The sequence below is a fragment of the Armigeres subalbatus genome, chromosome 2, assembly GCF_024139115.2.
Source record: "Armigeres subalbatus isolate Guangzhou_Male chromosome 2, GZ_Asu_2, whole genome shotgun sequence".
Classification (NCBI taxonomy): Eukaryota; Metazoa; Arthropoda; class Insecta; order Diptera; family Culicidae; genus Armigeres; species Armigeres subalbatus.
In genome coordinates this window covers 413,656,211-414,616,877 of record NC_085140.1, presented here as the reverse complement: position 1 = coordinate 414,616,877, position 960,667 = coordinate 413,656,211, and the positions used below count along the sequence as shown (strand labels likewise).

The window sequence follows — 960,667 nt, the reverse complement described above, 5'->3', positions numbered from 1 at the left end:
ACGCCTGCTCTGCCGACGACCGTCATTGCTGGGAAAACTGTTGATTCTCGTCTGTTTATATTTCGCCGACAGTTTTTCCTTTGTTCTGCGCGCTGGTGGCGCTTGTTGCTGTTAAGGTTCCCCCAAACCCACGCGATGCGATAATATCGACGCGATTCTATCGCTTGGCGACTGTGATTCTGTCGTCGTTGGTATGGAAGCGTAAATGGAACATTGTCGGCAGCGACCCAACGATAGAAATCGCCCATGTGTGGGTGAGCCTTTATTGTTGGTTTTGTTGGTGCTGTTGTTGCTGCTGCATCGGAAAAGCTTTGCTAGAAATTATCTGGATGCGAGATGCTGCGAGGGAAAGCGTTACTCAAACAAAAAGTAGCAAGTCAGTGAGTGCAGCAAACGCGGTCGTCTAGGCTAGGCGAGCAGTGTGCGCGCGACAAACATCTCGAAACGGGTACCCAGCGGAACGTTCGCAGTCGAGATCAAACGGGCCTTGACTTCCGGAGGGGTATTAACTGAGTGGGAGTAATCCACCTTTGAAAGAACGGCGTGAAATTAATGTTCTGCGATTCAACGCCATAATGTGAGGTTTTGATGATGGATGTTTGAATTGCTAGCGGTAATGGTTCGGCTCGGTTTCTATACGACTGAGACGGCGTTGTGCGTTACTGGTTAAGCGTTTTGTAGATTTTATAGCGCCAACAAATAATACCTTCAGATGTTGTATGTTTTACACAGTAATTGGGCTATTACTTATTCTGGTTAGTTCGGCATCCATCAGCAGCGCTACTCTTTTACAATGTTTTTCTCTGCCAAGTTAGTTCCATGAGTGTTTCCAGTTTCAAAATTAACATTATTTTGCGAGGATGTGGCCTGGCATTCCTACAACAAAAAAAATCTAATAGAGTGGGTATACCAATCGTCGCCATACATAAGAACAACTTTTTTTTTGATAAGTACAAGGCATGTGGGTGGACTTCATATATCGAGCGTAGGGAAATGCACCACTCATCGACTGAAAATCTCAATAAAAAAGATAAAAAAATAAAACCATAATAAAACTTGTTTTAATCCTCAAAATTGATTAATCCATAATAGGAACGCATGCACCAGTTGTAGCACTATTATTTTTTGGTTCCTTATTTGGCAAATACCATTGTTTTCTTATGGAATTTCTAATAATTCTAATAAATTTCATTTAAAATGATCAAGAAAACATTGCTTTTTCATAGTTTATCAAAAATGTCACTACAAGACGAAAATGATAGGCGAAAAAGCAGTCCGAGTGGCTACGAATGCATGAGCTGTGTGCTATTAGTCTGTGATCACGAAGAACATGATATAGCCATTGTAGACGATACCGATTCACAGCTGCGGCTGAGTGCTCTTGTAAAAAGAAATTGTATCATGGAACAAAATTACAACTCTCATGATCATTTTCTAAGGGTCTCATGGATGTGTAAAATTTATCCGCAGTACAAAACGCACGTGCTATCAAAGCATTCACCGTCAGAATCCACCACGTGACGGCCAAATTTTCTAAAATATCAAAGTAGCTTTTTTCTGGAGGAAGGTTTTTATTAGGCGACTATGTGGCGCTTATTTTTCGTTGCGACTAAAAATGAGCGGAGGAATAGATTTAATTATAAGCGGTACAATACGTTAACCAGTGAGTTATCTAAAAGCTATTACATTGCCACAATGTGCGAACATTGGGCTCCGGCTCTATATAGGAGAAATGTTCCGATCTCAATATCACTGTACATATATCCATCTCATCGTTAAACAAAGAAATACGACACCAAATTCGTTGCTTCTTTTTGTCAACATGCGTGCTCACTGCTGAAAAAAATCACAAAAACAATAATCAAAACAAATTCCTTTCCATTGCTTTGTTTTTGATGGGATGGAAATAGGAGCTATGAGATGAAGTGGCGAACCGTTCCCCTACCATCGCAGGGAACGCTTGCCGGCCTACTTGACCATGCGATATTTGACAGCAACAGCCGAGCTCCATTCGCCACTCAAGTCGATGGACGGCTGAAAAGACGTTTCCGGTGCTCACCTTCACTGATACGTATAGATCGGCGGATATAATCCTTAGGGTTATGTTGACTATCAAGCATTCATTGTTAAGAAAAATTATTTTGATCTTTTTAGTGGAATGTCTTCACTTCATCAAGCATTTATTATTTGTTGGTGGATTCTGATGGAACGGCGGACAACATCCAAACATCTACGCGCGTCGACACTTTTCCTGCGACGATTATGCTAAACTAGTTGAACCTCCGTCCGTTGAAGGACTTCAATCACGTGCTATCAGAAAGGTCTATATTGTTTTACCTAATATATAATATTTGGCTCAACGTAATTATCATGCCTAATGAACTTATGTAGAACGTAGTGGTAACAATCAAATGTAAAAAATTGCATGGGTATTTTTACCTCATACCTACGGGATTTAGAAACATAAAAGAATATCCAAATGAAAGCTGATGATATTATGTTATCGGAAAACTCCTTGGGGCAAAACGCCCAACTGTTGGCATAAGTGAACGACAAACCAGGCGTTCTTGTCTCTTGCCACAGACTGGATGCGCTAGACCGACCCCCCGTGAAATCGATGGATGTTTCATCCAAATATGGAAGATTCAAGTTTTTTTTACACTTTCCTGTTGCATATCGCCAACCAACTTGCTCGCTGCGCACCTAGCCTTGTTGTACCCATCGGATCGTTTTCGAAAATAATTTTCACCGGGTTGACATCCGACATTATGGCTATGTGCTAAGTCCACAACCGCAGTCGCCTCCTCCACGTACCGTCTGCACCCTACAATAAATGGCACGCAACACTTAAGTGTGGAATTTTTCGTTCGAAAACTTCAAATATCGTTTAAGTCTCCCAGGTTTAAGTCTCGTGAACGTAGGGGAAGGGGGGGGGGGCAAAATGCCCTAGCTAAGCAAACACTGATTTATTGTCTTATTTGTAACGCTATTCATGGGTATTTTTACATTATGCAACAGTTAAACAAGATAGCTAGTTGATACCATTCAAAAATTGAGCTTGAGCTTGAGCTTGATTGACTGCTCGTAGTTGCTACTCCATTATGACCAGATCAGCTGTTCTTGCACAGGGAACAAACAGATGTTTGCTTGGGACTAGCACACATCTTCAATGTACAAGTACTAGTGATCTCATTTGTTAGGTCACACTGGCGTCTGCCACGTCAGAATGCAAGTCAATATAGGAAAGGGGAGGAAATGATGATGCAATCACTCGCCCACTGCAAGCCGAATATACCTCTGCACTTGCCACGAGTTCATGCGGAATTTGTTGGAATTTCTGGGTTAGGTTGGAGAGGCAGAGGTCCGTCTTGGTTAACGAGCTGCCAATGTGATAGATAGGAGAAGGTAACTGATGGAATTTCTAATTGGATGTAGGAAACGAGCTCTATAGTTCATTTCCAATTCTATCAGATTACTGATAGAATACTCAAGTTGAAGGTATAGGAATAATAATGGAAATGGTATGGAAGTCCATTTCCAGTTCTAGCGATTGCTAGAACATGAGAAATAAAGAGAAAGATACAAAGTAGAAGAATGGAACGGACCTGGGATTGAACCCACGACCTCCTGCGTATGAGGCAGAAGCAGTAGCCATATGACTACCAAGCCCGCTATCTAGTTGATACCATTCAAAAATTGTCAAAAATCTCAATCATATTGATAATATTCACATTTCAAAAAAGTGGTGATATTCTGTTGCCGGAAAACTCATGAGGCAAAACGCCTTTTAGCTGGCAACTACTAGGGAACAAAGTACCATGCGTCGGCGAATCAGCATTCTGGTATGGATGGTGCGTGGAGACGCAAGTACATTGTAGGTTAGCGCCACTAGGGCGTTTTGCCTCGCCAAAATGTTAGATGTTTCTTCAAAATGTGGAAATTTTCGGTTTTTCCGACCTTTCCATACACTATTTTGAAACTTTTTTCGCCTAACCTACATAATTTTAGATATACTTTTGTTACGGCCATCTTAATGACGGCAAATATGATGGAAACCACAAAAGGCGTTTTGCATCGGGGGGGCGTTTTGGGGCCTCTTCCCCTATAGCACTACCGGGTTAATGAACGTGCTGTTCCGTAGACTAAGTAGCGTCAAAATTGGCATCGCTTGCTTAGAAATATCGAAATATCGAACATCTGCAGCAATCCAATTTTTCGGTACGCGCTGTCACCAATGAAATTCTGAAATGCTTTCAGTTTGTTCCATACTCCGTTACTGTCGAAACATCCATGACCAGGCTGTAAATTTTCTTCTCCAAGCTCAAAATACTCATGGGATTCCAATAAGGCTTTTCTTTCCGGAATACCATTAAGTTTTTTGACGTAGGACTACGTCTGTGCTTTCTATATTGGGGTACATTTTACGATTGCGAAAATCGGGGACCGTCACGAAAATATGATAGACTTTAAAGTTTAATATCTAAGCCGTTTTTGGACCATTCGATCAAGGATGAGTCAACGCTTCTTTGTATTAATTTGAAAATACTGATTTTTAACTACTTATTATCGATAATTGATAAAAAGTTTAGAAATAGGTAAACTAACCAATCACGTACAAGCATCACTAGCACAGACATCAAAAATCAATCACTTGCGGGTTTGGATCTAATCCTCAGTTTGAACAAGATTTTACGCATATCAGACGCATCAAAGCGATCGTAGCGGAGCGGACACAGCATCACGGAGGCGCTAATAACATTTTCAAAGAAAATCCATCGCATTGGTGGTGGTGCTCGATGTGTTGCTGCAGATCATTCAACCTCAACGAACCAGAATTTCATATGAAGAAAAGGTTGGCCATAAAAATAGCACTATGGCGATCCCACACCGCCAGTGCCGATGCTGAAAATTTATTACAAATTGTGGTGTCAGTTAGTTGGAAAGGAACATTGGGAAAAGAAAATTGGTTCTTCTCAGGACCAACATTTTATAAAAAGAAAGAGTCAATTGCGAAAATGGACTGTTTCGGTGGCATCGGGTTTGGCGTGATAGCTTGGTTGCTGTTAGTGATTCCATCCATTAAAGTTTTCTACATCATCTCCCTCCGACGCGCCATCAAATTCGCTATTTACGAACTTTGAAGAAAGTTTATTTCGGATCAACTTTCTTTTGTATAAAATCCATGAAGACGCCACCTTTGTGAAAACTATCTACCTACAGCAACTACCCATTAGTGAACGTCGCTTGGACAGACAGATACCAAGAGATTCTTCTTCTTCTTATTTGGCATTACATCCCCACACTGGGACAGAGCCGCCTCACAGCTTAGTGTTCATTAAGCACTTCCACAGTTATTAACTGCAAGGTTTCTAAGCCAAGTTACCATTTTGCATTCGTATATCATGAGGCTAGCACGATGATACTTTTATGCCCAGGGAAGTCGAGACAATTTCCAATCCGAAAATTGTCTAGACCGGCACCGGGAATCGAACCCAGCCACCCTCAGCATGGTCTTGCTTTGTAGCCGCGCGTCTTACCGCACGGCTAAGGAGGGCCCCTCTACCAAGAGATAATGTTTGGTAATATGAAGAAACTTCGTCTTGAGTCAAATTTCTGTTGTCATTCCTCGCAACAATACGCATATTAGATAAACAACATCTCATAACCAAATTCAGAATCTTTCGAGAAAGTTTCATAGAATTCTTAGAATTCATAATTCTCCGAACGGTCCGTTGTCTGTGGAAACCCGATCGAAATGGCTCGCGCGCGCCGAAAAGCAGCTTTCTTATATATAATGAAGTAATTCAATTAGCCCCGCCCCTTCATTAATCGTTATGAGTGCACATTATATTTACACCATATCAGCTCACAAAGGGGCGGGGCTTACGGGTTTAATTTATTAAATACAAAAAAGCTGTTGTTCAGCGCGCGCGAGCCATTTTGATCGGGATTCCACAGAGAGCGGTTAGACATTCAATGCAGCGGAGCGGACAGAGAGCGGTTAGACATTCAATGCAGCGGAGCGGACACAGCAGCACGGAGTGGGTGGCAATGCTGAAAATTTATTTTAACTTTTGGAGGCTTAGCGAAAAATCATCAAGTGGCGGTCGGACAGTTGCAATGTAAGGTGTCGGCAAGTGATTGGATTCAGTTAGTTATTGGACAGAAGGCGCATTGGGAAAAGAAAATTGGTTCTGCTCAGGACCAACATTTTATGAAAAGAAAGAGTTAATTACGGAAATGGACTGTTTCGGTGGCATCGGGTTTGGCGTGGTAGATTGGTTGCTGTTAGTGATCCCATCTATTCAAATTTATTGCATCATCTCCCTCCGACGCGCTATCAAATTCGCTATTTACGATTGAGTTTTGCACTTTGAAGAAAGTTTATTTCGGATAGTCGGATCAGCCTTCTTTTGTATAAAATGGTGGCTTTTGTATAAAATCAATGAAGACGCCACCTCAGTGGAAACTTTACACAGCAACCATCCATCGGTGAACGTCGCTCGGACAGCCAGATGCCGAAAGCTAATGTTTTGCAATATGAAGAAACTCTGAAGAAACTGTTGTCGTTCCTCGCAACAATACGCATCTAAGATAAACTACATCTCATAACCAAATTCAGAATCGAGAAAATTTCATAGGATTCTTAGAATTTGTCATTCTTCGAACGGTCCGTTGTCTGCGGAATCTCGATCGAAATGGCTCGCGCGCGCCGAAAAGCAGCTTTCTTATATCTAATGAAGTAATTCCATTAGCCCCGCCCCTTCATTAATCGTTGAGTGCACATTATATTTACACCCATATCAGATCACAAAGGGGCGGGGCTAACGATAACGATTAAATACAAAAAAGCTGCTTTCCGGCGCGCGCGAGCCATTTTGATCGGGATTCCACAGAGAGCGGTTAGACATTCAATGCAGCGGAGCGGACACAGCAGCACTGAGTGGAAGGCAATGCTGAAAAAATATTTCGACTTTTGGAGGCTTAGCGAAAAATCATCGAGTGGCGGTCGGACAGTTGCAACGCAAGGTGTCGACAAGCGATTGGATGCAGTTAGTAATTGGAATGGGAATTGGGAAAAGAAAATTGGTTCTTCTCTGGACCAACATTTTACGAAAAGAAAGAGTTAATTGCGAAAATGGACTGTTTCGGTGGCATCGGGTTTTGCGTGGTACCTTGGTGGCTGTTAGTGATTCCATCCATTCAAATTTACTGCATCATCTCCCTCCGACGCACTATCAAATTCGCTATTTACGATTGAGTTTTGTACTTAAAAGAAAGTTTATTTTGGATAGTCAGATCAACCTTCTTTAGTATAAAATCAATGAAGACGCCACCTCTGTGGAAACTATCTACAGCAACCACCCATCGGTGAACGTCGCTCGGACAGACAGATGCCAAGAGATAATGTTTGGTAATATGAAGAAACTTCGTCTTGCGTCAAATTTATGTTGTTACTCTTCACAACAATACGCATCTTAGATAACCAACATCTCATAACCAAATTCAGAATCTTGCGAGAAAATTTCATAAGATTCTTGGAATTTGTCATTCTCCGAAAGGTCCGTTGGCTGCTGCGGAATCCCGATCAAAATGGCTCGCGCGCGTCAAAAAGCCGCTTTCTTATATCTAATGAAGTAATTCCATTACCCCCGCCCCTTCACTTTATTTACACCCTTATTCGATCACAAAGGGGCGGGGCTAATGGGCTTAATTTATTAAATACAAGAAAGCTGCTATTCGGCGCGCGCGAGCCGTTTTGATCGGGATTCGGTTCGACATTCGATGCAGCGGAGCGGACACAGCAGCACGAAGGCGGTCGGACAAATTCAACGCAAGGTACTGTCAAGCGTTTGGATGCAGTTAGTTATTGGAAAGACGCATTGGGAAGAAAATAGGTTCTTCTCAGGACCAGTATTTTATGGAAAGAAAGAGTTAATTGCAAAAATGGATTGTTTCGGCGGCATCGGGTTTTGCGTGGTAGCTTGGTTGCTGTTAGTGATTCCACCCGTTCAAATTAATTGCATCATCTCCCTCCGCCGCGCTATCATATTTGCTAGTTACGATTGAGTTTTGCACTTTAAAGTAAGTTCATATCGGATTGTCGGATCAACCTTATTTTGTATGCATAAAGACCTTTTTGGAGGACACCATCCTCAAAAATGGCCGAAATAAAGGAGAAATAAGCAGAGTCAGAAGTGGCGTGAAACCAAACACAAATATATTTATATGCAACGTTTGGTCTTCGCCCGCGATGTAAGCGTTCGTGGCAAAGTAAGGATTGTGATGTCAAAGTCCATCCAACTGGGAACAACTATTCGACTTCTTGATTCAGTTGGCCTCCGAGCAGTTTGCTCAATGTTAATAAAACGACACAAATTATTATGGCAAATACTATCAATTTCGAATAGCTACGTAGTCCTACGTCACCTTTGCGTAAAACCCGATTGGGCTGCACCTTTGAGTTTTTCTGGTACTCCTCCATCAAATTTCTTCAGGAGTAAGTTTCTTCAGAAGCTTCTCCATTTCCTCTTTTTCAAAATTTACTTCAGCAAACCCATACCCAAGTCCTCAAGGAAATCTCTTAAAAATTGCTGCATCAGTTCTGTTTTAAATTTTATCAAAGAATGAATTAATTTCCGATGTAATTCTAAAAGACTTCCCCAAGTAAGGAATTTAAAAAAAATCTCATGAATGAATTTTCGAAGTTTCGAAATGGTTTACATAGATATTCTTACATAAACTCCAAAGGAATTTCTAGAACTTCCGAAGAGAACTTTCAAAGAGCTTCTTAAGAAATTCCAAAATATTCCAACAAAACCTAGAGGAAATTGTTTGAGAATTTTCAAAGCAATTCCAAGAATTATTTTCTAGTATTTTCGATGGGATGGCTAGATAAGTTTCCTTCAGGAATATTAAAATAACTTCCGAAAGAATTCCTTATGAAATTTTCTGAATGAATTGCTAAAGGAATTTTCGAATAAATGGTTGAAGAAACGTCCGAAGAAATTCCTAAATGAATGTCAAAGGGATTTATGAAGGAATTCCTGAAGGAGTTTTCGAAAGATTCCCTAACACAATTTCGAAATAAATTTCCAAAAGGTTATTTGAAGACATTTCCGAGCATTTCCTCAAGGAATTTCCAAAAAAAACTCGTAGAGGAATTTTCAAAGCAATCTCTAACGCAATTTTGTGAAGATTTTCACAGAAAATTCCCAAAGAAATATCCAGATGAGTCCATTAGAATTTTTTTAAGGACCCGCAAAAGAAATCCGAAGGAATTTCTGAAGGAAAACTTGGCAGATTATCCAAAAGAGCTTCTTTGCAAATTGGTTCAGAATTTTCTCCTGATTTATTTAAAAACTTCTTTCAGAAATTTATAAGAAGATTCTGACAAAAGCCGGTTGAGTTCTTGAAATAATTTCTGAAAGAATTAGCGAAGGAGCTTTGTTAGGGTTTTCTAAAGATTTTCTTTAATTCCTTATTAAACAGAGTATCAGCCCAAGGCGTGTTCGTTTTTAAGTGAAGAATTTCCGAAAGAGTTCGTGTAGGAAGTTCTGAAAGAATTCGTGAAGGAAGTTCCGAAGGAGTCGCTTAGGAAAGTGTGAAAAATTTCCTAGAATTTTTTTATGAATTTTTTATGAATTTTTTTTTCCTAAGCCACTCTGCATACTTAGTTTTTCAAAAATTGTCAAGAGTAACATTTGACGAGGACCTATTTTTTTCATAGATTTTTTAAAATCGATGTAACTTTAAAAATAAAAGACATACAAAAAAGTGTTGTATGGCGGACTGTCGTGAAATTCCGTGAAGTTTTTTGGAAAAATATCCAAATATAAAAAACCGATTTCTACACTGAAAAAAAAAAGTTTTTAAAATTAAAATAGATATTACAAAAAAACCTCATCTCGGAAATCGATGATTTTTTTTCCTGCAGACTGGTATTTCAATTATCTAACTTTTCTGGAAATAATGTTCCTGTGAATTTTTAAATTACCGGAACTAGTCTCTAACGGCAATCGTCGGGATTTTTGTCTAGAATTTATAATAAGAATTTTAAAACGATCTTCCTTTGCTGTGCCGTGGGACCTGACAAAGTTTAACACCGTCGGTTGTCTTCTTCTTATTTTTACTTGGATCCGTTTATTCCTGCTGTGGAAGGTGCGGTTGTAATTCTACAGATTATTAACAAGGTAAGTTTTTTAATTTAACTAACCATAGAAAATCATATTTCAAAACCCAAAAAAATATTGCATGACAAATCAAGATGTGCCGACCAAGCATCCAAGTCTTGTCGTTAGACAACTTAAGCTGCAATGTGCCATTTCGGCAAAGCTACAATGTGCCATTTTCCAAAATGAAGAAATTGCTAGAAAGCCAACAGCAAGATATCCGATTGAATAGCAAATATCTGAAAGAACGTTACGGTCCCACGAAGCGGAACTTAACGGATACCGTCAACTGGGGGGAAGATGATCATTGAGGTGAAGATGATCATTTGATGTGTCAGTCAAAAGTGCCAAATTTTTTTATGAAACGGTAGTCAACAATATTCTCCGTTCAAGTAATGTTACCGCTAGGTAGAAATCCGAGTTTTTCGATTATAATCATGAAAATGTATTTTGTGGAAGAAAGAGAGAAATAGTCATAAATGACGCTATTTTCGTTTCAAATATCGACTTTGTAGACTTCTTTACGTAGTAAATTCAACATTCATACAAATAACCTAGTGTATTTTGACTACTAGGTCATAATGACTTTAGTGGAGCTGTCTTGATCAACTTCACCCCAAACCAGATTACTCAAAAAAAAGTGTGATAATTTAATTTATTTTAATAAATGCGAATGCATTTCAGAAAACTAAAGTTGTTGATTATTGCAACGTATAGCGTCTCTTTTATTGGTTTTCGAGACTATGACGAACAGACGAAAATACCTGCCGTGTCCCTATATATCAATCGACTCCGACACTCTTCAGCAATTTGCCTATTTCACTGAAACTTAAGATTATTAACGATAAGCGATTGAAAATTTCAATTCTTGTCAAAGCCAGCAAAAATTTCATATGCAACTAATCCCGTACATTCCTAACACGGACATCAGAATGCGGTATATCACGGGCCTTCGGGTCTGCCGCAAGATTTACTTTGTGTATAAAAGAAGCAGTGCCTGCCGAGTGCGAGTCGTGACGCGCACTGACGTGCTTTATGCTCGCGCATTTTTCGATTCGTTTATTCGTTCGCTGTGTTTACCTACACAGCACGCAGTCGCCAACGGGAGTGGTCTGCGAATATGCGCATGAAAGAAGATGGCGCATTTTTTCTGTCATTCTGTGTTTGATGATGGTCGGATGCAGTGGTATCGGTTGCGATGGATGCGATCGCTCATCGCATCGCTTGGAGTTCACGGCTAGAGGCCGATGATGGCTGATGCAGCGAGGGCAGCGGTGGTGGATGAAGAAGAATAAAATTAGAGAGATTTGGTCGGGATGAGTACGAGTCATGTTATATGACTGAAAAAATAATTTGTATTATTAAACTTGACGTAGACTCGGAGTTTGGAATCAAAACATTAAATAATTTTTCGTTGACGTATTAGCAGTACCTCCTCTATTTTAGTAGGGTTACTGCTCCTTGACTTGTTTCTTATTGTTGTGATTTTTTCAGCAGAAAGCACGCAAAAAGAAGCAACGGAGTTGGTGCTGTCAGGGAATCAATATTCGAGCAACGCCTAACAATATACTCTTTGTCATCAACAGAGTTTGTTACTGACAAACGCACCTAGCGACAAACCTTTATCAGAACCCGAACACAATATGACAAGAATCATTTGCGTTGCGTGCTCTGATATCTCCGAAAATACGCTGCTAATTTTGTAATCATTGTTCGATTCTCGAATATTTCCATAAAAGCAGAAATTATGAAAACATTAAACCGAAATTTTCACTAGAAATAATGCAAAATAAGGGGATGAAAAGTTAGCAACAAGATTGTCTTCTTTTTTGTTGCTGACAAAAATTTTCGGATCTTTGTCATTATTATCTCCGACAAAAACAAAGCTTTGTCGTTCGTTCTCTTTTGTCGCTTGTTTCGCAGGCGCATTCGAAAAAAATTGATTCCCTGGGTGCTGTATTTCTTTGTTTGGAAAACGGAACAGTTGCCCTGAAATAGCACATTTTGTCCAAGTCTGAAAATTTTATAAAAAAAATTTTTGAACTGCAAATACTATCATCAATAAGAAATCTATAAAAGCCCTAAATTTGCTTGAGTAAATAAGGGCTTAATAGTTAGAAACAAGCAATGCTAATTATGTATTTAATTATTAGTTTTATTTCCAGATGTTTGGAATAAACAAATTGCTAATAATTCATTTACACAGCATGGAAGTCGTCGTTTCCAATATCAATACCTATAATAAAACTTCATAGATCCAAAAGTTAGAAGTTAAATGTAAATACGTTACGTTTATACAAGTCCTACGTCTACTCGCGGTTATGGTAAAAACATTACCCATTGCTCGTTTTTGATATCACTGGTCGCCTCATGTCGATTGTAGTGCATCAAAAAATAAACCTGAAAAAAATATTATTTTGTTGTCATCCTCAACAGAATTTTCATTACAAATCCGTTTTGATATTACATATTTGTTTGCAAAGCTATTTCTCTTTTTGCCTTTCTCGTACTCTAAGTACGAGTAAAGGCTATATACCTTGACCTAGGCCCGGAGACCCATAGTGTAACATATCAATCGATTCAGCTCGACGAATTGGAGTGATGTCTGTGTGTGTATGTGAGTGTGTGCGCAAAAAGTTTAGCTCATTTTTTAGGCACTTGTTCTCAACCGCAACAAATTTAATTCTACGCAGAATCCTGTCCCATTGTTTCCTATAGAAAATTGGCCAGATCGGACTATGGGATCGAAAGTTATGGCCAAAATACTGTTTTTACAGAACAATCACGAAAAAAAGTGTCACTCATTTTTCGGGCACTTATCCTCAACCGAATTGCTTGCAACAAGTTGAATTCAGCAGACTTCTATCACATTGTTTCCTATTGAAAATCGGCCAGATTCCCTAGCAGCACACATGTTCCATATAAGTTACTACAACTCATATGTGACCAGATTTAGTCACATTGAAGTTGCTCAACAATTTTTGTCCGACCCGACCCGAGTAGGGTTATGGGATCGATGTGGCCAAAAATACTTTTTTTACGGAATACTCACGAAAAAAAGTGTCACTTATTTTTCGGGTACTTATTCTTAACCGATAGCAACAAATCGCATTCGACGCAGACTTCTATCCCATTGTTTCCTATTGAAAATTGGGCAGATCGGACTATGGGATCGGAATTTATGGCCAAAATACTTTTTTTACAGAATAATCGCGTAAAAAAGTGTCACTCATTTTTCGGGCACTTATCGTCAACCGATCTACTCGCAATAAGTTGCATTCGTTGCAGAATTCTGTCCCATTGTTTACTATTGAAAATTGGCTACATTGGACCATGGGCACGGAAGTAATGAACAGAATACATTTTTTTTTATTTGCACGAGAAAGGCACCATCACCGCTAGGTGGATTAATCAGGGTTTTTGTCAAAGCAGCAGCTGTCAATGCCGTATTCAAATTCCCTTTTAGCGCATAGTTCATAAAGGGTTTCTAAATGCTCTTATAATAGCTTTATTTATAGTCTTAGTTATCGAGTATGGGCCATTTGTTCATATTTTACTCTTACAGTAGACAGCAGGAAGTTGTCATGTAGTAGTGGGTTTTATTATCTATTCTTATAACGTGATCTTGAAAACCGTTTCTAGAGAGGAATAAAACTTAAAATGTTACTTGGGTAACGTGCTCGTGTTAATATGACCCAAAACGCATTTCAAACTGTTATAACTTTTTAATGCAACAATGTGAAGGTCTGAAACTTCATAACTTCTCCTGTTTCGTGGAAAACTATGTTCCGGAAGGTTGACCTACTTTGTACGACGTTCCTGAAGAGCTCCAAAAAAAAACTCTCACCTACGGTGTTCGGGTCATATTGACCAGGAATTGGCTTAGCAATATCTCAGGCGTTTCTCAGCCAAATTCACATGTTTTTATACCCAAAATAATCGTCAGCTAGTAAACTTTTCAAACTGACCTCAGATTGTTAATCGACCACACCTACATCCTGTAGTCATCGGAGGAAGGAACGTCAACGCAATACTGTTTCCGTGATGACCAATTCATAATGGCAGACAATATTTGTGCAGATGTTCTAAGTTCTTCAAACCATTCTCGATTTCAGAGCATTGGTCTTCCAGGTCAACTACACTTGGAACAAAATCAATAGCAACCCAGGGTGCCCATACAGGCCCTTAGAGGCCATGCGCATGATTTTCGATTTTGATTTGGACAGACATAAATCGTGAACCATGCACATTCTCTCTGAGCGCCAGTAGCCAGACAAAATGGGTTGCTACAGGCTTTGTACCAAGCACAGTGGACTTGAAAAAGGAATTGGATTGAACTCCAGAATTATTTGCAGAACTTAAGTTTAAGCACATCTAAACGTAATCATGCGCATGGCATCTAAGGGAATGTATGGAAACCTTCTTCTTCTCCTTCACATCTCCTGGACATATCTAGATCGTAAAGTATGCACATAGCCTCTAAGGTCTTGTATCAGTTCCTATTGGCTTTGTATTGAGTCCAGTTGACGTGGTAAATCTGAACTCCAGAATGGGTTGCTACACACTTAAATCATTTCACAGATTTCGGTGAATTTTGCTTCAATTCACCGAAATCTCAACAGCAGATTTGTTCGGTAATTATTTCACCGATTTTCTGCGGTATTTCCCTTTGACCAACTGTCAAAATCACCAAAAAATTTGTAAATTTTTTACCGAACAGTTCTGCTGTTGAGATTTCGGTGAAATTTCACAGAAATCTGCTATTTATTTTAAGTGTGTATTGTCTTTATATTCAACCCAGTAAACTTGGTAGACCAGCTGGTTTGAAATCCAGATTGATTTGGAGAACTTAGAAAATCTGTTTTGGACATATCTAGATTAATAATCATGCGCAGAGTCTCTAAGGGTCTGTGTGGACACCGTGGGTTGCCATTGGCTTTGTATTGAGCCCAGTTGACTTGGTAGTAAGTGCGAATTTTTTAAGCACTGTAGCTGTAGGAAGGTTAGGCACTTCCCCACGTCGCGTCGTACGTAACTGGTAGGTACCTATCACGGTGATACTCTTTATAGCTTATAGGAATATAGGAATAGCTTTTCATCGAAAATCAATGCTTATATGTTTCAGTAACTTAACTAATCAATGATTTTGTGTGTGTTACTTCTACGTGAAGTTAAACAATTTACAATGATATGGAAATGCTACTATCATCTTACAAACTTAGACGTACATGTTCATGATAGAATTAGAGGCGAAAGTATAGAATTGATAGTTCCGTTAGGATACGGCAGGCATGAAGAATGTTTTTATAGAAGTCGATTTGAAAGCGAGCGGAGGGCAATATTTGTGATGGCACATATCGCACAACCTTCCTTCTGCCAAACTCCCGTATGAAGGGGGAGGGAAGAATATCAGTGTGGAAGCTGATATATCTCCACTGGAAAATACTGCCCTCCGCTCGCTTTCAAATCGACTTCTATAAAAACATTCTTCATGCCTGCCGTATCCTAACGGAACTATCAATTCTATACTTTCGCCTCTAATTCTATCATGAACATGTACGTCTAAGTTTGGAAGGATTAGCATTTCCATATCATTCCAGTAATTTGTTTAAAGAAATTTCGCTTAACTTTTCAAAAGGACCTAAGTAACATTTTTTAGAATAGCGCAATTCACAGAAAAACATGAAAGCTATTGATTGCTGTATTCAAATTAATTCATAAAAAAATTACTTTGGTCCTTTTGAAAAGTTAAACGAGAAATCCTAGCGTGTAAGTTTATGACAAATGTTCAGCTTTGATTTTTAAAAATTCAAAGGTAAATCGCACATTGGCAATTATATTACTCAAATATCCAGGGGGAAAAGGGAAATAATAATATAATAAATTAGCAATATATTGTAATAAATTCAAGAATTTTGTAGAACAAAGACTTTTAGGGGAAACAGTATTTTTATGCACCTAAAAGCTTGAAAATCACTTTAACATGGTCAAAACGTTAACGAAACGAATCGCGATGTTCACAAGACTTGTAGAGCACACCAAGAGCTTCCGTTAAGAGGTTGTTGCGATGATTTTTGGCGTTTATATCTCTTGTTAGATTTTTTGACGTAGAACTACGTCTGTCTTTTCAATATTGGGGTACACTTTACGATTGCACAAAATCGAAAAACGTCACGAAAATATGATAGACTTTGATCGTTAATATCTCAGCCGTTTCTCGATGGATTTTTAATTTTTTGGACCATTCAATAGAGGAAGAGTCAACGCTTTATACTCGATGTACACTGATGTCGTTTTTTACGCGGATATTTTTAACCAAATCGCTTTTTATGCGATTTTTTTCACACGAATTTTGGGAGTTCCGCGGTTTATTAAGATTTATTATGCGATTTAACCATTTTTTTTTATGTTTTTTAATTCACGCGGCCCATATCCTCCGCGTAAGAACCGACTCCAGTGTGTTACAATATTTATTTAAGATAATATTTACTATTTTACTGTTTAGCAATCGGTTTCGGTGAATTAGTTAATCTTGTAAGTGCAGCGCAAGCTTCTTTTTCCATAGCACTACATTCCAACTGGAACTTGGCCTGCTTTTCAACTTAGTAATCTATTAGAATTTTTTTTAGTTATTAATTGAAAGCTTTCTATGTCCACCATTGCAATATAGTATGCATCTTGTGTGGCAAATACAATGGATACACTATGCCAAGAATCTTCCTCACCCGAAAACATCCTAGATCGGATCGAGAATCGATATCGCCATCTCCAGATTTTACGTCTTTGTTCGCAAGGCTAACTGGAGACCTCAAGCCGGCATAGATGTCAAATAATGCAACTTACAGGGTTTTTAGCTGGTGCAGTTCGTTTCTACTAACTTACACGCGCATTTTCTCTCGAAAGCTTGGGCGTTTGACGGCAGCTTCCGGCTTACGTCTATTGATGCCATTAGAGGGGCTCGTAATCTTCTTCACTGATGCAGTGGATGCATTCTGGGAAACATTCTTCAGCTCGTTTATGCTAATTCCTAGGTGTCTGCCGGAGTAAACGCAAAACCCGACGCAACTCACGTGAAGGAATAATAATTCTTATGAATAATCTGTCAAATTTCTTTGACACGTCTACTCTGTCTTCTTCCAAAGGGTGACCATCAAACGCCGTTGGCAGTTCAGCTTTCACGATGAGCTTTTCTGTAATGAGCCACGGGGTGTTTTGACAGACTTAGTGGCGGGTGCTTAGTCTATAGACTTATAAGTATCTGCTCCAGTTTACGTCGGTTGCGATTGCAACGGTATACTAAAAGCCAGGGTTGTGCAGAATCATACTCATACGAGAATTATTGGAATTATCATTTGATAACTTCTCAGGTGTGAAACGTAGGCGAGTTGTTATCGGCGATAACTTTCCATATTTTGGAATCGATTCATTTTAATGTAAACTTAACTAACAACAATTTGTGTTTTTGTGTTATGTAGGCAAATAAGTTCAAAAGTAGCATATACCAATGTTTCGAATCGAAGTTTTTATCAATCGATAATTTGGATATGTAATACGCTTGAGAGTGTTTCTCATCCTCGATTATTTGAAAATTTTATTTTTATCATCCTTTTCAAATGTGGTTTTAAAAATTATATACAAAATCAAGGTTCGTAATTCTCACTCAATCTCAGGAGCACAGGATAAACAACGAAAACAGATTCACCCTGGGCTTGAAAAATGCTTGCTTTGGTCTTATCGAACGGAAGAGTCGAAAACCTGTACATTACACATAGCTAAGTAGTTCAACGTCACCTTTGCGTATAACCCGATTGGGCTGGACCTTGGAGTTTTTTTCAAGATTGAAAGTAGCCCAAAAACACTAAATCGACTTGAGCCACCTCGAAATGTTATCGGAATTAGTTGAAAATTTGTCAGGAAGCTTATTTTAGCATAAGAATTGGACTGATCGGTTGAATTTTTGATACTTTTTGAATACATGAAGAGGTCTAATATATATATATAGATTTACAAAGACATGTCAATGATTAATCTTCAGTGTTGTAATCATATGGTTTTAATTTTATTCTACATCGCCATTTTCACAAATCGTGTAGTTTAAGATTATAGAAACATCATTAGCGTCATTTATTAGAACAAACCTTGATTTTGTAATGGTTTGTACTGCAAAACTTTTCCAGGTACATAGGAATCAGTTACCGTGGTACAAATATTTGTGCTCCCCTTTAAATTCTAAAAACAGTAGTTCCCATAATCATTCGGCAAATAGTAATCATCACTGATTCATCAGTAACTATTCCTGACATGCCAATAGAATCACTTGCAGCTTCTAGTTGCTTGATGCCTTCAACTCATGTAAACCATCGCATCACCTGCATGGCAATGCCCATGGAAACCAGTTGCCATGTCATTTTATTTTTATTTTCCTCCCGTCGTAAGGTTAAAACGGTCTCGCCTCCGTGGAATCTGGCAGTCGGTAGCGATGCTAGGAAACACAGGAAGCCATATCACGCCCCAATTTACTGTCCTTGGGGTTGAAGGATGATGACTCTGTTGTTGTTGTTTACTTCTTCTGGAGTTTATTTTTGCAAGCTACCGTTCACGCTCGATTCCATTCCGCGATTAGATAGGTGTCGGAAGCATACAGTTAATTTGCTTTAGTAATATGTTGGGCGTAGTGGGTTAACGCAAATGATCGATAAATTAACGGGGTGGTGATAAGCCCGATTTCTCTTTTATCAATGGTATGGTTGCAAACTAAAATTTACTTCGTCTGCGACCAAATTGGTAGCTGTTAAAATTGATATCCTAATTGGTTGGATTTCCTCTCATGTACAGAAAATTGAACCATTGGCAAAACAGAAAAACGAAGATGTTAAGGCTATGCAACGAATAATTATTTATCAGTTTACTAATTTTGCCGTAGGAGTGAACGACTTTCAGAGGTGTTGTTAATATCAACTGTTGTGATGGCAGTCGAAAACCTTACGATGGAAAATTTTATTCACATAGGGGAACAGACGGCTTTGGCAGGTTTTGTTCTATTAATGTCAGGGGGGTTTTTGTCGACCAAATTTTATGAAATTTGGCCACAATATTCTTTGGTATGCAAAGAATGTTTAGGCCAAATTTCAGCACAATCAGTCATAAAAAAACCCTTGACAATAATAGAACAAAACCTGACAAAGCCGTCATTATATATATTTTCACATCACTACCAATACATAGAACGTTTCTGGTACGGAGGAAAAGATTGCCACATAGTCAGATTGCTCAATTTAAAATAAGCAGATCAACTAGTCATTTACAGACGCTGCTTGAACTATCTTATCCAAAATTTCTACTTCTTTCTTGGCCTAGGATGAATCATTGCTATTACTGCTTGTTAAATGCTTAACTGTTCACTTTGATTGTATTATTGGGTGACGCATCATCCATTTAGCCTACCATTGATTTTGATTTTCATTCTTAAAAAAATATTTCTTAGCGTCGAAAAATTCACTTTTCAACTGATGTTCTATGTGTAAAATGAGTACAATTGCATTCGCTCGTTAAAAATTGAATTTTAAATTGAGAGTCTTTAATATCTTTTGATAAAAAAATAAAATTTTGAAAATTTGCTTTGATCCCCATATAAACTAAGCTGAGCTTTTATCTACTTAACTAAGCGAACTTCCAGCTTCGATTTCATGTCAATCCCTCAGGAAGGATTTCATCCGTTGGTGGCCAACAGGATTAGGGTGAGGGTGACGATGGAAAAGTTGTTTCCACGGAACGCCTCATCCACACTACCCTCATTAAGCTGGTAGCAATTTACACGCCTCCCCGCATTCCCTTTTTTGGGGCCTCACCTAGGACATGGGAGCTTAGGAGAAACAGTGGATCCCGTTGTCGTATTCATTTGAAATGGCTGCTGGCCACCCCGCTCTAAGCTCCGAAAGGATTTTCCGACAGTTGAAGCCCGCTTGGGCGAGTCAAACGACTCTTTGTCTTTCCAGGCCAGAAAACCACATGCACACATTTGAGCCATTCATGCCCGTCCGCCCCATTGCCTCGGATGAGAGTGCGGTGGTACCGATGGAAATATTATGCCAAATGAATCAAATTGCTGAGGGTCAGCAATTCGAAGGCGGCGAGGATTTTCTGGTTCTTGTTTTTGGGACAGACCTTCGGTCTTTATAAAGATATCGCTCCAGTGAACGTTAACCAGCATAGTAAAGAGCGAGTGGTAATAAAAGTTTCCAGTCGAATAATTTTCTGAATGGCAATTATGATTGTGGTTGATGTTTTCCTTTAAGAGCTAGAGAGTGAAAGCTTTGAATCAGATAAAACCTCAGTTACTCAAACATTGAAGAGTTTGTATAAACACGAGGATGCCACCATTTTCTATGGCACGTGCCACAAATATCCAGAACATAACATCCTTTCATTTCAGCTGCGTTAGTCTTGTTTTGGTTGTAGCTTTCTGCACCGCACAAGATAAATGGAAAAACACGAAAGGTACGTGTCACGATGTCAAAGGAAAAATGTTGTTTCTGTCTGCTCTAAGTCTTGGCAAAGCAGCTCAACCAAAAGCAAGAGCAATAAATTTTCCACATAGCTTGGGATTCTTTAACAAACGAAATTTCTTCGGAACGGACTACGATTGTAGCACGTCACAGTGCTAAGGATTGTTCTAGTTTTCACAAATCTGATAGCATCACTTGGCCAATATGGTAGAGAAAACCTTTTAAAGTAGAATAAAGCGCACAACACAATAATGTAACACATTAAACTGAGCTGCTAACATTTTTTTTGTCTTTATTAGCAAGACTTTCAGCCCAAGGCTGGCTCGTCTCGTATGCCAACATAATTATGTTTGCAGTTCAGTAAAATGATTGAATGGGACTGTGTAAAAGATTATATAAGAAAATATATTTAAGCGTCTGCATGGAAAATAACATCATGGAACGATACGAAACTATGGAAATCAATTCATGAAAATAGATACTACAAGAATAAAATGAAATGTAGAAAGGAGGTAAATGCAATTGAAAAAAAATTCAAACCCCAATTCGGTTTCAAATCAGCAATTAGCAAATGGCCAACAATATCGTTTGACCGAACCATAATAAATGTGAAAAGTGTGAAGTGCTCAATGATAATTGAGAAGTGAACTATCAAAAATGAGAAGTCTGCAATGAGAATTGAAAAATAAGAAGTCTCACCTCTCACTTCGCACTTCTCACTGTGAACAGCTGGTAGAAGTGGGGAATGAAGAGTGTGGTGTGAAAAGGTAGATGTATAGCTTTTCACAGTGAGTATTGAGAAGTGAGAAGAGAAACGTCACATTTTCACTCCTTATTTCTAACTCCTCACTGTGAAAAATGAAAAGTACGAAGTGAGAAGTGATGCGTCTCACATATCTCATTTCTCACTCTTCGTTTGTCACTTTTCATCTCAAATTTTCAACAATAAAAAATGTGAAGTACGAAGTGAGAAATCAAAAGAGAGAATTAAGAAGTGAGAACTAAGACGTCTCACTTCTCACTTTTTGCTCCTTATTTCGCACTATGAAAAGTGAGAAATTAGGAAAGAAAAGTGAGAAATGAGGAATGAGAAGTGCAAGCAAGAAGTGAAAAATGAGTGAAAATTTCTCACGCCTCATTCCTCACTTTTCTATTTCCTTTTCTCTCTTCGTACTTCTCACTTTTCATGGTGAGAATGGAGAAGCTTCTTATTTCTCGTTTATCACTTCACATTTATTTTTCTCACCTTTTATTTTTCACTTTTGACTTCTTATTTGGCCATATGACCTTTTCAGCAAACAACATTTACAGTCAGATGATGGGCTTGCAAAATGGTGGATTGACATCAAGGAATGAGCGCCCAACAGAGCTCTGCTCCCCACAAGTTCCTATCTCACGCTTTCACGGGTCGTGCGATGACAAAAGACCGCCAGCTAAGGGTTGTGACATCAGCTAGAGTGAGAAGGTACGCCTCGAGCGTCTGTTTACCAGGAGGTGCGGCTCAAACAGCGTCTGCCTGGTACCCAGCGGCTGATTAACGAAATGCTGTATCGCGTGAGCTATACCTAAGGTGGCAGCCCCATCGATGTAGGTAACGCGACCCCTGTAAGGTAGCTTACTTAAGCCTTTCAAATACCACGGAAATTGGAGATAGAAGAAAAAGAGAACGTTATTTTTGGCAACCGACACGGCAACGAAATAAGGACTATGATTGGAAACTCGGTACCTGGAATGTCGGGACCCTAAATGAACCTGGACGAGTGAGCCTTCTGGCTCGCGAACTGCAGAAGGTTGGAGTGAACGTGGCCGCTATTCAAGAAGTCCGATGGCCCAGATCCGGAGAACGCGAATTCCGAGCCGTGGACCCCACGATCAATACTGCATTCAAGTATAACATCTATCACAGCGGCGGCGAAAAAGCAGAGCATGGAGTTAGTTACCTAATGATGGGCAAGCAGATGAAGCGAGTGATGCGGTGGAAACCCATTAGCGAACGAATCTGTGTGTTGAGAATGCGGGGCAAATTCTTCAATTACAGCCTAATCAACGTTTACGCACTGACAAACGATAAATCTAACGACGTGAAGGACACTTTTAATGAATGTCTTGATAAAGCCTATGGAGAGTGCCCAAAGCATGACGTGAAAATTCTTATCGGAGAAGCTAACGCTCAGGTCGGTAGAGAGGCCTTTTTCATTCCATAATCGGTAGGGAGAGCCTTTACTCCGCTACCAATTACAACGGCCTACGGCTAGTAAATTTCGCTGCTGCCAGAGGGGTGGCCATCAGTAGCACCTACTTTGCACGAAAGAACATCCGAAAGCACACCTGGAGATACCAAAACGGTGAAACTTGCAATCAGATAGACCATGTTCTGGTGGATGGGCGCTTTTTCTTGGATGTTATCGATGTGCGGACATTCAGAGGTCCGAACATTGACTCTGATCACTAACTCGTCATCAGTAAAATTTGATCACGGTTGTCAACTGTATCGAACGAAAGATCACAGCGAACGATGCGTTACAATATCCAGCGATTGTCGGCGGAAGGAGTACCGGCTAAGTACCTCCAGAAGCTCGACGAACGGATAAGTGCAATCAACGTTAGCGACAACATCAACGATCTATGGGAGTCGATCCATGGAGCGGTGAGCGCAACAGCACGAGAAGTGGTAGGCGCTGCACAGAGGCGAGCAGAACGATATGCGGAGGCTTTATGAGTATCTCAATGGCGTGCGAAAAAAGACAGCGCCATCTCCCTTCATGTGCAACGACCAGGAAGGGAATTTGCTGACAGATAAAACCGAAATGGCTGCCAGGTGGAAGCAACACTTCGAGACTTTGTTGAATAGTGAAAGTGACGGTGCATCGGTGAGCAGAATAAATATTAGCGACGATGGACAAGCTGTGGAGTCACCTACACTAGATGAGGTTGAAAAAGCTGTTAAAGAGCTGAAAAACAAAAAGGCTGCGGGGAAGGACCAGCTCCCGGCGGAACGTCTCAAACACGGCAGTGAGCAAATTTATTAAGCTCTGCACGATATTATGTCGAAAATATGGGAAGACGAGGAAATGCTCGGACGGCCTCATTTGCCTTCTCTTTAAGAAAGGGCACAGACTGGAGTGCGCCAATTACCGAGGAATAACCCTCCTTAACTCGGCGTACAAAATTATGTCCCGTATTCTGTTCAACAGATTAAGACCGCTTGAAGAGTCCTTCGTCGGCGAATACCAAGCAGGTTTTCGTGAGGGCCGATCAACGACGGATCAAATGTTTACCCTGAGACAAATCCTTGATAAATTCCGGTAGTACAACTTGCAGACACATCATCTGTTTATTGATTTCAAGGCGGCGTACGATTCAGTGAAACGGAATGAATTATGGGAAATTATGCTTGAACATAGTTTTCCGGCGAAACTGATACGGCTGATTCGTATAACGTTGGACGGATCGAAATCAAGTGTAAGGGTTGCGGATGAAATATCGAAATAATTTGTTACCTTAGATGGATTAAAGCAGGGTGATGCACTCTCGAATCTATTGTTCAATATAGCGCTCGAGGGAGCGATTAAGAGAGCTGACGACGATATCGATATTATCGGGATTGATCGCCGTGCCATGTACGAGGTTTTATGCCTTTTAAGAGGGTGATAGCGAGAATTGGACTCACGATCAATACCAGCAAAACGAAGTACATGGTCGCTGGCAATCAACGTGGGTTCATTAGTGGTGGTGGTGGTAGCGAAATGTGCTGGATGGTGAAAAATTTGAAGTGATAGAAGAATTTGTGTATCTTGGAACAATAGTGACGTGCGATAATGATATTACCCGCGAAGTGAAAAGGCGTATTGCAGCTGCAAATAGGGCTTATTACGGACTTCGTAACCAGCTTAAGTCCTGTAGTCTGCAAACGAAAACAAAACTCGCGCTGTATACTACTCTGATTCTTCCGGTGGCTTAATACGGCGTTATAAGGACGTTAAAGGAGGCTGATCGGAGAGCTTTCGGAGTGTTCGAACGTAAGATGCTGCGGACAATACTCGGCGGTAAACAGGCGAACGGTATCTGGCGGCGTCGCATGAACCCCGAATTTTACCAGGTGTATAAAGGGCTGGATATTATTAAGCTTATACAACACGGCAGACTGCGGTGGGCTGGTCACGTTGTTCGTATGCCGGAAGAACGTCGAGCGAAGATAATATTTAGTAGAGATCCCGGAAGAGACCGCAGGCTTCGTGGAAGGCCACGTACACGATGGCTTTTTGCAGTTGAAGAGGACCTGAGGGCCCTCAATGTTCAGGGCGACTGGAAGCGATTGGCCCAGGATCGAGTCCAGTGGAGAAGGATACTCCATTCGGCGTAGGTTCATCGAAGAGCTGCAGCTTATCAAGTATCAAGTAAGATGGGCTTTACTTTTCAACCATTCAGGACAAATCAATTTTTCGGCCAAATGAGATTTTCGGTCATGATACGTTCGGCTAAATGACCATTACAACCAAATATCCATATCAATTAAACGACCATTGCGGTCAAACGGCATTGTCGGCCAAATTACCTTTTCGGTCAAACGATTTTATCGACTAACAGACTTTCCTTCTAAGCCGATACCTAAATCCATGTCCAAATCCATATCCAAATCGATATCCAAATACAAATCAGGTAAGGTAAAATCAGGTAAAAACCATTTTCCCGAAGAATACGTTAGGAGAAAATCATCTAGTCTAATTTCACTTAGCCAACATGGACGTTTGGCCGAAACAATTATTAGGCCCAAATCGCTGTGGCAGAGAATGTCATTTGACCATAGCGACATACGACCAAAAATGTCGTTTGGCTGACAATGTGGTTAGCTCAGCTGGTCCTAATGAGAAATAAGAAGTTAGAAGAGACACATTTCTTCTTACTTCCAATTCCTCACTTCTCATTTGTCATTTCTTTCGTCTCACTTCGCACTTCTTACGTTTCATAGCAAGAAGAACGAAATCTATCTATCTATCTATCTATCTATCTTCTTCTATCTATATCTATCTATATCTATATCTATTATTATTATATTTATTATTATATATTATATATTATATATATATATATATATATATATATATATATATATATATATATATATATATATATATATATTATATATTATATATATATATATATAAAACTCAATGTTTGTATGTTTGTATGTATGTTTGTATGTATGTTCCAGCATAACTTCTGAACCCATTTACCGATTTCAACCAAATTTGGAACACACATTCTTTATCTTAAGGAGACGACGATGGGGGGGTTAGGTATGCCCTTGGGAAAAGGGGGAGGGAGTGGGGGGAGGGGTATTGCTTAGTTATCGATCAACTCAGTGTAAATTCTGAACCCCTTGGCCGATTTCAACCAAATTTAATACACAAATTCTTTATCTTAAGGAGGGGATGATAGGGGGTTGAGCATGCTCTTTGGAAACGAGGAGGGTATGGGGGAGAGGTATTGTTTAGCTATCGATAAACTCAGTGTTAATTTGAACCTCTTGGACGATTTCAACTAAATTTGGAACACACATTCTTCATGTTAAGGAGACGACGATAGTGTGGTTGGGATGCTCTTTGGAAAAGGGGGAGGGTGTGGGGGGAGGGGAATTGCTAAGTTAACGATCAACTCAGTGTATCCTCTGAACCCATTGGACGATTTAAAACCAACTTAGAAAACACATTAATAATATTTAGGAGACGACGATGGCCTGCTCTTCGGAAAAAGGGGGAGGGTGTGCGGGGAGGGGTATTGCTTAGTTATCGATCAACTCAGTGTTAATTCTGAACCTCTTGGACGATTTCAACCAAATTTGGAACACACATTCTTCATGTTAAGGAGACGACGATAGTGTGGTTGGGGATGCTCTTTGGAAAAGGGGGAGGGTGTGGGGGGAGGGGTATTGCTAAGTTATCGATCAACTCAGTGTATCTTCTGAACCCCTTGGCCGATTTCAACCAAATTAGAACACACATTCTTTATCTTAAGGAGACGACGATTGCATGCTCTTCGGAAAAAGGGGGATGGTGTGCGTATCTATCAACTCAGTATAACTTCTGAACCTCTTGGCCGATTTCAACCAAATTTGGTACACACATTCTTTATCTCAAGGAGACGACAATGCGGGGTTAAGCATGCTCTTTGTAAAAGAGGGAGGGTGTGCAGGGAGGGTATTGTTTAGTTATCGATCAACTCAGTTTAACTTCTAAACCCCTTGGCCGATTTCAACCAAATTTGGAACACATATTCTTCATGTTAAGGAGGCGACGATAGTGTGGTTTGGCAATGCTTTTTGAAAAAGAAGGAGGATATGGGAGGAGGGGTATTGCTTAGCAATCGATCAACTCAATGTAGGTCTTGAACCCCATGACCGATTTGAACCAAATTTGTTTCAAATATTGTCTGTCCTAAGGAAACGATTTGAGTGGATAAGGGTAGGTCATTTTATTTTCATTTTGTAAACACGTATTCTCTACCCAAAGGAAACTATTATAGACAGGTTCTAATGTTCCGAAAACAAATTGCCCGAATTCCTCAAAAATACCAAGACCTCGACAATAACATTTTCCCGATAATAACATTCTCCGAAAAATGACTTTAATGAAAATGATATTTCCCGAAAACGATACTTCCCGATATACATATCCAAGAATATGACATTTCCCTGAATGAAGCAGGCCATTAACATAACACAATTTGGCCTAAGGTCATTCGACATGAAGGCATTTGGGATAATTATGAACAGCACCAGTAAAATCTTTCATAGAAATCATGCATTTGGGTATAAAGCAATGGTAATTGTTACCCTTCATCGGAATCATGGTTTGCCCAGTGAAAAGCAATGAATAATGTGTTTCCTTCTGAATGGTGGATGTGACTGCTTCTTTAAGTGTAGGCATTTGCCCGGAATAAGGCAATGGTGGGTGTGATCCCTTCTTCAAAAATATGCATTTGCCCGGAATAATGCATCGGTAGAGGTTTTTCCTTCTTTAGAAATAGACGTTTGCTCGGAATATGGCTATTCAAACCCACGGTCCCTTTTTTCAGTCAGTGTTTCTAAAAGCCTTCTTTTAATCAAATGATGAAGTATCAATAAGTAAACACAATTACCCTGTTGAACAATTGGTTTTATCATTTTCCGATTGTGAAAAAAAAACTGCGAACCAAACTGGCAATTCCGAGCAAAGCCGGGTACATAAAGCTAGTAAACATTTAAAAAGGAGGAGTGAAAAGTGAAAAGTGATACGCATTTCTTACATTTTACAGTAAGAAATGAGAAGATTGAAATGAGAAACGAGAAATAAGAAGTGAGAAATAAGACATCTAATTTTCCTCTTCTCACTCGTCAGCTCCACTTCTCATTTCCTTCTTCTCACTGTACAGATTAAGAAGTACGAAATAAGAAGTAGAGAGGAAGACATCTTATTTTCCATTTCTTTTTTTTTATTTCTCTTAGTGAGAAGTGTGAATTGAAAATTGAGAAATGAAGTGTGAAAGGTTAGAAATGATACTAAAAAATAAAAAATGGGTAGCACAATATAGGGGAACTGTTCCGTTTTCCATCTCACTGAACATATATTCATCTCATTGCAAACTAAAGAACTACAGCACCAATCTCGTCGCTTCTTTTTGCTAACACGTGTGCTCACTGGTGAAAAAAATTACAAAAATAAGAAAGAAACCAAATTCCTTTTCATTGCTTTGTTTTTGATGGGATGGAAATAGGAGCTATGAGCCAACATTTTTGACCATAGCTTGATCAGTTGATCAGTTCAGCCAAATGACATTTTTGGGCCGTATGTCCATTTCGGCCAAATGACTATCAGCCAGATGGGTTTCAGCCTAATGGTTTGTCGGCTATCGGCTGGATTTTCAAATCCTTAGCTAAATCCGAATCCAAATCCAAATCATTATCCAAATGTATATCCAAACACGTATCCAAATTCATATGTTTACCGACTTGGCAGTTCTAAATTACGAAACCATTTATCAAAACAAATCTCAAGCGAAATCTAATCAAAGCTCTATTTGAGTCTTTAATTCTAATCAATTCTCATTAGCTTATTGCTTTCAACTTCCGGATGTGTTCATTGCATTGGTTAGAGCAAAGCACACATGCAAGTGCATAAATTCTCGTCTTCTTTTATGTGCCACAGAACCGGTTGAGTTCTTTGGCAAATTGCAAGGAAAGCTTTTCAACAGAATTTCATCTTTTTTAGTGATTTCTTTTATAGAAACGTTGTCAATGCATCTATTGTCGTTTTCCCGGAAGTTCGATTGCTCAAAACGAGCAGCTTTGGGAACTACCCGACCTTAAGTACACATATGAATGCATATGCTCTGTGTCGTCTCTTTCATTCAACTACTCCCAAAGAAGTAATCCTCGAGGGATTTCTTTCCACGTAGATCCTCTTGCCAGGGCATCATTTGGTAGTTATCGACTCCCGCACGGAAGCGTCATATCCCCTCTCATTCAGTATTCTGTTTTCATTCGCCCCTGTTCCGAGAATGATTCCAGTCGATGACGGTGGTGTTGCTATTCTATGCCGTAAGCTTCCGAATATATCTACGGAAATATGTCAAGCTCGTTGTGGCGTTTGCCACCGACACGTCACGTCTGGCTTCCACACATCTTCGCTTCCGCTTCCCATTTTTGCCACCAGCAGAGAACGAAAGAAAGAAAGCTGGGAAGCACTGGGTACTATTCATCCAGGATTACAGCAATTGAACCACGTTTGCAAACAACGGCCACACTGCGTCGGCATGCAGCCCCTCAGTTTGTAGTAAAGTTTGTGGAGCAAAATTGAATGAACTTCTCTTTAGAGTCAGGTTGCGTGGGTTCGTGTTCTCGTACAGTCTTATATTTTAGACCGGTTCATATTGAAGAGCGTGATACTGTTTAATTTTCGAATCGTAGTTGTGTGCAATGTGTATGAAAAGCATCTGTTGAAGTGCTCTGTCTCTTAAAATTAGAAGAGACATTCGCGTACAGGTCTATCCCACATCATAGAAGTCGCCGATAACGACCAACGCAACCAACGATGATGGCAGCAGGGGCGATTCTATATTGCCTGGAGGAGGACCGAGGGAATGTTCTATTTTCACCTCATCGTTAAGGGTCTTTACCTACTCGGGTATTTTCATTTATGGTATATTTCTAAATTTATGTCTCTGATGCTGTTGCAATTACTGCGTTGCTTGACCGGTACGATATTTTTAGAAGCAAGAATTTCGCATTGTTGGATGGGTATCAAAGAGAAAACCTTATTGAATTTCTTGTACAATGGTGATTTATGTAGCTGGTAATAACTTTTGCTACGCTAAGACTTGCTGCATAGTCAGTAGATTGCTTTTGTGCTTTTCACTGGTCAAGCTTTATCAGTTTGAGGGGTGGCTTATGTGATTCTCTGGTAATTCCGTTGCTTGCTTTCTATATCAACCATCTTACATGAGTGGGTTCTTATGTTTGAATAAATTATAAAGGCTGGTAGGTAAGGGTTCTTACTTGAAACATGGTCTCATAGAACAAAGTAAGCTAAATAAATTCCATTGATTGAAGCACCGTTTCAGTTTCTGGTTGTTTTTAAAGAATGTGAACTTTCCGTGAATTATGAGTTGATGGGCACTCTTACGCATTAAAAACTTCTAAAAAACTTGATAAAGTAATGAACAAAGCCAACACCTCCTGAATCAAAATTCGTACAGCTATTTTCTGACTAAATATTCAAACTAAAGGAAATCGATTAACTAAACTACCACTGTAAATCGTACAAGACGCAATTTGTTTTTGATTTGCATTATTTTAATTTCAAAGCTTACTTTCCTTTTCAACGATTGAAAAGTTTACTGTCAAATATGAGGACAGAATGAGATGAAGGGTAAAATGCCTAATAGTGGACCCCCTAGTAGCGTAGTAGATGAAGGGTAAAAAGCCCAATAGTTGACCCCCTAGTTGCTATTCCTGTCATAAAGAGTAGAAATTTTTAACATATCAATTCTGCATGATATCTAATAACAAGTTCTGCATCTCCTCTTCACGATACATACATAAAACACTAAAATACACGACTGGGGATCCTTAATAGGAAATTGCTTCCCTATAGTCGACACTTTATTTGATTTTCATGTTCCGTTTCGGGATGTTCTTCTTCCCTATTATGGACCCCCCAAAATATTCCCACAGTGGACACTCTCGTGTTTATTTTTATAGAATTGTAAAAAATCTTCCAATTTTACTTTCCATAGCATTTCCAATGCTATGGAAATCATAGGACTGTGAGGTAGGTTCTCCCGATGGAATTTCATAGCAAAATGTCTACATTGTGCTGTAATAATGCAACAATCGCTGGAGGGTTCACTATTGGTTGGGGGTCCACTATTGGGCACTTTACCCTATTTATAAATTAATTATGGTAAGACAGTATAACGTGCCCTTTTGACCAATATGCCCCCTTTGATTTCTAGAAAACTACAACCAAAGTTAAAATCAGTTGATAGCTTTAAATATTTGTATGATCATCATCCTGTGCGAATGCGGAACTATTCCTATACTCCTCAGTATGATTAATCTTCTTTCCATATAGAAAGAGAATGATTGTAAACATAAGCGGCTCTAACCGATCAACGAGTTGGAGTATATAAAATCACCATAGATAAAGTGTGGTAGAATTGATGACTTAAATAATCGCAGTTTTGTTCTGGAGTCGTATTGTTTAATTGTTAAGCTAAGGTTTACATTTTTGAGCCATACATTTTTGAGCATTGCATATCAATATGGGAGTCGCATAGGATATTTGGCCAAATAGGATATTTGGAAAGTGAGAAATAAGGTGTGAAAAATGAGACGTCTCACTTCTCACTACTTATTCCTCGGTTTTCTCTGTAAAAAAGTGAGTAGTAAGAAATTATAAATGAGACGTCTCACTACACTCAAAAAACAAATCTGACAATTATTGTATAAAATCTGGGCATATACAATTCTGTAAGCTTTTTATACAAATATTGTATTAAAATAATATAAATCTGTATTATTTCAATACAACAATTGTATCAAAATCTTCCGAAATTGTATATGCCCAATTATTATACAGTTTCTGTAAGGTTCTTAAACAGAACTGTTTAAAAATCTGCTATTCGCTGGTTGGGTGTACTAACTTTTCACTTCTCATCTCTCATAGTGAGAAGTTAGATGTGAGATGTCTCAATTCTCACTCCTCATTTCTTAATTCTCACTATAAAAAGTGAGAAGTGAGTGGTGAGACGTCTCACTCCTCATTTCGTACTACTCACTTTTCACAGTGAGAAGTGAGAAATAAGGAGTGAGAAAAATGACGTCTCACTACTCACTTCTCATTTCTCACTTCCCACTTTTTACAGTGAGCAGTGAGAAACGAGAAGTAGTGAAACGTCTCACTTCTCACTCTTCATTTCTCACTTCGCACTGTCAAAAGTGAGTAGTGGAAGGTCTCACTATTCACTTCGTACTTTTCACTTTTTACAGTTAGCAGTGAGAAATGAGAAGTGAGTAGTAGGACGTCTCACTTCTCACTCCTCATTTCTCACTTCTGACTGTAATAAATGAAAAGCGCGAAGTGAGTAGAGAGACATCTCACTACAAAGTGATATATCATCATCAGATTTAAAATAAACGCGATACCAGTAAACAGATTTACCCGAGCAGGAGCGACGACCTCGATAAAAAAAATGGAATGAACTAGCCTTGCATAAGAGGTTAAATACCAAAAAAATAATACCAAAAACTTATATGCAGAATACTTGAGGCATAACATACTTAGGTATTTCAAAACCAAACGAATAATAATTGGTTATTTATTTCGTATTGAAATTCAATTTAATAACTGAGTAATGAGTATGTTATGGCTCAAGGCGTCCTTATATGTAGTTTAGTATTATTCACTTTATTATGTTACCTCTTATGCTGAAAACTAGTTACAACAGAAATATGGTATCAATAACAGAATTAGGTATTATTGAGCAAATTTCTCCTGGTCAGGTACCTTTAATATGAGAAAAAATCAAAGAGGAAAACATTAGATCATGCTTCGACATACCAGGTATTTATATTTGACAAAACATTAGTACTGTCTCTGGAGTGTCCGCCAAAAATAGGTCCAATTGAGAACTACCAGATTGATAGAAAAAAGGAGGTTCAGAACAATCTCATATGCCATACCTTCAAAAACATATCCTTCAATTTTCCACTCAAGGAATGAAATTTAATAATATAATATTTTGAGTTTCCTCCAGGGACTACTTCGTAAGATCCTCTGGAAAGGTCTTCGTTAATTCATCCAGAAATCTAATTCAGAACTTACTTTTTTTTAGTAGAACCATACTCAATTCATGTAGGAACTATTCCGGGAATTTTGTTGGTGGATTTTTTCCTGAAATTTAATAAAGAATGAAATAGGTAATCCTAAACGATTTTTTGGATTTCTAACGGAAATATTAAAGCATTGATCATAAATTAACAGCTACGCCGTCTCATATGATTAAAACGAGTTTTTATTCGTCCGACGTTTCGACACGGGATTGGTGTCTTTTTCATGTTCCAACACCGTATAAACCAGACAGTTAAAGTTAGACAAAACATAAGAAAAAAAAACAAAAAAATAATTCTTCCCCTGAAGAAGACACTAATCCCGTGTCGAAACGTCGGACGAATAAAAACTCGTTTTAATAATATGATACTGCGTAACCGTTAATTAATGATCTATGATTAACCACCACAGTCGTTTCTCAAAAAATTGGAAATATTAAAGTTATACCCAGATAAATTTTTCGAGGAATTCTTGAAGTACTTCCTGAATGGTTTGTAATAGTTATTAAAGAATTTCTGGGGAGATTTTTCGAGAAAATTCCTAAATAAACATCCGGAGGTATTAAGGAGTTCTAATTAAATTTTCGGATGAATGTCTGAAAATATTCCTAAATGAAATTTTGAAAAAAAATTCCTGGATGATGTTCTGAATAAATTTCTTAGTGAAATTTCAAGGAAATTGCAAGAATGTCTCCCTAGATTTTTTGAGGATTTACTGGAAGAACTTGTTTGACAAAAACCTGGAATAATTTTTGATGCAACTCCTTGAAAAAAAATGAAAGAAATTCTAATTCAATTTCCGCAGGAATTCCTAAAGAAATTTCCAAAGGAATTCTCCTGAAAGCTTATCCGTTGGAATTCCAAATAAATTTGTAATAAATAAATTGTAGATGAATTTGAATTGTAGATGAATCTCTACAAGAATTTCCGAATAAATTTCTGAAGGAATTCCCGAGGATATTTAGAAAGGTATTTTCGAAGGCAAATTGAAAAAAAAAGGAATTACGAAAGTGAATTGGAGGATTCCATTGGAAATTCCTCATAACATTCTTTCAAAAATTCAAGGATTGGAGAGTTATTCCGATTTTTTTTCTTTTCGAATTATTTTAGGAATTTCTTCGGATTACGATTTAAGAATTCTGCCAGTACTTTCTCAAGAAATCCTTTCGAAAACTCTAATAAGAATTACTTGAAGTTCTGGGAATTTCTTCAGATCTCCTGGAATTCTTTCAAAAATTCTTATAGGAATTCCTTCCCTCATTCATCCGAATTTTTAAGCTACTCGTCCAGTAATACCTTCAGACCTTTGGAGAATCCTTATGAAATTCCGGAATTCCTTTTGAGCATTCTATCGGGAATCTCTTCACAAAACCCTTCAGAAATACTTCAGAATTTTTTTTTAAGCCCGATGCTGACTGGTTTCTTAATTTACTTACTTACTTATGGATCCTGTACACCTCCGGTGGTGCAAAGGGCCGACTTGAAAGATCTCCATCCTGAGCGATGCCCGGCTATCGCTTTAACCTGTTGCCAGGTTAGATTTCGGTCGACTTCTTTTATTTCTTTATTGAGGCTTGGCCGCCATGAGCCTCTGGGTCTGCCTCTGCTGCGATGTCCCGCTGGGTTCCAGTCTAATGCTTGCTTACAGATTTCGTTTCCGCCCCTACGTGAAGTGTGGCCGACCCAGCCCCACTTCCGATCCCGAATTTCTGTTGCTATCGGCCTCTGGTGATGACAACGGCGATGGAGCTCGTTGTTTGAGATCCAGTTGTGAGGCCACCAGGCCCCGAATTATATACCGCAGGCATCTGTTAATGAACACCTGCAGCCGTTGGGTGGTTCTCCACTGATACACCACCATGTTTCGCTAGCGTATAACAGCACAGATTTCACGTTAGAGAGTTGAAAATTCGTATTTTGGTGCGTTCACTTATCTGCCTGTTTTTCCAGATATGTTTTAAACTCGCAAAAGGCAGCCCTTGCTTTCTTGATCCGTGCGCCTATGTCGATCTTGGTACCGCCGTCTGACGCCATTTGGCTACCAAGATATTGGAAGCTTTCAACATTCTCCACTGGTTGCCCGGCTACTGTGAAACTGGAAGGAGTCACCGTGTTTACATCCAACGATTTGGTTTTGTTGACGTTGATGGCTAAACCTGCCGAGGAGGAGCGATCGGCAAGGTCGTTGAGCTTACTCTGCATATCAGAGCGCCGTTGCGCGAGTAGTGCAACGTTCATCCGCCAATTCGAAGTCGTTTAGGTGCTCCATGGTTATAGGCTGCCATAACAGCCCGCGGTTTTCAGTTCACGGTCAATCGCATCTACAGAATCTCATCGATTACGATGAGGAACAGTAACAGTGATAGAATACATCCTTGCCTCACACCAGCTACGACCCGGATAGGGTCGGACAGAACCCCATTGTGCAGCACTCTACACGAAAAGGCCTCGTTTCTTAATGAAAGCGGAAATAGATTCTTACGAAATTCCTCCATTAAATCAATTTAAATTTCCGTTGGAATTTCCTCCGAAAATTCCTTTAGGATTTCGGATGAGTTCTTTTAACAATATTTCCGGAAAAATTCCTGCAGGATTTTTCAAACGAATAAAACATTGTTTTACTAAAAAAAGTTGTTTCTGAAGAGATTTACAAAAACTTTTTGGGAGGTTTTACGAAAAAATCCAAGGAGATATATTCAAATGAAAGAAAAGAAAATTTCTTTAAAAAGTTGGCTAAAAATTCTTTTAGAAACTCCTCCCAAATTTCAGGAATGTACAAAGAAATTCTTGAAGAAATTGCATTATTATCGGAAATGCCTTACGGTTCGTTGAAAATTGCATTAGGAATTCTTGCTGGAAATTCCGGAGGAATTATTGGAAAAATTTCCGCGGGAATGGAATTTCCGATGGTATCTGAAAGAATTCGTGAAATAATTAATTTCCGAAAGAGAAGTAGGCAGTATTCTTGGATTCTTCTTGGAAAAAACCTCCGGGATTCCAAAGAATTATTTAAGATATTAACGAAAAATATGTCAGAAGATAAATCCTAAGGAATTCTTGAGAACATCAAAAGAATTCTGGTCAGTAGTAAAACCAGGTTTTGACTCTGGAATTGCTTGCTAGAAATCCCCTTATTCCCTTCTCCTCCTTCTCTGGTTTAGATGAAATATAAAATAATGAGTATAAAACGTCTTTGGTGGAGCGTTTCCATTCATTTTCGCATGAATTTACAAAAAAGTTTTATTGCGAGGTCTTCGTAATATTTTCATATGGGCACTGCATTTGCGACTTTTTGGACTACCAAGTAACACAAAATCTGCCTAAATTGCGTTGAAAAGTATAATGTATAAATATATAGTATAACGTTGTATAAAAGTATAAGTATTGCCTGGGGAGGGGGGAGGTGTGTATTATAACGTCCTTTAAATTATTGATTTCTCATGAGGTGGCGAATTTCTGTGTTCTACGAATTTCAGTCATCCCCGAATTTCAAAGCGTTCTTTGGCTGTGACACGATGCTGAGTCGTTACTACTGACTCTTAAAAATCGACATGATCAATAAAGGAAATGTTTTGGCAATGTTTATATATTCATGTTGTTGTATCAATGTCACCATAATCTTATTCAACACGATTTATTTTTGGATGTTTGGATGTTCTAATCCTATTAAAATGATGTCTCTAAATTGCTCCATTTATTCTATTTGTTTCTATAATCACGTAACTGTTGTCTTTGATACGGTAACAGAAAAACCGAATGGAAAATTTTCCTCATTCCCAGAATAGCCTTCCGTGGACAACGCCAGAAACAAGAGAAATACGAGGAAAAACCAGCTAACGACAATCCAACTGAACCGGAAAGGTGGCGTCCTTCTTAGGATGGAATTAGGATGGATCAGAGATGGGTTGATGCCATTTTTATATATTTTTTCGTGTTAGCTTCCAAATTGCTCGGAAAACGATGACGAAGGGCAACGCACCTTCTAGAGTAATCGCCATGGGAAAGCCTCACTGATGCGTGCTGGCAATCAGCTGTGTTCATCAGTCCAGCTAAGTAATGCTCCCCCCTTTAACATCCTGAGCTACAATATGGTTTGTACTCCGGAAAAAAACTAAGATTAAATTCGGTGCACATAAGGATAAACATAAATCTTTCTTGTTAACTCCTCAAAAGCAAATGAATTATACATTGCTGATACAAATATAGGAACGGCAGGTATACACGCTAAAAGGCTAGATAATTAAGGAAAGCAACATTAAATCTAGTGAAGGAGCTGGCTATTACAAGTTTAATACACAAAATTAGATAAAAAGGTATAGGTATGTTATGAAATGCTGTTGACAAATGCCGAACAATTTATTCCATACCAACAAAAATGGTTTCTCCTTAGGAACCACATCCAACAAACTATAGCTGAAACAATGATATGGAAATGCTAATATCATCTTCCAAACTTGGACGTACATGTTCATGATAGCATTAGAGGCGAAAGTATAGAATTGATAGTTCCGTTAGGATACGGCAGGCATGAAGAATGTTTTTATAGAAGTCGATTTTGAAAGCGAGCGGAGGGCAATATTTGTGATGGCATATATCGCACGACCTTCCTTCTGCCAAGCTCCCGTATGAAGGGGGAGGGAAGAATATCAGTGGAAGATGAAGAAGATGATATTAGCATTTCCATATCATTGTAAATCGTTTAACTTCACGTAGAAGTAACACACACGAAATCATTAATTTAGTATAGCTGAAAGTTAAACAATGAATAGAAGCCAAAATCCATTAACTTGACTAAAACACCCACAGCATCTCCAGGAATAAACCCAAAATTTTCCAGAAATTTTACCGTACCTGCCTTTCCTGTACTACAGCTCGTCGTTAAGTGATGAAATCAATATCATAAAACCAGACGACTGGCATTAAATTGATTCCCGGCGATAAAAGCTTCCACCTGTTGCCGATAATTCAATCGACTTTTACTCCCAGGTGGAGGTGACGCTGTTTCTGTTTTAAATTGATCAAATATTTATCGCTTTAATCTGTTCCATTTGAGTGTAGATTACTGAATTATTTTTCCGGAGAGGAAATTCGATGTTGCCTTATAAACGGGAAATCTAATTTGTAACCAATTATTCCTTAAACCAGACCCCCTTCCCCTCCTTCTTCGCAAAACATCTGACAATGAAATCATGCTGTCGGGGGGAGCAATCTGGATCGCTGAAGCGTGACGCACGGCCGGCTTGTGCGGCTCACCGAGATTGTGATTCCACGATAAACTGCTGCGTGGTGGTGCCATCCGTTCATTAGTATTCAACAAGTGTCCGGCTCATTGAAGCCACCCCAGCGGGCCTCGTCTGCCCGTCGATGCCGCCCGGAAGATCCCAAACTTGCGACCAATTATAAGGGGGAGAATGTTTTCTTTCGGTTCCCAATTTTTTGTAACCAGTTCGCGGTTGCTTGTGGCGTCATTAAGGTTCCCCCAAACACACGCGACGCGACAGCCGCGACGCGATTCTATCGCTTGGCGACAGCGATTCTGTCGCCGTTGGTATGGAAGCGTAAATAGAACATTGCCTGCAGCGACCCAACGATAGAATCGCGGCGACTAGTTGTCGCGGTCGCGGCAATGAAATCGCTTAGGTCTGGGGGAGCCTTTACAGGGGTCACGTCACAAGAATGGCAAACGACAACGATATTACAATGAGTACGCGGAAACGATAGAAGCGGCGGTCAACGGTTACAAATCAAAATAAATGTGTTCTGCAAAGATGTAAAGGATTAGTTATTGCCTTTAGGGCATTTGCTTCTCTATCAATAACGTGTATCGTAAATCAAACAGTGTCGTCAATTCAAATAAATTTTCTTAGAAAAGTCCGTAAAAATAAATTTTTAATTCTTTTTTTTTTATTCTGAGGGAATTGGTGTAAAGATTTTTCTTAATTAATTAATAACTGTATTAAAATTGTCCATACGTTTGTACACCAGAATTTTATACAGATTCTGTAAGGATTGCATACAGAACTGTATTGAATTCTGCCATCCGCTGGTTGGTTGATGCTCATTTCTTTTGATTTATGTGAAGTTTCACTACATTGTACTCATATAGTTACACTTAGTAACCCATTCCAACAAACTCCCCCATTATTTTTAATTGTGACATTCGTTGGAAATTGGATTATTTTTTCGTGCTCCCTCTTTTTTCGATTGGTACAAGTTCATCCAATTCAATTACGTGTCATGATCCAATTAGTTGCGCACGATTGCATTTACCATTTTACGATGCTTATATTTGTAATCTGTGCCTTTTGCGTGTTGGCTATCATCACGTGGTTCCAGCCACACATTGTCACACCAATCACGGATTGACAATTCGTTTTTTTGCATAAAACCACACACTTTGAATGTAAATAAAATGAAATGCTCGGTCATGGTCAAGTGTTGCATATCTATGCTGGCCACAAACAGATGAAGCACACATCCCCATTGTATATTGCCATTTCCAAGGCTTGACCACGAACACAATTTTCTCCAGTGACACTTGATGTGAATAATAACAAAACAATTTATCGTCCTGCCAATTGATGCTGGTGGTTTTGTAATTCATGCTGTTTAGCTAAAAATAAATATATTTTACTCAAATTTTCATGTGATAGTTCCAATTGCTCTAAATAATTTTCTTATATGGATAAATTAATGGAAATAGTTCCCGTTTCCCTTTTCAACAAAAGTATCATAAATCAGTCAAAAAGGCGTTAGATATACTTTCGCCAAGCACCGAACAAGTGGTCTATGTATATCGGTATCATGAAGCTCTTCCTTCCATGCGTGATTGATGTGTTTACTTATATTAGATGTCAAATATAATTCAGATCGCTTTTAAGCTTCCTTAAAAGTAAGATTATGATCAAATTAAAATTTCATTGATTTTTTGTATTGCTTTCATTGTTTTTTTATTCTTATAGTTAAATTTGAGGTTTTTTGATTTATTTGCAGCTTTTTTTCTTTTCAATTTTCAAGAATAACCTTGTTGAAACTATTTCCCATATTTTTTTAGATGTTCTTTAATAACTGTGACTATTTTAGATAATTTCAATCACGGCTCAAAAGACCCATTGTAGTGCTCCGAAAATTGTTTCTAATGGTGGACAATTTTTTCAAATCACATCTTTCCATGCCAAATATCACTTTTGCTTCGGTTCAGAAAGTTATCTTCTGCACAACATCAGCATAAATATTATGCACAGTGTAGTTGTTATGCCAAGATAAACTCATTTAAGCCGCATTATAAACTGCCGTCAGTCGTAGCACCGAAAATAAAACTTTTTTTTTGTTTATCGCACTGTCAACAATATTCTTTTTCCGAAGAAATGCTCTTTACAATCCACTAATATAACGCAAACTAACAAAAATAATGGGGAACTTAAATGACTAGGAACTCAATGTTCCAAAATGAGAAAGTTGTATCACGATCTGAAAAGCAAGGAAGCACATTACAAAATATAACATATTCCATAGGAGTGCATTCATATTATCAAAATTTTGATAAGAATGAACAAACCACACATTCCAAAAAACGGCTTCTGTATCAACATGGAAGTAAGTCATAAATCTTGCCGCATAACGTTCATGGAATCAACACGTCACCGCTTTACAACTTTCGCCACATCAATATCCCAGTATGGTAGCATCCAGGATACTCCACAGGATAGCCGCTTCAATGTTCTCTCTCTGGTATTCACCTGCCCGCATACGTGCAGGCAGCGTTAGTGACACAAAAGGAATGCCGAAGGTGTTATCCTGGGGATTGGTTCATGACTTACGTTTCGTGATGAGCGTGTTGTACCAATAATGGCACCGGAGTTTCAGGAAATTGGCTCCCAGTCGTTTCCAAAATAATTGGAGCCTGACATGACGTAATGAATTAATTATTTTATACTGGTGGAGAATCGACAACGCATGTCATCGCCGATGGAACGATTTTAATTATGATTGTAGCCCGTTCTCGGTACAATCCGGATTCGATGACAATGTGTGAATGGTTTGACGTTATTACAAAATTTAACAAAAAGTGTAAGCTTGTAGTACCGCCAATTGAAATGAAGAGCTTCAGCGGTCGTTAAGGTGAATAAAAATGTCCGAAACCTAACGTGAGCAGACTTTATTAAATTTGATCAGTTCGATGAATCGAACCTGCTGACGGGGGCATTCGGTGTTGAAAATCGAACTGTGTGTTTATTTGGCGTATCAGTTTAGTGAGGGTTGCAATGTTTAATGAATAATTTAAAAAATAATTTAATTGCTTCATTTTACTCAAAACTAACAGATTTGAGATGTGTTACTCGCTGAGATATTAAATCGAAAGTAAGAAGTTATTTTTACGTCTACTTACACATGACATTATAACGGTGTCGCAAAATAGGTTCTATGTCACCTCTATTTTTCAAAACGTAATTTATTTTGAATAGATAAGAACATAATAAAGAGACAACATTGCCAACGCAACTGTTGTCTCTTTGAAATAACATAAGCTGTTAATGCTTACCCCATAAAGGATTATTACATGGTACTTTTACATAAAATAAATTAAATATTTTAGTTTATTTATTGAGTTATAATTTTCCGCCAAACTTCACTCGGTCTTGCGTTCATCTTGCGTAAACCACCAATCCAGCTACTTGACTCACCACAATCTAACATTTGCGATTGAACCGAATTTGACTTTCATTATCCTGCTTGATATGGCTTCCATTCCGCGACCAAATCCGAGTGGTATTCTTCCTTCCGGGCGTTCATCCGGCTAGGATAGCAAACGCTACATTGCATTGCATTGTTCAATGTTCATGCACACAATCTAATGGACATCCACATAACATGGCGACGCGATGGAGCCATTGTGACAGACAATAGCTGATGCTGGCACGACAATGAAACGGCACACGGCAAGTGAAATAATAATCATCTACCTGGGCGACAGGAAATGGATGCACGTACGTACACAGTGATCCTGAATAATGTTTGACGGGGGACATTTGTTCCCAATGGTTGATGGTGGTACACTGTGCCGATATCAAGTACGTCCCAGTCCCAGTCGGCGACGTGACGGGGATATTAGATTAGAAGTTTCGCCAGGAATGTATGCTGTGTGTGGCTATCCGACTCATCATGCATATCTCCCTTCTCCGCAGGTGCAATGTTTGCTGAACTTAATGAGCAGCCATGATAGCAAGGGACGATGGAGCATCACCGTCATAACCTGATTAGGGCAAAAGATGAAAGCAAGGATTTTGCCACTGTCGTGAGAATGCTGTTGATCTTAGATGGAATCGTTTAAATTGGATAAATTACATTACTTTGTTCTATAAGAAAAAGTAATTTTCCTTGGAATAAATTAACGCAGAAATGAATGTGAGAAGTATAGATTAGTGGATCCTTTTAAATAAAATGCAATTTTGAATATCATTGTTGGTAAACGAAAACTTTTACATATTTTCAATTATATCTTTCTAAAAAAAAACTTTCATGAACAAATCCGAAAGAGAATAAAAAAAAGATAATTTTTAAAAATAAGAACGTTACAAATTTAGAGAACTACGCTTTTAATTCCTGTTGACATTCTTCCTGGGATTTCTTCGGAATATGCTCTGGAATGGTTTTCGTAAATTTCTCTGGAACTGAAGTAATTTTCGAAACATTCCTAAAAGTTTTTCTGAATGAATTTTCAAATATATTTTTGAATAAATTTCCAAGAATTTCTTCCCAGAGTTTCGGAAGGGATTTCCTAAGGGATTACTGGAAGAATTTTTTTGGAGAAAATCCAGAAGGAATATTTGCGAGAATCGGGTATTTCCAAAAATAAAATGGAAAAATAAATTCGAATTAAAAAAAATAATGGCAGAATTCCTTGAAAATTCCTTTTAATATTCTTTTGAAAATTCAAAGAAGGAAATATAAATAAATCGAAAGCTCATTCGGAAATCCCTTTACGAATTCTTTATAAATTCTTTAGTTCTTTCAGAACACAAGAATTCTTTTTTATTTTTTGAGTTCCTTTATAAATTGATTAGTACCCTCAGAAATGATTACGGAAATTGTGTTAGGAATACCTTCAAAAATTCTTTTAGGAGAAATCCTTCCAAAATTTTTTTAGTAATACCTTTGGAAATTCCTGTAGGAATTTCTCTGGAAATTGGTTCAGGAATTTCTTAGGACTATATTTTAGGAATTCTTTTAGTACTTTCTCAAGAAATACCTTCAAAAACTCTATGAAGAAACTGTTTGAATTCCTTCGAAAATTATTATAGGAATTCCTTTGGTATTTCCTTCGATGATCGAAGTGTGCCGTGCTGGCGAAAAGGCATAACATTTTCTGCTCCTGTCATTTTTTCCCTGGGGCGCTATACAATCCAATCGAAGACCAAGAATATATTTCGAAAGAATCCATTGCGACACAAAAAGTGGAAGTGTTTCTCAAAATGTACCAAGAAAAATTCTGCATTGTTCGCTCTTCGCCGATAGGCAGCCATTGAGATAGTCTGAAAAATTTGACGAATTCCAAGAAAGTGCAGCCGAGTCAGCCGGCCGCTCGTGTTGTCAACCGCACGAGCACAAGATTCGAAACCGCAACAGTGTTCATAAAAGTACGGCTATATGAGTCGAAACGATGTGCTGTAGTCGCAGTCTTCATCGAGGGACAACTCTTCAATCAACTTTAGGACAACAGGTCCACGACGCCCAAGCTATTTAAGGGTTAAACGGCAATCGCGCGCCACGACTGAACCATAGGCCGAGTTCAGCGAGACTGCAGTGTCGGTGATTGGAACCGACGATGACTTAAACTCAAATGAGCTTAAACTTCAAAAAGCTTTTATGAAAGTTCAGTATGGTTGAAAAAGCATTGTTGCTTCAACAAGAGACCTTTGTTTCAAAACTCGTGATTTTTATTTTGATTGCCTTTTCTGTTTGAAATAAAAAAAAATGGTATTTTATTTTAAACATTATTTCCAATCATCTTTATTATCTCATAAACATTGCTTTCCAACAGTATAATTGTTAATAAGGATGATACGGGTAATTTTAGCTGAAAGTTGAACCTCCTGAAATCCATTAGCAGGGGAATCAGCTGCCGATCTGAAATGAAAATCTTATCTTTATTGTTATATCTCGTAAACTCGAAATCAGTACACGTTTTCCGAACTGTAAACCAGCCTTGAAAGCCGAAGTAAGGAGGATTCCGTGAGGAGTGTCCTTAAACTCGATTTTGTTCAGCTGATTTATAGATTTTTGTTTAATGTCGTCGTTTGTTTTACAGTGAATAAATAAAAGTATTAAGAATTATTCAGAAAGACTATGAATGATTCTGAATGTTTCGAAAAAAATAAACGATTGAAAAATATGTGGTGAAGCAGATCTGAAAAAAAATAGTATTACCTACTTCGCAAGATTTAAAAAAAAATCGAAATTAAATTTAATCTGAAAATTAGAATGCCGATTCCTGCGCTTTATTTTATTGATGTTGAAGCGTGACCTGATTTTCATGATATACTTGCCTACCAAATACACAGAAGAATTTGGCCAAATTTCAATGCCTACCGAATAAGAAGAATTCATTGAAATGAAACTGTATGAAAAAATCTCCATGAGAAACACCTGTTGTCACCAGCTGTTAAAAAACCTTAAGAAAAGTCGATCCATGAAAAGTACATAACGGCATTGAAAGCAACACTTATAACATAACATTTCACACTTGTTAGATGAGTTTCGGTCACTTTCTTTTTATTTGGTTTTTGGTACTGCCTACAATTTTTCATTTCATTTATTTAGTTAACATCTAAACAGATAACACTGAATCAACAATTTGACGCCACAATGCACGGTTCGAGGCCGCATCTCTCCATCCTCGGATACGCCCCACGCTCGCCAAGTCGTTTTGCACCTGGTCTGCCCATCTCGCTCGCTGCGCTCCACGCCGTCTCGTACCTGACGCATCGGAAGCGAACACCATCTTTGCAGGGTTGCTGTCCGGCATTCTTGCAACATGTCCTGCCCATCGTACCCTTCCGGCTTTAGCTACCTTCTGGATACTGGGTTCGCCGTAGAGTTGGGCGAGCTCATGGTTCATTCTTCGCCGCCACACACCGTCTTCATGCACACCGCCAAAGATAGTCCTAAGCACCCGTCTCTCGAATACTCCGAGTGCTTGCAGTCCTCCTCGAGCATTGTCCATGTTTCATGTCCATAGAGGACAACCGGTCTTATAAGCGTCTTGTACATGACACATTTGGTGCGGTGGCGAATCTTTTTCGACCGCAGTTTCTTCAGGAGCCCGTAGTAGGCCCGACTTCCACAGATGATGCGCCTTCGTATTTCACGACTAACGTTGTTGTCAGCCATTAGCAAGGATCCGAGGTAGACGAATTCCTCGACCACCTAGAAGTTATCCCCGTCTATCGTAACACTGCTTCCCAGGCGGGCCCTGTCGCGCTCGGTTCCGCCCACAAGCATGTACTTTGTCTTTGACGCATTCACCACCAGTCCAACTTTTGTTGCTTCACGTTTCAGGCGGGTGTACAATTCTGCCACTTTTGCAAATGTTCGGCCGACAATGTCCATGTCATCCGCGAAGCAAATAAATTGACTGGATCTGTTGAAAATCGTACCCCGGCTGTTACACCCGGCTCTCCGCATGACACCTTCTAGCGCAATGTTGAACAACAGGCACGAAAGTCCATCACCTTGTCTTAGTCCCCGGCGCGATTCGAACGAACTGGAGTGGTCGCCCGAAATCTTCACACAGTTTTGCACACCATCCACCGTTGCTTTGATCAGTCTGGTAAGCTTACTAGGGAAGCTGTTCTCGTCCATAATTTTCCATAGCTCTACGCGGTCTATAGTGTCGTATGCCGCCTTGAAATCAACGAACAGATGGTGCGTTGGGACCTGGTATTCACGGCATTTTTGAATGATTTGCCGTACAGTAAAGATCTGGTCCGTTGTCGAGCGGCCGTCAACGAAGCCGGCTTGATAACTTCCCACGAACTCGTTCACTAATGGTGACAGACGACGGAAGATGATCTGGGATATCACTTTGTAGGCGGCATTAAGGATGGTGATCGCTCGAAAGTTCTCACACTCCAGTTTGTCGCCTTTCTTGTAGATGGGGCATACAACCCCTTCCTTCCACTCCTCTGGTAGCTGTTCGGTTTCCCAGATTCTGACTATCAGTTTGTGCAGGCAAATGGCCAGCTTTTCCGGGCCCATCTTGATGAGCTCAGCTCCGATACCATCCTTACCAGCTGCTTTATTGGTATTTAGCTGTTGAATGGCATCCTTAACTTCCCTCAAGGTGGGGGCTGGTTGGCTTCCATCGTCCGCTGAACTGATGTAGTCATCTCCTCCGCTGCCTTGACTTTCACTGCCTGTACTCTCCGCGCCATGAAAATTCAGTATGGTTGAAAAAGTGTTGATGCTTGAACAAGAGACCTCTGTTTGTTTCAAATCTCGTGATTTTTATTTTTAATGCCTTTTCTGTTTGAAATTAAAAAAAATGGTATTTTATTTTAAACATTATTTCCAATCATCTTTATTATCTCATAAACATTGCTTTCCAACAGAATAATTGTTATCAAGGATGATACGGGAAATTTTTGCTGGAAGTTGAACTTCCTGAAATCCATTAGCAGGGGAATCAGCTGCCGATCTGAAATGAAAATCTTATCTTGTATTGTCATATCTCGTAAACTCGAAATCAGTATTTTGAATTATGTTAAAAATATTGCGATTTTTTTCACCATTTAGACTCTTATGATAAAAATTTCGTCTTACCCAGATTTCGCTTTCGATTTCGCTGCTGGCTACCGTGCGCATTTCACTTGAAGATCGTGACAGCTGCCGCAAGCCCCCTCATGTTTACATATTTTTTCATTGTTCTCAGCTCTCCAGCTGATCATGTTTACACAACAAAACCAGCTGGTGCTTCGATGTTTACATTCAGTCCCATTGTTTTCAACCGACCACGTGCTTGACGATCAAGGTAATCTATAAAAAGGATGTCGAAAATGCCTTGAAATACAAAATTGACAACTCTTGAATTTCGTCGAGCGAATCTAATCATTCGTGAAAAATGCAATATACAAATTATACCCTAATGAATGGCACAGCTCCATAGTATCACTGGGTATACTTTTTAAACTTTAAAAGATGAAATGGGCTGCCACAAAACGAGCCAATATCAAGCTAAATGGCTTAATTTCTCTTAATTTCCTGTATTTTCGTATTTTCAATGAAATATTGCGGATATTTTGGAATTTTTCCATTTTGCGGATTCCGTAAAGTTCTTCCGCAGCTGTCAAAGTTCTTTCGCAGGCTTGAAAATTTTTGAAACACTGAAACAAAAACTTAATATTTGGTGTTGTCATCGAAGTATGCCATGCGAAACAACAGAGAAAATGTATGAAGTGACAGCTGCGGTAGTTTATAAATTGAACCGGAAAAGGTAAAATTTTCTCTGGAACAGAAATATGACGTTTTGAAAACAACAGTTTATAAATGACCACATCTATATAAGTACACTATGATATTTTTTTTTCAATTCTGCAAATCGTGAATTGAATTGGCTGAATAGTTGCAGTAGCACCATGAAATAAGGTAGGGGGAACCTAAGTTTCCCATGCGGTTCAAAGAACCAGCAATCTGTTTAATTCTGTCACGCAGTTCTTCGCGGTGGTCGTTGTCATCGTCACCAATGACCATTACTTGTGACAAAACTCAAGGACTGCGAAAATTTCTAAATTTATGGGCTTAACTTTAATTTTTCGTGTAAAAAATTAGAGAAAAATTTTAGAGTGAATCACACACCACAATATCCTTCAATTCTGAACAATTAAAAATAACAAAATATAATCAAATTAAAGGCTGCTTTACAGTTCGGAAAACGTGTTGCGGTATTTGGTATGCATTTTTAAAGAGGTAGGATTTAAGGGATTTGTTCACGGAAAACGAATTTTCCGCTCTTTTGAAAATACATGGGAGACCAAATCCCGTGACACGTTTTCCGAACTGTAAACCAGCCTTGAAAGCCGAAGTAAGGAGGATTCCGTGAGGAGTGTCCTTAAACTCGATTTAGTTCAGCTGATTTATAGATTATTTTTTAATTCGTCGTTTGTTTTACAGTGAATAAATTCGAAATAGGTATTAAGAATTATTCAGAAAGACTATGAATGATTCTGAATGTTTCGAAAAAAAATCAAACGATTGAAAAATATATGGTAAAGCAGATCTGAAAAAAAAATAGTATTAGATTTAAAAAAAAATCGAAATTGAATTTAATCTGAAAATTAGAATGCCGATTCCTGCGCTTTATTTTATTGATGTTGAAGCTTGACCTGATTTTCATGATATACTTGCCTACCAAGTACACAGAAGAATTTGGCCAAATTTCAATGCCTAACGAATAAGAAGAATTCATTGAAATGAAACTGTATGAAAAAATCTCCATGAGAAACACATGTTGTCACCAGCTGTTAAAAAACCTTCAGAAAAGTCGATCCATGGAAAGTACATAACGGCATTGAAAGCAACACTTATAACATAACATTTCACACTTGTTAGATGAGTTTCGGTCACTTTCTTTTTATTTGGTTTTTGGTACTGCCTACAATACTGAATCTGTTTGAATAATATTTTGAAGCTCTTTGGAAGAATCAATGAAAATACGGGACAAACTGAGGATATTTTGTATTACGACGGGACAGCACAATAAGGTCTAAAAACCGGGACTGTCCCGTTAAGTACGGTTCGTATGGTCAGCCTATTCCTGGAGGTGGTCCCGGAAAATTTCTGGAGGATTTTCTGGAGAAATTTTGGAAGAAATTCCTGGAAGAATTTCAAAACGTAGATTTGGTGAACGAATTTCTTAAAGAATTATTAAAGGAATCCACAATAGAATTTCCTTCAAAATACCTATTGGAATATTTGTATCAAATTTTACATTTTTACAAGAATACATTCGGAGATTACTTCTGAAACTTCTGTAAGAACTCCTTCGTGAAATTCTTCCCGGATATTTTCCGGGAATTTCTTTGAAAATCCGAAAATTGATAAAGCAAACCCCTGTTTAGAATCTGGGATTAAGACTTCATGTCAAGTACAAAAACCTAAAAATATAGTAATGGCAGTCGATCCATTATCATATTTCTTCGGATGTTCTCAAGAATTCACTTCTTCGGAAATTTCTTCAGTATTTATTCAGGTGATATTTCATTAATTTATTCAAAAGTTTGTTCCAAACATATTCCAGACATTTCTTCGTAAAGAATACCCCTAGGAACTAATTTGAATAGCCATTCAGAAAAACAGAAAGGAGTTACGGTGCTAGTTGCCATACTTATACTAAATGATAACAAAATATGCAATCATTTAGTCTAAGTTACTGCTACTAGCGCTATAGTTTCGTTAACGAACTGTTAGGCAGAGTAGTAGATAAACCTTTGCACTAGAAGTCCACCATATACCACATTTTGAAACTTAGCCTCTGGAATGAGTTATTAAAAAACGACTAAATGATCGAATGCAGATTACTAAATGATCGATAACATCCTTGCCGACACTTTTGCATCAGCGGACTGCAGCTACAAATTTGAAAAATATTCATGTTTTAACAATAATCCAAGAAAAAACTTCAAAAGAATTTCTTGTGGATATTCAGGAAAAATCCAGTAGAGAAATTTCCTGTAAAAACTTTGAAATTACTTCATATGATCCTGATAAAGTGCTGGCATTCAGAATGATTTTTAAACAATTCTCTCTGAAAAGTTTTGCTTGGATTTGCTACAAATTATTAATGAAAAAAAAACAAAACATCTCCAGTGTAAATTGCGAAAAAATTTCATTAAAACTCCGAAAAAAAATTCCATGTGAATTCAGTCTGAAAATTCAAAACAGTCCCGTCGGAAATATATAATTTTCAGTGGAAAAAAAATGTTCAAATTTTCATATACTTTTTTTACATTCTAATGAAATTTTCTACGACAAGTTTTTTCGAATCTTCACCAGAAATTCTTCTTTATTTCCAAAAGAAGTTTTTCGAACATTTTAAGGAGTGCACTTAAAAATGTTCAGTTCAGTCTGCAATGGCTGGCATATAAAAGCTTTCAATTTATAACTAAGGAAATGCTAATAGAATATACTAAGTTGAAAAGCAGACCAACTTCCAGTTGGAATATGGAGCCATAGAAGAAGAAGAATACTTCTAAAGTTTTCAATAAAAAACTTTTCTGAATTTCCGAAAGATATTAAACAGCCAATGCCACATGAAACACTTTGATATTTCCGTTGATTTTTTGTTTTTGGATTTTTTTTCAAATTTGGAATTTTGAAATGAAAATTTTTCGGAATACTTTTTTACGCTCTTTGTGAATTCTATCACATTTTTTAAAATTTTCCAAGTATTTTTTTATTCAAGGCATTATTTAGAATTTCCACGGAAGAGTCTATGGATTATCTTCAAAAAATTCTTTGGATTTTCAAAAAATAAATCTTTAGAATTCTCGAGATTCTTGTTTTTTTTTAATTTGTACCATAAATTCTTCCAAAATTTCATAGGGAATTCATTCTTCTTCGGGAAGTCATTTTGATTTCTTTGTAGGTTCAGCTAAACATTGCTTTAAGTCTTTACCATGCAAAGATGCACAGGAAATGATTTAGAAATTTTAAGGAATTTACACATCAGAAAATCTTTAAAATTTTAATTTGATTTTTTAAGGAATTCCTACACAAGTACAATTTTTTCGTAATTTTCACTTGTAAAAACATCGGAATTTCCTCGGGAAATTCATTATTGGTGTTTCAGATGAACTTTTTTCGATCTTCTACTGGAAAATCTTAGGAATTTTCATCGGAAATATTTTGGCATATTCCGAATAATTTGTTTTGGAAATTAAAAAAAACTGCTGAAAGTGTTTAAGAATTTCTTTTAGAGGACGAAAAAAAATTCCGTTGGAAATTTAGAAGAATTTCCTTTGAAGATTCATTAAAGTTGCCCAGGATATTGAATAAAAATCTTAAGAGATTCTGTAAAAAAAAGTAAACTAGATTTTTTTTCTAATTCATACTGAAACCTGTTAATACCTGTTAATATTGGAATGTAAACTAATTTGATGATTCTGAAAGCAAAACTGGAATTTCTACAGGAATGCTACTCAAAAGAAACAACAGTAGGAGGTTTTATTTGCATCTCTAAGATTACATATAAACTTTGTGATTCTCTGATAAACTTTTTGTTGTAAGAGTTCAGTTCAGATGCTTCGCTGAGGTTGATATATCTTAAGAATTTCCAGTACCTCCAGAGCTACGGAAGGTCCCAAATACTCTTAGGAATCTATAGGGATATTCAGTGATGAACTTTATAATTATTAAAAAAAAATCACTGATAAAAAATTAAAAAAAAAAATAATATAGGGATATTTTGGAAAATTTCTAAACCATTACAATTTTTTCTTGAAATTTTTATAACATATTCGCGAGTCCACATTTTTTTATATCCTCCTGATGCATCGAAGGTGAACGAGTTCTAGATATCCTAATACCCGATACACATTACAACATGATGCCATCATCAAAATGTTCAAATTCATGAAAATTTATAATTTCCATGCTGGGTTTAGTTTGATTTTGAATCAGTTGAAATTGTCCATCTTCAAAATTGATCGGTTTTACCATATGTTTTAGTTACATAAAGTTTTTTTTTAAGTTTTTGTACTTTAGAAAAAACACGTGGTCATAGGGGGGGAGGGAGGGTCTGCCAAATGACCACGATAAGCCATCTGGGGGGAGGGGGGGTTGAAAATCTTCAAAAATATGACCACGTGGTTTCTGGATGGCCCCTTTATTATTTAATAAATTTTCAAAAAAATTCTTCCAAATAAAATTTCTACCATAACTCCTGCATGAATTTCGGAAGTAACTTTGTATGGTTTAACTATAAGCTATCCCGAAGGATGTCCAGGAGGAAGTTTCTAATGAATTTTCAGAGATTTTAATAAAAATCTGCACGAATGTAAAAAGAAATTACTGGTGTAATTTTCTAAATGATTTCTGCAGTGAATTCCTGGAAAAATTATAAAAAATATCTCGAGAAAATTCCTCGATCAATTTCCGCAAAAATTTCTAAAAAAAAATCCAAACACGTTCTTAAAGGAATTTCCTAAGGCTTTCTTCTAAAGGAATACTGATACCGAGGCATTCCTAAAACAATTTATCTGAATAGTCTTTTTTCCTTGTTGGGTATTTTGATCATCGCGACCATTTATTGGAGTAGTCTTGAAGAAATATCAGAAGAATTTTCCTTAGGTATTTCCGAAGAAATATTCATATAAATTTTAAAAAAATGCTTAAAGAATTTCCTAAGGAATTTAAAAAAAACTGGATGAATTTCTAAAAGAATTCATAAAGGAATTTTAGGAGAAATTTTGAATTTTGGAAGGATGAGATATGGATTTATCTCCGAAGTAATTTCCGGAGGATTCTCTAGAGAAATCCCTAGAAGAAATTCCGAAAGAATTCTTGTAGAAATGTGCATAGAAATTCTTGGAGAAATCTAAGAATGTCAGATTCGATTTCAAGAGTTCCTCTGGAAATTTCGTTATGAAATCGTTCGAAAACAGGAAATTCCTAAACTTTTGACCTACAACTCTGGAAAGAATTCTTGCTTTAAATTTCGGTGGAACTACTCGAGGAAATTCCGAAGGAATGGAATTTCCAAAGGTATCCAAAGGATATCTGAAATAATTTTTAAAGAAGGAATTTCTGGAAGTACTCTTGAAATTTCTTGGAAAAAAATCCTAGAGGTTTTATCTACGAAAAAAGGTCAGAGGTCAATTCCCAAGGAATTCTTGAGAACCTCCGATAAATTTTGCTTGCTTGCTAGAAAACCTCTTTAAAATGTCGCAAATTCCGTAATATTTAAAACTGCCTGAAATAGTTTTAAGTTTAATTTATCCCTTGACTGATTGACGCCTCCTATAATAGTTCTTATTACGAAAAAGGTGGTGCCCACCATTACTAGAATTCATCCGGAACTTCAAAAGAGTTTTTTTATAAAGTAACATTAGGAAATAATTCTAAAAAAAATCCCGTTGCTTTACGACGTAATTTGCGAATTGATCATTTTTACGAATGTTCCGTATCTTCTAGGGCAGCGGTTCTCAACCTGGGGTACATGTACCCCTGGGGGTACCATTGCCGGCCCTAGGGGGTACCTCGGACAAAAATGCGTAATGGCGGAACAATTCCAATCAAAACTCATTGATACAATTTTGATAAGTGTGTATTATGTACTTTTCAACTTTTCATATAGAAAAACTTTAACCGATTTTCTTGCAACAAGTTGCATTGGACAGAGGCCAAGTCCTAGTTGATCACTATTGAATTTGGTAACGATCGACCGTTGCGTTTAGAAGTTATTAAGAAAATGGTTCATCGAACTATATTAGCTCCATAAAAGGTTGATGTCTTGGCTAAATGCTAAAAAGGCAGTATCACTACTCGGTGAATTAAGTTGGGTTTTTTCACTAATGCTCGGTTGCTTCGTTGCAAGAGGATTAGAAGATTCCTTCTACGCATCTCGGAAGCCTTCTTCCAAGCTGCTCGGAGGCTTCCTTTCAAGAGGCTCGGAAGCCTCCTCTTTTGAAGTGGATAGGTTGCCTCATTTCGAGAGGCTCGTAAGCCTGCTTTTAAGAGGCTCGGGAGCCTCCTCTTAAGGCTCAAAAACATCCTTCCAGGCTCAGAAGCCTCCTTTCAAGAGGCTCAGAAACCTCCTTTCAAGAGGCTCAGAAGCCTCCTTTCAAAAGGTTCAGAAGCCTCCTTTCAAGAGTCTCAGAAGCCTCCTTTCAAGAGTCTCAGAAGCCTCCTTTCAAGAGTCTCAGAAGCCTCCTTTCAAGAGGCTCAGAAGCCTCCTTTCAAGAGGCTCAGAAGCCTCCTTTCAAGAGGCTCAGAAGCCTCCTTTCAAGAGGCTCAGAAGCCTCCTTTCAAGAGGCTCAGAAGCCTCCTTTCAAGAGGCTCAGAAGCCTCCTTTCAAGAGGCTCCAGCCTCCTTTCAAGAGGCTCAAGCCTACTTTCAAGAGGCTCAGAAGCCTCCTTTCAAGAGGCTCAAGCCTCCTTTCAAGAGGCTCAGAAGCCTCCCTTTCAAGAGGCTCCAGAAGCCTCCTTTCAAGAGGCTCAGAAGCCTCCTTTCAAGAGGCTCAGAAGCCTCCTTTCAAGAGGCTCAAGCCTCCTTTCAAGAGGCTCAGAAGCCTCCTTTCAAGAGGCTCAGAAGCCTCCTTTCAAGAGGCTCAGAAGCCTCCTTTCAAGAGGCTCAGAAGCCTCCTTTCAAGAGGCTCAGAAGCCTCCTTTCAAGAGGCTCAGAAGCCTCCTTCCAAGAGGCTCAGAAGCCTATTTTCAAGTGGCTCAGAAGCCTCCTTCCAAGAGGCTCAGAAGCCTCTTTTCAAGTGGCTCAGAAGCCTCCTTCCAAGAGGTTCGAAAGGCTCCTTTCAATAGGCTCGGAAGCCTCCTTTCAAGAGACTCAAAAGCATCCTTTCAAGTGGCTCAAAAGCTTCCTTCTAAAAGGCTCGGAAGCGTTCTTTCAAGAAGCTCGGAAACCTCCTTCCAAGAAGCTCAAAAGCCTTATTTTCCTCCTCCTCCTTTCAAGATCCTTTCATGAGGCTCGGAAGCCTTCTTTCAAGAGGCACAGAAGCCTCCTTTCAAGAGGCTCGAAAGGCTGCTTTCGTGGTGCTCGGAAGCCTCTTTTCAAGAGGCTCGGGAGTCTACTTTCAAGTGGTTCGGAAGCCTCATTTCAAGAGGCTCGGAATTCTTCTTTCAAGAGGCTTGGAAGCGTCCTTTCAAGATGCAAAGGAAGACTCCTTTTAAGTGGCTCGAAAACCGCCTTCAAGAGGCTCGGAAGCCTCTCTACAAGAGGCTTAAAAGTCTCTAAACAAGAGGCGCGAAAGCCTACTTTAAGGGATTCAAAAGCTGAAAGGAGCTTCCTTTCAAATGGCTCGGAATTATTCTTTCAAGAGGATTGGTAGCCTAATTTCGAGAGGGGGTACCTCAATTAATGCAAAAGTTCGAAGGGGTACCTCTCAAGAAAAAGGTTGAGAACCGCTGTTCTAGGGGACTACCCAGTGGACACAATGGTCCGTATGTGGGTCAAAACATCAATTTCATACTCAGGGTTCGGCAGAAAGTGATTCTAAAAAACTCCGTCACTTTACGATGTAACATGCGATTGACCATTTTTACGGGTGTTCCGGATCATCCAGGCGGGTACCCGGAGGCCTCTAAAACACACACACACACCTCCAGAAATACATACATGCACTTGAGTACCCTTTGTCCCAGTGACATACGCAAAGATTCATATAATCAAATACACATACGAATATACAGGCCCACTGTTATATGATTAGGTATCCGGGTACCCCGTCACCCGTTTAAGGGGTATAAATAGTTTTCGACCCTTAATAAGCGCTCTAATCGCAACTTAGACCTCAAACTTTACCCGCCGCTTCGTCTCAACATTCTACGTGATGTCAGAAAGTTTCATAGCATTTGCACTTACCTACAACAAGTTATTATATCATAATGGATACCCGGGTACCCCGTCACTCACATAAGGATTAATTTGCATTCGATCAACATTTCGGGCTGCTCAAGTGTGAAATCTTGATTTTTTCAAAGCACTTTGAGAAGAAGTGAAGTAGTTATGCTATAATTTGATCCGAAATACACACGACTCTTCGGAGAAACATGTTTATTATCACGGCAAGTAAATAAATATGATGTACACAGGTTGGTAATTTGAATATTAAACTTTTGTTCGATGCTATTCGATGCATTCGAATGTTGGTTGGAGAGGAGTGCGGGAGGTGTGGGGTTGACCTGTGGAAGGTCCGGTACCATATTGAATGCCACTTTTTTTAGAAGCCAAATTCAGTTCCGAATTTTTAATGTACTGATAACGCTTGAGTAGTTCTATATTTTTGTCCACAGGAACATTGCGCTAAATATAACACCTGAGGCTAGAGAATGAAATCTATACAATACGTCACGTGTCATTCGACATAATGTCATTTGAATTTGAAAGCAATATCTTGTTAGACACCGTTGTAGGCACATTTAGGCGGTATAAGTTCGTCATACTTCATGAATTGATGAATTGCTCCTTAAAAAAGTTCTGTGAATGATTTATTGTATGATACTTTCTGCAGTCGTTTTACAAATTTTCAAATTCAGTGAATGGTGCAGAAAGCTTCTTGTGTTCCATTTTTTCTTTGAAAAAAATACCATATATGGCATGCGCTGTTTCTTTCGCTGCCTTTTAAATGAGCCGTTAGAAGTTGTGGATACTTCTTCTTTGTTAAACAATTATACATATATATGCATTTTATTCCATTGAAGGTAATAATCAATGCGTTACCTTCGGAAATGTTGCTGTTGGTTCACGAAGTTAACGATAACGCTAATTCTCGGGTGGGACTGCATTCCCAAGAAGCACATTTCTTCCAAATCTGGTTACATCAACTTATTTGTGACCAAAATCGGCTACATAGAAGTTTCAGCAACTGATATGAAACATGTGTGCTACTCGGGTTATATGGTATTCTTGCTCATAAATCTCTACTTCTGGTTGTCACTTTGCATCTCAATAATAGAAGTACAATCATGCTAGAGTTTTTCAATCACTTTTTTTTCCTTACTAGTAAACACCATAATCGACGACAAAAACACTCGTCGGTATCGAAAGGAAGTACATCGGTAATAGTTTTTTATCGTTCTGCATGTTTCCTCGTTTTATTCCAATCCTTCAACTCCTCACAAATCGGAGCAAAATTGAAAAACTTTACCAATATTCTACTAGTCAGCAAACGAGAAGCAATCACGTAGTATCAGCATTACATTTTTCTATCCGATTCTTGTACATGAAAAGGTTTAACATCACCTTATGAAATGGAGTAAGTCATTAAGAAACTTGCAAAATATCAGTACTTTAAGAATACTAACAAAAACCTTAAAAAATAAATCGTTATAATTTGAAATGGTTTGTAAGACTCCGTAGGCTTTATTATACTCGCCATTTAAAAATAGATAATTCTTTTAATGTCTACATTCCGCAGAAAATTTCATAACAAGAAGATCTTGCTCAGACTTGTTTCCAAAAATGTTTCCCAACTTCTCTTCATTTTAAAACTATTCATCAATGACTTTAAATTCTAATTTTTGTTTGAACAAGCGCTTTAAAAGCTTCCAATGTTTGTTGGGTTTAATCGTAACTGCTTATCTCCAACAAATCGAACTGAATGTTTTATAAATTCAAAGCTACCTACGTTGAAACGAGATCAGTAAAACCTTTAAATCGGCAAACAATAAAACATTAGATGGCTTGATCTGGTGGTACTTTTTTTTGTGCTCATGCTTCTCTTCAGCATCGCCAGTAGTTCCTTCGTTCCCCAGTTTACTAACTGCAAACTAACCGCCCCCAGCGGCAACTCATAAAATGCAATTATTGTGCCACTTTTCAATGTCACGCGGATAAAATCAAGAAAATAAACCATTTGAAATGCTGAAAAAGTTGTTTCTACTTCATTTCTTCAATCTGGCACAAATCGTACAAAGGCGATAAATCAACTACACTGTGCTGATCCAAATTTGTCCAATGCAGGCCCGGAGGCAGTCAACTGTTGTCGGGGTAAAACAACCACGATAACAGTTGGAACGGACATTTCCTAGAAATGCTCGGGACTAACAATTTGTTTGCTTCTTTGATTGGGTGCTCCATGTTCAGCTAGCTCTATTCGACCATGCTCAGTCATTGACATTTTATTGGGGGAACAATGTTTTATACCCATAAATTTGCTTCGTCAATGCCTAATCACTGAATTCGAAAGAGAGAGGACCTCTTCTTCTTTCTACTGTAACTGTTACTCGATTACTATCATGAATATTCTTCTTAAAAGCACTTAACAGGACTTCTACACATATCAATTCCGAGTCCTTAAAGGCAACAAACAAGTAGCATTTATATTTAATATTCTTAGCACAATGATTCGACATGACAAGAGATTCATTCAGTAAATGAAAATGTAACTTCAACTTTGTGGCCGTTCATTTCCTAGCTGAGGCCCATTTGAGCCAACAAAAGTTCTTTGCTCTCTCTAAATTGCATTATTTGTTCATAGAACCGCACAGAAAGCTTTCTTAGGCTTTTCCAGCCCTTCAAGAATGAATTATAAAATCTATGCATTTATTTCCATCATAGTGAAGTTCAAGCAACGGTTCGTGCTTTCGATGGGTTCATCAAGTACTGTTTACCATTTCCTATAGATAAGTACTTTTATCACAGACATTCTGTCCTTCACTCGTAGCTGTTGGGGAAAAAGGTGGAAAAAACATTTCTCTCTAAGGATGGCATTTACTTAGATCAAATAAAGTTTGTCACTGTATGAAATGTACAATTTGCAAAACGCTGCCTATATTTTTCATTATCAATGGGCCATTGTTTAACTCATGAAAGATGTGTTTATTTTGCAACGACGATTTTCGAAGCAGACGAAACGCCACCCAAAACGATACAAAGAGTTGAGTAAAAATAGCATCCAGAGAAACTGTGGCCCATCGCTATGTACCACTAAGCCACGTCAACCAACAACGTGACGCCATCTCCACCGGATGGAACCTTAATTTCTTCTTAATTACATCCCAGCCGAGAGGAAGGAACCCATCCTATGGTGACGTAGAGGCCTTTTCGCTAGCTTGTCGTTGGAAACACAACTTTGTTGGTCTGTATATTGAACATTACATTCCGTTGTTCCGCGTTTGTTTATTCACGGTGTGTGGTAATGTGATCCGAGTGGCGACACATTTCCGTTTTTCATTTTCCTATGTTAGAAGATACTCGTGGTATTACGGTATACCGCAATAAGTAGCAGAATGCTTTTGATCTGACTAAAGTGAATCCATTAACTAAAAATACGGCTGGATTTCATCGATTTCTCGGCTCACCTCATTTTCCACAAGTTGTCCAATACCACCTAATTATTTATCGATTTTATATGAGTTTTCCAGTGAGGTCAACGCTATTTACATTAAATCCAAAAGATAGTATAGCCGTTCGTAGCTTCAGCTTGAGATTTATTTATTACTGGTGGCCGAAGGTAACTATTTGCTCTAAATACAATAAACTGAAATGGAACTATTCGATCTTCTTTCCTAACAATTCATTAAGTTTATCAACTTCGGGTTGAACACAGTTTTTGTTGGTACGGTAATGAAAATGTTTTTTAATCATTTTCATGTCTACACCGTGCGTAGGTTTTCTTTTACGTCGACTTGCTGGCATAAACGGTGCGATGGCAGCAAAGCTCACTGCTAACCGCCATCACCACAGCTGCAGGATGTCATGCAGCTGATAAGCCCTTGCAAATATGGCCGAAGGGGTCATCCAGAATCTACGAGGTATTTTTTTTTGCGGATTTTGACCCCTTGCCCCCAAGTGGTTTATTGTGATCTTTTGCAGGAACCGAGCCTTTTGAAAGAAGCTTACATGGCTTCCGAGCCTCTTGAGAGGAGGCTTCCGGGCCTCTTGAAAGGAGGCTTCCGGGCCTCTTGAAAGGAGGCTTCCGGGCCTCTTGAAAGGAGGCTTCCGGGCCTCTTGAAAGGAGGCTTCCGGGCCTCTTGAAAGGAGGCTTCCGGGCCTCTTGAAAGGAGGCTTCCGGGCCTCTTGAAAGGAGGCTTCCGGGCCTCTTGAAAGGAGGCTTCCGGGCCTCTTGAAAGGAGGCTTCCGGGCCTCTTGAAAGGAGGCTTCCGGGCCTCTTGAAAGGAGGCTTCCGGGCCTCTTGAAAGGAGGCTTCCGGGCCTCTTGAAAGGAGGCTTCCGGGCCTCTTGAAAGGAGGCTTCCGGGCCTCTTGAAAGGAGGCTTCCGGGCCTCTTGAAAGGAGGCTTCCGGGCCTCTTGAAAGGAGGCTTCCGGGCCTCTTGAAAGGAGGCTTCCTGGCCTCTTGAAAGGAGGCTTCCTGGCCTCTTGAAAGGAGGCTTCCGGGCCTCTTGAAAGGAGGCTTCTGGGCCTCTTGAAAGGAGGCTTCCGGGCCTCTTGAAAGGAGGCTTCCGGGCCTCTTGAAAGGAGGCTTCCGGGCCTCTTGAAAGGAGGCTTCCGGGCCTCTTGAAAGGAGGCTTCCGAGCCTCTTGAAAGGAGGCTTCCGAGCCTCTTGAAAGGAGGCTTCCGGGCCTCTTGAAAGGAGGCTTCCGGGCCTCTTGAAAGGAGGCTTCCGCTCCTCTTGAAAGGAGGCTTCCGGGCCTCTTGAAAGGAGGCTTCCGGGCCTATTGAAAGGAGGCTTCCGGGCCTCTTGAAAGGAGGCTTCCGGGCCTCTTGAAAGGAGGCTTCCGGGCCTCTTGAAAGGAGGCTTCCGGGCCTCTTGAAAGGAGGCTTCCGGGCCTCTTGAAAGGAGGCTTCCGGGCCTCTTGAAAGGAGGCTTCCGGGCCTCTTGAAAGGAGGCTTCCGGAAGAAACGTTTGTATATTAATACTTATTCTTTCGAATTGTGAAAGTTTTGCGCTACGGGTACTACTCGTCTGAGTAGGGCGTGGTACAATTTTCAGCCATAATTTTTATGCAAAAATTAACTAATAACTTTTTAAGTAAGTAGCTATCATATACTAAAGTTTGATAGCCTTTATGTCCAGATTTCAAAAAAAAAAGAGAAAACATTGGAAAATGCATCTGAATGGGATCAAGTCAAAGTGTTGCAAGTAACCCGGATTTTTTTTATCTTTGGACGTTTCTCAACTAATATTTTGGTCGTATCAAATGATGAAGTATGTATCTATAACAAAACATAAAGGCCCAAATGACCAACATGTGATTTACATAAGTGGAATGGATACGGAACATCACTATGGCGCCACTTATGTATAACAAACAAACGGAAAGGATGTGGCGGTTCAATTCGATTGCTTCTTAATTCGACACAGATGAAAGATTGGATAACATGTAGGAATAGGAAGAAAAGGAATAGCTTTTCGTTTCCTGTTTGTGGTTTCATCCACTAGAGCCACCATCTACGTAAGCATGCGATGTGACAGTGCAATATAGTGGGGCAACGGATGGTGCAATGACCACGAATTGATAGTTATGTTCGATAAATCGGGAAAAATCAATTCGACCATTGCTACACAATGCATAAAACTATCACTTTGTGAAGAATGGACGGATTTATTTTTATAACTTGAAATCTACACATTTATTTTTTTTTACCGGGATCTCAGCAAAATGTTGAACTTTTACCGAGATTCGCACAGCCGTCTTTTGCCGAGATTTCTGTCGAAGTTGCTGAAAACCGGCAACAAAATGCCGAAAATCAGCTAACAAAAGTAATTTTTGCCGGAATATCAGTTTTTTTTATTTTGCTGATGCACGGCTGTGAGGATTTTTGCCGAGCTGCAAAAATAAAAACTAAGTGTGTACTATGTGTGTGTAGAAATTTTGAAATGTGAGAAGAAGCCAAGACAATTTATGATAGATCGGAAATATTTAACTGAAAATTGTTTTCCGTGAAACTTTTCTGATAGCGGTTCAACTCATTCATGTCATAAATTCAAATTCGTAAAAAATAGTAAAGGTAGAAAATATTTATTTCCAGTTGTGATAATTTCATTCTCGAGTCATTATCATAGAGCATCATAATCATTTATTAACATTCAATCGATTACATTTCCACACTCATTGTAAACGGTTCCCTGCCACAACTACCTGCCAAACACATGTCTCGTCATGCTGGGATTGCGCGATAAAATTTCAATTTCCAAACCCGAGCCAAACCGCCCCGTTATGGTCTGAGCTTCTGTGTTTGTTTTCACTTCTTTTCCCCTTTTCCAGCACGTACGCGCATAATGCATGTGGGGACCGACGCGACCGCCTTTTCCGCGGACAGGTGCTGCGCTGGTGGCTAACCTTTTTCCGGTTAAACGAACCGCCCAACGACACCCTCAGTGGCGGCGGCGACATGAATAATAAATGAGACGATTATTATCGCATGTGAGACACCAATCAGCGACGGTACGACGACGCCTATCGGGCCAAATGGGGAAACTTGCTCAATTTCGTCGGATGTCAGTATCCGTCGAACATCAATTGAAAAATTTTCCCAATCCGTTGAATGCATCGGAAGCCCAATATTTTATTAGGATTTCTGGAAAATATCACAACAGCCGCCGCCGCCGCTACCGATCAAAACGACAAACGTTATGATGGCAAAATTGCAAAGTTGGCATCAGCCGGCTCATACATTATTCACTACCCCAAAAGTTCCTGAATTGGGGAGATGAGAAGGCAACGAATCAAAGCACTTTGTACGTGCAGCTTTTTGGCTCGGTGATTTGGAGTAAGCGAGTGATTTCGTCTGCTCTATTTTGTTTTTTTTTTGTTGTTGTCAAGTGGAAGGTATGCGAAATGTCCTATTCAACATTCGCTTGTTGTTATGTTCGACAGATATCGTTACTATTCAGCCAAACGATGTCTTCGGTCAAATCTTCAGCAATGGATTATTTACGATGGAGGATATGTTTACATAATTCAAACGAATTCTAAATTTATTCATTACAAAAGTAGTTAGCAACTATGTAATGTTAAATTTATCCATAATCGCTAATCTTCAAAAAGAATTATACACATTTAATAGAAAATTCAAAATTAAGGAAATACTTATTGCGTGTTTCACGGCGTCGTCCATTTACGCCCCCTAGTCGCTAGCCGTTCTGCTTCTTTCACTTATTAAAGTATTGCGTCCTGCATGCTGTTCCCTCGTGTAGTTAATAGGGGAAAGAGGTAAGCCACGCCAGATCCCAGCAGTTACGTGCCAAGGGACAAATACTGTGGGGTGCCCATGTACCTTACATGCTCCGTTAGCGACCTGCCATTTCTTTTACCCATCAGACCATGCATTCCCTTGTCAGGGGTCGGCACGGTTACACTTCTAATATTATACCTGGAATATGATAAACTTTACATCATTCCCCACTACTTTAAGGGTTATATGTTCGCTCCAAAAACAATGTTTTTATAATTAAATACCAATCGACTCAGGTCAACAAATTGAGGTGATGTCTCTATGTATGTGTGTGTATGTGTGGGTGCGTGTGTGTTTGCATAAAATCTCACCTTTTTTCAGGGACTTATCCTTAACCAGGTTTACTCACAAAGAGTTGCTTTCGACTGAGAATCCTATCCCATTGATTTATATTGATAATTGGCCAGATCGGACTTTGGGCTTCGAAGTTATGGCCAAAATATTTTTTTCAGCACGCAAAATTCGTTCAGAAAATTTACTCAATGTCGGACACTTAACCTCATCAATTTGCTCGCGACAAGTTGCATTCGTGGAGGAATTTTGTCCCATTGTTTCCTATTGAAAATTGCACTATGGACTCAAAAGTTATGGCCAAAATACAATTTTTATATGTAAAATTCGTGCAAAAACTCATCCATTTTTCGAAAGCTTTTATATTAAAAATTGGTCAAATCGAACTATATTTATTTATTTATTTCGTCAAACATAATGTAGACTACATTGAAAAACTTATAACTATGTACTATTGTAACTAATGTTCCTAAAAAATTTTCTTAGGCTCATACGAGGCATGGCTAAATCAATTGCTTCACAATACTGATTGTAAACAGACATCATTTGATTCATTGGACTAAATTTTGCATAATTTGTTCGATGATGACAGGTGGCAAACAAGTTTCGATTTCTCAATTGCCGAGTGGGAGTGTAAAAATTTAAACAAGACAATAGTTTGGTGGAATCAATGCGGTGCGAAACAATATCATTCACAAATGAGATCATGGCAAACTCACGACGCTTTTTCAATGATTGGATATCTATAGGCATACATCGCGCCTCGTACGACGGAAGTGGGAATGTTGTCCACCCTAATTTGCGTAAGGCATATAAAAGGAATTGCTTTTGAATTGATTCTATTCGATCATCATGTGATTTCATATACGGAGACCATACAGTACTACAATATTCTATAATTGATCTGACATACGCAACGTACAAAGTTTTAATTGTATAAGGATCTTGAAAGTTATAACTAAATCTTTTAATAAAACTGAGCATATTTATTGCTCTATGGATAATGGTGTTGTAGTGGTCAGTAAAGGTTAGCTTAGCATCTAAGATTACACCCAAATCTCTAACTCTTTCACATTTTTTTACTGGTTGATTTCCTAGAGTTACAGTTATCGATGGTGTGCTCCGTTTTCTACTGAAAGTGATCAAACTACATTTCTTGACATTAAGTTGTAGTAAGCTTTTGTTACACCAGAGACTAAGACAAAGTGATGAACTTTCATGCCTGTAGTTCAGCATCGCGCTAGTTTAGATGTAAGCTAAATAAATGAATAAACAAATGTGAGAAATAAACGCTATTCATCTATTAGTGTTCATATGTGTTTCTCAATCCTTTTATACGAACGAAGAAGGCATAGTCACCGTAATTAGGTTTTCTTTCCTTATTTCAATAAACATATAGAATTATTTTTTTAAGAAACTGCATTTGCTCATTTTTAAAATGTTTTACAAGATATCAGAGAAAACTGTTTTAAACTAAACGTTATCAATCTAACACAGTAAAAAATATTTGAAATATGAAAAATTAAGCGTACAATGATCTTTTAATTAAATTTAACTTAACTGTTGAAACAAGCACAACATAATCGGGAATAAATCACTTTTGTTGTACACAATATGCGCCAGCATACTTACTTGATACTTGATGGGCTACAGCTCTTCGATGAACCTACACCGAAAGGAGTATCCTTCTCCACTGGTCTCGATCCTAGGCCAATCGCTTCCAGTCGCCCTGAACTTTGAGCGCCCTCAGGTCCTCTTCAACTGCCAAAAGCCATCGTGTACGCGGCCTTCCACGAAGCCTGCGGCCTCTTCCGGGTTCTCTACTAAATATTATCTTCGCTTGACGTTCTTCCGGCATACGAACAACGTGACCAGCCCACCGTAGTCTGCCGTGTTGTATAAGCTTAATAATATCCAGCGCTTTATACACTTGATACAATTCGTGATTCATGCGACGCCGCCAGATACCGTTCTCCTGTTTACCGCCGAGTATTGTCCGCTCAAACAGTCCGAGAGCTCTCCGATCAGCCTCCTTTAACGTCCAGGTCTCATGGCCGTATAAAGCCACTGGAAGAATCAGAGTAGTGTACAGCGCGAGTTTTGTTTTCGTTTGCCGACTACGGGACTTAAGCTGGTAACGAAGTCCGTAATGAGCCCTACTTGCAGCTGCAATACGCCTTTTCACCTCGCGGGTAACATCATTATCGCACGTCACTAATGTTCCAAGATACACAAATTCTTCCACCACTTCAAATTTTTCACCATCCAGCACCATTTCGCTACCACCACCACTAATGAACCCACGTTGATTGCCAGCGACCATGTACTTCGTTTTGCTGGTATTGATCGTGAGTCCAATCCTCGCTGTCTCCCTCTTAAAAGGCACAAAAGCCTCTTCCACGGCACGGCGATCAATTCCGATAATATCGATATCGTCCGCAAATCCCAGGAGCATATGCGATTTTGTGATAATGGTACCGCTTCTTTGCACACCAGCTCTCCTAATCGCTCCCTCGAGCGCTATATTGAACAGTAGGTTCGAGAGTGCATCACCCTGCTTTAATCCATCTAAGGTAACAAATGACGTCGATATTTCATCCGCAACCCTTACACTTGATCCGTCCAACGTTATACGAATCAGCCGTATCAGTTTCGCCGGAAAACCATGTTCAAGCATAATTTGCCATAATTCATTCCGTTTCACTGAGTCGTACGCCGCCTTGAAAACAATAAACAGATGATGAGTCTGCAAGTTGTACTCCCGGAATTTATCAAGGATTTGTCTCAGGGTAAACATTTGATCCGTCGTTGATCGGCCCTCACGAAAACCTGCTTGGTATTCACCGACGAAGGACTCTTCAAGCGGTCTCAATCTGTTGAACAGAATACGGGACATAATTTTGTACGCCGAATTAAGGAGGGTTATTCCTCGATAATTGGCGCACTCCAGTCTGTGCCCTTTCTTAAATATAGGGCAAATGAGGCCGTCCAACCAGCTAGCAGGCATGTCCTCGTCTTCCCATATTTTCGACATAATATGGTGCAGAACTTCATAAAGCTGCTCACTGCCGTGTTTGAGAAGTTCAGCCGGGAGCTGGTCTTTCCCCACAGCCTTATTGTTTTTCAGCTTTCTAACAGCTTTTTGAACCTCATCTAGTGTAGATGACTCCACAGCTTGTCCATCGTCGCTAATATTTATTCTGTTCACCGATGCACCGTCACTTCCTCCATTCAACAAAGTCTCGAAGTGTTGCTTCCACCTGGCAGCCACTTCAGTTTTGGCTGTCAGCAAATTCCCTTGTTGGTCGTTGCCCATGACGGGAGATGGCGCTGTCTTTCTCCGCACGCCATTGACAGACTCATAAAACCTCCGCATATCGTTCTGCTCCATATTTTCCTGCGCCTCACTAATAACTTGTTCTTTGTACTCTTTTTTCTTCCTGCGGTGGGTTCGTTTTTCGGCTGCTCTTGCTTCCTTGTACCGATCTCTATTCGATCGGGTACCTGACACCAACATCCGGCTTCTGGCAACGTTCTTCTCGTCTGTCACTCTCTGACACTCCACATCGAACCAACCCGTCCTGGGTCGCCTCTGTGCAGTGCCTACCACTTCTCGTGCTGTTGTGCTCACCGCTCCATGGATCGACTCCCATAGATCGTAGATGTTGTCGCTAACGTTGTTTGCACTTATCCGTTCGTCGAGCTTCTGGCGGTACTCAGCCGATACTCCTTCCGCCGACAATCGCTGGATATTGTAACGCATTTTCTACATACTTATCAAAAAACTTCCTGAGGGTTCTTTATCCTTTTTGGTTAATATATTTAACAAATGTTTTCAATTGGCATACTTCCCAGATAAATGGAAAAACGCCAAAGTTGTTCCTATTTTGAAGCCGGACAAAAATCCAGCTGAGGCTTCTAGTTATCGCCCAATCAGCTTGCTTTCTTCAATAAGCAAATTGTTTGAAAAGATTATTTTAAATAGAATGATGGTTCATATTAATGACAATTCTATTTTTGCTGATGAGCAATTTGGTTTTCGCCATGGGCATTCAACCACCCATCAGTTATTAAGAGCAACGAATTTAATTCGGCTCAACAAATCTGAAGGATATTCGACTGGAGTTGCTCTTCTTGATATAGAGAAAGCATTTCACAGTGTTTGGCATGAAGGTTTGATTGTAAAATTGTTTGCAGATGACACAGGTCTCTCAGCCAAAGGGCGAAGCCTTCGTGTCATTTGTAGTAGATTGCAAAAATGTTTGGATATTTTCTCCAGTTACTTGCAAAAATGGAAAATTTCCCCGAATGCTTCCAAAACTCAGCTTATAATTTTCCCACATAAGCCGAGAGCTTCTTATTTGAAACCTTCTAACAGACATATTGTTACTATGAACGGGGTTCCTATTAATTGGTCTAGCGAAGCTAAATATTTAGGACTTCTGCTAGATCAAAAATTAACTTTTAAAAATCACATTGAAGGCCTTCAAGCCAAATGTAACAAATATATTAAGTGTCTATATCCACTTATAGACAGAAAATCAAAACTTTGTCTTAAGAACAAACTTTTGATTTACAAACAAATTTTTAGACCTGCCATGTTGTATGCTGTGCCAATATGGACTAGTTGCTGCAATACCAGAAAGAAGGCACTCCAGAGGATTCAAAATAAAATTTTGAAAATGATTCTGAAGTTTCCTCCGTGGTATAGTACCAATGAACTTCATAGAATTTCTAATACACAGGATTTTGTTTTTACACGATTTCGCTCGTGTTTTTGATCGTGTGACTTCAATTTACCACCAAACTCTTCGCAACATGTTTCAAAAAACCCAGGATACCTGTCATAAGACGAGTTTATACAATCCCATTGAATTCCACCACTTAATTGTATCTTGACAGATACGTATTTCGACCTCAAAAGTAAGGCCGTCTTCAGTGTCTCGTACTTGACTCGACTTGCGACTAAGTCGAGTCAGGTATCAGGTATCAGAACGTCGGCTCCAGGGGCACGTTCACCTCAATTTGGGAGATTTGTGCCATCGCCTTCACAGCCTTTTTCATCACACACCTGACGGAAAAGGAAGTGAACAAAAGGAAAGGAATGTGGATGTTTGGAAAAGGGCCCTTGAAGAGGGCATACAATGCATAAGCGTACAAGAGCTTATAGCTCCTTACCACAACGGGTTATGAACAACAAAATACTCTGAAGGTTCAGGTTTCTGAAGTCAATTTCACTAAGTAAGTGTTTACCAAATATTTGGAAGCGCAATTGTGCATAGACTGGGCAGTTACATATTAGATGATAAGAAGTTCCATAATCGGATTCACAACTATCACAAACAGATGATTCAACGCGTTGAATATTTGCCATGTGATAGTTCAGTCGGCAGTGACCTGTCAAAGCCTTGACTAAGACACTGCAATTCTGTTTAGACAGATTAGCTAAATAGCTTGCTACTACCGGAGATGGCTCCCGGATGTACAATTTTGTTTGATGACATGAATCCAGACTACTCCAATGCCATTTGTGCTGAGTGACAGCCCAAGAGTTGATCAAAAGCTTCACCCAACACTTGGATATTGGAATAGCTGGCTCAGGACCAATAAAGTCATGCGATGCTCCATTACGAGCTAACTCATCAGCCAATTCGTTTCCAGCTATGGAAGAATGGCCAGAGTACCCATATAAGGTGTAAAGTATTTACTGAATTCAGTTCCTCAATTTGAGTTCGACATGCGATTACTAACTTCGACCTTGAGTTGGCCGAGGCGAGAGCTTTAATAGCTGCTTGGCTATCTGAACAGAAGTATATTACTTTGCCCATAATGTGTTGCTGCAGTGCAGATTGCACTCCACACATGATGGCAAATATTTCCGCTTGAAAGACAGTGCAGTGTGTACCCAGTGAGTGTGACTGTTCCAATCTCAGCTCACGCGAATAGACGCCTGCACCTGCTCTACCTTCGAGGAGGGAGCCGTCAGTGTAACAAACAATGCTGTCCGACATACTTCTCTCCAAATAGCCAGATTTCCACTCATCCCGCTAGGAATTGTGTCGAAAATGTCCTATAAGGAAAACTACTAACTTGTGTGAGATCACTTGGAGCAAGGAAAATTTTGTCCCAATTAACCATAAGCGGTAACAACGAAGTGTGTGTAGAACTGCGGTTTACAGGATTCTCTTCCATAAAACCGAGAACCCATAGTCGGTAAGTACAAGAAAATGCTTCTTGTTTGAGATGTATGTGTAGTGGGGCCACGTCGAAGAGAACTTCGAGAGCAGCCGTGGGAGTTGAAGAGAACGCACCAGTCATTGCCATTAGGCACATCCTTTGAAGATGGCCTAATTTAGACTGAATTGTCCTCACTTCCCCTTTTGCCACCACACAAGACATCCATAAGCCAAAATTGGTCGTACAACTGTTGTGTAAATCCATTTGATATATTTGGGTTTAAGACCCCAAGTTTTACCAAAGGTTCGTCGGCATTGGCCGAAAGCCATACACGCCTTTTTGATTCTGAACTCAATGTTAGGAGTCCAGGAAAGCTTTGAATCCAAAATTAGACCCACATACTTTACTTGATCAGGTACATTAATTACAGAACCAAAAAGATGTAATGGACGAATACCACTACGGTTGCGTTTTTCCGTGAAAAGAACAATGGATGTTTTATTCGGATTGACCGAAAGGCCATATTGGCGACACCAATTTTCAACTACCTGAAGAGCATTTTGCATCAGGTCGAATAAGGTAATAATGCACAAACCCACTATCAATGTTAGATAGTCGTCGGCAAATCCATAGGTAGGAAAACCGCCATTATTGAGTAACCTCAATAGCGTATCTGCAACGAGATTCCACAAAAGTGGAGATAATACTCCCCCTTGAGGGCATCCGCAGACACTTAATTTCCTAATCGCTGCTTGACGTAATGTCGAGTAGAGATGTCGGTTTTAAGCATCTGGTGAATCCATTTGGTAATAATATTAGGTAGCCCATGACAACGTGCGGCTTCCAATATTGCATCGAAAGACACGTTGTCGAAAGCACCTTCAATATCTAAGAAAGCACCCAAGCACGATTGCTTTTGAGCGAATGCTTTCTCGATATCGTACACAACCTTGTGTAGAAGAGTCACGGTGGACTTTCCAGATTGGTAAGCATGTTGATTAACATGAAGAGGCATGTTTGCCAAACAGTCATCACGAATGTGATGATCGATAATGCGTTCTAAGCATTTCAAAAGAAATGAGGTCAGACTGATGGGTCTAAAACTCTTTGCTTCTTCATACGAAGCACGTCCACCTTTTGGGATAAACTTTACAGTGACATCCCGCCAGGATATGGGAATATACCCAGTAGCAAAACTGCATACTAAAAGTTTTTTCAAAACATGTTTGATATGCTCAAAACCCTTCTGAAGAAGAACGGGATAGATCCCATCTTCCCCAGGAGATTTGTAAGGAGCAAAACTATTAAGAGCCCATTGAATCGATTCAGTAGTTATGATTCTACGAGCCTGAGCCCAAGACCCATAACTACATGAAAAGACATCAGGAACATCCGAAGATGCAATATCTACACATCCAGGGAAGTGTGTATCAAATAAGTGCTCTAACGCTTTGCGAGCCAACTTGAAAGAATCCGTCCCTGCTGAATGGCGTCTGTTCCAACTCCTTCTACACTGCTTCCTGAGCTTAGCCAAATCGGAATTCCACCACGGGGTTCCTCTTGAGGTTTTCACAGAACGCAAGGGGCAAGCTTCTTCAAAAGCTTCCACGATATGCAACGTTGTAGTATCAACGGCATCATCCAAGTCGGTAGGAGTTTCAATGGATGGTAGATATCCATGAAATTTTGTCGAGAGCAACTCTGTATAGAGATCCCAGTTGGTTGAACGGGGATTTCTAAAACGCAAGGTCTGCGAAGAAACATTCAACTGATCAAAATAGATGTAGCGATGGTCAGATATGGATTCCTCATCTGACACATGCCAATTCGTCAACTCGTGACTGATTCTATTGGAGCAGAGAGTTATGTCTAATACTTCTGCTCTATTAGATACCATAAAGGTTGGGCGATTGCCTATGTTAAGTAAATCAAGTTCGGTACTACTGAAGTATTCCAGCAAGCTGGAGCCTCTCAGATTGATATCCGAGCTACCCCAGATGATGTGATGAGCATTAGCATCACTACCGACAATTAGCGGAAGGTCTTTTGACGTGCAATAACTGACCACTTGTTTGAAAGCATCCGTAGGGGATGGTTCATCATGTGGTAAATAAACCGAACAATAGACGTATTTCCTGACGGGGGATCCGCCAGTTGCATCAATTGTGGCAGTACATACATCTCTGGTTGTTAGTTCAGTGATAAGTGTAGCAACGATAACGTTGTTAACAAGTACACATGCACGCGAAATTGATCGAGAGTTTGCCATTTCATCACTGAAACCGGGTGCACTAGGTTACCTAGGTAGAAGCTACCCTTGCGAAAATAAGGTTTCTGCACCAAAGCCACTTGGGATTTGCCATTTTGCATAAGTCTACAAAGATTAATCGTTGCTGTTCTTTTGTGCTGAAGATTGATTTGAGCTATCCTAACTGTAGCCATTGCGAATTACGATAATACACTCCACAACTTCAACATTTATGTGACCAGCAACGATGAAACCAAGTCGGTATCGTATCAAGAACGTCAAAGACGAAACACAGAGTACACTGTGAAAAACGCATAAAGCGAATCCATATAGGTGACAATTAGATAAAAAACTAGATAAAAACATACTCATAATCCCACCCTTATTTAACCTCAAGTTGAGATTGAATAAGAGTAGCCGATTATCTCGGAAAAGCAAAAAGTCAACTACGCAATAACTTCGGTTAGCGCAGTAAGGGCTCAATACTGTGGAGGGTACCCTGGTGCTTCACAGGCTCCGTTAGCGGTTAGGTTCGTTTTAGACCCCCCTAACCATTCATTCATAGGCACGGTAAGCATAAAGCCGCATCACACCAAGAATTAGGGGTCACCTGTATGGTGGACTTTTACCACTGGAACAGGCAATCCGTAGCGTTATTCTTAGCCAGACAACCGGCTGCCGACACCACACGGCTATCTAGGCTGTTCGTGGAGAGAAGTTGACATTGACTTTACGTCAACTCTCAATGTGGCCGAACAGCCTGTGAAAAATGAAACATGTGAAGTCATATATGAATATGAATAAATTAAACATGAAATGGGACCTATATACCAAATTGGTTGATGCAACTCTTTTATAACTGGATCACATTTGTGAGTCACACATTAACGTTTGGGTAGTAACGAAAATTTGATTTTTCCTCAACTGATCCTTGATTTTTTTGTCTGTTTGCTTACCTGTACTGATTGGCGCATTTCAAATTCGAGGTAGCTCGTTTGGGGGAAGGGTCATTTGGTCGAAACCCATTCGGCCGAAAGCCATTTGGCCGAATGCCACTAGGCCGAACAGACCATTAGGCCGAAACCCATCTGGCCGAAAGTCATTTAGCCGGAAGGGTCGTTTGGCCGAATGTTTAGTTTGGCCGAAAGGGTCGTTTGGCCGAATGGGTCATTCGGCCGAATGTGTAATTTGGCCGAAAGGTTCATTTGGCCAAAAAGGTCGTTTGGCCGAAAGGGTCGTTTGGCCGAAAGGGTCGTTTGGCCGAAAGGGTCGTTTGGCTGAATGGGTCATTTGGACGAATGGGTTATTTGGTCGAAAGGATCATTCAGCCAAAAGGATCATTTGGCTGAAATAGGAATAGGACATTTAGCCGAATAGTTCATTTGGAAAGTGAGAAATTAGCAATGAGAAGAGAGACGTCTCACTTCTCACTCTTCATTTTTCTCTTCTCACTGTAAAAAGTGAAAAACGCGAAATGAGTAGTGAGATGTCTACTCCCTTCGTACTACTCACTTTTCACAGTGAGAAGTGAGAAATGAGGAGTGAGAAGTCTCACTACCCACTTCTCACTTTTTACATCTAGAAGTGATAAATAATGAGTCGGAAGTGAGACGTCTCACTTCTTACTCCTCATTTATCGCATTTCTCTGAAAAAAGTGAGAAGTGCGAAGTGAGTAGTGAGACGTCTAACTACTCACTATGCGTTTCTCACTTTTGACAGCGAGAAGTGATAAATGAGGAGTGAGAAGTGAGACGTCTCACTTCTCACTCCTCATTTATCACTTCTCGATGTAAAAAGTGAGAAGCACAAAGTGAGTAGTGAGACGTTTCACTACTCACTTCACGCACCTCTTTTTACAACGAGAAGTGAGAAATGAGGAGTGAGAAGTGAGACGTCTGCGAAGTGGGTAGTGAGACGTCTCACCACTCATTTCGCGCTTCTCACTTTTTGCAGATTGAAGAGAAAAATTCGGCGAATAGCCCCATTTGGCTAAATACCCCATTTGGCTAAATGACCCTTTCGGCCAAATGACCCATTCGGCCAAACGACCTTTTCGGCTAAATTACCCATTCGGCCAAACGACCCATTCGGTCAAATGATCCATTCGGCCAAATGACTAATTCGGCCAAACGACCCATTCGGCCAAATAACTCATTCGGCCAAATGACCCATTCGGTCAAACGACCCTTTCGGCCAAACGACTCTTTCGGCTAAATGACCCATTCGGCCAAATGACCCATTCGGCCAAACGACCCATTAGGCCAAACAACCCTTTCGGCTAAACGACCCATTCAGCCAAATGACTTTCGGCCTAATGGTCTGTTCGGTCAAATGGTATATTCGGCCAAACAACTTTCGGCCTAGTGGCATTCGGCGAAATGGCTTTCGGTCGAATGAGTTTCGGCCAAATGACCCTTCCCCGCTCGTTTGTACCCGCATCATATCAATGGCACAAAAAATGCTACACGTCAAAATGAAATCGTTTTCTTGGAATTAATTTGTTTTTATCACAATTTTCATTCCGTTTCACGTTTAACGTTAAGGTTTAACGATACAAATCAAACGTCAAAACGATTGCACCCAACCAAAAGATGAGTAAGGTGGGTGTACCGATTGTCGCCATACATAAGAACAACTATTTAAAAAAAAAATAAGTAAAAGACATGTGGGTGGACTTTATATATCAAGCGAAAGGTTTTACTTCCTGCTCCTTAGAACAGCTGTGAAAACCACAATAAAATTTGTTATTATCCTCGAAATTGATTAATCCATAATAGGAACGCATGCACCAGTTGTGGCACTATTTTTAATTTTGGTTCCTTATTTGGCAAATTCCACTGTTTTCTTATGGGATTGGCCAAATTGCGACAACTAGTGCAAAAGACGTCGAAAATTAAGCAAAATAAATTTTTACAATTATGTTTTGCTTGTTTTGGTGGAAATCAAAAGTGTTATCGTATAATATGAATATGCTTTATCGATATAAACTTGCCTTGCGGTGATTTGATTGACCATTTGGCATATAAAGCACTAGTGCGACAACTGGTGCTAAGCCACAACTGGTACATCTAGCCTAGCTGGTTTTAAAGTACACGCTTTTGATTGTTGTCATCGTTAAATTTGAAGGTTTTCTAGGGGAGAATTGTGGTTCTAATGAAAATAATGTGAGCAATTTCCCCGTCGAATACATGTTCAAAGCAAATATTTTCTCAGTATAGCTTGATACATGAATCTGTTCCTTCTTCGAAGTTTGAATTGTGGTATAATGACCCTGATGATAATCAGGGTTTATCCTAGTTTGGAGATACGCGTGGTTAGGTGGCTGCGAAGCACCCATATGAAATGGGCTAGTCTGAAAAGCTGGTCATGTTAACTGCGGAAAAGTTTAATGAATACTAGGCAACTAGGAATTGCACTCATTTTTGTTTTGTTTTCAGGAGCCATTGCTTTTTATTTTAGTGTTCTACTACCGTGATTATAGTTATTAATTGATAGCTTTTCTATGCCACCAATTGCATGAATATCCATCTTGTGAGGCAAGTACAATGGATACACTAGGCCCACTGGGCATTGCCCAGGGAGCCGATAATGTTTCTCTCCCGAAAACATTTTGAGCCGAACCGAGATCTGAACTCGATGAAAACCCGACACTTTCCTTATTACAAATTAGCGATTGCCTGCCAAGAGAACACCGCTCCCCGGCAAGCGATCTTACATACCCATTTGCATAGGATGTTGTTTGTGTCCTAAATCCTAAGTAAACATTACTGCTCATCTTACTTTCCATATCATTGAGGAGCAGCGACAGCAACATAAGTAGCAACATCCATGGATATTGGATAACATGAGTATCGACACACTACATGACGCAAGTGGGATGTTACTTCCCAGGACGACAATTGGTGCTTACACTTTCGTGAAACTACCACACTTGGGGAGGCATATTTTACATAATGTCGTGCATGGCTTGTAAGCTATCAAGCTAAATGTTCTGCTAGATTACTTTATTCGGTACACAAGTTGAACAACGCTTCATCGCTAAAGTAAATCAGGTCTTCTTCTTCAATGGCTCTACATTCCAATTGGAACTTGGCCAAGCTTTTCAACTTAGTATTCTATTAGCATTTCCTCAGTTATTAATTGAAAGCTTTTCTATGCCCGCCATTGCATGAGTATGTATCTTGTGTGGCAAGTACAATGGATACACTATGCCCAGGGTGTCGAGAATGTTTCCAACCCGAAAACATCCTAGACCGGACCGAGAATCGAACTCGCCATCTCCGGATTGGCAATCCTACGCCTTTGCTCGCAAGGCTACTGGAGACCCAAATCAGGTATTGAAGGGAATAATTTGAGTTCGTTTATTTGGGATAATTTGGTGATGTCGAAAATCTAAACACGTTAAATTCGCTCCTTATCGGGGCTTTCGAATATATTTTCAACTTGCCTTCAGTTAAGTGTTCTAGTTAAATTTCACAGTTGATTGTATTAACAATGTTTGAATTCAATTAATAATCTTGGCTCCAAAATCGTAGCAGATGAAACAAAAACCAAAACAGGAAAACTCCATCAACTAAGAATTGAATTCAACATCTCCGAGATTGTAATACCATGTCCTTATCATCACCTTAATATCTTTTTCACATGTTATTTCGTGTAGATGGATACTTTTCATGATGTTTAAAGGTACGTTACTTTTTAATTGCATTCCAGTGGTGTCAAAAAGATGATAATTGTTGATTGAACTTCGAAATACTTCATACCGAGTTGCGGTGAGGTTTACTCATAATTGATTTTATCACAATCTGTTCAAATGGATGGTTTCGGCAAGTAAATCCAACTGTTAAATTGTAAGTAGATACGTTATAAGATGAAATGTGACTTGAGTCAAAATAATGGTATTCCGAAAACCCTAAATAATTTACCCCATGAAGTTTATGGTTCACAAAATCATCTGTTTTTTTTTTATTCAATTTCAGTGTCAAATGAGTTGAAATGTAAACACTGTATGATAAGTGAAGACATTCCTAAATAATGCTCTATTGAAACAAATCTCACAAAAGCAAATGCGAAACGGATTAACTACCAGCTCAGGAATGCTATCTAAATCCGGATCATTTTCATAAATTGAAAGTCATTTAATAGTCCGTTGCAAACCACTGGTGTCTTGAGAACTCCCGTAGCCAAGCACCATTGCTCTGTAAGAGTCTTGTTTCAAGACAATGGTTGCCACACACTTTGGGTCGTTAATGCAACAGCGATCTCTAGGATAAATCTCAATTAACATTACCACACTTACCATTGATTTTTCATGAACAGGTACAATATCTACAGTTTCGATACAATTTATTTAAGAAAACTAGAAATTAAAGCTTGATTTTCGAGGACCATGCATATTTAAGTTTATTCATATTCTAAGGGGACAAATGGTTATGGAACACTCATTCATTGAATACTTGCTTATTTATTCTTCATACATTTATTCTACTCGTTGCGGCCGATATCGCTGTTCGTTGGTCGACATATGGTGAACTGGGGCGGGCTTCGTCGGAGGGGTGTCACAGGTACGGATTTCGCCGGCGAGGGTGTCGGCTTGGCTATCACTAGCTTCCAACAGGGTTTTTCACATTCTTCTGCGGCAACTCGGCCAATGCAACGGGTGGCCTTGCGTTTCACTATGGGCCCGGGAACGGTACCGTGTGCACTTTTTATTCGCGAATGGAGTCGGACAATCGAGTGGGATTCTATTAACGGGTAGGTCGAAATTATACTTGGTACACTTCTAGTGGCCCTATTGTTTGGTGGCTTTACAGTTTCACCACAGCTTTTCTTGTTCAGTACCGCTTCTAGTAAACTGTTCATCGACCAAGGTAGCACTCGCGACGTACTTTTTCAACAAACCGGGACCACTGAATTGACTTTTGTCCACACTTGTCCCACTCGATGGATCGATTAGGGGAATTTAACTGATAGTGGCTTCGCTAACCGATCTCACTTATATCTCTCAGAGATTTTAACTTGTCGAAACGCGTTGTCACTACAAGAAACACTTGTGACGTTCGCTGCCGCTGTCTTCGTTCCTCCGGGCCAGGTATCCAAATTACAAGAGAGCCCTCCAAGGGGCTTGTGTCCTTTTATATCCTTTTCCCAAGAACATCCCAAATTTTCCCGCGCATCATTTTGCCTATCGCCATCTTCTTTCCGCCCCAGTGTGATGATCACAGGTATTGTTGTTTTTTTTTGTTTTTGACAATGATTCAAGGGGTACATAATATTGTATTGATGCCAATTTAAATTTGAATTTTATTGCATGCAAGTTCTATTAAATTTATTATCAATTTGAAACTACCTAATTTTATTCTGATTCAATAAGTGGTAAATAGGGTATAAATAAATAAATAATGAACAAAAACTATAAATAACAAAAATATGAATAATTTGTGGCATCAACATGGCTAATAAATATATAATTGAGATTCCCTCAAACGTGTATTAACAACGGAGCACGAACCATAATTTTATATTTATACATTTACTAACATAATATTATTTATTTACAAAACATATTTACAATTTTTTTAAAACAAAATCAAGCTGTCGTTCACAAAAAAACATGGTAAATTGTAACCAGTAAACGGTTGGTTACAAAATACAATTCAATTTTCTTGAATTCGCCCCACTTAATATTTAATGTCGAAAGCAAGCTTCCAAGAATGCAGCATCCAAAGTTTTCTCGGAAGTCATGACGGGAATTGAAAACCGATGAGGTTCAGTGCCAACGACAAATCCTTCTAGTTTCATCGCCATCACGGTACTGGATCCTTCCCGTTCCTGGCTGTGATTGTACCCCATCAAAAGAAGTGAACATGTCTTCTCGGAGTGAACTTCGAAAATGTACGACTCATGCGCAATGCAAGAAAAAATAAGACATTCATGCGACTGACACGTGTTCGTATTATGCTTGTTTTTCCCGTTGTGCGAATCACCCGTCCTGGCTCTTGAACCGGAAAACTGTTGAATGTTTGTTTATGTTGGCGAATTGCTTTTGATGTTCCGACGAGTTGTTTTCGAATGTTTTAGTAAAACAAACGAGCGGCGACGACGACGACGACAACGATGACTGGAGTTGTTGCCACTGCGATTGCATTCATATAACGAGCCGAGAGGAAAAACAACCTCTGAACTGCGGAAAACTTCAAGTGTTGTGCATATTTGAATGGCAACTATTTGAACGGAATTTTTCTCTATCGTATGATTTCAGAGTGTCTCCCTTAGATTGTAAAGCACCAACTTTTATTCCTCTCAATAAAGCACAAATATATGATGCACATATGTATGTAAGGTCGTTTGGGTACTAGCATTATTGCTTTCTAGAAATGGAACGACTTTATAAGCGCAGGACCCATTGCAATCCATGCATCCTTTTATGGTTGAGCAAGATGGCCCGAATGCCACATAGCATATCGATTTCACGGACGAATAATACTTCCGTAAAGCTTGTATATCTACAATAATCATCTGAAGTTAGTCGAGTGAAAGCTAGATGAAGATCGTCCGTTTTTAAGGCTCTATAAACCGTAATCAATCCGATAATGACGATGATTTTATTCGAATCCGCACTAATACTAATAAAGTTTTGAACTAAATTCAATATTTTGGGGCTATTTGCCGACTTACCTCCATCATAATATATTCATGGCATTTCCATATTAATTTTTCACTTATCCAAATAAACAATTACTAAGGAATTGCTGGAAAAACGCTGAAAACTGCCTTTTTTCCTGGGCCGGCATTCGTATTTTTATCGAACGCATACTCACTCCGAACGTTCGGAGCAAACACATACACACGCACTTGATTTTTCACTTGATCTTTTCCATCTTTTTTTTTGATTTAATCACTCCTAAAACATATTCACTAACTGAGTTTCACATTTTTCTTCAATATTGACTACCAATTAATTCACTTCGCGTCCAAAAACTGTCGAAAACTGCTTTCCAGAAATCGAAGTGAGAGACAAATTTGACGACCGTATTGTGAACGCAATAAAATGCGGAAGACTCAAACTCACTAGCGCAATAGGTGAAATGGTGAGTACAAAATCTACGCGATGCAACTTCATTCAATCCGAACAATACAATGTATACGCCAGCCAACACGCAAACAAAGGTGTGCATACACGAGAAAATAATCATCTCTTCACCGTTGCCAGATTTGTTTATTTGAAAAAATCATTGCTGTTTGCCGGATTGAACAAATATACCAGAAATAAATATTTAAACATGTTATGTAAGCTTATGTTAAATTCCAAGTGGTGAATAACAAATTTTAAACCGATAAATACCCATAGATTTGACACACCGTGAACATGTGTTATGATATAGAATAAACATTTCGTCAAGTCTGGCAACATTATGCATCAGCTGGCATATTTTTAACACCCCATTTCCACCCACCCCAGTTGTAAACAAAATTTATCTATCGCTGCTGCACTTTTCCGTACCAATTGCCTCACTATAACAAACAAGCGATACAGTCATTAATTCTCAAAACATTGTGATGGAGTCTTGAGCCTTAATACATACTGCATTGTCGTCTACATCTTGGAATCGGTAAAATTTGAAATGGTTTGAAATTACGAGTAACTCACTTGTCATAAGACGAGTTTGTACAATCCCATTGATTTCCACCACTTAATTGTATTTTGACAGATACGTATTTTGACCTCAACAGTAAGGCCGTTTTCAGTGTCTAGTACTTGACTCGACTTCCATATATCGAAGTACTCGACTTCGATATATCGATCAGATATGTGATATCAATCTTGCTGCATTTGAATACACCGAAAGCCATCCAAACCATATGTCGGTTCAGGTCGTTAGATATAAAATCATGAAGAAGCTTAATGTGGATACACTCAACCCTCTTTTTACGGCCGTTTTTTATACGTCACTTCGTTTTACGGCCTCCTTTTTACGGCACGTGACGTAAAAATAATTTGAAACATTATTGACATCCAAAAGTAAGCCTTTAAGAAGGCACTCTTAGAAACCCAAAGAACCAAGTAGATGCTCTGTTTATTCATCATTTGCCTTCAACAATTGTTCCATTCCAGTTCATCCAAAAATTTCCTGGAGTCCACACGCGTAACCAAGGACCTAATGTCTACAAGCGTAACGAAAGAGCTGTTATCTCTCTTTTAAAATGGTTCATGCCCTATGTGATATATTAAACCAAATTTCGTTCCAGGTCATCCAAGAATTCCCTAGACTCCTCAGCCGCGGTTTCATCCCAAATATGTCCTCCAACTGTTTGTCTTTCACTAGCGTTTTAAATGTAGGCATATGAGCTATTCTAAGATCTTCAAATTGTCCTGGAGTTTGAATCAAATGGTCTACCGAATCAACTGAGGCTTGCGCAAGGGCTTGCGTGATGTCCCCAGCCGCGGTAACAACCCAATTATGTCCTACAAGTATTTGTCTTTCACTTGCTTCTCGAATCCAGGCATATGAGATGTTGTAAGGTCTCCAAATTGTTCTGGAGTTTGAATCAAATGTTTGTCATTTATGTCCTCTGAGTATTTTTTTTTTCACTTGCGTCTCAATTCCAGACATATGAGATGTTGTAAGATCTCCAAATTGTTCTGAAGTTTGAATCAAATGGTCAACCGAATTAACCAAGTTTTCATGATGTCCCCAATCGCGGTAACAACCCATTTATGTCCTCCGAGTATTTGTCTTTCGCTTGCGTCTCAAATATAGGCATATGAGATCTAGGATCTCCAAATTGTCCAAATTGAATCAAATGGTCTACTGAATCAACCATGATGTCCCATGCCGTGGTATCAGCTCAATTGTGCTTCGAGGACGCGATTGGATGCACACCTGTGCTGGAGACATAGGGAAGTTTGGAGAGCTTGGATCATGTCATCTTCATGAATAAAATAAGTGCATGTGCTCGGATGACATAATTGGGAACCAAGGAGAGTCAGCCTAGGGCCTCACTAATAAAGATAAAAAAAATAAAAATTAAGAACTCACCTTCATTGGGGACATAGTTTCAGGCGAGGTTGATTTGATAGACTATTTGGTTCCTACTCTAGGGCAATTTGGAGGATCGCAAGTAAACTATAAATACTAGGACAGCACAATTGGTGTAATACCGTTGCTAAAGACATCATGCAAGTCGTTGTTTATATGGTAAGAAATATAAACATAATGGCGTTCATATTGTGGCTGGTGACGTAATGCCCAGTCAACATTTTGATACATATTGCAAATGATATAAGTTCCCATACGCCTACGATGAATCTTGTATATAAAACACAAAACTGTCATTTACCAACTTAAGTGGAGACCATATACGTACTGAACAATGACTTGCTTGAATTTTCGTAAGCATTAATACTATCTAGAGAACAGTAAACATAAAAAATATAACAAGCCCTGTCTCTAACATTTTATTTATTTATCATCAGACTAAGGCCGGAGTGGCCTGTGCTGCACATAAAAGACTTCTCCATTCAGCTCGGTTCATGGCTGCACTTCGCCAACCACGCAGTCTGCGGAGGGTCCGCAAGTCGTCCTCCACCTGATCGATCCACCTTGCCCGCTGTGCACCTCGCCTTCTTGTTCCCGTCGGATCGTTGTCGAGAACCATTTTCACCGGATTACTGTCCGACATTCTGGCTACGTGCCCGGCCCACCGCAGTGTTCCGATTTTCGCGGTGTGAACGATGGATGGTTCTCCCAACAGCTGATGCAACTCGTGGTTCATTCGCCTCCTCCACGTACCGTCCGTCATCTGCAACCCACCATAGATGGTACGCAACACTTTCCTTTCGAAAACTCCCAGTGCGCGTTGGTCCTCCACGAGCATCGTCCAGGTCTCGTGTCCGTAGAGAACTACCGGTCTTATAAGCGTTTTGTAGATAGTCAGTTTGGTACGGCGGCGAACTCTATTCGATCGGAGCGTCTTGCGGAGTCCAAAGTACGTACGATTTCCAGCCACTATGCGTCTCCAAATTTCTCTGCTGGTATCGTTATCGGCGGTCACCAGTGAGCCCAAGTACACGAATTCTTCAACCACCTCGATTTCGTCACCACCGATAGAAACTCGTGGTGGGTGGCTCTCTTGACCTCTCTTGAGCTTCTTCCTATCCTGTACTTCGTCTTCGACATGTTGATGACTAGTCCAATCCGTTTAGCTTCGCTTTTCAGTCTGATGTAGGCTTCCTCCATCCTCTCAAAGTTACGTGCCATGATATCAATGTCGTCGGCGAAACCAAATAACTGGACGGACTTCGTGAAAATCGTACCACTCGTGTCAATCCCTGCCCTTTGTATTACTCCCTCCAAAGCGATGTTGAATAGCAGACACGAAAGACCATCATCTTGCCGTAACCCTCTACGGGTTTCGAAGGGACTCGAGAATGCCCCTGAAACTCGAACTACGCACATCACCCGATCCATCGTCGCTTTGATCAATCGTGTCAGTTTATCCGGAAAACCGTGTTCGTGCATTAGCTGCCATAGCTGGTCCCGATCGATTGTATCATATGCGGCTTTGAAGTCGATGCATAGATGATGTGTGGGCACGTTGTATTCGCGGCATTTCTGCAGTACTTGGCGAATGGCGAACACCTGGTCCGTGGTGGAGCGTTCGCCCATAAATCCCGCCTGGTACTGCCCCACGAACTCCCTTGCAGTTGGTGCTAGTCGACGGCATAAAATTTGGGAGAGTACCTTGTAGGCGGCGTTCAGCAATGTGATTGCGCGGTAGTTGCTACAATCCAGCTTATCGCCCTTTTTGTAGATGGGACACACGACACCTTCCATCCACACCTGCGGCAGAATCTCATCCTCCCAAACCTTGATAATCACCCAGTGCAGCGCTCTAGCCAGTGCTTCACCACCGTGTTTAAACAGCTCTCCTGGTAGTTGGTCAACTCCAGGGGCTTTGTTGTTTTTCAGCCGGCTGATCTCCTCCTGGATTTCTTGGAGATTCGGAGCCGGAAGTCGCATGTCCTGCGCGCGTGCTCCTAGGTTCATTACCATACCGCCTCCGTTGTCTGCCATATCGCCATTTAGGTGCTCTTCGTAGTGCTGCCGCCACCTTTGGATCACCTCACGCTCGTTCGTAAGGAGGTTCCCGTTTATGTCCTTACACATATCGGGCTGTGGCACGTGGCCCTTACGTGAACGGTTCAACTTCTCATAGAACTTTCGTGCGTTATTAGCGCGGTACAGTTCCTCCGTCTCTTCACGGTCTCGATCTTCCTGCTGCCGTTTTTTCTCCGGAAAATCGAGTTTTGTCTGTTCCGCGCCCGTTTGTATCGTGCCTCGTTCGCCCTCGTGCGGTGTTGCAGCAATCTCGCCCATGCTGCATTCTTCTCCTCAACTAACTGCTCACATTCGCCGTCATACCAGTCGTTCCTCTGATCCGGAGCCACCGTGCCTAGTGCAGCGGTTGCGGTGCTTCCAATGGCGGATCGAATATCTCTCCAGCCATCTTCAAGAGATGCTGCGCCTAGCTGCTCTTCCGTTGGGAGTGCCACTTCCAGCTGCTGCGCGTAGTCTTGGGCTAGTCTACCGTCTTGTAGCCGCCCAATGTTAAGCCGCGGCGGACGACTCCGACGCTTGTTGATCACCGTCGAGAGTTTTGAGCGCAGACATACTGCGACGAGGTAGTGGTCGGATTCAATATTCGCACTGCGGTAAGTGCGTACGTTCGTGATGTCGGAGAAGAATTTACCGTCGATTAGAACGTGGTCGATTTGGTTTTCCGTTACTTGATTAGGTGATTTCCATGTGGCCTTGTGGATATTCTTGCGGGGGAAGAAAGTGCTTCGGACTACCATTCCGCGGGAGGCTGCAAAGTTTATGCATCGTTGGCCGTTGTCGTTCGATACGGTATGCAGACTATCCGGGCCGATGACCGGTCTATACATTTCCTCCCTTCCTACCTGAGCGTTCATGTCACCGATGACGATTTTGACGTCCCGCAGTGGGCATCCATCGTATGTTTGCTCCAGCTGCGCATAGAACGCTTCTTTCTCGTCGTCGGATCTCCCTTCGTGTGGGCAGCAGAGATGCATCCTGAACAGAACATGAGCCAAGAGCGTGCCTTAGTGTTCTTAGTTTTGAACTCTGAACACAGTTCAGTGTGAACTGGGTCGGTACGCAAGCAAAAGGATCATGGTAACTAAGATTCCTTAGATTTGAAACTATGCAAACACATACGAACATGCTTGATTTCTTTCCGTTAGATGCCCACGTGTTCCATTACTAATCAAAAAATGTATAGCATGCCGTCGCTTGAATTTGTTTTCCTAGGATACAAGTTGCTAAGTTAGGTCAGTGCTCTTGAACAGTGTGCAGTGTTCAGAACGTTTTGAACACGAACACGCGTTCTCGTGTTCAGATGCATCTCTGGTGGGCAGTGCACGTTGATGATGCTATAGTTGAAGAAACGGCCTTTTATCCTCAGCTTGCACATCCTTGCGTTGATTGGCTGCCACCCAATCACGCGTTGGCGCATCTTTCCCAGCACTATGAAGCAGGTTCCCAGCTCGTTGGTGGTGCCACAGCTTTGGTAGAAGGTAGCCGCTCGATGCCCGCTTTTCCACACTTTCTGTCCTGTCCAGCAGATTTCCTGCAGCGCTACGACATCGAAGTTGCGGGGATGTAATTCATCGTAGATTATCCTGTCGCAACCTGCGAAGCCTAGCGACTTGCAGTTCCATGTTCCAAGCTTCCAATCGTGATCCTTTATTCGTCGCCTAGGTCGTTGCCGATTGTATCGAGTCGTATTATTTTCTATGTCGTTCGTAATAGTTGTTTTTAAAGGCGGCTTATTGGGCCTGCGCAAACCTCCTGTCTCGTCGGAGGGCCGTCGTGTCAGGGCTGTTTAGCGTCCCACCTAACACCAGGACTTGGGCTTGTGCGCTTTGAGCGGCACATGGTCGCTTTGGCGGAGCCTACTTGCGGATACATGCAGCTTTTTATAGAGGTTTAACAGGGCCCACTGTCAAACCCCACCACATCCTAGGCAGGCGCCACAACTCGCAGATGGCCTGGGGAGGGATCGTCAAGCCCTTGGACATAGTCCCTGCTGCCCACATTCAAACTCTCGAACATTCAAACTCTGGATCTAAAGGCCGATACCCTACCATCGATGCTACTAACCAGCTCTTGAAAAGCAGAAGTAGTTTGACAATCACAATGTAGATGAAAGTTTAGTACTGACAAGAGCTTCGATATTACGAATTACGATACATACTGCATTTATACGATTTAAGTACTTCGTTGTTACATGTATAAACGTGACTTGAATCGCATATGAAAACTGTATACGATTATTCCGATAATGTTCATGCATAACAACGATTACGCAGCATTTCAAATGATCCTGCACACATATTTACGATGTTGAAACGTCAAGAACAGCAAAGTTTAATTTCACCGTGTTTACCTCCGAAATAGTTTTATTTAGTTGTATTTCAAGTTCTTACACCCATTTTTGGCATTGACACGGAACGGTAATCAGCAGCGCAATAGTACATTATGGATAGATCAGCGTTTAAGCATATCGAAAGGAGTGAAGTAAGTAAAATTGAATTAATTTGTCGATAATATTCAGTGGGCTTCGGTTGGCGTACAAGAGTAAGTAAGTGTATACGTGAAACGCGCATCAATATACGATTTGTATAACAATGCGCGTCCGTATAAACGATATTTCCGATTCAATGCGATCAAACCGATATTGTTTATCTTGATTTATGACTTTCTCGAAAAGAATCGTAATATTCGAAATTCAGGTATTAGATACGATGGTTATAATATTTTGGCCACCTTTATTAGTTCTTATATACGATTTTGATACTAAATAGCATCATATGCGATGAAATTTGTCTTTTCATATACGATCTGTGGTTGACTGGGTGGAAGCCTTGCTTGATTTGGTAGACCATTTGATTCAATCTCTAGAACAACTGCGAGATCTTACAACATCTTACATGCCAGAATTTGAGGCGCAATTCGCAAGCTATCCAAACTCCAGGACAACTTTGACATTGTACAATGTACAACACCTCATATGCCTTGATTTGAGACGAGCGAAAGACAAGAACTCAGGGAATATAATTGAGTTGATACCGCGACTGAAGACATCATTGAAGATTTGGTTGATTTGGTAGACCATTTGATTCAAACTCCAGGACAATTTGGAGATCCTAAAACATCTCATATGCTTGGATTTGAGACGTAAAAGAAAAACAAATACTCGGAGGGCATGATTGGGATGATATCGCGGCTGAGGACATCATGAATGCTTTGGTTGATTCATTAGACCATTTGATTCAAACTCCAGGACAATTTGGAGATCTTGCAACACTGAGACGCAAATGAAAGACAAATACTCGGAGAACATCGGAGGACAGAATTGAGTTGATACCACGGCTTGGGACACCATGAAGGCTTTGGTTGATTCTTTAGATCATTTTATTCAAACTCTAGGACAATTTGAAGATCTTACAATATCTTATATGCCTGTATTTGAAACGCAAGTGAAAGACCATTACTCAGAAGACATAATTGGGTTGACACCGTGGCTGGGGACATCGTGGTAGCCTTGGTTGATTCGGTAGCCCATTGATTCAAAATCCAGGTTAATTTGGAGGTCTTAAAACATATCATATAGACGCAAGTGAAAAACAAAACAAGGCATGATTGGGATGATACCGCGGCTGAGGACATCACGCAAGCCTCAGTAGATTCGATAGACCATTTGATTCAAAGTCCAGGACAATTTGAAGATCTTGCAACATCTCATATGCCTGTATTTGATACGTTAGTGCAATACCAATACTCAGAAGACAAAATTATGATGACACCGCGGCTGGGGACACAGTGGAAGCCTTCGTTGATTCGGTAGACCATTTGATTCAAACTTCAGGATAGTTTGGAGATCTTAAATCATCTCATATACCTGGAAGATATGCAAGTGAAAAACAAATACACAAAGGGTATGATTGGGATGATACCGCGGCTGAGGACGTCATGCAATCCTCAGTAGATTCGGTAGACCATTTGATTACAACTCCAGGACAGATCTTACAACACCCCATATGTCTTGTTCTGAGACGTAACTGAAAGACAAATCCTCGGAGGACAGAATGGAGTTAATACCACGGCTTGGGACATCATGAAGGCTTTGGTTAATTCGATAGATCATTTGGTTCAAACTCCAGAAAAATTTGGAGATGTTACAACATCTCATATGTCTATATTTGAGACGTTAGTGAAAGACCAATACTCATAAGACAAAATTGGGTTGACACCGCAGCTGGGGACATCGTAGAAGCCTTGGTTGATTCGGTAGACCATTTGATTCCAGGACAACTTGGAGATCTTATAATATCTCATATGCCTAAATTTGGAGAGACCTTACAATACCTCTAAGACGCAAGTAAATGTATTTAAAGGTATCCAACGATCAATAAATTAAGTGAAATACTAGATACTTCAGCAAAAATTCTTTTTACGTCACATTCGGTTTACGTCCCCCAATAAGGGCCAATTTCTTCACCTTCGCTTAACTCTTAAGCGGAGCTTACCCATACGTGTAAACCTGGTTTAAGGCCTAAGCGGAGGTGAAGAAATCGGCCCTAAGTGACGTAAAAAAGGGTTGAGTGTATTAAACCACGCTTAGGTCATCGTGCTCAGCTCGCAGATATTGTGATTTTTGTGGGAATAGGGTAGAGATCCATTTGGGCAGTACCCCCTATTCCCGTCCACAACGTTCATTACTCGATCGCATATCAACCGAGTTACTTGTTTTTTAGTACATGGTTAGTTTCTGTCGACATCTGATGATGTATAAAAAATCAAGCCATTTGGTTGGAACGCGGTCGAGTTATTAACGTTGCGGACGGGAATAAGGGGTGCTGCCCAAATGGTCCCGCTCCCTATTCATAATACTTCATAGTGATATTACAGAATTCGCAAAAGTTAGGGTAACAAGATTTATGCAATAACGGCATCCTGAATGCTTTAAGGGCCCCATAGCCGTTCCGACATGTTGTACAACTTTGACTCCGCCTCCAGCAATTTTGGTTAGGTCGGAGTGAAGTCGGACCGTCTGTGGGCAAGTTGTACTGTCCAACAGCCGAACAACTTGCCCACAGACGATCCGACTTTATTCCGACCGAACCAAATTTCCTAGTGGCGGAGTCAAAGTTGTACAACATGTCGGTGCGTCTATGGGGCCCTTTAGGCATCTCCAGGTCTAAAGAAGGCGTACTAACCCCCCCATGAGTCCGAGGTCATGAAATTCGGTAGGTGCATCAATGAGAAACAGTATTTTGAATAAGGCGACTGACTTTCCTGCCTTTGAAGGGGCCCTGCAGTTACTTATTTCTTTATTTATTTATATCGTTTCAGATGAAAACTGTTATACAAATTTATTCAAATGCTCGCGCTCTGTAATTCATCGGTAGATTTTAAAGATCCCGGGTTTTTATCAAAGCTTAGTAGAATTTTCATTCGAACCGTCCCGTTTAAGTTCTCTCTCGTTTGTTAGATACAAAAATGGTAATTTTTTCAGAAGTTATATAGTCTATAGAAGTAAAGTGATAAAATGTGAACTTGGGTAGTTTCAAAATCTTTCTACGTAACGGAGGATGGGCAAATGTCACAAAAGACTGTACAAGTGTACACGTATGTGAATGTCAAACGAACCTGACGTTCTTATTGCGCACTCCCAATCATGACCCAGGTCATGGCCCATCGCACTATGGGGAAAAGGGCGGCCATTAATCGAAAAATTTACTATCTCCAATTTGTCTAATTTATATACCATATGAAAGTACATACCCTATATAAGAGAATCGGGAAATATTGAAGCGCTGTGTTTATTTAGTCAAAAGATATGGGCTGGCAAAGTGAAAAAAGCTGATGAAAATAAAAAATCATTCATTACTTTGATTTTCATGTTATGCAACATTATCACTAGAAATATAATTGTTTGCTATTTTATGCATGCTGTATTAAAAACAAAAAAAAAACGATAGCCCTTAAAGGGTTAAAAAAGGTTCTTAAATGTAGACCAACATTTGAAAAGGGCGTAACAGCCAAAAAATAATCCTTCTGATTCTTTGTCCACATATATAGCTATATATGTAGACGAAGAATAAGAAGGAATAAAATTTGGCTGTTACGCCCTTTTCAAATGTTGGTCTAGAAGTATTCCTTCAAATTATATATGTTGCATAGAAACAGTTTTCATTGAAAAAATATTTTTGGCCGCCCATTTGTATGAGAATTCCCCATAGTGCATCGCTAGAACGTTCTGTTATGAAGTTTTTAGAATCTAGAAATTCGCGGATTGTTTTTTCTCCAAGAATGTGTCTCGTCAAGCAAAGCAGTAAAGATGACCCTTTACCGAAGATGCGATCAAAATTAAATTGCTTCAAGAGTTCTAGGTTCCAATCTCTACTGATTTGGCGCTAGCAGCGAGTAAGGGAGCAAATCGCAATCGGGGTAAGCTTGTTAAGAAATCCGAGTCCCACAAAGGTCCAAAGTGTCGGAAATGTCACAAGTTTGGTCACATCGTAAAGAAATACACAACTGCACCAAAAACCAACGCATTTTGCACAGTTCTTTCGACGTTTGGTTCCAACAACGAGGACGAATGGTTTTTCGACTTTTGGGCAAGCGTGCATATTAGAGTGGGGCGCAGTTGTATGGAAAACGCAAACTTCATCTGATCAAGTGAGGTCAAGGTTTTTCTGAATAGTTTCGGGACCCCAATCAACTGTGCAAAATATGGACACGATTGGTTGCGACCTCGCTTGCCGCATCGCGTTTTAAATTTATATGGAGATTAGTATGTGAAAACAAATTTTTTTCACATTTTTGCTCTTAGCGGCTTCAATTTATCATAAATCATATGACTCAATATGTTAGCAAATAGTCTGAAAGATGCCGAAAGACTTTGCCGAAGAAGGAACGTAGCTGGAAGGTCTACAAAAAATGTTATTACGTTTCGAAAATTGATTGTTCAAACCATATGCAAGAAATCAATGTTTCTGCCAGCACTACCGGACAACCTATGATTGTCGGAGGGCAAAACCCATCTTCCTTCTTATCCGATTTTTTTCTTTGTGAAATGATTCTGGATAGCTCCCATTAGTTCCAAAGCCCTATAAGATCAATTATTTTGAAATAACACTCAGTTAAATTAATGGTCAATGTAGTTCGGCAGTGCTGGCAGAATAAACGATTTTTTGCATATGGTTTGAACACTCAATCTTCGAAGGGTTATAACTTTTTTCGTGGACGTTCCAGCAACGTGCCTTCTTCGGCAAAGTTTTTCGGCATCCTTTGGGTTATAGGGTAACTGTCCTATTTTGGACCCCTAGAGGAAGTGCATCCCAATATATGCTTATATCTATTGAAATACAGGTTCGATATGGGCGGAAATGACACCATTTCAAAGATGAAAGTCTTATTTATGAAATAGAAATTCGAAACGAGCTTCAGTTATTGATAAATCAGTGAAATTTGCCATTTTCTGAAATGAAAATATTCTTCGTTTTGGACAGTGCAACATATTTTGGACCCCCAAATGTACACATTTTGGACACCCCCAATTTAGTCTCTTCAATGTCAAATTTCTAATTTACTCTGGTAAATTGAGTCGAAGCCAAGTCTTATCTTTCGATTGGCATGCATCAATGAGAAGATTCCTGCGTTTTAAATTCACAATTTGGACAAAAACTTATTGTGTACGTTCTGAGATTTTCAGTGATGTATACTTTTAACGCATTGTAACGCTCGCCTTCTTGAACAAAGTAATTTCCTCGAAATTCCACCAAAATATCGCTTTTTCGCACGGGAAACCAGTGAAATAGATGCTGAACAATGTTAATTTCCGGAAGCCAATGGGGGAATTAGCAGCGGCATTGTTTTTAGTTCAGTAATCAGGAAAATGTCGCCAGGAGGGTCCAAAATGTGTAGGGGTCCAAATCAAGTTGATTACCCTAATTTAACGTAATGTGCCACTTGGTTTACGATGAACTGAAACCTCTAGAAGTAAAAATGTAAAAATATACGTTCTTCCATACTAATTTCCATACAAACTTCAAACGCGATGCGGAAGGCGAGGAAGCTACCAATCGGCCCCAAATTCTGCACAGTTGTTCAGGACCCAGCCAAGCTTCGAAAAACCATTGATTTGAAAAAATGACCATGATGTTCCACTCTAGTGCATATGACCATGACCCAGTGCTAGCATCAAACGGCGGCAGCATGAAGGTGGTTGCAACAGGCTCAACGGTTCTCAAGCCACAGTGTCAGCAAGAGTAAGAGACCATTCCGGTGATGGAAGTGCAGCTGTTACCGGAACTCAGTGCAAATCTGCTGTCAGTTAGCCAAATCGTGAAGAACGACGGGTGCAGAGTTGTCGATATGGATGGCGACGTGATTGCGACCGGTATCCACGAGAACAATCTAGGTATTCAAACTGAAAAAAAGCGGCGTAACAACACGAAATCCGTCCACCTCATGAGATATCAATAAATTAAAGGAGGTTAAAGGTACTTGACAGTAAGCATAGAAGTAAGGCATAGAATTGGAAAAAAGGCTTTGAAATTTAATCAACAAAAATCAAAAACAAATCTCCACCCACCAAACGCGGAATTTGTGCCGCCATTTTGTTTTCGGGTAGAGCATAATTGCACCAAAAGTAACTGTGTTTTAATTGCTAATTGCACATCATTTAACAAGATAAGCGGAACACAAATCGAAGGGATCGCTTCTCAAGGTTCGTATCGAACTATTTACAATGGTAGTTTAGTCGATCAGACTGTTTCAATTTAAATATTTAGTTAAGAAATAGCTGTACGGATTTTGATCCTTTGATTCGAAATCCGTCCACGGTGGACGGATTTCGAGTCAAGAGTAGTTGATTTAATTCATAATTTTATCATGTTTTTCGTAGTTTTTAATGAGTAAATATGAAACACTTCAAAAGTAGAAGCCTCCATGCGCCTGTGTCAATGACAAACGTTTTATTTAGATTCGATTCCTATTTTCTAATTACTTTTTCATATACTAAGGAGGCTTGGCATCGGATAATGGGGCACGGCATTAACATACGGCATTAACATACGAACGACCACACTCCAGAGCAGAACAGCAGCGAGCGGCTGAGCGAGCAAAACGGTCGTTTGTAGAGCGAGCTTGATGCATGCTGTTCGAAGCTGTACTGTCTAAAGCTACTTGGGTGGAAGCTATCTCTACGGCCGTATATTTGCTGAGTCGATCCCCAACGCATGGCCACGATGTCACACCCGGGAAGCCCAGAATGGGAAGAAACCAAATTTGACACACGTTAGAGTGTTCGAAACCAAAACGCAAGAAATGGGATCCGAAATTCCGCGAGTGTATCCTTACCGATTTCGATGAAGAAACAAAGGGGTACAGGCTGTACGATCCAAAAATCAAGACGGTCATCAAGAGTCGAGAAGTGACGTTCATCGACGAGATGAAGCTTGAATGTAGAGAAATTCCACGAAGCCGAACGCTGGTGCAGCTAGACATCGAAGAAGTCGTTTCGCTGACCCCCGAAGTAACTCCACAATCGCAGCCTGAAGTAAGCTGCGTGCCTATCATTAGATTATAATATAATATAAGCTCTATCTGGAATAAGGGCGAATGTCGCAAGAGAGGATTCTCTTCGTCGACTTCTCCTCTTTTTAATAAAAGTGACAAGCAGCGGATTTCTTTGTGGTTTAACACCTCAGCACGATAGAAAACAATGCGAACTTGCATTCTGATGTGATAAACTGCAAAGAAATCCTCTGCTTGTCACTTTTATTTAAAAGAGGGGAAGTCGACGAAGAGAATTCTCTCTTGCGACATTCGCCCTTTTACCAGATAGAGTTTGATATCAGGCTAAATTGAATTTGAAAAATCAAATCCTTCACTCTTATTCAAAATGTCAACCAAATCAGACGTTCTTATTACGCACTCCCGGTAATTAATGATTTTCCGCAGCGAGAAAAACGAGATAATTTCTTCAACCTGCGGAGAAACGCGCTTCTCATGACCGATGCAACGTGCAATATAAATGTACATCAAGCACTCATTATTTACTTCTATTGTCTGGTGAGCAAAGAGAAAGCAACCTCACACAATGCTTTTGAAAGGATGTGACAAACGATGTGTCCGTTTTCAAAATATTGTTTTCTATTCAAGAACCGGAGTTAGGTTTATCCAAGATTAAACTTTATTCAACATATTTCAAATTTTGCTACCCTTCAACCATAATCCACCTTTGATCATTAAAATCGCACTGGAAGGATCAAACTTTGGCGGATGTTCCAACTTAGTACCAACCGTGAACCGAAAGTTCTTCAGCAACGTGGCCAGTCCTACCCGGGCTTGCATCAGTCCAAAACGCATCCCGATGCAGATGCGAGGACCCTCACCGAAAGGAAGAAACGCAAACGGGTGCCGTTCCGCTACTTGGTCTGCGTTAAACCGATCCGGATCGAACCTTTGCGGATCCGGGTAATACTCCGGGTCCATGTGAATAGCCAACGTAGGAATCATGACCGATGTGCCCTTTTCGATGGTTACGGATGTCTCTGGTACGTTGTAGTCCTGGGTTGCAGTTCGGAATATATTTGACGCTGGCGGATACCGTCGGAGGGATTCTAAAATAGTGAATAATTTTCAATGTTTAACAATAGCTTAACAAAAGAACATTTTCAACATTACCGTAGATACAATTCTCCAAGTACTTCATATCGTGAAGTGCTTCATACGTCAACGATCCATGTTTTTTCAAGGTATCCAAAATATCCTTTCGAGCTTTATCCTGAATTTCTTGGTTCTGCGCCAGCTCGTATAAGCAAAATGACATCAACGTTGAAGAAGTTTCAAATCCAGCAAAAAAGAAAACGAACGATTGGGCAGCTACTTGTTTCATTGTGATCTTTTCCACATGTTGCTCACTATTCTCATGATCCAAAGTCTGTCCATTTTTCAACTTGATCATTAAATCTATGAAATCGTTTCGTTCGACTTTGTTCTTCTCTCTGTACTCCACGTTATCAGCAACTGTTTTCAAAAAGAACTTGGACACCTCTGGATGTAGGATGGTCGCCCCTAAGGCACGTGAAATTGTTCTGAATTGTTGCGTCAGAAGAAATTTCAGAAATCCAAGCCCTTGCTGTTGAAACACTTTCCGTCCCATCACACGAAACTCGGCATTCGGATCATGTAAACTGTTACACTCCAATCCGAAAGCGCAGTTTCCAATAACATCTGTCGTGAATCGAGCGAGAATATCTTTCATTTCGATCTCCCTGCCGTCCTCGATTTCCTTCGCCAGACACTTCTCCAGTTCATTCGCACAATCACGAACGATTGGCAACATCAGTTTCATTTTACCGGACGTGAAGGTGGGCGTTATCTTGACGCGCATATTCTTCCACTTGATGCCTTCCATGGTGAAAAGGTGCGCCGTTAACGGATCATCTTTTTCATTGTAGTAAATGGATCGATCGTGGAAGAAATTGAAATCTTTCACCAGAATGGTTTTGATCAGGTCCAGATCCGTGGCAAGAACCACCGGGTTGATGAAGAAATAAACTCCACCGAACTGTGCCTTGCCCTTCAATTTGCTGTACAGATCTTCCATTCCCTCGGACAAATGTTTTGTAGAGCCGATCCCCCCTAGGTTTCCCAACGGAAACGATGGATGCACATAAGGTACTCCTCGCACTTTCCAATAGTTAAAACGCTGTTTGATAAACAGGAAAACTAACGTCACTGCACTGATTAGAAGTAGTGTTATCATTTTGGAGCACAAATCGACCTCCAAGTGTCTATGATAATAAACCTCTCTTGTTCACTGTTCAAGACTGAATAAAGCGCTCCTCCAGCGCTGGAGAAAAAAGATTCTGTGTTCACGCGAACGTTTGATTGTATGAATTTGCATCTGAAACACCGCTCATGAGCCGACCACACGCGTACAATATTATTTGGTTAATTTGTTATCACCATGGTGAATTTGCAACAAAAATTATCAATTTCACAAAAAGGTTAAAGCAGGTCTTTAACTCGTTTTTTTATTTTTGTATTTTGCAAAGCCGTTTATGATTTTTTGAATTTTCATTACAAGACTGCAAATTAATTCACGCTAAGACTCTCGGGAATAATTGATTAAAAGTTCAATGGGTTTGTTTACAAAAATCATACTTAAAGGTCTTCTATTAGTTGCGATGCGTAGATACGACAAACTATAAATAGAATGACTATAAAGCTTCCGAAGATAAAACATATGTGGAACGTCTTTATGATTTCAATGGGAATACATACTTTCATGGGATAATGACAACCACGAGTATGATGATAATTCACAGGAACAGTTTTGGTCTCATTATAATTCGAAAAAAGTAAAGACTGAGAGCTATGATCTTCAACCCAGAATGATCGACAGTTGAGCCACGCAACAGTGAACCATAAGAATTAAGGTTCCCCCAAACACACGCGATGCGACAGTCGCGACGTGATTCTAGCGCTTGGCGACTGCGATTTTGTCGCCGTTGGTATGGAAGCGTAAATAGAACATTGTCTGCAGCGACCCAACGATAGAATCGCGGCGACTAGTTGTCGCCGTCGCGGCGATAAAATCACTTAGGTCTGGGGGAGCCTTTAAGTTCACAAAACACACAAAACAATTCACTCGAATGAACATTTTGAAATGCAATATAGCTTGTATATACAGAATCAACAGAGTGTTAGTGAGACTGAAGGTTTTCGGCTATTTGTTTGTAAACAGAAAGATGACATAATTCACCGGTTTATCATTTTCTTATTGGATTTTTTCTATTCCCAACCAAACGTCTCCAGCTGGCCCGTAGATCAAATTCACAGGATCTGTTTTCAAAGGAACTACCGATTGAGAACATATTCGGAAACGATAGTTTTTCAACAGCATTGCAAGCCCCATTCTAGTCTGTAGTAAGCCAAATCGCATCCCAATACAGATCCGAGGTCCTTCACCAAACGGAAGATGAGAAAAGTTGTGCCGTTTTTCTTTTTCATCTTCAAAAAATCGCTCCGGGCGAAATAGCATCGGTTCAGGGAAAAAATCTGGATCGTGTTGGAACGCTAGATTTGGGATCACAACGCCAATACCTTCCGGAAGCACTGATCCATTAGGAAGCTTGTAGGGCTTCGTAGTAACGCGATGAATCGTTGCCACCGGTGGATAAATCCTCAGAGTTTCTAGAATACAAATATCGAAATTAATCGAAATTAATTTATTGGCTTTTTTCGGTGATAATTATACTACTCAAAGCGAAAGGGAGTAGATGAAAGTAATGAAGATACAGATTCGATTGACACCGCAAGCGAGCGGCAAGTGTGAAATGAATAGAAACTGAAGATTAGCAGAGGGCCATATGAGAGAACAAGCATTGTTGAAATCGCTGTTATTCTGCCTAACGTCCACCCAGGAACGGCTTGGATAGTGACGTGGTGATCACTGTACCAAGACAGGCAAAATAACAGCGATTTCAACCTGCTAAAGTGCTGTTCGGCTAGCGTAAACAGTTCTATTGATTCGTGGCATATTTTCAGAGATTCATACAAGAGCGCGCTAAATCTCTTCACGCATAACTCTCGCAAGCTCATACTTCGCCCAAATTGAATCTTATTCGAACTGTATTTCATCAATTTTTTGCCAATTGGATTCTATAATTAGGAAAGCTTTGATCACCGCGTGACTTTATCGAAATTAATTTATTGGCTTTTTTCGGTGATAATTATACTACTCAAAGCGAAAGGGAGTAGATGAAAGTAATGAAGATACAGATTCGATTGACACCGCAAGCGAGCGGCAAGTGTGAAATGTTATATAGAATAACAGCGATTTCAACAATGCTTGTTCTCTCATATGGCCCTCTGCTAATCTTCAGTTTCTATTCATTTCACACTTGCCGCTCGCTTGCGGTGTCAATCGAATCTGTATCTTCATTACTTTCATCTACTCCCTTTCGCTTTGAGTAGTATAATTATCACCGAAAAAAGCCAATAAATTAATTTCGATAAAGTCACGCGGTGATCAAAGCTTTCCTAATTATAGAATACAAATAATACAAGTACGAAAATATTTACCGGAATGTTTTAGTCACTTACCTTGAATAATACAATCAATGTATGTCATTTCCATCAACGAATCGTAAGTTAGTTTTCCACCATGTTTGTCTAGTGCTTCATGAACGCACTTCCTACCTTTATCTTGTACTTCCTGATTCATGGCCAATAAATGAAGGGCGAATGTCATGGTGGTAGCTGACGTTTCAAATCCAGCAAAGAAGAAAACGAACGCTTGAGCAGCAATTTCTTCAAACGTGATTTTCTCCAGCCGGTTGTTCTGCAGCTCTTCAGCATCTTCGGTATCACCCTCCATATATCCTTTATTTTTCAACTCTATCAGCAGTTGCATGAAATCTTTTCTCTCGATGTTATTCTCTTCCCGATACCGAATCGTATCCCTCACAACTCCGAAGAAGAATTCCGAAATATCTTCGTCGTTGAATCGGATCCCCAACCATCTTGCCTGTTTCCGGAACATCATTGCAAAAAATATCTTCAGCGCTTTCCGCTTCGGAAAGTTGATCATCCTTTTGCCCATCTCGCGAAACTTCGACCTCGGATTCTCCAAACTATTGCAATCGATTCCAAACGCACACGACCCAATGATGTCCGTCGTAAATCTTCCCAACAAATCCTTCACCTCAACCACGTCTTTCTGTTTCGTATAATCGTCTAAGAACCGGTCAAACTGTTCCCCCACGGCCAAAATCGTATGGAACATTGCCTTCAGTTTGCCGGTCGTAAATGTTGGCGTCAACTTTGCTCGCAGTTTCCTCCACCTGTGGCCTTCCATGAAAAACAAATTCGCCGACAATGGGTCGTCTTTCTCATTGCTGTATACTCCTCGATCCAGAAAGTAGTTGAAATCCTTCACCAGCACCGTTTTTGCGAATTCCGGTGACAGCACCACCAGGACCGGATCCCTGAAAAAATAGATTCCACCATAGTCACCAAAGTGCTTCATCTCCCGGTACAAGTTTTCCATAATGTGCGAAAAGTGTATCGTCGATTTGAGGGTATCTCCAGCGTTGCCCACCGGAAAGCGAGGAGTCAGATGAGGAACGTTGTGTTGTCTCCAGAAGCGATATCTGGCCTCGAAGTGTCGGTAGATCCATTTGTAGGTAAATGCCGCCGCGGCTAGGAACAGGATGAGTAAATTCATTCCGGTGCGTTGCTCGGTTATTGTGCACTGACCATCTGCAGGTTTTGACTAGAAAATTTCCTTGAATCAAATTCTTATCACATTGACTGAGTTATCTGGCTGCAGAGCGATATAGTCTCATTGGATTTCGATTAGCTACTGAGCTTGTGGTGGAGTAAAGATCAATCAATCACGTATGTTTTGATTACGTCGCGTCAGCTTGTGGTGTGAAACTAAAGATGTAAATAATCCCTTCGAGATGGTGAAAATATCTGCTTTAGTGCTGCCATCTAGGAAGTGATGGCGGATCATGAAAGTGTTTCCAATAAGATAGTAGAAGTGGTGTAATGTAACAACTGACCCATTTTCCAACAAGACATCAAGTTTCCACGGCAAGTGGAGTAAAGTACAAAACAGTGGATACGGCTTTACAGTTGAGATCGAAATACGTATCTATTGCAATTAAACAGACAGATAACACTAAATCAACTATTTCTCGTCACAAAACATGGTTCGATGATACATCTCTCCATTCTCGGTTGCGCATCACGCTCGCCAAAACATTTTCAACCAAATCCACCACCCTTGCTCGCTGTGCTCCGCGCCACCATGTGCCTGCCGGATGGGAAGCGAACACCATCTTTACAAGGTTGCTGTCCGGCATTCTTGCAGCACACTCTGACCAGCGTATCTTCCCAGCTTTTGCCACCTTCTGGATACTGAGTAATCAAGTAGAACGCGAAAAATGAAGATTGGTCTCAAACCATTTTCGCAAAATAGAACTAGCATAAGCAAAAAAATACAAATTTGGCTCCCATATACCTTTACCGCATTATGAATAATTTTTTTTTTGATACATTGCATTGATACCTTCTCGAGGGATAATATGCGTTGAACAATATACTTTATGTATTCCTTTTTATAATTGAACCGTTTGTTCTGCATTTGTAACAAAATTGGCCATAATGAGATTTTTATGTATTCTGAATCCTCGACAAAAATAGGGGAGGAGGTTCGGTTGTGGGCACCATTCGGTTATGGGCACCCCTATGTATCTTTTGACAAATAAGAGATGCTGTCATTCTGACAACCGTCATTTGTTTGCTATAATAGCATGATGTTTTGTGCTCAATATCAAACCGTATGGGCATTTCTACTTTGAACTAGAAACAAATAAATTTTTGTACAAGAAAAACAACACGAAAGTTTTTTTTGGCCTTTTTCAAAGTGTCATAAATTAAAGGATTTAATTCAAAAAGTGAGTTCTAATGCGTATTTACACAGTAAATTTAATATATTTTGAGGCCCAATGTCGATTGCCATCAAAATTTAAGCGCGAATTTTTTTTTCTTCTCGTTTCAAAAAGGCTGCGAAATTCGATGGGCACCTTGTTTGGTTCGGTTATGGGCACCCTCATTTTATTGATAAATCATTCAATATCGTTTTACTTGTCCCTTAACTTATTTTTAATAACGTTTTAAGGCAGTTTTTATAATTAGTTTGACATAATTGTTCGAAATAATGAGTTTATTTAATATTTTTGTTCTTTGGGCATGTCTAGTCATTATACACACTTTTTGGAACAAAGCGTTGACCGATTTGCTTGCAACAAGTTGCATTCGGCGGGAAATGCTTTCCCATTGTTTCCTATTGAAAATTGGTCAGATCGGACTATGGGATCAAAATTTATGGCCAAAATATAATTTTTTGAAATGAACGAGAAAGGCACTATTGCCGCTAGGGTGATTAATCAGGATTTTTTTGACTGTGATGCATACCAATAAAACGTAAATCAATGAAAAATTAAAACCCATTTACCTAAAGTGCTATTTTAGACCTTTCTTATGTGATTTTTTTCAACATCCTCCTTAATGCACCGAGGGAGGCATCATCACTGCTAGGTGAATTGATTTAAGTTTTTTTAGCGTCTCCTGGCTTTTACAATGAATAAACTATCCCTTGTCTTTAAATCTGGGTGGTTTTTATTCATGCTTCTTTATTTTTAGCTAAGTTTTCAAGGGTGCCCACAACCGAACCACGAAATGAAAATGTCCAAAAATGTCAAATTTTCTAAATCGTCAATATTTTTTTTTCTAAATCGATGAAATCATATTAATTTCTTTGCTAGTAGTAAGGTTATAAGTTTAGCTTTCGATTGCTATGCAAATGTCGACATAAGATCAACCAGGGCCAAAGTTATGGACCAAACACAAAAGGGTGCCCTCAACCGAACCTCCTCCCCTACATATTCCGGCAAAAAATACGGAAAAAAAAACTTTTTGTTCAGGAATGTATAAAGAAATTTTCGTTTGTTTGAGAAACTACATATGTGCACGCACTTTGACGAGCAATTATGGAGTACTGCTTACAGTTTTCGCAAGTGCTTCAGGGTGTTGATTTTTGAAAAAAAAACTTTTGATCTGTATCGAGGAAATCAAAAGATTCGGTGCCCATTTGTTCAAAAACAATTTTTTGTTGTTTTCTTGAAATTTTGTAAAATGGATATATGCAGTTTCTCAAACAAATGATTCAATTGCATTAATTAGTTTCCGATGAAAGATGAAAAACCAAAACAATTATCTAATATCGGCATCAACATTTCAAAAGGGCGAAACTGCTTTGGTAAGCAAGAGCTTCTCACGTCGCTGGTGGGCTAATTTGAGCCCACTCACGCAATCCAACACCACTGATGGATGCAGCGAATCCTCTTCTTTCAATCAATGGTGCTGGATGTTGTGAGTGGGCTCAAATTAGTCTACCAGCGACGTGAGAAGCTCTTGTTTACAAAAGCAGTTTCGCCCTTTTGAAATGTTGGTGCCGATATGACGGTGATCCTGTCTTTTTATGACCATTTCTTTCCATAATTTATTCATCGACTTTCAAGCCGCAAATGATACAATAGATCGAGATCAGCTATTGCAACTAATACACGAACACGGATTTCCGGATAAACTGATATGGATGGTCAAGGCAACGATGGATCAAGTGATGCGCGTAGTTCGAGTTTCAAAACACGCAAAGGATTACGGCAAGGGAGTAATACGAAGGGCAGGGATCGATATGAGCGATACGATTTTCACGAAATCCGTTCAGTTATTTGGTTTCGCGACGACATCGATATTATGGCAAGTAACTTTGAGAGGATGGAGGAAGCCTACATCAAACTGAAAAGGGAAGCTAAACGGATAAAGCGGCATACTATCTTTGGTGGGGTGCAGATGGCGAACGGTAAAAAGTAAAAAAAAGTAAAAAAATTATGTATAGGTATTTATATGTACTAGTCTACGACGGTTGACGAAAATTAATAATTAAATAGGTACATTGAGGAGGCGAATGATCCACGAGTTGCATTGGCCTTTGGGAAATCATTCCATCGTTCACGTCATAAAAAACGGACTACTGCGGTTGGGGCGGGCACGTAACCAAAATGTCGGACAATGACTCGGTGAAAATGGTTCTTGACAACGATCCGACGGGCACAAGAAGGCGATGTACGAAACGAGCAAGGTGAATCGATCAGGTGAAAAATGATTTGGGGACCCTCCGCAGCCATGGACCGAGTTGAACTGAGAAGTCTTTCATTTAATGCATGGAAAGTCTTAATCTCATACTCTATAGAATTGTGGCCGTCAAATTCAATTCCTAATGCGTGATTCCATAGCCTTTTCAATGTGACAAATTGCACTTGCTACCCATCCTGCGGATCAATTCCGCTGTCGTATATACATAAATAATAATTAATTATTAACTACTGCAAATGTTGGTACACCTTTTTCTCCTTCTGTGATATTCTTGGTCGAATAAATTGAGTGTTCGTGTCGGGGGTGGGGTGGAGTCAATCTTTGTCAAACTACTTTACCGTGTGTACACTGCATTAGCAATGAATTATTGGCAGTGGCTGATTTGCTACTCGCCGCTTCCACTTCCAGGAGCTATCGTATATGCGAAAATAGCCAGCAAGAGTTAACCGCCAGAAATTTGTATGGCGAAAGACATCTAACGCTGGTTTTCTCAAAATTAGGAACTTTTCATGAAAAACTATTTGGTACCGGTTATGAGGGATGGTGTCCGCTACTACGCCTACCAAATATTTTTTCGATTAAAGTGCTTAATTTGGAGAAATCGAACCTTAGATGCCTTTCGCCATACTGATTTCAGAAAGTTAACTCCTAGTGTGCCGCTGTAAGCACGCTCAAAGCAGTCGATTCATTGCCTTTAATTCTGAGCCGTAATCATAATATTGATGATGGTAGGAAGATAAAACCGCCGCACTACTGCAATTTTTACTTCAATCTTCAACGACGCAGTTGGTTTTAAATTCGCCATTGGATCCATCGGTTGTATTGTTGAGCTTGAACGCAAGTCGTGAGTTGCTCAAAAACATGACTCTGCGAAATTGAATGATGAATTTGTCAATTTTTCAAATGAATTGCATAAAATCATTGTCTAGGAGGCTTACAAATTTTCATATCAGTGCATTTGGAATATCAATATATGAGATAAGAATTTCGTCCACTCGTAATTATTTGTTTTGAAGTCGCTAATATTATCGGCTTCTCGCGTTGGGAAAGATAGGAATCCATAGGTGTATCAACGTGGGTCTCCAGTAGCCTTGTTAGGATTGCCAATCTAGAGATGGCGAGTTCGATTCTCGGTCCGGTGTAGGATGTTTTCGGGTGCGAAACTTTCTCGACACTCTGAGCATAGTGTATCCATTGTACTTGCCATACAAGACACATACTCATGCAATGGCGGGCATAGAAAAGCTTTTAGTTTATAACTGAGGAAATGCAAATAGAATACGTTGAAAAGCAGGCCAAGTTCCAGTTGGAATGTAGAGTAGGGTGCCAATGAAAACGACATTTTCGAATATCAAAAAACGACATTGCTCACAAGTTCCATTACTCCCAAAATATGACTCCATGCCAAATTTGAGCTCAATCCTGCCTAAAATTCATCAAAGTTTTGAAATTTTGACCCATGAAAATTTTTCCAAGGGAGGACCAAAAGAAAAGTCGAATTTTTGTTTTTGATGCCAAATGACTTAAAAATGCATGAAACGTCGAGATCTGACGTTATTTAAAAAGATCGTTTTTTTATATATTAGTACATTTTTGGGACTTAATTTTTTTTTCATATGATGAAATTTTTTTTCATCGAATTTTAACACCGGACGACACGCAAATGTTTTCGTAGCCTAAAATATCCCCCTAAGCAAAATTTGAGCTAAATAGGACATGGTTTAGGGGTGCTCACAATTAATCAAAACTTTATTTTTTTTCTCACAAAGGGGAAATAATTCTTTAGTTTTTTGATGAAAAAGGACTCAAAATGCATGCAACTTTGAGAATTATTTTTTTGAAAAAAATCGACTGTTTTGGGACTTTAAAATTTTTATGGCGAAAATAATTTTTCATCGAATTTAAAAGCTGGACGTTACGCAAACATTTCCCATGCCCTAATTAATTTTGAGCATACCTAAATTAGGTCCGATTTTGCTCAAATTTTGCATAGGACTATAGAAGGATATTTTTGGCTATGAAAATGTTTGCGTCCCAAAAATGTTCTAAGAGAAAAAAACAATTTTTACCAAAAAATTTTTTTTGAACTTTTATTTGATCTCGACGTTTCATGCATTTTTAAGTAATTTGACATAAAAAAAAATTCGAATTTGGGAAAATTTTCATGGGTAAAAATTTAAAGAATTCATATCCGATTGAGCTCAAATTCTGCATGGGGTCATATTTTGGGGTAATGAAACTTCTGAGCAGTGTCGTTTTTTGAAATTCGATGACAATTGAACATTATTGAACACCAACCATCAAAACGTATATGGGGGTTTGTGCGACTACGAACTTTGACTCCGCCACCGACAGGTCAAACCAAACCCCGAAGCAGCACAAATCAGACAGAAATGGTTGCAACAACTTGATTGTGACTAAATCTGGTCACATAACAGTTGCAGTAACCTATGTGAAACATATGTGCTGCTAGGAAAATCAAACCGCTTGGATTTTTTCTAACCAAGCCACCAACTGTCCAATGGTTGCTCGAAAAACCACACACACGGTGAAACAAAGCAGTAACCGAAGCTTTTTGTTGGGGGCGGAGTCAATGTTGATTCGAGCGTATGTACGCTACATAATGGAACGTACACAGGGTCAAGCAGACTAGCCCAAGACTACGCGCAGCAGCTGGAAGTGGCACTCCCAACGGAAGAGCAGCTAGGCGCAGCATCTCTTGAAGATGGCTGAAGAGATATTCGATCCACCATTGGAAGCACCGCAACCGCTGCACTAGGCACGGTGGCTCCGGATCAGAGGAACGACTGGTATGACGGCGAATGTGAGCAGTTAGTTGAGGAGAAGAATGCAGCATAGGCGAGATTGCTGCAACACCGCACGAGGGCGAACGAGGCACGATACAAACGGGCGCGGAACAGACAAAACTCGATTTTCCGGAGGAAAAAGCGCCAGCAGGAAGATCGAGACCGTGAAGAGACGGAGGAACTGTACCGCACTAATAACGCACGAAAGTTCTATGAGAAGTTGAACCGTTCACGTAAGGGCCACGTGCCACAGCCCGATATGTGTAAGGACATAAACGGGAACCTTCTTACGAACGAGCGTGAGGTGATCCAAAGGTGGCGGCAGCACTACGAAGAGCACCTAAATGGCGATATGGCAGACAACGGTGGCGGTATGGTAATGAACCTAGGAGCACGCGCGCAGCACATGCGACTTCCGGCTCCGAATCTCCAAGAAATCCATGAGGAGATCGGTCGGCTGAAAAACAACAAAGCCCCTGGAGTTGACCAACTACCAGGAGTGCTGTTTAAACACGGTTTTGATGCACTGGCTGCTCTGCTGCACTGGGTGATTACCAAGGTTTGGGAGGATGAGGTTCTGCCGCAGGAGTGGATGGAAGGTGTCGTGTGTCCCATCTACAAAAAGGGCGATAAGCTGGATTGTAGCAAATACCGCGCAATCACATTGCTGAACGCCGCCTACAAGGTACTCTCCCAAATTTTATGCCGTCGACTAACACCAATTGCAAGAGAGTTCGTGGGGCAGTACCAGGCGGGATTTATGGGTGAACGCTCCACCACAGACCAGGTGTTCGCCATACGTCAGGTATTGCAGAAATGCCGCGAATACAACGTGCCCACACATCATCTATTTATCGACTTCAAAGCCGCATATGATACAATCGATCGGGACCAGCTATGGCAGCTTATGCACGGAAACGGATTTCCGGATAAACTGATACGGTTGATCAAGGCGACGATGGATCGGGTGATGTGCGTAGTTCGAGTTTCAGGGGCATTCTCGAGTCCCTTCGAAACCCGTAGAGGGTTACGGCAAGGTGATGGTCTTTCGTGTCTGCTATTCAACATCGCTTTGAAGGGAGTAATACGAAGGGCAGGGATTGACACGAGTGGTACGATTTTCACGAAGTCCGTCCAGTTATTTGGTTTCGCCGACGACATTGATATCATGGCACGTAACTTTGAGAGGATGGAGGAAGCCTACATCAGACTGAAAAGCGAAGCTAAACGGATTGGACTAGTCATCAACACGTCGAAGACGAAGTACATGATTGGAAGAGGCTCCAGAGAGGTCAATGTAAGCCACCCACCACGAGTTTCTATCGGTGGTGACGAAATCGAGGTGGTTGAAGAATTCGTGTACTTGGGCTCACTGGTGACCGCCGATAACGATACCAGCAGAGAAATTCGGAGACGCATAGTGGCTGGAAATCGTACGTACTTTGGACTCCGCAAGACGCTCCGATCGAATAGAGTTCGCCGCCGTACCAAACTGACTATCTACAAAACGCTTGTAAGACCGGTAGTTCTCTACGGAAACGAGACCTGGACGATGCTCGTGGAGGACCAACGCGCACTGGGAGTTTTCGAAAGGAAAGTGTTGCGTACCATCTATGGTGGGGTGCAGATGGCGGATGGTACGTGGAGGAGGCGAATGAACCACGAGTTGCATCAGCTGTTGGGAGAACCATCCATCGTTCACACCGCGAAAATCGGAAGACTGCGGTGGGCCGGGCACGTAGCCAGAATGTCGAACAGTAATCCGGTGAAAATGGTTCTCGACAACGATCCGACGGGAACAAGAAGGCGAGGTGCACAGCGGGCAAGGTGGATCGATCAGGTGGAGGACGACTTGCGGACCCTCCGCAGACTGCGTGGTTGGCGAAGTGCAGCCATGGACCGAGCTGAATGGAGAAGTCTTTTATGTGCAGCACAGGCCACTCCGGCTTTAGTCTGATGATAAATAAATACACGGTCAAGCAGTTTGACCAACATTGACTCCACCTCTCGTTTATTCAAACATCCATCAAGTTCTACCAACAGCGACACGAACAATCAATTTATTCGACCAACAATATCACACACGAACGACCGAAGCGCCAACTTGAGCACCAACCATCAAAAAATATATGGGGGTTTGTGCAACTTCACTACAAATGCTCAAACATGTTCGGAGAACCTTGACTCCGCCCCCGACAACTCAAACCAAAATCAAACCGTTTTAATTTTTTCCAACCGAGCCGCCAACTGTCAAATGGTTGTTCGAACAATTTCACACACGTTCAAACAAAGTAGCAACCAAAGCGTTTTCTTGGGGGCGGAGTCAATGTTCGTCATTTTATTTTCTTCCACAACAAAATCAAAGCATGTCGGAAAAACTAAAAATCCATGACAGAAGGGAAAAATAAAGCCAACAACACCGGTCGATTGCTGCGATCCGATCTTTTTTTTCATACTAGTTCTCGCATCGGGTTCAAATTCGTCGTTTATGCTCTGATAAAACCCCGCCATAGTGAATATTGTTCTGATGATGTCGATTGTTTTCGATGTACTTTTCGGTGATTTATTCCCAAGTAACATTTTTAGTTTTATGATTTACTACAAGAGTATTTTAATTCCATAAAAATAAAACTCTAGTCGAGGCATTTTCTTCTTCAGCGCTTACATCAAAACCTCTTGAAGAGTAAGATAAGACAAAGACGGACTTCAAGATCGAAATATCAATAAAACATGAACAGGAACTCGGCATTAAAAACCTTTCGAAATCCATTTTCAAACTATTATAAAATAAAATAAGCATAATTTAAAACCTTTTCTAAGCCACTTTATCTCGATGCCAGCGAAATTATCTTGAAAAGGCTTTATTGAAACAATCACATGGAGTAATAAAATACGTTCAGTCTCTAAAAAATAAATTAAAGATTGTATATGAAACCGTAAAATGCCATAATCAAATATTCTGATGACATATTCTTTTTAATCGATAAAAAATAATTAGATCAGAGTTGGTGTATGGTACATACATTTTTAGTGCCGAATAAGATTTATTGTGTAATATGGTGTGAAACCCTGATATAACTAATGCGCTCTCAGTAAACCCCGTTTTAACAATTATTTTTCGAAAAAAGAATATGTTTATTTTTCACTTTTTTGCTAAAAATGTATTATTTATTTATTTTATTGTTCGTTGCTGATTCGTCTATAACATATTGTATATAACTATGGCTGTAGTGTTGTGTAAGTACATATTTCGATTTAAAATCCCTACTGATGGTAGTGAAAAAAATATGGCGATGTAACCGGAGACGATTTTTCGAGATCCATTTGCTTAAATTATGTTGCTTCGATGAAATCAACTATAAAATCAAAATGTTCAGATGTTACATTTATGAAGCTGATTTACGTGCTGAATTGCTTATGTACTAGATCGACTGACTGTTATAAATGCTGGTTGGTCATTTTTCAACATATATGATGGCCATCATAAGACAAATTTTGACAGTTCAAACATTTAAAGAAAAAAGTCATAAACAAACGGCATGGATGCTAGTCACAAATCGGAATTGCGATTGATCATTTGAAATTGTAAGTAGAAAATAAATTACTCGTCTGGTTATCGCTTGTGACGGCATTTTATCGATCGGAGACAATAATGCACATTTCTGTGCCACCATTAATGAAAAGTGTACGGTTTCAAGTGACTGTCGGCGGGTCTATGCACCGTCTTATTTCATCCATAAGCCTCATTCCAATTTGTCAACTCGCGATTTCGGAAAAGCATATTTCGCTTTCCAGATGATTGATGCAGCTATAAATGTGTAAGAATGCATGTTGTTAGTAAGCAAGCAGTATGAGATGATGATAAGGCTATATCTTTGGTAAAAATGATGTTTTCAGCTCTTATTTACCACTTCACCTCCAACATTTTTTTTTCATTCAATCAGAAATGCTTTGCTTGTATTTTACCTGTTTTATAAGATTCTTTATGTAGCAATCACAAATGCCAATTGATCTCATGTGATACCATTTTTTGTTCGAAAGTAACATTCATAGTTACAAAATGATTTTAAGAAGTATTTCATCATGGCAAAAAATACAAACATCAAATAACTTTATTGTTATTACCCTGAATGGTTTAATCAAAGCATTGAGTGCCCTAATAAATTCATATTTAAAATAATGTAGTATTCGGATTTTATAAGCTGATTCAAAATGCTTTGAAAACTGCTAGAATCTGGATCATACTGCATGGGTGTTAAATGCTTTTCCTAAACTGAAGAGCATGACTGTTGCAGTAATAAAACCTCAATAAATAACATCGAATGCCAAAGAGCTGTGTGAATGTTACTTGGGTTTGGCGTTTTGGTCTGGTTTTTTGAATGAAAAACAACAATATGTTTTCTTCTTCCAAAGTTCCGATCCATATTGGATCTTTTTCAAGGATTCTGTAAGAGCAAGGCAAATTACGGGGAATGCGCATATAAGCTGTGCTATCCCTGATCATCTCCCATCGTTTGTCACCCTTAGCGAACGAGTTCGTGGAAAGCTATAAATCAGGCTTCGTTGACTGCGTCTTACCCAGATCTTTGCTGGACAGCAATTTCTTCAACAGTTTGTAGAAAAATAATAGAGCCCGAATCAAAAACTTCAACTTAAGCTGCTATTCTACCCGACAAGAAGTTTCTAACGGGCTTTATATTTCTTATCTTATCCGGCACAAATTGATTCTTTCACAGTTTAACTACATTTATATTACATGGTACTAACAAAATATTCACAATAGAGCATTTTATGAAAGCCACATCTCACCCTTTAGTAGCACTTTTGTTTAATAATATAATTTATTTGCATGAGCCGCAAAACTTAATCAAACCACCTTCCGTCGTTACGTTATTTTTATTTGTGAACAGACCCTCTCTTTGGACTCGTGGCCCAGATCCATTACCACGAAATACATAGCTCACCACTATGCTATACTCGTCCAAAGGTGATCGCGACGTATTTCAACGGGTCAGTCTCAGTACCATCACTGTCGTACCGGCGGCGAGCCGCTCATAAACGTACGTAGAAGCACCCCACTCCTCCTTGCAATCCCTTGTAATTATCACAAGATCTTACTGCTAAGCAAGCTACTCTGCCTAATATTACGCCATTGACTAACACCAATGAATTGAAGGCATTTGATGGTTCCCTACACACTAAGTTTGACATACATAAAATTAAGCCGAATGCGATTCTTTTCCGCCTAAACTGGAATGATAAAAAAATTAATTAAAAATACAGTTCAAACAATGATGATTTCATAAAAGTTAGAACCTATCTTCCATAAGTTTCTAATACGAGTGGAAATTAAATTTTTATATCTGAGTGCTACTCACCGCAGAAAGAGCTTTAATTCTCGTGTAATTAGTATTTTGATTGAGTAATACTTCTCGACTCAATTTTAGGATTGTTGCATTTTCAACGAAAACGAGCCAGATTAGACGCAGTTTGGGATTGGTCAGACTTGATGCACTAGTCATAAGATGATTAATAACTATCCAATTTAATTCCAGGCTGCCTTCAGTGTATCGCACTTGACACGACGTCGTAAGACTGAAGGTGGCCATGTGGAAATAACTCGACCATCTTTTATGAATCATATTTATCTTTTGCTTACTTATGATGCAATGATCACTGGTCGAACTATCAGAATAAGTTTATGGATCTTTTGGCGATGTTGCTGTTCTAAGTAAGGGATGTTTTATAAAAACTCGATGTGCATGTGTAGTGTGCACAGAATGCGAAACATCTCATTCACAAATGGTATTGAAGGTGACCACATTCTTTCATTGGAGTTACCTCCAATACATTTTTGAATAAAATCTATCGCATGCTGAGCAAAGCTAAGATGTTAGAAAGAACCGTGATAGTGATAAGAGAAAATGCTGTATCGGGCAATATTGGCAAAATTTAAAAAAAATATAGGTGACGAAATAATTCATCGAATTTTTTAATAAGACAAAATAATTTATTTAGCTTGTAGAAAATAAAAACAACGAATATATCATGGCGACAATCTACGAGATAAACATTGCGCTGTCCTAGTATATAAGCGTGAGTTTTATCTATGTGTATGTCCCGGTATATTAAAGCGTTTTGCGTGGCCAGTTCGCATAAGTGTTCTTTCCATTGAATCGAAACAACTCGGATTCATCAATCCATTTTCTTTTATTTCGGCAATGTGGATTTATTTATCAGTTTTAGCAGTGACCTTGGCCGTGCTATGGGTGCGCAAGCGTTACTCATACTGGAAGGAGCGTGGCATCCCGTATTCGGAACCAAGTTTCCCAGCCGGTAACATTCCTGGAATGGGGCGGACGAAGCATTTTTCGGCACTGATGCAGCACTGTTACAATGATCTGAAGGGAAAAGGACCTATCGGAGGAATGTTCTTCTTCATAAATCCCGTTGCGTTGGCAATGGACTTGGATATGATCAAAAATGTGTTAGTGAAAGATTTCCAGTACTTCCATGACCGATCAGTGTACTACAATGAAAAGGACGATCCTTTGTCGGCTCATTTGCTTGCTATAGAGGGTACAAAGTGGAAAAACTTGAGAGCCAAATTAACGCCAACGTTCAGTTCAGGAAAAATGAAAATGATGTTTCCAACCATCATTGGAGTTGCCGAAGAATTTCAGAAGCTAATGAAAACTGAAATGTCGAAGAATGATGAAATTGAGATGAAGGAGATTCTTGCACGATTTACAACTGATGTCATCGGAAATTGTGCTTTTGGATTGGAATGCAATAGCCTACATGATCCAGAAGCCGAATTCAGACGCATGGGAAGAAAAATATTTTCAGTTCCTGGTGGACTCCTTAGAGTTTTTATCGCTCAACAGTTCCGTTCGATTGCTCTATCACTTCGGATAGTTTTAACTGATAAAGAAGTGTCTAAATTTTTCATTGGTGCTGTTAAAGATACAGTCAAGTATCGAGAGGAGAACAAAATTGAAAGAAATGATTTTATGAGCCTGCTGATGAAACTCAAAAACGCAGAACCGTTGGAAGACGGTAATGTAAGCAAAATGGACCCACTGACTGTAGAGCAAATCGCTGCACAAGCTTTCGTGTTCTTCTTGGCTGGCTTTGAAACGTCATCGACCGCAATGTCCTATTGCTTGTACGAATTAGCGCATAACATCGACCTACAAAACAAGGCGCGGAAATGCGTTACAGATGCTATCAAAAAGCATGGTTCAATGACATACGAGGCAATTCAAGACATGCCGTATATCGATCAGTGTATCAACGGTAAGATCTATTAAAGCATAACACGCAATAGAGATGCGTCACCTTCTCAAAACATCAAATTTGTTGGCTTACACTTCTGTAGTTTCCGGTCCAATTTACGATCTTTACGACTGTCATGTCACTATTGGATTTAGAGATATTATACATCATTTTTACTTAAATCTGCGCTTTACCTCAAAACACTCCTAAAAAGTTCAACCTGACTTAATATCTAAAAAACTTAATCGACAAATCTGTTAAGCCAAAATGAGTATAGAGCCCAACACACATTTTCAATAGCATTCTTGATAAAATTATTAAAACTTGGATGACCTCAAACTCATTAAAGATAAATTTATTCTTCCACAGAATCCCTTCGTAAATATCCTCCTGTTTCCAATCTTGCAAGAAAAGTTACCAAGGACTACAAGCTCCCCAACAGCGATGTTGTACTCCAGAAAGGTTCCACACTTATCGTACCGGTATATGCCATACATCACGATCCCGAGTACTACCCCGATCCGGAACGGTTCGACCCGGATCGCTTTGCGCCGGATCAGGTGGCCAAACGACATCCGTACACTTTCCTGCCGTTCGGTGAGGGTCCTCGAATATGTATTGGCATGCGGTTCGGCGTGATGCAAGCTCGAGTCGGTTTGGCGTACTTGTTGAAGGATTTCAAGTTCACGTTGTCCAACAGAACACCGGTTCCGTTGAAAATCTCACCACGCACTCTAATTCTCACATCGGAAGGAGGACTGTGGTTGAAAGTGGAGCAGTTGTGAAGACGTTGGGAAGGTGTCGCGAGGATGAGTGTGAACATGAACAAAAAATATTATAAGCTAAATACTGATACGTAGATGTATAATAAATTCTGTAAATAAATTGTAATGACAAAATTAAATTTCACAAAATATTATTTTTTGGGGGTAAGATTTCTATTTAAAAAAGACTGTTTACATTATACTACATGGTGAAAAACTATATTGTTTTATGAGACTAACTAATTAGAAGGAGAAGAGAACTCCTTTTTTTCTTCTTCTTTTTCTTCATCGTCTACTTATATTTCTTTCTACTTCCTTCTACTTATGCTATGGTTATACATTCCAGCTTGAACTTGCCTGCTTTCAACATAGTATAAAAACTTCGTTTTCGGGAATATTTTATTCTCATGGGGAATCATTTGGCATAATGTCATTTGGCGTAACTTGGAATCGTTGAAGAGAAAGGTTTATTAGATGCATAATATAGATAAAGTAGATCGATAATATGTTCTTATAGGGTTGAGGCAGACATTTTCATTTATGTTTTTATTTTCGTCATATATAATAGTCTCTCAAACGACATGTTGATGACTAGTCCGATCCACTTTGCTTCCCTGTTCAGTCTAATGTAGGGTTCCTCCATCTTCTCAAAGTTACGTGTCAATACCTGCCTTACGGAATTTCGTATTGCTCCCTCCAAAGCGATGTTGATTAGCAGCCACGAAAGACCATCACCTTGCCGTAGCCCTCTACGTGTGTCAAAGGGACTTAAGCGGCTTTAACCCTTATGCGGCCAACAAAAAAAACACGTGGATGGCCGACAGGGTACCCGTGTTCCCATAAATTGATATTCTCATAACCTCAACAATTTTCAACCGATTTGGATAATTTTGACAGTTTTGGAAACAGAAACTCATATACTTTTTGCTCATTGTCAAGGTTTACAGCTTATGCCCATGGTTATACAAGAAATTTTTGAAGTAAGGCTTAAGAGTCTACACGCGTAACCAAAGGCCATTCAACCAGTTTCAAATATGCTACAAGCTCCTTGCGCTTCTTAGAATTGAAGGTGTTCACAGTATATGCTTCGGGTAATGCAAAAATCCCTGAAATGAGGTCTTAGTCATCCGAGAAATCCCTGGAGTAAAGCCTAAAAATCTACTCACGTAAACAAAGGCCTATTATGCAAATTCAAATACGGTACATGCTCTTTGTGGTACTTAGCATAGAATGCGTTCACAGTATATGTTACGAGTCATCCAAGAAATCTCTGGAGTAAGGCCTTAAGGTCTACACTCGTAACCATGGGTCTATGGACTTGTCTCAAAAGTGGTACATGCTCTTTGCGCATCTTGAAATCAAATGTGATCACTACATATGTTCTGCGCTATCGAAGAAATCTCTCGGATAAGTCCTCTGGCGCCTTCATTGCATATGAAGATGACCATGAACATCCAAGAAAACCCTGGAAAATGTCTTCAGGTCTACACGCGTAACCAGAGATATTTTTGATTGTTTCAAAAGTGGTGCATGCCCTTTGTGGTACATAGAAAAAAAAGCTTTCATTGCATATGTTGATGGTAATCCAAGAAAATCCTGTAAAAGGCCTTAAGATTTACACGCGTAACCAGAAATCTTCTAGATTGTTTCAAAACTGGTACATGCCCTTTGTGGTACATAGAATAGAACGCCTTTATTGCATATGTTCATGGTCATCCATGGTCATCACATACGTAACCAAAGATCCTTTAGATTTTTTCAAAAGTGTTACAAGCCCTTTGTGGTACATTGAATAGATTGCGTCCATTGCATAGGTTCATGGTCATCCAAGAAAACCCTGGAATAGGACTTTAAATCTGCATGGGTACCCAGAGATCTTTTGGCTTGTTTCAAAAGTGGTACATGCCCTTTGTGGTACATAGAATAGAATACGTCCATTGCATATGTTTATGGTCTTCCAAGAAAATGCTAAAATAGGCCTCAGGATCTTCACACGTAACCAGATACCTTTCGGATTGTTTCAAAAGTGACATGTACCCTTTGTGGTACATAGAATATACCACTTTCATTGCATATGTTCATGGGTATCCAAGAGAACACTTGAACAATCCGTAAGAGCTTCAAGCGTAACCAGAGTTCTTTCGGCCAAGTTGAATAGTTATACATGCCTTTTATTGTACGTAAAATAGAATGCACCAATTTTAAATGTTTATAGTCATCCAAAAAAACCCTGAAGTAAGGCATTAGGATCTACACCAGAGATATATCAGCCTGTTTTAAATTTGGTACATGCCTTTGGGGTCCATGGATAAAATGCGTTCATGGCATATGCTAATGGTCATAACGCACTAACACTAACGCACAACTGTCATTTTTATTATTTCACGCATGCTGCGACGCAGCAAAGCTAAATCAACAAAAATTACAGTTGTGCGCCGCCTCCGTATCGATTGGTGTGCCCCCGAAAACGCGAGCACTTTGAAACTTGGATTCCGTGAGGAGTGTCCTTAACCTAATTTTAATATGGTAAATGATCTTTGCGATATTAGCCCGTTTTCTCTCTCACGTTCTCGGCGTGAAGTTGTATCGTTCCCATTTATTTACATTTTGCACTTCCAAAGCATAGACAACTTCGGCAAAACATACTTTTGCATATAAACAATAAAGACGGATCCTTAAAAAAACGAAAATCGATCCATAAATAACTTCTGAATGTTCCTTAAAACGCTACCATAAATCCATAAAATAGTTCAGGAGATCTCATAAAGAATATTTTTTCGATCCATAACTAAACTAAAATTTAGCAATTAATGGGAAAATATGTTCCATTAACATAGTCAAGAAAAACAATCCAATTCCTGCTACTTTACCATGAACGTATGACAAATGATCCATAATTTTTTGGAAAATAATCAATAAAAAAACTATATTTTGATCCATAAAACTTCAAATTTGCGTATTTTTTTTATCGTAATGATGATCCATAATTTCAGTAATATGATCCATAATTTTAGTCATATGATCCATAACTCTGGCCATTTGATCCATAGCTTTGTTCAAATGATCCATAGTTTTGGTGATATGATCCATAAATTTTGGCAAATGATCCATAGATTTTATAAAATGTGTGGATCAATTAATATAGATTCATTGGCCTTCTTTCCAAGCATTATGGATCATATAAACAACATTATGGATCATATGACCAAAATTATGGATCATATTACTGAAATTATGGATCATCATCAGGTTAAAAATTGCGCAAATTTGAAATTTTATGGATCAAAATATAGTTTTTATGGATCATTTTTCAAATATTTATGGATCATAAAATTATTTTTTATGGAATCTCCCGAACTATTTTATGGATTTATGGTATCGTTTTATGGAACATTCAGATGTTAGTTACGGATCGTTTTTCATTCTTTTATGGATCGTTTTTGCACATTGGACGGTGCAAAGTAAGGGCTGCCGACAACTTCATATTAGTGATATGAGTGAAGTTTGTATACTACCTGGAACCAACAACAACAAGACAACAATAACTACTTGGAATGCTAATATATCAAGATGAGGTTTAACATCTTATTTATTCTTCAATAACTGCCCAGAGCTAATGACAACAATTTGAACTACTTGAAATGCAAACATATATCAATAACCTTCCGTTCGTGGGTTGATCTACAGATCATTCCTATATGGAGTTCATAGACTACCTAGTACCATGGCAAAAACAAAAACTACAGCAGACGTTCGATAACTGCAAATCATTTAACTGCAATTCGATAGTTGCAACATTTTTACAGTTATCGGACCGCTTAACTTCAAACCGATGTCAGACTCAATGACAGCTGCATTGCGCTGCACATTTAGATGCACTTTAATTGCATTTGACGTCGATTGACAACCGTTTGACGTCTAGAGTGCGTTGCAGTTATCAAACGGCGTTCGATAACTGAAAAGTAAACATTTTGCAGTTATCGAACGGCTACTGTACTAGGAATGCGTACATCACCCGATTTTATCACTCCCAGATTTTGTCTACCCCTGATTTTGTCTAACCCGATTTTATCACGTTTTCGACCCAATTTGCCGCAAATAATGGAGATTTTAATGAAATAACTTTCACTGCCTGTAGCTTATTATGAATCATTTATGAGTACCTGTTAATAAGTTTGTAAGTCTCTTTGACAAAAAATACGGATTCCATTCACGTTTTTTGCCTTGCCTTCATTACGGAGCCCACGACAATGAAAATAACTACTTAAAATACAAACATATACCAAGAAGGGGTCTCACAACTTGTTTATTTTCAAATAACTGCCTCCATTACGCAGGTTGATCCATCGACCTTGACTCTATTTCATAGACTACTTGGAGCTCAAGACAACAACAAGAACTACTTGGAATACAAACATATACCAAGATGGGGTCACAAAACTTGTTTATTCTTTGATAACTGCCTCCATTACGGAGATTGATCTACAGAACTTCGGTGGGGTTTGATCCCACGAAACCAGTACGCTAGACAGGTGTTTTCCCTACTAAGCTACGAAGGACCTCCGTCGTCCTCCGCAGCTTAGCGGGTATTGAAGAAACCAATAAGAAGCCATCCGGAGTGGAAATTAATTACTATGTCTGAAACTCGATTATGCATATGCACAACATGTGATAGATTAAGTTCGGAAAAGGTATTGGAGGAAAACCGCTACCTTCCGTCCCTCACAGTTGTTCATCAATAACTGCATCCGTTACGGAGGTTGATCCACCGACCTTGACTCTATGAAGTTCGTAGACTACCTGGAGCCCACGACAACAACAAGAACTACTCTGAATACAAACATATACCAAGAAAAGATCACGCTACTTGTTTATTCTTCAATAACTTCAATAACTCATTACGGAGATTGATCCGAAGATCTTGACTGTATGGAGTTCGTAGACTACCTGGAACTCACGACAACAACAAGAACTACATGGAATACAAACATATACCAAGAAGGGGTCACAAAACTTGTTTATTCTTCAATAACTGCCTCCATAACGAAGATTGATCCACAGACCTTGACTCTATGGAGTTCGTAGACTACCTGGAACCAATGACAACAAGAACTACTTAGAATACAAACGAATACCATGAAGGCGTCACACAACTTGTTTATTCTTCAATAACTGCCTCCGTTACCAAGGTCGAATTCCATACCTTGACTCTATGGAGTTCGTAGACTACCTGGAGTCCTCGACAACAACAAAAACTACTTGTTAATGCACACATATACCAAGAAGGGGTCACACAACTTGTTTATTCTTCAATAACTGCCTCCTTACGGAGGTTGATCCACCGACCTTGAATCTATGGAGTTCGTAGACTACCTGGAGCCAACGACAACAACAAGAACTATTTTCAGAAAAATATATTAAGCTCTTTTTTTAGTGGAATGTATTAAACCGTCTAAGACGAATTAAGTACTGTCCATTTAATTCCACCAGTTAATTTTCGTTATCTTTGCAGATACGTATTTCGACCACAACTGTGTGGTCGTCTTCAGTGTCTTGTACTTGTCGAGTCAAGTACAAGACACTGAAGACGACCACACAGTTGTGGTCGAAATACGTATCTGCAAAGATAACGAAAATTAACTGGTGGAATTAAATGGACAGTACTTAATTCGTCTTAGACGGTTTAACAAGAACTACTTGGAATACAAACATATATCAAGAAGGAGTCACACAACTTGTTTATTCTTCAAACGCTGCCTCCGTTACCGAGGTCGATCCCCAGACCTTGACTCTATGGAGATCGTAGACTACCTGGAGTCTTCGACAACAACAAGAACTACTTGGAATATACCACACATATACCAAGAAGGGGTCACGCTACTTGTTTATTCTTAGATAACTGCCTCCTTTACGGAGATTGATCCGAAGATTTTGACTGTATGGAGTTTGTAGACTACCTGCAAATATATTATATTAACAATATGGTTCACTTCGAGTTTTTCCATACAACGAAATGGCGAACCATTTGCCGGTGATAACAACATCATCTAGCGAGCAAAGAGGAATCTAAACGTGTTTTCTTCTTGTTTATTCTAGCTAATCTTCCTGCCAATTTACAGTGACAGTCATATTGTTGAAAAGTTTTCATACGACAGTGCAGGGATGTCCATACTTTTCTGAATAAATCGATCATCAACAGATCGATTTTTTTTTCTTTTACACTTTCGATAATACAGAAAAATAAATTGTGATCCAACTGATCCAATAGAAGCTGTTCCGCATACAAGAAAATGCTAGTGGCGCGTTAGAAAATATTGATTCAATTTCTTTTGGGTTGAAAATAATTGCAAGCATTAGCTACTTTTTTGCAAGATTTTTTATCCATAGTTGCCAGCATACAGGTGCTAACATATATGCGTGGAAAGCAATGTTTAGTTTTTAGTAAACCACCAGAAATTTGCATCACATGCGGGTGTTCTCAACAGTTCTTACTTTTCTCGAAAAATGTATTTGATGTTAGTTAAGCAGGAAAGTATTCGCAACTTCACCTGCCAAATATTTTTTGCCAAATTTGTTTCATTTTAATAATATAATCAATATATGTTATCGTAATATTGATTCCAGAACTAATATTTCTAGTGCCTTTCATTTAAATGCTTAAATTTCCTTTTGAGTTAGAATTTCAGTTTTATATCTATGGATGGGTTTGTATCCATGCTTTCACCGAAGGCAAAATTAATAAAAATTAGTCGAGCTTTTCTCGGCATCCTCTGCAATGATTTAACGGATTTGCAAGATTTTTCGCGATTAATTTGTCACAGACCTAGCGGCTTCCCAATCATCAATTAGCAGTAAATCCAACAAGAATGTGACTAAAAATCTTGATCTTCTCCGGTATCCAAGGATGTTATCGATCATTTAAATATATGCGTTTGATCATTTAGTAGTTTATCAATAACTCATTCCAGAGGCTAAATTTCAATATATGTTGTATGGTGGACTTCTAGAGCAAAGGTTTATCTACAACTCTGCCTAACAGTTCGTTCAATTAATTTCACTAATAAGGGAGCTATAGCTCTAGTAGCAGTAACTTATACTAAATGATTGAAATTTTGGATAATTTTTTTTTATCGTTTAGTATAAGTTACGCTATAGCTCCGTTATAAGTTAAATTCAAACATCGACTTGTTAGTTGTAGAAAAACCTTCACACTAGAAGTCCACCATACAACACATTTTGAAATTTAGCCTCTGGAGTAAGTTGAGCTTGAGCTTGAGCTTGATTGACTGTTCGTAGTTGCTACTCCATTATGACCTGATCAGCTGTTCTTGCACAGGGAACCAACAGATGTTTGCTTGGGACTAGCACACATCTTCAATGTACAAGTACTGGTGATCTCATTTGTTAGGTCATACTGGCACCTGCCACGTCAGAATGCAAGTCAATGTAGGGAAGGGGGAGGAAATGATTATGCAATCACTCGCCCACTGCAAGCCGAATATACCTCTGCACTTGCCACGAGTTCATGCGGAATTTGTTGGAATTTCTAGGTTAGGTTGGAGAGGCAGAGCTGCCAATGTGATATATAGGAGAAGGTAACTGATGGAATTTCTAATTGGATGTAGGAAACGAGCTCTATTAGTTCATTTCCAATTCTAGCAGATTACTGTTAGAATACTCAAGTTGAAGGTATAGGAATAGTAATGGAAACGGTATAGAAGTCCATTTCCAGTTCTAGCGATTGAAGAGAAAGATACAAAGTAGGAGAATGGAACGGACCTGGGATTGAACCCACGACCTCCTGCGTATGAGGCAGAAGCAGTAGCCATATGACTACCAAGCCCGCTTCACGAAATTTAGCCTCTGGAGTAAGTTATTGACAAACTAATAAGTGATCGAACGCAGATTACTAAATGATCGATAACATCCTTGCCGGTATTCAGTGCTTTGAACATAAATTTTCCAAAACAAGATAAGTTTTCTTTTCGAACCCTGGCAGAACCAAAGAAATCTATTGATATTTCACAGAGTTATGGTCATTTGAATTTTGATAAAGTGTTGCCTCCACCCCCCCCCCCCCCTTTTTGTTCAACTTTTGTATGGCATAATAAAGTGCAGATTTTTTTTGCAGATAAGATAGCCATATTGATAATGAGATCAGGTCCACAGAATGGCATACCACAACAAAAGGATGTTATAGCTTTATATTTTGACGTGGTGAACAAATTAGGCCGTTACAAATATTTAATTACAATTTTGTCCTACTGGTCTTCGAAAGGTCAAGGGGGGGGGGTGATAAAAAATAAATATTAAAACGAAAAAAATCGAAAAACTCCTCGGATTTGCTAAAGAATGTTTTAAAAACCTCAAAATTATCCGAATTTTATTTTGTTGCCCCCTGAAAATATTATTTTTTGGCAAAAAAAAAATCCGAGGGGGGGAGACAAAATAGTCCTTAAATATTTGTATCGGCCTTAAAAGAAATCATATGGACTCGGTGGCCAAACTTAGTTTCATTTACATATTACATTTTTTACTGCAATTAAAGCAATTTGGAGGGCTTCAATTTGCTTATTAACTGTTCAAACTGATCGATTTTTGCCTTTCTCGTACAACAAAGTTGTACCGAAAGGCTATCATTTCACTCCAAAATCGAACTTTTTATAGAAGTCTCGGAGACCCATGATGTTATATACCAATCGACTCAGCTCGTCGAACTGAACAAATGTCTGTCTGTCCGTGTGTATGTGTGTGTGTGTGCACACGAAAACAGAAAACTATTAGCCACTTTTTCATATAGTAATTCTTAACCGATTTTCTCGCAACAAGTTGCATTCGACAGGGGACAAAGCCTTGCTGATCACTATTGAATTTGATAACGATCGACCGTTGCGTTTAAAAGTTATTAAGAAAATGGAATCGAATTATATAAGCGCCATATAAGGTTGATGTCTTGGCTAAATGCGAGAAAGGCAGTATCACCACTCGGTGAATTAAGTTGAGTTTTTGTTTTTTTTTTAGAAAAAAAGCTTTTTCAGGATTGGTCATGTAAGGCACTAAGGTGGCCAAAACCGGCACTATTACCCTCTATCAAAATCAATTTGATCCATTAACGAATTCCCCCTAGAAGTACTTGAATTATTTTCTACGTTCGTATATGTTTAAACCGTGGGATCAATTTGGTTGACTGAAAACTGAATAGCTAGTTTGCCGTCAACCAAATTCCGAATTTTCATATTGCGTTTTAGATCTAACCTCGTTAGTTTCATGAACCCGTCTTTAAACAAAATTTTCTTTTGGGTTTTACTGTCCTACTGTCAGCTGGATTACTGCCACATTCTAAATAAATTTGAGTGCGATTGTGTTGGTTTTTCACGGCTGTTGTATTTTGTGTTCATATCCTACCATGATTCAATCAGAAAAACAATCTTTGAAATGTGAGTTAAAAAGTGACAAGGGATATTTAAAATAATTTTGTGAATAAACAGATGAATAAATAGATTCAAAATGTTTCATATTTGTAAATTTATTGAGTATTTTCAGAGCGTGATATGATTTTTTCTCAGTAAAAATTAATAATAAATCATTATTTTATTAGCTTGTCACTAAGTTAACCAAAATGTTCATCGGGAGTTGATAATCAACACTGCGAAACTATTGACACGGGATGATAAGCCGTGCAGACAAAATGTCATTCGACTATCATGATAACACTACCTTTGTCAGTAGTTAGAAAATTATGTTTTCGACACGTGAAATGTCAGCAAGAAAATACAAAGGCATGCCACAAGCTCGTAATCTGAACTAAATGCTCGCAAAATCCATATATGTAAATAGTAAAAATGCATGAGCTCCTGTACGATATAATATAAAAATGTCTTTCAAATTGATACTTCCCAAAAGTATAACCAGGGACAGAAAAAGTCATTTTAACTACACTCAAATAGTTGACATCCAACACACAATCTATAGTCGCCAGTATTTCACAAAATTTGAATGTGCGAATGAATAGGACGGTATGTACTCGAACAGCAGGAAGCGTCGAATCTCGGTATTAGCGTTGTTTTGTGCGGTGTCAAAATCAATCTTCAGTTTAGTACATTGATATTCAATTTGAAATCTCAAAATATGAATATCATTTCATACTGCAGTGCATGGATTCAACATTTTGTAGTCGGATTCTTAAAAGATATAAATCTGTTTAGTATATAAAGTAAAATAATAATCATTCATCGGTGCAAATCAACCGCAATTCCAAATATTCATTTCAATCCCGGTAGATATTCATTTTTTACGTTCGATTATCAATCGGCTGTTAAGGATCGGGTGGATAATTTGGTATGGAAGTTTGACAGCATGCTGCGAGATATTCGTGCCTGCATTCTCGAGCGTCTGATCAAAACGTCTATGCAACTGATAGTAAAACGAAGATTTTCGTCCTTGAGTATAACCTTGTTTTTTTCTCTCAGTCGATTCTTTGACTTTTTTATTGTCAAATTTCCCAAAGAACCGTATTATTTGATGCCTCTAAATATTTTTAAAATTAAAACAACAAAAAATTAAACATCAAACGAGCTGCAGAATTGGGCCAATGTAAGATGAAAACCGGCAAAAAAGTGTGAGAACAGAGAGCGAGTATGAAACGAGATGTGAATGCAGAATATTAAGTATTAACTTCAACAGCAACCTCCTAGCTTCCCAAATGTTTCACCGTGTATCGATATGGTGCACCGGCGGTTCAACGCGCAGCATCTAATTTGTTATACATATTAGTAAAAAAATGTCTACCAAATTTTGCTACAACATTTGATTTTCCGTTGGTATTCGATTAACTTTAATCGATTATGTGCACAAAAAACATAAGACATCCCTATTTTTTGTTGTGATGACATTTTGAAGTGTGTGTGTTTACCGATCCTCATATTTTGGGTAGTTTCGTTTCAGCGTGTATCGATCCTTTTGGGCACGGATGGCGCCACATGCGGTGTCGCCAAAATTTCGTGAGAGTGAATCATATTGTTAATATAGTATATTTGCTACCTGGAACTCACGACAACAACAAGAACTACATGAAATACAAACATATACCAAGAAGGGGTCACGCAACCTTCCACGGGGCCCTCCTTAGCCGTGCGGTAAGATGCGCGGCTACAAAGCAAGACCATGCTGAGGGTGGCTGGGTTCGATTCCCGGTGCCGGTCTAGACAATTTTCGGATTGGAAATTGTCTCGACTTCCCTGGGCATAAAAGTATCATCGTGTTAGCCTCATGATATACGAATGCAGAAATGGTAACTTGGCTTAGAAACCTCGCAGTTAATAACTGTGGAAGTGCTTAATGAACACTAAGCTGCGAGGCGGCAATGTCCCAGTGGGGGATGTAATGCCAACGAAGAAGAAGAAGAAGAAGGGTCACGCAACCTGTTTATTCTTCGATAAACGCCTCCATTACGGAGATTGTTCCGAAGACCTTGACTGTATGGAGTTCGTAGACTACCTGGAACTCACAACAACAACAAGAACTGCATGAAAAACAAACATGCCAAGAAGAGGAAACAAAACATGTTTATTCTTCAATAACTGCCTCCATTACGGAGGTTGATCCACCGACCTTGACTCTATGAAGTTCGTAGACTACCTAGAGCCCACGACAACAACCAGAACTACTTGGAATACAAACATATGCCAAGAAGGGGTCACGCAACTTGTTTATTCTTCGTTAACTGCCTCCATTACGGAGATTGATCCGAAGACCTTGACTGTATGGAGTTCGTAGACTACCTGGAATCAATGACGGAACATATACTGTGAAAGCATTATATGCTAAGCACCATAAAGAGCATGTACCGTTTTTGAATTTACACGATAGACCTTTGGTTACGTTAGCAGACCATAAGATCTTATTCCAGGGATTTTTTTGATGACTTAGGGCTTACTCCAGGGGTTTTTGGAGACCCAGTATATATACTGTGAACACCGACTATTCTAAGAAGCACAATGAGCATGTACAATATTTGAAACTGGTTGATAGTCCTTCGGTTACGTGTGTAGACTCTTAAGCCTTACTTCAATGATTTCTTGTATAACCATGGACAAAAGCTGTAAACCTTGACAATGGGCAAAAAGTATATGAGTTTTTGTTTCCAAAACTGTCAAAATTATCTAAATCGGTTAAAAATTGTTAAAAATATCAATTTAGTGGAACACGGGTACCCTGTCGGCCATCCACGTGGTAAAAAAATCAGATGCCCCTTCCGACGTCCCTCCTCACTGTATCAACGTGATTTTCTCACAGATGCTACATTTTATGGAGTTCTTAGATGTCACAGAGTTTCAGCTTTCAGCTATAAAAAATCATTGAAATATCACCACTTGAATTTGAAAAAGGAACACGGGTACCCCGTCGGCCGCATAAGGGTTAAAGTCGAGGAAAGTATTGTGTGAGGGTATGTTGTACCCGGCATATGACGAACACCTGATCCGAGGAAGAGCGCATTCGTCTATTAATCCTGCCTGATACTGCTCTGCACCCATACGAACCATTGGGATGTGTTTATTTTTGAGTTTCTATTCATTAGTGTTTGAAAAGAGATTCAAAACTTTCACCAATAGAAACATTTGCTTTGTATGAGCAAGGAGTGTGATTGTCGCTGAATTCAAGCAACACAAGAAAATAGCGAATATTTCTTTGTCCTAATCCGCAAAGGATAAGGACAATGTTGAATGCAATTTTATCTGTAACAAATCTTCTTTTTCTTCTTTAATGGCTCTACATTCCAACTGGAACTTGGCCTGCTTTTCAACTTAGTATTCTATTAGCATTTCCTCAGTTATTAATTGAAAGCTTTTCTATGCCCACCATTGCATGAGTATGTATCTTGTGTGGCAATATATAATACACTATGCCCAGGGTGTTGATAATGTTTCCAACCTGAAAACATCTTGGACCTGACCGAGAATCGAACTTGCCATCTCCGGATTGGCAATCATACGCCTTTGCTCGCATGGCTACTGGAGACACCAATCTGCAACAAATACGGTGAGATATTTATTGCGAACTTTTCGAACTACGATTTTTTTATAGCGAAAAAAAAATAGAAATCATGTCAACAGATGACTATTTTTATATCTAAATATTGACTACCAATATTTTTTTATCCAAAAGTATCGTCTAAAATCGACAATTTCTCTATATGCGCGGCAAACAATCATTGTCATATTTTTTTGCTTGTTGCGAGTTACAATAGAGGACAATGTTGTTGTCATTGGCTAAAAATGAGTAAGTGCTTTAAATTTGCGTTATGAAGAGATTCAGTCTTCGTTAGGTTTCTGGTCGAAATGTGATTACCTTACATGTGATACCATAACCTTTCCTATATGAAAAATCGCCAGTTCCACCCATATTACCTAACAATTGCGGTTTCGTACATGAATACAAGTAGATCATTTGCCACTGCGGAATAGCAAACTGTAGGGGTACACAAATAAATTTCTGTTTTCCTATATGCATGCAGCCGATGGTGTTGGTGACCTCATAACAAAAGATTACGGGTGAACGAAATTCTTATCTCATATCTGTTGCACTGATACGAAAATTTGTGAGTCCCCCAGACAATGTTTTTTAGCAACTCATTGAAAAAATTGGCAAATTCATCATTGAATTTCACAGAGTCATGTTACTGAGGAATTCATGACTTGCGTTCAAGCTCAAAGATACAACAGATGGTGACGAGTGTAAATTTACTACCGTCTACGACGTCGTAGAACATTGGGGTCGCTGTGTTTTGGTGAGGTATGAACTTTGGATTCAATGATTCATTGTGTTTACCTCATGAGATAATTCACACAAAAATCGAATAAAACCCAGATGGTAAAATACCATTACCAAAACGTTGTTGTAATTTATGTAACCAGAAGATTGATGGAATCTGTCCGAGTAAAAAGCGATCGCAGTGGAGTTCAACGGTTCTATCACCAGTCGTTAATGTCATCAATATTTCAATTAGGGCTTAGAGTTCGTGCTTGTAACTATGAGATGTCTCGATTAACCCAAAAAAAATAGAGCCTATGCCCCATTTTCCTCACTGTATTTTCCTTTGGCAGCTACAATCTAAAATCGACTTACCAGGCATATGTTTTTATTTAATGATAATTTATTCTATAGTACGAATGGTACATATTCACTATTCAATCTTGGATCGTGACTTACAGTGGCTGTTTTGCCCAATTTCCTTTTAAGCCAAAAATCTATTCTATATATCTAATTCCTGAATTTTCGATTATTATTTTTATTTCGAATATTCATTATGCGATGCCACTGTTGATACATTTAATTTTCTTCCTCACGAGCTTTATTGTTATCTGAACACAAAAAAAAACAAATCTAATAATTATTGTATAAAGTATTGGTATATACAATTCTGCAAGGTTTTAATACAATGAATGTATACTTTCTATACAAATACTGTATTAAAATCAGTGCTTCAACGAATAATGGTTCCAATAAATAATTAAATTCGTTATGATTAAATTATTTATCTCTACGATTAAAGAATACACCGTGTCCAATATATTCTCATACACTTATTTATCTCGTCGTAGTGATGAAGTTATTTGCCAGCGCATTATATTCCATACAATATTAACTTTTAATATAAACAATAACCAATAAAATCCGAAAGATAATCGAAGTTTGAGTTTGTATGTGATGATAATGATCAATTTATTTCTGACAATAATTAATGATTATGATTAAGGATTAAATAACTTTTTGACAATGATTAACGATCATGATGAATGAATAGAATGTTTCGAGTAAGATTAACGATTAACGATCATGATTGATCATGATGTTAATACAATATCTGATTAATGAGATCGATATGATTATGATCAGAGCCGCAGCGTGGATTCCCAGCGCTTTTGGCGAACTCTTGTTTAGGCGCCCCTTTCTTACTAAGGAAATCAAAATGTGCAATTGATTACATTTATAGAGTAAGTCAGATTTCAATAATGGAAGTAAGATAAAAATATTTAGTGGATTTATGATGCTTTAAATAACAGTCAATTTTCGGTGGTATGTAGAATACAGCCCCTAGAATTTTCGAGATTTAGACTATTTAAAAATATGTAAGGAACCTCACAGAGCCGTGGGCATTTCTAGATTTTTGTATGGAATCTGTAAAAAAAGATCTAGATAGATTGAATGGTCATTAAAATTACTGAATGTTCTTTATTCATGAATCCTATCCGTTCATACTCATTGAAGGAAGAAGGGCTTAAAATCTAATTAGTGATTGCATATTTTCTTTATGATTTCCGTAACCTATGATCGAATAATAAATAATAATAAACCAGGGCCCAAAACTATCCGTCATCAACAATGTTCGGTACCGACGACCACCGCGGTAAGACCTAGAGCGACTGAAGCAACCTGATGTTGCCACTGCATACGCGCAGCATCTCGAGGCAGCGTTGCCGGAAGAGGGTGAGCTCGATGGGGCCCCTCTTGAGGACTGCTGGAATACAGTTAAAGCAGCCATTAACGACGCAGCGGAGAACAACGTCGGGTATATGGGACGGAGTCGACGTAACGATTGGTTCGACGAAGAGTGCAGACAGATTCTGGAGGAGAAGGACGCAGTGCAGGTGGTCGCGCTGCAGCAAGGTACCAGGCAGAACGTGGAACGTTATAGACGGAAGCGGAGACAGCAGACCCGCCTTTTTCTGGAGATGAAATGCCGCCTGGAAGAAGCGGAGTGCGAGGAGATGGAACAGCTGTGCCGTTCTCAAGAAACACGCAAGTTCTACCAGAAGCTCAACGCTTTCCGCAAAGGCTTCGTGCCGCGAGCCGAAATGTGCCGGGAGCATCTTGACGGACGAACGTGTGGTGATCGAAAGGTGGAAGCAGCACTACGAGGAACATTTGAATGGCGCTGAGAGTACAGGCAGCGGAGGAGATGACTACGTCAGTTCAGCGGACGATAGAAGCCAACCAGCCCCCACCTTGAGGGAAGTTAAGAATGCCATCCAACAGCTAAATACCAATAAAGCAGCTGGTAAGGATGGTATCGGAGCTGAGTTCAACAAGATAGGTCCGGAAAAGTTGGCAACTTGCCTGCACAAACTGATGGTTCGAATCTGGGAAACTGAACAGCTACCGGAGGAGTGGAAAGAAGGGGTTATTTGCCCCATTTACAAGAATGGCGACAAGCTGGAGTGTGAGAACTTTCGAGCGATCACCATCCTTAATGCCGCCTACAAAGTGATTTCCCAGATCATCTTCCGTCGTCTGTCACCATTAGTGAATGAGTTCGTGGGAAGTTAACAAGCTGGCTTCGTTGACGGCCGCTCGACAACGGACCAGATCTTTACTGTTATCCTTCAAAAATGCCGTGAATACCTGGTCCCAACGCACTATCTGTTCGTTGATTTCAAGCCGGCATACGATAGTATAGACTGCGTAGAGCTATGGAAAATTATGGACGAGAACAGTTTCCCTGGGAAGACTGATCAAAGCAACGGTGAATGGTGTGTGAAGATTTCGGGCGAACACTCCAGTTCGTTCGAATTGCGCCGGGGACTAAGACAAGGTAATGGACTTTCGTGCCTGTTGTTCAACATTGCGCTAGAAGGTGTCATGGGGAGAGCCAGGTGTAACAGCCGGGGTACGATTTTCAACAGATCCAGTCAATTTATTTGTTTCGCGGATGACATGGACATTGTCGGCCGAACATTTGCAAAGGTGGCAGAACTGTACACCCGCCAGAAACGTGAAGCAACAAAAGTTGGACTAGTGGTTAATGCGTCATAGACAAAGTATATGCTTGTGGGCGGAACCGAGCGCGACTGGGCCCGCCTAGGAAGCAGTGTTACGATAGACGGGGATATCTTCGAGGTGGTCGAGGAATTCGTCTACCTCGGATCCTTGCTAACGGCTGATAACAATGTCAGTCGTGAAATATGAAGGCGCATCATCTGTGGAAGTCGGGCCTACTACGGGCTCCAGAAGAAACTACGGTCAAAAAAGATTCGCCACCGCACCAAATGTGTCATGTACAAGACGCTAAGGGGTCGTTCAAAAATGATGCCACAGGTTTTAGGTAGGAGGGGGTCTAAGATTTTGTGATAGTACATGTACTAGGTATACAAAAAAGCGTGACAGATGGGGGGAGGGGGTCTAGAAATCCCAAAAAATAGTGGACGTCATCTTTGAATCGCCCCTAATAAGACCGGTTCTCCTCTACGGACATGAAACATGGACAATGCTCGAGGAGGACTTGCAAGCACTCGAAGTATTCGAGAGACGGGTGCTTAGTACCATCTTTGGCGATGTGCAAGAAGAAGGTGTGTGGCAGCGAAGAATGAACCACCCAGCTCACCCAGCTCTACGGCGAACCCAGTATCCTGAAGGTAGCTAAAGCCGGAAGGGTAGGATGGGCAGGGCATGTTGTAAGAATGCCGGACAGCAACCCTGCAAAGATGGTGTTCGCTTCCGATCCGGCAGGGACGACACGACGTGGAGCGCAGCGAGCGAGATGGGCAGACCAGGTGCAAAACGGCTTGGCGAGCGTGGGGCGTATTCGAGGATGGAGAGATGCGGCCTCGAACCGTGTATTGTGGCGTCAAATTGTTGATTCAGTGTTATCTGTTTAGTTGTAGACTAAATAAATGAAATGAAACCAGGGAAAAGCATTAAAATTCAAGTAAAAAAACTGTTGATTCCGGCCGATGGTCGGAATAGCTATGTCGAACCTTTTTGAATAAAGAAAAATTCAATTCTGTAGTGACCCTGTCGGTAATTTGGACCTAGTTGGGTCAATAAAATTCAACTCTGGATCAAAAAAAAACTACTGGAGTGATTGATTGATGGTTGTAATCGCCATCGTACCTTCTCTGATCATTTTGTGAGTAGCTTGGAGGCACTGTTAGGAAAATAATCCAATTCTGGGTGGCCGAAATTGCCATCGAAAGCCAAAGGGTTAAAAATTAAAATATTTATCGGAATCCCTCGATGCAATGTTTCAGTTTAGCAAAGCTGTTAGATGGGTGTCATTATTTGAATAACGCACCCTCATTTAAAAGTCTTATACTGCCGTCATACGTATTTTTTTCCTATGTTTGCTGGGATTTCCTAAAGCCTGTCCACGTTAAATTTCGGACACCCATCATCCAATGCGATTTTTTAAAATTTTCACAAACTACTAAGGAGATCAATTTACACGACAGTTGAATCTCTCCGCTTTATGTTATTCTTTCAGCGGGGTTTCCTTCTTGTCAAAGAGATAAAATGGCTACAAATCAGTTGGACACTGTCTCAGTGTCCGAAATTTAACGTGGACAGGCTTTATGTACATGGGACAGTCATACGTATAAAAGCAGTATAGGCCCCAGCAAAAAATAAATAAATTCAAAATATGAACTCCCATCGAATATTCAACGGATTCGCCTGTCATCCCTAATTGTATAAGTTTCTGGTTTGCTGGAATCGGAAATGTTGCTGGATCCAATGCGGCCGGAATTTCATTAAATGAAATCAGCAAATTTATTTTCAATTTACGCCAGGTATGAAGAGCTGAGCAGAATAGATACGTTTGAGTACGCTTTGCCAGTTTTCACATGGAAAACCTGTCAAAACATACGCAAACGTATTTATTCTGCTCAGCCCTTAAGTCATTAGAGCAAATTGGTCTATAATCTCGGATGTAGGTGACCGTAATAGCGGCGAACATTGAAAATAACCAAATTTACTCAATTTGTGAATCAAACTTCACGCTTTTCAGATGTTCAAAAATGTGACTTTTAGATCCTAGTGAAACCGGAATAGGTGTCAAAAGTAAGACCAAATCCTTCAATATGTTGATGTGGGAATGAAATAATATTTTTTGTTTGCTCTAGTTATTGCAAACGGCTACTAATTTTTTCCCAAAATAATAAAATTGCTTTACTTCTCATGTCATGATTATGATTAATGATAGATGAATGAACATGCTGGAAATTGAGATTAAAATTGATGATTATTGATTAAATGCAAAACAGTTGTTACAGTCGACTCTCTACATCTCGATGTTCTATATCTCGATATCTCTCCCTATGTCGATGGTTTCCTCAGTCCCTTCAATCTACATACATTTGGGTTTTCTACATCTCGATAACCTCCCTATCTTGATTTCTCTCTATCTCGATGAGTTCTGATCATATTTTGTTTAGGATTCACTCTCCTCATGTCGATATGTTAAAATTTTTAGGCTACTAGACCATCTTTGAACAATGACAAACATATCAACAATTGGAAACGACATTTGTTTTGTTGACGTTTTCATAACAACGAGCTGTTATGGATCAAGTACCAATTTCAATTTTCCTTCCATTCCTCGATCTATCTCTATCTCGATGGTCCCTTCAATATCGAGATGTGGAGAGGCGACTGTAATATGGTTAATGAAAAAAAAATAAATGTAAAATTCTATGATTAACGATTAGTGATGAAAGATTAAATTAATGATTTTAGGTGATTATGATTATTGAATAATTATTAAATAACCCATTACTCATTTATCATGAATAAATCTATGATTAATCACCAATGCTCTGTTTAAAATAAAACAAAACTTATTTACATTTTGGCTTTCTCAGTCTGTTGAATTAGGAACGATTATTTATATACGTTTCCGAAGTTTCGGCCGATTGGTTTTGGCCTTTCTCAAGGGTCGTTGACGTTGTTGACGGTCGTTGACGATCAGTCGTATCAGTGAAACATTCTGGATTAAAACATAATTACTACGAAATTGCAGGCATGGCTGCAAAACTCTCCGAGAAACTGAAGTGGAGAATCGCATCTAACGATAGACGATAGACCTTACGACCCTCGAGAAAAGTCAAAACCAATCGGCCGAAACGTCGGGAACGTATATAAATAATCGTTCTTAATTCAACAGACTGAGAAAGCCAAAATTTAAATAAGTGAAGCAAATCCAGTTGGCAACGCCATTAAAAATAAAACAAAACTGTAAGATTTCAATTAAATACTACCGAAATTGTGTATGCCAAAATTCGGTACAGTTTATTATTAGGGGTAGTGGAAATTCGCGGTTTCGTGCAAGCCGCGAAAATCACTTAATTTTTCCTCACTACTACAAGCCAGGTGTAAAATAGAGTACCTTATAGTTCTTCACTTACTTCATTTTAATTCTACTTTGCACGTTAAAGGTGGTCAGATGTTTTGTTTATGATGCAACGTGGCCCTTTGCAATTCACGGAAAAATGCAATCGATAAGTATCTAATTTTTCAAAGTTATAATTACAACGTTAACAACTCGAAGATTAGGATCAAGCACAAAAGGCAAAAAATCATGGAATCATCGTTGGTGCTATTCAACGACAAACTGTGGTCCGTGATGAACGAAACGTGTTATATTTTGAGTTGATGGAAGCCTTTTGTTCTGCAAAAGATGGATAAGTTTGTTTCCAACAGACAAAGCACATCTATTCGCGTCGAATCGAGAAAAACATCCACCTTGCGATTAGACTGAGGTTCAAGCTAAAAAAGTTTTTGTCTGTTGATAGCTTTTTCAATGAGATTTCAGAATATCACCGATATGAGATTAACTACAAGTCTACAAACATGTCTTTACGGAAATACTAGAACATGTCCATCACTTTGTTGGCAATCTGGGACCGCTATCCTCAGCTCTTCAAAATAGCGCTGCAATATCTGTCTATTTCTGGAAACTAGATTGATGCTGAACGCAATATACAGAATTCAGAAATACTGTATTTGTTTTTATAAACTGATTAAAAACTAGAGTTTTGATTATTTTCTTTCGATTTTTAAATATTTTAGAAATAGAGGGGAAGGAGGGGCAATATGCCCTAGCTAAGCATAGACTGCTTTTATGCCTTAGCTATAACGATTTTCATGGGTATTTCTACCTCACGCAACAGTTAAACAATATAGTTGGCTGATGCCATATTAAAATTAGAAAAAATCTCAATCATATTGATAATATTCACATTTCAAAAAAGTTGTGATCTTTCGTTGCCGGAAAACTCATGAGGCAAAACGCCTATTAGCCGGCAGCTCTTAGGGAACAAAGTACCACGCGTCGGCACATCAGTATTCTGGTATGGACAATGCGTGGAGACGCGTACATTGTACGATAGTTTCACTAGGGCGTTTTGCCTCGCCGAAATGTTAGATGTTTCATCAAAATGTGGAAAATTCCAGTTTTTGCTACATTCCTACATTGCTACATACATATTATTTTGACACTTTTTTCGCATAACTTACATAATTTCACGTCTAGTTTCATTAAGGCTATCTCAAACATGGTAAATATAAGTGAATACCCGAAAGTTGTTTTGCCCCGGAGGGGCGTTTTGGGCCTCTTCCCCGACTAGAATCAGTGGACGATCACACCTCGATGTGAGTACACGCGTTTATTATAGATAGTAGAATCTATAGATGAGCGAAAGCATGGCTGAGTCGATTTTTTTGCCCGTGCACCCGGGCATATGACGTCAGAGCCCTTAAAGTTTTCATTGAAATCGTGACGTCATGCTCGTTTGGAGACACGTTTGACAGTTCGTTTGGAGACAGTGGATTTATCTTCGCTCATCTATATATTCCACTATCTATAGCGTTTGTTCACTCGCAGGTTTATTTTCGGTGTCGTTTTTTATCGAATTTGGCATTCGTATCTAACGGTCGCAATGTCTGGCGAAATTGCAGTGAAAAACACGCTGGCTTTTGTATTCCCCGAAAGTGCTGCTCAGCCAAATCTTGTTGACATGGCTGGTTTTATAAAATCGCTGAAAGGGGACCAGGCGATGATGGAAACCGCATACAAAATATCGGACGAAAATATTGGACAAAGTGTTTTTCCTGTAAGGCGGACACGCATAAAAAAAAGTCCTGTCCAAAGATGTTGGAACGACAGAGTGCACAACAGCAAGCTGCCGTGGTAGGTGAAGGTACAAAAGATGAAGCTGTAGAAAAAGAAGGAGGAATTAAAGCTGTCGGCGGGATACATCAAGCCGAGCCCGGCTGCAGCAAAAAAAAAGGTCAACAAATTGATGAAAGTTAAAACAAAGCGACAACGGTCATCCGATGCGGCTTCTGCAGATAAGCAAGCACACGGTATAAACAGGTTAACGGAAAAATATTCCAACGAGCATGCAGTCGTGCCATCGATCCGAGCGCGTCACCCGGAAAGGAGAGATGTCGATTAGCTTCGTATGAATGCGAGATGAGAACGAACGTCGTCTGCTGATCGCTATACAACTTCGAAATCCAATTAGACAAATTGTTCAGAGTATCTTGCAATGGTCCTTGCCTGTCCTTGCTAATCAACTGCGGTCTACTCTGAAACTGATAAACTGTAGTCATCCGCAAGCTATCCTAACGAGGAGTTTGCCATGAGACTGAGTCATTCGCCTATATCACTGACATTGAAATTGTATAGAAGGGGGCTCAAACATGAGCCGTGGGGAGGACCCATGTAGCTAATTCGATTGCCGATTCATCATGAGAAAAACTCATACGCATCTCTGAGAACAAATTGTACATATCGTTGTTCAAAATCAGTGAATCACTGGCAAATTTTGAAAATTGATTCTCGAGTTTCATCACATTCCATGGCAAAGATGTCTGTTTTGTGATAAAATCCATGCTTTACTCGACCGATAGTGATCGCGTAGTATCAACAGCACCATTATCGAGGTCGACGAGTCACCAACTAATGTAAAAAAAACATTGTGACCCATTGCTATTGTGTACTTACCACACGATCGTTTTCTCAGAAATTTTCAACTGTCTACCGTCAGTGGCTGGTTACTTACACGCAAAGCAGGACTTCCATAAACTTGCTTCGGGTCCGATTCATTTTCGTTAAAAACTAGTCGACCCGGCAGACGTTGTCCTGCGTAGTAGGCGAAAATGCCCATGTGAAATTTCCATACGAATCCTAATTTTAGTTTTTCACGATTTGCACAACCTTACGCGTAATTTTCGCATGAGGAAATATCATATAAACCCGTCGGAAACGGTAACGAACATATCTGCTGAAGAAATTAAGAAAATCCATTCAGCCGTTTTCGAGTTATGCGGATACGAACACAGACCATTTCATTTTTATATATATAGATGGGAAAAAGACAGTGCCGTTATATACATTTGGACCCAAATACAATCATTCGACTCAGTTCAGAAGCAAAATTCAAAATGTTATCAAAATTGGAAACAGGGCTTGTTGTTTAAACAATTTAGAATTTTGCTTGACAATACATTATTTCAATTTCAACTTCTAGGGCCTCAGGATAAAAAAAATCCCAGAAATGTCTATTGCTATTCATTTTTGAATATCAGCTGACAATTTTAGTGAAAACTTGATCTAATGCCAAAAATTCAGTATTGAGAACAGATTTATGTTAAAAAAGTTGTAGGATAAATAAGACACTATTATTCCATCATTCAATCTGTTCAAGATATTGTTTCGGAACCCATAAAAGAGAATATATTTCTGGTTTCCGACGAGTGGGAAACACGTCATCTGAGTGCTTTATAGGAAAAACAGATCTCTTTCTTGTGTAACCATTTTAACGAAGTCGTTTTATTTACTAAATGTACGGCTTGTCTAAACAAAAAAATAGAAGTACACACCACTTGCACCAGCATGGGGCTGACTTCTATTCGTGAAAGCAGCTGAATGTTTACCAGCAGTGCCCCAGAAGTACAAACTATTCCGGTAAAAGTTTTTATTATCGGTTATGTGAAAAGGTAATAATTTCGAGCAACTTCATTTTAGGTGACTTCTGCCATACTAATTCATTCAAGTCTTCTTCAGGTCTGCCGCTGTGAGCATGTTCAAAGTAGGAATTTATTGCATGGGTGCGCGTCAGATACTTTAGACATGTAGTGAATACAACGTGCTCACACATTTCGACTTCAACGACCGCACACGACACAATCCATCGAGACCAGCTATGGCAGTCAATGCAAGAATACGGTTTTTCGAACAAACTAACATCAGAATGTAGGAAAATAGTTTGATGACAATCTTTACTAAGATGTTGGAAAGAGATGATACTGAATTGCAATACTACAATGTGTTACTACAATGACGCGATAACTTTTTTTAGCCTTTAGGAGATGAAAACAGTGAATAGAGTAATTGTCCCATTTTTTTACACCTAGAGGAAGTGATTACTCATTTTTGCTTATACAGTCACTCTCAAAATTGAGCGTACAGTATGGATTAGTTGATTACATTCGAAAATTTCAAAGGAAATTAAATGGTTGGCTCGGTTATTTTTAATGCATTTCAATATTCATCCCTTCTTTCAATGTATGCGTACATAAAATTGTTGAATTTTTTTCTCTAAAGTCCATTTATTTGAAAATAATCTCAAAATACGCCTATTAGATGTTACAAAATTGAGCGTACAGCGAATTTTTTTCTATAAAATTTCTTATTATAAACACGATTAATGTATTTTAATATTGTTTTTTCAGGATTACACTTATAATAATAAACATCCGCTACTTGAACATTCAATGTTTTGAAATTAAACCATGTTTTAATCAAAATGGCGAACAAGTAAGATGCATAAACAATGCTATTTAACAATTCAATGCTGCTGGGCAAAATAGATGCTTTAAGATATGAATTTCACCGGAATCGTGTCTTATATGATAGATAATCGAAATCGAGCGAGACATACGATTAATTTGGGAAAATTCAGTCGGAAAATGATGAAAACAGATGTAAACATACAGAGAAAACGACAAATGTTGGGAATGGCATATTTCAAATTAAGTATAACTTTATTTAAAAGTCGATGTATGGGTAGCTTATAAGCTCAGGACACTCATTAATAATGATATTAATAAAAGAGCAGCACACGGATACATTATAAGATGTAATTTTAAATTTGAAGACTCAGTTACCGTAGGAACAAATTTGGTTGAATCATTTAAATTCACCAAGATATCATTAAATAAGCTGCCGAACTCTTAAAAAAGTTTATTTTTACTCGCCACATGGAAATCATCCAATTGTATCCCTTATGGCAACAGATCGTGGAGATTAATCCAAATTCAATTATGAAATTACGATTTTAAGCTATCTTTTCAATATTAAATCAAAAGTGCTCTACGGGGTTGAAAAGCTGTATTTATGTTCGGTACCTTAAGATACACCTTGTACTTTTATAATTTGACTTGGCAGCCCTTACTTTGCACCGTTCAATGTGGAAAAACGATCCATAAAAGAATGAAAAACGATCTATAAATAACATCTGAATGTTCCATAAAACGCTACCATAAATCCATAAAATATTTCGAGAGATTCCATAAAGAATATTTTTATGATCCATAAAACTTTGAAAAATGATCTATAAAAACTATAAATTGATCCATAAAATTTCAAATTTGCGCAATTTTTATCCTGATGATGATCCATAATTTCAGCCATATGATCCATAATTTTGGTCATATGATCCATAATTTTGATAATGTGATCCATAATTCTTGGAAAGAAGGCCAATGAAACTATATTAATTGATCCACACATTTTATAAAATCTATGGATCATTTATCAAAATTTATGGATCATATCACCAAAACTATGGATCATTTTAACAAAGTTATGGATCAAATGGCCAGAATTATGGATCATATGACTAAAATTATGGATCATATTACTGAAATTATGGATCATCATCACGATAAAAAAAATGCGCAAATTTGAAGTTTTATGGATCAAAATATAATTTTATGGATCATTTTTCATATTTTCATGGGAAAATAGCAAGAATTGTATTGTTTTTCTTGACCATGTTAATGGAACATATTTCCCAATTAATTGCTAAATTTTAGCTTAGTTATGGATCGAAAAATTATTCTTTATGGAATCTCATTAACTATTTTATGGATTTATGGTAGCATTTTAAGGAACATTCAGATGTTATTTATGGATCGTTTTCCAGTTTTTTATGGATCCGTCTTTATCCTTTATATGCAAAAGTATGTTTTGCCATTTGACTTTGAATGATTGGATTCAATAATATTACTCTTAATGATTGACCTGAGACAAAAATCGAGCTTTAAAACAAATTTAAGTAAAAGACATACTAAATTTGAAGTATGTCATTCCTAACATTTATCGTTTTCTCTGTATGTTTACATCTGTTTTCATCATTTTCCGACTGAATTTTCCCAAATTAATCGTATGTCTCGCTCGATTTCGATTATCTATCATATATAAGACACGATACCGGCGAAATTCATATCTTAAAGCATCTATTTTGCCCAGCAGCATTGAATTGTTAAATAGCATTGTTTATACATCTTACTTGTTCGCCATTTTGATTAAAACATGATTTAATTTCAAAACATTGAATGTTTTAGTAGCGGATGTTTATTACTATAAGTATAATCATGAAAAAACAATATTAAAATACATGAATCGTGTTTATAATAAGATTTTTTTTAGAAAAAAATTAGCTGTACGCTCAATTTTGTAACATCTAATAGGCGTATTTTGAGATTATTTTCAAATAAATGGACTTTAGAGAAAAAAAATCAACAATTGTATGTACGCATACATTGAAGGAAGGGATGAATATTGAAAAGCATTTAAAATAACCGAGCCAACCATTTAATTTCCTATGAAATTTTCGACTGTAATCAACTAATCCATACTGTACGCTCAATTTTGAGAGTGACTGTATCTATCAAATGACACGTTTGAAACAAGCGAAAATCACAAAATTTCCTAGATAGAAGTGGGGATTGTGAAATAGGAATTCGAAATGAGCCCTCCTTTTGTCAATAGAGTCAGTGCAAAATCTATTCTTCAAATCAGCATGCTTCAATTGGAAGACCCTTGTCTTTTAAATTCTCAATTTAAATACAAAGTTGTTGTATAAATTCTCAGATTTTCAGCGATGTATGCGTAACGCTCACGTTCTTAAACAAACTGATTTCATAAATAAATCGTCTAAATATCGATATTTCTGCACAGGAAACTATTCAAACTAATGCAGACAAATCTTGTTTACTTGAAGCCAGTGAGTGAATTAGCAGCGCTTTTTTTAAGTGCAGAAATCGAGAAAATGTCCCAAGCAGGATCCAAAATATGTTGGGGTTCAAATCAAGATTGTTACCCTACATACCTTTTTATTTTTCTTCAATGATTGTCTGCGAAGACTTATTACGACAACCAACAAGATAAACATTACGCTCTTTTGGTGGTAAAAAGCGCGCTAGCGAGATAGAGAGGTTTGTCGCTGTATATGTCCCGGTATAATAAAGCTTTTCGCATGATCGGCTTTCATTAGTGTACTTTCGATTGAAACGGAACGACTTGAATTCATTTTTTTTTCGGCGATGTGGATTTACCTAAGTGTTTTAGCAGTGACCTTGGCCGTGCTATGGGTACGCAAACGTTACTCGTATTGGAAGGAGCGTGGCATACCGTATTCGGAACCAAGTTTTCCAGCCGGCAATATTCGTGGGATGGGACGAACGGAGCATTTATCGACAATGATGCAGCGCTGTTACAAAGATCTGAAGGGAAAAGGACCTATCGGAGGAATTTTCTTCTTCATAAATCCCGTTGCGCTGGCCATGGACTTGGATTTGATTAAAAATGTGCTAGTGAAAGATTTTCAGTACTGCCATGATCGATCACTGTACTACAATGAGAAGGATGATCCTTTATCGGCTCATCTGCTTACTATGGAGGGCACTAAGTGGAAAAATTTGAGAGCCAAGTTGACGCCTACATTCACCTCAGGAAAAATGAAGATGATGTTCCCAACAATCATAACAGTGGCCGAAGATTTTTCGAAACTAATGAAAAGTGATGCGTCGAAAAATAGGGAAATCGAAATGAAGGAGATTCTTGCTCGGTTCACGACTGATGTGATCGGAAATTGCGCCTTTGGATTAGAATGCAACAGTCTCCATGACCCCGAAGCTGAGTTTAGACGCATGGGACGAAAAATATTTGCAGTTCCTAAAGGTCGACTCCTTAAATTTTTTATTGCCCAACAGTTCCGTTCAGTGGCTCGGTCACTTGGAATTAGGTTAACTGATAAAGATGTGTCTGACTTTTTCTTGGGTGCTGTTAAAGATACAGTCAAGTATCGAGAAGAGAACAAAATTGAAAGGAATGATTTTATGAGTCTACTGCTGAAACTGAAAAATGCAGAACCATTAGAAGATGGCAATGCGCACAACATCGACCCTATGTCTGTAGAGGAAATCGCTGCACAAGCTTTTGTATTCTTCGCGGCTGGCTTCGAAACATCATCGACAGCAATGTCCTACTGCTTGTTCGAATTGGCGCAAAACATCGACCTTCAAAACAAGGCGCGGAAATGCGTTACAGATGCTATCAAAAAGCATGGTTCAATGACATACGAGGCCACCCAGGACATGTCGTATATTGATCAGTGTATCAACGGTAGAATCAGTTAAAGATCATTGCATAGAATAGATATACGAATGGAATGTTTCCTTTTTTAAACGATGTGATTGAGGTCCCCTTTTCAAAACTGAACTGAACCGAATTCGCATTTTTTAAATTTAGCTGAATACTTCAATACTTCAATCAAACAGGGCACCTGACATTTTATGATTAGCATTTTTTGGAAAACGATACAAATCTGCATGACTTCAAACTTATCAAAGGCCTTTTTTTATTTTCTCTCTCCAATAGAATCCCTTCGCAAATACCCTCCTCTTTCCAACCTGATAAGAGCGGTTTCCATGGACTACAAACTGCCCAACAGCGACGTTGTGCTCCAACAAGGTTCCACGCTTATCGTACCGGTATATGCCATACATCACGATCCCGAGTACTACCCCGATCCAGAACGGTACGACCCGGAGCGCTTCGCACCGGACCAGGTGGCCAAACGAAATCCGTACACTTTCCTGCCGTTCGGTGAAGGTCCTCGAATATGCATTGGCATGCGGTTCGGGATGATGCAAGCTCGAGTCGGTTTGGCATATTTGTTGAAGGATTTCAAGTTTACGCTGTCCAACAAGACACCGGTTCCGTTGAAAATCTCTCCACGCACCCCAATTTACACATCGGAAGGTGGACTGTGGATGAAGGTGGAGCAGCTTTAAGGTCGTTGGCGAGGCGTCGCGAGAACGAGTGTTGGGTAAAATTGTTGTTCACAGTTCAACATGATTTGAAGATTCAAGTGTCAATCCGGATATAAAATGCTATTAGCTAACCAGAAATATAAAAAAAATCAATAAATTATATTGATGGACAAGAAACTTAATTTATGTGTATTATTCTAATAAAATTGGATTTTTTTCAGCTGAAATAAATGTACAACCATTTTATTCTTAGCAATACTTTTATCATGAAGCAAATCGGTTGAGAAAAAGTACATGAAAAATGAGTGACATTTTTTGTGCACAGACACACACACACACACATATACACACATACATACACAAAGACATTACCTCAATTCGTCGAACTGAGTCGATCAGTATATAACATTATGGGTCTCGAAGCCTTCTATAAAAAGTTTGTTTTTGGAGCGATCATATTGCCATTACGTATACTTAGTATACGAGAAAGGCACAAATTGTAAAATCTAAATTATGTCGACAGAATACATTTTTTTTTTTTTTTTTTTTTTTTTTTTTTTAACTAATTTTATTTGCTAATTATCTAATACATGCATTCATCTCTTAGACTAGGTGTTCCGTGTTTTCTTAACACTATCATCCTTATTTGCTATGTTACGCTTTTAGTTATTATTAATATATTTCAATTGCCTCTGGCAGTTAGAATTTTTTCCTCTGGTTGAATTGAGCCATGTAGGAATTACAATGTTTTCAACTTAAACTAAACTTAACCTATTTTATACTAAGGGTACAAGGAGTTAATCGTTGCAATAGAAGATTGCAACGATTTTTGTCTAAAATTGGAAATTATTTTGTTGGACATTTGTTGCAATGTCTCAATATTAGAAATTCTATGAAGTTCATTGGTACTATACCACGGAGGCAACTTCAGAATCATTTTCAAAATTTTATTTTGAATCCTCTGGAGTGCCTTCTTTCTGGTATTGCAGCAACTAGCCCATATTGGCACAGCATACAACATGGCAGGTCTAAAATTTGTTTGTAAATCAAAAGTTTGTTCTTAAGACAAAGTTTTGATTTTCTGTTTATAAGTGGATATAGGCACTTAATATATTTGTTACATTTGGCTTGAAGGCCTTCAATGTGATTTTAAAAGTTAATTTTGATCTAGCAGAAGTCCTAAATATTTAGCTTCGCTAGACCAATTAATTGGAACCCCATTCATAGTGACAATATGTCTGCTAGAAGGTTTCAAATAAGAAGCTCTCGGCTTATGTGGGAAAATTATAAGCTGAGTTTTGGAAGCATTCAGGGAAATTTTCCATTTTTGCAAGTAAGTGGAGAAAATATCCAAACTTTTTTGCAATCTACTACAAATGACACGAAGGCTACGCCCTTTGGCTGAGAGACCTGTGTCATCTGCAAACAAAGATCTTTGACACCCTGGTGGTAAATCAGGTAAGTCAGAAGTAAAATGTTATACAAAATGGGCCCCAGTATGCTGCCTTGGGGACACCAGCCCTTACAGGTAATCTATCAGATTTAGAATTCTGATAGTTTACCTGGAGTGAGCGATCTGATAAATAATTTTGGATCAGTTTAATAATGTACAGAGGAAAATTAAAATTCATCAATTTTACAATCAAACCTTCATGCCAAACACTGTCAAATGCTTTCTCTATATCAAGAAGAGCAACTCCAGTCGAATATCCTTCAGATTTGTTGAGCCGAATTAAGTTCGTAACTCTTAATAACTGATGAGTGGTTGAATGCCCATGGCGAAAACCAAATTGCTCATCAGCAAAAATAGAATTATCATTAATATGAACCATCATTCTATTCAAAATAATCTTTTCAAACAGTTTGCTTATTGAAGAAAGCAAACTGATTGGGCGATAACTAGAAGCCTCAGCTGGATTTTTGTCCGGCTTCAAAATTGGAACAACTTTGGCGTTTTTCCATTTATCTGGGAAGTATGCCAATTGAAAACATTTGTTAAATAAATTAACCAAAAAGGATAAAGAGCTCTCAGGATGTTTGTAGTTTGGAAGTATGTAGAAAATACCATCATCACCCAGGGCTTTCATATTTTTAAATTTTCTAGTAATAGATCTCACTTCATCCAAATTAGTTCCCAACGAAGGGTCAAAAACATTCTCTTGATTGAGAATGTCTTCGAAGCTTCGTGTAACCTGATCCTCAATTGGACTAGTGAGACCTAGACTAAAATTATGGGAACTCTCGAACTGCTGAGCAAGTTTTGAGCCTTTTCGCCATTTGTTAATAAAATTTTATTTCCCTCTTTAAGCGCTGGAATTGGCTTTTGAGGTTTTAAGAATTTTGTTAATTTCAAAAGGGTTTAGAACTGGGATCCAACTTTGAGACATTATTCTCAAAGTTGGTATTTCTCAGAATAGCGAAACGTTTTTTAATTTCATTTTGCAAATCTCGCCAAATAACTTTCAACGCGGGATCGCGAGTTCTTTGGTATTGCCTTCTTCTCACATTTTTAAGACGGATCAGTAGCTGAAGATCGTCGTCAATAATAATGGAGTTGAATTTAACTTCACATTTCGGAATTGCAATGCCTCTGGCTTCGACAATTAAATTTGTCAAAGATACGAGAGCATTATCAATATCACTTTTGGTATCCAAAGGAATATTAACATCAAAATTCCTATCGATATATGTTTTATATAAATCCCAATCAGCTCTATGATAATTAAAAGTAGAGCTGATTGGATTATAAATGGCTTCTTGTGAGATTTCAAATGTCACAGGAAGGTGATCAGAGTCAAAGTCAGCATGAGTTACCAATTGGCCACACAGCTGACTTGAATCCGTTAAAACTAAATCAATTGTAGAAGGATTTCGACTGGAAGAAAAACAAGTTGGTCCATTGGGATATTGAATAGTATAATATCCCGCAGAACAATCTTCAAATAAAATTTTACCATTGGAATTGCTTTGAGCATTATTCCATGAACGGTGTTTGGCATTGAAGTCACCAATTACGAAGAATTTTGATTTGTTGCGAGTCAGAATTTGAAGATCAGCTTTCAACAAATTCTTTTGCTGCCCATTGCATTGAAAAAGGCAAGTAGGCTGCAATGAAGGAAAATTGTCCAAAATTTGTTTCAACAGAAACTCCCAAGGTTTCAAAAACTTTGGTTTCAAACGAAGAAAATAATTTATGTTTGATACGTCTATTAATGACAATGGCGACCCCACCACAGGCGCTGTCAAGACGATCATTTCTGTAGATAAAATAGTTTGGATCTCTTTTAATGGAGAGTCCTGGTTTTAAATACGTTTCAGTTATAATGGCAATATGCACATTATGAACTGAAAGGAAGTTGAATAATTCATCTTCCTTACCCTTTAGAGAGCGGGCATTCCAATTTAGAACTTTCACACAATTATTTAGATCCATTGAAACGGAGTCCGATAACAATTTTTTGTGTGTACTTTATACCAACCTGAACTGCTACAGGAATGGTATTTGCTTTGAACATTGCATCAATCATGTGATGCAATTGTTCAGTTAAAAAATCAAAATCGGAAGCAGTCATGCTACCTGAATCGGCAACATGATCGTTATTTTCCGTTGGGACATGGGTATAAACCTCATTTTGAGAAGAGAAATTTTGTCTACCAGCAGCGATGTTTGCATACGTAGGTACATTCGAAAAATTGGAATTTACTGAAGTGCTTGCTACCCGTTGACGAGCGGCAAAATTTGTTTGTGAATTGTGGTGGGTATGAATTGCTCGACCGGTAACCGGTTTCGAAATTTGAGCGTTTGAAAAATTTCTACCCGTCGAATCTGGGATCTGATTGGAATTTCCCGTCATCAATTTTGCACGGGAATTCAAAACTTTTTTGCGTGAAGGGCATTCCCAGAAATTGGATTTATTATTGCCCCCACAGTTTGCGCACTTAAATTTATTGGAATCTTCTCTCACAGGACATGCGTCCTTGGCGTGAGAGGTTCCACCACAAATCATGCATTTAGCATCCATGTGACAATGTTTGGTTCCATGACCCCACTTTTGGCACTTACGGCACTGGGTAGGGTTTTGGAAATTACCCCCAGGCCTGCGGAAATGTTCCCATGTAACACGGACATGAGACATAATACAGGTCTTTTCCAAAATTTTCATATTATTTAGTTCACTTTTGTTAAAATGAACTAAATAAAATTCTTGAGAAATGCCCCTCTGGGAAGTACCAGAATGGGATTTCTTTTTCATCTTAATTACTTGGACTGGTGAAAATCCAAGTAATTGAGAAATTTCAATTCTAATCTCATCCAGTGATTTGTCATCACTGGGGAGACCTTTCAAGACGACTTTGAACAATCGCTCAGTTTTGTCGTCGTATGTGAAGAATTTATGGTGCTTCTCAGTTAAATAGTGAAGAAGACGTTTGCGATCGTCAAAGGATCCCGGCAAAACGCGGCAGTCACCCTTCCTAGCAATCTGAAATGAAACCTTGATCCCCTGAAGGTTACTCAAAATCTCATTCCGGAAGCCAGAAAACTCGGCAACAGATACCACAATTGGCGGAATCCTTTGCTTTTTCGCATGAATCGAATCACCTGGGCTAGAGGTAGATTCGATTTGCTCAATTTCATCATTAATCAAATCGAACTGATTGCTCAGTTCGATTGGAGAAGAATTATTTTCGATATTAGAGTTAGAAGGAATATCTGAATTCTCCAGCTTCCTTCTATTTTTTCCGCGCTTGGGCAGGACGGTCTTGAAACCTTGTTTCTTTGAAGGAAGTGGAGAATTCAGAGACTCCCCCTTCCTCTTGTTTTTGTTAATACTCATTGCTGAGCGTGGAGACGTGACCTTCTAAGAGGTTTTTTCCCAGAACGGTGTCCCTGCAGGATTACCACCGCTTGTCGGAATTTTACTTCCGCAAACGGGTCCAACGTAAAACGAAGGCACGGGTCCTTGCAAAGATCGTAACGGGATCAGTGTGTACAAATAGCGCTAAGAAGCACCGTTGAAATTAAAATAGCTTCGGGTAGTATTAAAAACTTCCTTCCGCAAAGAGAGAAAGAACCGCACAGCACGAAAGCACGATGCGGTCTCGATGTCGACAGAATACTTATTTTTTTATTTCAAAGTTATTTACCAACCCCTGATTTCTATTGCAAATTTGGGAAATTTGGCGTAGAGCCATTGAAGAAGAAAAAGATGTTCGGCATACAGTCTTTCGTTTAAGATTGTGAATTTTAATTGAAAACATAGGAAATTGTTTGAAAATCAGATTAATCGTAAGCATCAATCTTGCAGTTTGTTCTATTTTGCAGTTTTTTGTTAAGATGTAAAATACTCCATATTTGAAATATTTTCATCGTACTGGCAAACATGGTTTTATTTGTATGCATACCTTCTCGACAGATAGTGTGATCAGTGTTCTGGTTAATGTCTATTGGGCGATTTAGCGTTTCAGCTCTTCAACTGCCGAAACCTTTTCCGTAGCTTCTTGATACATCTGTACAGTTTTTACAATTTTCGTCATAACTTTGTGTCTAGTGTCTAGTGTCAACCATCGAAAATGTTCTAAAAAAAACTAAGAAATAAAAAAAAAAGTTCTGTTGTTATTTGTTTTCTCGAATTGTAAAAACAAATTAGATGAGAACCTGTGTAATTTTTATAATTTATATCATTAGTTTTCATTGAGGATTGGAAGAACGAAGCAAAGGAATTGAATTTCCCAATTAAACCATTTGCTATGATATGAATAAGAGCGTTCAATTTGCGTTATAAAGAAATTCAGTATCATACCCCATTGATGCCTATATAGCCTTTCCGATGTGGAAAATAGCCACCCATTTAACCTATCAAGTCCGAAATAGCATTTATAGCATAGCATAACATTTAGCAGTTCGCACAAATTCGTAGGTGGTACAAGCCAAGACTAAATAGTCTAATATTGTATGAGAGTAGCATCACTTTCATCCGTTACCACAGATATTGATTTGGGACTAATCGCTAACTCTTAGATGCAAGCAATGCACTCTCCAATAGTCGAGATCTGTCCTGGCCACGTCCTTGCGAATGCTGAGGAAGGGGAAGGATGGTTTGTTGGATACCTACTAAAGAAAGATGCAGAGAACTCTACGACCTCTCATAGATGCCACGGGAGGTTTTTGGGATTGCGTTTGGAAGGTTCTAATAGTAGGAATCGTTTTGGTATAACATGAAACACAGAAAGAACTAAGATAGAGTTACAAAGTAGGAAAGGTACGAGCCTGGAATTGTACCCACGACCTCCTGCTTATAAGGCAGAATCGGTAGCCACTAGACCACCGAGCTCGTCTAGACTTTAAGGTTCCCCCAAACACACGCGACGCGACAGTCGCGACGCGATTCTATCGCTTGGCGACAGCGATTCTGTCGCCGTTGGTATGGAAGCGTAAATAGAACATTGCCTGCAGCGACCCAACGATAGAATCGCGGCGACTAGTTGTCGCCGTCGCGGCGATGAAATCGCTTAAGTCTGGGTGAACCTTTAACCTATCAAGTCCGAAATGTACATAAACATCACATTTAAACTCATGGATCCCAATATTTTCTCCATGCGAGCAGCTGATAATTTTGGCGTTTTAACAACAAACCATTATGGGTGAGCAAAATTCTTATCTCCATATCACAAGTACTGATATGAAAGCTTGTGAGTCTCCTAGTCCTAGACAATGTTTTTTGGCAATTCATTCAAAAATTTAGCAAATTCATCATTTAATTTCACAGAGTCATGTTTTTGAGGAATAACGACTTGCATTCTAGCTCAGCAATACAACAGAAAGATACGAGTTACAAATTTTTAGTCAACTACGTCGAAGAAGACTGAAGCGATAATTGTAGTAGTCCAAATGGTTCTATCTTCTTCACCAGCCGGGCGGCCGGTAATGAAATCGATATTTTGATTGATTCTCTGATTTCAGCGCACTTGCTGGTAAGTATGAGACGTCTATTTTAAGGTTGGAGTCTATGTTTGAGTATGGAATATGCCGCTTTCCTATTTATTATTATTTCTCGCTTAACTTTTCATAAGGACCTAAGTAACATTTTTTTCATGAATTCATTTGAATAGCGCAATCGAAAGCTTTCATGTTGTTCTGTTGATTGCGCTATTCAAATTAATTCATGAGAAAAATGTTACTTAGGTCCTTTTGAAAAGTTAAGCGAGATTTATTTATTCAGACTAAGGTCGAAGTGGCCTGTGCGGTATATAAGAGTCTTCTCCACGAGATAGAAAAGCCCAAATGTCATCCATCGCTAAAAAATGTAAACGAAAACTTTTGGCAAGCATTTGTCATTTGGCCGAAGACCACTAGGCCGAATGTTGTTTGGCCGAATATATCATTTGGCCGAACAGACCATTACGCCGAAAACCAATTGGCCGGAAAGGTCATACAGCCGCATAGGTCATTCGGCCGAATGGTTATTTGGTCAAATAGGACATTTGATGTCTCACTTCTTCCAAATCATTTCTCACTTCTTACTTCTCTCTGCGAGAAATTAAAAATCTCGCGTAACTTTTCAATAGACCAGCGGTTCTCAACCTTTTTCTTGAGAGGTACCCCTTCGAACTTTTGCATGATTTGAGGTACCCCCTTTCGAAAGTAGGCTTCCAATCCTCTTGAAAACATAATTCCGATCCCTTTTGAAGCGAAGCTCCTTCAAGCTTTTGAGGCCCTTTAGAGTAGGCTTCCGCACCTCTTTATTAGAGGCTTCCGAGCCTCTTGAAGGCGGGTTTCGAGCCACTTAAAAGGAAGCTTCCGTTGCATCTTGAAAGAACGCTTCTGAGTCTCTTGATAGTATGCTTCCAAGCCTATTGAAAGAAGAATTCTGAGCTTCTTGAAGCGAGGCTTCTGAGTCTCTTGAAAGGAGGCTGCCGAGCCTCTTGAAAGAAGGTTTCCAAACCACTTGAAAGTAGACTTCCTAACCACTTGAAAGGAGGCTTCCGAACCTCTTGAAAAGAGGCTTCCGAGCCTCTCGAAAGGAGCCTTCCGATCCTCTTGGAAAAAGGCTTCAGAGCCTCTTAAAGGAGGCTTTTGAGCCTCTTGAAAGAAGGCTTCCGAGCATATTGAAAGGAGGTTTTTGAGTCTCTAGAAAAGGAGGCTTTTGAGCCTCTAGAAAAGAAGGCTTTTGAGCTTCTTGAAAGGAGGTTTCCGAGCCTCTTGAAAGGATCCGTCCAAGCCTCTTGGAAAGAGGCTTAGGGGTCTCTTGAAAGGAGGCTTTTGAGCCTCTTGAAAAGAAGCTTTCGAGCCTCTAGAAAGGCTCTTGAAAGGAAGCTTCCGAGCCTCTTGAGAGGAGGCTTCCGAGCCTCTTGAGAGGAGGCTTCCGAGCCTCTTGAAAGGAGGCTTCCAAACCTCTTGAAAGGAGGCTTCCGAACCTCTTGAAACGAGGCTTCCGAACCTCTTGAAAGGAGGCTTCCGAACCTCTTGCAACCGAGGTTTAGTAAAAAAAATCATTCTGTTCATTCGACGTTTTGTTCGTTTGATCTTTTGTTCCGCAACCCTTCATACCAAGATGAATACACCACTAGGTGTTCCAATCTGCCAAATTCAGGATTCAGCCATCTTGGATTTTAGTATGGGAGAGCCAGCCGGTTTGTTTTCGTTTTACACTGAAAATGAATTTTTCACCCCCGCCTTCTTCTCTTCCACAAACTTGGCCGATTGGAGCACCTAGTACTGTATTCATCTTGCTTCATACATTGTGCTGGTTGTGTTTTGTTGGGATTTATTGATCGCATTACATATTATGTACAATTTAAATTTTTGAAGTAGAAAAAACACAATTATCAAAACTTTATCAATGAATTTTGATTGAAATTGTAATATGTCCGCCATTACGCATTTTTGTACGAGGTACCCCCTAGGGCCAGCGAAGGTACCCCCAGGGGTACATGTACCCCAGGTTGAGAACCGCTGCAATAGACCAATATGTAAGCTTTTGATTGCAATACTCAAATAAATTCATGAGAAAAATGTCTCTTGGGTCCTTTTACTATTGCAAAAGGCGAGAAATAAAAAGTGAGAAATGATGGATTAGAAAAGAGACGTCTTCTTTCTCACTATTCACAGTGAAAAGTAAGAAAGAGATGTGAGCAGTGAAACGTCTCACTGCTAACTTCTCACGCATTATTTCTATCTTGTGGTGAGAAATGTAAAATGGGAAATGATGAGCGAGAAAGGAGTCGTGAGAATTTAGGATTGAAAAGTGAGAATTTCTCACTCCTCATCGCTTACTTCGCACTGCGAAAAGTGAGGAGCGCGAAGTGATAAGTGAGACGTCAGTTTTTACAGTGAGTAGTAAGAAATGAGAAGAGTGCGGCAACAAGTGACACGTCTAACTTCTCACTCACATTTCTCATTTCTTATTCCTCACTTCTCATTTCTCACTTCTCATTTCTCACTTCGCATTTCTCACTTCTCATTTCTCGCTTCTCAATTCTTATTTCTCACCTCTCATTTCTCACTCTTATTTCTTATTCCTTAGATCAAACTTCTTGTTTCGAACTTCTTTCTTTTCGTAGTGATAAGCGAGAAATAAGAAATAATGAGTGAAAAGTAAGGCGTCTCGCTTCTTACTTCGCTGGTCTCATTTCTCTCTTCTCATTTCTCACTTTCGTACTTCTCACTTTTCGCGAGAAGTGAGAAGTGGAAAAAGATGAGTGAGAAGTGAGACGTCTCACTTCTTGCTTCTTACGCCTCATTCTTCACTTCACAATGTGAAAATTGAGAAGTGCAAAGTGAGCAGTTAGAACAGAGATAGGTGGAGTGAGAAGTGATACCTCTCACTTTTTGCTTCGTATTCATAATTTCTCATTTCTCTTTTCCAACCTCTCATTTCTCCCGTTTCCTTAGTGATGAAAAAGAAGTGAGAAATGAGAAGTGATAAGGAAGAAGTGAGATGTCCTATTTGGCCAAATGTCCTATTCGGCCAAATTTCCTATTCGGCCAAATGACTTTGACGGGGGCCCTCCTTAGCCGTGCGGTAAAACGCGCGGCTACAAAGCAAGACCATGCTGAAGGTGGCTGGGTTCGATTCCCGGTGCCGGTCTAGGCAATTTTCGGATTGGAAATTGTCTCGACTTCCTTAGGCATAAAAGTATCATCGTGTTAGCCTCATGATATACGAATGTAAAAATGGTAACCTGGCTTAGAAACCTCGCAGTTAATAACTGTGGAAGTGCTTAATGAACACTAAGCTGCGAGGCGGCTCTGTCCCAGTGTGGGGATGTAATGCCAATAATAATAAGAAGAAATGACTTTCCGCCAGATGGGTTTCGGCCAAACGACCCTTCCTCCTCGCAATGTGTTTTGTTGAACCTATTCGTATGACTTCCTCTACCAAAAAATGTTTTTTTTTGTCTTGCTACATTATCGTAAATAATTAAGCACCCTTAATTCCCATTTTCCTTGACCCTTGAGGAGTTTACAACTTTATAGTAACATACGGCACAATCGATTGAGACCAGCTTTGGATGTTGATTGTTGATGCAAGCTGACTTTAGAATGTCGAACCATCATCTGGTGGATATCTCGCTTAACTTTTCAAAAGGACCTAAGTAACATTTTTTTCATGAATTAATTTGAGTACTACAATCAAAAGCTTTCATGTTGTTCTGTTGATTGCGCTATTCAAATTAATTCATGAAAAAATGTTACTTAGGCCCTTTTGAAAAATTAAGCGAGAAATCTTTACTAAGATGTTTGAAAAAATGCTGATACTGAATTGCTGTTTCGATTGGAAAAATGTCCAAAAACTCTGGTGATGCAATAATTCATCAAATTGTTACTACAAAGACGCGTTATTTTTGAAGCTTATAGGAGATGTAAAGAGCGAATATATTCCTTTATCTCCTCCTTCAATAATTGACTGCAAAGTCATATGAAGACAATCCACGATACAAACATTACGCTGTCCTGGTAAGTACTCGTCAGATAAAGGTTTGGCTCTGTATTCGTCTCGATATAATAAGCCCTCTCCCACGGTTGGACTGCATTAGTGTACTTTCGACTGAAACGGAACGACTCGGATTAAAAAACCTTTTGTTATGGCAATGTGGATTCACCTAACGCTTCTGGCAGTGACTTTGGCCGTGCTATGGGTGCGCAAACGTTACTCGTACTGGAAAGAGCGTGGCATCCCGTATTCCGAACCCAGTTTTCCAGTCGGCAACATTCCTGGAATGGGTCGGACGGAGCATTTTTCAACACTGATGCAGCGCTGTTACAAAGATCTGAAGAGAAAAGGACCTATCGGAGGAATTTTCTTCTTCATAAATCCCGTTGCGCTGGCAATGGACTTAGATTTGATTAAAACTGTGTTAGTGAAAGATTTCCAGTACTTCCATGACCGATCAGCGTACTACAATGAGAAAGACGATCCTTTGTCGGCTCATCTATTTGCTATAGAGGGCAATAAGTGGAGAAATTTAAGGAACAAGTTAACGCCTACGTTCTCGTCAGGAAAAATGAAAATGATGTTTCCAACTATCATTGGAGTGGCCGATGAATTTTTGAAGCTGATGAAAACTGAAGTGTCGAAAAACAATGAAATCGAAATGAAGGAGATTCTTGCCCGATTTACGACTGATGTGATCGGAAATTGCGCATTCGGATTGGAATGCAACAGCCTCCACAACCCGGAAGCTGAGTTTAGACGCATGGGACGAAAAATATTTGCAGTTCCTAAAGGTCGACTCCTTAAAGTTTTTATCGCTCAACAGTTCCGTTCAATGGCTCGATCACTTCGGATAGCTATAACTGATAAGGAAGTTTCTGACTTTTTCATGGCTGCTGTTAAAGACACAGTCAAGTATCGAGAAGAAAACAAAATTGAAAGGAATGATTTTATGAGCCTGCTGCTGAAACTTAAAAACGCAGAACCGTCGGACGATTGTACTGCCCACAACATTGACCCTATGACTGTAGAGGAAATCGCTGCACAAGCCTTTGTGTTCTTCTTGGCTGGCTTCGAAACGTCATCGACAGCATTGTCTTATTGCTTATATGAACTGGCGCAAAATACAGACCTTCAAAACAAGGCACGGAAATGTGTTGCAGACGCTATCAAAAAGCATAGTTCAATGACATACGAGGCGATGCAAGATATGCCATACATCGATCAGTGTATCAACGGTAAGATTATTTTAATAAGAGCCTAATGCTTAGAAAAGATGCACATCAGGTCACAGGGGTGACCTTTGCAAAATACGTGAAAATTATTGACTCAAACCTGGTAGTTCTATTTTGATAAACATATTTTATGGAAATTGGATACATCATTTTTAACTTTTAAATCAAAAATGGATTTTGTTTTTAAAACGCATTTACAAAAAAGGTAAAAATTTAAGTGACCTCAAACTTATCAACGACATTTTTCTCTCCCGCAGAATCCCTTCGTAAATACCCTCCTGTTCCCAACTTGACACGAACGGTTTCCAAGGACTACAAGCTCCCCATCAGCGACGTTGTCCTCCAACAAGGCTCCACGCTTATCGTACCGGTATACGCCATCCAGCACGATCCCGAATACTACCCCGATCCGGAACGGTACGACCCGGATCGCTTCGCGCCGGATCAAGTGGCCAAACGAAATCCGTACACTTTCCTGCCGTTCGGTGAAGGTCCACGAATATGCATCGGCATGCGATTTGGCATGATGCAAGCTCGAGTCGGTTTGGCGTATTTGATGAAGGATTTCAGGTTCACGCTGTCCACCAAGACTCCGGTTCCACTGAAAATCTCCCCACGCAGTCCAATTCTCGCATCGGAAGGAGGATTGTGGTTGAAAGTGGAGCAGCTGTAAAGTCGTTGGCGAGGTGTCGCGAAGATGAATGTTACCGAATTGGATGAAAATCATGATGACAAGATTTTAACAAGCACCCAAATATAAAATGCAATTAAAGCTTAACTGCTTAATTAAAAATTTAATTATTGAAAATTAAAAATTTATTAATTAGGTAAATAATGAATTAAAAAAACCGATAAATTTCATTGATGAGCAATAATTTTTATTTTTGTGTATCATTATAATACACTAGCAGACCCGACGAACTTCGTTTCGCCTAAAATTGATTTATTCTTTGATTAGATCTCGAGTTATGCAGAAATATCTGTTTCATTTGTATGGGATCCCCCTTTTCCAGAAGGGGAAGGGGTTTCAAACCACCACATAAACATATCTTCTCTTTCAAAACCTCCACATGTCAGATTTGGTTCCATTCGCTTGATTAGTTCTCGAGTTATGCAAAAATTTGTGTCTCATTTGTATGGTAGCCCCCATTTCTAGAGCGGGGAGGGGTCTGGAACCATCTTAAGAACCTTCCCCGGCTTAAAAAAAAACCCAGCATATAATTTTCACGCCAATCGGGTCAGTAGTTTCCGAGTCTATAAGGTTCAGACAGACAGAAATTCATTTTTATGTATTAGATTAAATTCTATTGTCAACAAAAGCTTAGTGTTATGACTAATAGTGGAAGAGTCAGAGTTTTACTGAGGGGAAAATATTAGCTCACTCATGATGAGCAGCATGAAACCCGAGATTGTACGTCGCAAAAGAAGAGCGAGTTTCACGTTCATCTTTTTCTTGTGGTGCGTCACTCACTCACACTAGCACTCAAAACAGCATCTACGATGTTCATCACATAAACAGCGTCGCTCCGGAGGCTTAATGAGTGCTCTTCCACCCGACGTCACAATCGCATGTGTTGTTGAATAGCTCTTCCTAACTCTGTTTGTTTGGGCCTCTGCTTTATTTACGCTTCCACTCATCCGTGATGATGCGAACGTAGCGTTTTGCTAATGGTGGTTTTATTTAACTCTAGCGAGCTTGAGGAGTTTTGTCAAACCTGCTTCTCAACTCTCACTCCTCACTGTTACTTCTGACTTTTTTTTTTATGTCTTTATTAAGGAGACTTTCAGCCCGAGGCCCGTCTCCGGCTTACTTCTGACTCTTTACTGCTCACTACTCACTTATCACTTAGCAGTTCTCACTTCTATTTTCTTAATTCTCACTTCTCACTTCTGACTTTTCACATCTAACTTCTCATATCTTACTTCTGAGTTCTCACTTTCTTATTTTTCTCACTTTTCACTTCTCACGTTCGCATTTCATTTCTCCCTTCTCGTTTCGAATTTCTTTTTTCTCATTTCTCGGTTTCATTTCTCACTTGTTACTTCTCTCTTATTACTGCTCACCACTCGCTTCTCACTTCTCAGTTTTCAAATCCCACTTCTCACTTCTTACTTTTCATTTGTCCCTTCTCTCTAAGAAAGAAAGAAAGAAGAAAGCGGAAGTAAGTAGATGAAAAAGGTGAGAATAAAGAAGAAATTAAGCAAAAAGAAAGAAAGTAGAAGAAAGAGGGAATAACGAGAAAGAAAGCTCACTTAGTACTTCTCACTTCCCACTTTTCTATTCTTACCTCTCTCTTCTTACTTTTCACTTTTTATTTTCCACTTTTTTTTCTCACACCTTACTACTTACTCCTAATTTCTTACTTTCTTCTTCTCATTTTTCACTTGTCGCTAAAAATTTCTCACTCTCTACTTTCCTTTTCCCCCATTTCACTTCACACTTTTCGCTTTTCATTTCGCACTTTTCACTTAGAATTTCGCACTGCAACTTCTCACATCTCATTACTTACTTATCACTACTTACAATCTAATTTTGTTTTTAACTATTCGAACTATTTCGAGTTAGCGAGTTGAAAATTCATTGGAAAATTACTTCGACCTAGAGAATATCGAGTATGGGAGGTATCGACTTACGGAGGGAACGCTGTATGCTAGATTCATCGAGTAAGTGTAAATATCGAGCTATAGAACATCTTGTTAGGGAGAGTTCAATGTGCATGAAACTCAAAATCATTTGATTACAATATTAATTACAATATTGATGAATTAGAACTGTAGAAAATCGTGAACAAGAACATCTTTCTAAGGGAAGCTTTTTACAGGACTGATCAAAGCAACGATGAATGGTGTGCAACATTAAGTGAAGATTTTAGACGAGCCTCCCACTTTCCAGGATTCTTTCACAAACTGGCTGTGCGTGTGTAGACTAGTAAAATTTTGCAAATTGGAAAGTAAACAAAGGAGTAATAATTCTCATAAATCAAGTGAAATTCTAACCGGTATTTTTCCGTCACGAACCAGTATACATATTCTTGCCTTATCTCGATACGAGAGACCAATAATACAAATGACTTTACAACAAATGATAACTATTTGGCGTAATTCTTACCGCATATCACTTGCCTCGGCAATCACCAAAACAATACTTTCCGAAATTCATCCTACAAATTGGGCAGAGTCATGTTCTTCAAGACATTTACGACTTGCATTCAAGATCTGTAATACAACATAAAAAATATACAGTCGTAAATGTCCACGGAGTGGGTGTGTCCTATGATAGCAGATTCTAACTTCCCAACAATCACACCACCTCGGCATTTTACTCCCAAAGCAATCGTTTTAAAGGTTGTTCGGAAACACATAATGGTTTACCAAAGTAGCAGACCAGCACGACAACTTGCAATAAACGATCGAAGACTTATGATGATTATATACAAGATAAGCACTGCGATTACCAAGGGTAAGTTAACCAGTGATAGAGTTGGGTCTCCATGTATGTCCCGGCATAATAATTCTATTCATCTGACTGGATTCCATAAGTGCACATTCATTCGCGGAAAACGAAAAATCAATTATTTCGACAATGTTGATTTACCTCACAGTTTTGGCATTGACTTTGGCAAGCGTTACCCATAATGGAAAGAGAGTTGCATACAGTATGCAGAATCTAAGTTTCCGACCGGCTATATTCGTGGATTAGAACGGATGAAGCATATATTTCGACCAAGAAAATGAACTGAATAAAAAATCACCGATGGCATTGCACTGGCAAAGGACTAGGAATCGATCAAAAGTGTGGTAGAGGATTTTCCAGTTTTACAAGACTGATAAATATATTATATTGAAAAGGACGATCCTTTGTCGGCTCGTCTGTTTGCAATGGAGGGAGGATCCAAATTGACACTAAAGTTCATTTTTTGAAAGAAAAAAATGATATACCTTACTATCGTTTGAGCTGCCGAAAGATTTAATGAAAACTGAAATTTGCGGATATAATAAAATCGAGATGAAGGAAATTCTTGCTCGATTTACAACTGACGTGTCGATAAGATTTTGGCTGGAAATTGGTCATACTTGGACTCCACAAGATGCTCCAAGCCTTCGCTGTCGTACCAATATGACTATTTACAATGCGTCTCGTTGCGATAAGCAATGCCCGCCGAGGAGCAACGCGTACTTGATGTTTCAGAAAGCAAAGTGCTGTGTTTCATCTATAGTGGGCTGCAGATGACGGACGGTACGTGGTGGAGACGAATGAACCACGAGCTATATTAGCTTTTGGGAGAACCAACCATTTGAGTTCCATAATGTTCATTAAAGCATCCTTTATATTGGTATGAAAAAGTAGGCTGTTTTATTACTCAAACACAGACTGTAAACAAGATATTATGATCAGAAATTGCAAAAATTAGTATTTCTTCATTATTCCCATAGTACTTGAAAAAATATTCGATTTTCTTTCAGGGAACGACGAAGCTAATCACCTTGGATGCGTTAGTTTTTCTTCCGACTCAAAAGTCGAGAAGAACATTTTTCAATTTGAATCTAAAAATAGATGGAAATTGCTTCCTCGGTATTTTCGGTCTTGTTTGACGTACGGAATGATATGGTTCAAACGCACTAGTAAAACACCGCAGGGCACTTGACTAAACCTGTAAAAGTTAATATATGGACCTGACGTTTTGGGTTGATCAGAGATGCCAGATTTGAAGACATGTCTTTAATTTGAAGACATGTCAATCTCTGTGAAGACATTTCTTTCGTGAAGACATTTTGAAGACTTTTCAAAATATGTGAAGACTTTTATACTTATTTGAAGATACTTGAAGACAATAAGCCAGAAATAGAAAATACAATTTTATTACTGCAATTTAAATTCTGCAACCTCTATATTAGGGTGGCTCAAAAAACACTTTTATGAATTTTTTGATGGGCCGTCGTCTTATTCGGTTCTATTTGATGCCCTGATGCTCTGGACAAAATTTCACCAAAATCGGTCAACGTTTGGGCGGTGCTAAACTCGTTAGAAGTTTATATGGAAAAATGTATGCAGAAACATCCAAAAACAGTGATTTGCAGTTGAACGGCACAATTTACGATCAAGAATCATGATACTCATTCCGTTTTTGTAGAATTAAATACAGAATGTTATGCTGAAAACCGCAAGAAGATTAGAGTTTATTAGACAAAGATATTAGCATTTTACTGGAGTGTTGTAGGGGTGAATTTATTTCTTTTCAAAGGTAAAAGAAACGAAATTTGCTCAAACCCCACATCAGAGAAATGCTAATAACTTAGCCGAGCAAAGTCTAAACTTCTCGCGGTTTTCTGCATAACATTCTGTATTAAATTCTTCAAGATCTGAATGAGTATCATAGTTCTACATCGTAAGTTATGCCGTCCAACTGCAATTCACTGTTTTTGGATGTTTCTGCATACATTTTTGCATATTAACTTCCAACGAGTTTAGCAACGCCCAAACGTTGACCGATTTGGCTGAAATTTTGTTCAGAGCATCAGGGCATCAAATAGAGCCGAATAAGACGGCGGCCCATAAAAAAAAATGAAAAAAGTTTTTCCCATACTAATTTGAGCCACCCTACTCTATATGTTAACTATATAAATATTACAAAAGTTATAATAGTCTTTGTCTCGGGCTCATTCACACTAGTCGGTTGATAACTGCAACGCATTTTAGACCTCATACGCACTTTGCTTTGAGCTGTGCGCTGGTTAAAAAAATATGCCATGTCAGCATTCGTTTGAATTTTCCTTGGCGGCGGCGTCATTTTTGACGTGTCTATGAAAAGGTATTTCGATCATTACATCGGAACGCAATGACCGATCTAATATGCGGCAAACATAGACAGAATGCTTTTATGACTAGATTTAATCTATATTCAACCATTGAGCTAGAACCAGATTTTTGCCTTTCTCGTACAACTAAGTTGTACCGAAAGGCTATCATTTCACTCCAAAACCGAACATTTTATAGAAGCCTCTGAGACCCATAGTATTACATACCAATCGACTCGGCTCGACGAGCTGAGCACATGTCTGTCTGTCCGTGTGTATGTATGTGTGTATGTGTGTGTGTGTATGTGTGTGCACAAAAGCTATAAAAAACATTAGACAACTTTTCGTATAGTAATCCTTAACCGATTTTCTCGCAACAAGTTTCATTCGACAGGGGACAAAGCCTTGTTGATCACTATTGAATTTTATAACGATCGGTCATTGCGTTTAAAAGTTATGAAGAAAATGGTACATCGGACCATATAAACCCCATATAAGGTTGGTGTCTTAACTAAATGCGATAAAGGCACCACCAACGCTAGGTGGATTAATCTGAGTTTTTTTTTAAATTCGTTCTAAATTCATCTGATCTTTTCGGCATTTCCATTCCATCATTTCACATTCCCCTAAATATCCATCGGGAGACTCTTTGAATTTCCCGTGGATTTTTGAAAGAATTTTCAGTGAAATTAATATAAGTAATAAGAAGCTCCTTCAAGGATTTATCCGGATGTTGCTCCAGAAATTTATTCGGAAGTTCCTCCAAAAAATCTCACGGTAAATTTTTAATCCCTACAAAGTATTCTTTAAAAATAAGTTTGGAAGAATTTCACGCGGAAATTCAGTTAAAAAATCTGGTGGAATTTTACCCAGACTCAAAAAAAAAAAATCCAGGGAAACCAGCTAAATATAAAGTAAATATAAATATTTGAAAAATATTTAAATTATATTTAAGAAATATTCTCTAAAATTCTAACAAAAAATTAACATTATTCCACATCAATAAAATAAGGACTTGATTGAATTTACAAACCTATTGGATTTTCGTAATCTTAATCGTAATTTAAATATTGAAGACATTTGAAGACATTTTTAAACGACTGTGAAGACATTTGAAAATTTCATCTGGCATTCCTGGGGTTGATGGTTCATTCGTTCTGGTATGTTGCCTTTTCAGCAAAAGACGTTGCTCAGCCCAAAACATGTCTTAAAAAGTCTAAAACACAAAATAGTAGTTTGTGCAACAAGTTGCAAAAAGATGATTTTTTTCAGCATGAGTTGTACGTTTATCCAACGAGGCTTGCCGAGTTGGATAACTACTACGTGTGCTGAAAAAATAGAGTTTTGCAACGAGTTGCACACGCTATTTTTTGCAATGACGAAAAATGGGCTTCAATATGGTAATTTTGGAGCGAAGCGATACAAACTGATTTACTACATATATCATTTTTACCAAATAAATCATGTTGCTGCAGAGAACAATCATATTCCATGTTATCGTGCCACATTGCATAGGTCGACAAGCATTGAAACGATAGATGAATGGCAAATTCATGGAATTTCTGATGTCATAGCCATCAAACTATTTCATTTATTACGCGACGCAGATAATCCACTATTTGATCACTTAACCAAGCTTGATCAGCAAAATGCAGTCATGTAACTACTGTTCTTATGTTGGTTTTTCATTATAGCACCCAAATGAGTGCTATAATGGATTTTATGCAACCCATTTGAGTTGCATAATGGTCATTAAAGCACCCATTTGGTTGGTATGGAAAAGTAGGCCGTTTTATCACTCAATGACGTACTGTAAACCAGGTATTATGATCAGGAATTGCAAAAATATATTTTTTACTGACTTAGACTATTTTCAGAACTCATATAACATCGGTCCGTGTATTCTTGACAGATGCACTATCGTTTGCAACCATAAACGATGTAGGGCTTTAGGACCCAATTTGCAAGATCCGACTGTCGTAGCCAACCAAATCCGTCTTCCGATTTTCCTTTTACCAACGAAAACAAGCGCGGAAAACCGAAGGATAATTCGCATGTTCACGCCTCAATAACATAACACTGAATGATCGTTTATTTTCACCGTTCGAATCATCTAGAATTCCTGTCAGTCTACTGAGATTGAATTTCAAATTTCTTCTCATTAGCTTCTTAGTATGCTGGCACTTCAAATGCCAACTACGATTGAATTTCAAATTCGTTATCATTTTTTCTATTAATGTCATTTTTAAATATTTCAGATTATTTCATTATTTTTATCATGAAATAAGAAATACGTTCCACTTTATCCATCAATGTAACCAACAAATGCAAATGCATTTTTCAGACTCACTTTATTCCCCACACCGACCACGCGTTTTCAGAATTCTGCGGGAGGAGATTCGATTCACCATAGACCGATTAGAAGATCTAGCTGTGAAGAGATTGTTCGTTGAAGAATATGGAACTCAGGTAGTGGATGTACTGAAAGGTGGTAGCGTAGAATAGAATGAAAGGCTGAGGAATGGGAAGAATCAGAGGAGTAAAGTACGAGTCCCGTCTTCAGAATGTATCTCTGTAAGTGGGAGTCGAGCGATGCTACATACAGGACAGGCTGGCGTGGGAGGACATCCTCTCCGACGAAGAAAAGATGGCTGAAACAAGCAAAGATTATCGCCTCAATAACTCACTGACTTGGAAAGCTGAAATGTTGGTTCGAACACTTCCAACAGCTTCTTCAAGTCTTAGCCAGCATTCTTCAAAAAGTAGCCATACGAAGCAGGAAATTTAAAGTCGCCAAGTTCGATCGGCAGTCGGCGGAGGTGACCCTATGCTGTCTGTTTTGTCTGTGAGGCAAGGATGCATTTCATCTTGGTGGGTGCGATTAATTGTGTACCATATCTTGAGCTGCTTTGGCAGTTTATTGTTGTGGACCATCTAGACGACTCTGATTTGACTAATGAACACGAAACGTTATATTAGTTCTGCGATGCTTTTTTGTGTGTGCTTAACGAGCTTGCTTCTTTGCGGTGGGTCCACCATCAACGCCCACATAACCAGGTGGGAACCAGTATCAGCGGGAAAAGCCCCTCAAACTTTGCAGTAGCCGGACGATTGGAGGACTTCAATATCTTGACAGTCTGGTATCATCAGATGACGAAATTGGGATTAACGTGGAACCATGAGTCAGAAAGGCTGGGACTACCTTCGCGAGTTTTTGAAATATTTGGAGACCCAACCGGATTGATCCACGCATCAAAACTCGAATGTACTACTCTATCGTGAAGCGTGTTGTGTTCAGACAAAGAAAACGCAGATGATTTCTAAAATTTATATTTACAGTGCCGAGAAACATTAAAAGCCATCAAATACCGATAACAATAGATGTTCGAAAACGTGGATGAAAATGGGTCCGCCATATATTGCAAGAAAGCTTAGACGGAATCTGTAAGAATAGGATATAGAATATTTATGCCAATAGCGATATATGCTCGTATTTTCATTTAAAATACTTTTGGGACACATTTATAGCCTATGAATGATATATTTCGTATCAAGATAGAAACAGTGATGCATAAAGTTCAAAATTTAAAAAAATAAATTTAATATTTGTATCGGCCTTATTGTCGTTCCATACTCTTCCGACCATCACTCATAAGTTTTGAACACGAGGACGCGTTCTCGTGTTTAGAACGAATTTCTGCCCTAAGGTTATAACCGACCTGTTATACAAATTTTAGAAAAACTTAACTTAACATTCATCGTTTAAATTCATCAAACTTAAAAACTTAACATTCATCGTTTTGTCAGAATATTTACAATAATCATCATTTTTTGGCGGGTTCTTCCAATATCATCGTATGTTTCCCTTGATTTATTTTATCTATCATATATCAGATCCGATATTGGTGAAAGCTGCAACTTGTAGCACCTATTTCACCCAACAACATTGAGTTGTTAAAAACCAATATTCTTATCTTACTGTAGTCTACCGTTTTGACCAAAACACAATCAGTACATAACTTATTTTAAAACCAATGTTTAAGTAGTGGATATTTATTAACATAAGCCTTCACGGTGTGCCTGTGACGGTTATTAACGAAAAAAAATGTCCATCCATTCTGAACTCGCCTTTCGAAAGATATAATATCCAGGCGTCTGCTATGAAAATTTCAAAATATTACATCTAAGGAATCGAAAGTTATAGCAGTTTCAAATTTAATGATTTTTGCGTTCGACATTTCACTAATATGCAACCATGTATACCGCGAATTCCCTCCTTATTACATCCAAATAAATAATCATCAAATATGCAATTTGCAACCTCAACCAACTTTAGCCTAAAACCTATTCTTTGAATAATAGAAAAAAAATAACAAAGGATGTTAGAGATAATATTGTTCTAATGTCAATGACAAAATAGACAATACAACCACAATACAGTATTCAAATTACAGAGTTATTGCACTTCAATCTCCTAATCATACCAAAGTGTGAATATTGTCTGATAGACAAGTAACTACACTCTGTATGATGATTTATTAAATATGATAATAGTTGGTAACATAGAATACCGCGCTGAAACAATTTTGTCTTTCATGGGTACTGGGTAGTTAGTAAGACTAGCAACCAACATTCAAACAACAATGTGCATCATTTGTTGTCAGTTATACAACCATCATCCAGTTCGATTCAAGCAGTGGTACAAAAACGAGTTCCATTTGGAAAAAATGGGAAAGGCTAGATCACACGAGGAAAACCGCCTTTTCCGAGAACGGTAGACGGAAAGAGCATATATGCCCCACTTCGGAACGTCTCAACAATTTAACTGACTTGTTGAGCTACGATGCATTTGCTTCATAAATTAATGGATTTACTACATAAATTAACTGACACAGGGAATACTAGTATTCGACTTAAAATTAGAAGAGGGAAACCATCGCATTTCCATAAAGCCAGGTAATAAAATGAGAGATTTTAAAAGACTGAAACTATTTAAGAATTATTTAACTGTCATGAGACGAGTTTAGTACAATTCCATTCAATTCCACCAAATCGTATTACTTTTACGTATACGTATTTCGACCTTAACTGTACACACTTAGTTTTTATTTCTGCAGCTCGGCAAAAATCCGCACAGCCGTACGCCAACAAAATAAAAAGCTGATATTTCGGCAGAAATGATGTTTGTTAGCTGATTTTTGGCAAATCATTTGCTGATTTTCAGCACTTTTGACAGAAATCTCGGCAAAAAAACATGTTCGCTGGGGCACAGCTGTGCGAATCTCGTTAAAAGTTGACCATTTTGCTGAGATCCCGGTTTAAAAAATTAGGTGTGTAAGATCGTCTCGTACTTGACTTGACTGAAGACGACCTTACAAGTCAACAGATTTGAGTCGAGTCAAGTACGAGACACTGAAGACGACCTTACAGTTGAGGTCGAAAAACGTATATGTAAAAGTAATACGATTTGGTAAAATTAAATGGAATTGTAGTAAACTCGTCTCACGACAGTGAAATATTTCTTAAATAGTTTCAGTCTTCATCATTCTTTCTATAACATGGTGGATGCAGTATGTGTCAAAAATTATAGTCAATATCATGCACATTAAAAATGTCAATGTCAGTTAAATAGTGTAGTTGCTTTTTTAATAAGAATCATCTTAAATACTTGTTTGTCATACATCACACATATTTGTTTTTTCTTGTCTAGATGTCATCGTTTATGATGATTTATGTTCAGATTTAGATGATATTTTAGTTATTTTTATGAATAAACTACATTCAATCATATTGAGCATTAATTAGAGAGAAATTTCATTGAAAACCATCGCCATAAGCTCAAGTTCCTGATATATCGCAAGCGACTGTAGAGATTATTTTCAAATAAATAAAATTAAGAAACAAATCTTCAGCCCTTCTATATATGCATAGATTTAAGGAAAAGCCGAAAATTAAAATGCAAAAAAGGTACGTGGATAACAATTTGTTTTCGTTTAAAATTTTCAAATAAATCCATTTGGATTGCCTTAAATTTGTGAGTAAGTGCAGGTTAAAATGAATATTACAGCACAGGCAGATGATACAGCTTCAATAAAATGATAGGCTATCATAAAGTTTATGAAAATTAGGACCAGGCGAGACTCATGAGTGAACGCGCCAGATACTGCAGAAATGTAACGAATACAATCTGACGAAAGATCGCGATCTTACAGCCGCAATTCATAGTCAAAAATAGCTGTGATGGCATTTGATGAAAGAATACGGATTTTCGAACAAATTGACATCAATTAATTGCATATTATTCGGCAACTCGGCCGTACGAAAACCATTTTTTTTGTTAAATATCTTGACTGTGCATAAGCACAGCATATGTTTCGAAATGGACAAATTGATATAAAATTTGCGAAAAAGAATCCACGTGTCTTGGAGGGACTCGAACCCTGAGCCTCCTGCTCTCTAGGTAGGCGTGATAACCCCTACACAACAAGACCACTTTTGTCCATTCCGAAACATATGCTGTGCATATGCACAGCCAAGATATTTAACAAAAACCAGATTAATCCACCTAGCGGTGATGGCGCCTTTCTCGCGCATAAAGGTAATAAATGTAGCTTTTACGCTTACACCTCGATTATGTACAAGAAAGGCAAAACAGTTAAACCGTCTAATGTTATGATAGAAAATTTACACTAGTAGACGACAGATGGCGCTGCCAAAAGTTTCTCGAATTTCCTATGTTCGAATTTTGACTTTCGGACAAATTCATAGTACTATGAAACTGAACGAAGAGCATACTTACGCCTAAATGCGTGCAACACGAGCATCTTTATAGTACGATGAAACTCTTAATGGGAGCAAGCCACGGATAAACTTTCAAAATATTCATATATGCAAGGCATTTTTCATAACACATTATGGTTCTATGTGACTATGTCTCATCACTATTTTAATATTTTCTATTTTTTGCAATTTGCAATTATTATGAAATTCAATAGTGATCAACAACGTTTTAGTCTCTGTCGGATGCAACTTGTTGCAAGAAAATCGGTTAAGAGTTTCTATGTGAAAATTTGGCTAATGTTTTTTATGGCATTTTGTGCACACACACACGCACACACATACACACACACACACGCACACACGGACAGACAGACATTTTTTCAGCTCATCGAGCTGAGTCGAATGGTATATAACACTATGGGTCTCCGGGACTTCTATCAAAAGTTCGAATTTGGAGTGAAATGATAGCCTTTCGGTACAACTTAGTTGTACGAGAAAGGCAAAAAATGGTTTTCGTACGGCCGAGTTGCCGAATAATATGCAATTCATTGTAATCAAGTGTCGGTCTTCCACCGTCATTAGTCGTGATAGTGGTAAAAGGTGATAAGGTGATAATTTCATCCTAAAAGTCAAATTTTTTGTATGATACTCAAAGACCAAACAAAGATGCTATAACCCAATCGATTCCGCTCGTCGGCCTTAGTAAATGTCCATTTATCGTTGATGATTTATGAATGTGTTCACTCACGAAACATAAATAATTAATAATACCAGGCACAAACAATGAGAGTTCAACGGTATACGTACAGCGCCAAGTGTCAAAACGCATATAGAAAAAAATGGTATCATGGTACAGGAATCAAATGTCTGTCCAAAGTATAAACTGGAAGAAAAACATTATCCATTTTTTCAACTAGCAACTGTCATCCGAAATGGTGAGTTGACATCCAGGAACTAGCGCCTAACATAGCTCTGGTCCTCACAAGTTCCAATACTCACGCTTCCATGGGTCTTCCGATGACAATTGACCGCCAGCTAAGGGTTGCGTAGTTAGCTGGTAGTGTAGCATGGGCACTGTTGTCCTTCTGACATCAGCTAGAATGAGAGGGTGCGTCCTGTGCGGTCTGCCATGGATGTGGTGGGGTTCGACAGTGGGCTCAGTTGAACTTCTATAAAAAGCTGCATGTGTCCGCAAGCAGACCCTATCAGAGCGACCGTGTGCCGCTCAAAGCGCACTAGCCCAGTCCTGATGTTAGGTGGGACTTTAAACAAATTTGACCGACTGATCGAGCGTGTGGCTCCAACAGCGTCTGTTCTGGCATCCAGCGGCTGAGTATGAAATTCTATTCCCCGGAAGCTATACCTAAGATGGCAGCCTTATCCCGGTGGGTAGGGAACCTTGGGCCAACAACCTACTGTTCCCGAAACATTAATTTGTTCAATAATGAAAGAATACGGACTGATTGTCCGGCAACTACCTTTAGCGCGAAACAACGGACGCGATTAAAAACATAGAACGTTTTAATCCTAGCCCAACAGGGTAAATTGGCACAACTTGTCAATGAGCCACGGCGCATGAAGCTTATGGTCCTGGGACTGAGTGAAGTCCGTTGGCCAAACTTTGGAGAACACAGAACGCCGTCGGAACAATTTCTGCTATACTCTAGTTTACGAAGTGAACACGCTCCCCGGCATCGCGGAGTTAGCTTCCTACTAAGCACACAGGCACAATCTGCGCTTATGAAGTGGGAATCTATAAGTGAAAGGATAATCGTTGCCAGATTCAGAACACGGGTCCGGAACCTTACCATAATCCAATGTTGTACGCCAACCGATGCTGCCAATCTGCAAGACAAAGAGAACTTCTACAGCCAACTCAATGCCGTCGTAGATAGAATTCCGAAAGGTGATATCAAGATCTGTATGGGCGACTTCAATGCGAATATCGGTTTCGACAACTCGAACAATGAGCGCATTATGGGACGCCATGGTATCGGAGAAATGAGCAAAAAACGGAGAGCTGTTCACAGAATTCTGTCTTAATAATGACATGGTGAGAAGGGGGGGAGGGTCGCTCCTGCCTCACGGCTTTACAGAAAATTAAATCGACCACATCTGCATCAGCGGAAAATGGAAACGGATCCTTCTTGAGGTCAAAGATATAATTATCCTTCTTTTTCTTCTTCTTTTCCTCCTATGGATCTACATTCCCACTGGAACTTGATTTAAACAACGTATTCTATTTGCATTTCCTCAGTTATTATTTTAAAGTTATTCTATGACCGCCATTGTATGAGTATGTATCTTGTGTGGCAAGTACAATGGATATCTTATGCCCAGGGAGTCGAGAATGTTTGATTGTTTCTCATCCGAAAACTTCCTAGGCCGGACCGAGAATCAGACACGCCATCTCAGGCTTGGAAATCGTACGCATTTGCTCGCATGGCTTACTGGAGACCCTATATTAATATCATCTTTTTTCAAAGACCACTAATTTTGAAAAATATTAAACAGACAGGGACTCTCTGCCATCAGCACTATGGAGCTCGCTAGAAGAATCGATTCAAACGCATTTTATAGTAGCTATATGAGATCTTTATTTGATCTACAACTGTTTTGTTATAAACTTTGCGCTTTCTCAATCTCCTCTCAAAACACTAAAAAGCGAAACCTACAAACCATTGTTTTGACTGCATACCAGTGTCGCGTTTTTTTAGTTAGACAACAATTTCTTATTCTTATTTAAAACGACGATCAAGCTTGTCATTTACAAAAGTTATATTACACAAGAATTTATATCATACGGCAACTCTTCTCTGGCGTATACTGTTCAATCGTCCCTTGTTCACATACTAATCTCTCAACGAGCATCCCGCATGATTGAAATCATCCTCACAGGAGTCTTAACCTGTGGCAAGGCAAGCGCCGACCAAATTTCCCCTTTTAGCCTCACTCACACTCGATTTGGCAAACGAGCGTCCCGTCTCGTTTCAAAACAAAAATCTCACATAAGTTCCAATCTCCGTCTATTAATATTCCACCAGGTGTCCCGTCTGGTACACAATCACATTGCGTACTGCCGACAGGAGTCCTAACCCGAGGCATGTTATTTCAACACCAATAGCATAAAATCTCCTCACTAAACGTCCCGTCTAGTGGCACTCAGTATCAAAAAATTTTCTCACTATACGTCCCGTCTAGTGGCATTTAGTGTCAAAAAACTTCTCACTAAACTAGTGGCATTCAGTATCAAAAATCTCTTCACTAAACGTCCCGTTTAGTGGCATTCATTATCAAAATATCTCCTCACTAAACATCCCGTCTAGTGGCATTCAGTGTCAAAAAAGCTCTTCACTAAACGTCCCGTCTAGTGGCATTCAGTATCAAGAATATCTTCACTAAACGTCCCGTCTAGTGGCATTCATTGTCAAAAAATCTCTTCACTAAACGTCCCGTCTAGTGGCATTTAGTATCAAGAATCTCCTCACTAAACGTCCCGTCTAGTGGCATTCAGTGTCCAAAATCTCCTCACTAAACGTCCCGTCTAGTGGCATTCAGGATCAAGCTCCTTAAATTTCACTTCAAAATATCATTTTTAACCGCGTGGTTTACCATTGCACTCACCACTCTTGAAAAATAACGCTTGAATCTTTTCGCGTTAACTTCTGCGACATCTAGTAAGCCGTTTTTCCAACCGCAGAAAAAAAATCGGATCTGTGTTCGAGCATTTTTTTTTCAATAGCTGATTTAATTTTTACTTACTTGCTTTATTGCCTAGGTGGCAATAAATCCTGGCACGGATCGCCAAATGTGGAGTCCGGAAATGGCCACCCGCCAATTCACTAGTTAGCTAGCGGAATGCTGTTCGATGCCCACGTCCTGCTCGTGTGGTGGTCTATCGCCGAAAGAGGCAGAGTCATGATGATGCATCGACAGATCAACGCGAAATGTCATTACACCTACACGGAATGAACGCGTGTTCATTATTCTGTCAAAGTATACAGTATTGTGATAAGACACTACCGGAGCATTACACGCTGAAGGAAACTTACCCTTATTCCACACCCACACAGCATTCTATACCAGCCCGCCCAGCCCGTTGCCGAGGGGCATGGAGTGCGATCCTTTCGTTTAATAAACAATGTGCACTCGCTTGACTCGCTTGAAAAATATTCAATTTGCAAAAAAGAGAGCTAACCGCGGTGGAAGTTTGTACTCGGATTCTGATGGCTTTTCAGCAAACGTGACCTTTAAGTGGTCTTGTTGTGTAGGGGTTATCACGCCAGGAGGTTGAGGGTTCGAGTCCCTCCAAGACACGTGGATTCTTTTTCGCAAATTTCATATCAATTTGTCCATTTCGAAACATATGCTGTGCATATGCACAGCCAAGACATTTAACAAAAAATTGACATCATCAAATGGAACAATCGCCTGGTGACAATCTTTACTAAGTCATTAAAAAGATGTTGATCCTTCTGCGATTGGGCAATTGCAAAATTTAGATGATGAAATATTGCATCGAATTCGTTACTACAAAGCATGATATTGTCTTTACAAACAACGAGTATATGCCTTTATCGGCGCTTTCAATGATTGATTGCGATGACTTATAGCTGCAATCTTCATGATAAATATTACGATCTTCTGGCAAGTAAGCATGAGATAAAGGTTTGTCCCGGTGTATTAAAGCTTTTCACATGTCGGGCTTCCGTTAGTTAACATTTGACTGGAACGAGACTACTTGAATTCAATAATTAATTGTTTCGACAATGTGGATTTACCTAACTGTGTTAGCAGTGACGTTGGCGGTGCTATGGGTGCGAAAACGTTACTCGTACTGGAAGGAACGTGGCATCCCGTATTTGGAACCCAGTTTCCCGGCCGGTAATTTCCGTGGAATGGGACGAACGGAGCATATTTCGGCACAGATGCAGCGCTGTTACAAGGAACTGAAGGGAAAAGGACCAATGGGAGGAATTTTCTTCTTCATAAGTCCCGTTGCGCTGGCAATTGACTTAGATTTGATCAAAAATGTACTAGTGAAAGATTTCCAGCATTTCCATGACCGATCAGTGTACTACAACGAGAAAGACGATCCTTTGTCAGCTCAATTGTTCACTATGGAAGGTACTAAATGGAGAAATTTGAGAGCCAAGCTGACGCCTACGTTCACTTCAGGAAAAATGAAGATGATGTACCCAACTATGATTGCAGTGGCTGAAGAATTTTTGATGTTGATGAAAACTGACGTTTCGAAAAACAATGAAATCGAAATGAAGGAGATTCTTGCTCGGTTTACAACAGATGTTATCGGGAGTTGTGCGTTTGGATTGGAGTGCAACAGTCTGCACGACCCGGAAGCAGAGTTCAGACGCATGGGACGAAAACTTTTTTCAGTTTCTGGTGGATCCCTTAAACTGTTTATCGCCCAACAGTTCAGTTCGGTAGCTCGATTCTTCCGGATAGTTTTAACCGATAAAGATGTATCTGACTTTTTCATTGGTGCTGTTAAAGATACAGTCAAGTATCGAGAAGAGAATAATATTGTAAGAAATGACTTCATGAGCTTATTGATGAAGCTAAAAAACGCAGAACCATTAGAAGATGGCAATACCCACACAATTGATCCCATGTCTTTAGAGGAAGTCGCTGCACAAGCTGTTGTATTCTTCTTTGCTGGTTTCGAAACGTCATCGACAGCAATGTCCTATTGCTTGTACGAATTAGCGCAAAACATCGATCTTCAAAACAAGGCGCGGAAATGCGTTGCGGATGCTATTGAAAAGCATGGTTCAATGACATACGAGGCGATACAAGACATGCCGTATATCGATCAGTGTATCAACGGTAAGAGCATTTGAAGTTTAACGCATAATAAAGGTACACCACACTATCCTTATATATGAACATACGTCACCCTTTCAAAACATTTTTTTGGTAACCTTTCTGTAGTTTAGTATAATTTACGACCTTTGATGTGTATCGATTTAATTATTTCAATCAGAATATACTACCAAAATGAATCAACAATCTTTCAAATTAAAAAAAAGGAACAGAGCATAAAGCACTTTTTCAATAGTATTCTCTAGAAAACGGTGAACACCTGAATGACCTCAAACTTACTTAAACGTTCTTTCTCTCCCTCAGAATCTCTTCGTAAATATCCTCCTGCATAGAACCTAACAAGAATGGTTTCCAAGGACTACAAACTTGCCGACAGCAATGTTGTGCTGCAGAAAGGTTCATCGCTTATCGTACCGGTATACGCCATCCATCACGATCCTGAGTATTACCCTGATCCGGAACGCTACGACCCGGATCGCTTCGCGCCAGATCAGGTCGGTAAACGAAATCCGTACACTTTCCTGCCGTTCGGCGAAGGTCCTCGAATATGCATTGGGTTGCGATTCGGCATGATGCAAGCTCGAGTCGGTTTGGCATACTTGTTGAAGGATTTCAGGTTCACGTTGTCCAACAGGACCTTGGTTCCGTTGAAAATCTCCCCAAGCAGTCAAATTCTCACATCGGAAGGCGGACTGTGGTTGAAAGTGGAGCAGCTGTAAGGTCATTCGTTGGCGATGTGTCGCGAGGATGAGTTTTGGTTCGGTAAATCTATTGTTTGCAGTTCAATATGAAGAAAACCATTATGTGTCAATCCAGAAATAAAATAGTATCAATAAACAATGAGAAAGGGACCCAAGCAGCACGCGCAACATCTTTCAAATAGGTGTTTGTTCCTAATAAATTGCATTGAAGACACTGGCAATACATCGAGTCACATTAAAGCCACTTCCCTGTTTCAGAAAATCACAATGTTTCATTTCCGTTTAAGTGGCGTTGCAATATTCTACCTATCTGACTTCTTGGGTGGTTTAAAATTCGATGTGTTTCATATCAGAAACAAAACAGATAAGTTGCAGAATCAATAACACTTCGGTTTATTGCTGTTACGACAATGTTTCCGATATGTTGCAAAACACTTTCAGTTCAGCTGAGCAGTATTTTATTTTTGAAAATCCCCTGCATGTTCCGCATAAGGTACATTAAAGTTACAAATGACTTTGTTGTTTATGTAGTGCACTTGTAGCAGAATCTCCAAATAGAATTGTTGGTGTGATGGATATAGTAGAAGGTTGCAAATCTCAAGGTCCATGGTTCGATTCCCGGTTGGTTTTTGTGTTTTTATTTTCATTGTAGCCGCAAGATGTTCCAAATAGGCTCCACCTCTTGCGCTTTTTGTGTCACAAAGGAGTTCCAAATACGACGCGTTGTGCATAAGTCAGACCTTTAGTAAGTCACACCGCAGTTGTTGTTACTTACTGAGAAACAAGAGGTGTTGCTTGGGGATTATTCTGTTTTTAAAGAGGACTCAATCACTTCTTATATCGAATTGCTCAATTTTTAAGGAGTTTCTTTATCGTGTATTGTAAACATTGCCGTTATTTTTTCTTCGCAATGAAAACTGTTCAAATTCAACAAAATGGCTTCCCGAATTAAAAAAAGTAGTCGATTGGTATATAACACTATGGGTCTCCAGGCCTCCTATAAAAAGTTCATTTTTGAAGCGAACATATATCCTTTACGTATACTTAGATTTTATACAATAATTGTCAGATTTGTTTTTTTGGGTGTAGTGAGAAATGAGATGTTCCAAATGAAGACAGTGTAGTGAGAAATGAGCATTTCGAAACGGAAGTGAGTATTGAGTAGTGAGATGCGGGCAGCAACATGTAATGGAAAGTTAGAAATAAGAAGTGATTGGTGAGAAATGAGTAATGAGAAATTCGATGTGATAGTTGCGAAGTGAGAAGTACGATAAAAATAGTGAGATAAACAGAAGCAAAGGGTGAGGAGTGAGACATAATAATTGGGAAGTGAGAAACGAACCCAAGCAGCACGCGCAACATCTTTCAAATAGGTGTTTGTTCTTAATAAATTGCATTGAAGACACTGGCAATACATCGAGTCACATTAACGCCACTTCCCAGTTTCAGAAAAACAGAATGTTTCATTTCCGTTTAAGTGGCGTCGCAATTTTCTACCCATCTGACCTCTTGAGTAGTTTAAAATTCGATGTGTTTCATATCAGAAACAAAACAGATAAGTTGCAGAATTAATAACACGGTTCATTGCTGTTACGACAATGTTTCTGATATGTTGCAAAACACTTTGAGCTCAGCTGAGCAGTATTTTATTTTTGACAGTCCCCTGCATGTTCCGTATAAGGTACAATGCAGTTACAAATGACTTTGTTGTTTATGTAGTGCACTTGTAGCAGAATCTCCAAATAGAATTGTTGGTGTGGTGACTATAGTAGAAGTTTGCAAATCTCAAGGTCCATGGTTCGATTCCCGGTTGATTTTTGTGTTTTTATTTTCATTGTAGCACCAACATGTTGCATATAGGCTCCACCTCTTGCGCTTTTTGTGTCACAAAGGAGTTCCAAATACGACGCGTTGTGCATAAGTTAGACATTTAGTAAGTCACACCACAGTTGTTGTTACTCACTGAGCAACAAGAGGTGTTGCTTGGGAGAGGTTGAGTAGTGAGAAGTGAGTGGAGAGCTGTGAAAAAAGAAGACAAGAGAAGAAAAGAAAAGAAAGATGCAAAGTGATAAAACCTCGTTCTCTACCTATTCTCGGTCCTCATTTCTCTTACTACTCCCTTCTACCCAAGCAGTACACATGTTGCAGAAAAGTCACAGTAACCTTTATGCAACCAAATTTGGTCACATTTGAGTTGCTGCTACCAAATCAGTGTGAGTTGTGCTACTCGGATAACAACTCACTTCTCACTTCTTACTTCTCTCTTCGCACATCTCGCTTCTTACCTCCATCATCTCACTTCACACGTCGCCCTTCTCACTTCTCATTTAACACTTTTTCACTTCTCACTCATAGCTTTTTATTTCTGAATTCTCATTTCGAACTTATCACTTCTCACTTTTCATTTCTCAATTAGAATTTCCCACTTCTTACCTTTAACTTTTCATTTCTCACTTCTCATTTTTTAATTTTCACTTCTCACTTATAACTTCTTATATAACACTGACTTCTCATTTCCTTCTTATCACTTTTGACTTCTACCTTTTCACTTCTCTTACTACTTACTTTTCACTCTGAATTTCTAACTTTTCACTCCTCATTTCTCACTTCTTACTTCGCACTCTCCACTTTTCAATCCTCACTCCTCATTTTTTACTTCTTCGAATTTTTCACCTATCACTTCTAACTTTTCACTTCTCACTTCTCATTTCTCACTTCCCCCACTCACTTGAAAAGTGACAAGCGACACTTTTCACTTCTAACGTCTAACTATATCGTGTATGTGAACCAATTCAACAACATCGAGTTAGCGAGGTGAAACTGCATTGAGAAATTAGTTCGACTCAAAAATTTCGAGTAAGGAAGTTATCAACTTACGGAGGGAACGCAGTATGCAAGGTTCAAGCGACTTTGAATTTCATCGAGTAAGGGGAAATATCGAGTTACAGAGCATCAAGCGTAGCTAAGATTTCGGGAAGGAATATTTTGCATCATACAATTATCATCACGGACCAGGTATTCGCCATACGTCAGGTATTGCAGAAATGCCGCGAATACAACGTGCCCACACATCATCTATTTATCGACTTCAAAGCAGCATATGATACAATCGATCGGGACCAGCTATGCCAGCTAATGCACGAAAACGGATTTCCGGATAAACTGATACGGTTGATTAAGGCGACGATGGATCGGGTGATGTGCGTAGTTCGAGTTTCAGGGGCATTCTCGAGTCCTTTCGAAACGCGTAGAGAGTTACGGCAAGATTATGGTCTTTCGTGTCTGCTATTCAACATCGCTTTGGAGGGAGTAATACGAAGAGCAGGGATTGACACGAGTGGTACGATTTTCACGAAGTCCGTCCAGTTATTTGGTTTCGCCGACGACATTGATATCATGGCACGTAACTTTGAGAGGATGGAGGAAGCCTACATCAGAATGAAAAGCGAAGCTAAACGGATTGGACTAGTCATAAATATGTCGAAGACGAAGTACATGATAGGAAGATGCTCAAGAGAGGTCAATGTAAGCCACCCATCACGAGTTTCTATCGGTGGTGACGTAATCGAGGTGGTTGAAAATTTCTGCTACTTGGGCTTACTGGTGACCGCCGATAACGATACCAGCAGAGAAATTCGGAGGCGCATAGTGGCTGGAAATCGTACGTAATTTGGACTCCGTAAGACGCTCCGATCGAATAGAGTTCGCCGCCGTACCAAACTGACTATCTACAAAACGCTTATAAGACCGGTAGTTCTCTACGGGCACGAGACCTGGACGATGCTCGTGGAGGACCAACGCGCACTGGGAGTTTTCGAAAGGAAAGTGTTGCGTACCATCTATGGTGGGGTGCAGATGACGGACGGTACGTGGAGGCGGCGAATGAACCACGAGTTGCATCAGCTGTTGGGAGAACCATCCATCGTTCACACCGCGAAAATCGGAAGACTGCGGTGGGCCGGGCACGTAGCCAGAATGTCGGACAGTAATCCGGTGGAAATGGTTCTCGACAACGATCCGACGGGAACAAGAAGGCGAGGTGCACAGCGGGCAAGGTGGATCGATCAGGTGGAGGACGATTTGCGGACCCTCCGCAGACTGCGTGGTTGGCGAAGTGCAGCCATCGATCGAGCTGAATGGAGAAGACTTTTATGTGCAGCACAGGCCACTCCGGCCTTAGTCTGATAATAAATAAAAAATTATCCTCAAAATGTTATGTACAAACAATGGAGCCAAAGCGCCCACAAACAGAACATCGAAAAGAGGCACTTTGAAACGTGTCGTTTTGGGAGCAGTACATTTAGTACTGCCAATTCTTCAGAAGTAGTACTGAAAAGTAGTTCCGGGAAATCAGGGTACTAGAAGATACGGCAACTCTAGTAACCTTAAGTAATTTTAGGTGTCTGTTTGCAGATATGCCTTCATTCTTCTATAAAAAAACTGAACTTGTATTTTGTAAAACTTGTATTTTTCCCGTGAAAATTTGGATCCATCCTATAGTAACATCTATCCATTAAACGTGAACGTGATGCATTTTTTTTTTAATATCTTGCGTCAATATTAGGAAATCTTTAGCTTCTGTTTCTTTGGATTGCTATTTCTGAAGACGGGCTTGGTAGTCATATGGCTACTGCTTCTGCCTCATATGCAGGAGGTCGTGGGTTCAATCCTAGGTCCGTTCCATTTTCCTACTTCGTATGTTTCTCATGTTCTAGCAATCGCTAGAACTGGAAATGGACTTCCATAGCGTTTCCATTTCTATCCTGTGGGGGAACGTTTCGGAACGCTTTTTCTTGAAAGTTCACCCAGCAAAGGACGCATGGCTATTGAATCAGTTGAATCTGCATTGCAGGTCCTCGAGAAGAGGAAATATGTTGCGATGGTTAGAAAACTCAGATAGTTTGCAAACATTATCAAGGTACTAGTAATTTTTATTAATACCAGCATGGCCAAACAATTAAAAAGATGTTGGCGTTTGGTATAGGCTTATGCAGGATCCCAATCATAAGAAAACATCGATTATAAAAACTAAAATTGATGTTTTTCGTAGCTTGTGCATTTCAAACGCTTCTAAATCGTTTCGCTTGCAATATTTTGAATTTTAACATCTTTAATGCTTGGTAAATAGTATAATGATAAATTAAGTTTTGATATTGATGACAAATTTGAAGACATTACATAATACCGTTTCTGGTACGGCCTTTTGCCCTGGAGGAACCGTCGACAGGTCTTAGAAGAAGAACCCTCCTAAGCCCCACAAAACTGGTCTATAGCCAATGGGGTGGCAAGGCCTCTTTTAATCCTCGAGTTCCAGGGTCGATAGAGGTAATAAGAAGGGTTTTCGGTCTAGTCAAAAATCGAATGGCTGATCGTTAGATAAAAAAAATTACTCACGGTAAGCATGGTGGTTGACAACGTGGTCGAATCGCCAATAGGAAAGGTGTCTCAACTTGCTGAATTGGCTAACGGGTGGCTTGGCTTGACGGTTCGGTCGACGGACTACAGAGCGGTCCGAGAAATTGCCAGACGAATGACGAAGCGGCGCTTGCTGGCCGATCAAAAAAAAGCGTTGGATTCTAGATCGTGGTCGTCGGGAGACCGACGGATGACGTGGCCGGTCAGAATGGATGACGGTTGGTGCGCCGGTAGACCGTTATTATAAAATAAAAATGTCCGTCAAAACCGAGTCCTGTAGTAATTCTGCTCCTCTGGACAAATAAAAAAAATCCCCAGGAGGTATCTCGAGGAATCTTGATTCAAAGTTTCTAGTTAAGAAATTATAAAAGAATATAAATTTTAATTCAGCAATATCCCCAAAATAACCACAAAGCCGACCAAAAAATTGTCCAAGTTGTTTTCAACCAGTTTGAATTTCGGTACATTCAAAGTTAATTGCCTATATGCCGGGTATTAAGCCACCCGGAGTGGAAATTAATTACTATGTCTGAAACTTGATTATGCATATGTACAACATGTGATAGATTTAGTTCGAAAAAGGTATTGGAGGGTAACCGCCCCTTCGGTGGGGTTTGATCCCACGACCCCAGTTCGCATGACAGGTGCTTTCCCTACTAAGCTACGAAGGACCTCCGTCGTCCACCGCAGCTTAGCGGGTACTGATGAAACCAAATTCCCAGCACCAGGTACCAGCCGATCTCTCGCAATACATTTTCAGAACTAACTCTCTCAAATGTATTTTTGTACACAATGTCAACCAAGTAGGATGAGTATTTAATATTGTTCGGCTCCTACACACTTGCTTCATCAGCAACGGCGCTCAATGAAGTAGGGTTGTGTGAGGTTGTGCCAGTTTGGTCGTCAGATCCCAACACGACCACACAAGCGAAGAGAGATCGCCACTCGAGATCAGTACATTCAAAGTTAATTGCCTATATGCCGGGTATTAAGCCACCCGGAGTGGAAATTAATTACTATGTCTGAAACTTGATTATGTATATGTACAACATGTGATAGATTTAGTTCGGAAAAGGTATTGGAGGGTAACCGCCCCTTCGGTGGGGTTTGAGCTTAGTAGGGAAAGCACCTGTCATGCGAACTGGGGTCGTGGGATCAAACCCCACCGAAGGGGCGGTTACCCTCCAATACCTTTTCCGAACTAAATCTATCACATGTTGTACATATGCATAATCAAGTTTCAGACATAGTAATCAGTTTGAATTTGTTTTCTTTAATCCTATTACATATAAATATTCATAACTGACTAAACTCACCAAACTGACCTTGATATGTTTTTTTTTGTATGGTTCTTTGTTGAATTCCAAAGGCGAGAACATTCTGAGCATGAACAAAACCTTGGGAAATTGATATTCTATTCAGATTAAAGTTTGTGACAATATATTGTGTAATATACTTTTTCATTATTGAGGTGTGAAAAAATGTATACAAGCATCAGAAGTAAAGATCAAACTTGAAGTACGGAAGAAATTGGTGAAAAGAACCCGACAGCCTTAAAAATTGTAGTCCAGTTGCTTAGCATTATATTAGGTTAGATCTTCGTAGAATGCCGTAGCAATTGGAATTGACGGAGCTTTTTCAAAATCACAATCTGAAATTTTCCCGCAAGCGGATCAAGTGGTAATGACTCCAAGGATGGCTCTTTATAATTGCCATTTCACAAAATATGCAGAATAGTACGACTTTCAAGACTGAGGTCAGCATGTCGAATGACATCTCGAGAACTAAATAATCATCAAGGAAAATTGCACAAGAGAAAGAATAAAATTTACAAGCTGTGTGCATATGCTTTTTGCTTCTAATAACGACGAAGATTAAATATTGAACTTTTGCTCATCTCGGCCACTAGACGTCAAGATTGGAGTTGTTAATACGATTTTCAAGTTGCACGATAAGCTCCAGCTTGAGTAGAATTGTGGTAGAACCAAGAACAGATCAGAGGCATCAACAAATTGCATATGGTTCACTGGAATCCAGATCTTTCGCATTACGTCACGGTAAGTTACTCTACTTAAACATTCATAAATTTCTAAATAATATTTCAATCATCAGGCTCCGAATGATTTCAAAAACTTGAACGCAGGAGCTTTTTGAAACTCGTTCATGGTTTTGAAGAAGCAATTGATGGCTAATGTAATAACGGCATCGCGTGCTCAGGACCATCTTTGGCGTTGTGCAAGAGAATGGTGTGTGGCGGCGAGCTCGCCTAGCTTTATGGCGAACCCAGTACCCAGAAGGTAGCTCAAGCTGGAAGGGCGAGCTAGGTGATTAAGTACAGAACAGGTGCAACCATGGAGAGATGTGAACTCGAACTGTGCATTCTGACGCCAAATGGTTGAATCAGTGTAATCTGTTTAGATGTTAACTAAATAAATGAATTATTACGAATGTCTTCCTCTTGCTGTCCATTTCAATGTCTGTCGTTAACCCCTTCCGTAAGTCTTCCTCTCGTTGTTGTCTCCCAAAAAAAGTTTTTTTATCCAGTTACAGATACGAAACATCGCGAAGAATGTCAACTTTGTGAGCATTAGCATCGTAGTTACTTAAGTACCCTAAAATCCTTTCCTTTCCTACTGTATTATTGTATACCCTAACCTCGACCAAACCGCGAGTCTTTCGGTTCCCCAAAACTAACACTATGTATAAGAATCAAGAAAAGTATTGTAAAACTTGATTTCGGCTCCGTAACGCTTCACGGCAAATGAGCCTTCCAAATAAACGAAAGATTAAAAAAAAAAAAATAAATGAATTGAAATGGCAACAAATACAAACTGATTGAAAACTACTTCGACATTTTTTGGAGGTTTTTGTGGTGATATTTTTGGATTCTTTTAATTCTTTTTTTAATTTCTTGCCTAAAAACTTTTTTTGAAAATTGGTCCAGAGGTGCAGAATTACCACAGAAATCGAGCCATGCACTTGGTTTTGATGGATATTTTTATTTTATAATAACGGTCTACCGGCGCATCGTGAGATGACGTTGTACTGCAGAAGGGCCGTTGTCCGAGTTGTCAATAAGAAACACAACTAACGGTCATATTTGACTCATTGAAGTCAGCATTGTAAAAACATATTTAATGCTAACAGCCCCGGTAGGCCGGTCAGAATGGCTGACGGATGCATTGTACTCGGTTGTTAGGGCCGACGACTAACATTCTCACGATTTGTCGACGTATGCCCAAAATGGGTCGACGGATAGCAGCACTCGCCGGATTGTCGATGGATCACGAAACGTATTTGCCAAGGACGAACGGTTTTGTAAAAAAAACAAGAACATGACTTATATTCCATAAAATCTGTAAACCTCAACTACTATGAGAAAGTAGACAAGATATATGTAACCAAAAAACTGTAAGAAAATTGATAAAAGCTCGAAATATTTCGAAAACTAAATGTATTTCCTTATAGGACCGTTTTCTGTGACACGGGTATGATCGTTGATTTTGCGTTGTACCCCATGAATTGTTGGCTAGCCAATTTGGTTCCGAATACGTGATTCCGTAACCTTTCTAGCATCACAATTCGCTACCCATACTATCGACAAAGTCCGCTATTGCACATAAATAGACAAGGATTAGCCACTGCGAAAGTGTGAAAGGTACATAGGTGCACCCATGGATCCCTATCTTTCCTCCATGCAAGCAGCTGTTAAAATTTGGCGATCTCATAACAAAAGATTACGGGTGACGGAAATTCTTATCTCATAATCACATGCACTGGTATGAAAATTTGTGAGTCCCCCAGACAGTGTTTTTTAGCAATTCATTCGAAATATTAGCAGATTCATCATTCCATTTTAAAGACACATATTTTTGAGGAATTCTCGACCTGCGTTCAAGCTTAGCATTTCCACAGATTTATTTATTTATTTATACTAATTATACTTCATCTGACCAAAGTCTAAATGAAGGAAGGGAGGAACGCCGCCTGGAAGAAGCGGAGTGCGAGGAGATGGAACAGCTGTGCCGTTCTCAAGAAACACGCAAGTTCTATCAGAAGCTCAACGCATCCCGCAAAGGCTTCGTGCCGCGAACCGAAATGTGCCGGGATAAGGATGGGAGCATGTTGACGGACGAATGTGTGGTGATCGAAAGGTGGAAGCAGCACTACGAGAAACATTTGAATGGCGCTGAGAGTACAGGCAGTGAAAGTCAAGGCAGCGGAGGAGATGATTTGATGTCAGTTCAGCGGACGATGGAAGCCAACCAGCCCTTACCTTGAGGAAAGTTAAGGATGCCATCCAACAGCTAAAGACCAATAAAGCAGCTGGTAAGTATGGTATCGAAGCTGAGCTCATCAAGATGGGTCCGGAAAAGTTAGCCATTTGCCTGCACAAATTGATAGTTAGAATCTGGGAAACTGAACAGCTACCGGAGGAGTGGGAGGAAGGAATTATTTGCCCCATTTACAAGAAAGGCGACAAGCTGGAGTGTGAGAACTTTCGAGCGATCACCATCCTTAACCCTTTATAAGGCAGACGAATCTAAACAATAAATTAACAAAAACAACAATAGGACACAATGTTGACATGGTATTAAACTCAAATGTATGTTTGATATACATTAAACAGTTCAGAAACATTGAAAAATTGGTGGCAATATAGTTGCCACTGCCCGCCAAGCGGTAAAACATTGGTGGCAATATAGTTGCCACTGCCCGCGAAGCGGGACAACATTGGTGGCAATATAGTTGCCACTGCCCGGCAAGCGGGAAAACAGGCAACAACAAAAATATAAAAAGATTTTTAAAAATTTGTTTTTACGTAGAACCAGTCAAATCAAGGTACGTTACATTTTTTGGTGAAGAGTCCTAGTCAGAAAACGCATTATAAGTGAAAAAAATTTTTTTCGCGTTTTTTCTCCCAAAAAAACACAATTTCGTCAAAAATCCAAAAAACAAATATACAGAAAGGTAAAGCTTTTTTCACGCTAATCACGTAGTAATCTAACACAGGAGATTCAAAATAATTGATACCAACGGGAAAAAATATATCTTTGTCGTTTTTTTTTAACAAATTATAACTGAAAATCCTTCTTCCAATCGAAACTTACTATCTGTTCGTAAAAAAACTGTTCTCAAATTGACATTTCAATTTTTTTATGGCTCAAATTCACCTGGGGTGTTACTAGGAAGCAAATAAAGTCACTACATGTGAAATAATAAGTAGAGCTCTTGTTAATAAATAGAAAAACATATTATTTGTTGGTGGCAATATAGTTGCCACTGCCTTATAAAGGGTTAATGCCGCCTACAAAGTGATTTCCCAGATCATCTTCCGTCGTCTGTCACCATTAGTGAATGAGTTCGTGGGAAGTTATCAAGCCGGCTTCGTTGACGGCCGCTCGACAACGGACCAGATCTTTACTGTACGGCAAATCCTCCAAAAATGCCGTGAATACCAGGTCCCAATGCAATATAGTGGTAATGGTTACTTTTATATTTTTTTGGGACAGTAAAAAAGGAATCCTCGAATAAACTGATATCAGCATATCGAACAACAATTGGTGACAATCTCTACTAAGATGATGAAAAAAAAATATGATTCTGACTAGCAAAAATAATACAAATTATAACGAATGGGTAAATTGATAAAAAATCATATGATGAAATAATTCATACAATTCATTACTACAAAAACGCGATAGACAGCAGATACATGCCTCTATCTCCTCCTTCAATGATTGGCTGTAATGAATTGTAGCGACAATCTACGAGATAAACATTACGCTCTCTTGGTAAGTAACCGTGAGTCAAAGTTTTGTCTCTGTATTTGTCCCGGTATATTAGAGCTATTCGCAAGATCGGCTTCCATTAGTGTACTTTCGACTGAAACGGAACGACTCAGATTCAACAATCAATTTTTTCGGCAATGTGGATTTACCTAGCAGTTGTAGCAGTGATTTTGGCAGCACTATGGGTGCGCAAACGTTACTCGTACTGGAAGGAGCGTGATATTCCGTATTCGGAACCCAGTTTCCCGGCCGGCAACATTCGTGGAATGGGCCGAACGGAGCATTTTTCGACACTGATGCAGCGCTGTTACAAGGATCTGAAGGGAAAAGGACCGATCGGAGGAATGTTCTTCTTCACAAATCCCGTTGCGCTGGCAATGGACTTAGATTTGATCAAAACTGTGTTAGTGAAAGATTTCCAGTACTTCCATGACCGATCAGTGTACTATAATGAGAAGGACGATCCTTTGTCGGCTCATCTGTTCACTATGGAGGGCACTAAGTGGAGAAATTTGAGAGCCAAGCTGACGCCTACGTTCACTTCAGGAAAAATGAAGATGATGTATCCAACTATAATTGCAGTGGCTGAAGAATTTTTGGAGCTAATGAAAACAGATGCGTTTAAAAATAATGAAATCGAGATGAAGGAGATTCTTGCACGGTTTACGACTGATGTTATCGGAAATTGCGCATTCGGATTGGAATGCAACAGCCTGCTTGACCCGGAAGCTGAGTTTAGACGCATGGGGCGAAAAATATTTTCAGTGCCTAACGGTCGACTTCTTAAAATTTTTATCGCCCAACAGTTCCGTTCCGTAGCTCGAACGCTTCGGATAACTTTAACTGATAAAGAAGTGTCCAAATTTTTCATAGGTGCTGTTAAAGATACAGTCAAGTATCGGGAGGAGAGCAAAATTGAAAGGAATGATTTCATGAGCCTGCTGATGAAGCTGAAAAATGCAGAACCTTTGGAAGACGGTAACCCCCACAATGTTGATCCTATGACTGTAGAGGAAATCGCTGCACAAGCTTTTGTGTTCTTTTTGGCTGGCTTCGAAACGTCATCGACAGCAATGTCCTATTGCTTGTACGAATTGGCGCAAAACATCGATCTTCAAAACAAGGCACGGAAATGCGTTGCAGACGCTATCAAAAAGCATGGTTCAATGACATACGAGGCAATGCAAGATATGCCGTACATCGATCAGTGTATCAACGGTAAGATCAATTCAATATGTGTTTAACATATTTCCTAGAGATTATTGTACTTATTTTTTTCTTAAATACAAACTGAACATCTAAAAAACACGTAAAAAAATAATCAACAAATTTTGATACAAAAAATGGGGACAGAATCTAAACACCTTTTCAATAGCATTCTTTATTAAACAAGTTTTTTTTTTTCAATCTCCCGCAGAATCTCTTCGTAAATACCCTCCTGTTTCCAATCTTACAAGAACGGTTTCCAAGGACTACAAGCTACCCAACAGCAAAGTTGTACTCCAACAAGGTTCCACTATTATCGTACCGGTATACGCCATCCAGCACGATCCCGAGTACTACCCCGATCCGGAACGGTACGACCCGGATCGCTTTGCACCGGACCAGGTCGGTAACCGTAACCCGTACACATTTCTGCCGTTCGGTGAAGGTCCTCGAATATGCATTGGGTTGCGATTCGGGATGATGCAAGCTCGAGTCGGTTTGGCGTACTTGTTGAAGGATTTCCGGTTCACGCTGTCCAACAGGACACCGGTTCCGTTGAAAATCTCCCCACGTTCTCCAATTTTCACATCGGAAGGGGGACTGTGGTTGAAAGTGGAGCCATTGTAAGAGCGTTGGTGATGTGTCACGAGGATGCGTGCTAACAGTTTAAATAACAATTTTGTTTGCTGTTTAATATGGCCAGAAGTTTTATGTGACAATCCTGATATAAATTACTGTAAGCTAACCATCAAATACCTATTAATAAACGATAAACGTTGTTGATGATTAATAAACTTTTAGTGAAATCTTGTTTATTGCCTTTCTCGTATACTAAGTAAACGGTAAAGGCTATATGATCGCTCCAAAAACAAACTTTTTATAGAAGGCCCGGAGACCCATAGTGTTATATACCAATCGACTCAGCTCGACGAATTGAGGTGATGTCTGTGTGTGTGTGTGTGTGTGTGTGTGTGTGTGTGTGTGTGTGTGTGTGTGTGTGTGTGTGTGTGTGTGTGTGTGTGTGTGTGTGTGTGTGTGTGTGTGTGTGTGTGTGTGTGTGTGTGTGTGTGTGTGTGTGTGTGTGTGTGTGTGTGTGTGTGTTTTTTTTATAGAGGGATGAAGGCAAATCTGCATACAGACACCTGAAATTATCACTCAGGGAGTGGGGTTGACGCGTTAGGCAGAAGGCCAAACCGCCGGACCCACTAAACCCACCCAAGTAACAGAAGGTTACTTGAGTTACCCTCTCCCCTAATACCCTGAACCCCCCGGGACTACCTTCCAGTATTACTTCTGGGGGATAGGCAGTACTAAATGTACTCCTCCCAAAATGGCACGTTTCACGGCGCCTCTCTTCGATTTTCTATTTACTTCTGGGCGATTTGGCTCTCTTGTTTGTACCAGTAAGTACACAAAATTCTTTATCTTTTCCTCGTGCCATTCAGCACCATCACCTTTTCGAGCCATTTAGCTCCCAACGTGGTCGCACTCTACTCAGATAATCCCCGGCGGCGGATCTATCCTACTCCGACGGGGAGTCCCCCGGCGGCGGAAGCTCCCCCGAAACCGACGACCCGCATCCGTGGAAGGCTGTTTCGTTTTCAACACCACTAATACACCTGGTCAGCAGGTCCTATGCACTTTCTCACGTCAACGGGTTACCGGACGAGTGCCGAAGTCGATCCAGAGATTCCGGGTGGAGCATAGCGTCCGGTTCAATGGTGCCTTGATGACCCGAAACCGGCCCTTCAACGCGTCGCGATCTACTCGACCTAGTCCCCGGCGATGGATCTGGCCTACACCGACGAAAAAATTCCCGGCGGCGGAATCTCCCCCGGATCTGTTCTCCCTTGTCTATGAGCCATTCAGCTCCTAGCCTGATATAGGTCTCATCATAGTCTTTTAACAACATTCTCGTGCCATTCATCATCATCTATCAACGTTGAGCCAATTAGCTCCCAGTTCCGTCGCAGACTACTCAGATGATCCCCGGCGGCGGATCTATCCTACTCCGTCAGGGAGTTCCCCGGCGAAGGATTTTCCCTCGAAACCGACGACCCGCTTTCGTGGAAGGCTGTTGCGTAGCCTGAACTACTCTTAACATCTAATTTGTCTTCTCCAATCTTCAGTCCTTTCTCACTTCAGCGAGTGACCGGTCGAGTGCCGAAGTCTATCCAGAGATTCCGGGTGGGGCATAACGTCCGGTTCAATGGCGCCTCGATGACCCGAACCCGGTACTCTTACGCGTCACGGTCTACTCGGCTTAGTCCCCGACGGTGGATCTAGCTTACACCGACGCACCCCGGCGACGAAAGTTATTACGAGATTGATAATCAATAACCTTGAGCCATTAAGCTCCCAGCTTAATCGCGGACTTCTCGAATAGTCCCCGGCGGCGGATCTATCCTTTTCCGACAAGAGGCTCCCCGACAGTGGAACCTCCCCAGTTACCGATTGTATCACTCTCTCCCTATCTTCGCGTGGTCGCTGTCGCTGTCAATTCATTCGCTGGTCCCGTCTCCAAGTTCTTTGCAACTCCGTAAGAATGTGCGATACTACATTTTTGACGACATCCCAAGTGGCTTCATCGCGACACATCTCACCGACTATGTTCTCCACGCTCAAAGCTGATATTTCTCTTCGTATGGTCTCGAACCTAGGGCATTCGAATAGAACGTGTTCAGGTGTTTCCTCCGCATCCTCGCACACCGGGCAGCATGGTGAACGTGCGTGACCAAAACGATGTAGATACTTCCTAAAACATCCGTGTCCCGACAGGAACTGCGTCAGATGAAAATCTATTTCGCCGTGCTTTCTGTTTACCCAACTCGTCAAGTTTGGAATGAGGCGGTGAGTCCACCTTCCTTTGTCCGAGTTATCCCACTCATGTTGCCACTTGGCCATTGATTCTATTCTCACTGTTTTCCTCACACCTCTAATGTCCCTTCTATGGTAGCACTCAATATCCTCAGCCAGCATTATGCCGACGGGAATCATCCCGGCGATCACACATACTGCCTCCGACGATATAGTCCTATAGGCGCTAGCGACTCTCATAGCCATGAGCCGATACACGCTTTTTAGCTTTGAGCGCATTACCCCACGCGGGGACGCCGTACCTTAGGATCGATGATGATACGCTCGCCAAAAGCCGCCTTTTACTACTCCTCGGACCCCTAACATTTGGCATGATTCGGGCTAACGCTGTGGTTGCCTTCGCAGCCTTCGCGCAGGCATAGTCAACGTGGCTATTAAAATTTAACCGATCGTCTATCATCACCCCCAGGTGTTTCAGTGAACGCTGAGACCGAATTACGTGCCCTCCGACAGAAATTTCCACACTCTGTGCGACTTTGCAGTTACTCACCAAAACAACTTCTGTTTTGTGGTGAGCCAATTGTAAACTGACACTAGCCATCCAGTTTTCGATTATATCGATCGTTTCAGCTGCCAGCATTTCCACCTCCTCTAGATTCTCACCCGTTATCGACAAGACAACGTCATCGGCAAATCCAACGATCACGACTCCTTTGGGCAGCTTAAGCGTTAGTATTCCATTGTACATCGCATTCCAAAGAATGGGTCCGAGTATAGAGCCTTGTGGCACTCCTTTTTTTTTTTTTTTTTTTAAGCTTTATTAAAGTGATTTTTCAAAATTAGAGTTCATCACTAACATTGTGGCACTCCTGCTGTGACCCTGATCGACCTTTGCCCGATGTTTGTTGCGTAAATCAGGACACGATTCTCGAAATAGCTCTTCAAAATCCTGCATAAGTACGCCGGGACACGCATACTATGCAGTGCTTCAGCGATAGCCTTCCAGCTAGCGCTGTTGAACGCGTTTTTAACATCGGATATTACGACAGCACAGTACCGATCACCTCTCCTTTTTTATTAGAGGCCATCTCTACCCTCTGAATGACGGCCCGGATTGCGTCCACCGTCGATGTACCCTTCCAGAATCCAAACTGCATATTCGACAGACCACGCTCGCCTTCTATGTACTTTGATAGCCTGTTGAGAATAAGCCGTTCCAAAAGTTTTCCGAGGGTGTCCAACAAGTAAATAGGTCTGTACGATGTTGGATCCCCGAGCAGTTTTCCTGGTTTTGGCAACAGCACCAGCTTCTATATCTTCCATCTATCTGGAAAATTGCCTTTTTACAGGCATTTTCGCATTACCGTCCTAAACATGTCCGGGAAGTAGTAGAGCAGTCCTCAATGCTACATTGGGAATTCTGTCCGGACCAGGGGCTTTTTTAACCTTCAGAGCTTTCGCGACAACTTCAAGCTCTTCGCTGGAGACCGTAGCATCAACAGTGTCGTCTTCATCATCGTACGGAGTTGATGGCCACAGCGTTGTGTGTGTGTGTGTGTGTGTGTGTGTGTGTGTGTGTGTGTGTGTGTGTGTGTGTGTGTGTGTGTGTGTGTGTGTGTGTGTGTGTGTGTCTGTGTGTGTGTGTCTGTGCGCACCCACCCAAAAAAAAAATTCACTCATTTTTCAGGTACTTATCCTTAACCGATTTACTCGCAACAAGTAAGCTATACTCTACCATTGTTTCCTATTGAAAATTGATCAGATCGGACTATGGGCTCGGAAGTTACACAGAACACTGTCCTTTTGTTTCCTATCGAAAATTGGCCAGATCGGCCTATGGGCTCAAGAGTAATGGCCAAAATACTATTTTTATAATGCACGAGAAAGGCACCATCACCGCTAGTAATCAGGGTTTTTTTACTGAATCTTCGTGAGTCTGTCACCAAAATTCCGTCGAAAAATGTATTTTTAATTTAATTATCATGCATTTGTCATAGCATGAAGTTTGTGTTTGTGTGAAAAGTCGTTTATAGATCCTAATGATATGCGAAGATCTTTACGTTTTTGTGATACTAACTTATTTGCAGATGATACCGTCTTATTCATTGCAGCTTTAGACTTAAAAATGTGTTTGAATGGAGATTTGCAGCCTTTAGATGATGGTCTTTCGTGCCTGTTTTCAAATTTTGTGCTAGAAGGTGTCATGCAGTGTGTCACGATTTTCAGCAGATCCAATCAATTTATTTGTTTCGCGAATGATATAGACACTGTCGGCCCAACATTTGAAAAGGTGGCACCCAAAACGTGAAACGTGAGACAACAATAGTAGACTTGTGGTAAATTAGTGGTTACGACAGGCGGGGAAACCCTCGAGGTGATGGAGGAATTTGTTGTTCACTGCTGATAATAAGGTTAGTCGTAAAATACGAAGCCTGTCTCCAGATGAAACTGGGATCAAAAAAGTTTCACACCCGCATCAAATGTATTCTGTACAGAACGCTTATAAGACTGGTGATCCTTCAAAAGACATCAGACTTGAACCATGCTCGAGAAAGACTTGCAATCACTAGGGTTATTAGATAGATACGTGCGGTGATCTTTTGCGGTGTTTAAGAGAATGGTGTGTGGTGGCGAAGGATACACTACAAGCTCACCCTTCTTCTTATTATTATTGGCATTACATCCCCACACTGGGACAGAGCCGCCTCGCAGCTTAGTGTTCATTAAGCATTTCCACAGTTATTAACTGCGAGGTTTCTAAGCCAAGTTACCATTTTTGCATTCGTATATCATGAGGCTAACACGATGATACTTTTATGCCCAGGGAAGTCGAGACAATTTCCAACCCGAAAATTGCCTAGACCGGCACCGGGAATCGAACCCAGCCACCCTCAGCATGGTCTTGCTTTGTAGCCGCGCGTCTTACCGCACGGCTAAGGAGACAAGCTCACCCAACTCTATGGCAAACCCAGCATCTAGAAGGTAGCTAAAGCTGGAAGGGAACGATGGGTAGGCCATGTTTTAAGAATGCCGGACAACATTTCTGCAAATATGATGTTCGACCCTGCAGGTACAAGAAGGCAAGGAGCGCAGCAAGCGTGCTGGGCTGACCAAATACAAATCGATGTGGTGAGCGTTAGCGTGGGGCGCAATCAAGGATGGAGAGCTGTGTGTTGTGACGTTAAATTGTTGATTTACTGTTATCTGATTAGATGTAAGCTAAATAAATGAAATGAATGGATGAGTACGTTGGGTTTGTGTTATAAAAAAACGAGCAATGGGTAATGTTTTCAACATAACCGCGAGTAGACGTAGGACTTGTATAAACGTAGCGTATTTACATTTACCTTCTAACTTTTGGATCTATGGAGTTTGATTATATGTAGTATTGATATTGGAAACGACAACTTCCATGCTGTGTAGAATTATTAGCAATTTGTTTATTCAAAACTTCTGGAAATAAAACTAATAATTAAATACATAATTAGAATTGCTTTGTTTCTAACTTTTAAGCCCTTATTTACTCAAGCAAATGTAGGGCATTTATAGATTTCTTATTGATGATAGTATTTGAAGTTTAAAAATTCTATTTATAAAATTTTCAAACTTGGGCAAAATGTGCTATTTTGGGGGAACTATCCCGTTTTCCAAACAAAGAAATACAGCACCAATTTCGTTGCTTCTTTTTGCTTACATGCGTGCTTACTGCTGGAAAAAATCACAACAATAAGAAACAAGTCAAGGAGCAGTAACCCTACTAAAATAGAGGAGGTACTGCTATTGCATCAACGAAAAATTATTTAATGTTTTGATTCCAAACTCCGAGTCTACGTCAAATTTAATAATACAATTTCTCAGAAAATGAAAAACAAAGAATAAGATAAAGTTTATTTAAATATTTTAATTATTTTAATGCAAATATATAAAAGATTTACTTTAATACAGCCAAATTTTCTAATCTAAAATGGATATTAACACTACTGCTGATTGTGCATCTTTAATTGCTAATGCCTTCTGCAAATAAATGAAAGTAATTATTTTAATCAAATTTTTATTTTCATCAGTGTAGTTGATTTTTTTTTTTGCTGGGGAATCAGAACTGTTATAGTATAACCATGTATTAATGTACGTGTCGCTTAATACCAAGCACAACTTAACATATGGTCAGTCATATGACATGACTCGTGCCCATCCCGGGATCATGTGAATTATGAAACCAACCACTTTTCGTGGATGAGCAGGCTTGGCATTTACTCGCACAATGAGCTCAATGAGCAAATAATAGTTCATCAAAAGTGAGCAACAAAACATCACGGATATGATCAAAACATACAAAAAAGATGCTCTTCGTTGTGGGAAAAATGAGGAGCGGCGCTCTTTGAGAGAAACCGTTTGTCTCAATGTGCCTCATTGAGGAGCATCATTTTTGTTGTTCTTTCCAACTGAACGTACAGATAAATGAAAGCACACTTCTGTCATACCATCGCTACCCGCACAACAGCCTCACACATAAGTACTTTTATGGGACCAGCATGAGAATAGGGACCGTGTATAGCATCCATGAACGGGTAGAAATGAACACCTTTACATTAATTATTTTACTGCTTCTAAGCAACAGGCAGCATGATGTAGGCAATTTTACATTTATCTGGTAAGCAATTACAATTTGATTATTGACGAAATTATCTTATACTAGTCGAACTGCCTGATCTCGCTCGGGTTTTATTTTTGATCTGTCAATCATTTAGTGTTGATTGAGGCGTCGCACTCTAGATCGATTTCAGTTCGAGCTTGATGGCTTTCTCCAGAACTCATAAATCCGTTGCATTTAGACATTCCCAACTTTCCCCAGCAAATCGATCAACTATTAGCATGTACAAATACAGTTGATCCCAAGACGAATCGATTACTGATCGAATCTTGTAAATTGGTCCACCTGTTTATGAGTTATATTGCCTCAAAGGAAATGCAAACTCATTTTTATATATAGAGACTTGTTGAACGTATACAACCTTGCTCGGGGTTGTATTATTTTGCATTTCTGTCAATTGTTGTGTTCATTGCAGCGCCGCACTCTAGATCATTTTATGTGCAATCGCAAAGACCTGTGCAGGAGTTCATCAAATTTACTCACCCGATGGATTTTGACATTTGAGCGGGTCGTCCATTCGAACAAAAGTTCATTTTACGTTCATTATGCGACCCGCTCAAACGTCATAATTTCTTGAGGGAGTTCATTTTGCGTTAGTCTATTGGGTTTTCTTCCAACTGGCCCTAATATTGTATTTAGACAGTTTTCCAGTTTCCCCCACCAGATTTGCCAACTTTTTGAATATATAAACACAGAGGAGCCCAAGCCGAATCGATTGGTGAGGAAATCTTGCAAATCGGTCATATTAAACCGCATGAAAAGCGACTGCAGTATATACGGTTTTAACCGATTAATACATGATTTGTTCGACTGCTTCAATTTTGATTAAAATATACTAAGCTCTTTTAAGGGAATGTCTTCAACGTGTAAAAATAAAATGGAACAATCCTAAACCCGCATTATAACAATGATTAAATTGTTTTCTAAACAAACACGATAAATACAATAACCTACTGGCTACCCTTTAGATTAGCCAACTAATTATCATAAATTTATTCGCCACCACCAATTCCGTCCTTCGAGAAAAGAGGCTCAAAGATACTCAATGAGCAACTTTTTCCTCACCTCATTGAGTCAAACCATTTAGTTATCATTGAGAAATGAATATATTTCGGAGCTACCCGAAAAAGAGAGAAACGCAAAACTACAAAAGAGAAGAGCAAAGATTCGTGTGTCGAGAGCAGTGAGCATTTTTTTTCTTCTCCTGATTCGCTCTGAGGAGCATTCCATCCCTGTGGATGAGCAGACCAAATCTCTCTAATTTTCTTCTTCTCTACCACCACCGCTGCCTCAGCCATCATCGGCCTCTAGCCGTGAACTCCGAGCGATGCAATGGGCGATTGCATCCATCGCAACCGACACCACTGCATCCGACCATCATCAAGCACAGAATGACAAAAAATGCGCCCACTTCTTTCATGCATATTCGCAGACCCACCGGCAGTTCTACCGCTAGTGACTGCCTGCTGTCGCTGTGTCTGTAAACAGCGAACGAACGAACGAAACGAAAAATGCGCGAGCAAAAAGCACGTCAGTACGCGCTGCTGTCACAAATTGTAATGACTGGCACACGACAGGCACTGCTTGTTTTATACACAAAGAAAATCTTCCGGTAGATCCGAAGACCCGTGACATACCGCATTCTGATGTCCGTGTTAGGAATGCACGGGATTGGTTACATATGAAATTTTTACTGGCTTTGACAAGAATTGAAATTTTCGATAGCTTATCGTTAATAATCTTAAGTTTCAATGAAATAGGCAAAATGGTGGAGAGTGCCCGAGTCGATTGATATATAAATCTTAAAAATCCATCGAAAGATAAAGGCGTTAGTAGCGTTCAAAATCTTCCCTTCCAGCGTAACGCTCTTGATTTCTAAAAATCTAAATGACACCCAGTATAGTAAAGAAAGACGTAAGTCCTACGTCAAAATCCAGTCGCATACCCCACAGATGTTCGACTAGTAAATCCGGTTCAGAAAACGTAATTCCTTAGTCTTCTCAATATGACAGGACGCCACACGCCCTAGTTCGCTATAGCACATACACAAAAAATGATTATTTGCCACTGCGAAATAGCGATTAGTACATAGGAGCACTCATGGATCCCTATCTTTACTCCATTTAACTGATTTGATAATTTTGGTGACCTCACAACAGAAGATTATGGGTGAGCAAAATTTTTATATCTTATCACATGCACTGATACAAAAATATGTGAGTCCCCCAGATAATGTTTTTTGGCAAATTCATTGGAAAAATTAGCAAATTCATCATTCAATTTCATAGAGGCATATTTTTGAAGAATTCGCGACTTGCGTTCGAGCCCAGTAATACAAAAGGTGGCTTAGCAGTTGATAACGGGTTAGGGACAAAAGTTCGGAAGACAAAACGTCGGTAGACGAAAGGTCGAAGGGACAAATGGTCGCACAGGCCAAATGGCCGAAACAGACAAAAGGTCGAAAGGGGCAAAAAGTCGAAATGACAAAACGTTGAACGGAACAAAAGGTCGAAAGTAACAAAGGATCAAAAAGAACAAAACGTCGAAATAGACAAAAAGCTGAAACGTAGAGAATCTATCTCATATCAGAGTTGTCCTACACAGTTGGCAAAAACTCTGCTCTTTTATTTTTACAATTAAGCATATGCGGTTTATCGAAAAATTTCGTTTCAGGGCATTCGAAACGAAATTCCGCGAAATTTGAGCATGGCGAAATCTGATTTTAAGATTTTGTTCCGTATCGTTAAATTTCAAAAAATTCGGCAGAAAAATCATACTTTTAACAAAATTAAACGGACTTTCGCGGAATTTCGAAATGTATTTTAAATAATTCCAATTTTCATATCATAAAACAATTCGGCTGCGCCTCTGAATAAAGCCAATTAAACTCTATTTAAAACCTAATACACATTAATTCTTTCACCTAATCCTACTTCGTGATGCAATCCTGTATTCTCAAAAGAAACGTCTTTAGCTTTCCACTTGAAAATTTCTTAAATGTTTTGTTAAAGGTGTTCAAGTATAAAACGTAATGCATAACAAATGTTTATATAAATACAGTAGACTCTTCACATCTCGATTTTCTATATTTCGATATCTTTCCCTATGTCGATGGTTTTCTCGGTCCCTTTAGTCCACACACATTTGGAGATTCTGCATCTCGATAAATTCCCTATCTCGATATCTTTCTATCTCGATGTGTTCTGATTATATTTTGTTTTATTCATATTTCATATTTCTAGGCTACTAGACCATTCTTGGACAATAACAAACACATGAACAACAAGAGATGACATTTGTTTTGTTGTCGTTTTCATAGCAACGAGACTTTTTCGATCTAGTAAATATTTCAATTTTCCTTCCATTTCTCGATCTCTTCTTATTTCCTTCCTTTCCTTTCCTTCCATTCCTCGATCTCTTCTCGATATTTCCAATATCGAGATGTGGAGAGGCGACTGTAATTAGTAATTAAGTAAAAACAATTTTTAGATCTCATTGTTTTGGTATGCTCTATTTTTATTCAAGTTGACTGATTTGCATTGGCGTAACTACAGGGGGCTAGGGGGGGCTATAGCCCCCCCCTAGGATCAAATTAGCCCCCCCTAGAATTATTGCGAATTTCTTCTACATAAATATTTTTAACCGCAGCTCTTCTTCCTTCATCCAACCTTTGCTCATCAAACCAACGGTTGCGAACATACCGCAGAAAATTAAAATGGTTTTGTCAGTCTGGACATGTCATAAATCCATTATTATCCCAACGTCCTATTCATTTTAATAGGACAGCCTTTGTTAACGTTTAGAGAGCTTTACCGCATGTTAAAATGTTAATCAATGAAAACCATATCATGAAACGTCATAATTTATTGGATACTCACACATACTAAGAGATTTTAATTCCCATTAACCTTTCTCTTTGTTTTTATTGATACAATTCAAGAAACTGTCAAAATCAAGTAGCGGGAGCGTTTTGTTATTTTTGTACGTTTTCGTTTTTAAACAATTGGTAAGTAAAACTATCCCATTATGTTTTATAAACATGTATATTCAGTAATTCCCCTAATTACCATAAAACATATGTCACAGAAATGAAAAAAAATGAGAAAAAAAGGACGGACATACGACAATTTTTTTGTCTTACGTCTCCAGCTGTCGTCGATGAATCAGATCCGCAACCGAGCACGAGCTCATCAAATGCTACAATTTCTAAGTTAAAGCAGCCTTGCGTCACTGCTACGGATGTTTTTGACTTGGGTACACTTGAATCAGGACCACATCAACCGAAGCTACAAAATTTTCCAAAAACCTTCGATGGCAAACAGCATCGTAGTTTCTCGGCACAACATTACGGATCATTTCCATGGATTGAGTATAGTGTAAGTACTGATAAAGTGTTCTGCTTTCCATGCCGACTGTTTTCAGTTGAAATCGAGCTCCGAGATCAACGCGAATGTTTTATTTCTACCGGTTATAACAAATGGATAAAACTACTGGATGCTTTGCGAACACACGAATCATCCTGCTTTCATAAGAAATGCAACGAAAGGTTTGTGAATCACAAACAGACAAACAAATCTGTTGCAGAGCTCGTATTTGAGCAAAAATATCAGCATAATACAGAGATTTTGAATTATGTGGAAAAGCTTTTTGACATAATTCTTTGTTTGGGGAGACAGGGTCTTCCTTTGAGAGGACATAAGGAAAATGAAGAATCTAGCAATAGAGGAAATTTTCTGGAATTCTGTCAACTGTTCGCTAAATATGATGAGCAATTTAGTAAGCACTTTGATCGAAAAACAAATTACACTATTTTGATAAGAAAATTATTTTGAGCTTTTTAGTGGAATGTCTTCACTTGTCATAAGACGAGTTTATACCATCCCATTGAATTCCACCACTTAATTGTATCTTGACAGATACGTATTTCGACCTCAACAGTAAGGCCGTCTTCAGTGTCTCGTACTTGACTCGACTTAGTCGACTAAGTCGAGTCAAGTCAAGACACTGAAGACGGCCTTACTGTTGAGGTCGAAATACGTATCTGTCAAGATACAATTAAGTGGTGGAATTCAATGGGATGGTATAAACTCGTCTTATGGCAAGGGAAATTACACTAGCCCTAAGATTCAAAATGAAGTGATGAACTTGGCGGCATCTGAAATCAAAAATAAAATACGTGACAAAATTCTAGCGGCGGGAGTATACAGCGTTATAGTTGACGAGGCAAGGTGTTTTAACTAAGGAAGAGCAAATGGCGGTGGTTCTACGATATCCTGACGGTCACTGCATTAGAGAGAGTTTCATTTGTTTCGTGGACTGCTTTACTTCGAGAAATGCTTCTAGCTTATCAGAGGCTATCCAGCGGGTGATCATTGAGCTGGGTATTGGTACGTCATGTATGGTAGAAAGGCGAGCACAACGGTGTGCAGAAATTGATTAGGGATTTACATCCTGAAGCCATTTATGTTCATTGCATGGCTCATAGGGTTAATTTGATCATCATGGATGCGTGTAAGCAAATAAAGAGAGCAGCTTCATTTTTCAACATAATTGAATCTCTCTACATACATTACAATAAACCAAGCACACATTCCGCTTTCGTGGAAACTCAAAAAGCTCTTGGTTTAACGGTTAAAGAAATTGGTAGCTTGAGCACAACAAGATGGAATTGCCGATACAAAAATTGTCGTTGCCTAATTGAGAATTTTGAGGCAATTTATAAATCACTGTCAAAGGAAGTTGAAGATAGTGCGGATAAGGATTCAATAACGGCAAACGGCATTCTTTCCGCAATTGTGAAGCCTGATTTTGTTGTTTGCCTTTTCATAATGGATTTCGTTCTTTCTATTATGAATGTTCTCTCAAATTACTTCCAAAAAACGGAGTCAACTCTCGGCGGATCAGCTAAATTGATACGTGGAACGCTGGATACATTGAAGCAGGGGACGAAAAATTTTGAGGACTTGTGGCAGAAAATTTTGACATTATCAAAGAGGTATGATATTGATTTGCAGTCGAATAGAATGAGTCGAAAAAGGCGGGTTGTAAAAAACCGATTATGTTATGGATATCAGCCAGGAAGAACCCTCAGATGAAACACTGAGTATTAAGGATTACTGGCACAGCATTGCGTATGAACCAATTCTCCTGTCAATAATTTCTGGTATTGAGAGTCGGTTTGCTAACTTGGATATTGCAGAAGCCATTGACTGTTTCCAGGGGCTGCAGGTTGAAGGAGGCAAAGCTTTTGTAGATATTTATGCTCCAAAACTTGACATTAACATAATTGACTTGGAGTCAGAGATGCGTGTTTACAAAAACTACCTCAGAGTACTGAAGAAGGAATCGGAGTGGGATTTGCAATTCGTAATAGAAAACATAGATACAGGTGCCATGGCGAATCTTCACAAGATGTTTCAAATCGCTTCCACTATTCCTGTAAGCTCGGCACCTGCTGAACGAAGTTTCTCAGCAATGCGACGCATCAAAACATGGCTTCGTAGTACGATGGGATAGGATCGATTCTCTTCCCTAGCTTTACTTCATATTGAATCATCGTTGCTCAAGGAAGTTGGCGTTCGAGTCAAGTCGAGTCAAGTACAAGACACTGAAGACGACCACACAGTTGTGGTCGAAATACGTATCTGCAAATATAACGAAAATTAACTGGTGAAATTAAATGGACAGTACTTAATTCGTCTTAGACGGCTGTTACTTATGTTCTTTTGTAAAATTTGGGTAACAGGCCGTTACAAACATTGAATGAAAATTATGTCCTATTAATCCAGGAATGGTAAAAAAAATTAATAAATAAAAACAATATCCTATAATGAATTATGCTCAAATCTGGCCTTCACATTCTTTGGATATCAAAGAATATTGTGGTCAAATTTTATACAATTTGGTCAACAAAAACCCCCTGACAACAATAAAACAAAACCTGCCAAAGCCGTATTTTCCCCTAAATAATGCAAAAAAAATTAAATTTCGTTTCGTTTCGTAAAATTTCGAATCGAACTACCCTCGATTTCGTTTCGTTTCGAACCAATAATGGCATTTCTAATTTCGTTTCGTCTGCCAAAACTGTGTTATCACATACCCTTATTCACAACTCTCAACAATTAAACAAATTCATTTAGTGAGTGTAACTAATAGGTGGATGTTTCAGTTTTCTAAATGTCTTATCAATCTGTCAAAAGGCACACGCCAGAGCCACGCGAGCGCGCGTACATCACATACACCGTCGTGTATTAAGGTCACTCATGACGGAATCCAAGTTTCAAAGTGCTAGCGTTTTCGGGGGCACACCACTCGATACGGAAGCAACGTACAACTGTCATTTTTACTTTTTCACGCAGCAAAGCTAAATCAACAAAAATGACAGTTGTGCACCGCCTCCGTATCGAGTGGTGTGCCCCCGAAAACGCGAGCACTTTGAAACTTGGATTCCGTCAGTAGTGACCTTAAACGCCGGTGTATTTTTAATGAGCGCGCCTGCCCAGCTGCGGCGTGCACTATTTTTTTACAGATCGAAGTGACATCAAGAAAACCTAGATATCCATCTATTATTTTCACTATTTGAATGAATTTTATTTAATTGTTAAAAAATGGTGAAAAAAGAGCAATTAATAGCCAACTGTGCGCAGTGCTGCTTTTTGCCAATTTCATGCGCTTTTTAAATAGCATCGTTTCTGTTGATTTTTTTGCTGTAGTTTGTTTAGAGAAGGGCCATTTTTTTAGAAAATCTGAAAAATGATGAGATTAAAATTTTGGTTTACCATCGAAACCAGATTTGGGCCTAGTGTCTTCAGGAAAGTTGTAACGGATGGTATTTCAAGCCACTTTACCAAAGACACCCCATACCTGAATCTATGACAAAAGGTCGAAAGACAAAAGGTCGAATGGACAAAAGGTCGAAGGGACAAAAGGTTGACGGGACAAAATGTCGAAAGGACAAAATGTCGAGAGGACAAAAGGTCGAAGGGACGAAAGGTCGAAATTACAAAATTGATTAAAATTGAAAAGCCATAGTATTGAATACAATACAAACAATACAAAGGAATACTGTGATGTAAGTACCGTCATCGGGGGTGACACTTGACCAAATAAGGGTCAGGTTGGCCCATGTTTTCAACAAATTCAGCACAAGGAAAATGTAATATAAGATACCTTTTTGAGCGATTCACATAGCCGACCTACAGACTGTTCGTGAGAACGTTGGCCCAATCTTGACTTGATCCCACAACCTCTAATGTCTACACAAAACTCTACCACCAATATGCAATATGCATAAGTACATTCATTCATTTATTTAGTTTACATCTAAACAGAAACCACTGAATTAACAATTTGACGCCACAATACACGAGTTAATAATTCGAGAACACGGAGTTCTTTAAAAAAAACTTAAACGTATAACTATCTTCACTGTTCACAACCAACTGATTTATAATCCTCAACTTACTTACTTACTTGTTTTACACTTGGTCTGTCCACCATTTACATAAACTTAATGTATAAGTAAGGCAAAAAGTGGGACATTTGAAATCTAAATAACTCACGTGTAAGCACAAGCTTCAACCGCAAGATAAGAGCAAACCTACAGCAGTTTCAATGTACTAAAAAGTTGAGTGCGATTCTAAAACACCCCTAGGAAAAACACATTTTCTCGAATAACTTTTTAATTTTAAAAGATAGAGCTTTGCAATGTTCTACAAAAACGTGTATTTTTGTTAGCCAAATAACTTTGTAGAAGGTGGTAAAAATGCCTGAAAGATAGAAAAACAGCAAATCTTGTATTATATAAGTCATAGATATGGGGAGTCTTTATCAAAGTGGCTTGAAATACCATCCGCTACAACATTCCTGAAGACATTTTCTCATATCTGAATTCGATGCTTAAGCAAAATTTTTATCTCACTTTTAGGTGGATTAATTATTTTACAGATTTTCTCAAAAAATTACCCTTTTCATATATATTGTCTTTTCCAAACAAACTACAGCGAAAAATCAACGATGCTATAAAAAAAAGTGCACGAAATCGGCAAAAAACAACACTGTGCAGTGTAGGAAAACCATGTCTCGCGCAATACAGGTTTTATTCCTTTCCTCAATCAACAATCTATTTAATCTCTAACAGAACTATCTAGATAGGGTAAATCACTACTTGGGCCTATGGACCCGGTTCCCGGCTCACTGCACAGAAAACTAATGATTTACACTGTTTGGAAGCCGTAGGCTTATGATTGATAATTTTTAAAAAGTCTCCCATTTATTTTTCACTATACTCAATATTTTCCAATCACTTATTTCACTCCTAATTGATCCAATTGTAGAAAATAAAAATGTAGGTTTCAAAATTTCGCTCTCCGATGCCACATCACTGAGCCGGAGTGATTCTTTCCACTTTTACAAAACGGTATCATCAAATAAACACCTACCTGAAAATCGTCACAGTGCTCGATACAATCATTGCTTCAAGCTTTTAATCACCACACCATAATGCTAAACACACGCACTTCAATCTTATCACTAGAACATATCACTAGAACTTATATAAACATACTAGAATACATTTGAAAATGTATTCTCAAACCGAACAAAAATTCACCTCGGCCCAAGAACTTCTAGCCGCACCGTGCTGCCAAGAAGCCAGGATTATGAAAATGATCCTTCATCGTTAATAGGAAAACTGTCTAATACGTTGACGCTATCATGTTATTTATAATTCTCTCGATTGCAAAAGGTGAAAAAAATATTGTTTTTAAGTATTTGGAAGAAATTTGGATGAGTAAATATATCTTTTCAACCAAATAAAAATGATTATGAATAATACCATCTGGCATCTTGTTGTCGTGGAACGTGCATATTTTTGTTTACGTCGCATTTTCTACCGTCCCGAGAGAGAATGAGAGTAAAATGTTGAGAGATTGAGTAAAATTTTGCTTAGGCCGGGAACTAGTTTTTATGTATGCCGGAATGGCAAATCACTATGCCTGAAATGAGTGCTGCACCTCGTTTATTTAAATAAAATAAAAGCTTTTTTGAACGATATTTAGCACGAATAGCTATTTTTTAAGCAGAAGTGAACCCCATTGCAGTATTATACAGCCCACAAAATTCAGGTCTGTTGCTTCCTGTCATAAATATCAATCAAATCAAGACAAAATTTTCAAAACGACTTATCTGCTTTTGTAAACAAAGATTCAAACGACGATTTGACGAATCTGATACCTCTCCCACGCAAACTAACGCCATCAGTAGGTAGGTGAAGGTTTCCGCTACATGTTGATGATGTTGGTTTGCGTGGGAGACCTATCAAATTCGTCAAATCGTCATTTGAATCTTTGTTTACAAAAGCAGATAAGTCGTTTTAAAAATTTTGTCTTGAAATAATGCAGTCGTACGCATGTTAGGCCGGGAATGGGGTAAGAAACCCTATTCATAATATTGTTTCGTAGTAATTACTCCTACTTTGAAAATTTCTCATTCTTCAGCTTTTATTGGTGAGATGCGTGTGATATTTTTGCTTGAAGTTAAATGCATTTCATAAATTCCTTTGGAACACAACCAACTTGTTATCAATTTGTACTTGATCCATCTTTTGTACCTTTCGACCTTTAGTCCTTTCGACCTTCTGTCCCTTTCAACGTTTTGTCTTCCGACTTCCGACCTTTTGTCCTTTTATGCTTTTCGACCTCCTGTCCTTGGACATTTTGTCTTTTGAGCTTTTGTCATATATTCGTTGAAGACCATACATTCTGCATATAGTTTGGGCTTCGACTATTGCGATTGAATATACTTCTAACTTGCATTTGCGCTTGGTATCAATTTTTCCAGAGCTCGGGATCCCGGTTCATCGTTAAAATGAAGCAACTCTTCAGGTACAAGCACCTTTTCGATGATACAACGAAAACTCGCAAAAAACATAATTACAAAACAATAAATTTTGGTGGCCGCTACGAATGCATGTACCCTGAACTGATAAATCTTTGCTTTACCTTGCTATATAGGGGAACGGCTCGGCACTTCATCTCATAGCTCCCATTTCCATACTATCAAAAACAAAGCAATGAAAAGGTATTTGATTTGTTATTTATTTTTGTGATTTTTTTCAGCAGGGGCCATCCACAAAGTACGTCACGCTCCTAGGGGGGAGGGGGGGTTCCAAGCAACGTGACGACTCATACAAAAAATTTAGAGGTTTAATACAAAAAGTGTGACAAAGGGGGGAGGGGGGGTCGAAAATCGCCAATTTTTGCGTGACGTACTTTATGGATCTTCCCGCAGTGAGCACGCATGTTAGCAAAAAGAAGTGACAAGATTGGTGCTGTATTTCTCTGTTATGCGATGAGATGAATATATGTTCAGTGAGATGGAAAACGGAACAGTTCCCCTAGGCGACATTACAATAAATAATTATAAAAATTCTTATCACATAGCACTTGCCGTCGCAATCATTCAGACAATCTATTTTTGCAATTCATTTAACAAACGGGCGAGTCATATTCTTCAAGGAATTTACGACTTGGATTAAAGCTCTTTTATGTAGCAGAAGAAAATACGTGTGAGAATACATAACAGACTAAGTTGTAAATGTTTACGGGGTGGGTGTGTTCTGCGATAGTAAATTTAAACTTCATTTCGTCGCTGCCACTTCGATATATAGTTTCTAAAAGCGATTTTTTTTAAGAATACTTGGAGACCCATATAGTGTTATACAAAAATCGTTTCAGCTCGACAGACTAGAACAATGTCAACTTTCCATATATGTAGTACAAGTTGCATTCGGCCGGAAACTAAGCTTATTTGATCACTTCTGAGTTCTTCACCTACCGCACATTAATCCTAAAATCATTGCGAAAATTGTGTATCGATGTAAAAACGGTTGGTGTATTGCCTAATAATGAAATAGGGAACATCACTGCAAGGTGAATTATTTTAATTTTTTTTTTTTCATTTAATGCGAAAATGATTATATTTGAATGGAATAAAAAATTTCGAGCTGTTTTGATAAAGAAGCGATACATATTTCCATCAATGAACGACCGTTGCCTTATGACGATTTGGATAATCAAGATAAGAACTGCAGCTACCCATATAAATTAGCTTTTGATAAAGTATCTCTATGTATATGTCGATATATTAACGGTCTCATTTAACCGGATTCCAACAGTGTACGTTTATTCGCGGCAAACGAAGCATCAACTATTTCAACAATGCTGATATACCTCACTGTTTTGGCATTTACTTTGGCCGTGCTATGGGTGCGCAAGCGTTACTCATACTGGAAGGAGCGTGGCATCCCGTATTTGGAACCAAGCTTCCCGGCCGGCAACATTCGTGAATTAGGACGGACGGAGCATATTTCGGCACTGATGCAGCGTTGGTACAAGGAACTGAAAGGGAAATCCCCGATCGGAGGTTTATTTTTCTTGTTAAATCCTGTTGCGCTGGTAATGGACTTGGATTTAATCAAAACTGTGTTAGTGAAAGATTTTCAATATTTCCATGATCGATCAGTGTACTATAATGAAAAGGACGACCCCTTGTCAGCTCATCTGTTCACTATGGAGGGTACTAAGTGGAAAAATTTGAGAGCCAAGCTGACACCAACGTTCACTTCAGGAAAGATGAAGATGATGTATCCAACCATCACAAGAGTGGCCGACGAATTTCAAAAGTTAATGACAGCTGTAGTTTCTGAGAATAATGAAATCGAGATGAAGGAGATTCTTGCACGATTTACGACCGACGTTATTGGAAATTGTGCATTCGGATTGGAATGTAACAGTCTGCACGACCCAGAGGCTGAGTTCAGGCGCATGGGAAGAAAAATATTTACGTTTGCGAATGGCCAATTCATTAAAGGTTTCATCGCACAACAGTTCCGTTCGTTGGCTCGATTACTTCACATAGCTGTAACTGATAAAGAAGTATCTGACTTTTTCATCGGTGCTGTTAAAGATACGGTCAAGTATCGGGAAGAGAACAAAATTGAAAGGAATGATTTTATGAGTCTGCTACTGAAACTCAAAAACGCAGAATCTTTGGAAGATGGTAATGATGCCCACAAAATTGATCCATTGACTGTCGAGGAAATTGCTGCACAGGCGTTTGTGTTCTTCTTGGCTGGCTTCGAAACGTCATCCACAGCAATGTCCTATTGCCTGTACGAGTTGGCTCAAAACATCGACCTTCAAAACAAGGCGCGGAAATGCGTTGAGGACGCTTTCAAAAAACATGGTTCAGTGTCATACGAGGCAATACAAGATATGCATTATATCGATCAGTGCATCAACGGTAAGGCCAATTAAAAAACATTTAGCGTCATTTTTTTCGTACCAAAAACGCATATTTTTCTCTCCCACAGAATCACTTCGTAAATACCCTCCCATTCCAACCGTAATAAGAACGGTATCCAAGGATTACAAGCTACCCAATAGTGACGTTGTACTGCAGCAAGGCTCCTCGATTGTTGTGCCGGTATACGCCATCCAGCACGATCCCGAGTACTACACCGATCCGGAACGATACGATCCGGATCGCTTCACGCCGGATCAGGTGGCCAAACGGAATCCGTACACATTCTTGCCGTTCGGTGAAGGTCCTCGAATATGCATCGGCATGCGATTCGGCATTATGCAAGCTCGCGTCGGTTTGGCGTATTTGTTAAAAGATTTCCGATTCACCTTGTCGAGCAAGACACTGGTCCCGGTGAAAATCACTCCAGGCAGCCCAATTCTCGCATCGGAAGGGGGACTGTGGTTACACGTGGAGAAGCTGTGAGGGCATTGACGAGGTGTCGATAGGTTGAATGCTACCGGGCTGAATATAATTATTGCTCACAGTTCAATATGAAGATAATACTAATATGTGAGGTTAAGATATTGCTGTTATTGAATATCACCAAGCATCTTTCCTTGAAATAGATTAAAACATACAATTTTGGAATAAAATCTTTTTTTTTGCGATATTGTTGATTTTTTCACGTAATTTTTTGGACCATTTAATAACTTATATGCTAGATTATCAATACACAGTTCTCAAATATGTTCAAGTTTTTAAAAGAAATTGCCAAATAACAAATCGCGAGCTCATATTGATCATAACTAATTTTTGAACATCGGTATCGAGAACTGGGCTGCGAAATGGTGAGTTGACATCCGGGAAGGGGCGCCTAACATAGCTCTGGTCCTCACAAGTTCCAATACTCACGCTTCCACGGGTCTTCCGATGACAATTGACCGCCAGCTAAGGGTTGCGTACTTAGCTGGTAGTGCAGTCTGGGCACTGTTGTCCTTCTGACATCAGCTAGAGTGAGAGGGTGCGTACTATGGGGTCTTCCTAGGATGTGGTGGGGTTCGACAGTGGGCTCTGTTGAACTTCTATAAAAAGCTGCATGTGTCCCCAAGCAGGCCCTATCAAGGCGACCGTGTGCCGCTCAAAGCGCACTAGCCTAGTCCTGGTGTTGGGTGGAACTTTAAACAAATTTGACCCGACTGATCGAGCGTCTGTCCACCAAGGAGGTGCGGCTCCAACAGCGTCTGTTCTGGCATCCAGCGGCTGAGTATGAAATGCTATTCCCCGGAAGCTATACCTAAGATGGCAGCCCCATCCCGGTGGATAGGGAACCTTGGGCCAACAACCTACTGTTCCCGAAACATCAATTTGTTCGAGAATCCGATAATGAAAGAATACGGACTGATTTTACGGCGACGACTCTTAGCGCGGAACAACGGACACGAATAGGAACATGGAACGTTTTAACCCTAGCCCAGCAGGGTAAATTGGCACAACTTGCCAATGAGGCACACCGCATGAAGCTTGAGATCCTGGGACTGAGTGAAGTCCGTTGGCCAAACTTTGGAGAACACAGAACGCCGTCGGGACAAGTTCTGCTATACTCTGGTTTACGAGGTGAACACGCTCCCCGGCATCGCGGAGTTGGCTTCCTACTTTCGGCCAGATGGGTTTCGGCCTAATGGTCTGTTCGGCCTAGTGGAATTCGGCCAAATGGCTTTCTGCCGAATGGGTTTCGGCAAAATGACCATTCCCTTTTGGCCGAAATGGACATGTGGTCGAATATGACATTTGACAGAATATGACATTTGGCCGAAAAGTACATTTGGCCCAATAAAACACAGTGAGAACTGAAAAATTAAGAGTGAGAAGTGAGACGTCTCAATTCTCACTCTACATAACTCACTTCTCACTGTGAAAAGTCAGAAGCGTGGAAAATTTTTTTTTCGGACGTAGTAAGTAGTAAGACGTCTCATTTCTCACTTCTCATTGTGAAAAGTGACTAGTGCGAAGTGGGAAGTAAGTAGTTAGACGTCTCACTGTTCACTCTTGAAAAGTTAGTCGTGACTCAATATGAAGATTTGATATCGAAAAATGACGATTTAGATGAAATTGAAAAACTGTGCAAAGTTTCAACTCAATAGAAAATCATGAATTAAAAATTTTCTTAAATTTTGATGCTGTTGCTTGGAATCGCTCTGCAGTAAATTCATTCGCATGGTGACTGAACAAAATTTGGATGTCGTCCGAAAAAAATTCTACAACAATCAGCTGCAGACGACCACCAGTACTGACGCCATCGAATTTTCTTCAGTCACCGTACGAATAAGTTCATTGAAGCGTCATTTATCCGGCACGTACTTGAGATTCTTCTATCGACGGCAACATTCTGCCGTCACCAAGCGATTAAATTTGTATTTTTAGGAAAATCAATCTCGGATTAACCTTCTCTTATGAATACATATTCGGAGGCATTCTTCACAGAGAATACGTTGTCACCGTCTCAATTCGACACGTGCTTGAGATTCTGCTACCGAAAGCAACGTTGTGCTGTCGTCAAGCGATTATGCTTTGCATTTGGAGAAAAATGTCAAATCACTTAACTTTACCTTCTTTCCAAATATAATGATGGTCCAGAAAAGAACCGATTTATTTTAAATTATGTGTCTCACTAACAGCAATAACTCGACCACGCAACCGCCATCCGATGTGATGGTTTCCCGCTACAGACGTCGTCGATCGCCTGATCCGCTGACGATCACTTCCGATGGTGAGTGGTACACGGACGTGAATGTCGCGCTGATGCTGCCGTGGCCGCCACCGTTACGAGAAATTTTACGTAAAAAGCAGGCCAAGTTTCAGTTGGAATGTAGAGCCATCAGAGGAGAAGAAGAAAAAGAAATTACGGTGTAAAATCTACCATGGTCGACAACAGCGAACCAACGACAAAGCTTTGTTTTTCAGCAACAAAAAGAAGACAATCTTGTTGCTAACTTTTCAACCCGGTATTTTGCATTATTTTTAGAGAAAATTTCGGTTTTATGCTATCATAGTTTCTGCTTTTATGGAAATATTCGAGAATCGAACAATGATTACAAAATTAGCATAGTATTTTCGGAAATATAAGAGCATGCAAGGCAAATGATTCTCGTCATATTGTGTTCAGGTTCGGATAAAGGTTTGTCGCTAGGTGCGTTTGTCAGTAATAAACTCTGTTGATGACAAAGAGTATATTAAGAAAATTATTTTGAGCTTTTTACTGGAACGTCTTCAATTGTCATAAGACGAGTTTGTACAATCCCATTTAATTCCACCACTTAATTGCACCTTGACAGATTCGTATTTCGACCTCAACAGTAAGGTCGTCTTCAGTGTCTCGTACTTGACTCGACTTTATACTCGACAAAGAGTATATTGTTGTGCATTGCCCCGTTGATTCCGTGCTAGTGTCCAATCTGTCAAGTATACCGTAACTAAGCTATGCTATGCTATGCTTATATGACCGTACAAATGGTACACGTACTTGAAGGAAGAAAAACTGCCTACCGGCTGGTTGGATGGCCTCATATGTCCAAACTATAAGAAAAGGGCACATACTAGAATGTGCCAATTACAGAGAGATCTCCCTCCTGAACTTGGCGTACAAAATTCTGTTGCGTATTCTGTTTAACAGACTGAAACCGCTTGAGGAGTCCTTCGCTGGTGAATACCAGTCAGGTTTTCGTGAGATCCGATCAACGACGAATCAGATGTTAGACTACGAACGATTTTTGATAAATTTCGGTAGTACTACTTGCCGACTTACCATCTGTTCAATGACTTCATGGCCGCGTTATATTCAGTGAGAGTTTTGCTACTGGATACATTCTTTTCATGGTTTTACACTAGTTCACATGGTTGGCTGGACTAGAGTTTCATAGTAGGCGTCGTTGAAAACGGAAGCAATTTTTCCTCGCGTGTGACAGTTTTACCTAGTTGAAAATTTGTAATTTTTTGTGTGAATCAAATTTGTAGTATCAACAGACGCCCCAGATTTGCATCTTTTTGGCGTACGAAATCCAGGAAATGTAGAAGAAAAGAAGATCCTGATGACATCCATTTCGAACACTGCAGTTGCCGATAGTTCTTTTCTTTTGGATTTATGACGTCCGCCGTAATCGCTGGTAATAATGCAGCAGCCATAGCTCACTAGTCGGTGGGAAATTGGTCACAGGAACCGATGGAGACCTGCTTGGGAACTATAATACTCTTATCAAAAACGATGGTGCTGCCAATTAATTCAGTAAGATGTTCTAGTCGTAAGCCGAGCAAAGGTAAGAGACATTCGATTTTTCGCTTTTGTCATTGCGTTCCTCAGGCAAAGGCAATGTCCACATCGAAAAAGGACGAAACTTAAGGATCACTTCCTTAGTTCATTGCAGTTGATAAATTAAATATGAAATTAAATATCAACATAATCCGTTAAATCTATCATACGAATTATCTTCATTACATGTATTTATGGTTATCATTATATATATTCTTCTATCCCTCTGTACATATTATTGTTTCCCGATGTATTCTTTATATCATTCTAGTATTCTCATAAACTAAATTCTATTGTTTAGCGGACAAAATGAAGCACTAAGACCAGGAAGCAAGGTTTAATGTATTAGTCCAACTTATTGTCTCCCGATCTACAATCCTGGGATTTACTCGTAAAGCTTATCGAGACGCCACATTTATTATATCAATTTATTATATTGAAAAGAAAACGTCATATTCCGTCTAATCATGTTAATGATAATGATTACGGGTCTCTCCATGATTCAATATTTTATTATAATATACTGATCAGCATTGAAAAAAAATTGAAAAAGCCATAAAAAACAGATTTACAAAACCAAAATCATTATCATATCAGGGGGGGCGGGAGGTGGGGAATTTAATTTCTTTTTGCTCTTTTTTCGTTTCAGAGAGCGAGCAAAGGCGCTTAAACCTAGGCTATTAGCCAGGGCAAGGCTAATACCTTCGCCCCATCCGAGGAAAATCATCGGCAAGGATAATGGAGTGACATAAATTTCTTAGCAAAGTCACTCCCAACGTATTTCCACAAATTTTCTATCATTTGCTTATAATGATACTCCTAAACCACATACCCTACCCACCATCCAATTCCTTGACATCTATGAGGGCGTCGGTGAGTCGCTGGCCTCTCGTTAAGTAGATGTCATATCATCATTTCCTTCCCTTTCCTAGTAACGGAGAAGATGGGCGTGGCCGGCAATGATAGCTTTCATGTTTTATCATTTTGGACCCCCAATTGGATTTCCATTGAATCCCAAATGGAAATCCATAAGCAATTGGGGTAAGAAAGGTAAAAAGAATATACATGACAACTATCAGTATGCAATCTACGAAATACTCCGTTACAACGCAACGCAACGCAACGCAACGCAAGTTCACATGGTTGGCTGGACTAAGCTAAAACGATGATTGAGTGCTTAGGAAGGTGTGATACTATGCATCACACCCTGCGATGTATTTGAATGGGAACCTGTGTAGATTAACTTTATTGCAGATTAAAGGTACGATACTGAACCCATCAATTTATGGTGAACGTATGTTTTGCTTACAAGTGTTCTAACGACTTATCAGTTTAATAATAGCTTGATCAATACCAGAACAGCTTCCGAAGGTGGTATTGAACGAGAGCGCAATTCAGGTATGGGAGTATTTTCTCAAAGAAGATAAAAGCAGACTTAGTCTGCGCTGAATCATAAATCAGAAACATCAAAAACCCATCAAGACCCTTTCAAATGAATTTAACAATAAGGCAATATTTACAATATCGAACAACAAATGCATTTCACTTATTGTGCTAAAAAAATTAAAAAAAAACCTCGCCTAGCGAATTGATTTGTTCAGAAGCACAAACAAACGTATTACTGAGGTAATAAGGTATTGTAATTATAATCTAGTCTCTCTAGTGCATCATGCGAAAATGGGGGTTTTGTTCATATTCCATTTCCTTAATCATCAACAGCGATGATTAAATTACAACACATGCCCATAAGCTACGATAGAAGTTATTTTATAACCTGTAATATTCGAACCACACACACTGATCTTTTTCTCACGTTGAGCTGTAAACAGTAATTATATTCACTCAGCACTCAGCCTTATGACACAACCTTATGTCATCGCCTTTACAGCTTCTCCACTTCCAACCACAGTCCACCTTCCGATGTCAGAACTGGATTGCGAGGGGAAATTTTCAACGGAACCGGCGTCTTGCTAGACAACGTGAACCTGAAATCCTTCATCAAATACGCCAAACCAACTCGAGCTTGCATCATCCCGAATCGCATGCCGATGCATATACGTGGACCTTCACCGAACGGCAAGAAAGTGAACGGATTTCGTTTGGCCACCTGGTCCGGCGTGAAGCGATCCGGATCATACCGTTCCGGATCAGGATAGTATTCGGGGTCGTGGTGAATGGCGTATACTGGAATAACAATCGTGGAGCCTTGCTGCAGAACAACGTCACTGTTAGGGAGTCTGTAATCCTTGGAAACGGTTCTTGTAAGGATGGAAGCAGGAGGGTATTTACGAAGAGACTCTGTGAGTAAGAGGAGAAACGTTTTCGTTACAAAATCTATATACGAATTAATGCTTGACGACTGTGGGTATGTAACGGAACGTGTAGTTTTCCGGCTGTAGCAGTCTTGTAACGCAGCAAAAACAAGTTTACTTCTGCATCCGACGGTTTCGATAATTTATTTTACCTTACCTTGAAAAAGGTAAAATAAATTACCGAAACTGTCGGATGCAGAAGTAAACTTGTTTTTGCTGCGTTACAAGACTGCTACAGCCGGAAACTACACGTTCCGAAAAATCTATATATTTATGAGTTATGTGTGAATTGATCTTACCGTTGATGCACTGATCGATATAATGCATATCCTGAATCGCCTCATATGTCATTGATCCGTGCTTTTTGATAGAATCCAAAACGCATTTGCGCGCCTTGTTTTGAAGGTCGGTGTTTTGAGCCAATTCGTACAAGCAGTACGACATTGCTGTCGATGACGTTTCGAAGCCAGCCAAGAAGAACACAAAGGCTTGTGCTGCGAGTTCTTCAACCGTTAAAGGGTCAATGTTGTGAGCATTGCCATCTTCCAAAGATTCAGCATTTTTGAGTTTTAGCAGTAGGCTCATAAAATCATTCCTTTCAATTTTGCTCTCTTCCCGATACTTGACCGTATCTTTAACAGCACCCATGAAAAAGTCAGATACTTCTTTATCAGTGACAGTTATTCGAAGAGACCGAGCTACCGAACGGAACTGTTGTGCGATTACAATTTTGAGCAACCGACCATTAGCGAATGAAAATATTTTCCGCCCCATACGTCTGAACTCAGCTTCCGGATCATGCAAACTGTTGCATTCCAATCCAAATGCGCAATTTCCGATTACATCAGTGGTAAACCGAGCAAGAATCTCCTTCATCTCGATTTCAGTATTTTTGGACGATTCAGTCCTAATCAATTTCAGAAATTCTTCGGCAACTCCAATAATAGTGGGGTACATCATCTTCATTTTTCCTGAAGTAAACGTTGGCGTCAGCTTGGCTCTTAAATTTTTCCACTTAGTGCCCTCCATAGCGAAGAGGTGAGCCGACAAAGGATCGTCCTTCTCATTTGAGTAAACCGATCGATCATGGAAATGTTGGAAATCTTTCACTAACACATTTTTTATCAAATCCAAGTCCATTATCAGCGCAACAGGATTTATGAAGAAGAAGATTCCCCCGATTGGTGATTTTCCCTTTAGTTCCTTGTAACAACGCTGCATCTGTGCCGAAATATGCTCCGTCCGTCCCATTCCACGAATGTTGCCGGCCGGGAAACTTGGTTTCGAATACGGAATGCCACGCTCCTTCCAGTATGAGTAACGCTTACGCACCCATAGCACTGCCAAAGTCAGGGCCAAAACAGTGAGATAAACCCACATGGTCGCAATTATTGCTTCAACGTTTGCCGCGAATGAATAAACACTGACGAGATCCAACCAAGCACACAGCATTATATCGATCCATACACAGATACACAACACTGCCTCACACTCATTTACCTGGATAGCGTCATGTTTATTTCGTAATTGATCGTCAGAAAAGTGAATCGCCAATGATCTTCATTCACGTGAAAATTGAACAAACCTGATGAAATTTTAATAATAAACTTGGCGAAGTTAAAAACGCTGCCTCTCATACCAACATACTTTTCAACATACTTATTAGTAACCTAGGTCAGTCTGGTAAAAGGCGATTAGTATTTTTGTTTTCAGAGTGTAGTGTGCCAACAAACGAAGGTGGTGAATAAAGCTGATAAAATGGTCCGAATAAGATCACGCCGTATTTGATCCTTAAATGTTGAAAATTTGATATCCATTATTGCAAGTTGCGCATCCCTAAAACTATCACTGATTGATTGAATTCGTTGCAAATCAATCATTTAGCTCAGCGGTTCTCAACCTTTTTCTTGAGAGGTACCCTTTTGCATTTTTTGCATTAATTGAGGATCGCCTGTTTTTTTTTGCTGTAAATGAAAATAAGTGTAACTCATAAGATATACGGAAAATGGAATTAAAAAAAAATAAAATTATTAACTCTCCATAAAGTTGGCTGAAATTATCATTATATCGAGCTCTTGGAGAAAAGCTACCTAAAAGGAGGCTTCTAAGCATCTTGAAAGCACGCCTCTGAGCCTCTTGAACGTTGGCTTCAAAGCCTCCAGAAAGATGAATTCCATGCCCCTTGAAAAGAGACATTCGAGCCTCTCGAAAGAAGGCTTTCGGGCCTCTTGAAAGGAATCTTCCTGGCCTCTTGAAGGAGGCTTCCGAACCACTTGAAAAAAGGCTTCCGAGTCTCTTGTAACCAGCCTCTAGAAAGAAGGTTTCCGAACCTTTTGAAATGAGGCTTCTGAACCACTTGAAAAGAGGATTCCGAGCTTATCCAGCTTTTTACGCTAACCATAAAAGGGGTGATTTAACTATGACAGATGATGAGTACATTTTTATAGATCAAATCTTAGTAGCCATGAATTTAATGTTTACTTTATACGATCTGTCTTTTTTCAATTCATGATTTTTTTCCTGTTCCTGCAGTTCACGATAAAATGGTTCAGATTATATTTATAATAATAAATCTGCATTTTAGATTGAAAATCTACAAATATCAAAGGGAACCAAGTAATGTTCATACAATTATTTTTTTTTAATCTTTCGTTTATTTGGTAGGCTCATTTGCAATGAAGCGTTACGGAGCCGAAATCATATTTTTCTATACATTATATACATATACTGTTGCGAACTGTTGAGCTTGACAATTCTTGCTCTAGCACACAAGCAGCCGCTCCTAAGTCCCAAGTTTCTAAACACCTCTGAAGATGATCCGAAGGAATTAGACTCCGGGAAACAAAAGCCCGCCTATAGTACTCTCCTGTAAGGACGATGGTCCCTTCAAATTTCATCTCTACCCTTATCTTAATACTTTGGTAGACGTTATCGTGATCAATGATAGTTGGACAGAAGTAAAACAATAGAAAAAAATCATTTTAGAATTATCGTTTAGTCTCGTTTATGCGCTGACGAATGAGGGCTTGGTGTTATTGGTTTCCGGGAGCCTAAATGCTTTTATGAGTGGTTTGCGCTCCCAGGTAGATTTCTGGGTTGTTCTGTCGCAATGCAGCCGCAGTGGTGTTTGTGATGTCTTGAAAATAACTGTATCGACGCACTGATTATTCGAATGCTTATCAGTGGTACAAATTCCATCTGGATACTGAAATAAGAAAACATCCCTTTCACTCGATGCAGAGACCTTCCAGTTACCCATTTCTAGCAAATATGCATTTTCATCAATGGTCAGCCTCATACAACAGCTCTTCAGTTAGCTAAGAAAGATAGGTAATATTTGAAAAGACAATTGAGAATCAAAAGCCTTCCGTGGAAAACATTCAATTATCTGACGTTTCCAGAACCTCTACATTTTTCCCACGTTACAGAGCATACTTTGATCGAATTTCGAAATTTATAGTGGACACACGAAATGTCAGATAGGGGTGATTCAAAGTTTATAGCGTGGCCAGCGTAAAATGCTGGATTGAAAGTAGGCTTACCAGTCTTTTGAGAGAAGGTTTCCGAACCTCTTTAAAGGGGGCTTCCGGGCCTTTTGAAAAGATAGCCTCTTAACCTCTTGAAACTTGGTTTCCGAACATTTTGAAAGAAGTCCACCGATCATCTTGAAAGGAGTCCTCCGAGCTCCCTAGTAGGAAGCTTTCGAGAAGCGTAGAAGGATGCTTTCAATCCTCTTGCAAAGAATCAACCGAGCTTTTCGGCAATAGGCATCCATTTGAGAAACATGAAGGCTTATTGGCGAAAAGCTCGGTTGCTTCGTTGCAAGAGGATTGGAAGCATCCTTCTACGCTTCTCGAAAGAGTCCTGTTCGTCGTTCTGATCCGACGTTTCGGTACATTTATTGGTCCTTTAAAGGAATTTTAGTGTTCTGAACATTAGCTAATCCGGTATCTTTCATAATATTTTAAATGTTAATTTAAACACAGGATTTTTATCACGTCAGAAAGATATCTATATCAGAATCTATTCCATTCTTCGTCGAGCTACCGTGCGAGACAGACATTCGTCTTGTACGTCTGGGTCCTGTGCCGGTTTTTTCCCTCGTGTCTTAGGTTTTTTTACCGTGAGAAAGTGTGAAGTGACCAAGATCTTTAGCTAGACTAAGAAGCGGGACTTTTTAGCGACGCTATTAAGTACCCGTGAGAAGTTTTTCGTGGTTTTCTTAAAAAAAAATCACGTGCGCAAAGTATATCAGCGTCATTACGCGCGTCAGTTCATCGAGCCAAGCTTCATCGCTCCCTGCTGTCCCTACCTATCGTGCGAGCAGCAGACACCGATCATAACCGCCATCGCAGCCCAGACGGAGCGTTCGCTGCAAGTGGTTGGTGCGAAGACCAATACATACGTTTCTTGTGGCTGGTCCCGTTCGTGCCACGTGCTTTCATCTGGTGGTGCTGTGCAGCTGTCGTCAATAGAAGTTGAGTATTATAATTTTTCCCTCGTTGTTTCCCCCTTTTCCAATCATAGGCGATAACTTTATGATAGTTTTATTTGAGTTAGTTAGTAGGTAGTAGTTAGTTTCTCTCATTTACCTTCCCTGTAGTGTTTTTCAGTATTATTAGTATTAGTTTTCTCTCTACTTGTGATAAGGTTCGTTAAAAATTTTGTGTGAGTGTGCCTCGCTGCAGCGGAATAGTTTCCGCAATGCACGAAGGCGAAGACGGCGGGGGTCGTATATCGTATACCCAGTCCGATGATAATTTATTGCGTTCTGGTGTTCCGAGCCAAACCAAAATGGATATCAGCAACACTGGTACGACCCCCCGCCAGAAGGCCTACCCTCCCGACTTTAATGGGCCATACGTTGTTTTCTTTCGACACAAAGGAAAACGATTGAATATTAATCAGATCAGTAAGGATCTGGAAAAGCGCTTCTCGTCGGTAACCACCATCGACATGGTCGGTTCCAACAAGTTGAGGGTCACTGTTGGTGATCGTAAGCAGGCTAACGAGATTGTTTCCTGTCAGCTGTTTACGCTTGAATATAAAGTGTATTTGCCGAGTCAGGCAATCGAGATCGCGGGCGTGGTCACCGAAGGAGTATGACCACCGAAGATATTCTTCATGGCATCGGCCAGTTCAAAACCGTTCGCTTCTTTCTGTCCCGATACTGGATTGCAGGCAAATGCATTCGGTGTCGCAGGAGGGAGAGAAAAAGGTCTACTTGGCTTCTGACTCCTTTTGCGTGACCTTTTCCGGGTCTGCGTTGCTGATTTTGTGGTGATTGGCAAACTTCGATTGCCTGTTCGGCTGTATGTGCCGAGGGTGATGAACTGCGTTAATTGCAAGCAGCTGGGCCATACCGCTCAGTACTGCTGCAATAAACCTCGCTGTGCATCGTGCGGGGAGAAACATGAGGACGGTGCATGCAAGACTGCGCCGAAATGCGTTTATTGCAACGAAGGCCCTCCGCATGCTCTCACCGTTTGCCCTACGTACATACAGCGACGAGAATACCAGAAGCGGTCTCTACAGCAGCGTTCTTGACGAAGCTAGGCCGAGATGCTGAAAAAGACCGCTTCTCCTGTTGAAGCAGATAACATTTACTCGTCTCTGTTAATTGATGATCAAGCTTCTGACTCTGAAGTTGGCGAAGGGGTGTCCTTTGTTTTCAAAGGGACATCGAGGAAACGAGGAAAACAGAGCCAGAGACCCACGAAAAAACCTCGAAAACTGCCACGCAGTGTTCCCCAAGCCAACATGGCAAAATCGAAGGTAAGTGGAATTATGCCCAGACGTTCAGCTCCTAGAGTCTTTCTCCAGGAAGAACAGGACTTTCCGCCCCTTCCGGGGACATCTAAAATCCCTGATGTTCCTACTTTTTCAATTTCTCCGTCAGCTGCTGGGCATCGAGTTCAATCCCAGGATGCTCCAATGTTCACGTTTGCTGGAATCGTGGATTTCATCCTTAACTTCTTCAACGCTTCTGACCATGTGACAAACATGGTTAAATCAGTTCTCCCTCTTTTGACCCCCCTTTTAAAGCAGCTGGCTTCCAAAATGCCCCTACTTGAAACATTCGTATCCTTCGATGGCTAACAAGGTCAACGAGGTTAATACGATTTCGGTTCTGCAGTGGAACTGTCGAAGCATCTTTCACAAATTAGATATTTTTAAATTTTTAGTTAACAAATTACAATGCGATATTTTTGCTTTGTGCGAAACATGGCTAACACCCGATGTGAACCTCCATTTTCCAGCATTTAACATCATTCGTCGAGATCGTGCAGATACACATGGAGGGGTACTGCTAGGGATCAGAAAACAGCACTCCTTCTATAGAGTCGATCTTGCACCGATGTCAGGCACCGAAGCCGTCGCTCACTATCCCTTGACTGCACGTGGAGGGTTGTCCAGGATCCCCATGGTAGTGATCATTTGCCAATCGAAATATCAATCTCCAATGGAACACATTAGCCTCCTCCGGTCGACATCGCGTATGACCTCACGAAGCACATTGACTGGGGCAAATATGCTAAGGCAATTTTCGTCGGTGAACAGTCGGTAGACGTACTTCCACCGCGGGAAGAGTACCAGTTTTTGTCCGAATTGATTCTTAACCGCGCTCTCCAGGCACAACGCCGGCCGGTGCCAGGAGTTTCGGTCCGTAGGAAGCCACCCAGTCCGTGGTGGGATGGCGAGTGTACACAGCTCTATCGCGAGAAATCCATAGCGTTTAAGGATTTTCGAAAACATGGTTCGGTCGTACTACATAAGCGTTATATAGCGCTTGAGGACCAGTTCAAGAAGCTGGCCAAGGCGAAGAAAAGCGGTTACTGGAGACTCTTCATCCAGGGTCTGTCGCGTGAGACCTCAATGAAGACACTTTGGTCCGTCGGTAGAAGAATGCGTAACGCGTCGTCGGTTAACGAGGATCGCTAAGAAAGTCTGCCCAGATTCCGTTCCTGTGAAGGGAATGCTTCGGGTCACTTCAGCTGACAGCAGTAGTGACATGGATCGTCCCTTTTCGATGGTTGAATTCTCACTCGCTCTTCTTTCATGTAACAATTCTGCTCCAGGGATGGATAGAATCAGGTTTAATTTGCTACAAAACCTCCCAGACGTCGCGAAGAGGCGTTTATTAAACCTATTCAATCAAATCTTGGAAATGAATATTGTTCCAGATGATTGGAGGGAGGTGCGAGTAATAGCCATTCAAAAGCCTGGCAAACCCGCGTCCGATTGTAATTCGTATCGTCCTATTGCGAGCTATCATGTCTTCGGAAGCTGTTGGAGAAGATTCTTCTTCATTCGACGGCTCGACGAATGGGTTGAGTCTAATGGTTTGTTGTCAGATACACAATTCGGTTTCCGGAGAGGCAAAGGAACGAACGACTGTCTTGCGTTGCTTACTTCAGAAATCCAACTCACCCTCTCTCATAAAGAACAAATGGGCTCAGTGTTTTTGGACATTAAGATGGCTATTGATTCAGTTTGCGTCGATGTCTTATCCGACAAACTCCACGAGTGTGGACTTTCACCAATTTTGAACAACTATTTGTACAATTTGTTGTCAGAGAAGCGTATGAGTTTTTCTCATGGTGACTCGGCAACTTCACGAATTAGCTACATGGGTCTCCCTCAGGGCTCATGTTTAAGCCCCCTTCTTTACAATTTTTACGTCAGAGACATTGATGAATGCCTCAAGCAAAATTGCTCGTTAAGACAGCTTGCAGATGATTGTGTTGTATCCGTTTCGGGGCCAACAGCGGTTGATCTGCAAGGACCATTACAAAATACTTTGGACAATTTGTCTACTTGGGCTTTAAAGCTGGGTATCGAATTCTCTCCGGAGAAAACTGAGATGGTTGTCTTTTCTAAAAAGCATAAGCCGGCAAAGTTCCCGCTTCAACTCATGGGTAAGACAATCACTCACAGTATGTCTTCTAAATACCTCGGGGTCTGGTTCGATTCCAAATGCACCTTCGGGAAGCACATTGTGTATCTGACACAAAAATGCCAAAAGAGAATTAACTTCATGCGTACAATAACCGGTACATGGTGGGGAGCCCACCCGGAAGATTTACTTAGGTTGTATCGAACAACCATACTTTCGGTCTTGGAGTATGGTAGTTTTAGTTTTCAGTCCGCGGCGAAGACGCACATACCGCTGTCTCCGCATCGCGTTAGGTTGTATGAACTCGACTCATGCGATGAGTCTAGAAGTACTTGCGGGAGTACTTCCTCTTACCGATCGTTTCGCAGAATTATCACTCCGCTTTCTCATTCGTTGTGAGGTACTAAACCCATTGGTCATTGAGAATTTCGAGAAGCTGCTTGAACGTAATCCTCAAACTCGTTTTATGAATGTGTACTACCGGTACATGACGTTGGAGGTAGCCCCCACTTCGGTTAACACCAATCGTGATAACTTCTCCTACTCCCACAGTTCCGCTGTAGTTTTTGATACAACCATGAAACAAGAGATTCATGAAATATCCGGTTCCCATCGTTCGATGGTGATACCTAGATTATTTGCAAACAAGTACGGGCATGTCAGCGCAAACAGAAGGTTTTTCACAGACGGATCAAAATTTGAAGATTCCGCTGGTTTCGGTGTGTACAACAATTTACATAGCGCCTCCTACAAATTGCAGAAGCCATGTTCAGTATACATCGCTGAACTAGCAGCTATATACTATGCACTGGAGTATATTGCAACACTTCCTGCTGAGCACTTCTTCATCTTCACTGACAGTCTAAGTTCTCTGGAGGCTGTTCGGTCGATGAAGCCGGTTAAGCACTCAGCGTATCTCTTAAGAGGGATACGAAAAGCATTGAGTGCTTTATCGAAACGCTCCTATACCATCACCATGGCATGGGTCCCTTCTCATTGCTCGATTCCGGGCAATGAGAAAGCGGACTCCCTGGCTAAGGTGGGCACTATGGAAGGCGATATTTACGAGCGGCAAATCGCCTTTGATGAATTTTTTGCAATAGCTCATCAGGAGACCTTGATCAGTTGGAAGCGGAAATGGAAAAGTGGAGACATGGGTAGATGACTGCATTCTATTCTCCCTCAGGTATCGAAGAGACCAAAGGGAGGGGTTGAATGTGGGACGTGATTTTATTCGAACCATGTGTAGACTAATGTCCAATCACTACTCGCTAAATCCACATACGTTTCGAATTGGGCTTTCTGGAAGCAATCTCTGTGTCTGTGGCAACTATCAGGATATCGAGCAAGTCGTGTGGGGGTGCGTCGAGCATCGTGAAACCAGGTCTGAGCTGACTGAAACTGTCCGGATCTGAGGAAAACAAATAAAACCCGTTAGGGAAGTGTTGGCGGGCCTTGATTTAGAGTATATGAACCTTATCTATCTGTTTTTGAAAAAGATTGATGTTAGAATTTGAATCTTTGTGAGTCCCCTGTATGTAGCATTTCCCCTTAAAAGTGTCCTCTTCTTTTCGTTGTCCCTTTTTTCTTTTTTTTGTTTCTCTTCCATTACAGATCAATGCAAAAACCACCATCAAACCAAGTCAACAACATCGCAATCAATAATTTTAAAACCCTAAGCCCCCTCCTATTCCTACTGTGTATTTGTGATCCCTAACCTCGAGTCAGTCGCGTGTACGTCAGCTACCCAAACTAACTCTAGTTGTAAGAATCACAAGAATTGTAAAATAAATTGTACAAAAAAACATATTTCCGGCTCCGTATCGCCAAATGGCAAATGAGCCTTCTAAATAAACGCAAGATTAAAAAAAATCAGAATCTATTTGATCTATTTTATCTATTTCACAGATAACTTTCTGACGTGATAAAAATCCGGTGTTTAAAAGAACAGGTAAAATATTACAAAAGACACCGTTTTGACTCAAATTCCGAACATGACTCATATTCCGTTGAACTGACTCACATTCTGTTGAATGGTCATTTTGGCTTTATTTGTGTAATTTTCTCCACATTAGTTTTAGGGTGCCAAAACGCAAGTGGAGTCAAAACGGTACTGGATTAATTAATGTTCGGAACACTAATTTTTATTTACTAAACACTTGTCAGATGTCACGCGATGTTTACATACGTGCCCCTTTCAATATCTTTAGAAACGCAAAGGATGAATGGCATGCTACAAAAATCCCAAAAAATATTTGTTCCAAGACACGGCATGAAAGTGTGTAACATCTTCTTTATTTTTGTGTTTATCACCACTTTCAACTCGGTGAATTAAAGGAATAAGATTGATTAATCAACTAGTTACTATTCGTTGTACATACACCCAAAAAACAAATCTGACAATTATTGTATAAAATCTGGGCATATACAATTCTGTGAGCTTTAATATTGAGCATGAGCATGAGCATGAGCATGATTGACCGCCCACGGTTGCTACTCCGTTATTGCCAGGTCAGCTGTAATTACACAAAGAACCAACAGATGATGTTTGGGACTAACAACATCTTCAATGTGTAAAAACTGGTGACCAAAAATTAAGCAATACCAGCGCCGGCCGTGTCCGAATGCAGATCAATTAAGGAATGGGTAGGAAAATGTTGACGTGATTACTCGCTTGAATGGAAGCCGACGAATCATCTGCACTTCCACGAATAACCACTGGGATTTTGGATGAATGGGAAAGGCAGTGTGGCGGGGTTCGTTTTGGTAAACGGAATGCCGGGTGTGACGTGTATTTTCATTGTAACAAAACAAAAACGCGATGTAAAGCGCAATCATTAATTTGCTTACAAACCTCATAAAACCGAACAAAATTTTCCGAATCTCGTGATCGATCTTTTAAGTTTGTACTAATCACAGTAGAAATTTATGTTTGACTTGACGTTCTACCGAATAGCATGCTAAGCGAAAACACATCGGCTGTCTAGGAAGTTTCTTAATTTTGGTGTCTTTTGAGTTGAATGGTTTACCAAACAATTTTTTTTGCGAAATTACACGTTACTAGTAAAATCATGTTTCTTGTGCTCGAATAATTTTGTATAAAATTCCTTCATTTTCCTTATTGTTCATCCTTCGCGAGAACAAACAATCAATTGCTCAAGGTGTGCAATTCTTCACTTTATTTCAGCTTAAAGTACCTACGATACATATTTGCATCGCGTTATTGTTTTTTCCACTTGGGTCAAAAGGTGAATTGGAATAGAAAGAAGAAAAAATAAAGTAAAAAATAGAATAGATTTGAAAAAGGAAATTTCATCCACAGAGTTGTATCGTGTTTTATTCTTCGAAAGAAGCTCGCATTGAAAAAAATGTGTGTATTGTATTATTTTTGTTTGCCTGATAACGGAGAATAATCAATTAGTTACTGCTGACATTTGATCATAGAACTGCTATTTTATTTACACAGGTGCATTTTCAATTTATATGAAAAGTAAGTGATCAACATCAGCTGTGTATTCAGATTGGAAATCAAATAAATTTCAGTTTTACTCGAGGCCGAACAACCTAGACGTAACTAGTTCAATTTTTTAACGTGACAATAAAGCTCAAGTGAATCTGTTCTACTGGTAACCGATTTTACAAAAAGAAAAATTACTATGTGCGACCTGATTTTTGGATGAGTAGGGTCCTTTAAGGCCACATCTTGCCACTCCCTAGTCATTGGTACAACAGGAAGGAATAAAATGGATAATAACATTTATTTACGATACAAAGTAGGAAAGAGGAGGAACAGATTCTATTAATCATAAAACACCACCAATCGCAATAAAAACTACGAATGAACTCAGAAAAATATATTAAGCTCTTTTAGTGGAATGTATTAAACCGTCTAAGACGAACTAAGCACCGTCCACCCAACTCCACCAGTCAACCCTCGTTATCCTTGCAGACACGTATCTCGACAACAACCGTGTGGTCGTCTTCAGTGTCTTGTACTTGTAAGTCGAGTCAAGTACAGGACACTGAAGACGACTCCACAGTTGTGGTCGAAACATGTATCTGCAAAGATAACGAAAATTAACTGGCGGAATCAAATGGACAGCACTCAACTCGTCTTAGACGGTTTACGAATGAACTCTTAAAGAATACAATCTAAACAATGTATATTAATATTATGTATCGCCTTACGTGCAAACGCCAAGGATTTCCAGAAAATGTGTTTGATTATATAAAAATATAGGGTACGTATACATTTTACAAATATAAATATCTCCTCAACTCCTTCAACCCGTAAATTGCAACGAAATACAGCATTTTTTAGATTTCGGTTACTATGAGAAGTGAAATTCCGGCTTCCCGCCGCTGTACCCTACGATATTATTTTTTGTCATATTACAACAAATATAATATATCAACAATATAGCTCACTTCATAAATCTCCATATATTAGGCAACGGACAGCATAATCACACCATCCTGCGTCACAAAGGGCAACCAACGCCTGAAAACGATAGCCAAGGGGTGCCATCATTGCAAAATTACACTTAATTTATAATGTTTAACTATTTGAATTAATTTTTTTATTTTTTTTCAAACTAAGGTATCAAAATGGGGTCAAAGGATAATTTCTAGCCTATTATTTCGACATGTTATACTGCATATTGCATTCTACTTTTAAGCACCCCTCGGAAGGTCTCTTTATTACATTGCTTGCCCTTTGTGACACCGCGTCGCTACTGTGTTGTCCGTTGGAATCAACCAGAGTGAACTATATTGTTAATATAGTATATTTGATTACAATGTTTCACTCACCTTTATTAATGAAGGTACTTACCACTCACTAACAACGACTTACAGTCCATGACCCCATGGAATCATAATTCGAAACTGGGCAAAATAAGGTCCCATAATACATCCGGACATCGGTTCGGTTCGGTTCGATGATAGCATTCTTTTGTCCGAAACCATCTTCCCCACCGCTCCCTGGATTCTAAATTCATCTTAGTTGTCCCCGCTGTAGTCTTCATACTGCCTCCGGAACTGATGCTGCCATCAATGCGCATCCTTCGAATTTCTATTTCGTCGTCGAACGGCGAATGGAATCCTTTAACACCGTAGTCTTCGAATGTCATTCAAACTCTAGGTTAATGGCAATAAGCTGAATTTAAAATTTTCTTCAAAACCCGAGATAATTGACGCGTTTAGACATTTTTGCGTCCGACTTCTTTCGCGACCTACTTCGATTCACAATTCTGTGAGCTTTAATATTGTATTAAAATAATACAAATCTGTATTATTTCAATACAATAATTGTATTGAAATAATAAAGATTTTGTATATGTCCAATTATTATACAGTTTCTGCAAGGTTCTTATGCAGAACTGTATTAAAATCTGCCATCCGCTGGTTGGGTAGATATATCTATTAAAATAATTTAGAAATTTTGAAACTAAACTAAACAATACTCTGAGTCAATTACAGTCGACAATCACCTCCACTATCAACATTTTAGTTCAAAAGCATATTCTTAACATTCCAAGTAACATTTTTAGTTTTATAACGGTCATGAAAACCATTATTTTCTCTTAATGATTTCTGTAAACGAAAATGTTACTGGGGATATCATTCAACATTTTGTCAGGTAGATTGCATACACGATTTTTAAAGTTTGTTCATTCTTCGTTCTGTCTTTTGATCTTTTATCCCACAGCCCTTCATCCACACCCTTCATCATACCCCCAGGGGTACATGTACCCCAGGTTGAGAACCACTTTATTTTAATCCATAATGTAAGATAACCAAATGTCTAAGTAAATACTGATTGAATCATTTCACGCACGAAGGAAAACCAAAATATTTACATTTTTTTTTCAACCGATGAAGTGAACGCATACGAAAAGCGACGCGTTCCCCCATTGAAACAATTACTCACACAGAAGTGGTCAAACTGTCTCCATAACTTGCAGTACCATCATTACTTGCAGAAAATAACAAACATCTCAGTCCTCACTAGTCACTTCATACGGATTGAATCACCGATGACGCGCCCATGTTTCCTATAGTTGTTTCGCAGACTCTTCGTTGACCGCACGGTGGTTCGTTTGAAGAATAATTCGTGGCCAACAGTTTAGCTTGGACTGTTTCGTATGATTCTTCTACGCATATCAAGTCTATCTATCAGATACGCGTATTTGTTGTTAAAAATGAAAAACTATCAAAAGCATAACCTAGCAATGCCGTGAAATATCTAATTACAGAAAGGAAACTATCTAATCGTTTCCGTCTCTCAGGGGAAACAATCTAAAATAATGTCTACGTACATATAATATCTAAACTTCAGCACCGTATTCATCACAATATGTTTATCAGCTACTACACCAGACGTGTAATTTATTATCAGTTATTATCATTATTATTTATTATCAGTTATATCTATCTTAACAACCTCCTAACTTCTCCACTTTCAACCACAGTCCCCCTTCCGATGTTAGAACTGGACTGCGTGGGGAGATTTTCAACGGGACCGGCGTCTTGCTAGACAACGTAAAACTGAAATCCTTCAACAAATACGCCAAACCGACTCGAGCTTGCATCATCCCGAACCGCATGCCGATGCATATTCGTGGACCTTCACCGAACGGTAGGAAAGTAAACGGATTACGTTTGGCCACCTGATCCGGCGAGAAACGATCCGGATCGTACCGTTCCGGATCGGGATAGTACTCGGGATCGTGCTGGATGCCGTATACCGGAACGATTAGGGTAGAGCCTTTTTGCAGTACAACGTTGCTGTTAGGGAGTTTATAATCCTTGGATACCGTTCGCGTGAGGTTGGAAGCAGGTGGGTATTTACGAAGCGATTCTGTGGGGAGGGGAAAATAGATTTTTAGATACACATTTTCGTTCTGTATTATGCTTTAGTTAATCTTACCATTAATACACTGATCGATATATTGCATGTCTTGCATCGCATCATATGTCATTGAACCATGCTTTTTGATAGTATCTGTAACGCATTTTCGCGCCTTGTTTTGAAGGTCGGTGTTTTGAGCCAATTCGTACAAGCAGTATGACATTGCTGTCGATGACGTTTCGAAGCCAGCCAAGAAGAACACAAAGGCTTGTGCGGCGATTTCCTCAACAGTCAGAGGGTCAATGTTGTGGGCACTGTCGTCCTCTAAAGAATCTGCGTTTTTGAGTTTCATTAATAGACTCATAAAATCATTCCTTTCAATTTTGTTCTCTTCTCGATACTTGACCGTATCTTTGACAGCACCAATGAAAAAGTCCAACACTTCTTTATCAGTTAAAGCTATGCGCAGCGATCGAGCTAGTGAACGGAACTGTTGTGCAACCATAGCTTTCAGCAACCGACCATTGGCAAATGAGAAAATTTTTCTTCCCATGCGCCTGAACTCAGCGTCCGGGTCATGCAGGCTGTTGCATTCCAATCCAAATGCACAAGTTCCGATCACATCAGTAGTAAATCGAGCAAGAATCTCCTTCATCTCAATTTCATTATTCGTGGACACTTCAGTTTTCATTAACTTCAGAAATTCGTCGGCCACCGCTATAATGGTGGGGTACATCATTTTCATTTTTCCTGACGTAAACGTAGGCGTCAGCTTGGCCCTCAGATTTCTCCACTTAGTACCCTCCATAGCAAATAGATGACCCGACAAAGGATCGTCCTTCTCATTATGGTATACCGATCGATCATGGAAATACTGGAAATCTTTCACTAACACATTTTTTATCAAATCCAAGTCCATTGCCAGCGCAACGGGGTTTATGAAGAAGAACATTCCTCCGATCGGTCCTTTTCCCTTCAGTTCATTGTAGCAGCGCTGCATCTGTGCCGAAAGATGTTGCGTCCGTCCCATGCCACGAATGTTGCCGGCTGGGAAACTTGGTTCCGAATACGGGATGCCACGCTCCTTCCAATACGAGTAACGCTTGCGCACCCATAGCACTGCCAAAGTCAAGGCCAAAACAGTGAGATAAATCAACATTGTTGAAATAATCGATTCTTCGTTTACTGCGAACGAATGTACACTGATGGGGTTCAACCGTGCGAACAGCTTTAATATACCGGGCTATACATAGCAGCACAACAAGCTCAGTTATCTTTGCAGGTCGTGTTTATCTCGTAAATAGTCGTTATAAAAATGACTCGTCAAAAGTCTCCGCGGGCAATCAACGATGGAAGAAGATAAATACAGAAGATCTGAAGCCACAGTTTGAACTAGTTTGATGCAATATTTCATCACTTGAGCATTGGAAATTTGTCTCATATTTTTGTCTTTCTCGTATATTGTGTATGCTTAATATAACAAAATGTAACATGTGACAAAATATATGTGACTAACAAGGCTAAAGGATCATTCTAAAACCGATCTTTTTTTGGAATTTGTACGACCGCGCGTCACTCTAGAATAGGCAGCTCAATTTTTACTTATTTTGATTCGTTTCCTTCTTTTATTCACAATGAATTAGGAATAAAATAAATCAAAATCCAATCTAGCTTCGTTTTTCTTACATAACAGAAAGTTATAATACAAACCAATTTGATGATGAAATGATCGATTTGTGCTTAATACTTAATTAAGGTGAAGGTGGGTTGAGTACCAAAACAAAGCTTTGAAAGTATTGGTACAATAAAAACTGTCATATACTGTAGTAGTAGTGGTGTCGTATTTATAAAAAAAACAAAGAATATTAGTAAGGTGGTTCAAAAAATGACCCAGCTCCACCACGCTCACTCGAATCCGTCCCAAGCTCCGAGTGTCCTTCAAAAACCAATGTGAACAAAAACTGGTTGAGCACAAGCCAGTTAAATTGTATGAAAACTAATATGGGAAACTAAACCTATCATTACACTGGCTACAGCGCCTTCCCTCCAGACGCTGGCGAAAAGAGAACCCACATAGCTGAAAGCAACATTCCAGAGACTTCACTGAACGAAAACCGCACCGCAGGAAAGATCCATTGATTACGTAACGCAAAAAATAGCATTTTATACCCCGCTCACCCCCATGTCACACTCTGGTGCGATAGTGTAGACTAGACTAGACTAGAAGTATCTGCCCCTGGTGCGATAGATATCACAGACAAATTCTGGATATTTTGTTGATTTTTACACGTTTACACTGATGCCTTCCGAGAAGCCTAATTATCATGCTAAAGATTCGTAACCTCGATCAAAATCGACTACCAACTATTGAAACGACCACTCAATATGCGTTGTCTATGGAGTTAAAGCTCTTGAATATTTCGCCCCCTCGCCAGCACCCAACGACGGAGTGCCACAATCAGAATAATGTAAAATTCAACCTCGCCATATCAACTGTCATACAAACCTGAAACGACCTGTGCACGGTAAGCCTCTATTCAAACCAACCCAAACCTTTGGATGATACCTAAATTATAAATCATAACTGAGCGTGGCGAACCACCCTAATTATTAGTTTGCTGCTGCTGCTGCTACCAGTGTTTACATTCGCTCCGCGATCAGTTTGTCATCGTTCTTTTTTTCGGGAAAAACTAGTAGTGGTTCAAACAAGTGATTGATTACAAAGAGTGATGCCTAATTTACATTCTATCAACATTTCGGCTGCTCATGGGCAGAAGTGAGTAAAAACATGATTTTTTCATGCCCTTTGAGAAGAAGTGAAGTGCAGTGATAAACCCACCAAATCGCAAAAGGCTATTAAATTGGCACGGAACTGCTGATTTATGATATAATTCGAGCCGAAATGCATAGGACTCTTCGAGGAAGATGTTATCAATCATTTAGTAATTTGCGTTCGATCATTTAGTAGTTTGTCAATTACTCATTCCAGAAGTTGAATTCCAAAATGTGTTGTATAGTGGACTTCTAGTGCGAAGGTTTTTCTACATTTCTGCCTAATGGTTCGTTGTTAGAATTTGACTAATAACGGAGTTATAGCGCTAGTTGCAGTAACCTCAATTAAATGATTGGGATTTAGATATCATTTAGTCTAAGATACTAAAAATACAGCTATAACTCCGTTACTAGTGAAATTCAAACAATAAACCATAAGGCAGAGTTGTAGAAAAACCTTCGCACTTAAAGTCCATCATACAACACATTTTGAAATTCAGCTTCTGGGATGAGTTATTGACAAACTACTAAATGATCAAATGCAACTTACTAAATGATCGATAACATCCTTTTGACACCAAAACGATTGGACAATCCGTTTTCGAGTTGATTTTTTTTGCAAGTGTTCAAGGTGTTTTTGCTAGGCCCTTGTCAAAAGTTAGGCCAATTTTTTAATAACTCTAGAATTAATCAAGCAAATGGAACCAAATCGTGCATGTGGAGGTTTTGGAAAGGAAGCTATGATTCTGTGGTGGTTTGAAACTTCTCCCCCTTCTGGAAAGGGGGCTCCCATACAAGCCAGAAATTTCTGAAAACTGGAGAACTAATCAGAGAGTCAATTAATTTAAAGTGAAACGAAGTTCGTCGGGTCTGCTGGTAGGAAATAATGAGACAAGAAACACCGCCGAATGCAACTTGTTGAGGGTAAGTGCTTGAAAAATGAGCTAGACTTTTCTTCAAATTCTAATGTATTTAAGCCTAACATCGCGGCCCGATTAATCAGGGTTTTTCATGTTGGAAATTGTGATCTTCGAAAAATAAAATGACAGAAGAAGCTATATTGATTTAAAATTGGAATGCAAGTTTGTTGTAGTCAAGGATGATCTAAATCATTGAAATGTTTTGGTTCGATCATTTAGTAGTTTGCCAATAGCTCATTTCATACTCTGCAGTTCAACACACATTGTATGGTAGTAGTAGTCTGTCCAACAGTCCACAATTCAACACATTTTGAACTTCAGTGAAAACATTCTTGGTTGTTCAATCATAGTAAAAAAAAAAGAAATATAAAACAGCAAGTAGTTTAAATAACACTGTTTATAAAAGGCGGAATTAAACTAGACGGGAGATTTTTCAATTTTGTTCAGCAAGTATCTATGGTGTGAAAGCAAATATTAAACAAACTGATATTTGCAAATGAACAATAATTGATGAATGATATGGAAATGCTAATATCGTCTTCCAAATTTAGACGTACATGTTCATGATAGAATTAGAGACGAAAGTATTGGCAGGCATCAAGAATGTTTTGTAGAAGTCGGTTTGAAAGCGAGCGGAGGGCAATATTTGTGATGGCACATATCACACGACCTTCCTTCTTCCAAACTCCCGTATGAAGGGGGAGGCAAGATTATCAGTGTGGATACTAATATATCTCCACTGGTATTGATTTTGTTTTCGATTTTTTGCTACTTCGCGTTATATATTAAAGCTTGATAATATCACGTGAAATTGAAAATAAAACCATTAATTACCAGGTCAGTATCCAAACTGTTTGACATCCTATTTCTTATATGAGTCATAGGTTAGGATGCGATGTTTGACATCCTATTTCTTATATGAGTCATAGGTTAGGATGCGATGCTAGTATTGGACAACCAAAATTCCCTTCCACCGTAACGCTAAAATACGTTTCATAACAAACTGTTGCTCTAAAACATTTTACCGGAAGTATCATCTGATGAAAATGTAAAATCCGTTTTTGAGCATGAGAAAACTGAAAGCCATAATTTCAATAAAAGTTAAGTACGAGACAAAGAAGACGGCCTTACTGTTGAGGTCAAAACTCATATGTGTAAAGATATAATTAAGTGGTAGAAATTAATGGAATTGTACAAACTCATCTTACTCAAATATATTTTGTAATTTAGGTACACTATGTTTCACATTTTTTGAACAGCTTGTAAAAAAATACACACTAGATTGATAGGCCTATGACAGCATTCTTTTTTAAGAAAATTTTTCCAAACTTTATTTAAATTTTTTATGAATTTCAGAACTCAAATTTATGGAGAACTTTAAAATGAATGGGGAAAGCAATTTTCGTTTGTCGTTTAATGAACACGAAAATTAAATACTTGCCATGAATACGAATAAATGAAATAAAATATTGTCAATTGAACGTTATTTCGAATCACCTTTGTGTAGTGGAAAGTACCAATTCTTGGAAACCTAAGCCGTTCGCCAAACTCAAAGAAAAAGTTATGAATGTTCACCCCATTAAACCGGTATTACTCACTGGTTAACATTTGTATGCTTTTCCTTGACGATTGGTCTTTACTAAATACAACAGCTATTATAACAACCTTAGTCATCTAAATAACAAAGTAACAGATCTACCTTTTTGTTATTAACAATGCAATTTCTGTTCTACTACAACTTAGATGTGAATATGTACATTATGTGGAAGATTGTGATTTGAAAAATGTATTCGAGGTAACTACTTTCCTTCGATGGGACTGCGACTGATAAGCTCAGCTCCAATACCATCCTAACCTGCTGATTTATTGGTATTTAGCTGTTGGATGGCATCCTTAACTTCCCTTAGGGGGGCAGGTTGGCTTCCAGCATCCGCTGAACTGACGTAGTCATCTCCTCCGCTGTCTTGACTTTCACTGCCTGTACTCCTCGTAGTGATGATTCCACCTTTCGATCACCACAAGTTCGTCCATCAAGATGCTCCCATCCTTATCCCTGCGCATTTCGCCACGATATGTACTGACGTCGATAATGTCAGAGAAGTGCCGTCCATCAATCAGAACGTAGTCGATTTGTGATTCTGTCTGCAGTGGTGATCTCCAGGTGTACCGATACGGAAGGCTGTGTTGGAAGTAGGTGCTGCGAATGGCCATATTCTTGGAGACGGCGAAATCACGTTAAACATAAGGACGTTAGGCATATGTACGATAGGCATAATGGACGTTAGACATAATGGACGTTTGGCATAATGGACGTTTGGCATAATTCTGCCTTCTTTATGTCATAGGCTGTTCTTTGGGTCATTTCATGTCTAACGTCCATTATGCCTAACGTCCATTATGCCTTACATACTTATACCTAACGGAGTATACCCGTCGTGGCTTGGCCAGCTGTCGTACTCACGTACCAACAGCGTAGAATGCGTCCTCATCATCATCAGTGCTTCCTGAGTGTGTTCCATGTACGTTGATAAGGCTGAAATTGCAGAACCGGCCTTTGATTCTCAACCTGCTCATTCTCTCATTGATCGGCCTCCATCGGATCACGCGTCTTTGCACATCGCTCATCACCATGAAAGCTGTTCCTTGCTCTTGTGTGTTGCCGAAGCTCTGGCAGATGGTATGATTACCTCTAAACGTTCGCACGAACCTCCTGCAGCGCTATGATGCCGAATCCACGGTCCATGAGTACAGTGGTCTTCGCCGATGGTCCCGGTCCGTACTCTCTTGTAGAGGGTCTTGTTCGGGAAATCCCGGGATATCCCGGGATGTAATGCATCCCGGATCCCGGGATTTTTCATGCAAATCCCGGGATTTCCCGAAAATAAAAAATACATGATAACAAAAATATTTAAGATAAATTAATGAATGTATGTTCTGCATAATTGCACCGATTCTAGTTTGTTAGCCCATCGGCTTTTATTTTCCCGCATGTCTTATGCACACCCATACATACAAACATACACAAACAAGCAATCACAGATATCTTCTCAATTGGTCGAGAGAGTGATGAGTAACAATATAGGTCTCCTAGCTTTCTGACTATTTTGTTTTTGGAGCGAACATACAGCTGATGAAAATAAGGAATCAGCTTTCCAGATTTCACAATAATCGAAGCGCCATCCGATGTGCGATCAACTGCGGCTACGAAATTGTGTTCAATGTCACAACTCGTTAACAGCTGTTCCACGGATTGCTTTATCTTCTCCGCCGGAAACGATCCGTAAAGCCGAAGTTGTCCCAAGTTGTCGCACCTCGCTATTAATGACGTTCTTCATCGAAGTCCCCCAAGTCCAAGACTATCAGATAATGATGACGACGATTGTTTCAACGACATCAATGGTAGTGAAAAATCAGATGACGAACTCAATTCGTTCTCATTTGGTAATATCTGAACTTATATTATATTGATTTTCTTAACCAATTGTTGAATTTAATTCAGATTATATAAAACCGATTTTGGAGAAACTTTCAAACGAATCCGAAACATTGTTCGAGTTCCAGAGGAAGGATGAAAACCGGTTTAGGGAACAACTTCAACTCGTTCAGGATGTTCTGAAAACTAGTGAACTGTGAAATCGCTCCATAAGAATAAAAGTACGTACATAATGAAAAATAATCTGGATCTGGTTCAATCGATATTCGACGCTACCCAGCCTGTTGGGGTGATATCGGAGGCGCTGAAGGGTCGTGACGTTATGTTGTTGACTAGACTTTTTGCTATCTGAACTGAATAGACAGCAAAACCCTTTCACTTCGAATTTGCACGATGCAATTCTGAAACGAGTAGATGAGCGTCGAGACATCAAGAGATGAGATGGCTTCAAAGTGAAGAAAGGTAATTTTCGAATTCTGCTGGGCTTTCGATCGCTTCCCGTCACTAGCTGATTAAGTTTGTTTAAGTTCCGATCCACACATCATTTTCTGAATCTGACGGGAACAAGGCTTCATCTCCATAGAAGAGTTGTAAGCTATGGACCAAAAACAGAGAAATGCGTCGTAGCTTGAATAATTTCATCAATAAGGAGCATGCTCTGTTTGAAGTAACTGATGAACTAGTATCGAGTCTGGAGAAGGTTTTCATGGCATTGAAGTCCATTAAAACCACTTCGATTGATATACCCAACCAGCGACTGTTAGATTTTCATACACTTCTGTATAGAACTTACCAAAACCTGTATAAGAACTGGGCATATGCAACATTGTTAGATTCTTATACAATATAAGATTACAAACAAAAATTGTAAGAAAAGCTTGCGAAATTGTAAGGTTCATATAATATTTATAAAAGAATCTAGCGTTTTCGCATATGCCCAGTTCTTATACAGGTTTTGGTATCTTATACATAATTGTTTGAAAATCTACCAATCACCGGTTGAGCGAGCGGATGTTCTCTGATTTTAATTCTGAAATAACTAATAAGAATTATTTATTGTCGGATTCAAGCATCAACGCCTTAACATTTATTAAACCGTATTACAAGCAGCCCGGTGGCATCCCGATCTCACACAGTAGGTTTGTTTTCCAGCCAACAATGCGCGACCGTATCCCACCGACAGTTTTGTATCCTAAAGAGAATCATATGTGATGTTAGTAAACAAAACACATACTATCATGAATTTTACACTGAGATGTTGCAAATATGCAAAAAAAAACATGGCCGCAAAACCATGGAGTCGTGCCACCCACCGGATTGCAAGCGAGTAGACAAGGGGCGAGTCGTTAGTAAAATGACCTGATACATATTTTACCATTCTTAAAAATGTAATAAATATATGAAATTGAAATTTGCAAGTATTTTTATTCCGGGATTACGAAAAATTTAATCCCGGATCCCGGGATTTTTTATAGTCCGGGAAACAAGACCCTCTACTCTCTTGTTCGTTGTTCGTTTCGTGAGTTTGGCTGAGGCTGGCTTGCAGGGCCTGACACCAAACCCCACGAATTTCCGGTGGACCATGGTGTACAATTTCACTTAGCGTCAGTCGCTGGCACTCGGACGATGATCAGCCGCCCCTAACATGGAGAACAGACGCTGTTGCGAGCCGGTCCTAGCGTTGAGAACAGACGCTCAGTAAGATTTGCACTTCCGCTCCGGAGAGGAACAAACCCCCCTTCCCTGCAAATGTTTTTTTATATCATACTTTTTATAGTTTTTTTCGCACAGCTGTGTAAAACAAGTTGAAATGCATCATCAGAACCGGTGCCCTCACAGTTGGGGCTTATTAAAAGAAATTTATTACGGGTTGTAGCCCCCCGAATTAGTTAATTATCGTAAGAGCTACCGAAAAATTTCTCTCACGGTATGCTACCTATCGATAGTGTAAAATACAGACATGATAAGTGAGAGATTTACTCATTCTCCTTTGGATTCTAACCCTGTTCAAGACTAATTCTTGCATCAAATAAGTTGATAGTTTAATTTAAAGTGACCAGACGTCCCGGATTGTGCGGGACAGCCCCGGATTCAACTTAGCTGTCCCGCATTGTCAGGTGTCCCGGAAAACGTCCCGCTTTCCATGTCACATCCGTAACGTTTTGGAAATCTATGGAATCATTAGGAAATGGGATGTTTAGAAAATCTGTAAGACGATCCCCACCAGTGCGTAAATAAAGCCAAAATAGCAACCTCTATCATGACGCGAACTCGCACCGGTCGTTGGTAAACGGGTTTGGGAAATGTAAACGCAACCTTCGGTGAATAGCGAGTTGGCAAATTTGGCGACCCGCTCCAACCGTTGCCAAACCATCACACGGAAATATAAAGTAACCCATAAATAAAAAATCTGCCGTCTGCTAAAAAATTGTTCGGGTAGGGGAAACTGGGGTAATATGCACCCCCGGGGCAAAACGACCCTTTGGAATTTTTGAGTACATTTTCGGCAGTTTTTTGAGAGTATTTACTACAGCGCATGTAGTTCGGATCTCGAACTACCAGTCTAGCAGTAAAGATTTTTGGAAATACCTCTGGAACACCGCTAAAAATACCAAAAGGTCGTTTTGCTCCGGGGGTGCATATTACCCCAGTTTACCCTACTCATCATCAAAACCATTGTGATGGAGGTCAGTTTAGTTTGGATTTCAACTGATTGGATTTCAACGGCGCTAGTGCATATGAAATAACCTGATAGGTTAGATATCTCTAAATCTGGATTTTTTAGAATTTTGGCGTCTTCTACAAAGTTGTTCGGGTGGTCAAAACAATCATGACGAAAACAAGTTTAATTTGAAATACAACCGCTTGGCGGTGCTAGTGAATTGGAAATAACCTAAAAGGTTAAATATTTCGATAGTTGAAATCTTAAGAATATTGCCGTCTTCTACAAAATTGTTCGGATGATTAAAACCATCATGACGAAAGCAAGTTTAGCTAATAATACAACCGCTTGGCGGCGCTAGTGTATTGGAAATAACCTGATAGGTCAGGTATTTCAAAATATGTAATTTTTAGAATATTGCCGCCTTCTACAAAGTTGTTCGGGTGGTCAAAACCATTATGACCAACGCAGGTTTAGATTAAGATATAACCGCTTGGTGGCGCTAGTGTATAAGAAATAACCTGCTAGGTTAGATATTTCGAAAACTGAAATTTTTAGAATATTGCCGTATTCCACAAAGTTGTTCGGGTGGTGAAAACCGTCATGATGCAAGCAAGTTTTAGTTTTAAACACAATCGCTTAGCGGCGCTAGTGTATAAGAAATAAACTGATAGGTTAAATACCTCAAAATCTGGAATTTTCAGAATATTGCCGTATTCTACAAAGTAACTTGCCATAAGACGAGTTCGTACAATTTACAATTCCACCACTTGGTTGTACAAAAGATATTTTAGTTACTAGATAAAGATTGTCGCTGTCCGGAACATCTTTTGCTGGCGAGGATAGGGGAGCTAAATGTCAAAGAAGGAAAATCCATACGATTTGACAGGTATGTACCACACATGTTCCGGACAGCAGAACAAAGGGAACCGAAGCGACAATCTTTATCTAGTAACTAAAATATCTTTTGGTTGTACCTTTGACAGATACTACAGTAAGACCATCTTGAGTGTCTCGTACTTGACTCGATTCGACTCAACTCGAGCGCCAACGAGTATTGCGGTTTCAAACTAAACTTCTGGTTTTGACTACCCTTTTAAATCTTACATAATAACCAACCTAACAGATAATTCGGATAACTTTGTAGAAGATGGACACTTTCTAACTCTAACGGATTTAGAAATATATATTTTTTTTTATTCGTGTATTTATTTGGTAGGCACTCTGTGTTCTTAACCGCTACTGTGCCGTGATCTACTGTGGTACTCTGCTGTACAGAGTCCACACAGAATCTATTTTTAGATGTCCATAATTCATTATTGTTTTCGTTGCCACTCCATATCATCGTGAGTCCATTGTGTTCATTAGTCCATGTGGTGAATCCAGTGATCATTGCTTTGTTCGGTTACCATTAATCGAAGATCGTTGGAGGAATGCCTCCAAGAAGAACAGTTTAGTCAGTCGTCATCAGGCAGCCGTGTCGACGAGGCGCGTTCCCCAAAACGCCACCGTACGGACTGTGCTTCTGGCGACTGACAAGGGTTTGGTGGAGGGGCTGGGAATCGAACCCATGACCATTCGCTTATGAGGCGAACGTGTAGCCAACTACGCTACGGGACCCCCCTATTTAGAAATATTTAACCTAACAGGTTATTTTTCATACACTAGCACCGCTATGCGTATGAATTCCAAACTATGTGTTGGCTAGCCGAACAACTTTGTAGAAGACAAAATCTTTCTAAGTCTTATAGATCTCGAGATATCCAGCTCACTAAATTATTGCATATAAGCTAGCCGCCACCTAGCAGATGTGTGTCTAGCTAATCTGATAATCACAAAATGCATTACGCACATATTTATATTACAAAAGTTGGAGCGCGTTCTGAAATACTTTAAAATAAATAATATTTTTTTCTGATTTAATTTATTTCCGTGTTTGCCTTAATAGCAACCGGATATTCACCATCGGTGCGAAGCATGATTGCACTTCAACAACCTTGATAGAAACAACCGGTGCGAGAACAAGTGCATAAATAAAATATGAACGCATTTCGTTCCTATACTAGACACTCATTTGGAAACACATCGGTGGGGATCGTCTAAAAGACCGAACTATTCAGAAGAAAAAGGAAGAAAAAAAAAATTTGTTTCTATGAAATCAAGCGATTAACATCATACTAGATGGTGTAGGTTGATAGGATAAAATCCCAATGAAGATTTGATACGCTATCAAAATATATAATTCATAAGGTGTAACGGATTGACCTAAGAAAAATCTGGTCACTTTAGTTTAATCACAACTTTTTGTGTTAAAAGAAGTCACGCTCAACGGTAAGTGAAATTACGGGGTTTGACACAATATTCTTTGGCATGCAAAAAGTTTTGACAAGAAATACAATGGGTATTGAAACATACCACTGACAATATAAAAGCAAATTCTGACTATGCCATAATTTTAGCAATGACAAGCTTTTATATATTTCGATCATTCACGTCTCTTAGGTGCAACAATCACAGATAAGGTCTATGCACGAACATATTAGATTAAACTAATCTTCACCATTCATACTCATTAGTTACAGTAGAACTCATTTATTACCAGTAATATCCGAATGAAACAATCTGCTCCTCACTGTATTGTAATCTATTATTTTATCGTACTGTGTAGCACTCCAATTTACCAAAGCCTTACAGTTTCTTCACTTTCAACCATAGTCCACCTTCCGATGTGAGAATATGACTGCGTGCGGAGATTTTCAACGGGACCGGCGTCTTGCTAGACAAGGTGAAACTAAAATCCTTCAACAAGTACGCCAAACCGACTCGAGCTTGCATCATCCCGAATCGCAAGCCGATGCATATACGTGGACCCTCACCGAACGGCAGGAAAGTGAATGGATTTCGTTTGGCCACCTGATCCGGCGTGAAACGATCCGGATCGTACCGTTCCGGATCGGGGTAGTACTCGGGATCGTGCTGGATGCCGTATACCGGAACGATTAATGTGGAACCTCGCTCAAGGACAACGTTGCTGTTAGGGAGTTTATAATCCTTGGTTACGGTTCGCGTGAGGTTGGAAGCAGGAGGATATTTACGAAGGGACTCTGTGGGGGAGAAGAAACAAGAGAGGTTTTGGAGATTTTAATTCTGCATTACACTTCAAATTATCTTACCATTAATACACTGATCGATATATTGCATATCTTGCATCGCCTCATATGTCATTGAACCGTGCTTTTTGATAGCATCCGAGACGCATTTTCGCGCCTTGTTTTGAAGGTCGGTGTTTTGAGCCAATTCGTACAAGCAGTACGACATTGCTGTCGATGAAGTTTCGAAGCCAGCCAAGAAGAACACAAAAGCTTGGGCGGCGACTTCCTCAAGAGTCAGAGGGTCCATGCTGTGGGTATTGGTATCTTCTAATGGTTCTGCATTTTTAAGTTTCATCAGTAGACTCATAAAATCACTTCTTTCAATTTTGTTCTCTTCTCGATACTTGACTGTATTTTTGACAGCACCAATGAAAAAGTCAGATACTTCTTTATCAGTTAAAGTTAGGTGAAGTGATCGAGCTAGTGAACGAAACTGTTGTGCGAAAACAATTTTAAGCATTCGGCCATTGGCAAACGAAAATATTTGTCTTCCCATGCGCCTGAACTCAGCTTCCGGATCATGCAGACTGTTGCATTCCAGTCCAAATGCACAAGTACCGATCACATCAGTCGTAAACCGTGCAAGAATCTCCTTCATCTCGATTTCGTTATTAGTGGACACTTCAGTTTTCATTAATTTCAAAAATGTATCGGCAACTTCAATGATAGTTGGGAACATCATCTTCATTTTTCCTGAGGTAAACGTAGGCGTCAGCTTGGCCCTCAGATTTCTCCACTTAGTACCCTCCATAGCGACTAGATGACCCGACAAAGGATCGTCTTTCTCATTATGATATATCGATCGATCATGGAAGTATTGGAAATCTTTCACTAACACATTTTTGATTAAATCCAGGTCAGTTGCCAATGCAACGGGGTTTATGAAGAAGAAAACTCCTCCGACCGGTCCTTTTCCTTTCAGTTCATTGTAGCAGCGCTGCATCTGTGTCGAAAGATGTTGCGTCCGTCCCACGCCGCGAATGTTGCCGGCTGGGAAACTTGGTTCCGAATACGGGATGCCACGCTCCTTCCAATACGAGTAACGCTTGCGCACCCATAGCACTGCCAAAGTCAAGGCCAAAACAGTGAGATAAATCCACATTGTTGAAATAATTGATTCTTCGTTTGCTGCGAATGAATGTACACTGATGGGGTTCAACCAAGCGAACAGCTTTAATATACCGGGCCATACGTACCCGAGCAAGAGAAATTACTCAGTAATATCTTATTCTGCAATTGATACCTTACTCTGTTATGATCTTGCTTTGCATAAGAGGTAAAATACCAAAGGAGTAATACCAAAAAATAATATGCAAAATACAGGCACAACTTTCTCTTTTACGACAATACTAAATGCATAACAAATTATTATTTGCTTTGTATTAAAATACCTTAGCATGTTTTGCCTGAAGTATTTTGCATTTGAATTCTTGGTATTTCACATCTTATGCAAGGCAAGTTCATACCAACTTTTGTTATCGAGGTCGTCACTCCTGCTCGGGTAGTGGCATAACACGCTCAGTTATCTTTACAGCCAATGTTTATCTCGTAAATTTTCGTTATAATAATGACTCGCCAAGTCTTCGCAGTCAATCAATGGTGGAATGATACAAATAAAGCTGCAACATTTTCAGTACAAGTTAAGTGAAATATTTAATTGTTTAAACATCTATTGAAAATGTACATAAATTAAATGATGAATATCTGTTTTGATGTTGGAAATGGTAATAACACGTAGGTCAATAATGACAGAGTCGGCTTTAATGACTATTTGAATGTCTAATTAAAGATTATTTAAGGGTTTATCAAATTAATATTTCAAATGATATTTCCATGATTATTTTTATTTAGCGACTTGTATATGGAATCTAGAGCATGGTAGTGTTGGGCAACTTTGTGAACTCCTGAACTACATCTTTCAATGTTTTTAAAATTCCGTACACTGTTCCTTCAGTGGCGTTAAAAATTAATTTTGGTTTCCATAATGGTGTTATCCATTGATTTCTTATGAGATTCGCCACTATTGGTACAGTTGCACCACTATAGGTGCAAGGGGGTCATTTTTTAAAGGAAAATCATTGTTTTCAATAGTTTTTCAAGCAAAATCTCAGGATAAGCTGCATTTAACAGGATGTTTAAAATATGACGCATCATTTGAAACCATCGTAAAGTGTATATAATTATGATGAATCTTGTTAAAACCCCACTACTTCCACTACTAGTGCTACCTCCACTAAGGATACGGTCACCCTAATGATTGCAAGTACTGTAAAAGGATTTATATTACTTTCTTGAAAGTTTGATTAATGTTTAGCACCAAAGTCAGGGCTGGTCCCGGGCCCCCACAAATCTTATGTATTGAAACCAACCTTCCGGCTAAATTCAGCATTAACCAAAGTGTTCGTTCTGTAGAAAAATGGCTGTTGCGCATAAAAAATCCCGATAGTAGCACGAAAATTGATCAAGAATGATGGCGAGAGCTTGTCCAAAATTGCCAGTATTGGTAATCGGTAGTAGTTGTCGGTAAAGTTTGTTATACAAAACTTTCAAAAAACAAAATTACTTGAAATTGCTCTCAAACTGGTCGTAACCCAAAGTTTACTGATCTCAAGCTCGAGAGTTTTTCCACACATCCAAGAACATTGCAAGCACACTAGCGCCGCCTAATTGTGAAATTGCCAATTATTTTTTCCTTCACAAGACAGTCAGATTCCCACATTTTACAAATTTTAAATTTGTGCTATAGGAATATGTGCAATGTAGGAAATTTCATATATCGGAATAACTTGAGTTAGTCTAAATTAATAATTTCATATATACCACCACCTAGCTGCCAAGTTCTAAACTAATCAATGCATGTCAAAGCACGCGCCTGTCTGCATAATCTTTTTGAAAAGCTGCAGCTCAAAATGGGTAGGATTTTCAGATGAAAGCAAAATAAGCATAAAAAATCACTGGTTGTGTACCCTTTTTCACTTTTTCAAAACCCCTCCCCGCGAGGCGAGTTACCCACCTATGATCAATCTCAAAAATTGGCAAAACAATCAAAAAGTTATATCAATTTCAATTTGGGGTCAATATGACCCCAGAGCACAGATAACGTAAGTTTTTTTGGAGCACAGACAGAAGGAACACTAATCTGCGCTGCGAGGCGGAAAAATCGAAATCCAGTTTGGATTTAAAGTAACAGCATATTCAACTGAATATTACGATTGTTGGCATGCTCCAAATTTATATATGTAATCATATTTTCATGTTTGTAAGCTGTATTTTGGTGCATTCTGTGCCTTATGAGATATAACATGTATATCGCTATAGTTGCAATAGAATCGGGCTTTGGTTACAGCAACTTCGATGGAACTCAATTTAGTCGCCCGCCAAAGTCATATTAACCCATCTATGCTAATGTCTCGGCTCGGGCACTGACCCTAAACAATATACCTACATCATCATTTGATATGCCCACATCTGAAATGGCGAGTTCACTATGATTCACCAACTGTTTACTATCTCACATAAACAAACAAACGCTAATTGGATTACTTCCATGCTCGTGAGAGAATAAAAATATTTACATTTTTCAACCGATGGACACACGAAAGGCGAGGTGTTCCCCCATGAAAGCATTCACTTGCAGGTGGCCAAACCGTCTCGAAACATGCAGTACCACCATTACTTGCAGAAAATTGCAATATCAGTTCCCGCTAAAGCACATGCGGCTTGAATCACCGAAGAGGCACGCCTCCCAGTTGTGTCACTGAATCATCGCATTCCGCATGGTGGTTCGTTTTTCATTATTTTTTAATTTCACGGCGCATGTCAACACTTCACAGGTACATACGCGTATTACGATTTCAACTGGAAGGTCGTCTTGGGGTCTCAGATTTGTCTTGCATTCGACATGAAATACATGCATCTTTAACGGGACGTACTTTGAACCTTTCACCAAATAACATTTTTATTTCACTTTTAGTACTGGGATACACTTTTAGAAATTCTTTGTCACAATCAAGTTTGTTTTGAAAACTTTTGTTCATTGAATATTGTTCAATTATTGTTATTTGGAATCACTGTTTTAAGCTTTTACGATCCTAAACCAGTTTTGCTCTACAATAGTTAAACCAAGTAGCTGATTGATAACACTCTGGGGTGGAGGGCTCAGAATGCACTCTTTAGCAATTATTAGCAATCCATTTCTTCAAGTAGATACAAAATCAACTAAACTTCCTGTCACACGATTCTTGTTACTTTCTAAGGTTCACAACAGCTCGAGGAATGGGACAGAATGATACTCTAGCGTAGGATGCAGTTTTAGAATTTTACACGTTTTTCATGTTTCTCACGCGGAATTTGGAGTTCACACGCTTTTACACAGCTCTTGAGAAAATGTATGGATACTATTTTTGGTTTTATACTTATTTTTGGATCTGACGAGTTTTTCCACGCGGATTTTGTGATTTGCGCGAATCGTATCTCCCGCGTAAAACCGGCTTCAGTGTAAACAGTGAGATTAGATGTTCAGCTTGGCAAATTGAAAATATGTAATTAAAATTTATGTGACAGCGATTAAATACTCATTCGAAAATTGGCTCAAAATGAATTTTAATCGTGTCTACGGGTAGATTTACAAGTTGTACCTATTTGCAATTTACCGCACATGTGCGGTTTAGACCATGCTCCATGAGCACAACGGGGATTAACTTGACGCCATCCACAAGCAATCAAAGCATTAACGGCTTCCTACAGTCAATGGTGTTATGCAGGGGAAGAAGGCGGAGCACTGAATCCCTACCCCAACATGTGCGACATCTGGATTTGGTTCTAAACTGTAAACAACAGTGTCAATTCTCTACCACCTTTTTGTTATGGCGAGGCAATTTTTATGCACACTTTTGTTGACGATATTTTATCAAAATTAGACACTCAATCATGCAGCAATATAACGATGTGGTTGATTAGAGGGACTCGAAAAACAATTTATTTGCAGTAACTAACCGAATATAAAAATGTTCGCATTAACGATTGCGCCCTAACACCGGTTCTAAGCTTCGATGCAGAGTACACGAGCTTTGTTCGCCAGTGACAGGCGTATGAGGCCCTTGGTGTTATGTTTTTAAGCTTACCTTTGACATGTGGCAGTGCAGTAGAACTCGTTAGTCAGTCCATACATTGTGTCCTATGAGACCGTTCGGTGAAGCGAATGGTTGATTTTCGACCTATCGCTGCCGGTAGCATGGCGTTGATTTCTAGCATTTGAAAGTGTATATGGCGGAAGGCATCTAAGGTACGTTTTGCTATGAAAATATGTGGTCATCGGTTTTGTAGAAATGTGTTCGGTTCTGCACTTATTATTTTTTTAAAGATTGAAGTGTTGATAACTGGTGTAGACCATGGTTGGTTCTTACAATAGACGTAAAATTACAGTGCCAGACAGTTGTGTTGTGAAAATTTGACTGATATCATATGTTGAATACTGATAAGTTTATACCCTTCTTCTTCTTTTTATTGGCATTACATCCCCACACTGGGATAGAGCCGCCTCGCAGCTTAGTGTTCATTAAGCACTTCCACAGTTATTAACTGGGAGGTTTCTTAGCCAAGTTACCATTTTTGCATTTGTTTATCATGAGGCTATCACGATGCTATTTTTATGCCTAGGAAGTCGAGACAATTTCCAAGCCGAAAATTGCCTAGATCGGCACCGGGAATCGAACCCAGCCACCCTCAGCATGGTCTTGCTTTGTAGCCGCGCGTCTTACCGCACGGCTAAGGAGGGTTTAGTTTATACCCTACAATTATATTTTTCACAGTTTTATGTCCAAACCACCCCCCCCCCCGGGTTACGCCACTGCCATGGGGCACTTCCAGTGCAAAAATTGCTCTTCAAAGTGCGTGGACATATTTTTAAAAAAAGGAAGAAATTCTAACATTCCTAAACAAAAATTTTTTTTCGTTTTTCTGTCAGAATACGTATTTTTGGACAAGGATCAGGGATTGAATCGTAAAGAGAAAGAACAAGTCTCTCACTTATCATCTCTGTATACATATACGATATGTAGCAAACCGCGAGAGACTTTTTTCGCAAGCTGTTATGATAGAGAACTGATTCGGGAGGCTATACCCCATGATAAATTTCTCCAGAAAAAGAAAGAAAGCTCCAAATGCGGAAAGGACTGGCTCTGATGATGCATTTCAACTTGTTTTACACAGCTCTGTGCAGTAACCAACACGAAAGTAGCGAAAACAAAGCGAGAATCGCCATTTTTCTGTGGGGACTGCCCATCCGATTCTGTTTTTTCGCACTCGTATACAAGTTTGATAAATTTGTTATCATGGCTTGTTATGATTCGGAACAGTTTGTGCCGCTCTTTTTTGTTCGTTATCTATTGAGAGCGATTTCTGCAAACCCTGATTTTGACCAAATATGTTACATAGGCAGTTTCTCAAACAAACGTTTCAAATATAAATTCGTAACTAGTAAAATCTAGATTCTACATAAATAGATTATCAATTGTGTTATCAATAAACACAGATTGAAGCTTGTCATAAGACAACTCTCGTCGAGTCAAGTACGAGACACTGAAGACGGCCTTACTGTTGAGGTCGAAATATGTATCTGTCAAGATACAATTAAGTGGTGGAATTTCAATGGGATTGTACAAACTCGTCTTATGACAAGTGAAGACACTCCACTAAAAAGCTCAAAATAATTTTCTTAACAGATTGAAGATTGAAGACACGCTCTTTTAGCATAGGAATGTTCCATAAAGGAGTTTTCCTCTTGCGTTTATTTATTTTATATTTTTCAGGTAATTTTATTCATAACTCTTGTTAAAATATAATTCTGTGGATATTGTTAAGTGTTGTTAAATTTGAAATATAATTCCCACAGTGACTTGATTGGATAGTGTAGGTCACTGTTTATTTATTCTATTAATTGTTCTCTTCAGTTATAATCAGCTACCGCAAAAAAATCAAGTGGCTTGGATGATAGAATTTTGAAATCGGTTGTAGGAAAATGGGACATAAAACATAAGCGATTATTTGTCAATTTTATAGAAACAAATTGGAGTGTGATTTGTACAGGATGACGATTTCTGCTTTATCCAGAGCAGTTCAAAATATCTCGTCACCCGGTTAGTTTCCGGCTTAACCCACTTTAATCTACTTGTAACTCTAATACTCTCCTCATATGCAACCGTCAATAGGCTTTTGAGCTTATTTGCCCGTAGTACGAATTATCGTTAAACGAATTCATCAATAATAACCATCAGGTAGTCTTAATAGGCTTTTAAAATGATGTTAAATGCATTCTCAATTGTATCTCTATTTTCAGCTTCTTTATGTATGAACGGATTCTGATCAGTTATTTTTCGACAATTTAACTTGAAATAATGTTATTTCAACATTTTTAAATGTAATTGTCATAGCATCAATTTAATAGATGAATGTCCAAATTTAGACTGCCCCTGGAATGGATTTTGAAAGTCTTTAGAGGAAGAAGAATTGTTCCAATTTGTGCTGTTTAGACCTCCCAAATGAACTTTTCTCGATATATAATGAACAAGAAAGGCATCATTACCCCCAGGTGGATTAATCGTTTTTTTTTTTTTGTTATTTTCTTTCCAAACTGGGAAGTGGATACTCCAAAATCGAAAGCAGCTTATTCTGATAAAAACAAACGAATAATGGTGCAAATGGGCTGGTTATAACCAGAGGCAACCAAATGCGATGAAATCCAGTATACAGCGAAGTCCGCTGTCCGCGAAAGAAGTTGGGAGCAATCGATTTCTCCGTTCAGCAATTTTGCAATAAACGCAGCCTGCTTCGACCTTTTGAATTTGTCCTTTCAACTTTTTGTCTTTCGACGTTTTGTTCCTAACCCGGATTTCCCATCGCCTATCCAAGGTATCAAGAACAAGCGGGGTCCGACCACGGAAGATGTTTCAATGCAAGCCTAATAAATCGTTTTGGACACACTTTCAGATTATCAGATTTCGAGTTACGTATTCATTTGACTCCATCCATACTGTTTCATGTGCTCGGATTTTGTCGGCTCATCAAAGGCGCAAACTCTGTCGACATTCTTCACTGTTTTGTGTGCAAAATTTTGTAGAATAGGTATCGGCTTACAAAAGGATTCTTCAAAGTTTCCATACTTAAGCTCGAGCGTTTCGCAAAATGAACAGCCAGTGTGTAGAAGTTTTCCGTGAGTAGAATACTGTTTTAAATTTAGTACATTTCATTTAGATTAACTACGTTTTGATTGCAAGGTTTTCGTTGTGGATTCGTACGCCAAACCAGGCCACAAAGTATCGGATGGTAGTCAGCCAAGCGTCGGCTAGATCCATACACGCCAAATTTCCTTGAGGAGCGATATTTTACCAGAGCGTGGTCTTCGCACTTCGTAAGCTATCGTGCGCAGTTCCGAACTGGAACCATTTGTTGGGAATACCATTTTTAATTCCCCTCGATCATAGCGGAAAGGTACGCGAAGCCGAACATCTCAACGATCTCGGTCCGAAATCAAAGGCCTTCCGTTCAGCCACCGCCCATTCTGCAGCTTTGGATACGGTCATTATTGCACGAGTTTCCTTCATCGCAGCCGCCTAACAGAAGCGCTATGCATATTACTACCATCGTGATTCAGATTGTGGAGCGCCACCATCTTTCCGGTGGAATTGAATGACCAGGTCATCTAGTCTTTGAGACGTCGCAGCAAACAAAACCTGCGCAGGTTTGTGAGATTGTCATTCCTAAATGGCCATGATACGTTAAATAATTGTCCATTCCTAATTACAGTCCAACCCAAATGAGCGAAATATCCTTAGACAATAACGAGTGAAAAAGTTTAGCTCATTTTTCAGACACTTATCCTTAACCGATTTGCTCGCAAGAAGTTGCATTCGGCGAGGAATCTTGTCCAATTGTTTCCTATTGAAAATCGGACTATGGCCTTAGACGTTATGACCAAAACAGACGATTGAAAAAAATTTGCTCACTTTTTGGCTTTTATCCTTAACCGATTGGCTCGCAAAAAGTAGCGGAGAATCCCGTCCCATGGCTTTATATTGAGAACTGGACTGACGGAATCAGAAGCTATGGAAAAAAATCATTTTTTACGCAAAAATGGCGTGGTCTTGCCAACTTTTCAATCAACCGATTTTCTTGCAACGACAAATTATGTTCGTCGGGGAACCCTGTTCCTTTTTTCCCATTGAAAATTGGGCTGATCGGACTTTTTATGACGAAACTTTTTATGAAACGCTCGGGGACCAATTTTTCTAAAAATTCACTTACTTTTGGGACACTTAGTCTTAACTTGTTTACTCATAACAAGTTGTATAGGACGGCGAATGCTGTTTCACTATTTCTTATTAGAAATCAGACTATGGGCTCAGCAGTTATGGCCAAAATACAATTTTTATATGCAAAATACGTTTCAAAAACTTATTCATTTTACGGGCATTGATGCTAAACCGATTTATTGAATAAAGTTCTGCTTTAATCAGAGCAATTCAAAGTATCAAGTCGCCTAGTTAGCTTCCGGCGTTACCCACTTCTATCTACCACAAGCTTTTCATACGCAACCGAAAATAGGATTTGAGGTAATTTTGTTTTTTGTTTGAATTATAGTTAAACAAATAAATTTCATCAATAATGAGCGTTTTAGGTTGTAAGGGAAAATTATCTGGTAATTCCATTTTCTACTCTTTTACTATTATCCAATGATGATAAAGAACGTCCAAATAATAAATTAAATAAGATGTAGTTTGTCAAAAATGCTTCATACATACGTTTGAACATTCTTGGTTTTCCAAAAGGTGACGCTTATAGTCTGTTTAGATTGCGAGATTTTACACGACAACTTTGACATCAAGAGCATCCTTATTATAGCTTTATCCTGATAAAGCTTGTAGCCGGAATAGGCTCTCAAAATAGTTTTAGTTTGATATGATATGATTTCTACAATATCCAATTTTGCCACATTTGTGGAAGTCTATATGCTAGTCAAAAACCATTAATTGCTTAATATTTGTTCTATTTGACCTCTTTAAAGATTTTTTCCCGACGCATTTTATAATGCGCGAGACAGGCATCATCACCGCTAGGTGGATTAATCTGGGTTTTAGTAAAGAATATTTCAATGAATTTTTCCGTAAATTTTTTGAGTTTTCAATTAAATTTTAAAAAATCCTCTGTGGGAACGAGTCGTAGTGTGCTACGCGCGACGGGCTGCCCGATTTTAACTGCCCGATTTTTTTCGTTTCGGCCGATGGCGGCTCCCAGAAGAAAAGTGTAGTAGAAAATTTTCAGTAATTTTATTTAAGATTGTGAAATATCTTTGAAGTGACTTGTGCGAATCAAGAAAGTTTTAGCTGCTTTGGTTCATTTTTGCGTTACACAAAAAAGATTAACTTGGGGAGATAGTTTCATTATATTTATACTATGATTTTATTTGAAAAAAAAAGAACTATATACGCGTAGATTTCAAATGGAAGTCTGTCTGGATCCATTATTCATTTGATAATGGTGAGCAAAAGCTTATTGTGAGCAAAAGTGACCTCGAACTGGTAATGAAATACCAGGCAGTCTGAAATCACTGGAGCTGCAGTAGAGCCAGCACCATCTTACTCCCGGACTAAATCTGACTGTAAATTTTGTAAAACAGACAGCTTCTTCCATAACATCACTGCCAGCCAGTGGGTGTTAGATTGGACAAACACAAAATAAAAAAAAATCTTCTGTGGACATTCTGACGAGAGATTTGATTTGTTTCTGAGAATCAGAATAACCTGATAAGAAATACAGAATAATTATCAGTGGAACTTTAGCAAATTTCTCGAAACTTAAGTTGATTTTTTCGAGCGAACGAAAATTAGTGAGGTCAGTATCATGCCAAATACGCCGCCACTACCGGTTAAAACTGCAATGAACGCCGTAACCGATGATTGTTGGACTGGCACACTCTAGAAGCAGATTGGATTGAGTATGTAATAAAAAAATAATAATTTCCTTTCATTTTTGTGAAGGGGTAATACGGTAATACGATATTAAGTAACAAAATATCATATGATTTTCCGATATATCAATATTTACATTCAAATATATTGGTGATATTGATACTTTGATTCGATTATCCTATCGAATCAAATATCGATATTTCTATGTATCCTTGACTGCCGTTTGCTGAATTAGCTTGGGTAAGTGTTCAAATAATGTATTCTATGCGTCGCGTAATAAATGAAACAGCTTGATGAACTAGACATCAAATTTTTTCCAAAAGTGAGTTCATCAATCGCATCAAGGCATGCCGAGGTATGTTCCGCAATGTGGCCCGATAACATGGAATATCGTTGTTCTCTGCAGCAACATAATTCATTGATAAGAATGATCAGGTTAGGGACGTTCCGATACTTCCGATATATCGGAATATCGATATTTTTGTTTCAATATCCGATATTTTTGTATCGATATTTTGCTTTCAATATATCGGTCGTATCGATATTTTTCCTTTCGATATCGATATATTGAATCAGAACAAAGTAAGATAGATCAAAAATAACAATTGCAATGTATTTTCTGAAAGAAAATACTTCAAAATGATGATGGCTATGACAATTTTTCTCGGTAGTGTGAGGTGTGCGCTGCCATCACAAATAGATTTGGCAACTTGACACTTTGCATGGACCGCCGTTGTGCAACATCTGATCCTTAATCCACAGACAAACAGACATAACACTCGACAAATTTCCATCGTTCACTGATTTACTGGTCAATTCAAATAACCATTAGTTGGCCAATTGATCACTCATGGCGCGCGCATCGGATTTCCTCAAGTTTGACGTTTGCACACTACCGACATCTGGTTCGTGGTTTGCCCAACTAACTAAAATCAACAGATGTCGTTAGTGTTTAAACGACGATGAAATTGATGGGTTAATGTTCAATGTGTTATGTCTGTTTGTCTGTGCTTAATCCTTACGTGAATTCAATTAAATTTTTGAGTTGTTCCTATGATAAATTAGATAAATTACCTTTAGAAATTAGAAACATATCTGTAAAAATGAGAATTTCAAAGAAAAGAAAACAGGAAAAAAAATTCCGTTATTCAAAAGAATGCCCCGTATGAATTAAAGAATTTCTACGGAATTTCTGATGAAATTTTTGTTTTTTTTTTCTGATTGAAATTTTTTGCCTAAATTTTGAAGAATTTTCATAAAAATCGTAGAGTATTTCCTGCCGAAATTCCGGGGAATTTCATGTGAAACAACGATAAAAGATTAAATGAATTTTTTTTTAGTTAAGAATATTCCAATGGATTTTTCCGTGAATATTCTGAATTTTCTTTGAAAATAAAAATAAAAAAAAACTTCCGTGGAAATTCTGAAGAAAGAATTTTTTGTTGTTAAGAATCAGAATAACCCGAGGAGAAATACAGAAAACTTGTCAGTGGAATTTCAGCAAATTTGTCAATACTTCAGTTGATTTTTCCGAGCGAACGGAAAATAGCGAGTATCATGCCGAAAATGCTGCCGCTACCGGTTAAAACTACGACGAACGCCATTGCCGATGATTGTTAGACTGGCACACTCTAGAAGCAGATTGGATTAAGCAATAGAAAAAAAGGTAATTTCCAATCATTATTGTAAAGTGGTAATACGGTAATACGATAGTAATTGAACAACTACAAAAAAAAATCCAAATATTCTCATTTCAGAAATATCATATGATTTTCCGATATATCGATATTTTCATTCCAATATATCGGTGATATCGATACTTTGATTCAATTATCGTATCGAATCAAATATCGATATTTTGAAGTATCGGAACGTCCCTAGATCAGGTAAAGTAAATTAGACTGTATTGTTTTGGTACAGATTTATCAGCTGTCATAAGACGAGTTTGTACCTTGTTATGACAAGTGAAGACACTAAAAAGCTCAACATAATTTTCGTTTATCATAGCCAAACAGATTTATCGTTTATCATAGCCAAATTTTTGTCATTGCAATGAAAAGAGTGTGCAGCTCTCGATGCAAAACTCGATTTCTTTGCAGCTAGTTGCTTAAAATACTATTATAGGAAAATGGTATTTCGTCGAATGAAGAGCATAAACAAAGCTTGCAATATTAAAGTAGACGAAACCTACACATTTGCCGTTTTTGCTATGAGTGTAGAATGACGATTAATATAACTAATAATCTCTATTGTTTGTGCTATTGTGCAAAGCTCATCAGTTTATTCTAGTACATAATTATATAATTTATTATTTGTTAGATAGAACTCTAAACAGTTCCTACGCCACTTTTCTGAACATACTCTGGCTTAACATAGTGTGTGCCGAATACGAATGGACAATATTTTGGACGCGCGGGTGGCTCATCCCGACATGCCTCGTTTGCGTTACTCAAAATAAACAAACACCACGAATCAGTCACACAGGAAGTCTGGACCGGTTGCGGTAGAGCTACAAGAGCGTATATATTAATCAACGTAAAAAGCACTGTCACGATGATAACACTCCAACATCGAGTTGAATCTTGCCTGCTCTCTACGCAATGCTTCCACTGTGTGTACTTTGATAACCTATAAAACATCAACGGTCCCCCAGCAAGTGAGTTAATTTCTCACTAGCTGTGCACTTGGTCGTGTGCGGTGAACGGTGACAGTGTTAACGGTTAGGGAAGCAACGGATTCTGTCAATTAAGTGCATTCGTCATAAACGCAAGCAGCGATGGAACCCTTGGATATAGCCATCACCGTGGTGATGGTCCTACTGGCGATCTACTTGTATCTGGACAAAAAACATTCATATTGGGCCGATCGTGGCATTCCGTTTGTCAAGCCGAAATTTTTCTACGGCAATGCTAAAGATTTCTCCCGCTCGGTGCAGGTTGGGCAAGCATTCCAAGAGTTCTACAATGAGCTCAAAACGCAATCGTCGTTCGGCGGGATTTATATGTTCACGAGACCGGTCGCCGTCGTGACGGATCTAGAGCTACTGAAGTGTATTTTCGCTAAGGATTTTCAATACTTTCACGACCGAGGTAATTTCTACAACGAGAAGGATGATCCTCTAGCGGCGCACATGTTCAATCTAGAGGGAAGCAAGTGGAAGATGCTGCGCCATAAATTGTCACCGACATTCACCTCCGGGAAGATGAAGATGATGTTTCCAACGATTGTGGCGGCGGGGAAACAGTTCCATGAATTTCTGTACGAGAAAGTTCATCACGAGAGCGAATTCGAGCTAAAAGACCTACTTGCACGATATACTACGGATGTGATAGGTATGTGTGCCTTTGGAATTGAATGCAACTCGATCAAAGATCCAGATGCGCAGTTTAGAGTTATGGGACGTAAACTGTTTACAAAGCCGTTGGGTAAGCCGAAATCATTTTTGACGAACACTATGCCCGCTGTCGCAAAAATGTTGGGAGTAAAGATTATCCCGACTGACGTCTCAGATTTCTTCATGAAAGCTGTCAGAGAAACAATTGATTATCGGCTTCAAAACAATGTTCGAAGAAATGATTTCATGGATTTGCTGATACAAATGAGAAATCCGGATGATACCAAGAGCGGTGAAGGGCTTTTGTCGTTCAACGAAATTGCCGCTCAGGCCTTTGTGTTTTATTTGGCTGGTTTCGAAACCAGTTCTACTTTACTCACTTGGACGCTGTATGAACTCGCTGTGAACCAGAATATTCAAGAAAAGGGAAGGCAACATATCAAAGACATTTTGGAAAAGCACAACGGGGAGATGACATACGAATCTATCACAAGTATGAAATATCTGGATCAAATATTGAACGGTAAGTTTGATAAAAAGGAAATATCTGATTGATTAGTGTTTCAAATTTGGGAATGATTTTTCAGAGGCTCTGCGTAAGTACCCGCCAGTTCCAGTACATTTTCGAGTGACTTCCAAGGATTATAATGTACCGGATTCAAAATATGTGATCGAGGCTGGCACCCGTCTGTTCATTCCCGTTTATGGTATCCATCATGACCCTCAGATTTTCCCCGATCCTGAGAAGTTCGACCCGGAGCGATTCAGTCCGGAAGAGGAGCAAAAACGGCACCCCTACGCGTGGACTCCATTCGGGGAAGGTCCGAGGATTTGTATCGGGTTGCGTTTCGGTATGATGCAAGCCAGGATTGGTTTGGCATATTTGCTGAACAGCTTCAAATTTTCCATCGGAGAAAAGTGCCAAGTACCGCTGGAGCTAGATATAAAAAGCTTTATTCTTGCTCCGAAGGGTGGATTGTGGTTGAAAGTTGAGAAGATATGAGATTTTGTTCATAGTTAAGTAGATGTGAAACAATTTCGAAATAAATAGTATTTATATTTAGCCAATTTCAGATTCAATTCTGTTATTGATTCTTATAATGTGAACATGCTGCTTTCCATAGTGGTTCCATATGACCAATAAGGAATCGACAAATAGAATAATAATTATCGTAGCTTCTTTTTGAATAATGTAAACGACTTCTTCTTCTTCTTCTTATTGGCATTACACCCTCACACTGGGACATAGCCGCCTCGCAGCTTAGTGTTCATTAAGCGCTTCCACAGTAATTAACTGCGAGGTTTCTAAGCCAGGTTACCATTTTTGCATTCGTATATCATGAGGCTAACACGATGATACTTTTATGCCCTGGGAAGTTGAGACAATTTCCAATCCGAAAATTGCCTAGACCGGCACCGGGAATCGAACCCAGCCACCCTCAGCATGGTCATGCTTTGTAGCCGCGCGTCTTACTGCACGGCTAAGGAGGGCCCCTTGTGAACGTAATGTAAACGACTAGCAGATAAATATTGGGCTCTCTAGCGGAATGTCTCAACCTCTACCTTCGCTTTTATCTTTAATCTTTATAGATATGTTTTTCGACCTCAACTGGTGGACTCACATCTTCAGTATCACGTACTTGACTCGACTTACGAGTTGAGGGCGAAGTACGTATTTGTAAAGATTACAACGTTGTGGATTCAAATGAAATAGTACCTAACTCGTCTCATGACAGGTAAACATTTGTTTTAGAGATTGATCCAGTCATAAATGTGAAGAAAGGGAAGAAAGTCGCAACAACTTGCGATACTAGTCTCCTCCACGATATCTCACCACCATCAGAATGGAGCAAGCATGCACTCGAGTGCCATTGCCAGTGAATAACGTACACAGCAAAAAAAATATTAAAAAGCCGTGACGCAAATTTCCAGAACGTACTCAAATAATCGATGTAAAACAAGATTTAATGTATTTTTACATCAGATCGATGTTTTATTACATCACTCACGGTAAAATACAACCGGCGAGACTTTATTTTGTTGCTTAAAATGAACGTAAAATTACCTGCATAAATACTATCATATCCCGCGCAAAATGATGCACATCATGCTGGTTGTAAATAAAACGTAATGTTACCTCTAGAACAACGCTCAAAACGCGAAAAGTAATGTAATTCTACCTATAAACATGGGTACAATCTGAATCCCCAACTGTCAGTTCGGTGAAAATTTTCATCAACCGCAGTTAGAAGTTTACCTGCAGCTGATACCGGCAGCTTTATGTGTTGTTGTTTACGAAAAGTTTAGCTTTAAAAGTTGTTTTCGATCTTCCCAAGTAAAGTGAAGTGATTTACTTCCAATTGGAGTTCGCGGCAAATGAGAATTTGGAATCATCCTGAAAGATTTTTTTAAAAAGTGAGTATTTGGCTGTCTTTTATTAAAGGAAACAGTTCCGCATAAAAAACCAGACTTCAATATAGTTTAATAGTTTTCTTGTCCTGAAATACAGCGCTGCCACTTCGGATCATCGATATTTATGCCAATTTCCTGATTTTATCCGCCTGTTGACGTTTCGGAATGTTCCAAAAGCGCTGCGCTGCTGCTGTCGTTTCAAGCCGTGCGTTGAACAAAGCGAGAGTGATCGCCGCGCCCGCAGTCGGAAATATATGTTTGAGTATTCAAACAAATTCGGAAACCAGAGCATGGTGCTGGGAAATAATGCAGGTAAGTTTCCGAACGGAGGTAGACACTTTCCATTTAATTGTCCATATCGCGTTTATACCCACAACATAATTTTTATTGCAGATGGCATGGAGAAAGCAGTTTGCATTTTGTTTAGCAGTAGCTAGGAAGTTATTTCAGGAAGTGGTTTTACACATCGAGATTACAACTACTATTTACGACTGGAAATAATCTATTCCTGAAGTACTACACCCGGAAGTGCACCCAAGAGCAGGGCTATTTAAACATTTTCCGTAACTAGAAGTACAAACAAAACATAATTTTGAGGAGACCACAAAGTGATGAAAGTGACAGAAAGGTAATTTTTCGCATTGGATGATTGGTATGTATTTATGAACAGACAATTCCACACAGGGCTGATTTACCATTGTGAATTGATGTATATATTGATTTTTTTATTGAAATTTTCCTATTAAATGAGAAATTGAAATTCTAACAAAGGAACTAGATATAAGAAATTGGAATAGAAAATTAAATAATTATTCAAAGCCTGAATTCCAAATTCAAAATTTAAAACTTTATTATTTAAATTTTATATTTTATATTTTAAAATTTAAAATTTTAAATTCAAAATTTTAAATTTTAAATTTTAATTTTTAAATTTTAAATTTTAAATTTTAAATTTTAAATTTTAAATTTTAAATTTTAAATTTTAAATTTTAAATTTTAAATTTTAAATTTTAAATTTTAAATTTTAAATTTTAAATTTTAAATTTTAAATTTTAAATTTTAATTTTAAATTTTAAATTAAAATTTTAAATTTTCAATTTTTAATATTGAAAATTTAAAATTTAAATTTAAAATTACACTTAAAAACTCACGGCAAAACTCCTTGAGAAACTCCCGGCGAAACTCCTCAAGAAGCTTCCGGCGATATTCCTGTAGGAACTTTCTGATAAATTTCTGAAGGAACTTCCGGAGATAGGCGAAACTCTTTAAGATGCTTCCGGTATTCCAAATTTAAAATTTAAAATTTAAAATTTAAAATTTAAAATTTAAAATTTAAAGTTTAAAATTTAAAATTTAAAATTTAAAATTTAAAATTTAAAATTTAAAATTTAAAATTTAAAATTTAAAATTTAAAATTTAAAATTTAAAATTTAAAATTTAAAATTTAAAATCTGAAATTTAAAATTTTAAATTTGAAATTAAATTTAAAATTTAAAATTTTAAATTTTAAATTTTAAATTTTAAATTTTAAATTTTAAATTTTAAATTTTAAATTTTAAATTTTAAATTTTAAATTTTAAATTTTAAATTTTAAATTTTAAATTTTAAATTTTAAATTTCAAATTTTAAATTTCAAATATAAAATTTCAAATTTTAAATTTTAAATTTTAAATTTCAAATTTTATTTTCAAATTTTAAATTTCAAATTTTAAATTTCAAATTTTAAATTTCAAATTTTAAATTTCAAATTTTAAATTTCAAATTTTAAATTTCAAATTTTAAATTTCAAATTTTAAATTTCAAATTTTAAATTTCAAATTTTAAATTTCAAATTTTAAATTTCAAATTTTAAATTTCAAATTTAAAAATTTCAAATTTTTAATTTCAAATTTTAAATTTCAAATTTATAAATTTCAAATTTTAAATTTTAAATTTTAAATTTCAAATTTAAAATCGAAAATTGAAATTTTCAAATTGTAAATAATAAATAATAAACTTCATATTTTAAATTTTAAGTTTAGAACAACTTTCCAGGAGTATCCGGGGATGTGCGTAAGATTTTTATGGTCTAGGTTTCACTATTTGTTTTCAATATTTTTTTTTTCAAGAATTCGTAGACAATTTACCTAAAGAATTCCCGGGAGGAATGATTTTGTTGAATTCTGAAGGAATTATAAATAAATATCAGAAGTGTCTTATTAGTAATTTCTGTAGAGTTTGCGATGTAATTTATAAGGCATTTTTGAAGGAACACATAAGAAAAAATCATGAGAAATTCTAAGGCTGATTATTTAAATATACAGGACTTTTCGGAGGTTTTCTGAGCAAACTTCTTGATAGAGGACCTATAGAGGAATTAATAAAGGAACTCTCAAAAAATTGCAGGAATTCCTTGAGGCACTTCCGAAGAATTTTATATTCCTGAAGGATCTTCCGTAGAAATTCCTGGAGAAACTTCCGGATGAATTCCTGGAAGAATTTTCGGGTGAATTCCTGGAAGAACTTCTGGAGGAATTCCTGGATGAACTCACCTAAAAACTCCTTGAGGAGCTTCCAGCGAAATTCCTGTAGGAGCTTCCGGTGATATTCCTGTAGGTGCTTCCGGGGATATTCCTGTAGGAACTTCCGAATGAAATCCTGGAAGAACTTCCGAGGGAATTCCTGGATAAACTTCCGGGGGACTTCCTGAAGGAACTTCCAAGGGAACTGCTGAAGGAATTCCTGGAGGAACTTGCCGAGGAATTCCGGGAGAAAGTTAAGGTGAATTCCTGGAGGAAATTCCGGAAGAATTCCTGGAGGAACTTCCGGAAGAATTGCTTGAAAAACTCCGGAGGAATTCCTGGAGAAACTTCCGAAGGAATTCCTGGAGGAACTTCCGAAAGAATTCTTGGAGGAACTTCCGGAGGAATTCCTGAAGAAACTTCCGGAAAAAATCCTGGAGAAACTTTCTGAGGAATTCTTGGTGAAACTTCCGAAAGAATTCCTGGAGAAACTTCCGGAGGATTTCTGGAGAAACTTCCGGAGGAATTCCTGGAGGACCTTCCAGAGGTATTCCTGGAGGAAATTCCGGAGGAATTCCTGGAGAAACTCCCGGCGAAACTCCTTAAGAAGCTTCCGGCGATATTCCTGTAGGAACTTTCTGATGATTTTCTGACGGAACTTCCGGAGGAAGGCGAAACTCTTTAAGATGCTTCCGGCGATATTCCAGCAGGAACGTTCGAATGAATTCCTGTAAGAACTTCTGGAGGAATTCCTGGATGAACTCAAGGAAAAACTCCTTGAGGAGCTTCCGGCAATATTCCTGTAGGAGCTTCCGGCGATATTCCTGTAGAAACTTCCGAATGAAATCCTGGAAGAACTTCCGAGGGAATTCCTGGGGAAACTTCCGGGGGAATTCCTGAGGGAACTTCCAAGAGCCCTCAGGCTGTAGTCTCGATAATAAATAAAACTTCCAAGGGAACTCCTGCAGGAACTTCCGAAGGAATTCCTTGAGGAACTTACGGAGCAACTCCTGGAAGAACTTCCGGTGGAATTCCTGGAGGAAATTCCGAAAGAATTCCTGGGGGAATTTCCAGAAGAATTGCTTGAGGAAGTTACGGAGGAACTCCTGGTGGAACTTACGGAGGAATTTCTGAAGAACTTCCGGAGGAATTTCTGGAGGATCTTCCGGAAAAAATCCTGGAGGGTCTTCCGGAGGAATTCCTAGCAAAACTTCCGGAGGAATTCCTGGAGAAACTTCCGGTTGAAGTCCTGGAAAAACTTTCGGATGAATTACTGGAGGAACTTTCGGAAGAATTCCTGGAGCAACTCCCATCGAAACCTTGGATTTCATGAGGGAACTTCCAGGAGAATTCCTGGAGGTACTTCCGAGGAAATTCCTGGATGAACTTTCCGGGAGAATTCCTGGAGGAACTTCTGGGGGAATTCTTGGAGGAACTTCCGGTGGAATTCCTGGAGGAACTTCCGGAGGAATACCTGGAGGAACTTCCGGAGGAATGCCTGGAGGAACTTTTGGAGGAATTTCTGGAGGAACTTCCGGAGGAATTCCTCCGTTAGTTCCTCCAGGAATTCCTTCTAAAATTCCTCGGAAAGTTCCTCCAGGAATTCCTCGGGAAGTTTCTCCAGCAATTCTTCCGGAAGTTCCTCCGGAAGTTCCTCCAGGAATTCTTCGGGAAGTTCCTCCAGGAATTCCTCCTGAAGTTCCTCCAGGAATTCCTCCAGGAGTTGCTCCGTGAGTTCCTCCAGGAATTTTTCCGGAAGTTTCTCCAGGAATGAAACTTTTTGAGGAGCTTCCGGTTATATTCGTGGAGAAACTGCCGGAGGAATTCCTAGAAGAGGTTGCAAAGCAATTCGTGAAGCAGTTTCCAGAGCACTTTCTGGAGGAATTTAAGGATCAATTTGTGGAAAATTTTTATAGAATTTCTAGTGCATGAAATTAGCTCACGCCGACCAAATAAATAAAAAATAGGGTCGTGAGTTTGAGTCCCATCAAAGGGAAAGTGGTTACCTCCAATACATTTTTCAAATCATATGAGTTTTCACAACATTGTAAATTATTGTCCAAGTCAGGTGGTTTAATCCCCGGAATACAGGCTATTAACTTTGATTGAAAAAAAAAAACAAAGAATAAAAATATAAAATTATAAATAACAAATAAAAAATAAAAAAATAAAAAATTCAAAATTCAAAAATCAAAAATTAAAAATTAAAAACAAAAAATTAAAAATTGAAAACAAAAAATTAAAAATTAGAAAATGAATTTTTTGACGAAAGCACAGAATTAAGACTTTAAAATCAAGGGTTATGTATTATTAGATTGTGGGAACAATAAAATGAGTTAAAACTAAATCAAATGTAAAATTATTTCCTCTGAAAATGAGTTTCAGAAAATGAAAGAAAAAATCCGAACACCCCTAACCATGCTGCCGAAAGCAGGATTCATCCTGACCGGTTTTTACGTCGATTTTTCATTTACATCGAAAATATTACGTCAAAAACCGATTACACCCCTTTATTTAGAAGACGAAATATCGAGTACGTCGACTTTTAGTTACCTCATTCAGATGTAATAAAACATTATATTTACGACGGCGATGATGTGCATCGAATTTGATGTGATATTACTTTTTATTTTTTACTGTGTAACAGGTCAGTTACTCACAGACCCAACTGATGCAAATGTTGCATCATATATTCGGGAACATCGCATATTTTCTGAGTGGTTTGGTGAAAGGCTTCCTAATGGATACCACGAAAAAAAAGATCAACAAATTCCAAGAATCCCTCTGTTTGGTGTTCACTGACTATGAAAAAGCTTTCGATCTCCAAACTACGAATATATGTGGGGCGTATTAGGACGCAAGGGGGCTTTTGACAAAATTGTAGGCCTCATTGTAGCGCACTACGAAATGTGCCGAGGTAGTTTTGTTATCTGACCCCACCCAGGTAGTCACTGGAGTGAGGAAAGGATGTATTCTATCTCCGCTACGCATAACCATCGTCTTGCCCAATGGCGTCAGAATTTCTGAGCTTCAGTGATCTACATTACTACATAACTTCGGTTGATGCAGTTAATACTGTAATGTTTGCTAATTCCATGCAGATTTCCCCAAAATTTAACAAAAATACTACAGAGAAAATTGCGTATGCCGTTAACCCCAATATCCATAGCTAACGATCAACGGGTAGAAAATTTAGTATATTTTCATTATTGGACTGTCTAGAAATGTATAATCAGTTCTAAAAAAAACAGTTTGGATCAGCTACTTCGGACTTTTTGTTTCAACCGGTAATGGATGAAAAAAGATACATTGTGCACATTTCTTATATAGTCTAAAGTATACAATGACAAAGTAAAATGTGTTCCTAGTTTATGGGGGCATGACTTCGGTGAAACGATTCTCGCTGTTGATATGGCGATGCTGTGATCATTGATGATGATGACGCTGACTGTACACGATGGATAAATCTTGCTTTGCGTCACTTTTGGCAGGAGCATGAAATGAAATTTTGTGGCATGGAACAGAACAACATCAAGTAAAATAACAAAGAAAAAATGGAGGGAATGTCTCATTTTCGTTCGCTTCATGCGCGATAGGGATGAAAAAGCTGTATGGTCGCAATGTCGTTTGGCGGAAAGGATAACGAGTCGGTAAAGGGCCAATTGGCCGACTTGATCAACAGTTAATTGATAAATCAGCTTTTTTTTACAAAACGTTCTGGATTTAATTCTTTTGATTAGCTCGGAGTCTGGCCAGTCTATTCAATACAGAACGGTTGGCTGGAAAAGCTTCCTGGTCAATTAACTGTTGGTCATATGACCCTAGTCGATTTTTTAAATTATTTTAAGACTTGCGCTCCCTTAACTATCCTCTTTTAAACTTTCAATAACGTTTGTTGATCACCAACCATGCCATAAGCAAATAAAATCATCATATGCAACGGTGACCGAAACTCATTTGTTTATTTAGTTTACATCTAAACAGATAACACTGAATCAACAATTTGACGCCACAATACACGGTTCGAGGACGCATCTCTCCAACCACGAATGCGCCCCACGCTCACCAAGCCGTTTTGCCCCTGGTCTGCCCACCTCGCTCGTTGTGCTCCACGTTGTCTCGTACTTGCCGGATCGTAAGTGAACACCATCTTTGCAGGGTTGCTGTCCGTCATTCTTGCAACATGCCCTGTCCATCGTACCCTTCCGGCTTTAGCTACCTTCTGGATACTAGGTTCGCCGTAGAGCTGGGCGAGCTCGTGAATCATTCTTCGCCGCACACCTTGCACACCGCCAAAGATGCTCCTAAGCACCCGTCTCTCGAATACTCCGAGTGCTTGCAAGTCCTCCTCGAGCATTGTCCATGTTTCATGTCCGTAGAGGACAATCGGTCTTATTAGCGTCTTGTACATGACACATTTGGTGCAGTGGCGAATTTTTTTTTGACCGCAGTTTCTTCTGGAGCCCTCAGTAGGCCCGACTTCCACAGATGATGCGCCTTCGTAGTTCACGACGAACATTGTTATCAGCAGTTAGCAAGGATCCAAGGTAGACGAATTCCTCGACCACCTGCTTCCCAGGCGGGCCCCTGCCGCTGTTCAGTCTAATGGCTCTCGGCTCCCAGTGCTCCCGGAAGCGACCCATCATCAGAGCTTAAAATATTCATCTTCATGAAGCAACTTCGGTTCGAATTTTGACAAACATCGCATGAATATTCAAAACATAGAATGACATAGTCAGACGACTACTCCACGAACTCATTCATTCGACTGTCACTGAGTGTGTTTACTATGTGCAGAAAAAAAAACATAATTAGGATTATGTTTACCGTTGAAAGTGCCTCGCGGATGAAAATAGGATTCAGTCCTGTGTGATAAATCACTTTACTCATTTGAAACGTGTTCAGATTCCAGATAATTTATCAATTTGTAAAATGTGCATAAATATTCAATGACTAATATTCAACTGAATATTGACTGTCCAGAGCCGACTATGAATGTGTCGGAAGTGAACTGACAAATGAAGAAAAATGGACTTCACCAACAATTTTCGATTATTTTACACTCTGCCATCATTCGCTCTTACAAACGTCGCAGCAAAAGTCAAGGAGCGGTAAATCAACAGGTGACTGACATGTGACTAAAAACACGCATTCCAATCCGGCCGCTGTGCCAGCCCATACTCAGCGTCGCCAGGCCCTTTTTCTTAACGAGAGGTACTGCCCAACCTTTTGGAGTTTCTGGGCATGGCAAGGGGGTAAAAGGTATCCTGAAAAAAACTTCATCAGAATTTTAATATTAGATTGTAAAGTTTGAGACCGGGGTCTCCCAAGGCTCGGTTATTGTAGTGACCTTTTTCTTGGTGGCGATGGAGGCGTGGTGGCGTCAATTTCGGCCGGTAGACAACTCAGGCTGCTTAGGTTCATACCGCCGTCAGTAAAGTGTAAAGTAACCTAATGAGCAAAGTCCGCTGAAAACGGAATACCATACCCATCAAAAAGAGCATCAAACTTCTGGGTGTGACAGTAGACAGACAACCAGGCGAAATCTGATTAAAAGTATCGCCGTACGCGTCTCCTTGTGGCAGACGCGGTCATTACTAGCCGATTCCTCTACGGTCTAGAACTAGTGCGCTGAAGCGCCGCACTGTATTACAAAACCTGTTGGCTACTTAAAAACGGAGGCCAGCCACTATACCTGTAGCCACTATACCTGTAGCCTCGTATATCAACGAGATACCTGTCATCACATCCCCCTTTCTATAAATAATATATTAACAAATAACACTCAAATATAATAAAGCATTCATAACACACTAAACGTTCAACAACTTGTACGTCATTCGTTTGAGTCACGTAAACAATCCATAATAAGGATAAATACTCGAGAGTATCTATATAGTGTTTCGCTAGAATCTTCAAACTTTACATTTCATGCGTAGCTCACTAATTGTTAAATTGCAATCAAGTCAAATTCAAATAGATGATAACACCTCTACCATTTCCAAACAGATTGATGTATCCAGAAATACGTGGTATATCGACTAAAAGAATTCGACGCAGGTGTTTCGATAATCAAACTGAAAATAATTGCAATTTTAGGCTCAGTTTCGTTTAATATTTGTATTGCAACTTAAATTGATTAATGAATTATTTTAACTATTCTACTCTGCTTTAATGTCAAATATCTCTTAAGATATGGTCAACATACCTTTCTTTGATGCTTATCTCCAATTGGGAGCTACATTTGTTTGATAATTATACCCAACGCATTACAATTATTTTATTGTATATACAAGCCTTTCCTCAACATGGATACATTCCATGGTGGCTTTAGTCGCCTCAATTCAGCATGGTCCGTGGCTGCATGTCGCCCGCCACGCAGTCTTACGAAGGACCGCAAACAACCTTTTTGTGCCCGTCAGATCGCTGTCGAGGACTATTTTCACCTGGTGGCAATCCGACATTCTGGCTACGGCTATCGCAGTCCTCCGACCATCGCGGTGTGAACGATGGCTGGTTCTCCCAACTTTGATGCAACTCGTATTTTTATATCTTTACTAAGAAGACTTTCAGCCCTAGGCTGGCTCGTCTCCGAACTCGTATTTTATATTTGCCCTTCTCAAACACTGTTCTTTAGAAAACTCCAAATTCTCATCGATCCTCTATGAGCATCGTCCAGGTTCCGTGTCCGTAGATGACCACCGGTCTAACCAGCGTTTTGGAACTAGTCATCTTAGTACGGCGGTGAACTCAATTCGATCGGAGCATTTTACGGATTCCAAAGTATGTACGACTTCCTGCCATAACGAACTTCTCCGCTGGCGCCACAATCGGAGTACACCAGTGAGTCCAAGTACACGAGCTCCTCAACCATCCCAACCAAAAAATCGTGGAGGATTGTTAACCTTGTCCTTCTCGTACGGTATTTATGTTTTTATGCTGTATTTGAATATATATACTTTTTTAATAGATACAATTCTGACCGCAGATAATATGTGTGAGCAAGTATTCTAGAATATTCATTGTCGAAAACACAGTAGCAAACTCAATTCATAAGTTTGTAAAAGCATATAGTGCCTAATACTCTATAACTGATTTATTTATTTATCATCAGACTAAGGCCGGAGTGGCCTGTGCTGCACATAAAAGACTTCTCCATTCAGCTCGGTCCATGGCTGCACTACGCCAACCACGCAGTCTGCGGAGGGTCCGCAAGTCGTCCTCCACCTGATCGATCCACCTTGCCCGCTGTGCACCTCGCCTTCTTGTTCCCGTCGGATCGTTGTCGAGAACCAATTTCGCCGGATTACTGTCCGACATTCTGGCTACGTGCCCGGCCCACCGCAGTCTTCCGATTTTCGCGATGTGAACGATGGATGGTTCCTCCAACAGCTGATGCAACTCGTGGTTCATTCGCCTCCTCCACGTACCGTCCGCCATCTGCACCCCACCATAGATAGTACGCAACACTTTCCTTTCGAAAACTCCCAGTGCGCGTTGGTCCTCCACGAGTATCGTCCAGGTCTCGTGTCCGTAGAGAACTACCGGTCTTATAAGCGTTTTGTAGATAGTCAGTTTGGTACCGCGGCGAACTCTATTCGATCGGAGCGTCTTGCGGAGTCCAAAGTACGTACGATTTCCAGCCACTATGCGTCTCCGAATTTCTCTGCTGGTATCGTTATCGGCGGTCACCAGTTGACCCAAGTACACGAATTCTTCAACCACCTCGAATTCGTCACCACCGATAGAAACTCGTGGTGGGTGGCTCACATTGATCTCTTTTGAGCCTCTTCCTATCATGTACTTCGTCTTCGACGTGTTGATGACTAATTCAATCCGTTTAGCCTCGCTTTTCAGTCTGATGTAGGCTTCCTCCATCCTCTCAAAGTTACGTGCCATGATATCAATGTCGTCGGCGAAACCAAATAACTGGACGGAGTTCGTGAAAATCGTACCACACGTGTTAATCCCTGCCCTTCGTATTACTCCTCTAAAGCGATGTTGTATAGCAGACACGAAAGACCATCACCTTGCCGTAACCCTCTACGGGTTTCGAAGGGACTCGAGAATGCCCCTGAAACTCGAACTACGCACATCACCCGATCCATCGTCGCCTTGATCAACCGTATCAGTTTATCCGGAAATCCGTTTTCGTGCATTAGCTGCCATAGCTGGTCCCGATCGATTCTATCATATGCGGCTTTGAAGTCGATAAATAGATGATGTGTGGGCACGTTGTATTCGCGGCATTTCTGCAATACCTGACGTATGGCGAACACCTGGTCTGTCCTGTCATAAGACGAGTTTAAACAATCCCATTAGATTCCACCACTTAATTGTATCCTGACAGATACGTATTTCGACCTCAACAGTGGGCCGTCTTCAGTGTCTTGTCGAGTCAAGTACAAGACACTGAAGACGGCCTTACTGTTGAGGTCGAAATACGTATCTGTCAGGATACAATTAAGTGGTGGAACTCCATGGGATTGTATGAGCTCGTCTTATGACAGGTGAAAACACTCCACTAAAAGCTCAAAATAATTTTCTTATCAACCTGGTCTGTGGTAGAGCGTTCACCCATAAATCCCGCCTGGTACTGCCCCACGAACTCTCTTGCAATTGGTGTTAGTCGGCGGCATAAAATTGGGGAGAGTACCTTGTAGGCGGCGTTCAGCAATGTGATTGCGCGGTAGTTGCTACAATCCAGCTTATCGCCCTTTTTGTAGATGGGACACACGACACCTTCCATCCACTCCTGCGGCAGAGTCCATCCTCCCAAACCTTGGTAATCACCCAGTGCAGCGCTCTAGCCAGTGCTCCACCACCGTGTTTAAACAGCTCTCCTGGTAGTTGGTCAACTCCAGGGGCTTTGTTGTTTTTCAGCCGGCCGATCTCCTCCTGGATTTCCTGGAGATTCGGAGCCGGAAGTCGCATGTCCTGCGCGCGTGCTCCTAGGTTCATTACCATACCGCCACCGTTGTCTGCCATATCGCCATTAAGGTGCTCTTCTACAAATATTTGCTATCTCGCTAATGTCGAACTTAAGTGCATGCATTTCTAACTTTCTTAATGAACGCATATTGCCTCCATTTTTTATTACAAAGCCTCTACTGCGCAGATTTTTACGATTTCATTTTGTACGTATACTTTTTTTTCATGGACTACAACTACATCATTCACATTTTATATACTGAATTTCAGCCCTCGGTTTAATGGCAATGACCTCTCAGTGAATTTATTCACAGCACCTTTGCGTTCTTAGTGAACTCAATCACAGTGCGTCTTGCATTTTTTTGGTGAATTTAATCACAGCGCTTTTTTGCTCTCAGTGAATTTAATCACAGCGCCTTTGCGCTCTCAGTGAATTTAATCACAGCGCTTTTGCGCTCTCAGTGAATTTAATCACAGCACTCTCAGCTTCTATCAGTAGATTTCACACAGTGAAATCAATTGTACCACAATTTTTTTTAAGTTCTTTCCTGAGTTATCTTTCACAGCAATCACAATCTAACAAACCAGTTTTGCATCTAACTTCACACTTATCATTGAATCAATTCACTTCACAATCTTATCACATTTATTAACTGATGAATAAATTAGCGTAACACCATCATTTTTTTCAAATTTTCAACGTTCCACATGTTGTAACAAAGCTACATACGATGAAGATTACCATTTACGACACAGTTATATTCATTAGATTATTGACCATTAGTTAAAACGTAAATTAATTTCACTATTATCATAACGACTGATTTCTGAGAAATGACGATGGCCATAACAATAATTATTCTCATCACAAAAAATATTTGTTTTATTTTAGTTTGCAATATTTTTATTGAGACGTAGAAATAAATCTCAACCGTGTATTTTAATCTCCTTGAATTCGAATGAATCATTCGAAATAAATGTTTAGAACCACCTTTATATGCTGAAGAATATGACAGGGTTTTCCGTGATTTCTACATAACGTTTAACTTTTTGAAACTTCAAATCGTTTAACCCAGAAGATATAATTATATATAATATAATTATTAGTGGCCTGTTTACAAAATACTTGATTTGTTTCTACAATGGAAGTATATACATGTCGTTCATATCTATGCAGAGTAGAAATAACATTACGTTTCATTTATCTTCAACAAAAATGATGAAACCTCAGATGTTGTATACACAAACAGCGAATATTCAATTGGAATAGAAATTATGCCAACACATATGTTTCTGTCGAAATATTTCATCCAATAATTATTGGAAGATGTTCTCACCCGTTAATGTCACACCATGCATGGCTACAACCATCATCTTTCATGCTTATATGATTACTTGTTATGGTTACAACCTGACCCAACAGGCGCAAATGAGAGCAATCATCTATCATTAGAAAAGTGTTTTTACATTCGCCGACTACTTATGACGCTTATGACGATAATGATGAACTCTAGAAAATTGTTAACCAAATTCTACATCTATAATCCGTGCATATTGCAGCGTGGAACTGCAAAATAAACACGTCAACTAAGCCACATCTAATCTACATGAAATAATTAATAATCATGAGCTCGACCTTTCTCGATATATATTAATGTGTTAACTGAGCTATAGTTTCGTCATGCTCTATTCGTGACTTACTTGATTCCAGAACGAATGATACAGCATTTACGGCAGCGGATGCTAAATACATCATCCTGTAAACACTGAACAAGAAAAGACAATACAATCACTTGTAATTGCGTTTTCAAGTATTTAAGCATCAGACACTAAAAACTTCATAACATCCCTATCCGTCTCAATATCACCATCAATCGATATAGGTAACACTAAACACAAATTAATGCACTCTTCCGCACTTCTCTTCCACCTGTTGCTGTCCATTAGCCACGAACCACGGCAAGCGAAGGCTTTCTTTTAAATTCTATTTTTTTCACTTTCTTTTGTGCGGACATGATCACCGCCATAGCGAGCACTGCACACGCGTTTTCCTGCATTATGAACCACCAAACTAAACAATAATTTAGGAAATTTCTTGAAATTGTTTAGGTATTGAACAATATTATAACAACGATGCTTCTATTCAGCAAAAAACGTGCGAACAGACGAAATGTTTGTGACTTGTTTTTTCTCCTCGTCGCCATTTATGGTATCCGCGTGTGTTAAGCACGAAGGTGTATACAAGACTAAGTTCTCTTCAAATGCACTGTTCAGCATGCAATTGCTGTTGCACTACTACTTAGATAGTGTGGCATACGCGGATGTACTCCATAGTTACTACCTAGAGCAGATCAACATGATAATATTGATATATGGTGTATATATCAACGAGATTCCTGTCACCACAATAACAAAACATGATATTAACTTGTTTGAAATAAGAATAAAAATAACTTGTGAAAATAACAAAAATTTGCCCCGAAATATCATAACAATATCAGGTTTTGCTATTAGCAAGAACAATCTAATAGCTCAAAATATTGATAAGTTCTTGTTAATGGCAAAACCTGATATTTTTATGACATTTTGGTGCAAATTTTTGTTATTTTCGCTTATTATTTTTACTCTCATTTCAAACAAATTCATATCATGTTTTATTATCAATAACACGTTTTACTGTTAATGAGCTATTCTCTTCTACCCGGGATAGGCATCGGACTTGGCGTCATGTACTTTGACGAAAGCCTTGGGAGAGGTTAAGTACGATTTCAATCCAGGTAGGTAAGCCCAGTCGGTCAAGTTTTTCAATCGCCACGTCAAATGCTTTTAAAAAGTCGAAATAAATAGCATCGCCCAGGCTACGGTTCTCCAATTCGCTTAGAACTGTGTGCGTAAACACCATTACTGCCCATGATTTCATAGTTGACGTAACAACCATTACACTTGCGCATGTATATCGAATAATTTATGGACAAACATCACAAATTTAAATCATTTCAACCCGTAAACACTTAAAAGAGAGTTGAAATAAGCAACGGATCGATATTGCAGCGCTTGAATATTCCTTAAAAACGCGTAATAAGTTAAATTCGCTGAAATTTCAAATGGTTGATACGTCAACTATGAAATCATGGGCAATCTGTTGGATGTCGCCGAGCGCTTTTAATGAACCCATGTAGATGTTCGGAAATGATGGACTATACTGTTGGGTAAAACACGCCATGCAAAAAACTTTCAAAAACTTTAGCAAAACAGTTCAAGATGGATATCGGCCGGTAGTTCTCTACACTATGTATGTTGCCGGAATTAGTCGGGAACGATTGAATTAAGCTTCCAAATATCTGGGAAAAACAGTCGCCTAGAGTTCGATACCAGTGCTGAAGCACATTGTTTGATGAAGGTGAGCGATCGGGTCCCGGTCCATCAAAAGCTTAAAAAATATTCGCAATGCTGAGAGCGACTTGAGGAAGCCAGACGGAAAACGACGGGATATTTCAATGTAGTTCTCATCCAATGGGGCAGGATTGTCGTCGTGTACTGAGCGGAAAAAGCTGGTAAACAAATTTGCTGTTGTAACAGGTATCAACGGGAGGAAAGCGTGAGATAAGCGACGTTAACAAGGATATGGTTCGATCGCTTTCGTTTTCTAATGTGGGCCAAGAACGATGAAGGATCATTTTTTAAATTTACTTGAAGATTTTCCAAATACTCATGGAATCGACAATGCTGCATTCGGGTGGTGTACTCAACTTCAGCAAACCGCAGATTAGTCGCAATCACCTGAGTCCTATTTCGGAAGATCTTCTTCCTGCATTTTCGTAAACGGTTGCAAAGTTTCCGGAGCTGTGGCATTCACCAGGGTTGATTGAGCTGTTTAGATAGTCGGCAGATTTTGACTGGCACGCATTGAATCGTAATCCATGCATTGAGTCGTAATCACATCTGTTGAAGTCGTAGTCGATGCTAAATGTAGGTGCAGATCATTCATTGCGAGAACGGACGTCGACGGTTAAAACGAATGGCTTGATGAGGGTCAATTTTTAGAACAGCAGATGGAGACTCGAAGAGGTCAATGATACATGGATCTCTTACGAACACCAAGTCAATACGTTTACCGTTCGCGTTCAGAAGATCATTGATCTGATGCAATCCAGAGGATAACGAGAGCAACTTCGAGATAGGGCAACTTCCTGTTCAGTTGACGCGTTGATAGGCAGGTATCCGTTAACTTCGTCATCAAAATGACAGACTAGATTTGGTAGATTATAATCTCCAAGACAAACGATATTGCCGTAATCTAAAAAAGTGACGTTTGCGCCATTTTTCAACATACATGTTTTCCATTTTTTTTGTTAAAAAGTACGTTGAATACTACTCGTTAACACCATTTTTGGGAAATGGCGTATACGTCACTTTGCCAGATAACGGCAGGATAATGCCACGATGATAGATGGATTGGTGCCACGAAAAACCTTCAAAGGACAATCAGAAAATGCCATAGAAACTTCGTCAAAGTCGCGAACCTCTTCGACTGTAAAGAAAGATCACTTTCCACTTTGATACACTTCTCTTTCTCTTCAAATAGAAGCTCAGTAGAAGAAAGGGCGTTACACGTTATAACGTCACCTAAGTTGCCCTCTGTTAGCTTACAAACAATCTTTCCTTTTCATAAATTATAATAAAAATATTCTTCAGTATAGACCTATCGTAAAAATGTTTCACCTGACTAAAGAAAGATTGATCATGGTCATCGACCATACTGGTGGATGGTATAGTCTCTTTAAGTTTTGACATCGATATTCGAATTTTAGAAACAACGATTTTGTAAAATCTGGATCACTTATGATGTAGCAACGGATAGATCCTGGTTAACGTATAAATTTATATATCGATCTTGATTGAAACCACATGTATTTACTCACAAATGATGATGATGTATACCAAATGGCGCAATATCAACATGTGCACGAACGAGAGTCTGAATCTTATCTATTTTCGATTCTAATTGAAGTACCTTCGTATCTCCAATTAATTGAACTGTATGAGCGACACACGTTGGGGTATTCAATCATTTTAGCAGAAAAAAAACAAAAACTCATCTTGTTAGTCAATAAACAATTATTTGTGTTACGTTCTTCATGTGAAGATTATTTCTATTAGATTATTGGTAAACCTGCCCGCTTGTGAATATTTATAATAAATATGTTTGATTTCAAACTGAACTACAGAAATATGATTCTGAATAGTGTTTAGTCGTATGGGACAACATATATCCTGCTTACTTACATTAATTACCTAAAACAAACATTTAATTTAATTTGTAGTTGATAATATGTATAGCAGTTTGAGTGAAAATATTTTTTACAACTAGGGTGCACAATTACCCCTAAGTGCGTCTTACACTTGGTTTTCGCCCATGTTCACACTTCTTTTTAGTCATAACATCAGACAATTGGGATTGCCTGCTCGCGGTGTAATGATCTTTAGGCAATCGTATGGAAAACTAACTGAGCATTTTCTTTTCGTTTGGATAACATAATGATATTACATTTCTGAGCCAACTTGAATTCGAACCCGCACTTTCTGGCATGGTTCTGTGATGTAAACAGCCACTGAGATGCGGGAGGGTCTTATCGCAATACAACGATAATGCTTTTTATCACCGAAACCGGTTCGGCGCTTCGTAAAGATACAACTGATAACCAACAATCACATCCATATGTAGTTCCATTTATAACCTACGCTATACGATAGCATAGGTCAGTACATAGCCATTCTATAGTGGGTGGAATACCCAAACTGCGTTCATTGACTATCAAAACACCACCGATGCTGCTGTACCTTCTGCTGTCGTTGGTTACGTTGGCCTACTTCTGGGTTAGCAGACGGTATTCCTACTGGAAGCAACGTTCGGTGCCATTTGTTCAGCCCAGCTTCCCGTTCGGAAATCTTCAAGGTTTGAACCGGAAGCATTTTGGATTTCTGACGCATGATGTCTACACGCAGCTGAAGACGACCGGAAGCAAATTCGGAGGAATGTTTTTCTTTGTGAACCCGGTGGCTCTGATTTTGGATCTGGACTTTGCTAAGGACGTGTTCGTGAAGGATTTCCAGTACTTCCATGACCGTGGAGTGTACAGCAACGAAAAGGCGGACCCCATCACAGCACATTTGGTCGCAATGGAGGGAACGAAATGGAAGAACTTGCGGGCAAAATTGACTCCGACTTTCACCTCGGGTAAGATGAAGATGATGTATCCCATTATTACAACAGTTGCTGAGGAATTTCACAAATGTATGGAGAACGAAGCAAATAACGGAAGAGAAGTTGAGATGAAAGAGTTTTTGGCGCGGTTTACGACTGATGTCATCGGGAATTGTGCTTTCGGTTTGGAGTGTAACAGTTTGACGGATCCAGAAGCGGAGTTTAGGAAAATGGGTAAAAAAGCTTTGACCTTATCGTCGATGGGCTTCTTACGCAGAGTACTTAGTGTCACGTTCAGAGATTTAGCCAAAGCGCTCGGTGTGCGACTTTCCGATCCAGTAGTTGCTAATTTTTTCATGAATGCTGTTAGAAGAACCATTGAGTATCGAGAGAAAAATAAAGTTCAACGAAACGATTTCATGGATTTGCTGATCAAACTGAAAAACGCGGAACCTATTGATGAAAAGTCTGATCAACTCGGACCGTTGACATTCAATGAGATTGCTGCGCAGGCATTCGTGTTTTTCTTGGCTGGATTCGAGACATCGTCCACTGCAATGTCCTTCTGTCTGTATGAACTAGCCAAAAATCCGGAATTGCAAGAAAAAGCAAGACGCAATATCAATGAAACATTAGCTAAGCATGGAGCAATGACTTATGAAGCAGTGCATGAGATGCGATACATTGAAAATTGCATCAACGGTAAGTATTTCTCTATTTGTCATGATTTTATATTTCTCATTCGATTTCCCCCAAACAGAATCCCTTCGGAAGTACCCACCTATTGCGAACATCTTGCGTAATGTGACTAAACCGTACCCGGTACCTGGCACGAACGTCACTTTGGAGAAAGACAGCCGAGTGCTACTGCCGGTGTATGCAATCCATCACGATCCACAGTACTACCCGAATCCGGAGCAGTACGATCCCGATCGGTTCAACCCGGATCAAGCTGCCAGTCGTCATCCAATGGCCTTTGTGCCGTTCGGGGAGGGTCCACGAATTTGCATTGGCCTTCGGTTCGGAATGATGCAAGCGCGGGTCGGGCTGGCGTATCTGCTGAAGAACTTCCGCTTCACACTGTCCGAGAAAACGGCCAGCCCGCTTAAAATTCTAGCAAACAGCACGGTGCTGGCGTCGGAAGGTGGATTATGGTTGAAGTTGGAGAAACTGTATTGAACGGTAACGATCGTTCCTTGTGGGGCTTATCTCAAATTCTGATAAATTTTTAAGTAATGTTTTAATTAAATTAAAGAAATAGGAATAGGTGTGCTTTTGTTTTGACTTTTAATGTATTTTCATGCCCATATTTGGAGCATGCGAATAAACGCATGCTGTTACATCGAAATGAAGTTAAACGGTGCTTGCTAGTCAAATTTAATTGAATATTGAATGTAAATTCGTTTGTTGAGATTTTCTGCAATATTACACGTCGTTGATTATTCAAAACTACTTGCTGTGCGTCTTCTTCATTAGAAATTATCATTGATATGGAAGGTAACATATGAATTCATAAATTGTTGAGTTCACTACGAAATTTACCACGTCATGCGCTAGTGCTTTGAAATGCATAAATTTTGCATAGAGAAGATCACGTATTTAGTGCGCTACGTCACACGAGTTAACATTTATCAAATATTACATCAGAATCGCGAAAGCTAAAAACATAGTTCGGATCAATACCATCAATGGAGCGAACTGTAAATGCAACCCGTGCATTGGTTAAGTTATTCAACATGCGTGTTGAATGTACACAAATGTTTGCCCATCTTCACTTTAGAGAAAACAGGGCTTTATAATTGACCTTCTTTTAGAACTCATTTACAAACAGGTTTTACAACAGTTCTGGTAGCCAGCTTCGTAATTGATTTATTTTGCAAGAGTATTTACTGGGTGTTGGCAAATTATCCGTACATATTTTGATAGTATGATTCTACAAATCAAAAACAGACAATAAAGGTTCCCCCAAACACACGCGACGCGACAGTCGCGACGCGATTCTATCGCTTGGCGACAGCGATTCTGTCGCCGTTGGTATGGAAGCGTAAATAGAACATTGCCTGCAGCGACCCAACGATAGAATCGCGGCGACTAGTTGTCGCCGTCGCGGCGATGAAATCGCTTAGGTCTGGGGGAGCTATATGGGCATATTCTGAGAACACTGAGCGTCATTTCATGTATAAAAAAAAATCTTTGTGAATGTTTTTTTTTCGGTTTTTCGAACAAAAAGGAATTGCCTTCCTACTCACCCGATTTGGATTGAATTTATCATTCGGTATGGTCTATCTTGAAATCAACAGCCATCAAAACACCGAACATATCATCGAGACATTTGAAATCATGTCACAATCGTAAAACAGGTGTGAAAAGTATCTGTATAGAAACGAGCGGCCATCGTGATTTTTTTCCAAAATAATCGAAGGCGTACAACTCAGGATACAGGGGTCATATTAATGTGAACAAATTCAGCTTGGTTTATGTAGTCCTATTATAATATCATGCAATTCATGCTGGTACTTTAATTTATTCTAAAAAATATTTAAAAAGCTTGTTGTACGGATAATTTGCAGACACCCTGTAGTGGTGTCGTCCATTGAGGTCCATAGTAATTATTGTATGAAGCTGTCATCAATCTTCAACTCGCTGATAACATGGCTGGTCACGTCGTTGAATCGCTGCAATTTGTCTGTCTATCTGGTGTTGACAATGATAGTGCAGAGCTGTTTCTGAATCATTTGAGATACTTCAACTGTAGGTGGGATGAGGTTACCTTGGAGAAGCAACCTACTTCAGCTTGTTCTTAAGCGAATTACGTCTGAATAAAATTTCTACGAGCAAATCGAAATCAACACTCAAACTACCAGAGAAAATAATGTTTTTCTTGACGGCTGGGTTTTGCATATTTAACCTTTCAGGACAAATATATTTTCGTTCTGACTTAGTTCCAGACCGGAAACTGTAGCAAAATAAAATTTCCATATTATCAAAAATATCCAAAAGGAAATCAAAATTGGACAACATGAAAGCCTAAATGAAAACAATTAGGTAGTTTCAAATAAAATTATGAAATTATGTTCGTTTCCATTTTGAGTAGTTAATATGGTGGACGATTGAAACTAAACATGAGAAAAATTAAATTCCTGAGTTCAAAAAGTTTCTCGTTGCTATGTAGCTTAGAAAAGAAACTATAACATATTATCACAGACAAAGATAAGTAAAACTGATTGAATTCCCATCGTCCATGCTCTAATTTATAATTTGGAACCGTGAAAGAGGAAGGGTTTCTTGATTTTTTTTCACATGGATAAAGTAGATCGTAGATATATTATGATAAATGTAGACTTATGGTTGGTATTTTTTGGAAATACGGACAAACTAAATAGCACTAATTTTTGAGAAAGGGTTCACATCCACCATTGTAGCACTTCAAGTTCAACCTCTCTAGCTTGGCATACTGCCCCCGCTTACGTAAAGGCAATCAAACTCATCAAATGCTTTAGCCAAGCAAGCCTTTGGTACAGCAGAGTGCGATTGAATTCGCATTCTATACCGTCCCGCCCAGCCCGTTACTGGGGGGCATGGAGTGCGATCCTCTCGTTTAATAAACAATGTGCACTCGCTTGACTGTGGATAGTAAATAGTACAATAGTAAAGCACATGTGGAGATTGGACAAATCAATCATCCGAAAGATATTCAATTTGCAAAAAAAGAGAGCCAACCGCGGTGGAGGTTGGTACTCGGATTCTGATGGCTTTTCCGCAAACGTGACCTTTAAGTGGTCTTGTTGTGTAGGGGTTATAACGCCTATCTGGAGAGTAGGAGGTTGAGGGTTCGAGTCCCTCCAAGACACGTGGATTCTTTTTCGCAAATTTCATATCAATTTGTCTATTTCGAAACATATGCTGTGCATATGCACAGCCAAGATATTTAACAAAAAAATGGTTTTCGTACGGCCGAGTTGCAATTAATTATAGTGCCCCCTGATTGACATCTTCAACAAATCCTATTCCGCTCTCTTACTGATAGATTTTGGTATGTGAGACCCCTTTTTTTCCTATGGCTAAAAGGAGTCAGCCTCTCCTTTTGGCACTTCTTGAGGAAGGCCACGTCCTTAAGAATAATTGCGATCCTTCTCTTCAAATCTATAAAAGTACTACGCTCGGATGCCATCTTGTTCATAAAATTATTTTGAGCTTTTCAGTGGAATGTCTTCACTTGTCATAAGACGAAATTGTACCATCCCATTTAATGACACCACCAAATTTTAATATTTGATGTTGTAATTGAATGATTTTCCAGATATACATGTTCGGCTACCTTAGACCTAAACTCATAATTTGATCCCATATCAGTTCTCCTCTTAACCCTACTTACTTCTGCAATATGTTCTTTGAACCTTTTTCATTTAATGATCTTTTTGTTTGACCTACATATACTTTATCACACTGTGAACAATTAATTTGATAAACCCCTGCCTTATTTAACATTTCTACTCTATCCTTTGTGGAGCCCAACAATGTATCCAGTTGATTGTTTCTGCTGAAGAATACTAAATCGATGCCGAATTTCCTTAGTCGATGGCATAGCTGGTGGGTGATGTGTTGATCATAGGGTACCGATACCCTCTTCAGCGGTTTATCGATCGGTGTCAGTGTTGTCAGTTCGTTTCTTCGTAGGTTCCTCTGCTTCTTGTTGATAATTGCTTGTATTGTTCTTTCCTTGTATGTTGATGGGCTTCCTGTAGATTTCGAAGTCTAATGTTGCATTTGTTCCCTTGAGTATATCATTCATTTCATTTATTTAGTCTACATCTAAACAGATAACACTGAATCAACAATTTGACGCCACAATACACGGTTCGAGGCCGCATCTCTCCATCCTCGAATACGCCCCACGCTCGCCAAGTCGTTTTGCACCTGGTCTGCCCAGCTCGCTCGCTTCGCTCCACGCCGTCTCGTACCTGCCGGATCGTAAGCAAACACCATCTTTGCAGGGTTGCTGTCCGGCATTATTGCAACATGTCCTGCCCATCGTACCCTTCCGGCTTTAGCTACCTTCTGGATACTGGGTTCGCCGTAGATTTGGGGAGCTTGTGTTTTATTCTTCGCCGCCACACACCGTCTTATTGCACACCGCCAAAGATGGTCCTATGTACCCGTCTCTCGAATACTCCGAGTGCTTGCAAGTCCTCCTCGAGCATTGTCCATGTTTCATGTCCGTAGAGGACTACCGGTCTTATTAGCGTCTTGTACATGACACATTTGGTGCGGTGGTGAATCTTTTTTGATCGCAGTTTCTTCTGGAGCCCGTAGTAGGCCTGACTTCCACAGATGATGTGCCTTCGTATTTCACGACTAACATTGTTAGCAGCCGTTAGCAAGGATCCGAGGTAGACGAATTCCTCGACCACCTCGAAGGTATCCCCATCTATCGTAACACTGCTTCCCAGGCGGGCCCTGTCGCGCTCTGTTCCGCACACAAGCATGTATTTTGCCAGTGGAGATTGTAATGAGTGAGTCTGTCGGGGGTCAGTAGCAATCCCGATCAGTCCCAGCTAGCTCAAGGAATACGCACCAAATAAACTGAAACCCAAATACTTAAATTTTCATGACAAAGCTTATTTATTAAACGCCATTTCAAGCCTTCTACACCTACTCTGTCCTCTTCCTAGCTTCCGTGCTACCTCTCATCTTCTTAATCTAACACCTCTTAACTTTACTATTCACGGGTGCACCCATCGCTCACAACCTCTGATTTGCAGCACCGCTGGGTGCCGCCACACCTGCCGTGCACTGCCGTTGAACCTGGCTGCTGTCCGGCCGTCTCGCCGCTTGGCCTCCGTATACGGCCCGATGGCCGACCCGCCCCTCGAAGTGGGCTCCAAAGATCTGAATGCGCGTCGCAGTTCTCCGCCTATTCCTCAGTGGCTGCGTTCTGCTCGATGGCTGGCTAACTACCCGAAGTGAGCTCAAAATTGTCCGAATGCGCGTTTGGCTCTTCCGCCCATGCGGCCTATCCCGTGTTGTACCCGATGATCCTCACGCCGATCAACGTTGGCCGATTGCCTGGAAGCGCGCCTGTCAGTTCCATCGATGAAGCCTTTTGTCCCCTAGGGGATCTTCCGAAACGAAGCTACCCTGAATCAGCTCGTCTTTCGTGTCGCTTGCCACTATGGGGGATCCCCATACAAGCGAGCGGTCAAAAATAAAATTGGACTTTTAAAGTGATTTTCCACTTAGTTTTAGCTGTGTATGGTCGAAATAGCATGAATATACAATTTCCAACCCCCCCCCTTTGGGGATCGTCTATGAATTACGTAATTATTTTTTTCATAGGTTCGATTAACGTGACAAAGCAAACCTATTTGGGAAGTTGAAATTTCGTGCGTTTTCTTAAGGAGAAGGAAGGGGCTGTACAAAAACTAAGTTCAGCAATTTATGGACATTATGGCGGCGATCATGTTAAATGACATTAATTTCATGACATTCCGTGATATTTTTTGTTCTCACTCTCATGCCTCACAATTTGTATTTAGAACAATTTGTTTGACAAAGTACTAGGATCTGAAGGATCATAAAGCATTAAATGTTAATCAAATAATCAGAATTGAAAATAACTTTTGAAAAAGGGTATTAGCAAATTAGAAATCGCAATCCCATGACTATTTTACGTGTACAAGTTATTCAAAAAATGAGATTAATATATTCTCAAAAATGTGGACATTCATTGTGGAATGTAAGAATGCTCCATTCTTCCGAAAAGCAAAATTCTTTTAATTTAAATAACAACACTATTTGAATTACTTTTGATTTGTTTTCATGATTTCTACAAGTTATATACAGCATCATTCTTTTTCTGTGTCAAGGTTTAAGTCTTCAATGATATTTTCTTCAATTCCATCAACGATGGAAGATGAGATAAATTCATCTAAAGTATTAGAAGATAAAGAACTTTTGAAAATCTTCAAATATTACAAAATTACGCATGGCATAAGAATAACTAAGTGAAAAATTTTTTTCCAACGTCTCCTCGTTATCCAAATCGAGCTTAAAATGGATCTGAATCAAATAAGGCACGAAGGAAAATGTCAACATTTGCCTCTCTTGATCATTTTCTTGCATTATGAGTTCTAAATTTCTTCAACTGTTTATATTGACTTTCCGCTGGTTGTTCAGCCAGTGAACCTCAAAGTGTAGATGAGTGAATAAATATTTTCCTACCATTAGCCAGACATTCATGAACACTAGCAGGAATTTCATACGCTCCGTTCTAACTAAGATATTGTTCGTCTTTACTTTTGCAATAAACATGTCGGGAATTATTGATTCCAGGAGATTTATAAATATTTACATATTATGAAATCTCATATTTAGTTCTCCATCAGTAGCTAATGAATAGCTCAGAAAATTAGGTTTAGAGAATGACTCAAACCACTCAAGCCCCAAACGCATTTCAGCGGAATGGCGACGGAAACGGTAAAATTTGACAGGAAATATATGAGCGAACTGTTAAATCCTTCCGTTACCGTTGTGCTGCATTGCATTGGGGTTTTATTCATTTACTCCTTTGAAAAGTTAATTAAATGAGCTCAAATGGTTATAAATAAAGTCGAAGTTATTACCAATAAATGTATTTTGACCATACCCTTTGAGCGCATAGTTCAGTCTGACCCATTTTCAATAGGAAACGATGGGACTAGATTTCCCGTCGAATGAAACTTGTTGCGAGAAAATCGGACACAAATAAGTGTCTAAATGGCGATTGCGTTCTTTTGCGCACATACATACAGACGCGCATGCACACACATACAGACATCACCTCAATTCTTCGCGCTGAGTTAGTTGATATATACCACTAGGGTCTCCGGGCCTTCTATCAAACATTCGTTTTTGGAATGAGCATTAACCTTGGAGTACGAGAGAGGCAAAACACGGTAAAAACAAATGAAAAAAATCAGAGTGACTTAACTCTGTTAATTGCAAATACTGGCAAGAAATTCTTTCGGGACATTTTAGTCGAAGCTTTGTCCTTGATGTGTATCATAAAAGAACCCGGGGATTCCTGAGGAAAAAAGTTCTTCACTATCAAAGTTGAAAATAGCGTCGTTTTTGGAAAAAATATTGCTTCCGCATTTTTTCAATTTTTTTCACAGTGTAACCATTAGTTTTTGCACACCATTTAAAAGCTTATACAATAACCTTTGTAATGATGTATTAACATTGAAGAAAAACATTTAAAAAATATTTCAATAAATAGTTGAAAATAAAATATTTTTCAGAAAATTTGCTAACTTTTTACCCATTTCTGACTTTGCCACCTTATATCTTTGGAACTAGTGCACCTAGAGACTTCAAATTCAGAATTTCTCTTAATTAGAGTATTGACAATGGAGAAAATATTTTAAAATAATTCGGAAGACATGACATTTTCGATTAATGACCGCCCGAAATCCTATAGTGGCTTGGTCGCACCTATGCGTCGAGTCCGCCCTGCAGCAGCTGTGGATGAAGAAAAAGAGCCCTATGGCAAACGAATGGTCAGCACTTATCCAAAGTCAATCGAGCGGTATCTTACTTCCTCCAGGAAGGCTCTTGGTGTCGAAGATCGTTGGCAGACTAGTGTTGGTTATGTGCGTTTTGTTTCGGGCTGATCTGCAGTCTGGTGCAAGATGGATCTATTGAGAACTTTGGTGTTATTTCCCGTCTTAGGTCCGTTGTGTGAAGCAAATCAACTCACCAGAAAAAAACAGCAACAATCCCGTGCGTGTTTGCACCTCACCGACTCAAAAGCAGATGCACCGATGCGACTTGTCCCAGTTATTGCGCGGAGTTCGATCTAAATGAATTCACTGTGTTAGTTGTCAGCCATTAGATTTGTCGGAAACAATTGACTCACCAGAAGCGCGTCCGAACTGGCTAATTTCTGCTCTTCCGGGAGTTCCGATTTGTCTTCCGTCGATATCGTCCCTTAATGACTAACACAGCAAGTCTAGCTCTCCGGATTGAAGGGATGTATGGCGGTGCTTCCTGGGAGCCGACCTGACGCCCTGACGACCTGACGCAAAGCGGCTTCTCACACGAAAGATACAACTCAACTGATCATCGATAATGCGGCGCAAGGTGAAAAAGGTCAGCCTCGTGATGGTGTTGGTAAGAGCAGTGCCAACGTTACAAGATTAGAGATGGGCGCTACGCTCAGGAGCTGTTCGAAAGATTCGCTTCCTCACATTGAGCTGATGAATCATGGATCTTTTCTAAAGAACCCCAGCTCAGCAGCTCACCTTAAATTGATGAAATCATTGTCAAACACGCGCCTAGAAAAACTCCGCCGAGCGTACGCACTCGAGTACGCGCGCTGTTGTATTTTGTACAATACAAACGAAAATACCACGCTCGCGGTACACAACACAAGCGAGCTTGTATGATCATTCCAGTCCAGTACCGCGCACGTGCTGATCGTTCATTATTTGCACCTCAAGCACCATTAAAACAACACAGTAAAAAATAATGAAAACTAAGAAGCGCGTAAGTATCCTTCTCCACTGGACTCGATCCTGGGCCAATCGCTTCCAGTCGCCCTGAACATTGAGCGCCCTCAGGTCCTCTTCAACTGCAAAAAGCCATCGTGTACGCGGCCTTCCACGAAGCCTGCGGCCTCTTCCGGGTCCTCTACTAAATATTATCTTCGCTTGTCGTTCTTCCGGCATACGAACAACGTGACCAGCCCACCGTAGTCTGCTGTGTTGTATAAGCTTAATAATATCCAGCCCTTTATACACCTGGTACAATTCGTGATTCATGCGGCGCCGCCAAATACCGTTCTCCTGTTTACCGCCGAGTATTGTCCGCAGCACCTTACGCTCAAACACTCCGAGAGCTCTCCGATCAGCCTCCTTTAACGTCCATGTCTCATGGCCGTATAAAGCCACCGGAAGAATCAGAGTAGCATACAGCGCGAGTTTTGTTTTCGTTTGCAGACTACGGTACTTAAGCTGGTTACGAAGTCCGTAATAAGCCCTATTTGCAGCTGCAATACGCCTTTTCACCTCGCGGGTAACATCATTATCGCACGTCACTAATGTTCCAAGATACACAAATTCTTCTACCACTTCAAATTTTTCACCATCCAGCACTATTTCGCTACCACCACCACTAATGAACCCACGTTGATTGCCAGCGACCATGTACTTCGTTTTGCTGGTATTGATCGTGAGTCCAATCCTCGCTGTCTCCCTCTTAAAAGGCGCAAAAGCCTCTTTCACGGCACGGCGATCAATTCCGATAATATCGATATCGTCCGCAAATCCCAGGAGCATATGCGATTTTGTGATAATGGTACCGCTTCTTTGCACACCAGCTCTCCTAATCGCTCCCTCGAGCGCTATATTGAACAGTAGATTTGAGAGTGCATCACTCTGCTTTAATCCATCTAAGGTAACAAATGACGTCGATATTTCATCCGCAACCCTTACACTTGATTTCGATCCGTACAACGTTATACGAATCAGCCGTATCAGTTTCGCCGGAAAACCATGTTCAAGCATAATTTGCCATAATTCATTCCGTTTCACTGAATCGTACGCCGCCTTGAAATCAATAAACAGATGATGTGTCTGCAAGTTGTACTCCCGGAATTTATCAAGGATTTGTCTCAGGGTAAACATTTGATCCGTCGTTGATCGGCCCTCACGAAAACCTGCTTGGTATTCGCCGACGAAGGACTCTTCAAGCGGTCTCAATCTGTTGAACAGAATACGGGACATAATTTTGTACGCCGAGGGTAATTGACGCACTCCAGTCTGTGCCCTTTCTTAAAGAGAGGGCAAATGAGGCCGTCCAACCAGCTAGCAGGCATTTCCTCGTCTTCCCATATTTTCGACATAATATGGTGCAGAACTTCGTAAAGCTGCTCACTGCCATGTTTGAGAAGTTCAGCCGGGAGCTGGTCCTTCCCGCAGCCTTATTGTTTTTCAGCTCTTTGACAGCTTTTTTAACCTCATCTAGTGTAGGTGATTCCACAGCTTGTCCATCGTCGCTAATATTTATTCTGTTCACCGATGCACCGTCACTTCCTCCATTCAACAAAGTCTCGAAGTGTTGCTTCCACCTGGCAGCCACTTCGGTTTTAAATATCTGTCAGCAAATTCCCTTCTTGGTCGTTGCACATGACGGGAGATTGCGTTGTATTTCTTCGCACGCCATTGACATAAAACCTCCGCATATCATTCTGCTCCATTTTTTCCTGCGCCTTATTAATCACTTGTTCTTCTTTTTTCTTCCTGCGGTGGGTTCGTTTTTCTTCTGCTCTTGCTTTCTTGTACCGATCTCTATTCGATCGGGTACCCGACACCAACATCTGGCTTCTGGCAACGTTCTTCTCGTCTGTCACTCTCTGGCTTTCCACATCGAACCAACCCGTCCTGGGCCGCCTCTGTGCAGTGCCTACCACTTCTCGTGCTGTTGTGCTCACCGCTCCATGGATCGACTCCCATAGATCGTTGATGTTGTCGCTAACGTTGATTGCACTTATCCGTTCGTCGAGCTTCTGGCGGTACTCAGCCGATACTCCTTCCGCCGACAATCGCTGGATATTGTAACGCATCGTTCGCTGTGATCTTTCGTTCGATACAGTTGACAACCGTGATCGAATTTTACTGACAACGAGGTAGTGATCAGAGTCAATGTTCGGACCTCTGAATGTCCGCACATCGATAACATACGAGAAATGGCGCCCATCCACCAGAACATGGTCTATCTGGTTGCAAGTTTCACCATTTGGGTGTCTCCAGGTGTGCTTTCGGATGTTCTTTCGTGCAAAGTAGGTGCTACTGATGGCCATCCCTCTGGCAGCAGCAAAATTTACTAGCCGTAGGCCGTTGTCATTGGTAGCGGAGTGAAGGCTCTCCCTACCGATTATGGGACGGAAAAAGTCCTCTCTACCGACCTGAGCGTTAGCGTCTCCGATAACAATTTTCACGTCATGCTTTGGGCACTCTCCATAGGCTTTATCAAGACATTCATAAAACGTGTCCTTCACGTCGTCGGATTTCTCGTTTGTCGGTGCTTAAACGTTGATTAGGCTGTAATTGAAGAATTTGCCCCGTATCCTCAGCACACAGATTCGTTCGCTAATGGGTTTCCACCGCATCACTCGCTTCATCTGCTTGCCCATCACTACGAAACCAACTCCATGCTCTGCTTTTTCACCGCCGCTGTCCTGACATTCCAGGTACCGAGTTTCCAATCATAGTCCTTATTTCGTTGCCGGGTCGGTTGCCAAAAATAACGTTCTCTTTTTCTTCTATCTCCATTTTTCGTGGTATTTGAGAGGCTTCCGTAAGCTACCTTACCGGGGTCGCGTTACCTACATCGCGATGATGGGGCTGCCACCTTAGGTATAGCTGACGCGATACAGCATTTCGTTAATCAGCCGCTGGGTACCAGGCAGACGCTGTTTGAGCCGCACCTCCTGGTGAACAGACGCTCGAGGCGTACCTTCTCACTCTAGCTGATGTCAGAAGGACAACAGTGCCCAGGCTGCACTGCCAGCTAAGTACACAACCCTTAACTGGCGGTCTTTTGTCATCGGACGACCCGTGGAAGCGTGAGATAGGGACTTGTGGGGACCAGAGCTCTGTTGGGCGCTCCTTCCTTGATGTCAACCCACCATTTTGCAGCCCACTCATACATCTATATTACTGTCAAAATGTGCATTTGACAATTAAATTTTCAGCTAAAAGCTCTATTTTTTTTTACACCGGTGCACTCACACAACCAATCGACATCAGTTGTCAAAAAATCAGGAGTACCAACTTGACGACTATCTCCTTGTCGCCGAGTCTGGCGCTGAGTGCTCGGCGCGGAAACCCAAATGTGGGAATAAAATTTTGGGGCTTATGCGCAATACATACTCAGCGCCACGAACGGACACACAAAATATACCTAGTAGTGCGGTAGCGAACGAACCGTGCCAAGCAAAAGATCCGAACAACTCTCCAGTTCCGCTCATGGCGTCGTCCCAGCTCGAAATTGCTGTGACATGGAAGCGAGAGCTGCGCTACCAGCTCAGATCCGTGCGACACGGATCTCGATTCGGATCAGTCGCGACCGATTTTTGCGAACCGTGTGGTTCAAACGAACCGAACTGGGAACTGTGTCTTGCACGAAGCAAATCTTTTGCTTGCGATGGGTTTTCCCGCCAGCATACTGCTACATGTACACACTGTTTGTTTGTAGCACCGTGATCTGTATTTTTTACTCTCTTGTATTTAGTTTTCTCGCATTTCGGGAACCAATATAGATGAATGGGCTCGCTTGTATGAAAATTTCAACTATACGCATGGTTAGAAGCGCGCGCAAACAAGACATTGATTTAATGCACGCAGTATGAATAGAAAACTTATGACAGTGACATGTATGAACCATTATACATATCAGAGACTAGGGACTGAAATTAACGATTCGAGAAACGTTATCAACAATAAAATGAAACTTAGAATTATGAATAGAAAATAATGTTGAGTTAGTTTTAGTATAGAAATAAATGAACTCCTAGACTTCAAAACTAGACGGTCAGAATTGTGTTTAAATTGTGTTTAAAATTGTTGGTTTTTCAATAGAAATTATTACCTCACTATAGCTTAACATTTTAAAAATTTCAAAGTGAGGTAAATAGATGAATGATGAATGAATGAATGAATAAATGAATGACATCAATTTTTAAAATTTTTGAACAATAATTAAAATTAAAATAATAATATAACCAATTATTTTTAATACATGTAGCATTGAAGAACTGAAGAGCTGATCTAAGGAGCTGACTCTTTGCAATGAGCTGAACGAATCAGATTCGCTCAATGTAATGAGCTGTTTTGCCCATCTCTAGTGGAGATATATCAGCTTCCACACTGATATTCTTCCCTCCCCCTTCATACGGGAGCTTGGCAGAAAGAAGGTCGTGTGATATGTGCCATCACAAATATTGCCCTCCGCTCGCTTTCAAATCGACTTCTATAAAAACATTCTTCATGCCTGCCGTATCCTAACGGAACTATCAATTCTATACTTTCGCCTCTAATTCTAATCCGAATCAACCAAGGCTTCCATGTGGTCCCATACCGCGGTTTCAACCCAATTATGTCCTCCGAGTATTTGTCTTTCACTTGCGTCTCAAATCCAGGCATTTGAGATGTTGTAAGATCTCCAAATTGTGCTGAAGTTTGAGTGAAATGGTCTATCAAATCAACCAAGGCATCCATGATGCCCCCAGCCACAGTATCAACCCATTTATGTCCTCCAAGTGTTTATATTTTCTTGCGTCTCAAATCCAGGCATTTGAGATGTTGTAAGATCTCCAAATTGTCCTGGAGTTTGAGTAAAATGGTCTTTCGAATCAACCAAGGCTTCCATGATGTCCCCTGCCGCGGTATTAACCCAATTATGTTCCTCCCTTATTTATTTTTCACTTGCGTCTCAAATCGAGGGATTTGAGATGTTCTAAGATCTCCGAATTGTCCTGGATTTTGAGTAAAATGGTCTATTGAATCTACCAAGGCTTTCATGATGCCCCCAGCCGCGGTATCAACCCAATTATGTCCTCCGAGTATTTATCTTTCACTTGCGTCTTAAACCAGGCATTTGAGTTGTTGTGAGATCTCCAAATTGTCTTGGAGTTTGAGTAAAATGGTCTATCGAATCAATCAAGGCTTCTATGATGTCTTCTGCCACGGTATCACCCCAATTATGTACAAATGCCTGTGTTTGAGATGCAAGTGAAAGACAAATACTCGGAGGACATGATAGGGTTTATACTACGGCAGAGCACATCATGGAAGCCTTGGTTGATTCGATAGACCATTTTACTCAAACTTCAGGACAATTTGGAGATCTTACAACATCTCAAATGCTTATCATCGTATGCATAGTAGGGATGCTCAAAATGTGTTCTTATGTTCCAGGTGATGTCTTTTATGTGTTATTTTCTCATTTCCATCATTACTATATGAATAGATATCTCGCTTAACTTTTCAAAAGGTCCTAAGTGACATTTTTTTCATGAATTAATTTGAATAGCGCAATCGACAGAACAACATGAAAGCTTTTGATTGCGCTACTCAAATTAATTCATGAAAAAAATGTTACTTAGGACCTTTTGAAAAGTTAAGCGAGATATCATTTTTGGATATGAAATATAAGTATATCTCCAAAATCGCATTTTTCTAAATCCGTTGCTTTACTCCCACAGCTCTAGTAAAAAATTGAACACCCCTAAATACAATATTTTGCAATGTCCAGAAACTAGAAGAGGTTGGTGAAAAAACTGAGAAAATCGGTTGAAAAACCACTGAGATACACAACATAAAAATGTTGCAGCATATATGACGTAACAAAAATGCTCCGTTCGATTCGACTCATTTTTCCATTACTTTTTGAAATTACAGGTTGTCGTTACTAAGTATGGAGCTTGTATTCAATATTGCGTACAAGAAAAGTTGGATGTAAAATAAAGGCTATTGAACCCAAAAACATGGGATCAATAATTTACATAGCGGGTAATTTTCAGAATTTTTAACTGTGTATAATCATTCGAAAATTTAGTTACAACGATTTTCTGCACGAATGTATCCGCGTAAGTTTTTTTTAGCGAATCAATCCTAGTGTTAATATAATGTTAAACACTCGAAATTTTGTTTCCGATATCCTGCTTTCCAACTGAATGTCCTACTTCTTTGCTGTGGCTACGCTTTGCAAAAATTTGATACATGGTCACCTCAAATTTACTCAGATGAAAAAGTAATATTGTGCAAATGAGTCTCTCAATACAGTTCAGCTTATTCGTGTCATTTTCATTATTAGTGTACGTATAACGACTCACACGTTCTTATAATAAATTGATTTAGATGTCCAGTTGGCAAACAAAACAATTTCATTCACTGAAAAGCTCAAAATAATTTTCTTAACAATTTCATTGTCAAAAATTCCAATAGTAATAGCAATGCTGGTGAATAGATACTTTATTTTTAAAATTTCTAAATTTGTGGTACTGCTCACAATTTGTATTTTCCCCTATGTAGCATTTATTTATCTCGAAAGTTAAAATGGGAACAATACGATCCACCCTATTCTTGTAATGGGATAGCGCCAACCACTACAAATCCTTATCTTCCCAAGTCCTACACTGCATCTTGGCGCAGATAACGACACACGAATAACACCCGTCACAACAAATCGTAAATACGGCCGGCAAATTTATTCTCTCGCGCTCATTCATCTGCGAAAAAGCGCGTCCGACTCGCGTGAAGTGTTGGTGTGGCGTAAAGGTCGTCGTCGTTGTGCCACCAACGAAACCAGTTAGTAGGTTACTCGACCACCTAAACCGATCGTCGGTCGGCAGTGTAATTGAATCCACCGAGACGTTGGCACACAACATGTGGTTAGTTCAAGTGGTATGGCTGTTGGTTTTTGCCCTGCTGGTCAGTTATCTTTGGATCAAGAAGAGATTCAGTTTTTGGAAGGATCGCGGCGTGGAATACATCGAGCCGGAGTTTCCGTTTGGGAATTTTAAGACCCTGGGCAAGGTTGAACACATCGCACCGATTACGCAGCGACATTATGACTATTTCAAGCAAAAAGGAGCCCCATATGGTGGTGTTTTTATGCTAACTTCACCGCTGCTGTACATCTTGGACACAAAACTGATCAAAACACTTCTGGTGAAGGATTTCAATTACTTCCCCAACCGAGGCGTTTATTTCAACGAGAAAGATGACCCCCTTTCGGCCCATATGTTCGCAATTGAAGGCAGCAAGTGGAAGACGTTGCGGAACAAACTGTCGCCCACATTTACTAGCGGTCGAATCAAGATGACCTTCCCATTGGTCGTGGGGGTGTGTCAGCAATTTTGTGATCACCTTGGTGAAGTGGTCCAGCAAAGCAATGAGGTGGAGATGCATGATTTATTATCCAGGTATACGATTGACGTGATTGGAACGTGTGCTTTCGGTATTGAGTGTAACAGTTTCCGTGACCCGGATAATGAGTTCCGCAAATATGGCAAGATTGCATTTGATAAGCTGCCTCATTCTCCACTAGTTGTTTACCTAATGAAGGCTTTCCGAAGCTACGCTAATTCGCTGGGAATGAAGCAGTTGCACGAAGACGTTTCCTCGTTTTTCTCCAAAGTCGTGAAGGATACGATTCAGTATCGTGAAACTAATGGCGTTGTTCGGAATGACTTTATGGACTTGTTGCTAAAATTGAAGAACACGGGCAAGTTGGAAGAGAGCGGTGAGGAAATTGGCAAACTATCGTTCGATGAGATCGCGGCTCAAGCTTTTATCTTCTTCACCGCCGGGTACGACACTTCGTCAACCGCAATGACTTACACCCTCTACGAGTTGGCACTGAACCAAGAGGCACAAGAAAAGGCACGTAAATGCGTGTTAGACATTTTTGCAGCTAACAATGGAACTCTAACATACGAATCTGTCGGCAATATGGGTTATCTCGATCAGTGTATAAACGGTAATAATAGCCAAATTTGAGTTCACATATTTTGGTCTTATCTGTTGATTTGTTATTTGCAGAAACGCTTCGCAAGCATCCTCCGGTGGCCATTTTGGAACGCAATGCAGATAAAGACTACACGCTGCCTGATAGCGACATTGTCATCAAGAAGGGTCGCAAAATAATGATTCCCACCTTTGCCATGCATCATGACCCGGAGCACTTTCCCGATCCAGAGCGGTACGATCCGGATCGGTTTTCACCGGAACAGGTTGCTGCGCGGGATCCGTACTCCTATCTACCGTTTGGAGAAGGACCTAGGATTTGCATCGGAATGCGCTTCGGTACCATTCAGGCTCGCGTTGGGCTGGCAAGTCTGCTGAGAAGATTTAAGTTCAGTGTTTGTGATAAGACGCAAATACCGGTCAAATATTCGAGAACGAATTTCATTCTAGGGCCGGCTAATGGGGTTTGGTTGAGAGTCGAAAAACTTTGAATATTTTCTCCGAATGGTTCTTATAAGAAACTGATACTAAAGATAGGAAACGTGTCGACATCATTAATAAAATACGTAATAAAACACTAGATTTCACAAATTAAAACTTGTTTGATTTTTCTCATTGATGTGCTTATAAGTGCTAGTTATTACGTGGTTGTTTTTTTTTTTGGAAAATGAGTGTTTCGAAAGGTTGCCGGTCTTACCCGAACTCTTTAAAAGTTGTATGTACAAAATATCAAACATTAATGTTTACAACGCATGAATCCTAAAGATAATGAGCTGAACAAGATTATGTATGCTGCAAAACATAAATTTGAGCTTCCAAATATGTTTAAATTAATCAAATGTCTAAGGGGCCATACTTATCCATCGCCCCCTAGCTAATTGAAAGTTAGTAATTATAATGCGGTAAATAATCCGAATAAAACATTAATTGTTATTTTCATGAAAAAACGAGACCGTAAAAGTACTTGTCCATTATATCTTTGGCTTTGTTTTTACTAATTCTTAATGAAAAGCTTTGATGGACACCTAACATTGAGTCCAGAGTCAAAAAGGTATTATCTAGACCAACATTTGAAAAGGGCGTAACAACCAAAATTTATTCCTTCTGATTCTTTGTCCACATATAAGAGACTTGTTCATTCTATTTAGGATTCAATCCCTGATAGAAGGTTTTTGTAATCCGCTGGCCGTATCATTAAATCGAGCTATATATGTAGACGAAGAATCAGAAAGAATAATTTTTGGCTGTTACGCCCTTTTTGATTGTTGGTCTAGTTGGTCTAGTTATATAAGATTGACCATCTGATTATTTAAAATATGTTTACACTGTGTCTAACTGTTCTAACACTCAGAGAAATATATTTCTCTGAGTGTTAGAATGTCAACATCTCAATGTCCACATATCTACAAAGTCCACTGCTACAGAGCTTTCAATTTTTAAAAGCTTAGAAAGAACCCGCAAACGTTGATGCGTAGATTGACGAATGCGACAAACGTTATTGAATCGGGAGGAGAGCGACTTATTTATAAAGGAATGAAGGGTTAAAGAAAATCTGCAACTAGACACCTGGAAGTGTGGGGATGGGATCACCACTCCTGACCCACTAAAACCAACTCGTTCTTCTCCAGTCATTACCCTGGCCCGCAATTAAGCAATACTTCGGGGGATAACTATTGGGCATTCACCGCCTACATGACGTATACAAGTGCGCCTCATCTATCCTGACACTCCCCATTCACCCCCTGTGTATAAGAAACACTGGCACCACATGTTCCCCAACACTCACCTCCATGAGCCGCGAGACCACCAACAAGACGTTGACCAGGTACCATGCAGGGAGTACCCCGAGTTGGCATCTCACGGCTCAGTTGGTCCTCACTTAGTGTGGTAATCATCCGTCCTGCACCGGAGTGATACCACTTGTCTACCAAGTCGTAGGCGACCCTAGGTTGGTGACTCCTATGCCACTTCTACCTCACTGCGAGGCAGACCCATTCACGTCTCATATTTCTGAGGTACCGCAGAAGCATCAACCCCCCGACATTCCTGCAAGGCATAGCAAGACTTTCGTGTCCCCTAATTCTGAGGTGCCGCGAGGTATCAGTGTTGTACCGAGACTTTCGATTTGACCGGATTTACACCGTTACGCACTACTTACTACTACTAGTATTCATTGAGGTAGTTCAAAAAACGATTTTTCTCCACAGCGCTCATCTGATTCTTTATCACGTTCTGAGTGTTCTCTAAAAATTTGAGCTCATTTGGATTAAAACTGATTTAGCACAATGTCGTTAATGGCGTTTCCCCATTAAGCGCAGGTTAAAAGAAAACCTACATAGCTTGAAGGAAAACTTAACAGCTTTCACCCAACGGATTAATCGCCCTAATAATAAAAATTTGTTTATTCGGTGACAATAAGTTCATCAAGTATACAGGACGAATCTACTTGCACTGTATTGAGTTTCAGGCAAAAATATTTGGTAATATGCGTGGAGTACAATCAGTATTGAAGCAGCACATTAGTCAGCTTACATTTAAACAGAAAACACTGAATCAACATTTTGACGCCATAATACACGGTTTGAGGCCACATAGACGAGATCGGTGGTCTGGTGGCTACCGCTTCTGTCTTTTTTTTTTCAAATTCGTTTATTTGGTAGGCTCAGGCGTGTATAACACTTTACGGAGCCACTTTTCTTTGCGATATGTACAATCGACATAATCTTATGATTAGATTAGTAAGAGAGGGACATAAGCCAACGTACTCGTGGTGACTCGAGGTTAGGTTTACAATGCTAAAAGATTGGCGGGTATTATGATTCGGGATTCAGGGAATAATCATAATAATCAAGGAATTTCAGCTGCTCATCCGGTCATTTGGCGTCAGGGTGTGTCGTCGTGCTCGAGAATTGTTCGAATGGGACCATCTTCCGGACGGCCAGAGCAACGGCGATCTACGGGACAGAAAGATAGAGACAAAACAAAAAAAAAACGTTGAAGAAAAAGAAAAAAAAAGTATCAGACTTTTATGTCAGAGGAACAAAGAAAACTATAAATGGCTTGCATATAGCCCATATTACGATTCCCCAAAACACCTCTTATCTCCTGGAAGGCCACTAGGGTATCCAATAATTTCTCTCTGGAGACGTCGTTTTCCGAGCAGAACCAAACTACGTGATCGATGTCATCATAATCGGCACCGCACCTAGGCTAGGTGTACCAGTTGTGGCTATAGCACCAGTTGTCGCACTAGTGCTTTATATGCCAAATGACCAATCAAATCACCGTAAACCAAGTTCATATCGATAAAGCATATTCATATGACATGATAACACCTTTGATTTTCTCCAAAACAAATAAAGTATAATTGTAAAAATTGATTTTGCCTAATTTTTAACGTCCTTTGTACCAGTTGTCGCACTAGTGGTCCCAATTTGGCCAGTCCCATTAGAAAACAATGGGATTTGCCAAATAAGGAACCAAAATTAAGAATAGTGCCACAACTGGTGCATGCGTTCCTATTGTGGATAAAAATAATGGATAAAAAAATTTTGAGGATAATAACAAATTTTATTGTGGTTTGCACAGCTGTTCTAAGGAGCAGGAAGTAAAACCTTTCGCTTGATATTTAAAGTCCATCCACATGCCTTTTACTTATTTAAAAAAAAAATAGTTGTTCTTATGTATAGCGAAAATTGGTACACCGACCCTACATAAGTTGCTATCGACAAGGTTTATTCCGTACAGATGTGCGTTTAGTGAAAAGTGATTGGACATAAGTCTCGACATCACGCGAATGAAGCCTCGACTTAAGTCCTCTGAACCACGCTTGCCCAGAATCTTGAGGAATTATTAAAAATAACCACCGTCCAAGTTCGTTGTGTGTCCAATTTCTTTGCCAACTTTGAAGAGTACTCTGATGGACTAATGGGAAAAATTTATTGCTCGAGAAAAGTCTATCATAAACCCCACCTTCCTGTGTGCCCACCTTTGCTAGCGAGTCCGCCTTCTCATTGCCGTAGATTAAGCAATGAGATGCGACCCAAACAAAGGTAATTTTGAATGATCTTTCAACCAAAACACGCATCTGCTCTCTTATATTTGTAAGAAAGTAAGTTGCGTGCTTAGCAGGTTTCATCGACCAGAATATATTTAGCTTACATTCAAATGGAAACACTGGATCAACATTTTGACGCCACAATACACGGTTTGAGGCCACATTAGGGTGGTCGGTATTGTTTATTTTTGACAAATACCGGTATTCGGTATTTGGTGAATTCAATACCGGTAATACCGATAGAACACCAGTTTTTTTTTTAATTTCAGGTATTAAATTAAAAACTTGTGATTTGGACTTTTGGGTGATAAACAATATTTGTTGACAAACTTCAAATGTTAAAATCATTGCATGTTGAGCTGAGCAAAGCGAAACTTACGTAGACATTACATACTGAGTGACTAATCTCAATGTTGGCAATGGCAATGTTGTCAACTACTGAGAATGCCCTCTCTGGTTCAACCGAACTTGACTTGATTTGACATGTACTGCGCATGAAAAAACCTACTCCGCTTATTTTGGTCGCAACAAAAAATAAACGACAGATAGTCGCCTAAGGAAAATATACCTGCAGAAAAGCTTCTTTGATATTTTGGAAAATTTGGCCGCGACGTGATGGATTGTGGCTTTTTGTACTGCGGAGAAATTTTCCACATGAGAGCCTTGGAAAGTTATTACAAAAGTTGTAATTTTGTTGCAAAGCATTATAATTGTTCCAAAATAAATTGGAGTGCCACGTCGGCTTCATATAGAATGCAGAACTCACAGAGCAGTAGTTCCACAGCAGCTTGAGCAGGTTCGAGGGCTTGAATTATTTCATCAATCGCCAAACAATCACAAGTTGAATTTGGATTAAAGCTTTAACTCATGGATCCGTTCAAGCATAGATAACATGTTATCTAAGCGTGCATTGGCATCAGCTACTTATTCTGAATTCAGAACTGAAAATCGTTTTTTTTTTGTAGCGTGAACGTCGTCAATGATGCTTACTTGGGCAAAGTTACCCATGCGCGCATTTATTCGTTGTATTTTTTGCTCGATGAGTCTTTACTGCTTGAAACCAAATATTTGTCCCATCTATGCTGGATTTGCTGTTTATATGGGACAGATATGCGATTACAGACAGTTGAGCTGATGTAGGTAAACTATTTAGAGATATGTAGGTTGAAATTATTCGAGATTTTTTATACTGACAGCAAAATTTGAAATACCGAAAATACCGGTATTTTCCGCCTATAATACCGGTATTTTCGGTACTCAAAATTGGCCGGTAATACCGGTATTACCGGTTTCGGTACTACCGGCTAGACCACCCTAGGCCACATAGACTAACTTGGAAGTCTAGTGGCTTATAAGCAGGAGGTCGTGGGTTCAATTCTAGGCTCGTCCCTTTCCTACTTTGTATTTCTATCTTAGTTCTTTCTGCCTTTCTCGTTCTACCAAAACGATTCCTACTGTTATAACCTTCCACACAATCCCAAAACCTCCCGTGGCACCTATGAGAGGTCGTAGAGTTCTCTGCATCTTTCTCAAGTAGGTGTTCAACTAACCAGCCTTCCCCTTCCTCACCATTCGAAAGGCCGTGGCCAGGACAGATCTCGACTATTGAAGAGTGCATTGCTTCCATCTAAGAGATATTAGTGATTAGTCCCAAATCAATATCTGTGGTAACTGATGAAAGTGATGCTACTGTCATACAATAGTCTTGGCTTGTACCACCTACGAATTTGTTCGAATTGTTTAATTCTAATGCTAACGCTAACGGGCTAATGCCAACAATACACGGTTTGAGGCCACATCTCTCTATCCATTGCGACCCACGCTCACCAAGCCGCTCCACTGGAGGGTCAGAAGCGAATGCCATATTTGCAGGGTTGCAATTCGACATTCTTGCAACGTACCCTGCCCATCATACGCTTTTACTTTTAGCCTCCTTCTGGGTAATGGATTCACCGTACAGCTGGGCAAGCTCGTGATTTATCATTGTGCCGCCAAATCCCGTCCTCTTGCACACCGCCAAAGACGGTCCTAAGCACCTGTCTCTCGAATACCGCGAGTGCTTGAAAGTCCTCTTCGAGCATGGTCCTAGTATCATGTGATAAATGGACCACCGGTCTCATGAGCGTTCTGTAGATCATACATTTGGTGCGGGTGTTAATCTTTTTCGATTCGAGATCCGTTTTTTTGAATGAATGTTTGTGGTATTTCTCGATTGTTGCACTACCACAATCACAATTCTTCGAAGAACGGAAAGAGACAGACGACACACCGCCGGTGGTAAATCATTCAGGAAGCTCTTCTCATTGCCCAATTTGTCTTGAGCCTTAAAGAAATTAATCTGTTTCTCAAATGCAACATGCTCAATGTTCATCTTAGCCTCATGCAAATATCTTAGGAAACAAAATCGTTGCATCCTATGTAAGAGGATTGTTTTGCCTTTTTTATGAGAGGAGAAGGAAAATATGGGGTTTGAGTAAGTAACCATCAGGGTGTGATTATACATTAAGGTCACTCCTGACGGAATCCAAGATTAAAAGTGCTCGCGTTTTCGGGGGCACACCACTCGATACGGAAGCAATGCACAACTGTCATTTTTATTGCTTCATGCATGCTGCGACGCAGCAAAGCTAAATCAACAAAAATGACAGTTGTGCGCCGCCTCTGAATCGAGTGGTGTGCCCCCGAAAACGGGAGCACTTTTAATCTTGGATTCCGTCAGGAGTGGCCTTAACACTTCAGCGTGCCAATCGGTGAGCAGCAAGCCATGACTCGCCCACTTCTCGTCAGATCTCGGTGGCGTGCACACGCACCGACGGAGAGCTGCTGTCATCGCATTTCGCTCCAGCCATTTGAAGCCACACAACAAGCTGAGGTATTTCAATACCAAACGAATAATAATTTGCTACGCGTTTGGTAGTGTAATAACAGAGTAGTATTTAGCATAATAATTTTTGGTATTATTGCTTTGGTATTTAACATCTTATGTACACCTGGTTCATACCAATGTAATGTATCAATAACGGAATGAAGTATTCCCTTAAATGCGCAATGTTGTTTTAAAACAACAAACCGAAAATACGTTTAATGTTAATAATTTTAATGGTAGTTTACGCTAAAAATACTTTCGACGATTTCTAAAAAATCGCCTTGCGCCTTTAAGGGTTAAGTTATTTACTCCTGCTTGGGATTGTAGTATATACATATGGACCAGGTTGAATGAAAATTCCATTTGTTCAAAAATGATAACAAAGAACTCGAAAATAAATAAAAATAATGAAATAAAGAAAATATAGATAATAATCAATAAAACTGCTCATCTGCATACGAACCTAAAACTTTTGAGCTAAATTTGGTTCAACTGCACACGATTCTCAAACTGAAAATAAACAAACGGATAATAACATACGACGCCCACATCACTAACGTTACATGTTCTTGAAGTATAAAAGCGCATGCATAACAGTGAACTGGTCACTTTTTCGACGGACGCGGAACAAGGAGCTACCGCTCCGCTCTATTTAGTAGAGCGTGGAGCCGACGTGAGGACCAGCTCCGCTTCGATCCGGGTAAGCGGGTGGCACCGCCCTCGGCAATCGAAGCGTGGGAGCCGACGTGAGGACCAGCTCCGCTTCGATCCGGGTAAGCGGGTGGCACCGCCCTCGGCAATCGAAGCGTGGAGCCGACGTGTGGATCAGCTCCGCTTCGATCCGGGTAAGCGGGTGGCACCGCCCTCGGCAATCGAAGCGTGGGAGCCAACGCAAGGATCAGCTCCGCTTCGATCCGGGTAAGCGGGTGGCACCGCCCCCGGCAATCGAAGCGTGCGAGCCAACCCGAAGACCAGCTCCGCTTCGAGTAAAATTGAAGCGTAGGAGCCGCGCCGACGTTTCGACGCGAGAAGCGTATAATGGCCAGATTACGACAATGGCGTGGACGGTAGAATCAGAATCTACTTGGTAAGTAAAATATATTCCGACAAGGTGGAATATAAGTTTATTAAGTAGACTCCGATGGAAAAGGCGGAAGTCGAAAATTAAAGACCCCGATGGAAAAGGCGGTGGTCATAGATGAATATGATGCCCCGATGGAAAAGGCGGTGGCTGCATGAATAAAGGACCCCGATAGAAAAGGCGGTGGTCAATAGTTTGTGGGACCCCGATGGAAAAGGCGGTGGTCACAGATAAATATGAGGTCCCGTTGGAAAAGGCGGTGGCCAATAGTTTGTTGAATCCCAATGGAAAAGGAGGAGGTCAGAGATTATTATGAGGCCCTGAAGGAAAAGAAGGCTGAATGATCAAGGGACACCATTGGAAAAGGCGACGGTTAATAGACTTCGGAAAATGGACAATGTCCAATGAATAAGAAAAATACTGGAGGAACACTGACACCACTTTGGAGAAAGGAGGTACTTCAATGAATAACTATGAATCGGATGCAAGATTGATGTTGAAGAGCCTGATAAGTTCTATCCATGGCTGCATGAACGAAGTCAACTGTCGGCTGGTTTTTGGAGAATAAATGCTAAAATTGAATATGCGAAGAAAATTAGTGATGCAATTTATGATTCGATTGCAAGATTGATGTTTTAGAGCCTGATAAGTTCTATCCATGACTGCATGAGCTAAGTCAACTGTGGGCTGGTTTTTTGAGAAGAAATGCTAAAAATTGATATGCAAAGAAGATTATTGATGCAATTCATGATTCGGATGCAAGATTGATGTTTTAGAGCCTGATAAGTTCTATCCATGACTGCATGACCGAAGTCAACTGTGGGCTGGTTTTTGGAGAAGAAATGTTAAAATTTGATATGCGAAGAAGATTATTGATGCAATTTATGATTCGGATGCAAGATTGATGTTTTAGAGGCCGATAAGTTCTATCCATGACTGCATGACCGAAGTCAACTGTGGGCTGGTTTTTTGAGAAGAAATGCTTAAATTTGATATGCGAAGAAGATTATTGATGCAATTTATGATTCGGATGCAAGATTGATGTTTTGGAGCCTGATAAGTTCTATCCATGACTGCATGACCGAAGTCAACTGTGGGCTGGTTTTTGGAGAAGACATGCTAAAATTTGATATGCGAAGAGGATTATTGATGCAATTTATGATTCGGATGCAAGATTGATGTTTTAGAGCCTGATAAGTTCTATCCATGACTGCATGACCGTAGTCAACTGTGGGCTGTTTTTTTAGAAGAAATGCTAAAAATTGATATGCGAAGAAGATTATTGATGCAATTTATGATTCGGATGCAAGATTGATGTTTTGGAGCCTGATAAGTTCTATCCATGACTGCATGACCGAAGTCAACTGTGGGCTGGTTTTTTGAAAAGAAATGCTAAAAATTGATATGCGAAGAAGATTATTGATGCAATTTATGATTCGGATGCAAGATTGATGTTTTGGAGCCTGATAAGTTCTATCCATGACTGCATGACCGAAGTCAACTGTGGGCTGGTTTTTTGAGAAGAAATGCTTAAACTTTATATGCGAAGAAGATTATTGATGCAATTCATGATTCGGATGCAAGATTGATGTTTTAGAGCCTGATAAGTTCTATCCATGACTGCATGACCGAAGTCAACTGTGGGCTGGTTTTTTGAGAAGCAATGCTAAAATTTGATATGCGAAGAAGATTATTGATGCAATTTATGATTCGGATGCAAGCATGCAAGATTGATGTTTTAGAGGCCGATAAGTTCTATCAATGACTGCATGACCGAAGTCAACTGTGGGCTGGTTTTTTGAGAAGAAATGCTAAAATTTGATATGCGAAGAAGATTATTGATGCAATTCATGATTCGGATGCAAGATTGATGTTTTAGAGGCCGATAAGTTCTATCCATGACTGCATGACCGAAGTCAACTGTGGGCTGGTTTTTTGAGAAGAAATGCTAAAATTTGATATGCGAAGAAGATTATTGATGCAATTTATGATTCAGATGCAAGATTGATGTTTTAGAGGCCGATAAGTTCTATCCATGACTGCATGACCGAAGCCAACTGTGGGCTGGTTTTTTGAGAAGAAATGCTAAAATTTGATATGCGAAGAAGATTATTGATGCAATTTATGATTCGGATGCAAGATTGATGTTTTGGAGCCTGATAAGTTCTATCCAGGACTGCATGACCGAAGTCAACTGTGGGCTGGTTTTTGGAGAAGAAATGCTAAAATTTGATATGAGAAGAAGATTATTGATGCAATTTATGATTCGGATGCAAGATTGATGATTTAGAGGCCGATAAGTTCTATCCATGACTGCATGACAGAAGTCAACTGTGGGCTGGTTTTCTGAGAAGAAATGCTAGAAATTGATTTGCAAAGAAGATTATTGATGCAATTCATGACTCGGATGCATGATTGGTGTTGTAGAGCCAGATAAGTTTTATCCATGATTGCTGGACCGAAGTCAACTGTGGGCTGGTTTTTTGAGTAGAAATACTAAAATTTGATATTCGGAGAAGATTATTGATGCAACTTCTGATTCTGATGCAAGATAAAAAATCTAACCATGAATGCATGACCAAAGTCAACTGTGGGCTGGTTTTTTGAGAAGAAATGCTAAAAATTGATATGCGAAGAAGATTATTGATGCAATTCATAATTCGGATGCAAGATTGATGTTTTAGAGGCCGATAAGTTCTATCCATGACTGCATGACCGAAGCCAACTGTGGGCTGGTTTTTTAGAAGAAATGCTAAAATTTGATATGCGAAGAAGATTATTGATGCAATTTATGATTCAGATGCAAGATTGATGTTTTAGAGGCCGATAAGTTCTATCCATGACTGCATGACCGACGCCAACTGTGGGCTGGTTTTTTGAGAAGAAATGCTAAAATTTGATATGCGATGAAGATTATTGATGCAATTTATGATTCGGATGCAAGATTGATGTTTTGGAGCCTGATAAGTTCTATCCAGGACTGCATGACCGAAGTCAACTGTGGGCTGGTTTTTGGAGAAGAAATGCTAAAATTTGATATGAGAAGAAGATTATTGATGCAATTTATGATTCGGATGCAAGATTGATGTTTTAGAGGCCGATAAGTTCTATCCATGACTGCATGACTGAAGTCAACTGTGGGCTGGTTTTTCTGAGAAGAAATGCTAGAAATTGATTTGCAAAGAAGATTATTGATGCAATTCATGACTCGGATGCAAGATTGATGTTTTAGAGCCTGATAAGTTCTATCCATGACTGCATGACCGAAGTCAACTGTGGGCTGGTTTTTTGAGAAGAAATACTAAAATTTGATATGCGAAGAAGATTATTGATGCAATTTATGATTCGGATGCAAGCATGCAAGATTGATGTTTTAGAGGCCGATAAGTTCTATCCATGACTGCATGACCGAGGTCAACTGTGGGCTGGTTTTGAGAAGAAATGCTAAAATTGGATATGCGAAGAAGATTATTGATGCAATTTATGATCCGGATGCAAGATTGATGTTTTGGGGCCTGATAAGTTCTATCAATGACTGCATGACCGAAGTCAACTGTGGGCTGGCTTTTGGAGAAGAAATGCTAAAATTTGATATGCGAAGAAGATTATTGATGCAATTTATGATTCGGATGCAAGATTGACGTTTTAGAGGCCGATAAGTTCTATCCATGACTACATGACCGAAGTCAACTGTGGGCTGATTTTTGGAGAAGAAATGCTAAAATTTGATATGCGAACATTATTGATGCAATTTACGATTCGGATGCAACATTGATGTTTTAGAGCCTGATAAGTTCTATCCATGACTGCATGACCGAAGTCAACTGTGGGCTAGTTTTTGGAGAAGAAATGCTAAAATTTGATATGCGAAGAAGATTATTGATGCAATTTATGATTCGGATGCAAGATTGATGTTCTGGAGCCTGATAAGTTCTATCCATGACTGCATGACTGAAGTCAACTGTTTTTGGAGAATAAATGCTGATCAAATTTCATGCAAAGAAGAATATTGATGTAATTTTTATTCAGATGCAAGATTGATGTTGTAGAGCTTGATAAGTACTATCCATGATTGCATTACCGAAGTCAACTGTGAGCTTGTTTTCTGAGAAGAAATGCTAAAATTTGATATGCGAAGAAGATTATAGATGCAACTTGGTATTCGGATGCAAGATTGATGTTTTAGAGCCTGATAAGTTATATCCAGGTTTGCATGACCGGAGTCAACAGTGGGCTGGTTTTCTGAGAAAAAATGCTAAAATTTGATATGCGAAGAAGATTAATGGCTTATTCGGATGTAATTTTGATGTTGTAGACCGAGATAAGTTCTATCCATGACTGCAGAACCGAAGTCAACAGTGGGCTGGTTGTTAGAGAAGAAACACTTAAATTTGATTATTGATACAATTTATGATTCGGATACAAGATTGATGTTGTAGAGCCTGATAAGCTCTATCCATGATTGCATTACCGAAGTCAACTGGGACGGTTTTTCTGAGAGGAAATGCTAAAATTTGATATGCGAAGAAGATTACGGATGCGATTTTGGATTCGGGTGCAAGATTGATATTGTAGAGCCTGATCCAATACCTGATTTGATATGAACACTACCGTTATTAAAAATTACCATGCTTTGGAATTATTTAGAATTGACTTCCATGTTTATGATCACCTAATAACAGATATGAACTTATTAATAAGAGTACAGGAGAGGAGTATTGTAGTATATACATATGGACCAGGTTGAATGAAAATTCCATTTGTTCAAAAATGATAACAAAGAACTCGAAAATAAATAAAAATAATGAAATAAAGAAAATATAGATAATAATCAATAAAACTGCTCATCTGCATACGAACCTAAAACTTTTGAGCTAAATTTGGTTCAACTGCACACGATTCTCAAACTGAAAATAAACAAACGGATAATAACATACGACGCCCACATCACTAACGTTACATGTTCTTGAAGTATAAAGCGCATGCATAACAGTGAACTGGCCACTTTTTCGACGGACGCGGAACAAGGAGCTACCGCTCCGCTCTATAGCGTGGGAGCCGACGTGAGGACCAGCTCTGCTTCGATCCGGGTAAGCGGGTGGCACCGCCCTCGGCAATCGAAGCGTGGAGCCGACGTGAGGACCAGCTCCGCTTCGATCCGGGTAAGCGGGTGGCACCGCCCTCGGCAATCGAAGCGTGGGAGCCGACGTGAGGACCAGCTCCGCTTCGATCCGGGTAAGCGGGTGGCACCGCCCTCGGCAATCGAAGCGTGGGAGCCGACGTGAGGACCAGCTCCGCTTCGATCCGGGTAAGCGGGTGGCACCGCCCTCGGCAATCGAAGCGTGGGAGCCGACGTGTGGACCAGCTCCGCTTCGATCCGGGTAAGCGGGTGGCACCGCCCTCGGCAATCGAAGCGTGGGAGCCAACGCAAGGATCAGCTCCGCTTCGATCCGGGTAAGCGGGTGGCACCGCCCCCGGCAATCGAAGCGTGGGAGCCAACTCGAGGACCAGCTCCGCTTCGAGTAAAATTGAAGCGTAGGAGCCGCGCCGACGTTTCGACGCGAGAAGCGTATAATGGGCAGATTACGACAGGGATGAGCCGCAAAAACCTCAGTCTAACTATTGGGAAGCCTCCGCAGGTCACCCGCAACATGATTGTTGCCAGGGCGAATTTAGTGTCCACAGCGTCACAGTAGTCTTTACCGCAGCTGATTTGGACAATGCGCCCTCATCGCAGTTGCTGCAGCTTTTAGCAGTATCAAATGTGGTATAGAGGCTACTGCAACCTATATACATCTGAGCTCGGTTACATTGAAGTTGTAGTAACCACATCGATCCAATTTGTTCTGCACGGGAGCTCCTCAGGATTCTTTTCTTTATTAATTTTTTTTTATGGAATCAGCTTTAGCTTCCTAGTTGGCACAGTTGAAAGCATTTTTTTTACATCTAGTGTTAATCAATGCACAGCACCGGATGCAACGCCAGTTTCATTTCCACGCAACCTTGGCTGTGTCCATGACAGTCATACGCGACTGTGCATCGACGGTAGATCGGCGCTTCCGGACTAATTACTTATTAAGTCTTTAGCACCCTTGAAGTACACTTCTAGCCTTGTTAGGATTAACATTTTCCGCCACTTTCTAGTTGTGTTGAGTAAGCAGGTTGGTCTGTAAGCTGATGGGTCCACCAGTGATTTTCCGCCAACAGTCTGGGAAGTTACCTTCGTCCAGAAAGCTGCTAGGGCGTTCGCCATTCTGCACAGATCATCCAGGTAGATCCGCTTGCTTTACATGATTTCGTAGTTTAGGGTGCGGCCGGCGTCTTTGATGATTCTTCGCCTTTCCGGCCTTCCCTTCTATGTTTTGGCCCGTCACCGCCGTTTTTCAGATCTACGAAGGCCTTGCGCGGTGCGAGTCGAACAGTGAGGCAAAATCAGTTATATTGCAAGTAAGCGACTGTTGAAGCAGTATTTTAGCTGCCTTGCAGTGAATTAAGTTCAACATGCTACTTGCCAGTCCGGGCCTGTCTAAAGGAAAGAGCTGTCCATCAAAGGAGTGTTTGCTTTATCCGCTATCGAAGCAAATCGAGCACCTGGTCGTAGCTTACTCTGGTTCAGTCACTTCCAGGCAAAGGTCTAATGTCCGTTACCGAAGCACTTTAAACGGGCCTGAAATGTTTGGTGTATGCTTATTCGGCATATTGACCACCCTAAGTATCTTCACCTTGGCCTTATCTAGCACCTCTTTGCATCCGTAAGGAGTACTTTCATTGAAGCAACTTTCGTTCCAGTGAAACTCCTTCGTAACCGAATTGCAGCATTCTGGATCTCGACTCAACACCAATCCCTCAGTTTAGGCACTCCCATCCAGAGCTTAAAATATCCATCTTCATGAAGCAACTTTCGTCCGAATTTTGACAAACATCGCATGATTATTCAAAATATTGAATGACACAGTCAGGCGACTACTCCACAAACTCATTCATTTGACTGTCACTGAGTGTGCTTACTATGTGCAGAAAAAAAAACATAATTAGCATTGTTTATTTTGGTGTTTACCGAAACCGAAACTGCCTCGCAGATAAAAAGCGAATTCAATTCTATGTAATAAATTATTAAACTCATTAAAAACGTCCTCAGAAGTCAGACAATTTATCAATTTGTAGAATGTGCGTAAATATTCAATGACTAATATTCAACCGAATGTTGACAGTCCAGATCCAACTATATATGTGTCTGGAAGTGAGCTGACAAGCGAAGAAAGGTGGACTTCACCAAAAAAATTCGATTATTTTACACTCTGCTCAATACCTAGCCACACCCCCTACCCCCCCCGATGAAAAACTTCGTTCTCGCTCATTGGGATCTTTTTGAACAGCTGTGTAAATCGAGTTAAAATGCACATGACCCCGAAATGTAAATGCTCATAGAATAGTCAAATTACAACCGAATTACAAAGTTAACATATCGTTCGAAAGATAAACTCATCAATTTCATGATATGCTGATCGTCCCGTAGAATTCTGGAAACAGCTCAAAGCTTCCATCTGTTCCTCTCGTATTTCCAACTCAAAAGTGGGGTCGTTTCGAATGTACTTACAGAATTGTGGAGTTGGGTTTTCAATCGTATGGAGCCCATCACATAATAAGCAGTTACAAGAGAATCTACAGGAATAGCGATGATATGGAAATGCTAATCTTTTTTTTTTAAAATAAGATGTACATTATTATGATAGAAATAAAGAAAAAGCATAGATAAGTGATAGTTTGTTTTATCAATATAAAAACCAAATGCATTTCAAAGTACTTCTGTTTTATTTCAAGGTTGCTCTTTTGTAATATAATGTACAAAAAATCCTGAACTTTCTTGTTGACTCACTGGAGAAAAGATCAAAAATATTTTCACTACAAAATATTTCCACCTAATATATAGACTATCCGGACTATATCACGTGATGTAGAGTATATTGACGTCAAAATTAACACACCTCAATTTCACTGTAAATAATGAATATGACGTATCATATCAAGTGACTATACATCGCGTGATGTAGCTTGTAGTCTGAATACGCTATTAATCTTAACTCCTATACTGATGGGATTATGTTGACAAAAAATGATAATTTGCATGCATCTGTTCTGACCTACACTAAAATCTTCAATAGTGGGTGCACATAATTTCATTACATTTAAGCAGACAGTTTCTCCACCTTCAACCAAAGACCATCCTCCGGCGACAAAATGAAACTCTTGGGAGTGAAATCCAACGGCACGGTTGACTTTTCACCACTCGAAAATCTGAAACTATTCAACAGCAGGGCCAGCCCGATGCGAGCCTGCATCATACCGAATCGCATTCCGATACAAATTCTTGGGCCTTCTCCGAATGGGGTCCAGGCATACGGATGACGCTTGTTGATTTCCTCAGGTGTGAATCGGTTGGGATCGTATTTCTCAGGATTGGGGAAAATCTCCGGGTCGTGGTGCACAGCGTAGACCGGAATAAGTACGGAAGTTCCGGCTGGCAGCGTTGTGTTTGTGTTTGGAACTTTGTAGTCCTTGGACACGGTGCGGAAATGAACTGGAACTGGCGGATATTTTCTCAAAGTTTCTGGAATGGATATTTTTGGTTAGTTCAAATATTGACAATAAAAAATCAAATATTCTAATTACCTTGCAAAATTTGATCAATGTAGGTCATTTCCATGGTCGCTTCATAGTTCAGCTCGCCATTGTATTTCTTCAAAACGTCCTGTACAACTTTCCTTGCCTTGTCCTGGATATCTTGGTTCACTGAAAGCTCATACAAGGCCCAAGTCATCGTGGTCGATGAAGTTTCGAATCCAGCGACGAAGAATACGAATGCTTGAGCTGCCACTTCATTAAACGTCAACGGTCCAAGATCTTCGTTCGCCCCCGTTAGCATTCCAATCAGCAAATCCATAAAATCATTCCGACGGATGCCGCTCTTCAATCGGTAATCGATGGTCTCGCGCACCACCCCCAAGAAGAAATCTGACAGCTCCGGGAATATAAGTTTCAATCCTAACATGCGAGCCAATTTGGGCGAAAATTGACACACCATGTCCTTCTTTCTGTTTCTAGGCTTCTCAAAATGAATACGACCTTTCTCTCGGAACTCCGCATTTGGGTCTTTCATTGAGTTGCACTCGATCCCGAAGGCACACATTCCTATCACATCAGTCGTGAACCGGGCCAACAAATCCTTCAGCTCCAGCTCTTCTGTCGTTCCTACCTTCTCATGCATGTAGTCGCTGAACTGCTTTCCTGCAGCAATCATCGTCGGATACATCATTTTCATCTTTCCGGATGTAAAGGTGGGTGAAATCTTGGCCCGTAAATTGCGCCATTTGTTTCCTGTCAGATTGAACAAGTGCGCCGATAGTGGATCATCCTTTTCGTTGTAGTACGTGCCTCGATCGTGGAAGTACTGGAAATCCTTCACGAAGATACACTTCAGCAGTTCCAAATCGATGGCCACTGCTACCGGTCTAATGAGGAGGAACGTTCCAGCGAAGGGGTATTTTCCTTTGTACTTTTTGTACAAATCTTGCAGGCTGCGAGCCATATGTACCGATTGGCTTACATTTTGGCGGATGTCAACCGGCTTGTGTGGCACGTTGCGGTCCGCCCAGAAGTTTATTTGCTGCCGCAGTCGATGTAGGCCGTAGCCTATGAGAAGCGCTATTGCGGTTATCAGTAGAAAAGCGTCCATCGCTGCTGATGGTTTGGATTGGTACTGAAACTGATTGAGTTACGTGTTGGCTTATATTTACTTGCCTGTTTTAGTTTTATCTCTGCGGAGAATGATTAGATAAGAATGGATGATGGAAGGTGTGTTGGAGGAATATCAAAATGATGGGGCCTTTCGAAGTTAAGCATACTCTCAACTTCCGGAAATTTTGAATTATATCCTCTTATTGATCGTATTGGGGATGATTTTTTCGTTATGATTTTTGAGTGAACTGATCGTGATTCCAGAAAAAAAAACCCGTCAAATCGAACCTGCATTCCAGTTCACACAAAGGAAAAGATATCTACTAGTTTCATCGATTCAATTTTCTTTATTTCAAATTCCTACTTTCCAATACACCTTTTCTATACAAGACATTCAAACAAATGCTTTTAAATCCAAACAGCAGAAACCAAAAGCACTGCGGCCAAAAACTGATAATGATAATACATACAAGTTTGTTCATAAGATTGAGGTAAATTTGTATGCATCCTCAGCAACAAAATAATTTTATGGATGTCGGTGGTTTTCCGTTGTTCAAATTTTAAAATTCAAGATTTTTTTATTGCAAAAATAAGTTAAATCATGCGTTAAATTATTATTATTTTTCTGTAAATATTTTTTTAGTTTCGCACGTAGGAAGGAAGGCGCACTCCAACTGGATAGCTGATATTAGGTTAAATATAGAGTTTTCTTGCATTCTTCTACATTTTAAATTTAATCGTCGAGCTGGTACACAGCTGAGTTCCAGATTATTTTTGATTTCATACTTTGAGAAATCTAATTAGTAGAATTTTGGTGGTAATTTGAAAAAATTTTCAGCTAGTAAGCTTCCTATATCGAACCCAGCTTTGTTTCGCATGGCATTGTTTGGTAACTTAATATCATAATATCAGGTCTGGAAAGGCCTGCAACAGTCAAGTATTTATCAGTGAATTTGATTGGTATTGTAGTAAAGATACCGTGCGATGATTCGCAAAAAAAGTCTATATCTATAAAAAACAATGTATGTCAACCAAACGTTGTATCCATGTTGTCTATTTTAGGAAGAATATAATGAGGGGGAGAGGGTCATTATAAAAAGGAGTATTGTTAAGAAAATGAACAACTCAGTGCAACTTTCAAACCCCAGGGCAATTTCTAATAAATTTGGCTCACATATGATGTATCCAAACACGACAATTGTGGAGAGGATGAGTGATTTATTGGAAAAAGCGAGGAGTTGTGGTGAAAGGAGTATTGTTTGGAAAACGAATAATTTATTAACGCCTTTGAACGCATGAGTCGATTTGGAACACATATTATCTATCTAAAATAGACTATTATAAATGGGGTGAGAGTGGCGATGGAAAGAAAGGAGATAAGTTTATAGAATAGATGAATAAACTAGATAATTTAGTGTTTTGATAGAATGAGACGATTACAAACGCATATTTCTTAAACTTCAAGAGATCATTGTGGAGTGGATGGAAGTGATGACGGATAGTGAAAATAAAAAAGATGATTTTTTATTGTAAAACAGGTTGTGTGGAATAACATGAAATGGTTGGGGGATTTCAATAAAAACTGAAAATCTTATCCAAAGGACGTATCGAACCTTGGTACAATGATCGAACCAATTAGTAAACGTTAATACTCATGTGCAATATAACTTCATGTTTGACAAAAATCATCTATAACGACCACGTTGACGTACCAGTTTTTTCATTTTCCAATTGTATCAGTAACTTCATAGTCAAATTGGCATTTCCGGGCAAGGACGGGTACATACCGCTAGTAATACAATACAAATGCTACGCTATTCAACGCATGGGTTGTGACTAATCATAAGCGATATTTCGAGTCACCATTAGATGGTGTATACAAAACGTGATTCCCATACAGTCAGTGCACTCAATCAAACGATGCCAAATCATTACGGACTAAACGTTCGACACGCACGAATGGTCATTATGAACGTAAACATTGTGGTTGAATTGTCCTGAGATTATGTGTTGTTTAGATCCTAAAAAGTAGTATATAATGAATAATCAATAAGGCTAAATTTTTAGTTTCTCCAATTTTGTGCTTTTAGTTTGTAGTTTTACAACAGCGAAATACACGTGACGAGGGGCAACATAAATCGAAGTTGTTCAGTTTTTGAAAAAGAGTTAAGCACGGTGGACCATTAGAGGTGGTAAACTGCAGCGGATGATTGTCATCGTCGTTGGCGAAACATCTGCTTGCTCAGATAAATCAAGAACTAAATGTTGACACAAAATCCAAACGTTTTGATTCTCAGTTTTGAGACATATGTACTCAGCACGTTTAGAAATGAAATCGAAAGGAGCGCTGTTCCTTTGATAAGAAGGAATCGAATTGAAATACGTCAATTGGGTACTACAGTCCATCGTATATTTTTGTTGTGATTGGGTCTACACTTTAGTGAAGATTGTTCTGGGTTATTTATAAAGATCAACTTCTTAGAACTCAAGAAATATTGTTCATCTTCATTGAAAAACTTGGTGATCTGAAATTGAAGATGACCATTATATTCAATATGTTGGTAGATGAAATTAAAATGCTCATTGAATCATTAATGTTTTAGTTAATTGAAAAATTCTAACTTTGATTTCGGTGTCCGCTTATTAAACTAAAAAATGATTCCATTTCTCACTTCTCACTTTATACACCACATCTACCTTTGCAGTTCTTATTTCTCACTTATTACTCAAGTCTTATCTGCTTCTCACTAGAGGTGAGCGCCGGTGCGGATTTCTTCACCGGCGGTTTTCGCAGAAATCTTGCACAGCGGGTCGAAAGCGCTTCTAATCGGTGGCAACGTGACCAGATGTGGATGTGAAAGGCGAAAGCATAACACCACTGCCGTAGCGTGTGGTTGGCCAGGTAGTAGGGAAGTAGGGTTCTTCTTGATGCGACTACATCTAATCCACTAATGCGTGAATTCAATGCAAGAAGTCGGTAACACACGCATTACTGGATCAAGTTTTTTTTATTTGCGTTGATTTATTTAATCTTTAAGAAATATGTAAACATTTCTAGAGAATTTTATAAATGTTCTGGCCTTTTCAATAATCCTTACTTCCTACATATTGGAACATACGCAGGTTACAGAGGCTTAACCGATTCAATACGGATGGGTCATATATGACCCAAGACGTAAATCAGCTGTCAAAAAATCAGTTTTAAGAGATAAAGCCTTGCTTTCTTCAGCAAAAATGTTCAAAATGAACTGCTCCATTCAGGAAAAATATTGCACATGTAAGGTTACGGGCACTACGATGATCTAGAGCATCCAAACTATCTTTGAGTTATAATTTGGATGTTCTTAGGAATCAACACCATACTTTACCATATAATTGTTAAATAATTGAAATTGAAATGCCTAATGATAAAATCCTGCGCCGGCCCAGCGGTATAACAGATCTTTTTCAGTATCTACGATACTCCAAACCGTCCTTGAATTCAGATCTTGATATTTAAATCGATCAGCAAGAAGCTCTACGATGTCCCCACTATTTTTATGAGTTGGAATAGCTCTACAGTACCTCGAAACACCATTACAGACACATTACAGACTTCACTCGACATCTACGACTCGCCAAACTATCATTGAGCATAGATCCTAATATTCAAATCGATCAACATGAAGATCTTCGATGTCTCAACTATTTATTTGCACCGAGATATCATTTCAATATCAACATATGTTATGGATAATAACAAGCCAATAACACATGATATTGATTAATTCGTACAAATAGCTTAACTTGACCTGCTCATGGTATTTTAGTGCAAAATATTGGTATTGTCGTCTGATCTTTTATTTCTTATATCAATCATGTCCATATGGGTGTGGAGCTTATTGTGGGAATAGGCAAGCTGGAGTCTGCCGGAAAACTGTCACTTCTGTCTGCGATGGTTCACCACATGTGTTTGACTGACGGCAAATTGCCACGATTGCTTGGATTGATATTTTGGTGGCTCTCCGTTGTCGTTCATATAGAGCCTACTTCGATACTTTCAAATCAATTAGATATTTCCTTTCCATACTTAAAACCCAGTGCCATTTCACTGCCACACAATGGGGACCATGGACCATGTCCACCAGGGTATCATGGTTTGCACTTTGAAGAAAATATGTCTCAGCTCAATTTTTTTTATATGATGCGTCTTCCCCAACACATGGCTTGACTTGGTATCTTGGTAACGGCTTTTGCTGAAGGTTTGTTCCGCGAAACCTCAATGAAAACTCTGACACGTCAGGTTACGGTCAGGTTACACGTCTGATGACAAATGACAAATGACAAATGTAGCATAGAGATTGCAAGGAGATTGGGTGTACACAAATCGATTTTTTACGATTTGTAAGTAGGGACACGGCAGGTATTTTCGGCTGTTCGTCATAGTCTCGAAAACCAATAAAAGAGACGCTTTTTTGTAAAACTCATACGTACCAAATCGTAAGCTCAGGAGAAACGTTCTGCTATAGTGGAGTTCTAGCAAATGTACGTTGCTTTCGTTGGTTTTAGCCCCTACAACGATGGACGGAAATACCTGCCGTGTCTCTACCACTTTGCATGGTTAATACCCGGAATATAGGCAATTAACTTTGTATCACCGAGAGATCGTATTATTACACTCTGGCCATTCCAACATTGACAATTTATGCCAAGTATACGGCGTCTGTGACGCGATGCGGCATCAATATAACCGATTTTCCGATTAGTAGCTCATCTCAATGTTGATTGGTTTCATTTCATTAGTTCAAACATTCAAATGCATCGAGTTGTTGTCACCGTCATTTTAAATTCCGAGCGCTTCGCATATGCGATCCAGAAGCATTTTGAATCCTTTCGATTTCACTCGGCTGATAGGCGCATCCTCTACTACTTTCACTATAGTAACCACGGATTCCATAACTTCATGTGCATAGGTAAAGGACAGACCTCTCAGAATCCAAAACAAAAAGCACTCGCGTTCTCAAGGGCACCCCATTAAAAACGGAAGCAACGCACAACTGTATGTTTTATTATTTCACGCATGCTGCAACGCAATTGATAGGAGTGTCCTTGAAAACTGCTGCGAGGGCTTTTTCTTTTGAATTCCTGCAGGTTCGTCCTTAAGGTCACTCCTGACGGAATCCAAAATTAAAAGTGCTCGCGTTTTCGGGGGCACACCACTCGATTCAGAGGCGGCGCACAACTGTCATTTTTGTTGATTAAGCTTTGCTGCGTCGCAGCATGCGTGAAATAATAAAAATGACAGTTGTGCGTTGCTTCCGTATCGGGTGGTGTGCCCCCGAAAACGCGAGCACTTTTAATCTTGGATTCCGTCAGGAGTGACCTTAAATGCTACACTTATTTTACGTAATGCGCCGCTGTTTAACATTTGATTCTTCTGTATTTTCCTTTAAAAAAGGCCATGAAAACGAGCGAGCTCTCCATGTGCGGTCCGGAGGTAACAAATAAAATTGTCACAATCAAGACTCTGTGGTTTGTTTGTAGACGCACTGCGCTTCTGGGTCCATTCAACAGACAAGTAAATCGCCTTCCAGCGATGCATTTTTCCGCAATACTGCAAAATGACCTTTTATTCGCACCTGTCCCATTTTTCGTTTCACCCACACTAGAACTATTTGTACATGATCTTGTATTTGCTCCATAAACAAAGTCCCCACCAACGAGACGGTAAATCGCAGTCACTTTCACTTGGATCGTAGTGCAATTTGCACCAATTCTGTTCAATGACGGAGCAGCAACATTTGATACGTACAGTCAGTTCAAGCTAAACTAAGCTTATAATCAACTAAGCCTATAAGCTTATAATCAATAACGTAGGACGTTATTGATTTCACAACTATTATGAAAAAAAGACCATTACGCCAAACGGCGTTATGCCAAACGACTTCATACCAAATGACCTACCACCATTGTCCAGGACCAGGGTTTGCAGAAATCCCTCTCGTTAAATATTGCACAGAGCCAAAAACTGTTACGGATTATTACAAGCCATGAAAACAAGTTTATCAAACTTGTATAGAAGTGCGAAAATACAGAAATGGAAGTCCCAGCGACAAGTGACGATAAAACGCTCATTTTTGGTTGAGGGCTATAATTTTTCATACAGCTGTGTAAAACAAGTTGAAATGCATCATCAGAATCAGTTCGGGGGGTGTTTGAAGCTTTTTAAAAGAAATTTATCATGGGGCATAGCTTCCCGAATCAGTTGTTTATCATTACAGCTTGCCACAAAAGTCTCTTAAGATATTTTTTCAATTCTCTTTTGGTTTCCATTTCCAGGACTGTACGAGCCCCAAAAGCTGAGCAGTGCTTCACTGAAAAAAATGTTGAGGTTATAAACAAGACACGACCGCTCGACGTAAACTACGTAAAACCAAATATATTACACTGAACCACTTATTCCGCTCTATATGGAAGAGAAAGAATTATTTATTCCACCGACACTACTACCCAGTAGGGTGGGACAAAATTTTATTTTCACTTCCTGCAGGTTTTTTGCACGCCTTTTGGGTCCTATAATGCTTGTGCGAAATATCAGATCAATTGGTGAAACTATATTTTAGCGCCGGCGATTTTAATTTTCCATAGGATTTACTATGGGGAAATTTACCTTTGCAAAGAAAAAATCCCCAAGGTGTCCCATTATTCTCTAACGATAAATCAATCCAACTACATCATAGGAAATTTTACCAGCAAACTTTCATTAGAAGACCACAAAGTGATCCGACGCTCGTGAAAAATGTTATTTACATAAAACTAATTGCTGTATGAACGCAAGGCTCATTGCACTTTTTGTTCCAGCATCACTGCCGTCTGCTGCTTGCTCTTGTTTGCACGAGCCACCACTTTGCGTGGAGGATTCGCTTTGCATGAATGAAAAGCAGGTTACTAGGGATACGTTTATTGGCCTTGCAGTCTTCGTCCTTCTAGGTAGAAGAAATTCAACTAAACTTCAATGAAGATGTGATTAACAAAAAGAGGCATGTAACGCACACTTTTCACACATCCTGCAACGAAGCGATAATAGATGCGATGTATTAGTTGGGGCCTCTGAATCGCGACATCAATAGTTCGAAGCTAGTCTGAACGGGGATTTTTTTTGGTACTGGTTATCTTTAGGAAATTCTTTATATTCCCAAATTCTAACTTTCGAGAAGATTTTCAGTACCGTCGTCGGGGGTGACAATGGGTCAAATGAGGGTGAGAATGGGTCACTGTTTCAACTACTTAGAATGCTTGTAGAATAGATTGAATGTATCTGAAGGTAAGAAGACTATAGAGACCTTTTTGAACGATTTTGCTCTATGACCTCCAGACTGCCAATGAAAGCGATGACCCATTCTCACCCACCAGACCCACTGTCAGCTGCGATGGCGGTATTTCTAAAAGATTTAGATAAGGTACACAGATGAAAACATGTTACAATATTCAATCGATCAAATTGTGCCTTTTTTGCAAAGTTGTGCATTTTCAATATTGTGAAATAGTTCAGGAGATTCCTAGATTTGTTTTGCTTCGAGTTGGAAATCTCTTTAATACAGATTATAGAAAAAAATCTAGATTGTATGAGAGATGATTTTCACATCAAAATTTACATTACATCCCATCCCAAAATTTAAATTATAACGATCTTATAGAAATAGATAATGAATTTCCCCATAGAAAATAATTTGAAAGCACTTAAAATGAATCTATTTGAAAGGCTGTTTTGAAATGGCCCTTTTGTCTCAAGTATATTAATGAACAAGTGATTTTTAAAAATTTTGGTTTAAAGCATATTTATGAATCTATTTTATGTCACATTCCTACATATCAGTGGGTAGGACATGTCCTACGCATGGAAAAACCTGGGTAGGACAGTCGAAGCATTGTCCTACTCATGATTATGGTAAGAAAATACCATATGGATAACTAAAATATCTAATACTATCAATACTGTTTCAATTTCTAGATCTAAAAAATATCATCAAAACGTTTCACAGTTAATCAGAGGTTAAACTGACAATCGTGGAGGTTTCCGGGATTGTAAAGGAGAAATCTATTCCGAAAGGCTTCTTAGAGTCTATGAGGAATTCTTTTCATTTCAAAAAGTTCTCAATGATGTATTGAGATATTTCAAAAAGTCTTGAAGTTTCTAATAGTTTCTGCTGTTCTATGAAATTGTTGCAACATACTGGGAGTACGTAATTATTTCTGCTAGTTCAGCGAGACTAAAAAAAAATCTTAAACTTCATAAGAATTGACAGACTGACAGGTGAAGTAGTCAAAAGATGAATATCTAAACAAGGATTTGGCTTAGCTTAACTTAGCCAAGACTGACCGTACTTGTCAATGGTTGCTCCTCCGTGACTGGTCATAAATAAATTGCGCTATGATCCAAGCGAATAAAGGTTGGTATTCACTACCTACAACTCCAGTCAGTTGGGAAAGAAGAGGAATGTTAGTGTGTAGTTATTGTTGCTACTAGAGACCGAGAAAACCTCTGCATCCTCACATTACCACGGAAAGGAAATTTTAATAACTGGGTAAGGTAGATGAACAAAAGTATAGATCAAAGATTCACTTTAAAAATTATGAAGTCTATGCCACATTATGTGATGTAGATTGTTGTCAGAGAAGCGTATGAGTTTTTCTCATGGTGACTCGGCAACTTCACGAATTAGCTACATGGGTCTCCCCCAGGGCTCATGTTTGAGCCCCCTTCTTTACAATTTTTACGTCAGAGACATTGATGAATGTCTCATGCCAAATTGCTCGTTGAGACAGCTTGCAGATGATTGTGTTGTATCCGTTTCGGGGCCAACAGCGATTGATCTGCAAGGACCGTTGCAAGATACTCTGGACAATTTGTCCACTTGGGCTACGAAGCTGGGTATCGAATTCTCTCCGGAGAAAACTGAGATGGTTGTCTTTTCAAAAAAACATAAGCCGGCAAAGTTCCCGCTCCAACTGATGGGTAAGACAATCACTCATAGCATATCTTCTAAATACCTCGGGGTCTGGTTCGACTCGAAATGTACCTTCGGGAAGCACATTGTGTATCTGACACAAAAATGCCAGAAACGGATCAACTTCATGCGATCAATAACCGGAACATGGTGGGGAGCGCATCCCGAAGATCTTATGACGTTGTATAGAACAACCATTTTGTCGGTCCTCGAATACGGTAGTTTCTGCTTCCAGTCCGCGGCTAAAACACACATGCCGAAGCTTCAAAGGATTCAGTACCGCTGTCTCCGTATCGCGTTAGGATGTATGAATTCGACACATACGATGAGCTTGGAAGTACTTGCGGGAGTACTGCCACTAACAGATCGTTTCGCGGAATTATCGCTCCGGTTCCTCATCCGCTGTGAGGTTCTCAATCCATTGGTCATTGACAACTTCGAGAAGCTGCTTGAACAAAACCCTCAATCTCGATTCATGAGTATTTACCACTGGTACATAACGCTGGAGGTAAGCCCTTCTTCGGTAGATACCAATCGTGCTAACTTCTTAGACTCTTACAGTTCCTCTGTTACTTTTGATCTGTCCATGAAGCAGGAGGTTCATGGAATACCAGACTTTCTGTGTGCGGAGGTCATACCTCCATTATTTGCAAGCAAATACGGGCACGCCAGTGAGGAGAGAAGCTTTTTACAGACGGGTCAAAAATTGATGACTCCACTGGTTTCGGTGTTTTCAACGTTTTTCATAGCGCCTACTTTAAGCTCAAAGAGCCTTGTTCCGTGTATACTGCTGAGCTAGCAGCTATACACTATTCACTCGAGCAAATCGCATCCCTACCTCCTGACCACTTTTTCATCTTCACCGACAGTCTAAGTTCCTTGGAGGCTGTTCGGTCAATGAAACCGGTTAAGCACTCAGCGTATCTTCTGAATGGGATACGGAAAGCTTTGAGTGCCTTATCACAACGATCTTACACAATCACCATGGCTTGGGTCCCTTCTCATTGCTCGATCCCGGGAAATGAGAAAGCAGACTCTTTGGCTAAGGTGGGCGCTATGGAAGGTGATATTTACGATCGGGAAATCACCTTCGATGAATTTTTCACATTAGTTCGTCAGGAAACCTTGAACAGCTGGCAACAGAAATGGACAAATGGGGAGTTGGGTAGATGGCTGTATTCAATTCGCCCGCAGGTGTCGAAGCGTCCATGGTTCAAAAAATTGAATATGGGACGAGACTTCATTCGAACCATGTGTCGCCTAATGTCCAATCACTACACTCTAAATGCACATCTTTTCAGAGTGGGGCTCTCGGAAGGAAATCTCTGTGTTTGCGGCGAGGATTATCAGGACATCGATCATGTCGTGTGGGCGTGCGAGGAGCATCGTGGCCCCAGATCTGCGCTAACTGAACATCTCCGGGTCCGAGGAAAACAACCAAAGCCTATTAGGGAAGTGTTGTCGGGCCTTGACCTCGAGTACATGTCCCTGGTCCACCAATTTTTGAAAGTTGCTGATGTAAAACTGTAATCATTGTCTGCCCATTCCCTTGTCTGTCGTACCCCATATCGAATGTCTTCCTCTTGTTGTACATTTCCATGTCTGTCGTTATTCCCTTCCGTATGTCTTCCTCTCGTCGTTGTCTCCCAAAAAAAGTTTGTTTGTCCCGTTACAGATGTAAAAATGCGAGGAATGTCAACTTTGTGAACATCAGCATCGTAATTACTTAAGCACCCTAAAATCCTTTCCTTTCCTACTGTATTATTGTATTCCCTAACCTCGACTAAACCGCGAGTCTTTCGGTTCCCCAAAACTAACACTATGTATAAGAATCAAGAAATGTATTGATAAGAAAATTATGTTGAGCTTTTTAGTGGAATGTTTTCACCTATCATAAGACGAGTTTAAACAATCCCATTGAATTCCACCACTTAATTGTATCTTGACAGATACGTATTTCGACCTCAACAGTAAGGCCGTCTTCAGTGTCTCGTAAGTCGAGTCAAGTACGAGACACTGAAGACGGCCTTACTGTTGAGGTCGAAATACGTATCTGTCAAGATACAATTAAGTGGTGGAATTCAATGGGATTGTTTAAACTCGTCTTATGATAGGTGAAGAAATGTATTGTTAAACTTGATTTCGGCTCCGTAACGCTTCACGGAAAATGAGCCTTCCAAATAAACGAAAGATAAAAAAAAAAAAAAAAATTATGTAATGTAGTCTTTTAGTCTTTGGCAGACCTCCTGTCCATTGGCGTAACTAGTGAAAAATTCTAGGGGGGGCTAACTTTGTTTTAAACTTTTCTATTTTAACACTCATAACACAGAAAGTTTACCATTTTCGCTCGATTCAACTGATGTATATTGTTGGTCTACCAGATATCAATGTAATGGACGACTTAAATATTTCTACTGATGTTCATTGACGCTCAGCCCTGTTACAAAAATCTAGAAATCTCGTAGGATTCCTAAAATGCTTGATAGGTTCAGAAAACCATAGGTGTTGGGCTCACCGTAAATAGAATGTGAAACACGATCCTGATTTTTGAAGGATTTTTTGATTTGCTTCGAATCTAGAATACATTATAAATTAAATATTGAATAAATTAGTTAGTTAAACTCTTTTCGCCAGCTTTCAATTCAGTGGCCTGACAATTCCTACGAGCTTTCAAACGGCGATCTGACCACAACAAACTAACGTTTCTTTTCTGTTAGAATAACTTCTAGGATGATTTTAAAAAAAATCAGGGGCCTCATTGCGCATCTCCTTTCGACAGGTCTTTCGTATGACAGTTTGCATGGTTTGCTCGTTTCGAGTCGAGGTGCGCAATGCCACCCCAGTTTTACATCCCAATACAACTTATTGGTCGTTAATTTTCAATTTAGTTAAAAAACAAATTAACAAGTTAACACATAGGAACATTTAACACATCTTTTCTCTCAGTAGGTCTGTTTCACGCCTACTGAGACATTTTCACTGGTTTCATTGCTGCAGCGACAATAGGAGTTTAGAGAATTGAATAGTAGGTATGCGGAGTTTCTAAAATCCATCCGAAAGAGTACAAAGTTCTTTCTTATTCAACTTTTAGTTACCTCTACTTGAAATCTAAGAGTTTTACCGAACCTTTCTCAAGAAGCCTACAGTAATAATTAAAATGCGCTGCAGCTTTTAAGTAGGATTGGTATTAGTTAGGAAGGTTAAGATCATACGCTCGATTTAGATAACAATTACTCACAAAACCCTAGAAAAACTTGAAAATCTCAAGGAATTGTCCATTATCCATTAAGTACTTGTAATACTAATAAATAATATATTTTTTAACTTACTTGTTGATGAGGTATTTCCTTTGGTATTTCATAAGTTACAACTTGTTTTGAGGGGTCCAAATTTTGTCGTGAACAAGCCTTATAACAATTGCTCGAAATTCAAAAACTTGAGCGAATAGATTGCTGTAGTGTTTCGAAGAGAGTAATTGGATAATGAAGACAATCCTTTCCCTGCATATACCCCCGTATATAATCAGTGGACTAGATATGTATAACACTTATACAAAGTAACAAATTTTCTAGGGGGGCTAGCAAAATCCTAGGTGGGGCTATAGCCCCCCCTAGCCCCCCCGTAGTTACGCCAATGCTCATGTCTATAAGGCAGAAGCGGTAGTCACCAGACTGCCGAGCTCGTCTCCAAAAGTTGAGAAATGAAACAAAGATATGAGAGAACAATCGCAGAAATATGCGAATATGAAGCAATTTATGATTATTGTACCAAATGCTGTAGGAATCACAAATATACGTACGTTTACATAAAATCTTAGAAGTTAAGAAGAAAAAAGTCTGAAATTCTTGAGATTTCTGGAAAACCGTAAATAGTACTGAACTCCCACGATTTTTGCACGATCATGAGCTTCATTGATAGATTTCCTAGAAGCTAGTGATAATTGCTTGAAATCATCAAATATTTTATAAAATTTTAAGACTGTCCAAACAGTCATAGGGAATTTAAACATATCTAAGGATGTCCTCCTTAGCCGTACGGTAAGACGCGCGGCTTCAAAGCAAGACCATGCTGGGGGTGGCTGGGTTCTCGATTCCCGGTGCCGGTCTAGAGAATTTTTGGATTGGATTCTCTTGACTTCCCTGGGCATAAAAGTATCATCGTGTTAGCCTCATGATATACGAATGCAAAAATGGTAAATTGGCTTAGAAACCTCGCAGTGAAAGTGCTTAATGAACACTGAGCTGCGAGGCGGCTCTGTTCCAGTATGGGGATGTAATGCCAATAAGAAGAAGAAGAGGATGTCCGAAAAAATCTCCGGAAAGTCCCTGAAATTCTCGAAAAGTATTCAATAGATTTGATAATCAAGTTTTTGTCCTACCCACGTCTCGGAACGTGACGGCGCCTCTGCTACTTATGAACTCAAAATATTCGTGTATAACATCAACGGTGATATTAAGAACTATTTTTACAGTAGTTCATTATTTTAAAATATAACTATTAACTATCAACATCATTACTGATTAGATGTAAACTAATTAAGCAAATCATCACTTCATATTTAAAAAAAATACACGGCTGAAAAAAAAGTTTTTATGAAAGTCAAAGGAATGCCCTCTTCAAAAATAGAAAATTAGTTATAATTCAAGACTTTGATTTGATTTATTGAATCAATCAAATATCAAAGAAGCAAAGCAATTTCATTAAATTATTCTTTTCTGAAATCAGTATCACAAGAATGATATCTCAGTCTTTTAGAAATACTAGAAAGCTTCTCGAAAGTTAGAATTTGGAAATAAGAAATAAAGAATTTCCTAAAGAATATTAGAATCGTAAAATAAATTCACGTTCAGACCAGCTTCGAACTATTGACGTCGAGAATGAGAGGCCCCAACCTTTACCTCGCATCTATAGTCGCTTCGTTGTATTGTGTGTGGAAACTGTGCGTTACATGCTTTTTTTTGTTAATCACACCTTCATTGAAATTTGGTTGAATTTCTTCTACCTAGAAGGACGAAGACTCAAACAGCAAGGCCTATAAACGTATCCCTAGTAACCCGCTTTTCATTCATGCTAAGCGAATCCTCCACGCAAAGTGGTGTCTCGGGCACAAAACAGCAAGCAGCAGACGGCAGTGATGCTGGAACAAAAAGTGCAATGAGCCTTGCGTTCATACAGCAAAAAGTTTTATGTAAATAACATTTTTCACGAGCGTCGGATCAATTTGCGGTCTTCCAATGAAAGTTTGCTGGTTAAATTTCCTATGATGTAGTTGGATCGATTTATCGTTAGAGAATAATGGGACACCTTGAGGATTTTTTCTTTGTAAAGGTAAATTTCCCCATAGTAAATCCTATGGAAAAATAAAATCGCCGGCGCTAAAATATAGTTTCACCGATTGATCTGAAATTTCGTACATGCATTGTAAGACCCAAAAGGCTTCTGAAAAATACGAGGGAACGAAAATTTATTTTTTTCATATATCCATGTCCCAGGCTACTACCCAGCTTTAGCAGCATCTTCCACTCTGTGAGAGAGTGGGACCCTACTTTCCAGCAGCTGGGCCACCTCATTCATACACCCCAGTTCAACAATGGATAATACCCTAAAAAGAGGCAATTACCAAGGATTGGAACGCGCTGCATAGGAGATGCATGTATGAAATAATTAAAATGTTTCAATAGTTAGGCGTTGATACTCAAAAGTTTCAATACTACTTGGAAATTGCTGGAGAGTTTGCGAATCTATTGATATATAAATCTTTAAAATCCATTGAAAGATAAAGGACCTATTATTGTTGCAAATCTTACATGATTTCGTGACGGTCCTTAATTTTAAAATTTTCATTTTACACCCTGTATCGGAGTCTTCCCCTTAGACGTAGTTTACGTCAAAATATTTAGTATCAGATCAAACTTGGTTTGTACTACATGCAGCTCATGTACATCCCTACTGTTCTACTGTAGAAAATGTTTATGCACTCTAACACCCGATAAGTCACTTTACCTTAATAAGGCAAACAATTGATTAAAAATTAGCAGAATACCAGCCATCTGTAACAGCTTTTAGTTTGTACTTCGAATTTATCAAACTTGATTCACTCTTTAAATTATTCAAAATAGAAGTAAATGCAAGAATTTTATAATCTCATAATTATACAACGTTTTTCAAAAACTATTTCACGAAAGAAAAAGTTTTATTTGATTATTGCTTCAGAAGTTTGAGGAGGTTTGAAAGAAAAAGAAATTGTAACCAGTCCCTGTTCTAATTTATCCTTCGATTCTTCCACATTACAATCGAATATTGTTGTCAATCCATCCCTTCAAAATGTTATAAAGTTTGCACCAATTACGTCATTCTTGCATATACAATCTATCTACCAGTAATTTATCATTGCACATATAATAAAACAACACAAAGCACAAATACAATGATATAAAACTGCAGGATGAATCTAAATCATTCTCGATTTCACTTCCATAAACAACATAAAAAATTTGCTTAAGCACATTACCACCACAAGCTCTTCAAAACAACTGATGGGATTTATTGCTTTCTGTTTTTGCACGCATTCGAACTGTCCACCGAATGAAGGTGTGAAGAGCTGTGTGTGTTAAAATGAATTCCAAATTTGTCTAAATGTATCGTGCCTCATTCATTCCTTCAACAACAAATGCGTAATTCCAATTAGATCATTTCGTATATCTCATTCCCACCCACTCTGTGTGTGTTCATACAGTCAAACGAGTTTACTGCTTTCATACTCAACCAATTCTCGACTGGCCTGTATCAGTTACGATTGAGATTTCGTTGCGATAATACTTAAGTTGTCTGATATGATATCGCTGTCCTCAGCTTAGTAACCATTCAGTGATTTAAAACTCCGACTAAAGATGGACGCTGTCACATCAGTACTGCTATCAGCTGTTATAATTTTGTTATCGTACGGGTTCTACCTTTTGCGAAAACATCTGCGCTTTTTCGCCGATCTCAACATACCGCACATTCCGGCCAGTTTCGATCTGATCGACAAAACGACGCATCCGGCAAAGCAGTTTCAAAAATGGTATCGGCAATTCAAAGGCCAACACCCATTGGCTGGCATACTCATGGTAATCAAACCGATCGCCATCCCACTGGATTTGGAGCTGATTAAATGTATCTTGGTGAAGGATTTCCAATACTTTCAAAATCGTGGGATGTACTACAACGAGAAAGATGATCCACTTTCTGCGCATCTGTTCAGTTTGGAAGGGGCCAAGTGGAGGAATTTACGATCGAAAATATCACCGACCTTCACTTCTGGTAAAATGAAAATGATGTACCCAACGATGGTTGCTGCTGGAAACCAATTTAGAGAATATCTGAACGAAAAAGCAACGCTAGAGAGCGAATTTGAAATGAGAGATTTGCTGGCAAGATTCACGACCGATATCATTGGAACATGCGCATTTGGTATTGAGTGCAATTCGATGCAGGAACCGAACTCAAAGTTTAGAGAAATGAGTCGCAAACATTTTGAGACACGCCGAAATGACTTGAAAGATTTGTTCAAAATGACGTTTCCTAATTTCGCACGATTTTTGGGTATCACTGAAATTCTTCCCGACGTTTCGGAGTTTTTCATGAACGTGGTAAAGAGCACCATCGAATACCGAGTCAAAAACAAAGTTAGTCGGAATGATTTCATGGACCTTTGTATAGGAATGCTGGAGGGGCAATCGCCTGGCTCAGATCAACTCACGATAAATGAGATTGCAGCACAAGCATACGTATTTTTTATTGCCGGCTTCGAAACATCGTCAACGACAATGACATGGGCGTTGTACGAACTTTCACGTAACCTGGATATTCAAGAGAAGGGAAGAAAATGTGTTCAGGAGACACTTGAAAAACACAACGGTGTTATGAGTTATGAAGCCATTATGGAGATGACATACATCGATCAGATCATTAATGGTTTGGATTTCAAATTATTTACGGACAGTAACTTCAAAAACTTATTTTTCTCTCTTTTCAGAAACATTGCGCCTTTATCCACCGGTTCCGCTACATTTCCGGGTAGCCACCAAAGACTACCATGTTCCGAACACGGATACAGTTCTTCCGGCTGGCACTGCAACCATGATTCCCGTCTACGCGATCCATCGCGATGAGGAAATTTTCCCCGAACCGGAGAAATTCGATCCGAATCGTTTCTGCCCGGAAGAGGTTAGCAAACGACACCCGTACGCGTGGACCCCGTTTGGCGAAGGGCCACGCATTTGCATCGGGGTGAGATTCGGAATGATGCAGGCCCGCATCGGGTTGGTGCTGTTGTTGAATAATTTTCGATTCTCACCGGGACCTAACAGCAGTGGGGAGATGGAGTTTGTGACGCATAATTTTATACTGACTCCAAAGCAGGGACTGTGGTTGAAAGTGGAGAAAATTTGAATCGATGCCATAAAAGACAGAGTTGCGGTACACACATGTATGCTGTACTTGCAATTTGTTGCCTCTAGTCTATTTTTACCAACTAATTGAATGATTATATTTTCTAAAATATTGTATTTATTGGTATAAATTCTAATATTCTACTTCGCAGAGGACAATCAGGTACAATGAATAATTTTAAACTAAAATGCAATAGAAACACGCAGTATTACATCACAGGGTATGATACAGCACATAACCCCAATAACCTCATATTAATCTTTGAAGTTAGGCGAAAGAACAATGAGATTAAAAATGATCCTTCAATAAAATGCAAATTCTGCTGAGTAGTTTCATGCAATTGAAGCAATAGTGTTAATATCGATTCGAACATTTTCTACCTTACTGCAGAACGCAGATAACCAATAGTTGCTTCTGCCACAGAGAACAGACGTTAATCTTGAATCGTGCCAATGTGTAAATTTTTGTATTGGTTATTTTGAAGTATGTCGTTTTGCCGTATATTACTTTTTAGCGCTAGTGTTCATTCCGATTTGTTTACGTAGTGTAAGCCAATGCCATCGCTTGGTGAGATTGAGTTTGTATGTAGGGCAGTCTGCATTGGCGGAGCATTACACAGGATTTCATCGAAACTTTGTATGAGCCTCCATGTCTGTTCTCGATGCTTCTACTCGATCTATTTCACAGCCACAGATTATATTAAAAGTAAAACCTAATTTGATAAGGTACCAGTAAAAACGTACAATGCGAGAGATACTTTATTCCTTATCACTACTTTCTTTACTAGCAGATTTTCCCATTTATTTTATCGATTCTTTTATTCTTCCATGATGAAAATTTGTAAGCTCATAGTGACAATTTCAGAACACAGAGTAGCAGGTATAATATATGTGTGTTGATTCCATACGGAATACAAAAATAAATTCTTTCTTTTGTTCCATTAAGATGTTTTCTGAATGAACTTTCTACACATTTTCACACATTAGATGAACGGATAAAAATCACACTATATTAGCAGTCATATGAAATACACAATTTCAATTAGTCTAGCGACACGATTAACCAAAACTTGATTGGGCAATATTTAAAGCGCTTGTATCCAAAATACAGCTTGCTATTTTCATTTGAAGCAGTACATTATAACCTTCCGGTTTTTACGAACAATTATTGGGCTGAAAAAGCATTCACCACCAGAGCTCAGATTTGAAAAAAATGCCGAATATAAAGTCCATTTCGCACAAAACTAAATAATTGATTGTGCACAATTATTGTTGTTTTTGACTACTTCGCGTAATAACCATAAGTAAGCAAGCCATCTGGTGGCATAATTTTGATAAGAGCTTCAAAATATATGAAGATCTACAACGATAAATGTGCTCAACCACAGCATAATAGGCTGAGGTTTCAATCGTCTACCTACCCTAGATAAAGTCAATGCCGGTTGAATGACAAAATGGTAAGACTTGGTGCCTATTCACCAGGCGCTTGCTGGATTAAATCGCAATGAACTCGAAACAAGGTTTGTAACGTTGTTGGTCGTATTTTCGTAGAAAAATTATTAAGCTTTCATAGTTGACTAGCTGTATGTACCCGGCCTTGTCCGGGATTGCCAGTTTGATTTTGCAGCTGTTGTAATTGTCAATTTGATTTCGCTAAAACCAATTGGTAAACGGGGTTATCGTGTTTTATTGTTGGTACTTCCTCAGTTGATAGGAAATCAAAAGATTGGTTAAAGAACATCCAATGATTAAAATAAGGTAGAATTCACTTTCAAAAACATTAATTCCGGCAAATATTTTTTTGGTATTTTTCCGTCATTTCCGGAGAAATGTTTTCAAGATACTTAAGATACTTGCGGAAAAAGTTATTCTCAAAGATATGTTATTTCCGGGAAATTATTATTTTTTTGGATTTTTTTTTAATTAAAAGAATTGGTTTCCGGGGAATTTTACAATCTCAAATAACCTATCTAAAGAATGGGAAATTTGAAGTATGCCCAATGTCCGATACGCCCATCGCACATTATGACTTACGATTTTCACGCCTGACGTACCGTTTTCTGAACAATACCCCTCCCTCCAAACCCCTTCCCCCTTTCCCAAATTATCCTCCCATACGATCGGCTCTTCATTGTGAATACGTGTACAAAATTTGGTTGAAATCGGTCCTTATACTGAATTGCTCGTTTTCCAAAGACAACCCCTTAACTTTCAATCCACCAAGAAAAAAACAAATAACCATACGTTTACTTTTATTTTATATGCAATTGAGTCATTTCACATTTTCAAAACATTTTTTAAATGCGTTACAAAGTCATGAAAAATATATATGGACCAACAGGTCTGTGCCACAAAAAGGGAAAAGTCAGCTGGTTATGTAAAGTTTGCATCACCACGTTAAAATGGTTTGGTATTCTTGTTTCTATTGGTGAAAACATCGTAAAAAGGGTGCATTTTGAACTGTTTTCCCCTACGCATGAATTGATATGAAATGGTTTCGTTTTCTTTTTACGAACGAATAAGTCAGTTGAAAAGCCGCTTGGTGCGGTTTGGCTATATCCCGACCACCTGTATAATGAATTCGTTTCCTTACTTTGTATTCTATAGCAGAACGTTTAAGTTTAAAAACTTACCTAATTTGATAAGTTTTACATTACTGCTGCTTGGCGCGCTTTACCCATTATCCTTTTTTCCATCTCCTTATCGTCGGTCGTCTGTTCAATTTTGAATAAGCTGCACCTCTTGTGGTTAGTTTGATTGAAGTCCAACGGAAGGTTCCATCACAGCCAACTAAAAATTAAGAACAGTAATTTAGGGACCTAGTTACCTACTCAAACTAAATAAGATGTTTTCTTGAATTTGTTGAAGTGCGGAAAACTTAGCACCAATTCTTGAACACTGCGATGGACGAGAGGTGCTATTGCACTTGTCAGTAGAAAAGCGCCCATCACTGCTGAAGTCTTGGAGTTCACTATTAAAGATAATATGCTGCGTGTTGCCTTAAATTAACTTGCGGGTTTTGGTTTTATCTCTGAGGAAAATAATAAGATAAGGATTGATAATTGCCGGTTATTTTAACATCGACATTTTTTATTTTTGCTGCCGATGGCGGAAAATCTTGAGGGAATACATCCAGAAAACCCAAAAAAAAACTGCTTCAGCAATGCCGACGGAAATTTATCCATTTATTCATGCAGAAAAATGTTTAACAATTTTGTCGGAAACTACTAAAGATACTCAAGATTTCAATGCTAAATTCCTCCTAAAATTCCTTTTAAAATTTCTCCAAAAAATGCTCCATTTATTCCGGCAAAAAAAATATCCGTGAACTCCTGTAGTATTTCCTCCGAGAGATTCTGTGAATTGCTTTGGATTTGAACCGAATTCTTGTAAATTTTATGCATATTCTACTGGAAATTATTATACGATTTCTTATAAAAAAAAAATCATCGAATTCTTGCGGAACTTCCTGTTAATATTTTTACGAGAGTTCCAGCGAAAAGTCCTTCAAGTAAATTTAATAGATAAATTAGACACATCAAGTACAATAGGAGAATATTATTAACACTTGGGTAATAGACAACTTAGATAAGTCGATCAAATCGGGGGAATTGAAGAACATCCTTAATTGGGTTGGATTGATTTAGAATTTGGAGTGTCGAGAAAGGGCAGAGTGTATGTAATGAGTGGCGACGTTGTCAGAATTGGAACAAATTTCATCTGCTGGAACAAAATCGTGTTCCAGACGAGCTAGATATCTGTCAAATGCAGCACATGTCGCCACTTTTAATTACATATACTCTGAGAAAGGGTAATAGACAAATTGAACAATCTTGAGTTATAAGATTGGGTGTTTAAAATTCTAATTAAAATTTGAAAAATTAAAATAGATGTTCAAAAGGCTATTAAGATAGGCGAACAACAAAAATATTACAAGATAGTTTAAAAAAAAAAGAGCGATAGCTTTTTGTAAAAGAATTGAAGTAACTGTGAGGGTGAGATATATTACAAATTTGGTTAATCACTTTCAGTGTACATTGATGACATAAATGCAAATATCATCTGTATAATGGATCGGTGGTCAGGTCATCATTGATTAGTTAATTGACTTCTCCAAAGCCAGATTCACCAACACTAATGTCACTGTATAGGATGTGTGAAATAAAAGTGGGTGGTAATTTAGTTGCAGCAAAACTATCACAAACTCTTTGAGAGGAATACCGCGGAATCACGCACACTTCTATTCATTTGGAGAAGTCAATAGCAGGCCATGCCTTCTTTGTCGGGCAACCCACAGGGTTGCACGCTTTATTAGACACAGTATTCTGCAGTTAGAAAGTGGGGGATGAATAGAGTATTTTCCATCGGTTTCGGCTTGTACCGTCGAATTCAAAAGCACGGTTGAAGTAATTTGTTCTCATCGGTTTCGATTACGATGTCGGTGATGCTCTGAAAGAGCGCCAGATCAATTGATTTATTTTTCATCGGTTTCGACTTGCGACGTCGAAGGCGCTCTGGAAGAGCACCGGATTGCATGATTTGCTCATCAGTTTCGGCTTGTGATGTCGAACACGCTTAAAATCAATAACACAGAGAAGTGTTTGCTTCGCACAACACGGACCTAATGCAGAACAACACCTAAATGAGTTACAGTTACGGTCCTTTTTAACATGTAAACGTTTGTACCGATTGCTTGTTTCATGAGGAACCAAATACTGTTGAAAATATTGAAATCCAAGCTAATCACCACAATAAAACCACACGAGCTATTTTTGTGGCTGTGTGTCGCTCATCTAGGTGTTGTTCTGCATTAGGTCCGTTTTGTGTGAAGCAAACATATCTCTGTGTTATTGAGAAATTTGCACCTTGTTAGACTCCTGAGCGAATATTATTTTCTCAGCCACGATCCCTCATAATCAGAAATGTAAGATTGCTTTGATTGATACTTTAACATTTGTTTTGACTGACTCCCTATTTTTGCTTGTCAAACCAGAATACTGCATTCATAGGCGGTACTGATCAATAAAGATCTAGAGGATTATTGGTTTATTGATAGACAATATGGTAATTTCGCGTTATATGTATTATCATTTTGATTATAATATTTTAGCGATCCGTATGCTCCAACGAGGGCCTAATTATTATCGATACGCCAAATGATCTGATTGGCACCAGGAGCACTACCTCAAAAATTCCACAATTTCGTCATCAGCTGTCATAGCAGAGGAAGTGTTGGGTTGCGTCTTTCCCGTGTTTTTCCACCTGCTGCTTCAATGAGTCATAATAGATGCCAACCGTTTCGACGTACTGGTTATTACTTTTATATATAAAAAATCAAAGGTTTGTGATCACTTTGCTGACAGTCAGCGTGAGCATATTTGTTATAGTCATGTTAAACGATCCCATGTCCAGCGCTATTTTATTCACCTATGTTTAGATCTAGATGGTTCCATCCCTACATAAAAGGATCATGATCGACAACGTATTCGCTAAACTTAATTATGGGTGAATTGAAAATTAAAGTATTTAATTATATTTTCATAATAGTTTGCAAATCTTATTGTATTGATTGTATTGTATTGTATTGTATAGATTGATATATCAAAATCATAAAATATGTAACCATACGCTTAAGAGTTATAGTTTTGATCATTGGTATTTTATAAACACAACCGTTGCCTGACCGACGTACGGTAAATTGTTTATCAACCGTAACAGATCTCATTGAGTACTATGATTGAGGGAAAGTAAGCTGCCATCAACAATTTTCGCAATAGTCTAAAAATTGGTGGCACAAGCAATATTAGGGTCTCGCCGACATTTCTCACCAACACGAACGCAGGTTCGTGGTTGCAAACAATCCCATTTGATTTTGCCGTGACAGCTGCTCGTGGTTGCAAACAAACCGAGTAGGGGAGAACAGTCCAAAATGCACCGCTTAAGCTTTTCCGATGTTTTCGCCCATATAAACAAGAATACCCAACCATTTCAACGTATAGGTACAAAATTTACAAACCCAGCTACATTTCACAATGGTATTCCTATTCAAAACAATAAGGTTATTATGACTTTTTGACGTATTTAAAGAATGTTTTAAGAATAGGCATGGGGCAAAACGCCCGAATGGTGGTGTAAAATGACTCAATTGCATGTAAAATGATGGTGAACGCATGGTTGTTTGTTTTCCTTAATGGATTGAGCTACAATCTTACAGGTGTGGTGGCAGAATAGCAAATCGTTAAATTTGTGTGAATATGAAGGGATATTGCTCAATTTTTCCAATGGAGCTCAATGATGGATAACTAAATATGAATTGAAATAGTAATATTCGTTCATAAATGTCCTACAACAGATTATATGAATGATTTTATGAGTGAGGCCATTTTGCCCCAGGGGTGCATTATGCACTATTCTCCCCTAAAAGTGTGAGTGAAACGTGCGTGTACGTACACGATCGCTGAAAACCTAATTGATTTTAGGCGTGAAGGATTGAATTATTTATTGTTCTCATCGAATTCTACATAGCATATCGAAGGCGCTCTGGAGAAGCGCCGGCGTAAATGATTCGCCACCAAAATGGTTTGGCTTTCCCATTCGAAGTACCTATTGGTTTTGGTCTGCTGAAGCAAAGATTCTATTAGTTTTGGTTTGCAATGCTGGATACATTAGCGAAAAAAGGAATATATCTGGAAATTAAAATAGTTGAAATTCCAGAAGCAAAAAGTGCTCAAAAATTGCCGGATTGATTTGTTTATTTATGGTATATTTGCATCAGATATTGTGTATGTATTTTGATATTTGATTCTGCCAATGGGTCAAGTAATATGATAAATCAATAAATTAAAAAAATAATTGATTTAAAACTTGGATTTAACTTGGTTTCAAATATTGAAATGAAAATAGTTTTTAACTAGAGAACTTATGGCAAAAAATTGCCTTGGATTAGAATATAAGTTGGAAAAATTGGATATGCTTAAAAACTAGATTCTGATTACGAGATAGAACTGAATACTGGACTTGTATTTTGGAAATGGGATTGAGGGCAAGTCTCCAGTTGGCCTTGCAAGCAAATGCGTGGGATTGACAACCCAAAGATGTTGACTTCGCTTCTCCATCCGGCCTAGAATGGGAAACATTGACTTACTGGGCATAGTATATCCATAGTGCTTGCCTCAATTAAATTAGATAAATTTTAAAAGCGGCGAATTTATTTCCATTCTAAATAACAGTAAGTTTGATTGAATGTTGCACTTATTTCCGTGCTCCAAATATGTGTGCATGTAAATACATTTGAAATAACAAAACACTTTTATCTGAGGAATTACTTACGAAAACTTCTTTCTCATACTCAAAAAACAGGAGGAGATAGGATAGTGTTACCTATAATAACAAACGATTAAGTTCGAACAATTGAGTCTGCCTGTAATTTTGCATGTCTTTGCGCTATAGGGGAGGAGAAAACCACCAGCTGTCATCGAGAGAAAAAGTAGAATCATTGAAATTTCACACGGTGTGGTATAGGAAATAAAATATATTTTTGTTATAAAACAAAAATTAAGGATGTTTCTCAAAAAATCTTGGTTTACGGGGTTAGAATTTTAAAAGCATACAAGATAGACATGATATCTCGATTTTTATACTCTTTTTTTCGAATAAGCAGTTAATGCTTAAGATTGTTGAATTTCTAACACCACAAACTACAAATTGTTTGGCGAAAAAAATTCTATAACGTTCTACTGACATTTCAATTCTCATTTTCTATATCATGCCATGTCAAATTTCCATGGTTCAACTTTTTCTCTAAACTTTTCCAGGTGGCAGCACTGATGAAGGAACCTCCTACATTCTTTGACATCCCGACCAGTAGTTAGTAACTGATTTATATCAGACCTTGTTATTCTGTTACAGCAGATTTCTATATCTGCGGTTTTTATAAAACATGCACCATTAGTAGTTAAAATAACAAAAATTGTAACAAAATCTCTTCTAGTTTTAACAAAACTATTACTAAATATGTTATTTATTGAACAAAAAAAAACTCGTTGTGTTACATAAAAAAGTGGTGAAAATAGCTAATACTATAACAAATTATGTTCTTGAAAAGATTATGATTATCCATAATGTTGGCAATTAACTTTGTCCAGCTGGTTCAACTTTGAATGTAGGTTCAAGTTATACTGCATACAAGTTATACGTACCAAAAATGTAGACATTTTTTTCGGTAGGAATAAATATAACACATTATGTTGTAATTATGTTATGACGATCATGAAATTTTCTATCCTCCATCTTCGGCAGAGAATTTATAACAGAATTATTGTAAGTTTCGTTATTTGTAACCCATATTAAAATAATTGTAGATAACAAACACTGAAGAAGTTTCCAAGTAGGAAACGAAATACGTATCTGCTTGTTGATACATAAAAAAGTTAATAGTGAAAGTAAATGGAAGAATAATAGTCTTTTAACCTTGTAGCATTTCCCCTAAGACGCTCTAAAATAATTAATCAAAATAATTGTGATAAAATTTTGTTATGACCAACTGGTCGGGATTATTGTACGGAACAGACACTTTCCGATTTTTTCTTTGGCATGATATTAGTTAGTTCAGTACTATATTAAATCCCACCGATTTTTTTTAAATCTTTTGTTTATTTTGGAGGCTCAATTGCCGTGAAGCGTTACCGAGCCGAAATCAAGTTTAACAATTCATTTCTTAAATCTTATACATACTGTTAGTTTTGGGGAACCGAAAGACTCGCGGTTTGGTCGAGGTTAGGGAATACAATAATATAGTAGGAAAGAAACGGAATTTAGGGTGCTTAAATAATTAGGTTGCTGATGTTCACATAGTTGACATTCTTGGCGATGTTTCACATCTGTAACGGGACAATAATTTTTTTAGGAGACAACAATGAGAGGAAGACCTACGAAAGGGGTTAACGACAGTCATTGAAATGGACAACAAGAGGAAGGCATTCGATTTATATGGGGTACGATAGACAAGGAGGTGGGCAAATTCCACCGATTGATGTCTACAGGGCTGCAAGTTTATATAATAAAGACACAAAAAATAATGAAAATATGCACATTCCAACCCGAGTAGCACAGCTCACACTGATTTGGTTGCAGCAACACAAATATGACCAAATTTGATTGCATATAATTTGATTGTTACTGCAACTTTTCTGCAACATGTGTGCTGCTTGGGAAGACTCGAATAATATTATCGACGATATTGGAACTGTAACGTCACATGGTGAAAATTGGCGTACAATAATCTAGCAACTAAGAAAAGCAAATGGAATTTAACGCCATATACATATTAAAAGAGTGGCATAGTTCGAACCTCAGTTCGAACTTCAGTTTGAACTTCAGTTCGCGGAGTGAGAGCCCTCATCGTACGCCGCTCGGGTATTTCCACTTCTTGGAAGCGCATCGAACAAAGTGTAACAGGTTCAAGCTTTTAATTAGTAACTGTGGAAACCATATGGAACTAACGTTTTTTTTTTTTTAGCTTTATTAAGGAGACTTGCAGCCCCAGGCTGGCTCGCCTCCGAGGAACTAACGTAAATAGCAGACCAAGTTGATATGCAGGGCCAAATAAAGAAAAAAAGTGTGGATAGAAAAAAACTTGAATTGAATATTTTATTTGAATATTTGATTTTGACACTCAATTCTGAAAGCGTTCCAAAGCTTTGGATTGGGATTTCAACTTTGCTCATAAAATAGGAGCATTGGATTTGCATTTTGGGTTCATACATTATTGAGTTACGGGTTGGAAAATTGCATCAAATGTTGGATTTAAATATTTGATTTCAATTTTGAATTCGGATGATTTTGAATATGAAAATTGAGTACGGATATTGGATTGTAAATCGGACTAGACTATAACTTTCGAAAAGTTTAAATAAATAATTTAAAAAAAATCCTAGTCTATGTGTTTTTTTTTAGTGGTAGAAGAAGGGGAGTGTGAGGATGAGATATCTTGTCTTGTCTTGTCTTAGCACATGCACAACCAGTATGAAGGGGAGTGTGAAGATGACATATATTACAAATTGCGTAATCCACTTCTAGTGTGCATTGATGACTGATATGCAAATATCATCTGTATGACTGATCGGTGGTCATCATCGGTTAGTGAATAGCAATGAGGTAGCACGCCTCAGTAGACAGAAAAAGCATTACTTATCTTCAAGTCAAACTAACAAAATGGTCATAAGAGTTCTTCAAATATAAAGAATTATAATCAGGTGTTTCTTTAGACCGATAAAATGTGTCTGGAATATTCAACGTGAATATTATTCTTCTTCTTCAATGGCTCTACATTCCAACTGGAACTTGGCCTGTTTTTCAACTAGTATAGTATTTCCTCAGTTTTTAGATGCAAGCTTTTATATCCCCGCCATTGCACTAGCATGTATCTTGTGTGGGAAGTACAATGGATAAAATAAATTTCCAACCCGAAAACATCCTAGACGGACCGAGAATCGAACTCGCCCTCTCCGGATTGGCAATCCTACGCCTTTGCTCGCAGGGTTACTAGAAACTCTGAACATTGCATCATACAAAATTACTGTTGAAAACTGATTATTATGAATTGATAATACCCAACTAACTATTGTACTCAACAAATTTCTTCCCATTTTTATGCATATCCAATTTTTCCAACTAATATTCTAATCCAAGTCAATTTTTTGCCATAAAATCTCCAGGTCATAACCAAAAACTATTTCCATTTCAATATTAGACCAACATTTGAAAAGGGCGTAACAACCAAAATTCATTCCTTCGGATTCTTCGTCTACATATATAGCTATGTAGAATCAGAAGTAATAAATTTTGGCTGTTACGCCCTTTTCAAATGTTGGTCTAGATTTATAACCAAGCCAAATCCAAGTTTCAAATCTATTAACCATATTACTTCACTCTGATTCCTAATCTAGAGAACAACAAGAAACAAGAATTAGGTTTTTTCAGTTTATATTTATTTTTGGAAAACTAAAGTTTTCTATACAACATTAGTTCAAATACCTAAATAAAATTTTGTAGCATTACTCTATGGCCCAATAATTTCATAATAAAAATGCACAAATGTTTAATAACTTTCTTTCTGAAAATCATGTCCTAAGCATCCAGTGACAATGCAAAGATTTGGTCGATGTAGAAGAATGCAATGTCACCTTTCGTTTCGATTAGTCATGCAATGATTGTTAGAAATTGCGGCGTAGCTGCTTCGTGAAAAATGGTATCTCAAGCTATTGTTACCGTATTTTGTTATCAGACAATGATAACAATCCATAACAAGTGCTTATGTTTTACCTTTTCGTACACTTAGTGTACGTGAAAGCTATAGCATCGAACGATTTCTTACTGGAAGAGCCTTAGACACAAAGTATTACCCTGGATTCTCAGAAATTCGAACAGAATTTCTATAATTCACTCTCATTAAGCGGGCTTCCATTGGCCCTTTTTGCTGTTTTGTTTATTGAAAATAAAAATGAAATTGTGCATTGTTCATAACGAAACACATCTCTTATTAATAACTTTCGGGCTTCGCAATTTTCACTCGTATGATTATGATTGTGGGCTTTGTGGCCGTGCGGTTAGCGACGTCAATCGTCTAGACGCATATGCTGTGGAATGTGGGTTCGATTCCCGCCCCGTTAGGGAGAAAACTTTTCGTAAAGCGAAAAGTTCTCCACTGGTCCACTGGGTGTTGTGTAAATGTCCTGTCCGTTGCTTCATGCTAGATGTCAAGTGTTCAGTCTGTGTGACCTCTGGTCGAAGACGGTGATTCTGTCTTTTATTATAATTATTATTTATTATAATTATAATCCATGATTGATTCCAACAACTCTATTTTTCTATTTTTTCTGTAAAACAAATATCTTTTTAGGAATTAACATTTAGCCCTTTTGTTACATCTTGGTGTACGAGAAAGTCAAAAATAAAATGCATAGATAAGTTTATCTTGCTGCAGTGCTACATCGGACCTACATAGTTAGCTTTTTTCACGAGAAAGAAATCATAGAAGTCAAGTGGATTGATGTCGTTTTTTTTATTAGAAGACATTATGAGTTATATTTTCGGCCGGTGAGGGCGCTTCCGGCCATGCTTCTCTTGCCTGACAAGGTGCAAACAAACAAAGTAAATCAGCCATCCAGGGAATCCACCCAGCAGACTCCGCGAAGAGCACCATTATCATGGTACTACATCAATAAGACCCATACCACCAACTGGCGTTGACGAAAAAATGTCAGCCAATAAAACATCAACGATTTCTCCGCAAGGACGGTAGTCACTGACAAGCGGTGTAATTGCTCGGGAAGATTCAACGGGGTAAAAGTTTCAACGATTTATTCAAAAACATTCTGTTGAATTAGCGCATGTGTGACACATAAGCAGCATCATGGAACCATTGGATCTGCTCATCGCCGCGGTGATGATCGCATTGGCGGCCTATCTGTATCTAGACAAGAAAAATAAGTATTGGGCTGATCGTGGCATTCCGTTCGTAAAGCCAGAATTATTATACGGAAACGTGAAGGAAATGAATCGAACGGTGCAGATGGGTCAACTGTTCCAAAAGTTCTACAATGAACTCAAAGGCCAAGGTTCGTTCGGCGGTGTTTATATGTTCACCAAACCGGTTGCCGTTGTAACGGATTTGGAACTACTGAAGTGCATCTTTGTAAAAGATTTCCAATACTTCCATGACCGGGGTAACTTCTACACCGAAAAGGCTGATCCACTTACTGCGCACATGTTCAATCTGGAAGGCAACAAATGGAAAATGCTCCGGAATAAATTGTCGCCGACGTTCACCTCCGGCAAGATGAAGATGATGTTTCCAACGATTGTAGCTGCGGGGAAACAGTTTCATGATTTTATGATTGAAAAAGTACAACACGAGAGTGAGTTCGAGCTGAAAGACTTATTGGCGCGGTTTACTACGGACGTTATCGGGATGTGCGCCTTCGGGATTGAGTGCAACTCGATCAAAGATCCTGACGCGCAATTTAGAGCTATGGGTCGAAAGTTGTTTTCGAATCAGATTCCAAAACCAACAGTGTTTTTGACGAACTCCATGCCATCTGTTGCGAGGAAGCTGGGGATTAAAATTATTCCAACTGACATTTCAGATTTCTTCATGAACGCAGTTAGACAAACTATTGATTATAGGTTGAAAAACAATATTCGAAGAAATGATTTTATGGATTTGCTGATACAAATGAGAAATCCGGATGAAACCAAAAGCGGTGAAGGGCTTTTGTCGTTCAATGAAATTGCCGCTCAGGCGTTTGTATTCTATTTGGCTGGGTTCGAAACCAGTTCTACGTTATTGACTTGGACGCTTTATGAACTTTCTGTAAACCAGCATATTCAAGATAAAGGAAGAGAACATGTCAAAGATGTCTTGGGGAAGCACAACGGGCAAATGACTTATGAATCTATCACAAGTATGAAATATCTGGATCAAATTTTGAACGGTAAGTTGGATAAAAAGCCTAGCTCTAGCTAAGTATTTCTAATTGATGATTTTTTTTTCAGAGGCTTTGCGTAAGTATCCACCCGTTCCAATACATTTGAGAGTGGCATCTAAGGACTACAAAGTACCGGATTCAAAATATGTTATCGAGGCTGGCACCCGCTTGTTCGTTCCCGTTTATGGTATCCATCATGACCCTCAGATTTTCCCCGATCCTGAAAAGTTTGATCCGGAACGGTTTAGCCCAGAGGAGGAGCAAAAACGGCATCCCTACGCGTGGACTCCCTTCGGTGAAGGTCCGAGAATTTGTATAGGTTTGCGTTTTGGCATGATGCAAGCCAGAATTGGATTGGCCTATTTGCTCAACAGCTTTAAATTTTCAATCGGAGAAAAATGCCAAGTGCCACTGGAGATAGATGCAAAGGTTGGCTTTTTAAGTCCAAAGGGCGGGTTGTGGTTGAAAGTAGAGAAGATATGAAATATTGTTCACATTATTTGAAGATAATAAATGTACTTTTTTTATTGTAAACCAATTCTATTATAAACTATGATTCCATGTAAAACAATTTTGAATAGGTGACGCTTAGAATGTAATTGGAGAGTCCAAACCGAGACGTCCTAGGACAAAAAATTCCAGTTTGCCTACTTTCGGGATTTCCCATACCCGGGAGTTATTTTTTGAAATCTCGTAAATCCCGGGATAAGTACCTACCCGAGACGAAATTCAAGCAGCTTTCAATAGTATAAAAGTTGCCATAATTTTTTTTCCACTTTTTCCAAAATTTATGTAGAAATCTGGAAACAACAAAAAACGCATTAAAACAATTTGGTAGACTGCTATTAATAGCGAATGTATAATTTTGTTTCCAGGGAGAAATATGTTCAGATATTTAAAAAAAAGCCTTGTATTTTGAATTTTAAACATTGATCAAATAGAGTCGTATAAGAACAGTACCACCATGTGCCACATTTCAAAGGACTCTTGCTCATTTTGAAAGCACATTTGTATGGAACTGACAGATAATTCCTGTTCCTATTTCAACATTTGGCGGCCTTCTTCTCTATATGATTCCTCAATTGTTTTTAATACAACCACGAATGGTGATGGCATATCAACGTTTTAAATACATGTGCACTTAATAAATTTAATCTGCGAATTGTGTCATAATAAGAATTGAAATTGTAGCAGGTCAGAGAGGGAGCAATAAGGAGCCTCAAAATGAAAGTGATCTTTAAATAAACCTGTTTTTCATGAGTTTTGTCTAAGAATTGATGGAAAAATTGCAAGAAATATAAATTATACCATGGGTCATCGAAACCCGTACACTTAAGCACCTTAGTATATGAAAAAGTCATTAGAAAATAGGAATCGAATGTAAATAAAACGTTTTTCATTGACATAGGTGCATGAAGGCTTCTACTTTTGAAGTGTTTCACATTGACCCATTGAAAACTACGAAAAACATGATAAAATAATGAATAAAATCAACTACCGTGCGAGACCGGAATCCGTACAGCACCGAAATCCGTCCACCTAATGAGATATCAATAAATTATAGGGGGTTAAAGGTAATTGATGTTCAGATACTTGGCAGTAAGCTTTTAGGGCATAGAAATGGAAAGAAGGCTTTGAAATTAAAACAACAAAAATCAAAAACAAATCGCCACCCACCAAACGCGGAGTTTTTGTCGCCATTTTATTTTCGGGTAGAGCATAATCGCACCAAAAATAACTGTGTTTTAATTGCTAATTGCGAATCATTACATAAGACAAGCGGAATACAAATCGAAGGGATAGCTTCTCAAGGTGCGTATCGAACTATTTACAGCAGTAGTTTAGTCAATTAGACTGTTTCGATTTAAATATTTAGCTAAAAAATAGCTGTACGGATTTTGATCCTTTGATTCGAAATCCGTCCATGGTGGACGGATTTCGAGTTAGGAGTAGTAGATTTTACTCATTATTTTATCATGTTTTTCGTAGCTTTTAATGAGTAAATGTGAAACACTTCAAAAGTAGAAGCCTTCATGCTCCTGTGTCAATAACAAAAGTTTTATTTACATTCGATTCATATTTTCTAATGACTTTTTCATATACTAAGGTGCTTAAGTGTACGGATTTCGATGCAGCACGGTACTCCTGACTCAAAGGATCAAAATCCGTAAAGCTATTTCTTAACTAAATATTTAAATTGAAACAGTCTGATTGACTAAACTACCACTGTAAATAGTTCGATATGCACCTTGAGAAGCGATCCCTTCGATTTGTATTCCGCTTATCTTATATAATGATTTGCAATTAGCAATTAAAACACAGTTAATTTTGGTGTAATTATGCTCTACCCGAAAACGAAATGGCGGCACAAACTCCGCGTTTGGTGGGTGGAGATTTGTTTTTAATTTTTGTTGTTTTCATTTCAAAGCCTTCTTTCCAATTCTATGCCCTAAAAACTTACTGGCGAGTATCTGCACAGGATAAGATTAATTATTTCTACATTAATTACCTTTAACCTCCTTTAATTTAGTGATATCTCATGAGGTGGACGGATTTCGGTGTTGTACGGATTTCGGTCCCGCACGGTATTCTTTTTTCGACCTGTCAATCGTATAGTTGTTTGCAGCGTGGCACTCTAGATCGATTTCATCTCAAGCTGGATAGTTTTCTTCAGAGTTCATGTTCTAGAAATGTTCTATCTTTTAATCTATTACACAGATGATCCCAAGACGAATCGATCAGTGAGGGAATTTTACAAATCGGTCCATCCATTCGTGAGGTATATTGCCTCAAATGAAATGCAAACTAATTTTTATATAGAGAGAAGATGAATGTTTCTGAACTATTTTATGGATTTATATATGGTAACGTTTTATGGAACAATCAGATATTATTTACGAAACGTTTTTCATTCTTTTCTGGATTATTTTAGCACATCTAATGGTGCAAAGTAAAGGCTACCCTGCTACATCAGAGCTAATTTTTATTTCCCCACTGTATCAGTTTAACGCTTTGTGCATTTTTTCATTTACTATACCTTATCACACCGATAGCACGGTGATACGCCCTGAAAGTATATGTACAAAAATCTATATAATAATTTTCAAAACTGTGCATGGGCTTCTGAATAAAAAAGCTAACATTTTGAGTTATCATTAAAAGGTGTGAACCGTTAAATTGAAAAAAAGCTTGCCAAAACTGAATCTCTAAAACGGCTGCCTTGAAATGTTCAGGGAATGAAAACAATATAGAAGCTTGATTTACGTGAAATTATTTCACTCTATATCTTCAACGCATCTTAATGTCCGAATTTTCTTCTTGTATGCATCTGACAGGGTTTTGTGCAAGAACTGAACCCCAGAAGCTATTTCGGGAATTGCTGTGCGAATTCATGTTGCGGTAACAAAACACGGACTATGATATCAGCCTAAAACCGAATTATTGATAGAAGACTCGAAGACCCAGTGCTATTTATCAATCGACTCAGCTCGACAAACTGAGGTGATGTCTGTTATGTATGTGTGTATGTATGTATGGGTTCACCATTTTGTAGACACACTTTTTGGAATTTAGGCCGATTCATTCGCATTAGGTTCCAATCGATGGAGATTCCTGTCCCATTGCTTGCTATTGAAATTTAGTATTAGACTATGGAATCAAAAGTTATGGCTGAAATACTGTTTCTTATGCGCAAAACACGCTAAAAAACACCCACTCATAGTTTTGGGAATATCTAACGCATGAGAACGGCACAAAAGCCGCTTTAAACTTTACTTAGTTCAAAAGACCAATCTTATGGTGCACAGTATTGACTTTATTTCATTAATTTAATGTTCTGACAGCGGGAATGTATTTGAAAATAATCAACATGCACAGGGAGTATTTTCAGTAACAATGCAAAGATAAAGTCGATGTAGAAGAATGTAATGTCATCCTACGTTTTGAATAGTCATGCAATAATTGATAAAAGTCGAAGCGTAGCTGCTTCGTAAAAATAGCAGGAATGTCAAGCTATTGTTACTCCATTTTCTTATCATGCAATGATAGCAATCGAGATGAACGTTTTTGCCTTTTCGTGCACTCAGTGTACATAAAAGCTATAGGATCGAACGAATTTTGTATTGAACGTCCTAAGCAACAAAGTGTTATAAACTAATTAACTTAGCATACATGCTGCATATATGTGTGCGTGCGTGTGTGAAACTCAATTTTTCAGATGAAATGATTTTTCGTAAAATTTGAATGGAAGGTATTTTGATATTTCTGTCATCTTCTATTCTATACAGATATATATTTAAAAAACAAAGTTGGCATTTGTACGACCGCGCGTCAGTCTAGAATAGACAGCCCAATGTTTTGATAATTTACATTCGTTTTCTTCTTCCATTGACTTTCATTGAAACTGGGAAAAATTGAAAATCAAAATCCAATCTCTTCCGTGAAATGGTTTTTGTTCATTTTGTATGAGAATGGACCACGAGTTGCATGAGCTGCTGGGAGAACCATCCATCGTTCACACCGCGAAAATCGGACGACTGCGGTGGGCCGGGCACGTAGCAAGAATGTCGGACCTGGTGAAAATGGTTCTCGACAACAATCCGGGGGCACAAGAAGGCGAGGTGCGCAGCGGGCAAGGTGGATCGATCAGGCGGAAGATGACTTGCGGTACCTCCGTAGACTGCGTGGTTGGCAACGTGTAGCCATGAACTGAGCCGAATGGAGAAGACTCTTGTATACCGCACAGGCCACTTCGGCCTTAGTCTGAATAAATAATAATAAAAATAAAACTGTAAAAAAATCAAATTGTTCTGAAGAACCGATTTGTTTTCTAGATAAATTGTATATGCAAAAAATTGTATCACAATATTGATCAATTTCAGGCGAGACAAAGTTCGTCGGGGCAGCTAGCAATAAATTATTCAGCAATAATACATCATTTTGCAGAGAACCACATATAGGGGAACTGTTCCGTTTTCAATCTCACTGTACATATATTCATCTCATCGCGAAACAAAGAAATACGGCACCAATTTCGTCGCTTCTTTTTGCTAACATGCATGCTCACTGCTGAAAAAATCACAAAAATAATAAACAAATCAAATACCTTTTCATTGCTTTGTTTTTCGTAGGACCAATATCGGAGCTATGAGATGAAGTCCAGGAGCAGTTACCCTATATCTCATACAGACTGATGCACAACGGGAACCTGTTCGATGTCAACCGGGTCGTAGCTGGTGAGGCAAGGATATATCCTGTCATCACCATGCTGCTCCCAGTAAACGACGGTGTGATTGTTCGTGATCCAAACCACGAACCACCAGACAGCCTATGACCATTAAGCACCTGAACGACTTCGATTTGTCTGAAAACGTTACATGTCTAGCTCAACGGCGATCTGATATGTAGATAAAGCTCGACGAACTCCATTACATTCCTAATCGACAAGCTTAGTCATCAACGTTAACAAAATCAAACCGCTCCCAAATTTATAGTGACCGAAAAATTAGTGAAAAAGCTTTCAACCTTCCTTGGAGCCAAATGGCGTCAGACGGTGGATCCAAGATTGACATAGGCGCACGGATAAGGATGGCAAGGGCTGTTTTGTAAGTGATGTGAGATCTGTGCTACTATACGCTAGTGAAACATGATGTGCATCAGGGAACAGTCAGCGGATTTAGGTATTCATCAACGGTGCTGGTAACCACCAGAGGCGCATTCACGTTCCGAGTCGTGGGTAGGACAAATAGGAAATGCCAATTTGGGAAACAGTTCTGGAAAAAGAATTCCTAGCCTCTTCAAAATAAGCTTCCGAGCCTCTTGAATGGAGACTTCCGAGCCTCTTAAAGGGAGGCTTCCAAGCCTGTTAAAGCCGGCTTTCGAGCCCTGAAAAGGGGACTTCAGAGCCTCTTAATAGGAGGCTTCTGATCCTCTTGAGAAAAGGCTTCCGAGCCTCTTGAAGGAGGGCTTCAGAGTCTCTTGAAAGCGGATTTCGAGCCTCTTTAAAGGCTTCTAAGTATCTAGAAAGTACGTTTCTAAGCAGCTGAACCTCTTGAAAGTAGTCTCCAAGCCTCTTGAAAAAGGCTCCGGAGCCTTTTGAAGGGGGCTTCCCAGTCTCTTAAAAGGAGGCTTCCGAGAAGCGTAGAACGATTCTTCTAATTCTCTTGCAACGAAGCAACTGAACTTTTCATAAAAAAAAAGCATTCATGCCTCTCAAATGGAGACTTTCGTACCATCAGACTCTAGATTTTAGTTCAGAAGCGAATAGATTGATTGCATTGAAGTTTTTTTCAAATTTGTTCATTCGACGTTTTGTCCTTTTGATCTTTTTATCGCCCTTTATACACTGTGCTCGTTTTGGAGGGCAGGATTCAATAAGCTTTGATTTACTAATCGTCATGCATATTATGTACAAGACTTGAAATAAAAAAAATCACAATTATCAAACTTTATCAATAAGTTTAATTGGAATTGTAATACAGTCGACTCTCTACATCATGATGTTCTATTTCTCGAAGTCTCTCCCTATGTCGATGGTTTTATCGGTCCCTTCAATCTACATACATTTGGGATTTCTACATCTCGCTAACTTCTCTATCTCGATATCTTCTGGTCATATTTTGTTCAGAATTCTCACTTCCTATGTCGATATATTCGAATCTCTAGACTACTAGACCAGTTTTGGACAATAACAAACATAACAAAAACAAGAGATGACATTTGTTTTGTTATCGTTTTTCATTGCAACGAGCTTTTATCGATCTAGTAACTCTTTCAATTTTCCTTCCTCTCGAGATGTGGAGATGCGACTGTAGAGCCGCCACTACTCATTCTTGTCCGAGGTATCCCCTGGGGCCGGCGAAGGTACTCCCAGGGGTACATGTACCCCAGGTTGAGAACCGCTGATATAGATTACCGAGACTTTCAGCCTGAGGCTGGCTCGTCTCGAAGAATCTGTTTTCGGAGCTCAGAACCCTTTAAGAGCGGTCTTCGGTATGTTTCTGGTTCCTCAGATTTCAATAGACCTTTTGAGGTTTGAAGAAGACTTTTTCCGTGGGCTTTGAATAATCCATTCAATCGTGCTTAATCATAACGTCTAAAATATTTAATTAATCGTATTTGCAGATTTCAGCAACTTCTATTTCACCTCTGTAAAACATAGACATCTTTGAGCGCTTTAGGGATTTTAAAGTGCCTGAAGTCTTAAACAACAATCAATCAGTAGTCTATTGCTTTAGGATCCCAAAAACATCTATGATTATTGTTTAGACTCTGATTAACTTTAAAATCATCTTCTGCTAACACACAAATTCTTGCCATCCAATGACTTCATATGTTCTTACCAGAATCATGGGTAGGACAATGCTTTGACTGTCCCACCCAGGAAAATTCATGCGTAGGACATGTCCTACCTGTCCCACCCACTCCCGGCGCCACTGGTAGCCACAATAGGCTCTCAAACACCGAGCTCCATCGTCCTTGTTACTAGAGGCCAGTAGCCTCCATACTGAAATAAAGGATGTCGAACGAAATTGGTACATATTAAGGCGATAGCTGGGAGTCGTCCAGGAGGCAGATCTTCCAAGTAACTTAGTAAGTTAAATGTAAATTGAATTATCCGACCAAATTTCAAAAATTGAAATCAGATCACTGCTTGGTTCTTACAGCAGCACACCGCAAAAATCGAGACCTCGTCTATCCACATACTCTGCATTGCTCCAGCTCTAGTTAACCCATATTGAGAGCGACCAGCAACTCCAACTACGAGGCTCTTCACGACCACATTCACAATCATTTTTATTTGTTTTCAACATTTCATTGCGTGGCCATCGCAAGTTACTCCCTACGCATTGACATCGTGGTCTTCCAGATATCCCTCTACTACCTCACCGCGCATTTCATTGCACGAGCACCCCGATCCGTTTCTAACTTTTCAATCTGCTTTCTAAATTTAATTACACGGTCATTCCGATCCGCTGCCTATATTACATTGCGCGGTCCTCTAGATCCACTTCCCAAATATCATTGTGTGGTCATTCCAATCCGCTTCCTACATTCCATTGCGCAATCATCCCGATCCGCTTCCATCACCCGATCCTCCCGATCCGTTTCCTAAATTTATTTGCGCGGTCATTTGGATCCGCTTCCTCAATTTCATTGCGCGGTCATCCCGATCCGCTTCCTACATTCCGTTGCGCGGTCATCCCGATCCGCTTCCTAAATTTGATTGCGCGGTCATCTCGATCCGCTTACTACATTCCATTGCGCAGTCGTCCCAATCCGCTTCCTAAATTTCATTGCGCGGTCATCCCGATCCGCTTCCTACATTCCATTGCGCGGTCCGCTTGCTACATTCCATTGCGCGGTCGTCCCGATCTGCTTCCTATATTTCATTGCGCGGTCATCCCGATCCGCTTGCTACATTCCATTGCACGGTCGTCCCGATCCGCTTCCTAAATTTCATTACGCGGTCATCCCGATCCGCTTCCTACATTCTATTGCGCGGTCATCCCGATCCGCTTCCGTCACTTCGTCCGCTTCCAATAAATCCATTATGCCTCCACATCGATTCTTTACTAGTCACAAAGTTGCATGCAGTAACTTTAACCATTCACAACCCTATAACAATCCCAATCAGCAAGAACATTCAGCAGCTAAACTGTGTTTTTCCATATAAAATAAACCTCACACCAAAAACACTACACATTTTACCCAGTTCGTCTATTTGGCAGGTCCAGATGCAAAGAAACAAACAATAACATCTGTTTGGAAAGGCCGTTCCTATAGTAACGTACACCAATACGCCAACACTCTGTGAATGTCTATGTTGGGCCCAATAGGAGCAACAACAATTCCAAATTCATAGGGCCAGGCGTTTTATTTCCTCAATCCCGACCCCCTCAAACTATGCTCTATCACTTCACCCCGATCAGTCTCAGCACAATATAACAAATTGCACCATACTCAATTTGTTATATTTTCACTACCGTGCACTGCTGTTATGAAAACAAAAAGATAAAACAAAACAAAAACACAACAACTCCTTTGCGCGCTCGGATAAGCAGTAGGAAAATCCCTTTTACACCATCACCGCGAGCTTGTGCTGGGTGATTCTCCATTTTTGCTACAGTAATAGAATTAAACTCTTGGCAGGATCGCCAAATATGTAGCTTAGACAACAACGGAGAATCACCCAACACAGCTCGATGTCCTTGCACTTTGGAATCCTCCTTACAACTGCCAGCAGTAATGGCTATACCTTACATGCACAGGGTGTGCAAGAGCTTTCATAGACTGATCCGTGTTATAGACTGATTCATACCACACACAAATGTTAGTATGGTACACACTTTCCTCATTTCACCGTGTTCGGTAATTTATTTTACAGATTTTTTGTATTTTTTTCCATTGCTCAACTGTCAAAATCACCGAAAATCAGTTAAATTATTTACCGAACAGTTCTGCTGTTGAGGTTTCGGTAAAATTTTACCGAATTTATTTTAAGTGTGTATGGTAATAATCGAAAAAGAAAGAAGACAAAGAGTGTCATTTTTTGGACATTCGACGTTCTCAAAAATCATGCGAGAATTATCGTTGGCAGATTTGGAGAAGGGAAATTTTGTCTAAAAGCAACACTGCATATGTTTACCTCCTCGTTATTCAGACTAAGATGGGAGTCTCCATTCACTATTTACAGATAGAAAAAGTTGTTGAAATTTACACGAAAGTAATGCACATAAAGGGAATGCCAAAAAGAGCGTTCCCCTTATGTGCATTACTTTCGATTACAATTTTATACGATATTTTCGCTTGGATGTATGCAATTTGTATTGCATTATGCCACTATTTATTCGATAAAGTGGTATAATGCTATACAAATTGCATACATTTAGGGTGAAATTGATGGAAAAGATTCATGAGTGCTCAGAATAGTGTAATTTTCCCCGTGTGTATATTTTACGCGCTGATTAGTTTTCATTATTTTTTCTGTGATTATTCGTATTGCAGAGTTCAAAGTAAGTTATTTCGTGTCATGATGCGTCTACGAATTTGTCTGCTAGTACAGTCGCCTCTCCACATCTCGATATTGAAGGGACCATCGAGATAGGGAGAGATCGAGGAATGGAAAAAAATTTAAACGGGTACTAGATCCAAAAAAGCTAGTTGCTATGAAAAAAGACAACAAAACAAATGTCGTTTCCTGTTGTTGATGTGTTTGTTATTGCCCAAAGATGGTCTAGTAGCCTAAAATTTTTAACATATCGACATGAGGAGAGTGAATCCTGAAAAAATATGATCAGAACACATCGAGATAAAGAGATATCGAGATAGGGAGGTTATCGAGATGTAGCGACCCCAAATGTATGTAGATTGAAGGGACTGAGGAAACCATAGACATAGGGACTGTCGATATCGAGATATAGAACATCGAGATGTAGATTTTCGGAAGCCATTCGTTAGCCCAAGTATACGTTGTCCTCTATTAAGCCTGTTCTTACTATCTAAATTGTTTTTGACATGTTGACGGATAGTCTGATCTGCTGATTTTCTACAAAAATATGTTTTTTATCCTTTCAGAGAAAGTTTAATTATAATGAACTAAGCGCAAAACATTTGAAAACAATGAAACTTACCTTCCAAAAGTACTGAGGTAGGTTGCTTTTTGCACTACCTTGCCACAGATAGACAAGGGGAATTAATATTTTTGCTTTTCTCGTACACCAAGGTGTAACGAAAAGGCTATATATTCACTTCAAAAACGATTTTGTGATAGAAGGCCCGGAGACCCATAGTGTGTTATATACCAATCGACTCAGCTCGACGAATTGAGATGATGTATGTATGTGTGTGCATGCGTGTGTGTATGTATGTGGGAAAAATAAAACTTACTCATGTTTTAGGAATTTACCATGAACCTATATGCTTGCAACAAGCTGCATTCGATGGGAAACCGTTTCTCATTGTTTCCTATTGAAAATTGGCCAGATCGGACTATGTGATCAGAAGTTATGTCCAAAATGAGATTTTCATACAATAAACACGCAATGAAAATCTCTTTGAAATTGTTTAGTATATCTAATGTACAAGAAAGGCACAACCACCACTAGGTGGATGAATCACGGTTTATTGTTATCAGAATTTAATTTTCATCCGGTGAGGGCTCCTTCGACCATGCTTCTCTTGCCTGACTCAATACGAACCAACAACGTAAATCAGCTATCCAGGGAATCCACCCTACAATCTACCCGAAGAGCACCATCATCATGATACTACACCAATAAGAACCATATCACAATCTCACATTGGTGAAGAATTGTGTATAGCCAGCCAATAAAACATCATCGATTTTTCTGCAAGTAGGGTAGTCTCTGACAAGCGGTGTCATTGCTCGGTGGTAAAAGTTAAAGCATCGATTCGTTCGAAAAATTCTGAGTGGCGCATGTGTGATACATAAGCAGCATCATGGAACCATTGGATCTGCTAATCGCCGCGGTGATGATCGCATTGGCGGCCTATCTGTATCTAGACAAGAAAAATAAGTATTGGGCTGATCGTGGCATCCCGTTCGTAAAACCAGAATTGTTATACGGAAACGTGAAGGAAATGAATCGGACGGTGCAGATGGGCCAACTGTTCCAAAAGTTCTACAATGAACTCAAAGGCCAAGGTTCGTTCGGCGGTGTTTATATGTTTACCAAACCGCTTGCCGTTATAACGGATTTGGACCTTCTGAAGTGTATATTTGTGAAAGATTTCCAATACTTCCATGATCGGGGTAACTTCTACAGCGAGAATGCTGATCCACTAACAGCGCACATGTTCAACCTGGAGGGTAACAAATGGAAAATGCTTCGGCATAAATTGTCGCCGACGTTCACCTCCGGCAAGATGAAGATGATGTTTCCAACGATTGTGGCGGCGGGGAAACAGTTTCATGATTTTATGATTGAGAAGGTACAACACGAGAGTGAGTTCGAGTTGAAAGATTTGTTGGCGCGGTTTACTACGGACGTTATCGGGATGTGCGCCTTCGGGATTGAGTGCAACTCGATCAAAGATCCTGACGCGCAATTTAGAGCTATGGGTCGAAAGCTGTTTTCGACGCCGATCCCAAAACCAAAAATGTTTCTGACTAACTCCATGCCATCTGTTGCGAGGAAGCTGGGGGTGAAGATGATTCCGACTGACGTTTCAGATTTCTTCATGAACGCAGTCAGAGAAACAATTGATTATCGGTTGAAGAACAATGTTCGAAGAAATGATTTCATGGATTTGCTGATACAAATGAGAAATCCGGATGATACCAAAAGTGGAGAAGGGCTTTTGTCGTTCAATGAAATTGCCGCTCAAGCGTTTGTATTCTATTTGGCTGGGTTCGAAACAAGTTCTACGTTATTGACTTGGACGCTTTATGAACTTTCTGTAAACCAGCATGTTCAAGAAAAAGGAAGGCAACATGTCAAAGATGTCTTGGGGAAGCACAACGGGCAAATGACATATGAATCTATCACTAGTATGAAATATCTGGATCAAATTTTGAACGGTAAGTTGGATAAAAAGTATCTGACTGATCAGTCTTTCTAATTGATGATTTTATTCCAGAGACTCTGCGTAAGTATCCACCAGTTCCAATACATTTCCGTGTGACAACTAAGGACTACAAAGTACCGGAAACCAAACATGTGATCGAGGCTGGCACCCGCTTGTTCATTCCCGTTTATGGTATCCATCATGACCCTCAGATTTTCCCCGATCCTGAGAAGTTTGATCCTGAACGGTTCAGCCCAGAAGAGGAGCAAAAACGGCATCCCTACGCGTGGACTCCATTCGGTGAAGGTCCGAGAATTTGTATCGGTTTGCGTTTTGGCATGATGCAAGCCAGGATTGGATTGGCCTATTTGCTAAATAGCTTTAAGTTTACCATCGGCGAGAAGTGCCAAGTGCCACTAGAAATAGATGTAAAAAGCGGAATTCTTACTCCAAAGGGTGGGTTGTGGTTGAAAGTGGAGAAAGTATGAAGTGGTTTTCAAGTTTTGGTTGTAATAAATAAACGTACTTTAATATTCTATAGAAGTAATTTCAAGTGAGACCGATGTTTGTATTATTCGGTAAAATCGTTCCTTCCCGAAAATCTGTCCGTGTTTTTCATTTTGCCATTACCTACCAATGGTAGGTAATTTTGCTCAACCAGCAGAAGTAAGATTTTCTTTCAATTCTGCATAAGGAAATGTAAGCTTCATATACAGATATTGTAAGAAAGGCTTTCAAAATTGTATGGTCCTATACAATATTTGTATTAGAATCTAGTAATTTCGCATATGCCTAGTACAGATTTTGGCTGTTTCTTTACATAATTGTAGGAAAATCTGACATTCACTGGTGTAGATAGCCGATTTCATAACAAATTGGTCAGTGAGCAGTGTTGGGAAAAATACAGTAAAACACTGTGATTCTCTGATATATTGGATATTAGTAAAAGTATGTGCTGACTTTCGTCGCCTTCGCTGCCGCTGTGGTTGCATGCCCGGATTAATGGTAAAAAGAAATGTCAATCATTCCCGTCCCTGGTCGTAAGCATCCATGGCGATACATAAAACGTGAGAGATCTCCATCCTGGGCGGCCGCTCGTTTTAGCCTTGAACTGGGTTCAATACAGATTCCTGTCGACTTCTTTTATTTCTCTACTAGTAGACCCGACGAACTACGTTCCGCCTAAAATTGATTTATTCTCTGCTTAGTTCTCGAGGTTGTGTAGAAATTTCTGTTTCATTTGTATAGGAGCCCCCTTTCCAAAGGAGGGAGGGGTCTCGAACCATCTTGAGAACCTTCCCGGGCCTCAAAAACCTCTGCACACATTTTTTCACGCCGATCGGTTTAATAGTTCTGGAGTCTATAAGGTTCAGCCAGACAGAAATTCATTTTTATGTATATACAAGAAGAAGATTTGAGCCCTTGGGTCTGCTTCTACTACGATGTCCTGCCGGATTCCAGTCAAGCGCAAACTTCAATTGCAGATTTTGACTCCACTCTTTGGTTATGTACGGCCGACCACCCTCCATTTATGCTCTCGAATTCCTGTTGATGCCATCGTTGAAGGATCGCCAAGACTTACTACACAGATTACACGTCAGATTTGAATGTTCGAAATTGAACAGCTACCGAAGGAGTGGAAGAAAGAGGTTATATGACCCATCTACAAGAGAGGCAACAAGCCAGAGTGTGAGAACTTTCGAGCAATCACAGTCCTCAATGTCATTTACAAAGTGATAACCCAGATCATCTGATAGACGACGATCACCAATAGTGAACGAGTTCGTGGGATGTTATCAAGCCGACTATGTTGACGTCCGCTCGACAACAAATCCTACAAAAATGCTGGGACGGTCCCAACGCAACGCATAATCTGTTTATCGTTTTCAAGACGACATACGACAATATAGACCACATAGAGCTAAGAAAAATTATGGACGAGAACATCTTCCCTGGGAAGCTTACCAGACTGATAACCACACTGGATGGAACTTCGTGCCTGCTGTTTGACATTGCGCTAGAAGCTGTCATGCAGACAGCCGGATGTAAAAGCCGCGGAACGCTTTTTTTGTGTGTAGTCGTTGAATTCTTCTATTTTGGATCCTTGCTAACGGCTGATAATAATGTTAGTCGTGAGATACGAAGGCGCATCATCTGTAGAGGTCGGGCCTACTATGGCCTCCAGAAAAAACAACTGGGTTCAAAAAAGATTCACACCCACACCAAATATAGTTTATTTACCAAAAAATATCATCGAATGTAAACAATCTTCGAAATCATGTGTTGATAGTTTTGACCGTTCCTTCGTATGAAGGCCCACCTTGTGCATTGTTTAACTGTCAATTAGTTCAGCTTATAGCAAAAAAGATTATTATGCGCTGCATGACACCCTCTGATATCATGTGTTTCGAACATTATTTATTTTGAAACACATTGTTCCTTCGATTCTTGTCCTTGTGAAGTACAAAACTGAATCTTATACTGATAAATTCACAATTTTCGAAAATACTATCGTATAATTAGTTGACTGAAATAGACTAGAAGAAATTAATAACATAGATTACATCCTAACAAAAATTTAAGCCAAATAAGCTAGTTGGCTAACTGAAGAAGGCCATTTTTGGCTGTATAAATGCTTCACCCGTATTTAATGTTTGTTGGTTAATCCTGATATCTTGGAATATTATGACTCTGTTTCCAATAACATTGAATCAAATTTTCTCCACCTTCAACCAAAGTCCCTGTTTAGGAGTCAGTATTAAATTATGTGTCACAAACTCCAACTCCTTACTGCTTTTGGGACCCTGTGAGAATCGGAAATTATTCAACAACAGCACCAATCCGATGCGGGCCTGCATCATTCCGAACCTCACCCCGATGCAAATGCGTGGCCCTTCGCCAAACGGGGTCCACGCGTACGGGTGTCGTTTGCTAACCTCTTCCGGGCAGAAACGATTCGGATCGAATTTCTCCGGTTCAGGGAAAATGTCCTCATCGCGATGGATTGCGTAGACGGGAATCATGGTTGCAGTTCCAGCCGGAAGAACTACATCCGTATTGGGAACATGGTAATCTTTGGTGGCTACCCGGAAATGTAGCGGAACCGGTGGATAAAGCCGCAATGTTTCTGAAAAGAGTGAAAAATGAGTTTATGAAATTACTATTCATAAATGGTATAAAATCCAAACCATTAATGATCTGGTCGATGTAAGTCATCTCCATAATGGCTTCATAACTCATAACACCTTTGTGTTTTTCAAGTACCTCCTGAACACATTTTCTTCCCTTCTCTTGAATATCCGGGTTACGTGAGAGTTCATGCAACGCCCATGTCATTGTCGTTGATGATGTTTCAAAACCGGCGATGAAAAATACGTAAGCTTGTGCCGCAATCTCATTTATCGTAAGTTGATCTGAATCAGGCTTCTGCTCCTCCAGAATTTTTATATATAAGTCCATGAAATCATTCCGACTAACCTTGTTTTTGACTCGGTATTCGATGGTGCTCTTTACCACGTTCATGAAAAATTCCGAAACGTCGGGGAGAATTTCCTTGACACCCAAAAATCGTGCCAAATCAGGAAAAGCCATTTTAAACAAATCTTTTAATTCACTTCGACGTGTTTCAAAATGCTTGCGACTCATTTCTCTAAACTTTGAGTTCGGTTCCTGCATCGAATTGCACTCAATACCAAATGCGCATGTTCCAATGATATCGGTCGTGAATCTTGCCAGCAAATCTCTCATTTCAAATTCGCTTTCCAGCGTTGCTTTTTCGTTCAAATATTCTCTAAATTGGTTTCCAGCAGCAACCATCGTTGGGTACATCATTTTCATTTTACCAGAGGTAAAGGTCGGTGATATTTTCGATCGTAAATTCCTCCACTTGGCTCCTTCCAAACTGAACAGATGCGCAGAAAGTGGATCATCTTTCTCGTTGTAGTATATCCCACGATTTTGAAAGTATTGGAAATCCTTCACAAAGATACATTTTATCAGCTCCAAATCCAGCGGGATGACGATTGGTTTAATTACCATGAACGTCCCCGTCAATTGATGTTGACCTTTGAATTGCTGGTACCATTTTTGGAACTGCTTCACCGGATGCGCTGTTTTGTCGATCAGATCGAAACTGGCCGGAATATGTGGTATGTTGAGATCGGCGAAAAAGCGCAGTTGTTTTCGCAAAAGGTAGAACCCGTAGGAAATCAAAATAATAACAGCTGATATGAGTATTGATGTGACAGTGTCCATATTTGGCTGCAGTTTTATATCACTGAAAAGTTTAAACGTCCATAAGCCATGGACTGCGATATCACATCGAACAAAGTAAAGTGCTATCTCAACGAAATCTCAATCGTAACTGATTGCTCCAGACTGTAGACTTGTAGAACTGTATGAATGGTATAAACAAAACACACACACATAGTAGTTGGAAATAGAATATACGAAATGATCTCACTGGTATTACGCATTTGTTTCGGTTGAATGAATGAATAAAGAACGACAACATTTGGATAATTATGGAGTTCATTTTTCCAAACACAGCTCGTATCAATATACATGAGCTGCTTCGTGAACACTGAACAGTTCACCATGCGTACAAAATCAAAACCAAAACAAATGATCTAGTCTGCATGCCGGTAGTGCATGCCATCAGCTGTTTTTTTTTTTTGCGGAGCTTGTAGTGGTAAAGGAAATATGTTGAAGACCAATTTGTTTTGCTTCTGCTTCTATTTATATTTTCCTTTAAGTTTGGTATGGAAGAAAAACGTGAATAATTTTAATTCAAATAGCATGTTTCTTTACCCACGTGAAAAAAAACCGGCATGTTTGTATCACTGTATGTTTTTATATTTTTTCCCTAACGATGAACGAAGAGATACTGGATGATTGAATCAGATTATGTCTGCATATAAGAATGAAGTTATGAGTGCAAGTTATCAAAGGATCAAAAATGAGATTTCTTTTTATTGTGTCGTAGATTTATTTTGCGACTGACGGAAGATATTGAGTAAGCAGAGAGAAAACCAGAGTAGGCTGACCAGATCATTTCGAAGAAAATACGGAATAAACGCAGCATATTTGGATATTTGAATGATTTTTTTTAATTTTTGATATTGTTGCCTGTTCTTTTATCTCTTATATCAATCAAATCCATATCATGTTTGTTATGTTATTCATGGCTTCTACCCGGGTATTGACATAGTTAATTTTTTTTTCAAGGTGTAACATATTCTTTTTCCAATAGTGAATAGTTGGTTCTTTTTATCAGCAAAATATTTGAAAAAAAAAATCGTTAATAGATTTGCCCATTATTCGCTTACTATTAGTTGACCTTCTTAAAACAAAAACTGCAAAGACACTGGTTGTTTTTAAAAAGTTTTGCGTTTTGCCGATTAAATTAAAATTAAGTCGACATATTCCATAACATACATTATTAGGTAATCTACCAAGGGCGTAGCCAGAGAGGGGCAGGGAAGGGGGGGGAGGCATCGACCCCCCTCCCCCCCTAAATGGTGGAAAGATTTACCGGTTACTGAAATGAATTCCCTTAAACATGTGCACTTTACGATCCAATCATATTCAGAAATAGGTGGTTCAAATTCAAAAAAATTTCAAAAACTTTTTAGGGTATCCAGAATCCATAATATATGAAAATTCAAAACAACTCGAAACATTTCGGGCTCAAGAATTCTCCTTGAAATCCTTCTAAAAGCTCCCCTGGGAACTTCTTAATTGCTGCGTAAAGTTATCCACAAATTCCTCTGAAAATCGTTCGAAAATCCTTCTCATGTAATTGTAATTCATCCTTATCTAGAAACCCCTCACTATTTTTTTTAGGGAATTCATAAGGAAATTCCTTGAAGATTTCTTTTCATCTCTCCAAGGTTTAATTCTAGACATTTCTTCGGCTAATCTTCCAGAAAAATCTTCGGTATTTAATTCAAGAATACATTCGAGAGTTCCATCAAGAATACATGTTGAAATTATTCCGTGAACATCCCTAAATAAAATCGAAGCTCTCACTGTTGTTCGCGGGCTCAAGGGTCTCTTCACACAAGAGCCAGTTGGTAACAGCGAGAGCTTCTGATCGGTTGTACTTTGCGATTTACGATTGGAATAAAAGTTATTATTATCGAAGTTGTTTAGCAGTGTTTCAAATTTCGCGATATCCGAAGTTCTCGTCCGTAACGCGTATCCCATTTTGGAGAAGTATATTGCAGTGATTTGGTTAATTACTTGTCCGGGAACGCGGGAAGAAACTGTCGGGATAATCGCTTCACGTTGCTGCGAAAGGTGCAGATAGTGCCGTATATTAATTGAAACAACTTTCAAAAGAAATCGTTTTATAATTCTACACCTGTGTACATATTTTTTTTACTCGTAAGTTATATTGAATTAAATAGTGATAAGAAATTGAATTGGATTAAATTATTATTAGAAAGTGAATTGGTAGTGAAAATTAAGTTTAAGTGCAAACCTCAAATAACACCGAAACGGAATCCATTTGCGGTGACTGTGACCCATACTACAGTGAACAAGTAGTAAATATTCAAGGCTTTTGCCTGAGGTTAAGGGTCAGCGTTTGGTGCAACTTCAAACAAACAAACAGATACTTGTGTGACTGTAGAGTGAATTTGAAGAAACAACTGATTACACAGTGTGTGATATCCGTTCTTTTGGAAATCCGATCACAATAGGACGTCATGACGTCGAACAATAATATTCCCCCGTTTCGGCCTAACGGTGGAGCACCCTCCACCTCTAACACCTCGCAAACATCTTCTTCCGCGGGTGCATATCCAATGCAAGTTATTGAGAATACGTTCACGCGATTAATTGATCGATTAAATTTCTCAGACTCTACTTTGGCTAATTTAACGCACGAGCTAAGCGCGCTGCGTAGCGAAATGAGCTCAATGAGAAATGAGACTTCTAGATTAAACGTTGTGGTTGAAGAAATCCGCGCTAATTCCATTGTACCTCAACAATCTAGTACTCCAAAGGGATGTAGCTCGGCCGGGTGTGATAAAGGTGGACAAACCACAAGCAATGAAATTGATTGTGCTACAAACAAAAACGATGTGTATTTCACAGTGAACAATGATGATGACTATTTGGGTGATGATGGTGCTTGTAGCCTAGCTTATCAAAACGGGGAACCGAACGATAATCAGATGGGCAATGGTCCAAGAGGTGGAACGAATAATAGAAATGTGAATTTACGTGCAAATGTGGCTGGCGAATGTCGAGCCGAGTGTAATAGTGGCAATACAAATCCGATTGTCGGCGATGGTCGAAATGATCTAGTGGAAGTATGTGAAAGCTGCGCTGACTCTGAGGCGTATGGTGGCTTACGTGGTAATAACCACTTGGAAACTCATGCGCGTGATGCGTATAGAATGGAACCGCGATTGTTGGTAAGTGAAGCTGAAACAGCATTTTCTGAATTTTCTGGCTCAGAAATATATCCCGTTCGAAAATGGATTACGGACTTTGATGAACTATCGGACTCTTTTGGATTGACTGAGTTACGTAGGTTTGTAATTGCAAAACGCAAGTTGTCAGGATTGGCTAAAATGTCATTAAATACCACTAATAATGTGACTAATTGGAGGGCATTGAAAGACTTCTTGTTAAAAAGAATTTGAGTTTTCTGAAAATTGCGCCGTTGTGCATGAGAGATTGCGAAATCGCAAGAGGAATATGGGTGAAAGTGTATTGGAGTATTTTTTGCAAATGCGAGAAATCAGGGCAAAGGCCAATGTTGATATAATGTCAATTATCACGTACACAATCAATGGAATTAACGACAATGGTCCAGATAAGACTATATTATATGGCTCTAAATCTATCGATGAGTTCAGAGAAAAACTTAGAGTTTATCAAGGGATAAAAGATAGTAAATATGGTCGAGATGGGAGCTCCTATACTCCAGAGCGAAGAATTTCTAGTGGAAGGCCAATTGGCCTCAATAACAGCAATTACACAGGAAGGGTAATTAACTCTCCACGAGCAGTAAATTGCTATAACTGTGGTAGAGAGGGTCATATTTCAAGAGAATGTCCGAGGAAGTTTGGCAATAGGAATGTTAATATCTGCAATTCTAATTCTGTTGTCTCTAAGGGGACTTACATGGCAATATTAGTTGGAGCTATTCCTTTCCGAGCATTTTTTGATTCTGGAGCCGACGTTTCTTTATTAAGAGAAGAATGGAAGAACAAATTACAGTTGGTAATGAACCAGAATGATAAAAAACGTTTAATGACGTTAAAAGGAGCAATATGGACTCTAGGTAGTGTTCCCCTCGATATTGAAGTGGAAGGCGTATCTTTGAGACTAACATGCGATATTTTAAAAGATGAAGATCTTCCACATGATATTTTGTTGGGTAGAAATTTATTAACGTTTGGTGACGTCAGTGTTACAGCCAGCGGAGCCAAATTTAGTCCAAAAGAAGAACACTTTGCTCTCAGAATCAGGACGGATGAAATTACAGATGATTCATTGCAACACATCCAAGATCGGGCGATACGCGATAGAGTTCAGGAACTTATAGAAACTTACTCCCCACAAAAGTTAAGGAAACCAGAGTAACGTTGAAAATAGTTGTTAAAAACGATTTACCGATCCAACAGTTGCCTCGGCGTTTAGCACCTTTGGAGAAACAGATAGTTCAAGAACAAATAGAATGTTGGTTGAAAGATGGAATAATCCGTCCCAGTACTTCAGAGTATAGTAGCCCTATTGTTTTAGCCCATAAAAAGACGGGACAAGACGACTTTGTGTTGATTATCGTAGACTAAATAAGATTATTGTTCGTGATCATTTTCCGATCCCATTAATCGAAGACATCATTGACGATTTACATTCATCTCGGGTCTTCTCAACACTGGATTTGGAGAATGGGTTTTTTCACGTGCCGGTTGAAGAAGAGAGTATAAAGTACACATCTTTTGTCACTCCAACAGGACAATTTGAATTCTTGAAAACCCCATTTGGGTTATGCACTTCACCGACAGTTTTTCAACGGTTTGTTAATGATATTTTTAGAGAATTGATTGATAAGAAGGTTGTAGTAGTTTACATAGATGATATATTGATCCCCGCTAAAAATGAAGAAGAAGCTTTGGAAAAATTAACCATGGTATTAAAAGTCGCGCAGTGTCATGGCTTAAAAATAAAATGGAAGAAATGTCAGTTTTTAAAACGAAAAATTCAACATTTAGGTTATGAGATTGAAAATGGGATAATTTGTCCAACTTCAGATAAAACGGAAGCAGTATCGAGATTTCCAGAGCCTAATAGCTTTAAGCAAGTGCAACAATTTTTAGGATTGACTGGGTATTTTAGAAAATTTGTTGAAGGATATTCCATTGTTGCCAAACCGCTAACGGATCTGTTGCGTAAGGACGCCAAATTCGTATTTGGTCCAGACCAACGCGCTGCAATGGAAACATTGAAATCAGCATTGTGTAATAGACCAACTCTTCGATTATATTGTCCAAACGCCAATACTGAGCTTCATACGGATGCCAGTCGAATTGGTTATGGATCGATTTTATTGCAGAAAAGTGTAGAGGAAAAATGTTTCCATCCAATATATTATTATAGCAGAAAAACTTCAAGTGCTGAATCAAATTATCCTAGCTATGAGTTAGAGGTTTTGGCGGTAGTTTCCGCTTTGAAGAAGTTTCGAGTGTATTTACTGGGAATTCCCTTCGCGATTGTAACCGACTGCGCTGCCTTCAAGATGACGATGGTTAAAAAGGATATATCTCCAAGGATAGCGGGATGGGCTTTGTTGCTTGAAGAGTATCAATATGTTTTGGAACATAGATCTGGCATTCGCATGAAACATGTAGATGCACTTAGTAGAAATCCCTCAGTAATGCTATTGCAAAACAATATTATTGATCAAATTAAAGCGTGCCAACAAAAGGACGAAAGATTAGCAGCAATTCTCAAAGTTTTGAACACAGAACCGTTTGGTGATTACTCAGTAGATCATGGAGTTTTATATAAGGTGGAGGAAAGCTTTTAGTAATACCTAGTTCAATGCAGAATGCAATTATTAGGAATGTTCATGAACAAGGCCACTTCGGAGTGAAGAAAATGAGTGAACTTTTGAACAGAGAATACTGGATAGATAATTTGTCGATGAAAATAGAGAAAATTGTAAAAAGCTGCGTGCCGTGCATTTTGGCAAGTCGAAAGGCTGGTAAGAAAGAAGGATTTCTTTACCCTATTCCAAAAGATGAAGTACCATTATCTACTTACCACGTTGACCATTTGGGACCACTTACAGCATCCAACAAACAGTACAGGTATATTTTTACTGTTATCGATGCTTTTAGCAAATTTGTTTGGATATATCCTGTCAAATCTACGACTGCTGATGAGGTATTAAAAAAGTTGGAAGTACAAAGAATAGTGTTTGGAAATCCAAAGAGAATAGTTTCTGATAGAGGGGCTGCTTTTACATCAACTGCATTTAAATGTTATTGTGAGACAGAAGGAATTGAGCATCTACAAATTACTACTGGGGTACCGCGCGGCAATGGCCAAGTAGAGAGAATCCATGGAGTAATCGTACCCGCTTTGGCAAAACTTTCAATTGATAACCCCGAAAACTGGTATCTGCATGTCGGAAACCTTCAAAGATTTTTAAATAATACTCTTCAGCGAAGTATAGCAAGAACACCGTTTGAACTGCTGTTCGGTACTAAAATGAGGGCGCCAGAGGATATAAAATTAGCTGAAGTAATTGAGCAAGAATGGATTAAGTCGTTCGAGGATTCTCGTGATGAAATTAGAGTGCATGCAAGGGCCAATATACAAGAGACGCAAAGAAAGATGAAGCAACAATTCGACTCAAATAGGAAGGATGCCGAAAACTACGAAGTTGGCGACCTAGTAGCGATCAGTCGAACGCAATTCGGTACACATCTAAAAATTGCAAGAAAATTTCTGGGACCATATCGCGTTACCAAGAAAAAAAGAAACGACAGATACGATGTCGAAAAAATCGGGAACGAAGAAGGACCTAACCGGACATCGACCTGCGCCGAGTTTATGAAGCGATTCATACCGATCGACGACGAGGACGAAGATGATATCCAAGAGCAGGACGACGATAGACAAAACACAGAAGGAACGGATGAGCAAGTGGCACCATCCGGGCCGGATGGTGGTCAGGATGGCCGATTTGTTGAAATTATTCCGTGAACATCCCTAAATAAAATCGAAGCTCTCACTGTTGTTCGCGGGCTCAAGGGTCTCTTCACACAAGAGCCAGTTGGTAACAGCGAGAGCTTCTGATCGGTTGTACTTTGCGATTTACGATTGGAATAAAAGTTATTATTATCGAAGTTGTTTAGCAGTGTTTCAAATTTCGCGATATCCGAAGTTCTCGTCCGTAACGCGTATCCCATTTTGGAGAAGTATATTGCAGTGATTTGGTTAATTACTACATACATACGGAATCTACTCCTAAAATTTCACCAGAAGTTTCTGCAGAAATTTATGACGGAAATTCTCAAATTTCACTCCATAATTTCACTTGTAAATCAATGAGAAGTTCCTTCGGAATTTCTTCTAGAAACTTCTCTGGGCATTCCTCCCGCAATTCCTTCAGGAACTTCTCCAAGCATTATTTCAGGAGAGCTCCTTCGGGAGCTCCTCCAGAAGTTTTTTCCAAGAGTTCTTCCGGAAATCCCTTCAGGAACTTCACAGGGAATTCCTGGAAGATATTTGGCAGGAATTTCACGGGAAATGGGATTTCAGAAGTTCCTCTAGAAATTCAACACCGGCTTTTCCTCTGAAAATTGCTCCAGGTGTTCCACCAGTGGTTCCTCTGAGAACTAATTCAGGCTTTCTTTTAGTAATTAATTTAGGCTTTTTTTTAGGTATTTATCAGGCATTGCAATATCATCTGAGCACAGGATATCATCTTTGCTTGTGCAAAGATATTATCCCTAATCAAAGAGCACTCTGGCAAGATATTATCATTTGAGCATTTAATGATGTTCCTGATAGCCAGGGCGGTTTGGGGTTTATTCACGTTGCGAGGGCGTTGCTACAACAAAAGCAGTGAAAAAATATTTCTCCATGGCGAACATTGCACTTTGTTTACTGAGCAGATAGATAACTAAGATCGATATCCCAGCATATTATCAGTATCTTTACTCAGAAGATGGAATGCTGGGATAAATTGCAATTATTAATTGGTAGAAGTTTATCGGAGAATTTCTCCAGGAGTTCCTCCGGAAGGCCCTTTAAGAATTCTTTCAGGAGTTCCTCCTGAAAATCTTACGGAAGTTAATTTGGGACTGCATCCAGGAGCTCTTACAACAGGATTTCCTCCGAAAATTCTTCCTGTACTTCTTCAAGAAATTCCTCCAGAAGTTCCACCGGCAGATCCTCCGAGGACTCCTCTGATAATTTCTCCGGGAATTCCTCCAGAAATTCCTTCGGGAGTTCCTCCGGAAATTACTCTGGGAGTACCTCCTCAGAGGAACACCCGAAAGAACTACCGGTGAAACTCCCGGAGGAATTCTCGTAGAAACTGCGGGTGGATCTCCCGGAGGGATTCCCGAACGAACTGCGGAGGAGCTCCCGTTAGAACTCCCGGTGAAATTTCAGGAGGAACTCCTAGAAGAATTCCTAGAGGACCTCCCAAAGGGACTCCCAGAGAAACTATCGGAAACCCTAAATGATTTCCTGAAAAAAGCCTGAATGATTTCCTGGAAGATCTACTGGTGGAACTCTCAGAGAAATTCCCGGAAAGACACCCGGATGAATTGCCGGTGGAATTCCCGAAGGAACTCTTGAAGGAATTTTCGAAGGAGCTTCGGGAGGAATTTCTGAAGAAACTTTTGGGAGAATTTTCAAAGGAACCCCCCGAGAAAAATTCTCGGAAAATATTTTGGAGAATTCATCTTATAGACAAATTTCGCCTAGCTGACCTTTGTAGGGGTATGTAGCTGAACCATCATCATCATCAGAGGACCTCCTGAAGAATTCCCTGAGGAGTTCCCAGAGAAATTCTCGGACGAGCTTATGGAGGAATTAAAATTCTATATAAATCCCTGAAAAAGCCTAACTGAATTCCAGAAAGAAAACATGAATTGAAATTCTGGAGAAATTCCCGTAAGAATTTTCAGAGAACCCCTGTAGGAGCTGCCGATAGAACTACCGGAATAATTCTCGAAGGAATTCTTGGAGGAACTTGCCGGTGGAACTACTGGAAGGATTCCCGGAGGAACTTCCGGAGGACTTTTCGGCGAAACTCATGGAGGATCTACCAGTAGAAATCTTAAAGCTTCCACCGGAATTCTTTCGGGATTTCTTTGGAAATTAATCTAGGAATTCCTCCAAAAATTCCATTGTTGATTTCATTTTCGGTATAATTTCTGTAAGAATATTCGAAGCTTTCACGGTAAATTTTATAGAATTTACACAAGAAATTCGAAGTTTTTTTGCGAAATTCTCAGGAATCTTTACTGGAAATTCAGATGAATTTCCACGGAATATTCTTAGGAAATGCACGGTGCAATTTTTCAGAAATTTTGTGAGAAGCAGCACGAAAGAATTTTCTCAAGAATTCCCTGCCGAACTTAGGAGCTCGTTGAGGATTTCTTGGAATAAATAATGGTGGAATTTTCGGATCAGTTTCCGGAGAAATTGATGGTGGAATTGTGTTTTTATAAAATTACGATTCAGAATACCTTAAAAAGTTCCTCCCCCTCCCTAATCGAAATCCTGGCTACGCCCATGTAATCTACCAACATGTAAACAAAATATAAATATAGTTAGTAGAATTGTTTTGAACGGAATTGGAAACCATGATTCAATCTAGCTAAAATTTGATTTTCTCCGCCTTTTATGATATTACAACAACATGAGAAGTTCATTATATGGCGAATGTCATTGTTACGTTAAGACAACTGGGAATGATTGGAAGCATAATTCTACACTCCAAAATACCATGGACATCTTGCTTAGCTTGCTTGCAGTCTAACAATAATCGGTTTTGGCTGGTAAAAAATTTCATGGATTATAAAAGCCAATCATACTTAAGGAATCATTAAAAATAAATTCAATGCATTCATGTTACATAGACTTTCCGCCTGGACTCATATTCTATTATATGATGTTAAATACGTCAAAATTGTTGAATTAACCATCAAAATATTGTTGAATTTGAATCCATACCATTTCGTCGAATGACATTTGGTCGAAAGGATATTACGTCAAATGGACATTTTGTCGAAAATGAATTTTTAATCCACTAGAGACGTAGGACCTTTGGTCGAATGACGTTTGGTCGAATGGACATTTGGTCAAACGAACATTTAGTCGAAATTATATTTTAGAATGAAGAATGTTAGAATGTCGAATGCCGTTTGTTCGAAAGGGCATTTGGTCGAAGGCGGAATTTCAAATAAATAATCTTTTGCTGGCTGGGGCGCTAAGCCGTGAGGTAAGACGCGCGGCTATAAAGCAAGACCATGCTGAGGGTGGCTTGGTTCGATTCCCGGTGCGGGTTTAGGCAATTTTCGGATTGGAAATTATCTCGACTTCTTTGGGCATAAAAGCATCATCGTATTCATTAGACTCATGATATACGAATGCAAAAATGGTAATCTTGCCTAGAAACCTCGCAGTGAACAACTGTGGAAGTGCTTAATGAACACTAAGCTGCGAGGCGGCTCTGTCCCAGTGTGCAGATGTGATGCCAAGAAGAAGAAGAAGAAGAAGAAGAAGAAGAAGAAGAAGAAGAAGAAGAATCTTCTGCTGGCCCCGGTACAAATGTCCTTTCGATTAAATGTCCATTCGACTAAATATCCATTCGACTTAATGTTCATTTGACCAAATCTCCGTTCGACTAAATGTTCTTTCGACCGGCTGTCCTTTCGACTATATGTCATTCAACTGAACGTCATTCGACGAAATTATAATATTTTCCCGATCTGCTATCACAAAAAAAAACTTATAAAAATTCGTTTTGAATAATGCTTGACACCCATTCTTAACATAAAACATAATTGATTACCTTGGTTCGCTTGTAACATGTTTCACATGAAGTGTATTGCGACTACGACTAAAAAGCATTTTATAGATTACATAACCAGCTTAGGTCACGTAACATGTAGACGGAAACGAGATTTGCTCTGATTAAAACTCTGATTCTACTGCCATAAATCGAGAGCGTTGAAAGAGCGGACCGGAGAGCTTTCGGATTAGCAAGAAGTGATGCGTACAATACTCGGTGGAAAACTGGAACATGTTGTGTGGCGCAATCGCATGGATCACGAGCTGTATCAAGCGCACAAAGATGGAACACTTTTTTTTAACCAGTTCATTTATTTGGTAGGCTCAGTCGTGTGTGACACTTTGCGGAGCCGCAATTCTCAAGTATGATATTTTTACATGGTATATCATCTTATCTTAACAGTTAGTTGGGAGGGGACATAGACCATAATACTCGTGGCGACTCAAGGTTAAAAATTACTTAATACAGGACGGACGGGGTAGGGATTTGGGTTTAGGTTATTTCAGCTGCTCATCCGGGCGTTTGACGTTGAACGTTGAAAACGGTTTTGCGTGGCGTCGTGCTCGATTTTGGTTCGTCAGGGAGCATCTTCCGGATGGCCAGAGCTTCGTGGTACATGGTACAGAGAAACAGAATCGGACAAGAAAAAAACTGAGAAAGAGAAGAATATAGGCATTAAACTTTGATGTTAGCCAAGCAAAGGAAGGCATAGATGGCCTGCATGTAGATCACATCACGTTCTCCCAAAACACCTATTATATCACGGAAGGGTTGTTTACCTCGGGCCACAAGGGTATCCAATAGTTGCTCTCTGGAGGCGTTATTTTCCGAGCAATACTAAACTACTTGATCGATGTCATCACAACCGGCTTCACACCTACATAGGTTGCTATCGACCAGGTTTCTTCTGTAGAGATGATGGAACACTTTGTGAATCGTTTAAAATACAGCAGACTTAGGTGGGCTGGTGACTTAGTGCGATTGTTGGGAAAAAGAATACTGAAAACAATAATAAACAGAGAACCGGATAGAGGCCGACGACTTTATGGAAAGCCACTAACATGTTGGCAGCAAACGGTGGAATCGGACCTGGGGACCCTAGACGATCGAAGAAAAAATCGAAAAAAAACCTAAAAACCGACGATTATGGAGCTCTATAATACGTAGCCAGACAGGTACGTTAAAGGAAACAGAAACTTAAACAAAATTACTTGGACACCAAAGAAAATTCAGAAGCAACGACTTCCAAACCTCTCCGCCTATTTTTTGACCAAAAAATCTCGAAATTTTCTCAACGAATCAACTATCGCCCGTCATCAGTCGATTTCGGTGGCGGTGAACTACTATTGCGGCATATGAGTAGCCCGAATACATTTTTACTGTCGATCAGTGAAGGAAATTCACCAGGAGTAATCAAATTGACTTCTTTCATTCAATAAATCACGTTTTGCGCAAACTTATTTAGGAAATCTTTTTATAAAGATTCTTTAATGATATAACAAAAAGTATTCGGGTCAATAAATCTGAGATCAAAGTCCTTTCGTACCTTATACATATTTCATTGATGGTGATGGGTTACCGGTTCAAATTATAATTTCCTACAACTTGCCGCCCAGAAACGGTGCTAATCGTTGGCATCGTTCCAACTGTGTCAAAGCAATTGCAATATTTTGCTCCATGCTGTTCGCCCACGAAGCATCCCGCATCATCGTGAGGAAGAAAAAACGACGGAGATCGCCAATATTGCCTTTCATGGCTTCATTTCCTGCTTTTGTTCGAACGAAAAATCACTGTTTCTCTGTCCGATAGAGAGCAGGCACTTGGATGACATTCCATCCATGCACCGAGCACCATGTGCTCGTGTGTATTTCATAATGCACTACGCCGGTGGAGAGTCCTTGACGCCCTCAAGAGAAAGGAACACAAGATGAAGAGCGTCAATGTTTGCGCCGTATAAAATATCTCTTCAAGCGGGGGCGCCTCACCAAACTACTATTGTTGCGCAATGATGTTTTCCTGTCATCGAAGAGCAAGCAGCAATCGACTGCTCCGCAATCAACTCCGGCATGGACCGACATCAGCATCATCGTTGCATTGTTGTAGGAGTTCGATGCAATAAAGAGGAAGCTGGGAAAATCACAACACCCGTAAGCAACGACAAGGACGTGGAGAGTAAGGAACTTCTATTTCCTTCACACAGTTGGGAGTCTTTTTTCTGGAAATGTTGTTGAATTGAAACTATGACAAAATTCGATGAAACTATGGCATATTTATATGACAAGTGTCTACTATTGAAGGCAACTCATCCCTAGTAACATTTTGGTTTTATGCTGGTTTAGTAACACTCTTGTAGAGTAAATTATGGTCTTCAAGAGCGTTATAAAACTTAAAATGTTAATTGGGATGGCTCCTATTCGAATACCTCATAAATCTCTCTTCGAATCCCTTAAGAAATTATCGCTAAATTTTCTCTCGGAATTTCTTCTACAATTACTCCAGATTCTTCTTCAATGATGGAGGAATTTGTTAGATCCACTTCACAGATATAGAGGGATTCTCAACAGATATTCTCGTTGAAAGAATTCTTGGAAGTCGAAATTCTCAGAATTTCTGGAATCGGAATTTTCCGGAATCATCCAAAATGAAATTCTTCATATTTCCTGGAGAAGAAATAATCCAATATTCTAGGAGAAATAGTTCCCCAGAAATCCTAGAGACGGAATTTTTTATCTCCGATGAGAAATGGAATAATCATGAATATCAATTAGTACGCTTTTATTTTGGTTAACTCACTCATGAATACTTGGTACGAGAAAAGCTATCATTTGTTTTTGCTACGTATTAGATAAATAGAAAATGCTTTTGAAATTCTAATAAAACAAGCGTAAATGACTCGGATCACATAATGCACGATGTATGAGCACTAATATCTCAAATTTTAAAGGTAAATCAGCTCAAATTTAGTCGTAATTTTGCATCATATGGATGGAAAAAACGTATTTACATAGACTGACGTAGCAGCAGGTTCAACACACTGGGAGTAGTTAGATTTTTGTGTTCATATTGTACAAAAATCCAATACGACCCATTTCCTCGCATTACAGTTAATTGATTTCAATGAAGTCGAAAAAGTTCAACTAACTGACGCATTCATTTCGCCCACAAAAACACCCTCTGTCGAACAATGCTCTGCCACGGCGGTAATTGTGCGTGGTTCGGATTATCAGTTTTCCCATTGTCCAGGAAACCTATAGATAGCGGTTAAGCGAACCCACTTGCTATATAAACAACGGTTTTCCGCTTCAGTTTTGGTTGAATATTTGTGTTTTCGTTACATCGCAGAGCAGTTTGGATACCATCCTCGACACGGCTAGTGCAACCAGAAGTACAACCAGTTGAAGTAATAAAGCTTGGTGGCCACATTTATCCGACCCAACAGGTGTACCGCTGAAAGTGGTTCGAATTTGTCTGCCTTGCTCACTTCTCGTTAGGAATAATCCATTCTAATTGTTCGCGTTCGAATCCACAGGAAGACATGAGTTTTGCGAGTAAACTTTCACTGGTGGTTCTGCTGCTGGCGGTTTCGTTTATAATGATAGCATCGTGCCATCTCAACTGTACAACTTACAACAGCACCTCTGTGAGCATTTTCGTTTGAATCATTGAGCTTCAATCATTAAATAGATAACCATTAATCGAGTTCACCAGGTACTGTGTACTGCAATTAACGGAACGTTTGGGCCCAGAGGAGGTCCCCATGGAGAACGTAGACGTCCAATGATGATTCCAGGATCGGTTGACTTGACGAACGCTGAACCAGGTCCGGTCTAGGAGTTTGATTTTTCCCAGAATTAGCTTTCTGCGGAATGAGTAATTGAGCATTGATTACTGCTTCGATAATTCTGATGAATAAATTTGAAAAATAAATTGGTGTGTACTGAATTGATGTTGATTTGATTTTTTTGATTTTTAAAACCTACAAGCAACTGTAAAACAGTTGGTACTTTTATTTAGTTTGAAAACTTAGAAATCAATGTCTGCAAAACAAAGCATAGAAAACGTGCGTTTGAATCGAGTGACGTGAAAAGGGACAAATTTGAATATGTACAATGTCAAAATATTGTCCGTCAGTGATTGTTAACAAATTTAATGGATTAAAACAAACGTCACATTCGTTTCAGGAAAAAACACGATGTATACTTATGTCTTTTTAGCGTTGAATTCAACAATAGGAGTTTGTGCAACAAGTTGCAAAAAGATGATTTTTTCAGCACGAGTTGTACGTAAGTGTACTATGAGTGCTGAAAAAATCGAGTTTTGCAACGAGTTGCACACGCTATTTTTTGCAATGAAGAAAAATGGACTTTAATATGATATATCAGTACCAAAATTGTACAGTCTAATTTACTCCACATGATCATTCTTGCCAATAAATTATGTTGCTGTAGAGAACAATCAGATTCAATGTTAACGTGCCACATTGCATAGTACGATAAGCCGTGAGGCGATACATGTACTTGCCTTTCGTAATTTTTGATGTTATATCCATCAAACTATTTAATTTATTACGCGACGCAAAATTTAGTCATGTAACTACTGTTCGGATGTTGGTTTTTCATTATAGTTTATAGTTATAGTTATAGTTTTTCATTATAGCACCCAAATCAGTGTTATAATGAATATTATGCAACCCATTTGAGTTGCATAATGTTCATTAAAGCACTCATTTTGTTGGTATGGAAAAGTAGGCAGTTTTAGCACTCAAAGACGAACTGTAAACCAGATATTATGATTAGGAATTTCGAAAATATCTTTTTATGAGCCTCAATAACTAACAACGCTCAAAACAGTCCGAAACTTTATTTTAACCCTTCATGTGCCTATTTTTTGCTACAATGACGCTCTGAAGAAGCCTTCTCATCGATTTGGCAGTTTTAGGTTGTTCTAGAGAAGGTTTCTACCGATTTTCGATGTAGGATACGACATGTTGAGGTCTGGAGATTAGGGAGGATGCGATATCGTTGATTTGACATTTTACAGCAGTCACACTAACCAGTCCGTCGGTCCCGAAAAAGTTAAATTTTTCCTCGTCCATAAATATGACATTTTGACAGAACTCTTGCGACTCAGAACTCTTGGAAGGAGGCTTCCGAGCCTCTTGAAAGGAGGCTTCCGAGCCTCTTGAAAGGAGGCTTCCGAGCCTCTTGAAAGGAGGCTTCCGAGCCTCTTGAAAGGAGGCTTCCGAGCCTCTTGAAAGGAGGCTTCCGAGCCTCTTGAAAGGAGGCTTCGAGCCTCTTGAAAGGAGGCTTCCGAGCCTCTTGAAAGGAGGCTTCCGAGCCTCTTGAAAGGAGGCTTCCGAGCCTCTTGAAAGGAGGCTTCCGAGCCTCTTGAAAGGAGGCTTCCGAGCCTCTAGAAAGGAGGCTTCCGAGCCTCTAGAAAGGAGGCTTCCGAGCCTCTAGAAAGGAGGCTTCCGAGCCTCTAGAAAGGAGGCTTCCGAGCCTCTAGAAAGGAGGCTTCCGAGCCTCTTGAAAGGAGGCTTCCGAGCCTCTTGAAAGGAGGCTTCCGAGCCTCTTGAAAGGAGGCTTCCGAGCCTCTTGAAAGGAGGCTTCCGAGCCTCTTGAAAGGAGGCTTCCTGAGCCTCTTGAAAGGAGGCTTCCGAGCCTCTTGAAAGGAGGCTTCTGAGCCTCTTGAAAGGAGGCTTCTGAGGCCTCTTGAAAGGAGGCTTCCAGGCCTCTTGAAAGGAGGCTTCCGAGCCTCTTGAAAGGAGGCTTCTGAGCCTCTTGAAAGGAGGCTTCTGAGCCTCTTGAAAGGAGGCTTCCAGGCCTCTTGAAAGGGAGGCTTGAGCCTCTTGAAAGGAGGCTGAGCCTCTTGAAAGGAGGCTTCCAGGCCTCTTGGAAGGAGGCTTGAGCCTCTTGAAAGGAGGCTTCCTGAGCCTCTTGAAAGGAGGCTTCCGAGGCCTCTTGAAAGGAGGCTTCTGAGGCCTCTTGAAAGGAGGCTTCTGAGCCTCTTGAAAGGAGGCTTCCAGGCCTCTTGAAAGGAGGCCTGAGCCTCTTGAAAGGAGGCTTCCGGGCCTCTTGAAAGGAGGCTTCGAGCCTCTTGAAAGGAGGCTTCTGAGCCTCTTGAAAGGAGGCTTCTGAGCCTCTTGAAGGAGGCCTGAGCCTCTTGAAAGGAGGCTTCTGAGCCTCTTGAAAGGAGGCTTCCTGAGCCTCTTGAAAGGAGGCTTCCGGGCCTCTTGAAAGGAGGCTTCCTGAGCCTCTTGAAAGGAGGCTCTGAGCCTCTTGAAAGGAGGCTTCTGAGCCTCTTGAAAGGAGGCTTGAGCCTCTTGAAAGGAGGCTTCTGAGCCTCTTGAAAGGAGGCTTCCGGGCCTCTTGAAAGGAGGCCTGAGCCTCTTGAAAGGAGGCTTCTGAGCCTCTTGAAAGGAGGCTTCTGAGCCTCTTGAAAGGAGGCTTCTGAGCCTCTTGAAGGAGGCTTCTGAGCCTCTTGAAAGGAGGCTTCCAGGCCTCTTGAAAGGAGGCTTCCGGAGCCTCTTGAAAGGAGGCCTGAGCCTCTTGAAAGGAGGCTCTGAGCCTCTTGAAAGGAGGCTTCCGGGCCTCTTGAAAGGAGGCTTGAGCCTCTTGAAAGGAGGCTCTGAGCCTCTTGAAAGGAGGCTTCTGAGCCTCTTGAAAGGAGGCTTCTGAGCCTCTTGAAAGGAGGCTTCTGAGCCTCTTGAAAGGAGGCTTCTGAGCCTCTTGAAAGGAGGCTTCTGAGCCTCTTGAAAGGAGGCTTCTGAGCCTCTTGAAAGGAGGCTTCCGGGCCTCTTGAAAGGAGGCTTCTGAGCCTCTTGAAAGGAGGCCTGAGGCCTCTAGAAAGGAGGCTTCTGAGCCTCTAGAAAGGAGGCTTCTGAGGCCTCCTAGAAAGGAGGCTTCCGAGCCTCTAGAAAGGAGGCTTCTGAGCCTCCTAAAAGGAGGCTTCCGAGCCTCTTGAAAGGAGGCTTCCGAGCCTCTTGAAAGGAGGCTTCCGAGCCTCTTGAAAGGAGGCTTCCGAGCCTCTTGAAAGGAGGCTTCCGAGCCTCTTGAAAGGAGGCTTCCGAGCCTCTTGAAAGAAGGCTTCCGAGCCTCTTGAAAGGAGGCTTCCGAGCCTCTTGAAAGGAGGCTTCCGAGCCTCTTGAAAGGAGGCTTCCGAGCCTCTTGAGAGGAGGCTTCCGAGCCTCTTGAAAGGAGGCTTCCGAGCCTCTTGAAAGGAGGCTTCCGAGCCTCTTGAAAGGAGGCTTCCGAGCCTCTTGAAAGGAGGCTTCCGAGCCTCTTGAAAGGAGGCTCCCGAGCCTCTTGAAAGGAGGCTCCCGGGCCTCTTGAAAGGAGGCTCCCGGGCCTCTTGAAAGGAGGCTTCCGAGCCTCTTGAAAGGAGGCTTCCGAGCCTCTTGAAAGGAGGCTTCCGAGCCTCTTGAAAGGAGGCTTCCGAGCCTCTTGAAAGGAGGCTTCCGAGCCTCTTAAAAGGAGGCTTCCGGGCCTCTTGAAAGGAGGCTTCCGAGCCTCTTGAAAGGAGGCTTCCGAGCCTCTTGAAAGGAGGCTTCCGAGCCTCTTGAAAGGAGGCTTCCGAGCCTCTTGAAAGGAGGCTTCCGAGCCTCTTGAAAGGAGGCTTCCGAGCCTCTTGAAAGGAGGCTTCCGAGCCTCTTGAAAGGAGGCTTCCGAGCCTCCTGAAACTGTATCGATAAGTTTAAGCACACCATTACGCATTATTGTCCGAAGTACCCCCTTTGTCCAGCGAAGGTACTTCCAGGGGTACATTTTTGCTACCAAAAATAAGATGCAATAGAACACTATCTTCTTCTTCTTCTTCTTCTTCTTATTGGCATTACATCCCCACACTGGGACAGAGCCGCCTCGCAGCTTAGTGTTCATTAAGCACTTCCACAGTTATTAACTGCGAGGTTTCTAAGCCAAGTTACCATTTTTGCATTCGTATATCATGAGGCTTACACGATGATACTTTTATGCCCAGGGAAGTCGAGACAATTTCCAAATTGCCTAGATCGGCACCGGGAATCGAACCCAGCCACCCTCAGCATGGTCTTGCTTTGTAGCCGCGCGTCTTACCGCACGGCTAAGGAGAGTCCTATGGAACACAAATGACGCTCAAGTATTTCCACAGCGTGTAATTTTCAGAATTTTTAACTGTTTATGTATTCCCTTAGAGGGAGGGGCAAATTATACCGTTTTACCCTATCCATTGACTGTTCTTGTACATTTCTTTCATTCGGTCCTGATTTCAATACGGAAACAAATGTAGCCACGATTCACAAGAGAAGAATTACAAAGCAGTTTATATATGGAGGATATTTTGGTTCATTGTAGGAATAAAAAGTTCATATAAATAACTCAAGCGACATTTACAGTTAAGGGAAAATCGTACTAACTGAACTGTTTGGGTAGGATAACGAAAATTTGCTGCCTACAAGTCTAAAATCATGCGTAGTGTCCAATGCTTTCTAAGTTTCTATTAACCTTCCTAGTGCATTGGGGTCTATTTTGGCCCAGAGATGATTTAAAAACGTTGTAGCTTTGTAATCAAATGAGATAGGGCGTTGAAATTTTCTGACTTTTCCTAACTTTTGGAAATGAAAATTTTGGGGTGATAACCAGCTATCAGCGACCTCTAGGAACGCCACAACAAAAAAGTGACACTTTGTGCATTAGCGGGTCAAAAATGACCCAAATTGGATTCGCTCCCAAAGTTAATTTTCGAACCGATTCTCAATTTTTGGAACCAAATTGAAGGTATGGAATCCACGGATGTCGCTACGGACAGATTTTTGCACTTTGGCCATTCTGGTTCCCAGGAATCGATGTTGAAGGAACTTAGATTCTTAGGTCAATTTTTGGCGTGATTTCTTGCCTCTCGAAGGGTGATTTTAGAAATGGTCATTAATTTGCGTAGCAATAATTCTATTAGAATGTAGCCATTGTCCATTTCCATGGATCTACACTATTCCTGGTTATTTCGCGGTCCGGTGTCCCTCCGGAAGATCCGGAACATCCGTAGAAGTGGTCAATTCATTGAACTCATCCTAGAAGAGCGCGGTTTTTTCCAAAGCTTTTAATTATCGAACGCTGAGTAACAAATGATTGTGGTGACCCATTGTGATAGACCTGAGTGGCCACCGAAGTTCCTTTAGAAGATCCGGAACATTCGGTGAAGTGGTCAATTCATGGAACTCATCCTAGAAGTGCGCGATTTTTTTTTTCAAAGCTTTTAATTATCGTACTTTAAGTAACAAATAATTGTAGTGACCCAATTTGGTGGACCTGGGTGGCCAAGGGAAGTCCTCCAATAGATCCGGAACGTCCATAAAATGGCCAATTCATGAAACTTATCATAAAAGGGTGCGGTTTTTTCCAAAGCTTTTCCTTATAGTACTTTGATTGTACAAATGATTGTACAAATGATTGTACTTATAGTACTTTGATTGACAAATGATTGTGGGGACCTATTTTGGTGGACCTGGGCGGCCACCGGAGGTGCTCCAGAAGATCCGGAACGTCCGTAAAAAATGTCAATTCATGGAACTCATCCTAGAAGTGCGCTTTTTTTCCAAAGCTTTTCATTATCGTACTTTGAGTAATTGGTGACCCAATTTGGTGAACCTGTTTTGTCGAAAGGACATTTGGTCGAAGGAACATTTAGTCGAATGGACATTTGAACGAAAGGACATTTAGTCGAATGGACATTTAGTCGAATGTATATTTGGTCGAATGGACATTTAGTCGAAAGGAGATTTAGACATTTCTGGTTAAATAATCCATAAGATACATGAATAAACTGGTTGGAGGAATTCAGTGGACATGAGGAATTTCAATCAGCAGCTGAAGAAACGAATAAGGAAGCCAATGAGGATTTTTCATCTGAGCTAACAGAAACTTCTGGAGACCTGGTGGATTATTGAAAAATTGAAAACCTTCAGAAGTAGCAAAATATATACTGCCGCTAACCGCAACCGCGGCAGTATACCCTCTATTCTATTTTCGGCCAATGGTCAAAGACCAATGATATCAATGTTATTTTGCTAATACTTCATCGCAGTCGGCTTTGGAACATTTCGTTGATTGACATTTGGTCGAATGGAAATGGATTTTATTATTTTCATTAATACTCTTTCTTCCACTCAATATGTATACAATAATTAGTTCAGTATAAAATGGTCTTTGAACCATAATTCGTTAGTTATTGGCCGAAATCTTTATTTCGACCAAATGGTCATATGACCTAATCTGCCATCACAAGCATATTCGTCCAATATTTGCTGGAATTTCCGATGTACATGGGACAGTTATGCGTGTAATGGTAGTAATGTCTATTCGGCGTCATGTGTAATGACGAAACATCATTCGACTACATTTCTTTTGACCAGGTGGTATAGATTCAATGTAGTCGGTTAGAGGGGTTCGCGGAAGTCAATATCCAGTCAAGAATAATATCGCAATATTCACCGTTTTCGTATTATTTATTCTTTTTATCAGCCCATCATTCTTTGCACAATATTGGAAAAATAATTATATGACTTTTAGGAATACCGCAATAAATCATTTATTTTTTAATTGTTATTGGCTCAAGTTCTTTTTTTCAAATATCCATTCGACGGAACGTCATTAGACTGAATGTACCAAGATTATCAATTCGAAAATCCACTTTCGACCAAACGTCATATAACCAACTGTACGAAGATTCTTTCAGAAAACTGATTTCGACTAAATGTCAATTCGACGTAGTGTCCTATCAACCAAACGTCAATCGATCAAATGTCCTTCGTCTCTAGTGGATTAAAAATCATTTTCGACTAAATGTCCCTTCGATCAAACGTCCATTCGACGTAATGTCCTTTCGACCAAATGTCATTCGAATAAATGTCATTCGACGAAATGTCTTTCGACGAAATGACTTTCGACGAAATGGTATAGATTCATGGAATTCATCCTAGAAGTGCGCGTTTTTTTTTCAAAGCTTTTACTTTGAGTAACAAATGATTGTGGTGACCCAATTTGGTGAACCTGGGTGGCCACCGGAGGTCCTCCAGTAGATCCGGAACGTCCGTAAAAATGGTCAATTCATAAAACTTATCATAAAAGGGTGCGGTTTTTTCCAAAGCTTTTCATTATCGAACACTGAGTAACAAATGATTATGGTGACCCAGTGTGATGGACCTGAGTGGCCACCGGAGTTCCTCCAGAAGATCTGGAACATCCGTAGAAATGGTCAATTCATAAAACTCACCATGGAATAGCTGAATCACCGAACGCTGAGTAATAAATGATTATGATGACCCTTTTTGAAGGACCTGGGTGGCTACCGAGGTCTTCCGGAAGATTTGGAACGTCCGTTAAAGTGGTCAATTCGTGGTGAATGGTGAATATCGATCATGAAAGCAAATTATGCCATACTTGAAAATATTTTCTGGGTTAATGTGATTGTCCTTTCAAAAAAAAATAGTGTCATCTTAATTTTTATGAATTGACTATAATTACAGATTTTTTGATCTTGCGGAGTTTCATTCGTGACTACACACGTTCCTGAGAATGGGTTACAACGATCATCCATTACTCAGGATATGAAAATAGGAAAACTATGACAAGTTTCATGAATTGACCGATTTTACGGATGATCTGAATGTACCTGAAGACATACAGTGGGCAATCCATGCGAATTGGTTACGATCATTGGTTTCTAAAATTAGGAAAATAAAAAGGTTTAGAAGAATAGTGTGCTTCATCTTCTTCTTCTATGGAAAACACGCCATTTCTAAGGTGGGTTTTATGAATTGATGATCTCTTTTACGTGTGATACGGACATTCCGAAGGGCCTTTAGTTGCTACTCACATCCGTGAGAAAAGGTCACGGCAATAATTTCATGTTCAGAGTACGACAAGGAAATTTAAAAAAATAGCCTATTCTAGTATGTATTACATAAATTAACCACTTTAACCGATGTTCCGTATCTTCCGTAAGACCTCCGGTAGTCACTTTGGTAAATAAGAACGGGTCACGACATTCATTCGTGTCTTGCTCAGAGTTCGATAATAGAAAGATTTTTAAAAGTTCGATAATGAAAAGCTTTAGAAAAAACCGTGCTCTTTTATGATAAGTTTCATGAATTGATCGTTCCGGATCTTCTGGAGCACCTCCGGTGGCCACCCAGATCCACCAAAATAGGTCACCACAATCATTTGCTACTCAAAGTACTATAAGGAAAAGCTTTGGAAAAAACCGCGCTCTTCTATGATGTATTTCATGAATTGACCACTTTTACGGACGTTCCGGATCTTCTGAAGGACCTTCGGCCATACAGGTCTATCCAAATGGGTCACCACAATCATTTGTTACTCAGTGTTCGATAATGAAAAGCTTTGGAAACAACCGCGCTCTTCTATGATAGGTTTCATGAATTGACCATTTTTACGGACGTTCCGGATCCTCTGGAGCACATCCGGTGGCCACCCAGGTCCACCAAAATAGGTCCCCACAATCATTTGGTACTCAAACTACTATGAGGAAAAGCTTTGGAAAAATCGCACCCTTTTATGATATGTTTCGTGAATTGGTCATTTTTACGGATGTTCCGGATCTTCTGGAGCAGTTCCGGTGGCCGCCCAGGTCCACCAAAATAGATCCCCGCAATCGTTTGTTACTCAAAGTACTATGTGGAAAAAGCTTTGGAAAAAACCACGCTCTTCTATGATGGGTTTAATAAATTGACCATTTTTACGGACGTTCCGGATCTTCTGAAGGACCTTCGGCCATACAGGTCAATCCAAATGGGTCACCACAATCATTTGTTACTTGTAGTTCGATAATGAAAAGCTTTGGAAAAAACCGCGCTATTATATGATAAGTTTCATTAATTGACCATTTTACGGATGTTCCGGATCTTCCGGAAAACTCCGGTGGCCACCCAGTTCCACCAAAATGAGTAACCACAATCATTTGTTACTCAAATTACGATAATCAAAAGTTTTGTGAAAACTGCATTCTTCTAGGATGAGTTCCATGAATTGACCATTTCACCGAATGTTCCGGATCCTCTGGAGGACCTCCGGTGGCCACCCCGGTCCATCAAAATGGGTCACCACAATCATTTGTTACTCAGCGTTCAATAATTAAAAGCTTTTGAAAAAAACCGCGCTCTTCTAGGATGAGTTCAATGAATTGACCACTTCTACGGATGTTCCGGATCTTCCGGAGGGACACCGGACCGTGAAATAACCAGGAATTGTGTTGATCCATGGAAATGGACAATGGCTACATTCTAATAGAATTATTGCTACGCAAATTAATGAGCATTTCCAAAATCACCCTTTGAGAGGCAAGAAATCACGCCAAAAATTGACCTAAGAATCTAAGTTCCTTTAACATCGATTCCTGGGAACCAGAATGGCCAAAGTGCAAAAATCTGTCCGTACGACATCCGCGGATTCCATACCTTCAATTTGGTTCCAAAAGATTGAGAATCGGTTCGAAAATAAATTTTTGGGAGCGAATTCAATTTGGGGTCATTTTTGACCCGCTAATGCACAATGTGTAACTTTTTTTTAATGCACTAGGAAGGTTAATGAATTACAACAACACGCACGAGTTAACCTTTTGAAATCAGTATGGCCAACAGCCAAACCGAGCTAAACATTTTCATAATTTGCGCCCAGAGAACCAATGGAAGGCATTTTTTTGAATTCGTTTTTGTATACGTTCTTGTACGTACAATCAAAAAGGTCAGGACACAGCTGTTAGTACTTAAATTTGAAAACAAATGCAGCAAAACTAAGAATAAGAAGTTATTGATTTATGATATGAATATATCTCATTGACATTCTTGAGAAGATCTGATGCATTTGAATGCAGCTTATGAAAGCTCAACTATTATCATTCTGTAGTACGTTCAACAACCGCCATGTAATTCTCAACAATTTCATCGTACTAATAGAAGTCTCCAACTCGTGTGGAAGCAAAAAAAATATTCAAGAAGCAGAAAACTTTTGTTCAATGTCGGTGACAGCATATAAATAATTGTAACTTTTCCACAGCCTCTAGCAAGCTTTTCTGGTAGGACCGAAACAAATGCTCGTCCATTGTGGAAGAAGCTCAAAGGAAGGTGTATGATTCAAAACGTTATTTGAATTAGACTGTGAAACAAGCATAAATTGGTATGAGGCGTAAAACTGCAGCAAAACCTGGATTATTCAAGTTTATTTGAATATTTTTTTTTATTCTCACGCTATTCTTTGGCTGAATTGTGTAATTTGATTATAAATTATTTTGAGATTGTTTAATGGTCTCACTTATCATAAAATGAACCAGTACTTCTTTTTTTATGCACACATTCCAACTGGAACTTGGACGTCGTTTTAAAGTGATCTATAAGCATTTTTCAGTTATTAATTGAAAGCTTTTTGTGCCCGCCATTGCATGAGTCCGTACCTTGTGTGGCATGGAAAGTACAATGGATGATGTCCAGGGAGTCGATAATGTTTCCAACCCGAAAACACCCTAGACCGGACCGAGAATCGAACTCGCCAACTTCAGATTGGCATTTCTATGCCTTTGCTCACAAGGCCAACTGGAGACGCCCCGAGCTAGTACAATTTCTTAAAATTTCACCACTTAATTGTATCTTTACATATAGGATCAGCGCCGAATATCTCCCAATACAGGACACTTCTAAAAATGGCACTTGCAGAGATCCCTCCATCATCTTATGTAATACAATATAACGCTATTGAAAAGTCTTTTACCTGCAGGGAATATCAGATCATCATATTGTAAACTTTGTACCAAATTTGAAATTGTTCAAAAATGTCATAAATTTTAGAAGGTATGAATCAACAATATTAAAATCAGTCGAATGCATTCTTATTTTGTCGAGATAGTCAATGTTAGTCATATTTCAAATAGCGATCCGGTAGCTGTCCCCCGGGTCCGGACAGTGAGTTTTTTCATGTGATCAAATAGCCATTCTTTGCACCTGTTTTGTTAAACTTACTTTAATTGGGTTGTTTAGGGGTATCGATGTTTTTACATATTCTGAAACTGCATAAAAAACTGAGGCAAACCTCAATTTTCCAGAATTTTTGAAGAACCGGAAGAATTTTTATTTTGCATTTTAAATTTTTATGGGACTAAAAACTTGGTCTTATGCTGCATGGGTCAACTGTCATTCTATGAATGTTAGTGTCATTCTATCGATTGAAATGGTTTTTTTTTTCTGTACAAATATATAAATAAAAGGTTTACAAATAAAATGAAAATATATTTGAGATTAGAAAAGTATGCTCTTTATGTTAAACTGCAAAAAACTCGATATTTTTCGAAGCTGAACAACCCAATTCAATTGCTGTTTTGCCTTTCTCGTATACAAAGTATACGTAAAGGCTATAGGATCACTCCAAAACCGAACTTTTGATAGAAGGCTCGGAGACCCATAGTGTTATATACCAATCGACTCAGTTCGACGAATTGAGGTGATGTCTGTATGTGTGTATGTATGTGTGTGTGTGTGTGTACAAAAATGTGAGACACACTTTTTGGTACTTAGCATTATTCGATTTGCTCGCAACAAGTTGCAGTCGACGCGGATTGCGGTCTAGTTGTTTCCTATTGAAAATTGGCTTGATCGGTGATTGCGTTCCAAAGTTATAGGAAAAACATTGTTTTTCTGCCAAGGCCCTTGGGAAAAAAAATCAAAAACGAAAAAAAATATTTTTTTTTAAAGTTTGCAGCAATGCATTCAAATGACCGCAAATGCATATGAATTGATGGTAAAAGTAAAATCTATCCCCCTAAAGTGCTATTTCGACCTCTCTTATGTGTTTTTCTTATTATTTCAATGCGCGAGAAAGGCACCACCAACGCTAGGTGGATTAATCTGGTGTTTTTGCTAAGGTATCAGAAAGCCAAAGAAATAAAAGCAGAAACAATATATGAAGATGTAATTGAATATGGAGTGACTTTTGAGTAGGATGTAAGAAATTGAGCTAGAGAGTCAAATAAGATGGAGAGTCTATCAACCCATGTTATTATCTACAACTTAAGCAAGTGAAAAATATTACTATTCTAAATGATGTCTTTACTCATGTAATAGAAACTTGGTCATAATTGATGTGTGTGTCCGGTGATGCAATAGTGTCCAGTACCCGGGGACACTTTTCTGAACCGTGAAAAATTTCACTAAAATTCATCATCAAAATACATCGTCCAAAAACGTGTTCAAATGATCAAATATACTTGACATAAGACGGGTTTGTACAATCCCATTTAATTCCACCACTTATTTGTACCTTGACAGATACGTATTTCGACCTCAACAGTAGGGTCGTCTTCAGTGTCTCGTACTTGACTCGACTACGAGACACTCAAGACGACCTTACTGCTGAGGTCGAAATACGTATCTGTCAAGGTACAATTAAGTAGTGGAATTAAATGGGATTGTACAAACTCGTCTTAAGACAAGTGAAGACATTCCACTAAAAAGCTCAAAATAATTTTCTTAACAATATCATATTTCATCATATTTTATGTATATGGTAAACAAGTAAACATAATCCTGATAACACAGCTCAACAAGATTTTGGCCCTAACACCAAATAATGTGTCCCTAGTAGATTTTTGCTCGCTGAATCCGAATCTGACTTCAGATTTGCTCTAACACGTCGAGATTTTAAGATATACCTCAATAAATGTCGTAAAATCAATGATTTTGGGCATTTTGGAACAGCCATCGTTAACCCTATAAAAAGAATTACTAGTCAATCAAGGTCCAAAATGGATCACAAACATCTAATCTTTCGAAATGAGGTGCATTTTGAACAAGTTAAACATAATAAGTGTGATTTATCTACAATTTTAGTAAGTGAAAGTTATTTAAAAATATGTTTTATGCAAGCCTTTTTCGAAAACTTGTATACAAGCCTGGTAATTATCTGTGAACGGTTTTGAGAGGAAAGTAAAAAGAATTCAGTATAATAGTTTGTCCAAGCAAAAAAATAATATGTTTTCATTGAAGTAAATATGTAAATAAATATATTGAATGTAAATATGATATTGTATTTCCTCTGGCGCAATAAATTTTCAATAATTGCTCAAGTGATATGGTGTATTTACTGTCAATTTATGCTCCTTTATTATGTTCATTCGAATAAAGCATGTACGCAGTTCTATATATTTTGATTATTCCTGCATTTAAGATCATTCCAATATTCCTATGATAGAAATTTTGGCGGAAAACTATCAATTAGCAAAATCAATCAACGAATCGATAAGTTGTTTTCGATCGTTCTTGTGTATGATTGCATACAAGCTGAAGCGACGTTGACGGCTACGCAACAGAAACCGGAAAACGTCAACAACCTACTCGTGCGTGGGGACTTTTTATTTGATTCGCGTTGAAAATCCTGCGTGGATATTGCAATCAATAATCCCAATGCAATTTCTTTAAACTATGGTCAGCTTATAACATTCAAACGGGAAAAAGTTCACTAGTTTTATCAAGCTTTATTATGTGCTAAGACGAAAAGTTATGCGCCAGAAAAAAAAACTTGGGCTCCGCTCCACTTGTGTGCTGTTCAACATGTTACAGTTATCCGAGCCTATGATTCGCCAATTCTGCACTCTGATATTTCTCTAATTGACCAAAACAACGGCATGAATGAGATAATTTACGATGAAGTTACAAAATGGTTCAGTTTCAACTTATTTTCCGAGTGCTGAAATGTATTTTATTAGTCAATGTAGGGTATCTAGTACAGGATTTGAATTTGTTCAAATTGCAATCCGATCTGTTTCCTTGTTGATTAAAAGAAAGGAACTTTCTGGATCATCATGTTTTCACTATATTCTAGCACAACACAATTGCAACATGATAACAGATTACGTGTGGTTATTGGAAGTTGATCGATAAAAAAAAACAACCAGAAATCGAGCAGAATAACTTTTTAGGAGGAGGAGAAATGTTGAGCATAAAATGAAAAAACATGGATATTTTATTAAAAGTCGAATGAAACTGACTAGTATCTCTATACTTCATTCAACATTTTCATATCCCAGTTCCTCTGGCCGCATGTTGTGGAATTTTTGGTGACTTCGAACTGGTGGTGATGGCGTTTGCATGCAAGTTTTTGAAAAACAACTTGCATGGAATATTTTTAAATTAAATTCACTGAACTTAAATTTAAGTAAAACCGAATAGAAAACAATTGTAACGTGCAAATCTGATGTAAATTCATTAGATCAGATGTGCTTATACCGTTTCGGGTATTGTTTGACCTAAAATTATGTTAATATACTTCATGAAAGTCCTTCGAAAAATGCCAATTTCTTTAAATTAGCGGTATTAATTTAGCTATATCTCAAAATTTGGACGTGTTAGAGCATATCTGAGGACAGATTCGGGTTCAGCGAGCCAAAATCTACTGAAGACACATCAATTGGTTCTGAGGACCCGCAAAGGTTAAATTTTGTTCCCTGTGTAATTAGATAGCTTTTCTTTAAATGGCTTATGTGTTCGGCAATAGGGGATCTCCCTTGTCATTCGTCTTCACTATCTCGTACTTGACATGGCACTAGATGTGAATTGAACGTCTATCAAGCCATGCGTCCCGGATGGATGGTTGATAATTGTCCACTATCTAATTGCTTTATTTCATGCTTAACAGTAATTTTTCCTCTGTGAAAACAAAGAGTTTTAATAAAAACATATTTCAAGGATTAGAATTATAGTGCTCGTATCGCAACAGAAGCACCTGGGAGAACGCGCGCAGGAAACAATTCTACCGGCTCCGGATCTCCAGGAAATCCAGGAGGAGATTGGCCGGCTGAAGAACAACAAAGCCCCTGGGGTTGACCAACTACCAGGAGAGCTATTTAAACACGGTGGTGAGGCACTGGCTAGAGCGCTGCACTGGGTCATTACCAAGATTTGGGAGGAGGAAGTTTTGCCGCAGGAGTGGATGGAAGGTATCGTGTGTCCCATCTTGATAGGGCGATAAGCTGGATTGTACCAACTACCGCGCAATCACATTGCTGAACGCCGCCTACAAGGTACTCTCCCAAATTTTATGCCGTCGACTAGCACCAACTGCAAGGGAGTTCGTGGGGCAGTACCAGGCGGGTTTTATGGGCGAACGCTCCACCACGGACCAGGTGTTCGCCATTCGCCAAGTACTGCAGAAATGCCGCGAATACAACGTGCCCACACATCATCTATTCATCGACTTCAAAGCCGCATATGATACAATCGATCGGGACCAGCTATGGCAGCTAATGCACGAACACGGTTCTCCGGATAAACTGACACGGTTGATCAAAGCGACGATGGATCGGGTGATGTGCGTAGTTCGAGTTTCAGGGGCATTCTCGAGTCCCTTCGAAACCCGCAGAGGGTTACGGCAAGGTGATGGTCTTTCGTGTTTGCTATTCAACATTGCTTTGGAAGGGGTAATACGAAGAGCAGGGATTAACACGAGTGGTACAATTTTCAATAAGTCCGTCCAGCTATTTGGTTTCGCCGACGACATAGATATTATGGCACGTAACTTTGAGAAGATGGAGGAAGCCTACATCAGACTGAAGAGGGAAGCTAAGCGGATCGGACTAGTCATCAACACGTCGAAGACGAAGTACATGATAGGAAGAGGTTCAAGAGAAGACAATGTGAGCCACCCACCGCGAGTTTGCATCGGTGGTGACGAAATCGAGGTGGTAGAAGAATTTGTGTACTTGGGCTCACTGGTGACTGCCGAAAATGACACCAGCAGAGAAATTCGGAGACGCATAGTGGCTGGAAATCGTACGTACTTTGGACTCCGCAAGACGCTCCGATCGAATAGAGTTCGCCGCCGTACCAAACTGACAATCTACAAAACGCTAATTAGACCGGTAGTCCTCTACGGACACGAGACCTGGACGATGCTCGTGGAGGACCAACGCGCACTGGGAGTTTTCGAAAGGAAAGTGCTGCGTACCATCTATGGTGGGGTGCAGATGGCGGACGGTACGTGGAGGAGGCGAATGAACCACGAATTGCATCAGCTGTTGGGAGAACCAACCATCGTTCACACCGCGAAAATCGGACGACTGCGATGGGCCGGGCACGTAGCCAGAATGTCGGACAGTAACCCGGTGAAAATGGTTCTCGACAACGATCCGACGGGCACAAGAAGGCGAGGTGCGCAGCGGGCAAGGTGGATCGATCAGGTGGAAGATGACTTGCGGACCCTCCGTAGACTGCGTGGTTGGCGACGTGTAGCCATGGACCGAGCCGAATGGAGAAGACTCTTATATACCGCACAGGCCACTTCGGCCTTAGTCTGATTAAATAATAATAATCGCAACAGAAGCATGTTAAAAGCATGACCAAAAATTCATTCTGTCCTTTGGCAGAATGATCTCTTGTAGCTTAGTGATAAGTTGGCCGGTTAAAAAACCAATTCAAATGGTTCGAACGTCCTTTTTTCTGGTTATACAAATTTTCATATTAGCCTCGTGATATATTTACCTAGAAATGCAAAAATAGCGCTTCGCTTTGAAACCCCGCAGTTAGTAATCTGGGAAAGTGCTTGTTAAAATGCTGCGAGGGCAATGTCCCATTTATAGACCTGTAAATCAAAACAAGTTTGACTCTGAAATCGACCAAACAGATCGAAAATTAGATTTGAATTATAGGCTTCAAACATCATTACACCGAATACGTTTAATCTAATCGTAAATATGATTGAATGGAATAGAAACGGACCATTATCCTACTTGTTCACTCCGAACTTGAACGAAAACTTCCTATTCCTCTTACTTGAAATACCTAATCCTTCGACTGGACCGAAAATCGAACCCGTCACTGTCATGGCAGGCAATGCAGTATTTCTACCAACTAGACAAGGCTTGTGATGCATTCTCCATTATTTTTTTGCATAGCCCTCGAGTGTTTTCGGGTTCAACCGTTTATTTCGTCACCCTTCTCACGCCCAATACCATATTGCTTGATTGCGGAAACCTTCGCGTTACCGTTGCCCATTTTACAAATAAACATCAAATAAAACTTTAATGGGCACGGTCAACGAAATGAAGTCCTGTCAGCCAAACAATGGGGAGTGCATCGTTTCGAAACCACCCGCAAAGCGACACATCCCATTCGACAGCAACAACATCCCGCGCGAACACATCAATGGTGGGGGTCTGATGGAGACTCTTCGGTTGACTGGTCATCCGCCAAACCAACAACGTCAGTGCCACCAACAATCTGTGCATGATGGCAGCACTATTCCCATCACACTGTTCTGCCATTCGATTCTACCATTGCACTCACCACAACACGGTTTTTTGCTCTCCACCCCACAGGCGTGATGTGCTCGTCCGTATGGCTGATGTCGCTATCCGCTAGAGCTCCGGTCACACATTTATGCAAAGCATTATTGCCATTCGCTGGAAATGATATTATCCCTCCCTGACGACTTTCACCGGCGCCAGTCACGCCTTCTGCCCGATCCAATGCATCGACCGCTTCTATAGCCATGAACTCAAACACAAGCATTTAAAGGCGACGTTTTTTCTCCGCCCGCAACATCTGACCCATCAAACTCGATACCATCAATAAGGCTAAAAGGCAAAAACCCCGTATACATTACCTCGCTGCTGACCAACTATCGCAACGGACCAGCATCCGGCGAGCTTACCCAAGCTATGGTGTAGATGTACAGTTGTATGTGAGTAAGTAGGTTCAACAGCTCGACGATGTCGACGACGCCAACAACAGGATCCAGCACTGCAGCCAGAGGCTTAAAGTCGTCTGTCCACAATCGCAAGAAGCCTTCCCATGCTGTCCGGTTGTGTTAACATGTACCGCACTCTTTTTGTGAGATTGGATATCTATCCTGGCTTCGCCGCACTTTTCCAGCAGAGCAACATGATATCTCCTTTGGAAGTGCGTTGAAACATATCTCGAGCCATCCTCCGTCGTCCTTGCCTGGTCTAACCTCGTTCGACCGTTTCGGTTTGTTGCCATGGGCAACCCCAGCTGATTTCTGATGCTGGCACTGATTGCGGAGTGCGTGGAAGATTTCCCAAACGGAATGCTGCGAGAGAAGTTCTCTGAGCAAGGAGTGCGATAGAATGCAACGTGCTTGTTCATGGCTTGCTGGGAGAGTCACGTGGAAAACGGATGTCGATGCATAGGTCGAATGGAAAAATTATCCCAATTTAGTCTTCGTGAAATGTTGATTTTTTTTAATCAGGATATTAACATGTCGATTCAAAGATGAATGATATATAATTTTATGATAAACTGCAAATTGTTAATTATATTTTTATTTTTAAATATGAGCCAAGATCAAAAGGATTCAATTTTAATTTATTACCACTTGGGGTTCTAAAGTTCAAATTTTAAGTTATCGTAAGTAACTTCCGGAGGAATTCCCGAAGGAACTTCCGGAGGAATTCCCGAAGGAACTTCCGGAGGAATTCCCGAAGGAGCTTCCGGAGGAATTCCCGAAGGAACTTCCGGAGGAATTCCCGAAGGAACTTCCGGAGGAATTCCCGAAGGAACTTCCGGAGGAATTCCCGAAGGAACTTCCGGAGGAATTCCAGAAGGAACTTTCCGAAGGAATTCCAGAAGGAACTTCCGGAGGAATTCCCGAAGGAACTTCCGGAGGAATTCCCGAAGGAACTTCCGGAGGAATTCCCGAAGGAACTTCCGGAGGAATTCCCGAAGGAACTTCCGGAGGAATTCCCGAAGGAACTTCCGGAGGAATTCCCGTAGGAACTCCTGGAAGAACTTCCAAAGGAACTCCTGGAGGAACTTCCGAAGAAATTCCTGGAGATACTTCCGAAGAAATTGCTGGAGGAACTTCCGAAAAAAATGCTGGAGGAACTTTCGAAGAAACTCATGGAGGAACTTCCGAAGGAATTCCTGGCGGAACTTCCGAATTTCTGGAGGAACTTCCGAAGGAATTCCAGAAGTAACTTCCGAAGGAATTACTGGAGGAACTTCAGGAGGAATTCCAGGAGGAACTTCCGGAGTAATTCCTGAAGGAACTTCATGAGGAATTTCCGGAGGAATTCCCGGAGGAACTTCCGGAAGAACTTCTGGAGGAATACCTGTAGGGACTAGGAATTTGTCTTGTTTATCTTATTTGTCCTATTTGTCTTATTTTCTTTATTTGTCTTATTTGTCTTATTTCTTTTATTTTGCTTATTTGTTCAATTTGTCTTATTTGTTTTATTTATTTTCGATTGTTTATCTCATCAAATTCCTATTTTTGATTTCAATTGATATATTTGGTATCCTCGTGTTTACGAATAGGAATACGCTTTTTTCTAGTGTCACGCTAGATACAAAATTGACGGACTTTCTACCGCTCTCATCGCTCCTTTCCTGCCGTGCGCCACAAGAAAATATGCTGTTGGCTGCTCTCCCGAAATGGTAACTTTTGTATGGAATTTAAAAAACTTGGTTGAAGTAAAAAGAGCTTCCTGCAAAATTTATTGCGGTGACATATACTTTTTATTACATCAAAATGATCGTTGGAAAAATTCAAAACTTTTGTCAGTTGGGTTTTGCAAAATTTGGTTCCTTTGTGCCTCAAATCATCGGAGAGAGGTACTGAGAAGCGAAAATTTCAGTTCTACAATAGTTCAGTATTTAAAGCTTAATTCAAATTTGGGAAATAGTAGGTCCATGAAATTTTGTAGGAACATTCCTTGATAAATTTCAAAGAGATTGTCAGTTGGGATAAGCGAAATTCGTTCCCAATTCCGAGTTATAGACATTTTAGTACGAAAATAGCGCTCTACCGCGAGAGAGCTTCCCTCAGACCTTATTAGAAAAAATTGGTACATCCAAAGTTAATTGCCTATATGCCGGGTATTAAGCCACGCGGTGTGGAAATTAATTACTATGTCTGAAACTTGATTATGCATATGTAGAGATGTCGTAAAATCCCGATTAATCGATTAGTTACTAATCGATTACTCTTGATTCTTGTCGATTATTGAATCGATTAATCATTGTATAGTAATCGATTCAAAATTAATCGATTATCACAACGATGAATCGATTTATCGAAATAATCAATTAATTTTCGACATCCTTATGATGTCGTAAAATTCTGATTAATCGATTAGTAACTAATCGATTACTCACGATTCATCTCGATTATTGAATCGATTAATCGTTGGGTAATAATCGATTATCACAACGACGAATCGATTAATCGAAGTAATCGATTAATTTGCGACATCTCTATGCATATGTACAACATGTGATAGTTTTAGTTCGGAAAAGGTATTGGAGGGTAACCGCCCCTTCGGTGGGCTTTGATCCCACGACCCCAGTTCGCATGACAGGTGCTTTCCCTACTAAGCTACGAAGGACCTCCGTCGTCCACCGCAGCTTAGCGGGTACTGATGAAACCAAATTCCCAGCACCATGTACCAGCCGATCTCTCGCAATACATTTTCAGAACTAACTCTCTCATATGTATTTTTGTACACGCTTAAAGTCATTCACACAATTTTGTGTTTCGTTCACACAAAACGGGCCTAACCTGGAACAACACATATTATGAGTAACTGCTATGTTACTCATTTTAGTGTAATTGACGGTTAACGATTTCCGATGAGCTCATTTCACACAGTGAGAGAGCGCTCGGAAAACGGACCTAACCTCAATTATATTTTTTCATGTAAATTGAAAATTATCGCAACATTTTTATACTATTTCAGAGGAGTCCCCATTTGTTTCGATATGACCAAACTAAAGTGCGATGTTTATAGTCGCACATTTTAGTTGTATCGTATCGAAACATAACGAAAATCCACAGAAAAAGTCATTTTCCTTGCGATGCATGCCGGACGCAACCGCCATCATGGCGATCAAAATGGACTTGACAGTTCGAAGCAAAGTTTCTTACACATATTAAAAGAATAAAAGACATTACACAGCGACTGTGCATGTCTTACACATAATTTTCACACAGATTGCTATTCTCTCGTGTCATCGTCGTCATGTGTGAAAATTATTCATGCGATGTGTAATTTACTTTAAGCGTGTACACAAGCCAACCAAGTAGGATGAGTATTTAGTATTGTCCGGCTCCTACACCTCACACAACCCTACTTCATTGAGCGCCGTTGCTGATGAAGCAAGTTGGTAGTACAATGTCTTGGAAAACGCGTTGAAAAATGTGTGGCGTCTGAACCACTGAACCAGATTGCTTTTGGAAATTGGATTGCAAGGAGTATGTACTGAAAAAGCATCAACACTCTGTAAGGAATCAATATTACTGTTTCTATTTTTTTATGAAAATGTATGTTGTTCGTTTCCATGAATTTTTTTGTTTTTTGGTCTGTCCGTCATTACTATCCAAAGCCTTATTCAAATATTACTTGCAATTTGGAAGTGGTTTCGTGGGGTTCATTGAGTATAATAATATATTGGTAATAAAAAGTGTTAATATTTTTAAGGCAGATATGATAATGTGTATATGTTTCGTGACCATAAGGCCTTCGTTATTCCATTTAAGCTGAGAAATAATATAATCTGAAGTGCAAAATGCGTGACTAACAGAGAATTTTTCCATGTGCACTATTTAGATCGAATCTCCTTGAAGCGTCCTCTATCACATTTCCATTGAAACTGGAAGCTTTTATCTGAGCTTTTCCAATTTTCCATTTTCGACCCATCAGGCCCAGCACCCCATTACTCTCTCGTACGTACTCTCCTGTTTGCTTCATCTCAGCTCTCGGCAACTCGGCAGCATCCTGCTGCCCCAGCTGATACCACAACCAGGCTCAGGACATTCAGCTGCTCAGACAACGAACGGCGTGCTGTCAGATCCTGTCACCGACCGTTTCGCAATAATGTTTCATCTCGCGGCAGCATCCGACCAAGCAGGACCTACTAGCCTTCACTGCAGTGCACTTGAAATCAGTCTTGCAGGTCGTCACGCGTCGAGCACACTGCCCCAGTTTTCGTGCGTTCTAGCCGTCGCCGCCGTTTCGTGGTTTGGCAGTGAGGGGTGTGAAAGTGGGGTGTGCTGATAGGGAGCCAACAATTGCCAGAAGATAACTGTTAAGTTGGGCAAAAGCGGTTGCCATCGCTTTTTTGTAACGGTTTTGAATTACGGGTTCAAGACGGCTCCGGATGGCTAATTATAATTAGTATAGCGATTTAGTTGCTGCCGTAGAGTTGGAAGATGCCCGTGGCAACGTGCGCTTTTCGGCAGGATGGCAGAGCGTGGTAGAGCTTCCAGTTGAAGAGCCATAATTAGTTCTTCATCGCTTTCAAGTTTTCCCTACCACCCAAGGATTTCCTGAGGATCCAGAGTGCTGCTTCGTGCGGGAAATGAACAACTCGGCTGCTGCTTAAACTTTGCTGCTCTTGAGGCGTGTTCAACTAGAAAGAGTTCAAGTTACATCGTCGATTCTGCTGTGGGGTGAATTCAATTAAGGTGGCTCAAGTTGCGCTTAATTTTCGGTGGTTTCGCTACGTGTGGGTCATACGGATCAAGTGGCTCTAATGCGTGTAATTTATCGAGTAAATTGAAATACTGCTCCGCAGTGTGGGGGTTGCGTTTGTGGCAAAAGTTAAATGGTTGATGTGGTCGTCGTCGTTGTACCATCTGCAAAGCTCAACCCAGTGAAAACGTGTGCGCTACATGCCATATCACCATGTTGCATAATTCAATTAAAGGAGAAAGTTAAATATTGGCGCTTGTAAGAGTACGTGGATACATATTGATTCATTAATTAGAGTGTGCAGTACATGTGGCTATCTACATCCTAACTGTGTATAAAGTGTGTGAATAAGGTACATATAGGTGTTCAGGATTCATTAGTTTCGTAAGAAAATTACCAATTCTTGCAGTCAATGAACAACGATAATATTTGGATTACGCGTTCCGGATCAGTGCGCTGCAGAAATAGTGAGCTACTTCATGGAATTGGTATCAGGTAATTAGCGCTCACGATGATGTTGAGGTGTGAAATAGAAATGGATATATGCTTTTGATGTTATTAAAACTAGACACAGGGGGGTGGCTGGGTGGGTTTAATAAAAGGTTTTAGCAGAGTGCTCAGAAAATTGATGTGCGGTTGTATTTCATTTACATTAACTTCCATTAGAACATTCAAACTTCAGTTGAACAAAGCCAATTTTAATCATTTCAGTATTTTCCTTTTTGTATTTATTGCAATTGAACTCAATTTTGCAAATAAATTCAATCTATTATTCGACTTTCCGATTATCTCGCAACAAGTTTCATTCGACAGGGGACAAAGCCTTGATTACGTTTAAAAGTTAGAAAGAAAGAAAAATGGTACATCGGACCATATAAACCCCATATAAGGTTGGTGTCTTAACTAAATGCGAGAAAGGCACCACCAACGCTAGGTGGATAAATCTGGGTTTTTAATGGAGTAAATACATTTTGTATGAACTGTAAAAATAAAGAGAACAGCGTAAGAAATGCAGAGCTTCATGTCTATTAACCGCTCTTCTAAAAATATGTCCTGGATGGACAGATTTTTGTTCAAGAACTAGGTATTGAGAGTATTTTCTATTTACTAAGAATTTTCCTTTTACTACTCCTGTAGTTTCCATTTTTTTGGAATGTCCTCTATATTATCCTTAGTGTCAGATAAGGAACGATTAGTTGAAAAAGGAGTCAATATCAGGGACCCTAAATTTGTTGAAGACAAAACCGAAGAAAGTAAAATACACTTCCCAGGTAACCAATAAGCATTAAAGTAAGCATTATATCAGAATTATAGAATATTGCATATGCTCCATGCTGTACATTTCGAAAACCTGGCTGCTCTAAATAAGCATTCTCAAAGCAATCATGAGAGGCATTGTCTTATAATAGCATTATGAATGCACAATGCGTAGTGCGTTTCATCGCAGCTACATTAGTGCCACTTTAAAGCCTGTAATGTTCATCCGTCGAAGGTTTTCCAATATGGAACCATATACGTGCAACTTTCCAATATGGAACCATATAGCGGGGACTATTTGTCCAATGAACTTACAGTTGAGCATATAAGTCGGTATATGCACAATATTTTTTTCCATTCCGACCACTGACAGGAGTACTTGTCGTTAACCTTACCCCATCACTAATTACATAGTTTAGCTACCCTCTTAGCCGTGCGGTAAGATGCGCGGCTACAAAGCAAGACCATGCTGAGGGTGCACAGTGTTCGATTTCGTCGATTTCACGATCAAAATTGAATAACTTTTAAACCATTGGATTTAGATGTTTGGTGTCTTCTAGAAAGTTTTTGGGCGTGAAAAGACACATCTTTTGATGTAATGAGTTTGATGGTCAATCCTCCTAGAAGTGAGATGAAAATTTTCTTATCGTCAGAAAAATAAATAGAGAATTGGTTTCTTCAGCAAAGTTGTAGAGTTAGGCATTACGAGAAACTTTGTAGAACATTCCGAAGCTCTATCTATTAAAGGTAATGAAATATGAGCGTTATCTGAGGATGACCCCCTCAAAAACAGTTTTTTCGATATAACTTTTTAACGCGATTTTTTACATTTTCATGATTTTCTACAAAGTTATTCGGGCCAACAAAATACGCATTTTGATTACGATAGAAAGTTTCTATCTCTTAAGATAACAAAGTTATTCACGATTTTCCATTTTTTCTTGGTGAACTTTCACCTTAAGTAACTTTCTCCGGCGCAAAATGGCGCAGTCAGTTCAGGTGGTATCCGAAAGTCCTAGCTTTCTGCTACAACTGACATGTGAAACTCCTTGTAGGCAAGAGTAGGCAAGGTATGTTACATTCAGAGGAAGTGTCCAATATAAAACCAACAAAAAGGCAAGTAACGCAGCTCGCAACCTACATTTGATGCTTTAAATGCATTTTCATTCCATAAAATTATAAGGAGAACTACTGTAAGCCCATAGAGAAGCACTGGTTTTTTTTTTGGTTCATTAAACACAATAAAATATTATCAGTATTGCTTTTAGAGTAACAATTGACTGAAACGCAAATAAACATAGATTCTGAAAATTCAATCAAAGTTCATTGCCTGCTTTTCCGGATATTGGCCACCCAGAGTGGAAATTGATTATTATGTTTTTAAACCCAATTTGTGCATATGCACAACATGTGAACGATTTAGTTGAAAAATGTATTTGAGGTAACCACTTCCTTCGGTGCGGTATCAACCCACGACTCCAGTATGCCAGTATGCTATACAGATGCTTTCCCTACTAAGCCATGAAGGACCTCCGTCATCTTTTGCAGCTTCGCGGGTACTGATAAGCCCGAATTCCCAACACTATGGCTATGGCACATGGCCGAACTCTCGCAATTCAACCAATCAACGAAAAGATCATAAAAAAACTAAAAAACGCTGTCTGGTAGTACATAGTTTCAATTGAAATAGATATACAAATACGAAGCTCTTCACATGAACTGATGGAAGATAATTTATGAGGAAACGGAAAGGGACGAACCAGTGAAAGTGAAAAAACGAGGCATGAGTTTTTCCAAGCCGAAAATGTCTATAGGATCTGTCAAAGTTCGTCATGGGTTCAACCACCACCAAAGGAAGTGGCTACCTCCAATTCATTTTTCAAACTAATTCTTTCACATGTTGTGCATATGCACAAATTGAGTTTTAAAGTATGATAATTAATTTCCACTCCGGGTGGCCAATATCCGGAAAGCAGACAATGAACTTTGATTGAATTTTCAGAATCTTTGTTTATTTGCGTTTCAGTCAATTCAATTCAATATAAAAGCAATACTGATAATATTTAATTGTGTTTGATGAACCAAATAAAACCAGTGCTTCTCTTTGGGCTTACAGTAGTTCTCCTTATAATTTTATGGAATAAAAATGCATTTAAAGCATTAACAGTAGGTTGCGAGCTGCGTTATTTGCCTTTTTGTTGGTGTTATATTGGACACTCTTTCTGAATGTAACATACCTTGCCTACTCTTGCCTACAAGGAGTTTCACATGTCAGTTGTAGCAGAAGGCTAGGACTTTCGGATACCACCTGAACTGACTGCGCCATTTTGCGCCGGAGAAAGTTACTTAAGGTGAAAGTTCACCAACAAAAAATGGAAAATCGTGAATAACTTTGTTATCTTAAGGAATAGAAACTTTCTATCGTAATCAAAATGCGTATTTTGCTGGCCCGAATAACTTTGTAGAAGATCGTGAAAATGTGAAAAATCACGTTAAAAAGTTATATTTAAAAAACTGTTTTTGAGGGGGTCATCCTCAGATAACGCTCATATTTCATTACCTTTAATAGATAGAGCTTCGGAATGTTCTACAAAGTTTCTCGTAATGCCTAACTCTACAACTTTGCTGAAGAAACCAATTCTCTATTTATTTTTCTGACGAAAAGTAAATTTTATCTCACTTCTAGGAGGATTGATCATCAAACTCATTACATCAAAAGATGTGTCTTTTCACGCCCAAAAACTTTCTAGAAGACACCAAACATCTAAATCCAACGGTTTAAAAGTTATTCAATTTTGATCGTGAAATCGACGAAATCGAACACTGTGGGGTGGCTGGGTTCGATTTCCGGTGCCGGTCTAGACAATTTTCGGATTGGAAATTGTCTCGACTTCCCTGGGCATAAAAGTATCATCGTGTTAGCCTCATGATATACGAATGCAGAAATGGTATCCTGGCTTAGAAACCTCGCAGTTAATAACTGTGGAAGTTTAAGGTTAAAAGACTATTATTCTTCCATTTACTTCCACTATTAACTTTTTATGTATCAACAAGCAGATACGTATTTCGTTTCCTACTTGGAAACTTCTTCAGTGTTTGTTATCGACTGAAGAAAAACATTGCTCATTAACTTTAAATATGGTGTGTAGGTAGAACTGTAGGTAAAAACTCAAAGGTGCAGCCCAATCGGGTTGTACGCAAAGGTGACGTAGGACTACGTAGCTATTCGAAATTGATGGTATTTGCCATGATAATTTGTGTCGTTTTATTAACATTGAGCAAACTGCTCGGAGTCCAACTGAATCAAGAAGTCGAATGGTTGTTCCCAGTTGGATGGACTTTAATTCTCTAACCGTGGAATTAACATGACTCATCGGCCGCTGAAGCCACTCGACTGGCTTTCAGTCGGGGACATCTTAATCCTTACTTTGCCACGTACGCTTACATCTCGGGCGAAAACCAAACGTTGCAAAAAAATATTTGCGTTTAGTTTCACGCCACTTCTGGTTTTGCTTATTTCTTCTTTATTTCGGCCATTTTTGTATTTATACAAAAGAAGGTTGATCCGACAATCCGATATGAACTTTCTTCAAAGTGCAAAACTCAATCGTAACTAGCAAATTTGATAGCGCGGCGGAGGGAGATGATGTAATTAATTTGAACGGATGGAATCATTAACAGCAACCAAGCTACCACGCTAAACCCGATGCCACCGAAACAATCCATTTTCGAAATTAACTCTTTCTTTCCATAAAATGCTGGTCCTGAGAAGAACCAATTTTCTTTTCCCAATGCGTCTTTCCAATAACTAACTGCATCCAAACGCTTGTCAGCATCTTGCGATGAAATTGTCCGACCGCCACTTGATGATTTTTCGCTAAACCTCCACCATTTTGAAAAAAAAATTAAGCATTGCCAATGCTACCCACGCCTTCGTGCTGCTGTGTCCGCTCCGCTGCATCAAATTTTGTCGAACCGCTCATTCCGCTCTTTCCGCGGAATCCCGATCTAAATGGCTCGGGCGCGCCGGACAGCAGCTTTCTTGTATTCAATAAATTAAGCCCGTTAGCCCCGCCCCTTTGTGATTTGTGTGGGTGTTAATATAATGTGCACTCATAACGATTAATGAAAGGGCGGGGCTTATGGAATTTCTTCATTAGATATAAGAAAGCTGCTTACCGACGCGCGCGAGCCATTTTGATCGGGAGCAGACAACGGAGAATGACAAATTCTAAGAATCCTATGAAATTTTTTCGCAAGATTCTGAATTTGGTTATGAGTTGTTGTTTATCTAAGATGCGTATTGTTGCGAGGAATGACAACAGAAATTTGACTCAAGACGAAGTTTCTTCATATTACAAAACATTATCTTTCGGCATCTGTCTGTCCGAGCGACGTTCACCGATGGGTGGTTGCTGTAGATAGTTTTCACTGAGGTGGCCTCTTCATTGATTTTATACAAAACCCGACTAGGAAGGCAAAACAAGATTATAACATAATTGTAACAACAGTTATTTATAACAACCGTTGATATAATCGAGTTATGATAAATTATTATCACATTTTTTCTTAGCAAAATTATAACAGAATAAGTTATGTTTCATTTTTTTGTTAGAAAATTTAGTTATTTCAACAACATCCTGAGCCAAGTTTATTACAGCCTATGTTAGAAAAACAGTTGAAATCAGTAATACAATATGATATAAATTTGTTATTCTCTCCTGATTGGGAAGCCACCATTTTATACAAAAGAAGGTTGATCCGACTATTCGAAAAAAACTTTCTTCAAAGTGGAAAACTCAATCTTAAATAGCGAATTTGATAGCGCGTCGGAGGGAGATGATGCAGTAAATTTTAATGGATGGAATCACTAACAGCAACCAAGCTACCACGCCAAACCCGATGCCCGAAACAGTCCATTTTCGCAATCAACTCTTTCTTTTTATAAAATGTTGGTCCTGAGAAGAACCAATTTTTCTTCTCCCAATTTTCCAACTAACTGACACCACAATTTGTAATAAATTTTCAGCATCGGCACTGGCGGTGCGGGAATGCCACAGTGCTATTTTTATGGTCAACCCTTTCTTCGTATGAAATGCTGGTTCGTTGAGGTTGAATGCAGCAACACATCGAGCACACCACCAATGCGATGGATTTCCTTTGAAAATGTTACAAGCGCCTCCGTGATGTTGTGTCCGCTCCGCTGCAATCGCTTTGATGCGTCTGCTCTGCGTGAAACCTTGTTCTAACTGAGGATTAGATCCAAACCCGCAAGTGATTGATTTTTGATGTCTGTGCTAGTGATGCATGTACGTGATTGGTTGGTTGACCTATTTCTAAACTGTTTATCAATTATCAATAATAAATAGTTGAAAACCAGTATTTTCAAATAAATACAAAGAAGCGTTGACTCATCCTTGATCGAATGGTCCAAAAAAATTGAAAATCCATCGAGAAACGGCTTAGATATTAAAGTTTAAAGTCTATCATATTTTCGTGACGGCCCCGATTTTTGCAATCGTAAAGTGTACCCCAATATAGAAAACACAGACGTAGTCCTACGTCAAAATTAGGGACATGTCGCTTGTACCGATTCGTCGTCGTCCCGTGGGTAGTAATCTAAACAGCCAGGTATATCCGTTTCCTTGATCTTTGTTAAGTAAGTTTATTTGTTTTGTTTTGTAAATTTCTAAGCTTTCCGCTACGTCAAGTTTCCAAGGATTTTGTATTTGTCTGAGAAGTGATATATTGTCTTTGGTTAATTGATGATCTTCGTTTAATATATGTTCACTTTAGATTTGAAATGATAATGTATACCTTTTTCAGTGTCTTTGTTTGCTTTAGTTACTTCTGACCAAATGTTCTTTAAACCTCGTGTCTAGTGTTCATTTAGAAAAATTGGTATCGAATTAGTTTGTCACACTGTAGCAGGATATTTTATAAACTCCAGATTTTCACTACTTGAAGCACAAAGTCTTTTGACGCTTCAAGTAGTGTCTTCAGTTGGTTGTTCCTGCCCTACTGACAAAACTAATTCGATACAATTTTCTAACATTTAGACACGAGGTTCAAAGAACATTTGGTCAGAAGTAACTAAAGCAAACAAAGGCACTGAAAAAGGTATACATTATCATTTCAAATCTAAAGTAGCTGAACATATATTTAACGAAGATCATCAATTAACCAAAGACAACATATCACTTCTCAGACAAATACAAAACTTGGAAACTTGACGTAGCGGAAAGCTTAGAAATTTACAAACAAAAACAAATAAACTTACTTAACAAAGATCAAGGAAACGGATATACCTGGCTGTTTAGATTACTACCCACGGACGACGACGAATCGGTACAAGCGACATGCCCTAATTTTACCTACAGTTCTACCTACACACCATATTTAAAGTTAATGAGCAATGTTTTTCTTCAGTCGATAACAAACACTGAAGAAGTTTCCAAGTAGGAAACGAAATACGTATCTGCTTGTTGATACATAAAAAAGTTAATAGTGGAAGAATAATAGTCTTTTAACCTGGTAGCATTTCCCCTAAGACGCTCTAAAATAATTAATCACTGTGGAAGTGCTTAATGAACACTAAGCTGCGAGGCGGCAATGTCCCAGTGTGGGGATGTAATGCCAATGAAGAAGAAGAAGAAGCTACATTTTATTATTCCATTGTACTATGTTCGATGGATGCTTTAAAATGGCACTACTGTGGCTGTTTCTTTGCATCTGGGTATGACGTTTGTGATGATTGGATTCTGAGATGAGTTCAATTAAGTTTCAATGTTACTGAAGGGGCGTAATGTTTATGTTGGGCAAAATTATTCCCATTACCATCTCTCTCTTATGGGCCAGCTGTAAAGGGCGATGACAACTACAGCGTCGGGTGGCAAGAGCGCGAGTTCGAATCCAGCTCGAGGAGAGTAAAAAATTGTGTTCCATTTGAATTTGAATAATGAAATACAATAATAATATAGGGGAAAAGACGGCTTTGACAGGTTTTGTTCTATTATTGTCAGGCGGGTTTTTGTAGACCAAATTTTATGAAATTTGGTCACAATATTCTTTGATATGCAAAGAATGCTAGGTCAAATTTGAGCATAATCAGTCATAAAAAAAACCCTGACAATAATAGAACAAAACCTGCCAAAGCCGTCATTCCCCCTAATATGAAAAAAGTACAAATAGAATTTAAAAAAAATGCCATTGAGAAAAAACTAAGCATTTATTCAGCATCGCGAATGCTGAATAAACGCCACTCAACCAAAGTTCTACTTTATCAATAAAGTAGGATAAAGCATTTTATTGGGCCAAAACCTGCAATAAAATAGCATTAAAGGCGATTGAGCTTATAGGCAGTTAATGTTTTGCCGTAAAGGCGCATATAATGTCACTTAAATGCTTTATTTAACCAGTAAGCAGGTTACCTGGGTACTCAATGAGACACAGTCAGCAGACTGCAGTGGAACCCGCTTTCTAGTTGATTTAATTTATTTACATGATGCTTTCGAAAAGCTGAGATCAAATACGAAACCTTCAAGGTATGGCCAAAACACAGGTGGGAGAAGAAAGGGCAATATGCCCTAGCTAAGCATAGACTGCTTTTATGCCTTAGCTAGAACGATTTTCATGGGAGTGCAACAGTTAAACAATATAGAAAATTAGGAAAAATCTCAATCATATTGATAATATTCACATTTCAAAAAGTAATGATATTTCGTTGCCGGAAAATTCATGAGGCCAAATGCCTTTTAGCCGGCAGCTTTCAGGAAACAACGCACCACGCGTCGACGAATCAGCATTTTGGTATGGACAGTGCGTGGAGACGCGTAGTACATTATAGGTTAGTTCCACTAGGACTGTTAGATGTTTCGTTCCTTTCTATTATTTTGACACTTTCTTTGCATAACCTACATAGTTTTAGGTCTAGTTTTGTTAATGCTATCTCAAACATGGTAAATATAAGTGAATTCCCAAAAATCGTTTTTGCCTCGGGGGACGAGGCCTCTTCCCCTACCACATTACCAGTTTTTCGAAAATAATTCTCCAAAATCTAACCGGCCGGAACTAGTAATCATACTTTTGTAGAGCTTGTTTAGGATTGGAACCGAGCAGTACATCCTGTCATGAATTCTGATAGCATTGAGGATATAGATTTCAAAAGCAACATAAATACCATTAATGTCCATTCCACGAAGCACACCGCAACAATGCTATTGATGATACTCGTCCTTTGAATATGTATACAGATGAAGCATTTCATAAATAGGATTCAAAACGCAACGCTGACATACTTTTTTGTGGAATTGAGGGGATATGTTTCATTTTTCTATTTATCCAAAGCTCGGCAAAATCTGCACAGCAGTCGTGTGCTAAGCAAAATTATATGCGGAAAGAAAGGGAAGAGCATTCCGAACGACATATTAATTATGACAACGCGCAATAACCCAAAAAATCAAATTATAATAGAAGATAATATTCAGTCACTTTTTTTTAGTTTTCCTACCATTTGTCATATTTTAAGAAAAAAATATTTCATCAGGAGGGGGTTGGTGTTCATTAAGCGCTTCCTCAGTTGTTAACTGCTAGGTTTCTAAGCCGAGTTACCATTTTTGCATTCGTATATCAGGCGGCTTATTCAAGTTCTGTATTTCTTACGTTGTTCAATTTATTTTTATAACCGTTTAATCTTCTATATAATAAAAATGAAATGGTCTGTGTTTGTATCCGCATAACTTGAAAACGGCTGGATGGATTTTCATGATTCCTTCAGCAGATATGTCCGTTATCGTTCCCGACAGGTTTATATGATATTTCTTTAGTCTAAAAATAATTAGAGAGTGAATCGTGAAAACTAAAATTTAGATTTATATGGAAATTTCGCATGAGCAGTTCACAACACGGTTTTTTCGCCTGCTATGCAGGACAACGTGTGCCAGGTCGACTAGTATTATATCTTATCTTATATCTCATATAAATAAAAATGAAATGGTCTGTGTTTGTAACATGACTAGAAAACGGCTGGATGGATTTTCTTCATTCCTTCACAGATATGTTTGTTAACCTTTCCGACGGGTTCATATGATATTTGTTCATGCAAAAATCACGAGTAAGGTTGAGTAAATCGTGAAAAAAATTAAGATTCGTATGGGCATTTTGCATGGGTAATTCAGAACGCGCATTTTCGCCTACCGTTTCGACTCGAAGTCCGGACACCTAAGCACTGCTAAATTTTCAGTTCAATATTACAAACGGAATTAAGTACTTGACACTGAGTGATAACACACACTCTCAAGATTAACTTATCAAATTTGCTGTAGTGTACTGAAAATGACATTTTGTATGCACGAAATAGCTAATATAATCGAAAACATTGAACATCGCTTGCTTCGAAATCCGGACACAGTATAAGGGATGCTTCAAATTCCGGACACTTTTGCTTCGAATTTCCGGACACTTCGAGTTTTGCTATATTGATCTTTAAATAGCCAATTAAATCCGTTCAAAGACAACTATGATACAGCATTCATATTTCTCGATTAATATAAATCTGTAAGTTAAGGTTTCTATACAAATTTATGGAAATCTGGCATCCCCCGGTTGTGTGTACCATCCGAAGTTTCTGCTCCGAGATTGACCAGGGTTACCAAAATTAGTATTTGAAACCAAGCGGTAGCATTTAACTGCAATATACAACATTAGGAATCTAATAATTTCATACAATTTCCTTCCTCTTCTCTTTCAAGGTAGAACGCTTTTTTGACATTTGACGTGTCTGTGAGTAATGAAATATTTTCTTCAATACTACCTCTCAAATTCAACGTGGGTAAGCTGCAATTAGTGGTATTTATGTGTCTTTTGAAATCCGTTTCAGTTTGCTTTTAGAAATCAAGGATTGAAAGGTCAGACCGCATCGTGCTTTCGTGCTGTGCGGTTCTTTCTCTCTTTGCGGAAGGAAGTTTTTAATACTACCCGAAGCTATTTTAATTTCAACGGTGCTTCTTAGCGCTATTTGTACCCACTGATCCCGTTACGATCTTTGCAAGGACCCGTGCCTTCGTTTTACGTTGGACCCGTTTGCGGAAGTAAAATTCCGACAAGCGGTGGTAATCCTGCAGGGACACCGTTCTGGGAAAAACCTCTTAGAAGGTCACGTCTCCACGCTCAGCAATGAGTATTAACAAAAACAAGAGGAAGGGAGAGTCTCTGAATTCTCCACTTCCTTCAAAGAAACAAGGTTTCAAGACCGTCCTGCCCAAGCGCGGAAAAAATAGAAGGAAGCTGGAGAATTCAGATATTCCTTCTAACTCTAATATCGGAAATAATTCTTCTCCAATCGAACTGAGCAATCAGTTCGATTTGATTAATGATGAAACTGAGCAAATCGAATCTACCTCTAGCCCAGGTGATTCGATTCATGCGAAAAAGCAAAGGATTCCATCAATTGTGGTATCTGTTGCCGAGTTTTCTGGCTTCCGGAATGAGATTTTGAGTAACCTTCAGGGGATCAAGGTTTCATTTCAGATTGCTAGGAAGGGTGACTGCCGCGTTTTGCCGGGATCCTTTGACGATCGCAAACGTCTACTTCACTATTTAACTGAGAAGCGCCATAAATTCTTCACATACGACGACAAAACTGAGCGATTGTTCAAAGTCGTCTTGAAAGGTCTCCCCAGTGATGATAAATCACTGGATGAGATTAAATTGAAATTTCTCAATTACTTGGATTTTCACCAGCCCAAGTAATTAAGATGAAAAAGAAATCCCATTCTGGTACTTCCCAGAGGGCATTTCTCAAGAATTTTATTTAGTTCATTTTAACAAAAGTGAACTAAATAATATAAAAGTTTGGAGAAGGCCTGTATTATGTCTCATGTCCGTGTTACATGGGAACATTTCCGCAGGCCTGGGGGAAATTTCAAAACCCTACCCAGTGCCGTAAGTGCCAAAAGTGGGGTCATGGAACCAAACATTGTCACATGGATGCTAAATGCATGATTTGTGGTGGACCCTCTCACGCCAAGGACGCATGTCCTGTGAGAGAAGATTCCAATCAATTTAAGTGCGCAAACTGTGGGGGCCATCATAAATCCAATTTCTGGGAATGCCCTTCACGCAAAAGTTTTGAATTCCCGTGCAAAATTGATGACGGAAATTCCAATCGGATCCCAGATTCGACGGGTAGAAATTTTTCAAACGCTCAAATTTCGAAACCGATTACCGGTCGAGCAATTCATACCCACCACAATTCACAAACAAATTTTGCCGCTCGTCAACGGGTAGCAAGCACTTCAGTAAATTCCAATTTTTCAATGTACCTACGTATGCAAACATCGCTGCTGGTAGACAAAATTTCTCTTCTCAAAATGAGGTTTATACCCATGTCCCAACGGAAAATAACGGTCATGTTGCCGATTCAGGTAGTATGACTGCTTCCGATTTTGATTTTTAACTGAACAATTGCATCACATGATTGATGCAATGTTCAAAGCAAATACAATTCCTGAAGCTGTTCAGGTTGGTATAAAGTACACACAAAAATTGTTATCGGACTCCGTTTCAATGGATCCAAATAATTGTGTGAAAGTTCTAAATTGGAATGCCCGCTCTCTAAAGGGTAAGGAAGATGAATTATTCAACTTCCTTTCAGTTCATAATGTGCATATTGCCATTATAACTGAAACGTATTTAAAACCAGGACTCTCCATTAAAAGAGATCCAAACTATTTTATCTACAGAAATGATCGTCTTGACAGCGCCTGTGGTGGGGTCGCCATTGTCATTAATAGACGTATCAAACATAAATTATTTTCTTCGTTTGAAACCAAAGTTTTTGAAACCTTGGGAGTTTCTGTTGAAACAAATTTTGGACAATTTTCCTTCATTGCAGCCTACTTGCCTTTTCAATGCAATGGGCAGCAAAAGAATTTGTTGAAAGCTGATCTTCAAATTCTGACTCGCAACAAATCAAAATTCTTCGTAATTGGTGACTTCAATGCCAAACACCGTTCATGGAATAATGCTCAAAGCAATTCCAATGGTAAAATTTTATTTGAAGATTGTTCTGCGGGATATTATACTATTCAATATCCCAATGGACCAACTTGTTTTTCTTCCAGTCGAAATCCTTCTACAATTGATTTAGTTTTAACGGATTCAAGTCAGCTGTGTGGCCAATTGGTAACTCATGCTGACTTTGACTCTGATCATCTTCCTGTGACATTTGAAATCTCACAGGAAGCCATTTATAATCCAAACAGCTCTACTTTTAATTATCATAGAGCTGATTGGGATTTATATAAAACCTATATCGATAGGAATTTTGATGTTGATATTCCTCTCGATACCAAAAGTGATATTGATAATGCTCTCGTATCTTTGACAAATTTAATTGTCGAAGCCAGAGGCATTGCAATTCCGAAATGTGAGGTTAAATTCAACTCCATTATTATTGACGACGATCTTCAGCTACTGATCCGTCTTAAAAATGTGAGAAGAAGGCAATACCAAAGAACTCGCGATCCCGCGTTGAAAGTTATTTGGCGAGATTTGCAAAATGAAATTAAAAAACGTTTCGCTATTCTGAGAAATACCAACTTTGAGAATAATGTCTCGAAGTTGGATCCCAGTTCGAAACCCTTTTTGAAATTAACAAAAATTCTTAAAAAACCTCAAAAGCCAATTCCAGCGCTTAAAGAGGGAAATAAAATTTTATTAACAAATGGCGAAAAGGCTCAAAAACTTGCTCAGCAGTTCGAGAGTGCCCATAATTTTAGTCTAGGTCTCACTAGTCCAATTGAGGATCAGGTTACACGAAGCTTCGAAGACATTCTCAACCAAGATAATGTTTTTGACCCTTCGTTGGGAACTAATTTGGATGAAGTGAGATCTATTACTAGAAAATTTAAAAATATGAAAGCCCCGGGTGATGATGGTATTTTCTACATACTTATCAAAAAACTTCCTGAGAGCTCTTTATCCTTTTGGTTAATTTATTTAACAAATGTTTTCAATTGGCATACTTTCCAGATAAATGGAAAAACGCCAAAGTTGTTCCAATTTTGAAGCCGGACAAAAATCCAGCTGAGGCTTCTAGTTATCGCCCAATCAGTTTGCTTTCTTCAATAAGCAAACTGCTTGAAAAGATTATTTTAAATAGAATGATGGTTCATATTAATGACAATTCTATTTTTGCTGATGAGCAATTTGGTTTTCGCCATGGGCATTCAACCACTCATCAGTTATTAAGAGTTACGAACTTAATTCGGCTCAACAAATCTGAAGGATATTCGACTGGAGTTGCTCTTCTTGATATAGAGAAAGCATTTGACAGTGTTTGGCATGAAGGTTTGATTGTAAAATTGATGAATTTTAATTTTCCTCTGTACATCATTAAACTGATCCAAAATTATTTATCAGATCGCTCGCTGCAGGTAAATTATCAGAATACTAAATCTGATAGATTACCTGTAAGGGCTGGTGTCCCCCAAGGCAGCATACTGGGGCCCATATTGTATAACATTTTTACTTCTGACTTACCTGATTTACCACCAGGGTGTCAAAAATCTTTGTTTGCAGATGACACGGGCCTTTCAGCCAAAGGGCGTAGCCTTCGTGTCATTTGTAGTAGGTTGCAAAAGTTTGGATATTTTCTCCACTTACTTGCAAAAATGGAAAATTTCCCAAACTGCTTCCAAAACTCAGCTTATAATTTTCCCACATAAGCCGAGAGCTTCTTATTTGAAACCTTCTAGCAGACATATTGTCACTATGAATGGGGTTCCAATTAATTGGTCTAGCGAAGCTAAATATTTAGGACTTCTGCTAGATCAAAAATTAACTTTTAAAAATCACATTGGAGGCCTTCAAGCCAAATGTAACAAATATATTAAGTGTCTATATCCACTTATAAACAGAAAATCAAAACTTTGTCTTAAGAACAAACTTTTGATTTACAAACAAATTTTTAGACCTGCCATGTTGTATGCTGTGCCAATATGGGCTAGTTGCTGCAATACCAGAAAGAAGGCACTCCAGAGGATTCAAAATAAAATTTTGAAAATGATTCTGAAGTTGCCTCCGTGGTATAGTACCAATGAACTTCATAGAATTTCTAATATTGAGACATTGCAACAAATGTCCAACAAAATAATTTCAATTTTAGACAAAAATCGTTGCAATCTTCTATTGCAACGATTAACTCCTTGTACCCTTAGTATAAAATAGGTTAAGTTTAGTTTAAGTTGAAAACATTGTAATTCCTACATGGTTCAATTCAACCAGAGGAAAAATTCTAACTGCCAGAGGCAATTGAAATGTATTAATAATAACTAAAAGCGTAACATAGCAAATAAGGATGATAGTGTTAAGAAAACACGGAACACCTAGTCTAAGAGATGAATGCATGTATTAGATAATTAGCAAATAAAATTAGTTAAAAAAAAAAAAAAAGGATTGAAAGGAGCGATTGGAATAATGAGTTCATGCGGATTGATATATCCGGGCGTGTCCGAGAAATGTTGAGTTTTTTTTTTATTTGACGGGAGTCGTTCACAACGTGTCTTTTTATACAATTCTGATAAGAAAGCTAGTTTTACGAACTTATTTTTTTTCTACAAAAATGTGAATGGTTAAAAAAAATACATTTGAAGACAACCTTTACTAGAAACTGTAGGCAAGTTTTGCTACTTGTGTACAATTAATAAAGTGATACCATTTACAATATATGTATAAGTATATATCGATAAGCTGAGAGCAAGCAATGTTCCTTTTGGGGTGTAGCAACTCAAATCTAATGAAATTGTAACTATGATTGCTCATTACGAATCATGTGATTTTAATTAACTTAACTGATGAACAGTTATTTAACATCATCTCAGCATGTCCGGAAATCGAAGCAATTGTAAAAACTTGCCTCGAAGTCCGGACACAAAAAAATGTAATAAAATTAAAAAGCTATGATATCCCAAGCAATGTCTCTAATTCATGACAAAGAGTGCTATCATACTATGTTAATAAATTACTAATACCCTTTGCAAATGATAGAATATAGAAAATATGAGCTTAGTTTTTCTAATGTTGACTCTTAAACTGCATTCTAAGAAAAAGAAATTCATCGTTGATTATGACATGCCTTCAATTTTTACCTCTTATTTTCAAGTTTTTACCACAAATCACGGATTACTTACATTTGTTAAAATGGTTTCAAGTCCAAGAATCGTTCCCTGCATTGATAACCCAAGAAATACTTGTTGAGATGGTAAATAAAGTCAAATAACAATTAAGTGTCCGGCTTTCGAAGCGTCCGGCAATTCGAAGCAAAACGGTACTATGCAGGACAACGTCTGCCGGGACGACTTGTTTTTTTTATAATATCAAAAATCTAAAGTAGCCCCCGGAGTCAAAAGAAGCCCCGTACGACGGAATTCATATAATGTAGGGAGCTTCTCCATACATCACCGAAGTTTGGTGTACCAAAAGAGCCCACCAAAGAAGGTAATATAATAAAAAATAATTTAAAGTAGAACTAATCAAGCTTTAGTTAACCTTTATATAACATTAGTTCCCGTTTTTAATACCGTTGGCCGCATGACGGAGCGGCCGATTGGTCAGAGATCGGTGAAAAAACTTGCTAAAACGGAAGATACGAAGATAAGACGTCTAGAAGCGCTAGAAAAGGTGGCTGCAGTCGTGAGTGACAGAATGCCATGTAGCTCCACTTGAGGAGGCAAAACTGATCACAACAAACGATGAAGGATTGGATCCTGTCTCAGCAAAAACTCTGATGGTCCTGAAAGGAGGCTTTTGAGCAAGCTCTACCAAAACGAGAACAAGGCGTTTGTAGAAGCGGAGTGTTCTTATGCGAGCAGCCAGCAGAGAGACGAAGCAGGTGTTCACTGACCGAAGCAATCTTTTCGAAAAAACAAAAAAATAGGCTCATACCTATAATAATAAGGTACCAGTCAAAACGATTAATGCAAGAGATGGCGTTTTTTCAATGGTAGTAAAATCGAAATTTCATCACTATGAGACTACTAATCAGTGCAAACTAAGGGCAGGAGATAATGTTTTCACCTCATACTTCATTCCTTTTCACTACTTTCTTCTAAAACACCACCATTTTCCATAAATTTGCAAAATACTTGATTTTTCCATACATTTTATCGATTTCCAACTACCATTCTTCCATGAGCTCATGGTGAAAATTGTGAAAATCTCAGAACATAGAGTAGCAGGCTTAACAACACAGATAGAAACGCCGGTATCGCCACTCAGTGACGAGTACCGTAAACATGGTGCACGGAAGGTTGTTGTCTACACTTTTAACGGCTGCTGCACCCTGGAAGTAAATGTCATCAGAGTAAACAGTCGGTCCCTTATTGTGTGATGAGTAATCTTATTCTCTTGGATGATCCATATGTTTTGTTTCAAAATTTTGATTTTTATTGTTGAAAATCCAAGTGATTCCACTAGCTCTGATGATGCCTTTCTCGAAACAATCGATGCACATCGCCTCAGCGCAAGGAAATCCAACTATAATTGTCTACTTTAAGGCGTTTACAGACGCTTACTTAGATAAATGATTGAAACGTTTGATGATCACAGTTACTCCAAATTGAAAAATCAAGAACCTCGACAAAAAAATGTTTAAAACAAGTTTAAAATGATCAAATGATTGAGAACAACAGCCTTATACGGCTACATACGGCTACTACGTTTTAAAAACATGAAAAATAGTAGTTTGTGCAACTAGTTGCAAAAAGATGATTTTTTCAGCACGAGTTGTACGTTTATCAAACGAGGCTTGCCGAGTTGGATAAATACTACGAGTGCTGAAAAAATCGAGTTTTGCAACGAGTTGCACACGCTATTTTTTGCAATGACGAAAAATGGACTTTAATGTGATAAATCTGTACCAAAATGGTACAATTGTATTTACTTCACATGATCAATCTTGCCAAAATGTCATGCTGCTGCAGAAAACAAACATATTCCATGTTATCGTGCCACATTGTATGCTCGACAGACCATAAAGCAATAGATATACCTGCTTTTAGAGAATTTGATGTCATGTCCATTAAATTATTCCATTATTTACGTGACACAGATAATACACTGTTTGAACACTCAACCAAGTTAATTGAGCTACATCTGGTCATATAACTATTGTTCTTATGCTGGTTTTTCATTATAGCACCCAAATGAGTGCTTTAATGGATATTATGCAACCCATTTGAGTTGCATAATGTTCATTAAAGCATCCATTTCATTGGTATGGAAAAGTAGGCCGTTTTATCACTCATACGTCAACTGTAAACCAGGTATTATGATCAGGAATTGCAAAAACATGATTTCGCTTATGGAGGAAATATGTATTTACAAAACAATTTAAAAAATTATCAATGTTTCCCCGGATTACGGTAATCATCTCATCACGAAAGAACAAAACAAACTCCTTTTCGTTGCTTTTTGATGCGAATAATATAGGAGCTATGAGATGAAGTTCAAAACCACGTATTTACCTTTTTTATCTATGAAGAAAAAATGGTTCGATTTGTTTGGCGCGTGAAGGATTTCCAACTTTGCTTTATTTGAAAAAAAAATAAGATTTCGCTCCTTCCACAAAGACGTGGACGATTTTAAACTCATTTTCGTATAAGGTACACTGGGGAAGTGGAAAAAGGGGTAAGTGTAAAAATCGATTCGAAAAATTGGAATTGAACATATTTTACAGTTTTTACCACATCATAACATTATGCAAGATTATACTTTGATGCTCACACTAATACTATGTTGAAATTTGTATAATACATACACTAACACAGTTAACGCTTGAACTGTAATTTTAGGTTTCGCGAAAAGTGGTTATTTGCAATCATTAAATCAATTCTTATTTGCACCAATTGTTCTTTTTTCAAGTAAATTAGTATCACAGGTGTCCATTATAATACAATTAAACTAATCCCTTTCAATTGGTAGTGGTTTGTACCAAGAAAGCAAATAATTCAAAGATTTTACCCTTACCCCAGGTATCAAACACTGCGGGGGAAGTGGATAATGTTCTAATTACGCATTATTTTTCTTCCCTCAAGGATTTATTTTGATAGCTGTGAATCTTAATATGTTCCTTCTTTGTTATCATTGTGATTTCAGTGGTGATTGGACTAATATAATTGAGAAAATGCCTGATTAATCCACCTATCGGTATTGATGCTTTTCACATGTTTTACATATGGAAAAAAAATGTATAAGAAAGTTAAAAATAGCACTGATAGGTAAATATATTGTATAATTCACATTAATTTTTATTCATAGCAAGTTTCGCCGTTGAATGCAATTTTATTTGAACAAATTGTTTAAGGACAAATGCTTAAGAATAGCTGATAATTTTGTACGTGCTTTGCGCACACACATACATACAAATACGCACATACAGACATCATCTCAATTCGTTAAACTTAGTTGTTTAGTTTATAACCCTGTAAGTCCCATTTTTCCTTTAAAAAGTTCATCTTTGGGGCGAACATATAGATTTTACGTACACTTAGTGTTCGAGAAGGCAAAACCAGCCCTCACCTAGCTATTACGAGAATTCCTTGAGGATCTATTCCGTTAAGGTAATGAAATTATTCCACAAAAGATACTCAGAGCAATTATCGTATTGATTTTAGTTATATGTAACTACTCATCACTATTGAAGGTCAAGGTAACATGGGTTTTCCACTTACCCCATCCCACTAGGGTAAGTGGAAAAACAACTCCTAATTTTAAAATCTATTTCCATAAATTTCAAGCGACCAAAATGGTATGAATTACCACACAGTTGGTGCAAAATTGACTGTTTTTGATAGCCCATTTTGATTGAACGCATTTAGATCATTTAAACTGGTTTTACACTAATTCAAACATGCACTATCGATTTTTCCTTTTCCACTTCCCCCAGTGTACCTTACAAAGTATACGTAAAGGCTATATGTTCGCTCCAAAAACGAACTTTTTATAGGAGGCCCGGAGACCCATAGTGTTATATACCGATCGACTCAGCTCGACGAATTGGAGTGATGTCTGTGTGTGTGTATGTGTGTGTGTATGTGTGTGTGTATGTGTGTGTGTATGTGTGTGTGTATGTGTGTGTGTATGTGTGTGTGTGCGCAAAAAGTCTAGCTCACTTTTTGGGCACTTATCCTCAACCGATTTGCTCGCAACAAGTTGCATTCGACGCAGAATCCTGTCCCATTATTTCCTATTGAAAACTGACCCGACTATGGGCTTAGAAGTTATGGCCAAAATACTTTTTTTCATAAAAAGCACAATAAAAGTCTAGCTCACTTTTTGGGCACTTATTCTCAACCAATTTGCTCGCAACAAGTTGCATTCGACGCAGAATCCTGTCCCATTGTTTCCTATTGAAAACTGATTCGATCGGACTATGGGCTTAGAAGTTATGGCCAAAATTTTTTTTTTCATAAAAAAGCACATTAAAAAGTCTAGCTCACTTTTTGGGCACTTATTCTCAACCGATTTGCATTCAACGCAGAATACTGTCCCAATTGTTTCCTATTGAAAATTGACTCGATCGGACTATGGGCTTAGAAGTTACGGTCAAATTTTTTTTTTTTTCGTATAAAAGCACATTAAAAAGTCTAGTTCACTTTTTGGGCACTTATCCTCAACCGATTTGTTCGCAGTTGCATTCGACGCAGAATCCTTTCCCATTGTTTCTTACTGAAAATTGACCCGATCGGACTATGGGCTTAGAAATTATGGCCAAAATACTTTTTTTAATAAAAAGCACATTAAAAAGTCTAGCTCACTTTTTGGGAATTTATTCTCAACAAGTTTATTTATCAACAAGTTGCATTCGACGCAGAATCCTGTCCCATTGTTTCCTATTGAAAATTGACCCGATCGTACTATGGGCTTAGAAGTTATGACCAAAAATCTTTTAGCCTTTCTTGTATACAAAGTATAGGGGAGACTGGGTAGACTTGATCCCCTTTTCTGATTTCCGATGTATCACAGCCAAAAATAAATAAACATACGCGATTTCCACACTGACTCTCTAAGAAATATAGTATTTAACCTTACTGATGTACGACAGTCCTTAAAATATTGTTGGTATTGATACATAATCGATTATTTAGAGTGCTGTCAAAAGTCTTCTTTTAAAATATTCGGGGGAAATTGATCCCTTTTCAAGAGCTTGCTCTGTTAAAATTAGAAAGGTGCCCTAAGACTTTTTAAATATTTTTCCTTCAAAACAGGCGCAACTTTCGAATTGCTGTGCGTATACATGAACGATTTTTGTTATTGAATTCGACAGCACAAGTTATTTTTAAATTTGGGGAGACTTGATCCTCTTTCTATGATATCTACCCAATAAATAATGTTTCCTGCCAACCCTTCATCAAATCTGTCAAATCTACAAAAAATCAGAAGCCAGAGAACAGATTTATATTTTTTTGAATTTTTTCGCCAAATTTTTGTATGGGTGACTAATGGGGGATCAAATGTCCCCATATTGAGGCAATAACTTCAAATCCAAATATCCTAAAACTTTGATGGAATGTTGACATTTCCACCAGTACAAATCATTAAGCACATTTATGGCTTTGTGCTGTGAAAAAACGAAAGCATTTGGTCATTGTTATGAAAAGTTATTCAAATTTTGCGTGGCCAATAAAAAAATCTTTAGGAAGGTCAAAACATACAAACCGCCCTGCAGAATAAATAAGGTTGTCAACCCAAAAATAACTCACCACATAAAGGTCATTTGTCTATAGATCATACTAAAAAATACGCTAGAACAAAACTACTTTAGTTCTCGATAAAACAGGGGGTGATCAAGTCTCCCCGGGGATCAAGTCTACCCACCTTCCCCTACTTAAAGGCTATATGTTCGCTCCAAAAACGAACTTTTTATAGGAAGCCCGTAGAGCCTTAGTGTTATATACCGATCGACTCAGCTCGACGAATTAAAGTGATGTCTGTGTGTGTATGTGTGTGCGCAAAATAATCTCACTGATTTTTCAGGCACTTATCCTTAACCATTTCATTTCTTAAGCATTTATCCTCAACCGATTTGCTCGCAACAAGTTGCATTCGACGCGGAATCTTGTCCCATTGTTTCGTATCGAAAACCGGCCCAGTCGGACTATGGGCTTCGGAGTTATGGCCAGTTTTTACAAGAATTTTTTTTTCTCTATTTAGGCACTTACTTACGGCCGATTTACTCGCAACATTCGACGCAGAATCATGTCCCATTGTTTCCTATTAAAAATAGGCCGGATCGGACTATGGGCTCAGAAGTTATGGCCAAAATACTTTTTTTCATACCAAAAGTGCTAAGAAATTACTCACTCACAAGAAACGAGAAAGGCACTATCACCGCTAGGTGGATTAATCTGGGTTTTTCTAGTACTATTCGTGACAAAACGTCTGCATCTTATGTGAAATTCTCAACTTGAGAGCAGTCAATGTTATGATTTGGATGAAATATATCAAATATCGAAGCCAAGAAGTCATCCGAAATCTAACCTGGCAACAGGTTAAATCAGTGATCACCAAAGTGCGGCCCGCGAGGGATTTCAGAGAATACACTACAAGTGGCCCAATGTTAAACAGTTACAAGAAAAGCTTTTCATTGTGCCGTTTTGCTCTTCGAGAATTTTATCAAGTTCACACTATTATGTTGTTGAAGCGCCATATATAAAGCATGAATCCTGTTGTCATCATGCTCAACGAAATTAATCACTTCATAAATATTATGTAGGTTAACAGAAAACATACTTCGATGTTATTGCCCCGGGCTACAAAAATAGTAAATGTGTTTTTTTTCGTAGGTTTAAACGAGCCTAATGTTAAACTTCATGTATACATGTCTTATGAATAATGGAGCCTTACACCGTTCCGTAATAAGGATGCTTTTATTCTTAACCTTTCCGTCCCCAACGTCTGTTTTTAAGGGCTTTCAAAAATCTAAACTGCTGCAAAAATCGCATTTCTTGACCGATTCTTTCGCAACAAGTTGCATTCCATCCGGATGGATCCCAATTTTTGATTTATACTAGTCTCGAGGCTATCCACAGTACGGTTCCAGAATTATTCCAGATTCCGTTGGGGTCAGTTGTCCCCGGAATAAGTGGCCATTTACAATTTTAAGTCAAAACAGGTCGTGCGACACCTCAAACTTCATGATTTCACAAAGCAATGATGCAAATGATATTTTTGGGGTTCCTGGCCCACTCGGACTCAATCTGGCCACATCGGTCACAATCCGGGGACCTACGGAATGGCCATTTTCTAAATTGATTCAAAATAGGTCGTTCGACACCTCAAACTTCATGATTTCACAAAGCAATCATGGGAATGATATTTTTAGGGTTCCTGACCCACTCGGATTCAATCCGGCCACATCGGTCCCAATCCGGGGACCAACGGCATGGCCATTTTCTAAATTGTTTCAAAATAGGTCGTGCGACACCTCAAACTTCATGATTTTTCAAAGCAATGATGCGAATGATATTTTTATGGTTCCTGGCCCACTCGGATCCATTCCGGCCACAATCCGGAGGACCTACGGAATGGCCATTTTCTAAATTGATTCAAAATAGGTCGTGCGACACCTCAAACTTCATGATTTCACAAAGCAATGATGAGAATGATATTTTTAGGGTTCCTGGCCCACTCGAATTCACAATCCGGAGGACCTACGGATTGACCATTTTCTAAATTGATTCAAAATAGGTCGTGCGACACCTCAAACTTCATGATTTCACAAAGCAATGATGCGAATGATATTTTTAGTGCTCCAGGAATTCCACCGAAAATTTATACAGAAATGATACCGTAAATGAAATCAACAATGGAATTTTCGGAGGAATTCCTAGATTAATTCCCAAAGAAATTCTGAAAGAATTCCGGTGGAAACTTCAAGATTTCCACTGGGACATCCTTCAGGAGTTTTTCTGAAAATTCCTCTTGGAGTTCCTCCGGGAATTCCACCGGCAGTTCCTCAAAGAGTTCCTGCAGGATTTTCTCCAAGAATTATTCCGGTAGTTCTATCGGCAGATCCTACGGGGGTTCCTTTCTTTCTGGAATTCATTTAGGCTTCTCCAGGAATTTATATAGAAAATCCTCCAGAAGCTCCACCGAGAATTTCTCTGGGAGCTCCTGAAGGTAATCTCCGGGAGGTCCTCCGATGATGATGATGATCCAGCTCAGCTACATACCCCTAGAAAGGTTTCAGCTAGACGAGATTTGTGTATAAGATGAATTATCCAAGAATTTTTTCGAGCATTCTTCTGGTAGTTTCACTGGCAGTTCCTCCGGGGGTTCATTTGAAAATTCTCCCGGGAGTTTTTTCAGAAATTCCTCCGGAAGTTATTTCAAGAATTCCTCCGGGTGTTCCACCAGTAGCTCTTCCAGGAAATCATGCAGGCTTTTTTCAGGAAATCATTTAGTCCTTCTTCAGAAATTAAGCTGGAAATTCCTCCCAAAGTTCTTCCAATAGTTTCTCTGGGAGTCCCTCTAGGAATTCTGCTAGGAGTTCCTCATGAAATTCCTCCGGGAGCTCTTACGGGAGCTCTTTCGGCAGTTACTACGAGAATTCCTCCGGGAGATCCACCGGCAGTTTCTATGAGCATTCCTCCGGAAGTTTCTACGGCAGTTCCCCCGAGTGTTCCTCTAAGAAGGAACTCCTGGAGTAATTTCCGGAGGAGCTCCTGGAGGAATTTCCGAAGAAATTATCAGAGGATTTTTCGGAGGAACTTCCGGTGGAACTTCTGGAGGAATTTCCTAAAGAACTACAGGAAGAATTTCTAGAGTAACTCTCGTAAAAACTCTTGGATGAACTCCCAAATGAACTTCCGTAAGAATTCCAGGAGGAACTCCTGGAAGAGTTCTCAAAAGATCTCCCAGAGCAACTCCCAGAGAAATTCTTCTGGAGGATTTTGTAGATAAATTCTAAAAAAAAGCCTGAATGAATTCCCGGAGGAGCTACTGCTGGAACTCCCGGGTAAATTTTCAGAGGAACAGTCGTTGGAATACCCGGAGTTGAATTTCCAGAGGAACTTCCGAAATCCCATTTCCCGTGAAATTCCTGCCATATATCCTCCTGGATTTCCCTGTAAAGTTCTTGGAGGGATTCCCGGAGGAACCCTTGGAAAAACTCCTGGAGGAGGTCCCACAAGCACTTCCGGAAGAATTCTCACAAGGAAGTCCTGAACTAATTCTTGGAGAAGTTCATGAAGGAATTTTTGGATGAATATCTGAAGGAATTCCCGGAAAAATACTAGGAGAAATTATTGCAGAAATTCCCAGATGAAATGCTGAAGAAATTACCGGATGAATTCCCGGAGATCGTTCTGAAGAAATTCTTGGAAGAACTCTTGAAAGATATCTTGGAGGAACTCTCAAATTAATATCCAAATGAAATTCTGGAGTGAATTTCTAGTGAAGTCCGGAAAGCATTCCAGGACAATTCCGCGGAAAAATTTCGGGAGAAATTCCTGAAGGAATTCCTGGAGAAGTACCTGAAGCAATTCCCGGGAAAATACCTGGAAGAATTTCCGAGGAAATATATGGACGAATTCCTGGATAAATTTCTAAAGAAATTTTTAGATGAATTCTTGAAGGATATTCTGAAGTAATAGCGGAAAAAAATCCAGAATGAAATCCTAGAGGATTTCACTATTAAATTTATGGAGGTATTCCCGGAAAAACTCCTGAAAGTTATCCTGGAGGAATTAAAGGAAGAGTTCCTGGAGAAGTGGTACAATTTTCAATAAGTCCGTCCAGCTATTTGGCTTCGCCGACGACATAGATATTATGGCACGTAACTTTGAGAAGATGGAGGAAGCCTACATCAGACTGAAAAGCGAAGCCAAACTGATCGGACTAGTCATCAACACGTCGAAGACGAAGTACATGATAGGAAGAGGTTCAAGAGAAGACAATGTGTGCCAGAGATGCATCCTGAACAGAACATGAGCCAAGAGCGCGCCTTGGTGTTCTAAGTTTTGAACTCTGAACACAGTTCAGTGTGCACTGGGTTGGTACGCAAGCAAAACGATCATGGTAACTAAGATTCCTTAGATTTGGAACTATGCAGAAACATACGAGCATGCTTGATTTCTATCCGTTAGACGCCCACGTGTTCCATTACTAGCCGAACAATGAGTAGCATGCCGTCGCTTGAGTTTGTTTTCCTAAGATACAAGTTGCTAAGTTAGGTCAGTGCTCTTGAACAGTGTGCAGTGTTCAGAACTTTTTGAACACGAACACGCGTTCTCGTGTTCAGATGCATCTCTGATGTGAGCCACCCACCGCGAGTTGGCATCCGTGGTGTCGAGGTGGTAGAAGAATTTGTGTACTTGGGCTCACTGGTGACTGCCGAAAATGATACCAGCAGAGAAATTCGGAGACGCATAGTGGCTGGAAATCGTACATGCTTTGGACTCCGCAAGACGCTCCGATCGAATAGAGTTCGCCGCCGTACCAAACTGACAATCTACAAAACGCTCATTAGACCGGTAGTCCTCTACGGACACGAGACCTGGACGATGCTCGTGGAGGACCAACGCGCACTCGGAGTTTTCGAAAGGAAAGTGCTGCGTACCATCTATGGTGGGGTGCATATAGCGGATGGTACGTGGAGGAGGCGAATGAACCACGAATTGCATCAGCTGTTGGGAGAACCATCCATCGTTCACACCGCGAAAATCGGACGACTGCGGTGGGCCGGGCACGTAGCCAGAATGTCGGACAAAAACCCGACGAAAATGGGTCTCGACAACGATCCGACGGACACAAGAAGGCGAAGTGTGCAGCGGGCAAGGTGGATCGATCAGGTGGACTTGCGGACCCTCCGTAGACTGTGTGGTTGGCGACGTGTAGCCATGGACCGAGCCGAATGGAGAAGAATCTTATGTACTGCACTGGCCACTTTGGCCTTAGTCTGGATAAATAATAATAATCCTGGAAGAATGCCCGGAGAAGTTCCTAGAAGAATTTTTAATTTCATAAATTTCTAAAGAAACTTCTAGCGGAATTTTGGAAGGAAATTCCGATTTTATTCTTGAAGGAACTCCCGAATGTATATAAATGCAGGAGATTTTTCTGGAAGAATAGCCAAAGAAATGTCTAGAAGGAAAAATTGGAGAAGAAAATAAATCTTCAAGGAATTTCTTCATGAATTTCCTAAAAAAAAACTAATTTAGTGACGAGTTTCTAGATAAGGAGAAATTACAATTACATGAGAAAGATTTTCGAACGATTTTCAGAAGAACTTGTGGATTACTTTCCGGAGGAATTTAGAAGTTCCCAGGAGAGCTCTAGAAGGATTTCAAGGAGAATTCTTGCGCCCGAAACTTTTCGAGTTGTTTTGCCCAAACCTGCCCACTCTGGCTAAGCCCTTGTATCATTCCCATCATTGCTTTGTAAAATCATGAAGTTTGAGGTGTCACATGACCTATTTCGAATTAATTCAGAAAATAGCCATCCAGTAGGTCCCCGGAATGTGACCGATATGGCCAGATTGAATCCGAGTGGGCCAGGAACCCTAAAAATATCATTCCCATCATTGCTTTGTGAAATCGTGAAGTTTGAGGTGTCGCACGACCTATTTTGAATCAATTTAGAAAACGGCCATTCCGTTGGTCCCCGGATTGTGACCGATGTGGCCGGATTGAATCCGAGAAGGTCAGGAACCCTAAAAATATCATTCTCATCATTGCTTGGAAAATCATAAAGTTTGAGGTGTCGCACGACATATTTTGAATCAATTTTGAATATGGCCATTCCGTTGGTTTCCGGATTGTGACCGATGTGGCCGGATTGAATCCGAATGGGCCAGGAACCTCAAAAACATCATTCCCATCATTGCTTTGTAAAATCATGAAGTTTGAGGTGTCGCACGACCTATTTTGAATCAATTTAGAAAATTGGCCATTCCGTAGGTCCTCCGGGTTGTGGCCGGAGTGGATCCGAGTGGGCCAAGAACCCTAAAAATATCATTCTCATCATTGCTTTGTAAAATCAAGAAGTTTGAGGTGTCGCACGACATATTTTGAATCAATTTAGAAAATGGCCATTCCGTTGGTCCCCGGATTGGGACCGATGTGGCCAGATTGAATCCGAGTGGGCCAGGAACCCTAAAAATATCATTCCCATCATTGCTTTGTGAAATCGTGAAGTTTGAGGTGTCGCACGACCTATTTTGAATCAATTTAGAAAACGGCCATTCCGTTGGTCCCCGGATTGTGACCGATGTGGCCGGATTGAATCCGAGAAGGTCAGGAACCCTAAAAATATCATTCCCATCATTGCTTGGAAAATCATGAAGTTTGAGGTGTCGCACGACCTATTTTGAATCAATTTTGAATATGGCCATTCCGTTGGTTTCCGGATTGTGACCGATGTGGCCGGATTGAATCCGAGTGGGCCAGGAACCTCAAAAACATCATTCCCATCATTGCTTTGTAAAATCATGAAGTTTGAGGTGTCGCACGACCTATTTTGAATCAATTTAGAAAATGGCCATCCGTAGGTCCTCCGGATTGTGGCCGGAATGGATCCGAGTGGGCCAGGAACCATAAAAATATCATTCGCATCATTGCTTTGAAAAATCATGAAGTTTGAGGTGTCGCACGACCTATTTTGAATCAATTTAGAAAATGGCCATTCCGTTGGTCCCCGGATTGGGACCGATGTGGCCAGATTGAGTCCGAGTGGGCCAGGAACCCCAAAAATATCATTTGCATCATTGCTTTGTGAAATCATGAAGTTTGAGGTGTCGCACGACCTGATTAAACTTAAAATTGTAAATGGCCACTTATTCCGGGGACAACTGACCCCAACGGAATCTGGAATAATTCTGGAACCGTACTGTGAATAGCCTCGAAATATAGAAATATAGTATGAAACAAAAATTGGGATCCATCCGGATGGAATGCAACTTGTTGCGAAAGAATCGGTCAAGAAATGCGATTTTTGCAGCAGTTTAGATTTTTGAAAGCCCTTAAAAACAGACGTTGGGGACGGAAAGGTTAAAAATAAATAACGCCTTGGCGAAAGTCAACTGCAAAATTGCTGAATATAGTAAACTCCAGGAAACACGTAGACATCAACTATTATGTCAGCGTAGATTAAGGTACGGGAAGTATTGGACGGAATGAAATCAAGATTTTTTCCATGCTCCGATGAAGAGAAGGTTTCAGAAAATTAAATTGAAAGGAAAGCAGGAAAGCAAGGTTCGGAATGCAGATTTACTCGATTTCTATTCAACACTGCTGACATGTTCACCTGCTTCAAAAACACCTTTGAAGCATACTGTCGTTATTTGCGTGACAACTTATAATGGACAACAATCCTCAAAAATAAATGCATAAAGTCATATAGTCGGAGCTCTGCTAAACCGCACCAAGCGGCTTTTAGACTGTCTTGTGATATTTTGCTCGTAAAATGAACAACAAAAAATCGCTTCTATGTTTGCGCTTATTTGATAAAAAATATCTTCGATCACTAATACGAGTTAAGTTCAACACGGTTTGTAAATAATCACAACTGCGACACGTTGTTTTGTGCGCAAAATTGGGTGATTTTTCATTGGCACTTGGAGCGGATTGGCAGAACCCCGACCATATGATCATTTGGAAAATAGCTTAAAATACTTTCTGCCAACTGAACCAGATGGTGTTGCAAAAGAATTATCTGCTGTCAAGTCTAAAAGAGCAGAAATAGTAGTATATCGACTCATAGCCAGCTAAGGTGAATTCTGAATGAAAAAAGGTGCAGCCCAATCGGGTTGTACGCAAAGGTGACTTTGAACTACGTGGCAGTACTGGTAGTTTTCGTGATTTTCTGCTGAGATTGAGTGAGCATCACAAACCATGGTGATGTATATAATTTTTCAATTAATCGAGGATGAACAACACTCTCAAGCGGTCACATATCCAAATTATCAATTGATAAGAACTCGCTAGAGAGTAAAAGTCGTTCGATAATTGTATCTCGATTCGAAGCATTGGTAAATGCTACTTTTGAACATATTTTTCTTATGCTAATAGATTACTAAGTTGAAAAGCAGGCCAAGTTCCAGTTGGAATGTAGTGCTATGGAAGAAGAAGCTTGCGATGCACTTACGAGTTTGACTGATTCACCAAAACCGATTGCTAAACTGTTGGCAAGTGATCAGTAGTAAATAATAATACATAAATAATGTAACACACTGGAGTCAGCTTTTACGCGGAGGATTCGCGTTAATCCGTTAGTGAAAAAAATTGCATAGAAAGCGATTCGTGTAGAAATAAAACGCGTAAAAAACGACTTCAGTGTACGTCGGGAAGCGTTGACTCTTCCTTGATCGAATGGTCCAAAAAAATTGAAAATCCATCGAGAAACGGCTGAGATATCAACGATCAAAGTCTATCATATTTTCGTGACGTTTTTCGATTTTTTGCAATCGTAAAGTGTACCCCAATATAGAAAAGACAGACGTAGTTCTACGTCAAAACAAAAATTGCAAAAATACTGCAGCCCGCTTCAGCAGTTGAAAATTGCAATGCCTCGACAGTAAACATGCTGAGGACCACTGGGTTAAATCGATAGCTGGATGTCGCTCAGGATGGGGATTGGAGATCTTTCAAGTCGGTTCTTCGCACCACCGGGGGTGTACAGAATCCATAAAGATAGTAAGCAATACATATATTAAATATGATAAAATCATAACTAGCTGAATGTACTCGGTCTTGCTCGGAATCTCCGGTTTGATTTGCTTTTTTTTTACAATCGGAAAATGATAAAACCAATTGTCAACAGGGCAGGGTTATTGGCCAAATGTTGAATAGCTAATTTCTTCGCCTATTGTTGAACGCAATGCATTTCTCATGGGTGTTCAACAATAGGCAAAAATTTTAGCCGTTCAACATTTGGCGATTTCCTCTAATTGTGTTTTGTTTTCCATACATCATTTGACTTCACTTTTGAAAACGTAGACTGATTTTCGAAGAAAGGATCAAACCTTCTTCTTCTTCTTCTTCTTCTTCTTCTTATTGGCATTACATTCCCACACTGGGACAGAGCCGCCTCGCAGCTTAGTGTTCATTAAGCACTTCCACAGTTATTAACTGCGAAGTTTCTAAGCCAAGTTACTATTTTTGCATTCGTATATCATGAGGCTAACACGATGATACTTTTATGCCCAGGGAAGTCGAGACAATTTCCAATCCGAAAATTGTCTAGACAGGCACCGGGAATCGAACCCAGCCACCCTCAGCATGGTCTTGCTTTGTAGCCGCGCGTCTTGCCGCACGGCTAAGGAGCGCCCCAAGGATCAAACCTACCATCGCCTTATTCCGGACGTTTAGGCTTTTATTCTTAAAGAAGGAATCAATGCTTCTATTATTTATTTTTTTCTCGTTCCGGAGGGCGAGTAATGGCGCTTGAACCTAGGCTTATATGTACACTGATGTGCACAAGTATTCGTTACGTTTTCATAGAAGTGTGTATGAGTTCGTGCGAATACTTTTGTCCATCAATGTATAAGCCAGGACACTAGACTAAAAACTGTGTCCCATCCCAAGCCGTTGAGGACCCAAGGAGTGACCATTAATCATCTTAGCAAAGTCATTCCCAGCGATTCAACAACAACAATTTTTTCATCCTAATATTTTATTTTTCAGCATTGATTTATCCAGTACGATATTTGTACTGGCATTTGTAGTACCTGCTTCGATATACGAGTTTGCGCGTCTGATAAAGCGAATCTCAAATCGTCGTCAGTGTTTGATCTGTTTCTTGCTTTGGACTTTATCTGGAGATGTGTTGAAAATCTTGTAAAATTATGTAGGAGCAAACGTTATTAGAATCTTGAAAGCTTGAAACGTGACGCTTCGAATAATGAACATCAAAACTGGCTCAATTTTTTTACCGAATTCATATTCATGCCATTCTGAGCTTCATCTGAAAGGCTTGCAAATGTAAACGAAAACAAATTGCGAATCAATGAAGCATCTTCTTGAATAAGCTCAAATATCGATCAAATGATTGCTCCAGTGAGTTAATATGAGCCCTGAGCTCCAATTCGAGATCCGTATATTAGTTGATTCTTCCTCAATCAAACCACAGACAACAGATGTTCATCTTATGTCGCAAAGTTGTGTAAAACTTTGTACTGGTTATTTTGAAGTATGTCGGTATGCCCCCGTTGCGCGGTGCTAGTGTGCTAATAATGTAGGTGAAAATTTTGCCGTATTTTACTTTTTAGCGCTAGTAGTCACCACATGGAAAATAATTCAAATTTGCTGCCCATGACGCCATGAATGAAAATCACCGCCACCCCCATAAGCCACCAACCTACGTGTATTAACATTGCAGCGGAGTTTTGTCGCTGGTTGTATACTATTTCGCCGAAAAATATTCCGCAGAATTTTTTTTTCGCGGTGCGACATTGCGCGGAATGTTCCAAATCTCCGAAACACATTTCGCGGAATGCACTTTTTCACCGAAAGTAATTCCGCGGAATGCCATTTGCCAGAATAATTATCTTTGTAATATTAACTAAATTCTGCTTAATTACATGCAATCCGGTCTAAACGCTTTTGGATTGTGATTTATGGCAATTTAAGAAGGTAATACTTTCTTTAAATGATCGCATCCGGTCGGTATAAGACAAAGTGAGTAAAGAATGCCTTCTTGAAATGAATACGTTTGCTCGGTTTGAAGAAAAGAAAGGTGGTAGTCCATTCTATTAATGAACGCATCTGCCCGGTATAAGGCAAAGGGGAAAGATAATGCCTTCTGCGTCTGTCCGGTAAAAGGCGAAAGGCAAAACTCGAAAAATAATGCCTTTTCTAAAAAAATGGCGAAGGGCGGGGTAATCCCTTTTTTTAAATGGATGAGTCTGCCCGGTATAACGCAAAGCAGTGGGTGATGCCTTCTTTAAATGGCAGCGTCTGCCCGGTACAAAGCGAAGGGAGAATATAATGTTTTATTTTAATGAATACGATGAATGAATATGATAAATTATTAATAAAGAGAACAGATGATTGTATAACATTTCACCGAAAACTGTTTCGCGGAATTCGGTTTCGCGGTTGAACATTTCACGGAATGACATTTGGCGGTTTGTAACTTTTCGCGGTACGACATTTGGCGGTTTGTACCTTATCGCCGAATTACTTTTGGCGGAATGTACCATTTCGCGGAATATTAATAATATTAGCCTTTGTTCATTCAGCATTCCCACAATTATTACCTGCGAGGATTCTAAGCCAAGTTACCATTTTTTTTGCATTCGTTTAACACGAGATTAACACGTTGAAACTTTTATAAAAACCAAAAAAAATTTTTGATAAATTTCCTAAACCGGGCCAGAAGTTGAACCCAGCCTCTTTCAGCATAGTCTTGCTTGGCAGTCATGCATCTTCCCGCACGGCTAAGGAACGCCACCCAGAATATTTAGAAGTAGTTTCAATTGCCCCTTAAACCGGGCAGATACATCCATTTAAAGAACGTTACCCCTCCTTTCGCCTTATACCGGGCAGACGCGTTCATTTAAAGAAGGCATTATCAACTCCTTTCGCCTTATACCGGGCAGATGCATCCATTTAAAGAAGGCGTTACCCTCCTTTAGCCTTATATCAGACAGACGCGTTCTTTTAGAGAAGGCATTATCAACTCTTTCGCCTTATACCGAGCAGATGCATCCATTAGTCGTTACCCTTGTCTTCGCCTTATATCGGGCAGACGCCTTTTTTAAGAAGGCATTATCAACTCCTTTCGCCTTATACCGGGCAGATGCATCCATTTGAAGAAGGCGTTACCTCTCCCTTCGCCTTATACCGGGCAGACGCGTTCTTTTAAAGAAGGCATTATCAACTCCTTTCGCCTTATACCAGGGAGATGCATCCATTCAAAGAAGGCGTTACCCCTGCATTCGCCTTATACCGGGCAGATGCATTTATTTAAAGAAGGCACCCGATGGGTTCGGGTTTGAAAAATTAGTACAATATCGGGTTCGGGTCGGGTACGGGTTTGTGAGACAAAAAATCGGGTCCGCGTCGGGTACGGGATTAAGAAATAAAATACTGAAAATTATTTTATTCAGTTTTGTTAATTGTGAGGCTAGTTCGTTCTTTGGGCTTACATTTTTTTTCAATTTAAAGAGAACCAGGAAATATCTAGTTTGATTTTTTTCGGGGAAAACTTTTGTGCAGGCGTAAATAATTAAATTATGTCGGGTTCTGGTCGAGTACGGGTTTACGAATGCAAAAATTCTCGGGAACGGGTCGGGTTCGGGTTTACTTGAAATCCAAAATAAAAATAGCCCAGATTTCATGCAATTAAGCAGAAATCGGTAAATATCTGAATGATAATTATTCTAACTGCATTCCGCCAAATGGCATTCCGCGGAATGATTTTCGGTGAAAAGGTACATTCCGCGAAATGTCTTTCGGAAAAAAGGTGCATTCCGCGAAATGTGTTTCGGAGAGTTGATACATTCCGCGGAATGTTGCACCGCGAAAAAAAATTCCGCGAAATGTTTTTCGACGAAATAATATACAACCGAACAGATAATCCCTCTGTCAGATTTAATGACGGATTTGTAAGGGGCAATTGAAATTTCGAAAACTACTTCTACATATTCTGGGAGGCCTTCCTTAGCCGAGCGGGAAGATGCGTGGCTGCCAAGCAAGACTATGCTGGCAAGTATGTTAGGTTAAACTTCTGGCTCGGTCTAGGAATTTCATCGATTATAATTTTTCTCGACAAAAAAGTCAAAAAAGCTTCACGTGTTAATCTAGTGTTATACGAATTCAAAAAAATTGCTGCCTGGGCGCTTCCCGACCCCCATACGATCTGAGATGTCTTCTCAGGACTCTGGTTGCAGATTTTAGTTTACCTTACTCCAAGCAAAATGTCTATTGCTTTGTAAAAATAGCTAATGAAAGTTACACATCATAGGCTATACGGCACATTGGTTTCCTTCTCAGCCACATGTACATATGTTACTCTTGTGTTCTGAGCACTTTTTGGGGGACAAAGGGGCAACGTGTTGAAATAGGCCCTGATTCCTATCGACTTCATTTATTTCTCTGTTAGGGTTTCGTCGCCAGGAGATCCTAGGTCTGCCCCTGCTGCGATGTTCTGCCGGAATAGGACTCGTCGATAGGACTCAACATTCAGAATCCAGTTGTGAGGCCACCACCATGTCCGAGCTGTAAAACGTTGACATCGGTTGATGAATACTTGCAAATCTATGTGATCTCTGCGAATTCGCACCAATTATCACTGGCGTATAACGTCACAGATTACACGTTAGAATTGAGTATTTGGGGTTTGATGCATTGCCTAGGCTTTGGTTTTCGACCTTCTCCAATGTTGGAGTTGGAGTTGTTCACATCCACTGATTCAGTGTTGTTGATGTTGATGAGGGGAACGTTCAGCCAGGTCATTCAGTTTACTCCACTGTTGCGTTAGTATTGCAGTATCGTCATCTGGGTCGAGGAAGTATGATTGCTCTATGGTGGTGGGCTGCTAGCGCGGCCCATGATTTCGTCGATTTCTATGGGCAACAGCAACAGAGATATAATACATCCAGCCTCGCCTCACTTTAGCGATTATATTGTGCTGGACTCTGGATTTTGTCTAAACCTCCCTTGCTTCTAGGAACGCCCCTCAGTTTTTTGTGATTCAGACGATCGAAGGCTTTTCCGTGGTCAATCAGTACCAAATGGAGGAACTTTTGAAATTCATTGACCTACTTCAGGATGATGCAAAGCATGACAGTATGTTTCTCACATGATCAATCCTGCCTGCTGCCGTCCGAGAATTGTTAACCTTTACCTGTATCTGAATTAGATAAGTCGTCAAAACTCGAAGAAGTTGTTCTAAGTGGTCGAACCATCGCTTCAGCTGATCAGTTGGATCGGTGAGTGACTGACATGTCGCGTCTTTTTCTTGCACCCACGGATTTGTCCTTGCTCCAATCAGGCGTAGAGGAGGCGATTATCGCCGGTTGTTGCGGCATTCCTATCATCGTTGACCAGGGAGTCCACCCGCGCCCGCCTCTCCCGTCTGCAGCTAACAGCGTTTGACTTACTTCTCTAGAGCCACATTCAGTTGTTAGGACTAGTATTTATCCTCTGGAAATGGATCACCTGAAAATGGAGACGGTGCCTTCTTGAGTCCATAATGAACGCAGCGTTTGACTATCATCTTTTAATTTGCAAGATCCGACCACGCATTTCCAGAATTCAGCGGGAGGAAAGTTCACTCGGGTGTCGATTCACCATAGACCGACTCGAAGATCCAGCTGTGAAGAGATCGTTCATTTAAGGATATGGAGCGCAGGTGGTGGATGTTCTGGAAGGTGGCGCGTAGAATAGAAGTGGGCGACGAAGAATACTTTCATCGAAACCGACGAGATCAACTTGGATGAGCTGCGCACTCAGCGAATAGAATGGATTACAGATGTAACCCGACTGAATATTGAGAAGCGTATAGAATCAAAGGCTGAGGAACGGAAAGAATCAGATGAGTAAAGTACGAGTCCCGTCTACAGAATGTATTTCTGTAAGTGGAAGTCGGTTGTTGCTGCAGTCTTAGCCAGCATTCTTCGAAAAGCATCCATCCGAAGCAGGAAATCTAAAGGGGCTCCAAGATCGGCAGTCGGCGGAGGTGACCCTATGCTGTCTGTTTTGTCTGTCTGAATCACAAAAATCTGTTTGGCGCCCAGGGATTTTCAAATAGGGTCAGAGCTTTGTCTGACGTCATTCAGATAGTCACTTATGTGAGGCAAGGATGCATTTCATCTGCACTTTCACTTCTCAGCGTAATCGGAGAGATCTTGGTGGGTGCGGTAGACCGTGTACTATACCTTGAGCTGCTTTTGCAGTTTATTGTTGTGGAACATCTTGACGACTCTGATTTGGCTAATGAACACGAAACACTATATTAGTACTGCGATGCTCCTTTGTGTGTACTTAACGAGCTGACCGTATGCTTCTTTGCGATGTCAGAGTGTCAACGGGAGGACTTCAATATCTTGACAGTCTGATATCATCAGATGACGAAATTGGGATTGGCATGGAATCATGAGTCAGAAAGGCTGGGGCTACCTTCGCGAGTTTTCGAAATATTTGGAGACTCAACCGGATTGATCCACGCACCAAAATTCGAATGTTCTACTCTATCGTGAAGCGTGTTGTTCTACTCTATCGTGAAGGTATCTTTGCCGCAGATGATGTCTGAAATTTATAATTTGATCGGCCTTACAGTGCCGAGCAACATAAAAGCCTTTAAATACCGATAACAATAGATGTTCGAAAACGTGGATAGAAATGGGTTCGCTATATATTGCAAGGAAGCTTAGACGGAATCTGTCAGGATAGGATGAAGAATATTTATGCTGACAGAGATATAAACTTCGTCGAGTCAAGTACGAGACACTGAAGACGGCCTTACTGTTGAGGTCGAAATACGTATCTGTCAAGATACAATTAAGTGGTGGAATTCAATGGGATTGTTTAAACTCGTCTTATGACAGGTGAAAACATTCCACTAAAAAGCTCAAAATAATTTTCTTATCGTATTTTCATTTAAAATACTCTTGGGGGGGACATTTATGGCAAATGAATGATATATTTTGTATCAAGATAAAAAACATTGATGCATATAAAGCTCAAAATTTAAAAAAATATATTAAAAAAAATCCCGAATAGGCTGAGAATCATAAACAAAACTTTTCCCGCCTATCATTTTCATGAATGCCTAAGTGGTGAAGCTCAATTTTGAACATCACTATTTTCTTGGGACTCTAAATAAATTTGGAATATGTTGTAACCGTAATGAGCATGGGCAGGAAACAGATGTATTTCAAAGATATATGGCCTTAAGGTTATTATAAAAGAATCGGTAAAGTAAAGCGGACTCACAGCTGCTTTCATATAGGTTTCCCCTCGTTATAGAAGTCAGGTATGCACATTTTTTGTAGAAAGTTATTCAAAGCTTTACGCGGTATGAAAGAAGAGATGAGAATTCCGATGTAAGTTGGAAAATTCGGTTTTTAAACGATTCTTTTAAAATTCTGAAAATAATTGAAGAATATCAAAATTCTACATCCATCCTTGTTAAGCTTTTTAGGCCCAAAATAACACAAGACATAAAACCCTGAATAATGATCATGAGCGATTCCAAGCGACAGCATAAAAATTTAAGGAAGTTTTTAATTCATGATGTTCTATTGAGTTGAAACTTTGCACAGTTTTTCAATTTCATCTAAATCGTCATTTTTCGATATCAAATCTTTATATTGAGTCACGACTAACTTTTCAGAAAGGTGTATGTGAAAATGGTTCAAAAATATTCAAAACTCTGCACAGCAAAAACGGAATGTTCGATTGTTATGATTTTTTCAGCAAAGTTCGACAACTAAATTGTGATTCTTAAGAAAATGTGCACAGTAAAAAAAATTTTTTTGCCTTTAAAATATCATTTTGTCACAAAACTCAAATATCTCAAAACCCTATCTTTTTTCGAACGTAATTTTTTAGGAAAACGGTCCATTATATTAGCTATCTACCATAAAATTTGGTGATGGTAAACTAATAAACAAAAAAGTTATGACATTTCAAACATTTCACAATTTTCACATATAGTAAACAAAAAAATTTCCGTGTATTTTTTTTCAAGAATCGCAGATTTGATGCTGATTTTATTGTTAAGGGCCTTGCGTGAGTTAAACAAGTTGTTTGTATGATATTCCATATTTATGTATTCATCGATATTATGTATATTATATGTATAAATATTATATGTATAAATAAATAAAAATGATTTAATATTATCCTAAGTATTAAATTAAATGTGGCAGTTACACAATGTTGTTATAGAAACTCTAAGAGTTTTGGGTTTGAATTTTGGTATGGGTTATGATATCATGAAAACAGTTTATTAATACTTATTTTTTATTTTTTTTTATTCAAATTTTTAAAATATCGAACACTTTTGAATTATTATCAGCACAGTTTGAGTATAGTTTTGCTTTAATTTTATTTTCCGACAATGGAATGAAACAGTGAAATTTTTGGGTTCCTTGGATCGTTTTCGCGTTATTAAATTGCTCGCTGAGCTCTGAAGCATTTATTTCGTACTCTTCAGTAGTAGTAAAACAAATGCCCAATCAAAAAGTTCTTTCGCAGTTTTAATTGGATGCTCACGTTCTTTGGCTAAACTTGCTCTTGTGGCCATGCGCTTTATTGTTCCTCCAATAGCATCACAAGGACCTTTGCCATGTGATGTAGCAAAAAAATGCCATTCTGCATCAATTCCGTACATTGATTTAAATTGACATAGGCTCGAAAAATTCTTACGATTTTTGTACTGCGACGCTGCTCCATCAGACATGAAATATATCTTTTGACTTCTTTATGCTTATCAACGCGTAAAAGTTAATCATTTTTCAATGAACAAGTTTACGGATACTGAATCGTGTCTTAAATCTTCGGAAATTATAATAAAACTTAAGTGTTCAATTTGCGTACTTCCATTAAAATAAATAACGAATGGATGAATTGTAGCTTGTTGTACGTTCCAGTAATGGGACTGCACTTCATCTTGCAATACAAAGCTGTAATTTTCAGAAAAATCACAAATGACTAAAAATTCACCATTTTGTAATGTATTTTTCGTATTTTGTAAAAAGCTGGATTGTTCTGTTTTAATGAAATCGTGAGGGATTAAACTTTCTAATTTCAAGCAAAAATATGACACAAACTCATCTACAGGTTTTACAATAGTTTCTATGTCACACCTATCCGTGGTCACCAATTACTCAAATGTTAACTGATCAATATATTTTTCTTCAAACTCAGCGAATAAAGCATGTTCCATTGATGAAGAATCTGGACAATCTGAATAAGATCGTAGATAGCAATTTGATATTGTATTTTCACACAAAAGACTACCAGTTAACATTTTAATATCCTTTGTTAAATTGATTCTTTTCAAACTATGTAAAATAAGATTAATATTCTCATGGGTTGTGCACACACACATTATGTGTTCCTGAATTGGAAAGAAGCTTACATTGCCTTGGCCGAAGGCTTGCAAATGAGGAAAAACCTATTTTAATATTATCGTGAATTTCCTTGAAGCGTGTGTACGCTAAGTCACCAATCATCGTAAAGTCACCATCATTAATCGTTTTTGGATTGCTTGACGCTTTCCATCTTTTTTTACTGATACATAATCTTTTTGACCAGGCATAGCTCGACTTACTTCATCACCTTCAAAATATTGAACTACCATTTCTTTTGTCTCATCTGTTAATGCAGTACTAGACCTAGTATTTTTGGTTGAAAGACAGTTATTCTTCAATTGTTTTGCCTCTTTTACTGTATTTCTATTGGTTTTGAACTCATCAATGGCATCCTGAATAGACCACGAACTTGGCAGCATCGACAAAATCAATAATTTTTCTTTCCTTGTCGTGGCTGCATTCGAGAACCTTTCCTTCATATTTATAATTACCTCATCGTAGTCTGTATTTTCCACATCATCAGGTCCTAATTTGAAGAGGTTTCTTCGTACAGCTTCGTTTATTTCACGGTATTTTTCTCCGGGTAATAAACGTAGTCCATCTTACTCCATTTAATCGGAGTCACTTTTATCCCAGCTATGCCCTCGTTAAAGCGTTCGATGTTGACCTTTTGGATACACTCATCTTCCGATTGATTTGTTGAAACAGATTTCGCTGATGGTACGGTGGCAAGGCTCTCAGCACTTAATACTTCTGGTAATTCCTCAGTTGTTGTCGATACATCTGGCAATTCCTCAGTTGCTGTCGTTTTCGAACTTCCTGCGCTCTGCTCAACCGATGATATACAGATTGCTCTTTTGTCAACGTTTAGACGGCAGGACGTGCAAATGCGTAAATTTGTATTCAATGTGGACATTGGAGCATAGCCAGTCGCTTTCAGTTTATCTATGGTGCTTTCGGTGAGATTTCGTAACTCTTTTGAACACTTTTTTCCATCAAACGGCCTACAACAGTTGAGAAAGCGGCTACTCATGTTGTTCGTAATATTTCAATAAACAAAATCACTTTTAAGTTTTTACTGACTAGTTTGATGTCATTTGCTTGACTGAAGAAAAAAATTACTATAAGATCTTTAACAACCTTAGTAGTAGTAATTTTTTGCTTTTTCGTGAGCATTGTCATGGTATGTACCTATCATGCATTTGTTGTTGTTGAAGATACCCGTTTCCTCCCGATCATAAAGTCTATTCTCTAAGAGGTATATTTTTGCAGGTAAACTATAGACGTACACGTGTATATAAATCTTTGATTTTGCAGCTTTTGTCTTAAAAATAACATTTCTGATATGTTTCTATCAACGTTATTATCAACAGGTTTCAACACTATTAAAAGAATTTTTCGCCAGTCACGTGCAATGAAAATTATGACACTATCAATACTTTTGATCACAACACTGGATCGTGTCTAAGTTTCTTATAGATGCTATGAATAATTAAATCAAAATATCATGAAAACAACTTGTTTAAATCACGTCCCTTAACAATAAAATCTGCATCAAACTGCAATTCTCGAAATAACTTACACAGAAAAATTTTTTTTTACTAAATGTGAAATGTTTATTAGTTTACCATCACCAAATTTTTATGGTAGATAGCTAATATAATGGACCGTTTTCCTAAAAATTACGTTCGAAAAAGATAGGGTTTTGAGATATTTGAGTTTTGTGACAAAATGATATTTTTAAAGGCAAAAAAATTTTTTTACTGTGCACATTTTCTTAAGAATCACCATTTAGTTGTCTAACTTTGCTGAAAAAATCATAACAATCGAACATTCCGTTTTTGCTGTGCAGCTTTTTAAATATTTTTGAACCATTTTCACATACACCCTTTTGAAAAGTTAGTCGTGACTCAATATGAAGATTTGATATCGAAAAATGACGATTTAGATGAAATTGAAAAACTGTGCAGAGTTTCAAATATTTTCGAAATGGTCGCTCAGGATCGACTGACATGCCCCCGTGGAATGCCTCTCATTTGAAATAATATTTGGAAATAAATTCTCAATAATATCCTATTTTGAGTGAAGCTTTCTGTTCTTCAGTAAGAATGAATCAAAAACCCTCAACAACCATATAGCTTCCCATTTACCGATAAAAATATATTCTGTTGCGAGCCATCCAATGTTGAGTCTTTGCCAATCTCAAGTCATCTCAACTTCATTCTAGGTAATAAGGCAACAAATTCCCCGAAACACTTGAGCAAACAATCCTACTGGTAAAATGTTTCAAAGTCACCTCACTTGGATCGGAGTGAAACCTAAATCAACATTTCCACGGAATTGGCAGATTTGCACTAAAGCACTCACTTAAATAATTCAGTTCCCTCTTGTGGGCATACACTTTCGTCTTCAATCAACATATTTCCCATGCCCCGATCAAACCAATCAACCGTAAACTTTAGCCCCAAAAGGACCGTGGCAAAGCTGATTCCGATGCGGAGGTATCCCAACCGCATTGCTAACAATCGGGCGGTCGGGCAGCATCGCTTACTCGACGGCGGTACCGGATGCGGAACGGTAGCTGGTTGAATGGGTGCGAAGGATTTAGATGATGCTCGGAAACTTCATCCGCGGACTCGTAAAGAACGTGTTATACGCACACGGGGGAAATTCCGCTGTATGTTACTCAGTTCTCGCGTAAGTGGCTGTTACAAAGGCCTGAAATGGGGTGGCAATGGAAATGCGCAGAGCATTAGGAAGGGTCCATCTTTGGGGGGTCATATACAAGTCACTGGCAAGCAGCAGAGTAATATTTCATCTCCGACGATGTACTTAGTACATTGGGCGAATCCGCAACACATTTGTAGGAATGAGATTAAAATCAATAAAGGTATGAACTGCCGAAACCATGTCACGGATTTTTTTTTCAATTATTTTCGAAAAAAATTCAATCTGCTAATAATTCATGTCCTTAGACATATGCCTGAAATACTAAGTTTTCAAAATAACTATTAGATGTATTAACCATACATTATTGCCTACCAATTTTTCAGTTTTGCTGATAGAATCAATCCATAGTATAGCTTTACTAACAGATATCAGCTCGCCCAATGCTTAAACGAACAATGTTGAAACAAAAGGATAGCGGGTCCCATTTGGCGGAGCTAAATCCAATGAGATTCGTTTGGCCCATGCCCCCCGTTGTCGCGAATAAGATCCCATATGAGCATTGCATGATACCACTACTGTAGACTTTTTTGTGGTTATGCTTTCCATTTTCCTGGCAAGCTTTTATATTCGATTCAATTCTGGTTTTCTTTTTTCATCCCGATGGAACCATGCCAAATGAATGGCATGAAAAAAGAAACCCTTACCGAAGATCGTTTGTTCTTGCTCCGGAAATTGAACGTGTGAATAATGGCGTCTCGTTGGGGAAAGATTGGTATGAAAAAGTCAAATGACAGGAAAAGTGTTTGAAACAGAATTTCAATTTTTCATGGGGCGTAAGTTGAGACATGTGGGTGTTGAATGTTCAGGCTTATTCTGATGAAAGGGGACGAAAAAGGAGGTTGATTGGCAATCGGTAGTAGCAAAGCAATCTGACAAAACGGTTCATTTATTCAGCCATAGAAAATATCAAATAGTTTTCGTGCTACGATGTTTAAGGCAGGCATTTTCGTCTTTTCGTCATAGTCTCGAAAACCAATAGAAGAGACACTTTTCTGCCAAACTCATCCGTACCAAACCGTAAGCTCAGGTGAAACGTTCTGTTATAGTGGAGTTCTAGCAAATGGACGTTGCTTTCGTTTGTTTTAGCTCCTACGAAGATGTCCCAGAGTTGCCTGCCTGGTTGCCTGGTTTACCATTTTGACTCCTTATTTTTGACAATCAAAAGCAAAATCACTTTGCACATTTTCAAAAAACTATAACTTGAAAACGGCTTGTCCGATCGTTTTGGTGTTTTCGGCAAAGTTTTAGGTAACCAATTGGCTAGGTGAAGAAAATATACACTGTAAAAAAAAAGCTCAATCATTGAAAATGAAACTTGAAAATCGATTTTCTAGAAAAAGAATCACCAAAGCATTTTTTCACTTTGCGTGTTTCTTGATCTCTGACGCTCACTGTTTCTCTTCCTCATGCCATTCGGCACAACTAAATCTTTGAGCAACCTACTCAGATAGTCCCCGGTGGCAGATCTATCCTACTCCGACAAGAACTCCCCCGGCGTCGAGAGCTTTCCCGAAAACCGACAACCCGTGGAAGTTTATTGCGTGTCCAACACTAATATCACACCTAGATAGTTCGAGACAATTTCTCACTTCAACGGGCAACCGGGTGGCTGCCAAAGTCGGTCCAGAGATTCCGGGTGCAGCATAGCGTCCGGTTAAATGTCGCTTAGACTACCCAAAACCGATCTTTTAACGCGTCACAAACTACTCGGCACAGTCCCCGACGGTGGATCTAGCCTACTCCGACTAGAAGCTTCCCAGTGGCGCAGAATCCCCCGAACTGAACTTTTCTAAAAATTGAGTCATACAGCTCCCAGCATAATTTTCTTGACATTCTCAAACACATTTTCGTTAAATCATTTAGCTCCAAGCGGACTACTCAGATGATCTTGATACTAATTATCTTTAATAACTTTTAATTAAGTGCTTCGTTGCACGAAGTGTGGTGGAAACCCCTGTCATGGGAGCCCCATAAGGCCAGGGGTTTGCAACACACCTTTTCAGGGTCGTTTTAATAATGCTTCTCCCGGATAATCTTACCTGTGCTGGCTCTATAATGGTGACAAGGCGGACTATTTACAACAAAAGGGCGGAAACAAGATTCACAAAACGAGGAAGACAGTCAGGGCTTAGCGGCCATACAAAATAAGAAAATAACTAATTTAATTTTAAACTTCGGATCCGTTTTAATTTTTCATAATTTTTGTTTTTTTGTTTTACTTTTCTGTGAGCTCACCGTTGCGGCCGTTCGTTGAGGTGGTCGACTTGCAGCAACTCCATCGTCGTAAGAGCGTCCTCCTCGTTCACCTGGGCTTCCTTCGTCTCCTTTTTCTTCTTCTTTCTTCGACTTCTTCTTCTTTCTTTCCTTCACAGTTCTTCACTATTCCCACACTTAACAAGGGAACTGGTAATGTTCGTGTGTCACTATGGCCTTTTGTAGCGCAGACCAGTGTTCCTTGCCCGGGGAGTGGTACCGAAACGCGCATGCACAACATTCACCAGTGGAATCGGACAAGCGGGCTTACCCCGGAATCAAACATTCGTCCTCTGAACAAGAATCCCACTTCACTGACTGTCCTCCGACTATGATAAGAGCATAGTGACCTTCACAATAGACAAGACTTTAACTTTCGTTACACTGATGTCACCCAATCATTCGTGGTAGTTTATACCATGACCGTAGTCTTGATTTTAGCTTGTTTTGTAATTTTTAGTTTTGGTTTTATTCACACTGTTTAATGTCCTTTTAGTTTGTTAGATTTAAACAGGTTTTAGTTAGGTAGTTTTTCGTTTTAACACCACTTACTTTCGCGGAACTTTGCGGTTAGGTTTTGTAACGTCCTATACCGCGGACACACTACCGTCACTCCTCCGGGCGAATAATAATACAAGAGGGCTTTCTTAGTCAGTTGAGCCTTTTTATATCCTTCTCCTCATGACTTTGCATATTTTCTTAAGATGGTGGATGACGAGGACGACGATGATGTGACGGCACGATGATCGACGAACGATGACAGGTGACATACGAAGACTTAATAATATGGTTGATGCCCTATTCTACTCTAGTCGTTTACTCCGACAAAACTGGCTGCATGCTTAGCCTTACAAATGAAAAGTCCCTAACACTTGTTTCCGAGTAAATTGAAAAATAAATAAATAAACTATGAAATAAATATGGAATGTAAATAAAAAATCTAGACAAATAATTAAATAAATAAATAAATAAATAAATAAATAAATAAATAAATAAATAAATAAATAAATAAATAAATAAATAAATAAATAAATAAATAAATAAATGGAAAAATAAATGAATAAATCTAGTAAACTACGGTCGGAGTGAACACAAATGAAAACAAAATATTTATAAACAATAAAGACATCAACCAGAAGACTACTAAACGCAAAATAAACATCACTCAAACACTACGGAAGTGGAGACAGGCATTTATTTCACATTTAGACATTTAATTTTTCAAGACGGCACAAAACATAAATAACAATTTAACAGGGATAAACCACTAACTGGCCTTGCCACCAAATATATAATTGTGACCCAAAAGTGGTTGGTCACAATCTTCCCGGAATCGGGGTAAAAAACAAAGTGTTTTTTTTATCCTGAGCTGCCTCCACGAGATGCGACTACTGCTCTACCAGAACCAGTTACAGTACAGAGGACCAGAGGAGCTCTTTTCGATGAATTGTTTGGTTCTAGTACAGTGAGCCTGTCCATCAGATGCGACTACTGCTCTACCAGATTCAGTTCCAATTTCTTCAATGGACACAAAACATTTATTATACTAACTCTGTCAATCAATTTCATTCAAAACAAATCATTAGTGTTTGAGTGATGTTGGTCACAATCTCCGGCAGCAGATCTATCCTACTCCAAAAGGGAGTTCCCCTGCATTGGAATTTCCCTCGAAACCGAATACTCGTCGTGTGCCGAAGTCAGTTCAGAGATGCCGGGTGGAGCATAGCATCCAGTTCAAATGTGCTCCGACGACCCGAAACCAGTACAATAACGCGTCACGATCTACTCGGCCTAGTCCACAACGATGGATCTAACCTCCTCCGTTTAGAAGCTCCTCGGCGGAGGAGTCTCTTCGAAACTAATCTTCTGTAATAATGAGCCATCCCGGCTCGATCGCGGTATACTCAGTTAGTCCCTGGCGGCGAATCTATCCTACACCAACAACGGGAAGTTCCCCGACGGCGGAAGCTTCTCCGTAATCGACCGTGCTCGTAATCGACGAAACGAAATAAGAAAGTCCAAAAGAAGATCGTGGGTTCAAACGTGTGAAAATATTAGCAATATTCCAGAAGTCGCGAGACTTCAGAGGGCACTTGCAAAAGATCATACTAATGAACTAGGGAATCTGAAAAAAAAATGATGGATTTTCCACACAAACTTCTGGTAAAACATTAAAGTTGATTATGGAAACCCATTTTCCTGGATCGATTATGTATGTAGACCCAACAACAAGTGGTTCGTTTGAAAGTCAAAGATGTTCAGCAAGACTAACTGAAATGTCTGATGATGGGAAAAATGTTGCACAAGCCTTGGCTGACGATATCTTTACGAAAGTCAGGGTAGAGAATGCAGTGAGATCTTTTGAGCCTTATAAATCTGCCGGACCGGACGGAATAATTCCAGCAATGCTTCAAAACGGAGAATCAGTGCAGATTCCGCCGTTAATTGAGATTTTCAAGGCAAGTCTAAGACTCAATTATATTCCATCTTCATGGAGGAAAGTAAAAGTTATTTTCATACCAAAAGTAGGAAAGCGAGATAAGACGCATCCTAAATCATTCAGGCCCATTAGTCTTTCATCAGTTCTGTTGAAAACTATGGAAAAGGTGTTGAGTGATTATATCAACTCAAATTACACTGTCTAAGTTCCAGTTTGCTTACCAGTCCGGTAAGTCAACTATTACGGCACTTCATACAGTGGTATCTAAGGTGGAAAAAGCGCTTTCGGTAAAAGAAATAGCACTTTGTTCTTTCTTGGACATTGAAGGAGCTTTAGATAACGCTTCTTATTCGTCAATGGATCGTGCCATGAAGAAAAGAAACTTCGACATGAACATTATCAAATGGATTCACAGCATGCTTGCAAAAAGAGAAATCTCTTCAGAGCTGGGAAGTTCGTCTCTTACAGTATGGGCAACCAAAGGTTGCCCTCAAGGAGGGGTCCTCTCACCACTAATGTGGTCCCTAGTTGTAGACGATCTTCTAGGAAGCTTGAAAGAAAAAGGTTTCGAGGTTGTAGGCTTTGCTGACGATATTGTCATCATAGTGAGGGGGAAATTCGACAATATCATTTCTGAAAGAATGCAATGGGCTCTAAATTTTACCCAATCGTGGTGTATTCAGGAAGGCCTTAGCATTAATCCGCCAAAATTGTAATTGTACCATTCACTAGGAAAAGGAAACTTGATCTAAAAGCTCTAAAGCTTGGAGGACTAGAAATTCAGCTTAGTGAACAGGTCAAATACCTGGGAGTCATTCTGGATTCTAAACTAAACTGGAATGCTCATATTGAGTTTGCGATCGGAAAGGCAACTAGTGCCTTCTGGATATGCTCTAAAACATTTGGAAGAAAGTGGGGCTTAAGACCAAAAATGATAAAGTGGATTTATACTTCCATTATTCGTCCAAAACTGACATGCTGCTCTTGTATGGTGGCCAATAACAAAAGAGGCTACTGCACAGAAGAAGTTGACAAAACTGCAAAGGTTAGAGTCCATTGCTATAACGGGAGCGATGCGTAGCACTCCTTCAAAATCGTTAGATGCAATTCTAAATCTGCTACCATTGTATGAATTCGTGCAGTTAGAAGCGGAAAAGAATATGCAAAAACTTAAACGATTGAAGTTATACAAGCCAGGCGATTTAGTGGGCCACTTGAGTATCTCACAAAATTTTCAATATGGGCCAGTGATGAATATGAGACTGGATGAAACCTGTGGAGAACTATGACATTCCTTATTACATACGTGAGCCATCACGTATGGACTGGGAAGTCGGAGGTCCCACTGTTCGGGACGGCTCCATAAAATTCTACACAGATGGCTCAAAAATAGGAACAAAAACGGGAGCAGGAATTTTCGGCCCTGGGATATCGATCTCAAGGGCAATGGGAAACTATCCAACGGTGTTCCAAGCGGAGATTTTTGCTATAATGAAATGTGCTAATATCTGTGTAGAGAAGAAATATAGATATGCAAATATTTGTATCTTCACAGATAGTCAAGCGGCACTCAAAGCATTGAGTAGCTTTAAATGTACATCAAAACTTGTCTGGGACTGCATTCTTTCATTGCGAAAAGTGTGCCAAGAGAACTCCGAAAATCTGTACTGGGTTCCAGGACACTGTGGCATTGAAGGTAATGAAAAGGCAGACGAGCTTGCAAAATGAGGTTCAAACACACAGTTTATTGGCCCAGAACCTTTCTGCGGTATATCATACTGTACTATGAAAATGGAATTGAAATCCTGGGAAGCACAAAGGTTGGTGACCAACTGGTTGGTTGCCGAAAAGTGTGCTCAATCAAATAGATTTATAATTCCCAATGTTAAAGTAACCGAAAAGCTCTTGGAGCTCAGCAAGAGAGCTCTTTGCACCTTCACTGGCCTAATAACCGGACACTGCCCGAGCAGATATCACTTGAAAAATATTGGCCAGATTCAGAGTGATATCTGTCGTTTCTGTAACATGGAACGTGAAACCTCGGAACATCTGCTTTGCAGTTGCGATGCATTGTACAAGGGTCGATCTAAATTTCTAAATCGTGGCTTTATGCAACCAGGAGATATTTGGACTGCAAATCCTGGAAAGGTAGTGGGTTTTATTAACTCAATTATACCGGACTGGGAAAAGACGCGTCTTAGGTTGTTTACTTGACAAATGGTGATCAACCTACTAGATGCGAATAGATAGTTAAGAGTAATCAGGGGTATACCACAAAAGTTCAACTCAATGGACGCAGTGGTTCTACGCTTCCAGATACCCTCTGGTCTTCACGCCTTTTCCGCTGCAGCGACTTTATGATCTGCGTTACCGCTCTGCCTACTGCGTTCCACGTATTCTCGCTCTTGCACATTTCTTGCACGATGTTCTCGGGGTTTATATTACGAGCAGTGTTGGTAAAATCACTCATAAATCTCAATCAACGAGTGTTCCCGTGCGAACGAAATCGTCTGCGATTTTAAAGGAATGCATCACGCTTGAATTTTTCATGCTAGAACGCATCATTTCACTCATTTGCTAAAAAATCATTTTGGTTTAAAAGCGCATTTGAAATTAATTTGGGGGCAATTTATTGCTTATACATAAAAGAGTGTCTAATATTATATGCGACAAACGTCAATCCACTGTTTTTAACGAAGGAGAACAAAAGAAAACCTACGATGATTCAAATGGATGATTCAACTCATACATGAGTTTTAAGGTGATGAGTGCGTTTAAACTCACGCTTGATTTGAATCATCCATGAGTTTTGAGATTTTGAGTTTTTACCAACACTGATTACGAGGACAATCGAAAAACACGTGTCCCGGTGTCTCCTCGCAGTTCGGACAGGTCGGGCAAAGGGGAGACTCCGTGTGTCCGAATCTATGCAGATACTTCCCGAAACATTCATGACCCGACAGGAATTATGTCAGGAAGAAGTTGACTTCCCCTTGTTTTCTGTCCACCCACAACGACAGGTTAGTAATGAGCCGATATGTCCACTTTCCTTTTGAACTACTGTTCGAAGTCTGCTACCACTTCCTCATCAAATCGGCTTTCGCAATCATGCGAGCCCCATCATACTTACTATGACACAAACCGCATCCATCGATATGGTACGATATGCACTTGCTACTCTCATGGCCATCATCAGCCTATAGGTGCTATTGAGCCGAGTCAGATTTCTCCTCGTGATTACACTTGCCGCCCAGACGGGAGCTCCGTATCTAAATATTGACGTAGAAACGCTGGCCAGGAGTCTTCTCTTACTGCTACTAATCGCAGAACTGTTTGACATGACACATGGCACGCTGTGATAGCTTTAGCTGCCTTCTCGCAAGCATAATCGACGTGGCTATTGAAATCAAGCCGTTCGTCGATCATTACCCCAAGATGCCTTATCTCTCGCTTCGAGCTGATGGTGACTTCTCTGACCATGCTATTCTGTACTGTCTTTCGGTTGCTGATAATCATCACGTCAGTTTTGTTATGGGGCAATGCCAGTACATCCAGTTTTCGATTATTTCTATCGCCAGCGTTGCTCGTACTTTCACCTCTTCTACTGTTTCTCCGATTACCATGAGAGCCACGTCGTCCGCAAACCCAATGATCATCACAGCTCTTGGTAGTGTTAGCAGCAATAGCCTATCGTACATTGCGTTTCACAACGTCGGCCTTGATGGAGTCTTGGGGAACACCCGCTGGTAGCTGTTCTCTTCAGTCCTCCATGTTTTTCGTATATCAACGTCCTATTCTTGACGTAACTCTTCAGGATTCTGCACAGGTACCCTGGAACATTTATCCTGTGTAGGGAGCTGGCTATTGCTTCCCAGCTGGCACTGTTGAACGCATATTTCTCGTCTAAGGCTACCACAGCGCAGTAGCTGTTTCCTCTCCTATTTTGCTTCTTGGCTGCTTCAGCTACTTCGACGCCTTTTCCAAACCCAAACTGCATGCTTGATAATCCGTTTTCACCTTCTATGTGGATCGCCAGCCTGTTAAAGATGACCCTCTCAAGGAGTTTTCCGACCGTGTCTAGCAGGCAAATAGGCCTGTAGGCCATTGGTTCTCCGGGTGGCTAACCCTAAGTCGGCTTCAATTAAAAAAGTATACTATACTTCGCATGCAGTTAGGTTACTTACACTTAAGAATTTAAATTCGATGGCAACACTGAAGTTCTTTGATCCATATCATCAGTTGGTAGTGGACATCATCAGTTGGTAGTGGTTGACTGCCCGCTTATATACTCCATTCGCCGTCTTCACCGTAACAACTCGTACTACACCGTCTGAGCCTGGGTGCAAGCTGATGATCCTTGCCAGCGGCCAGCAAAGTAGTGGCAGGTTGTCTTCTCGCAGCACAACAATTTTACCGACTTCGATTAAAAGTTGAACGACAAGACCTTCGTAACAACCTGCAGCTGCGTAAGGTATTGTTTACCAAAAGTTCTGGAACATGTGCTGGGTTTGCTGGTAGTGGTCAAGATGGTTAGTGGGAATGTTCGTCAGATTGGACTCAGGAAGAGCTTTCATGACTGAACCAATTAAGAAATGAGCTGGGGTAAGGGCTTCGAATTCAGTGGGGTCATCTGACAGAGACGACAGAAGTCTTGAGTTCAGCGTAGCGGTGGTTTGCACCAACAGTGTGGTGAAGTCTTCGTAAGACAATTTATGCAGACGAACTTCTTTGTTCACAGCAGTTTTTACGGAGCGCACTGCGGCCTCCCATAATTCTCCAAAGTTGGGAGCGCGAGGAGGAATGAACTGCCATTTTATGCCAGCAAGAGTTCCTTGCTGATAACAGAGTAACTGAGCGAATTATTCAGCATATCGCATGGTGCTTTCAATTCATTGCGGGCCCCAGAAAAGTTTTTGGCATTGTCCGAATGCATTTCGGATGGGATTCCACGGTAGCCGATGAACCTGCGTAAGACAGAGTGGAAATTACTCGTAGACAGGTCACCAGAAATTTCGAGGTGCATTGCTTTGGTCGAAAAGCAAACGAAAACTGCAATATACACTTTCGGTGCAGCAGTGTTTCTACGAGGAGGTAGGCAATTATCAACGCCTGGGATCAAAAATGGGCGTCCTGGACGAACGCGGCCCGCCGGTAGCTGTCCCATGGGCTGTTGGATTGGCGTTGGATTGATTCGAAAACATATGACGCACTTGCGAAGCACTGCGTTGACGACACTTTTTCCGTGTATAGGCCAAAACTGCTGCCGTATTTCAGCCCACGTGAGCTGAGGACCGCAGTGAAAGTTTTGGGAATGGAAGAACTGTACGACAAGGTCAGTGAAAGGGTGGTGATTCGGTAATACAGCGGAATGTCTGATAGTTCCGTCGTTGTCAAGGAAAGGAGAGAGCCTTTTTAGGCCCGATTTGTGATGGATTCGCTGTTGTCGTTGCAACACTTTGATCTGCTCCGGGAATCGTTTCGCCTGAGCGAAGCGAGTTAAAACCATCTTCGCCGATTGTATTTCTTCGGGATACAGAGCGATAGAAATGTTTCTCTCGTTAACATTGCGACAGTTGTGAACAAAACGACGACAGTATTTGGCGGGGCTCGTAACCAGTGCAGTGCGATTGTACTGTCGGACCAGAAAAAAGATTGAGACATAGTCACTTTCATGTGTAGAAACGCAGCTTCCTTAGCGCCGCAAAGTTCCAGCCTCGGCAATGTCAGTCTCTTGAGCGGCGCAACGCGCGATTACGAAGAGAGCAGCTCGATCCGTACGCTTCCCGCTGCATTCGTCGTGCGCATGCACCGTAGGCTAGGATAAAAGCATCAGCGAAGTAGTGGAATTGAATATCAGTTCAATTTAAAACAAAAGCGAACCTGCTGATCCACAATTCAGAAATATCTCCTAGTTGCGCGTGAAACTACTTCCATTTCTCGTTGATCTCGACAGGAACTGCTGCATCCCATCCTGTAGTGAGCAAAGCAAAATCTTGCATCATTACTTTCGCAGAAACGATCACCGGCGATATCAATCCCAGTGGATCTAAAAGCTTGGCTATCGAAGACAGAATGCTTCTTATCGTCCAAGCTTTCTCGTTGTCTATGATGTCATAAAAAATCCTAGTTGATCCGTTCCGGGCTCCCAGGTAATTCCCAAGGCCTTCACCTTCTCGTACGGGCTTATTTCTAAAGAAAGCGATAAACTGGTTCTCGGCCGGTATGCCTGCCAGAGCTTCTGACCGATTGGAACACCATTTGCGCAAAGTAAAACGGCCTTTCATCATCAGCATATCTGCTGGATGCTCTACCGATGTAGTCATCTACATAAAAATCGTGAAGTATAGCTGCCGTTAAAGGATAATCTGCTCCTTCATCGGCTGCTAGTTGATGCAGAGGACGAATCGACAAAAATGAAGAAGCCGTTAAGCCATAAGTTACCGTTGAAAGCTCAAAAACTCAACCCGTTCGTCCGGAGAAAATCGGAAAAAATGCGCTGAAATCTGGTGTCTTCAGCATGTACTTGCATCTGCCTGTACATCTTTTCAATATCCGCATATAATCTTCCAGTGCATCATGGATATTTGCGCCGACGATAAGTTCGATGTCACCTTCTGAAGAACAAGTAACTCCATTACTACGGAGAAGTCTTGAATGCGAGAGCTTACTAGAGCTTTCACCAAATATCTCGCTCGTATTTCCGCTTCTCCTACACCACAAATTGGCACGCTTATTGTTCGACGTTTCAAGCTTAGCATCTGGCATAACCACTCGCTGATAATATTATCTTGAGACTCGCTGTATAGCAACGCTCGAGCCAAATGTTTCCTTCCATGTTGCTCTCAAATGACCAGCACCGCTGTAGACAATAGTACGCTTGAAATGTTTCCCTCTTTGGTCCCTACATTGTATGTACCAACCGCTCCTTGATCGCCTTCGTCTTCAAATCCCACATTGTTGGCCGTCACATTGGATGCAACCGTTTTTTCGTTTCGTGCCTTCTCCGATTCACCCACGGGGTTCTCACTAGTACCAGAACCGCTGCTGCTTAACGGGAATCCTTGGTGAATCAACGAATTATGCTTTTTTCCAAGTCTCGGCAGCTGAACTTTGATGCGCAATCCCGTACCCAATGTCCAGACTTCATGCAATTGCTACAAAGCCGCTTGTTGTTGATGAACTGCACTGCCCATGATCGCATATTTGTAACATTTGCATTTTGGTTGATTTTGTAAATCGTTTGTCAATCCTCCCCAAAAACTAAATCAGTTCCAGCTTACCACAGATAAGCAAGATAGCAAATCCTATTTTACTGTTGTGGGACAAGATGCAGGAAATTGAGCTTTCTGGACGATTCACAGGCTTTTTACCAAATGAACAAAAATGCGAGTGTTACAAATATGCGATCATGGGCAGTGCAGCCTCTCCTTTAGAGTCATTTTCAAAAAATTGCCGCGTCTTCCTAAGAAATGCGACTCTTCACAATAAGAACAGGCTAGAGAACTTTAATCCCCATCGGTAACCGAATGAACGATAACCTTCTAACGCTTCACTTCCACCTTCTGCATACTGCCCTTCAATTCGACGTTCGACGAAACCGCTTCGAGAACACTTGTCTTTTTTTCCAGGAAATTCACCAACATCGTGAACGTCGGATCCTTGATAGACGCAGCGTGGTATTCCCAAAGTTGAAGTGTCTTTGTGTCCAATTTGGAGCACATCCAGTGAACAATCATTGCACCCCAGTCGTTGGTCTTCCCTCCTAAATGATTTACGATTTTCAACCGCTGTTCGAATTCATCAACCAGAGCATACAACTCCTTCTTCACCTTCGGATATTCCATCAGCCTGTAGATGTCTCTTCGTTGGAATACCGCTTCGTAATCGTACTCCGAGATAGTTGTCATTGGTGAGCGTTAGTTATTCAATAAGTTTCGCACCTTCCCCTTTGAATGCCGACTTTGGATAGTGGACTGCGTGGTTGGTGATGTGTAGCCATGGACAGAGCTGAATGGAGAAGACTTTTATGTACTGCACAGGCCACTTCGGCCTTAGTCTGGTAATAAATAAATAAAAAAAAACTAGATAGTGGAACTTTTAAACGTCGCTGAGCTCTCCGGAATCGTGGATCAGCGACACATACGTAGACTTAAACGGTAGCCATTGCTTGTAGTCACCTTTAAATTCCGGTAGAGAATGTGCTCCTATAGGCTGTCCATTCCGTGCTAACGTGTTGTTCAAGTCCCCATGCGTTGCCGTTGGCTATTTTAGAATGGCTATTTGATCACACTTAAAATATCACTGTCCGGACCCGGGGGACAGCTACTGGATTCAGAAATTGATTTTGCACCATAGTTACATTATATATCGAACAAATCATGATCGTTGTTTAAAATATAGTTCATATCGACCATTTTCACATAATCAGAAAGCATTTGTTTGAATTAAAATATTGTTGAAACCTTCTAAAGTAAGGCGAAACATGAAATTTGTTTGGAATTTTTGTTCAGTTTCAAATTTTGCTGGACTTTTTAATAGCTTTCTTTTGTACTACATAAGATGGTGGAGGGACCTCTGCAAGTGTTGTTTTGAGAATTGTTCGGTTTCGGGAGGTGTTCGGAGCTGGGGGATCTCCCCCGATTTGTTTTATTTCAGTCGTTTTCGTATGTTTTTCGAATCTAAATTTTAGAAATGGAGCAGTGTTAGGTTATTTTCATGGTATACGGTTATGCAAAAAAAAAAAATACTTCGAAATAAAAAAGAATCTACGTTATGTTAAATTTGGACAACAAGTTAAACCTTGGTTCAAATTTCAACATGCTTTCCAATAAGAATGTATTCTGTCAAACATACTCATTATCTTTCGCATGAGCCATAAAGGTAATAAATCGGACATAAGACTAAAGAAATATGTGAAATATGTGACAAAGTGTCATATATTTTGTATGGTACTGACAATTTTTGACCATCTTTTTATATAGACAAAACAAAATTGGAATTTGTACGATCACACACCACTCAACCATGGGCGGACCGATTTTTGTTGATTTAAATTCGTTTTCTTCTTCTTGCATTCGTTGGCATTCGTGAAATCGAAATAAATTAATTGAAGATTTTTTTTTCTTTATTTGATAGGCACTCTGCGTTCCTTAACTGCTACTGTGCCGTATTCTACTGTGGTATTCTGTTGTATACAAAATCCACACAGAATCTATTTTTAGACATTCGTTGTTGTCATCATTGCCGGGTCCATCTCATCGTGAGTCCATTGTGTCAATTGCTCGTTGCATAGTTCGGTTGCCATTTATCCGGGTACGTTGGAGGAATGCCTCCGAAACGAGCCTGTGACAAGCGCGGTGTCATCGTCATCAATAGATATAGACCGCTGTCATCATTAAAAAGTAGTATGAAAAAAAAATTGTGCCCGGGACATCCTGGCTACGATTTGGCGATGGGCTAAGCAATAGCATGACAGTAGCCTGCTCCGAAAAGAACAATTTGTCAGCAGTGATGCCAGACATACAGACATGTCTGTATTTATACAGACATTTGGTCTTGCATACAGACATCATACAGATTACAAACATTATACAGATTTTTGATTAAAGTTACAGACTTTTACAGACATTCAGTTCTTAAAAACTTTGGACTGCCAATCAGAATCCTGTTGGGCTAACCAATTAAACCATTTCGGAATTTCAAAAAAAATCGTTATGGGGTTTTCGTATGGAATTCTATAAAGATTCCATCTGGTATCATTTTGGAATTCCGAGCAGAGCCTTTCAGGATTCTGAACCGGATGACTTTTGGGTTCCAAACAGAATCCTTTTAGAATTGCAAACGGAAGTATTCTTTGATTCTTTTCGGAACCCTTTTGGAAGATTCCATTCAGAAGTTCAAAATTGATCCATTTTGAAGCCTAAAATGATCCCGTTCGAAGCCCATTAGGGTGCCCAAAAGATATCCGTCTGAATTATATGAACGTCCGAACATAATCCTTTTGGGTTTACTAACGGGATTCCTTCGAGTTTCGAAAGGAATCACTGTGGGATTTCCAAAGAAATCCTTTTGGACTTCCAAACGGAATTCTGATGGGATTCTGGACAAAACCATTATAGAATTCCGATCGGAATACTTTTGGTCTTTCGAACGGAATCTTTTTGGACTTTCGTAAGAACTACTTATGGACTTTCGATTTGAGTGTTCTGGGCTTCTGAACGGAATCTTTGCCTGCTTCTGGTTCCTTTTAGAATACTTCTGGGATTTCCTACCGAAGCCCTAAAAGGATTTTGTTAGGAAGCGCAAAAGGAAACGATTAGAAAACCCAGAAGAATTCCCTCCGAAAGTCAAAAAGAGCTCCATTCAGAAAACCAAGAAATCTCGGTTCGTAAACCCAAAACAAGGCCTTTATCTTGGTTTCTGAACGCAATTATTTAGGATTCAGGAAGCAATTCTATTAACACAATTATATTGGACTTCCAAAACAGAATTCTTATGGATTTTTGAACGGAACCTTGTTGGAATTCTGAACGAAATTACTTTGGACTTTACTTTCAAAGCTGAGATTGATACAGACTTATAAAAATTGTATCTGGCATCCCTGTTTGTCAGTCGTCATCGGGCAGCTGTGTCGATAAGACGCGCACCCCAAGACTCCATCGTTTGGGCTGAATTTCAGGCGACTGACAAGGGCTTGGTGGAGGGGCTGGGAATCGAACCCATGACCGTCCGCTTATGAGGCGAACGTGTAGCCAACTACGCTACGGGATCCCCTAAAAGAAAAAAAATTAAATGGTTTTCCAAATAAATTGTGAAGGCAGAAACATGTTTTTGAAAATTTATCAATTTTTGACGAGACGAATTTCGATCTATAATTATTTGAAACATCAAATTGTGAAAGTTGAACGTTGGTGCATGAGAATACTGAGCATTGCGTTTAATTGGTTTGCAGGTCTGTCATGTTTCGCGACCAGCTTTGCGTTTCAATATTTCACCAACCCACTAGGGGCTTTGTTCGTTGTCTACAGTTCCTAGAACGTCCCTCATATAATAGGTTTTGCTTTAATTGATCAATCACCCTCGTGTGCAATGTTGTTAGCTGGTACACATATTTACAACAAGCATTGTCCGGTATTATAATAACCGGAGGTTACCATATCAACTTTGAAGCAATACAGTAATTGTGCTCGAAATTTATGTGGGTTGAAAATCCCACCTCTCCTCACAGATATGTAGGGTTTTTCTCTCACTAAAGCCATATCCAGTGTTATACGTCTTCCAACGTGAGAATTAACACCATAGCCATACGTTTTTTCATAAAGATGCTTCTATTTTTCGATATTTCAGATGATTATGATATGATTTCAAATAGGGGAACTGCTCCTTGAATTCATACCATGTACCCAAATCAATACCATTCGAAAACAAAGAATTGGTGCGCTATTTGTTTTGTTTCTCATTTTTGTGATTTTTTCAGCAGTGAGCACGTCGGAAAAACAACAAAACACGACACAAATTGAGCCTAAATTGCCTGTTTTGCGAATGTCATTGATATAGGAGCATGTTATTAATAATGGAACAGATACCCTATATCAATAATATATGAACCGGTGCTAGCGAAAGTGGTACGTGTCCATTGAGCATTTTTTTCAGGAGACGCATTTTCCCAAAAACATCGAATAATAAATTCAAATTTGCTATTATCTGCAACTGTAGTAACTGTACCAATATGTTATGACGGATTTTATTCTTCAAGCAGCAGCTGTCACTCGAAGATTTTCCTAAACCTTTGTAATAATGAATTTAAATTGACGTATAAAGGCGTTATAAATGTTTTCGATACATTTAAGGTTCCCCTAAACAGCGATGTGACAATCGTGACACGATTCAAGCACTTTGTACAACGATTCAGTCGCTATTGGCGACACGAAAATCACGAAAATCGTCATGACTTTCGGTTGCGCGTATATCTTCGTGGTAGCCATGCGGCACGAAAAAAACCAAATAGGTGTTGCGTTATTCAATGTTATGACGAATACTAGTTATTCGCTTTCTTCATACGACGAAAATGACTATTGTCTGCCCTGTCACTAACCTAAGATGTACAAAGTGCCTCTACACAAAGTGCTACCAGTAAACATGTGTTATACCTCGATAAGTTTTCAAACAAAATCCTGTTTGGAATGTAGTGATAGCCTGAGACGAGACCTGCAAAGACGCTGCTTCTTTTCTCTTGTTTTGACACTTGTTCTTCTTTTCATCACAGTTGACCATCGAGTTTCAACTGTTTACTTGACTGTTTCACCTAAGCCCCAGGTGGACCCTTCTGAGCACAATAAAAGTGTATCTAATTCACGAAATAGTTAATTCATTTTCATAAGGATTTTTATACCGGGAACAAAACACAGGTTTATTACTGATTATTAACAAGCTAAACGGAAGGTTTGGAATACTCGTTAAAGTAAAAAAGTCTTGGTAAAACAAAATGATGTGGAATATTTTATTTGGGATACCAATACTTTCACTCAAAAAGCTGCTGGTTGCACCTGACAGTTCGTGACAGCAGTTGACTGGCAGCAGCTGAAGTTACATTTTTTCCTCTTTGCAGGTCTCGTCTCAGGTGATAGCCATTCGTTACAATTTTGTTGTTCGATTATGGCAATTATTTCGTTACAACTAAGAGAACTCTCAGTTTTATATCTCAGGTCATACATACACAAACGACTATCGTCATTCAGTGAAACAAACCAAAAAATGCTGTAAATTTTTAAGCTTTTGCACACACCGGGTGCGTACCCTCAATGCAATACGTGCTAGCGGTTTTATGATGATGAAACAAATTTCAAACAAATAATGTTTTGCCTAACCTCAACTTCGTCGTTTTGAACAACCTGAACGTGAGATCGTGATTACATTTTCATAATCAATCATTTTGTTTCGCAAATTCCACATTACCATCACAAAAGTTTCATAGAGCACGAATTTCCCATTAGAATGGAAAAGAATCTGTCCCAATCAGCATCGCGGCTCGTCTTGCGACTTCATTACAAACTCCATGAATTAAGCCGCCTTCGAATGGAAGGCACAATTTTCCACCCAACAACCGGAGAAGGATGCTCCACGTTCCGTGTACGGTTCCCGCCGCCTTCATTCACATCACGCTCGAAAACTCTTCTCCCAGCACTTTTTCCGTCAACTCCCACGCAGATCCACAATCCCACAAGGACATCCGGTCGGCGTCGAGCCGTATATGAGATATAGAGAATTGTTTTGTATTTATGCCACGGATTCGCTATACGGCTTTACTTTCTTGCCAGTCAGCATATCCAGCTCGCAAGCTGGAGCCAAGAGGGGTATAGACTATAGACAGGAAAAGCTCTTCCGTTCATTTGTCTATCTTTCAATTTATGCGAGGGAGTGCCTTGCAATGGAGGCCGTTCCCATCGTCAATCCGTTCTCGGTAGTCATCAGTCATCCGCCGATAAAAGAAAATGAAAACAACGGAAAGGCCGGGACGAGGTCGCTCCATATATACTGTCGTCGATGGCATCCTTGAATTTTTTCCCCTGCTCGTCGAACTGCGAGCTGACTGAGCTCATTACGGAAACGGGGAGAGGCGATAGTGCTGTTTGGCGCTGAGGTTAGTTTTCTGTAATGGAATGGGCGCACTCATAACACGAGTGATTGTGGGTGGAAAATATGGGAATAAAGGTTTTTATGTCGCCAGACACGAAGCTTCCCATTACGTTGGCGCTGGCAATGAGAAAACAATGGGATTGGATCAGTGGAAACGATGCACCATTCTATTGAAAAGCAATTGCTTTTTTATCCTCAACTATAACTGGGATGGAACGAAGCAATTTACGAGGTAGTTATAAGTTTTAAAAGTGGAAAATTCAATTGTTTTCATTTTCAAGAAATAGTGTGCTCTGGTATTGAACAAAAGTCACCTAGTAGTTGTGGTAATTTTCCGGGGATTCCGGACAAACCTCCGGCTGACTCCCATTCGAACTGTCCGACTCCATCTTATTTTTTTTTTCGCTCCTTACCTACCGACTCACGAGCGCGACCACACGGTCCAAACTTGATCGAGAGAATGAAGTAAAGTTCGTTCGATGCTACGACGTAGAGTTCGGCATTATACTGATGTGTGTAATGCATTACGTTGTTAGTGTGTGTAAAGCTTATAGTACTTCTCGTCGTGATTTGAGCTGTAGAAGTATTCGTTACCACGGAGATGAGTCGAAGCAGAGATATGAAGTGGTAAAGTCGAATACAGGGTTGTCTACATATCGCAATGAATTTCCTGTTGTCCATATTATGTGAAATTAGGAATCACCAAGGTTTCAAATGATAGGTATAATTATTCTGTTTTTTTTAACAATAATTTTATTCGTTATATGAACATCTCTTATTACTTAACCTTTCTCTCTATTTGGGTACTACATTGCCCTTCATCTCTACTCTAACTGTAAACTTGGTAAACAAACTTATCATCAAATTTAGCTGGTTTCTTTATCATATCTCTTTGACGTAGGGACCGCCGTACCGTTTCTGCATCATTTTCTGTTACCGAATCACTAATACTCTGATCATTCTCATGTTGTTCTGAAAATGATGTGATGACCGATTCTTCTGGAGCTTTCCTTACATCGTTAACATTTCTGGTATATTGAACACCGTTGTTGCTGACTACAATAATTTTCGGCCCAACTCTTGAGACAACTTTAAACTGCTCGGAAGAGAAATTAGGATCTATCTTGTTACGCTTTTGTTGCAAAATCAAAACTCTGTCACCAACTCCAATATTAGAGCTTTTAGCTCCACGTGATGAGTCAGCATGTTGCTTGCTTACCAACTTAGACTCAGCGTCGCTTTCTCTTATATCAATTCTGTCCAAATCTTTATTGACATTACACCAGAGGCTTGGGAATGTTCCCCGAAATTTCCAACCCGTCATTAATTCGAACGGAGTAACAAGCAACCGTGAGTGGGGAACCAAGGTATTGTGGTGATGTACATAGCGCTGCAAGGCTAGCTTCCAATTTACCCCATCGATTTTGGATCCTGCCATAGCTTTTAATAATCCCTGATTCTGTCTCTCAACCAAACCATTGGTTTGAGGACAGAGGGGGATCGCCTTTCGCACTCGTACTCCTTTTTGTTCCCAAAAATCCACAAAGGCGGTACTTTGAAAGGGGGACCCATTATCACTTTGGATTATTTTCGGACACCCCCAGGTCTTGAACACTTCGCACAAAGCTGCATTGGTACTGTTTGCATCTGTTTGCTTCATCTGCACAACCGACAGGTAGCGTGAATAAGTATCGACTACCACCAAGAAGTGACCAGAACCAACCGTAGGGACCGAGAGAAAGTCAATCTGAAGAATCTCCCATGGCCCTTCCGGAAGTTCGCGTGAAGATAGGAGAACTGGGGGACTCTTCCTTGACAACATAGCACAGGTCTCACACCGTTTTACGAACTTAACAACGTCTGAGGCCATCCCCGGCCACCAGAAAAACTCACGCATGATTCTCTTCATCGCAGTTTCTCCCACGTGGCCACTGTGTGCTAGTTCCATAGCTTTGAAACGCAGCTTGATTGGCAACACTGATTTACCATCGTTGAAGACAAGAGGTCCTAGTACATGAAGATGATCCTTTTGTACTTCGAACCTACGTAATCCATGGGGCCATTGCTTAGCTATAACAGCATCTCGTATTTGTTGAAGCTCTGCATCTTCCTCTGATTTTTGTTCTATTTCTTCCCATGTCATGGCCATACATCCTGCATCTAGAGCAAACAGGAAGTGATTCTCGTCGTCCTCCTGGAATGGTGTAGCCGTTTGCGTTTCCTGAATCAACCGTGATAAAGCGTCGGCCACATTCTGCTCGCCTGTCACTCTCTTCATTGCAAAGTCGTATGGTTGTAAACGAAGTGCCCACGCTTCCGCTCGTGACACTGCCCGTTTGCCTAATCGATAAGTTGAGCTAAAGATATACTCATTAGCCTCGGCATCTGTCCTGATGACAAAATAGCGACCGAGAAGATAGAATGAAAATCTTTCGACGCCCCAGACTACTGCTAATGCCTCCTTGTGCGAATGCGGATACTTTTGCTCCGTCGATGTGAGGGCTTTGGATGCACACGCGATAATCCGTGCATTTCCAGATTCGTCGTATTGCACTAACACCGCCCCTAGTCCAATGGGTGATGCATCGACAAATAGTTCAGTCCTATCCTCTGCTTTGTAATAACCCAGCTTCCTTATGGTATTCAATGCCTCATGTTTTAGGTAAGTGAATTCGTTCTCCTCCTCTTGTGTCCAGTAAAACTTATCAGAGTTTGCAAGGAGACGTAACTTTTCCGTTCTGTCCGCTCGATTCAAGATAAATTTATCCGCGAACGTCACTAGCCCCAGGAAACTCTTTACTTCTGAACAGCTAGTGGGCCGCCGGAAATTTTTGACAGCGCTGACCTTCTCTTCCTCCATTGTCCAACCGTCACTAGTCAGGATGAAGCCCACGAACTTAACGGAGTTGCTTGAAAAAACACACTTAGATTCGTTGAGTCTTACATTATGATCACGCAAACGTTCCATGACAACCGTCAGGTTAGCGTCGTGCTCTTCTTTTGAAGCTCCGAACACCAATATGTCATCCTGGTAATTCCTTACTCCCTTGCAACCACCTAATATCTGACGTTGCAAAGTTTCCTGGAATATATCGGGCGCATTACAGAGCCCAAATGGTAGACGAACGAATCTATACATGCCGAATTCAGTAAAGAAATTCGTCAGATGACGTGAACTCTCATGAAGCTCGATATGGAAGAACGCGTTTGATAAGTCAATGGTGGAAAACCAGGTTGCCCCATCAAGCTCAACCAGAATTTTCTCGAGTGTAGGCGTTGGAAAAGGTGTTCTGTTGATATACCGGTTTGGCCCTCTCAAATCGATAACCAAGCGTATATCCGATTTACCTTTAGGGACAACAAGCATGGACGAACAAAATGAGGTATCCATGTCGTCAGTCACACTTTCAATTATGTCTGCTTCCACTAATTGGCTCAATCTCTGCTGTACCAAAGGCTTCATAGCGTGAGGGATATTCATAAAAATATTCCTACATGGGACCTCATTTCTGTTATAAGAAATCCTAACAGGTGGCACATTGAACTTAGGGAACACTCCTTCCTTAACTACGGAAGCTACGCCCAGAAGACTCCGATCGATGATATTCCACGACGCATTATCCCTCCTAACATCAGAGTTGACGGGAACCTTGAGGCCAAGCATGAGGACACAATATCTACTTGCTGTAGCTCTGCTCAACAAGGACCGATACTCATTAACTACATAGAACTTTTCGATATATATCGGTCGGTCGTCGCTGATATACAAGGGTGCCTCGAAGGTTGCCAACACCTTTATGTTACCCATGGCTGCATAAGCCCGTATTGAACAATTCGACCCATCCTGTACGTTGATCACTTTGCCCACACAATCTTCATTTGCGATTAACACTTTAAACTGGTCTTCCGTAAACGTGTTAACTTGTGCGCCTGAATCAATTAAAAAAGTACATCTTAGACCCGCCACTTCACACTGGATCAAGTCTTCTTCGACGTTCCTAATAGATGCTATTAGTAATGAATCAGATGATACTGTCAACGCGTGGGATTCTTCCTGAAATTGATATGTACTTTTCAACCAAAGATTCAATTGTTTGTAATATACTTTTACTACCTTGTGGAATAGTCTCTCGATGAAATCAAATGTTGTGATTTTAACCGAAGCACAGCCTTCAACAAGGCCTTCAGCTTTATTGGAACGTTCCTGCTGTATAATACATTATCATTAAATGGTATCTTTCACGTCAATGAACAAAGACACGATGCTCTTATCTACTTGTTATTATATTTATTAAACATTCATAAACATAACTCAATCGTTTAAATCAATTAAAACGCGACAACTTCACGTCGAAACATAATTTAGAATCTTCTCCGAAATATGTTTTTTTTATGTTCGAAAAAGCAACATCGTATCGAAGAACTATAGTCATCTGTCATCATTCGATTATAATCATTGACAAATTTACAAACAAACGTTGATAAAGAAAGACGACTGCAAAGGCGAGCAAATTAATCTTGATATTCAAGGTATGTAAAATGGAATTAACTTAAAAACAGTGTATAAAACGTGTCAATGTTCTCAATAATTATTCGCATTCACTCACTTCATTTGTAGGCTGCACATCATCTTCCAATTTTCCGACTGCTGAGATACGTTGTGATCCTATGGGCTCTGATCCTGATAATAATTGTTTCGACGAGGATGAACTGGGCAAAGTCGTTCGGCACGCCCTTTGAAAATGCCCAATGCGACCACAATTCCGACAAGATTTGTCCTTTGCTGGACACTCCGAAGGTAAATGATAAAAGCTGAAGCATCGCCAGCAGCTCTGTCCGGCTGATGTAGCTTGTAATGCTGCGCGAGGGGGGCGTTCTGCTTCGCTTCCAGCAAACGATTGTTTACCCGTGCGTCGTTCGAATCGGGCTGCGGTTCGGTTGAAGCCTGCCCGTTTGGTCCTGAATCTTCCTTGGGAGCTACGTATGTTTGAAGGACGTTTCGATGTTAAGTTTCCCTGTTGATATCTACTCACTTGAGCGATCATGGCTGGCTCCTGCTTACCGTGTTTGAGTGCGTAATATTCCTCGTTTATACGCACCGCTTCAATTTGCCGAATCTCATCAATAAGGTCAGTAAACGTACCACCCCGGCTAAGCATTCTAAGCGCTGTAGTACGAACTTCCTTATTCTTGGCATGTCCCGCGACTGTAGCAACGATTTCGTCGAATTCTTTACCGTCTCCGAAATCACAGAGGCGGGCAGTGGTTCCAACTCGGGTGATGAAATGCAAATCAGTTTCACCATCCATTTGTGTCATCAACGCCAACTTTCTACGTTGCAGCATTACGTCGGATCCCGATCCAAAATAAGCTTGCAGCCTGTGCAAGGCATTAGAAAAGGGGAAATCCTTAACATCTGGTGCATCATGACCCGACTTTGTGTTCCGGAATATTTCGAGTAAATCTGATCCGGCTTTTAGCTTAAAAACCGTAAACTTGGTTTTTTCATCCATGATTCCTGCTAGTGACATCGAATCCAGCAGTAGGTCTTTCCACGTCTCGTAATTGTGACGGTGGATTTCTTCCCCTTTCGGTGGTTTACATTCAGGAATGTTAACGGATGACACTGATAGTTGGTTAATGGAGGAGGCAAATCGTGTACCTTCCAACGTAGAAAGCTCTGCACGGGTGCTAGAAGGACCAGCTCCATTGTCAAAATCGTTACCAGTTTCTGATCCACTAACCAGACTCCCAATATTATCTTTGGAATTTTGCACTTCCCGAAGTTTCCGAAGCTCTTCAGCCAGGGCAGCGCTTCGATTCCTTTCCATTTCCAAATCCTGCACAACAGACGCAAATCTGGCTCTCATTTTGCCGGTTTTAGGCGCCGAAACCGTTGCTTTTCTTTTTCTTGGTGCCGTCCTAAAACATGTCAAGTTCTTTCATAAAGTCTATAAGCGGTTTCGCTTGAAATGCCATAGATTCTGAAAGTTTGCTGACAGGAGGTGGAACTCTTGGAGTATAATATAGTTCTTTAAATCTATTATGACATTTTGAAAATTTTCTATTTGGGACAATCCCGAAATCGTCACTCTTTCTAAACCTCAATAAAATCATTGAAATTTTGACAGTTTCTGTGTTTCCATCGGAAGCCGTTGTGTATTATCTATCCGTCCTTCCGTCGGAGAAAATACACATAAGTTATCAGTTTGAAACCTTTCGTCCTTCTGCCGTGGTTTCTAGCACATTCTCCGCCCTTCCGTCGGGAATTGATTTGTGCCACCATTTTGTGTAAATATTGTTTTCCTTCAGTAAAACAAATTCAATCTAACTCTGGCCTTTCCGATAGATGTTACGCTATCCGTCTTTCCACCGGTAGCTATTTGTTTTGTATTCTCCGCCCTTCCGTCGAAGATACAAGGGATTTCAAAATGGTCTCAGACGCCATTTTGTAATAGCTCCACCTTCCGTCGTAGAACTTTTCAATCGGCATTTCGCATTTCCATGTGAGGTTCAACTCCAATACCTACCCGGGTATTCCACCGACAGCGCCATTGTGGTAATTTTCCGGGGATTCCGGACAAACCTCCGGCTGACTCCCATTCGAACTGTCCGACTCCATCTTATTTTTTTTTTCGCTCCTTACCTACCGACTCACGAGCGCGACCACACGGTCCAAACTTGATCGAGAGAATGAAGTAAAGTTCGTTCGATGCTACGACGTAGAGTTCGGCATTATACTGATGTGTGTAATGCATTACGTTGTTAGTATGTGTAAAGCTTATAGTACTTCTCGTCGTGATTTGAGCTGTAGAAGTATTCGTTACCACGGAGATGAATCGAAGCAGAGATATGAAGTGGTAAAGTCGAATACAGGGTTGTCTACATATCGCAATGAATTTCCTGTTGTCCATATTATGTGAAATTAGGAATCACCAAGGTTTCAAAATGATAGGTATAATTATTCTGTTTTTTTTAACAATAATTTTATTCGTTATATGAACATCTCTTATTACTTAACCTTTCTCTCTATTTGGGTACTACAGTAGTGATACCACTTTTCTTATGGTTAACCTAGGTACTAACTATTTTAATTAAATTTCAAGTCATAAACGCAGTGGCCGATCGTAATAAAATTTACTGTGATCTAATGGGCATAAATTCGTTTCCAGACCGTAACTGTATGAAAAGTTGACTTAAGTTTTTGCTTCTGTGCGCTTATACACAATGTATTATGTATGAAGGTATCACACATGGACAGAGCAGACATATGCTCTATCTGTCAAGCTGAGTTGATATTGGTATGGCACTTTTCAGTTACAGCGGACCATGCGTCCGCTTTTCCAAGTTATTTGTTGTAGGATAATAACGAAACGTGTTTTGCCTCGCGTTAGATGTATCAACACAATGTGCTGAATTGCTTAATATCAATAATCTGATATGTCGTATATCTAATCGAGTACCAATTTTCACTTCTAGTTCCAATATAAATAAGTCAGGATACAGTGAAAGCTAGTGATCTCGAGGAGGCGGGAACAATAATACAATCTTATTTCACAGGTTCAGAAGAAAAGAATGTATAATTTTTTACCATTTACCATAACCTGCAGCTAGTGGAATGGCTCAGACACAGGCTATAAAAAAAAATCAATTGGAGTTCGAGGGGCCCTCCATAGCCGTGCGGTAAGATGCGCGGCTACAAAGCAGGACCATGCTGAGGGTGGCTGGGTTCGATTCCCGGTGCCGGTCTAGGCATTTTTCGGATTGGAAATTGTCTCGACTACCCTGGGCATAAAAGTATCATCGTGTTAGCCTCATGATATACGAATGCAATCCTGGCTTAGAAACCTCGCAGTTAATAACTGTGGAAGTGCTTAATGAACACTAAGCTGCGAGGCGGCAATGTCCCAGTGTGGGCATGTAATGCCAATGAAGAATTGGAGTTTGACTGATCGGGGTAATATGGGACCGTCACGAGATGAGAGATGGTTTGGTGCGTTTATAGTGCCTTTATAGTGCCTTTATCTGTCGATGGATTCTTCTGATATTCCCATCAATAGAATCTAAAACTCTCCAGCATTTATCCAAATACGTGTGTTTGTGCTTTACAAGCCAGGGGGGTTGATCAAGTAGTACTACAAATAATTCGAACAGCTCTCATGCTCCGTAGTGGTGCCCTTTTTGCTGCGAAGACTAGTGCTACAAACAGGATTCACTTTTGAAGAAAGAAATTTGTCTTCAGAAGTGTAGGGAATGGGATGTACTAGATGTTCAAAATAGGTAAAGCAAAAGTTTACAAGCGAGTACCCTTATTCGTACTAACTACTCAGGGAGTAGAAGGTCGAGAAGAACCACCACTATATCCGTTTGCTGCGACAACAAACGATGCCGTGTACGTATTAAGTATTCAATTTCATAAATTAATATATTGGTGAAGCAATAAGAGAAGGAGAAATAAAGAGCTGCTCACCAATTAAGTTCATCCAGAGTTTCATATATGATCCTCTTTTGCTTCTATTTAAAACGTGATCGAAAGGCCCAACAGTTAACAGGTAAGCAGAATAGATACGTTTGCGTATGTTTTTGCTGTTACTGTCATGGAGTTGGTTCTAGTGCGTTCACACCCGTACCAAATTCTGATTCTCGTTACGCTTCGGCACGATTATCCTGACAAAATTGACATGGTGAATGGAATCAAAATATGTTTGAGTCTAAGGTAGCTCGCTACATGTTTAAAAAAATACACTGCAAAAGAGTATGTTCTGAATGGAAATCAATTGATTGCTAATATTACATTTTTTTCAATATTTTATAGACCTGATCTTATCTTATACTCTCCGGGTCTGAAATAAATGTAGAATAAGCTTAATGTTGATCCTAGAAAAAATACCATTCACGTCGATGATTTCTACAATACATTCTTTTATTGTCCACTTAATTAAAATTTTGAACATACTTATATGAAGTTGCTCAACCCAGGTGCGAAATAAGCATAGCATTGAAAAGAAACATTTGAAATCAAACAGTGGAATGTACAAAAATTGAAACGCATGCAGTAACTGCTCAAGCGTTAAAAAAAACGCACAATTTAAATTTTAATTTTGAGATATTAACCATAGTTGGACATCATTCTCAAAACATCCAGACAACAACATGTCGGATATGACACACATGAGTATAACAAAACACAGCCTCGGTTAATCAAACACGACAAAAACACCTTGTTAACTGTTCCATTAGATTCGCCACTGTAAAACATTCAAACTTTTAGAAATCGATGAAGAAGGTGTAATACCCAAAAACAAAAAAGCCGAAAAAACACCTTAGTTGAATAATAATCACAGTCGGAAGCAACAATCGGATCAATCCACGAAAAAAAGTATTTAAATTGTATTACAAGCGATAAATAACTCAACCAACTCCTATGTTATCCAAAATCTATGCAAATCCTACCAATATTGAATCTAAATCCAATCATAATCCAATCCATTCATCTCAAATATATTCCGAATTCAATTCGAATCCAAACCAAATCCAATCCCGATCAAAGTTAAAAAAATGCTTTTCAAATCCAGTCCAAATCCAATCCAAGTCTCACTCGAATCCAAATCTAATCAGAATCCAATCCAAATACATTTCAAATCCATCCCAAATCAAAATCCAATCCGAATCCAATACAAATCTAATCCAAATCCAATCCAAATTCAATGATGATTTATTTCAAATAAATACAAATTTTACACAAATCCAACACAGATTTAATCAAAATACAATTCAAACCTGTTCCAAATTAAAATCCAAATTTTATCATAACCAAATTTAAATTCAATCAAAATCCAACCCAAAACCAATCTTCATCCAAATCCAAATTCAATTCATATTTATCCAAATCCATATTCAAATCCAAATTTAATCCAAATCCAATGCAAATTCAATTCAAATCTAATCAAAATCCAATTCAAATCCATTCCAAATCATAATCCTATGGAATCGAAACACAATCCAATTCAAATCCAATCCAATCCAAACAATCCAATCCAACTCCAATCCATATCCAATCCAAACCTATTTCAAAACAAAATCTAATCCCAGTTCAATCAAAATCCAAACCGAAAACCAATCTAAATCCATTGCAAATCTTCATCCAATCCAATCCAAATCCAATCCAAATCCAATCCAAATCCAATCCAAATCCAATCCAAATCCAATCCAAATCCAATCCAAATCCAATCCAAATTCAATCCAAATCCAATCCAAATCCAATCCAAACCAATCCAATCCAAATCCAACCAAACCAATCCAAACCAATCCAAACCAATCCAAACCAATCCAAACCAATCCAAACCAATCCAAACCAATCCAAACCAATCCAAACCAATCCAAACCAATCCAAACCAATCCAAACCAATCCAAATTCTATCCAAACCAATCCAACCAATTCAATCCAAATCCAACCAAACCAATCAAACCAATCCAAACCAATCCAAACCAATCCAAACCAATCCAAACCAATCCAAACCAATCCAAACCAATCCAAACCAATCCAAACCAATCCAAACCAATCCAAACCAATCCAAACCAATCCAAACCAATCCAAACCAATCCAAACCAACCAAACCAATCCAAACCAATCAAACCAATCCAAACCAATCCAAACCAATCCAAACCAATCCAAACCAATCCAAACCAATCCAAACCAATCCAAACCAATCCAAACCAATCCAAACCAACCAAACCAATCCAAACCAACCAAACCAATCCAAACCAATCCAAACCAATCCAAACCAATCCAAACCAATCCAAACCAATCCAAACCAACCAAACCAATCCAAACCAATCCAAACCAATCCAAACCAATCCAAACCAATCCAAACCAATCCAAACCAATCCAAACCAATCCAAACCAATCCAACCAATCCAAACCAATCCAAACCAATCCAAACCAATCCAAACCAATCCAAACCAATCCAAACCAATCCAAACCAATCCAAATCCAATCCAAATCCAATCCAAATCCAATCCAAATCCAATCCAAATCCAATCCAAATCCAATCCAAATCCAATCCAAATCCAATCCAAATGCAATCCAAATTCAGACCAGACTAAATCTGGATGAAGTAGGAACCGCAACTTTTCTTCGGTCACCAAAGTTATCTCCCTCTATCTTCGTTCTGGACATTTGTATGTCCACTACAACTAGGCTAGATATACCAGTTGTGGCTATAGCACCTGTTGTCGTATTAGTGCTTTATATGCCAAATGGCCAATCAAATTACCGCAAACCAAGTTCATATCGATAAAGCATATTCATATGATACGATAACGCCTTTGAGTTTCTCAAAAAAAAAAAGCAAAGCATAATTGTAAAAACTGATTTTGCTTAATTTTTGACGTCCTTTGCACCAGTTGTCCCACTTGGCCAATCCCATGAGATTCAATAGGATTTGCCAAATAAGGAACCAAAATTAAAAATAGTGCCACAACTGGTGCATGCGTTCCTATTATGGATTAATCAATTTTGAGGATAATAACAAATTTTATTGTGGTTTTCACAGCTGTTCTAAGGAGCAGGAAGTAAAACCTTTCGCTTGAATATAAAGTCCACTCACATGTCTTTTACTTATTCTTTTAAAAATAGTTGTTCTTATGTATGGCGACAATTGGTACACCCACCCTAGTTCAGTTTTTGATTTTCTGCACCGGGTTGGGATGATCTTAATCAATAATTCAAGCATCTCTAAGTCAGATTCCAGGACTTCCGAAAAAAAAAACAAAAACACGTCAAGCACGCGGTGCGGTTTACTCCGACCTTTCTCTCTCCAGCATTTTGCCAAATCCATTCAAATTATTGATAAATAGCTTTATGTATCCAGCCTTGCTCTGATTTGCAAGGATGATTCAGTAGTTGCTGAAGGAATTAGAACATGATGAAAGCGATAGGTCATTTGAGGATAAGAGCGCAACGATCACCAGTGATGGGAAGTAGGATGATTTCACTTTTGATTGCATAAATTGCGATGAATGAACTTTTCTTGTAACAAAATCATCTGTTATCTGAAGAATACACCTTCTCGTAACCTCCTCTCATTTCCCTTTCGTCTTTACTCGTCTGATTGTGATAAATAACATGTATTCCAAATTTGATCGAAATCGACTAATGCGTATAAAAGCAATATTCAGTTGTTAGTTCCCTAAAGAATATCACTGCCTCCTTCTTCCAATTACCAACCTCTTGTAAAATGGTTTTCTCAAGATGAAGAATACATGTTCTAAATTTTGTTGAAAACGGTTAAGTGCACCACACCCCTATCCCTTTTTCAATTACTCGCTCATGCCCACTTTAATCATCTACTTAGGACAGAGAATATGTGCGCCAAATTTAGTAGAAATCGATTAGGAGATTCAAAAGTTAAACGGGACTATTAGTTTTTTAAAGAATGCATTCAGGGAAAAAATCTTACAAATGGGATAATCGTTTCGCAAAATGAATCGTGAGAAACGAAAGGTGTACCAAACAATACCTTGTTCCATTATTTTTCAGAAAATCTTTGCTTTTTTGTGTCAATTTTTGATGACAGAATAGATTTCTCGCTTAACATTTCAAAAGGACCTAAGTAACATTTTTTCATGAATTAATTTGAGTTTTGCAATTAAAAGCTTTCATGTTTTTTCTGTTGATTGCGCTATTCAAATTAATGCATGAAAATAATGTTACTTAGGTCCTTTTGAAAAGTTGAGCGAGATTTCTCCCGTGCAAACTCTGCTTCCATATGTTGGTTTTCAACTTTAAACTGTGCCACAAATAGTAATATTTCTACACGGTCGTTTACTCAGGCTAGAGGAAGTGGGTAAACCCACTACTGACTGCGAAAAATAACTCCGCAATTTGTCATTCCTGTTGACCAGCATTGCACTGCTATCCCACGCTGTCCGGTACGGTTTGCCGGTCCGGCCATCATCACCAGCGCAACGCCCTGGAACCATGTTATATGGTAGGTACATGTGTGATTGCAGCTCATTGACAGCAAAATGAAATCCCCATAAAAATAGAAATTATATGATTTTAATGGCTTTTTTTTAGGTTATCATAAGAGCATTTGTTCTGCTTTTTAATGGAAAATTAATTAAATATGATTAGTTGAAGGAAATAGAGCTTTTTTAGATCCCATAATGTTATAAATGTACCTATCTCAAAATTTCGAAATTTATTTCACTGTTTCGTAACAACTGTTTGGATTAGTGTAAGTGAAAATCAGTTTATGAAAACCTTTATATTTATATCTTTGCGAAACTCTCTTTTACTTCTTTCCCTTTGGTAGCAATTTTATACTTATTATGGAAAAGTTTTAAATATTCTGCGGGGGATTTCGATTTAGTCCTATTCATTTGGTTTCCCACCCGTTGGCGAAATTGAACAAACATGGCGCAGTAATGTTGCCACTGGCCGGTGCTTCCCACTCTTTCAGTGCTTGAAGGAAGGTCGGGTTTTTACTGCAGTAAATAAATTAAAGCTCCGTTGTTAGTGCCAGATCCGTTCCAATTTTGTTGGGAAAGCCAAGCCTGGTTGCTGAATTTTAAATTACTCTCCGGGCTAGAGCATTCAAAGTGATTTAATGTATCCCGGTAAAGAACAACGAATTTGGTTGAGGATGATGACGTTGGTATGTTTTTAAGAGCACCCATAAAACATAAACTAGTCTGCAACAATGAATCATTTCCGAAACTGGATTTATTCACAAGCGCCCTCATTGCAGAGATTTACTATATTAGTCATAATAACTTATTTTAGATGTCAGTCTTTAAAAAAAAATCATCAGTTTACTTTGTGTATACATGCCACTGAAATAGACCACAGTTCTACTTTATTGTCAAGTTATTTGCTTTCGTGTAATAATATATTACAAATATAAATTATTTATGATATTCATTTCACGGCCAATCACCTCCACCCAATCACTGCCGTGATGAGCAATTTGCAGAACCAATCAACAAATCGGTCCAAAAATTCCCGGATTAAACATATTTCGCTGGAAAAAATTGATATTCTTTAATCCCGCGCATCCATTTCCATGCCGTTGTGCTGTTTCGATTCCCAGCCACCATACAATTCCGATTGAATATTTGTCACGTCGTTTCCAACCAGATCTCGGAATCGAAAAGCAAATCGAATCCGAAATCAAATCATTCGATTCCCCTGGCGACAGCGAATCACGGGCGCAAATATTTCATTTCCAGTCAATGTAAACAAATTATAGACTTCCTCGCATAGAGGAAAAACAGGAACAATCAAATCAACATTCTCTCCATCGCCGTCGGATGGTTTTCCTCTCGACGAGCTGCCACATAGCCCGCATTACATCACGGTGTCGTTCAATCGAATGGCTACATTCTTCCCTGTTTTGCTCAGACCAGCAGACGCAGACGGGGCGATTCGGTTGCAGAAGGTTGGGCAAATTTAACAGCTCAGATCATGAAATTTAATTAATTCCTGACCAGATCTCCGATTAATTGTATTTTTCACAAGAAACAAGGAGGATAGAAGGACGACGACGATTCTCGGGAAAGTGTCTGATATATCTTTGATCTTTTTTATGATGTTCATTCTAGATGAATAAAATCTGAGGACAAGACGACGTTGCGTTGGTTGGCATGACAAAAGTAAAGGAATTCGTTAACCTTTCTTTTTCATCATGACATTTGTTCCGAAATATTTCGAATTACATAACGAAGCTATCTTTCATCAGGGCCGACAATGGTGTGAGGAGATGAAGGTGGTAAATTGCAAACCCCAAAACGTTGACCTACTTCAGTGTACGTTTTGTAATGAAAAAGATAAACCGGGCCTTTCGCAGCCTAGTGGTAAGAAGTGCGGGCACAAAGCAAGCAATGTTGAAGGTGGTTGGGTTCGATTGCCGGATAAGCCTGAACAAATTTCCTGGGCTTTTCCGGTAAAAGAGTATCATTGAAATGGTCAAATGATGTACCAATTTAAAATTCGTAACTTGGTTCGGAAACCACGCAGATAATGACTGGGGAAGTGCCTAATGAACCGTAATGCTGCGAGGTGGAAAAGTTCCATTTGAAGATGTACTGCCAACGAAGAGTGAGTGAATGAGGAAATAATCACTTCGTCACATTAATGAGTACAATCCTAAGCATTCAAGGCAGATATCCGTCATCAATCAACAAAATCGATGGTACATAAAACGCTTTGGTGGTTTCATTGAGGCTATGCTATGAAGCACTAAATTTGAACGATTGGAATTGAGTTATATTAGATTCTGGAGCTGAGCATGGGAAAACTGTCAAAACGTACGCAAACGTTCAACTGGTAGCGAATTTGACAACGTCTTTTCTGAAACAAATTCATGAGCAAATTTGGCAAATAGAACAAACAGTAAATATTTGAAAAGTTTAAAAATACCTATTGAACGAACTAAGTACATCCGGTCAATAAGAAAACAAAATAAAATTGATTCAACGTGTTTTTATGTTATCGAAATACCTACTCCAAGAGGAGTGATGTCTACATTAAGGTGGCAAGTCATTTGGCATAAAGTCGTTTGGTATAACGTCGTTTGGCATAACGGCCGTTTGGCATAATGGCCATTTGGCATAATGGCCGTTCGCATAATGGTCATTTGGCACACTTGTGTATTCAATAATTTATAATTATTATCGCTTGAACATTATAAGACATTATTATATCAAATCACTGCGAAGGAACATTGATCTTTATTTTTTTTTTATTATCTGTCTTTTCCACTTGACATCTGTTTACCTCTGGGTAAGATCGTCATTGACTAAGGAGAGTCTAAGTCTAAATCTCAAAAGTACACGTTACCTTCTTCAAAGGATGATTCATTTTGTTCAATTGAGCTAATTTCTCGGTTTAAGGCAAGAGAAGATATGATCCCTTCTTTCAAAGAATGCATTTTCCCGACAGACGGCAAGAGAAGATATGGTTCCTTCTATTAATTCAGGAATTTGTTCGGTTTAAGGCGAGGGAAGATATGATTCCTTCTTTCAAAGGATGACAGAAGGTCCAGTAGAAGGCAAAAGATGATATAGTTCCTTCTTTCAATTCACGCATTTGCTCGTTTAGAGGCAAGGGAAGCTGAGATTCCTTCATTCATAGGATGCATTTGCCCGGCAAAAGGCGACAGATGATATGGTTTTGCCTTTCTCGTACAACAAAGTTGTACCGAAAGGCTATCATTTCACTCCAAAATCGAACTTTTTATAGAAGTCTCGAAGACCCATGATGTTATATACCAATCGACTCAGCTCGTCGAGCTGAACAAATGTCTGTCTGTCCGTGTGTATGTGTGTGTGTGTGTGCACACGAAAACCGAAAAACATTAGCCACTTTTTCATATAGTAATTCTTAACCGATTTTCTCGCAACAAGTTGCATTCGACGGGGGACAAACTCTAGTTGATCACTATTGAATTTGATAACGATCGACCATTGCGTTTAAAAGTTATTAAGAAAATGGTATCGAACTATGTAAGCGCCATATAAGGTTGGTGTCTTGGCTAAATGCGAGAAAGGCAGTGTCACCACTCGGTGAATTAAGTTGGGTTTTTCATTTAAAGAATGCATTTGCCCGATAGACGACAAGAAAAGATTATGAATCCTTCTTCCAATTCAGGCATTTGCTTGATTTAAGGAAAGGGAAGATATGCAATAATCTCTTCTTGCAAAGGAAGCATTTTCTCGGCAGACGGCAAGAGACGATAAAGTTCCTTCTTTCAATTCAGGCATTTGTTCGGTTTAAGGAAAGGGAAGTAATGATCCCTTCTTTCGAAGTATGCATTTGCCCTGCAAAATCCCAATGCGAGAGGCAATATGATCCCTTCTTTGAATGTATGCATTTGCGACGTTTAAGGCAAACAGAAAAAAATCCTTTTTTAAAATCATACATTTTTCCTCTATTTGTTTTTTTATTTTAAAGAATTCATCAGTCCTGTCTAGGACATAAGTTCCGTAATGCTATTTACCAAAAGACTCAGCTTGACAAATAGAAGTGATATCTGCATGTATGAGTGTTTAGGGAGAGCGCGAGAATTTGTTTTTAAAAAATATACTTTTCATAACGCATCAGAGAATTCGAATTCCTTTTCTAATAAAAGGAAGAAGTGGGCAAGTTTTGTGCCACACCCTTACATGAAAAACAAAACTAGCCACCAATGTCAAATTAATTTGTAGCTGTGTCAACGTTTGAAATGTTCCTGTTTTTGCGGGTAGCTTCTGTATTCTTAATCTGCAACGCCGTTCAATTCTGTTTTCGATTATTATGTATTGCCCATATGGTGGAAACAACGTCACTGAATGGCTCGACAAATCTTACTTACTGTGTGTTTAAGTTCAAATAACAACTATGCCAAATGACTTACTGCCAAACGACCATTACGCCAAACGACTTTATGCCAAACGACATTATTATAAACGGCATTATGCCAAACAGGGTTAAATCGTTCATGAGTAAATGTGGCAAAAATAATTTGGGTTATTTTAAAAGGCCTTTCAAACAGGAGTTTTATGTCCCTGTAGTTATATGTTCCTTAGTTTCATATTTTCATGGCTGGATGGTCTCTGCTTGATTCCGGACAAGCACCTTCTTTTGAAGAATGGATCAAATCCAAGGTTGTCTCAATCCAGACAAATTCGACAAATTCGACTAATTAGACAAATTAGAAAAATTAAACAAGCTAGACAAATGAGACGAAGTAGACAAATTAGACAAATTAGACAAATTAGACAAATCAGACAAATTCGACAAATTCGACAAATTCGAAAAATTCGACAAATTTGACAAATTTGACAAATTAGACAAATTAGACAAATTAGACAAATTCGACAAATTAGACACATTCGACAAATTCGACGAATTCGACGAATTCGACAAATTTGACGAATTCGAAAAATTAGACAAATTCGAAAAATTAAACAAATTCGACAAATTAGACAAATTCGACAAATTCGACAAATTAGACAAAATTTGATAAATTCGACAAATTAGGCAAAATTAGACAAATTCGAAAAATTCGACAAATTCGACAATTCGACTCAACAAATTCAACAAATTCGACAAATTTGACCAATTAGGCAAATTATACAAATAAGACAAATTAGACAAATTCGACAAATTAGACAAATTAAACAAATTCGACAAATTAGACAAATTAGACAGATTCGTCAAATTTGACACATTCGAAAAATTTTACAAATTCGACAAATTTGACAAATTCAAAAAAATCGAAAAATTCGAAAAATTCGAAAAATTCGAAAAATTCGAAAAATTCGAAAAATTCGAAAAATTCGAAAAATTCGAAAAATTCGAAAAATTCAAAAAATTCGAAAAATTTGAAAAATTCGAAAAATTTGAATAATTTGCAAATTTGCAAATTCGACAAATTTGATAAATTAAACAAATTCAACAAATTCAACAAATTCGAAAAATTCGGAAAATTCGACAAATAAGACAAATTAGACAAATTAGACAAATTAGACAAATTAGACAAATTAGACAAATTAGACAAATTAGACAAATTAGACAAATTAGACAAATTAGACAAATTAGACAAATTAGACAAATTAGACAAATTAGACAAATTAGACAAATTAGACAAATTAGACAAATTAGACAAATTAGACAAATTAGACAAATTAGACAAATTAGACAAATTAGACAAATTAGACAAATTAGACAAATTAGACAAATTAGACAAATTAGACAAATAAGACAAATTAGACAAATTAGACAAATTAGACAAATTAGACAAATTAGACAAATTAGACAAATTAGACAAATTAGACAAATTAGACAAATTAGACAAATTAGACAAATTAGACAAATTAGACAAATTAGACAAATTATACAAATTACATTATACAATTCTACAAATTAGACAAATTAGACAAATTAGAGAAATTAGACAAATTAGACAAATTCGACAAATTAGACGAATTCGACAAATTTGACAAATTAGACAAAAATAGACAAATTCAACAAATTAAAAAAATTCGAAAAATTGGAAAAATTTGAAAAATTTGAAAAATTCAAAAAAAATCGAAAAATACGAAAAATTCGAAAAATTTGAAAAATTCGACAAATTTGAAAAATTTGAAAAATTCAAAAAAATCAAAAAATACGAAAAATTCGAAAAATTCGAAAAATTTAACAAATTCGACAAATTTGATAAATTAGACAAATTCAACAAATAAGACAAATTCGACAAATTCAACAAATTCGACCAATTAGGCAAATTCGACAAATTTGACAAATTCAACAAATTCGACAAATTCGACAAATTCAACAAATTCGACAAAATGGACAAATTCGACAAATTAGACAGAATTTGATAAATTTGACAAATTAGACTAAATTAGGCAAATTCGACAAATTTGACAAATTCGACAAATTCGACAAATTCAACAAATTCGACCAATTAGACAAATTCAACAAATTCGACAAATTCGACACATTCGACCAATTAGGCAAATTAGACAAATTTGACAAATTAGACAAATAAGACAAATTAGACAAATTAGACAAATTCGACAAATTCGACAAATTCAACAAATTCGACCAATTAGGCAAATTCGACAAATTTGACAAATAAGACAAATTAGACAAATTAGACAAATTCGACAAATTAGTCAAATTAGACAAATTAGACAAATTCGACAAATTCGACAAATTTGACAAATTCGACAAATTCGACAAATTCGACAAATTCGACAAATTTGACAAATTCGACAAATTTGACAAATTAGACGAATTCGACAAATTTGACAAAATAGACGGATTCCACAAATTTGACAAACTATACAAAATTAGACAAATTCAACAAATAAAAAAAAATCGAAAAATTCAAAAAATTCGAAAAATTCAAAAAATTCGAAAAATTCAAAAAATTCAAAAAATTCAATAAATTCGAAAAATTTGAAAAATTTAAAAAAATTGAGAAATTCGAAAAATTCGACAAATTTGAAGAAGAAACGGGCAGAAGAAGAAACTTTTTCTCCCGATCTGCCTAATAAGACCTAATTATACTGATTAGACATTTAGGCAAATTAAGGTACACTGGGGGAAGTGGAAAAGGAATCGATAGTGCATGTTTGAATTAGCGTAAAACCAGTTTAAATGATCTAAATGCGTTCAACCAAAATGGGCTATCAAAAACAGTCAATTTTGCACCAACTGTGTGGTAATTCATACCATTTTGGTCACCTGAAATTTATGGAAATAGATTTTAAAATTAGGAGTTGTTTTTCCACTGGAAAAACCAGTGGAAACCCCATGTTACCTTGACCTTCAATAGTGATGAGTAGTTACATATAACTCAATACAACTCAAATCAATGCGATAATTGCTCTGAGTATCTTTTGTGGAATAATTTTATTACCTTAACGGAATAAATCCTCAAAGAATTTCCGTAATAGCTAGGGAAGAGCTGGTTTTGCCTTCTCGAACACTAAGTGTACGTAAAATCTATATATTAGCGTATTAGCCCCAAAGATGAACTTTTTAAAGGAAAAATGGGACTTACAAGGTTATAGACTAATCAACTTAGTTTAACGAATTGAGATGATGTCTGTATGTGCGTATTTGTATGTATGTGTGTGCGCAAAGTACGTTAAAAGTTATCAGTTATTCTTAAGCACTTGCCCTTAACCAACTTGTTCGCAACAAATTGCATTCAACGGCGAAACTTGTTATGAATAAAAATTAATGTGAATTATTGAATATATTTACCTATCAGTGCTATTTTTAACTTTCTTATACATTTTTTTTCATGTGTAAAACATGTGAAAGGCATCAATACCGATAGGTGGATTAATCAGGCATTTTCTCATTTATATTAGTCCAATCACCACTGGAATCACAATGATAACAAAGAAGGAACATATTAAGATTCACAGCAATCAAAATAAACCCTGGAAGGAAGAAACAAATTGCGTAATTAGAACATTTTCCACTTCCCCCGCAGTGTTTTATACCTGGGGTAAGTGTAAAATCTTTGAATTATTTGCTTTCTTGGTACAAACCACTACCAATGGAATGGAATTAGTTTAATTGTATTATAATGGTCACCTGTGACATAAACTCACTGAAAAAAGGGACAATTGGTGCAAATAAGAATTGATTTTATGAAAGCAAAAATCAACTTTTCGCGAAACTTTAAATTACAGTTCAAGCGTTAACCGTGTTAGTGTATGTATTATACAAATTTCAACATAGTATAAGTGTGAGCATCAAAGTATATTCTTGCATAATGTTATGATGTGGTAAAAACTGTAAAGTATGTACAATTCCAATTTTACCGAGTCGATTTTTACACTTACCCCCTTTTTCCACTTCCCCCATTGTACCTTATATAAATCAAACATTCCTAATACCAACCAACATACAAACCCATCCGCATACTACCTAAAGTGCATATATTCACTATCGTCTTCCCACACTTGCTTTGAAATTTTGTATGATCATTTTCGAAAAATTAAGGTTCAAAAAGTTCTGTTAATTATTTTCAAAACGTGCAACCTTGGGTTAATTTTCCACACGCTTTCCAATAAGAACGTGTTCTGCCAAACATCTCAAGCTCTAGATCTACTCTTTATCTTTTGAATGAACTTTGAAGATCACAGATAGAAAATTATAGAAATATATGTAAAACAGTTTATCATATTTTTTAAAGGGTGAACCCAAACTTATGGTCGGCAGTGTATACTCGAATCATTGGATGTATCACTGCATCGGAATCTCTGTTTGCGTCAGAAACAATTCAACCCAGTTTAAGATAGCTTTTCCTACATTTTCGTGCCACAATTGCACCTCAGTATGGTTAGCTGACTAAAACGTCTCAGACTAAAACCTGTCAGCCCGTATTAAAAAAAACTCATATTTCAAACGGATATACCTTTCTTTCTTGGAATTTAATTGAAGCGAATACGTAGAAAATCACTATGATCCAAAGAATGACATTTGAACGAATCATAAGTTTACAATGTTTTGTTCGAAATCTTATTTATTTTATTTAATCAGACTAAGGCCGAAGTGGCCTGTGCGGTATATAAGAGTCTTCTCCATTCGGCTCGGTCCATGGCTACACGTCGCCAACCACGCAGTCTACGGAGGGTCCACAAGTCATCTTCCACCTGATCGATCCACCTTGCCCGCTGCGCACCTCGCCTTCTTGTGCCCGTCGGATCGTTGTCGAGAACCATTTTCACCGGGTTACTGTCCGACATTCTGGCTACGTGCCCGGCCCATCGCAGTCGTCCGATTTTCGCGGTGTGAACGATGGATGGTTCTCCCAACAGCTGATGCAATTCGTGGTTCATTCGCCTCCTCCACGTACCGTCCGCCATCTGCACCCCACCATAAATGGTACGCAGCACTTTCCTTTCGAAAACTACCACTGCGCGTTGGTCCTCCACGAGCATCGTCCAGGTCTCGTGTCCGTAGAGGACTACCGGTCTAATTAGCGTTTTGTAGATTGTCAGTTTGGTACGTCGGCGAACTCTATTCGATCGGAGCGTCTTGCGGAGTCCAAAGTACGTACGATTTCCAGCCACTATGCGTCTCCGAATTTCTCTGCTGGTGTCATTTTCGGCAGTCACCAGTGAGCCCAAGTACACAAATTCTTCTACCACCTCGATTTCGTCACCACCGATGCAAACTCGCGGTGGGTGGCTCACATTGTCTTCTCTTGAACCTCTTCCTATCATGTACTTCGTCTTCGACGTGTTGATGACTAGTCCGATCCGCTTAGCTTCCTCTTCAGTCTGATGTAGGCTTCCTCCATCTTCTCAAAGTTACGTGCCATAATATCTATGTCGTCGGCGAAACCAAATAGCTGGACGGACTTATTGAAAATTGTACCACTCGTGTTAATCCCTGCTCTTCGTATTACCCTTCCAAAGCGATGTTGAATAGCAAACACGAAAGACCATCACCTTGCCGTAACCCTCTGCGGGTTTCAAAGGGACTCGAGAATGCCCCTGAAACTCGAACTACGCACATCACCCGATCAATCGTCGCTTTGATCAACTGTGTCAGTTTATCTGGAAATCCGTGTTCGTGCATTAGCTGCCATAGCTGGTCCCGATCGATTGTATCATATGCGGCTTTGAAGTCGATGAATAGATGATGTGTGGGCACGTTGTATTCGCAGCATTTCTGCAGTACTTGGCGAATGGTGAACACCTGGTCCGTGGTGGAGCGTTCGGCCATAAAACCCGCCTGGTACTGCCCCACGAACTCCCTTGCAATTGGTGCTAGTCGACGGCATAAAATTTGGGAGAGTACCTTGTAGGCGGCGTTCAGCAATGCGCGGTAGCTGCTACAATCCAGCTTATCGCCCTTTTTGTAGATGGGACACACAACACCTTTCATCCACTCCTGCGGCTAAACTTCCTCCTCCCAAATCTTAATGATGACCCAGTGCAGCGCTTTAGCCAGTGCCTCACCACTGTGTTTGAATAGCTCTCCTGGTAGTTGGTCAACTCCACGGGCTTTGTTGTTTTTCAGCCGGCCAATCTCCTCCTGGATGTCCTGGAGATCCGGAGCCGGTAAAATTATGTCCTTCACGCGTTCTCCCAGTTCCATCACCATACCGCCATCTTCGTCTGCCACATCGCCATTCAGGTGTTCTTCGTAGTGCTGCCGCCACCTTTGGATCACCTCACGCTCGTTCGTAAGAAGGTTCCCGTTTATGTCCTTACACATATCAGGCTGTGGCACGTGGCCCTTACGTGAACGGTTTAACTTCTCATAGAACTGTTCGAAATCTGGTTGTATGGAAAGTTGCCTTCGAGGCGTTGCCCTCCAGCACTGACACTGAAATCATTTTCAAATTTGTCAGAATTTGTCAGCACATTAAAGCCGTAGGGAAATATAAATCTAACTGTTGATGCTCGTAGTCTCGTGCCACACATGCACCGAATAGGAATAGAAAGTGGTGATATGTAGAAAGATGGAAGCATATTTGTGTCATACGATGTGCAAAATTTCCTTTTTGTGGCTTTGACCAGTCGCCTTACAAGGAGTCTGACCGGATCGGTAGAAATCAGTGAGGAAAAACAGTTGGCAAAACTGGCTGATAAAGCAAAACGGATGGGGCATGTTCGAGTGAAAATATTATTATTGCATTATACCGGTTTCAAGCATAAGATGGCAAAGACAGTTGCTACCATTCCCACTTCCAATCCAATCCTGAATAGTGTATCTCGAATTATTTGCTTTCGTTATGGGAATTGAATTATTCATTTGTGCAGCAAATCTCAAAGCAAACATTTTTTGACTTCGTTTTGATTCAGGCTCAAAAAGACATATTAAAATACAATTTAAAACTTTGGAGAATCCATCTAAGCTGAAGACTTAACCGGGGACTGGGTCTGGGGGTACCAGGGAGGTGGTCATCCAAAGTAGATCCCCAGCCTCATGAAAAGAATAGTAAGCAATTAGTTTAAGGTCCTTTAAGGTAGAGGTCTGCTCCCGTATTACCAGCGGGCAGTGGTTTTGTCAATTGTTGTGGCTGAATGGTCATTGCGTGTAACTAGGCTCAGTTGGACCGTGGGCCAATGAAAAGAAGGGTTAGATCGATTAGATTACTCACTTTCTGATGGATACTCGGAATGGCTACGCAGGTAAAAAATACGATGACCATGGATAGAGGTAGTCTGAAACGGATGCGACTTCCACCACAGGTAGTGAATTTTCTCAATTCCATTTTAAGAATAGTTAGCATCAAATATATATTTTCTTTAAGAAAGCAATTGACAAAATAAAAAAAAAACGATAAAGCCTTTAAAAATGATCGACGAAGAAGGTCAAATCGAGATTCTTTAAAATGAAGCATTTGAATTGTTTCGAAATGGCCATTTCAAAGCTAAGGTTTGAAATATAAGTCATGTTGGGAAGATGAAGCAAAAGATGATTATTTGAAAAAAAATCCACCTCCACCGAACTTGTATTCGAACTTGCAATCTTCGGTTTGGTAATTTCGTGCCTTTATCAACTGAAGTAGTTTCGAGCGCGGCGTTTCATAAGTACACTAAGGTTATTTTAGAACCGCCATCGGGGGTGACAATGGGTCTGAGCGGTGAGAAACTAGTTCGCTGAAAGTGTTGCATAACACGTTCCTCCAAATGATAAGCCTATCGGATATTGGTCTATCACTGATGAACATTGGAACGATTAGTGTATTAAACGTGTATCATTAAAGCTTTATCAACTGTTTCTGTTACTTCTATCCACCAGACCCACGCATGGGCTTTATTTCGTGCAAAAGGGGTGTAGTAATCGGATTAAATTAACACATGATTGCATTCACTTCGCATCGCTTCATGTTCCGATTGGCTATGAATCATAGCGCACTGCATCCCCCCAGGGGCTTCCGGTCACCGTAATCTATGTTGCCCATTACTCTTCGCCCTAGCACTGGATTCTCCGCATCCGGACTACGAACAGGGATGTAGGGCGATGATAGGGTCGTAGTCTGTGTTCAGAAGAGGAATATATGTGCGATGATATCCAATTACTGCGAGGCCACACATATATCCATCTTAATTAATCATTTAATGAGTGAATACAGCATTTGTCCCACTGGTACGGGTAGTTGCTATCGCTATAAATCCTGGAAAATGACTGAAATAAAAGCGACACACATCTCCTCGTTTGTCGGGTGAAGATCACTGCGTCCAGATTTTAGGACTATTGTGATATACCCTTTTACTGTGAAATACGCAAGTTATCTCAGTAACATGTTTGTCACTGAGATACCTTGGTATCGACTGAACTCAAGACCATCTATTATTGATGAATAGAGATCCTGAGTTACAGTATGTGACTCCCCCATTCTGGCGAGACTAGCTTTATGAAGCCAACCACGTCCTTGGGGGATAAGATCCATATGTCAGCAGGCCCTAAAAAGGGCTTGCTGAGAACTTTGAACCTACGTTGGGTGAGTGCACTGCAATAGCAGAGGATGTGTTCTGATGTTTCTCTCTCCTCGTCACAGAAGCGGCAATTTGAGGTTTGGATTGCAGTGGGGGTTTGGGGCAGTGTCCAGTTATTAGACCGGTGTAGATGTTGAGATCCCTTTTGTTGAGACCTAATAGTTGTTGGGTTTTCTTGGGGTTAATCGTTACGAGCCTTTTGGATTGGCTCGTATGGGGAAGTGCATTCCAGTTTGATGTGATTTGACTGACCATATATTTGTTCAGTTCCATTTTTACAGAGCAGTCTGAGATCCCGCAGAAGGGCTCAGGGCCAATGAACCTTTCATTAGATCCATTCCTGGCTAGCTCATCAGCAATCTCGTTTCCCTCTAGACCCGTATGTCCTGGGATCCAATATAGGTAGACTCGATTGCGTATGGATAAGTTTTCAAAGCCAGAATGCATTCCCACACTAGCTTTGAGTTACAAGTGTAGTTATTAAGCGACTTAAGTGTTGCTTGGCTGTCAGAGAAAATACATATTTTGCAAATCTATACTTTCTCCTCAGGCATAATAACACGCATTCTAATATTGCATATATTTCCGCCTGAAATACTGTGGGCCACTGTCCTAAGTGGACAGAAATTTTTGTTGTAGGGCCATAGATTCCGGATCCTGTCAGATTATTCATTTTCGAACCATCTGTGAAGAAATTTATAGAGCCTGTTGGAACGCTGGGTCCACCTCCTTCCCACTCCTGGCGGGAAGGAATGAACACATCGTAAGGTAAGTCATAATTGACTACCGTTTCCATCCAGTCACTACAAATTCCTATTGCGGGATTTATGGCAAATTCATTTAATATGCTGAGGTGACCCGTAAGGTCTCCCGACCTCTTTAACCTTAGAGCACTTTTTTCCGCTTCCAGCTTTATGAATTGATCTAACCGGGGCAGGTGAAGCATTGCGTCTAGGGCCAAAGTGGGTGTACTACGAACTGCACCAGTGATGGCTATGCAAGCGGTGCGTTGGATTTTGTTGAGCTTGGCCCTTGCAGCAGCCTCATTAGTTTTAGGCCACCAGACAAGGGAAGCGTAAGTTGTCCTGGGACGGACAATGGTTTTATATATCCACATGATCATACTTGGTTTTAGGCCCCATCTTTTACCAAGGGTTTTGAACAAACCCAAAGTGTATTGAGACCTTTCTGCACAACTGATTGGAGATGAGAGTTCCAATTAAGCTTTGCGTCGAGTATGACACCTAGATATTTTCCTTCACTTGAATAAACTAATTGTGTTTGATTCAAGAAAGGGGTTTCAGTTGTACCTTTCTCCGTTTGGTGAAAGGGATAATGGAAGTTTTTGTAGGATTTATGCCTAGTTGATACTTTTGACACCAGGAAAAAGTGTGATTTAGGGCAGATTGCATTCTTTCCACGATAACACTTTCGAATTTGCCTCGTACAATAATGACAACGTCATCAGCATATCCAACCACTTCGAAGCCTCTTCTCTCTAAGCTGTCTAGAAGCTCATCCACCACCAGTGACCACAACAAAGGAGAAAGCACTCCGCCTTGCGGACACCCCTTGTTGCTTTAACAGTGATGTATGAACCGCTAAGCTCAGAGGAGATTTTCCGATTAGCTAGCATAGCATGTACCCAGGTAACAATGCATGGGTCGAATTTTCTCCTCAACATTGCTGACCCTATAGACGAATAAGAAGCGTTATCGAATGCGCCTCAATTTCAAGAAATGCTACAAGAGCAATTTCTTTTGCATTAAGTGTTTTTCGATTTTTGAACTACAGTATGTAGTGCCGAGATCGTAGATTTTCCACTTTGATAAGCGAATTGGTTTTTGACAAAGGCATTGCTTTCTTAAATTTGTGATTTATGTACTCGCATAGTACCTTTTCCATAATTTTGAGCATTACAGAGGATAAACTTATCGGCCTGAATGCTTTGGGGTTGGTTTTATCTCTCTTGCCTGCCTTCGGAATGAAGACAGCCCGGATTTGACGCCAATCGTTAGGTATGTGCCCCAAAATCAGACTCGCCTTAAAAATCTCAACCAAGGGTGGAACCAGTGTTTACTCCTCTTTTTGGATCAACGCTGGAAATATTCCATCCATGCCAGGAGACTTAAATGGCTCGAAAGATCTCACAGCCCTCTCAACCCTGGCCCGAGTGAAAGCTTCCTTTGCAACCTTTATTGCGTCTCTTTTAGACCCAGAAACCCATGATTGGATCTCTTGTGGATCTGAGACAGCAATTCCAGTGCCTTGGTCGCCGATGCTCGACTCAGGGATTGAATCAGGGAAGTGGATCTTTAACAATTCGCTCAGTGTATCGCTAGGCTCTACAGTGAGCGAACCATCCGTCTTTCGGAGGCTACCCACACCATTGGAGTGGTCTTTTGAAAGAGTTTTTGGAGTCTGGCCACTACGGGTGTATTCTCTATGCTTTCACACATTAGAATCCACGATTTCCGTTTGGCTGACCTTATTTCTTTGTTGTAGTTCGTCAGGGCCTTTCTGTATAGGCTCCAATCGCCGGTTCGCTTAGCACGATTGAACTCCCTACGCGCAGTTTTCCTAAGCTTCTCAAGAGTTTTATTCCACCATGGAACGTCTCTACTCGAACTAGTTGATTTAGTTGGACAGCTCTCTTGGTAGGCGTTAAGGATTTTGTTTTTAATGGATTTGGACGCATCTTCCAATTGTGTTATGGACTTGATGTGACTTTCTATGATGTACTCTTCGGATCGTAGGATAGCTGAGTAGGATTCCCAATCAGTTTTCTTAGGATCTTTAAACGTTTTTTCCATCGTTAGACCCCTTCCCATTCGAAGATGATGTGTTTATGGTCTGACATTGATATTTCTTCAGAAACATGCCAGTTTTTTTATCAGAGATAGACCGACTACATAGAGTCAAGTCCAAAACTTCCTGACGAATGGAGTTTTCAAACGTGGGCTTGTCACCAACATTACAAATGTCAATGTTCTTGGAAGAGAGAAACTGTAACAGGTACTCACCTCTGGTGTTTATATTGGTACTTCCCCATACGGTGTGATGTGCATTTGCGTCGCACCCTATGACGAAGGGGATGTTGTGTCGGTGGCTGTAGGCTACGAGCGCAGCTATTTCTGGAGGAGGGATTTCGTCCACGTCACCTGGGAAGTATGCCGAGACCACCAAGATCTCTCTACTCCCTCTGGCGGAAGGTACCTCCATCCTGACCGCTACGATGTCCCTTTTATGAATTCTGAAATTGGAAAGTATTTACAGTTGTTATGTAATAAAATAGCCGCTCTAGGAGAAAGCTGGCTGTCATCATATACCAACTTACATGAGTGTTGTGGAATACCTTGTATTCTGGATTTATTGACCCATGGCTCTTGAATGAGGGCCACGGTTAAATTCTCTTTGGTGAACCTCCGACAGAGCACACCCGTGGCGCTCTCAGCATGGTGGAGGTTCACTTGCAGAACTTTAGTCGCCATTTCCGGGGTTCCCGCTTTTTTCCGGACGATGACTGTCCGGCTTTGGATGTTGCGGATCATCAGGATGTCGTTTGGTCGTTTGGTATTACAGTCTGGGTTTTCTCTCTTCCCTGTAGCAACCTGGCCCGCCAGTTTCGCCTCTGTGGTCAAACTGTCGCTTTTTGCACCCCCTTTGCCCTGTTTAGATACCTTTGGTTTGGTACCACTAGAACAGGGGTCGCATGTAAGCTTCAAGCTTTTCCTTTAGAGGCGGACAGACTAGCCTTTATGGTGCTTTTGGGGTGAGATTTACTAACCTCGCCCGGAACCGGAGGCTTCCTCAGATTTCTCTTGGGTCGGCCTTCCAGTTAGCCGAACCTCCTGAACAGGAGGCCTCCTCAGATTGCTCTTGGGTCGGCCTTCCAGTCGGATTGGCGGTAGCGGCAGTCGGTTGATCTGTAATCTTCCTTAGTTGGATTTCACCAAATCGGTAGTTGAGGGTGTATTTGGACTTCTTCAACTTTTCCATCGACGCACCTCTACTGTGAAGATCCATTCAACATGAATATCTTTCAGAATGGATCGTTTCACAATACGCCAATTAGTTGTTGTGATGTCATTTTGGCTTTCTATGAGAGCCTTTATTCGGTCGTCATCATAGCTGGAGCTTTGTGGGAAGAATGCTCGGATCATCTCTGGACGTGGAATCGCCACTTCGTCCATTGCCATCAGCTCTGCACCTTCCCAGGGTTTCATGGATGGGGATATTCTCTTTAACCACTCAGCAGTCTCTTGATCCTTACAGATTAGAACCATGTAACCGGACTTGTAGATGAGGTTGTTGAATTTGGGTTTTATTGGCTCGTTTCGCTGTTGAACTACTCTGAGCAGGAGTGCTTCTTGTAGAAGGTCTAGCTGGGCTGTAGTGAGTTGGACGGTGGGAAAGTCTTTGGGTATTATCCCGACCTTCACGCTTTTGGCCATATCACTGTAGCTGATACCAGCTGTTTTCCTCATGGGTGGGTTTTGTTGTCCAGACACGTTTTTCTGAGGCGCGCGGTTTGAGGACTGTTGGGCGCGCTCTCTCGGATCCAGATGGTGCTTCACCCTTTTTTGTTTGGGGTCCTCTGTGGCGGATTTGTCTAGGTCGTTTCTCGAGCGTTTTGAGGAAGTGGGCCCGCTCTCCTTATTCAGGATTATGGACAAGGCCTCATTCCGGTCTTTTCCCTTCTTCCGGAGAGTTCTAAGCTGCTTCCTCTGCGAGCGTGTGAGTGTGGGGATTTTCTTTCTCGGAGCACCCTTGGCTTCCGTAGAACCCTTGTTATCTTCGGATCCTTTGCTACTTGCTAAAGATTTTTGGGGTTGATGATGATCCTTATACCACCATCTTCGTTATCTTCCATGTCCAACAGGTTGGAGTCGGTCGATGAGGGGTTGTAGATCTGGATCAGCTTTGTCGAAACATGTGCTGCTCCGGGAGATAGGCGTTGAGGGCAGGATATTTCCATCTTCTCCTGCGAACTACTGAGTAGCTGGTCTTCGGTAAGGCCAAGCTGACTCAGAGTATTCTCCACTTCGCTCTCACACGACTGAGAGAGGCAGTCGTCACCTTGAGGGTTGTTTGTAGAATTTGTACTCATTTTTGGTCCCACGAGTAGCTAGGGAAATAAATGTCCGCTGCACCAGTGCCCCGCCGTAGTGCAGTAAGGGCTGCTTACTGGGGTGTTCGCCCTGGTGCACCCCAGGCTCCGTTCGCGGTTGAGCATGTTTAGAACCCCTCAACCATTCAGCCCTCGGCACGGGTCGCATGACACCTTGGCATTGGGGTTTATCCATTTTGCTTTACACGATGGCCATGAATAACAGCCATCGCAACCTTCCCTCCTTTACCAGGGCTTAGGACCTGTAGCTCAAGTTCTCAATAGTTTCACAATCTTTCGGACATGCAACTACAGCGAACCATCATTGCTAGCGGAGTTAAACACATAAAATTAGAAGATAAAAAATATCTTCCATAATCTTAACATTAACACATTATTCTAATATTAAAAGTACGTACATTGGGCATGACTTTGTTACAACTGGATTAAACATTGTTCAAATATGCTTGCCGCTCGTTTTTTTGCTACCCACCAAACTGAGACCGAACACGATAAAACGAACCACCTAGCGCAAATCATGCTCTGTTTTGGCATATTCATAATTACTTTTCTGTTTCCGCTCCGTTTACCTTCCATGCAATTCTGTAACTAGTTCAGAAGCCACCGCACTGTTGTGTGAAAGTCTGTGGTCCGTTGGTGATTCTACCGGTGAGAAACAAGGCCGGGTCCATCGCAATAATAGTGAAAAGCAACTTCAGCCACATGTGTATACGTTGCTGGTTTGTTTCTGCTACGTAGGTGATGGCGAGAAATATCCAGCTGACAGGATGGAAAGTCTTCCTGGACGAGTTTTCGTTGAATATTACATCACCGACTACAATGCCTAGCAACCGCAAGCAAGTGAATGAGATGAAACAACTCAGTATTCTTGATATCGAACTATATGTAATGGAGTTGCGAGTTGATTTTCTTCCCTCAAACCATTCACTAGTCTATCCATGTTAACATAATATGATCTAATTATTCAATAAATGGGTTATAGCAAGGCGTTTTATTAAAATGAGAGAGAGAGTTTCCCTCTTTATTGGTGTTTTTGAATATGTTGTTTATGCAGTTGTTAGTATTTTATGCAATCAGGTTCAAAGACTCATAACTAGTAACTGGACACTAGACAACAAATCTTGACAAATTACAACATCTTGGCATGCTTATGACTCACGATATCAATTCACGGCCACAGAAACATTCACGGTTGGGGACGGCTATTTATGTATAGAATAGGAATATTTCGAGTTTTTTGTTAACATAATTTTACCAAATTTCAAGTACAACAAATGAGTTCAAACGTAGCACATGCTTATGTCTATTTTTTTATTAAAATGCTTCTGCGAATGCTTTTGTTTTGTAACAACCATATTCTAGCAAGTGTTTGGATAAAGCTGTTGCCATTCTGAATATAAAATGAGTCTTTCATGCTTCGAGCTTCTACATGAACTGACTTACTCTTCGCTAAGTTCTCTATAAGCGTGTCCACAGTTTTTATCAATTGGAAGCTTTTCCGTGCCTGGCATTGCATCTAGGGTAAAAGGTATAGGGTAAAAGTTCCGATAGTCGTGGGTGTTCCTATAGTTGCGGTAGTGGTGTTTTTACACAATCCACATAACAATCGCAGCAATGAGTTCAGTGCGAGATTTCTCTTGTTTCGGACAGCAGAACGATGGCACGATCGGACGAAATATTGTGTTCTGCTTTGCGCGGCCGGTAATAAAAATCAGTTCAGTGCGAGATTTCTCTTGTTTCGGACAGCAGAACGATGGCGCGATCGGACGAAATATTGTGTTCTGCTTTGCGCGGCCGGTAATAAAAATCAGTTCAGTGCGAGATTTCTCTTGTTTCGGACAGCAGAACGATGGCGCGATCGGACGAAATATTATGTTCTGCATTGCGCGGCCGGTAATAAAAATCAGTTCAGTGCGAGATTTCTCTTGTTTCGGACAGCAGAACGATGGCACGATCGGACGAAATATTGTGTTCTGCTTTGCGCGGCCGGTAATAAAAATCAGTTCAGTGCGAGATTTCTCTTGTTTCGGACAGCAGAACGATGGCACGATCGGACGAAATATTGTGTTCTGCTTTGCGCGGCCGGTAATAAAAATCAGTTCAGTGCGAGATTTCTCTTGTTTCGGACAGCAGAACGATGGCGCGATCGGACGAAATATTGTGTTCTGCTTTGCGCGGCCGGTAATAAAAATCAGTTCAGTGCGAGATTTCTCTTGTTTCGGACAGCAGAACGATGGCGCGATCGGACGAAATATTGTGTTCTGCTTTGCGCGGCCGGTAATAAAAATCAGTTCAGTGCGAGATTTCTCTTGTTTCGGACAGCAGAACGATGGCACGATCGGACGAAATATTGTGTTCTGCTTTGCGCGGCCGGTAATAAGATCCAGTTCAGTGCGAGATTTCTCTTGTTTCGGACAGCAGAACGATGGCACGATCGGACGAAATATTGTGTTCTGCATTGCGCGGCCGGTAATAAAAATCAGTTCAGTGCGAGATTTCTCTTGTTTCCGGACAGCAGAACGATGGCGCGATCGGACGAAATATTGTGTTCTGCTTTGCGCGGCCGGTAATAAAAATCAGTTCAGTGCGAGATTTCTCTTGTTTCGGACAGCAGAACGATGGCACGATCGGACGAAATATTGTGTTCTGCTTTGCGCGGCCGGTAATAAAAATCAGTTCAGTGCGAGATTTCTCTTGTTTCGGACAGCAGAACGATGGCGCGATCGGACGAAATATTGTGTTCTGCTTTGCGCGGCCGGTAATAATCAGTTCAGTGCGAGATTTCTCTTGTTTCGGACAGCAGAACGATGGCGCGATCGGACGAAATATTGTGTTCTGCATTGCGCGCCCGGTAGGCCGGTAGTTAGTTTGTACTACTTTTCGCGCCCGATTCATGGCTAGGTAAAATCACTGTGTATAAAGAATGACACGGTCGTATCGCTTATCAGAGTGAATCCAGATCCAACGATGCCTACCAATTAACTGATAATCCTTCCTGTGGTTTTTGTGGAGACGCAGAGGTAAACACGGTCTTCAAATAGCAAAAACCACCTACTAATATTCCTTCCTTCTTCCTAACTGACTACAAGGACGTGGCCGGCGCCGTTATTGATCATTTGAATTTTAGAGTCACTGAAACTTGCACACTGAGAATGCTTGAACAATCCCAGTCAATCATTCAGTTGATTCTTTGTGCAATTTCACTGATTCTGGTCAATCACGGAGTAGCAACCATAGATATGTGTAGTCAGTCAAAGCTAAGCTAAGCTAAGCTAATCCACATAACAATCGCAGCAACCCATACAGTCTATCAATTAATTGACCTGTCATTACACGAAATAGAAGAAAACAGATTGAGAATTCTCGCTTAACTTTTCAAAAGGACTTAAGTAACATTTTTTTTTCATTATTTAATTTGAATTGCACAATCAACAGAAAAACATGTAAGCTTTTAATTGCAGTACTCAAATTAATTCACGAAAAAAATGTTACTTAGGTCCTATTGAAAAGTTAAGCGAGAATTGCATAAAAAACGGTAAAGTATCATTTAAATACCTTATTTTCTTCTCTGCTTTGCACCAATAGTTAGCGGTAGTGTTCCTATAGTTGCGAGTCCCGTATGAAAACAATGAGATTCGCAACTATAGGAACACGAATTAAAAAATACCGCAACTATTGGAACACTGCACTGCAATAAATGAAGGTATCATTTTAGGCAACGATGGTGGATTCTTTTGTGATTGGATCAATCTTCGTTTGCAAACTGATTAAGGAGCTTCGAATGTACACTTGAGGTAAGTGAAATAAAGTACAGGAGTAAGCAAAGAAATAGTGATTGAATGTGCTTAGTTCCTCCACTATTGGGTCTTTTTCCCTATATCTTGTTTGGCAAGCACATTAGATGCACTATGCCCAGGTAGTCGAAAATGTTTCCCACCCGAAAACATCCTCGATCAGACCGACGGGTGGACCCTATGTCTTTTATAGAAAGGCTGAAGATCCATGCATGTGATTTTCTTTAATTCAAAGAGTTTTGAATGGAATCTGCACGAAAACATGGAATTTCTTAATGGAAAATAAAAAAGCTGATACACCATGCGTCTCCATCCTAGTGGTAGTGTGAGGAATCAATATTCGAGCAACGCCTCATTAAAACCTACTTTTTATCTTTAACCAAGCATTTTATTGACAAGCGCAACAAACGTTTCTGGGGAATCGTGCGAAGGTGGTTAAGGTCACTCCTGACAGAATCCAAGACTCGCTACGGAGGCGGCGGACAACTGTCATTTTTGTTTATTCAGCTTTGCTGCGTCGCACCATGCGTGAAGAGATAAAAATGACAGTTGTGCGTTTCTTCCGTATCGAGTGGTGTGCCCCCGAAAACGCGAGCAGTTTGAAACTTGGATTCTGTCAGATTTAGAGCAATGTACCCTTGAACAAAAATATAGCCCTACTCAAGCTTTATGCGTACACAGCAAATAATTTTGAAAATTCAACGGCGTGTAAAATTGCAGCTTATCCCATCAAACGAATTAAAATTCGATTTCAATAAAATTTGATTGAATTTTACAAGTAACCACCGATTACATTCATTTCGCTTTAAAAGAATAGTGAGATCGATTGAATGTTACGTTTATTTGCATGCTGCAAATATGTGCATGAAAATACATTTAAAATCACAACATATTTTTTTCTGTGTACTTCTAAAATTATGATGTGAATTTTACTTCTGAAGAAAGTTATGAACAAATTAGTCAAATGACATGCAGATGACATTTTACAAGCCTGGTCAGGAGTGACCTTAAGTTCACTGCAAGATCTTGTTTCAGCGCAATCCGACGATACCAAAGAGATATATTGAATTTATTTGCGTTATGGACATTTTTCAAGGACGTGGCCAGGACAGATTTGGATTATTGGGGAGACTGCATTGCTTCCATCTAAGAGATAGTGATTAGTCTCAAATCATTATCTGTGGGAACGGATGAAAGTGATGCTACTCTCTCTGATGGGCCCTCCTTAGCCGTGCGGTAAGATGCGCGGCTACAAAGCAAGACCATTCTGAGGGTGGCTGGGTTCGATTCCCGGTGCCGGTCCAGACAATTTTCGGATTGAAAATTGTCCAGACTTCCCTGGGCATAAAAGTATTATCGTATTAACCTCATGATATACGAATGCAGAAATGGTAATTTTGCTCAGAAACCTCGCAGTTAATAACTGTGGAAGTGCTTAATGAACACTAAGCTGCGAGGCGGCAATGTCCCAGTGTGGGATGTAATTCCAATTAGAAGAAGAAGAAGACTCTCATACAATGGTCCAGGCTTGTGCCACCTACGAATTTGTGCGAATTGCTTAACGCTAACGCTAATGCTAATGCTAAGAATCTGATGAACATCTCTAGAAAACTCTTTAAGCTTTTCTAAAATATTCATGAGGAAATTATTTTTGATTTTCCACCGGAACTACTTTGAAGTTTGTTAGGAATTCCCGTGGAGAATTCTTCGGCATTGACATAAAGCGATTTTTTATAGTTTCCGCTGGAAACTGTTCTAAATGTGGATTTCAACAAAACAATCATTGGAAAAAATGATGGGAATTTCCATATGAAGTTCATTGGCATTTGCACAGGATTTTTTGAAATTTCTTTGAAAAATTCCTCCGAATTTCCACTGGGAGTTAAGAATCGTTTGGCCGAACATTATTCAGCGAAAAGCTATTAGGCCGAATATCACGCCAAGCTGAAAGTCATCTAGCCGAATTACATTTGGCCGAAATCAAAGTTTGGGCGAAATGTATAACCATTAAAACGATTTGGCCGTATATTTAATTTGGGTCCACGACTACCCCGTAACACCGGGTAGACACCTTTGCATGGTGTGTTACGGTGTAAGATCTACCACGGTCATATTGCCAGCTACAGGCAAATCCTGACGCAACGAATACCTTCCTGAATATCCAACTCCGTGGTACTTATGAGGGTGTCGCTGAGTCGGGGACCTCTCATTAAGTAAGTAGTACATCAACACTTCCTTCTCTCCCAAGTTACGGTGAACATGAGCATGGTCACAAATAGTAATTCTCATGCTTTTGTGTTTTCTGTCCTAGATTGAAATTAAGGATCACGCCCACCTTGATTTCTGATAGCAATCTGGATAGTGATTTCAAAAGAACAACATGAGTATCACTAGTGTCCAATCTACGAAGTACACCGTAACTATGCTATGCTATGCTATGCTATGCTATATTTAATTTGGGTCCACGACGTTAGACATAAGTACGTTAGGCATAAGTACGTTAGGCATAATGGACGTTTGGCATCATTTTGGCTTCTTTATGTCATGGGTTGTGCTTTGGATCATTTCATGCCAAACGTCCATTCCCTAGCAGCACAATTCACGTTGATTTGGTTGAAATAACTCATATATGATCAAATTTAGTCGTGTATGAGTATAATAGACTGATTTACAACATGTGTGTTGCTCGGGTTATGTCTAACGATCGTTATGCCTTACGTCCATTATGCCTAACGTACTTATGCGTATCATCCTTATGCCTAATGGGGTATACCCATTTCATTTGGCCAAAGCGTCATTCGCCCGAACTGGTGATTTGACTGAAAAGCCTTTTGCCCTAACAGGTTGTTTGTCCGAACAGGTCTTTAGGACAAAAATGCTCTTTGGTCAAAACGGTCGTTTGATAGAAAAATCCATTTGATGTCATTTGGCCAAACGGGTTATACGGCCAATGCACAATGGTCCCAGAGTCGAATCTAGCAAGACAAAAATGTTTGCGCCAAAACTATTAGTTTTAGATATATAGTGTCTTTGGGAAAAAAAATTCATATTTTTTGACGATTTTTTTCCATATAGTGAAATTAGGGTGGTACCTATATTTCAGAAGTTCATAATATCAACTTTTTAATTTTTCGGTAGAGACTTGTGCAATGTTCCACAAAGTTGTAGAGCAATTAATTTTGAGCAACTTTGCCGAAGAAACCATTTTTCTATCACTTATGGTTCGTAAGTTATGAGCTTTTTAATAAATACGTTAGGGCGGTCCCTAAAAATCGGTATTCTTCACATAACTTTTTATACATTCATTTCTCGCATAAACTTTGTTCCGAGCACTTTTAGGACTTTTGAAGACGCACATTTTGTTAAAGAACCATGGATCTATCTCTTATAACAAAAAGTTATTCGAGTTTTGTATGAAAACATGTTTTTTCATATGCGTATATTTCAAAATGGAGCAGACCGATTTCCAATCTATTGGTTCTATTCGAAAGCTCACATTTTTCTGCGTTTATGGTGGGAAAACTGAGAGAGCGTTTTTGTTTAAAGCGTTTCATTTCATTTTGAAAAAATATGTTTTTAATCGAAAACGGCTATAACTTGATAAATAAACGAGATATGTCTATGGGACTTCAACAAAAGATGTGCCTTTAGAAGTTCTAAATGTGGTCCATACAAAGTATCCTCAAAATCAATACATAAAAATATATTTATAAAAAACGGTTTTCGTAAGGAAATAAACGTTAGTTAGATCAAAGAAGGCTGGTCGACAGAGCGTAAAATGTGCGTCTTCAAAAGTCCTAAAAGTGCTCGGAACAAAGTTTATGCGAGAAATGAATGTATAAAAAGTTATGTGAGGAATACCGATTTTTAGGGACCGCCCTAATGTATTTATTAAAAAGCTCATAACTTGTGAACCATAAGTGATAGAAAAATGGATTCTTCGGCAAAGTTGCTCAAAATTAATTGCTCTACAACTTTGTGGAACATTGCACAAGTCTTTACCGAAAAATTAAAAAGTGGATATTATGAACTTCTGAAATACAGGTACCACCCTAATTTCACTACATGGAAAAAAATCGTCAAAAAATATGAATTTTTTTTCCCAAAGACACTATATATCTAAAACTAATAGTTTTGGCGCAAACATTTTTGTCTTGCTAGATTCGACTCTGGGACCATTGTGCAATGGTCAATTACTAGACAGGTAATATGGTCGAAAATATCCACCCGTTTCACCAAATTACATTTTCAGTCGAATGAATTATTTGGCCAGAAGATTTTTTCTGCCAAATGACAAAAGACCAGTCGCCATTTAGGGTCTCCAGTTTTGCTTGCGAGCATAGAGGTAGGATTACCAATCCGGAGATGGTAAAGTCAACTCTTGGTCCAGTCTAGGATGTTTTCGGATGGAAAACACTCTTGACTCCCTGGGCATAGTGTATACATTGTACTAGCTACACAAGATACATACTCATGCAATGGCGGGCATGGAAAGGCTTCATTTAAAAATTGAGGAAACGCTAATAGAATACTAAGTTGAAAAGCAGTTCCGGTTGAAATGTAGAGCCATAGAAAAAGAAGATGAAGACCAAGTCCGTCTCGGAAAAATCATATTTTAGGTCAAATTGGTTTTATCCTAATGATTTGTTTGGCAAAAAATGCCGTTTGGCCAATCTGGTACTTCGGCCAAAAAATTGTTTGGCTTATGCCGTTTGGCCGAAAAGTCGTTTGACCGAAAAAGCTGTTTGGTTGAAATGGTCATTTAGCAGTTTTTACGGAGAGCTTTTCGAAATTTATCGTATTTCCAAGTTACAAAGACGTGTTTCTGTTTAGTATGTGAAAATCACCCTGCACGGTACAACAGAAGATACGATTTATAGGAGAGATTTGGTAATTAGAAAATAAAACTGTAACATTGAAATAAGAAATAATAATTCCTATTAGTTAAAAAGAGGTTAGGGCTAAAGGGAGGAGTAAACTACAAAGAAATATTGTCGCTGTTGTCGCTGTTTGAATGAAGTCTGGATGAAAAAATCCATACGATAAGACAGTTCTCAACCCAACATGTTTCGGACAATAGAACAAAGGGAACCGAAGCGACAATCTTTCTCTATAGTTATAGTATGCACCAAATCCCTTGACACGTTTTCTGAACTGTAAATCAGCCACAGCATATGAACAAGAGTAGTTTTGCTTATGAATCAACATAATGAAACTTGTGATGAAACGTTTTTGATTGAACATCAAAGTTGTCCATGCCATGATTTGAAATATTAACCTTACATAGAAAATTTCCAAGAGGTAATAAATCTAGACCAACATTTGAAAAGGGCGTAACAGCCAAAATTTATTCCTTCTGATTCTTTGTCCACATATATAGCTTTATATGTAAACGACTAATCAGAAGGGATAAATGTTGGCTGTTACGCCCTTTTCAAATGTTGGTCTAGAAATGTTTTGATTATTTGGATCTTATCTTCAGCACTATGTCATACTTCTCAATAGCTTAAACAAAATTTGTTCCTCACACACGCCAAATATTATCATCTGAATTATAAGCATCTCTGTCATGGTATTGAATAGCTCTCTTCTTGTCAAGAAATTTCCGCCAGACTGGAAACGCGTCCTATTGTTGTAATTCACGGAACTGGTAGCTGTGCTTTAGTTAGGTACTAATTGCTATGACATGCTTATCTTTCCCGAGGCAACTAAGAATGCCTAACAAAAAGTTAGAATAGAACGCTTTCACAGCAGCTGTGCAGCAAGCATCAGCATGGTTTCACAGCACATGAGCTTTCCGCTTCAGATGTGACGTTTAATTTCACCATACTGTCTCGTACCTGTTGCCATTGTGGTACCTAGTCGTTAGCTGTAGCGACAGCAGTGATTAACACATAAAGCGAATCCATTGGTTACAGTGCAAACTTATTATTTATGAAACACACCTTCCACTAAACGATAAACATTCTTTTGGGATTTTGCATTTGACTTGATTCATAATGCTTATGGATTTCATTTTTCAGAATATGGTGGGTAAGAATTCAATAAAAAATGCTGGACATTTTGAATGAATTCAACGAGTAAAATTTGCTTGCTTAATTTGTAAGCTCGGAATTTAGAAAATATTTAGTAATTTTTATAGGCTCATAAAATATCTACATATTGCAATGAAAACGTCTATGATATTTTATGAAGGACTTTCTTGAATTTGAGAATAAAATAAAAAGTAAATTACAGTTTATCCGCTGGAAAGGTGTGAATACTATCGATAAAAATTTGGGTTTGAAAAGCCGTTTACGTTATGCATTGAAAATGAATTATTTTCAATATGCTTATCTATGGATCTTCACTAGAATCAAAACCAAAAATAATCTAAGCAATAACCTGATTAACTTGTTTCCACCGGTAATCATTCGGACATTTCATACAAACCCCAAAAGTATGAGCCAAACTTCACCCTAAACACACCAAAGCTCTTCGCAATGCCCTCCTCACACATTTTGCGAAATGAAATAAAACGGTGTGAGAAATTAAATGCAATTACCTTTCGCAAATGAGGGCTATGTGTTACACATTTTATCAGCTTAGCAACGTCGCTCGGGACTGTAAAACCTACATCGTGATGAGCTGCACACCTGCTAACAAACGAAGAAACGTTTCGGTAGTCATGAAATGTGACCTGGGATATAAAGGGGAAATGAGATTAAATTTGTGCACTGAAATCGGAGGTAGGTACCTACTCCTGAAAATCGGTCTGCAATATGTCGGAGAGAAAATGGGACAACGCGTTCGGGTTGATGGTTTTCGAATGTTGGCAACTTAAATTAAAACGCCGTTTGTCGGATCCGGGGATGGCACCAGTTTTGAAGAGCCTTCGGTGGTAATGAGGATTTTGTAATTCTTGCGGCCGCCGTTTGAAATGGATGTGTATGGGGAAAATTATAACCATGGGATGGCAAATATGAGCTAGCTGGCTGCAATAATCGTTCGTAGAGAAGAGCACTTCCGGCGGCCCATAAAAGGAATGAATTACGAGGATCATTACGGTGGGTGAGATACAGTTTACTGCAAGGCAAACGAGCTGAAAATAGGGCATTAGCTTGCGTGAGAGGAAAACGAACGGTTCATGATGCAATGATAATTCATTGCGGTATACGAGTTTCTTGTTTGGACTTCTTTGTCATTTTTGCTGCGTTTTCTGTTTATTTGGGACGCCTAGTCTTTAATATAACTATACAAAAAAATCATAGCTGCAGCTCAATCGGGTTGTATGCAAATGTGACGTAGGATTACGTAGCTGTGTTTAATGGACGCAAAATATGTACTAATGGGTTAGTCGGAAATATAAGGGAACTGCTCCTTGAATTCATACCATCAAACAAAGAATTTGTGCGCTTTATTTCTCATTTTTGTGATTTTTTTCAGCAGTGAGCACGCCGGAAAACAACATAACACGACACAAATTGAGACCAAATTGCCTGTTTTGCGAATGGTATTGATATAGGATCATGTTATTAATAATGGAACAGATACCCTATATGTAATGAATATATGGTTGTCTAAAAAAAATATGATGTTTAATGGGATCAGGCGGAATGGGCCGTGGTTAGGATTTTAGAATTTTGGTTAATTTCTAGAACAGCTATGTACAGTCTGGAATAGGGCGGGTTTTAATGGAAAAAATCACTATTTCTGCCCAAGAAGCACATATGTTGCACAAAAGTTTCTGTGTCTCATATACAACTGAATTTAGTTACATTTTAGTTGTTGCTCGATATTTTACGAAGAGCAGACGCTGTCGCGGATGTACACGCCACAAATCCTGCTGTCCGACTGTTGCTCACCGCAGCTACCGAAGCATCACACCAGGAAGTCTGTCGAAACTAAAATGATGGCTCAGTTCCGTGAATGTGTTCGTAACGGTGATGGCGCATCATCATCGGAAGACTGTCATCAACCGCAGCAGCAGTTTACTGGAATTTTCGCACATGACGATTTGTTTGTTGATAGTGATTAGATTTGCATCAATATGTGAAGATGGGTCCTTTTCAGGATCACAATTTTTTGTGAACGAAGAGGATGATTTGAGAGCTATTTGCAAAATGCACAAAAGACAATCGCATGGAGCATACAAAATTTGATAGCGTAGGTAGACCTCGAAGGCTCGTGAAATTTTGTCCCAAGGTCTGGACTTATAAGAGTGTAATTTTGTCAGAAATTTTGCTCCCCAATGCGCCTTTGTAATATAACTAGACGCTTGTTCGAACCTTGCGTATTTTTCAACCTTCCGGGACTCGCACTGTTGCGTTTCAATAGAAGGCTCGGGTGAATAAGACGAAATAAAAGGCTCAGGTGAACGGGTAAAAATGATCAATAATGAATTATTCATTTATTTCATTAACAATTCATCATAAGGCGATTTTTTTCCATATAATTTCTAACAACGACTTATTTAGTGTAAGCTTACAGTTCTCACTCATTTGGGACCCTAGATGGCCACCAAACGGCCTTCCGGAAAAACCCGGAACATCCGTAAAAATGTAAATTTTGAAAACTTCGTCCTAGAGCAGCGAATTATTTTCTATGTCACTTCTGACAATGAACATTGAATTAATACACAGCTCTTACTTAGCTTTGACCGCAGGTGGCAACCAGATGGTTTTCCGGAAAACCCGAAACATCCGTAAAAAATGTAATTTTGTAAATTTCGTCCTAGAGCAGCGTCCTAAGCCATTTCTGACGAAGATCTTAGAGTTAGTACACAGATCTTACTCTGCTTTGACCGCAGGTGGCAACTAGATGACATAAGAACTTAGGTCAAACATAAAAAATCACTTCATTAAAGCAGTTTGAAGAAAAACCAAACGACCTTCCCGAAAATTTGGAACGTCCGTAAAAATGTTCTTTTTTTTTACAGTTCGGCCTAGTTCAGCATTTTTGTTCTGAACCATTTCTGATACTGACCTGAGAGTATGCTCTTTACCATAAAATAATTGTATGGAGCTCATCACCTTCACCATAGGTATAATAGTGACGAATTTCGCGCCAACCCTTCTATGGGGCTGGCAGCATCATCTCAGAATCGAATAAAACTTGGTGGGCATAAAGATATGGTATTTCTAACAAAAACTTTTTTCATGTCCATATTGAGTGAAAATTTATCAGCGTGTTTTATGCCTACAGCGCCAAATATAGGTTCAGCAGCCTATCATAAGCCAACGACACATTTTGGACGTATAAAAATTTGTTTAGGAAGCAATTTAGCATAATCTAACATATTTCTGGACCAACATTTGAAAAGGGTTTATATTTTCTTTGACTTTTTGTATCGAAGTAACTTAAAAACAATTGAAATTACAAAAAAAAACAAATAATTGCTTTGAAAACGGACAAATGTTGCCGAAACGAAATTGAAGTGATATTTAATTGTAATACACCCGATTCTGTTTTTACACGGCCGTGTAAAAAAAATCACATACAAAATTTTTGCAAAGTTGCTCAATTTTGCATGATTCGTCGAGAAATCATAAAACTTTTTTTACGCGGATTTTCGAATTTTGAACTGAAAACTTTTTTTTACACGGAATGCATCCCCCGTGTAAAAAAAGAATCGGATGTAGTGGAAAAGAAGATGTTGTTTTTCAGCAAAGGCTAACCACTGATCGGTGTAATTTAGAAACCGTTATAAAGCCTGTAGATGAATTTGTATCGTATTTTATAGAAAAAATTGATAAACTTATAACTCATGACATTATTTGCAAACATCAGTACACTTTTTTGAAAAACATAAAGTGTACTTTAGGTCAAAGTGAAATACTTGTACTGTTGGATTTCTCTGAAAATTATTCATTCATTATCGAAAAGGCTGCTCAGGGTTGGAATAATTACCAGGCAAGAATACATCCATTTGAAGTTTACTTTAAAAGAAACGGTAAATTAGAAAACATTAGCTTTATTAATCAGAAGTAATGACCCATGACACAAAAGCTGTTCAGTTGTTCACTTATTCATTTAAAATTTAATTGTCTTTTTGAAACAGTCGATCGATTTTACAAAAATTACTTTTGTGTCTGGTGGAGCTGCTGCCCATTATAAAAATAAAAGAACTTTGCAAGTATGTGTAATTTCAATTCAAAACAATGGCGGGAGAGTTTGATGGACTTTTCAAAAAAGCAAAAACTATAACTGGCACACAAAAGTTTCATTCTTTTATACCAAACGCTCATAATAAAATCCTTACTAAAAAATATTCCAACTCAGATGAAGACCCAAAAGTCTTCAAATTATTCGAGTAAATTTACAAATTAATGAGTATTCAAGTAAAAAAAAGAATTAAATGTAGCAACAACAAAAAAATTGAAGAAAAAACAGAATAATAAAAAAATGAGAAAAAGTTATTCTTCTTTGAATGTGCGTTTACCCGAAATCCCCTAATGAAATTATCTACCGAACTTCATCGTTTGGAATCAAAATGTTTATCTGATTAAAAAAATCGACCTCCATTTTTTTTTGTTATACCAATTTTAATCTTTAGATTCATTGATTTATTTTCTCGGTGAACGAAACGCTCTTTCATGCTGCAGATTTTACAGTTCAGACAAATTTACAATAGTCCATCAAACATCACAATTTTGTAAAACTGGTCATTTGTTTGTAACATTGATATAAAAATCTAGGAAAATATTCGCCCTTTTCAAATGTTGGTCCACATTAATGTTATATTATGCTAAATTGCTTCTTAAACAAATTTTTATACGTTCAAAATGTGTCGTTGGTTGATGATACCTATATTTAGCGCTGTATGCATAAAACACGCTGATAAATTTTCACTCAATATGGACATGGAAAAAGTTTTTGTTAGAAAAACTTTTTTGTCCTCAAATATGTCACAGGAACATTATTGAAAGAAAAGTTAATAGTTAAATAATTGAAAAAAGTCATCGATTTCTGAGATGAGGTTTTTTTTTTAATATCGATTTAGTATTATTTTTCAAAACTATTTTTTTTCAGTGTAGAAATCGTTTTTTTTTTTAATTTTTTGGATATTTTTCCAAAAAACTTCAGGGAATTTCACGACAGTCTGCCATACAACACTTTTTTGTAGGTCAATTAGACTTAAATCGATTTAAAAAAAATCAATGAAAAAAATTAGGCCCTCATCAAATGTAACTCTTGACAATTTTTGAAAAACTAAATATGCAGAGTGACTTATATATATACCATATCTTTATGCCCACCAAGTTTCATTCGATTCTGAGATGGTGCTGCCAACCGCTGGCTGGTCGAGTTGGCGCGAAATTCGTCTAGTGAAGCATATTTTTAAAGAAGGGATCACACTCACCATTGTCTTATTCCGGGCGGACGCCTACTTTTAAAGAAGCAATCATATCCACCATCCAGAAGGAAACACATTAATTATTGCTTTTTACAAACAAACCATGATTCCAATGAAGGGTAACAATTATCATTGCATTGATTTGGCGCTTCTGAATTATATATGAAATGAAAGCTTTTTAGTTCCATCATTACCCTACGGGTTTAATTTTTTGTCCAAGATCTGTAGGTAAAAAATATTTCCTTCGGAAAATCGATATTTTTTTTATCAAAAATGTTCATTTTCTCCTAAAGTAAACAATTTTATACATAACATGAGAGGGAGAAACAGATTTGAAAAATGTGTGTGCCAAGCCAAGCCGAAAACGAAACTCTCGGCAAGAAAATTTTCGAAGGCAATATAACAACAAATACAGGCAAAAAATAGTGCGGGACCGAAATCCGATATCATGAGATATCAATAAATTAAAGGGGGTTTAAGGGTAATTGATGTAGAAATAATTTATATTAACCTGTTCAGATACTTTACAGTAGAGTAAGGGGGGGGGGGCAATATGCCCTAGCTAACTAAACACTGCTCTATTGTCTTATTTGTAACGCTATTCATGAGTATTTTTACATTATGCATCAGTTAAACAAGATAGCTAGTTGATGCCATTCAAAAATTGTCAAAAATCTCAATCATATTGAAAAAAGTGGTGATATTTTGTTGCCGGAAAACTCATGAGGCAAAACGCCTTTTAGCTGGTAGCTCCTAGGGAACAAAGCACCACGTGTCGGCGAATCAGCACTCTGGAATGGGTAGTGCGTGGAGACGCAAGTACATTGTAGGTTAGTGCCACTAGGGCGTTTTGCCTCGCCAAAATGTTGGAAGTTTGTTCAAAATGTGGAAATATTCAGTTTTTCCGACTTTCCCATACACTATTTTGAAACTTTTTTCGCATAACCTACATAATTTTAGATCTAGTTTCGTTACGGACATCTTAATTACGGTAAATATGAGGGAAACCACTAAAGGCGTTTTGGGGCCTCTTTCCCTATGTTTTTAGGGCATAGAAATGGAAAGAAGGCTTCGAAATTGAAACAACAAAAATCAAAAACAAATCGCCACCCACCAAACGCGGAGTTTTTGCCGCCATTTTGTTGTTGTTTTGTTGTCTACCCGAAGACAGGGCCAGATTTAGCCGGAAGGGGCTCCCGGGGCCGACAGCTTGTGGGGGCCCCAAAATGTACAAAAAAGGTTAGTTTTGGTATCTACCTCCCTCCCGCTCCATCCCGGATATTAACCACTAGGTACTTATTGAGTAGAAAAACGTGCACAATTTTATTAAAAACGGTTAGACACCCCAAAGTTATTGCTTTTTTTTGTTTAGACGATTTTTTAACATTATTTTTTAAATCACCGTTTCTCCCCACTCCCCTTGATGAACAAATCTGAAAATTTGCGAAATGTCTTCTTTCACATATATGAACAAATCCTGAAAACATCATTGCAACGTCGCTTGGAAAGGGGGTCGCGCTTCTCGCGAACTGGCACTTAATTGTATTAACAACCGGAGTTATTTTCACCATTGCGGCTTTATTCCAGCACCACTCAGACAAATAACTTTTACAGTTACCACAAAAAAAGTCTTAATGTAATAGGGATTTTGAATTATGTCTAAAAAGGTACATGTTCCTCCTTCTCCAAAGTGCATTCCTAACCCCCCTATCGTTGTCTCCTTGACAAAGAATGTGTGTTCCAAATTTGGTTGAAATCGATCAATGGGTTCCGAAGTTACCATCAAGCACAAAGAAGTTACAAATCAAGCACCCGAAAGATATTCAATTTGCAAAAAAGAGCTAACCGCGGTGGAGATTGGTATTCGGATTCTGATGGATTTTCCGCAAACGTGACCTATAAGAGGTCGGGGTTCAGCTAAATCGCACTAAGCGCCATTGAAAAATTATTCATTTTATCGCACAAATTTTCCACTAGCGGATCCAATTGATCACAAACCGTATCGGATATCCTTCTACTCTATAACTGAGGATACCCAACGACAAATGTACACAGTACGAACAAAACCTGTGAATTTCCGTTCAAGTAGATGTAACAAATCTGCTCCGTGTTAAACAACATAAAGTTATAGGTTGTTTCAATTTTACGCGTACTGAAATTTTACAGTTCTTATTTTTATTGGAGAACAAAAAAATAGGAGCAGAGCATGGGAATCGAACTTTGGTCCGCAGAGTGAGAGCCTAACTTGTTATCCTTTCGGGTATTTCCGCTTCTTGATATAGAGTCGATCAAGATGTAACAGGTTAAACGTTTTGGAGTTTAGATAATTCGTCATTAGGCTAAACGATAGCTTAAATTTACATGACACGAAAACTCCTTCGAGCTGGAATCGATTGAGACTCAGTATGCTGGATGCATCACAGATTTATCGCCGGAAGAAGCAAAAAACATAGAGTTGCAGCGATGAAATGCAGCGTCATAAAGGCTGCTTTATTTTCATATGCGAAGATATCCGTTTAAATAGATTCTAATATGAATAAAATAGGTGCCAGCTGCGGTTTGCATGAAATAATGTGAAGTTTGTTTTGATTTGTTTTGACAGCCACGTGCTCGCCCACCAAGGTTTCCAGTAGAGTAGTAGAGTCATGTAAAATTAAGATATAAATATCACTAGTCAGTCAAAAAGGCGCTTGGTGCGGTTTCGCTGAACCCCGACCAAGTGGTCGTGTTGTGTAGAGGTTATCACGCCTTTCTAGAGAGTAGGAGGTTGAGGGTTCGAGTCCCTCCAAGACCCGTGGATTCTTTTTCGCAAATTTCATATTAATTTGTCCATTTCGAAACACGTGCTGTGCATATGCACAGCCAAGATATTTAACAAAAAAAAAATGTTCATCAAAAAAAAAGCAAGTGGAGATATATTAGCTTCCACGCTGATATTCTTTCCTCCCCCTTCATACGGGAGTTTGGCAGAAGGAAGGTCGTGAGATATATACCTTCACAAATATTGCCCTCCGCTCGCTTTCAAATCGACTTCTATAAAAAAACATTCTTCATGCCTGCCGTATCCTTACGGAACTATCAATTCTATATTTTCGCCTCTAATTCTATCATGAACATGTACGTCTAAGTTTGGAAGATGATATTAGCATTTCCATACCATTCAAAAAAAATGATTTTCGTACGGCCGCAATATGCAATTAAATTACACGGTCTCTTTGACTTCTGTTTTTATTCCCAGTGCAGATTCTCCGGTTTTTAAATTTTTAATCTTTGAGAATTTCGCGCATGCATGAAAATAATAGCTATCAAAAGTTGTAGCGATGAATAATATAGACTTCTGCCAAATGTAACCGGTGTCAGAAATTATTGCGGCGTGACAGATTTGGTTTGGCGACATGCCGACAAGTAGGGGAACGGTTCAACGGCACTTCATCTCTTAGCTCCCATTTCCATCCCATCAAAAACAAAGCAATGAAAGGGCATTTGATTTGTTTATTATTTTTGTTATTTTTTTCAGCAGTGAACACGCATGTTAGCAAAAAGAAGCGACAAGATTGGTGCTCTATTTCTCTGTTTTGCGATGAGATGAATATATGTTCAGTGAGATGGAAAATGGAACAGTTCCCCTATGTGTTTGGGGCAACGTGCTGCCGAAAACTGTCGCTCTTATACACATATTAAAAACATTGTTCATTATTATATTCGTACAGTAAAAACACAGCACAGCTTCCTAAAAGAAAATGAACAACGTAATGGTTAAGCATATGCGGTATTTCGAAAAATTTCGTTTCAGGTGGTTCGAAACGAAATTCCGCGAATTTCGCGGAATTTAAGCATGGCGAAATCTGATTTTGATTTCGTTTCGTTTCGTAAAATTACAAAAATTTCGCTAGAAAAAACTAGCTTTTAACGAAATTTAACGGAATTCCGCGGAATTTCGAAACAAATTTAAACTAATCCATACTTGATATAAATTTTTGGCTGCGCCGCTGAACAAAATCGTTAAGTTATTATCAAAATTTAGGCTATACAATTTTTTCTATAACGCTTACTACATAACCCAATTCTTAGTCAACAAATTATTCTATAAAACTTCTTCAGTGTTTCCATGATTAAAATTTTGTGATATTTTTTTACTATTTGCACAATATGAATGCGGAATCGATCGTGTTGCTGCTGGTCATGGAACGGCAGCTAGTCCGGGAGAACGCGAAGTGAAAAAAATCTACCTCGCGTAGCAGAAATTTGTTTAACCAGGTGCAATCGATCGTGTTGATGCTGATCACGCCAGCTAGTGTGGGAGAACGCGAAGTGATAAAACTAATGTTTGCATCGAAGAGCACAAAATTATTTAGTGCGGAATCGATCGTGTTGTAGAAAATTATTAAACGAAGCACATTGATCTTGCGTTGGATTGATTTGAAACACAGTTTTCATCTTCTTGCTTTCAAAATAACTTCGTTTACAATAAATATTTTGTCGCTTAACAAGGGGTTTCACATGAATTACCTTCTCAACCAACGATTCCTTTTCCGTAGCGCTCACGGAGCTGCAGAGCATTCCTCGGTCTCTTAAAACAATGAGTGTTAAACTAATGTTCCTCTCCTAATCCTAAATTGACTATAAGCACGTGACCAGCATCGTTATTGGTCATGAATTGGAAACTCCGAAGCAAGTATACAACAAGAATAACTTTTTTGTATCCCAAGAATATTATTTGATTGGTGAGCTGGGCATATTTGCTGTTTCTCGGCCAATAATGATTAGCAACTATGATGTGTACAGTTAATTACGCTAATAAGCTCTTCTTTGACTATTTGCACAATATGTGAGGAACATTGCAGATTTGTGGGCATTTCTAGATCTTCGCACGGGATTTGCAAAAAAAATCAGAGCGGGTTGAAAGATCATTAAAATTGCTGAGAATTCTTTACTTATGATTGCTTTCAGCATATACTGACCATAACAGCTGTTCTCATATGCCAAGGACACACACACAATAGCTCAGTTTGTCGAGCTGATTGTATATAAGACTATGCTGCCGCTAACCGCAAGTCGAGCACATCTGTATATGGACGCCCATGCGGTTAGCGGCAGTAGGGGTCTATGAAATTCAATCTGAAATACATATCTTTGTGCATTTTAGAAAGGTGCACAGGATTCTTCTAGTGAGCAAATGTATGCTATATATGTGGACGAAGAATAAGAAGGAATATTTTTTGGCAGATACGCCCTTTTCAAATGTTGATCTAGTAATATCAATTCGATAACTGCGTATACGCCTGGCAGATGTGGATACATAATTAAGTGTCCCACTAAATAAAAAATAAATCTAAGCATTCTTTTTCAAATTTTGACTAAGTCAATACTGTAAAACGCTGACAAGACAATATGAAGTAAGCTTCAGCATAATTACATAATTCTTAGGTGAACTAAGGTTTTAAACGAAATTTGAATCTGTTTATGAAAAATTCCACAATTTCTTTATTTTTATATACTTACTGATATTAACTGATATAAAATTGATCAGATTCGGGAGCAGACGCTCCACGATGAATTCCTTTGAAAGCGGCACAAATGCTGGGGTATTGCCTTATCACCAATGGTATATGCGGCGAGAATGTGATGATTTATCATAGATTGCCTCTTCATTTGATATAACTCTTTTGGTCGCAAAACAGTTATTCGACTTCGAAAAAGTGGAATCAGAATTGCGTACATAAGGTAAAACCAATTCAATACAAATTCCGCGGAAAAAAAATCAAAATTTCGTTTCGTTTCGAAAAATTTCGAATTAAATGAACCTTGATTTCGTATCGTTTCGAAGTCTCGAAAGAAATCTATATTTCGTTTCGTTTCGATCCGAATCAACATAGACATTTTAAATTTCGTTTCGTTTCGTTTCGTTAGGAAAAAGTGTGTTATCGCATACCCTTAGTAATGGTTGATACAATATTTTATTATAAGCTGTGGCATTCTAAGTAAGAATGTTTGTTGATCTTATTGCATGGAATGAATAGGTTCATCAGGATGAATGGAGGCGGATTGCACTTGACAAATTGCGATCCTGCTTTTGTTCCGTTCCATCCCATGTATCATCATTTCACTCAAGTACCTGTCAAATTTTGAAACTCATGAATGTCGCAACTCTGCCTTCCACCTCTTAAACAATAAGAAAAGGGTTGAAATGCAGATTATATCAGAACTGTCTCTGCGCCACGACATTACGGTCCAAATACTTCGCCAGCGGAAACTGGTGATTGCTTCTGCATACAAAAGGCGGGCTCCTTCTCAACCTGGGCTGTGTATCTTTGTTTTCTTATGCTCGTACTTTCATAAACAGTGTTCCCACATACAGTCTACACATACGCAAACGAGCGCTTTTGACATTTAGATGTTGCCGCGCAAGCGGAAGAGAGCTTTCAGCTTGATGACGCTGATTACGATGACGAACAACAGCACGGCGGTGTCTTTCAAATCGTTGTATAATGGAGCGGTGGAAAGATGGGACCACCTTCGCGGAAACAGAGCAGAAGTTTAGATTCGGATGAAAAGGATACATCCACTTGCTATGTTTTATTTTTCAAACACGATTAAAAATTGATGGCTTCTTTCCTTTGAAATACTTATTACTGAAATTGTTATTTAAGATCTAACCCTCGACCTAAATCATGAATAACATTAGATGCGATGTGATTGAATGGAAAGAGAGATTTTCCTGAAAAACTTTTACCGGTTTTTATAAAGAACAAGTAAGCTGGATTTCAGATACGAGTTTTTAATATTCCATTTGATTCGAGAGCTTGATAAGAGCCTTGGCAGATACGCATTCCATGAAGCCGCCCTTACTGTAATGTACTTATGAATATGAGGTCGCATTTGTGATCGAGAAAAGCGCTTCTATCGAAACATAAATCGAGTTTCAAATTTAAATGGAATAGTATTCATTCGTCTTCTGGGGAATATTCCTGGCATACCTGAGTTGAATTCATAATCATCGTATATGTTCTAAATTTACGGAATGCCACTTGAAATTGATTAGGGTTTGATTCGGAAAAGCCTCTATAAGATTGAAATATTGCTTCGAATAATGAATTTTTGATAGGGTCGAATTTCTTACATCTATATTGAAGAATTGAGGTGATTTTTTATTATAGGTAGGGTATTCCAATGTGACCAACCCCAAGATTCAACGAACATACTTTTCGCTGGGGCACACCATTATTAGTTTTCACCAATTCGGTCATTCGGATTGTGAATTGAATGCATTTCAAGTTGACCAGATTCGTCATTATATTCCGTAGTAATGACCGATACAACGAAGGTGGATCAGATGGTTGATTTTGTGTTTTAACGCGTTTCAAGCGATTAATGACTGTATCCCTAACAATATTATTTTTCAGCTTACTATTGAACTAAATAATTGAAAAAAAAACGAATAAAATAACTCCCAGAGTCGACACCTATAAGCAAAGTTTAGCTTACTATAGGTGAATGCATTCGATTTTCTTCGCAGTAAGCACACATGCTTCTCACCGGCTAAACAGCAGATGGTGTGGTCGTGAAAAGTAAAAACATCTAATGTGGATCCCACGTAAGGAGTAAGATTGATCGAAGGCTGAACGAAGCTGCGGGTGGGAGGTACGATTACACAGCTGAAAAAATCTTTCTTGCAGATGTACTTACATTTTTCTTTCCTTTTCTTTCGGAACGATTGTGTTTGCGTTATGATGTAAGCCATATAGCCATTGCCAAGTCAACGAGAACCGAAATTCGATCCGATCAATAATGTTGCGGGATAGATTAATGCTTTCATTGCGACGAAGACGACGACGACGACCTTCCACTCGGTTGGTTAGCCCACCCATCGCCGTTCAATTTTCGGCGATGTGGAGAGATGGGCTCATTTGGGAGAAGAAGCTCCTTCCGTGTCGTTAGCCTCGGGCGAATGATGGAGGGTGAACATTTTGGAAAATTGAGAAGTACTCGAATTATTTCTGGAATCGATGTTGCGAGGCGACTTATCGCCTTTCTAGAAGGTGCCATTTGAGAAAGGTTTTAGTGAGGGTACTCCGGTTTCTTTCTCTTTTTCTCGATAATGTTGGGGCGTTCGATGTATTCGAGATTTTTTTGGGTCTTCCTTTATGCAGTAGCCCATGCAAGGCAAACGGATGCCAATTAGGCACTATCAGACGTAGTCCTTGAATAACATGCATCCCTGATAAATGTAACTCAGCAAAATAAAAAACTGTTGTTTCGGCAAAAATAACGTTTGTTGACTGATTTTCGGCAAATAATTCGCTGATTTTCAGCTACTTTGACAGAAATCTCAACAAAAACATGTTTGCTGGGACACGGCTATGCGAATCTCGGTAAAAGTTTAATATTTTGCTGAGTAGCCGGTAAAAAAAGTGTAGAGTGTGATGTTCTCGATAATAAACAATGTTGGCTGACTGTGGATATACAACAGTAAATAAAATGTGACGATTGAACAAATCAAGCATCCGAAAGATATTCAATTTGCAAAAGAGAGCAAACCTTTAAGTGGTCTTGTTGTGTAGGCGTTATCGCGCCGTAGGTGGGTTGAGAGTTCGAGTCCCTCCAAGACACGTGGATTCTTTTTCGCAAATTTAGTATAAATTTGTCCATTTCGGAGCCTTGTGCTGTGCATATGCGCAGAAAAGTTACTTAACAGCATCAATTGATGAAATAGCGCACAAGAAAGCATGTTAAACTGATTCATCCACATTTGGCTGACACCTTTCTCGGTAAACGCATGGTGCTTTGTTTCCCCTCAAAGCTGACAGTTACCCTTCGTATATTCCCCGGTCCCATTTCATAAATCTGAATTCTATTATAACTAGCGAAAAATACCCACCTTTGCCTGGGTATTTGTGATGCAAATGTCAAATTCTGAACTATTTACAGCACCGCACTCTAGATCAATTTCCGTGCGATTGTTTTGTTTTTTCTCAACAGTTGACTCAAATTGTATTTGAATAATTTTTCACCTTTCCCCATTCAATTCAGCAACTTTTTGTTGCGAACCCCAAAACGAATCGATTAGGGAAAAAATCTTGTTAATCGGTCAACCCGTTCACGAGTTAAATAGTCAGGAAGAAAATCTTAACTCATTTTTGTTTAAATAGATAGAAGATAGATAGATCTTGAGATACTGTACAACTTTGATGAGGCAGCAGCCATGTTTGTTTACTGTCGAATGAGGTAAAAATACCCCTGAAAATCGTTACTACCAAAGAATGATCAAAATTGGCTTAAGGTCACTCCTGACAGAATCCAAGTTTCAAAGTGCTCGCGTTTTCGGGGGCACACCACGCTGCGTCGCAGCATGCGTGAAAAAATAAAAATGACAGTTGTGCGTTGCTTCCATATCGAGTGGTGTGCCCCCGAAAACACGAGCACTTTGAAACTTGGATTCTGTCAGGAGTGACCTTAAGCTATCAGTACATTTTTGTTGGCAAATATTTGTCTAGGCTTTCCAAAACTCATGACGACGTCTACTCAGTCTGCTAGATGCCTGTGTTAACTACCCGAATATTTGACGATTCCACAAAGAGTGTACCATGGGCTTTTGCTAAATCTTTAATCGAACAAACACTTTAAAGAATATCGTAGGAGGGTTGATTTTGTGGTTATGTAACTGTGGCGTGACCCTTGTCAATGAGCGCAAAACATACTTGGTGCTAAATTGGTGACATACAAGATTTTATCGGACGATCCGATGTCGGCTCCTGGGAAAAGTGGAAAATCTTTGCACTACACAGTGGCTAAAATCGTGTTTTCAGCGCGTTAAATACAATACAAATTAGTACCTTTACTATGCGATTTAGCGTAATAGTATCTTCCAGACATTTTATCAGTAAGACATTCAGCTCAATGATTAATCCCCTTAAAATTTAAGTGATTTTTTCATTATTTTATAACATACAAGATTTGTGTCTTCACAAAAGCTGAAGCAAGTCCTCTCCTAAAAAACTGTATCGAAGACGTCATGTTACTACAAACGTTCCTTAGATTTGTCACGTTTTATGCCGACTCCTTAAAAATGTTTTTTTTATGGGTATTTTTTTTAATTCCCATTTTTACATTTTATGCATGCTCTTAGTCATATTTGATAAAGGTGCAACTTGGCAACGGGCACATTGTAGCTGTCAATCTCATGCGCATAACAAAGTACAAGTAATTGACTTTAATTTAATACCTGAACTGTCGAGTTGTGAGTTGTGAGGTATGTTTAATCAAATACCATTTCCGACTGTTCTAAGTAGACATCAATCTTCCGTATTTTGCCATTACCCCTGTGAATCTTCAAGTAGGCCTTACCTTCAGGACAGTGTATTTTTGATATCATACGCATTGCAAGAAAAATTTGGAAGCCGAGAAAATTGAATCCGCCTCCAATGAATATTTTCCGGGCTAGTGATCAAAGGTGGCTAATGCTAAATTTACGATGTTTTGTTTATATTTATGTTGTCATTTCTACATTCAATTCAATCTAAAAATAAGGACATAACATGTCCAAGCGCTCAATGAGCTCTCTCCTGGCCACTGCGAGTTGTGGAGCTTGCCTAGGATCCGGTGAAGTTGGACAGAAGAAGGAAACAATTATGAAATGTTGCATGTATTAGCAGGTCCTTCCAGCCAGAGTGATCGTGTGTCGCTCGAAGCTTACTGACCCAAATCATGGTGTTGGGTGAGATTCTTAACAAATCGGTCGATTGCCTCCGGGTTTGGCCAGGTATAATTAGCCATCGTAGATGTCGATCATTACGAACAACATAAGAGTCTTGGGACATGAATCTGCTTGACGTTCTCTTGAATTTGATAAATATTTCATTGGTGAACGATCAATATCAAATGTTGAGGAGCACAACTATGGTAAAATTGATTTGATGGCTTATGATTCCAGTTTCATCATACATCAGTGCCGCACGGGATCAATCCTGTAAATTACATGATGGACTTCATGACAGTTGATTAAAATATAAATAATGTTCAGTTCAACGCACACTATGTACGATTTGTTCCATGCGGGGATTGCCCTCTGCGCGTTATTTCCGCGAAGCTATCCAAATTTTTCTTTTTCTCCGTAATGTAATAATAACATGATGCAAATATGCTTTCACTGGTATGCAGAGTATTTTGAACCTTTATTTTTTGCACAAAAGTTTTCGTCACAAAGAGTTGATGAAACAATGCACCATGCGTCTCCATATTCCTATATAACATTGACATGTCTAAAACTTGTTGGCATAAAAAGTAACTAATGTCCAAAAGTACTAAAATTACGAACTTGGCTAGTTTTTCAGGAGAAGTTTTGATTAAACTTTTGTGAAAACACAAACCTTGTACGATGTAAAGTATAAAAAATGTGTTTTTATCTCTGCCTTAGGAGGCATTAAGCTGAATACCTCCAAAAAACTTACTGATAAAATGTTTAAAAAACACCATTACACTAAATCGCATAACAAAAAATCTATTTAGAAAACACGCTGAAACCCAGTTCTCGCCACTGTGCAACTTTGAACCTATTCAAAGCGACCGTCTTCCAGTTGGTACCCACCGGTGGTCAATACAGGCGCTTAGATGCTTGCTTTTTTTTAATCTTTATTAAGGTGTTTTTTTAATCTGCAGACTAAGTTCAACACCGTTAGATGCTTGCTCACTTGAATGTTTGACCAGCAGTTTTTTTTTTTTCTAAATTAAGACTGACCAGAATGGTGTTGAGGGAGTACTCTGATTGTCTTAAAGTATTCGTGGACTTCAAACAAGGGGTTGTAGGGTTTAAGTAAAATGCCTTCAGCGTGTGTTAATATATTCACACATCAGCGTGTCAATCGGCGAGCAGCAAGCCACGACTTTTCCTCTTCCAGTCAGACATCCGTGGCGTGCACACGCATCCACGGAGAGCCGCTGGCGATCCTGCCAGTCTATTTTTTGGACCCTGTCGCCGATTTCATGAGGTGAGTTAAATTCAAGTGGTTAAGTAGTAACGAGTGATATACTTCAGTTTGCTAAATCACAAGACGCGTCTCGAGGACCGTTCGAAAATGGTTTGTGATTTGCAAAATCACAAAATGCGTCTCGAAGACCATCGGAAAATGATTTGTGGTTTGCTAATTCACAAGACGCGTTTCGAAGACCGTCGGAAAATGGTTTGTGGTGGCGCGTCTGAAAGACCCCTAGAAAAATGGTTAGTGGTTTGAAGAACATCAAAGCCTCGCTTGGAAGACCGTGAGAAATTGGTTTGTGGTTTGTAAAATTACAATGCGCGTCTGGAAGATCGGCGGAAATGGTTTGTGGTTTAGAAAACTATAAGGCGTGTCTGAAAGGTGGCCGAAAAATGTTTTGTAGTTTGTGAAACTACAAGTTGCTTATGGAAGACTAACGGAAATTGGTTTACGATCTAGAAATTTTCAAAGTCCAGCGAACATTGATTTTGATTGAAACATATTTAGATTTCATGAAGCCACTTGGCGACGTACAGGGACTATCAGTTGAGCTTTGATATAACTAAATCTGAGAGAAATGGAGTAATATTCAATGCTGTACTGTTCGGAGCTGTTCGGAAAGCCAAATATATTATCTAGAAATTTATCTTGCAATGTACTGACTTAGTAGCCATACCTGGATACCTTGGGATATCTTGATATCTTGGGAATTGAAAATTAATATGGTTGACGGATTTTACAAAGCAATTCGGAAGTTCGAATTAATTATGCGTAAGATTAGTAGGGCCCTCCTTAGCCGTGTGGTAAGACGCGTGGCTACAAAACAAGACCATGCTGAGGGTGGCTGGGTTCGATTCCCGATGCCGGTCTAGGAAATTTTCGGATTGGAAATTGTCTCGACTTCCCTGGGCATAAAAGTATCATCGTGTTGGCCTCATGATATACGAATGCAAAAATGGTAACCTGGCTTAGAAACCTCGCAGTTAATAACTGTGGAAGTGCTTAATGATCACTAAGCTGCGAGGCGGCTCTGTCCCAGTGTGGGGATATAATGCCAATAAGAAGAAGAAGAAGATTAGTATTGGCTAGCAGTACTACTTGGATTGCTTGGATTGGTTTGGATTGGATTTGGATTGGTTGGATTGGTTTGGATTGGATTTGGATTGGTTTGGATTGGTTTGGATTGGTTTGGATTGGTTTGGATTGGTTTGGATTGGTTTGGATTGGTTGGATTGGTTGGATTGGATTTGGATTGGTTTGGATTGGTTTGGATTGGTTTGGATTGGTTTGGATTGGTTTGGATTGGTTTGGATTGGTTTGGTTGGTTTGGATTGGTTTGGTTGGTTTGGATTGGTTTGGATTGGTTTGGATTGGTTTGGTTGGTTTGGATTGGTTGGATTGGTTTGGATTGGTTTGGATTGGTTTGGTTGGTTTGGATTGGTTTGGATTGGTTTGGATTGGTTTGGATTGGTTTGGTTGGTTTGGATTGGTTTGGTTTGGTTTGGATTGGTTTGGTTGGTTTGGATTGGTTTGGATTGGTTTGGATTGGTTTGGATTGGTTTGGTTGGTTTGGATTGGTTTGGATTGGTTTGGATTGGTTTGGATTGGTTTGGATTGGTTTGGATTGGTTTGGATTGGTTTGGATTGGTTTGGTTGGTTTGGATTGGTTTGGATTGGTTTGGATTGGTTTGGATTGGTTTGGATTGGTTTGGATTGGTTTGGATTGGTTTGGATTGGTTTGGATTGGTTTGGATTGGTTTGGATTGGTTTGGATTGGTTTGGATTGGTTTGGATTGGTTTGGTTGGTTTGGATTGGTTTGGATTGGTTTGGATTGGTTTGGTTGGTTTGGATTGGTTTGGATTGGTTTGGATTGGTTTGGATTGGTTTGGATTGGTTTGGTTGGTTTGGATTGGTTTGGATTGGTTTGGATTGGTTTGGATTGGTTTGGATTGGTTTGGATTGGTTTGGATTGGTTTGGATTGGTTTGGTTGGTTTGGATTGGTTTGGTTGGTTTGGATTGGTTTGGTTGGTTTGGATTGGTTTGGTTGGTTTGGATTGGTTTGGATTGGTTTGGATTGGTTTGGTTGGTTTGGATTGGTTTGGATTGGTTTGGATTGGTTTGGATTGGTTTGGATTGGTTTGGATTGGTTTGGATTGGTTTGGATTGGTTTGGATTGGTTTGGATTGGTTTGGATTGGTTTGGATTGGTTTGGATTGGTTTGGTTGGTTTGGATTGGTTTGGATTGGTTTGGATTGGTTTGGATTGGTTTGGATTGGTTTGGATTGGTTTGGATTGGTTTGGATTGGTTTGGATTGGTTTGGATTGGTTTGGATTGGTTTGGATTGGATTGGTTTGGATTGGTTTGGATTGGTTTGGATTGGTTTGGATTGGTTTGGATTGGTTTGGATTGGTTTGGATTGGTTTGGATTGGTTTGGATTGGTTTGGATTGGATTTGGATTGGATTTGGATAGGATTTGGATTGGATTTGGATTTGGATTGGATTTGGATTTGGATTGGATTAGACTCGGATTGGATTTGGATTGGATTTAAACTGGATTTGAATCAGATTTGGAATAAATTTGCGTTGGATTTGATTTAGATTGAATTTGGATTAACAAGGATTTTCTCATCTTTATTATGTTGTTCTTGAATCTTCGTAGTAATGAAGTTCAACACCGCTTAGTTTTGGATTGCATTTGGTTGAGATTTGGAAAGTTTTTTGGAAGAAATTGTCATTGTATTTGACAAACAAAAGAACGCCATTGCTTTAGTAAATTTGTTGTTCTCTAATCATTCAACGAAAGTGTGAATCACGTTTTATCTTTCAGTTTCGGAATCAACACTCTGAATCATTGTTCTGGTATTAAAACCACGATGTTGAGTCAAGTTTATTTTAGTGTGCAGTTTTCAATGGAGGTAACCGGTTGCTAAATTGCAACCAATATTCACCCTCGTCTAATAACCCAGGAGAAAACAAGCATTGCATTCTATGTTAGAAGATTTATGAGAGAAGAAGGGAAATGTAGGGTTTGAGTAAAATGCCTTAAAAAAAATGTGTTAATATATTCACACATCAGCGTGTCAATCGGCGAGCAGCAAGCCATGACTCTTCCTCTTCTAGTCAGACCTCTGTGGCGTGCACACGCATCCACGGAGAGTCGCTGTCATAACAAGAGTCTTTTGCTGGGAAGTAAGAAAAGAGTCCCAGAATGGGGACTTCTTTATAGTCACGTGGTTTGGTCTGCTCCAATTGCGAGATGACGAGCTCAGCAATTGTCTGGCACTGGCGGATATACTTCGTAAGGCTTTATCCACCAGGTTTGGTTCAGTGGAGATTACATCAACAGACCTCTGCCAGCCGTCAGAATGACGGTAAAATTCCACTCTTTATGAAAATTAATTGTTGTTAGATAAAAAAAAATAGAATCAATTACAGCAAAACATTCTTAAGCACATAGATTGAAACAATGATCCATTGGATAAAATTTCAATATAGTGAACTCTTCCTAACTCAATGTTCTGAAACTCGATAATTTCCCTTACTCGATAAAATTCAAAGTCCTTGAATCTAGCATACTGCGTTCCCTTCGTAAGCCGATATCTCCCTTACTCGATATTCTCTAAGTCAAAGTAATTTTCCAATGCATTTTCACTTCGCTAACTCGATGTTGTCAAATCAGAATTAGTTGCATGGACGATATAGTTAAGTTAGAAGTGAAAAGTGATAATCGAGAGATGAGAAATGAGAAGTGAGAAGTAAGACATAAAAGTAAAAAGTAAGAAATAAGAAGTTAGAAGTGAGAAGTGAGAAATTGAAAGTGTGAAATGAAAAGTGAGAACTAAGAAGTACGAAGTAAAAAGTGAGAAGTTAGTAGTTGGAAGCGAGAAATGAAAAATGAATAATATAAAGTGCGAAGTGAGTAGTAACAAGTTAAAAGTTAGAAGTGAAAAGTTAGAAGTTAGAAGTGTTGAGTGAGAAATGAGAAGTCAGAAGTGAGATATAGCAAGTTATAAGTCAGAAGTGAAAAGTGAAAAATGAAAAGTGAGAAATAAATATAGCGAAGTGAGAAGAGAGTAATGAGAAGTGTGAAGTAAGAAGTGAAAAGTGAGTAAAGAAAAGTGAGAAATGAAAAGAAAGAAGTGAGAAGTTAGAAGTGGGAAACTCGAAGTGCGAAGTGAATAGTGAGAAGTAAAAAGTTAGAAGTGAAAAGTGATAACTGAGATATGAGAAGTCAGAAGTGAGCTATAGGAAGTTATAAGTGAGATATGAGGGCCCTCCTTAGCCATGCGGTAAGATGCGCGGCTATAAAGCAAGACTGAGGGTGGCTGGGTTCGATTACCGGTGCCGGTCTAGACAATTTTCGGATTGGAAATTGTCTCGACTTCCCTGGGTATAAAAGTATTATCATGTTAGCCTTATGATATACGAATGCAGAAATGGTAACTTGGCTTAGAAACCTCGCAGTAAATAACTGTGGAAATGCACGAGTTTTTCACGCAGAATCGCATCGTTTCGCTCATTCGCCGGAATTCGATTTCGCTCCAAAAAGTTTCAAAACCCAATCGAAGCGTATTCTATGTTTACGTCTATGTTTTAAGTAAAGAAAGTTACTCCAATGAATTTAACGATGATGCAAATCGCGAGTCGAATCATGGACGACTCTCTGGGTCATGAGTCGGTTGGGGTTTGCCTCGCGCTTGATTTGAATCGTCGATAAGGTATGAGAATTTCCGTTTTTACCAACACTGGTGCAAAGTGCAAAGTAAGCAGTTATTATTTTATTATTTGTTAACACCGTCTTCGATACAACAATCGTACAGACTGAACTAAAATTTTATTTCTACTTATTCTATTTTTATAAACATTTTTGGAGATGTTAAAGTCAAATTCGTTACAAGTTACATTAAAAGCACGAATACAGGAATCTTGTGGGTTGTTCGGTTTGTTCGGTGATATGGAACAGCTAGTATGGAAGAATGCCTTAGTATTCAAGGGGAATATACAGCGGAGTTTGTTCAAGTAGTGCAGGGCAGTCAATATTTCCCTGTATTATATCATACACAAATAATCGCTGCATATTCACACGTCTGGCAGATAGGGACTCCAAGTTTATGAGTTGACATCGTTCAGAGTATGGAGGAAGGTTGTCTGGGTCACTCCAAGGCAGGATCCTTAACGCAAAGTGGACAAACTTCTTAGTACGGTGACCAAACCGGTGAAGCATACTCTAAGATGCTTCGCACCAACGAACAATACAACGTCAGAAATATATATTAAGCTCTTTTATTGGAATGTATTTAACCGTCTTACGTTACGTTATTCGTTATTCGTCTTAGACGGTTGAATACAACGTCTTCAGGGCATAAATATCGGTGAATTTGAAAGCGTGCCGTCGAATAAATTCAAGCACAGATAATGCTTTGGAAGCCGTGATCGCCATATGCTCGGTAAACCATAGTTTTGCATCAATGGTCACCCCAAGATCACTTAATGATGCTACATGTTCAAGTGGTTCAGTTTCAACGTAATACTGGAGAATAATCTGGCTGTTAGAACGAGAGAAAGACATAACCTTGCATTTCTTGCCATTTATGTGCATACCGTTATCGCTGCACGAAATTAACATGGGTTGACGTCGTTTTGCATGATCGCACAATCAGCCGGAGAACGTACGATGCGATAAAATTTGAGGTCATCGGCGAATGATAATTTTGACGAAAAAAGAAGCACACAGAGATTATTCACATAGATGTTGAAGATCCAAGTGGTCCAAGAACACTCCCTTGAGGTACCTCAGACGTAATGTCGAAGAATCGAGATCGTGTTGAGTTAATCACAACGTATGCACTACGACTAGATAAGTATGAAGCTATTCACTCCGTTATCCATCTCGGCAAGCCAATATGCTCCAATTTCATCAGGTTCGTCGTTGTTGATCGATTCTTCATGAACCCATGTTGAGAATCAGATATAATAGGCGATGCAACGGTGTATAGCACATTATGTATCAGCTTCTCAAACACTTTGCTTAGGCAGCACAGGATGGAAACACCAGGATAGTTAGACACTAGGTTTGAATTACCGGATTTGTGAATTGGAACAACGGAAGCTGTTTTGCATGCCAGCGGAAAGGTTTTTTCACGTAACGACCTATTGAACAGCATAGCAATGGGCTTTGCTAGTTCCATTGAGCAGTTTTTGAGGAATGATAGTGGTATATTGTCCGTCCCAGGTCCCTTAGTGGTGTCAAGCTCATTGATGGCTCTCAGTACCTCATCGGAAGAAAACTGAATAATAGGCAAGTCAATATGTGCGCGCAGATATGACTGAAGCAATTGTAACGAGGTGTGGGTGACACCTTGCTAAACACACTCTCGAAGAACGTAGCGAAAAGATTAGCAGCTTCTTCATTGGAACTAGCTCGAGTTTCGTTGTAGCTTACGTTGTACGAGAGACGACCAGATGATTTTCGCTTTTTTTACGAAATCACAAAAGCTTGAAGGATTTTCCTTCACATTAGCTTGGATACTAGACAGGTAATCCTCATTCGTTGATAGAAGAGTTGCTTTGTACGTTGATTCCATATCACGGAGAATATTACTGTCTCTTTCGGATTTCGAGAGGAAGAATCGGCAGCGAGCCTTCCTAAACCTGTTACGAAGACATCGTAACTCAGAGGTCCACCATGGTTGGTTGTATGTCGAATTAGTTTTTCGTCTCTTACGTGGTACGAGGTCGTTGCAAATTGCAAACAGTTTGTCGTAAAATTCTGAAAAGGCGTCATCAATTGATCCAAAGTCCTAAAGAGAATCCCATTCAACGCTGGCGAATGCTGTTCTCAGATCAGTGTAACCACACGTGTTGAAATCGTATCCTGCGCTGCCGTCATTGACATTTCGTACGAAAAAGCAAAAAGCATTTCGCATCAAAAAGCAAAACGAATGGCTTGTGGTGTGTATCAATGGGTGGCAATGATGAGGGTGGTTCGACTGAATCTAGGTACTCTGGTAAACTTACAAACGCAAGATCAAGCAGCCTTCCATTCATGTTCAACACATTGTTAGTTTGACGTAGGCCGTTGGCAAACAAGGTCTCGATGAGAGATTGCTCGTTGTCAGAGGCGATGTTGTACGGAATGTAACCATTCACCTCGTCATCAAACTTCCACCGCAAATTCGGGAGGTTGAAATCGCCCAAGGATAAAAGGAAACATCTCACAGTTAGAAGTGAGTAGTGGGAAGAGTGAAATTAGAAAAGAAAATTCGTTGTGCGAAGTGACTATTGCGAAGTGGAAAGTGAGAACTTAAGAGTAAGATGTGAAAAGTGGTGAGTGAGAAATAAGAAATCAGTGGTGAGATATAAGAAGTTATAAAAGAGAATTAAAACGCGAAAAATGAGAAGTGAGAAATAATTAGAGAGAAGTAAGAAGTGAAAAGTTAAAATTGAAAAGTGAGAAATTTGGAACGTGAAATGAAAAGTGAGAAGTTAGAAGTGCAAGGTAAGAAGTGAGAAGTTAGTAGTGGGAAATGAGAAAAGAGAAGTGAGAAGGTAGGAATGAGAAGTTCGAAGTGAGAAGTGAAAAGTGATATGTGTGAAGTGAATAGTGAGAAGATAGAAGTTTGGAGTGAAAAGAGAGTAGTGGGAAGAAGAAGGTGGGAGGGAAAAGGGAGATGTACGAAGAGAAAAGTAAAAAGTAAGTAGTGATAATTGAAAAATAAATTGTGAGAATAGCGTTATGATAAGGGAGTTCCTCCTTTAATTTTACTTCTTACTTTTTCTATCTTTTTCTACCTTCTATCTTTCTGCCTTATATCTCTCCACTTTTTTCTCACTACTCAACATCTCACTACTCAACATCTCGCTACTCACTTCCCAATTACCATCTCTCATTTATCACTCCATGCTTCTGTTTACGTCACAACTCACTTCCTTCTTCACACTTCGCAACTATCACTTCTCACTTTTCACCACTGACTTCTCACTTTTCGCCACTGACTTCTCACTTCTCATCTCTTACTTTCTACTACTCATATGTTACTGCACATACACATCTCACTACTCAATACTCACTTTCGTTTTTCAGTACTCACTTCTCACTACTCTGTACTTATTCCGAACTGCTCATTTCTCACTTCTCAGTTCTCGCTGTTCAAAATTCACTTCGAACATCTCGCTTCTCACTTGACCTAATAAGGAAACATGTTTCAACTACTCGGCTAAACGGTATTCAGCCAAATATAAATGAGTTCCCTATCTCGATACCTCCCTAACGCGATGATCCCTTCAATATGGAGTAAGGGAGAGTTCACTGTATGATTGGTTAGTACATTTGTATAGCATTATGGATCAAGGGAACATTTTTTTATGGATCATATGTATCTTATGTTTGCGTTTTACTTATGATGTATTGATTACCGAGCTTATTATCGAGAACATGAATTTGCAGTTCTCATTGTCAAATCTGCTATATAATCATCTATTTGAGAAGCTTCTTAAGCCATTTTCCACAACTCCGAGGAAGAAAACAGAAAAAAAGAGTTCAATAAAATAAAATCGTATATTTCGATTTCTTCAATGTAGATTTAGGTAGGCAAACATTAATTCCCGGGCTACTTATTGTCCGTAAACTGCCTCCAACGCACTGGGTCGTATGAATAAAATGTAGCAAAACTCAGGGCTTGTAGTATATACTCAAAAATAAAGTCCACAGAGAAAACTACATGTTAGATATGAATAAAAACATGTTCGAACTTATGGCATATGCTTTATTCGGACTTAGCCTTTACTACAGTTTACTACCATTTTTTACACGGAGAAACGTCAAAACATTTCCCTAAATTGGAATTCTATTTTCAAGAACAAAGCCGATTCGCTTCGATTCTGTTGAATAATCTGCATTTGAAACATGAGTAGCAAAGTCTTGAGCAGACTACAAGAAATCAGTAGTAAACTCTTGTTTTATTCATACCGAATCAGTTGTTTGTAGTATGTTCGAAATGTGTAGTGTAGTAAAGTCTCTTTTAGTCATACGAACATGTTCCACAAGTGACGTTTACTACTGAAAATGTAGTAAAGTTGAACTTACTACTTTTTATTCATACGACCCACTATTGCCACTACTGTTAACAGTCCTAAACAGTATTACGTAATCCACTTATGCATATACATAGTTTAGGTTCAAACACACAATTTAACAAATAAACTTTCGTTTGGATATGTTTTAGTGTAGATCTAGAGAAGTATTTGAAGAATTACTATACGGAACAAATGTACACCTTCGAAATCCTTGCCATTATTGCATTGCTAGACACGAATAGCAAACTCAAAATTTAATAAAATGAAATCGTAAAATAAAAATAACCAGAAAATCGATGACCGATTTATAAAGGTTTGTGTCGTGGGTAATTACCGTGGTGCATCGAAACCCGTACATTTAGGCACTTCAGTATATGAAAAAGTCTCTATAAAATACAAATCGAATGCAAATAGAACGTTCGTCATTGATCTAACTGCACAAGGATCTATATTTTTTTATGTGCTCCACTGCATTGCATTGAAAGTAATAAAAAACATGATAAAATTACGAACAAAATCAACACCTCTTGAATCGAAATCCGTCCATCGTGGACGGATTTCAAATCAAACGATCTTAATCCGTACAGCTATTTTCAAACAAAATATTTAAATTAAAGCAGATCAATTGGTTAGACTAACACTGTAAATAGCGCAATACGCATCTTGTGAAGCGATCCTTTTGTTATTTATGCTGCTGATTTTACTCTATTAATTGCGATTTGCAATTTAAACAGCCACTTTCGGTACAATTGCGTCCAACGCGCAAACAAAATGGCACCTGAAACTTTGCGTTCGCGGAGTGGCGATTTGTTTTTCAATCATGTTATTTTAATTTCAGAGCCTACTTTCCATTTCAATGGCCAGAAAGTTTAATGTCAAGTATAAGATCAGGATGAGATAAATTAGTCATAAATTAATTCCCACAATCCCTCTTTAATTTATTGATATCTAACGAAGTGGACGGATTTCGGTGCTGTACGGATTTCGTTCTCTCACGGTACGCGAAAGGCGGTACCATTGCCAGGTGGACTCATTTGAATTTAGTAATCGACATTGCATCAGTTATAAAAGAAATTCATTCTATTAACTAAATCGAAACAATCTTAAACCGAATCTCAATACCTAGGTATCTATGCAATAAAAGTGTAATCATTTCAATCGTGTTGGAAATTGCTATACCGAATTCGCACAAACTCTACTTCCCAACATAAATATTGCAGAATTGCAACTTTCCTATATTTCTCCCTCCCCTTGAAATTATAGCAAATAAATATTTTCATAACATGTTTTTCTTACCTAACCACTTTTTTCCTTTTCCCATCCACAGGAGCTGCCAGTGGAACGCACTGAACGGCCACATCCCGGGACATAATCATCATCATCATCTAGCCGAACGTAACAGTTTCTCCGCAAAATCCGCAACGTACACACATCCCCAGACCAGAGCACCAGAAATCTTTTCCATCAACAGAAAGTTTCCTTATTAATTTTCTGGTTCGAAACTCACATGCCGGGACTCGGCTCGCAACAACAACGTGATTGGTCCTGGCTCACCAACTTCCCGGTTTGCGAAACGAGCTAAACACACATTGATTTGAGTTTGTTTGTACGCCAGCATCAACAACAGCAGAAACGTTCCCAGCAGCCAGCAGCGTTAGTCAAGTCCTCCATGGTAGTGGCCTCCAAGTGAAATTTGAAAATTAAATGTGATTTACGGGTGGGTGTGATCGAAGAAGACTCCGAATCGAAGAAGTTTCGTGTCGCGTATGAGCCCCGGCGGTGACAGGGTGATCAAGAACACGAAAGCCTCGGTGGCGTGAAGCGTGTATGTGTCAGTCAGTGCATGGTGATTAAAATTAGATTGGCGGCGCCGCCGTGGCTAAACCAGGTTTGTTGGCGTTGATCCTGTTTGAAAACCATCTATGGTAGCGTAACAACTTGCCACGAGGACCGATCATAAGCCACGTACAGAACTTGAAATAGGATATTAGTTAAAACCGGAATGCTCAAATCCTGTGCCTGATGGATGTCCGTGAAGCCTAACGTATTAAAAACCACTGGTAAAACATCATCTACATTGCTGTGAAGGTGATACTTGTCAAAATTTATTTGTTAGATTTTTTAACTGTTCTGTATAGGAACCTACCAAAACCTGTATAAGTACTGAGTAAGTAAATATTAGATTTTTTTATTCCTTTCTTTTAATTATTAGGCACTCTGTGTTACATAACCGCTACTGTGCCGAGATCTACTGTGGTATTCCGCTGAACAGAATCCACCAAGAATCTATTTTTAGATTTTCATTACCTACTCATTATTGTTGTCCTTGCCAGTCCATCTCATCGTGAGTCCATTGTGTCCGTTTGTCCAGGCCGCGCATCCAATGATCGTTGCATTGTTCGGTTGCCATTTATCCGGGTAACGTTGGAGGAATGCCTCCGAGAAGAACAAGTTGTCAGTCGTCATCAGGCAGCCGTGACGGTTAGGCGCGTTCCCCAAAACGCCACCGTATGGGCTGCGGATCCAGCGACTGACGAGGGTTTGGTGGAGGGGCTGGGAATCGAACCCATGACCATTCGCTTGTAAGGCGAACGTGTAGCCAACTACGCTACGGGACCCCCCTGTTAGAATTTTCTACAAACATTATATGATAACTTATAATTTTACAAGCTTTTCTTAGAAACATTATTTAAGCTCTTTTAGTGGAATGTCATCAACTGACTCGTGAAGTACGAGACACTGAAAACTGCCTCATAGTTGAGGTCGAAATACGTATCTGAAAAGATAACAAAACGTAGTGGAATTAAATGGAAAGTACTAAGCTTTTCTTACAATATTTGTTGGTGAGCTTACATTTTTTGTATAAGAATCTAACAATTTCGCATACGCCAAGTTTTTATACAGGGTCAGGTAGGTTCTTATACAGAATCGATAGAAAATCTAACAGACACTGGTTGGGTGAACCTGGGGTGGCATTGTGCATCTCGAATCGAATCACTCGATTCGTACGTTTTTGCATTCGTTTCGAAAAAATTGCGGCATTATGTATTTCGTTCGACTTCATTCAGTCGCAGTACAAGATTTCGAATGATGCTGTACTAGCTCAATCGAGTATGTTCTGTCAAACGAAATGTAAACAGAGAGAATAAGAGATAGCTGTCTCCGTGTTTAGTATGCCGCCCGCTGGAGAGACAACCTCCAGCGCATGGCGAATGTGAGTGAACAGAGAGAATAAGAGTAATTTCATCTGCGTGTAGCATGTTGCCTGTTGGAAAGGCATTCAGGGCATGAATTGGCAGTTAATTTATAAACAAGCAAATTGTGCTCAATGACTTAAAAATGGAATATTATTTATTAAGCAGTTGCAACCGATTAAAACATTATGCCGATACGACATGTTCTGTAAATTGAGATATTGTTACGACACAAATTAAAAGTTTTATGTTTATTCGAGTTTATGCCACAGATCCAATTTTGAGCTAAATAATTTAAAGCTAAAGAAGGATTCGACAATAAATTACTTTGATGCTTCCATGTGTTTTAGTTAAATGCACTTGGGTTATCTCTTCCGCGTTTTTGCCTTTCTCGTATTTTTTTTATTTAACTCAACTATTTTTACGTACACACGAATATACACGTTTTTACGCAGATTTTCCCCATCGATTTTTTACGCGGTTTATCGAAATCGGCATGAAATACATGAAAATTGCAATAAAAAGATTTTAGTTGAAGTTGTTTTTACGCGGACCTCGGGATAATTAAATATTGCATATTGTCTGGAAACTATAAAAGTAGGTATACTGATGACATTCTTTCCTTCAAGATACAATAATGAAACATTTATTCTATCCCGTAGAGAAATAATAACAAGTATAATAAAAAACTTTCAGCGAGAAATGACTCTCGAACAACATTCGAAAGCAATAAAGGTGACGAGTGTTTTTCATTCGACTTGAGTCGTTTTCCAGTGTGCTATCGAGCTTCCATAATGCCAAAAGATCTCGTTATTCTTGTACCTCCTCGAGCATACTCGAACGATGAGTCGTTTTCGATATCGAATCGAAAGCCGTAATGCCAAACATGTTCGACTCGATAGAATTACGTTCGAATCGAGATGCGCAATGCCACCCCTGTATTTAAATTTGTTCGAATTACTTCAATCAATTAAACCAAAAAGATATGCTAGTTTTCCTTTTGAAAACGGGATTGGACGTTTGAAATTTAATCCTACGTGGTTTATGAACGGCCTATTGAGCGGCAAGCAGATGACAACAGAACCGGAAGTCGTACAAAAACGAATCTCCATTTGTTTGATTAAGTTTTGGTGTTCCATCCGCTTCGTACAGCACGAACGGAATGCCAAGGTGCATCGTCTTTAAGTGTCGTTTGCGTTTCCCAGCAGGTGGAGAGTCAATCAGGGCGAATGAAAATCGGATGATCAACTGCTCTGGCTCTGGTTGGCATAGGTGAATTAAGCCAAAGGAAGGTAGCAATAAAAGTGGAACGTTTGTTGTGGAATGGAAGACGACAGAGATAACACGAGCTAAGGTTTCTCCGGTGAGCCGTTGTCGTCTCGTCGTCGTCGTTGGTTTGGGGCTTGCGGACGAGAGTGAATGATTGCGAGTGAGTGAAAAGTGCAGAATTAAATTGGAGGTGAAATTTATTGGATTATTTGGCCAGATTGGATGACGGGAGGGACGCAGTGAACAGAGAAAACGACGAATTGGACCAATTTGGAGCAGATTGAAGATTTATTTAAAAATTTAATATCGAGTTACGAAATGTTCTCAACTACAACGGTGAAGTTTATGCAGTAGGATATAAGGTGAGTAAAACAACTTATTTAGGATGCAAATAATAACACCTATTATCGGAACACTGAAAATATTTATTGAATATCATAATGGGAATAAACAATGCGTTAAAAGTATCAAGATTATGCTAGTGAATGTCCCATGAAAAGTAGCATTATTTTTTAGTACATTCAAAGTTAATTGCCTATATGCCGGGTATTAAGCCACCCGGAGTGGAAATTAATTACTATGTCTGAAACTTGATTATGCATATGTACAACATGTGATAGATTTAGTTCGGAAAAGGTATTGGATGGTAACCGCCCCTTCGGCTGGGATGATTTCGCATAACAGGTGCTTTCCCTACTAAGCTACGAAGGACCTCCGTCGTCCACCGCAGCTTAGCGGGTACTGATGAAACCAAATTCCCAGCACAAGGTACCAGCCGATCTCTCCCAGAGATCGGCTGGTACCTTCCGAACTAAATTTCATCACATGTTGTACATATGCATAATCAAGTTTCAGACATAGTAATTAATTTTTAGTTTGGTTTAAACTGATTGTACAGTGTACATGCCAATGGCTGCACTCCGTGTCCGTGATTTTTCAGAACTGGTGTAAATCGCATTACGATCCAAGTGAGTAGAGGATAGGATTTACCACCTACATATTCTCGAAGTATGTAGAATACTAAAGTTGAGTTCTCTCATGTACAAAAATCCACTGTTTTGATAATACTAATCATTTATCTAGTAAACATAAGGCCATTGAGTTGATCTCACCAAAGAATTGCTTGGTCAGCTATTCATCTTATTAAGGTGCTTGTGTCGAATAATTACTGTCATAGTTAGCCCTCAGATACGGCGCAATTAATCCGTACCAGTACAAGTTAGAGTCTAGATTCCTGAACTTTTCGGGATTGCGACCATCTTTATGGTAAGCCAAATGGCCCGCGGCCATGCTTAAATCAAGAACAAACATATATTCTTAAATAATTTTATTTCAATATCTTTTATCATTCTAATATTACATTCTTCAGCAGTAATTTATAAAGTGCAAATTTTGTTCTCGCATTTGTGATACCAGATACCAGCCTATCTCAAGTTGTCCCCGACGTTAATCTGTCTCTGTTTCTGGTCCTTATCCAGAAATGTGTTGAAAATCCACTCTTGTATACTGCCTATGATCGCATATTTGTAACAATCGATAAAAGTAGGCATGGGAGAAATGGAACGATGAAGATTGTGGTATGCATAAGTAATCTGAATGTTTTTGTTAAAATTCCTAAAAAAATGCACTAACACTTTATCCAGATGGAATCTTTGGTAGACACATTTCCATTACTTGGTATTTGAATGCAAACTAATTTCAAAAATGTTTATACACAGCACATGACGTACCGCCAATGAAGTTTTCTAGTGTTACGGTTATGCGGTCACTTTGCTCAATGTTACAACACAACTTGGTAGTTTTTTAGAGTTTTCAAGCAATTTGGAGCAGTCCTCAAAAGTTCCTTTGCAATTCGTTGCATTGATGCAAAATCTAAGGAGCAGGAGAAGAATGCTTCCTATTTGTCAAGTGATCATTGCTTTGATGCACTTGCATCATTTTGGAAATTACTTCATCATTGATTTGAATCCTTTCATTGGATACTAGGCAAAGGCAAACACGTGGTGCGTATTATTAGTAACCAGTTTGCTTTCCACTTCGTTGTTACGTCGCGAAGGCGATTGTTGTTAGCAATTGGATATTGTGTCATATTTTGCTTCTGTAATAGGAAATTACATTTGAAACAAGAGAGAATATTTGCCCGACTTGTTTTATTGTTACAAATATGCAATCATGGGCACACCAAAAGTGGCTCAAAATGTTTTTACCGAACAATTCACTAGATGATGAACAATTTCGCATGTCTAAATATTCATTCTGATTTACATCTGCGAACTAGAGGAGTATCTTTTGGAGTCAGCTCAAACGGTTGCTGCAGTGAGTCAAGATGAGCGTTGAGTTCCAATTTGGAATCTGCATTTAATTTAGTTGATTCTTCCTCAATCAAACTGCACAGTATAATAAACATTGTAATATTTCCGATAGTTACTTTGCATCGCCAGTGCTAACCATTGTATAGCGAGTGCAGCAGGCTAAAAACGCGCGTTTTATATTTGCGTGCAAACGGTTAATTTTACAAGGATTATGTGTTCGAAAGAAAATTTTACCAAAAAATATCTATCTTTAGAAACATTAGGGTGACCAAAAAAAATCACTCATTAGGGTGATCCAAAAACATTTTTTTATAGTCTCTACAAAAGTGATAGAACATAAAAATACAATAAATTTTTTAGAATATACCAACTTACTGTCTTTTAACTGTAGCGGTTTAGAAGTGAATGAATTTCCAGTTATACAAAAAGGCTATATGGACGTGAGTGGGCCTGATGGGTTGACACAAGTTTGAAGCATAGCATTGTTGAGCTGGTAGATCAATTAATCTAGACTCCGGAACAGTTTGAAGAATTTAGAACACCTGGTTTAGGAATGATTGGATTGCAAGTTATACACAAAGGCTCTATGAACATATGTAAGCATGATCAATTGACGTCGGTGTGGATCTGTCTGATGGATCAATTGATCGGAACTCCAAAACAATATGGAGAACCTGGAATTTCAGTTGTTTGTATTACGTAATATATCTTCTCTGGAATAGTTCTTAACAAATTTATGAAAATAAAAACGATTTAAAATTAATTAAGAAATAGCTGAAGTTCTGACTCACGGCATTCCAGGAAAATCCAAAGACCCAGGCATCCCTAGAAATGCCAGTATTATACAACTACATGAGAAGGGAAAGGTCAATAAAATAATATTGAAAATTGCTGAGATCTAGCAATTTAAATTTTGAGTTTTCGTCTTATTTGATCTCGCTATTCCTAGTGTTGCCTTTTAGCTGGCAGCTCTTAGGTTACTAAACACCCGCGTCGGCGAATCAGAATTCTGGTTCAGGCAGCGCGTCAAGACGCGTAGTACATTGTAGATTAGTCCCTTACTAGGGCCTTACTCCAGAGAATTCTTGGATAGCACAGAACATAAAGGGTTGAAGTAAAAAGGTTGCGATGTGCAAAATATTCTGGAAATAGAATAATAGAATAATCCGATTTTGATGAAACTGGAACCATCGAACGCGGACACTTTTCTAGTATTCTGTCCCCATTTTTTTCTCCTGCTAGTCATTTTATGTGACATTTTATTTATTACCAGACTAAGGCTGGAGTAGCCTGTGCAATACATAAAAGTCTTCTCCGTTCAGCTCGGTCCATGGCTGCACCTCGCCAACCACGCAGTCTGCGGAGGGTCCGCAAATCGTCCTCCACCTAATCGATCCACCTTGTCCGCATGCATCACCATTTTCACCGGATTACTGTCCGACATTCTGGCTACGTGCCCGGCCCACCGCAGTCTTCCGATTTTCGCGATGTGAACGATGGATGGTTCTCCCAACAGCTGATGCAACTCGTGGTTCATTCGCCTCCTCCACGTACCGTCCGCCATCTGCACCCCTCCATAGATGGTACGCAACACTTTCCTTTCAAAAACTCCCAGTGCGCGTTGGTCCTCCACGAGCATCGTCCAGGTCTCTTGCCCGTAGAGAACTACCGGTCTTATAAGCGTTTTGTAGATAGTCAGTTTGGTACGGCGGCGAACTCTATTCGATCGGAGCGTCCTACGGAGTCCAAAGTACGTACGATTTCCAGCCACTATGCGCCTCCGAATTTCTCTGCTGGTATCGTTATCGGCGGTCACCAGTGAACCCAAGTACACGAATTCTTCAACCACCTCGATTTCGTCACCACCGATAGAAACTCGTGGTGGGTGGCTTACATTGACCTCTCTTGAGCCTCTTCCTATCATGTACTTCGTCTTCGACGTGTTGATGACTAGTCCAATCCGTTTTCAGTCTGATGTAGGCTTCCTCCATCCTCTCAAAGTTACGTGCCATGATATCAATGTCGTCGGCGAAACCAAATAACTGGACGGACTTCGTGAAAATCGTACCACTCGTGTCAATCCCTGCCCTTCGTATTAGTCCCTCCAAAGCGATGTTGAATAGCAGACACGAAAGACCATCACCTTGCCGTAACCCTCTACGGGTTTCGAAGGGACTCGAGAATGCCCCTGAAACTCGAATTACGCACATCACCCGATCCATCGTCGCCTTGATCAACCGTATCAGTTTATCCGGAAATCCGTTTTCGTGCATTAGCTGCCATAGCTGGTCCCGATCGATTGTATCATATGCGGCTTTGAAGTCGATAAATAGATGATGTGTGGGCACGTTGTATTCGCGGCATTTCTGCAATACCTGACGTATGGCGAACACCTGGTCTGTGGTAGAGCGTTCACCCATAAATCCCGCCTGGTACTGCCCCACAAACTCTCTTGCAATTGGTGTTAGTCGGCGGCATAAAATTTGGGAGAGTACCTTGTAGGCGGCGTTCAGCAATGTGATTGCGCGGTAGTTGCTACAATCCAGCTTATCGCCCTTTTTGTAGATGGGACACACGACACCTTCCATCCACTCCTGCGGCAGAACCTCATCCTCCCAAACCTTGGTAATCACCCAGTGCAGCGCTCTAGCCAGTGCCTCACCACCGTGTTTAAACAGCTCTCCTGGTAGTTGGTCAACTCCAGGAGCTTTATTGTTTTCAGCCGGCCGATCTCCTCATGGATTTCCTGAAAATTCGGAACTGGAAGTCGCATGTCCTGCGCGCGTGCTCCCATGTTCATTACCATACCGCCACCGTTGTCTGCCACATCGCCATTCAGATGTTCTTCTTAGTGCTGCCGTCACCTTTGTATCACCTCACGCTCGTTTGTAAGAAGGTTCCCGTTTATGTCCTTACACATTTCGGGTTGTGGCACGTGGTCCTTACGTGAACGGTTTAACTTCTCATAGAACTTTCATGCGTTATTAGCGCGGTACAGTTGCTCCGTCTCTTCACGGTCACGAACTTCCTGCTGACTGGCTCCGAAAAATCGAGTTTTGTCTGTTCCGTTCTCGTTTATATTGTGCCTCGTTCGCCCTCGTGCGGTGTTGCAGCAATCTCGCCCATGCTGTATTCTTCTCCTCAACTAACTGCTTACGTTTGCCATCATACCAGTCGTTTCTCTGATACGGCGGCACCGTGCCTAATGCAGCGGTTGCGGTGCTTCCAATGGTGGATCGAATATCTCTCCAGCCATCTTCAAGAGATGCTGCGCCTAGCTGCTCTTCCGTTGGGAGTGCCACTTCCAGCTGCTGCGCGTAGTCTTGGGCTAGCCTACCGTCTTGTAGCCGCCCAATGTTAAGCCGCGGCGGACGACTCCGACGCGTGTTGATCACCGTCGAGAGTTTTGAGCGCAGGCATACTGCAACGAGGTAGTGGTCGGATTCAATATTCGCACTGCGGTAAGTGCGTACGTTCGTGATGTCGGAGAAGAATTTACCGTCGATTAGAACGTGGTCGATTTGGTTTTCCGTTTCTTGGTTAGGTGATTTCCATGTGGCCTTGTGGAATTTTTTCCGGGAAGAAAGTGCTTCGAACTATCATTCCGCGGGAGGCTGCAGAGTTTATGCATCGTTGGCCGTTGTCGTTCGATACGGTATGCAGACTATCCGGTCCGATGACCGGTCTATACATTTCCTCCTTCCTACCTGAGCGTTCATGTCACCGATGACGATTTTGACGTCCCGCAGTGGGCATCCATCGTATGTCTGCTCCAGCTGCGCATAGAACGCTTCTTTCTCGTCGTCGGATCTCCCTTCGTGTGGGCAGTGCACGTTGATGATGCTATAGTTGAAGAAACGGCCTTTTATCCTCAGCTTGCACATCCTTGCGTTGATTGGCTGCCACCCAATCACGCGTTGGTGTATCTTTCCCAGCACTATGAAGCCGGTTCCCAGCTCGTTGGTGGTGCTATAGCTTTGGTAGAAAGTAGCCGCTCGATGCCCGCTTTTCCACACTTTCTGTCCTGTCCAGCAGATTTCCTGCAGCGCTACGACATCAAAGTTGCGGGGATGTAATTCATAGTAGATTATCCTGTCGCAACCTGCGAAGCCTAGCGACTTGCAGTTCCATGTTCCAATCGTGATCCTTTATTCGTCGCCTAGGTCGTTGCCGATTATATCGAGTCGTATTATCTTCTATGTCGTTCGTAATAGTTGTTTTTAAAGGCGGCTTATTGGGCCTGCGCAAACCTCCTGTCTCGTCGGAGGGCCGTCGTGTCAGGGCTGTTTAGCGTCCCACCTAACACCAGGACTTGGGCTTGTGCGCTTTGAGCGGCACACGGTCGCTTTGGTGGGACCTACTTGCGGATACATGCAGCTTTTTATAGGAATTTAACAGGGCCCACTGTCAAACCCCACCACATCCTAGGCAAGCCCCACAACTCGCAGATGGCCTGGGGAGGGATCGTCAAACCCTTGGACATAGTCCCTGCTGCCCCCGGCCGCGATACAAGTTATGGGCAAATTCCCTATTCAAGAAGGAGGATTCAAGAAGTGGAGGATTCATGCGAAGGCTTCGTGATAGTCAAAATCAACAGCGTCTTAATATGCAGTTGCTATGTACCTCCAAGGAGGACAGTGGAGCAGTTCAGCCAGATAATGGATCAGTGACCGACAAGCTGATCGGACGAAGGCCGGTAGTCGTAGGAGGCGACCTAAATGCCTGGGCCATGGAATGGACAGTCGAGTGACCAATACAAGAGGATACATCCTGCAGGAAGCTCTAGCTGTACGATTATGCAATGAAGGCTCGGTGACCACTTTGGGTGAGATGAGAGGGAGTGTATTATCAACATCACGCTGACGGCAAGCATGGACTGGAGAATATGCGAGGAGTACACCTACAGCGATTACCAAGCGATTCGCTACTTTATTGGCCAACGATAACCAGTGAACGGAGATGGAAACGAAAGTCTTCAACAAAGACCTATTCATAGAAACACTTCGACTGAACAGCAGTACCGAGATCATTGATGCGGTCGAGCTAACAAGAAGAATGGTAACGGCTTGCGACGCAACCATGCCACAAAAATAGAACCGAGAAGCGGCGCCCTGCTTACTGGTGGAACGACAGGCTGAGTACGCTACACGCTGCTTGCCTCAAAGCTCTGAGGCGGGAACAGAGAGCAAGGACGGAGCCAGAGAGAGATGAACGCAAGGCGGCGTTCCGGGAAGCTAGGACCGCATTGAAACGGGCTATCCAGCTTAGCAAGTCAGACTGCTACAAGGAGCTGTGCCGAGAAGCAGACGTCATGCTCTGGAAGGACACGTATCGGGTCGTGATGGCGAAGATCAAAGGCAATTGTGAAGGGTCTTTTTCTGAAGCATGATCCGACCATGTGGCCGCCAACACCGTAGGGCGAAGAAGGAGAAGCAAACCTCGTAGATCGACAAGTGTCCAATGACGAGCTTGCAGAAGCGAAGACTGAATGCGAAAAAAGCCACCGAACCGGATGGAATACCGAACGTTGCGTTACAAGCTGCAATCCTGGCATACCCGGGCATGTTCAAGAGGCGCAAATATGCCTAGACGAAGGCATTTTACCCAGCAATGTGAAAGATACAGAAGCTGGTGTTGCTGCCAAAGCCAGGAAAGTCACCCGGCAATCCGGCTGCGTACAGGCCTATATGCCTGTTAGACACGCTCGGGAAGCTTCTGATTTAGTTGCAGCAACTCAAATGTAACCGAAATCAGCTGCATATAAATTGCAGAAATCTCTTTGCCACATGTCTGCTGCTCGGGTCCTCAATAAGCTGACGAAATGTACAGAGTGAGAACGCGGATTAACGAATATGCAATCAGTATCGACGGTGGGTGCAATTCGAACAGTGCTCGAGAGTGCTAAGAAGGCGTCCAAGCAGAAAAGACGAGGATATTGGTACTGCGCAGCACGATAGACGTAAAGAACGCGTTCAACAGCGCCCGTTTTGAAGCCATCGCAGCAGTGCTGCATAGAATGCGCGTCCCCAACTATCTGTACAATATCCTGATGTACGACACGAACGAAGGACACAAATCGATGCGCGTTACAGCGGGTGTTCCCCAGGGCTCCATACTCGGTCCAACTCTTTGGAATGGGATGTATGACGGAGTGTTGACTTTGCAGTTACCCAGGAAAGTGAAAATCGTGGGCGTGTCGGATCTGCAGCGTAGATGCAGAAGTGACCAGCGAATAAGCAGTGTTTCTGCAGTCTTCTGCCACCCGGAATAGTCGGACCAACCTTGGCACTCAAACAGACAACCTGTTGAAAAAAGAAGAAAGAAGATGGAAGCACTTCGGGTAAGTAGGGCACCTCCAGTGCGGACGTCATCCACCACCGGAACTGTCGGACCACTTTGCAACCCGAAGATGAAGTCAGAGCAATGCGCGAAAGCGTCCCATACGATAGCCGCTGGTAATCGGGGTACCATCTGTGCGGAAGTTTCCTTCACCGCAGAGATGCATCTGAACACGAGAACGCGTGTTCGTGTTCAAAAAATTCTGAACACTGCACACTGTTCAAGAGCACTGACCTAACAGCAACTTGTATCCTAGGAAAACAAACTCAAGCGACGGCATGCTACTCATTGTTCGGCTAGTAATGGAACACGTGGGCGTCTAACGGATAGAAATCAATCATGCTCGTAAGTTTTGCATACTTTCAAATCTAGGGAACCTTAGTTACCATGATCGTTTTGCTTGCGTACCAACCCAGTGCACACTGAACTGTGTTCAGAGTTCAAAACTTAGAACACCAAGGCGCGCTCTTGGCTCATGTTCTGTTCAGGATGCATCTCTGACTCACCGCCCTAGCAGCACAATCCGGACCGATTTGGTTGCAGCGACTCAAATGTGGTGGTATATGAGTCACAGAAAATTTTGTGCAACATATGTGCTGTTTGAGCGCAACTGGTGGACCACCCTCGACGCCGGGGGGAGTCAGAAGGATTCGAGGGATCGAGACAACGTTGCAGTGGAGCAGTGGATCAGCCAGCCAGTCGGCGAACTAGCATAAGCTAGGGGCCGGAATTCTAGAAGAAGTGCATGAGCACAGCTCCCGTCAAAGTAGTCGCAGTATCCCGTGGTCCCGGGGGGATCGAGGCAAGAAGGATAAGGGACCCGGATTTATCCAAGAGGCACATTTTTAGCAGGTCGGGCAGAAGCCCATCCCTGTTCGCCTGAGCATGCTGTGGTGCATCAGGTGTCTGTCGCAGTCGCACAGATTATTGATGGCCTTCAACCCGTGTAAAAAACACACACACACACGTAGACAGGCATACATTTGTTTAGCTCAGCGAGCTGAGTGTTTTTTATATGTAACATCGTGGGTCTGGGGACTTCTATAAGAAGTTCGGTTTTGTTAGTCTTTCAGTACAACTTTGTTGTACGAGAAAAGCAAAAAGAACATTAGAAAGGTCAAGAACGGTTTAGTTTTCATTATTCATAATGCTTTACTTTTTTCTCATTCATTTATTTAAAGAAAAGTCCGATTTTCGCACATACTTAAAAGGCATCTATTTCCCTTCATGTACATGAGCCAGAAAAAAGTGAACTTCGAGTTGAATAGAAGGTGAATATTATTTATTTTTCTTTAATGGCTTGTTTTCCTTTTGATTTTATTTAGAGGACTTAATCATCTTTCATTATGATCAATATAGAATCTTCATGGTATGGGTCTCTAGATGGCCTTGCGAGTAAAGGCGTAGAATTGTGAATCATGCAGTGGATGACGGGAATATCAAAAACTGAGGAAATGCTAAATGAACACTAAGTTGAAAAGCCGGCCAAGTTCCTTTTGGCATGTAGAACCATAGTAGAAGAAGAAGAAGAAAAATTTTCCTGACATATTCAATACGCCAACTGTCGCACGAATACGGGAATACGGATGGTATCCCAAGCAGGGTTCCATTCCCGGTACAGGCTTATAAACTAAATATAGAAACATTATTTTGCCAAAACTCTTCCGTAATCGTGTGTGCTGACTAGAGAGTTTACGGTGCATCTTGTTAAAATGATGTAACTGCGGCTTTAGAGGGGTGTGCCGAAAGCGCAATACCCTGCCGGGAATACATGCCGATACCCTATCTATTGTTGGCATATTCGACAGAACTGCACTGCAATGATGAAAATCGAGAAAGAGAATTGATTTGTCAAGCCATATGTTGAACTTATAGCAGCCAACTCATTCCAATACAGATTCAAGCTCGATAAAAATAATAGAATCAGACCAGGAGGTCCACAGAAAAACGAACAGCTCCATACGACCAACGTAATGTCTGCTCTGGCTGCTTGAATCGGAAATGTAATTCAGCCAGAAAATTGGATTATCCAAGGAATTCTCGCAATGTGTCATGAACAACTTGACATCAAAGAAGATTGTGCTTGATTCAGAGAAGTGGCGTCGCTCGGTGCTCTAATTTGTCAAATGGTTACTCGGTATCGTTTGAAAATGTTCAGATTACCAGACACTGATTCTTGCAGATAAAATATGCTCCAACCTTCGGAGCACCTATGTATCAAGCATCATGCCCATGCCCAAGAGAGCTGCTGCTGAATATGATGGCGGACAAAACATCCGCAGTCATCAACTTTATCATTCGCCATTGCCGTACTTTGACTCACCGGGCACGTGCTGGTTCAACAATATCTTAAAGCAAAATGCCCTCACACATGGTTCCGAGCGTTTGCAGGCTGGGGACGTGCTCGGATTTTAAATAACTCTCGTGCTTTCGTTGTCATGTCGCAAATGTGCCATCAGAAAGTCCACTTGCCCGAAAACGGAAGGTCGTGCAACTTTTGACCCCCCGCAATGAGTGCCGAGTAGTGCTTCCAAGCTGAGGGGAACTGAGCAATCAAAAGTTTGAACGTGCAGTGTCTGTTTTTAATTATAGTCGGGATCTTTATTGAAACCTTTCTACCGAGGGTTTATAATGGATTTGTTTCATTTTCCCTCATTCAATTTAGCACGCAGCCTGACGGGTTGTCAGTCGTTGGGTCGTTGGGACGTGTTTGTCACTTGACTTCGTGGAAAAAAATGGTAATTTCAGTCGATATTTTACTTCGCTGCCATGGCGACATGGCATAAAAGCGAGACGAGGGAAGTGTATGCTGGGATTATTCCCACGTCAGTTGTTTTCGACATTTTCGGTAAGGATTAGAAGCCGGGGAGTGAATAAACCGGGCTCCCTGATTTGGGACTTCTGGGAATGGTGAACCGGAGAAGTTTGCTCGAAGAACTTTCTGAGCAAGAAGCCCAAAGAAAATAACGACAATGATAACAGTTAACTTTGGTGGATTTTGTGTTTTGTTTGGTATTTATGTTTACTTTTTATGATGTCAGTTTTTCTTCAGGGGTTCATTTAGAATAATGTTGGTAAAATTGTACGGAAGGGCAAAAATTCGAATGGCTATGACTTGAATTGAAATTTTTCTTGAAGAAGTATTATGCTCCCTAAAATTTACTTTGAACCAGCTTATTTTTATTCGGTATTTGATTTCATTCTGCACAAATCCAATGATTATAAATATAATATTGAGTAATTATTATGTAACATATATATAGATACACATGAAAGAAACTTGACATGTTTGACTCATGGCGGATGTGGATATAACATTGATTCGTCTTTAAAGTGTTCACTACAACTTTCTTCATAACGGAGCGTATTTTACTGAAATGAAAAAATTAGCATCGGATCCCAGACAAAAATAAATCAGTCAGTCGTTCGCCTCACATAATCTTTACCAAGAACTTCATGAATATTCCAAAACGAGCTTAAAGTATGCCTTGCAGAGGATGGAAATAGGCAAATGGTGTATACAAAAAGGGTGGCCTCCAGCTGTGTAGAGAGAGAAAAAGAGCTTTATCTTGAATGGAAAATGACCCGGCATGAGATAACAGACTTAATCATAGCTGCGGGGGGTTGGTCCGAAGTGAATCATAGTGTGGCTTGTCCTGTTGTTTTATCAAAACATGAACAGAAAAATGAGCAGAGTTTCTTGCCACCAATAGAGCGGTACATCGTACTTATTAGATATTTCTATAAGGGGAAACAACTTGAAATCAATATGATGATTTAGTGCAAGAGATTGATATAATTACAAAGTTAAGATCCTTCATAAAAGGGCAACGGCTCTGAAATATGAATACATACCTCGGTTGATACGACACTGAATTGACGAAAATCTTCATTATTAATATTTCAGTGGCTGTATTTTTGCTGATTGCAATTTATTTGAATTTAATGCTAAGAAGTAACATAGCTAGTTACAATGTTATTCATTCAATATGGATAAACAAAACATTTCAGGCATGTCGTAATATTGAATGACTTTGAATTTCGTAAGTTCAACTGGCGACACAATAAAATTAAAAACTTTGATATCCTCAGCATGGTGAAAATCTTAGGACTGTACTCGGTTTGGGATATATCTAGCCTAGGCTATTATAAACCAAACTCAGACACAGTCGTTTGATTTCCTTTTGCTCCGGTTTCGGTTGTAAATTTTCAAACAACATATTTCTATTAATATTCATCAATGCAGTACATGATGCGGAAATGACTACCATCGGGCCAGCTTGACCAGCAATTGGCACAGGTACCTTTTGTTCGTAAAAACTTTCCCATTTCAGCTTATTCAAATTCAAGTTTTCCAATTTGTTTGCTCAAGGGATTTGCTCTGAAAGCAACGCACCGGTAAGCATTTACAGTCGAATAACAACTTCATCAACTTCAATTGAAACGAGCAGCACCGAGCTGCTGCAGCAGATTGGGTCAAAGTTATTTGGGCATCTGTCGTTTCGCATAACAATGATTGGTATACTTGCCATTGCTATAAAGTAGGCTGATTGATACATTTAAGATTTCTTTTAACATTGGGAGGAAAAAAAACAAGCTTCAGAATAAAAAGATCCACATTTATTTTAGGAAAAATAATATTATAATTATTTTAACTAGACACTGGTCACTAGTCATAAGATGAGTACTTTCTCATATAATCCACCACTTAATTGAAACTTTGAAAATATTTTTTTTGACCTCAACAGTAAGGCCTTTTCCAGTGTACTTTAATTAGGGATCGACGGATTTACTGTTGAGGTCGAAATTCGTATCTATGAAGTTAAATTCAAGTGGTGGAGTAAAATGGTATAGTAATAACTCGTCTTTTGAAAAAAGTGATAAAGAATCTCAAACCAATTATCAGACCCATATCAGACACTGGTGTATGTCTAGTTTTAAGCAAAATTTATCAACAGTTCTTGCATTTAGTATTGTAAGTGTGTAACTGCATTGAACTATTTCTTTTCATCAATTTGATGTTTTGTTAATAATTCAACTGGATCATATAACGCGTAACTGCATTGATCGATTTCTCTTCAACGATCAATGCAGATACGCCGTTGTTATGCTAAGCGCAAGAGTCATCAAATATCAATACACGGATATGTTTTTCTTGACTACCTATGTCTCTTTATTAGGGTGTCCCAAAATTGGACAAAGTCTGGGATTTTGGGGGCTCAACCTTCAAATGAAAGCTTAGGGTAAAACAAAAGAAAAATTGTTCTACGACAACTCTGGGAAATGACGTTTAGGGGTGGCCCCGACGCGTTTTATGAAAAAAGTGCATTTTTTATAGGTAACATCGAAAATACCGGTATATCGGAAAGAAATTCGATGAAACCCATCCATTTTATATTTTTTACATTTAACTTAGGGTCTATACTTTATGGTAAAACTTTGATACCGCATGTTTTAGCTCTATATATTTTTCACTGATGCTTTAAATGCCCAAAAATGATGAATTTTTCTTAATATTTTTTATTAATGCATCCAAAACGGGTATCCATCATAATGCTTTCGAAACTAGATATACATAGAAAGATGGGGAATTTTATAACGAATATTTTGCTAAAAATAGCAACCTTCTATCTCTATCCGTTTAAAAGTTATTCACGATTTACTGCAGCTTGGAAAAAGACTTTTTGAAATTTCGGATCATAATACCTGGATCATGTTTAAGTAAAAAAACCCAGATTAATCCACCTAGCGGTGATGGTGCCTTTCTCGTTCGTTCAAAAGGGTTGACAAACATATTAGAAAAGTCTTATATAACACTAAAAAGGGCTTATTTTTCACATTTGTGTATGGCAGCTTTACTTTGTACCGTTAAATGCACAAAAACGATCCATAAAAAAATGAAAAACGATCCATAAATAACATCTGAATGTTCCATAAAACGCTACCTTAAATCCAAAAAATAATTCAGGCGTATATAACTAAGCTAAAAAAATAAACCAAATAATTGGAAAATAAGTATGTACCTTTAAATATGATCAAGAAAAACAATATCATTCCTGCTATTTTCCCATCATCCATTTGGAAAATGATCCATAGAAAACTACATTTTGATCCATAAAAATACAATTTTGCGCAATTTTTATCGTGATTATGATCCATAACTTCGGTAATATGATCCATAGTTTTGGATATATGATCCATAATATTGGTCATTTGACAAACTTTCGAGTGTTTCTTGTTTTGAAATCAGAATCCAGCTTAGGCTTCTGGCACCCAATCAATAAGATAGCCTTTTTAAAATTATTGTTTTGAATAGTATGATTCTTCATATAGATAAGAATTCATTTTTTGCTGATGAGCAGTTCCGTTTTTGTCATTGACATTCTACCAGTTTTCAACTAAGATTTACGAATTTGATCCGACTTAATAAAATCTAAAGAGAATTCTACTACGGTTACTTTTCTTCATATGGAGAGCATTTCGGAGTGATTAACCGAAGGTTTTATTAAAATTGATTCATATTAATTTGTTTTTGTATAGGTATATTATAATGAACTGATCTAAAATTATTTATCAGATCACTCTGTGCAGGTAAACTATCTCTGTACAAAATCTGATAGATTACTCGTGACAGAGCTGGTCTAATACTTTATATCATACTGATTGCATACCTGATATTATTCTATCTGGAAATCAAAAATCGTTGATTGTCTTAGAGTAATTTGTTATGGATTATAGCAAGGATGTTTTCGATCATTTAGTAATATAGGTTCGATAATTTAGTAGTTTGTCAATAACTCATTCCAGATGTTAAATGTCGAAAATTATCCGCACCAGAAGTCCACCATAAAACACGTTTTAAAATTTAACTTCTGGTATGAGTAATCGACAAACTAAATGATCGAACATAGATTACTACATGATCCAAAACATGCTTGGATTGTAGAAAAGTTTGGACACATTTTCCATTGACTTCCCAAAAAGAAAATTTTCTTCAAATCCTTCCGAAACTCAGCTTCTCCCACATAATCCGAGTGCTATTTGAAATCTTCAAACAGATGTGTTGTCACTATGAATGGGGTTCCAATTAGACTAGCGAAGTCCAAGATTTAGGACTTATGTATAGCATGAATTAATTAACTATCAAAAACCACACCGAAGGTATACAAGCGAAAAAGTACGAATATAGTAAGTAGTTGTAGAAAATCAAAACCATTTACTTAAATAAATTGTTTTATTTACAAACTAATTGTTAGACCAGCCATGTTTACATATACTGTGCCAATATGAATTATTTGCTGAAACGCCAGGAAGAATGCATTACAGAGGATTCAAAATAAATGTTGAAATTGATTCTGAAGTTGCTTCCCTGCACACCAAAACATTATGAATATTATGCGACATATTTGAATGAATTGACACAAAAGCACATGACGTAAACTCAATCGTATATGTTTTTCAACGTCAGATGATTTAAATATGCCACGGAACCTAAAAACACAGCTCCAGGTGCGTTGCCGCACGAATGCACAAGCCGATGATAAGTGCAAATTGCATATAACCTGTTATACTTCGATCACCACTCATCCAAGAAGTAAAGATAGCTAAGGGGTAACATTCTAGGCTCTCACTCAGAGAGTTTGTGTTCGACGCTCATTCGGTTCTCATTTTTTTTCAAAAACATATTTATAAATAATTTTTATTTTCTATAACTCAATACCAAATTTTTGAAACGACTTCTCTGCGATTGTAAACAAAGTTAAAAACATCGATTCGTCAAATCTGAGAGGTGAGAGCACTCCCACGCAATCCAGCACCACTAACAGGTAGCCGAAATATTTACCTATATGTTAGACTACTACACTATCTACACATGTCTTTTAATCGAAATAATTAGACTTTCATGTTGCCAATCTAAAAGAAAATTAAATTTCAAATCCGAAAAATCTAACTATTTTCGGCTAAAATGTGTTTTAACATTTTAACAATCATTTTAAAATTGACGCACTTCACCCTTGCCGGGGTGATGGGCCAATGGGGCGTGTTGCGTCCTTCTGCAATATTCATCCAACGGCAAGCGACTGAAGCGAATGCAGTGACGTTTTATTTTAGTATTACAAAAAAATCCCGGGATATAGCCAGTTGGCAAACATTCGAGTGCTTCCCAGTTTGAAGTCAGAATCCAGCTTAGGCTTCTGTCACCCAATCAATAAGATCATACAATTGGATCGAGTGTTGAAATGGGCATATTTCCATTTTGTGTATTTATTATAAAGACTTGCAGCTCTGTTCGAACTTAATCGTTTGTATTATGACACTTTTGGTCTACAAGCCCTACGAGAAATAAGTTTTCGTAAATAATTCCTCAGATATAGGTGTTTTGTAATTTTAAATGAATTTCCATGCACATATTTGGGGCATGCGAAAAGTGCAATATCCAATCAAACTAACTGTTATTTATAATGCGAATAAATTTGTCGCTTGTAGAATTTATCTAATTTAATCGATAATAATGAATATTCACTTGTTGGGAATATTTGTGTTTTCACATGGCCGGGGTTTTGCCAAATCGCACTGAGCGTCAATAAAAAATAACCCATTTTTCTATTCAAATTTTCGATTATCAGATTTAATTGATAACAAATCGTATGGATATCCTACAACAAATATACATAAAAATTGATATTGTATGATGTTCGTTTTATTTTTGCGAACGAAGTACCACAAGTCAGTCAAAAAGCCGTCTTGGTGCGATTTGGCTAAGCCCCGACCACATGTCGTTGAATTACCAATACTTTTTACTGTATTTCTTTCAAATTGATACATTCAAGGGGTAGACAAAATTCAGAAAAATATTCGCCCTGCCTTACGCCCTATGAATAAAAATTATTCCATTGTGTAATCAATGATATACTTAAAAGCTTTTAATGACAATTTATGGACTGGAAAATTAATTAAAAATGAAGATGGTACAAATATGCAATTATGTACAAATGCAATAAAGCAATTTTAATATAATATAATATCATAATTATTATGATTTGCTTTTTGCTAATTCAAAGACGAATTCGAGAACGTTTTTGTGGTATGGTAGAAGCTGTGGGAGTTTTCTCCAAATCTCCCACAGCATACTCTACCACAAAATCGTTCTCGAATTCGTCTTTGAATCTGCAAAAGCAAAACATAATAATTATGTTATTATATTATATAGTTGTTAAATCGATTGTTTAAATTCGAAATCATTGAAAAAAATTAAAATCAAATTTTATTCCATCATAACATTTTCTATCACTTTGCGAATGTTTCCTGAAATTCATTCAATTTACAAGCAGTCAACGCAAGAAACATACACCCCCCCTATGCTGCTCAAGCACTTCGGCGCCAACAGCACTTTTTCGTGGTTCTTGTGACGACCGCCAGACGTCAAAATGATCTACTACCTATGTGCTTTCTTGCCTCATATAGGTACATATTTACTTCTATCAGTGCTAAAAATAGAACAGAAGCACGGCTTGCTGTACGCGCTGTACGGGCTGTGTACAATGCGATGCCTGATGCAAGCTGAAAATAAACAGTCAAAGCTTGTGTTGCTGATGCTACGATGCGATGCTGACCGATGCGCAGTGGCGGAAACCCGTACAAAGAAAGATTCGTTTTTCGCGAAGCTCACACATATTGTGAATGAGCTAATTCCTTAATTTGTTGATTGTAGCTTGTTAATTTAATTTTTGGTAACTTGGTGTTAAAAAGTTGATGCTGTAAAGCATCTCCTAAACAAATGTGTATGGGCAAATAAAATTCGAAAAATTCTTTTAGTCTGACATTTATATGGGGGCCCACCACTGTGCGACGGCACATTGCCATTCCTTTTTTCACGCGCATTCGTACGGGAGAGCGTTGAACAAAGCACGATGCATTTTGAAATTGCTATACATGAGTATGTGATATAGGGTATTTGTGTTTTTCTTAGCGCATGACTTAGCGCATTAGCAATAAGACATGAGAAAAGTTATGTATGACGTTTAACATAGGAGAGGGTTTTCAATTACTGAACGGATATCGGATAACGGATATTTGTAATTTCCATAGGGCACCCGTACCTTGAGTGTAGGTAGTGGGTTCTTATTATATATTTCCCATTATTATCCACATATGTTTCATTTCGTTGCGGTATGATGTAATTATGCCATCACACCAATATAATTTTTCATAACAAAATTGACTTCCTCACATCAATGGTGAACCAACTTTTACGAAGCTATTTTGAATAATTGGTTAGGTGAAATAAATCTTATTTTAAAATCAATATTTTATCTATTAGTTAATGTAATGAAACTGTTTATTTTCAGCCACGAAACGTGCACTTCAAGAATAGTTGGTAAATCCAAACCACTATTCACTTGGATCGTAGTGCAATTTGCACCAGTTCTGATCAATCACGGAGTAGCAATCATTGATATGTACAGTCAGTCTAAGCTAAGCTGAAACTGTATAGTTTCAATCAACAAACGATAAAAACAAATATTTTTTTTTCTCAATTCATTAATATTTCCAGTATAGGAACATTTACCCTAGCAGGATAAACTCTAATGTTATATAGAGGCAATAAACATATCTCCAATTCGATGATTTATGTTTGCATATATCTTCTCACATGTTAAGAGTATTGATGGTGCTGTGGTATAGTATGCGCTTCCACCCCAGAGATCACGAGTTCGAATCCGAGGCAGGGCGTTTTGCTTTTTTTGCACGTGAAAACAGTTTTTCGCCGTAACTTCGGAACGCAATGTCCGATGGATCTAATTTTCAATAGCAAACAATGGGATTGAATTCTACGTCGAATGGAACTTGTTGCGAGCAAATTGGATAATGCTAAGTACCAAAAAGTGTGTCTCACATTTTGTGCACACACATACGCACACACATACACACATACAGACATCACCTCAATTCGTCGAACTGAGTCGATTGGTATATAACACTATGGGTCCCCGGGCCTTCTATCAAAAGTTCGGTTTTGGAGTGATCCTATAGCCTTTACGTATACTTTGTATACGAGAAAGGCAAAACGCCTACTTTTCCATACCAACCAAATGAGCGCTTTAATAACCAATATAGTATTCATATGAGTTGCATAAAATTGATTTTAATACTTATTTGAGTGTTATAATGGAAACCCAACGATGGACCAGCAGTAACATGACTGACTACAAATTGTTCAGTTAGTCTGGGTACCCATAGATAGGTTCAGTTTTCGTGTCATGGTTTGTCGAGCTGTGCAATGTTTCTCGATAACATGGAAATTAGTTGTTTTGTGACCATCTTGATTTTTTGCAAGAACGATCATGTGAAGCAAATCCAACTAGATCATTTTGATATCGATTTGTCATATTTTACGCCATATTGAAGCTCATTTTACGCCATTGCAAAAAATAGTGTGTGCAAAACTCGATTTTATCAGCACTCGTAGTATTTATCTCATTCGGCAAGCCTCGTTGGATAAACGTACAACCATGCTGATTAAATCATCTTTTTGCAACTAGTTACACAAATTACTATTATCATTATTATTTTATAATGCATATTGAAATATTTGGCATCTACCATCTACGGAATCTCTGGAAATAAGAACAATCTACACTAATTACGAACTATTTTGCCTACCAATACTGAATACAATGATAAATTGATTGCATCGATAAATCAGGACCAAAATGATCCAGCCGGATTAACTTCACATGATCGTGCTGGTTAAAAAATCAAGTTGGTCAGAAAACAATTAATTTCCATGTTATCGTGAAACATTGCACAGCTCACCAAACCATGAAACGATAGCTGAACCTACCTATGGGTAGTTTTGAAACCATAATCATCAATCTATTTGAGTACTCACTCAGACTAACTGAACAATTTGTAGTCAGTCATGTTACTGCTGGTCCATCGTTGGGTTTCCATTATAACACTCAAATAAGTATTAAAATCAATTTTATGCAACTCATATGAATACTATATTGGTTATTAAAGCGCTCATTTGGTTGGTATGGAAAAGTAGGCGTTTCTTTACTTAAACATGATCCAGGTATTATGATCCGAAATTTCAAAAAGTCTTTTTCCAAGCTGCTTTAAATCGTGAATAACTTTTAAACGGGTAGAGATAGAAGGTTGCTATTTTGAGCAAAATATTCGTTATAAAATTCCCCATCTTTCTATGTAGGGTAACTGTTCCGATTTCAATCTCACTGAACATATATTCATCTCATCGCGAAACAAGAAATACGGCATCAATTTCGTCGCTTCTTTTTGCTAACATGCATGCTCACTGCTGAGCATAAACAAATCAAATACCTTTTCATTGCTTTGTTTTTCGTAGGACCAATATCGGAGCTATGAGATGAAGTCCAGGAGCAGTAACCCTATATCTAGTTTCGAAAGCATTATGATGGATACCCGTTTTGGATGCATTAATAAAAAATATTAAGAAAAATTCATCATTTTTGGGCATTTAAAGCATCAGTAAAAATATGTAGAGCTAAAACATGCGGTATCAAAGTTTTACCATAAAGTATAGACCCTAAGTTAAATGTAAAAATATAAAATGGATGGGTTTCATCGAATTTCTTTCCGATATACCGGTATTTTCGATGTTACCTATAAAAAATGCACTTTTTTCATAAAACGGGCCCCGACGATAAAACGACCCCTAAACGTCATTTCCCAGAGTTGTCGTAGAACAATTTTTCTTTTGTTATACCTTAAGCTTTCATTTGAAGGTTGAGCCCCCAAAATCCCAGACTTGGTCCAATTTTGGGACACCCTACTCTTTATACACTTTTAGAAGTCGAATTAACAAAGTATCCAGCTTTTTACGCGACAGTGTCATAATGCTTTGAATCACTCACCTTGACACATGCTATGTCTACTATAATTTGCATAGGTGGATCTTAGCAATCTGTGGCTTGTTAAAATTTTCAATGAAAACATTAAACTGTCATTATTTTGTTCAAAATTCGAACTTGTCCCTGAAAATGGTTTGATCTTTCAATCAATTGTTCCATTTAAACATATTTTCATTTTTTCTACTCATTTTAGGTTTCCATAAAAAAAAGCTTGACACGCTTCTGGAGTACGAATCATGATGATTTTTCACGTTTTTCAATCATTTATCATCTCGTCAATAATTCCAATAATATAACACCATCACATTTTATTGCTGCAACATAATTTGCGCAACGTAATTTATTTTATTCTTTGATTGTGTATTTTCACAGGATGACTGCATATTTTGTAACAATTTCATTAACCTTTGTGGATAATCGATCAAAACTTTCGAACGAATGCGATTCAAAGTTTATTTGAAACCGTAAATACGGGAATAATTACACAAGAAAAATTGATTATTAGGTATTAATTTATGGACTAATTAAACAAGATTAACCAAGAATAATGTCACATGGGGATAATCACGCATGCATAAAAGATTTTTAGGGTATATTTATTGAGGCTCACCACCTGATCCGTGGTTCTAAGAACTAATGCAGAAACAACTACAACGCTGCTCCGCATTTCGCATCCAGATCAAACAGGTGAAGCTCTGAGGTCTTATAATAGTGTATTGGTCAATGCGAAACAATCTGAACCTTCATTTGTCTAGTATTTGCGGCTATTTATTACATATTACCCAAAAACATCTTGAATTAATTCCACCATCGTCAGAAAAATATATTAAGCTCTTTTAGTGGAATGTATTAAACCGTCTAAGACGAATTAAGTACTGTCCATTTAATTCCACTAGTTAATTTTCGTAATCTTTGCAGATACGTATTTCGACCACAACTGTGTGGTCGTCTTCAGTGTCTTGTACTTGACTCGACTCGAAGTCGAGTCAAGTACAAGACACTGAAGACGACCACACAGTTGTGGTCGAAATACGTATCTGCAAAGATTACGAAAATTAACTAGTGGAATTAAATGGACAGTACTTAATTCGTCTTAGACGGTTCCACCATCGTACCAACCACCCTCTTGTGCTGGTTAACGATTTCCATCTGCTGAAGTGGTCATTCAATACGAGCCGGTCGAACATATACAATGTTTCGTTCTACCTTGCTTTTCGATTTTCTCGTACTCGTACTCTTAGCGCAGTTTCCAGAGTGCAACCTTCGTATTCTCTATTCAGTTCTGCAATTTCAGTCAATGCCCTAGAAATAATTAAATTAGTTTCATATTTTAAATTATACGAAATACAAATCTATCCTCAAAAACTTGAACTCGATTTTCATAACATGTTTTGATGGATACAAACATGACAGATCTTCAAACTCTAATTCATGGCTACCAAGATATCATTTTTAAAATTCAATTCACGGCATACGTCAAAATTGATTTACCCCTTGTTAATTTATGGCTAGCGTAAAAACCTGGATAAAATCGTGAATCGGGAAATTGTCTAATGTTGAACAGCTAATTTTCTCGCCTTTTGTTGATTGCCCATAAGAAATTCACGTAAATATAAGGTTGGTGTCTTGGCTAAGTGCGAGAAAAGCAGTAACACTACTCGGTGAATTAAGTTGGGTATTTTGTATAAACTCGTCAAGTCTCGCTAGAGTAAATTACTTTATATCGTACTACAACAGACATAGGTTTGACCATTAATAGATATAACAGATAATCGCAACTGTCTCGTTTCAAACTTTGTCACGTTGCCATTGGCAACGATGAAGGCAGTCGAGTCGATGAAAGGCAAGGTATTCAATAAAACGTCAAACTTGGGTACCGAAGGACCAAATGCAGTACCAGAAGTGGTCCCTCAAAAGAGCTCAACAGTGACGTCTTAATTAGTCTTTGCTTATATGTTATGGCAAAAAACCATTCGAAAATACTTATTCTCTTCATTATGCCACCTAATGAATGATCCCATACCAAAAAGCTAATAACATTCAAGTTAATGAAAAGTATAAGTTTCCGAATGTATGTGACTAATGCGATGTATAAGTTTTTTTCGTATAGGGCACTGCACGGACTGCTTTGTCTCTTTCTCGCTGTAAAGAAATTAGAAAACATCAAGGCCAGTAAACGTCAAAACTTATGAAGAACGAAAGAGAAAGAGATCTTTCCGTGCAGTGCCCTATACATTAGACCTGTTCACCATTTTCAAAAGTATTCCAGATTCAAAGTGCCACCCCTCTATTTCAATGAGTATCTTAAATGGAGTCTCCTGACCAATTTTCAGCCAAATCCATGGAGATTTAGAGGTGCATCAAACGAGATTTGTGATTTTTCAGACTTTTTCGTAAAAAAATCGTCTGAATGCATCAATTTAACTCCACATAATAAAAGAATTAGTCGTTGATAGCTTCTTTAGACTATTATCTACCACTTTGTCATTGATACTAGGATGTTAAGAGGGCTTATTCTAAGACTTTTTATTAGATTTAGCTGAAAAAAATGCCTGAAAACCAGAAAAATAATTTTAGGTGCTTCTGGTGGTACTACTAATTTTCAATATGTGCCCAATTCAATTTTTCCTTTCATTTCCTTCGAGTGTTGCGGAAGTTTCGTCCATACATCACTTTATTCTGAAAAATAAGCTTCGGCATGTAAAAATGCAGTTTTCATGAAATACTCAACATTTGAATAAGGTAATCAAGCAAGACGATTCCCGCCATGCTAGATCAAAGTTGACTATGATTTATAAGCAATGTCATCCAGAATGCTCAACTCAGTGGAATGGCTATGTGGTAGTGTCAGGGCCTGCAGATCAAGAGGTCCACAGTTCGAGGCGTAGACTAGATAAGATTTTTTCTTGTCAACTTTTATGGAAAATGCCATGTTTTCAATGACCTTTTGGGGTCGTTAACTACATTTGAATGTGATTCTATACCCTCCTCCTAGTTATTGCATCACTCATGCCACTGACTAATTTCAAACAACCTTCAATGATTGAGATTATAATAAGTTCATGTCCATCATTGCAACCAGCCAGGTTTGTTAATGGGAGGGATCGATCCGGTTTTGTTTGTACCATGAGTGTGGTACAATAACTAAGGAGAGGATAACCAATAAATCAAGATGTTTTTTAAACTTTATAGGATTTTTTTTATCACGTTCAATTTAAAGGAAGTTTCCGACCGCGACAGATTATCGACAACATGGAATTAGCCACCTGGCTTGATAAATAAAATATCTTTTACTGGTAGGCGCCTCGATCCGTGGACCTCTTGATCTGCAGGCCCTGACACTACCACATAGCCCACTCTAGATCCATATCAGTGGGTCGAGCATACTGGATGACATTGCTCATAAATCATGGTCAACTTTGTTTTAGCATGGGGGGAATGGTCTTGCTTGACTACCCTATTCAAATGTTGAGTATTTTATGAAAACTGCATTTTTACATGCCGAAGCTTATTTTTCAGAATAAAGTGATGTATGGACGAAACTTCCGCAACACTCGAAGGAAATGAAAGGAAAAATTGAATTGAGCACATATTGAAAATTTATACTAGCCCCAGAAGCACCTAAAATTATTTTTCTGGTTTTCAGGCATTTTTTTTCAGCTAAATCTAATAAAAAGTCATAGAATAAGCCGTCTAAACATCCTAGTATCAATGATAAAGTGGTAGATAATAGTCCAAAAAAGCTATCAACGACTAATCCTTTTATTATGTGGAGTTAAATTGATGCATTCAGACGATATTTTTACGGAAAAGTCTTAAAAATCACAAATCTCGTTTGATGCACCTCTAAATATCCATGGATTTGGCTGAAAATTGGTCAGGAGACTCCATTTAAGATACTCATTGAAATAGAGGGGTGGCACTTTCAATCTGAAATACTTTTGAAAATGGTGAACAGATCTACTATACATGTCATTAAGCGCCTGCTTTGGCAAAAAAGTATTAGAAATATTAATAATAAACAACATTAAATTTTTTTACGTGTAGGATGTGCCAAGTAGTCAATGAGCTAGACTTTACTAAGGTGGCGCAGATCAGCGTTGCGTGCCGCTAATTATCTCTTTTACTCTCCCGCTGTTCTTATGCAACGCAAATAGTGACGTCAAATTGGGCAAAGTGGGAGAATAAAAGAGACAACTAGTGGCATGCAGTGCTGATCTTCGCCACCTTAGTAAAGTCTAGCTCCTTGCCAAGTAGTCAGTAAAAATCGTACCGATTTGCTGTCACAATCGTACCGGTTGCTGATTGGTTGAAAATGACAATCGATTACTTCGATTGGTGGCGGCGCGTTTTCCGTAGGGCATCATGTTGTTAGTTTAGCCGTGTTGCAGGTTTGTAAAGCTGCTGATTAACAAAATACGTAAATGTTTGAGTTTCACTTTTTTGGTTAAAAATTAATTTATATTGAACTGCAAACGCCATATAAATTATTCTCAAGGGTTGTAAAGGTTTAAAACTGTTGATTTTTAGCATTATCATTCACCTTTCCGTCATTTTCGATCTCATAGTCATATTTTCATTAGCGAAAACTTCTCTCTGTTAGTCTTTCGCTTCTCTTACATAAATAATGGATGGAACGGAAAGAAAAACATCAAGTTTTGATACATGATATTTGGAAGATTTTGTTCCAAATTACTTTGGCTGCACTGGCGACCACCTCGTCAGAGCAACCGACTAAAAAACAACAAGGCAGTCTCAATTGAGTTGTCACATCCTATCCTAGATGTAAATAGGGGTGATTCAGAAATTATGGCTGATCAGAATAAAAAGCTAGATTTAGCCGAATTTAAATAGGCCGAAATGAACCTTCGGTCGAAACATTCGTTTGACTGAATAGGTCATTGAGAAAAAGGGTAAATTTTCCAGAAAATGTCATTTGGGCAAACAAATGTCTCATTTCTCACATAGCACTTCTCATTGCACTTTAATGTTACTTTTCACTTCTCAAATATCATTCGTACTCACTCTCTTCTCAATTATAATTAATACTAATTACTTCTCAATAATAATTACTGCGCACTTTCACTTTAAGCATTAAGCCCGCAGTCCACTGTTTGTCATAATGACAAATATTTGTCAAGTTTATCCGGACATCTATCAAACCGATTAGAAATCGACATGGATATCAGGTTGTCTTGACACATATTTGTCATAATGACAAACAATCTTACTGATAACTTTAAGTATACTGTTTGGCTAATTGACATATATTTGTCATAGTTTTGTCATTTGTCATGTTTTAACAAACTTTTACGTTTGCTGATTATGACATGTGCCAGTGCACTAAAATATTTGAAAATAACCTTTTTGTCAAGTATTATGTTTGACCATTTTGTTTGATTCTTTATCAAATGTTGTTCAAAACACGATACATGGCATTGTTTGTCTTCAAACTCGCATTAGACATTGTTGTTTTGCTGTGTTTATAGTTTAATTATAAAATGATACATTTTCAAAACAATTCTTAACTATTCTGAAAATGGAATCGATGGCATCTTCAGTTGTGGCCACTTTCGCCTGCAGCTATTAGCTATTGGAGGATGAGGACGAATTCCAACCACACAGTATAGTTGGGGTTCATGACTGGGTCATGAAACGAAAAACAGATGGGTGCTACACCAACATGTTGCAAAAGCTTCGCAGCAATCACCCTAAATTGTATAACAACTTCGTCTGAATGCCAATTACGATGACAATTCACTGCCAGCTAAGGCAAATTTTACCGGACTGATCGAGTATCTGTTCATCATGGAGATACGGTTCCAACAGCCTACTGTTCCTGAAACATCATTTTGTTCGAGAATCCGATAATGAAGGAATACGGACTGATTTTATGGAAACGACTTTTTAGCGCGAAACAACGGGCACGAATAGGAACATGAAAGGTTTTAATCCTAGCCCATCAGTGTATATTGGTTAGGGTGTCCCAAAATTGGACCAAGTCTGGGATTTTGGGGGCTCAACCTTCAAATGAAAGCTTAGGGTATAACAAAAGAAAAATTGTTCTACGACAACTCTGGGAAATGACGTTTGGGGGTGGCCCCGACGCGTTTTATGAAGAAAGTGCATTTTTATAGGTAACATCGAAAATACCGGTATATCGGAAAGAAATTCGATGAAACCCATCCATTTTATATTTTTACATTTAACTTAGGGTCAATACTTTATGGTAAAACTTTGATACCGCATGTTTAGCTCTATATATTTTCACTGATGCTTTAAATGCCCAAAATGATGAATTTTTCTTAATATTTTTTATTAATGCATCCAAAACGGGTATCCATCATAATGCTTTCGATATCCATCATAATGCGAGATATACATAGAAAGATGGGAATTTTATAACGAATATTTTGCTAAAAATAGCAACCTCCTATCTCTATCCGTTTAAAAGTTATTCACGATTTACTGCAGCTTGGAAAAAGACTTTTTGAAATTTCGGATCATAATACCTGGATCATGTTTAAGTAAAGAAACGCCTACTTTTCCATATCAACCAAATGAGTGCTTTAATAACCAATATAGCATTCATATGAGTTGCAAAAGATTTCGGCGAAAGATTTCTGGTTACGCGTGTAGATCTTAAGGCCTATTCCAGGGTTTTCTTGGATGACCGTGGACCTATGCAATGGACGCATTCTATTCTATGTACCACAAAGGGGTTGTACCATTTTTGAAACAAGGCGAAAGATTTCTGGTTATGCGTGTAGATCTTAAGGCCTATTCCAGGGTTTTCTTGGATGACCGTGAACCTATGCAATGGTTGCGTTCCAATGTATCACAAAACACAGGTCCAAGCTCCAGGAGGTTCTTGTAAAACTTTAAATACGTGAAAACGATGATGAACGTCTTACTGTGCGTTATCAAGGATCTTCACCACGCATGACTTGTTGATTTTTTGGCGTACCAAGGACATCTTAAGGCCTCAGTATTCAAACAATTGGACGACCATGATAACGGAAACAGTTTGGACGACCCTAATACCAAAATTGGTAAAAGACACATCTTAAGACTAAAAGTGAGTTAAATATCAAATTTTGCTTACCTAAAAGATTGCAAACTTTTTACGCTCCAAATTCCAAATAGCGCTCCCTCCTTTTACGCTCAAAATTCCAAACAACGCTCCCTATTTTTACGCCCTAAATTCGAAATAACGCTCCCTCTTGTTACGCTCTGATTCCATTTACACTCCCCCGTTTTGGGCGCAAAAAGAGGGTTTGCAGTAGTAGTTTGTGCAACTAGTTGCAAAAAGATGAGTGGTGGCATAGCAAGCGACGCGAACGGATGCTTTTTTCCATGACGTTTTTCTTTTGTCGTTTTCGACCATTTTTTCTAACTTTTGCTTCTTTCACCTGAAATGTTCAGAAATTATTATAGTTGAATCCCAGCGAAAGGGAGTGATAAGTGACTAAAAAGTGAATGATTTAGTGTTGGAAGTGGATTGAGAACATTTAATGAAGATCTGCTATTCAACAAATTATTGCCGTATCGAACCATAGGGAGTATTTTTGTAGTTTTATTGGAATTCTGTTATATTTTAGCTTGAGTAAAGGCATAACAGAGCGATAGATTGCTGGAGACTTTGTGGACATTTAGAATGTAAAATTAAGGGCGTGTGAACAGCTCCGATCTTTGACATTGTGATGACCTGATTGTGAGTAGTTTGTTTATCACGTCGTGTGGGTGTTTAACGATCGGAAGAACGATTGAAATAGAAAAGACAAGCGTGCTATACAATCTAATTCAATTACGAATTTTATAGATCAAATACTACGCTTTGGCAAGTGTCGCCTGGTGAATGCGTTGTAAAGGCCATGATAAGGTCAATTGGATTACGTGCTTGTGATAGTCGGTGAGCATATATTTTGCTTCGAAAAACTATAACTTCCTGAACAGTTTACCATGTTACTGGAGTGGACAATTTGAAAATATAAAGGGGGAATGACGGCTTTGGCAGGTTTTGTTCTATTATTGTCAGGGGGGGTTTTTATGACTGATTATGCTCAAATTCGGCCTAAATATTCTTTGCATATCAAAGAATATTGTGACCAAATTTCATAAAATTTGGTCGACAAAAACCTTCCTGCCTATAATAGAACAAAACCTGCCAAAGCCGTCTTTTCCCCTATTGGTTTCGTAAATATATTTTGCTTTTCATTGAAAGTTCATAAGTTTCGTTGTTCGGAAATGTTCGGAAAATTCTCGGACGATTTAAGTGTGAAATAGGGATTTAAAATGGCCAATATCTGTGTTATGTCAATAATAGATTTTGCCTAGTTCTGTTTTTTTGCACAATAGGACGAAATAATAAAGAAATTTGACCAGCTAGAGTCGAATCGCCAAAAAGTAAAGTTACCAAATAAAGCTCCCGTAAACTTAAGAAATGCTTTTTATGTTAAATATAGTTGTGCCCAGAGGAATACCAGATGATATTCGGACTTAATAGTGTGACCCCGGCCGTTTTTAAATCCTGAAACTCGTCGGAAACTACGATCCTGACCATCAGGTTATTTAGTATCACGTTGTATGGTTCATTAATACCCTATAGAATATATCATCGAGAAAAACACCAGAAATTTTATTATATACCCGATTATTTTTTTACACGGGAAATGCGTTCCGTGTAAAAAAAGTTTTGAGTTCAAAATTTGAAAATCCGTGTAAAAAAAGTTTTTTGATTTCTCGACGAATCATGCAAAATGGAGCAACTTTGCAAAAATTTTGCAAGGAATTTTTTTTACGCGGCCGTGTAAAAAAAAATCCGTGTAAAAACAGAATCGGGTGTATCAACGAAATTTCGCCTTACACAATCATTTATTCCTGCACAAACAAAAAACTCGAACTACTGCCGTTGCGTCCCTAAGATTCATTCAGAAAACATTTACATCATTTAGGTACATCTGGTACATGCATAGTTGTAGCAGTAGTTTTATTACAAGGATTTATGGTATTCTCATTCCAACCCGGAAAGTTTCAGAAAATCAAATGCCGGGATTTAAAGGGGCTTCAGGATTTCCTGCATTCCGGAAATAGCTTGAAACGCTTTTGAAAACCACACGTCTCCATTACAGTACCAATTGAGAAAATCTTTTATAATTACGCATCGCAAAAAGTCTATTTCCAACCCCTTCTCCTCCCCATATGTGAAACTTTTTGTGTACAGTATCTGAGCTTTTTAAATGGGTTATTTCTCACAACCCTCCCTCCAACGTTAAGCGTTCTGTTATTTGTGGACATTTTCAAAGAGCAAATAAAAATTCATTAACGATTGAAATATTTGTCTTTTTTGTCTCTTTAAACGCTCTACGGTGATCCTAAATATGTACTAAAAATGACCAATGAGTAGTGCTTGCATCACAATCTGATGATAATTCTTAATACTTCTTCTAACGAACAAGTTAAATTACAACAAGTGTAACAGTTTATCTTAGTCCTTGCCACTTTTATATTAGTCCTTGTTACACATTCAGCGATTAAAAACTTTCTGATGCTGTAGTTATGTTTTTGCTTCAACACACTTCTACTTTTATGTAAATGTTTAATTAATTAAAAATTGATTGTTTATCCTCGCAAAGGATGAACAATTAAACAAGATAAGAACACGATAATACAGTATAGAAGTTGCATAGATCACATCACTTTCCATGGTGAATCCCGATGTATGTTACTGATAACCCCTCCCAACTAACACAACTTCCTTCCCGTGGTTATTGTGGAGATGCAGAGGTATTCTCGGTCTCTAGTAGCAACAATAACCACACACTAACATTCCCTTTCTTTTCCAACTGACTGTAAGAACTTGGCCGGCGCCGTTATTGATCAACATCTTCGAGCTGCTGAAACGTGCACTTCGAGAGTAGATGGTAAGTCGAAGTGCAATTTGCACCAGTTCTGATCAATCACGGAGTAGCAACCATTGATATGTACAGTCAGTCTAAGCTAAGCTAGTTGCAAAAAGATGATTTTTTTTAGCACGAGTTGTACGATAGATATATTAATTTGATTTTACTGTTTAACAATTCACGATGCCTGTTTATGTTTCGATTAAAGAGTTTGTGCACGGATTTGATAGGGAAACAACTCAATTTAGTTCGTTGTGGAGCTAATTCAAAGATTCGTTAATTGTTGAAATTTTTCAAAAAGATGTACGACGAAAAGTTCAAACAAAACCAATCTCTTCGTGAAGGAGACCTCGGAGTGGTTCGTACCGGGAAGGTAACAGTTAAAAGTGTTTATGTATAGAAAACGAAATAAAGTCATGTCCAAAGAACTTCTTCAAATACGTAAAATCAAAAATAAAATCAGACAATTTTCCGTCAACCATGTATTTAGACGAACGCGTCGGTAATTGCTCGGAAGATATCTGTAATCTTTTTGGAGATTTCTTCCAAGAAATATACACCACCTTTTCGGAACAAGATCGCGACCTAGATTTTTTTGCGCCTATCCCAGAATTCGCTAGGGATATCGGTGTTAATCAGATCATGGTGAACGATATTCTAAACGCCAAAGGTCCTGGTCCTGACGGTATTCCACCGATATTTATGAAGAGCCTCTGTTTTGGATTTTCAGATTGTCATTGGAATCCGGAAATTTTCCCAGGGTATGGAAAAGCTCCTATCTTGTGCCCATCTTCAAATCAGGCAAAAAATCTGACATTCGTAATAACCGTGGAATAGCCATTATCTCTTGCATTCCCAATCTGTTTGAATCTATTATCAATGAAACATTATTTTCACAACTTAAAAACAGAATTACGAACAGAAATTAATTACAAAATTATTCAACTTCCTAACAGTTCATAATGTGCATATTGCCATTATAACTGAAACCTATTTAAAACCAGGACTCTCCATTAAAAGAGATCCAAATTATTTTATCTACAGAAATGATCGTCTTGACAGCGCCTGTGGTGGTGTCGCCATTGTCATCAATAGACGTATCAAACATAAATTATTTTCTTCGTTCGAAACCAAAGTTTTTGAAACCTTGGGAGTTTCTGTTGAAACAAATTTTGGACAATTTTTCTTCATTGCAGCCTACTTGCCTTTTCAATGCAATGGGCAACAAAAGAATTTGTTGAAAGCTGATCTTCAAATTCTGACTCGCAGCAAATCAAAATTCTTCGTAACTGGTGACTTCAATGTCAAACACCGTTCATGGAATACTGCTCAAAGCAATTCCAACGGCAACATTTTATTTGAAGATTGTTCTGCGGGATATTATACTATTCAATATCCCAATGGCCCAACTTGTTTTTCATCCACTCGAAATCCTTCGACAATTGATTTGGTTTTAACGGATTCAAGTCAGCTGTGTGGCCAATTACCATGAGTTACCATGCTGACTTTGACTCTGATCATCTTCCTGTGACATTTGAAATCTCACAAGAAGCCATTTATAATCCAATCAGCTCTACTTTCAATTATCATAGAGCTGATTGGGATTTATATAAAACGTATATCGATAGGAATTTTGATGTTGATATTCCTCTCGATACCAAAAATGATATTGATAATGCTCTCGTATCTTTGACAAATTTAATTGTCGAACCCAGAGGCATTGCAATTCCTAAATGTGAAATTAAATTCAACTCCATTATTATTGACGACGATCTTCAGCTACTGATCCGTCTCAAAAATGTGAGGCGAAGGCAATACCAAAGAACTCGCGATCCCGCGTTGGAAGTTATTTGGCGAGATTTGCAAAATGAAATTAAAAAACGTTTCGCTATTCTGAGAAATACCAACTTTGAGAATAATGTCTCGAAGTTGGATCCCAGTTCGAAACCCTTTTGGAAATTAACGAAAATTCTTAAAAAACCTCAAAAGCCAATTCCAGCGCTTAAAGAGGGAAATAATATTTTATTAACAAATGGCGAAAAGGCTCAAAAACTTGCTCAGCAGTTCGAGAGTGCCCATAATTTTAGTCTAGGTCTCACTAGTCCAATTGAGGATCAGGTTACACGAAGCTTCGATGATGGTTCATATTAATGACAATTCTATTTTTGCTGATGAGCAATTTGGTTTTCGCCATGGGCATTCAACCACTCATCAGTTATTAAGAGTTACGAACTTAATTCGGCTCAACGAATCTGAAGGATATTCGACTGGTGTTGCTCTTCTTGATATACAGAAAGTATTTGACAGTGTTTGGCATGAAGGTTTGATTGTAAAATTGATGAATTTTAATTTTCCTCTGTACATTATTAAACTGATCCAAAATTATTTATCAGATCGCTCACTGCAGGTAAACTATCAGAATTCTAAATCTGATAGATTACCTGTAAGAGCTGGTGTTCCCCAAGGCAGCATACTGGGGCCCATTTTGTATAACATTTTTACTTCTGACTTACCTGATTTACCACCAGGGTGTCAAAAATCTTTGTTCGCAGATGACACAGGTCTCTCAGCCAAAGGGCGAAGCCTTCGTGTCATTTGTAGTAGATTGCAAAAAAGTTTGGATATTTTCTCCACTTACTTGCAAAAATGGAAAATTTACCCGAATGATTCCAAAACTCAGCTTATAATTTTCTCACATAAGCCGAGAGCTTCTTATTTGAAACCTTCTAGCAGACATATTGTCACTATGAATGGGGTTCCAATTAATTGGTTTAGCGAAGCTAAATATTTAGGACTTCTGCTAGATCGAAAATTAACTTTTAAAAATCACATTGAAGGCCTTCAAGCCAAATGTAACAAATATATTAAGTGTCTATATCCACTTATAAACAGAAAATCAAAACTTTGTCTTAAGAACAAACTTTTGATTTACAAACAAATTTTTAGACCTGCCATGTTGTATGCTGTGCCGATATGGACTAGTTGCTGCAATACCAGAAAGAAGGCACTCCAGAGGATTCAAAATAAAATTTTGAAAATGATTCTGAAGTTGCCTCCGTGGTATAGTACCAATGAACTTCATAGAATTTCTAATATTGAGACATTGCAACAAATGTCCAACAAAATAATTTCAATTTCAGACAAAAATCGTTGCAATCTTCTATTGCAACGATTAACTCCTGTACCCTTAGTATAAAATAGGTTAAGATTAGTTTAAGTAGAAAACATTGTAATTCCTACATGGTTCAATTCAACCAGAGGAAAAATTCTAACTGCCAGAGGCAATTGAAATGTATTAATAATAACTAAAATATAACATAGCAAATAAGGATGATAGTGTTAAGAAAACACGGAACACCTAGTCTAAGAGATGAATGCATGTATTAGATAATTAGCAAATAAAATTAATTAAAAAAAAAAAAAAAATGAGTTCGTGAGAAGTTTTTCAAGACGTCCCTCGATAACGGACTAGATCTTTACTGTATAGTGAATCCCCGAATTTTTTTTCTTTGTGAATTCCAGGTCCCAACGCACAATCTGTTCATCGATTTCAAGGCGGCATATTACACTTTGTTCCGAAAAATAATATACATAGATCGCGTGAAACTATAACAAATTATGGACGGGAACGACTTCCCTGGGAAGCTTACCGGACTGGTCAAAGCAAAGGTGTGAAGACTTTGAACGAACACTCCAGTTCATTCGAATCGCGCCGGGGCTAAGACAGGATGATGAACTTTCGTGCCTGTTGTTCAACATTGCGCAAGAAATGGCAAACGTAACTATGTGTATCAAAATTAAACATCTTTTCAAAATAAAAAGTAAAAATATGACATCCTTCACAAGTCAAGAATCAAGACATATTGCGCTAGAAGTTGTCATGCTGAGAGCCGAGTGTAACAGGCGGGTTTCGATTTTCAAGAGATCCAGTCAATTAATTTGTTTCGCGAATGACAAGGACATTGTCGGCCGAACATTTGCAAAGGTGGAAAAGTTGGACTGGTTTTGAATGCATCGAAGACAAGGTAGGTGAACGGTTCGGCACTTCATCCCATAGCTCCTATTTTAATCCCATCAAAAACAAAGCAATGAAAAGGAATGTGGTTCGTTTCTTATTTTTGTGATTTTTTCACCAGTGAGCACGCTTGTTAGCAAAAAGAAGCGACGAGATTGGTGCTGTATTTCTTTGTTTTGCTATGAGATAAATATATGTTCAGTGAGATGGAAAACGAAACAGTTCCCCTACATGCTAGTGAGCGGAATCGTCCGCGACAGGTCTCGCCTGGGAAGCAGTGTTACGATAGACGAAGATATCTTCGGGGTGGTCGAGGAATTCGTCTACCTTGGATTTTTGCTAACGGCTGATAATAATGTGCTGTATTAATGCACTGAATGAATTTTATAAAATTATTAAAAATTGTGAAAAATTAAAGAGCAGATTTTTGGCTAACTTTGTAAGACAACTCTGATTGTAACTACATATATGGAATTTTATATCAGAACTTCATTATTCCAAAAAGATGTGAACCAATCAGTTTACATCTGCAATCATACAAAACCCTCTAGAAAGCTAAGCTCGTTTACACAATACGTATATTTATAATCTCCTTCAAATTATTCATAATCAATCCTGGTTCATAAAGTATTGTCAGTGTCTGCTGAGCCAGCCACCCAGCTTACCATTGTCTTTCCTATTTCTCGAATGTATTCTTGTGGGATGCTCTTCTAACTTGCCCCGGGAATATCACGGCAAGTGATAGATACAACATATTTTATTGTACGGAATTAATAAAACCCACCCACAATAAAATAACCTTATCAGACTTGGTTATGGATATGCAACGGTATCGGACTTGGGTATGCATCCTGCAGAGATGGCGGCATTCAGGCGGTTGAAGGGAGAAAACAAATAATGAAAACCGACAAAATTATTCATGCGATTATAGTTGGGCTCGGGCTCCTCTGGCCTGACACACATTGTCACGTCAGTCTTTCCCGGACGGAAGACGGAAAGTAAATTAAATTGGTGTGCTCCCGAGGTGGGTCGCGTTTCCATGAACTCATCACGAGGTATGCGCACCGAACGTAAATTCTGTTTGACAGTTTGGTAAGTTGGTTAAATTCTTGCCCGGGAAATTTGATTTCATCTGTTACGGTAGAACGATCTTCATTCTTCTGGATTGAAGGAAAGTTGTAAAGATTTTTTGCCATCCACTGGCGGTTGTGATGCCATTTACTTGTATTATCAAATAAATAAGATTGAAATAAGTTTTAAAATAATCGCTGTTCGACGGATAGATCCCTGCCATTAATTCTAATTATTCGAGAAAAAAAACTCTGATGTGAGTATGTGCATTATGTGGATAATTTTGATGTTTTTAAATCTATTTAAGGCAGACCTGCAGCGTTTATTCCTAGCGCCCTTGGCGAAATCTTGTTTGGTTGTCCCTTTTTAACTAAGGAAACCAGAATGTTCAATAGTTTACATTTAGAGAGTAAGTAGGGGAACTGTTCCGTTTTCCATCTCACTGAACATATGTTCATCCCATCGCGAAAATAAAAGTAAAGTAAATATGATTAAAAGGTTTAGTGGATTTATGATGCTTCAAATAAGGGGCAAGCCAGAGTAAACGCGACGAGCGATGCGACGTGACGCGACTCACGTAAAAAACATAACAATCATCATCAACAGACTGTTAAATTGCACTGTCGCGTCGCGTCGCACGTCGCGTTAACTCTGACTTGCCCCTAACAATCAATATTCCATTGTATGTAGATTACAGCCCCAAGAATTTTTAATATTTTGACATTGCTAGATTTTCGTATGGTTTCTGTGAAAAATGATCTAGAACGGGCTAAAGGATCATTATAATGACTGAAAGTTCTCTATTCATGAATTTTTTTCGCCCATACTCATGAAAGAAAGTTAAAATCATCAATTAATTGCATATTTAATTAATGGCTTCTGTAACCTATCTGGTCAGGGTTCAACCAATCCACACCAAGCGGCTTTTTGACTGACTTGTAATATGTTGTTCGCACACGGAATCATTTCATACGTATGATATCCTAAGTTATGTATTTGGGGGATAATAGATACAATTTGCGAACAATTAATTCCACTAAACGAAAGCTTGGGCGGAAAAATAGGTATTTTTTGTTGGCGTTTGTAATACTAATATACTAAAAAACCAGTAAAAAATAATTTCCCAGTAAAAATTATTGAAATTCTACCGATTATTAAAACGGATTTTCATGGATTTAAGCCCCATTAGATCTAAAATCCAACTCTGAAGTATGTCGGTTGATGGTCAAAATCGCAATCGAACCAATTTGGACAAAAAAATGTACTCTGTAGTGGGTCGGTAATTTGCTCCTTGTTGTAAATAATTAATGGTTGTAGTCGCCATCGGAAAGATTCTGTGATTGGCTTGGACTCGCTGCACTGAGTAGTATTTTAGCCCTAATCCAGGCCAAAAGTCAAAAACTTTTTTTTAGATATTTCCATATTATTTTTCGTTTTTGTACTCTTAAATAAAACTCTGATTACGATATGAACCGGCAAAGGGCCGAATATCTCGTTAAAAGAGATGAAAATAATAATAAAACTCTAATTCTACCAGTGGCCCTCTATGAACGTGAAGCATGTACGTTGAGAGAGGCGGACCGGAGAGCTTTAGAAATTTTTGAGTAAAAAGTGCTGCGTACAATACTTGGAGGAAGCTATAAAATATTGTGGATCATATAAAATACGGCAAACTTAAGTGGGCTGGTCACTTTGTGCAAATGTCAAAAGAAAGAATAGCGGAAACCTCCAAGATTTCGTCTGAAAGTTCTTTCAGGAATTCCTCCGGACGCTCCTCCATGAATTCCTACGGAAGTTCCTACTGGACCTCATTCGGAAGATTCCCCAAGATTTCGTCTGAAAGCTCCTTCAGGATTTCGTTCGAAAGTTCCTCCTCGAATTTGTCCGAAATTTCCTCCAGGAATTCCTCCTGAAGTTCTTCAGGATGTCGTCAGGAGTTCTTCCAAAGTTTCGTTCTGAAAGTTCTTCCAAGATTTTGTCTGGAAATTCCTCCAGAAGTTCCTTAAGGATTTCGTCAAAAAAAAATTCAGTTCCTCCAGGAATTCCTCCGGAAGTTCCTCCGGGAACTCCTCCGGAAGTTCCTCCGAGAATTCCTCTGGAAGTTCCTCCGGGAATTACACCGGAAGCTCCTCCGGGAAGTTCCTCCGGGAATTCCTCCGGAAGTTCCTCCAGGAATTCCTCCGGAAGTTCCTCCAGGAATTCCTCCGGAAGTTCCTCCAGGAATTCCTCCGGAAGTTCCTCCAGGAATTCCTCCGGAAGTTCCTCCAGGAATTCCTCCGGAAGTTCCTCCAGGAATTCCTCCGGAAGTTCCTCCAGGAATTCCTCCGGAAGTTCCTCCAGGAATTCCTCCGGAAGTTCCTCCAGGAATTCCTCCGGAAGTTCCTCCAGGAATTCCTCCGGAAGTTCCTCCAGGAATTCCTCCGGAAGTTCCTCCAGGAATTCCTCCGGAAGTTCCTCCAGGAATTCCTCCGGAAGTTCCTCCAGGAATTCCTCCGGAAGTTCCTCCAGGAATTCCTCCGGAAGTTCCTCCAGGAATTCCTCCGGAAGTTCCTCCAGGAATTCCTCCGGAAGTTCCTTCAGGAATTCCTCCGGAAGTTCCTCCAGGAATTCCTCCGGAAGTTCCTCCAGGAAGTTCCTCCATGAATTCCTCTATGAAGTTCCTCCAGGAATTCCTCCGGAAGTTCCTCCAGGAATTCCTCCGGAAGTTCCTCCAGGAATTCCTCCGGAAGTTCCTCCAGGAATTCCTCCGGAAGTTCCTCCAGGAATTCCTCCGGAAGTTCCTCCAGGAATTCCTCCGGAAGTTCCTCCAGGAATTCCTCCGGAAGTTCCTCCAGGAATTCCTCCGGAAGTTCCTCCAGGAATTCCTCCGGAAGTTCCTCCAGGAATTCCTCCGGAAGTTCCTCCAGGAATTCCTCCGGAAGTTCCTCCAGGAATTCCTCCGGAAGTTCCTCCAGGAATTCCTCCGGAAGTTCCTCCAGGAATTCCTCCGGAAGTTCCTCCAGGAATTCCTCCGGAAGTTCCTCCAGGAATTCCTCCGGAAGTTCCTCCAGGAATTCCTCCAGAAGTTCCTCCAGGAATTCCTCCGGAAGTTCCTCCAGGAATCCCTCGGAAGTTCCTCCAGGAATTTCTCCGAAATTTCCTCCGGGAATTCTTCTGGAATTTCCTCCGATAATTCTTCCGGAAGTCCCTCCAGGAATTTCTACGGAAGTTCCTCCAGGAATTCCTCCGGAAGTTCCTCCAGGAATTCCTCCGAAGTTCCTCCAGGAATTCCTCCGGAAGTTCCTCCAGGAATTCCTCCGGAAGTTCCTCCAGGAATTCCTCCGGAAGTTCCTCCAGGAATTCCTCCGGAAGTTCCTCCAGGAATTCCTCCGGAAGTTCCTCCAGGAATTCCTCCGGAAGTTCCTCCAGAATTCCTCCGGAAGTTCCTCCAGGAATTCCTCCGGAAGTTCCTCCAGGAATTCCTCGGAAGTTCCTCCAGGAATTCCTCCGGAAGTTCCTCCAGGAATTCCTCCGGAAGTTCCCAGGAATTCCTCCGGAAGTTCCCCAGGAATTCCTCCGGAAGTTCCCAGGAATTCCTCCGGAAGTTCCCAGAATTCCTCCGGAAGTTCCCCAGGAATTCCTCCGAAGTTCCCAGGAATTCCTCCGGAAGTTCCCAGGAATTCCTCGGAAGTTCCCAGGAATTCCTCCGAAGTTCCTCCAGGAATTCCTCCGAAGTTCCCAGAATTCCTCCGGAAGTTCCCAGGAATTCCTCGGAAGTTCCCAGGAATTCCTCCGAAGTTCCCCAGGAATTCCTCCGGAAGTTCCCCAGGAATTCCTCCGAAGTTCCCAGGAATTCCTCCGAAGTTCCCAGAATTCCTCCGGAAGTTCCCAGAATTCCTCCGAAGTTCCCAGGAATTCCTCCGGAAGTTCCCCAGGAATTCCTCGGAAGTTCCCCAGGAATTCCTCCGAAGTTCCCCAGAATTCCTCCGAAGTTCCCCAGGAATTCCTCCGGAAGTTCCCCGAGGAATTCCTCCGGAAGTCCCCCAGGAATTCCTCCGAAGTTCCCAGAATTCCTCCGAAGTTCCCAGGAATTCCTCCGAAGTTCCCCAGGAATTCCTCCGAAGTTCCCAGGAATTCCTCCGAAGTTCCCCAGGAATTCCTCCGGAAGTTCCCCAGGAATTCCTCGGAAGTTCCCCAGGAATTCCTCCGAAGTTCCCCAGGAATTCCTCCGAAGTTCCCTGGAATTCCTCCGAAGTTCCCAGAATTCCTCCGAAGTTCCCAGGAATTCCTCCGAAGTTCCCCAGGAATTCCTCCGGAAGTTCCCTGAATTCCTCCGAAGTTCCCCGGAATTCCTCCGAAGTTCCCCTGAATTCTCGAGTTCCCTGAATTCCTCCGAAGTTCCCCGAATTCCTCCGAAGTTCCCCTGGAATTCCTCCGGAAGTTCCTCCAGAATTCCTCCGAAGTTCCCAGGAATTCCTCCGGAAGTTCCTCCAGGAATTCCTCCGAAGTTCCCCAGAATTCCTCGGAAGTTCCTCTGGAATTCCTCCGGAAGTTCCTCCGGGAATTCCTCCGGAAGTTCCTCCGAATTCCTCCGGAAGTTCCTCCAGGAATTCCTCCGGAAGTTCCTCGGGAATTCCTCCGAAGTTCCTCCGAATTCCTCCGGAAGTTCCTCTGGAATTCCTCCGGAAGTTCCTCCGGGAATTCCTCCGGAAGTTCCTCCGGGAATTCCTCCGGAAGTTCCTCCGAATTCCTCCGGAAGTTCCTCCGGGAATTCCTCCGGAAGTTCCTCCGAATTCCTCCGGAAGTTCCTCCGGGAATTCCTCCGGAAGTTCCTCGGAATTCCTCCGGAAGTTCCTCCTGAATTCCTCCGGAAGTTCCTCCGAATTCCTCCGGAAGTTCCTCGGGAATTCCTCCGGAAGTTCCTCCGAATTCCTCCGAAGTTCCTCCGGGAATTCCTCCGAAGTTCCTCCGAATTCCTCCGGAAGTTCCTCCGGGAATTCCTCCGGAAGTTCCTCCGGGAATTCCTCCGGAAGTTCCTCCGAATTCCTCCGAAGTTCCTCCGAATTCCTCCGGAAGTTCCTCCGGGAATTCCTCGGAAGTTCCTCCGGGAATTCCTCCGGAAGTTCCTCCGAATTCCTCCGAAGTTCCTCCAAATTCCTCCGGAAGTTCCTCCGGGAATTCCTCCGAAGTTCCTCAGGAATTCCTCGGAAGTTCCTCCGGGAATTCCTCCGGAAGTTCCTCCGAATTCCTCCGAAGTTCCTCGGGAATTCCTCCGGAAGTTCCTCCGAATTCCTCCGGAAGTTCCTCCGGGAATTCCTCCGAAGTTCCTCCGAATTCCTCCGGAAGTTCCTCCGGGAATTCCTCCGGAAGTTCCTCCGAATTCCTCCGAAGTTCCTCCGGGAATTCCTCCGAAGTTCCTCCGGGAATTCCTCCGAAGTTCCTCAGGAATTCCTCCGGAAGTTCCTCCGAATTCCTCCGGAAGTTCCTCCGAATTCCTCCGGAAGTTCCTCCAGGAATTCCTCCGAAGTTCCTCCGAATTCCTCCGGAAGTTCCTCCGGGAATTCCTCCGGAAGTTCCTCCGGGAATTCCTCCGAAGTTCCTCCGAATTCCTCCGGAAGTTCCTCCGAATTCCTCCGGAAGTTCCTCCGGGAATTCCTCCGGAAGTTCCTCCAAATTCCTCCGGAAGTTCCTCCGGAATTCCTCCGGAAGTTCCTCCGAATTCCTCCGGAAGTTCCTCCGGGAATTCCTCCGGAAGTTCCTCCGGGAATTCCTCGGAAGTTCCTCAGGAATTCCTCCGAAGTTCCTCCGAATTCCTCGGAAGTTCCTCCGGGAATTCCTCCGGAAGTTCCTCCGGAATTCCTCCGAAGTTCCTCCGGGAATTCCTCCGGAAGTTCCTCCGGGAATTCCTCCGAAGTTCCTCCGAATTCCTCCGGAAGTTCCTCCGGGAATTCCTCCGGAAGTTCCTCCGAATTCCTCCGGAAGTTCCTCCGGGAATTCCTCCGGAAGTTCCTCCGGGAATTCCTCCGGAAGTTCCTCCGAATTCCTCCGAATTCCTCCGAAGTTCCTCCGGGAATTCCTCGGAAGTTCCTCCGGGAATTCCTCCGGAAGTTCCTCCGGGAATTCCTCCGGAAGTTCCTCGGGAATTCCTCCGGAAGTTCCTCCGAATTCCTCCGGAAGTTCCTCCGGGAATTCCTCCGGAAGTTCCTCCGAATTCCTCCGGAAGTTCCTCCAATTCCTCCGGAAGTTCCTCCGGGAATTCCTCCGAAGTTCCTCCGGAATTCCTCCGGAAGTTCCTCCGGGAATTCCTCGGAAGTTCCTCCGAATTCCTCCGAAGTTCCTCCGGGAATTCCTCCGAAGTTCCTCCGGGTATTCCTCCGGAAGTTCCTTCAGGAATTCTTCCGGAAGTTTCTCCAGGAATTCCTCCGGAATTCCTCCGGAAGTTCCTCCGGAAGTTCCTCCGGGAATTCCTCCGGAAGTTCCTCCAGGAATTCCTCCGGAAGTTCCTCCGAATTCCTCCGGAAGTTCCTCAGGAATTCCTCCGGAAGTTCCTCCGAAGTTCCTCCAGGAATTCCTCGGAAGTTCCTCCAGGAATTCCTCCGGAAGTTCCTCCAGGAATTCCTCCGGAAGTTCCTCCGGGAGTTGCTCGGGAGAGTCCTCGGGGAATTCCTCGGGAAGTTCCTCCAGCAATTCCTCCGGCAGTTCCTCAGGAATTCCTCCGGAAGTTCCTCCAGGAATTCCTCCGGAAGTTCCTCCAGGAATTCCTCCGGAAGTTCCGCTAGGAATTCCTCCGGAAGTTCCTCCAGGAATTCCTCCGGAAGTTCCTCCAGGAATTCCTCCGGAAGTTCCTCCAGGAATTCCTCCGGAAGTTCCTCCAGGAATTCCTCCGGAAGTTCCTCCAGGAATTCCTCCGAAGTTCCTCCAGGAATTCCTCCGGAAGTTCCTCCAGGAATTCCTCCGGAAGTTCCTCCAGGAATTCCTCCGAAGTTCCTCCAGGAATTCCTCCGGAAGTTCCTCCAGGAATTCCTCCGGAAGTTCCTCCAGGAATTCCTCCGGAAGTTCCTCCAGGAATTCCTCGGAAGTTCCTCCAGGAATTCCTCCGGAAGTTCCTCCAGGAATTCCTCCGGAAGTTCCTCCAGGAATTCCTCCGGAAGTTCCTCCAGGAATTCCTCCGGAAGTTCCTCCAGGAATTCCTCCGGAAGTTCCTCCAGGAATTCCTCCGGAAGTTCCTCCAGGAATTCCTCCGGAGGTTCCTCCAGGAATTCCTCCGGAAGTTCCTCCAGGAATTCCTCGGAAGTTCCTCCAGGAATTCCTCCGGAAGTTCCTCCAGGAATTTCTCCGGAAGTTCCTCCAGGAATTCCTCGGAAGTTCCTCCAGGAATTCCTCCGGAAGTTCCTCCAGGAATTCCTCCGGAAGTTCCTCCAGGAATTCCTCCGGAAGTTCCTCCAGGAATTCCTCCGGAAGTTCCTCCAGGAATTCCTCCGGAAGTTCCTCCAGGAATTCCTCGGAAGTTCCTCCAGGAATTCCTCGGAAGTTCCTCCAGAAATTCTTCCGAAAGCTCTTCCAGGAATTCGTCCGGAAGTTCTTCCAGGAATTCCTCAGGAAGTTCTTCCAGGAATTCCCCTGGAAGTTCCTCTAGAAATTCTATCGGCTGTTCCTCCAGTAATTCGTCCGGATGTTCCTCCAGGAATTCTTCCGAAAGTTCTTCCAGGAATTCGTCCGGTAGTTCCTTCAGGAATTCCTCTGGAAGTTCCTCAAGGAATTCCTCCGGAAGTTCCTCCAGAAATTCCTCCAGGAATTCCTCCGGAAGGTCCCCCACTACACAATTTTTACAGAAATTTCTACGGAAGTCCATTCAGTAAATTCTCCGGAAATTCCGGCGGAAGTATTTCTAAGAATTCGTCCCGGAAATGCCACAAAATTTCCATCAATTTTTTTCCAAAAAGCATCTCTAAGAATTTTTTCTTTAGTCTTTCCAGGAATTACTTCGTATGTTCTTCAGGGAATTCGTCCGGATGCCCATCACATCATTTCTACAGGAATTTTTCCGTAAGTTCTAGGAGAATTCCTCGAAAATCCCTTTAAATTTTTTATAAGGATATTCCTCTAAAGTGTTCACCAGTTCTCCTCAAGCAATGTCCTAAAATTCTCACTGAAGTTCCAAGGGCTGCTTCAAGAACTCTTCCTGAATTACTTCGAGAACTCTCTCTCTCTTTTCCCGAAAAGAAAAAAGAATTTCTAACGTAAATCCCACCTACCTAGGTATTCAATTGCAAATTCCTCCAGAAATGTATTCGGAATCCCTCCGAGTGTTTACTAAGACATTCCTTCAATATGCTCTAGGCGAGTAGTTTCAGAATTCTCTAGTAATTCCTTCAAAAATTCTTCTGGAAATTATATATTTAAAGTACTCCCGGCAATCCCCACAGAAACAATTACGGAAGTTCCTTCCGAAAGTTCCCTATTTTTTTTCTTGGTACTTCCACCCAGCTTTCGTCCCTGGAAATTCTTCCACAAATGCTCCTGTTTTCTCTTCCTCGAGTTTTTCAGGAATTTCCGCGGAAATGACTTCAAAAATCCTTTTATAAGTTCCTAGATAGGTTCTGCATTAAATTGCTTAGGAAATTTGTTGTGAATTTCTAGACGGAATTCTCGATGGATTTTTTGTAGGATTCTTCGAAGGATTTCCTGTAGTTATACTCAATAAAATCTGAAAGAGTTGTTGAATGAAATTCAAGAAAAATTTGAAAAGGAAATCTTGGTTGAATCACTGTACAATTTTTTGGATGAATTATTGAAATAATTTCGGTGGTTTTCACAATGGGCTTCCAGAAGATAATTTCCAAAAAAATTCATTCAGAAAATCAAGAAGTTGAAGGTAGTTTATAGGAAACTAATTGACGCAGCAGACGTCGTCCTACACACGCAACACTGAAAGTATGCTATTTTGAGGAGAAGTTTGCTCTTCTGCGGAAGAATGAGACTATCCACACAAAAAAAGTAAAATGTGATGCATAAGTTTGCACATTTTTCCTGTTTTCATGCATAAAAGTTAATCAATTGTGAATAAAAGATAGTCATAATTGTGCATAACATTTATACCTTTTTGTGTGCAGTCCCATTCTCCCACATAATATTAAATAATTGAATACTTTATAGTTAAAATCATACTTTAAAGTCTTTTGTATGTAATCTTTTTAGCAGTGCATAGCAGAGAAAAATGCGCGCATTGAACTGCCTATGCAAAATTTTCACAAATCAAAATTCTAGTTTTTCACGATTTAATCAACTTACCTCGTGATTTCCGCATGATTAAAGATAATGAAATCCGTCGGAAACTATAACGAACATATCTGCTGAAGGAATAAAGAAAATCCATCCAGCAATTTTCTAGTTAGGCGGATACGAACACAGACTATTTAATTCCTATATATTCAGATAAAAAATCTTTTTTATTAACGAAATTAAATTCGGCCGTTACAAATATTTAATTTAAATTATGTCCTTCTGGTATCCGGAAAGTCGTGGGGGGGGGGATAATTAAAAATAAATATTAAAATGAATAAAAATTAAAAAAAAACTCCTCGGATGTTTTAAAGAATGTTTTGAAAATCCTCATAATCACCCGATTTTTTTTTGTTTCCACCTCAAAATATTATTTTTGGGCGAAAAAATCCGAGGGGGGGGAAACATAATTGTTTTAAAATATTAGTGTCAGCCTTAATTTGAAGTTACAAATGAAATTATGTCAGACACCCCCAAACACTAAAGAAATCTAGAAGAAGAAACTGGAAAACAATGAACTTTCCAGGCTACGTCTTATTTCCTGGTTTGAAATCAAACTAAACTTGAAAGACAGTTCAAAAATCACCCAGCCATAAAAATCGCAGACTTAGAAAAAAATATGTTCATGTTTGCCGATCATACTTGAGAAAATTTATTTTAATACTAGTTACAGTTTTGGGTGAGCTGCCGTCAAATAATTTCTGCTTGCTTGGAAAAAGATAAATGTAATATAAACTTGGCTGAAAATATGTATTTCCGATAGGATGGACTCACCAGTAAAAATGCTCTTTTAATAAAGTGTGTGAAACCCATAAACCTAATGGTTTAATAGTCTTTTTAATATCGTGTTAAAAAATATTCGGCGGCGTAGAAAATTTCTATTCGGTGACGCGCTGAATATTTTTTGCGAAAATCACAGGTCTATTTCGTGGAATGCCATGAACACACTGGTTGCACGCGGTGGATTCGGACCAGGGGACCTTGAACGTTCGGGGAAACTGGAACAACATCGCCCAAGACCGATGATTATGGAGCTCTACAATACGCCAGGCATAGATGTTTCGAGGTAGAGATCATATAAAGTAAAACAGACGGCACCATTTTGGTCCGAATTAAACATATTAAAGCCCATATCTCTTAATTACAAAAAAATAGCGTGTGTAACTCGGGCTTAAAAAATGATCTTTTTGAAACTAGTTGAACAAACTATTATTCACGTCACGTGCCGTAAAAAAGGGAGGTAAAACGAAGTGACATATAAAAAAGTGCCGTAAAAAGAGGGTTGAGTGTATAATAAATTGACTTGGCACAACGCCAGGGTGTGGGTCAAAATGATACATTTGTATGAGAAATAAACGGTGAACGCATGGTTATTTGTTTATCCTTGAAGATGGGGCGACAATCTTTCGGGTGTTGAACGAACCGCCAATCGTTGAATTTAAGTGAATTTTAAGAGTTTCTAAAGTTTTACCACTTTCATAATCTGCCAATATCAAGAGATGACCCTTCCCACAAATTCATGCACAAACCGTTTAATTAATTACATTGTAGTCTTCCAAGTTTATAGAAAGTTTGGTGTCACCTGTTCGAGTGCATGTATTTTAATGGCGACGGAAGATTATCGTGGAAAACCCACATTAAAAATAGTTACACTGCAGACAAGTGGTCAACTAATTCGCTTGGGTAAGCTTAGGTGCCTGCCAGAGTAAACGCGACGAGCGATGCGACGCGACGCGACTCCCGTAAAAGAATAACAATCATTATCAACAGGCTGTCAAATTGCACTGTCGCGTCGCGTCGCATCGCACGTCGCGTTTACTCTGGCTTGCCCCTTAGATGTGTTTTGCTGTGCTTCACAGCTGCTTTGGTTTACTCAAACTGTTCGATATAAAATTGCTGTAGCATCCTTAGCATCTTCCAGGGAAGGAGTTTGCACGTCGTTTTCTGTCCTTATACCGATGTAGACGTTCATGTTGCTGCTTCGTTTCTGCATGGTATTCATACCTACTCATCGTGCCATTGCGTCCACGTTTTGATCACTTTCCGACACGTCAAGATTTTAGATAGATTTTTTCGACGTGTTTTGCCTCGTGTCACGAAGCCTTCGTGAAGCTTTATCGTTCCACAATCTATGCTATGCTCATATATGAAATATGTTTTGTTCAAATCATAATGCGTATAAAGTGCCTACTATTATGCGATGGAATACTATTCGAACAGGTATTTGAGATTCGCAAATAATCTTTTTAGCACCATTCTTTCGTATGATCCTCAACTTGTCTATTACCCATCACATACCCTACTCACGTATTCTAGTATTTTGTCTAGCATTTAATATTTACTTTGATTGTGTGTAGCCGCTGTGGAAAATCATCCCCATCCTATATTGTTACATTGTTGAAATTGCAAACCCTCAAGAAAATTGTGTGATTTTTGTATCAGAACTAACCCCCGTACCCTTGGTACTTACTTTGTTAGTATCCCGACACCAGCAGAAGGACACACGCTCGAAAGAGCACTGCTACGCGTCTCCCACTCTTTCTGAAGTTTGGTCGTAAAAATCCCACTCGTCTCCGAGGGGAGATACCTGGACAATGACATGTTCATATACACGTACATATTTGGATTTATTCCCAGCCGTCCACTAACTTAATTTGCTGTCCAATGTTATTCAAATGTCGCATTTGGGGTTACTTTGTATGCCGCAAAAATCTTGTATCAGTTCTTGAAATTGTAAACATTCGACGGAGCACCCATGATTACGTCATAAGTATTTTGGTAATATTTCGGTTAACAACGTTGTTAGTTAGTAACAAGCTTCGTTAAGCCCATGTTAGTAGACTATGCTTTAATATATATTCCCTAGGATTTTATCAAAAGTTGATTACATTCTAAGAACTTGAATATTCTCGGTTTCTGCCACTTGCCAATATACACAGCCCAGGTGAATGAACTTGAGCAATGAAGCGCAACTGTTTGAAGTATATAATCTCGGCTGGGTTTCTGTCTTTGTGCCATTAGAGCAGAAACTCCAATAATAATCATAAAATGTTCCAGTCTTTTCATATCAGCAGCTGGTACAGAAATAAAATTTCCTGGAAGGCGGAAGGCCAGCAGTTTATTCCGCAAAGATCAGAGATTACTTAGCCGATTCGTGGGAGCATAAATTTAATCGGAAGGGAAACGTTTTTCCATTGAGCTGCGTTATGCGCAAGCAATGATTTTAAATTTCAAGAATTTGAAAACTTTCAGGCAAATCGAAGTTCAGTCAGAGTCTACTCCCAGCACAGACATTTGCAAAATTTACTGGCGAAGTTAAACTATTTAGAAATATTTTTTCAGATTCGTAAGCCGGCATTCTGCTTGGTCGTTTTATATTCGATCGTCGGCATTAAAGAAAGCCGAGAAAGTTAGTCTCTCCAGAAGGTGTCAAGTATCATAACGACTTGATTTCCATTTGCGATGCTCTCCTCCCCTTTTCAGACCTATCTCGGAAAAAGGCACAATCCATTCGCGTAACTTTCTTCAAAGCACCCAACAGCCAACACGGCACGGAAGGATATAACGACGTCGATGGGTGTAATTTCTTCTGTTTGCCCCCGGGTGGGTTGGGATAAAAAAGGTAACAAAAGCAGGTACCAGCCAGTGGAAATTTGCCCTCTCTGTTGACTGTTAGTCATCGTTAGCGTCGCGCGTCGGTTCGCTTTCGGAAGGAAGATTTGAATTTTCGCTCGGAGCCCAGCGGCAGCCATTAGGGAGACAAACAAAGTTGGGCCAAGGCGCATCAGAAAAATTTATTATTTTTCGAAAGTGCCAGTAGCAGCGTGGCGTATGCGAGTCCTGACAGAGATGACGGCGGAGACGACAAAGGCGGCAACCATCAGGAACGAGCAATTGTATATTCAAATTGGGGAACCGGAAATATAAGCTCTAATCACACGAGCGAGCGAACTTTTATGCGGAAATGATAAATTATACGAAGACGAAAGGCGACTGCTAGCAGGAAAGACAGATTGACTTTGGCTGGAAAATGGAGCACCAGTGATATATTCTATAGAGTGGTATGTACGCTCGCTCGCTTTTTCGCGTACCGCTTTGCCCGCCTCCATGAAGTGACAAAAGTAGGACAATCGCCACGGCGGCGTGATCTATGAAATCTCTGGCAAAGTTCACCTACCAAGCCCCATCAATTACGCGATTACGGCTACACATCGTGCTCCTGTTCATGGTTGGTTCAGGTGGGAATCAGGGAAAAACTTTGTCTGCCGGTTGGTTCCATCTATGCAATTTGGTTGCAGACAGGATACGCAAGTCAATCGATGAACCGTTGATGCAGTTCGACTGGAAGATAGGGGTGTATCTGGTGTTGAAATCGTTGGTTGAGCTCTAGTATTTGAGTACGCAATAATTAAATGGTACATCTTTGCCATTTCGTATTAAAATCTGAACGCAAGGTTTTTGTAGGCTATAGCATATAATAGCTGTAAAGCATATTGTTGGTGGTCATAGAATAAATTGGTACATCCGTTTGGATAGAAAACTGATACATTTGTCTGGTTTTTGTAATCTCAAATGAACATAAACGCTTTCGTTTAATATTATCAATTCAATCATCATTTTTTTTTTAACTTTCAATTATCAATTCAAATCTCCAAAAAATAAAATTGCATTCAGTAGATTGTGTTTTCTGGAAAATGCTTTCTGGCGTTGGTTTTCTGGCGATTATCATACAGTCATCCGGGAATGTACAGACCAGATACTTTTCTAAAACGCACACACAAGCATGCAAACGACTATACAAATATCTTTTCAATGAATTTAAATTCGCCCGTTGAAATTGAGTGGTTCTACTTGGAATACAAGAAAGGCAAGATAAAGTGCGTAGATAAATTTGGAAATTAAGCTGGTGTTATTCAAAACCTCTTATACTTCAAAGGAAAAATATCCTTTTCATTGTCCCACTTTACCCCAAAATATACGGAATAATGGAAAAAGGAAACCTTTCTCCAACTCATTCGATCCAGAGAAAAATGTTTTCTCATCGCAACATCCAGCTATATAGAGCAGAATGAATGGCTCATAACAACCAAATCACAGCCCGACCCAGTTTTCCAAACCGAAACATCGGGAGGATGCAGGGATGAAACATTATTGGTGCCAACATCCGATTAAGATGCGGGCAAGAGGAAAACCAACCTCAAATCAATGTTCCAAAATGTCGTTTATTTATATTATGCTGCTTCGTCACCATGTGATCCAAGTTTGAACTGTGCTCCATCGATATATATTTTTTTTCAACCTCCTTTCATTTTACGTCCCTCATTTCACCGACCAGTAATCTTGTTTTCTCGACAACGCCAATCACCCAGCTGTCGTCACAGCCGGCAGGGTCATCATCTTCATCAGGCTGCGCCCTCATCAAAAAAGTGAATGAGGGGCCGAAATGGTGTCACATCTAGCGCGGCTACAGTGATCTTCTAGAGGCACTTGCTATTTTTACTCCTTACTTTTCAAGAGTGGGCGAAACGATTCTTTTTTATTCTTTTATGTAATAGGGAATGCAGGGTTGTGGTTGTTGGTACGTTGATGCTTATTCCTTTGGTGTCCCAACCAAACACCAACGTCTCGAACAGAAATGAGGTTAATTCTTGGAAATTCCACCCAATATTGAATCAAAAGAATGAGTTTCAAAAATTGTATAATAACAGATTTGATTAAAACAAATCCACCCATGTAGAAAACCATATTGCCCTATTTTCTTTTTCTACTACGGGCTTTAAACATCCAATAAGTAGTTCGGGGAGTTGCAAAAGTGGAAAAGGGACTGCTCCTTGAGTTCGCTCTTAACAGAACTTTTTTCTTCTTCTTGTCGAATAAAAACCATTTCTCGGTCGTCAAAAGACAGATGGATAGGACTGCATTCCGAGGTTTACAATCGAATGATGAGTTCAATTTCCGCAGTGCATTTCTTCTGGTGAGCTGAAGTTTATTTCCTTCCTGCAGATTGACGAAGGATAAAATATCTTCCAGCGAGTCCATTCAGGGCGTGCTCCATACTTTGATGCTATGCAACGGGTAACTTTTATTTCTACGCGAAACGACAACTGGATTGATGTGATGGAATTTATTCTCAACTAGATATTGCTTGCGATAGGTCAAGCTTGTTTATGACAGAAAATCAAGTTTTACGGAAAGTTTGAGCGACGTGATGAAATTACCAATTTGAAATGGTAAATTCGATGTTTTATATTTCATCAACTCAACAGTCAACTTCTTAACATAAACTAAAAGCATTTCTAGTTTATGTGTAGTATATTAACCTTTTGTCTGTGCTCTGGGGTCAATATGACCCCAGGCCACTTTGAGTGGCTGCCATTTTTTTAGTTTTCAACCGATTCTCCTAATTTTTGGTAGTTTGCTAAAACTCGCCGAGATCTGTCTCCTAGGTGCAAATTCGCTCGAAAAATCTTGAAAATATGCGCTACGGTGTACTTTTTTCAAAAAACTTACGTTGTCTGTGCTTTGGGGTCAAATTGACCCCAAATTAAAATTTCTCTAATTTTCTTAATGTTTGGCCAATTTTGAATTTTTGGGGCTGTTTCGAAAGATAATTTAATCATCTTTCAGGTCGTTACCAAAAATTGACTATAGGTGGGCGGGTACATCGCGGGGAGGGGTTTTCGTAAAAAAGGGTACAAAAACAGTGATTTTTTATGCTTATTTTACTTATATCTGAATATCCTACCCATTTTGAACTGCACCTTTTCAAAAAGGTTATGCAGGAATGCGTGGGCTTTGACATGAGGCATTGATTAGTTTAGAGCTTGATCGCTAGGTGGTGGTATATTTGAATTCATTATTTTAGACTACTCAAGTAATTCCGATATATGGGATTTTCCTCATTGTAAATATTCCTATCGCACAATTTTGAAATTTTCAAAGATGACGTCCTTAACAAAGTTCGTCTGGTAGGAATGGACTGTCATGGGACGGAATAAATAATTAGGAAATTTACAAATAGACGGTGCTAGTGTACTTGCCATATTCTTGCATGTTTGAAATGTTGCTTTAGCTTGAGATCCCTCATACCTACACCCAAGTTGTATTCGGCAACATTATTCAGGATGTCCAGGACTACAAAGCGGTGCTCAATATAATAAGCACTTCTTCTAAGATGCGGCACTAGTGAGCTGTTATATTTGAGTATATTGTTCCATGTGAGATCTGATGTATTTTGGTTTGTAGCATTTTTGACAAACATAAATGTTGTGGTAGAGTTAATCAATAGTTTTCTTTGTTTTCAACCTGCTCCAGTGATGCTGCAAATAATAGAATGTGTTCACATAATATGTTTTAGGTCACCCAAGAAAACGCTGGAATTAAGGCCTTTGGGTCTACATGCGTAACCAAAGATCAGCCAATTTTCCGCCTATTAGTAAAATTCTCAATTATTACTTCCGTCACAAGACAGTCCATTCCCACTAGACGACCTTTGATCAAGACGCCATTTTAACAAACTTTAAATTTGTGTGATGAGAGTATTTGCACTGAGGAGAATTTTATATATCGGAATTACTTGAGTAGTCTAAAATAATAAATTCAAATATACCACCACCTGGCGGCCAAGTTCTAAACTTATCAACGCCTCATGCCAAAGCACACGCCTTCCTGCATAACCTTTTTTAAAAAGGTGCTGTTCAAAGTGGGTAGGATTTTCGGATATAACTATAATATTCATGAAAAATCACTGTTTTTGTACCCTTATTCACTAAAACCCCTCCCCGCGATGTACCCGCCCACCAATAGTCAATCTTTGGTAACGACCTGGAAGATGATTAAATTATCTTTCGAAACAGCCCCAAAAATCCAAAATCGGCCAAACATTAAAAAAGTTATAGCAATTTCAATTTGGGGTCAATTTGACCCCAGAGCACAGACAACGTAAGTTTTTTTGAGCACAGACGGAAGGTTAATAAATGAAACTAAATTTTCGTAATGGTTATGGCTACACCAAAGTGCAATTTTTTTTTCTTTACATGATGTCGTTAGGGTTAGGGAAGGTTAGGGAAAACGTGCTATACATTCGGTTACTTTGAAGAATCTGTCATATTTACACGGTCACTTTTAACATATTTTGAATAAAGGGATGCAGCAGCACAATACAATGACATGGTTCTAGGAACAAGAAAGTGTTTGTGGTGAAAAATATTTAGGGTAGTTTTGAGCCGCGTGAGGTCCATGCCAAAAAGTCGGAGGATCAATACAAAATCATGACGAAGTAGAAAGAGATAGGAAAATACCATTTTTGCGTGACATACTAAAGTCATCTGCATTGTCTCGTACTTAGAGCGACTCGGTGTGTATGATAGCATTTACCCTTTTTATGAGTAGTGAAATTGCAGTCATAACGATTGCACATCGAACTTCAACATTACAAAAAGTTAACAACAAGCCGCTTGGTGAGCCAAACGAAATGGACAAAATCGATGCGACGCTTAATTATTCTATTTCTAGCTAGGATCAATTTGTTTCAGTAAGACGGCAAATGCAACGGTTCTAATATTATCTTGAGCGCAAACACTTACCTACTATCAGAATATATGTGCGGTTTATGGAAGTTCGATAACATAACCTAAAGGTCAATGTGGGTCAATTGAGCTCAAATGTTGACACACTCACGCTGCCATGCTGTCATTATACTGAATAATATTTCCAGCTTAAAACACTCACTGTGACAATTGTGACACTGTGACACTATGACAATTATCTCCTTACAATTGAGTAACACTAATTCTCATTTCGAATAAATTCTTAACTTCTTAATCATTGGATGACGACCTACATGACTTGGGAATCGTTAGCTAAGCTAAAGCTAACCTAAAGCTAAAGCTAAGCTAAAGCTAAGCTAAAGCTAAGCTAAAGCTAAGCTAAAGCTAAGCTAAAGCTAAGCTAAAGCTAAGCTAAAGCTAATCTAAAGCTAAGCTAAAGCTAAGCTAAAGCTAAGCTAAAGCTAAGCTAAAGCTAAGCTAAAGCTAAGCTAAAGCTAAGCTAAAGCTAAGCTAAAGCTAAGCTAAAGCTAAGCTAAAGCTAAGCTAAAGCTAAGCTAAAGCTAAGCTAAAGCTAAGCTAAAGCTAAGCTAAAGCTAAGCTAAAGCCAAAGCTAAGCTAAAGCTAAGCTAAAGCTAAGCTAAAGCTAAGCTAAAGCTAAGCTAAAGCTAAGCTAAAGCTAAGCTAAAGCTAAGCTAAAGCTAAGCTAAAGCTAAGCTAAAGCTAAGCTAAAGCTAAGCTAAAGCTATGCTAAAGCTAAGCTAAAGCTAAGCTAAGCTAAGCTAAGCTAAAGCTAAAGCTAAGCTAAAGCTAAGCTAAAGCTAAGCTAAAGCTAAGCTAAAGCTAAGCTAAAGCTAAGCTAAAGCTAAGCTAAAGCTAAGCTAAAGCTAAGCTAAAGCTAAGCTAAAGCTAAGCAAATATATTCAACTTCGAGGCCATTTTGATAAAAAGTATTTAATAATTTGGGTTGTGTTAGATCCCCTTCTTCATATTTTTTTTTTAATCTCATGCTTATGAGCATCCAATACAATTTTAAACGTATGGCAAAACCCTGGTTGAAGCTTTGGTTTGTGTTTTCAAAGTTAGCTGTATCGGAGATAGCTCAATTGTAAATGAAAATAATAGAAAGGACATACCCCTCATGTGACCGTTTGGAATTCACTGTGATTCTGCAATCAAATCTAATGCACAACTGCTATAAAACCATGATAAATCCAAGCTTAGCTCATGCCACTACATCCTAGAGCAAAGGCACGTTCGTCGTTAGACAGATTAATCAGAGCTCGCTACTTTGCTTGTATCCTTTCCGCTATTCACCATCAAGCCTGCCTGCGGAAGCTCTAAGCTCCTAGGGTGGAAGTTTTCTCACTTCCTATTTTTCCCTAACGGTGTCCGACCTAACCATATTTCATTTGACTTCTTCTATTTTTCTCCTTCAACAAAACGAATGTGCTAGCGAAGCGTAAAGTAATGGCATGTTCCATGTTATACGTGTCGTCTCTCTTGCCGGGAAACAGCTTAGCAATTCTTAGATTTTTCTGACCAACCAAGGCGCCCCACCAGGCATTTCGTGCTGCTGCACTCGAGTTTTCCGTATCTAACCCTCGCCGAATACGACGGCCTCTAAAGTGGAAGATTAAGCGTGGAAAAGTTAATTAAAGACGGATCAAGTGGCATACTGAAGGAGCTGGTGCGGTATTGCCTTCCGGAGTGCACACGAAACGGATACCATGAATGGACAAAATGGAAGGCCTCAGACTGCCGTTCCTGATTTGGAAGGCGTGAGTCGACTGGAGCTTAACGTAATCAAATTAAGTTTGTTTCGCTAGTTTTGAAAGTATCGTAATGGGTAGGACGTTTGATTGCTTTTCAATTTATGTTTGAGCGGAAAACTTTGACTCTTGAGGCGATTATAGCACGGATTTTCGAGCAAAGTGTTACTGTGTAACTTTTCCTTAAGTTCCTCAGTGCACGGGGTAAGTGCAAAGTTGAGTTTTCACTATTTGGAAAAAGTCCATACATTCAATTCATGGTCCATACATACATTCATAGACTAGCTAAATTTTTCAATCATAAAATAACTGAAAAGGTGAGATCCTTTACATTTTTCACCTCTTCTATAATTCTATTCCTGCTGAGAAATGCCGAAAGCATCATGCGAATAGATTTCCCGAAACCTATCCACCGGACTTTCCACCCCTCCAGAGTAGTCTCTGCCAAGGAAATCTCCACAATCATGCAGCTTCTACGTGATTGTGTTCCATTTTTTCCACCGTGAAAAAGACACGGTCATGGTCCGAGGTTGGCGACTCCAAACCTCCTATCGTGGCATCGTTTTGCCGTCGTATTGACCGGGGTTCCTCCTGTCGTTGGATCCTGGATGGGAGCGACGGTAAAATTACGTGAAAACTTTTTATCGCCGCTTTACACAAACACATAACGGACCAAGCGATTACCTTTGGCAATAAGGAAGCCGACCGCACCTTCCGATAATGTCCTCCTACAGTTGATTCAGCAGAATCCGGAACCTGCAATGCAATGCCAAGTGGACCGACAAGTTTATGCATTATTTATATCATTCCAGTGGGCGAGAGCAGTTTTAAGGCATCTGAACCCTGCTGAGATGATTGCGCACATTACCCAAAGCTCGGCAGATCGATTTTCATTCGAATGGGTATTTTATATATAATTCGAATACTATTATGTTAGTCAAAAATAATAGTTACATGGCAAAAGCAGAGTACTTACATAGGAGTTTCTCGAATAAATAAGTTAAAGATGTAGTGCGGCTTTCGAAAATTCCAATACTTTTCTCCAATTGATTTTAGGCGAGATAGCAAAGATCTGACAAAAGAGAAAAAACGACATGGGCATTTTTCCCCAAACTGGTAAAATATGGAATGTATTGATGTGGGTCATTTTTTCCGAATTCTTCCGGTGATGGCGAGCAGAAAAGTTTGTCTAGTCGCTCGTTTCGGTTTACGGCTTAATTTGTTGTACACCATCAAAGGAGATGGGGAATGAAAATGGCACTAATGGGAATTAGGCAGAATTTTCTCCGATTCCGGGAAGGGAGATTATCGGAGGATTTTGTAATTTAGGCATGATGGAGCATGCACGATATTGGCGTTAGGTGGTAATGGATTTGAGACCGCTAATTGATATGCTCTTGCGCTTAATTAAATCCTAAGCTATTTCAACCATTTAATGAGGGTAATGGTTATGTCTGTAAAAGTATACAAAAAAATTAAACTAGAAAAAAGGAATGGATTAGGGTAGATAAAAAAGAGTTTGTCTAAACACTTGTTATAATGCGGATGCCGATTCTCTTGAAAAAAAACAGTGAGGGTTAGTTTAGCTTTGACTGACTATGACTACATATATGTATTATTGGTTACTATTCCGTGATTGACTAAAGTCGAGTGAAGTACGAGAGACTGAAGACCTTCTCACTGTTGAGGTCGAAATACACATTTGTCAAAGCTGCAATCAAGTGGTGAAATTAAATGGGATAATACGAACTCGTCTTATGACAAATGTATAACTCAGATTTTCCATATCTGTCAAGCGTCAAAATTATGCATTCCCGAGTGGGAGAAAATAGCTCAACAATACTTCATTCTGTTATCTATACCTTACACTGGTATCAACTAGGTGTGCATAGGAGGTAAGGAACAATACCAACAGTCAATGGGCAAAATACTTCATGCTTCATATAATCTATTATTACAATACCAAGCACATAACAAATTATTATTCGTTTCCCGAGCAGCAGTGACGACCTCGATAACAGAAATTGGTATGAACTAGCCTTGCATAAGAGGTAAAATTCCAAAAAAATAATATGCGAAATACTTTAGGCGTAACATGCTAAGGTATTTCAATACCAAACGAATAATAATTTATGATGGGTTTGTTATTGTAGAGTATGCGTAACGACCTTTTGACGGTTTTAGCAATGTTTCAGACCAATTTCAAGAAATGTTTTTCACTGGATTGGTAGCTCGAAATCCAGACTACATGCGATATATCAAAAACTATGGAAAAGGTGCCAAAAACATCTTTAAAAACAGATAGTTTTGCCCTGGAGTGCATAGTACCCCATTTTCTTCTGTGATTTACCCGATGTTTCGACACGGGGAGTCTTCCTCATGGGGAGAGTACTGTCGTGTTTTTGTCTATTACTTGGTCGAATCTTAACTGTCACGGTTACGTAGCGTACACACGCACAAACACGTTTGATCAACTACTTACTTTTACTTATGTATGGATCCTGTACACCTCCGGTGGTGCAAAGGGCCGACTTCAAAGATCTCCATCCTGAGTGTTGTCCAGCTATCGTTCTTTAATTCTTTTTGACCAACTCCACCCACAAGAAAATGTTTCGGTTGCTGCTCTGTTTGACCGTGTGTGATGTTGTTCGAACAACCATTTGACAGTCGGTTGGAAAAATCAAAGCGGTTTGATTTGGGTTTGAGCTGTCGGGGGCGGAGTCAGGGTTCGGCGAACATGCGCGCTGCAACAAGTGTGGTGAACTGCACCCGACGGATGAGTTCGACAAGATGGAGGTGGCCGATCCAAAGTGCGCCAACTGTGGCGAAAAACATCGGGCCACTACGAAGGACTGTCCCAAGCGCGCCGAGTTCGTGGAGATCCGGAAGAGGGCTTTCACCAAAAGTCAGTTCCACCCCGGCGCTGAATGAGAGGAATTTTTTCGGCCATTAGGCCTCCCCGTTGACCGATTCCGGCTCTTCCACCGCTGCAGCCACACAAACGGCTTGCTGCTGCCGCTGCTTCGGTTCCATCCACGGCACCCGATACCCAAGTACCATCGGCTCCCAGCCAGTGGCCCTTGCTTCCTCCCCCTGGATTCCGTCGTCAGGACAACGAGCCCCTTCTGGCTGAAGGTGACCCACCGCTCTACACATCAGAGTAGCTAGTTCCAATTTTCACACAACTGGCATCGCGACTACGGGGGTGCAAAACACGCTTCGACCAGATCTTCACCCTGGGTATGTTCACCCACCCGTTTGAGCAGATCCGATGGTACATTCGATGCTCGATCTGTTCATCACGAACATGGATGAACAAATATCGCAGCCGCTCATCTATCAGGAACTGAGCTATGATCACTATCCGGTGGTGGCCGAAATCGGTTCTTCGATCATCCGACACTCTCAACTTTCCAGGATACCATCATCGAGTGAACTGGCAGCGGTTCCTGCAGTGCGTCGACAACTCCATCGATTACAAGGTGCGTCCGGAGACGCCGGAAAGTATCGACAGCCAGATGTGCGCCATTGAAGAGTCTATCTCGACGGTCAGAGAGCAGTATGTCCCGACGGCTCGGCAGGTAAGCAACTCTCTAAACATCGATACTTTCACCAAAGATTTGATTCGATTGCGGAATGTCACTCGTAGGCAGTTTCAGCGTACCGGACTGTCTGAGCTTAAGGCATGCTGTAATCGAATCACAAAAATTATCCAGGCCAGAATGGTGGACCTCAAAAATAACGATTTCTCGAATATGATCCGCAACCTCCCAGACAACGCTACGCCGTTCTGGAAAATGACCAGAATACTAAAATCCAAGCCTTGGCCCATTCCAACTTTGATCCCACTAGACAATAATGGCTCTAAGGATCGCTTGATAACTCCTGCGCTGAAATTGGTCGTCACTTCGTCAGCTCACACAATCTTGGGCAAAACATCGTTATTCCACACGAAGCAGCCATCAACGAGCATGTAACAACATCCATCTGATTCCCAACGACTTTTTGGAGGAGCTGGAGATCAAGCTGGCAAATTGACGGCCTATATCAAATCATCGAAGAACATGAAGGCCCCAGGCTTCGCCAGCATCCTGAATCTCAAGCTCAAACACATGAGTGCCCCATTCTTTAAGCATCTCTCGCTGATCGTCAATCAGTGTCTCCGGCTCAGCTACTTCCCATCGTCCTGGAGATCAGTGAAAGTCATCCCCATCCGGAAGCCTGGGAAGGATCCTTCCTCCCCCAAAAGTTATCGTCCCATTAGCCTTCTCTCAGGGTTATCTAAGCTATTCGAAAAAGCTATTCATCATCGGTTACTTGAGTCTGCCGAAAATCTTAACATTTTGCTCGAGGAACAGTTTGGTCGACGCGGTCGGTCAACCGTACACCAACTGACTCAAGTTACCAACATCCTCAGACAGAACAAGTTTGTCTCAAAAACATCCGCCATGGCCTTACTTGATGTTGAGAAGGCATTTGACAATGTATGGCATGATGGCCTGGTGTACAAACTTCAACGCTACAATCTTCCCAGCTACCTGGTGAAAATCATCAACAATTACCTGTCGGTAAGGACATTCCGCGTCTCAATCAGCGGAGCGAGCTCCAATGCGCACAATATCGTTGCAGGCGTCTCCCAGAGCAGTATCCTCGAGATCCTGCTTTTTAATCTGTTCACCTCCAACATGCCAGAACCTCCAGAAGGCGGCATTCTGTCTCTGTTAGCAGATGACACCTCCTTCGATCAGAGTGCTAGTGGCAAAAATCCAACGAGGCCTGGATGCCCTGACATAGTACCTCACCAGCAGGAAGATCTGTATCAACGAGGCGAAAACCCAGGTCATCATTTTACCCCACACGTCTGGGGGCTGTAAAATCATCCTCAATGGCAGGACTGTGGAATGAGCCAATTAGGCTGACTACCTTGACTTGACCCTCGTCAGCAAGCTTATTTTCAGGCAACAAATATTAGTGTAAATAGTTAGTTAGGTTATCAAATTTTAAATTAAACAAATGTCTCAGAAAGGCTGTAATGTTAAATATAAATATTTTTAAATATGATAAACTATTGAAGTAGAACAGAAATAACTAAAACTTAAGATGAAGGGCCCATTGGCCAACCACTTATAATGTAAAAATAATGTTAAAAACAAAAACAAAAAATAAATGAATTTTGAGTTAAAAAAAACAATGGCTAGCACTTTTTCCAGGCTGTGCGCCACAGGTAATTAAACTCGATTCTGTTCTGTTTGCGCTGCGCACGAGCCGAATCAAGAAAGATCCATAAAATGCTAACTGCACCGACACCACAAGACTCTCACGCAGCAGCAAGAAACAGTTTGCCGAAAAAGTAAAAAATGTCGCGAGCATTTTTTTTTTTGTTAACTGTTTCGGTTTGTTCGGTGCATGAAATTTGACTGGATAAAATGTAAACAATCGACATAGCAAATAAGGATGATAGTGTTAAGCAAACACGGAACACCTAGTCTAAGGGAGAAATGGATGTATTAGATAATAAGCAGATAATATAAGTAAAAAAAAATACAGTTGTTTGATGTTTTGTCATTACAGTTGTAATTTAATTATGAGATGTGTTGTCGAATGCTCCATCAATATCATATAGATAAAAATAAATTTCTGTCGAACCCTTATTATAGTCTCGAAAACTACTAAACTGCTCGGCGTGAAATTTTGTGTAATGCGGATTTTCGGACCAGGGAATGTTCTTAAGATGGTTAAAGACCCCTCCCCCTCTGGAAGGGGGGGGGTGGCGAGACGAAGTTCGACGGGTCTGCTGGTAGTCAATAAAGAGCAAAAAAAATCCATAAAAATACAAATAAACAAAAAAAAATAAAAAAATTTCTTTAACATTTAAACACATTCAAAGAAGGGTCATCTATGGAAAAAATGCTCAGTTTAATTTGCTTTTTTATATTTCCTTATGGCGAATTAATTATTTTCGTGGAAAGTTTTTAATTTTTTGTTGGAAAAAATATTTATTTTGTGGAAAATTTTTATTTGTCTAAGGACAATTCTTCTTTTATTGCAATTTCGGTTTTCTATTGCTCTTTTTTAATTATTTTTGTGGAAAATTTTTAATTGTTTTTGATTGCATTATTTATGGAAATTTTATATTTTTTTTCTTATTTCTTTTTTTGGAAATTTCCATTTTTTTCATTTGAAATTTTTTTTTGAGGCTGTTTTTATTTTGATGATGATGTTGAGACTACCATCATGATCACTACTGATCATGATTATACTATTGTTTGTATTTTATCAAACTCCTGTATGAAGGTAAAGCGTACCTCTACCGACGGGGCGACGGTCCCCGTCGGCTGACCGTGCAGCGGCACTGGATTTCGGCTTAACAAGTATCCAGATCTATACACAAAATATACCATGTTGATTAGACTGGCCCAGGTAAGATATAAAAGTAAGATATAAAAGAACTACAGAACAGCTACAGAACAATTTCACAGAACATTGTATGATGATTAAATGAACTTTTATATATAAAAGTTCATTTAATCATCATGCAATGTTCTGTGAAATTGTTCTGTAGTATACCAACTGCCGTTTTTGCAATTCTGAGGTCAATCGAGCAAACAGAACCAATTTCCAGATCGAATGAGTGACGGAGGTGTATTTTCCTATACATTTTGGCTGAAATTCCCATACAAACTTCAAATCAAATGCGCCAGCTTATGCAACAAGCGATTGAGCTGAAATTTTCAGAGATTGATTTTCTCACCCAAAGACACAATTCTGGGGGGTGCCCCGTGGAATTCGACAACATTTTTTTCTCCCCATAGTAATCTGGGCCAGTCTAATGTTGTTGTTTTCAAAAAGAGCACATTAAAAATATTGCAATTCTACCATATTATAAAACTTTCGAACATTTACACAAAAAATTAAAATGTGATGACTCCCTTTTCGGTCAAAGGCCAAGCAGAGTCATCACATCACCCCCTTCCCAATTAGCTCGTGGTGGAATATGAGGGTCCATTTCCCTTTCTGATGGAATTTGAGAGTCCATTTCTCTCTCCCAATTTACAAGACAGCTGAAATAATGGTTTTGATTAGAAAACCAAGCTAGCCGTCATCAAAAAAAGATTAATCCACCTAGCGTTGTTGATGCCTTTCTTGCGCATTATAAAAATGAGAAAAACACATCAAAGTGGTCAAAATAGCACTTTGTAAAGATAGATTCACTATTTCCATCAATACATATCTATTTGGGGTCATTTGAATGCATTATAGTAGCAATTGCGGCTTTAGCGGGGTATAACTCTATAAGCGACGGTCTCAACGTATCCTACACTTGAATCATTCTTCTGTTCTTTCATATAACGTAATACAGCTGCTTTTTACTTTCATAATAAATTTTCTCGGTTAAAAAACTTCTTTTTATATGCTAAATATTCAACTTAATTCTGTTTCTTTGTAATTTAACTTCTACGTAATATGCAAAAATGGCAGTTTTGGTTTTTGTTGAGGTTGATAAGAAGTTTTTACTAGTAGATAGATAATAATAATACGAACGAAAAAATCCCCAGTAAATTATTAATACCAAATTTTTTTATAAGACGTCTAGTTGTAAACGAAATACATAATTTTTTTCTCGGAAATCCTATCAAAGTAAAAGCTACCCGAAACCACATCCAACAGAGCTCGGAAGATTCACCAATCACCAGGCTTACGTTGCGTGCCGAAACCTTTCTTCTCCGTTGGCAGCTGGACGTTTCCTCGAGACCGCAGACCTTTACCCAAAGAGTCCACAATTGAACCAACTTTCGTCGCGAAAGCACTCGTTCTTCCGTGCGCAAGCGAATCCGATACTCGACCAGAGAACTAAATCACAATTCTGAAGTCTCCAGCTTCCTTCTATTTTTTCCGCGCTTTTCAGGACGGTCTTGAAACCTTGTTTCTTAGAAGGAAGTGGAGAATTCAGAGATTCCCCCATCCTCATGTTTTTATTAATGCTCATTGCTGAACCTGGAGACGTGACCTTCTAAGAGGTTTATTCCCAGAACGGTGTCCCTGCAGGATTACCACCACTTGTCGGAATTTTACTTCCGCAAACGGGTCCAACGTAAAACGAAGGCACGGGTCCTTTTTTTTTTAACCATTTCATTTATTTGGTAGGCTCAGTCGTGTGTGACACTTTGCGGAGCCGCAATTCTTAAGTATGATATCTTTATAATTTGTATCATCTTATCATTAACCGTTAGTAGAGAAGGGACATAGACCATAATACTCGTGGTGACTCAAGGTTATATTTTACTTAATTCAGGATGGACGGGGTAAGGATTTGGATTTAGGTTATTCCAGCTGCTCATCCGGGCGTTTGCGTTGAAGACGGTTTTGCATGGCGTCGTGCTCGATTTTAATTCAGCAGGGAACATCTTCCGGATGGCCAGGGCTTCGTGGTACACGGAACAGAAGAACAGAATCGAACAAGAGAAAAAAAACTGAGAAAGAGATAAACACGGGCATTAGACTTTGATATCAGCCGAGCAAAGAAAGGCATAGATGGACTGCATATAAACCACATCGCGATCTCCCAAAACACCTCTTATTTCCCTGAAGGGTTGTTTACCTCGGGCCACAAGGGTATCCAATAGTTGCTCTCTGGAGGCGTCATTCTCCGAGCAGAACCCAACTACGTGATCGATGTCATCGTAACCGGCTCCGCACCTACATAAGTTGCTATCGACAAGGTTTATTCTGTAGAGATGTGCGTTTAGTGAATAGTGATTGGACATAAGCCTCGACATCACGCGAATGAAGCCTCGACTCAAGTCCTTACCTCTGAACCACGCTCGCGCAGAAACTTTAGGAACTATTGAAAATAGCCACCGTCCAAGTTCGTTGTGTGACCAATTCATTTGCCAATTTTGAAGAGTACTCTGACGGACTAATGGGAAAAACTCGTTATTCGAGATTTGTCTATCATAAACTTCACCTTCCTGTGCGCCCACCTTTGCTAGCGTGTCCGCTTTCTCATTGCCATAGATTAGGCAATGGGATGGGACCCATACAAAGGTAATCTTGAAAGATCTTTCGACCAAATTACGCATCTGCTCTCTTATTTTTGTAAGAAAGTAAGATGCGTGCTTAACTGGTTTCATCGACCGGAGTGCCTCGATAGAACTAAGACTATCCGAGAAGATGAAATAATGGTCTACGGGCTGATCGGAAATAATCCCCAAAGCGAAGTTAATTGCTGCCAGCTCAGCAACATAAACCGAACACGGTTCCTGAAGTTTTCGGAAGGTGGTTGAATTTACATTGAAGACACCGAAGCCAGTGGATCCGTTGATGCGAGAACCATCAGTGAAATATTTGTTGTTGCAATTGACATGTTTATATTTTTCAGAAAAAATGGAGGGAATAGATATATGTTCTTCCAAACAATTGTCAATATCTTTAACATAGAAATTATAAAGCAAGGGACTTAAACATGATCCTTGGGGAAGGCCCATGTAGCTATTTCTGGAAGTTGTCAGGGTACCGAGAGTAAAATTCATATGTTTAACTGACAACAAATTGTACAAAAAATTATTTAAAATGACTGGTATTCCACTACTGTGCAGGTTTTCCGACAGTACTTCTATGGAAACTGAATCAAAAGCGCCCTTAATATCCAAGAATACTGAAGCCAATTGCTCCTTGTGCGCATAGGCCAGCTGTATATCTGAAGAGAGCAACGCCAGGCAATCATTTGTTCCTTTACCTTTTCGAAAGCCAAACTGAGTATTTGAAAGCAATGCATTTTTTTCGACCCAATGGTCGATTCTTGAAAGAATCATTTTCTCCAATAATTTTCTCATGCATGATAGCATGGCGATCGGTCGGTACGAATTGTGATCAGACGCTGGTTTCCCAGGCTTTTGAATAGCTATTACTTTCACCTGTCGCCATTCTGGGGGTACGATGTTGTACTCCATGAAACAGTTGTACAGGTCAAGTAATCGTCTTTTAGCGATATCAGGGAGGTTTTTCAGAAGGTTGAATTTAATGTTATCGCATCCCGGGGAAGAATTATTCGATGAAAGAAGAGACATAGATAGTTCCAGCATTGAAAATGGCTCACCCAAAGAACCGGGATCAGCTACTGATTCTCGAAATAGCGGTTCTGCTGGTACGGAATCTGGACAGACCTTTTTTGCGAAGTTGAATATCCATCGATTGGAGTATTCTTCACTCTCGTTGGTGGAAATGCGGTTCCGCATGTTGCGGGCCGTTTTCCAAAGTGTTGTCATTGAGGTTTCTCGTGATAGTCCCTCGACAAAACGTCGCCAGTAGCTACGTTTTTTAGCCTTGAGAAGATTTTTGAGCTTTCTTTCAAGCCTCAAATACTCTTCGAATAGCTCAGACCTTCCGTGTTTACGGAAAGCCTTGAAGGCATCAGATTTCTCAGAATACAACTTAGTACATTCATCATCCCATCCAGGAGTGGCTGGTCTTCTTATGACAGATGTACTTGGAACGCGTCGTTTCTGAGCTTCTAGTGCGCTTTTATGAATCAATTCGGTAAGGAATCGATACTCATCCAGTGGAGGAAGAATATCAGTTGATTCAATACCAATTTTTACCGCCGATGCAAATTTTTGCCAGTCAATGTTTTTCGTGAGGTCGAAAGGAACATTAACTGGCACTGATCGTTGATAGCCGCTTTTGATTGTGGTGACTATCGGCATGTGGTCACTACCATGGGGATCTTCGATTACCTTCCACGTGCAATCTAATGATAGTGAATTAGAGCATAAAGACAGATCTATTCGACTTTCCTGACCTTGAGGTCCTATTCGAGTTACTTCGCCTGTGTTCAAAATATTCAAGTTGAAATCGTCGCACAGGTCATAGAAAATAGGCGCTCTGTTATCGTCTCTAGTTTCGCCCCATGCAATACCATGTGCATTCATATCCCCCAGTATTAAAACTGGGGATGATAAAAGAGGGACTGCGCTCCAAAGATGCCGACGATTAAGTGAGGTATTTGGGGGAATATACACTGAAGCTATGCAAAGGTCTTTATTCTTTACATTTACTTGGCAAGCGACGATTTCTAAACCATTAACAGTCGGAATGGGAATTCTGTAGAAAGTGTGACATTTTTTGATTCCCAAAAGAACGCCACCATAATGATCATTCCGATCTTGGCGAATAATGTTAAAATCGTGGAAGTTGATTTCACCTTCAGAAGAAAGCCATGTTTCACAGAGTGCAAATATATCGCAATCAGGTTGCGAATTAAAAACTTAAACACGTCCAATTTATGTTTCAGACTATGACAGTTCCACTGCAGCACAGTGATTGTATCTTGTATGGTCGTATTATCCATCGAAAGATACAAGTCCTGCAAGAAGGGCCATGAGACAGTCAATTGCTTCAGATAACTTTCAACTGTTGGAATAAAGAGGTCAATGATTGGCCTCAATGAATTCGGTATATTGAATAAGTTCAAAATACGATCCACAAGGTCCTTAAAGGATATCAATCCTCGCTTGGACGAGATTCTTTTCTTGGAAGTGCGAGTAGCAGTTTTCTGCTCAGAGATATTCCTTGACTGATGTTTCTTTGTAACATCAGTTTTAGGCAATGGCGGGAATGTCTTACTGCAACATGGGTCAAAAGGAGCAGTATAGACAGGCTGCTTCGGAATTTTAAATAATCCCCCATTACCCTCAGATTTTGGCAAACTTTTAGGGATGATTTTTATTTTCTTACGGCGTAGTCCCGGGAAGACAGTTTTCTCCTCTTTTCGGGTATGTTTACCTCTGCTGAATCATTCATTCGGCTACGTCAGAGTTCGATTCGTCAATGGAAATTACATCTTAAAAATCATTGACATGAACCGCGGCTGAAATAGCAGCCGTTGCGTTGGCAGTTGCGGATGTGTCTTGCGACTTAAACATTTCCGCATACGACTGCTTGGAGCGCTGTACCAACGAGCGCTTCACTTTTTGGGTGCGCTTTCTGTACACCGGGCATTCTTGCAAACCATGGGGAGGATCCAAACCACAATAAGCACATTTTGTTACTTGTTGTTGGCAGGCCTCCTCCCTATGCTTCTCAAAACATTTGCCACAACGGGGCTTGTTGTCGCAAAACTCGGCAGTGTGCCCCAACTGTTTGCAGTTGGTACAATTAAACACCCTTGGCACAAAAAGCCGCACCGGAAATAACATATTTTCAATATCTACATATTTTGGGAGAATCGAACCGGCGAACGTCACCCGAAGAGAACCAGACTTAGAAAATACTTTTTTACCATCTACCATGATAGCTGAATGCAACTCCTTGCAATCCAGGATATCCACAGTAGATAGCAGGGCATTCTTTAAACGACCTTTTCCTGCAAGTACATCCTTGCGAATCAGGCTCGCTGCGTTTATGACACCTTCAATTTCGACCTCTCGCGAGGGCACATAAACTAAATATTCTACATTATACAGTTGGTCTTTTGCGATTGCATTTGCATCCTGATATGTAGGTGCGGTTACACGTAGTTTGTTCCGATTAATCTGATGAAAATCAGTTTTCGGAAAACGACGCGTCAAATCACGCTTGTTGCCTATAAAATCAAGGCTTTTCGCTTTCTGTCGGAAATAAACAACCCAGGGACCAGGTGATGTGGCCTGGTAAAATCGCGTGCGAACAACATTGTCTGTTGAAGGCGAATCGCCTCCACTCGCTTCGTCCATGTATGCGAAGAAAAAAAAAACTTAAATAAATTTATTTAAGAAAAAAAACAATTTTTTGAACCAGGCTAATGCCCACTCTTTCTGCACTGGCCGATTATTTCTGTTCGAGAAAAAGTGAAGCCAACTCCACGCTGTTTGAACAGAAGCGTGGTATGATGTGCGAACAATGAAAAGCGTTTAGGTACTTAGCCTTTTCGTCGCTGCTTCGCTGCTACCTACGACCGTCCTCGTATGATGATGGAAGCTAATCCAAAAATATTCACGGCGCTGCACTGATCACCGGTTGGTGATTTACCAAATGCAGCCCGCTTCCCTCTAGCCGGCAGGATTTCACCTTGCGAAACTCGGCAAAAAAGACACACCGCGCCGAATAACAAAAGCGCACTTTTCGAGTAATTCGCGTGAAGAGGTACAAACTGTAAACTATATGCGTCTGACTCAGTCCAATGCCGCACTGGGAATGAAGGCACGGGTCCTTGCAAAGATCGTTACGGGATCAGTGGGTACAAATAGCGCTGAGAAGCACTGTTGAAATTAAAATAGCTTCGGGTAGTATTAAAAAACTTCCTTTAGCAAAGAGAGAAAATAAAACCGCACAGCACGATGCGGTCTGAAATCAGACTCTTTTAATTCACTTAACATTTAATTTACAGCTAACCTACATTATGTTGACAATTTTTTCACTTTAATTAATAACTCTCTCACGCATAACGGTTCATTTAGAACCTTGCTAAGTGATGTATTTTAGTTAAAAAGCAAAAGTAAACAAACAAAACCCTGTAGCTGGGCGCAAAGCTCTTTTCTAGTGCGGATCGGTTCCGAGGTAAACCGACTCCGCATAAAAGATTGTGACAAATCCCCCTGAAAGAATTTAAGTAGTTGGGGTCGTCAGAAATGGCTCCTTTTAGGAATTTTTATTTCAGTTATGAACAAACATCCTCGACTTCTCGACGTGTTCTTGCCCATCGCTGCTCCATCGCATGAAACGATTTTGATTTACTTAAGGACTGTTCAGTTTATAAAGAGGACACTTTGTATTGTCGATGTTTTTAAAACCATCAATCTGTTTCGAAATCTGTTTTCTTTTCGTTGAATATATTGTCTGACCTTCTAGAAATGAAATCCAATTATCAATGAAACAGTTCTATCTCAGAAATTTGGGATATTAATAACAATCAAAATTTATTGGATTTTCAACAGCAACAGCGTTTATATTCCGTTTAAGGGTTGCCACAGGCTCTACTGTTTCTAGATATCGACAAATCATTGACAGTGTGTTTATTTCCGATCTTTTTGATGATTTTGTTGACATGCCGATTTGCAATTTTCTTACAAACTGTCAATTTTGTTTATAAGGAATTCTGTTGGGAAGCTTATGTTTACGCGAAATTCGAGAAGCTTTGACAATAGGTGCCATTTTGTTAGATTTAAACTGTTTTATCTAATTCCAAAAACTACTGTTGATTGACAGTGTATTATAATATACGATAAAGCAAACTCCATCGAAATTGACCATTCTGTCTGTATAATATCGTTATGTAAAAGTATCCTCTCAATAAACTGAACAGTCCTTACAGTGTGCTGTTTTGTAACGTTTTATCCATAGGTAACAAATCTGTTTCAAGTTGCTTCGAAAAGCTGATGATTCCAGCTCATTATGTTCGAATAAAGCCAACTGAGAAACTGATTATCAAAAACAATGTCACTCATTTGATGCTTTTCTGTCACAGAATCACACCTTCGACGAAAGAAAATATGAAAATATGATGAAATCCCATTAAACACCCCACCACCGAGGCAAAACGCCTTTTGAGTATTCCCTCATATTTACCGAATTGTCAAGGCATGGCCATTACAAAACTAGACCTAAAATTATGTAGCTCAGACGAAAAAAATGTTTAAATAACAGATAGGAAGGTTGGAAAAACCGAAATTTTCCACATTTTGGTGAAACATCTAACATTTTAGCGAGGCAAAACGCCCTTGGGCAACTAACCTATAATGTACTACGCGTCTCCACGCACTGTCCATACCAGAATGCTGATTCGCCGACGTGTGGTGCGTTGTTTCCTAATAGCTGCAAGCTAGAAGGCGTTTCGCCTCATGAAGTAAAAGTTGCATGATATGAAAATACCCATGAAAATCGTTACAGGTAAGACATTAAAGCAGTTTTTGCTTAGCTATGGCATATTGCCCCTCCTTCCCCAACAGCTAATTAACATAAAGGAACAACCACGCGTGATTGCTTGGCACTGATGGCTACGAAACGAAACCACAAAGGCTGCACGGAGCACATTTAAGGCTCCCCCAAATCTAAGCGTTGTGATCGCCACGACTGTTCCGCTGGGTCGCTACATGCAATATTCCATTTACGCTTAGGTACATGCCAACGGCGACAAAATCAACCTGAACCTGACAACGACAGCGATTGAACTGAGCTCGTTTTTAAGGAAATGATTTTTATGGGTAAAAATGTTGAAGTTTTCATCGATTGGAGTAACCCCTAAATCATGACCGATTGAGCACCAAATTTTTTTATTTGGGATATTTAATTTGTGAGCGCTTCCGTTGCAAATAAATTGGAAACTGTCATTTCTTTGGCATTTTAATGTACACGTACGGGCATCATTTTTGAATGGTTCCCACCGAGAAAGGCAATAAACTGTTTTGTATCGTTACTATTTGTACGCAAGTTGACTTGTTTGCAATGATATAACGCTATCAGTAAGCTACGAACATGTTTTGTTATATATGCCGTGGTTTAAATTGATAAGATATGACTCTATTTAATTATATTTGTTATGACCAAATTTGGCTCGACTATATAGAGAACATAACATCAACAAAAACATCGATGTATTGGACGAGTATAACTGAATCCAAAAGATAATTTATTTTAAGTGTGCGGCGATCAGCTCTAACGGTGCATATAGAAAGGCTTTTGCCGAAATATTTCCATAACGATGGGTGGTGAACCTTTTAGGCAGCCCTTCTTATTTTCGGCCAGTTCACCCAACAATTGACTGACTGATACTGTATAGCTGATGTATAATACAAAAAACATAATTTTGTCAAATTGTGACCAAGTGCCAGAATTTAAGTGCGCCACAAATGGTTCTATTCCCTATGAATTCAAAAAAATAAAATAAAAAAATAATCGCTACTACAGTGACTATAAAAGTGCCGGAGAAAGATTACCACTTTCAGTTTACGGGATTCGCGTTCACCTGCAAGTTTTAACTCGAGTTCCAGATGATTATCTATACTTTGGCACTCCTCTGGCTAGTGGTTGTGATTGCTCTCCGCTACGTCTACTCGTACTGGGATAGAAATGGATTGCCAAGCGTGAAACCACACATTCCATATGGGAATCTGAAAACCGTGGCCAATAAAACAGAACCATTCGGTTACGCCACAAGTGCGCTGTATTGGAAGTCCAAGGAACGTCTGTTGGGGATCTACCTTTTCTTCCGACCGGCCATTCTGATTCGGGATGCACACCTGGCGCAGCAAATTATGACAAAGGACTTCAACCACTTCCACGATCGAGGCGTTTTCTGCAACGAAGACAGCGATCCGTTTTCGGCAAATTTGTTCGCCCTACCTGGCAAACGGTGGCGCAATTTGAGAAACAAGTTCACTCCGCTGTTCACTGGTGCTCAACTGCGCAACATGATGCCCACGATTCTCGATGTTGGGCACAAGTTTCAAAGGTTTCTCGAACCCTTTGCCGAGAAAAGAGAAGCGTTGGAAATTCGTGAGTTAGTCGGCCGATGTGTTTTGGAAGTAATTGCCTCGGTATTTTTCGGGATTGAAGCAAACAGCATCAACGATCCGAATGATGGGTTCAGCAAAACCTTACGAGAATCGCAGTCCGATGGGTTCATGAACAATTTCCGAGCGACTGCCAGTTTTATTTGTCCAGGGTTGCTAAAAGCTACTCGAATGACATCATTAAGCCCAGAAATGATTCAGTTTGTAACGAATATTGTATCGAATCAAATCGAGCTTCGTGAGAAGAACAATACTACAAGAAAGGATTTTATCCAGCTGTTGATTGATCTTCGCCGAGAGGATAGTAGCAAAAATGAGGTTGTTCTAAATTTCAATGAATGTGCGGCTAACGTATTTTTGTTCTACGTTGCTGGCTCGGATACCACTACAAGTGCGATTTCATTCACATTACACGAGCTGACGCAGAATCCGGCAGCCATGAAGAAACTGCAAACGGAAATTGACGAAACGCTAGAGAAAACCAATGGCGAAGTGACTTACGATAGTGTTAAAGCTATGGCTTATCTGGATCAATGTGTAAAGGAAACATTTAGAAAGTACCCAGGGCTTGCGATCTTGAATCGTGAGTGCACCAAAACTTATTCCGTTCCCAACTCGGACTACGTTATTCAAAAGGGAACTCAAATAGTAATCCCTCTGTTTGCTTATGGTAGTGATGAAAAATATTTCCCAGAACCAGACCGCTACTGGCCTGAGCGGTTTGACAAACTTGCACAAAATTACGACGAGAAGGCATATTATCCGTTTGGTGAAGGTCCTCGCAATTGTATAGGTGCGTTGTGTCTTTTAATTTTTGTGATATTGTGAGTGATTAATATTTTTTTTAATAGCTTTCAGGATGGGAGAAATGGTTGCCAAGATTTGTTTGGTCCTGATGCTGTCCAAATTCAACTATGAAGCTACACAAGGACCTAAAATAGTATTTGCTGCATCAACGGTGGGACTGTTGCCTAAAGAAGGCATAACATTAAAATTATCAACACGTTAGAAAGGTTGTCTGGAGATCGTTTTTTCTTGTGCGTTTTCGTGTGTCGGAAGTATATTTGACTAAGCATTAGCCAAAACGAGTGTGAAATGGTGTCGGATAAAAAAATGGTATTAATTTTAGAGAAATATATAAAAGTTATAGAGCTCTACCGAATGTAAGGCATCTTTTTGTTGGGTATCACCTATTTAGGAAAATTCCACGGTCATTGCTTGCAGGCAAGTTGTGTCGGTCATTGCTTGCATGCAAGACTAAGATAAGCTTGTAATCAGTTGACGATAATGGTTCGTTTTTTATTGTCTGCTTTCTTCAATTATCATTTGCTTATCTTAATTTATCGTATGAGTGTAATGGCTTCCAGAAATGTGTTGAAACCCCAGATTAATCCTCCTAGAGATGCTGATGGATTTCTCGTATATTTTGAAAAGACCTGTGATTCGTTGTTGCTTTGTTGAGAATGGTACCTCTGAAAATGCGAGGTAAAATTTATCTGAATTCAGAACAGTTTCACCATAATGAAAGAAAAATCCCATTTTATTTATCTATACTTTTATTCATCTATCTACTTATCTACGGTCATGTTTTCCGTTCGCGTTATCAGTAAAGCTGTTTTCAAGTGTTCTTACTGTATCGTTCGTTGCCGTTCTCGCATTGGCGCCTGGCCTGACCCCACAATGAGAGACACGGGGATCAACATGGTCGTCAGCATGGTAGGTGCGCACTGTCATTGGAGGAAAAGGCAACTCCTCCAATTAGCTGCTAAATAGCAACGTTTACTCAGCGCTGTGCATCGACAATGCTGGCGAAAAAACGCCAGAAACAGCAGTCGCAACTAGCTGTCACAATTACTGCGTCACTAAATAGTGCGGAAACACAGGTGCCCGCCGGTTATATCAAGGATGACTCACCGACCCTGCGTCCAAAGCTCCGCCAATTGATTACCAGGGACATTCCGGCGCTAAAGTAACGCTGTTAAGGGTAATGTCTGCAAACACGAACCACCACAAATCTGTCATAGTGTTCTTCGAGGTACACAAAATTTGTTTGAGTTTCACGCTCATGAGCCACCCGGTACAAAGTCGCTCAAGGCTTTGCTGCGAAGACCCCCTTGACATCGACGAAAAGGAGCTAATCTAAAGAGCAACAATCTCAAGCCTGTCCCTTATCTTTAATTTCGTCGACAACTTATGAACGGAACACTTCCTCTGTAAGAATCTCGTCACTTAGATCAACATCCGTTTGCGTAGTAGCACAATTTTGTTTCGACCTTCACTCCTGGTTTATTATTCAATCAATCAATCAATTTGGCCTAATCAATTTGAGCGCTTGCTCACCCAAGATCAAACTATTGAAGTTGGCGGATTTCCACAAGGAGAAGGAGACCGATGTGGCGTTCATCACCGAAACGCACCTGAAACTGGAGATGGACGTTATAATCCTAGACTTTCGTATCGTGTGACTCTAAAACTCTTTGATACAACATGTAGGTGGATGACTTTGTAGCTAAATCACTTGTACCAAGAGAATGGCCTTTGTTTGCGCTCAAGTTTGTATCGTTTAAGGGAGGTTGTAATCAGATCTAGAGATTAAGGGTATGCGATAAGACAATTTTTCCTTACGAAACGAAACGAAACGAAATTTAAAATGTTTGTGTTGATTCGAAACGAAACGAAACGAAATATATTTTAAGCTACGAGATTTCGAAACGATACGAAATCAACGTCCATTTAATTCGAAATTTTTCGAAACGAAACGAAATTTTGATTTTTTTTTCCGCGAAATTTTTATCACATTCCTACATTATGGACGCAATTCTGAATCAATTTTCTCAAAGTCAAATTACTGCTTTGCAGCCAATAAAAATTATAGTAATAGAAGAAGCAGTCTTTGATAAATCGCCGTGTTCCCGTTTACCATTGACGATAAGGCAATACCCCAGCATTTATGCCGCTTTCAAAGGAGTTCATCGTGGAGTGGGTGCTCCCAAATTTGGTCAATTTTATATCAGTTCAGTTTTATATCAGTAAGTATGTATATAAAAATATAGGAATTGTGGGATTTATTTTGTATTCTATTTGAAACCTTATTTCATTTAAGACTAATGTGATTATGCTGAAGCATACTTCATATTCATTTATCAGCGTGGTTTTATGGCATTGAGCTAAATCAAAACCAGAATATACGAATATAGTATACGCAGATAGAGAATTGCAAAAAACATACATTTGCTGACTAGACGAATCCTCTGCACCTTTCTAAAATGCACAAAAATATGTCTTTCAGATTGTGTTTCAGAAATGCGATCGCAAATTTTGTACGTCTGCAGTTTGCCAGGTATGAAAAAATAATTTTTCCTTTTTCATACAAAAACTTGTAAAGAAAAGAATATACTTTCCTTGTAAATTCAACCTTTTTAAAAGAACCCCCTTTTACCTATAGACCCATATTCTTATATACAATCAACTCGACGAATTAAGCTATTGTCTGTTTGTTCTTGTAAATTTTCATCTTCAACCGACTGCAATTGAGTGCAAGAAACAGCTGCTATGGACAGTATTAGCCGGTCACGCCCTTACAGTCAATTTGGGATTAGGAGAGGAAAAATAGTTTGATACTCATTATTATAAGACTATAAGAGGAATGCTGGAACGTGTGCATTGTGCGTTTATTTAACCATTACAATGGTTAAACAATAATGCATTTAAGAATGCATGATTTATTGCTCATCAGATATTACAATCATCTAACAAATCTAAACAAATCCTCTCTGAAATAATATTTATTATAAAATAGGCTGAAAAACCAATATGCAAGCTTTCTCCAGGAACTCCTTCGACAATTGCTCCAGGCATTCTATCCAGAATTCTATCAGCAAAGTAGGCAAAGTCTTCAGGAATTCCACCATACATTTCGCCGGGAATTGATCCGAAAATTCCACCATTATTTACTGCAAGAAATCCTCCACGAACTCTTTTATAAGTTGTCCTTTATAATTCTTCAGATAATTTCGTGCTTTTTCTCATAAAAATTTCTGAAAAATTGCACCGTGCACATTCCTGAGAATTCTGCGAAAAATCTTTGAATTTCTTGTGTAAATGCCATAAAATTAGCCTTGAAAGTTTCAAATAATTACTTGTGAAAATTTCAAAGAATTTCTCTAGGAATTCCATTCCACAGAAATTATACCGAAAATAAAATCAAAAATGGAATTTTCGGAGTAATTCATAGTTTGATTCTCAAAGAAATCCTGAAAGAATTCCGGTGGAAACTTCAAGATTTCCACTGGGAGATCCTCGAGGAGCTTCTCCGAAAATTCCTCCGGGAATTTTTCCAAGAGTTCCACCGGCAGTTCCTCCAAGAACTCCTCCATTCCTCCGGGAGTTCCTCCGGTAGTTCTATCGACTGTTAATGAAAATTCTTCCCGGAATTTCTCCAGAATTGGAATTCATTTAGACTTCTTTAATTTATATATAAATTCCACCAAAATCTCACCTGAGAATTTATCTGGGAGCTCTTCAAGGAATTCTCCGGGAGGTCCTATGATAATGATGAGGATGGTCCATCTACATACCCCTACAAAGGTTTCAGCTTGACGAGATTTGTCTATAAGATGAATTCTCCAAGATTGTTTCCAAGAATTCTTCTGGTAGTTTCACTGGCAGTTCCTCCGGGGGATCCTTAGTTAGTTCCGTCGATAATTCCTCCGAGAGTTCCTCCGGGAATTCCACTGGAAATTCATCCGGGAGTTTCTCCGGCAATTCCTCATGTAGTTCCACCAGTAGCTCTTCCAGGAAATCATTCAGGTTTTTTTTCTGGTTTGAATTCCTGGAGAAATGTTCAGAGGAACATCCGGTGGAATATCAGTTGAATTTCTAGAGGAACTTCCGAAATTCCATTTCCCTTGAACTCTTGGAAATTTTCCTGAAGGAACTCCCTCAAGCATTTTCGGAGGAACTCCCACAAGGAAGTTCTGAAATAATTCTGGGAGAAGTTCCTATAGGAATCTCCGGAGAAATATCTGATGGAATTCCCGAAAAAAAAACCAGGAGGAATTAGTGCAGAAATTCCCAGATGAAATCCTGAAAGTATTCCCAGATGAATTGATGAAGAAATTGCCGGATGGATTCTGGGGGTTTGTTCTGAAGAAATTCATGGAAAAGCTCTTGGAAAATATCCCAGAGGAACTCTCGAATTAATTTCCGAATGAAAGGCTGGAGTAAATTCCGAGTGAAGTCCGGAAAGAACTCTAGGACAATTCCGTGGAAAAATTCCCGAGGAAAGAGAAATTTCTAGTGGAATTCTTGAAGGATATTCTGAAGTAATTGCGAGAAGAATTCTATAATGAAGTCCTAGAGGATTTTGCTATTGAATTTATGGAGGTATACCCGAAAAAAAATCCTGGAAGTTATCCCAAAGGAATTAAAGGAAAAGTTCCCGGAGGAATGCCCGGAGAAGTTCCTAGAAGAATTACCGAAGGAATTTCTTATAGATTTACAAGTGAAATTATGGAGTGAAATCGGAGGATTTCCGTCATAAATTTCTGAATAAACTTCTGGTGGAATTTTGGGAAGAAATTCCGTATGTAGTCTTGAAGGAACTCTCGAATGCATTCTTGAAGGAAACGCCGGAGATTTTTCTGAAAGAATAGCCAAATAAATGTCTAGCAGTAAAACTTGGAGAAAAGAAAAATCTTCAAGGAATTTCCTCAAAAAAATAGGGGTAGAAATTACAAACATGAGAAGGATTGAACTTTCATATATTTTGGATCCTGGATACCCTAATATGTTTTTGGGAATCTTGGGAACGAGTAGTACTCATCGTACTCTTTAACAGAAAAATGGAATTCATGTATGTTGTAAAATGGCGCATACGTCACTTTTTCAGATTACGGCAGTGGTGGACATTTCTAACAAAACACCGGAAACGTTTTATAGAAGAAAACTAAATACGTATTTGTTGACTCAGAATGGGATTGATTAGTTGGCGTTAATAGATAGATTTGTATAACATTAGGTTTTGAAAACAGCTTTATAATTTTGTTCAGCGGCGCAGCCGAAATTTTTGATAATACACGACTGTACAAGGCAGTATGGCTTAAGTCTAAATTTGTTTCGAAATTCCGCGGAATTCCGTTAAATTTCGTTAGAAGCTAGTTTTTTCTAGCGAAATTTTTGTAATTTTACGAAACGAAACGAAATCAAGAATTCAGATTTCGCCATGCTCAAATTCCGCGAAATTCCGCGGAATTTCGTTTCGAACCATCTGAAACGAAATTTTTCAAAATAACGCATATGCTTACTAGAGATGTCGTAAAATCCTGATTATTCGATTAGTAACTAATCGATTTCTCTCGATTCTTCGATTCGATTAATCATTGGGTAGTAATCGATTCAAAATTACTTGATTATCACAAAGATGAATCGATCAATCGAAGTAATCGATCAATTTGCGACATCTCTAGTCAGATCCTTCCATATGAAACCAGAAAATTGAGTTCAGATAGTTCATTGCATTCATTCCGGCGATTCGACATTTTGGAAGTCTATGTTGAACTTAATCTAGAATTTAAAAAAAAACACATTAATAAAGTAAACAATTTTGGATGTCAAATCAGCTTGCGGGTCCCAGAGCACCGAAGTCCCGTATCCATAACCATACCTCGTCTGACTACATAGGGGAACTGTTCCGATTTCCATCTCACTGAACATATACTCATCTCATCGCAAAACAAAGAAATTCAGCACCTATCTCGTCGCTTCCTTTTGCTAACACGCGTGCTCACTGGCGAAAAAAAAATTCAAAAATGAGAAACAAACCAAATTCCTTTTCGTTGCTTTGTTTTTGATGGGATGCAAATAAGAGATGAGATGAAGTGCCAAACCGTTCCCCTAATATCAAAATGTTCGAGGGCTAAGGACAAACCCCAAATTAATCCACCTAGCGGTGACGATGCCTTTCTCGATTTAATCAAGATATACTAACGGTGTTAACTTCGTTTTTTTCCAATTCCTATCTACCAAAAATGTTGGCAATTTTGTTTTCTGTAAAATAAGCATAATACATTATGTTATAACCAAGTTATGACGATCGTGAAATTTTCTTTCATCCATTTTTGAGAGAGAAATTATTTCAAGTATTGTTATTTGTAACATATATTGATATAATTGTTATGACTAACTGGACGGGTTGGTATATAACATCATGGGTCTCCAAGACTTCTATAAAAGGTTCGATTTCGGAGTGAAATGTACACGAACATTTTGAAAATTAAGCCAATAATTCTCAAGGCCGACTAGAATATGACGTCAATTACATTAAAGATTATTCAACCAACGACACCCCCACCACCTTCGCCAAGGCCCCGATGCCAATTTTGAACGATTCCTAAATATAAATAGAAGACTAACAAGGAGATGTATAAAACGAAAACTATATTCAAATTTGCCCTTGAAATCACCCAAACTTCTCCATAACTCCACACCACCCAAACCAAACAGCATGTTGAAGCATCAATGAAACCCCTCTTTTTCCCCTTCCATTGTATGACACACGCTAAAAATGAATTACTCAAAATTGAGTCGAATCCGACTCATTTTCATTAAAAACGGGACAACTCAAAATTTGAGTAATATATACTACTTCAATAAAATAATGATTTCGCGAAAGTTAAGCTTGGCCTTCCATCAATTTTTAATACGACAGATGCGAATCAAGTTTATCTATCTATCTAAGTGCATTTTACGACAAACAGACTCCTAGTTTAAGTGCAATCATCATTTTATTGAAGTAGTATCTTTTACTCAAATTTTGAGTTGTCCCGTTTTTAATGAAAATGAGTCGGATTCGACTCAATTTTGAGTAGTTCATTTTTAGCGTGCACAAAACAAACGCAAACACCACCATGGGCACGAGCGTGCGAACCAGCAGTTAATCGTGTCGTTATCGAGTGCAATTTCTGTTGCCAACGATGAAACTTACAACTGTGTTGGTGCGAATGCTCCGATAAAGTATAATGGCAATAAACATCATCGAATCGGCTCTAAACTTAAAAGCGCGTACGTTGTTCGTCGATTAGTTTTCGTGTTCAACACGTTCCACATTGCAAGCTTAGCAAAGCTTTGCTCGTTGCGTTAGCGTTATCGATATTGCCGTAGCGAGGTTTCTAACCCATCGAGCGAACGTAATTTATATTATTAGCATGGTAGCTGCTCAATGCTCGTAGTCCCGATAATATGGGAAAAAATGGAAAACTGCCTAAACCATTTTCCTAGTCAGCTGCGAACGCATTAAACAATCTTGATGAAATTAAATAGCATGTAATTAGAAGAGTGGCTCTGCGGAATGCAACTTGTTGCGATAAAATCAGTTAATTCTAAGTACATGAAAATCGTGTGAGGTTGAAAAAGTGACCATACAGACACACAAACATACACACACAGACATCATCTCTATTCATCAAACTAATGTCGAATTCGTTTTTAAAAAGTTCCAACCTAGGTTGGAACCAGTTCCAACCTAAGTGCTGTCAAAGTGTTTTTTTATTCGCTCAGGTTGGAACTAGGTTGGCACTAGTTCCAACCCCAAAGCTGTCGGGTTCGCACTGTGTTGTTTTACGGCTTCGCACCAGGTTCACCAATACAACTGCACTTCAACTGTCAAAACCATATGGGTGGAATCAACAAGCCGAAGGGAAATACAAACCAGAGTAAAAACGAAACTGTTTGTGCATTTAATAAAGAATGCGCATCGAAAGCCGTTTTACGGATTTTTTTTATTCCCTATGATATTTGTCAACATTTGCATTATAGTTAAATTCCCTTAGGATTTTTTCAGTAATCCCAGGATAATTTGTTTTAAACGGAAATATTATATTGCAATTTGTTCTAAAATTCCCCCATTAATTATTTATTTAAATAGTTCTTCAAAAATTCATACGGAAATTCTTCAAAGAATTCTTATAATTCGTTCCGGTATTCCTCCTTGAAGTCTTGTATGCATTCCATTGCGAATTCTTCCCAGAATGCATTAGAGCAATATTTCAGGAATTCCTTCATAATATTTTTCCAGAAGTTCATCTGGAAATTCCTCCAAAAGTTCCTACGAAATTTCTCCAAAGAATTTCTCTGGAAGTTCCTCCAAGAATTCCTCCAGGAATTCCTCCAAAAGTTCCTCCAGGAATTCCTTCAAAAGTTCCTCCAGGAATCCCTCCGGAACATCCTTCAGAAGTACCTCCGGAAGTCCTTCCAGAAATTTTTCCGGAGTTTGCTTCGGAAGTTCTTTCAGAAATTCCTCCGGAAATTTTTCCCGAAATTCCATCAGGAATTCCTTCGGATGTTCCTCCAATAATTTTCCCGAATGTTCTTTCGGAAGCTCTTCCAGGAATTGCTCCGAAAGCTCATCCACGAATTTCTCCGGAGGTATTCCTGGAGGGACTTCCTGAGAAATTTCGGGAGGGGCTTCCGAAGGAATTTTTGGAGGGATTTCTGGAGGTATTCCTGGAGGAACTTTCGGATGAACTTCTAGAGAAACTTTCGGAATGAATTTCTGGAGGAACCACCGGAGGAATTCTTGGAGGAATAGCTGGAGCATTTCCTGGAGGACCTTCCGGAGGAATTCCTGGGAGAACTTCCGGAGGAATTCCTGGAGGAACTACCGGAGGAATTCATGGTGGAACTTCCAGATGGTTTTCTGGAAGAGCTTCTGGAGGAATTTCTGGAGGAACTTCCGGAGGAATTCCTGGAGGAACAGCTGGTGGGATTCCTGGATGAACTTCCGGAGGAATTCCTGGAGGAACTTCCTGAGAAATTCCTGAAGGAAGTTCTAGAGGAATTCCTGGAGGCATCTCTGGAGGAACTTCCGGAAGATTTCCTGGAGGAATTTCTGGAGGAACTTCCGGAGGAATTTCTGTAGGAACTTTCGGACGAATTCTTGGAGGAACTTCCGGAGAAATTCCTGGAGGAACCACCGGAGGAATACCTGGAGGAAATACTGGAGGAACTTCCGGAGGAATTCCTGACGGTACTTTTGGGGGAACTCCTAAATGAATTTGAGTAGGATTTCATGAATGAATTTCCAAATGATTTACTGAAGGAACTTCCGGAAGAAGTTTTGAAGTATTTTAACTCAAAACGGCTACGCAGTCTTTAAGGATTAAAACAAGATTTATATTTGTCCAACGTTTCGACACGGGGTTGGTGTCTTCATCAGGGGAAACTATAATTAATTGGGTAATGAGTTGTGTGTTATACATATTTGTTAAAATTTGACTTACAATATTATGTTTGTTCCTTGTCTAATGTTTAGTCTTACAATAACTGTCAAGTTTGAAAATTTGTGGTACATTCTGTGAAATTTGACTTGATTATGGCACAATATTGAACATTAAAACGATATCGATTAACTTACATTTTGGAAAACACTTATTTTTAACATAGATGACACTGGCAAATAACACAGATTTTCTTTATCAAACCGCCTGATTGCAAACCCCCCTTTTTTCCATTTTTCATACATTGGTAACCCAACATAACGGCTCCAACATACAAGTTGGCCAAGTACATCGCAAACATTCTCCAAAATTCCCTCCATAGCTCATATAGTACGAAGAGTTCGTTCGATTTTTGTAAGGAAGTAAACCACTGCAAACTACCCCAAGATTTTATAATGATCTCACTAGATGTGACATCATTATTTACGAATGTACCACGTCACTTGGTTATTCGTAATATCATAGAACGCTGGAATGAAGTTGACACCAGAATCAACCTAGATCTCTTCATTGAGATTGTGGAATTTTGTATGGAAGCTAGCTACTTTTGTTTCGAAGGACAATTCTACAAACAGACGTTTGGTACTGCTATGGGAAGTCCACTCTCTCCAATTGTTTCGGACATTGTACTTGACTCGGTAATACAAACAGCTATGAGTGCTCTACCGTTTGAGACTACAATATTTAAGAAATATGTCGACGACATCTTCATGGCAATCCCAACGAACACCGAAAACCTGGTACTGGATGCTTTTAACAAGGTAGAACCGAGAATACAGTTTACCATCGAGACCGAAGTTAACAGAAAACTTCCTTTTCTGGACATGACTGTTATACGCAACGAAAATCAAACTTTATCCACTGAATGGTTTGCCAAACCTATCGCATCAGGGAGGATGTTGAATTATGCATCATTTCATCAACCGAAGCATAAAATCAATGTAGCCAACAACTTTATCCATAGGGTGTGTTCGCTTACATACAACACATCAACGAAAGAAATTGCAGCAACGATTCATCGACACCTTCAGATGAACAATTATCCCAAACAGTTAATCAACCGATTACTGAATCTGTACATCAGCAAAAATCACGAAAACATCCACTTGAAACACGCCGTAGTTACACAATCGACCAGCCAATCACCAAATCAGCAGGCCACCCACCCATCACAGTGCCCACCCTACACCAACTCAACAATACCCATCCCAAGCCAACCATTGTGTCAGCCTCCCAACAAACCACCCACCCAGCCAGCCATCATGCCAGCAGCCCATCGTCCCACCAACCAGCCAACACCACCATTTGAACAAACAGATACTGTCGTCAACACCAACCACCAAATAACGGAATTCTTCGAGCATCATCATACTACCAGCAGACCCATCGATGTACAACATGAAGTACAGGTTTCTCAGCATCCTGAAACAACACAAAATAGTAAATCATACAGATCCATTCCATACGTACCAGTGCTATCACAAAGGATAGCAAAAATGCTGTCCAAAGATTATGCAGATATCTATATCACCACAAAACAATGCCACACAGTAAACAATCTCCACACCAAATTGAAACAGCCTGTAACTAAAGAAGAAATTAGTAATGTTATTTATAGAATTCCATGCAATGATTGCCAGAGTAGTTATGTAGGCATGACTAAAAATAATTTGAAAAAGAGACTAGCAGGACACAAAACCAATGTAAACAAATTAGAAAAACTACTGAACGATGCCAATACTAACACTGAAGTAGCTAAAATCTCGCTAATAGAATCAACAACTGCATTAATCCAACACTGTATCAACCACAACCACAGATTCAATCTAGAACGTACACAAATCATTGACCATAGTTACAAAACATCAACTTTGCCTTTCCTAGAAATGTGCCATATAACCAACACAAACCACACCGTTAATAAACGGACAGACATAGAAGGGTTAAACACAACATACGCATCTGTATTGAACCACATTAAATGTATAGACGAATCGAAGAGAGTCAAACGAAATAGCCAGAATTCTAGAGATTAGTCAATTTCTCAGATAGGGCATTTTGGTTACCAATGTATGAAAAATGGAAAAAGGGGGGTTTGCAATCAGGCGGTTTGATAAAGAAAATCTGTGTTATTTGCCAGTGTCATCTATGTTAAAAATAAGTGTTTTCCAAAATGTAAGTTAATCGATATCGTTTTAATGTTCAATATTGTGCCATAATCAAGTCAAATTTCACAGAATGTACCACAAATTTTCAAACTTGACAGTTATTGTAAGACTAAACATTAGACAAGGAACAAACATAATATTGTAAGTCAAATTTTAACAAATATGTATAACACACAACTCATTACCCAATTAATTATAGTTTCCCCTGATGAAGACACCAACCCCGTGTCGAAACGTTGGACAAATATAAATCTTGTTTTAATCCTTAAAGACTGCGTAGCCGTTTTGAGTTAAAATAACAATAAACAGTCGATCATTCGAAAGTTTTTAAGTATTTTTGGGAGGAATTCCTGAAGGAATGTTCCAAAGATTTTCTGAAGGAACTTCCGAAGGAAATTTTTAAGGAACTTCGGAACTTTCCTAACGAACTCCTGAGCTCCGAACGTAACTTCAGGAAGAAGAGGAACTTCTGAATAGATTCCTGAAGAAATTTCCGAAGGAATACCTGAAGAAACATCCGGAGGAATTCCGGAAAGAAACTCCGAGTAAATGCCTGCAAGAACTTGCGGAGGAATTCCTGAAGAAGCGGACAGGAGTATAGAATCTGGGATAGATATATCCACCCAAAAGTAAATTTCGTAATTCGCGAAAATCAGAGCGCGTACTTGATCATTTTTATCATGATCTGATTCGTTGTGGCCCACAAACTGCCAGTGCACTGGTAAAGTCCGGTATGGTGTCGATATGACGATTGTAGCAAATGCGGATGTTTGGTAAGTAGCCAACTTATGAGAAGAAAAATTTTGAAAGCCTGTAATCACAAATGTACCTACGTTTGCATTAAATCTTAGAAGTTAGAAAGAAAAAAGTCTGAAATTCTTAAGATTTCTGGAAAGCCGTAAATAGTACTGAACTTCCTTAAAGATTTTGGCACGATTATAAGCTGTACTGATAGATTGTAGCTATTTCTGAAGATTTCTAAAGGTACGAATTCCTAGAAGCTAGTGATAATTGCTTGAAACCATCAAATATTTTATAAAATTTAAAGACTGTCTTAACAGTCATAGGGAATTTAAAACATATCTGAGGATGTCCGAATAAATCTCTTGAAATTCGAGAGGATCTCCAGAAAATCTCTGCAATTCCCTAAAAGTATTCAATACATTTGATAATCCAGTTTTTGTCCTACCCACGTCTCGGAACGTGACGGCGCCTCTGGCAATGGTGGTAGGATGTTTTTTGGCCACAGTTTATCGCCTTGAAAGATCTCTGCAGAATGGGTCTAAGGAGCAGAAGCCGAGAAGTGGACGACATGCTTTGCACGTATGCCGAACGTGATCAAATCGGCTCGTGGAGAGATTTCTGAGAAATCCATGCAAGAACCATCAAAGAAGACTAGCATGTACCTTCCAGAGCTTGAGTGAAACGCCACTTGATTACGGACCGGGTATAAGAACTACGAGTGACTCGTTGAAAACATTTCTTTCTTTGTTGAAGAAGGAAAAAAAATGATCCTGTTCTCTGACGCGAAAAGCTTTTCAGCATAGATACTGACGGCAACGGCCACACGGACTGGTTAATTTTACCGAAGAAAATTGTGGATGTTCTGGAGAAAATGAAGCTTGAATTTCAAACCAATCCAGTCAAAATCCTTCTACAATCGATTTTGTTTTAAAGGATTCAAGTCAGCTGTGTGGCCAATTGGTAACTCATGCTGACTTGGGGCCCTCCTTAGCCGTGCGGTAAGACGCGCGGCTACAAAGCAAGACCATGCTGAGGGTGGCTGGGTTCGATTCCCGGTGCCGGTCTAGGCAATTTTCGGATTGGAAATTGTCTCGACTTCCCTGGGCATAAAAGTATCATCGTGCTAGCCTCATGATATACGAATGCAAAAATGGTAACCTGGCTTAGAAACCTCGCAGTTAATAACTGTGGAAGTGCTTAATGAACACTAAGCTGTGAGGCGGCTCTGTCCCAGTGTAGGGATGTAATGCCAATAAGAAGAAAAAGAAGAAGAAGAATTGGAATCATTCCGTTGCATTTGCATGACGTAATGCTTTAGCTGGTCTCGTGAATCAAGGATCTTAGCGTTACCCGTTACGCTGGGATATGGATACTCTGAAGTAGTGCGAACCGATGTAATTCCGGTTCAATCGACAGGCTCGGTACAATATTAAAGGTAACAATATGACGTCCCGAACCTCGAATCCCAAGGTGTCAGGCGACCCGTAAATGGCTTGGGAGGTGAAACAATAACCCAGGCAGCTAACGGAGCATGTGGAGGTTCCACAGAGTGTGGGCTGCTTTGGCGGCAAGTGGGTGGCAGCGAGTGGTACCCGCACACCCCCAAGTGGTACACATGTGGTGCAAGCGATAGGGAGTTTGGGTCAATATTACACGTAATACCCCCAAAAAGTGAGGGGCGGAATGTATGGATGAGCATACAAGTAAGCCTTTTTCAATAGAATGTGTGAAGTTTTCCTAGACCTGGCAGGAGTGTCGGGGGGTTGATGCTTATCCGGTACCTCAAAACTAGAAGACATGTAAGACAGATGGTGTCACTCTGTTGCAGGACTGGGTGACCACCACATTGATTGAGGATTATCTGGTCTACGAAATGTCAACAGGTAAGTGCTTCCTGTAAGGTTCCTGGGAGATAACCTTTTGGCAGTTTCCAAGCCCGAGTAGGTGAGCGTTGGGGCATTAATGTTCCACGCCCAAATAGATGCACAGGAGGTGCACATAGTGGAGAAATCAGGGAGATGGAATTATTACAAGTAATACCCCCACGAGGCGAGTGACTGAATGTCAGGAGTGTGGTGCACATGCACAAGTTCTGCAAGCGATTGGGAGCTGGGAGTATTACAAGTAATAACTCCATAGAGTGAGGGACCGAATGTGTGGGTGAGCACACAAGTAAGCCTCGCTTGGTACGTCGTGTGGGAATAGTGTGATCCGGCTGTTAGTGACGGAATGAGTAAAGTCTCACTAGGCCTGACAGGATTGTCGGGAGGCAAATGCCTATGCGGTTCCTCAGAGTTAGGGAGTGGGGGGAGGGGGGTTGATGCTTCTGCGGCACTTCAGAAATAGGGGAAGTGAAAGGGTCTGCCTCGTAGCTGAGGTAGGAGTGGCACAGGAGACACCAACCTAGGGTCGCCTGCGGCTGATTACATACTGATTGAGGAACAAATGGGTCGTGAAATGTCTACTTGTTGATGGTCTCGCGGCCCAGGTGGGTGAGTGTTGGGGCACATGTGGTGGCATTGTGTCTTTGTGCACAGGTGGTGCATGGGGAGTACATGGAGAATTTCAGCGCATACGTGCATTTGTGTACGGGGGGTTGTGGTCTCGGGGGGATCAGGCTATTAGAAGTGAGGGTAATTCAAGTAACCTTCCGTTACTTGGGTGAGTTTAGTGGCTCGGCCTTCCGACACCCCCACTTCCTGAGTTATATTTTCAGATATCTGTTTGCAGATTTGCCTTCTTCTCCCATTAAAAAAAAAAGATCTTGGCGTCATTCTGGACAACAAGCTCCGTTTCAACGAGCACATCGCCAAAGCCAACGCGATTCTCGGTTTCTTGCGATGTAACACAACCCTTTTCAACGACGCTCAAACGGTCAAGTCACTGTATTGCTATTTGGTCCTCGAGTACGATATTTAGGTCTGAGCCCTCCATTATTCGACACACTCGGCTCCTATCGAAAAGGTACAAAAATGGTTTGTTGATTTCCATCCTTAGCTGCCCCCCTAAAATGTTCGAGAAGATGGTTTATGAAATTGTGTGTCAAGCGGTTCACCCTTTAATCTCCGAATATCATCACGGCTTTGTTCGGAAACGGTCGACAACGACAAAGTCCACATGCACTTGCTATCGATAAGATGAGGAACATGGGAAGTCCTAACTTGGCAACGAACTGGTTCCAGTCCTTGTTAACAGACTGCCATGCATATGCTCACATCAACGGAGTTAATTCAGTTAATCTTGACATTCCGTCAGGCGTCCCCCAAGGAAGTCGCATAGGACCATTAGTTTTCATTTTGTTTGTTAATGGCCTGTGTACTAGTGTTTGCTTCTCCAAGCTTTTATTCGTTGACGATCTTAGAAAATATCGTAAAATTATGACCTAGTTGGACTACTGCGTTCTCCAATAGGGCATTGATTCACTCCTACGTTGGTGCTCAATAAATTGTATGAAGGTGAATGTTGCTAAATGCAGTTCCATAACATTCTGCCGTTTGCGCGAGCCATTGCTGACTGATTACTTCATTGGAAACAGCCGTTTGCTACGAAATTCGCTGATTGAAGACCTAGGGGTCATTATTGACTCTAGTCAGATTAAACGACCGCATCAACATGATCAGTTCACAGCCAAAGCGTTTACCATGCTGGGATTCTTGAAAAGAAACACAAATACATTCCAGGCTATATACGCACTTTAAGCGTTGTATTGCGCTCTCGTCCACAGTCTGCTAGAATATGCAGTTGTTGTATGGGAACCCTTTCATGTAACAATGACTAACAGAATCGAAGCGATCCATCGAAACTTTATTGGATATGCTCTCCGTGCACTACCCTGGAACAATACGCAAGCTTGCCTCCCTACGAAGAACAGTGTATGCTAATAAACTAGCGGGGAAGGGTCGTTTGGCTAAAACTCATTCGGCCGAAAGCCATTTGGCTGAATGCTACTAGGCGGATAGTTGTTTGGCCAAATATATCGTTTGACCGACCAGACCATTAGGCTGAAAGGGTTGTTTGGCCGAAAGGGTCATTAGGCCGAAAGGGTAATTTGGATGAAAGGGTCATTTGGCCGAAAGGGTCGTTTGGCCAAAAGGGTCATTAGGCCGAAAGGGTCGTTTGGCCGAAAGGTTCATTTGGCCGGAAGGGTCATTAGCCCGAAAAGGTCGTTTGGTCGAAAGGGGCATTTGGCTGAAAGGGTCATTTGGCCGAAAAGGTCATTTGACCGAATAGGACATTTGGACGAATAAGACATTTGTCCGAAAAGGTCATTTGAAAAGTGAGAAATTAGGATCAAGAAGAGAGACGTCTCAATTCTCATTTCTCATTTCTCACTTCTCACTGTAAAAAATGAGGAACGCGAAATGAGTAGTGAGATGTCTCAGAATAGGATTAAATTAATTTGAATCATTTTGTGTTGCTTTTAAGTTAAAGGTCGAAGATGGTGGTCTAAATAAATATACAAAAAATAAACAACAATAATAATAAACTATAGAAGCTCAAAGACTTCATACTTTTATTCTCCAAGCGGCAGCTTCAGCGCAGTCCTCTAATCCCGTTCAGCTTGGTGCTCGAAACAGTTATTATGATCAGTATGATCCAGTACGATGCATGTCGTCTTTTTCAATTCAATGTACATGACAAGGAAGGGGTTTTACTCATATTACATAAGCATTTTTTGTGGGGTTTTCGACCCCCCTCCCCATGTAAGATTTTTTTCATGCAAATGATTTTTTATTTATATGGTGCGTAAGAAAATGACGAACCCCACCCCCTCTCATCATAAGTGCTTACGTACTATGTGTACGCCCCCAAGTAGTTGGCTATACATCCCTTCATATTTGGTTACTTAAAAGTTTGATGTTAACTTGAAAAAAAAAGTTGTTTGAAAAATGTATCTAATTTCACATGACAGCCTTTGGGGAGCATTGGTCAACCTAATAAAAAATATAACCTTACTACTTTGTGTTTTCATCTCGGCCAGACGGTAGACCTCAGAATTTCGTGTCCTGTGGGGAGGGTTGAGGATCATCCGCCGGAACTTGTTTTGAGCTCGTTGGAGTTTCAGATGATGAGTTTTGGTGCAGCTCTCCTAGGCCGGCATGCCATATTTGATTACGGGGAGGATTATTTTGCTTGTAGACAGCAAGCTTATTTTCCAGAGAAAATGACGACCGATGGATGATCAAAGGTTACAGTAGTTTCAACAACACGTTACACTTACACAGTCACTGTCTGGTCAACCTGTTGCCGAAAAATAAATTTCCTGTCGAGGGTTAAGCCTAGATAGTCAGCCCCACTGGTCCATTTCATTGTGGTGCCATTGAGAACGATTTTAAAGTCTTCAGGCGAAACGGGAGAGAAGGCTGATGGGACGATAACTTTTTGATACAATGGGAAGAAGTTGAGATGGAGACCCTGGTCAGCGGAACGTTCTCAAAGAACGGAGCACTCGTGTGTTTAAAGTTGAGATTCGGCACGTTGCCTGGAGCCTTCATGTTTTTCGATGATTTGACATAGGCCATCAGTTTTTCAGCTGAGATCTCCTAATCCCCCTAAAAGTCATTGGGAGTCAAATGTATGTTTTTCTTGCTCGTTGGCAGCTGATTCGTGTGGTTTGACGATGTTCTGTCCAAGATTGTGCGAGCTAACGAAGTGAAAACCTATTCTGGTGACCTTCTCTGCAGTCTTTTTCAAAAGATTCTCTTTTATGCGTATCAGCTTCCAAATATCTAAAGTCATCCAAGGGCAATTTCCTTTGACTCTAGCGTTCATACGTACAGTTCTAGTGCATTGCGTTAAAAGCGTACTATACTGCCGCTAACCGCAAGTCGAGCACATCTGTATATGGGCCTCCATATACAGATGTGCTCGACTTGCGGTTAGCGGCAGTATACAAGTCTACAACGTGGGAAAGTTTGTCACTAGCTGTCATGTGTCCTGGTAACTCATTGATTGCAGCTGAAAAGCATTCGCTAAGACGTCTGTTATCGACAATTTTCTTCTGCAACACTCTAGTTTCAATAGTGCTACTCAGTTTTAATGTAGAGACGATTAGACAATGGTCGCTGATATCTGTTACAATCGTCTCATTTACTACGGACATTGCTAAACATTCGGTGCACACAACGTGATCCTAAATGTTGTTGCTAGCAGGCCTCGTCACATTTGTATTTGTGACGGACAAATTATACGCTGTGAGCAGTTGGATGTTGAAAGCGAGTTAGTGGGAATGTTCAAGTCTCCAATAATTACACATTCATTTCCATTTGGAGTATTTGAAAGCATTTCGTCAAGCTCTGCCATAAATTTTCTACTTCCGAAAGCCGGCGGTCTATAAATAGCATGGAGATCAATCTTCATACTACAAGGAAGTCGCAAATGGATATGATGAAAGCCATATATTTCTAAATTCGCCTCAATACTTGTAACCAAATCACTACGAACAAAAACTGCTAATCCACCGTGAGAATGATTCCTACATGAGAACACGCCGCTGTATCCATTGAGCTTAAATAGCCCTTTACGTTCTTCTTTGATCCACGTTTCGCACAACACGATTACATCAATCCGCATCCAATAACGAACCAACATCTCCCCAATAAAATCGAAATTTGAAATTTCATTCATTTCTCTGATATTCAATTGAGCAATCTTCAGTGTCTTATTGTTCCCAATGCATTTATTTCTCAACCAATCTTCTTCTGAATCATTCTGACTGTATACATTAGTATACAGTGACATTATTACAAAATAATCATTATACCTCGAGGATTCGCTTATTGCCTACGTTTCAAGGAAGGCTTACCGGTTGGTGATGAAGTGTTCGAACTGCTTCTACCCGAGTCGTTCAATAATCTTTTAGTGCTGATCTGTCCAAGCCGTTTCACATCCCGACTAAAAGAGCATAACAGAAACTGAACACAATATTAACATATTCTGATATTTATAACTTGTTTTGATACAATTTTGTTCTTAGTAGCCATTAACTTTCAAATGTTGTAACAGGATTTTATCATAATATGATTTAAAAAATGCTTAACACCGAATTGCCCAACAGTAGGCAATTAAAATAGATGTAGCAAGGTCTTCCAGCCATATAGATATCACAACGCTGGTATAATTTGCAAAGGTTGTAATGTTTTTAGTTTCATGTTCTCGAAAAATATTCTTGTTCAGACAAAAACAAAAGTTTCGTATTGTTGATCACAATCTGGAGACCTATCACGAACTGTAAAAATTTGCATCTGCACAGGAACAATATATTTTGTATCTGATTCTTTTATAATTTTCTAACAAAATATGTTATTTTTATGATAAAATTGTAACAAAATTTGATAGTTTTTTGTATCCAGTAGTGTGATTTTTGATAGAAATTTAGATATTTTAATAACATCCTGCACCACGTTTCTAACAAATTTTGTTATAAAAATTTAGTATAACATAATAACATAGGTTGATATAATTTTGATATGACCTTCTAGTCGGGATCCTTGCGGCTCCGAATTATGTCCACCTTTGAGCCTTCGGTTTTCTTCATTAGTATTGCTTCATTCCGACCTGGCCAAACGAATTTGATGTCAGATAGATCCTGAAATTCTCGCACTTCTTTCATCAGCTCCATACCATACGGTGTGAGTTCGTCACGCAAAACTACTTTCGTTGTGGATGTGTTGAAAGCTGGATCCACAGCAGAAGCTAACAAAGGTCCATGATTTTTTGTCGATTGAACAATTCCTCTTTGACACGTTCGTCTGCAAAATACGGGGTGGGTGGCACGTTAGTTCCATACTGTTTGGCGTCTTTGTTGACGAGTCGTTTCGATTCCTCGATAGCACCGTCGGGCAGTTGATAGCCAACAGCAGCTGCAATTTTGCGTACCGTCATTTCAACTTCTTCGTTTCTCTTCATATGGACTCCAAGTATAACGGCATTCCTTGATATCGCGGATCTTTTGAGACGATCCACTTCTAATTCAAGCTGATTCACAGTATCCGATGTTGCCTGTTGTTTCCCACGCAGATGTAATTTCAGTGCTCCCAGTAGAGAGTCCAGTTTTTCCGAAAGAAAATTCTGAAATTTTTCGATGTCACCAACAGTAGTCTTCACAGCTTGTAACTCAGTTCTAGTAACTCGCACCTCCGTTAGAACGTAACGTAATTCCTTCAGAACCTGCGACTCCATTGCCACGGTGTGGGATGATTGCTGAAAGATGGTGTTGCGTTCCGGAGAGCAAAAGTAGGTTTGTTTTCGCAGCTTTCTGACGGCATTGCCTATCACATTTTTACACTTGAAGTGTTCGCACTTGTGACAATAGACACATTCTATTACTTTTCGCGGATCTTTTTCTTCATGACCACAAATAACACAGACGATAGCTTCCTCTGACATATCCTAATCGCGCACGATGTGGGTGTGGCTCACTGAATAACAACGTTCGGTCGTAGAAAATGATAGTGCGATGCAAGAACAGAAGATGAATTGAAACAGAATCTGCTGTTATCATTTAGCTCTATTGTTGTCTTCAATAGCAAGATGTAGGTATGGATATAGTTACCAGGTTGAGATATTTACCGTCAATAAGATGGCCGTAACAAAACTAGATCTAAAATTATGTAGGTTAGGCGAAAAAAGTTTCAAAATAGTGTATGGGAAGGTCCGAAAAACCGAAAATTTCCTCATTTTGAAGAAACATCTAACATTTTGGCGAGGCAAAACGCCCTAGTGGCACTAACTCACAATGTACTTGCGTCTCCATGCACTATCCATACCAGAATGCTGATGCGCCGACGCATGGTGCTTTGTTCCCTAGGAGCTGCCAACTAAAATGCGTTTCTGAAAACTATACTTCAGCGATTTTTCCTTGTTTTCTATGGCATCTTAATATATAAGATCTACGTTCTTTAATTTATTTTTAATATATTTCTGGTTTCAAGATTACGAAAAGCTTGGGTACAACACGCTTGACACATTTGTAGATCTTGGCGCATTCTTCCTCAAGGATGGTGGCGTGAAAAAGGTGCATGTGTGGATTGGCGCGGCGACGCTTTTTCCCGATGCACTGTCTGTGTTATTATTAACGTTGCGTTTATACAGCGTTGAAAAGAGTGGGCATCAAGCCTAATTTGGTTGCCATACAAGATTAGACATAAACGTGCCGGCTTGTATGCAACACGCGCAGCATTTATTTTTCAGTTTCAGCTCGCTCTTTTGTCAAGGTTAAACAGAACGACTGTAGGGTAACTGGTTGTATACCCATAAAAATCCTCTTCGAATACACAAAATCATGATGCCAATCGGGTTATTTTCAATTTTCAAAGTTTTTGAGAGTGAATAACCTACAGGAAAAATCTAAAATAACCAGAAGGAACAGAAACAATTGATCTCGATTCGATTCCGGCCAAAACATTTAGTTCTACCTCCATATCTAAAGAATCGATAAAGATGTTTGACTAGAACTTATTTTAGATATGGAAGCGGAATCGAACTCAGTCGCATTCAGATTTGCCCTGTATCTACGCACTTCATTGGTGAACTAAAGAAAGACGCAATATGAATCAACGATACAGGTCAGGTGGCGTAGGTCAATGATCGTCTAGATCTAAGCTTGTGAGTAGGTATTGAATATGTATGTACACGATTTCAAAGACGAGACGCAAAACTTGAGAAGCGTTGGCTTCATTGGATACACCAAAAAATCGCAAACTCACTTACCTACCGGTCCACGTTTTGCTCTTTGTTTGACAGGAATATTCATGAATACTCACTGCTTGGGTGCAAGTTGACTTGTTTGGGAGATAGATAAGATATGAAATAAAGCTGTTATCACAGGTAAAGCCAGTGAACACATAAATCTCAGAAGCCATTTTTAATTATCTGCTGGGTATATTGATAATACGTCGATGATGAAAATGAGATATGAAATTTTTCAAAATTTTGTGAAATTGGGATAAGAGTGATTCTGTTTCTTAATCAATCTACCGTTTTGACTCAAATCCCGAACTCTGATCTTTAAAATCTTTGAAACTATTTTTTAATGATTCTCTATATGGAGGGCCAAGATAAGAAACGAATTTAAGATACTATGAAAAAAAAAGTAATCTGAAAAAAGTCTGAATGTACAGTTGCTTTTAGTTTTTTAATTACGCTACTTTGAATTTCGATTCTCTTATAACAACATTCTACCCTTGCCCACCTTTATAATATGTAAATGTATTCAACCCTAAAGTAGATTCGCTTCATTCATTTGTTCTTAAAACTAAACTTTGAGAGCCACTATCAAGGCTTTATCAGTAGGTGTTTACTTGCTCATTTTTTTCTCAACGAATAGCGGGACAATAAAAGCAAGTGGAAAACGATGGCTTCCTTCAGTTTCAGAGATTCTCTTCCTGAACGTACAAGTTCCGAATAGCTCAAAATGTTCATCTACACGTTCGCACTGTTTTGGATAGCAATCGCCTTTGCCATTCGTTACGTCTACTCATACTGGGATCGACACGGAGTACCGAACGTCAAGCCGCACATTCCTTACGGGAATTTGAAAAAAGTTGCCAACCAAACGGAGTCCTTCGGTGTCGCCACAAACGAGCTTTACCAGGAATCCAAGGAGCGCCTGGTGGGGATCTACCTATTCTTCCGTCCGGCCATTCTGATCCGCGATGCAATCCTCGGTCATCAGATAATGACGACGGATTTCAGCTATTTCCACGATCGCGGTATCTACTACGATGAAGAAAGTGATCCGTTTTCCGCCAATTTGTTCGCGCTCCCCGGCAAGCCATGGCGCAATTTGAGAAACAAATTCACTCCGTTGTTCACCGGTGGACAGCTTCGCAACATGATGCCCACGATTATGGATGTTGGACATAAGTTTCAGAAGTATCTCGAACCATCTGCCGAAAAGAATGAAGTGTTGGAAATGCGTGATTTGGTTTCTCGGTGTGTCTTGCAGATTATTGCGTCGGTATTTTTCGGTATCGAAGCAAACTGTATCCAGGATCCAAACGATTCCTTCAGTCTAACACTTCGAGAGTCTCAAGCGAAAGGATTTTTGAATAACGTTCGTTCCGCTGCAACGTTCGTTTGTCCAGGACTTTTAAAAATCATAAGAACAACCTCGTTGACTCCCGAGATGATCAATTTTGTGACGGGCATTGTGACGGAACAAATCGAATACCGCGAGAAGAACAACATCACGAGAAAGGACTTTATTCAGCTTCTGATTGATCTACGCAGAGAGGACTCTAGAAACAATGAAGTTGTTCTAAGTTTGGAACAGTGTGCAGCAAATGTGTTCTTATTTTACGTAGCAGGTTCGGATACTTCAACGAGTGCAATATCATTTACATTGCATGAGTTGACCCAAAATCCAGAAACAATGAATACACTCCAAGCGGAAATAGACGAAATGTTGGTGAAAACTAATGGTGAGCTGACTTACAACGGTATCAAAGAGATCGCATATCTGGACCATTGTGTGAAAGAAACACTTCGAAAGTATCCGGGGCTTCCAATTTTAAATCGGGAATGTACCAACAATTATGCCGTTCCCAATTCAGACATTGTTATAAAAAAGGGAACTCAGGTTGTACTTCCGTTGCTTGCGTATGGCATGGACGAGCAGTATTTCCCTGAACCTGAACGGTACTATCCGGAGAGGTTCGATAAGTCAACAAAAGACTACGACGAGAAAGCATTCTATCCATTTGGAGAAGGGGCTCGGAACTGTATTGGTGAGTTAAATATTGGAAATTTTATTTTGAGTAGCATAATTGACCCCATTCTATAGGTTTCAGAATGGGCGTGATGGTTACCAAGATTTGTTTGGTACTGCTTTTGTCCAAGTTCAACTTTGAAGCAACACGTGGTCCGAAAATTTCCTTCTGCGCAACTACGGTGCCACTGCTACCGAAGGGAGGCATTCCTTTGAAGATATCGACTCGTTAAGTGAAGCCCAAACACTTTAATTTATTATATAAGCATATTTGTCCCGTTCTTCTGAGTTTTTTGCTTTTTAATGTTACATAATGATTTTTATATGTTAATACAACACTCAAATAAACACTCATATGATAAATTATGCAATTCATTTTTTTAATTGAAGAAAACACATTTCTTTCTTTTCTGAATTGGTGGACCTATAATATTCAATATTATTCTAAACACGTTGAAGATTCAGTTCTACACGGAACCGGGAAACATCTCACTTTATGGTTCCTATCACTCAAATCGGCCCTTGCGCGGAAGAAGCCAAAAATAAGTAAAATGAGAAATAATCCGGTAAGTACTTTGCCTTTTCTCCCGTGTTGAGTTTTCACCCACTATGAAGTTTCATCATCTCAAATTTATGTTATTTTCACTCCCCCGAGACAATGGTGAAAACTACTTACTTTTGAGTTAAAAATTTAAACTCCGTACTCAAAGTTGAGCTCTTTAAACTTTTTTTAGGTTCTTTATTTTTTCTGTGTAGACAGGATGTGATATACTCATAAAATATCAAGCGAAAAAATGACACTTGAATTGTGACATTCGTAGTAAAAGACAGGATGGATAACATCGACAGTTACGTGCAATAAACTCAACATTTTTATTTTTGAAATTTTGTTGGCAAAACATGCAAAATAGTAGGTATATAGTTTACGACAAATAACCGTTTCTCCAATTGCTTTTGCTGACTTAACCTTCTCTTTCCGAAGACTTTTTTTTAAGATTTCAATAGGAAAGAAGCATCTTTGAGAAAATTGGCAGAATAAAAGTTATTTGGCATAGCATAATATCAGTGACAAGCGAAAAAACAAGTGTTCGATTATAATATTTTATGGAGCTCTACAATTGGGAAAGAAAGGGTTTAACAAGAATGCGCATCAACAACGAAAAAGCATTCGAATGTAAACAAGAATAGTGAATATTTTGAAAGTTATGTAAATTTTAAAATTGTGTGATTTTTCAGAAAGTTTGTCCAATTTCTTGAATTAATAAATTTTTCAATGTTTTTTTGTTGCATTGATCGACAGATAAATTAAGCTAAAGTTAATTATTTGAAGTCTACTTTCTCGAAGAACGCATATTTTTAAAGCCTCTAACTATCATAAGAATCAAAAACAAAAACTTAAAAAGTGCTGCACGTGTAAACCGGCCGGATTGGCCTGATATTGGTTCAAATTCCAATAGAATGCTAGGCAAAGCTTTAAAAATCGAAACATTTTCAATTTTTTGTTATAAATTTTAGAAACAGTTAGAGGTGTAAAAAAATATGGGTTCTTTTGAAAAGTTAACCTTAACTAAATTATAGAATCGTTTGAGCAAATAAAATTGTTTTACCAACCACCAGCAAAGACCACTCAGTCACCACGTGGTTGTGTTTCGTTATGTTGCGAAATTTCTCATCGGTTGATAATTTTTATCTCGTCCATTGAAAAAAAAAAACAAAGCGTCTTTCCAATCACTAGCTACAATATGATGATGATGATCTTTATGTTGAACAGTGTTTTTAATAAGAAAATTATTTTGAGCTTTTTAGTGGAATGTCTTCACTTGTCATAAGACGAGTTTATACAATCCCATTGAATTCCACCACTTAATTGTTTCTTAACAGATACGTATTTCGACCTCAACAGAAAGGCCGTCTTCAGTGTCTCGTACTTGACTCGACTCGAAGTCGCATCTGTCAAGATACAATTGAGTGGTGGAATTCAATGGGATTGTATAAACTCATCTTATGACAAGTGGAGTGTTTTTAACATTTAAAGAAGTTGGTCATATGACCCTTCTTTATCTGTGTAACAGTGTATTGATTTTTGTTATTTGTTTTATGTTCTTGTACTAGAGGAGGTAATCGACACAACAGACGCTATTTTTGTAATCAACCTTTTTGTCACATAAAATGTTGGCCCTGAAGAGAGCTGATTTTCTTTTCACAATGCGCTTTTCTAATCACCAACAGTAACCAAACGTTTGTTCGAACCCTGCGTTGTTACTGCTGTCGGCGACCACACTGGGGCAGCCCTGGTTCAAACATGGGCCCTCCTAACTAATCGAAAATCGTAAGGAGGTATTTTTTATAGCATCAGTACTGGCATTCAGTAAAATTAATTTTGAAAAAAATCATCGAATATCATGTCTTTGGGAAAGTGTTTGTTTGAAAGGGCATGAATTTTTCTATCCATTGCCGATTAAAACAGCTGCCCGCCTCTGCCCCATCGCATAATCGGCATATGTGAAAAATACCATAAATTAGCCTTTTTTCCACGATTAATCGCCAAAAATCATTTTTTCTAACTGGATAACCGCCACGAATCATGTATTTTATCAGCATCTTTGATTTTGAATAATATCCAGTAGTAAAAGTGTCAAAAAAGTACAATTACCAATCAAATTTCATTTTTTTGGTCTTTCTTTTCAAAACAAATAAATCATCACAGTAGGCTCTGGAAATTTGATATTTTTAGCAAGGTTCATCCAAATTAACTAACAAGCAACTTCTCTTAAGAAATCGCACTTTAAAAACGCTGTTTGGCCAATTTGGCGTATGGGACTTTTATGCGATTATCGTTAAAAATGGTGAATATTGACCAAAATGTCGGCAATGTTGTATATGAAACTTCGCTGAAGACACCCATGGTCAATTTAATCATTCCAATGACTGAGAGGTTTATTCCATGTTTGAACCAAGGCTGCCCCAGTGTGCGACGGCCAATTTACTTTCTACCGGGAGCTATGCTACCTGCATCATCATAGCAACCGATGAGTGCTGCTTTTGGCCACTCATTACTGCTGCTGTAGACCAAAGAGCTATCGCTGGCATGGCACCGTTGATGTTGAATGATCTGCAGTAACCACTGCAGATCAGGCGCTGCTATTAGTGCCTTCATGCTGCTGTGTCCGTTTCACTGCGTCCGTTCTGTGTGAAATCTTGTTTGGATTAGATCTAATCCCGAAAAATGATTGATTTGGATGTCTGTGCTTGTACGGGATTGGTTGATTTGCATATTTGTAAACTTTTTACCCATTATCGACAATAAACAGATGTAGAACAGCTGTCAAGAATTTTCGTTCAAATCGTTCTTTAAAGAAGAAAAAGAATGTATTGGACGAACAAAAAAATCAAAACCAAGCGACGGTTCTCACGTACCAGTTTGATTAAGAAGAAAAGCTGAAAAATCTCGTTGCCAATGCCAATGCCGTAGGTTTGGAATCTTGCGAAAGTACCGGGACGCAGTCAATAGTAACGGGACGAAGTTCTTTTTGAGGGACCTTGCCGCTCTACTGCAGTTGTTTCCGGAGACGTTTTTCGATTAGATCTGGACATGCAGATGAAGGTTTGATGACCGTTTCGTGGGTGTAGTAGAACCTTTAAGAAGCTTTCCCGCTATTCTGACTCTACTGAATTTTATTGATCAAACAAAATGTCGGATTGGTGAGTTTTAACTGGTTGAATACCTGGAAATCCAGGTGAGTATAATCCTCAATTTATTTCCTTCGAACTCTAAATTTCATCAGTTAATTTTCAATGACGATACATCATTTATCTAATTTAAATGTTTAAAAACTTTAAAATTATCTGAAATGTTGTGATGAATGTACATATTTTAATATTGAAATAGTTAATGGGTATTGATTACGATTGATATGGACACATGGGCTTGAATGAAGGAGCAGCCATCCTAATTCTTTCTAAAACAATTTTTTTTTGCCTCTCTTGTACACCAAGGTGTAACGAAAAGGCTATATATCCACTTCCAAGACGATTCTGTGATAGGAGGTCCGGAGACCCATAGTGTTATATACCAATCGACTCAGCTCGACGAATTGAGATGAGCAGAGGATAGCATGGGGTTTGGTCCAGAACCAGTATAGGAATACGTATAAACGTTCAAAGTTTTACTGAAATGTTCACTTGTCTTTTCTTGGATTCTTATAGAATTTTTGTCCTTTTTGCTTTTGTATTTTCCTTCAATTATGAAAAGCATTATAGTTCAGAAATCTGAAATTCTCGCGATTTTATGCCTACAATATTGTATTATAACCAAAATGTTATTAATCGTTTAGAATCATAGTGTTAACATGTTTTGTACAAAACAAACTTAGTTAATACATGAATCATTTGTTTGCGAAACTGCATACATCAATTTTACACAATTCCTAGAAAACGACAAAATACTGTTTTTGAACAAATTGGCACCGAATCTTTCAATTTCTTCGGTACAGATCAATAGTTGCTGGCAATATTCAACGCCCTGGCACACTTTCATTTCGGAAATGGCAAGTGCTACAAGTAATCTCCGTAATTTTCAAAGTGCGTGTATATATGTAGTAGACCTCTTCATGTTTTAAAAAAGTATCAAAAATTCAACCGGTCAGCCCAGAATCACAATTGTTATGCTAAAATAAGTCTCCTGTCAAATTTTCAGCTAATTCGGATAAAATTTCGATGTGGCTCAAGTCGATTTAGTGTTTTTGGGCTATTTTCAATTTTGTAAAAAATCTAACAAGAGATATAAACTATCGCAACAACCTCTATACGGAAGCTTTTGGTGTGCTCTACAAGTCTTGTGAACATTGCGATTCGTTCCGTTCACGTTTTGTCCATGTTGAAGTGATTTTCAAGCTTTTAAGTGCATAAAAATACTGTTTCCCCCAAACGTCGTTGTTCTACAAAATTCTTGAATTTATGACAAATTATTTCTAATTTATTATATTATTATTCCTCTTTTTTCCCTGGATATTTGAGTTATATAATTGCCCATGTGTGATTTACCGTTAAATTCTTAAAAACCAGAAGCTGAATATTTGTCATAAATTTGCACGCTGAGATTTCTTCAAACAAGTTGTTCGAACAAAGAAGCTTCGATTTCACTTGTTACTACGATGCACTCGATGTTAAAAGCATGCAGACATATGGTGAAATTAACACAATTTGGAAGTCGTTTGTTGTAAGCATCAAATATCATATGATTTGATTTATGTTTTGTTCGAACAACTTGTTTGAAGAACTAACGTGCAAATTTACGACAAATGTCCAGCTTCTGATTTTTTAAGAATTTAACGGTAAATCGCACATTGGCAATAATATTATTCAAATTTGCAGGGAAAAAGAGGAATAATAATATAATAAATTAGCAATCATTTGCAATAAATTCATGATCACAATCACTTCAACATGAACAAAACGTGAACGGAACGAATCGCAATGTTCACAAGACTTGTAGAGCACACCAAAAGTTTCCGTATAGAGGTTGTTGCGATAGTTTTCGACGTTTATATCTCTTGTTAGATTTTTTCCAAAACTGAAAATAGCCCAAAAACACTAAATCGACTTGAGCCACATCGAAATTTTATCCGAATTAGCTGAAAATTTGACAGGAGACTTATTCAAGCATAAGAATTGTGATTGTAGGCTGACCGGTTGAATTTTTGATATTTTTTGAAAACATGAAGAGGTCTAATATGTAGTTTCTCAAGCAAACGATAAAAAAATCATACATTTCCGAACTAAATGTTCGTGTCTGTGCCAGAAAACGTATTTTTGGACAAGGATTCAGAATATATGAAAATCTCATTTTCCCCAAAAATGTCACATATGCAGTTTCTTAAACAAACGGTTCACATATAATAGGGTATCCCAAAATTGGACCAAGTCTGGGATTTTGGGTTCTCAACCTTCAAATGAAAGCTTAGGGTATAACAAAAGAAAAATTGTTCCACGACAACTCTGGGAAATGACGTTTAGGGGTGGCCCCGACGCGTTTTATGAAAAAAGTGCATTTTTTATAGGTAACATCGAAAATACCGGTATATCGGAAAGAAATTCGATGAAACCCATCCATTTTATATTTTTTACATTTAACTTAGGGTCTATACTTTATGGTAAAACTTTGATACCGCATGTTTTAGCTTTATATATTTTTCACTGATGCTGAACTGAACTGAACCTACCTATGGGTAGTTTTGAAACCATATTCATCAATCTATTTGAGCACTCACCCAGACTAACTGAACAATTTGTAGTCAGTCATGTTACTGCTGGTCCATCGTTGGGTTTCCATTATAACACTCAAATAAGTATTAAAATCAATTTTATGCAACTCATATGAATACTATATTGGTTATTAAAGCGCTCATTTGGTTGGTATGGAAAAATAGGCGTTGTTTTACTTAAACATGATCCAGGTATTGTGATCCGAAATTTCAAAAAGTCTTTTTCCAAGCTGCAGTAAATCATGAATAACTTTTAAACGGATAGAGATAGAAGGTTGCTATTTTTAGCAAAATATTCGTTATAAAATTCTCCATCTTTCTGTGTATATCTAGTTTCGAAAGCATTATGATGGATACCCGTTTTGGATGCATTATAAAACAATATTAAGAAAAAATCATCATCATCATTTTAGGGCATTCAAAGCATCAGTGAAAAATATATAGACCTAAAACATGCGGTATCAAAGTTTTACCATAAAGTATAGACCCTAAGTTAAATGTAAAAAATATAAAACGGATGGGTTTCATCGAATTTCTTTCCGATATACCGGTATTTTCGATGTTACCTATAAAAAATACACTTTTTTCATAAAACGCGTCGGGGCCACCCCTAAACGTCATTTTTCATTTGAAGGTTGAGCCCTCAAAATCCCAGACTTTGTCCAATTTTGGGACACCCTAACATATAAGCAAACTATTTTCATATTTTGTCATTTCATATTATGTGTAGAAATGTATTTTAAATGTAATGCGCGTCACGTATTCTTCCACCTATTATATAACTGCAGAGTTATTGTTAATTTTTGTTGAATAACCAGCCCACCACAGTTCCAAATATAGTTTCTTTGTACTTATCACGTTTATAAATCCTCTGATTACAACGTATAAAAAAAGGAAAAAAAAGTATTTGATAAAAAAAAGTTCGTTGTATGAGAAAGACAAAAAGTCAGAATACATATTCATATTAATCAAAACAATTATGTTATTATGTATGATACTGCCATCCGTCTTTTTATTTCATCTTTTCAGAAATCAAGAAGTCTATTTCTCGATCCTTGAACCAGAATGAAACATTTTCCCGATCTAAACCAGAATATCTTTTGAAACCTATTTCAATCTCTGAAAGCATGAATCTAAAATCAGCTGGCGTTGGAAAAAGGTCCTTTCTTGTTCAGGACATGTAATTGAAACTTGATGAGAGAATTCCATTATATATATATTTACCAAATTATATTTTAACTATATGATTATATACAAAAAAAAAAATACCATCAGGGCACCCAATTGAAGCGAAGAGTGGAATCGCCAACTTCCTATTGTTAACATCTCGTGGATAAAGGGCGGGCTCTTCTCCCCATCTATTGGGTCAATCTGGGAAACGAGGGCTAGATTATAATACTGTATGTACGAACTTTCTTCTGGAAGGAGATTCTCTATTCATCCCGTGAAGTGTCTCTGCTTATAGAACCACCCCACCCATTTTTGGCCCTTCATACAGGAGTCTGATAAAATACAAACAGTAGTATGATCATGATCAAATCGTTTGTCAGATATGGCCGGCGCTATCGGCAGGTGCCTTGCTACAATAGATGGTAGTATCATCATCATCATCATCATCATCATCATCATCATTATCATTATCGACAATAAACAGATGGATATCAGGTAAACGGTAAAAAAATTGAGAACAATGACCCGCTGCTTGAAGTTCAACAGGGCTCAACACGGACGCAAATCGACCATACTGTAGAACTTGTGGGAAATGCAGTACATAAATCTACGCCTTCTGCACCACATCCCAGGACACTTTACTGAGTTCCACTCAATACCCGTGACGCACTCGCAGATGGCCTACAAGCCATAAGTTTCCTTAAGGACAGGAGCCTTAAGGACCTTCCTACCTATGAGGGAAATGTTATATTCCAGGTCCCTCGTTATTGGGCTACCAATCGTCCGTCTCCGGCCGGCCGCATGCACTGCGCATCTTCCTCGATTGCACACAGCCAGTAAGTTCGGGGTCTACCCCGGAGTCGAAGTCTTCTTCCATGTTCTCGGCTAAACATTACTTTTGCTAGTCACTCTTCAAGCATACGCACAACACGTCCAGCCCACTGTAATCTGCCGTATTTTATCAGCATGCTGTTAACTGCATTTTTGCACACTCGTGATTCATACTTCTGTGCCATTTACCAATTTCTTCCACGCAGTCAAGAATTGAACGCTCAAACACTGCGAGAACTCGATAGTCTGTATCTATTAACATCCAAACTTTATGATCGTGAAGGGCGAACGAAAAGAGTTAGTTTAAACCGTTTCTGTCAGCTGCGAGACTTTAGCTGGCTCTCAGAGGCGAGCCAATTTGGGGCTGTGAACCTCTCTCAACATGGCTTTTCACCTAACATCAAACGACTAACATAATTATCATATGTAACGAGTTTTGCAAGATATATGAATTTGTTGACAACCTCTTTTCCCATCCCGTCAATTTCCACCTCGGGACCAACACCGCTTGGACTGCTCCGTTTCTTGCCAGCTACCAGGTACGTAGTTTTGACAAAGTTTATCGTCAGTCCTATTCCCACACTCCCGTTTTGAAGGGACGAAAGCCTTTTACACTGCTCTGGGATCCAAATCTTCGAATTGTACCTTCCTGAGCTATATTAAATAGCAGGTTAGAGAGCGCATCGCGTCCTGCAATCCATCCAACGTGTCTTCCCATCAAAGCTTATTAGTTTGATTTGTACGACGCTGGATGGATCCAAATCGAGCGTAGGAATATCTGGTAAGATATCTGATTCCATCGTGACGGGGAAGACATTTTCTAAAATTTTATGCTACATATCGATCTGTTACACTTAGTTGTACCCTGCCTCAAAATGATGATGGCCAAATTGAAACAGATGATGAGTTCGCAAGTTGTTTTTTTCCAGAATGTATCATTTTAATTATTTGTCACAGACTGAGCATCTGGTCCGATGTTGATCGTCCCTCTCGAAAACCGTTTAGATTTTTGCCAATAAAGGTCTCTGATAGCGGACGCAGTCTACCAAACAGAACTCGGGAGATTCCATTGTAGGCGGTATTGAGGACTGCTATACCTCAATAATTAGAACAATCGAGTCTGTTCCCCCTTATTTGTAGATAGGACACATGAGGCCATCAAGCCAGCTCGAAGGCATTTCTTCTCCCTTCCAAATCCTTTCAATCATCTGGTGGAATTTTTTTCGTTTAGCCGTCCATTCCCAATTTTCAAAAGCTCGGCCGGGATTCCCAGCAGCCTTACCGTTCTTTAGTTCTCAAACAGTCCTTCTCATTCCGTTTAGCGTTGGTGGCTCCACTGCTTGTCCATTATTCTCAATTCTGATTCTGTTTGTGCCCTCTCTATCCGATTGTCCATACAACAATAACTCAAAGTATTCCTTCCACCTAGCAGCTTCTCCTGCTAGATCGGTAAACAGATATCCGGAGCTGTCATTGATCATGACTGACGCTTTTTTACATCGTTGCTGATCGTTTTGTAGATCTTTCGTGTGTCGTTTCTGGCAAAGCTTCCCTCTGCCTCTGAGAGTACTTTTCATCGTACCCCCATTTCTCACGCCAATAGAGTTTTTTCCTCAGCTGCCCTAAGTTATTTGGTTTCCTCGTGTGGTATAAAGTGCCTCTGTGGCTATTGTACTGACCCGCCTTCTGGATCTGTTTCCACAATGGGTGTTTTTTTTCTTCCTAAACAATGGAGGGGGAATCTGCTCAACAGACAGGAAGTTGTTGTCCAGGAAGTGCGGGGTTAGGGACCACCTCCAACAGCAAACGAGGGAGGCAGGACTACATCCCCGACCCGCTAAACCGTTTCCATTGCCGCCAAGCCCATAGACCCTTCGGTACAACCAGAAAGTAATGCTTCAAAGGGGGGCCAGTGCACAACGCACCCTCGAGGTTAGCTGCGTGTCCTTGCAGCACCGAACATCGTAACTCGCTTTTTTAGAAGAACACCATGGTATCGTGCCAGCGCATTGCCGGCTTTCCAGGTGGCCTTACCACGCACGCCCACTCATTCAAGAGTGAGTAAAAGTGAGTGAGTGAGTAAGAGTGAGTGAGTATAAGTGAGTAAGTGAGAAAGAGTGAGTGAGTATAAGTAAGAAAGAGAATAAGTGTGAGTGAGTCAGTAGGAGTGATTTAGAGTGAATGAAAGTGAGTAAATGAGCAACAAAGAGTGAGCGAGTGAGACAGCGAATGAGTAAGAGAGAGTGAGTATAAGTGAAGGGGCCCTCCTTAGCCGTGCGGTAAGACGCGCGGCTACAAAGCAAGACCATGCTGAGGGTGGCTGGGTTCGATTCCCGGTGCCGGTCTAGGCAATTTTCGTATTGGAAATTGTCTCGACTTTCCTGGGCATAAAAGTATCATCGTGTTAGCCTCATGATATACGAATGCAAAAATGGTAACTTGGCTTAGAAACCTCGCAGTTAATAAACGTGGAAGTGCTCAAAGAACACTAAGCTGCGAGGCGGCTCTGTCCCAGTGTGGGGATGTAATGCCAATAAGAAGAAGAAGAGTATAAGTGAGTAACATTGAGTGAGTGAGTAAGAGAGAATGAGAGTGAGAAAACTAGTAATAATGAGTGTAAGTAAGAGTGATTGAGAGAGTAAGAGGGAGTGAGTAAGAATGAGATTGTGAGTAAGAACGAATGAGTGAGAGAGTGTGTGAGTGAGCAAGACTGTGTGAGTGAGTAAAAGTAAGTGAGTGAGTAAAAAGAGTTAAATTGAGTGAGTTAGAGTCGGTGAGTACATAAGATTGAATAAGCGAGTAAGAATAAGTGAGCGAGGGATATTAAGTGAGTGTTAAGAATGAGCGAGTGAGTGGGAATGAGTAATTGATGAGCAAGAGTGAGTAAGAGTGAGTGAGCGAGAAAGTGAGTAAGATAGAGTGCACGAGTAAAATTGAGTGAGTGAGGGAGTAAAAGTGAGTAAGTGAGTGGATAAGCGAATGATTGAGAGTAAATGAGTTAGTAGACAGTGGATGAGTGAGTAATAATTATCGAGGAAGAGGAAGTGAGTTAAGTTAGTTAAGTTAAGTTAAGGGACGTGTGTGCATCAGATAGAGAGAGATCTGTTTGTGTTCGGAAAGTCGTGTTGATTTACAGAAGGCAAGAAAGGTCATCTCCTCTGTTCGTCGTATATCGGGCAGACGCGTTTATTGGAAAGAAGACATTATCTCATCGGTGTGCCTTATACCGGGAAAACTATAATGGAATACTATGGATTCGAAATGTTTTCCCGGTAAAGGCCTTTGATTGATCTTGGGGCAGTTTCCCATTCGGGGTAATGGTTTGCGGATCTTTCGAATACATGTGCTTTTATAGGAATTCGAACCTCACCCCAACTTTGTCAGGCCTCCCAGATCGCACCCCTTAGAAGCTGATGTCAGAAGGACAACATAACAGTGCCCAGGCAACACTACTAACTAAGTATGCAACCCTCAACTGGCGATCTATTGTCATCGGCAGACCCGTGGTAGCGTGAGAACTGGAACTTGTGAAGACCAGAGCTATGTTTGACGCCCTTTCCCAGATGTCAAATCACCATTACGTAGCCCGGAATTGGAATTTTTAAGAATCGAAAATACATATGAAAACACTTTCTGGAAATTGAGTTTTTGCCACTTTTTAACCCATGAGTTACAAAAAGAAGCGGGCTTGGTAGTCATATGGCTACTGCTTCTGCCTCATACGCAGGAGGTCGTGGGTTCAATCCCAGGTCCGTTCCATTCTCCTACTTTGTATCTTTCTCTTTATTTCTCATGTTCTAGCAATCGCTAGAACTGGAAATGGACTTCCATACCGTTTCCATTACTATTCCTATACCTTCAACTTGAGTATTCTAACAGTAATCTGCTAGAATTGGAAATGAACTATAGAGCTCGTTTCCTACATCCAATTAGAAATTCCATCAGTTACCTTCTCCTATCTATTACATTGGCAGCTCGTTAACCAAGACGGACCTCTGCCTCTCCAACCTAACCCAGAAATTCCAACAAATTCCGCATGAACTCGTGGCAAGTGCAGAGGTATATTCGGCTTGCAGTGGGCGAGTGATTGCATCATCATTTCCTCCCTCTTCCCTACATTGACTTGCATTCTGACGTGGCAGGCGCCAGTGTGACCTAACAAATGAGATCACCAGTACTTGTACATTGAAGATGTGTGCTAGTCCCAAGCAAACATCTGTTGGTTCCCTGTGCAAGAACAGCTGATCTGGTCATAATGGAGTAGCAACTACGAGCAGTCAATCAAGCTCAAGCTCAAGCTCAAGCTTTAACCCATGAGTTACAAAAATTACTTTCCTTGCGAACATGTTGGTCTAGTCGTGGTCTAGAACGTGGGGAGAAGAAGAAAATTACTTTTCAATATCACGTGGCATAATACTTTTCAGCTCATTGCCTAAAAACTGTAAAACAGTTACATGTTTAAAAGGGAGGTTGGAAGTGTATTTTAGAAGATTTATTATACGCTGCTTCTCAATTCTGATCGATCCATAGCCGAAGTCAACAGAGGATGCGCAAAAGTTTCTTCAACCCGTGCTATTATATCTTGGCATTGGATTTTTCAAAGACTTAAACGGTTTTAGGACTTGATGTGTTTTTCAGGGTACGTAATGCTCACTCCATCTCCGGAGCACATGATTTTCACATGTTTTCGGGGAGAAATCGCTTTTCGGGAAAGAAAAACAACCTGGAGAGTGATTAGTAGTTTGTGCAACTAGTTGCAAAAAGATGATTTTTTCAGCACTAGTTGTACGTTTATCCAACGAGGCTTGCCGAGTTGGATAAATACTACGAGGGCTGAAAAAATCGAGTTTTGCAACGAGTTGCACACGCTATTTTTTGCAATGACGAAAAATGGGCTTTAAAATGATAAATCTATACCAAAATTTTACAATCGAATTTACTCCACATGATCATTCATGCCAATAAATTATGTTGCGGCAGAGAACAATAAGATTCCATCTTATCGTGCCAAATTGCATAGCTTGAAAAGCTATGAAGCGATGAATGCAATTGCCTTTGGAAAATTGTGATGTTATGTCCAACAAACCATTTCATTTATTACGAGACGCTTAGAGTACACTATTTAAACACTCACCCAAACTAATTCAGCTAAATTTAGTCATGTAACTACTGTCCCAATGTAGGTTTTTCATTATAGCACCCAAATGAGTGCTATAATGAATATTATGCAACCCATTTGAGTTGCATAATGGTCATTATAGCACCCATTCTGTTGGTATGGAAAAGTAGGCCGTTTTATCACTCAAATGACAACTGTAAACCAGGTATTATGATCAGGAATTGCAAAAAACAATTTTTCGCTCACTTCGATTGCCGCTAAACGTTGGTTTGCTCTTTTTCTTCCATATTCGAGTCTTTTCGTGGCATCATCAATGCAAATGGTAGTAGCTTATGGTTATGGTTATGGTTATGGTTATAGTAGTTATGGTAGTAACTTAACGCTTTCTTACAGATAGCGTGGTGGTGTGGCTAAAGTAAGCGCATCCCCACAGCTATTATTGTTACTATTCTGGGTTCGAATCCCGGCGCGAGCATACAATTTTGTAATTGTTCTGCAATAATTCTCGCGAAAAGTGAGTGACAGGTAAAAGCAATGAAACGTTCATCTTCCAATGCTAATTCTAGAGAAAAGATTGATGGGTGAAAGATGATCCTCAACATAAACAACGAAACAAGATTTTCCCTTGGCCCGAAAAATGCTTGCTTTGGTCTCATTGAAACGAAAAGTCGAATCCCTGAGTTTTAATCAAAGATAATTTGTTAATTATTTGACATTGTAACGCACAATGACAAAACACCTGACATTTTTACAGACGATTGCTGAAATATTTTGTAAAAAGTTATTGAACAGTTATTCAAACATACAGAAAAGATATCTCTTTGATTGTTTTTTTTATTCAATGAAAAGATTAGACAGAGAAGAAAAAAACCATAATAAACATTTTGAACCACCTGCAAACATCCACAGACGCCAAATGAAACACGTATTGATTCATCAGTGTGTGGTGCGCGTGCGATAACACGAAACCGTAACCAAAACTGGTTGCTTCTTCCAGTGCGAGCTCGGCTGCTGTCCGAAAATGTTGATTATTTACGTGTCCGCGCTTCTAGCGGTCGCCGCTACCCTTGCTCTGAAGTACGTCTACTCGTACTGGGACAGGCATGGACTATCGAGCATTAAACCTCACATTCCGTTCGGCAATCTGCTAACTGTAATAAAGAAAACGGAATCATTTGGATTTGCCATCAACCAGCTCTACTGGCAGACGAAAGGTCAACTGGTTGGAATATATTTGTTCTTCCGGCCGGCAATCCTTGTTCGGGACGCACATCTGGCGCAGCAGATCATGACCACGGATTTCAATCACTTCCACGATCGAGGCATCTACTGCAATGAGGAGGGTGATCCCTTCTCCGCCAATCTGTTCGCCCTGCCCGGTAAACGTTGGCGTGCATTGCGGAACAAGCTATCGCCTCTGTTCACCGGTGGGCAACTCCGTGGCATGATGCCAACCATTCTGGAAGTTGGTGATAAGCTGCAAAAATATCTGCAACCAGTAGCCGAGAAGCAAGAAGTGATAGAAATTCGCGATATCCTATCTCGGTTTGTGCTTGAGATAATTGCAACAGTGTTTTTTGGGTTCGAGGCAAATTGCATCGAAGATCGTGATGACGCATTCAGCAAAGTGCTACGTCGAGCACAAGAGGAACGACTCTCTGCCAGGTTTCGGGCATCCGCTATGTTCATTTGCCCGAGTCTGCTAAAATACACGGGAATTTCGTCGCTGGAGCCCGACGTGATTAATTTTGTCTCTGGAATAGTGACGAAGCAAATCGAACACAGGGAAAAGATGGGCGTGAATCGGAAGGATTTTATCCAACAATTGATCAACATTCGTCAAGAGGGTGATCAAAACCAAGGCGTGGCAATGAGCTTAGAGCAGTGTGCAGCAAATGTGTTTTTGTTCTACGCAGCAGGGTCGGAAACATCCACGGGGACAATAGCCTTCGCAATGCATGAGTTAAGTCAACATCCGGATGTAATGAAGAAACTGCAGACGGAGATTATTGAAACGCTTGATAAATTTAACGGAAAAATTACGTACGACAATGTGAAACAAATGCCATATTTGGATCTCTGCATCAAAGAAACATTACGAAAATATCCCGGCCTTCCAATTTTGAATCGAGAATGCACACTGGACTACCATGTGCCAGATTCTGATATGGTAATTACGAAAGGCACTCAAGTTGTGATTCCACTTTACGCATTCAGTATGGATGAGCAGTACTTCCCCGACCCCGATCGCTTCAATCCTGAACGCTTCGAGGAAGCGACAAAAAACTACGATGAAAATGCGTATTATCCATTTGGGGAAGGGCCTCGCAATTGCATAGGTGAATTTTTGTGTAAAATTGTTTTAATTGCAATCACAAACACTAAGTTTTTTTTTGTTTCCACAGCTTTCAGAATGGGTGTACTGATAGCAAAGATTGGATTGGTTTTGCTGCTGTCGAAGTTCAACTTTGAAGCTACTCAAGGCCCAAAAATAGTGTTCAGTCCTGCATCGGTGCCGCTGTTACCGAAAGACGGGATCTTTCTCAAGATTTCTGGTAGATAAATGTTTGCATTGGATATATAAAATTAATTTACAAGATATTGTTAGTCGTTAGCCATTTTGATATACAATTCCCTGTAATAATAAAAAAAAATGACATTTTAAAATTGCAATGAATAAAATGATGAAGACGTAACATTTTCTTTATGTAAATTAAGATTTTGTGGGAGTGTTGTGTATGTATGTTTGTGCGTAAAAGTCTCGCACACTTTGTAGTTATTTACCCTTAACCGGTTTGCTCGTAACATGTTCATTTATACGATTATTTTTACAATGATTTCAAATGAATGCAAAAAATTAGACATGTAGAATACATCTATCAAGAAAATCAAAAATAGTTCATATACGCTTTTTATCTTATTACTTTTTATAATACACAAAAAAGGCTAGTCTCACTAAATGTCTGTTAGATGGATTAATTAGATTTTTTAAACTAGTTCAGAATGTTAAAACTTTCATGCTTCAATTAAACGGTCCAACAACCACTAATGCATGAAATAATTCTATCCAATAGCTTTTTCAATAGACCATGCGAACGAATATAATTCATAACCGCCATTCAACTAACTGTGTGTGGAAACATCATCCACCACTTAGTACAAGCGGTCACTATTTATTTATACTTATTGCCTCGCTTCTCGGTGCGCCTCTCAAGCGTGCTTCATTGGGAAGTGTGAGCATCAATTCAACCAACCAGTCTTATCACTTACCCACACCTTCCTCAGTGGCCATCATCGACGACAAAAACTGACTAGACGACGATGACGGCATCTCGTCGGCGCTGACATCTGTTGGAAATCGTACGCAACTGGGAAATGATAAAAACTGATATTACAGCTATGTATAGAATATAGAATGAAAACGAGAGACAGTTTTCTAAGATTTATGAGTGGGTAGGCTGAGAGTATGCTTCCAACAGCCAGCTGTAGTGTCGCAATCGCGTCTATATGTTGCTGGTGGCGCCAGAGAAGTTTATAAATTTCTATGGCGCCTGTAATCATTACAATATCTGTTGCAAAATCTTTGCAAAATGTTTAAATGGAAGCCAAATCTCCCTAAAGGCAAGTGAGGACTCAAATTCATGCGAACTGTTTGAAACAATAAAAACTTGGCTCCAGAGAGGATCGAACTCACGACCTTCGCGTTATTAGCACGACGCTCTAACCAACTGAGCTATGGAGCCCTATATGAAAAAGTCGTTTAAAATAACCCACAAATCATTATTTCACAATTGAATTCGAATTCTCCAACCGAAACCCGATCGTTGCTTGTATCCAATTATCTAACTTTCTAAAGTTTTCCCTCGTGCTTGATGGTGCGGAAAAACGCCAAACGAGAAAAGTGCTTTTCAATTTTCTCCCGGGAGGAAACGCGAACTTTCTTCTGTTGTTCCAGCTGCAATTGTTTCCCATTTGAGTTGCTTCTGCTGGATGTTGCCGCTACCGGGGGCCACTTTGCCCCAGTACAAAGTAGTTTTGGTGCAGGCATGTGCGAAGGACGTGGTGTAGTGGCGGACTTCCCTACAGATGGAACGATGCGGCATCAGCTGCATCGTTTGGACCGGGCTTGTGGAAATCTAAAGAAAAACACAAAAGAAGCTTCTCTTTGAAGTGGTTGGGCCCAAAGAAGATGCGAGTCTAAAATGTTGTTATTCCTCCTGGTGGCCCAGCTATCAAGAAGGGAAAAAAAACTTTGTAACGCTTCGCTTTGACTGTAAATGGAGCAAAGCAAGGATGTTTCACTGGGAGACAGCACATGATTGAAATGGGTGAGCTGGTGAAGTCGAAATTGCTGCTATTCTTGAACTATTGGTGCGAATTTGGGATGAAGAGTTTGTGGAGAACATTCTTAGAGAAAGCACTACATATAACTCAAAACAAACTTTGATTATGTTCGAGTATTTCTCGGTTGATTAAGAACATTGTTTGTGAAAAAAGTAAATCATTTATTGCATCTTCGCATGCCATCAGCAAAGTTAAATACAAAAATTAAATAAAATCCAGATTGTTCCCTCAATAATGATAACAGCTGATATTGTGCCTTGCAACAAAATGACCACTTTCGTGAACATTTTCCAAGGCTCTCATGAATGTGTAAAATTCCTCCGCAAAACAAATAGCACGTGCTATCCAAGCATTCACCGCCCGAGTCGACCACGCGGCGGTCAAATTTTCAAAAATATCGAAGTAGCGACTATCTGGTGCGAATTTTTCTAAAAATGAATTTAGAACTTGAAAAACATCATTCAAAAAAGTTGGAAATATAAAATTATAATAAATACTAAATAAACAAAAAATTAAAAACATAGAAATAGAATTTTTAAAATCAAGAAATTGAAAAAAAAATAAATTGAAATAATTAAAACAAATACAGTCAAACCTCCATAAGTTGTTGATGTTCCATTAAATTTTTGAATTTTTGAATTTTTGAATTTTTGAATTTTTGAATATTTGAATTTTTGAATATTTGAATTTTTAAATTTTTGAATTTTTGAATTTTTGAATTTTTGAATTTTTGAATTTTTGAATTTTTGAATTTTTGAATTTTTGAATTTTTGAATTTTTGAATTTTTGAATTTTGAATTTTTGAATTTTTGAATTTTTGAATTTTGAATTTTTGAATTTTTGAATTTTTGAATTTTTGAATTTTTGAATTTTTGAATTTTTGAATTTTTGAATTTTTGAATTTTTGAATTTTTGAATTTTAGAATTTTAGAATTTTAGAATTTTAGAATATAGAATTTTGGAATTTTAGAATTTTAGAATTTTAGAATTTTAGAATTTTAGAATTTTAGAATTTTAGAATTTTAGAATTTTAGAATTTTAGAATTTTAGAATTTTAGAATTTTAGAATTTTAGAATTTTAGAATTTTAGAATTTTAGAATTTTAGAATTTTAGAATTTTAAAATTTAAGACATTTCGAATTTTAAAATTTTAGAATTTTAGAATTTTAGAATTTTAGAATTTTAGAATTTTAGAATTTTAGAATTTTAGAATTTTAGAATTTTTGAATTTTTGAATCTTAAAATTTTAGAATTTTAGAATTTTAGAATTTTAGAATTTTAGAATTTTTGAATTTTAGAATTTTTGAATTTTTGAATTTTTGAAATTTAGAAATTTAGAAATTTAGAAATTTAGAATTTTAGAATTTTAGAATTTTAGAATTTTAGAATTTTAGAATTTTAGAATTTTAGAATTTTAGAATTTTAGAATTTTAGAATTTTAGAATTTTAGAATTTTAGAATTTTAGAATTTTAGAATTTTAGAATTTTAGAATTTTAGAATTTTAGAATTTTAGAATTTTAGAATTTTAGAATTTTAGAATTTTAGAATTTTAGAATTTTAGAATTTTAGAATTTTAGAATTGCTATGAGGTGAACCGGTCTAGGGCCGAAAACCTCGTTAATAAAGACAATAAAAAAAAAAAAAAAAATTTTAGAATTTTAGAATTTTAGAATTTTAGAATTTTAGAATTTCAGAATTTTAGAATTTATTTTAGAATTTTAGAATTTTAAAATTTTAGTATTTTAGAATTTTAGAATTTTAGAATTTTAGAATTTTAGAATTTTAGAATTTTAGAATTTTAGAATTTTAGAATTTTAGAATTTTAGAATTTTAGAATTTTAGAATTTTAGAATTTTAGAATTTTAGAATTTTAGAATTTTAGAATTTTAGAATTTTAGAATTTAGAATTTTAGAATTTTAGAATTTTAGAATTTAGAATTTTAGAATTTTAGAATTTTAGAATTTTAGAATTTTAGAATTTTAGAATTTTAACCTTAGAATTTTAGAATTTTAGAATTTAGAACTTAGAATTTTAGAACTTAGAATTTTAGAATTTTAGAATTTTGAATTTTAGAATTTTAGAATTTTGAATTTGAACTTTTGAATTTTGAATTTTGAACTTTTAAATTTTTGAATTTTGAATTTTGAACTTTGAATTTTGAATTTGAATTTTGAATTTTGAATCCCTTGAACTTTGAACCTTGAACTTTGAACTTTGAATTTTGAATTTTTGAACTTTGAATTTTTGAATTTGAACCTTGAACTTTGAACCTTGAATTTTGAATTTTAGAATTTTGAATTTTTGAATTTTGAACCCTTGAATTTTAGAACCTTAGAATTTTTGAATTTGAACTCAGAATTTTAGAACCTTAGAATTTTAGAATTTTAGAATTTTAGAATTTTAGAATTTTAGAATTTAGAATTTTAGAATTTTAGAACCTTAGAATCTTTAGAACCTTAGAACTTAGAATTTTAACTCAGAATTTTAGAATTTTAGAATTTTAGAATTTTAGAATTTTAGAATTTTAGAATTTTAGAATTTTAGAATTTTAGAATTTTAAATTTTAGAATTTTAGAATTTTAGAACTTTTAGAATTTTAGAATTTTAGAACTTTAGAATTTTAGAATTTTAGAATTTTAGAATTTTAGAATTTTAGAATTTTAGAATTTAGAATTTTAGAATTTTAGAATTTTAGAATTTAGAACCTTAGAATTTTGAATTTTTGAATTTTGAACCTTGAATTTTGAACCTTAGAAATTAGGAAATTTAGAAGAATTAGAACCTTAGAATTTTAGAATTTAGAATTTTAGAACCTAGAATCTTAGAATTTAGAATTTTAGAATTTAGAACTCAGAACCTTAACCTTAGAATTTAGAATTTAGAATTTTAGAATTTTAGAACCTTAGAATTTTAGAATTTTAACTCAGAATTTTAGAATTTTAGAATTTTAGAACTCAGAATTTTAGAACTCAACATTAGAATTTAGAATTTTAGAACTTAGAACCTTAGAACTTTAAATTTTAGAATTTTGAATTTTACCTTAGAATTTTAGAACTAGAATTTAGAACTCAGAATTTTAGAATTTTAGAACCTTAGAATTTTAGAATTTTAGAATTTTAGAATTTTAGAATTTAGAATTTAGAATTTTAGAATTTTAGAACCTTAGAATTTAGAACTCAGAACCTTAGAACCTTAGAATTTTAGAATTTTAGAATTTTAGAATTTTAGAATTTTAGAATTTTAGAATTTAGAACCTTTAGAATTTTAGAATTTAGAATTTTAAATTTTAGAATTTTAGAATTTTAAATTTTAGAATTTTAGAATTTTAGAACCTTAGAATTTTAGAATTTTAGAATTTTAGAATTTTAGAATTTAGAACTTAGAATTTTAGAATTTTAGAATTTTAGAATTTTAGAATTTTAGAACCTTAATTTTAGAATTTTAGAATTTTAGAATTTTAGAATTTTAGAATTTTAGAACCTTAGAACCCTTGAATTTTGAATTTTGAATTTTTGAACTTTGAACTTTGAGTTTTGAATTTTGAACTTTGAATTTTGAACTTTTTGAATTATTGAATTTTGAATTTTTGAATTTTGAATTTTGAACCTTTTGAACTTTGAATTTTGAATTTTGAATTTTGAACTTCGAATTTTAGAATTTTAGAACTTTAGAATATTATAAGTTGAGAATTTTAGAATTTTAGAACTTTGAATTTTAATTTTTTGAATTTTAATTTTTGAACCTTTGAAATTTTGAATTTTTGAACTTTGAACCTTTAAATTTTAGAATTTTGAACCTTGAACCTTGAACTTTGAATTTTGAACCTTGAATTTTGAATTTTGAATTTTGAATTTTGAACTTTGAACTTTTGAACTTTTAAACCTTTGTATTTTGAACTTTGAATTTTAAACCTTTGCATTTTGAACTTTTTGAATTTTAAACCTTGAACTTTGAACCGAATCCCTTGAATTTTGAACTTTTGAATTTGAATTTTTGAACCTTGAATTTTGAACCCTTGAACCTTGAATTTTTGAACCTTGAACCTTTGAATTTTTGAACCTTGAACTTTAGAATTTTAGAATTTTAGAATTTTAGAACCTTAGAATTTTAGAATTTTAGAATTTTAGAACCTTAGAACTTAGAACTTAGAACTTTAGAACTTTGAACTTTTGAACCTTGAACCTTGAATTTTTGAATTTGAACCTTGAACTTTGAACCCTTGAACCTTGAACCTTTGAACCTTTGAACCTTTGAACCTTGAACTTTGAACCTTTGAATTTTGAATTTTTGAATTTTGAACCTTTGAACCTTGAATTTTTGAACCTTGAATTTTAGAATTTTGAACCTTGAATTTTGAATTTTTGAACTTTGAATTTTTGAACCTTGAACCTTGAATTTTAGAATTTTAGAACTTTGAATTTTAGAATTTAGAACTTTTAGAATTTTAGAATTTTAAATTTTGAACTCTTTGAATTTTAAATTTTAGAATTTTAGAACCTTTAGAATTTTAGAATTTTAGAATTTTAGAATTTTAGAATTTAGAATAACCTTAGAATTTTAGAATTTAGAATCAGAACCTTAGAACCTTAGAATTTTAAATTTTAGAATTTAGAATTTTAGAATTTAGAATTTTAGAATTTTAGAATTTAGAATTTAGAATTTTAGAATTTAGAATTTTAGAATTTTAGAATTTTAGAATTTTAGAACCTTAGAATTTTAATAGAATTTTAGAATTTTAGAATTTTAGAACTTAGAATTTTAGAATTTTAGAATTTTAGAATTTTAGAATTTTAGAATTTTAGAATTTAGAATTTTAGAATTTTAGAATTTTAGAACCGAACTTAGAATTTTAGAACCTTAGAATTTTAGAATTTTAGAATTTTAGAATTTTAGAATTTTAGAATTTTAGAATTTTAGAATTTTAGAATTTTAGAACCCAGAATTTTAGAATTTTAGAATTTTAGAATTTTAGAATTTTAGAACTCAGAATTTTAGAATTTAGAATTTAGAATTTTAGAACTCCAGAACTCAGAATTTTAGAATTTAGAATTTAGAATTTAGAACTTAGAATTTTAGAATTTTAGAATTTTAGAATTTTGAACTTCAGAATTTTAGAATTTAGAACCTTAGAATTTTAGAATTTTAGAATTTTAGAATTTAGAATTTTAGAATTTTAGAATTTTAGAATTTTAGAATTTAGAATTTAGAACCTAGAATTTAGAATTTTAGAATTTTAGAATTTTAGAATTTTAGAATTTTAGAACCTTAGAATTTTAGAATTTTAGAATTTTAGAATTTTAGAATTTTAGAATTTTATAATTTAGAATTTTAGAATTTTAGAATTTTAGAATTTTAGAATTTTAGAATTTAGAATTTTAGAATTTAGAATTTTAGAATTTTAGAATTTTAGAATTTTAGAATTTAGAATTTTAGAACCTTAGAATTTTAGAATTTTAGAATTTTAAATTTTAGAATTTAGAATTTTAGAATTTTAGAATTTTAGAATTTAAAATTTTAGAATTTTAGAACCTTAGAACCTTAGAATTTTAGAATTTTAGAATTTAGAATTTTAGAATTTTAGAATTTTAGAATTTTAGAACCTTAGAATTTTAGAATTTTAGAATTTTAGAACTCAGAATTTAGAATCCAGAATTTTAGAATTTAGAATTTTAGAATTTTAGAATTTGAACCTTGAACCTTGAATTTTGAATTTTGAATTTTGAATTTTTGAACCCTTGAATTTTGAATTTTTGAATTTTGAACTTTTGAATTTTGAATTTTAGAACTTAGAATTTTAGAATTTAGAATTTTAGAATTTTAGAATTTTAGAATTTTAGAATTTAGAATTTAGAATTTTAGAATTTAGAATTTTAGAATTTTAGAATTTTAGAATTTAGAATTTTAGAATTTTAGAATTTTAGAATTTTAGAATTTTAGAATTTTAGAAATTTAGAATTTTAGAATTTTAGAATTTTAGAATTTTAGAATTTTAGAATTTTAGAATTTTAGAATTTTAGAATTTTAGAATTTTATTTAAATTTTTAAATTTTTAAATTTTTAAATTTTTAAATTTTTAAATTTTTAAATTTTTAAATTTTTAAATTTTTGAGTTTTGAATTTTGAATTTTGAATTTTTGAATTTTGAATTTTTGAATTTTAGATTTTTGAGTTTTTGAGTTTTTGAATTTTTGAATTTTTGAATTTTTGAATTTTCGAATTTTAGAATTTTAGAATTTTAGAATTTTAGAATTTTAGAATTTTAGAATTTTAGAATTTTAGAATTTTAGAATTTTAGAATTTTAGAATTTTAGAATTTTAGAATTTTAGAATTTTAGAATTTTAGAATTTTAGAATTTTAGAATTTTAGAATTTTAGAATTTTAGAATTTTAGAATTTTAGAATTTTAGAAGTTTAGAATTTTAGAATTTTAGAATTTTAGAATTTTAGAATTTTAGAATTTTAGAATTTTAGAATTTTAGAATTAGTCGAATCTTAGCTGAAATATCAAATCTTTTCTACCACTTCTAATTTTATCATGAAAATGTACATCTGTGGTTTGAAGTCTAATAGAATAATAGAAAGAAAATTGAATAAATGTATGAACTTAATTTGAAAAATTATTTTAAGGAAAACTAAAAAAAGCAGACAATTGTTTCAATTATTTCATTTTGATCAATACAGAAAAAATGGAAATTAGAAAATTATGTAGAATAGATAAACAAAATATTGGAAAGAAAAATAAAATATTTGTTCTCCAATTTTCCAAAGTACATATCATTTGCGCCATGGATGTGTTTCGTGGTCAACATTGTTGACCATGCATGTTGCTGCAACAACTGTACCAAAACTTCATCAAACTCTCCGAATGGTTCCATGGACGCAACTCTTTGGGGTGGAAACCGCCTTTGTGGCCTCTGTATTTATTCGTTCGGATTGTACAAGCAATTCATAATGGCAAAAGTTGTTCCTCTTGTTGGTTGTTCGTTTCTCTGCTACCGTTCTGGATCATATCCTCCAAAATCAAGTTTTAACTTTGTCGGTTGCCTCTTTGTTGCGGTGCATAATGTAAAAGCACACAGCTCGAAAATGGATACAGATTACACGTAGTGGATGCAACTCGGTGTTGGGCTAAGAGCAGTCTAGTGCTTCGTGAAAGTTTACAATACGGAAAGCATATGAGCTGCCGACCGTAGGTAAGTGCCCTAGTTGATCTTGAGCTATATTTTCGGGAACAAGGGAAACACTTGGTGCCTTTAGTGCTAGAATCTGTTCTCACAAAAAGCTGTTTTGCAAGGCAATGGTGACGCCCCGGAAGGATCGAGGATATAATGCAGAAGCGTGTGCTATCGCATACATAGTAAATATTTGATAATTGCTAACAAGCGGGAAAGTTTGTTTAGGAATTAGTTCCAACAGCTAGAATTACTAAAGCTGATTGCAAAACGATTAGTTGATTAGTGCTCGTTAAATTCATGTGCAGTACAGGCTTCTGTCGTCGTCAATCATGAATCACATAGAATCAGGAATAAATTCGAATCGCCTGGCAACACATGACAATCACATCGTTTTCCGATTCCACACACTTTGTCAATATTTTTGTTGGCACACAATTGCACCCACATTGCGGTAGAAGCTTCCCTCCACAGCTAGCACAGATTGTACCGCCTATGCCAATCAACGTCATCGCTAACATACGAACAAATTGTCCCAAGATTGGGAACCGTCGCTCCAGCAAACAAACTCAACAACAAAACGACGAAAAAATCTCGGTGCAGCGTGTCGAGCAACTGATTCGATAAGTCCCGCATCGGTGAAATCAACAAATGGTTAGAACCAGAAAAGTTATCCTGATCATTCATTTCAGAAAATATTCAGTTTAGCTGTGAATTTGAAACTTATCAACTATCGGGATATCTCGGTATCAAGGACTCCGTGGCGCAACGGTAGCGCGTCTGACTCCAGATCAGAAGGTTGCGTGTTCAAATCACGTCGGGGTCAACCAATTTTTTTTATTACCTCCCTTGTGTTACAAAATAATTCCATACGTTCGAAGCAATTGGGAAAAGCTATCTGCATGTAGGTAGATTGTGCGAAATAAAATGTTTGATAGCGCTGCTATCCGAATGAATGCTGTTGGTTTGCGAAAGAATGATTCGACTGTGTAGGAATGCATGGCAAAAGCACACCGCAAAAATATGTCACAGTGAAGGGGCGACGTTCGCTTGAACTAAATTTAATTGGAGGCGATATAAAAATAACTTCAGTAGAGGCTGAGTTGGTTGGTTAGTTCACTCCTCAGGCACATGATTTGGTCAATTAGTGGTTGCATACCTCAACCGTGAATGGCTAGGCTAGAAGAAAAGTGTGTTTTGGTTTGCAGTCATATTTGGATAAGTTGCACAAAAAAGTAACGGTTTTAGAGGAGGGGGTGTCTAACGTTCGACTGAAAAGTTTGGGAGTTTTTCTGCTGTGCCGGAAATGGTGTTCCACACAAAACCTAATAAAATTCATCAGTAATGTGATAACTGACTGCAATAAATTTGTTTTGGGATTTGTTTTAGGCGGGATGAAATTGAAGTCACGAACATTGCGAGGGAAGTCCATCAGCAATTCAGGCTGTATTTGGTAGTGGCTGTATTGCAGTGCCTTTCCGTTTTCGCCGACACATGGCTTAGACAGACTTCAATTTTTATGAAATTCAAAAACCAGCATCAGCATTGGCATTCATTTAGAAGCACGGAGAGACTTTTTTCGCAAGCTGTCATGATAAAGAACTGATCCGGGAGGCTATACCCCATGATAAATTTCTTTTAAAAAGCTCCAAACGTAGGGAGCACTGGTTCTGACGATGCATTTCAACCTGTTCTACATAGATGTGCGGTCCCCAACACAAAATGAGGGGTTATTAAGAGCGATTTCGGTAAACCCTGACCCCTACCATAGCGACTGTGTGCCGCTCAAAGCGGCTTTTTATGAATTTCCCATGTACATGTTTCCCAGGTACTTTTTCACTGTTAGGCCGGTTGCACCGACCAAGCACACGAAGCGATGTAGCTACTTTTCATTCGGTAACCCTTTTCAGCTCCCTTGGGAGCTTCTTGTCGCTCAGGGTCGTCGGCCGTCCGGAACCGGTTTTTTTTCGATGCTCTGATTGTTGTCCGATAATGCCAAGATGTTGATACGTCCCAGGGCGTATCCGGCGTCCACGAAGTGCCACCCGATGTCCATTATCGACGCGGCGGGGTGCCGTGCTTTGAACGCGCACACTTCTAAACGGAGTAGCTTCACTGCTTTTGCCATCACGGTTAGAATTCGACTGATAGAGCCAAGATGAATACAGTACAGTGGTGTATTCATCTTGGATAGAGCTGTCAAATTTTGTCTGCTGACTCATAGGCTACTATGATAGATAGTTTGGTAGTTTGGTGCAGTGCAGGTGAAGGTAAACCCATAAAAAATAGGCAATTTTTGTCAATTTCCTTAAAAATGCGAACGTTATATAAAAATTACATTTTGGCCAAAAATTTCACATATCTAGTTCCTCAAACAAACGGTTCAAAAATAAAGAACATTGTTTCCTAACTCAGTGTTTTTACTTCTGTAAGAGAAAAGAATAAACACCACAGCATGAATCATACTTGATTGAAAAAATAAATCTCATCTCATCTGAGTGCAATGGGGCCAAGATAAACAGAATAAAGAAAACGACCAATTTTTCATTGCTACCTTGCGGAAATTAATATTCTTGGCGTCTGCTGGCGAAACGGTGAAGATAATTGCACTTTCCTTGTGGATACTAATGATTCGATGATAATCGAGGACAACACAGGGCTTCAACTTTTCTCATGAATAGCTTGGGCGAAGATAATTTAGATCAGCAGGATTTATATTATGTCCGTTCCCCAACCGAAAGTTTTCGTAATTAGCTTTAGTGTTTTACTCTAGGGAAGTGAAGAAGTTGGACTGTATTCAAAAGGAAGCAGATTATGCTAATTGCCTATTTGATGTTCTCAGGTAATAATAAGAACATATTATACAAAACAGTTGATGGTAAAGGGTAATGGTGCTAACAAAGCTCAAAATACTCTCAAAAATTCAAGACAACAGTGTGCTCGATCTCAACCGTTGATTTTGTTCATGATTCTTGGTTATTATCGTAGCCGATTAGTAAGGATTATTTGTCCTTGTATGAGTGTACAAATTAAAAAGAATAAGAAACTCAAACGCTGAAAGAACAATGTATCAATATTTGTTACCTGAATTCAATTTTAAATTAATGTTCGCCTTTTTAAGATTTTATTTAAAATATTTGTCTTTCATTTTTTTCTCTTCCTCAGATTTCCAGTGCGCGTCGTGTAGTCATCACCATTGTTCCTGAATTTACAACTCGAAAGAGCATTCAACGTTGAAGCACAAGTTCATATAACTCTAAGAGAAAAAAAACCATCACGGAACGAACGGAATAAACTTCTGCCAGCTAGCTTCCAGTAACACAAAACGCACCAACAATGGCTGCCACAATGCGATCCGGAGGTAAGTTTTCCCATTCTCGTATCGTATCGTCTCGTATCACTGATGCAAGGGTCTAACTTCTCGACAACTTAGCGACTGACATTCACATCTACCCAGCGCATACACCGGTTGTGAGCGCACCGAAGGGATGTTGAAGCTCTGCAAGTTGCATTGACAGCAGGGAAAAACAAGAAAGATATAAAAACAAGTCACAGTCAACCACTGAGGTGATTTCCTTCCTACGAGACGCGGTGGCGGTAGAGCGTTGTATATGGAGTAATGTTCGTTCATTCTTCGCTGAGAAGAAAATGTTATTCTTTCATTCCGATACCGTTTAAGCTTGTGCGCACTAAAACGAAATACCGCTTCGACCGGCTGGCTGAACCATGCGAAGAAATTCCGAATGGGAAGTTCCACAACCAAAAGCCGCCTCGGTCGGAAAATGAGCTTATCGGATGCCAATTACCGCAGCAGCAGCGTTATGTACGTACCGAACTGGCAGGATATGTTGCGGTACCAGCGTTTTTATTGATCCGGTGCAAGGTACTGGAGGATTTCCGGGATCCTCTGTGAGGATTACATAAAAATGTGTGCTCGTTTTATGGGTACTCACCTCATGCGAGCGGAAATGGTCGGCATTTTGCGGTGCCAAAATCGATTGCAGATACTATCGGTGATAGCACTGCAGGTGTATCTTAGTCGGTCGTACGTGGAAGGATATCTTTTGATGCCTGCACCGGAAGGGAAAAATGTGTAGTAGCCGGAAAATATTCTATTGGTTATAAACCCGCATAATAATATGTTTAGCAAATTTGGTGCATTTCGGTATATCGATACACAGCATCTGTGGCCTTGCCTATAGTTGTTCGAGATCTATGTATTGAATAATAAAGTTGCTCATCATTCTTTTGTAATTGAAGAATGGAAGAAAATGCTAAATTTCAACAAGGGTGCGGGAATATTTTTTTTTAAATTTTATGATCATTAAACCTCAATGCTCATTTAGTTGAAATTTGACAAATGATAATATGTAATAAAAATAAATAGGCATGAACTATTGTTTCGGTATTTTATAACGTGAAAAGTCAAGAAGTAAGCACTAAACTACCTATGCAATTAAGTTTAACTAATTATTTTCACTATGTTGCAATCAGCCTACGATGATTCAAATGGATGATTCTACTCAGCCATGATTATTTAGGTGCTGAGTTGGGTGCACTTCAACTCACGAGTGATTTGAATCGTTTATGAGTTTTGAGATTTTGAGTTTTTCCCAACACTTGGTTGCAATATGTCTTGAGTCTTGTCAGAAGAAGTCGATGGTTTTTACATTTGTGCTATACTGGCACTACTCAAAATTGTTCGAATTTGACATTTTGATGGCAAATCAGAGAACATAGTTTTCTGCGATAGATCAAAAGTTATGATAATTTCGTAATCTGTCAATTTTTCGGATTTTTTTTGCAAATCCTCAAGTTTATGGATTTCAAAAAAAAATATTCAGAAACATATAAAACTAATCCATTTTTATACAAATGTAGAAATATTCATGGAGTTCGAGAGTTCAGATTATGTACAGATTTTGACTTGTGCCTGTATTGTACGAAACCATTGAAGTATGTATTGTTTTGTTTTTAGAATTTGTTTATTTATCATCAACAGACTTTATTTGAAATCTAATGTCATAGACAACATTAAGCATTCCACGTCGAGCATCCGTGCGAGACGGTTGTAAGTCCGCGTACGGTCTGCTTCTCATTCGGTTTTTTTCCTGAAGTACAGGTAGTGGTTTTTTTCCGAAAGTGTTTTGAAGCATAGTGCTTGAGTGGAAGTGGGGCTTAGCTGTAGCAGTTAAGTAGCCATTTCGTTGGTTTTGCAACTACGCAAAACTTTGCAGTTTATTCGGCGTCCATCGCAGGCGCAGGCATCATCGTCCCACGCCGACAGTCATCATCCATCGTGCGTCTCCACCAACACAGACGCCGCCGTCCTGCCACCATCCATCCACCCAGTTGCAGTGTTGGGTGCGGCGAGAACACCAACAATAGCGTGGTTCGCTTCGACCGCACCACCGGCGAGTGTCCATCGAGCTAGTGTGTGCTGCCAGAACTGTTAGCCGGCAACACAGCAGTGTGAACGCAAGTATTTAATTGAGCTCCCTCTCATTGTTCCCTCTCTTCTCCATCTTATTGGAATAGTTTTTTCTTTCTTTTTTACTCGTCTTCCCCTCTGTCCAAAATCATTATTTTGTTTGTGTGTGTTTTTTTCTGCCCTTGTGATAATTGTTTAGTTTTAAAAGAGATTGTGCCTCGCTGCAGCGGCGCATTTCGTGTCCGCAATGCGCGAAGGCGAAGTTGGCGGGGTACTTCGTATTCCATGTCAGATGTTTCGTTGCATTCAGGTGTTCCAAACCAAAACGAAATGGACACCAGCAACGCTAAAATTTCCTCTACGAGCCCCGTCCCAAGGTCTACCCTCACGACTCTAGTGGGCCGTATGTTGTTTTCTTTCGACCCAAAGGCAAACGTTTGAATATCAGCCAGATTAGCAAAGATCTGGAAAAGCGATTTTCGTCTGTCACGACCATTGACATGGTTGGGTCCAGTAAACTCCGTGTCACGGTCAGTGATCGCAAACAGGCCAACGAGATTGTCACCTGTGAGCTTTTCACTCTCGAATATAGGGTGTATTTACCGTCAGCAGTGTGTGAGATCGCGGGGTGGTGACGGAGGAAGTATGACATGCGACGATTTGAAACAAGGTTTCGGTCGTTTCAAGAACGTTTCTTTGCCTCCTGTTGCGATACTGGATTGCAAACAAATGTATTCAGTGTCGCAGGAGGGAGAGAAGCGGAGTTATTCCCCGTCTGACTCTTTCTGCGTCACTTTTTCCGGGTCCGCACTGCCTGACTACGTAGTGATTGGCAAACTTCGTCTACCTGTTCGACTGTATGTACCGAAGGTGATGAATTGTGTTAATTGCAAGCAGCTGGGCCACACCGCTCAGTACTGCTGCAATAAACCTCGCTGTGCATCATGCGGAGAGAAGCATGTGGAGGGAGCGTGCAAGACGGCACCGAAATGTGTCTATTGTAACGAAAGCCCTCCACATGCTCTTGAAGCTTGCCCAACGTACATACAGCAGCGAATCCACCAGAAGCGGTCTCTTCAGCAACGTTCTCGGCGAAGTTACGCCGAAATGTTGAGGAAGGCCGCTCCTCCACTCGTTTCTGACATCATCTACTCGTCTCTTCCTTTGGACGATCAAGGTAGCTCTGACTCCGAGGTTGGAAATGGGGTTCCCTTTGTTTTCAATGGCTCAACGAGGAAGAGAATGAAACAGAGCCAGCGACCCTCGAAAAAGCCTAGAAAACAGCCTCAAAGTGAGACCCAATCCAACATGGTCAAATTCAAAGCGGGAGGAAATACTCAAAAACGATCAACTTTTGTGGTTTCACATCGGGATGATCGAGAGTTTCCACCGCTTCCGGGAACATCTAAAATCCCAGATACCCCATTTTTTGCGATTTCTCAGCCAGAAAGAGAGCATACAGAGCGAGCAGAAGAACTCCCGAGCGCTCCACTTTCTGGCATCGTGGAGCTCATCCTCAACTTCTTTGATGCTTCCGACCCCGTGAAGAACATGGTCAAAACTGTTCTTCCTATTCTGACTCCTCTCCTGAAGCAGCTGGCTTCGAAAATGCCCCTCCTCGAGTCATTTGTATCCTTCGATGGCTAACTTAGTCAATAAGGGTAACATGATTTCGATTCTACAGTGGAACTGTCGAAGTATTCTTCCAAAATTAGATATTTTTAAATTTTTAGTTAACAAATTACAATGCGATGCTTTTGCTTGATGTGAAACATGGCTAAGCCCAGATGTGAACCTTCGTTTTCCTGATTTCAACGTAATCCGCCGCGCTCGGGCACATCGATATGGACGGTGCTCTTAGGGATCAAAAAACAGCACTCCTTCTATAGAGTCGATCTTGCGCCGATGTCTGGCACCGAAGCTGTCGCATGTCAGGTGACTATTCGAGGAAAAAACCTCAGTATCGCCTCGATATATCTTCCTCCAAACACCGCGATATCTCGAAGAGATCTCTCGCACGTCTGCTCGGTTATGCCTGAGCCACGGTTGCTCCTGGGAGATTTTAACTCCCACGGAACAGGCTGGGGGAACTGTACGACGACAACCGTTCATCAATGATATACGACCTCTGCGACGACTTCAATATGTCAATTTTGAATACAGGAGAAGTTACACGAGTGGCTCCTCCAGCAAGAGATAGCCGTCTAGATCTTTCCATTTGTTCGAGCTCATTATCGTTGGACTGTACTTGGAAGGTGGTCCAAGATCCCCATGGTAGTGATCATTTGCCGATCGAAGTTTCGATTTCCAATGGACATAAGCAATCTGTTTCCATCGATCTTTCATATGACCTCACGAAGCACATCGATTGGGGCAAATATGCGGACGCCATCAGCGATGGCATACAGTCGATAGAAGCACTTCCCCCGCGGGAAGAGTACAAGTTTCTATCGCAGTTGATTCTTGAAAGCGCTCTTCAGGCACAACGTCGGCCGGTGCCAGGAGCTTCGGTTCGTAGGAAACCCTACAGTCCGTGGTGGGACATCGAGTGTACGCAACTGTATCGCGAGAAATCCGCCGCGTTCAAAGAATTTCGAAACACGGGGCGATCGTTCTTCACAAACGATACACCGCGCTCGAAATCCAGTTCAAGAAGCTGGTCAAAGTGAAGAAGCGCGGATATTGGCGCACTTTTGTTGAAGGTTTATCGCGCGAGACTTCAATGAAAACTCTGTGGACCGTCGGGAGAAGAATGCGCAACGCGTCGTCCGTAAACGAAGATCGTGAAAGCTCGTCGCGGTGGATACTTGACTTCGCAAAGAAAGTTTGTCCGGATTCGGTACCGGTGAGGCAAGAGCTACGTGATGCTTTTGCAGACAGGGATGATATGGATCGTCCCTTTTCGATGATTGAATTCTCACTTGCTCTCCTTTCATGTAACAATTCCGCTCCAGGGATGGATAGAATCAGGTTCAATTTGCTCAAAACCTCCCAGACGTCGCGAAGAGGCGCTTATTGAACTTGTTCAATCAGTTACTGGAGTGCAACATTGTTCCGGATGATTGGAGGGAAGTGAGGGTGATAGCCATCCAGAAGCCCGGAAAACCCGCGTCGGATTGTAACTCGTATCGCCCCATCGCGATGCTGTCATGTCTTCGGAAGCTGTTGGAGAAGATGATTCTCTTCCGGCTAGACAAATGGGTTGAATCGAATAGTTTGTTGTCAGATACACAATTTGGTTTCCGCAGGGGCAAGGGAACGAACGACTGTCTTGCGTTGCTTTCTTCAGAAATTCAGCTTACTTTCGCTAAAAAGAGCAAATGGGCTCAGTGTTTTTGGACATTAAGGGGCTTTTGATTCAGTTTGCGTCGATGTCTTATCTGACAAACTCCACGAGTGTGGACTTTCACCAATTTTGAACAACTATTTGTACAATTTGTTGTCAGAGAAGCGTATGAGTTTTTCTCATGGTGACTCGGCAACTTCACGAATTAGCTACATGGGTCTCCCCAGGGCTCATATTTGAGCCCCTTCTTTCTAATTTTTACGTCAGAGACATTGATGAATGTCTCATGCCAAATTGCTCGTTGAGACAGCTTGCAGATGATTGTGTTGTATCCGTTTCGGGGCCAACATCGGTTGATCTGCAAGGACCGTTGCAAGATACTCTGGACAATTTGTCCACTTGGGCTACGAAGCTGGGTATCGAATTCTCTCCGGAGAAAACTGAGATGGTTGTCTTTTCAAAAAAATATAAGCCGGCAATGTTCCCGCTCCAACTGATGGGTAAGACAATCACTCATAGCATATCTTCTAAATACCTCGGGGTCTGGTTCGACTCGAAATGTACCTTCGGGAAGCACATTGTGTATCTGACACAAAAATGCCAGAAACGGATCAACTTCATGCGATCAATAACCGGAACATGGTGGGGAGCGCATCCCGAAGATCTTATGACGTTGTATAGAACAACCATTTTGTCGGTCCTCGAATACGGTAGTTTCTGCTTCCAGTCCGCGGCTAAAACACACATGCTGAAGCTTCAAAGGATTCAGTACCGCTGTCTCCGTATCGCGTTAGGATGTATGAATTCGACACATACAATGAGCTTGGAAGTACTTGCGGGAGTACTGCCACTAACAGATCGTTTCGCGGAATTATCGCTCCGGTTCCTCATCCGCTGTGAGGTTCTCAATCCATTGGTCATTGATAACTTCGAGAAGCTGCTCGAACAAAACCCTCAATCTCGATTCATGAGTATTTACCACTGGTACATAACGCTGGAGGTAAGCCCTTCTTCGGTAGATACCAATAGTGCTAACTTCTTAGACTCTTACAGTTCCTCTGTTACTTTTGATCTGTCCATGAAGCAGGAGGTTCATGGAATACCAGACTTTCTGTGTGCGGAGGTCATACCTCCATTATTTGCAAGCAAATACGGGCACGCCAGTGAGGAGAGAAGCTTTTTACAGACGGGTCAAAATTGATGACTCCACTGGTTTCGGTGTTTTCAACGTTTTCATAGCGCCTACTTTAAGCTCAAAGAGCCTTGTTCCGTGTATACTGCTGAGCTAGCAGCTATACACTATTCACTCGAGCAAATCGCATCCCTACCTCCTGACCACTTTTTCATCTTCACCGACAGCCTAAGTTCCTTGGAGGCTGTTCGGTCAATGAAACCGGTGAAGCACTCAGCGTATCTCCTAAAGGGGATAAAGAAAGCTTTGAGTGCCTTATCACAACGGTCTTACACAATCACCATGGCTTGGGTCCCTTCTCATTGCTCGATCCCGGGAAATGAGAAAGCGGACTCTTTGGCTAAGGTGGGCGCTATGGAAGGTGATATTTACGATCGGAAAATCACCTTCGATGAATTTTTCACATTAGTTCGTCAGGAAACCTTGAACAGCTGGCAACAGAAATGGACAAATGGGGAGTTGGGTAGATGGCTGTATTCAATTCGCCCGCAGGTGTCGAAGCGTCCATGGTTCAAAAAATTGAATATGGGACGAGACTTCATTCGAACCATGTGTCGTCTAATGTCCAATCACTACACTCTAAATGCACATCTTTTCAGAGTGGGGCTCTCGGAAGGAAATCTCTGTGTTTGCGGCGAGGATTATCAGGACATCGATCATGTCGTGTGGGCGTGCGAGGAGCTTCGTGGCCCCAGATCTGCGCTAACTGAACATCTCCGGGTCCGAGGAAAACAACCAAAGCCTATTAGGGAAGTGTTGTCGGGCCTTGATCTCGAGTACATGTCCCTGGTCCACCAATTTTTGAAAGTTGCTGATGTAAAACTGTAATCATTGTCTGCCCATTCCCTTGTCTGTCGTATTCCATATCGAATGTCTTCCTCTTGTTGTACATTTCCATGTCTGTCGTTAATCCCTTCCGTATGTCTTCCTCTCGTCGTTGTCTCCCAAAAAGTTTGTTTGTCCGTTACAGATGTAAAAATGCGAGGAATGTCAACTTTGTGAACATCAGCATAGTAATTACTTAAGCACCCTAAAATCCTTTCCTTTCCTACTGTATTATTGTATTCCCTAACCTCGACTAAACCGCGAGTCTTTCGGTTCCCCAAAACTAACACTATGTATAAGAATCAAGAAATGTATTGTTAAACTTGATTTCGGCTCCGTAACGCTTCACGGCAAATGAGCCTTCCAAATAAACGAAAGATAAAAAAAAAAAAAAAGACAACATTAAGCAGTGGATTCTGTCAGGTAAACGGAAATCTGCAACTCGGGTAGTGTGAGGATGGGTATGTCATGTAACTCTTACCCGACCCACTAAAACCAAAACCCTTTCACCAGTTTGTACCCCCGGCCCACAATTAAGCAATACATCATGGGGGGACTATTAAGGACGCTCACGCCTATGCTAACGCATTTGACGTTAATACACACAACATGGACTTCAAGGGTGGTAACCTCACCACCCGTTGATCGCAAGCTATGATAGTAACCAAGCGTATCATAATCTCACGTTGGAGACGAGCACCCCGACAACAACCATCGCGCATGAACCACAATGACTGCTATATCTACATACGGAGGTCTCCGCAGCCCACCCGCGACATGTTGGTTGCCGGGGTGAGCAAAGTGTTGTTCACTGCATCACAGATGCCCTTACTACCTTCGTAGGTTTTGTTCAAGACACCACCAGCGCTGCAGTTTCGACATAATCTGTTGAGATGCTGTGTTCACAGCATTCCATATAGCTTCCTCCCGGCACATCCTCTCGACGAGGTTGTCCGGGGTTGTATCCATACCGCTGACAAGCAGCATGGCATTGCGTTCTACCTCGAATCGCGGGCATGCGAACATCACGTGCTATGCCTACTCTACCTTACCTACACATTCTGGACACTCCGCAAAATCTGCGAAGGCAACCATGTGTTCAGACAAAACCTGTGTTAGGTGGAAGTTGACCGCCCAGTTGGCCGATTTGATGCAATGAGCTGGTGAAACAAATATAACATACTCTGAGCGGTTTGCATGCCAGATTTGATCAAAAACGCTTAATGCAAAGAATGTAGCAACTTTTGGGTGAACAACAACTGTTTTGGGTGAACAGTACAGTAGCTCATTCGCTGAAGTCTGAACCAATCAGAATATGATAATGGATCAATGCGGCACCCATATTTGTGGGTGAGTCCAATGTTTAGCTTTGAAAACAGCTTTAAGGTTCTCCCAAACACAAGCAACGCGACTGTCGTTGTTGCTGGGTGACTATCGATGTGACTTTGTTGCTGGGTCCCTGCATGCAATATTGCATTTTTGTTGGTGACAGATGCGTCACTAGTGTTTGGGGATGCCACTAAGCCGAAAGTTGTTTGGCCGAAAGTCTTTTTCCCGAAAGGCTCATTTGGCTAAAAGGGTCATTTGCCCGAAAGGGTCGTTTGGCCGAAAAGGACATTTGACCAAATAAGACATTCGGCCGAATAGGACAATGTCCCACTTCTCACTGTAAAAAGTGAGTAGTGCAAGGTGAGAAGTGTGACGCCTCAATACTTACTCCCCAATTCTCACTTCTCACTTTCACAGTGGGAAGGGAAAAACAATGACGAGCGAGAATTAAGACGTCTCACTTCGCACTACTCAATTTTACTTATTGCTGTAAAACATTAGAAGCGCGAAGTGAGTAGTGAGATGTCTCACTACTCACTTCGCGCTTTTCCCTTTTTACAGTGAGAAGTAAGAAATGAGGAGTGCGAAGTGAGACGTCTTTATTCTCGCACCTCATCTCTCACTTCTCACTATAAATGTGAGTAGTGCGAGTAGTAATGAGAAGTGAGACATTTCCCCACTTATTTTTTCACAGTGAGAAGTGGGAAATGAGGAGTGAGAAGTGAGAAAATTGAAGTGGGTAGTGTGACGTCTCATTACCCACTTCGCACTACTCACTTTTCACAATTAGAAGTGAGAAATGGGGAGTGAGAATTGGGATGTCTCACTTCTCACTCCTTTTTTCTCACTTCTTAATGTAAGAAATGAGATGCGCGAAGTGAGAAGTGAGACGTCTCATTACTCACTTGTCTCATTTCACTTTTTACAGTGAGCAGTGGGAAATGAGTAGTGAGTAATGAGACGTCTCCTTTTTCACTCCTCATTTCTCACTTTTCAAATGATATGTTCGGCCAAATGTCCTATTCGACCAAAAGTCAAGGGGTAAGTAACTCTAAACTTTTCGATAATATTACTTAGTGTCTCGCAATAGTATTTCGTGATATTTCTAATATCCACGATTTTCGTCAAATAAAAAAACAGTTGCTAGTTCGGTTGTTATGTCGTTTGTCAGTTAGTTGATGAAACACAGTGCTCCCCCGTATTGGAAACACCTGATTTCTACCTTCTACAGATTCTAGAAAACTTTCACACCGCATTTTATATTTCGAATGACATCAAACCAAAACGTAGGCCCTTAAGATTGCTCAAAAAGTAATACTAATAGACATAGTTGTTCAGTGATTTTTAAAGAATTTAAAGGAGACTGAAATCATGTGTTGCCTAAAACTGGGTGAACTGTATCGACTGAATGGCGTTGTGTTTCATGCTCTCCATCTAGGGCTCTTCGGTCAATTTACCATAGATACAACGTAGTTTTTCGCTAGTATTTGTTAGTATTTATGGATACTGTCGAAAGTTTAAAGTTAGCGGCTTGCCAAAAGTTCTATTCGGCCAAATGACCTATTCGGCCGGATGACCCTTTCGGTCCAATGGCTTTCGGCCGAATGGGTTTCGGCCTTACGACCCGTCCCCTTTAAAATTACCCTTTCCGGTATAGTAAAGAAAGACGTAAGTCCTACGTCAGATCATTGTTCGTGCTTACTACCCAAACCCTGCGGTTTAGCAATTTACTTACCCGAATAGTATGCCGCGCTACCTGCATTCAAACTTTCAATTCCTTTTTAAAATTAGTTTTAACGGCATAGACAGCTTGTCATATGACGAATTCGTATTATCCTATTTAATTTCACCACTTGATTGTCACTTTGACTCATACCCCAAGTAGCACACACAACATCTTCCTGAAAGCACCTTCATTTCAGTTTCATTAAAGGCATTCATTGGAAAAACATCAAAGCACGAAAAAGTTGCATCAAGATGTCAAAAACGTTCGAATTGTGATCAATGTTTCATTAAAATTGTAACATTTGGAAACAAACAAACAGAGAATACTGCACTTCATGTTGCAAACACGAAACAAAATCATTAAGTTGCATATTTTTTACCATGTAACTTCAATGCGTCTTTCAAAATTTGATTGTTTGTTTAAATTAAGTTGCAGATTAGTTGAATGTGTCTTCATGATTAATTTAGTATCGTTCAACGGTTTGACAACTCACATTTTTTTCCTGTGGTGGTGCAATCAAGTGACAGGAAACCCGAGTACAAAACATAATCGTATGGTTTTTATTGTGAGTCAACATGCAGTCCCTTCGAAGTGTTGAATGGTGCTGTGGTAGAGTGAAGGACTATTAATCACAAGATCCATAAATCGAATTCAGTTTTATATTTATATTTTATTTGTTCTCGCTGTTGCGCTTATATTAGTTATATTTGATGGCACATACGCAAAGATTGTTTCTTTCCGAATAGTTGCAACACAGTGAAATGTTCAGTAGTGAAACAATTTGTGCTGCTTGGGACGTATTTCGACCTCAACAATAAGGCCGTCTTCAGTGTCTCGTACTTGACTCGACGTCGAGTGGTGGAATTGAATGGCATAGTATAAACTCGTCTTATAACAAGTGAAGACATTCCACTGGAAGCAAACAATAATTTTCTTATCGACATTGACAGATTTCCTGAAACAATTTGCCAGAGGGTTTCAATTGGATTGGGATCGGGAGCAGAGATGCCAGATTTGAAGACATGTCTTCAATTTGAAGACATTTGAATCTCTGTGAAGACATTTGGAAGACTTGGAAGAATAGAAAATACAATTTGATTATTTACTTATAAATTCTGCGACTTTTATATGCAAATTATGTAAATATAACAAAAGTTATAATAGTCTTTGTCTCGGGCTTAGAATCTTAAAAACATAAAAAAAATCTAATAAAAATACATTCACACTAAAAATTTAATATACATACATTCACACTAGCCGATTGATAGCTGCAACACATTTTAGACTTCATACGTACTTAAAAACTCCCGATAGCAGCATTCCTTTGAATTTTCTTTAGTGGCAGCAGCGTTTTTGATGTGTCTGTAAAAAGGTATTATATCGGAACGCAATGACCGATCTAATTTACGGCTAAAATAGACTGAATTCTTCTATGATTTGTTTTAATCTATTCAACAGTTGAGCTAGAACCAGATTTTTTTAAATCTAAATTCCTTCTGAATTCATCTGATCTTTTTGGCATTTTCATGTGGTGTCCATTGGTAAAGTCTTCGAATTTTCCGTGGATTTTTAATAGAATTTTCAATGAAAATTAAAAAGATTTTTTCGTGCAAAATAAGGAGAATTTCCGAAGAAAATTATGAGGAATTTCTTGTCTAAATTCAAGAAAATTGGAATTGAAAATTCAGTATAGGTTATCGTAGAAATTAATAATTTATGTAAAGAAAAAATAAAGTAAATCCTTATACATTTAAACGTTCTTCCTAATTTCCACAAGTTCTTCAGAACTTCCACAATAAATCCCTTTTTATTTCCTCAAAAAAATTGTCTCAATTAATTTCCATAGAAAATTCTTTCGAATGTCGAAGAAAAATTTAATTTGTTCTGCTGTTAAATGGATATTTCTCAGAATTTCCATGATAAATTTCGACAGAAAAATCTTCTTAAAAGAAATTCAGAGCAATTCCACAAAAAAAATCGGTAGAATTTTAATAAAAGACTCAGTACAAAATTCAAAGAAACTTTAACTTTCGTTAAATTCTTCCTCGAATTCCTTGGCAATTCTTCTAGAAATATCTTTGGACATTTTTCCAGTATTTTCTCTGAGAATTCCTCTATGAATTTCTCCAAAAAATCGTTCTTCTACCCGGGCAAAAGCCATGAACAGAATAACAAAACATGATATGGTTTTGATTGATATAAGAGATAAAAGAACAGGCAATAATATCAAAAATTTGCACCGAAATATCATTTGAACATCAAGATATGCTATGGATAAGAACAAACTAATGGCACATGATATTGATCACTTCTTACAAATAGCATAAGTTGATCTTCTCATGATATTTTAGTGCAAAATATTGATATTGGCGTCTGATCTTTTATCTCTTGTATATCAATCATGTCAATATCTCATTTTGCTATTTTATCAACATTTGATATTAATGAGCTATTTTATTCTATTCGGGTATTATTTCTGGAATTCCTTCAGTAGTTCCTTCAGGAATTTGTCCGACAGTTTCAGGGATTTATCCGAAAAATCATCCAGGAATTCCTATGTAGTTTCCTCTAGGAGCTCCTCCTTCTCCTGCGAAATTACATCCACGAATTCTTTCGGAAATTCCTCCAGAACTCCTCCGGTAGTTCCTTCACGAATTCTTCCTGCAGGTCTTTCAGAAATTCTTCCGAAAGTTCCCCAGGAATCCCTTTCTCCAGGTATCCCTTTGAAAGATTCTCCAAGAATGTTTCCGAAAGATTATCCAAGTATGCCACCGGAAGTATACTATGGAATTATTCTGGTATTTCCTCCTTCCTTTTCGGAAACTTATACAGTAATACCTCAAGAAGCTCCTCCAAGAATTCATCCAGAACTACCTCCAAGAATTCTTCCACCATAAATTCTTTCAGTAATATCCTTCAGAAATTCATCTGGAAAATACTTCAGGAATTCCTCCAGAAAATCCCTCCGGAATTTGTCAGCGAAGGACTCTAACAATTAAGAAAAAGCACTCAAATAAAGTCCAAAAAAAACCTCCGGAATTCATCCTGAATTTTCTACAGGAATTCCTTCTCAAGTTCCTCCTGAAAATCCTCCAATTTCTCCGGAAGTTGCGTAAGTCCTTTGGATGTTCCAACAGGAATTCCTCGGGAAATTTCTTCATCAAGCACCATCCAGAAGAAATTAGTAAAAGTAGAAAGAAGCTCCATCAGGAATTTATCCGGAAATCGCTCCACAATTTTATCCGGTTTCTCTGGATGTTTCTTCAAGTATTTCTCAATAAGTTTTGAATCTCTACAGAGTATTCTTTAAAAATAAATTTAGAAGAATCACACATGGAAATTCAGTTAAAAAATCCAGTTAAACCGAATTCTCAGTAGAAAATTCAGGGGAAACTCGTTATACACATATACATAAACAAGGAGATGATTAAATTTACAAATTGGATTTTGAAGTTTCTCGCTGATAATAATCATAATTTTAATATTGAAGACATTTGAAGACATTTTTAAACTAATGTGAAGACATTTGAAAATATCATCTGGCATCCCTGATCGGGAGAGTGTCCACTACATCACAGAGAACAGACGTTGAAGCTGCACACGCCATGTTGTGATAGCTTTTGACTGTTCATTTTGAAATAACTTTGGAATGCCGCCGTTATTCCGTGCAGAATCAGCGCTAGCGTCATCAAAAAATGCCACTGTGCGCTAGTGTCGTTATGCTTGCAAAAGCATACCAGCGCCATCGTGTTGTCAAAATGAGATTGTGAGTTGCAATGTCGACGTCGATGGCGTTGCGGTTCGGTGTGTTTGTTTACACATGTTTTGCAAGAAATTTTGTTCGAGCCTCCATGTCTGTTCTCTCTGACTACATCTCACCAATTTTCAGAACCAAACCATTTTCAAATGGTTCGGGTAACGGCATTCTCCACTCACTATGTGACAGCTTTTTTTCCACAAGATCTCGTCATAAATTTACTGATCCATGCTCTTCTTTATACAGAAGAGGATCAATAAGAGAAAAACGTTACCGACTCCTTTCGCAGCTACCGTTGTTTAGAATGTTTGTTTTTAGCGCCTTAAATTGTCATTATGGTAAAAGATCTCACCATATAATATGGCATTCACAAATTTCAAATCGACAGCTAATGTGTTTATTTGAATATGTATGAACGGGTGCTTTTGTCTTATCCGGGGATGTTTATTACATCAATATTAGATTAGACAAGTTAAACTTATTTGGTTTTGATTGACTCGACTGCGGCTTGGAACGCACCAACACACCAAGGAGTAGATAAACCGGGTCTTTGAATAAACCGAGGTGGAATAAACCTACTAAAAGTCTGATTTGTCAAATAAATAGAATAGAATAACAACTTTATCAAATTAGCTGTCTAGCCGAAAACTGATCTATCGGATAAGTGAATTACCAAACAAATCCTCTTCTTGGAAAATAAATCAATTATTCAGATAAGTCGACAAATCCATAGGTTCAACAATCACAATATGTTCTTGACCAGTTGTTTGCGAACTAAGCCAGCTGATGACAATACACAATGAGAAAATTGCTCATATTGAATATTTGTGTCGCACACATACACTTATGCAATTTGGGGACTCAAATATAACTGCATATTAGAGACCACACATGAATTTCTTTTGAATATATATACTATTTTGGCATCATAAGTTAAATTAATAGATTTTTGACAATAAAAATGTGTGGATTTTTTTTGCAGTGTTTTTCCACATTAAAGGTTCCCCCAAACACACGCGACGCGACAGTCGCGACGCGATGCTTTCGCTTGGCGACAGCGATTCTGTCGCCTTTGGTATGGAAGCGTAAACAGAAAATTGCCTGCAGCGACCCAACGATGGAATCGTGGCGAATAGTTGTCGCCGTCGCGGCGATGAAATCGCTTTGGTCTGGGGGAGCCTTAATACATTTATGTTCCCCCAGATCTAAGCGAATTTATCGCCGCGACGGCGTCAACCAGTTGCCGCGATTCTATCGTTGGGTCACTACAGACAATGTTGCATTGATGTTTCGACATCAACGGCGACAGAATCGCAGTCGACAAGCGATAAAATCAGCAACAGAATCGCATCGCATGTGTTTGGAGGGAACCTTTAGCGATCATATTAAGTTACGTGGAGGCGCGTGATACATTGTTAGTACCCGGCAAAGTCAAACTATTATCTAAGTGTGGGCATATTTTGTCTATCACACCTTCTTGTCGACTGTTTTAATATTTTAGATCTATAATCTTCCTAAATTGAGGTCTCGTTTTGTTTACTATAGGGGAACTGTACCATTTTTCATATCACTGAACATATATTCATCTCATCGCAAAACAGAGCAATACAACACCAATCTCGTCACTTATTTTTGCTAACATACGTGCTCACTGCTGAAAAAATTACAAAAATAAGAAACAAATCAAATTCCTTTTCATTACTTTGTTTTTATAAGATTAATATAGGAGCTACGGGATGGAATGCCGAACCGTTCCCCTACTTCGTACACGATAAATATTGGGGAGTCTGTTTCAAGACAGGAGAGCATTGTGGGACCTCTTTTTCCACTAGGATGAATGATTTGTAAAAGACGAGTGTGTTGTGAATCCTTTTCTCATTAGGAATCTAGCTGTCAGCTGCTTCCTAAGTGATAGTAGAGCTTTCAAAACAAGATTTTCCACCTACACAGCTTCCAGCTGAAAGCAACAATGCAAATTGAGCTTGTGTGTATGCGTCAGCGAATAAATTCATTCAGCACCCCAGAAACAAAAAAAAACAGAACTCACCAAGTATGATATTTACGTTTATTTGCTTCTGCTTTCTGCATCAAAACATCACCGCTCCCAGTTAGCAGCCGGTAACTCGAACTCACGCTCACTGTTGATAATAAACTCGCTCTCAGATGCTCCGCGCGGGATGCTGGAGCTCTCGCAGCTTCCCGGGGGTGAACTCGGTTGGGTGTGTATAAAGGGGAAATGAAATTTCAAGGGAAATTTCACCACCCGCATCGCAACAGAGCAGTACAGCATGGAATCCAAAAATGCTGTTTCAGAACATGAAATTTTTGATTTCTTCTTTGGGAGGTACAGGATCTTCTGATTTATTATTGGCATAACATTACCCACGGAAACATTGTAAACTTACAGGAGTGCACATTTCAACAACAGATGGATACATTTTGTTGCCCTGGTGATAGAAAGTGATAACTCTACTCAAAAACCCTTATAGTATGATAAGACTATATACTAGGGTAATCTACAGTATAGCAGGCCCGATGTAAATAAATAAGACATCAAATGAATATATGAAATGTATCTAAACTCCCGGGATCAAAGTTATATTCCCTTCTCTTATTTAATGAAAACAAATTTCATATTTAGCAAACATAAAACGTGCTTACTATACAGTTTAAACTGTACGTCTTCCCGCACTTTTGGAGAGTTCAATTGTTCAAGACTGAAGCTAAGTGCTGCTCGAATTAGCTTAACCTTAAAAAACATATGAAATTCTGCCCCGATCAAATCAGTCCTGAAGTTTCTTAGAAATCTTAGAAAACATGGATTTTTACATTCCCAAGAATCACATTTCTATTTTCTTTCTGTATAACAGAAACGCACTTTCACTGTTATTATCTACACTCCATTTTACCACTACACTATGGAGACCCCAGTCAGGAATTCAAATTGATAAATGTCATTCATGTTGCTTATCAAACAAAAGTATACCGTGCTATCCAGAGCATAGCTGTACTGAGGATTCCTGACCTCATCCTCAGCGGATACGATTGAAGCAGAACCGTGAATAGGCAGTCTTCTTACGGGTGGTGAATTTAAGAATACATATTTGGTGAATTTCCAGTTTGTCTCGCTTCGCAATTTTATGAGTTGGCCGATACACTCACTAACACCACAACCGCATTACGTACAGTTAAAGTGGGATCGGGGTTGTGTTAAGGATGCGATAAGGACGACGGTTCTGACTCATCTTTCCCGTGAAAGAGTGTTGGTAGAAAGAAGTAGGCTACAAAGATAAAATCTCCCACTTTCTGGGGTCGATCCACCCTACGCTATAGGTATGCGCTCGATGGTGGACGGTAACCGTCGGCTATCTGTGCATCTATGCTTTATGAATATTTCCATTGACGTTGAATAAAAACTCTTGTATTCAAGTAAACGTAATCTTCCTATCACCATCACACAGATCTAGTGAGGTAGGTACGACAGCTTAAAACGGTTATTGTTTTGACCCGTTCAAGAGTCTACGTCATCCGTACTGTAGCATCCTTGGTGGGTTGTGGATTCTAGAATGAACAAGACTCTGCTAACAACCTAGTAGTAATTTGTTGTGTTGTTCTATCAACAGAGAAGGATTTAGGATATTATTTTTAAATAATTGAAATGGGATTTGACACAGGAAATAAAAGTCCGCAAAACAAAATTTAGACTTTTCATTCATTAATCAGCTAGCTTCTTCTCTTTCTTCTTCTAATTGGCATTACATCCCCCACTGGGACATTGCCGCCTCGTTGCTTAGTAGATTAATCCTCGAATGGACGCGTTAGTACGAATGTCTACTTCGATTACTGTTAACCGTAAAAATATGAATAATAGGTAAAATTAAGGAGAAAATTCAGTTATAATCATAAATTATAATTTATTAACGATGTCAAAATACTTCCTGACCACTTTTCGTGACGGTCTCAAATTTGAAACTGCAGAATGACCCCCCAATGTTCCGGAAAGACGTAATCCTACGTCAAAAACGTTTTCACATATGATTACTTGTAATTAAATATGTACGAACAGTTCCACCTCATTTCACTTCTTTGTTATTACTAAGATACGTATTTCGGCCTCAAAAGCAAAGGTGTCTCAGTGTCTTGAAGAAGATAGGAAATAGAAATTGGGAGGAAGAAAAAAAGGAGAAGAAAGAAGGGGGGGGGAGGAAATAGAAAGATGAAGTGGAGGATCAAGAATAAAAAGGTGGAAGGAAAAATTGATGGAAAAAAGGAAGGAACAAAAAATCTATGAAAGGAAAAAAGAATGTACATAAAAATGAAACGTCTTACTTCTGAAAAATTACTTTCCACTTCTCATTATTATTTCTCACTGCAAGAAAAGATAAGATGTTAATAGTAGCCTATAAGAAATTATAAGTCAGTCTCACATGTAATTCCGTATTTTGAGATTGAAATCAAGGACCACACCTACCTTGATTTCTGATAATAATCTGAATGGAGATTTCAAAAGAAAAACATGAGTATCACTAGTGTCCAATCTACGAAGTACACCGTTACTATGCTATATACTCCAAATAAATCAGCTAATAACTGATTTAAAGTTTATTTAATCATAGTAAAATTTTAAGTGGAATTGTTCATTGGTATGTTAACTTCATTTCCTGCAAATCTGGGCTCAATCGGGCTTTTCCATCCAATTCCCTGTACGAAATAGTAACAGAGGTGCATTTTCCCATATATTTCGGCTGAAACCCCCATATTAACTTTAAATCAATTGCGCCAGCTTATGCATTAACCGATCAGGCTGAAATTTTCAGAGAATGATTTTCTTACCTAAAGGCAAAATCCTGGAGGGTGCCCCGTAGAATCCGACGACTTTTTTTTCTCCCCATACTAGGTTGGGCCACTCTAGTATACAGCCATGATAAGTGAGAGATTGTCTCATTCTCCTTTGGATTCAAACCCTGGCCATCTTCCTTCGTCCTTCTTCCTTCTTTCTTCTTCCTCCCTTTTTCCTTCTTTCTTTTTTCCTTCTTCCAGTTTCTTTTTTCTTCTTCCTTCTTCCATTTTCCTTTTTTTCTTCTTCCATCTACTTTCTTTTTTTCTTCTTCCTTATCCTTCTTACAGCTTCCTTCTCCCTTCTTCCATCTTCCTTCTCCCTTCTTCTTTCTTCCTTTTTCTTTCTTCCTTCCCCCTTCTTTCGTCTTTCTTCTTTCTTTTCCTTCTTCCTTATTTTTTTCTCCTTGTTCCCGTTTCCTTCTTCTTTTTTCTTTCTTCCTTCTTCCTTCTTTTTCTTTCTTCTTCTACACTGTCGTAACTTCTTACTTCTCACTTCTAGTACTTCGCACTACTAACAACTCATTTCTCACTTCTCTCATCCCACTTCTAAATTCTCTATTCTTGCTACATGCCACTTCTCAAGTCTCGTTTCTTACTTGTTATTCGGCCTAATGAGCATTCAGCCTAATGACCGTTCGGCCTAATGACCATTCGGTCTAATAACCCTGTTTTTCTCTTCTTAATTCGGGTTTCTTATCTAAATTTTGTGCTGCTTTGTGCGGGTGAGTAAATTAATCAGAAAGTGAACATTTATTTTGAGTCCAGTCATGTTTCTTCAGAAGCTTAACGATCGGCTGGTCATCGTCATCGCTGCAAATCGTCTTCCTTCTGATCGATCCACCTTGCCTTCTTGTTCCCTTTGGAGCGCTCTTGAGAACCATTTTCACCAGAATACTGTCCGCCATTCTGGCTACGTGCCCGGCTACGTGCAGTCTTCCGATTTTCGCAGTGCAAACGATAGATGGTAAAACCCAAAAGCTGATGTTACTCGTGATTCATTCGTCTTCACCACGTACCGTCCGCAATCTGCACCCCACACCATAGATGGTATGCAGCACTTTCCATTTGAAATCTTCAAGTGCGCGTTGATCCTCCACGAGCATCGCCCAGGTCTCGTGTCCGTAAAGAACTACCGGTCTAATGAGCGTTTTGTAGATAGTCAGTTTGGTACGGCTACGAACTCGAAGTATTTCTGCAATACCTGACGTACGGCGGTCTGTGGTAGAGCGTTCACCCATAATTCCCGTCTGGTACAGCCCCACGAACTTTCTTGCAATTGGTGTTAGTCGGCGGCATAAAATTTGGGAGAGTACCTTGTAGGCGGCGTACAGCAATGTGATTGCGCAGTAGTTGCTACAATCCAGCTAAGCGCCTTTTTTCTAGATCTGGGCCACACGACACCTTCCATCCACTCCTATAGCAGAACCTCATCCTCTCAAACCTTGGGAAGTGCTCTAGCTAGTGGCTCACCACCGTATTAAATAGTTCTCCTGGTAGTTGGTCAAACCCCTTGGATTTGTTGTTTTTCAGCTGATCTCCTCCTGAATTTCCTGGATATCCGGAGCCGGAAGACGTATGTCCTTTGCGTATTCAGGTTCTCTTCGGATCGCCACTTCCAGCTGCTGCGCGTATTCGTAGGCTAGTCTACCGTCTTGTAACCCTTGTAAAATGTTTATGTTGATCGTCACTGAACCTCAAAATAGATTAAATTTACTGTATAAATAATAAATATGCATTGAAACTCAAAACACTTTGAAAAAATAAAAACAAACTTTTGTGAAGAAGATTTCTTTGAAAAAAAAAAAGATTTGTTCAAAGTACAAAGTACAGGTGTCTATCTGGTTTAGCATTGAGCACAAAACACCATGTTCCTATGGCTAGCAAATGACAGTTGTCAGAATGAAGGCATCTGCCCATAATCGAACGATATCCACAACCAAACCTCGTCCCCTAACATTTCGGGCTCCCGAGGCTGCCATAAAAAGTTCGATTTTGGAGTGAAAAGATAGCCTTCTGGTACAACTTTGTTGTAAAAGAAAGGCAAAACATTTTTGTCTTTTGACTAGGGATAGAACCACCACTGCAAGCATAACTGTCTCATATTTGCTTGATTTCTTATCTATGGTGGGCAGACAATCTACGCCGTTTCATATTCAGTCTGTGTAGGTTGTGTGGGGCAACAAAAGACGGTATGAATGAATACAAATATATATTTAATTTTTAAAGATTAAACACAAACGATCAAAGTCCAACTCTGCATACTGCTCACATATCCAACCAGCTATTGTACGCATCGTCAAAAGAACAGAAAAACACTTCACTCCTTGGCGCTGAGTGACGGTTTATCTCTGGTCCCACCGAGGAGGACGAGCGTTTCGGCTTCCTGTCCGTCTGTTTGGCTCGGTGTCAAGTCTGCAAAGAAAAATACCGCTACTACTGCCGGATTGGCTCACACAGGAGCTCACCCAAAGGGATGAGTACGGTAGCCGCGTGTGCGGCTGTGTGCGAGAGATTTTCCGGATATACACATTAACCATATGTGCCGCCCAACTGATTCCACCAGAGAATGCCAAGGGCCGCGAGGATTACAACGGTCGCAACAAGGCGATACGGTCTGTGAATATGCTTACTTACATCCCTGTGATGTCTACAATGGTGCTCGGTGTGGCGTGCAATATTCACTTGATGTGCAGAATGACCTATCAGATGATGGCGCAGCGTGCAGGGACAACGAGAAACGCCAGAGGACAAAAGTGTCGGAACGGAGCCATGAAATAACTCGAGGATGCTCCTGCCTAGTGCTGCTGTTGCTCGAACTCTCTGCCATCCAGCATCAGTGAGTGACGTCACCGCGAAGTGTAAACACGTATATTCCTGGTGCTTGGAAAATTTCAGCTTAATGTGAAGACAAATGAAAAGTTCAAACCAGTTGGGTGCAGAATCGGTTCGGCCTGGTGCACTTGTTGGGCCTTTGCTGGATCGCTGTCATGGATTAGTGCCAAAAGTGTCGTAAATTTTATTGGGACTTGTTAGTCGCTGCCAGACAATTGGGAGAAAGTTGTGCGGTGGAGTTTCATTTCCCTTGCCTACGTTGTGCAGAAAAACAAGATCAGATGAAAAGTGTGTGAGGAAAATTGGCACTCTATTTTCCCGTTTTGCTTCGCGTGTTCTCTTGCTCTCCGGATGATGCTCACTAAAGGAACTCGTCTCGTCGCTCGTGTGCCAGGGATGCTTCATTGTGTGAGTGCATGTGCCGTGTCCTAGTCAAAGCACAGATGTAATGGCATTCGGTGTTGTAAAATAGCGAAAAACTCCGGGACTGTTTGAAGTTTATAACGCGTGCATTCTCTGCGGCCGTGAAGGAATTCCGGAAGTGAGCTCTAATCGCGCCTATTTCTCTTGTTATGTAAGCCAAGACCTCCAACTGGATGGAATTCGCCGTGAAACCGAACGACCTTCTCAAGTGAATTTGTTGTTATCTGGTCGGGTGCTAATTGGGATAATTGGCGAGTGTTTCAATCTGTCAGTGCCAGTTAGTTTGCATAGGCCCTGTTTGTGTCAGTGGGTGCGAGGGTAGAATCCCTCCAGAGAGTGGCATCATCATCGTCGTCGTCAGTTTTTCCTCTAACAACCACCCAGCTGTAATTGAATTTGCTGCCGTGCGGAACGAGAATGTTTATTTTCCACTTTTTGCTCTGGAGGTGATGTTCAACTTGAGCCTTAATCTCTCACCTGTCCGCACTCCGTCATTCGTTTCCAACCCCTGCCATGAACATTCTCACTATCACGTGCATTGGAGATCAGCTCGGGCACCCTCTTACACTCGATGGTAGACTGAGTCCATTCAATTCACGTAATTGGTGTGGAAGTGCGAATGATGAATTATTCATAACCGAATGATCATCGGAGTGAAAACAGAGTCAAACGTCCCAAAACTATAAGGATTATTGAAATAATCATCATTTGAGCCAACGAACCAACCAACCAACCAACCGAAGTGATGCTTCGAGCAGCATTGCCGGAAGGGTCAAAGGCTGCGTTATAAATACGCTCACCATGAAAAGGTAAGCTATTTTCGACCCTGGCATGGGAACAGGAGCAAGGGAATTTATACAAAACTCCGACAAAATTTATTTATATCGCAGAAAATGTCACCTTTGCCCGGATGCTGGGGAATCTCGTTGGATCCGTAATTGTTTTTGATTTTCCTTGGGTAGGATGTTGAAGATTTATATTTAATCTTGTATATTTAACCCATTAAATCCCAATTTAACCCATTAAATCACAGTCGGATTTTGGTGATTTTTAAGTTTTGAGTAGTGATTTTCCACTAAAACAGGACTTATTCCACCGAAAAATTGATTCTATGGTGCCGTCTTCAATGTATGTCGTCAATATATGAATGACATAATAGGCAATGTTTTCTCAAAACTTCAAAAACATTGATGGTATTAGACCCATAAAGCAAAAGTATGAGCATGATTGACCGCCCACGGTTGCTACTCCGTTATTGCCAGGTCAGCTGTAATTACACAGAGAACCAACAGATGGTGTTTGGGACTAACAGCATCATCAATGTGTAAGAATTGGTGACCCAGAATTAAGCAATACCAGCGCCGGCCGTGTCCGAATGCAGGTCAATTAGGGATTAGGAAGGATTATGTTGACATGATACTCGCTTTGATGGAAGCCGACGAGTCATCTGCACTTCCACGAGAAATCACTGGGATTTTAGATATATGGGGAGGGAGTGTGGCAGGGTGTGTTTTGGTAAACGGTATGCCAAGTGTAGCTTGTAATTTGAACGAGGTTAAACAAAAACACAATCGAACGAACGCGCACTAACCAATTGATTTGTCGACCGCACAAAGCAGAACTAATTTTTCCAATGATCGCGTGATCGTTCTGCGTGATAAAGGAAATACGATCGCACATGCACACGCCAAAAAATTAGGTCAACCGCACAACGCAGAACAAAACATTTCGATGATCGCGCGATCGTTCTGCGACTAGAGAAAACACGGTCAGATGCACAGTAAACTTTGACTTTCCCAAAATTCTACGTCGTTCTGCTCTCTTGAAACATATTTGGTCACGCACTAATTATTATATTTTTCAACAACACAGAGCAAAACAAAATATCACGGATCTCTAAATTGTTCTGGGCTCTAAAAACTCGTTCGATCCCACACTCACAAAATTCAAGAATTGGCATAAAAGACACAATTGCACTTGATGAAACTTAAGCACGTTAAAAATCTCATGGCTGTCAATGGCTTCAAACGTTTAGCAATTTTTAGTTATTTTTCCGAATTATCACTTAAGACATGTTGACATAACGATACAATTTGATACACACAATTATAATTGTATAATAATTAAAATAATTATTTATCAACATTAACCTAAAACTACAGCAAATGAGACAATAAAATTTGCATGTAATAGCATTGAATTGAATAATAATAATGTAATATTTACGCCACATTTTGTGTTAAACCCACTGTTCAATTTATCTAATTTTTTTTAAAACCAGGAATCAACTAGGGAACAGATTTAAATAGCAGTCTCTTTAAAATCTCAGAGCAAGGATTTTTTTTCTTCTTTTCGTGAACTTTTTTTTGGAACATACAGCCGAACACTACATTTCACTTAGATATGCTTAACGAAGACTTGTCCCAATGATATCTATCTGAGATTTTTCGCATTTACTTGGAATATATAGCATTTTGGCCTGACTTCATCTCCTTTGACGGTATTTAAAAAAAAATGCAAACAATTATAATCTAACCACATGATGCATCTAACCGCACTTCACGCGCCATTGTGTTTGAAATAATCGAATAATACGTCACCGATCTATTCAGTTATTTGTATTTCGGAATTCACAATTGTGATATTTTACGGAGGGCCACAAAATTTAATATATTTAATATCGAGCAGCATTGAAAACCATTAGCTTCGTAAAGCTTAAAATCATTTGAATAATAATGACAAATCGAGTACATTTGTTGAAAAACAAAAACAGTTGTGTCGAACTAGGATATTTGGAACTAGTCGTTTTACATAACATTCATAAAATATGACGCAAGACTGAGTGTTTCACATAACTCTCCGTTTTATTTTCAGTTTATGGTATGTTGCCTTTATCATTATTCCGTCGTGGTATCACTGCAGTACAATATAATACAAAGAAACAGCAGTTTACGTTTACCGTGTACTTTGAACGCTAGAGCAATTTTAAATTCCCATCCAGACTTCTATCGAGATTGAAAATTAAGTTCAATTGTGAGAGTTAAATACTATTGAAAAATACTAGTTGCTATTGAATAATGAATTAATATGTTTTGAGCAAACTGTGAGGTTGTTTCAGCAAACGCAATTAAATTTATCGAAACCAATAATCTGAGTTTCCTGTGTACATATGAAATAATTAAATTTTATCAAACATTTGGAACATATGATGTTCATGAAATACGTAATGGCATGTTATTTATTGCAGAACATTCATGATTTTTTTAATATTAGACACAGGAAAAAACATGTTTAACTACACAAAGGTGACTCTTGTTAACATAGTTCAGAATGTACAGCGTGACACCAGGAGTTATGGTTCTGAGTCATAGGAAAGGAAAATCATTCAAAGTGAATTTATTTTTTGAAAAAATACACATACTTTAAGAGAAATTGAAAAAGGTTAAGCTTTGTCAGATTTGAATTGATCATATCTATCCGAAGAAAGAAAAAGAAGGATATTCTGGACAACATAGTAGAAGTAATTCAAAACGATCTCACCAAATGTCGTCCTTGTTGCCTCTAGCTGATGATACTTCTAAAATCCGTAAAAATATTCATTTAACTTCACGTAGGATAGTCATTCAATTCAACTTTTTGCTTTGAAGTTCAGCAGCTTCGAAAGTTTTGTTATTTGAAGACTTCAAAGTATTCCTTACAAATACATAAATATAACAGGGAGAGAGTGTCCTGGTAGTTTCTAGACGCTTTGTTTTTGGCCCCGATATACTTTTATCAATATTTTTTCTTCATATCACTATCACTATCACATTAAGCGAAAATAGTCCAATAAAGAAAAATAAAACTAGTACAACTAAGATATTTCACTTTGAAAAATTCAAGGACTGTCAGCGTAGTTGAAAAAACCCTGATTAATCCACCTAGCGGTGATGATGCCTTTCTCGCTCCTTCAAAATAGTTGATAAACATATATGAAAAGTCTAAAATAACAATTGGTGAATAAGACATATTTTTCACATTTATTTATACCAGATGAACCGGCCTAGGGTCGAAGATCTCGTAAATAAAGATAGAATGAATTGAAAATTCAAATTTGTTATAATTGCTGCCGGATGCAATTTGTTGCAAGCAAATCGGATGAGGTTAAGTGCCCGGAAAATGTGATGAGGTTGTGCAATTGCACAAATCGAGTTTCAGGCATAGTATAAAAATTTGTATTTTGGCCATAACTTTTGAGCCCATAGTGAGTTCGGGCTGATTTTTAATGTGAAACAATGAGACAGGATTAGCCGTTTAAATAATCAGTTCAGGATAAGATTTCGAAAAATGAGTTAGTTTTTTTTGCACACTTGCACATACACATACTTCTTCTGAAAAAGTTCCTATCGTTTGCTTTGAATACGAGAAAAGCAAAAAAAAACGGTGGTGAGAAAAATCAAATGTTTCCATTTATCAAACTATCGAGTGCTTTCCGTTTTGAAGCCAAAATCCAGCTGAAACTTTTATCATCCAATCAATAAGTTAGCTTTTTTGAAATTGTTGTTTTGAATAATATGATTCTTCATATAAATAAAAATTCAGATGACCCTTCTAGTCAAAAATTGTATTTCGTTTCATTATTTCAGTCGATTCTTTGGCTTATTTAAGGTCAACTTTCCCAAAGAACCCATATTTTTTTAAGCCTCTAACTATTAAATCCAAGGGCCTCATACGCCTGTCACTGGCGAACAAAGCTCGTGTACTCTGCATCGAAGCTTAGAACCGGTGTTAGAGCGCAATCGTTAATGTGAACATTTTTATATTCGGTTAGTTACTGCAAATAAATTCTTTTTCGAGTCCCTATAGACGAATCCAAGTAAAAATAAGAAGAAGACACACGACGGTGTTAACTTTGACAGATCCTACAGCACAGCATAGGAAGATCATTTTAAAATGCTTATAATAAATTCTAGACAAATTGTAATTAAAATCTGATTGATGTACGGTACGGAAAAAGTTCCGAATTTTATAATAGATACATTGTTGGAAAATATACAAAAAATTGAGATAAGCTTCTAAATATATAATTCAGAACTTTTTCCGTATCGTACATCAATCAGATTTTAATTACAATTTGTCTAGAATTTATTGTAAGCATTTTAAAATAATCTTCCTATGCTGTGCTGTAGGATTTGTCAAAGTTAACACCGTCGTGAGTCTTCTTCTTATTTTTACTTGGATTCGTCTAGAATCAAGCAGGTATCTCAAGCATCCCACATCGTTTTATTGCTGCATGATTGAGTGTTTAATTTTGATAAAATATCGAAAACAAAAGTGTGCATAAAAATTGCCTCGTCTTAACAAAAAGGTGGTAGAGAATTAACACTGTTATTTACAGTTTAGAGCCAAATCCAGATGTCGCACATGTTGGGGTAGGGATTCAGTGCTCCGCCTTCTCCCCCTGATTAAATCAAAAGATGTTTTAGTTACAAGATAAAGTTTGTCGCTGTCGTCGCTGTCCGGAACATCTTTTGCCGGCGATGATAGGGGAGCTAAATGTCAAAGAAGGAAAATCCATACGATTTGACAGCTTGATACCCAACATGTTCCGGACAGCAGAACAAAGGAAACCGAAGCGACAATCTTTATCTAGTAACTAAAATATCTTTTATTAAATCGAAAACAAAAACCGAAAACGTGTGCATGTGTGAACCGGTCTGCAAAAATTCACTCGATGTTCGTTCAAAATCGGGTCAATCTTAAAAAACAGCACTTTTTCGATTTTTGTTTTGAATTTAAAAAATATTTAGTGGCGTAAAAAAATATAGGTTAACTGGGAATGTTGACCTTAAATAAGCCAAAGAATCGATTAAGGGAATGAACATTTTTGACGAGAAAGGTAATTTTTTGCTGATGAGCAGTTCCATTTTTGTCATTATCATTCAAACACTTTTCAACAAGATTTATAAATTTGATCCGACTTAAAAAAAATCTGAAGAGAATTCTACTGTGGTTGCTTTTCTGGAAAGCATTTCGCAGTAATTGGTATGAATGTATGACGAATTAAGTACTGTCCATTTAATTCCACCAGTTAATTTTCGTTATCTTTGCAGATACGTATTTCGACCACAACTGTGTGGTCGTCTTCAGTGTCTTGTACTTGACTCGACTCGACTCGAAGTCGAGTCAAGTACAATACACTGAAGACGACCACACAGTTGTGGTCGAAATACGTATCTGCAAAGATAACGAAAATTAACTGGTGGAATTAAATGGACAGTACTTAATTCGTCTTAGACGGTTTAATACATTCCACTAAAAGAGCTTAATATATTTTTCTATGAATGTATGATTAAAATTGAATATTTTAATTTCTAAACTGATTCAAAATTATTTATCAGATCACTCTTTACGATTCAAGCACAAAATCTGATAGATAACGCGTGACAGAGCTAGTGTTACCAAAATCAGCATTCTTGAGCTCATATTGTGCAATACTTTATATCGTAATGATAACATATATCGGAAAATCGAAAATCGTTGCTTGCCTTCGTGTAATTTGTTATGGATTATAGCAAGAATGTTTTCGATCATTTAGTAATATAGTTTCGATAATTTAGTAGTTTGTCAATAACTCATTCCAGAGGTTAAATTTCAAAAGTGATATGTGGAGGACTTCTAGAGCGAAGGTTTCTACAACTGTGCCTAATTGTTGTTTCTATTGCACTAATAACAGAGTTGTAGCGCTAGATGCAGTAACTTATTATACAGACTGATCGAAATTTTGTTATCATTTAGTATTAGTAACTAGTGCTTTAACTCTGTTATTAGTTGAATTAAAAAAAAAACAAACTATTAGGCAGAGCTGTAGAAAAATAATCGCACTAGAACTCTGCTGTAACACGTTTTGACATTTAACCTCTGGATTGAGTCATTGTAGTTTGTCAATGATCGAACTAAGACTATTAAATTATCTAAAACATACTTGGATTATAGAAAAGTTTGAATACTTTTTCTACTGACTTCCAAAAATAGAAAATTTTCTCCGAAGCCTACCAAAACTCATTTTCTCCTACATAATCCGAGTGCTTTTCATTTGAATTCTTCTAACAGACATGCTGTCACTATGAATGGGGTTCCAATTATTTGGTCTAGCGAAGTCCAAGATTTAGGACTTATGTGTAGCATGAATGAATTAACTATCAAAAACCACACAGAAGGTATGCAAGCAAAAAGGTACAAATATAGTAAGTGAATATTCATAGAAAATCAAAATCTTAAATTATATTTTTGATTTACAAACTAATTGTTATGCCAGCCATGTTTTACATATACTGTGCCAATATGGGTTATTTGCTGCAACGCCAGGAAGAATGCATTTACAGAGGGTTCAAAATAAAATGTTAAAATTGATTATGAAGTTGCTTCCCTGCGCACTAAAACAATAAGAATATTACATGTGACTTATTTGAATGAAATGACACAAAAGCACCTGACGTAAACTCAATCGTACCGTTTTGGCTCAAATCCCGAACATGACTTATATTCCGATATAACTAAACTTTTTATCGGTTCAGATTATATGCCACCGAACCAAAGCACAGCCCCCGGTGCGTTACCGCACGTATGCACAAGCAGCTTATGTCTTGATTTGATGTAGTGAAATAGTTATTTATTACAAATCGCGTAGCCTCTTGTTCTTCGAACACCAATATCTCAAGAAACAAAGATAGCTCAGTGGTAACGTGATAGGCTCTCATTCAGAGGATTTATGTTCGATCCTCGTGTAAGCCATCTTTTTTTTCAAAACTCATATTTTCTAGGTGTGTGGTATAATACGCATTGCAAGAAAAATTTTGAATACTAGAAAATTCAAGCGCCTTTAAAAAAAAATTGTATTTAATCTTTTCCATGCTAATAATCAATGGAACCTAATGCTGTGTATTGTTCATATTTATATTCATGGCATTTCTATAATTGAATCCATCTGATTATTTGGAATATTTGAAAAAATTCAGGTCTAAACTTTAGATGATGGAGGTAGGAAATGAAACATAAATACATAAGTTGAGAATCGATATGTACTCAACAGTTTTCTTTAATGATTGTTAGCAGAAACAAAATAGCTTTTGATTTATCTTGGAAGTAATCAAACGTGCCCACCGAGTTTCAATAGACAGTAAACATATGTAGGAAATTATATTCTATTGCTTCAATGCACAAAAGAAAATATGCTTTACTGAATAGAAAAAGACACAATTATTCAATAAAATTAGAAGCATGCGAGTTCATTGTGCAGCAGACGCTATATCCAAGGAATTGATACCGGGGATTTCCCTCTGCGCGTTATTTCCAGGGAGCTATCCAGAATTTTCTTTTTTTTTTTTTCGTAATACATACTCATGAACCAGTTTCCCCAAATCTCATTTGCTCGGATCAACATTCAACCCAGCTGGGCTAAAAATAGAACATTGCCGCACGCAATGCGATGTGTGTTGGTGATGCTTCCTTCGGCAATATTCATCCGACGGCAAGAGACTGAAGCGAATGCGCATGCGTCCCGCGTCTTCCCGCACAACAGCTGCGCTCCCATATGCTGATTGAACGCCACAAAGAATGATGCATGCATATGCGTAAAAATAGAACAGAAGCACGGCTTGCCGCTGATGCTACGATGGTTAAGTCGACCGATCCACAGCGGCGGAAACCCAGACAAAACCCAAAACAAATCGTTCTTTCGTTAAACTGATATTATTTTAATTTTGCACATTTAGTCAATTCCTCAATTTGTTAATTGTAGTTGGTAAATTTAATTTTTGGTGACTTGGTTCAAGTTGATGGTGTAACATATATGTATGGGAAAATTAAATTTGACTAAATTTTGTATCGGGAAAGATTCGGAAAGAACTGATATGATGCATTGAAATATATATTTTGTCAGTGGTTAGTTTAGCGAATTGCGCCTTGCTGCACCAAAGCGGGAAATTTACTGTTTCAAGGTTAGAATTAAGACGCTGCTGTGATCCTAAGTCTTCGACTTCCGGAAGTCTTTGGATAGCATAGCATATGTCGGATAACTATTTAAATTTCAAAATGAATTCAGCGTTACAAAATTACTGTTGCTAAATTTTAAGCGCATTCGTAGGTTTAGTCGAACATTTGTATGGGGGACCACCACTGCGCGACGGCACATTGCCATTCCTTCTTTTAGGCGCATTCGAACGGGAAAGCGTTGAACGTGTTAAACAAAGCACGATGGTTATGGTCACTATTTTCGGTTATCATTTTGGTGGCTGCATTCCGTACAGGTGACGTTTAATAGTTCATCAAATAGCAGCGCTGTTATCGCGCTACCAAATTTGATCACCTGTCCGCTGCGCTACTGTTTTAGCAGCACGTTTAGTAGCGACCGGAAAAGTGTCAAGAAATGATACTGCGCTGCCAAACGGCTTATACTCACCACCGGCAATCTTGCTCTAAGTTAATGTATTGAAACTGTATATTTTAATAACCAACGGTAAAAGCTAATATTTTCTTTTCTCGATCCACTCTGATAAACTCTGATGCTTATAGAGGTAATGAATATATGCCCAATTCGATGATTTATATTTGTATGTATCTTGCCACATGCTATGTGTATTGATGGTGCTGTGGTGTAGTAGCCGCTTCCCGATCAAGAGATCACGAGTTCGAATCCAGATTGGAGCATTTTGCTTTTTTGTACGTAAAACAGTTTTTGGTCATAACTCCGAAACGCAAAGTTCAATCGATCTAATTTTAAATAGGAACCAATGGGACTGCATTCCGCGTCGAACGCAACTTGTTGCGAGCAAATCGGATAATGATAAATGCCCAAAAACGTGTCTCACATTTTTGTACACATACACACACACACACACACATACATACACACATACAGACATCACCTCAATTCGTCGAGCTGAGTCGATTGGTATATAACACTTTGGGTCTCCGAGCCTTTTATAAAAAGTTCGGTTTTGGAGCAGTTCTATAGCCTTTCCGTATACTTAGTATACGAGAAAGGCAAAAAGGTAAAAAACGCGGCTTTCCTCGTCAAAATCTTGCTGAACTTTATACCAGTTTTTGAAAGGTTTTTTTGTGATACGATACCGAGGTTTATATATAGCATTGTAAAGATAATTGAAAGAGCTTTCATATCGTTGTTATGAAATTGTGATATCATAAAGGAAAAAAAATAAAAAACAAACAAAATACGGAGAAAACACTGAAAATTTGATGTATTTTCAACTTTAAAAGTCAGCCACTTTTTTCCACGCATTTCCCCGGGGAGATATTTAGTTGGGGATCACATTTGGGATGTGTACTTTCAGATTCTCACGGAAAGTCTTGCGCCATTTTGAGAAAACGCGATTTGGAAAAAAACGCTTGTGCTCCAAAATTTGTCTGTTTTACCTTAGTGTGTATCATTGCAACACAAATTTCAATATTCTATTATAATAAACGTTCTTCCCTATTTGTTCTTGATATTTTGTGAATTAAAATTCGATGTCGTTTGGAAATTTATACACATTATTAATAAAATAATCAAAATATTAAGCCCTTTTCAAAAGTTAGTCGCGAAATGACTGGAATTGATACTTACCAACAATGATGTTATCGATCATTTAGTAATTCGCGTTCGATCATTTAGCAGTTTTTCAAAAACTCACTCCAAAAGCTGAATTTCAAAATGTGTTGTATGGTGGACTTCTAGTGCGAAGGTTTTTCTACAACTCTGCCTAATGATTCGTTGTTTGAATTCCACTAGTAACGGAGTTATAGCTATAGTTTCAGTAACTTAGACTAAATGATAACAAAATTTCTATCATTTAGTTTAAGTTACTGCAACTAGCGTTATAACTCCGTTATTTGTTGAATTCTAACAACGAACCATTAGGCAGAGTTGTAGAAAAACCTTCGCACTAGAAGTCCACCATACAACACATTTTGAAATTCAGCTTCTGGAATGAGTTATTGAAAAACTACTAAATGAACGAACGCGAATTACTAAATGATCGATAACATCCTTGCTTACCAACATTATCCTGTTATGACAACATTAAAAACATCTTATAAGCTCGAAAAAAGGAAGAAGACATTTTTTTTGTCCGCCAGTTTGTATGGGGAAGCCCCATAGTGCGCTGGTCAAGCTGTTCAAGCGTTGTTTGATGCTGTTTACGATCATCCGTTCAAGCTTTCGGATTACGGACTTTTTTTTTCAGAGGCCAACATTGTTGTTTGTGAAGCCGTGGCTTCTTATCAATCGGATCGTCGGAACTTTCGCTTCCAAAATGCGCTCGTTGTTGGTAAAGTATAAGGGTATCGTAACAATCGTAACTCGTAATCTGCATAGGAAGTAAATGCTTGAAGAAGCCGGTATTCGAAAGTTTTAACAGCAACGCGATGATCTGCTCCGGGCTGGAAGATAAACATTTTTTTAGTTCTCTATCTATTTGTTATGATGATTGACCGTCGCGGGTTCCCAGTCTCATAAATTTTTGTTCTCAGTGTTGCCAAAAATATGAAATATGAAACTAATTTTGATTAGTTTACAAATTTTGTTTTGAGAATTCTCACTGTGAAAATCAAAATTTGGAACTAAGAAAATAACTTTCAGATTAACAATTTAGAAAATGTAAAATCATTTATGTTATGTTTGGCTTTGGCAATGGCTGTCAAAATTCTAGCGACAGTCAAAATTTGTGCATGTTAAGAATCGAGTCATCACTATATCTTGCACATATTTATTTATGGAATGTTGCTATGACAATTATAGCAAAGCATAGCATATGTGATTGTACAAATCGTGGGTGCCTAAACCCAACGGCCCCGTTGGCCTGCATGGAACCGGTATTAGGACACAATCTTTAATACGAACATATGTATTTATATTCGGTTAGTTACTGCAAATATGTATTTTTTTCGAGTCGCTATAATCAAGAAGGTATCTAAAGCATACCACATCGTTACATTGCTTGATGATTGAGTGATTGGTTTTGATGAAACATCGAAAACAAAAGTGTGCATAAAAATTGCGTCGCCATAACAAAAAGGGCGTAGAGAATTAACACTGCTGTTTACATTCTAGAACCAAATCCAAATGTCGCACATGTCGGGGTAGGGCTTCACTGCTCCCCCTTCTCCACCTGGTTTTACTTACAATAATCAGTTGAGAAGTTCACTGTACATCCAGTTTTTTTTATACGGGTGGATTTTAGTCGATTATGACCTTGAAATTCACAAAAAATTCAAATTTAGGTGGTATTTAAAAAGCTGTGAAAGATCAGGTTGACCGGGAATTTAAAGAATACCAACAGTGTAAGAAAAAATATTGGGTGTATAATATACACTGTATATGTATGTATGTATGTATGTATGTAGTTATCCACCATCCTGGCTTGAGTCTTGCTCTGCATACGGTTCCACCCGTACTATTGGGTCGAATTTAAGTTTCAATGCACTGCTGTATGAGGGGCCAAAAACGGAGGTGGCGGATCCGTAAGCAGAGATACTTACGCGAAACCCGCGGAATAGAGAGAATCTTCTTCCAACAGTGTAATACCTCAGACTAATAACTAGATTCGCAATACTTTTTGGGCTTTCCGAGGGATGGCTTCTTTGAAGAAGGGCGCGTCAAATCCATTACAACTGTGGGGAAGTGTACCCATCTACATGAATGTTATAGTACTAGTCCGCCCTCGACTCCGGTAGGTACTCCAAGTCCATAGTCTTTCAGTTGCAACCTCAATGATGCCCTGATGCTCCCTCCCAACCCAATTTTATAAAATAATATGATTTATATAATGGTTGTATTGTGATAAAATGTGAAGAAATAAATTGTAATGTAAATTTATTTCATGTTGAATTAAGTTGATAGCTGGAAATTAAAATTCCATTTTATACAGATCATCACATATAATTATAATAATTCCAGAAAACATAATAAATGGATTGAAATGTCAAATAAATTATTAGCAAAAGTTTGCTAATTTCTTAGTAATGTCATTGCATTTTCCTGATATTAAGCAATTGTTGTTGTTATTTGAACCTGATAAATTTGAACCTGATAAATTTAACCTTCCGGGACTCGCACCGTTGTAAAAAGTACAACACATTGAGTAAAAATGAGATAACTTTTTAGTCAGTTGACCAATTTGTACCAAACCACCATGTATTCCTCAAAAAATTAGTTCTGCATCAATTGAAAAGATAATAAAAGTGATTCGATAGAAGGCTCGGGTAGATATATCTAAATAAAAGGCTCAGGTGCACTGGGATAAGTGACCAGTAATGAATTATTCATTTTTTTCGCGATTTTTTTTCTAAATCATTTCTTATAATAACCTTGGAGTTAATTCGCAGTTCTCACTCACCTATGACCGTAGGTGGCCACCAGGCGGCCTTCCGGAAATCCAGAACGTTTGTAAAAATGGTCATTTTGGAAAGTTCGTCCGAGAGCAGCGCAATTTTTTCTAAACCATTCCTGATGGTAATTTAGTGGATATTCCACAGTTCTTACTCTGCTAAATCGTAGGTGGCCACCAGACGGGCCTCCTTATAATCCGGAACGTCCGTAAAAATGTAAAAATGTTCATTCTGAAAAGTTCATCCGCGAGCAGCGCAATTTGGTCTTCCGGAAAACCCGGAACGTCCGTAAAAATTGGTCATTTTGTGAAGTTCGTCCTAGAGCAGCGCAATTTTAGCTAAACCATTCCTGATGGTGATTTTGGAGATATTCCACAGTTCTTATTCTGCTATAACCATAGGCCACCTATGGTTAGACGGCCTTCCTTATAATCCGGAACGTCCGTAAAAATGGTCATTCTGGAAAGTTCATCTGAGAGCAGCGCATTTTTTTCTAAACCATTTATGGCCACCAGGCGGCCTTCCGGAAAATCCTGAACGTCCGTAAAAATTGTCATTTTGTAAAGTTTGTCCTAGAGCAGCGCAATTTTTTCTAAACCATTTCTGATGGTGATTTTAGAGAAATTCCACAGTTCTTATTCTGCTATAACCGTAGGTGGCCATCGGACAGCCTTCCTTATAATCCGGAACATCCGTAAAAATGTGAAGTTCGTCCTAGAGCATCACAATTTTTCTAAACCATTTCTGACGGTAATTTTGGATGAAATTCTCAGTCATTACTCTGCTCTGACCGCAGGTGACCACCAGATGGCCTTCGGGATAATCCGGAACGACCGTAGAAATGATGATTTTGGAAAGTTTTCCTAGAGCAGCGCATTTTTTTCTAAACCTTTTCTGACGGTGATCTTGAAGATATTTCAAAGTCTTAATCAGCTATGACTGCACGTGACCACCGGCGGCCTTCCGAATAATTTGGAAAATGGTTATTTTGGATGGTTCGTCCTTTCGTCCCTTTCTTCTAAACCATTTCTGATAATGACCAGGAAGTTAGTCAATGCTCTTTACCCTCAAATATTGTATAGAGTTTTTCACCTTCGCCAAAGGTATAATAATAGCCCAAAAATATATGTACTACGCAAAGAAATGAAACATGATCATATAATATCATAATAATACCTAAATAGTAGTCATTGATGATAATAACCACATTAGAAATTCGTGAGATATTGGTCTTATTTGGCCAAAAAGAAGCTATTTCAGCTAAAAAAAACTTTATTGGAATGTGGAGTGTATAATCAAACTGGTGGTCTCACATGTGCTATCACTACTCTACGAAAAAATTTAAACTTCACAATATTTCAACATACAGGTTTACCTCGATTATATGGACTTTTTACCTCGATTATATGGACATTTTTTTTCGTTCATTTTTTTTTCGTGTCTAGAGGTTTTAAATACCCGTTGAATATTCTACGTCATATTTTACATTGATTCTATATTTATTAAAGTACATTGGGACAAAAAAGCTAGGAAGGCGTGTTTCAAAAGTTACATATGATGAAACCGCACATTGAATCATATGATCGGTTGACTAGATTGATTTACCAATTTCACGTTGCAAATTTCATTGCATTTGTGTATTTTATTAATCAACAACTACCACGGCCACGTCCTTACAAAACGGTGTGGAACGATAACGAGTATTTTAGGTGATCTCTGTAATATGGAAACTTGATATGAATTGACAGTCTAAGACGCGAGTGACGAGATGTCCGTATTAAGCTGTTAGATCTTCGCTAACAAGCCATTTTCTGCCCTTGGTACGTGGAGTTAAGTGTAGGGAATGGAATTGAACGAGAGGCGGATGACGCAATAACATCCAGCAAATTTGACCAAGCATGTTTTTTTCGCAGTTTTCCATACCCTTAGTGGAGGTAGCACCAATAGTGGAGGAAGTGGGGTTTTAACGAAATTTATCGTATTTATACACTTTACGATGGTTTCAGTTGATGCGTCGTCCTTTGAATATCCTGTTAAATGCAACTTATCCTAATATTTTGCTTGGAAAACTATTGAAAACAATGATTTTCCTTAACAAAATTGACTCCCTTGCACCTATAGTGGTGCAACTGTACCAATAGTGGCGAGTCTCATAAGAAACCAATGGATAGCACCACTATGGGAACCAAACTTAATTTTTACCTCCACTAAAGGAACAGTGTACCCATAGTGGTGCAAGCAATATTTGGTAATTGTTGACTGTTGACTGTTGACAGACTGGCTGTCTGTTAGAAAATAAGTGACTGGAAGATTTGTCCGCAGAAGATGGTCGAAGGCCAGTAAATCGACCGAAACGTCCGGACAGTCTGGCAAAGTTTTGTTTTGTCATTTTTCGCCGAAAACAAATCGATGAGAATCCCCAACAATAATTATTATCGTAAACTTTGGTAACGATGTCTAGTTTTTCATTCCGTTGTTCAGTCAGAAGCTACTGCCAATAACAAAAGCGTTGGGGAAACGCGAAATGAAGCACCCCAACAAAATTGTAGTGTAGGGTGAAATAATGAACTCATAGTAGCGGATAAACATATTTCCAAAAAAAGGAAACTTTCGAAACACTTTAGTTTGAGCTTTAAACTTGCAAAAGCTTGTTTTTTTCAGCCACGCCGTTCGCATTTTTGAGTACGATATGTAGGGCTCAAATGGAGTCTTCCTGGCATCAGCCGTTGTCTTCGGGAGGAAATGGACCGACGGAAAATAAAATCAATAAAAATATACCCGGTTTTAATAGTACGCAGGCCATTTTAGTTTTTAAACTCGTCGGAAAGTACGATCCTTCTTTAAAGACAAGCCTCCCGGAATCCAAATTTAAATCTCAATACGGAAGCAACGCACAACTATTATTTTCATTAACAGCATGCGTTGAATAATAAAAATGACAGTTGTGCGCTACTTTCGTATTGAGAGGGGTGTCCTTGAAAACGCGAGTAGATTTAAATTTAGGTTAAGGGGGGCTTGTCTTTAACATAGGAACAAAGTCCAAAATGTTACCAACAATTTATTTTGAAACGGGATTACAGGAGGCTTATCTTCAACCTACAAACACAGTCCAAAATATTTACAACAGGTTCTAACATAATAAATGTATTTTGGCCATAACGTCTGAACCCATAGTCAGATCCGGCAAATTTTCAATAGCAGACAATAGTACTGAATTCTCCGTCGAATTCAATTTGCTGCGATCGAATGAGGATAAGTTTATTTTTGAAGCGAAAGCATAACTTTTTCGGACGCATAGTATTTGCTTTGGAAATAAAACAGGTATGCACTGTAGTTAGAATTCGTGGCTAAGTATATTATTGTGTCCACATTAGGCTAGGCGAAGTCTTCATTATTAACGTAACCTTAGAATGGTATGCAAGCCAGCTGAAAACGGTTAAGTTCTTTAAAAAATTCAACAACTACTGAATCATCATAAAATGGGCCAAAACATGCGGATTAGACTGTAATGCAGAAAATTGATAATTTTGTATTGTATTAAGACAAATTTAATCTTTGAACACAAATTATGAGAAAAAAAAATGTTGCTTCGATTATATGGAAAATTCGATTATATGGACTTTTTTGCATCGAAAAAGTCCATATAATCGAGGTATACCTGTATTGGTTTCCAGTCCTTGAACAATTTTGTTGAAGAAGGCAATTTTCTAAGTTTCACAGATCCCGAAATATCGAACTAAACTGATCTCTCATATACACTAGCGTCGCCTTATGACTTAATTCTGAACCTAACAATTTCTCAATATATTGGTTTCCAATGCTCGAACAACCTTTTAGAAGATAGCAACTTTCCAAAACAATAGATCCCGAAATATGGAACCAAACTGATCTCTCATATACAGTAGCGCCACCTGGCGGGTGAATTCTAAACTAATTAGCTTCTTAACATATTGATTTCTAATCCTCGAACAACTTTGTAGAAGACGGTAACTTTCTAAATCCCACAGATCCCGAGATATCGAAGAACTGACCTCTCATATACAGTAACGCCTCCTTGTGGATGAATTATAAATTATTCAATTTCTCAACATATTGCTTCTTTGTACTCGAACAACATTGTAGAAAACGGCAATTTACTAAATCCCATAGATCCTGAGATATCGAACTAAACTGATCTCTCATATACACTAGCTCCGCCTTACGGCTCAATTTTGAACTAAACAGTTTATCAACATATGGTTTTCCAATGCTCGAACAACTTTATAGAAAACTAGCTTTATGTACCCGGCCTTGCTCGGAATTGCCAGTTTGGTTCGAAGTTTTTTTTTCACAATCGGAAAATGATAAAACCAATTGGTCAACAGGGTAATTGTGTTTACTTATTGATACTTCATCATTTGATTAAAAGAAGGCTTTTAGAAACACTGACTGAAAAAAGGGATCGTGGGTTTGAATAGCCATATTCCGTCTATTTCTAAAGAAGGAAAAACCTCAACCGATGCATTATTCCGGGCAAACGCATATTTTTAAAGAAGGGATCACACCTACCATTGCCTTATTCCGGGCAAATGCCTACATTTAAAAAAGCAATCACATCCACCATTCAGAAGGAAACACATTATTCATTGCTTTTCACTGGGCAAACCATGATTCCGATGAAGGGTAACAATTACCATTGCTTTATACCCAAATGCATGCTTTCTATGAAAGATTTTACTGATGCTGTTCATAATTATCCCAAATGCCTTCATGTCGAATGACCTTAGGCCAAATAGTGTTATGTTAATGGCCAGCTTCATTCAGGGAAATGTCATATTCTTGGATATGTGTATCGGGAAGTATCGTTTTCGGGAAATATCATTTTCGTTAAAGTCATTTTCCGGAGAATGTTATTATCGGGAAAATGTTATTGTCAAGGTCTTGGTATTTTTGAGGAATTCGGGCAATTTGTTTTCGGAACATTGTACAATGTCAAAAAACCTCGGGTGAACTAAATAAGACGGATTTTAAATTAAGACGTTTTCTAAACAATAGCAACCCCAATAACCTCCCGCATTCCAAAAGTCCCTCCCAGCCTGTCTATAATAGTTTCCTTTGGGTAGAGAATACGTGTTTACAAAATGATAATAAAATAACCTACCCCTATCCACTCAAATCGTTTCCTTAGGACAGACAATATTTGAAACAAATTTGGTTCAAATCGGTCTATCGTCGCCTCCTTAACATGAAGAATATGTGTTCCAAATTTGGTTGAAATCGGCCAAGGGGTTTAGAAGTTGTACTGAGTTGATCGAAAACTAAGAAATACCCCTCCCCGCACATCCTCCCCCTTTTACAAAGAGCATGCTTAACCCCCCATTGTCGTCTCCTTGAGATAAAGAATGTGTGTACCAAATTTGGTTGAAATCGGCCAAGGGGTTCAGAAGTTATACTGAGTTGATCGATAACTTAGCAATACACCTCCCCCCACACCCTCCCCCTTTTCCAAAGAGCATCCCCAACCACACTATCGTCGTCTCCTTAACATGAAGAATGTGTGTTCCAAATTTGGTTGAAATCGGTCAAGGGGTTCAGAAGATACACTGAGTTGATCGATAACTAAGCAATACCCCTCCCCGCACACCCTCCCCTTTTCCGAAGAGCATGCAATCGTCGTCTCCTTAAGATTTAGAATGTGTGTTCCAAATTTGGTTGAAATCGACCAAGGGGTTCAGAAGATACATTGATTTAATCGATAACTAAGCAAAACCCCTCCCCGCACACCCTCCCCCTTTTTCCGAAGAGCATGCAATCGTCGTCTCCTTAAGATAAAAAATGTTTGTTCCAAATTTGGTTGAAATCGGCCAAGGGGTTCAGAAGATACATTGAGTTGATCGATAACTAAGAAATACCCCTCCCCGCACACCCTCCCCTTTTTCCGAAGAACATGCAATCGTCGTCTCCTTAAGATTTAGAATGTGTGTTCCAAATTTGGTTGAAATCGACCAAGGGGTTCAGAAGATACATTGAGTTGATCGATAACTTAGCACTACACCTCCCTCCACACCCTCCCCCTTCTCCAAAGACCATCCCAACCACGCTATCGTCGTCTCCTTAACATGAAGATTGTGTGTTCCAAATTTGGTTGAAATCGGTCAAGGGGTTCAAAAGTTACACTGAGTTGATCAATAACTAAGCGATACACCTCCCCCCACACCCTCCCCCTTTTCTAAACAGCATGCTTTGGCCTCACATTGTCGTCTCCTTAAAATAAAGAATGTTTGTTCCAAATTTGGTTGAAATCGGCCAAGGGGTTTAAAAAGTACACTGAGTTGATCAATAACTGTGCAATACCCTTCCCCCACACCCTCCCCCTTTTCCAAAGAGCATCCCTAACCCCCCTATCGTCGTCTCCTTAAGATAAAGAATGTGTGTTCCAAATTTGGTTGAAATCGGTCAATGCGTTCAGAAGTTATGCTGGAACATACATACAAACATACATACAAACATACAAACATTGAGTTTTATATATATAATATAGAAGATGTCAACTTTCCAAAACCAATAGATCCTGAGATATCAAACCAAACTGATATCTAATATACAGTAGCGCCACATTGCGGATGAATTTCAAACTAATTAGCTTCTCAACATATTGGATTCCAATCCTCGAACAACTTTGTTGAAGACCGCAACTTTCTAATTCCCACAAATCCCGAGATATCTAACCAAACTAATATCTCATATACACTAGCGCCGCCTTGCGGCTGAATTCTGAACTTAACAGTTTCTCAACATATTGGTTTCCAATCCTTGAACAACTTTGTAGAAAACGGAAATTTCCTAAATCCCATAGATCTCGAGATATCGAACCAAACTGGTATTTTCATGTACACTAGCGCCGCTCAGTGGGAGAATTCTAAATTTTTTCTTGACTCATAGAGGGGGATTATAGATGGATCTAGATTTTTTTCAGAGTTTTTAGAGTTTTTAGAACTCTTATAAGAAGCATTGCGCCATTTATTGTGAAGATGGACTATTTTCACCGGTGTTCCGTTGGTTCCGGATCTTCCGGAGGACCAGCAGAAGATCCATTGGACTTAAAAATGTCCTCAATGAGAGAATATATCCCCTTTATTATTTTCCCGAAAAAATCACGTTGATAAGGACACGGCAGGTATTTCCGTCTATCGTCGTAGGAGCTAAAACCAACTAAAGCAACGTACTTTTGCTAGTACTCCACTATAGCAGAACGTTTCTCCTGAGCTTACGATTTGGTACGTATGAGTTTTACAAAAAAGCGTCTCTTTTACTGGTTTTCGAGACTATGACGAACAGACGAAAATACCTGCCGTGTCCCTATCAATTGAATTGGCTTCATTATAACGGATTTTAGGACTGTTGTACTTTTTACAACACGCGAGTTCTCGTGTTATGAAAGTTGAAACGAGTTGCGGAATTATGTTTTATTATACAATATAGCTACAAATCGCCAAACATCAGTTGTGTTGTATTTGTAAAAGAATCTGAATGGTATTGATGTTGTAGTTACATAAAATATTATTAGTTATGATTATTCAAAAAATGGATATGATGGAAAATTATTTATAAGATGATCATTTATAAGATGAAATATAGAAATGATGGATATAAAAAAGTAAAAAAAAAAATAAATGTAATAATTGACCTTACAGACCTTACAAGAAATCACTTTTGAATTAACTTTATGTCACATGTCATGTTAGTTTATAATCATTTTGGAATTAGCACAAGAATTTGGTATGCCTGAACACTAAGCTGTGAGGCGGCTCTGTCCCACACAGCAAAAATTATTTAAATTTCAACGACATGTAAACAGGGCCAGTCGTAAAAACACAGTAATTGAATTTGTTATTTGATTGAAATTTCCATCGAAATCAATGCACATATTAAGAGCATTGAAAAAGATATAAAATTAAACGAATCATCATTCATTTTTCAATTGATGTATAAATACATCGATATGCATTTAATTGTGCATCAATAAAACTTTACACGATCGTGTAAATTTAAGCGGGTTGAAACAATGCCAGAATGAATGTGAAAACAAGATGGTAGCAGAGCTCGTTATCGCATTAAGATCAAGAGTATCTGAACTGTGTCTCGAAAACGGCTTATTAGTGAACAAATTTAATGTAAACAACGGAGTAACTACGTGAATGGTAAGAATAGTTTTGTTGAATATTATTTAATTTCTGATTGATTATTTATTTTATTAATTTCTAATTGTATATTGATTTTGCAGCCTATTCGTTTGACCTCGCGGCTCTGAATTTCGGTCTGACACCATATTTCGTGGATAGATAATTAGATATTCCTCCCTATCCTATTAATTGATATATTTGATGTAATTGTGAATATTTATGTTTTCATTTAGGCGTAAAATAAAACAGTAAGAAATGAAACTTTATTCATTTTAAAGATTGATTGTATTTGGGAGTGGGTAGTGGGATCGGACGTTGGATTTTACATTCATGTAATTTTAAATGCGCCCTCCAAGCCAAACGTGTAAAATTCAACGATCTCAATTTAATTTTAAAGTGATGTAAATTTAACATCGAACTTAATTTTAGATGTATTTCGATGCTCCAAATATGTGCATCAAAATAAATGTAAATTTACACAAAAATTCTAACTGTGCAGTGTGGGGATGTAATGCTAATAAGAAGAAGCTTTTGAAACAATTGAGGATATTAACAAAAAAAATCGATTGAGAGAAATTCATCAATACAGTTACGCCTCTATGAAACAAAGCGCGAGATAGTGTCTCAAATTGGTACTCGGAATTAGTACCTTTACCTATACAGTAGCAGTTACAAAATATATGCATCGTGTCTAACAGTATAACTTCGACTTACACAATCTAACCGACTCCGTGATGGAGGAGAAGGACATAGATAAGCATAGTTCCATTTCAACTAACAACACCCTACACAGTATTAATTTTTGTGTAAATTTACATTTATTTTCATGCACATATTTGGAGCATGAAAATAAACGCAAAAATGAGTCAAATATTAAATTTACACTGATTGAAAATGTAGTCATGCGAAATTACATGACATGTAGATTTAATTGAATCTTTCAACTCGTTTAATTTTACATGATCGTGTAAAATTAAACGATGGTGTAATTTGACATTTCGTTCACTTTTTTTTTTAATTTGGGATTTTCAACAGAAAAATTCTATTGGCTCAAATGAACAGTATAGGGCACATTTTGGAAACCCAATTATGTATATAATGTCGCCCTTTTTAAGAATATTTGTGGATGGAAAATAGAATACCTAATATATGCGAACGCAATTAAATATCAATTCAATAGAATGGAAGCTTGAAAAATGTGTGATAGTATTATTTAAATAAAATGGTGAGTTTAATAAATTCATTTATTTATTTATTCAATTACACGATACATGTACTAATAATAGCAGTATCAGCCTCTCATTTCTTTAATGTTCGACAACGCAGAATAGGAAGAATACTTGCTGTCTGGAACCCAAGTGTGTATTCCAAGTATGTTCTGCCATCGAAATTTCGACAAGTCGAGTCAAGTACAAGACACTGAAGACGGCCTTACTGTTGAGGTCGAAATACGTATCTGTCAAGATACAATTAAGTGGTGAAATTCAATGGGATTGTATAAACTCGTCTTATGACAAGGTAAATACGGATAGATTGAATTAAAGTGTAGCTAACGCAGATGCCTTTTAAACGTTTCAAAAGATTTGCACCGAATACGATTAAAATCCTTACTCGAGAAATGCACATTTCGAAATTGTTGGCACGCGTAAGGCTGATAAATTTCGCCACACAACTTACAATTAATCCTCCCGAAACAAATGAAGCACCACTGAGCGAAAAATACCAAAGTGCACTTGCGGTATCTGCTATTTATTTTCTCCTTTTGTTACTGTTATTTTACACGACGATTGAAAATTAAATCAATATTGATTGAAAATTCGATGTATATTCATTTATTTTTAAAGTAGCAGTTGAAAAATACTCTCTACTATAAATACGTGTGGAATACAATTTAAAATTATATGTTTTTTGATGCTCTAATTGTGTGCATTAAAATAAACTCAATTCACAATTGAATTCAAATTTCAATTAATTAATTATTACAGCTTTTATAAAATCTACTACATTTTCAATCAAATTCCCGATTAAATCAATTTATTATTACATCATTTCTAATTTACACGTCGTGTAGATTTAATTATTTTTTGCTGTGTATGCTATCTCTATTACTCTTCTACTTGGGATTATATGATAATTATCACATTCGCATAATACAGAACGAGAAATATGATAGTTTTTTTTATCACTGCTTCTCTAATCTGGTATATAGTCCAGATGGCTAGCGCGTCAGTCTAATGACGCTAGGTTTGATGACTTAAGTTCCATTGTTATCCGCCAATTTTTTTTTGTGAGCAAATAAGGTTGGCGGAGTGTATAAAGAATCGTTCCAAAATAGAAGTATAAAAATAGATTCTATGTAGACACCCGTTTGTTCTATTTCTTTTTTCTCGTGATGCAATCTGTTCATGTGCCTCAGCTTAATGCCATAAAATCATACATTCTCTGATTGGGTATAGCTCAAAACCTGGTTGAAGAAAATGCACAACGTTGCACTAACCATCTAGCTATTCTAGCGACATATGAGTGAATTGTAAACGTTGTAGCATTTTGAGCTTAACCTGGTTGAAAGCCTCCAGGCTGCTGATGATGGAAAGGACGACGATGACGGGCAGTCCCATTCATTTCATTTCTGATGATGTATTCAGACGAGTGGACTTCTGGCGTTGAATGCAGGCCATCATTAACAAGGGCTGTGTGTTAACTCAATTCCACTAGGCGTTACGGTTGATTGCTCCTTTTGAAACGAATTGACCGAAAGCACCAATTGCCAATCCGAAAGTTTCAAATTTAATTACCGCAAAGTCAACTAAACTGCAATGCACTTTCCTGTGGTCGCTGTTGTCGTCGTCGTCGCCCATTCTGTGGATGTGCCTAGTTTTACCCGAAAAGTTCAAGAAGCGCTTGCCTCGTTAACACATAATTAATGTATTTTGCCTTGACCATCGAGACCAAGCCGGGTTCGTTCGCCGCCGCTGGACAACATGTCTCCGTGGAAGGCTGTTGCTTGGCATCGACGGCAGTGGCAGCCGGCGTTCGATCCGAAACCATCCAGTGGCGGCTGGAAATGGCGCTAATTTATGGCGTTCATAAAAATCAGCTGCAGACGTAACGTGATTTCTCGGCTGTCCGTGATCCAGGCTTATAATGTTAGCCAAAGCGGCGTTGCATGTGCGGGCGGCCTCCGATCGATTTTCGCTCAACAAATGGCTGCTGCTGGAACATGGAACTTGGCATTATTCGCCTGGTGGTGAATATAGAGCTGGGGAGAGCAGGTCATAACGAATCAGCAGGGAAAATTACCGAATGTAGATAATCAGGGAATTCAGGGTTTTGACTTTTCATTTCAATGAGACCAAAGCAAGCGCTTTTCGGGCCAAGGGAAAACCTTTTTTCCTTGTTTATGTTTAGGATTATCTTTCGCCCATCAATCTTTTCTCTAGAATTAACCTTAACATAAACATAAACGAAAATCTTTGCCTTTTATATGAAAATCCTTTTTCGTTTCATCACTTTTACCTCTCACTCACTTCTCGGAAGAATTATCGCAGAACAATTACAAAATAGTATGGTTGCGCCGGGATTCGAACCCAGAATAGTGACAATAATAGCCGCGGGGTTGCGCTTACTCTAGCCATGCCACCACGCTATCTGTATGAAAGCATTAAGTTATTTGTTCCACATAAGCTACTACCATTTGCATTGATGATGCCACGAAAAGACTCGAATATGAAAGAAAAAGAGCAAACCAACGTTTGGCAGCAATCGAAGTGAGCGAAAAATGGCTAGTAGTCTCCATTCTGTTTTTCTTTCCCGAAAAGTGATTTCTCCCCGTAATTTTTCGTAAGGGAGCATCCTGTGCTTCTGAGATTGAGTGAGCATTACGAACCCTGATCAGAATATTTTAATTTTATTCATAATTTTATCACATTTTTCGTTGTTTTCAATGCAATACACTGCCCTTCTACGCATAGTTGTCCCATGTTAGTTTTCGTGGATTTTGTCTTTTCACCGTTGAGCAGTCTATTTTGACGTATACTTTTAGAAAACTCTAACAGTGTAACTATAACAGTGGGGCACATAAAAAATAGAGGCCCTCGAGCACTTGTACCAGTTACGAATGTTCTATTTGAATTCGATTCATATTTTCTAGAGCCTAATAAAATTGCGTTCTTAGGTGTACGGATTTCGATTCATGTGGGTAGTACGCAAAAAACCAAGAAGCTAAGAAGAAAGGAGTCACACAAAAAGCGAAAAAGACATCATTACGACTAGGTGTTGATTATGTGCAAAATTGTTCATCTAAATGAATGTCGTAAGGTGAGTTCCATAGAAAGGGCATCGCACCTTCTAAACTTCGAATACCTTTTCGATTTCCCTTGTCATGAGCTTCGCTCTTTTAACAGCAGTCTTTCACAAAAACTGTTGAAATTCAATATGATAGAAAAATGGTGCATGTTGTAACATTCTCCCCTTTGTACGTGACCGTTTGGTGGAAATTGGTATTTGTCCTATAACAATAATAATCAGTTCTTCGCAAATAAGCGTATCAAGGTTTCATTTGTAAATGAGGACAGTGTATAATGTAAAAGGTTCGATTCTCGTTGCTTTCTGCAGTTGTTAGTGATGTCCAATGAGCAGCTAGAAGTAGCTCGAAGTTGTTCCCGTCTTGCTCGTTCTTGTTTGTCAACAAATGGACATGAAAGGGATGGGAATAGCTTCGAGCTACTTTGAGCTGCTCATTGGACAGGATTATTAAAATATTAATATGATGATATACCTACCTATTTACCTCCACGTTCGATTGAGATTTGCTGAGCATTACCAAGTACTTTTAAAAAAATAATTCACTAGACAAACCTGCCCGCCCCGTCAACATTTTAGTATCTATATCTGTTGATATAGGTTATTATATGAGAACCAACTTAATCGTATATAATGCACAGATTGGCTATATACGTACCAAAGTGGAGGCGATATAGGTACATACGAGTTTTATTATACGATTTCTCCCGACATCATGAGAACAGTATTACGATTATACATAAAAATATAAAAAATAAAAAAAATATTACCAGCACCATGTCTTGAACATGCGATCTTTGGATTTACAGGCGGATACTCTACCACTGCACCATACGGCACATTTGCCCAACATAAACTACACAATTTATATCTTCACAACTGCTTGAAACTTTTACAAGCTATTTGGACTGAAGTGGTTTCAATTGTATTACGATTCACATAGACATTCATTCGCACTGATATAGGATATTGCAAGGAGTATAAGTCATTACGAGTTTTTATTCACACAATTACGATTGATTTTCACTACGGTAAAAATTATCGTATACGATGCATTCAATACAACATCTTTCGACAATAATCTGACAAAGTTTGATATACAATGCGATTCAGATTTTTGATAAATGCAAATGCGATTTTATTTGCTGTTTATTATACGATATGTGGTTTACTGGGCGATCTCGCTCGGGTTTTTTCAATCGTTTAGTTGAGTGCAGCGTCGGACTATAGATCGATTTTTTTGGTTCTCTGTTGAATATTGTTTTCGCTATCTTTTCTTACAACATTCGCACTAAGTGACCAGCCCACTGAAGTCTGCCGTAGTTTATACGATTCGCAATATTTCTTCTTTGTATACTTGATACAGCTGCGTCTGCGTCTGCGCCACACACCATTTTCTAGTTTCCCTCCGAGTATTGTACGCAGCACTTTTCGCTCAAAGCCCCGAAAGCTTTCCGGTCCGCCTCTTTTGACGTCCATGCTTCATTTCCATGAAGGGCCACTGGTAGAATCAAAGTTTTGTATAGAGTAAATTACGTTTCCGTCTGCATGTTGCGGGACCAAAGCTGGTTACGTAATCCGTAAAAGGCCCTATTCGCAGCAGCAATACGTCTTTTCACTTCACGGGAAACGCCATTGTCACATATCACAAGCATTCCAAGGTAAACAAATTCTTCAACAACTTCAAACACATCCCCATCAAGCATTACCTCAGCACCAACACCACTAGGTCTTCCTCTTCCTTCCTTATTGTTACAGGTACTCAGATACCCACATTGTATGAAAATTTGGTTTTTCCCAAATGGTCCTCTCCAGAGGCTCGGCAGCCTCCTTTCAAGAGGCTCGGAAGCCTCCTTTCAAGAGGCTCGGAAGCCTCCTTTCAAGAGGCTCGGAAGCCTCCTTTCAAGAGGCTCGGAAGCCTCCTTTCAAGAGGCCTCAGGAAGCCTCCTTTCAAGAGGCTCAGAAGCCTCCTTTCAAGAGGCTCAGAAGCCTCCTTTCAAGAGGCTCAGGAAGCCTCCTTTCAAGAGGCCTCAGAAGCCTCCTTTCAAGAGGCTCAGAAGCCTCCTTTCAAGAGGCTCAGAAGCCTCCTCCTTTCAAGAGGCTCAGAGCCTCCTCCTTTCAAGAGGCTCAGAAGCCTCCTCCTTTCAAGAGGCTCAGAAGCCTCCTCCTTTCAAGAGGCTCAGAAGCCTCCTCCTTTCAAGAGGCTCAGAAGCCTCCTCCTTCAAGAGGCTCAGAAGCCTCCTCCTTTCAAGAGGCTCAAGCCTCCTCCTTTCAAGAGGCTCAGAAGCCTCCTCCTTTCAAGAGGCTCAGGAAGCCTCCTTTCAAGAGGCTCAGCCTCCTCCTTTCAAGAGGCTCGGAAGCCTCCTTTCAAGAGGCTCGGAAGTCTCCTCCTTTCAAGAGGCTCGGAAGCCTCCTCCTTTCAAGAGGCTCGGAAGCCTCCTCCTTTCAAGAGGCTCGGAAGCCTCCTCCTTTCAAGAGGCTCGGAAGCCTCCTCATTCCAAGAGGCTCGGAAGCCTCCTCCTTTCAAGAGGCTCGGAAGCCTCCTCTTTTTAAGAGGCTCGGAAGCCTCCTCCTTTCAAGAGGCTCGGAAGCCTCCTTTCAAGAGGCTCGGAAGCCTCCTCTTTTCAAGAGGCTCGGAAGCCTCCTCCTTTCAAGAGGCTCGGAAGCCTCCTTTCAAGAGGCTCGAAAGCCTTCTTTCAAGAGGCTCGGATGTCTTTTTCAATAAGGCTTGGAAACTTCCTTCCAAGAGGCTCGTAAATTTCTTTAAAGAGGTTCGAAAACCTCCTTTCAGGATGCTCGGAACCCACCAATAGTCCTCAAAGTCCTGTAGGAAGCTTGATATATAAACTTATTTGAATAGAACAAATTCACGGAATAATGAAGATTTCAGACAACTTTTAGAGAGTCATATATTCCATTAGTTTCAGATCCGTTTTTCATATATCTTATGCGTTATGCTTTATTTTATTTACATCGAAAAAATAGGAGATACATTAATGAATGTAAAAGTTCGAAGGGATACCTCTCAAGAAAAAGATCGCTGACATTATAAGGTAATGTGAAGTTAATGAATATTATATAATCGCTTGGATGATAAAACAAGCAAAGCAAGAGCAAATTGTTTCGCACAACTTGTAGGACAGCTTTGTTTCGAAGAATTGTTATTTTCGAAAATTCTTCTTATTGGAGAAATATTCGGAATTTAATTTTTTGAAGGTTTTTTTCTCTAGAAAATTTGTTATTCAAGAAATGTGGTATTTTCGGCAAAAAAATCTTTTCAGACACAAAAACAAAAGCCCGCATAGTGCTGAGGGAACTTGCAGCCCACTATGTACGTCAATATACATCAACCGGTAATCCGTTTAATGTTGTGCCAGAAATCTTGCCCGAATCCAGATCCCCGCTGGAAGTAAAACTCAATAAGCACGTGTGGGCATGCTTTCGGTTCGTTTTTCCGACTTGTCACTTTTCCCATCAAGGATCATTAATCTTCAAACAAGTGCCACATTTATGTGTTCATCATTCCAACACGATCCCAGCCCTTTCCTCCGACACCTCACCTATCTACCTACTGATTGCCGACGACCGCGCAGGTTCGCATGTCAGGCGAGAAGTTAGATTACCTTTTTTATTTTTTTTTCTTCTGGATGTCGGAATTTGTGGCACAGTTTTGGAGTGAGTGCTGTCCGTGAATATAAATTGGCATACATACCAAGAAGCGAATTGGATGTATTTCTGCAAAATGGGCTCTGTCAGGGACTGTCAGCGGAAACGGAAGGGATTATATGCCTAATTGATGGTTAGTCGGTGGTATAATTGTAGTTGTTTTTATTTTTGTTCTTTTTTATTTGACGTGAAGGATTCGCTGCCAAGTGAAAAACGGAGATTAAATTAAATGGTATCATTTTTCAACACAGATATAGTTTGTATAATGATGGAATCTAAAATAAAAAATTTTCCAACTAAATCTGGCGAATTTTTACTCAATTTTTTCTATTGAGCATGTTCCACCACAATTGCATGAACTTTCTAGTTTAGGTTCGTGTTTATCGCAAACAGCACATAACCGAGTTTAATAACCTGTAGCTCGAAGTATTGGAATTGTTTTTAAACTATAGTATGAGTTTGAATAAAAAAAATCAAACTTTGTGCAAATGAGATACGAGAAAACCAATTATGGGTTACGGAGAAAAGTTCATTGTAAATTTTGTCTACCGTTGGTGCTGCGTTTGATTTTTCCGACTGAATGGTAATACGATACCAGATGGAGGCGCATGGTTTGTGAGCAACACTGGTTTCACAATTCAGGTTTTAGTGAACATTTCCTTAGTTATAGATTTATGCCCAGAAAGCAAACGTATGTGCTACATAACGAAGTCGTTGAAATGAACCTTGTTTTGTACAAAGGATGCCTCATAGAAACGTCAATTTAGTTAAAATTAAACTGTTTTACTTCAAAACATATAACATATTTTACTTCAAAACAGCAACTACAGCTTAATCGATAAAGCTATCTTCTGTTGGTTTCTATACTGGTTGGTGAAACAGAAAGCTTTTCTAAATTTCGACAATCCAATTAGTCACTGTAGTGAGACATTCACAATAGAACACACTCTGCGGCAACGGTAATAATCAACGCAAAACAATTCACCGGAAATATACGCTCAACAGAATGTACCGACGAGCATCATCCAATTGTCCAGCGTCAGTTCAACCGGACGGACCACATTGCAGGATCTCCTCGAGGGTACCGTAAACTAAACATGTAAGCCCCATTACCATAAAGCAAGCACCCGGGGGAGCCGGCAACTACTGCCAGCTTGCGAGTGCGAAACGGTTGGTGGCCTTTATGGCCGGAGCTTGCCTGAGTTTGCCTTTCTGTATCGAACCGATATTGCGCTGATAAAGCATATACCAAAAGAGCAGGGTCGGCGTTTACGTCTGTTACATAATAGACTAATGTAAGCCTATGAACACTTTAACACGTAACATAAACACTTAAGGAATTTGAGCAAATCATATTACATGTTAAAAGTTTATAGGTTTGCAAAGGGACTCATTTGAGAATGATGGGCATCGCTAACACATTTTATTTATAAACTGGTTTGTAATTGCAAGAATATGTTCATTGAAAAGAGCAAATTCTTTAAAGATAATTTTAATTAATTTGCAACAAAATTGTTATGACTATTTTCTAGAACAGTCCTTTCAACCTCTCAAAGTTTGAATCAATTATATTGTTGAATGATTGGAATATAATTTCGGTTTGTAAAGATTGTGAAGTAATTTCAGTTGAAAGACATTTGGCCGGAGGCCACTATGTTATTTGGCTTGACCAAACCTTTAGACCGAAACCAATCTGATCAAAAGTCATATGCCCTAAAATTTCATTCAGCCAAACGAGCCATACGGCCGTTAATGTCCTTTGCTGAACGGGTCATACGGCCGAAAATGTCAAGTGTTGAACGATTCTTATGGCCGAAAAAGTGGCTTGGCCAAATATGTCATTCGGACAAAAATGAAGTTTGGCTGAAAAGTTCATTCAGTCGAAAAGTCATTCAATCGAAAATGCCGTTTGGCCAAAATGATCGTTTGGCGGAAAGGATCAATAGCCGAACGTCCTTTGCTAAATGGATTATATGGCCAAAAACGACGTTTGCTACAATAAAAAAATGTGAAAATGTGAAGTGATTTATGATAATTGAGAAGTAAAAAGTAAGCAATAAGTAGTAAGAAGTGAAAAGTAAAAAAGTGTTAAGTGAGGCTTTTCACTTCTCACATCTGATTTCTCGCTTTATACTTCTCCCTTGATACTTTCGACTACTCTCTTCTCATTCCCATTTCTCACTAAGAGAAGTGCGAAATGAGAAATAAGAAGTGTGAAGTAAAAAGTGGGATGGGAGACGTCTTCTTGTTACTTTTACTTCTCACTTCTCACTTGTTACTTTTCACTTTTCAGTTCTTCTCACTTCTCACTGTGAGACGTTAGAGTGGCCCAAGCTTATATGGAAAAAGTGAAAAGTCTGGAATTTCAAACCTTGCAACCTTAAATGACAGTTTGCGGGTCACAGAAGCTCCCCTGAAAATTTCAACTCATTCGGTCCAGTGGTTGGCGTGCGCAAATGGCTCAAAGTTTGAATGGGAAAAGTGATCCAAATGTATGGGGAAACGCAGCCATTTCAGATTTTTGCTTCTAGGTGGCGCTGTAGTCGATGGATTCCTGTTGTGGACAAAATGTAGAACCTTTTTCATATAAGGAAGCGACTGGTGAAGACCGGATGTAAATCCCTTTGAAATTGGCCAAGTTATAAGCATCCAAAGTCGAGGGTGCCGAGCGTGTCCCCCAGGGGTGTTTAAAATGAGAGCAACGTACCACCGACCATTGCGGCGGCGATGCAGGCGTATTCGGTGCCTTGCGAAATTAAATGCATGATTATCACGCAATCTCGCGGATTTTTATCCGATTGGTAAATACTTTCCGTGCTCGGTACAGTAGTGTAGCTAGAGAGGGAGGGGGTGACTTACCACTGAAGCCAACGAGCTGAAGTTTTTAAGGGGAGACAAAATTCATGAAATATTTGTAACGAGTTGTTTTCATACATCGTGATGCCCGTTGAAATTGATGCTTTTAGAACGATATGATATAATCGTTACAGACAGAGGGACAGAAGGACAGAAAGACAGAGAGACCTGCAGCCGAATTCCGGTCAAAAAATCTCTTGTAAGAAAAGAGATTCTCGAAGAGATTTTCAAAATTTTCTTATTTTGGAATTCCGACGAAAGTGTGGAAGAAATTTTTTGACAGATGAAAAAGAAAACGAGAATTTAAAATTCTTCCAACTTTTGGTTGGAGAAATTCGATAAGAGATTTTTCTGGGATGAAATTTGACGGTATAATTGAGTCTTCAATCTCATAATGTATGTAAAATAATGTGAAAATGTTCTCGGTTCCCTGGGTATGCATCCATTGTACTTAATAAACACTCAAAATATATGCTCAAGCAATGGCAAGCATAGAAAAGCTTTCAATAAATAATTGTGGAAATGCTAATAGAACGCTAAGTTTAAAATCAGGCCAAGTTCCAGATGAAATGTAGAGCCATTGAGAAAGAAGAAGAATCGTGTTTGATTATTTGATTACATTTTTTCAAGGCAAACATTCCAAAACATCCAAATTATTCAAATATCATGACACATATGTACACAATCAACTATCATAATAAAAAGTACGTAGATTTCGAAAATAAAGCTAAAGCTAAGCTAAGCTAAAGCTAAGCTAAAGCTAAGCTAAGCTAAAGCTAAGCTAAAGCTAAGCTAAAGCTAAGCTAAAGCTAAGCTAAAGCTAAGCTAAAGCTAAGCTAAAGCTAAGCTAAAGCTAAGCTAAAGCTAAGCTAAAGCTAAGCTAAAGCTAAGCTAAAGCTAAGCTAAAGCTAAGTCAAAGCTAAACTAAAGCTAAGTTGGCTAAGCTAGTTAAGCTAAAGCTGTTAAAGGTGCTAAAGCTGGTAAAGCTGGTGCTGGGTCAGCCAGGCTTAGCCTGCTAAGCGTAGCTGGGGTGAGCTGGCCAGCCAGGTGGCCCAGCTGCCAGCCTGGGCTCAGCCTGGGCCCAGCCCAGGTGTGCTCAGCTCAGCTGGTCAGCAGTCTCAGTGCTCAGGCTGCCTGAGGAACAGGGGCTCAGCCTGGGCTCAGCCCAGAGCTGGTGGCTCAGCTGCCTGGGCAGTGCTCAGCTGGGCTCAGCCCAGCTCAGAACAGAGCTGTCAGCCCAGCCTGCCGCTGGTGCTGCCTCAGCTGAAAGCTTGCTCAGCCTGCTTGCTCAGCTTGCCTGCAGCTGCCAGCTCAGCCTGCTAAGCCTGGCTGCTAAGCTGCAAAGCTGTGCTCAAGCTAAAGCTAAGCTCAGCTGCTAAAAGCTAAGCTAAAGCTGCTAAGCTAAAGCTAAGCTAAAGCTAAGCTAAAGCTGCTTAAAGCCTGCTAAAGCTAAGCTAAAGCTAAGCTAAAGCTAAGCTAAAGCTAAGCTAAAGCTAAGCTAAAGCTAAGCTAAAGCTAAGCTAAAGCTGAGCCAAATGCTAATGGTTCGGTGTTTTCGAGGTATTGAAGTTAGAGCTTTCGTTATTTTCAGCCAGTTGGAAATCACAACAATGTTGCTGTTACTGCATATTTTCATCACTAGATTGAATATTTATCATTTTTCCCCTTCATTATTTCGGTAACCATAAGCGAAAGCAAGTTTTAGTTTCGATATGAGGATGTTTTGAGCAATCGGTATATGCAAATAATTGTCAAAAGACATCTAGTGGAAATTTTGTGAACTAATATTTTTCTTCGCAAGAAATTTTAGTTTTTTCTTTCTCTTCAGTCTATCGGAATACGGTATGAAGAGAAGAAGTTTTCGGAAAGAGAAAGAGAATTTAAAAATCTCTATTCATAAAGAAATTTTTCATTTTTTTTCTTGGAGCTTCGGAATTCGGCTGCTGGGATATTATATAAGTTATATATTTTTCGAACAACAGTTTTAATGTTTATAGCATAATTTATTAACTGTATAAAACTACAAAGTTATCAACAAACAACACTTATACCTAATTAATTATTTATTTCAACTGCTAGACCTTCCTTTATAACAGAGCGAGTGCAACCTGGAAAATTTTGCCTATGCTTGCCTATGTTCTTCATTTTTTGTCAGTTTTCCACAAAAATCTTGAACTTGAACTTTCAGCACAGTCATTCACTACCAAAAATGAATTAATTTTATTTCTACTTTCAACAAATTCTTCCAATTCATCCCATATACTAGGATCTTCTTTGAGAAAATTTGCAGATATTCCAGAAACTTCAAAAAAAAAATTCATCGTATTTTGAGAAACAAAATCCGAATACTTTCAATTTCATTTTTCTTACTTTATCACCCTTACAAGATTTTAAATTGTGTGGCATTTCTTTTCTCTCATCAGTAGATATTTCTGGGTCGAAAAAAGTCAGAGCGACTAGTTCTTCACTCAAGTGCCATAGATGATTTGCAAATCTTGAAGCCGCAGCCATATACACATTTCTTGATTGATCAGGGAAAGCATCTCGTAAAGTTATCATTTTTTTTGCCAGGTTTAGATCATTTCGTTCTGCTGATGAGGGTAAAGAAGGTTTAAACCAAGACCAAATGTAAACTCGTAAAATAAAAGCACACAATACTGGAATTTTTCGCCTTTCATCATCGGTCATGTCAAATTCCCTCTAAACAGCCATATTTTAAGACAGTATATTGCTTTCGCCATCCATCTGGCATAGCTATGTGCTCCTGGTGGCGAAAATTTAATTCTTTTCACACCAAGAAATGCTAAAGATAAATTTAGCAACTCTTGTCTTGTCGTTGCGTGTTGATAAAACACATCCGACCAAGCACATCACCGTTTGATGGCAACTTTACACCTTTAAAACTTTCATTTGGGATAACAATTTCCATACTTAATTGTTCCTTAGATTTTGAATCCATTTTATGTATTCCACTTGCACGATCAAATATCACTTCACAAAAGCAAGAAGCACATTTTTCTTGCAGGACCAGTGGTTTTGGAGATACTACGATTCGAAGAGTGAAAAATTAGTTACGTTATATCGAGGTATACCTGTAGAAATAAAGAGCTTTTATTTGATTTGTTAATACAACAAATAGGCCTAATGATTTGGGAGTTACAATTTTATGAAAAATTAAAATTCCTGAAATGATCGATTTTTCTGAATACCTATATTGAAATTGGTCACCATAAAGGGGAAATAATAAAATGGGTCCTATATTGTTCTATAAGGAACGATCCTACCAAATATAAGGTAATTTTGAGGGATCATATCAATAATGTTGGAACTGGATGGCTGTATATTTTTATTTGAGGCTAACAAAATAAATGGAAGAAGAACTTAATTTATTTCGTGTATTTACATTCACGCTTCGAAAATTGAACTCTAAACTATAGCATAAACCAAACTTGACCAAATTTTGAGTTCTTCAATTTATGTCAATTTTGAGTAAATTTTTTTAGCGTGTTAGCTCGAAGATAAAACGACGCCAGAAGATAAAACGACGCACGGCACCGAATACGCCTGCATCGCCGCCGCAATGGTCGGTGGTACGTTGCTCTCATTTTAAACACCCCTGGGGGTCACGCTCGAAACCCTCGACTTTGGATGCTTATAACTTGGCCAATTTCAAAGGGATTTACATCCAGTCTTCACCAGTCGCTTCCTTATATAAAAAAGGTTCTACATTTTGCCCACAACAGGAATCCGTCGACTACAGCGCCACCTAGAAGCAAAAATTGAAACGGTTGCGTTTCCCCATACATTTGGATCACTTTTCCCATACAAACTTTGAGCCATTTGCGCACGCCAACCACTGGACCGAATGAGCTGAAATTTTCAGGGGAGCTTCTGGAACCCACAAACTGTCATTTAAGGGTGCAAGGATTGAAATTCAGGATTTCATGCATTTTGGGCCAGTCTAGTGAGACGTGTTATGTGAAGACAGAAAAAATACTTCTAACCTGTTATTTTCCGCTTCTCACAAACGCTCAAGTTTTCACTTTTAATTTCTTACTTCTCACTTTGTACAGTGAGGAGTAAGAAGTGAGAAATAAGTCGTCTCACATGTCTCTACTCATTTCCCATTTCTCACTTTTTATTGTGAGAAATAAGAAATCAGAAATGCCAGGTGAGAAGTGAGACGTGAGACGTGAAAAGTGAGTAATAAGAAGTAAAAGTGTGAAGAATCAGGTGTTTTTTTTGTGGTACTTTTCGGTGGTTACTTTTCATTTTTTACTTCTTATTCTCACTTCTCACTGTGAGACGTTTTATGAGAAGTTAGAAAAGAGATTTGAAAGCTTTCATTTCCCGCTTCTTACAGACCCACATCGTCTTACTTTTCATATCTCACTTCTCACTTCTCACTTTTTTCAGTGAGAATTGAGAAGTCAAAAGTGAAAAGTAAGACGTCTTTCTTCTCACTTCTCACTTTTCACTTTTTTTCACTCTCTTTTCTTACTTATTACTTTTCGTTTTTCGCAATGCGTAGTGAGAAGTAATTGTTTTTCCCATTTATCTTTTCTCACTTCTTACTTATCTTAATTATCATTAATCACTTTACAGTGAATGTGTACTATTATTACTATTATTACTATTATTACTAATAGTTTCTGCCGGGGAAGGTATATTTCTGCGGTGGTGCAAAACCCCTCCCCTTTCTGGGAAGGAGGCACCCATACAAATGGAACAGAAATGTTTGCATAACTCGAGAACTAATCACAGAATAAATCAATTTTAGGCGACACGAAGTTCGTCGGATTTGCTAGTATCTCATAAAAACACCTTAAAATGGCAAACTTAACTATGAGCATGAGCATGATTGACCGCCCACGGTTGCTACTCCGTTATTGCCAGGTCAGCTGTAATTACACAGAGAACCAACAGATGAAGTTTGGGACTAACATCATCTTCAATGTGTTAGAAATGGTGTGTGTATATGTGTGTATCTTCAATCTAACCCCCACTGTCCGGCAGTGGTATTATGGAAGAAAGCTGTCTGTAATAAAGTCAGCTTTAGCCCGGGAGTTAGAAGTTACTATGCAGATCCAGTGACCCATTTCAGACTGCCTGGTAACTCACGTCCAGTCCGAGGTCACTATTATTAGCAATAAGCCCCGCCTGTTTATGCTACTACAGCATCCATTCGCTAACTGGGCTAAAACATCAGTCCAGTTAACGAGCATCGCTTTTTAACTGGGCTGACGAGGGGATTTCCGATGTATTGTTATGATCAATGCTTTACGTGAAACGACAACAATATACCATTTAGACTCCCCTCGCAGCCTAGTGTTTGTTTTTGGTTTTTGACGGATAACTGCTTTTTAACTGGGCTTTGGCCCAGTTAGCGAACGCCCAGTTAAAAATCAGTCCAGTTAAAAAGCGCCCAGTTAGCGAACTGTTGCTGTATTATCAATTGGATAATGGATCCATAAACAAACTTCCGGATTTTTAAATCCATTTTGGAATCATATAAAAAAAAACATATTGAAACAATCTCACCAAATTGATCCAATCACTTCCATGAACAATTTACTTCACTCTTTCAAAGCTATACTGAGTAATTCGATAAATATGGATGAATAACCATCTATCTCTGGTATTATCACACAGCCACACATATTTCACCAAAGACATCCCCGTATACACAAACGACTTCGCGCACTCAATTAAGAAATACACTTTATTAAAGGTCACTAAACGCGTAAATTCCAAACTTCAAAACACTTTTCTAGTACATGCAAAATATAAACATCAGCCGAATCTGTTTCTTGCGCGAACGAACAAAAACGTGACAGCAAATTCAAAAGCAATCATCCGCGCGCATGGTTTTCTGCGAACTAATGTCATCTTCAATGTGTTAGAAATGGTGACCCAAAAATAAGCAATACCAGCGCCGGCCATGTCCGAATGCAGGTCAATTGAGGAATAGGTAGGGAATTGTTGACGTGATACTCGCTTCAATAGAAGCCGACGAGTCATCTGCACCTCCACGAGAAATCACTGGGATGTTGGATATATGGGGTAGGGAGTGTGGCAGGCTTCGTTTTGGTAAACGGTTTGCCATGTATAGCGTGTAGTTTGATTTAAAACAAAAACAATCGACCGAACGCTTAATATTTTAATTAGCGACCGCACTACACAACTGGATACGAACTAAATTTTTTACTTTCTGATGACCTTTCGGTGACCGACCGATCGTTTTGCTTTCCGCACAAAGCAAAACTAAATTTCGACGACCGGCCGATCGCTCTGCTTACTGGAGAATCACGACTGGACAAGAAACAAATTTACACTTTCTGATTAATTTACTCACCCGCACAATGCAGAACAAAATTTCCGGCACGAATGCGAGCGGTATTGAGGCGAAAAATACCGTGCGTCTCCACCGAACTGGATGAACGTTCGGGAAAAACGTTTAGAGAAACGCGCACTCGTCCTGTGACGACACAGAATTCCGGATCTCCGGTCACCGCTGGATGATCGGTCCAGTTCCGGGGTCACCAGATGCGGCCCACCGCCACTAGCGCTCCGCCCAATTTTTGAGCGGGGCTGACTACGGGAAATGCTTTTATCCCCGTTTTAAGTTCGCGCGTCCAACCATCCGAAAAAACCGCGTCATACAAGCCGAAACTGGTGGCGTCCCCGCTGAATGACGTCAAGGGGCCCAGCCAGCCGGGTGGCATCCCTATCTCAGACAATACGTTTGTTCTGCAGCCAACATTGCGCGACCGTATCCCACTGACGGTTCTGTATCCTAATGAGAATCAAATGTGATGTTTGTAAACAAAACAAATAATATCATGAATTTGACACTGAGATGTTGGTTACAAAAACATGGCGTCGTGCCACCGACCTGGGCCCAGCGCACTGATACCGGGAGATGGGGCGTAACACCGACCGCCAAATAAACGCAAACACACGCGTCGAAAACAACCGTCACAGTTGTCGAAATGAGGGGCGGAACACTAGTCATCCAATACACTCGCCGGGAGATGGGGCGGAAAGCCCGTCGTCCGATTCGCCTGAAATGGCTGACAATCAGCCGAACACACGCCGAGAAATAACACTCGATAAGCACAAGCGAAAACACGACGATTCGGTCGGGGGTCTGATGTTTTGGTTGTGTTTTCGTAGCATAGATGCAGATGCTTGTCGTTTATGAAACTGTCAGTGTGGAACACATCTATCTCTTTCTTTCCCATGTTTTTCCTTATGGCTGTCAGTGCGGAATTTTCAATGTTGGCTACGAAACGAACTGTGGTGGAGGTATACAAGTATCAGTCCCGTGGACTCGGTTGCTAGTTCGAGCTAAACCTCTAATTTTGGTATTTGGTATTAAAACCCAACTTAATTCACCGAGTAGTGATACTGCCTTTCTCGATTTAAGCCAAGACACCAACCTTATATGGTGAATATGGTTCGATATACCAGTTTCTTTATAAAGTTCACTGTTGGGGCAGGTTCGCGATTTCCGGTGAAATTTGAACGGTTGACAAATTGGGCACTGGCTGTAATGTAGCTCCTACGCTCAGCGGGGGTGGTGATATTAGCTAATGCACTACTTCACAAAGTTTCCACTATACGCCACTAGGAAAATTCTTCTTCACGAATCAAACTAGTATCGTCGCTTTACATATAGTTCATTTTTATTACTTAAACTAGAGTAGAAGTAGAAGGCCCTCCTTAGCCGTGCGGTAAGACGCGCGGCTACAAAGCAAGACCATGCTGAGGGTGGCTGGGTTCGATTCCCGGTGCCGGTCTAGGCAATTTTCGGATTGGAAATTGTCTCGACTTCCCTGGGCATAAAAGTATCATCGTGTTAGCCTCATGATATACGAATGCAAAAATGGTAACTTGGCTTAGAAACCTCGCAGTTAATAACTGTGGAAGTGCTTAATGAACACTAAGCTGCGAGGCGGCTCTGTCCCCAGTGTGGGGATGTAATGCCAATAAGAAGAAGAAGAAGAGTAGAAGTATAACTTTTGGGACACTTTCTTTTAGGATAGTTCAATTCGGATTAATTTATTTGCTGGATTTTAGGTCTAAGGAAATCTCCTTCGCTACTACTACCGTTCCATTTAAATTGAATTTCATTCGCACTACACTCGTCTTATGCAGGGTATAGGTTTTGATAACAATACATTAAAAAGCAAGAACCGGAACGTGCTCACCATTTTTGTAGGTCCATCCGCTGTTTTTCATAAAAACAGTTTTCCGCATCAGAACCCCTCAGCAAGGACCTAAAAGGCACCCCTGCCAAACATCTTCAAAATAAGCACGAGCACTGAGCAATGATCCCACGACCAACATGCTGTGCTTTACCGTCTTCCCTTCTTTCCTCCGCTCTGTACTAGCAAGCTGCTTAAATGGTCAAACCAGCTGATATTTTTGAAGGAAAGCACTGGACACACACATTTTGTCAAGAAACACAATTATAGTTAACTTTTGGGAGCTATCGGCAGCTAAAACGAAAAAAAATCACGCTGTGAAAACTTTTGACGTCCGTCCGTCGCGCGCAGCACACTTCGATCTTAAAATAGCAAACTTAACTAATGTGTCTCAAAACTAAACATCTTCTCAAAAAAAGTAAAAAAAAACTTCCCTTCAAAGTCTTCCCTCACAAGTCATCAATCAAGAAAAAAATCATGGGTGTGTAAACAAGAAAATGCTCCCAAATAGATTTTAAACACTTTTTTTGGTGCGCAATGATTTTTTGAAATATAAGTTAAATGGTGCGTTTTAGCATGAAAAACGTGCTGCATTCCTTCAAAATCGCAAACGAGTTCGCTCACGTGGTGATTGAGATTTGTGAATGATTTTAAACACTGCACTGCTCTGACTGTACTACATATGAACGCACATGAAACATTTGATTTTTCATGTCCGTTCACCTCTAGTATAACTCGATTTACATAAACTCACGGTTAATGAAAATCTGGCGTCATAAATCATTCAGCCTAATTTATCTATTTAATTCCATTACCCATTCCATTAGTTGATTCACTACGCTACAAATTCCATTTGAACTGCATCCACAAGCAGGACCAACCTTTGATCATCGCAAAAACTTCCTGAAGGACCGTCGCTTCCTACTGGCCGGCCCTGTCACTGATTCGTTTGTATGCGGCCTCGTTTGGGCGGTCGCTTCTTCAAATATTTGAGTTGTTTTTGGCACGACTGTTTCGAGTTTGGTGCAACCGTTGGAAAAAGGTTTTTTTATTCCTATTTCTCACTAACACACTGTACGGACACTGCTGAGACCTTTCATCACCCCGGTCGGCTGCTGATGGTTGCAGTTCACGATTAGGTGTACGGGTGCCCCCTGTGATGTTGTGGCACCATTCTGGATGGATGAGGATCCCAATTCCCCCCGGAAAGAAGTAATAAAATCTAATCGAAAAATGGCGTCGATACAAGATTTGCGCAAATATTGACTGGCCGGATTTACCACGGCAGGCGCCATTCACAGTGCGAAACGAACTGGCGGATGGGATTGGGAATATATGGTACCATGTGCGAATTTGGCAGTCTACTGCTGAGTCGGTAGTTTTGTTTTTGTGCAGTGGATGCTCCGCGGGATGGAAACCTATCTGGTACCGCAGCAGTGGAGCGAAATCGTGCGTTAGGAAAATGGGAAATCAGGACTCTGTGTGAAACAGTGGAATTCATACCGGATTATGAATAAAAAAATAATAAAAATGTGATGTAGGATAGCGTTGTCATGATTTTATGGCGACTGCTGGAAGGCTTTGCCGTCATAGTCATGACCAAAACTTTTCAGAATATCTGTAGATATTTTTGTTTTCATAGATCATTTAAACCTAAATTATTCCCACATTTTCTACACCCAACTTGCGGATGACAAATTTCAATACCCTTCTACATTATAACTTGCAAAGTATGTAAAAATTTGTGGAATATACAAATTCAGATCTTAATATATGGCACAACAAATGCTGGCTAAAGCGTACCATTACTACTTCGCGTACCTGAAGGAATAAAATAGACCCCATCTCGCGGTCCTTAGCCTCTTACCCAAAAACTCCTATCCCTACCTCCATGTGGTGCTGGCCGGGATACGAGCAACCTTAGGGAAGATCTGGTAACCAACCCCGGTGGGAACTATGGTCGTATGCTGACGGGGAAGGGGAGGTTTGCTCCTCTCTGGAGGTGCAAATCTTTCTGAGCGTCTGTTCTCCATGTCAGGATCGGCTCACAACAGCGTCTATTCTCCATGTTAGGGGCGGCTGATCATTGTCCGAGTGCCAGCGAGGGACTCTAAGTGAAACTTTGCACCATGGTCCACCGGGAATGTAGGGGGTTTGGTGTCAGGCCCTGCAAGCCAGCCTTCAAAAAACATAAGCAACGAACAATCAATAAGAGAGTACGGACCGGAACCATCGGCGAAGACCACTGCGAAGAAAAGGGACTAGCGATTGGAAACTCGGTTCGTGGAACTGCAAATCTCTCAACTTCATCGGGAGCACACGCATACTCGCCGATGTACTCAAGGACCGTGGATTCGGCATCGTAGCGCTGCAGGAGGCTTGTTGGAAGGGGTCAATGGTGCGAACGTTTAGAGGTAATCATACAATCTACCAGAGCTGCGGCAACACACACGAGCTGGAAACAGCTCTCATAGTGATGGGCGATATGCAAAGGCGCTTGATTGGGTGGTGGCCGATCAACGAGAGAATGTGCAGGTTGAGGATCAAAGGCCGGTTTTTCAACTTCAGCATAATCAACGTCCATAGCCCACACTCCGGAAACACTGATGATGATAAGGACGCATTCTACGCGCAGCTGGAACGTGAGTACGACAGCTGCCCAAGCCACGACGTAAAAATCATCATAGGAGATTTGAACGCTCAGGTTGGCCAAGAGGAGGAGTTTAGACCGACTATTGGAAAGTTCAGCGCTCACCGGCTGACGAACGAAAACGGCCGACGACTAATTGATTTCTCCGCCTCCAAGATTATGGCCATTCGCAGCACCTACTTCCAACACAACCTCCCGTATCGGTACACCTGGAGATCACCACTGCAGACAGAATCACAAATCGACCACGTTCTGATTGATGGACGGCACTTCTCCGACATTATCGACGTCAGGACCGCCGCGGTACGACCTAGAGCGACTGAAGCAACCTGATGTCGCCACTGCATACGCGCAGCATCTCGAGGCAGCGTTGCCGGAAGAGGGTGAGCTCGATGGGGCCCCTCTTGAGGACTGCTGGAGTACAGTTAAGGCAGCAATTAATGACGCAGCGGAGAACAACGTCGGGTATGTGGGATGAACGATTGGTTCGACGAAGAGTGCAGACAGATTCTGGAGGAAGGACGCAGCGCGGGCGGTCGCGCTGCAACAAGGTACCCGGCAGAACGTGGAACGTTATAGACGGAAGCGGAGACAGCAGACCCGCCTTTTTCAGGAGAAGAAACGCCGCCTGGAAGTAGCGGAGTGCGAGGAGATGGAACAGCTGTGCCGTTCTCAAGAAACACGCAAGTTCTATCAGAAGCTCAACGCATCCCGCAAAGGCTTCGTGCCGCGAGCCGAAATGTGCCGGGATAAGAATGGGAGCATCTTGACGGACGAACGTGTGGTGATCGAAAGGTGGAAGCACACTACGAGGAACATTTGAATGGCGCTGAGAGTACAGGCAGTGAAAGTCAATGCAGTGGAGGAGATGACTACGTCAGTTCAGCGGACGATGGAAGCCAACTAGCCCCCACGTTGAGGGAAGTTAGGGATGCCATCCAACAGCTAAAGACCAATAAAGCAGCTGGTAAGGTATCGGAGCTGAGCTCATCAAGATGGGCCCGGAAAAGCTAGCCACTTGCCTGCACAAATTGATAGTCAGAATCTGGGAAACTGAACAGCAACCGGAGGAGTGGAAGGAAGGGGTTATATGCCCCATCTACAAGAAAGGCAAAAAGCTGGAGCGTGAGAACTTTCGAACGATCACCATCCCCTAGCAGCACACATGTTCCACATTGGTTACTGCAACTTATATGTGACCGAATTAAGTCATAATGAAGTTACTGCAACCGTTTTTGTCTGACTTGTGCTGCTCGGTGATATCCCAGATCATCTTCCGTCGTCTGTCACCATTAGTGAATGAGTTCGTGGGAAGTTATCAAGCCGGTTTCGTTGACGGCCGCTCGACAACGGGCCAGATGTTAATTGTACGGCAAATCCTTCAAAAATGCCGTGAATACCAGGTCTCAACGCACCATCTGTTCGTTGATTTCAAGGCGGCATACGACAGTATAGACCGCGTAGAGCTATGGAAAATTAAGGACGAGAACAGCTTCCCTGGGAAGCTTACCAGACTGATCAAAGCAACGGTGGATGGTGTGTAAAACTGTGTGAAGATTTCGGGCGAACACTCCAGTTCGTTCGAATCGCGCCGGGGACTAAGACAAGGTGACTTCCGTGCATGTTGTTCAACGTTGCGCTAGAAGGTGTCATGCGGAGAGCCAGGTGTAACAGCCGGGGTACGATTTTCAACAGATCCAGTCAATTTATTTGTTTCGCTGATGACATGGACATTGTCGGCCGAACATTTGCAAAGGTGGCAGAACTGTACAGTACACCCCCCTGAAACGTAAAGCTGAACTGGTGGTGAATGCGTCAAAGACAAAGTACTTGCTTGTGGGCGGAACCGAGCGCGACAGGGCCCGCCTGGGAAGCAGTGTTACGATAGACGGGAATACCTTCGAGGTGGTCGAGGAATTCGTCTACCTCGGATCCTTGCTAACGGCTGATAACAATGTTAGTCGTGAAATACGAAGGTGCATCATCTGTGGAAGTCGGGCCGATTACGGGCTCCAGTAGAAACTACGTTCAAAAAAAAAAATGACCACCGCACCAAATGTGTTTTGTACAAGACGCTAATAAGACCGGTTGTCCTCTACGGACATGAAACATGGACAATGCTCGAGGAGGACTTGCAAGCACTCGGAGTATTCGAGAGACGGGTGCTTAGGACCATCTTTGGCGGTGTACAAGAAGACGGTGTGTGGCGGCGAAGAATGAACCACGAGCTCGCCCAACTCTACGGCGAACCCGGTATCCAGAAGGTAGCTAAAGCCGGAAGGGTACGATGGGCAGGGCATGTTGCAAGAATGCCGGACAGCAACCCTGCAAAGATGATGTTTGCTTCCGATCCGGCGTGCGTGAAGACGTGCAAAACGACTTGACGAGCGTGGGGCGTATCCGAGGATGGAGAGATGCGGCCTTGAACCGTGTATTGGGGCGTCAAATTGTTGATTCAGTGTTATCTGTTTAGATGTAGACTAAATAAATGAAAAAATAAGGCAGGCAGGTATATCCGTCCATCGTCGTAGAGGCTAAATCCATACAGACATCACCCCAATTCGTCGAGCTGAGTCGATTGGTATATAACACTAGGGGTATCCGAGCCTTGTATCAAAAGTTTGGTTTTGGAGTGATCTTATAGCCTTTTCGTTTATTTTGTATTCACGCGAAAGGCAAAACATTTAATAACCATAAATATTCCTGTTTGAGAGTGAGACGAAGGGATTTAATGACTCATGTTACATAATTGCTCAGCCCCATATTACCCGAACATCCCCACAGAGAGGCAAACACTCTCACCTAAAATCAGCTTGAATCATTAAATTAATCGATACTTGAGAGTAATAGGCAAGCTCAAACCAGTGCGCAGGAAGCCACGATAGGGTCCAAACACACTAAGGACAAGCGCATTTAAATGTCCATTGTTCTGTTTTAATTGTTAAACAACTGTAATAAATGTAAATAGTTCTAAATAAATGATTGTAGTGTTAATGTACACAGCAAATAATTTTGAAAATTCAACGGCGTGTAAAATTAAAGCTTATCCCATCAAACGAATTAACATTCGATACTCAATTAAATTTGATTGAATTTTACAAGCAAGCACAGTTTAAATTTATTTCGATTTAAAAGAAAAGTGAGATCGATGTAATGTTACGTTTATTTGCATGCTCCAAATATGTGCATGAAAATACATTTAAGATCACAACATATTTTTATCTGTGTAAATCATGTTGTTGTGAACCTAAATATACTATGTGGAAAGCGTAAATCTTGTGTTAATTGTGAAGAAGTAAGAACATTCTAAGAGACAAGAAAGGAGCAAAGGGAAATGGCCATGCAGGGAAATCAGTTCGTTTGGTATTTTTCCAAAGACATGTTGGGCCTAGAACAACGATCACTGTCGAAGGTATTAGGCCAAGGCCCCAACAATTCCGATAACCGATTTTTGACATTAATTTTTTCATCGTTTTAAATTTTAAATTTTTGTCAACGGTTTTTCGAACAAAAATACTTGAAATTCATTATAAAAAGCTTGAGTTCAAAGAGCGACTTCTTTTTAAAATATGAGTGTGGAAGCTCAAGAGCCTGCTCACTACCCGTTAATAACTGATTAGAAGAAAAATACTAATTGATGTTTATAAACTGAACCACAAGAAATCATTACTAACAGCGGGAACCTAGATAGAAAGATTTTAATAACTCAATAGAATAGGAAGAAATCGCTCGTCATCTCTGAATTCATGCACTATTGTTCGCTAAGTTAACGGTGGCTTAAATATTTCCTCCTAACAACCAACGCAAAATAATTAGAACATGAGGAACCGGAAGACGCGCTGTCGAACGGGTAAATCCGTCTTTCCAAATACCAGCATCATCATCAGCAGCAGCGAGGGCCAAATGAGACATTTCCTGAAATCCATTTCAGAGAAAGAACCTATTTCGCAATTTATTATCCCCGGAGATAAACTCCCCACAGAGCAAAACAAAGAACAAACCGGCTTTTCTGATTTGCGAAATGAGTTTTTCGTGGTTTGCTGCAAAGTTCAAAAGGATTCGCGACTCGCCATTGTTTGTGAACGCCGAGGCAGACGGAAACTGGAAAGATTTTGCGTGGGCAAAATGATCGATTGACGGATATCAAGGCAACGACGGCGGTTATGAATCTCCCAGGTGGAATGATTCTTCTTTGTTCATTCCTAAGGTGGCTGTTTCTTTGCTTGTACGTCAACATTTTACCGAGAGACTATAATTTCACTTCGAAAACTTACTTTTTATAGCAACAATTTTATAAACTCATGCAATTTTATAATCATGACATGCAAATCATCTTTCTACGCAAAAATGGTTAATTGACAGATTTTATTTTAAGCAATCATGAATAAATGAAGGCACTGTTGAATAATTGGGATGCATTTGAAATATCAACTCAATTACCACAGTTTATTAACCATGCTTCATCTGTCAGGCATTCATGGTAATGAAACCACGATAAAGCTCTCGTTTTCAAAAGAATCCCCTCTGGTTAACAGTCTGTAGTACTCCACTGCTTTGGTTCATGTTTCATTGTAAGGCACTTTCCCGCAAAGCTGTTTCCTTCCGGAATCACAATACATCACAATCATCCTCGGATTCGGGGTAAAAAGAGGTCAAAGTTGACAACAAGCCTCTTCTTTATTGGCTCGAACCCTCATTAGCCGCAATTCTGCTATCACCCTCCGCCCCCCCCCCGTTCGTTGCCCTTTGCGAACGGTTGCTTTTCGTTCTAGGCTTTCATTTTGCTATTCCTGTGCGAAGTGGCTTTCTCAATCTTAATATTCATGATGGAAGCTTGTCAAGTGATTGAATGGGTTTGCGTGCCCTGGATTCGTTAAAGCAGAGATTTCGTCATGTTCGAATGCATGGTTGCCCGATAGAGGCATCAATGGCGACTAACCAGCCTCAGATATATCATGCATGTTTTGGGTGGTGTTTTGTTTTGAGTGTGCCATTATTGGAACCTCCTAATAATGTAAAGCTTGCTTTGGATTGGTGCTGGAGATAGTATCGTTGAAATGGCTTATTTTAGTGTAGTTATCGGTTCATTATGATCTTGCTATTGCGATGCTTAGACTTTCTTTATTATGTGTATGAAACAGGTTTGATAATATGTTCTGGTGATTTGCTGCAGAGAAGCACAAGCAGCGTTCTTCTATGTTTTAAAACTATTTGAGAAAAAAAGATTGAGTGTGTGGAGTTTTATGTTGCATGTTCTAAAAGTACACAACAAAGAGGCATTTGGATTTTTTTTTTGCATAGAAATTTGTCATCATAAATTTCTCATTGAAAATAGTTGGCCGCATTTGAATGTCTAGCTTAACGTGTGAATAAATGCGGCCTACAATCTTATAAACTACCGATAAGCACATGGTTCGTACTAAGCGTGCATAATATCGTATGCACTGGTTGTCGGTAAAGTGTTGGCCCCATAAATTCGAGGATATTTCAATAAACAAGAGTAGTTCCTTGTTCCAGCAATCAACGTACACACCCCTTCCCTACCAGTGGATTTCCGAAGAACGACAATGACCACATCTACCACCTGGCACGCTTTTCCCATTGGTTGCAGCTGCGAATGTGACCGAACATGTTCATTTACTGCACTCGTGCTCTATGAGTGAGCGGAAGCATGAATGTGTTCAATCTCGAACGAGTCGTTGTCCTGTGGCCTGTTGTGAGGCTGTAATGAAAAGCTTAGGCAGGAACACGACTCGAGGTGAGCGAGATTGCTCCCCAATAGCGCACTGGATGTGATTGGAAAAGGGGGTGGATGCTTCACAGACATGAACATCGTTGTTTGCTGCACATGGTTAAAACTATTAATAATGTATCAGATGATTTTCAATTCCATAATCTTGCTCGGTGGCTGTTCCGTGGCACCCCGGCGAAGAGAGCCCGGATGATGTTTGCATTGCAGAGGTGCATCGCACGAACGTTTGCTTGGTTTTGTTGGTACGGCATTCACGGGCATGCAAACACCTTCCGCTCCCCTGCGCCATTTATTCCACGTGTAAGTATTTTAGGAGAAGGCGCCGGAGATAGAGGTCATGCTCGGTCGAGCGTGCTGATGTTGTTTGCTATTTGCCGCTGAAATGACTCGAGAACAGGAGCCTGTTAGTGTCTGTGCTGGTGAGGGAAATACGCCGGACAGGACATTGTCGGCCGGGCGAACGTGCTCGGCTTGGTCTGCAATTTCAATATCAGCACTTTAGCTCGACAAACAAAGATTTGCCGGAGTAATAGTTTATTGTATAGCAATATGCAGGGTGCAAATATATTTATAGAGGTTTGCGGACAAGGTAGCGATAAGTTTATGAAACTTTTTGTGGTGTCGAACCACTGTATGTTTTATAACATTGCAGCTAAAGTCAGTTTAAAATACGAGAAAGGCAAAAAAGAAAGCTTCGAAAGGCGGATTATCGTAATGTAGTGTACAGAAACCCAAATTTCATAAAGAAATCAATTTGAAGCACTACTTCAACCTTTGCACCAGAAAAATATGAATCTTTTCCTTCTGATCTGCTTGATTGCACCCAGCTAACGACAACCGTCTTGTAAAAAAAATCAGCTTCTACGGATTCGCCTAGCCATGTCTTGAGCATTAGTGAGATTATCTCCGTCGTTTCATTTCTTCCATTTTTCCATAGCCGGGGAAGATGTCCCATAATGCCACCAAGTTCACACTTCGGTATTATTCTTCGGTGTTATCTTTGTTGGAATTGAGTCCAAGAATAAATTATAATATCTTGTTGAGAAAAATCGTGTTAGACTCCAATTTCAAAACTACAGGATTCTAACCAACTAGTCAACAAAGAAAAACAAATTTACATGAAAAAACATTTTTACATATTTTGATCGTCTATGGATTGTCATTTCTACTGTTTAAAAAGCTAGAAAAGGCCTTTGTTGTAATTATCTTAGAAAAAACTTATGAATAAAACAGTTTTTACAATACTATGATAGATCGACGGACATGTAGGTAGGTGTGTATTTTTTATTATGTCAGCGAAAACTTTTGAGGCAACGAAATGTTTGGGACGAAGAAGAATGGCTATCACAGGAAGCTATTTCTTGCAATAAGCAAAATTAAGTTGAGTTGTTTTTGAGCGAAGAAAAATGTTTAGTTTTTTACAGCATATTTTTCTGATCTCCAACATATTTTTATTTTATCTGTAAATCCTTTATTTACATTCTTAAACACAAAATTGTATTCGATAGAATGATACCAACTTTCATTCAATGATAGTTGACCCATGCAGCATAAGATATAGTAATTTATTAGTGGTATAAAATTTTGCAAAATGAAAATTGTTGCAGGGCTTCAAGAATATTGAAAAATAAGGTTTTAGATCATTTTTCCCTCAAATTTAGAAAAGTAAAAAATATCGATGCTCCTAACCAACCCAATTGTTGAAAATTGTACCGTCATAAAAAGTGGCACATTGCCCCCCTCTCCCCGACAAGTCGATGTCCGCCTGTTGCAGAACATGCTTACTCCTTCTATGCCATTCCTGGTGCTGTGCATATCGGTCTACCTGTACCGGCTCGACTGTGCTTATTTTCCCTCTTACAGGCGATTTATTCTCCACTTTAAAATAAACTGTCTCGCAATTCAATTGCACTGATGCATCCGAATCTGCCACCCTTGCCTTGTCTGTGCTGGAGATGGGCAACGATAGACACGGGAGCAGCCGCACAGACAGTCGAGGTGCATCTCTCGTATTAGTTTTCCTTGAATCGTTGCATGGGTCGTACCTTTGAAATAGCTTCCAAAGATGTGACTTGGCAGCTTTTCTCATAGGATATGGTAGACAACCGTGGCGTGATTTGAAGTGGAAAATTGTGTTATAGCACGTATGCTTTCATTTCCGAAATATCTGTCCCTTGTTTATTTTTATCATTATTAAGTTCTATATATCCATCATTTCAAGTGAACATATGATTTGACCCAAAAAACAGCGGGATATCTTTCATCAAAACTAAATTTTCTAATAAACTTTTCAACTTTCGTAAAGTGCTCTATACAGCAGGTTATCAAAATGGTATAATGTTCACCTGATTTAACGTTTATATTATAATGGAATACTAGTTGCGGAAACACAATTATTTTTAGCTAAATGACCAGAAATCTAACAAACCTCATATCTCCCTTGTTGTTTATTCAAATCGTTTACAATGAATCGCCTGCTTTGAGCGTGCTTACAGCGGCACACTAGGAGTTAACTTTCTGAAATCAGTATGGCGAAAGGCATCTAAGGTTCGATTTCTCAAAATTAAGCACTTTCATCAAAAAAGTATTTGGTAGGCATGGTAACGGACACCTTCCTACATAATCGGTACCAAATAGTTTTTCATGAAAAGTTTCTTATTTTGAGAAAACCCGCGTTAGATGACTTTCGCCATACAAATTTCTGGCGCTTAACTCTTGCTGGCTATTTTGCGCATATACTTTAGCGCCTGGATGTGACAGCGGCGGGTAGAAAATCAGCCACTGCCAATAATTCATTCGCGAATACGAAGGTAATGCCTCTACTCACTCTTATGGCAAAAACTCAATGCTATCTGTCAGACTGTGAGTGAAACTTGGCCGTCAATCACCCCTTCTTATTCCTCCACAGTAAAATCCTATAAAGAACTGTCAGACTGTGCGTGAAGGATTTACCTTCGCAGTCGCGAATTACACATGACAATAGTTGATCAGAATACCGGTCAAGTTGATAAAGTGCTGCTAGTTTATCTTTTTTTATAACTTCAAAAAATCGAAAACGTACTCTTACCCCACGCGCACTCTTGCCCCACTCTACTCTACATACTTTCGATAATTGTTATCATCTGTGGGGTTTGAGTAACGGTGCGGCCAGAGTAGGCGCGTCAAGCGAACCGACGCGATGCGAAGCGAAGCGAACGCGATTTTCGACGCGAGGAGACAGCCATAGTGAACGCGATTTTAGGCGATGCTTGCGATGTTGCGAACTGTCAAATGGAGATTAACTTCATGTTTTTGAAATCGAATGCGTAGTGCAACGCTGTGAAAAAATGGATTCCGATGAAGAGTATTTTCTTTCTGAAGAAGTACGTAGGTATTTCTTCGGAGGATTTAGAGAATTCGGGGTTCATCCAGTAAATCAAAAGAGAAATATTTTCGGCGAATTCCACCATTTGTATGATGATCTAGTAAAATTTCCAGCTAAGTTTCGCGATTATACCCGAATGGAATTGGAAACTTTCGACTACATTCTGAGCAAAATACAAGTACACGTGAAAAACTAATTATAACGCTCAGATAAACATATATTAAAAATACACGTATTTATAACCCCCTACATACAGTCACTCCCAAAATTGAGCGTACAGCATGGATTAGAAGAATATATTCGAAAATTCCAAAATTCCAAATTCAGTCGTTGGCTCGGTTGTTTTTAATGCATTTCAATATTCATCTCTTCATTCAATGTATGCGTACATAAAATGGTTGAAAATTTTTCTCCAAAGTTTATTTGTTTGAAAATAATCTCAAAATACGCCTGTTACAGGTGACAGAATTGAGCCTACAGCGAATGTTTTTCTATAAAATTCCTTATTATAAAAGCGATTAATGTAATTTAATGTTATTTTTTCATGATTATATTTATAATAATCAACATCCGCTACTTAAACATTCAATGTTTTGAAATTAAACCATATTTTGGTCAAAATGGCGAACAAGTAAGATGTATAAACAATGCTATTTATCAATTCGATGCTGCTGGGCAAAATAGATGCCTCAAGATATGGATTTTACCGGCATCGTGTCTTATATATGATAAATAATCGAAATCGAGCGAGACATACGATAAATTTGGGAAAATTCAGTTCGAATTCGCCAAGATATCATTAAATAAGCTGCCGAACTCTTAAAAAAAAATATTTTTAATTAAAGCATCTAATTTGCCCAGCAGCATTGAATTGTTAAATAACAATGTTCTTACCTCTCTCTTGTTCGCTATTTTGACCAAAACATGGTTTAATTTCAAAACATTGAATGTTTAAGTAGCGGATGTTGATTATTATAAATATAATCATGAAAAAACAATATTAAAATGCATTAATCATGTTTATAATAAGGAATTTAATAGAAAAAAAATTGCTGTACGCTCAATTTTGTCACATCTAATAGGCGTATTTTGAGATTAATTTTAAATAAATAAACTTTAGAGAAAGAATTTCAACAATTTTATGTACGCATACATTGAAGGAAGGGATGAATATTGAAATGCATTAAAAACAACCGAGCCAACCATTTAATTTCCTTTGAAATTGTCGAATGTAGTCAACTAATCCATACTGTACGCTCAATTTTGAGAGTGACTGTATGTAGCGTAGCGTTGTGTTCCTCTTTAATGTGTTACTGAAAATCTTATTTTTATATGTATAAAACTGATTGCACGATCAGTTACTTCAAATACTTTTTCGGGAAGTCTTTAAGGAATGGCTTCTGTGATTGATTGATTGATTGATTGATTGATTGATTGATTGATTGATTGATTGATTGATTGATTGATTGATTGATTGATTGATTGATTGATTGATTGATTGATTGATTGATTGATTGATTGATTGATTGATTGATTGATTGATTGATTGATTGATTGATTGATTGATTGATTGATTGATTGATTGATTGATTGATTGATTGATTGATTGATTGATTGATTGATTGATTGATTGATTGATTGATTGATTGATTGATTGATTGATTGATTGATTGATTGATTGATTGATTGATTGATTGATTGATTGATTGATTGATTGATTGATTGATTGATTGATTGATTGATTGATTGATTGATTGATTGATTGATTGATTGATTGATTGATTGATTGATTGATTGATTGATTGATTGATTGATTGATTGATTGATTGATTGATTGATTGATTGATTGATTGATCGACTGATTGATTGATTGATTGCTTGATTGATTGATTGATTGATTGATTGATTGATTGATTGATTGATTGATTGATTGATTGATTGATTGATTGATTGATTGATTGATTGATTGATTGATTGATTGATTGATTGATTGATTGATTGATTGATTGATTGATTGATTGATTGATTGATTGATTGATTGATTGATTGATTGATTGATTGATTGATTGATTGATTGATTGATTGATTGATTGATTGATTGATTGATTGATTGATTGATTGATTGATTGATTGATTGATTGATTGATTGATTGATTGATTGATTGATTGATTGATTGATTGATTGATTGATTGATTGATTGATTGATTGATTGATTGATTGATTGATTGATTGATTGATTGATTGATTGATTGATTGATTGATTGATTGATTGATTGATTGATTGATTGATTGATTGATTGATTGATTGATTGATTGATTGATTGATTGATTGATTGATTGATTGATTGATTGATTGATTGATTGATTGATTGATTGATTGATTGATTGATTGATTGATTGATTGATTGATTGATTGATTGATTGATTGATTGATTGATTGATTGATTGATTGATTGATTGATTGATTGATTGATTGATTGATTGATTGATTGATTGATTGATTGATTGATTGATTGATTGATTGATTGATTGATTGATTGATTGATTGATTGATTGATTGATTGATTGATTGATTGATTGATTGATTGATTGATTGATTGATTGATTGATTGATTGATTGATTGATTGATTGATTGATTGATTGATTGATTGATTGATTGATTGATTGATAGCTGATGAAGCTTATCCGCTCTTAAAAAAACGTTCTACAGCCATACGCACGACGTGACTGCAAAGAGGAAGAAGAATACTTTAACTCCAGACTGTCCAGGGCTAGGAAGTCTGTTGAGCCTATGGAAACTGATGTACGAACGGCAGAAATCGTCACAAAAGCCATTTGCATTTTGCACAACGTGATCATCGACCTTGAAGGTTACGAACGGGTTAAGGCAGAAGGCGAAGAGTTTCTTGAGAATACTGAGAAACCAAGTAAGAAACCATTCAATCACAGTTACCGAGTGACGGGAAAGCAGGTTAGAGATAAGTTTCGTGAGTTCTTGTGCAATAATAGATTATAAATTTTAAACAGCAATATTTTTATTGAATTCAACATCAATTGCGTTGCGTTGCGTTGCGTTGTAACGGAGTATTTCGTAGATTGCATACTGATAGTTGTCATGTATATTATTTACCTTTCTTACCCCAATTGCTTATGGATTTTCATTTGGGATTCAATGGAAATCCAATTGGGGTCCAAAATGATAAAACATGAAAGCTATCATTGCCGGCCACGCCCATCTTCTCCGTTACTAGGAAAGGGAAGGAAATGATGATATGACATCTACTTAACGAGAGGCCAGCGACTCACCGACGCCCTCATAGATGTCAAGGAATTGGATGGTGGGTAGGGTATGTGGTTTAGGAGTATCATTATAAGCAAATGATAGAAAATTTGTGGAAATACGTTGGGAGTGACTTTGCTAAGAAATTTATGTCACTCCATTATCCTTGCCGATGATTTTCCTCGGATGGGGCGAAGGTATTAGCCTTGCCCTGGCTAATAGCCTAGGTTTAAGCGCCTTTGCTCGCTCTCTGAAACGAAAAAGAGCAAAAAGAAATTAAATTCCCCTTCCCCCTGATATGATAATGATTTTGATCAACAAATGAAAATACATTGCTGTTGGCTTAAAATGAATAAATTTTGTTAAATGTCACGAAATAAAATAGATACAATAATCAAAACCTAATTCAATAAATATTATACACAGTGTACACATATTATACACATTATCATTGCACGGATAACGTATATCTCGGTTGTCTTTTCGTAACCACATGAATAATGTAATATACAATAGCTATACTATTTGTAATCGCATGTCAGTACCATCGTTGTTCAATTTCCTATTCATATGTGACAAATATGGAATTATGGGCAGTGTAGTAAACACATAATAATAAATATAAAGTCATTAATATACAATAAAATCACGGTAATCTCCATCAGCCAAATTTTAACGATTCATTCATTTTGTAAACGCTGTAATCAACCCTTTATACTCTTAAAATGGTTGATGGCTAACTTGATAACAATAACAAGTATCATACGTGTATATAATATAATGTATAAAATGTAAAGTAAAATGTCATTTGATGAATATATTTTTCATTGGATTTCACTATGAAACTAAAATCATGTTTCGAAACTTCAAATGCATTTCATTTGACAACTATTATAGGTACTGTAAAAACATACCGCTTTTTATTGAAAGCAAATGTTCAATTACATTGTTTTTACGAACCTTTTTGTTGGATTATCGCAAAATTAAAGTAACAAAACGATATATAACCTTTTGTTTGCCGAACGTTGAAGGATCGTTAAAAAATATATTCTGTAAAATAATCTAAGTGTGTAGAATTATTCAACCATATCCAAGTGATTTAAATATTTATAGATTGTTTATAAAAAATCATAATTCTCATAATTATATACAATGGTCAGTAAGAGTTTTTTCAACTTTCAATTTTTTAAATTTAAGTTAAATGTTGAGAAAAATCTATGTGAAACCATCTAGAATAGACTGCCTTTGGGATTCCGTTCAATAGATATAATGGATTTCTGGCTCTTTGTAATGAATATTATGGAGTCACCAAGAAGTCAAAACAAAATTAAACGAACTAACAATAATTATATGTATATGCAGAATTTTAGTCGCGTAAGCCTAGACCTTGCTTTTGATATGCAAATTGTTATTATGAAAACGAAGTCTTAGTTAAACAACAAAAGGTCGGCAGCAAAACATTAAAACTTTAGAAAATTAAATATAAATCTCCACGTAACTATTTATCTACTTTATGTTTGAAACTGAATGCAGTGTATCACAAAAAAAAAGAATATAAATAATTGGAACGGACTTACTATTTTCGCTGTCAAGAAATTCGTCCTTGCACAGAGGTATATGCCATGCCTGCATTTCCTCTTATCCTTGAATCATCATTGACAAAAGGAACCTTCAGAAACCAGTCCAAGACCAGTGGCCAATACAGGGAATAACTGAGCGATTCCAAGCAACAGCATCAAAATTTAAGAAAATTTTTAATTCATGATTTTCTATTGAGTTGAAACTTTGCACAGTTTTTCAATTTCATCTAAATCGTCATTTTTCGATATCAAATCTTCATATTGAGTCACGACTAACTTTTCAAAAGGGTGTATGTGAAAATGGTTCAAAAATATTTAAAAGCTGCACAGCAAAAACGGAATGTTCGATTGTTATGATTTTTCAGCAAAGTTAGACAACAAAATGGTGATTCTTAAGAAAATGTGCACAGTAAAAAAAAATTTTTTGCCTTTAAAATATCATTTTTGTCACAAAACTCCAATATCTCAAAACCCTATCTTTTTCGAACGTAATTTTTTAGGGAAAACGGTCCATTATATTAGCTATCTACCATAAAAATTTGGTGATGGTAAACTAATAAACAAAAAGTTATGACATTTCAAACATTTCACAATTTTCACATATAGTAAACAAAAAAAATTTCCGTGTATTTTTTTTTCAAGAATCGCAGTTTGATGCTGATTTTATTGTTAAGGGCCTTGCGTGAGTTAAACAAGTTGTTTGTATGATATTCCATATTTATGTATTCATCGATATTATGTATATTATATGTATAAATAAATTTTAATGAATTAATATTATCCTAAGTATTAAATTAAATGTGGCAGTTACACAATGTTGTTATAGAAACTCTAAGAGTTTTGGGTTTGAATTTTGGTATGGGTTATGATATCATGAAAACAGTTTATTAATACTTATTTTTTATTTATTTTTATTCAAATTTTTTAAAATATCGAACACTTTTGAATTATTATCAGCACAGTTTGAGTATAGTTTTGCTTTAATTTTATTTTCCGACAATGGAATGAAACAGTGAAATTTTTGGGTTCCTTGGATCGTTTTCGCGTTATTAAATTGCTCGCTGAGCTCTGAAGCCTTTATTTCGTACTCTTCAGTAGCAGTAAAACAAAATGATAATTTGGTTAAATCTTTTTCTTTTCTACGATTTGCCCAATCAAAAAGTTCTTTCGCAGTTTTAATTGGATGCTCACGTTCTTTGGCTAAACTTGCTCTTGTGGCCATGCGCTTTATTGTTCCTCCAATAGCATCACAAGGACCTTTGCCATGTGATGTAGCAAAAAAATGCCATTCTGCATCAATTCCGTACATTGATTTAAATTGACATAGGCTCGAAAAATTCTTACGATTTTTGTACTGCGACGCTGCTCCATCAGACATGAAATATATCTTTTGACTTCTTTATGCTTATCAACGCGTAAAAGTTAATCATTTTTCAATGAACAAGTTTGCGGATACTGAATCGTGTCTTAAATCTTCGGAAATTATAATAAAACTTAAGTGTTCAATTTGCGTACTTCCATTAAAATAAATAACGAATGGATGAATTGTAGCTTGTTGTACGTTCCAGTGATGGGACTGCACTTCATCTTGCAATACAAAGCTGTAATTTTCAGAAAATCACAAATGACTAAAAATTCACCATTTTGTAACGTATTTTTTAAAAAGCTGGATTGTTCTGTTTTAATGAAATCGTGAGGGATTAAACTTTCTAATTTCAAGCAAAAATATGACACAAACTCATCTACAGGTTTTACAATAGTTTCTATGTCACACCTATCCGTGGTCACCCATTGCTCAAATGATAACTGATCAATATATTTTTCTTCAAACTCAGCGAATAAAGTATTTTCCAATGATGAAGAATCTGGACAATCCGAACAAGATCGTAGATAGCAATTTGATGTTGTATTTTCACACAAAAGACTACCAGTTAACATTTTAATATCCTTTGTTAAATTGATTCTTTTCAAACTATGTAAAATAAGATTAATATTCTCATGGGTTGTGCACACACACACATTATGTGTTCCTGAATTGGAAAGAAGCTTACATTGCCTTGGCCGAAGGCTTGCAAATGAGGAAAAACCTATTTTAATATTATCGTGAATTTCCTTGAAGCGTGTGTACGCTTCTTTCAAAGTCGTCATCATTAATCGTTTTGGATTGCTTGACGCTTTCCATCTTTTTTACTGATACATAATCTTTTTGACCAGGCATAGCTCGACTTACTTCATCATCTTCAAAATATTGAACTACTATTTCTTTTGTCTCATCTGTTAATGCAGTACTAGACCTAGTATTTTTGGTTGAAAGACAGTTATTCTTCAATTGTTTTGCCTCTTTTACTGTATTTCTATTGGTTTTGAACTCATCAATGGCACCCTGAATAGACCACGAACTTGGCAGCATCGACAAAATCAATAATTTTTCTTTCCTTGTCGTGGCTGCATTCGAGAACCTTTCCTTCATATTTATAATTACCTCATCGTAGTCTGTATTTTCCACATCATCAGGTCCTAATTTGAAGAGGTTTCTTCGTACAGCTTCGTTTATTTCACGGTATTTTTCTCCGGGTAATAAACGTAGTCCATCTTACTCCATGTAATCAGAGTCACTTTTATCCCAGCTATGCCCTCGTTAAAGCGTTCGATGTTGACCTTTTGGATACACTCATCTTCCGATTGATTTGTTGAAACAGATTTCGCTGATGGTACGGTGGCAAGGCTCTCAGCACTTAATACTTCTGGTAATTCCTCAGTTGTTGTCGATACATCTGGCAATTCCTCAGTTGCTGTCGTTTTCGAACTTCCTGCGCTCTGCTCAACCGATGATATACAGATTGCTCTTTTGTCAACGTTTAGACGGCAGGACGTGCAAATGCGTAAATTTGTATTCAATGTGGACATTGGAGCATAACCAGTCGCTTTCAGTTTATCTATGGTGCTTTCGGTGAGATTTCGTAACTCTTTTGAACACTTTTTTCCATCAAACGGCCTACAACAGTTGAGAAAGCGGCTACTCATGTTGTTCGTAATATTTCAATAAACAAAATCACTTTTAAGTTTTTACTGACTAGTTTGGTGTCATTTGCTTGACTGAAGAAAAAAATTACTATAAGATCTTTAACAACCTTAGTAGTAGTAATTTTTTTTGCTTTTTCGTGAGCATTGTCATGGTATGCTATCATGCATTTGTTGTTGTTGAAGATACCCGTTTCCTCCCGATCATAAAGTCTATTCTCTAATAGGTATATTTTTTGCAGGTAAACTATAGACGTACACGTGTATATAAATCTTTGATTTTGCAGCTTTTGTCTTAAAAATAACATTTCTGATATGTTTCTATCAACGTTATTATCAACAGGTTTCAACACTATTAAAAGAATTTTTCGCCAGTCACGTGCAATGAAAATTATGACACTATCAATACTTTTGATCACAACACTGGATCGTGTCTAAGTTTCTTATAGATGCTATGAATAATTAAATCAAAATATCATGAAAACAACTTGTTTAAATCACGTCCCTTAACAATAAAATCTGCATCAAACTGCAATTCTCGAAATAACTTACACAGAAAACAAATTTTTTTTACTAAATGTGAAAATTGTGAAATGTTTGAAATGTCATAACTTTTTTGTTTATTAGTTTACCATCACCAAATTTTTATGGTAGATAGCTAATATAATGGACCGTTTTCCCTAAAAAAATTACGTTCGAAAAAAGATAGGGTTTTGAGATATTTGAGTTTTTGTGACAAAAATGATATTTTTAAAGGCAAAAAAAGTTTTTTTTTACTGTGCACATTTTCTTAAGAATCACCATTTAGTTGTCTAACTTTGCTGAAAAAATCATAACAATCGAACATTCCGTTTTTGCTGAAATTGAAAAACTGTGCAGAGTTTCAAATATTTTCGAAATGGTCGCTCAGGATCGACTGACATGCCCCCGTGGAATGCCTCAACTTCATTTTGATAGTGCTGGCGTCGTTGCTTGATTGATCAAAACGCACAAAAATCGTTACTTCCGTCAGTTCTTATCTTGTAGTTCTTGAAACTCATATAAAGGTTTCCAGGGATATGGGGGACAACACCATCACAACACAAGTACAATCCCTGGCCTGAAACGCTTCTTGGGATGTTGACCGTCTGACTTGACTTAGTAGCTTTCATGTTTGATCAAAACGCTTGAGATATGGGGCCGGAAAAAATCTTCAATTTCTCAAATTGGATGACATCAATAAATTTTTGACGTGAGAAAAGTATTTTCACGCCCGTCAGCTATCACAGCATACTACGATCTCCTTTTTATTGAATTCAACATTAATAAAACGTAAAGTAGAGTTCATTGACACAACTTTAAGGAGAATTGGAAAAATTCCCAGCGTCCGAAACGGTGAAATTGTCATCATTATTAGCTGACATATAAACATGCTCGACCACGACCCGTTGTAGCTCCATACGCATGAGCAGCTTTTGAGCAGGATTTAACTTCTTCAAATGCGGCAACAGGCTGTTAAAGAAATCTTCAGCCTCATCTCGACTGCTACCACCTGACGCCTTTTTCTCAAGGAATTCTAACTTCCTTTGCTCGTGGACTTGTCCACTTCCTTTGTAGTGGACATCCACATCACCTGAATCAATTACCGTGTCGCTCGCTACTGCGTTCGGTTGCAGGGATGCCAAATTACCTGTTGTTTTTCTCGACTTCATTTGCTCCCGCAAGAAATGCATGCATAAGAAATGTAGGCATAAAACACGCTGATAAAATTTCACACAATATGGACATAAAAAAAGTTTTTGTTAGAAAAACTTTTTTTCCTTAAATATGTCACAGGAACATTATTCCCAGAAAAGTTAGATAATTAAAATACCTATCTGCAGAAAAAATTTCATCGATTTCTGAGATGAGGTTTTTTTGTAATATCGATTTTAATTTTTAAAACTAATTTTTTTCAGTGTAGAAATCGGTATTTTATTTTTTGGATATTTTTCCAAAAAACTTCTGGGAATTTCACGACAGTCCGCCATACAACACTTTTTTGTAGGTCTTGTCATTTTAGAGTTACATCGATTTATAAAAAATCCATGAAAAAAAATTAGGCCCTCATCAAATGTTACTCTTGACAATTTTTGAAAAACTAAGTATGCAGAGTGGCTTAGAAATACCATATCTCTATGCCCACCAAGTTTCATTCGAATCTGAGATGGTGCTGCCAGCCCCATAGAAGGGTTGGCGCGAAATTCGTCTATTTCTCAAAATGCGCGGCAGGCGATCATTGTCCTATCCTGTTGCAGTTTGGGACAAACGCTTATTACGAGTTGAGTTTGTCCCAACATTTACAAGAGAGGACAATGTTGTTGTCATTGGCAATGTTGTTATTTTACATTCCCTGATCCTGACGCTTATTTCAAAAGGTGAGTTGAATTCAATTTGTTTATGTGCTAATGTGTTAAAATATTTGAAGATTAATAAAAAAAAACACGCTGCAAAGCGCGTCTGGAAGACCGCTGGAAAATGGATTGTGGTTTGGAAAATCACAAAGCGCGTCTGGAAGACCGCTGGAAAATGGATTGTGGTTTGGAAAATCACAAAGCGCGTCTGGAAGACCGCTGGAAAATGGATTGTGGTTTGGAAAATCCCAAAGCGCGTCTGGAAGACCGCTGGAAAATGGATTGTGGTTTAGAAAATCACAAAGCGCGTCTGGAAGACCGCTGGAAAATGGATTGTGGTTTGGAAAATCACAAAGCGCATCTGGAAGACCGCTGGATAATGGATTGTGGTTTGGAAAATCACAAAGCGTGTCTGGAAAACCGCTGGAAAATGGATTGTGGTTTGGAAAAACACAAAACGTGTCTGGAAGACCGCTGAAAAATGGATTGTGGTTTGGAAAATCATAAAGCGCATCTGGAAGGCCGCTGGAAAATGGATTGTGGCTTGGAAAATCACAATGCGCGTCTGGAAGACCGCTGGAAAATGGATTGTGGTTTGGAAAATAACAAAGCGTGTCTGGAAGACCGCTGGAAAATGGATTGTGGTTTGGAAAATCACAAAACGTGTCTGGAAGACCGCTGGAAAATGGATTGTGGTTTGGAAAATAACAAAGCGTGTCTGGAAGACCGCTGGAAAATGGATTGTGGTTTGGAAAATCACAAAACGTGTCTGGAAGACCGCTGGAAAATGGATTGTGGTTTGGAAAATCATAAAGCGCATCTGGAAGACCGCTGGAAAATGGATTGTGGTTTGGAAAATCACAAAGCGCGTCTGGAAGACCGCTGGAAAATGGATTTACTTACTTACTTATGGATCCTGTACACCTCCGGTGGTGCAAAGGGCCGACTTGAAAGATCTCCATCCTGAGCGTTGCCCGGCTATCGCTTTAACCTGTTGCCAGGTTAGATTTCGGTCGACTTCTTTTATTTCTTTATTGAGGCTTCGTCGCCATGAACCTCTGGGTCTGCCTCTGCTGCGATGTCCCGCTGGGTTCCAGTCTAATGCTTGTTTACAGATTTCGTTTCCACCCTACGTAGAGAGTGGCCGACCCAGCCCCACTTCCGATCCCGAAATTCTGTTGCTATTGGCCTCTGATGACAACGACGATGGAACTCGTTGTTTGAGATTCAGTTGTGAGGCCACCAGGCCCGAATTATATACCACAGGCATCTGTTAATGAACACCTGCAGCCGTTGAGTGTTCTCCACTGATACACACCATGTTTCGCTAGCATATAACAGCACAGATTTCACGTTAGAGTTGAAAATTCGTATTTTGGTGCGTTCACTTATCTGCCTGTTTTTCCAGATATTTCTTAAACTCGCAAAGGCAGCCCTTGCTTTCTTTATCCGTGCGCCTATGTCGATCTTGGTACCGCCGTCTGACGGCTACCAAGATATTGGAAGCTTTCAACATTCTCCACTGGTTGCCCGGCTACTGTGAAACTGGAAGGAGTCACCGTGTTTACATCCAACGATTTGGTTTTGTTGACGTTGATGACTAAACCTGCCGAGGAGGAGCGCTCGGCAAGGTCGTTGAGCTTACTTTGCATATCAGAGCGCCGTTGCGCGAGGAGTGCAACGTCATCAGCCAATTCGAAGTCGTTTAGGTGCTCCATGGTTATAGGCTGCCATAACAGCCCGCGGTTTGGTTCACGGTCAATCGCATCTACCAGAATCTCATCGATTACGACGAGGAACAGTAACGGTGAAAGAATACATCCTTGCCTCACACCAGCTACGACCCGGATAGGGTCGGACAGGACCCCATTGTGCAGGACTCTACTCGAAAAGGCCTCGTACTGTGCTTCGATGAGGCCGATGGTTTTCTCAGGAACCCCCTTGCGTCTCAAGGCGCTCCACATATTCTCGTGATTGAGACGGTCGAAAGCTTTTTCGTAGTCAATGAATACCAAGTAAAGGGACTCTTGGAATTCGTTGACCTGCTCCAGAATTATGCGGAGCGTGACAATATGGTCCATACAGGATCTTCCGGTACGGAATCCGGCCTGCTGCCGCCGGAGAGTCGCATCGATCTTCTCCTGAATCCGGGCTAGGATAATTTTGCACAGAACTTTGAGAACGGTACACAGCAACATAATGCCTCGCCAGTTTTCGCATACAGTCAGGTTCACCCTTTTTGGGCACCTTCACTAAGATGCCTTGCATCCAGTCGACCGGGAAAGTTGCGGTGTCCCAGATATTACGAAATAAACGATGCACATTTAGAAAAATCCACTGAAATTTACGCTAAAAATCATGCACATAAAAGGAACGTCATTATTAGCGTACATCCACACGAGATGTAGCCTAAAGGTATACAATATTTGACGTGGAACGTCAATATTGCATACAAGTTGTAAGCAATCTTGTTAGAAAGAAGACCATTTCAGCGTAAAATAGCGTAAACTTCCGCATGTCAAGTTTTACGCGCTGTTTATTTTTCATAATTTTTTTCTGTGTGCAGTAATTGAGCGGATGTCATGGGGTCAGCTTTGAGCATCTCGGCTGATATGCGGTCGACCCCTGAGGCTTTATTCGATTTAATGCTTTGGATTGCTGTTTGAATCTCTAGCAGTGATGGATCTTCGGTATTGACGTCGGATCCTAGGCAGATCATGCCGAGGTGGGGATGGCCTGGCTGGCACTTGAAAAAGTTGTTCGAAGTGCTCGAACCAGCGTTTCAACTGGTCAGTTGGGTCGGTCAATAACTGATCATTCGCGTCTTTCACAGGCATCGTTGCATTCATCTTCGCCCCGCTTAAGCGTCGTGAGATATCGTAGAGGAGGCTAATGTCTCCGGTTGCGGCGGCTCTCTCTCCTTCGTCGGCCAGAGAGTCTGCCCACGCTCGCTTGTCCCGTCGACATGAGCGTTTTACTTCCTTCTCAAGAGCCGCGTATCGTTGACGGGCTAAGACTTTGGCTCCTCTGGTTTTTGATCGCTCTATCGCGGCTTTGGCTTCTCTTCGCTCCTCTATCTTCCTCCAGGTCTCATCGGCGATCCATTGTTTTCTCCATTTGATTTTCTGAAAAGCCGTCACGGGAGACCCACGTGACCTTGTGAACCGGTCGATGAGGGAAGAGCGATCCCCCCATCACCATGTCGTTATTACCACAAAATTCTGCGAACAGCTCTCCGTTTTCGCTCATTTCTCCGAGACCATGGCGTCCCATAATGCGCTCATGGTTCGAGTTGTCGAATCCGATCTTCGCATAGAAGTCGCCCAAACATATCTTGATATCACCCTTCGGAATTCTATCTACGACGGCATTGAGTTGACTGTAGAAGTTCTCTTTGTCTTGCAAATCGGCAGCATGGAATGGTCCAAGAAAATTGAAAATCCATCGGAACCGGCTAAGCTATTATCGATCAAAGTCTATCATATTTTCATGACGTTTTTCGAGTCTTTACAATCGTAAAGTGTACCCCAATATAGAAAAGTCAGACGTAGCTCCACGTCAAAACTAACATCATTGCGTTCTATGCTAGAGGATTTTTTTCCCTTTTTTAATGAGAGAAGAAGGGAAATGTGGGGTTTGAGTAAGTCACCATCAGCGTGCGATTATACATTAACACCTCAGCGTGCCGATCAGTGCGCAGCAAGCCATGACTCGGCCTCTTCTGGTCAGACCTCCGTGGCGTGCACACGCACCCACGGAGAGCTGCTGTCATAACAGTTCGCTCCGGCCATTTGAGGCCACACATCATCGTTAAATTCAAAGATTTGCTTACGGTGCGGATATTGACCGTCCATCCCCTACACAAAGATGCCCTTTATTATTATTGATGTAATTTTTATACGTGTTAAATTTAATTTTTCCGTAATTCAGTTGACACTGAACTGACAACTGATCATAAGCCTTTAAATTCATATGTCCCATGACCAGCTCTGCTAACCGTTTCTCGACCAAAATGCCATTCTCTGAAATGTCCTAAAGCCGTCTAGTCTCATAATATTTCTTAAAGCTGGCACTTAAATCAAATTTACTTTTAGTATCATCATATTCTACCATGGAATTAACTTTATCTGTCTCATACTTGATTCTCGCTTAAAGATATGTGCGTAAGAAAACAATTTTTGTTGAAAAAGAATGCTAACCCAAGTTACGGCTCACTTTACTATCGAGAGTAGGATATCTTTCCCTACTCCAGAAACACCCTTGTCCCGTATCTTAGAAACGTCGTACCAGCGATACTTTACTTCAGTTAATGGTAGCCAACGTGACATAGACGACGCAACGGAAGCTGTAAGCTCCGCCAAATTCCTGCGATAATGTACATCATTTTCGTTTTATTGCTCGACTGAGGGCAATATCATGGATTAGGGACGATGGGGCAATTTATTGGAGAAGTTTCATTTTTGCATATTTGATTCATGACTTCACTATAATCCAACGCGTTTCAGGCATGGATGCTCGTACTCGTACGTCTTTTGAAAGAAGATAATTCTGTGGATGGCGAAGTAAATTATTCATCGATTCGCTATGTGGCATAAATTAAACACGTTCGTAAATCAAAGTACTAACGTAATAAAAAAACGGTTTGTCAACTAATTTTCCTCTTCGTGTTTTTCAAAGATGTAAGTGAAACATTAGAGGTCATACAGTCAACAAGTTTAACCAAAATTATTTAAATGATTCAGGCACGGTCTTCCGCCAAAAGTTGTTGCTAAGCTGTTTACATTAATTGTGCACCCCCGTTGATTAACACAGAAAACCAAGCAGCAATTCCCACAGATTGTCACCAACCACCAAATTATCAAAAACAACTCGCATCATAAAAGCAAACATCAACTTTAACCGCATTTAAGCTTCGCCCACAAAAGTGATCCATCTTCTAGTCCTCGTATTGCCGGGGCTGCCGCTTCGGGAGAACTTTGCGCACAAGTTTGTTTGCGGTGACCCTCCGTCGTCCCGGGCTCAAATAGCAGAACGCTGCCATGCTGGCTGGTGTCGACAAGAGAGCTAATACATAGACCCAGGCAGCCCGAGCCAACCTCCAGTTTACTTAGCCGGTGCTTGTTTGAGTAGCAGACTCATCCGCGTCACACCAGGCTCCGGTGGTAATACACTCGAGGGGTTTTCCGCTACCGTAAATGTATGTAGAAATAGATGGCCGGCTCTGTGCATTGGTACTCAATTTTCTTCGAACGAACTACCTATGCACTGATGGTTCTCCTCGACCGAAGATTTCTAATTTAATTTGCCGCTTGCCAAATGTCAGCACTTGCTAATCCGCTGATTCAATTTGCTTTTAACGAAACGATCCAAACCGTATGCCAACATAGTTTCCGTGTAAAGCTGTGCCCTAAGCCGCATGTGGCTGTTTTCTACTTGATAAACTCCACCATGTCACCATGCCTAAGTCAGGATCTTAAAAGTTTGGCGCTAAGTTGGTGGTAATGTTGCCGAAATTTTCTCACGGCGGGCACACATCTTGATGCTTGGTTAACAGATAATTGTTTTCGCCATAATCATTATTGCAGTTGTCTCTTCAGGATGTATGAGGAATAAACCTGGGTGGCACACTATTTCTGTATTTAAAAAAAACTTATAAATAATGTCATCAGCCAGGAAAGTTGCGATGACCCCGTTTTTACGAAATAATTGACCAAATTAACCAAATACCACGGAAGCAGCTTTAAAAATAATTGGTCGAAATATATGTGTCTGACGGATGACTGTTCATGTCGCTATCAATTATGGAGCTTCGATGTTTTCGTGAGTAACATGTCAGACTTGAGGTGCCAGACTCAGATGATTGTGACATGAAAGATACTTGGGATCTGGATACCAGGTTTCATGCTAGCTATAAACCAACTGTGGTACTTAAAATTTGACGCAAGCTGTGTACAGATTTTATAGCTCTTTCTTGGTTGCATCATCCTTGGTTGCATCTTGGTAGCCGTGGCTGTCGATGTGTCATCCGATTGTTTTCTTTTTGAAAGTGTTAGAATATTTTTTACAGATTCTAGGATTTAATTGTTGATGTAGATACCATTATTATGTATTTTAATATTTCAGGTAGATTATGAAGGAAGGAGGCGTAAAACCAATTGTCGTATATCATGTTGAGATCTGTCCAAGGTGGAACGTTCTGTTAGAGTCGCTCCGAAGCTCCTCTTTCTCGGTATTGGATATTGGATATTGGTATGCTAACAAGCGGGACTAAAGCTGCCAATTTTGTTATAGCCTCACCTTATGGTTACCAAGACATTTATCTCCAATGGAAGCCGTCCACCAATGGCCACACTAGTTTTGCCTTTTTTCGTATCCCTCTTCCAATAATCTTCGGAACAACTCTCCCATCCCTTCCCCATCGGAGGAACCCTCCGAAGCATGCGATGTAGGGATTTTCCAAATAATCGACCAGGCGTCTCCATTAAACATGTCACGATCGTTATCAACCACCAATGACTAATGGACTAAGCACAATGGGTATGTTTGCGTGCCTTTGGAACAGTTGTATGATGTCTGCTGGTCGAAAGGCCCAAAACCTGCAAAACCATCTGAACATTTTATTAAGCAGATATGCTCGATGCTGCATAAAAACGAAAAATGTCCAGCTGTCTGGAAATAGCTCTCAAGTAACGCTTGAGCTCGGATTAAACTTAGTTTTCACTAAGTCCTAGTTACTTCACGAATGCAAAGATCAATGGGAATGGTCAAGATCAAGAGGAGCGTCTGGAGGTAAGGCATTAAATATGGGATGTCTTAGAAAAATGGTCCTCCGCGAGGGTGGTATCAGCAGCAAGACACCTCTGAGTGCATTGCATGCCAAAAAAAAAAAACTCTGGCTCATGCAAATAAAGAGATTTTTCCGGATTCTTTAAAGGCTGCCATACTCTGGTTCTATCCAGTAGATGATAGTAAAAGCTCCTAATAAATAGATAATATTAAATTCACTCCAAAATATCACAATCGAGTAAAATATATGATATTCCGTACAAAGCAAAAATTCTGAAGTGTCAATTGAAAGTAAGTCTCTGGAATCCTTGAAAAACTTGTTACAATTGTTTGTGTTTTAGATATTCATTAAAATTGGTTTTCAACTTTCTTCCCAATTTCCAATCCTCTTCCAATATTTTCTGGGTACACAGTAGAGTGGTGCCAAAAATTCATTTTGCTCCACCACGTTTTCTGTCTCATGTTCTGGATGGAGCCGAGAATTTGGTCTGATGGAGATAAAAATTGACGTTTAAAGTTTGATGAAAATAAGAATGTAGATTTTTTTTTCACTTTATTAATTATAGTGTTTTCCCAATGAGCGCAGGCAAAAAGAGAACCACATAGCTAAGTTAGAAGCAATACTCAAGAGCTTTCATCCAATGGAAACCGCATTGTAATTAGTTGTACCAATAATTTGTAATCGATGTAATCGCAAAATTGATTAATCAGTGAATAGAAAAGGTAACCCTAGCAATCAGTTCACGCAAGTGTAGACTGAATCAATCATACGAAAAAGTGGTGGCCTATCAGGCGATTAATCCAAGTTTCTCCCGTGTGGGGGTAGTCAGTGGCGGAGGGTCCTGAGAAAACAAAATGGTATTTTAGAGACTAGAGGAAATCTTCACGGAATGTTAAGAAACTTATTTTTAGCTTTTTAGTGGAATGTCTTCACTTGTCATAAGACGAGTTTGTACAATCCCATTGAAATTCCACCACTTAATTGTATCTTGACAGATACGTATTTCGACCTCAACAGTAAGGCCGTCTTCAGTGTCTCGTACTTGACTCGACTAGATACAATTAAGTGGAATTTCAATGGGATTGTACAAACTTGTCTTATGACAAGCTTCACGGAGTGTTGCCAGTGCTAGTTTGCCAGTGCTAGGTTTCGGCTGATACGATTTGATCAATAAATCCAAAAATACACAATTCAGCGCCTAATAAATCAAACGAAAACTATATAAATGTTCATTTAATCATCATACAATGTTCTGTGAAATTGTTCTGTAGCATACCAACTGCCGTTTTTGCAATTCTGAGGTCAATCGAGCAATCAGAACCAATTTCCAGATCGAATGAGTGACGGAGGTGTATTTTCCTATACATTTTGGCTGAAATCCCCATACAAACTTCAAATCAAATGCGCCAGCTTATGCAACAAGCGATTGAGTTGAAATTTTCAGAGATTGATTTTCTCACCCGAAGACACAATTCTGGGGGGTGCCCCGTGGAATTCGACAACATTTTTTCTCACCATACTAATCTGGGCCAGTCTAATGTACACGGCTTTATCGCGAGAAATTCGCCGCGTTTAAAGAATTTTTGAAACACGTATCGATTGTTCTACAGAAACGGTACACCGTGCTCGAAATACAGTTCATGAAGCAGGTCAAAGTGAAGAAACGTAGACATTGGCGCACTTTGGTTGAAGGTTTGTCGCGCAAGAAAATCCTATGGACTGGGAGAACATTGCATAGCGCGTCGTTCGCTAACAAAGATCGTGTAAGCTCGTCGCGGTGGATACTCGACTTTGTGGAGAAACTTTGTCCGGATTTTGTATCCGTAAAGCAAGAACCACGTGTTACATTTGCTGATAGGGATGGTATGGATCACCCCTTTCCAAAGATTTAATTCCCGTTACAGCGATGGATAGAATCTGGTTCAGTAAGCTAAAGAAAATATTCCTGAACTCTCGAAGAGGCGCTTGTTGAGCTTGTTCAATCAGCTACAGAGTAACATTGTTTCAAATGATTGGAGGCAAGTGAGGGTGATAGCCATATAAAAGCCCGTAAACCCCGCGTCGGATCGCGATGCTGTCCTGTCTTCGGAAACTGTTGGAGAAGATGATTCTCTTTCGGTCGGATTTGTATATTACCAGATTTTATACAACAATTGTAAGAATTGATTTTTTGGTATATCATTCTGAGCCATCCTAAATTGAAGGAATAATATCGAGTTAAGAAACAAATATAGATTCCACTCAGCAATCTATACCGACGTATGAAAAACGAGCAATGGGTAATGTTTTCAACATAACCGCGAGTAGACGTAGGACTTGTATAAACGTAACGTATTTACATTTAACTTTTAGATCTATGGATATTGATTATAGGTATTGATATTGGAAACGACAACTTCCATGCTGTGCAGAATTATAAGCAATTTGTTTATTCAAAACTTCTGGAAATAAAACTAATAATTAAATACATAATTAGAATTGCTTTGTTTCTAACTATTAAGCCCTTATTTATTCAAGCAAATGTAGGGCATTGATAGATTTATTATTGCTTGAATTTTAAAAATCTATTTATAAAATTTTCAGACTTGGGCAAAATGTGTTATTTTAGGGGAACTGTCCCGTTTTCAAAACATAGAAATACAGCACCAATTTCGTTGCTTCTTTTTGATAACATGCGTGTAGGGTTTTAGTACCGGGAGTACCGGTACCGGAATTCCCGGGAATACCGACCAATTTTCGGTACCGAAATACTGGTACTGGTTTAATGAAAGTACCGGTATTTTCGGTACTAAGGAAAAAGTTTTGGTTAAAACTTCCGATGGTTAAAACCACATTATTTGAATGCAGCAGCTAGTAAGAAAGATATAATTTTTTTTCTAAAATTTCAAACACCTGACAATAGAGGTAATAAACTATAGAGGACGATTGTCGCTGCGGTTCCTTTTGTTATCGTCCCCAAACATGTTGGCTACCTATCTGTCAAAACGTACTCATTATTCCTTCGTTGACATTTAGTGCCCTATCCTTACCAGCAAAAGATGTTTCGCCAGTGACGACAGCGACAATCAGTTAGGACAAACATCAGGCATCCGATGAAGTACCTCAAGACAATCAAACCGCAACGACATCGTCACATCCGGAAACAATCCTCACACTTCATCAGTATTTTTCCAAATCGTCCCCGCTTGAGGCAAGAGTGTTCCTGTTAGTTCGATTACTGCACCAGGATTCGTAAAGATTGTAAGACCAGAGGTGAACCAGTCAAGAGCTGAAAGCCTCTTTAATAAAGAAGAAAAAAAAAAAAAGATTGTAAGACAAGAGTTAACTTACAACGACTCAGAAAAAGCTGAAAGGAAAATACTTGTTAATGCTTCATGATTCACTAGCAACAGTTCGCCCTACCTCTGTAGACTCAGAAAGAGCTTTATCTGTTTCTGGAAGCTTCGCTACTAAAATACGATCCCGTATGTCTGACGAAACATTGAACATGCTGTGCGTTTTGAAAGCATATTTCAAGAATAAGGACAAGCTCCAAGACAAGTGTTGAATACATACAAAGCAATAAATAAAGTTTGAATCGTTACCATTAAATCCTGTATTTTAATTGATTTTAATGATTTTCGAAAAAAAATCTTCCAGTACCGGTATTTTCCCGGTACTCCCGGTACTGAGGGGTTCAGTACCGTAGTACCGGGACTCGCCAAAAAGGGTCGGTACTAAAAACCCCATGCGTGCTTACTGCTGAAAAAATCACAACAATAAGAAACAAGTCAAGGAGCAGTAACCCTACTAAAATAGAGGAGGTACTGCTAATACGTCAACGAAAAATTATTTAATGTTGTTTAATGTAATTTAATGTTTTTATTCCAAACTCCGAGCTCAATAATACCATTTCTCAGAAAATGAAAAACAAAGAATAAGATAAAGTTTATTTAAATATTCTTCTGGAAATTATTTTTGCGGACTTTTTTGAAACATTTACATGTAAATACAGCGAAATTTGTTAATCTAAAATGGATATTAACACTATTGCTGATTGTGCATCTTTAATTGCTAATGCCTTCTGCAAATAAATGAAAGTAATTATTTTAATCAAATTTTTATTTTCATCAGTGTTGTTGATTTTTTTATTGCTGGGGAATCTGAATTGTTATAGTAGCATCATGTTTTAATGTGCGTGTCGTTTAGTACCAAGAACAACTTAACATATGGTCATTCATATGACATGACTCGTACCCATCCCGGGATCATGTGGATTATGACACCAATCACCTGGATGAGCAGACCAAATCTCTCTAATTTTCTTCTTCTCCATCCACCACCGCTGCTGCCTCAGCCATCATCAGCCTCTAGCCGTGAACTCCGAGCGATGCGATGGGCGGTTGCATCCATCGCAACCGACACCACTGCATCCGACCATCATCAAGCACAGAATGACAAAAAAATGCGCCCACTTCTTTCATGCATATTCGCAGACTTCTACCGCTGGCGACTGTATGCTGTGTAGGTAAACACAGCGAACGAACGAACAAAACGAAAAATGAGCGAGCAAAAAGCACGTCAGTAGTACGCGCTGCTGTCACAAATTGTAATGAGACTCGCACACGACAGAAACTTCTTCTTTTATACACAAAGAAAATCTTGCAGTAGACCCGAAGGCCCGTGACATACCGCATTCTGATGTCCGTGTTAGGAATGCACGGGATTGGTTACATAATAAATTTTTACTGGCTTTGACAAGATACGACAAATTTCAATAATCTTATCGTTAATAATCTTAAGTTTCAATGAAATAGGCAAAATGGTGAAGAGATTCCGAGTCGATTGATATATAAATCTTAAAAATCAATTGAAAGATAAAGGCGCTTGTAACGTTCAAAATCTTCCCTTCCAGCGTAACGCTCTCGATTTCCAAAAATCTAAATGACACCCAGTATAGTAAAGAAAGACGTAAGTCCTACGTCAAAACTGACTCCAGAACAGGTTTCAGTGTCATCGTGGCAGGGAACAAAATACGTAAAAGATCCCATGATCAAACAAGCAATTACAGTGTCGATAGCATGGCAATATTTGAACATTGGATACCAATCAATAGAGATTAGGTGCACTGCATTTAGGGCCCAAAATACACCCACTGGACCAGTAAGTAGAGAAACTTATTCGAAAGCCATGGGAAAATGAGAATTTCCTTCCAGCAGAATGCTACAACAAATTGAATAATGCAATTTTCTAACTTGTCAACTTTCCACGGGTTGTTTTGTTTGAAAAAAGGCTCGTCAACTCTATAAAAACTGTTTTAGATAAAAGTAATAGACACGAACGACTAATACTTTCCTTCCATGACTCCGATTGATTACCACGTCATTGTCCAGTTGCAACTTTATTTTTTTTTTATGCAACCTCCCAACCCCATCTTCTTTCTTCTTCTTATATCTTTATATAGAGTAGAGTGGGGCAAGAGTACGCACTTAGTTTTCAATCGATCATGTGGCCCTTATGAAGCAAGCTTCTGCATTTCAAATCAGTGTCGATGATTTATATACTCTTCCTTTATGTTACCCAGTGGAAAAAATATTGAGATTATTGAGATTCATTTTAGTAGAACCCTTATTACAAGACAAGTGAAAAATGCACTCTTACCCCACCGGTGGGGTAAAAGTGCGCATCGGGTGGGGTAAGAGTACGCATTTATCCAATCACGTGCTTTAAGTATATATTAACACAAATAAGAGTTAAGGTACACTGGGGGAAGTGGAAAAGGAAAAATCGATAGTGCATGTTTGAATTAGTGTAAAACCAGTTTAAATGATTTAAATGCATGCAATCAAAATGGGCTATCAGAAACAGTCAATTTTGCCAACCAACCAACATGGGCGGTAATTCATACCATTTTGGTCGCTTGAAATTTATCGAAATAGATTTTAAAATTAGGAGTTCTTTTTCCACTTTCCCTAGTGGGATGGGGTAAGTGGAAAACCCATGTTGCCTTGACCTTCAATAGTGAAAAATGGGACTTACAGGGTTATAAACTAATCAACTTAGTTTAACGAATTGAGATGATGTCTGTATGTGCGTATTTGTATGTATGTGTGTTCGCAAAGCACGTATAAAATTATCAGCTATTCTTAAGCACTTGTCCTCAACCGATTTGTTCGCAAAAAATTGCATTCAACGGCGAAACTTGTTAGGAATAAAAATTAATGTGAATTATACAATATATTTACCTATCAGTGCTATTTTTAACTTTCTTATATATTTTTTTCATATGGAAAACATGTGAAAGGCATCAGTACCGATAGGTGGATTAATCAGGCATTTTCTCATTTATATGAGTCCAATCACCACTGGAATCACCATGATAACAAAGAAGGAACATATTAAGATTCACAGCTATCGAAATAAACCCTGGAGGGAAGAAAAAACTTGCTTAATTAGATAATTGTCCACTTCCCCCGCAGTGTTTGATACCTGGGGTAAGTGTAAAATCTTTGAATTATTTGCTTTCTTGGTACAAACCACTATCAATTGAATGGAATTAGTTCAATTGTATTGTAATGGTCACCTGTGATATAAATTCACTTGAAAAAAGAACAATTGGTGCAAATAAGAATTAATTTTATGAATGCAAATATTAATTTTTCGCGAAATCTAAAATTACAGTTCAAGCGTTAACCGTGTTAGTGTATGTGTTATACTAATTTCAACATAGTATTAGTGTGAGCATCAAAGTGTAACATTGCATGATGCTATGATGTGGTGAAAACTGTGAAGTATGATCAATTCCAAATTTTCGAGTCGATTTTTACACTTACCCCCTTTTTCCACTTCCCCCAGTGTACCTTAATAACATTTGATTGATGTTTGATGAGCATATATTAGGGAATGTTTAAAGATTACGTAACTCTTAAAGGGGGAGGGGGTCCTAAAAATGTGCACTTTCATACGAAAAACCATTGTTTTTTTATATATACAAAAAACTACAGAGGTAAAAATATATATCAGGTTTCGCGTGGCGTATACAAAGGCATTTTCCTTAAAGAAAGTCCACCAATCACGTAACGTAAAATTTGGCTATTTCATCACCCCTCCCCCCTATCTTACACTATTTGTATAAATCCTCTAAATTATATTGATCGTCACACATCTCGCAACCCCTCCCAGCTAAACGTTGCGTAATTTATGAATGTTTCTTTTGATTAAATGAAATTATCATTTAGATGAAATTGTATTTTCGTACTATGTTTAGCTGTACAACAAGTCCTAATACAATTTCATTATTTCGCTTCAGTGCTTTGTCCGCTAAGTCCTTTCTAACACCGAATAATTTCAACTTATCCTAAAAATTTGTGATAATTTCGAATTCTGTCCCTTTTTTCTTAGTTGCGGATCTTTACGCTTTGGAAGAAGTCTTATTTCGGCCGGAGATACGGGTTTGACATCATAACTTGAAGATTCATATGCGTACTCTTGCCCCACCGGTTCCTACGTACTTTTACCCCACAGTCCCAAAAATTATTCAAGTAATGGTTTTGACTTCTTGGAAAACTAACCGGATTGATGTTCTGTACCATAAAGTACTCTATATAATAGTTTATCGAAATGGTATAATGTTCACCTGATTGAACGTATATATGGTAATGAAATACTAGTTGCGGAAATCCAGTTATTTTTAGCAAAATGACCAAAAAGTTATCTAACTCCATATCTCCCTTGTTGTTTATTCAAATCGTTCACAATTACACATGATAATAGTTGGCCAGAATACCTGTCAAACTGATGCAGTGCTGCTAGTTTATCTTTTTTTATTACTTCAAAAAATCGAAAACGTACTCTTACCCCACGCGCACTCTTGCCCCACTCTACTCTATATAAAAACCAATCTATGTATGTATGTTCGCTAACTACTTCTGAACCACTTGGCCGATTTCAACCAAATTTTGTACACACATTCTGTATCCACAGCGGAAGTTAACAAAGGGTGTGGAAGGGTCATTTAGAAAGGGGGGAGGTGTTTACAAAACGAACAATTCTGTGTAACTTTCAACTCCCAGGACCTATTTCAACCAAATTTTGTACATATATTTACTACTAGCAGACCCGACGAACTTCGTATCGCCTAAAATTGATTTATTCTCTGATTAGTTCTCAAGTTATGCAGAAATTTCAGTTCCATTTGTATGGGAGCCCCCCTTTCCAAAGCGGGGAGGGGTCTCGAACTATCTTAAGAACCTTCCCCGGCCCCAAAAACCTCTGCATACAAATTTTCACGCTGATCGGTTCAGTAGTTTTGGAGTCTATAAGGTTCAGACAGACAGAAATTCATTTTTATGTATATAGAGAAGAGAAGAGATAAAGAGACGATCATAAGGGAGGGTAATTTGGGAAAGGGGGAGGAGTCTGGAGGGAGGAGTATTGTTCCGAAATGGGCAATTTAGTGTAACTTCTGAACCCCTGGACCGATTTCAACCGATTTGGTACACACATCCTCTATCCTAAGGATAATAAAACAAAGGGGGTGGGATGGTCATTTGGAAAGGAGGGAGGGTATGGGGGGAGGGGCTGGCTTTGAAAAATGAGCAATTCAGCGTAACTCCCAACCCCCAGGACCGATTTCAACCAAAATTTGTACACATATTCACTATGAGGAGCCGATCATATGGGAAGCTAATTTGGGAAATAGGGGAGGGGTTTGGAGAAAGGGGTATTGTTCAGAAAACGGGCAATTCAGTGTAACTTCTAAACCCTTGAACCGATTGCAAACAAATTTGGTACACACATTCTCTATCTTAAGGAGAAGATAAAAAAGAGGGTGAGATGGTCATTGGGAAAAGAGGGAGAAATTTTCTCTGATTACCAACTGTTTTTAGCGAAATCAAATTGGCAATTCCAACAGCTGCGGTATCAAATTGGCAATCCCGGACAAGGTCGGGTACATACAGTTAGTATCATATATTTACGGTCCAATCAGTAACATTGTAAGGGAAATTTAGGCATGTGTTGATAGTGTATGAAATAGTGATCTGGCAGATAATTCTGGAAAGATACTGTGCTCCAATACTTAACTCTATACCACCAATTTCATCGTAAATTTAGGTTATTATCCTTCATACGGCAGTGACAACTATATTGCCGGAAAATCTCACTCTTTGAATAGTTTTTCGACTGGGGATTTTCCGGCAACCTCCTTGCTTTTGTCCGGAATTTCCTCACAGGGCGCTCTTTCCAAGTTATGATTGGTAATCAATGTTCGAGGAAAGTAGGAGTTCCACAGGGCTCCATTCCAGCCGTCACATTATTCTTTGAGGCTATGAACGAGGTGTTTCGTTCCCTTCCCGCCAAAAAATGTATATAATTAACTTTGGTAGTATTAATTCCGGTCCAGGTGTCGTTGAGTGCGCTGATCTCCGGAGATAATAGGAACATGTCTTGAGGCAGGAAACTTGTTCCTCTGGTCATGAGCGTTCAGAACTGAAATGAAATTCCGGAAATGTTCGAATTTATCCGACCATAGATCCAGGTATACAGAACGCCGAAAAATTTATTAAACTTAATTAGAAAGCTGATCTTTAGATACATGAATTGGTTGAAAGCAGCATTTTTGTTCTTGCATTGCTGCAGTTAAAGTCCAGGGAATTTGTGGCTGTGAAGATAAGGCGACAGAAATCTGATCTCGGGATACCTGGGAAGCCGTTTGTGATAAATTAGTTCATATAGGCCCCCATATTTTAGGAAGCTGATAAGGGTAGCGTCGTCGGACAGTGCATCCCTGATACTAACAGGTATCCTGTATGTATTCCTGGAAGCCGTCGCAGGTTATATGGAAAGGGTTTCCGCCGAGAGAGCCGCATATGTCCGGTGCGGAGTCGGGAGATGATTTTCCATTCTTTCATGTTGGGCAGGTCTGCCCATGCCGATGTGGTCCCCTTAATTTTCCGAAGGTATCCGAATGTGGTTGCAATCCAGGAATTTTCCCAGTTCTCTTGTATGACTTCCTCGTTCAGGTTTTGACGTCACCCAATGGGACGGATGATGTGTAACGCTGGCCTTTATATCCAACTCCGACAAGGAGATCTGCCGTGATGTTTCCGTAGTACTCCGTAGTGCCCCGGAATCCAAGCGAAGGTCGTGTTCAGTAGCATGTTTGCTAAGGTGTTTTGGATCCAGCGGTGTTTAGGATCGTCGCTTTGGAGTGCGAGAATGACGCTGCCAGAGTCAGACAGGACGAAGATGGGTTTCCTAGATGGGTAGGTGGCGGCGATCGATGCCGCGGCTGCTTCAGTCGAGAAGTTGCTGCACATATGTAAACCTGTGTTCGTGGTTATGAAAATCTCTGTGGAGGAGCTCAACCACCGACCTTTCAAGAGCCATGGAATTGTCACCACTGCGGAAGTTCAAGCTATGGATCTATTTATAATGACTGATGAGCTGAAGGGCGAGGAGTGCCAGTGGACTCGCTCCACTGGGGAGAGACAGACGCTGGCTATCGTGCGTAGTATCAGCTCCGATCTTTACCCGGAGCCTTCTGTTGTTGGTGCGATGAGGCTTAGATAACGTCTGATAAATTTCGTTTCATTCATTTGCAAACCGTTAGGGTTAATAAGTACTTCCCGTAGCACTCACAGAGATTCAGAGGATTTCTCGGTCTCTTGTGTAAATTAGTATCGAACTTATTTCCCTCTTCTAATCCTAAATTGACTATGACATGGCTGGCATCGTAATTGGTCTTGAATTAATGAAGTTAGAAAGCATGTACATACTCGTCCTAAAGTGAATAGTTCTCTAATCCCAAGAAGGCTATTCAATTGGTGTGCTATGCACATTTGTACAGTCAATCAAGCTAAGCTAAGCTACATTTTTTTCCAAGTTTAAACAAACATGAGTAAGTACAAGAATTCTAAAAAATCGGAAATACTGTCTTAAAGATCAATAGAAATTTTTGAATTCCACCGAAGATCCGAAAATAGATGTAAATCTCTGAAAAAAAATATTTGTACATGCAGTATTATGAGTTGAAGCATAAGCACTAGACGCTAGTGGCGCTGTAGTCACTTAAATAGGCTGAATTTGTCTTTTCATGATGCAACACGTTGTAGGCTGAGATGTCCTACACAGTTGGCAAACAATCTGCTCTTTTGTTTTTAACATTTTTTTTAATAATCACATAAAAATGATTCAGTGAGTGCAACTAATAGATGGATATTTGGTTTTTCCAAATGTCATTTTGATATGTCAAAATAATACACACCAAATACATACATGCACAGCAAATACACAACTTGTAGGAAATGTTTATTTTACCAACAAGACGGTTTGACATTTATAGTACGAGTAGTTTGGGTGCTAGGCTGATGGAAACTAGATGTTGGTCACGAAAATAGGAGGGACATCAGCAATCTTACACTTTTGCATCAACTGTATTATGTAACCATTATGATTTGCTGCTGAAGTTCATTCCGCTCGTAATCTTAGCAACATCATGATATAATCACACCACCACTACTGGTTACTAGCATGCAACCCGCAGTCTCTTCAAAGAAGAGCACAATCGTGTCTTGATTGGACGAACAGTGCTGAACTTGGTGCATTTGATGTTGGCGGCTATTATCAATTCCAAGTAGTGCATCCAGTCGAAACCATACAAAACACATCTCATCACGCCCACAGCTTCCTATTCCCTGACACAATCTTGATTCCATGCTAATCGTTCCAAACTATCTTAATTCGTCTCCGTGCCATGCCGTGCAGTCGGAGTACCTTCGTTTATTTACATATTCATGGATGCGTTACACCACGGTAGCTACGGGGCAGGGATTTCCAACAGCACCGTGCGGTAACAGTTGTAAATTGAAATCATTGGCAAAGTGTTTGCATGTTAATTTGCATTACAATTAGAACGTAGTAAACATGGGTTTCCCTAAGGATGCGGAGCTTCGTGGAATCAAGATGCGGTTTTCTTCAAAGGAACCTACGTACCTGGTGGAGCAGCTTTATGATGATGGTGCTACAGTTTGGCTGGTTTCAATTAGTAGTTCGCATAATTTTCTTGTGGGATTTGTTAGAAACTTTGCTTGTTGTCTGCTATTATAATACCGAACTGATTCATTTTATGAACACTTTAATAACCAGAAAGCATAAAAAAAAATGTATTCACTTATTTGAGTTAGCTCAGTCGTAGTTGCATTTACACAAGGTAAATATTTCATAACCATAAGAAAATCGCATTTTGTTATCATGAAGCAATGCTGAAATGATCTTGAGTACGTAGTCGTTCCATGATAACAAAAAGACATGATTTGTATCTTTTGGAAAAATATTTCATCAGCGTTTTTTTATTTTGCTTTGAGTTGCAGACTAATTAAATAACCCTACAGAATATATTAAAATTCTTATAGATCACTTATTATTTTCCTCATGAAAAGGCAAACGCAACACTGAAAAAGCAACACTCCAAGCTGTTTCAAACTAAAATCAGAACGAAACTCTATAATGTCGTACCATCATTATGCATTTCTGTGCTCTTCTGCGTTGCCTAATGAATGGTTCGTTTCATTTTGCAAATAGTTGACATCAATTTCCCTCATTGCGGTGGCATTCAAGTTGTGGTTTTTCTCAGCGGTTGCTGCAGTGCAGACATTTCCGGAAGTTATTGAGCACGAACTGGGAAATTTCATTTCTTGCTTCCGAAAATGGAGACAACGTGCTGTTTTCTTGCCGTTTCTGACTCTACCAACCGTTAGACTGTGAGAAGTTTAAGTTCGAGGAGGTGTATACACATAGATGTACTCAGTGGAATTGTAAATGAGTTACAAGTTTCGACATAGGTCAAGTCTTACTCAACGTTTCACAATTTAGTACTTGTGGTAATTCAAACTTATGTAGGCACTCTCTTCCTCATTAGTAACTGAATCATTTTTGGAAATAGGCTTGGGAAAAGTACTGCAAAAAACTATCATTTATCAAAGTTTTACAACGTGCTCGAACTTGCAGAATTGATTTCGTAGTTTCTGATAGAGTTGGAAAATAACAAAAGTGGTAGGTAGGTCATTTGAGCATAAGGGCACAACTTATGGGTTAAAGATCATCCTTCCACCTCCACTATAATCATCTGCTTAGGACAGAGAATATGTGTACTAAATTTGGTGGAAATCGGTAAAGGGATTCAGAAGTTGAACTTAATTTGTTTTCTAAAGAATATCTCTGCCTCACACTCTCCCTTTATTTGAATGATTAATCAGGGGGATCCAGTATCCTTAAGATAAGTAACGTATGTTCTTGGTTGAACTCGCTTAATGCGTTCAGAAGTTCTGCTGGAACATACATACACATAAAACTGCAAAATTTCAAATGCGTATTCTCTATACTCCTTAGCCATGCGGTAAGATGTGCGACTACAAAGCAAGACCATGCTGAAGGTGGATGGGTTCGACTCCCAGTCCGGTCTAGATTTTCTAATTGAAAATTTTCTCGACTTCCCTGGGCATAAATGTATCATCGTGTTAGCCTCATGATATAAGAATGCAAAAATGCTATCTGGTCTTGAAAACCTTGCAGCTAAACCAACATTTGAAAAGGACGTAACAGCCAAAATTTATTCCTTCTGATTTTTCGTCCACATATATTGCTATATATGTGGACGAAGAATCAGAAGGAATAATTTTTGGCTGTTACGCCCTTTTCAAGCTGCGAGATGGCAATGTCCCAGTGGGGAATGAAATACCCCAGAAGAAGAAAACCTTTTATATAACTGACAAAAAATGGCACGATTTTAATCTCACAAAGCAGAAACCCGTCTTAAAAGGATTTCATCAAGCAAGACACTGGTTTTGTTTGCGTTGGCCATTACCAATTGTTAAATGCTCGAGTGTTTTGAATGTAATCAACAAAATCTTTAATTCACGACATGGAATCTATTCAATGAGGACGCTTTTGTTATATGTATAAAAATGAAAGGCATCAAACTGTTCCTGAATAAATTAGCATTTTAAATTTTTCAATACTAACTAAAGTAATTCAATTCAACAATTTCCATAGAAAAGAGCACAACGATAAAAGTTTGAATTAAATTTTACATTCCAAATTTTTGATATACAGATGGGGTTCGTGTTTTCTTTTTCACTGCAATGTATCCATTTCTGCTCATCCAGCAAAAAATACACTCCCTGGTTTGCTAATGCACAAATATAACCCATCATGATTTTCCTAGTTTGGGATAGTTTGTTTGATTCAAGCCAGGGAGGAAAGGATCCCTGCATTCAAACCATCCATTAGCGGGCCCGAATATAAATTGGAAAATTTAGTTTCGCACACAGCTGGTGCCACGGTCAACATAGGCCCGCAAATGCCCTTGGTTACGACGACAAACCAGCGCGCGCTGCCATTTTCCAAACACCAACATTGTTGTATCGGGTGGAAAATCAAAACCCGTATTCCACGGCCAGTGCTTTACACTTTTGCTGCTCATTCGCCGAAAATTTGTTTTTTGTTTTGTTCCACTCCTGAATTGAAATTCGGTTGCCTACTCCAGTATGCACGATTAAATTTGACTTTCAATGGGTGCATTTTGGGCGGATCAATTTCCGCCAAATTCAGCGAATTGGTTTTGTCAGTTTTTTCTTTCAACTGTGAATAGATTAAGCATTTTATGTATTTGTAGATAGAAGTACATAACTTCTACAAAACAAAAAAAACTGCATGGGAAAAAGCAGTTGAATACAATCAAAACTCAGATTAATGTACCTAGCGGCAATGATGGCTTTCTCGTGCATAATAAAATGCATTGAAAAAATAGCATTAGAAAGGTCAAAAACCCAAATTTATCCCCAAGTGGTGATTATGCCTTTCTCGATTCGATATGTTGGATTCGAATTAATGTTGTAAATGCTGTGCTAATTGCATACATCTTGGCGGTTAAATATTTGATGCAATTCTATAACGCTGCTTATAAATTACTCAATAATTGAGTAATTTTTAAGCAATTATTATGAGAGTAATGGATTGCGTCATGGCTAAATTGATTAATGACTTAAAGTGTGCATGTAAACAGCGTATTTGTTAAAAGAAAAATAGAAATATTATTCAAATCGAATGCGTTATTAGCAAACAAAAACAATAGAGTCCAACTAGGAAAGTTTCTCCGTCGAATGAAACTAGTTGCACTCGAATCGGTCAAGTCCTTCTATATGAAACGTGTTGAACAATAAAAAATTCCCGGGGCTACACACACACACACACACACACACACACACACACACACACACACACACACACACACACACACAGTCAGAGATGTGCTCAGTATTTCGAGCTGAGTCGATTGGTATATAACACTATGGGTCTCCGAGCCTTCTATCAAAATTTGGCTTTTGGAGTGAAATTATAGCCTTCTGGTACAACTTTGTTGTACGAGAAAGGCAAAAACACTTCGACCTCCTTTTTTTTCCTTTTTTGAATGCTTTTGCATTAATTAATATGCATTCGATTTTAATTTTTTTTTAAAGTTGGAACCTTGGGAAAACCAATGTTTCAGTTTCAAAATGCAATGTCCGATCGGGTCAATTTTCAATAGCAAACAATGAGCGCCTTCTGTGGTATTCAAAGTGTATCCATCCCTGTACTTCTTTGATAAATGTCTTGGGTTTCCATTTTCTTCCTGTTCCAGGATAAGGGGAGAGGGTAATCAAAATGTCAAATCCAAGTCAGATGTACAGGGGTGGACACACTCCGAAATCCACAGAAACAGCCTCTACCGAACGCGAAAGTTGGATAGATACTCTGTAGTAGTATGTAACGGAGTAAATCTGGTCATATCGTCAAACTCGGTTCAATACTGAAGCTAACAATATGACGTCCTACCCCGAGAGCGCGGAAAAGCGCCATTTAAATATCAATTATGGTTCTTGCTAGCAACCCTATAACCAGAGATCGGCGGAGTGAAAAACTGACGAAATGGCAACGTATGAAAATGCATGAAATCGTTTAAATTATACTAGCAGCACTTGAACTTTTTGCTTGCTTCTTATGGAAGCAAAAAGTAAACAAGTCGAATTGGAACCGCTTCTGACGGTTCGATTGGAAACAAGATGGCGTCTTCGCCGATCTCTTATTCTAGTATTTCTAGTTCTTGCGATAATGGACTTTGTTTTGATTATTGCTATATTTTGGTTGCGAGGGCTAGCAGTCGAGATATTCTACTCTCTTAGTAAGGCCGATCTGTGTCACGGCGAGTGGGGTAATGGGTGACTGTCTTCTGTCCCATAAAACCGTGGCGGGCCTTGTAGCACGTCGTCTAGTCCTACCACCCAGTTTTGCCAACAAGGTATGAGTAGGCTCAGATGATGATTCCTGACTAGAGATGATTTAGCTCTGAACACGCAAGTGTGAATTCTCACATGGCCTCCCCGCTACCTCGGCAAGATAACCATGGGATCACAAAGGCGACTACTTCAGTGGGATTCGACGGCAGCTGCAAAAGGAATCCAATCGCTATGAAGTCTTATCACTTTAAAAAATCAAGCGAAACAGGTGAAGCGTACGTCAACAAGATGGATCCTCTTGCCAAATGAAGTGGCCTTAAACGATAGGTCGCCAGAGGTAGGCGACAGAGATCAGCGTGGTAAGGTAGAGGAAGTGCCAGTCAAGATCGAAATGGATGACGCTACTCTGACCAAGGTCATCAACGAGGTTATGACTAGCCACCATCAAAATTGAGCTGATCACGAACATCTCGGACGTGATCATGTCCTTTCTGGACAACCGTGTGAAATATAGCAGGATCCAAAGATGTCTGTGATGATCCTGGTGACCAAGAAGGTAACCCTCGTATGCGAAAGGGCGCACTTCTAATGGTCGTAGTCGAAGGGACAGAGTCGAGGCAATTATTATCAAAGCCGAGAGCAAAAGCTACGCCGATGTACTAAGGGCCATGAAAAGCGATAAAAAAACTCGCTGTTATGAGGTGAGATGATTCTAGTCCTAAAGCGGGCTGCGCAGAAGAGTGCTGCGTGTAAAAGTTGACAGAAGATGCACTGGGTAAGGGGATGCATGTTAAGGCAATTCTTCTTTCTTCTTCTTCTTCTTCTTCTTCTATGGTTCTACATTTCCACTGGATTTTGGCCGGTTTTTCAACTTGGTATTCTTCCTCAGTTATTAATTGAAAGCTTTCCTATGCCCGCAACCGCATGAGTACATATCTTGTGTGACAATCTCCGGATTGGCAATCCTACGCCTTCGCTCACATGGCTAACTGAAGAACCGAGATCCTGGAGATGTTAAGGGGTGTGTGGGTGACTGGATGAAATAACCGAATTGGGAGACCTGGTGGCTGAGAGATCAGTTTGGCGTCGAAATCCAGGATAACGCGATTCAGTTAAAGAAGAGTCGAGCGTAAACGCAGGTTGCCACGTTCCATGTACCCGCAAAAAAACATTAAAGAGCAATAAAAAAATGAAAATTTCCATAAACAAATATAAAAAAGCAATCAAACCGAGCATTCTTCATAATATTGATTTATTCATAGATATTTTGTGTATATGGACATTTTTATTGCTGTTTGAAAATTATTTTTTTATAATTGCATTTTTTGCTTCTAAAAGTGCTTATTTAATTCAGTTTTGTAGAAATCTTTTATTTATTTTATAGAAATTTAGCATTATTTAGAGAAAATTTATTTATTTTTACCTTTATTCCTTTATTGGTAATTTCCTAATTTGTTATGAAAAGTTTCTAATTCTTTATGGAAATTGGATTGCGTACGGAAGTTGGATTGCGTACAAGTCCAGAACGGAGAAGGGCCGTTTGGACGAATGCCATTAGGCGGAAGGCCACTAGGCCAAAAGTTGTTTGGCCAAATTTGTAATTTGGTCGTATTGGTCATTCGGCTGAATAGCTCTTTTGGCCGAATAGGTCATTTGGCCGAATGGGTCATTTGGCCGAATGGGTTATTTGGCCGAATGGGTCATTTGGCCGAATGGATCATTTGGCCGAATGGGTCATTTGGCCGAATGAATCATTTGGCCGAATAGGTTCATTCATTTTCATTTATTTAGTCTACATCTATACAGATAACACTGAATCAACAATTTGACGCCACAATACACGGTTCGAGGCCGCATCTCTCCATCCTCGAATACGCCCCACGCTTGCCAAGTCGTTCTGCACCTGGTCTGCCCATCTCGCTCGCTGCGCTCCACGTCGTCTCGTACCTGCCGGATCGGAAGCGAACACCATCTTTGCAGGGTTGCTGTCCGGCATTCTTGCAACATGCCCTGCCCATCGTACCCTTCCGGCTTTAGCTACCTTCTGGATACTGGGTTCGCCGTAGAGCTGGGCGAGCTCATGGTTCATTCTTCGCCGCCACACACCGTCTTCTTTGTACACCGCCAAAGATGGTCCTAAGCACCCGTCTCTCGAATACTCCGAGTGCTTGCAAGTCCTCCTCGAGCATTGTCCATGTTTCGTGTCCGTTGAGGACTACCGGTTATATTAGCGTCGTGTACATGACACATTTGGTGCGGTGGCGAATCTTTTTTCACCGCAGTTTCTTATGGAGCCCGTAGTAGGCCCGACTTCTACAGATAATGCGCCTTCGTATTCCACGACTGATCAGCCATTAGCAAGGATCCAAGGTAGACGAATTCCTCGACCACCTCGAAGGTATCCCCGTCTATCGTAACACTGCTTCCCAGGCGGACCCTGTCGCGCTCGGTTCCACCCACAAGCATGTACTTTGTCTTTGACGCATTCACCACCAGTCCAACTTTTGTTGCTTCACGTTTCAGGCGGGTGTACAGTTCTGCCACCTTTGCAAATGTTCGGCCGACAATGTCCATGTCATCCGCGAATCAAATAAATTGACTGGATCTGTTGAAAATCGTACCCCGGCTGATACACCCGGCTCTCCGCATGACACCTTCTAGCGCAATGTTGAACAACAGGCACGAAAGTCCATCACCTTGTCTTAGTCCCCGGCGCGATTCGAACGAACTGGAGTGTTCGCCCGAGATCTTTACGCAGTTTTGCACACCATACACCGTTGCTTTGATCAGTCTGGTAAGCTTTCCAGGGAAGTTGTTCTCGTCCATAGTTTTCCATAGCTCTACGCGGTCTATACTGTCGTATGCCGCCTTGAAATCAACGAACAGATGGTGCGTTGGGACCTGGTATTCACGGCATTTTTGAAGGATTTGCCGTACAGTAAAGATCTGGTCCGTTGTCGAGCGGCCGTCAACGAAGCCGGCTTGATAACTTCCCACGAACTCGTTCACTAATGGTGACAGACGGCGGAAGATGATCTGGGATATCACTTTGTAGGCGGCATTAAGGATGGTGATCGCTCGAAAGTTCTCACACTCCAGTTTGTCGCCTTTCTTGTAGATGGGGCATATAACCCCTTCCTTCCACTCCTCCGGTAGCTGTTCGTTTTCCCAGATTCTGACTATCAGTTTGTGCAGGCAAGTGGCCAGCTTTTCCGGGCCCATCTTGATGAGCTCAGCTCCGATACCATCCTTACCAGCTGCTTTATTGGTCTTTAGCTGTTGAATGGCATCCTTAACTTCCCTCAAGGTGGGGGCTGGTTGGCTTCCATCGTCCGCTGAACTGACGTAGTCATCTCCTCCGCTGCCTTGACTTTCACTGCCTGTACTCTCAGCGCCATTCAGATGTTCCTCGTAGTGCTGCTTCCACCTTTCGATCACCACACGTTCGTCCGTCAAGATGCTCCCATCCTTATCCCGGCACATTTCGGCTCGCGGCACGAAGCCTTTGCGGGATGCGTTGAGCTTCTGATAGAACTTGCGTGTATCTTGAGAACGGCACAGCTGTTCCATCTCCTCGCACTCCGCTTCTTCCAGGCGGCGTTTCTTCTCCTGAAAAAGGCGGGTCTGCTGTCTCCGCTTCCGTCTATAACGTTCCACGTTCTGCCGGGTACCTTGCTGCAGCGCGACCGCCCGCGCTGCGTCCTTCTCCTCCAGAATCTGTCTGCACTCTTCGTCGAACCAATCGTTCCGTCGACTTCGACCCATATACCCGACGTTGTTCTCCGCTGCGTCGTTAATGGCTGCTTTGACTGTATTCCAGCAGTCCTCAAGAGGGGCCCCATCGAGCTCACCCTCTTCCGGCAACGCTGCCTCGAGATGCTGCGCGTATGCAGTGGCGACATCATGTTGCTTCAGTCGCTCTAGGTCGAACCGCGGCGGTCGTCGGTACCGAACATTGTTGATGACGGATAGTTTTGGGCGCAGTTTAACCATCACCAGATAGGGCGGCGAAATCAATTAGTCGTAGGCCGTTTTCGTTCGTCAGCCGGTGAGCGCTGAACTTTCCAATAGTCGGTCTAAACTCCTCCTCTTGGCCAACCTGAGCGTTCAAATCTCTTATGATGATTTTGACGTCGTGGCTTGGGCAGCTGTCGTACTCACGTTCCAGCTGCGCGTAGAATGCGTCCTTATCATCATCAGTGCTTCCGGAGTGTGGGCTATGGACGTTGATTATGCTGAAGTTGAAGAACCGGCCTTTGATCCTCAACCTGCACATTCTCTCGTTGATCGGCCACCACCCGATCACGCGCCTTTGCATGTCGCCCATCACTATGAAAGCTGTTCCCAGCTCGTGTGTGCTGCCGCAGCTCTGGTAGATGGTATGATTACCTCTAAACGTTCGCACAATTGATCCCTTCCAACAAACCTCCTGCAGCGCTACGATTCCGAATCCACGGTCCTTGAGCACATCGGCGAGTATGCGTGTGCTCCCGATGAAGTTGAGAGATTTGCAGTTCCACGAACCGAGTTTCCAATCGCTAGTCCCTTTTCGTCGCAGTGGTCTTCACCGATGGTTCCGGTCCGTACTCTACTGTTGATTGTTCGTTGCATATGTTTTTAAAGGCTGGCTTGCAGGGCCTGACACCAAACCCCCTAAATTTCCGGAGGACCATTCCTCCTTATTTCCGGTGGACCATGGTGCACAGTTTCACTAAGAGTCCCTCGCTGGCACTCGGACGATGATCAGCCGCCCCTAACATGGGGAACAGACGCTGTTGTGAGCCGATCCTGACATGGAGAACAGACGCTCAATAAGATTTGCACCTCCGGAGAGGAGCAAACCCCCCCTTCCCTGTCAGCATACGACCATAGTTCCCACCGGGGTTGGTTACCCGATCTTCCCTAAGGTTGCTCGTATCCCGGCCAGCACCGCGGGGAGGTAGGGATAGGAGTTGCTGGGTAAGAGGCTAAGGACCGCGAGAAGGGGTCTATTTTATTCCTTCAGGTACGCGAAGTACCAATGGTACGCTTTACCCAGCATTTGCCGTGCCGTGGCCGAATAGGTCATTTGGCCGAATAGTTCATTTGGCCGAAAATTCATTTGACCGAATAGGTCATTTGGCCGATTAGAACATTTGGTCGAATAGGAGGTTTGGTCGAATAGTTCATTTGGCCGAAAAGTACATTTGGCCTAATAGGTCATTTGGCTGAATAGGTCATTTGGCTGGAATGGACATTTGGCCGAATAGGTCATTTGGCCGAAAAACCATTTCGTCGAATAGGTCGAAAGTCATTTGGCCGAAAAGGTAATTTGGCCAAATTGGACATTTGGCAGAACATTTTTAAGGGAAATAATTTCAGTACCCGCTAGCGACCCTGAACGTGGTCCTGTTGAACGAAGGGCAGGTATCTACCATCAGAAGTCCGAAAGGTTGATCATGTATCGATGGAGGGTTCAGGAAGTATGGATTATGGTCAATTATACCTCCAATAGAATCACAAGGCAGCTCAATACAGTTGACCTAGAATGGCGTACCTCGCAGTGCAACCTGGAACTGTAAGAGGAATCGTTACGATGGAAAAATCGGACTCTTGGCCTGAGCGGCGACGAGTTATTCGATGTCCTGATATGAACTTGTGACGTAACAATGCCAAGGAGGACTAAGCCAACCGGTTTATGGGTGGACGAACAAGATTGCTGATCTTCTTAGTACCTGTCATAGAACTGAAAGAAGAAGATTGCGACAAGAAATTGAACAGAGTACATCGGCTGTTGTGTCTACGGGTCGCAACCAGATTATGATGGATCGCTATTATTTTGAAAATAAAAAAAAAATCTGATTAATCCACCTAGCGGTGATGGTGCCTTTCTCGTGCATTATAAAAAATAGTATGTAAATAGTGTAAAAAAAATCCCATACAAAATTTTTGCAAAGTTGCTCCATTTTGCATGATTCGTCGAGAAATCATAAAACTTTTTTTACGCGGATTTTCGAATTTTGAACTGAAAACTTTTTTTACGTGTTAAAAAAGAATCGGGTGTATACGAGAAAGGCAAAAACAAAACCAAAGAAAAACCGCTGTGTTGGCATCAGGCATAAAATGGCGAACTGATGGAATAAGGGAATCCATCCTCACAAAGTTCTGGCCGAATCGGATTATGGGATTCGCAGTTATGGCCAAAATACATTTTTTTATAAAAAAGAACTCGCTCCTTATTTCTAAGGCACTTATTTTAAGTCAATTTACCCGCAATTTCGACGCAGAATCTTGCCCCATTGATCATACATGTGAGAGTGAGATACCCCGAGCAGGAGAAATTGGCTAAATAATACTGAATTTTGTTATTGATACCTTACTCTGTTATGAACTAGCCCTGCATAAGAGGTAAAATACCAAAGGAATAATACCAAAAAATAATATGCACAATACTTGAGCCATAACATACTCTGTTATTAAATTATATTTCAATACCAAATGCATAACCAATTATTATTCGTTTGGTATTGGAATACCTAAACATGGTATGCCTCAAGTATTCTGCATCTAAGTTTTTGGTATTATTTTTTGGTATTTTACCTCTTATGCAAGGCTAAATCATACCAATTTCTGTTATCGAGGTCGTCGCTCCTGCTCGGGACACCTGTGTTCATACAAAATGGTCAACTTTGCCAAGCGGTAACTTTGTACCCCGATGACCGATTGAGTTGAAATTTTGGCAGTGAACTACAAATATGTTGAAATTTACACATACTATGTAGCAAAAAAAAAATACGCACTATGTCAAATTGTTCAAAAAAAAAGCAGTTTTTATTTTTGATATATTGGCCAATTCAAATGTCAAATTCCACAATTTGTATTTTTTAAATTATAAACTTAGTGTCTCGCAGCCTTTAAATTCAAATTTATAACATTCCAATCGATAGTTTTTCTGATATTTCCAAAACAAAAACTGCTATTATTTTGAACAATTTGACATAGTGCGTAATTTTTGAACGCGCCACTCGAAAAAAATGATACATAGTATGTGTAACTTTCAACACATTTGTAGTTCACTGCCAAAATTTCAGCTCAATCGATCATCGCGGTACAAAGTTATAGCTTCACAAAGTTGACCATTTTGTATGAAAAACGGCTTCCGCTGCTATTATTCTGTACACAGGTGTATATTCGAAATTGGACAATCCACTTCCAGCGTGAATTGATGACAGATATGCAAATATCATCTGTATAACGGTACGGTTGCCAACATTGACTAGTAAATAGCAGGCTATGACTTTGCCTCTTCTCCTCGTCGGGCAACCAACGGAGCTGCACGCTTGGTAAGACAACACACAGTGCGGAATTAGGCCGCACATTTGGCGATCCTGCCAGGTTGTTCCTGGTTATAAATTATTGTTTGGAAGTAAGTGTCTGGGACATTATTTCATCGGTTTCGACTTGTAATGTTGAAGACGCTTTAGAAGAACGTCGGATTCAGTGATTTTCTCATTGGTTTCAGCTTGGAATGTCGAAGACGCTCTGGAAGAACGTCGTATTGAATGATTTGCTCATCGGTTTCGACTTGTAGTGTCAAAGACGCTCTAGAAGAGCTTCGGATTGGATGATTTGCTCATCGGTTTCGACAAGTAATGTCGAAGACGCTCTGGAAGAGCATCGGATTGAATGATTTATCCATCGGTTTCGACTTGTGATGTCGAAGATTTGCTCATCGGTTTCGATTTCTAGTGTCGAAGACGCTCTATGACTCTCCCATCTACTGTAGAAGTGAGTGAACCCTGATATAAGAACCCTGGTTTCGACTTAAAAAGTCGAAAGAGCTCTGGAAGAGCGCTAGCAAAAGTGATTTGTTTTTTATCGGCTTCGACATGTGATGTCGAAGATGCCCCAGTCAACACAAGACCGTATATGATGTTACATAAGGTGCTAAAGTGGAGGCGATATACGTACATGTTGTATGGCGACCCGAGCAGGAGAAATTGGCTCAATAATACTTAATTCTGTTATTGATACCATAAACTGTTATGAACTAGCCCTGCATAAGAGGTAAAATACCAAAGGAATAATACCAAAAACTAATATGCACAATACTTAAGCCATAACAAACTCAGGTATTAAATTGAATTTCAATACCAAATGCATAACCAATTTTTATTCGTTTGGTATTGAAATACCTAAGCATGGTATGCCTCAAGTATTCTGCATATCAATTTATGGTATTATTTTTTGGTATTTTACCTCTTTTGCCAGGCTAAATCATACCAATTTTCGTTATCGAGGTCGTCGCTTCTGTTCTGGGAAGTACCTATATCGCCTCCACTTCAGCATCTTATGTAACATCATATACGGTCTTGTGTTGACTGGGGCTGTGGTAGAGCGCCGGATTGAATGATTTGCCCATCAGTTTTGGCTTGTGAAATCTCATCGGTTTCCATTTGTAATGTGCAAGGTGACAGATTGAATGATTTTCGTTATCGGTTTCGACTTAACATTATTTGTTTTCGGAATAAATGATTTCTAGCATGATTTTTGAAAACGTCGTATGTTCAAATGAGAGGCTCTCTTTCATTACGCTCTCTTTCACTAATATCGAAGCTAGTTTTGCATTTATTGCAATATTCTCACCTTAGCACGCTAAACAAAGCTTTTTTCAGTTCTCTGTGAAAAAATCCGATGTAAATGTTAGTATGGCTTCGTATTAATCAAAAGAAAAAGTAAACAAAAAGAGCCTCTCTTTTGGACTCACGACGTTTTCAAAAATCACGCGAGAATCGTTTTCCTATCGGTTTATTCTGCTTGTGTTGTTGAAGGTGCTCTGGAAGGGTATCGGATTGTTGAATCTTTTGATGGTGAAGGTTGTGTAGAAGAGGGCGGATTTTTCGCGTCAAAGAGACGGCAATGCTGTGGACCAGCAGAACGCAACTTTTCAAATTTAAATTTTTAAGTCGTTTTGTGAGATTGCCGGACTGATTGGCTTAAGCGTGAAGGGCCAATACAGAGTATGTTTGGAGATCCTCCGATATTGTTCTGGCTTTCCCATTGAAAGGTCATGAGATATATTGGTTTTGAATTGCAATGCTGGATATATTTGCAAAAAAAATAGAAGGAATATAACAGGATGATCATGAACATGAAATAGTTGATATTTCAGAAGGCTAAAAAAGGCTGGATCAATTTAAGTTAATATGCATTTGCGTATTTGTATGTGGATTTTGAATTGAAAAAAATAATTTGGATTGTTTTTGATATTGGTTTTAAATGAAACATTTGATTTTGATAATGGGTGAGGTAACATGATTATTAGGTTTAAAAATTGGAATTGGCTTGTTTACAAATATTTGAATAAATATTATTTTAGAATCAACTATTGGTTTCAAGCTAGAGATTGTATTTGAAAGATGGACTTGGATAAGAATATTAGTGAAAATTGGATATAAATATAAAAACCCAGATCAATCCACCTAGTGTTGGTGGTGACTTTCTCGCGCATTAAAAAAATAAGAAAAGCACGTAAGAAAGGTCAAAATATCCCATTTGCAGTCATTTGAATACATTGCTGGAATATTTGAACAAAAAATTTTTTTTCGCTTTTGGAATTTTTTTGAAATTTTCTTGGCAAAAAAACAATGTTTTTTAATAACTTTAAAAAGCAATGACCGATCGAGCCCCGTTTCAATGGGAAAGAACTAGACCGCAATCTGCGTCGATTGCAACCTGTTGCGAGCAAATCGTATAATGCCAAGTACCAAAAAGTGTGTCTCACATTTTTGTACACACATACACACACATACATACACACATACAGACATCACCTCAATTCGTCGAGCTGAGTCGATTGGTATAGCCTTTACGTATACTTTGTATACGAGAAAGGCAAAAAATAAATACTGATACAAGATACATAATTACGCAATGACAGGCATAAATAAAACTTTTAATTAATTACTGTGGAAATGCTATAGAACACGTAAATAGTAGACTAAAAATTAGTTGCAATAAAGAGCCATTGAAGATGAAAAGATTGGAGCAATAACTTGAATATTTTATATAAATGTTTGATTGTGGTATTCCATTATAAAAAATGTTCCAATGTTTGTTTGGGATTAAAACTTTGTTCATAAAATAGGAATATTGGATTTGCATTTCGGGTTCATACATTGGATTTGAGTGTCGGATTGGGAAATCGTATTGAAGTATTTGAATTCAAATTTTATTTAGGATGATTTTGAATATGGGAATTGAGTACGGATATTGGATACTGGATTGTAAAATTAGACTTGCCTGTAATTTAAAAAAAAATAGTCAATGGATTTTTTCTCTTTTTTAGGGAGAGAAGAAGGGGGTGAGATATATCCGGGGTGAGATATATTCGAAATTGGACAATCCACTTCCAGCGTGTATTGATGACAGATATGCAAATATCACCTGTATAATGGTTCGGTTGCCAACATTGACTAGTAAATAGCAGGCCATGACATTGCCTCTTCTACTCGTCGCGCAACCAACGGAGTTGCACGCTTGGTAAGACAGCACAGTGTGGAATTAGGCCGCACAATACATGTAGACATTTTCACACAGATAATATATACCATGCAAAAAATAACGCGAAGGAGAAGCATCAATCATTTTCTATCTATCAATTCTTTTCATCTTACGCATTAGTAATAGAAAGTGAAATGAGTTTGTTATCATAAAAAAAAAGATTATTAAAAACCCCCTCTGAATATTTTGTGTTATCATTTCTGCGTTTTGAATCTACCTACTCTTTTGTCAATCCTAAATTAATTTAGCCAAAATAGTAGCATGATATACACAATCTTTAGTGTTCCCTGTCCTGTTTCATGTCAAAACGTCAATGCTAGGAAAAGTCCAAAGAAAACATTCTTGTCAAAATGTTCTGTAAATGAGCCGTCTCACTGCCATGTTTATTTACAATGTGTGTCCTCGACGTTGCCATCCTGATATCAACTTCAGTAAAAGCCCGTCCATCACCGACCGACAAGTCCCCGGTCCTTCTTGGAATGCCACAATTTTATTTCCAACCCAGTTGATTTCAGACACTTAACATTTTGAAAGCGTTCACACAGTTATCTCTCGGATGGGAACGATAACAGAGTAGAACTCCATCACCCCCAGACACCTGCCCGTTCCGCTGGAGCTGCGTCAGTCCTTCTCGGGTAATCCGCATGAGTGTCGCTTCGTAACTTGGATAATGCAAAAGATTTCCCTCGGCAAACGCTTCCACTTCATACTCGTCATCACATTTGATGTGCACTAAATCCACATTTTCCAACTGGTTGAGGCCGGTTTTCAAGCGACGACACTGGTAATGGTTTGGCTGGTCTTCGTCACCGTCGTCATTGCCACCGGTGGAGGAAACGACCAAGGCAATCAGGTGAAAGCAGCCGGTAAGCTCCCGTAATCGTTTTACGGTTCCTCCGCTGCGGGACACTATTAGAAGTGTTCTGATGCCGAGACAATTCGCTAGGCCAATGACGGTGTTCAGAAGTGTGTCCCGAAGAGGCTGTTCCGGTGAAGGATCCGGAAAGCGGGCCGGTTGTAGGGGCGATAACAGGATCGGCTCACATGAGTTCGCCCGTAATGAACTGTCCTGGCTGTGAAGCTTTTCCGATGCTCGAAAAAAGTGCTCGGGGATGTACCACGGTAGTTCAGATGGTTTTTGAGTGAAGGTATCCTCGAAAATATCGGTGATTAGATGATGAATGAAACTTGAATGGTTAGATTCCATGACCGATTACTGAATAGGGTCGTTTGACAAATTGTTCTGAACTATGAAGTACACGTTTACTATGATGGACGTTTCTAATCTAAATAATATAAAAAAGAACAGATTTTTTTTACGATTCCACTGACAAAAGGATTGTCCGATTTGTATGATTTTCTTACTCATTGATTCGCCTTGGGATTCGCGGTGATTAGAATGAAAAAAGTTGGTTAATGCGACAGGGAAAGTAAGAAAATTGTTTAAATACAGCTTTGGGTTTGCTGTAGAAAAATAATAATAATTCACCGGGAATGAGTTGTTTTTAGCACTTAGCATTATCCGATTTACTCGCAACAAGTTGCATTCGGCGTGGAGCTCAGTCAGTTTATTTTTTTAATTTCATAGCATTTGTATTCAATGAAAAACTTTGCAGCCAAGATACTGTTAATGGAATTCCTTTGTTTTTCTTTTGATTCCACATAATGAAATCTATTTATGCCTTTATTTTATAATATAATAATTGTCACAAACAATTCTTAACAAGCTGTACCGACTACTAAAATTACTAAAGAGAGAAAATTTTCACGGTCATCAATTGAGTCGTAGTTTTAGCACTTTGAGTCCCCGAAGTATTGCTGGAGCGTGATATGTATCTAGAAATATTCACGTAATGAGAACCGATGCAACTGTTTCTCCGCAGAACTTTTGCCATTTGTCGGAAGCTCCCTCGACAGCGATGAATAGTTCACAACACGATATCGCATGTTAAGACCAGTTTCTACGACTTGAACTAGGTCAAACGAATATAGCAGCAGCAACGCTAGGAAAAATCTATTCATCGCCTGAACACCATCATCACCGGCATCTTCGCCTTTGTCGATTGGTGAAAAGGTAGGGTGATGCACCTCATCATTTCCCGCCGACTTGGCTCCATCTTATTTTCTGAATAAGGGATTGTAATAAGATTACCACCGTGCATAGCATTACTTCACTTTACAGTACCATGAAGGGGGACCGTCATACGGCGAATTGGCATCACACCCTACGTACCGCCATCGGTCAGAACGTGTCCTGAGTCGTCACAGCTGCTGTGGAAAAGTTCCTCGTACTTTCTAAAGCTTTTCAGCGCTCGTGCCTTCTCCTGGACCTGCCACTCAATTTATTCTGGGTTCGTGTCGTCCCCACCAACAGACTGATGTTCAGCTGGCGAGAGGGAGTCGAATTGGCACCATTTTCAACTATGCACTAATTATGCGGAAGGAAGTCTTTAATCCGAAGTTGATGAATCTATTAACGTCTTTTCTTCGAGATTTATTCCTCGTTTATTGGATTACATATTTTACTATAATCTAGCAGTTGAGGGGGTGATTAGAATGCATTTTTGGAAGAATTTTAAGAATTATTTATTGGCAACTCTTAAACTGTGTGTACATTTACAGGTCTACTATCTACATGCGTTTATACATTACTAGCAGACCCGACGAACTTTGTTTCGCCTAAAATTGATTGATTTTATGATTAGTTCTTGAGTTATGCAGAAATTTCTGTTTCATTTGTATGGGAGCCCCCCTTTCTAAAGGGGGGAGGGGGTCTCGAACCATTTTAAGAACCTTCCCCGGCCCCAAAAACCTCTACATCCAAATTTTCACGTTGATCGGTTAAGTAGTTTCGGAGTCTATAAGGTTCAGACAGACAGAAATTCATTTTTATGTATATAGATTTGACAGACACCTTTTGTGGCTTCCCAAGAAAGTTTGAAAAATTCTGGGTGCGTAGCCTTCGGCTTTGTAAAAGAGGAATTTCCCTCCCATGTTGAATCTGTCTCAGAAAGTCAATACTTGGAATTGATCTTAACTATCACTTAAAAATGGCCTATTTCTTGTTTACCGTTTTTTTAAATGGACAAAATTGAAAAACAACAAAAATGTATTATTATTTAGTCAAAACATCCTTTGGCATATAAATAATGAAGACGGATCCATAAAAAAATGAAAAACGATCCGTAAATAACAAATGAATGTTCCATAAAACGCTAAAATAAATCCATAAAATAGTTCAAGAGACACAAATAATAATTTTTCCATCCATAACTAAACAAAAATTTAGCAATTAATAGGAAAATATGTTCCATTAACTGGGGCCCTCTTTAGCCGTGCGGTAAGATGCGCGGCTACAAAGCAAGACCATGCTGAGGGTGGCTGGGTTCGATTCCCGGTGCCGGTCTAGACAATTTTCGGATTGGAAATTGTCTCGACTTCCTTGGGCATAAGAGTATCATCGTGTTAGCCTCATGATATACGAATGCAGAAATGGTAACTTGGCTTAGAAACCTCGCAGTTAATAACTGTGGAAGTGCTAATTGAACAATAAGCTGCGAGGCGGCAATGTCCCAGTGGGGGATGCAATGCCAATGAAGAAGAATGTTCCATTAACATGGTCAAGAAAAACAATGCAATTCATGCTATTTTCTATGAACGTTCAAAAAATGATTCATAAATCTTTGGAAAATGATCCATAAAAAACTATATTTTGATCCATAAAACTTCAAATTTGCGCATTTTTTATCGTAATGATGATCCATAATTTAAGAATTATGATCCATAGTTTTGGTTATATGATCCATAATTCTGACCATATGATCCATAACGTTGTTCAAATGATCCATGAATTTTTTAAAATTTGTGGATTAATAATATTATTCATTGGCCTTCTTTCCAAGCATTATGGATCACATTATCAAAATTATGGATTATATAAAAAATATGGATCATATTATTGAAATTATGGATCATCGTCATGATAAAAATTGCGCAAATGTGAAATGTTGTGGCTCTAAATATAGTTTTTATGGATCATTTTCCAAAGATTTATTTATCATAAAATTATTCTTTATGGAATCTCCCGAACTATTTTATGAATTTATGGTAGCGTTTTATGGAACATTCATATGTTATTTATGGATCGTTTTTCGTTTTTCATGGATCGTTTTTCACATTGAACGGTGCAAAGTAAGGGCTGCCTATTATGTATGCGTGACTAGGACTAAACCGGCTAAAATTAAAAAAAAAACATTGAAAAAATTTCAATGTTCAGTCCTAGCCTCTATTGATTTGCACGAAATTTTGCAATTATATTCTCTATCAACCGTCCGTATATCGCAAAATAGGCATTTATAAAGAAAAAAAAATTCTGACAAATACTTTGTTTCATGTCTAAATTGATTTTTTAAACTGTCTTTTCATCCGAAACTAAACCAGTGAAGGTAGCAATCATCTCATAATCTACAGAAGCACAATTCGTTAGATTTGTTTGATGTACATTTAATTCAACCACTCGAATCCGATTAAACAACAATTATACTTTCCCGTACTATGTGATTCAATACCAATGTTCAAAGTACATCATAGAGTTTCTGCTATGGTCTCATCTGGTAGTTCGCTTATTGATCATAGGGAAAACCAGCAGTTAACAAGCAACTGGATTTGTATTATTTTTTTTTCTCAAAAGTAAACATGCACGTTGGCAAAAATAATCCATCCATTGATGGAACATCTATTTAGGTTTTTTTCGAGGTGAGTTGAATTTAAGTAATGACTAGAAAATTTGTATTTTTACCTCGTTTGTATGACTACAACAATAATATTCTGAAACCCAATCACTTAAAATATCGATTCACTGGTAGAGTTGAAAGCTTGAAAGCTCACTGGTACATGGCTAAGTGTATACTCTGTGATGCCGAATTCGAGCGAATGGGAAGTCAAGCGAAAATGCAAACCATTTATCTTTCCGGTCTTTCGAACAGCATTCAGAAAAAGCCGAATCCTGGTTTAATGGGAAGTGGATTTATTGAGGCTTTTTAACTCACTATAAAAGGGGTTCCGTTTTGTGCTGGTCCGGCACTGGCTGGGTCTGACTGCTACTGCTTTTACCGCAAGGCTTGACCATTTTTCTACGATGCGACAGGATGAATCGATTTCATTTTGCAATTGGATGGCCTTCCGATTTTGGTTCTCAATTATTTTGGGGTTTCGCTTACATTTATGTAACAGTAATAAATTTAGAGAAAAAAAGACTGTATGTACTGTATTTTAAACAAGTCACTGAAATCCGTAAAATTATCAGTAAAACACTGTAATTGCATAAAATAAAACTACCGATAGCGCTAAAGAAAAATTATAGTCCAGTGGCGATCACAGCGAGGACAAAATCATCGACATAGTAGCACCAGGGACCAGGATTAATGCCATTCTACATAGTCAGACGAACGGTGTGATGGAACATGTCCAGTCCATGTTTTAACAAAATAACGAGCCTCTATTCCTTTAATATAGAACCGAAATCGTTGGATGTAAAACCTAACTTGTGTTGCTTTTGCAGACTGTCAAGGCTGAAGTAAATTCCTGAAGCTATCAGTGCCCGGCTGAACCACCCTCTTAGTCGTAATGTTGCCTTTCTTGTCCATAAAAAAAAGAGCCATAACCTTCAAGCCCATTATCTTATTTTCAATAATAAACAATGGGACAGGATTTCCCATCGCATGAAATGCAAGAAATTCGATTAAGGATACTTACTTGATACTTGATGTGCTACAGCTCTTCCTAGATGAAAATACGCCGAATGAAGTATCCTTCTCCTCTGGACTCGATCCTGAGCTAATTGCTTAGAGTCGCCCTGAACGTTCAATGCCATGAAGTTCTCTTCAACTGTAAAAAGTCATCGTGTTCGCGGCCTACCACGAAACCCGGTCTTTTCCGGGATCTCTGCTGAATATAATCATCACTTGATGATCATCCAATATACGAACAACGTGTCCAGCCCACCATAGTCTTCCGTGTTGTGTAATCTTAACAATGTCCAGCCCTTTATACAGCTGGTATAACTCGTGATTCATGTGACCCCGCTGAATGCTGTTCTCAGTGGATTATCCGCTGCACCTTATGCTCAAATACTCCGAAAGATCAATCTCCTTTAACCCGCTACTGCCCAAGACCGCCTCTAGACGGGGTACTTTGATTATTTTTTGTAATTTTAAATTGTTCAGATTTCAAAAAGTTTTTGATGTCGATCAATAATATGAACTTCAAGGAATTTTCATATTACACACATTAATGAATTATTGAAAATTGAGTAATATTTTGTTCCTCCGTGTTTTTGATCGTATACCTTGGAAGAGTAAAATACACTGGCGAAGCCAGCTATTGTGTTTTGGTGAGGCACCACTAAGCGCAAGAACAATAGCCTTCGAGAACAATGGTGTGATTGCATCACGTGGTGCCCTACATCTGTCTCCGCCAGTGGTGAAATATTTGAAGCTTAGTATTTTTCCGGTGACTGGTACACTATAAAATATTAATCCAACTATTTTCACGGAAAATAAAAATACAACCCTGCAAATAAAAAAAGGCAATAATCGAATAATAATGGGAATTTTTGAACTCTAAATATGTTGAAAAATCAAAAAAAAAATAATGAAAATTATTCTATTGATGAAAAACTCGGAAATTAATATTCTAAAAAATCAAAATGTAAAATTGATAAAATCGCGAATTAAAAAAAAAATTGGGGTTGGATACAAGACACGACCGCTCGACGTAAACTACGTAAAACCAAATATAGTACACTGAACCAATTATTTCGCTCTAGAGAGAAGGAACTATTCCACCGACACTACTACCCAGATTTAGCAGCATATCCCATTCTGCGAGGGAGAAGGGACCCCATTGGGTCGTATGAATAAAAAGTAGTAAGTTCAACTTTACTACATTTTCAGTAGTAAACGTCACTTGTGGAACATGTTCGTATGAATAAAAGAGACTTTACTACACTACACATTTCGAACATACTACAAACAACTGATTCGGTATGAATAAAACAAGAGTTTACTACTGATTTCTTGTAGTCTGCTCAAGACGTTGCTACTCATGTTTCAAATGCAGATTATTCATCAGAATCGAAGCGAATTGGCTTTGTTCTTGAAAATAGAAGTCCAATTTAGAGAAAACAAACAAAACAGACATGTCTTTTGTTGATTAGTCGCATAAAAATGATGAAATCATCATCGTCATCATGGGGTCTATTTTGTTTTGACGTTTCTCCGTGTAGTAAATGGTAGTAAACTGTAGTAAAGGCTAAGTTCGAATGTAGCATTTGCCATAAGTTCGAAAATGTTTTTATTCATATCAAACATGTAGTTTTCTCTGTGGACTTTATTTTTGAGTAGATACTACAAGCGCTGAGTTTTGCTACTTTTTATTCATACGACCCATTGTCTAGTAGCTGGGCCACCTCATTCATACACCCCATTTCAACAATTGATAATACCCTAAAAGTAGGCAATTACTAAGGATTGAACGCGCTGAATAGTGGATGCATGAAAGAACTGAAATTTTCAATAGTATAGCGTTGATACTCAAAAGTTTCAATACTACTAGCAAATTAGTGGAGAGTTTGCGAATCGATTAATATATAAATCTTTAAAATCCATTGAAAGATAAAGGGCCTATTAATGTTACAAATCTTACATGATTTCGTGACGGTCCTGAATTTTGAAATTTTCATTTTACACCCTGTATCCGAGTCTTCCCCTTAGACGTAGTTTACGTCAAAATTCCCAGAAGGTGTTCAGATCGATTTAAGAAAGCAAAATAGTGATTTTGAGCGAAAACGAAAATTTGAGTTGTAGAGGGTTAACGTCCATGTGTCATGGCCGTATGAAGCCAAATAAAGCCACTTGAAGAATCAGAGTAGTATGCAGTGCAAATTTTGTCTACGTATAGTACGGGACGAGCTGGATGCGAAGTGCGTTATTCGCAGCTGCCTTTTCGCCTCACGGATAACATCATTATCGAACCTCACTAGAATTTCAGGATAAATAAATTCTTCCACAATTTCAATTTTTTCACCATACAGCACTACTTTACCGTCAATGAACTCACGTTGATTGTATCGTACATGATCGTACATGAAGTCTGACTGAATCGTGAATCCAAATCTCAATGTCTCCCTCTTGAAAGGCACAACAGTCTCTTCCATGGCACGACGATCAATCTCAATAATACCAATATAGCCTAAGAAACTCAGGTGCAAATATAATCTTGTGATAATGGTACCGCTTCTTTGCATACCAACTGTCCTAAACGCTTTTTGGCGGCCTTATTGAACCGGGAAGGGCCGTTTTGCCGAATGCCATTTGGTCAAAGTTCACTAGGCCGAAAGTTATTTGGCCGTACAATTTGTGGTCGAAAAGTTTATTCGACCGAATAGATCATTTCACCGAAAAGGCCATTTGGTCGAATATTTCATTTGGTTGAACAGGTTATTTGGCCGAAATGGTCATTTAGCAGGAAAGGTCATTTGATAAGACGAGGTATATGGCCGAACAGGTCATGTGACCGAAAAAGTCGTTTGGCCAAGACGTTTGGTGGAAAGAGTAACTGTGAAAAGTGAGAAGTAAGAAACAAGAAGTGAGGTGTAAAGAGTGATAAGTGAGAAGTCTCACTGCACAGGAAAAACTAACATTAATGCAATTAAAACTACTGTGCTTTGTGACTATAACACCGTTTTTGTGGATAACCCCTTACAATAAAAGCATTGTGTTTGAATTGGGAGTATTTTTTCTTTGTTGAAATCCTAAACTTAAAAGTTCTCACTTTCATTTTGAAAATTGTACAACTGTCAAATAAACTTGCTCGTTTAGAACGAAATAAAGAATAAAAAATCGGTTTCAGGAAAAGAAACCTTTAATTTCCTTCTATAGCTTTTACAGCTCATAACAAGATTTGTAAAACAGTACTTTCGTAGTAAAAATAATAATGCAAAATAGGTATACCACAGGCACCATCTACGGAATAATTGCTTATAATTTAATAATTCAAATATCCCTTTCAGTCAATACAATTTTTGACAATCCACTGATTTGCTTTGGGCCCACAGTGCAATCGAGGGCGTCTAAGTTTGTTGGCATTCAAATTGGCTTCCACCAAAACATATGCAGGTTGTAGGAGAAAGCTTGCCACACAAGCACAAAATCCTGGACCTGTGGGTTGTTCGTCATTACGTAAGCGAGTATTAATTATTCAGTCGAATGTCATGCTGCATTGAGTATGTTTCTCCTCGTATATATTTACTTCGTATTGTTTGGATCATTGCAGTTATGCGGACAAATATGTAGTTCTTACTGATGTTTACAGAAGGTCCGACGAAGCCTTATGTTATAGCTATCAAAGCCAGAATCAGCATCTGTGGGCCATCAACCGCAATTCAATGCGATGCGTGGTATAATGGCGACAAAGGAATAGGTCATTTGCAACTGTTTTTGTTCTTGTATAACTTTTTTATTATGTAGTAATGTAAATAAATTAAATATCAGGATGTAATTTTGAAAATCGGACCAATCATGACGTTTTTAGGCTTACGATTTTTCAATGAAAAATATCCCACTTTTATTTTCAAAATACATTTGACACCTCTACAATTTTATTCTGAGCTAGCAGACCCGACGAACTTCGTTTCGCCTAAAATTGATATATTCCCTGATTAGTTCTCGAATTGTGCAGAAATTTCTGTTTGATTTGTATGGGAGCCCCATTTTCCAAAGGAGAAGGGGTTTCGAACCATCTTAAGAACCTTCCCGGCTCCAAAAACCTCTGCATACAAATTTTCGCGCCGATCGATTCAATAGTTTCGGAGTCTATAAGGTTCAGACAGACAGAAACTTATTTCTATGTATATAGATGTCCAAACTTTTAATTGCAGGATGGTGTACAGTTTTAAAGCCATGGTTGTTGGAAAAAGTGGCCGTCTTTAGTTCTCACTACGAAAAGCAATAAATTAAAGTGAGAAGTTAGAAATGATGAGTGAGAAATGAGAAGTCTGACTACTGACACCTTTTTTCTCACTTCTCAATTACTAAGTAAAAAAAGGAGAGCAAAATTAGAAGTAAGATGTCGAACTTATAACTCTACATTTATCACTTCTCACTGCGAAAAGTGAGAAGTGCGAAATGAAAAGAGAGAAATCATTAGTGAGAAGTGGGGCGTCTCTCTTCTCATTTCTTATTTTTCACTTCTCATTTCTTACTGTGAAAAGTAAGAAAAGCGAAGTTAGAATTGAGGAACCACCTTTTGAACTTATCACCTCTTACTCCTCAATTCTTGCTTTTCGCAGTAAGAAGTAAGAAATAATCCGTGTATCTCGTAATCGTGTATCGTGTATCGTGTAATCCGTGTGAGAAGTCACAGTGAAAAATGGGAAGAGTGAAGTGAAAAGTGAGTCGCCTGACTTGTTACTAATCATTTTTTTCCTTCTCACTTTTCGCATTCAGAAGTGAGAAGTGAGACGTCTTACTTCTGACTCTAGATTTCTCACCTCTCACTTTTCACAGCGGCCCTTTCTGCCGAACGACCATTCAGGCCAAATGGCGATTCCGACCAAATAACCATGTCGACCAAAAAACTTTTTCGTCAAAATGATTTGTTCGAAAAAACGATTTTTTTGGCCTTATGACCTGTTCGGCTAAACGACATTTTCGGTCAAATTTGGGAAAGGATCTGCTAATTGGTAATTAAAAATCGTACCGATTTTTGATCACAAACCGATTTTTCGGTCACTGATTGGTTGAATATGACAAACGATTACTTCGATTGGCGGGTTCACATTTTTCGAAGGGCAGCTTGCTGCTAGCTTGACCTTGTTGCAGGTTCAAAAAATATATGTTTCGCAAAGATGAAAATGTTTCTTCTCGAATTTTCGATGTACAGTCGCCTCTCCAAAGCTCGATATTGAAGGGACCATCGAGATAAGGAGAGATCGAGGAATGTTAGGAAAACTGGAAGGTATAGCTAGATCGAAAGAAGCTCGTTGCTATGAAAAACGACAACAGTACAAATGTCATTCCTTGTTTTTGATGTGTTTGTTATTGTTCCGAGGAGGTCTAGTAGCCTAGAATTTTGAGAACATCGACATAGGGGAAGAAAATCCAAAACAAAATATAATCATAACACATCGAGATAGAGAGTTATCGAGATAGGGAGGTTTTCGAGATGTGGAGAGCAAAAATGTATGTAGATTTAACCCTTTCAGGCCTCAATTTTTCTAAGCGGTATTACCCAGTAAATTTGATAGATACCATTTGTTTTCGTGATTAATAATGGAGAAATGACAAAACAAGTTGTTTTGGGCAAGAATGTTAACGATCATTCAGTAATTTGCGTTCGATCATTTAGTAGTTTGTCAATAACACATTCCAGAAGCTGAATTTCAAAATATGTTGTATGGTGGACTTCTAGTGCGAAGGTTTTTCTTCTAATGGTTCGTTATTAGAATTCAACTACTAACGGAGTTAGAGCGCTAGTTGCAGTAATTTGAACTAAATGATTGGAATTTTGTTATCATTTAGTCTTAGTTACTGAAAATATAGCTATAACTCCGTTACTAACAACGAATTCAAACAACGAACCATTAGGCAGAGTTGTAGAAAAACCTTCGCACTAGAAAAAAAAAAAAAAAAAAATTCTGCTAGAATTGGAAATGAGCCATAGAGCTCGTTTCCTACATCCAATTAGAAATTCCATCAGTTACATTCTCCTATCTATCACATTGGCAGCTCGTTAACCAAGACGGACCTTTGCCTCTCCAACCTAACCCAGAAATTCCAACAAATTCCGCATGAGCTCGTGGCAAGTGCAGAGGTATATTCGGCTTGCAGTGGGCGAGTGATTGCATCATCATTTCCTCCCCCTTCCCTACATTGACTTGCATTCTGACGTGGCAGGCGCCAGTATGACTTAACAAATGAGATCACCAGTACTTGTACATTGAAGATGTGTGCAAGTCCCAAGCAAACATCTGTTGGTTCCCTGTGCAAGAACAGCTGATCTGGTCCTAATGGAGTAGTAACTACGAGCAGTCAATCAAGCTCAAGCTCAAGCTCTTCCTTAAGATGTAACGAACATGGTTGAATACTCAAATAAACTTTGAGTTACACAAAAAAGCTTTTTTGCAGCTGTTGATTTCATATCCTGAACTCAAGGATACCCTAGCAGCACAATTCACGTTGATTTGGTTGATATGACGGTTGTATACTATTTCGCCGAAAAACATATCGCGGAATTTTATTTCGCGGTACGACATTCCGCGGAATGTACCAAATCTCCAAAACACATTTTGCGGAATTCACCTTTTTTCCGAAAGACATTTCGCGGAATGTACCTTTTCACCGAAAGTCATTCTGCGGAATGCCATTTGGCGGAATTCAGTTAGAATAATTATTATTGAAATATTTTCCGATTTCTGCTTAATTACAAGCAATCCAGATTGTGATTTATAGCAATGAAAGAAGGTAATAATTTCTTTTAATGACCGCATACGATCGTTATACCAGGGAACAATACCTTCTTGAAATGGACTCGTTGGCTCGGTATAAAGAAAAGAAAGAAGGTAGTCCCTTCTATGAATTAACGCGTCTGCCCGGTAAGAAGCAAAGGGAAAAGATAATGTCTACTTTGAATGGATGCGTCTGACCGGTATAAGGCAAAGGGAGTTGATAATGCCTTCTTTAAAAGCACGCGTCTGCCCGGTTTAAGGCGAAGGGAGGGGTAACGCCTTCTTTAAATGGATGCATCTGCCCGGTTTAAGGGGAAAAAAGTTGATAATGCCTTCTTTAAAAGAACGCGTGTGTCCTGTAAAAGGTGGAGAGAAGTGTAATGCTTTATTTAAATTGATGCGTCTGCCCGGCATAATGCGAAGAAAGGGGTAATGCCTTCTTTAAATGGAAGCTTCTGCCCAGTAGAAGGTAAAAGGAGGAGATAAAGCGTTCTTTAAAAAAAAACGCGTCTGCTCTACATAAGGCAAAGAAAGGGTTAATGCCTTCTTAGAATGAATGCATCTGCCCGGTATAAGACGAAAAGACGCATCTGCTAGGTAGGCGAAGGAAGGGGTAATGTCTGCATGGTATAACGCGAAGGAAGGGGTAATGCCTTCTTTAAATGATTGCTCTGCCCGGTACAAAGCGAAAGGAGGATATAATTCCATGTTCAAATGAATACGTTTTCTCGGTATAAGGCGGAAGGAACAAATAAAGGATTATTCATAAAAATTCCTATTCGTAAAAAAGTAAAGAGAGGAGTCCGTCTGTCAGATATAATGAAGGCTTTGTAAGGGGCAATTGAAATTTCAAAAATTACTTGTACATATTCTGAGCTGTGCGGGAAGATGCGTGGCTGCCAAGCAAGACTAGGCATAGACTAGGAGGCTGGTTTCAACTTCTGGGTTCAACGGTCTAGGAAATTTATCGGTAAAAAAACTTGTCGACTTTTTTAGGCATAAAAGTCTCAACGTCTTAATATCGTGTTACGAATGCAAAAAAAGGTAACTAGGCTTAGAATCCTCTTAGGTAATAATTGTGGAAGTGCTGAATGAACACTAAGCTATTATTACTAATATTCCGCGAAATGGTGCATTCCGCGAAATGGTACATTCCGCCAAAAGTCATTCGGCGAAAAGGTACAATCCGCCAAATGTCGTACCGCGAAAAGTTACAAACCGCCAAATGTTATTCCGCGAAATGTTCAACCGCGAAAATGAATTTCGCGAAATAGCTTTCGGTGAAATGTTATACAATCGATATAACTCATATATGACCAAATTTAGTCTTATATGAGTATAATAGACTGATTTACAACATGTGTGTTGCTCGGCCTCGGTGTTTGGATGGCCTACTATGTCCGAGGAAGATTAAACATAGTCTATTGTCTATCATAGTAACTCTACGGATACGTTTGAATAAAAATCTTATTTTGAAACCGTACAATCCGCTGCCAATATTCCAATTATTTTCTTGTTCATATCTTCACCGTGTTCATGACGTTCTAGGTTGCCGTAAGGACATGATCGCCCATGCCTGATATGTTTGCCTGATAGAGGAGTTTACACCCATTTTTTCTGTTGGGGTCATATATGACCCCGAGGGTCTGAAAGGGTTAAGGGACTGAGGCCTGAGGGCCTGAAACCATCGACATAGGAAGAGATATCGAGATATTGAACATCGAGATGTAGAGAGTCAACTGTATAATCTATTCATGCTTGTTTGTTAATGGTATATAAATGGTTTTCAGGACTTATGGTGATTTGAAACATTCGAATTGAAGTATATTCAGAGGTCGTACACTAATAACGTAAGCACTTATGGGGGAGGGGTCTGCCATTTTCTTACGCTCCGTATAAATAAAAAAATATTTGTATGTGAAAAATCTTACATGGGTTTGAGAACCCAGAAAAATTGCTGACGTTAGTGTACGGCCCTTAATCAACTTCTTGCCATTTCGCTCTGAGACATAGGTTATATCATTTAAAATCTATTATCTGCTAGTAATTATCAACGCTTACCACAAATTATGGAAGGCGAGAAATCATTAAATTCTGATGCAAAATATTTAAAGGATTTTTCACAAAATTAATTTGGAAACCTTGGTGACCTCCCGGTCAAAGCAATCGATTAAAAATACTACAAGGCAAGGTTAAAAGACTATTATTCTTCCATTTACTTCCACTATTAACTTTTTTATGTATCAACAAGCAGATACGTATTTCGTTTCCTACTTGGAAACTTCTTCAGTGTTTGTTATCGACTGAAGAAGTTTCCAAGTAGGAAACGAAATACGTATCTGCTTGTTGATACATAAACAAGTCAATAGTGGAAGTAAATGGAAGAATAATAGTGTTTTAACCTTGTAGCATTTCCCCTAAGACGCTCTAAAATAATTAATCAATTAATCACCACAAGGCAGTCACAATTGAATTGTCACATCCTATGGTCAATTGACCCGTTCGATCGAGCGGAATTTTCGGCCAATTGACCTATTTGACCTAATGACATATTCGAACAAATGATTTATTCAGCCAAATCGATTTCGTCCAAGTGCAAGTGGTTTCGTCAAGAGTGCAATACCCTGCTTCAATCCACTGAAGGTTGCGAATGATAATGAAATCTCACCCGCAACAGCTTGATTTTGATCCGTACAACGTTATACGAATCCCCCGTATCATTTTTGCCGGAAAATCATGTTCAAGTATAATTTACCATAATTCATCTCGTTCCACTGAATCATTCCTGTAGTAGGTTCGTTTTTTGGCTGCTCGTGCTTGATCCAATTTGATTGTACCGATCTCTATTCAACCGGCTTTCCGACAGCAACATCCAGCTAATGGCAACGATCTTCTTGTCTAACAATCGCTGACGCGCCACATCAAACCAACACGTCACCTCTATGCACTGCCTATCACTTCTCGTGCTGTTGTGCTCACCAATCCATGATCGTTGATTTTGTAGTTAACATTAATTGCACTCACCAGTTTGTCGAGCTTCTGGCAAATATTAATAAAAAAGTTATCACCAACAATCGTTGGATATTGTAACATTTCACCATTTGAGTAGCTCCAGGTGTGCTTTCGATTTTTTTTCGTGCGATGTAGGTGGTCATTGGTAGCTGAGTGTAGGCTCTCCCTACCGATTATGGAACGGAAAAAGACCTCTCTACCGACCTTAGCGTTACCGTCTCCGATAATAATTTTCACGTAGTAAAGTTTATTTGTTCGCGGATTAATCCTAACAGATCTCTTGGACTATTGAATGCACATGTTGCCGGTTTTGAATTAAGAACCTTTTGCGCATCAGATGGCACATCACAGTTGACACTTTTTAAACCACCGTCAACCGGTTTCTATGGCACGAAAAACCAGCAGGACGTTCTGTCTCGCAAAGGCATGCGACATTTATGCTCGTTGCTTCATTTGTAGGCGCTCGCTTTTTCTTTCTATCACAAAATTGTTTCACGGAATACTACAAAATAACACAATTTTATTCACCTAATTGTAACTCTGCCTTTCTCCCGGTAGCCAGACATCATTTTTTTTGTTCGATACAGCATAAAGATTTTTTCACCAACTTCAGGAGTAACTAAATGCCGAATGCAAGTTTATGCTAGAAAAGCAAATGAAAATCACGATATGGAAACAATATTTAATATTTATCTTGACTTTTATGCACACACGACCGACAGACGTTTGCTCAATTCGCCCAGCTTAGTCGTTTGGTATACGACACTACGGAAATAATCAGTGAAACGATAGCCTTTCGTAACAACATCATTGTACGAAATAAAAAAAATCATGAAAACGACCGTGTGAAAAAATTAAACCACATTTGCTGAATGATACTTTTTTTCGATCTCTGTTTTCCAGGTTTGCACCACGCTTCATCGCTAGGAAACATAGAAGCATCCTCGTCACAGGTACGTACCGCAAAAGATGGAGAAACGAATACTGCTTACTTGTCATGTGTTTTTCCGACATTTGCAAGTTTAGCAAAAAAGTGCGCCTTACCGTAATCCGGGGACGCTTTGATCTACCGGCTAACGTATTACGAAGATGTCGTATTTCACTTTTTTATTGCACTATAATGTGCCAATGATTGTTGATGCAAATTACGTATCAAATCTATAAGCCTGAAAATGGACTTACCTCAATACTTTTGTTGAGGAATGCTTTAGGCTTTCAAGACTCACGTTAATTGGTCTTCTAGAAGTATAATTCAATCAAATTCGTGCACTGAGTAATGAACATTTTGCTGTACTCCTTTAGGCTACCTAAATCACCACGGTTTACGGTAGGTTGCTTTCGGTATGCGTGGGATCAAAACGTTTGGTTGTACGAAGAAAACGTGTTTCCACTACATTGCCCTTCTATGCATAATTGTCCCATGTTACCTTTAGGTCCAAAAACTCTAACTCAAGTCAGTTTCCCCCTCTTATTGTACAATTGAATAAATCTGAAAAATTTCCTAATTAACATACATAATTAGCGAAGGCCTCGCGTTTTCTGAACAATAAATAGATTACCTTGTGTAAACGTCATTGAGCACCAATGCCGTTAGACGATAACTAAATTTTTTAGGGAACCAATTGATTTGGGTTTGTCTTTGTTCATCAAAGGCTATATGGGACAATCATGCGTAGAAAGGTAGTTCAGATGGGGTTTTCTCATTGCATGTGAATAACGGCTTTTTCTCCTCATCAACTCGGATTCGAAAGACGGTAAACAATCCCGAGCATGAAATACATCATTTCATGGTCTAAATTTCGTTTGTGACACTAAGGATTGTTGTTATACATATATCAAGATTCAAAGGTAGAGAATAAAATATGTTTCATGTAACTATAGATGGGAGAAAGTTTTTCGTTTGCTAACAAAAAATTGCTACTAGAAAATAAATTGTAATCAATTTGTCTGCTACATCTTCATACCAAAAAATCCACATCAACTTATGATGACAAAGTATTTTTGATCGGGATATTACTGGTGACCATTTCCTATTGTTGATGCGTTTGTGTTTCAATAAATGTTTAAGACGTTTCAAATATTCAAGAAATTTGGCAATGACATTTATTTCTTACTTATGTTTATCCAATAAGTGTTCATAATTTCAAGTCAAAATTTGATCAGCCAATTTAATTAATCTCTAATGTACTTTAATTATACCCGGCCAACCTTCTCGCAATATTATAATTAATCTAAACTGTTCTTCATTCCATGCTACCGGAAATCCAATCATCACCAACAATGCGGTTAACCGGTCGCAGTCGAACACAAACCTAGCCGCCAGGAGTTACGATTCTGAAGATGAAAACATGGGCAGGAAAAAGGGACGCCCATTCGACACGGGACCTGGCTCGAGAGCACCTGTCTACTCGAAGGGAGATATCCGCGAACAGGTGAGTGCCATTTTTCACTTCGGACTGTGAAATATCCTCCGGGTTGAACCCAAGGCAGAACTCGTGTTGAGAATGATAATTTTTAGGTTGTAGGTAACCTGGTGCTGCTGTGGATGCTATAATCCAGACAAACCAAATATTCAAATCAGTCGGCAAGCATGGCTGCTACGGTGACAAATTGATTCCATCAGCATTGACGCATCTGCTTTACACTTTCGTGCTAAATTGTATGCCCAATGGGGATTTCATGGCTTTTTATCCTGATTTTCCAATTTTTTAGTTTGAAATAGATTTTTTTACCTGAAAAATGTTGTATTGTAGATACTTTGTAATATGTTTGAAACGAAATGTGTCGTATTACGTACGACAGCTAGACTCACCAGATAAACACATCGCTATCGAGGATGATATTGTGATGATAAATTTTTGTTTATTTACAAATTATTTTTACTTTAAAAATCTGTTTTACATTCTATGTGGTCGACCGTAATGACCTTCATCATCTGGGAAAAGTATTACCCTAATTCTTTTATGGAGCTTATTCAGCTTTCTACAATACAGAACGATCTAAGCTACTCTTACCTCTTCAGACTTAATTAAGAGTTGAGAGAAGTTTTTGATTTATGATGTTAATGTTTAATTACTACGTGGCACTTACTTACAATGTTTCTTCTAGCAAGCATGCTTTATTCACAGCTATTTGGTTGCAGGGACATTCGCTTAACACATTCAACATCTTGAAGCCGAAAAAACTAAATACTATTAATTACTCAGATAGCGCTCTCATTTCCCTGGCTTGTAACGGTTATCAAAAGGTATTTGTTGGACAATGCTTAAAACACATTCACCGCCTTTGAGCATCGTTCCACATCGACTGACGCTGGAAGCTTATTCGCAGTGTTCATAACAGACAAATCCATTTGCAGCATCACAACAGTTTTGCACGACCGAGCTTGATGATAATCTCCAAAAAAGGAGCCCTGAACTGCTCTGCTGAGCTTCGATAATGCGCCCGTAAGAATAGCTTCATTGAGTGTATTCATGTCGCGCAACGGGAAATCGTCCAGCTAAGTACTCGCCAATAGCCACCCACCCATAGTCGAACGGAGGTTGAGAATGCGGATCAGGGGAAAAAAAATTAACAACTAAAGCTGACGGAAATTGGCATTACCAACCAGTCCCAATCGTTGGCCGTGTCGCCCGGTGGCAATGACGACCAGGCGATCCTAACGATGGAGCTTTCGTTCGACAATAGACCGACGAATGGCACCCGGAAGCTACCGTTTGGAATGCACAGCGAGTGTTCGAATGAATATTAATGGAAATGGACCAGTTCGCGGTGTTTTTTGTTGATGTTCTTGGCAGATATTAGAATCAAGGGTGGATGGTGTTGGCACACTCTATTTAAACTGGAATTGGGGAGATTAGGGATTCATGAGTGCTTCGTAAAAGGCATTTGTTGCGCGTCGAAAGAATAGTTGAACTGTTGCTTTTTCGAAGGTATTCTTTTAAGAAATAAGGATTTTGTCCTTTAAAAGTACTCAATCTAGTTTTTGATATAGGGGGAGATCCCCCAGCGCCGCACACTACCGCCCAAACCGGACACTTCTAAAAATGGCACTTGCAGAGATCCCTCCATCATCTTATGTAGTACAAAAGAAAGGTTTTGAAAAGTGCTTGACCTGCATGGTATATCAGATCCTCATGTTGTAAACTTTTTACAAAATTTAAAATTGAACAAAAATGTAAAAAAAAATATGTTTCGCCTTACTTTAGAAGGTTTGAATCAACAATATTAAAATCAATCAAATGCATTCTGATTATGTCGAGATGGTCAATATTAATTATATTTTAAATATATATACTTCTTCTTCTATACTTCAATACTTCTTCTTCTGCAACACTTTGATCGGATCTTTTCGTTTTACTCCGGTTTCTCGCATAAAATTCTACATGTTATAAACGCGATTAAATTGTGAAGTTGATTTGTGTGTCTTCGTGTATTCGCAATAAAGTAAATCGTGATCAAGTGACTTGTTACGATTCGTCCAAACGTTAATATTCCGCGGAAAATCCATCGCAATATTTAGTGCTCTATCATTTCAAAATGGCAAACAACTGTGGGAAATGCTCTCTCTTCATCAGCCCAGATACTCCCTATACAGTGTGTGAAGGGAATTGCGCCAAACTGTTTCATGGTAGCTGTGTTGGAGTGACTGAAGATGATCTATGCGTGCTATCCAAAAATATTATTTGGATTTGCGATACATGCATGGTATTGTTTTGCAAACTGCGAGAACGAACACACGCTGATGCCGCCACTAGCACTGATGCATGCCGTTCTGTTGAGGAAGAAATCGAGGATCTAAAGCAAACGGTTGCAGACATCAAGCACACGCTAGCAGATGTTATACGGAAACCTACTCCAATAACACCGCATCGACACTCTACTCCTATTGCTTCGATAAATCGTTTTGAATCACCTGATGATCATGAGGATGCTGGATGTTCGTTACTACAGGGCGAAGAGAAATGTGAAAAGTTTTCGTTGTATTTGACTAACATTGACAGAAGTGCCACTGTGAGCGATGTTAGCCTCTTAATATCGAGCTGTCTAAGCGCTCCATTGTCGACATGCAAAGATGTAGTTAGGCTTGTTCCGATATGGAGAGATGTTAATTCATTAGACTACGTTTCATTCAAAGTTAAGTTGAATATTGACCGAAAGGCGTTAGCACTGACAAAAACAACTTGGCCTAAAGGGATAAGATTTCGAGAATTCGTTAATCGTTCAAGTGAAACCTGGAAACCTTGCTATTGAGAACAACAAATTCATGTGTAAATAGGAAATGTTAAGGTAGAATGATAAATTATGTTTGTGTTTTGTTTGCAATCATGCAGTATTGTAATATCGTTTCCTTTGCTTATTGTTTATTGTTATATCATATGTTTTGAGAGGTTTAATTATGTATTGATATTGATCATTGATTGTATTGTACAATGCTTATTAATGTTTGTATGTATAGTTATAATTTGATGTATGTATATTAGTAGTTCAATAAGACCACAATAGGTCGGTTGAATGTTATAATTTAAATAAATAAATAAATAAATAAATAGCGTTCACGATTTGTTAGATATATTATGTATATGTGATGCAAAATCAATTTCTGTATCCGGTAGCTGCCCGAGCAAAGTCTGAAAACATAACGAGAGCATATAGAAAACACATTTTGAATTCGACATCAAATTGAAATCATAATTTGTTTTCAAATATGAATCATCATGATTGATTACATATTTTGATCTCATTTTGCTGTAGATTTCTAAATTGTATGATCTGACATCAAACTGTGTACTTATTTTGTTATCGGAACCAATATCAAATTTAATTTTCGATTTGCTCTCATCGATAGCAGGAATAGTTTTCGATTTGATGTCACAGTAAGATTTTTCTGCTATACATTTTGTTATTTTAACCGTTAAAACGACCAAAAAGATATCAAATTAAGTAATCATATTCGGCGATTTCACAACATCAAAACGAGTTATCGTTTTGCTCTCAAGCTTTGCTCGGGTGTCCCCCGGGTCCGGACACTGAGTTTTTTCATGTGATCAAATAGCCATTCTTTGCACTTGTTTTGTTAAACTTACTTCAATTCGATTGTTTTTTCTCGCTAGCGTATCAGAAAGCCACAGAAATAAGCAGAAACAAAATTTGAGGATGTCATTGAAAACGGTAGGAATTTTGAATAAAATATAAGAAATCTATCTGGAGAGTCAAATAAGCTCTACTAACACGTGTTAATATCTACAATTTGAAACAACTGAGAAATATTACTATTCTTAATGATGTCTTTACTCATTTAACAAGAACTTGGTCATATTTGAACATGATGCAATAGTGTCCGGTACTAGGAGACACTTTTCTGAAACGTGAAAATTTTCATCAAAATTCAACATCAAAATACATCATCAATGATCATATTTTGTGTATATGGCACACACGTAAATATAATCAGGATAATTAGAGAGTTTTTCGTTAAATGGCTTATGTGTCCGGTACTGGGGGATCTCCCCCTAATGTTTCATGCAAATTGACTCCAATATCGAAAAATTGTTTGTTTAAATTGCTTTTCGCTGCCTTTTTTATTTAGTAAACAAATGATCAATTGATCGATCGATTTTTTTTGGAAATTGGAAAGTTTATCCTAAGGTGGCAGCCCCACCAGCGCGATGTAGGCAACGCGACCCCGGTCACCATCTGTTCATTGATTTCAAAGCAGCGTATGATTCAGTGAAAAGAAATGGAAGCTGTGGCAGATAATGTCCGAACATGGTTTTCCGGCGAAACTGATTAGACTGATACGTACAACGCTGGATGGGGATGTGATTGAAGTTGTTGGAGAATTTGTTTACCTTGGAACGCTTGTGACATGTGACAATGACGTTTCCCGTGAAGTGAAAAGACGTATTGCTGCTGCAAATAGGACCTTTTACGGATTACGTAATCAGCTTAGATCCCGCTACATTTAGATGGGAACAAAAAATGCTCTATTCTAATCTCTAATTCTACAAGTAATCCTTTATGGACATGAAGCATGGAGCTTAGCTTAGCTTAGCTTAGACTGACTGTACATATCAATGGTTGCTACTCCGTGATTGATCAGAACTGGTGCAAATTGCACTACGATCCAAGTGAATAGTGGTTGGGATTTACCAATCAATAACGGCGCCGGCCAAGTCCTTACAGTCAGTTGGGAAAGGGAGGGAATGTGAGTGTGTGGTAATTGTTGCTACTAGAGACCGAGAATACCTCTGCATCTCCACAATTACCACGGGAAGGAAGTAGTGTTAGTTGGGTGGGGTAATCAGTAACATAGATCGGGATTCACCATGGAAAGTGATGTGACCTATGCAACCTACACAGCAGTATTAGCATTTCCTTAACTTGTTCAATTGTTCATTCTTCGCGAGAATAAACAATCAATCGCTCAAAGTGAGCGATTGTTCATTTGAATTTCGGATTAGGCGCCCGCGTCATCATTTTTTAACGTAAGAAAAATAAAAAAGAAACGGGATTAAGATTGAAAATAATTGATAGTAATCGGAAAGCTAATGTCATTCAGCAACCCTTATTTTATCTCTATTTGAGGTTAAATAAGAATGTAAATTTACGTTCATTTGACATGCCGTTTATTTTGCATTACTTTCGCGCGCGTGTGTGTGTCGCTTGCCGTGACCAGTATACCGTAATCAGGATCTCACTGGTATTAATCCTGATGTGCCGGTTGGCACTCGTGTTGGGCTTGTGCGCTTTGAGCGGCACAAGGTCGCTTCCCAGTCTACATAAAATCGCACATGGTGCAATACAGGATGCTAAATTGGAGACGATATATAAATGTGGAGAAGTACTCCTATTGCCTGCACTTCAGCATCCTACACGACACCATATACGTTCATGTGTTGACTGGGTTTGATAGGGCCTGCTTATAGACACATGCAGCTTTTTGTAGAGGTTTAACAGAGCCCACTGTCAAACCCCACCACATCCTAGGCAGGCCCCCTAACTCGCAGTGGCCATGGGGAGGGGTCGTCAAGCCCTTGGACATAGTCCCTGCTGCCCCTCCTTTATGGACATGAAGCATGGACATTAAAAAAGGTGGGCCTGAGAGCTTTCGGGGTTTTCGAGCGGAAAGTGCTGCGTACAATATTCGGAGGGAAACTAGAAAATGGTGTGTGGCACAGACGCATGAATCATGAACTGTATCAAGTATACAAAGAAGAAAGTATTGCGAATCGTATAAAATACGGCAGATTTCAGTGGGCTGGACACTTTGTGCGAATGTCGGAAGAAAGAATAGCGAAAACAATATTCAACAGTTAACCAGAGAGGGGCCGGCGACTTCGTGGAAGACCACAAACACGCTGGCTGCACGCGTTGGAATCGGACCTGGGGACCCTGAAAGTTCGGGGAAACTGGAGGAACATCGCCCAATACCGACGATTATGGAGCTCTACAATACGCCACACGGCGTGTTCAGTAGAACAATATTATCACAAAAAAATGAGCATGGCTAAAATTTCAACTACGTGAAAATATAGCTTCTTATCTTTCATTTCCTGGGTATTTTAAAAAAAATCTACCGGGGGGTCCCGAACAACCTTTTTTTTCTTTCCAAATGGAACCTGCATTCTAATCTAATACCAGCTGCCAGTCACGAGTCCCTCACGAGTTGACTCGTCATTTATTTTTTTAACTATTTTTCATGAATTAAATGCAAGGAATGAATATTCTTCATGATCTTTTATTTTGAACCTAATTTAAAAGGCTCAAATATGGAAAAGCATGTCGGAGCCAAAATTATTAAGTTCAACATTTGGCTAGCAAACATACTGCTTCGCAAGGGTTGAACCCACTAATATTTTTAACAGTGTTTGTTTAGTTTCAATTTTATACTTTTTGGATTTAAATTAAAATTAGTGAAATTCGTAGAAATTATTCCAGATAATTGAGAAATTTTAAATTGATTGTTTGAGCTCAAAAAACGACAGGATTCCGACATTCAAGACATAACGATTTCTGAAAACCTAATGATTTTTTATAACATTTCCAAGATAATATAAAACTATTTTAACCTACCGAGATAAGCATGCCAAGACCATGCTGCAGGTGGCTGAGTTGTATTCCCGGTTCGGGCTAGGAAATGTTTAGGTTGAACATTTCCTCGGCATTTCTATGTGGGATGGTTTTATAAAGATATTTTTGGTTTTGAAAGTAAGGAATACATTTTATTCTATGGAGTTTTTATAAATATTAACGGGGCTTAATAATTAGTAAAGCTTTTCTAAATTACGCTTCTGATCATTGTTGAGCTAGATTTTTTCCACTAGATAGATGAATAAAAGTAAAGCTCATCGATTACTTCAAAGTCTGGTGGTTGTACCAAGAGTCATGAAAATAAGTGTCTTTTAGAAGAAGATGCATTTGATGCATAGGGCAGGAGATTGATTTTCGTTTACTGGTTAACTTTTCTGAACTCTTAGGCAATTTAGATTTTATTAGAGTCATCCCTTCAGCACGATTTTTGTGTCTAAAAATTTAAACTCTTCTCCAAAAACTTCTAAAACTACCCTGGTTCTGATCGTCCAGGTTTTGTGTTTGCGTTTTATGTTGGTGGTATTCGGCTTGACCAAATAATTGAACGTTATTGAAAGTGATTGCCAAAAGCAAAATAGCAATAATGCGACAACACAATGAAAAGTGGACTAATTTTTAAATTGGTAGTGAATTTAGAGTGAAAATAATCGTTTCGAATGAGTATTTCTCCAAGCTCACGCAGTGCAATACCATAGAAAGTTGCATGTTTGCCACAACATTTGTAGTAAAATGAATTTGTTTGTCTGGATGAATCACTCGTTCTCATCAACTATGCATCGTAGCGATATGATCTCTAGGACAAAATACAGTACATATTTTTAAGTTTTTTTATACCCATGTCACTTTTTGTTGAAATCAGAAGAGATTTTATTTTAAACTAAAAACTAGATATTTACTTCCATTTTTGCCTTTATTGTGCACTTAGCATGACTCATTTTTGCGCTCATCTGTTTACCGTATATCAATTGAAATCTGATTTCTATTTGAATGAGGTATTAAGGATATCTATGAGCATGTTGAAGTTTTTAGTGATAAATTGAAGTTACACAATCAAAAATACGACAGAAAAAAAGTGTCAAAAGTAAATTATGTGTATCTACATTACTTCTCCTTCTTCGTTTTGGCATTACATTCCCCACTAAGACATTGCCGCCTCACAGTTGAGTGTTCAATCAGCACTTCCACAGTTATTAACTGCGAGGTTTCTAAGCCAAGTTACCATTTTTTACCATCAAATTTACCACCAAAGTTTCAATTTTGGTATATATTTGGGAAAGAATTGGGTGTATATGTGCATAAGATGACGATGCAGAGCATAATCTCCATCCAAGCCTTTCTTAGCTGTTTGCAGGGGATAACATAAATATATCGAGTTCGGCTTCGTCATGCACTTTGACGCTTGAGCTCCAACAAACTATTAATTTAGACTATAACTTGGTAATTTCGGTACCCCTGAGTTTATATACGATTATTGGAATAAAAAAATCCAGGAATCTCATTTTAAATGGGACGCGATAAATAATAATCGTTGGTCTTCCAACTACAAAGATCCGTTTCAGGGAGAAAAAAAAAGTTGTTCGAGACCCCTCGGTAGATTTTTTTCAAATAGTCACGAAATGAAAGCTTAAGAGCTAGTGAAAGTTTTGGTGATGCTCATTTTTTTGTCATAAAGGTCCCCCATACACACGTATGTGTATCGACGCTGTAGCCAACCAGGTATACAGCTAGGTAATCGGTAGGAACAGCCTTCACTCCGCTACCAATGACAACGGCCTACGGCTAGTAAATTTCGCTACTGCCAGAGGGATGGCCATCAGTAGCACCTACTTAGCACGAAAGAACATCCGAAAGCACATCTGGAGACACCCAAATGGTAAAACTTGCAACCAGATATACCATGTTATGGTGGATGGGCGCCATTTCTCGGTTGATATCGATGTGCGGACATTCAGAAGCCCGAACATTGACTGAGTAATGCCAGATGCTCGACGATCGGATAAGTGCAATCAACGTTAGCGACAACATCAACGATCTATGGAAGTCGATCCATGGAGCGGTGAGCACAACAGCACGAGAAGTGGTAGACACTGCACAGAGGCGATCCAGGATGGTATTGGTTCGAAGTGGAGTGTCAGAGAGTGACAGTTGAGAAGAACGTTGCCATAAGCCGGATGTTGGTGTCGGGTACCCGATCGAATAGAAATCGGAAGAAGGAACCAAGAGTAGCCGAAAAATGAACCCACCGCAGGAAGAAAAAAGAGTATGAAGAACAAGTGATTAGCGAGGCGCAGAAAAAAAATGTAGCAGAATCATTCTGCGGAGGTTTTATGAGACTGTCAATGGCGTGCGGAGAAAGACAGCGCCAAGAAGGGAATTTGCTGGCAGATAAAACTGAAGTGGCTGCCAGCAACACTTCGAGATTTTGTTGAATAGTTGAAGTGACGGTGCCCTCCTTAGCCTTGCGGTAAGATGCGCGGCTACAAAGCAAAACCATGCTGAGAGTAGCTGGGTTCGATTCCCGGTGCCGGTCCAGACAATTTTCGGATTGGAAATTGTCTCGACTTTCCTGAGCATAAAAGTATCATCGTGTTAGCATTAGCATTTAGCAGTTCGCACAAATTCGTAGGTGGTACAAGCCAAGACTATTGTATGAGAGTAGCATTACTTTCATCCGTTACCACAGATATTGATTTGGGACTAATCACTAACTCTTAGATGGAAGCAATGTACTCTCCAATAGTCGAGATCTGTCCTGGCCACGTCCTTGCGAATGCTGAGGAAGGGGAAGGATGGTTTGTTGGACACCTACTTAAGAAAGATGCAGAGAACTCTACGACCTCTCATAGGTTCCACGGGAGGTTTTGGGATTGTGTGGAAGGTTATAACAGTAGGAATCGTTTTGGTATAACGTGAAACACAGAAAGAACTAAGATAGAAATACAAAGTAGGAAAGGGACGAGCCTGGAATTAAACCCACGACCTCCTGCTTATAAGGCAGAAGCGGTAGCCACTAGACCACCGAGCTCGTCTGAGCATAAAAGTATCATCGTGTTAGCCTCATAATATACGAATGCAGAAATGGTAACTAGGTTTAGAAACCTCGCAGTTTATAACTATGGAAGTGCTTAATGAACACTAAGCTGCGAGGCAGCAATGTCCCAGTGGGGATGTAATGCCAATGAAGATGAAGGAAGTAACGGTGCATCGGTGAACAAAATAAATATTAGCGACGATGGACAAGCTATGGAGTCGCCTACACTAGATAAGGTTAGAAAAGCTATTAAAAAGATGAAAAACAATAAGGATGCGAGGAAGGACCAGCTCCCGGCTGAACTTCTCGAACATGGCAGTGAGCAACTTTATGAAGTTCTGCACCATATTATGTCGAAAATATGGGAAGACGAGGAATTGCCTGCTAGCTAGCTGGTTAAAAAAGGGCACAGACTGGAGTGCGGTGTACAAAATTATGTCCCGTATTCTGTTCAACAGATTGAAACCGCTTGAAGAGTCCTTAGTTGGCGAATTCCAATCAGGTTTTCGTGAGGGCCGATCAACGACGGATCAAACGTTAGCCCTGAAACAAATCCTTGATAAATTCCGGGAGTACAACTTGCAGACACATCATCTGTTTATTTACTTCAAGGCGGCGTACGAATCAGTGAAACGGATTGAATTATGGCAAATTATGCTAGAATATGGTTTTCCGGCGAAACTGATACGGCTTATTCGTATAACGTTGGACGGATCGAAATCAAGTGTAAGGGTTGCGGATGAAACATCGACGTTATTTGTTACCTTAGATGAATTAAAGCAGGGTGATGCACTCTCAAATCTACTGTTCAATATAGCGCTCGATGGAGCGATTAGGAGAGCTGGTGTACAAAGAAGCGGTACCATTATCACAAGAGCGCAGATGCTGCTAGGATTTGCGGACGATATCGATATTTTCGGGATTGATCGCCGTGCCGTGGAAGAGGCTTTTGCGCCTTCTAAGAGGGAGACTGCGAGGATTGGACTCACGATCAATACCAGCAAAACAAAGTACATGGTCGCTGGCAATCAACGTGGGTTCATTAGTTTTTTTCTTAATTCTTTATTATAGTGATTTTTAAGTGTAGTACAAAGTTCATCACTTAGGGGTTCATTAGTGGTAGTGGTAGTGGAATGGTGCTGGATGGTGAAAAGTTTGAAGTGGTAGAAGAATTTGTGTATCTTGGAACATTAGTGACGTGCGATAATGATGTTACCCGCGAGGTGAAAAAGCGTATAGGTCTTATTACGGACTTCGTAACCAGCTGAAGTCCCGGAGACTGCAAACGAACACAAAATTCGCGCTGTATACTACTCTGATTATTCCAGTGGCTTTACCCGGCCATGAAACATGGACGATAAAAGAGGCTGATCGGAGAGCTTCCGGAGTGTTTGAGCGTAAGGTGCTGCGGACGATACTCGGTGGTAAACAGGAGAACGGTGTCTGATGGTGTCGCATGAATCACGAGTTGTATCAGGTGTATAAAGGGCTGGATATTATAAAGCTTATACCACACGGCAGACTACGGTGGCTGGACACGTTGCTCGTATGACGGAAGAACGACAAGCAAAGATAATATTAAGTAGAGAACCCGGAAGAGGTCGCAGGTTTCGTGGAAGGCCGCGTACACGATGGTTTTTTGCAGTTGAAGAGGACCTGAGGGCGCTCAATGTTTATATATCAGAGAGCGTGAGGGTAAATCGCCGATTTCCCCGCTTGGGAAAAAATGTTGCAAAAGGCAGTTTTTTTTTAAACTAAAGCGAAATACAACCAAATGAAGCATCCACCGGATATAATTATGTCTTCGCTATTGGATGATGTAGTTTTGAAACCAAAATACTTCCCCTATTCAGCTGGAGACTGCTTTTTCTCCTCGGTGTTGATACAGGGGGTGAGAATCAATTGTCGAAATTATAGGATTTTTTTTTTTATTCGTATATTTATTTTGTAGGCACTCTGTGTTCTTAACCGCTACTGTGCCGTGATCTACTGTGGTACTCTGCTCTACAGAATCCACACAGAATCTATTTTTAGATGTCCATAATTCGTCTTTGTTGTCGTTGCCAGTCCATATCATCGTGTGTCTATTGTGTTCATTTATCCATGTGGTGAATCCAGTGATCGTTGCTTTGTTCCGTTGCCATTAATCGAAGTACGTTGGAGGAGTGCCAGTTTTGTTTTGTTTTGTCAGTTTTGTCAGTCGAAAGCAGGCAGTCGTATGGGAGAGGCGCGTTCCCCAAAACGCCACCGTACGGACTGCGCTGCTGGCGACTGACGAAGGTTTGGTGGAGGGGCTGGGAATCGAACCCATGACCATTCGCTTATAAGGCGAACGTGTAGCCAACTACGCTACGGGACCCCTCTATATAGGAATTATCAAAGTATCAAATTACCAAAATTTTCACTTTTGGATGGTTTGAAATACTGTTATTTATACATCTAGATGGTCACTTCAATATTGAGTAAGAGATAGTCCACATTTTTTTTTCAATAATTCTGAAGTTACTCCATTTAATAGATTTAGAATTGTTTACTTGAAGAGTAGGTACCGATAAATGTTCTCCTTCTTCCTGTGTTTAAATTTCAAATGAATTTCAATTGAATATCATTGCGTGAATGTTCCAAAAGCGGCTATTACCCTTCAGTTTTCAACGTTCAACGTACATACATATTCGCTATTTGTACACACTTGTCGAAATCAATCATCCGAAACATTCCAATCGAAATGGAGTGCCTTTCACTTCCGGCCAGAACATCCTTCCACAGGCCACCGAAGCACAGCTGTTACCGTTTTCGACGATGTGCAATCCAAATCCGATAACGGTATCAATTGCTTCAGCCGACAGCGGCGTGACAACGAAAATGACTTTTCGTTTTCCCGGAATAAATTGTCTGAATTTGAATATCAGTTCCAGTTTTTTTTCCTAGGCATGTTTGCTCCTATAATCGCCAAAGTTTTGGCAAAGTGGGCTGTTATCGTTTTTCTACTTTACCTTCTCCACGATACACAAAACAACATTTGGGATTTTGATATTATGCCGAAGGGCGGAAATATGATAGCCGTACGTACCTATACATAATCCTCCAGGAACGTTGGAAAATCTGAAAATATCAAACAGATTTTGTTCCTGCCGCAATCTATTGCTTCTAGCGACAGAAATGTGTTTTTCTTCCAAACCGGTTCATCGCTTCCGGTAAAAGAGCTAACATCAGATCAGATACTACATAAAGCACATCACAAGGGTAGAGGGAGGGTGTTATTCTTTGATGGTATATATCGTTGGATTACGAATTGACTGACATAAGGCGAAGTTTCGAAAAGCTAACAAAGGGCCAAACCTTGTATGTATAAAAATCGAGTGTTTTCATGTAAATTGAAACAAGATATAAAAAAAAATATAATAAAATAGAATTTCGAAAAAAAATATTTGGGAAAAAACATTTCGAAGGAAAGGGAAAATTTTAAGATATCATTATTGCGAGCCATGCGATTATCTGTTTCGACTGGCTTAATAAATTTTAAATTTGTGATCAAGGCCCATTATGCGATAATGGACGCTGAAGTTGCAAAGTACAAGAGTCTCACTTGTGAGTATTCACGCTTCAGTTATCCTTTTCACTTATCTGCCACGTTAAAATACACCAATGGAAATAAAAAAGCATGAAAAACAAAAAGTTGATTGAAATTTCTCCATCTCTTGCTGTTGCAGCTGTTCAGATGAATAATGTGGAGATTTTTCCGGCTTCCTCCAAGAGAAATATATTTGAATACATGTAGCAATTTCCAAAGGAAAAGATGAAAAGTGTCAACAGTTTGATATTAATATATTTCCACTACGCTGCACACTTCAGTCCTGTCTGATTCTGAACACGAGTTCGCGAAAACAAAAAACCATTCAACTGAGAAATGCTTTTCCAGCGAACGCGCAATCGGATGTTTGTTCTAACCATGATGTATCAAATTTCTTTGCTCTGCTTTTTTTCCCCAGTACTGCTTGACAGACAGACAGCTCAACTCGATAGAGCAACCAAGGAGGGAACGATTTTTCGGCTGCTGGTCGGGCCGGAATGCACATCAGTCCTTCCTGGGGGTGTGCGTGGGGCGGAGAGCACCGTCCGATGAGAATCTGGCCGACTACGCCCCAATGCAACGGTATCCGAGGTGAGTTGTTTTTAATATTCGATTATTTTATATGTTTTCGCTAGCATCAAAGTCCGAAGTCTCCGTCCGAAGATGGACCTAGGAATATCAATTCATAACGTCTCAATGAAAATTTCACGAGAAGTGGAATTTCTGAACGTCGATGAAGGAAGATCTTCCTTCCTTCCTTCCTTTTCGAAAACAAAATGTGGTCTGGTCTGAAGATCAAACAATGTTCAATCGATGAAAAATCAATCCACTAAATGAAATTTGCGTAGATTCAAATGTTCGGATATACAACAACCACTTGAAGCGGCGAACAAGGTTTTGGATAAGAACTGCAATTTATTGCTCACTTTATTATACTTATTATACTTTACTAGTTTATTTGTGGACGCAGTAGCGCCCGTGGCAAGTGTTTTTTTTTTCAATCAAAATTTTCAACGTGGTTTTTTCATCAAATGCTGTGTCTGGTTGTCTAAGGTTGTCACTGGTTTTGTTTTCTGCATCTGATAGTAAAAAAGTATTGAAGTGTCAAATATTATTTTTTTAGTTAGAATTTCCCCGCGTGCTGCATCTGGTTGGCTACTCACCGGACAGACAAACAGGGCTATTATATTTATGATTATGATTATTATACTAGATTACAACCTCCATAAAATACGTTCACCATCAATAATGGATTCTGTTTGGAATACCATTCGGATTCTTTTCAGAATCGCAAACAGACTCTGTTCAGAGCCTTCAAATGGATTCTATTACGAGTCTAAAACAGAATCCTAAACCCTTTTCAAAATTTCAAATGAATTCCGAATTGGTTCTGCTGCGAATCTCGACCGGAATTATGTTCAGAATCACGAACGGAATCTTTTCAGAATCTCAAACGGTTTCCGTTTAGAATCCCATACGGATTATATTTAGAATTCCAGACGAATACTATTTAGAATCTCGAACGAATTGTGATCAGAATCTCGAGTGGATGCTGCTCAGCAGAATCCCAATCGAGTTTTTCTTTTAGTTATTTTACTACCGCAAGTTATAGTGGAAAATAAACCTTGAGCATGAGACACATTAGACCAAAATTCCAGAATCGATGTCGATCGATGATCATTTGGGAAAACGGCTTAGAATATTTTCTACCTACTGGGCCAAAAATATACTATGACGAAAAAAAAAACTATTTCTCGGGTCGAGTCCAATACTACGGTACGGTAAAAACGGTACTATAGGCTAAAAGTTAGCTACAGCCATAAAACATGTAGAATGAAATGTCCTTGCAAGTACATATTTGATTTAGAAAAAGGTATACACGAGGAAGGAATGCACAGAAATGGAACGCCATCAGCTTAATACCAAACGGAACATAGCTTAAATCTATTCCATTTTTGACGTGAATTTTTAATATCATCTGCAAGTTGCAAGTAAACTTGTTAGGAAGAGGACTATTTCAACGTAGATAAGCGTTGAACGAAATTCCGCATTTCAAATTTTACTACTTGTTTACTTTTCATGATTTTTTCTGTGTATATATAAAAAAAAGACGTTTGGAAGAAGTTATGTATCCAAACAAGTCATGGCCGCAAATGTCATTTGGTCTAAAGGGACTTACGGTCAAATAGAACGTCCCTAGTATCACACATGTTTCAGGTCAGTTGACTTATATTCGACCGAATTTGGTTACAATCAAGTTGCTGTAACCAGATCCGTTAAAAATGTGCTACTTGATGTGTGACCAACAGTGTCGTTTGCCGAAAATATCGTTTGGCCGAAATGGTCGTTTGGCAGAAAGCGCCGTTTGTCTAAAGATGTCATTTGGCCGAACGGGTAAGACCGAAAATTTCATTTTCCGAACGGGTAGCGTAAATAGACGAACGGCAGTGCAAATGGTTAATGATGTGGTTAATAATAACTTATGTGTGGGAAGTAAGAAATGCGAAGTAAGAAATGAGGACTGAGAAATAAAAAGTGTTAAATGAGAAGTGGGAATTAAATGTCTCAGTTGCCACTTCTCACATCTTATTTCACACTTCTTACTCCTTGTTTCTCACTTACCAATTCGTACTTCTTACTTTACATTTCTTGTTTCTGTCTTCTCAATAATCATAAATAATTTCACATTTTTCAAATTCTATTCATGCGACATTTTTGACATAATAAGCGTTTGGCAAGAAAAATGTACGGTTGCATGATCCGTTCGAGTAAATGGCCCTTTTCGTCAAGCGACCATTTCGGCTTAACGCCATTTCTAGCCAAATGACATATTCGACATGACCTTAGACCAACAAGTTTTCGGTCAAATGGCTCTTCCTTCAGTATGATCACGGTTTATATAATAACGAGGGAAAACGGGGGTGCGTAAATTGATGAACCATAAGGAATAAGTGGAGTTGCCGTGATTTGTCGACCCAAAGGTTTACGTTGACTAAAATTTAGAATATCGTGGAAGTTCAGGTTACTGTTTGGAAACTTCGGAGAGAAAACCAACCAACTTCCAAAAGCAAAATTGTTCAAAAGCAAGGTAGAATTGACTCTTATTCAGCGGACTATGAATATCGAGGCTTGATTGCCCCCTTTTTTGGGCACGGGGGAGCGGGTAAAAAATCAAAAGGGTGTATAATCGCTATTATGGTGTCTTTTTAAAAGAAACTGACCACCGTAATTACAGTTTTACATGCTTAATTTATTTGGCCTCTACTGGGCCCTAGAATGAGAGAGAATAGGTGTACTTGCGCTTTTGGGTGGTGTTCATTCGTTGGCTAGCTTGGTGGACGGTGGCATGCATGCGGGGTGGTGATCTTCGGCGAGTGTTGACAGGCTGACGTTGCTGACGGATGCTTGACCGCGGTGCTCGACGACAAGGAGAGGCGAGTGCCTGATGGGGGCGGCTGACGGCGAGAATGGTCCGATTGGATTGCCGGTGAGGGCTGGATCGGGGCGGTTGAAGGTTTGGTCGATGGCGGTGCTGGTGAGGGTTTGATCGCGGCGGTTGATTGCGGTGGTTGATGGCGAGGATGGGCCGACGGCGTTGCCGGCGAGGATAGTTGCGGCGGTTGACGGCGTGGATAGGCCAACGGCGTTGCCGGCGAGAGCTTGGTTGCGGTGGTTGACTACGAGGGTGGGCCGACGGCGTTGCCGACGAGAGCTTGGTTGCGGCGGACGACAGCGAGGAATGGTCGATGGCGTTGCAGATGAAGGCTTGCTTGTGGTGGTTGCAGGCTGGTGATCTGCATCCAGTCACCGATTCCAAACCGGTACAAAGGGCGTAGCTGGGTCTACAATCGCTGGGCTAGGGTTGTGCGGAGGATCCTGGAGCCTCTAGTTAGTCCGGCTTAAACCCAAAGTCCAGATTGTGGCGATGGTTCACCGTCGAGAAGACTTTCACTGGTACCAGCCCGGTATCCGGTCTCGAGGAGCAAAACTTGATGTGTCCGATCCCTTAATTGGCTGCTTTTGGTCGTCAAAATGGCCGCCGGGGACCTGGTAGGTGGCGACTTGGTCCTGACCCGTAATTGGACGATTGTTCTTAACAATAACCACTTTTGTACGGGTCTATTGTGGAGCTGTTGTAGAACAAAGCGAAGCCTTAGACGAAATCACTTATTTTTCACTTTTTTTGTAACTAACCGTACTTATAATTGATCAACCGTACTGATTATTCTTTCCGTCCAATTTAATTTTTTTTGCTGTACTTCAAGAGAATCTGAAAGAAGAAACACACAATAGTTTTTATACACCATATTTTTTACCAAAACTTTACACTACTTAGTAATAGACACACGACGCATACTAGTATTATATTAATAGTCAGGAACGGAAAGAGACCTAATTTCTTGTGGTGATTACTTTTATAATTTTTCTTTTTTGCTTCGTGTATATTATTCCGAAATTGTCAACTCACGAAGTTTGGCATCCTGGTTTTAAAAGGTTGGCTGCCCTTCCGCGTAGGGAACCATCAGCTGACGTCAAGAGATAGATTGCGTCCTTTCTCAAACCGCTGTAAGAAAATCATAAAATTATTAGCGTAAGCGACAGCTAATGATTCAACCGCCAGTGAGGCTGTCAGTTTTTATTTTAGTTTCTTTTTTTCTAGGTTGGGTGTAGGTATTAGGATCTCCCTGGCAGGCGTGATAAGTGACAAGGATGTTTGTGAAGGAGCCAACAAACCATAATTGAAACCAACGGTTACAAAATATTGTCATATCTCTCGCAGAAGCAAAGCAAGATCCTTGTTCGCTTCACAATTTTTTTTAGGGCTTCGAATATTGAAAGTTGGTACTTTATGTTGATCGCCTTAGAGGAATACACGTGGTACTTATGTGGATGCTATCTTCGGTTTCTAGTTGAATGTTTTCAACAACATGGTAAGCAACAAATAATTTCACATTTGTTTCCAAAATCATTTGCCACTTTTCAAACTAGCTCACGTTTATATACACACACACAGTTTTTAATTCTGCAGCTCGGCAAAAATCCGCACAGCCGTCTGCCCAGCAAAATAAAAACTGATATCTCGGCAAAAATGACGTTTGTTAGTAAATTTTCAGCAAATTATTTGCTAATTTTCAGCAACTTTGACAGAAATCTCGGCAAAAAACATGTTTGCTGGGACACGGTTGTGCGAAACTCGGTAAAAGCTTAACATTTTGCAGAAATCCCGGTAATAAAAGTTAATAAAATCCCGGTAATAAAAATTAGGTTATTGCAACTCATATGTGACCGGATTCAGTCACAATCAAGTTGCTGCAACTATTTTCATCTGACTTGTGCTGCTTGGGGAAGACATTCGTAATGGAATACGACAGACAAGGGGATGGGCAGACTTTGATTACAGTCCAACCAGCAACTTTCAAAAATTGGTACTACTAGTCGACCCGGCAGACGTTGTCCTGCATAGTAGGCAAAAATGTGCGTTATATACTGCCCTTGTGAAATTCCCATACAAATCTTTATTGTAGTTTTTCACGAATAATTCAGCATTACTAATAATTTTGATAATTGAGCAAATATCATATAAACCCGTTGGAGGCAATGACGAATGTAACTGCTGAAGGTCTAAAGAAAATCCATTCAGCCATTTTCGAGTTATGGGAATACGAACACAGACCATTTCATTTTTATTATATAGATAGATATCATTATACTCCAAGTTATACTCATATGTTTTCGGCGTCTGATCAACACTATTATTTTTATTTGCTAATAAATATTTTTTTATATATGTTTTATTATACATTTCAATTGCCTTCGGCATTTATATTTTTTCAACTGGTTGAACTGATCCGTGAATGAAACGTACAATATTTTAAATTCGAATGCTCTAACAGTATTGGTCGAGTTAAACAATATTTGTCTAAAGTTGAAAATTATTTTATTGAACATTTATTTAAGTATTTCAATAATAAAAGTTCTATGAAGATCATTGGCACAATACCAGGAAGATAACTTCTAGATCAATTTCAGGATTTTGTTTCGAAGTGGTTTCGTACTAGTATTGCATCTATAAGCCCCATCCCCCTCTAAATGGTGAAAAGATTGAACGGGTACTGAAATGAATCCCCTTAAAAATGTGCACTTCACGATCCAATCATATTCACAAATTCAAAAGATTCCCAAAACTTATTAGGGTATCCAGGATCCATAATATATGAAAGTACAAAACAACTCGAAACATTACGGCCACAAGAATTCTCCCTGAAATCCTTCTAGAAGTTCCCCTGGGAACTTCTGAATTCTTCCGGAAAGTTATCCACAAATTCCTCTGAAAATCGTTCGAAAATCCTTATCATGTAATTGTAAATCCTTCTTATCTAGAAACCCCTTACTAATTTTTTTAGGAGGTACATGAGGAAATCCCTTGGCGATTTCTTTTCTTCTCTCCAATTTTTACTTCTAGACATTTCTTCGGCTATTCTTCAGAAAAATTTCCGGCATTTCCTTCAGGAATGCATTCGAGAGTTCCTTCAAGAATATATACGGATTTTCTTCCCAAAATTCCACCATAAGTTTCTTCAGAAATTTATGACGGAAATCCTCCGATTTCGCTCCATAATTTCACGTGTAAATATATAAGAAATTCCTTCGTAGATTCTTCTAGGAACTTCACCGGGCATTCTTCCAGGAACTCTTCCTTTAATTCCTCCGGGAAACTTCCATGAAATTTTCCGGGAATACCTCCATAAGTTCAATAGCGAAATCCTCTAGCATTTCATTCTGAAATTCTTTTCGCAATTACTTTTCTCCCGGTAATTGTCCAATTATTTCCCCAGAAATTCTTACTGGTATTTTCTCGGGAATTCCTTCAGGTACTTCTCCGGGAATTTTTTCGGGAAATTTCTCGCGGAATGGTCCTGGAATTCTTTCCGGACTTCACTAGGAATTTACTCCAGAATTTCATTCGGGAATTAATTTGAGAGTTCCTCCAGGAGTTCCAAGAGTTCTTCCAGGAATTTCTTCGGAATAAATCCCCGGGAATTCATCCGGTAATTTCTTCAGCAATTTATCTGGGAATACTTTCAGGATTTCATCTGGGAATTTCTGCACTAATTCTCCTGGTATTTTTCCGGGAATATCTTCAGGATTCCTCCGGAAGTGCTTGTGGGAGTTCCTCCGGGAGCTCCTCCAGGAGGTTTTTCAAGAGTTTTTCCAGGAATCCCTCCAGGAACTTCACTGGGAATTCCTGGAGAATATTTGGCAGAAATCACGGGAAATAGTATTTCGGAAGTTCCTCTAGAAATTCAACTCCGGGTATTCCACCGGATGTTCCTCTGAAAATTTCTCCGGGAGTTCCACCAGTAGTTCCTCGATTCATGTAGAAATTCATTTAGTCTTTCTTTAGGAATTTATCTACAAATTACTCCAGAAGTTCCTCGGAGAATTTTTCTGGGAGCTCCTATGGGAATTCCTCCGGGAGGTCCGTCAAAAATTCTTCCAGGAGTTCCGCCTGGAATTCTTGCGGAAGTTCCTTTGGGAGTTCATCCAGGAGTAATTACGAGAGTTCCTCCAGGATTTCCTCCGAAAATTATTCCTGCAGTTATTTAAGAAATTCCTCCAGAAGTTCCACCGGCAGTTCCTCCGATAATTCCTCTGATAATTCCCCCGGGAATTCATCCAGAAATTCCTCCGGGAGTTTCTCCGGAAATTACTCTGAGAGTTCTTCCGGGAGTTCCTTTTCAGAGGAACACCCGGAGGCACTGCCGGTGAAGCTCCCTGAGGAATTCTCGTAGAAACTGCTGGTGGATCTCCCGTAGGAATTCCCGAAGGAACTCCTAGCTCCTAGAAGAATTGCTAGAAGACTTCCCGGAGGAACTCCTAGAGAAACTATCGGAAGAACTTCGGGAGGAATTTCCAGCTAAACTTCTGAAGAAGGCCTAAATGATTTCCTGAAAGAAGCCTGAATATTTCCTGGGAGAGCTACTGGTGGAACTCCCTGAGGAATTCCCGGAGCAACTCCCGAATGAATTTCCGGTGGAATTCCCGGAGGAACTTTCGGAAAAATTTCTGAAGAAACTTCCAAAGAAATTTCCAAAGGAACCCCCGGAGGAACTGACAGTGAAACTACCAGAAGCATTTTCGAAAAAAAAACTTGGAGAGTTCATCTTAGCATAGCATAGCATAGCATATCTGACCGCACACTATCCTGGGTTGGCTGTCGATAGGGACGTTAGATGCGCCAGAAAAAACAGCCTGGGGCTTGGCATGTTCAACGATCCCTTTGTTCAACACCTGGCCAGGTCCTTGCGATCAGTGGGGAGTTGGGAAAAAAACTTGGAGAGTTCAGAGTAGACAAATCTCGTCTAGCTGAAATCTTTGTAGGGGTATGTAGCTAGACCATCATCATCATCATCAGAGGACCTTCTCGGAAATTCTCGGAGGAGCTTCTGGTGGAATTCCTTTATAAATTCCTGAAGAAGCCAAAATGAATTCCAATTCTGGAGAGATTCCTGGAAGAATTTTCAGACAAACTGACGATAGAACTACCGGAACAATTCTCGGAGGAAATCCTGGAGGAGTTCTTGAAGGAACTGCCGGTGAAACTCCTGGAAGAATTCCCGGAGGATCTCCCAGCGGAAATCTTGAAGTTTCCATCGGAACTATTTCAGGATTTCTTTGGGAATCAATTTAGGAATTCCTCCGAAAATTCCATTCCATTTTCGGTCTAATTTCTGTATACATTTTCGGTGGAATTCCTGGAGAAATTCTTTGAAATTTTCACAAGAAATTATTCGAAACTTTCACGGAAAATTTTATGGAATTTACACAAGAGATTCGAAGATTTTTGTTTACTGGCAGTTCTGCGGACTTGTTGTTAAATAAACGCCCAACGCAAACGTGGCTTTGTAAGCGTGAATGCGTGACGTTGATTGACATTGCGTTTTAGTACAAAACGATGACTTAACGCCCAGCGCAACGCACTATTGTGATCCAGCCTTTACTGTTGGTTGTGGATTTGGTTTGAAAGTTTTTGGAACTTTAAAGGAAATAGTGCCATGCACTAATATTCACGTGTTTTTATAAAACTACTATAAAACTACGATTCAGAAGACCTAAAAAAGTTGCCCGAAATCCTGGCTAAGCCCTCGAAATCCTGGCTACGCCCATGCATATTGGTATACCATACAGCATAAGTTGTCCAATTGTTTAAGGCCTAGAGATGTTCTTGGGGCCCCAAGAAGACTTGAAATAGTATTTAAGGTCTAGCAATTAGGCAACAGGTATTTCAAGTGAATTATCAAGAGCTATAGGTTCACGATGACATATGGATACCTCATAAGCAGATCTTCCCTATTTTTAAGTAACCTGAGTCATTCAAGAACCCCATGGAGTTAGGACCTCAGATCTATCAGTTTATCTGAAAGCATTTCCGGCGTATTCATGAGTGCTGCAGATCCATGTTGATATGTTCACGCACAATAAGCAGTTCATCATCAAGTATTTAAAGTTCTTCGAGAACCCCGTGGAGCTTGGACCTGTGTTCATTAATGCAGAGGATAGAATGCGTTTATGTTATAAGTTCATGGCCATCCAAGGAATACCTGAAGCAAGATCTACACGACTAGAGACCCACACATATAACCAGATATTTTTCAATCTATTTAAAAGGGTACATTAATACAAGTGGGTACAGTACTTTGTGGTACATATAATAGAATGCGTCTATTGCATACGTTGATGGTCATTCAAGAAGATACAGGAGTGGTACCCGAATGTGATACAAGTCATTAAAAGAATCATACATTGTTAAGATCGTTATTTTCTGACTGTATATCCAATTGTATGTACTACTAACTGCACATATATGTATGGCATTTATTTGAAAATTTAAATAATAGCAAAGTCTAGTTGAAGAGTAGTCCCTTTATGAATGAGAAAACTTCCAATTGCTAATCGTCCTATAGGAGCAAGACTATCCGTTGAGCAACATAAGCCGTGCCTTAAACACCTCACCATCGAGCTTCGCAATTCCTGCTTAATAATGATACCCAACACGACGCCATGAACCTTAGCTTGCATCGTTTTCGTTCCAACTACCTGGTGGTCGTCGGACCGATAAAGTCATCTTTTTATGAGTGCATGTACTCTGGTGCTAGTCTGAATTATGCACACTGCAACGTCGTTTTCAGCACAATAACCATTTCCCATACATAGAGGCGAGAGTACAAACCCCATGGGGCATACCGCATATCTCATGAGGATGGAGTCCTACACTGTGCTCCTATCCACTTGATGAACCGAGTTACCCAAGCTTAATTCGATCAAAGTCGGAGAGCTCCGCATCGCATTGATAGTGTGCAGCTAATAATATTTTGGGATGCTGCATGTCTGCAATGCCAATACCGACCACTCTTGCTGGGCATCGAGCGGGGCGGAATGGTCTGCCGTGTGGTTTGCCAAAGCACGATAAGAATGTCCGTAGGAAAATTGGCACACGGTCGATGATGACGGCAACGAGTTGATGATTGGGCAAATTGGTGTAGGGTGGCATGACTGGGTGGTGGTGGCTGTGAGTGGTTTAGTGGTTAGTGGTGTCATGAGTGGTTAGTAGGGCTTATCTATGTGTCTCGTATTGCATGAACTGAGAAGGAGTGTTCAATGGATATGTTTTCAAGTGCGAATGTACGTAGAAATTCTATTCGGTATTGAACAAAAATAGATTTCAAGTGAAGTAAAGCTTCTTTATTCATTGGAATTGGATGTTGTATTCATCAGCTTTAACCTTCACTCATTCACAAGTTTGAAAATGTTTGAACGAATTAACAAAACCCACATGTTTCAGCTGTCTTCCGGGTAGTAAGAAACTTATTTTTAGAGTTTTATCACAATCCCTGGTATTTGAATTTATCATCTTCTCTCTGGGATCCTTCTCTGATCATCGATGGTGCGGAATAATCAACCCTTCTAGAAACATATTGAGCATATAGCAACTGACATAGGCTTTGTTCTTGGAGAAAAAACAATATAAACAATTTGAACCAAATCGATTTAACGACCGAAGGCTAATCTACGGCTAAAGGCTAATTTCCGGAGACGAGCCAGTCTCGGGCTGAAAATCTCCTTAATAAAGACACAAAAAAAATGTTTATAAACACCCAAAATTTAGGAGGAAAACGATTATTGGTAGCCTAAAAATAATATGTCAAGAAACGTCAGTAATGTAATTTTCATTAAAAGTCATTATTATTTAGTAACAGCTATACATGTCGACGATACTCTAGCCTAGGCTTGGATGCAAAAGTTTGCCGTTACCCTATCATTAATTATTCGGAATGAAAATCACACCACTAAGAATACAATTTATGCAAACATGAGATGACTGCTGCTGCATTATGTATGCATACCAGATAATCTTCCCTGCTCTTGCCTCGAAGCCGATGTTAATTTTTAAATCAAACCAAACTTCGAAAGTATCACACAATTCGTACTTTTTCCCCCGATCAACCCCAAAAGTGCTGACAAAAATCCTCTTCCATACCGGAATTGAATTAATTTCTACGAATAATACATGCAGATTAGTGGTTCTCCGTTCGGAACATACATTTATCGCAGCAATCCCGTCAAGCTCTAATAACGAACAGCATCTACCGAACGCAGTGCACTGCTATGCAACTCCCTCGCGAGAAACTACTTTCATCCTTTTGCCAAACGGCGAGCAGTTGAATAATAGACGACACTGATGACAGCGATGACAATCAGGTAGAAAATGTAGTAAAAACTTCTTTTCCTGACATGGGAACGCTTCCACCACTAGTCCTAGTCCTGTAGTGGCATGATGTCGGTGATGTGCAACCATGAGAATGTGGCTGAGTTAGATTGCGCTTGGGGCTTAGCAAAAACGTGTGGTCCGGATTAAAAAGTTTGCATGAACCTGCAACAGTAGCGTGCTTGCTGTTTGAAATTTGAGCTGGCGAGAAGTACGCCGGATGGCTGGCTGGCTGGGGAGGGCACCTGACTGAATAATAAAAAGCGAGCAAAAAACTTGATACCGAGAAGCGGACAAACACGGAACAGAAATGCGACGAAGACCGAGCTGAAAGCGGAAGATGTCATGACGTGCATTCCCAGATCGGGTTTCTGTCAGCTCGGATTGTGCTATATTGGATACATTGCAGCTTGTGGGTGAGTGGGGTCCACTTTACTGGGTAATTTAATTGGGAACAAACAAATGTTTTTAATTGAACAAAACCTCTAATAGCACAGAGCAGCCATTCTCAATTTGTGTATACGGGCGGATGTGTATCTTTTTAAGAGCCAGGCAGGTTGACTCTAGTAAAAATAAAATGGACACAAATAATGTTATTTTTAAGAAAAGTAAATTAATCAGTCTAGCATACAAAAAAATGTGGCTGTTTGATTTTCAGAACTGGTTGTTTGATTTTCATATGAAAAATGCGAACACCGTTGAAACTGCCAGGAAAATAATTCTTCTAGCGTTCACGTATCACTGACATAGCTTCTCAGTAACTTCCAAGAAATCAATTACTGTGATGTGCTACATAGTCAAAGCTCTCTCCGGGATTGTTTTTGAAGCCTTTGTCTTCGTAAAACACCATGTGCCTGTTATTGTGAAGACCCAGCTGTAGTTGGATATTCTATTCGAGGAACTGTTGCCTTTATCCTGTGTCAAAGCGATCACCGAGAATGCCGAAATCAATCACTATAGTGTTCTTTTGATTACACCCGATTATTTTTTTACACGGTTGGGGATTAGTCGAATATGACCTTTAGCGTCAATGAAACTATGAGTTCACCCACGAAAAAAATCACAAAATATCAAAGAAAATTTAGGTGGTATTTCAAAAGCTATAAAAGTTTAGGTTACCCGAGAAATTAAGAAATACCAAACGTGTACAAAAATAGTGGGTGTAACACTCATTTCAAAACAAGTGAGAAATATGTCCGTAGATGATATGTCTCAGGTCCGAAAGTTAGCGACAGGTCGTGTCAATCGTATTCGAAGTAATGGAGAACATTATCTCAATTAGTGCTGATTCAGCACAGAACTACGAAGAGTCACATGGATCAACGTTCAATAATCGTTTTAAGCCTTCCAATCGTTAGCATAAAAGAAATGTTATGCTTTAGTTCGTTCATTTTCATTTATTAAGTCCACATCTAAATAGATAACACGGAATCAACAATTTGACGGCACAATACACGATTCGAGCCGCATCTCTCCATCCTCGAATAAGCCCCACGCTCGCCAAGTCGTTTTGCACCTGGTCTGCCCATCTTCCTCGCTACGCTCCACGCCGTCTCGTACCTGCCGGATCGGAAGCGAACACCATCTTTGCAAGGTTGCTGTCCGGCATTCTTGCAACATGTCCTGCCCATCGTACCCTTCCGGCTTTAGCTACCTTCTGGATACTGGGTTCGCCGTAGAGTTGGGCGAGCTCATGGTTCATTCTTCGCCGCCACACACCGTCTTCTTGCACACCGCCAAAGATGGTCCTAAGCACCCGTCTCTCGAATACTCCGAGTGCTTGCAAGTCCTCCTCGAGCATTGTCCATGTTTCATGTCCGTAGAGGACTACCGGTCTTATTAGTGTCTTGTACATGACACATTTGGTACGGTGCGGTGGTGAATCTTTTTTGATCGCAGTTTCTTCTGGAGCCCGTATCCGAGGTAGAGGTATTCCTCGACCACCTCGAAGGCATCCCCGTCTATCGTAACACTGCTTCCCTGGTGGGCCCTGTCGCGCTCGGTTCCGCCCATAAGCATGTACTTTGTCTTTGATGCATTCACCACCAGTCCAACTTTTGTTGCTTCACGTTTTAAGCGGGTGTACAATTCTGCCACCTTTGCAAATGTTCGGCCGACAATGTTCATATCATCCGCGAAACAAATAAATTGACTGGATCTGTTGAAAATCGTACCCCGGCTCTCCGCATGACACCTTCTAGCGCAATGTTGAACAACAGGCACGAGAGTCCATCACCTTGTCTTAGTCCCCGACGCGATTGGAACAAACTGGAGTATTCGCCCGAAATCCTCACACAGTTTTGCACACCATCCACCGTTGCTTTGATCAGTCTGGTAAGCTTCCCAGGGAAGCTGTTCTCGTCCACAATTTTCCATAGCTCTACGCGGTCTATACCGTCGTATGCCGCCTTGAAATCAACGAACAGATGGTGCGTTGGGACCTGGTATTCACGGCAGTTTTGAAGGATTTGCCGTACAGTGAAGATCTGGTCCGTTGTCGTGCGGCCGTCAACGAGGCCGGCTCGATAACTTCCAACGATCTCATTCACTACTGGTGACAGACGACGAAAGATGATCTGGGATATCACTTTTTTGACGGCTTTAAGGATGGTGATCGCTCGAAAGTTCTCACACTCCAGCGTGTTGCCTTTCTTGTAGATGAGGCGTATAACCCCTTTCTTCCACTCCTCCGGTAGCTGTTCAGTTTCCCAGATTCTGACTATCAATTTGTGCAGGCAAGTGGCTAGCTTTTCCGGACCCATCTTGATAAGCTCCGCTCCAATACCATCCTTACCAGCTGCTTTATTGGTCTTTAGCTGTTGGATGGCATCCTTAACTTCCCTAAAAGTGGGGGCTGGTTGGCTTCCATCGTCCGCTGCACTAACGTAGTCATCTCCTTCGCTGCATTGACTTTCACTGCCTGTACTCTCAGCACCATTCAAATGTTCCTCGTAGTGCTGCTTCCACCTTTCCATCACCACACGTTCGTCCATCAAGATCCTCCCATCCTTTTCCCGGCACACTTCGGCTCGCGGCTCGAAGCCTTTGCGGGATGCGTTGAGCTTCTGATAGAACTTGCGTGTTTCTTGAGAACGGCACAGCTGTTCCATCTCCTCGCACTCCGCATCTTCCAGGAGGCGTTTCTTCTCCTGAAAAGGCGGGTCTTCTGTCTCCGCTTCCGTCTATAACGTTCCACGTTCTGCCGGGTAATTTGCTGCAGCGCGACCGCCCGCGCTGCGTCCGATGAAGAGAGCAGACAGATTCCTCCAGAATCTGTCTGCTCTCTTCATCGAACCAAACGTTCCGTCGACTACGTCCCATATACCATGCTATGACTGTATTCCTGCAGTCCTCAAGAGGGGCCCATCAAGCTCACCCTCTTCCGGCAACGCTGCCTCGAGATACGGCGCGTATGCAGTGGCGACATCAGGTTGCTTCAGTCAGTCTTCAGATAGTGGTCAGAGTCGATGTTAGCGCCACTATATGTCCTGACGTCGATAATGTCGGAGAAGTGCCGTCCATCAATCAGAACGTGGTCTATTTGTGATTCTGTCTGCAGTGGTGGTGTCTCCAGGTGTACCAATACGGGAGGCTGTGGTGGAAGTAGGTGCTGCGAATAGTCATATTCTCGGAGGCGGCGAAATCAATTAATCGTAGGTCGTTTTCTGTCGCTGTCGCTTTCTGTCGTTTCTGTCGCTGAACTTCCCAATAGTCGGTAATAGTTTGTAATTTGAGTGAGCGCGCGCAGTGATTTTTGTGGAAAACCATTCCTAAACGCTTCTCATTAAGCTCTAATAATATATGAGTTCATTGGCAACATAAGAATAACATCAATATCAATAATTACCCTTTTAGTTTACTTCACAACTTTGCTTCCAAATGACAAATCCCTGCACAACAATTGGCTTTCAGCATACGAAATATTCTATGCAGTCAACTATGCAATCAACTATGTTGATTATATTAAAATACTTCATGGGCCACCTCAAGAAACGATTTCTCTCATAAGGGTCGATTTTCAGAGCAATGTCCATACAAACTTTAAACTGCGCGTGCTCTCTCAAATTGCATCCAAATTAGCTAAAAATTTAGGCAAATGCAATCGTTTAAGCATCGGGGAGCAAAAAAGTCACAATTTGAATCACTCTAACTCACTCATGCAGAATATCTCATATAAATCGTTTCGCGAAAAAAGGGCTGTTGAGTGATTATCCTTTTTCACACTTTTCCAATGCCATGAGAAGTACCCAGTTTGGCTCGTTTCTCACAAATTTCTAGATCAAAAAAAAAATTAGATTTATTAAAATTTTAAATTTTTTAACTTTTTAAATTTATAGATTTTTAGATTTGAAGATTTTAAGATTTCTAGATCATTAGATTTTGAGATTTTTAGATTGTTGAATTTTGAGACTTTAAGATTTTTAGATTTTTAGAGTTTTAGATTTTTAGATGTTTAGATTTTTAGATTTTTAGATTTTTAGATTTTTAGATTTTTAGATTTTTAGATTTTTAGATTTTTAGATTTTTAGATTTTTAGATTTTTAGATTTTTAGATTTTTAGATTTTTAGATTTCTAGATTTTTAGATTTTTAAATTTTTAGATTTTTAGATTTTTAGATTTTTAGATTTTTAGATTTTTAGATTTTTAGATTTTTAGATTTTTAGATTTTTAGACCTTTAGATTTTTAGATTTTAGGTTTCTAAATTTTTAGATTTTTAGATTTTTAGATTTTGTATTTTTAAATCTTTAGATTTATAGATTTTAGATTTCTAAATTTTTAAATTTTTAGATTTTTAAATTTTTAGATTTTTAGATTTTTAGATTTTTAGATTTTTAGATTTTTAGATTTTTAGATTTTTAGATTTTTAGATTTTTAGATTTTTAGATTTTTAGATTTTTAGATTTTTAGATTTTTAGATTTTTAGATTTTTAGATTTTTAGATTTCAAGATTTTTGGATTTTTAGATTTTTAGACTCTAAGATTTTTAGATTTTTAGATTTTTAGATTTTTAGATTTTTAGATTTTTAGATTTTTAGATTTTTAGATTTTTAGATTTTTAGATTTTTAGATTTTTAGATTTTTAGATTTTTAGATTTTTAGATTTTTAGATTTTTAGATTTTTAGATTTTTAGATTTTTAGATTTTTAGATTTATAGATTGTTAGGTTTTTAGATTTTTAGATTTTTAGATTTTTAAATTTTTAGATTTTTAGTTTTTTAGATTTTTAGATTTTTAGATTTTTAGATTTTTAGATTTTTAGATTTTTAGATTTTTAGATTTTTAGATTTTTAGATTTTTAGATTTTTAGATTTTTAGATTTTTAGATTTTTAGATTTTTAGATTTTAGATTTTTAGATTTTAGATTTTTAGATTTTTAGATTTTTAGATTTTTAGATTTTTAGATTTTTAGATTTTTAGATTTTTAGATTTTTAGATTTTTAGATTTTTAGATTTTTAGATTTTTAGATTTTTAGATTTTAAGATTTTCAGATTTTTAGATTTTTAGATTTTTAGATTTTTAGATTTTTAAATTTTTAGATTTTTAGATTTTTAGATTTTTAGATTTTTAGATTTTTAGATTTTTAGATTTTTAGATTTTAGATTTTTAAATTTTTAGATTTTTAGATTTTTAGATTTTTAGGTTTTTAGATTTTTAGGTTTTTAGATTTTTAGATTTTTAGATTTTTAGATTTTTAGATTTTTAGATCTTTAGATTTTTAGATTTTTAGATTTTTAGATTTTTAGATTTTTAGATTTTTAGCTTTTTAGATTTTTTAATTTTTAGATTTTTAGATTTTACAGTTACCGCTCAACTTCTGAGACGAGCAGACGTGTTTTCGATTGCGCTCTCCGAAAGTCAAGCGATTTAAATCCGGTGGTTTATTTTTCATTCGTCCGTGCCGCGTCGCGCGCTTCTAGTGATTCGCGATGAGGCGAGAAAACACTTTCCGAATCGATTACTCGCGCTTCCCAGTGAAGCCATCATTCGAGAAGGTGCATGGCTTTTGCCGCACAGTGCTTGGACTGAAGAAAGAAGACGTGGAGAGACTCCAGTGCCATCGCGGTGAACAATGTGCGTTCGTCAAGGTCAAGGACCTGACGCTCGCACAAAAAATCGTGGATGATCACGATGAAAAACACGAAGTGGACATTGCGGGAAGAAGCACAAGCTTCGAATAACCATAGAAGATGGAAGTGTAGAAGTCAAAGTGCATGATTTGCCGGAAAACGTTTCCGAAGAGAAGATAGTTGAGTTCCTCAGTGCGTTCGGAGAAGTGATCTCGCTGCGGGAATTAACGTGGGGTGATGGTTTCGAGTTCGGTGGAATTCCGCTCGGCATATGGTCGGCTCGTATGCTCATAAAACGCAACATCGATTCGTGGGTCACGATCGATGGCCAGCAGGCGTATATCGTCTTCGAGCGGCAGATTCCCTCTTGCAAACACTGCAAAGAGCAGGCCCACACTGGCATGTCTTGTGTGAAAAACAAGAAACTACTGGTCCAAAAGAGCTACGCCAACGTGACGAAGCAGGCTGGACCACGACAACCACCGCAGAAGGCAAACGGCGCCAACCCCCGATCGTTAAACCGGTCGGCCAGCGCTCTGTCGCTCCTCGACCAGCATCGCTGGAAGCCTTTCCCGAGCTACCGAAGCCAACGAGTGAGACCGAACCGTCTAGCTCAAACAATCACTCAACAAGTCAGCCAGCTGCAAGCACCGCACGAACGGTGTCCCCCAGCCCACTGTTGCAAATACAGCAGGCACGCAGCTCTTCATCGTCGTCGTTGCGAACAACCACACAACCACAATGCGCCGAAGTGGTATTAGTGGATATATTCAGAAAGCCTGTAAGCGCGATTCGGTCGCAAAGCCGAACTGCCGGCAACGAAACAGATGATTCTTCGTCATCGACAAGAAGTAGCCGAAGCCGAGGGCGTCCTCCCGGCAAGAAACAACGGTGCGACGACGGAGACGACGAGCGGGACGAGAACTACAAACCATAAATGGCTCTCGCGTCCTACAATCTCGCGTCGATAAATATCGGAACCATCACGAACCAAACAAAACTGAACGCACTCCGAACCTTCATCAGCAGCCAAAGTCTCGATATCGTGTGTCTGCAGGAAGTCGAGAACGAACACTTGCCTGGCTTTATCGTTTTCGCGAACGTGGACCACACGAGGAGAGGCACAGCTGTTGCAGTGAAGGATCACATCCACGTCTCTCACGTCGAGAAAAGTTTGGACAGCCGGTTGATCGCGCTGAGACTGCACGACACGACCATCTGTAATGTTTACGCTCCCTCCGGCACTGCGCAGCGAGCGGCCAGAGAAGATTTCTTCAATGGCACGCTGGCCTACTACCTCCGTCACCGCACCGCAAACGTCATCATCGCTGGCGATTTCAATTGCGTACTGCGCGCATGCGATTCGTCCAGCCCGAACACAAGCCCGTCCTCAAAACAGCCGTCCAACAATTGCAGATGCATGACGTGTGGAAAAGTTGTGCCCGCGAGATCCCGGGTTCACGTACATCAACCGGAACGCACAATCCTGATTAGATCGCATGTACGTAAGCGCTGGTCTGCGGAATAATCTGCAGTCCGCCTACACGCACGTCTGCTGCTTCACAGACCATAAAGCGCTGACGGTAAGATTATGTCTCCCCCCACTGGGACATGAGCCCGGGCGCGGATTTTGGGCCCTGCGGCCGCATCTTCTGACGGAAGAAAACGTTGCCGAGTTCCATTATAAGTGGCAATATTGGACTCGGCAGCGCAGAAACTACGGGTCGTGGATGGAATGGTGGCTGTCGTACGCTAAGCCCAAAATCAAAACGTTCTTTAAGTGGAAATCTCGTTCCATTTTCGAGGATTTCCACGATGCGCACCAGCGTCTCTATGCGCAACTAAGGCTAGCTTACGATGGGTACTATCAACATCCCGAAATGTTGACCACCATAAACCGTTTGAAAGGTGAAATGCTGTCACTGCAACGGAATTTTTCCCACACGTTTATGCGTATAAACGAAACCCACCTGGCGGGAGAGCCCATGTCGATCTTCCAGCTGGGGGAAAGACGACGGAAAAAAACAACCATTACGCAGCTGCAAACGGCTGACAACGAGGTAGCTGATGAGCCCCATGAAATCGAAGCAAATCTGTTCGCCTTTTTCTCGAGCCTCTACACGGAAGAAGCGGCAGACAACAACGAGGATGGGTTTGTTTGTGAGCGAATAATACCACCAGACGATCCACTGAATGAAGCATGTACGGAAGAGATCACAACAGCGGAAATTTTGTCTGCTATTAGAGCGAGCGCACCGAAACGATCTCCCGGAGCTGACGGTATCCCACGAGAGTTCTACCTTCGTTACACGCTTAAAATCAATAACACAGAGATGTGTTTGCATCACACAAAACGGACCTAATGCGGAACATCCCCTAGATGAGCGATAGTTACACAGCCACAAAAATAGCTCGTGTGGTTTTATTGAAGCTTGGATTTCAATATTTTCAACAGTATTTGGTTCCTCATGAAACAAGGAATCTGTACAAACGTTAACATGTTGAAAAGAACCGTTATCACGACCGTACGAGGCATTTTTGTGCCTGTGTAACTGTCGCTCATCTAGGGGATGTTCCGCATTAGGTCCGTTTTGTGTGATGCAAACACATCTCTGTGTTATTGATTTTAAGCGTGTATGTTCAATGTCATCCATCGTGAACTGAACCTGCTTCTTAATGAAGCACTCACCGGCAATCTCCCGCATGCCTTTGTGGAGGGTATCATTGTGCTGGTAAAAAAGAAGGGTGGAGAAAATACGGCCCGAGCGTACCGGCCGATATCGCTGCTAAACAGTGATTACAAACTTCTCTCTCGCATTATCAAAACCCGGCTAGAACGCGTCATGCAAGCTCACCGTATTTTGAGCGCCGGACAGAAATGTTCAAACGCAGAGCGCAACATCTTCCAGGCCACTCTTGCTCTGAAAGATCGGATAGCTAGCCTCCGTCACCACCGTCGCCCCGGTAAGCTCATCATCAGTTTTGATCTCGAGAACGCCTTCGATCGGGTTCGGCATTCGTTTCTCTTCGACACCATGCGGTCGCTCGGATTCAATGAGGAACTCATTGCTCTTCTCGCACGGATTGCCAGCCGGTCCACTTCCCGGCTACTTGTGAATGGGCACCTCTCTCGTTCGTTCGATATTTCTCGTTCGGTGCGGCAAGGCGACCCTTTGTCCATGCACCTCTTCGTCCTTTACCTTCATCCACTGGTGTGCCGGCTCGAACAAGTGTGTGGGGAAGATTTGCTTGTTGCGTACGCCGACGACATCAGCGTGATCGTAACGTCACCGTGGCAGATCGAGGCGATGAGGGAAGTTTTTCGTCGTTTTGGTCTTGCCGCCGGAGCGCAACTGAATTTGCGCAAAACTGTTGCGGTGAATGTGGGGGTTTGCGAAGGGAATATGTTTGAAACCCAGTGGCTACAGACTACTCATGTAGTCAAAATTTTGGGTATTTCCTTCGCAAACTCAATTCGATTGATGACAACAATTAATTGGAACGCAATGGTGGGCAAGTTTGCGCAGCAAATGTGGCTGCAATCGTTAAGGAAACTCACATTGCACCAGAAGGTGCTCATGCTGAACACGTTTGGCACGGCGAAATTGTGGTACCTGTCTTCGGTGCTACCACCGTTCGCCATTCATACGGCCAAAATCACGTCGTCGATGGGAACATTCCTATGGAGAGGAATAGTCGCCCGCGTTCCCATAATGCAACTTGTTCGGAAGAAGGAGCACGGTGGCTTAGGCCTGGCAGTTCCGGCGCTGAAAGCGAAGAGTCTAGCAATAAATAGACATATTAAAGAGATCGATTCCATTCCTCACTACAAATCCCTTATTTTCCACGCAACTCCTCGCCCAGTAACTCCAATGGACAATCCCGACATCAAACAAATCCTTTCAAATTTATCCCACATTCCCCGCCAAATCCTACAAAACCCCTCCGCCGATCAAATCCACCAGCACCTAGTACTGCAAACTGAGCTGCCAAAGGTGGAACGCAACAGTCCGGCAGTTGACTGGCCACGCGCGTGGCGCAACATATGCATGAAAGAGCTCTCATCAGCACAACGAACACAACTCTACCTTTTCGTGAACGGAAAAACTGAGCACCGCAAACTGCTGTATGTGATGCAACTAGCAGCCGACGAAAACTGCCAACACTGTGGCAATCTTGAAACGCTTCAGCATAAATTCTCTTCCTGCGCTCGTGTCGGCCCGGCATGGACGGTCCTGCAGCAGAAGCTGGCGGAAGTAATGGGTGGATGGAGACGACTATCATTCGATGACCTCGCGAGGCCTGCTCTGCCAGGTATTCGGAAGACAACTCGAGTAAAAATTCTGAAAATGCTTCATAATTACATCTGCTTCATTATAAAATGTAATGGTATAATTGATGTTAACGTTTTGGAGTTTGAATTAACATTAGATTTTTGAAATTGCAACAACATTATAAATACTAACACTGTTTGACAAAATAAACTGAATTTTAAACCACAAAAAAAAAAAAAAAAAAAATTTTTAGATTTTTAGATTTTTAGATTTTTAGATTTTTAGATTTCTAGATTTTTAGATTTTTAAATTTTTAGTTTTTTAGATTTTTAGATTTTTAGATTTTTAGATTTTAGATTTTTAAATTTTTAGATTTTTAGATTTTTAGGTTTTTAGATTTTTAGATTTTTAAATTTTTAGATTTTTAGATTTTTAGATTTTTAGATTTTTAGATTTTTAGATTTTTAGATTTTTAGATTTTTAGATTTTTAGATTTTTAGATTTTTAGATTTTTAGATTTTTTGATTTTTTGATTTTTAGATTTTTAGATTTTTAGATTTTTAGATTTTTAGATTTTTAGATTTTTAGATTTTTAGATTTTTAGATTTTTAGATTTTTAGATTTTTAGATTTTTAGATTTTTAGATTTTTAGATTTTTATATTTTTAGATTTTTAAATTTTTAGATTTTTAGATTTTTAGATTTTTAGATTTTTAGATTTTTAGATTTTTAGATCTTTAGATATTTAGATTTTTAGATTTTTAGATTTTTAGATTTTTAGATTTTTAGATTTTTAGATTTTTAGATTTTTAGATTTTTAGATTTTTAGATTTTTAGATTTTTAGATTTTTAGATTTTTAGGTTTTTAGATTTTTAGATTTTTAAATTTTTAGATTTTTATATTTTTAAATTTTTAGATTTTAAGATTTTTAGATTTTTAGATTTTTAGATTTTTAGATGTTTAGATTTTTAGATTTTTAGATTTTTAGATTTTTAGATTTTTAGATTTTTAGATTTTTAGATTTTTAGATTTTTAGATTTTTAGATTTTTAGATTTTTAGATTTTAAGATTTTTAGATTTTTAGATTATTAGATTTTTAGATTTTTAGATTTTTAGATTTTTAGATTTTTAGATTTTTAGATTTTTAGATTTTTAGATTTTTAGATTTTTAGATTTTTAGATTTTTAGATTTTTAGATTTTTAGATTTTTAGATTCTTAGATTTTTACATTTTTTAGCTTTTGGGATTCTGTGTTATGGCCAAAATACATTTATTTACAAGAAAAATTCTAACTCATTTTTAGGAACTTCTCCTATAGGTAATTATTCGTTTTCTTAGTGAGCATGTTAAATTCTCGCTACACCTTGGCATCATTTACGCATAGATGGATTGCTTTAACTTTTAATATTTCTGCACGAATCTTTCACAAATCTTAGATGAATTCATCATTACAAAAAATAAGGAAATTATCTTGGATATCAATGACCTTATTCGCTAAAGCGCGGAAAATGATAAGCCGCATTTTCATATGATAGATATTTAAATGGTTTTGATCACCCAAACCACATCGAAACGTAAATAGTTCAATCATTCAGAGATCCTTAAAACCATATGGAACTTGTAACTGAACTCGTCGTCGACGTTCCATCGCTATCAGACGGTGAAAATGCATCTATGATATACAATACAATTTAATTCAATAGGAACTCTATAATCCAATAACCCGTTTTTGAATATTGTAAACGGTATTGTATCAGTATTCAAAGCCAAATTTTGCATTATAGATTAACCAATCTAAATGGCGTTCGGTTTACGATAATTTTCCAGCATATTGGAGAGGAGACCGAACCGAATATCATAAAATAAGCCTAATTAGTGCTAATGATCGATTCCCCTCCGATAATTCATTCCAGATACATTAATCCGGGACCCATCACAAAATCCATTCTGCAACAGTACGACGATGAGCTGGATAATCCGTACTTCCGTCGAAAACCGACATCGTTTCTGGCGGGAAGTGCCGGAGGAGCGGGCACGGGAACCGGAGGTGCGATGGTCACTGGCAGCAGTGCCACCCTGCCAGCGGGAGATGTCAGGCGCTGCACCTGGATGCCAATGGACGACGAAGCCGTACGGATAGAGGGACCAAGGTAGGTGGATATCAATTCTCTTTGGATGTGAGTGAACGATGTAGAATCCCTTCAAGTGGATGTATTTTTAATGGCCCAAGATAAACAGAGCTCATTGTTGTTGGTTCTTCTCTACTTTTACGACTCTGTTATTCTTGTAGCGTTTCAATTTCAAGTGGCTTCACATTCATTACTGTAGTAAGGAGTGCATAGGTTTTTATTCTCTCATTTATGGCTGTAATTAAACAAGTAGTAACTACAGTACTTATTTCTCTCTTTCTCTCACTCTCTATTGTTCCATAACAACTAAAGTTTATTCAATTTGTTTCTTAGACATTTCATATAAAAACAGGTTTAGTGGGTCGTAGAAAACTATGCTTTAAATTCTTTTTACTTTTATATTTAACGACACATAGTTGCAATAATTATTAATTTATCCATTGTAGCCATTTGTTTTCAGGATGATGTTAGTTGTACAAGATATCATTGTATTCTCTTACGTTTATTCAAAATTAACCAGTAAGAAATTACAATTACAATGAACACTTATCGATTTATTATTGAAGACACTGCTCAGTAAAAAAAATCTACGATCCATTATTTCATTCATTTCATCTTAGAGAAATATGCGTCACAACAAATAATAAGCTGACAAAATAATAGCTTTCCATTTTGTTTACTTCTCTCCAATTACGTATCGATCTTCCATCATCTGACCACAACACCCAAAAAATTCTTAATCGAATTTCCATTTCCGGAAAAAAAAATCCTTCTCTCTTATTTCTTCGCAATCGAAGCCTCTCGCTTGCTATTCCCACTGTGTCCGTTCTACCGTTTCTCTCTCCACAACCTGCACCCCCGCCGTCTAGCTTTCAACAACAACCCCACCATCATCAACGGTTGCACTGCTCTGCATCGGCCATTGATTTGGATCGTCCGAGTCCGACCGCTGCTGCTGCTGCTATGCCCAGTTCGCTGTTTGTCCTGGATGTGCCTGCGACGCAGCCACCGTCGAGTCCATTGGCGTTTCCTTCCGCAAAGGCTGCTGCCTATTCGAGCCACAGCACCGACCATTTAGCAGGGTAATGATGCTTGAAAATAGTCATCATCCTATTTCCACGCCACCCACATGTCCCACGCCCTCCGTGTTTAGGTTGGAGGGTAAAATGACGTTTAGTGTGTATTCCTGTTGCTCTCACTGTGTGTTCCTCCTGCGAGTTGTGTATACTGCGGCACCGGTGTTTCAGCATTTGGTTGAGGCATCAAAACGGAAATCGTCTCTGACTTCTGACTATTGGCCAGCCATTCTTGATATGTGTGTGTGTGTTCTGTTCTGTGTGGCTTTCGGTGTTTCCAATCGGTATCATTTTTCAAACCATTTATCGATTACTCTCCAAGAGGAGGCGTTTCGTCGTTTCGGTCGGTTGGGGGTTGCACTCGTAGGCTCAAAGCTTTCAATCAATTTCAAAGAGTAAACACAGCGGAAGAAAGCACAAAAAACGATAGGAAGATAGTCAAAAAAAGATTTTTTAACATTGAGAGTGAAACCTTTCATGCAATCACTCCATAAGTGGATTGTTTCAATTTTAAAATAAATAAATTGCAAGTAATGAAATTTTTATTGCATTGAAAGGGATTGTCTTTCAATGCAATAAAAACATTCCAGAAGCATACTAAATAAACCAAGATTTTCAAGGGAATAATATTTCAATTGGAGACTGTACTGTTGGACTTTACCGTCCAATAGACGTACAAGCTGCCCACAGACGCTCCGATTTTACTTCGACCGAACCAATTCCAAAACCCTTACTTACGTCATCAAAAGTAAATACTAGTGACATAAAAATATAATTTTCCTTTTGTAATATATCAGAGAAACTAACTCGTTTTTATTCTTTTAAAAAAATAACATTCGTCACAAAATTACCAATTTAAACTTCAGACTCAAATACCTTTCATCCGCAGGTCAGATCAGTGAATGTTTCTCCCAATTAAAAATCTTAACCAAACTTCGTCGCAAGTCGTCTAACTTCGTTAAACACCATAAAGCTCTATAATCGTAGTGGCATCATGACTTGGCTTTACAGCTCAACGTAATTTGTTCCCTTTGCCTTTAAAACCATATGGGAATTTCTACCAAACGTAATTATTGTGCATTCGATACCAACACTTGCCTATATTATTTGCATTGACTATCTCTATTCTCCACTCTTTGAACACCATGTACACCAGTTCAAAAGTGCATTGCTCAACATGTTCCATTTCCATTTAGTCGTTTCCTGGATGTACTTGTGTTAAAATCTTTACTTTTAAAAACTGCAATTTCATTAATGTGATTCTCTCTGCATTTTAGAAAAGATGCTGTGCTTTTTATCTCACGAAGATGTTTCGGCATCAGTCTTGTTGCAACAGTAGATTTTTCTAAGTAAAACTATCGGTCAATTGCTGTATTTGCTCAATTTTTATCTGTGTATGAGTTGGAGAAGGGTCGGAAGCCACTTGGCCGAATAAAACGTTAGACCAAAAGTCATCTATTTACAAATTATTATTAGGTCGTAAACTAGTTGGCCGAAGAAGCTATTTTGCTGATCAAGTACTAAATATGACCGAATAAGTCATATGGCCGACAATTTTGTCGTCATATGTCATTTGACCGAAATGTAATTTTGTCGAAAGGGTAAAACGGCTGTGCATGTCGTTTGGCCGACCGGGCCATGAAAAATTGTGTTCTCTTCGAATACCAACTTCATATCGTCTCTATATCCTAGCTCTAGCTTTTTGTCTTGCTATCCAACAATATTTCTGTACTCACTGTTTTTCTTCTAATTTTCTTCATCGGGGCGTCCTCCAGTTCTATTACCATCTGCACGGAGGAATGCTTTGCTGCTGTCCAACGTGCATATTTGGGCCACGCCGCAGCTGGAGACATCTTTGACCACTCAGTGTGACCGAGAAACCGGATGGGGTCTCTCCTAAGTACTTATGTCACCCACCGGCAGCTCTCCCGCTAGCGACTACATGCTGTGTACGTAAACACAGCGACGAACGAGGAAAGACACAACAATGCGCGAGCAAAAAGCACATCAGTACGCGCTGTTGTCATAAACTGGAATGACTCGCACACGGCAGGCAAAAAAATCTTGCGGTGGACCGTGACTTACATCATTCTGATGTCCGTGTTAGGGATATACGGGATTGGTCATATATCAAATTTGTATTGGCTTTGAAAAGAATTGAAATTTTCAATAGTTTATCGTTAATAATCAAATTGAAAATTGCTGGAGAGTGTCTGAACCCATTGATATGTAAATCATCAAAATCCATCGAAAGATAAAGGCGCTAGTAAAGTTCGAAATCTTTTCTTCCAGCGTAACGTTCTCGATTTCCAAAAATTCAAATGACTCCCAGTATAGTAAAGAAAGACGTAAGTCCTACGTCAAAAATTCCGCTAATAATCTCAAAGGATATTCGATTGACAAACGATATTCCATCTGAAATTTCGGAAAAAATGCGTAGAGAACCCATGACAATTCCATCAGAAATCAGGGATTTTTTTCTGGATTGCCAATTCAAAAAAATATTTACCTAAAATACTATCCTGAAGAATCCTACTCAGTCATCACAAAATCGCATATGATGCAACATAAGATGCTAAAACAGTACACATGTACTATGAGGAACATGTTGTATGAGGAAGTTCCTATATCGCCTCCACTTTAGCATCTCATACCGCATCATATACGATCTTGTGTTGATTAAGTATAGGGTGTTCCAGAAAGTATAAGCACGATTTTGATGCGCTCCTATTGTTTTCAGATGAAGTTTAAACAACAGGCAGTCTCTCACTTATCATCTCTGTATACATATACATCACTAGCTTTGATGATGATTTTCAACTTGTTCTACACAGCTGTGCAGTAACCAACACAAAATGAGCGAAAACAAAGCCAAAACACCTTTTTTCTGTTGGGGCTTCTCATCCGATTATGTTTTCTTGCACTTGTATACAAGTTTGATAAATTTGTTACCATGGCTTGTTATGATTCGGAACAGTTTTTGCCTCTCTTTTTCGTTGTTTATTATCTATTGAGAGCGATTTCTGCAAACCCGAACATCAGGGAATTATTGAGCCTTAATGTTTACATTTCAATCTATTGTCTATCAAAAAAGACAGGAACACCGTCTTCGACCAAAGGTCGTACAGACTGAACACTTAACACCTAGCATGATACAACGACAGGACATACAACACCCAGTGGACCAGTGGAGATTTTTTCGATCACGAAATCTTTCCTCCTTACCGGGGCGGGAATCGAACCCATACTCCATAGCACATGTGTCTAGTCGATTGACGTCGCTAACCGCACGGTCATGAAGCCCACAAGCTATCGTGTTTGTTACTGGTGAGTGCGTGTACCACGATTTAGCGATTTTACGAAATATACGAGACGATACGCATCGGACCTTGCAAATAATATCTGTTCTGGCTACGGACGGTGCATATGAGTTAGAGCAGCGAGCCATCACTGGTGGAGCAATACGAGCCATGGACCTTTGGCAGAATCTCCGTCCACTGTTAGTTGGAGTGTCGAGGCCAAGATTTTTTTATGTACAGGTTATATGACTTTGTCAGTAGATGGGAATAACCAGCGCGCGGGGGGGGGGGACATACATTTTCAGTGCAAAACGTATACAAACGAGCATAAATTCCATACAAAAATCCAAGATGGCTGAGTAGGGGATATTGACAAGTCAGAACACCCCCCAATAAATGCATCCTGGTCGAGGCATTCATTGCTGGCGGAGAAGGGATAGTCGTGTTGTCGAGTCCGACAAAAAAGCGCGAGTCGATAAAACCCTATTGCGACAACTAGAAATCAACAAATGCTACACGTAAAAAAATTTAATGTTGTTTATTATTAATATTTCTAATACTTTTTTGCCAAAGCAGGCGCTTAATGACATGTATAAGAAAAAACTTATACATCGCATTAGTCACATACATTCGGAAGCTTATACTTTTCATTAACATATGAAGCCATGTACCGTTTTGACTCAAATACCGAACATGACTCAAATTTCGAACACCAGCTTTTAAATGCCCATTTTGACTTTATTCGTGCAATTTTCTCCACAGGAGCTTGAATTCGTTTGTTATATTGATCCTCAGTGCGAAACTAGTGCTAGTGTTCAGAATATGAGTCATGTCCGGGATTTGAGTCAGAATGGTACCTAAAACCAAGTCATTCGGTTGAGATGGAAACCAGATTTTTTAATTAAAAAAACTTAAAGTGAACGGCCCTAAAACCGAGCAGAACACTGCAACTGGTAGTTAAGGGCGCTGGACTTGAAAGCCACTTTGGTGCAAACGGTTCATGAGACGAATCTGTGTCAAAAGGTCGAAGATCAAAAGGTTGAAGGACAAAAGGTCGAAAGGACAAAAGGTCGAAGGGTCAAAAGGTCGAAAGAACAAAAGGTCGAAAGGACAAAAGGTCGAATATGTGTCATAACGTCGAAGGTCAAAAGGTCGAAAGAACAAAAAGACAAGAAATGAGATGGGAGCTGTGACTAGTAACAAGTGAGATGCCAGATGGAAGTAGTGAGCATAGATAAATGAGAAGTGCGAAGTGAGAAGTGTAAAGGAAGAAATAAGAAGTAAAAAGTGAAAAGTGAGAAACGTGATGTGAGAACTGAGGACCGGAGAAATAAGAAGTGAGATTTAAATAAGAAGTGAAAAGAAAGAAAAAAGAAAGGAGGAAATATATATCCAGCTTTTTATTGTAGCTATGGATGAACTGTGGTAAACATTTTGACGTTTGCCATGTACAGTTTTTATGGCGTGATCCTAGTTGCCTATGGGTTACTTAGGGAATATGCGAAACAGTTTGCTTGTCGAAAGATTTCTCTTGAATTGTTTATATTGAGATTTCGAATTGTAACATTTGATTTCCAAATTTGGATAAGTTGTGTTTATTAATTTCTTTATTTTAGATGAACCTATTTGAAGTTCTCACGAACTAATCATAGACGGATATCGCCACCTTTGAACATATTCATGGCATTGGTATGGTATTGATTAGACCTTGATCTACGGGAATACGGGAATGTTTCAAGCCTTCTCTTGTGCTATGTTTTTGACGCGTTGATGACTGATCTGATCCGTCTTCTACCTTCTCATAATTGTGTGCAGTTGGATCGATATCTTTGGAGTGGCAGAGTGGACCTCATGAGAATCGTGTCAAACGCTGCTTATCGTGTTACTCCCTCTAATGCAATGGACAGGAGATTTAGCTATCTCTAGTGCTTAACCCAAACAGTCAAAATCATCAAGTGAATTTAATGCAATGCCACGAAGTCCATCGTCTTTCCATGACTCTCGCACATAACGGCCCATCGATGCCTTCACTCGTGTTGGTTTGTGAAAGGTTTGGAAATTAGTACATACTTGAGCCGAGGGTTTGAGATCGATGGATAGATGATGTTTAGGTTCATTGTATCTGCGAGAATTCTGCAGAATCCTGGTGTTTTTGTCTTCGCGGCTCTGGTCGGATTCAAAGAAGTTTGTTCTAAAACTAAAAGACTAGCTAATCGGGTAGTACATTAATTATCAACATAGAAAGCACAAAGATGTTTCGGTCTTTATTTATTATCTGCAACATAAGAAGTATTCACCAACAAATGCAAGTGGACAGTTTGACCTTTTTTTACCTGAATAAACAAATTAGTAAAAAACGTATCGTAGTATTAAACCTTATTTAAATTTTTTCTCAATTCCTATATTGAAAGAGCTCCGCGGCCATGGATCTATGATTGACGAAATTATAAAAATACGTTACAATACGGATATTGAATCGTATAATCCTTGGCTGTGCTCTTAGAGGCATGAAAACATTTTTCTCCCGTCCAGAAATCACTTTAGCTGGAGTAGAATAGGATAATTAAATGAGATATGACAACATGTGAAAAGGAAAACTTTTGACATTTTTTATGTTTGTGTACGGATTTCAAGGCTACTTGGACACTACTATAAAATTTGTACACAGCAGACGTCAAAAATTTATAATCACAGTTTATTTATGGCTAGCGTAAAAAGCTGGATAGTAAGAAAGAAAAAGAACAGATGAGGCATCAAGAACAAAGAAAGAAAGAAGAAGGAAAAAAGAAGGAAGAAGGAAGAAAGAAGAAAAAAAAAGGAAAATAGAAGAAGGAAGAAAGAAAGAAAGAAGAAGAAAGAGAGAAGACACAATGAAGCAAAGCAAGAGAAAGAAGGAGGAATCAGATAATAGGAAAAGAGAAGAAAGATGGAAGAAATAAGGAACAAAGAAGAAGAAATAAGGAAGAAAGAAGGAAGAAAGAAGGAAGAATGAAAGAAGAAACAGGGAAGAAAGAAGAAATAAAGAAGAAAGATGGAAGAAATAGGGAACAAAGAAGAGAGAAATAAGAGAGAATGAAGGAAGAAAGAAGGATGAAAGAAGGAAAAAAGGAAAAAGGAAGAAAGAAGGAAGAGAGAAGAATGAAAGAAGGATGAAAGAAGGAAAAAAAGAAGAAAAGAAAGAAGAAAAAAACGAAAGTATGAAGTAGAACAGGAAACAAGAAGAAAGAAGAAATAAAGAAGAGATAATGAAGGAAGAAAGGAGAAAAAAAGAAGAAAGAAAGTAGGAAGAAAAAAGGAAAAAAGAAGGAAAAGGGAGGAAGAAAGAAGGTGGAGAGAAGGAATAAAGACGGAAGAAAGAAAGGAGAAAAAAGAAAGGAGAAAAACGGAAGAAAGGCAGAAAGAAAAACAAAGAAAGAAATAAGGAAGGAAGGAAGAAAAAAGAAAGAAGGAAAAAATAAATTAGGTAAAAAGAAAAAAGGATAAAAGAAAAAAAAAGAAAGAAGGACAAAAAGTAGAAAAAAATAAAGAAGAAAAACGGAAGGAAGAGAGAAGAAAGAAAGAAAGAAGTATGAAAGAAGGAATAAAAATGGAAGAGAAGCAAAAAAGAAAGAGTAAAGAAAGAAAAAAAGGAAGAAAGTAAAAAGAAAGAAGGAAGAAAAACAGGAAACAAAGGAAGAAAGAAGAAAGAAAGAGAAAAAAAAGAAAAAAAAAAGAAGTAAAAAAGAGGTTAGCAAGTAGGTTAGCAAAGAAGGAAGTAAAAGGAAAAAAGAAAGAAGTTAGAAATAAATAAGATGAAGTTTGGCAGGAAGAAGGAAGAAAGAAGAAAAGAGGAAAAAGAATTAAAGGAAGGAAATATATTAAGTGAGAAGGAAAAAGGAGAAGAATACAAAGAAAAAGGAAGAAGAAATAAAAAGGAAGAAAAAAGAAAGACCTTTCATCCTTCGACCTTTTGACGCAGTTTTTTGTTAAGAAAATTATTTTGAACTTTTACGTATATTACGTAATACGGTTTAACGTAATACGTATCTGTCAAGATTCAATTAAGGGGTCATCCACAAATTATGTAAGGGAATAGGGGGGGAGGGGGGTTTACAAGTTTTCTTACATTTGCTTACGATGGAGCGAGGGGGGATTTGTTAAAATCTTACGTAAGATAAGAATATATATAAAAATTTAAATTAGGGGAACAGACGGCTTTGGCAGGTTTTGCTCTATTATTGGCAGGAGTTTTTTCGTCGAACGAAATTTATCCCCAAATTCTGGATGTTTTCCGAAAACCAAAACCTTGAAAAAAACCACGTGGTCATAGGGGGGGAGTGGGGTCTGCCAAATGACCACGATAAACCACATGGGGGGAGGGGGGGTTGAAAATCTTCAAAAATATTACCACGTGGTTTCTGGATGGCCCCTAGTACGTTCTGCGTCTCAACAATTCGAAATATTGAATCCATTGCCTCACTGCTGGGTGGCGATCAGGTTATCTTTATCAGTCAGGACGACAAAGCTAAAGTCCCGATTGGACTCACAGCGGCACACAAACAGTCACCTCTACTTATGCACCTTGAGTACCATGACCATGACTGGGTAGTAGCCCCAAAACACAAACTTACACCTTCCGTCTACAGTGCGATTGTAATTAAACCACATGGACAAGGCTATCCAGAAGGACTCTACGACACTACCCATAATTCCATTACCCATAATTCCATTACCCCGAAGGCCACTACCCCGAACGCCACAACCCCGAATGAGTCACTACCCCGAATGCCGTTACCCCTAATGGGACACTACCCCGAATGAGCCAGTACCCCGAATTAATTATTATTTCAAGTTTATACTTCATTTCAATGAAAAAAATGTTACTCAATAAAAGTTTATTCATAATTCCGAGCATATATGACTATATGAGCAATGAGCAATAATTGAAACTGAAACTGTTTCAATGCAGTACAAAACTAAGTATTCTCACTCTGTAATATCCCGTTCCACTTCGTATGGCACCCTTCAAGAGTCCTGAAAGGTAGGGGAAGATTATGCAGCACGTTCTCATGCACAATGCAGAGAGTTGGAGGCAATGGATCAATCAAGGTAACTCATTTTGCACTCACCGCATCAAAACAACGGCGGCACTGTATACACATATTTCTATTCGTGTTGTTTGGACAGAACATGTCTACGGTGGCTCGATCTGTTCGTTTCATAACGGCAGATTTTGCTTTTTGATTTATCCATTGCGATCCACGTCAGCATGACTACAAGGGCAACAAGGTTGAAGTTGTTCCTTGGTCGCTGTTGTAAAGCAAAGGGATTCTGGATGAAGCGTGGTCTAAATCTCAGAATCGACGAGTGGGTGAATGAGTGAGTAAGAGTGAGCGAGTAAGAGTGAGTGAGTAAAATTTAATGAGTGAGTAAGAGTAAGTGAATGAGTAATAGAGAATGTATGAGTGAGTAAAAGTGAGTGAGTGAGAGTGTGTAAGTGAATAAAAGTGAGTGAGTGAGTAAGAGTGAGTGAGTGAGTAAGATAGAGCGAGTGAGTCAGTGAGTAAAAGTGAGTGCATGAGTAAAATTGAGTGGAGTGGTATGAATGAGCGTAAGAGTAAGCCAGCGAGCAAGAGTGAGTGAGTGAGTAAGAGTGAGTGGATAAGTAAGAATGAGTGAGTGAGTTAAAGAGAGAGAAAAGAAGAGAAGTAAAAGAAGAGTGAGAGAGGGGGGGAGTTTTTGTTTGTCTTCGGTAAGTTGTGTTGACTTTAACAAGGCGTCATCTCTGTTCGGTATCTAACGGGCAGGCGCGTTACTTTTAAAAAGGCATTATTTCCTCTGTGTCCCTTATCTCGGTATAACCACGTTCATAAAGAAGGTATATTCTCATCTGTCTGCCTCATATCGGGCAAACGCGTTCATTTTAAGAATGAATTATTTCCTCTATGTGCATTATACCGAGCAAACGCGTCCATTTAAAAAAGGCATAATCTCCGCTGACTGCCTTATACCGGGCAAACCCGTTTGTTTAAAGAATGTATTATTTCATCTATGTGCCTCATTTAAAGAAGGCATCATCTCCTCTGTTCGCCTTATACCGGAAAAACGCATTCTATGGAAAGGCTCTTTTACTCCTCATCTCATTTCGTAGAATTAGTACTTTTCAAGATCATAATGACAGAAATTACAGTTAAAACTAATTAGAAAAAAAAATCAAAACTGTTGGTTAAACAGAATATGTAATGCATTTATCTAAGTATCTATATTTTTTTTTAAAGATTGTCATTTTGCGATTCATTGATATCTGTTGGTGTTAAACATAATAATAGAATACTACATATTCGAAACGTTTTCGGGGTAATTGTCTTTCGGGGTAGTAGATTTCGGGGTAGTATCCCATTCGGGGTGATGGTTTTCGGAGTACTGTCCCATTCGGGGTAGTGGCCCTTGGGGTAATGGCGTTCGGGGTACTGTCATTCGGGGTAGTGGGGTGGAGCCATCCAGAAGCCATGACTTATTCAGGGCCAACGTATATTGCTATTAGAAGCCTCAAGCATGCTGCTTCCAATGCCGCAACGCATTCGGATGATTTAGATACTTTGATGGATGTTGAAGCTTTTCAAAGTTTCATGAAAATTGAAGATGGATTTGTAAGACCAGTCATGTTATCTCTGCAACACTTTCTTCGGTATGACCTTGATGCATTGCTTGTGATGACCAATACGCCTGGAAGAAGCGCGTTCAATCGCGTAGAGCGGAAAATGGCGCCCCTCAGCTCCCAACTAGCTGGAGTGATCCTGCCTGCAGATTCATATGGAACCCATCTTGATGAAAGAGGTAAAACCATAGATGGAGAACTCGAAAAGAAAAACTTCACAGCAGCGGGTGAACCATTGGGTCAACTATGGAGTGCATTGGTCATTGATGGATTCCCAGTTGTAGCCGAATATAAAGAACCAAGGAAAGCATGTGATCCTCCTAGCTTGCCAGATCATGAGTGGACCATGTACGCGAATCTCAATATGCCTTGCAAATCGTTAAATGTGAAAATACGGGATGCTGCAAGCCATTCCGAAGTAGCTATCTCCATGTTTTACCGAACAGGTTCCTTCCACCACCTTGCCCATTGAGACAATCTAGTGTGGGTATCATGGTACCAAGACCAGGTGATGTAAAACAGACAGATCGGTTTTTGCCTCTGTTCCAGCGTCTTGCATTGGGTGTACCTATACCTGTTGATTCTGACATGGTTAATGTACCATACGACATGTACTGCCCTTCGCTTCGTAATGAAATCAAGCAAAGAACCTGTAAGACTTGTGGTTTGTATTTGGCATCGATGAAAGCTGCTGGTATACACAATACACACTAAATCGGTTCATGGATCTTCGTGCAACAAACAATCTGGTAAAGTTCGTCCCGTGCGAGTAGCAGCTCGCCGATGTAAAGAATTGCTGTGTGTGATCCGTGACGATTACACAGGAGCTGAAGATGTTGACTGGATGGATGAAGAGGATGTTGATACCGACAACGCAACTCAACGCAACAATCAATGGACGATTATTTTGCTGAGGTTCAAGCCGTCGAAGCCTGGGTAACAAATGAGTTCACAGCAGCTGATAATCATTTATGTTTGCTGAATCGTAAGAGCACATAAATTGATGGTTCTGCTGATTCGTTTGCGCCAAAATTGATTTATTATTTTCTATTCAACTTTCTTTTGTATTCAAAGTTTCAATAAAAACATAAACTGCTTTAAGAACATTTCACAAGCAACTTTGAATAATTTTAATGAAAAAAAAAATGAAATCTTACTAAGATGTTAGGGAGGGGAGGGGGGTCTTTGAAAATCTTATGATGCCTTACAAGGGAGGGAGGGGGGTACAAAAAATGGCAAATAAACCCTTACGTAATTTGTGGATGACCCCTAAGTGGTGGAATTCAATGGGATTGTACAAACTCGTCTTATGACAACTGCAGTTTTTTTGTTTCGACCCTTTGTCCCTTCGACCTTTTTACCATTCGACCTTTTGTCCTTTCGACCTTTTGACCTTCGACCTTATATCCTTCGACCTACAGCCCATGAGACGTTCACTCAAAATAGCAATACATGTGTTTTTCAAGAAATATCAAGAACGGAGTGGTGCATGAAGAATCATTTACGATGGTATCGTGTATGCTAGAAAATAAAAAATCTCCGTTTTGGTGTATAAGCCGTAATCATATGTTATGTATCCTGTTTTACATTTCAAGCGATTTTCGCTCAAACTCCCCAAGAAGAAATTGGTTCGAATACCGTAGCAATTCCTTTTGAAATGCTATTTGAAATCCCTAGGGATTTCCGTTTCCAGTTCGTGAGGAATTTCGTTTCGAATACCTGAAAAGGAGTTTCGTTTCTGATATCGAAGGAATTCCGTTTTGAATCTCCAGGCAAGTCCAAAAAACATTCTGTTTCAATGGTTAAAGGAGTTCTGGCTGGAATCCCGAAAAAAATTCGTCTGGCATCTAGTAATATTTGCGCCTCACATCTCAATGCAATTATGTCTGACCCTAAAGAAATTTCGTCTCGAATCCCTAGAAAAAATCGTTTAGAACTTCGAAGGAATTTCATCAAGAAACCTGAAAGAATTCCGTATTCAATTTCAAAAGAAATTCCGTTCAAAACAATAAAGAAATTTTGTCTGGAATCCTTAAGAGTTCGTAGTGTCAGATTTGAATTCCAGAATTTAGAACTTATGCCAAAAACCCAAGCAAAATGTTTGCGATTTTTACGGCGGTTGTGTTTGGGATATGCAAATTTTGTCTTTAAAAAGAATATACTTTATCGTCATCGGGTTTGACGATGGGTCAAATGAGAGTGAGAATGGGCCAATGTTTCAACAACTAAGAATGTACCTAAAGTCAAGAAAACGGTCGATGAGAGTGATGGGCGTATGTGCTTTTAATATGAGTTGAATTACACGAGTATGAAAGCAAACACATCACCAAACTAGCAACCAAATCAATAACTGGAAATTCCATTGCGTAAAAGTCGCTCTCTCGAAACAACTCAAAATAATCATCAATCGAAGCGGTTAAACAAAATCAACATCGTCTTACTGATTCTTCTCGCTTGCTTACGTTTTACGAAAATGGTTGATGTTGAATATATGTCCTCCATCGCGGGTTAGTTGTCTCCGATGGATGCTCTCCAAAAGTCGCACTGTTTGACAGCGCGTAAATATTGAACGACTCCGAGTAGGGGCACTCGAAGAAGGGTTGACATGTTGGGGACTCTGGACTGAGTGTGGTCGTTTGAGCACATTTGATGATTACGACCGTGCCTTAGTGGGAGAGCACGAGAGCTACTGTAATTGTGACTGCAAAGTTGTCCCCGACGGGGTGGTCCATTGTTTCGTTTAATGTTTGGACTGGAACAATGTCATCATTGTAGAGGAATCGTTCTTGAATGGAAGATTGCAAATGGTGGGGAGGGATGCCATAACATGCTTGGGATGTTTTATGCCACCAGCAATTGACTCACCAACCCCTACGGGTTCATCAAAACAAACACATTAAAGTACCCATACCAGATGTGAAATTAATTTCAAATCCTCAATAGGTATACATGTTTGAGTTGGTACACGATAGGAAGATGTTGCTATTAAAATAAGCATAATGGCAGCAATATGTTTAAGCGTCTTCTGGTTTCTGTCTGTGGTCTAAACATTGCAAAGCTTTTACCGTTGTGCCAATGAGTTTGGCTATTAAATCGATTCGAACAACGTTCTGGTTGTCACTGCTTAAGCTGATTCGGGGACACCATCAAGTTAAATGACCAATCCTCCGCAACAATTTATGAAAAGTATCAAATAAGGAGGAACAGAAAAAGCTCGAAACAGGTTATTTTAAATGTATCCAAAACTGTTTCACGGAGGGCGTAAGAAATAAAACAAAAATTGTTCCATCTCTTGACAAAAAAGTAAAAAAAATGAAGAAGAGGTAAAATTTGTGTATAGCGAAAAAAAATCCAAAGTTATGAGAAAAATGGGATTCTAAAATTTGTTTTTGGTCTTTCTCCTTGGGCATACGAAGGAACTTCAATTTTTCAATACTTTTTAGAAATCTGTAAAAGTAAACTGCAAGAGAAATAAGGACAAAATAATTCAACTAGAGAAATAAATACCCAAATTATTTCACTTAGTAGTGACTAGTGATACTGCATTTTTCATAATTAGCTCGAGCCTTTCGATACAACTCTGTTGGGCATGTTTATACTCAAGCTTCAAGCTATCCTTTATCGGCATAACTATGTGCCCCTTTTTTTATAAACATATCTGTATTTCAGGCATATACATAAAACATTTATTACTAGAAATCACTTTATATGGTTCACGCAACGCCCCTAGCTTGATTATTGCTATCACAACTCTTTCAAAACTTAAACGTCGGAGACAAACAGTTGAACAGCATTAAAGTCAGTGTTTGGCTTCAAAAGTTGGAATTGAAAACCTGCTCGTAGCTGTAAACTTTACAAGCAAAAATGGTTTCGATACTCTTCAAACAGGCCCTTCTGTATCTTGTTTTTTCACCGCACTCTTAGCAGCGGTACTTTCAAACACGAAAACTTTTACAGCATGTTTACAACTTTTATACGCTTCCATTTCAACCACTTCCGCCAGCAGAAAAAATGTAAACGGCTCATTGAAAGCTTCAATGAAAATTTAATCAAACGATTCAGTCAGCTCTTTTGTGCGGGGTACACACCGTCCCGCCGCTTTTTGCAGACCCAATTCAACGTGTAATAGCAAAGCTCGACCCAATGAATGGGCCCTACAGGATCGGCCCAACCATTATAGTGGGACCAAAGGCATCATGGTGATGATGGTTGTTATGTTAGTGGTTCAATAATAATTGATGTTGTACTATTGTAATCGTTCGCATTGTGCTTTTCATTCTGCCTGTTGGTGCGGGTGCCATAATTTGTGTGTTGCATGATTGATGATTTGAGCACATGAAACAGGTGGACAGGATTGTGGTACTGATGGTTGACAGCCTGCAAATGTACGCAGACAGACTGAAACGTGTAATCGCTGAATGACACATTCTGTCATATCATATTTTGAAAACAAGTTTTGCGTTGAATGCTTAAATTCAACCCAATGACTATTTTATGATGATAAATTTATCGTAGACCGGGGTTCAGTGGAATGTATTTGCAAGTTTTAAGGCATTTTTAATGAGTATTCCATTGATACTGCTTGGAGTATTTGAATGGATATTTACAATTTAGTCAACTATACTATATTGTTTGAATTCGTAATTGTGCATCGAGTATTTAAAAAATTAATGCTCATCAACTTCTTTTCAGCATTGTTTCAAATCATCAGCTCGAATCCACAAGTTTAATATCGAAACTTTAAAGCGGTCATTGTTAGGAAGTTTTACAGTTATTCAAATAATTTCAATCAAAGTTTCTTATCTATTTTCTGGATATCGATCACCCGAGAAAACGACTTGGCAATTATGGATCAGAATATTTAACTTATAGCTGGCTTTATATGAAATTACTCACGGATTTGTACATATACTCCAACACTAGAAATTAGTTTATCTAATTAAATAAAATGTGACTCCTTGTAGCACTTGAATCTGATTTAGTTACTTGTATATAAATCAAATAATTATGATCTCTTATAGCTATTTGCCATAGAATTAGTCTTCTTTACAATTCCTTCCGCAAATAATGTGCTTCACTATCTGTCCTTCACTATCCCTTCATAGATGTTTTAATTATTACATTAAATGCATAATACCGATTATTAAAACAAAGCACAGCCCATTACATTGAACGATGCCACTCAGCATCACGCTGAAATAACGACAATAACTATCTTGCGAGTGTGCAAACGATAAAAAGTAATCAAATTCCATCTTATGGGAAAACAACTCTCATTTTCTCGTTCCATTTCTTTTCCGTCTTTTATTGCCGTTATTCCCGAAATGTGTGTGTGTCTATGTGGTGTGCACCATTATCTGTTGGCCGGCTACCGAACAACCGACCTCCGAAACGACGACGGCGGATATTTGTCGCCATTCTCATCGTTCGTGCGAAAATCAATTTGATGTCCTCGCACGCCCGGCTGGTGCTGTGGCCCGCTCCGGCAGACTGTACCGATGCCCAGCGCACACGGATCTTCCACCGCCGCCACCACCACCGAACGTTGGCCTTATCGATGGCATCGCAGGTGGACCTCCGAGGTTTGTTCCCTACCCTATTCCTTTGTGATGTAAGCTCCGGATGTTTTTCTGTTTGCCCCATATTGTGTGAGAGAGTATCTTATGGTTGGTTGTGGCAGGTCAATATAGAATGCAACGCCGCTTCTGTAATTGCTTGCCTTTGTACAATTTTCACTTTCAGTTTGCGTTGTTAGGGTCTGGTTCGATGTGATGCATCAATAAAAGTGATTCTGCTGTAGATTAAGCTAAAATACACCTTTGAGAGAAATCGTTTTATCAGATTTTCGTTCTTTTACAATGCATAAAATTCACCAAAAAAATACGTTTATTTAACCCCGAATTAACTTTATTCACACCTTGCGCACGATCGAAAACCACGAAATAACTTCGATCGATTCGGGGTTTAAGATAAAGAATCAATCAAGAAATCACAAAAATCAAGAAATTGTACATAATTATCTACCTAAATACTTCAATACTACCAAAAAAATCTAACTTCAGCTGTCAATACATTTCACAATCAAAAGGATCATCTACTTTTCATATGTGCAGTTTTTAAATCATAACAATCGGAACGTCCCATACAATTCCATCAATTCCCGTGTTCGCAGAATAATCTCTGAAAATGTCTTCCAAACCCATAAATAATTGGCACAAGTTATAACAGCTCATCCCTTTGTAACTACATTGCTACAAAACTCATCAAGCACTAAGATGCCATAACTTGTTTCAAGCTGGTCTACCATAATCATCTACCAATGACTTTGTCTACACAGTCAGCTCGACAGCGCCCAGTCATATTTGGACTTCACTTGATTCCGATCCATTCAACATACCCTTGCCAGCTAACATGGTCCTTCTACAGCGAGATAAAGCAAAGCACCTACCCGTTCCAGTACGTGCTGGAAGAGAGATGTTATGTGAGATGAGCCATCTGGACGGGAAGATCCCAAGATAAATTGCAGGAGTTGAGAAATTGATTGCCGGCTAACCGGGGATGACGACAAGGCAAGAGGCCACCCACCCAACCACGCCCGTCAAAGTATTTATGAGGTGGGGTGAGAATGGGACGAGCTTTTGCTGCTAAGCCTACATTAGTTCATAAGCAAAGCGATGTGCGGGCATTCCGACGAAAAGAGAAGTTGTGTCATCGCCCACCAGCAGCAGCCTGAGACTGGGACTCTAAAAGCAGACGTCACGTCTATAACGTGTGAGGGTGAGTGGCCTGGAATGACATCGTCGGTCTGGTTTTTCTCATTAATAGTGAAAATGCGAATCAACGAAAATCGATTTTTCTGGGTTCAGGAAACTTTTGGTGAGCACAAAACGGGTCTATGTTGTGAGGCTTGCTATAGCATACTTATGATATAAGACAGCTGGAGTTTGATCACAACCGGGTCCGTAAAACAGAAGACCATCGGATGATATGATTTACTGTTAATTGATTTCGCTTGGTTCCCATCAATGGGCTTTAATGGGCCCGGTCAGTTTTAAATGAAATTAATATTTCATTGGGGTTTTCGATTTGTTTATCCCTCCAGTGGGTTATTATATTCAAATTCAATTAACTATCGGTGTTGAACTTTCCCCATAAAAGCATTTAAATTAGTCAAAGGTAGCAGCTTGATGGAGTAGTATACAGTTCATTATTTCTGAGAGAGACTGTTGTCAGGCTCCATAAATTTATGATTTCATGCGACGTTTCCGGTTCAAAATGTCACTTCCAGATTGGTTGTAAAGTAGGGAACATCCGCATCCCCTTTTTCCGTTCATGGTTTATTCATTTCTCTACTCGAGCTAGTTGACTCTTTTGAAAGGATTCAAGGGCAGCGCCAGCTCAGGTAGAGAGTAATCCAATCTAAATGCATAAATATTCAAAACTAGTACTCTTCGTTGCTTTTGTTGAATGCTCCATCTTTTTTTTGTTCTGTCATTTCGTATTCGCACAACAATATCCGTGACAGTCATGACCATGATAAATCAAATGTTATATCAAGAACATCAAATCGGTCCACGGAGAGCAGCTTGAGAAATCCCCTTTTTGATTAATCGACTATGCTCTATTTTATCACATGAAGAATGTGAATGTGCTCCCTGAGGTTCCCGTGAGCTGTTTACTCAATGCTCATGTTAACAACCTCTGATTTGACTTTATTTGTTGCATTTTGTCATATTTGACGTCCCCTTGTAATGTATTAGATGAGAAATATCACCACCAGTATTTGATTTTTCTTCGATAAGTTGTTTCACATTTGTTCAACAGTGTCATACTTATTTGCTAAAGTATATTTTTTTATTACATTTTAATTGAGGGTGTTACAAAAACTCTAAAACTAATGTTTGTTTACTATAGTTAGCTGAAGTCAAAGTTTTGGAAATTCTATAAAGTTTATTGGCATTCTATTTCAGGTAGGGCAGTTCAGGATCAGTTTACAAAATTTTGCCTTTTTACTAGCATAACAACAACTAGTCCATGAAAGCATAGCATACAACAAGACTGGGCTAAACATTTGCTTTTTAATAGAAGCCTATGAATGCTTAAAGTATTGATTTTCTATTTTTAAGAGGATAAGATATAACGGGAAAGAGTCGTTTGGTCAAAGCTCATTCAACCGAAAGCCATTTGGTCGAATGCCACTAGGCTGAATAAACGATTAGGAAGAAGAGTAAGAGAGATGCATTTCTTCTCACGCATCATTTCTAGCTTCTCATTTTTCGCTTTTCGCAGTAGTGAGAATGAAATGAAAAGTGAGACGTCAAATTACCTATTTGGCTAATTGACATATTCGGTCGAATGAGCTATTCGCTCAAATGACCTATTCGGTTGTATGACCCTTTCGGCCTAATGGTCTATTCAGCCAAACAACTTTCGGCCTAGTGGCCTTCCGCCGAATGGCATTCGGCTGAATTGTTTTCGGCCAAACGGCCCTTTCTCCTATCCATCTTCCTACTTGACCCTCCTGATTAATCACAGAGTAACAACTAAGAAACATACGGATACGGTAATTGTGCTCATAAGAAAATGAGATACTTAAAATATTTGTTACATTTGGCTAGAATGCCATTATTGTGCGGCCATTATTGAATATTTTTGAATTTTCTGGTAAAAGGGTTTCATTTCATCTAAATTAGTTCCTCATGAAACGTGAAACACATTCTCTAGAATGTAAATGCCTTCGAACCCTCTGCTGTACTCTAACTTTCATTTATTTAGCGGTTAGAGACGTCAATATGAGACGTAATATCATGCGCTTATCTGTAAATTTTATTTCATTTAATGTAGGATTGACTTCTCGCGTCAACATTATTTATTGCCTTCATTTTTCATAAGACGAGTTTGTACAGTCCCATTTAAAAAAAAAATTTATGAATATCCCAAAAGAATTTATGAAGGAATATCGGTAGGAATTTCTTAATGAATTTCAGAATGAATTTCTAAATCAATTTTTGAAGAAATTTCCATCGCAAAGCCTCGGAAGCCTCCTTTCAAGAGGCTCGGAAGCCTCCTTTCAAGAGGCTCGGAAGCCTCCTTTCAAGAGGCTCGGAAGCCTCCTTTCAAGAGGCTCGGAAGCCTCCTTTCAAGAGGCTCAGGAAGCCTCCTTTCAAGAGGCTCAGGCCTCCTTTCAAGAGGCTCAGGAAGCCTCCTTTCAAGAGGCTCAGAAGCCTCCTTTCAGGAGGCTCAGAAGCCTCCTTTCAAGAGGCTCAGAAGCCTCCTTTCAAGAGGCTCAGAGCCTCCTTTCAAGAGGCTCAGCCTCCTTTCAAGAGGCTCGGAAGCCTCCTTTCAAGAGGCTCAGAAGCCTCCTTTCAAGAGGCTCAGGAAGCCGCCTTCAAGAGGCTCAGGAAGCCGCCTTCAAGAGGCTCAGAAGCCTCCTTTCAAGAGGCTCAGAAGCCTCCTTTCAAGAGGCTCAGGCCTCCTTTCAAGAGGCTCAGAGCCTCCTTTCAAGAGGCTCAGAAGCCTCCTTTCAAGAGGCTCAGAGCCTCCTTCAAGAGGCTCAGAAGCCTCCTTTCAAGAGGCTCAGAAGCCTCCTTCAAGAGGCTCAGAAGCCTCCTTTCAAGAGGCTCAGCCTCCTTTCAAGAGGCTCAGAAGCCTCCTTTCAAGAGGCCTCAAGCCTCCTTTCAAGAGGCTCAGGCCTCCTTTCAAGAGGCTCAGAAGCCTCCTTTCAAGAGGCTCAGAAGCCTCCTTTCAAGAGGCTCAGAAGCCTCCTTTCAAGAGGCTCAGAAGCCTCCTTTCAAGAGGCTCAGAAGCCTCCTTTCAAGAGGCTCAGAAGCCTCCTTTCAAGAGGCTCAAAGCCTCCTTTCAAGAGGGCCTCAAGCCTCCTTTCAAGAGGCTCAGAAGCCTCCTTTCAAGAGGCTCAGAAGCCTCCTTTCAAGAGGCTCAGAAGCCTCCTTTCAAGAGGCCTCAAGCCTCCTTTCAAGAGGCTCAGCCTCCTTTCAAGAGGCTCAGGAAGCCTCCTTTCAAGAGGCTCAGAAGCCTCCTTTCAAGAGGCTCAGAAGCCTCCTTTCAAGAGGCTCAGTGCCTCCTTTCAAAGGCTCAGAAGCCTCCTTTCAAGAGGCCTCAAGCCTCCTTTCAAGAGGCTCAGAAGCCTCCTTTCAAGAGGCTCAGAAGCCTCATTTCAAGAGGCCTGGAAGCCATCTTTCAAGAGGCTCAGAAGCCATCTTTCAAGAGGCTCAGAAGCCTCCTTTCAAGAGGCTCAGAAGCCTCCTTTCAAGAGCTCAGAAGCCTCCTTTCAAGAGGCCTCAGAAGCCTCCTTTCAAGAGGCCTCAGAAGCCTCCTTTCAAGAGGCTCAGAAGCCTCCTTTCAAGAGGCTCAGGAAGCCTCCTTTCAATAGGCTCGAAGCCTCCTTTCAAGAGGCTCAGAAGCCTCCTTTCAAGAGGCTCAGAAGCCTCCTTTCAAGAGGCTCAGAAGCCTCCATTCAAGAGGCCTGGAAGCCTCCATTCAAGAGGCTCAGGAAGCCTCCTTTCAAGAGGCTCAAGCCTCCTTTCAAGAGGCCTCAGGCCTCCTTTCAAGAGGCTCAGGAAGCCTCCTTTCAAGAGGCTCAGAAGCCTCCTTTCAAGAGGCTCAGAAGCCTCCTTTCAAGAGGCTCAGAAGCCTCCTTTCAAGAGGCCTGGAAGCCTCCTTTCAAGAGGCTCAGAAGCCTCCTTTCAAGAGGCTCAGAAGCCTCCTTTCAAGAGGCTCAGGCCTCCTTTCAAGAGGCTCAGAAGCCTCCTTTCAAGAGGCCTGGAAGCCTCCTTTCAAGAGGCTCAAGCCTCCTTTCAAGAGGCTCAGAAGCCTCCTTTCAAGAGGCTCAGAAGCCTTCTTTCAGGAGGCTCAAGCCTCCTTTCAAGAGGCTCAGGCCTCCTTTCAAGAGGCTCAAGCCTCCTTTCAAGAGGCTCAGAAGCCTCCTTTCAAGAGGCTCAGAAGCCTCCTTTCAAGAGGCCTCAGGCCTCCTTTCAAGAGGCTCAGGAAGCCTCCTTTCAAGAGGCTCAGAAGCCTCCTTTCAAGAGGCTCAGAAGCCTCCTTTCAAGAGGCTCAGAAGCCTCCTTTCAAGAGGCTCAGAAGCCTCCTTTCAAGAGGCCTGGAAGCCTCCTTTCAAGAGGCTCGAAGCCTCCTTTCAAGAGGCTCAGAGCCTCCTTCAAGAGGCTCAAAGCCTCCTTTCAAGAGGCTCAGAACCCTCCTTTCAAGAGGCCTGGAAGCCTTTTTCAAGAGGCTCAGAAGCCTCCTTTCAAGAGGCTCAGAAGCCTCCTTTCAAGAGGCCTCAGGAAGCCTCCTTTCAAGAGGCTCAGGCCTCCTTTCAAGAGGCTCAGAAGCCTCCTTTCAAGAGGCTCAGAAGCCTCCTTTCAAGAGGCTTGGAAGCTTCCTTCAAGAGGCTCAGAAGCCTCCTTTCAAGAGGCTCAGAAGCCTCCTTTCAAGAGGCTCAGAAGCCTCCTTTCAAGAGGCTCCAAGCCTCCTTTCAAGAGGCTCAGAAGCCTCCTTTCAAGAGGCCTCAAGCCTCCTTTCAAGAGGCTCGGAAGCCTCCTTTCAAGAGGCTCGGAAGCCTCCTTTCAAGAGGCTCGGAAGCCTCTTTTCAAGAGGCTCGGAAGCCTCTTTTCAAGAGGCTCGGAAGCCTCCTTTCAAGAGTCTCGGAAGCCTCCTTTCAAGAGGCTCGGAAGCCTCCTTTCAAGAGGCTCGGAAGCCTGAATAAATAATAATAATAGTAATAATAATAATAATCACCATATTCATGCTTCGATAAAACGTACAATTCGATACAACGCAGTAGTTCTATGTGACTGTGGAACCCTTTATACATGTGTCGTAAAGACCATCGATGCGAAATAGTGCTCAAATATTCGTAATATAAATCAAAGGAATATACCATTCCCATTTGTTTTTCTTAGTTATCAGCTGGGTCGCCAAATTCCCAAATTTCTAACCCAACAGATGATACTTATTTTCATCGAATTCATCATAACATTTTGGAGGCATTTCAAAAGCCCCTTAAAAGGGAGGTCCGGTTTCCGAGCCGTGCCGGACACGAGTCACTAGTTTGGTTGATGATACTGCATTGCGATAACCCGCCTTATTTTCAATGATGCGATAACTAAATTTCAAAGCGATTGTTATTTCATTAATTGTATGTGTTTATTACACAGTTATCTCTTATTGCGCATGGCTACTTCATAAATAGTATTCCTGACTCAACCACTAATTGTACACTAATCCGATTATATCTCCCCACACTTGAACGGATAATATCGATGATGACTGTAATATTTCAACGGTACTGCCCTCTTGCCCCCTTCGAACCGGTCCATTAGAGCAATCTCATCGGTTGTCAGCGCGAAGTCAAACACGTCAATATTCTGCACCATCTCCGCGCGGTTCGACGGTTTCGGGATTGGTATCGTGCCAATGTCAATCTGGAAAGGGGTGGTAAATATAATTTACGGCAGCACTCGAGATTAGAACTCTATCACACTGAGCCGGCACGACAATAATTGATGGGTGTCAGGTGTGCCAGTGATGGCGCCACTGAATCGAAAAGCATAAATCACAGAGTAAATATTTACCAGGTAGCGAAGCACAATTTGCCCCGGTGTCTTGCCATATTTCGCACCGATAGCGGCGACCTTCGGATGCTGTAGAACATCTGCCGTCACTCGGCAGGACGAATCGCTCCTATCTGCTCGACCCATGGGACTGAATGCTGTTACTGTGATATCATGGCGCTGACAAAACTGAATTAGAGGCTTCTGTGTGAAGCCGGGATTGCATTCCACCTGATTGGTAACAGGTTTGATGCTTGCTACCGATAGTAGAAGGCTCAATTGTTCACAATTGAAATTTGAAACTCCGATACTGCGTACTTTGCCACCACGAACAAGCTCTTCCATCGCTCTCCAAGTGTCACAAAAATCGACCTCCGAAAATGCCACTTTACCGGTGCTGTCATAGGTGATGAGATCTTGCTCTTGGAATCCACGAAATGCCAATCCCATCGGCATGTGCATCAAATACAGGTCAACATAATCCATTTTCAAATTGTTCAACGAACGATGGAAGGCTTCGGCCACGTGTTCAGGTGCATGGAACGAATTCCATAGCTAGAAAGCACTCATGAATCATTCAAGATGGAATAGTCAACACATTGACCACTAAAAGTACCTTTGTCGTTACAAACAAATCCTCTCGGGTGATAAATCCTTCGCTTATTTTTTCATTCACTGCTCGACCTACCTCACGCTCATTGCCATACCTGTACGCGGTGTCAATGTGCCGGTAGCCGATGTCGATTGCCTGTTTGATGGACTTGACTCCTTCCTCGCCTCTGGTCTAAACATCGAAATATGCAACAGAGGTCGTCAGCGTCAACAGACAATTCGAATAGGTGCTCTCTTACCAGGTACGTCCCCAATCCAACGAGTGGTACCTCAAAACCATTGTAAAACCTCACCCGAGGCATTAAGGCCCACATTTCGCAGAAGAGGCTATGCACGGCAGACGGTCCAACGGGAACTGCATTCAATGGGATTGTATCCACTCAACGAAAGCAAGCTGGACAAATCTACTCATCGATTGGCAATTGTTATTGTTATGGACAGGCAATTTGCTTGGAATAAAACAGAGCCTAATGCTCTTATCAACGCTTCTTGGAAACTTACCGTCAGATAAGAATTCGCATTTTTTTCCGTTATGTTTAGGAAAGTTACTACATAATCAGACTTATCAATAGTGAAATTTGGCGAAAAGAGTGGGTTAAGCTTCTCTCAAAACGATGCGACAGCGAAGGGTGGCAGAAGTCGTCGCAATGTTGTTGTTCCTCGTCAGCACGAGAATAATCGCTGCGGGTAGGAATAGCGGCATCACACAGTACATTCAGCGATAAAATCATGACGACTACTGACGCTCGCTTTTGAAGGAACCTTTAGACTAGCTGGCGCGGCGTTCATGATTAGTAATGCTAGCAGCTCGTGATCATTGTTATCTATCACGTGCTTCCATTCATGATGCTATTTTTCCACTGTGGTTATCAGGAAAAAAATTGTCATAAACACCAAATCGTTTTTTATTTTGGAAATGAGCTCTTATTGTAAATGTATCAACCATATGACATACTAACGTTATTAACACTGTGTTGTAAACGTTTCGACTGATTTGAAGTCTTTCATCCAATACAGTTTTGCTACATGAGAATATGAGATACATTTCAAATTGTAGTGGGCAAGCTGAAGTTTTCACCCCATGTTTTAATAAATAAAGTAATTTCATTGAAAAAAAGATAGCCTGAACTTTTTTTTTCTTATTTTGAAGAGAATTTCAGCCCAAGGCTGGCTCATTTCTATCTAAACCAAATTAATATTTTTATACCCATTATAGAGGAAAAAAACATGCGAGAGATTTGTTCTTGTTTGCAGCGTCAATCTCAAGTGCTACAATATTTTCAATGGTATTGAGACCAGTTTGTAATAAATCCAAGAAACTTTGACCAAAAAACTGTGTACAGAGCTGATGAAATAGGTATGTGAGAATCGCATTGAAACAAAACCCAGTTTTTAATTAAATCATTTGTTTGTGAAACTGCATTCTACACATTATCGAAAAAACAACAAAACACTGTTTTTAAACAAATTGGCACTGAATCTTTCGATTTCTTCGATACAGATCAATAGTTTTTGGCAAAACTCAACACTCTGGGGCACTTCCAGTGCGAAAACTGTAAACAGTACTTCATAATTGCTCTTCAAAGTGCGTGTACATATGTAGTTTCTCAAACAAACGAGAAAATTTCATACATTCCTGAACAAATAATTTTTTTCATATTTGTTTGCCGGAATACGTATTTTTGGACGAGAATTTAGAATATATAAAAATCACATTTTGGTAAAACTTGTTACGGTTCAATTACTTTCTATTGTTTTTGATTTCTCGCGCTTAGCTTCATAGTGGCGTAGCTAGATCGATTTCTCTTTGTCGATGTTTTCTTTTTATTATTGTACCGAAATGCGCTGATTTGTCGATGATTTAATGGTTTGGTGTGATAAAGGATGATTGTACCTTGCACCAGAATCAATAATCACGGTTGTAGCTCTTAAAACAAATGAGTTATTAACGAAATATAAAATCAATTAAGAGAAATCGATCAATACAGTTAAACCCCTATGAAACTAGCGCGAGATTTTTAACTTTGAAATGTGGAACACACCAGTTGCGGCCTTTACTATTTTCGCCGATCAGCTTGCCGTCGGAGGTTCCGCGCTGCACCTGGTTTAGCGGCCGAACGAGTGGCCAATGCAATCTGAAAACATATTTTTGTAGCCGGAAAACGGCAGAATATGCATATGAATTCCACATTTGTCATTCTACATATCTTCAGAAAAAAAACCGGAGAGATTTTTATTATTCTGTGCCGCCATGGTTGATGTATTTCATCAAAATCACGTTTGTCTAATCCAAGGGACAAGTTAACATTGAAAACAGCGTTAAGTACATTTCAGTGATGTTGTTGCTTTACGAATTGCAGCGCATTACATGAACCATATTCAAAGCGAAAAATCTCGAGGTGAATGTTCTATTTATATATATAAAAATGAAATGGTCTGTGTTCGTATCCGCATAACTCGAAAACGGATGGATGGATTTCCTTCATTCCTTCACCAGTTATGTTCGTTACTGTTTCCGACGGGTTTCTATGATATTTCCTTATGTGAAAAATACGAGTAAGGTTGTGCAAATCGTAATATACTAGAACTAAGATTCGTATGAAAATTTCACATTCGCCTACTATGCAGAACAACGTCTGCCGGGTGGACTAGTCTGAAATAAAATTTATTGATGTTATGTAATTTTACACCTGTTTGAATATATTTTAAGGTGGTTATACAACAAAGCCACAAATCGGCCATCTTGGAAACCACGTGCTTTTTCTAGTGATTTTTCAGGAGTACGAATTGAAAGAACCACAATGCCTATGGGGATAAAAACATCCGTAGATCATTTGCTTACTTATGCTAAACAATCGACTTGAATTTCAGCATTGTACGAAAGTTATTACGCTAGATTTGAACTTTTGATAATAGGAGTAGAAAACCGTGTGGTGAATTTCAAATTCACCACATGGCTTGATTGTATAATCACCTTAAGTCTACTGTTATCGTCTACATGTTTCCAATACAACACCAAAATATTATAAACACAAATCTGATGTGCCAATGGGTACGCCACTTTTATTAGTAGTATCCAATATATCGTTATGAACGTATAGTATCAAGCGCTTTAGACACTCTTGAACATGAAGGCTTTGTACCAATCTTCTTTAAAAGATATGTCGATGACTGTTTTACTGCTGTAAGACAACAGTACATTGAAAGAGTAATAGAAGATTTTAACAGTTTCTAAGAGGCAATAATTATAAATATTTCAGCATATTATGCCAACCGACTTTTACGCCAAACGATCTACCACCCGAACGAATGACCCGGGATGGGTTGTTTGGCCGAGTCCGACATTAGGTCGAAACGCTTATTGGGACGAAAACTAGTTGGCCAAATAATGGATTGACCGAGGAAGCTATTGAGCCGAACAAGTCATTTTGTCGAACAAGGTTTACGGCCGGAAATGTCGTTAGGCCGAACTGGTCATATGATCAAAAGAGTCATTTCGCCGAAAAGGTCAGTTGTTCGAAAATACCGTTTGACAGAAATTATCGTTCGCCAGATATAGTAGCTCAGTCATAAATGTCTTTGTCTAATATGACGACATTCATTGCTACAATAAATACGAGGAATCCTCTGCCTTTCCGTGAGCGCCATGAAAAAGGAATAGTTGGTTAGTTGCAAAGGTATCTCATGGGAAGTTACCTTGGTAAGCGACTATACATTTATTGCTAACGAAAATATTTTGAAAACACGCAGATCAAAACCGTATTTCAAATTAATCAAACGCATAGACGCATTTGCTTCATTTTATAAGCTTCTACAGCACGATCGATCCCGCACTAATAAATTTTCTGCTTTTCGATATAGAAATTATTTTTTTCACTTCGGGTTCTCCCTGACTAGCTGAAGTGACCAACGACGCATTAGGTGGCACCCCTTCCACAATACAGACCCTATTCGATTCTGGCAACAACAATTTTTTTTTGCAGTTCCTAATCATAATACCTGGTTTACAGTTCGCGTTTGAATGATAAAACGGTCTGCTTTCCATACCAACGAAATGGGTGCTTTAATGAACATGAACAAATCCATTACAGCACTCATTTGGGTGCTATAATGGAAAACCAACATTAGAACAGTAGTTACATGACCACATTTTGATCAATGAGCTTGGATAATTGTTCAAATAGTGCATTCTATTTGTTATGTAATAGATGAAATACAGTCGGGATTCGCTGGTTGGGATTTTAATACTTGGGTCGCTTCAAGTCGAAATACACGTGTTCAAATGGCTGTCAGTTGACCCAACTAAAAAACCGAATTCGTTAGTTCGTGGTCCAACCAGCGAATCGCGACTGTAGTTTAATTAGCATGACTTCAAAGTTTTCCAAATGCAGGTTTATCTATCGCTTCATGGTTAGTCGAGCACATGCATTGAAAGCGTGAGTGAAGTGGATGAGCATTGATCTAATGCAATCATAGCACCCTATGCCAGTGAGCCTTGCTCAGATTGATATCAAACAACGATTATGGCATGGTATCCAGGGAAGCTACGACTGGAACATTTTTGTTACGCTCGTCTACTAGAATAAAACCAAAAAACATCAGTTGTTCTGCTTTATTCACTTTGCTTTAAAGTTGCTGGGATGCAGGAAAGAAAGTATCAAAGCCTCCCATGCAGTGTATCAGAGTTCCATTCTCCTAATGTCTGAAAAGATTTTTCTAACAGCATGTGGCAGCAACACTCGTTGGGTTACCACGTGATTTGCCTCGTTCAGTTGTCTCCCATTGGTGAGCGATGAAGATCTTTAAACATTGAATCAACGAATGCCAGATTTCAACGATCTAGAAAGCATCAGCGATTGGGCCGCTGCTGTAGAGCATCAAGTTGGGATATGTTTAGCCGATTTTAACTCATGATATAATTTTTTTCAATGCCCGGTCGAGCATGCACTGTGGCACGATCACATGTAATCTGTTTGTTTCCTGCAGCAACATGATTTTTATTTTTATTTTTTGTGGAGTAAAACAGACTGAGCAATTCTGGTACAAATTTATCATTCAATGGCCATTTTTCGTCATTGCAAAAAATAGCGTGAGCAACTCGTTACAAACCTCGATTTTTTCAGCACTCGTAGTATTTATAAACACGTGCTGAAACATAGTTTTGCAACTACAGTGAATTCTCCCTTACTCGATATTGAAGTGACCATCGAGTTAGGGAGAAATTGAGATAGAGAACATTTTTATATTTTTCATCCATGATATCAAACACTTTTTATAACATGTAGAAATATGGCTCAGGATCACGTGCAGGATGCCATTTGGCCGACTGCCGTTCGGCCGTATAGTTAAAATTGATTCTTGTATTAAGTGAAGTGAGGAGTGAGATGTTCGATAGTGAAAAGTAAGAATTGAGAAGTGTGAAATGTTCGGAATCAGCACTTCTCGCTTTTTCCATTCACTTTTCCCTTCTCACTTTTCATTTATCGCTTCGCGTATCTCACTTCGCATTTCTCACTTCTTACTTTTCACATCTCGTTTCGTACTTCTCGCTTTTCTATTCTCATTTTTTACCTTTCACTTCCCAAACTTTCTACTTTTTAACTTCTGACCTCTCACTTTTCACTTCTTAATTATTACTTCTACTCCACAGTTCTTTCTTCTCACTTCTCACAATTTACTTTACAATTTACTTTACAATTTTTGCTTTTCTTTTCTCACTTTTCATTTCTCATATCTCAATTCACAATTCTCACTTCGAATTTGTCGCTTCTCACTTCTTATCTTTACCTCTCATTTCTGACTTCTTACTTTTCTCTTCTCATTTTTCATTTTCACTTCCCACTTTTCACTTCTCACTTTTCACTCCACAGTTCTCGCTTCATAAGTATCTCTCGCACAAAACTTTTCACTTATCAATTCTTACTTCTCTTCTCTTCAATTTTCACTTTTCACTTCTCACTCCTCACTCCACAGTTCTCACTTCTCAATTCTTACTTCTCACTTCTTACTTTTTACTTCTCACTTTTCAATTTTAACTTCATACTTCTGACTTCACCCTTTTTATTTTTCTTTTCTCACGTTTCATTTCTCACTTCTCACTTCACACTTCTCACTTCGAATTAATCACTACTCACTTCATCTACTCTTCTCTTTTTTACCTTTTTACTTTTAACTTCTCATTTTTCACCTTTCACTTCTCACTTTTACTTCATTTCTTACTTTTCACTTCTCACTTTCCACTTCTCATTTTCCACTTTTCACTTCTCACTTTCCACTTTTCACTTCATAGTTACCACTTCTTAAATTTCTCATATTTTACTTCTAAATTCCTACTTCTCACTTCTTTTCACTTTCCACTTATCACTTTTAACTATCCACTTCCTATTCCCTATTATGAGATGTGCGAAAGGTCCCATTTCTCACCCCTCGCTGCACACTTCATGTAATTCATACTACTCATTACTCACAATATAAGTTTTTTAACTTTTCGGCCAAACGGCATTCAACCAAACGACATTCGGCCAAATGGCCCGACATCGTGTATATTGTGCATGTGATCTGATTCTGACAACATTGAGTTAGCGAGGTGAAAATGTTTCGAGAAATTACTTCGACTTAGAGAATATTGAGTAAGGGAGGTATCGACTTACGGAGGTAACGCAGTATGCAAAATCCAAAGGACTTTGAATTTCATCGAGCAAGTGAAAATATCGAGTTACAGAACATCGAGTTAGAGAGAGTTCACTGTAGTTGCACAAACTACTATTATTTTATTACTTTTTTGTATTGCTTATAAACCACGTTAATCTCATAGTCATTGTAAAAAAAAACTAGTTAGATAAAAAAACGTTCGTAAACAATTCGCGTAAAAAAAATACCAAATAGCGCTCTGCTCAAATTTCAAAATTCTTGTAAAAAAATCCTGATTAATCTACCTAGCGGCGTGGGTGCCTTTCACGTGCAAAAAAAAATGAATGAGTATTTTTAGCGTATTTCGGTCAAAACTTTTGATCCCATAGTCGAATTTGTCTAATTTTAATAGCAAAAAATTGGACAGGATTCCCCCTCTAATGGAACCTGTTGCGAGTAATTTGGACCTCTTACAAATTTTCAAATTGTGTGTCTATAAAATGTGTACACATGCACACATACAGACATCACCTCAGTTCGTCGAACTGGTATATAACACTCTCTCTCTGAGCCTCCTATCAAAAATTCGTTTCTGGAGTGATCATATAGCCTTTTGGTACAGCTTTGTTGTACGTACGCCGTCGTAAAAAATATGTACAAAAATCAAGTAAAAACATTTTCAGTGTAAATGCTAAGATTTCAAAATCCGCGTAAAAAAAGTGTCACAGTGTGTCTAGTGTCACAATAAGTGAAGAAATGTGAAATATCATGAGAAAACAAAAACCATTAGATTTTGGCAACATAAATGTTCCGAACATGTTGCCAAAATCGAATGGGGTCTGTTACTTCAGGTAACAAAACTCACTCATATGAGCTAACCAGTGAGGTCCCTCCTTAGCCTAGTGATAAGACGCACGGCTCCAATGCAGACCAAGACCAAGGGTGGTTGTGTTCGATTCTCGGTGCCAATCTAGACAATTTTCGGATTGGAAATAGTCTTGATTTCCCTGGGCATAAAGATATCATCCTTGACTTAGAAACCTCGCAGTTACTAGCTGTGGAAGTGCTAAATGAACACGAAGCTGCGACTAGCCTACCACTTTTACCATTGATCTTGCTTTATTTATTGTGATTAACTGTATTTAAACAGTATCTTTTGGTATAATGAAAGTCAGAACGCAAACAAATGGCATTCAAAACATCGAGTTTTCTGGGTGGTGCTCTATTTCGATGTTTGTTGTTTTAACCAGTGGTGCAATTTATCAACAATGCCTGCTGAGTGTGATTCTTTTGTTTTGTATTTTTCTCTACTCCACTTTGCCTATGACGGTGCCTATCAGTCAGAAAGACAAAGCAGGAGTAGCTTAGCTAACTTGATTTGCCAACAGTGGGCTGAAGCTGATGATCATTCGGCACAAATTTCCTGTCATTGTCTTTCAAGTGATAGTATTCACCCATGCATTTATATAGGGCCGTCGTATTCACGCAGCAGCGAGTGAACTGAATGGACTGTCAGTGCGGACTGCGTGTGCAATGGGAAGAGAGGTCTTTTGTTTACTCTATCTTTGATTGTTGCTGCTAACCATTTTCAGTTTTCACTGTTAAGAAGTGAGTGAAGAGGCAATGGTATCAATATCCAACAAATGTCAGTCACTGAGATTGAAAAATCGCACCACTGGTTAGTATATGAACAAGATAAGACAAATTATTCGTAAATTAATTATTGTACCGCGCATAAAAAAATCTACTCATCCGATTATTTTTCGTCACAACCAAAATTAAGCGCCAAATAGTCGCCTAAAAAAATACCTGCAGCGATAAAGTTACTTTGATAATTTTTAAAATTTGACCGCCACGTAGTGATTTGTAGCGGTGAATGCTTTGATAGCATGTGCTTTTAGTACTGCGGATAAATTTTTCAGATCTGTCGAAGCCTTGGAAAATGATCATAAAAGTTGTGAACGTTGCCGGAAAATACTTTCAGATCTAGCATGTAGGGGAAACTGGGATAATATGCACCCCCGGGGCAACACGACCTTTTGTCATTTTTGAGTACATTTCCAGAGTATTTACTACAGCGCATACTCCTGGATCATCGATAAAAATGCCAAAAGATCGTTTTGCCCCGGGGGTAATTATTACCCCAGTTACCCCTATCTCAAACAAAGCAAAGCCACCTCAATCGTACAAAATCAAAGAGGCCTTCGGTAGGTACGAAACTGGTTGCAAGTAAGGTTGAATGTTTTCGAATAATCGTATTCGATGTTCCTTCGACAAAAGGCCTTTAATTTGCTTAGCTTAGCTTATATTGTTTGATTTAATCACCGCGGGATTTTATTTAATTTTTCCGCTTTATTGGCTTTTCTCGGTGATAATGAACAGAAACAGCATTATTTTCAGTGACGCGTTTCGGCTAACTGACCTTCAGCTTAGCTTAGACTGGCTGGACAAATCAAAAGTTGCAACTCCGTGATTAATCATAACTGGTGCAAATTGCTCTTCGATTCAAATGAATAGTCGTTGGGATTTACCACCTTATCTCGAAGTCCACGTTTCAGCAGCTCGCAAATGCTGATCAATAACGGCGCCGGAAAAAGTCCAGACAATCAGTCGGGAAAGGGAATTAATGTTAGTATGTGGTTATTGATGATACTAGAGACCGAGAGTGCCTCTGCATTTCCACGATTACCACGGGAAGGAAGTTGTGTTAGTTGAGTGGGGTAATCAGTAACATGGATCGGGGATCACCTTGGAATGTGAGGTAACCTTTGCAATTGTATACAACAGTATTAGCATTTCCTTATCTTATTCAATTGTTCATCCTTTGCAAGGATAAGCAATCAATCGTTCAAAGTGTGCGATTGTTCGTTTGAATTTTGGATTGAGAGCCCGCGGCATAATTTCTTTAACGTAAAGAAAGTAGAAAAGAAGCGGGACTCAAAATGAAAATAAGGAGATATTCACGGCTGTTCAACCACATTGATAGTAATTGGTAAGCTGATGTCAATCAGCAACCCTTAATTTATCTCAATTTGAGGTTAAATAAGAATGCACAGCCAGACATGTTTTGTTAATTTCACATGTCGCTTATTTTTATTACCTTCTTTTGTGTAATGAGTATGTATTTATTTAGTTTTTCAACTATTTTTCACACTTACACTAAGCCGGAGAAACATATCATACTGTGTTTTTTATCTGCAGGAATAATTTATGGTGTAACACGAAATTTTGTAAAATATAATCAATTTGTTTGGTTTTATTTGATTACAAAGTTTTAGCGTGAGTCTTCGCAGCTACGTACTTATCATTAATAGTACTTACGAGAAATGTTCTAATTATGGAAATGAACATGGTTTGATCTTACCAAACATTTCGAAACTTCCCAGCTTCTCCTGCCTTGGATTGTACTCGTAGAACCTACTTTCATGTTAAGATGCGATAATTTTGATGACAGCGGATAACAATCAATGTTACGATTATCAATAGGGACATGTTATCAAATTGGAATTGTTCGTCTTCTTTATTTTTAATTCACTATAGGTTATATTTGAAAAAAAAACACCAAAATCTTCAAAATCGGTTGAAAGACGGCTAAGTTATTATCCCATACTTCCTGACCACTTTTCGTGACGGTTTCAGATTTGAAACTGCAGAATGACCCGCCTATGTTCCGGAAAGACATAATCCTACGTCAAAAAATCTAATTTAAAACAGATAGATTCAGATTGTTTAATTAAATTGGAAAAAAAAAACAAGCAGAAAATTGGCATTGTAAGACGGCACACTTGAATCTTTTCTTTCAGTGGAGGCATGTCATAAATCAAGGATGTGGTCGGTGCGACAGTGCGACAATGTATTTACCAGAGACACAGCCTGTGTATTGGCGAATAAAGATTGCGTAAAGAAGAAAAAGCCGAAATATTGAAAAATGTGCAGTGGAAAGCCTACGGAAAAAAATTTAAGACTCTTCATAAAAATTCTAGAAGCAATTTATTTACAAATGTTTAGCAAAACGGGGTTGAACTTTTCTTGAATTGTCATTACGATTTTTAATTATATTTTCTTATACGACTGTGACATCGTGCAAGCGATTTCAATTTAACGCGGCGGCTGCAATGGCAGACATTGGATCGCTATGCAGGTTAGATAGGGAGCAAGGCTGAGTAAAATAACTTTTCCGTTTAAACTCGCAGGAATTTCCTTTGGATATTTGTAGTGGAAGAATTTCTGATGGAAATTTGGGAGGATTTCCTGTGGAAAAGTTAAAGGATTTCCCTTGGAAATTAAAAGAAATTGTGTTGGAAATTCGAAATAGTTTTCCGTAGAAATTGGTGAAATTTGTTTTTTTGGTTTTTGCCCTTTTCTGTGGAAATTGGATAGAATTTTACGCGAAGAACCTGAAAATAATTTCAAGTGAATACTTTGAAGCTATTTTCCTTTTTATATTTTCCCTGGGAACTAGAAAGAGTTTAGGTAATTGAGGGAAGTTGCTGTAGCAAACCCTTGCATAAAATTATTTAGCCTAGGCGAATAGTGTGCTTAATCACCTGGCAGCATTATATGTAGGGTAAGACGGTACAGTCAAACCTCCATGAGTCGATGTTCTATGACTCGATATCGACTCATCTAGGATTTTCTACTCCACATCTCGATATTTTCATGAGTCGATAGTCCCTTCAACATCGACTCATGGAGGTTTGACTGTATAATGCGCTCTAGAGAACTGTAACTGCAACTAACTAAGTTTTCAATATTTGTGAAACCATCATGTGGATGTAGAAGAATTGTTTAGATTACAAAACGAAAATAATAGCAAAAAAAAAACAAAAAGTTACAGTTTTGATGTAACTTTCAATGTTTGTTTGCAAAACATTCTAGAGCGACGCTAGCATACTGTTTGCCAAACTTGCATTGGACTGGAAACACTCAGTTGGACAACATAATAACTTTTCTCTATCTTCAAAAATGTAACGTTTTTCGAAAATATGTTTCACTGGTCAAAACGCCCCAGTGTAGGCAGGACGATATGATCTTACCAATTAAACACAAGAGCGGCGAGCTTGCAGCAGTTGCTTGCAAATTATATGGAAACTATTGAAATGTAATTCAAACCTGCTTTAATGAACTTATGTCGTTTTTACAAAAGTCGCGTTTAATCTGGCGGGTCCCTGAGGTGTTTTGCGTTTTGTCCAGGCGCTTGTTGAAATACATTTTTTCACGACTTTTCAAAAAACCTTTATGACGTGTTCTCTGTAATATTTTTATATGACTACTCACAGGCAATGCATTTGCGACTTTTGGACTACCAAATAACACAAAATTTGCATAAATTGCGTTGAAAATTAAAAAGTTCTCATAGGTTTTGCTTGAGCGGGGAGTAAATTATAACGTCTTATTTTGAAATTTTTGATATTTGTTTAATTCATCCAATGATTTCGTTAAGATAACCGAAACTACCAATGCGACGAAGTACCACGCGTCTCCTTCTCGGACGCGAGATGTATTGCTCTCTAATAAATGACGGAGTGTGCGGTTTCCACAAAACCACTTTTTCAATGTGCGATTTCATTATTGGCAAGCGCATATCACCCCCATTTTCGTATTAATTTCGCGATCGTCAAATGGAAAGAAACTTTCGCTGCACATTCAATATAACCTTACTAAAACTCGCTCATATTACTGCCTTACCAACTAAAAAGGAACAATGTGGAACGATTTTATTAAATTTCTCCTGGCGCTCCTTCGTTGCCTTAGGGATTATCACTTTCATTCAAGTTGTACCTTCTTACGTAACCCAAACTGTGTAGCGGTGGTTGGGATCCTTCTCGCCCGATGCAACAAAGTATTTACACAAGAAAATGTAAGAACTTTCCCTCCTTCTCTGCATTATGGTTTCCCTCTGGACCATCTTCTGATTTTTGTAGATATGATAGAATTAAATTTTCATAAAAAGCTACTCATTTCCCCGTTGCGCTCATTTTGACCAAAATGTAGTATTATGACTGACACCCGCATACGAATCCGAGACGCAATTATTATCTCTCTAATGAGATATGCTGGCTTCCCATTAGTAATAAACATTCCATCGCAGCAAATCCACTTAGGACTCAGAACAAGTTAGCAGATCAGTCATTTTATAATTTGCATCCCTAGCGGCGCGGTGTGGCGTGGCGTAGGAAAAGTTTCTCTAATATTCCTTGATAAGGATATTCGCCCCACAACCGCCAGCTAGTTTGTACTGTTGCCTGTGGCGCTGCCACAGCAATTCCGGGTCGCTCTCGCACGGGGGAGATAAGACTACAACAAAACTGGCTTAATATCATTATTTCGCTGGCAGAAGCAGTAGGTGTGCAAACCGTTCCCAACTTGAGTGGGGTTTCTGTCAGTTGTGCAATTACTGTTTCCATGCTGTGCGGCTGGCATAATGTTGTGGCTGACATAGCCGCCACTGGGTTTTGGTTTAGGTAATCCAGAAAGTAAGAAGTACCTACCCGAGCAGGAGCGACGACCTCGATAACAGAAATTGGTATGAACTAGTCAACTGAACAAAAAATTATATGCAGAATTCTTGAGCCATAACATGCTTAGATATTTCAATCTTCTTATTGGCATTACGTCCCCACACTGGGACAGAGCCGCCTCGCAGTTTAGTGTTCATTAAGCACTTCCAGAGTTATTAACTGCGAGGTTTCCAAGCCAGGTTACCATTTTTGCATTCGTATATCATTCGTATATCAGGCTAACACGATGATACTTTTATGCCCAGGGAAGTCGAGACAATTTCCAATCCGAAAATTGCCTAGACCGGCACCGGGAATCGAACCCAGCCACCCTCAGCATGGTCTTGCTTTGTAGCCGCGCGTCTTACCACATGGCTAAGGAGGGCCCCTCAGACATTTCAATACCAAACGAATAATAATTGGTTATGCATTTGGTATTGAAATTAAATTTAGGAAGGAAGTACGTACAAATTCAGAGCTATGTTGACAACATTATTAAAATAGAAGAAAAACGTAATATTTAGACTTACTATAAGTTACTTATTTGAATGAAGAATGTTATTATGAACAATGTAATAATCTTAAAAATAGGAAAATGATCATAGGATGAAACACTGAAGATGGCATTATTGTTCAAAAGCCAAGACAAAATCCGGACGGATGAACGATACTTTCGAACGAATGCGACTCTTTCGCATCGTTTCTCAATTTGATTTTGCTGGTGTAAACGAGGATGCGCATCAACTTTCGTTCGAATGTGAACATGAATGTGGGTGAATAATATGTACTATGACGATGATTATTTTTGGACTTCTTATTTAACCATAGAAAATGCTCTAAAACCATGTAAATCAGAAAATGGCTTCTCATGCTAATTCACATTTGATGCAGAAATCAATTGTATATAAAAACTTAAAGCTGATGCCACCATGCTGCTCTTATTGCATATTGCATAAAACTATTAGTAAAATCATGTCGGAGGTGCTTGGTAATACTTCGCGATCGTAGGTAGAAAATGACGAGCTGTTACCTACCAACGTAAACTCCATGATGTTAAATTTGCTTTTCTAAACGACAGTTATGCTTGGCTACCCTTCTATACTGCTGACTGAGAGACCGAGAAATAATTCAGCTTGATGAAGTTGCGTTGCTACACCGCACTACGCTCTCCAGTTGCCTATACTTCAAAGAAAACTCAAGATGCATTCACTAGTTTGTTTGGAAATTCTCCTGCCCGCAAAAGTTCGCACCTCGACTCCCTGATGAATGCAGTAGCACTTTGCAAATTGGATTCCCCAGAAACATAACGAAAAAGTTTGCTCCGGACAAAGTGTTTCTTCTGTTGGACACTTTATCCGTAGAGTTTTTGCAAAAGCGAAGCAGTGCGGTGAGATGGCGCACTGGACTACTCGAAGGCAGAGTAGGTAAACCACGTTGCCTCTCATAGCAATGAAATGATCGTTTTAAAAGAAAGAAAAAACTGAACGGCAAATTTATCCTTAATTGACATCAACTGTTATCCGGAACATTGCAAAAAATGGTGGAATCATTTCACTAGGATACGCTTTGCTCCAAGTTCGTGGAACATAAATGAATCGCTTTTCATCAAACGAATTTGTTTTCATTGCGACCAATCCACTTTCACTTTCACGAGTTAGTAAATAATGAGAAAATGTACTCGAGATAAATAGCCAGACGGTCATTTGGGTATTCCTAGTAAAAGCCTTATGTCCTATAATGAACAGTTGTTGGGGAAGACGTTCCCCGTCAGCCCACTTCGAAGTCCTTTTAAAAGCGGCTCCACAGCGTTAATTTCCGATTAAATATTGGTCAGAGTTCAAGGGATGAAAATGAAAGAAGCATAGAAATGGGTACCTAGGGTTATGCGCTAATTCGTCCATGGCGCTAGTATCCGTCATATCAAATTCTAAATCACTAAATACTCGCGAATGGTAAACTAACATAATAAACTAATCATCTGGCGAGATAGAAAAAAGTGTACACTACGATCTGCATTCATTTAAATTACATTCCGGTGTTACTTACTTGAAATACAGTTAAATTTAACTTTGCGACTGTGACTTTTGGCACAATTTCTTACGTTATCCGTGCGACGAAGGAAAATCCAATTCGTTCACTGCTGTAGAAGACGCGCAACACCATCACTAAAATCAACGTAATTCACTGATTTTCACCGCACTTTTTCACATAAATTTCTCACTGCGCACTAAATAAAAGCAATGTTTATTGCTCAAGAGAAAAATAATTGTAAAATAACTACCGGAAGGCGTTCAAATGATCCGTTTTTTCAAACTTTAAAGCGTTTGAAAATTATTTTCTTCGTCGCCTTGTTTATAGCCGAAAAACGCGTTGCCAAACTGGCGGTTTGAACTGAAATAATCTTATGTTACACATCTAATAATACATCATACAGTCAATAAAAGTAGGTTTTTCAATTATTTTCCGCTAGCGTAATAAAAGTAAAGTCTTCCAAATAAATATTTTTCATACACACTCGTCATTCATACTAAAATTTTCTACTATTCCAAAAGTTTGAAACAGGTGAAATAATTTCATAATAGAAATTTGCTGGCAGCACTAGCCACGTACATGTTAAGCATGTGTGTTAGTTGTTTGACAGACTGAGGCATTTAACGGAATGGCAGCACAATCAAAACCATTTTTATGCGGTCGAAATGGGATTGCACTAGGAAATTTTTGTTAACTGGAACCGAAATAAGTTTTCAAATTTGACTTTCAAAATTGACCGAAATGATAGTTATTCTGCATGAAGTTACAGACAAGTCATCCAGTTATCCAAGAAATGGCTTGAGCTCAGGAACAAAGATTTGCAGTCCTGTTTTAAGTATGGTACATGATCCTTGTGGTACAGAGAAAGGATACGTAGATGATCAATTTTCCGATTTCAAATATGGAACATGCTCTCTGTAGTACAAAGAACAGAATGCGTTCACAGCATATGTCATGGTCATCCAAGAAATCCTTGCAGTAAGGCCTTTTGATCTACACGCGTAACTGAAGATCAGTTTTCCGGTTTAAAATATGGGACATGCTCTCTGTAGTACAAAGAACAGAATGCGTTCACAGCATATGTTCATGGTCATCCAAGAAATCCCTGGGGTAAGGCCTTTTGATCTACACGCGTAACTAAAGATCAGTTTTCCGGTTTCAAATATGGTACATGCTTTCTGTAGTACAAAGAACAGAATGTGTTCACAGCATATGTTCTTGGTCGAGAAATTCCTAGAGTACGGCCTTTCGATCTCAACGCGGAACTAAAGATAAATTTTCCGGTTTGAAATATGGTACATGCTCTCTTCATAATGGGTACATTACATATTCAAAACAGGCCTTTGGATCGTTGGTTACGCGTGTCGACCTGAACGCCTCCACTTTAGGTATTTCTTGGATATCCGCGAACGGCTTTCATACGCAGATTCTGTCATATGTACCACAATGGGTACATAACATTTACAAAACAGGCCTGTAGATCATTGGTTACGCGTGTCGACCTGATAACCTTCACTTCCGGTATTTCTTGGATAACCGTGAAGATCTTCTATACGCAGGTTCTATCATATGTACCACAATGGGTACATTACATTTACAAAACAAGTCTGTGGATCATTGGTTACGCGTGTAGATCTGAAGGCCTTTACTTCAGGGATCTCTTGGATAACCGTGAAGATTTTCCATACGCATATTATATCATATGTACAACAACGGGTACATTACATTAATAAAACAGGCCTGTAGATCATTGGTTATGCCTGTAGACCTGATGGCCTTCACTTCAGGGATTTCTTGGATAACCGTGAAGATCTTCCATACGCACATTATATCATATGTACCACAACGGGTACATTACATTTATAACACAGGCCTGTAGATCATTGGTTATGCCTGTAGACTTGATGACCTTCACTTCAGGGATTTCTTGGATAACCGAGAAAATCTTCCATATGCAGATTCTATCATATGTACCACAATGGGTACATTACATTTACAAAACAGGCCTGTAGAATGTAGATCATTGGTTACGCGTAAAGATCTGAATGCCTCCACTTCAGGTGTTTCTTGGATAACCGCAAACATGCTTCATACACATATTCTATTCTATGTTTCACAATGTACACATATCATATTCAGAACAGGCCAATATTGATTGAAATTATGTTATTCTTATTTAACACGGTATGATACCGCATAAAAAACTAATTTGGTGTACTTGTAGAAATCGCACACCAATACCAACAGATTTATTTGATAGCAATCCATTGAATTTTATACTGGACGAATGAAAATTCTCATGGACGTAAACAGATTTTCATAAGATAAATTTGAAAATTTTGAAGGGTGTTTTTGATTGCCGATTCTCAATAAACTATGATTTGTTCAATGCGCTAATAGTACACAATGAAAACTAGGAACTATAAAATACGTGTTACATACAACTTAGTTAGAGTAAGTAGTTGGGATAGCGTATAAATTAGATTCGAAAACCAAGCACTACCTACTACGACGGGAATTAGCTCACTACCCTACCTAGTAGATTGGAAGAAGTGTGTTGCAACGACAGAAACAATCCCTCTGTTTTGGCTTTTCTGGTCATAGAATTTATAAAGCGGAGTGATTCTACAACATCCGACGTTTCGACCCTTGGTTTAAGCCTTCTTCAGGGAGGTCGAAACCAAGGCCCAAACCAAGGGTCGAAACGTCGGATGTTGTAGAATCACTCCGCTTTATAAATTCTATGACCAGAAAAGCCAAAACAGAAGGATTTCTACCCTGGTCGTTCCCAATATAAATGACAAAAACAATGTTACTTCCTTTTGTCGATATATCTGCGATTGTTCAAAGAAAGCTAGTGTAGGTATTTGAATATATGTATTTTCAATAAAAGAGGGATTTATTAAACGAAAAAAGAAGAGGGATTTATTAAAATTTATTTACAATTTACGACGAAAAACCATGATACTCTTTATGTTTTTGCAGAATTAAGTACACAATGTTATGCTGAAAACCGCGAGGAGATTAGAGTTTAGGCAAAGATATTAGCATTTTACTGGAGTGTGGTAAGGGTAAATTTATTTCTTTTCAAAGGAAAAAGAAACGAAATTTACTCAAACCCCACTTCAGAGAAATGCTAATAACTTCGCCGAGCAAACACTAATCTTTTCGCTGTTTTCAGCATAACATTCTCTATTAAATTCTTCAAGATCTGAATGAGTATCATAGGTCTTTATCGTAAATTGTGCCGTCTAACTGCAAATCACTGTTTTTGGATGTTTCTGCATACATTTTTGCATATAAACTTTCAACGAGTTTAGCACCGCCCAAACGTTGACCGATTTGGCTGAAATTTTGTTCAGAGCATCAAAGCATCAAATAGAACCAAATAAATTAGCGGCCCATTAATACAATTGAAATAAGTTTTTCCATACTAATTTAAGCCACCCTAATACAATTAAATCATTCCACAGTTTTCGGTCAATTTCACCATCAATGAATTACATACAGTGACTGGTTTCCTACCCGCCTCTGCCAGCATCCATGCGCTATCGTATGTAAAACTAGCCAGCATGAATTAACCATCTGAAGTTTGTATGGCGAAAGACATCTAACGCGGGCTTTCTCAACAGTAGAAACTTTTCACGAAAAACTATTTGGTACCAGTCATGTAGGAAGGTGTTCGCTACTACGCCTACCAAATATTTTTCGACAAAGGTGCTTAATTTTGAGAAAATTGTATAGAGAAATTTGTATAGGGAAAGACATCTAATGCGGGTTTTCTCAAAATAATGGAAAAGTTCGCTGCTACTGTCCGCTACTATGCCTACCAAATATTTTTTCGATGAAGGTGCTTAATATTGAGCAATCGAACCTTAGATGCCTTTCGCCATACTGATTTCAGAAAGTTAGCTCCTAGTGTGCTCAAAGTAGGCGATTCACTGAATCAACGGCTCGGTGTTATGTTTTGGTAAATTTGCATAGCAACCATCATCATCATCATCATTTTGTTTCATTTTCGCAAGTGTTCTGAATAAAAAGTTATTGTTCGATAATTAGTTTACTGATTTTTTGCGATGTTTTCCTTTGTTCAACAGTAAAAACCACCGAAAATCTGTAAAATCATTAAACGAACAAATCTGTTGTTGAGATTTCGGTGAAATTTCACAGAAATCTACGATTTATTTTAAATATAAAAATAAAGGAAAAAAAATACATTGTTATAATGTCAAAATGCAATTTTAGAAAACAATTCAAAAGCTGTGAATGATTAATTTGTATGTTCTTAAAGTATGAATCACATACAGTGGTTGGTTTCCTACCCTCCACTGCCTTATCCAGACGCTAACGTATATGTAAAAATAGCCAGCATGAGTTAACCACTTGAAGTTCGTATGGCGAAAGACATCTAAAACGGAGGTTTTCTGAACAGCAGGAACTTTCCACGAAAATCTATTTGGTACCAGTTATGTAGGAAGGTGTCTGCTACTACGTCTACCAAATATTTTTTCGATTAAGGTGATTATTTTCGGGATATTAAACTTTAGATGCGTTTCGCCATACTGATTTCTGAAAGTTAACTCCTAGTGTGCCGCTCAAAGGAGGCGATTCATTCAAAAACAATGCATCAAAAACAATGTTTTCTATTGTATACTATACATTATATGGTGGATCAATTGTTTGTACTATTGAACCAATAATGGTACATTTTTATCCGGGATGTGAATTAAATGAACCGAACCGAAAATTCGAACTAAATTGACTCTTCCACAGGAAATTAAGGTCACTCCTGACGGAATCCAAGATTAAAAGTGCTCGCGTTTTCGATTCAGAGGCGGCGCACAACTGTCATTTTTGTTGATTTAGCTTTGCTGCGTCGCAGCATGCGTGAAATAATAAAAATGACAGTTGTGCGTTGCCTCCGTATCGAGTGGTGTGCCCCCGAAAACGCGAGCACTTTTAATCTTGGATTCCGTCAGGAGTGACCTTAAGGTTCAAAGTCGAACATTTTGATACTTTTTTACGCATCAAGAATCAAACAATAAATGATCTCCATTTGTTTCCTTCGTTACGCTCTGTCCCAATGCCAATCTGATGTCAGCCTGCTGAGATAGAATATTCAAAATTGTTCTAATTTGATTCGTAGTATACTGGCATACCACATGCATACTATGATTGGATTTCAAATAAGCTATCATTATTTATTGCTATCTCTGTCGTAGTCGACACTTCATTTGATTTTCATGTTCCGTTTAGGAATGTTCTTTTTCCCTGTTGTGAACTCCCCAAAATATTATATATATATATATATATATATATATATATATATATATATATATATATATATATATAATGGACACTTTGTTTACAAAATTGTAAAAAATCATCCTTTTCTACTTTCCATAGCATTTCCATTGAATGTAATCAAATCATTGGAATGTAAGATCATTGCACCCTACAAATAAATCATTATTAATCTATTTTCAAACTAACATTCTTATTAGCATTGGCATTGAGCATTTCGCACAAATTCGTAGGTGATACAAACCAAGACGGCATCACTTTCATCCGTTACCACAGATATTGATTTGGGACAAATCACTATCTCTTAGATGGAAGCAATGCAGTCTCCAATAGTCGAGATCTGTCCTGGCCACGTCCTTGCGAATGCTAAGGAAGGGGAAGGATGGTTAGTTGTACATCTACTTAAGAAAGATGCAGAGAACTCTACGACCTCTCATAGGTGCCACGGGAGATTTTGGGATTGTGTGGAAGATTATAACAGCAGGAATCGTTTTGGTAGAACGTGAAATACAGAAAGAACTAAGATAGAAATACAAAGTAGGAGAGGGACGAGCCTGGAATTGAACCCACGACCTCCTGCTTATAATTTGTTGTTCAAACTTAGGGTATTCTTCAGAGGTATATTGTCAAATCAAAGTGTTGCCAGTCTTTATTCACTTAAATTGTAATTCCAGAAAATGGTTCTGCACTCATTTTCATGAAAATGATTTTAACTTCATGAAAATGATTTTCTTCTAGTGACAGTAATTTTATTTTTATTTGCTCAAAAGATGTAACGTTTTAAGTTACAAAACTTGTTTTAAGTTACTATAAACGAATATAATAAATTTATTTTTATTGTAAGAAACCGTTACGTTACGCTGTAAAGTAGGGAGGGATATGGAATTGCCCAATTTTGCATTATGTGATTTGTGAACGTTTGGGTTTCATTTTGATGTCAACTAGTAGCCCTCTAACGCCCAAGACCGTCCTTAGACGGGATACTTTGATATTTGTTTTGTAATTTTTAAATTGTTGAGATTTCAAAAAGTGTTTGATGTCGTTCAATAATATCAACTTCAATGCTTGTTCAAATCTGGTTAAAAATTAATTCTAAACTAGAAAAATGAAATTTCAAAAAGTGGTGAATTCGGTTTTCCGTTCTTACGACCTGTTTTTCCTTCCACCTTCTGTCATTTTTTCGACCCTCATTTCCTTCGACCCGCTAAGCTTCGGAGGACGACGGAGGTCCTTCGTGGTTTAGTAGGGGAAGCACCTGTCTAGCGTACTGGTATCGTGGGATCAAGCCCCACCGAAGGGAGTGTTTACCCTCCAATACCTCTTCCGAACTAAATCTATTACATGTTGTGCATATGCATAATCGAGTTTCAGACATAGTAATCAATTTCACTCTGGGTGGCCGGAATATATGGGCAATTAACTTTGAATGTACTTCGACCTTTTGTCCTTCAAACTTTTGACTTCCGACCTTTTGACTTTTTGACAACATTTTATTCTTTCGTCCTTTTATCCTTCCGATATTTTGTCCTTTCAACCTTTTATCCTTTCGACATGCTGTCCATTCGACATTTTGTCCTTCCGATCTTTCGTCCTTTCGACCTTTTGTTCTTTTGACCTTTTGTTCCTTTCGACCTTTTGTCTTTTCGACCTTTTGTCCTTTCAACCTTTTGTCCTTCACAGTACTTATTCTTTCACCGTTCTCGAATATGTAAAGTTTTATTATAAAACTATCAGACCTGACGAACCTCGTTTCGCTTGAAATAGATTTATTCCCTGAATTAATTTTATATTCGCAATTTTATTTGGAAGACAGTTGATAAATCGGTTCGCTAGGGGAGGGGTCTCGGTCACCATAGGAACACTTCTTGTCATCCAAAACCTTCATATTCCAAATTTGGTTCCCTTAGCTTGATTAATTCTTGGATTATGAAGAAATTAGTGTTAGTGCTGTTCGGCATTTCAACCAAAGTTTGACTGAAAAAAAAAGAAGTATAGTCAAGATCATTTAAGTACGACAATCGAGCACTTGTCTGAAAGTTCTTTTTTTATTCCGAATGGAACCATATTTTTCTCCAAATATGTTCGTTCATCTGTTTAAAAAGCATTTAAAGTTGAAAATTTATTCATATGGCCGTACATAAATAAAAATGGTTTATCCTTCAAACTAACAAGACCAGAAAATTGTTTGTACTAAAACAATATGTCGCCGAGTTAAGGAATAGTTAATGTTATTAATATTTCTGTGATAATAGAAGAGAATCTCTCGAAGCCGTCGTTGCCCCGAAATTAGGGAAAAATGCGGCCACAACCTGAAAAAGTTCATGGAAAAATGTGGAAAAGTAGCACAAAGCGGAGCTTATCAGGATACTGCCCATCGTACTCTTGAGCCAGAGCAGTTGCTGATACTTATGTCATGGTTAACGCTTTGTAGAAGGAGTGAACGCTTTTCGAACTGAACAAAAAACTTTCAGGCTTTCAACAATTCTTTCATCATTTGAGGACACAGTAGCAAGCATCCCGGAAGTCGAGTGTTCCAGCCAACGCAAGATCGTATATGACGTCACATAAGATGCTGAAGTGGAGGCGATATAAGTACTTTTCCATACAACATATACGTATATCACCTCCACTTTAACATCTTATATTGCATCATATACGATTTGGTATTGACTGGGGTATATTTTCAGTCCAAGCTATTTTTTTTTTCGAAGTCATATTTTACGTCAAAATTTAAACTAGGATTTTAAATTAGTTTCAAGAGTTTTCTTTATTTCCCGGCACAAATATTTCATTTCTCGTTTTCCGGGAAGTTGATTCCCGGGGAAAATTGAAGTCCTTCAAACTAGCAGTTATCACATTATATGCGCCGCCAAGCGGATGAATTCCAAACAAAATTAATCGTCAATTCACTGATTTTGATTTTCTTCACATATTTTCAAAACGTTAAACTCAACAGACTGACTCATGCACACTAACGCTGCTAAGGAGATGTACTCCAAACTCCTGAAATTATAATCTTTGACCATTTAAGAGAAACAGTTTTGCACATTACGTCATGCTTTCGTTGTGTCAGTTATTTCAGTTAAGTACGTCACCTTTATGATTATTTGGTCCTAACTAATCAAAACTAAAAGATTTCAGAATGTTAAATGAAGCAAATTTTAAAGCTATTTGGCTATTGACTATTATCCATGCTCTGTTCCTCATTCCCTTAACATTGTTTTCTAAAAAAGAAGCTGTTTCATTCGTGCTCACATTCGTAGTAAAAAACAACATTCAGTCCCAGAAGGGAAACCAACATTGAACGTAATTTCACCGAAAAGGAATCAATTATGCAATGCTTCCACAGTGATTCAAGTTAATCAGGAAATGATTTATTTGATTGGCAGTACTACTGCTTCTCGGTGGAAACTTCCGTTCTATTTGATCAAATGAAAGATTTTTTGAGCCGTTAGTGACAGAAGTTATTGACTTACAGAGAAACAAGTTTCATGTCAACAAGTCATGTGACGCTATTCTGAGTAAGATGTGAATTCTTCTTCTTATTGGCATTACATCCCCACACTGAGACAGAGCCGCCTCGCGACTTAGTGTTCATTAAGCACTTCCAAAGTTATTAACTGCGAGGTTTCTAAGCCAAGTTACCATTTTTGCATTCGTATATATCATGAGGCTAGCACGATGATACTTTTATGCCCAGGGAAGTCGAGACAATTTCCAATTCGAAAATTGCCTACCCAGCGAACCCAGCCACCCTCAGCATGGTCGTGCTTTGTAGCCGCGCGTCTTACCGCACGGCTAAGGAGGGCACGACTAAGGAGGAATGAATACATCGATTATATCGGTGCAGGACCCCCATTCCTCCAAGAGCATAATTTTCAATGATAATGCAAGATTGATAGGCTTCCAAATGGAATCAAACTACAGTTGATAAAATTATTTAAATTGTGTTGAAATTGAACAAAGATGTAATTTTTTGAAGATGGAACGTAAATAAAATAAGACTTAAAATAGATAAAATATTTTTCATTCCTCAGTAACGCGTTTGTCATAAACGTGACAAATAAACGATCGGTTCAAGTTGTGTTTGAGCAGCTGCAATCAAATCGGATTGAATTGTACTGCTTGGTTTTCTTTTCAATTTAATATTTCCTTGCCTAATTAAATCAACTTACTCCAGCTTAATTTCGTGATTCCAGCAGAAAAATTGCAAGTTTAAAAAACTGGCTTTTGGTTCTTGTTATTATTTTTTGATTAAAAAAAACATTGAATTAGATCATTATCCCCAGTAGCTTTGGCAAACCATTTTCCCAAATCCATCCAAATAAAATCATATGAAAACTGTGTTTGAAATGTGCCGATAACGGTGCAGCCACTTTAGAGATCGATTTTTTTTTTACTATTGTTGCATGAAATCGCCTTGAAATTCTAAATTTTAGATGGATTCGAGATGGTGTCAAAGAGTATATTCTAGTTTGTGCCAAAGACGTCCTCACAGATTTTTGCATGAAATTCAAATCACTCCAATCTGTACACCAATGAAAAGTGGAACTAATCTGTAGAGGGTAGCATGCATCGAAACCACAATCAATTGACCCCAAGATTTTCCCATTATTCTACTACACGCTCTGAAGTGATGTCATTTGGGATGACCATGTCGCACTGGTTGAACGTGTGACAATTGAAATTCCATTCAAAATGTAGTGCTGTGTGAGACCAGAAGCGAGTGTGCATAATGGTGTGCCGTTGTGAGTTTTGTCCGTGCCCGGTCGTATAAGTTTCACCGTTCCTCACTTGGAATTTCATTCTATTCTTTTCTCTCAACAGGACCAAGCACGTCAGCTTTGCCCGCTCGTACACCCTGACGTCCTTCGATGAAGCCATGGGCGGTCGACCGCTATCCCGTCTAGTCGCAGCTAGAAGCCAAGAAAGACTGATAGGAGGTAAAAAACCAACCATCACCCTAGCCCAGCATCAGCCACCGGTCGCACAGTATGGAACGCCTTTGCACTCCATACTCCAGCAGCCGAACCACCAGCCACTCCTGGCCCAACAGTTGCAGCAACACCAGCAACTACAGGTCGGTCAGCCGCAACCGCCCTCTGTCCACCAGCACATTCACACCCACCAGCACCTGCAGCACCTCCAGGCTCATCCCGGGCAGCTCATTAGTCAACATCCACATCAACACCAGCATCACATAGCAGTAATGCAACAGCAACAGCAGCAGCAACAACAGCACCATCAACCTGCCCCTGGAAGTGGTGGTCTGCTGACAACAAGCTCAGCACCATCGGCGATCCAACAGCAACAGCAGGAGGTCGTAGTGGTAGAGAAAATCAAACGAAGTGCCATGAAAACGCAAGCAACGCAAACCGAGGTGTACTTGAACAAGAAAGCTGCCGCACCGCACCATCTGTCGCTGAGTCCGAGGACAATTCACAGGGTAAGTCTCAGTGGGGGAAAACCCGTGGGAAAACAGGGCTTGTTTTCAGTCGTTTCCGACGAAGGGTGATAATTTATTACAATGTGATGATAAACTTCTCCTGCTCTAAATTTAAATGAAACGTAATATATCATAAAAGGAGAGAGGAATACATAGTATGGTCCATTCGAGTTAATTTTGTCATACCTTATCTTTATTTTAATGGCTGGCTCCGTCAAAAAATGATCTCTTTGCTTACCCTTCTTTTTACTGTGTCTTTGTTTTTTACAAAATCTATCCTTATCACACAAGACAAAGCTATTTTCTTTCAATTTGTCCCTAAAAATCCGAAGATAGGTTGGTATGAACTTGTAGTACCGTCATCCGGGGTGACAATGAGACAACATCTAATGCAGAGATCTAAACATAAACAAAAAAATATGTTCAATCAAAGTTAATCGTCTGCTTTCCAGATATTGACCACATGATATGAACATTGTTGAAGTTTTGTGAAAATCCGGTTTCATAACTGCCCAAGGATTTTCATCTGGATGAAGTTCCGTTAAATTTGATGTCGTTGGGCACAACATTTAATTCTATTAGCCATGTTCTAAAGTACGAATAGATAAAAGATGTTTGACGCTACACCATCAAACAAGAACTGTTAAAATTTTCTTATTGTTCACTCAAAAGATTCAAAGAATACAGGATACTTCCGCTGTGCCAATTTTACATTGGTGGGTGTAATTAATAAGTAAATTGAATTTCAAATCAGTTTCTTACAGAGAGCTCCATATTGATCGTCCGGTCGGTCGATGTTCCTATGGATTCTCTGAAGGTTAGGATTCAGTGGTTCATTTCCCTCGTATGTATCTGGCTTGCTCGTAACCTTCCACGAAGTCACTTGCCTCTATCCAGTATCCTGTGCAATACGCCCAGCATTGGTGTAATGATACCAGAAACAATAGAAATGTAATTATTTTCAGAATTTGTTATAGATTTTTATTAACATTATTGAATTTTCCCTGGTGGAAAAATTATGATAATCATAGAAATATCTTGTGATATTTAAGGGCATAAAGTGTTCGGCTTATATGCTGAACCTGTCTTCCAATACCCAATGCTTGCCAGTTTAATGAATTGCTGAGTCGTTCGGTCAGAAGCCAGGTCAGAGAGGAGACGTCATCATATAATGGAACTGCGACTACAACAAAAAAAAATTCGTCACACTATCAGGGAGACAATACATGTGGCCGAATACCTTGAAAGAAGCGTATTAACTTACTGATAAATTGCCTCAAAGTCAGCATTACGCTAAATTGCATAATAAAGGTACAATTGAATAAACGCCAGCACAAACAACTCCTACTGCACAATATCCCCGACAATTAAGAAGGTTAAATATTATCATAATCGAATCATACATTGAGAAGACCTTTGCGATTTAACGTACTCTGTTACCGAAAAAACTTATATGTAGAAGCATAAAGCGTATATGTCGGCAGTTTTGTATTTGGGAACAACGCACCACGCGTCCGCTTTTCTATTCTTTGAATGGGCTAGGCAGTGCGTGTGCCTTTTTTACACACCATCTACATAATTCCAAGCAAAGTTTTGTTACATCCATCTAAAACAAGACAAATGTGAGAGGAGACCAGAAAAATAATTGGTTTTCCGAAGCGTCTCCCCCTACACGAAAATCTGCACCCATATCAGCGGTTGCTGGTTACGGTTTGCGTCATTGCCAACGAACGGTAATAATTGGACCCAACCGTCCCTTCTACCGCACCGGTTGATAATACTTCCTACACATACCGAGAGCATGTAGCGAAGAAGCAATCAACAGCCGTCGTCATAATTTGTTATTTGCATGGTTGAAGGCTAACAACCGGTAAGATATACCACCTTCGGCTGACCCTCGGCCCACACATAGTAATTTCGGTGGAAAACTTCGAAAATCCCTCGGAAAGCAAAGTGATCCATGAAATTGATTTTTTTTCCTACCACCAATGGAGGTTCGGCTGTAAATTGAATCGAATGGGCCGTTAATGCGCTTCGATTCCGTTAAATCGTGGAGAAATTCAATTCGATTCGATTGTATCATAACTTAATTGAAAAGCAATTTTCGTGTCGAAGTTCTTTTTCCATTCGTAAATCATAAAGGAACGCGAGTTTGAAAGCATCCTTTGTGCTCGCTCGGTTCATTATTGAGCCCGTGAATAATGCAAATGGTGGTATTCAAACACTCCATTCAGCGGAAAGTTACATCCAGCGTTGCCTTGCTCCGATTCAAAAATGAATTATGGAAATAGCTTCCCCCGGACGCCAGGAAGTTAAAAAAGTTGTTTTAAATCAAAACTTTGGACGACCGCTGAGAGAATTCGCCACAAGACCTCCAACCATGCTTAGTTGTTCGCTATTAGCCGCAGTTGATGGCTAATGATGATTATTGAGCAAAGTTCCCTATCTCCGGAAGCAGCGGAGATACTTAAAGTAAATAATAATTATTAGGGTCGTTACCGTCACTTGTTTGCTATTGCTATCATTACCGGAGTTGAGACAGCTGTAAGGCTAATCGACGTGCTGTCACGAAATTCAGCAATATCGATTGTTGCGGAAATATAAAGCATAATAACTGGTGGGCTCGAATCAAATTATGGAGATGCGCAATATCAGGATATCTTAAATGGCAAATGCGATTATGATGCTGGAATTTGACGTACTTTGTACCTTTGTACCATAAGGTTAAATGCATCGGAGAATACTGTTGTTGTAAAAACCGATACATTTATTATTCAGCATCAAACCACCGAGCTGGTACCGAACCAAAAGCAAACCAGCGTGTTCTTTAGAGCAAAAAATGTGCATTCCTGGTCATTCAATAAAATATATGAACAATTAGATGTAAAATTGAATCTTGAAACGATTGTATGAACTATGATTATTGCTCGTTTCAAACTTTGCCACGTTGCCACTGACTACTGCATGGCTAAGTCTATGAAAGGCAAGGTATTCAATAAAACGTCAAACTTGGGTACCGAGGGACCAAATGCAGTACCAGAAGTGGTCCCTCAAAAGAGCTCAACAGTGACGTCTTAATTAGTCTTTGATTTACCATCTTGTACTCATGCACCAATTTAATTGAAATAATATTGAACGGCTGTGTTTGCGTATTGTAAGAACCAGGCCAAGCGCTCTGTATGCTCGAGCTTGGTGCAGTACACTTCTTCTTGTTGGTGGAACACGGACTCAGGATGGCAGGTTGATGCTGCATAAATGGTTGAAGGTGGCGTTCAAAACAGTTGACCACGGGACGTTACTTACCAAACTAGCAAGACTTGCGACATGATAAGCAGCGTGGGTTGGCTTCAGATCATATAATAACAAAACCGTTTATAAAGCGTTTAGGAGATTTAGAAGCAGAAACAGCAAAGCTAAACACAGTTCCCTTCTATTCAAAGATTTCAGTCTACAATTTTTTGACTGGGAACAATGAATCTGCTATCAAAAATATCACCAGGTTAATCTGCCGTATTTGTGCATTTTCGGAGATGAAATCATAATCAAAAGAAACAGACATTCGTTGGAAAATCATTTGGCATTCGAAACGAAAACTCGTGCAGTGGTCACCGAAAGTGAAAGGGATTGACAAACCTGCTCATAATAGTACTACTAATACTTAAGTGAGTAGCAGTCGATTCTCAATATCGAAATCGGATATTGTTTCCGAACCAACATTAGGCCCAGCGCAAACATTGCAGCGGGTGAAAAGGTTGCAATTACGGGCCCCATGAGCGAAGTTTTAGAACCGCATATATTGGGTAATGTTACCGTGCGATAATTAGTCTCTGAAATGAACGTCTTAATTAGTCTTTGGTGTGAGTCTGTAAGATATCCATGATGCAATCATGTCGTTTAGTGATCGTGCTATCTTCAGTACGTGTAGCGCGAAGGAACCCATCGGAAAGTGGACCAAATAGACACAGCCACGGTAGTTTCCTTCACTGTGCTTTCTTGAGATCGTGAATAGCCACCGATTGAATCTTGTAATGCTGCATCAGTTCCAACTCGATGTCATGCTTTTCCACAACTGGAAGGCAGCGGACAATGGCTTTGAATGGTCTTTCATCGGGAACGTTGTAAGTGAAAAACTGCATTTTATTTCTCTTCAGATGCATCTTGGTGTTGATCACGATTTTAATGCCAATTTGTGAATTGGCTTTCGTTGAGTGGAATCTTTTTTTTATCGGAATATGATTATGATATTATTCATTAAAGTTCTTAAAGCATGAAACACGTAGATGCTTTATCTCGTTAACCTGTTATATATGCTATTGGAAATGAGATCAAATGTTTCAAGAGCACTACTTACAAGTCAAATGATAGATTCTGATGTAGTAGAATAGAAAAACTCAAAGGTGCAGCCCAATCGGGACTAAGTAGCTATCCGAAAGTGATGGCATTTGCCATAATAATTTGTGTCATTTTATTAACATTGAGCAAACTGCTCAGCGGTCAACTGAATCAAGAAGTCAAATAGTTGCTCCCAGTTGGATGGACTTTGAGTCTCCAACCTTGGAGTTAACATGACTCATCGGCCGCATCGCCGCTGAAGCCACCCGACTGGCTTTCAGTGGAATATATCACAATTCTAGAAGACATCATCCTCAGAAATGTCCGAAATAAAGGAGAAATAAGCAGAATCAGAAGTGGCACGAAACCAAAGGCAAATATATTTATTTGCAACGTTTGGTTTTCGACCGCGATGGGAACTTACGTGGCAAAGTGAGGAGAACTTCAAGAATTAACAACACATAGTTCTTTTCAGGACTTAAACTATTTATCCAAGAAGAGGTATTGGCGTCTTCATCGATTTGGCTGTCATTGGCAGATAGTGACATCTTCTGGCAAGATTATTCGGTTTTGTTTCTGTTAGTCATTAGAATTGAAATCAGTTTTTTCCGAGCCACCATTTTATACAAAATAAGGTCAGCAGCTTTCTTGTATTCAACGAATTAGGCCCGTTAGCCCCGCCCCTTTGTGATCTGATATGGGTGTAAATATAATGTGCACTCATAACGATTAATGAAGGGGCGGGACTAATGGAATTACTTCATTAGATATAAGAAAGCTGGAGAAGCATTGCGCATCTCGAATCGAATCACTCGATTCGTACGTTTTTGCATTATGTATTTCGGTCGACTTCATTCAATCGCAGTACAAGATTTCGAATGCTGCTGTACTAGCTCAATCGAGTATGTTCTGTCAAACGAAATGTAAACAGCAATGAAAATAAATACTAAGGTATGGAAATCCATATACTGTGTGCGTGCCTTTCGTGTATGGCGAAAAACCTTTCACTACTACATTCGAACGAGCACCCATAAGAAGCCGTGCAAATATGTACGTCACCATTTGCTGTTTACATTTTCTATCATCCACTAATACACTTGCATTAGGTCTTCTTCCTCACCTTCTATCTATTCTCATTGTGTAAACAGAGAGAATAAGAGATAGCTGTCTCCGTGTTTGTGTTTAGTATGCCGCCCGCTGGAGAGACAACCTTCAGCGAATGGTGAATGTGAGTAAACAGAGAGAATAAGAGTAATTTCATCTGCGTGTAGCATGTTATTATTTTATTTAATCAGACTAAGGCCGAAGTGGCCTGTGCGGTATATAAGAGTCTTCTCCATTCGGCTCGGTCCATGGCTACACGTCGCCAACCACGCAGTCTACGGAGGGTCCGTAAGTCATCTTCCACCTGATCGATCCACCTTGCCCGCTGCGCACCTCGCCTTCTTGTGCCCGTCGGATCGTTGTCGAGAACCATTTTCACCGGGTTACTGTCCGACATTCTGGCTACGTGCCCGGCCCATCGCAGTCGTCCGATTTTCGCGGTGTGAACGATGGATGGTTCTCCCAACAGCTGATGCAATTCGTGGTTCATTCGCCTCCTCCACGTACCGTCCGCCATCTGCACCCCACCATAGATGGTACGCAGCACTTTCCTTTCGAAAACTCCAAGTGCGCGTTGGTCCTCCACGAGCATCGTCCAGGTCTCGTGTCCGTAGAGGACTACCGGTCTAATTAGCGTTTTGTAGATTGTCAGTTTGGTACGGCGGCGAACTCTATTCGATCGGAGCGTCTTGCGGAGTCCAAAGTACGTACGATTTCCAGCCACTATGCGTCTCCGAATTTCTCTGCTGGTGTTTGTTAATTGAATTCTAATAACAAACAATTAGGCAGAGTTGTAGAAAAACCTTCGCACTAGAAGTCCACCGTACAACACATTTTGAAATTCAGCTTCTGGAATGAGTTATTGACAAACTACTAAATGATCGAACGCAAATTACTAAATGATTGATAACATTCTTGCATTTAGGCTTAACAGTATTTTTCGGTTTAATTTTTGTTCTCATTTGTCAAAAGATATTTAATATACCGAATGTTCGGTTTTTATTCAAAATATTTTGAAGAAAACGAACGACTGATCGGTTCATTGCTATCAACCGATGTGGTTCGGTAAAAAATTCAACCGAGTTCGCTATTATAATTTAAGTGTGTAGATAAATTATTATACCTACGCATAGTATAAATAGTGTAAGCTGCGATCATTTTCTTCAAGTCGAGTCAAGTACGAGACACTGAAGACGGCCTTACTATTGAGGTCAAAATACGTATCTGTCAAGATACAATTAAGTGGTGGAATTTCAATGGGATTGTACAAACTCGTCTTATGACATGTGTCCGACAGTGTAGTTCCACCATAGACACCTCTACTTTGAACCATGAACAAATACATTTTTGCCTTTCTCGTATACAAAGTATACGTAAAGGCTATAGGATCACTCTAAAACCGAACTTTTGATAGAATGCTTGGAGACCCATAGTGTTATATACCAATCAACTCAGCTCGACGAATTGAGGTGATGTCTGTATGTGTATGTGTATGTGTACAAAAATGTGAGACACACTTTTTGGTACTTAGCATTATTCGATTTGCTCACAACAAGTTGCAGTCAACGCGGATTGCGGTCTTGTTGTTTCCTATTGAAAATTGGCCTAATCGGTCATTGCGTTCCAAAGTTATTGAAAAAATATTGTTTTTCTGCCAAGGGTCCCCTCTTGGGAAAAAAAAATTTCAAAAACGAAAAAAAACTATTTTTCGAAGTTTGCAGCAATGCATTCAAATGACCGCAAATACATATGATTTGGCGGAAAAAGTAAAATCTATCCCCCTAAAGTGCTATTTCGACCTCTTTTATGTGCTTTTCTTATTTATTTAATGCGTGAGAAAGGCACCACCAACGCTAGGTGGATTGATCTGGGTTTTTTGTACATAAAAATCAACACGAAAGTTTTGTTCGACCTTTTTGAAAGTGTCATAAAATGGTGTGATTGAATTGAAAATGTGATTTCTAATGCGTATTCATACAATAGATTTAGTCTATTTTGTGGTTCAATGACGATTGCCATTAAAATTTCAGCTCGAAAATTTTTTCCATCACTTTCACGTTTCAGTTGCTAAATTCGGTTGAGGACACCTTTATTGGTTCGGTTATGGGCACCCTCTTTGTATTGACAAATCGTTCAATATCACTGAGTATATCAACAAACATATCAACAAACTTATTTTTATGCTGTTTCTATGCATTTTCTTCGAATTTTTTATTTTTTTATATTATTTTCTATCATAATTTATTGTAATAATAAGTTTGAACATTTATTTGTTTTTAGGCGCCTTTAACCATTGTATATGCGCTTCTTGGAACTAATCGTTGACCGATTTACACGCAATAAGTTGCATTCGACGAGGAATTCAATCTTATTGTTTGCAATTTAAAATTGGGCCTTTTAGACATTGCTATCCGAATTTTTGACAAATTATCATTTATTTTCATAGAGACCCTCATTGAGAAGAAAAACGCAAAAAGAAAAAAAAATATTTTGCTGTCTGCGATGTAAATAAATAAAAGCAATACACAGGGTTTTGTTTTTACACGATTTTTTTTCGCTCGTATTTTTGATCGTGTGACTTCAATTTGCCACCAAACTCTTCGCAACATGTTTAAAAAAATCCAGAATAAATCAAAGAAAAATCACATGATAATTAATATACGTTTAACATTTAGGATGAGTGGAAATTGAGAAAATGTAAATCGTGTAAAAACAGAATCCTGTGTTTATGTAAATTGATGGAAAAAGTTAAATCCAACTTCCTAAAGTGCTATTTTTGACCTTTCTTAAGTGATTGTTTTCGTTACCTCTTCAATGCATAAGAAAGGCATCATCACTGCTAGATGGATAAATCTAGGTTTTTTATTGTTTCATGACAATTAAAACTAATAAAATATTCTTTTTTATTGGATTTCATTTGTCATTCTTCATTTTTAGCCGGATTTTCAAGGGTGCTGACAAAAGAACAACAAAACTGAAATACCCAAAAATTCCAAATTCGCGAAATTGACAACGGCCGTACAATCAATTGCTGAAATAAAATTCGATAGTAGCTACTCGTCTGATGACAAGTGAATACATTCCCCCAAACAGCTCTAAATAATGTTCTGTTCATAAATGAAACGGACTTTTAGCAACTAAAGTATTAATCTGTTGGAATCATGTGTGCCACCGTTCGTTCGAAAGTCCATAAAATTGACTGATTTAAAATTTGAATTGGGTATGTTATAAAAAATAAATTTTGAGATAATATCTTAATATCAATTAAATTCTACTACTATTTCTATGAACTCAATCTGTTTGACCAGAATTGCCTAAAATTCTAGCGGTAATGATGATGATGGTTGAATTAACGATACTGATAGCGATGGTACTGCTGTGTCTACATGCATGCAAACTCGTGAACACCGCTAGCTATTTCCACATTATTAACATCATATAGTTATTGACGGTTTAGCATGAAACAACATCAGCTTCTCTCAAAATGGCTGGCCATTTGGCTATTTGGATACAAAACGAGCAATTGGCAAGTCTGTGTATAGAAATCTAAACTGTATTTGCAGACACGCAACGAAAAGCTCAACTGGCACCGGTGCCGCAGGACAAACTCGCTTGGTACGCTACACGGTGATGTGCCAGATCATAATCCTCTGTGGAATCTAATTAGATTTCAGGAACGGGACCGTTGACAGAGCCATTAGCAGCGAAATCGAGATGACGTGTTGTGGTGAGTGCGTGCAGTAGATTTGTAGAGAAGTGTACGTATTTCCAGAATATGGACATTAGGGGTAGTTCATGAAACTTGTAGGCCAATTTATTTTCCGCTTCATTATTCTCATCGAATAACTGTAATTTCGTTTAACTTTCTACATCAGAATTGTGACAGTGAACATATTAAATACAGTTTTTTCTTGAACATGAAAAAGAATAACGAGGTGTTCAAACAATAAAACTTCAATTGCTGTTTAGAAATTCTTCTAAAACATAGGAAGTTGCCAATAAAGAAATCAGGGTGTGAGCAATAAAAAAATATAAAATTTCTACAAATAATAAAAATCTTCCACAAAACAAAAATAAATTTCAAAAACAAAAATTGCAATTATAAAAGAAGAATTTTTTAAGAAAAAACCAAAATGTTCCACGAAAAAAAAATACAAAATTCCCATAATTTTATAAATATTAGCAATAAACAAATACAAAATTTTCCACATCTATATACATATCTATATACATAAAAATGAATTTCTGTCTGTCTGAACCTTATAGACTCCGAAACTACTGAACCGATCGGCGTAAAAATTTATATGCAGAGGTTTTTGGGGTCGGGGAAGGTTCTTAAGATGGTTCGAGACCCCTCCCTCCTTTGAAAAGGGGGACTCCCATACAAATGAAACCGAAATTTCTGCATAACTCGAGAACTAATCAATTTTCGGCGAAACGAAGTTCGTCGGGTCTGCTAGTAATAAATATTTTTTCCACAAAAAATAGAAACCTTCCACGTAAAAACCAATGAAGAGCAATGATATTTTGTATTTCGTGAAACATTTTGATTTTTTTATGGAGAATTTGTCTTTCATAATTGCAATTTTTGCTTTTAAAAGTGCTAATTTATTTATTTTTTGTGGAAAATTCTTAATTGCTCATGGAACTTTTGCATTACAGGCCGGATTCGATTATCCGGAGGCTCGATTAACCGGAGGCTCAATTATCCGAGGCTCGATTAACCGGAGAAAATGGCTCGATTATCCGGAGTAATATTTTTACCCATCTTACAAAAATAGAAATATTATCTTTGTGTATCCGTAACGTATCCAATATGTGCAAGACACCTAGTATATATATATATATATTATATATTATTTAGTTAACATCTAAACAGATAACACTGAATCAACAATTTGACGCCACAATGCACGGTTCAAGGCCGCATCTCTCCATCCTCGGATACGCCCCACGCTCGCCAAGTCGTTCTGCACCTGGTCTGCCCATCTCGCTCGCTGCGCTCCACGCCGTCTCGTACCTGCCGGATCGGAAGCGAACACCATCTTTGCAGGGTTGCTGTCCGGCATTCTTGCAACATGTCCTGCCCATCGTACCCTTCCGGCTTTAGCCACCTTCTGAATACTGGGTTCGCCGTAGAGTTGGGCGAGCTCATGGTTCATTCTTCGCCGCCACACACCGTCTTCTTGCACACCGCCAAAGATGGTCCTAAGCACCCGTCTCTCGAATACTCCGAGTGCTTGCAAGTCCTCCTCGAGCATTGTCCATGTTTCATGTCCGTAGAGGACTACCGGTCTTATTAACGTCTTGTACATGACACATTTGGTGCGGTGGCGAATCTTTTCGACCGCAGTTTCTTCTGGAGCCCGTAGTAGGCCCGACTTCCACAGATGATGCGCCTTCGTATTTCACGACTAACGTTGTTGTCAGCCGTTAGCAAGGATCCGAGGTAGACGAATTCCTCGACCACCTCGAAGGTATCCCCGTCTATCGTAACACTGCTTCCCAGGCGGGCCCTGTCGCGCTCGGTTCCGCCCACAAGCATGTACTTTGTCTTTGACGCATTCACCACCAGTCCAACTTTTGTTGCTTCACGTTTCAGGCGGGTGTACAGTTCTGCCACCTTTGCAAATGTTCGGCCGAAAATGTCCATGTCATCCGCGAAGCAAATAAATTGACTGGATCTGTTGAAAATCGTACCCCGGCTGTTACACCCGGCTCTCCGCATGACACCCTCTAGCGCAATGTTGAACAACAGGCACGAAAGTCCATCACCTTGTCTTAGTCCCCGGCGCGATTCGAACGAACTGGAGTGTTCGCCCGAAATCTTCACACAGTTTTGCACACCATCCACCGTTGCTTTGATCAGTCTGGTAAGCTTCCCAGGGAAGCTGTTCTCGTCCATAATTTTCCATAGCTCTACGCGGTCTATACTGTCGTATGCCGCCTTGAAATCAACGAACAGATGGTGCGTTGGGACCTGGTATTCACGGCATTTTTGAAGGATTTGCCGTACAGTAAAGATCTGGTCCGTTGTCGAGCGGCCGTCAACGAAGCCGGCTTGATAACTTCCCACGAACTCGTTCACTAATGGTGACAGACGACGGAAGATGATCTGGGATATCACTTTGTAGGCGGCATTAAGGATGGTGATCGCTCGAAAGTTCTCACACTCCAGTTTGTCGCCTTTCTTGTAGATGGGGCATATAACCCCTTCCTTCCACTCCTCCGGTAGCTGTTCGGTTTCCCAGATTCTGACTATCAGTTTGTGCAGGCAAGTGGCCAGCTTTTCCGGGCCCATCTTGATGAGCTCAGCTCCGATACCATCCTTCTTCTTCTTCTTCATTGGCATTACATCCCCCACTGGGACATTGCCTTGACTTTCACTGCCTGTACTCTCAGCGCCATTCAGATGTTCCTCGTAGTGCTGCTTCCACCTTTCGATCACCACACGTTCGTCCGTCAAGATGCTCCCATCCTTATCCCGGCACATTTCGGCTCGCGGCACGAAGCCTTTGCGGGATGCGTTGAGCTTCTGATAGAACTTGCGTGTATCTTGAGAACGGCACAGCTGTTCCATCTCCTCGCACTCCGCTTCTTCCAGGCGGCGTTTCTTCTCCTGAAAAGGCGGGTCTGCTGTCTCCGCTTCCGTCTATAACGTTCCACGTTCTGCCGGGTACCTTGCTGCAGCGCAACCGCCCGCGCTGCGTCCTTCTCCTCCAGAATCTGTCTGCACTCTTCGTCGAACCAATCGTTCCGTCGACTTCGACCCATATACCCGACGTTGTTCTCCGCTGCGTCGTTAATGGCTGCTTTAACTGTACTCCAGCAGTCCTCAAGAGGGGCCCCATCGAGCTCACCCTCTTCCGGCAACGCTGCCTCGAGATGCTGCGCGTATGCAGTGGCGACATCAGGTTGCTTCAGTCGCTCTAGGTCGTACCGCGGCGGTCGTCGGTACCGAACATTGTTGATGACGGATAGTTTTGGGCGCAGTTTAACCATCACCAGATAGTGGTCAGAGTCGATGTTAGCGCCACGATATGTCCTGACGTCGATAATGTCGGAGAAGTGCCGTCCATCAATCAGAACGTGGTCGATTTGTGATTCTGTCTGCAGTGGTGATCTCCAGGTGTACCGATACGGGAGGCTGTGTTGGAAGTAGGTGCTACGAATGGCCATATTCTTGGAGGCGGCGAAATCAATTAGTCGTAGGCCGTTTTCGTTCGTCAGCCGGTGAGCGCTGAACTTTCCAATAGTCGGTCTAAACTCCTCCTCTTGGCCAACCTGAGCGTTCAAATCTCCTATGATGATTTTGACGTCGTGTCTTGGGCAGCTGTCGTACTCACGTTCCAGCTGCGCGTAGAATGCGTCCTTATCATCATCAGTGCTTCCGGAGTGTGGGCTATGGACGTTGATTATGCTGAAGTTGAAGAACCGGCCTTTGATCCTCAACCTGCACATTCTTTCATTGATCGGCCACCACCCGATCACGCGCCTTTGCATATCGCCCATCACTATGAAAGCTGTTCCCAGCTCGTGTGTGTTGCCGCAGCTCTGGTAGATGGTATGATTACCTCTAAACGTTCGCACCATTGATCCCTTCCAACAAACCTCCTGCAGCGCTACGATGCCGAATCCACGGTCCTTGAGCACATCGGCGAGTATGCGTGTGCTCCCGATGAAGTTGAGAGATTTGCAGTTCCACGAACCGAGTTTCCAATCGCTAGTCCTTTTCGTCGCAGTGGTCTTCGCCGATGGTTCCGGTCCGTACTCTCTTGTTGATTGTTCGTTGCTTATGTTTTTTTTAAAGGCTGGCTTGCAGGGCCTGATACCAAGCCCCCTAAATTTCCGGAGGACCATTCCTCCTTATTCCCGGTGGACCATGGCGCACAATTTGACTTAAGAGTCCCTCGCTGGCACTCGGACGATGATCAGCCGCCCCTAACATGGAGAACAGACGCTGTTGTGAGCCGATCCTGACATGGAGAACAGACGCTCAGTAAGATTTGCACCTCCGGAGAGGAGCAAACCCCCCCTTCCCTGTCAGCATACGACCATAGTTCCCACCGGGGTTGGTTACCCGATCTTCCCTAAGGTTGCTCGTATCCCGGCCAGCACCGCGGGGAGGTAGGGATAGGAGTAGCTGGGTAAGAGGCTAAGGACCGCGAGATGGGGTCTATTTTATTCCTTCAGGTACGCGAAGTACCAATGGTACGCTTTACCCAGCATTTGCCGTGCCTAAGACACCTAGTAATGTATTGACTTTCTCGCTTTCTTAAAGGACTGTTCACAAATTACGTAATGCTTTGGGGGAAATAAGGAAGTCAGACCAAGCGTTACGATCCGTTAAAAAAAACCTTCCATAAGCTACGAGAGGGATATGGTGGGGTATCATAATTATCAAATTCAGCGTTACGGATTTTGTGAAAAAAACCCTGAGGGAACGGAAATCAAGAACATTCATAATTGGCCATTTTATGAATTCCAATTCAAAGCACCGATATTTTTTAGCATTCGTATGTAAATTCTGAGTACAGCATTGACATTGTGATTCATGCCACCAAATGCTCCTTCGGAATATCCGGAATGGATTCATTCACAAATAACGTAACACTAAATCTGAAGATTTTGGACCTCTATCCTCCCCCTCGTAACGAGTTTTATATGGAAGATTTATTTGGTTTGTATGAATAGTAACGCATGGCCTGACCCCCTCCCTCTCCTTCCAGCGTTACGTAATTTGTGAACAGCCTCAATATTTATATGAAAAAATATTTATTTCACCAACGGTGGTCCATGTATAGATTAAAACACTAGTTCTATATTCACAGTTCCAACAAATGGCGCAGAAAAATCCTTGTGTTTAGGAAACATCCGTAAATTACGCAACGCTTAGAGGGAAAGGGGGGTTTCCTGAATTGTGACAATCCATACATTTTTTTTAGATACGTCATACAAAAAGTGTGACATAGTGAGTAGGGTGATTGAAAATGGCCATTTTTGCGTTACATAATTAATGGATCTTCCCTAATGATGAAATTAATATTTTCATTTTCAAAAGAATCACTCGTTTTAGTTTTATTTTTTTGGGATCCTCCAGATTTCCTGGAGGACCATACGGTGGTTAGAGGTGTGCGCCGTCGCCGCCGACAGTTTATTACAATCACGTTAAAACTCCAGAGGATTTCTCGAGATAAAAGGTATTTTTCTTGAAAATTCCATACAATTTTTCGTTGAAAAATAGGAAAAGCTTTTCGTAAAACTAAGAACTTTCATTGGAAAATCTGAAGAATTTCTTTCGATATCTCGAAAATACTAGCTTTGAAATCTCGATTAACTTTTCAAAAGGACCTATGTAACATTTTTGACCCTTGCTTCGGAAGTGTCTATAATTTCACTTTGTATGCGTTACGCAGCTGGGTTACGTATTGATCTATCAAGAAATCTCGTGAATTATTAAATAAAATGTATGGTATTTTAAACAAATTCACTTTGACATTGAAAATATAATTATAACAAATAATATGACATGGAATTGTGCCTATTTTTCTGATTTGTATCAAAGAAACAAATGATTTTAATTTAGGAACATATAGAAGCATGTACAAGAAAATCTTCTCAGAAAAGCAAAAAACGTAAAAATTGAAAAGGATTTCCAAAATTTCTTCAGTGGAAGCTAGATAGCAAATGTGAGCATGTTTTGAGACACTAATAGATCACTTGTATGCATGTATGTGTGCGTATGTGTGCAAATTCTGAAATTTACTACCATAAAAATCTCGCTTATTTTTAAGGTATTGAACAAGATTAGTTTTACCAAATTAGGCATCCATAAGGCGAAATATATGTTATTATTGAACGCTATTGAGTTTCGCTCAGATCAATGACTGATTTAGTTAGTTCTGGATTAATTAATATCGAGGTCTCTGGAAATTACGAGTACAATATATGAAACCACCGTTACGATAGTTACTAACCATGTCACAATAGTTATTCAATCCGACGAGCGCCTTATAGATAGGCAGCATGAAGTACAGTACGTTATCATTCGTTGAGTTGTTACTCAACCCATGACATCCGCCTTTGGGTAGGCAATTATTTTGTCACCTTCACGGTAAATCACCGTGGGAAGCTGAGTAGTTTAAATACTGGAATCTGGAAAAAAATCCTTATAACTAAGGAAGGGTCAAAATCTCACTGTAGGTGGATTAATATGGGTTTTTTTTTCATGAATTAATTTGAATAGCGCAATCAGCAGAACAATATGAAAGCTATTGATTGCAGTATTCAAATTAATTCATGAAAAAAATGTTACTTAGGTCCTTTTGAAAAGTTAAGCGAGAAATTCTGAGTAAATTTCCTTAAAAATTTGGAAGATCATTTTGTAGAATTTAAAAGAAAGGAAGACAGGATCGCCGTCTTTAACCAGAGGTCGCACCAGAGATGCCAGACGATATTTTCTAATGTCTTCACAGTCGTTTAAAAATGTCTTCAAATGTCTTCAATATTAAGATTATGATAATCAGCGAGAAATTTCAAAATCCAATAGGTGTGTAAATTCAATAATCTCTTTGTATTAAATACTGATTTTGAATAATGTTTACTTTTTTAACATTCAAATTGTTAGAATTCAAGAGAAGATGTTTTAAAATTCTCTAGTTTTTTAAAACGAGTTTCCCCTGGATTCTGTACTGAGTCGGATTTTTAAACTGAATTTCCAAGTGGAACTCTTTCAAATTTCTTTTTAAATAATTCCTTGTTGGGATACAAAATTTACTGTGAAATACTTGAAGAAACATCCAGAGAATTTTCTGAAGGAACGAACGAATGGAGCTTCTTATTATTTCTGTAACACTCCTGAAGAAATTTAACGAGGAATTCCTGAAAACTTGATTATGCATATGTACAACATGTGATAGATTTAGTTCGGAGGTATTGGAGGGTAACCGCCCCTTCGGTGGGGTTTGATCCCACGACCCCAGTTCGCATGACAGGTGCTTTTCCTACTAAGCTACGAAGGACCTCCGTCGTCCACCGCAGCTTAGCGGGTACTGATGAAACCAAATTCCCAGCACCAGGTACCAGCCGATCTCTCGCAATACATTTTCAGAACTAACTCTCTCATATGTATTTTTGTACACATGCCAACCAAGTAGGATGAGTAATTAGTATTGTCCGGCTCCTACACACTTGCTTCTTGTTGTCTTCTTGCTACTTTCCGATGGAATTCCCGACGAAACTTCTCGAGAAATTCTTGGAGGTAGTTGGAGAAGTTTCTTGAGGTATTGCTGCAGAAAATTCCGAAAGGAATCCTGGAGGAAATAGAAGTATATTTTCATTCTTGAAGTGTAATTCGGCAACCTTGAATTATCTTCCAGAGGAGGAACTCCGGAAGGATCCCTGGAGGAGCTTCCGCAGAAATCCCGGGGGAAACTTTTGGATGAATTTCTGGAAGAACTATTGGTGGAATTCGTGAAGGAACTACCGAAGGAGTTCTGGAGGATATTCCAAATGAATTCCTGTAGATTTTTCGAAAAAATCACTGGAACTTCCGGACAATTTCCTGGATGAATTTCGGAAAGAAAACCAGAACGTATGTTTGAAGAAATTCTTAGAGGAATTTTCAGAGAAAATACTGGACGAATGTCCAAAGATATTTCTAGAAGAATCACCAAAGGAATTCAAGGAAGAATTTAACAAACATTTTAACAATTTAACAGGTTTCCCCTGATTTTGCTACTTAGTCTTTAATTAAAATTCCACCATTTTTTTTGTAGAATTTATTTTAGGAAGATTTACACGTAGAAATTGTTCATGGAAATAATGAGAAATATCCATTCAACACCAGAACAATTTCAATTTCTTGTCGACATTCGTAAATATTTTCTATTAAAATAATTGAGACAATTTTCTTGTGGAAATTAAAAGGGATTTATTGTGGGAGTTCAGAAGAAATTCAGAAGTTTCAATTCAAATTTTGGAGGATTTCCTTTTTATCTTTTTACGGAAATTATTAGATATAAATTTTGTACTGAATTTCCAATTTCAATTCTCTTGAGCTTAGACAAGAAATTCCTCATAATTTTCATCGGAAATTCCCCTTATTTTACACGAAGAATTCTTCGAAATTTTCACAGAAAAATTCTTTTAAAAATTCACGGAAAATTCAAAGAGTTTCCCGACGGATATTTAGAGGAAAGTCAAATGGAAATGCCGAAAAGATCAAATGAATTCAGAAGGAATGAAGATAAAATTCAGGTTCTAGCTCAACAATTGAATAGATCCAATCAAGTCACAGAAGAATTCAATCAATTTTGCCGTTAATTTGATCGGTCATTCATTCGGATGTATTGATCGAAATACCTTTTTACATACATGTCAAAAACGCCGCCGCCGCCAAGAAAAATTGGAACAAATTCTGCCATCGGGAATTTTTAACCAGCACACAACTCAAAGTTAACTGTGTATGAGGTCTGAAATGCGTTGCAGTTATCAGCCCGCTAGTGTGAAGGTATTTTTATGTTTCAGATTCTAGGCACGGGAAAAAGACTTTTATAACTTTTGTAATTTTTTTTGTATAATTTACTAATAGAAGTCGCAGATGTTATAAGTAAAAAATAAAATTGTATTTTCCACTCGCTGGCTTATTGATTGTCTTCAAGTATCTTCAAATAAGTAGACTTAAGTCTTTAAATATTTTGAAAAGTCTTCAAAATGTCTTCACGAAATTAATGTCTTCACAGAGATTCAAATGTCTTCAAATTGAAGACATGTCTTCAAATCTGGCATCTCTGGGTCGCACAGACTGAATACTTAACACTTAGCATTAGACCAGGGTTGCCACTACTTTTTGGGAAAAGTCTGGCATGTTTCAAATTAAAAATCTGGCAAAATCTGGCCAAAACATTTGGTCATATCATTATTTAAATTCAGTTTTTCTAAATACGAATGTGATTTGAATATCTCAACCAATATTTAAAATTTCATTTTTGGAACTTTTTTATGCTTTTGTTTTATATTTTTTGACTTTTATTGTTTTAAAGGGAGGTGTTCTTCTTTCTACATATTTCTCAAAACAATTTAATTAGCATTAGCATTAGCATTTTGCAGTTCGCACAAATTCGTAGGTGGTACAAGCCAAGACTATTGTATGAGAGTAGCATTACTTTCATCCGTTACCACAGATATTGATTTGGGACTAATCACTAACTCTTAGATGGAAGCAATGTACTCTCCAATAGTCGAGATCTGTCCTGGCCACGTCCTTGCGAATGCTGAGGAAGGGGAAGGATGGTTTGTTGGACACCTACTTAAGAAAGATGCAGAGAACTCTACGACCTCTCATAGGTGCCACGGGAGGTTTTGGGATTGTGTGGAAGGTTATTACAGTAGGAATCGTTTTGGTATAACATGAAACACAGAAAGAACTAAGATAGAAATACAAAGTAGGAAAGGGACGAGCCTGGAGTTGAACCCACGACCTCCTGCTTATAAGGCAGAAGCGGTAGCCACTAGACCACCGAGCTCGTCTACATATTTCTCAAAACAATTTAATGTCCGAAAAAGGAGGTTCTAAAAATTAAGATCTTAACATAGGAAGCTCTGACTGGAACTTGGAAAACAAATTAAGAATATCTACAGAAACTTGAAGCATTAATGGTTTCATACAACAAAACTCATATTTCATTGAGTCTAAACAAAAACGAACTCAGACCTCCAAAACAAAAATATGTTTTAGTTTAATCAATATTTTTCGTGTCGGTCACTATTTTCGGTTATCATGTTGGTGGCTGCATTCCATACCGGTGAAGTTTGAAAATCTATATATATAAAAATGAAATGGTCTGTGTTCGTATCCGCATAACTCGAAAACGGCTGGATGGATTTTCTTCATTCTTTCGGCAAATATGTTCGTTATCGTTTCCGACGGGTTTATATGATATTTCCTAATAAGAAAATCACGAGTTAGGTTGAGTAAATCGTGAAAAACCAGAATTAAGTTTCGTATGGAAATTTCATATGGGCAGTTCACAACGCGCATTTACGCCTACTATGCAGGACAACGTCTGCCGGGTCGACTAGTACTTAATAAAATAGCAGCGCTCTTACCGCCCTACCAAATTTGGTCACCTGTCAGTTGCGCTACTGTTATGGCAGAGCGATTAGTAGCGACCGATAAAGTGTCAAGTAATGATTACTGCACTGCCAAACGGCTTATACTGACCACCGGTAATCTTGCTCTAAGTAATTTCTAAGTAAATAATGGTACCTCAATCTGAAGAGGCCTTTGAATATGACAATAATATAAAGAAATATCTAAATATAAAACGACTATAATTCTGGAATGATAACCTATACGATACGTAATTTTGTAATGATAAGTAATACGGTATTCACTTGGATTAGTTTGAAAAAATATCTCCGAAAATCACGCAAATTTCGTTAATCCTGCTCATTTAGAATCGAATGAGATTAAATTTTGTGGACAAGATTCTTGAAGAGTGAAGCTGACTTTGAAAAAAAATTAAAAAATAGGTACGCAGGTAATAATTTTCAAAAATTCTGCCTGAAATTAGAAAAGTCTGGCATTATGGATGGTTTCTCTTTTCGTCTTTTTGGTGCAAAAAAGTCTGGCAGTGCCAGATTTATCTGGCATAATGGCACCCCTGCATTAGACGACGGACAGAATATTCACACAGCACCCAGTGAACCAGCGGAGCGTTTTCCGCTTCACGAAATGTTTTCTCCTTTCTAGGGCGAGAATCAAACTCACACTCCATGGCTTGCAAATATGCTGACACCACTAACCACCAGATGCAAATTCCAGAAATTTCCCGGGTAAATTATAAAAAATTTCCTTAGGGAATCTCAAAGAATTACCTGCGGAAATTGCCAAGAATTTCCTGTTGAAAACCACAGAATTTCACGTTGAAATCAAATGTTTTGACGGGGAAAAGCGGTTTGTTGTTTGGCCGAATATGTCATTCATCTGAAACTCGACTGGCATTTGGCCGAAATAGACATATTGTTACGATAGAATTTGGTTGACCAATGAATTACCCAACTGAACGAAATTCGACATTTGAAATTATGTTCAACACTGGATGCCTGTCAGCACCACCCATAACGCAACCTAATATGAAGCAGTAGGAGAAAATGGAACGCGTAAACTGGCACCCTACACTCGCACAGCACAGTTCCGGTACGAAGCAGTACCGACAGCAAGCAGACGATTCAGCTATACAGTCGACACGGTACTGGGCTTGTACTCGCTCACGTCAAAAGTCAAAAGTGCTCCGTCCCAAAAGTGCAAATGAAGATTTTCTGACAAGTGCAAAACCAAAATTGCATAATGTTATACCGTATAACCAGTGATTCCCCAAAATAGTAGCATCAGCAGTACGAAATTCGACAGATCGCTCTAAATACTACTCGTGAAGTGCATCTAACGAACGGTCAGTGGAAGAAATCACACTGTCGCGCTAAACAGATTTGGATAATCGGAATCATTAAGCCACTACGGGACAAACAACATCGGGCACTTTTGGCAAAGGCATGCAAACCAGGCCGTGCGCTGGATTGAGGTAGCACCTCGACAAATTCCAATTGGAATAAATTATCAGCAGGACTATAGAGTAGAAGATCTAGCTCCTGCGTCATTAATCCATCGCTTCACTTCGCTGCAAGTGAGAGACAAAAGGAAAGGCCTTCTAACAAGAAGGCCTTTTCTGTTATAGTGACTCACGCTGCGTTGTACTGTGTAGTGAAGAAAGTGCTCTACCTGTCGGCTGATATCTGCTGTATCGTGTGGTACCGTGAAGTATTTTGCGCCACTTGAAATCGCGCGTTCTGATCAACCGGTCCGGGGGACCTGGTAAAGAGACCGAAGTGGACGCTGCGTGGGACCAAAGCGGAGGGAGTTCATCGGCGTACTCGATCTTGATTTGCACACCGCAGGCGGTGGGGCGGCTGCGTCCGGAATAATCCGCACGAGCCGCACAGGATTAGTCGTACAAATACACGGGGCCCCGCAGCGTACCGGCGACGGCCGGTGAAGAAAAGCTTTAGAGAGTGTTAGTAGTAGGCAAGGCGCACACCGTGAGTAAAATGTATACGTTAAATATATGTAATGTTGTAAGTCGTGTGTAATGTTTGCTATTGGCTGAATCGTGATCCCATTAACTTCAGTGCTATCCCAAGAGTCTCATGCCGTATGAATGTATGATCACATGAGGATCCCCTTCACCCAATGAATACTTTGAGCACTTGTCTCTTAAGCAGAGCTACAAGGGAACGAGAATTGATTCGATTCTACCGGGTTAGGGTGGCTTTTTAAGATAGAGTTATAATATGGCCGATAATGTCGTTCGAACGAACAGGTCATTTGGCTGAAAAGTCGTCTAATCGAGTAGGTTATTTAGCCAAAAAGACCTGATGGTCGTTTGGCATAAAAAGGTCTTTTGGCCGAAATGAATATACGCCAATACAGCTCATTTGTTCAAAAATGGCGTTTGGCTGAACGGGTGGACGTTTTTCGCCATATAATCCGATCAGCCGAATAACAGTTTCCAAATTGCCCATCCTGTTTAACTACCGTTTCGGTCAAATGGAATTTTCGGCTAAAAGGCCTATTCGACCAAACGACCTGTTAGAGTATAAGGCTTATTCAACCAAATGTCTAGTTTGGTCGTATCGTCAAACCGTTTTCCACATAATAACCGTATCGAACAAATGGAATTTGGCTAGAGAGCTTTCGGCTTCACGTATTATTCGGCGAAGTGGTATTTGATCAAATGATTTTCAACCAAAAAACCCTTCGTCTTTTAAAAATTTTCTCGTAGAATTTCCGAAGAATTACTAATGTACAACATACAAAATTTCACGTAGAAATCCAAAGAAGTTCCGAAAAAAAATCCATTTGAAATTCCTTTGGAAACAGTTTTTGTGAAACTTAAAAAAATCACAAGGAAATTCTGTTTCGTGGAAACTCCGGAAAATTCTCGACAAGGAAAAAATCGAAGAATGCATGCCCGGTGTCATAGGCAAACTTCTAAACAATTTCTCGTGAAAATTTCAAAGAAATTCCGGTGAAAACTTTAGAAATGCTCTAGAAAAGCTCTTGTTAAAAATTCGAAAAACTTGGAAGAGTCTCCTGGGACAGTTCTTAAGATTTTTCCGGCGAAATGAAAAGATTCTCTCGTTAATGTCTTAAAAATATCCTGGAAAAAAAATAACGTTACGAACGTAATAAATAAATCGCCAAGCTTTCGCCGACCAAAATTATGACAAACGCCGCCGCCGACGATCGGCGCTGACCTCTAATGGTAGTCAGAACCCATGAACGGGATATTTTATAAAATCTAATAGTATAACTAGAATAAAGATTATTTGAGCAAAAGTTAAATTTTCAGCGACAACAAAAAATGGCTCGATTATCCGGAGGGTTCGATTATCCGGAGCGATTTTTTTTTCAACACTCCGGATAATCGAGTCCAGCCTGTATTGGAAATATTGCATTATTGCATATTTTGGAAATTTTATATTTGTTTATTGTTCATACCCTGATTTCTGTATTGGCAATTTTCTAATGTTTTATGGAAATTGTCTAATTCTTCATGGAAATATTATTCTGCTGGCATTAATAATCCCCTGGGAAGTTACTTTATATCAAAGTGGCATGTTTAAATAAGGTTGGCACCGTTAGCGCACACAAAAAATAAAAATAAAACATCATTTTTCAACGCTGAGCTTTTCGCTCCAGTAGATTCAACATGGCGTTTAACATTTTTGTTAAATATTATCATATTTAAATCGTAATACCAGAGCTGCAATACCACTTGAAATGCATCACTGAATTCAAGAAAGCGTATTTCATCAGAATTAATTTTTTTGACAGATATTCGATTTTTAAATGCTGGTCCCGCAATAAGCATGGAATAAAAGGTAAAATGCCAAAGTTTCCAATCGGACATGGCATGATGACTATTTCACGTGTTACATTCTGGAAAGAATCCAATAAAATTTGATTCATTCCATCCCTTTTTTTCTGCTAGGGAGTCATAAAAATCAGCTTATTTCCAACATAAAATCTACATAAATTTTCACCTACCGTCTCTGATTTATGGCAAACATGTTTCCTTCAATTTCGTTCAATCACGATACAAGTCCTCGCACCTTCGGCTTTGCGAACGGCTCTACATTCTTCCATAATCGAAAGATTAGGAGAAAACTGTTCCGCTTTGAATGGCTTCAAAAGCGCACTAAATTCTTCCGATAATAAAAATCCACCCATATGTGGGCCAGAGCATCGCAATGCGCCGCGACGGTGAAAGAAAATTCCTTCCTCACACAATTTGAATAAAGTTTTCCATTCAACCAGCACCACAGAAAAGCATCTGCTGCTGGTGGGCTTTATTTGATTGACGTTGGAAAAAGCTTCATTGACGTACAGATCGTTTTCTATTTTTCTTTCTTCTCCTCTCGTCCACAGGTAAAAATGGTTTCGCAAGGAGCGCAGACTAACGGGGGACTGAACGGGAGAAAACTGACGAAAAGCCTTTCGGAGGCAGCCGATCGCGTACAGGAGAACGGTATCGATATCGGGGGCGAACCGGAAGAACTGAAAACGTAAGTGCTGCTATTTGATGGATGTTTATTTTTACTCTCGAGCCTTCTGTGTTGAATCGATATAGCTCTATCAGCTGAATTGATCTGACAGGTTGGAGTGAAGAATAATGGCATTTATATGAGATGAGGTAGATTTATCATGACAATTGTTTCCTTCAATCAGTGTTTGAAGATCTTCTGGATTACAAGGCATCAAACAGATTCAGATAAGCTTCAAGTAACGCAATCTGCTATTTGGATTTATTATAGATGTTCTCATCCAATGTATTGTAAGTTCTTCCATTATAGCCCCTAACAGTAAATTCTATTAAAAATTGAGTTTCAAAGTAGTTTCGAAATACAACTCACATCCCGTTTTCTATTAGATTTGTAAAAATGAACAGTTTTATGTTGGATTTATTGTTTTAACGTTATCCATGGATTCTGACTTTCTTACTTTTCAGTAATCTTATGTGCTCAAGCATGCTCAAAAGGTGTAAAATAAACAAGATTTAGAATAAATGCTTTGAATACTGATTTCCTTATACGAAATTTCAAAGATACCACCTAAGTAACGAACTGGCGGCAGGGAGCCAAGGATATGAATGAGAAGTATCGCTTTACCGATTACAAATCGATTCATAACAGAAGCAACATAACATCCATACAAAAGTCTGATTTATGAAATTTGCTTCTTTTTTGCATTTGCCTCATAACACTTCCACTCTGCAGTCCTACTGAGCACGAGCAGCTTCATCGCACACAGTCCGAAGAGCCACCCAAATCACCTTTCACCATCACTCCACCGCCATCAAAATCACCGCTCATACAACATTTTGAATTGCCTTCGCGTGCATCGTCCCAGATGAGCCATTCGGAAACATCTCGAAGTGACACCATCATGACTCATTCGAGGAATCATTCCCAGGACAGTGCCACTTCATACCGCTCTACCGATGGATCCCGGGCTTCGTACGAAACTAGTTCCTACCCGTATGAGATGTACGACAGCATCATTATTCCTAGACGGGGAAGTCATACATTGTCCAATGAGCCGTTACAAGTTTTACGGAGAGACATTGAGCAAGTTCATCACCACGGTCATGAGAACGGTTACGTGTTCGAAACACACAGCCTTCCAAGGAGAACTTGCATCCACCACAAGCCGGAAGAATTTCATACTCACACATTGCCACGACGTGACTATCACCCACATCATCATCACGAAATCATCTTCAAGGATCAGCTCAAAATGCCTCCCCAAGAGATGCTCATCTCGAACGGTAGTGTTAATCAAGATATTCGTTCTTTCGACAGCAATAGTCTCAATAGGCGAATGTCTACCCACCACATAGCCATGCAGCAAGATAAACAAAACCAACAACGGCGAGCTTCCTACGCTTACGTTACTCCGGAAACGCACACCCTAACCCGGCGAAACTCAATCACCCATCAGCAAGTGCAAAAAGTGCAACCAATGATCCAAATACAGCAACAACCTCAAATACCGATGCAACCTCCTCCGAAACAACAGCAGCAGCCACCTCAGCAACAACAGTTCCAACCACTAGTCAAGCCTCAGCCGCCCATATTCTCGCAACCATCCCAGCCACCGCCATCCTGCCCAATCACTCCTCCCAACATCCAGCCCATGGATATGCACGACGACACAAAGTCCTCTTCCGATGAAAGTTGTTCCACCTGCGAATCAGACAGCGAAAAGGACGACAAGGAAGAGCAGGAAATTTTCATCGATTTCAAACCTCGTGTCTCGCCCACTCCATCGCCCAGCAACCTAAAGAAAAAGAAACTGCAAAAAACGCTCTCCGAGGGGGAAATCCTACTCGACCGAAAAAAGACAAAACCAACCGACCAAACCCCGACCAGTGCCATCTCCGCCAGCGAAGAGGATCTTAAATCTCCAGTCGTCGACCCGCACAAGGATACCAATCTACAGTTCAGTGAAACGCCCATCAAAGATGAAGGCATTTTCATTGGGGCGCCGCCGGTGCCGCCGGGAGAATCGGACCAACGGAAGGAATCGTTTCGCAAGCGGTCCGTCAGTCTGGATGATCCAACCAGCATGGAGGAAGAGAAGGGTTTGCTCGAAGAGCTGGAAGCCGACGGCAAAGATGACAGGATGGCAACGGCACCACCTTCGCCATCGCGCGAGGAACGACTTTCGATCAAATCCTACTCGCCGTTCCACTCGTCGGAATCACTCGCCACCAGGGACAATTCGGACGGGATTTGGAACGAATCGCAGGCCACCATCATGACTCCGAGGTGAGGGATTTATTTTTTTGTTTTACTTGTTGTTACAAGAAAGCTGACGGATGAGAAGGATAATGCGTTTTCAATGCGCTTTTTTTACAGTTTGACCGAAAACGGAATGCTGACGCCTACATCGAAGCGGAAAAATCTGCTCCTACAGCACCAACAACGCAGCTCGATGGATACGGATGCACTCGATATGGAAGACATTGCCGACCAGGTAAGTTGCTTTTCATTGTTCGAGGTATAATGAGAATTCAATGGATGTTTTGTATCCCGTGCCGAAAACGTTTTGAACATAATCCGATTCAAGATCTTCATATATGTAAGGTCAAATGACTTCGTTAGTACAACCAAATTAACCAGCGTGTGGGTGAAAAGCTCATTTTTAGTGCAAGTATAGCACCTTAAGGGCCTTAAGTAATTCCATACAAAAATACAAGATAGCTGACTTGGTGAAATTGACAGATTAGGTCACCTAACGAGTGGTCACTAAATAGCGGGAATGGAAAGAATGGCTCAGGAAGAAAACTACAAAGAAGTACAGTTCAATCTTATATACATTATATAAAGAGTTGGCCTTAGTCTTTAAACTTAGATTGATGAATAATAGCATATTGACCGTGGTCCGCCATGCGGCGTAATTTAATCTCACAGATATCACATGACCGCTGGACGGCCACAATTTCTGGATGATGATTCTGATCCTTTTGATGCTTTGATTCGTATCTTTGGCCTTCCAATCACTTTTGTATACAATGGAGCTCAGCAGACCAAACATTCTTTAACAGTTTTCGAAACATTTTCACGTTTAAAATTGTCCACCGTGTACTTTTCCCACGATCTTTGTTCGCTTAAAAGAATAGTCGACTTTCTAGAAATAAACTAGAGTGTGAGTTAGGAGATGACGAGTTCTGCTTCAATCAACACAATTCAAAGTATCAAGTCGCCCAATTAGTAACCCGGCGTAAACCACTTTTATCTACCACTAGCTTCTCATACGCAACCGTGAATCGGATTTTAACTAATTTTGTCCGCAGTTTGAATTATTGCTAAATGGATAAATTTCATCAATAATGAGCATTTGTGATTTAAGGGAAAGTTATCAGGTACCGTAGTCCGGGAGAACTCTTATCGCCGGGGAGCATTGATCAGTTTGACCATTTTCAAAAAAATGTGTACCTACCTGGATACCAGGTTGGCTACAGCGTCGATACACCTATGCCTGGCGTATTGTAGAGCTCCATAATCGTCGGTCTTGGGCGATGTTCCTCCAGTTTCCCCGAACGTTCTTGGTCCCCAAGCCCGATTCCACCGCGTGCAGCCAGCGTGTTCGTGGCCTTCCACGAAGTCGCCGTCCTCTATCTGGTTCTGTGTTAAATATTGTTTTCGCTATTCTTTCTTTCGACATACGCACTCTAAGTGACCAGCCCACTGTAGTCTGCCGTATTTTATCTCCGGTCGGCCTCTTTTAACGTCCATGCTTCATGAACCTAAAGGGCCACTGGTAGAATCCGAGTTCTGCATAGTGCTAATTTCGTTTCCGCCTGCATGCTGTGGGACCTAAACTGGATACGTAATCCGTAAAAGGTCCTATTCGCCGCAGCAATACGTCTTTTCACTTCACGGGAAACGTCATTGTCACATGTCACAAGCGTTCCAAGGTAAACAAATTCTTCAACAACTTCAAACACATCCCCGTCAAGCACTGACTCAGCACCAACACCACTAGGTCTTCCTCTATCTCTACCTTCCACCATGTACTTTGTCATGGTTGAGTTAATGGTTAAGCCTATCCTAGCCGTCTCCCTCTTCAGTGGGACAAAAGCCTCCACTACTGCTCTGCGATCGATTCCAATAAGGTCGATGTCGTCCGCTAAGCCCAGGAGCATATTCGAAAGTGCATTACTCTGATTCAGTCCGTCCAAGGTCACAAACGAGGTTGACACTTCGTCTGCAATCCAAATACTTGATTTCGAGCCATCCGGCGTTGCACGTATCAGTCTAATTAGTTTCGCCGGGAAACCATGTTCGGACATTATCTGCCACAGCTGATTTCTTTTTACTGGTACGCTGCATTGAACTCAATGAACAGATGGTGAGTCTGCAAGTTATACTCCCGAAATTTATCAAGGATCATCCGCAGGCTAAACATCTGATCCGTTGATTGGCCCTCGCGAAAACCTTCCTGGTATTCGTCGACGAAGGACTCCTCAAGCGGTCTCACTCTGTTAAACAGGATACGCAACAGGATTTTGTACGCCGAGTTAAGAAGGGTGATCTCTCTGTAATTGGCACACTCTAGTCTGTGCCCTTTCTTATAGATTGGGCATATGAGGCCATCCAACCAGCCGGCAGGCAGTTCTTCATCCTCCCATATTTTCTGGATAATGTGGTGGATTGATTGATTGGAGCTGCTCACTTCCGTGTTTAAGAAGCTCGACCGGGATCTCGTCCTTCCCAGCAGCTTTATTGTTTTTCAGCTCGTTTAGAGCCTTCTTTACCTCATCCAGCGTTGGTGGTTCCACAGCTTGACCGTCGCCGACTATGTCCATCCTGCTCCTTAATACACCTTCATTTTCACCGTTCAAGAAGACTTCGAAGTGCTCCTTCCACCTGGCTACCACCATAGTCTTGTCTGTCAGCAAATTCACCTCTCGGTCATTGCACATGGCGGGCACTGGCGCAGTCTTATGCCGTGTGCCATTGACAATTGCGTAAAACCTTCGCTTATCGTTTCTATCCCCAGCACTTCAGCTATTACACTCTCTTCGTGTTGTCTTTTTTTCTGCAGTGGATTCGTTTCATGGAAATTTTCCCACAATTTGTTGACGTCGCCAGATCCGGTGGCATCTCCAATCTGCTCGTCCAGCTTCTGGTGGTACTGTTTAACAACTACTTCAAATGACAAGCGTTGGATATTGAAACGCATTATTATGTTGTTTTGTGAACTCGTGACGCTGGAATATCGCGCCCAAATATTTGTAACTACAAGGTAGTGATCCGAGTCAATGTTCGGATCTCTGAAGAATCTTACATCTATAATATCCGAGAAATGTCGTCCGTCGACCAACACGTGGTCTATCTGTGAGCAAATGTCTCCACTCGGATGTTGTCAGGTGTGTTTGCGGATATTCTTACGTGCAAAGTAGGTACTGCTGATGGCCAGCACTCTTTTTTTTTTTTTTTTTTTTTTTTCTTGAGCAAGGGTAAACGGAAATCTGCAACCAGACACCTGAGGAGGTACTCAGGTAGTGTGGGGATGGGTATGTCATGTAACTCTTACCCGACCCACTAAAACCAAAACCCTTTCGCCAGTCCGTACCCCGGCCCGCAATTAAGCAATACATCAGGGGGGGACTATTGAGAACGCTCACGCCTATGCTAACGCACTTGACGTCAATACACACAACATCGACTTCAAGGGTGGCTACCTCACCACCCGTCGATCGCAAGCTATGATAGTAACCTAGCGGTCCGTATCATAATCTCACGTTGGAGACGAGCACCCCGACAACAACCACCGCGCGTGAACCGCAATGACCTCTATATCTACATACTGAGGTCCCCGCAGCCCACCCGCGACATGTTGGTTGTCGGGGTGAGCAAGGTGTTCACTGCATCACAGGTGCCCTTACTGCACTCGTTGGTTTTGTTCAAGACGCCACCACCGCTGCAGTTTCGACATGATCTGTTGAGATGCTGTGTTCACCGCATTCCATATAGCTTCTTCCCGGCACATCCTCTCGACGAGGTTGTCCGGGGTTTTATCCATACCACTAATAAGCAGCATGGTATTGCGTTCTACCTCGAATCGCGGGCATGCGAACATCACATGCTCTGCCGATTCTACCTCACCTACACATTCAGGACACTCCGCAGAATCTGCGAAGCCAAACCTGTGTAGGAATTTCTTAAAGCAGCCATGTTCAGACAACACCTGTGTTAGGTGGAAGTTGACTTGACCATGCTTCCTATCAACCCAGTTGGACACATCTGGAATCAGTCTGTGGGTCCAACGACCTTTGACTGCGGTGTCCCATGCTCTTTGCCATTTGAGCAACGAAGCTGCTCTCTTGACACGTCGCACTTGCACCGAGTCCCTTTCGTTGTAGCACTCCACATCCTCCTCTAGGAGTGTGTCTATCGGCATCATTCCAGCTATAACGCACACCGCCTCATATGATATGGTGCGATATGCGCTCGCGACACGTAAGCACATCAGCCGGTGTACTCTGATCAATTTCTTTACATTGTACTTCGGCTTTTAGTGCTACGGCCCATGCCGGCACGCCATAACGGATGATAGACAATGCTACGCCAGCTATCAGCCTACGCACTTGACTATGCACCGCCGATCTGTTGGACATCATTCGTGATAAAGATTTTATCGCCAATGAAGCCCGCTGACATGCATAATCGACGTGGCTCGTAAAATTGAGCTTATCATCGATCATCACGCCCAGATGCTTGAGAGACCTCACGGAGTTAACTGTGCAGGTCCCTACTCTTATCCTAGCCTGTTGCAACCCATGACGGTTATGCACTACCACGACTTCCGTCTTGTGGTGTGCAAGGGATAACTGTCTCGAGTTGAGCCATTCCTCCACTCTGCCAATCGCGTATGAAGCCTTCAGTTCGACTTCGTCGAGAGTGTCACCTGCTACTTCTAGCATTACGTCATCCGCGAAGCCTTCTATCTTTACTCCGGCCGGGAGACTTAAGCGCAATACTCCGTCGTACATAATATTCCACAGAACCGGTCCGAGGATCGATCCCTGTGGAACACCCGCGGACACTACGATCGACTTTTGACCAACATCAGTGTCGTATAACAACACCCTATTCTGAAAATAGCTTTTCAGTATCCTGCACAGGTAATCCGGAACTCTCAATCGGTGCAGGGAGTCAGCAATTGCTGCCCAGCTAGCATTGTTAAACGCGTTTTTTACATCAAGTGTAATCAACGCGCAGTACCTAATACCTCTCCTGTTTAAACCTCTCGCTATCATGGCCGTATCCGTTACCGCTCGAATTGCTTCGATGGTAGAACGGCCCTTACGGAAGCCATACTGGTTGCTAGATAAGCCACCAGCACACTCTGTATAGGCCGACAATCTATTCAGAATGACCCTCTCTAGCAGCTTTCCAGCTGTGTCGAGTAGGCAAATTGGTCTATATGCCGAAGGCTTCGGTAATAGCACCAATTTCTGCCGTTTCCATCGATCTGGGAAGTTTCCTTCGTCCATGCATCTCTGGAGGCAGCTCCTGAACATATCTGGATTGGCAAGAATGGCGTGTTTAAGGGCCAGGTTTGGAATACCATCCGGGCCTGGCGCCTTATTGAGCTTAAGTTTTCTTGCTGCTACGATAAGCTCTTCGTTAGTCACTAACGGTACCACGTCGACTGACTCGTAGGGAGTAGCGGGCCAGTTCGATGATTCATGCCTCGGAAACAACCCGTCTACTATTTTGGCCAACATCCCCGGAGATTTCTCAGGTGGCGTGCTATTGGTCCTAGCCATCACCATCCTGTATGCATCTCCCCATGGATTGTCGTTTGCCATCCTGCACAGCCGCTCGAAGCAGGCTCTCTTACTACATTTGATCTCGTAGTTCAGAGCTCTGCTCGCTGTCTGGAACACCCTGCGTCTCTCGACCTTATCAGCGTCTGTTCTGGCACGTCGCAGCCTTCTCTTTGCTCGAAGACAGGTTCTACGAAGGTCTGCAATTGTGTCAGTCCACCAGTACACAGGTTGCCGGTTTCCGGGAGGTTTGGTCCTCCTAGGCATCGTCACATCGCATGCACGGGTTAGTACATCGATTAACTCGTCGCCACTTAATCCCGTTGTTCGCGTCTCCCATCGTAGTGATTCCTCCAAGAGTTCTGGGTTGAACTGCGAGGTGCGCCATCCTAGATCGGCTTTGCCGATCCGCCTTGTGGCTACAGGGGTATACCGGATCATAAAACGAATTTCCTGATGATCGCTGGAGGTATGCCCCTCATGAACCTCCCATTCTGGCTCCACCGTCCATCCCGCGCTGCAGAAGGTCACATCGATGCATGAATCACCGTTCGGTCCCCTGAACGTTGGCACTTGGCCTTCATTCAGCAGGACTACGTTTAGTACCGCTAGCGACTCTAGCAGGGTATGACCTCTGGCGTTTGTGGACCGGGATCCCCAGTCCACTGCCCACGCATTGAAGTCGCCTGCTACAACTAACGGTTTTAAGCCAGTTAGTCTTGCTGCAAGAATATCTACTACCCTAGTAAACTGCACTATACTCCACCTGGGAGGACAGTAGCAGCTACAAAAGTAAACACCGTTTACCTTTGCTATAACGAAACCCTCATCGTCAGGTGATGATATTATCTCCTGAATGGGATATCGCCCGCAAGTCCAGATGGCCACCATCTGGGACTTATCCGCAATCCAACTACCGTTACCGGCAGGGATGCGATAAGGATCGGACAGCAAGGCTACATCAGCTTTACACTCAGTAACCGACTGTTGTAGCAGCAATTGAGCCGCCTCGCAGTGGTTCAGGTTAAGCTGTGTTACCTGCGTGTCTGGGTCCTTCTAGAGGCCGGACAAGCCTGGACACCGGTGAGGTGTCTGTTGTCTGTACCCGGGGACAGATCAGACACCTTGGTGCAGCCTGACAGGTGCGAGCTTGGTGGCCTTCAGCTCCACACCTACGGCATAGCTTACTGCGATCAGGTCCTTTACAGTCATAAGACTTATGACCGTTGCCAAGACACCTGAAACAGGTCTGAAGTGGTTGGCTTATACTTAGCGGACATACCGACCAACCCACTTTCAGTTTAGCCTTATCCATTACCTTTTTGGCCTCAGCCTGAGGTACTTGGAATGAGGCAACCTGCATTCCCGCGAAGCTTTTGCGTAACCGAACCGTAGATTCCTGGATCTCGACATTGCACTGATCTCTCAGTGCGTCGACCAGGTCTCGAGCCTCGGTTACTTCATCCAGGCCCTTGCACTGGATGTTCGAAACTGGACATAGGGCTCTTACTTGAACCCCATCGCCCAGGACTTCCTCTGTCAACTTTTTGTACTCAGAACTCTTCTGAGCAGCATCCCGCTTCAAGACGAGAATCATCTCACCTCTCCGCGTCCTTCGGATGCAGTTGACATCCTCTCCTAGGCCAGCGAGTTTGTCATTAACTCTCATGGCCTTCAAGACTTCGGCGTAGCTCTTATCGTCAGTACTGACGATAATCGCCTCACCTCTATCTTTACGCTTACCACTGACATTGGAAGGTTCACCCGTCGTCTTCTGGGCTCTACCCTTCTTAACAGTGGCGCGTATCGCTCCGCCTGCCGCTTTCTCTGCGGTCTGCTGTCGTTGTCGTCTCGCCTTCTTGGGGTTCACGACTTCCCTCCAGGGTAGGTCTTCCTCCCGGCGAGCTTCAGTGGTCCTCACTGGTGGAGGCACTGGGTTCAACGGCTTGGGATGGCCATCCTTCTGCTCGACCTTCTTCCTTTTCGCTGACTTCGGGGCTGCGGAATTCTCGACAGCTGTTTTCAGGTTCGCCTCCTGCGTAACCTTACTCAGCTTCGTAGTCGCTCCCGTTACAGCCATCCTTTTGCGGAGTTCCTCGACCTGGCTCTCCGCCAGTCGTTTGCCCTCGGACAAGAGACGAATTTTCAATTCCGCCTCCTCTTTGTCCTTATCCGCCTGCTTCCGCTCCTTGACGAGTTTGCGGAGCTCTTTCTCTGCACTCTTACTGGCCTCTAGTAGGGACCTCCACTCCGTTTTGGCCTCAACTACTAGGGCACAGAGTGCCTGTACAGCAAGTTTCAAGTCCTTGCTGTAGTTAACCCGGTTGTCTAGGAAGGACATAATCACGTCGGATACTTCCGTGACTACTTCCATCGTGTGACCACCGCGTGCTTCGTGGTTCGCCATCACAGATTTGATGACGCGGGTCAGGGTAGGGCCGTCCATCTTTACTTCAACCGGCACCTCCTCAGACCCTCCACGGGCTTCACCATCGCCTTCCCCCGGCGATCTTTGGGGCGACCTTTCCAGGCCGCTGCGTCTGGTGAAAGGGTTCTCCTTACCACCATTCGCTTCACCTCCTTCCTTCGTCGTTTTTTGTTTAATGGGATTACTCATGTCTGATGGGTCCCCTTGCGGCTGCTGTCGAATCCTGCTGGTGTAGTCGCCTTCACGATCCCATGGTTATCTATACATACCTTGCGGCATGCAGGGAGGCCATGCGAGGGTTGACACTTTCGTGTTCAGAGCCAGATCAGCGCTAGTCAGGGAAAAGCATCTGAGCCTACTCCCACTCAGCTGCCAGCTGAGCGACAGAATTGTACCGCGTGCTGCAAGGCCCGCCACGGTTTTAGGGGACGGAAGACAGCCTGGCCATTAGCCCATTCGCCGTTTCAGGTCGGTGTCACCCGGCCTTACTAAGAGAATAGAATAACCAGACTACCAGCCCTCGCGTTCACAATATCTCAATATCCAAAACAAGACCAATAACATACAACCAGTATACCATAATCAGGATCTTACTGGAATCAATCCTGATGTGCCAATGGCACTCCCTGGGCTTGTGCTTTTGAAGCGGCACACAGTCGCTTTGATAGAGTCTGCTTACGGGCACTTGTGGTTTTTTGGGAGGGATTTTAACAGAGCCCACTGCTAAATCCCACCACGCCCTAGGCAGTTCTCCAAGCCCTTGGACATGGTCCATGCTGTCCCTACTGTCCCTGCTGCCCCTATTGCCAGCACTCTAGCAGCAGCAAAGATTACAAGTTGCAGACCATTATCGTTGGTAACGGAATGAAGGGTTACCGTACCAATAACAGGGCAAAAGAAACTTCCTCCTCCGATCTGCTCATTTGCATCCCCGATGACAATTTTCATATCATGTGTTGGGCACTCTCCGTAGGCCTTATCAAGGCTATAATAGAACTCATTCTTCACATATGCACATATCTCATATCATACATGCTGATCAGGCTATAGTTGAAGAATTTGCCCTTCATTCTCGACACGCAAATGCGGTCGCTTATCGGCTTCCACCGGATAACACGCTTCATCTGCTTCCCGATCACCATGAAGCCAACTCCTCGTTCTTCTCTGCCACCGCCGCTATAGTAGATGTAGTACTTGAATGAAGTGGTCGCAATGGGTTCCACCACCCGGAATTAATGTTCTCCAGTTCTGCGCCACCCTATTTCCTGGATTGCTGCCACACTCACGCCGACCTTCTGCAACTCACGAGCCAGGAGCCCAACACGTGCGGGTTCATTAAAAATTCTCACGTTCGAAGATCCGACTTTCCAATCGTTGTCCTGTATTCGTTGCCGGTTCTGTTGCCATTGAATCAATCCGTTTGTTCTACTTTTGCCTTTCCTGGTCGCTGTAGAATCTTCGGTAGGTTACCATTCCAGGGTTGCGCTACCTACATCCCGTTGAAGGGGCTGCCTTTTCGATGGTGACACGATGCAGCATGATGTGTACAGTTTAGTTTAGAGGCCCTCGGTGGCACTCGGACGATGATCAGCCACCCCTAGCATGAGGAACAGACGCCGTTGTGAGCCGCTCCTAACATGGTGGACAGACGCTCGATCAGAATTGCACCTCCGGAGAGGAGCAAATCCCCCCTTCCCTGTCAGCATACAGCAGTTTTTATTCCTTCATGTCCGCGAAGTTACAATGGTACGCTTTACCCAGCATTTGCCGTGACATTGTGCAGCAGTTCTTAGGATGTCCAAAGAACCCCCCTAGTGAATAGTAGACCATGGCTCTGCATTCTTCTTCATCGGGCACCCAACGGAGTTGCACGCTTTCACAGACAACACCATTGGATAGCTCGTTCGGCAGAACATGGCCTCTCACAGGTGTTACAATCCGTTTGATAGTTGCGTGAGATTGTTTAACCTTTCCGGACCTTCAAGGGATTTTAAACATTTTTTTGTCTTTATTAAGGAGACTTTCAGCCCTAGGCTGGCTCGTCTCCGGAGAATTTTAAACATTGAAACTGCTGTGCAAACCACATTTCTTGACTGTTTTCTCTGTAACAACTTGTATTCTATCCGGATGGATCCAAATTTTCAATTCGTACTGGTTTTGAGTCAATCCATATTATGGTTCCAGAATTATTTCAGACTTTGTTGAGATCAGTTGTTCCGGGAGGAAGAGACTTCTTACTGGTTGTGTGACACTTCAAACTTCATGTTTTTTCCATGCAATGACGTGAATGATATTTTTAGGCTTCCTGGGCCATCTAGGTTCAATCCGACCACAATCCTGGGAACCTTCGGAATGGCAATTTCCTAAATCGAGTCAAAATGTGTCGTGTCAAACTTCATGATTTCACAATGAAATGATGGGAATGATGTTTTTACAGTCTCTAGGCCACTTGAGTTCAATCTGGCCACATCGGCAAAAGTCTGGAAAGGTAATTTCTGTATTTGCTCAAAATAGGCCTCAAAAATGCTGGCACAAATTGGAAGAACTCATCTCATTCATTTATTCAGACTAAGGCCGAAGTGGCCTGTGCGGTATATAAGAGTCTTCTCCATTCGGCTCGGTCCATGGCTACACGTCGCCAACCACGCAGTCTACGAAGGGTCCGCAAGTCATCTTCCACCTGATCGATTCACCTTGCCCGCTGCGCACCTCGCCTTCTTGTGCCCGTCGGATCGTTGTCGAGACCCATTTTCACCGGGTTAATGTCCGACATTCTGGCTACGTGCCCGGCCCACCGCAGTCGTCCTATTTTCGCGGTATGAACGATGGATGGTTCTCCCAACAGCTGATGCAACTCGTGGTTCATTCGCCTCCTCCACGTACCGTCCGCCATCTGCACCCCACCATAGATGGTACGCTGCACTTTCCTTTCGAAAACTCCAAGTGCGCGTTGGTCCTCCACGAGCATCGTCCAGGTCTCGTGTCCGTAGAGGACTACCGGTCTAATGAGCGTTTTGTAGATTGTCAGTTTGGTACGGCGGCGAACTCTATTCGATCGGAGCGTCTTGCGGAGTCCAAAGTATGTACGATTTCCAGCCACTATGCGTCTCCGAATTTCTCTGCTGGTATCATTTTCGGCAGTCACCAGTGAGCCCAAGTACACAAATTCTTCTACCACCTCGATTTCGTCACCACCGATGCAAACTCGCAGTGGGTGGCTCACATTGTCTTCTCTTGAACCTCTTCCTATCATGTACTTCGTCTTCGACGTATTGATGACTAGTCCGATCCGCTTGGCTTCCCTCTTCAGTCTGATGTAGGCTTCCTCCATCTTCTCAAAGTTACGTGCCATAATATCTATGTCGTCGGCGAAACCAAATAGCTGGACGGACTTATTGAAAATTGTACCACTCGTGTTAATCCCTGCTCTTCGTATTACCCCTTCCAAAGCGATGTTGAATAGCAAACACGAAAGACCATCACCTTGCCGTAACCCTCTGCGGGTTTCGAAGGGACTCGAGAATGCCCCTGAAACTCGAACTACGCACATCACTCGATCCATCGTCGCTTTGATCAACCGTGTCAGTTTATCCGGAAATCCGTGTTCGTGCATTAGCTGCCATAGCTGGTCCCGATCGATTGTATCATATGCGGCTTTGAAGTGGGCACGTTGTATTCGCGGCATTTCTGCAGTATTTGGCGAATGGCGAACACCTGGTCCGTGGTGGAGCGTTCGCCCATAAAACCCGCCTGGTACTGCCCCACGAACTCTCGTGCAATTGGTGCTAGTCGACGGCATAAAATTTGGGAGAGTACCTTGTAGGCGGCGTTCAGCAATGTGATTGCGCGGTAGTTGCTACAATCCAGCTTATCGCCCTTTTTGTAGATGGGACACACGACACCTTCCATCCACTCCTGCGGCAAAACTTCCTCCTCCCAAATCTTGGTAATGACCCAGTGCAACGCTCTAGCCAGTGCCTCACCACCGTGTTTAAATAGCTCTCCTGGTAGTTGGTCAACCCCAGGGGCTTTGTTGTTCTTCAGCCGGCCAATCTCCTCCTGGATTTCCTGGAGATCCGGAGCCGGTAAAATTATGTCCTGCGCGCGTTCCCCCAGGTCCATCACCATACCGCCATCTTCGTCTGCCACATCGCCATTCAGGTGCTCTTCGTAGTGCTGCCGCCACCTTTGGATCACCTCACGCTCGTTCGTAAGAAGGTTCCCGTTTATGTCCTTACACATATTGGGCTGTGGCACATAGCTCTTACGTGAACGGTTCATCTTCTCATAGAACTTTCGTGTGTTTTTAGCGCGGTACAGTTGCTCCGTCTCTTCACGGTCTCGATCTTCCTGCTGGCACTTTTTCCTGCGGAAAATCGAATTTTGTCTGTTTCAGGCCCGTTTATATCGTGCCTCGTTCGCCCTCGTGCGGTGTTGCAGCAATCTCGCCCATGCTGCATTCTTCTCCTCAACTAACTGCTCACATTCGCCGTCATACCAGTCGGGGGCACCGTGCCTAGTGCATCGGTTGCAGTGCTACCAATAGCGGATCGAATATCTCTCCAGCCATCTTCAAGAGACGCTGTGCCTAGCTGCTCTTCCGTTGGGAGTGCCACTTCCAGCTGCTGCGCGTATTCTTGGGCTAGTCTACCGTCTTGTAGCCGCCCAATATTAAGCCGCGGCGTCCGACTTCGACGCATGTTGTACACCGTCGAGAGTTTTGAGCGCAGGCATACTGCAACGAGGTAGTGGTCGGATTCAATATTCGCACTGCGGTAAGTGCGGACGTTCGTGATGTCAGAGAAAAATTTACCGTCGATTAGAACGTGGTCGATTTGGTTTTCCGTTTCTTGGTTAGGTGATCTCCATGTGGCCTTGTGGATATTTTTGCGGGGAAAGAAGGTGCTTCGGACTACCATTCCGCGGGAGGCTGCGAAGTTTATGCATCGTTGGCCGATGTCATTCGATACGGTGTGCAGACTATCCGGTCCGATGACCGGTCTATACATTTCCTCCCTTCCTACCTGTGCGTTCATGTCGCCGATGACGATTTTGACGTCCCGCAGTGGGCATCCATCGTATGTCTGCTCCAGCTGTGCGTAGAACGCTTCTTTCTCGTCGTCGGGTCTCCCTTCGTGTGGGCAGTGCACGTTGATGAAGGAAGGAAGAACTCATCTATTAAATTAATTTTACAAATTGTTAAATTGGGCAATTCAATAAAATATTATGGCTAATCAGTAGAGTGGCTCAAAACACTTTTCAAATTTTTTATGGGCCGCCATTTTATTCAGTTCTATTTGATGCCCTGATGCTCTGGACAAAATTTCAGCCAAATCGGTCAACGTTTGAGCGGTGCCAAACTCTTTGGAAGTTTACATGGCAAAATGTATGTAGAAACATCTAAAAACAGTAATTTGCAGTAGGACGACACAATTTACAATGAATAACTATGATACTTATTCAGTTCCCGTAGAATTTAATACAGAATGTTATGCTGAAAACAGCGAGAAGATTGGAGTTTACCAGACGAACTTGCATTTTACTGAAGTGTTGTATGGGTGAATTTATTTCTTTTCAGAGAAACGAAATTTGCTCAAACCACACTTCAGAGAAATGCTAATAACTTAGCCGGGCAAACTCTAATCTTCTAGCGGTTTTCTGCATAACATTCTGTATTAAATTCGTCAAGATCTGAATGAGTATCATAGTTCTTCATCGTAGGTTGTGCCGTCCAACTGCCATTCACTGTTTTTGGATGTTTCTGCATACATTTTTACATATAAACTTCCAACAAGTTTAGCACCGCCCAAATGTTAACCAACTTGGCTGAAATTTTGTCCAGAGCATCAGGGCATCAAATAGAACCGAATAAGAGGGCAGCCCATCAAAAAAATTGAAAAAAGTTTTTCCCATACTAATTTGAGCCACCCTACTAATGAGTCAATTAGCGGAAATTCGTATGCAATTTCCACCACATCACTCGCTTTATTTGCTTGCCCATCACTACGAAACCAACTCCATGCTCTGCTTTTCCGGCGCCGCTATGATAGATATTATACTTGAATGCAGTGTTGGTCGTGGGGCTCACGGCTCGGAATTCACCATTAGACTTCTTAAATAGTGGCCACGTTCACTTCGACCTTCTGCAGTTCACGAGCCAGAAGGCTCACTCGCCCAGGTTCATCACGACATTTCAGGTACCGTTCTCTTTTTATTCTATCTCCATTTTTCGTGGTAATTGAGAGTCATCAGTAAGCTACCGTACCGGGGTCGCGTTACCTACATCGCGCTGGTGAGGCTGCCACCTTAGGTATAGCTGACGCGATACAGCATTTCGTTAAGCAGCCTCTTGGTACCAGACAGACGCTGTTTTAGCCGCACCTCCTGGTGAACAGACGCTCGAGGAGTACCTTTTCAATCTAGTTGATGTCAGAAGGACAACAGTGCCCAGGCTGCACTACCAGCTAAGTACACAATCCTTAGCTGGTGGTCTTTTGTCATCGGACGACCCGTGGAAGCGTGAGATAGGAACTTGTGGGGACCAGAACTCTGTTGGGTGCTCCTTCCTTGATGTCAACCCACAATTTTGCAGCCCATAAATTCTATAAATTAATCCACGGCAAGTTTTCAAACTCACATTATATGAACTGAAAGTCAATCGAATGAATGCGTTTGTTGTTGTCAATTCAATAGATCGGGGCTAGAAAATTGACATCTCTGTATTCAATTGAGATCTACGTAGGCTAAGTTCACATTCGGGTCAAAAAGTTCAATTGACATTGATATTTCACACACTGGTTTGTGCACTTTTCCAATTTGTTACATTTTCTTATTTTGTTCAAATTTATTGAAGGTCATAAAGGTTTTTTCGCGTTCAAAGATTTTATCCGCTCGATCGATTCTTCAACTTATTCAAGGTCAACTTTCCCATAGAACCCATGTTTATATGCCTCTAACTTTTTATTTTAATTACAAGCATGAGAGATTTATATTTCTATTTTTAAGGTTTTGTTTTCGATTTAAAAAAAAAGGTTTCTTTGGAAAAGTTGCCCTGTAATAGCTCAAATCAAAACAACAAAGACATTAAAATGAATTGAATAAATTTGTCCGAAAAGTCAATTTATCAAATTTCCGCTAATTGACTCATTTTCCATAATATTTTATTGATTTTTATAGATGAGTTTTTCCAATTTGTACCATATCTGAGGTGTACACAGTCGCAGTACCAGGTATCCTGATCGGGCAGAGAAATTGTCACCTACTAGCTACACTGAAACTGCGAGAGAGCAAACTGAACGAGCCGATAGCATCGAAGACTAGAATCGGACGGACGGTGAGTGGGCGCCTGAGTAAGATATCTGAAATTAGGATGCACAGTCAATTTCACATGAATGTTGAACCAGCTGTCGTTGACCTTCACGATTACGTTAGACACTTTTTTGACATCGAGAGCTTGGGCGTAGCGGTAGTTCCACCCGTGAAATGTGCAGAACAACAGCGTGCGTTCGATATCCTGAAAGCAACCACGAGGCGATCAAAAGGAGCGAAATATGAAACAGGACTGCCCTGGACACATGATTATGTGGAGTTTCCGGATAGCCGACCGATGGCGGAGCGGCGATTCAGGTGCCTGGAAAAGCGATTATCACAAAACTCATTGCTTTACGACTGCGTTCGTCACCAAATAGATTAATTTAAAAGCAAGGGCTATATTCATGAAGCAACGGCGAAGGAAACCGAAGAATTTGATGTACGTTGCATTTGGTACTTGCCGATTTGAGTTATCGTCAATGAGAAGAAACCTGGAAAAGTGCGAGTTATCTGGGATGTGGCGGCGAATGTTGATGGAGTATCACTGTTATTGTCTGTTATGTTTCCGTACCGGGAGCGTCAAGTGGTAGGGTCAGCAGATGTCATAGAGATGTTCTTGTAGATTGTTATCCGAGAGGTGGATCGCAGTGCTTAGCTGTTCCCTTACAGAAATTCCCCAGAATTGCTGATGAGTATTATGATATCTGATGTTGCGATATTCGGAGCAGCCTAGTCACCTACACAATCATAGTACATAAAAAACTTAATCGCGTCAGAACAAGAAGCGGAGCTACCACGTGGTGCAGCTGCAGTGAAAAAGAAACATTAAGTAGATGATTACGTCGATAGCTTTAATACCGCGGCGGAAGCTCTCGAGATGGCGAAGGAAGTAATCGAGGTACACAAGCGAGCGGCATTCCATATCCGCAATTGGATATCAAGTGACATGAGCGTTCTAGAGAAGTTATACATTTTCGCTAGAAAGTGCATACTCTGCTGGAAGTGACCACGATCCCAACAAAACGAGAGTTACTAAGACTCGTCATGAGCATCTGCGATCCTTTGGGATTAGTCAAACTATTGTAGAGAACCACACACTGGATATAAAGAAGACCTCACCCGTAACACGGTAGATCACTTTGACGTAGTGTGTTGCGGTGTAAGATCTACCAAACAGAGCCCTAGCCTAATCCATTTTTCTAGCTAGGGCAATAAGTTGTGGTAATTAAGAATTCATCGTATTTAGTCCTCGCTACCAACAGCAGTCTCAGAAATAAAACATAATTAATGTTACCTTGCAGACAGTTGAAAGACTCGAATTCCTCTTGTTTGAGGCTAAACTGTATGCAGCGGAAACAACTTTTCACGCAATTAGTTTAAAAACCTCGGTACCCGGTCCTAGGCTGAACTGACTGCTGGAAAAATCGAGTTAGGGGTTTAAATACGTACTAACTCTTCTTGAACTGGTGAACAATGGTAGTGAGAGGAACACACGGAAGTTCTTATTACTAAACAAATTCTCTTGCTTGAAATGGTCTTGTAGACAGAGCTAAATCCCGGGTTTTCATTGTTTACTGGTGATATTCTAGAAGCAAGACAAGGATGTGGCTAGGGCTCCGATGCATGGCCAAAAACAGTATCACTGTTCTGTTTTCTCAAGAAAGGATTGATTTCCTATTGATAAGGGGCGCGCCTTCAATGGGATTGCTCTCTATGAAGGGTCTAAATAGCGGGACCTTGTCATGATGGTCTTGAGAAAACAAAACAACAACTGTATCGAAACCGATACTGCATTGCTTCTCAATAGCACTGGAGTAATTCGACATGCACTTAAACACTAAGGATACGGGTAACGCTACAATAGATCTAATAATTGGTCGCAGTGGCACACCCGAACAGGAAAAAAAAAATAAAGATGACCTACTTTTGGAGTGACTCTTCGACGGTTTGCTCTTGGATCAAATCAGACACGCGTCGGTTTTGTCAGTTCGTCGCCTTCAGAGTTGATGAGATATTGAGCCTATCACGGATTGATGAATGGCAGTGGATTTCGACTAGAATTAATGTTGCAGACGAAGTCACCAAATGGGGAAAAGGTCCTTCATGTAATATGGGTAGCCGATGGTTTCAAGGACCCGAGTTTCTCTATGATAATGAAGCAAACTGGTCTATGATCTTGGAAGAAGGTACGGATGAAAGTGACAAGGAGTTACGGGAGGCGTTCATATGCAGCCACATGGTGAAGCAATCGGTGCTAGATTCTGCAAGATTTTCTAAGTTCGAAAGAATGTTACGCTCGGTGGCGTACGTTCATCATTTCATAGATCGCTTGCGTGCTTTGAAAAATAATGGATCTGCGGATACTGTTGGATTAACTAGTGCGGAAATTCAGAAAGCCGAAAGAACATTGTGGTTGATTGTATAGTCTGAAGCGATTCCGGATGAAGTTGTAGTTTTGAAGCAGAAGCAAATGCAACATGCGAGAAAGGTCAGTACACATCCAAAGCAAATAGGAGCATCCAGTAGTATCCTGAAGTAATCGCTTTTCGCAGACGAGAACGGAGTGCTCGGAGAGCCAATTATCCTGCCGAGAAGCCATCGCATTACGGAGCTGTTGCTGGATTACTATCATAGAAAGTATGACCAATGGCCATGCCAATGATGAAACTGTTGTCAACGATGTTCCACGTTCCAAGACTGCGAGTAGAAGTTCGTTTGACTAGAAAAAGCTGCATGTGGTGCCGCGTGTACAAGGCAACTCCGGAGGCTTATAAAATGGGACCGTTTCCGGCAATACGGTTACAACCGCATGTACGTCCCTTCCCTACTTTGGGGCAGACATTTTTGAGCCATACCTGGTGAAGGTTGGCTGAAGCGTTGCGAAGCGATGGGTTTGCCTTTTCACATGCTTGACAATCAGAGTCATTCATTTTGAAGTGGTTACCAGTTTGTCCACCGATGCATGTAAGAAGGCAATCAGAAGGTTTATAGCTCGAAGAGGGTCCCCTCTGGAAATATACTCTGATAATGGTACAAATTTTGTTGTAGCGAGTCGGGAGTTGCACGATGAAATCAGCAAGATCAACTTCGAACTGAGCAGTACCTCCACGAACGCACAAACCCAGTGGCGGTTCAACCTTCCCGCTGCTCCCCACATGGGAGGCTGCTGGGAGAGAATAGTTCCTGCAGTAAAAGCGGCACTCGGGTGCGTTCCAATTGTGCGTTCCCAATCTTGCGCTACTAAACTGGCAGAAGCTGAAGGCATGGTCAATTCCAGGCCATTAACGTTTATCCCTTTGGAAACTGCTGAACAAGAATCGTTAACACCTAGCCACTTCCTGTTGTTCAATTAGAATGGCGTACGAGAACCGGAGAAACGTCCAACAGATGCAGGGAAGACGCTAAGGAATAGCTGGAATATGGTAAAACACACGCTGGACAACTTCTGGCACCGTTGGGTGGTTGAATACCTTCCAACCATCATTCGACGGACGTCAAATGTTTCCTTTAATTTGGGAGATTTGTGCCATCTTCTTCACTGTATCATTGACTCGGTGGCGAGAGAAGTGATTGAGGTCCGAAAACCATTATGGCCGTATTTGATCCAGTGACACTTCCGATTCCATTAAAACAGGAGCTTGAATGGCAAAACATCAAGCAAAACAGTTCATCAGGTACCTCAGCGGATATGCCCGAGAGGTACAACCAGAATGTGTCATCAGCTACTTCAAGCACTTGCTAAAATATTGATGTGCAGTTTCTGGTTCCAGATTGAAGATTACTATGCTAAAACAAATGTCCAGCTAAGCTGCGTTACTTGCTGACTAAAATCTAGTTGGAATATAATGTGTAGTAATTGTTTGTTGAATAACTCAAACTGTAAATATCAACATTTATCCTCTGAATCATGACATGTAACTTGTCTACTACCATGTGATAAAGTAATTTGTGTAAGATTTATCACAATTTGACTTTAGTTAGACAAAGGAAATGATAAATTGTTCTATACAAGTCCACACGAAAGCGAGGAAAAACCAAACTTTATTTACTCTTGTGTAAGTCCGAATGGGAACATACGTGCTTTCGAAAATCATCCTATACTAGGAGTAGCAAATAATTTTACATTAGGTGTGGGATAAAAATAAACATTCCTTTCCTTTTGACAATAGTAAATGATGGGCCACATTACTCACTATATCACAATGGAATCCTAACTCCAGAAGAACGATGACCAACATACACAAGTCCCATCCATTTTGCTCGTAAATCAATCTGCTAAAATTTATATTTACTTCTCCTACAACGAACGAGTTCAGTGCCTTTGTCGCCCGTCCCAACTGTGAATCCGTTTTGTCCCCATACCCACCATACACAGAGGACGTGACTCTGGACCACAATTTCACGACGGATACTGGCACAACCGGTAGTGGGACGTCGTATGGGGACGAAGCCACAAGGACGATGCGCATCTTCGATTCTTCTCTCGGCCACAAGTCGGTACGTACACCGAGATCGAGATGCTGATCAACATTGGGGAACGAAGATACCATGAGTTAGCTTTGAAAAGGGTTTCCGGTGCGGAAAGGAACAGGAAATTGATAACACACAGAGCAAGCACGGTTATTGAAATTAATAATTTCTGCTTTCTATTAATCGTTGCCTCTGGCTCGTTTGGGACTTGCTGTATAATGCATGGGAGTTCCGTTTTCGAAGACAGACTTGCTAAGAATGATATCATCAACTGAACGCAGAGCACTCCCTGGTGAGATAACGTCGTTTCTTTTTTATATTTTGATCGTCCCATTAGTTATTGTGTATCAGTTCCTTGGAAAGAAGTTGCTTGGGGCATCATACTTTTAGCGGATTCTTTTCGGTACCTACATAGCTGCAAACGTTATGAATATTCCCAGCTGTTGCATGCTGAATGTTAATAGAAAGTGCATCACAAAATAAGAGAAAGTTGTTGAAATTTCTACACAAAAACTAACGAAGTATAAAGAAGGAAATCAAGAATGGGACCGTACACATATTACGTAAGCACTTATGGGGGGAGGAGGGGTCGGTTAATATCTTACGCTCCATAAAAATAAAAATTCTTTTGTATGAAAAAAATCTTACATGGGGTGAGGGGGTCTCGAAAAACCCAGAAAAAATGCTTACGTAATAAGTGTACGACCCCAATAATTCTACTATAATTAACTATGTACTACGCAGCTAAGTTACAATTGATTAGATATTGGGCGTGTGAGAAAAATCGTGGCCCCAGATCTGCTCTAGATGAACATCACTGGATCCGAGGAAAGCAACCAAAGCTTTCTTTTTCTATGGCTCCACATTTCAAATGGAACTTGGCTTGCTTTTCAATTTAGTATTTCCTCAGTTGAAAGGTTTTCTATTATTGAAAAGAATTTATGCTACCCGAAAACATCCTAGACAGGATCGAGAATCGAACTTGCCATCACCGGGTTGTTAACCCTACGCTATTGCTCACTAGGCTAACTTGAGACCCCAGCAATTGTGCCAATAATTACATTTATGCAAAAGAATTGTAAGAGACGTGCCCTCGTAAATTAATCAATGCGAGCAAATATTACGCATACTGACGATGTTAAATCCAATACCAATTAAGTTTTTATAACCTTCTCTTCCATAGCCCCTCCCACCGCTCCCTGTGACAGTCTCCGCCACGTCCCAAAACAACATTTCGTCTGCTAGCATCCAGTCGGTAGCACCTCAACTGTCATCGCTCCCTTGGACAGCTACCTCGCCCAACGGAACAGTGCCAACACCAGCAACAGCAGCAACCCTGGTGACAACCGGCATCGTAAAACCAACGCCATCCATCGCCGTGATTCCATCCCTTAGTATCGAACGCGAGGAGCGAGAGCTGCTGCAGAAGCAGATGCAAAAAACTGCCACCCTACGGCGGCCGTCGAGGCCACTGTCGCCATCGAAACGGCGCGGTAGCGAACAGCACCAGAAGAAGCTTTCCAAGATCGAACCACTCATTCATCGGTAAGTCCGTGAAAAATGGGGAGAAAATAAGTGGTCGCACATTATGATACTTTATAGGTTTTCTGAGAAATATTTTTCCTCGTTCGTTGTTGACAGGAAGGAAAATACTTGCTAACGCTATTCATAACTTGTGCCACTCGTTACGAAATTGAAGTATTCTTATTAGTTACGAAACCATTGAAAAGCTTTCTAAGAATTAAAATATTTATCGGACGAACAATTAGTTTCCGCTTATAATGTTGCTTCATTTCTTTCCTTTGTCGCTTGGAATTATTGATGCTGGAAAATTGTAATTGAAAATCTAACGTATTTTATAAACAGCAAAGCGATTGAAAAATTTCACATCAGTTATAGCCTGACTGACATAAAGATCTGCATTTATCGTTCTATGCTGCAAATTGTTCCAGTAGCTGTGTAGACTGTAGAATATTAAAAAAAAATCTGATTAAAGAGTTCCATTGCGATATTTCATAATTTACTGCTTAATCTGGAAGACTCAACATATGTTACATGCGAGGTAACATAAATGCTTTTTGCAACGTTTTCCCTAACTGATTTAACTTAAGCTATCAGCACACTGTTTGTCATTATGACAAATATTTGTCAAGTCAGCCTGATATCCTTGTCGATTTCTAATCAGACTCATAGATATTCGAATAAACTTGACAAATATGTGTCATTATGACAAACAGTGGACTGCGGGCTTTAGACTTCATGTCACTCTGCTGAAATAACATTTTTCTTCACTCTCCCCACAGCTCGCCCGACAACAACGAACGCACTGTGCCATTGAACCAAAAAGACCAACCGCCAATTAGCGCTCCATCGACACCACATCAAACCTTTCCACCAGAGTTCTTCAAACAAACTGCCACCACTCCGACGGCTCCCCCGTCATCCTCTACGTCGGCCAGGATCACTCCGGCAACGGCCGTAGCTCCGTCACCTCGCTTCGAGCACGCCAAACTCAAAAGCGTGGATGACAAGGACCTGTTCGGCGACGGTGGGGCCGGCTCGGAGGGCAGCACAACCGAAGACTACAACACTTGCACCGACAACTCGAAACGCACCGTCCCCGCTGCATCGTCCGTCGGCGGAACCAAAGGTATTTTTAAAACCACCCCCGCCATTAGACTACCAACAGCCAAACAAGTGACAGGTTCGAAGCTCATTCTTCAAAGCCAGGATATGTTCTTTATTTCGGTTTTCCGCGCTATCTCTAACGCCATGCTACTCTTTTTATCGCTCTGTTGCCGTTTCGTTGTCGTTACATCCTTTGAAGGTTGCCCTCCTCCACACCACACAATCCCTTCGTTAGAAAATACATTTTTGCTTCTGTTTTTTTAAACTTCCTGAAAAAATTGCTACGAATAAGTCGACCTACATCGATGTTTTTGGGTACCCGACTCTTGGGAACAACAAATGTATCCCACCTGTTATCCTAAAATTTACATTTGGTCAATAATGTTTTCTGTTTAAATTCACATCGTCCATAATAAGTGCATTATGATACAATCGAAGTTTATGATTGATTTACGTTCAACACCACAATGTTCCCATGAACCGGTGGGACCCTTCATTATTAACTAATGGAAGATTTGCTGTTTTATTGAATTTTTCATTTTATTTGCTTCATAGTGTCGATGTACCGCATTCAAAAGAAAAAAAAATTATTCAGTTTATTTGTCGTTTGATATAATTGTTTAACCATGTAACGCCCATACTGATCCTCCCCGAAATTGACCCCGGACGAGTGGTAGCTGTTGATTGTTGTTATCCAACGCATTATTGATCGTTTAACCGCACTTGTATAGCTGCATAATGGACAATTATCATTATCATTATCATCGCCAGGGGTGTTCATGAGAGTACTGACCGTCTGTTTGCATTGTGTTTGTATAGTACCTACTAAAGTAGAGCACGCGAGTCAAACAGGAATCCACACACGTTCGAGTAATTAATTTCACAAGCCTTAATCAAACAGCACTTTATTTATTTTGATTGCAATTTACGGGGCTTCGGTTAAGAGGTCACTATGTTTAAATACCATTTCGATTGGCAGCCCTCAATAATAACAATGATTTCTGCAGTGTTTTTTTTATAGATGATAAACTATTGTGGTGATCTGTTTCATTGATGCAAATATGTATGTTATTTATTAAATACCGTTGTCACACGAAGCAAGCAACAGTGTTGTTTGCTGAAAAACTTGTTGATAGGTAATAAGCATCTATTTAAATTTGCTGCAAAAATGAATTATTGAATTAGGCTTTCATGAAAATTTTCAGTCCAGAATACGAGTACGCCTCATTTAATTCAGGTACATTGCTTTAACCTGTACTAATTTAATTTCAATGATAATTGTAGTAGAATAAAGCAGTACAACTTCCAAGAAAAATTTAAGCGTTTTGGATTTTTAAATCTTGAAGTAATAGAACTAAAGGTTAAAAAAAACATTTGGAATTCGCATTATTAAAATAATAGAGCACATTACGAGAGAGTGGGAGGACTCAAGAAAGATAGATTTTATTTGAATTTTGGAAATATTCGGATTAAATATAAATTTGACTTTCTCAGTCTTATGTACTTATTCAAAACGATGTGTTTTGTTTTGCCCGGCGTTTCGGATTTTTATTTTGGCCTTTTTCATGGGTGAAACTGTCTACCGTTTTCGTCTTTTAGTAAACAGTAGACAGTTTCTCCCTTTGAAAAAACCGAAACGTCCAACCTAACAAAACACATTGTTTTGAATACATAAGACTGAGAAAGCCAAAAAGGGCAACAACTGAACAAATCTTCCGGTCGATCTCTTTCTTTAATTAAATATAAATTGTTTTCGGATTGTAACCATGTGATATTGATTGGTTTGGATGGTAGGTATTTGTAATGGATTTGGATAAGAACTGAATTTGTTATGTTATATAGATCGAATTTGAATTGTCTTTCGATTGGATTTATATCAAATTTGGCATTGGATTTGAATTGGATTTCGTTCGGATAGAATTTTAAATAGGAAAAGATTCAGATTAAATTTGTAATTGATTTGGGTTGAATTCAGATTAGATTTGCATAGGATTTTAATTGGATTTGTGGATTCGGATTGGTAACGGATTTAGATTAGATTTGGATTGGATTTGAATTGGATTTGGTTAATAAGAAAATTATTTTGAGCTTTTTAGTGGAATGTCTTCACTTGGCATAAGACGAGTTTATACAATCCCATTGAATTCCACCACTTAATTGTATCTTGACAGATACGTATTTCGACCTCAACAGTAAGGCCGTCTTCAGTGTCTCGACTCGAAGAAAATGATCGCAGCTTACACTATTTATACTATGCGTAGGTATAATAATTTATCTAGGTATTTATCTATAATATAACTATAGTTACATTTACTACGGTGCTTACTTCTACTCGCTTGTTGCGCATAATGCTTAGGTATAAGCTTGAAGAGCCAGGAGCTACCATTTCCTTGATCTTTATTCAACAACCGCGTTTGTACCTGTCGGTAGATTTCCAAGCTCTCAGCAACATCAAGTTTCCACGGAGAAGAGACATTTCTTAAAATTTTAATGTTTGATGTCGTAATTGAATGATTTTCCTGATATACATGTTCAGCTACCTTAGACCTAAACTCATAATTTAATCTCTTATCAGTTTCCCTCTTAGCCTTACTTACTTCTGCAATATGTTCTTTGAACCTTACATCTAACGATCTTTTGTTTGGCCTACATATACTTTATCACACTGTGAACAATTAATTTGATAAACCCCGGCCTTATTTAACATTTCTACTCTATCCTTTGTGGAGCCCAACAGTGTCTTCAGTTGATTGCTTCTGCTAGAGAAAACTAAATCGATGCCGAATTTCCTTAGTCGATGGCGTGGCTGGTGGGTGATAATGTGTCGATCATGGGGACCGATACCCTCTTCAGGGGTTCATCGATCGGTGTCAGTGTTGTCAGTTCGTTTTCCGTTTTCCGTTTTTCCTCTGCTTCTATGATGTCTATGGGATGACTCTCATGGTGTTGGTGGGCTTCCTCTAGATTTCTAAGTCTAATGTTGCATTTGTTCCTTTGATAAGCAGTAGACCCAAGAAAGGTAATTTACCTTTCTTTTCCTCCTCGTGGGTGAATTTGATGTCTTTATGCACGTTGTTTATTGCTTCCAAAATCCTGGGTAGATCTTTCCGGTTGATAACGCTGAAAATGTCGTCCATGTATCTCCACCATTTCCTTGTTCCTTGTTCCTCTAGGTTGTCCTCCAAATTCGCCATGAATAATTCGCACAAAAACGGTGATAGCGGATTTCCCATAGGTGCACCCTTCGTTTGTTTATAGAAGCTTCCACGGAATGTAAAGTAGTTCTCATTCATGCATAATCTTGCCGGCTTGAGATACATCTTTACTTTTCCTCGCCATGCTGTATCCGTTCGTTGTTCTAGTAGCCAATCCTCCAAAAGGTTCAAAGCATCCTTCACTGGAACGCTTGGGAACAATGCCGCTACGTCGTCAGGGTCGTCAGGGTTCGTCATTTTAACCCGGGCTTCTCCGATGATCGTCTTGCATTCCTTTATCGTTTTATCCGTAAGTCGGATTAGTCCGGGTAGTGGGTCCACTCTCAAATGCCTCCGTTGATTTTTGTCATCATCTGTTCATCGTAGTCCTCTTTGTCCATTATCACCACTGCGTTTCCTTTGTCCGCCTTCATGTAGTAAACTGGTTTCTCCTTCAACTCCTTTAAAATCCTCCTCTCGTCTTTGTTCGATGTCCCATGATGTCCTGCTTTGATGGCATCTGCTACGATGTTTCTCACACTATTCTGGCCCCGTTGATCAACATTTCGATGAAATCGCTGTCTCAGTTTCCACGATTATCTGCCCTAGGACCGCTTTCTGGGTTGTCGCATACCCTAACCCCTTGTTAAAGTGTGCTAATTGCTCCTCCGTAAACTGCTGTGTCGAACGGTTAACAACGAATCCCTCGATCATTTGTACTGTGGGGTTAGTCGTTCTACCTTCCGTCGTTGATTTCCCTCGTAGAATGGTAAATTTCTTCTTGTGAAGTCTCCTATTCCTGTCCGCTTAACAGTCATCGGCCCGCTGTACCTTCTTTAGGAATATGTCGAAAGAGTCCTACGCATAGTATACATAGAGTAAGCTGCGATCATTTTCTTCAAGTCGAGTCAAGTACGAGACACTGAAGACAACCTTACTGTTGAGGTCGAAATACGTATCTGTCAAGACACAATTAAGTGGTGGAATTCAATGAGAATGTATAAACTCGTCTTATGACAAGTATGGATTTGGATTGGTTGGATTGGTTGGATTGGTTTGGATTGGATTTGGATTGGATTTGGATTGGTTTGGATTGGATTTGGATTGGTTTGGATTGGTTGGATTGGTTTGGATTGGTTTGGATTGGTTTGGATTGGGTTTGGATTGGGTTTGGATTGGTTTGGATTGGTTTGGATTGGTTTGGATTGGTTTGGATTGGTTTGGGTTGGTTTGGATTGGTTTGGATTGGTTTGGATTGGTTTGGATTGGTTTGGTTGGTTTGGATTGGTTTGGATTGGTTTGGATTGGTTTGGTTGGTTTGGTTGGTTTGGATTGGTTTGGTTGGTTTGGATTGGTTTGGTTGGTTTGGATTGGTTTGGATTGGTTTGGTTGGTTTGGTTGGTTTGGATTGGTTTGGTTGGTTTGGTTGGTTTGGATTGGTTTGGTTGGTTTGGATTGGTTTGGATTGGTTTGGATTGGTTTGGATTGGTTTGGATTGGTTTGGTTGGTTTGGATTGGTTTGATTTGGTTTGGTTGGTTTGGATTGGTTTGGATTGGTTTGGATTGGTTTGGTTGGTTTGGATTGGTTTGGATTGGTTTGGATTGGTTTGGATTGGTTTGGTTGGTTTGGATTGGTTTGGTTGGTTTGGATTGGTTTGGTTGGTTTGGATTGGTTTGGATTGGTTTGGATTGGTTTGGTTGGTTTGGATTGGTTTGGATTGGTTTGGTTGGTTTGGTTGGTTTGGATTTGGTTTGGTTGGTTTGGTTGGTTTGGATTGGTTTGGATTGGTTTGGATTGGTTTGGTTGGTTTGGTTTGGATTGGTTTGGTTGGTTTGGTTGGTTTGGGTTGGTTTGGATTGGTTTGGATTGGTTTGGTTGGTTTGGATTGGTTTGGATTGGTTTGGATTGGGTTTGGATTGGTTTGGATTGGTTTGGATTGGTTTGGATTGGTTTGGTTGGTTTGGTTGGTTTGGATTGGTTTGGATTGGTTTGGATTGGTTTGGATTGGTTTGGATTGGTTTGGTTGGTTTGGATTGGTTTGGTTGGTTTGGATTGGTTTGGTTGGTTTGGATTGGTTTGGATTGGTTTGGATTGGTTTGGATTGGTTTGGTTTGGTTTGGTTTGGTTGGTTTGGATTGGTTTGGTTGGTTTGGATTGGTTTGGTTGGTTTGGTTGGTTTGGTTTGGATTGGTTTGGTTTGGGATTGGTTTGGTTTGGTTTGGATTGGTTTGGATTGGTTTGGATTGGTTTGGATTGGTTTGGATTGGTTTGGATTGGTTTGGATTGGTTTGGATTGGTTTGGATTGGTTTGGTTGGTTTGGATTGGTTTGGATTGGTTTGGATTGGTTTGGATTGGTTTGGATTGGTTTGGATTGGTTTGGATTGGTTTGGATTGGTTTGGATTGGTTTGGTTGGTTTGGATTGGTTTGGTTGGTTTGGGTTGGTTTGGATTGGTTTGGATTGGTTTGGTTGGTTTGGATTGGTTTGGTTGGTTTGGATTGGTTTGGTTGGTTTGGATTGGTTTGGATTGGTTTGGATTGGTTTGGTTGGTTTGGATTGGTTTGGATTGGTTTGGATTGGTTTGGATTGGTTTGGATTGGTTTGGTTGGTTTGGATTGGTTTGGTTGGTTTGGATTGGTTTGGATTGGTTTGGGTTGGTTTGGTTGGTTTGGATTGGTTTGGATTGGTTTGGATTGGTTTGGTTTGGTTGGTTTGGTTGGTTTGGGATTGGTTTGGATTGGTTTGGATTGGTTTGGATTGGTTTGGTTGGTTTGGTTGGTTTGGTTGGTTTGGTTTGGTTTGGTTTGGATTGGTTTGGTTGGTTTGGGTTGGTTTGGATTGGTTTGGATTGGTTTGGATTGGTTTGGTTTGGATTGGTTTGGTTTGGATTGGTTTGGTTTGGTTTGGATTGGTTTGGATTGGTTTGGATTGGTTTGGTTGGTTTGGATTGGTTTGGATTGGTTTGGATTGGTTTGGATTGGTTTGGTTGGTTTGGTTGGTTTGGATTGGTTTGGTTGGTTTGGTTTGGTTTGGTTTGGATTGGTTTGGATTGGTTTGGTTGGTTTGGTTGGATTTGGTTGGTTTGGATTGGTTTGGTTTGGTTTGGATTGGTTTGGATTGGTTTGGTTGGTTTGGATTGGTTTGGATTGGTTTGGATTGGTTTGGATTGGTTTGGATTGGTTTGGTTGGTTTGGATTGGTTTGGTTGGTTTGGTTGGTTTGGATTGGTTTGGTTGGTTTGGATTGGTTTGGATTGGTTTGGATTGGTTTGGTTGGTTTGGATTTGGTTTGGTTTGGTTGGTTTGGATTGGTTTGGTTGGTTTGGTTGGTTTGGATTGGTTTGGTTGGTTTGGTTTGGTTTGGTTTGGTTGGATTGGTTTGGTTTGGTTTGGTTGGTTTGGATTGGTTTGGATTGGTTTGGTTGGTTTGGATTGGTTTGGATTGGTTTGGTTGGTTTGGATTGGTTTGGATTGGTTTGGTTGGTTTGGATTGGTTGGATTGGTTTGGATTGGTTTGGTTGGTTTGGATTGGTTTGGATTGGTTTGGATTGGTTTGGTTGGTTTGGATTGGTTTGGTTGGTTTGGTTGGTTTGGATTGGTTTGGATTGGTTTGGTTGGTTTGGATTGGTTTGGTTGGTTTGGATTGGTTTGGTTGGTTTGGATTGGTTTGGATTGGTTTGGTTGGTTTGGATTGGTTTGGATTGGTTTGGTTGGTTTGGTTGGTTTGGTTGGTTTGGATTGGTTTGGATTGGTTTGGGATTGGTTTGGATTGGTTTGGTTGGTTTGGGTTGGTTTGGATTGGTTTGGATTGGTTTGGATTGGTTTGGTTGGTTTGGTTGGTTTGGATTGGTTTGGATTGGTTTGGATTGGTTTGGATTGGTTTGGTTGGTTTGGTTTGGATTGGTTTGGTTGGTTTGGATTGGTTTGGATTGGTTTGGTTGGTTTGGATTGGTTTGGATTGGTTTGGATTGGTTTGGATTGGTTTGGATTGGTTTGGATTGGTTTGGGTTGGTTTGGATTGGGTTTGGTTGGGTTTGGATTGGTTTGGATTGGTTTGGATTGGTTTGGATTGGTTTGGATTGGTTTGGTTGGTTTGGATTGGTTTGGATTGGTTTGGATTGGTTTGGATTGGTTTGGATTGGTTTGGATTGGTTTGGTTGGTTTGGATTGGTTTGGTTGGTTTGGATTGGTTTGGATTGGTTTGGTTGGTTGGATTGGTTTGGATTGGTTTGGTTGGTTTGGATTGGTTTGGTTGGTTTGGTTGGTTTGGATTGGTTTGGATTGGTTTGGATTGGTTTGGTTGGTTTGGATTGGTTTGGATTGGTTTGGATTGGTTTGGATTGGTTTGGTTGGTTTGGTTGGTTTGGATTGGTTTGGATTGGTTTGGATTGGTTTGGATTGGTTTGGATTGGTTTGGATTGGTTTGGTTGGTTTGGATTGGTTTGGTTTGGATTGGTTTGGATTGGTTTGGATTGGTTTGGATTGGTTTGGATTGGTTTGGATTGGTTTGGATTGGTTTGGTTGGTTTGGATTGGTTTGGTTGGTTTGGATTGGTTTGGATTGGTTGGATTGGTTTGGATTGGTTTGGATTGGTTTGGATTGGTTTGGTTGGTTTGGTTGGTTTGGATTGGTTTGGATTGGTTTGGATTGGTTTGGATTGGTTTGGATTGGTTTGGGATTGGTTTGGTTTGGATTGGTTTGGATTGGTTTGGATTGGTTTGGTTGGTTTGGGTTGGTTTGGATTGGTTTGGTTGGTTTGGTTGGTTTGGTTGGTTTGGTTGGGTTTGGATTGGTTTGGTTGGTTTGGATTGGTTTGGATTGGTTTGGATTGGATTTGGATTGGTTTGGTTGGTTTGGATTGGTTTGGTTGGTTTGGATTGGTTTGGATTGGTTTGGATTGGTTTGGATTGGTTTGGATTGGTTTGGATTGGTTTGGATTGGTTTGGATTGGTTTGGATTGGTTTGGTTGGTTTGGTTGGTTTGGATTTGGTTTGGTTTGGTTTGGATTGGTTTGGATTGGTTTGGATTGGTTTGGATTGGTTTGGATTGGTTTGGTTGGTTTGGTTTGGTTGGTTTGGGATTGGTTTGGATTGGTTTGGATTGGTTTGGTTGGTTTGGATTGGTTTGGTTTGGTTTGGTTGGTTTGGATTGGTTTGGTTGGTTTGGATTGGATTTGGATTGGTTTGGATTGGTTTGGATTGGTTGGATTGGTTTGGTTGGTTTGGATTGGTTTGGATTGGTTTGGATTGGTTTGGATTGGTTTGGTTGGTTGGGTTGGTTTGGATTGGTTTGGATTGGTTTGGATTGGTTTGGTTGGTTTGGATTGGTTTGGTTGGTTTGGATTGGTTTGGTTGGTTTGGATTGGTTTGGATTGGTTTGGATTGGTTTGGATTGGTTTGGTTGGTTTGGATTGGTTTGGATTGGTTTGGTTGGTTTGGTTGGTTTGGATTGGTTTGGGTTGGTTTGGTTGGATTTGGATTGGTTTGGATTGGTTTGGATTGGTTTGGTTGGTTTGGTTGGTTTGGATTGGTTTGGATTGGTTTGGATTGGTTTGGATTGGTTTGGTTGGTTTGGTTGGTTTGGATTGGTTTGGATTGGTTTGGATTGGTTTGGATTGGATTTGGATTGGTTTGGTTGGTTTGGTTGGTTTGGGTTGGTTTGGTTTGGTTTGGTTTGGTTGGTTTGGATTGGTTTGGATTGGTTTGGTTGGTTTGGATTGGTTTGGATTGGTTTGGATTGGTTTGGATTGGTTTGGATTGGTTTGGATTGGTTTGGATTGGTTTGGATTGGTTTGGATTGGTTTGGATTGGTTGGTTGGTTTGGATTGGTTTGGTTGGTTTGGATTGGTTTGGTTGGTTTGGATTGGTTTGGATTGGTTTGGATTGGTTTGGTTGGTTTGGTTTGGATTTGGATTGGTTTGGTTGGTTTGGATTGGTTTGGATTGGTTTGGATTGGTTTGGTTGGTTTGGATTGGTTTGGTTGGTTTGGATTGGTTTGGTTGGTTTGGTTGGTTTGGATTGGTTTGGATTGGTTTGGTTGGTTTGGATTGGTTTGGATTGGTTTGGATTGGTTTGGATTGGTTTGGATTGGTTTGGTTGGTTTGGTTGGTTTGGTTGGTTTGGATTGGTTTGGATTGGTTTGGATTGGTTTGGTTGGTTTGGATTGGTTTGGATTGGTTTGGATTGGTTTGGTTGGTTTGGTTGGTTTGGGATTGGTTTGGATTGGTTTGGATTGGTTTGGATTGGTTTGGATTGGTTTGGATTGGTTTGGATTGGTTTGGATTGGTTTGGATTGGTTTGGTTGGTTTGGTTGGTTTGGTTGGTTTGGATTGGTTTGGTTGGTTTGGTTGGATTGGTTTGGTTGGTTTGGTTGGTTTGGTTGGTTTGGATTGGTTTGGATTGGTTTGGTTGGTTTGGTTGGTTTGGATTGGTTTGGATTGGTTTGGATTGGTTTGGTTGGTTTGGATTGGTTTGGTTGGTTTGGTTGGGTTTGGATTGGTTTGGTTGGTTTGGATTGGTTTGGATTGGTTTGGATTGGTTTGGTTGGTTTGGTTGGTTTGGATTGGTTTGGTTGGTTTGGATTGGTTTGGATTGGTTTGGTTGGTTTGGATTGGTTTGGATTGGTTTGGTTGGTTTGGATTGGTTTGGATTGGTTTGGATTGGTTTGGTTGGTTTGGGTTGGTTTGGATTGGTTTGGATTGGTTTGGATTGGTTTGGATTGGTTTGGTTGGTTTGGTTGGTTTGGTTGGTTTGGATTGGTTTGGATTGGTTTGGTTGGTTTGGATTGGTTTGGATTGGTTTGGTTGGTTTGGTTGGTTTGGATTGGTTTGGTTGGTTTGGATTGGTTTGGTTGGTTTGGTTGGTTTGGATTGGTTTGGATTGGTTTGGATTGGTTTGGATTGGTTGGTTTGGTTTGGTTGGTTTGGATTGGTTTGGTTGGTTTGGATTGGTTTGGATTGGTTTGGTTTGGTTGGTTTGGATTGGGTTTGGATTGGTTTGGATTGGTTTGGATTGGTTTGGATTGGTTTGGTTGGTTTGGTTGGTTTGGTTGGTTTGGTTGGTTTGGATTGGTTTGGATTGGTTTGGATTGGTTTGGTTGGTTTGGGATTGGTTGGTTGGTTGGATTGGTTTGGGTTGGTTTGGATTGGTTTGGATTGGTTTGGTTGGTTTGGATTGGTTTGGATTGGTTTGGATTGGTTTGGTTGGTTTGGATTGGTTTGGTTGGTTTGGATTGGTTTGGATTGGTTTGGTTGGTTTGGATTGGTTTGGGATTGGATTGGTTTGGTTGGTTTGGATTGGTTTGGTTGGTTTGGATTGGTTTGGTTTGGGTTTGGTTGGATTGGTTTGGTTGGTTTGGTTGGTTTGGTTGGTTTGGTTGGTTTGGTTGGTTTGGATTGGTTTGGTTGGTTTGGTTGGTTTGGATTGGTTTGGATTGGTTTGGATTGGTTTGGATTGGTTTGGTTGGTTTGGTTGGTTGGATTGGTTTGGATTGGTTTGGTTGGTTTGGTTGGTTTGGATTGGTTTGGTTGGTTTGGATTGGTTTGGATTGGTTTGGATTGGTTTGGATTGGTTTGGATTGGTTTGGTTGGATTGGTTTGGATTGGTTTGGATTGGTTTGGTTTGGTTTGGATTGGTTTGGTTGGTTTGGATTGGTTTGGATTGGTTGGTTTGGTTTGGTTGGTTTGGTTGGTTTGGTTGGTTTGGATTGGTTTGGTTGGTTTGGTTGGTTTGGGTTGGTTTGGATTGGTTTGGATTGGTTTGGATTGGTTTGGATTGGTTTGGATTGGTTTGGTTGGTTTGGTTGGTTTGGATTGGTTTGGATTGGTTTGGTTGGTTTGGTTGGTTTGGATTGGTTTGGTTGGTTTGGTTGGTTTGGATTGGTTTGGATTGGTTTGGTTGGTTTGGGTTGGTTTGGATTGGTTTGGTTGGTTTGGATTGGTTTGGATTGGTTTGGTTGGTTTGGATTGGTTTGGTTGGTTTGGTTGGTTTGGATTGGTTTGGTTGGTTTGGATTGGTTTGGATTGGTTTGGATTGGTTTGGGATTGGTTTGGATTGGTTTGGTTGGTTTGGATTGGTTGGTTGGTTGGTTTGGTTGGTTTGGTTTGGTTTGGATTGGTTTGGATTGGTTTGGTTGGTTTGGATTGGTTTGGATTGGTTTGGATTGGTTTGGATTGGTTGGTTGGTTGGTTTGGATTGGTTTGGTTGGTTTGGATTGGTTTGGATTGGTTTGGATTGGTTTGGTTGGTTTGGATTGGTTTGGATTGGTTTGGATTGGTTTGGATTGGTTTGGTTGGTTTGGTTGGTTTGGATTGGTTTGGATTGGTTTGGTTGGTTTGGTTGGTTTGGTTGGTTTGGTTGGTTTGGATTGGTTTGGATTGGTTTGGTTGGTTTGGATTGGTTTGGTTGGTTTGGTTGGTTTGGATTGGTTTGGATTGGTTTGGTTGGTTTGGTTGGTTTGGATTGGTTTGGATTGGTTTGGATTGGTTTGGTTGGTTTGGATTGGTTTGGATTGGTTTGGTTGGTTTGGATTGGTTTGGATTGGTTTGGTTGGTTTGGGTTGGTTTGGATTGGTTTGGTTGGTTTGGATTGGTTTGGTTGGTTTGGTTGGTTTGGATTGGTTTGGATTGGTTTGGATTGGTTTGGATTGGTTTGGATTGGTTTGGTTGGTTTGGATTGGTTTGGATTGGTTTGGTTGGTTTGGATTGGTTTGGTTGGTTTGGATTGGTTTGGTTGGTTTGGATTGGTTTGGTTGGTTTGGTTGGTTTGGATTGGTTTGGATTGGTTTGGATTGGTTTGGATTGGTTTGGATTGGTTTGGTTGGTTTGGATTGGTTTGGTTGGTTTGGTTGGTTTGGATTGGTTTGGATTGGTTTGGATTGGTTTGGATTGGTTTGGATTGGTTTGGATTGGTTGGTTGGATTTGGTTGGTTTGGATTGGTTTGGTTGGTTTGGGATTGGTTTGGATTGGTTTGGTTGGTTTGGATTGGTTTGGATTGGTTTGGTTTGGATTGGTTTGGTTGGTTTGGATTGGTTTGGATTGGTTGGATTGGTTTGGTTGGTTTGGATTGGTTTGGTTGGTTTGGGTTGGATTGGTTGGTTGGATTGGTTTGGTTTGGTTGGTTTGGTTTGGTTGGTTTGGATTGGTTTGGTTGGATTGGTTTGGATTGGTTTGGTTTGGTTGGTTTGGTTGGTTTGGTTTGGTTTGGTTGGTTTGGATTGGTTTGGATTGGTTTGGATTGGTTTGGTTGGGTTTGGATTGGTTTGGTTGGTTTGGATTGGTTTGGTTGGTTGGATTGGTTTGGGTTGGTTTGGATTGGTTTGGATTGGTTTGGATTGGTTTGGTTGGTTTGGATTGGTTTGGTTGGTTTGGATTGGTTTGGTTGGTTTGGATTGGTTTGGTTGGTTTGGATTGGTTTGGTTGGTTTGGATTGGTTTGGGATTGGTTTGGATTGGTTTGGATTGGTTTGGATTGGTTTGGATTGGTTTGGATTGGTTTGGATTGGTTTGGTTGGTTTGGATTGGTTTGGTTGGTTTGGTTGGTTTGGATTGGTTTGGATTGGTTTGGTTGGTTTGGATTGGTTTGGGGTTGGTTTGGATTGGTTTGGTTGGTTTGGATTGGTTTGGATTGGTTTGGATTGGTTTGGGGATTGGTTTGGATTGGTTTGGTTGGTTTGGATTGGTTTGGTTGGTTTGGATTGGTTTGGATTGGTTTGGTTGGTTTGGTTGGTTTGGTTGGTTTGGATTGGTTTGGTTGGTTTGGATTGGTTTGGATTGGTTTGGATTGGTTTGGTTGGTTTGGATTGGTTTGGATTGGTTTGGTTGGTTTGGATTGGTTTGGATTGGTTTGGTTGGTTTGGATTGGTTTGGTTGGTTTGGATTGGTTTGGTTGGTTTGGATTGGTTTGGATTGGTTTGGTTGGTTTGGATTGGTTTGGATTGGTTTGGTTGGTTTGGTTGGTTTGGTTGGTTTGGATTGGTTTGGTTGGTTTGGATTGGTTTGGATTGGTTTGGATTGGTTTGGATTGGTTTGGTTGGTTTGGGATTGGTTTGGTTGGTTTGGTTGGTTTGGTTTGGGTTTGGATTGGTTTGGATTGGTTTGGTTGGTTTGGATTGGTTTGGTTGGTTTGGTTGGTTTGGATTGGTTTGGATTGGTTTGGTTGGTTTGGATTGGTTTGGTTGGTTTGGATTGGTTTGGTTGGTTTGGATTGGTTTGGATTGGTTTGGATTGGTTTGGATTGGTTTGGATTGGTTTGGGATTGGTTTGGTTGGTTTGGTTGGTTCTGTTGGTTTGGTTGGGTTTGGATTGGTTTGGATTGGTTTGGATTGGTTTGGTTGGTTTGGATTGGTTTGGTTGGTTTGGATTGGTTTGGATTGGTTTGGATTGGTTTGGATTGGTTTGGATTGGTTTGGATTGGTTTGGATTGGTTTGGGTTGGTTTGGATTGGTTTGGTTGGTTTGGATTGGTTTGGATTGGTTTGGATTGGTTTGGATTGGTTTGGATTGGTTTGGTTGGTTTGGTTGGTTTGGTTGGTTTGGATTGGTTTGGTTGGTTTGGATTGGTTTGGTTGGTTTGGATTGGTTTGGATTGGTTTGGTTGGTTTGGATTGGTTTGGATTGGTTTGGATTGGTTTGGATTGGTTTGGATTGGATTGGTTGGTTTGGATTGGTTTGGATTGGTTTGGTTGGTTTGGTTGGTTTGGATTGGTTTGGTTGGTTTGGATTGGTTTGGATTGGTTTGGATTGGTTTGGTTGGTTTGGATTGGTTTGGTTGGTTTGGATTGGTTTGGTTGGTTTGGATTGGTTTGGTTGGTTTGGATTGGTTTGGTTTGGTTTGGGTTGGTTTGGTTGGTTTGGATTGGTTTGGTTGGTTTGGATTGGTTTGGTTGGTTTGGTTGGTTTGGATTGGTTTGGATTGGTTTGGATTGGTTTGGATTGGTTTGGTTGGTTTGGATTGGTTTGGTTGGTTTGGATTGGTTTGGTTGGTTTGGATTGGTTTGGATTGGTTTGGTTGGTTTGGATTGGTTTGGATTGGTTTGGATTGGTTTGGATTGGTTTGGATTGGTTTGGATTGGTTTGGATTGGTTTGGATTGGTTTGGATTGGTTTGGATTGGTTTGGATTGGTTTGGTTGGTTTGGATTGGTTTGGATTGGTTTGGTTGGTTTGGATTGGTTTGGATTGGTTTGGATTGGTTTGGATTGGTTTGGTTGGTTTGGATTGGTTTGGATTGGTTTGGTTGGTTTGGATTGGTTTGGATTGGTTTGGTTGGTTTGGATTGGTTTGGATTGGTTTGGATTGGTTTGGTTGGTTTGGATTGGTTTGGATTGGTTTGGATTGGTTTGGATTGGTTTGGATTGGATTTGGATTGGTTTGGATTGGTTTGGATTGGTTTGGATTGGTTGGTTTGGATTGGATTTGGATTGGATTGAATTTGGATTGGATTAGAATTGGATTTAGAATAACGAAAAAACACATTCGGAGAGTAGAGTAGACGGATATTGTAGTGGAATAAAGTCTGAGGTAAACAAAATAGTAATATGAGTAAACATGTCTTAACAGTGCATCTTCGTCATCATTATCGTCTTGGTGACAGGAAGGATCTAATAAAAATTGGAATGTCCTTAAATGATTCATACCAACATTGAAATGCGAATTTCGGGGTGAGTGTGAGTTAGAAAAAGATGACATGATCCATGCTGCCGAAAAAAAAACATGTTTTCATGACTTTGTAAGTGAAACTGCACTCCGTTTTCATTTTGTTGGCGATTTTTTAAGCGATAGCACGCATTCCGTTTTGTGGTTTGGCTGCGTATTTAGATTACCAGCCAAATAGGTCGATTTCGCCGATCAGCGTGACGACAATAATATTCACAGCCTTTCACCAAATATATTATATTAATATAATATTTTTGCTTTCACCCAAAAATGATCGCAGGTTGCACGTTCTTGGGTCGCCTATCGACAGTCTGGTGGAATGGACGTCTTCCTGGGTTCTACAGCAGTGAGTGCGGTTTCGTCAGTTTCTCTTCCAATTTGCACTTGACGTAATGTACGACCCAGGTGCAATTATTGCTAACGTTTCCCCATGTTAGTTCTATGAGGCACCATAAACGCTCCGACATGCTGTACAACTTTTACTCCGCCCCCAGTAAATTTGGTTCGGTTGGGATATAGTCGGCTGTTAGATATAGTACAACTTGTCCACAGACGGTCCGACTTTACTCCAAACGAACCAAATTTACTGGAGGCGCAGTCAATGTTGTACAACATGTCGGAACGTGTATGGGGACCCTAAGAAGGCTAACTGTGGACGCTAGGGAAGTAAAATTAAATTTTGTCAAACTCACAACCCATTGAAACGGATCACCATCTTTGTTTACACCAATTCTACTTATTTGAAATGATAAAACTTTTACAACTTAATCAGTCTCAATAAACGTCCAGCTTTGTAATTACTGTTCACATGTTTATACAACTCATACCGATTAGAGAGTTCCCGCTTTAACTTAATCATATATTGTTCAATGGCGTTTTCGGAACCACATTTTTCACAAAATCTTAACATCTCGAAAACTCACTCCAGCTCCTGCAACTCAGGAAGGCTCCTCCTTCGAAAGTGCATCCTCGCTGTACAGTCTTGCCCGGGTGGACGCCATTTGCGAGGACACACCACCGATCGAGGAAAAGCCAACGGCGCCTCAAATTCCGCCCCTGCCAAAGTTGTCTCCTGCCCACTCGGTGAGCAGTAGCTCCAGTGGCAGCTACAACAGGGCCAACAAAAAACGAACTACTTCTCCCTCTCGCTCAACCATACCGAAAACACTGCCATCCAAGCCAAAAATCAAACCGGAATCCGTTTCCGATGATGAGAGGAGCGAAAAACGGTATTCCTCGTCGCACGACGAAAAAGACATCAAGGGAACACTTGCCCGGCCGGCACGAAGGGGTCGCGATTGGAACGAGGAAGAGCGTCGAAGGAAAAAGAGTTTGTTCAAACTGGAGTTCGACAAAGACTCACTCAAAACGTATACCACTCCCATGAGGCAACCCAGCCCTGGCTTTAAAAAGCTATCTCCAGAGGATAAAGGCGCGCTGAATGTGCTGGACGGGGCCAGTCCAAGCAGTAAACAAAAACGCTTCCGACCGAAGACCAGAAAGTCACCACGGACCAGAACTTCGACTGGTGGAGAAGAACCGATCACCACGCCACTGCGACGAGTAAAAACTCCCCTGATACGCAGTCCCGAAAAACCGCTAGCGTCGACTTTGCCAGTCCATGCAACCTCCACGCCAAAGCTCAGCCCACAGTATTATTCCCAAATTCGGAGTCCTCCGTCGGGGAGTTCTCCTATGAAACAAAAGATTTCCCCAGAAAAGCGTCTGAAAGCCATCTCCACCGAATCTTTGCGCTCTGTTTCTCCTGGGTCAGATTCCGTGTTCTACAGTGAAGCAGACGCTTTGTCCCAATCTGATAAGCAAGTACGTTGTCTCTCGTGGTGCTTCACAACACCCTGCGTCTTACCAATTACCCATTCTTCCATAGATACACTGCCACCATTGCGGAAAGGACGTTGAAGCCGTCAGCGTTCCCGGTGAATCAGAAGGCTCTATGACAGCATTGACGCTGGATTCCACAGATGGGGACCGACCAGATATTGTGCAGCCACCGGAGGGGTTCGCTGATTCGCCTGATTGTACGAAAACGCCGCATCACACGCGGCTGTACAAGAAGATGGACAAGCGATTTCGCTCCGAAGATCGACATACCGATCGTCGGCACTACAAATCGCGGCAGGATTATCGAGCAAAGGTGAGTGACAGTTTGATCCAGATTGCTGTAGATTCTGTGAAATACGCATTTTCAGAGTGAGGAACGTGGAAAGGAAGACAGTGAACCGGGAACACTACGACCCGCAGGATCTTCACCTTGTGTCGCGCCTATAGCTCCATACAGTGAACACCAGGGAGAACCGGAGCAAGGCGTCTACCATGGCAATTATAAAGCCGGATTATGGATTTGTATTGCCGATCGCGATGTATGGAGACGACACGATCTTGTTGGTGATGGAAGCTTCGATCGACCTCCTCGTGATATTGCCGAACGGAGAGGTTCAACTGAGTCTGAGAAGGACTTTCGCAAAAAGTACCAGGCGATCACTCATAGACTGGTTCACCGAAAGTCATGCGTAGAAATGTACCGCCGTCAGAATTCGAATAGCTTTGGTAACGTAGCTAAAACTGGGCTCTGAACTATGTAGACGCTCAATTCATCCACTTCTATTTCAGATACAGACAAAACGGTTGTGGTTTGCCGAAAATCTGGAGAATTTGGTTTTCGCATACATGGATCCAAGCCGGTGGTAGTATCTGCCATCGAGCCTGACACACCAGCGGAGACCTCCGGTCTTGAGGTAGGAGACATCGTACTCTCCGTGAATGGGATTTCAGTGATCGACAAGAGCCACTCGGAAGTGGTGAAAATCGCTCACGCCGGAAGCGATACTTTGGAGTTGGAGGTACGTTTTTTATATGCCCTATAAAATGACGTGCTTAATCAAGAATCATTTCACCTAGGTGGCAAGAACGATCGGTGTTTTATCTCCTTTAGAGGACACTACAATGAACCCAGCGATCTATTCCGGATTTTTGTGGCGTCTGTCCAGTAGTTCCACCACGAAATGGGTTCGACGGTGGTTCTCGCTTCGTCCTGACCACTGTCTTTACTTTTACAAGTCCGAATTGGTACGTCTGATCGAAGATGCTGGAAATCTGATTATATTAAATTAAATTCTGTTAATATTCCTAGGATAATCAACCTATTGGTGCTATCATCCTTACCAATCACAAAGTGGAGCGAGTTGTGTTGGAAGCCGGTGGTCGACCATTTGCCTTCGCCATCGAAACGGAAGAGGGTACAAAAGTAAAACTTGCTGGTGATACGGATGAAGCTGCTAGTCGATGGATTGCTATAATCAGTCATGCAGCTCAACAAAATGACCTTTGGTTGGATACCAGGTAATCATTTTGAGTTTGAATAAGTAAATAAAAAAAAAATGACACGAAATTCATGTCTCCAGCGCTCGTAATCTAAGACTGCCTCCGAACGGAATTCCTAAACCGGACTGCGTGGGCTCGTTAACCAAGTTGGGAAGCAAGTGGCGATCGTGGACCAAACGCTATTGCGTGCTGAAGGATGCTGTTCTCTATTTCTATCATGAAGGCACCAGCAAGAACGCTTTCGGTAAGATCACAAGGGGATAATTGACGGACATCGCACATTGTTTGTCACATTTTGTATTTGTTTTATTCTTGTATTCAAAAGGTATGGCATGCTTGCAAGGGTACCGAGTTCAACCATCTTCCGCCGGTGGTAAGAAGTATGCCTTTGAGATTGTTCCTCCGGAGTTGACATTGCGTCACTATTACTTCCATACGGACACCGAAATGGACAAGAAACGGTAAGTCTTTAATTTTTTTTTGTCTTTATTAGGGAGACTTTCAGACTTTATTAGGGAGACTGGCTCGTCTCCTTTTAAAATTTATTTACATAGCATTCATCGTTTATGAGGTTTCATCACCGCATAAACTTGTTGATTGATTTTTCATTGGCTTTTATCGGTGATACGAACTAACTAAGCTCAAAGTGGAAGAGATATTTTTGCAAAGCACAGTGAACCACAAAATCTTAGTTGGAAGATAAGCAGAGGGCCATTGAAGAGCAACATGGAATTTGAGTCGCCGTTGTTTTGCCTAATGTCTACCCAGGAACGGGTTGGCTGATGTCGTCCAGGGTGGACGGTAGGCAATTCAACGGCGATTTCAATTTCGTGTTGTGCTTCAATAGCCCTCGGCTTACTTTCCAATTTTCATACGATTTTATAGATACTTGTATCGCCGATAAAAGCCAATGAAAAATGTATCAATAGAAACCATCAAAAGTAGAGAAAAAATAAATGAAAATTGTAAAAATCATATCTCAAATCATCATAGAATGAATGGTGAATCAAATCTGAATCTTTTCCAAAATTAGAGATTTTATCGGAAATTTTCATAATAAATCCTGTATTTTTTTTTCTTAATTTATATCTTGGTAATTGATTTGATATTTGAGAATTTCCTTCCATTGTTCTGGTAAATCGAAAATCCTCCGGTAATTTCCTCAGTGAATCTAAAAAGAACTTCCGGAAAAAATCCGGGGAAAGCTTCTAGAGGAATTCCAAGAGGATCTTTTGTTCTAGAGGGGAACTTCCTAAGGTATTCCTTAAGGATGAGAATTCCGAAGAAATTTCTGGCGGAGTTCCATGCAGATGAAGAAAATCTAGGGAGACCTTCCGAAAGAAGAGTTTAGAGGGGGAAAATCTAGGGAGACCTTCCGAAAGAAGAATTTAGAGGGGTACTGCAGGAGAAGTTCCAGAGGAAACTTACGGGGGAATTTTCAGAGAAGTTCAGAGGGAAATTTCACTCGAGAAACTCGAAAGAGTTTCCGGAGGTACTTTGAGGAGAACTTCTGGAGGAATTTATGTGGGTCCTGCTAAAGGGAGTTACTGAAGGAATTCTGGAGAGAACCACAGGATTTCCGAGAGAAGAGAGAGAACTTCCAGAGAAATGTTTGAGGAATTCCAAGAGATGCTTTTTGGGAACATCTGGAGGAATTACCGTGTGGTTCAGGAGGAATATGTGCAGGAGTTCCAGAGGAGCTCCTGAAGCGTCCTGGGAGAAATCTTCATTAGGAATTCCAGCGAAATCTTTCGGAGGCATTTCTGGATAACATCCGGTGGAATTTCGATGGAATTCAATAGTATGAACTTTCGAGAGTAAAATTGTGGAGGGAGCTTCTGAAGGAATTTTGTGGAAAACCTTCTCAGGAGTTCCTGAAAGAGCTTCTGAATGAATTCCTCCGGAGGAACCTCCAAAGAATTTCGGGGTTATTACCGGTGAAAGTTTTCGACGAAATTCTGGGGGATATTCTGAATCGATTCCCGAAAGGAATTCCGGGAGAACTCCCGGGGAAATCCCTGGGAACTTCCGGAGGAATTCCGGGGGAACTTCCGGAAGAATTCCGGGGGAACTTCCGGAGGAATTCCGGGGGAACTTCCGGAGGAATTCCGGGGGAACTTCCGGAGGAATTCAGGGAACTTCGGAGGAATTCAGAGAACTTCGGAGGAATTCAGAACTTCGGAGGAATTCAGAGAACTTCGGAGGAATTCAGGGAACTTCGGAGGAATTCAGGGAACTTCGGAGGAATTCAGGGAACTTCGGAGGAATTTCAGGGAACTTCGGAGGAATTCAGGGAACTTCGGAGATTCCGGGGAACTTCGGAGGAATTCAGGGAACTCCGGAGGAATTCAGGGAACTTCGGAGGAATTCCGGGGAACTTCCGGAGGAATTCAGGGAACTTCGGAGGAATTCAGGGAACTTCGGAGGAATTCAGGAACTTCGGAGGAATTCAGAACTTCGGAGGAATTCAGAACTTCGGAGGAATTCAGGGAACTTCGGAGGAATTCCAGGGAACTCAGAACTTCGGAGGAATTCAGAACGGAATTCAGGAACTTCGGAGGAATTCAGGGAACTTCAGGAATTCAGAACTTCGGAGGAATTCAGGGAACTTCCGGAGGAATTCAGAACTTCGGAGGAATTCAGGGAACTTCCGGAGGAATTCAGGGAACTTCCGGAGGAATTCGGGGAACTTCCGGAGGAATTCAGGGAACTTCGGAGGAATTCAGGAACTTCGGAGGAATTCCGGGAACTTCGGAGGAATTCCAGAACTTCGGAGGAATTCAGAACTTCCGGAGGAATTCCGGGGAACTTCGGAGGAATTCAGGGGAACTTCGGAGGAATTCAGGGAACTTCCGAGGAATTCCGGGAACTTCCGGAGGAATTCTGGGGAACTTCCGAGGAATTCCGGGGAACTTCGGAGGAATTCCTGGGAACTTCGGAGGAATTCCGGGGAACTTCGGAGGAATTCCGGGGAACGAGGAATTCAGGGAACTTCGGAGGAATTCGGGAACTTCAGGAGGAATTCAGAACTTCCGGAGGAATTCCGGGGAACTTCGGAGGAATTCTGGGAACTTCCGGAGGAATTCCGGGGAACTTCGGAGGAATTCCAGAACTTCCGAGGAATTCAGAGAACTTCCGGAGGAATTCAGGAACTTCCGGAGGAATTCAGGGAACTTCGGAGGAATTCAGGGAACTTCGGAGGAATTCAGGGAACTTCCGGAGGAATTCAGGGAACTTCGGAGGAATTCGGAACTTCGGAGGAATTCAGGAACTTCGGAGGAATTCAGGGGAACTTCGGAGGAATTCGGGGAACTTCGGAGGAATTCAGAACTTCGGAGGAATTCCGGGGAACTTCCGGAGGAATTCAGAGAACTTCCGGAGGAATTCAGGGAACTTCGGAGGAATTCCAGGGAACTTCGGAGGAATTCAGGGAACTTCGGAGGAATTCTGGGAACTTCGGAGGAATTCAGGGAACTTCGGAGGAATTCAGGGAACTTCCGGAGGAATTCAGAACTTCGGAGGAATTCGGGGAACTTCGGAGGAATTCGGGGAACTTCCGGAGGAATTCCGGGGAACTTCGGAGGAATTCAGGGGAACTTCCGGAGGAATTCAGGGAACTTCCGGAGGAATTCAGAACTTCCGGAGGAATTCAGGAACTTCGGAGGAATTCGGGAACTTCAGATTCCGGGGAACTTCGGAGGAATTCAGAACTTCGGAGGAATTCAGAACTTCCGGAGGAATTCAGAACTTCCGGAGGAATTCCAGGAACTTCGGAGGAATTCAGGGAACTTCGGAGGAATTCAGGGAACTTCGGAGGAATTCGGGAATTTCGGAGGAATTCCGGGGAACTTCGGAGGAATTCCGGGGAACTTCCGGAGGAATTCAGGTGAACTTCCGGAGAAATTCCGGGGGAACTTCCGGAGGAATTCCGGGGGAACTTCCGGAGGAATTCCTGGGGAACTTCCGGAGGAATTCCGGGGGAACTTCCGGAGGAATTCCGGGGGAACTTCCGGAGGAATTCCGGGGGAACTTCCGGAGGATTCAACAAAACTCGGCCTCTTGTAACTTAACAGATATGCCTTTTCCATAGTCTTACTGTAGCGATATGCAGAACGTAGATCCGAACAGATATAGAATTGTGGAATAAGGAAGAATAGTTGTTTTACTAGTGGAATGAATAGTAACGAATTTATAAAATAATTAAAAAAATACTATAATAAAAAAAATAGTAGAATGGTTCCTGGATTTGTTTATATTTGGGTCCATTCGAATTCCCACCAACTATGCGTAATTACAGAAATTTAAAACTCTTACAAAAAACATACAAGAATGTTTCACAGAATATTGTAGTTCCTGTTAAAAACCGAAGTGAGCTCGTGCGTCCTTCATTCAATATTTCAATAACACCTTCCAGATCTCAATGAATTTCCCAATCAAAAATTTGACAAAAAATTCACAGAATCTCAAAAATTAGTGCTTATATTGGGGTTTTTAACTAGTTTGTTCTAACTTGGTAGCCTCAATCGTGTATGACGCTTTGCGAAGCCGCAATTCTTTAGAATGAAAATATTACGATTATTAAACTCTCACAATGACTGAGATTGCATTAAATTGTTTGTGGATCCCACAATATCCGCAAATTATCTTCGTTTCTACTTTTATGAAGTGAGGGTTTCCCTGGACTTTTCAACTCGCCTTCTCAACATGTTTTTTCTTCTTTCCAAACATGTTTTTTTTATTTATGTGGAGCAGGATGTCGCAAAATGCTCTAAAAAATCGGAATACCATACAATTATCATGAAATTGGGAAGAAGACATCCAAAAACTGCAAAGTTGATTAGACACGTATTGACTATATCACACCTTCACTAGAAATAAGTTTATTTTTTCGCGTATTGAGTGATGTTAACAACAAGACAAATGGGCAGCAAAGGCATGACAAAAATCCTTATCAGCCCATGCGTGCACTGCTCTATATCGCCTTAGAATATTATCCCTCACCAGCTAGGGCCATGGCCTTCTCTTTCTGTTTGTTTGGGCCTCTGCTTTATTCACGGTTGCTGCTAAAAAAAAGGCGCCATAATTGCAAAATGGTTTGATCTTTAAATAAAACTACGCAATAAAACGACACAACTCGTGGTTCATATCTGCAGAAAATAGAGCTGAGCGGTGTAACAGTTTTAAACTTTTGAAACTCTACTGTTATAAAATAATAAAAATCTAAACAGCTGCTGGGAAATTTGATGTTTCAGATTAAATTCAAATTTGATTCAAGACTACATAAAATTTAAAACTAATTTTCCAGCAAAAGAATTCCTGCAACGAATAGTCATTTCAACAAAAGCCCCGGCCAGAAAAATATCTACTAAGAACTCGATAACTCAAATCTCTGTAAACGTTCGAAGAATTGCTGATAACTCGGCAAAAATGTGTGAAGAAATTCATAGAAGAAATAGCACAAATTATTGCTAAAAGAATAATTTCTGTGTTCAATAGGCCAAGGGCTGAAAACCTCTTCAATATAGACGATAATAATAAATAATTTCTGTAAAATTAACTAAAGAAGTTGGTCTGTGCAATGATATAATTAGGTATTGAACACAATATGTGTTGTACATACTCTCCAATAAACCAATCAAACTCTAATGTTCAAAATTGAATTCAATATATGCCTTACAGCTGCAATACACTCCATTTTCTACTTACTCTCTCTGTCTTACATCCAGTTGGGTTGCCGCCCTGGAATACTCGATAGACCGGTGGATGAAGGCCGGCTGAAATACGCTGAAAAGATACGAGCAACTCGTATAGTATACATTTGGGCGCCTGCGTTCGTCATTCTATGTTTTCCGTTTTCTTTCGCTCCAACGAAATTCGCTCGTTCGATTTGGAATGCCGTCGAAATAGTGGTCGCGCGGAGCGGGATTCCTCATCATCGCCAATCACAAGCACATAAACCGTTGTAGCGTGGTTGCAGTCGTGACCGACGTCGTCGTCAAACAGCGTGATTCTTCGGAACCGCGAGAGCACAGAGCCATAGTACGAGATATTTCAAATTTAGTCTGTTTCTTCACTGCAAGAAGCATTTTGTAACGAATACGGAACTAGAAATTGGTAGACTAGCCTAGCATGCATCTTACCCATCGTCGGTGTTATCTTGTTTGTGTGATCGAAGAATCGAATAATGAAAGAGCCATTGGAGAGGCCATTGCTCAAAAATTGCAGATCGTCTGATCCTGTTTAACATTCGACGATTCAACTTGAAAATAAATCAACGAACTGAAGCAAGATTTGATAAGTGTAGCGTGTAGTATTAATGTTGCAGTCCAGGTGGTAGACTAAGGAAAAATGTTTACGCACATATTATGACGGTAAATTTGTTCAGGATCAATGTGCTAGTTGACAATGATAGGCGTATCATGAGGGGGAATAGAGCGTAATTATTATAGATCTATATCAATGTTGAACAGTATATTCTAAAAGTTTTGAAAGGGGCATTCGAAGTAAATGAGCCGAAAAACCGTTGTATAAGAATTGTAGGAAGAAATGTGAAGTGATATTACTCAAAAGTCATTCAAGTACGAAATCTCGACTGTACAACATTCAAAACATAGAAGGAGTAATTGTGTTCAGTCCACGGTGTTTTTGATTCGGAGAAGCTTCCGTGAGAGTTTGTGCAAAGAACTCACCACATTTAAGACTAACCTTCACAAAGAATCGATGTTTAGAGCTTTAATGTATCATCCAATTCATAAACATTCTTACGACAACAACAGCAAGTAGATAATTCATATCAGATTATTTGATTTATAATATTAATGAAAGGGGCAATTTGTCCGAATAAAAGAAATCACTGATAAATAAAAAGTGTTAAATCAAAAGTTTCAAACATACAGTTCAGAAATATATTAATGCGATCTTCGACACTCTTTCATGAGTTAAAATCAGACTGATAAAGATACGGGTCTACCTACTCAAAGCTTCATTTTAAAGCACAAACGAAAATTAATGTAAAACTACCATCATGTTTGCCATTTTTCATCATCAACTTTCTTTATAATCAAAGACTGTGGAGATCGCATTTAAAATAATTCCGAACGGTTCTGATTGATTCAACTAAAATATGATATAAAACGAAACAATAAGTGCTTTGGTCGTTGTGACAGGTATATTGTAGATATTGTCAATAAATCTCTTCTCCTTCATTCTACATGGATGGCTTATTCTTGTGGAACATTCACAATGGCATTCAAATCACCATCAGTATAATGTCTATATTATTCAAAACTACTGTTGGAAATCTATCTTTGGCAGTAAAGTGACAATAACTGTAGGGTTTCCTGAACAGTTTCAATTTTCTCCGCTTCACCAAATTAAATCTGTTTATTGTCACCTTTTATCCAATCACAAATTCTTCTGAGAGAGGTTTCCCATTGTTTAAATTGCAATGAAAGGAATCTTTATGAGAATAGTCCATTGTCCACAAAAAATGACTTACAACACCATCCCGCAAGCCAAAAAAAAACTAGAGGTGTGAAAACGAATGACCTTAAACGAAAAGATAAATTAAATGCGTTAAAGTAAATCGAGTAGTTAAAACAAAATTAAAAATGCAATTTATTACCACTTTTTTTTTGTAATCGAAAAAGTTGAAAAATTATGATAAGTTATTGGAATTCAGAAGAAAATATAATGTAGTTCAAGTTTTATAAGAAGTATATGAATTATAGAGAAGGTGGATATAAATCTAAATAAAAAATTTGATGATGCCATTCGATGAAAGTTTAAGTTAGGGTAGTATTTACAAAACTAAAATTATTATATGAATACAAATCGAAAAGTTATAGTGAACTGTTCAAAGTTTTATTTGGATAATAGTTTAACGAAATATAGGCAGACAAAACACCCTAACACATGAAACCAACTGGCACTCATCTATCCAAGCTGTAGTTAAGAATATCAATTACTATTGAATAGACGTACTGTAACGCATTCTCATTATAGACACTACAAAACAATGCTTCGATAGACCGCAACTGGCCTGTCCCGTCAACTGGATTAGCTTATCGAAAATAATACTGAGTTAGGGAACTAAAAGCACTGCCATTTGAAGCAAGCGATGCATTGAAAATCGGAAGCCGTGTCGATGGTCACGTAGCGTGAACTGTGCAGAAGTCAGTAATGCGGCAACGATCCAAGAATGTTATTTCAGGCGTTATGATAAACATGCAGTCAGAAGAAAAGGTGCGAAATAGACCAAATCCTAGAACCAATTGTGAGATTACATATTGACGATAGTGAACGAAATAAATCGAATAATGATGAACAGTAAGATTCCGTTTCCGGCTTGAACTAGTAGAACTGTAAAGAAAGTACGTATGGGAACTGTTCCGTTTGCCATATCACTGAACATATCTAGATCAACATTTGAAAAGGGCGTAACAGCCAAAATTTATTACTACTGATTTCTCGTTTAAATGTAAATCTATATATGTGGACAAAGAATCAAAAGGAATAATTTTTGGCTGTTACGCCCTTTTCAAATGTTGGTCTAGATATATTCATCTCATCGCAAAAAGAAATACAGCACCAATCTTGTCGCTTCTATTTGCTAACACGCGTGCTCACTGGTGAAAAAATCACAAAAATAAGAAACAATCCAAATTCCTTTTCATTGATTTGTTTTTGATGGGATGGAAATAGGAGCTATGGGACGAAGTGCCGAATCGTTCCCCTACATGTTGCAGAGATCAGGGAGAAAATTAGTTTTCTCTACATCTCCATAAACGAATGCGTGTGAGGAAAAGGTAAGTTATATACCGTCGTTCGGGGTGACATTGGACCTAGGGGGTAAAATTGGCCCAAAAGGGAAAATGTGATTTGCCTTTCATAGGGTAACTGTCCTATTTTGGACCCCTAGAGGAAGTGCATCCCAATATATGCTTATATCTATTGAAATACAGGTTCGATATGGACGAAAATAACACCATTTCAAAGAAGAAAGTCTTATTTATGAAAAAGAAATTCAAAATGAGCTCCAGTTATTGATAAGTCAGTGAAATTTGCCATTTTCTGAAATGAAAATATTCTTCGTTTTGGACAGTGCAACATATTTTGGACCCCCAAATGTACACATTTTGGACACCCCTAATTTAGTCTCTTCAAAGTCGAATTTCTAATTTAACCTGGTAAATTGAATCGAAGCCAAGTCTTATCTTTCGATTGGCATGCATCAATGAGAAGATTCCTGCGTTTTAAATTCACAATTTCGACAAAAACTTATTGTGTAAGTTCTGAGATTTTCAGTGATATATACTTTTAAGCGTAACGCATTGTAACGCTCGCCTTCTTGAACAAACTAATTTCCTCGAAATTTCATCTAAATATCGCTTTTTCGCACGGGAAACCAGTGAAATAGATGCTGAACAATGTTAATTTCCTGAAGCCAATGGGGGAATTAGCAGGGCATTGTTTTTAGTTCAGATATCAGAAAAATGTCGCCAGGAGGGTCCAAAATGTGTAGGGGTCCAAATCAAGTTGGTTACACTAGTTGGTAAGAGCCGCAATGTAGGCAATTATTTTTAATGAACGATTGAATCGCGGCATCGTCACCGCTGAACTTTATTTTACTTGGTCCAATGTCACCCCCTGTGAGGGGTGAGAATGGGCCAATTTTGAATAACATATAATTTTTAAGAATTTCCCTTATTTTTTGACCACACAGTGGTAGATTTATTATTCAAGCTTGAACCATACTAATTAAAACTTGAATCCAATGTTAACTACTAGAGCTTTGGAACATTCCATATTTTGGCCCAATGACACCCCCGTTGACGGTAATCATTAGACTAAACACAAATTAACACTGTAAAAATCAATCTCTGCAAAAAAAACGTGGAACGTCATTGGCCACTGAAAACCAGCCGGAAAATTCCGTTTCACGTTTTTTGCTGATTACTCATTTGCTCATTACAATATTCTAGTTTCAATCTGATGCAAAATAGAACTACATCACTAGTTTTTCCAGCAGTGTTCTATTCATGTTTGAATTTTTTTTACAATAAACTGAAATCATTATGATGCTGGAAAGAAGCCGCTTTAGTGGCAAAGTGGACTGCTCGGCAGATAACATAACGCATTAATGCACCAACACATTTGAAACATATTTGAATCTCGTGATTCATTTGTGGTTCAAATCTGCAGAAAATAAAACTGAGCGTTATAATAGTTTTATGATTTTGAAACCCAATTATTATAAAATATGAATCTAGAATAGCTGCTGGGGAAATTAATGTTTCAGATTTATATTCAAAGCGACAGGGCGAGCAACTTGAATCACTGCTGAATTTCATTGGCAGGCGTACAGATCAAGGACATTTTAATTGTCCACCAATGATTTAACGTTGAAATTTTGAACTTTGGTGCTTTTAAGATGGTGTCCGGCTTTTGAGACAAAGGTTGAAAGGTTGGCAGAAAAAAATCATTCAATATTATCACAATCAATTAAATGTGACTATCAAGCACTTACCTTAAGGTGGGCCGGGCACGTAGCCAGAATGTCGGACAGTAACCCGGTGAAAATGGTTCTCGACAACGATCCGACGGCGAGGTGCGCAGCGGGCAAGGTGGATCGATCAGGTGGAAGATGACTTGCGGACCCTCCGTAGACTGCGTGGTTGGCGACGTGTAGCCATAGACCGAGCCGAATGGAGAAGACTCTTATATACCGCACAGGCCACTTCGGCCTTAGTCTGAATAAATAATAATACATCAAGCACTTACATGAAAATTATTTTTTTTACTACCCATGGAAACAATAAACCTATTAGCATATTTTAAATAATGTTATGACGCATTCAAATTCTAAGTGCCATTCAAAGTGAAACAAGTGTTCGGAATATGAATCAAAACGGTATGTGCTAAATAAAAATCAACATTGTGTTTTGATTTATGATTTTCTAAAAAAGCAGTTTCTAAAAACTAAGCAAGAAAAATCAATGATTTTTTTAACTTATTTTCAGATTTTGTAAATTGGATAATTTGTGTAATTGATAAGATCACTGAGGAAAAACGCTAGTATTGCACCACATGCGCGCTGGCCAGGCTGAAAACCGAAATCTTAACTGATTTGAATTCACGAAAAGGTATATCGTCAAATTTTAGAATTGAGGAATTTTTGAAATTAGGGAACTTACGAATTTAGGAATTTGGTAATTTAAATATTGTGATAGTTGAGAATTGGGAATTCAAGAAATTAGGAGTTTGGGAATTTAGGGGCTCAGGATGATAAGAGTTTAGACATTTAGGAACTTTGGGAGTTGGGAATTCAGGAATTTAGGGAATTGGGAATCGAAAACAATGTTTTAAGGAATTTAGGAATTTAGGACCTTAGGAAAATAAGTATTCGGGAATTCAGGAATTTTGAAAATTTTTGAATTCAGGAATTTAAAAGTAACAGAATTTAGAAATTAAGGAATTTATTATTTTGAGTATTTAGGAATTTGTGAATTTCGGAAGTAAGGATCTTAGGAATTTTATGATTCAGAAATTTAATAATATGAAATTTAAGAAATTAGGAATTTAGGAATTTATAAAGATAGGAACTTATGAATTTAGCAACTTTGGAATGTAGAATAGGAGTTAAGAAATTTAGGATTTTGTAAATTTAGGAGCTTAGCAATTTAGGATTTTAGGAATTCAGGAATTCTGGGACTTAGAAATTAAGAAAATTTTGAATTCAAGAATTTATTCAGGGCTTTAGAAATTTGGGAAATGTGGTATTAAGAAATTTGAGAAATTTGGAGTATGGGAGTATGGGAATTAGGAATGTAGGAGCTTGGGAAGATAAGAACTTAGGAAGGAATTTAATTTGATGGAAATTTAGGAATTCAAGATATTTGGCATTCAGGAATTTAGGGACTTGGGGATAAAGAAACTTATGAATTTAGAAGTTGAGTAATTTTGGAATTTGGGTATTAGCAATTCAGGATTTAAAAAATTTAGGAAATTAGGAATTCATGAACTTAGGCAAGAGAATTAAGGAATTTAAGAGTTTGGAATGTTGTGAATTCAGAATTTAGGAATTAAGGAGTTTAGAAATTGAGGCATTAGGAATTTAAGAAATTAGGGATTTAGGAATTTAGGAAGAGAATTCAGGGGTTTAGGATATTAGAAATTCAGTAAACTGGTGGATTTGGGAACAAAGATTTTTTTGAAATTAGAAACTTAAAGGCTTAGGAATTCAGGAACTTAAGAATATAGTAGTTTAGCAATTGAGAATTTGACGAATTGAGAAACTTGGAAATTAAAAAAAATATTAAATTTAAGAATTTAGGGACTTAGGAATTGAGAAATTTATGAATTCAGGAATTTAATAGTTGGTGCGATTGAGAAGTCAGGAATTTATTTAGTACTTTAAAAATTTGGGAAATTGAGTATGAGGGAGTTTAGGAATATAGGAGTTAGAAAAGATAACTACTTAGGAATTTACAACTTGGGAATTTAGAAATTTAGGATATTGGGAATTAAGGAATTTAGATATTTGGGAATTAGAAAATTATGCATTTAGGTGTTTAGGAATTAAGGAATTTGGGAATATAGAAGCTTAGCAATTTAGGATTTTAGGAATTTATGAGTTTGGGAGCTTAGGAAATTAGGAATTCAGGAACATAGGTATTTAGGAGCTTGAAAATTCAGAAATTTAAGAGTTTGGGGTGTTGGGAATTCAGGAAGCTAGAGATTTGGGATGAAGAAAAATGTGTATTAAGGAATTTAGGACTTAAGAAATTGAGGCATAAGGAATTTAAGAAATTTAGGCAACTTGAGAAATCAGGAATTAAGGATATTAGAAATTTAGGAGTTGGTAAAGAAGATAAGGTACCCCGGGGCAAGTGAAAATACGGGGTAAGTGGGTACTATGGCTGCCGATTAATCGGTGAACGTTTTTAATGGTAACAATGTTCTAGAAAGATGAAGCAGAATTATCAACGAATTCGTCTGACACAAAAAAATTGGAGCAAAAACCATTTGCGGCACCATACTAATGGTATTGTTTAATCATGACTTTAAACTACCGGCAAAATCTATTACTTTATTTTAATTCAATGGATTTTCAACAAAATAATCGTTTCTAAATTCATCATTGATGTGGAAAGTGAATATTTTGAGCAATTAAATAATTGTGTGACATCAAAAACGATTTAAAAGTTTTGGTTAAAGCCAAAGTCTGCTATTTTCACTTTCTCTTGATTTTTAACATACATGGGGCAAGTGGGACATATTTGAACATCATTTTCGATAGAGCCATTTTGCCTGTTTTTAGATTGTTGTCTAGTGAAAAATAACTTCGACACTCATATATCATATGGATTTGAATCAAATGCAGTTGATATCGTTGGTTTAGTTGTTAAGAAGTAGTGTACAGTTGTAACCAAATGTGTATTTTACTTTCTGAAAATTATCTCCCTCGTGGAAAAGAGCAATGGTTATAACTATGCCAAATTTTCCGTTTACAGTGCAAACAATCTATTTATTCTACAATAGATCAACAGGCTTTGTCTTGTGTTTTGTTATTTTTCGCATCAGATTAACAGATTTTCAGATAAATAAAGTGCTTAAGACATACATTGGCCATTTCGTTCTATTACAAATGTACAACATCGCCTGAATAAAAACGTTCCTTTTGAAGTTCTCATTTATGTAATAATTCGTGTTAAACAGAGAAACATTCAATCGAAAAGTGAAAAAAGATTTGCTTATCTCTTCCATCTAACACATTTGATAAGAAAGTAAACTAATGTAAAGCCAGACAACAGACAATTAAACATTAAACCGGATGTTGTCTTGTTTTTATATCTGCTAACATTGTAATCCCTTTCCTTTGCCAAAATCTAAAGTCTGACAAGCAATAAACCTCCATCCATGATTTGAAATACTACGACTCAGAAATTACATGAACATTATATCTACATTCTTCAAATTAGTTTCGTTCGACAGTATATAGCAGAATAGATCCCACTTGCCCCGTTTGAAGGGATAAGTGGTTCCCATAGGTAAATTTATTTATGTCACTACCAATATTTTTGTAACTGAATAAATGGCTTACAGCACGTCTACACTTCAACAACGGAAGCATATAATGATGTATCCGTGGTTAATGTCCTGAAAAAACCCTGTTTTCTAAGTATGCGTTAGCGATTTTGCTGAACTAACGTTTTTTTAGGTCCCACTTGCCCCGGGGTACCTTAACTACTTAGGAATTCAACACCTTGGGAATGTAGAAATTTAGGATATTGAGCATTAAGGAATTTATGAATTTAGGTGTTTAGAAATTAAGCAATTTGGGAAAACAGAAGTTTAGCAATTTAGGATTTTAGGAATTTAGGAGTTTGGGAGTTTAGAAAATCAGAAATACAAGAACTTAGGTATTTAGGAGCTTGGAAATTTAGAAATTGGAGGTTTGGGAATTCAGGAATTTAGGGATTTGAGAATGAAGAAAAATGTGTTTTAAGGAATTTAGGAGTTTAGAATCTTTAGGAATTCGGAAGTTCATTAATTTTGGAAATTCGAAATTTAGGTAACTGGGTACTCAGGAATTTGGATATTTAAGAATTAGGAATTTAGGAATATCTGAGCTTGAGAATTTAGCAATTTGGGCATTTGGGTTATTGAGAATTAAGAAATTTATGAATTAGGAATTTAGGAGTTTAGCATTTAAGAATTATAGGAATTTAAGAATTTGGGAATTTATGAATTTGGCAATTAATAAATTTGGGAATTTATGAAATTAAGAATTCAGGAATTTAGGGACTTAGGAATTGAAATGTTTATGAATTCAGAAATTTAGCAGATGAGGCATTTATGAAAAAAACATAAGGAACAAAGTTTAGGACTTTAGAAATTGGATAAATTAGGAATTTTGAGTTTTGAGAAATTGGGAATTTAAGAATTAAGAATTTAGGAGTTCAGGAAGATAATAACTTAGGAGCTTAGCAACTTGGGAATTTATGAATGTGGAAATTAAGAAAGTTTCCTGAAGTTTCACTAGAAATGTTTCCTGATGATCTGCCAAAATATCCTCTAGAAATTTATTCTGGATTTCCTCTTATGTTTCCTTATTTCTCATATTTTCTTTTTTCCATGAAATTTCCTTTTAAATTCTTCCTGGAAATACACCAGAAATTCCTT

The 960,667-nt window shown here is 39.5% G+C and overlaps 23 protein-coding genes, 1 long non-coding RNA gene, 2 other non-coding genes and 1 pseudogene across 29 annotated transcripts; 18 read left to right on the top strand and 9 right to left on the bottom strand.

Annotated features, from left to right (window-relative positions):
* Nucleotides 1-93,892: 93,892 nt before the first annotated feature.
* On the bottom strand, nt 93,893-96,028 carry LOC134217689 (probable cytochrome P450 6a20). Its single transcript, XM_062696500.1, has 2 exons — nt 94,410-96,028; nt 93,893-94,345 (listed from the first exon to the last, which is right to left on the bottom strand). Exons 1-2 carry the CDS (start codon nt 95,491-95,493, stop codon nt 93,930-93,932), a joined length of 1,500 nt encoding a protein of 499 aa, XP_062552484.1. The 5' UTR covers nt 95,494-96,028; the 3' UTR covers nt 93,893-93,929.
* Nucleotides 96,029-96,490: 462 nt separating this feature from the next.
* LOC134217688 (probable cytochrome P450 6a20) lies at nt 96,491-99,137 on the bottom strand. Its single transcript, XM_062696499.1, has 2 exons — nt 97,839-99,137; nt 96,491-96,926 (listed from the first exon to the last, which is right to left on the bottom strand). The coding sequence occupies exons 1-2, from the start codon at nt 98,959-98,961 to the stop codon at nt 96,511-96,513; spliced, it is 1,539 nt and encodes a 512-aa protein (XP_062552483.1). The 5' UTR covers nt 98,962-99,137; the 3' UTR covers nt 96,491-96,510.
* Nucleotides 99,138-111,459: 12,322 nt separating this feature from the next.
* LOC134217687 (probable cytochrome P450 6a13) lies at nt 111,460-113,377 on the top strand. Its single transcript, XM_062696498.1, has 2 exons — nt 111,460-112,567; nt 112,916-113,377. Exons 1-2 carry the CDS (start codon nt 111,490-111,492, stop codon nt 113,329-113,331), a joined length of 1,494 nt encoding a protein of 497 aa, XP_062552482.1. The 5' UTR covers nt 111,460-111,489; the 3' UTR covers nt 113,332-113,377.
* Nucleotides 113,378-140,679: 27,302 nt separating this feature from the next.
* LOC134217686 (probable cytochrome P450 6a13) lies at nt 140,680-142,463 on the top strand. Its single transcript, XM_062696496.1, has 2 exons — nt 140,680-141,778; nt 142,034-142,463. Exons 1-2 carry the CDS (start codon nt 140,698-140,700, stop codon nt 142,447-142,449), a joined length of 1,497 nt encoding a protein of 498 aa, XP_062552480.1. The 5' UTR covers nt 140,680-140,697; the 3' UTR covers nt 142,450-142,463.
* Nucleotides 142,464-153,519: 11,056 nt separating this feature from the next.
* On the top strand, nt 153,520-155,270 carry LOC134217685 (probable cytochrome P450 6a14). The gene is made up of 2 exons (XM_062696495.1): nt 153,520-154,600; nt 154,855-155,270. Exons 1-2 carry the CDS (start codon nt 153,520-153,522, stop codon nt 155,268-155,270), a joined length of 1,497 nt encoding a protein of 498 aa, XP_062552479.1.
* Nucleotides 155,271-171,939: 16,669 nt separating this feature from the next.
* On the top strand, nt 171,940-173,859 carry LOC134217684 (probable cytochrome P450 6a13; annotated as a pseudogene).
* Nucleotides 173,860-185,039: 11,180 nt separating this feature from the next.
* LOC134217683 (probable cytochrome P450 6a14) lies at nt 185,040-186,875 on the top strand. The gene is made up of 2 exons (XM_062696494.1): nt 185,040-186,143; nt 186,343-186,875. Exons 1-2 carry the CDS (start codon nt 185,063-185,065, stop codon nt 186,756-186,758), a joined length of 1,497 nt encoding a protein of 498 aa, XP_062552478.1. The 5' UTR covers nt 185,040-185,062; the 3' UTR covers nt 186,759-186,875.
* An 18,910-nt stretch (nt 186,876-205,785) lies between these two features.
* Nucleotides 205,786-207,532, top strand: LOC134217682 (probable cytochrome P450 6a14). The gene is made up of 2 exons (XM_062696493.1): nt 205,786-206,901; nt 206,972-207,532. The coding sequence occupies exons 1-2, from the start codon at nt 205,818-205,820 to the stop codon at nt 207,385-207,387; spliced, it is 1,500 nt and encodes a 499-aa protein (XP_062552477.1). The 5' UTR covers nt 205,786-205,817; the 3' UTR covers nt 207,388-207,532.
* A 4,914-nt stretch (nt 207,533-212,446) lies between these two features.
* LOC134217681 (probable cytochrome P450 6a13) lies at nt 212,447-214,964 on the bottom strand. Its single transcript, XM_062696492.1, has 2 exons — nt 213,819-214,964; nt 212,447-213,505 (listed from the first exon to the last, which is right to left on the bottom strand). Exons 1-2 carry the CDS (start codon nt 214,897-214,899, stop codon nt 213,090-213,092), a joined length of 1,497 nt encoding a protein of 498 aa, XP_062552476.1. The 5' UTR covers nt 214,900-214,964; the 3' UTR covers nt 212,447-213,089.
* Nucleotides 214,965-227,778: 12,814 nt separating this feature from the next.
* LOC134217680 (probable cytochrome P450 6a14) lies at nt 227,779-229,485 on the bottom strand. Its single transcript, XM_062696491.1, has 2 exons — nt 228,348-229,485; nt 227,779-228,278 (listed from the first exon to the last, which is right to left on the bottom strand). The coding sequence occupies exons 1-2, from the start codon at nt 229,426-229,428 to the stop codon at nt 227,854-227,856; spliced, it is 1,506 nt and encodes a 501-aa protein (XP_062552475.1). The 5' UTR covers nt 229,429-229,485; the 3' UTR covers nt 227,779-227,853.
* An 11,103-nt stretch (nt 229,486-240,588) lies between these two features.
* On the bottom strand, nt 240,589-242,337 carry LOC134217679 (probable cytochrome P450 6a14). The gene is made up of 2 exons (XM_062696489.1): nt 241,230-242,337; nt 240,589-241,160 (listed from the first exon to the last, which is right to left on the bottom strand). Exons 1-2 carry the CDS (start codon nt 242,308-242,310, stop codon nt 240,745-240,747), a joined length of 1,497 nt encoding a protein of 498 aa, XP_062552473.1. The 5' UTR covers nt 242,311-242,337; the 3' UTR covers nt 240,589-240,744.
* Nucleotides 242,338-254,823: 12,486 nt separating this feature from the next.
* Nucleotides 254,824-256,574, top strand: LOC134213388 (probable cytochrome P450 6a23). Its single transcript, XM_062692403.1, has 2 exons — nt 254,824-256,029; nt 256,094-256,574. Exons 1-2 carry the CDS (start codon nt 254,949-254,951, stop codon nt 256,507-256,509), a joined length of 1,497 nt encoding a protein of 498 aa, XP_062548387.1. The 5' UTR covers nt 254,824-254,948; the 3' UTR covers nt 256,510-256,574.
* Nucleotides 256,575-275,112: 18,538 nt separating this feature from the next.
* Nucleotides 275,113-276,821, top strand: LOC134217678 (cytochrome P450 6a8-like). Its single transcript, XM_062696488.1, has 2 exons — nt 275,113-276,257; nt 276,316-276,821. The coding sequence occupies exons 1-2, from the start codon at nt 275,180-275,182 to the stop codon at nt 276,732-276,734; spliced, it is 1,497 nt and encodes a 498-aa protein (XP_062552472.1). The 5' UTR covers nt 275,113-275,179; the 3' UTR covers nt 276,735-276,821.
* Nucleotides 276,822-291,830: 15,009 nt separating this feature from the next.
* On the top strand, nt 291,831-293,662 carry LOC134217677 (cytochrome P450 6a8-like). The gene is made up of 2 exons (XM_062696487.1): nt 291,831-293,078; nt 293,141-293,662. The coding sequence occupies exons 1-2, from the start codon at nt 291,983-291,985 to the stop codon at nt 293,554-293,556; spliced, it is 1,512 nt and encodes a 503-aa protein (XP_062552471.1). The 5' UTR covers nt 291,831-291,982; the 3' UTR covers nt 293,557-293,662.
* Nucleotides 293,663-308,858: 15,196 nt separating this feature from the next.
* LOC134213387 (probable cytochrome P450 6a14) lies at nt 308,859-310,901 on the bottom strand. The gene is made up of 2 exons (XM_062692401.1): nt 309,740-310,901; nt 308,859-309,677 (listed from the first exon to the last, which is right to left on the bottom strand). The coding sequence occupies exons 1-2, from the start codon at nt 310,800-310,802 to the stop codon at nt 309,256-309,258; spliced, it is 1,485 nt and encodes a 494-aa protein (XP_062548385.1). The 5' UTR covers nt 310,803-310,901; the 3' UTR covers nt 308,859-309,255.
* A 15,676-nt stretch (nt 310,902-326,577) lies between these two features.
* On the top strand, nt 326,578-329,152 carry LOC134213386 (cytochrome P450 6a8-like). Its single transcript, XM_062692400.1, has 2 exons — nt 326,578-327,747; nt 327,809-329,152. The coding sequence occupies exons 1-2, from the start codon at nt 326,682-326,684 to the stop codon at nt 328,222-328,224; spliced, it is 1,482 nt and encodes a 493-aa protein (XP_062548384.1). The 5' UTR covers nt 326,578-326,681; the 3' UTR covers nt 328,225-329,152.
* An 11,383-nt stretch (nt 329,153-340,535) lies between these two features.
* Nucleotides 340,536-342,205, top strand: LOC134217675 (probable cytochrome P450 6a14). The gene is made up of 2 exons (XM_062696486.1): nt 340,536-341,716; nt 341,778-342,205. The coding sequence occupies exons 1-2, from the start codon at nt 340,636-340,638 to the stop codon at nt 342,191-342,193; spliced, it is 1,497 nt and encodes a 498-aa protein (XP_062552470.1). The 5' UTR covers nt 340,536-340,635; the 3' UTR covers nt 342,194-342,205.
* Nucleotides 342,206-353,056: 10,851 nt separating this feature from the next.
* Nucleotides 353,057-354,851, top strand: LOC134217674 (probable cytochrome P450 6a14). The gene is made up of 2 exons (XM_062696485.1): nt 353,057-354,251; nt 354,311-354,851. The coding sequence occupies exons 1-2, from the start codon at nt 353,171-353,173 to the stop codon at nt 354,724-354,726; spliced, it is 1,497 nt and encodes a 498-aa protein (XP_062552469.1). The 5' UTR covers nt 353,057-353,170; the 3' UTR covers nt 354,727-354,851.
* A 1,617-nt stretch (nt 354,852-356,468) lies between these two features.
* LOC134217673 (cytochrome P450 6a8-like) lies at nt 356,469-358,588 on the bottom strand. The gene is made up of 2 exons (XM_062696484.1): nt 357,427-358,588; nt 356,469-357,365 (listed from the first exon to the last, which is right to left on the bottom strand). The coding sequence occupies exons 1-2, from the start codon at nt 358,490-358,492 to the stop codon at nt 356,950-356,952; spliced, it is 1,482 nt and encodes a 493-aa protein (XP_062552468.1). The 5' UTR covers nt 358,493-358,588; the 3' UTR covers nt 356,469-356,949.
* A 14,030-nt stretch (nt 358,589-372,618) lies between these two features.
* Nucleotides 372,619-373,226, top strand: LOC134217672 (uncharacterized). The gene is made up of 3 exons (XR_009981126.1): nt 372,619-372,755; nt 372,829-372,939; nt 373,008-373,226. It is a non-coding gene; the product is annotated as an uncharacterized LOC134217672 (long non-coding RNA).
* Nucleotides 373,227-395,285: 22,059 nt separating this feature from the next.
* LOC134213383 (uncharacterized) lies at nt 395,286-953,813 on the top strand. Of its 4 annotated transcripts, none has more exons than XM_062692395.1 (24): nt 395,286-396,254; nt 525,727-526,287; nt 528,799-529,224; nt 654,423-654,618; nt 789,482-789,531; nt 790,879-791,010; nt 804,692-804,864; nt 828,299-828,535; nt 845,016-845,108; nt 878,000-878,618; nt 902,545-902,681; nt 903,393-904,946; nt 905,037-905,154; nt 925,852-926,213; nt 926,972-927,372; nt 943,068-943,963; nt 944,028-944,294; nt 944,350-944,707; nt 944,771-945,000; nt 945,059-945,226; nt 945,291-945,499; nt 945,562-945,725; nt 945,807-945,942; nt 951,208-953,813. In XM_062692395.1, the coding sequence occupies exons 4-24, from the start codon at nt 654,594-654,596 to the stop codon at nt 951,257-951,259; spliced, it is 6,381 nt and encodes a 2,126-aa protein (XP_062548379.1). In that variant the 5' UTR covers nt 395,286-396,254; nt 525,727-526,287; nt 528,799-529,224; nt 654,423-654,593; the 3' UTR covers nt 951,260-953,813. The 4 variants fall into 4 exon arrangements, with proteins under 4 accessions (XP_062548379.1, XP_062548380.1, XP_062548381.1 ...); XM_062692396.1 differs by lacking the exon at nt 395,286-396,254 and adding an exon at nt 461,776-461,915 and having other exon boundaries at nt 926,972-927,318; XM_062692397.1 differs by lacking the exons at nt 395,286-396,254; nt 525,727-526,287; nt 528,799-529,224; nt 654,423-654,618 and adding an exon at nt 676,483-677,706.
* Nucleotides 600,898-602,622, top strand: LOC134217671 (cytochrome P450 6d3-like). The gene is made up of 2 exons (XM_062696483.1): nt 600,898-602,253; nt 602,312-602,622. The coding sequence occupies exons 1-2, from the start codon at nt 600,939-600,941 to the stop codon at nt 602,467-602,469; spliced, it is 1,473 nt and encodes a 490-aa protein (XP_062552467.1). The 5' UTR covers nt 600,898-600,938; the 3' UTR covers nt 602,470-602,622.
* Nucleotides 625,001-626,722, top strand: LOC134213382 (cytochrome P450 6d3-like). The gene is made up of 2 exons (XM_062692394.1): nt 625,001-626,375; nt 626,432-626,722. Exons 1-2 carry the CDS (start codon nt 625,061-625,063, stop codon nt 626,587-626,589), a joined length of 1,473 nt encoding a protein of 490 aa, XP_062548378.1. The 5' UTR covers nt 625,001-625,060; the 3' UTR covers nt 626,590-626,722.
* LOC134217670 (probable cytochrome P450 6d4) lies at nt 640,726-642,452 on the top strand. The gene is made up of 2 exons (XM_062696482.1): nt 640,726-642,078; nt 642,145-642,452. Exons 1-2 carry the CDS (start codon nt 640,761-640,763, stop codon nt 642,300-642,302), a joined length of 1,476 nt encoding a protein of 491 aa, XP_062552466.1. The 5' UTR covers nt 640,726-640,760; the 3' UTR covers nt 642,303-642,452.
* Nucleotides 643,409-643,482, bottom strand: Trnai-aau (transfer RNA isoleucine (anticodon AAU)). The gene has a single exon. It is a non-coding gene; the product is annotated as a tRNA-Ile (tRNA).
* Trnaw-cca (transfer RNA tryptophan (anticodon CCA)) lies at nt 652,012-652,083 on the top strand. The gene has a single exon. It is a non-coding gene; the product is annotated as a tRNA-Trp (tRNA).
* LOC134213385 (1,5-anhydro-D-fructose reductase-like) lies at nt 851,359-853,329 on the bottom strand. Its single transcript, XM_062692399.1, has 5 exons — nt 853,209-853,329; nt 852,947-853,111; nt 852,712-852,879; nt 852,117-852,650; nt 851,359-851,966 (listed from the first exon to the last, which is right to left on the bottom strand). The coding sequence occupies exons 2-5, from the start codon at nt 853,019-853,021 to the stop codon at nt 851,772-851,774; spliced, it is 972 nt and encodes a 323-aa protein (XP_062548383.1). The 5' UTR covers nt 853,022-853,111; nt 853,209-853,329; the 3' UTR covers nt 851,359-851,771.
* Nucleotides 953,814-960,667: the final 6,854 nt, after the last annotated feature.

Bases quoted from the DNA above. Each gene is read 5' to 3' on its own strand.
- LOC134217689 (XM_062696500.1), bottom strand. From the start codon at position 95,493: ATGATAACACTACTTCTAATCAGTGCAGTGACGTTAGTTTTCCTGTTT. The intron at 94,346-94,409 runs GTAATGTTGAAA...TCACTATTTTAG, and splicing joins CTTGGAGAATTGTATCTACG to AATCCCTCCGACGGTATCCG.
- LOC134217688 (XM_062696499.1), bottom strand. From the start codon at position 98,961: ATGAATTTACTCATCCTGTTCCTAGCCGCGGCGGCATTTACCTACAAA. The intron at 96,927-97,838 runs GTAAGTGACTAA...TTTGTATTCTAG, and splicing joins CATTGATTGTATTATTCAAG to AAACTCTGAGGATTTATCCA.
- LOC134217687 (XM_062696498.1), top strand. From the start codon at position 111,490: ATGTGGATTTATTTATCAGTTTTAGCAGTGACCTTGGCCGTGCTATGG. The intron at 112,568-112,915 runs GTAAGATCTATT...ATTCTTCCACAG, and splicing joins TATCGATCAGTGTATCAACG to AATCCCTTCGTAAATATCCT.
- LOC134217686 (XM_062696496.1), top strand. From the start codon at position 140,698: ATGTGGATTTACCTAAGTGTTTTAGCAGTGACCTTGGCCGTGCTATGG. The intron at 141,779-142,033 runs GTAGAATCAGTT...TCTCTCCAATAG, and splicing joins TATTGATCAGTGTATCAACG to AATCCCTTCGCAAATACCCT.
- LOC134217685 (XM_062696495.1), top strand. From the start codon at position 153,520: ATGTGGATTCACCTAACGCTTCTGGCAGTGACTTTGGCCGTGCTATGG. The intron at 154,601-154,854 runs GTAAGATTATTT...TCTCTCCCGCAG, and splicing joins CATCGATCAGTGTATCAACG to AATCCCTTCGTAAATACCCT.
- LOC134217683 (XM_062696494.1), top strand. From the start codon at position 185,063: ATGTGGATTTACCTAGCAGTTGTAGCAGTGATTTTGGCAGCACTATGG. The intron at 186,144-186,342 runs GTAAGATCAATT...AATCTCCCGCAG, and splicing joins CATCGATCAGTGTATCAACG to AATCTCTTCGTAAATACCCT.
- LOC134217682 (XM_062696493.1), top strand. From the start codon at position 205,818: ATGCTGATATACCTCACTGTTTTGGCATTTACTTTGGCCGTGCTATGG. The intron at 206,902-206,971 runs GTAAGGCCAATT...TCTCTCCCACAG, and splicing joins TATCGATCAGTGCATCAACG to AATCACTTCGTAAATACCCT.
- LOC134217681 (XM_062696492.1), bottom strand. From the start codon at position 214,899: ATGTGGGTTTATCTCACTGTTTTGGCCCTGACTTTGGCAGTGCTATGG. The intron at 213,506-213,818 runs GTAAGATCAATT...TCTTACTCACAG, and splicing joins TATCGATCAGTGCATCAACG to AGTCTCTTCGTAAATACCCT.
- LOC134217680 (XM_062696491.1), bottom strand. From the start codon at position 229,428: ATGTTGATTTATCTCACTGTTTTGGCCTTGACTTTGGCAGTGCTATGG. The intron at 228,279-228,347 runs GTAAGATTAACT...CCCTCCCCACAG, and splicing joins TATCGATCAGTGTATTAATG to AATCGCTTCGTAAATACCCA.
- LOC134217679 (XM_062696489.1), bottom strand. From the start codon at position 242,310: ATGTGGATTTATCTCACTGTTTTGGCCTTGACTTTGGCAGTGCTATGG. The intron at 241,161-241,229 runs GTAAGATAATTT...TCTCCCCCACAG, and splicing joins TATCGATCAGTGTATTAATG to AGTCCCTTCGTAAATATCCT.
- LOC134213388 (XM_062692403.1), top strand. From the start codon at position 254,949: ATGGAACCCTTGGATATAGCCATCACCGTGGTGATGGTCCTACTGGCG. The intron at 256,030-256,093 runs GTAAGTTTGATA...ATGATTTTTCAG, and splicing joins TCTGGATCAAATATTGAACG to AGGCTCTGCGTAAGTACCCG.
- LOC134217678 (XM_062696488.1), top strand. From the start codon at position 275,180: ATGCTGCTGTACCTTCTGCTGTCGTTGGTTACGTTGGCCTACTTCTGG. The intron at 276,258-276,315 runs GTAAGTATTTCT...TCCCCCAAACAG, and splicing joins CATTGAAAATTGCATCAACG to AATCCCTTCGGAAGTACCCA.
- LOC134217677 (XM_062696487.1), top strand. From the start codon at position 291,983: ATGTGGTTAGTTCAAGTGGTATGGCTGTTGGTTTTTGCCCTGCTGGTC. The intron at 293,079-293,140 runs GTAATAATAGCC...TGTTATTTGCAG, and splicing joins TCTCGATCAGTGTATAAACG to AAACGCTTCGCAAGCATCCT.
- LOC134213387 (XM_062692401.1), bottom strand. From the start codon at position 310,802: ATGGACGCTTTTCTACTGATAACCGCAATAGCGCTTCTCATAGGCTAC. The intron at 309,678-309,739 runs GTAATTAGAATA...TATCCATTCCAG, and splicing joins CATTGATCAAATTTTGCAAG to AAACTTTGAGAAAATATCCG.
- LOC134213386 (XM_062692400.1), top strand. From the start codon at position 326,682: ATGGACGCTGTCACATCAGTACTGCTATCAGCTGTTATAATTTTGTTA. The intron at 327,748-327,808 runs GTTTGGATTTCA...CTCTCTTTTCAG, and splicing joins CATCGATCAGATCATTAATG to AAACATTGCGCCTTTATCCA.
- LOC134217675 (XM_062696486.1), top strand. From the start codon at position 340,636: ATGGAACCATTGGATCTGCTCATCGCCGCGGTGATGATCGCATTGGCG. The intron at 341,717-341,777 runs GTAAGTTGGATA...TTTTTTTTTCAG, and splicing joins TCTGGATCAAATTTTGAACG to AGGCTTTGCGTAAGTATCCA.
- LOC134217674 (XM_062696485.1), top strand. From the start codon at position 353,171: ATGGAACCATTGGATCTGCTAATCGCCGCGGTGATGATCGCATTGGCG. The intron at 354,252-354,310 runs GTAAGTTGGATA...ATTTTATTCCAG, and splicing joins TCTGGATCAAATTTTGAACG to AGACTCTGCGTAAGTATCCA.
- LOC134217673 (XM_062696484.1), bottom strand. From the start codon at position 358,492: ATGGACACTGTCACATCAATACTCATATCAGCTGTTATTATTTTGATT. The intron at 357,366-357,426 runs GTTTGGATTTTA...CACTCTTTTCAG, and splicing joins CATCGACCAGATCATTAATG to AAACATTGCGGCTTTATCCA.
- LOC134217671 (XM_062696483.1), top strand. From the start codon at position 600,939: ATGATTATCTATACTTTGGCACTCCTCTGGCTAGTGGTTGTGATTGCT. The intron at 602,254-602,311 runs GTGCGTTGTGTC...TTTTTTTAATAG, and splicing joins AGGTCCTCGCAATTGTATAG to CTTTCAGGATGGGAGAAATG.
- LOC134213382 (XM_062692394.1), top strand. From the start codon at position 625,061: ATGTTCATCTACACGTTCGCACTGTTTTGGATAGCAATCGCCTTTGCC. The intron at 626,376-626,431 runs GTGAGTTAAATA...CCCATTCTATAG, and splicing joins AGGGGCTCGGAACTGTATTG to GTTTCAGAATGGGCGTGATG.
- LOC134217670 (XM_062696482.1), top strand. From the start codon at position 640,761: ATGTTGATTATTTACGTGTCCGCGCTTCTAGCGGTCGCCGCTACCCTT. The intron at 642,079-642,144 runs GTGAATTTTTGT...TTGTTTCCACAG, and splicing joins AGGGCCTCGCAATTGCATAG to CTTTCAGAATGGGTGTACTG.
- LOC134213383 (XM_062692395.1), top strand. From the start codon at position 654,594: ATGGCTGCCACAATGCGATCCGGAG. The intron at 804,865-828,298 runs GTGAGTTGTTTT...AATTCATTCCAG, and splicing joins CCAATGCAACGGTATCCGAG to ATACATTAATCCGGGACCCA. The intron at 904,947-905,036 runs GTGAGGGATTTA...CTTTTTTTACAG, and splicing joins GCCACCATCATGACTCCGAG to TTTGACCGAAAACGGAATGC.
- LOC134213385 (XM_062692399.1), bottom strand. From the start codon at position 853,021: ATGTGGGCCTTAATGCCTCGGGTGAGGTTTTACAATGGTTTTGAGGTA. The intron at 852,880-852,946 runs GTAAGAGAGCAC...TTCGATGTTTAG, and splicing joins TTGGATTGGGGACGTACCTG to ACCAGAGGCGAGGAAGGAGT. The intron at 851,967-852,116 runs GTAAATATTTAC...ACCCCTTTCCAG, and splicing joins AAATTGTGCTTCGCTACCTG to ATTGACATTGGCACGATACC.